A 1,153,433-nucleotide genomic window follows, 5' to 3' on the forward strand; every position below is an offset into this window, starting at 1 on the left:
TTTTAGGAGAAAGACTGTCTTAACTCAAGCACCAAAATTGAGTTAATGAGGCAAAATATTAACTATGTGCCAAAACATTGTTGTTGATCTTCATATGCAGTTGCAGAGTTCACCTATGTTATTAGTATTATGATATTTTCTATCTGCAGGTTTAGACTTGAGCTTTGGAAATTCCCATTTATATAAAAGTTAATGATTAAGATATTTGCATCTGGAAGAGGTGTTGAGGTTGAACATTTGTGACTAGGGAAAATGGGGTGACTTATGTAAAACTCCTGCTGCTCTTGCTTCCTTCACTTTATCTTAACTCATTGCTGAAGCACAGACCAGAATTCTGTCTTTTCAGAAAGCATTAAAATATCAAACCCAGGGCTACTGTATTTAAGTCCCATTAACAGCTCTCATGCACCTTCTGAGCAAGTACCACATAATTATTTGATATGCAAACATTTATATTTAATACAAAGAAAACAAATACTTTGAACAGTGCTTGAAATATTCTTAAAGAACTTATTACCTAGTAGCTTTTGTTTAAAATGTCTACCAATCTGTTCTGCTATACAGACTTTCACAAACCCCGCTGCTTATACAATGAAAGTTAGTGGAACAGAAATACTATTTGTAATATCTGTATAATTAACTTATCGCTAACACTTATTTTTGCTCACACTTGCACACACACATACCCCTACTCATTCTCTCTCTTCCAGCTTTCTTTGGTAGTATTATACATTTGTATTTCATTAGCTAAGAGTTAAGTACCAGGACCTCATTATGCTAAGAATTGTATAGACTCAGAACAAAAAGATGGTCCCTCTCCCAAAAAGTTTGAAATCTAGTTTATCCATCTCTATTGTTGCCTGAAGTTCAATATATGTCACCTCTTTTCTTTAAAGATTGCATAATAGCAGCACTAACTAAATGTGAGTTCCACATGTTCCATAGCCTCTAAGTTTGTAAAAGCTCTCTCCTCATCCTTCCTCTTGGTCCAGAAGACACACAACAGTGGATCATACCTATTATAAATGCTTCACTGCTAGGTAAAGGCTATAACAGACCACACCTTTAGACAAAAAGGTTATATTTTTTGAGACCCAAGACTTGCATCATTGCTATTCAATTAAGTCCACTGAAAACTTCCAGTGCTTATATATAACATTCTTCTACCCCTACCAGAGGGCTGATTGGCTCATGTCTTAGAACAATGCAATGCCTGCCCACAGGGGGGGAAGGCAGCAGCAGCAGCTATCTCTGATAACTTCAAGTAAGCCAATGAAAATGCTCAGTAACTGCCATATCCCTCCTCTGCATTTAGCTGGGCACTTCTAGCTGAATCTCTTTCTCTGTTCCTGGCATGTGTGTAAAAATTGAGATAACAGCAAACCCTATCCTCCACTTTACCATGATTCTCCCTTTCTTTAGACCAGGGGTTCTCAAATTGGGGTTCACGACCCCTGAGGCAATTGTGAGGTTATTACTGAGGTGTTGTGAGCTGTCAGTCAAGTGTGGGGCTGACAGCTTGAGACCTTCAGAGTTGGGCAGTTGGACTGCCGGAGAGCAATGGCCACTGGGTAGGCACCCAGCTCTGAAGGCAGTGCTGCCCCCAGCAGTAGTGCAGAAGTAAGGGTGGCATCATATGGTGGAGGGGAGGTTGTCACCTTTGGGGGGAGGATCATCACAGCCTGAAATATTTTCAAAATGGGTCCCAGCAAAAAAATTTTGATAACCCCTGCTTTAGATTTGAAACTAAAATGTTTTAATGGAAAAAATAGGTGAGTGGAACATTAAAACATACAAACCCCTACAGACACTGATTTTTTTTTTTTAACAATTTGATTTTGCACACAATCTTATTGTAAAAAGCAACAGAGGGTCCTGTGACACCTTTGAGACTAACAGAAGTACTGGGAGCATAAGCTTTCGTGGGTAAGAACCTCACTTCTTCACTTGCATCTGAAGAAGTGAGGTTCTTACCCACGAAAGCTTATGCTCCCAGTACTTCTGTTAGTCTCAAAGGTGCCACAGGACCCTCTGTTGCTTTTTACAGATTCAGACTAACATGGCTACCCCTCTGATACTTGACAATCTTATTGTGTTATCTTTAGTACAGGGGAACCTGCAGCAATGTTAATGGCAGGCAAAACCATTTGAAATACAGTGTGCAGAACTACAATTTTTAAATCATTCTTTTGGGTTGACAACCACATCAAGCACTCTTATTCCTTTAATCAAAAAGAAAATGTAGTTCTATCAAAAAAAAGTCAAGTTTGCTGGGCAGATTTTGTTCTTTTATAGACACATGCTGCTTTTTTTTGTTCATGACTCTGTTTGTGATCTTTTGTGGAAGTGGAAGAGAAGAACATTATATTTTCTTCAAATTAATGATGCATTGGAGTCAGCCACTCAGAATACTTGAAACACCCACAGATCAGTTACTCAGGGAAACATAATACCATCTGATTATATTATATTATGTTATATTATATGTTTAAATGGAGTTCTCCAGTGCAGTCATTTGTCTAGAATCTTTACATAGATAGATAGATAGATGACTGCACTCGAGAACTCCATTTTAACCTCCAACTAAATTAGGGACCTTTTACTAGAAATATTTCAACCTCATTAAAGCAGAATTTTATCCTTAAGTTATTTTTTCAGAGATAAGACAAATGTACACAATTCTTCTACGCAAATATCCTAATATGAAAGTAGAGAAACAGGTAGCAGATTATGTTCTTATCAGGAAGAAGTCATCTTTTAAGAGTTATTTGGTTTCATGACCCACTTATGAGATTAAGATGATGACTAGGTAGTAAAAATAATTTAGAACCGTCAAAGGAGTCACAAATCATTTGACTCAGTGTTGTAGTTCAGTGGCATTAACTCTTGAATAGTCACATAATTACAGCGTTTCATAGATTATAAAGTCAGAAAGGATCATTCTGAACATCTAGTCTGACCTCCTGTCTAACACCAGCCATGCAAATTCCCTAAATTAATTTCTGTTTGAACTAGAGCGTGTATTTGAGAAAAAAAATCCAATCTTGATTTAAAAGTGACTAATAATGGAGAATCCATCAGAACCTGGGTAAATTGTTCTAGTGGTTAATTACCCTTTCTGTTAAATGTGTATGCCTTATTTCTGGACTGAATTTCCATAGCTTTAACTTTCAGCCATTGGATCTTGTTATACCTTTGTATGTTAGACTGAAAAATCCATCTATCATCAAATTTCCGTTATCCCTAGTAGGTACTTATAGAGTATGCTCAAGTCACTCTTTAATCTTCTCTTGATTTAATTGAGCAGATTGAGCTCCGTTAGTCTGTCACTATATGACATGTCTTCCAGTCCTTTATTTGTTCTTGTGGTTATTCTCTGAACCCTCTCTAATTTGTCAACTCTTATAATTTTATCATGAGTCTTGCAATATGACCTGAAAATTGAAAAGGAATCCTACAAAGTGGAAACATGGACCAATTGCTAAGGATGAGTACAAAAGAGAAGGACAAGCATGTAAGTATAAAATCAGAAAGCCTAAGGCACAAAAACAGTTGCAACTAGCAAGGAACCTAAAGTATTTATAGAAACTCTTCTTGACTTTTAAGAGCAAAAGAAATACAAAGGAAAGTATATGTCCACTACTTAGAGCTAATAATGAACATCAAGAAGACTGAAGTGTTTAATACCTATTAAAATGAACGCTGAAACAAAATGGTTAGTTGGGCAAGATAGTTAATTAATATTTACAATAAGAGAGAAGGAATGGAAGTCAAAATAAAGAAAAAAACAGTCTAAATAAAGAATATGTAGATGAATTGAATACATCTAAGTTATCAGGCCAGATGAAATTCACACTAGGATACTGAAAAAGGATGGGGACCTATCGTATAGCTCCTTCCTCCTGACAGACCCAGCTTTGCTTTTGCTGAGTCAGCTTAGTCCATGTGTTAATTCTGACTGAGCTTTCTCAGGGGATCCAGGGAAGTGGTTTACATGAGGTTTAGTTGTTTAATTTAAGCCTTCTTAACAAGCAAAATCAAAACCTTACAAAAACTTCCCTCAAAAATCTGTTCAGGCTAAGTAGTCCATTCTATAAGTTTGTCGCTCATGCCAGTAACTCCAGTAACCAAATTTCCTGGCTCTTACCTCACAGCCTCAGCCATAAAGGACTCTACACAGTCTCACTTGTGTCCATTTGGTTTCTGGAGCAATTCCTCTGTTCAGTAACTCCAGGAGTAGTCCATTTTTCAGAACTGTGTCTAGCCTCTCCACTTTCTAGAAGGTGTTACAGTTCCCTCCTCCATTTCCCAACCTCCTTTATAGTGGTCAGCTAATTAAGTTCCAGCTCTTTCTCAGGTGCAGCAGGTGAAGCTAATCAGCCAGCTAGGGAGCCGCTTCTGACCCCAGAAGAATGGTATCCCTTATACCTTCACAGGTACTAACAGAGATAGATGAAGCATTCTCCAAAACATTAGCGATGAACTTTGATAACACATGGAGGATGGGTGAGGTCCCAGAGGACTGGAGAAGGGAAAACATAGTACCTATATTTAAAAAGGGAAACAAAGAAGACCAGGGAATGATAGACAACTCAGCCTAACTTTGATACCTGGAAAGGTACTAGAACAAATTATTAAACAATCAATTTATAAGGACCCAGGTGAAAATAAGATTATAAGTAAAAGCCAAGATGGATTTGTCAAGAAGAAATCATTCCGAACCATCATGGAGGAAGCTGTAGCCAGGATATCTTGATTTTAGTAAGGCTTTTATCCCACATGAAGTTCTCAGAAGCAAACTAGGGAAACATGGTCTAAATAAAATTACTATAACGTTGGTGGTACAGTTCAGGGAAACTGTACCTATCTTCCCCTTCTATGGTTCAGCAAGGCACCCACCCTTAGTTTACCTGCAATTGCATCTCTTGGTCAGAGACATACATTTCTTTCCCCCGTGAGAAAGGTATTTCCAGGCTACAGAATTCCCTCCCTATTCTGTGAATTCCCCAGCAAAGTCAGGTTGCCTAAGCAGGCCTGTTTTATTTATTTTTTTCCTCAGAGATGGTACAAAGTGCAGTTGTCACATTTAAGTTATCACACAGCTTTTTCTAAGCGAGCACATTTATTTGGAATGGAAAAATATTACAAACAAACATTTAAAATAATAAAATAACCCACACATATGAAAATAAGCTCACCAGAGATCACCCTTGACTCCAACAAAGTCTGTGGCCAGTGAACAGTCCTTCAAATCCCACCAAGAGTTTTTTCTGTGGTCACAAATTTGTAACAGCTGTTAGCTTAGAGACACTTTACCTACAGTTTAAGACAATTATTTATTTTATTTAGTCATATAGAGCACGAGAGTACAGACCATACAAAACAATAACTGCTATACACATTCACTTGCCTTTGTTTCTTCAAAAAGAACAGGAGTACTTGTGGCACCTTAGAGACTAACAAATTTATTAGAGCATAAGTTTCGTGGAGTACAGCCCACTTCTTCTATATGCATCCGAAGAAGTGGGCTGTAGTCCACGAAAGCTTATGCTCTAATAAATTTGTTAGTCTCTAAGGTGCCACAAGTACTCCTGTTCTTTTTGCGGATACAGACTAACACGGCTGCTACTCTGAAACCTTTGTTTCTTCATCACTCCAGGGCATTTTTTGGCCTGGTGTCATAGATCCTGGCATTGTTTAGAGTCCTTCTGGCTGTCCCTGTGAGCTGCAACATGGAGCCTTCTTCCCCCCGGGTCAGCTTGCTTCCTTTGCCCTTCACCAGTCTGACCCCTGGGAGTTCCTGAGGCCATCTAGGTCAGGAAATCAGGGATCACCCCCTACTTGATACAGGCCCCTTTATGCTGGGTTGATTTTTCTCTCTCTTTTTGATTTAGAACCAAAATGGCTAAAAGCTCCAGAAAGATCAGCTCCTCCCTCTTTATAAGTTTCCCCCCCACACACAGCCTTTGGCAGGTGGCATCCTTACCAGCAACCCCCATGTAAGCCCAAACCCCCGCCAGGTGACTTTATTACAAAGGCAACCTCTTTCCCGCTAAACCAGTTTCTCATGGTAGGAACTAGTCTATGGTCGAGAGCAATGACATTGCAATAGAGGACTATCCCAATTAAAGACCATCCACTGTCACCCTTATGTTACCATGCCTTGGAATTTCAGTCCAATATGAAGACAACAGCACAAAAGAGACAACTAGCTTCTGCATCCAAAATGGAATTTGCAGCCACTCTCTCTCTCTCTCTCTCTCTCTCTCTCTCTCTCTCACACACACACACACACACACACACACACACACAGAATTCATAAATTGTACAGATAGTTTTACCAATCATCAGGAAAACAAGGTGGTCTGACATCCGTGCCTTGCTCCCGGAGCTGGTAGTCTCACTTCTAGTTCTTTGAAAAAGATACCAGGTGGTAGCTAAACCCCACATTGGTCCTCCAGAGGGGGACATGGTTAAATCTTGGGTATTGTAGGATGAAAAAAATCTCTAATAATGTGGGGTTGGCAGAAATGACTTATCAGACCAGTTACCTTTTCTCCCCAGTGCAAGACCTATCAAAGAACAGATGGGAAGGTCAGGCAGGCAATATACAATTTACTTAAAATAATGTGTTATTTTAAATTGTTTTCTGAATAATATCTGTGACTAATTCTTGGTCCATCAAATGAGGGTGAGCGGTTCATTGCAAGATTTTATTTTCAAATTTGAGTCACTCAATATACTTCTGTTCCCTGATTGAATATAATATAACTCACAGGATCAGTGCCTATATTCACATATATGAGTTTAAGATTCATTTCCATGAATAGTCTTCAAGTTTTATTTAAAATTAGCTAGTCCCCAAAACTTTCTTGCCAAAGTCATGTGCTGGAACATTTGCAGAAAGAACATACAAGAGGCAAAAACAAAAGGAGAAACAAATTCTATTTTGTTTTTAATTTGAGAAACTAATATGTTTATGCTTCTAGCTACTTAATTAAACAATACGCTGTATAATATGAGGTTTTCTATGCAATGAGAGCTTCAGCTCAATATTTAAATTTATTTAATTTCTTCAGGATCAAAGGATTATGTGTCACCTGAGGGTTGTTTTTTTTTAAAGTGTTCAGCCTCATGGGAAACATCTTCTTTGGTCCGCAGAGTAGAAGGAATTGCTGATGTTTTATTGCATGACTGCATCTTGTAGCTTTATATTGCTTTTGTAATGTGATCTTTAAGAGATTCCCAGAAAGGGAAATCTTTTCAGGTATTCTCCAGGGCTCCTCTACAGTAAGCATGTCAGGAATGCATGCTATTTACTTTGTATTAAGGATTACCAAAGCAGAAAGAACAAAAAGTCAAAATGAAGCTCCTATGAAAGAGATATTGACCTCTATCTTTTTACAAGCAAACATAAAGACACTCAACTAAATGGACTAAGGGTACGTCTACACTACGAAATTAGGTCAAATTTATAGAAGCTGGTTTTATAGAAATCGGTTTTATATTGTCGATTGTGTGTGTCCCCACATAAAATGCTCTAAGTGCATTAAGTCGGCGGACCGCGTCCACAGTACCGAGGCTAGCGTCGACTTCTGGAGCGTTGCACTGTGGGTAGCTATCCCACAGTTCCAGCAGTCTCCGCTGCCCATTGGAATTCTGGGTTGAGATCCCAATGCCTGATGATGCAAAAACAGTGTCGGGGGGGGGGGGGTTGTGGGTACATGTCATCAGGCCCCTCCCCCTCCATCAGAGCAACGGCAGACAATCGACTCGTGCCTTTTTACCTGGGTTACCTGTGCAGACAACATACCATGGCAAGCATGGAGCCCACTCAGCTCAGCTCAGTTCACCATCACCATATGTCATCTGGGTGCCGGCAGACATGGTACTGCATTGCTACACAGCAGCAGCTAATTGCCTTTTGGCAGTAGACGGTGCAGTATGACTGGTAGCCGTCATCGGCTATCTGGGTGCTGGCAGACGTGGGGCTGCATTGCTACACAGCAGCAGCTCCTTGCCTTTTGGCAGTGGATGGTGTATTACGACTGGTATCCATCATCGTCGTATTCCTCAGTGAGTTCAATCAGAGGCACCTGGGCAGACATGTTTTGTCTCCTGGCCTATTGAACCGTCTTGATGATGATGGCTAGCAGTCATAGTACATCATTTTCTGCGAAGCACCCAGAAGATGCTGATGGCTATCAGTCAGGCTGCACCGTCTGCTGCCAGCTTAAGATGTAAAAAATAGATGGACCTGATTTGTTCTGTATTCATTTGCTTCCCCCTCCCTCCGTGAAATCAACGGCCTGCTAAACCCAGGATTTTGAGTTCAATCTTTGGGGGGGCCATTCTGTGTGACAGTTGTTTGTGTTTCTCCCTGATGCACAGCCACCTTTGTTGATTTTAATTCCCTGTACCTGTAAGCCATATCATCACTCGCTCCTCCCTCCCTCCTTCCCTCCCTCCCTTCGTCAGACAATAGTTTCGCACCTTTTTTCAGCCCAAACGCCATAGCACTGGGATCGTGGAGCCCGCTCAGATCACCGCGGCAATTATGAGCACTATGAACACCACGCGCATTGTCCTGGAGTATATGCAGAGCCAGAACATGCCAAAGCAAAACCAGGCGAGGATGCGATTGCAGCGATTGCAGTGTGGCGACGAGAGTGATGAGGAAATTGACATGGACATAGACCTCTCACATAAAGTACAGGCCCCAGCAATGTGCAAATCATGGTGTTACTGGGGGAGGTTCATGGCGTGGAATGCCGATTCTGGGCCCGGGAAACAAGCACAGACTGGTGGGATGGCATCGTGTTGCAGGTGTGGGACGATTCCCAGTGGCTGCGAAACTTTCGCATGCGTAAGGGCACTTTCATGGAACTTTGTGACTTGCCCTGAAGCACCAGAATACCAGGATGAGAGCATCCCTCACAGTTGAGAAGCGAGTGGCCTGTGGAAGCTTGCAACACCAGACAGCTACCAGTCAGTCGGGAATCAATTTGGAGTGGGCAAATCTACTGTGGGGGCTGCTGTGATCCAAGTTGCCAGGGCAATCAAAGACCTGCTGATATCAAGGGTAGTGACTCTGGGAAACGTGCAGGTCATAGTGGATGGCTTTGCTGCAATGGGATTCCAAAACTGTGGTGGGGCGATAGACGGAACCCATATCCCTATTTTGGCACCGGAGCACCAAGCCACCGAGTACATAAACTGCAAGGGGTACTTTTCAATGCTGCTGCAAGCCGTGGTGGATCACAAGGGACGTTTCACTAACATCAACGTGGGATGGCCGGGAAAGGTACATGATGCTCGCGTCTTCAGGAACTCTGGTCTGTTTCAAAAGTTGGAGGAATGGACTTTCTTCCCGGACCAGAAAATAACCGTTGGGGATGTTGAAATGTCTATAGTTATCCATGGGGACCCAGCCTACCCCTTAATGCCATGGCTCATGAAGCTGTACACAGGCAACTTGGACAGGAGTCAGGACCTGTTCAACTATAGGTTGAGCAAGTGCTGAATGGTGGTGGAATGTGCATTTGAACGTTTAAAAGCGCGCTGGCACAGTTTACTGACTCGGATAGACCTCAGCGAAGCCAATATTCCAATTGTTATTGTTGCTTGCTGTGCGCTCTACAATATCTGTGAGAGTTCAACCAGGTGACCGTGAATGATATCACTCTCCTGAGGATAACAAAGAGCAATAAGGAATGGATGTTGTCTGCATGCCAGCAAACACTGGGACCATACGCTGCCATGCTTTGTTATGCAATGATTCCAGACTACGTGCTACTGGCCTGGCGTGGTAAAGTGTCCTACCATGGAGGACGGGATAAGGCAGCCCTCCCCAGAAACCTTTTGCAAAGGCTTTGGGAGTACATGAAGGAGAGCTTTCTGGAGATGTCCCTGGAGGATTTCCGCTCCATCCCCATACACGTTAACAGACTTTTCCAGTAGCTGTACTGGCCGTGATTGCCAGGGCAAATTAATCATTAATCATTAAACATGCTTGCTTTTAAACCATGTGTAATATTTACAAAGATACACTCACCAGAGGTGCCTTGTGTGCCCTCAGGGTCTGGGAGCACGCCTTGGGTGAGTTCGGGGGTTACTGGTTCCAGGTCCAGGGTGATAAACATATCCTGGCTGGTGGGGAAACCGGTTTCTCCGCTTCCTTGCTGTGAGCTATCTTCATTGTCTTCATCATCATCATCTTCCGCGTACCCCAAACTCGCTTCCCTGTTGCGTGATTCTCCATTGATGGAGTCAAAGCACACGGTTGGGGTAGTGGTGGCTGCACCCCCTAGAATGGCATGCTGCTCCGCGTAGAAGCGGCATGTTGGCGGCTCTGCCCCAGACCTTCTGTTTGCCTCTCTGGATTTGTGGTAGGCTTGCCTTAGCTCCTTAATTTTCACACGGCACTGCTGTGCGTCCCTGTTATGGCCTCTGTCCTTCATGGTCTTTGAGACTTTTTCTAATATTTTGCCATTTCGTTTACTGCTACGGAGTTCAGCTAGCACTGATTCGTCTCCCCATATGGTGAGCAGATCCTGTACCTCCTGTTCGGTCCATGCTGGAGCTCTTTTGCGATCCTGGGACTCCATCATGGTTACCTGTGCTGATGAGCTCTGCATGGTCACCTGTGCTCTCCACACTGGGCAAACAGGAAATGAAATTCAAAAGTTCGCGGGGCTTTTCTTGTCTACCTGGTCAGTGCATCTGAGTTGAGAGTGCTGTCCAGAGCGGTCACAATAAAGCACTGTGGGATAGCTCCCGGAGGCCAATAACGTCGAATTCCGTCCACACTACCCCAAATCCGACCCGCAAAGGCTGATTTTAGCACTAATCCCCTCATCGGAGGTGGAGTAAAGAAACCGGTTTAAAGGGCCTTTTAAGTAAAAAAAAAAAAGGGCTTAGTCATGTGGACGTGTCCAGGCTTAATTCGATGTAACGCTGCCAAAGTTGACCTAAACTCGTAGTGTAGACCAGGCCTAAGATGCATCTCCCTATCCATGTACATGATTGATGATATGGATTGGATATGTTACCCTAAATGATCAGTACCGCAAATTTAATCCCTACATATGTTCTATACTCTTAAAGCAAGAGATGCTTCACTTTCCCATTGGTCAACAGATCCTGCTCTATTTGCAATCAATAGTAAATCTCTCATTGAATTCAACAGTGCAGCTCCAATCATTTTACGCCTGTTAAATAGAATACTAATTTAAAAACACTCAAATTGTAATCAAGGGAACAATATTGTTATTTATATTCAAACATGGCATACATGTATTGACTAACACAAATGATTATAATAATTACAGCTGGGCAAAAATATTTGGTAATTCAGTTTGGATCATTCTCCCAGTGTTTGGTTGCTTACTCATACCTTATCTAAACTAGTCAAAACTCTTGAGTCTTCAAAATAAGGCTGGGAATTACATCCAAATGTCATCATATTTTTGGTACTTCCTGCTTCCAGCTGGGCTGGAAAAAAAATAATAGCCTCTGTCCCAGTATTTAAACTTTTTCCATTATACCAATGTAGTTAAACTATAGCTCCCCATGTGAGCACTCTTATTCCAGAACATAAGTGGAGTGTTTTTCAGGTGGGGTCGGGGATGGGGATAAGTGGGAGGTGCTTAACATAAATCCCTTCCAAAGCAATATAAGCTAACCCACAAAAATGCCCTCTTATACTGGAATCAGAGTGTCCATACTAGGAGTTATACTGGCAGAACTATATTGGTTTAAATTTACATCTTAGCTTGCTCCTGTAGAACTTTCCCATGTAGACCAGCCCTAAGTATAAGAGAAGAGGCATTTGCTATAAATGTGTTTGCAAGTGGCTATTCCAGTACAAATTGTCATTTGACATGCAAACATACAGTGTAAGTCACAAAAGTGCAGAGGATTTACTTTCTTGTTACAAGACTGCAGCCATTTTCTCAGCTATTGCCCTTAGTAATTTGCTCTGGCACAGTCCTTTTGCTTCATTTTTGGGATGTGTCTATATCTGCTTTGCAGCCAAATCCTTCATAGTGCACATTACCTAGCTAACTGGCAATTTGTTAAACCATTTCCAAAGCCCCCATCTAAATTCTTATCTGGGTCCTTGGACTGGAGAAACCTAGAGCTTTCCAGCCCCTTCCCTGGTCTCTTTCTTTGCAGAAATACCCACAGTAGGGTTTTGTCCCTCTCAAGTATCCTGCACACTGATGAGAGGGATCTACTGAAATAGAGTCTCCCTTCCCAGCATTCCTTGCTGTGGTACCTACAACTCCCAGAATACCTCTATGCAGGTCAGAGGTCAGGAACCAGGTAGTGCTGGTCTATAAGCTTGCTTTAAAAGCTCAGCACACCTCAGTCAAACCCCATAATTTCATATGCAAATATAAGCAAATATAAGCATTCTATTGCAAACACATATTTGCATGTGCAGTGCCTCTACTTAACAAAATAATCTTGACCATTAGTATAGATTTGGAACAGAATTTGGTATTCAGATTTTTTTTCTTTTAAATATACTATATTTAGAGTGGGCCATGAACATTTTTTGCCATTTTGATAGAACTTTTATTTCATGAAGACAAGCAAAAACGTTTTGACAATTCTATTGATTATCCCACTTATTTTCTATGTCAATGGAGCTTTCATCTCTGCCAGATGTTTTGTCTATCCCCATTCTGGCTAGTGAATGCTTGACATTTTCAATAAAATACTTTAAGATAATTTATTTTCCTTCACTTGTAGTTTCATTAAATGCTTCTAACTTGATTATAATGCCCTTACAAAATTCTACAGTTCCTTCATTTCAACATAATGGAACATCTTGTTACATAGTTCATATGTATTTTATTATAATGTCCATGTGCATTAAAGATAAATATAATTTTCTAAGCTAAGATTTTTTTTATTCTTTTCCGACTTGATTCTCTTGAATCCTCTCTACTTTTTCCTCTTAAGTTTATGCTAAGCTTTTGAATTTCTTCTCTTAGTTTACACTGAATAGTTTTTTGTTGTTACACAAATCCCACTATTAGGAATTCCAGCTCCTTTTTGATTTAATATCACTTTAATTTTCATGCTTCTTTTTATTTTGAGAGAGAGAGAGAGCACTTTCCTAGCTTTTCTAATTCTCATTTTCCTGTGATTATTTTTAAATGATGTTATTAAGAATTTTCAGATACTTTAATGCAATGAAAAAGAAGAACATACTATCAATAAACCTTTGTTCAAGGAATAAGGAAAAGAAACAATAAAAATACTTCAATTAAATTTTATCAGTAACATTTCAGTTTTAACAGCAGTGGGGGAGTCAGATGAGGTAATAAAAGGAAAGGGTGTCTGTCACCCTAAATTAGCCCAGATTACGTATGAAACAGGGAAACAAAGAACTAATCAAACATTGTTCCTAATGTAGCATTAATTTCAATTATTTAAAAAGACAACATGTTATCAAGCCTTACATTATTCTTATCCAGCAAAGTTACAATCAATTTCTCAAACAAAGAAGCCAAGCTACTCAAAAAACCTTTCTAGGCTTATGTATAATTCATTATCAATTATTTATAAATTTGGTAAATAAGAGTCCTTGATAATATTTTCATGAAATGGGGAAATTTTCTCTAGATTATTGAGTTAACTTTTCCCAGATTTAACTCTTGGATTTGTTTTTTGTTGTTGTTGTTTTGTTTTGTTTTTTTCAGAGAAAACCTGGTAGTTTCTTCTTTTGTCTCTCTGATAGCTTAATTCACTGAAACAGTAGTGAATTGCAGTCTTTTTATTTTTTCAGGAACCTGTCTTCTATCTTTGAAATCATGAGAATTTTACTATTGACTTCAACAGGAGCTGGATGAAGATCTCAGTGTTTAAATCCTCTGTTTTTAATTTTCATGCTTAGAACAAATGCATAGAAATAACAGAGCAAAAATAGCTGTGACTGTTGCTTTTACAAAGCAGCTACTCCAAGATTAAGATTAAATGTTTTTATTTATTATTTATAATGTATTAATAAATAATAATAATAATAGCATTAAGGTCATTCTTATACTGTAAAAGGTCTATTTTAAGGTAAAAAGTCAGAAAAAATGAATGTAGAATTTGTGGGCCTGATTCTACTCTGACTTACACTGATTTGACACTAGAGTACCTCTATGACTTCAGTGGTGTTAAGTATGGTTTACATTGGTGAGAGAAAAGAAACCAGATCAATATTGTTTACCTCTTTTTCTAATAATTTCCGGCATCAAATTGCTTTAGGACAAATATATTTTTAATTAACTAGTTTTGAAAACTATTCAGTGACTTTTCTCCCCGAGAACTGCACCTTGTCCTTGACATGGTGCAAAGGCTTATGTGGCCTGAGAGCTCTGCCAAGCTGGAAAGGTCAAATGGTAGGGACTAGAGAAAAGCAGGCCACTGGTTCTTCAGGTTGGGGGCTGAGTGATATGCCAAGAACCTAGACTCATAAAATTTTAAGTTATGGAAACATAACAAGATAGCCATTCTGACAAACAGCATGATATATTCCTTGTAGTTGTAGCCATGCTAGTCCCTGGATATTATGAAAGATATAACCTCACCTACCTAGGCTGGGTCTACACTAACCGCCTGAATTGGCGGGTAGAAATCGACCTCTCGGGGATCGATTTATCGCGTCCCAATGGGACGCGACAATCGATCCCCGAATCGACGCTCTTACTCCACCAGCGGAGGTGGGAGTAAGCGCCGTCGATGGGAAGCCGCAGAGGTCGATTTTGCCGCCGTCCTCACAGCGGGGTAAGTTGGCTGCGATATGTCGAATTCAGCTACGCTATTCACGTGGCTGAATTTGCGTATCTTAAATCGACCCCCCCCCCCGCAGTGTAGATGTAGCCTCAGTCTCTCAAATAGCATGATAGACCAGAATGATGGAGACTTTTTTGTGCCCTAAGCAACATCTGACAACATGGTAAGGATTCAGAGGTGATTGCTTTACTTGCTAGGTATTTGATATTAGCTTATCCATGTCCATTTTGCAGGCTGAAACATTATAATACAGTATGTCTGGGGAGTTTGTTTGCTGCTTGCAAATACCAGTAATCTCCTGCCCCTTTCCTTGCTGCTACTCAACACCAAGTTCTCCTGACATTTCTTCTTCTTCATCAGATATATTAACTGCATTTGAACTGAAGTCTCACAGTCATAACAATGGAGTTAACTCTGGTTTTTGTTCCATTCATGTCAAAAGATTCTAGTTTCTGAACATCTTGAGGTGTGTGATTTCAAGGATAGATCTCTCTTGACTATCTTCATTATTTAGTGGGTTCACATCTTAATCTCAATAAACATCACAAATTAGATTTCAAAAGTGGCCAGCATTGGCCTAAATACTCCCATTTAAAATTGCTCCCATTAAAGTCAATGGCAGACAGAGAGAGGTCCCAAATAGGCTATTGTCAACTCTTAGGACCACATTCCATCCAGGGCCTAATTTAACCCACAATGATTGTCACATGATTGTCCCTGCCCAGTCAAACTAGAGATTGGGGTGATTGTTTTAATAAGCAACATTAATAGGATTTGACCTTGTATTTTACATGATGGCCAAAGGTGAGTTGATTCTCTTCAACCTGTCTTCAATGGCTGAGCATCAGTAAAACTTCTGGAAGAAATGAACACTAAAATAGTATCCCACATTAAGCTGTGTATGCATCTCTATCTCATATCCCTCCCATCAGTTAAATCTACATGGTTTGTTGTACTGATAGACTGCCCAGACTAGCTTTATTCTACTCTTATTGTACAAAATCAGGCTATTAATATTTGTTAGGAACATCAGACATTAGATACTGTTTAAGTAATCTGGTAGTTAAATTAACTGAGGCAGACAAAAGGGTGGTGTGAGTGGTTTGGATGCTTGACTACACTGCTGAAAATGAGAGGTTTGGGTCTTGCTTGAGCTCATTGAGAGGTCACCTCCAGTCCACCCAGTTGCAAAATGGATACCTGATCCATTGAATTAGTTCAGTCAAGGGTAATTGGACATGGTGCTGGCTACAACACTCCTTTGTGTACTGTTGGCTATGAAACTGATGTGCTTTAACCTCAGGCCATTGACTTGGAGGAACTGTTGACTTTGAGACAGAAGTGGTCAAGTTGGGACTTAACTAATTAAAATGATTTCTGAGTCATTAAACACAGTTCCAATTTCAATTGCCTCTCATTTTTTAGAAAAGACTAACATTTTATTTCCAAATATTCCTCTGTTCTACCTAGACCCAGTATTCTGTTTTGTTATCCGTAATGTTATTTCAAGCATGAAATTATGATGCTAAATGTACAGGAAGTCTTCTATATGCTAAATATGTCTATTTCCCCCCTAGCACGAATTGCCCTTTCTGTAGTACTTGTTGATTGGTTACTTAGAATGAAAATCTGACACATTTTCTATAATGTAATGAATGGGTTACTTATGATATATCCTGAAGTCTCAGAAGTATTGTGGCTTCCCTTAAAATAGAATCAATTCATGCTCTGAATGAATTAATCAATCTGATTATTTAAAGAAACATACTTTTTTCAAAGTTGCCTCTTGAGTAAGGCAGTCAGACATCACTATCCAGAGAGCAGTTGACCCAGAAAGCCATTTGAGAGCTCTATGAAATGGGCTTTCTGCCCTCAGGCAATGAAACTATGCTATGTTTTAAAGTGGTGGCTTATTCCAAATAGAATAATTATCAAGGGGCTTTTCAAAGGACGTGGAATCTGTATAATTCATGTTTTCATTAACCCTTCAATTTATTTATTTCAATAAATCTATCCAGGCTGTCAATACCATAGCACCTGAGCATCTCACAATATTTAATGGTTCTTATCCTTACAACAGCCCTTTGGGATTGGGAAAGTTTATCTTATTTTATAGATGAGGAAGTGAGGCACAATTTAGATTAAATGATTTGTCTAAAATTCACACAGGATGTCTATGGCAAGACTTAAACTGCTGTGTTTTGAGGCCTACTCTTGGACCCTACCCATCAGGCCAAACAACCTACTGTAAGAAAGCCTTCCTGTATTGTTTTTTAAACCAATGTGTCTCACATTTCTATTCCTTGACTTATGTATTAGCCTGTGCTACTGTATACCTTCTTGTTTATCAGTAACATAATGGCCGAAGTGACTTTTCCTGGGGTTTGTAAAAAACTCATCCAAGGAGCAAAATAGTTCCCTTCAAATCAATAGACCAGATTAAACCAGAAAGTAGTTGATCTTGAAAGGTTTCTAGATATAGACCCTACTACAAAGTTCTTTATCCCTTTCTCGTCCCCTTCTTCCCCTTCAAATGACACAAACTGAACATTCTACAATATGGCTTGGAATTTCACAGCAGTTATGGGGAAATAGGTGCTCAAATCCCATTTAAATTCATAGTGTGTTCAGCCCTTAACTTTTAGGATCCTTTAAAAATCCCAAACTAGTTAATCAAAATATTGCTGTAGAAGTGCTGTTTCAAATATTGGATGTGCATTGTTTTTGAGCTGAAGCTCTGTTTCTTGATTTATTTATAAATAGAAATACATTTTTTTTTAAAGAGTGGTGGCTTTTAAAACTTCTAATGTTTTAGATAGTGATTTGAATGGTCCCCCTGTAGCACTGAGCATGTCCTAATGAAAGGCACATTACGGGACACATTTCAAAGAATTGTGCCCCAAGATTTTCAAAAGTCCTCAGCATCTGTGGGGCCAGATTTTCAAGAGACCTTAATTCCCACTTTAACATCTAAATGAAGTGGTCACATTTTCAACAGTGTTAGCATCCAGCAACCCATCTTGGGTGGGGGGGGGGGAGGGAGAAAGAAAAAAAACAGGTTACAGGCCAAGTTGTAAACGGTATTTAGGTGCCTAAAGATGCAGATAGGTGCCTAGTGGGATTTTCAGAAGAATTTAAGGGCTAGAGCCAAAAATGGATTTAGATACCTGACTGCCACATTAGACACTTAAATCCAAAATTTAGATCCTCAAAATCCCTGCTTAGTGGTCACCTACCTCTGTAGGTAGAGCCCTGTGTGGATACAAAATGTATATCCGCGGATATAAAGTGGATATCTGTGGAGTGTCAGGGCTCTACCAAGAACGGCAGCAGAGAAAGCAGCAGAATGTCAAGCCGCCACTCTCAGAAGGCAGTGCCCCAAATGGGATGATCCTCCAGTGTGGCTCTACCGCCCCCAGTCCTGCCCACAGGGCCATGCACCAGGCTCACCAGCAGCTGCCCCAAGTTCTGCTAATGTGTGCAAGCAGCTTGCACACTCCCATAGAGGAGATGCAGACCACTGTGTGAAAGGGACTCCAGTCTGGGAGCATGTTGCTGCTTGCACACACTTGCACACACTAGCATGACCAGGGACAGCTGCTGGTGAGCCTGGAGCTTGCTCCATTGGGCAGCGCTGGGGGAGGTACAGCCACAGGGGAAGAGCTGCCCAGGCTGGAAGCTGGCTCATGCAAGTGGTAGCCCGACATGATGCTGCTTTCGTCGCTGAGGTTCCTGGGAGAACCCTGCAGCTCCACAGATATCCGCTTTATATCCTTGGCTATCTGCCACCATGGATATAATTTTGTATCTGCACAAGGCTCTATCTGTAGGCACCTAAATTCCCATGACGTCTAATTTTCTGGTGGTTTCCTTTGTGGATCTAACTCCTAGGAGCTTTTGAAAATCTCATTATGCATCAATCTGCATCTTTATCAACTAAATACCTAAAACGTCATTCCAAGAACCTTTAAATCCAACTACTGCACCATCCAAAAAAGAAAAAAAAAAAGAGTAGAAGTGCAACTGGTACCAATTGCATCTTCTGAGACCATTTCTCATACAAACGTGTTTGATGAGAGGAATGTAAGAGGGATGGGGCCAAGAAAAGAACCTTTACAATAGAATGACCAAATTCCTAGAGTGCATCTAGGAATAATTTATAAGTGGGGTGCAAATATTTTGCACCTCAAGTGGTGACTAGGAAACCAGTGAACACAGCTGCTCTGGATTGTTTCATTAACAAAATCATTTTTCATGGAACACTCAGATGCAAATGAACTGTCACTTCACAGCATTGTGGTTGATTTGCACAAAAAAACAAATGCTTCCTGCTCACATTTTGACCAGCCATAGGCTCAGAGAAGAGGAAGAAGTTGTTCTTAGGCCTTGTGGGAAATGCAGTCTGTGACAATATTCTCAAAACAGGATATACAGACCAGGGTTTATCTTAATTTATTCACAAGAGAAAGAAGTGTTTCAAAAGTATAAGTAAACTCCCCTGAGTCTGTGAGAAAATTTAAATGGGGATCCAGTTTCAAGCACATGAAAACATGCTTTTGCCTGTTGTTAAAAGTCACCACTGGTGTTTGAGTTTCTGGTAACAGGTGTTTTTTTTCAGAGAACCACTAGGGATGACACTGGTTTATACCTGTGGTGGTTTATATCTGCTTCTTCATTTTGAAGATGGCAAAAAAATGTGGGGGGAGGTGCCTTTTACTTTTTTATGGCACATATCTTCAGACTCACATCTGATTAAGCTGAAATTTTACCAAAACAATCTCACCTGCAAGAAGAGCAGTTTTCATAGATTCATAGGTTCATAGATTCTAGGACTGGAAGGGACCTCGAGAGGTCATCGAGTCCAGTCCCCTGCCCACATGGCAGGACCAAATACTGTCTAGACCAACCTTTTATCAAGGTTAGAATTGGTGGTCAAAAATCAGATGTACGCATGATTAATTTCAACCTTAACTATGGAAACAGAATCATATCATCTTCGTATGCACTGTTAACTAATTATCTCAATATTTCAAAATATGGCCTCTCTGTATCTGTCATTTTCTACATGCTGTCACTTGCACATGCATTTTTGCAGTATTGTTTGTACTCACAAATTATAGCCTGCCAAATCATTTGTCTGCATAAATTGTTTGGGGGTTCAGGAAGGGCATATACATTCTACCATTTGTCTGCATGTGATGTTGTACAACTTTTGCATTCACATGGGTTGTGCATGCAAAGTTGTGCATAAATATATGAAGTTTTTGTTGTGGGACCTTTGAAAATATGACCCAATATGTGTACTTTTAATGTAGTAATTATCACTATATACACACACCTTGAATTTGCTTGGAAAATTGAAGTACACAATACATAAATTTGTTAAATCCTCAGGGAAATGCTGGATAATAAGGCAATAATTCACAATGTTACAAAAATAATGTATTTCCCTGAAAAGTTTGAGCTGGCAGGCATCTTAAATGCCAGCTGTGTAATGTAAGAATTTGAAGAAAACTAGATAGTTTTACTTCCTCCCCCCATCCCCCAGAAGAAGATCATACATTGGTCCTTCAAGTCTGTTACTTTTGGCTGCACTCCAGCTGATGAAAAATAATCACCTAATAATTCTTTTGATCTTTCTTCAAATTGTAGACCTCTCACTATATTGTTACCAGCATGGGACAAGCTTTTTTTAATTTAAAAGAAGATATAGCTTTCTTCAGAAGAAAATAATGTAGTCCACTATTAACTTATTAAGAAAGATAACTAGGGCTAGATATCAGCTGATGTAAATCGGTGTAGCTCCTCTATTCTTTGGTCACCAGCAGTGAAATAGTTAAGGACTTGATCCAAAGCCCATTGAAGTTAATAGAAAGATCCTAAAGGGCTTTGGAACAGCTTCTAAATGAATTAAGCTAAATTAATCGAGTTTAGATTAATATGATTTTGTTGTGGGTGATATAGCCTAAGGGAGTTGGAACAACCTTTAGCTCCATTTGTCTTGAGCAGTAAACCTTGATGATTATGGTGAGAAATTAATCGGTTTATGCAGATTGGGTAAAAATTGTCACTGAATGACAGGATGAAATGTGAAAGATCTGTTTCCTGTGTGTTGTCTGTGGGTTGTGTGCATATTTCATGAGCAAGAATTATTTTTACTTTGTATGACCTCAAAGAGCTATCAGACAATCTACCAGTGATCTTTCTTTCCAGATATTTTATCTATCCTGTGATCAGACTCTATATAATTTAACCATCTACATTGCATTCAGTTATCTGTATACCACGGTGTTAATTAATTGAGGAATCTTGGGTGGGAGGGGAGTAGGACACACATAAAAATGTTTTGACAAATATGCAATCAATGTAATCATGCTTTCCTGTATACCCTATATTATAAAATAACATACCTTCAAAACATGTTTATGAAAACCACTGAAGATTTAAAAGCTGTATTAAAATTACTGATATATATTTAAAACATGCCTTTCCTTTCATTTAAACAAATTATAAGTCTCCCGTCCGGAGCTTCTCCCACTCAATCAACCGTGGTTTCCAGGAAAGCCTGGGAAAATAAATGACGCTAAAGGTCAACAAATTCAAGCTAGACCAAGGGAGAGAGCCAGTACCAGAGTTGAAGATTCCTCATTTAAAGTGCCCTACCAGCAGCCTTATATACTATGATTAACAAGCTCACTTCCTGTCATTCACTGTTAAGGAAACCCAGCATGACCAAATAAAGACAATGGCTTCATCTTAAGAAATACTGAGCAGCCACAACTAAAATTTAATTTAATAGTGGTTATGGGTTCTTAGAACCTCTAAACAACAGACCAAATGAGTGACTCACCAAATAAGTGTTAGCACAATTTTTTTCAAAGATTTCAAACAGTTTAAGGCCCAAAGGTACAATTAAATTATGTAGTCTGACCTAAGTCAGAAAACTTGTGTTGAGCCCAATGTCACCAGTTAGACTACAGCATTTCACTTGTCAGGTGACTAAACTGTTATGTCCCACAGGAAGAGAACTGGAGAGAATGAGGTAACACCATTACTTGAAGACCCTGCAATTGCAGGGAACTGATTAATTGGGATCTGCCCAGGTGATCCAAGCAGGTGGTCTACACTCCATGCTGCAAAGAGAAATCATAGAATATCAGGGCTGGAAGGGACCTCAGGAGGTCATCTAGTCCAACCCCCTGCTCAAAGCAGGACCAATCCCCAGATAGATTTTTGCCCCAAATCGCTAAATGGTCCCCTCAAGGACTGAACTCACAACCCTGGATTTAGCAGGCCAATGCTCAAACCACTGAGCTATCCTCCAAAGTTACTGCCAATCCGATCTGGGGGGAAATTCCTCCTCAAATCTCATGATAAGTATGACCTTGAGCATTTTAGCAAGACATATCAGCCAGTCAGGCATATAAGAAAATGGTTTCTCTGTACCAGCTCAACACTGATCCACACTGTCTGGTGTCCCCTCTCCAGCTGTGGCCAATATCTAATGCTACAGAGGAAAGCAAACAAGTGTAACCCCTTTGGGGTTTAGAGAGCATGGCCCCTTTAAATCTTTGTCCTGAGGGGAGAAAGTGCTGATTGTTCCAGGAAGTGAAAGTGCTGTTTGATGGGAGGAGAGCGTAGAGAGAGGAAGAGTGCCACTAATTAAAAAATTCTTAAAATGGAAGTCTAAAATAAATCTTTATAACAACATGCATATTTTGCTCTAAACTGATGGAGAGCGCAAGCTGAGTGAACAGAAAAGTCTCAAATTGTATCCCAAAGCATGTCAAACTCAGGCTCCATTGGATCTCTAGAGGGAACAGGTGCTAGACAGTCTCCATTCAGGCTACTCAGTTGCTTGTCTACAGTGGAAGAGCAGTGAAGTTTTGCAGTTATTAAGTGAAATTATTCAGTTTCTATTATAGGAAAGGAGATTTTACAGGAATGCTCTACCTCTCTGTATATGTACATGTAGTGAGGCTGCGTGGCCCCCCTCTGAGCGGGGGAGGGAGAAACCATTATATGCCCCTTGGAGGGCAGAACCTAGATCGCCCCGCCCCCCTTGCCGGAAGTACCAAGAAGGGCGTGGCCAGAAGTATAAGAGGCCAGCCCTGCAGCACAGTTGGGGGAGAACCTGCGAAGGAGGAGGTAGCTCTCCCTGTTCTCCCATCCCCAAGAGGAACCTACGCATGGCTGTTCCCGATGCCCAGATGCCGATGCCATAGAGACTAAAACCAGCCCATAGAGACTGTTTGCATGCTGGCTGCCTGAGCTCTGCCCAGGCCCAAACCAGCCTTTAGAGACTGTTTGTTTGATGTCTGCCTGAGCCCCGCCCAGGCCAAAGCCAGCCCAGAAAGACTGTGTTTTAGGGCTGACTACTTGAGCTACCCAAGCCCTGGCTAAAGCCGGACAGTGACTCTTAATTGCCCAGCCCTATTGTGGGATCTTGGCGGTCTTGTAGACTCTGGTCCTGGCCAGACAAGGCACACTGGAGTGACCTCCCTCCAAGCAGGGCAAGGAGGAACCATTACAGTACATATTTAATTAGTAAATAAGGTGGCAGTAGATGGCACTCAACAATATTTAGGCTAGCTCATGAATTTTCTGGGACTAATGCAACTTCTTGTTGTGAACTGCAAATGGGTTCCTCTGGCTGTTCTTTACATCAGCTCTTAATACCAGATAACATAAAACAGCAATGAGGACAACCCAGAAGATCCTAACCGTCGCGTCCATACTTATATGCAGTGGTGTTGTAGTCATGTCTGTCCCAGGTTATTAGAGAGACTAGGTGGGTGAGTTAGTATTTTTTATTGGACCAACTTCTCACCAACAGAAGTTAATCCAGTAAAAGATATTACCTCACTCACTTTGCCTCTATCCCTAAATTTGGACAATCTCTTGGAAAATTGGGCCCCAGATCCCAATTTTGCAAGTTACCATGGCCACGTGGAACTTACGCCTGGCTGTTCCCTGAACTTCACTTTGAAGCAGTAAGGAAAACAGTGCAGACCACTACATTCTGTACCAACAGATTTTTTCTCATATAATTGTAGCTACAACTAGCATACATCTTGAATGCACATTAGTCTTGATATTACAAAGGCATGGGTCATGGTAGTGAGGTCTCCAACAGAAAAGAAGGGCTGTAGCCTGTGGTGGCTTCAGCATGCTGATGAGACTGCAAACTGGACTGGAAATGGACAGACATAGACTTCCAACAGAATGACAGTTCACAGCCCAGTCCAATCCTTTAGATGGCTTACTGACCAGCATCAGCTGTTTCTTATCTGGGTTGAGATTAAGCCAATTTACTTTTATACACATCCCTATATCTATCAGACACAGGGCAAGCAAAGACACCACAGTAGCTAGGTTCACTGAAAAGGAGATGTTGATAAAAATGAGAATAGGAGTCTTACATGACCATTGAACAAGAGGGAAGGCACAGGATTGTGAATGTGAAAGTCCTTAGAGGAAGAACAATTGTACTCAACACTACTCTTTGTCATCTCTCAAGAGGAAAGTACAAACTTGGTCAACAAGCATGCTGTCTATTCCTACAGGATCCAATAAATCAAATAGGTGAGCCAACAAAATCTCACACAGTTATATCAGATGCTGTTGATAGATCTAACAGAATGAATATACATAATACTGGTATCCATTGCTGCAAACACAACATTAACTATAGACAATAATACTGTCTCTGTACAAAACCTACATTTAAAACAAGACCGACTAAGACAAGACTGACCCTCCCTCCCCTTTAGGTGGTAAAATACCAGGTTTGGTCAAGATCTGGTGTGGGCATTCCACTAGCAGACCCCTTTTTTATGGGGGATGGGAAGGAATTTTTCCCTTATCACAGTGGGTTCAGGCAGGGCTTTGTTGATGTTTGGTATGAAGGGAGGTAGGTCATATGTCGCAACTCATTATATAAGTGTGGGACGGATGTCCAGTGCAGATACTCAATAGGGAAGGTGTACAATGACCAGGTAAATGGCTCGGTAAAGGACTTAAAAAGGAGGTGTTGGTTAAAGGAACAGAATGTGTGTGGGGGCGGGGGCAGGGAGTTGGGGCTTCTATGAAAGCCACAGCAGGGAGTCAACTCCTGTTTCTTATAGCCCACCTTAGCCATCCTATGAAGGGGATGGATGGCAAGGTCCCAGCAGTGGGTTGGCTGGGGGACCTGGATGGAAAAAGAGAGGGGTATCCCAGAAGCCTCTGGGTAGTTATTGAATGAACGTAGGATAACCAGCACTGTATACTTTTTATCTGCCGGGTAGTCTCAGTCATCTAATAATAAAGTTGTGGCCTAATTAAAACAATGTGAAATGTCTTCTGTCCTGCTTTTGGTATAGCCGGACAATGTTAACACCAAAAAACTGTTTCCTGAGTAATGTGTGCCCACCTACTGCCACGTCATTCCCTGTGTGTTTCTCGCTTTCTTCTGCATCTCAGTTGGCACTATAGAATGAACTGTTCCAAAGATTCCATTGCTGAAAATTGATATGTCTGGGCTTTCTCACCCTTCCGCAAAATAAAATCCACAATGAAGCCAATAATATAATACAATATACATTCCACCTCAAGCTTTCTCTCCAACTTTGGCCCTTCCTAGGGTTCCTCAGCCCAGATCCTCCTTGCCCAGAGAGTTATTCACACTTTCCTTATATCCAGGGTGGAGTTAATATGCCTCACCTTCTGCAGTGAGTCAGTTCCCTGCAGGATTTCAGCACTTGATAATATGCTGGGTCAACGAAGAGTCCTGCCACTCTGTTACAATGAACCACTTTTTTTTTTTTACCCACTAAAGGAAGATTGTGATAGAGAGTTCATAGTTTTATTGTTAGTACTTAAATTCCCCTATGTCAGTACCTCCAACACTGATGATCTGATGATACTTGGTAGTAGAGTGCCATATACAGTAGTCTCTCTCTGACACAGACACACACCTTGGTGCAAACAACAGTACAGAACAAAGAATAATGGCCTCACATTGGAGAAGAAGGAAGTTATCCACCAGATGAGGATTGTATCAGGACAGGTTACACAGTCTGGATGGAAAATCTTGCCAACAAAAAAATCAGCAAGGCCCACCATACACTCAGAGAATAACACATGCCTGGAATAGTTTTACCTTGTCCAGTTCCTGAAGCTAAAACATAGGGGGCACTGGAAAAAAAATTATCTGCATGAGAATAACACAGTAAGAAGAAATCAATCTTGATATGCTAAATGGACTTCATTTGTACTCGGATTTAAGGAAGTGAGGATGCTCACTGAATATAAAAAGCAGATTTAGATATTTCACGGATCAATTGTTTTAGTACTTTCACAGGTATAATTCTATTCACCCAGTTACTGTATGTTAAACAGAATTAACTTTATGGCTGGCACACAAGACAGCAAAGACATTAAGTCAAGGGTGAAATGTACCTCATGTCCTTCAGCACCTAGGCACCTGTATGTTGCATGAAGAATGCAGGTAGGAAGCTACACCTTTGTGCCAGTGGAGGGTATCTGGTACATTTCACTCTTAACTGTAAATCTCCTTCCGTTTATTATTTCATGTCACAACTTTAATGTCTCCTAATGATGCAGAATCACATAAAAGCAGACTATAATTAGCAACTGCAGTTAATGGAGAATCTGAGGCAATGATCATAACCCTTGCCAAGGCTGCTGATAAATAATAGCCTTGAGAATAAGGCATCCAGCCTTCTACTAAAGGGGAAATGAAGGACTGGTTACAGGAAACTCAGAAGTGCAAGAACCAAAAAATGAAAAGTGAAAAATATTGCCTCTGTTGAGTCCCATTATAGTGCATGGTCAGGAGGACCGAAGTGGTATCAGTAACATAGAAGTTTGAGAGTTAAGGTAGGCTAAGGAACATCACATTCAGAAATACTCCTTACCGCTTCGTCAAAGAGGAGTAGACTACAGACTCCTCAAGGCCTACTACTGGACTTCCAACCCTGCTCCCTTGGGGCCAGTTGTGACACTGCATGCTTTGACCAAATCCCAGTTTGGCACTCAGACAGCTACTGGGACTTGTTCCATTTCTGCCTTATTCTTGCACTGTGCCACTTCAAATTCGGTCTTTCCAACTTGAACGCCTTCCTCGTTTCCTTTCCTCCCTAGATTTGTAAATTTGGGAATTGTGAATAGAGCCTATTCAATAGACAATCATCATTTATGGAATTTACTTCCTCCATTGTTTTCTCAGAGACTAGGGACCTGATCCAATGATGAATGAAATCAATGCCCATTGATTTAAGTATGTTTTCGATCTGTACCCAAATGCACTATTTTCAGGGATCAGTTTCAAGTCTATCAGTCTTCTGAATTTTGTATCTGAATAAAGGGGATTTTCTTGATGTGGAGTGTTTTGTTTTGTTTTGTTTTTCCAGTAGTGAGGGGTAAGGTAAGTTTCTATCATTTAATAAAATGAGGTTTTTTTTATTATTTGTGCAGAAACCAGAGACTTTTAAACACACATACACACATTTTGTAAAATTGTTTCTTTCATTACTCATCTCCTTGTCAGACATGCCAAACCCGTGAAAATAATACAGAAATTGGTCTTGTTTTTGGCTTAATTGGCTTGTGGGTTGCTTGTTGGCTAGTTTTTGGCTTGTAGCTTGTTGTAGCTTGTTGCTTCTTTTTTTATCAGCTCCTGGCAAGCAGGGGCAAGGGGGGAGAGAGTTAGGAGTGCACAGAGGGCCCACCACAATCCAAGACTGCACGCCGTGGGGATCTAGTCACATAGAGTGTTGGGGTTCTTAGGGATTGGCTTGTTTTGGCCTTGTTTTGAAATGGGATTAGCTTGATTTTTGTCTTATTGTGAAAGTCGGGGGGCTTATTTACCGTGTGAAAGTTGGCACCAGTGCTCCTTGTCTCTATACATACATTAGTATGATGGAATTCAGGGCAAGTAAATAATAAATTAATCAGTCTGTTTATTTTTCCTTTTCTCATTTAGATTGCCAGGTCTCTGTATTCACCCCCAGGGTAGACCTTTAAAAAGATTAAAGTGATTTATGCAGAGTAAAACAACTAATATGCAGCAACATGAATACTGAAGATTACAGATATATACAAAATCCAGTTGGGACCTCAGATGAACCTTCAAACATGAAATGAAAAATGAGCAACAAAGGAACTGATTTTGGAAGACAAATATGGGTATTTCACATGGAATTACTAGGATTGTGCATAGAAATCAGTTATTATTCCACCTGTACATGGCAGGTGGATGCATAATTGGACATCTGTTTAAATAGTCATTCAAATAATCAATTTACATCCATATTTGTGGGATTTACACACACATAACTGGTGTGCAAAATTGTAGGTGCCTATCTTAAAAATCATGTCTAAAAATGACTTTAGAAAATAATATTGGTCTATGCACCATATATAGTATGACGTATGATTCTAAAAGAGAGATGGATTGAGATCTTCAAAGGGGCCTAAAGGAGTCTGGTGCCTAGCTCCCATTGACAGTTATGGAGGTTACACTCCCCATTCAGGGACAAGTGCAACTGATGGTGGATAGAGGTAAAATGCCTTTATAGGGAAGAAGCATGCACACAACTTACCCGGGAACAAAAAGGAATACACTTAGTTAGCATCACCTGTTGGATCTTTGGACAAGGGTAGTATGCACAGTAGCAGTAGCACTGCCCCCAGTTATTTGTCTGTTTGCAGGGAGACCAGAACCAAGGCTCTGCTATGACCCTGCAATTCTTTTTGTGAAAAGTGTCTGCTTTCCACAGATAATTAAATAGTAATAATATAAATCAAATTAAATTAAAAATTGAAAAGTTTTTGGTTTTCAACTGAAAATGTTCTGTTCTTGGACACTGTTATGGGGTATACAAACCCCACCCCGGGTCTGAAGGATTAAAGGACAATACTGGACCCAGGTAGCTCCACCCTTCTGGGTCTGCAGAGCATGTTCCAGCTGGAGTAGCAGATTAAAAGGAACTCAGGAGCCCAGGGAATGAGGAGAGAATAAAAAGGATGGAAGGAAGACAGACCCTTCTCATGAAAAGCCACACAGAAAGTTGAATCTGGGACTAGACCCAGTGCTGACAAGGCCCACAGGGAGTACCTTCTCCAAACTCACCCTTTTCTCTGAGAACCAGTAGGCCCTGCAGGGCTCTGCACATTTGAACTCTCTTAAACGCCAAATTGTTTGGACTGTAGGGAACCATGCTCTGAGATGAAAGAGAATAAAAGTAGGAAGTGGCCCAGGTGGCAAGCTTAGATCCTCCGTGTGGAGGACTTGGCTGGTGTTATTTTCCACAGGGCCTTGGGCTGGGATCTGGTGGAGATGGACAACCCGGATCTCCTTACCGAGCCCCATTTGAGAGATAGGCCCAAGACAGTGATGCCCCTAGCCTAAGGGCAGGGATAGGCATCTCTACACACATCCCTTTTGGGACAAGACACTGGAAATTATTTATGCTAACCATTAGGCCACCTTGCCCCCCCGAATGAACTATTACACTTGGTAGAGAATGCATGTAGTTTCCCAGGCCTGACAGTAGTTGTCCCCACCTCCATCCTCACCCCCCAGAAAAAGAGAAGAGAGCAGGCACTTATAGAAAATGACAATAGAGTTGGAGTTTGAGAAGTTGTTGAAGTGGGTCCTTGAGAACCAGCAACAGCAGGAAGCTCAGCAGCAACAGCAGCAGAGTAATTACTCCAGCAGTTTGTCACCCAGCAGCAACTGCCAGCAGCACAACAGCAGCAGTAGATGATTAAGAAAATGGTGATGTCACAGTAAGAGCAACAGAAGAGGCTTATCTAACAGAGGCTTGTCCAACGGCTCCTACAATGCCCATGTGGCAACAAGTTTAACCACAGGAGGGGGAGATGCTGCCCCAATGCGATCCATATCAGTAAAGCTAATGAAAATGGGTACCATGGATGACCGGGAGGCGTTTATCAAATTCAAGAGAGTCATAACCATGACCCAATGGACCATGGAAAGCTGGGCCACCCTACTGGCCCCCTTCTTGACAGGCCTGGCCCAGGTGGTCTACTGGGGCCTCAATGTGGCAGCCGCACATTGACTACGCCAACGTCAAGGCAGCCATCCTAGATGTGCTGAACATCTCACCTGAAGCCTACCCGCAGCAGTTCCACCATGAGAAGTTCCTGCTTGGATCCAGGGCCCACATTGTCACCCAGAGTCTGAAAGAGCATTGTTTGCATTGGTTCCAACTAGAGGGATTCATGGGGATTCATGAGGCAGAGAAGATTGCTCCTCTGCTCTTCCTGTGTAGCAGAGTGAGTGAGTGCTGGGACACCAATCAGAGACCTTGACTGAGGCCAATGCCTTGGGAAAGCTACCTGATGTCTATTGGGCCTGTAAAAGAAACACCAAAAGCCAGTCCAGGGTACCCTGAGCCCCCACATACCACTGAGGCTTGAACCCTGCTGAGAGTATCCAGGGGAAGTTGGACACACAACTCCAGTGTAGGTGGGTACAAAGGCCAAGAGGGGACCCTGGAATCCCACCCTCAGCTAGCCAGGAGAGATTTAGAGCCACTCTGCTGGACCCATCTAAAGGAGACAACCTACTCAGGTGAATTAACAGCGGAACATCCCACAGGGAGCTGTCTTGCATGTGGGCAGCCAGGTCATTTCAGATGGGACTGCCCATTCATTGACTGTAATTATGAGCAGGGTTAGATAGTGGATAACTGGATTCAGAAAAGGGGCCCAGGGAAGATGTTAGTCCCAGGGCAGGTGAATGGGATAAAAGTACAAGGACTCTGGCTGCAAAAGATGTCAGGGAGCGGATGGTGGGGTTGAGAGGAGACTCTTAGGTCATGATCTACCTGCAGTGTATCCACAGGGACCTACAATCCTATGTGATGAGAGAGGTGTAATTGACTGCGCAACATGTCAATAGAGAGTGTCCAGGCTGGATTTGCCTATGACGTAGCCTATCTGGTCATATTTGGGTGCAACTGGAGGTTTTTCAGGGAATTTGTCAGGGATGGTGCAGCACATATATAGAGTGAGTACAACTAGGACTGGAAGAGCCAGAAAGACCAGAGATGGCTGTGATGGCTGAAAGGGGGATCTGCAAGGAGAAGGACCTGTTGGTGGCTGAAGATCCAGGAGAAAGACCATCCTCATGAGTTAATGAACTTTCATATGATCTGAATCAAAGCAGTAGAGGTCTGCTATTGCCTCTCAACCTGGACCTGCTGTCTAGCAAAGTAGACTTTTGGAAGAGCAAAGGAATGACCCAACCCTGATTCAGGTTTATGAACAGCTCCCCTGTGCAGACAACAACGTGTTAGAACCTCAGCAGCTGAAACAGTGGCCCCATTTTGAACTACTAGGGGAAAGGGAGTATCAGGCGATGAAGAATACTAAGATTTGGAAGGTAAGAATGAAACAGGGAAGTTCCAAAGGCGGGTGCTCCAATAGGCCATTCAGTATCAGGCAGTGGCCTAAAAGTGAGAAGACACTCAACAGTGTGACCACAAAGTTCTACTGGTCAGGCTTCCACTGAGAGGTGCAGGACTATTGTGCTTCATGCCCCAAGTGTCAATAGACTGGTTAGAAATGGGTCCCAAAGGCCTCCCTTGTACCATTTACCCATTGTAAGGTGCCCTTCAAAAGGATAGGCATAGACCTGCTGGGTCAGCTGGAAAAGTCTACCGTACTTCCTCTATAAGCTTTGCACTGGTGAAGGTTTCTCCTACACAGGGTGAATTCCTAAATACAAATCTATGGATGCTTTTATTTCATTTTGTATTGTGTAAAACTAGTAGACACTAAATTCTGACCTTTGGGAGGAAAAATACCCCTGGGAGCTGCACCTGCATTCATTATCCCTTAATGAATAACTTCACACTAACTATTTAGTGACCCAAGATTCTTTGAATTAGCAAAGAGGGAGAATATTGCAAACATAATGTCAATAATAAGTAGTACATGTGAATTTTCCTATAAGAATGTAAATGAAAACAAAATACTAAATTTACATATTAAGACCTATTACACTCTATTGGTTATAGTATATATGCATGAAATGGCAATAAGGAAACACAACATATTCCTAACCTAGAAATGATTAAGACAGTTGCTGCCCTACTGCTCTTCGATGTGTTTACATAAGGCAACAAATATTCAGTTGCGCGGGCATGAAATACAAACAAACAAAATGCAGCTTAATTGTTTTTATTATTAATTGATAAAGCACAATCCTCTTCCATTGTGACCTGTTACAATAACAGGATCAAATGAACAAATCAATAAATAATATAAGGAGAATGAGATACTTTAAGTACATCAAGTAAGCAAAATATACAATTAGATATGCATTTACATTTTATTACCAAATATATTTCTTGAAAATCATTTTACATGATTTTGAAGAGCAACACCCGTATTTGGAGAGAATAACTTCACAGAGGCTTTACAGTCACCAGTTACAGTCACTTTGTGTCACAACTTATACTACATAGTACAGTATACCCCTTTCATACTATTTCTTCTGCATCATAGTTATAAAATGTGCATATAAGTGCTTGATACTGCTAAGGAATTTAGAAGACCACTATTATTAATAATTATTAGTATGTATGTATGTATGTATTTATTTATACAAATGCATAACTTTGTATAGACAATCATGGTAATATAAAAAGACATGGGATGAGATTCACATTCTCCCTCTGCCTCTTTATTTCATTATAAGGTTTCCAAACTGTCCTATCTTCTTCTAAAGGGATTACACCCATCCATTCATAGCAACTCCTCCTTCTGTCTTTAGTATATCACTTTATACTATTCCCATTCAAGTTAATGAAAAGATTCCTATTAACTTGAATGGGAGTTAAATTGAGTCCATTCTGAGATTGGCTAAAACATTCATTGACTTCTGGAACGTGTTGCTTTTGGAGTATTTGAAACCTTCCATGTCATATCCTTTGACTTTCATCTCTGAATCATGACAGTCTCTGCCCAAAAATATTTTTTTTTTTCATTCCTCCTACTCCTCTATTATTTCTAGAGCCACGCTCAGCTACAGCACTAACTGAAATGTGTCTAACATTTGAAATACATTATTTGAAAACTTTGCAGGAGACTTAACCAAGTGATACCATCTTTCTCAAGAAATATTCCTAAAAGGTGATAGTCAGAAAAGAGGCAATGGGAGGTAACATCATGAAGAAATGATGGAAATCATTAAGTGTATAATACTCACCATCAAAAAATCTGTGAGACCCTAAAGTTCAAGCAGATTTCCGTGGAAAGAGGCGGACTGTCTCCATGAAGTAACACCAACACAAATGTTAAATCATTACATCTACTGTGAGTGCATTGATAAACTGGTAGCATTATAGTGGCACCATAGGTGGCGGGTATAATAGGCAGGGGAAGCTAAGCCTCCCCGGCACAGCTGCCGCTGCCCCTGTCCCCAGACACCTGGGCAGTGGTGGCCCTGCCTGCACTCCGCCTCTTCCCATCCCTACTCCGCTCCTTCCCTGAGGTCTCCACCGCCTGCCACTACCTCCTCTCCTTCACTCCATCCCCTCTTCCCTAAAGGCCCCCAACACTCACTGTGTCCCTCCTCTCCTTCACCCCTCCCCTGCAAGGCCTCCCTGCCCACCTGCGCAGTGGTGGGGTGGAGGAGAGGAGGGATGCAGAGATTGGCAGGCAGCAGGATCCTTGCGGGGGAGAAGGGGTGGAGGAGATGAGGGATGTAGCAAGTGGCTGTGGCCTCGCAGGGGAAGGGGGATAAGAGGAGGGATATGGTGAGCAGTGGGTAGTGGGGTCCTCACAGGGAGAGAAGGAACGCGGTGAGTGGTGGTGGTAGTGAGTGGGGATGGGGCTGAGTGGGGCCTGGGCAGAGCAGGGCCGGGGCCAGGGCTGCGGGTAGGGCAGGGATGGAGTGTGGCCAGGGCTGCTGGTGGAAGAGGTAAGGCCACAGGCAGAAGAGGCAGGACAATGAACTAGCCTCTCCAGGGGAAGCTTCACCTGCTGCTCATCAGTGGAGCCTTTACTTATCCTCCAAAATTGGTATTTTCTCATTTCCACCCGTAGCACCCAACAAATAATCTTTTGTGGGATGCTTGGGCCAGGATTTGATCTGAACTGCCTATGTGATTATTAAGTCTGTTGGGCTGCAGCTACACAGTGTTCAAGTTTCCTCTGTGAATCAGGCATCTGAACAGATCTCATAGTGACCCATTTCTGTGCCTGCTGAACCTTTTTCACCTTATTGTCCACTTATGTTTGTGGGCAATTCCTTTAGGAAGAAATAAAAGCTTATCCGACACTCAGCTTCACCAAGAAGAATTAACTGTCCACAGAGCCATACCATATAGATTCCTTTCATTCAGCTTCACCTTGGCTTGGATTAATTCCAGCCACTTTTGCAGTGGATTATTTTGCTAGATGTGACTCCCATCCAAAAGTTGACTCTCCACTGCAGTAAGAGATTGACCTATATCCCATGTAGCTTAACAATATCATCTATTATGAAGTAACACATTGCCACAGAAAATCAATAGAGCCAAGCTAACTATATATGACATTTATGAATGAATGCAATGTAGTTGTAGACATGTTGGTCTCAGGATAATAGAGAGACAAGGTGGGTAAGGCAATATCTTTTATTGAACCAACTTCTGTTGGTGAGAGAGGTGAGCTTTCGAGCCACACAGAGCTGACCTGAAGAAGAGCTCTGAGTGGCTCGAAATCTTGTCTCTCTCACCAACAGAAGCTGATCTAATAAAAGATAGTACCTCATTCACCTTGTTTCTCTATTTATGAATGAATACATTTCATTACAGAACCTTGTGAATTTTCTGAATTGTTATTTCCTGGGACTCTATTAAAATTCTGAAGAGCCAAGACCTTCAGAACAGGGATCTTAACTGTATGGTGTTAACAGTAGAGCTGGGGCAACATGGTGTAAGTGGGTAGCTTTGGGGGCTGCTGGGAATGAGGGGGAAAGGGTTGAAAAGATACCAATACATGTATATGTCCAGTAAAACTTTGTTTACATGTAATTCCAAATAACGTAGGACCTAATTTAGCAAAAACTAACTCAAGTGTAAAATTTCACTCATGTGTGTAAGTGTTTCCAGGATCAGGCTTAGAGGATTGTGTGGATTGCTTGTTGAGCAAACTTTGGCAAGATTCAGAATTAAATATGCTTCTATTCGGTTTAGATGAGTCAGTGTTTGAATTAAGCAGACACATCATAGATAAACTGAGTCATTGGAAATCATGGTTACTAATTTCCAATTGCTCTCCAAATATTACATTGTTGATAACTAAGTTTATATGCTGTAGGGAATAGACATTGGTGACAAGGTTTTATTTTATTTTATTTTATTTTTTTTAAGAAGGCTACAGGGCAGAGGCAAAAAAGTCAAACATATTTCTTGACATGTGTTATAGTACTATCTAAATATTGTCACCCTCTGGACTCATTCTGAAACTGGCAGCATCAGATCTTCAAATATGCAATCACCTCTCATCACACAGCTTAATGATACAAGGCTGGTAGTAGACCATTAAAACATAATGGATTTATGGAATTTTTTTTTCTGGAGTGAGAGAAAATTCATTTCATTATGTAATGTTTATTTAAATGGAACTCCTTAGTATCTGTGACTGTACTTCTGAATACATGGACCTGGTTAATTGTTGCTGATACATCTAGTGCCACTCAGCTCACATTTGATGCACCTTGCCTCTTCTAAAACAAACTTTCAGGGTGGTTGTGATGGGGCATATAAACCCCACACTGGGATAAAAGGGGTTAAGGAGCAGTTGTGGGCTCCAGGTGGCTGCACCCCACCACACCTGAATTTCAACAAAACTGTAAAACAAGTAGCAGAAAATAAAACATTACATTATTTATTTTAAAGCACTGCTATTATACATATGGTTTTAATATGATATGGATAAATTTAAACTCATTACACTAAAACAATAATAGATATTTTTAAAAATGTTTCAAAAAAATTTAAAGCAGAATTGATCTATGATTAAAAAAAACATTTCTAACTTTGTTAAGTTATGTTAAGATTTCTAGGTAACAATAATTACAAAATTTACATGCCTAGAAAAGTTCAGTTAATAAAACTTATTGTGAATGTTAAAAAATGGGAATATATGGATCATGCCAGTTGAATAAATGTACATGAAGATCAATATCTTTTCACTTTGTAAATATCTGGACAAATATCTGGATTCATGAAAAGTCACAGTAGACATTCTAAAAACAATCCTTATGACACAAGTATGAGCCCTTTCTGAGCTATAAAAAGATAGGAAGACCTGATCCTGCACATGACTAGTCCTGGTAGTCAGATCTTCAGCTGATGTAAAGTCATGTAGCACCACTGACTTCAATGACAGTTGATTTAAGCCGGCTGAGGATCTGGCCTATTGACTTAGACTATCCGCATCAAATTACTGACATAAAATTAGATAAAATTACTCAGATCAGAAACTCAACAAGGCTTAAGGTTTTTTTATACTGCTTCTGACCTTCTTCTACTATGCTCCCTTTCTCCTACTCAGTGTCAATGCACTCCTGCCACTGTCACTGCTGGAGGTGGAATCAGTGTATATGTGTCTCTAGCTTCTTCCATCTCCAACATATTGTGTATTTGAGCATGTATCTGCATGTAGGTGTCACGCAACACATACTCAGACCAGGGGCGTTGACAATTTATTTTATTGGGGGTGGGAGAGGGACTGACTTTTGTTCCAAACTGAGTATCCTTTATTTATTAATGCAACTGGTAATTTTTGGAGGGTGAGGCTAAAGCCTCCCCAAGTCCCTACTTGTCTACACCCATGGAGATGCACATACAGACACAAAAACATCACATTATATGGAGGAGTACAAAAATGCCAGGCATCATGGGATCACAGAAAACCAAACTTATTGTGAGCCTCCTCCCTCAGGTAGAGAGACAAGCTGAGATGGTGGGGAATCAGTGGCTGCAAGTGGTGAAGTAATTGATCTTCCCACTGAGCGGAAGCAAGGGCCACCCAGAGCTGAGTGGTCTCATATTGTTTTTCAGTTGCTTTCATACAACAAGACTAGTCAGTGGAGGACTCTCGGCAAGTGCTGGCAGCTATGATACACAGAGAACTGGCAGCTGTGATATATAGAGAACATAGAAAAAACTGTTTCAGATACATTCCCTCACCTTTCTTCAATTTGATTGGCTAAAAACAGACTGCTCAGTCTGTCATTTTCTCACACACAATCTCCCTACATTCAACCATCCTTTAAAACAAGCTTAAAAATAAAATGTAAATACAAAGCATATGTAAAAGAACAGGTCAGAGATGAGTGAAGAGGTCTAAAATACCTGGTCAGATTAATGATGGATTATGTTAAAGGAAGATGAAGAATACTTGAACTGACCCAATCAACTAAACTGAGCAATTTATTACCCTTTAATCAATATGAAAAGTTTAGTTGAAAGTAGTTTTAATGGACCTTTTTGACAGCAAAAGAGTGTTTCTTACTCAAAGAAGCAAGGGAAACGTCCCTAAAAGAATAAAATAGTCTTCAGCAATTTGTAATTTTTCTCCATTTGTAACTTCTGGTGTATGTAATTAAACCAATGCAAAAGTTGTGACCTCCTGCAAATAACTATAGGGTGTAGCATCAGAGAGGCTTACTGAGTGGCAAGGACTGTGTAGATGTGGCATAAGGAGGCCATAAGGAGATGGGCATATGATAACGCTGAGTACTGGGGGCATGGCACTCTGGTGGGGAATGTGTGCGTGTGTGTGTGCACACGCTCGCATAGGGATGGTTTAATTGCATTTTACTATAGCAATCCTGTTTCTAGGTTATTGTTTCTTGTGGAAATTGATGTCTGTTTATTTATTAGTTTACTTTAAAAAATTGTCAAGAGTGCCTAGCACCCTCGATGAGTGTTCTGTTATTGGAGCGTTGTAAAAAATGAACTAACTAAACATTATTTTGTTAAATGCCAGGTTGAAGAAAAAATTAGGTGTAAGAGCATGCTTTCATCATTCTTCAGCATTCCGTGACCTTTTATATATTTGCTGTAAGGCTGTATTTCAAATCAATCTAGTTAAAGTTATTTATTTTGGCAGAGTTACCCAAATTGACTGTGGTAAGAAAATCTCTACGGTATGTTATCTTGATATCTTCTAGTTTAAGCATTGTATCACCATTGTGTCCATTTGCTGAAAATTGAAAAACATGCATTTGATTGGTCAATGAATGTTTTATCATGTTCTTTTTGGAATTACGAAGACATTATTATTTTGTAAGTAATCTCAAACTATATTTAACAAGGACAAAACAGAACATTTCTTCTTGTCACTTAAAACATCTTCATTTCATCCGTTGTCAGCTACCCTTCAAGCTTGTGTCAAACTCAGCTTGACAGTCTAGAGTAGTCCTGCTAAATGAATATTCTGAAAGATCAAAGATTGTTTTTTTTTTCTGAATGACAATTTTAGTGGGATTTTTTGAGTCCTCCAGGTTTGCTTTTTGAATGATAATCTACTTTTCTTCAAAGATATTTGTTTTCCCTCTAATATCTAATGACAGATATATATTACTTTACATTTTATTGTCATTATTACTAATACAATTGTATAAAATACTGCTTCTTTCCTTTGCATTTATTGATATTGATGAAACCTTTGCCTCCCTGTCAACAGGAATTACCAATTTTAAGAGATATATTTATTTCTTTTCATTTTTCCATAGCCCACTTGTCCTGACACCAGCTATACTCCCAGTTGTCGCTAGAAAGGCAGACATGTTCTTTGACCAAAAAATGTCTGTCTCCACCAATATTCTTTACATTGTCAAACCTTTCAGAGATGACTTTCTAAATATTTTATGGATCTGCAGCTTTCTCTTGCTCCAGCAAAGATCTTGGTTCACATGCTTGTGCTCTCATATCTCAGTTTCTGCTATGCTATTTATGTTGGTCTTCCAGATGATCCAATTCATCCACACCATGCAGCATATTTCATATTTTTGTCTCCCCATTCTCCCTTTTTCTTCCCTTCTCTGGCTTCCAATACACAACTATTACACCTTTACAATCTCTGTCCAGCACCATTAAATGTCTAAGGATTCTACTATCTGCACACACAGGCCACTATTTTATGTTCAGTTCAATGCAGACCATCTTAGAAGAAAGACACATTGTGCTCTCTCTGTCTCTCTCTGTCTCTCAGACTTATTTTCATTCTTGTTTTGTTTTTTTAAAATGGGGCAAATCCTAAATCTAGCACCTCACCCAAGTAGCAGGGAAAATAGCAGGGTGGGGTAACCAGAAGAGGAGATATCCTCCCCTTGCCAGGCCACAGAGTGTCTGTACCATCAATTTCTTTTGTAACCTCCTTCCATATTTTTCCTGTACCTCATCGCCATTTCCCATCTTTCCATAGGCCTGTCCATGTCCTGCTCCACCTTCATCTAATGCACAGGAGAACCCTGTACCTCTGAATTCTAAGCCTCCCTGTGAATATATATCTCCCTGGAATTCTGCACCTACTTTGACAGGGGAACAGAATACATTCCACTCTCTGAAGAATCTCCATATTCAAAGATGAGGGAGCTGGATTTGGGGCCATAATCTAAAATAAAAACCTGAAAGTATTGTTGTGTGGGTTGTTATTACAGGTTGGGTGTAACCACCCCCTTTCACTCAGGATGAATGTAAAGAAGTGACTGAAATAAAAGCAGTGTCCAAACCCAAAACACAGGCACATCTCTCTGCCCAAACCAAAGGCCAATGCAAGGCTGCACAGAAATTTGAATGACCAGGGCACAGGGGTTTGCTAGGTATGGTTTGATCAGTGGAGAGCAGTTTTGTGCTAGGAGGCTTCCAGTGGTAAAGGCAGGAAAAGAAAACAGTGTGTGCTAAATAAGAGGGTGAGACAGAGACCAAGACAGCTGCCTCTTGGTGATTGGGAAGTGGGGCCTGCACTGAGGTTTCTGAAAAAGGGAGTTGCCTGTGTGAAGTTAGCTACTCCATATGTTGCAGGTACAAATGAATTCTTCATACTTTGTAAATAATTTCTTTATTTAATACTTAGCTCTGCAGAAGCAGTTTCTACTGCAATGGGAAAGTGACCTGCATGGCCACTGAAATCTGCTGCTGCTCAGCAAAGAGACAACAAATGTACGTGTTATGCTTTTGACAAGGTGTCTGTAACACACTCTATGTAGGGCTACACATTTTATTCCAGTATCTTTTATTAAGTTCTCACACTTTGGCCATCGCTATGATATCTGAGTGCCTTCGTGACACCACTTTGAATCTCTGCAGTGCATAGCACTACAAACCCCTGATCTCCCCCACAACATTTCCCTCCTGCCCCTGTACTCTATACAAGGGTTTGCTGTGGGGGGGGGGGGGGAGAGGGGTGCACATAGAGCAGTATATGTCACCCTGCACAAAGTACTCCTGGGGGAATTCTGCACCACAGCACATGAGCAGAATGTATGTCCCACCGCATATTTCTTTGCTTCCCCACAGAAAAAATGTCTTTCTGATGGGGAAACAAAAGGAAGCCACAAAAGCAGTCACGCAACCCTCCCCAGCAGTACGTTTCAGGTGCCCAGGGCAGCCAGCAGAGAGGTAAATCACTGTGGGGCAGGGGGCAGGACTGGGGAAGACCCAGTGGGTGGCTCCTACCCTGTGTTGGGCTCGGCTGCTTATCCCGGCTGGGCTGAGGAGGACAGGACTTCCTCTTCCGCTGCACGGCCTCCGGGGCCAGGTCAGACCCCCCCCCCTCCAGATTTCTCCCCCAGCTGTAGAAAGCTCTGCAAACTCCTCCTCTCAGCCCCCATGTTTCCTGCACCCATCGCTTCTCAGCTGCAGGGGGAGGGATCACTTTACAAGGAGCTGCTCCCGCATCCGCCCACTCCCTCTGCACCTGGGCCACCCTGATGAGCTACCCACAGCTGGATCCCCCCGCTATTGAGCCCCAACCAGCTGTACATGGATCCCAACCCTACTGAGCTCCGCTCCCCCCGCATCTGTACCCCCCAACTGAGATCCCCCCACCCATACCCCCATTACCGTTGCACCCAGAACCCTCCAACAAGCCCCTGTGTATCCAGATCCCCCAACACCTAGATCCCCCACTGAGTTGCCCACACCCTGATTGCCCCACACAGAGCCCTCTCAACCCACACCTGGATCCCCCAAACTAAGCCCCTCCACACATGGATCCTGCATTGCTGAGCCTGCCTGCTCACACCTGGTGCACCTGGCACAGAGGGGCAGGGCTCTGGGGTGTTTCTGGGGCAGGAACGGTCCTTGTGCTGTGTCAGGATTGGGTGCAGCCTCACCGCTGAGTCTGTGTTCCAGGGGAGGGGGAGAAGTTGCACAGGGATCTCCCACCTCTGTGCAGCCAGTGGCCTGTGCTCCCCAGTGCCATGCTGGAGCCTCCACATTTCTTTGACAAATAAAATTTGCAGAATTTTAAAATATTGTGGGCAGAATTTTTAATTTTTTTTGCTGAATTTTTATCTTTTTTGGCACAAATGCCCTAAGGAGTAACAAAGCCTTCACAATAGGGAATTCTCCTCTGGCCTGCATTGCTCTCGAATGGCTTTTTTTTACACTGCTGCAGCAGCATACAGGGTCCGCATCTGAACCTTTGTGCCATGCTAGGGCTATCTTCTATGAAAGCTCACAGGGTGATGAAGGAATACACCTCTATTGTTCTTTTTTATAATCTATAATTCATTCCAATGTACTAGATAAGGCCCAATATTGTCACCGTCTAGATCTGCTAAATTAATTTTGGACATCATTAGTACCCTCCCATTAACAGGTTGTTTAATTTCAATTGTACTGTGGTGAATATTATCATTCGTAAATACAGGCCCTTCTGTCTTACACAAATTAAGCAACCATTGATGGAACCAAAGGTGTTTCAGCATTTATAAGGGATAAAGTATAATCCCCCAAATCAAAAGAAACATGAGAATGAAAACTTCAGTTAATGAATCACTGAGAATCTGATATCAAGAGAAAAATACAACTACTCTTAAAACCTCCAGGCAATGCTTCCTCAGTGTTACACAAAGAATCTATTTCCATTTGCTCTGTGACAGGTGACTTCAGAGGAGCAATCAGCCAAACATATCACATATGATATCGAAGGGTAGGCTGTTTAAGAGAGGTGGTACACTTTAATGTTGTCTTCAATTGTGTCACAATTTAAGAAACTCTCCCACAAAAAAAGGACTAGGGGCCTGATTATTAGTTACTGTATTCCTGCACTTGTGATCTGTGACTGCACAACCCCCCACTGTAAGACCCAAGTTGCAGGTTTGCTCAATTTATGTTCTGCTTCTCCTGGCTTCTATTGGCTTTGGGAAGCAGAGAGTAGCTATGGTGCAATGAATCTGACCAGGCTCCTGCCCCACCTCTGATTCACCCCCGCACTGTGGGTTGGGAGTTCTTACATCAATTTTACACTGAATAGGGAGGCCCCTGTGCAGTGGATGTTCTCGGGGGCTGGTTCAACTCACTTTATGGCCCCTTCACTCCAGCTGTCAGAGTGGTAGGGTCCTAAATGTAACTGAGAATCAGGCTCCTTGGGATGTGACTAGAATTCAGAATTACATGTAATATATTTGATTACTAGAACTACTTGATTTAAGAAGGATGTAAAATTGTTTGTCTGCTGTTAAAAGGTATATAAACTATCTCCATTTGTTTATGGGGGAATTGTCCATTTGATGAACTTGGAGGGAAGACAAGAGATGTTAATGCAAGTTATCTGACTGCAGGCATAATCAATATCACTCATGGTTTTGGTTGTAAATTACTCACATGTTGCTCATTTCTCATTTGGTTAAATTAATCAGGAGCACAAAACGTACATGGAAATCTTTTTAATTTTTTTTTGTAGTTTTACTATTAATGAGAGAGGAAAAACAATATGGACAAAGAAAATGACTAAATTAAATATTTATCAGAAGCAATATACTATTTTAATGTTATAATTAGGATTTTACATTGTACCCAAATGAAGGCGCTGGTTTATTGTTCCCTGGGCAAGGGTAACTTTTTTTTTTTTCCATGTTGTAATACTTAACTCTCAAAGATCATAATCCAAACCCCGCTGAAGTCATTGGAAAGACTCCCATTGTCTTCAAAGGGTTGTGGATCAGTCCCACATTGCATTTTCAATCTCCAAAATGCACAATAGACACTTGGTCGATGGCTGCTTGCCTTGCTCACAAAAGTTCAGAGGGACTTTGTATGTGAGGAAGATGAATGGGCTCGGCAGACTCAGTTACTAATAGTCCTTGAGGTAGGTATTATTGTCCACATTTAACCTATCAAGAAAACCAGAAAGGTTAAGGCCTACATTTTTGAAAGCAGATTCTAGTTTTAGGTGCCTTGGTTTAGGTGCCCAATATGAGATTTCTAATGCCTAATTTACAGAGTTACAAAGCACTCCCAATTCCAGTTGGAGTCAATGGGAGGTGCAGATGATCAACATCTGAAAATTAAGGCCCATGTGTCTCAAGCGGGATACCCCAAAAGTGAGACATCTAAAATTATAGGCCATTTAAAAAAATATCCCTAAGTGATGTGCTCAAGGCATGGTGGCAATCATTGCATGAGATGGGATTATAGTTTGTGAATTCTTCGCTCCTAGTCCCATGCTTAGAAATCTGTAGAAATCTTTCTGTCGTATAATCTGTTATTGTATATAACTGAGCAATGTGATTGAATTATGGATGCTGAAGAACCATGAACCAGATTTTCAGCTAGTATAAATTAGCATGGCTCCAAAAATGTGGAATTTCCTGATGTATGTATATGTCACATCTCAGTCACAATGGTGTATTAATGTACTTGTCTTTCAATATCCTTAGATATTTCTAACAACGATTTTTTTAATCGAGAAAAGGTGCATAAAGATAAATATTACAGGGAGTGTGAAAACAACATTTATTTCAAATATATAAAAGAGAAAATTATGACATGTCACATTGAAAAAGACACTACTGCCTTGCTTACACTCAAAAGTTTCTTACTTACCCAAAACAAAGTTTGATGACATGTGCAAGTCTAAACTAGAGCCTACATAGTTGGTGATGCATTGCTGCCAAAAGTGAATAAGAATGATCTTAGTGTAGATGTAGTTTAGAGGCCCAATTCTGTGTTCCTGCCCTGGAACCCTAACTTGCTTCAAGCAGGCCAGGAATTCAGAGTATGGCCCTACAGTGGATGGCCTGAAATTCACATGGAGGTGCCCGAAAACAAATGCATATATTCTCAGATTTGAATAAACATGTCACATGTTCATTTGAATGTAATCAATAAGATGAATGTGAGTGTTTATTTCCATATGTACATATAAAAATATGGGCAGAATAGTCATACATGGCATATTCAACCTTCAAATGTTTTATTAATTCAGCAAAACACCACACTTCACTGGATAATTTGTGCATCAACAAAAAGATCAATTGCCGGAGGGGGAGAGGGGGGACAACAACCAAAAACAACCCTCCCTACCCCACCAAGAAATAGATCTAAATTTTTGTTCATGCTCAGAAAACTCAAAAATGCCCTTTTTGGTTTCTGCCAAGTTTTATCCTGATGATGTTCAAAATGTATTTTATTATTAAAAGCATTAACATGCTGCCCATCACTATATACTCTGGATACACTTAAAATAGTGCAGCTTGGATGCAAAAATATTTCTCACATAGAGAGAAGCTAAAAGCCCACAATCCCTCATAGTATTATAAATAGAATGGCTGGATAAGGAGAAACATCTATAAAATGGCGTTAGAAATCTCTCATGCCCTCAGTCCTTAGTGGCCTTGATCGGCCAGCCCATCTAATGTTTTCTATTATTACGTAGCACCATTTTCCACCTGATTTCTTCCTTTAATGTCAGTTTCCTTATGGGTTTTGATGGACAGGACAAGCGTCATCTGGATCCCACCTGCAGCTCAGCAGGGAGTAATTTCCTTATTTTCTTCCCATATGAAATTACTTGGCAGTGCCTCCACCCCCATCGCTCCTTCCTGGAAGGGCTACCAGGGTATCTTGGAAGGAAAATTCTAACCACAGTGTAACCCCTGTTTGCTTGCTTCATAGTTGAAGGCTCCCAAGAAATATCACAAACACACACAATATATCTAATAGAGTAAATTTATTACAGAGGAAGTAAATATAACAACAGAATAAAACACAGCGTCTCCAATGCCGACACTGATAATACCCATTCATGTCCCTAGTCAAGTGACCTGACATAGTGAGAGGTTGGTAGGCAAACTTAGTAGGTGCCCTTGATGAATCTATCACAGTGATATCTTCTGTAGCAGCAATAAGCAACTCACACAGGGGATAAGATGGTAAGTCCCTCAATAGGTTTAATAGGCAGCAGTTAATAAAATCACCAAGCCCTTACTCTCTTGGCTTGAGGACACAGTTCAGGGAATAGGGGGTCTCACAAACAATTTTCCTGATCATATGCCTTTAAGATGATGTACTCACAACTCCATGAATGAGCCTCAGGTGCAGATATGAATTTCTGCAAATGCAGAGGGGTTGACAATCGCAGTTGGCAGGGGTTCGCTTCATGCAGGAATGAGGCTCCTTCTGTTTTTAAGATTTCCCCAGATCATGAAGGGATGCAGGGATCAGGTGCAGATTGTAATAAGTATCCTAAAAATCCTAACTCTAATCTCCTACCCCAGAACTCAGATACAATCACAGCAAGTGGGCAACCTGAACTAACAGCCAACATAGCACTTGCCATTTGGTAACTGATTTATGTAGGGAGCTGAAGGACTAACTAACACTGGCTGGGTAGGAAGTTTTCCCAACAAAACTTTTTAAACTGGGAGTTACCTTGAACAGGGAAAGGATCAAGCTGAGGGATCTTGCTTCCAGGCACCTAGAGCTAGTTCTCAGGGGGAAACTTTCATGCACCCTACAACTCATGAGCTCACCAAAAAGCAGGTCCTTCCTTTTCAGTGGCTGGCTCCATATACCTCCTAAATGGCTTCTTCCCTCTTCCAGTTCTCCCATGGTCAGGGCATCTCACTGGGGACCTTCCTTATCAGTGAGGCTAGCTCTTCTTCCGGTGCTTTTATTATCAGTCATTTGACTCTAATCCCTCTTTTCTCTCAGACTCTGCTCCTCCTCAGAAAAGGCATATTGATGGCCATTCAGGCACTCCTGCTAGACTCTCCTGACCCACAGGGGCCTCTATCACTTGAAATAGCCTCTCTCCCTCTTGGTTGTCTAGCAGACTCTGAGTCTGCACTTGGCCCCCCTTCTTCCCAGGGACATTGTGCCTCTCCTTAACTTACTAGTATAGAGAAAACAGGAACCAAGGTAAGCTCCTTTGGGATTATAGTTATAAGAAAACATTGAATGGAAAAATGGTTGCTGAGGTTATTAGCAATTCAGATAGATAATTATGGGCTGGGAAAGCGACTTTAGCATGGGAAAAAAGAGTTATTTACCTTGGCCAAGACTTACTCCACCCCACATAAAGGTATTTTGCTGATGTATCATAGCTGAGACTTAGGGTTTATTGAGTGGATAAATCATATATATTTATGATTTACACCATAATTTATCAATGTCTATCTCCACTCAAAAAACAAAACAAAACAAAACCCTATTTTCAGTACGATAACATTTTGAAAAAGTGTCATGGGAAAATTTAAAATATACAGGCTGAAGCCAATTTGAATATTGCTCCAGTTATTAAAAATGAATTGTGCAAAGGTAGAAACCTAAAACAGGCATCGGATCTTACAGAACATTATGTGCTTTGTTAGTATAAAGGGGAAAAAATGTAATTCGCAAATGGAAAGCTTCTTTGTAAAATGTTGTTTATGTTTGTTAGATATATTTGATACAGGAATAATGCTCTTTTTAATTGTATGGAGAGAAGATTTATCACATGAATTGCAATGAATTCATATTTCAGTCTCCAGTTAATAGTTGCATTTTAACCAGCTTCTTTTCCCATATTCAGAAGCTTACATGTAATCCCTGATATCTCAAAATTTTAATATACCTCAATGAAAAGTTTAAAAAAAAACATTGATTACTTCAATATACACATTCTGCTTACAAAATTAGATGTCTGTATTTATTTTTCTTTGATAGTTTGTGGGAAAACATTCTGTCAGAACACACAATAATAGAATTATTTGTACAAAATATATAACTAGTCATTGTAACAATTAATTATTGTAGTACAATAAAGGAACAGAGAAAGGATTAACTATTGGCTAAATAACTTTGAAAAAAATAGCATTTACAAAATTACTTTTGATGATTTTATAGCTCGAATTTTTAAACATAGACTCATAGACTTTAAGGTCAGAAGGGACCATTATGATCATCTGGTCTGACCCCCTGCATGCTGCAGGCCATAAAACCGTCCCTACCCCTTCCCTGGACTCTGCTGTTGAAGTCCCCAATCCTGTGTTTTAGTGACTTCAATCGGCAGAGACCCTCCTGCTAGTGATCCCTGCCCCATGCTGCGGAGGAAGGCGAAAAACCTCCAGAGGCTCAGCCAATCTACCCTGGAGGAAAATTCCTTCCCGACCCCAAATATGGCGATCAGTAAGACCCCGAGCATATAGGCAAGAGTCTCTAGCCTGACCCCTGTTAGCCATTATACTATTTACCTACCATTGCTTGGTTTTCCTTGACTACTATGTTTTACCATTAAACCATTCCCTCCATAAACTTATCTAACTTAATCTTAAAGCCAGACAGGTCCGTCGCCCCCACCGTTTCCCTCGGAAGGCCGTTCCAATATTTCACCCCTCTGACGGTCAGAAACCTTCGTCTAATTTCAAGCCTGAACTTCCCCATGGCCAGTTTATATCCATTCGTTCTCGTGTCCACATTAGTACTAAGCTGGAATAATTCCTCTCCCTCCCTTGTATTGATCCCTCTAATATATTTAAAGATAGCAATCATATCCCCCCTCAGCCTTCGCTTTGTCAGACTAAACAACCCAAGCTCCTCTAGTCTCCTTTCATACGACAGGTTTTCCATTCCTCTGATCATCCTAGTCGCCCTTCTCTGCACCCGTTCCAGTTTGAGTTCATCTTTTTTAAACATGGGAGACCAGAACTGCACACAGTACTCCAAATGGGGTCTCACCAGCGCCTTGTACAATGGAAGCAGGACCTCCTTATCCCTACTAGATATACCTCGCCTAATGCATCCCAAGACAGCATTGGCTTTTTTCACCGCCACGTCACATTGTCGACTCATAGTCATCCTGCGGTCTACAAGGACCCCTAGGTCCTTCTCCTCTTCCGTTACTTCTAACCAATGCGTCCCCATCTTGTAACTAAAATTGTTATTAGTCATCCCCAAATGCATCACCTTACACTTTTCACTATTAAATTTCATCCTATTTCTGATACTCCAATTCACTAGCTCATTCAAGTCTCCCTGCAGAATATCCCTATCCTCCTCCGAATTTACAACGCCTCCCACCTTCGTATCATCTGCAAACTTTATCAGCCCACTCCTGCAATCGGTTCCGAGGTCAGTTATAAATAGATTAAATAAAATGGGTCCCAAAACTGAACCTTGAGGCACTCCACTAGTAACCTCCCTCCAACCTGACAGTTCACCCTTTAATACGACCCGCTGCATTCTCCCCATTAACCAATTCCTTATCCACCTCCGGATTTTCATATCGATCCCCATGTTTTTCAGTTTAACCAATAATTCCTCGTGGGGTACAGTATCAAACGCTTTACTGAAATCCAGGTATATTAGGTCCACCGCATTTCCCTTATCTAATAAGTCCGTTACTTTCTCAAAGGAGATCAGATTCGTTTGGCACGATCTGCCCTTCGTAAAACCATGTTGTAATTTATCGCAATTGCCATTAAGCTCCAGGTCCTCAACTAGTTTCTCTTTCAGAATTTTCTCTAACACCTTGCACACTACAGATGTTAAACTAACAGGCCTGTAGTTACCCGGATCACTTTTTTTCCCTTTCTTGAAAATAGGAACCACATTAGCTATTCTCCAGTCTAACGGGACCACCCCCGAGTTTACAGATTCATTAAATATTATCGCTAATGGGCCTGCTATTTCCCGCGCCAATTCCTTCAATATTCTTGGATGAAGATCGTCCGGTCCTCCCGACTTAGCCCCATTAAGGTGTTCAAGTTTTGTTTCTACCTCGGATATGGTAAACCCCCATCCTGAATGCCCCCCTGTAATGGTGCTAGTATCCCTAATACCTTCATTGGCCTCATTAAACACTGATGCAAAATATTCATTGAGATATTGCGCCATGCCTAGATAGGCATAAAAGAATGTTTTTATAATCTAAACCAAAACATTAACATTCTGGAAGTGTCTACTTAACTTAAATATATTGACTCATTCTGAAAATAAATGGGTATTTTGTGGTACTTCTTTTTTTGTATGGGCTCAGAAACAGCAATGTTAGATATCCAAGTCTAGATTGGCAATCCATTTAATTGCATAGGTGATGCAAAGTGGATGGAATATGATCATTTAGGACATTGATTTATGACATGTTGCATAGTTTGAAGTCCATTTCTTCAGACACACATAGGCTTTGTCTAAAGTTCCCATTTATGGAGAAGGAAGGTAGGTGCATCTGCTATTAGATGTGCAGATTCAATTCAAATAGGACTATATTTTCTGAGGGAGTGAAAAGCCACTGAATTCTTCGGTTGGATCCTCAATGAGGTGTTTGTTTAGGAAAGTGACATTACTAGCCATTGATCTTTGGGGGTGAACCCCAAGCCTTCAAGCTCTTGCACTGCAAGCCAAAAGGGTATTTGAGATTTGAGTTGGAATCTTGGTATGTCATTTAGGTCCTCATGTATTGGAAGATCCTTCATCCCACAAATATGAAAGGAAAGTATTCTCATGTCACAGTGGATTTGGGATGGGAGGACGTGTGGCAATAGGGGAAGCCCCATTTGAGGCATTGTTTTTACTGTGCCTATAAAAATCCACATGACAGTGTTAAAATGAGAGTTGAGAAGTGATGTGAAATGGTTACTTACTGTAACTGTTGTTCTTTGAGATGTGATGCAGCTGTGTATTTCACTTAGGTGTACATGTACCCAGGATGCTAGAGCTGGAAATTTTTGCTTAGCAGTGCCCATAGAGGGCCAGCACTTGCACTTTGTGGCTGTGGCCTCTCCCCCGGTAAATAAGGCAGTATTGCCCAAACCCAAAAGCTCATGAGAGGAAACTCTCTGATGCAGAGGGAATTGAGGATGAGTTGTGGAATACACATCTGCATCACATCTCAAAGAACCACAATTACAGTAAGTAACCATTTCTTCTTCTTCATGTAGATGCAGACATGAATTCTACTTAAGTGATGCACAAACAGTGTCCCAATCCAGAGGCAGGGCTCAGAGTCTACTGAAAGAGAGATTTCAGGACTGCCCTTCTGAGGCCTGCATCTGCTCTGGAGGATGCGGTAATAGCATAATGGTTTGTAAACATATGTATGGATGACTACATGGCAACCCTGCAAATGCCCAGTCACTGAGGAACACTATCAACGTTGCTTGTTCCTTCATGGAGTGAACTGACCGCAAGACCTGATTTCTGAAGATGTAGCAAGGACTCCATGGTGTCCTGGATGGAAGCCCCTGTCAGTTGAGTGTCACAGACCAAGGACCACACCAAAAACTTCTTCCACTCAGCTAAGTAGGCCGTCCTCGTGGAGGACTTCTTACTGTTGAATATGACTTTTTTGACCGCCACTGAGCACTGCTCTTCCACTTCATTCCGCCATGCAGCAGCCACGCTGTAAGATGCAGGGAGCTTAGGATGGAGGGTGTGGCTGTGGTTCTGAGTGAACAGGTCAGGATGGAGAGGAAGTGGTATGGGAGGCTGAACTGACAGAGCAAGGAGGTCTGAGAAACTGAGAATCAGCACTGTCTCAGCAACGCTGGAGCAATGAGGATGAGCTTGGCCTGATTTGCCTTGAGCTGGTCATTACTGCCAATTTCTGGATGAGATTTACAAGCTTCTTTGTTTTCATAGATATTTCTGAGGTGCTGTTGGTAAGACTGTATACTAATGTCATATCAAGATATTTCAGGATGGGATCAAGTCTCATTTGCCTTCTCTTGGAGGCAGCTTTTACTGGAATCCTGCCTGGAGTGTGTGTTGTTGAGGCTAATACATGGGCAGTGGAGCTGCAGCCTGGCCAGAAACCCACTTGTTTACTTGGTACATTGCTTCTACAAGAAGCAGCATCCCTACCAGCAATATTCTCTTCATGAGCTCCTATGATGTGCAGAGGAGTGATATGGGCTGATACAACGAGAGATTATTGGTTGCCTTCCCAGGCTTGGGAGTGGAATAACCATAGCCTTGTACCAGATATTTATCTTGGGATAAACCCTGAGGAATAGATATTAGAGAACAGAGCTGTAAGTCATTTCCATTTGTTGTCTCCAAGGTTTTTAAGAGGTTCTGGAAAAACACTATCAGGTTCTGCACCCTTCCTGGCTTTTGTGAGTAACAGGGCCTTGATTACCTCCTCAACAGTAAAGGGCTATGATGGGGGGGATGGAGGAGGATGAGGCATATAGTGACCTATTTGTCAAAGCTCTTTGCACAATTTGTATTTAATAGACTTGTCTGCTAGTGCTTTTGAAATCATAAGATGTGTTCTTGTGATTGAATCAGCTAAGGGTGCAGTGTTTTGATGTTTCACTGGGTCTGTAGTCACCAGCTGACACAATAATAAACAAGCTTTGCTGCTGGAGTGAGAAAAGTCACGAACTTCAACCATCTCAATCCACCTTTGACAGAACACTAAATTCAGTGACTCTAATAGGAATGTTGCAGTTTTGGGGTAACCTGATGTTTGTTACTCCTTTAACAGCCTCTCTGTTTCTGGATTTCAACATGGGATGTATCTTTTACAATAGACACCAGGAATGTTTTTTTTTTCTTGTGGCTATTTGATATGTTTAGGCACAAGCAATGTCATGAAATTGGCATCCGAACACCACTCAGCCAAGTCCCAGATTGAACAACAATGGAAATAGCTCCCCTACAAAAAGTGGCTCCTTCCACAGTCACTCTAAATCAGGGATCGGCAACCTTTGGCATGCGGCCCATTAGGGAAATCCGCTGGCAGGCCGGGATGATTTGTTTACCTGCAGCGTCTGCAGGTTCGGCCGATCGCAGCTCCCACTGACTGCGGTTCGCCGTACCAGGCCAATGGAGGCTGCGGGAAGCAACGTGGGCTGAGAGATGTTCTGGCAGCCACTTCCCACAGCCACCATTGGACTGGAACAGTGAACCACAGCCAGTGGGAGCTGTGATCAGCCAAACCTGCGGACGCTGCAGGTAAACAAACTGTCCTGGCCCACCAGCGGATTTCCCTGATGGGCCACAAATCAAAGGTTGACGATCCCTGCTCTAAGAGAACCACAGGCTCAACTCTATGAATTTCCCAGTTAAACGTTAAAGGTGTGTCCTGATCTAAAAGTGACCACCTAGCTCTCATTGTGTGGACAATGATCAAAGCCATTGCCCTGCAAGGAACCCATATGAAAAATGGCACTCAACAATAATGTATCTGGATTGCCAGCTACAATCTCATCTCTTCTCTCCATCCTCTGAAACACTAACTTGCCACATGTGTCAAACAGGGCACTGAGAATAATGCATGCTAGATGCCAGGAGCAATTCCGGAACATTTATCATCACAATAAGAATTGGGAACATAACAGCAGTTAATGTGCTTAAGCCACTGAATACAGATAGGCGTTCTCCACCACTACCACAACTTTATCACCTGGCTATGTATGTAGGTAATTTTAATAGCCACCACATGATTTGGAGCTATAAGAGCAATGATACAGAGGGCAAGGTAGATGAAGAATGGTCATTGAATGAAGACACAACTTCCTTTTGATGCAAGAGAGAAAGACATTTTTCATTCTGCTTGCCGGAACTGAGACTTCAACCTAGATTTCTGATTCCTCACTAAAAACCAGTTTGGAACCCTGCAGTAAGGGCCGGACAGTGCAGAATACATGTTTTGGGTAAAAAATAGGACTGGGAGTTTGTGGGGTCACCCTGCAATTAGCAACCAAGGCTGGTGGAAGCCAGAGTGTAACTGAAGTGTTGTAGACAGAATGATGGGATCACAGTTGCTGGACCAGGGCTGCAGCTATACACAGACACTTAGGGTGTGATCTGCATCCTTTTAGGCTGTGTGTGAGAGTACCTGGTTGGGAGATACAAGAGCAAAGCATTGTGAGGCTCACAAGGTCATGGGGTAGATGGTGACACAATCTCGCACTGGTCTGGATTACACCTTGAAATGTGACAATTCAATCACTGTTATACAAGCAGAAATACCAGATAATTACTCAAATGCTCCAGCTTTTAACTCCCTGTGGAGGTGATCAAGTTGCCAATCACATTAAATGATCACTTAGCTGATCTGGTAAAAATACAGTAATTATAAATACAGATCTGATAAGAAGCTGCAATTGCAATATACCAGAGGGATTATTTTATATCTTTTCTTTTTCTAATGGTCCTACCACAGGAGTATTAGAATAAAAGTGGCATGATGGACTACAGTTCTATTAATTCTCATATAACTAATAATCAGTGGCTAAAACAAATCAAATTAGGAGGGGGAATTCACCAAATTAGGTGGCTTTATGTCTTTAAAGGTATTGACAAAATCCAGTGAACTGACTTTCCATTATCATCTGTTATGGGACTTGAAATGAAGGGAAGAGAATGGTAACAAGGACATCAATGTATAAAAAAGGAGGCCCACAGCCTGCTAATCAAAAGTGTGTGTGTGTGTGTACACGTGCACAGCATGGTGTTGTGTAGAGGGACAACGCTTGTCTTTCCACACACCTGTCTCACAGTGGTGTGCTGAGAGTGGAAATGGGACTGTCAGTTTTCCCTGGATCCTGGTTAGAGAAAGAGAAGCCATTGTCCAGAACACATAGGGGAAAAAAAAGATGTAAGGGATGGGGTTTATTAAGCCACAACTTTATTAACTTAACTCATCTGCAAACTAATTGGCAATGATAATACAGTGCAGGTCGTGATTCCTTCCTTAATTGTTTCCACCTGCTGGAGAGTGCCTCACCCTTCCACGGCTGGTCTCAGCACCAATGCTGTAACCACTCCCCACTCCCCATTACTATAAGTTAGGCACCCCAACCCCATTCCCCAACTTTGAGGTTGCACTGTCAGAGTTTCCCTTTTCCCCTGGTACAGGTGGAGAGCTAGATGCAACAGGAACATGTGAAAGGGTAGAAATTTACTACTTTTGAGTTAGAAGGACCAAAAGAAATTTTAGATGCAAATTAAAATAGTTGTTATGACCTAAAACTCAAACTCTTTAAGCCTTTTTCTTTAATTTTCAGGCCAAACCAGTTTTGCGAACCAAAGTCATAGTGGGGCTAGATACAGCATTTATGGAGTACCTGTCTGCAACATTAACTATCATCTCTCTATAATAGGGCAAACTGAAAACTTACCATCTGAGATGTTCTTACAGTTCAATTCATAAAATAATATCTCTAGAGACTTTATTTCAATATACCATAGACAAGTCCCTTCCACTTTAGTCGGTCAATAACTAAGAATCATTCAACTTCAAGCATTAGGCAATAAGGATGCCAGCTTTTGTTGGATGAATTTGAAGAGTGGATTTTTTTCCCCATGAGCTGAGGTACACACCCTTCCAGAAAAAAAAAAAAAGATTTTGACTTTTTTAATTTAAAGTACTTGTACCGTTTGTGGTATATATTAGGTAACTCCAATATATCTTACAGGCATACTGAGAGAACATTACTGGACCTGATTCTCCACTGCCTTGAACCTTCTCATTTACACCTTTCTGATCTGGTAATGTTTTATATCCATTTTGAACAGGTTTAACTTACTCCACAAGACCCGAGGGAATCAGACTCTATATAGTGTACCTAGTCTTTTAGGATATTCAAAAACATGAGGCTGAATTAGTTGTTTAATATATTAGTTTGATATGGTGGGCAGTGGTTGTTTTTCAGACATGAGCCATTTGCAAGCTCCATACCTGGGACAGACTACTTGCGCTGGGAGGCATGTTTGCGGATGGAGCCAAAGCTTTGCCCACTTACCACTCCTGCCTGCCTATCCCTCACCCATGTGGATGAGAAAGGGAATAATGATTCTACAGTAGACACCTTCCCTCCCATAATCCACTCTAGATATGGGTAGTTTTATCCCCTGTTTGGGAGTTTAGCCAGGGTTACGATCTTTAAGTTTCAATGCTAACATAATTGTCAAAGCATATCAATTGAACCTCATTCTTTGCCATAACATGGGTCAGTGTGGTTAATTTGAGTGGTATTGCCTAGAAAATATACAGCAAAAATCTGCACTTAGTTACACCCATGTAGTTCCATTGAAATCAGTTGGGATGCACTAGTAGTGATGGCCAGTTTATTCCTTTCTGTAGTTCAACTGTCTTCAGCAGAGTTACATCAGGGATTAACTTGATTTATAGACTTTGCTAGATTTTTAAAAATGTTGCAGGGTTTTTCAGTTGCTAAGCAACTTGCTGATTTTAGGGGAAATAAATCCTGTTTTCCCCTCTGTATATAAAAAAAAAATCCTTTCAAGAATTGTTTTGTAGTGGAATCTTACATGTTTGAGTTCTAAAGCAATTAGTCCAGCACTGGATTCTTCCTTAATGTACCAGTTCCTTCATGTGATTGAAAGGCACAGCTTGCCTGAAATACAGAACAAAGTCTTTCACTGAGCATCCCTGCTGAAAACAGTCCCATGGCAATATTTTCCTCCAAAGTGCTTGTTTTGTAAGATGTAGTTAGGCTGGAACAATTATACAGAACCATTTCTTCTTATTGCTCAAACACAGGGTTATGTGTTCCGCAACCTTATGTTGTGGTAGTGTGGGACTGGGGCATAATAGCCATACAGAGGTGCATTGAGCTAGGGAAGTGGATTTTAAAGTTAGGCAGGAAACGGTACAGTTTGACAATTTTGACTTTTTTTGTTAAAATAAAATTAGGAGATTTTTCAAAACTGACCCTTTCCCATGAACAGTTCTGGTTTAGACCAATCAGAATTTTCCATTGAAAAACCATTGTTGTAAAATTCCTAACCATCTTTAATGGATTCCACCTTGACTCAAGCAGGGGTGGATGACACTTCTGGGGCAGGCCTGGTGTTCTGTTTACAAGGAGGCACACTGTTCTAATGCAATAGCTTGGTGTAGCAGCCATGGAAGGGCTGGATTTCAAGCTATGTGCCTTAGTTCTAGGTCAATGTCTGAATTTCACCTCCCCAAAGCCGTGTGCTTTCTCAGCAGATAACTTGTTTTATCAGCAGCTATGTGCAAAGTGGTTACCATCTTAGTAAATCACCATAAATGACAAAAAATATAAAGCAAAAGCTTTAATAAAATTACCATAATGGTCTGATAAAGCTTTAGAATGATTCTGTGATGTCCTGTCCCTTTAAATATTTAAACACCACCCCCACCCAATCCAGTGAAAAAAATCTCAGTTTTGTGTTGGTTTCAGTTTTGCAGCCAGAATAATAAAAGTTGCCATGGCAGCTAGCTGTGCTTAAAGGAGCTCCACCTGCCTGTATCACCTGCTGGGTCCAAATATATCTTTTGGTGACTAGGGATTTATACACCCCAATGGTGTCCAGTGCTGCTTCTTCCTGAGAAGAAAGAGTAAGCAAATACTATAAAAAAGGGTGATGTTCACCTAGAAGTACCTAGAGGTACAAGGTGACAGACTACTGCTTTTGCTGCTGGGACAGCATGAATCAACCAGATAAAGAAGAGGCTGATGCTATTACAAACAAAACTGCAATGGGACCTCATCCAAGCAGGCAGACAGAGACACAACTTAGCCTGCACTGTGCGTCTATAGTGAGGAGATGGAGCCCATGTACAGTCAGCCAAAGGAAGAATTCTCCAGTCTACAGTGTTGGCACTCAGCCAGAAGAGGCAGGTCAAGTGCTGTAACAAAAATGATAGTTTCCCTGTGGCAGAGAAGACATCCATTAGTTGGTGAAGTCCAACAGGAAAGCGGAGAAATGGCAATTTGGGGGCAATGTTGGTGAATTCGATGACAACCGTGAACAACGGGTGCTATAGCACAAATGTTTGGAGCAATCTGTGACCTGAAACACCATTCCAAATGAATGAGTTAAACCTTGCTGACAGTGATGGGTCTGAAGGCACATGGACTGCTGAAGGACCTATTGTCTCCAGCTGTGCCTGAAACTATTGTACAACTACTGTAGCAATGCAGGAACATTTTTCTCCTACCTCATGAATGATAGGAGAATAATATAAGTTTCATTAATGACGTAAGAGAAGTGGAGAATCAGTAGCAAAGTTAGTTGTTGCTATACAGAAGTAGCAGGAGCATTGTTAATTTGGACAAACTTTAAATGACGCCCTGCATGACGAGTTTGTCTCTGGATTACTCAGTGACTAGATCTAGAAAAAGTTATTGCTGTAAAGTGGTTATATTAAAAAAGGCTGTTGAAGTAGCAATTGAAATGGAATCCACAGAGAAGGATGCCTAGAATGTAGTATGAACAAAAAGTTCATCTCCTGAATTGGTGAGGCAGAAGACCCGGGGGAAATTTCTGTGTGGCAGTTGTGCACAAACTATGCATTCTGAGAAGGATTGCCGGACACATCAACTTATTTGCAGAAAATGCCAAAAGAAAGGACACATCACCAGTAGCGCAGTTCAACGACCAGCAACACATAGGAACTGTCCATCCAAGAAGATACCCATTAAGACTGAATCTAAGAAAGGCTAGAAGTCAGAATAACGTGGGGTGGGGGGGAAGCTCGAGTGACATTGACCAAGATCTAGCACTACACGTGTCAGCAGAAGCTAGAGTAAGAGATGGCATGAGGTTCCTTGATTGAAGGAGTCTTTGTAAGAATAGAGCTTGATACTGGACTTTCCATTTCACTGATTTCTACATCTATCTATCACCAGACTCTGTCACAATTTCCTCTGGAAGAAACCTTCATAGTTTTGAAGACTTATATCAGAGTAAGTTAGTCCCAAAAGGGATACTCCATATCAGGGATCGGCAACCTTTGGCACGTGGCCCGTCAGGGTAAGCACCCTGGCAGGCTGGGCCAGTTTGTTTACCTGCCGTGTCCGCAGGTTCGGCAGGTAAACACCTCCCTAGCTAACTCATTCCAGTGCTTCACCACCCTCCTAGTGGAATAGTGTTTCCTAATATCCAACCTAGACCTCCCACATTTCAACTTGAGACCATTGCTTCTTGTTCTGTCATCTGCCACACTGAGAACAGCCTAGTTTCATCCTCTTTGGAACCCCCCTTCAGGTAGTTGAAGGCTGCTATCAAATCCCCCCCTCACTCTTCTCTTCTGCAGACTAAATAACCCCAGTTTCCTCAGCCTCTCCTCGTAAGTCATGTGCCCCAACCCCCTAATCATTTTCGTTGCCTTCTGCTGGACCCTCTCCAATTTGTCCACATCCCTTCTGTAGTGGGGGGGACAACCAAAACTGGAGCAATACTCCAGGTGTGGCCTCACCAGTGCCGATAGAGGGGAATAATCACTTCCCTCTATCTGCTGGCAATGCTCCTACTAATGCAGCCCAATATGCCATTGGCCCTCTTGGCAACAAGGGCATGCTGCTCACTCATATCCATCTTCCCTTCCACTGTAATCCCCAGGTCCTTTTCTGCAGAACTGCTTCTTAGCCAGTCGGTCCCCAGCATATAGCAGGGCATGGGATTCTTACTTCCTAAGTGCAGGACTCTGCAGTTGTCATTGTTGAACCTCATCAGATTTCTTTTGGCCCAATCCTCCAATTTAGTCTAGGTCACTCTGGACTCTATCGCTACCCTCCAGTGTATCTACCTCTCCCCCCAGCTTAGTTTCATCTGCGAACTTGCTGAGGGTGCAATTCATCCCATCATCCACATCATTAATAAAGATGTTGAACAAAACCGGCCCCAGGACCGACACCTGGGGAACTCCGCTTGATACTGGCTGCCAACTAAATATTGAGCCATTTTTCTTTGAATAAACTGACTTTCTCATATCAGGGATTTGTGGATATGGACTTCACAGTAACAAATTAGGATAAATTGTGTCTCTAATATACTCAGGAGCTATTAGACTTTCCCCTTTAGTATCCTGAAGGCAAGCCATGCACACACAAATCTGGAGCCACATTGTTGGCTGGTATAAATGTGTGTCGCTCCACTGAATCCAATGAGGCTATGTCAATTTGCATCAACTGAGGATAGGACCCAGGATGAATAGTAACAGGGAAGGGACTGATCCAGTATGATGAAAACATTCGGAGAGACTATTTAGGGATTGTGTTCTGCCCTGGAAAGTGAGGGCAATGCTTCCTCACATTATTTGGTTATTACTTTCTGGCTCATCAGTGCGAGGCTCTCCAATGAACTTCAACCAGCTCCTCCCTGCTACAAGGAAGTTCTTGTGAGGAGAACTGGCTAAAAATTTTCTGACAAAAGTAAGTTTAATTGGAAAATGCTGATTCAGTGGAGGAAAATGTTTCACCAAATCTATTGCAGGTTCGACTAAACCTTTTACCAGAACATAGTCCCTGGTGTTCCAAGGTCAACAGCTCTGCAACAAAGCGCCTGCCAGCCTTTTAGAGTCCCAGCTGAAGCTGGGTCTCTGTGGGCCAATAGCCTCTCCCATTCCATGGCATGGAGCCTGCTAGACCTCTGAGCCCCGGATGGAGTTCTCAGAGTTACCAGACTTCCCACATGGGCAGGGGCTCTCAGAGTTTCCACTGTCCCTGCTGAATCAGAACAAAAGCAAATTCAGAAATACTGAAATGTTTCCTGAACCAACCCCCCTGAGTTTTGGCCAGCTCTACCTGTGAGGATGCTGGTGAAGAAAGAATAAAGAAGGAAATCGTTTTTTTCCCTTTGATTCCTAACACCACAAACCCCAACACCAGCCTCCAGTTTGAAAGTATATTTACTAAAGAGCCCAGACCGGTGTTCATAGGCAACAATTTGACATTCAGAGATCAGTCTTGAGCTTCTGGGACACACAGGTGGGAAGGTCAGCATGACAGAGGGCCTCTGAGGGGTAAAAACTGAGGAATCCTCAGAGCTCTAAAACAGGGCTTGGAAGACTTCTGGGTGGCCGGGGGCGGGGGGGAAAGGAGGGGGAGGAAACAGAAGGTGTGTGAGGGATTTCATACTCTGTATATGCAAAAGTGCTCTACAAAACCACGTGTTAGATAATAGTAGTGCAGGGACCACACAGGGCAATTTGGCAGCTGGTATGTTTTCAGCAGCAGCACTCCAGAAAATATACACATTAGAAACAAACTTTCCAGCAGGCATTGATATAATCAGAGGCTGAAAGCTCAAAGTGCTCTTTCTGTTAAATCTTGAGAGTGAACTCAAGTACAAAAATACTGCTAACCAGTGAAATATCTGGTACATCAGTTGTGCATCACCTTGTGATATCATACCATACAACTCTCAGAAAACACACTGGACTCTACATTCACCAGTTAGTGCTGGATAAAGGGGAAAGATGGCCCAGGGTGATAGCCTAGCACTGGGGAGACCCAGTCCAATTCCTTTTACCACCAGAGTTCTTGTGTGTCTCAGTTCCCTCAGTTCACAGGGGTTCTGTGGAGATAAATACACTAAAACATTGTGAAATGCTCAAATACTATGGTAATGGGGGCTATGTAATGACCCTAAGGTACTGAGTCAGTAGAAACAAAGGTATGTTTCCAAGGGCTGGCAGTAGGCCAAACCTGAAAGATTTCCTTGGATATTGGTGGGGGGGGGGGAAAGACAGCAAGGGGAAGTGATGTGTTCCTCTGATAAATCACATGTATTAGAGATTAATCCCACCTTTTTGTTTACTAGAAGAGCAGTTCATTACAAAGACATATTAAAATGAAAATATAAGAAAATACATGTTGTGTTACCATTGATCTTTATGAAGGCAGCACTAGTTTGGACTTTAAAAATGTAGTTGCATCTGCTTCTAATTATTAACTTTTTAAACAGTATTAACATTAATGAGGAGGCTGTTTTTTTGTTTTGTTTTTTGTGTGTGTGTTGTTGTTTTTTTTTTTAAGATGAGCACTGCATTGTAAAATGTATAGCTGCAGAAGATCTGAGTTCAAAGAACTGAAGTTTACGAGATTGTCTTTAATATCCCCAGGTATTTGTAGTTAGCATATTTATGAGCTTACATCTCATCAGCACTAAGCCATGAAAAGACACAAACAAAGAAAATAAATAGCTAGAAATGATGAGGAAAAGCTATTACATTAGAAAAGAACCCTTTAGAGGAGAGAGAGCACAGAAAGAGGATAAAACACAGTCATAACATGATATTGAAAAGTATCTCTGTGTATAAAATATTGTCAGCAAAAGTAAAAATATCAGCAACAAAATAGTGTAGTTGTAGCTGTGTAGGTCCCAAGATATTAGAGAGACAAGGTGGGTAAGGTAATATCTTTTATTGGACCCACTTCTCTTGGTGAGAGAGACAAGCTTTCTATCCACATAGAGCTCTTCTTCAGGTCTAGAAAGGTACTCTGAGGGCTTGTCTATACTTACGCGCTGGTTCGGTGGCAGGCAATCGAACTTCTGGGTTCGATTTATTGCGTCTAATCTGGACGCGATAAATCGAACTCAGAAGTGCTCCCCGTCGACTCCGGTAATCCTGCTCGCCGCGAGGAGTACGCGGAGTCGACGGGGGAGCCTGCCTGCCGGGTGTGGACCGCGGTAAGTTCGAACTAAGGTACGTCGACTTCAGCTACGTTATTCACGTAGCTGAAGTTGCGTACCTTAGTTCGATTTGGGGGTTTAGTGTAGACCAAGCCTGAGCATCACAGCTAAATACAAGATGGAACACATTGTTTAGCATAAATAGTTAGCTAATATTTATTATTTTAAGGGACCATTGAAGGTAGACTGGCCCATTAACCACTCTTCAGTCATAGGACTGAAAGTGGGGGCTAAACTTGGTTTGCGGTTTGTTCAGGGTAAGCCCCTGGCGGGCTGCGAGGCACTTTGTTTACCTGAGCATCTGCAGATACAGCTGCTCGCAGCTCCCAGTGGCCATGGTTTGCCGTTCCCAGCCAATGGGAGCTGCGGGAAGTGGTGTGAGAATACTCGAATTGCAATTTAGCCAGAATATTGAGGTGAATATCTTTACACTTTAGAAAAGTGACAAAGTTTCTTTAGCTACTATAAGTGGTTGGGTTTACATTTTACCAGATTTCAGTTTATGGGATATTTGTCTATCTCTGAATTTTCAACCTTATCTGTTGTTGGGTTAAGAATTTTCCTGACTGGACAGACACTGGGCTCGATTTTCTTTTTACTTCCACTGACAACCTATGGTGTTACTCATGAGCACGTGACTTATGAGGAGAGGCTGAGGGAACTGGGATTGTTTAGTCTGCAGAAGAGAAGAATGAGGAGGGATTTGATAGCTGCTTTCAACTTCCTGAAAGGGGTTTCCAAAGAGGATGGATCTAGATTGTTCTCAGTGGTACCAGATGACAGAACAAGGAGTAATTGTCTCAAGTTGCAGTGAGGGAGGTTTAGGTTGGATATTAGGAAAAACTTTTTCACTAGGTGAAGCACTGGAATGTGTTACCTAGGGAGGTGGTGGAATCTCCTTCCTTAGAGGTTTTTAAGGTCAGGTTTGACAAAGCCCTGGCTGGGATGATTTAGTTGGGGATTGGTCCTGCTTTGAGCAGGGGGTTGGACTAGATGACCTCCTAAGGTCCCTTCCAACCCTGATATTCTATGATTCTATGAGGTAAAGTAGTGTAAATGAGAACAAAATCAGGCCTACTGAGTTCCCCCCTTTCCCATCTCCAAATAATATATATCTTTTTAAATTACAACTGTTTCCTAACTAACCAAGAATTAGAAAACAGGAATCACATCTTCAAAAGGAAGGGTGTTCACTTCAGTTGACCAAGATACTATCTTGAATTTCAGTGGTCTGTGATCAGCTATTCACTTTGGCCGCTAGATATTTTCTTCTGCTTTTCTTTTTTATTCTCTTGGTAGCTGCAGAACTGTAACTGGCTATTCACAAAGCTAAGCAATTCCTTTCAAAAGTCATTCCAGGTATCATTCCCTTTCATACTAGGTTATGGCAACTGTACTGAATCTGGGGAATGCAAACCCGATATTCTCATCAATTCTGAAGAATGATTACTGCTAATCTGAAGTTGATTTAATTTATAAAATACAGTTATAAAATATACATAGATGTATATTTCAGAAGGGAAATGGGTGTGGAGAGATATGCACATTTTAGAAAGGTTTTCAAAGATGCTATTCAGGATTCATCACTGCAGAGCTGTGACTATCTTACTTGAAAAGATAAAATTAATTTAAGTGGTGTTACAAAGGACCTGAAGTGAGGAGGGTCCCCCCCACCCCCAGTATAATGTCATTACATAGAGGATGAGAAAATTAATTTAGATAAAATAATAGCAATCCAATCATTCAGCCAAATTCCAAAAGTTTTATGAATCAGAACCTTAGAAAAGTAAAACATCTTTTTTTTTTCTTTTTGATTTTTGCAAAAACCAAACTGAGGAAGCACCTGAATATCAGAACAACAATAACTATTCTAAAGATATTCCCCCTGATCTGGTTGAAACCAGCAAGTATTAAAAATCTCCTTAAAATGTCCATACTCATGAGATTTGTAACCTGATTTCAGAACCAAAATGGATCAGGCAGATTTCTTTAAACTTCAGAGGAGCACTGAACCTTATCAGAATGGAACCAATAGTAACATCTATGTAGGTAAGTGGAAGGCAGTAGTCACCATCAGCTTTTAAACAGAAGGGATATACTGTTGGCATTCAACCTATACTATCTAGCAGCTACTTGGGGCCTGGCCTATATATTCAGGAGCCCTTCCTACGTGCATTTGACCCACTACTCAGAGACACAGGCCCAATTATAGATGGGGAGGAAGCTGTTTAGGACCACTTATGCAAAGCTTGCCACTGAGCTCACCTGCTGCATTGTTCTTTTCTACAATGCCGATGCTACTCTTCCTTATCCTATATGCAGCAATGACTGGGAAAGAAGCCAGGGCAGCTGGAAATTTTGAGATAACAGTATGACTGTATGAGCGCATATACTGAGGCAAAATATAGCAGGGTGGTCACCCACTCCTGCCCTGAAGGGCTTGAAATCAGCCTTTAAAGAGGGCTGCAGGGGTAAAAGCAGCCCTGGAGAGAGCTGCAGCTCTGAATGCTGGGCTGATTGGGGAAGCAGCCGTAGCTGGGCCACGCCCCAATCAGGGCCCAGCTGGCCCTATAAAGGTAGGGTTACCATATTTTGTGCCTCCCAAAGGAGGACACTCCACGGGGCCCCGGCCCCGCCCCCAGCCCCGCCCCTGCCCCAAAGTCTCCGCCCCCTCCCCTGCTTCCCGCGAACATTTGAGTCGCGGGAAGCCTGAAGCAGGTAAGGGGGAGCGTGGGGGGAGGAGGCGCGGCCCAGGCTGGCCCCAGCCCTGGGGTGCCGGCCCCGGGCCCGGCCCCCGGCCGACCACCCCCGGCCCGCCCAGCACTGCGGTCCACGGCCCGGCCCCCGGGCCCCCGGCCGAGCACCCCCGGCCCCCGGCCTGGCACCGCCAGTCCCCAGCCCGGCCCCCAGCACCGCCGGCCCGTCCCCCGAGCCCCTGGCCCGGCCTGGCACCGCCGGCCCGGCCCCCGAGCCGCCGGTGCCGGCCTGGCCCTCGAGCCGCCGGCCCGGCCCCGCCGGCGCCCCCGACGGAGCCCCCGAGCCCCCGAGCCCCCGGCCCCGGCGGAGCCCCCGAGTCCCCGGCCCGGCCCCGCCGGCCCGGCCCTGGAGCCCCCGGCCAGGCACCGCTCCGCCGGCCCGGCCCGGCCCCCAAGCCCCCGGCACGTCCCGCCCCCCAAGCCCCCGTCCCGACCCCGAGCCCCCGGCCCGGCCCCCGAGCACCCGCACGGCTGGCCCGGCATGTCCCGATTTTCCCGGACATGTCCGGCTTTTGGGCTTTCCCCCCGGACGGAGATGTCCGGGAAAATCCGGACGTATGGTAACCCTAATAAAGGCTGGGAGCAAGGACTCTGTCTCTCTCTGCATTCAGAGAGAGAAGGGCCTGGCTGCAGGAAGCTAGAGACTGGGTACCTGAGTGGAGCAGGATTGGGGACAGGCTGAAGAGTTCCAGCCTGGAAAGCCCCAGGCTGCGGCCTAGCAGAAGGCCAAGGGGTACTGGGGGTTACAGAGGGCAGCCCAGGGGTAGGCAAAGGCAGCAGGTCCAAACCCAACCTAGCCACTGATGAGTAGGCTGATACTGCAGTCTGCCCCAGGGCATGGGGCTAGACAATGACTGGCAGTAGCTTTATACTGAGGTGAGGTGGGAATAGCGGGTGGGGGTTCCCCAGGGAGGGGAGACCCTAAGACTGAGAGGTTATTGCTAGGGCACTGGGGTCCAGGGAGGGAAATGGGGCCAGAGGACAGGTGGAGGGCAGAGGGCACTCCGGAGCTGGAACGAGCTAATTCCCTGAGGATGACCAGCAGGAGGTGCTGCAGGGGTGAGTCTGCTTGTCTACACAAAAGCTTGAGAGTTAGTAGGCATTATTTTTATTTTTTTTAACAGTGATGCTTAACACTGTGGACATGTAACTCAGCAGTACGCTTTGTTTCTTATATGCACTGGCAAACATCAGCAAGCTAGTGTAGGTGTCTAGATATTTACCTTATAAATGTCACCAGCAAAGCAGTAGACTGGACAATTTTTTTTATCTTTAGTGAGGAAAATTTTTGAAAATAGCCAGCTATTCTTGCCATTTAAATGTCTTCACATAAAATCTTTACTCTCATGCACATCATTTTTGTCATTCAAATACAGATAACAAACTGATTTGTGAGACCATAAACAGGCCTTTCTTTTTGTGTCCTGAATTTTGAGGGTGCCGCATATAAAGGCATGTAGACACCAAAAACTACCTGATTTTCAGATGCAACCAGTTTATTATGGAGGGCAGTTTGTAATAATATCCATATCATCCAGGCTTCGGTTTAACTCTTTCATCGGATGTTATAAAGCAAATGCAACATGTAATTATAATTGCATTACTATAACTTTGTTCCTGATCCTGCACTATGGTGACTTAAGGTGTGCTGATTGGCATCTATAGGGCTCCATGCAGGAATAATGGGCAGTGATCTGGGATGATGACTGAGATCTGATATCCCTATTGAATGTTTTTATCAAAGTAAAATCTTAATAAAATGTACTGTAACCCACCTGCTAGTACTACAGCCAATGTATGGAGAGAAGCAGTGAGGAGAAGATATGGATTTATGCTGAATTCTGTGTCACTGCATATGTGCAGAGAACAGGGCAGGGTACTTAGTTAGAAGGCCCAGAATCATTTAGAGGAGGATATGTGGTAATTTCTGGGCATGCCCGGTAACTGCATAGATGGTTTCCATTAAGGACAAGCATTCTAGCAGGCTTCATGCACCTACTATGTGAGAGCTAAGTCAATTGGAGGTCATTGGAGAAAAGGTCCCAAATAAGGGGAATTGGAGACAGACTTGGGGAGTCAGCAGCTCAACAATACTGTTCTAAGATGTGTCTGCTGCATCCCAGAGCTTGTGCCACTTTGTACATTCACTACAGACTCCCTATTTTGCTGGAAGATGAAGAGAGGGCCAACTACTGATTTCACAACTAGAATTTTTTCTAGCAGTAAGGCTCTATGAACTGCTTTTCTAAGCAAATTCTGAAGGGAATAGATAGGCACTGTAGGGCTGCCATTCTCCTCTGGCACTGAAAAGTTCAGGTGACAAACATGCACTTTTGACGCCTGTAGCGGGCTGGATACCCGCTCCTGCCCTGAGGGGTTGGAAAAGCCCTGCAGAGGGCTGGGGCTGGGCAAGGTAAAACCCTGGCTGATTGGGGGAAGTGGCTGCAGCTGAGCCACACCCTAATCAGAGCCCAGATGGCCTGTATAAAGAGGCTGGGAGCCAGGAGCTCAGTAGTCTTTCTTGGTCTTTAGAGAGAGAAGGGCCTGGCTGCAGGGAGCTAAACATAGAGTACCTGGGTGGAGTGGGGCTGGGGAGCTCCAGCCTGGAAAGCCCCAGGCTGTGGCCTAGGAGAAGGCTAAGAGGTACTGGGGGTTGCAGAGGGCAGTCCAGGACTAGGCCAAGGCAGCAGGTCCAAACCCAACCTTGCTAATGATGAGTGGCCTATACTGCAGTCTGCCCCAGAGAGTGGGGGCTAGTTGGTGACTGGCAGTGGCCTTATCTTTAGGTCAGGTGGGGTTAGTGGGTGAGGGTTCCCCTGGGAGGGGAGACCCAGTGTGTGTGAGTATTGCCAGGCGGCAGCACCTAGGGCAGGGGGCACCAGGGTCCTGGGAGGGACATGAGGGCCAGCGCAGGGGACAAGGCGGCTCACTGGCCTGCAGAGGGTGCTCCAGAGGCTGGTGCGCTAGTTCCCTGGATGACCAGCAGGAGGCACTGCAGGGGTGAGTCTGGACCTTTTACAATGCCACATCACAAACACTGAGAATTCATCTTTGTGGAAAAAAATCAGATTGTCTGTGTTTCTGTATGTAAGTACTAACTAGGGTATACCTTGCAGTAAAATTCATATAACAGCAACAAAGTGGGTAAATACCATTAGTTAGTGCAAAAAAGTGTTCACAAGTATTCAAAATGCTGGTTTCAGATGTTTATGTATATTACACTTTATTCTATAAGAGAACTTACGGCCTGATCTCAGAGTCAAATGGCTGAGTAATTTTTTTTTTTTACACAAAAAATAAGTTCTGACTAGTCTGAGCTCTGGCCTGTGTTTTAGCAGAGAGAGGGGTTGAGGTGTACAAATAAGGAAGTGTCTTAATTATACATAATATTCCCTCAGTACCCCCCAACTCATTATATTGTGCATTATTCCCTCTATCTCCCTTACCTCCAAGCAAAAGTGGCAGACACTGGGTTTGACCCTGGCTTCCTGCTTTTCACCCATCAAGTAAGTACCAGCAGAAAAAAATGAGTGAGTTGAACTGAAGAAGGGAGGGTCAGGTTTCAGGAAGGACATGGTTGGGTATGATACTAGGGTTCTGAAATAGACTTGGGTAAAACTTTTCACGTGGGGGGGGGGGGGAACAGACTTGGGTTGACCAAATCATGTTTCAAATTTGTGTTAATAGTGACTTGTTTCAGTCAAAAGTTGTCAGAAATTTTAAATTTAACCCCATTTAGAGAGCATGGCCCCTTTAAATCTTTTTCCTGAGGGGGGGGGTACTGTTGGGGTGGGGGGAGCAAGGAGAGAGGGGAGAACCACAGTATGTGTATGTCTGAAGCTCCAGACAAAAGGGCTGCAGCAAGCAGCCTCTCACACAGTGAAGGAGCCAAGAACCTGTCTGAAGCCTATGAGGGACCGAGTGGCTGACTGGGGACAGGAGCCAGGAGGAGCACTGTGCCAGGGAGGAATCACCCAAGAAGAAAAAAACAGAGCTGGATCCAGTATCACTGCTGCATGGGGCCGTGAGTACTGGGGCTTGTGACTTTGCATTGTGAATAAGTAGAGAGGCTGTTAGTTAGTTAAGTGGGGAGATGGTCACTCTATGTGGGTTTGTAGAGAGCAGCAGAAAAGGCACCAAGAGGCTTGTTGGGAAAAGTTTACTGGCTCCAAAGATGACCGGAACATCCAGACTCACCACAGGAGTGGAACTATTCCCAGGACTCCTTAACTCTGAGTGCATATGTGCTGTTCGGTGTCTGCCCTTTCAGACTGTGGTACCACAAGTCCTGTGGGCCTTGAGTTGAATGCAACTCTGTTTAATCATTCCCACTATATTTCCCCCTGTTTTTCTCCTTTCATCCCTCTGTAAATAAACATTTCTCTTTCCTATATTCATTGTACTCTTCTGGTATGTGTGTGTTCACTCTGGGAGGTTTAAAATAGATGCCCCTGGGGTGGAAGGACTTTCCAAGCTGCATTCCTGCATGTGCCTTGTGCCTGCACAAGGGCGCTAAAGTTGTCTCTTGGCCATGAGGGCACTAAAGTTACATAACAGATTGTTTATTTTGATGTTTCATTTTGGAAATGTCAAAATAAACAATTTTGATTTTTCACAGGGAGACTTTTAGGCACCATGCACAAAGTAATTATGTGTGGGTGGAGGGGAAGGGTTACTGGTTACCTTATACTGAATAGGACTCTCATTTAGGGCATAGAAGACCTAGGTTTAAATACCTTCTCTAGGACAGGGACTTTCACCCAGTTTTTCTATATCTCGGCTGAGAGTCCCAACCACCAAGTTATTAGTTATTCCAGGGTAGTTCTCTGTCAATTTCTCCTGTTGAACTTTGTATAAATAAATATTAATTGGAGCAGGGATTGAAACTTAGGTTCCCCCTAGCAATGTATGCCTTAACCAGGAGGCTCCAGAATCATTCTCTCTGCTCCAATGAATGATTATGTTGCCAGCACAGAGTGCCCAAGGCAAAGCAACAGCGGGTTCGTTGCCCGGTGTGCTTCGCGTCAATAAACACACCAGGTGGAGAAGCAAACAAAGTTTATTTGGGATCCCAAAGTGGTGCAAGGAGACAGGCACGTCTCAGATCAAGCACATTAACAGGAACAGTTTTTTTTCTTCTTTTATACATTTTGCAGTTAAGCCTCACCCCCCCTTTCCCCTCTAGCCCTCCCTTTCTCCCCCCCATTCCTCCCTCTACCCCTCCCGTCCCTGGTAATAGTTAAGTCATTCTTGGCAGCTATAAGCCTAGCTTGTTAGTAACTTCTTTAAACCGTTATCTTGTCCTTTTTCCCTTCAGCCAGAAACATGCAGGCCTCATTATTACTGCTTGAGCAGGGGGTTGCACACAGATAACTGGTTGCTTACATATTCCAATTGCACCTGGCTTTTGAGGTTGATTAGAGTTTAAACATGGAAGGATAGAGTTTGGTTCACTTAGGCCTACTGCAGGAAGGCTTCATTGACACTTTGTGGCCTTCCACCCTCCCGAGTTACCTAGGGTGATGCCTAGTGACGTCAACAATTAAGTATGTTATGCAAAGTGTAACATCTCCAAAAAGGAGATCTTAAAGGCCATTCTCCCCAGAATAGCCTGGTGGATAGGGCCCTTACCTGGCTTATAGGAGACCTGGTTTTAAGTCCCTACTCTAGAAACAGGATTTGAACTGTGGTCTCCCACATCTTATGTGCATGTCCTCCTAACAAGTAAACCTAGTGGTAGTATCATCAAACCAGTGAAGTGCCTGAAACCACTATTGCTTATTGCTAAAAGCAGCTATGTCAGCAGGCTGTAAATTGGCCATGCAGCAGCCTTAGCTTAACCAAGGCAGGAGGGGAGGGGGTAGTGGGTGCCACAGAAAGGGCAACTTGGCCCCGCGTCTGTCCTGATAAGAATTGTTTTGAAATTGCTGATACATGCATTTTAGGAGCCTCAAGGTGTGCAAACTCTAGGGGAGGGGGGGAACCACACATGGCTAATTGATGACCAGAAGGAAACTTCTTGCTTGACATTTGAAACTGCTTGCTTAACAAGTTGTCTTTAAGTGACATGTCATTGTATTACTAATGTATAAATTAGGAGGAAAAGTTTGAATTAGTTGGACTCTCCCTCTGGACACATCTTGTGGTCCCTACCAGCAGATTGAAGATTTGGCCACTGGAAGGCTGCTGTTGTGCCACTCGAGAGCCAGACTCAGCTTCAGTAATTATCGAGGGCTCGGGGTGTTTTACTAAACTGTTGCGGACATGTGTAAGTGCTTGAGACTAAATAAAGTTTAGCGTTAAGTGAAAGAACTCTTGTGTTGCCCTGTTTGTGCCAGCCATCTATCGGTCAGACAGCCGTGTCTCCCTTGATTTATTTCCTGACACCTTCTCACACAGAGTAAAAGTTACCAAGAGCTTTGGGTTGAAAGAACCTTGGGTAACAACATTACCATTTATCAGGGGGTAGCCGTGTTAGTCTGTATCTACAAAAACAACAAAGAGTCTGGTGGCACCTTAAAGACTAACAGATTTATTTGGGCATAAGCTTTCGTGAGTAAAAACCTCACTTCTTCGGATGCATCCGAAGAAGTGAGGTTTTTACTCACGAAAGCTTATGCCCAAATAAATCTGTTAGTCTTTAAGGTGCCACCAGACTCTTTGTTGTTTTTGTAGATACAGACTAACACGGCTACCCCCTGATACTTGACAACATGCAAGGCACTAAATTTAGCCGTATGGAGTGGAAATCCATCAACCTCAACAAAAAACTTGCACAGATACAGACAGACATCATCTTCCTCTCCAAATGCAAACAGATGGACATCATACCAAAAGGACTGAAGGTAAAAAATCCATTGCAATCAACATACTACACTGAGTATGGTGAGAGACTGTGCCACACACTCTCAAAGAAACTGAGGAACCACCTGATCAGCATCCTGTACAGCAGACAGGAGAAGATCAAGAATGAGCTCTCAGAACTGGAGACTCTCATACAATACCAGCCTTCTACACAAACTTCAACGTGGCTGGACTTTACAAAAATGAGACAAGCCATTTACAATGCACATTTCACTTCTCTACAGAGGAAAAAGGACTGTAAGCTATCTAAACTAATACCTGCCACTGGGGGCTATAACAATGGTACCCTCAACTCATCTAACAACATTGTCAATCTTTCCAACCACACACTTAGACCAGCAGAAGAGTCTGTCCTATCTCGGGGACTCTCTTTCTGTCCCACCATCCCCACGAACATGATACAGTTCTGCGGTGATTTGGAAGCCTACTTTCGTCGTCTCTGACTTTTAAACATTACCATTGTAACTTTTAGAAGTTTTTGGATGAAAATGTATCTTATTGCCTGAATGTAATTTAAACATAAGGATTAAAAAAATGTACGTCAGAGTTTCTCTATGAAAGTCTGACGTGGTGTTTCTTCTTCACATCTGTAGTTTTGTAGGTAGCTGCTTGATAGCACTTTAGTAGCCAGGCTCTTTTTTGTTTTTTGTTTTTTGTTTTTTTTTTTAATCAAGTCTAAGTACACCCACATTGTATATATTTTTTTGCATTTGGCACACGTCTTTAGTCATATGAGCAGTCCAACTGTGAAACTGCTCACACAAGTGATGTTAAGCATGTGGCTGCAGGATCAGGACCATAGCTTATAACATTGATAAAGTACTTTAGGATTCAGAAGAATGACAATATTCATTTATATGAAAGGTCCAGATTGTGTCCAGGCCCTACATAGCTATGCAAGCGCAATCACACAGTCTGAGGGTAAATGTGTAAGTAGTGAGCTCCAATGAAAGCTGAGGGTTACTGTGATTTCCATGGTGAATACAAGCTCCCTGAATGGCACACCTGCATCTCATCAGTGTCAATTGACAGTCTCCCTAATAGCTTCTTTTTGAAAGTGACTTCCCTCTGCTAGTGAGACAATTCTGTTTGCTCCAAGCATCTGACCTAATTGCACAAGTAGTAGTCATGGAAGCATCAATGACACCTGTAACTCTGCCCACTGCCCTTCCTGAGTAGTTAAAGATGCCCAATCATAGTAATTAAACTTTTCACAACACATCCAATTAGGCTCTAGATATATATGCAGTGAACCCTTTCTGAGGTGTGAACTTTCTGGGCATAGAAAAAGAAAAGCAATTGTGTGTGTTCTGTACTGCATAGAATTCTTGGTCAAATCAAAATGAACTTTCTCTCAAAGTCTTCCCAATGAGGGCTACTTCTATGACAAATTCCACCTTCCAAATTCTACCAAATTGTTCTGATTTTTAGTGCTGGTCAAAGAAGTGTTGCAAAAAACAACCTCACAACAATTTACAATGGGAAAGGGATATATTTTAAACTTATTTTACCATCCCCAAGCTCAGAAACGGATGAACTACTTTTCTCCAAGCTATCGAAGAAAATCCATATTGGCCTTGAGACCAAATGCCTGAGACCCAGGTCAGACCAAATAGTCCTCAGCCCAGTTTCCAGAGAAGGTGGGGGGGGGACATCTTCCCACTACCTTGATCCTGGAATCAGGGTGGAAAACAAAAAATCCCTGGAAACTCTGTAGTCTGAAGCATAGTACAGGCTCTTATGAACTGCTCCATCACCACTGCCAGGGATCACTGGTGTGCATCACACTGTGGCTCTGCTCCTTGGGTACACTGACAGATGGTCCCTATAACAAGTGAGGGAGAAAAAGCGGGGACACCAAGGGCAGGTCTAAACTATGGGGCTAACTATGGGACTCCAGCTGGAGTCGTCATACCTTTGGTCAACATATTGTGGTCTCCCGTTGACTTACCTTATGCTTCTCGTTCCAGTGGAGTACCAGAGTCAATGGGAGAGCGATTGATGGTCAATTTAGTGCATCTTCACTAGAACTGATAAACTGACCCCCGGTGGATCAATTGTCGCATATCAATCCCCCCGTAAGTGGAGATAAGCCTCAAGTCACATCACCCCAGGATTCTCCCTACACTGGGGGAATCGCCAGTTGCCCTCTTAGGAAAGCACTATATTCCCTTTGAATTGCTGGAGCAGTACTAAAGGGACATGCCTAGAGATCGGAAGCTGACCCCAAGAATGGAAAATTCCACAATGTAGTTCAAAAGTTGAATGTAATTCAGATAGAAAATTATAATGAAATCTTCATGTACCATTAACTGTGCCTACCACCCTAGGTATAGTGTAATGTTATTTACAAATTGTGTCAAAAGAATTTGGCAGTATAAAGAATTAGGTCATATGAAATCAGAGCAAAGCTGTTCAAAAAGAACTACTTGGGAGCATTACAGTATGTCTGATAATATACAGTAGGATGCTAGACCCTAAAAAGTTCTTTTTAATATGTATACTTGACTTTATTAGTTACAATAGGAGTTATGCACATGTATCAGGGGTATAGTGGGAAACTGACATAGTTCAGTTTGACACTTAAACTGTCCAGATATGGATATTAAATGCATCTTTTTCTCATAGGCTCAAAGACTTTAAAGTCAGAATGGACAATCATGATCATCGAGTCTGACCTCCTGCGCATGGCAGACCACAGAATCTCACTCACTCACTGCTGTAATAGACTCCTAACCTCTGGCTGAGTTACTGAAGTCCTCAGACCATGGTTTAAAGACTTCAAGTACAAGGAATTGACCATTTACACTAGTTTAAACCTGCAAGTGACCTGTTCCCCATGCTGCAGAGGAAAATGAAAACCCCCCAGGTTTTCTGCCAATCTGACCTGGGGAAAAATTCCTTCTTGACCCCAAATATGGCAATCAGATACACCCTGAGGATATGGGCAAGATTCACTAGGCAGATACCTGGGAAAGAATTCTCTGTAGTAACTTGGAGCCCTCCCCAACTAGTGTCCTGTCTCCAGCAGTTGGGGATTTTTGCTACTGGCAGTTGCTGATGGGCCATATGCCATTGTAGGCAGTCCAATCATACCATACCCTCCATAAACCTATTAAGCTCAGTTTTTAAGTCAGATAGGTTTTTAGCCTCCACTCTTCCCCTTGGAAAGCTGTTCCAGAATTTCACTCCTCTGTTGGTTAGAAACCTTTGCCTAATTTTGGGTCTAAACTCATCAGAAAGTTGTTTTAATATGTTTTAACAGCAGAAATAAACTGCACAGTAAAGCTGATTCTCCCTCCTCTCTCCCCAAAAATTAGGTTCCTGGCCTCAATAGGAAGCAAGAAGCATCATCCCACAGTGAAATTTTCTGGTGGATCCACATTGATTGGACATTTTTTCCAAGAGTACACCTCCCATCCATCACCTAATTTATCTTCTTTAAATCACAAATGTGAAAATAGTATGGTGATGGGAATGTACAAAAACAGGAGAAATATTAGAAAGACAGAAAAGTTCATGGTCCCTCAAAGCACATTACTTATATATTTTATTTCTCAGAGTGGGATCTAATTATTCCTTGAATGATCCTGGCATTTCTAACTTGACATGTGCTAAGCACTTCTGCACATTTATTATTCTTCAGGTGAAAAAGTACTTCTTAAAGTCTATTCTGAATTTATTTCTTTCATTCCCACTTAGGCACACCAATCCTGTCATCTGAAATCAGCTAGAAATAGTTACTTGGACTGCTATTATCCACTCCATTTAACACTGTTGGTATTTTAATGTGGTCTCACTCTTTTTTAAACCATATTCACCTTAAGAGTATACAGGGTTCATTCTTTACAATCTTTACCATTTGTAATGAATTAATTAATGTTACTGTAGTATTCCTATTTTACCAATAGAGAATACTGTGATTACTATATACTGTGCAAGAGATAAAAGCTGTAGTGATTTTGTGGCAAACATTGTATATATAGTTAATTGTAGAAATGATTAACAGCTTACCAGGAATTCAAGGCACCCCTAATAAAAGGGGGCAGTGCAAAAGTTTTTGTTAGCGTGTTGGAAGGAAGATTTTTCCCTCCATTATGGCTCATGGTATACTAATCATGAATATCAGACTCCCAATATAAATCACTTTGGAGATAAAAGCTGTACTTCTAAATACTAAAGAAAAGTATTTTAAGCCAAGGCTGCGTCTCTTTTTTTTTTCTTTTTGTGGTTAGCAGGTCTCCAATATTATGTAGCTCTCAAGGACAAAATGATTGAGCAAATGGGCTGCTGCCTGTAAAGATTAAGAGAAAGAAAGTGGAAAGGCAAAGTCACAGAAGATCTGAAGGAGAATTAAAAGGAGTTGAAGCTCAGTTGCTCCCACTGATCTTCCTTTCCCAATGAAAAATAATTAGGTTGTGAAGAGAAGATGAGCTATCCATGGAAGAAGAGTAGGAATAGTTTGGTCAATGCCAGTGGCTTATTAAGACTTGTGAGCAGTTCGTGGAAGATGAAATGTCAGCTGTAGTCATCAAAAAGAAGAATGAATAGAGTATATGATAACTCATTTGGACTGGATCAATCCAGGATTAATTGGAAAGGTTTATAGCTACTGAAAGTCTAGGGGTGAAATCTTGGCCCTACTGAAGTCAATGGGAATTTTATAGTGGACTCTAGCTTTTTGCTGCCTCTATACTAGTGGTTTTTCAACCTTTTTTCATTTGCAGACCCCTACAAAATTTAGAATGGAGGTGAAGACCCCTTTGGAAATCTTAGACATAGTCTGCAGACCTGCAGGGGTGCATGGCCCACAGGTTGAAAACTTCTGCTTTATACCAACATCATGGCTGGTGAATGGATGCAGAGATTGTTACTGCTGCTATAAAGAAAAGTGAAAGACTGCATAGGACAGGGATCGGCAACCTTTGGCATGTGGCCCACCAGAGTAAGCACCCTGGTGGGCCGGGCCAGTTTGTTTACCTGCCACTTCCGCAGTGGGAGCCACAATCGGCCGAACCTGCATACGCGGCAGGTAAACAAACCGGCCCAGCCCGCCAGGCTGCTTACCCTGGCGGTCTGTGTGCCAAAGGTTGCCAATCCCTGGCATTGGACTTGAAATTGTGGATCATCTCCCCCGTCATTAGAGTGCTCTTTGATGATTTTTAGATTAATTCAAGAAGAAATTTTTTGTGATAGCATATGTGGCTGCATTTTAAAGTCACCTTCATGACCCTGCTGATCATCTGAGGCAAGAACTAATAATGGTGAAATCCTGTCTCCATCCAAGTCAATGGCAAAAGTCCCATTAACTTCATTAGGACCACAATTTTACCCTCAGTGTTTAGATTTTATAAGCTCAATATGGACTTTATTTAAGATACAGCACTTAAGCCCACTGTTCACATAGACCACCTAAAAAAGATCTAGTCAGCTCTCTACAAAAGTGATGTTCTTGAAAATTGTTAGTCCTGCATAAAGAGCCAAAGGTGCTTAGTTATGCAGAACATAAGTTTTTAGATTGTAAACACCTTAGGGCAGTTATAAAGAAGACCAAGTCTTCTTTTATGTTTGGAAAGCACCTAGAAAACTTGATTATTTTTTTTTTAAATGTGCTGAGTCAATTTCTCCACTTCTATGAGAGTAGGAAGAGGGGACTTCTCTAGAAATGGGCCAATGCATACCTTGCCTGTTGGACCTTATGACTAACTTGATCACCAAATCACATTATATGCCACAGCACTACCTTTGGGCACAATACTATGTTAGTTCTGCAACTTTTTTCATCCTCTGGTCCAAGCCATAAGAGAAAGATCCTCTACCATAGAATCATCTCCCTTTCTAATCCCATCATTCTCCAAATGTTTCATTCTGTGGACAACCAGGGGTTGGTAGACCACTCTGGCTGCACAGACAACATTTTGAAAATCACTACCAGTTGTATATACCTTTATCAGTTTCTCAGATGCCAGTGAAAGATGCAGCTTAGTTACTTCTACTTCACTTATTCTTTTCATTTTGCATAAGCATAAAGTGGTATGACATCCTCCTAAAATCAAAATCTTCCAAACTACCATAATTCACAGTGATAGAAAACATGGAAAGACAAGGTAAATACAGCTTACTATGAAACTTCTTTAAAAATTTGCTAACAAATGAGGGGAAAAAATTCTTGACCCCACAACTTACATGTTAGAAATTTTTATAGTTTTTTTTTTAATTCTCTTGAAATATATTCAATGACGTAAATAAAAAAGAGGAAACGATTACAAGAAAAGATTAAAATGGAACCTCTACTCTACCACCCTCCCAGTTCTGATTAGAGTAGGACCCATTTAAATGGCAAAACTAATTTTCTACAGAAGGAAGTAAGCAGTGTATGATGGAACCATACTCCATCAGCATTCCCAAGACACAATTTCTGTTCATTTACAAGTGTAGTTTAACTATATTCTGATAGGATAGTGACAAATAGATTCACTAGACGTACATAGATGGAAATACACAAAGACAAGAGTTGATTGTTGCAGATTTTGTATCATGTATTTGAGTGTATTTCAAATGCCCGATTCACCACTATCTTGCAAACTGTGTAGTCATTGACACTGGAACAAAGTATGCTTAACACCTGTCTGAACAGAAAGGTATCATTTCCCCCCATACTTGGCATTGGTGTACATAGTACACAAGGTGCAAGGCAGTAGACAATCTGGCCTAGAGTAGAAATAGCAGTTGCTGTACATTTTGACAGGGTAAGGACACAAACAGTACACACTGTACAACAAAAGCAAATATATAGTCCCTCCCCAAAAAATCAAATGCATACTTGTGTGCTCTTATCATACTGATTTATTATTTGTGTGTGTGTGTGTGTGTGTGGTCGGCTTTTTTGTAGAACTGTCCATTTTAATTTAATTTGATAACTTGCTTTGTGAATGGGAAGTATTGGAGACAATATACAGGTTTGTACTGTAGATCATTTTATTATGCTTATGAAAAATAATTAATCATATACAACACTGTGAAAAACTTCATAAATAATGTCAGGTAATTTAAAGAGTGAGTTATTTTGTGTGGATATGGTGTACTCTGTAATATATGAAGCACTGATGTACTTTGCACATTTTGCAAAATTACCATGCTGAATTTTCAGTCCAAAATAATGTTAAATGCCACTAGGAGTGGGTACACAGGTGCAATTCATGAATTCTGGTTTTAATCATGATAACCATCAAATTAAAATGTAAATTAGAACTAGTTTACAAAAACACTTTAATGGGTTTCAAAATAAAAGGTAAAACACAGAAATGCTGCCAAGCAACATAGATTTCAAGATCTTCAAAGAGAAAATTCAGAAGGGAACAAAGACACTTCTAATGCAATTCTTGTTGTGCATGAAGCTCCATCATTTTATGTAATTCATCTGAAATCTAAGTGGCAAATGGTTGTTGCAAATGTCAGCTAGTATTCACAGTGTTACAGAGAGTCTTCAGAGGGTATCCTGGGGGCAGGAGAGGGATAATTTATTTGTAATGATTCAATCTTTTTTTTCTGTGTGGTGTGCTTTAGGTTCTATATTCTTTTCTTAATGGTTACTGCCTGAATGGTCTCATTTGGCAAGCTGCACTGAGATGATCATTGGGAAACTTTTGCAACTAACTAATTGCTTAACTCATTAGAAAATGTTAGCTATCTCAGCAACAACAAATTGGATGAATAATCCTATTTTACATCATCTAATTTTATTTTGATCCAGGTTACATACACAGAGGGCATAAAGGAAAATGATGTATAATGAATATTCAGTGACAATATAAAAATGGTTCTTCAAAACCAGTAATATTTTTTGGTTTCTCTCTGTCACAGTGCTTCTTCAGCTACCCCATGTGCCTGGCTGCCTAGTCTGTTTCCATGGTCCCTCAGTAACAACATACTAAGGCTGTTTCCCTTTCTTCACATATAACTTTATTCCTCAGGTCTCCACCAAACTGACTATGACACAGGTATAATGCAGGAAAAAAATTCTACATCCTTTGTCTTCTCTGCACAGCTTTCCCTCCTACTGCCTGTTCCTCCCCATTATATCCTCTCAATTACTGCTAATCATATCATTGGTGCTGCAGTTACCACCCAGGTGTTCATAATCCCCCCAACAGAAAGTGTATAATTGCTCACAGTTGAGCCTGCAGCCTTTTCTGGGCTGCAGTAAGGTCAGTGATCAGGGTGCTACAGCTAGCACTCTGTCACAATCTCAGATCAATTCAGTGACTGTTGATTGTTTATTTATGTATTCAATCAATTCCTAGATGGATTTAGAAGCAGAACAATCATTTCAAATACAACACTTAGTAACTCACTGGCTTCTATTTGGCTAAAAATAAATGTTTCTTTTATTAAATTTGTCTTGAACAACTATCTCCCCTTCTTCCCCCCCCCACAAAAAACCCCCCTCAAAATTAAATATGCATTACAAACCTCAAAGGGAAACAAAGTTATTAAACGTTTTAAAAATGTTTACATAGGAATTGCCATGATTACTGATTCATAGGGTGCGTCTATACTTACCTCCAGGTCCGGCGGTAAGCAATCGATCTTCTGGGTTTGATTTATCACGTCTTGTCTAGACACGATAAATCGATCCCAGATCGATCCCGGAAGTGCTCGCCGTCGACGCCGGTACTCCTGCTCTGTGAGAGGAGTACGCGGAGTCGACGGAGGAGCCTGCCTGCCGCGTCTGGACCCGCGGTAAGTTTGAACTAAGGTACTTTGACTTCAGCTACATTATTCACGTAGCTGAAGTTGCGTATCTTAGTTGGAAGTGGGGTGTTAGTGTGGACCATCTCTTGTCTCTGATTGTGGCCAATAATACAGGCTTCAGAGAAAGATGCAAGAAACCTCCTAATAGGTAATTTTCTATAGGAGACCCCATTGGTTTGTCTTATTTTTCAGCATTGACTTTTGTTTGTTAGTATTTATAAAGCTATATAAGTCACTTCTCTCTATTGTAATATGTGTAGTCTATAACTAACTAATCTCACTGGTCTCAGTTCTCCCACCCTTACATACACATATCCTGTTAAAATCCTAACCCTGTTTAACTCGATAAAAGTCTCCTACTGACTTCAGTGTGGCCAGGATTTTACCCATTAAGTACTAATTTAGTACACAAAGAGCCTGATGCTCCATTCCATGATATCTGTAGTAAAGTAGTAGTTGCCAGGAGTATGAGTAACAGAATCAGGGCAACTATTAGTAATTTCTATGGTAAAATTCCTCTATTGTGCTATTTATAACATATTATAAACATGCAAGTTTTACACAGCTATAATAGACTATTAGTACATTCAATGTATTATCCTAAATAAAACTTAATAAACCTGGAAAGGCTTAGAGTAAATAATATTTATTTTAGTGGGCTCTAATGATCTTTCAGTTTTAGTTCCCATGTTTGAGTTTCTGTGCTATGTGTACTTGAAGAACTGCAGTTTTTCTTATACTGTGTCTCAGTCTGCATACACCATACACTGAGTCACTGACTTAAGCATTACAGACAAAATCCATAGTCGTCACCGAAGAGAATAATTCTTAAGCCACCCAGGCATTAAAAAGTCACACTGATCTAACACAAAGTTAATTGAGTGAAAATCCAATACTTACTTTGTTTGGCTGATTAAAAACATGGCAAGTTTTCACTGATCCGCAATCAAGAGAATGTTTTCATGTTAATGCTAATCCAAGACCAACAGTACAAGTAACAGCCTTTATTTATTTGTTTGGTTACCTGATAAATGACAGAATTCTTTAATATTCCTCCTAATTGAAAATTTACAATAGCATTTCTATATTACAGGGGATTATATTGTAGTGTAACGCTCAGGAGGACCCAAAAAATCGGTAAAGGTTAGAAAGGAGTATGTAAATATGTTCAACTGACCCAAATGGTTATATTATATGTAACTGTAGACTAGTAAATACAATTTCTGACATGTGCTCTAACCAAGTATTCTCTTCCAATTTCAAATGGAACTTGGTTAGTAGTTGTCTGTCTGGGGATCTATGACTGATTGCCTGTTTACAGCATAAATTGAACTAATCATCTTCAAACTGTGTCACTGTCATTGGCTGTAATATTTTGTACATGACAGCTTTGCATTGGAGAAAAGAAAAACATTTATAAGGACTTGTCTGAATTACTTGTCGGAGTGGATCAATAAGCTAGCAAATAAATTGCTTCAGACCACAACAGAATCTTGACCTACCTGCAATATATTATGTGGGGGTGTCCAGGTCTGTATAACTTACAATAGGGCATTGGGTACTTGGCTATGTTAAGGACTAAGGTTAGCTGTTATAGTATAACTGAGAAGATTCCAGCACTGCTATAATGGAGTATTTAGGTATCAGGGCCGGCTCCAGGCACCAGCTTCTCAAGCAGGTGCTTCGGGCGGCCGTTCCGGACAGGGGCGGCAGTTCCAGGTATTCGGCGGCAATTCGGCGGATGGTCCCTCACTCCGCCTGGGAGTGAAGGACCTCCCCCCCGAATTGCCACCGCAGATCGCGATCGCGTTTTTTTTTTTTTTTTTTTTTGGGTTTTGGCTGCTTGGGGCGGCCAAAACCCTGGAGCTGGCCCTGTTAGGTATGCATCTGCCATGTCCTTTACCATACCAAAACCATATACTTCTGGAAGCTGCATTTTTAGAAATGATAATGCATGGTTTTTCAGAGAAATGGGACCTGATGTAGTGCCCATTGGAATCCATGGGATCTTTTCCCTTGGCATCTGGAGAGTGGTGAACATTACCCTTCATTTAAACCTGTTTTTGATAGAAAATGGAAGAAATCCAGTATGTTAGGAGGAACTTCAGAGACTAACAGGATGCACATTGTTTTCCACAATATAATATGCTGTTTCTAAGGACAAATTAATGCCACTTCAGAGAACATATAAAACCAGATCCTCAATTTGTGCAAATGGGAATAGTTTCATTTCAGTGGAGCTATGCCAGCTCAGGATCTAACCCGCAGGCTGCATTTTTTTTTAAACATGACCCAGTGGTTAACTTGGGAAGTAAGATTTCTTTCTCTCTCTCTGCTGAACAACTATTTAGAAGGCCAACTTAGAGAAAACCTTCCACACATACTTTCCAAACAAGATCAATCTAAATGAAAATAGAAGTTGTTTTTTCATTCATCTTTCAATATCTTATCTAATCTTTTTTGTATAGGCAAGCATCTCAATATTGAACTAGTGAAGTAACATAGGGCCATTTGATGGTGTGATATGTGTTTCATATCTCACATAAAAATGAAAGTTATGACTTTTATTACCAAACAAAGAGTATTTGTGAGAGATGTCTGTGCTGGCATGATGCAATCAAGAAAAATCATACATCAGGGGCCCATTTCTATCACCTTTACATTACATAATACCTTAGTCCACACTGAAGTTCCACTGAAATCAGTTGTTTTCTATTTAGAATTCCTTGGCCTTCTGATGTGTATAAACCAGAAATTACTCTCTCTAACAAATGCAACATGCACTGTTGATGGGTGCAGCATAAGGACCTAAATAATATAGAATGGAGTTGAAGCTGACTGTTTCCACAAAATATATAAGGCATAGAAATAATAGAAACATATCCCAACATCCTATCAGTGTATATTTCCTCAGTCTCCATGTACTCAAGTAGAAAAGATACAGGGACTGCAAATTCATACATACATACATGATATTGGCTGTAGCTCTATGCATTATTGAGTTTACACTACTGAAAAACTTATTGTGTAGTCCTGTAATTCCATACCCCATCTCTTCTCTTTTTATATTTTATAACCTCACTTGGTGTATCATCTCAAATTTAATTGATAGGCTCTTTAGAATAGAAGCAGGACATTTGTGAGGTGCCTACAATATTTCAGAGAACTTGGCAATAATTAAAAACAAAGGTAATAATAAGGAGTCCGGTGGCACCTTAAAGACTAACAGATTTATTTGGGCATAAGCTTTCATGGGTAAAAAAACTCACTTCTTCAGATGTATCTGTTAGTCTTTAAGGTGCCACCGGACTCCTTGTTGTTTTTGTGGATACAGACTAACACGGCTACCCCCTGATACTTGACAAAGGTAATACTAATTTCAAGTTAATATGTATTATCTCCATTATTTTCCAAATACTGCATCAAAACATAAAGTTTCACAGTTAAAGACACTGAAGTACCTTTCTTTATCTTTAGAAATCTTCCCCGTTGGAAAAAAAAAAGTACATACACAAAAGAGGCAAAGATTGTTTGAAGTCTTAGAGATACATATGCCAAAATCAATAGTTTGTGCTTTGGAAAAAGGAAACCTTTTATACCAATTTTACAAAATGAGTTAGAAGAAGTAGGGGTTCTCTGCCAGTAGCATACTCCCCCTAATAAGTATAACATTTAAACAGGAAAATACATTTTATTGATGGAGCTCTTCCACTTAGAAGAAAAATTCACAGATCTGTTTGCATTCCAAAACAATAACAACACAGCGCATATACAGATTGAACCATTCTTATTTATTGATTGTCATTGTACAGTGCTTGCTCCTAAAAAGTCAGCATCTACCAATGCTCAAAGAAGAGACGTTTTTGAGTAACAGAAATTCTCCTATTCTAAGTATAGGAGATTAATGTATTGTTTTTGATATAGATTCCAGAGTAAATGCTTGTAAATGTTGACTATTTTTCATCTCTATGTATGGTATTTGTAGACCTCCCTCAATGTTCTATGTGACTGTAAACATTAAATTACATTGCTTTACTGTGTAGGTGTGTTTTCATTCAGGACTATGCAGATAAACATACTGCCATTTTAGCAATTCTTCTTCTAATGGTTGGATCACCCATAGCCACAATGATCTGAGCACAAAACCTGTCAGAGATATATGCTTTCACATCATTACTGAGCTAGAGATACTGAGCCAGAGGCCCCACAATTATCTAAGTTTCTGATTGATCACACAACAACCTGTACCTTCATATCACCCTAGCAAGATAGGAGCACTGAGCCGGTAACTTCACTGATGCCCATGCGTTGGCATCAACCCAACAGCTGGGTGTGCCAAGTCAGTGAGATCATTGTAACCTGCATCTTGACATCAGACCAGTAACCTAGATATGATGAGCCTGGGACAGTGGCATATCCCCTGGCATCACCCGCACAAGTCAGAGGTGCTGAAAGTTAAATTCAGTCTTTTTATTTTTCTGCACGTCAGCACAGTAATCAAATGGTATTGAGTCAGACACCTGTACCTAGCAACATGCCACTGGGAAAAGAAGGGAATAAGGGGTAAATGATCTCTGTAAGTATCCCCTTATGGATTTCCCACTCCATCACGGGGGTATGTGCCTTGGTGGAATCAGGAACCTACAAACTTGGCAGATTCCCAGGGATCTGCAGGGAGCCAGAGCCACCCATAGAGAGAAAAAGGCTCCATGCCAGTTCTGTGTCCCTTGCAAGTATCTCTAACTACATGGTGATATAACTCCCATAAAGGGAGGATGATTGCTTCTCCTAGGGGCTCCCTTTCTCCACTGGGTTCTACTGACATTATTCAAGATGAGCCCTTAAAATCCCAGAAGCAGATCTGAAATGTTACATACAGATTATTTTTAGGAGCATTCTTGACAAAATATTTCAATTGATGTATATGCAACTTGTTAAGCATACTCTAATGTCATAATCTTAATTTACATCTGTAACAGATGGTAATTAATGTGCCTAGAGGAAAATAAAAGGAAGAGATGATAATCTGGTGAAGGACATGATTAGTGAAGACTCTGAAAAGGCTGAGACACTAGAGCCAAGAAAAGCAAGTTTTCTGTTTCTTTTTTTATTATTATTCTCCTTGTATTTGAAAAGTGGCTGTCTCGCTCTCTGACTTCATCAGTCATTTTTTTTCTTATATTTCAATTGACAGGAAAATTTAGCATACATTATACAAGATTGTATGCTACCCTCCACTGTAAAGATAAGAACAATAAAATGTCCTAAGTTAGAACCAAACCGTAGAGTGGGAGAGATCTATGCAAGGCATTCTTCTCCTCAGACATCATGCGGGCTTCTCAAAAGGGTAAGAATAATAGAATATCAGGGTTGGAAGGGACTTTAGGAGGTCATCTAGTCCAACCCCCTGCTCAAAGCAGGACCAATCCCCAACTAAATCATCCCAGCCAGGGCTTTTTCAAGCCTGACCTGAAATATGCTGTACATTTTTACCTTTTTTATTAGCCATGGGCCTTCTTGAGAACTAGAATTTTCATAAAAAGCCAGTGTTACAGCTTTAGGCATTTACACTCCCTCACAGAACTTCAAAGACTGTTAACTCCCTCAGGCCTTTTATAAAAGAACAGTTCAAGTGCATATATGTATTTTCAAACTCAACCCCTTGTGTATGCTGAGTTTAATGGAATTTTCCTGAGCTAACATGTATGTTTTTGCTTAATGAGTCTCAGCAAGTGTGTATGTACTGTATCATGACTTCATATAAGTTCTGTTATATAATGCCTTATCCTGCTCCAGTGGAGTCAATGGGAGTTTGTCATTGACTGCAGTGGAAGATAGATCACACCATATGAGTACATTATCTTTTTAACAGGAGTAAAACATATTCAGTCAAATGCTCTTATTTCCATAGTACTACAGAATGGTACTTGTTTCTTTAATACATCTAAAAGTTTGTCTCAGTCTTGCTTAATAGATGATTTTAAGAAATGCAATAGACTTCTAAATAAAAATATCTCCTTATAGTTTCCTATTTTGACTTCTTGCCAGCTCATGTTCATAAAAATATTTTAAAATTTATTTTTGATATTTTACTAATTGTAACTCAGATATCTTTAAAGCAAAAGTCTCTGTGAGCTTTTCATTATGATTAACTGAATGGTCTGATCTACCCAAGTGCCAAGAGCTCTAAAATGCAAGTGACCATGCAATTAAAGTTGTGGAGCATTCCAGTTCCAGTGTGTTCAAATAGAGAATAGGAATTTTTGAACAAGTGTCATGTGTATTGCAGTCCTTTATAGAGGAAAGACAAACAGGAGACCCAGATTCCATTCCTTACCTTGTCATAGACTTCCTGTGTGACACTGTGCAAGTCACAAAGTCTCTTTGTTCCCCATCTGTAAAATGGGGATATAGTACCTACCCTGTACAGGAAGATTTTGGCAAACCAATAAAGTGTCTGAGACCACTATTGCTTATTGCTAAAAGTAATCAAGTCAGCAGGCCGTAAATTGGTCATGCAGCGGTCTTAGCATAACCAAGGCAGGAGGGGAGGGAGTTTTAGGTGCCACAGACAGGGATGCTTGACCCCGCGTCTTTCCTGCTAAGAATATTGAAATTGCTGATATATGTATTTTAGAAAAACAGGAAGCTTGTCTATAATGTACCCTGAGGAATGTTTCTGTCAGGGTCCCAAGGCATGGACGCTCTCTCTCTCTCTCTCTCTCTATATATATATATATATATATATATATGATTAATTGACTATCATAAGGAAACCTCTTGCTTGACCTTTAAAAACTGCTTACTTAGCAAGTTTTCTTTAAGGGCTATGTCATTGTATTACTAATGTATAAATAAGGGGAAAAAGTTTGAGGTAGCTGGACTTCTCAGAAGGGGCTCTTCAGGGACGCTCCCTCTAAACCAGAGATCGGCAACCTTTGGTACGTGATCCATCAGGGAAATCCGCTGGCAGGCTGGGATGGTTTGTTTACCTGCAACGTCTGCAGGTTCAGCCTATCGCAACTCCCACTGGCCGCGGTTTGCTGTTTCAGGCCAATGGGGGCTGCGGGAAGTGGCGGCCAGCACATCAATCTGCCCACGCTGCTTCCCGCAACTTCCATTGGCCTGGAATGGTGAACCACAGCCAGTGGGAGCTGCGATCGGCCAAACCTGCAGATGCTGCAGGTAAACAAACTGTCCTGGCCCACCAGCAGATTTTCCTGACAGGCCACATGCCAAAGGTTGCCAATCGCTGCTCTGGATGCATCTTGGGGTCCCCACCGGCAGAGGACTTTATCTTACATTGATGCTGCTATTAGAGTTTTCTATCTCCAGTCAATGACTTCCTTCACAATAAACTTTCACTTTTTAGCCAGTTTGATACAAATATAACAGCAGAAGCCTGTCACGGTGGCACTCGAGAGCCATACTCAGCTTCAGAAATTATCGAGGTTTGGGGTGATTTACTAAACTGTTGTGGATGTGTGTAAGTGCTTGAGACTAAGTAAAATTTAGCTTTAAGTGAAAGCACTCTTGTGTTGCCCTGTTTGTGGCAGCCATCTATAGATTGGAGGGCCATGTCTCCCTTGATTTATTTTCTGACACCACCTCACACAGAGTAAAAGTTAACAAGAGCTTTGGGTTGAAAGAACCCCGGGTAACAACCCCACTGCGGTGTTATGGGAACAAATGCATTGAATTGTGAGATGTTCAGATACTGTGGTGATTGGAGCCATATTAATGCTTAAGATAGATAGGGGGCTCTGATTCTCTCATACAGGGTCTGATCCAACTCCCATTGAAATCACTGAAGATGTTTTGACTTCAACAGAAGTTATATTGGGTCTTAAATGTCTAATGCCCTGATCCTGCATGGTGTTCTTCATGGGCAGACCCCTGATTTCAATGAGATTCTACATGGGTACAGGGGGTTGCCCATGCAAAGTGGCTTCAATTATAGGATTGGGACCTATGAAGCAAGTAGATTTTTAACTCAAGAATTCAGCAAGTGTGAGGACTGAAAATATGTTTAATTTTAAAACTGTCTGAAAATAATTCTCTCTTGTTTTGTGCCCAAAGATTTCTAAGAATTCTTTATCTTACACTGATGCTGCTATTACAGTTTTCTATCTCTAGTCAATGACTTCCTTCACAGTAAACTTTCACTTTTTAGCCAGTTTGAAACAAATATAACTCGTAAAATGACTCTACTCCTCATAAAAATGCAGAAATAATAAACAAAATTGCTGTGAATGATGTTCTGTCATGTAGATGATAAAAAGTAATTAAAAACAAGGGCTGCAGCAATTGTAAACATGGCTCCAAGATCAACACGCTACACTCTGGAAATGAGTAGAGGCAAGCTTTTGACAGCCTTATTTTGTCAGTGCCAAGTGCCCATCAACATTTTGACATCATTAAATACAATGTGAATTAGTAATCACAACTCCTATTTAAGGAACAAGCAGTAATAGTTAGCAGGGATAGCCAACAACAGTGTGTTTAGTCAGATACAGTGTTCAAGGTACTGTTTGGGGGGGCATGACTGGGAAAATGCTGAGTAGACCTCAAGTAGAGTTACTCTCTTGAGCAACAGCAGCCCTTTCAAACCTGCAGGAGTTTTCCGACATAACATGCTGCTGACCTTGGCCCCTTTCTCCTCCCAACAAGTGCTTGTGGGGATTACAGTGGATGAGAAGCTGGATATGTGTCAGCAGCATGCCCTTGTTGTCAAGAAGGCTAATGACATATTGGGCTGCATTAGTAGGAGCATTGCCAGCAGATCGAGGGAAGTGATTATTCCCCCCTATTCGGCATGTCGGCGACATCTGGAGCATTGCATCCAGTTTGGGGCCCCACACTACAGAAAGGATGTGGACAAATTGGAGAGAGTCCAGCGGAGGGCAACAAAAATTATTAGTGGTCTGGGACACATGACTTACGAGGAGAGGTTGAGGGAACTGGGCTTGTTTACTCTGCAGAAGAGAAGAGTGATGGGCGGACTTGATAGCAGCCTTCAAGTACCTGAAGGGGAGTTCCAAAGAGGATGGAGCTTGGCTGTTCTCAGTGGTGGCAGATGACAGAACAAGGAGCAATGGTCTCAAATTGCAGTGCGGGAGGTCTAGGTTGGATATTAGGAAACACTATTTCACTAGGAGGGTGGTGAAGCACTGGAATGAGTTACCTAGGGAGGTGGTGGAATCTCCATCCTTAGAGGTTTTTAAGGCCCAGCTTGACAAAGCCCTGGCTGGGATGATTTAGTTGGTGTTGGTCCTGCTTTGAGCAAGGGGTTGGACTAGATGAGCTCCTGAGGTCTCTTCCAACCCTAATCTTCTATGATTCTATAATTGTGAATCCTGGTGTAGACCTACCTATTTCCCAGGAACTCTCAGGGTATGTCTGCACTGTAATTAAAAACAGTGGTTGGCCTGTGCTTGCTGACTTGGCCTCGCAGGGCTCGGGGTAAGGGTCTGTTTAATTATGATATAGACATTCAAGCTTGGGCTGGAGCCCATGCTCTAGGACCCTGTGAGGTGGGAGGGTCCCAAAGCTTGGGTTGCAGCCCAAACCTCTACATTGCAATTAAACAACTCTTTAGCCTGATCCCCATGAGCCCAAGTAAGCTGGCACGGGCAAGCCGTAAGTGTCTAATTGCAGTGTAGACATACCCTCTGAGGCTACAACTGATGATTTTCATGGCTCATCAACTTTCTTGCCTCCCTGATCTGTTCCCTCATGGGAACAAGAACGGCTTCACCAAGAAACTATGGAACAGTTTAATTAAGGGAAGTGCTGGAAGACTTTCAATTTGATTTAAAATGTAACATGACAAAATATATAAAAATGTGCTATAGGTAACATTCCTGAAATTGCAGGATGGACTAGATAATGAAATAGAAAAAAATATATAGCATTAGCCTCCCTAGCCTATCAAAATAATTATTTTTGACCATGTACTGTATTACAAATATACTTCAGCTAGAGCTAATAATGTCTTTTAGGGTGCACATTTGAAGTCTCCCTTTATTTTGTCATAAAGAAACACGTGCAATTTTCTGTCCCTAGCAAGATTTGTGCACATGTCCCCTGGTGGAATGTCCACAGTAACATACACAATATTATTAGCAATGACACTTGCTTACAGCCAGAGACACTGCTTTCACATTAAAAGTGTAAACCAATGTAGCAAGATTTGCTTTTTTTATTATCAGTTTCTGTTACAATCACTCACATTCACCGATCAATTTTTAATGACACCTATCATAATTTAGATGAATTACTGTATGGAATGTAGATTCTACTTGACTGGAATGAAACCAAATGCCATTGATTTAACTAAATTATGGACAGACTACAGAAGAATGCAGCTCATTGTTAGTTCACATTGAATCGAACATCTGGTATATCTTTACTTATATGTGTGTAGAAAAGAATGCATTATATATACAAAAGTGAAGTTTTAGCTTACTGTGCATTATTTTACCAAATCCTTTCCCAGTGGTTTTGAGACAAGATTGTTTAGGGAATGTGGCTTGCAAATGAAATAAAAATGCAGGAAGACTTATTTCAAATGAAGCATAATGATCATTATTGATATTCTTGATATTGATAGGATGTAATAAGGTCCTCAGAGGCTGGGAGGCCTAGTGGTTAGCATCTACTCACTCTCCAATTTACCAACACCCTTCTTGAATTGTGGACACCAGAACTCGACACAGTATTCTAGCAGTGGTTGTACCAGTGCCAAACACAGAGGTAAAACACCCTCTCTACTCCTACTTGAGATTCCCCTATTTATGCAACCAGGGATTGCATTAGCTCTTTTGGCCACAGTGTCGCACTGGAAGCTCCTGTTCAGCTGATTTTTCACCACAATCCCAAAAATCTTTTTCAGAGTCCCTACTTCCCAGGATTGAGTCCCCATCCTGCCAGAAGGTAAGAAAAGCCACAGCCATGCCTCCTCCTCTTCCCCCTTCTCACCAGCAGCAGCCCCTAGCAAGTTTTCTTATACTCAACATTGTGCATTTTTGGTAGAACCAAGCACAATGTGGCCCGCGATGAATATAGGAAGAGGTTTACTTCTAGAGAATGAAAGACAATTCTTTTGTTAAGTGGGCTGGATTGTTTAATGAACTGGCAATTGGATGCAGAAATCTTCATCTCTATGTGACACTGGCTCAAATCCTGCCTATGATGGATAGTGACCTAAACGTATTATACTTCCTGACATTTTGGTGTCTCTGTGACAGGAGCTGCTGCTCTCGGTCCATTACTTAATGCCTCTGTGCCCATACAAGAGTTGGTGTTAATTGAACGGCTGCTTGTACACAGAGATCAAATTACATTCCCCAATAACCATGTGATCTCTCCTGGTCAAAGAAAAAGCCCACTAGCAAGGTAAGCTGGCTGGTAAGCTTGCAATGCTGCTACTGTGGTTTGGTTTGGTTTTTAATACAAGACAGACAGCAGTTGAAACTGTAACCAGGCACCTTTCACAAGTCCTAAAATTTATCTTACAAAGACAAGCCCTACAAAGACAAGACCTGCTGCTTGCTCCTGTTCTAGCATGACTGTATTTGCAGGCGGTGGATTTTTGTGTGTGACAACCTACCCAATTACTTTTTGAATCCAGAGACTCTCCTCTTTGCATCAATGAGCAATCCAGCCCCTAAGTAGCGAACAGCAGCTATACACCCTCTCCCAGATTTATCTATGGTGAGTGTCAATCAACTAGCTCTCCACAGTGACCAATCTCTCCAGCATTAGGTAGTTTCACAGCCGTAGTAGACTGGTCAGATAAAATGGAGGTACTGAGTTTGGTATCATCCACATATCAAGAATACTTCAGACCATACCACCTCACTAACCTTCTTAATGGTCCTGTACACTTTTTGAACAGGAGGAGTAACTGAATTAATCTGTGTGGAATACCATGAGGAAACATACTACAGATGGACAATCATTCAATATTGCCCTCTGGAATCTGTTAGAAATAAAGAAAAAAAAGGTGAATAATTCAAGATCTAGCACATCTATCCTGTTTGTGTCTGCAGATAGGTCAACTGTTTATGGTCAACTTTATCAAAATTTATTAGACGACAGTCAGCATGGACAACTGAATTTAATCCATCACTCAAAAAAGAAAATCACTCAAAATAACTAACATAGTGTACATTAAATATCCAGTCCTAAAAGCAAACTATCATGGGTTAAAGAGCTCTGTGGATTCCAGATATTTCTGTAATTGCTTCACCATCAGTTTCTTGATAACACTACCCTGAAAAAGGAAGTTTTGAGGGAAGGTGATAAGAGATTGGAAGTGTAATGAGGAAACCCTTTAGCAAGGGTTTATCAATTGTTTAGAACTGATCAGGAAATTTTGACAAAGCTTCTCCCTCTCCAGTCAGAAGATGCTGAATTGTCAAAACTGAACTTTTTACGGTAAAGGGTTGGTTTTGATTTTTTTACATGAAAAAAATTCAAAATTGCCTAAACAGTTCACTTAGACATTTTCAAAATGAAAAAAAAAAAAAAAGTTCTAGTACAAAATGACTTTTTGGTTTGAATTGTAAACTAACTATAGTTACAAATTTTAAAAAATAAAATATGGTTGAAATCTAAATGAAAAAATTAGAAATTATTGAACCAAAATGTTTTGATTGAATCAACTTTTTTTTTCAGATTTTTGGTTCATGAAAGATTGAGATTGACTTTTTAATCCTAATTTGGGACAGGGTTGGTTTTTTGTTTTTTTTTGGTTTTTTTTGTGTGTGTGTGGAAAAAAATTCACAGGATGGGGAAACCATTTCCCAGGCAGCTGTAAAACTGCATCTTTAAGAGAAACCGGCATCTCTAGCCAAGCTCTTTTTGCTCTCTGTCCCATCCTGTGAAAGAAGGAGTGATCCTATTGCTCTGCCCCTTCATTTTGCTGCAAGTACTTGTTTAGATTGAGAAGGGGTGGGGGGAAGGCAGCACTGGAAGTTCTCTGTATCTTCCCCACAGGGCCTGCGGGAAGTACCAGTCAGCAATCTCTTTAGCCCTCTCACCCCCCAACCGTGGGGGTGGGGGAGTAGGTGGAAGTCTTTATGCCAGGCATGGCATACGGGGTGGGGGAGCTAAAGGTTTCTTCACTACATCCCTATACTAACTGTCCTGTCACAGACAACTGAGAATGAGTGAGTCTTTTCACCTTCACCAAAGCCTGACTGAGAGTGTCGGCTGGGTTTCTCTTCACACACATTTTCTCCCAGGCCTGAGTGGGGGCACAATGCAGTCGCTCTATCCACTACCCCAGTGTTTCCCAAACTTGGGATGCCGCTTGTTTAGGGAAAGCCCCTGGTTGGCCGGGCCGGTTTGTTTACCTGCCACGTCTGCAGGTCCGGCCGCGGTTCACTGCTCCAGGCCAATGGGAGCTGCGGGAAGCGACGGCCAGTATGTCCCTTGGCCCACACCGCTTGGCCTGGAGCAGGGAACCACGGCCACTGGGAGCCGCGATCGTCCGGACCTGCTGACGCGGCAGGTAAACAAACTGGCCCCACCTGCCAGGGGCTCTCTCTACACAAGCAGCATCCCAAGCTTGGGAAACACTGCCCTACCCCAACTAAAGTCAATGGGAGTTTACCACTAACTTCCCTGGAAACAGGATGAGGCCCCAAAAGTGTATGTTTTTCCAATCACTTCCACAAGGAGTTAGCCTTTCCAATTTCTCATAAGCAATCAACAATAAGTCAGTACTTGACATTGAATTATCCTCCAGGTGTCAAAGAGTTAAAAAAAATTATAAATAATGACAAGAAAAAGGTCTTCTAACAAATTGAGACTTTAAAAGCAAAAGAGTAAAGGTCATTAACAAATAATGCGACTCATCCCTATAGAAACCTCCTACAGGGAGAGCAAAAATCAAAATGTTGTACAAGAAAATAACTTTAATTTAAAGAACAAAACAGCTTAAGAGCCTCCAAAGACTAAATAGGACCCTAAAGACACAGGGATTAAGAAAAAAGACTTGCTGCTCATTAGTTCCTGGTCTTCCTCTGAGGCAGTCTTCCTTTGAGATGGTTTTCATTAAAGAAAATGAAAAGAAATGCGGAATGTTATTGTATTGATTTTATAGGGAAGGAAACATGTTCATATTTAATCAAAAAATATAAGCTTGCCAGTTTCTAAGCACAGGGTCTGCCCAATTTCCTGTAGTGGAGTGATATTAATTCTTTTGATGCACTGTTTTCACTACATGATAATCAACTTTTGCAGAATAGTCCTGGAGGAGATGGAGCTACCAGAATATATGGGATTAGATCTCCTCTTTGTGAACCAACAGAGTATAACAGGGGTCGGCAACCTTTGTCATGCGGGTCGCCAGGGTAAGCACCTTGGCAGGCCTGGCCATTTTGTTTACCTCCTGCGTCCGCAGGTTCGGCCGATCTTGGCTCCCACTGGCCTTGGTTTGCCACTCCAGGCCAATGGGGGCGTCGGGAAGCGGCGCCCAGCACATCCCTTGGCCCGCACCACTTCCCGCAGCCCCCATTGGCCTGGAGCGGCGAACCGCAGCCAGTGGGAGCCACAATCGGCCGAACCTGAGGACACGGCAGGTAAACAAAATGACCCGGCCCGCCAGGGTGCTTACCCTGGTGAGCCACATGCCAAAGGTTGCCGATCCCTGGAGTATAATGTAGTAACTGAAGACATCTTCTTTGAGAAGAATAAACAACATTAATTTCCTCATCCTTCCTTGGATCTATTCGCTTTCCAGCATACTGTCATCCAACACAAGGGAAACATTGAAGCCATTCCTCCATAGGGCATTATGCAACAAGGAAAGTGTTCTTCAGTTCCGGAAGCTGAATCCAAGGTCAGTGGCTAATAAAGTTATCATTCATAATTTGATCATAGATAGAAATTCTGGGATTGCAGCTGATACAGCAGGAGCTTCCTTAGCACAGTAATCATGTGTCAGCGCATCTGGACCTACATAGGTCACAGGAGGATCAAAGAGGTGACAAGTTCAATTTGTCTCTTAGTGGATTCCTTTGACTGTGTTCACTTCCTGCATGACTTATGACAGGAGTAACATGAGAACAGTCGTAATTCAAAGCTCACTCTGCTATACCTCAAACTTTCTCAATGAACTGAATATGTGACAGCTTTGTTGTGGGACTCACCCAAGTGTACTGTCTTGGAAGACTTCAGTGACAGTGCAGATTATGATTCCTCATGGTTGGCCCAATGTCTTATGACTGCGATGAGAACAAATCTTTTGCAGATGATTTCTGACTGAAATCATAAAGGTTGATTCCCACTGAAGTCTAAGACTTTGGGATGTATAAAGAATTCTCAGTTGGACCCTTAGCTGAATTTAGCCCTCATGTTAGTTAAGAACTAATAGAACAAGTTAAAAACTGGAATAATGCAAGTAATTTTGAAACTACCTATGACAGGTTAGACCAGACCAGGGATAAGTTACCTGCCTGTCACGTGATTCAGCAAGGGGTTAAAGGAATGAATGTGTCCCTCTTCCAGTGGAGGAGAGAGAGTTACATAAGGAAAGGCCTGTGTAGCGAGTTTGTGTCTGAGTCAATAAACATGCCCTGAGGAAAGAGTCTGAAAGATGTGGGAATAGAACTGAGTTTTCCTGGGCAGGTGAGGGTGCTTACCAAACTACTCTATTTTACAGAGCCCTAGAAATGCTACTCAGCCTTGACCTGCTGCTCAGCACCAAGGGGTTTTGGTCTCCTTTGATTAGTAACTGATTATATGCTGAATTTTGATCTTCAGAAATTGTGCACAACAGGAATAAGAACATGCACTCAAGTTTCCAGAGGTAAATGAATTAACTCACCAGCAACCTACTCCCTCCTGAGCCACCAATTTCTTTTTAACTGTTGTCAAGCGCTATGGAATACCTGGTTTATGAAGTCAAATTTCATTTCATTCTGCAAGAGCATAGCAATTTTAAGGTTTGATCTTGATGTAGCTCAGTGACAGAGTTTTTGAATAATACAGAATTTAATTGTATAACACAAATGTATTTATCAGCTTCCTGGGATTCAAAAGTGATTTTTGTATTTTTTTTTCAGTTCATACATTCAAATAGCAAATGTTTTTAATGCTTTCTTAAATTTCCTGTGTGCTTTTAACTTCAGTTATAAAAGTCAAACATTTCTGAACTCAATAATATTTTATTTATAAAAGCATGAGTGTAATGGGGTCTACAAACCCCATGCTGAGCAGAGACAGAGGTGGGAGCAGAGTCTCTCCTGTTTATGAGCAAGCAGCTTGATCAACCCCCCACTCAGCTGCCAATTATGGAGGCAGGCACCCATAGTTGTAATATAACAATAACAAGGTTTGCTATGAAGGTGAGGTACAGAGATGGAATGGGAGGCAGAAGGGCCTGGGATAGCAAAGGAGTGAGAACCCTGCACCAGATTGCCTACAAGAAAACAGCTGAGGAGGAGATTGCAAGTTTTAAAATTGAAGGGCTGATAGACTTACTTGGTGGGGAGAATCCAGGAACTGACCTGACTGAGAACAAATTTAGAAGGGCCAATCAGGAGAAAACAGAGACGTCTCGGAAGACCACTCCAGAAGATAATGACAATGAAACATTTACTTATTTGAAACCGAGCATTCTTTAGCACAGCACTATGAAACTTTTAATGTATGGTAGCAGCATCCAAACAGACAATGAACAGCATGGTAGTGTGCTGTAGACGTACACTCCACCTTGCCATACACTAACTCTCCAGCTAGACACCTCAACATCTAGGATCTTGGTTATTTTGCCTATTATGTTCTATTGCTTGCAAACCATGTTCTGACTCAAATCAGCGCTAATTAAAACTTTTCACTATCTATCTCTAAGTTTGATTTATCTTTTAACCAAGAAAATCTTCTATACTCATCAAATTTTCTGATGTTCACTATTTTCACAGTTCTATTTAATCTTTTTTATATCGTTATATAGTTATATTTATAACTAAAAGTCCACATGAGATAGTAAGTTATAGTTTTAGGGGAAAAAAATCCACTAGTGCTATAGCTGCACTACTGTTCTGCAAGGTGCTGAGCCCTCAGCTCCTACTGACGTCAATGTGGGCTAAGGACAATAAATGCACTGCAGGATTGGACCTGCAAATACAGCTTTGAAATATTATTTCTGATAATGCAGGGCTTGAATCTTGTTTTTAAATTACTTTTAAAAGGATTGAGATGATCATTTTAGGGATCAAAAATCTTTGGCATCTCCTGAATATTCTAGGGAATCTTGAAAAGACCATTTATGGCTATTATTTATTTGTAAAGTAATTGCTGAGGGTTTTTTTCTTTGGTTAAAATTAGTCTAATTGGATTTACACGTAGTGGAGGTTTCAGCAAGTAATAATACCGCAGTGTATATCTCATTGATCTCTGGTTATAAATATTGAAACAGGAACACATTTTCTAGTTTTGCATTATAAATAATGTAGCTCTTTGAAGGAAGAGATGTAGCATATTATCAGCTCAAAACATTTTAGCTTTTGTAAGATATTTTTGAACTTAAACTTGATGACGCTGTTAAAGCCACAAGTAGTAGTGCAGCAATAGCACTAGTGGATTTTTTCCCCCTAAAACTATAACTTACTATCTCATGTGGACTTTTAGTTATAAATATAACTATATAACTATATAAAAAAGATTAAATAGAACTGTGAAAATAGTAAACATCAGAAAATTTGATGAGTATAGAAGATTTTCTTGGTTAAAAGAGAAATCAAACTTAGAGATAGATAGTGAAAAGTTTTAATTAGTGCTGATTTGAGACAGAACGTGGTCTCATACACAAGGCACAGGAATGGGAATCAGGACTAGTCATAGAACACAATTAGTCTCCTATTTCATATGACATCATCCAAGTCACTAAACATCCATGTGATTTAGTTTCCTGTCTGAAAAGTGGGCTAATAAAATGTTCCTCTTCATAAGGGAGCAGTAGGGATAAGCATACTACCACTTGTGAGTTGACCAGACATCCATTGACTTAAACAGGTTTGGATCAGGCCTGCACTATAGAGTTGAGTGCTTAAGGAAGGACTATAAATAAATAGCCTTTAGCACCTTCATTATAGGGGGAAATTAATTTTATACAACCACCTCTCCAGGGAAATATACACACCTCAATCAAAAACCCATTGTTCAATGTAAATTTCCTTAGACAAAAACACCAGGAAATATTTTCATTTTGTTTCTTCAGTAGATAGACATTTTATTAACAGATTGGAAATGGAATTATAAATTGTCTCTTGATAAAAATAAGATTCCTCCATTAGACAAAAAGACAGATGTTTTAAGATTAATGAAAACAAAATCTTACAAAAATTCTTTAAGAAAAGATTACAGAATTGAAACTTGAGTCGCTCTGGTATTGCAGCTTCTCTTTCAGGCTGAACCAAGCAACAATTATCTTCCCATTGACAATAATGGGATGTTCATTTTCCTGAAAGATTTTGAATAACAGAATGAGCCTTTCAAAGAAGCATAAAGGCTCCTGATGCCTGTCTATATTTTGTGTGTCTTATTATGGTATATTATGTCATCATTTGTTCAGTGCTGAGTAGAGCTGGGTGAAGTGTTTTGCCCAGAACTTTTTTTAACCCACTGAAAAAGTTTGATTTTGGTGAATTGCTTCAATTGAAAACAAACAAACAAGGTCAAAAGGAATCATTGACATTACCAAAACAAAATATTGGTAGATTTTTCAGGCTAGATTTACACAAGATTTAAGTGCCATTCATGAAACTGACGGGGAGAAGGAGCTGCCATCTCATCCTTCTATCCAATAGCTGAGTGGTTAGGACACTCACCTGGTTTGACTCCCCATTCTGGTGCAGGGACTTGAATCTAATTAAATCCCCCTCCCAGATAAGTGCCCTAACAACCAGCCTATTGGGTATGATACTGTGGGTCTCTCAGTCTCTCTTGTTGGAACTATTCCATTTTGTATAACTCAGGGATCGGCAACCTTTGGGACGTGGCTCACCAGGATAAGCACCCTGGCAAGCCGGGCCTTTTTGTTTACCTGCTGCATTCACAGGTTTGGCCGATCTGGCCTTGGTTCACTGCTTCAGGCCAATGAGGGGTGCGGGAAGCAGCAGCCATCACATCCCTCGGCCCGCACTGCTTCCTGCAGCCTCCATTGGCTGCGGGAAGCAGTCAACAGCAAACCGCGGCCAGTGGGAGCTGCGATCGGCCGAACCTGCAGATGCGGCAGGTAAACAAAATGGCCCGGCCCACGAGGGGGCTTACCCTGGTGAGCCGCGTGCCAAAGGTTGCTGATCCCTGGTATAACTTATGAAATGTGTAACCCAGCCCTGAGGTGTGCCTTTAGCCTTCCCTCTTCAGGGTTATGGGTCCTGGGTTCATTTTATAATGGCACCTGACACCTGGTGCCTCCACCCAAGGAAGCCCCTCTTGTCCACCAGTGCAGAGAACACAGAGGGCCTGTCTCTTGGGAAAACATTTCACACACAATCTGTTACAGAGAAGTGCCACTCAGAACACAAATATTAAAATAGCTCTCACAATTTCCAGAGTAATAAAACAGTAACCATGGCCTCGTATAGAGAGCTCTGGGGACAATGGAAAAAGGGATCAGGATAATAAAAGGCAAAAACAACAATTCATAAACTCTACCCCTCCCAAATGTACAGTCCGTACTCCCTTCCAGCACCTGCCTATGCAAATAGTGAGTTTTAGGCTCAATCTTTGATGGGTTGTGCATCATTGATATCAGTGGATGGCTTAAAACAAAATCAATATACCAGGGTGTTCTTATAAAGTATCCACATCAAGGATGTTAAGATTGTCTGTGTGGCTCTTTGGTCTGAATCCCAATGTGGAGTTAGGCTGGCTCTTGGTAGCCTGACTTTGACTCTCCTGAGCTTCTGAGTTTCTGGTCTTTGCTCAGCTGACACTGCTCAATGTCCCAGAAATTCAAAAAGGACTCAGTCTTCCCTTGGGTAGGAATGTGGAGGGTTGAAGGGTCCTGCCTGTCAGCAATGTTTCTCTCCCTGATATACTCCAAAACACAGCCAAAACCAAACTGTTTGACTCTGAGTACTGTTTATGATTGGTTCTGGTAGTATTGCTAGCCAGTCCTACCTATGCCCTGGACCCTAGCCAGCCTGGGAAACTGAGTCTTGAGCCTCTCTAACCCATGTGCCTAACAGGGAGATATCTCTTTAACAGATATATGGGGCAGGAGGGGGGAGAAGGAATGAGTTATGTGTGAGTCATTATTGCTAGGCAGATGCATAATTAGCTCTCTGCACAGAAGTCTAGAAACTTCTGGGTCTCGTAGTTTTGGATATGCTCACCAGGTTTCCTGTAGTTTGATTCATACTCCATGAGGGCAAGAAGTCAGGGCAGCTGCTTTGCAAAAGGCCATGTGACCTGTGTGGGTTGTGAGAAGCTGAACCACAGGAGCAGTCAGCAGGTTGTTTTTTCCTAACTCTGAAGCATTTTGCAGCACATTAGTGATATTGTTAACTCTCGAGTAGGGAAGCCCTGGCAGTGTTAATTACAGAAAGGGGAAATTGGTAGGGAAAACTCATTTATTTTATTTGAATTGTATTCTTTGAATATTTGATTTTAGCAAAAATGTTTAAGTTAAATTGTCTCAACTAGTAACATTAATCAACTTTTCTCTTATTTGTTTGCGGTGATAAGGAAAGAGTCATTTATACTTTGCTATTCTTATTTTTGTATTTTTCTTGTAACAGGTTTTTTTTAAACTGAGTGGTTGGTTAATTAGTTAGCTGACTGGCTAACCCAGTGATTTCAGCAGAGGAGGAGGAGGAGTCTGCATGGATTCCAGTTGGAGGTTTCTACAAGCAAGAGGAAAGAAGATATTGTTGCAGTGCTTTTGACTCAGTAGACTGTATAGCTTTTGGTGATCAAAGACTGTAACTCAGGTGAACTCAACCTATGCTTTTGGGACCTCTGAGTTACATCTCACTGTGTTTCTGTGGGAGTGATCTGTTTAGATTTATATTTTTCTTCATTTATGCTTATGTATAACTGAAAATCATACAAAAGATACAGACTAACACAGCTGCTACTCTGAAAATCATACGTGTGGATTATAAAGTAGCTATGTTATGTTGTAAAAAAGTTGTTCATTATGTTTTATCATAAGATTCTATAAAGTGGGTACTTATTATGTTGGTACATGACTGTGGGAAGGTTGACCCTGTGCATCCTTGCTGAAAATCCTCAGTGATTGAATTCTGGGTGTTTATGTGCTTTTCTATGGGAGTTTGGGATTATAGACGCTGGAGAAGGGCAGTGAAGTAAAGGTTATACCTATGCTACCTTTGCTGCTGTAGTCCAGGGGCGAATCCCCAGGGGCGAATACCATAGTGTGGTATTTCAGAAGTATCATCTCCAAAGGGGTTACAAATGTCATTGGAGCAGGGAGTGAAACCTGGGTGTCCACCACCTTCCACATGAGTGCCCTAACCCCCAGGCTATAGCTTAACTCTCATACTGTCTTTCTGGTCCAGTGACTATCCAAATCTTTTGTACAAAGTGGAACAGCTTCACTAGGTGAGACTGAAAGAGATGTACATCAGAATAGCTAGGAGCCTGGTGATTAGGGCACTCACCTAGGTTCAAGCTCCTACTCTAGAGCAGGCATTCAAACCTGAAACTCAGGTGCCCTAACCATGCGGCCATTGGTTACAGGGGGCGCGGGGCACCATGACTACCTTTTTTCATGAACTTCATTTTCTTGCTTTCATCAAAAAGATTAAACATATGCAAAATGAAATTTTCTGACATTTCTTGACTCACCAAAAATTCAGTTTTGGTTTGATCTGAACCATTATTTTTAATTTTTTCAGAACTGCCAGTAAACTAGAAACATCAGTTATTTGCCCAGCTCCAGTGCTGAGTATGCAACTGGTGTTTAATAAGATCCACAATAAAGCATTGACCCTCTGACAGCCAGCTACTCAGAGAGGGACAACACAAAATGTATAAAGGAGACTTGGAGATCCCATTTTAGAGACTTGCATTATTTGTTAATGGTTGAGTATTTTTAGTGATGTGGGTCAGCTTTTCTGGAAGTATGGTAGCAGTGCATTTAGATGTGGGATTTTAGAGGAAATAGGGAGGAGATTTTGTACACTGGGATAGGGGAATTTGGAGGCATAAAATGTAAACGGAAAGAAAACATGAAGGGAGAAGTGAGTCTGGATTTGTTGTGCAAGAGAGGAGATGCATATTAAGAAATGAGAGAAGAGAGAACGTGGGGGCGGATGTGTGCAGGGACTTTAATTCACAGCGGATTTACCTCACTGACTTGGATAGTATATTCTATACAAAAGAGAGCATTAATACTTCAAAATTAAGCTCTGAAAAATGAAGAAACATCAGTGTTAAAGTTGCATGTTTCACTAATGTGCACATGCGTTAAGATTGCCTTTAACTACATAACCACCGATTATTATTTCTGCAGAACCCCTACCTTTTTAGGGTGAAATTCACTTAATCATTCAGAGAATCCAGCATAAAGGCAGCATAGGGAGAGTGCAGGTGGAATGACAATTTAGGGGGTGCTTGAGGAAAGGGTTATCCACACTGGTCCGTATAAGCCAGCACAGAAAGCTGCATTAGACGTAGGCCATGGGAATCATATTTTTTACATATCTAAAAATAGCAGCAAAAGGCATGGGAAAGGAGTGATACTTAGCAGCCCTATACTTGGGTTCCAGGCTTGGGCTGGATTTTGCATCTACCCATCTAGGGCTTGATACTTTTTTTTTTTTTTTTTTTTTTTGCCATCCCAGATCAGACTAGTCCAGCATCCTGTGTCTGACTCTAGCACTTGCTTCAGTGGAAGGTGCAAGAAATCCCATAAAGGACAATTATAGAAAAAAACTGTCCATAGGGGAATTTTCTTCCTAGACTCAATCCGCATATTTCAGGCTAATGCCTCCGTCTGCAATATGGCTGATACAAACACATCAAAACCAAATGTTTTCAAAAGCCAGCACTTTATCAGTCTCCAGCACTCTCATCAGAATACCTTTACTCAAAGTCTCTGCTTTATTTAGTCTCAAGCACATACAAACACAATAGGTTACAGAGTATCTCGAACAATTAGTTACTCCACAAGTCTGGAGCAGTCTTCAGGTGGATTCAGCTGCAGATTTCCGATGGCCAGCCTTTCATCTTTGGCTGGAGATCTTTCCAATGTGTCCACAAAGTGATCCGCTTGACCCACACCCACAGTTCCCCTCTTATGCCCAAAAAGCTACAAAGACAGGTCAATCAAAACTGTTACATAGCTGACCAAACAAAATCAACCATTAGGCAAAAGCAGGAATTACAAAAACATGTCACTAAAAAAACATGGTTAAGCAAGAGGTTTGAGCCATTAGTCTGGCAGTTATAATTCCCCATAATGACAATCCTAAAATATAGCCAGACTTCCTTTTTCTCCACAGATGTTTACTCCAGCATATCAGAGAGGGTGTAGAGTGAAGTGCACTTCATATGATAACTACCTATCCTTCTCGGCTTGTCTTAGTTATGCTAAGTTCCTGCAAAGGCCTATTAAATGGCTAAATGAAACAAGCAAAATAATTGATAGTCCATCCCAAGAACTGGCAGTGGCTTGGACATCTGGCTGGTTGCTTAAAATGCCCCTCTACGAAGTCAAATGTGAATTCTAGAGCTTAGACTTAATTAACAAAAAACACTCTTATCAAACAAAGTTTAGCTCACCCCCAAAGTCTTTCCAGCATTTTTCAACCAAACTTTTGTCGGAGAAAATCTCGCGTTATTAGGGTTACAGCTAGCCTGACTCTTGCTCACATAAGGGGACTGTTTGAATATGAAATCCCCTTCAAATCCCTGTCAGTTCTTTCTCTACTTCCACACCTTGCTGTGATCCTTTTTTTATGAAGCAAACCCACTGTCAGCTTTCTTCCTAGATGAAGGTTGCTTAGTGTGTCTCTGTCCCTACAGTTATAGTTCAAAACATACATCGTCTTCACTTGAAAATTGGACTCCCTCCTGCTGTTTTATTTCTTCCTGTAAATTTCCTCTCCTGAAGATTTCACAGTCCCTTCATTAGCATTTGGCTCAGACTGTAAATGGACATCCATTGAGAGCCATGCAATACTTACCTTACATGTAGCCAGACAAGGAGATAAACAAGATTTTCAGGCAAGAGATGTTTATCACCTTCTGTTGACCAGTCCCAAGTCACAGACTTTGGGAATAATATATAGAATAATTTATATATAGAATAAATAGAATATATATATATATGCAAATCTGCAGATATCCACTTTATATCTGTGGATATCTACATCTCCAGATGCAGATATCCGTGGACCATTTTTGTGTATCACGAATCAGATGCACATACAAATTTTGTATATATACAGGGCTCTACCTGTAACCTTTATGCAACCCTGGTCCCTCTGACAGTCCATGCCAAGAGGTACCTAAGTTTCAACATCCTTAGGGAAAATAGAATTATCCAGTATAATGTAACTGCAGAGGTTTTCATTATACATTTGTATGGATAGCATTAGTACGTGGGTATTTAGGGATGTCTGAGACAACTGAAGACTGAGAAGTGATTGGTTCCAGGAGAAGGGAGAAAAGGCAATGTCCTGCTGTTTTTTTTATTTATTTTATTCTTTAATGTCAAGGGAATCTAGAGTGTATGATGTAACTGCATGTAAATCCAAAAAATACATAAAAATATGATAATCTAATTCTTTCAGGCTTCATATGTCAGTGAACTCTATATGGTAAATACACATTTCTGTCTGTCTACCAATTTTTCTCTATGCTAATATTAAACACTTATTTTTATTATGGATAAAAATGAATTATTGACAGTACAAGATATTTTTGTTACAAGAGTATTAGAAAGAATGTCAGATGTACAAAATAAGGAATGCAGCAAATTTAGAACAGAATAAACTCAGTAACAACATATATGTATTATAAAAGTTATGAGAGATTATATCTATAAATGAAAATTAGTATAGAAGAGCTAGAAGTTATTTCCTCCTACTTGGGTCATTTTCCCTCAAATAGTTAATGTTAATCTAATATAGCCAGTAAGTCATTCAATTTCTTTTCATTTCTTTTTTCCTTTTCTCAGCCATATTTAGTTGATAATTATTGCAACAATAGGGTAAATTAAATTTACCCTTGGAGAGTGAGCAGAAGGCTTGTAAACATTTAAGTTTTACTTTTGGTCACAAATGGGGTCTAAGTAGACTTTAGAGGGTGCATGTCCCCGGCCGGCTGAATTTCACTCACAGCTGATGTGACTGCAGTCTCTAGGATTCTTGGAAAGCATGAATTTTAGGGGAGGAAAAATACCCAGAAGGGAAACATACTACTGGGCTTAATAAGAATTCTCTCTGAATTATAGAGTTAGGAATTAAAACCTACGTGTGCTGAGTTGGCACAGGAAAGGAAGCTTTATAAGTTATTAATCTATAGTTACTGCTTTATTAATATAACATGTTCAAATAATAAGACTATAGCAATAAGGATATATTACTTACCACCTGACTAGGATGGTGATAATGACTGTGAAATGCTCAGGGATATTAGAGAGGCCATTAAAAAAAAACACCTCAATAATAATGAGGAATTTCAACTATCCCCATATTGACTGGGTACATATCACCTCAGGACAGGATGCAGAGATAAAGTTTCTTGACACCTTAAATGACTTCTTCCTGGAGCAGCTAGTCCTGGAACCCACAAGAGAAGAGGCAATTCTTGATTTAGTCCTAAGTGAAGCACAGGATCGGGTCCAAGATGTGAATATAGCTGAACTGTTTGGTAATGGTGACCATAATATAATTAAATTTAACATCCCTCTGGTGGGGAAAACACCACAGTGGCCCAACACTGTAGCATTTAATTTCAGAAAGGGGAACTATACAAAAATGAGGAGGTGAGTTAAAAAGAAATTAAAAGGTACAGCACCAAAAGTAAAATCCCTGCAAGCTGCATGGAAACTTTTTAAAGATGCCATAATAGAGGCTCAGCTAAATGCATACCCCAAATTAGAAAATATAGAAAGAGAACCAAAAAGAGCCACCATGGCTAAATAACAAAGTAAGAGAAGCAGTGAGAGGTTAAAAAAACATCCTTTAAAAAGTGGAAGTTAAATCCTAATAAAGAAAATAGAAAGGAGCATAAGCTCTGCAAATGAAGTGTAAAAATATATTTAGGAAGGCCAAAAAAGAATTTGAAGAACAGCTAGCCAAATACTCAAAAAGTAATAGCAATTTTTTTTCTAAGTACATCAGAAGCAGGAAGCCTGCTAAACAACCAGTGGGGCCACTGGATGATCGAGATGCTAAAGGAGCACTCAAGAATGAGAAGGCCATTGCAGAGAAACTAAATGAATTCTTCGCATTGGTCTTCATGGCTGAGGATGTGAGGGAGATTCCCAAACCTGAGCCATTCTTTTTAGGTGACAAATCTGAGGAATTGTCCCAGATTGAGGTGTCATTAGAGGAAGTATTGAAACAAATTGATAAACTAAACAGTAATAAGTCACCAGGACCAGATGGTATTCACCCCTGATGGAACTCAAATGTGAAATTGCAGGACTACTTACTGTAGTCTGTAATCTATCATTTAAATCAGGTTCTGTACCAAATGACTGGAGGGCTCCAAGAGGTGACGCCAGCGATTACAGGCCGTTAAGCCTGACTTCAGTACTGGGCAAACTGGTTGAAACTATAATAAAGAACAAAATTGTCAAACACATAGATGAAGAAAATTTGTTGGGGAAGAGTCAACATGGTTTTTGTATGTAGCCCATAGGATTTTTTTTGCTAGCTATTATTGCCTACTAATCCAGCCAGCAGTATTAATTAATATGTTTCTTTGTCTGATATTAATCCATGTTATTCTTATATTTTATCAGTATTAATTCCTTGGAATTTAGGATGTGTAGAGACATGTATTTCCTAATAATAAGTTTTGCTGAAATGCTAAAATGCAAGAAGCCTACTGGCTTGTAAGATCTGGTAAGATCTGCTATTTAGCAAAAAGTATAATCAGTTATAAATATGTTAGCATAAAAGCTGGCAACCTTTGGTACCATTAAGAATGGTCCCTCAACTTTGGGGAACCAAAGGGAGGAACTATCCACATCACATCACAGGTTTATCTGACTTCTAAAACCAGTTGGTAACCACAGGGTACACCACAAATCGAGGTCATCAAGAGAGCCTAGGTGTGCAGTTTTGGAGTGAGATAATTCTTATTAATATATCTAGAAAGTAAGTGTCATAATCCACTAACTTATAGGAGAAAGGTACCATAAATGTTTTAGGGTACGGAAACAAGATTTGGGTATAGGAGTACATAGATCAGGATCCTATAAAATATCCTGTAAGGATTGGTTAGTTAGTTAGTCTTTTAGGAGTTAATTAGTTCTTTTCTTAAACCTTCTTCTTGTAGCTGCTTTGGAGTTAGAAGAAAAGAACTATCTATCTATCTACTCTATCTTCTATCACTCTATCAGCTCAGTCCGTTTATGCAGTATAGTATAACTACTCAACATTCTTAACAAACGGGGAAGCCAGCACCATCGCGTAATCGGGCATGCCAGGAGTGAGGCTGATCCTTCACTTCCTATTACTGGGCTCCCAAGGAAGGGTGTAACTATGTTAGGTTAAGGTACTTATAATAGAAATGTTACCAGCAGGAGTTTTGGAATCCTTTTACTGTTTTGCAGTTATACGTTTCATTGCATTCCTTGTTTTTATGTTAATGGCAATAAAGATTTTATCAATTTGGTATTGTCCTCTGTGTATGTGTTCTTGCCAAGCATCCCGAGAATCCTCTCCCAATATAGAACTCTCTGAGTTCTTAAACTCTGTAGTCTGAATTGGATAAGAACCTATAAATCTTCTGGTCAGATGCGATCAGTGGTGAGCCATAAAAATTCACCCTTCAAATTCAGGTCAACATGTAAAGGGAAATCATGCCTCACCAATATACCAGAATTCTCTGAGGGGGTCAACAAGCATGTGGACAAGCATATATCCAGTGGATATATAATGTATTTAGATTTTCAGAAAGCCTTTGGCAAGGTCCCTCACCAAAGGTTCTTAAGAAAAGTAAGCAGTGATGAGGTAAAAGGAAAGGTCCTATCATGGATTAGTAACTGGATTAGTAAAAGATAGGAAACAAAGGGTAGGAATAAATGGTCAGTTTTCAGAATAGAGAGAGCTAGATAGTGCTGTCCCTCAGGGGTCTGTACTGGGCCCAATCCTATTCAACATATTCATAAGTAATCTGGAAAAAGGGGTAAACAGTAAAGTGGCAAAATTTGAGATGATTCAAACCTACTCAAGATAATTAAGTCCCAGGCAGACTGCAAAGAGCTACAGAAGGATCTCTTAAAACTGGGTGACTGGGCAACAAAATGGCAGATGAAATTCAATGTTAATAAATGCAAAGTAATGCACATTGGAAAACATTATCCCAACTATACATATAAAATGATGGGGTCTAAATTAGCTGCTACCACTCAAGAAAGAGATCTTATAGTCATTGTGGATAGTTCTCTGAAAACACCCACTCAATCTGCAGCGGCAGTCAAAAAAGCGACCAGAATATTGGGAATCAATAAGAAAGGGATAGATAATAAGACTGAAAATATCATAGTGCCTCAATATAAATCCATGGTACGCCCACATCTTGAACACTGCATGCAGATGTGGTCGCCCCATCTAAAAAAAAAGATATATTGGAATTGGAAAATGTTCAGAAAAGGGCAACAAAAATTATTAGGTGTGTGGAATGGATTCCGTATGAAGAGAGATTAATAAAACACACTTTTCATCTTAGAAAAGGGACGACTAAGGGGGGATATGATTGAGGTCTATAAAAATCATGACAGTTTTGGAGAAAGTAAGTAAGGAAGTGGTATTTCCTCCTTCTCATAACACAAGAATGAGGGGTCCTCAAATGAAATTAATAGGCAGCAGGTTTAAAACAAACAAAAGGAATTATTTTTCCACACAACACATAGTCAACCTGTGGAACTCCTTGCCAGAGGATGTTGTGAAGGGCAAGACTATAACAGACCTCAAAAAAGAAGTAGATAAATTCATGGAGGATAGGTCCATCAATGGCTATTAGTCAGGATGGGCAGGTATGATATCCCTAGCCTCTGTTTGCCCAAAGCTGGGAATGGTTGACAAGGAATTGATCACTTGTTCATTCCCTCTAGGACACCTGGCATTGACCACTGTCGAAAGTCAGGATAATGGGCTATATGGACCTTTGGTCGGACCCAGTATGGCCATTCTTATGTTCTTAACAGCAAGTTATTCATTTGTACAATAACAGACATAACAGAGGGAACTTTATTTTCTTCAGCAATAATTCAGTTGCCTTATTGAGATAAACTATTCAGCTTTCAGCATCACAGTTTATCCACCTGGGAACCAATTATTGACTTGTAAAATACAGCGCCTCTCCCAAATATAATTTAAATTATTCATATTCTAAATTTAATGCATATGCATCAAACTGCATCAAGCATATTCATAAATATTAATGAGTTGTACGGGACTTTATCCTTTATAGTTAACCTCAAAAGTTACCAGCCTTTCATTCCCACTTGCATTTGTCAGCTTAAAAAAAAAAAAAAAATCACACACAGTGCTCATCCTAGGTCATTATTTTTAAATCTTTAGTTTTTGCTTACTATTTTTATACAATACAGTAATTGAGAGTTTTTTTTGTATCCTACATAAATCCCCAAACTTCTTTGTTCATAATCAGAATAAAGAGGGACAATTTATGAATACAATATAGTTCATGAAAGGTGGTGAGTCAGAATTCTGATAAGCATTAATAAATCTTCATGAACATTACAAACCTCAGAACTGTTTGATTATTCAGTAGCAGTGTATGAATAGTGATGAAAGACTGTAATTATCAGTAAAGATTTTCTACCCATTCCATCTGTTTCTAGTAAGAATTAAGACTGACACAAATATTCTGTGCATTAAGAATTAACATTTTGTTGAAAAAAACGTTAACTGCCTTTATTAAGAAAAAAATACAATTGTTCCCCGCAAACACAAAACTTCTCTTCACCCCACAGCGTATTTTAAAAATGGCAATGAAAAGCAACTTTGAAATCTTTGATATTTCTTCTATCTATGAGGAATGCTCATGATAACTCCATATCCACTACTAGCTGAAAGGGATTGTCTCTCTGCTAAAACATCATTGACATCTACTCATTTCTAATTCATAAGTGATTGTCCCTATATGGGTTTAAAAAAACACAGAGAATGGGAAACTTTGTGAGTTTCCTTCGCAGACTTCCCTCTACATTACTCCCTTGGAAAGAAGGGTTTCCTGTCCACCCTAAGGAATGGGCCTCAAAATCCAATGGATCTTGCAGGATCTTCCAGAGAGGAAAAGCATTTCCCTTTAAAATAATGGATTTTAAAAATCCTCTTTCTACCTCTAACCAGCTATCCAGTCTGTTTCTCCATCATTCCAATTTTGCCTGTCCTAGCTGCTCAGTTACAATCCCTGTTTACAATCTTCATTTTAAAAAGGAAATGGCCCTAACTTTTCCTCCTCCATTCTGAGTTAATCCATGTCCTTAAATCAGACTCTCCAGATCCAGTGGCACAAAATCAATCACTTCATCAAGCTCTTTAAACAAAACATGGATTTTCTTTTTAATAAAACAATCTTCACACTGCAGTTCCTCTTCCTGTCATGGCCAGTCATTCATTCTGTCAGTTGCTCAACAAAACATCATTTTCACTCCTCATATTGTATATGTTTTTTTTTTTTACAAAACAATGTTCATTTGTTTTGTCAGTTCTAAGCTAAACCATCACCCAGCTTTTGTTGACATGCAGAAGCATAATGGGAAGTGAGACACTGCCCTTACCCCCAACTTTATGAGTTCTCTCTGGACACTGGTCAAAACATATAGGGCTCAGGATTCACTGCATACATACTGCTCCCACTCTGATCAAGTGGAAGAGGAGATGGCAGAAAGCAGAGCCTTGACATTGGCTGAGTCAGCATTTCTGGGGAGTCACCTGCTATTGATAAGGACCAGTAGCAGATTATAACCCCATCCACTGCTACAAGTAAGGGCTAGTAGTAGCAGACGAGTTTACTCTGAGAGCAAGATGAGAGCGAGGAAGGAAACATTATTTCTTTGTGCATTGTTTCTGGGGTGGTGCAGTATAAACACAATCTAGCCCCAAGTATTCTAATAAAACAGCCACCACCACAGTATCTGAATACATTCTTCTGCTCATGTTCCTTGCATCTTGTCTCTGATGTCATACATAAAGAAACAGAAAAATAAACGGAGAGGGGAAAGTATAGAAAAATGCCTGAAAGTTTTAAAATTGGCTTGAAGGAGTGAGAAATGTGAACAGCAGACAGCATGTGGAATGAGGTGGAGATGACTTATATTTAATTGTATTTTAAAATAAGGATTTTGAAGAATAGGTGTGATTCTACAGATTTCTCAAAAGCTCAGTTAGGAAAGGAATTGGACCAGGCCTGCATTTCTTAGACTCCTGATCTCTGTTGAAATCTAAATTTATTCTGAGAAGATAAGGGATTAGATAGAGTTTACTGTAGTAATAAGAGGTGAGGAAAACTGGGATAAACTGTCAACAGGAGTTGAACATTTTCTGTTCTGAACAGTGAGATTAGAACTGGAAGTAAATGTGCATGAAGCTACTTCCTTTGTGGTCACCACAAAACTCATTGCCCAGAGGTTATCAAGGTGTAGTTATGGAAGAATCCATAGTGTCTTTAAGATGAAAATGTTTGCATTGGGAACAGGGGAAGGCAGGGTGCTGTTAATGCTGTCCGCCATACTACAGAATGAATTGATTCAGGGGTGGAGCAGCTGAAGTTTTGTCACAGTGAAAGGAATGAGAAGCTGTGCATAACAGCCACTCAGGGAGGACCTGTGTGATCTCTTGATCAGAATCCATATGAATACTCAGCAGAGATTCTGTCCATCCCACTTAATTTATTTGCTTTTCAATAGCCAGAAGAAAAGACACAATAGCAACAAAATTTGGTAGGGATGTAAGAGAAGATAAATACTAAATAGCACAAAGGGCCTACCTCAATATAACTTACATCACTCAAGGGTGTGAAAAGTGTCCCTCCCCCACACAAAAGCGAAGCAAGTTTTGTGCTGTCCACACCAGCTTCTCGCTGAGGTGGAGTAATTATGCCAATGGGAGATATAGGGCAAGTCTACACTACAGTGCTATGTCTTGGAATTCAAAATTCTGGTCTAGATTCAAATCAGTGTAGTTCTACTGAAGTCAAGGGAGTTACATTGACTTATAAATAAGGCTAAGATTTAGTCAGGGATATTTTTAATAAAAGTCATGGACAGTAAACAAAAATTCACGGCCCATGACCTGTTTATGGCTTTCACTATAAACACCCCTGACTAAATCTTAACTGCCCCGGGGTTCCCCTGCTCTGGGAGACCCCAGGGCCAACCCCACCAGTGCAGTGACTGGCTGGGGGGGTGGCTCCAGCAGCAGCTGGTGTGGCTGGCCCCAGGGCCGCCTGAGGAGCTGGCTCCAGGCCAATTGCTCAAGAATCCCTTGGGTCAGCCACACTGGCTGCTGCAGCTGCGGAATTTCATAGGGGTCACAGAAGGTCATGGAATCCGTGATTTCTGCGACCTCCATGACAAACTCACAGCCTTACTTATAATAGTTGAGGCCTTATCTACTCAGGAAATGCATTTTTCTGTAAAAATTTAGTGGGTTTATTTCAGCATAAATTGCTTTGTATTCCTACAAAGATCTGTTTGTTATTTATATAGCATTTTATACAACTTTGATTAATCAGCTTTGGAAGCAAAATCACTCTATACTGGAAGAAGGTCTGTGTTGACACATCCATCTTCTGGATTAACTATTCTGCTTCTGGGACTCATCCCACTGCTATCCCACACTGTGTTGTTTCACACCAAACCAACCTATCTTTATCTATGTGCCCTCTACTGCTCTGGGGTCATCTTGACTGGATTTCATATATCCATGTTTAAATCTGCTGTGTCCTTTTGCAATTCCAGCTTATGGTGAACTCACACACCCAGAGTCACAGATACTTTACAGCAGCCATGCCTAGTAATTCTATGTGGACCTGTCACAAGGTCCTGGACTTTCTATCCTTTATAGAGAGGTAAAGACCCAGTCCCATATGAATAGCAGTCACCAGATGAAATGCTAATGACAGAGACAAATCATTCCTTTTACTTACAGAGGTGGAAAGGGCAATAAACAAGGACAACCCCTGGACTTCGGAATATTAGATTCCTTAGAGCCCTGCAATCCAAACCTGATCCAAGTGTTGGGTTGGTTTGAGTGGAAAAAAACTGGATCCTCTTGGCCTCAGGTCAGGTTGGCTCTCCTCCTCAGTGCCAGGGTGGCTTCATGTCCAGCTCCTGCCTGCTACCATCACGTTGGTGTGCTGTAGTCAGAAGTGAGTATGCCTGCTGAGGACTGTCAGTGCCACACAATGCATCAGGAAGTGGCGCATGGCAGGAGCAGGGCATACAGCTGCCACCACACAATTCTGCACAGTAGGGGAAGAGTTGATCCCAGGGGCAGTAGGTGGCAGCATCAGCGGTGAAAATTCAGGTTCAGGGGGAAGGGTCATGGTTGGCTTGGAAAATGACTCGACCCTCTGAGGCTCAGGTGTAAGTAAATGTCTACCATGGTAATCCTGTAAGATTTGGGATCAGTATAAGATGGGATGAGAGGAGCAGGCCTTAATTTTAGGTGCTCTCCTTGGATCTCTCATCAACCTTCTGGAGATTCATCACAAAAGTTAAGTATTAACTTTTGCACATGCAAAGTGGTGGCTCTAGGTGCTTCAGAAAGTAGGAAGACCTTTTGCAGTATGGCTTCATTGAAGTAGTGCTCTCATGGTGTCAAGAGGTAGTGTCAGAAGCATTGTGGAGGCACAGAGTTTCTGTGAAGTTTGCCATCCTCTCTGGAAGGATGTGTGTGTGTGTATATATGGAAGATATGAGAAAATGGCAGTGCTAATTTGATAACAGAATTTATGAATAAATAACTGCTTTCAAGTACTGCATAATTAACCCTCAAGTAGTTATGAAATCTGCTGAGACTCAGAACATATTCTTCATCAATTTAATCTGGGAAAACAAGAAGAATTTCACTGATTAAGAGTTGATGCACTCTTCAGGTCCCAGAAGTGATCACATGTCTGTTAGTCTGGAATGCAAGAAATTCAAGGGGTCAGTAAAGGATGAAAGAAGAGTTGAGCAAGACTGCCTCACTGGTGATTAGAATATGTGTCAGGATTTTGTATTTTGATTTGGAGTGCTGATTGTACTGTTCTTTCATCTCAATGAGTTTGCACTCAGTTACAAACATAAGTAATTGAGAAATATTAAAAAGGTAATACTTTCTGGCCTTTACTTGAAAAGTTTGGTGGTTGCAGTTGATATAACTGTCAACTACTTTGTTTCAGGTCAAGTGGTTTCACATCACTCATTTTAAGATGCAGGTTCATTTAAATCTTATATGGTGAGTTTAACTTAAAAATGAAATTGATTAATTTGGTTAAAATCTCTGTGATGTATATGGGTTCATGAAGGCTCTCAAAGGTCTGTTTGAACTGGAAGAACTGCCATGGAACCAGCTGAGGAAGTTTTCATTCTGTCACAAAACAGAGTCTTGAAAATAGCATGGCAATGTATATCCTGAGAGAGGACACCACAATATTTTGAGTTTTCAAAAGGGCTTTATTTACAAATTAGTAAAAAAAAATATTTTTCACTTATAATTAAAAATATCAGCACCTTTATGAACTTTCCCATAAAGGGGAACTTTCATACTAAAACCAATGAATTTGATCAATCATTTTCCACAGTCCTTCTCCTATTATTCCCAATATTTATGTCTAGACCAGGGGTCGGCAACGTTTGGCAGGCGTCTCACCAGGGTAAGCACCCTGTCAGGCTGGGCCAGTTTATTTACCTGCTGACGAGGCAGGTTCGGCTGATCGCGGCCCCCATTTGCCGCAGTTCGACGTCCCGGGCCAATGGGGGCGGCGGGAAGCGGTGTGGGCGAGGGATGTTCTGGCCACAGCTTCCCGCCGCCCCCATTGGCCCGGGACGGTGAAACGTGGCCAGTGGGGGCCGCGATCGGCCGAACCTGCCACGTCAGCGGGTAAATAAATTGGCCCGGCCCGCCAGAGTGCTTACCCTGTCAAGACGCGTGCCAAACGTTGCTGACCCCTGGTCTAGACCTTGCGTGGTGAACAGAAATTCCGTTTCACAAAGGATTTTAAAAATAGTTTTTGCTCTGATTTGTAACAAAACCCATAAATTTTGAAATTCTCTTAAAAAAAATCTTTCGCCCTCAACACCCCCCACCCCATTTCTGATCAAAACATTTCATTTTGACAAAAATCAAAATGTTTTGTTTCAGTTTAGACTTTAAATTTTTGTATGATAATATGCAAATTGTTAATATTTTAGAACAAAGTCTGACCCCCTTCATGAGCACTAATTTCATACACTTTTTTTAAAAAAATGATGATGATTCTGTTATATTCCTCTACCCACCATGGGAAGGAACTGTATGTGGAAAAGAGTCAGATCACACTGGAACGTGTCTATACTGTTTGAGAGAAGAATTTTTAGGAATGTGTAGAAATGTTCTCTTAAAAGAAAAAAGGCCTGAGATGCTTTTAAACTGTTTTAAACACTTTTAAACAGAGACACGTTTCCACTTTGTCAGAAAGTGGAAATGCCAGTATATTCAAAATTGTGGGTGAAATTGTATATGAAAAGTACATTGCATTCAGGAGGCCAGCAAACCTAAAAAAAAAAAAAAAAAAAAAAAAAAAAATTAAAATTCCTCATTTTTCTATCATGTGCTTTAAGACAGACAAGTGTAAAATGTAGGGAAAGAAAACACACATGTTGTCATAGATATAAATGAAAAACAGAAGAATTCATTGTAGAAAGACAAAGAATGACCATCAGCAATGAATGTTTTGTAAAATACAAAGCTAAATGAAGACAGAACAGTTCATTTTCAAAATTGATACAAGAGCACAAGCAATTTATGGTCACAGTGTAGTTTTATGACAAGCTAAGCTCATAAACATTAAATATTACAGCAGTCACTGTAAAGTTTATTTCCAACCTGAGAGAGATGCTGCCCATCAGATGCTCCCACAAAAATGACAAGTAGCATTTGGAATTTTAAATGGTAGAGGTATAGTAGATGAACTGTCAAAAATGCAGTTGCATAACTAGCAATATTTTTTTAAGAGAAAATATTTGGGGAGCTGGTTAGAACAATTTTTACAAAACTTTTTTTTGGGGGGGAGGAATTTGCCAATTTAAAAATGCTCCATGGGACTGTCAATTTTAACCAAACTCTGAACAGAAACCAGGTAGGTTTCTAGTGGAACCATGCCTGCCAGTTGGAAAGATAGTTTTGTCCCAATTTGGGACAGGACATTTTTCAAAAATCTCAATTCTTAGTACCATTACTTAGTACCATTTACACTCCATGTCACATGCTTACAGACATGCATCCACACACACACAGCCCACAGTACAATATAAGATTAATTATGTACAATGCCAGTGTCATAACTATAAAGGGAAGGGTAATAGCTGCCCTGTGTACAGTACTATAAAACCCCTCCTGGCCGGAGACTCCAAAACCCTTTTCCCTGTAAAGGGTTAAGAAGCTCAGGTAACCTGGCTGGCATCTGACCTAAAGGACCAATAAGGGGACAAGATACTTTCAAATCTTGGGGGGGGAAGGCTGTTGTTTGTGTTCTTTGTTTGGGAGTGTGTTCGTTCTCGGGACTGAGAGGGACCAGACATCAATCCAGGTTCTCCACATCTTTCTAAACAAGTCTCTCCTATTTCAAACTTGTAAGTAAACAGCCAGGCAAGGCGTGTTAGTTTTCCTTTGTTTTCTCAACTTGTAAATGTACCTTTTACTAGAGTGTTTATCTTTGTTTGCTGTACTTTGAACCTGAGACTAGAGGGGAGTCCTCTGAGCTCTTTAAGTTTGATTACCCTGTAAGGTTAATTTCCATACTGATTTTACAGAGATGATTTTTACCTTTTTCTTTAATTAAAAACCTTCTTTTTAAGAACCTGATTGATTTTTCCTTGTTCAAGATCCAAGGGGTTTGGATCTTGATTCACCAGGAGTTGGTGGGAGGAAGGAGGGGAATGGTTAATTTCTCCTTGTTTTAGATCCAAGGGGGTTGGAACTGTATTCACCAGGAGTTGGTGGGAGGAAGGAGGGGGAATGGTTAATTTCTCCTTGTTTTAAGATCCAAGGGGTTTGGATTTGTATTCACCAGGGATTTGGTGAAGGTTTTTCAAGGTTTCCCAGGAATGGAATCTATTGAAATGGTGGCAGCCGAACCAGAGCTAAGCTGGTAGTTAAGCTTAGAAGTTTTCATGCAGGCCCCTACATTTGTACCCTAAAGTTCAAAGTGGGGATCCAGCCTTGACAGCCAGTGTCTTGGAATATGAAAGAAACTGAGCTTCCACTCTCTCCTTTCAGAGGTTTGCTCTTATGGATCCTTAAACAAACACAAGGAAGGGGATGGAAAGAAATGGTGTTTGTTTGCCATGCAAGTTCCAAGAGCATGTCTGTTGACTCAGGCCTAAAATAAACAAATGCATAGCACACACTTAGGACTAGGTTGATCTACTAGAATCAGAACAAAGTAAGGGTTGGTGCAGACGCTACATCACCCCCAGAAGTAGTGCAGGGAGGAATTGTGACTCAGACATTCTTCCATCCTTTACTTCACTCCTTGTCAAGATGCACTTTACTCTCTCCTCAATCTACATGGCCTTGAGTAATGGGGATTAGAGCCTCTCACTCGCCACCCAATTTTATAGAAGGAATTATTAGGCAAACACTCCCTACTCTTTGACCTGAAGCTGAAATCCAAGGACAGTACTCAGCCAAATTGGAGAGCAAAGTGTGGGGAGGGTTACTATTCCTTACAGCTGTGTATGGATAAATATGAGCTGTGATAATCTTTGCTGGTATTTACTGGCACAAATGTTCATGGATATTAAGTTTCAAAGTCATACGTCTGAATATTCATACCTAAAATGCTTGCTCAGCTCATCAGGGAGCAGAAAAGATATCTTCTGATGAATTTCAACCAACCAACATAGCTGAAATCAGGTGGCCATCTTTGTCACCCTCAGAAGGCCCGGGATTTTTGCCGGAGTAGGGACTGAGTGAAAACTGAGGCTGGACCTAAAGGTGTCCCATTAATTTTGCGCATCTGAAAGGAGATTATTCAAACTTTAAAATTACTTCAAAGTATGTGTGCGCTTTTCAGGTTTGAAAATAATTCTTTAATGAACTCTTAAAGAATATTTGATGAACCTATTAAAACCAAACTGCATGATTTTCTGCACAAAGACACTCGTCGGCAATCTCTTGAGGTCGAGGATGATCTCTTTCACAGGTTTTATTTTTCATGAGCCAGAGGCTTGTTGGCAGACATTGCAAGTGATATTGGATGACAGGGTTGGCCCGCGATTGCTGAATGACAGTTGTCTTTCCTTTCTTTTCTGGCATTTTCTGCGACCAGGACAAGGCAATTTTCCTCAAATGTGGACATTCCCTCTCTGACAAGTCTTCGCCAGTTATCTCTATCCTTGGCTGTTGTCTCCCAGTGTGTGATGTCGATGCCATGTCTCTTGATATTTATCTTGAGGGTGTCTTTAAAGCATTTATTTTGGTCTCCCCATTTTCTTTCTCCTTTGGTGAGTTGGGCATACAGCAGTTGTATTGGTAAGCATACAACAGGCATGTGCACACAGTGCCCGCTCTACCTCAGCTTGTGCTGGATAATGAGGGCCTCAACACTGAAAATGTTGGTCTCTGTGAGTTCACTGACATTAGTACGATGATCTTCCCACTTTATGTTGAGGATCCTCTGAAGAAAGTGCTGGTGTTGGCATTCCAGGTTTTTCAGGTATTTTCTGTAGGTCACCCAAGTCTCACAGCCATAAAGGAGAGTTGGGATTACCACTGCTTTATAAACTAAAAGTCTAGTATGTGTTCTGATGTTTTGATTGTTGAACACCCGTCAAGATAGTCTGCCAAAGGCAAGGCTGGCACAGTGAATTCTGTGCTGAATCTCGACATCTATGTCTGCCCTCTGTGAGAGATGGCTGCCAAGATAGGCAAAGTATTCTACATTTTTCACTTCTTCTTTGTCGATATAGATCTTCCTTGCTGGGTCTGATGATTGACCGGGGACTGGCTGGTGGAAAACTTTTGTTTTGCCAATGTTCAGAGTTAGCCTTTTGTAAGCTTCAGAGATGCAATTAAAGGCTGTTTGAAGATCCTGCTTTGAGTGTGGAACTACAGCACAATTCTCCGTGTACTGGAATTCAGTTATTGTTGCTGATATTACTTTAGTTCTGGCACGGAGATGAGAAATTTTGAAGAGGTTGCCGACAATCTGATATTGGATGCCAATGCCCTGTGGTATACGGTCTTGGGATAATGTTTTCATAGATGCTAAGAAAATGGAGAAAAGGGTTGGTGCCAGTACACAACCTTGTTTTATGCCAGTTTTGATGACAAAGGGTTCAGAGGTAGAGCCACTGCACAGGATGGAGGCAGTCATCTGGTCATGGAGCAGTCTTACAATGGTGATAAATTACTTGGGCAACCAAACATTGACATGGATTTTCCACAGAGCCTCATAGTTGACAGAGTCAAAGGCTTTGGCCAGATCGATAAAGGCCATATACAGCTCCTGGTGTTGTTCTTGACCTTCTTCCTGGATTTGGCTGGCTGTGAAAATAATGTTGGTTGTGCCTCGTGATGATCTGAAGCCACACTGGGACTCTGGAAGTACGTCCTCTGCAAGAGGGAGCAGGCGATTCAGTAAGTTTCTAGCAAGAATCTTTCCAGCGATGGAGAGGAGGGCAATGCCTCAATAGTTGCCACAGTCAACCCTGTCTCACTTTTTGAAAATGGTGATGCTGTTAGCATTATGTAAGCCAGCAGGGATGTCTTCGGTGTGCCAGATTTTGAGGAGCAGCAAGCGAAGCTTGTTAGTCAGTGTTTCTGCCCCCACTTTCAGTACTTCTGCTGGTATGCCATCTGGACTCGGTGCTTTATTGTTCTTCATTTGTTTAATTGCTTTGAAGACCTCCTCGGGTGTTGGTGGGTTACCAAGAGTTTCCCAGATTGGGTGCTGAGGGATGGAGTCGATGGTGTCGTCAGTCACAGTCGATTCTTGATGTACAAGCTTTTGGTAGTGTTCCTGGTAGAGGATTCACTACACATAGAGTTTCCCCCCATTTCACTATATCTCTCTGCCTCTGTTTCTGGCTGTCTTATGGTATGTCTAAGTGTATGGTGGCATGTAGAGTAGACATTGCACGCCCAGCTAGTGCAGGCATAAATAGTAGTGTAGATGGTGAGGCATTGGTTAAGTGAGTAGAATAGAGCTCCCACATGCCTGAACCCCCAAGGTATATACCCCACTCGGGCTCTCTACATGCCCAAGCAGTGCCTTTCATGTCTACACTGATATTTTAATAGTGTAATGTCCTACTGCCTCCCCACAACTGGAGCCTTTCCCCGTTGTAGTGAAAGACTCCAGCAGTGAAAGGCTCTGGCAGTGGAGAGACAACAGGAAAAGATTCTGGCAGCTCCCTCCAGCTGAAGCCTTTCCCTGCTGCCTTCCCCTGCCAGAGCTTTTCACTGTCATATGTAATCAATTGTACCCTATGCACCATCCCAAGTGTAAACAAGGTCTTAGTCAGTTTGGGTGTCAACCTCAATCTGCTCACAACCCACTCTCCTCTCCCCCTGAACAGCATTTTAAAGGTTTAGGATCCCTTTGATTGTTGGCTATCAGCCATGGAAAAAGTAAACCTACCAGCCCAAATGGACCCAGATAGGATCATTGATAGGTACCTCCATTTTTATCTTAATTACCTTTGCAGCTGTTTACCTCTTAAGTATCTTATTTTTGCCATTGTTTCATTTCCTATTGTTTCATAGGTTTCTTCCTTAACAGATTCCTAATATTTAATTCCTGACAGAGAGGCAGGTTAATATTAAATAAATAACCTTAGGGGGATGTGATATTTATTTTTAAAAACTACACATAACTCATTATCCACATAGGCCCTTTTTTTCTCCTTAGCATTCTTTCTATTGTCAGCTCATCTAGAACAATAATTTTTACAGTGACAATTTAATGGAAGTCTACCCTCACAAAAAGTGCAACTCTTGAGGAAGTGATTAGTCACACTTGCACATAGCCTGGCTTCAGGAAAGATAGATTGTTTTTCCTTTAAGAATATGGTGTAAATACTCTTTGTATAAATTTAGGTCCTAAAGGAGATCGGTAATTTATTCTTCTCCTGTGTGAAAGCTCAGAGTGCAATGGCCAAAACCTAATAAAGAATTAAGGAAAATGGTGAGGAATAATTCCCCAATTAAGGAGTGAGATTTGTTTTATACTAATAATAAGCCCCTGTGAACCCAAAAATTTCATAGAGAACTTTGCTTATTACACCCAGTGGCAATTTGTCAGCTGCAATTAATAATTCAATTAGTTTTACATAAAGATTGAATTTGCCACCAGTCAATGTTGCCCAATAGGACATGCTACCTAGAGCTGGTCTCGTTGAATATTTTCTGACTAAACAGTTTCATTGGAAAATGCAGTTTCATCAAAATCAAAATGATTCATAGGACTGTGATGATTTTGATTATATTTTCAATGGGAGACTGTCATTTAGACTTTCTCTTTTGATAATGTAAAAACATTTCATTAATGTGAAAATGTTTAGTTTTGATAATGATAAAGGGTTTCATTTAAAATCTATTGTTTTAATTCATTTTGTTTTGACATATTTTAAAATATAATACATATGTTACACTAAAATTAAAATTTAATTTATATTAGCTAATAGGTTATACTACAGAGTTTCAACATTATCAAAATGGTATCCTTCAACATTATTGAAATCAAACATTTTGATGTTTCTGATTCAAAATTTCAGAATTTCCATCTCACCGAAAGTTGCCTTTTCATTTGAAATGTTAGAATTTTCCACAAAACAGAAATTCTGTTTTCCAACAAGCTCTAAGCTCCAAGCTCCACCCACCACAGAGAATAGTTTTAGAGCTCATCTCCCAACATTCTCCTCTCTCTGTTACTGCTTTTGCCCAGGGCTGCATCATATGTCTCCACACATTCCTGAGGGAAAAAGAGGTCTAAAATATCTTGGCTCTGATAATGCCAAACAAATCCATATTCTTCACCTACCTAGCTTAGAAAGAAAAAAAATATTATTATGCTATAAGAATTTTCTTCACCACACTATTCCGTTTCAAATTTTACACTTCCAGACTTCTTGTTAAGGAAGCTGAAGAAGTGTTTCTTCTATAAGGATGAGACATCAGTGGGGTTTGAGAATAACCAAATCAAGGAAAATGCAAAAACTGAGACTGTTGAAGAAGAGTTGAATGCTTTGAATGAGGGTGTTATTTTATTTGCTTTTGCCATAATTTGAATGAAATTATTTTTATTTAAAACTCCAGTTATGTAAATACTTAGGCATGTGAGTAACTTTAACTCAGTGAGATGACCAATTTTACCTTTGTATTTGGCACTGCTGGAATATTGTGTCTAGTTCTGATGCTGATAAACTGGTGGGGGTTCAGAGAAGAACCACAAGAATGATTGAACTTTTAGAAAAAATGCCTTTTATTTAGGGTTGACAGAATTAAATTTTTATTTTTAAAATTTAAGTGGATAATATGTTTATTTTTAAGTAGTGGAAAATTATGGGAGGTCAGACATTAATTATTTAATTAAAGTAGACGTAGATATTCAGAAAGTTAAAGCTTTATAATCATTAAAACACAAATTGTTAACATGCTATGTCAAAATATACAAAGCGAATATCCTTAAAATCCAACTCTAATAAGTTCTCAGTCAGCATTTTTCTTACATTGCCTATCTGTACATTTCAATTTATTATTGATGGAAATATTTTTATCAGTTTGTGTGTCTATGGTGACATCAATTTGTATTGACATTTACCGATAAAAATCGAATCCTTCAAAGCCTACTTATAAGTCTCATGGAGCTCAATCTATTTAGGTTCACAAAGTGAAGGCTAAGGGGTGACTAGATCAGAGTCTAAATGCCTACTCAGGGGAAAAAAATATTTGACAGGGAGCTCTTCAATCTCGCAGATATAGGAATAACAATATCCAATGGTTGGAAGTTGAAGCTAGACAAGTTCAGACTGGAAGTAAGGCATGAATTAACAGTGAGGGTAATTAACCATGGAAACAATTTACCAAGGTTTCTGATGCGGCCCGTAGAGCTAGCTTTAGCATTTTATTTTACTCAGCAGTAAGGCAAGGTACCTACAGGCCTCTATCCTGTGAGGCATTAGCATTAGCAGTTGGCATAAGGCTTTGAGGCCTATGAACTTCGGCATAACTAAGAGGCCCTACAGTGACCCTGAGTTTTAGAGAACTGGGTATAGTGTGCTTAAGAGGGGAATTTGTACAAAATGAGGAAGTTAGACATGACCAAGAGAGGCTGGGGATTTGTATGAATATTCATGGCAGACCCCTACAATCCCTCAGCTCTTTAATTAGTAATCAATTGGAAATCAATAATAATCAATAAACACTAAAAAAAAACAGGCAACAGTGGTGGATTCTCCATCACTGATCATTTTAAAATCAAAATGGGATATTTTTAAAAAATATATATATGCTCTAGTTCAAACATGAATTATTTATGTGAAATTCTATGGTCTGAGTTATACAGGAGATCAGATAAGAAGATCACAATGGTCCCTTCTGGCAGTGGACTCTGTGATATATTAACAGAATTGTTTTGCATTTAAGTTCTATAATGTGGACAGTAACATGTTTGTATTTTCTTCCCATTACAACAATAGAGGACTTGATTTTGTAGTCTGTTTATTAACTGGAAGTTGTCTTATATAAAAAAAAACACTTTGGATTTTGTTTTTTATTAATCTTTTTTAATTAAAGCCTTGTAAGCCAAAAAAGTAACATGTTTGTATTGACTTATTACATCAATAAGGACCTTTTCCACTGAATAATAACTAACCATCTGTTCTGATTTTTTTTTTAATTACACCTGGAGAATAATTGCTTGTATGTGCTTGCCATTTTATGAACGAGACTCAATTTTAATCTTATGTTTTTCATATTGTACAATCAGTTTGAATTTAACTGGTATTTGACATGGAGCTCTTTATGTTTTACATCCTTATATGACTGCCACAGGTTGACACTGACTGCTTTTTAGGGTATATCTACACTGCAGGTGGGGGCAAGCCTCCCAGCCCAGCTGAAGAGACTTGTGCTAACAGGGCTTGAGCTAGAGTGATAAAAATAGCAGCTGGTATGTCGCAGTTCTGGCTCTCAAGCTAGGAGGTCATATTAAACTGACCCAGATTTGGCTTTAAAAGAGAGCACCTGGGCATGAGGGGGGAAGACCTGGTAAATCAGAGCTAGGAAGCTACAAGCTGCCAGAATTCTCTAGGAGGAGACTCAGTAAGACCCTAAAGGGATAACTCTAAAAAAGGAATGCTAGAGTCCCCTGGCAATGGTCACCTGAAAGGGAAAATTAGCCAAGAATTGTAGCCCAAGGTGGGTGGAGGTACTGTTTTCTGTTTTTTATGTTATGACAATAAAACTGCTTAAAAGAAAGTGTGTGTAACAGTGGGTAATTTGGGGGCTGGGGAGAAGCTACTATCTTGTTACAATGATAATCTGAAATTCTTTAGAATTACAAGCCTTTGTTTGCAAATAGATGGATATAGCTTGTGCTGAGAGGAGTTAGCTATGGCTTTATATTTATTTTTGTCCATTATAGTCTTGAGAATTCAAAGAATGTGCTTTTCAATAGTTCTAGTTGTTTTGATTTTGAAAACAGGAGAGGAATGGACTTTCTATATTTATTGTGATCACTTGTCCATGGAGGCCAATACAGGATGTTTGCCAGTGGCCAATACCTGATCCTTCAAGGGGAAGGAAGGAGGCCCCATAATATACCATGCAGGAAGGCTGGAACAATTCGTATAGTGGGGATGCTGAGAACAGATACCACCAGCGGAAGGTTGATTTTCTTTTTTGGTGGTTCGGGTTCTGTAGTTTCCATATCAAAATGTTGCTCTTTTAAGGCTTATGAAAGCATACTCCACACCTTGTCCCTCTCAGATTTTGGAAAGCACCACTGCCTTAAAGTCTGTCTCTCACTGCTTGCAGACATCATAACTGTCACTTTGTCCTGTCATCATGGTAGCCTGAAGATTACAAACACTGTATGGTGCAGGGATTGTTCTTTTGGCTTTTCACCAGCCTCCCTGTTTCTTTCCTTGTGTATATACAAGTTACGACTCAGAGCATCAATAACTTGGCTGTGTTGTTTTGCCATATTTTCAGAGCCCTTCTGGGAAGGAAGTTATATACACACATTATTCTAGGTTTGGGGTTTGTTTTCTTCCCCTATTTCAGCTGTGTGCTGATAGCTTGCAAGCAAACAGTGCTGCTTGCTTTCCTTTTGCAGCAAGTATACTGTGGATAGTATGCTGTGAAGACAGTTTTGTCTACATCAGTGTCTTGCTGTCTCTGTTGGTATTAACTTTCTGCCAGTCTTATCCATCTGTGCTATGTAGATAGACTCACTGGTTTTATGTTATTTTTAGGTTTGTGTGTGTAAGATAAACTTTGCATACTTCCCATTGTACTCCAAACGTCATTCATTTTTTTTAATGTGTTCCCAAAGGGTATATCTTACTTGTTTGAGCAAACATTCTTACTCTAGAGAAAAGAAATTTCAGTATTCATTTCGGGAGGTGGTGGAAAGAATAGCCTTCCAAATTTTCCCTCTTTTAATTGCTCCCTCCATGGATCCATAATGCTACATCTCCCTTCTGTTGGAGAGTGACTCAGGGTCTTTCTGGAGCTTTGCAGTACTACACTTTGGCCAAAAGGGTATAGTGACATGATGCAATCCTTGTCCATAAGTGACAATGCATTGTACTGATACTGAATAATTAGATCACTGGTGGGTTAACGCCACTGCCCCATAGCTCCTGCTTAATTTAGAACAGTGAGGCTTGCTGTGTCCCCTAAATATTAATGGATATTAATGAGGTCCCTCTTAAACAGAACATTGAAAGTGTTTACTGCAGATAGTTCTTAAAGGAAAGGAACGTGATAGAAGTGATTAAAAAAAAAATGGTCTCCCTCTGTTCCTTCCACTCCTTATCTTCCCTTCTCACCCATGCTTTCCTTTTAAAGATGCTGCTAGTTGAAACCTCTTAGCATGTGCTTATGAGAGTTAATGACTATCCTCTCTAAAATAAGTGGGTGGAATGGGAAAGACAAACATTGCAAAAGTGATAGAAGAGGGAAATAAAGGATCAGTAAGATTTGAGCACACTGGCCATACACTTTACATCCATCTCTGAACTTCAGTTCTAAAGTAGGAACCCCCTCCACCCCATATTTTAACTGCTTTTTAAGCCTAAAAAAGCTTGCACCTCTAACATTATGAGCACTTTAAATACAGCTTTTCATTTTGGTTTCAAGAGATGCTTTCATTTCCAAGAGGTGATACCAATTTATATTTAGACCACGATATTTTGTCAATGATACATAGAGTATTGTCATAATTTACATTTGATGTATAGTTTTAAGAGTATGTTGATCAATACATAGATTAAAAGGTTGTTTATCTCCTTATGTGATCTGCCCCAAACAAAATCTTAACTTTTTTTCTTTCAAAATATTGTATCAATGCACTGAGCAGTCAGCACACGTGGACCTGAATAACTTCCTTTAGATGAGAGAGGTTCTGGAAGCAAGGTGCAGGATTAATCAATTACTCTAGTCTGTATTTGCAGACAGGTTCAAAAACTAACAGATTTTAACACCCCATTTCAATTGCACACAGAGTGATTTTTACTATGCTGTCTTTGAGAAACCTCAGTCTTTCCCAATACAACGCAGGTTCTTCTCCATAATGCCAGACAATCCACTGGTATAAAATTGCATCATTCTACTTTGATTGCAGTGAAACTATGCCATTTTTTATCTGCTGAGGATCTGAACCGTAACATTTAACCTTCGGCTCCAAAGAGTTGTCTAATCCTTTGTAAAGGGGTTAGGGGAAGGAGTAGGGTAAAATGGGGTCCTACCTCATCCTACATTATTTCAGAAGGACAAGAAGCAACATGACTCTCACCACCCCTGGAGTTACCCAGAGGAACAGGCTTGGAGCGGTTCACTGCCTATGGGCAGGGATAGGACACTAGTAACTTCAGGGGACTTCCTTCACCTCACTCTACCTAAAGAAGTTACACCATCAGGGCCTTGCCTACTAGGTTCCCCAGAACACTGTGGAATTGGATTTAAGGTTGCAACCTACTTACCCTACATCTTGAGGGACATCACAGTTGCTCATAAGACCTGAGAGCGAACACTGGAGACTATGGTGCAGGAGCTTTCAAATTGTCTCACCCTCTCATCACAGTACCTCTTTCCCAGTGCGCCCTCTTATCTGCATCAGAGCCATCTGTGAGGTGGAGTGCTCCCAGCTAGTTACTAGATAGAGTCCCAGTAAGTAACATACCCCAAACAGGGCAATAGTTTTATCTTGAACTAAATTGTTTAAAAGGGAACACAAGAAAAGCCACCAAATCAAATAAAACAGGTTATCTGTGCAGCTCTTCTTGTTCCTCAGATATTTTCCTCTGTAAGTGCAGTGTCATGACTAGTGGAACTGGAATCAGAGGGCATGGAAGAACTGTTATTGGTGGGACACCAGCGGAATAGGGAACACAAAGTTAGATTGGAAGTAATTCAGCCATATAGACAGAACAGTGCACAGGGTTTAATAAAGTTCTACTTCTTCAGTATAACCTACATTCGGCTTCACTCTCTAAATGAAACAACTGCTATCTGAAAATGAGAGGAGTAAAAATATTTATTCAAATCCATATTCTCCAAAGTGGTGTTGGTAAAGATTACACTGTAACATTAAATGCATAGGCTGATGTTTTTAGCTCCTGTAAACCAGCCTAGCTCCTTTGATTTCAATAGTGATACTCCATTTACACTACCTATGGATTGCTCCTTACCTTCACATGAAGAAACACGTATTTAGCATTGAAATTTCTAACCTTTAATTTTAACTGTCTTGAGACTGGTTTTCCAAAAATCTATCCTTATCCTTCCAAAATGGTAAAAATAATACATGCTGCTTCAATTGCTTTACAGTAGGTATAAATGTGTACTGTTTGTTGATTCATATGTTTTTTTAAGGCTAAAAGGGAACATTGAAATTATTGGGTCTGATCTCCCGTGTAACACAGGCCATAGGACAGCACAGAAATAATTCTGGCTCCAAGTACAATAGGTATGGTATAATGAGATGGTATCTTGATTTCAAAAATGTCCAGTGATGGAGAATCCACCAGAACCCTTTGTAAGTTGTTCAAGTAGTTAATAACCCTCACTGTTAAAAAATGTACACCTTATTGTCTTGCTTCAACTTCCAGCCACTGGATCACGTTATATCTTTGTTAGGTTTTCAATCTAGCTATCTATATCTGTTCCCCCATGTAGGTACTTACAGACTGATCAAATCACTACTCAATCTTCTTTGTTAAACTAAATAGATTGAGCTCTGAATCTTTCATTGTAAACCATCTTTTCCAATGCTGTAATCATTCTTGCAACTCTTTTTTCTGAACTCTCTCCAATATATCAACATCCTTCTTGAAGTGTGGGCACTAGAACTGGAGACAGTATTCCTGTAGTGGTCACATCAGTAACAAATACACAGGTAAAATAAGTTCTACTTCTACTCAAGAGTCCCACATTTATATAACTGTATAAGGATATGGTCCATCCCTGTGAACCCACTTTTGGCTCAGTGTGGCAAGCAGATGTGCCCTGCTTTATTTCCTCAACTGTGCATCATAAAGTTCTCTTTATGGAGCTGGGCAAGAAAAAGCCAACACAAACTAGCAAGATATTAAGAGGGCACATCCTAATATTTCAGGACAGGAGCAATTACAATAAACTGTTCATGAGGTCCTTACCTCAGAACCCTGCTGCAGAGCTCCTAACCTTTAAGTGCACAAGTCAAAGTCTTTGAGCCTGGTCTTCTGGAGCCTGTGTTTGACAAAGTCAGATCACCAACCCCTTGCAACTTGGATGGCCTCTAGTCCCCTCTCCTAGGCATCTCTGGTTTTACAAGTACTCTCTGGGAACTACTTCCTTCTATATCTGCTCGCACCCTGAGCTCAACTGGTTCCTGTGTAAATAGCCTAGACCCAGGGTGAGGTAGGTCCTCCTTGATTACATCCAGACTGTCCTGGATGTACTCTGCAACCTGTCCCTTAAAGTGATAGTACACTCCTTCACAACATCCAAGTATTGCATTAGCCCTTTTTGTCACAACGTCATATTGGAGCTTGTGTTCAGCTAATTATCCACCATTACCCCTCTCCCGCCCCAGCCCCCAAGTCATTTTTCCACTGAATATTTTTCAGGATACAGTCCTGTAAAGATGACCTACATTCTTTGTTCCTAGATGTATGACCTTAATATGGTTGTATCGAAATGCATATTATTTCCTTGCACCCAGATCATTCTCTGTTACCTGTTACCTTCTTCATCTCTGGGTCATCTGCATACTTTAACGATTTCACATTTTCTTCCAAGTCATTAATAATAAACATTATATAGTGCAGGGCCTTGAACTGCTGTCTATTGGACCCTACTAGAAGCACACTCGCTTGATTATTCCTCATTTACAATTACATTTAAAGACTTACCAGCTAACCAGTTTTTAATCCATTCAGTGTATGCCATGCTGATTTTGTAATGGTCTTTTTTTAAACCAAATTATTGTATGGAACCAAGAAAAATGCTTAAGAGAAATTTCTTATATCAACACTATTACCTTTATCAACCAAACTTGTAATCTCAAAAAAAACACCCTCATTAATTTGGCAGCCTATATTTTTCATAACCCCATATTGATTATTTATATTACCTTTAATTTTTTAAAAATTAAGTTCTGTATCAGCCATTCCATTATTTTGCTCATGATCGACATAAGACTGACACGTCTATAATTACTTGGGTATTCCCATTTACCTTTTTTAATGATAGTTATATTTTTTACAACAAGTATATCAAAATACCAGGTCCACCATAACACACAAACTAAGTTAATAGGGTTAGGATAAAGAGAGGAGATTGGAAATAACACATCTACCTTCTCAGTCTACGTTAAATCATAAACCTTTAAAAAGTCAGCACAAGTAACTTTGAACTTATTGGACAAAATGCTAGTCATTTGTTAGCTGTGAGATCAGCCTTATCACAGTCAGGCATCCATATTTGGTGGAGATCAATTTTCCATTTTTTGCAGATTTTTTTTTTTCAGCCAAAGTTGCATGTTAGAATCATGCCACCTTGTTACCAGGTAACCTGCAGGTATCAGGGATATACCCAAGAAGAACACTTATGTGGGAAGGCTGCAACTTAGTGTCCTATATCAAACTAGTGTTTTGATGACCTCATACCAGAAATTCTTGATACAGGGGCACTCCTAAACCATATGAGCTAATGTAGCACCAAGGGAGCTACATGTCCAACAGTGTTCAGCATTTGAGGCTTATTATCATTAGCCTGTGTGTGGACCAGCATATTCGAAAAAGTATCTTTTGTCAAATAAGCCATATTCTCAGTTCTATAGTTGCTTTTTTAACATTAGATAGTTGTGTATCCAAATCTCTATTCCAAGAACCTCTCAAATTATTAATCTTTGTTTTTTTGACCCCAAAAAACTCTGCCAAACAAAAACATGAAGTGATACAGCTGGTTGGGTAAATCTAGGAAGATTCATCCAAAATAATAATAATTCTGGAGCTCCCACTGCATCCAGTCCAAATGAACTCACAAGTAAATGCTCTAACTGCAGATATTTCCATGTATAGGAGAAGAACAAGCCAAATTGTTGCTGAAGATCTACAAAGAGTTTACATTTATCATTGTCAATTAGCTGTGACACAATCATAACTCCTCTCTATATCCAGTCCCCCCACATCAAGATTTTGCCACCAATTTTGAGAATATGATTACTCCACAGGACTGTCTCTACATGATAGAATGGATGGAAGCAGAACTTAGAGGCAAGTTTGGTCAAACATGGCTTGGCAGTTATTATTGTGGGAGTTCTAGAGCCATGAAATCTATAACCACTCAATCCTACAATGACTGAATGGGTTATACCAATTTTCATTCAATCTGAATCCAAGGTGGTATGTGCTCATACCTAATAGCCACCAAGCTATCTGGCTTAACAAAAAAGAGAGATGAATGTTTTCCAAGTTGGGAAACTGAAATCCTCCCACAGATAGGGGGAGCTGTAATTTATTCAGACCCAGTCTAGGTTTCTTAACTGTGCATCAAAGGAAGATTCTTAAAATATTATTGAATTGCATAAAATAAGTTTGAAGAACTGAAATAGGGAGATGCCCTCAGCACATACAAAAATCTGGGAAAGATTCATTTTCAGTATATTAATTTAACCTCAGTTCACAAGGTAAAATTAACAAACTCCATCTCTCCAAACTGTTAGCCATTTTGGCAATATTTGGTTCTATATTTATGTTAGGGCGTCCTGAATGTCAGTGGGAATCAGTATGCCAAGATATTTCATGTAAGAGCATTTCCATTGAAAGTCCCAATTTGAGAAAAGGCCTTTGCGGGCATATTTGTTAATGCCTGAGACTTCTGATTTACTCCACTTATATCCTGAGAGGTGTCCAAACTTATTAATAGTGGTTAGAAGGTTAGAAATGGTATTTCGGGCTGAGATACAAAAACAAGAACATCATCAGCATAGAGCACTATTTTATGCTCTGTTTGACCCACCGTGATACTATGAATATGTTGATTTGCTCAGATGTGAATGGCTAAAGGGTCTAGTGCTAAATCAAACAGAAGAGGAGAAAAGGGGAAGCCCTGCCTCAAACTTCTCTGGAATGGAAATAGGGTGGAAAATGGTTTACCCTTTTAAAATATTGGCACTACATTAGCTTTTCTTCCAGTTGTCTATAACTTCCCATTTTTCAAGGCCTATTAGAAAACAACATTAAAAGCTCAGATCCTTCGCCATTTCTTTTAAATTCTTGGATACAAGTTATTTGGACCTGCTTATTAAATGATTTCTAGCCTTAATAGCCTTAAAAAAATATATTGTTTAACATCCTAAGTTACTGCTGGAATATGTTGTACTCATAGGATAAGACAATATCTGGGTATTTCCCAAGTGCAGAAGAGAAATATTTATTGAACATTTTACCTTTTTAGCATTGACAATTCTACCATGTTTTATTTCAAACAGGCTCTGTCTAGTAATGGACATATACCAATTTAAAATAGATTCCTTTGTAAAAATGCACAACTATTGAACTCAATGGGAAGAAGATTCAGACGTGATTGTCAGTTATCTTTATTTCTCAATATTCTGAGAACATAATGATTTGACTTATCCAATGTAGAAAGATAAATGTGCTTCAGAGTATTGATAGCATACAATGCTAATTGGCCAGTGCTGCGTCAATGTTTTTTAATTAAGTGATCCTACTTTTTTCTGTAATTTAACAATTATTCTATTATGCACCCTATCCTATGAAAGCATAAACACTTGCTGTGTTTCATTTTAAAAGGAATATGCTCAGTGAATGTGAAATGATTCATACACTAACAACTTTACCTCCACTCAAAAGCTGCATACTTTACTTTCTACTGTACCCATTTCCTTTTTTAGTACTTTCGGCTGAATAAGTCACCATGTGGTATGATAGGGGTTCCTTTGGCAAATATATAGAGATCAGTTCCAATCTCCAGTGTGTGGCCAGGCACTATAGCACTGATGCTTACATGGACTTAGAACATGTTTTTTTCTAGGTGTGGATGCAGAATGCACACCTCAGCTTAGAATCTGGTGTTTAGAATGTAATGTTTTATTTTTGAAAGCAAAGTCGTGTTTCATATCCGCTTGTTTCCCTAGAGTATTATATTGTACATTGTGATATGATTTGACACACCTACATGATAAAATGCTCCCTGCCAAATTACATGTAATAAAAAGCTGTTTAGCAGCTCAAGAAAGCTATCAGTTCAGACATTCAAACTATGTGTACCATGGGAGCATGACTAGCATACAGATTTCTTGCACCTGTTCTTAGATCAGATACAGATGAGAAAAAGTAGGAGGTTGGTTCTTTAACACTGTACAGAAGGTATTTACCTTATAACTTGCACCATGATAAGGTATTTGCATAAGTGACAGACTACTAGCATATGTGAAGAGTTGATGGAAAAAGTTCAAATACCTACTTTTACCATAATAAGTTTGTTAAACAAGGCATTTGTTTTGAGACAATGTATGCTCCTCTCCTCCTTCCCTCCCGCATTGCATATGCATGATGTGGCTTGTAGTTGTTACTACATATTAAACCAGCTTTAGGAGTGATCCAATGCACACAACTTTGTGCTACACAAGCAACATAGAGCAATACAAATTAATGGAAAAATGGAAACTGTGTGCACATTAAAAAAATATTTAAGCCCAACCTCTGCTTTTAAATTTAGAAAAATTCTATCTGGGGTTACACAGGTATAACTCCCATGGAAGATACTGGGGTTGCATGAAAGCTGCAACCCCAGGTCTCAAAACAGCATTAGATCCATGTTGTTGTAATACTAGAATCAGGTAAATACAGGGACCTCGAACTTCAAAATTGTGTCCAACTCTATGCTTGCATGTCCTATATATTAACACATAAAAGGGCACTTCAGTGCTCAGTTACCCACTTGGCATGTATGCAAGCGTGAAGTTTGTAGGAAAATATAAGGCTGCTAATTTCGATACTTTGACCTATAGTTTCAACATCAGTAATGAATCAAAAAAGGTATAAGGGGGCAGAAGTAGATGACAGCAAGAAGATATAAAGTGAAATTGTATATGTTTAATTTACAGTGGTCATCATTATGTAGTCAATATATTAATAGCCAGTTACCACATAGGAGATCAGCAATATTTCCCTGTATTCTGCGATCTCGGATACTCCTGTGTGGTAACTGTCAGGAAATATTGATTGCATAATGGTGACTACATTAATTCAGAAAGATTTAATGAGCCCTAATATTTTATGGGAAATCTCTTCCTTTTGTCATTAGCCTCTGCTTACTTTAGTATGCCTACTCTAATCTGAATAGAGCTACAGACGCTCCCCAGGTTACGGAAGACCCGACTTATGCAAATTCGCACTTATGGAAAAAGTTCCATAAACCAGAAATAGGATTTTCGAGTTGCAGAAATTTTTTCATAATGTATGGGTATACGTTTCCAACTTACGCAAAATTTGAGTTATGCAAGGCTTTCCAAAACAGAACGATTGCATAAATCGGGGGGCGTCTGTATACTACAGACCTTTGGGAAAATCTGCACATCTCAGGATAAACCAGAGTAATATTCTGAGACTAAGGGTATGTCTACACTACGGGACTAATCCAAATTTACAGAATTCGAATTTTGGAAACAGATTGTATAAAGTCGAATGTATGCAGCCACACTAAGCACATTAATTCGGCGGTATGCGTCCATGTACCGGGGCTAGCGTCGATTTCTGGAGCATTGCACTGTGGGTAGCTATCCCATAGTTCCTGCAGTCTCCTCCGCCCATTGGAATTCTGGGTTGAGATCCCAATGCCTGATGGGGCCAAAAACATTGTCACGGGTGGTTCTGGGTACATCCTCCCCCCCTCTCTCCAGGGAAGCAATGGCAGACAACCGTTTCACGCCTTTTTCTTGGGTGAACAGTGCAGATGCCATACTGCGGCAAGCATGGAGCCCGCTCAGCTCAAGACAGCAGTCATGAACATTGTAAACACCTCGCGTGTTATCGTGCAGTTTATGCTGAACCAGAACCTGCAAAACCAGGTGGCGAGGAATAGGCTACTGCAGTGCGGTGGCGAGAGTGATGAGGACATGGACCTGGAATTCTGTCAAAATGCAGGCCCCAGCGCTTTGGAGATCATGGTGTTAATGGGGCAGGTTATAGCCATGGAAAGCCAATTCTAGGCCTGGGAAACAAGCACAGACTGGTGGGATTGCATAGTGTTGCAGGTGTGGGACAGTTACCAGTGGCTGTGAAACTTTCGCATACATAAGGGCACTTTCATGGAACTTTGTGACTTGCTTTCCCCTGCCCTGAAGCGCCAGAATACCAAGATGAAAGCAGCCCTCACAGTTGAGAAACGAGTGGTGATAGCCCTGTGGAAGCTTGCAACACCAGACAGCTACCGGTCAGTCGGGAACCAATTTGGAGTGGGCAAATCTACTGTGGGGGCTGCTGTGATGCAAGTAGCCAAAGCAAATGCTGAGCTGCTGCTATGAAAGGTAGTGACTCTGGGAAATGTGCAGGTCATAGTGGATGGCTTTGCTGCAATGGGATTCCCTAACTGTGGTGGGGCGATAGATGGAACCCATATCCCTATCTTGGCACCAGGGTACCAAGTACATAAACCGCAAGGGGCACTTTTCAATGGTGCTGCAAGCACTGGTGGATCACAAGGGACGTTTCACCAACATCAACGTGGGCTGGCCGGGAAGGGTTCATGACGCTCGCGTCTTCAGGAACACTACTCTGTTTAAATGGCTGCAGCAAGGGACTTACTTCTCGGACCAGAAAATAACTGTTTGGGATGTTGAAATGCCTATAGTTATCCTTGGGGACCCAGCCTACCCCTTAATGCCATGGCTCATGAAGCCATACCCAGGCAGCCTGGACAGGAGTCAGGAGCTGTTCAACTACAGGCTGAGCAAGTGCAGAATGGTGGTAGAATGTGCATTTGGACGTTTAAAAGGTCGCTGACTCTCATTACTGACTCGGTCAGACCTCAGCCAAACCAATATCCCCATTGTTATTGCTGCTTGCTGTGTGCTTCACAATCTCTGTGAGAGTAAGGGGGAGACCTTTATGGCGGGGTGGGAGGCTGAGGCAAATTGCCTGGCTGCTGATTATGCACAGCCAGACACCAGGGCAATTAGATCACACCAGGAAGCGCTATGCATCAGAGAAGCTTTCAAAACCAGTTTCATGACTGGCCAAGCTACGGTGTGAAAGTTCTGTTTGTTGAAAACCCGCCCCCTTGATGGACTCATTCCCTGTAAGCAAACCACCCTCCCCCCATAAATCACAGTTTGCTTTTAAAGGAAATAAAGTCACTATTGTTTAAAAATCATGTATTCTTTATTAATTGATTATAAACATAGGGAGAGAACCAGCAAGGTAGCCAAGGTGGGGTTTGGGAGGAGGATAGGAGGGAAGTAAAAGGCCACTGAAAAAATTCAATATAATAGCCTTTTGGTTGGGCTGTCCACTAGGGTGGAGTGGGAGGGTGCACGGAGCCTCTTCTCCCCCCCCCCCCCCGCGTTCTTACACGTCTGTGTGAGGAGGTTATGGAACATGGCGAGGGGGGAGGGAGGTTATACAGGGGCTGCAGCGGCACTCTGTGATCCTGCTGCCATTCCTGAAGGTCCACCAGACACCAGAGCATGTCCATTTGATCACACAGCAGCCCCAGTGTTTCAGCCTGCCACCTCTCATCTTGAGCATCCCTCATGACCTCACGTTCACTGGCATCTTTCCTGTACTTAGATACCATGTCCTTCCACTCATTCAAATGAGCTCTTTCATTGCGGGTGCATTCCATTATTTCAGCGAACATCTCATCTCATGTCCTCTTTCTCCGCCGCCTTACCTGAGATAGCCTTCGGGATGGAGGAGGGAGGCTTGAAAAATTTGCAGCTGCTGGAGGGATGGAAAAAAGGAGAGAAGTTTTTAAAAAGATACATTTTACAGAACAATGCTTATATTCTTTCATGGTGAACAACACTATTCACATTACATAGCACATGTGATTTCGGTACAAGGTCACATTTTGCATCTTAATATTGAGTGCCTGTGGCTTTGGTGTTAGAGATCACAGACGCAGGTCCGGGCAACAGAATTCGGCTTGCATGCGGGCCATGGTAAGCCATTGTCTTTCGGCTTCTGCACCCTCCTTTCCCACATACCAATCAAAGCCTGTTCAGTGCTGTGGTTTCCCTGTTAACCTTCAGCAGCAGAAAACAAACTAACTCCCCCCCCCCCCATCCAATTCTCTGGGATGATCGCTTTATCCCTCCCCCCACCACGTGGCTGGTATCAGGGAAGATCCCTGCTAGCCAAACGCGAAAAGCTCAGGGCCAATTCCCCTCTCCCCCCACGCTTGGCTTATTACAGGGAAGGATTTCTTTTCAGCCACAGGCAAACAGCCCAGTAGGAATGGCCACCTCTGTCCCCTTAATTAAATTCCCGTATTTCAACCAGGTTACCATGAGCGATATCACTCTCCTGAGGATTACACAGCGAGATAAAGAACAGATGTTCTTTGCTTGAATGCCAACAAACACCGGGACCATACACTGCCAGGTGTTTTCATGCAATGATTCCAGATTACTTGCTACTAGCATGGTGTGGTCAAGTGTCCTACCATGGAGGACGGAATAAGGCTGCACTGCCCAGAAACCTTCTGCAAAGGCTTTTGGAGTACCTCCAGGAGAGCTTCATGGAGATGTCCCTGGAGGATTTCCGCTCCATTCCCAGACACGTGAACAGACTTTTCCAGTACCTGTACTGGTCGCAAATGCATCCCAAGTTCTCAGGGCAAATTAATCATTAAAAAACGCTTGCTTTTAAACCATGTTTTATATTTTAAAAGGTAAACTCACCTGAGGTCCCTTCCATGGGGTCATGGTCTTGGGTACTGGCTTGGGAGGGTACTTCAGTCAGGCTGAGAAAAAGATCCTGGCTGTTGGGGAGAATGGAGTGCTGTGTGCTCTCCACAAGCTCGTCGTCGTCCTCCTCTTCCCCATCCGCGGAATCCTCAGGTGTGGCTGATGAGTTTACCCCCACCTCAGAATCCACAGTCAAAGGTGGGGTAGTGGTGGCGCCCCCCCCCCTAGAATTGCATGCAGTTCAGCGTAGAAGCGGCATGTCTGCAGCTCTGACCTGGAGAAACCGTTTGCCTCCTTTGTTTTCTGATAGGCTTGTCTGAGCTCCTTGACTTTCACGCGGCACTGCTCTGAGTCCCTATTGTGGCCTCTCTCCATCATGCCCTTGGAGATTTTTTTCAAAAGTTTTGGCATTTCGTCTTTTCAAACGAAGTTCTGCTAGCACTGAATCTTCTCCCCATATAGCGATCAGATCCAGTACCTCCCATACGGTCCATGCTGGTGCTCTTTTTCGATTATCGGCCTGCATGGTTACCTGTGCTGATGAGCTCTCTGTGCTCTCCTGTGCTGGGCAAACAGGAAATAAAATTCAAATGTTCACGGGGCTTTTCCTGTCTACCTGGCCAGTGCATCCGAGTTCAGATTGCTGTCCAGAGCAGTCACAATGGTGCACTGTGGGATAGCTCCCGGAGGTCAATACCATCGAATTGCAGCCACACTAACCCTAATTCGAAATGACAATATCGATTCGGCGCTACTCCGCTCGTCGGGGAGGAGTACAGAAATCTATTTTAAGAGCCCTTTATTTCTAAATAAATGGCTTCATTGTGTGGACGGGTGCAGGGACAATTCGATTTAACGCTACTAAATTTGAATTAAACTCATAGTGTAGACCAGGCCACAGTTTTGCTTACTAGGATTGTACTTACTCAAGGCCTTTGGCTGTTTAATGATGTAAGTCATAAAGACTGAATTCCCAAGTTTCCTTTCACATTCTCTGACTGTCCGTTAGCTTAAAGCAAATTCAGCTTGTAAATGTAGTTGTTTCTTTGGAATCCTATAAATTAATTTGTTCTTGAGATTGCTGTAAGGTTTAAAGAATTTTAACTCTGGCATTAGTAAAGTATGTGTTACTTTCTAAGAGATGTTGCTATTTCATGTAATGTTACAATTGCAGCTCTTCTGTGTGCAAAACGGTACCACTTTTTAGTGTATGAATGGACTCAGAAATATATTAGAATGGGATACATTTAGACAGGAATCAACACAGTGGTTTAAATGGAAGATGGATGTTTTGGAGCAAGTTTAGCCCTCCTGCAATCATTGTCAATAAGTACAGTGCACAGCTGGACAAACAGTTCACAAACAACTTGTTGAATAAATTCTACTTGCATGTTTTCTGTGAACAGAATGCAGTTGAAAAAAAATTGCTATTACTTTTATTTGGCAAGCATTTTTGTGAATTGCTCATTAACTATTACTTTAGATATTCAATATTAATGATTTGGTATTCCAGCTGTGTATCTGTGAGGGGATTCCTGTGTGCCCCAGGCTGGCAGTACCGCCTAGTGACAATACTCTGGATTGTATCACCCAATGGCGAGTATCACAGGCTGTTCTGCAGAGCAGCTATAGTCCCCAGTAGTACCCAGTGGCAAGAGTCATGGGCCACTCAGCAGAGTCAAGGGGGTGGGGTAGGGAAACACTTTTCTCCACAAGGTTCCAACCCAGGGCACTTCAAAACAGTAGTCCATATATAGGTTTTAGGGTCTGGTACCCTTACTTGCATTCCCTGTGTCACTTCCTATCCTTGTGTCTGTACCTCAACTGGTGTCACAGCTCTGTCTTGGGATCCCTCTTGGCTTCCTCCCAGGTTCATCTCCAGAGCCCCTTCCCCTGGTGAGAGCAAGTCTTAACCCTCAGCTCTTGTGGTTGAAGGGTTTCCGGTGACTTGGCTATAAGGTTTGCTCCCAGCAGGTTAGAGTCCCAGTGGCTTCTCGGTAGGAGGCTGCTGTATCCTACAGCTCTCCTCCTCCGTCAGGTGAGGGGGTGGGGCCTCCAGTGTCAAGTGCAGTTCCTTAATCCTCAGCTCACCAGTGCAGGGTTGACACACCCATCATAGTAACTCAGGTCCTTCTTCCCCCTGAACTGAATGTTTTTGATTAAACAAACCTCAGCTACAGGCATCAAGTTTCCTTCCTGTGAACACTCATTTGTGCAAGCAAAGTTTTATTGATATATTGCACATTCATTCAAATGTGAATAATAAGGGTTGCAAATACAGTCAACATGAAAGTCCATTTAGATGACAAAATATTTTCCCAGCTTAGTCTTGAGAATCTAAGAGGCCACATGATGACAGAGGGTATGGCTCCTGCTGGAGGTTTTCCAGGCCAGATTCTAGAGAGATTATTCTAGACGCAGGGTACAGACCATACAGATACTTGCCCAATTCCCTTCTGTGTCTCACTGTAATGAACTTTGTGAACAGTCTTGTCTGCATAGGGCAGGATGGTGAATTTACTGCTTGTCTTCCTTTTTGCAGTGGAGGGTTATAGGTCCCCAGGAGGAGGAAGGTTCTGGTAGGTAGGAAGATGGCTGGTTTGGGATGGGGCAGGGAGGTTGGATGTCTAAGGACCCTGGCAGGTGAATGGTGGTCAGAGGCAGTGAGGGAGAGCTTACTGGGGCCTACCAGGAGCTTGAGTCTATAGGGTACAGTGTAAAACATGCTAACAGACATCTAGAAAGGACTGCCATACCACAGCACTCAAGCAACCCCATGAGGATGCTAAAGTATAATGTTCTCCATCCACAGTCCCCCTCCCCGCAATTCAGGAACACACTGGTCAGGTACGGAAGGCAGTTTATTTCAACTCTCCATGGGCAGTTAAGTACAACAATGACTCTCAGAAAAATGCAGATACCTGAGCAATTGAATCTAGGGTCACAATTTGAAAGAGAAGAGGCCGAAAGAACCAGACAAAAATTTAATTGCACTGGTGAGATCACACTATTGCCACATCCTACATTGAATTTCCCAGTGCTCTAACACATATGAACAATTGGAGAGAATAAAGGAAAAAGTAAAAAAAATAGTTCTAGGAAAATTATATTGTGAGAAACAGACAAGGGCTAAATTAATGTTTCTTGGCAAAAGATTGACTAAATTGTCATTATCACTGTCTATGTGCATTGAAAAGGCTGTTTGGATCTTGGGATTTGGGCAGTTTAGGATTTTATGTTAATTGCTAAAGTTGGGGGGCAGGAAATAAATGTTTTCATATGATATAGTACAATCACAAGACAAGCATGCAGTAAATTAATGACTTGCCTCCAGGGCCGGCTCTGGCTTGCTGGCCCCCCCAAGCAAAAAAAAAAAAAAAAAAAAAAACAACGGCGGCCAGAACAGCAAACCAAAAAAAAATAAAACCTGCGGTGCGGCTGGAGCCAGGGTGCAGATGTGCCACGGCTAGCGGGGGGAGGGAGCAAGGGAAGAGAGAGAAGAGGGGCGGCCAGGGCTTCAGCGGGGCGCTGCCACGCGGCCTCTCCCGCCGTGCCCCCTGCCGGGAGGGCTCCACACCACTCAGGTTGGCTGGGAGGGAAGGATGCAGGCTGTCCTGCCCGGCTTGCTGCAGGGCGCTACTGTCCTCCACGCCGCTGCGCCCTACAGGGCGGCCAGAGCAGAACCAAAAAAAAAGCGGCCGTGCCGCCCTAGAATTGGGCGGAACGCCGCCTCCTGCAAGCTGCCGCCCCAAGCACCAGCTTGCTCGGCTGGTGCCTGGAGCCGGCCCTGCTTGCCTCCTGCTGCAACTGCAGAAGCAACCTACATTAGGAATACTTTGGGGAATGTGTATGTATGTGTGTAGATAGACAGACAGATAAAAAATCAGTTTCCATACTAGAGACTGCTACTTTCAAATACACAAATCATAAAAGCCACACAGAATAATAAAATGCAAATTTGATTCCTACCAATGGAGGAAAAATGTTCTATTTAAGTATCTGACATTATGTGATATGCATACATTAGAGATTTAGTGATTTTTTTTTTTTTTTATTGGCAGAAATGGGTCATGTGAACATCAAATGCAGAAACTGTTCTTTCGATATGTTTGGCTCTAAGTTGTTCTTGAAGCTCGGTATTTAATATTTGCAAGTGTGGGTGATATTATATGAAACAGTAGAATTTTGTTTTGAAGCTCACTAAGCAAACTAATTAGAATCTAATTTGATGCTAAATGATTGTGCATATCGTTCTACATTAAAGATGGAAGCAGCTAAATAACGATTTCTCACTGCAAGCCTGTTACAGAATGAAATGTCAATTCATCATGGTGATAGACAAGGCACACTGAGAGATTGGACAGGTGCCTACTTTGACAGAAGCTTTCTCATCAGGGAAAGATGGGCATACGGGAGGAGGCAAGTCTGTTCCAGCTGGTCCCTTACAACATCTGTGTCATCACAGTAAAGCAAGAATATGCTTTGACTCCAGTTTGGGTACTTACTATCACAGTTCCTTGGTTGTAAGCATGCCTCCATTGTAAATATAGTTAATTAATGGTTGGGCAAATACTTGCTTGATACTATAGTTGAGTCCCTTCTTTGGTGCTTGTTCAAAGAAAGCTGAATTAAATATTTCTACTCTCTCACTCCTTATCTCTGCCTTTCTGATAGTCTCTGGGCAGGAAAGCCATATAATGTAATCTTTTAAATGTATTTCTCTAGGTTAACATTTTGATACTAAAATGTAACAAGACTTTTTCAAGTGATTACCAGACAGCATTCATAGTATATCTGCAGGCTACCGCTGATTTCTGTGCTTGCTGTTTCCCAAATTAGTAACTGGAAGGCCATGCATCTGAGCAATGTCAATGTAGTCAGTGAGATTACTTGCACAAGTAAAGTTACTTCTATGATTAAATGTTTGGAGGGTTGGGATTTATGAGCACACTCGGTGCTCATACACATGAAGTACAATAAAATATCCCTCCCCATTTCAATGGGGATGGCAGAGGGTGGCAAACATTTAGTCACACCAGCAGGGATGGCAAACTCCTGGAAGAGGAAAGGGAGAGCTCCTGTATAGAAGCGCAGGATGAGAGGATTCAGAAGTGAGTTGAGTCCTAGGGAAAGGCTGAAGAGTGTGTACTGTGATGTAGCCCTTTTATTTATTTACATTGAATTTAATAATTAAACTACTGAAGGTCCAGCTCCTGTTGCTACAGTTTCAAGCTCAACAGAGTGAACATTACCGCTGGTGCTTGTCTCAAATGTAGAGACTTTAGGAACACACAAAGTCCAAGGATAGTGACCATAGACATAATCACAAGTACAAAGTCTTATCTGTACTACAAGTTTCTATAAAGAAATAAGTAACGTTACAATTACCCATGCATTTATAAATCCTTTAAAAACACACACAATGACTAAGTACTCTTACTTACATCCTCAAAGATATTCTAGGGTCTGATGGACCTCTCAATAGGTGATCATCAATAGAAGGGTGGTTCCTGCTGGGGTTTCCTAGAGGGAGGGAGTCTTCCCTTGTGGGTCTTCCCACTTTTACCAAGCCAGGGAACCTCTTTTATTTTGTTGTTCTGGCCACACCTAACACTTTATGAATATGCTTGAGGGTTTCAACCCTCTTTTCCTTTTCTGTTCTTCAACAATCCATGAATATTGGGGTGCCCCATTTTTCATAGATTGTTCTTAGTTACTCTTATTCTCATTAGCATCTACATACAACATTTACCCTGCAGTCAGGACAGGACCTTCTATGATGTCCAAGATCATGAGACACCTGATCGTAACAATACCTTACAGTTTATTGCAATCTAGTTTATTTTGTAACAATACTGCAAAAGATATGCCAATAGGTAATCTTGTGACCTTCTTTGGTCACCCACTTATGTCAAGCATTCTTAAGTCTATGGCCTAGTAACTTAAATCTATTTAGTATACATTGATTATGAAATAGCATATGAATTGACCACAACATTACATACTATAATGATGATGGATGATAAAATGAGCTAGTTGGCTACAGTGATTTTGGATATCTGGTGGGAGCCCTGTAACCTCACACTGGACCCAATTAAATACCTGGTATGTGAGAGGGTGTGGGCAGATAACAACGAGAGGGATACTAAATTTAAAAAGTTGCAGCCTGCTGCTGAAATCCATTCCTGTGTTTGTCTTTCATTTAGCAGTGTGTCCTCATCAACATTTCTTTGTAGGCATAGTTTTATGACAAATTATTTTAACAGATACAATTTAAATGTCAATATGGCACATTGCTGTTGTGAATTATGAAAATACATTGTGAAGACCAATGTGTTAATTCTTCTACAGCTTGGGATTTCCTCTGATAGGCTGAGTTTGGAGAGAGTTGGGGTCCTTTTTGATGAATGGTGTATTGCAGTTCAAGTTTAGCACAGAATAAAATGGACAGTTAAAAACTAGGTAAATGGAAATACTTGTTGCACCCATACAATCAAAATACTACTTTTAATGACTTCATATGTCTTACACATCCTCCGCAGAGGAGTACTAAACTTGTTAAAACCTCAAAGTCTGATTTGTGCCTCAACACCTGACTCATGATTTTGTAACACTTGGGGTGAGGACACTGTGTGTTACTATATTTGAAATGAAATAGAACATGGGAGTTTGAAAGTATAAGGTTATTTCCTAATGTCTTCTTTGAAATTCATGGCTGCTTAACAGAGATGGAGTAGCCATTCACAATTTCAGTTGCTTTAGGGAGATGTGTCTTTGTCTCTATCCCCATAACACACTGGACAGCAAAACTGACAGGGTGCCAGTTGGGAGGAGCGAAACATGCTGGGCCTTATAATGGGCAGCATAACACAGAGCTGCTAAAAATGGCAAGTTTTCATTTTCTCAATTCTTTCTTTTTTCCATTTTGTCACTGAATTAATATGGAGGAGGGGTAGGTGTCATGTACTTTTTGTAGGCTGCAAGTCTGCCACTAGCACCTCAGACTGCTGTAGCAGATATGGACAGGTTACAGAGCTTACTTCTCAGAGAGCTACACACCTGCTGTGTTCATTGAGATCCTTTAATGTTCTGCATGGTATGGCTGAGGTTAGCTTAAATAAGATATGTTATACACAGTGCCACCGGTTGGCTGAATTAGTGGCTGTGTAATGCAAATTAGCATTTCGTTACAGTGGGGAAACAGGGAGGGGAAAAACTGAAAAATCAAGTTTTTCACTGAAATAATTCTAGAAGCCAGTGTTTGTTTAAAAAAAAAGCCCCCAGAACAGTTTTATAACAAGATAGTTTGATCAGTTGTAGTGGCAATGCACTTCGCCCCCAGGAGCAAGGGGAAGAATTGTGACAATCACAGTTATGACGTTACTGAGACAATTCTTTATCAGGAGGCATGTAGCTGCACCACCACTTACTTAGTGATACGAACAGACTGCACTCACTCCGGGTGTATTCGGCGGCACTGAAGACCCACCAAAGTCTGCCGCTGAAGACCCACCAAAAACTCTCATGGGGGCCCCTAAAAACTCTCCTGGGGGCCCCTGTGGGGCCCAGGACAAATTGCCCCACTTGCCCCCCCCCCGGGCAGCCCTGTTTATAACAGATTTTATGAAGAGACAGCCTGAAGTAGAAGGGCAGTAGATATGGGAGCAGAAAGCTGAAGAGACATCAACTGCATTTTATTTTTTGGTATAATTTATTTGCATTGCTGTAGCACCTAGGAGCACTAGTCGTGGACCAGTACCCCATTGTGTGAGGCACTGTACAAAGACCATTCAAAAAGATAATCCCTGCTCCAAAAAGTTTCATCATAAAATCAGAATAACTCTTAATTTCCCAGTTCTCCCCTCTGCCCCCTCCGCACCCTAACATTTTTTCCCCTTTAGCCATTATACTTCCAGGGAATTACATACTTCAGCATTTTGTGGATAATTGTATTTGGTATTTCTCACAAGGTCTGTTACCTTTAGCTATTTCTCATTGCCAAGTAATAGTTACCAACAGCCCTTAAAAACACTAAATGCATTTATGCCATAAATAAATATGTACAGGTTTCTTAAGTACAATCTAATTAGACACAAACTTTTTATCAAATTTTGCTTTTACATATTATTCTGGTTTTTATTAGCTTTGATTCTAATCCTAAAAGTAACTTGAAGTGCTGGCAGTACAAAATAACTTAATTAAGAATAAAATCATATTTTAAACTTCAACCTCTCTTCTTCAAAAATTATGAGTCTCTGATTAAAAGTAGCACTGCATAAATGTCAGCTCAATTATTTTTGGCATATTAGCTTCATTATTTAAGAAAAAAATCACAGCGATATAAAGCACAGTTTCCCTGATCAGTGATAGAGAGAAATCAGATCAGGGATCTCTAAACTTATCTCCCTCTTCCTATCAAACTCTTGTTCGGGGTCTATTCCAGGATGCAGAGCATGCGTTTATCTGAATAGAAAGGAAGTGACTACATCACACATTCAATATTACAGGAAAGTTCTAACTTGATTAAAGTTTTCATTTCAAAAGGTCAGAACTTTTTTTGTTGCAAATGACTATATTTGTGAAAGTACAAAGAACAAAGTTCTGTAGAATATTTCAAAAGACAAGGGGGGGAAAAAAAAACCCAACAACCAGACAAAAGATAGCTAGCCAAATCTATCCTCCACTAAATCTGTGTAACCCCAACAGCTCTTCAGATCTAGCAAGGCAATGAAGTTTATAGTTAGGGCCTGTAGATATGCCCCTCATTGCTCACAGCACAAATTCACCGGAGACCACTCTTTCAAACACCAGTGCCCTTTTATTTCCTTGTATTTTCCCCACCACCACTTATATATAGCTTTATACAGTTCGCTATCAGGCAGGTAATCCCTTGGGGAACAGCTTGCTCTTACAGCTAGCTGGGAGCAACGGGCCCTCACTCCTCACTTTCCTGTTCCTCCCCTCCTACTTCCTTCCTCCTAGCTTTATAGGCTTTAATCAGCCACAGCCTGTCAGCTCCAATCTCTTCCCCTTACTGGGAGCTGAGCTAGCAGGCTCTGAGCTAACAGGGGCTGAGTCAGTGCCTTTTGGCCAGCAGCCAGTTACAGGGCCCTACCAAATTCACGGCCATGAAAAATGCATTATGGACTGTGAAATCTGGTGAAATCTGTTCTTTTGTGTGCTTTTACTCTATACTATACAGATTTGGGGGGGAGGCCAGTGTTTCTCAAATAGGGGGTACTGACCCCTAAGGAAATTACTGGGGGGGGGTTACAAGATTATTTTAGGGGGGGGTCACAGTATTGCCACCCTTACTTCTGCGCTGCCTTCAGAGCTCGGTGGCTGGAGAGCAGCAGATGATGCCTGGGTGCTCAGCTCTGCCAGTAGCAGTGCAGAAATAAAGGTGGAAATATTACACCATGCCACCCTTACTCCTGCACTGCTGCCTTCAGAGCTGGGCAGCTGGAGAGTGGCGGTTGCTTTCTGAGGGCCCTGCACTGCTGCCTGCAGAGCTGGGCCCTCAGAAAGCAACTGCCGCTCTCCAGCCACCCAACTCTGAAGGCAGCAGCGCAGAAGTAATGGTGGTAATACCATACCATGCCACCCTTACTTTTGCGCTGCTGCTGGCAGTGGCTGTGCCTTCAGAGCTGGGCTCCCAACAAGCAGCCGCCGCTCTCCAGCTGCCCAGCTCTGAAGGCAGCACTGCCACCAGCAGTAATGTAGAAGTAAGGATAGCAGTAACGCAATCCTCCCTACAATAACCTTGCGCACCTCCCCCCCCCCCCAACTCCTTTTTGGTAAGGACCCCTAGAGTTACAACACCATGAAATTTCAGATTCAAATAGCTGAAATCATGAAATTTGCAATTTTTAAAATCTTATGACTGTGAAATTGACCAAAATGTCCCATGAATTTGGTAGGGCCCCAGTCATAGTGCATTGTAGAAGAAAGAAATCACTGCTAGAGCACACACCTCCTCCTGGCTGAGTGTGGCATAGCAGGCTCTCCCCTGCCAATAGTTGGTCTGGTCCTGATGTGGTCTCAGTTTCCATAATTCAGCTGCCTGCAAAGATAACATTTTCACATTTTAGTTCCACCCATTCCAAAGTCCAACAAATCCTTACAAAAAGGTCTTTGACCCCAACTGTTAGCCCTCTTATCTCAGGGTTTTCCATTTTCCCTGTCCTCTTATGTCAGGGGTTAGGGTGGCTTCATGCCACTTTCTGCAGTGGGTGATCTGGGAACCTAGGCATTTTCACTCCATTGGGTTCCGTGTAGTGAGCAGACAACATCTGTCTCTTCTGAGCCCTCCCCTCACCCCCGCTACATCCCTCAACTTCTTCCTAACAGAGCCTTCTACCAAACCTTCTTCCCACAACCTCTTTAGGTTCGCCCATTTCTCAGGGACATGACTCACAGGGCTCTTCCCTACAATTCCCCTGTCAGGGTTCCCTCCCCACTCTGAACTCTGGAGTACAGATGTGGGGACCCGCATGAAAGACCCCTAAGTTTATTTCTACCAGTTTAGGTTAAAAACTTCCCCAAGGCACAAATTCTTCCTTGTCCTTGGACAGTATTGCTGCCACCCCCAAGTGAGTTAGACAAAGATTCAGGAAAAGGATCACTTGGAGTTCCTATTTCCCCAAAATATCCCCCCAAGCCCCTTCACTCCCTTTCCTGTGGAGGCCTGAGAATAATATACCAACCAAATAGGTAACCAAGGTGAGCACAGACCAGACCCTTGGGTTTTTAGGACACTAAAAACCAATCCGGTTCTTAAAAGCAAAACTTTATTATAAATAAAATAGTAAAAGAAACACCTCTGTTAAATCAGGATGGAAGGTAATTTTATGAGGTAATAGGATTTAAAACACAGAGGATTCCCCTCTAGGCAAAACTTTAAGATTACAAAAAACAGGAATAAACCTCCCTCTTAGCATAGGGAAAATTCACAAGCTAAAACAAAAGATAATCTAATGCATTTCCTTTACTTAAAATTTTTGTAATCTTAAATGCTTATTTCAGGTAGGGTTTTAGGAGATTTTTTTTTTCCTGCCTGGTCCCTCTCTCTGCCCCAAGAGAGCACAACAAAGAGAGCACAAACAAAGCCTTTCTCCCCCGTCCAAGATTTGAAAGTATCTTCTTTCCCCATTGGTCCTTCTGGTCAGGTGCCAACTAGGTTAATTGAATTGATTAACCTCTTACAGGTAAGTGATTTTGTACCTCTGGCCAAGAGGGATTTTATATTACTGCATACATAAAGGTTGTTACCCTTCCCTTTATATTTATGACACCCCCAATAAATCTCAAACCAAAACCACAACTTAACCCAATTATGCCATCTTGGGGCTTGACCTGTCATCCCTCTTAAACTTCTTTTACACAGTTCCTCGGTATAAACATCTCCCAGGACTCTCTCCCTGGAAGTTCAGGGACTGCCCTGTTGTTAGGGCTCCCATTATTCCACTCTGTTAGCTGCTGTGTCTCTATCCTGGTCTCCTACCAGACTTCTCTATATAATGATCCCAGGGCCAACACCTCCTTGGGCTTCTTCTTCTACTAGTATCCCTACTCTCTAGTTCCCAAGAGTGACTGCAGAATTTCTTCCTCTTTTCCTTGTATCGTGCTTCTTTGTCTTTATCTTTGTTTGCTTTCTGGTGCAGCAGCCTCATCATAGAAGTCTGACTGCCACTCTCTTCATTAGTTTGCATCCAAGGTTTTTAATTTATTTTAATATCCTTTCACCGAGACTAGTATTTTTTTTTGCACTATTCCATTTCCCTGACATCCTCACTAGTCCCTCAGAGAAAAAATCTTTGATTCTAAGCTAACTCCATTTTGTCATGAAGAAACTTTCTTTCCAGATAATATTGCCCACGATGCCACAGAACATGATCAAGAGTTACTTTGATTTTGCACACATTACACAGTCCATCTTTACATCTTATTAATAATTTTAAGTTCATCTAAGACACAATGGCCTATTAACATTCTAAAAATGACTATTTCAATGTTTCTATCAGGACTGAGAAGTATTGTATTATCTTTGATTTTTGAGCATACATGATAGAATCTTTGTCTTTTTGTTTCCTTGGTCCATAAGTATTTCCGTTCCTCATTTGTGACCACCACACATTTGAATTCTTGTCCAATTAAGGATATATTAATATCCACATCCTCATGTTTTAGACCATGTTTTGCTGTTTTGTCAACCATCTCATTTCCAGATATAATGATATACACCAGGATCCATGCTATTGTTTACACAGGTAGCTGCTTGCATTATTTCCATAGTTAGGTACATTATTTCACTTATATCATTCTGCTTTCCGAAGTCCCCATTCTCATTGTGATTTTGTCTGACAGGAAATCAGATAAAATTACAGCTACAGCCTTTTGCACATCTCTTATCCAGGTTAGTGCCAACATTATCCCCATTAGTTCCGTAATCAGAATGGTCACATCATTTGATAGTCTTTTAGATTTCTGGATTCCAAGATTAGCAACAAAGAAGGCTGTTCTCATGTTACCCATTGTGTCATCTTTGGATCCATTTGTAGAGACTTGGCAAAGTTGGCCTCATTTTTCATAAATAAATTCAGAAATTTCATTGGTCTTAATCTGTTTTTTTTTTCTTGGTTCCCCCCCCCCCCATACAATTCCAGATCCACAAGTGGGGAAATAACTGACCAACTGTATTTTGATTTCCCATGACTAATTTTTTTTAGTTTTCTTAATTTCTTTTTTACATATCTCTTTAACCCAGAGTTTGAACTTAATAGTATGAGGAAGTCTGTGGCAATCATCATTTTGTTTACAAAGCTCCCAGCATTCCTCATAAATCTGTTGTGTACTTCTATTTTCATGTTTTCTTTTTATCTTTTCCCTAAAGGTTAATCTAATAGTTTCATCCTTACATTTATAAATGCTTTCTCAGTGGCTATTGGCAGTGCACACATTTGTGGTGTTATCATTGTGCCACATGCCAATCACAAAGCGTGGGCCTGGAGCAGTTCCAAGTTTCTAGGAGTTGTTCTTGAGCTTGAACCAAAAGCTTGGCATCCATAGTCTAAAACTGTTCTTATCAATACTCTATACATCATCATCAATACCTTATTTCCATCCTATCTCAGATATACTTTTAGGTAAGTTCATCCTACTTTTACACTTTTGTAAAAGATATTATCCATGTGACCTTTCCAAGTTAATTTATAATCAAACACTCCAAGATACATACACTTTTGAACTACCTGAATTTTTTTCACCATAAAGAAATAAGTCTCATTCTTCCCTAATTTTCTTCCTTGTTAAAAGCATTCCTCTTGTTTCTGCAGGTGAATTTAAATCCCCAACCATTTCCCTACTCAGAAGGTTTCTGGATTTGCTCATTTGTCTTTTTCCACAGCTACTTTAAGTGTTTTATGTTAAGTCCACGTAGCACGGTCATCTGTGAAAATGGAAATATCTGTTCCCATCTGCACACTTTCCAGGAGGTCATTTATCATAATGGAAAACAAAGTAGCAGCCCCCTTCTGCTCTAAACTTCTTCTGTTCATAGTCCTTTCCCATCTGGGCTTTATCATCAGTTAAGCCTTGCCCACCCTCCAGATGTAGCCCCATATGCTTATTAGGCTTTCATGTTCACATTTACCCAGTCCTTGCCTGTGTGGGGTACTCACCCCATCACATGCATCCTTGAGAAAATGTGACAAACCCAGATTTAGCACCTTGAAGCAAGGTATTATTAGAAATTACCAAATGTGGAAAGTATCAGTGTAGGAGTTTGATCCTTTGGATGCAACAAACATTTCTGTTTACCATGAAAACCCACTACTGCTATTAACAAGTTTATCCATGAGAGAATGGATAGTTAATGCTAAGCAAATGGAAATATTTGTTGCATCTAGGGGATCAAACTACATTTAATGACTTTGTATTATCCTAATGTGTCTCATGCACCTGAAGCAGAGGGTTTCTACATTTGTTCAAAACCATGAAGTCTGTTTAACCTGGAAATTATACTCTCCACACATAGCAATTACTAATAATGCATTGTGCCCCTGAGTTATATCTTGGCTGATCACATTTTTCCAAAGGGGTAATATTAATATTGCTACCAGGATAACTCTAGAAAACCAACTCGTGGATATTTTCATTAATCATACAAACTGATGACACAAAGTTATATTGGAAATCTTGTTGCAGGATTAGCGTCACCATTATTAATATTTCTCTCCAAAAAATGAATACTCTAGAGTATCCCACAACATGAGTAAAGGTGCCTTTGCTAGTTCTGAGTTTCCAGTTAGCAAGTTTTCAAGAGTGTTTTAGGCCAAATACATTATAAATATTTGGTATATTTTCACTAACACTTCTGAAGAACAATGGGCCAGATTCTCAGCTGGCATAAACTGAATTATACCAACTAAAGATATGACCCTGATAGTGTCAGGTTCCCATTTTTATTGTGCCTTCTTCCATTAAGAGAGAAACAATTCTGGATACTTGTATACCATACAAAAATATCAGTTAAGGAGAATAAAGTATCTTGACTGGCTATCCTCTTAGTTGTAACAATCAGCGCCATGAGGAATATATTCACAGAAGAGCTAAACTAGGGTGTGAAGATAACAGGGACCCAAAACCTTTCAAAATTCAATGTAAATTGTAGGTACAACTTGTTATGTTTTTCTTTAATTATTAATATATATGCAGTATTAGAACACAGTTGTCTTTTATTTTTATGTAAAATTAATGTTTTTTTGATAAAATGGGAAACTGAATCCAGCTTTTCTATTTTTTCCCCATTTTATTTGTTTTTCCTTCCTACCCCAGTATCAAGATGGAAACAAGTGTTCATGAAAAATTTCAAAACGAACAAATTGTCTTCTGTCCAAAAATGCAGAATGAAAATTACTTCAACATTTTTGTGATCTCTATTTTTTTCCATTTTCAATGAATTCTATAGAGCACATGAGCTTGATCCAAAAAGGTACTGAGTGTCATCACCTCCTAATAATTTCAATGACACATTTCTGTGATATCCTTACTTATAAAATTGTGTGGCTATAGTTTTGTGCTAGAGATATAGATTGAAAAGGCATATTTGTTGTTGCTTGAACCCCTCTTTTGAGGCACTTGTAACATTTTTCTTTTTTTTAACTATACTTGTTAGATTTAGATAATCATTTTTATAGCAGGGGTTCCCAAACTTGGTTCATGACTTGTTCAGGGTAAGCCCCGCCAGGCCACGAGACTCTTTGCTTACCTGAGTGTCCGCAAGTACAGCCGCTAGCAGCTCCCAGTGGCCACGGCTCACCGTTCCCGGCCACTGGGAGCTGCAAGTGGCAATACCTGCGGACGCTCAGGTAAACAAAGCATGTCGCGGCCCACCCGGGGCTTACCCTGAACAAGCCGAGAACCAAGTTTGGGAACCCCTGCCTTATAGTGACTGTAACAGTGCAGGGCAACTGCACATGTATTTCCCCTCAGTGGTTCTGCCAGGGCACCCACTCTTGGCTTTCAGTACCCCAGCTGATGCCTCTCTTGAGTGGAGAACCATGTCTCTGTCCCTTTTGAGTGTGGTTTTCACAGCATGGAAAGTTGCCTTGATATCACCATGTCATTCCCAGCCCAGACAGGTTGCCCTAAGACACTTTCTTACTTTTTCTTCAGAGATGGATACCCATGTAATTACTACAGATACAAGTTACCACACAGGACTTTCTAAGCAAGTCTACTTTAGTCTTAAGGTACAAAGCACTATAAAGAAAACATATTAAAACAAAATAACTTATATGCATGCTAATAAGCTTACCAGTGTTCATCCCACTCACATGGGCTCTGACAAGTGAAATCATTTAATACCCCACCCTAAGGGCATCCTTATGAGTACAAGTTCATCAGACCTTCATCTTAGAACAAGAACACTCATAACTTGTTCAGTTTCCTTTTTTATACAGTTCAGTGATCTTTGAATTGAAGTCTCCAGGAGCAAGCTGTTCGTATACAAAGGTTTGCATTTGCAAGCCCCTTACTCCAGGTATTTCCTAAGGAACTCCCCTTTGCACCTATAGATAGAGTATTTCTCTATATATTTGGTTGCACTTAGCTACGATTTTGATAGGATCCATATAAACAGACATAGACAGTCTTCTCCACAAGCCAGGGTCTAGAAGAGTAGCTAATATATAGCCTATTTTTTTTTTTTTAAGAAATAGAGATTGTTGGAGAGTAGCGGTTCAGTTCTGTATATATTATATACTGTATACATTCTGTAGAGTATATAATGCATTATGTCCAGTACATTATGTATACATAATTGAGTCCCTGCTGTAAAACAAATATAATTTTCAACTATATAGTCTGTGTGTATGTCTGTGTACACACACACACACAGAATGTACATACATACTAGAAATACATAGAATAGTCAGACATATTTTAAATCAATGGAGTTGTTTACATTGAATGTAATCGATGCAGGAATAGATGTTGAAAGAATGTGTTACTGGACAAAAGCAGACCAGAGAAAAGAAGGGGAAAAAAAAAAGACTCCTTGTAGTGAGTCAGAGTGGCCTACCATTGACCCAGAAGGGGAGGGACCACTCACACATCCCTGGTGAGTGGTGGCAGGCCGTGCTCACCCCTCCCACCGGAAGTCAGTAGGTGGGACAGGAAGCACAAAAAGTGGGTCTGTGAGCTCAGTTGGGCTGCAGCCTGCTGCTGCTGAAGGAACCAGATGCCTTCTGCCTGCTCCTGAACTGGGAGACTGCTGCAGAACCCTTCAGTGCTGAGGACTGGCCAACACTGATGGAGCCACACACTGACCAAGCTGAGGAGGAGTCGCTGGGACTGCTGCTGGCCTTCTACCTGGATGACCCATAGGACCCCTTACAGACCCAGGTACACCCTGAGGGGGAGATGGGAAGTAGCCCAGGGGAACTAGAGAACCATCTGGTTGAGAGCTGGCCTGCTACAAGGTCAGTATGTTGTGGATGGATCCCCGCTGACAGTGGGGCACATCTCCGCCACTGTTAAGGCCCTGAGCTGGGATGTGGTGGAGTTGGGTGGGACCATTTCCTCCCTGCCACCCCATCCCTGAGGTGGCAGTACTCCCCCTCCATACGCCAGGAGGCCTGCATCTGCCTACCATCCACTGAGTGAGGACACTAGACTCTACTCCTGCCCAAGCTACCCTAGACTGTGTTTAGGTTGCTCTAACCTGGGCTGAGCCTGGAGGACTTGTTGCCCCGCCCTGACTAAGGGCCAGGGATCTGAAGTATTTGTTTGCCACTCGGCCCTGAATGTAGGCCCGAGAACCCAGACTCTGTACCACACTGCCCCGACTAAGGGCTCGGCTTACTAACAGTTTGTTTGCTGGTCGGCACGGAATACAGGTCCAAGCCATCGACACTTCACTGCTCTGATTGCAGGCTAGAGACACTAACTGCCTATTGCTCTGTCTGGACTGCTGATCAGAGCTACAGGTCAAGAGTGACTCAGTTAATTCCCCAACTGTGAGCAAAGCCCTGCGATGTAGTGAGGTGGAGTGGCCTCCCACTGACCCAGAGGGGGAGGGGCTACCACTAACCTACTACTCTCCTGAATCCATGTATGTCATGTACTAAAAAATTTCATCCTGTGCTTTCTACCTCTAACATTCTGTGTCACATATGGACTAAGCAATCCCACTGAAGTCTAGAATACAGTCAAAGGCATTGAACAGGTTTAACTGAAAGCCTATTTTGGCCCTTTGTAGCAAAGAAGTATATCAGCACCTAAGTATTTCTAGAAGCACCAGAAAAAACAACAAAAACTGAATGCAAAAGTATTAAATTTGTCAGAGCAATTAACAGGTCACTATAAATAGTCTATAAAGCGTTTACTATTAATTGTAAATGTACTTTATCTACAGCTAAATTGCAGCCTTATCTTTTTAAGTGTGTATACATAAATCTTCACTTTCGTCCCCCTTGCTCCTCAAGACCCTTTAAATAGGAAACTATTTGATCCATATAATTTAAATATATTTTGAGAGTTCCATCTTATTTAATGTCAAAACCTATAATTCCATGTACTCAGGTACTTTTGCTGAATAAACTATTATACAGAACAATATACTTCACTACTGATATGAATGCCATTTTTTCCAATGTATTTATACATTTGCATAAATCACGAACTATAGAGTAATAACTCCTAGAAAATAAAGACTAAAATAATAGCTTCAAAGAATACACTGACATGAGAGCACCACATACAGAAACTCCTCAAAATATTGAAAGTCTGTAGATGATGGAACCCACATACCTAATAAGGCGATATCTCTTCAAGAGATCTCTGGTGGGAGGCTGGGTAGAAGTGAGTTGTGTCTGGGTCACTGTGGTGAGGCAGACTTAGCACTCCACATGCAGAAGTTTCTGGAATGGGTGTGGTAATTTTGGGTATGCTCCAATAGGTTCCTTCTTGCTGGGCTCTGACTCCATGAGGGCAAGCAGTAAGGGCAACTGCTTTGCAAAAGGCTATGTGACCTGTTTGAGTGCGAGATGCTGAGCCCAGGAGCAGAAAGCAGGCTGTTTTCCCTAACTCTGAAGCACTTTGCAGCAGGGTAGTGATATTGTTAATCCTCCAACAGGGAAGCATGGGCAGTATTAATTATAGAAAGGAGAAATTGGGAGGAAAAGTTTAATTTATTTTATTTTAATTGTATACTTTGAATGTTGTTTGATTCTTAGCCAAACTGTTTTAAATTGTCTCAACTAGTATGATTCATCAACTTTTCTTTTTAAATGTGATAATAGGGAAAGAGTCATTTATGTTTTGCTATTCTCAGTTTTGTATTTTCTTGTAACAGGTTTTTTTAAAAAAATCAATATATTTAACTGAGTGGTTGGTTAATCAGTTAGCTGACTGGCTAACAGTAATTTCAGTAGAAGAGGAAAATGGCCATGTTATGTTGTAAAAATCAAGTTATTATTTATTATGTTTCTTTATCCTGAGATTGTATGAAGTTAGTACTTAATTAAGTTTGTTCTTTTTGGGACTTGATGGTGGGGAGGCTGATCCTGTGCAATCCTTGCTGAAAATCCTTAGAGACTGAACACTGGGTCTCCAGGTGCTTTTCTATGGGAGTTGGGTTTTTATTACTAGGCATTGGAGAAGGGCAACAAAGTGAACTCTAGCTTACCCAAAGGGCAGTCTCTCTCACACACACATTCACCGTTACTTAAAAAAAAAAAAAAAGTAACTTTTCTTTTCCCCACACTTAAAAAAAAGAGGCTAGAATAACTATTATCCTAACATGAAGGTGTATAAATGTTTACTAGCCAAAAAGTATAATTACATACAAAGATTAAAAGATAAAATGGTGGCTACTCTGATCTTTGGACATTGGTGGCTTTGCTAGGTCCTGCCATGCCTGGAAAGAGTGATTCCCTCACTGGCTGACATTCAGTGCTACTTTGTGGGACATGTAAAGATTCTCATGGATGGCTATCTTCCTTCCTAGGGCCATCCTTCTATTCAGGGGAACCGTAATCCCAGAGATGGCTCTTTCTTTGAACCCAAGTTCATGCCATGGTTCACCATTTTCCATTCACAAGGATGGGGTAGATCTCTTCCCACTGGTAATTCTGGCTGAGGGAATGATCTGGACCAAAATTGGTTTTGATGTTAAGACAGTCTGAAAGACAACAATTGGGAGTTTTTTTGTTGTTGTTAAGATGTGAATTTCAGGCTATAGAATTCCACACATCTGTAATGGAACTCTGACTAGTTAAATAAGCTAAGGGTTTCTCTCTCTTTTTTATCATCCTAGTTGTTTTTGTTTGTTTGGAAATAAATGTAAAGGGAGAGTTTATACGATAGGACTCTCTTGATAATTATGAGCTATGTCAAAATGTTGGAACAATGGTAATTTTCTCTTGTATCTCCCTTTTATTTATAGCTGGAATGATGAAAAGGAACTAATAATTACTACCATTTTTTCTAAGACTTATGAATACCCTCTGTGTGAAATCTTGGTCTCACTGAAGTCAAAGCCAAAAGTCATAATGACTAAAATATGTTCAAGATTTCATCTCCTGTATCTTTGAGACTTTTTCTGCTATGTTTTCATTGATATGGTTTTGATACACATTGTTTGGTTGCATCACCTGCATGCTGAGGGAAGAGCCAACGGGCTGGAGCAGTGAGCCAGAACAGGAGCTGCTTGCTCTCCAACCCTATCCCCAGGGTCTCCCACCCCTCTGGGACAGGATACGAATTGCTCCCTACCCTCAGATCCTCAACCTCCCCGAGGGCAGGAAGGGGGCAGGGAATTAGCTAATCCAGTTTGCCTACAGGTAAATCAGGCTGGCCTTGCAGGTTCTAAGAGTGGGGGATGAGTATTGGAAGGTTTGAAGTCTTGGCACAATTTGGTATTATGGATTTTTACTAATATTTTCTACTTGGGTCTACGGATGGGGATGGATTAATTTTTAAGTAAACATTCTCACCGATCTCTTAGTCTTACAATTAAACATTTCAAAAGCTTCTACCAGATTAGAATTTACATATCTCATTTGTTGTGATTAATACCAGAGGAAAAATATTTATTAAAAGAAAACTATTGCCATATTGATAACTGTTGATTTCTTTTGCAATCCTTATCCCTTCTAGTCATGTTTTTTGGAATATATATATATATATATATAAATAAAAGGCAGCATTCACACACTAGATACACCACCTCACTGAGCTTCTTTCAAACATTCACAGATTTAATTATAATTTGCAAAGGAATGTAGGTTTACTCTGTTTACAGCCTGACTTCCAACAACACTGAGTAATAGTTCAAGAGCTCCCTCTTCTGACCATGTATGCCCTGTAAACTCCACCAGAATGTCAGTGTCTTATAATATTTAACAGGCAATTTATTTGTAGTCAGAAAGATTGGTTTAATTCTGTATTCCTTTTGTGCCTCTAAATATTTATACCCTCTGCTTGCAATTAATCTTTTATGTCCAAACCAAACCAGATATTCAATACAGGTTTGTTATTAAAACCTAGGTAATGTTGTTGTGTAATCAAGTCATACATTTACAAATTAAAAGCAACTTCCCACATTTCACCATTTTTGTGTGTCTATTTAAACCCAAGGATGAAGTGTTAATGTGACAGCTTCCACATAAAACAAATACATACTTTAAAATCAATTCAATAATACCGAAATAAATGTCCAGGGTCAGTGTCTCAACTGATGTAAATGGAACTTTACTATTCAAAATGTGAAGCATATGTATGTAATCATTGAGAGTAGACTACATTTTGGGAGAAGGTGAGGGTGGGAATGGTGCTATCTCAGAGCAAACTATTCTAGCAATTATATCTATATTCAAAACATTTTATGTTGGAGTGCAGTTTAGTCATTCTAAATCCACCATATATTCCATTTCTCTCTTAAATTAATGTAGCTTATTTGAGTTTCTCTCTGTTTTAGGTATTTCTAAGGGGCCCATGACTAGTCTCTGACTGATTTTTTGAGGATGGAAATATGGCAAGATTTTATCATAAATATTCTATTCTAGATATGGGCCAATAGTTTTAAAAAACTGGGGACTAAAATTAGAGTCCTGAATCCTTATTTCAGCACCCAAATAAGTAGGCTGATTTTGAAAAATGCTGAGCACCCATGTGTGCCCATTATTCAGATGGGAAAAAAAAAGTATTCACTAATATTAGTTAAGGACTGAGTATCCACAATTGTTATAGATTGAAAAAAAAATTCCTGAGTTCTATTGGCTTATCTCAAACATGAAAATACTCTCTGTTGTGTTATAGAAGTATGCTATGATAATAAGATATTCTGTCCTTCATCGGGGGAATTTAATTTAATACATCTCTTAAGAAAACATTTCTTATTTGGGAAGAAGTAAAAGTTGCAAAGGGTTTCTTTCAGGAATTAACTTGAATAATTTTGGCTTTTGCAGTATTGCCTTAAATCAGTGGTCCCCAAACTCTTCAGGGCTGCACCCACCCTTACCTCTGTCTGTGACCACCCCCCACCCAGAGCTGGGCTGCAGCTGGGAACAGAGCTGTGGCTAGGGGCTGAGGCTGGAGGCAGGACCCGAGCAGCGGTGGGAGCAGAATGGGACTGGATGACCATTCCTCCTCACGGGGCTGGCCTGGACCCATCCCTCAAAAAACATTCCTCCAAATCCCCGTAGGTGGGAGTGCCCCACAGTTTGGGGACCTCTGGTTTAGATGTTAAGAGACTGAATTCCGACAAGTCCAATTTTAGAATTGACACATCTGATTTATTGTAGACATTATAGTATAGGATCACAAGATTTGTCACATTATTAACTACATAATTGAAATCTCAGAATAGTCTCAGAAAAATTCTGAAAATAAAATACATAAACAGAGAAGGCTGAATAGATGATTTTTTTTTTATTTACTAAAACAGAGAAGGAACAGATGGCAATACCACCAGCCTCCTTTTTTGCCTAGTGATTAAGCACTCCCCTGAACTGTGGGAGACCTAGGTTCAGTTTCCCCCTCTGCTTGATGTGAAGAAGGGATTTGAACTTGAGTCTCCTAGTTGCATGCAAAGAAGTGAGGTTTTTACCCATGAAAGCTTATGTCCAAATAATTCTGTTAGTCTTTAAGGTGCCACCAGACTCCTTGTTGGTTTTGTAGATACAGACTAACATGGCTACCCCCTGATACTTGAGTCTCCTATATTACAGAAAAGTTTCTGAGCCACTGGGCTATGGGATATTCTAAGGTGGGGCTCTCTCAATCTCCCCAGTTGAGCTGTTTTACTTTTTATAAACAGTCATTGGAGCAAGGACTTACATTTGGGTCTCCTATAGCATTGGAGAGTGCCCTAATTCCAGGCTATACAGACATTCTCATTCACTTTCTCTGGAAAAAATGAATATTTGTTATCATTCATGATGGTAATTCATAGTCATTATAGTCTTTTGATAACTTTGGAAAACTAATGTAAAGGGACATTGGGCAGATTCTTAAAAGACATTAAGTCCCTGAAGAGGTAGATGGGCACCTAGTAGGATTTTTAAAGGTGCGTATGTAGTGAACACCCATTGATTTCCATGGGCATTAAGCATTTAGCCCTGAGCGCACAAAAGAAGTCAGCCACCCAGGTCCCAGTTTGGGGACCAATGAGATGCACAAAACTACTGCTGAACCCTGTAAGTACCTAAACTCACTCAGCACCTATATTTTTTTGCTGTAAAAATTCCCCAGGCACCTAATGTTTCTGCCTCTGGGCATGCACACTGCTCCCTCACTCTAGGTGTCCATATATCTATCTCCTGCCTCAGAGTGAGTCACAAAGCAAGGGAAGATAGGTGTTCAGCTGCCTACATTGCATGTGGGGCCTGATCTGGTAGCAAACCTACTACATCAGGTCCCTCAGGTGAGTTCACACACAAAAGCAACAGTAGGACCACCTTCCTCTTAACTTTTAGCCCAGTGGTCAGGGTACTCACCCTGGGATGTGTTCAAGTCCTCCACCTCAGAAGGAGAAAGGATTTGAACAGGCATGCTACTGCTCAGATGAGTATCCTGGGCTCTGGGACATTCTGATGTGGGAAGGGGCTCCCTCAATCTCTCCTGCTGAAGCTGTTGCAATCTGGACAAATAATTAAAGAGTCACTAGGGCCAGAGAGAGCAAGTGAAAGTAGAAGCATGAGAATAACCACCCAGTTACAAAGTCACAGCACTCTCCCAGGCTGTGGGACACCCAGAATCCCATCCCCCTGTTCCAATGACTAAGCAACGGGCTAAAAGTTGAGGGAGGTCCTCCTCATTGTAATCATCCTCACCCCTTCCCTCTGCATTTGTGCTTCTTGCTAGAATGGTGTCAGTGCCTAACTCCAAAGAAGGTTCCTGACTGTAAATCACTAGCAGAGATAGGTGTCTCCCTGTAGCCTGGACTTACATGCCTAACTACAAGAGAGGGGTAGGGTTTAGGATATACAGCTCTCATCAGCATCTCCCATTGACTAGCTGAGGCAGCGCCCAGCCAGCTTTTGCGAATCACAGTGTAAGAGCCTTTTTACCCCCTTCCCTATTCATTTTATAAGGCTTGTCTACACTTACTGGGGGAATAAATGAGCAGTGATCAATGCATCAGCAGTTGACTTTGCAGGTCTAGTGAAGACCCGCTAAATCGACCGCAGGTCGCTCTCCCATTGATCAAGAAGAGTAGGGGGAGTCAACAGGAGAGCATCTCCGTGTTATGCTTCTAAGAAGCACATGGGATCTTTTTCAGGGGAAAAGGCAATACACCGCATTTATTGGAAATACAACAATTAGCATATGCATTCAATCACACTCACACACACACTGTCCCACCAGTCGATGTTATTGTTACCAATCCAGAGTCCGGATCAATCTAGTGGCCAGCTAGGTTGATCACGGGTAGGGAGGAGCCGGGTTCTATTGGTCACAACATGATGCTCTGGGGATGTCTTGGCAAGACAAACCCAAAGTTTCATTGCAAGACACCCTGTTTATATAATGATTTTCCTTCATTGGGACCAATGAGTTTTGCACAGTCATGCTGTAATCAATTGTTGTTTGACGAGTGCTTGTTTTCTAAATTGCCCTTCTCATCCTTTATCTTGTTCTTTTATCAAGTCTCTCAGGGAGTTACCCCATGCTGGTTTTGTTCACAGCTCTCTTGTCCCCATTGATAAGTGCCTGTCTCATCTTTAGAGTCATCAATCTGCCCTCTTCTGACATTTCAATAGGAGCGTGTTGTAATCTTCTGACGCCCTTGTGTCTGTCCTCAGTTCCTCCCTAGAACATCTGGTTCGGTGATGACCTTCACACTTATCTTCTAACACACACATTCCTCATTCACACACAAAACAGAATTGATTTACACAGAACATTTGAACAGGAACATCAAGTTACAATGCAACAGAAAAACAATCATTACATTCTTTTGCTTATTTTAAAATGCTAAACCTACAACAAAGTGGTGACCCTAAAAGTTCTGTTACTGCCTTGAAATCAGCCCAGACACAGATTCTGGTTGATGCATCTCTACCAATGGCCCATTAGACCATTCCTTTCTGCTATTCAAAAAGGGTGGCTGGCAGGATATGGTCAAATCATACATCAATACAGTAACTCCTCACTTAACGTTGTAGTTATGTTACTAAAATGTGATTTTAAGTGAAACAATGTTAAGCGAATCCAATTTCCCCATAAGAATTAATTTAAATGTGGGGGTTAGGTTCCAGGGAATTTTTTTTTTGCCATACAAAAAGCATTATATATATTTTAAACAATTTTAAACACGCAATTTAATACAGGTATTAAACAGACTGGCAGCCCTCCTGTTAGCTCCAATGATGGAGATTCCACAACCTCCCTAGGCAACTTGTTTCAGGGCTTAACCACCCAGACAGCTAGGATTTTTTCCCCCCTAATGCCCAAAGTAAACTGCCCTTGCTGCAATTTAAGCCCATTGCTTCTTGTCCTATCCTCAGAGCTTAAGGAAAACAATTTCTGTCTGTAGCAGAGTTAGGAAGTGAATCTACACCTCCTGAATCCCATTTGTTCCAGAGAATTAATCACAAGTTCATTTTTCTCCCTCAGTAAATGTCCCTAGGTAGTGGCTGGGAGATGAGAAGGTGTTTTAAGAGGAAGGAAGAAAATAATAAAAACAAATGATTTCCCTTATAAGACATTATTAAGATGTGACACTGTTAAATGCATCAGCATGAATGGAAATTCCAGATTGTTTTTTCAAAAAATTCCCTAGAGATGGTGTACTGGGGTGACTCCCATCTGTCAAGAGTGCCGCCTTGGTCAAGTGCATGCCTGCAATCACTCAGTTTGTACAATTGGGTGGCACCCTCCTCTCACAAGCACTTCCCTTGGTCAGTGGTTTCTTTGATGGGTTTCTCCTGGGCTCTCCCTGGGCTCAGGCCTTACTCAGGCCCAACAGCCAGCCAGGAGCACCTTCTTAGCTCCCCCAGTCCCAGCCATCACTGAGCTGTCCATGGTCCTGCTGCTGTTTCAGCCAGCCAGGAACACTGTTCTCTCTCTTCCAACCCCAGGCAACAACTGATTGACTCTGTCTCTGCTCCTCCTGGCCCCTGATTGGTTGATCCTGCAGCTCCTCTGATTGGCTGCTTCCCCTGCAGCCACTCTCAGGTCCTTGGAGGACTTCTCTTCTGCTCATCTCTGGGATGGGGGTGTGGCAGGACCCTGAGGCCTCCAAAAGGGGGCCTATTGGCCTAGTCCACCCCATCACAGGTAGGTAGATCAGCTCAGATAAAAAATGATTCATTACTCCGTTAGAAAGAATGTCATCCACTTACTGATTAGTACCACTTCTTGCAGCACAGAGGATTTGGTGGTCTCCCACCCAGATACTGATTCAATCCTCTCTCCGTGTAGCTTGCAAAAGTCTCAGGTGACATTGCTGCAAAGTAATTATAGGAATGTCACTTTTTATTAACAGCAGCTGGTTACTGACAGCATATACTTGATTAGGAGATATCTGATGATTTGCAAAGGTAAATCTGATGATTTCTTGTATGCTAAAGAAAATGCCCAGATTTACAACATTTTTGGTATTAAGAAACACTTCTATAAATTTATATGATGCCTTGCTGGGGCCTCCTTTTGTAATATAAGATGTCATGTAAATTTGGTGAGAGGGTCTACCTTGTATGAACCGCCAGCAAAATACATGCAGGGCATGGTGTAAATTTATTTTGAAGCACCATAATGACTAATAAAATAAAGTGATTTTATTGAAATTAAAATTATTAAGGAATATTCATCTCCTTCCTCTGTCCAACAGTAACATGGAAGAATCCAGCAAATAACTCACCAACATAAAACTTTGTAGGTGCCAAATTATTGGGGTTAGAATTCATCATTCAAGCAGTTAACTGCTGAATTATCTGATGGCCTAAAACCTTATTATGTGATTTATAATATTATTTTACTTTAAGCACCATATAGGAACATGAGCACTGTACAAGGCTGCTTCTTAAACCTGAGGCTGGGGAATGTCCAGTGTTCCAGGAAAGCATATTACCAAACTGCAACACCAATGGAGTAGATTATGTGTATATCTACATTAGAGCTGGAAGGCGCAATTTTCAGTTTGAAGTGACATACCCAGTGTTGACCAATATACACTGGGCTTTATGTTATTAATGGGGCTGTCAAGCGATTAAAAAACTAATCACAGTTAATTGCGAGATTAAAAAAATTAATCAAGATTAATCATGCTGTTAAACAATAATATTATAGCATTTATTTAAATATTTTTGGATGTTTTCTACATTTTCAAATATATTGATATAATTAAAAAGTATACAGTGCTCACTTTATATTTTTATTACAAATATTTGCATTGTAAAAAACAAAATAAATAGTATTTTTCAGTTCACCTAATACAAATACTGTAGTGCAATCTCTTTATCATGAAAGTTGAACTTCCAAATGTACAATTATGTACAAAAGACACCTGCATTCAAAAATAAAACAACAAAAAACTTTAGAGCCTGCAAGTCCATTCAGTTCTATTTCTTGTCCAGCCAATCACTCATACAAACAAGTTTGTTTACATTTGCAGAAAGATAATACTGCCTGCTTCTTGTTTACAATGTCACCTGAAAGTGAGAACAGGAATTTGTATGGCACTGTTGTAGCCAGAGTCACAAGAAATTTACATGCCAGATGTGCTAAAGATTCATATGTCCCTTCATACTTCATCCACCATTCCAGAGGACATGCATCCAGGCTGATGATGGGTTCTGCTCAATAACGATCCAAAGCAGAGCAGATCGACACATGTTCATTTTCATCATCTGAGTCAGATGCCACCAGGATCTGGTAAGGAACCCACTAAAGTGATTACTACAAGAAGTCATGCTGAAAGGTGAACTGTCAGGTTGAAGGGAAGTTACTAGTGGTGTTCCTCAGGGATCAGTCTTGCACCCAATCTTATTTATCATTTTCATTAATAACCTTGGCACAAAAAGTGGGAATGTACTAATAAAAATTGTGGATAACACAACATTGGGAAGTATTGCCAATGTGGGGGTGGATTGTAATATCATACAAGAAGGTTTGGACAATCTTGACAACTGAAATAATAGAAATTGGATGAAATTTAATAGTGCAAGGTCACACACTAAGGGACTAACAATAAGAAATGTTGGTATATGCTGGGTACACATCAGTTGGGATGGGGTGTGGCAGGACCCTGGAGAAAGACCTGGGTGTATTGGTTGATCGCGGATGGATCATGGTCATTCTATGTGAAGCAGATGTGAAAAACCAAATGCAATCCTAGGATGGAGAACCTACCTTACACATGGAAACATAAGGCGCTTGACTGGTTTAGCATAACAAAATTAAGGCTCAAGGGAAATGTGATTGTTCTTTATAAATACATCAGAGAGATAAACACCAGGGAAGGAGAGGAGTTATTTTAGTAAAAGGGCAATATTAGCACCAGCACAAATGGATATAAACAGGCCATCAACAAGTTTAGGTTTAAAATTAGACAAAGGTTTCTAACCATCAGAAGAATGAAATTCTGGAACAGCCTTCCAAGAGGAGTAGTGATGACAAAAAACCTAATTTGTTTCAAGACTGAGCTTGATATATTTATGGACAGGATGGTATTACCTACATGGTATATGGCACATCCATGACATCTTTTTAGCAAATATCTGCAAAGGCTGGGGACTGGACACTGGATGGAGAGGGCTTTGAGTTATTACAAAGAATTCCTTCCCAGGTATCTGGCTTGTGGGTCTTGCCCACATGCTTAGGGTATAACTGTGGCCACCATATTTTGGGTCACGAAGGAATCTTCCCCTGCTCAGATTAGCAGAGACCCTGTTTGTTTATTTTTTGTCTTCCTCTGCAGTGTGGGGCACAGGTCACTTACTCGTTTTCATTAGAGTAAATGGTGAATTCTCTGTAACTTGAATCTTTAAATCAAGCTTTGAGGACTCCAGAAACTCAGCCAGAGGTTATGGGCCTATTGCAGGAGTGATATGTGAGATTCTGTGGCCTGCAATGTGTAGGAGATCAGACTTCTGGCCTTAAAATCTGAGTCTATGAGATATAGGAGGATTTCAATCTCTGCTTAATAACCTCAAAACAAAACATTTATCCCCCACTATCATTCCTTTGCCTGGGGATAAGGGATCTTCATTAACATAATCTGACCACAAGCGACTCCTGTCAATTTTGATGGGAGTCAATTTAAAAAATGTGAACTTCCTCCATTTCATTTTTTTACATAAATATGACCTAGAAGTTTGATTTCAGTCTACCAACAACCAGTTCTATTAATGAAGGCCAACATCATAAAACTGAAGTGAGAAGATTTCCCCATTTCAAATTAGTGGCTATGGTTCAACACTCCAGGAGTAGGTGACCCAACCTCCTACTCCATCCCTGTCTAAAGTCAATGCCAGTTTGCAATGGACAAAATTCCTTTCTGACCCTAAATATAGCAATCTGTACAGGCCTACTATTTGAACAAAACATCACTTTGAGCTAAACACAAATCTGTCCATTCAATAGTTTTGATAGGACTACTTTATGCACTGAAAAAAAACCCCTTTTAATCATTGTTGCGCTATAAGTATTTCACAAGTACTTTCATTTATAAAGGAGATTAGGGAAGGGAAATTCATCGGCAAGTTTGCAACAAATCAGCCCTCCCAATCATATGTACTGACTACATCCAATCCAACAGTCACACCAAAGCTCAAAATGTGAGCTTTTTCATATAGTGTGAACATAACTACTTGTCAGTCTTTTATGACCACCACTTGCACTGGACAAGTCAAGGCCTAATAATCATATCAAAGGAGTTCCCTTGTTGCTGAAGAAAAAAAAAAGTCAGCTTGTACACAGGGTTTAAGCCACCATGGTTTTATATCTAAAGCCCAGAATCTGGGTTGCATCTGACTTGGGTTGGGGAGACAATGCAATTTGGCATCCTGGCACTGAGGCTGCACCAGGCCAGTCCTAGATATAAAGTAAAGCAGCCAGCATTAAGACTGCTCTTCTTAATGCTGGCTGCAAACAACTCCCAAGGGGGACCTTCTGGAAACCAGAGAGTGTTGGAACACCAAGACACTCTACCCAGGCCTGCTACCTGGTGCTAGGTGGAGGTGGTGTAGGAATCACCAGGGATTCTCTTAGGTGGGGGAAAGCTCAAACTGCGATCTGCTGGGATGTTGACTATTCTGTTGTGCCATAGTGTTATAAAGATTCAGGGCACCCTAGGATCTGTCCTAAAGCATTCTCTGGGACCATTCTGGTCTGGAGATAGACAAGTCATTTTGTATTGTTAATAAAATTATTAAATGGAAAACTTTGACTAAATGTTCATAATTGTACATGCATAACTGCAGCAATTGCACATGAAAATTATGTATTGGATTCTTAGATGCAGGTGCTCAGTACCTTTGAAAATCAGGCCACTTTTATTTAGGTGCCTAAATATGGATTAATATGTCTAAATTTATTATCCAAATTTTGATGGCCTTTAAATTTTCATTGGCTACAGGTAAATATGTGGGGGGAAAGGTAGATCACAGAAATATAGAGTTGAGAAGTAAAACAGGATGTCACAGCAAGTAGTGAAATTGCTCTACATAAAAGCACTGTAAGGAATGTTGATTTAAATATACACCAATGGAAGTCTTTAACAGTCTAACTATTAATTATGCAAAAGTTATGCAAATTGTATCAAATCACACCAGTACAATAATTGTCTAAATTTGAATTCCATGCTTGCCCTTTTCTAATCCCATTCTTTGCCAGTTACTCCATGAAGCAGACAAAAACTGAGACACCACAAAAGTGGAACAGGCAATATATAATCAGATTATCTTTATGCCTCACAACACAGTAACAGCATTTTACTCAGGCTTTTGTCCCTAGTCAACTGAAGAAACCAACTTTTTGTAGTTTTATCACAAAGACAGATTACTATAAAAATGTTAGCAAGAACATTTTGTTCTCTCTCTCTCCTAGCACCTTTGCTGTTGACCTTCTGTACATCTGCTTGGCATTTTCACTCATCTGCCTTTAGCAGTAATACTAACACATTGGTGATTCATAAAGATGTTCTAAAGCAGCCCACCTGCCAATCTTGTATACAAGAACATGAGCGTTTACCCTATTTGCCATTTGTTCCTATCTCACTTTTTTTTTTTTTTTTTTTTGCGCAAAACATATTCCTTTTCTGGGGCTTCACCTTTTTTTTTATGTTTTCATTTAATTATGGTATGTTGTTCAAAAACCTATTTGATGGATCCCAACACAACGTTTACTGTATGTACTGAAGCCTCACAAAATTTCTCTGTCAAGAAATAGATTCATTGTTTCAAAACATCAGCTAAAATAGCTCTTACCAAATGCTATTTTTTACTTTGAGAATGTTTAAAAAAGTTAGTGGATTAAGAACCTGAGTTGTTAATGAACCCTATTGTATATACTCGTCTTTTGTAAAAATTACAAAATAGATATTATTTTGTCCATTAGTTAAAAGAATTAAGTCAGTAGTTAATATAGTATGTTTGTTAGTAGTATTTTTTAAAAAATATATTCAACTAGAATCCATCTGTGTCACATTTTTCTCTCCAAACAATAACTTTAAATAAAATGTATTTTCAAGAAACAGTCTGTTTTCTCTTGTGCATTACAGCTGCTGGAAGTCTTACAGAGCGACTTTGTGTGATATTGCACTGCAGTAACTTGATACAGAAGAATATACATATTTGAAAAAATAAATCTTCTCAGATAAGCACACAAATAACCTGAAATCTACAATAACCCTTGTCTTACCATTTAATTTTGCTGAGAGTTTAGGCACATTATAGTATGTGGCTGTTAGATGTGCTTTACTTTTATAATGTTTCAGTCTTTAAGCAATATCATTGATTCATTAGGTATTATAAGATTTTAAACCTATTGCAGAAATCCAAAACAGAAACCCAAGTTATTACAATATGAAGACCATTAAAGAACACAATAAAATAGTAGCCTTTATTTTTAATGGAAATGTTGCATAGACAATCTTTAGTATTCAAACCATCCTCCAAGCTGTGAAAGCATCATTTATTTCAATATTAAGAAAGACAGTTCAGTGGAAAAAACATAGCTTGACTCTGTCAATAAGAGCAAATCTTTATCATCTGAAATTACTAATTCTGTTACAGATTTTTAAAGTTCCTTTTTAAACCCTGCTATTGATAAAGCAATTATTAAATATTTGCCAATAAAAAGGTACCTTCAGTATCAGTTTCGGGGGGGGGAAGACTTTCAAATTAGCAAATTATTTTCAAATACTTAGCAAATTAGTGTCATCAGTACATAAAATTATGCAGTGATCATTTAAAGAAATTATTTAATTTACTGACAATAATAATATGCCATTTCCCCACATAAGTTCTCCATTTCATGATTAACTTCACTCTTCAAAGCCACCTTAATTTCTTCTTCCTTTCAGAGAGGATAATGGAGTGTGCTTGTGACAAGAAGCAGATTGACAGCTTTTTGAATAGCTGTTCCTTAAGCTTTCAAAAAATTGGCATGTGAAGTTCAGTAGTCCTTATGAACTGTCAGAAACTACCTTACAATATGGACTGTGTGTCAGTTTTATTTTGTTACTGATTTGCCGAATGCAGAGCAAGAGTTTCTCCTGATATTCAAGGAAATGTATTTTAGATTGGACAGTGGCTCCAGCAGATTAGTTTCCCAGATGAGCCATGGCCTAGTCTGGTTTAAGAGTGAAAGCAACTTTTAAAGTGCTGACAGCTGACAGTTTTAGAGTCTCTTTTAATATAGCTATTAGACACTAATGGTTGGTGATTTACTGCTGTTCAAAGTACAAACAACTTTCACTATAACAGAACCGGACTACAACCTGACTTGAACCAAGGCAAGTATGCCTGATAGCATTCTTCCTTTCAACACCAGTGACTTTAATTTAACTTCTTGACACTAAACATGTGGAGGCGTTGGCAAATGGCCCCAGATGAATCTCCCCTCCTTTATTATTTACATATTATGATTAATTGGGATACAGTGTGATCCAGCAGCTTGGGCACTAGCCTGGGAGTTTGGAGATATGGGTTTGATTCCTGGCACTGGCACTGTTGTGTGACCTTAATTCAGTTAAAAAGAAGAACAGGAGGACTTGTGGCACCTTAGAGACTAACAAATTTATTAGAGCATAAGCTTTCGTGGACTATAGCCCACTTCTTCGGATGCATATAGAATGGAACATATATTGAGGAGATATATATACACACATACAGAGAGCATAAACAGGTGGGAGTTGTCTTACCACCTCTGAGAGGCCAATTAATTAAGGGAAAAAAACTTTTGAAGTGATAATCAAGCTAGCCCAGCACAGACAGACAGTTAGATAACAAGTGTGAGAATACTTACAAGGGGAGATAGATTTCAATGTTTGTAATGGCCCAACCATTCCCAGTCCTTATTCAAACCGGAGTTGATTGTGTCTAGTTTGCATATCAATTCTAGCTCAGCAGTTTCTCGTTGGAGTCTGTTTTTGAAGTTTTTCTGTTGTAATATAGCCACCCGCAGGTCTGTCACTGAATGACCAGACAGGTTAAAGTGTTCTCCCACTGGTTTTTGAGTATTTTGATTCCTGATGTCAGATTTGTGTCCATTAATTCTTTTGCGTAGAGACTGTCCGGTTTGGCCAATGTACATGGCAGAGGGGCATTGCTGGCACATGATGGCATATATCACATTGGTAGATGTGCAGGTGAACGAGCCCCTGATGGTATGGCTGATGTGATTAGGTCCTATGATGATGTCACTGGAATAGATATGTGGACAGAGTTGACATCGGGGTTTGTTACAAGGATAGGTTCCTGGGTTAGTGGTTTTGTTCAGTGATGTGTGGTTGCTGGTGAGTATTTGCTTTAGGTTGGGGGGTTGTCTGTAAGCGAGGACAGGTCTGTCTCCCAAGATCTGTGAGAGTAAAGGATCATCTTTCAGGATAGGTTGTAGATCTCTGATGATGCGCTGGAGAGGTTTTAGTTGGGGGCTGAAGGTGACAGCTAGTGGTGTTCTGTTATTTTCTTTGTTGGGCCTGTCTTGTAGGAGGTGACTTCTGGGTACTCGTCTGGCTCTGTCAATCTGTTTTTTCACTTCAGCAGGTGGGTATTGTAGTTTTAAGAATGCTTGATAGAGATCTTGTAGGTGCTTGTCTCTATCCGAGGGATTGGAGCAAATGCGGTTATATCTTAGAGCTTAGCTGTAGACAATGGATCGTGTGGTGTGTCCTGGATGGAAGCTGGAGGCATGTAGGTAAGTGTAGCGGTCAGTAGGTTTCCGGTATAGGGTGGTATTTATGTGACCATCGCTTATTAGCACAGTAGTGTCCAGGAAATGGACCGCTTGTGTGGATTGATCTAGGCTGAGGTTGATGGTGGGATGGAAATTATTGAAATCATGGTGAAATTCCTCAAGGGCTTCTTTTCCATGGGTCCAGATGATGAAGATGTCATCAATGTAGCGCAAGTAGAGTAGGGGGCGTTAGGGGACGAGAGCTAAGGAAGCGTTGTTCTAAGTCAGCCATAAAAATGTTGGCATATTGTGGGGCCATGCGGGTACCCATAGCAGTGCCGCTGACTTGAAGGTATATATTGTCCCCAAATGTGAAATAGTTGTGGGTGAGGACAAAATCACAAAGTTCAGCCACCAGGTTAGCTGTGATATTATCAGGGATACTGTTCCTGATAGCTTGTAGTCCATCTTTGTGTGGAATATTGGTGTAGAGGGCTTCTACGTCCATAGTGGCCAGGATGGTGTTTTCTGGAAGATCACCGATGGATTGTAGTTTCCTCAGGAAGTCAGTGGTGTCTCGAAGATAGCTGGGAGTGCTGGTAGCGTAGGGTCTGAGGAGAGAGTCTACATAACCAGACAAGCCTGATGTTAGGGTGCCAATGCCTGAGATGATGGGGCGTCCAGGATATCCAGGTTTATGGATCTTGGGTAGCAAATAGAATACCCCTGGTCGGGGTTCTAGGCATGTGTCTGTACAGATTTGTTCCTGTGCTTTGTCAGGGAGTTTTTTTAGCAGATGGTGTAGTTTCTTTAGGTAATCCGCAGTGGGATCAGAGGATAATGGCCTGTAGAATGTGGTGTTAGAGAGCTGTCTAGCAGCCTCCTGGTCATATTCCAATTTATTCATGATGACGACAGCACCTCCTTTGTCAGCCTTTTTGATTATGATGTCAGGGTTGTTTCTGAGGCTGTAGATGGCGTTGTGTTCTGCATGGCTGAGGTTATGTGGCAAGTGATGTTGCTTTTCCACAATTTCAGCCTTTGCACGTCGACGGAAGCACTCTATGTAGAAATCCAGTCTGTTGTTTCGACCGTCCGGAGGAGTCCACGCAGAATCCTTGAATCCTTTGAATAAGGACTGGGAATGGTTGGGCCATTACAAACATTGAAATCTATCTCCCCTTGTAAGTATTCTCACACTTGTTATCTAACTGTCTGTCTGTGCTGGGCTAGCTTGATTATCACTTCAAAAGTTTTTTTCCCTTAATTAATTGGCCTCTCAGAGGTGGTAAGACAACTCCCACCTGTTTATGCTCTCTGTATGTGTGTATATATATCTCCTCAATATATGTTCCATTCTATATGCATCCGAAGAAGTGGGCTATAGTCCACGAAAGCTTATGCTCTAATAAATTTGTTAGTCTCTAAGGTGCCACAAGTCCTCCTGTTCTTCTTTTTGCGGATACAGACTAACACGGCTGCTACTCTGAAACCTTAATTCAGTTGCTACACTTCAGCTACCCGCCTCCCCAATAAAATGTAAGATCTCTTTTAGATTTACTATACTGATGATGAGTATTCTATTATTATAAATTTATTCCTCCTCCTCACCTACTCTTTTTGTGCCAAAGGTGGGATGAAGGGTTATTTGTTCTTGCTCTGTGTGAATTCTGCATAGGATTGCCAACTTTCTAATTACACAAAACCTAACATCCTTGCCCCATCTCCTTCCGTGCCCCTTCCCTGAGGCCCCTCCCTGCCCCACCCCTTTTCTGAGGCTCCTCCCCCACTCACTCCTCCCTCCATTGTTTGCTCTCCCCCACCATCACTCAATTTCACTGGGCTGGGGCAGGGGTTTGGGGTGCAGGAAGGAGTTTGGGGTGTGGGCTCTGGAGGGAGTTTGGGTGCAGGAGGGGGCTCAGGGCTGGGGCAGGGGGTTGGTTTGCAGGTGGAGGTGTGGGCTCTGGGAGGGAGTTAGGGTGCAGGAGGGGGTTCCAACCTGGGGCAGGAGGTTTGGGGTGTGGGCTCTGGCCGGGTGGTGCTTACCTCAGGTGGCTCCTGGTTGGTGGTGGAGTGGGGCTAAGGCAGGCCTTAGGCAGAGACACGGCCAGGTGCTTGGGATGGGGTCAGTGCCAGCTAAGTCATAAGGAGGTTCAGGTTTATGTATGACTTGAATTGTTGTGAACCCCTTCACTTCTGTCACCTCCCTTCATTACAAGCCCTTCAGTTCATCTCCAGGAGAGGAAGTATGTTCTTGTATTTAGTCCACTGGACTGGGCTTCAGGAGTCCCAGATTCTATTTCTGAATATGCAACAAGATGTCGTGAACTTATTTTCTCTGAGCTTCAGTTCCCTATCTGAAAAAGAAGGGTAATAAGTACTCCCCACCTCACAGAGATATTACGAGGAGAAATTCAACTTGAACAAGCATAACTGTAAAATTGGCCAAGGGATACACTGAAATAGGACCATGGAAAGTGACTTGTGAAGGTAAGCTGCTGACCAGAGAAAACCAGTCCATATTCAAGGTATGTCCTAAGATGGTTGTACCAAAAGCAATGGCCTAACCTGTCTTAGACAAGCTGCTGTGACAAAGTGTTACACAAAGAGACTGAAAAAATTCCAATCCCAGTCACAAAAACTCAAAGTCAATGTCTCAGTCTCTAAGTGGTTGGTGAGAGAGGGCAGCTAATTTTAGTTAGGTATTTTGAATCTTCATCAGAAATACGGGTCACCAACTGATTGGTCAAAACCAACAGCATAAAAAATGGAAGAAAGGGGAAGTTGGTAGTAATGAATATAAATCAAAGTTAGAAACTGTAGGAAATTGATAATGGAAGCAAGAGGACACAAGGAGAAATTTATGGCCAGCAGAGTTAATGATAATAATGAGTTTTTAAAAAGATATTAGGAACAAAAATAATCCGGACAAAGATATTGCTCCATAGCCAGATGGAAATGGTAGTATTATCAATAATAATGCAGAAAAGACAGAAATGTTTAATCAATATTTCTGTTCTGTACCTGGAAGAAAAAAACATATGATATAGACACACTGATAGCACTCTTTCCATTCCACTAATATCGCTGGAGAATGTTAAACAGCAGCTACTAAAGACAGACATTTTTAAATCAGCAGGTCCAGATAACTTGTAGCCACGAGTTTTAAAAGAGCTGGATGATTTGCTTGCTGGACCATTAATGCCGATATTCAGTGTCTTGGAACCCTGGGGAAGTTCCAGAAGACTGGAAGAAAGCTAATGTTGTGCTAATATATAAAAAGGGTAAACAAAAAGGCCCAGGAAATTATAGGCCTATCAGCCTAATATCGGTCTCAGACAAGATGATAATGGAGTGGCTGATACAGGACTTGATTAATAAATAATTAAATGAGGGTAAAATAATTAATGTAGATCAACATAGGTTTATGGAAAATAGATCCTAACAAATTATGTAGATATGTTTTTTGATGAGGTTACAGTATGATCAACAGTACATCAGTTTATAATTTCATTATTTTCCAAGTAGTAGGCATCCTTCAGTCTCGAGAGACCACAGGTATGAGATTAATCTCTCATTTATCATTCTTTCCATAATTTTGCCCACCCATAATGTGACGGCAATAGGTCTATATGCATCAGGCCTTGTGCATAGTTTGCCAGGTTTTCCTATCAGTATATCCACCACTTGCTTTCATTATGCTGATAGTATTTCCTTTCCCCATATATTATGTAATTTCAATATTACTCTTAAAATCTCTTCTGGTGTATGCTTAACCATTGCATTACATATGCAATCTTTACCTGGGGCTTTTTACTTTTGTTTATAACTTTTTTGAGTTCCTGTATGCTGAAATTTTCATTCACTACATCATGTTTGTATTCTACCCAGCTGTACAAGAGCTCACAATTTTCTTAAGCAAACATTCTTTTTTCTTCACCAAACTCTTTTACTTTGATTGTATCACTTCTTACTTTGGAACTCTTTTGCAAAAATGTTCACTTTTTCCTAAGTTAGAAATTTCAACTTTATCATTTACTATAAGACCAGATATAAACTTGTTTTTACTCTATGTCCCATTCATTTTAACTTGTTTATGTTTCTCTAAAACCTTGGCATCTTTGTTCATTTTTCCACAATATTTTCTCCAAGTGCTTATTTGCCTTTTTAATAATTCTTTGTGCCACTGCTTTACTTCTTTTATAGTTCATTAAGTGCTATTCATTGTACTTTTTGCTTGTTAGTATGCCTTATTTCTTTCTTTAATTGCTGCTTTACAATCTTCATTCCACCAGGGAACTGGATTTCTGAGTTTGTGACAATTCAGTGTCTTACATATAGCTAGGTTGGCTGCTGCTATAAATCCCTTTAGTATATTATCATGAAATTCCTCTAGATTATCTCTTGTACAGATGGTACTTAGATACTCAGCACATTTACTCTTAAAGAGTCCCCAATTTGCTTTTCTAATGCTCTAGGTAAGAATTCCTTCAGTGTTTTCAACATTGCCTTGACATGTAATTAGCATAGAATGGGAAGTGATCACTTCCCATTTTGGCTTCTTCATAGATTTCCCAGATGTATTTGCTTGCTATATTGCTTGTTGCAAATCCCAGATCTAAACATGAAAAGATTCCATCCACTGAATTAAACGTGCTAAGCTCAAGTATTGAGCAATACCAGGTTTTGCATGTCTATGAACTGTTGCAGACATTTGGCATTATAATCAGTGTTCATGCTTCCCCATCATTCATTGTGGCTATTAAAGTCTTCACAAATATATACAGGTCTTTGACAGCCTTAACTAATGCTTCCAATTCTAGATTGTCTACTTTTTCACATGGGTTGTAAATACTATAGATTTGTATAAAGGTGCTATTATTCCACAGAGGAATCTCAACAGAATAATACTCAAAAATTAAGTTCTATACATCTATGCCAATGTAACTAAAACCTTATTTTATAAATAGAGCCCTTCAAATCTGCAGATATCTACGTTACATCCGCGGACCATGCTTGCAGATAGCAGATTGGATGTGGATACAAATGTTGTATCCACGTAGGGCTCTATTTATAAATATACCAGTTCCTTCTCCTCTTGTTATTTCTCTGTCACATCTGATTACATTGTATCCTGAGAGTCTAAATATAAGTTCCCACTAACTTGTACACATAGGTTTGTTTTCCATATCAAAAACAATTTTCTTTAATTCCTGACCATGTGTTGTTAAACTATATGTGTTCCACCAAAAAAAAATTGCTAGAACCATGTTGTTTAAACTGCATTATTATCTTCATTTAAAAATTCATGGATGCGGTCTATAGAAAGATTGCCTGTATGCAAATACTTTTCTGCTGCTTTTTTTATAATTTTTACTCTTTCAATCTTCTTCCCTGTCTGTAAAGTGCAATTACTCACTTCTATCATAAACACTATACATTTCTCTTTGCCTACAACCAGTATATCTTCATCAATTCCCCTTATATCATCTTTTTTGTCCTGAACTGCATGTTGTTGTACCTCTGATACTTGTTGTACCAGTAGCTCTTTTCCCTCAGTGACAGTTTCTTCCTTCTCCATATTCTGCTGTGAATATCTTTTGGTAGCTTCTGCATAGGATATTTTATAGATACAGAAAATTAAAATTATCTATCTAGTTAATTCTGCTGCCACAAGCCCTCTGTATGCTGCACTGCTTATCCCCACAACTGCTGCATTTTAGTTCTGTTCCTTTCATATAGTTTTCATGTTCTCCTCCACATTTACCACACCTCATTTTCCCCTTGCATACAGTCACCACATGTCCAAACATTTGACATTTATAATGTCCCAAAAGGGCTGGGATATATGGTTTAACAGAGAAGAGTTGATATCTGACGTAAATCCTATCAGGTAGCGCTGCACCTTTAAATGTTACTCAAATGGCATTGGATGGTTTGTGTTCTTCCCCTCTCCTGCTGATCAGTCGCTTAACAAACAGGACTTGGTTCTCACCTATACCCCTTTTAATTTCATCCTCAATCATGCCTAGGGGAACTTCATACGTTACCCTTTTTAGCTCTGCCATAAATTTAAGTAGCTGACAAATTACTTGTATTTTCCTTAAAATTGTAGTTCTAAGCAATTTCTCAGCCTTTTCCTTTTGTGTGCTTTCTACTAAATCTAAACCTTGCAATCTTTTAGCTCTTAATATATCTCTGATTTTCACCTAATCCATTCTCCTGTTTTCAAGGGAATAACATCTCCTATCTTTACATCTTCAGTTATTGATTTCATAATTATAAAAGTGTCAGTCTTTTTCCTTACTCCTTTTCTCCATCCCTCTCTACTCCCTATTCCTTAGATATAGCCACATCTATTCTTTTTTTCTTCTTCCTAATCTGAAGCCATTCCTCATCTCTTGTTTTTTCTCCCTCATTTTCCAACATAATTTCCAGCCTTTCCCCCTCAGCCTGTATTTCCAGCTCTGTTCAACAAGCCAATTGCCAGCCCAAGCTGCCCCTGAGTTCCAAGCCCCCACTTCCAGCCTCTCCTAGTCTACACAGCCAGTCTGCAGCCACGCCAATCCTCTGCCCAGCCAGCCAGTCACTAGACTGCTGCTGCTTCTGAGCTCAAGTATCAGCCTGCTGACTGCTGCAGCCAGTCAGGTGGCTCTGGCAATCAGACAGCTTCTATTAGGGCCAGCTATACTTATTAGGTTTCTAGGATGCAGATTGGCCCTGACAGGAATTGCTGAAGCTATCCAATAGGAGATACTGATCAGATGGTTGTGTCCTAAATCCTGCCTTCTTCTGGAGTTAGGTACCTAAGTCTGGGCTACGGGGAGGCACCTATCTTCCCTGCAGTCCATAGTCTGGAACCCTTTTACTTAAGTCAAGTGGCGTAGGCATTAAAGCTGTTCTCACAAGGAATGGTTTAGGTGCCTGCCTAACTCTACACAAAATGGGTAGGAGAATAGGTTTGGGGAGGAGGTGGCCTCCCTTCATAATCTTGTCTTTAACCCAGTGATAAGGTACTGTGTGGTGAGGAGAAGGGATCTGAACAGGGATCTGCCACCTCTCAGGTAAGTACCCTAATGACTGGACTATAGAATGGTTCTCACTATCTCTAGACAAATTAATATTAAATTAAAGTAGAATGGCTTCAACGAGAGAAATTGATGGAGACCTATATCAGAATATCCCATCCCCCCCCCCCCCCCCCCTGCACCTATCTTGTTCTGGTTTGAGAATCATATTGGGGGTTTTAGGCATGATATTGGCATTCAGGCACTGCCTGAGGCAGCAGTGTGCATATCCACAGGCAGAAACTTAGACACTTAGGAAACTTTTACCATGAGAATTGAGTGGCTGAGTGAGTTGAGGTACCTAAATGACCATGGTGGTTTCTTGGCATGCTTCACACGCACATTTTCGCATCATTAGTTATATCCGGTCTAATTTTGAATGAACTATATAAACCAGGAATAGCCCTGTTGAACTCAATAGAGTTATGCAAGTGTAAAAATGGGTTGAGGCACTATATATATTTAGATTACATTTTATACAGAATCATGACAGAGATAGTTTACCTGGGTGTGGAGGAAAGGGGGCAGGAAAAGGGTGAAAGAAAGCAAAGAAGAAAACATAACACTAAATATTTCTAGCTGTTACTAAAAATTAGCTGAAAACCAAATTTTGTATATGTTTTGGTACAATATAGTTTTGGCATATAGAACAGAATTGTCTGTCTTTATTCCCTGACTTTCTTCCCTCTCCCATTTCCCCACCTCTTGTTTCTAACAAGCAAACCAGCAGCATATATTTCCTTTCCACTGAGGGTCCCCATCATCACTTTATTAAACTAAGTCTTTTCTGATATGTGGAATGTAAATAAATCTTTATTAAAAACTATATGCTTAATATACTGCATCAGAGCTTTCACAAATGTCTACAGGTAGCTGATTTCCTTTTTGAATTACAGCTTTCTTAATATGAAAATTAGATTGAATTAGAGTAGTTAGAAAATAAAAAAAAATAAGTGCTTTATGGGCATTTCATTTTCCTTGCTGGGCATGTACATTTATTTTGGCAATTAATTGACTTCACTTTCATAATTCTTTAGCTCTTTTTTTATTTTCTTGTTTTGTATCGTGCCTTGGAGCAGCTAGTCCTGGAACCCACAAGAAGAAAGGCAATTTTTGATTTAGTCCTTAATGGAGCACAGGATCTGGTCCAAGAGGTGAATATAGCTAGACCGCTTGGTAATGGTGACCATAATATAATTAAATTTAACATCGCTGTGGCAGGGAAAACACCACAGCAGCCCAACACTGTAGCATTTAATTTCAGAAAGGGGGACTACACCTAAAATGAAGAAGTTAGTTAAACAGAAATTAAAAGGTACAGTGCCAAAAGTGAAATCTCTGCAGGCTGCATGGAAATTTTTTAAAGACACCGTAACAGAGGCTCAACTTAAATGTATACTCCGAATTAAAAAATATAGTAAGAGAACCAAAAAAGTGCCACCATGGCTAAACAACATAGTAAAAGAAGCAGAGAGGCACAAAGGCAGCCTTTAAAAAGTGGAAGTTAAATCCTAGTGAGCAAGATAGGAGCATAAAGTCTGGCAAGTGAACTGTAAAAATATAATTAGGAAGGCCAAAAATAAGTAGAAGATCAGGTAGCCAAAGACTCAAAAAGTAATAGCAATTTTTTTAAGTACATCAGAAACAGGAAGCCTGTTAAACAACCACTGGGGCCACTGGACGACTGACATGCTAAAGGAGCACTCAAGGATGATAAGGCCATTGAGGAGAAACTAAATCAATTATTTTCATCAGTCTTCATGGCTGAGGGTGTGAGGGAAATTCCCCAATCTGAGCCATTCTTTTTAGGTGACAAATCTGAGGAACTGTCCCAGACTGAGGTATCATTAGAGGAGGTTTTGGATCAAATTGATAAATTAAACAGAATAAGTCACCAGGACCAGATGGTATTTTCCCAAGAGGTCTGAAGGAACTCAAATGTGAAATTGCAAAACTACTAACTGTGGTTTGTAACCTATCATTTAAATCAGCTTCTGTACCAAATGACTGGAGGATAGCTAATGTGATGCCATATTTTAAAAAGGGCTCCAGGCCAGTAAGCCTGATTTCAGTACTGGGCGAACTGATTGAAACTATAGCAAAACACAGAATTGTCAGACTCATAGATGAACATAAAATTTGTTGGGGAAAAGTCAACATGGTTTTTGTAAAGGAAAATCATGCCTCACCAATCTAGTAGAATTCTTTGAGGAGGTCAACAAGCATGTGGACCATAGGGATCCAGTGGATATAGGGTACTTAGATTTTCAGAAAACCTTTGACAAGGTCCTTCACCAAAGTCTCTTAAGCAAAGTAAGTTGTCATGGGATAAGAGGGAAGGTCCTCTCATGGATTGGTAACCTGGAAAACATAGGAAACAAAGGGTAGGAATAAATGACCAGATTTCAGAATGGAGAGAGCTAAATAGTGATGTTCCTCAGGAATGTGTACTGGGACCAGTACTATTCAATATATTCATAAATGATCTGGAAAAAGGGGTAAACAGTGAGGTGGAAACATTTGCAGATGATACAAAACTACTCAAGAGAATTAAGTCCCAAGCAGGCTGCGAAAAGCTACAAAAAGATCACACAAAACTGGGTGCCTGGGGAACAAAACGGCAGATGAAATTCAATTTTGATAAATGCAAAATATTAGACATTGGAAAACATAATCCCAATTATACATATGAAATGATGGGATCTAAATTAGCTGTTACCACTCAGGAGAGAGATCTTGGAGTCATTGTGGATAGTTCGCTGAAAATATCCACTCAATGTGCAGCAACAATCAGAGAAGCGGACAGAATGTTGGGAATCATTAAGAAAAGGATAGATAATAGGACAGAAAATATCATATTGCCTCTATATAAATCCATGGTGCGCCCACATCTTGAATACTGGTCAGATGTGGTCACTCCATCTCAAAAAAGATGTATTGGAATTGGAAAAAGTTCAGAAAAGGGCAACAAAAATGATTAGGGGTGTGGAGCAGCTTCCGTATGAGGAGAGATTAATAAGATTGAGCCTTTTTCAGTTTGGAAAAGAGACAACTATGGGGAAATATGATAGAGGTCTATAAAATCATGATTAGTGTCAGGGCCGGCTCCAGCATTTCTGCCGCCCCAAGCAAATTGGCGGCGGCAATTGGAAAATAAATAAATAAATAAAATAAATAAAGCCGCGATCGGCGGCAGCAGTTCAGCGGCAGGTCCTTCGCTCCTAAAGGGAGTGAGGGACCTGCTGCCCCCGAATTGCCGCAGGTGCCGCCCTTCTCCATTGGCCGCCCCAAGCACCTGCTTGTTAAGCTGGTGCCTGGAGCCTGCCCTGATTGGTGTGGAGAAGGTAAATAAGGAAGCGTTATTTACCCCTTCCCATAACACAAGAACTAGGGATCACCAAATTAAATTAATAGGCAGCAGGTTTAAAACAAACAAAAAAGTATTCAGACAATGCATAGTCACTCTTTGTGGAACTGTGGAACTCTTTGCCAGAGGATGTTGTGAAGACCAAGACTATAAGAGGGTTCAAAAAAGAACTAGATAAATTCATGGAGGATAGATTCGTGAATGGCTATTAGCCAGCATGGGCAGCGATGGTGTCCCTAGCCTCTGTTTGACATAAGTTGAGAATGGACGATCCGGGATGACTTAATGATTACCTGTTCTGTTCATTCCCACTGGGGCACTTGGCATTGGCCGCTGTCGGAAAACAGGATATTGGGCTAGATGGACCTTTTGTCTGACCCAGTATGGCTATTCTTATGTTCTTTCCATTTATTGTTCTTATTTAAAAAAAAATACTGTGGTCTACAGTAATGACCGAGAACAACACAGTATGATTATTCTGAGCTGCAGTCCCTAAGATGCGTTACTATACAATATTGTAGTGTTTCTTAAGAATGACTTGCACCTGGAAATCTTTAAAAATACAACAAACAAACAAACTACAAAAAAATAGTGTTCTGTCCCTTTAGAGTCTCTGTACCTTTCTGCCTCTTGGCCAGCTCAAATAAATTTTCTTTCAGTGTGACTGGAAATGGAGAATTGAGAAGACTGAATCTATAAAGCAGAAAAATTAACTGAACTCTTACGAACTCAAAAGTGCTTCTGGTTTGGTTCAGGCTTAAGGGAAAGGAATTAGAAACTGTTGTCAGAAGAGCACCTTAATTGAGTTATTTCAGTTTGGTTCAGACTCCTTGTGATAAATGAAGTGTGTGTGTGGGTTGCAGCTCCCTTTTATGGACACCCAGCCAGCCAATTAGCTATAAAACCCCTGTTAGGAGCCGTTCTCTACTTGCTTTACTTGTAAAGGGTTAACAAGCCCACAGGTGAAAGGAAAGGAGTGGGCACTTGACCAAAAGAGCCAATGGGAGGGCTCGAACTTTTTAAAATTGGGAAACAACTTTCCTTTGTTTGTGTGTTGTGGTTCTCCAGGAAAGAGCAGGACAGGGCTGGAGCTATGCTGTAAAAAGCTGTAAAACCAGGTATGAAAAAACATCAAATCATACCTCAACCCTTGAGTAATGGGGCGGCTGCCCCACTCCTGAAGAACAAGGGTTAAAAGCAGTCCTGGAGAGGGCTGCAGCTCTGAAAGACTAGGCTGATTGAGGAAGCAGCCACAGCTGGGGCCATGCCCCAATCAGGCCACAGCTGGCCCCATAAAAGGGCTGTAAGGCAGGTACTGAGAGACTCTCTCTCTATAGCTATAGAGAGAGAAGGACCTGGCTGCCTGGGAGCTGAGCAGGACTAGAATAGAGCAGGGCTGGGGAAGGCCAGAGGAGCTGGGGAGCTCCAGCCTGAAAAAAATCCTGGCTGCAGGCCTTGCTAAAGGCCAGGAAAGGCACTAGGGCTACAGAAGTAGCCTGCGAATAGGCAGAGGCAGCTGGTCCATCCCTCCTTGCTGATGATGAGTGGTTTACAGACTGCAGTCTGTCCCAGTGAGCGGGGGCTAGATGGTGACTGGCAGTAGCCACTGAGGCAAGGTGGGAATAGAGGGTTAGGGATTCCCCTGGGTGGGGAGACATAGATTGTGGGTTACTGCTGGGTACAAAACCCTGATGTAGAGGGACACTGGGGTCCGGGAGGGACACGGGAGCCAGCGGCAGGCTAAACACTGGCCTGCAGAGGGTGCTCTGGGCTAGAAGAGACAATTCCCAGCATGACCAGCAGGAGGCGCTGCACCAGTGAGTCTCCGCTACACTACGTATCCGAAACCACAAATATATAAGTAATCAAGGAATGTCTAGGAAGATGCAATTAGGGTGTTTTTTATTATTATTATTATTTCTTATTGGATTGTGGATTCCTGTGCTAACCCCAGATGCTTTTGTTTGCTTGTAACCTTTAAGCTGAACCTTAAGAGAGCTATCTTGATGCTTAATTTTTTGTAATTTGTAAATTGGGTGATCTTGGGAGTTTAATACCAGCCTGGAGTGGCCAATAATAACTTCTAAAATCCTTGCAGGCCCCCACCTTCTGCACTCGAAATGCCAGAGTGGGGAATTAGCCTTGTCACTCCTATTGGTAGTAAATGATAATTTTAGACTCCCATATTGTTCTGGGATCAGTCTACAGTGAAATGATGACTGTTGGAGCTAACATGATGAAAGCTATCCTTGATTCTGTGTAGAATAGCTTAATTTGCAGAGGAAACAAAGTGTGTAGAGAAGTCAGGGCAACAACATTTTCATTTACATCAAACATCTTTTCAAACTGCTTTACTGTTTATAGTGACACAGCATCACTGAAATTCAGGTACCTTAAGCGATTCCAACTAATTGGCATAAAGAACATTGTATAAAATTTCGGTGAAGAAAGTTGGATTTGTGGTTAAGCCACTGAACTTGAACTCAGGAGAGTTGTGTTCAATTCTTATGGTCCTGAATTTATTTCCTATTAAAAATCTGAGTCTTCTTATAAGAAAATAAACTGAAGTTTCAAACTCATGGCTCCTTGATATTTCACACTTAACGTTGACTATTAAACTAGCTCTTATTACTACACTTCCTAATTCTTTTTCCTAATTTCTTTTTTCTCCTTGAGCCTGAACCACATTACAAGCACTTTTAAGTGTGTAAGAGTTCAGTTAACTTTTCTGCTATATAGATTCACTCTTCTGAATTCTCCCTTTCTAGTCACACTGCAAGACAGTTGATCTGGTCAAAAGGCAGAAAGGTATGGGGAATTTCAAGGGACAGAATGTTTTGTTTAAGATTTCCAAATGAAGAGGTTCAGATAAGCTGTGGCTATGCATCCAGATGTTAATATGCTTATCCAAATTTCTGACACATTGATTTGTGTCACAAGCTACCTAGCTTCAGCATAACTCAGGGATAGCACAGTAAACATTCAGGAAATAGTCAGTTAATGTTTACCTCCCCAAGGGAATTGGATGCTGTTTATTTCAAAGTACACCCTACCCTCACCTACTAACGTTGTGTACTCTGAGAAAGGCAGATGGAAGCTCCTCCTTTCTCCTTCCTGGGCGGATGAAATGTATAATCTTGTATTTCTATTTTAAGGAAAGCCATGATACAATGTAAAATATAGGTATTTGTGCTCCACTGAATGTAATGGAAATAAAATATACATAAAAATCCTATTAAAACATTCTTACCAGAACAGTCTCTTTTAATTATTTTTATCAGGACCATCATGGTAATAATAATAAATAAATAAAGACCAACTCATGGGGAAATGCTGACAGCTTATAATAAGATCATGGATAAAATCACCAAACTTTTCAGTAAAGTATGAAACCAGGGAAAACCTCCAGAATAATGGAAAAATGTCATTGTAGTAAAATACCCAAAAAGGTGACCCAACAACTGGCTGTAAGAGGCAAACTCTTCTACAGTATCATCATAAGCAGAATAAAGGAAGTGGCCGAGGCAAAACTAAGGGAAGAGCAGGCTGAATTTTGACTCAGATGATCCTATATCAACCAGATTTTCAGTCAAACAATAATAATCAAACAACAAAAACTATTTATCATAAACTTCATAGATTTTAAGAAAGCATTTGACATCCTTCATCACAATTGACTTTGGAACATCTTGTAATATAACGGTATGCCAACCAGGTGTGGCATACACAGTTAAAATATATGTAGACTTGAATGAATGACTCGTGTCGGACAAAGACGCATTCTCTCACCTCTCCTGTTTGGCACTGCCATTGACCTTGTTAGGAGGAAAAGTGCAGATGGATATAATACAGGCGTTATATGGTTCAACAACAGTAAACTCGCAGGTTTAGATTTTGCTGATTACATAGCTCTTCTGAGGGATAGCTCAACTAGCATGCAAGCAAAGACTGAAAGTCTTCAGCATTATGAAAAAGATGAAATTAATAATCATTTATGTAAAAACAAAACTAACGAGAGAATCCCAGCTCCAAACTAAAGCATTACTTTAGAAGGCAAAAGACCAAACTATGATCTTCAACTCAAATGTTATTTCCACATTAACATATGGATGAAAGAGCTGGAAATCCACCAAAGGTATAGACAGGTGTTTAAATGCCTTCAGAAGCAAATGCCATAGAAAAATACTAGGTATTAAATGAAATGAATTTATAACAAATGCCAAGATTCATCAGAGTTCAACAACCCCTTATCTCTAAAGTTATCCAGAAAAAAAGATGGCAATATCTGAGATACGTGCTAAGTATGAAGCCAGAGCATCTGCCATAGCAAGTGTGCTATTAGGCAGCTGAAAGAACAAGGACAAAGGGCTAATCTAAAGAATCCCTCTTGCAACAGTACTCAGAGTGGGAAAACGTATAGGACTTAATAACAGAGAAGACATGTTAAGAGCAGCCCAAGATAGGCAGGGATGGTGGAGTCTTCTTTTGGACTAAGCAATGTCTAAGGCATGGGAGGATTCCACTGAAGGATACCTGCTGCTGTACAAAAATTAATGAACTAGGTATCACATCACACTGTGAAGCAGGGGATTCCTGACATTTAGCCTTTCTCTCTTCCTTAAACCACGCACCCAGTTAGCCTTCCCATTTTGTTAGTACTGTTGCTTTTTAATAATCGTTCATGCGACACTGAATGAGAATTGCCTTGTTTAAAACAAATTAATCTTAAGAGCTTAAAACCCCCTTAAAAATAGAAAAGTCAAAGGGAGAAAGGGAAGTTTCTAAATTAAGTCCAGCTTCAGTTAAGGAAAGATCTGCCTGATTGTTGTTGTTGTTTTTTTAATGGCCATTTTAGGAAGTGTTGTGCTCTCTTATAGCTGTTGCCTCCATTTAAAAGCTCATAAAGTTAAGCATAAATTAACTGGGGAACAGTTTATATCAAATTTTCAGAGGAAAGACTCAAAGGGTGAATTGAGAAAGAGAAGTGCTCATCATCTTAGCAGAATGACCATCTAAATATCCTTTTGTGAACATGTAGAGTAAAAAACATCATGGATTTGAGGTTTAGAACTGCTGCAGGTAACAGGGACTAAATTGTTCCAGGTCCAGACTGACTAAGAGCTTAAGGAAAATGAGGAGAGTCTTAGGGAGATTAGAAATGGTATGATATGGGCTGTGACTAGTTTGGCTTCAGGAAATTAAGATTTGATCACTTCCTGAGTTCCAAAGGTTGATACCCTCGGTGAGAGGAGTTTATAATATTTGGACCGTATCTGCTACATTCTAAAATAAAATCTCTCTCCCACAGCCCTCTACGCACAAAAAGAACATTTGCATGTTCCTTTCTTTCCTGAATATCAAACCATCATTTCCATATACCTGCTCGATCCCCATAGACCAGTCTTTCTATTCCCGCTCTTCCACCTACTACCTCACAACCACCCATGTTTGTCTCTACCCGGTTAACTGCAGATATTTCCACTTCTATTCTTCATAGCAGCATAGTGGTAGAATGCAGACTCTGCTGACAGCCATGATGGCAGGCAAGTCATCCAGTGATCTCTGGCTGGGGTGTGGTTGATTCCCTTTGGTGATGGGTCACACTGTTAATTGAGGACTGGGTATCCCCAGCTGGTGGGTGGGGGTACAGTGCACCACAAATTGGGAATGCAGGCATCAGTGGGGAGAAGAGTGGCCTTCGGTGGTTACATAGTTCCCACTCAGTGCTGCAGCAGTTTCACTGTCTTCTCCCCTCTCCTCCTTGTGTGTTGCTGGACAGGGTGCATGTGAGTGGACCACATGGCTAACCATCTATACACAACTAAAGGCAGTGGTGTGGCTAATACAATAAGGCATTTCCCCTTACAGAAGCTACCAGGATTGCAGATATAGTGAATGTAAACAAAGAGAGCTGTACATTTTTAAACAAGCAGAGCCAGCCTTATCATTTTGATGGATTTGAAACAATACTTTGCCATCTTCCCCACAACTATAACCAAATTCTCTCCATTGTTATCATATCACGGTACATAGTATTTGCCTAGAGATCTTATTCTTTGGAATAAACTATAAACTTAAAGGAATTATTTTACATTAAAAGTGTGTGTGTCTGTCCCTCTGTCTTTCTTTACATTCTCCCCTTCCTCCCAGCTTCCTGCTAGACATTGCTTTCCATCTTTACAATTGACTAGCTATATTTTATGTTTTCAAGGTTATCATTCTAAGGAAATGGATTAGAGATTTATGTTATTTTACATGAAAACTGAGAATTTTCTTTAGAGGCCCCCAAATTAGCTCTGTTAACAAAAAGATAACAGTCCCCATCCAGCTCATCAATGATTAAAAAAACCCACTAAAGCCATGAACGAATTGAACATGCTGTACAGATTGAGCTTTTCATTTTTAGAGCTGCTCTCCAATGATCATGTATTTCATTCATGATCCTGAACTATATTTCAAGTTCCTACAGTTTTACTAACTACATTCATTTACAATAATTCTCAGGTATGGGAAGCCGCAATTTAGAATTAGGTATTGGTTTAATTTTTTAAAAAATATTGTACGGGTTTCAAAAGGACAAATTGTGACTTCAAAAAGGAACCAAAAGAGGCAGGATTATCAAACTATCTAGATGCAGTATAAAATCTTGAAATGCTACAGGGAAGGACTAGTCTCAGATGGTTAATTTATTTGGTTTTTAGTAAGTTACTCGAAGTCTGACCTAATCTTTGAGTATTGTGTCTAATATTTACTGTTAAGGAGTCAATATTTCTTTGCTCAGCTGCAAACTGGGTTCTGTATTCCCTTGCTGCTTTCTTCAGTGAGTGAATGCTATTATTATTTTTATACTGTAATAGTTGACTGCAGCCCAGTAGCCCCTAACCACCTCAATTCCTTGTGCTTCTCAAGAGATATGATTGGAAACCCACATTGCTACAACTTTCACAAATTCATTGAACCTGAAAGGCTACGAAAACCTTGTTAAATGCCTCAGAAGCACACCAGGAAACATCTAAAGGTTTTTCAGAAATGTAACACTGAATTCATGATCATATAATGTGCTAAGACAGCAATCAAAACCAAACTCTCAAAGGGTAACAAAAATAACACAGGGCAATATGTACCGCATAGCATTTCTGCATGGAAATGTAAGGGTACCACAACTCTGCAAGAGCCACAATGGAGAAAATACTAAATCAGGTTTGCCATCTTAAAGCCATCACATTAGATGTCAGTCTCAGATTGTCTCCTAATTTCTAAATTTGTTCCACCCTCCTTTGGTTTCTCCCCCTGCTCTCACTAATTTATATTCTTGATTCTTGTTAGTCCAACAAAGCAAAATTCATCCCAGCCTGTTGATTAAATGTTTCTTTTTAGAGTTGTAGATGTATTCCCATAATAAAAACCCCTAACTCCTGATATCCATTATTACAATTTACAATCCTTATTTAGTATCAGAGGGGTAGCCGTGTTAGTCTGGATCTGAAAATCCTTATTTAGCAAGTTGTATTTGTACACTCTTTTTTTTTTTTTCCCATACAAAGATTATCAATGAAGCAAACATTGACAATGCAGCATGGAAAGTAAGTTGGATGCTTTACAGACACAAAACAGTTCTCTGTGCCAATTTTATCTATTTTCTTTCTCTTTTTTTGTTTCTTTTTTTTTTTTTTGTAAAAAGGGGGTCACTTAATAACTCTTGTTCTTGGAGTGTGTTGCCTCCACAAGCCACATTGTAGAAGCCACATGCCTAGTTACATAGCCACATAATTGTAGTAGTAATTATCAACTTAGAGGTGCACAGAATTCAATCAAGCTCTATGCTCCATAGGTTTAGTGTAAAAATACCCCATCCCCTGCAAAGATTCCGCACTTCCTCTCTTGCTCCTATAGCCTGGTTTGGATCCAATTTCCCAACAGAGGAAAGTGAGATGGTCAAAATGACTCTGTGGAGGCAACACATTTCAGCATGATTTAGACCAGGGGTTCCCAGACTTGGTTCGCGGCTTGTTCAGAGTAAACCTCTAGCTGGCTGTGAGATGCTTTGTTTACCTAAGCGTCTGCAGGTATGGCCACTCGCAGCTCCCAGTGGCCGCAGTTTGCCGTTCCCAGCCAATGGGAGCTGCGGGAAGCAGTGGCCCGGCCCGCACCACTTCCCACAGCTTCCATTGGCCGGGAACGGCGAACCACAGCCACTAGGAGCTGTGAGTGGCCATACCTGCAGACTCTCAGGTAAACAAAACGTCTCACCCCCCACCAGGGGCTTACCCTGAACAAGCTGTGAACCAAGTTTGGGAATCCCTGGTTTAGACTGATTTAACTAAAAGTGTTATTTTAAACTCATTTAAATTAAACCCATGCAACTTTGTGCTTTGATATTATTTCCATTTAATTCTGGTTTAAACTGGTATAATTTATGCCTACAATTTACAGGTACAAGTTATACTGATATAAGAGTGTCCAAACAAAGTTTAACACAAGTTTAACTAAAATGTTCTTTAAACTGATTTAAGGCAAACTAATAGTACTTCTGAGTTTTAACAAGCCCCCAGAGAACAAGAGTTACTCTCGGTACATGAGAAACAGTTTTTCACTCTTGGAACTGTGGCCTCTCTGAGATGGCACACTGAGGGGCATGGCTATTTGATCAGTGACTGAAACACCCCCTTGCTAAAACCAGCATCTACTCTTGATGAAACATCAAGCACAGCTGGTAGTGAAAAAGTGTTAATAGCATGCCACACAGTGGCCCTACAGATTTCAGGGCACACTGAGGATAGATGCCGGTGATGCTGCAACCCCCTAGCCAAATGAGCTCTAAGGCCAAGGACCCCATCTACTCCAGGGTAAGCTGGACTGAAGAACACTTGCTTTTCATGACACCTCTTGCTCCAGATTACATTACAAGAGCATGATCACACCATCTGTCAGGTTACATGTTCTCTAGTGTTTGTAAACCATTTTAAAGGTTTGGAAATTAAAAAAAATGAAAATAAGAAAAGATTACAAAAATAGAAGGCCAAGACTATAGCAGGGTTCAAAAAAGAAGTAGATAAATTCATGGAGGATAGGTCCATCAATAGCTATTAGCCAGGATGGGCAGGGATGGTGTACCTAGCCTCTGTTTGCCAGAAGCTGGGAATGAGCGACAGGGAATGGATCACTTGATGATTACCTGTTCTGTTCATTCCCTCTGGGGCACCTGGCTCTGGCCACTCTTGGAAGACAGGATACTGGGCTAGATGAACCTTTTGTCTGACCCAGTATGGCCATTCTTATGTTCCCCTAGCACTGTTCATGGGAAATGGGGCTGTGGCTGGGCTATTCACAGTCACTTGTTGCTCCTGCTGAAGGCTGGGAGTCTAGTAGGAAGAACATTGACCCACTTAGTCCACAAAGCCTGAGACTTCTGCTGTATGGAATAAGGGAATAAGTATCCTATATATCTCAAAGCCTCACTGGCACCATTTTCTAATCTCATATGAATACCTCTTTTGCCCCCCTGCCCCCCAATCTGTAATTCATTTTTTTTCTCTCTCAACTTTCATTCTTTTTTTAATGTTATAAAGATTTTAATTGCTTTTGGGCACATTTATGATTCAGAGATTAAAGGCTTGATGAACCACTACATTAGTCTAGTTTTATCCTGTTGGAACTTGATCGATTTCAGCTTTCAGTTGTGTTATGTCAATGTAAGCCTTGAGTAACACAATATTTCTGTTTTGCCACATTATTTGTAAGCACTTTCACATGGGAACAATATGATTTTACTTAGACATGACTAAGAATGTTCCTGAAGCTGCAGAGACAAATACTTGTATTTAAAATCATCACAAGTTCCAGTAAATTGATTTAACAAATTTATAGTACAGTACTCTATATTAATTAATACCTGTATGATTAGGTCACAACATGTGGATATGACTCTTACATTAGAATATGAAATTGCTGTTAATCAATTGTTAATTAATTGTTAATAAATCTTGTTTGTATCAGGTACAGAGGTTCAGTGAGTAACTGGAAATCCATATTTATTTCCACTCTGATCATCCATTAGTATCAAGGTAATATAAAGAACAATGTCATTCTCTTTCATTTAACATCATAATTCATATTTGTCCAATATATTTATGTCCATAGTATTAGTAAAATCATCATTATAAAGACCTGAAGGTTTTAAGAACTATTTCATGAAAGTGATTCTTTCACATCCTTGTCTCCAAGGTGAACTGCCAGATTACTCTCAATATATTAAGTCACAGCTAAGACTAAAATGTAAACCCATTTAAAAATTGTTACAGAGTAATTAAACTGCTTGGACTAAGGAATTTTTCATAGTGGCTGATTAGGACTGTATTTGAGGTAAATTAAGTGTTCTTCTTCATCAACTTTTTGGCATGTTAGAGTTTAATTTTCCTGTAGAATTAAAAAAAAAATCTGCATGTGAATCACATGACTTAATTATAGCACTTAGCCATTCAGGGAAGCTACTTCAGAAATGATAATCACACTCTTTTAGGTACTTTTACTAATACTATATACTTTATCTGAACCATTATGGATTATCTTCAAGAACTCATGGAGAATGAATGAGGTCAAAAGGACTGAGGAAGGGGAAACATAGTACCTATCTTCAAAGAGGAGAAACAAAGAAGACACAGAGAATTATAGAGCAGTCAGCCTAATAGCAATATCCAGAAAAATACTGAAATGAGTTATTAAACGATCAGTTTGTTGAAACCTAGAAGATAATCAAATGAAGTAAATGATGTAGAATCAAATGAAGTAAAAATCTTAAATGAATCCACATGTTCCATAGAATCTCTATGGATAGTAATTCCATGCTCTAATAAGAATATAACAGTAGGGATCTATTATCGCCTACCTGATCAGGACAGTGATAGTGACAATGAAATGCTAAGGGAGATTAGAGAGGCTATCAAAATAAATTAAATAATAGTGGGGAATTTCAATTATCCCCATATTGACTGGGTACATGTTGAAATGCAGAGACAAAATTTCTCGATACTTTAAATGACTGCTTCTTGGAGCAGCTGGTACAGGAAGCTCGATTTAGTCCTGAGTGGAGCACAGGATCTGGTCCAAGAGGTAACTATAACAGGACTGCTTGGAAATAGTGACCATAATATAATAACATTTAACATTCCTGTGGTGGGAAGAACACCTCAACAGCCCAACACTGTGGCATTTAATTTCAGAAAGGGAAACTATGCAAAAATGAGGAGGTTAGTTAAACAGTGATTAGAGTGAAATCCCTGCAAGCTGCATGAATACTTTTAAAAGACACCATAATAGAGGCCTAACATAAATATATACGCCAAATTAAAAAAACACATAAAAGAATGAAAAAAGAGCCACTGTGGCTTAACAACTGGGTAAAAGAAGCAGTGAGAGATAAAAAGGCATTTTTTAAAAAAGTGAAGTCAAATCCTAGTCAGGTAAATAGAAAGGAGCATAAACACTGCCAAATTCAGTGTAAAAATGTAAAAAAAAAAAGAAAAGCCAAAAAGAAATTTGAAGAACAGCTAGCCAAAAACTCAAACGGTAATAACAAAAAAATTTTTAAGTACATCAGAAGCAGGAAGCCTTCTAAACAAACAACCAATGGGGCTCCTGGATGGTCGAGATACAAAAAGAGCACTTAAAGAGGATAAAGTCATTGCGGAGAAACTAAATGAATTCTTTGCTTCAGTCTTCATGGCTGAGGATATTAGGGGGATTCCCAAACCTGAGCCGTCCTTTGTAGGTCACAAATCTGAGGAATTGTCACAGATTGAAGTGTCATTACAGAACATTTTGGAATTAATTGATAAACTTAACAGTAACAAGTCACCGGGACTAGATGGCACTCACCCAAGTGTTCTGAAAGAACTCAAATCATAGAGTATCAGGGTTGGAAGGGACCTCAGCTAGTCTAACCGCCTGCTTAGGGCAGGACCACTCCCCTTTCAGATTTTTGCCCCAGATCCCTAAATGGCCCCCTCAAGGATTGAACTCACAACCCTGGGTTTAAGAGGCCAATACTCAAACCACTGAGCTATCTCTCCCAATTGTGGAACTATCAACTATTGTTTGTAACCTGTCCTTTAAATCAGCTTCTGTACCCAATTACTGGAAGATAGCTAATGTAATGTCAATATTTAAAAAGGGCTCTAGAGGTGATCCTGGCAATTACAGACCAGTACTTTTAACATCAGTACCGGGCAAATTAGTTGAAACAATAGTAAAGAATAAAATTGTCAGACACATAGAAGAACATAAATTGTTGGGCAAAAGTCAACATGTTTTTTTGTAAAGAGAATCATGTCTTACTAATCTATTAGAGTTCTTTGAAAGGGTCAACAAACTGTGGACAAGGGGGATCCAGTGGACGTAGTGTACTTAGATTTCCAGAAAACTTTTGACAAGGTCCCTCACCAAAGGCTCTTAAGCAAAATAAGCAGTTATGGGATAAAAGGGAAGATCTTTTCATGGATTGAGAACTGGTTAAAAGACCGGGAACAAAGGGTAGGAATAAATGGTAAATTTTCAGAATGGAGCGGGGTAACTAGTGCTGTTCCCCAAAGGTCAGTCCTAGGACCAATCCTATTCAACTTATTCATAAATGATCTGGAGAAAGGGGTAAACAGTGAGGTGGCAAAGTTTACAGATGATACTAAACTGCTCAAGACAATTAAGACCAAAGCAGACTGTGAAGAACTTTAAAAAGATCTCACAAAACTAAGTGATTGGGCAACAAAATGGCAAATGAAATTTAATGTGGATAAATGTAAAGTAATGCACATTGGAAAAAATAACCTCAACAATACATACAATATGATGGGGGCTAATTTAGCTACAACTAATCAGGAAAGAGATCTTGGAGTCATCGTGGATAATTCTTTGAAGACATCCATGCAGTGTGCAGCGGCAGTCAAACAGGATGTTAGGAATCATTAAAGGGATAGAGAATAAGACAGATAATATTTTATTGCCCTTATATAAATCCGTGGTATACCCACATCTTGAATGCTGTGTACAGATGTAGTCTCCTCATCTCAAAAAAGATATACTGGCACTAAAAAAGGGCAACTATAATGATTAAAGCCCACGAAAGCTTATGCCCAAATAAATTTGTTAGTCTCTAAGGTGCCACAAGTACTCCTCATTCTTTTTTTTTTAAATGATTAGGGGTTTGGAACGGGTCCCATATGAGGAGAGATTAAAGAGACTTATCAGCTTGGAAAAGAGGATACTAAGGGGGGATATGATAGAGGTATATAAAATCATGAGTGTTGTGGAGAAAGTGAATAAGAAAAAGATATTTTCTTGTTCCCATAATATAAGAACTAGGGGCCACCAAATGAAATTAATGGACAGAAGGTTTAAAACAAATAAAAGGAAGTTCTTCTTCACACAGCGCACAGTCAACCTGTGCAACTTCTTGCCTGAGGAGGTTGTGAAGGCTAGGTCTATAACAGAGTTTAAAAGAGAACTAGATAAATTAATGGAAGTTAAGTCCATGAATGGCTATTAGCCAGGATGGGTAAGGAATGGTGGCCCTAGCCTCTGTTTGTCAGAGGGCGGAGATGGATGGCAGGAGAGAGATCACTTGATCATTAACTGTTAGGTTCACTCCCTCTGGGGCACCTGGCATTGGCCATTGTCGGCAGATGGGATACTGGGCTGGATGGACCTTTGATCTGACCCAGTATGGCCATTCCTATATCTTATATTCTTATAATATGTTGATAAATAATAGCTAACATGTATTTGTTAAGAATAAATAAGGTCAAACCAACCTAGTTTACTTCTTTGATATGGTAACCAGCCTAGTAGATAGGGGGAGGTCATAGCTGGAATTAGTAAGACCTTTGACACAGTAAGACTTATGACATTCTCATAAGCAAACTAGGGAAATATGGTCTAGATGAAATTACTATAAGGTGGGTGCACAACCAGATGGAAAACTGTACTGAAAGACTAACTATCAATGATTCATTATCGAATTGGGAGAATATTTCTATGTAGGTATACTTAATCCTATGTTTTTGGCATTCTAATACTCTGTTGTCTCATTGTTAAATCTCTTGGACACTTACTGAAATGACAACCACTGCTCATAACTTTAATAAGCTACTCCTAATTAATTTGAGAAGTGATGACTGAAGGCCACTCAATGACATACAGCAATGCACACATTAGTTTCAATTAATTTGGTGCCTTTATCTGGATGTCCAATTTAAAGTGATTCTTACTGATTTTCATGTATCTACTCTTGATTTTTTTTTAACACTTGCATGATGAAATATAAAGCCATAACCCCTAGAACTAACAGGTATTGAAATATTTACCCTAACCCAACCTTTGCAGTAGCCATAAATAGTCAAGTTGCATAACTAATAATAAAGATTCAAACATACAACAAAAAGAACAGGAGTACTTGTGGCACCTTAGAGACTAACAAATTTATTTGAGCATAGGCTTTTGTGGGCTACAGCTCACTTCATCGGATGCATAGAATGGAACATACAGTAAGAAGATATTTATACATACAGAGAACATGAAAAGGTGGAAGTACCCATACTTCCAAAAAGTACCCATACAAAAAGAGTTCTCTTTGAAATTAGTGGGGTGTGATAGAGTACATCCCCATCATGGGTGAGAAAGAGTTAAAGGTCAGTTAGGCACATTCACCTCACCTGGGAAGTAATTAGATAGCTACTTATCAGCCAGAGTGGTCAGGACTAAAACAAAGATCATGTGATAACTCAGACACCTGGATTTTATAAATAGGCTGAGAGAGTTCTGTCTGTGGGGACAAGCTACAGGCAGGCTCTCTTGACGAGATGAGGTACAAGAGGCCCCAGGAAAGCTTAGGTTGGGTGGGAGAGTGATTGATACAAAAGCTGGAACCCCAGGAAAAGCATTGGAACCCCATGAAAAGGTTAAGCTCAGGACCCAGAGAATAGCTGACTCTTTGTGACTTTGGACTATAGTTGGACATTTTGTTACATGAGAAGGGGTTTAGAACTAGTTGCTTCTCAGCTGGAGGGCTGACTGGCATGCAAAGAGAGATGGCCTGCAGGGAGTTCTGTCTCAAACACCCCTGCAGCATCATCATCTGGCACAGGGATCAGCAACCTTTGGCATGCGGCTCGCCAGGGTAAGCACCCTGGCAGGCTGGGCCAGTTTGTTTACCTGCCGCATCCGCAGGTTCGGCCGATCGCAGCTCCCACTGGCCGCGATTCGCCGTCCCAGGCCAATGGGGGCTGCGGAGCCGCGATCAGCCGAACCTACACACGTGGCAGGTAAACAAAACGGCCCAGCCCGCCAGGGTGCTTACTCTGGCAAGCTGCATGCCAAAGATTGCCGACCCCTGATCTGGTACATAGGGACACTACTGAGAGGTGAGAACTCACCAGTATACATGGTACCATAAATGAGATTGATTGTGACCCATCTGGGAAGCGCATAGTGAGAGAAACAGATTGAGGGTTTTGTTTTTGTTTTGCTTTGTTTTGTTTTAGCTGGCAAAATGGAGGAAGTGGTTCACATGCAGGTGGCACAACCGGAGTGGACTTATATATTGTTACAACTTTTACAAGGGCAAAAGAAGTAGCAAGAGTCCAACAGTGCTCTGAAAGATGGGACTCCAACAGAAGGGAGGCTCTGGGCAAGGAGAGACCTAGTATGCCATTACTAATACTGTCAACATTTTACACACACACACACACACACACACACACACACACACACACACACACACACACACACCCCTGAGATGTTCCAGAGGCATTTTTACACATGTTTAAATGGGTGGCAACAGCAGGAACAGGTTAGCTGAGGTGGGTCAGTTAGCTCAGGTGGCCCTGTTTTCCTTCGGACAGGCACAAGCAAAATACCATCCTCTTTCAAACAAGCCAGTGAAGTCTTATATTGTAAAAGAAGCTATCTTAGACTAGTTTGGACTAACTCCAGAGGTCTGCAGGCACTGCTTTAGAGTAGAGCCTTTCCTTTCAGGAGAGTATCCCAGGATAGTGGACTGATGCCCATTGGGCCTGGCAACACAGTTTTTTGCATCCTGAAATGAATCAAGTACTGGACTTGATAGTTTTAGAACAGTTGATATGGGTTTTGCGAGCTGGAGACCGAATATAGGCTGAACATTTTGTCCTCACTCTATCAAAGAGTCTGTAGAGAACATAGGGGCCTAGCTGGAAGCTGAGGCACTGAACAACTCAAGCAAGGGCCTAAGTTAAGGTTACTTGTACTTAGGGAGACAGGATGGCGGAGTACCCTAAGCCCCAGAGGTCAAAGGAAATGTATGAATAGATAAATTTCTATACACACTGAAATCTCAGAGACAAGAGGAGCTGTCAATAGCCCAGCAGATAACACAAGCCCATGAAGAATCATCAGGGGTGATCAGGGACCTTATTTGGTCTGTTTTTTCAGCTTGTCCATATAAAAAGGAAGTTCCCCCTTATCAGGTGTGCTATCAGAGGTGCTATGACAGCAGAGTTTGTGGCCTAGGAAGCTCATGTAATCCGGGTCAAACCCTGTAGCACCTGTTAGACTAGAGTACCAGGTAGTAAAGTTCCTGGTCAACTCTGGCTTCAGGAAGATGTTAATCCAAGGGAGCAGTTCCCAATTAGTAAAGATGGACAGATACTTGCAAGTACACATTCCATGTGTGCATGGCGAGACCTGCACATGACCAACAGTGGGGTGAAAATGGAATTATAGGGCCAACAGGGCTGGGCTCATCTAGCATCTCACTGGACTCTGGTTGTAGGCAGAGATTGACAAGGTTTTTCCACCTTACTATAAAACGGGATGTTGTCCAAAATGGCTATAGACATGTCAACCCTAGCCAAGGAATGGGATTTCGGGTATATTAGCCCTACTGAAGGGGCAGGAAATGATCAAAGGGACTTAGCAAAATGTATAGTGCTGGCTGATGAGACCAAACAAGAAGCTTTAAGTCACTTTCAAGTCCTCGAGGTGCAATTGCAATTGCAGGCAAGAAAGGCTCTCTGTGAACAATTTAGATGCTTTAAGGTGACAGAATATACTATGAGGGAAGAGATCTGGGGGTCGTAGTGGACCACAAGCTAAATATGAGTCAACAGTGTAATGCTGTTGCAAAAAAAGCAAACATCATTCTGGGAGGTATTAGCAGGAGCGTTGTAAACAAGACACAAGAAGTAATTCTTCCACTCTACTCCACTCTGATTAGGCCTCAACTGGAGTATTGTGTCCAGTTCTGGGCACCACATTTCAGGAAGGATGTGGACAAACTGGAGAGAGTCCAGAGAAGAGCAACAAAAATGATTAAAGGTCTAGAAAACATGACCTATGAGGGAAGATTGAAAAAAATGGATTTGTTTAGTCTGGAAAAGAGAAGACTGAGAAGGGACATAACTGTTTTCAAGAATGTAAAAGGTTGTTACAAGGAGGAGGAAGAAAAATTGTTTTTCATAATCTCTGAGGATAGGACAAGAAGCAAGGGGCTTAAATTGCAGCAAGAGAGGTTTAGGTTGGACATTAGGATAAACTTCCTAACTATCAGGATGGTTAAGCACTGGAATAAATAGCCTCGGGAGGTAGTGAAATCTTCATCATTGGAGATTTTTAAGAGCAGGTTAGACAAACACCTGTCAGGAATGGTCTAGATAATTAGTCCTGCAGGGAACTGGACTAGATGACCTTTCGAGGTCCCTTCTAGTTCTCTGATTCTATGATAAGGGGTTTGCTTAGTGAGAGTATCGGGAAATGTGCTAACATTAAAAAAAACTGTACTACATTTTTGTAAGGATATTGAGCAGGGTAAGAGTGTAGTGGCATGAATGTATGAAAACTATATAGGGGGCAGTTACAGACTCATCAGGTGAGTCTGATTTGCCATAAAGCATCAGAAGAAAAAGGTTGGGGGAAGAAGCCCCAGGGAGCAATCAGACAGGCTTGCTTCTGTGAAGGGCTGAAATGGCAGTGACTGTCAGAGACTAGAGGCCTTACAATGACTTACATTGGTTGGGACAGTACTTGATACCAGAGCTGGGGGATGGCAGTGGAGCTCTGGGAAAGGGGTGAACACAGGACCCAAGTTAGGCTGACTCTTTGAGACTTACCATTAATGTCAATGGGAAGAGGAACAGGTCTATTCATAGGTTGGTCGGGCTCATTGTTATAATTGTATAGCTAGATTCTCCTCACCTCTTGTTAGAGTTCCATGGGAAAAGGAAACTAACATACCTAGTTTGCAGAGTCTCATCACAGGAATGGCTTTTTAAATCTATAGCACTGCAGCATGGTCTCCTCCAGGGTGCATATTCCTTTCCTGACTGTGGCCTTGAACCTACAAACACTTACACACATGTATAACTTTATGCATGGGAGTAGTACCATTGAATTTTCATGTAAAGCTAAGCATGTTAATATCAAAATCTACTTTGGTTCAATAGCCTAACAGGATTTCCCAACTTTCAGTAGGAAGAGAAGGTTAGAGGACATCTGTACAACAAAGAGGTTTCCCCATGCTGGCATGATGGAATTATTGTGAAGGATCATATTAGATAATGATCTTTGCAGATGTTCAAGACTTACAAAAAAATCGCTCAAGCCCAGTTGGAATTTATTTAAGGTTAGCAACAGAAAAGGATTGTTTTGACTGTCCATTACCATTAATATGTAAACAACTGGGACTAGAAATATCAGAACAAATGCTCATGGAAAAGATCATAACTGGTTTTACTATAAGTTATAAATCCAGGGTACTTGATACATAAAACTTAAAATTCCTGGAGCTATTATTTAAATTGCCTATTCCTTCTTAAAATATTTGATTAAAAGTATTAATGCAAATGCCTGAAATCAAAATGTTTTTCATAGACAAGAAACAATTAATATATTAAGGTAATTTATGGATTATTAATAATTAATGTTATGGTACTGCCAAAAGACCTCAGAGTCAAAATCCCATTATAACAGGCAGTGAATAAGCCTGTAGCTTGAATTTGATGGGTTTGATTATATCTGACAACACAAAGCATTTGGAATTTTGTCCTTTTAGTGGTTTTTGCACAGACCTAATCCCTCTAACTTTACATATTAAAAATAAATAAGTGACCTGTTTTCAGAGATATTTGAGCAAATGTTTTAATAAATATTTGTAGCTGAAACAATCAGTCCACACCACATCATTACTCACTAGGATATGCACATAAAATCTCTCAAACCACTGCAAAATATCTGAACATCTTATAAACGCTATGTCACTCAAAGACTGATAGACATCAAAGTTCAAGTAGAATATCAGAATGCTTTTGCAGGGAGCTTGTTGTCACTATCCTGATTAAAGAAAAACATTTTAAAAGTTGTTATCCTTGTCCAGGGAGCTTTAGAGACTTTCCTGTTACTGAACAGGACTACCAAATGAGGACTATGTAGTTCGAAGGAGGCACTGTACATTGAAATATGGACTATTTACCCAGCACAAATAGAAGAAGCTCTAAAACTCACATTATGTTAGCTTAGCATACATAGCTGCTTGGCATGAAAAGAGTAAATTCAAAGTACAAATGGACAGATAGAGGGCCGGCTCCAGGCACCAGCTTACTAAGCAAGTGCTTGGGGAAGCCACTTCGGAGAGCGGCAGCACGTCCAGCTGTTTGGCGGCAATTCGGCAGACGGTCCCTCACTCCTGCTCGGAGCGAAGGACATCCCGCCGAATTGCCACCGCAGATCGCGATCGCAGCTTTTTGTTTGTTTGTTTGTTTTGTTTGGCTGCTTGGGGCGGCCAAAATCCTGGAGCCAGCCCTGGACAGATATGATATAAATTGACGTAGTTTCTGCATGTATTGCAGTTAGATGTTTTGGGAACATCTTATGTAATTTAATAGAAAACTATTTCCCTGCTATAACCCCCATTTAAACAGCAAGTATCATTGGGTTTAAAAGTCCTGGCAGCTGATGGCCAGAATAACAGCTAGGGCTGCCGGTCCATGCTCTCCACCCCCATCCTTCCCATGCCCACTTGTTGATCTTGTTTTCAAAGTGAAAAACATGAAGACGGTGATTTGGGGAGAAAGAGGGTAGCTCAGGGAAGTGGTTTGGTGGGGAACAAGGGAGATTGTTTTGGAAGGAGGAAGAAAAATAGGCACCCTCCTCTTCTCTACCTGCTACCTTGTTAGAATAAAAAAAGGGTGTTGTAAAGAGCAAAGTGGGATAAAACAGTATGTATCTCTGTTATTGCTTCACTGTTCTCCCTAGTCCCACCCTCTCCCCCTCAAATGTAGCTCTTACCTTACCATTTCCTCATAGTTTCTTCTTTCTATCCACCCCCAGCTCAACCGTTCACTCCATACCCCTCTGCACTCATTCCAGTACAGTCAATTCATTCCTCTTCCAGGTCAGAACTCTCCCCTAGTCCTGGGGGCATTCAGATACAGTGCAGCTCCCAGGACCTGAAACATCTCCAGCCCCATCAGGAGATCCTGGGTGACAGCAGTTGGTATTACACCCTGCAGCTCCCTGGAAGTGATACCAATTAAATAGGTTTTCAGATTAAGGTGTTTGTATCATATTTATGTATTAAGGGTTAAATTCTTCCCTCAGTGACACTTGTGGAAACCAACTGATGTCAATGCAGAGAATTTGAGCCTAAGTAGTTTGTACAGTTGAGAAACACAACCATCCCACCCATTTCATCCTCCTATTACCTTCCTCAAGTTGTGCTAAAACACAGCTAGGACTAATTTTAGCTTCTCCAGCTAAGATTTATAAACCCGCTATATACCACGTATATCAGTTATGATTTGAGACCAATGGGAGTATTCCCAGAACAAGGAGTGCAGGATTACTGCATGATGAGGCTCCAAATTATATTTCATTTAACTGGAACATTTATGACAGTGTTTCCCAAACTTTTGAAAGATGAGCCTCCCCATTCAGAACAATTAAATTAATTGCATACCCTGCAACCAGCCTTGTGCTGTGAAAGGCCTAAACATCTTAATTTGTACATCCTCCACACACACCCTACCAAGTTCGCTCAGCCCTGTCTCCCATTCTACACTTTAGGAAAGGCTGATGTAGAACTTTGTAATAAGATACTTCCAGCCCTTTCTTGAATGTTTAGTGAGCACTGAATAGTTAATGTTAACATTGAAAGGATCAGCCTTGCCTTCTGAGTTAGCAGCTGCTGAAATGAATGGGGTGGGTCACACTGCAGAACTTACTGTTTAAGGCTCTCCACAAACTAAGGCAGCCATCACTGCATTGGTTACCCTCATGTTGACTTACTTTTGTCTTTAAATGAAAGCTGAGTCTCTTAAAAACCATTAAGACATCAGTCCCTATCCCCTGGTTAGCCTTCTGGGCATTCCCCACACTGGTTTAAGGATTTGATTGGACAATGCCATTGACTTCAATGGGAGCAGGTCTAGCTATTAACAGGTGTCCATTTTTTATGGCTGCTTTTATAGATGTCACCTAGACAGCTGTACTGTTACCTTTCTAACTTTTTTTTTTAAAGAGCATGAGTTTTCTTGGATCTGATATAATTTCTAAAATTATGTTGTACTATCATTTCTTCACTCCTCAGGCATTTCACACTATTGGTGTCACTGTTAACTTTTTTTTACATAGATTGAGTTGTTTTGAATATTGGACCATCGGAAATTACAGCAGTGTATCTTTAATTAAATGTCAAGTATCGGGGTCGCTGTGTTAGTCTGTATTCACAAAAACAAGAAGTCCAGTGGCATCTTAAAGACTAACAGATTTATTTGGGCATAAACTTTCGTGGGTAAAAAAACCTCACTTCTTCAGATGCATGGAGTGAAAATTACATATGCAGGCATTATATAATAACACATGAAGAGAAGGTGGGGGGATTGTTTTCCAGGATAGGTTGTAGATCGTTGATGCTGCACTGGAGAGGTTTAGCTGGGGGCTGTACGTGATGGCCAGTGGTGTTCTGTTATTTTCCTTGTTGGTCCTGTCCTGTAGTAGGTGACTTCTGGGTACCCGTCTTGCTCTGTCAATCTGTTTCCTCACTTCCCCAGTGGGTATTGTAGTTTTAAGAACGCTTGGGGTATGTCTACACTACAAGATTACTCCAAATTTACAGAATTTGATTTTTGGCAACCGCTTGTATAAAGTCGAGTACATGAGGCCACACTAAGCACATTAATTTGGCGGTGTGCGTCCATGTACCGAGGCTAGCGTCGACTTCCGGAGCATTGCACTGTGAGTAGCTAGCCCATAGTTCCCGCAGTCTCCCCCACCCATTGGAATTCTGGGTTGAGATCCCAATGCCTGATGGGGCCAAAAATTTGTCACGGGTTCTTATGGGTAAATGTTGTCAGTAAATCCTTCCTCCGTGAAAGCAACAGCAGACAATCATTTTGCGCCCTTTTCCCTGGATTGTCCGGGCAGACGCCATAGCACGGCAACCATGGAGCCCGTTCCACCCCTCCTGGCAGTTATTCCCCCATTTGTGTGATGAAGTAATAAAGAATGCATGAATTTGAAACAACACTGACTTTATTGCCTCTGCAAGCAGAGATCAAAGGGGGGAGGGGAGGGCGATTGGCTTACAGAGAAGTAGAGTGAACCACCATTCTGCACTGGCTCAGCCTATAGCTGAAAATGGGAATCTGTGATAAGCACTAGGATAGAAGCACAGGCAGGACTGAATCTCCATTTGTGTGTGTGCCTTTGGTTGACACTGGTAAAATACAAAATGTCCCAGGATATGTATGTTGGGGGACAGTTCTAAACGGCAGCTTTATTTTTTTATTTGCAGCAAAATGTAGAGGTCTAAGTATCTGATTGTGAGCCCTGGGAGGAAGTAGGCTGGGGTAGGTGCGACCACGCGGTGCTGACGACTGGGAGAGCAACCTGAGGAAGAAGCCTCCAGCTGGCATGATATTCCAGGCAGGACTAAATCTCCATTACACAAAACTTAAAGAAGAGAATGACCTGGAGACATTCCCTTTTTTGTCCAGTCGCCCCCGACCGACCTCACCAATGCCAGCCAGGAGCACCCGTGTCTGCCCAGGCGCCCCCGACCGACCTCACCGAGGCCAGCCAGGAGCACCTACGGGACGACAATGACGGTTACCAGTCATACTGCACCGTCTGCCATCCGCAAGGCAAGGCAAGGGGATGCTGTTGTGTAGCGCTGCAGCACCGCGTCTGCCAGCAGCATCGAGTAGACATATGGTGACAGTGAAAAAAGGCGAGAAATGATTTTTTTCCCTTTGCTTTCACGGGGGGAGGGGAGGGTGTCGATGATATATACCCTGAACCACCTGTGACAATGTTTTTGACCCTTCAGGCATTGGGAGCTCAACCCAGAATTCAAATGGTTTTAGGAGAGTGCGAGAACTGTGGGATAGCTACAGTCATCAGTCGCATCCATTTGATTCTTTGGCTTTCTGGTACTCTTGTCTCAGCTCCTTAAGTTTCACGCAGCACTGTGTTGAGTCCCTGTTGTGGCCTCTGCCCATCATGGCCTTGGAGATTTTTTCAAATGTTTTGGCATTTCATCTTTTGGAACTGAGTTCTGATAGAACAGATTCATCTCCCCATACGGAGATCAGATTCAGTATTTCCTATACGGTCCATGCTGGAGCTCTTTTTTGATTCTGGGACTGCATGGTCACCTGTGCTGATCAGCGCTCCACGCTGGGCAAACAGGAAATGAAATTCAAAAGTTTGCGGGGCTTTTCCTGTCTACCTGGCCAGTGCATTCGAGTTCAGATCGCTGTCCAGAGCGGTCACAATGATGCACTGTGGGATAGCTCCCGGAGGCCAATACCATCGAATTGTGTCCACACTAACCCTAATTCGAACCAGCAATGTCTATTTCAGTGCTACTCCCCTCGTCGGGGAGGAGTACAGAAATCTATTTTAAGAGCCCTTTATGTCGACAAAAATGGCTTCGTTGTGTGAACGGCTGCAGGGTTAATTTGATTTAACGCTGCTAATTTCGACCTAAACTCATAGTGTAGATCAGGCCTTCATAAAGATCTTGTAGAGGTTTGTCTCTGAGGGATTGGAACTTCAGAAACAGACTTCAAAGAGAAACAGCAGAACTAAAATTTATTTGCAAATTTAACATCATGAATTTGGGCTTTAATAGGGACTGGGAGTGGCTGGCTCATTACAGAAGCAGCTTTGCCTCTTCTGGAATTGACACCTCCTCATCTATTACTGGGAGTGGACTACATCCACCCTGATCAAATTGGCCCTGTCAACACAGGTTCTCCACTTGTGAGGTAACTCCCTTCTCTTCATGTGTCATTATATAATGCCTGCATCTGTAACTTTCACTCCATGCATCTGAAGAAGTGAGGTTTTTTACCTACGAAAGTTTATGCCCAAATAAATCTGTTAGTCTTTAAGGTGCCACCGAACTCCTTGTTGTTTTAATTAAATGTGTATCATAATGGGTCTTATCACTGGTTTTGTTATAACAGTACTGTTGCTTCCTGCAAACAGACATATTGAAGAGAATTCTAGTTTTTCTTACAAGTGGGCTACTTTTAGTTAGGAAAAGAGTTGCTAAATTTGGATCATATTGAGAATGGTTATTTTTTCCCCAGTGTGTTCTGCTACTTTTTTAGCATTTGGCTACATAAAAAGCTTTCAGTTTTCACAGCTCGTCAGTTATTTTTGATGTACAGTCAAAAGTGATACAGAGTGAGTTGCAGTCCCATAAAAACATGTTATAATCTAAACCATGGATCTGAATGAATACTTAGAAAAGAATAGTTCATTTTAGAAAAATCATCTTTGGATTCTTGCTAACAAATTGTCTATGAACAAATCACAACCTGCTCACAAGCATTGGCTATTTAGAATTATCCATACTTTTTTTCTAGGGAAAAGTTCTTGATCTCCAAATTGTTCACACTGTGAAAGTTACAATTGATGTTCAGTTCTCTATTTGCACTGTAACTTATGTTACGAATCAAAACAGCACACATGTTGAACTGTGAGATAGATCCTCAGATTATGATGACCTGATCCTATATTGTTTATTTTATTTCACTTTGTGTTAGTTAGTTGCATACAAGTATGTCACCCAATCCAGGAAGAGAAACAAATCTGACATATCTGACTCACCAGTTTTATTTAACCATTGTTAATTTCTCATTTTAATATTCACAATTTGTTTTTGATACATATCTAAGAATTGTAGTTGAAAATTCTCTTGTCAACTGTTCTTGCTGGTAAATTTGCTATTCTGGAACATTCATGGAAAAATAAAAGGGTTATTTACCCAAACTTATTTTCTGATATTATGATATAGACATTTTCAATAATGCTATACTTTTCAAGGCAGGGACCACATATCTCTATGTGTTTGGAAATATAATCTGTTCAGTTGCAAATCTAAATTTATTTACAATTTTAAAAAATTGCCTGTAGTGTGGAAAGCCAGCACAATACTCCATGCTAATAAAACTGAATAGGGTCTTTGTAATTTACTATGAATGGACAGCCCATCCATGTACAAAAGTCAATTAGAGTAAATTGATGGACTTCCGAGCATTCAGAACTGTGAAAGGCTCTGACAGAGAAGACAAAAAATTGAATTTGTTTTGGTGGAAAATGGCAAGCCAGTGGAGAGATTCCAAGATAAGGTGATTTGCTCAGAATGATGAGCAAAGATGATGACTTTACTAACTGCTTTTTGAGTCCTTTTGATTGCTATCATTCTATAGATTAGCAACAAGTAACAATAAAAATAGCTGTCTAAAAAAAGAATAAAGTTTGTAGAATTTTAAGAAATGAAGGTGTAGTGATTTTGGAAAGTGCTATTCTTTTCTATGGGATGTCATGGTTGAGTTGAATGCTGTATTAGTACCTCATATTCTTCATTCACATAATGCATTGTATAATATTCAATACTCTCTTAGTGCTATTGTATTTTTAAAGCCATACTGGAAATTCATGAGGAAAAAAAGAACAAGTTGTTTCCTCCTGAGAAAACAACACATGTGAAGTGGGGGGTGGGGAAAGAAGAGGAAGGAAACGACAACAGAATGCTGATGTTGTTGAACATGGGTTCGCTCTTTGCCACAAAACAGAATCAGCTATGAGTGAAAGTACTTAAAATATATTCATATCCCTGTGGGATTCTAGTAGGGAACTTGGCCTCACCTTATTTCACTGGGCTTGTTAGCAAATTTCCTATGCAAGTCTTGTTGCAGTTCCAGAAGTTAGTATTAAACTCAACTTATTAAATGGTTTTAATTGCTTCTAAAAAGGTATTTTTCAATCAATGAAAAGTCAGGCAGGTATTTTACAGTTATACAAGTAAGAATGTAAGAAGATAAGAATGGCCATCCTGGGTCAGTTCAATGGCTCATCTTGCCCAGTATCCTGTCTTCCCGTGGTGGCCAGTGCCAGATGCTTCAGAGGGAATGAACAGAGTGACCCTCCCCATCATCCAGTCCCAGCTTCTGACAGTCAGAGGTTTATGGACACCCAGAGCTTGGGGTTGCATCCATGACCATCTTGGATAATAGCCATTGATAGACTTGTTCTCCATGAATTTATCTAATTCTTTTTTTAAATCTAGTTCTTCTTTCAGCCTTCACAACATCCCCTGGCAATGAGTTCCACAGGCTGACTGTATGTTAGGAGAAGACCATCCTTTTGTTTGTTTTAAACGTGCTGCCTCTTAATTTTATTGGGGCCCCTAGTTCTTCTGTTATACGAAGAGTTAAATAATACTTCTTTATTCACTTTCTCCATACCATTCCAGATTTTATAGATCTCTATCATATCCCCCCTTAGTCATCTCTTTTGTAAGCTGAACAGTCCCAGGCTTGTTAATCTCTCCTCATATGGAAGCAGTTTCATACCCCTAATAACTTTTGCTGTCCTTCTCTATACCTTTTCCAGTGCTAATATATATATTTTTAAGATGGGCATCCATGGTATGCTGTGTACAAGGTATGGGCATACCATGCATGTATATAGTGGCATTGTGATATTTTCTGTCTTATTATCTATCCCTTTACTAATGGTTCCTAACATTCGGTTAACTTTTTTGACTGCCACAGTGCATTGAGCAGATGTTTTCAGAGAACTATCCATGATAACGCAAAAAAAAAAAAATCTGTTTCTTGAGTGGTAACAGTTAATTTAGACCCAAACAAGGACTTGGTGAACTTGCTTAGGCCATCTATTAGTTATAGATCTATGCTCTTTTGAGTATGGCTACAAAATGTGACATAACTCCTTTCATTTGTACTGAACAGGTGAGTATGTTTGATCTCAAATGAACATGTGTTGGAAATATATTGGTACAAGTACTATAGTTGAGAGGTAGGTTGATTATTATATCTTGTCTACTGCAAAAAAATCCTGTGTTCTTTGTAGAGATTTAAGGATAATAGCAACAACCATCAATTTTTGTGTTTATTTCTCTGTATTCCCTCTTTCTCCTTCATATTCTCTATCCCCACCCCCACACATATTTCTGGACAAAGTTATCTTCTCTTCCGTGGCTTGTTCCACTCAGTAATTTTCTGCATGAGACATTGGAGCAATATCAGGTATTTATATTATGATACCTCCTTGGCATGTTCCCTCTTATCATATATTCTCATATAGCAACAGCAGCCCTGCAGGGTAACTCTAAAAGTGGGGACTGGCTAAGCCAGAATCTCCTACTGGAGTCAAGCAAAAACCACAACTATGCGGCATATAGCATTGGACTGTGACATTACCAGAATCTTGAATGAGGACTAATATATAATTATATTGTCCCAGGAGCAGATCAGAGATAGCATTGTGATTGCGAGTCACAGTTTATTACCTGGTTCTCCTTTGCTCTAGAAAGGAAGAAATCTGTATCCTTATACTTCACACAGTTTACTTCTCCCTCTGCACCAGCTAAGCTGCTCTTGTTGGCACCTTCGAAGGACAAAATCAAGGTTCCACACACTCCCTGATCTTGCCTGCTCACCGTTCACCCACCTGCATTGGAAACAGGGTAGAGGCCCACTGGAGGCTGCCTTCTACCTTAAGCAGTGACTCATGATGCAGGTAGCCCACATAAGGAATCAAGGGGGTACTGTATGCCGCCTTCCTTGTTTCTGTGGGTCTGGCCCATAATAAGTACAAAGACATAAAATGATTTACTATTATTGTTATCTACAATTAAAAAAACAACAACTAAATGTTGTTCTGATACAGAAAACCGGTGTTGAAATAGAGGGCTAAGGCCATGGTTTTCTCATGGCAAGGACATGTTGCAGGGGATCTTGGAAAACACACAGTTTTTAACCTACAACCTCTTGACACATCGTGTATGTTCTTTCTTGTTTCACTGATGGGAGTGTTTTTCTATACAAATGTCAACTTCAGTATCAATTATTTTCAAGAGAAAAACAAATGAGTTTGAGAGTAACGGAAATGTGTTAGCAAAGCAGGCTGGTATGCTTCAACTGATCTGCAGGATAGCAACAATGGTAACAGGGAGACAAAAGAGCATAAATACCCAAATATATTTTTTTCATGTAATGAAGCACTATAGATGCTACATTGTAGGTGTGAGTATAAGATCATTCATGGGATAATCTCTATGTTAAGAAGTTCACCACAGGTAGTAAACTTTGGTCCTCTGCAGATGTCTCCCTCGAAGCCTATGCACCACTTAAGCACTACTTTTAAGGACTAAGTGGGAAATTAAGTGGTTGATATGCAGATGTATGAATTTCAGTGCATTCAGAACTGTGAAAGGCTCTGACAGAGAAGACAAAAAATTGAATTTGTTTTGGTGGAAAATGGCAAGCCAATGGAGAGATTCCAAGATAAGGTGATTTGCTCAGAATGATGATCAAAGATGATAATCTTACTAACTGCTTTTTGATGTTGTGCATGTGAAGGAGCACAGAACAAAGAGGAGAACAATAATCAAGATATGAGAAGAAGGCCTGGACTAGAGTCTTAGCTGTGTAGTCTGAAATAAAGGTTAGACCTTATAAATACTATAAGGAATAAGTAGTAGGATTTAGATACAAACCCGATAGTTTAGGATAGAGTCAAAGATGATCCCTTGGGTAGGAAGTGATAGGGAAGATGGTGGTGTTGTCACCATTGATAAACAATGAAGGAGAGGGAAATTTGGGGGAGAAAAGATATTGAGGTGTTTTGTTTTGTTTTTGTCATGTTCAGTTTGTTACTGTTGAAGCATTTAGATAGAGAAGTCAGAGAAAGAGGCTGAAATATGGAACTGGATAGATTTAGGCAAGTTGGCAATGGAGAGAGAAATATGCAAGTTATCAACATAAAGACAGTAGTTAAAGCTGTGAAAGCAGATGAGATCACCAAATAGTTTATTATTCCCTTCTATATTTGTGCCTTGGAGGGGAACATATGGCTAGGCTTCACAGAATTCTAATTTTTTTCTTCAAAAAATGCTTATCTGTTTAAATTTTCACAGTTGCAGGAAATTATGGTGGGGTGAGAGGGCTCTGAAAATGGAGGGTCAAACAATAATTATTTAGTGACAATAAACTTTGAGATTCAAAAAGTTGAAGCTTTATAACTGGTAAAACACAAATTGTCAATATCATGTCAAAATATACAAAATAAATATCCTTAAATCAAACTCTAATAAGTGCTCAAGCAGCATTTTTCCTACTTTGACTTTGTAAATTTCAATTATTGATGGGAACATTTGTTCATCTGTGTGTAAGTACAGTGAAATTGACATTTACCAACATTTACCAATAAAAATCTAATCCTTCCATGCCTACATATAGGACATAATCTTTAGTATTTGAACTATCACTAAAAGTACATGTCTATTGGAAAATGGGAGATCTCAGAACTTTTTTTCTCCCAATGAAAGAAATATAGGAAACACATGAGACCTTCCTTTTACATCATGTATCTCAATTTGCCTCTCATCCCTTTCTCACACCTTCCATTCATATATGCAATATGTCTCCCTATAGTCTCATCTTCTCATGTAGGCTTAACTTTTTCTCTCTTTCATTTTCTCTAAGTTACATTTTTGGCATGGTGCAGCTACACATGCATTCTACTAGCACGACACAGCAATGCTAGTGGGAAATCCGATAGACCCTTAATTATAGCAGTTTCATCTCTGTCTTATATATTTCGCTTTTGTTCTTCAATCAATTCCCTTTCAAACTCACTTTTCATTCTCGCCTGGCTACTTCCCATTATTGCTACTAATTTTGTTGATTTCAGACACTAATGAGAAATACAGGGTGCATTAAATAAGAAACACCATTTCAGTGATCAAAAAATCTTTGTGTGATATTGAAGGGATAATGATGAAAATGAAAGTTTTTCCTTTGGAAGGTAGTCTGAGTTCAAAAGTATAATATTTTTGCATGCAGGTAGTTCAATATATTGTACCAAGCAGACCTTGGTGAACATAGCTAAAATTGAATTCTGTACCCAATAGAGACAGAACAACTGAATATAACTATTCATAATGAAAGATTGATTTCTTATGTGCTAGACCTGGAAAGAAAAAAAATAGTCCTGGAAATTCTGAAAAATAGCCTTTAAGTTTTGTACAGAGTATTATCCCGTTGTTTTAATTTAAAGCTGTTCAAATATCTTTCTCTGAAATTATGGCATTTAAACTGTATGCCCTATAATCTATAAATATCAAAGTACATCCAGAAGAACCTAGCCTTCTGTAAAAAGATATTGCTTACACTCAAATACCCCTTATCAATAGGATGTCTTCGTTATCGGTAAAAGAAACTTTCAAAACATAAGGCTTACTTTATCAACAATGAAGCTACTTTATGGTTGGCACTAAATACTATTTTAAAGCTTGTTGGCAAATAAAGGAGCACAAAGTAATTTATGAGCACTGTTATTTCTTAGTACTGGTATTTGCCAAGGCTTTATATGTTGCTTAGCTTTAGTGGTAATATAGGGCAAGGTGTGTGTTGAGTCTTTAAAGTTACATTTAAATAACTTATCTAGAGCTTGTAGGTACATATTTTAAAGTTTAGTTAGGTTTCTATTCTGATTTCAGGTAAAAGGATATCAAGTACTGCATGCACCATATTCTTACTTCTCTGTTGATATGTAGTTATCAAGATGGCATATGTATGGCTTTCTGCATGTCGTACATCTCCACACTGTAATATTAATCTAGCACCGTTGACAACATGTAAAAATCTGTGTCTGAGTGTACACTAGGCATAGGCCATAATAGGTTACATTTTATGATAGACATTTGTCTTTTTGGACATATCTCCACTAGTAGGATGACCAATTATCAGAGAGGTAGCTGTGTTAGCCTGTATCCACAAAAACAATGAGGAGTGTGGTGGCCCCTTAAAGTCTAATAGATTTATTTGGGCGTAAGCTATCGTGGGTAAAAAAACAGCTTCTTCAGATGCATGGAGTGAAAATTACAGAAACAGGCATATATATATTGGCACACAAAGAGAAGGGAGTTACCTTACAAATGGAGAACCAATGTTGAAGGCCAATGTGGATGTGGTCCACTTCCAATAATTGATGAGGAGGTGTCAATACCAAGAGAGGGAAAATTGCTTTTGTAGTGAGCCAACCACTCCCACTCCCCATTCAAGCCCAAATTGCTGGTGTTAAATTTGCAAATGAATTGTAGCTCAGCAGTATCTCTTTGAAGTCTGTTTCTGAAGGTTTTTGTTGTTGTTGTTGTTGTTGTTGAAGACTGGCTACTTTTAAATCTGTTATTGAGTGTCCTGGGAGACTGAAGTGTTCTCCTACTGGCTTTTGTATGTTACCATTCCTGATGTCTGATTTGTGTCCATTTATCCTTTTACATAAAGACTGTCAGGTTTGGCCAATGTACATGGCAGAGGGGCACTGCTGGCACATGATGGCATATATCACATTAGTAGATGTGCAATGAGCCTCTGATGGTGTGGCTGGTCTGGTTGGGTCCTATGATGGTGTCACTAGAGTAGATATGGGGACAGAGAAGGCAACAGGGTTTGTTACAGGGATTGGTTCCTGGGTTAGTGTTTCTGTGGTGTGGTGTATAGTGGCTGGTGAATATTTGCTTCAGGTTGGGGGGCTGCCTGTAAGCGTGGATTGGCCTGCCTCCCAACGGCTGTGAGAGTGGGGGATAATCTGAATCCAGACAATCACTAAATTCTCAAATCACTAATACAGAAAAATGTTAAAATACAAAAATAACCCATGGACAAACACTTTTCACAAAGCGATCACTCCATATCTGACCTGTCAGTCCTCATCCTCATAGGAAACTTGCAGAATACCTTCAAAAAAGGAGCCTATGAACTTAAATTCATAACTCTGCTAGACTCTCAAAATCACAGACTCAAAGATATGGATTTGATGACTTATTACAACAATCTGTAACTGACTAACCCTCCTTTGTCCTATTATTTCAGAGGTGTTAACTGTCCACTTCATTTTAAATGATTTCCTGCAGCATGTGTTTACCCTTATGCTAAACAATCTGTTCCACCTTGTATTTAGCTGTGATACTCTGATTACCTTTTTTAGACCTAGAGAAGAGCTCTGTGTAGCTTAAAAGTTTGTCTGTTTCACCAACAGAAGTTGGCCCAATAAAAGAGATTACATCACCCAGCTGGTCTCTCTCATATCTTGGATCCAACATGGCAACAAGAATACTGCAAATGATTTTTTTCTTCTTCTTTGTGTTTCTAGATACCAAGATGTAATTTTGCTATCGGGAACCTCATTAGATTTCATGAATTCCAGGTGTTTGTTGATACATACAATATATACCAAGACTAAGCATAATAAATGTTGCAGATGAGCTGGTGGTTACCAGATTGGAGGTAAATATTCTAAAAATTGCTAATTAATGGGTAATCTAGTACTGAAATTGAATTGCAGCCACAGACTTGCAGGCCCTTGTAAATTCCACTATTGATCAAATTGCTGCTTACGCTAAAAGTCTTGGCCATCAGCTCATTCTAAATTAGCATTTATGTTGTGATCCCAAAGACATACTTCAGTAGATATTTTCCTCAGGTAATGTATAGACTTACTGGAGCAGCCAGGACCCAAAATAAATTTTCCAGATGATAGCAAGTTAATGTTAAAAGAATTCAAAAAGGAAAAAAAAATAGCAGTCATTCTTAAAGTGGCATAAAATCCATTGAACTAGCCATTTGTTATTCACACACACACATAAGAAGTCTATATGGTGTGTAGAGAAGTAATTATTTGTTTCATTCAGTTAATTCATAGACTTAAAACCAATGAAATTGGAAATGTCCACAAATTCAAGTACTCATAAGAATGCTTTAATTTTGTCCAACAGAACAATTGTGAAAAAGTTTGGAAATTCAAATATAAATGTGCTCATTACAAATAAACACACATTATCCATGTGGAAATGTAAAGTCAAAGTTAACTTGTTACCCAATATAATCACTAATCTCTCCTCTTTCACCTACAGTATTTCTCATAATTTTTTTAGCCCCGATCCTGCAAAGGATTATGCATGTGCATGGTTTTACCTGTGTGTAATCTCATTAGCGTCAATGAAACTAACCATATGCATTAGTGTTTGCTGGATCAAGGCCTTGGCTTGCAAGATGGCAAGAAAAACAAATCAAACTGAAGGAGCTAAAGGAAAATCCCCAGTAATAGCAGTAAAAGCACTATCTTCTGTGAGCCAGTGACTTGAGGGCGATAGCATTACATATATAAGTCCCCATCCTACAAGCGCTTATACATATGCAGTCTACTGAAACATACAAGAAATTTCAATTGGATTCAAAATTAAGGCAACTGAGATGTGCCACAGTTGTGCTGTAAACCAAAACGTAGCCAGAAACCTAAGTATGAGACTGCACTGTCTTCTGAATGTCGTACTTTACATGTTCGAAGCACCCCCAGATAATGACTAGTAATCCTAAGGGCAATGCTGTGTGGTAAATAAGCATTGTACATATGGGTCAGACAAGACACAGTTAGGTGTTGTGATTTGCCTGTTATAGTTTTGAATCTTACAGAGAATTACCTGTAGGTAGCAGGTAAGTAGTAATTCAATCAGAGACACAACCAGAAAAATCTTAGACAGGAGAACAGACTTTGTAGATGATATTTTGCATTTAGAAAGAGCTGCTCCTCAGCAGACTAAACATCAGATTGTGATAGACCTTATCTAAGAACACAAGAGGGAGGGAGACTTGCGTGAACAAGGAGCCTTCCCTACTCCATTGTATGGCACATACAAGGCCCAGTCATAATTGCAGTTTCTGCACTCAGTGGAGGGTATTGACTAGTCCTTGGTGTGTACCCTGGGGTGCAGCTTGGCCTAAAGGAGGCACACAAAAGAGGCATGGCTGTGATGCCCTAGCCCTCCTGTACTGGTCAACAGGCCAACCACACTCCCCTCATCTATTGGGCTGAGATACCAACAATAGAGTCAATAAACTTTTTGCAAAACTAAAACATTTCTAAAATATCTGTACAGACACACACAGATTGAGGGGGGCAGGAAATACATGATGGCATTGTGGCTGGTATCAATAAACTCTGCTAGCCAAAGCGCACCGTCACGATTCCTCAATATGCTATGTGCTTTACAAAAACTATTTCCAATATGAGGCTTAATTGACAGTTACATTTATAATGAAACAATTCCATTGTATTGAATGTCTTATTTAAGATATGTGATCCTTTGCTGCAGTATATCACAAGGAAAATATTTATCTGTGCCCCCCCCCTTTTTTTTTTTTGCTACATGAAGCAAGCTTTTTCGCTATTCAGATCATTCATTTCAGTGGATCATATCCAAGATAAAATCCATGAAGCACCAATCTATATTGGAGAAGGTGGAATGGTTTTTTGTTTCTTTGTTTGTTTATTAAAGTAGCCACTAGTCCCGATGGACTGGTATATCAGCAAACTGCACAATTCAATCAAGTTTGAATCAATCAACAGTGTTTCAAAGGTTAGTGTTTTATTTGTGAGCAGATATCTTGATCCAGTGCCAATTTAATACAATGGAAAGACTCCCATTGATTTCAGTGGACATTGGATTAGACCCAGACTGAACACACATATATTTTCAATGAGCTGTGTAGGTTTTAGCCATACAGATTATATTAAGGTTAATTGGGTTCCTCATAGTATTTTAAGAGTGTTTTGTATTGTATGTTCATAAGATTCTATTATCAAAAATACTGAAAAGTAAAGCAGATACATTAAGCACTCATTTGAAAATGTGCTAGTTCTCACAGTTTGGATATTTACTTTTAAATTATATTATAGGCAGAGCTGTTAGCTTTTTTTTTTTTTTTTTTTTTTTACCAGCAGAACAATTCATGATAACAAGGGCAACTTAACAAAGACGAAATCAGAATAATTAAATATATGGAGGCAGTCCTTTAGTGAACTACTGAATGGTAAGCCAGTGGCCAATCCCCTAGATATAGAGGACATAGAAGATCTGGATGTTGAACTAGCCATAGGTGCTGACTTTTCGTTTTGCCGGTGGGTGCCCCATCCCGGCTCCGCCTCCTCCCCCTCAGCCCTGACCCGCACCCCACCCCACCCCACTCCACTTCTTCTTGCCCCCACTCTGCCCCCTTCCCCATGGTCCCCTCCCCTGAGTGCCTCCCGTCCACTGCTCATTCCTTTCTGCCCCCTCCTGCCTTAAGGGAGAGGTGTGTGTATTTGGATGGGCTCAACCTCCCCCCAAAACTGGCAATTTTCAGCATATTTATGCACTCCTTTCATGTTCTAATTATTGAATGTGTGTCTATCATTGGTATCTTAACAATTTAACCATTATTTAAATAGTAATGAACTACATAATTACATTATCATGAATTACGGTATATTAAAATGATTACACTCAGCTATGAGCTGTCTCCACTAACATCCCAGTTTAAAGACATTACATTCGCTCTGTGGTTCACACCTACTTAGGGCCTGTTTGGGAGCTGAGGGCCACTGACTGCAGGAAGGTGAATGGGAGAGACAAGCAGTAGGGAGTGTTTCCCCTCTCCCTTCCTCTTTCTCCTCTCTCTTCCTATAGCTCTCTCTCTGCCCCTTTCACTCTCTCTTGTTTCTTCTCAAAGTCCCTGCTCCCCTTCCTGCTTCCCATCCATGTCCCATTTCCCATCTCTCTCTGCTCTCCACCTCCTGGTGGCTCTGTCTAGTGCCCGCCCCACCCATACACTCAAAGCAGCAGAAGAAACTGCCCCTTCTTGGGGTAGGAAGGGTTGCCTAGTGGCTAAGGCACAGGCCTGGAGCTCAGGTGTTCTGGGTTTGATTCTCTTCTCTGCCATAGATTCCCTGCTTAGCCTTCAGAAAGTCATTTCACCTCTGGGTGCCCTAGCTCCCACCTGCCAAATGGGGCTAATACTGACTCTGCCTCCTAGGATAAATTCATTCATGGCTGTGTGGTGATGGGGGAAATGGGGACATCAAGATGGATAGATTTGGGTTGAATTTCTCCACAGTCTGAGAGTAAGAGCCAGCTCTATGCAGAGGGGATGGGAGAGAGAGGAGCTCAGACCAGCTCTGCACAGAGGAGGGTTGGGGCTTCAGCCCTGCAGCTTCTGCCACTAACCCAGCTGGGGCTCCTGAGCTGGGTGCGCCAGCCCTTCATTTTCTGCCAGGATCTGGGGCTCCTCCCCCTTGGCCAGCGTGGCTGGGGTCGGGGCTTCTCCTCCCCATCCCCCCCTCCAGTGTGGCCCCTGCCGGGGTCCGGGGCTTCTCTTCCCCTACCCCCCACCCAGCACTGCTTCTCTTCACCTCCCCACCTGATCAGCACAGCTTCTGCTGGGGTCTAGGACTGCTCCTCCCCCTAATCCGCCACTGCACCCACCCCCAGCCCTAGCCTAGCTGGCTCCCCTGGGTCACCTGGAGTCGAGCCTGGCTGGCAGGGAGCAACCGTACAGGTGGACGCCATGGCCACCAGCCCAAGAGGGGTGGGGCAGCCCCAGGTGAGCAGGGGCTGGCTGCACTGCTGATGATAGCCCAGCATTCCCGCGCCTCCCCCCAACCCTAAGGCATTATTTATTTTGTGAGACTCACTCAATCCTTGCCGGAGCACGGAGGCACAAGAAACGGCTGATCTGGGCCAGCCCATCAAACAGCTGATTGCAGCTGCATGCAGGGTACCCATACCAAACAGCTCATCTGCGGAAGCACCCGTGCCACAGTTGATCCCTGGCCACCAACATCTGATCAGCCTGGTGGGTGTTTCTTCTTCAATGCTTAGTCAGATGGTTGGCCATAGTAACTGTTCGCCATTTGGTTCATTTCTCCACAACTGCAAAGGCTTGACGGCCTAAGAGTCCAACATGGGAACTGACTTGATGAACCCATGTAATATGGGGTCTGCCTCTAGACTGCCTCCACCCCTTAGTTGATGGAATTTTATCCCAGATTTTACAAGCAACCGGGAGAACGGCATTCACTGGAATGTCTTGTGGCATCCTTGCGACATGTCCAAAAAGCGTAAGGTGCCGCCTGTGGACAATGGCCCCAGTAGTCTGTAGACCCGAGTGACCATAAACATCTGCCTTACGGATGAATTTATTCCACTTTATGCCCAATATATGACATTGACATTTTGTGTGGAAAGCCTCCAGCTTTTCCAGTCTGAGCGGCGTAGTGTCCATGTTTCGCAGCAACAATAGGAAGGATACAGTTCAAATAAATCCTGAACTTGGTTGTCATACTAAGATGATGTTGATTCCATATCCATTGTAAATGACCCATGGCAGATGATGCAATTCCAATCTGATGGAGAACCTCTGTGTGAGAATTGGAGGAGCTGGTAAGTAAAGAACCCAGATAGCAAAAACTGGAAACTGGTTTGATGGTTTCGTTGTTCAAAGAGATGAAGTCGCAGGTGGACCTGGTCCTAGATTTTTGCAGTTTTGTCTTTGACCATGAAACATGAAGACCTATCTTAGCTGACTCCACCTCCATATGCTGTAGTGCCTCACGAAACCTGTCGGGATTCTGTACTAAAGAACAATGTCATCAGTGTAGTTGAGGTCTGTGAGCGAGAGATCACCGATCTCAATGCCTATGGACCTGATGAAATGCTGCTTTATGAAATCCATTGCCCGCCAAAAGAGTGCAAGGGCCAGAATGCAATCCTGACTAACACCAGATAATGATTTAAAAGATGCTGACATCTGGTTCCCCAGACGAACACTGGCAGTGGTTCCATTATGCAGCTCTCTAATCAAGTCCAGCAGAGTGGTAGGAACACCTAGGCCCTTTAAGGCCTTCCATAATGCAACACGGTCTACTGAATCAAATGCAGCCTTAAGATTGACATACGCTATGTGCAGGGGCTTCCTGAACTTGTGATGTATCTCCGACAAAAAGCGAAGGGCCAAAATGGCGTCTAATGTGGACCTGTTCTTTGTAAAGCCTGACGCTTCCGATGTAGCAAAAGTTCCAGGCATGCCAGCAAAACATGTGCAAACACCTTCCCTGGAATGGAGATCAAGGCGATTGGCCTGTAGCTCTTACATTCACTCTGTGGTCCCTTGCATCAGATTAGTGGATAATATTCCAACAGAGGCTCCCAAGGCAGACTTGACAAACACATTAAACATTTTGATAGGCATCTTTCAGAAGATATGGAAAGAAGAAAAAATACCAAACAAGCAGAAAAAATTATCATACAGTGAAGCTGCCAAAGAAAGGAGACCTCAGTCAGTGTAAAAACTGTAGGGGCATTTAACTGCTGCCTATCCCAAGTAAGACATTTATATGTTCTATTCTAGAAAGAATAAAGAAGTGGTAGATTCAGGAGCAGGCGCGCTGCCAGCTTTTCTGCCACCCTAGGCGGTGGAAGGTCCCGTCCCGAAATGCTGCCCCCCAGAGAGGCGGCGGAAGATCCCGCTGCCGAAATACCGCCGCGGTCACTGCCCCCAAAATTGTAGTGCCCTAGGTGATCGCCTAGGTTGCCTAATGGGTTGTGCAGGCCCTGTTCAGGAGCAATCAGGGTCCAGACAGGAGAAATCACATATGGATCAGCTAGTAACACTATTGTAAGACCCTACAGTTCTAGAATCTGGGAGATTCTGTGTCACTGATGCTTCCACATTGCCCCTGGAAGCTTAGGCTAGCTTTCCCCTAGCGGATTTTGTGAAGCTAGGCTCAGCAGGACGTACTGCCCAAAGAGTTTGAATGGTGACCCCTGACAGCCCATTGATTGGCTGAGGCTAGTATTTAAAGCAAGAAACCATCATGGGGAGTTGTCTCAGCTAAAATTCAGACTGTGTGCCTGCTTCTGCTCCAGACCCTAGCTTGGGGTTGGCAACCTCTAGCATGCGGCTTGCCACGGTAAGCACCCTGATGGGCTGGGCCAGTTTGTTTACCTGCCGCATCCACAGGTTCAGCCGATCGCGGCTCCCACTGGCCGCGGTTCGCCGCTCCAGGAAAATGGGGGCGGCGGGAAGCCGCGGCCAGTACATCCGTCTCAGACAGTCCTCTTTGGCTCTCATGTCTATCTTGCCATCCAGGCAAGTTGGACTTAATGATAAATGGTCACTTACACCAAAATCACAAAATATTTAAATTGCTCCTAATCCCAAGAGACTAGTCACTTACCCCACCTCAATTTGTACCTCAGATCTCACAAAGAAAAAGCTGGTAGCTAATCCTATAGTAAACTAATTAAGGATTTATTAACTAGGAAAAATAAATGAGAATTATTTACAGGTTATAGCAAGAAACATATGTGCACAAATGAGTTCAATCTATGGTTCAGTCTGTGGTGGCAGAGATGTAGTAATCTGTCAACACTGAATGTATTTTCAGGGCTAACCCCAGTTGAATGTGGGGATCTCTGCTTTTTGTTTCTTAGCTCTAGCCCTTGTAAGAGTCCAAAGAGCAAAAAGATGAAAAATCTTCATATTAACTCTCTTTATTTCCCTTTTTCAGAATTCCAACCTATGGGACAAGGCCTTCAGCACATACTTCTCCATGGGTGAATGAGGCAATCAACAATGCTTTTGTCCTATAGTAGCCCACTTAATTTTGATACCCCTCCTGGATGTGTGTGGGAGCCACTCTTCCCATCTGAGCTCACAAGTTGAGAACAGGCATTTATACAGTTATAAAACAAACATTTTACCTTGTAACATGGAATACAGACATTACAGGAAGTTTAATGCATGCAACTTACAAGCATTTTATAGAGTCTAAACATTAAACACATCCTTACAAGTCTAATACTTATCTTGAATAATATTAACATGTAGGTGAGATGGTCTGTTTTCCAGCTATGAATTTGTCAGTGCTGAGCTGACCCCTGAAGACTTGGCAAGAGTTGTCACCTGGTTTACTACTGTCAAACATACAAACAACAAACTGAGTGAGCCATTTGAAGTTACATGGGCACCAGACAATGACGTCTTATGTCACCCATGATCTTTTTACTGGTAGTGGTTTGGGCAATGAGAGACCACAGAACAACCAAGGAGCATTGTAATGGGATGTATAAATGCTACACTGACAGGGAAGGAGCCAGGGAAGCGCTCTGTGCTAAAGTAGTCCCACTTCTCCAGCCCCATTAATCATGGATGCTCATTGGTTTGAGCCTGCTAAACCCAGGGTTATGAGTTCAATCCTTGAGGGGACCACTTACGGATCTGGGGCAAAATCAGTACTTGGTCCTGCTAATGAAAGCAGGGGGCTAGACTCAATGACCTTTCAAGGTCCCTTCCAGTCCTAGGAGATAGGATATCTCCATTAATTTATTTTTTATTTTTTATGGAGGAGGGCTTTAAAAGGAGGAAGCTGCATGCAGCAAGGGGAAAGCACTAAGAAGGGAGTGGCTACTGAAGCAGCATGAGGCACCTGCATGGCAGAGATCCCTTCAGCTTTGCAAGGAGTCCAGCAAACCTGAGAGGCAAGCCCAACAGGGAGAGACTGATTCAGCTATCTGTCCGGAAGGACTACATTAAAGCTGCTGCACAGGTACCCCTGAAGTAACATGGTGTCACTATCCTTTTCTCTTTTTGTTGACCCTGGGAGAGGCTTGTTCTCTGAGTTTTAATGTTTGCTTTCCCTACCCGTAATCAAAGTAAGAAGACCCGCAAGGGCAGAGGCTACCACGAAAATGGGGCCTGGACTGGACCAACCCTATGGTGATAAGTGGGCATGCCAATGGGCTCCAACCCAGCTAGAGAGGTAACTGAGAGAGACACTTTTACAGGCATACAGTGGACTTTCACACAGGAATTAGAGGACCCTGGCTTTGCAGATATCAACTTGCTATCCCATACCCACAGATATATGCAAGCAAAAAGAAGTGATCTCCAGACCTATGCAGAGCTAGTAGTGTTAAAAAATCAACTCTGAGAAAACTAAAACTATGAGAATCAACACACAACAAGAAACACTAATAACACTCTCGAGGACTGATGTAGAAAAGATCTGATATTTCACTTAACTTGGCAGCATTGTGAATACAACTGGTTGAACAGACGAAGGCATTAAAGTCGGAATAATAAAAGCCAGATATGCCTTTCCAATGCTAAAGCAAATCTGGAGAAACAGAAATTGCATCCTCCAAACTACACTTAGAATATTTAACACTATTGTAAAAATAGTCTTACAATATGATGCTAAAACTTGTAGACTCAAGGTCTTACTATCTAAACTCCAAGTTTTCATATCCAGCTGCCTCAGACCAATCTTCAATATCTAATGGCCAGAAAAAACATACAAATGAAGAACAATAAAAAGATGTAACAGAAACCAATAGGATAGTAAGTTATGAAACAAAAATGGAGATGACTAGGACACACATAGAGTGAAGGATTTAAATAACATAAGGCAGCCATAAACCTGGAATTCCCAGGGCAAAAGGCAGGGAGGTAGAGCAAGGATAGCATGGAAACACAATAAAAGAAGAACTGAAAGCTATCAAAGTGACATAGGAAGAAGCTAAGACTGCAGCAGGAGATTGGTAAAGATGGAAGGCAATTGTAAAGGCCCAACGTTCTACATGGAGTAAAGTGGCATAAGAGAGAAGAGTTGGACAATCTTAACAATGGCTAACACTTCCCATTGTTATTATAGAATCATAGAAATTTAGGACTGGCAGAGACCTCAAGAGGTCACCAAGTCCAGCCCCTTGTGCTGACTCAGGATCAAATAAACATAGACCATCCCTGACAGGTTTGTCCAACCTGTTCTTAAAAACCTTCAATGATGGGAATTCGACGCTCTCTTGGGAGACTATTCCAGAGCTTAGCTACCTTTATAGTTAGAATGTTTCTCCTAATCACTCATCTAAATCTCCTTTGTGGCTAGTCAATGCCTTCTTGTCCTATTTTGAGTGGACATTGAGAACTATTGATCACTGTCCTCTTTATAAAAGCCCTGAACACACTTGAAGCCTGTTATCAGGCCCCTCCTCAGTCCCTTTTCTCAAGGCTAAACATGCCCAGTTTAACCTTTCCTCATAGGTCAGGTTTTCTAAACCTTTTGTCAGTTTTATTGTTCTCCTCTGAACTCTCTCCAATTTATCTACATTTTTCCTAAAGTGTGGTACCCAGAACTGAACACAGTACTTTAGCTGAAGCCTTACCAGTGCCAAGTAGAGAGGGACAATTACCTCCTGTGTCTTACATATCACACTCCTGTTAATACACCCGATAATGATATTAGACTTTTTCGCAGCTTCAACACATTGTTGACTCATATTCCATTTATGAGCCAATGTAATCCCGAGATACTTTTTAGTACTAATACCTAACCAGTTATTTCCCGTTTTGTAGTTCTGTATCTGATTTTTCCTTCCTAAGTATAGTACTTTGCACTTGTTTTTATTGAAGTTCATCTTGTTGATTCCAGACTAATACTCTAATGTGTCAGGGTAATTTTGAATTCTAATCCTATCTTCAAAATTGCTTGCAACCCCATCTTGGTGTCCTCCACAAATTTTATAAGCATACTCTCCTGTCCATTATCCAAGTCATTAATGAAAATGTTGAAAAGTAGCAGACCCAGGACAGACCCTTGCATGAGCCTTCATGTATGTACTCTCAGTTTGACAGCAAACCATTGATAACTACTCTTTGTGTATGTTCTTTCAAAAAGTTATCCACCCATCATATTCAGCATTGGTGAGGCCTCATCTGGAGTACCGTGTCCAGTTTTGGGCCCCACACTACAAGAAGGATGTGGAAAAATTGGAAAGAGTCCAGCAGAGGGCAACAAAAATGATTAGGGGGCTGAAGCACATGATTTATGAGAAGAGGCTGAGGGAACTGGGATTATTTAGTCTGCAGAAGAGAAGAATGAGGGGGGATTTGATAGCTGCTTTCAACTACCTGAAAAGGGGTTCCAAAGAGGATGGATCTAGACTGTTCTCAGTGGTGGCAGTTGACAGAACAAGGAGTAATGTTCTTAAGTTGCAGTGGGGGAGATGTAGGTTGGATATTAGGAAACACTATTTCACTGGGAAGGTGGTTACCTAGGGAGATGATGGAATCTCCACTTCTTATTCCTTTCATGTCTCTTGCTAGATGTAATTCATTTTGTGCTTTTACGTTTCTGATTTTGTCCCTATGTGCTTGTGCTATTCTTTTGTACTCCTCCTTAGCAATTTATCTATGCTTCCACTTTTTATAGAACTCCTTTTTGATTTTTCAGGTATTTAAAGTGCTCCTGATGAGCCATATTGGTTCTCTTACTATTCTTCCTGTCTTTCATTTGCATTGGAATAGTTGGCAATAGTGTGTTTAATATTGTCTTCTTGAGAAACTGCCAGTTGTCCTGAACTCCTTCATTCCTTAGGTTTTCTTCCCATGGGCTGAATGTTTCTTTAATGGGAATCTACCTCAGGCTAAATAGTTTTGGAAATTTTTAGCCAAAACAGTCAAGCCATTTCCAAGAACAACGCAAGGGAAAGATTTCTTTAAAAAACTTTTAAGGCCTTTTCTTTGGAAAGCTGTAGTGCCCCGTACTTTGGAACAGGGATTTGAAACTTGGTAAGGGGGGCAGCCTTTTTGGCAGGGATGTGCCTTTAGCCATCCTTATAAAAATCCACACAAATTTGGCCAATTTATAAGCCACGGGAAGGGGGGAGCAGGCAAATCATAGTTTGCACATGCCCAGGAAAGACTTCTATATTTATCAGCTAAAATCTCTAAAGATTCCTTCCTCAATGCATGTAGTCAAGCCTTTCACAGCTCCTCATGCTTATGGGACTGTGCACGCACCATCCCCATAGCACAACTGAGTATTTTCAAGCTCAGGGCTATAGGGGCAAACCTAGACACCCTCTATAATTGCAGCTGTGAGTTGCTCTGGGTTGGGCAATGAAAAGGATAGCAGAATGTCGGTCTGTCCTGTGTTCTTAATGACACCCCTGCTTATGCCCAGGCAGCATGGAGGAGGAAGCCACCTGATTCTAATGCAATGGGAACAAAAACTGGATTGGGGGAAGGGAAAGGAGTATATTGAGACAAGGCAGCTAGTGACATGGGTACTGGAGAGGGTTGTGGGAGAGAAACTGACTTGGAGTTTGGGGGACACTGAGAAAGGGCAATGAGACTGGAGAAAGAAACAGGGTTGGAACTGGGAGCCAGTTGTCTGATGTAGGGGACACACTGAGATCATTTTAGGAACTGGGAAAAGACTGTGAGTGGGATTATGAGCCGGTGATGAGTGGAACAGTATGATGAGAAAGAAAGAAACATGTGCCAAGGAGCTGGGGTGCTGAGGGAGAACCAGGACTGGCTAAACAGCCAAGAAGGGGTGGGGAAACAGAATGGATGAGGAGCTCAGGGAAGGTGACTAAGACTGTCAACCAGGGGGTGGCAAGAGGGAAGAGACAGAATGGATGAGGAGTCAGGAGGGGGAAATTGAGGGTGTCTGGATATGAAAACTAGGACTTTCTGGTGGGAGAGGCAGAGACTGGAAGTGTTGGGGAGAGATTGGGATTTGAACAGTATCCTTGCATGGGGAAAATAACTAGCTGGGCAAGAAGAGCAGGACAGGGATAAGAAGTCTGAGGAATGGAAACTGGGATTGTGCACATGAGGAGAATGGGATTGGGACAAGGACCTAGGGTGGGGAAAAGACGTGACTGGGACAAGGACAGGCTTGAAGAGGATGGGGCAGAAGAATCTATGCCCACAGTACAATTCCCTCAAGATCCTGGAACTCACCCCAAGATTCCTGAGTGTCATCATTTCTTTGCTCTAAGGAAATATCTGTAAAACCCACTGGCAAAGTGTTTGTCAACCAGTACTAGAGGGGTTGAGACATAGAGGATGGCAATTACGTTGTTAGGTCAAGTGGAAGAGGTGCTGTGGAAAAACATAGTATGTGATTATGTAGTTAGAGACTATCATAAAGCATACACACAGGAGGTGGGGGACAAATCAAGGCTGCACAGTGCTTGACCTGCCATTCTGTGCCAAGAATAAAAGCTCCCCCTCTTGGGATTACAGTAGAAATAGGATTTTGGGCCTTTCAGGGGGCATCATGCTAGTCACTTGGTGGTGGGGGAGATAGGAAGGAATTTGTTCTTCATTGCCAGATTGTACTGGACAGAGTGTAGCCTTTATACTTCCTCCTAGCAGCTGAGGGACCCAGTGAGTACATGGGGCATTTGTCAGAGTTTGGCCGGTGCTTCTTTAGTGTGTCTTGTTCCCTGATTAGCCAGAATTGAAAGTGGATTAGGAGAAAGCATCTCCTAAAGAAGGTGAGGAATTGGACTGCGGCCCCTACTGTCTAGTACAATGAAAACACAACTCCCTTGTGTAAGGGAAGGACAATGAGGTCCCAGTAATGATGCTGGGATCAGGTTAACATGAGGAAGAGGAGCATCGATGGCAGCCCTTAACTAGCTAGAATAGATTACAATAGGAAGGATGACCTGCACTGCACAAATTATTGCCTAGTAGTTCCCAGATGTGTTACTTAATAAACTTGAAGTCTAGCTAAGCCACAATCCTGGCATCTTGTCTTTCGTACTGTAGCATCCAAGAAAAAACTAGTATTATCCTCATTATATGAATTGGCAACAGAGGTAAAATGACTTGTTTAAGGTCAAAAAGGACATCTCTGAGTTAAACACAGATCTCTTGAGTCCTGGTCTAGTGCCTTCAACATTAGACCATCTCTCCCCACACATTGTCACAGTAAGTCATTGGGAGCAGGCTGACTTATTGCTCAGCCTTCAGGCTATGAGGACTTTAGGCTCGATCCTACACCCTCTGCAAATTCAATGGGAACTTTATCTTGATTTAATGTGAACAGGATTGTAATGTCTACAGAAATATTTGTTTGTTTATAACCTGAGAAAATTGTTTATTGGCTTTGGTTTCAACTGAGACCTTTTCTTTTGTTGAATTAGTATTTTGTCTTGTATCAATTTTTTTTAAGTAGGGCATATCATTTAGGGAGATTAATTAAAATTATGAATATTTAATGTAGCAGACCGACAGTTCAGAATTCTATTAATATTTTCTGGTGATTTATTAAACTCTAACAAAATGTTTCTGCTTCTAATTAAGAGTTATTAAATAAAACGACAGCTATCCAGCACTCAGTTTATATTGATAGGTTAACAAAATTGCGAAAGCAATGGCTCAATATCCATGCAAATCAAATACCATAGTTCATTAATATCAAAGTTATTATATTCTCTGTGCAAAAGGAAAGAAAGAAAGACCCCCCCACACACACACACACTCTTCAGATTACTAAGCCTCTCAGCTTCTTGTTAAAAATTCCTTTTTAAATTGCAATCTACCCTCATGGTAACATTGTTTCCATCAGCCATGTCGTTTGGGCTTTATTAAGAGGTACATCTGTCCCCAAGGTACTTGTTATTTGCCTAATAATCGAACTTGGAGCTATGTGACTTGTGCAGATAAAGTAATTAGCACCATATAAAGACACTTTATAGGAAAGTGGTGAACTGTAGCCTGAGGCCACCAAACTACAAACACTTATGCACATGCTTAAGTTACCTGAGTAGTCACAGGGTAGTCAATGGGAAGACTATCAACGTTTTTGTACTGCCACCCATCATCACAGTATTTGAACATCTTAAATATAACACAGATTGCTATTGCCAAAGTTCTTAGTGGGTTTCTTGGATCCTCTGGCTCTTCTCCCTTTGAGTTATAGAAAGCTCTGCCTGGCATTTTGGTGGTTGGATTTTTTTAATTTTTTTTTTTATGGGGTGGGGTATGAATTTAGACTGAGAGTTACGGTTGCTGTGGTTGAAAAGCTTTGTTATTTAAGTAAGAAGTGAGGTTTTTACTCACGAAAGCTTATGCCCAAATAAATCTGTTAGTCTTTAAGGTGCCACCAGACTCCTTGTTGTTTTTGTTATTTAAGAAGGTTCTGCAACAATTCCCACGAGGAGTCAGACTCTAGTGTCATCTAATCTCAAAAGTTAAAGGTTTATAGCCCTTAAACACACACATTATCAATCTGACCTGTCAAAATACATAATGTTAATATCTTTAGATCTAACTCCTATAAGATCTCAATTAGATCTTAATAAGATTAATAAGATCAGCAATTTTCTTACTTTGCCTATCTGTAAATCAGGAGTCAGCACCTCTAGCATGCAGCTCACCAGGGTAAGCACCCTGGGGGGCCGGGCCAGTTTGTTTACCTGCCGCATCCGCAGGTTTGGCTGATCACGGTTCCCACTGGCCGCGGTTCGCCTCTCTAGGCCAATGGGGGTGTCAGGAAGCGGCGGCCAGCACATCCCTCAGCCCACGCTGCTTCCCACAGCCCCCATTTGCCTGGGACAGCGAACCGCGGCAAGTGGGAGCCACGATCAGCCGAACCTGCGGACGGGGCAGGTAAACAAACTGGCCCAGCCCGCCAGGGTGCTTACCCTAGCAAGCCATGTGCCAGAGGTTGCCGACCCCTGCTGTAAATTGTGATTATTATGAATGAAAATATTTTTGTCACTTGTGTGTATGGTTGTGACATACCAGGGAACAATCCAGACTGAGGCTCACAAACATTTAGGGTGTGTCTTGCATCCTGGAAGGCTATTTGTAACTGCACCCTGGGCCTTACCAGCCTTGATTATACTGCATGGTGACCCCAACAACCCCCAGCCCCAGATCTTCCCTCAGAAATGTATGACCTATACTGCACAACCCACTCCTGGACAGAACAAATATTGTAAGTCCATTATTCCTTTAAGGGAATAATATACCACCTTATTATCTTAAATTGAGTTACCCAGATACTTCACTTTAAACACACTGGATAGATAAAACAAAACAAGTTTATTAACTACAAAGAGATAGATTGTAATTGAGTACACCACCAAGTGAGCTACCACTACCCCCCCAGGTGAGCTGCCAGGAAGCCAGACATTTCTGCTGGAATCCTGCCTGTGATTCAGATAGTTCACTGAACCTGAAACATTTATGCAAAACATGTTGGTTTCAACTAACTGGATTTTTTTTTGTCAAACCATAACTTTGCCAACTAGCTCTAATAATGGCCCATACGTTGAGTTTGCTTAACATTATAAAAGATTTTTAAAGAAAAACCTTTGCCTCAGATGCTCTGACACCTCCATAATTTTCAACAGGCCTTAAAAATATGGCAGGGTGAAAAGCTTGGCCCCAGTATTGTTTGTTGTGGTTTTTTGTTTTGTTTTGTTTTTGTTTTTTTCATGAAGTCATGTTCGGGTTTGGCTGAGCCACAACCTTTGATAATCACCATTTCACTCTTGTTTCAATGTCAGCAGAATTTTGACAGGGTGTTGAAATCATAATTGAAAATGAACATTCTAATCTAAGGCTGTGATTCATGCCATGGAGAAAGCAGCAACAAATACACACTGTACCAGGAACTGCTGGAGTAGACCACTTCCTCAGAAGTTAAGCAGAGAGATCTGTCTGAGCTCCCTCTGACAGCTCCTCTCCCCATCCCAAACCCAGCATATTGCCCCGGTGGCCTAGCCTGACCTCAGGGGGTACCACTTGGCGAAGGAGCTTCTTGAACGTCTCAGGGAAGCTGGCGAAAGAGAAGGAAGCCAGGCTTCACTGTTGCATCCAGGAAAAGTAGTATGCAGTAATATATTAAGGATCATGTTATACTTAAGTTTGTAAAGGTTATGATTTCACCACTGTGATGGAATACATCTCTGTATTCACACCCTGCACACTATTGTAATACTCTTTCTACAAGATATACATTGTAAGGTATAATTTAAAAACTTGTAATTTGCTGGTCAATATTGTTCTGATAAAATGTGTGGCATCACTATGTGAAGTTATAAGATTACCCAGTAAGAAGTTATTAACACATGTTCCAAACCCCACAACACTGCCCCCAGCAGAATTTATCAAATAGATCTGTCCTAAGCAAAGGAATGTGTACTTGCCTTAATTTGCATTTAAGCAGAAAACAGAGTCATCAAGCAGGAAGGGGAAACAAAGAAAGCTCAAACAGGTGAAAAAGCCAGCTTAGAGCATCCTTCCACATAGACTCTTTGTCTCTTACTTCCCAGCTGGAAATGTTTTTTTTTTTTTCCAAGAGGGGAACCGAAACTGTAAAAAGGAGGGGCAAACACTCCAAGACCTCCCCCCACACACCTTTTCTGTCTCTGGCATTGCACCTAAAATGATAAAGGAAAACAGCCATTGGACTCTGGGGGTCCTGACCTGAAGAGTTTGGTCAGTAACTTTGCTGGAAGCATGCGGTGAGAAATTTTGATTGAATCTAATGCGATTTGTTAAGTTAGGCACTAGTAACTGTTTTATCTTTATTTTTCTTGTAACCATTTCTGACTCTTATGCCAGTGGGCCCTGGAAGCTAATGACTGAAATTGACATGGTTCTTGTCAATTTAATCACTGCTTGTTATCATTCAGCAGCTACTGAGGTACCAAGAGCATGCTTTGCTTTAGAAAACACCATTTCTTTTTTTTCTTTTTTTTTTTTTAATGTCCCAGCTCATGGAAAATTTTAAAAAGGACTCAGAAAAAAAAAGGTCGGACTCAAACCAAAGTTTTCAAAGTGTCCAAGTTTCCCATGAACTGGAAGTTCTGAGTTTTGTCCAGCTCTACTCATTACTAGCTCACCCGATAAATTACTCATTTCTATGTATTTGCAATTTAAGAGGATTTTCCGGAGGGATATGCTGCTCCTGTTCAGCAAAGCACTTCATCATGTGATTATGTTTCAGCACAGGCTTAAAGTGAAGTGATGTACATATCTTAAGTACATTCCAGAATAGGGGCTGAACTTCAGCAAACGCTGAAAGTTACATGCATGCATAAATTGTTTTGTTGAGTAGGACTGGACCGCAACACATGCTTAAATGTTTTGCTGAATTGGGGAGTGAATGAGAAATGGGTGGTTGCCTGGCAGATCAGCTCAAGAAGGGCATTTCAAGTGGAAGAATCGGTCAAAAAAGTTATAGTTATTATTTGCTAAGTGCCAACAATGTACTCCCACTGTACACAATAAAAATATAGGCTTTTTCCTGCAAATATTCAGTGTAGTAGGACACCTCACATGAGGAAAGTTACCCACATGCAAAGGAGATGTCAGGACTGAGCCCTAAGGCAGTCATAGGAAGATGAAATGTACTGGAATATTAAAGGAAGAAATACATTTAAATACTTGTTAAATGAATATTTTGGGCCACATTCTGACATCTTTACTCATGTTGACCAGTACCTTACATTGATTTCAATGGATCTAGTCACATAGTAACAGTGGCAGAATCTGGCCCTCATTTATTTTAAACTGTCTATCTTTAATAAACATAACATACATGTATGGACAAAGACATTTAATTATAGCATAGCTGATAGTGTGTAAAGAAACAAAGAATGTATTGATCTTGGAATTAAAGAATACCAGGAGTAAAATACTGCTGCCAATATTAACAAAGACAAAGTATAATGAATTCATCTTTGAAGACTTACACTGATTAGACAAAATGCAAAATAGGATTACGTTTTCCAGAAATCAATGAAACTGATTAATTCAATAAGACATTCTGTTTTCATTGCCCATGGCTGGATTCTGTTGACAATCTAAAAGCTGAATGTTTTGGAAATACAAAGGTTTTTAAAGACATTCATGACTCTGATTAGGAAACATTTGTGTTTTGCCATATATCTTTTGAAGTTTTCAATTTCCTTAAGTAAGATATTATTGCTGGAATCCATGTGAGCAAAATTGCCTTTTAAAATTCTTGGCAATATTTTCTACAACATAAATGTTTGTGGAGGAATGAAACAATTCCCTTGCTGTGGTTTTCACAAGAGATTATAATACTAATTTCAATGTAGAAGAATAAAGCATTTGTTCAAGAAAATGGCAGACAGACATTTGCAGTTAACAGCAAAAAGGGCTCAAATTAAACATATTGGAGGAAATAAACAGATAATGAGGGACAAATGGGATTCAGCCAGGATTTTTAGGAATATAATAAAGAACAAGCAGTTAGCACTTTTAAAATACATATCGTGAATAGTTAGCACTTCTATATATCCATATATAGTTAGTGTGTGCGCACGGACACACATGCACCCATGCAAGAAACACTATTTCAGAGGATTAAAAGAAGGCCAATATATATACATATTAGGGATTACTTCTCTCCACATCAGGGGGCAAGAAAAACCACAAGAGAAGCAACTGTGATTGAGTCACAATTCTTTCCCTGTACTGCTCCCAGGCAGTGTAAATGAAAGCTGCCTCTTAATATGGACTAAAGAACAATGTCTCAATCTAGCCCAAAATAGTTATGGTTATTTTTTCAAATGACCTTAAGGGGGTTATCTGATAAAAAACAGTTTCAATGTCAGACCTGCCAGCATTCTTGAAATGAAAACCAGGAGATTGCTGGCTTGCAAAAAATGGCACACACCCCCCACCCCCACCCCCAAATATTTATTTATTTAAATACATGTGAATAGTTGTGCAGTGAGTTACAGAAAAAGAAAGGAGAACAAGGGGAAAATCAAAGGACCATGTAATTTCATTCTCTTTCCCTTCTTTCTCCCATATGAGGAGAGATTAAAGAGGCTAGGACTCTTCAGCTTGGAAAAGAGGAGACTAAGGGGGGATGTGATAGAGGTATATAAAATCATGAGTGGTGTGAAGAAAGTGGATAAGGAAAAGTTATTTACTTATTCCCAGAATACAAGAACTAGGGATCACCAAATGAAATTAATAGGCAGCAGGTTTAAAACAAATACAAGGAAGTTCTTCTTCACACAGCGCACAGTCAACTTGTGGAACTCCTTGTGGAACTCCTTACCTGAGGAGGTTGTGAAGGCTAGGACTATAACAGCGTTTAAAAGAGAACTGGATAAATTCATGGTGGTTAAGTCCATTAATGGCTATTAGCCAGGATGGATAAGGAATGGTGTCCCTAGCCTCTGTTTGTCACAGGATGGAGATGGATGGCAGGAGAGAGATCACTTGATCATTGCCTGTTAGGTCCCCTCCCTCGGAGGCACCTGGCATTGGCCACTGTCGGTAGACAGGATACCAGGGTAGATGGACCTTTGGTCTGATCCGGTACGGCCATTCTTATGTTCTTATGTTAAAATGTATTCTAACAACTTGATTACTTGAATATCTGTGAATAATAGTAGTTGTTCTAAGTGTCTGGAAAGCTACCTGACATCCGTTTTGACCCAACTCTATTCCTGAATCTGGCTCATGCTACACGGTATGAGAAAGAGAAACGTGAATTATTCAAAAGTTACTTTTCATATATCGGCATGGTAACAACACTGAACTCTACCGATAAATTCTGGGTATTTTGTTTATTATTTATACAACACTGTAAATGTGGATGGTGTCCAGCGGACAAAAGCTTAGGGCTAAATTCTCTGTGGCTACAACTTTACGTAGCACTGCTGAAATCAAGGGAGTTTGCACATGGTCTCTGTTCCTCAAATACAAACTTACAGTCTTAGGCATTTTGCTAAACTGGAACCTAAGCATGTGCTTAAGGCCCTCACCCCCATTCAGCAAAGAAGTTAAGCATGGGCTTAAGGACATGGTGACACATAGTGTGTAGTTATGCAAAGGCAATTTCTTTATATATCTCATGAAGGTGTTTAGAGGACATGTTGATTAGTAACATATCTGGAAAGATATTCTGTTTTCTTAACTTGTCATTACCATCTCAATACTATGCTACATATAGCCTAGGACCTTGAGGATCCCCTCTTTGTAAAATATTTTAAAGGCTAAAAGTATGTTATAAATCACATCTGAATATCCTATTTTAATTGATTTCTTGCATATTGTGTAGTTAGATTCCGTTTTCTGGGCTTGGGTGCAGAATTTTGTCCTTGGGAGCAGATCCTTTTTGTATAGGTAACATAACCAAGTGATGGTAGCCACCTGGATTGGATACAAGACCCACAATTTCTCTTGAAAATGTTAGACCACCACAGCTAACTCTTGCCTTCTTGCTGTTATCCTGGGGAATGTTAGGGCAGAAAAAGATATAGTCATGCTTTTTGGCCATAAAAGAAAATACAGAGTTGTAACTTTGGACTTTTAGTTTCTTCATCTGTAAGAGGAAATCATTTTCTCTGTTGGATGCAGATATGTCCATTGACAAGCCAATGACTCAGGGCTGACTCTCAACTTCAAGACTTTAGGCTGTAGACTCCACTTTCCTGGATTTTTCCTTTGCTTTGTTAACTAGCCACTATAATATTTTATTTCTTCTTTATGCATTGTACTTGAATATACAGGAGAGATTTATCTTTATAAAAAACAAACCTAGAAATCTACAGCTGAGTAGATTAGAAGTTCATAGCCAGGCTAAGGATCTGGTACCTCCTTCCTTTTCGATAAAAGCCATTGCTGATGTGTTGTAAGACATCCCTGGTATATTTTGGCTGATCGGGATTGGAGCTATAGCCTTTAGGGCCTGATTACTTTCTTGATCCAACTCATACCATGTTGGAGATCTGTTCTTCCATTATCCTTGAATGGAATTTTTCCTTCCGTGAGATTCCCTACTCTTGAAAATGGCATATATTTTCCTCATCAATCCTCTCTTATTCCAAATATCTCCTGGCAATGGTAGAAGGGAGGACAGGAATAATGGGTCCTACAAGCTCAATACATTTATGGAGAAAGCCTTATGGAGTCTCACTCATAACAGAATGTTGTTGGTAGAGACCTTCATTTTTATCCAGACATCAGAAACCTGAGAAATGACTGTAGAATGAATAACATTGTGCCTTCTGACCACTGGTTTCTGGATCCTGTCCTCTGATAGAAATGAACTCCTGTACAAGTTGATCATCTGTGATTATACCCAAAAATAATATTGACAGCCTGACATCATTTGGAAGTTGGTTATGCTGACAAAAAAAACATGTTGTTCTAGGGGAAAAAATCTGCACGGTAATATGGTTGTTCTGTGGATTTTTTCCGGGAAAAGTGCACTGATGAGCAGGTTGTTTTGGCACGTGTATACATGTATGCTTTTCTGCTTCACAAAAAAACAATATTACATAGCACAGGGGTCGGCAACCTCTGGCACGCAGCTCACCAGGGTAAGCATCCTGGAGGGCCGTGCCAGTTTGTTTACCTGCCGCGTTGGCAGGTTTGGCCAATCACAGCTCCCATTGGCTGCGGTTCACCACTCCAGGCCAATGGGGGCTGCGGGAAGCAGCGCGGGCTGAGGGATGTGCTGGCCACGGCTTCCCGCAGCCCCCATTGGCCTGGAGTAGCGAACCGTGGCCAGTGGGAGCCACGATCAGCCGAATCTGCAGACGCGGCAGGTAAACAAACTGGCCCGGCCTGCCAGGGTGCTTATCCTGGCGAGCTGCGTGCCAGAGGTTGCTGACCCCTGACCTAGCACTTTGGAAAATACCTTAGAAAGGCAGGTAGGTCCAGGAATAAAGGGATATACTGTTAACACTGTTTGTTGCATGTGATGCTGATATCTCCTCCTGGAGGGTTGCATAATAATCTGTATATAGGTGTTCTTCAAATGAGTCAGTAATGGAAATTGATGCTAGGGTCTCTATCCTGAACTGTGATTTTTTGATAAAATCTGTTCAAGAACTTCCAGTTGAGAGGCCCTCTGTCTTTGGAACTTGGGCACTAGGAAGCAGATGGAGAAGAAATATAAGTTTTCTTATTTTCTGGGATATCAGTTACCCCATTTTGAAGCAGATGATACATCTCAGGCTTCATATTCTGGTGTTTCAATAGGTTGGAAGAAGGGAATGTCAATCTTGGTTCCGAGTTGCTTGCAATTCTAAGCTGTAAACCAGACCGGATCTCTCTGCAGAAGATTCAGTCTTCTGACAGCATCAATCCAGATCTTCAAATCTCCTGCCACTTGTTCTCCAATGGGCAAATCTTGTCATATAGGATGAGCTTGTAATTATGCTTACACTTAAAATGCAGAGAGTTCTCAGCTTGGCTGCAGAGCTTCCCTCCAGGAAAAACTTACAATCTCTCCCTCCCTTCCCACCTCTCTCCCTTCAGTAACAATTAGAATCCTTCTTGGTTCTTTTTGGGGGGGGGGTTGCTCTGAGCAGGAGGCCTGGTCCTGCAGCTCCAGGATGCATTTCAAGCTGTCTAGGTCTTCAGAGATGTGGTCACTCCCAACCTTCCTGATTGGGAAGTCTGGGTACTGGTCCCAAGAAGCTGCAAGCTGGAGTAAGACTATTGTAATGGATCTGCAACCTTGACCTGTGAAGAATTAATATTAAAATCCTTCTGGGGATTTCTGGATTTCATGCCGAGTGGGAATACAAAAATGTATTGCAAATCTTTTGTGAATCAGATCAAGACCAGGGCACTGTAGTTTATCCCTTTCTCCTTTTTAAAGATGTAGTCTAACCATGTTAGTGAGCCATTTATAACTTGATGTGAGCTATTGATGCAGCATTCTGGAACATATTACAGACTCAGATTTGGGGCCAAACTGGGATTCCGGTTGAGATTCAGTTTTGTATTTCTCAGACCTGCAATCCTGAAAGCAGTTTTCATAATTTTCAACAGCAGAAATCTCCTAAAAATCAGGCATCTTGAGAAGATTTTTTCCTAAAGTAAAAGTGGAACTGAAAGTGTCCTTTTATTTGGAATTGGTCAGAATTTTACTTATTATTTTGCATTGCTGTACTGCAAACAGGGATTAGGATCTGCATTATATAATGCCACAAAATAGTCTTTTCCTCAGTACTCACGATCTACGATGAAATCCTGGGCCCAAAGAAGTAAATGGAAAACTCACATTGACATCAAAAGGGAGAGTATTTCATCCCTTAGATTTACACAGTATAGTTGAATAAACAGTCAAATGAGTTGGTAGGAAGGAAGACAAGATAACGAGAGACAAATGTGTTTGTATAAAATGTCCAAATTTGTTGAATACCCTTCAGCAAGTTTTTCAACTGGTTCTATTTACAGGTAAGAAAAAAAAAGTTTCTTCAGCACAGAGTTGCTTGTTCAAAAATCTCTGTTTAGGTTAAAAATAAGTTAAAAGGTTTTATCTTAGACCCTAATTATGTATATTGCAATTCCTTTACACAATTAGCATTCATTAGTCAAATGAGATTTAGGGCTGCAACAGCAGATGTCTTGCATATCAGAAGTGTAGTATCCTAACAGAGCTGTATGGGGAAATGTGTACAGAAACTTCCCATATCATGGTTAACTCAGGCCAATGCTATTAATCTTTTACATTCGGAAGCACTTAAAATCATTCTCAGATTTTTTTATAAGTACCTTCCAGTCAAGTGATCTTTAGAAGGAATCACAGAAGATGTTGCTGTAATTAATCGACTAGATAGTAGACATACTCAAAAGGGCTTCATCAGCTTTACTGAGTGCTAAAAGATTGTACAGGTTAGCTATTTTTGGGAGCAGAATTTTTTTGAGATCATAGAATATTCAAGGTTCTTCTGTAGGCTGTTCATAATTACTGCATTAAAAATGACCTTATTTGAGAGTTAGTGAATATTACATTCAAGTTTAACTTCATTAACTCTTTAGTCCTGCATTATTAAGTGATTGAAAAGGAAGTTTGGAGATCATTTTCTTCTGGTCTTCAGTATGGAAATATTTGGTTCAGTATATCAGTTTAATATAAGAGGGATAGGGGCAAAATGGTAGTATGTTAATTTAGGTAAGACGTGACATGTCCAGTATAGCTAATGGAGCTTATGAACACGTCTCCGCCCCTTTGACTCCTCCACCCATGCACATACACTTCCATGGGCTTGGAAGACCCTAAACCCAGCAGAACTGGTACACTTCAACTACACAAAGGCACAGGGTTTAGACAGCTCATTTTTGGAGTGCAGCTCTGTGTGCCGGGGAACACATCTCAGCAGGTACCTTTCCCTGCTGCTGCAGATGGGAATGGAATAAGGCAGAAGGCTCTGTATCTGAATGGACACTCCGGCCAGCACCCCATCTCTGTAGAATCATAGAATATCAGGGTTGGAAGGGATCTCAGGAGGTCATCTAGTCCAACCCCCTGCTCAAAGCAGGACCAATTCCCAACTAAATCATCCCAGACAGGGCTTTGTCTAGCCGGGCCTTAAAAACCTCCAAGGAAGGAGATTCCACCACCTCCCTAGGTAACGCATTCCAGTGCTTCACCACCCTCCTAGTGAAATAGTGTTTCCTAATATCCAACCTGGACCTCCCCCACTGCAACTTGAGACCATTGCTCCTTGTTCTGTCATCTGCCACCACTGAGAACAGCCGAGCTCCATCCTCTTTGGAACCCCCCTCCCCCTTCAGGTAGTTGAAAGCAGCTATCAAATCCCCCCTCATTCTTCTCTTCTGAAGACTAAACAATCCCAGTTCCCTCAGCCTCTCCTCATAAGTCATGTGCTCCAGACCCCTAATCATTTTTGTTGCCCTCCGTTGGACTCTTTCCAATTTTTCCACATCCTTCTTGTAGTGTGGGGCCCAAAACTGGACACAGTACTCCAGATGAGGCCTCACCAATGTCGAATAAAGGGGAATGATCACGTTCCTCGATCTGCTGGCAATGCCCCTACTTATACAGCCCAAAATGCCATTAGCATTTGGAGAAGGGAGGATACCGTAGACATGGGATCCACTGCAGACATGGTGCTACTATAGCTACATAGTGATTCAATTTCCATTCCAGGGTTTGGGAAAGACAGGTTCTGTTCTGCTGACCTTCATCACAATAGCACCACCCACTTAGTGCACTGGGAAGAGGGGCCTCTGCATAGCAAATGCTTTTTATAAACTTAATCTTAGTCTCTATTTCTCTTCAATGACTTCCAACATGGCACAAATCTGGGAGGGCCTTTTGCTAAGTACTTCTCCTAATGTCATCTCTCGAGAGCATCATTTCAGCAATCATCCAGATTCCAATATTGTCCCCTGGCTGTACTGCAGGAGCAACATTAAACAAAATCTCATTGTGTAATATTTTAGTGTTACTTCTTTGGTTTTAACATTTTAGACTTTCTAATCTGGAACATTTTTACATTTTGAAAGCTTTGCTTAAATCATTTGGAAGATAGATGGTTAAAATATTACATTATCACCCTACATATCTTTTCATTTTATGGCCTTATCATGCTGGGATTAGAGCTGTTCGAGACCAATATTCCTGTGACACACATCATGTAGAGAAGAAAATGGTGGTAAAGTGCAGGTGGAATTCATTACACTAAGCAAATTAACCGAGAGTAAGAGAAAACTACCGTGAGTAATAAGTGCTGCAGGGCAAACCTCTTGCAAGAATCGTGCTGGGAAAAAAGGGTAGAGACAGAGGCCATAGACATGATGTGCATTAATCTAACTACAAAAATAGGAGACAATTTTCCAGAAAAACTTTTTTAGCCACTAAAACCTGGTAGAATTTCTCTCCCTCTAAGTTGAATCCAACAAAATGACTCTCAAAAGCCTGCTCAGAATGCACAGACCTGCGGGTGGCTATATTACAACAGAAAAACTTCAAAAACAGACTCCAACGAGAAACTGCTGAGCTAGAATTGATATGCAAACTAGACACAATCAACTCCGGTTTGAATAAGGACTGGGAATGGCTGAGCCATTACAGACATTGAATCTGTCTCCCCTTGTAAGTATTCTCACACTTGTTATCTAACTGTCTGTCTGTACTAAGCTAGCTTGATTATCACTTCAAAAGTTTTTTTTTTTCTCTTAATTAATTGGCCTCTCAGAGGTGGTAAGACAACTTCCACCTGTTTATGCTCTCTGTATGTGTGTATATATATCTCCTCAATATATGTTCCATTCTATATGCATCCGAAGAAGTGGGCTGTAGTCCACGAAAGCTTATGCTCTAATAAATTTGTTAGTCTCTAAGGTGCCACAAGTCCTCCTGTTCTTCTTTTTTCAGAATACCTAATGTACCAAATTATCAAGTGGAAGACACCTGCTCAATTTCATTGTTTCTCTTCTATTTATTATTCTGCTTTTGCAGAATGCTGAAGTGCTCATGCAGCATGGATGCTCCACAAAGAATGGAGGGTTATTTTAACATATCTTAAAGGTCATATTCTATAGTCATTCCATGCACATAACTTTGGTATGAGTGGGAGTTGAACACAAGGATACCAAGCAGCATATGACTCTTAAAACAGAAAATCAAGTTATCACAGCACTAGCACTTTTGTCAAGAAGCTTTTTTTATATATGTAAGAAAAGATATCTTTTAGGTATAAATTGCTCCTGAACAAAGCTTATTCCTGTAAAATAGTTGCTAACTTCATTTTCTGTATTTGATTTTTTTTTATAATACTTCTCTTTCACCTTTCCTCTTGTACCATATCTATGACTCATTTTAACACATAGTTTTCCCTGGCCAGTAAGAGAGTCAGTAGTATGGAAGGTGTTGGTAGCTATAGTGCAAGTTAGCTACGCTAATAACATTTTCACAGTGCTGCTTTCAGTTGTAAAACAGTTACTGAATTTCAGTTCAGAAGAATGTACAATTTAGTGGTGGGAGAGGTGATGACTTTATATAGTACTTTTTTACAGACCTTGGGGATTCTTCTAGAAGCAGGGAGATATGGAAATGTAAAATTCCGGCTTTTTCCAACAGTCTCCTGAATTGAGGATCTGGCCCTCCTGCCAGATACCTTTAAAGTTCCATCTGTTCCACAGCAATAGGGTCTTTCATGATTGAAATAGTCCCCTCCACTAGCATTGAAGCAAATATGGCAAACCCTAAAATGTCTTTTGCCCCGAGACTGCCCTTACATCTGCCTCTCCAAAAAAACCCACATGCACATATAAAAAAAAAAATAGAGTCCAAACCATAAATACTACTGGACATCTCTTAACCCTCCTGCATTTAAGGTTTCAGTTTCTCCTCCTCCTCTTTACTCTCTCTGGCCTTCCCTCAAGTCATGCCTCTGAGCTGGGCATTGTCAGAGGGCATGCCTGCCCTCTCACACCCCCTGTTGAGTTAGTGTGCTGCATGTATTTCCGGCCTCAGTTTCCCATCTCAGGAGGCCAATATCTCCATTTCAGGCACTTGACTTAATAATATACTCTTTGGTGCTTGCTTATTACAAAACTGCTACAAAAGGATGTATAACAACGGCAAAACAAATAGCATCACACGCTTTCAGGGTTCCTTTGAAATCTGCCCTCCAAATGCTGTTCCCTGTCTCCAAAGAGTTATCTCTAACATTTTCTATCTGTCTTTGCAGCAGGAGTCCCAGCCCTCCTCCTGGAGCTAGAGTAATTCAAGCAATTATTATACGTCTTCTTACCAGGAGTCCCAAGCTTTCCTCCTGGTGTTGGGTTGCAATTTATCTCCCTCAACTGGCCCCACTTAGTCTTCAGAATCAGAGTTTTTGGCAGCCTTCTCCTCCTGGCATCTTCTCCCTGGTAACTCAGGGTCCTGCAGGAGCCTTCTTATTGCCTGCAGTTTGTACAGGCATCTCCCCTGCTGTGAGGGAGAAGGAAGCAGATGTGATGGTCCCCTTCTCATCCTCAGTTGGTTGAGAGAGAGTGAAACCTTGCTTCAAATGCAAGAAGCCTGGGAAACAAGCAGGGAGAACTGGCAGTCCTGGCACAGTGAAGGAATTATGATGTGATTGGAATAACAGAGACTTGGTGGGATAACTTACATGACTGGAGTACTGTCATGGATGGATATAAACTGTTCAGGAAGGACAGGCAGGGCAGAAAAAGGTGGGGGAGTTGCATTGTATGTAAGGAGCAGTATGACTGCTCAGAGCTCCAGTATGAAACTGCAGAAAAACCTGTGAATCTCTGGATTAAGTTTAGAAGTGTGAGCAACAAGGGTGATGTCGTGGTGGGAGTCTGCTATAGACCATCAGACCAGGAGGATGCGGTGGACAAGGATTTCTTCAGGCAACTAACAGAAGTTACTAGATCACAGGCCCTGGTTCTCATGGGAGACTTCAATCACCCCCAATATCTGCTGGAAGAGCAATACAGCAGTGCACAGACAATCCAGGAAGTTTTTGGAAAGTGTAGTGGACAATTTCCTGGTGTAAGTGCTGGAGGAACCAACTAGGGGCAGAGCTCTTCTTGACCTGCTGCTCACAAACAGGGAAGAATTAGTAGGGGAAGCAAAAGTGTTTGGGAACCTGGGAGGCAGTGACCATGAGATGGTCGAGTTCAGAAAATTAGAGGAGTAGTTTGAATTTACAGGGGGGAGGGAGGCTGGAAAATGACTAAACTGGCAACACTACGTAACTAGTTGACCACTAGAGAGAATATGGTGTGTAGGGAGTTCGTGTGTGTGTAGGGAAATCTCTGCTCCCAGGAGAGGTCTTCTGCCCATCCTTTCCCCACTGACTGCCCTGCACTCTCTTTTAAGTTCCTCCCTCAGCCTGACTATGCCCTCACCCAATATATCGGATGAAGTTAAAGAAGTTCTCAGTTTCCCTTAACCCTTTCTGTGTTTGTCTGGGTCTGCATGCCCATCACACATACATAAATAAGAGTGCCCTGATTTTCAGAGGTGTTGAGTGTTATAACTTGACTCTGTCCTCTTTTCTGGATGGACAGCAGTCTGTCAAAAATTGTCCAAAATCCTGGCCTTATGTTCTTCTAAGTTCCCCTGTGTGGTATCTGGTCACTGTCCTTAACTTTGGGTCTCTTGGACACAGACCCAGTGACTGACACCCCCCTTAAGTAGTGTGACCCCACATTCTGGCTTCTTTGGAGTCTGGAGCCAGTACCTCATCTCCTCCCCATCAAACACCCAGTTGCTTAGACTTATTCCCCCAGAGTCTACCTGTCTGTGGCAGTTCTGATTTGTAGTTAAACCATTCAGCTACAACATGGAAGGAAAGCAAGGAACACAGACGTAATGAAGGAATTTCTTATCCACAGACACTTTATTCTTAATAAAGCACAAGATAGTTACAGACCTATGTAGAACAACAAACTGTTCTTGCAGTCACTGCCCCAAAGTCTCACCAAACCCCTCTTATGAAACCTGGGTTTGGTCAGAGTCCTTAGGTTAGACAGCCCTTCCTGCCTTCTCCCTCCTTAGTCTGGTCTTCTTGCAGGTGACTGTGGTCTGACTGCTTGCTTAGAGAAGCACCCACCTTATAAAACTGTCTGTCCCAGTTTTGCCCATGTGCATCAGCTGCAGGAATTCCAGGATCCATCCCTCCCCCTGCTTCAGTCAGGCTTGTAGAGCATCAAAGGCATAGGCCCTATCAGTAGAAAACCCATTGTTTCAGTAGGGGAGAGTCAATCAACGCTAATGGCCCTTGATGGCTTTCTCACTGTTAGCCTCTTCAAGGTGTCCTATAATTTAACATGAGCAGGACCATGTCCAAAATAGGCTGACCTTGTCAAGATTAGGCTGATTTTCAACACAAACTGGCTGTCTTAATCCAACAAGGAGGTTACAGTGCAAAGTAAAAGTCACAATGAAGGTTGTTACCAGTTTGACACAGATGTATCCCCAGTCTGTCACACTGAGCACATGTAATTCCTTTTGTCCTTAATTTTAATTAGTGTTAGAACTGGGAATAAAACTCTGAATAGAAAACAATTGTAATACAAAGCTCTCATATAGCACTTTTCATCAGTAGATCTCAGTGCTTTACAAAGGAAGTCAGTATCATTAGCCCCATTTTATAGATGTGGAAACTGAGGCAGAGACTGGCAAAGTAATTTACCCAATATCATTCAAGAGGCCAGGATTAGGGTTAGCAATAAAGCCCAAGTCTCCTGAATTCTAAATCACTGCCCTGTTCCCTATGCTATCCTGCCTGCATGGCAACACTAGATAGCTCTAGAGCACACTCATTTATTACATCTGGAAGTGCACACTAGAGCTATTGTACACATTTACGATATTTATTTTCTAAAAAAAGTAACCACTTTCCTTTACAAAACATGCTGTCTTCCACCTGTCTGTCTGAGACAGGAATGAATTCTGCAGTGCACATACGATTTTTCATGGTTATGGTATGACAAATTGTACTCCATTAGCTTATTGAAAAGGACAGCAACTGCATTAGTTTTATAATAAATGACAACTATGGAGAGAGTGTCTTTGTTTCCCCATAAAGCATTATTTTTAATGCTGTAAGGTCAACTTGTTAAATTAATAAAGTACTTGGGAAAAGAGGAGGAACTGAGTGCTAGCAAAAGCACCATCATTTTTATTAAAATGTTTAGAATAAATCAGTGTGCTAAAGGGCTTTAGTGTTGAATTTTCTGGTGAGCAGAATGAAATGCACTGCACCAGATGCAAGCAAGTAAATGCAAAAAGAAAAACTGCTTCCCCATCATTTTATTTGCCATAATCTGACAGTTTCCTAAGATTACGCAAAGTATCATATTTGTGTAAGGTCCCCTGAATATTTCCCAGTAATAATGAATTAGTAGATTTGAAAGCTAATGGTCTTTTGCATTTTTGAATAAAAAACATAATGGATTAAATATACCTCATCCATATCGGGTCCAAATTAATTAAGCAGTGAGATCTACCATATAAATGAGTTGGAAATTAGACATTAAAGTAATGCTGGCATTAGATTTTCACTGTATGAATGTCAGCATATATAGTGATATTTACAGTGCAAGTAAATTTGTTTTATTTGCTTCTGCGCTTATTTAAAATAAACCGAGGAATAAGAGGAAATTCAATTTTATCATTAAAAATCTTCCTTATACCATTCAAATGAGAGTATCGCTTTTACAGGAATTCAGAGTAAATGAGAGTATTCCCTATGGAAAGTCCTATGAAATATAATAGAGATGAAACCAGAAGGATTCTGTAGATATTACTCTAAAGTTTGTAGTGTAGACATACCCTAAGTCGACCTATATTAGGTCAATGTACAGCCACTGCAGTAATTACTGTGGTGGTGTACCTCCACACTATCCTCCTTGGGTTGGTGGCGCGCATCCTCACCAGGAGTGCTTCCTCTGACCTCAGAGGGGCAATGTGAGGAGCTGAGAGCCCAGTCTCAGCTCTGCTGACAGCTCCCTGCCAGGATCCTGACTTCCCCACAGGATCCCGGGCAATCAGCGGGCTGCCCCTCCCCTGAGCTCCCCGTTCCCCACCGGGAGAGGGGAGAAGCTGCCCAGGGCTTCTCCACTACCTGTTTCCTGCCTGGAGCGCAGGGAAGCTGTCCGGGGCTTCTTGCCCCTCTTTTCCCTGCTGGGAGCTGACATAAGTAGGTTGACATAAGCTGGCAACAGCATTATCTACTAAACTTCTTCAGGAAGGTTAAAAAAAAATCTCAGGTATTAAGGTACCCCTGACTTTTCCATAAGAGTTAGCAAGTACTGCCCTCTACTTGAGAGACTTGTATTAGTGACTATTTTGTTTGCAGAAAATAATTAGTCATTGGTTATATAGCATTTTATGTCCCTTACCTTTGATCATTTAAATTGTTATTGGATGAAAACAAGGTTTTTAGACATCTGGCTATGCGGTGGTGGGCCAATTTGCAAACTTGCATGCATTTATGTCAACAGGAGACCTATGTGCATACAATTATGCTAAATTTGTTGAATAAATTGTTTACTGCAAGTAAACAGCCCGATAAGTCAGCTACTGACTATAACTAAATATATGTATTTAAATATTCACACCACTTTTCCTGCAATCATTATTGAGAATAACTATTTGCTTACATGAATGTTTGCAGAGAACCAGTAAAAGGAATTCTGAATATGGTCAAAGTGAATTTCAGGCTTTATTTAAGTGCACAATTATTATGTATGTTAATTATGGTAGACCCAAAGAGGCCCCCATCAGGACCAAGGCCCCATCATGGTAGGCAGTGGAAAAAAGTACTCTGTAGAACATGGTTTTACAGAGGACCTTACAGTGCAATCTAGTGTAAAACAAAACACAACAAACGAGTGACAAATAATAGGAGGGGTGTGGGAAGAAGGGCAAACAAAATGGGATACACACAATTACTTAGGCTGGTCTCACATATGCTGGTTTGACATCAGTATACTTTGGTTCAATTCAATGGAATTGGTCCGGATTTACACAAGTGTAATGAAGATCAGCATAGGATGAGGCTTAGTGTGTTTTACTTCCATTATTTTCTTTCCGTGTTTTCTAACATTTGTGAAAATTTTGCTCTTGTATGTGCAAAGATGATTTAAATTGGTTAATGGGAGCCATACACGGACTCCTAAGGACAGAATTTGGCTCTTGAAGATGAATGATGTGACTTAGACTTAATAGCAGGGCTCAATGTGTACATGTTTGGAGACCACTTATAAAAAAGAAGTATTTTCTTTTTCATGGAAGTTTTTGAAGTCTGTTGGTTTAGAGGAATCGGAGGAACAAACTATTGTTCATGTATTAAATGAAACACTGCTACCCATTTTGTGCACAGAGGGTCAAATTATTAAGCCCTGCATCAGTTTTTACTCAGACTTTCGAAGGATTACATTTTCACTGGCTTTAATGACAGTTTTGCTTAAAAAAAAAATATTTCACCATTCTGGTTCTTGTTAGGTGAACAGATGATTTTCCTAAGGACAAAGACAATGCCCTAATGCTTTTATCAGAAAGGTAACCCCTAATTATAGTTAACTCCTCATTTAGCTTTTAAATGTCCTGATAATCCCCCCCCCACACAGCATGAGAAGGCAAAAAGAAACTAACGATTTGTAGAGAGGATTGTTTCTTTTGATGTGGTAGTTGGGGGTGGGGGGAGTCTGCTTTTGTTTTACAATTCATTTGTTCAGTAATCCTTTCCTAGGTAACCAGTCAAATTAGCTCTGGGATAGGGAAATATTTGTATATACTCATAGATTCCAATGTCAGAGGGGACCATTGTGACCACGTAGTCTGACTTCTTGTACTCTTTCCAAAATAATTCCTTTGAGCATTTTTTTTAAATCCAATTGTGATTTAAAAAATGCCAGTGATGGAGTATCCACCACAAACCTTGGTAAATTGTTCCAATGGTTAATTACCCTGATTGTTAAGATAAACCAGTTCAGCCAATAATGTAAGTCAAGGGCCAAATTCTATTCTGATTTATAGCCCATTCAATGTTTGTTGTTAAACAGATCCGCTCCTCCACAGAGAATGGGATTGCTAAGAGCACAGAGACTGTTCAAGCATTAGGCTGCAGCAGCCTTGACGCAGCAGGTCCACTCCTGCTCCACAGCTTTGTGAACTACTTGGGCTGAGATTTGAGATTATTTTCCCCTAAAAGCACATGTTCTAGGACAGGGATCGGCAACCTTTGGCATGCAGCTCGCCAGGGTAAGCCCCCTGGCGGGGCGGGCCGGTTTGTTTACCTGCCTCATCCGCAGGTTCGGCCGATCGTGGCTCCCACTGGCCACGGTTCGCTGTCCCAGGCCAATGGGGCTAACGGGAAGTGGCACGGGCTGAAGGATGTGCTGGCCGCTGCTTCCTGCCACCCCCATTGGCCTGGGACTGCACACCGCAGCCAGTGGGAGCCGCAATCAGCCAAATCTGTGGACGTGGCAGGTAAACAAACCGGCCCGGCCCACCAGGGGGCTTAACCTGGCGAGCTGCGTGCCAAAGGTTGCCGATCCCTGTTCTAGGAAGGTTCTGCAGTCAATAAGGCCAGGGAATTTTCGCTGTGCTGCAGAATTTCTTTCTGGTACACCCACAAATCAGGAACCCTTGTCAGAGAATATTGTTCTACTATGCTACAGAATATACAGAGCTCTGAATATAGGAGTTAGACACTGACATTAGCAAGTAGGCCTAGATACTACTAAAATTAGCCACTTGTCCATTAGATGTATATTTCTCAGAGAAGATGTTTGTGATTTCAATGATTGGCAAACAGTCTAAAAAATATTGTTCTTCTTTCGGCTTGTTTTATTGGTTTGTCACATTGTGCTGCACTCACATCACTCTTGACAGGTTGTGACATGACACTGTGTGACATACTCTGACCAAAAAGCAAAATGACTTCATGTGAAGTGTCAGAAATTTATATTAAACACATGATTTGTTTTGAAATATCAATTTGGATTTTGAATATCTTGTCTGATTCAAGTATGCATTAAAGCTGGAACTCTGACTGTTGTGCTGTTGAACTAAAGATATCATAACATCCTGACTATTCAATTGATTTCTGAGAAGTTTGGCCCGTTAAATGTTATAGAGAAGGCATCAACAAAACAATGATGGGAATATCAGTTGTGGCTTTGCTATAGAAATGATTATGCATTTAAAAAAAAAATACATCTATCACTTCCAAGTTGGTTGAATCAAAGCTCCTCCCGCACCTTCTAATTTCTGGGAAACTGTATGGGTTGCAGTTCCTTTTATTTCTGATCCCAGATTTCAAGCTGCCAGTAGAGTCTGAGGAAAACATCAACATAAATTACTTGCAGTTGTCATTTCAATTAGGTGAAGGATAGTGTGGAGTGGTTTATTAGCCACCAGACAATTTTGCCAACCTTAGTGTTGTAATTTTAAATAATTTAGTAGCATGTACAGACATGGTTTTGCTGACAAAAATTGTCCAAAGTTTCTACTGTTAGAAAGTTTTAGTGTTTTTAGTAGTATTTGCTAAACTACTGTGTTGTTGTTGTTTTTTAATTCTTAAGGGAAAAAAACACTTTTTCACACCGTTCTAGTTAAAGAAACTCAAAAGGTGTCTCAAATGCTACTATTTGTGAAGGGAACTTAGAGTAAATGTCTAGGTGGTTGTATTATGGTGCATGTTCTAGGACCCTGTGTAAGGATGCAGAGGATTTTCCTGCTGAGATCAGGTCTGCACAATTAGCTACAGAATAAGAGAAAATGAGGCTGGAGTATCACTCTGAAGTAGAGGGAACTAGAGGTAGGGTCTGAGGACTAGTAGGGAACAGCTTAGAAACAGCCAAGACTGGGAATAAAACTTAGGCTGATGTATATATTTTGATCACGTTATTTCAGTTAACCTTAAAGCATTCCTAAAGAAGGCAGGTTTGGACTATATCCAGAGTTCATAGTCTATGGCTAGAGCAAGGAAGGGAAATCATTTGATTTCAGTGGCCCAGTGGGCTTAGATATTGAACTTTCATTTCCTATGGTGATGCTACTCTGCCTTAAATTATGAATCAGATACATTTATTGCTGATAAGTTAGAGCTTCATAAATGCATAGAAGGAATATTTGGAAAAAATCCAGTCTTTGTGCAATTGAAGATTCACCACATCATCACTTGCTGAGGCAGATCCAAGAGAAGGATATAAAGGTCAGGGACATTGTTTCCAGAAAGTGGCTAAGCTGAGGACCAACAGGGTAAAGATGACCCAAACCTCTCTGAGGTCACTCCATGAATCCTCCATGACTCCATTTAGCCATTATCCATATATTCAATCTCTTACACAACACACAAGATAGCAGATGAACAGCAATAAGCTTTGAGAGGGTGCATAGCAGAACTGTTTATCTCCACAGTATACAATTAAATAATGGATGCCACTTTGAGAAGGGAAAAAGGCATGTAGTACTTAACAGTAATCAGTAGAGAGCACTTATCAGGGGTTCACAGTCAAGCTGGAAGGGCATATTGAGTGGGGTCCTGCAGGGATCTGTCCTCGATCTGGTTCTGTTCAATATCTTTATCAATTATTTATATAATGGCACAGAGATTACACTTATAAAGCTGCAGATGATACCGAGCTCGGAGGGGTTGCTTTGGAGGATAGGATTAAAATTAAAAATGATCTGGAAAAGGTAGAGAAATAGTCTGAAGTAAATAGGATGAAATTCAATCTGGGAAAATGCAAAATCATCCATTTAGGAAGGAACAATCAATTGCACACATACAAAATGGGAAATGACTTCCTAAGAAGGAGTTCTGTGGAAAGGAATCTGGGGGTTATAGTGCATCAGAAGCTAAATATGAGTCAACAGTGCAACACTATCACACACAAAAAAGCAAACATCATGCTGGGATGTATTAGCAGGTGTGTTGTAAACAAGACATGAGAAGTAATTTTTCCACATTACTCCGTGCTTGTAAGGCTTCCGCTGGAATATTGTGTCCAGTCCTGGGCACCATATTTCAGGAAAGATGTGGACAAATTGCAGAAAATCCAGAGAAGAGCAACAAAAATGATTGAAGACCAGAAAACATGACCTATGAGGGAAGATTGAAAAAAAATGAATTTCTTTAGTGTGGAGAAGAGAAGGCTGAGGGGGGACATTGTCATAGGTTTCACCCCCACTCTGGATTTTAGAGTACAGATATGGGGACCTGCATGTGAATCCGTAAACTGAATTACCGGTTTAGATCTGGTTTCGCTGCCACCATTCCCAAGTTCTAACTCCTTTCCCTGGGTAACCTTGAGAGACTTCTTCACCAATTTCCTGGTGAACACCGATCCAAACCCTTGGATCTTAACACAAGGAGAATTTAACCATCCCCCCATCTTTCCCGCACCAATTCCTGGTGAGTCCAGATCCAATCCCCTTGGATCTTAACACAAGGAAAAATCAATCAGGTTCTTAAAAATAAGACTTTTAATTAAAGAAAAGAAAGGTAAAAGAAAACCCTCTGGGAGATAGCATACCAGCTGATCTCACAGACAACAGATTCAAAACACAGAGGATGTTCCCCTGGTCAAAAACTTAGTTACACAAAAAATACCCAATTTGATTATTCCCTATTGCCCAAGACAAGTTACAAAGAAAATAAACATAAACCTATTTATTCCCTTCACTAATACTTACTACGTGATAAGAGGCTGATTTCTGGAGCTTTCCCACTCCGGTCAAAACTGAAACTAAACTCGAAACAAAGGAAACTTCCCTCCTTCCTTTTGAACCATCGTATTCCCCCCATTGGTTCCTCTGGTCAGGTGTCAGCTAGGCTAGGTGAACTTCTTAACCCTTTACAGGTAAAAGAGGCATTAACCCTTAACTATCTGTTTATGACAGACATGATAACAGTTTTCAAGTACATAAAAGGTTTTTACAAGGAGGAAGATGAAAAATTGCTCTTGTTAACCTCTCAGGAGAGGACAAGAAGCAATGGGCGTGAATTGCAGCAAGGGAGGTTTAGGTTGGACATTAGGAAAACTTCCTGTCATGCTGAACAAATTGCCTAGGGAGGCTGTGGAATCTCCGTCATTGGAGGTTTTTAAGAACAAGTTAGACAAACACCTGTCAGGAATGGTCTAATTATTACTTAATCCTGCCTAGAATATGGGGGGACTGGACTAGATGATCTATTGAGGTCCCTTCCAGTCCTACACTTCTATGGTTCAAAAATGTAATTCAGAACTTTACCAAGTACCCCTATTCACTGCACTCATTCCAGCATCTCTAGTGATATTATACCTAAAAAGAGCATAAAGCCTCTGGCCACTAGTACTTGCGCAGTGAATGTCCTCCTCCTCCTCCCAAGCACTGTTCTGCCTCCTAAGTAATATAGTAGCCTTACATAGCCAAGGTACTATTGTCTAACAGGAGGCGAGGGGAAGTCATTGATATCAGTAACCTTTAGGCCAGATGCTTCTGTGGATTTGTACCATGACAGGTCTGCGGTCATTTTTAAGACCTTTAATGCATTTTGTTGCACTGCTTAAACTTTGTTTTTGAATGTTCTGGAAAAGACAAGTGCATGGTATGCTTTCACTGATATAGAAGCGACTATTTGACCATTCTTTCCCCATTCCCTGTACTAGTTTGATGCCCTTCTGCCCTTTTCAGCATGAGTCTTGCCTATGAGAGTCTCTGTGGAGCTGAACAGAAGAGAAAGTCCTTGAAAGGGTACTGGCAAGTAACTGTGACATAGCTCAGAACTCCAGAAACTTTCATCTTAAATAGAAAATTAATACAGTATTTTTAGATACATGTGTCTTCTAATAGCACAGAGACACCGCAAATGTCCAGAAGGGTTAAAGTAATGCTGCTATGTTAAAGGCATTTCTTCCAAATATTTCATCTTTCCATCACCACCCGCCACTAGATCTTTCTCTCATCTGAGTTTTTCAGTTTCATATGGCTTTGCCCCTTAACACTTTAAAGGTGAATCTAAAAAGACTGTATGCTCACCTACCTCTCTCTAACATTCCCTTTTCAAGAAGTTACACAGGTTAGTGTGCCATCCACTACAATATTTCTCCCATGTTTGATGGCCCCAATAATTACATGAAAATTAAAATCAGATTTGAATCTGTCTTATACTAATTGCTGTACTTTTGATTTCTTTTTCTTTTAAATTATTTAAGTTTTTAATACTGCATCTTATATTTTTCATCTTCTTGGAGAATTTCTATTTATCTTGTCACAACATTGTTTCTGGATACATGGAAAACACTTTTTCTTCCTGGCTTTGAAGATTGCCATTTCTACCGTCTTCTTTATCATTTCAAAACACTTGGCAAATTTCTTCTCCCATATTTTCATTCTGACTTGAAACTGACATAAGAACCCATGCAGTTTAGTCTCTGACTACATGTCACATTTATGATATAGTTTGGGTTGGCTTTGAAATAGCATGCATGTGTATCAAACTGCTTCATCTCTCTCTTAAAAGCAAATTTGTGCCCCCAAAAGTTGTTCTTTTTTAATATAAAAGTTAGTGAAGAGGGCGAGTGCAAATCTGCGTCAGTCTTCTCAAACAAAAACATATTACTGTGGAAAGTTTCAGAGTAGCAGCCGTGTTAGTCTGTATCCGCAAAAAGAAGAGCATAATAAATTTGTTAGTCTCTAAGGTGCCACAAGTCCTCCTGTTCTTCATATTACTGTGGGACACTCTGCCTTTTGCTTTGATGTCACTGTTCCAATCAGGGGCGGCTCTATGTTTTTTGCCACCCCAAGCATGGCAGTCAGGCGGCCTTCGGTGGCATGCCTGCGGGCAGTCTGCTGGTCATGCGGATTCGGCGGCGTGTCTGTGGGTGATCTGCTGGTCCCGCGCCTTCAGCGTGCCCATCGCCGAATTGCCCCTGAAGCTGCGGGACCGGCGAATCACCTGCAGGCAAGTCGCCAAAGGCAGCTTGACTGCTGCCCTCACAGCGACCGGCAGGCTGCCCCCTGTGGCTTGCTGCCCCAGACACGCGCTTGCTGTGCTGGTGCCTGGAGCTGCCCTTAGTTCCAATAAAAGTGGTGTTTCTGGTTTATCTGCACATTAAACTGCTTCTAGTTCAGTTCAGACCCAAATCTCTCAAAAACTAGCAGCCATGTCAGTTCCCCCATTGGCAACTTATGTTACCTGCATTAATCAAGGTCTGTTTTTGTGTAAAACAGACTGAGGAACCTTGCACTAAAAGTCTACGTATTCTATTATCCATATTACTACATATCACTACGGTCACAGACACACTGAGAATGGTATGGTGTGCAAAAGCAGCCTGCTTACTGAAGCCTCTTGTGTTCTGATGATTGGTTCAGTCAGCGTGTCTCCAAATAGTGAGCCATTAGTACCTGACTTCTGCCATAATAAAGTGCTGTCAGACATCTTGGGTGAAATCTTGGCCCCAGTAAAGTGAATGGTAAAACTCCTACTGACTTCAGTAGGGGCAGGATTTTATCCCCTGGGCTTCTCCATCAAGGGGTGGAAGATATGTATCATAAGCAAAGGAAGCAGCAGGAATAGCAGCAGGGGCTCTCAGGCTATAACGCAAACTCTTTTTATTTCTGGCTTGTTTCTCCTTTTATATATATAAAAGAAGAAACAAGCCAGAAATATATATATATATATATTATAGGATCAATTTCTTCTTCATACCTGAGACAGTCTTTCTCTCTTCTCATTTTCCAGCCAGACTAAATCGGAGTCATCAAGGAGAATGCTGGTATGGGACTTGTTAATGAAGTATAGCCAATGACTTGAATACTCCAAAGGTTCAGATTAAAAATATTTGTGAGCCCAACTAGCCATGCTTGGTCACTATACTAGTCAGAGGCAAAGCAGTACAACATGAAAAGGAGGAATCCATACCATCATTTCTCGGAAGTCATCTTTCAGCCTAAACCTCACATAGAAGATCTGCAGCAAAGGTATGCATTGAAGACTACCTGTATTTATCCTAATGCTAAAGCTTGTATTACTTTTGTGTGCCATAGGCAGGGTCGGCTTCAGGCACCAGACTGGCAAGCAGGTGCTTGGGGCGGCCGCTCCGGAGAGGGGCGGCAGGTCCAGCTATTCGGTGGCAATTCGGCAGACGATCCCTCACTCCCGCTCGGAGCAAAGGACCTCCCGCCGAATTGCTGCCGCAGATCGTGACTTTTTTTTTGTTTGTTTTTGGCTGCTTGGGGCGGCCAAAACCCTGGAGCCGGCCCTGGCCATATGCATAACAAATATACATATTGGCTAATAGACATCCAAATTACTGCTTTCTTTTGTGTATATCACTGTCTCTTCTTTATAATAATGGTCCAAACTGCAAATAAACATTTGACAATAATAGTATCACAGTGTTGGCAGCAATTAGTATAAAATACAGTAGTATTTCTAGGAAATCTGGGCACTTTACAATATTCATTATCCTTCGAAAAGCTTACTACAATGTCTTACCTTAATAGAATGAAACAAAGTAAGAACTATACTTCAATGAACAAACAAAGCTCCTTGGTGAAGGGTTCGTGGTAAAGGGGGCTGAAAGGCGAACAAGGAATATATATTTTTACCTGACATGTCACATTACTTCACGCTTTGTTGGTTTTGTTCCTATTAAGGACATGATGTAATGCAGTATGACATTACTGACATAATTCAATATGACTTGACACAGTGCAACATTTTGGAACTCAATTCTTTATAAACTTCCTCAACCCTGCAGTTTAAACTATTTTTAGTACTTTTATAAACACATCATATCAGTGCTTTATGATTGCTTTCCCATTTACATACTTTCTGTTTGAAACAAACTGACTTTTGGGAACAGGTGAGTCAAAATGTTAAACTCCAGCTGATATAGATTTAGAGATTAGTTTTTCTATGCTAGCATTTCATTTAGTTCTGTTAGTTATATGTTTTTATCTTGAAATTATCTCTATTTTAATATGCTTATCACTTTTGTGTGAAAGGAAGAAAGATTCTATGAGTTTATAGACCATTTTATCCACTTGTTTCCTAAGGTAGGCCAGGACTCTAGACATTTTTGGTTGATACAATGGGACTATTCATATATGTAAAGTTAAGCAGCCATATAAGTATTTGCAAGATTGGAACTTGGGTGATAATTTGTAATGCCATTTTATGGAAAGCTATCTAAGGCAGGGGTTGGCAACCTTCAGCACGCGACCCAGCAGGATAATGATTCACTATGATGATTCTGAAAGGACAAATGAATGTCATTGAGCTCATGAGTTTAATAGTCTTGTTCACATTGAGTACTGGCAAATGGGGCTCCCTTCAGCACTATTTTATGTTATGTCATTTTTATACATAATGCATTGTAACATAACTTGATAGGTGGAGTAAAAATTCCTTTAGACTTAGCGGTATAACTAGAGTTGATTTCTGTCAGAAGTATATTTGGTATTCTAGTCTCCAATTATACTAATTGGTATGCTAGAACTTGATTGTTTTCATTTCAATAATAACATACGTTTATGACTATTGCTGGCTGAGTATGAAGGAGTTCATAAGTTGGTCTGCTCAGAAAAGTGATTGTAAAAATGGTAGTTTCTCACTGAATGTTTCTGCTTCCTATGTCTATTCAGAAGTATGTTAGTAACACCACACCTACACACAGCATTTTATACACACACAAACAAATACATACACACACACACACTTCAGTTTGATCATGTTAATCCCTTAGAACCAAGATAATTAAGAATGAGTAAGCCGAGTATTATTCATCAAAAGTTGTTTACTAAGTTCCAATCAGTCCAACCTTCAAATCCCACCGAAGGCAACGTTGCTTCACAAGTGTCACTGAGGATATAATTTGGCCTCCAAGATGTTTCTTAGAAGTGGTGATGCATGAGGAACAACCCAGCTTGACTTTCAGAGCTCATGTTGAATTCTTAGGATTGACAACTGGGAAATAAAATCATTTTACTTTCAAATTCAGGATATGATATGGAAATAACTGAGTGACAAACATGGATCACATGGATTTCCACTATTGCTGAGTGAAAAAATAATAAGTAAATTATCAGAGAAATTGAGCCCCTCCCTTTCTAATTGTAGCAAAGAGACGTGGCCTCCCTTGGAGATTGATGCCCCATGGTGAGCGTAATCAGGAAAACCACGCCAACCATGCCAGAAGCAGAGGGCAGGACAGGAACAGGAAGTAAAAAAGGCAAGCCCTGTAGCTAAAGTTGCTGGGGAAGGTAGATGCTTCCACCCTGCTGCTGGAGCCAGAGCTCACTGAGGACTTCTGCTGTCCTGAGAACTTATCCGAACTGCCCGAGCTAACAGGCAGGCTTGATGCGGAGAAGCAGCTGGGATTACCACTTGCAATATACCCAGGGGAGATGGAGGACAACCCCAAAATCCAGGTACACCTTAAGTGGAGGGTAGGAAGTAGCCCTGGGAGAGCTGACTACAGTCTGGCTGGATTGTTGCCTGAGTCCTGGTCACCATGTTGTGTCTGGATCCCTGCTGACGCAGTGGCAGACCACTCTGCCACTGTCAGGGCCTGGGCTGGGACTCGGTGGAGTCAGGTGGGCTTGTGTCCCCCTACCCTCTGCCACCCCATCCCTGGGATGGCAGCCTCCTTTGGCCAGGAGGCCTGTTGGAGTCTGTCCACAAAACTAGGATGCTAGACTCTGCTGGGTGTTCACCCCTTTCTGAACCCCATAGACTCTGTTGGGTGCTCACTCCTGCCTGAAATCTGGAGTCCTAGACTGCTGGTACCCCACCCTGTCTGAGGGCTGGTGTTCCCAAACTACACCTGGCTCAACTCTGCCTGAGGGTTTGGCTTTAGACTGTTTGGTTCCCTACCCTGCCTGAGGGCTTGGGCCCCTGAATCACTCACTGCTCTACCCCACTGAAGGAATCGAGCCCTGAGACTGCTAACTTCCCCATTGTCTTAGACTGTTATTCCAGGAGTGTCACAGCAAAGGGGCATGGCCTCTCTCAGAGTTTGAGAGTGAGGGGAGGGGGGACAACACATACCTACGTATCTACACGAATCATGCTATTATTAATGACAGGAATAAGGGCAGGGATGAGGTCTCTGGGCAATTAAACAATTGCAGCTGGCCTGTAGTAGGCTGCCTCATGGGCTACAATACCTGATTGATGGGAAGAATCAGCAAATCAGCTCTTAAACCCACCCTCCAGTTCAGCAGCTGCTCAAAGCATTTGACCATGGCTGCAATAGCCCCTGCATTGCCTTACTCCAGGTTACCTGGTTCTACCCCCTTGGCTCTGATTCGTGATCTCTGCCCTCTTGGCTCTAGCATCTGGCTTCTGACTCTGGTTCTGACCCTAGGCTCTGACCATTAGGCCAGATGGCACATGTCCTGGTTATGTGATAATCAGCTCCAGGTTCCCAATACCATCACAGCATCCTCCTTCCACTACTCCCTCCAGGCCCTACCAAAAAAAGGTTAAATTAACCAACTGATGTCTCAAAATAACAAATTATACCACAAAATCTCACGCTATCCAGCTGTTCAGGGCTTGCTGAAGCCCTAAGAATCAGCCTGAGTCTGATGACTTTTAAAATACACTGCAGAATAGGGGAGCAAGTCTGAGATCCAAGAGGTCCTCTTGGAGAATGCCCTGCACCATCTCTATTAGGAGAATATAGCTGAAGCAAATCACAGCTGCAGTAGTCATGAGCAGAGATGAAGTCTGTTAGACAGGCAGTTCCCAAGCCATTTAGTAATTTACAGATCAAAACTAGCAAGTAAAACTCTGCCGGGACACCAGCTGGCAGCCAATACTGATCAGAGCATGGGTGTTGTCATGAATTAGGACATGGGTGGTCACTCCTAGTGTTTCAAGCAGGAGCCAGGCCTAGTGGTCAGATCGGAAGTCCAGAAACAAGTCAAGGGGTCAGATCCAGAGTCAGGGAGCAAGGCTGGCACAGAAGCAGTCACAGGTGTAGGAATAAGAGTTCAACAGCCACAGACCTATTGTTGCTATTGGGTTTAGAGCTGGTTTGCTCACTTCCTCTACCAATCAGGTGGAGTGGTCAATCAGGGGGCCCTGCTGTGGCTCACCTGTGCTCATAGGCTGCCCAGAGACTAAGCAAGCACAGCTGCAAGTCCTCACTCCTGAGAGATGTCATGTGACCATGGATAAATGTACCATGCAATGAATGTGCTGTGAAATTCTGCACCAAGGTCATTTGCCAAATGGTTTCAAGGCCTGGCTAACAGAATCATGGTTCACATCAGAGAGAAACAGAGGGATTCTTCTGGCTAGGTTCAGATAGAAAAGTTCTGTCCTGTTCACTGCTATAAAATGATCATCTAAAATCAGCTGAGAATCTAACAGCTCCTCAAAACTGAAAACATGGGAACTGTACAATAGGGTCCTAGTCCATGGTTGGAGCTCCTAGGCACCACCACAGTACAAATGATAATGGCAAACACTCTTGATCAAATGTGCTATTCTGGGCTTTAACTTATCTCTCTGCTGTAAATTTGCTCATGTATATAACCGCAGCAGAAAATCAGGCAGAGTGGAGCCTTACTCTCCCATATTCCTCCCAAACCCAGACACAATCTTCCTTCCAGCCCCAACATGCCCCTCCTTTTACACCACGTAGGAAATTATTTTGGGGGTAATCTCAAGACACTTTAATGGGGGCAGCACATTAATGGGGGCGTCGGGAAGCCGTGGGCAGCACATCCCTCAGCCCACGCTGCTTCCCACGGCCCCCATTGGCTGGGGCAGTGAACTGTGGCCAGTGGGAGCTGCAATCGGCCAAACCTGCGGATGCGGCAGGTAAACAAACTGGCCCAGCCTGCCAGGGGGATTACCCTGGCAGGCCACGTGCCAAAGGTTGCTGATCCCTGTGTTACTCTTATCAGAATTACTCGTGAATCCCCAGTGAAGCAATAGGAAAATAGGCCCTTAATTTCCATTCTGTACTAAAAATATTTTGTGTTCCAAATGTAGAGCTCACTAAATATAAATAAATGTGTAGGAAAGTTTTGCCAATTAAAATAAAAAAGATTCATCTAGAATCTCAGATTGCTATCATAACTCTGGGGCATCATAAACATTTGGTATGTTGATTTGGTGCTCTTTGGTTAACAACTAGAGATGGAAATTTTTCATTATATAGCCATTATTAAATTCATTTATCTGGGCATTTAAGACAACAGGATTAATGGAAAAAAAGGAGACATCTATAATTGGAAATAAGGCTCATGTAATAAAGATTTCAATTGATTTGTGTCTAAAATTCAGTAATATGTTTACCATTTGTAACAAATGTATAACCACATTGTTAATTGTTAATTCCTTCTGCAATATTAATATAGCAAGTTGTGATTAGCATTCCAGAAAGACAGGTCAAATGGGTACATAAAAATCACACAGATGATATTCTCTCAGAACTGTGTATTAAACTTGTCCTCATTTTATTATTTAAATAAGGCTCCATGTGGTACTAAGTTTTGTTTTGTTTCCCCCCCCTTTCTTCTGACTTATTGTACTATTGTTTTAGATACCCAGCTGTCAACAAATTGCCACTTTACCTTTTATCTCATACTGATTTATTATCCTCTGAAATTAGACATATTTAGCTTTTCTTGTTGGAAAAGGTAGTATGATTGACATTCTGGGGTGCAATCTAGGTCAGTGAGAAGCTGTGTCACCCCTGCCCTGCAAACTTGGGTACCTCAATCTTTTGCTGCTGTAGCTTCCACCGGGGCTGCTCACAAACAGCCATCCAGCATGCAGGTCACACCCTGAGCCTCCGTGTATAGCTGCAGCCTCTCAGCCATACATCAGTCACATTCTGGCTTCTACCAGCCTTGGCTACCACTTGCAGGGGGACCGCAACACACTCCCAGTCCTGGATTTTACCCCCCCAAAATGGGTGTCCTGCACTGTCCAGCCCTTTCCTGGACAGTCCAGATATATTAGCTCTGTTACCTCTCCAAGGGGATCAGTATACAACAGTTTGCTACCCAAATGGAGTTATCCACACAGGTCACAAGACTATTAGTTTTGATTATAGAATTAAACAAGTTTATTTGATTACAAAGATTTTAAGTGAGTACAAGTATAAGGTATTAATGTCAGAAATGGTTACAAGAGAAATAAAGATAAAACACTTTCTAAACTTAAACTAGACTTGGTTCAAGGTGAAATTCTTACTACAAGTATCCAGTAACATGGCTGACCAAATTTCATGTCAGAATCTGCTCCCAAAGTCTATAGGTTGTTACTTTTGTCTTCTTGGTAGAAAAGAGAGAAAGATGGATAGAGAGAGAACTTGGGGTGGTTTTGCCCCTCACTATTATAGTTGTCACCCTTTGAAATGCATTTTCCTGAGGTTTACCCTTAGTTAAATTTCATTCAAACAGTAAAGAAGGTGACATAGTGTCTTGCTTTTAAAGAGGCTGCACGCTGCTTCTTCTCTCCTCTGTTTGCTGAAATGCAGATTGTCCTTATCTAATATCTTCACCCTCTCGCTGTCTGTGGATCCTGTTTAAAACTTATATGTGAGTAAGTAAACACACATTTATTTGTTTAAGACATGCTTGTTCAGTCCTGCCTAATTGGGGCTATTGGGGCATGGTTTTGAACATGTGCTACCAACATTATTCAGAAAGAATTCATAACTTTTCATGTAATGTTGCTACACATTTAATCAGATATTATTGACCAGTGAGTCGTTAGTTTTCAAAAGATACCTCACAAGGCATATTTTGTACAAAGATTATTACAGTAGTGTGTATGGTGTGGATACAGTGGTGGTATAACTTCCAACCTTACTGGCCCATTGGCTTTTTTAATCTTACAAATAATTGCAGAAACAAAGTTTGCAAAGGATGCACACACGCATACATAAAAGTTAACAGTGATACATAATAGCTTGCTATTTCTGATAGATTTAACATCAATGCTAATCAAAGATATCTGGCATCAGACAAGTTGATTCAATGTCTGCTGCAGTAGAATTGATGTACATAAAGAGAAAAAACAAACAGATGAATGCTCTGTGTGTCTGCATGTGGGCAGCAAATGGATCAGAGGGTTATCTTCAATGCAGTCTAAAACGGTTACAGTGAGACTAACATGGAAGATAAAAGTTTGGTTAGAGACATAAAAAAAAACAGGAATCTACATGAGGGCTGATTGAAGTCTGGTCTTAGCAGTGGCTTATTTATTTTTTTGCACCATAAGCTTCTGACCATTCTAATTTGAGGATGCACCATATGGGCCAGAGACTTAGCTAGTGAAAATCAGTTCTAGGTTCTTTATGTTCAGTGGAGCTACGCTGACTTACACCAGCTCAGGATGAGGTCTATTGGTATTTAGACTTTTCAGTACTTGAGTATGCCCTCTAATTGATTACTTGGATGTCTAAATGACACAGATAGTGTTAGAAAATAATTGCACTAAAAAAAAATGGAAGTGCTGTTTCTGGCCCAAACATGAAGGAAAATAGGGCTTAGCTATCAGAAAGTGGTGTTCAAATGTAATTGTTGAATATAGCGAGGGGAGGAGGTATGAAGAGGAAAGAAAAGTGGTCAACAGGAAACAGCTTAGCAGGCTCAAACATGCTGATTTAGTATCAACAAGATATGGAGAAACTATGAGGACATAACTTCATAAGTTTTAAGGAAAATTGCTATATTGTGGGGTATGATGGAAAGGCCTAAAATTAAGCCAGTGAGATATGATGAAGAAATCTGAGTATAATTGTAAGTATCTGGGTCAAAAAATTGGGGAGGTGGGACAGGGAGAGAAAATTAGACATTTTGAAATTTCAAATTTAAAAAAAAATATTCAATGAAAAATTTAAAAAGAGACCTGAAAAAATGTTTCATTTTGAAGCCAATGAAATGACAGTTGACCTAAACTGAACTAAAGAAGTTTCAGTGATTGTAGCCTTCAGGGATCACCCTGTGTCTATGAAGGCTGAGTTTAGTCTAAATTTCAGCACAGAAATATAGCCTTTGTGGGTCTGGTTCCCATTTACACAAAGGCTACTTTGCAATGCTCTTGAAGAGTAAAAGGCTTAATTTATCCCACTTTAATGCCCCTTTCACAATGCCAAAGTGTTGTAAAGGGGCGTTAGCATAAAGGCCATTCAAATTCAGTATCAGACCTCCTAAGAAAAATTCACACCCCTGAGAGACATAGCTAAGCCAACCTTATCCCCAGTATGACAACAAAAGGTGAATGGAAGAATTCTTCCAGCAACCTAGCTACCCCTTCTCGAGGGGGGTGTATTAACTACAGCAGGAATCGGCAACCTGTGGCACATGGCCTGTCAGGGAAGTCCCCTGGCAGGTCGGGACGGTTTGTTTACCTGCAGCATCTGCAGGTTCAGCAGATCGCAGCTCCCGCTGGCCACAGTTCGCCGTTACAGAACAATGGGGGCTGCGAGAAGCGGCGGGACCAAGGGATGTGCTGGCCGCCAATACCGCAGCCCCCATGGCCTGGAACAGCAAACTGCAGCCAGTGGGAGCTGCGATTGGCCAAACCTGTGGACGTTGCAGGTAAACAAAACCATCCCGACCCACCAGCGGATTTCCCTGATGGGTCGAGTGCCAAAGGTTGCCGATTCCTGAACTACAGTAATGAAAAAAAACCCTTGTCACTGTAGCAAGTGTGTATGTTTCAGTGCTACAGTAGTACAACTGCAGTGCTGTAGCGGTGTCACTGTAATATGTCTGTACTGTAGACATATCCTGGGTCTTAAGATGTCAAAGAGCCCTCTGTGGGATCTCAAGAGAGAAGAGTTACAGGCATTTCCCCTTTCGGTGCCAACCCTGGCGGTTTCTGCATGCAGGGTCTCCTTCTACAGGCAGAGCCAAGAAAATGATTCAGCTCTGTGTATTTCATGTATATGCAGGGCTTCTTATTTTAGGTTTTAATTAAGAAACCTAGATAAAACCATTGATACGATTTGTTTTTTAAAGTTGTTTATCCAATACACACTAGAAGAACACTAGAAATGGTTACTTCTCTATAAGGGCTTGTCCACATGCAGCAGTACTGCAACTTACTTGGGTGTGATTTCTAAAGCACACAAACATGTTGTGAATTAATTGGTCTGTGTAGCTCAGGGATCGGCAACCTTTGGCTCGTGGCCCGCCAGGGTAAGCCCCCTGGCGGGCTGGGCCGGTTTGTTTACCTGCTGCGTCTGCAGGTTTGGCCGATCGTGGCTCCCACTGGCTGCGATTTGCTGCTCCAGGCCATTGGGGGCTGTGGGAAATGGTGTAGGCTGAGGGATGTGCAAACAAACCGGCCCGGCCCTCCGGGGGCTTACCCTGGCGGGCCACGGGCCGAAGGTTGCCGATCCCTGGTGTAGATCCTGCTGATGCACACTGAACATTCCCTAATCTTTCTTAATGTAGTGCTGTTTGAAACAGTGCTATGTTAAAGTGCATTAAGAAACATTAAAGAGATCTACCACCACAGTATATAATGCTGAAATGAATAGTGCACGTAACATGCATTACACGTTACAGTATATTCAAAGACTCCCCCAAATCCCCAACTTTTGGACAGATACATGAAACTCAAATTGCCAGAACCAAGCCCTGAAAAAAATAAATTAATAAACCCTGCAAGATAGAATCACTATTTATATGGCCATAAATAGAGCACTATGTATTTGCTCTTCTGCTTCTCAGTACTCATTGTGTAATTAAGCAACCAGCTACTGTTAAATTAATATCAAACATAAGTTTTTTTTAACTCTATGAACTACAAGAATTTTCCTGTTTGAATTATAAAATTATATTAAATTAATCTGTACACTTAATTTAGATTATAAAACATATTTTTATAATCTTCTAGCCTTCTAGGAGTCTGTTAGCAGACAGAGTGAGAAAGAAATCCCAGATGATATATATAACCTAGCCTTAATAAAGAAGATATAAGATGAAACAGGAAATGCATCCAGTTCTTCTATAATATAGTGGTAATTATTTTGCTATAAACACCCGCAGCTGCTATTCTACACAAAACCCTGGATGTAACTCCGACAATGTTACTGGGTTTTTTTGCAGAGGTTGTCCTTACACAGAGAACTGATCAAGGGATCAAATAAATGTCTAGCATTCTGGGTAGAAAGTGACCGATGATATGGTTAACACACAGTAATTATGTATGTTTCTAACCTCAAGCACATCAGTGCAGCCAAATGGCATTAAAATATTTTTTTAAAGTGGTAATTATGTATCCTATTAATTTATTAAAAGGAAACAGGAGATGGATTAATGCCACTAATTCAGTAATCAGTAGCAAAACTAAAACTAAAATAATTTTTATTGGCATTCCAAATAGTGGGGTGCAATTGATCTATAAGAGAGTAGAGGATTAATGGATGCAAAAAGGTGACTGAAAGCTCATATTTACGCTGCCCTGATCCTATGGCAGTCTTCTAAAAGTAGCATATAGACAGCCATGTTACACAAAAATGTCTTAAAATATTTAAAATTTTCAAAAACTGCTGAAATTTGGTAACCAGAGCTGCACATTATATCAATAAACATAATTATTACAATTGTTGAGGCACAGAAGTCCAAATCCTCAGCTAGGACAATCTGATATATCCCCCTCCCCCCCCCCCCTTTGAAGTCTATGGAGCTATGTTCATTTATACCAGTTGAGAAACGGTCCAGAGTATCCGAGTTTTTCATATATAGCATCACATCTTCCATTTTATATATTTTCTCATGAAAAAACAGATTTTGTTCTGCTAAATGTTAGTTTCTTTTCATAAACACAAAAAGTACATGAGTTGAATTCAAATATAGTGAACAGAATTGCTGCTGTTTAAGCCATTGGCAAAAATACCCATTGATTTCAACAGGCAGAAGATTTGGTCCAAGGTCCAGTAACTATTTTGTACAGAATCAGTACTAAGAATGAACTGCCAATGTGAAGAACAAGGGCATTTCTAGAATTACTTTCAATGAATTGAATTTTCAAGATGGAATGAAGCTCCTCCCACGGCACATATTCTGCAGTAAGAAAGATGCATGCAAATCAAAGTATGATTCACTTTGTACACTCATTCCACATTATAGGGTAACAAGTAATTGAAATGAGATTTGATTTTTATTTTTTGTAGCAGCCTCAAGATGATGGCAGCAGAGAATCGATACAGGAGATCCACTCTAATTGTCCTCTCCCCGTGCTCAAACCTAACCATTCCTGTTCCTTTTATTTTAATTTAAAATTTTAGTGTACATTTTTAGATTCATGCTTCTATTAAATAGGGGGCATCCTTCTTGCCTTTTAGCTTCCGACCAGATATAGCCCCACTGAATAATCATAATATGTAATCTCGAAAAGATAAGGTGAGGAGGACCAATTTCAATTCTCCCGTGTTTCAGGGCAGGAGTGGGTACCACAGATTTGGTGATTTCTTTGATTGCTGGCTCCTTAGCTCTTTGTAGACACTAAGCCAAATCCATCAAGCAAAGAGTGTATAGGCATTAACCCCTTACATTAACCAGACAAATAGAATTCTATCCTAGGACTCAAAGTACTTCTAGGGAGAGGGAACAGTTGCTGGATCAGGACACCAGCACCCATAAAACACACTAGCCAATGCACTCAGGATGGCTTATACCTTATATGCCTCAAGCACCATTCTTTTCTCCTTCCTCCTTTTAATACTGTTCTCTCTCTTTGTATACCTTCTTCAGTACTGATTTCCCAATACCCTGTAAAATGCACTGCTTCTTTAAGCAGTTCCAATACTACTACAATATTGCAAGTCTGTGTGTTCTCTCTGTTAAAAAAAATGATTGCATCTCTGTATTTTTCTTTTCACTAATATCTGGGACTGATTAGCTACTTTTTATGCCACTGAGTAGCCTTCCCTTGCTAACTAACTTATGAATTCAGAAATATACCACCCACAGAACATCTTCCCTTTCCCTCCCTTCCTCCCTCCATGAAACTACTTATTAAATGGCTAGTACAAATTATATATGTGGAAATCTCATGAGTAACTATCATGAGATTTTTCTGTTACTTCCTAGTTTTAGTCAAAGAACTTCTAAGGCCTTGGCTACACTTACCGGCAAGTTCGACGGCTGGAAATCGAACTTCTGGGTTCGACTTATCGCGTCTAGTCTGGACGCGATAAGTCGAACCCGGAAGTGCTCGCCGTCGACTGCGGTACTCCAGCTCGCCGAGAGGAGTACCGCGGAGTCGACGGGTGAGCCTGCCTGCCGAGTGTGGACCAAGGTAAGTTTGAACTAATTCGAAATAAGGTACTTCGAACTTCAGCTACGTTATTCACGTAGCTGAAGTTGCGTACCTTAGTTCGAATTAGGGGGGGTAGTGTAGACCAAGCCTCAGAATGTTATTTTCACTTCCTGCTTTTGCTGAAACCAGAGAGAGTAGATTTTTTTTTTTAAGTGGCTTTAACTTGGCCTCCTTTTTTGCAGAGCAAATGAGAACACACAGACATCTAAATGTCTCGTTTACAGGTAGTTAGACCTCCAAATGTTCTCCTTTGCCCATAAAATGTTATCCACAATTCTTTGAGTGAAAATTGTGTATACAGAAAGGCAGGGTAGGGTTTGGTTGTTTTCTTCAAAATAAGGCCACAAGGTTTAAAAATGATTTACTGGTAAATTACCTTTTTCTGAGCTACACAAAATGTTTGCTTGCATCTGAGAGGTGGCCAAAGTTCACTTTTTTTTTTTAATTTGTGTAAATGAGATAACATTTTAAGAATAAATATATTAAGGAAATGCTATCATTGAGTAGTAACCAGGGGTGAAAGTAAAGCAGTATGGACCTTTAAGTCATCGCTGGAGCCCCAGGTGGCGCAGGCCAGGCAGCGCAGATGCACTGGCTGGGGGTGGCTGACCCCAGCCCTGCCCCTTCTGCCCAAGGCCCGGCCCCTTCCAGGGAGGCTATAGCTGGCCTAGTGCCGGTCAGAGCTCCATTTTACTTTCACCCTTGGCAGTAACCCAGTTCTAATGGCAGCAGGATATGTTTCTCCACTTGTGATTCAGGTTTCCTTTCCAAGCTTCCCAGGACAGCCAGGGTCAGGAGCATTTCATGTTTTAGTGTGAATCTTTCCTTCTGGAAAAGGATCACAGCCAACAAGTTTCAAAGGGAGATTCTCTGATTATCAAAGGACCCTGCAGCCCTCTTTGAGCAGAGGGAGAGATGATGGAGGTACTCTCGGTTTTTTGAATACTTGGTGTTAGTGAGAGTGTATCTTAAAAAGAATGGCATTGTTATAATACATTTTGGGTTGGCTTTATTATTTATGTTAGTGTATCACCAAGGAGCACCAATCAGGAACCCATTGTGGCAGGTACTTTATAAACAAGAATTCTTTGAAGGGGTCAACAAACATGTGGACAAAGGGGATCCAGTGGACATAGTGTACTTAGATTTCCAGAAAGCCTTTGACAAGGTCCCTCACCAAAGGCTCTTACGTAAATTAAGCTGCCATGGGATAAAAGGGAAGGTCCTTTCATGGATTGAGAACTGGTTAAAAGAGAGGGAACAAAGGGTAGGAATAAATGGTAAATTCTCAGAATGGAGAGGGGTAACTAGTGGTGTTCCCCAAGGGTCAGTTCTCGGACCGATCCTATTCAACTTATTCATAAATGATCTGGAGAAAGGGGTAAACAGTGAGGTGGCAAAGTTTGCAGATGATACTAAACTGCTAAAGATAGTTAAGTCCAAAGCAGACTGAAGAACTTCAAAAAGATCTCACAAAACTAAGTGATTGGGCAACAAAATGGCAAATGAAATTTAATGTGGATAAATGTAAAGTAATGCACATTGGAAAAAATAACCCCAACTATACATACAATATTTAGCTACAACAAGTCAGGAAAAAGATCTTGGAGTCATTTTGGATAGTTCTCTGAAAATGTCCACGCAGTGTGCAGAGGCGGTCAAAAAAGCAAATAGGATGTTAGGAATCATTAAAAAGGGGATAGAGAATAAAACTGAGAATATATTATTGCCCTTATATAAAATCGATGGTACGCCCTCATCTCGAATACTGCGTACAGATGTGGTCTCATCTCAAAAAAGATACTGGCACTAGAAAAGGTTCAGAAAAGGGCAACTAAAATGATTAGGGGTTTGGAACGGGTCCCATATGAGGAGAGATTAAAGAGGTTAGGACTCTTCAGCTTGGAAAAGAGGAGACTAAGGGGGGATATGAGAGGTATGTGTGATGTGGAGAAAGTGGATAAGGAAAAGTTATTTACTTATTCCCATAATATAAGAACTAGGGGTCATCAAATGAAATTAATAGGCAGCAGATTTAAAACAAATAAAAGGAAGTTCTTCTTCACGCAGCGCACAGTCAACTTGTGGAACTCCTTACCTGAGAAGGTTGTGAAGGCTAGGACTATAACAGAGTTTAAAAGAGAACTGGATAAATTCATGGTGGTTAAGTCCATTAATGGCTATTAGCCAGGACGGGTAAGGAACGGTGTCCCTAGCCTCTGTCTGTCAGAGGATGGAGATGGATGGCAGGAGAGAGATCACTTGATCATTGCCTGTTAGGTTCACTCCCTCTGGGGCACCTGGCATTGGCCACTGTCGGTAGATAGGATACTGGGCTAGATGGACCTTTGGTCTGACCTGGTACGGCCTTTCTTATGTTCTTAAGAACAAAGATTATCACTGCCCCGAAGAGTTTTGCCTTCTGGGGTTTGGGTCTTTAGATTTCATGTTTTCAAGGTTTTGTCCACAACTGAAAATAGAAAATTGTTAAAAGAAAAAAAGGAAAGGCTGAAGTTTTCATATAAACATATGATTGCTGGAGCTGGGGCTTAAAATTGCAAGAGTTGGCTATACTGTGGACACCCCCAAAATGAATCAAATCAATAAAAAGGCCAGTATTGGAAATAAATGTTCATTTTTTAAACTTCAAACATTATTTTAAAATGCTAATCAAGACCTCCACAATTAAGATTTAGAGGAGGACATAAACCCGTGCAAATAGCTTTAGCAATGAGTGGAAGTGAAAGAAAAGATGTACCTTTGAACATAAGAACTGCCATACTGGGTCAGACCAGAGGTCCATCAAGCCAGTACCCGGTCTTCCGATAGTGGCCAATGACAGATGCCCTAGAGGGAATGAACAGAACAGGCAATCATCAAGTGATCCATCCCCTGTGGCTCATTCACAGCTTCTGGCAAACAGAGGCTAGGTACACCATCCCTGCCCATCCTGGCTAATGGCCATTGATGGACCTATCCTCCATGAATTTATCTACTTCTTTAACACTGTTATAGTCTTGGCCTTTACAACATCCTCTGGCAAAGAGTTCCACAGGTTGACTGTGTGTTATGTGAAGTAATACTTCCTTTTGTTTATTTTAAACCTGCTGCCTCTCAATGTCCTTTGACCCCTAGTTTTTGTTTTATGAGAAGGAGTAAACACTTCCTTATTTACTTTCTCCACACAAGTCATGATTTTATAGACCTCTATCATATCCCTGCTCAGTTGTCTCTTTTCCCAGCTGAAAAGTCCCAGTCTTATTAATCTCTGCTCATAATCTCTCATCTGTGCTCCAACCCCTTATTCTTTTTTGTTGTCCTTTTCTGAACCTTTCCAAATTCAAATACATCTTTTCTTTTTTTAGATGGGGCAACCACATCTGCATGCAGTAATCAAGATGTGGGCATACCATGGATTTCTATAGAGGCAATATGATACTTTGTCTTGTTATCTATCCCTTTTTAATGATGCCCAACATTCTGTTAGCTTTTTTTGACTGCCACTGCACATTGAGTGGATGTTTTAAGAGAACTATCCACAATGACTCCAAGATCTCTTTCTTGAGTTGTAACAGCTAATTTAGGCTCCATCATTTTTTATGTATAGTTGGGATTATGTTTTCCAATGTGGATTACTTTGCATTTATCAACACTGAATTTCAGCTGCCATTTTTTACTCAGACACCCAGTTTTATCCTTGTTGTTCTTTATTTGGCAGTTAGTAAATAAGAAAATGTTATCTCTCTCTATATTGGATGAGTCAACTCTATAGAGACAGAGAGAGAAAAAAAATAACTGTCATATGTTTTAACTTCCAAATAAAGAATTATAAGGATATATATATGCGAAAATGCTCCTGAAAAGTCATTTTCCTTTAATTCTCACTTTGCCTCTGTTATGTTAAATGTGTAATAATTAAAGATGAAGTGACAGCACTACAGATACCTGTGATGACACAAGGCAAAGTGTAGCTTTACATTATCTCTCTGTTAAGAAACTAGGAGTACCTGTCTAATACTGATCTAAATGTTTAAGACCAAGCCAGATCTATCATTGGCGTAAAGTGGGTGCAGCCCCAGTGAAATCTGCTAGGCTTCACCCAGTTACAGCAGTGGTGGATTTGGCACAATGTGTGTTTTGCATGCTACCCAAAGCAATTTGAATAAAATGGATGACATACACTCACTTTAAACTTGTCTAACATTGTTCTAATTCCTTATTTCATTCAGACAAACAGATGGACTCCTAAAGCCCATCCATCAATTTATAATCTGCTAGCATTTCTTTTGATAAGTGCTGACATGATAGTCCTACTTCTGCTGATTGCATTACCTTTACCCTTAATACATTTTCTGCCCACTTTATAATTTGCTGATACATTTGACAGTTAATCCACTAACATTAATGTGGCTTACATTACCTTGTAGTAAGTAGAAACTCTTTTCTATCCAAAGTCTTTTTGTACTCCTCATAAATGTTGAGCACATTTGTTTCAAGTGATTTGTGGAAAATTCAAAACTGAGCAGAAAGTCAATAGCCTGTAACAATTTCTGAACAAATGATTCAGGGTTATAGCTTAGTGTTTTTCCTATTGAAAAATGTAGTAAATTTGCTCTTCCTAGCAATAACCATCCTAATTTTAAATCTTTACTTCTGAAAAGGAAAATTGAAGTTGACATTAGTATGCAGTGCCTTATCATAATTGTATTTGTGTCTCCACCTCAATTTTTATCAATATATTCATTGCTTAATAACATTGTTTCATTAGTAGGCTCATTTTAATATAACACAATTACTGCAGGAAAGCTCATATAGGCAGAAGTTTATTTGTATCATTCACAAATGGTGGTGAATTATTCAAGGTTTTGTTTATTATATAGACAAATTTCATCAGCTGTTTATGAGTTTTTAATGTATTTTTAAAAGTACCTTTTACTGCTTGCATACAATGATACACAGACAATAAGGGGAAAGCAATTTGTATCAAGACAGAAGTACTGGAGTGATGGGTATTACCGAAGACCATAAGGTAGACAGAAAAAATAAACTGGGCTAAATTCTGTCATGTCTTATACTTTTAGACAGAGGGATTGCAAAGGGTGTAAATATTGGCCCATTTCTTTTAATTAAAACATTGTAAATTTTTCAAAAGCATCTAGAGTGACTTAAGAGCCTGAGTGTTTTCAAAAGTGATTTAGGAACCTTGGAGCCTAAGTCCTACTGACTATCCATAGCTCATGCAAATCTGCCTCATTCTCCATCCCTGAGCTATGAGAACCATCCATACTGTTTACAGCTTTCTTCTTCTGTCTCAGAGTCCTTCCAAGCTATCAGTGTTTTCACTGACACATCTTTGCCTGCCTCTCTCAGACACAAATAAATCTCCTCCCTTTCTGCCAGGGGCACCTTTTTAACCAGAAAGGGTCTTCTGATCTTCTAGGATTCCAGTCTTGGCAAAATAAAACCTGTTAACTTTGCTGGGGCTTGGAAGTAGCTTCTCCAAGTAAGGGCCACATTGTTCTGCTAGCTGCTTTGAAGGTGCATACCTGGAACTGTTGTATCTGAATGGTTGATGTATCTTTCCTTCCTAGTTCTGTAACAATCTCTTTATAGCTTTCTTTGATTTAGCTCCATGCATTCACAGCAACATACAAGAAAACTGAGTCAAACTTAATATTCATAGCAAATCATGCAGGAATTTTCCCCCTTAATCATACATCTCAAGAGTGTACATCAGGCCACACCTTTGGACATCTTGGTCTCTCTTACCCCTCACTCTGACATTCCTAACTTACATGGTGCCACTCTAAGAGGGAAAATGTAGTTGTCATTGCATGACACTTAATACATAAATATGATAGAACTGCAATGGTTAACCTACTACATAATCATGCACTATATAAATATCAAGTATGTTTTATTTCTGGATCATATGTAACTTAATATATAATAATACACAGTTCACATTTAGCACTTTTCACCAAAGGATTTCAAAGTGCTTAAATATTCAGTAAGAGGTAGAACAGCTCTGGGAAGTAAGGAAGTATTTTACAGATGGGCAAACTGAGGTACAGCACAGCTGGAAATATAGCCCAAGTGTCCTGACTTTCAGCTACTTGCTTTAAGCATCAGAGAACATCCTTCCCCGTATAAATTATTTTATGTTGAAAACACTGAAGTATCTGCTGTATGGTGAAAGTCAGTGAAAACCATGAAAACCTGGGGAGGTACCGGATGACTGGAAAAAGGCTAATGTAGTGCCCATCTTTAAAAAGGGAAGGAGGAGGATCTGGGGAACTACAGCCTCACCTCAGTCCCTGGAAAAATCATGGAGCAGGTCCTCAAGGAATCAATTCTGAAGCACTTAGAGGAGAAGAAAGTGATCAGGAACAGTCAGCATGGATTCACCAAGGACAAGTCATGCCTGACTAACATAATTACCTTCTATGATGAGATAACTGGCTCTGTGGATGAGGGGAAAGCAGTGGACATGCTATTCCATGACTTTAAAGCTTTTGATACGGTCTCCTACAGTATTCTTCGCGGCAAATTAAAGACGTATGGGCTGGATGAATGGACTATAAGGTGGATAGAAAGCTGGCTAGATTGTCGGGCTCAATGGGTAGTGATCAATGGCTCAGTGTCTAGTTGGCAGCCGGTATCAAACAGAGTGCCTCAAGGGTCGGTCCTGCGGCCGGTTTTGTTCAATATCTTCATTAATGATCTGGAGGATGGCGTGGACTGCACCCTCAGCAAGTTTGAAGATGACACTAAACTGGGAGGAGTGGTAGATACTCTGGAGGGTAGGGATAGGATACAGAGGGACCTAGACAAATTAAAGGATCGGGCCAAAAATAGTCTGATGAGGTTCAACAAGGACAAATGCAGAGTCCTGCACTTAGGACGGAAGAATCCCATGCACTGCTACAGACTAGGGACCGAATGGCTAGGCAGCAGTTCTGCAGAAAAGGACCTAGGGGTTACAGTAGACGAGAAACTGGATATGAGTCAACAGTGTACCCTTGTTGCCAAGAAGTCTAATGGCATTTTGGGCTGTATAAGTAGGGGCATTGCCAGCAGATCAAGGGACGTGATCATTCCCCTCTATTTGGCATTGGTGAGGCCTCATCTGGAGTACTGAGTCCAGTTTTGGGCCACACACTACAAAAAGGATGTGGAAAAATTGCAAAAGTCCAGCGGAGGGCAACAAAAATGATTGGGGGTTGGAACACATGACTTATAAGGAGAAGCTGAGGGAACTGGGATTGTTTCGTCTGCAGAAGAGAAGAATGAGGGGGGATTTGATAGTTGCTTTCAACTACCTGAAAGGGGGTTCCAAAGAGGATGGATCTAGACTGTTCTCAGTGGTAACAAATGGCAGAACGAGGAGTAATGGTCTCAATTTGCAGTGGGGGAGGTTTAGGTTGGATATTAGGAAAAATCTTTTTCACTAGGAGGGTGGTGAAGCACTGGAATGGGTTACCTAGGGAGGTGGTGGAATCTCCTTCCTTAGAGATTTTTAAGGTCAGGCTTGACAAAGCCCTAGCTGGGATGATTTAGTTGGTGATTGGTCCTGCTTTGAACAGGGGGTTGGATTAGATTATCTTCTTCCAACCCTTATATTCTATGAATTTCTATGCACACACCTGTGCTCTCGCTGAGTTCTACTCACTTATAGGTAGCCTGAAAATCAAATGTACAGCCAAAATACCTGTATAACACAATGGACCTTGATTCACCACCATCTTTCTCCAGCTTTATGTCAGTGCAGTTTTAATGCTTTACATGTGGTTACAATAGTGAAAAGTCTGAAGTAACACTTCTCATATTTTTTTCTGATTTGCAAACCAGTCCAATAGCCTGGTCTGCAAATTGCAAAAACAGCTGAGAACATCAGGGACAGAATCTAGTCATGCATAGAGATCAGCCAAATGTTTTGATTTAAGCACTTATTTCTGCATCTGGTGCTTAATATTTTTTGTATGAATACAGGTGAAAGAGCAGGAAAATAAACAGACCAGGTCCCTGTAGGTTTGTCTTTCACATTTCATAATCAGAACTTTCTTGTGCAGACTTCGACATGACAGCTTATTAAATTCTCTCTTGTTTTGATTTGTCAAAATTGTTGAAATCCCCAGAGCAAAAAGCTTTTTTTAATAGGAGCTAGAATAAAAGAGCAATAGAAATTGACATAAGAATAAATGAAAATGTATTAAACAGTCATTGCAACCTATGTACAAGACCGTTCTCATTAAGTTTTCTTTTCAATCAGAAAATAAGGTAGAAAATAGTTATGATAAACATTTGGCTGAAATGTTCTCTATATATGGAAATTTATGATTTGACATTTACCTTTGTGAGTGAGAAGACACTTCAGTTCACAAGTGGCAAAGCAATGAAGAAACTGAAGACTCTTCACTAGTGAAGACAAGTGACACAGCAAGCCAGAGGCATCACCATGGGTGAAAATGATCCTTGTACAAGGCGTCTGATTCTTGCACACAGGTCTATGTGATCATTCAAGTGCCTCTTAAACCATATTTTTGAGGGTTTAACTGGAACTTAAGTTGTGCATAGGTCTTGTGCTAACCTTCTGTACAGAGTTGAATTCCATCCCAAAATGCTATAATTCTGTTCTAGTCTAGTCTATATAGGTTATTATACCATGCTTATTACCATAGTATCTGAGCACCTTCCAGTCGTGCATTATCAATGAGTCTAACATCAGTCATTGTTGTTTGCTTTTCTTATCTTCTCCCCAGACTGAACATTTGGTTTTGGGATTTTTTTAAATTAAAAGTGCACTTGGAGTGGAAGGTGGTGAGATTTGTGACAGCCCTAAATTCCTGTCTTGGTCTGACCCCTGGGAAAGCTCTGTCCAGACCAAATTCATCCCTCATATATACAGGTACAAACACTATATATTGAAATCAATGGAGTTGAACCTGTTTAGACCATAACTGAATTTAGCCTTATAGATTTTTACTTCTTCCAAAATTGGGGTCTTGTAGGTCATGACTCCACATGAAATCTGATTGGAATGGAGTGACTCAGCATTTTACTTGCAGTTTACAAACTGTGCTCTGCTGTTGTACTTCTGTGATGTACTAGATACCATTGGCCTAACTTCGATCTCAGGTAAATCAGAAGTAACTATTGAAGTCAGTGGCATTAGATAAATGTAAAGTTGGTAAGATAGAAGAATCAGGTCCTGGATTTTATTTGGTATTTTTACTATCTGATGTTACATGAAAATATTGTAGTGTACCTAAACTAAAGGCAATTGCAAGCTATTCTCTCAGCCTTTCCTTGTCTGCCTCACATTTGCTTTTTCCTTTCTAAAAATCAGTGGAAACCCTGATTACTTTCTGTACATTCAGCATAAGCCAAGTAGAAGCATTGGCCAATTACAATGGATTCGTATTACTGGGTGTAGTGTGTAGGAAATAAATGCAATGTGCCTCTCCCGGCAGTGATCTAATTACCTTATTAAAATATTCCAGGGTACCAAATATTGTCCCCAGAACTTACAGCCATAGTTCTGCTATGCAGTGTTCCAGTGCAGTATCTCAGCATTTTAACAAGATATGCATTATTTGATAATTTGTCAGCCATTAGTTTAGTAGTTAGGTTAATTTCTGTGACTAGATGAGAACTATATTTTTGGAAAATGTAAACTTTGCTACAAATTCTGATGTCTTCAAGATACCAAAATGAAGTCCCTATCTACAATAAATTGCCCAAGTAATACTAGATGTTTTGTGACGCTGTTGGGTATAGTCAGTGTACATATTGTAACTATAATTAAGTATTTAAAGATATGTAGAGAATTATATTAAACTTTGTTAAAAGAAAATTAAGGTGACTGAATCAAGCACTGTGAAGTTAGGAAATGACAGAATTAAGACTGCAATCTTAATTTAGCTCCCTTATATGTATGTAGTATGATAACATTGTCCCCAGCATTACATTGGAATCTGTGGGAGACCCAGGAATAGAATCCAGCTCTTTTTTTGTATCTACATTTCTTAGGTTTTAAAAAAGAAAACTGGGGAAAATAACTCACCAGTTCCATCTTATGAAACCATATTGAGCACCACTGCCACCCCTACCCCAAACCTTGATACATTTGCTGAACCCTGTTCCACAGCTCTTTGTATGCTTTGTCTTAGGCCTTGATGCAGCAAGAAACCACATCCTTTCCACCCGCACAAATCCCAGCTGATATCACTGGGCTCCACCCAGGTATAGAAATCTTTGTGTATGGAGCTCATTGCAGGATCAGGGCCATAGAGTTAATCTTCTTGGGGTATGTCTCCTGGCTATAATCCTGAAAATATTTATGAATGGTGTGACAAAGCTCCAACCTTGTCTCAGTGGGTCCCGTGCTTCCAGGCAGATTACGCTAGCCTCAGAGGCTCACTGTGACCCTCCATGTAGCCCTTCTCTCTCAAGGCAAAAGTCACAGCCTGTTGAGCCATTTTTCATCATAAGCCAGAAAGGGAGGTGGGAAGAAGCAACCCTCCCTTGCACAGTCTCTGTGACAGTCTCATAGTCTCTGTGATTAATCGGGGAGATAGTGCCAGAGGAAGCCCAGGAATGCCCTCTACTCCGGGTTCCAACCCAGGGACCCTAATAGTAGCAGCTATTGGTAGCTGTTTTGAAATAAGATGAGTACAATTCCCTGGGTCACTTCCTCAACATCTACTTCACCCTTACCTCAGGGCCTTCTGCCTTGTGCCTGATAGGGTTTGTCCTGCCCAGTTTCTCCAGCAGCTCCTGACATGCATGCCTAATTTACTAACTGGGAGGCTTTTAACTAGTTCCAGCCAGCTCTTGATTGGCTTCAGATGTCTCAATCAACTTAGCTATCTCCACTGCTTTCTAGAATGATCTTAATTGGCCACAGGTGTCTTGATTAACCTGGAGCAACTGCCATTTGGTTACCTGGTAACAGGAATTTGTTTAGCTTGGGGCTAACATACCTGTTCCTCACTACTTTCCTATAGTCATCTGGCCTTGCCCCATCACAATGGTCTTAATTCTATTACCATAGAATAGCGTAGAATCAAATGAAGTAAAAATCTTACATGAACCAAACTGTACCTTAGAATCTCTATGGGTAGTAATTCCACGCTTGAATAATAAGAATATACCAGTAAGGATATATTACAGACCACCTGACCAGGATGGTGATAGTGACTGTGAGATGCTCAGGGAGATTAGAGAGGCTATTCAAATAAAAAAACTCAACAATAATGGGAGATATCAACTATGAACATATTGATTGGGTATATATCACCTCTGGAAGGGGTGCAGAGATAGTTTCTTGACACCTTAAATGGCTGCTTCTTGGAGCAGCTAGTCCTGGAGCCCACAAGATGAGTGGCAATTCTTGATTTAGTCCTAAGTGGACCACAGGATCAGGTCCAAGAGGTGAATTTAGCTGGACCGCTTGGTAATGGTGACCATAATATAATTAAATTTAACATCCATGTGGCAAGGAAAACACCAGAGCACCCCAAGGCTGTAGCATTTAATTTCAGAAAAGGGAATTACACAAAAATGAGGAGGTTAGTTAAACAGAAATTAAAAGGTACAGCACCAAGAGTAAAATCCCTGCAAGTTGCATGGAAACTTTTTAAAGATGCTATAATAGAGACTCAACTTAAATATATACCCCAAATTAAAAAACATACTAAGAGAACCAAAAAACAACCACCCTGGCTAAACAACAAAGCAGTGAGAGGCAAAAAGACATCCTTTAAAAAGTGGAAGTTAAACCTAATGAGGAAAATAGAAAGGAGAATAAACTCTGGCAAATGAAGTGTTAAAAATATAATTAGGAAAGCCAAAAAGAATTTGAAGAACAACTAGCCAAAGAATCTAAGTAATAGCAAAAAAAAAAAAAAATTAAGATACATCAGAAGCAGGAAGCCTGCTAAACAACCAGTGGGGCCACTGGCAAAGGAGCACTTATGGACAATAATGCCATTGAGGAGAAATTAAATGAATTATTTGCATCGGTCTTCACAGTTGAGGATGTGAGGGAGATTCTCAAACTTGAGCCATTCTTTTAGGTGACAAATCTGAGGAACTGTGCCAGATTGAGATCTCATTAGAGGAGGTTTTGGAACAAATTGATAAACTAAACAGCAATAAGTCACCAGGACCACATGGTATTTACTCAAGAGTTCTGAAGGAACTCAAATGTGAAATTGCAGGACTACTAACTGTCATCTGTAACCTATCGTTTAAATCAGCTTCTGTACCAAATGACTGGAGGAGGGCTAATATGATGCCAATTTTTAAAAAGGGCTCCAGAGGAGACCCCGGCAATTACAGGCTGGTAAGCCTGATTTCAGTACTGGCTGAACTTGTTGAAACTATTGTCAAGAACAAAATGGTCAGACACATAGTTGAACATAATTTGTTGGGGAATAGTCAACACAGTTTTTGTAAAGGGAAATCATGCCTTATGAATCTACTAGAATTATTTGAGGGGGTCAACAAGCATGTGGAGAAAGGGATCTAGTAGATATAGTGTATTTAGATTTTCAGAAAGCCTTTGACAAAGTCCCTCACCAAAAGCTCTTAAGCAAAGAAAGCAGCCATGGGAAAAGAGGGAAGAATAGGAAACAAAGGATAAGAATAAATGGTCAATTTTCAGAATGTGGAAAGGTAAATAGTGGTATCCCCCACGGGTCTGTACAGGGCCCAGTCCTATTTAACATATTCATAAATGATATGGAAAAAGGGGTAAACAGTGAGGTGGTAAAATTTGCAGATGATACAAAACTATTCAAGATATTTAATTCCTAGGCAGACTGCGAAGTCACAAAAGGATCTCTCAAAATAGACTGGGCAACAAAATGGCAGATGAAATTCAATGTTGATAAATGCAAAGTAATGCACATGGGAAAACATAGTCCCAACTGTGTATAGAAAATGATGGGGTCTAAATTAGCTGTTACCACTCAAAGAGATCTTCGAGTCATTGTGGATAGTTCTCTGAAAACATACACTCAATGTGCAGCAGCAGTCAAAAAGTGAAGAGAATGTTGGGAATCATTAAGAAAGGGATAGGTAATAAGACAGAAAATATCATATTGCCTCTATATAAATCCATGGTACACCACATCTTGAATACTACGTGCAGATGTGGTCACCCTATCTCAAAAAATATATATTGGACTTCAAAAGGGTTGAGAAAAGGGCAACAAATGATTAGGGGTGTGGAACATCTGCCATATGAGGAGAGAGTAATAAGACTGGGACTTTTCAGCTTGGAAAAGAGACAACTAATGGGGGATATGATAGAGTCTATAAAATCATGACTGGTTTTGAGAAAATAAATAAGAAGTGTTATTTACTCTTTCTGATAACACAAGAACTAAGGGCCACCAAAAGAAATTAATCAGCAGCAGGTTTAAAACAAACAAAAGGAAGTATTTTTTTTCCACACAATGCACAGTCAACCTGTGGAACTCCTTGCCAGAGGATGTTGTGAAGGGAAGACTATAACAGGGTTAAAAAAAGAACTTCATAGAGGTTAGGTAAATTCATAGAGTTTAGGTCCATCAATGGCTATTAGCCAGGATGGGTAGGGATGGTGTCCCTACTTCTGTTTGCCAGAAGCTGGGAATGGGTGACAGGGGATGGATGACTTGATTACCTGTTCTGTTCATTCCCTCTGGGTCAGCTAGCATTGACCACTGTTGAAAGACAGGATACTTGGCTAGATGGACCTTTGGTCTGACCCAGTATGGCCGTTCTTATGTTATTATGTTCCCTGAGTAATCCCATTGATTTCTATGGAACAAGTCAGAGTGGTAAAGTTAAGTGTATGTAAGTATTTTGAGGATGGGAACCTATGTTTTTATGGCACTTAGTACAATGAAGCCCAGATACTGACAGGGGCCTTTAGCCAATGCTGTACACAAATACAAAAAATACTAAGTAATAACTAGCAGTCACTATAAAGAAGAAATTCAGAGCAACTTAACTGTTAATGAGAAATAAAGAATCTCCTACAATGTTTGGCGAAGTGATACGGATATTTATGAATATCAAAGAAAAGTAAAATCCATCTTTCAGTTGGCAGCTCAACTTGAACTATTACATTTCCAAGTTGTTTGAATTTTAAATGCATTTAATACCCCCTGTGAATGCTTTCCTTTAAGCAGATCCCAAATAGGGATAAATGTTCTTAGGGAAAGCAGGAGAATATTTTCCCTATGTTTGTTATGTGTAAGTACAAAAATGATTCAGAAGATGTGAAAAATAATAACCATTTAATATTCAGCTTGGGTTGAGAAAAATTTAATGTGACATTTATAAGGAATGACATTCTCATTAATGAACTTTGAAATACTCTAATTTTATAATACAACAAAATGGCATGACAGTATTGTTACTTATCCACATACTGTTGCAGTTATTTGGATTAATTAAATTAGGATTTCTTAACACTGACATAATAAGTATTTCTGACCATATATTAGGAATATAGTAGAACCTCAGTTACAAACAACAGAGTTACAGATTGACCAGTCAATCACACATCTCATTTGGAACCAGAAGTACACAATCAGGCAGCAGAGACAAAATAAAAAAAGCAAATACTGTACAGTACAGTACTGTGTTAAACATAAACTACTAAAAATATAAAGAGAAAGTTTAAAAAAAAATTGACAAGGTAAGGAAACTGTTTCTGTGCTTGTTTATTTAAATTAAGATGGTTAAACACAGCATTTTTCTTCCGCATAGTAAAGTTTCAAAGCTGTATTAAATCAATGTTCAGTTGTAAACTTTTGGAAGAACAACCATAATGTTTTTTTCAGATTTACGAACATTTCAGAATTATGAACAACCTCCATTCCCGAGGTATTCGTAACTGAGGTACTACTGTATGACCAGGTTGAAAAATTAAAAATTACTATAGTATCCTGCAATTTAGTTTGTTATACATTATATGATCTGTATTTCACTGAATATCACATATGTCCCCTCTATTCATATTTGAGGTTTTTTAATTTTTCCCTCAATTAACAGGAGCCTAATATTTTTTTAATTGTATAAAGTTTACATTAACTATTTTTGTTTCATTCCTTTTAAACTGTTCTGATGATTTGATAAAAAGGATCACTTCTTATTTTGTCACAGTATATGGCTAAATCAATATCAGTTTTTATGTTACTCAGTTTAGTTCACTTATTCCAAAATGAGTTTATATCTCAGACATCTTTAATCTCTGATGCTTTAATTGTATGGATTTCTTTTTTGTGCTTACTGATTCGATCGGTGTTCTGATAATCATTTCATTCTCTCTTTTATTTCCTGAATCTCTTTTCCCTAATTATAAAACCTTTTATGTGAAGATGTATAGTAACTATCAACCCATAGAGAAGTACTAAAGCGAGTGAGTATATCTATTAGCCTTTGTAGTTACTAATTTATGTTTTGCCTTTTTGGAAATAGCAGTTATGTGCCATTAAAGCCCAGGGACCGAGGCATACTCCAGTGCCCGGGGAACATTGTGTGTGGGGGGGAAGGAACCCCCAAAGGAAACTTATGAAAACTATCTACACGGACTATAAAGAACTACTCTACTACCACATACACTAATTATTTATACAAAAAAGGACACTGCGAAGCATGCACTTGCAAATGCAAGAGCAGTGGGGAGTTCCAGCTAACTGTCACAGGCAATAAGAAGGAACTGAGGGGGTGGTGATCGATGCACTGGGGGTCGATTTAGTAGGTCTAATAAAGACCTGCTAAATCGACCACAGATTGCTCTACCGTCGACTCTGGTACTCCACTGGAACAAGAAGCGTAAGGGAAGTCAATGGGAGAGTTGACTCAGAGTGGTGTAGACACCACAGTAAGTCGACCTAAACTATGTCAACTCCAGCTATTTTATTCACCTAGCTGGAGTTGCATAACATAGGTCATCTCACCTCCGTAGTGTAGACAAGGCCTAATTCACATTCTTTCTCATACTGTATCTATAGGTATTTAGAAGAAATCTGTATAAACAGTGATAATAATAAAGCATATGTGGAATCCATTGTCCTTTTCTTCCCCACTTCTGTCTCCTATGAGCTGCAGTGGACTTTCAGTAGAAGTTGCTCTATGGTTACTTTCAGTTTACTCCATTTCAAAATCTAAACTGGGAGCGTTAACCATCTGACATTTAAGGAAAGCAAGCAGGAAGCTGTGACTTCTCTACTAATCAAAACTTTAGTATGATCTGCCCCCATGCTCTCCTTACATCATGTAAATGACAAACATCTTAATACATAAGAACAGAACAGAGGGAGGAATGGATTGTGAAGTGACAGCACCAGGGCATTCTCCTACCTTCTTTGGGATCTTGGAGAAGCCACTTAACATAAGCACTGCAGAATTCTGGATAGTAATGAGTTAAGGGGTGGAGTTGGGTGCTATTGCTTTTTATAGCTTGTGTAACCTACACCAGGAGAGTGTGCATCTTTGCCTCCTGCTAGTAGTTAATCCACAAAGAGGTTAAGACTGTAGGTACCCAACAACAGAGGTGCTCCTTTAGCTCAATCAATAAGAGCTTATACTTTTAAGACTATAGGCCCCGGGTTCAAATCCTGCTGTATGCCCAATGGGGCTCATTACAAAAGCAGTGCACCAAAGTGAGGCTTGACCTCTATTCGGTCCAAATGCATGAGCTTTCCCAGGCAAAAGATGTAACCCAAACTGTCTACTGGTCTAAGGGTCTATCATCAATTGAACCTAAGCCTCCACACTCCTGTCCATCTAATCCCCTCCCCCTAGGTTATTAGTTCTTGGGCAGAGATAGACATGTAACACTGCTCTACAGCCAAAATGCTTCTGAAATAAATGTAGTCAAACTTTACTAATTCTGGGTCACTGAGAACGAAAATGATGCTTAAAATTGTTGATTGGCTCTAGTTTTCAAGATATGCTATTGGGTCAGTATATACGACCCTTGACTTGGGAATGGCGGAGGATAAGTGAGTTATAAAGGGAAGGGATCTCAATTTAAACCAGAAATAACTAAAATACATCTTTGACTGGATCTATGAATAAATCTATGACTGGTTTTGGACAGTACTTGCTTTTTAGGCAAAACAATGAATGATGTAATCTGAAGCTGGTATTGCGTCATACATTATATGAATTGCATCATGTTATTCCTAGAAGTCATGGATGATGCAATCCTAACGAAGCTTACATCACTCTGCTGAACAAATTGCCCTATATCAGCTCTAGAAATCATACTGTGCCGTGCTCTCTTATTTGTCAGTGTTTGATTTTGCAAAGGGACACATTTCTGTTTAGCCAAAGTGAGCAGAGATGCCTCGTACTTGTGTGAACAGTGCTGATAACTTCTGCTATGTTTGTGGTGAAGTGACTTTTGCATCACAAAAGCGCAGTATAACCACTATGGTTAAGAAAGCCTGTCACCTTTATTTTGGCTGCAAAATTGGAAATCAGGACAAGAGGTGGGCCCCACACATATGCTGCAACACTTGTGCAACAAATCTTCACCAGTGGTTGAACAGGAAAAGGAAATCGATGCCTTTTGCAGTGCCAATGATTTGGAGAGAGCCAACAGATCATACCTGCAATTGTTACTTCTGCATGGGGCCTCCACTTGAGAAAGGTGTGTCAAAGAAGAAAAAGTGGACTGTGCATTATCCAAACATTCCATCAGCTATACACCCAGTACCCCACGGAGAAGGACTGCTGGTTCCTGATGCACTAGAATCATTCTCACTTGAGTCAGACGAGGAAGAGGAAGAGGATGAAACTTCTGGTCCTGAACCATCAATGTCACAGGACCCACATTTTCTCCATCCTCCTCCTCTGAACCACACCTCATAAACACAAGGTGAACTGAATGACCTTGTCAGGGATTTGGAACTACCCAAGAGTAAGGCAGAGCTGTTTGGCTCCAGACTACAGCAATGGAATCTCCTGGCAGGTGATGTTAGTGTTTCCATGTTCCATGACGTCAAAAGGATCTTGTCCCATTCTTCTTCATGGAAGGTGATCTTGTAGCCTGCAACAACATCAATGGTGTGATGGCAGCCCTCAACATCGTTCACGATCCAGATGAGTGGAGACTGTTCATTGATTCATCGAAGACGAGTCTTAAAGCTGTTTTACTGCATAATGGCAATGTTTTGCCATCAATTCCAGTTGGTCATGCAGTCCGTATGAAGGAAACCTATGACAACATGAAACAACTTTTGAGGTGCATAAACTATGACCAACATCAGTGGCAGCTCTGTGGCAATTTGAAGGTTGTTGCTCTCTTGCTTGGTCTTCAGACTGGATACACAAAGTACTGCTGTTTTCTCTGCGAATGGGATAGTCGTGCAAGAGATTCCCACTACATCAAGAAAGATTGGCCACTCCGACAGTCATTGGAGCCTGGGAGGAAAAGTGTTCAGCATCCACCACTTGTTGAATCAAGGAAGATTTTGTTACCACCCTTGCACATCAAGCTGGGTCTGATGAAGAACTTTGTCAAGACCATTGACAAAACACAAGCAGCTTTCAAGTACCTCCGTGGAAAATTTCCAAGGTTAAGTGAAGCTAAGATGAAGGAAGGTGTCTTTGTTGGTCCTCAGATTCGTGAACTTCTTCGAGATGATGCATTTGACCATGCACTGCGTGGCAAGGAAAAGACGGCATGGAAAGCCTTCCAGTTAGTGGCAATACATTTTCTGGGAAACAACAAGGCAGACAACTACAGGTTGTTGGTGGAAAACCTCCTCAAAGCATACAAAAGCTTTGGTTGCAATATGTCACTAAAGATACATTTTTTGCACTCTCATCTAGATTTTTTTCCACCGAACTGTGGACAATGGAGAAACGCTATCAGGGCAAATGGAGCCCATCAATGCTCGCAGACTGTTGCTGGACAGTGACAAGAGATGCTCCATTTAATGAATACAAGAGACAAGCCAAGAAGCGCCAAGTAGACCCTGAATAAGACTAAACTGTGTACATAATAGTTTTTGGCCTTTTGTTTCATTTATATAACCCTTTTGCTGATTTTTAAAGTGTTACATAAACAGGAGAGGTGAAATATTATCATGTAAAGCAACCATAAACACATGAAAAGACCTAGGTTTACAATTTATGATTAAAACTCTACTATCTACACAATATACATAGACATAAAATGTAAAAACTTAAATATCTTAGAAACAGTAGCCAATCAGTTGTTTTAATTGTCATATTTGAATTCAGCACATCAAAATACATAATAAATAGCACATTTTATCTCTGAAGCAGACGACTTCTCAAAAATTGTAGACCAGTGTAATCAGAAGCAAGGGTGGCATGTGACCCCCTCTAAGAATCCCCACCACCACCAATCAAAGGGTTTCAGCTCCATAGGATACCCCCCTAAAAGCAGGGTTGACCAATCAGGTCAAGTTCCAGGGTCAGATGATTTGTCCAGAAAAGGGTTGTGTATTCCCACTACTCTCTACCAGTTGGAGGGGGCTCCCATTGGCCTTCTCAGAAGGGAAATGTGTACCAATCAGAATAGATATAACACAAGGATGTAGGCTGGAACTCCCAATCTCTGGAGCTCAACAGCTGGTCATTTGGCAGCACTACTCCCAGAAGGACCATCATTGTATAGAATATGCCATCCTGTTTCAAGAGTATATTTTTCAGAAATCCTGAGAGGAAACGTGATCTGCTTCATCACCCCCATAAGAACTATGGAATTTGTTTCAGCTTGATTGCCTGTGAAGAAAGTGCTACATCAGCAACAGTTCTGAGGAGGAGGGAGAGGCCAAGGGAAGCCCTTTGGCTCCGTTTTTGACATATGATGAGGTGCAAACACTCATGAAGCAGACTAACAAGCATGATGGCTACCCATTGTCCAGCCCCATGTCAGAAGGCAACCACGGCTCGTTGGAGTTGCCATCATACAAGGTGAATGGAGAAGACATTGCTTAGGTAAATAAACTATAAAAAGTGGCAGTTAAGGATGAGGTGTAATAGGGTAGGAACTGACCTGCACGTGTGTATATTTAAAAATGGGGGACTTATAGGTGTTTCTTTTCTGTAAATCTCCTCAACAGTTATCCTGATGCTTTGTCTTTGTTATTCTGCTGTTTTGTGATGGAATGGTTGTTAAAGATTTCAGAACAGATTCTCAGTTTTTCATTAGTTCTGTAAGCAGTGTCCCTGAAGCTCTGACTAGAGCTGGGATCGGCAACCTTTGGCACGCAGCCCACCAGGGTAAGCACCCTGGCTGACGGGGCCAGTTTGTTTACCTGCTGCATCCACAGGTTCGGCCGATCGTGGCTCCCACTGGCCACGATTCGCCACTCCAGGCCAATGGGGGTGGGCGGAAGCAGCGGCCAGCACATTCCTTGGCCCGTGCTGCTTCCCGCCACCCCCATTGGCCTGGAGCGGTGAACCGCGGCCAGTGGGAGCCGTGATCGGCCGAACCTGCGGACGCGGCAGGAAAACAAACTGGCCCAGCCTGCAGGGTGCTTACCCTGGCAAGCCGCATGCCAAAGTTTGCCAATCCCTGCTGTAGAGTTTTTAAATTCTATTCTCATCAGTCTAGTCATCTATAAAAAGAGGCAGTATTTAGTAGACCTGACTTACACTAGTACTAATCTGTGTTTTATGGTGTACACTTACAGATGCAGAATCATTAGGGCAAGAAAGCTGCATGAGAAACTGGATGGTCATATCAAAACAAAATAGAGATGTGTTTGAACAGCATTTACAAGTCAACATGCAGGTGATACTTTATGGGGAGTAACAAGGTGGGTGTTTGTTTGTTTTTTCCAAACAGGGTACCCAAAGTATCCCACAACATTTCTCAGCCTGATGCACGATGAGCATTACTATGGGGTTGTGGATGTGAAAAAGTTGTTTGGTGTGAGAAATCATTGTGAGTTTTGCCACACCCTGTCCAGTGACAACCATGCTTGCAGATATCAGTGCCACCTCTGCTAGAGCACAATCTCATTGGAGATTTTCAAGAGCAAGTTAGACAAACACCTGTCAGGGATGGTCTAGATAATACTTAGCCCTGCCATGAATTCGGTGGACTGGAGTGGATGACCTCTTGAGGTCCCTTCCAGTCCTATAATTCAATGGTATGGGTGTGCATCTGAGAAGCCTTGACCTTGTATTGCATGTCCAAAGACTGTTTAAACAGTCACATAGACTTGGCATCAAAAGAACAACTTAAATATCGGTCAAGCTTTATGTGAAAAGTGTCAGTCTTATGTGGACAAGGGACACAAATGCAAAAGGAGGCACTATAAGCAGTGAAAGTGTTTGATCTCCGGTGATATAGAGAGTCACCTGTGTTTCATGGACAACATTAGAAAGCTTGAATCATCAGAAAAGTGTATATATAACAATTTGAATGCACTCAGGAGACAGGGCTACATGTGCACAATTATATTTTTGCTATGTCCGTAAAGCCTGAAAAACCCTAGGGTATGAATGTCTTTCTACCTTTAAGATGTTTATTGACAAAAAGTTCCAGGACTACACATTCACAGTGCACAATTCCAAAGGTTTTGATGTGTACTTCATTGTTAGACAGTTACTGAAGGAAAAGATGTGCATAGAAGTGATAACTCAGGGTAGTAAACTAATCAATGTGAAAGTTAAGGCCCTGGGCATTCAATTTTTTTGCTCTAACTTCTTGCCTATGAAGCTTAACAAGTTACAACAGCTGATGGGGTTTGAAGGTTATAAAGGGTATTTCCCACATTTTTTAACACTTAAAAAAGCCAAAATTATGTGGTGCCTATGCCAGGGGTGGAGCATTATCAGCATGATGCCTGAGAAGAAAGCAGAATTTCTAGACTGGTAACCACACAATCAATATAAGACATTTGACTTGTACAAAGAACTCACATATTATTGTCAGCAGGATATCAAAATTTTGAGACAGGCCTGTATATTGTACAGAAAAGAGATTATTCAAATGACAGAGATGGGAGATATTGAAGAGAAATATCCTGATAAATTCAGAGAGAGAAAAATGTCTATAGATCCTTTCCAGTATATAACACTCGGACCTGTCTACATGGATATGTACAGGTTTATATTTTTACAGGTCAGCACTTCTCCCTCCAGACAATTATCACAGACAGAGAGATACTCAACCCCAATTATTGAGTGACTGTTGTATACTGCTCAAAGAAAATATACAGATACAGCATGCAATACATGGGAAATAAAAAAGGTGGGACCTTACTTTCTAGACAGTTGCACTGTCATTGATGGGAAACAGACATACTTTGAATTTAACTGGCATTTTTTCCATGGCTATGTCACCTGTTATTGTGGGGGAAAATGCAGAACTCTATGACAGGGACAACTTTCAGGGGATTTGGGATTACAAGACACAGCTCAAAACTAATTATCTGAAATAACAAGGGTATGTAGTCAGGACCGCATGGGAGCATGAGTGGGAAGTGATGAGTGTGGATCTGATGCCTACGGATGCTCTTTTTTTTTTTGGATGGGGGGGGACTAATGCTATTTGTCTAATAGTTGAAAGCAGCTATCAAATCCCCCCTCATTCTCTTCTGCAGACTAAACAATCCCAGTTCCCTCAGCCGCTCCTCATAAGTCCTGTGCTCCAGCTCCATAATCATTTTTGATGCCCTTCGCTGGACTCTTTCCAATTTTTCCACATCCTTCTTGTAGTGTGGGGCCCAAAACTGGACACAGTACTCCAGATGAGGCCTCACCAATGTCGAATAGAGGGGAATGATCACGTCCCTCGATCTGCTGGCAATGCCCCTACTTATACAGCCCAAAATGCCGTTAGCCTTCTTGGCAACAAGGGCACACCATTGACTCATATCCAGCTTCTCATCCACTGTAATCCCTAGGTCCTTTTCTGCAGAACTGCTTCCTAGCCATTCGGTCCCTAGTCTGTAACAGTGAATGGGATTCTTCCATCTTAAGAGCAGGACTCTGCACTTATCCTTGTTGAACCTCATCAGGTTTCTTTTGGCCCAATCCTCTAATTTGTCTAGGTCCGTCTGTATCCTATCCCTACCCTCCAGTGTATCTACCACTCCTCCCAGTTTAGTGTCATCTCCAAACTAGCTGAGAGTGCAGTCCATGCTATCCTCCAGATCATTAAAGATATTGAACAAAATCAACTCCAGGACCGACCCTGGGGGCACTCTGCTTGAAACCGGCTGCCAACTAGACATGGAGCCGTTGATCACTACCCGCTGAGCCTGATGATCTAGCCAGCTTTCTATCCACCTTATAGTCCATTCATCCAGCCCATACTTCTTTAACTTGCTGGGAAGAATACTGTGGGAGACTGTATCAAAAGCTTTGCTAAAGTCAAGGAATAACACATCCACTGCTTTCCCCTCATTCACAGAGCCAGTTATCTCCTCATAGCAGGCAATTAGGTTAGTCAGGCCTTGGTGAATCCATGCTGACTGTTCCTGATCACTTTCCTCTCCTTTCAGTGCTTCAGAATTGATTCCTTGAGGACCTGCTCCATGATTTTTCCAGGAACTGATGTGAGGCTGACTGGCCTGTAGTTCCCTGGATCCTCCTTCTTCCCTCTTTTAAAGATGGGCACTACATTAGCCTTTTCCAGTTATCCGGGACCTCCCCCGATCGTCATGAGTTTTCAAAGATAATGGCCAATGGCTCTGCAATCACATCCGCCAACTCTTTTAGCACCCTCGGATGTAGCGCATCTGGCCCCATGGACTTGTGCTCATCTAGTTTTTCTAAATAGTCCCGAACCACTTCTTTCTCCATAGAGGGCTGGTCACCTCCCCATACTGTGCTGCCCAGTGCAGAAGTCTGGTAGCAGACCTTGTTCGTGAAGACAGAGGCAAAAAAAATCATTGAGTACATTAGCTTTTTCCACATCCTCTGTCACTAGGTTGCCTTCCTCATTCAGTAAGGGACCCACATTTTCCTTGACTTTCTTCTTGTTGCTAACATACCTGAAGAAACCCTTCTTGTTACTCTTAACATCTCTTGCTAGCTACAACTCCAAGTGTGATTTGGCCTTCCTGATTTCACTCCTGCATGCCTGAGCAATATTTTTATACTTCTCCCTGGTCATTTGTCCAATCTTCCACTTCTTGGAAGTTGCTAGACTGTTTTTAAATTCTCTATAGAGTAAATTCAGCAAAAGAACAAACCTACCCAGAACCAGCATCAAGAAAGACCCTGAAGAACTTGCAGTACCTATTTTCCCTCAATTATGAGGTTTCATCCAGCAAGTTTATCGATGATGAAACAGCTTTCACATGTTGGAAGCATGCAAAAGAGTGCAACATGGTCTCTGGCAATATGAACATCTTCATATCTTGTTTCACCATTGACTACTCCTGCTTAGAACTATACAACTAGTTAGATATGTTGCAAAAGCAATGCCTCCACTATGACACAGACTTGGTGATATTTGTGTAAAGAGAGGGAGACTACAAAGGCTCTGTAAGGGTAACAATGGTTGCTTTGGCTTATGAAGCAGTCTCCCAAAGTAACATCCAACTGACTGAAAGCAGAAGCCAGAGTGTAATTCACCAGGCCCCATTGAGAGTGATCCAATCTTCTTTTACAATCTTCCACAAAGTTACAGTAACTTGTAGTTTAAATTCATACAATCTATGCCATTCCCTGCTATAATGAAGTTGAACAGGGCAGCATCTGTAATGACTGATCGAGGCTGTACTTTGATGTTTTTGTTTTTCCCCCAACGCTGGTCAGCATTGGGGCTACTTTGGATTTGCTACATTCTTCAAAAGCCATGTTGATTAAAAATCTCTTACCAGGTGAGATCATTTCCTTTCTCTCCCAGGCTTCCTTTTGGTCTTTCACCTATGGCTGGTCCTGCATGGCCCTTTCTTTTAAAGTGTTTTGGAGGACTTGTGCATCGCAGGTATGATGCATTTCTCTCTTAAGCTTCCTCCTTTTAAATATACATCAGCCCCCAACTCTACTGTGAAGCCAGATTACCCATCTTTTCCAGACCAACTTGGGAGACATGGTTTACCTCTGGCTATGTTTTGAGTGCTGTTTTTACATTTAAACCTGTAGCTCCTTCCTCAAAAATGGCACTGCTTTTTCAAAAGAGGCTATGGAATATTCCACCCATGCCAGCCGCATACATCACAGAGGCCCCATGATATTCAGGGAGGACATATCCAGTCTGAGTTTTGTCATCGTTTCTGTACAGATTAGGGTCCCCATAATTTTTTAGGGTCACCATAACATTTTGGTTTTTAAAAACCCCAGTCTATCCAAGAGTGCAGGTACAGCTTGATGATGACCTTGCCGAAATAAAATGAGAGGTGTGTTCTGGACTGTTTTTATGTCAATGGTAATGATGTTGATAGTGTTTACTGATAGGGACGTAATGCATTTCATCATAACCGATGGTGAAAAACTGATTCCTCGGATGGGGATTCAGTGTAACAGGGATGCAAGAAGTTGGAACACCCTGTAATGTCTGCTAAGAAGGGGATTTTTGACACTGTGTTTGAGGCCCAAACTCAAAATATTAGGTACCTCCTCACCAGTAGAAAATGCATAAGGAACATCGGAGGATTTAAGTCTTAACTTTTCTACCCACAGACTTGTAGTTCATGATGACCTCAAGCAGTCCCAGATGACTAGCAATGGTATTGTTCATATAATTCAGTAATGTGGGTATGGACAAGTAATAGCCTTGTTGTAGTGTGAAAATCTATTTCTTAACACCAAAGGGTATTTCAAAAGGGGTGTCTTCACTGATACTGTTCCAGCTGTGTGGGTATTGTATTTCCAGGCCTCAGGGTCAAGCACTTAACTAGTTGTATTCTAAAATCCATGCTGCTTTGTGGTTGAAAAACATAGCTGGCATTGCTGGGCAAAATAATATAAATGCCGTTGTTCATCTTTTCTCTCTTTGCAGAGGTCATTGTTTTCTTTCATGGCTAAATATCAAAGTTGAGAAGTTTCCACCCAGCTGTTAAACTTATCAGCTGCCCCAACCATTTTACCAATAGCTGCTTTTTTCTCCTCTTTCCTTTCTCAGATAGAATTTTTTCAATCCTGTGCTGTTTGGGGTTATGTGACATTAAGAACAGTCCAAGGGCAGAGGACAAGTGGTACCCAGATATATGGTAATGAACTGCAGCAAAATTAGCTTGTTCAAGTATACCCAATTCTTTAATGTTATAAAAAGTATTTGGTAAATGTCATGAAAGATGTCAAAGGAAAGCTCATGACTCATAGTTTATTAGTATCATTGCATAATGTAGGTGCAAGCAACTGTGTACCAAGTTATTGGAGTTATTTCCATAGTACTCTAAAAGACAATGATAATGCATTTACATATCACATAAACAGACCCGTCAAGCTAACAAGACAAACCTCACATTATCAGGGCAGGGAAGGAGATTGACATTCACATGTCTAACGTTCATTCAATTGCACTGGAGGGGGCCGGAACTAAAAAAAATTGTATTTTAGCAGACAACTTCAGCAGGAGAAGAAGCAGAAGGAAACTTCCTTCAAGACAGATTCCATGTTGCCTACCTCACACTGAAAATAGACTTTTATCTGGCAGTATCCTTCAGATGAATTCATTTAAGAGTCATTGAATTATAAAAGACAAGGACCAAACCCTCTCCCCAAGTTATCTGTCATTAACCTAAGAAGAAAAAGATACCAGCTCTTTGAATTTGGGGTATAGATCTTGACCTACGAGTTTGGTCAGCCATCTTGATGGAAACATGAGTTGAGGTTTTACCTTGAACCAAGTCTAACTTGTTAAGTTTTAGTAATTAGAAAGGGTTTTATCTTTATTTCTCTTGTAACCATTTGTGACTTTACTCCTATACTTGTACTCACTTAAAACCTATCTCATTGGAATTAAATATACTTGTTTTATTTTTTAATGTAAACCAATTCAGTGCTGTGTTTAAACCAAACTGTTTGGTATGTTGATTCTTTAAAGGAGCAATGGACCTTAACATTCCTCTGATTGTTCCAGAACAGGATTGCACATTTCAGAACACAGATTTTTGGGAAATTCAGGGCTGGGGAGAGTGTGGAGTCACCTTGCCACTTGTTAACCAATGCTGGTGGAAGTCTGTGGTATTGCAGGCAGGCTCCAGATGCATACTTTTAGGACTAAAAGTCTCAGTTCAACCCCTCTATGTAAGCAGGGGACATTATATGTATTTCCTTCAACATGCAACAGATATTCCTATGGGAGTTAGTGCAGCTCAAAACCCTATTAAATTCCCCTCATTTGCTCTGGCTACGGTGCAGCTTCAGGAACAGGCAATATGGCAGCCCAGCTCCTGCAGAAGCAATGTTGATGGAGTGAGGGGACATCAGAATGGTGCAGAGGCTCCAGGATCAGTGAGGCTAAATGTAATATTTCTCAGACCCCCTGAGAAATAGGGGTTGAAGGCCCCCTAAGCAACCCCTTAGGGGTTGAAGGCCCCCTAAGCAACCTCCAAAACTCTTCAGCATCAATGCCATCCAGTCACCCTGAAGAAAGCAAGTGATTTTTAGACCAAACTCTGAGGCGCTGAGTACACTCTACTTGCCAGTGGAAGGAAGAGGAGTGGGGGGCTGCAGGTGTTGAACATCTTTCACAGTTTTGATCTTTCTGAAAGTGAAGCTCAGATATTCTGCTTTTCCTTCCTCCTCTCTGCTATTTTTTTTTGTTTCCCTGTGGAAGAGTATAAGAGAGTATCATTTAGTTATAATTATAAAATATTGTCCACTTAATGGGAACAGTATGTTCTAGGGAAAAACATTTGTAGAAAAAATAAAATGAAGAAATGAAAAATGAGAAACCTATTGTTTCTTCCTCTTCGCATGTAGCAGCAGCAATTTGTACTAGCACAACCTGAGCTAAAAAAATATTTTCAAAAATTCTATGTTCTTGAATACAATATTTTATGTCCAGAAGAGTGTTAGTAGAACACTCTTTGTTAAAAAAAAAAAAAAGCATCTAGTCTCTTGGGTGCACTATGAGGCTTGCAACATTTTTCAAAAAGAATCTACAGTGAAAAGAAATCATTAGAAATATGTAGTTGCAGTCACAGGGGGAACCAGTGACACAGTCAGCAGTTACTGTGCATGTCCCTTGAGAAGATGAAAAAAGTTGACCATCCTGACATGCTGTATGCTGCGCCTTGCCTCTGTGTTACAATTGATTCTAAGAACAGCCTGTGCTATCATAAAAAAGCATATTTCTTATTGTTATCTTTCAATATATTCAATTGCTTTCGGTCAGTGTTATGTATTATAGGATAACAGTTGGAGTATCAGCCAGCATTAAGTGTAATTATATAACACATTACACCTAGAGCTTCAAACGCCTGATACAAAGGCCTCTCATTTCAATAGGAGTCTTTCATAGCCTTCATGGGGTTTTGGCTCAAATGTATATTTTCCATGAGGGACACAAATTATTGATCTTTTCCCTCCAAAAGAAAGATGTAATGATCATTATGTATGTAATATTAAGAATGCAACAATGTATATGAAGTTCTTTGAAACAAAATGTTACACAACCCAATACCTGTAGGTAATAGTACTTCCAAATCTAATTATTTGTTACTAATAGATAGATGAATTAGCTAATGCACTTAAAATTTATATTTTCCATTCTGAGTGAAAACGCATGTAAAATAATTGATTTTACAAGATACATATGGTAGTGATTTGTGCCATGTATTAGAAGCCAAAATGACCTTACAATTTCCTTATTACCATTAACACAAGTTCCTACATAAATGGGCTGCTCCTAAAAATGTCTCAGAGTAATATCTTTTAGCCCTATTGTTCTAGAAAATGTAGCTTTATCTTACTGGAAAGGGTCAATTCTTAGCTTCCCAGTGGAACACACAGCTCTCATTTTAGCATTGGAAAGTACTGAGATAATGGACTTGAAATTTGTGACAGTTTTAGCTATATCGGGTCATTTTTAGAGGTTTTTATGACTCCACTGGAGCCCTATATAGTTGGATTCATGGTAACTAAAGCTCAGACTTTATAGGTAGAGAAAGATGGTGAAATAGTATCTTTCCCCCCCTTGTAACGTGTATATTTGCTACTCATAAGTTATATAGCTATCCCAAACTTATGTCAATAAAACCTGGATACCACATCATCGTCTGTGTGTGTGTGTGTGTGTGTGTGTGTGAGTGAGAGAGAGATCTGTGTAACAGAAGCAGAGAGCCCAAAATGTACCAAAATATTGTGCCCGTCCTATATACACCCATTTTAAACAAAAAATAAATTTCATTAGGATATTGTTGTTTTCAGAAGAGGAAAAAAGGCCTACTTATATTTTGAAGTCAGACAGCAAACTACCTACACTATTTATTTGAATACTATAAATATTAATGTGATATAGGGTAAATATTACAATGTAGAAAATTTTCACAGCATCGATCACCAGCAAATGCTGTACATTTTGCACAGATGTTAGCTCTGATCTCTCAATACCAATCCCTGTGCATGCAACACTGTTAAAAGAGCAACGTCCTTTGCAATTTCAGCTGAATAGCAGATCTCCTGCATTATTATTCCTGGGGGTGAATTGGACTCAAACACCCCCATTACAAACATTAGGCACAATCTAATAATGTAAAATGAGAGAATAATGCAACCTGTAGGAAAATTTGACCTCACAGTAACTAACCCAAAAAACAATGGCTATGAACTGAAGTTTATGATAGTATCTGATAAAATCAAGAGTGGGACGTGGTGCTTATTTGTTTGTTTGTTTTTTACTTTAGAGAACTGCTTGGCCTACCCTGAAGCCCACCAGGTAAATACTGAAAAATAAAACATGAAGAATTAAAACCCACCAGAGTAAAATTGATTTACTCCAGGGACTCACTGCCAGAGGGAGAAATACTGAGACTGACGAGGCAACGGTTACCTTAATGAAATCTATGATTGGAAGTAGATCCCACAATGGAATCTATGTGCTTATCGCAAAGGAAATGTCCAGTGGCATTATGCAATGCAATATGCAAGGAGCTCAAAAGTATGCAGAACAGGGGTATTATAGCAGCTGTAGAGGCTAGCACAGTTTGAGTGAGCATCATAGTGGTGGCGAACAAATCATCCGGAAAATTACCATCTGCATAGACCCAAAACCACTGAACCATATTTTGAAAAGATACCACTTTCCACTGCCCGCAATTGATGACAGCTTGCCAGAACTTTCCAAAGCCAGAATATTTATGGTTTGTTATGTGAAGAATAGGTTTTGGCACATAAGCCTGGATAAAGAGTCCAGCATGCTGACAACCATTGCAATACCATTTGGTCTCTCCATATGGCTGCCCATGGTGATGGACAGAAGCCCAGCCCCAGAGCATGTTCCAGAGAAGAATCACCCAAGCAGTGGAAGGACTGCGTGGGGTGAAAATAATTGCCGATGATATCCTCATTGTCGGTGAAGGGAGCAATGATACAGAGCTGAACGAGACCATGACAGAAAACAACAAGCTTTTCTACAGCAATGGAAGGACATAAAACTGAACTCAGAAAAAAATGTGACTCAAACAGCATGAGGTGACATACATTGAACATCAACTCACAGCAGAGGGACTGAAAGCAGATGCTAACAAGATCTAGGCAGTCAGAGACATGTCAGCCCCAGTGGATGTGAAAGGATTACAATACTTCACAGGAATGATAAGGTTTCTGTCCAGCCTCTGTCCACACCTGGGTGCAGTAGTGGAAACCACAAGTCAGTTCACAAGGCAGAATATTGAGTGGGTCTGGACAGGTCCCCAAAAGCAAGAATTTGATACACTGAAACAAATGGTAATGGATGCCCCAGTCCTGAAGTACTACCAGCCAGCAGAGCCACAGACACTGTGATGCATTGGAGAAAGGACGGGTGAGATCTTTTGCAGGAGCAGCCAATTGCTTATGCCAGCAGAGCCTGTCAGAGACTGAACAGGGATATGGCCTGCTAGAAAAAGAGTTTCTGGCTGAGGAATTTGGAGTGGAATGACTTCATTAGTACCCTATGGCCAGCCAGTAATTGTGCAGTTGGACCACAAATCCCTAAAGACAATCATGGCAGAGCCCCTTAATTCTCCAAATAAATTGCAACATATGTTGATGCACCTCCAGTGCTACCAGTTAGAGTTCAGATATTCTCCAGATGATTCTGATGTTAACTGACACCCTGAGCAGAGCACCCAGCATCAGTGAGTTAGGGGAAGGAGATCAGGCCACTGAATCTATTAATATGCTGCACTTTTTCCCAGTTTCAACAGCGAAGCTGATGGAAATCAAAGAGACTATGGAAAAGGACATCCAACTACAGGTATGCTGAATTCACTTTGAACCAATGGTGCACCAGCGCTGGGACTCCCCTACTACAAGCTGAAATCACGGAGTGCTGTGTTAACTAGTGGGGGAGCCTGAAGATTTATTGCTAAGCGGCTGGCAGAGCGGAACAGTTTGTGGGATGGTTGGAGCGGCTCACAGGAGAGCGAGTGGAGTGAAGTGGGGCAGAGCGGAGCGGAGCTGAGCGGAGCAGTTTGCGGGACGGCTGGAGCAGCTCACGGGACGGCTGGAGGAACAGAGTGGCTGGTGGAGTGGAGCAGCTCGTGGTGAAGGCTACAGCAGAACCCCATGGAGAGGCAGGGCAGTCGCCCGCGGACCACGTAAGGTGCCCCTTAACACCCCGCATGCCCCTTGCCCTCCCCCCCCATTTCCTCCCAGGCTGGGGGGCGGGGGTAAGACTCTGCAGATAAAATTTTGTACTCTGGGGCTGCATTGACCAGGGACAGAGACTTTTGGGTTGTTGGACTTTTGGGACTTTGGGGTGATCTTTTGGGTTGTTGGACTTAAGACCCTGAGGGGAAAAGGATACTGCCAAACTTACTTGGGGGTGGGTCTTTTGCTCATGGTTTGTGTTATGAATCCTGTTTGTGGTGTTTCCCCATCATAATGCCGCATTGTTTCCCTCCTTTATTAAAAGGATTTGCTACACTCAGACTCCGTGCTTGCGAGAAGGGAAGTATTGCTTCTTAGAGGGGTGGTATGTAATTGTCCCAGGTCACTGGGTAGGGGCTCAAGCCGGTTTTGCATTGTGTTATTGAAACAGAACCCCTAGATACTGAACCCGACCCTTGTTGCTGCCAACTCAAATGGGCAGAAGGGTTGCATAAGGATGTCATAGAAAAACACATGCCTCACACCTGGACACCCACAGGCTCAAGAATGTGCTTAGTGGCCAGGAATGAATACACAACTGCGCTCCTTGATAGAAGGGTGGGACACCTGCCTGTTGTGTGATAACTGCCATCAGAAAGAGACTGTTGTGACAAAAGCTGTGCACCTATCATGGGAAAAGATTGGCACGGACCTATTTACCTTCATTGGAAACCCGTGCTTGATTACAGTGCACTACTATTCAAATGTTTGGGAGGTGATGAATACAAGAAGCAAAGAGATAGCTTTGAGAGAGATAGCTTTCCAGATACTGTATTCACTGACAATGGACCTCAATTTGCATCAGGAGAATTAAGGAATTTACACAAAATGGGAGTTTGACCACCACACCTACTCCTCAGCATACCCCTAATAATGGTAAGGTTGAATCAATCTGTGAAACATCTAAGAGACCTACACAAGGCTGTTTCTCTGGTTCAGACACCTTGTTAACATTTTTGGCATCATAAGTGTCCCAAAACAGTCCAGTACAGGCACAGATGGGACAAAGGACCAAAAGCCTGCTACCAGTGAGGGGAGATCTGTTGCAGCCATGATGGAGTTACTGTGGTGAGGAGATGGCCAATAATTAGAGAAAGTATGCACTAGGATATGACAAGGAGCTACTGGTTCTGGAGATAGGCAACCCTTTGAGGACCCATCCATTATAGAGACATCAGAAGGAGTGAATTAAAGGAGTTGTGAGGGTCAACGTGGCATCTAGGTCATAAGAGGTTAATATGCCTGAGAACAAGTGATCTGAAGAAACAGGAGATGGGAGCCAGCCTACGCAACACCCCGGGAGAGCCTGCAGAGATAATCACAGAACACAGAGAGAGAGAGAACCATCCAGAAGCCAACCCAACAGGGAAGGAGGGAGTAGACTCCACAGACAGACTTTTCTAGACTTGGAGACAGATTACAAAGAGACAGAGATAGGTCACCCTCGGTGTGGTTCCCTGTTGAGGAGACCAACTGAGTCCTGGTATAGATGAAACTCCAGCGTGGTAACGTGCTAGCATTTACTTAGCAAAGGACATAGGGTTGGGTTAAAATGTGAATTATTTGGTTTTAATGTTTATATTAAAATCTAAACTTGGGAAGATATATCATGTAAATAAATATCATGGATTAAACTGTACACACACAAATATAAAAAAATTCCATTGATAATTGAAATATAAATATAGGCAAAGTAGGAAACATACTGCTTGAGAACTTATTAGAGTTGGATTCAAGGATATTTACATTGCATATTCTGACATGTGATGTTGAAAATTTGTATTTTAACTGTTATGAATCTTTAACTTTTTGATTCTCAATATCTACTGTCATTATATAACTATTGTATGACACCCCTGTTGTGGGACCCCCCCATCCCACTCCACAACAGTGAAAATTTATATCAATAAAAATAAAAAATGCTTAAAAATAAATATTGATATTATGTCAAATTATTAAAAATATATTTTAAAAAATCTGCCATGCCTAAGCATGATCAGTGGAATTGGAATCAGAGGGCCTCTGTTCTTGGGAGAGACTGTTATAGAAAGGACACCAGTGGAAACAGAGAACACCAGGGAGTTAGGCTGGTAGCAACTCAGCTATATGGACAGAACAGTCCACAGGGTTTAATAAAGTTCCACTTGTTCAACTTAACCTGAATTCAGGTTTGTGAATGAAACACTACTGGAGCAGCATGACTCCTCTCCACTCCCAGTTCAAGGTCCTGTTTCTGAACACAGTAAAGTCTTTAAAAAAAACACACAAAAAAACACTCCTGGGCTTCTCTGAGAAGGCACAATTAAAAGTTATTGGGAGCACAGGAGGAAGAAGTCAAATTCCATCTGATAAGATTCACGTTTTGACCTTTTTGCTTGCATAGAATTAAGATTGATAGATTGCAACTTTTCAGCCAGCATGCCGTATCTCTCTGTATAACACAGCAGCAACTGCAAACAGATTTTTCATTCCATTACTAAATCATCCTCAATTTGCATTACCACTTAGAGTATTTGGAAATTCATTGTTGGATGCATAAAAGTGGGCATTATAACACTGCATTGTTATGAGCTTTATACGGTGACTAAATAAGGGTACCTGCACACCGTGAAGAAATATTTGATTTATCTAGTCACAGCAGGCAATGACTTCATTACATTGCACAGCAACCAACAGAACCTCACCAGATAGCTTCTGACGCTATCTTTATTTGCATTATTTATCTCAAGGAAATTTCACCTTTCAGCTTCCTTGCAATGGGCCTCTAGTTTCAGTTCCAGGACTTCATGCAGCATCATTACTATTTATTAATTACATATGTATTGTGACAGTCACCTCATTAGTATAGTGCTTAGCAAAAATATGCACAGAAATGACACAGCCCCTGTGAAGAGCATAATTAAGACAATTAATATAAAAGAAGTGGAAGAAAGATTTAATTGAAAGGTTATAAAATACCTTGAAGGAGACCCTGGATACATGGGAGTGCAACAAGCAAACTGAATAGGGTAATGGCAGTGTGACAGGGTGCTGGCTAGGAAACCCTGAGCCAGCCCTCTGTCACTCCAGCTCCAATCAGGAAAGGGGAATTGGAGCTGGATGAGTAAGCCCAGGCCTAAGTGGCAAATGGGGAACAGCTGCTGGCCTCATTAGACAAGGGCTACATAAAGGCTGATAGGAAGAAAGCCAGGGAGAGGAAAGAGAGGAGCCAGAGAGTTAGAGGCCATGCTCCCCTGCTGACTGCAGGAGCCAACAGTCCCTGAGGCGATAAATCTGATGCTGTCTGTAGCTACAAGGTGGTGGGAACTTGTACTGTAAATAAAGAGCACTGATGGTTGCACCAAAGGAGAGGTCTAGGCTGGTTTGTGGGTGCAGAAGTGGCAGAAGATAAAGGGGCTCACCTGTGCCCTTTTACAGGCAGGCAAATGTCACATTAGTTCTATATTTTGGAGAGTATTCTTTAATTATTAACTATTAACTATGAACTATTACTAATAATTATTTCTACAGCGCTCAGATGCTGTAACGTTAATCAGACAATTTAGCCTTTAGCTGCCCTGGACATTGGTGGCAAGTACAGATGAACTAAACAGGTATATATTACCTCTTAGCATTACATTCCTGTTCATATTCCTTTTAACCTAAGCTGTGCCTCCACAATGCTGCAAGAAAGGCAAAAAACCCAACCCTTTGGACCCTTAACAATTTGGTCCAATGGGCAAAAATTCCTTTTTGATCCTAGATACAGGTGATCAGTTGGACCCTGGAAACACAGCTCAATGTACCTCAACTACAGAGAGGGAGAAATGGCAGCAATAGCTGCAAGTGGCTCCTGGATATTTGGAGAAGCTTTAAATTAAAGGGGAAGGGGCATGAGAGCCAATTAGCTCCTCTGTACGCCTGAGGCTGGCCAATAGGAGGCTGAGAAGCCCCTTCCCCAGGCACACTTATGCATGCACTTTGAGCACAAGGGTCTAGGTTCCAGCATATCTGGGTATGAGCTCTCACCTCTCCCATCCCCCTGCTGATCTGACCAAATTTCCTACCCTCTGTCCCCATGCTGAAATGGGGAAGACCATTTCCAAACACACACACATAAAGCTGAATTCTACAGCTGTTGAATTATGAAGGACATAGAACCCTGGCCATAATATTCCAGTTTTCAGGATGAAAGGGTTTAATATACCATTATTAAATCACAGAACTCATAGAAACTGGTGTGCATGCTAAAAGGGCTATATACAAAAAGGAACTTAGGTGTGGTGACACTGAGCATTGCTCTGTCTAACTTTGAGGTGCTTAGAAAATCATCGGGATTCACAAAGATTGACTTTGGCGTCTAGGCTCCCGATAGAATGAATGGGGGGGAAAGAGGCACTTCAGAATGGGATTCACCACAGCCAGTGCGTTGGGTGGCTCCTCACCTTAATTAGCCAATGGGAGGTGCCAAACCTGGCCCCTTTTTCAGAGATAGGTGCCTAAATCCAGGCTGCAGGGAAGCACCTCCCTCTGCTTGGGATTCTCAGCTGGAGACCTTTGCTTGGTTTTACGTGCCTACACCATTTTAGCAAGAAGCCTGGGGTGGAGAGGAGGAGGATAACCTTCATAATCATTTTTAGCCCAGTGGTGAAAGTACTCATCTGGAACTGTGGGAGACCCCCGATTTAAGTCACATCTTCACCTGAGGGGAGAAAGATTTAAACGAGGCTCTACCACCACTCTACCAAGTGCACTAACCACTGAGCTTTGGGATAGTCTGATATGGACCCCTTCACTCTCTCCTGTTGAAGCTGTTCCACTTTGGATTAAATAATAATGGAATCATTGGGCCAGAGAGAGCAAGCATGAGAATGATTCTGTAGCCTCATTGTTAGTACCCTCACTGAGGGGGTCCCAGGATCCACTTCCCTATCTCCATTTTTTATTTATTCATTATCCCCAATGCAACAGCTTCAACAAGAGAGACTGAGGGACCCCTTCCGCATCAGAAAATCCCTAAACTCAGTGGTTAGGGCATTTAGTGGAGAGATGGCAGTTCATATCCCCTTTCTCGCACTCTCTCTCAGATGGAGAGGGGACTTGAACTGGGAATCTCCCGCCTCCCAGGCGAGTACCCTAAACACCGGGCTAAAAGTGACAAGAGAGGTCTTCTACCTCTTTGCCCCACACCCATTTTTGTAAGATTATCTAAAGGAGCCCACTCTAGTAAGCAAGCTCTGAGCATGCTTACCAGATTGGGCACTGAAGGCAATTTATGCAGAGGAACACCTATCTTTTCCCAGTTCATGCATCACCCTGGGGCTTGGCATGCAGACCACTGTGTGCATGCTCAGAGGCAGAAACATAGTTCTGAGGGAACTTTCACAGCAAAAATGTAGTCGTGATTTTAGGCACCTAGAGGGTTCAGGCGCAACTGAGCAGATGTTTTGTTAATCCCAGTTGGGCCTGATTATGGGATTTAGGTGTTTAAAGTGGCAATATGAATATAGCCGTAAATCACTATGAAACAACACAGTGAAAAACACAATGAAAAAAGTTTTGAGTCATGGTGCCACATTTGGAAAACAGTTCCCACCTGTATGATAATTCTCAGCGGCACCAGACCTAGGCCTGACAGTTGCTCATTTAGCTCAAGTTAGCACTAGGATTCTCAAGTAGCTCTAAACTGTGTAACCACATGCATGTGCTTGGTTGTCATTCCAGGATGAATCCCTGCCTCCCTCAAGCATAATGAAAGAAAATGAGTCAGTCAAGCAGAAGAAAAGCATGTGCTATATTCTCCACCCCACAACTACCAGTTAGATACTGTTAATGGTACCCCTTCTAAGGGACCCTGTCACAGATTTGTAAAGCAGAAACTGTGTTCTATTTTTCACAGTTTTGTACAGCTTTGGTGTGATCTAAATAATTAAACAATATTGTTCACTTACTGAGATATGAGAGCTATTTTTTAAAGCCCAATATACTGACCAATCCACACTAACATAGTGTCAAAAATTACACTGTCATATGCAACCATATTAGTAGCAGAACTAAAAAGATATTTTTAACGGGAGATGCCCAGTAAGGAAAAATAGGCTTCAAAAATGTAATGGTAAATGGTGGGATGACTCACAGTTTTAAAGTCTTAGCATTATTAACATCAGTCCTGTTCTGCATTTAAGGAGAGCTAAGCCTACTGCAGGGAGTCTGAGCCTGAACTCAATTGAGCAGCTTGAGCCAGATTAGATTAGGGTTTCCCTGCAGACTGGGAAATACTGAAAAGCTAGCCAGCCTCACTATATTTCCAAGTTTGTCTTTGAGTCCCGGTGGGAAATTATGTTTACTCTTTTGAAAACTCAATCTGGTACTGAAGCTTGATTTTCTCAACTGGGCATTCCATCTTTGCTTGCCATATCAGAAAGTAAATCAAGCACAAAAAAATCCCCCCCTATCTCTCCTCTGATATTTGTCAGTTTCCCAGTTGGTCAGGAAATCAAATAAAATATATGCAAAGAAGTTGGATCTGGCTATTCCTTGGGCTAATCAATTCACAGGCTCAACAGGGGGCATGATGAGGTGAGGCTGTTAGGATTATATTGAAGAGAAGATTCACTTGACTAGCTTGATACACACTGATTAAGAGACACTTTCCTATATGTGTTACAGCAGGCAGCAGGTCAAGCAAATATTTACAAAAGACTAAGGGATAATATAGTGCCTAGTTCCTACATAGGGAGAAGATTTCAGATAACAGAGGATTCTTTATCGTATCGGACAAAACAAGTTACGAAGGCTGAAAATTGAAACTAGACAAATTCAGATAATTAAAAAAATTGCACCATATTTCAATGAAGGTAATTAACCATTGGAACAATTTAGGAAGAGATATTATGGAGTCTCCATCATTTGGAGACTTAAAATCAAGATCAGATATCTTTTTCTATAAGGTATGCTCTAACAACAGGAACTAATAAACATGGGGAAGGAATTACTGGCTGGAATTATTTGGCCTGTGTTTGCAGGAGAGCAGACTAGATGATCATTCATCGTCCTGACCTTAAAAGTCTGTGAATACAGACATGTCATTTTTTCTGGAAACATGCTGGAACATGTGGGTGAGAGTTTTGAGAGGGTGTCATTTATGTAATTTGATCCATTTAAGCTACAGTTAGCTATATTGTGGATGTTCATGTTGGAAGAGGCGCTGTGCTCAAGCCAAAACTTTAAAAACAGATGTCTCTGAATATTCAGGCATTGGTTGTTAGATCTGAATCCTGCCTTATGGGAAATCCTTATAGAATTTAATACAAAATGATAGATTCATATATTTTTGAACCATCACATGGAAATTAATAGAAATGTATATGCCTGGTACAGAAGTTGTAAACAAAACTCTATAAAGTGGGTATCCTTCTCTATTATATATATATATATTTTTAATAGTATTTCTATAGAACCCTATTAAAGGCCCAAACATACTCTGTTGAAATCAGTGTTAACATTCTCATTGATCTTCATGGTCCATCATCAGGTCCTCGATTTCTATAGAACCCTATTAGGGTTCCCCTCCGCCCCCAAACCAGCATATTAAAGTGGGTAGAACTTTTCCAGAGGGGCTGATCTAAGCTTCCCAAGTTCATCTCATTTCTTATGACTGAGCTAAACCAGCATATTGGATCTAAACCACTTGAAATTAAGGGATGGCAAGAATTGCATTCAAATTTTTGTTAACTGTCCCATCTTTAGTGGCAAATGTTTTTCAAATCTTTGGATTTCTTTTTGTCAAGTGAAGTGGTATGTTTGTTGAAAACTGTGTTAAGATTATCTGTGGATTGTGTAATGCACATTTTTACTTCTTTTGTTTAAGAAAATGTATGACACACAAAGGCTTTTCTTCAGTGGTACCAGCATTACCAATAATATTCTAGATTTGTAGATTTTGTGACTTTTATGTTACCGATATTAACTAAGTTAAAACTGATTTTTAATCAGGAAACATATGGTGCATAGTTATGGTTGTCAAATGTCACTACTGCTATTTTTTAATGGAATGTAATATTTTTAAAAAGTATTTTTACTACTGCATTTTTTGTAACAAGCTTAAAAGTGTTTATAGTCTTAATTATTAGATGTAGGATTATATGTATTCAAAAGTTTTATCTATTTATAATTTATTAATATGAATAGGTCAGATTTTCAAAAATAGGAGTACAAACCTAGGTTCTTAATTCCATATCAGGCTCCTAGTTGATTTTCAAGTGGTAAGCACCCACAAGTTCTATCCAGACCCACACTCAACCCAATTACATAGATGCCTGACTTTAGGTTTAATATTAGGCTCCTCTTTTTGGAAATCTTGCTCTTTATTTTATTAAAACCCTTTGGGAAGGGAGTCACTTTTATTCATTGTTGTACATTTAATATGCCAAATAATAACCAAACAATAATAACCAAAACAAACATTTTAAAAATACTTGAAGAATGAATTCTTATAAGCTTATCTAAGCAGTCTCACCAAATGGTTATGAAGTATGTGCTATTTCAGGGATCGGCAACCTTTGGCAAGCGGCTCGCCACGGTAAGCCCCCTGGTGGGCCAGGATGGTTTGTTTACCTGCCGCGTCTGCAGGTTTGGCCGATCGTGGCTCCCACTGGCCGCAGTTCGCCATCCCAGGCCAATGGGGGTGGTGGGGGTGATGGTGGTCAGCACATCCCTCGGCCTGCGCCACTTCCCGCAGCCCCCATTGGCCTGCAGTGGCGAACCGTGGCCAGTGGCGAACCGCGATCAGCCAAACCTGTGGATGCTGCAGGTAAACAAACTGGCCCGGCCCACCAAGGGGCTTACTCTGGTGAGCTGCGTGCCAAAGGTTGCCGATCCCTGAGCTATATTATAATAAGGTCATATTTAGTATGTGAAAATGGATTATTTTTGCTATTTGATTCACATTGGACTTAATTTAAAAAAAACGTAAGATGAAACAAATCTTACTTTTACATCATGTTGGGGCTTTGGGTCCAATCTAAACTTACTCTGGTAGTTTTCACATCTTTGTGTCAAGTGTGTGTTGAGTAGTGGAATGAACCACAGTTAGAATGCCACACTCAGGGCAGACTGCAAGAAACAGTCCCCCAAAATTGGTGGTTTATTCTATAATTAGGTTCACCAAACCAGTAACAAAGGAGCGTCTGTATCACAACACTGGTTAACCAAAAGCCAAACACAGTCCCATTTAGGCATTGGAGCCCTTGGCTTCCATCCAGACAAACAGGTGTAATATAGTGAGAGGTTACTGAAAACCCAATTCACCATATACGAGGTTCTACCAATCCCAAGGGATCAGACACTGACCCCCAGGTCAATATATATTTCAAATCTTACCCAAATATCACATTGTCAGCCAATCCTTAATAAACTAGCTAAAGATTTATTAATAAATGAAAAGAAGAGAGTTATAAATGGTTATAAGATCGTATACATACAAATGATTGCAAAGTCCTTAGATAATGTTTGTAGCAGTGATGGAATGGCTTGCAAAAGTCTCTCTGGAAACTTCCAAAGATTGGAAGGTCTTCAGACCATTGTTCAAAATACTCCTTTTAGTTAGAAATCCACATTCCAGAGAACTGCAGTAGAAAAGAAGCAAAATGGAGATGCCACAGGTGTCTTTTTATCCTCTGCCATCTGTGTAGAAATTTACTGTCCCATACAAAGTCCACAGCCCCCGTATATGGAAAGTTACTGACAAAAATGGAGTCCAAGGTCACATATCCATATCCCATGCCCTTACATGTTTTGCTGAATAACAAGGGGGTGGCCATTGGCTATTTGTTATGTGAGGCATCCTCAGGAAGAACTATCTGGAGAACTGATTATTCTTAATGACCCATCAAGCTTGAATAGTCTGGGCTGGCGACACTGGGTGTAAACTATCTTGTGTATGTCAACCCAAGAGCAAACACATTTGAGATACAAATACATAGACAATAGTCATTACTTCATATAGGGTGACCAGATGAGAGGAAGAAAAATATCGAGACACGTGGAGGTGGGGGGGGTCCACCGGCGGGGGGGGGGGGGGGGGAAGCCGAGCGCTGCCGGCGGAGGGGAAAAAAAACAAAAAACAGTGCTGCCGGCGGAGCAAAATATCGGGACAAAGATCGGTTGGGATGCGGGATAAACACCTAAATATTGAGATGGTCCCAATTTTATCGGGACGTCTGGTCACCCTAACTTCATATATAGTGATGATACATGCATTTAACAGGATAATCATACTTGACAGATTTTAACATTTCTACTGACACCTTTCATGATACACTTTGTAGATTTGTTGCAATTGTATAACAGTGGTAGCAACAATGATACCAATGGTCATCGTCAATCATATAGCATCACAAATGGCACTGACTATATCAACAAAAACGACAACGTTGAACTATTCAGAGAATAGTCCACAGATGCTAAATAGTCAGGTTCAAATGAAGAATCATTATACACCGAAATTGTTTTTTTAGATGGAAAATTCATCTCCCAAAAATTCATTATGATTTTATGCTCTATTACTAGTCCTGTATCATTAAGTCTGTATGGTGAGAGGTGATTACATATCTGAAGACCTGATGCTGCCAGAATTTCAGAATGAGTCCAGAGGGTGACAGGTAGGAGGAATATCAGTTACTTCTTGGCTTGAATTATGGTATTTGTATTGAGGTTGTTTTTGCTTCTGCCCTATAGCCTTCTCAAAAATGACTTTTATGCCATCAGTGTTTACTCCCTACAGAGCATGGAAATAGTTACCAATAATATAATATGTGAAGAGTAATTGCAAGTAACTAAATATGATTTATTAGATATTCAATTTATCTCAAATGCTTTTATTTAGTTCTGTTGATGAGATTGAATAAAACAGAATTACATTTTGAACATACCCAAACACTGCTCAAGAAATCTTCCACAACATTCTTAGCTTGAATTAAACTGAATACATTTGTATGTTTTAAATTATGTTATAACACAAACTTTCACCAGTAATTTTCCATTTCTTTTAAAACTATGTTTTAATTGGTTTTAGTCCCTGCCCAACAGCACAAAGCATTAAAGTAGCACCATGTAGCTCAGTGAACTTACAACATGTTTAGGGACAAATTCTGTAATCTTTAACTCCCCTGCAAGTACTGCCATTTCAGTGGAACTGTGTGTGGAGTAAGACACTACCAGTCAAATAACTAAGCATGACCAAATTATGCCTTGAACATTTTCGTTCATTCATAGCAGACCTTTTATGCCTATGGCCCAACTGTCTATCCTCCCTTCCTCTTCTAAAGCCAACTACATTTAATGAGAATTATGCTTGTTCATTGTAGGGCAGAATGTGGTAGTGAAATTCTAAAAATGCTTAGTGGCCCTTGTGTTCAAGTACATTTTCCTTATTTGGATGTTATCTCCCTAATACTTCAACTCTCTGGTCTTCCTTTTCTTGCACTGGTTCTCTGCATCAGAATTAGCAAGTCCCCACTTAGGGCAAAAGAATGAACTAATGCAATAGTTCTCACAATAAAAAAAATGGTGGCCTCAGAGTGCAGCCACCAACTCTTGCTGTTGGCCACACTGACACTTTAAATACTTAATTAACTTTAGGAAAAACAAATAAATATGCACATATAGACATCCAAATAATTGTAATTTGTTTATGTAGGGTGTTTTGTTTGTTTGTTTTGTTTGTGGACTCAATAATAAAAATATTGTGGAAAGTGACATCTGTATGTTTGTTAATATCACTTTCCTCAGCACACTTAGTACTAGTTGGGAGGCTGTGATAAGTGATAACTGTATGTTTGTTAATCACTTATCACAGCCTCCCAATTAGCAACTAAGTGTGCTGTGAAAAGTGATACTTACATATTTTATCAGCAAGCCCCATGACAAATTAAGCCTTGGATGGGGGAGATCCTAGGGGGAGGCAGTGGGGCCCTGGAATGATGGGAGGGGTGGTGAGCCCCGCCGCTGCAGAGCAGGGGGTCAGCGCCTAAAGTCCTGCCACTCTAGCCTGCCACCCAACCACCCCAGGGCTCAAGCCCAAGCCCCACCCCCCAAGTGAATTGAGAATTCACCTTGTGCCCCACCTATCTTTAGAGGTGGGGCAGGATGGCGCATCCAGAAGCAACAGGGAGGGAGGGACCACAGCTTTGCCCCCTCTATCACTGCTGAGGAGGCTGTTGTGGCCCCACAAAAAGCCCCTGGTGACCGCATTTGAGAATCACTTCATTAGAGCAATGTCAGGTTCCCGTAGTGCCTTATTAAAGAAAGAGCCTGCACGCCGAGTCCTCGCTCCTCCCCCCTCCTGCCCGGGCAATAAGCTGGCTTGCCGCGTTCGGGAGGGAGGGGGAGGGAGAGGGAGCCTGTGCCCCGAGTCCTCGCTCCTCCCCGCCTCCCTCCCTCCTGCCTCCAAAACGCCGCAAGCCAGCTGATTGCTGCAGGCAGGAGGAGAGGGAAGGCGCTGATCCGCGGAGTCTGCCAGCGGGCAGGAGGCTCTGGGAGTGAGGGGGGCATAGGGAGGCTGCCAGCTGTGGAGAAAGCAAGCAGCCAAACACCACAAGCGTGGAGCATTGCACAACTTTAAATGAGTATGCTCCCTAATTGATCAGCAACCTAACAACAAAACAACGTTAAGCGGGACTACTTTAAGTGAGGAGTTACTTTACTGCCAATTTATGTTTTGAATAAATAGCACCTTCACTCTTATCAAGTTGCAACATTTTTTTCAAATATCAATGTATTAGTATATAACATTTGTACAAGTACATTATCAGTTGTGACAGACGCAGACCAGTGGGGTAAAGGAGTTGGTAGAGGGCAAATATACTGGTCACTGGATGAGTAGTTTTCTGTTCCCTGAGTGACCAGAGCAGGGGCTGCACTAGAGTAATCAGGAACCTGCTAGAACCAGTTAAGGCAGGCAGGCTAATTAGGACACCTGGAGCCAATTAAGAAGAAGCTGCTAGAATCAATTAAGGCAGGCTAATCAGGGCACCTGGGTTTTAAAAGGAGCTCACTTCAGTTTGTGGTGTGAGTGTGAGGAGCTGGGAGCAAGAGATGCAAGGAGCTGAGAGTGAGAGGGTGTGCTGCTGGAGGACTGAGGAGCACAAGCGTTATCAGACACCAGGAGGAAGGTCCTGTGGTGAGAATAAGGAAGGTGTTTGGAGGAGGCCATGGGGAAGTAGCCCAGGGAGTTGTAGCTGTCATGCATCTGTTACAGGAGGCACTATAGACAGCTGCAGTCTACAGGGCCCTGGGCTGGAACCCGGAGTAGAGGGCGGGCCCGGGTTCCCCCCAAACCTCCCAATTGACCTGGACTGTGGGTTCTTCCAGAGAGGAAGGTCTCTGGGCTGTTCCCCAACCCACATGGTGAATCTCTGAGGCAAGAAAATCCGCCGATAAGTGCAGGACCCACCAAGATAGAGGAGGAACTTTGTCACACTGTATAACAATATTGAAAATATAATATGGCAAAACACAAAATCTTCAACAATTTCTTGGAATGTATTTGGGACATTCTTATTTTAGAAGATGGAGAAAGTAATAAGGGAGGGCAGCCATTTTAAACTTACTTTGACTAAGACGGAGGAATTGGTGGTGAATCTGAAAATGGAAGGCAACTTGGGTGAAACTGATCATGAAATGATAGATTTTATGGGAAAAAAGGAAAGAAGGAAGCTGCAGAATAAGGACATAGATTTTAAAAAAGCAGACTAAAATTCATAAAACTGATAGGTAAGGTTCAATGGGAAGAAAATCTAAGGGGAAAAGTTGTTCAGAATACCTGGCAATTTCTCAGAGGCGGTGTTAAAAACACAACAGCACACTATCCCAATGCAAAGGAAAGACAGGAAGAATAGCTAGAGAATAATATGGCTGTAGGAGGAGCTCTTTAATGATCTGAAAAATCAAAAAAAGGAATCCAACAAAAAAGTGAAAACATGGGGAAATTGATAAAGATTAATACAAAAATATAGTAGAAGCATGTAAGGACAAAAATCAGAGAGACTGAGGCACAAAATGAGTTCCATCTAGCAAGAGATATAAAAGGTAACAAGTGGTTTTATAAATACATTAAAACTGGGAGAATGACCAATGAAAGTATAGGTCCACTACTTAGTGAGGAAGGAGAGCTAATAATGGACAACACCAACAAATCGCGCCAAACCAACCTAATTCCCTTCTTTGACAGGTTTACTGGCCTAATGGATGGGGGGGGGGGGAAGTAATAGATATGACATAGCTTTGTTTTAGTAAGGCTTTTGACATAGTCCCACATGACATTCTCATAAACAAACTAGGGAAATATGTTCTAGAAGAAATTACTATAAGGTGGGTGTACAATCGGTTGAACAAACATATTCAAAGAGGCATTATCAATGGTGTGACATTACACCCCATATTTCTAATAGAAATATGATTCATAGAGATGCTTAGGATATGAATATGACATAACTAAGTAGTATTTTATGCAACTGTAGTGAGTCGGTGTGGCTCCCCTCCTGCCCAGAAGAGGGAGCCCACGTGCAGGCACCAGAGTGGGTGGGACCACCACCACCTGTCCCCGCCCCCCGGAAGTCAAGGGGCGGGACAGGAAGTATAAAGGCCGGCCGCCAGAGCTCAGTCGGCGGCCAGCCACCACAGGGAGCAGACGTGTGGCCGGGAGCTCCCGGCCAGGAGACCGCCGAAGACCGAGGCCTGGACCCTAGCTGGCCCGAGCTACCCCGGGCACGCTACGAGGAGGAGCCACCGGAGCCCGTCCGCTCCCGTCACTGGGAGAATCCCTGGGAACCCCACCCCACCAACCCTGAGGGTGAGACTGTACCCGAACCCCTCCGCCCCTGCTGCTACCCAGAGGAGCCGCCTGAGGACCGTTGGCCTGACTTCCTGGCAGAGCTACTGGACCTGCCACCGAGCCCTGGCAGAGAGGAGCCCATGCAGATGGACTGGCCCGAGCCCGGCGCGACGAACGAGGTAGGCTTTGAGGGGGATCGTGGAAGTAGCCCAGGGGTAGCCGACCCCGGTCCGGCTGCAACCGAGTGTGAGCCTATGTCAGTGTGTTGCGGTCTTGATACCCCACTGACCAGCAGCGGCAGTAACCGCTGCTAGGGCCCCGGGCTGGAACGCAGTGGAGTGGGTAGGCCTGCGTTCCCCCCTGCCACCCCCGCTCACGGGTGGCAGGCTTCCCCCTCACCCAACGCTCGGCTACAGAAAGCCTAGGCATGCCATACCTGAACTGTTTAGTCGCTCAGCCCCTGCCAACAAGGGCCTGAGCTAAACTGTGTTTGCCCCCCCCTGATCCAGGGCCTGGGCTCCTGAACTGCTTGCTCGCTCAGCCCCCTGCAAACAAGGGCCTGAGCTGAACTGTGTTTGCCCCGCCCTGATCCAGGGCCTGGGCTCCTGAACCGCTTGCTCGCTCAGCCCCCTGCAAACAAGGGCCTGAGCTTAACTGTGTTTGCCCCGCCCTGATCCAGGGCCTGGGCTCTGAACTGTTTGCTCGCTCAGCCCCTACAGTCAAGGGCCTGAGCTTTACTGTGTTTGCTCCGCCCCTGTAGTCCAGGGCCTGAGCTTTAACTGTGGTTGCTCCGGCCCTGCATCAAAGAGCCGGAGCTTCGGGACTAACTGACTGCTTGTTCCCACAGTAGTGAGTCGGTGTGGCTCCCCTCCTGCCCGGAAGGGTCAAGCCCCGGCTAGGACCTATTACAGCAACATAGATCATGTGAGATATCATTGGAAAGGTTATGATTTACTGAATGATTATCCAATTTATATGCATGTATCATTTCTGAATCTGAAGTTAGGAATATTGACTATATAATAATTACAACTATGCTTTCACCTACCCTGTTTCCCCGAAAATAAGACATCCTCCGAAAATAAGGCCTACTTACAGTTTTGCCTCTCGTTGTAATATAAGGCATCCCCCCGATAATAAGACCTCCCCGATAATAAGGCATCCACCGATGTGTACCGTATTTTTCTTCATTGAAAAATAAGACATCCCCTGAAAATAAGACCTAGCGCATCTTTGGGAGCAAAAATTAATATAAGACACTGTCTTATTTTCGGGGAAACAGGGTAGGGAACACCCACCAGACAGTATGCAAACAGCCTGGATGGGCCATTAGGGGGAACAATAGGTCTTGAAGATGCTAATCTCCCTCCTTCCTGAGAAGTTTCCTGGGATACTGCTTTGACACTGCAGGGTCAGGTGATCATGTCACCTGATACTGGACCCCATCTTGCACTTCTAGTATTTTTCCATTAAAAGGGGTGGGGGTCAAACTGGGAAACAAAGGATTCCCAACATACGCAAATCCTATTTAAGGCTGGGGAGTGAGTTAATCTTGGTTCGTTCTTCACTGAAGCCCCACCCAAGATGACTGCTTGAGACACTGAAGAAACAAAGACAAAAGGGAAACGGGGATGGGGGGGGTACGGAACACAGACTCGGAATGGTGTCTATCCTGTGAAGGATATACCTGTAGTTTTAAGCTGTTAGCAAGAGCTGTCTGTCCACAAAGAAATTCTGCAATCTGCTTAAAATGACATTTAGGGTGAGAACTTACTTTGTGTGTTTGTTTTATTTGCTCAGTAATCTGTTCTGTTCTGTTTGCTATCCCTTATAATCACTTAAAATCTAGCTTTTGTAGTTAATAAACTTGGTTTTTTGTTTATTCCCAAACCAGTTTGTATAATTCATAACTGGGGGCTGGGGAATGGCAAAAAGCTCTGCATATCTTCACGATTAATTCAAAAAAATAATCACGATTAATTGCAGTATTAAATCGCACTGTTAAACAAGAGAATACCAATTAAAATTTAATAAATATTTTTGGATGTTTTCAAATATATTGATTTCAATTATAACAGAATACAAATTGTACAGTGCTAACTTTCTATTATTTTTATTACAAATATTTGTATTGTAAAATGATAAAATAGTGTTTTTCAATTCACCTCATACAAGTATGGTAAGGTAATGCAATCTCTTTATCTTGAAAGTGCAAATTACTAATGTAGAATTTCTTACATAACTGCACTCAAAAACAAAACAATGTAAAACTTTAGAGAATACAAGTCCACTCAGTCCTACTTCTTGTTCAGCCAATTGGTAAGAGAGACAAGTTTGTTTACATTTGCGGGAGATAATGCTGCCCACTTCTTATTTACAATGTCACCTGAAAGTGAGAACAGGCATTCACATAGCACTGTTGTAGCTGACAATTTGTGTCAGATCTGCTAAACATTTGTATGCCTGTTTGTCCTTTGGCCATCATTCCAGAGGACATGCTTACATGCTGATGACACTCATAAAAAAAACTGGGGAGAATTGTATGTCTCCTGCTTTGTTTTACCTGCATTCTGCCATATATTTCATGTTATAGCAGTCTCAGGGGATGACCCAGCACATATTGTTGGTTTAAAGAACACTTTCACTGCAGATTTGACAAAACACAAGGAAGGTATCAATATGAGGTCTCTAAAGACAGCTACAGCACTCAAACCAAGGTTTAAGAATCTGAAGTGCTTTCCAAAATCTGAGGCATGTGGGGTGTCACATGCTTTCAGATGTCTTAAAAGAGCAACACTTTGATGTGGAAACTACAGAACCCAAACCATCAAAAAAAGAAAATCAACCTTCAACTGGTGGCATCTGACTCAGATGATTAAAATGAACATGCGTTGGTCCATACTGCTTTGAATCTTTATCAAGCAAAACCTGTGATCAGCATGGACATGTATCCTCTAATTTTGGTTGAAGCATGAACGGACATATGAAAGTTCACACAAGGGGAAAAAAATGGAGACTATCCTTCCACGTTGCCTCCTTGGCACTTTGTTCTCAGCTCTAAATGTTTTTGAAGAGGAGGACTGAAACTATAAAAAAGACGAACACACACCTGAAGGCACCCCTTTCTCTCTCCCTGACCATCACATTCACTGCACCTGAAAAGTCGAAGGAAGCATTCACTGAAATCTGGGGGAGGAGTCCTGACCTAAGGAGGACTGCTAAAAGCATATGATGAGAAAAACTTTGCTTTGAACTAGTGCAGCCTTTTAAGTTAGGCATCAGTAAGTATTTTCCTTGTAACCATGTCTGATTTGCATGCCTCTTTACTTGTACTCACTTAAAATCTCTGTCTCTCTCTGTAGTTAATAAACTTGTTTTATCTAATCCAGTGTGTTCAAGTTCAAGTATCTGGGTACTTCCATTTGGGGTAACATGTTGTGTGCATATTATTCCCATAAAGGAATAATGGACTTAATATATTTATACTGTCCATGAATGGGTTGGGCAACACAGGAAATACATTTCTGGGGAAAATCTGTGACTGGGAGTTTGTTGGAGTCACTCAGTGGTAATTTTTAAGGTTGATAAAAACCAAGGTGTGGCTGGCTGGCTGCAGCACAGACATACCTGGGAATGACTTGCTTGCTGGAGTCTGTTTGTGAGCAGCAAGGCCTTGTAAAGGGCACAGCAGGTTACAGGGCAGGGATGACACCGCTATTCATTAGTCTGGATTGTACTCTGATATGTCACAATCTCATCCTAAATTAGATTGTAAATTCTCCCAGGCATAGACTAAGTCTTATTTATATCATGAGACATCTAGTACACTTTGGGCAACTCTTAATGAGACATGGTCTGTGCCCTTAAGAACTTACAAACAGCAGGTTAATAGTTATAAATTAAAAAGAATGCCCGTGGTGTTATCTGAGATTATTGTAACGGCTAACAAATACTGCTAATTTTTTATGACCACAATTTTAGGTGTAGGCAGTGTGTCAAAAATGGGTAGTTTCCCTTTAAATAGTTTAGGATTCCTTGAGTGGATTTCCCTGTCTTCTATTGTAGAAACCACTGGAACAGCAGTGTATATATGTAGCAAAGCCTACCTTGTTTTTACATAGTTAGTAGACATAGTTATTTGGACACTAAATGTTGTGGTGTGGTTTCTTTATATTCTTAATATTGTGTAGATGACGACACAACAATACGTATTTCCCCAAACTTCATGACTGAAAATATTGATGCTTTTATTTTTCAAACAAAAATGTGTACAGTTAATTTAAACAATTTAAAATAAAAAGGGAGAAACACCAAATTTATATGACCACTGTAATTCCAAGTGTCTCTTCTTCAGGGCTTTTTGTAAAGAACTGAATCATAGAAGGAAAATTGGTAAAATGATAAATAGTGCAAGCATAGAAAAAAAAACACAACAAAACACTCCACTGCACACATTTCTCCTGTTGGGATCAGAGAACAAGCGACACGTGACAGATGTGCAGTCATGTTGCTCAGTCCATTACTGAAAGGTGCTCAGATACTATGGTGATAAGTGCAGTGTAAGAACCAATACAGAATAGAATGGAACCATTTAATAGCATGTGTTCAAAGTTTTATACTGTTCTTTTAAAAATTATAAGTGACATATGGTAAGGATTGAGAGACTGATTCATCATCCTTACTTAAGCTTTATGAGGAAGTAGCTCCATTGATTTTAATGGAATGATACCTGTGTATAGCTGGAGTAGCATAGTAGTGAATTGGCCCTCATCTCTTCTGACTAGATTCACAACCCCATGCTCTATTGAGCCTTCAGATTTATTGTTGCAGTGCAGCTGCAATATTCTTAAACAAGCACTCCAATAGTTTTCTCAGGCAGGTAGTTAATTTAATTTGCTTCCTGTTAGGCAGGGATAAAGGTAGAATTTAATTTGGAGACATGGGGTAGGAGAAGAGCTTTTGATTAAAATGCTCTTACACTATGGGATACAGTTTTCTAGAAATACAATGACTCTAACTAGTGGAAGGAGCTTTTCAAATTCTTCTGCAAGGGTTCTTATGTATTTACCTTACAGAATATTCAATGCAGTAACATGATTCAAATTTAAATTTAACGTGGTGTTACAGATGGTCAAAACTTGGTAAAGGTATATACAAAATTATATTATATTATAAAAGATTTCAAGTTTTCAATTCATAACATTTTTGTTTGAAAATTGTCAATCAGGTCTAATCAGTATAAACTCCTCTACAATTGCAACATCTTTCCAGCTAAGCATTAGTTCCTGGAGAACTGCCCCTTAAGTTGTTTCAAATATTGTTAGTGAAACAGCTTGTCTTTCTGTTTGTGGAAGTCATGGCCAAAAGCTCAAACATTCTAGGGATGAATCAAGAATTACTACGTTATTTGTAAAGCTCCTACAAATTTCCTTGCAACCTGGCCTAATGTTTGAGCAGGAAGAACCAGCAAAGCTAACTAGGCAAATAGCTACTGTTACTAGTTACTATTAATAATAGTTACTACACAGAAAATAAAATCTCTCCCCCTCACTTCCATCCTCCAAAAATCTAGCATCTAGTGAGGAAAAGTGAGGTGCATCAACTACACATCACTGCCTCATTAATTACATATTGTCCATTCAGTTTTGTGCACTATTAGACAGAGGTCCTTCAGAGAAAATAGCAAGTGATTATGACTTAATGACTCTGATATTATGTATGTACCAGGGGCTAGATTGCAGCTTGCACAGGCAACCTTACCTTGCGTTTCCTGACTTTTGAAGCTTAACAGTCTTTTCACATACATTTGTGTATGGAATTTTCTCCCTTCTTAAAAGTTACTAAGAAAAGACATTTCATCATATGGAACTATTTGCTAGACAGAACACTTTGTGCTGCACAGGAGTCATACTTAGTGAGGCAAGACCTCAAGGGGAGCTTGAGAAGGGACTGTGCAATCTACTACTTCCACATGGAGATGCAGTCCACTCTTTGAACAAATGCAGAGCATGAACAGAGCTAAAGGGAAAGTACGAAGGCATCAGAGGCTGAAATTGTCCGTGGCCCTTCTATGGATGAAGGGGCCAGACAATCTGGCTCTGACTGAGGCCTTGTTCCATACTGAAATAAAATTATTCTACTTAACTGCCAGGGGGCAAATTTGTCACGTACACATGGGAGAAAGTAAAAGGGAGATATGTAGCATCAGCTATGCATAGTCTTAACTCAGGAAGTTCCTTCGAGAGGAAATATAGCCAAACTCCAAACCTGCAGACAATGGAACTTTCTGTGCGTGTGTCTGTAGATAACTAACTGGTTGGTTTGCAAAATAACACAGGGTGGGGGGGGGCAAGTAGATGAACAATAAGGGGTCACAAGAGGGGCAGATACATGTAGCTTGCTAATTATGTATGGTAATGATAGCAAATTTTGGCCAATCATAGAGCGATAGATTATCATAGTCAACTGCATATAATGGTTTGGTGTAAGTGTTTTCTTTGTTCGTGTTGACTTATGAGCTCGAACCCAATTGCAATTGAAATAAACAGATCGCCCCTCCTGGGGCTCCTTGCTTGACTAGCTGTGTCCGTCTCTCCTTATTCCTCAGCTGGAACAGACAGAAATTTCTACCACAATATGACCTATGTCTCATACAATACACGTCTTATACTTAGGGATTGCCATAAGGGATCTGACCAGGGGTTTATCTAGTCCAGTGGTGGGCAAACTGCGGCCCATGGCCCATCAGGGTAATCTGTTGGCAGGCCACCAGACAGTTTGTTTACATTTGCATGGCTGCCCGCAGTTCCCAGTGGCAGTGATTTGCCGTTCCCAGCCAATAGGAGCTGCGGGAAGCGGTGGCCAGAATGTACCTGATGGGCTGCCTACAGATTACCCTCCCGGGCTGCATGCGGCCTGTAGGTCACAGGTTGCCCACCACTGATCTAGTCCATTCACCTGTCAAACAGCACATGCTTTATGATCCCTGCCTTATTCCACATGCACCATTACAGAACAAATCCCACATACATCTACTCATTAAATGAGAAATTCCTCCCAATTTTCTATTCATAATGCACATGTTTGTGTATGAAAATTGGGAGGACCATTAGATAAAATCCACTGAATTAATCTTTTGTTGTACAAGGAAAAAGAGTGCACACAGAAAATATATTTTTAAACTTTATAACTTAGCCCAAATAAAAAAAGTATATTGCTTTTTAGAATAGCAAAAGTTTATATTTCCCCCATCCTCTTTCTACTCAATGTGAGTGAGATATTAAAAAAAAATTCACCTTCCCACAAACACCAGATAAAATAAATTTCCTTCTGCAATGTAAGACTTTGATAAACTATAACAAGCATCAGATAAAAGCTTATTTAGAATGGAAACAAGTTAGACACCCCCAAGTTAGACCTCAGTACTCTATCTATAATTAAATACTCTTTTAAACAAAATGTCCTGTGCTTTTCTTAATTCACTGAATTCCCATTTATCAGGTAACTAATTAACTATGTTTGAAATCCTGAACTGTGATATCATTTCATTCACATGTTCAGGAAATTTTAAAAACACACAATGCAGCCCAACAGAAGCATATGTGAGGACAGGATGTAAATCAATCAAATGAAAAATTCTGAGGGGTCTTGTTATGCTTCTTGTCTAGTGCTTATGTGAATGGAGCAAATTTAAACACCAGGCATACTACATGGATCTGTAGGCAGAAGACGTGCAGTGGAGCATATTCTTATATATTTTCCCCCCTGCCCAAAGTTAACTTGGACCTTTGGTACTTCAAAAGGAAAACAGATGATCGGACACCTGCTTTCCAGCTGCCAGTTGTTAGGATATGAGCCATGTTGTTCATCTGATGCAGTTCCCAGACTACTCCTTGTCAGGATAATTAGCCAAGAAGACACACACACACAGATTTATCTTCATAAAGATGAGTGAACCATAGCAAAATAAGTCAACTTTGATTTAATTTGAAGTTTAGCTATTTGGAACTGTTTGTCAACTATAAATGTAGATTAAGTCAGTTAATATTTGAAGCTTTGAATTGGGAGTTATTCTGCTCCCCAACTAATAGTAGTGTGTTACTGCTGTTTACTAATCAGACAATTCTAAGCATCCTAAGGACATATTTTCATATTTATTAATAGAACCGAATTTTGCAATTTTTGTCATATCAAAGCACAAATGTATCTGCTATGTTTTTCATTTTGGCACTGTTGGACTGTAGTGTATAGTGTCATCTCAACTAGAATGTCTTGTCCTATTTGCACAAGGGCTAGCAGAGCTTATGCAAAATGTTCTGAGCTCATAAATAGTTATTTCTTACTGTTTGAGGACTAATTTGTGGAGGGTGCAAATCAACTGCGAGCAGGCCAGTGTGCAAAAAGGCTTTCCCACCCACACCCCTTTGATTTCTGCACAGAATCTAACACACACACAGTTCAGACTGCCCTTTCCTGGTGCTCTATAGGTTGGAAGACATACCAAAGGAGGATGGGTGGAGGTGGGCCCATGGTTCCCCACCAAACCTGTCTGGGCACACAAGGGAAATATGTTTCCCCAGATGTAGCAGTGAGCACACTCCCGCTGCTCCTGGAAGTCGGGGAGGTCGTTACATCACTGATGTGCTTAGATATTACAGTGAAAGCAGTCATTTAAGTATCCAGATAACAGATTATTTGGAGAATAAAGATGGGGAAGATTTCCTCCTTGCGCTCCCCTGGGGTGTAGCTCCACATTGCCCCAGAATAGGCCAATGCCTTCAAGGCACAACTGAACCCTGAGGTTGAATTCTGTACCTAAGTTTGAGATCTTGCTCATGAATCAGTGGCTTCTTTAGGGACCCCAAGCCACCTCACCTGATGCAAAATCCTCATGGTCTATTGTGTAACAAATCTCTCTCTTCTCAGACTGGGTAGCTTTAAATATATAGAACGAGAAATTGGAGGTCACAGGTGCTGATCAACTTACTTGGCAACTGTAATGAACTATCACACCCAATTACAAACACAGCTCATAATCAGATTCCTGGCAAGAGGGAAAAAAAACTGCAAACACAAGAGCTGAATGAGGGATACAAAATGATGTGCATAAAACCGTTGAAACCATGCAGAAAACAGCAGGCAAAACATTTGCTAAGAGGATAAGAAAACGCTAATGAAACAAGTAGCTAAACTGATAGGTGAAATTCAATGTGTGGGAGATAAAGGGATGGTAGAATAGACTGAGTTTTGTCAGACCCAGAAGGAACAGATCAGGGAAAGTAGATAGGATAGGACATGCTCTGGGACACTGTCAAAGGAAATAGGACCCACAGTGGAATAGGAGGACAAACAGTAAAAAAGCAGATAGTTTCCCTCAAGGACTATAATAGAAGAGAAATTACAGGCAGAGGCAGCATCTTAATGAAAGCAGAAGATTTTTACTAGCATCTCAAGACAGACAAAGCAAGCACCAGCAACCACTTTATCCAAAAACAAAGCAAAGGAGGAAATCTTCCCCTATCTTTATTCTCCAAATAATCTGTTATATGGAAGCAAAATAAAGATATTGCTCATCTATTAAGAGTTGCAAATAAGTGGTAAAGACACAAGAGAGAAAAGTCCTGGAAAACTTTCTTACTATTCATTAAAAAAATTCAGAAAAAAATTGGTCACAGCATTTATCGATGAGAAAGAGGTTCCTAGAGAACTAAGGGATCCAACATACATATAATGGAGATAAAGAATGGGAGTACTTTGTCACAGCTGCTTCCTGTGAACCTTTAGAGCCCATAACAAGGGGTGTCTTACCTTGCAGGTGGAGCCAGGAGTAGAGTCAGGGTCATGGTCATACAAAGGGTCAAAGCCAGAGTCAGCAACTGGGTTCAGGGCAAGGAAACAGGAACAAGGCATGGTAGCAGGGATTTCATCTCCAGGATCTAAGCAGTAACAGACCTAGTAACTAGGGCAGTGATAGGGACAGGAAGTTTTATACCTGCTGGTCTCCAATCAGCAGTCTGCTGTTAATCATCTGACCATGCTGAGTCAGTGAGTGTAGCTTCTGATGGCAGAGTATTAACAGCAATTCCCTCATTAGCTGTTACAAGTTGGTAGCACAGAGGCTAAGGCTCCCACTCAGTGTGCCTGGGGTTCAGACCTATGGCACCAGACAGCACTTCACTGAAACCAATATCACCAAATCTAATGACCTTTTTTTCTAACAAAAACTCAGAACCAGAACTCTGTTCCTATCGTCCTTGACCTCTCTGCTGCCTTTGAGATGGTTAACCATGTTCTTCAAATCTTGTCCTGCCTTGGCTTCATTGACTATACCTTCCTGGTTCTTCTCCTACCTCTCCTACCACCCCTTCTGCATGTCCTTCACAGGATCCTCCTCATCCCACCTCCAGCACGGAAAGGTCATTATTCTCTATTAAATTCCTTAGATTATCAAAGAATTCGCTATAGAAACCTATTGATTTCATCTCTAGCAAATGAAGTGGTGAGAGTATTGATCATTAGGCTAGAATGGGGGAGGAGAGGCATTTCTCCTATACACCTACTCAGGCATTTGTGGCCACTGGATCTGTGAAACTATTGACCCACTGGCCACACTATGCCTCTACAGCCCTCTTCCATACTAAACCCAGTCCATCTCTGCCACATGAGTGAATGTGTGGCACTCTCCCACGAACCCACTCCACAACTGCCTTTCCCCTGCTCTATGATTCTGCTGCACTGAGGCCCTTCTGAGGCTCTTCTATGAAGGGTTAACATCACCCAATGTGCAGAAATCCGTGGGACAGTCTCGGTTCTGCTGAAGTCAATGGAAGCTTTTTCATTGACCGAAGTGAGAGCTGAATCTGGCCACCTCTGACTAACCTTACTTATTGAGTAGCAGAAAGACAGTAAAGCCAAATTTAAAATAGTTAATTGTTTTCTGTTCAGTAACTACCTAGGGAATGCATTTCCAGGGTTTACCTCAGACAAAGGAGTTCCTGTGAGTGAATATGGATTTATTTTTTAAATAGCTTTGTTGTTTTTAAATAGTACAGGACCTATTTTCCACTTATCCTTCACACAATATATACAGTTCAAACAAAAAATCATATAACTGTAGGTAAGGTGCACTGACCTTCACCAAATAGCAACTGTTCATATGCAAAAACTAATAAACACTTTATCACTTCTACATTAAAAAAGTCTAATAACTATGTGTATAAGCAAGTATGTTTTCTTTCATGTACAAATCACATTCATGTTAGAGCAATGGGGTTCTCTCTGGATTCAGATGGATGGATTATTCATTCTGGGTGATATTCACCCTTTGGAGAGAACCAGCACAAGGACCACACTCTACTTAAGGTCCCAATTCACTGTGGCAGAAGTTCATTCTTAAGTCAAAGGGAGTTTTCTATTTACTTCAGTGGGGAGGAAAAAAATTACATTAAGCCCTTAAAACAAGGATAAAATGGGATTCAGTGTGATGCACAAGACTTCTGCTGTGATGAATTTCACCCATAATATTAAAGTGTGCTAGGTTCCTCACAGACAAGAAAGAGAAATAAAAATTCCCAAGAATCTGGAAACTGGGAATTTTTAAAAGGTTCTTAGCCTCGATTTTCATTAACACTTCCATGTGGGTATGTCTAGGCTTGTTTTAAAGCTCTGTGTAGCTGCTATATCTCCTCCTCACACAGGTGGGCAGAGCCTTAAACTTGTTTCCACAACATGGCCAGCAGTGTTGCTACTGCTCGTGAATTGTCGGGCATACAGCATACTCTCTCCCAGGGGCAGTAGGGAGAGAGACTGTGATCCCACTGTCACAGTCTCCCTTCTGGGCTCCTCCCAGAGCAGTCCAAACAAACAATTTTGACATTCAGTCACACTGTCACAATCTAGCCCTTAGACTGTATCTAGCCCATAAACTTGTTCATGGCAGGGACAATGTTTGCAGAGTGCCAATCTTGGTCCACTCCTTTAGGTGCTTCGGAATACAAATAATAAGCCTATTGATTTAGGGCCAGATTTTGCCACTCTTACTCCTACTGTGTAGTGCCTTACTCTGCCAGCATTCTACTGACTTCAATGTAGCTTTGGGAATGAAGGGGGCGGGGGGAGGGGACGGGGGGAAGATTGTAAAGGAAAGGCCCTGTATCTCTAAAAGGTCATTTGTAAAAGCTTTTTACTCCTGCTCTGTGGGAGAATGTTAGAGTTCATTAGCATGTTTGAATCCATTCTAGCTGCTGAGTGATAAATGCTGGCATCTGAATCTTCCTGATCTCCATCTGCCTTTGGAAACCTGCTTTCTGTATTCAGTATAAACAGAATATGGAATATTGTTCTCAGAAGCATATTTGAAAAATGCTATATGTCAATTAACAAGACCAGCACAATTCCTTCAAGTGTGGATCTTAGCTACAGTTTACACTCAGCATGAACACAAAGCATAAATTACTTTCTCCCCCTCCTCCCTCCCAAACATGAAGAGGCATATTGGCTTCAGGGTCTAATCATTACTAGTTAGCCATCATTACCGACCTTCATCTGAAGCTACAAGATCTTTGCTTATCTTTTCAGTGTAAACCAAAGAGTTTCAGGCTATACTAGAGAAACAAGACTTGACATTAATTTATGTTAAATGGTTGATCATTTGACTTGTGCAGTATGCAGGGATTCAAACGGGGCTCACACGTTGCACTGCATATTTGATGCAAAGCACTGGAACACTTTATCAAGCTCATTGCATGAGAAGGTAATCAGGTAGCCTTTTTCTGAAGTATCTAAATAATTTCCAATACTTTGAGATCTGTAGTTAAAATATACATAAGGTAACTTATGAAGCAAATTAGACTGTTTCATTCCTTAAAGCCCTCAATCAGCTAGACCATACTCAGCTCTTCAAGGGCAAATTTCAATTTATAGTTATGCTAGGAAACATGAAAGCCATTTGACAGTTTTCAAATGTTCCCATCAAGATGTTTGAAAGCCTAAACTGAAAGATAAACTCTGTTTTTGCTATCTCCTTGCAGCTCATTCATGCAGTAGCTCACATCCATCAGTGGCATGTCCATCACGGATATATTTTGTCACACAGCATTATTGTTGCTAGAACAGTACACAGTGTTTAAGGACATAGTGGGACAAATGCTTTTTGTCCATCTCCAATTTTTAGTCTCCTACATTTTACAGCTGATTAGACAGTGGTGATGTACAGCTACTTGTTACTCACAAATTGCAGATTAAGATTTACAGCTCTGATTTGAATGAAGGGAATTTCAGCCTTTCCAGTATGATGTACTAACCAGAAAATCTCTTGATAAGTGTGTGACTAGATAAAATATACATAAGTCCTAATTTTGTAGCCTTTCAGACTTATTGGTGTCAGTGCACCTTTCATCTACATAAGGACTATAAATTGGGAGAACAAACAAAAATGACTCTTAGTTTTAACACAAAGATATAGAATTGTGGACCATGAAAATTTTCAAATTCTCCAAAACGTTCATTAAGATTTTATTAGCTTATCAGAAACTATTTTTTCCATGTGATCCATTTCTACAAACCTACCACATCATTTGAAAACAGCGAACATCCATCTGATTGAGTACTGAATGCATCTTATTGCAGAGGTAAATTATAATCAAAGATAGTCATAATACAGATTGAAGGTGGGGAGGGATAGCTCAGTGATTTGAGCTGCTAAACCCAGGGTTGTGAGTTCAATTCTTAAGGGGACTACTTAACAATCTGGAGCAAAATCAGTACTTGGTCCTCCTAGAGAAGGCAGGGGGCTGGACTCAATGACCTTTCAGGGTCCCTTCCAGTTCTATGAGATAGGTATATGTCCATATATTATTTTTGTTAAAGTACAGTAAATGTGAAGCAGTGGTCATCATAAAAGTTCAGCATTTCTAACACTTAATATATAGTGATTTCACACATGTGGCTGTTGGAATATAACCCAGCTGTGTGATAGTTCTTGGAAAATGCTGTCTTTTAATGATAGTTGCTGTAAACATACACTTAGGTGACTGATGTCACTTTATGGAAAAAAAGATTAAGGGTCTTGAATGAAGGGACACAAAACAGACTCTGGCTTGTTTACTTTGCTGATTATTTTGGTTTTTTAAATTGAGGAGTACAGGAGACTCAGGATTCTACACTATAACTGATATCAACTACTTCTCCATACTAAATAGTTCAAGAGTTGCTAGGGAGTGGTAGTTTAAGGGATAGTAGAAATATAACTATAAAAAAGTGAGGAATCTCCACTGCTTTTAATTTTAATGAGTTTTCTTTCGACCTCAATGAAATCAACTATTTTTCACATAGTTTCTCCATGAAACAGAAACTTACCTGACACAGTGTGATAAAGACCAACTATATCTGTGTGCTACAGGGATTCCATGTATATATGATTTCCTGCAACAACCTTTATGTTTTAACCTTCACACGTTATGCAGCCCACTTTAGTAATATTTTTGTCAGTATCCTAATTTTAACACACATTCTAAGTTCTGGTGTCATTTTGAACATATTTATTTATACATCAGGTTCAACCAGATTAACCACATTTCCTTTTTAGATGTAATAGACTAGATGGCTAAAGATAATGCCTTCCAAACTAGAGATGTTCATATAGTTCTCAAGACCAGATTTCATGCAAATTTGTATTTTGGTTAGCAGCAACATGGAAGATTGGATATTTTTCTAGGTCCTCTCTTGCTGGCTTGTAGTCTCTTGGTTTCTATTCTTTCACTGTGCTCAGGAACAACAAATGGGCATCTTTCCTTTTCATTTCCCCTGAATTTTAGAGTACTGATTCACTCTTTTCTCCCACTCAGTGCACATGTGTGTGTGAGAGAGAGAGTTTGAGAGAGAACACAGCACAATCTTCTGGCCCCTCATTCCATGGAGAGGATCAAGAGTCTGGTAGTATGTTATTCTTACCCTTTTGTCCTTTGGGGTGATGGAGGAATCCAATGGCAGCACACTATGTTCTTCCCCTCTCCACAGGGCAGGAGAAGGATGAGTGAGCTGGAGGGCTCTTCTCACTTCCTCTCAAATGTAGTCAAGAGAAAGCTCAATGGCTCAAACAGGCTGCTTACATAACCTGTAGCTCTGCAGTTCAATGTGATCGACAATTCATTGTTGTGCAACATGCCCTGGGACTTTGTTTCATACTTACAGCTCAAACATGTAAAAATCTTAAGATAACAGAGCTATATTTACCAGAAGTGCATTATGATGCACAGAATTAAGATCATTCTCACCACAGACTAAGAACATGGCTAAAGTGACACAGACTCTGTACATCCATTGCAGCTCTTTACAGTATTGTAAAGACATCAAACTAAAGACTCTAAAGAGATATCCTAAGTTTTGAAGATTTAGACTTGTTCTGGAATGTATAAATAGAGACTAATCTTATCAAACAATAATGGTATACTCTGGGTCGTCGGGTGATCTTGTTAAGCTAGGAGGGTTTGGGACCATGTCAGTGTTTGGATGGGAGACTACCAAGGATAACAAAGAGTGCTGAAGGACATGACATAGGCAATTCAGAATATGGTTGCCTTCTCTGAGTTGTTACTAAATTAACGCCCCAGTACAGCTGTGGGAACTTTCTATTGGATGTACTGGTTTTAGATTAAATGGAAAACTGAAGTTGACCATTTCTGTCTTAAAGATCCCATGGCACATTGACAAGATGTATGTAGGGTAGATAGTTCACTAAATTGCATGTACCTAGGGAGGCATGGAGCTGAAAATCAGATGCATATTATATATACATAATATATTTGTAAAGTCCTTTCAGATTCTTTGAAATGAAGAGATGATGTATAAATATAAGAGATTCTTCTTATACTGCATTAGCAACACTGAGACAGTATAGTAAGTATAATGCTCGTATCTTCACTTTGAAAATAAAAACTGAGGAGATGAAGCTGGAAGAAAGGCAATCAAGTAATCAATGGTGAGTTTGAGAGAATGTGATAAGGATATAAATAGCTATCTTACTAAATGAGGCAGTACATTATTTCTATTGGAACAATGCACATCATAGTCCACATAACTATATATATTTTTTTCTTTTGGTCATTTAGATGCATGTGTATTTATGTATATATATTAAGATAAGGCATCTGTCAAAGAATTCTAGAGATGGTGACTGATACTACATTGAAGTATGACTTTCATTTAAAATAATGTCCATTACAAAAAAGAAAGAAAGATTAGATTGCTTGCTCTCTATTCTAATATAGCACTGACAGGAAGATCAAATTATGCTGCATATTTTGATGCCCAAATTGTCAGCAAAATATCTGTCTATCATTTGAAAATCTCCAAGTTGGCTTCTGTGAATGAACAACACATCTTTTGGACATAACAGCTTTGGAACTAATTATATCTACATTGATGTTATAGTCTAAGATAAATTAATAAGGACATTTTGCATCATCATGAAATATACTTAAATAAGATCAAAGAACATGAAATTGCTAAAGCATCATTTTTAACAATAAAATTACCCAGATTTCTAGCTCTAGCACCACCTAGTGATTAAATGATCAATAAGAGTGTAGCCAATAGGGAATTAAGTGCCACCATTGACTAATATAATAGTGTGCATCAAATATTCCATAATATTGTGTTCATGTTGAATTATAATACAATTAACAGAGGATAAAAAAAATCTTTGCTGCCTTTTTAATGTCAAATACTGATATCCAATTTCAATAGAAGAAGTTCAAATTGGCAAGCTTAGGTACATTTTTTTCCTGTGGTAAAATCTTTACAGTAACAATGCTTGGGAGAAAGTTTTTTTTTTTTTAATGTTCTAAATTATGCTTCTAGTATAGATTTGACTTTTAAACACTATAGATATCTTCTACTACTATATCTATGTACTGTGACTGTTTCTGCTGTATTATTTTACACTAACCCTGCCCCCAGCAACCCCAAATTTTTGCAATTGCCCTGAAGATGATTAAACTAAAACAGAGCAAGGTTTTCATGAAACTTATGGACCATAATACATCAATAAGCCACATCCCCAAAACTGCTCCCCTAATATCATCCAGTGATCACACCCTACCACCTAGCTATGAATGGATTTAAAAGCTGTGGGCCCAATTGTACAACATTTATTCTCACTGGTAATTATTTACATAAATATTCTGAATGTTAGAGTTGGGTGGGAAACCATTTTCCATTCCTATAAAAATTTCTGAGATTAAAAGAAAAAGTCTTATTTTGCTATGGGATGAACTCAAGATGTTAAAAATATCAGGAAAGAACAGAGAGACCACCCCAGATACACTTAGTTCTGTTCCTTTTGCCTCCTCCGTGTTCAATGCCAACCCCCACACTCAAACATATTTTGTGTAAAAGGTAAAAAACAAATGAACAAAGGAAACAAATACTTCCAACTCCACAGCCTCCACTACACAAGCATTGGACATTCTCTTTTTCCACCTGTGAGCTTTCTCAGGCCACACTATCAACAAGTTAAACAAGCTCATTAAGCAAGTTTGCCACTTTTCTGGCCCAGATACTAGAAATACACAGATGGCCGAAATACATAGATACCTCCCCGAGTCAGCGGCTGGCAGGAATAGAATTCAGGTCTAAAACACATTCTCTTTTTTTACCATTATGTATTTATTCATTGCTGATGCATCCATCACAGTAATGTTAAGGGATCTGACTTGCTGACCTCCAGCACAGAGATAAACAGAGACCATGAACCATGGAAACATTTTTTTTTTTGCTCAACCTCACTTTTTTTCTTAACTTCCTTCAAAAATAATAAGGGCAACATTATACTCTATTTGCAGAAATTCATCTGCCTCTCTTCCTCCTCTGACTACGTGGTCCAACTCTAACATCCTGTTCTGCTGTCATTTTGATTTCCCTCTAAGGTCCTGACCCTAGTCCCACTGATATCCATAGGACTTTTGCAGTTGACTTCATTAGCAAAAGGATCTGGCTCTAAGAGATTTAACTCCTTTCTAAAGTCTTATTTTGACTTAGATAAAAATAGATTTCTAAATTAATAGTGTATGAAGTGCTGAGCTACATGGACAAAATCCTATAATTTCATTCTGCAAAGTGTAAAATGGGGGGACTTTCCCATTTCCATTTAATTTTACAAATTCATCGATCACTATTTTCACTTTATTTAAACATAATTTGTTACAATGGAATTCCTCTCCCCCCTCTACATTTTTGTTTGTAGTGAATTAAAAAGATTTGGTGGAATGTCAGGTTTTAGAACATATCCTAGCTCTGCAAGGCAAATCAAAGGAATTTAATCTTGGTCACAATCTGGTATTCACGCCTCGGGAACGAGATACCTGTTATGTACTTTGATGTTACAAACTCCATTTTTACTTTGGAAGAGTCACACTTGATTGTGGTCTTCCAATACAATAACAAACCTTTTACAATAAAGACACAGAAAGGCCTCCAGCTGGTGTGACAGGAAGCGCTTGGTTCCATAGGAACTACCACCCTTCTATTGTAACAATCCCAAAGAGCCACTCTCACCTTTTACATCCAGGTGAGATACTGAGTCACTTGCCTCTGTAGCTCAGCAGAACCCACTTAATGCTTTTCCAGCAGAATTAACATCTGCAAGTTTGGTGGGGTGTTTCAAGTTGGGGGAGGAGGGAGGGAATGCCAGCCTGTTACGGCTATACTGATTACAGCTGGTTGGGTGAGGGGCAAAATAATAGGGAAAGGTTTTTTTCATTGTCCCCCTGTTATTTTATTTATGTTAACGTTTTGAAATCCAAATATTTTACTGAAACGTTAAAGTTATAGAAACTTTCTGGCTGTAGTGCGGAGCCTCATTGTTCGCCAGTTTATGCAAATGAACTGCAAAAGGCAGCAGTCACTCTAAACGCCTGAAAGAACAACATAGTTTTACTAGGGCAGTAATCAGTTATGTAGAGACACCATTTTGAATTGTTAAATCTCAAGAAAAACAGATGCAAGACAATTGAATTCCTAGTGGACCATGCACAAGCGTAACTGAGAAGGGCATCCTTTGCTTTATAGTTAGTATCAGTTAAAGAATGTCACCGGGCACATGCTGTACTGATAACCATAGTGGGCTTTATTTTATCCAGCCAAATGCTTCAGCGTGACTGTAACCAGGATTCCATTCTGAGCTACAAAATTGAATGAGCTTGAAAATTTCACTAAAGCCAATGGTCCTCAGCCACAGAGGGATGCCAGACATAACAGAACCAAAGCAACATTCAGGGAGCTTGAGCAGGGATCAGAGAACTCAATTCTGGCAAAGCTCCCTAAATATTGTCATCCAGCCAGGGATGAAAGAAAGATGTGGGGCAAAAGCCTAGCTTCTCTCAGAATTAGCACCTCTATATTGGTCCACCAGTCATTGCCAATACAGAGCAGGAGTCTGCTGCAGTAGCAACTACTGAACTGTATATTTTCTGGAGGGGTAGGGGAAGTTGGCTTTCCCTTGGTCCTCATTCAGTGCCCCTGCACTAGATCCATGAACTCAAACTTGGCAAGGAGCAAGGGGGCACAGCTTAAAGGACTTTCACACTGGGAAAGAAGTTAACATACCATCTGTGTATCTCTCCTAAAATGTAGACATCCCCACTACACCCATCTTTCCTGTGGTTTGTTAACCTTGTTTTTTAATTGTCATTGAAAGTTAGAATGGTTTCATTAGTACTAATGAAGTCAATTAAAAGAAAAACCCTTGCAGGACAGAGTCTATGAGCAAAGGCAATTGAAATAGCAGCAAAATAGATCCTTACACTTTTCAAACAAACCTTATATAAGAACTGGAAGAACAACTGTCAGCAAGTGATATAGTAAATAAAATTGTAAATCAGATTTATTTTCAGATATTTTTGGTTATTTCCCTTGGCACTATTTTTGTTTGTTCAGAGAGTTGAAGGTTTCCTCTCTTACCTGATTTACCACCCTTCCCTCTGCCTTCAAGGCCATGCATCACAATATGTATTGCTTCTAGATGGTCAAGAGAAGTTGCTGCAGACTCTTCTGTCTCTATGGGTTGAGTGCACTCTAACAAACATTCCCAGTGTCTGCAACCTGTAAGAAATATATGAGACCAGAAAAAAATCTAGTCCAGATCTAATCACATTCATCCTAGGCTGATCTTTCCCTTACCACTTTGGCAATTATTATATAAATGTTTTCTCACTGCCCATAGCTGTTCCTCCCACTTTATGTTGTGACAGTGTCATAATGCTAGGTTGTGACCTTGTTCCTCCAGAGGCAAGAAGCTGTGGTTGTATGGGAGTTGGTAGGTAAGATCCTATGGAAGCAAATCTAAGGGAAAAAACAGTACAAGAGAGTTGGCAGTTTTTCAAAGAGTCATTATTAAGGGCACAAGAGCAAACTATCCCATAGTGTAGGAAAGATTGGAAGTATGGCGAGAAACCACCCTGGCTTAACCAAGAAATTTTCCGTTATCTGAAACTCAAAAAAAGAGTCCTACAAAAAGTGGAAACTATGTCAAATTACAAAGGATGAATATAAACAAATAATACAAGTATGTAGGTAAAAATTAAAAAGGCCAAGGCACAAAATGAGATTAAATTAGCTAGAGACATAAATGGCGTCAAGAAAACATTCTGCAAAAACATTAGAAGCAAGGACAGGGTAGGCCTGTTACTCAACAAGGGGAGAAAAACAGTATCAGAAAATGTGGAAATTACAGAAGTGCTAAATTACCTTTTTGTTTCAGTTTTCACAAAAAGTTTAATAGCAATTGGACATCTACCTTAATGAATGCCAGTGAAAATGAGGTAGGATTGGAGGCTAAAATAGTGAGAGAACAAGTTAAAAATTACTCAGACAAGTTAGCTGTCTTCAAGTCACCAGGCTTGATGAAATACATCCTAGAATACTCATAGAGCTGACTGAGGAGATATTTGAGCCATTAGCAATTATCTTTGAAAAGTCATGGAAGACGGGAGAGATTCCAGAACCACGGCCACTGGGAGCTGCAGGCGGCCGTGCAAATGTAAACAAACTGTCTCGCAGCCCGCCAGCAGATTACCCTGACGGGCCACAGGTTGCCCACCACTGGTCTAGATAATACATAGTCCTGCCATGAGAGCAGGGGACTGGACTAGATAACCTCTCAAGGTCCCTTCTAATCCTACAATTTCTATAATTCTATGATTTATCTTCCCTGAAGGATCAAGAAAGGAGCAAGATTTTCTTCAAACTCTAATCTGTAAATAACTACACGTAAAAATGCAGAAAATTATGAGACATGTGAACTGTTTTATATTTTAATATTCATTTTCTTCACATTTATTCACACGTGTTTCAATGAATCCGTTCACTGCAGCACTCATTCTGTTTTACTAGGGACAAATTTGGGCCTTATAGGACTGAAAAGCCATTTTAAAATAATATATCTATCTCCACTACAAAAAGAAGCTATATTAATTTGCTGCAGAAACTACTGTTTCCCAAATAGGAAAGAAAACTGCCTCTTCTTTCCTCATTTTTGTTTGGAAGAATACCTAAACAAAGCCTTTTGTCTACCAGAGGTTATTCCTATGGGATGGAGGGAACTACAGGCTCTCTAGCAATATTTCCTTCAAAATTGGTTCATTTGTTAATCTCAAACTCTAAAATTTGAAAGCTACAGATTTCTTATGATGAGCTACTGAAAGTTCTTTCTCTTTAGGTATGTCCAGGGCCACCCCTAAGGGGGTGCGGGGCCTGGGATATTAGAAATGCGGCGCCTATCTGCCTGGGGGTTCCCCCCTGGCTCTGCCCAGGCCCAGGCCCCATTCCACCACTTCCCCCAAGGCCCCACCCCCACCATGCTTCTTCCCGCCCCGCCTGTTCCCACCCCCACCCTGCCCCCACCCTGCCTCTTCCTGCCACATCTCTTCCACATGCAGTTACACTCCCTCCCCCAAGCACGCTGCACCCTCACTCCTTCCCCTCTCCCCTCCCCCCCCAGTGCTTCCTGATGCCACGAAACATCTGATCCACGGCAGGCGGGAGGCACTGGGAGGGAGGGGGAGGTACTGATCAGCAGGGCCCGCCGGTGGGCAGGAGGCACTGGGTGGTGGGGGAAATTCTGATAGGGGGTCTCCTCCTTGCCCCACCACCTGCCTGCCCACCTGCAGCTCGCCTCCCCATTTGCCTCCTCACCCCGCTCGCCTGCCTGCTTCTGCCTCACCTCCCTGCCCGCAGGGCCCCCCAAAGCCTGGGGTCTGGGGCTGTCACCCCAATTCGCCATACCCCAGGGATGGCTCTGGGTATGTCCACTCACTTAAGGTTGTATTTATCTCTGGTGGAATTCTAATGAACTTAACACAAGTATCAGAGGGGTAGCCGTGTTAGTCTGAATCTGTAAAAAGCAACAGAGGGTCCTGTGGCACCTTTAAGACTAACAGAAGTATTGGAGCATAAGTTTGCGTGGGTGAATGCACGTCTGATGAAGTGGGCATTCACCCACGCAAGCTTATGCTCCAATACTTCTGTTAGTCTTAAAGGTGCCACTGAACTTAACACAGTTACACCAGGGATAAATTTGTTCTTTGGTGCCTCTGATTTGAGCCTATCACACTCCACTGACACTTTGTCGCTAAATAAAAATGTTCATAGTCTGTCTTTATGAGTCACATATATTCTTGGAACTCAGGGATGTACTTAGTCAGGCTGCATTCTGTGTGTAATCATATTTCTGAAGTACTCTCAGGGGCCCTTATTCTGTGAGGGAGAGAAACAGCTTCTAACTTTAACATAAATCAGTAGGTCTTTGTCAGGGCTGAAATGAAGGGATCTGTACTTAGTGCAGAAGGTCCTGTAGAGTGAAGCTTGTGTATAAACCTTAAGTGGCTATCATGCTGCTTCTGCTGAGAAACAGAGTTTAAGCAGCTTCATTCACATGATGAGAGGGGTGTTGGGATAGTAGAAGTCAGGCAAGGATTGGTGTAAATTGGCCATGGTAGGTACTCTGTGCCTGCAAACATATGCTTCTGTTTTTCTGCCATGATTAACAGCAGGTGAATACTAGTGCAAGTTACTCATCTGTAGAGGGTGCCAAACTCCACAAATGCCTTCCTCACCTAGACCAGAGGAATATCTTTGTCCTTTGTCTCTATGGCAAAATATAATCTAATTCTGAACTGGTTTCTGAGATATCACTTGCTGATAAGTGAAAGAATCTTTCGGTAACCCTTTGATTCTTTTTGCCAAAGTTCTGAGACACAATGAACAAGGCTGAGCCAAGTTTCGTTTTCTGCTTAATACATATTATGAAACCCTAGCACATCCTTATTCACCACTGTCATATAATTAGGATATGTTTTTCACAAAGTATGCCTTGTGAGGTATCATTCTAAAAGTCTTGATCTGCTAGGCATTGATATCTCATTGGATTGTATGTGCTATCATTGTATGTGAAGTTAGAAAGTTTGGCTATGTATGTGTTACTGAAACATGTGCAGATGAAAACACCCACAATCAGCTTTTCAGGTACAACAATAAAAAGACCAAACTATGTTAATGGCTTATTGAGGAAATGCACACCAGCACAAGGATTAGCCCAGGAACTGTGTACAATAGAAACCTCTCAGAGACAGCACTACACAATGGGAACTGTTTGACCCAGGTCATAGCAAAAGAGCTTTCCAGCAAGTAGGAAGAAGATATAAAAGGGGGAAATGACATCATTATGACATCTCACTCTCCCTACAACAACACACCTGGAATCACCTGAGGAACAAAGACTGAACTGGGGGAAGTGATGGTCCCAGGCTAAAGGGATTTCTAGCCTGTGTATGAAAACCTGGGAAACCCATGCTGCAAAGCAAAGCAGCTTGTGCCTTAAAAATCTGCCAGCCTGTTTATCACTCAGGGGGAGAATTTGCTAATTCATCTAGTACATTAAACTCAGTTTGTGTTTTTGTTTATTTACTAGATAATCTGCTTTGATCTGTTTGCTATCACTTATAATCACTTAAAATCTTAATGTTTGTAGTTCATAATCTTATTTTATGTTTTAATCCAAATCAGTCTGCGTTTGATTTAGGCGTCTGGGGAAAATCTCAGCTTGGTTACCACAAGTATGCATGGTCCTCTTCACATTGAGGGAGAGGCGGACCAAGTATTAAACCCATATACTGGCCACATTTGACCAGGGCAGGATGGTACAGCTCTGGCGTTCTAGGCCAGTGGTTAGACAGCCTGCATGTAACTGCAGCTGGATGTGTCCCTACCTGTGTGAAAGTGCAAGCTTGAAGGGCTTTGCAGCTGGTCACAGCAGCACAGTGTGAGAGGGACCCCAGCTTGGGGCAGAGGGGCTCAGTGGTACCCCAGTTCCAGGTGGCACCCAAGGGGAACCCATCACACATAAGATGAAGAAGAAAGAATAAAATCAATCTTCTGTGGTCTATATTATTGTTAATTGAAGCCAGGGATGTTCCTCTTAGTGTACAGAATTAGGTCATTCCAAAACCATCCATGGAACTGTGCACAACTCTGCCACCCAGCATAACAGGTAATATACTAATGTTGTTATGTTTATTTAAATTACTGAGTCAAGGTTGAAAACCAATCTAATGGAAGAAAGAAAATGTTTTACATGTGAACATAAGAATAGAATAATTTATATTTATTGGAGTCTAAGTCCAAGAAAGCATAAACCAAAAAAACAGGTTTTATTTTTTAAGTATCTTAATGTTACAAATATGTGCAAGTTTCACAGAATACTTCAGCCATCTGCCTTGCTAACAATCTTGATCAATATTTAGATTGAATTCTATTAGAAAACCAGATGCAATCCATTTTCATTTGCTAGATGCAACCATTGATTGAAATTAAACAGCACAGGTTATATTACAATTTGGAGAAGCATTGTAGTCTGGGGGATAGGGAGCTGAACTGGGAGTTGGGAAAGCTAGATTCTCCTCCTGGCTCAGACACTGATTGTTGTGCAAGTTACATCACTTCTGAGAACCTGGGATTGTCTACATGGTGTCATAGTTCAGAGCAACTGCACTCATATTCCCCCCTATGATCCAGCACGGGCCCCCACTTTCAGGCTTCCAGTTCCCTGGCATCACCTCTCAGGGTGGAGACAGGCATCTCTCCCTTCTTACCAGGGTGTTTACAGACTGAACAATTCCCTGCTTCACTGTGTTATCTCCATCAAAAACTCTGCCTGAACAGGGCGGCTTGCTTTCTCTTCTGAGACTGTTAATAGTGCAACTACCCATAGTAATGAATTGCCACACAGTTCTTTCTAAGCAAGCCTATTTTACTCTTAAGGTTAAAAGCATTACAGAGAAGAGAAATTAAACATAATGAAAGAACCTACATGTATGCTAATAATCTTACCAGAGATCATTCCAACCCTAATATTGGCTCTGGCAGGAGTAGTCCTTCAATACCCCACTTGTGGTTTCAAGTTCATCACAGCTTCAACTGTGGTGAACAAGCACAGGGTCTTATGGGGTCTAAGTAGACCCAGCCCTTCCAATCCTTCCCTAACGATTAGGGCCCTCTGTGGACCAGGGGTCCTGTCCATTTGCTGGATCAGAAAGAAGATCCTAATTCAGTTTAAAACCAGACAATTTATCCAAAAATCCTTTGTGTGTTGCTTCCCAGAGAATCCAGTTTGAACTTATATAAATGCAAACCTCTCCAGGGGCTTCAAAGGACTGATAACCAGAGGAACTATATTAGCATCCCCCTCCTCCTAAACGAGTTACATATAATTACACAATGACACATACACAATTGCATTCTTAATAAAATGGACCATAAAGGTTTTAAACCTAATTCAGTAAGGTATAACTTAATTCAGTAATGTTTATCCAGGATGTTGCAATATATTGTCAGTCTGTCATAGAGGGCACCAACAAAGCTCTCCAGAGGTATGCCAGGTATCTTTCAAAGAGCACCAACAGTGTCTACATGGGGACAGTTACAGTGCGGCACTGGACAAATCACGTCCTTTTGGTGTGTTTTTCCATGCCATGTAGACAAACCCCTTGTCTCCTTTCCCATCTTATTTTTATTGTACAATTTCTAGGGCAGAGGCTGTCTTACTTTGAGTATGTACAGTGCCTAGCACAACAGGGCCCCAAACTACAAGAATTATAAATTCTTAAAATTATAGCTCTTTTGCTATTGTGAAGACTTCCAGAGAAGCATATAGTATATTTCGCACAGCTAATACTTTTCTTGAGTGGAAATGCATAAACTAGTACTGAACCAACTGTACTGAACCAATTACGGGGCAATGTGACACTGCATTTCAATTTGAAAACCACCTGTAATGATCTGAAATACTGTGCTCCCAATCCAATTGAATTCAGCTCAAGCCATTAATTTTAAAAGCCCAGAAGCAGAGGTGATACATTTATAGACAGGCAATTTCTCTAGTGGAATATGAAGGTTCCTTTCTGCCTCTGTTAGAGAAAGCACAAAGTCTGGGTCAAGATTTTGACACAATAGTGTCAAGAAAATCTATTTCAAACATCCTGACCATATGGAATAGAAACACTGAGGAAGTACAAGACAGAGAGAGAGAGAGAGATTATTGAAGGAAAAGTTACATAAGTGAAAGTGAACCATCCTAGAACTGATTTTGTCCTTTACCAAACTAATATCACTCAAAAACTAAGATGTGTTGAATTTTTTGACACTAAAGGACAAGACTGAAATGGTATTATGCTGGAAAGAATATAAGATTTTATATGATCTTTTTAGTCTCATTTTCATTTTCCCTGTACTTTTCCTGACATTCCTGAACATCAAATGTTAATAGGTTACAGATGTGTCAAATGGCGAGTTTCCCAGTATGATTTAGTTATCCATGTATAGTGCTCAATAAATTTAGTCACCGGCTAATATGATCCTTTTTTTTATTGGACCCAATACCTCAGAACTCAAATAATTTGTATTATAAACAGCATAACTTTCATGCTTTATTTTTATTAGCTTCAGGCAGGTATTTTAGGAAAATTCCATCACAGCCTCAGGAAGGTTGCCATTTAATTAATGTGGAAGGACTAAATAGAGAACTAAGCTGTACAGCTCTTACTCATATGAATAGTTCCATTGACTTCAATAGAGCTGCTCTTCTGATTTAGAGCTGCATAAAAATGAGGTAAAAGAAAAAAAAACATCCCAAGGAAGACCCATATGATAATGAAGGATGAAAAATATGCTTGAGACTGTCACAACAGGGACATGGGCAGCCTGACCAAGTGGTCAAAGCTGGAGTCAGGCCAGATCAGATACCAAGAAGTTGGAGTCTAAGATAGGCCAGAGGGTAAACAGAGTCAAGCATCAGGAGGCAGGCAGGGTCAGGATACCAGGAGATCACAGGCAGGAAACAAACTTGAGAGCAGAACCATGGATCAATAGTCAGGATACCAGAAAGTCAATCCAGGGGAACCGGAAGGCACATGGTCCAAAGCAGGGTGGATCCCAGTGGCATGGACAACTTCCTGTTTCTGTGCCTGTTTTATATAGAAGCTGTGGACAAATCAGGACCCCCAGAATCCTGCCAATCAGTTCCAGGATTGGCATCCTCTATCAGGTTTCAGCAACTGTTAGCAGGATAGCGCCTACTAGCACATAAGAGTCCTGTAGACCCAGATTCAAGACCTGTGGTCTCTGATATCACCCTCCCTGCCCTCTGGGGTGCCCTAAAAATGATGTAGGACCAGGCTTTTTGGGGTGATTCTTATGGAACACCCGCACAAGGAGCATGTACATGTACATTTTCCACTGGCTCCCAGGAGCGTTCCTCAGGGCCATGCCCCTCCCAATCAACAAGATACCAGAGTCTGCCACGTTTATGTTTGGAATTCAGGATCTCATGAACTACCTGTTCCTTGTGGCCTGTACTTGAATCGGTGGAGGAGGTGGCTGGGTCCTATGAGGGAAATGGTATTCTATGTTGGGTTTCAAATTTGACTCACGAAACACTGGCTGAATCTTTAAAGAGTGGGGTAGTTGGAGTTCAAAAGTGACTGGATTAACCTGTTGCAAGATCTTAAAAGGGACAAGGAACCAAAAGTCCAGCTTGAGATCAGGTCTGTCGGTGTAGACATGCTCCATGGAGAGCCATACTTTTTGCCCTACTGTATAGGTGGGTTCTTGCTGTTGATGCTGGTCCACATGCTGCTTATAGTCTGCTTTTGCCTTTTCCAAGTGCTTTTTCACTTCTTCCTGGTACTGATAAAATCTGTTGCACCAGGTCAGAGGCAGCTGGATTGGGAGACGGTGCAGATAATTGTGGGTGGAACGAGGGGTGGAATCCATAACTGGTAGAGAAGGGGCTCTGACTCATGGATGCATGATCTACATTGTTGTAGGTAAACTCTGCATAAGGGAGAAACATCACAGATGCCGTTCAAGAATCTGGTTGGCCCTTTCCATATGGCCATTAGATTGAGGCATAGTGCACAGAAGAAAGATATGTGTGGCCTCCCAGCAGGCGCAGGGCCTCTCATGAGAATAGAGCCGTGAATTGTTACCCTCGATCGGAGGTGTTGCGTTCTGGAAGGCTGTGGAGGTGGACTATATGGCTTATCCAAAGCTAGACTCTCTCTTCAGTGCCTGTGATCAGTAAACACTTAGACTGGATGATGAGCCCCTTCCAGGTAGTGTCACCACGAGTTTCTTGTCTATTTCATGGTTCTGCAGGCATGAGCTTCCTGGAGCAATAAGTGCCTGGGTATATTATTTGTTTGGGATCAAATTGTGGGGAAAGGACGTCCCCAATTTCTGTGTTGGAGGCATCAGCTTCTACAATGAAAGCTCGTGTGATGTCAGGGTGAGCCAATATGGGTGCTATAGTAAAGGCAAGTTTCAGATGATTGAATGCATGCTGGGCCTCAGGAGACCAATAGAATTGGGAGTTTTTCCAGTGGAGTGCAGCGAGGGGCTCTATTTTCTTCCAAAAAAATCAGGTTAAATTGGTGATAGGAGTTGACAAACACCAGGAAGCATTGCAGGTCATGTATCACGTGGGGAGTCGGCCAATATTGGACAGCCTGAATCTTATGTGGGTCCATCTGTATTCTTTCTGGGGATAAGCCAAAGAACTCTATGGAGGTCTGATTGAAGGTGCACTTCTCAAGCTTGGCATAAAGACCATGCTGTTGCACATGTTCCATGATGCCTCGGATGTGAGCGGTATGCCGTTCAGTTTCATTAGAGAAAACCTGTCATCGAGGTAGACTACTACATACTGGTCCAATGTGTCATGGAATGCACCATTTATAAAATGTTGGAAGGTTCCCAGGGCATTGATGAACCCAAAGGGCATTACCAGATAGTCATACGGGATCTGGAAGGTGGTCTTCCACTCAGAGTCGTAGACTGACATGTTTCTTTTTGACAAACAGGACTGGTGCACCAGCCAGTGACATTGATTTGCTGATAAAACCTTGGGCCAGATTGTCCTAGAGGTATTCTTGGAGTGCTGCCAGTTCAGTCTCTGACCTAGCATAAATTCATCCAAATTGTATTTTGGTTTCTGGTTGCAGCTCTATTGGGCAGTTATAGTCCTGGTGCAGAGGTAGGGTTTCCATATGCTTCTTTTCAAAAATATCAGCTTAGTCTTACTTCAAGGGGAGCTCAGAGGTAACTGCAGTGGAAGGTTCTGCCTAGATGGTCACCCCCACCTGAGTCTCTTGACATTTGGATGCTGGGACAGGATCTAATGATCTCCAGCAGTGCTGCAAACAAAACTCTGATGGAATACAGAAGACCAATCAGGGGATACTGAAGACTGGGGAAGAATGGATCACACCAAATCATAACACTACTTAGTGCCTCTGAATCACAGCCTCGAGGGGAGTTGTTTCCACCCTTACTGGGCCAGAAGATAAAGGGGAACCATCAATAGTCTCTACAAAGTAAGGGTGGGCTTAAGTTGGAGGGCTATCTACAGGAGCCAGGCTGTCACTGTGTCTATGAATCAGTCAGCTGCACCTGAGTCAATATGGGATTGTATAATGGAATTTTGAAGGGGTGCCCCAGGTATTTGCAACTGGACTGGCACCTGCAAATGGGGAGTCCTCAGGAGGAGCTCTGAATGTGTTCCATTCAAGACCAGAGTGAGAGGAGCTCTTTTCCCAGTTTTCTTGGTGGTTGAATGGGGCAGGCAGAGATGGAGTGACCTGACTCACTGCAGTAGAAGCAGAGATAGTGCTGGCATCATCATTCTTTTTTGATGTGGGTGAGCCAACAATAGTCCTCATCCACTGCATCGGCTCAGCAGGAGGTAGTGGTGAAAAGGGCACAGTACCTGGATTGAAGAGTTGCCAGAGCCCAGCTTTTTCTTCTCTTTGTTCCTGTAACCAGTTGTCTACATGGATGGTGTAGGCAGGAGAGCATTCTCACTAGCAGGAGTCTCTACCTGGGCTAGTTCATCTTTCTTGTTAGAGGCAACATTGGAGCTAGTACATCTGTGCTGCCTCATTCCAGTCTGTATCCGCCATAATGTGGTGGAACTGTGCAGCATAAGAAGCTATAGTGCCATGGCCAATGACAGAGCTTCCTTAGGGCAGCCTCTGCTATTTGAGTTAGCTGCAGGTCATCAAATACTAATGACATGGCTTGAAGAAAGACCTCCCATTTTGACAGCACAAGGCTTTCCAAGATGGGAGAGGCACAGTCTAATGATTCCTCAACCAGCAGACTGATGGCCAAACTCACCTTTGCACAATCAGTGGGAGATGGCACTGGTTTATGAAACTCCGGAACCACCAGCGATTACCATCAAACTATTCCGGCAGTTGTATCAGGAAGCAGGGCTTTACAAGCTGTGTGTGGAGTGTGGTGTTTTCAACACACAACTGTCTGAATTGCTCCTGCAATAGCTGGATCTCTGAGATCAGCTGGAGGAATCAGGCCTGCAGGGCTTGGCTGTCTGCCTGAAGGTGGATGGCCCACTCAAGTGTGCCAGGTGCTTACGAAGGGTAGCCAGGTCCATTCTGCAGGCATTGGAACCACTCCTGGGCCTAAGTGGATCATGCAAGCTTTCTCAACTAGAATGTGGTCATTCTGACCTAGTGGTCAAAGCAGGAGTCAGGCCGGGTCAGATATTGGGAGGTCATAGTCCAAGACAGATCAGAAAGAAAACCGAGTCAAGTGTCAGGAGGCAGGCAGGGTCAGGTTACCAGGAGATCAGAGGAAGAAAACAAATTTGAGAGAAGAATCATGGATCAATAACCCAGGTCAGGATACCAGGAAGTCAATCCAGGGGAACTGGAACTGGAAAGCACATTGTCCAGAGCAGGGTGGATCCCAGTGTCATGGACAATTTCCTGTTTCTATGCTGGGTTTATATAGAAGCTATGGACCAATCAGGACCCCCAGAATCCTGCCAATCAGGTTACAGGACTGGCATCCTCGATCAGGTTTCAGTTTCTACCCTAGCAACTGTTGGCAGGTTGGATCTCACTAGCTTTTAAGAGTCCGACGATCCAGCTTTGAGATCTGTGGCCCCTGACAGAGAGCGAGACTGTTACTGACATCATAAGTCAGGCTGCACTTTGACAGCTGGTTTGTATATGTCAGCTGAATTGGTATTCAATTCATCTATGTATTTGAATCGAAGTGATATCAATAACAATGCAATCAGGAAGAAGGAATTATTGTAGAAATAGCACATTTTCCCCTCCTGGTAACTAAGCTCCCTAACATACTTTTGGTAGTAATGAATATGCTATAGTTATAATTTATGGGTAGACAACAAACCTCACTCTTGTTAAAACCTAAGTAGCACTGCTTATTTATGTACCTCAGCTCTCATTATCTTCCATTAGCCTCTTTCCCTATACTGTGCTCCCACCACCTTAATGCTTCTTTTGATCAGAGCTACAGCAGGATATTTTGCAATAAGATTTATATTAGTGCTAACACTGGTTCCAATATGCCAGTATTGGTACAGGTGAAAGCTCTGTCCTTGGTTAGCCCTTCTGAAAAGCTGATTTAGTTGCCCTGGTAGTTCAAATGAGTCTCACCACAGGAGTTTGGCCCACACTGGTTCAGCTGAACTTGCAATAGCATAAGTGAGAATTATTTTTTCTTTGTAAGATATCCAAGGTTTTTCCTCTTTCTCTCACTCACAAATTAACACCTTCTTTCCATCATTCCTCCTACTCTTAGGTAGCCTGTTTCCTCCTGAGTACCAAGAGGGTTTCATCTCTTCCCTCTTCCAAATATCTCCCAATGCCTCGTTTCTTACAGCTACATTTGTAAGCTGATTCCAGCTCTAACTCTAGCTTCTTTCACTCCTGCAGCTAAGTATACTTACAAACAAACAAACAAAAATAGAAATTAAAACATGAATAAACCTAACTCTTAACTTTTTTATCTGACTTATTGTAAATAATAAGCCAATTTCCTCTTTCTTTTTCATTCCTTCACTTCTGTTCCTTTTCTTGCTACATAGTTAAAGTGACCATATATCCCATTTTGGCTGGGACAGTCCCTTTTTTAAACCCTGCCCCAGATGTCCTGACTTTTTTCGCAAAACTGGGCATTTGTCCCAGTTGCTCTTGCCAACTGATCATCAATTGGCAAGACCAAATGAGATAAATGCAGGGGTGCTGGAACAATTTTTATAGTAGGTGTGCTGAGAGACATTGAACCAAACTGTAAACCTTGTAAATAATGGAAACCACTTCAAGCCAGGGGTTACGGCAGCACCCCTACACACACACACTCTCTCTCTCTCTCCAAGTTACAGCACCTATGCAATAATGGAGATTCCCCAACCTCCCTAGGCAATTTGTTCCAGTGCTTAACCACCATGACATTTAAGAAGTTTTTCCTAATGTCCAATATAAACCTACCTTGCTGCAATTTAAGCCCATTGCTTCTTGTCCTATCCTCAGAGATTAATGAGAACAATTTTTTACCCTCTTTGTAACAGACTTATATATACTTGAAAATTGTTCACATTTTTCCTGAAATGTGGTACCCAGAACTGGACACAATACTCCAGCTGAGGCCTTATCAGCTCAGAGTAGAATGAAAGAATTACTTCTTGTATCTTGCCTAAAACACTCTTGCTAATACATCCCAGAATGATGGGGGGTTTTTTGCAACAGTGTTACACTGTTCACTCATATTTAGCTTGTGATGCACTATGACCCCAAGATCCCTTTCTGCAGTACTCCTTACTAGGCAGTCATTTTCTATTTTGTATGTGTGTGACTGATTGTTCCTTCCTAAGTGGAGTATTTAGCATTTGTCCTTATTGACACCCTATTTACTTCAGTCAATTTCTCCAGTTTTTCCAGATCCTTTTGAATTTTAATCTTAACCTCCAAAGCACTTGCAACCCCCTCCCAGCTTGGTATCATCCACAAACTTTATAAGTATACTCTCTATGCCATTATCTAAATCATCAATGAAGATATTGAACAGAACTGGACCCAGAACTGATCCCTGTGGGACCCCACTTGATATGCCCTTCCAGCTTGACTGTGAACCACTGACAACTACTTTCTAGGAACTGTTTTCCAACCAGTTATGCACCCACCTTATAGTAGCTCCTTCTAGGCTGTATTTCCCTAGTTTGTCTATGAGAAGGTCATGTGAGACAGTATCAAAAGCCTTACTAAAGTCAAGATATACCACAACTACTGCTTCCCCTCCCCTCCACCCACAAGGCTTGTTACCCTGTCAAAAAAAGCTATTGGTTGGTTTGACATGATTTGTTCTTGACAAATCCATGTTGACTGTTACTTATCACTTATCTTCTAAATATTTGCAAATTGATTGTTTTGTTATTTGCTTCATTATCTTTCTGGGTACTAAAGTTATCAATCTTATTTTGAGCACAGTCATGAACAGGATCTACCACGCTAGTGAAGGTGATTGCTCAGAGCCTCAAACTATTTAGTGACTGTTTATTGTGTGAGTGACAGCAGACTGTTTGAATTATAATGTCCCAGTTCATCTAGTGTAGCCAAATACTTACAAGTGGTGCTGGCCTACTGTCTTTAATTTGGTCTACTTCCTCTTAGGACACCCTACTTTACAGCTGGTCCATGCAATTTCAGGGGTAGTTAGGCCCGCAACTGTCTCCGTCTTGGCAACACTACTTCCTGGGGCATGTTTATCCTTTTTCATCCCCCACCTCCAGGCACAGCACATCTTACAGATGCACATAGTACTGAATGAGCTCAGAAGAGCTCACCAGAGTGAGGGTGTGCCCCTTCACAGTAACTCAAAATTATTTATGTCCATAGCTATAGCTCAAAAGGAAACAGATGCAATTAGACCTCATGAAAGCAAAAACTGACGATATGCCCAAGATTCAGAATGCAGACACTGAAAATCTTGTTTGATTTACCTATTATAGGATCAGTCATTTTCTGTAATAAGTGTAAGACTTCCAGAACACTAAACTAACATTGTATAGTTGATTATATGCCATAAACATTAATTAAGTTAGCTGCAATTGATAAGCTTTCACACAGGACAAATGAGAATCAGCCTGTTTCATACAAACAGAAAGTCGTCTGTATGCCTTTACTTGGAAATATTGTATTAAAAGATATGTGTAAATCCATTAAGAAACTCAAATTCTCTCCCTCCCCAAGTACGTTAACATATACTGGTATCAAGAAAAAAACAAATAGGGAAAGAAGATGAGGCAGGGGGACCAGATTAATTCATTGATTCAAGTATCTGGTTTGAAATATATAAACTTCAAAGAATTATTTCAACTCAGTTATCTGTCTGAGGTGGATTGAGTGATATTATATGTGGTTAATGTGTGCTTAAGTATAAGACCTTCAAGACCTCTGTCACAGATCCAGTGGATCAGTGCTACAGCCCCAGCTTTGGAACAGTGTCTTGGAGAAATTGCTTTGCTGTGCCACCCCTCCCCAAGGGGTCTCATTCTTCTTTCAGGATGGGCCACACAACCTCACTGCCTCCTGAGACTGAACCTCTGGGACTTCAGCACTCCTGCTTCATACCGTGAGCTATGGTTAGTGAGTCCAATTAAGATAGACTCCTGGTAGAGTCTTCACCCTTGTACATTCTTCGGGGATTAATGCATCTCACTAAGTATTTACAATGACACTCAAGCAGAGTATTCCAAACAGAGGGTTTATTAGTCAGCTAGAACTCATCTTAGGAAGTCCTTAAATTACCACACAGAAATGAAGGATAAAGCACAGTCCATTCTGGTCAACCCAGAGCAAATCACCAGCCAAGCTGTAGAGAACTTCATTTTCAGGCTCTCTGTCTGTCTCTTTCTCTCTCTCTGGCTTCCTTCCTTAGTTCCCAGGTGAAGAGCCATCCTAACTTCTTCCAGAAATCAACTCTTATCCCCTCCCCACCTTACACTTCGAAGTCCTTTGTTCTTGGTCTGGTGTCTGTGCTCAGCTTCCCTGCTGAGAGCCGGGGAAATCCTCCTCCCTCTGAGTTATTGGTTGCTCGGTGCCAGTGTCCTGATGAGTGGGCTTTCCATTGTCATCTCAGATTTTTCATTGGTATGAATCAGCCTGAGCCAGATCTTTTTAATGATCCATTAGATCTGCTCAGACAGCTGGTTGAAGCATACACATCCATGTCTCTCAGCCTTCCCTAAGAGTAAATTTAGTCCTTCCCTTCCCACTGGGTAGCCATGCAAAGTGTAGAAGAAACTGAGGCGCATATAGGCTTAATAAAAATATTACAAATAATTCCCACTTTTTCACACACACACAACCCGTGCCCTTTCTGACTGATAAAGGACAGTGAAGAGATATTGGGTCTATTATTAGTGGAAATGGTCATTGCTTCCCTCTTGTTGCCAGAGGTTTTCAAGGATGCCTTTGCTCTAGAAACCATCTCTTGACATGAACAATTTTGCCATCTATCAACAAGTGTTTAATTTCCTCCCATTTCGGGGAAAAGATTATTGAGACAATTGTAGGAAAATAATTCTGGGAATATCTCTAGTCCTCAGACTTGCTGGATCAGAGTCACTCTGGTTTCAGCCCTATATATGTTAATATCACTTGTTGCATTGGTTTATTTCTTCCTGACAATGGGTGAAGAACAAGCATGCATTCTTATTCTTTTAGATCTGTCAGATGCCTTCAATGCTGTTAACATGTCTGTGAGCCCCAGCACAGATAGCTGGGAATCACTTACTTTAGTAGTATTGGGCAACTTCTTTTCTGCTCTAAGGGCTCTCTCCTGAAGAACTGTGCAACAATCTATTCTGTTATTCCTCCTAGTCAATGTTTATATGAGTTTGCAAAGAGAGTTAGTAAGAAGGTATGGGTCACGAAATACACTCAAAGTTATATAAGAGATTTTCAAAGCACTCAGCATTGGCCTAATTCTCCTCCCTTTGAAGTCACTGGAAGTTTCACTAACTATAGGCCCTTTTGAAAATCTCACTGCAGAATTCTATTTTGGCCAACCCCGTTAAGTTTGGACAATTTATGCCGTTTCCGAGTTTGTGGCTTAGTTGAGAACTAGTTGTGTCCATCTCAGTTCATAAAGCTGCATTCAGAAGAATGGGGGAAGGGATAGCTGAGTGGTTTGAGCATTGGCCTGCTGAACCCAGGATTGTGAGTTCAGTCCTTGAGGGGGCCACTTAGGGATCTGGGGCAAAATCAGTACTTGGTCCTGCTAGTGAAGGCACAGGGCTGGACTCAATGACCTTTCAGGGTCCCTTCCAGTTCTGTGAGATAGATATATCTCCATATATTATTATAAGAAGAGATCATATTGTGGCCCAGTGATGGTGAAGTTACAAGAATTATGGCATCCTCAAATTTGTAGAGAGGGAAGACATCAAATGCTCACCCATCACAAAGAATGCATACACATCTTATATATCAGTGGGAATCCAGGTTGATAATTGTATTGGTAATGGATTGTAGCGTGTGACCAACCATCTATTCTGCTCTGGCATGCAATTGTATCATTGACTAAAGGCTGAGAAAATATTAATAATAATCTGAGTTTAACACTCCCTACTTCCTCACCCCTTATGGAGTCTGCTCTAGTCTATCAAAATAAAATGCTAACTATTAAAATCCTGAGCTTGTTTTTCAGCATAGGATCTTTTACCCAGTGTTCACATTAATAGCCTCTCACCTTTACTAAAATCCATGAAATATAAAGGCAGGATTATTCCTAATTCCTCTTCTTTGGAGAAGTAAACATAGTATGTATTTCACAAAATAGTTTAATTAAGATCAGAATTTTGTATTTCCAAGTGCTCTGAATCATCACCATAATGATTAAATGATAATTTAATAGTCTGTTTTGGAGTTAATATAAATGGATTATGACAATTCACAATGTGAATTTGGAATACAGTGTTATTACACATTTTTTAGAATATCACTCCTCCTATCTACGCCTATCTCCAAGTAATAATTGGTTTTCACAGGCTGGTGGGTAGGGACTTACTACTGCAAGAGGGATGCCTAATGTAAATTGCATAAATCACAGTACACATCCCAGAACACTGTGATGTATGGCTGGAGAGAATAGCATTTTTCTGTGTTCTTCAGAATAAAATTAAAATGTGTATTTAATCAAAGGACCCAGACTTGATTCTCCTTTAATTCTTATTGCACTTCTATTTAAGTCGGAATAGACAGTGCTTTTCTGCTTAGTATGAGTTGTTTCAAACTTCCTTTGACCTTGACAAGACTAAGCTTTTCTCATGCAAATTAAAACAGAGTATAAATTTAGCATGCACTGATGAATTGTAAGGTAGATACAATGGGCAATAGAGAGAAACATACTAACAGTTTATACAGTGCCCTTATACTATGCTATTATATTTTGAATTGAAGAGTCATCCATCTGTAGTTCATGCAACATAACACAGTGGTAAAAAATACTACAAAAATTCATTTTAGTCCCAGCTATTCTGCAATTGTGTTACCATGTACCAGGTCAAATTAGCTACTTGTTTATGCGTATGTGTAATGAACCATGGCTACAGTACATACAGACAGTCAAATAACTGAGTATCATCATCACAAAAACAGAAGCCCTACTCCCTTAGCTAAAAGACCAATCATACTAGCTGTCAGCATAAGGTTTTGATAGGTGCTGTGGGCAGCCACTACTGTAGCACACACTTGTAAGAGGACACTATGTATTTATGTGTGGAATCAAGGCTGAAGCTCCTATATGTTAACTATTTACATACAGAGTGCTGGATATGTGAGGGAGGGTGTGTGTGTGTGTGTGTGTGTGTATAAAAGCTGAAAAAACCATGTAATTTCTCATGTGAATTACAAAAAATATCACTATCAAACTGACAAATATCTTGCAAATATGACTGGATTCCAGCTGAACAAAAGAGTAAAGGAAATTAATGAGAAGGCATGTTGTTTTCTGAATTGGTTACAATTCAAATCCTTACCTTTTCCTTTTTGACTAATCCATAATACTGTGATATTTCCTATATATACTATACAGAATATATCAATGTTAAATATAGTGAAAGCCATTTAGGTAGTGGTAACATTAGCTATTCGCAAATGACAGTTATAAAAATTTGAACGATAACTGCTGTAATATGTGGATTGTACCCTCTCCCCCAACCTTCATATATTGTTTATCTTGGAGTAAAACTAATAGAAATGGAACTAATAAGACATGTGCATGTCATCACCTTGATCAATTAACTTATATGGCACATTTCACTCCTCCCTTTGTTTTTTGGTCTTCCTAGATTGTCAACTCTGCAGGACAGGGGTGTCTCTTACTATGTGCTTAAGCAGGTGCTATATAATGGAACTCTACTGATGACTGGGCCCACTTTAAAAAAGTTATTGTTATATCTGCCTTCAATAGCATTGGTCATGAGGTGTTACTGATTCATTTGCAGACCGTACCAGAAGCAGCCTGGGCTGCCCCTTGCTGATAGTCCTTCCTGTTGACCATTCCCAGAAGGTGGCATTGGACATGTTGAGGGAACTGTCAAGATGTGCAAGAAAGAGTCCCCCTACATGCTTCTTCCTCAGTTTCAATATGTATATCAAGTCATTACGAAAGTTACTGAGGCAGCACAAGCTGTAGTGTGGTGATGACACTAAACTGTATCTCTGTCTCATTCATTTCAGCAGTATTCTCAAAAGCCTTACTGAGTGTCTGGTCGAATTTGGGACATGGACAAGAACCAGCAAGCTGAAGCTAAATCTAGATGAGATTCATGTGATGTTGGTAGGTTGTGGAAAACTAAAAGATGTTGAGAAGGAGAAATCTGCCTCTCTTTTTGAAGGATGTGTATCTTCCTTTTGTTCTTAAAGGACACAATTTGGGGTATTGTTGTATCCCAGCTGCCATTACATAGTAAGTACTGGAATGGTGACCAGAATGTTTTTTTTTCCCCATTTCCATTTGGAAAGCAGGTTGTGATGGTTTCTTTTGGATGAGGGTTTTACAATCTTCATTCATGCCTTTGTCATCTCAAAATTTGATTGGTACAAAGTGCTCTACAGCTTAAATAAACATTCAGTCATACAAAAACTGGTATAGAATGGAGTTGGCCTGCTTTCTAAGTAATCAGTCTTCTCAGAGCACATGATACCATTGTTCTCTGATCCCCATTGGTTAGCTATTAGCTTCTGAACTAGAGTCGAAGGGGTTGGATTTGATCTACAAATCCCTAATGCCTTTAGGCCCGCTAATTTAAGACACTGGCTGTCATGCTATGAGATATTTCTGCAGGTTCAGTCTGTTAGGATGCTTGAACTGCTCCTCCCCTCCCCCTAGTATAAAAGAAAGGGAGTTGTGAGCAGGGAGTTCTGCCTGAAATACCCTCAACTTTGGTATCTACTCATCCCCTGGGTTCAGCAAAGACCAAATCTGTTGATCTCGAGGGCATGCTGGGAGGACCACCCATATACCTAGGCTTTGGGGGATTTACAGGGCATGGCAAGGTCTGGTATTTTTGGTAAGGAAGGTATTGGTGGGTTTTGATTTCATCTTTAGTTGTTTATACTCAAGTTTTAGGTGAGGAACAGCTGCTGGCTTATTTTAATGTGGCTGTACTTTTAATTGATGGCAAAGCTGCCTAGGTCAGGGGCCTTTTCTAATGCATATGTGATGAATGCTGAGGTGCTTAGTAATGAATATTGATCTGTACCTCAAAATATGGTTAATATATTGGATTTCTGAGATGATGTGTTGAAATATCGGCGTGGGAGGTAGCTGACAATTTCAGCATACTTCCCAACAGTCATAAGGACAATGACTGGAAACTATGAATACTGAATGGGTGTAACTTCCAAACCAATGGAACAACCATTACACGAGCACACCTATTGATGGCCTGACTGGCCAACTGGGAGAAACCAGACTCTGTCAGAAAAAAAGACTTCACACCTGGGACTTGTAACAAAGATCATTGAGCAATATGATCATCGGGGGCAGACACACAGAAAGGGTAGGTTTTTCAGGAAATGCTGCTTCCCTGAGAAAGGGGGAAACTGAATGGGGGATATTTCCTTGAGTAAAATGGAGCCCTCCTTGAGTAAAATGGAGCCCAGGCTTGGTCCCAAGAGCTCCTTGGCTTCCTAAAAGAATGTAAGTTGGTTCTGTACTTCTTCCTATAACTCCAGAGGGAACCCTATCTAACTTAGTCTGTAATGAAGCATAAAATTAGATGAGACTAAATATATATATATGTAGGCTGTTTCTTGTTTTGAACTCTGTGACCGGTTCAGTCACAGAAACACCCCTCGAGACTGTCACTCAATGAGCTGGGATACCACTGAGAACAACCCTCCTGCCAGAACAGGTGCCCCTCTACTGCTGTCTTGCTGAGTTAGACACTCCAGTCAGCTCCAGCACAGACCCAGAGGTTGGGCCATGCCTCTCTGCAGTTCACTGTAACTGAAATTCACTCAGCCCAGGGGCTTCTCAGTTAATAGGGACTTTCCCAGCAGTGTTCAGCCTTTCTGGGAGCCTGAACCCCAAATAAATCTGTTTTACTCTGTATAAAGCTTACACAGGGTAAAATCATAAATTTTCCGCCCTCTATAACACTGATAGAGAGATGTGCACAGCTGTTTGCTCCCCCAGGTATTAATCACTTACTCTGGGTTTATTAATAAACAAAAGTGATTTTATTAAGTATAAAAAGTTGGATTTAAGTGGTTTCAAGTAATAACAGACAGAACAAGGTAAGTCACAAAGCCAAATAAAGCAAAAACATGCAAATCTAAGCTTAATACATTAAGAAACTGATTACAGGTAATATCTCACCCTCAGAGATGTTCCCATAAGCCTCTTTCACAGACTAGACTCCTTCCTAGTCTGGGCCTAATCCTTTCCCCGGTACAGTCCTTGTTAGTTCCAGCAGACATCTCAGGTGATAAGCAGGGGTTTTCTCATGACTGGCAGCCCCCTTTGTCCTGCTCCACCCCCTTTTATAGTTTTGGCAGAAGGTGGGAATCTTTTGTTTGTGCTTCTCCCCACCCCTGCCTCATCAATGGAAAAGTAGAAGGATTAAGATGCATTCCAGTATCATGTAACATGGTCACATGTCACTGTAAGACCCCTAGTCTCCATTCTTCCTGGATTGGCCCACCCATACACAGGAAGGTTTGCAGGTAAAAAAAAACATCTACAATCAATTGTCCTAGTCAATGGGAGGCATCAAGATTCTAAACCACCATTAATGGCCCATACTTAGCATGATTACAATAGGACCTCAGAATTATACTTCATGTTTCTAGCTTCAGATACAAGAATGACACATGCATACAAATAGGAGGACTATATTCAGTAGGTTATAACCTTTGTTATGATACCTTACAAGAGACCTTTTGCATAAAGCATATTCCAGTTACATCATATTCACACTCATAAGCATATTTCCATAAAATATATTGAGTGCAATGTCACAAACTCATTTTATCAAATGCTGTAGTTCCATAGGCTAATAATTTCAACCGACTCAGAGAAAGAGTAGGCAAGGTCCAATGGAAAGACCAGTTAGGAAGAAAAGGAGTCAAAAGGGGGTGGCAGTTCTTAAAATATGTATTACTAGAGGCTCAACATCAAGCTATTCTGACACAGAGGAAAGAAAAGAAGAGCCACAGTAGTCCGATATGGCTGCACAAGGAGCTTTTTAGCTATCTAAAAAACAAAAGGGATACATACAGGAAATAGAAGGAGACACATGTCACCAAGAAAGTATACATAGGAATACTGTGAGCATGTAGAGACAAAATCAGGAAAGCCAAGGCAAAGAAGGAGGTAAAGCTGGCAAGAAATATTAGAGACAACAAGTATGGAGTTCTTCAAATATGGCAGACAAAAAAAAATCAAGAATGGTGTGGCTTCACTGCTCAGTGGAGAAGGTGAGCTGATAACAGAAGATGATAGGAGGCAGATCTGCTCAATGCCTACTTTTCTTCAGTCCTCTCACAAAAAACAACATGTGACCGGATGACTAGCAAAGTTGCCATAGACATCAAAGGAGAAGGGATGCAGATCAGGATAAGTAAAGAACACATCAGAGATCTTCTGACCAATTTTAATGAATACAAATCAGTGGTGCTGGATGCTATTCACCCAAGGGTACCAAAGGAATTACCTGAAGAAATCTTGGAGCCATTGGCAATAATATTTACAAAATTATGGATGACAGAAGAAGTCCCAAAACCTGGAGAAGGGCTAATGTAGTGCCCATCTTTAAAAATGGGGAAAGGGAGGAGCTGGGGAACTATAGACCAATCAGTCTATCTTTGATACCTGGGAAGCTACAAGAGCAATGTATAAAACATTCAATTTGTGAATACCTGGACAAGGAAGGGATAATCACTAGCAGCTAGCCTGGATTTACTAAGAACAAATCATGCAAAATGAGTTTGACTTCCTTCTTTGACAGGGTAACTGATTTGGTGGATAGAGGGAATGCCATGGACATAATATACCTGACTTCAGCAAGGCTTTTGACACAGTCCCACATGCCATTTGGACAAATAAGCTGGAGAACTGGGAGCTTGCCAGAACTCCCATTAAGTGAATAAAAAATAGGTTAAACAAGTGAAAACAAAGAGTAAATATTAATGGAATGATGTCAGATTGGAGGGAGGACTCAAGTGGTGTTCCACAGGGATCTGTTCTGGGTCCAGTGTTGTTCAACATCTTATTAATGACCTGGATGTAGGTATAGAGAGCATACTGATTAAGTTTGCAAATGACACAAAGCTAGGGGATATTTCCAATACTTTGGAGGATAGGGCTAAAATTCAGAGGGATCTTGATAAATTGGAGAAATGGGCTATAGACAACAAAATAAAATTAAACAAAGACAAATGTAAGGTGCTACACGGGAGGCAGAAAAACCAAGTACATAAATACAGAATAGGGGAAAACAGGCTTGTCAGTAGCACTGCTGAGAAGGATCTGGGAGTTGTGGTATATCACAACCTCAACATGAGTCAACAATGTGATGCTGTGGCAAAAAAAAAAAAAAACCAACCCCCCCAAAAACAAACAAACAAGCAAATGTAATTTTACATTGCATTAACAGAGGTATAACACGCAAATCACAGGAGGTGATAATATTGCTCTACTCAGCACTGGTTAGGCCTAAGCTGGAGTACAGTCTACAGTTTTGGTCAACAATGTATAGAAAGGATGTAGAGAAAACTGGAAAGGATCCAGAGGTGAGTGACAAAGATGATCAAAGGAATGGAATGCAAGCCAATCAAAGGCTGAAGGAACTGGATATGTTTAATTTGGAAAAGAGGAAATTAAGGGAGGATATGATAGCAGTCTTCAAATATTTGAAAGGCTGCCATAAAAAATATGGGAAAAGTTGTTTGTTTTTTGCCACAGAGAGCAATGGGGTCAAATTACAGCAGAGCAGATTTAGATTAAATCTCAGGAAAAACTCCCTAACTGTAAGAACAGTAAGACAATGGAACAGACTGCTTTGGCAGGTTATGGAAGCTCCTTCACTGGAAGTTTTCAAAAGGAGACTGGATAGCCATTTATCTTGGATGGTTTAGACCAGGGATCGGTAACCTTTGGCTTGTGGCCCGCCAGGGTAAGCACCCTGGCGGGCCGGGTTGATTTGTTTACCTGCCGCATCCGCAGATTCAGCTGGTCACGCTCCCACTGGCTGCACAATGGGGGCTGCGGGAAGCAGCGTGGGCTGAGGGATGTGCTGGCCGCTGCTTCCCACCACCTCCATTGGCCTGGAGCGGCGAACCGCGGCCAGTGGGAGCCGCGATCGGCCAAACCTGTGGATGTGGCAGGTAAACAAACCGGCCTGGCCCGCCAGGGTGCTTACCGTGGAGGGCCATGGGCCAAAGGTTGCCGATCCCTGGTTTAGACACAACAAATCCTGAAGCTTGGCACAGGGTGACCCTTGCAGTCCCTTCTAACCCTATGATTCTATATTTCTATAAAGATACTTGTCTTATGCAGGGGATTGGTCACTATAACACTAGTCACTGAAAATAGGATCAAGTATGTGCCTGAACGCAACTAGACCTCCTTGATAAAAAGTGGTTGGCACAGACAGGGTATTGTACCCAGATCCTGATCTAAGAGTGGCAGAACTGTGAAATTTCAACCCCCCAAGTCAGGTCAGAGTAAGATATCTAAGCCTGAAAGGGTACACTCAGAGAGACCAAAAAGGGGACAGTAGGGCAATCAGCCTCATCAGTGTGAAAGCATCATAAATTAAAAACCTAAAAATAGTTGTTAGAAGTTTGAATTTTAATACTAATAAATAATAATAATATGAGTTGTCAAATAACCAGGCTCAATTTGAATTTATTAATAAAAGATTATTAGTCAAAGATCAGTACTTCAAGGAATGATATACATACCAAACTGGTCTAGAGAAGTGACTTTTCAGTTTGATTCACTCCCAACTCATACCCAGAAACTCTTTCCCTTATATACAATGGACATTTACAAAAAAAGAGACAAAGAAAGTGAGTGATGACTTATTGACTCATGGAGCTCTTTTCATGGTATCTGGTTTACCTAACTGATAAGCTAAAGACACCTGTAAACAAGACATTATGACAGAAAACATAGGTAACAAGTAATTCCAGATAAGCTAATAGCATCTACCACTAGAATATTATCAATTTGAAACCATCTGTCCTCTTTAATCACAATAGTATATTTCTGGCCATCTGGACTGTAGTAGTTTTGGGCCGAGGTTCAGCCCTCAGCGGGGCTGTGGGGTATCCCACCGCCTTGCTCTGGTCCTGCGGCAGTCGGGGACCGCAGACCCACAGTTAGGGGCTCAGGCCTGTAAGCAGGGGCTGAGCCAAGAGGTCCGAACACAGGCCCTTAAGCAAGGGCTGAGGCAAAGTCTATAGCAGCCCAGGCCTTAAGTCAGGGCAGGGCAGTAATCAAATAGTCAATCAGAGGCCCAGGTCCCTAAGCAGGGCCTGGGTCAGTAGCAGATAGTCAATCAGAGTCCCAGGCCCTTAGGCAGGGGCTGGGTCAGTTTGTAGCAGCCCAGGCCCTAGGTCAGGGCGGGGCAGCAAGCAAATAGTCAGAAACCCAGCCTCTCTAGGCCAGGGAAAAAGGGGGAGTCTGCCACCCAAGGAGTGGGTGGCAGGGGGGACACAGGCCTTCCCACTCCACTGCGTCCCAACCCGGGGCCCTAGCAGCAGCGGAAACTCGCTGCTGTCAGTGGGGATCCTGGCCGCAACACACTGACATCGGCTCTGGCAGTGCAGCAGCCAGACTGGGGTTGGCTGCCCCTAGGCTACTTCCACACTCCCCCTCGTATGGTACCTGGGCCATCCTACTGTCCTCGGTGCTCTCGACCAGCATCGGCTCCTCAGGGTACCGGGTGAAGGGCAGGCTCGGCTCCTCCTCGGATAGCTGGCATGGGGCAGGTTTGGCTCCTCCTCGGGTTAGCTGGCATGGGGCAGGCTTGGCCCGTCCTCCTCAGGGTAGCGGGCGAGGAGTAGGCTCAGCAGGCCTGGTAAGTCAGCAGGCAGGTCGCGGCCTGCGGCTGTCTCCCAAGCGGGAGCTCGGCCAGAGACGTCTGCTCTCTCTGCCGGCGTGGGCTCCACTGAGCTCTGCAAGCGGGCTTTTATACTTCCAGGTCGGCACCGTGACCTCTGAGGGGCGGGCACCGGACCCGTGGCTCCACCCATGTCAGGATTAGGAGAGGTTCGGCCCTCAGCGGGGCTGTGGGGTATCCCACCGCCTCGCTACATGGACACATTTCCGAAGGGTCAACAGTTCGGAGTGATAGCACACAAATCAGAGAAAGAGACACCCAGTCCATTATTAATAACATATTATGGTTCAGGTAAAGTTCAACTTACTGATAAGCACTGGGTTCAATGCTTAAATATTGTGAGACTTCGTTCACTTACAAAGAATCATAGAAGTCTGGTTCACCTACTAACAATAATCACAAATTTTGTAAAACCATAACAAATTTTAAATGTTCACCTTAGCGTCCCTAGACACAAGAAACATAGACCAATGAAACATATTCTCAAATCTTCCAGGATTAGGGCAATTCTACACTTAAAATGCTGCATCGGCACAGAAGCAATGTTGCTGCTGCATCACTGTAGCGCTTTAATGAAGATGCTCTAATCTGCTAGGAGAGAGCTCTCCTGTCAGCATGGTTAATCCACCTCCCCGAGAGGTGGTAATAATGTCAGTGGGAGAAGCTGCCCTGCCAAGATACCTCTGCTTACACATGGGGGATGGGGCTAGGTCAGTATAACTACGTCACTTTGGGGTGTGGATTTTTCACACCCCTGACCAACATAGTTATACTGATAAGGTCTGTAGTGTAGACCAAACTTTAAAATGAGACTCATAATCCTTGAAAAAATATGATCAATAACACTAGTCTTAATAATTTCATAAATACTTATTTCTGTTAAATTTTATAATAGCTGCAAGGAAGGTACTACAATATTAAAGATGAATAATTATATAAAAAATGTAGCCTAAATGTATTACACATAATACAGTGAAAAAAGGAATAGATTATCAAAGTATCAATCATAGAATCATAGAAGATTAATGTTGGAAGAGACCTCAGGAGATCATGTGGTCCAACCCCATGGTCAGAGCAGGACCAACCCCAACTAAATCATCCCAGCCAGGGCTTTCTCAAGCCGGGCCTTAAAAACCTCCAAGGATGGAGATTCCACCACCTCCCTAGGAAATCACCTTCCCAGTGAAATAGTGTTTCCTAATATCCAGCCTACATCTCCCCCACTGCAACCTGAGAACATTGCTCCTTGTTCTGTCAACTGCCACCACTGAAAACAGCCTAGCTTCATCCTCTTTGGAAGTCCACTTCAGATAGTTGAAAGCTGCTATCAAATCCCCTCTCACTCTTCTCTTCTTCAGACTAAATAAGCCCAGATCCCTCAGCCTCTCCTCATAAGTCATGTGCCCCAGCCCCCTAATCATTTTTGTTGCCATCCGCTGGACTCTCTCCAATTTGTCCACATCATTTCTGTAGTGGGGGGCCCAAAACTGGATGCAATACTACAGATGTGGCCTCACCAGTGCTGAATTGAGAGGAATAATCACTTCCCTCAATCTGCTGCCAATACTTCTACTAATGCAGCCCAATATGCCGCTATCCTTCTTGGCTACAGTGGCACACTGTTGACTCATATTCAGCTTCTCATCCACTGTAATCCCCAGGTCCTTTTCTGCAGAACTGCCACTTAGCCAGTCAGACCCCAGCCTATATAAGTGCATGGGATTCTTCCTTCCTAAGTGGAGGACTCTGCACTTGTCCTTGTTGAACCTCATCACATTTCTTTTGCCCCAATCCTCCAATTTGTCTAGGTCACACTGGACCCTGTCCCTACCCTCCAGCATATCTACCTCTCCCCCCAGCTTAGTATCGTCTGCGAACATGCTGAAGGTTCAATACATCCCATCATGCAGATCATTAATGAAGATGTTGAACAAAACCAGCCCTGGGACCAAACCACTTGATATTGGCTGCCAATAAGCAAGCCATTGATCACTACCTGTTGAGCCCAATGATCTAGCCAGCTTTCTATCCACATTATAGTTTTTTAACTTGCTGGCAAGAATACTGTGGGAGACTGTATCTGAAGTTTTGCTAGAGTCAAGATATATCACATCCACTGCTTTCCCCATATCCACAGAGCCAGTTATCTCATCATAGGAGGCAGTCAGGTTGATCAGGAATGACTTGCCCTTGGTGAATCCATATCGACTGTTCCTGATCACCTTCCTCTCCTCCAAGTGCTTCAAAATAGATTCCTTGGGGATCTGCTCCATGATTTTTCTAGGGACTGAGGTGAGGCTGACCAGTCTGTAGTTCCCCGTATTCTTCTTCCCTTTTTTTAAAGATGGGCAATATATCTGCCTTTTTCCAATCATCCAGGACCTTCCCCGATCACCATGAGTTTTCAAAGATAATGGTCAATGGCTCTGCAATCACATCAGCCAACTCCCTCAGCACCCTTGGATGCATTGCGTCTGGCTCCAAGGATAGTCCTAAATAGTCCTTAAGCTGTTCTTTTACCACTGAGGGCTGCTGTCATAACTATAAAGGGAAGGGTAATAGCTGTCCTGTGTACAGTACTATAAATCCCTCCTGGCCAGAGACTCCAAAATCCTTTTCCCTGTAAAGGGTTAAGAAGCTCAGGTACCTGGCTGGCATCTGACCTAAAGGACCAATAAGGGGACAAGATACTTTCAAATCTTGGGGGGGGAAGGCTTTTGTTTGTGTTCTTTGTTTTGGGATGGTGTTCGTTCTCGGGGACTGAGAGGGACCAGACATCAATCCAGGTTCTCCACATCTTTCTAAGCAAGTCTCTCCTATTTCAAACTTGTAAGTAAATAGCCAGGCAAGGCGTGTTAGTTTTCCTTTGTTTTCTCAACTTGTAAATGTACCTTTTACTAGAGTGTTTCTCTTTGTTTGCTGTACTTTGAACCTGAGACTAGAGGGGAGTCCTCTGAGCTCTTTAAGTTTGATTACCCTGTAAGGTTGATTTCCATACTGATTTTACAGAGATGATTTTTACCTTTTTCTTTAATTAAAAACCTTCTTTTTAAGAACCTGATTGATTTTTTCCTTGTTTTAGATCCAAAGGGGTTTTGGATCTTGATTCACCAGGAGTTGGTGGGAGGAAGGAGGGGAATGGTTAATTTCCCCTTGTTTTAAATCCAAGGGGTTGGATTTGTTTTCACCAGGGATTTGGTGAAGGTTTTTTCAAGGTTTCCCAGGGAGGGAATCCATTGAAAATGGTGGCAGCCGAACCAGAGCTAAGCTGGTAATTAAGCTTAGGAGTTTTTATGCAGGCCCCTACATTTGTACCCTAAAGTTCAAAGTGGGGATCTCAGTCCTGACATGGTGAATAGCGGTGGGATCATTTTAAACCCAAAAGCCAGTGAGATTTTTTTTTCCTTCTAGCTGCTTGGAAAGCCGAGCTGGAAGTAGATAGATGCATATCTTATCTCTCCTTGCCTGAAGGCAGAGGTGTTAAGTTTTTTTTAACAGGTCCTTTGTTAAGAGAAGTGTTCAAATGAGCAAACAAAGCTAAAGGGAATTTACAAGCTGAATTGTTTTTTTTTTTTCTTTTTACATCCTCGGGAGTAGCTAGTTAGAAAGTTTCTGTTAACTCAGCAGCAGCCAGAGCTGAGAGCTTCCCAGTTTCAGTCAACTGCAAAGGGGGTGACCCAGCATAAGAAAACAGGAAAATGACTATCAAAGAAGAAAAAGCCAAAGAGGAGGCCCACAAGAGAGAGATAGAGCTGAGAGACAGAGAGGAGAAAGCCAAAGAGGGGGCCCACAAGAGAGAGATGGAGCTAAAAGAAAGAGAAGAAAAAGCCAAAAAGGAGGCCCATGAAAGAGAGATGGAGCTGAAAAAAGCCAAAGAGAGGGCCCACAAGAGAGAGATGGAGCTGAAAGAAAAAGAGATGGAGGAGAGAGAAAAAGAAAGGAAACATGAACTGGAACTAGCAAAGGCTAAGCAAGCTTTCACCCCCATCCCTGTTCCTGAGCCGTCCACCAGGGCCCCGTCTGTGTTACCGGAGACCCAGACAAAGGTGGTGGAACTGGATCCCCTGCCAACGACTGCAACAGCCGTAGTGGATCCAATCCCAGAGACCCAGCCAAAGCCAGTCCCAGAACCGGAACTGGCAACGCAACCAGCACCAGAACCATTGCCAGCCTTGAGTCCAGCGCTTGCAAACCCGTCTACAACTCCAATGCCAGAGGGCACCAGCGAGCCTGAACTGGCAGAAGCAGCAGATAACCCTACCCAAGAGGCTCAGCCAGAGCCTGAGTTACCACATAGTGCACCAGCGGACAGCGGTTCACAGTCAATGGAAACAGCCCCAGCACCTGCATCACTTCCAGAGGGACTAAGCCCCAGTCCACAGTCCAAGGAGGAACTGATGTCTCCAGCATCAAGGGAACAGTTCCAGGCCGAGCAGGAAGCAGATGACAGCCTTCAAAAAGCTTGGGCGGCGGCGCGGAGCACCCCACCGCCTCTCAGCTCTTCTAACCGATCCCGGTTTGTTGTAGAACAAGGACTTTTATACAAGGAGACTATTTCTGGTGGGCACCAGGAAGACTGGCATCCTCAAAGGCAGTTGGTAGTTCCCACTAAGTATCGGGTAAAGCTCTTGAGCTTAGCCCATGATCATCCCAGTGGCCATTCTGGGGTGAACAGAACCAAAGACCGGTTGGGGAAGTCCTTCCACTGGGAGGGAATGGGCAAGGACGTTGCTAATTATGTCCGGTCTTGTGAGGTGTGCCAACGAGTGGGAAAACCCCAAGACCAGGTTAAAGCCCCTCTCCAGCCACTACCCATAATTGAGGTCCCATTTCAGCGCGTAGCTGTGGATATTCTGGGTCCTTTCCCAAAGAAGACACCCAGAGGAAAGCAGTACGTACTGACTTTCATGGATTTTGCTACCCGATGGCCGGAAGCAGTACCCTTAAGCAACACCAGGGCTAAAAGTGTGTGCCAGGCATTAACAGACATTTTTGCCAGGGTAGGTTGGCCCTCCGACATCCTTACAGATTCGGGAACTAACTTCCTGGCAGGAACCATGGAAAGCCTGTGGGAAGCTCATGGGGTGAATCACTTGGTTGCCACCCCTTACCACCATGAAACCAATGGCCTGGTGGAGAGGTTTAATGGAACTTTGGGGGCCATGATACGTAAATTTGTAAATGAACACTCCAATGATTGGGACCTCGTGTTGCAGCAGTTGCTTTTTGCCTACAGGGCTGTACCACATCCCAGTTTAGGGTTTTCACCATTTGAACTTGTGTATGGCCGTAAGGTTAAGGGGCCATTACAGTTGGTGAAGCAGCAATGGGAGGGGTTTACGCCTTCTCCAGGAACAAACATTCTAGACTTTGTAAGCAACCTACAAAACACCCTCCGACATTCTTTGGCCCTTGCTAAAGAAAACCTAAAGGATGCTCAGGAAGAGCAAAAGGCCTGGTATGATAAATATTCCAGAGAACGGTCCTTCAAGGTAGGAGACCAAGTCATGGTCTTAAAGGCGCTCCAGGCCCATAAAATGGAAGCGTCGTGGGAAGGACCATTCACGGTCCAGGAGCGCCTAGGAGCTGTTAACTATCTCATAGCCTCCCCCACCTCCAACATAAAGCCTAAGGTATACCATGTTAATTCTCTTAAGCCCTTTTATTCCAGAGAATTAAACGTTTGCCAGTTTACAGCCCAGGAAACAGATGATGCGGAGTGGCCTGAAGGTGTCTACTATGAAGGAAAAAAGGATGGTGGCGTGGAAGAGGTGAACCTCTCCACGACCCTTGGACGTCTGCAGCGACAGCAGATCAAGGAGCTGTGCACAAGCTTTGCACCAATTTTCTCAGCCACTCCAGGATGGACCGAACGGGCATACCACTCCATTGACACAGGTAATGCTCACCCTATTAGAACCCCACCCTACCGGGAGTCACCTCATGCCAAAACGGCTATACAAAGGGAGATCCAGGACATGCTACAGATGGGTATAATCCGCCCCTCTAAGAGTGCATGGGCATCTCCAGTGGTTCTAGTTCCCAAACCAGATGGGGAAATACGCTTTTGCGTGGACTACCGTAAGCTAAATGCTGTAACTCGTCCTGACAACTATCCAATGCCACGCACAGATGAGCTATTGGAGAAATTGGGACATGCCCAATTCATCTCTACTTTGGACTTAACCAAGGGGTACTGGCAAGTACCACTAGATGAACCCGCTAAGGAAAGGTCAGCCTTCGTCACCCAGGCAGGGGTGTATGAATTCAATGTACTTCCTTTCGGGTTGCGAAATGCACCCGCCACCTTCCAAAGACTTGTAGATGGTCTCCTAGCGGGATTGGGAGGATCTGCAGTTGCCTACCTCGATGATGTGGCCATTTTTTCTGATTCATGGGCAGAGCACATGGAGCACCTGGAAAAAGTTTTCGAGCGCATCCAGCAGGCAGGACTAACTGTTAAGGCTAAAAAGTGTCAAATAGGCCAAAACAGAGTGACTTACCTGGGGCACCAGGTGGGTCAAGGAACTATAAATCCCCTACAGGCCAAAGTGGATGCTATCCAAAAGTGGCCGGTTCCAAAGTCTAAGAAACAGGTCCAATCCTTCTTAGGGTTGGCTGGATATTATAGGCGATTTGTACCCCACTACAGCCAAATCGCTGCCCCGCTGACAGACCTAACCAGAAAGAAACAGCCAAATGCAGTTCAGTGGACTGATAAGTGTCAAAAGGCCTTTAACCAGCTTAAGGCAACACTCATGTCTGACCCTGTGCTAAGGGCCCCAGACTTTGACAAACCGTTCCTAGTAACCACAGATGCGTCCGAGCGAGGCGTGGGAGCAGTTTTAATGCAGGAAGGACCGGATCAAGAATTCCATCCTGTCGTGTTTCTCAGTAAGAAACTGTCTGAGAGGGAAAGCCATTGGTCAATCAGTGAAAAGGAATGCTACGCCATTGTGTACGCGCTGGAAAAGCTACGCCCATATGTTTGGGGACGGCGTTTCCAACTACAAACAGACCATGCTGCGCTACAGTGGCTTCATACCGCCAAGGGAAATAACAAAAAACTTCTTCGGTGGAGTTTAGCTCTCCAAGATTTTGATTTTGAAATACAACACATTTCGGGAGCTTCTAACAAAGTGGCTGATGCACTTTCCCGGGAAAGTTTCCCAGAGTTAACTGGTTAACAATTGTTCTTGGAATGAAACATATTGTTAGTTTTTATATAATCAGTAGTATGTCTAAAGGTACATGTGTCTTATTAACTCTGTTTTCTCCTAGAACTCCAGGAAGAAATCACAGCCAGTGTGGAACCGAACATCCAACACTATCTGTGATTTGGGGGGCGTGTCATAACTATAAAGGGAAGGGTAATAGCTGTCCTGTGTACAGTACTATAAATCCCTCCTGGCCAGAGACTCCAAAATCCTTTTCCCTGTAAAGGGTTAAGAAGCTCAGGTACCTGGCTGGCATCTGACCTAAAGGACCAATAAGGGGACAAGATACTTTCAAATCTTGGGGGGGGAAGGCTTTTGTTTGTGTTCTTTGTTTTGGGATGGTGTTCGTTCTCGGGGACTGAGAGGGACCAGACATCAATCCAGGTTCTCCACATCTTTCTAAGCAAGTCTCTCCTATTTCAAACTTGTAAGTAAATAGCCAGGCAAGGCGTGTTAGTTTTCCTTTGTTTTCTCAACTTGTAAATGTACCTTTTACTAGAGTGTTTCTCTTTGTTTGCTGTACTTTGAACCTGAGACTAGAGGGGAGTCCTCTGAGCTCTTTAAGTTTGATTACCCTGTAAGGTTGATTTCCATACTGATTTTACAGAGATGATTTTTACCTTTTTCTTTAATTAAAAACCTTCTTTTTAAGAACCTGATTGATTTTTTCCTTGTTTTAGATCCAAAGGGGTTTTGGATCTTGATTCACCAGGAGTTGGTGGGAGGAAGGAGGGGAATGGTTAATTTCCCCTTGTTTTAAATCCAAGGGGTTGGATTTGTTTTCACCAGGGATTTGGTGAAGGTTTTTTCAAGGTTTCCCAGGGAGGGAATCCATTGAAAATGGTGGCAGCCGAACCAGAGCTAAGCTGGTAATTAAGCTTAGGAGTTTTTATGCAGGCCCCTACATTTGTACCCTAAAGTTCAAAGTGGGGATCTCAGTCCTGACAGCTGCTCAATGCAGCAGACTGGAAGCTGACCTTGTCTGTGAAGACCGAGGCAAAAAAACTCCAAAGAGTATTTAAGCTTTTTCCACATCATCTGTTGCTAGGTTGCCTCCCCCATTCAGTTAGGGTCCCACACTTTCCCTGCCATTCTTCTTATTGCTAACATACCTCTAGAAACCCTTCTTGTTACCCTTCACATCCCTTGTAGCTGCAACTCCAACTGTGCTTTGGGCTTCCTGATTACACCCCTGCATGCTCAAGCAATATTTTTATACTCCTCCCTAGTCATCTGTTCAAGTTTCCACTTCTTGTAAGCTTCCTTTTTGTGTTCCAGCTCACCGAAGATTTCACTGTTAAGCCAAGCTGGTCATTTGCCATATTTGCTATTCTTTCTGCACATCGGGATGGTTTGTTCCTGTGCCCTCAATAAGGTTTCTTTGAAATACAGCCAGCTCTCCTGGACTCCTTTCCCCCTCATATTAGCCTCCCAGGGATCCTGCCCATCTGTTCCCTGAAGGAGTCAAAGTCTGCTTTTCTGATGTCCAGTGTCTGTATTCTGCTGCTCTCCTTTCTTCCTTTTGTCAGGATCCTGAACTCAACCATCTCATTGTCACTGCTGCCCAGGTTGCCATCCACTTCCCCTACCAATTCTTCCCTGTTTGTGAGCCACAGGTCAAGAGGAGCATGGCCCTTAGTTGGTTCCTTCAGCACTTGCACCAGGAAGTTGTCCCCCAACACTCACCAAAATCTTCCTGGATTGTTGGTGCACTGCTGTATTGCTCTCCCAGCAGATGTCAGGGTGATTGAAATCTCCCAGGAGAATGAGGGCCTGTGATCTGGAAACTTCTGTTAGTTGTCCGAAGAAAGCTCATCTACCTAATCCTCCTGGTCTGGTGGTCTATAGGAGATGCCCACAACATGACCCTTGTTACTCTCGCCTCTAAACTTAACCCAAAGACTCTCAACAGGCTTTTTTTTTCCACTTTCATACTGCAGTTCTGAGCAATCATACCGCTCTCTTACATACAGTGCAACTCCTGCACCTTTTCTCCCCTGCCTGTCCATCCTGAGTTACCTCATCAAGTCTCTCTTATTCCAATCACATCATAGTTCCTTGACTGTGCCAGGATTTCCAATTCTTCCTGCTTGTTTCCCAGGCTTCTTGTGTTTGTGTACAGGCACCTAAGGTAACTAGCCAATGGCCCTGATTTCTGTTTTAGCAATTTGTCCTGAATTGGCACTCTCAGTTGGGTCCCGCCAGAACCGCATCGTCACAGTAACCATGCATTTCCTTCCACAATTCAAGAAGAGTGATTTTTCTTCTAACATCTCAAGTCCAAGAGATCAGGCCCTGATTGTGATCTCACTTCACACCAAGTTTACACTCATTACAATAGCTTCAGTGAAACTATTTCCAATTTACTGCCAATCATGATAAGCATTACTGGGGTGGAAGTCCCACTTCCTTTTGAATGCCCGTATACATACGTGGAAGAAACAGAGTGAAGGCCATATGTGTACATACTGTGTAGTCAGATATCACACATTCACCCAAGGAGTGAAAGGGCAGAGTTTCTTTAGGCCCCTAAAGCTTAAACAAGCAAAAATGGAAGAAGTGAGGTTCTTACCCACGAAAGCTTATGCTCCCAATACTTCTGTTAGTCTTAAAGGTGACACGGGACCCTCTGTTGCTTTTGAAATACTAGTAAGTTCAAACTGCAAGTGCCCAGAAGCATAGGTGCTGACTTCCCCTCTGCCCCGTCGTTGCTCAACGCCCCCTCCCACGGCCCCACCCCTGCACCACCCTCGCCCCGCCCCACCTTTTCCCACCCCTTCCCTGCCCCCATTCCACCACCTTCCCCCAAGTCCCCGCCCCTACTCCACCTCTTCTCCACCTCATCCCCCGAGCGTGCCGTGTCCCTGTTCCTTCCCCTCCTTCCCGGAATGTCCTATGTGCTACCAAACAACTGTTAGGCTGTGGGCAGGAAGCGCTGGGAGTGAGGGGGAGTAGCGGGGATGCAGCATGCTCAGGAGGGGGAGGAGGCGGGGCGGGTGGAACTTCTCTGCCGGTGGATGCGGAGCACCCGCTAATTTTTCCCCGTGGGTACTCCAGCCCTGCAGCACCCACGGAGTCAGCACCTATGCCCAGAAGCAGTTTCCACATTGCAAAGCCAGTTACAACATTAAAGGAAAAGCTAATTGTTTTGTTCTATTCCATGCCCATGCTACTGTAGAATTGTTCCATACAGTATATTCCTAGTGCATCACACAATGCCACTTTAAATGACTCCAGGGATGGGAGACCATCTTCCTAGAGAAACAAATCCAAAGTTTAATAGATGTCACCGTGAGGATGTTTTTCCCGATATTTAGCCCAAGTTTTAATTCTCTTAATTTCATCCCTATACGCATGGTTATATCCCCATGTATAGTATAGCATGCTGAATTGTTCTTCTCTCTTTCTAGTATTTGGATGCTTTGATCATGACCCCTCAGTCCTCACCTAGCCATTCAATACACATTTAATTATTTTAGTACATATTTAAGGCATAATAATATTCAGACAAGTCATCAACCACAAATGCAAAGTACACCTCCTCCACAGCTTAAAGTGCCCACATTCCTATCCCCTGCTTATTCTGTCATCCATCCAAAAGATTGTTCTGAGTCTGCCACCATTTCCTTACTATCCCTGCTCCTAGTATCTGTTCTTTGATGATAGTGTTGCTATTGAAACCCCGACCCATGACTTTGTTAGATTGTGCTTTTTTCTCCTTCCCTCTGCCCATTTACCCATTGGCTGGCAAAGGAGGACACTGATGCCTGCAACTCCCCTGAATAACCAGGTTGATGTCTTCCCCCTGGCTGATTCAGGGACTACCATGGGAATCTGAGCACTATCAGTTGAGCTGCTGGCTTTTAAAGAGCTGCCAGTGGAAGATTCCTTCTTATGTATTTAGGTTCATATACCAACACCTATCACCATGGTATCTGACTGCCTGTGTGTGTACAAGTTAGGGTTTTACAGTAGGTCTCAGCTAGCTGAAATTTTTTGAAGGCGCTTACTGAATTAGGCATGCCATTTTTGCACCTCTGTATTGGAGTAAGAGATTTGGACAGTTTTCCCCACTTCTACCGCACCTCAGTTCATCACTTTGGTGGCCTTTCCTTTCAAGCTGTTGTCCTTTCCTCACACTCTCCATCAGGAACAACCTAACAAGGTGGATGTACAGCCTGAAGCTGCTGTAGGGCCCCCAGGAGTTAGGAGCTGTTGGGACAGTCGAGGATATGCTTGTTAAGCCACATACAAAAGAAAAAAAATCTATTTGAAAACATCAAATATGCATGCAAAGTGTCTCATCCAATTCATTCAATACCTGCAAGAAAGTTGCAGTCAACTCTAAGATCTAATGTAGATATAAAGCCCTAACTGTGCACAGTTTTGCCCTTATTAAACTTTCATTCCAAGGAATAAAAATATACATAGTACTTCAATTAAGTTCAGAGACATTGAGGATTGAGCAGTCATTGAGTCATTCAGAGGAATTATTGCACCTTATCCAAAAACCTATACTCCGCACCAGGGATCCTAGTTTTCTGTGATAAAAAACAAAATTCACAAATAAAAACCCCTCCCAAAATCCACATTTTTCCATAATTAAAATGAAACGGTAAACTTTAGTTTCCTTAGCCACAATATATGTAGGTATCAGTTTAATACGTTTTATTGATATATTTAAATTTTTAAACAAGTTTGAAGCCTACCCGTGCCATCACTCATTACATAATTGAACCATGTACTTGACCTGATCATAACTGGTTCAGGTAGAAGTGTTGGCAAATCAACATTCTGTTCGTTCAGGTATGTCAAGAACCATTCATGACAAGCTGGAGCTTTCACTAAAAGTGACTTAATCAAAGGGACAAAGCGATCCACTTACTTAAAGGTATCTCACCAAGTATTTCTTGTAAGTGGATCGCTTTGTCCCATAGCAAAGAATATGTACACAGTTTGACCACAGGTTGCAAAGCACATCATTCCAAGCCTTTGGCATGTAGATCGCCATGTCTGTTGCAGATGCTAATATTCAATCAAGTGAGAGGCTGAATTCCACCCTACAAGAAATCAAGCCTTGTGAAACGGTGGCATGATTAACTTTACACTGTCTTTACAAGCTGTGATGTGGTAATGCTTAGGAGGATCTACCTTAAGCACCTGAAATAAAACATTGAAAATGGGTCTGTGCTGGAAGTCAGTTGTTTCATCAGCGATCATGGCAATGCAGTTTCCTTTCAGGTAATTGAGAAGCTGCTGTTTTTCCTTTTCAGAAAGAATTGGTAAGTAATGGAAGTACAATTGATCTGATTTTGGAATGGCACTGCCTCCCTTAACAAGCTTACTCAAAAAATCTCTGACAACAGGTAAATCCATTTTATGCAGAGGAATGTCTGCTTGTACACACATTTGAACGAATCTGAAGTGACAGTTTCACAGTGTCCTTTGGCTGTTGTAAAACACTGGAATGATCCAGTCACAGTGCATTGTTTCTTGACTGTTGTTGATGGCCCTGCTGTTCCAGCCTCTTGTTTTCGTTTCTTTTCATTCAGTCTATGTTTAGCGCTTTCCACGTGTTCTACAATTGTCTGCCTTTGAATGTAATCTATAGCCTTGCTGCATACAATACAGAACAGCACATTACGATCAATGTGAAATTTGCCCTTGCCAGACTCAGCGACATGATCTTTAGAGGTGATTTTAAAAGTTTTTGACATTTTTTCATAACTTTAATTACTCACATCTGGAAGCTGAAGTGAAATTTGAGACGCATTAAAACATGAACCCCTACCCGCTGTTGAGTAACCTCTATGCGCCGGAAGCAGTTTATTGGAGTATGTTTAGCTATGTAAATTTAAAATACATTTAAAAATCAACCACAAGATGGGGAGGTTGCACTCACTGAATAAGTTACACTGGTACTTCCAGTATCATTTAGTTAATAAATGTTTTTATTTTTTCACAAGATGTAATAACTAAAGAGTCTCTGTAAAAAACACAAATTCCACATTTCTCCATGGCAAACAGATTTCTAGATCCCTGCTCCTCATACATCATATCCTAGTGGGCTTCAAGTTTCTTCTGTCTGCCTCTTGAAAATCATAGTAGGTCTTTTCAAGTCAGCAGCCACAAAATAATGTAGATTATGTTCTCAAAGGGTCTTCCCTTACATGAAAGCAATACCCCATGTCACCCATGGCAGTTAGTTTTGAAACTTCACACCTCAAGAACTTTAGTATTAATATTTGTTGGGTTGTTTTAGAGACATTTTTGCATAAAGTAACAACATAGGAACATAGGAAATAGAACTGGAAGGAAACTCCTGCATCATCAAGCCCAGTCCTTTGCTATCACAGGCAGCCCATCATATAACCTTGTTCAGAAACTTATCAAGCTCCATCTTAAAATTAGTTAGTTTGTTTGTCCCCCGCTACTCCTATTAGGAGGTGGTTACAGAACCTCATTCCTCTGATGGTCAGAAACCTTCTAATTTCCAGTCTAAATGTATTGATGGGAAGTTTATATCCATTTGTTCTTGTTATCTTTTAGTTATCAATATTATCCTTTAGTTTAAATAGCTCTTCTCCCTACCTAACATTTGCCTCCTCCATCCCATGTAGCTATAAAAAACAATCATATCCCCTCTCAGTCTTCTTTTTGCTAGACTAAACAAGCAAGTCTCCTCTCAGAAGAGAGTCTCTCCATTCCCCGATCATCCTAGTAGCCTTTCTCTGCATCTCTTCCAGCTTGAATATGGATGACAAGAAGTGTACACAGTAGTCCAAATGAGATCTTGCCAGTGTCTTATACAGTGACATTAATACTTCCCTAGGTACAAAGGAAATACCTTGCCAAATACATCACAGAATTGGTGCTGCTATATTTTTTTAAACACATTACTTTAGAGGCTCATCATCATCCTGTGATTGACTAATAAACCCCGGTCTTTCTCCTCCACTGTCATTTACAAGAGACGGGTCCCTAGCTATAGCAGAAATTCTTCATATTTGTCCCTAAGTGCCTGACCTTTCATCCCATTCCTATTCCTCCAGTCCTCTTATTCACCCCATTCTTCTTGTATAATATTCTGATCCTCCTCTGTGTTGATGATGCCTCCCAACACTGTGTCATCAGCAAACTTCATTAGCACATTTGTAATACCATTAATAAAAAGATTAAATAAGATTGGTCCCAAGACGGATCCTTGAGGAACCCCACTAGTAGCCTCTATTCAGCCCGATAGTTCTCCTTTCAGCACAACCCAATGTCACCTTCCCTTTAGCCAGTACCTTTCACACTTTACAATTCCTGTACTAACTGCCATCGTCTCCAATGTAACTAACAGTTTCTCAGGTGGTACCATGTCAAATGCTTTACTGAAGTCCACCTAGATTAGAATGTAAAAGGAAGAACCTGCTTGTACATTCTCCATCACCACCAATACCAAAGCTGTGTGCTTTGTCCCACTGTCACTTTCTACACCAGCGGGTGTCTTGTCTTCTCTAGTCCCATTTTGCTCAAGAATTTATAAAGGGATAATGCCTATTTATTTATTTATGTATGTATGTATGTATGTATGTTTGTTTGTTTCCTTCCTTAAATATTTCACTGTTTTTGTGTGTGTGTGTGTGTTCTGTCCATCAATTATCATCTGGATGTTAAATAATAATAAATATTTCCAAATAGTTTAAGGCACATACCAAGTAATAAAGAGTTTTTGGAACTCTTTTCTTTTCTTATCTCTTCCAAGTGCTTTGTAAACATTAACTCTGGGAGGCAGGTAATGATTTAGACTCCAATTACAACTAGACTCTGTGTTGTCTTCAAAATTTGCGCTTAATACCTTTCCTTCACTCTTTTTGTTTGTTTTGTTTTTGTTTGTTTGTTAAATTAGTAGGGCTCAGTGGATATTTTCTATGTAATAATGTTATTTAAAAATTAAATTATCTTTATTTTAAAATATGTATGTATGAAGGAGTCAGGATTCTGGCTGTCATGTCGACATAGAAGCGCACCAGAAAACCTGCAAGCAGAAGGGGTGGAAGATTTGCATCCTTGTGCTGGCTGTCCCTAAACCTGGAGAAAGGATTCTTATTTCACAGATCATTCATTCCAAGAGATACAGAGGGACATTCTGGGACAAGACTAAAAACACAGTGGGTGTTTTCCTTATGATTATCCATACACACCCATCTGACCCTTTGCATAGATTACCCATCCTTACAGATCAACTAAATCTGTGTGGGTGTTTGCAGGAGGAGCTGCTGCCAGTAAGAATCTGAGCGCTACTTGCTGCAGTCTACCGCTATGCCCACAGCATATCCCTGACCAGTGCTTACTTTGAGCCAGGGTTTGCCAGGAATGAGTCCCGGCACCTCTAGGCTTGGCATTTCATAGCCCCGGTACCTCTGAGCTTGCTGCATCAGTTATGAATGTAAAAAAAGTGCTTGAGCCCTCGCACCTAATTGCTTGAGCTCTCGCACTTCTTTCATTACAAATTAAGCACTGCCCCGACACAAAATCTGGAGAGAGCCGCCTTTCAGCCACTTGCTAGGACTTCTGTGAGGGGAATCTAAGCCTTTGCTGCTCTGGATTGCCTCATGTTTTAAGCCCCTGTAGCCTGAATGGAGTCCAGACACTGCCCAAAGCCTGGGGTCCCAGGCCTACTCTCAGGGCACAGACTTTTTATCTGGCACCCCATTCTGAGAGCTGGAACCTGCTATCCAGCTGCCAAGCCCCTCTGGGTTCAATGGTGACTCAAATTCCATTTTATTTAAACATGCCCTCTCCCAAAACTCCACCCAAATGTGTGAATTGTCTGGTGTACTGTTTAACTCTCTCAGAGGCCCATAGCAGTTGTGAAGCAGTTAACACCCACTCACAGACTTTGCACAGAGTCTAACACATTTGCTCTTTTATGGGTACTCATTTAAACCACAAGAAAGTGCAGATCAGACAGAACAATCAATCCTAAAAGCATGTCCCTGCCTCCATTTCCTCACCACTTCAGGGCATTCTGTGGATCCGAGTCCATTAAGTTGTCCAGAATCTTGGGGCCATCTGGGCTCAGGAAAGTGGGCAGGGCCCTCCTGCCCCCTGAGGCTGCTATATGCTGGGTGACCTTGCTATCTCCTGCCAAATGCTTACTCTCCCTGTCTGGCTTCTTCGGTTTCTCTGTGACTCTCTATTAACCTCCCCTCACTTTCCTATGTTTTGTCTTTTGGGTAGTTTTTCACTGCTTCTTCCTCTCCGCCCCCTCCCTTCAGTGGGTAGAACTAAAACTGTTGTTCTGAGGATGCAGCTCACCCTTAGTTCCCAGGTGTTTGTACCTGAACAGGGTGATTGAGTCCTAAGTACATGTGCATGAGCCACATACACATAAGCACGCATGGTACTGCAGTTTTTCATAAATCAACTTCATTGTATCAAACACAATTTTTAAGTTGTACAGTCATAGCTTCAATTCATCACAACCCCCAGAGACAGAGCTTGCTAGGGGATTTTTGGAACTCAGCCATACAGCAATGTTCCTCACTTCCTATGACAGAGAACTCCTCCCTGGTTGGAACCAGGGCTTTTAGAAAACCTTTATGTTGGCCCCACCCCTTTACATGGCATTCTGACGTCAGAGCGGGGGGTGGGGGAGGGGGAAATTTCACTCTAATGTTTTGGTTTGTTGGTCTGGTTTCCACACTAGAAACGTTATTGGAAAACTATATTGTATCTGTGTTTTGGAAATATAGGAAAAGAGTTCCAAAAACTCTTGGCACTTTGAAAAATGTTTCCTGTGCTTTTGGAATAGTTTTTGACTAAAGCTAAAGGTGGCTTACACAGTACACTGTCATCCTTTGATTTGCTGACAAAATAAACTTTGTGAAACAATTGTTATAATTATCTGTAAGGCTGTCACCCAATGTAGCATTCCCAACCACATAAGCATGAAGCTTTTGAAATGGGCATAACATTAATTTCTGTGTTCTGAAGGACCTGGAAATCAGTTAATATAGCTAAATATTTGTAAGCATTACTAGAAGCTTGAGAATACATGATGGAAATTAATAGAATAGGATGCATTGCTGAAATTCTAAATAGCACAATGTAAATTGTTTCTCTCACACAATGAATGTTGCACCTTATAAAATGTTCAATTAAGGTACTTTTAAATGTAAACAGTTTGCAGATAATACTTGGTGGAATTGTGTTAATTTGGCAATTATTGAATTGAAAGTATCAAATCTTTATCACATGCCAAACAAAAGTAGTTTTCCTAGTAAGGAGGGCGGGGAACAAATAAAACCTGTATACTTCAGTGCTGCAGTCAGTAATATAGTGTTTCTAGGGTTTCTTCAGACCCAGTGAAGTCGCTTTCAAAATGAAATATTTTGGCTGAAAGTGTGTTAGTGACAATTGTGCTTAAACATGGCTGTAGACAGCAGGATTTTAACCATAGTATGGCTAGGTCTTTGGGACCACTGAATTTTACACAAAAGTTTTAGCATCATTATTTTAAATCTCAGCAGCCATTTGATCTAAGCTTTCATCATATCAACCAGCTCAAACACACAGATTTGCTGATCTCTTATCCCTATATTTCATTTTATTCATAGTCTCAAGGACTGGTTTCAGGCAAAGCTTTATAAGAGTTCTACTAGACAACCACAGAGTGGTTTAGGGAAAACTCCATCCATACATGTTTCTCTGATCAACTGGCGGCGAACAGCAGAGACTAAGGCGGCGAACAGCAGAGGCTAACAGCAGGAGTTTGCCTGGGAGCTGTCCAAGAGGAGGTACGCTAAGTGCTGCATTAGGGGGGCTGTGTTGGTGAGTATCTGAGTGCCTGCTGCTGGGACAGTTGGTCAGTTTGACCGTGTGCTTGATTGCTTGCTTGTTTGTTTGAAAAGTGTGAATTGGGAGTGCTTTTTTCCAGGTGGGCCTTGAGTGGGCCTGACTGGTATATAAGGGCAGTCAGCAGCGAACCAGCTGAGCGGCGAACAGCAGAGGCTAACAGCAGGAGTTTGCCTGGGAGCTGTCCAAGAGGAGGTACGCTAAGTGCTGCATTAGGGGGGCTGTGTTGGTGAGTATCTGAGTGCCTGCTGCTGGGACAGTTGGTCAGTTTGACCGTGTGCTTGATTGCTTGCTTGTTTGTTTGAAAAGTGTGAATTGGGAGTGCTTTGTTCCAGGTGGGCCTTGAGTGGGCCTGACTGGTATATAAGGGCAGTCAGCAGCGAACCAGCTGAGCGGCGAACAGCAGAGGCTAACAGCAGGAGTTTGCCTGGGAGCTGTCCAAGAGGAGGTACGCTAAGTGCTGCATTAGGGGGGCTGTGTTGGTGAGTATCTGAGTGCCTGCTGCTGGGACAGTTGGTCAGTTTGACCGTGTGCTTGATTTCTTGCTTGTTTGTTTGAAAAGTGTGAATTGGGAGTGCTTTGTTCCAGGTGGGCCTTGAGTGGGCCTGACTGGTATATAAGGGCAGTCAGCAGCGAACCAGCTGAGCGGCGAACAGCAGAGGCTAACAGCAGGAGTTTGCCTGGGAGCTGTCCAAGAGGAGGTACGCTAAGTGCTGCATTAGGGGGGCTGTGTTGGTGAGTATCTGAGTGCCTGCTGCTGGGACAGTTGGTCAGTTTGACCGTGTGCTTGATTGCTTGCTTGTTTGTTTGAAAAGTGTGAATTGGGAGTGCTTTGTTCCAGGTGGGCCTTGAGTGGGCCTGACTGGTATATAAGGGCAGTCAGCAGCGAACCAGCTGAGCGGCGAACAGCAGAGGCTAACAGCAGGAGTTTGCCTGGGAGCTCGCGTGGGGAGAGCGCACTGAGGCTTTCATCTGCAGGTTTCTCCGAGTAGTTCCTGCAACAGTTGAGGAAGCTCCTAAGAGGACGGTGATATGGAAGGTGAGCGATCAGCTGTTGTAACCTGCACAGGTTGCGCCATGTTTGTCTTTCTTCCGCAGGACAGAAGTGACTTTGTCTGTACAAAGTGCAAGCTGGTCTCCATATTGGAGGAGAAGGTTCGAGGGCTGGAGAAACAAGTATCGACTCTGCGTTGCATAAGGGAAAATGAAGATTTCCTGGACAGACGTCAGGAGATGCTTCTACGGCCACAATGTTCTGAAGATTCAGAGCAGGCGCAGCAGGGACAGAAGGATTGTGAGGAGGTTTGGCAGCATGTGACCTCCAGAAGAAGAAAGAGGAGCGTCCATGCACCGGCAATGGAGATACAGGTGAGCAATCGTTTCCATGTTCTCTCTACAGGTGCTAATGCGGAGAGTGGACTAGATGGCCCATCTGAGGGAAGGGAGCAGAAGGAGACTCCACCGATTGGAAGGCAAAAGATGCACTGTCCTAGGGATGCGGGTTCCACGACCACCACTCCCAAGAGGAGGAGGAGGGTGGTGGTGGTCGGGGACTCCCTCCTCAGGGGGACTGAGTCATCTATCTGCCGCCCTGACCGGGAAAACCGAGAGGTCTGCTGCTTGCCAGGAGCTAGGATACACGATGTGACGGAGAGACTGCCGAGACTCATCAAGCCCTCGGATCGCTACCCCTTCCTGCTTCTCCACGTGGGCACCAATGATACTGCCAAGAATGACCTTGAGCAGATCACTGCAGACTACGTGGCTCTGGGAAGAAGGATAAAGGAGTTTGAGGCGCAAGTGGTGTTCTCGTCCATCCTCCCTGTGCAAGGAAAAGGCCGGGGTAGAGACCGTCGAATCGTGGAAGTCAACGAATGGCTATGCAGGTGGTGTCGGAGAGAAGGCTTTGGATTCTTCGACCATGGGATGGTGTTCCAAGAAGAAGGAGTGCTAGGCAGAGACGGGCTCCACCTAACGAAGAGAGGGAAGAGCATCTTCGCCAGCAGGCTGGCTAACCTAGTGAGGAGGGCTTTAAACTAGGTTCACCGGGGGAAGGAGACCAAAGCCCTGAGGTAAGTGGGGAAATGGGATCCTGGGAGGAAGCACAAGCAGGAGAGCGCAAGAGGGGAGGACTCCTGTCTCATGCTGAGAAAGAGGGACGATCATTGAGTTATCTTAAGTGCCTATACACAAATGCAAGAAGCCTGGGAAACAAGCAGGGAGAACTGGAAGTCCTGGCACAGTCAGGGAATTATGATGTGATTGGAATAACAGAGACTTGGTGGGATAACTCACATGACTGGAGTACTGTCATGGATGGATATAAACTGTTCAGGAAGGACAGGCAGGGCAGAAAAGGTGGGGGAGTTGCGTTGTATGTAAGAGAGGAGTATGACTGCTCAGAGCTCCGGTATGATACTGCAGAAAAACCTGAGTGTCTCTGGATAAAGTTGAGAAGTGGGAGCAACAAGGGTGATGTCGTGGTTGGAGTCTGCTATAGACCACCAGACCAGGGGGATGAGGTGGACGAGGCTTTCTTCTGGCAACTAGCAGAAGTTGCTAGATCGCAGGCCCTGGTTCTCATGGGAGACTTTAATCACCCTGATATCTGCTGGGAGAGCAATACAGCGGTGCACAGGCAATCCAGGAAATTTTTGGAAAGCGTAGGGGACAATTTCCTGGTGCAAGTGCTGGAGGAACCAACTAGGGGCAAAGCTTTTCTTGACCTGCTGCTCACAAACAGGGAAGAACTAGTAGGGGAAGCAAAAGTGGATGGGAACCTGGGAGGCAGTGACCATGAGATGGTCGAGTTCAGGATCCTGACACAAGGAAGAAAGGAGAGCAGCAGAATATGGACCCTGGACTTCAGAAAAGCAAATTTTGACTCCCTCAGGGAACAGATGGGCAGGATCCCCTGGGAGAATAACATGAAGGGCAAAGGGGTCCAGGAGAGCTGGCTGTATTTTAAAGAATCCTTATTGAGGTTGCAGGAACAAACCATCCCGATGTGTAGAAAGAATAGTAAATATGGCAGGCGACCAGCTTGGCTAAACAGTGAAATCCTTGCTGATCTTAAACGCAAAAAAGAGGCTTATAAGAAGTGGAAGATTGGACAAATGACCAGGGAGGAGTATAAAAATATTGCTCAGGCGTGCAGGAGTGAAATCAGGAAGGCCAAATCACACTTGGAGTTGCAGTTAGCAAGAGATGTTAAGAGTAACAAGAAGGGTTTCTTCAGATATGTTAGCAACAAGAAGAAAATCAAGGAAAGTGTGGGCCCCTTACTGAATGAGGGAGGCAACCTAGTGACCGAGGATGTGGAAAAAGCTAATGTACTCAATGATTTTTTTGCCTCTGTCTTCACGCACAAGGTCAGCTCCCAGATTGCTGCACTGGGCAGTACAGCATGGGGAGAAGGCGACCAGCCCTCTGTGGAGAAAGAAGTGGTTCGGGACTATTTAGAAAAGCTGGACGTGCACAAGTCCATGGGGCCGGATGCGCTGCATCCGAGGGTGCTAAAGGAGTTGGCGGGTGAGATTGCAGAGCCATTAGCCATTATTTTTGAAAACTCATGGCGATCGGGGGAGGTCCCAGATGACTGGAAAAAGGCTAATGTAGTGCCCATCTTTAAAAAAGGGAAGAAGGAGGATCCGGGGAACTACAGGCCAGTCAGCCTCACCTCAGTCCCTGGAAAAATTATGGAGCAGGTCCTCAAGGAATCAATTATGAAACATTTAGAGGAAAGGAAAGTGATCAGGAACAGTCAGCATGGATTCACGAAGGGGAAGTCGTGCCTGACTAACCTAATTGCCTTCTATGATGAGATAACTGGCTCTGTGGATGAGGGGAAAGCAGTGGATGTGTTATTTCTTGACTTTAGCAAAGCTTTTGATACTGTCTCCCACAGTATTCTTGCCACCAAGTTAAAGTAGTATGGGCTGGATGAATGGACTGTAAGGTGGATAGAAAGCTGGCTAGATCGTCGGGCTCAACGGGTAGTGATCAATGGCTCCATGTCTAGTTGGCAGCCGGTTTCAAGCGGAGTGCCCCAAGGGTCGGTCCTGGGGCCGGTTTTGTTTAATATCTTTATTAATGATCTGGAGGATGGTGTGGACTGCACTCTCAGCAAGTTTGCAGATGACACTAAACTAGGAGGCGTGGTAGATACACTAGAGGGTAGGGATCGGATACAGAGGGACCTAGACAAATTAGAGGATTGGGCAGAAAAAAACCTGATGAGGTTCAACAAGGACAAGTGCAGAGTCCTGCACTTAGGACGGAAGAATCCCATGCACTGCTACAGACTAGGGACCGAATGGCTAGGTAGCAGTTCTGCTGAAAAGGACCTAGGGGTCACAGTGGACGAGAAGCTGGATATGAGTCAACAGTGTGCTCTTGTTGCCAAGAAGGCTAACGGCATTTTGGGCTGTATAAGTAGGGGCATTGCCAGCAGATCGAGGAACGTGATCGTTCCCCTTTATTCGACATTGGTGAGGCCTCATCTGGAATACTGTGTCCAGTTTTGGGCCCCACACTACAAGAAGGATGTGGAAAAATTGGAAAGAGTCCAGCGGAGGGCAACAAAAATGATTAGGGGTCTGGAGCATATGACTTATGAGGAGAGGCTGAGAGAACTGGGATTGTTTAGTCTCCAGAAGAGAAGAATGAGGGGGGATTTGATAGCAGCCTTCAACTACCTGAAGGGGGGTTCCAAAGAGGATGGAGCTCGGCTGTTCTCAGTGGTGGCAGATGACAGAACAAGGAGCAATGGTCTCAAGTTGCGGTGGGGGAAGTCCAGGTTGGATATCAGGAAAAACTATTTCACTAGGAGGGTGGTGAAACACTGGAATGCGTTACCTAGGGAGGTGGTGGAGTCTCCTTCCTTGGAGGTTTTTAAGGCCCGGCTTGACAAAGCCCTGGCTGGGATGATTTAGCTGGGAATTGGTCCTGCTTTGAGCAGGGGGTTGGACTAGATGACCTCTTGAGGTCCCTTCCAACTCTGATATTCTATGATTCTATGATTCTATGATTCTATGAACTGAGACAGGAATTTCTCTTCATCTTTGACCATGTTATATCTTTTATAAAACTGTGCTTAAACACAGTGCTTACATAAAGCACCTTAAACATTACTGATGAATTCCCCTGGTAACTGGGATGACAAAGCTGGGCCTTCACCATCCACCTTTCCGTGGGAAAAGGGTCTGATTAGAGACCCATTGCACATGGGCTATCCTCAATGCAGAATGCCCTTTCGAAGGCCATTGAATCTAGGTACAGTTTAGAACAGGCTGCTCTAACCTGTACAAGGGGGCCACGTTAGCACCAGCTGACCCCATGCTTGAGAAAGGATGTCATAAATGTAGTATAAAGCCACTTTTTGCCACCTCCAAACACATCTCTGTCACATTCTGAGATTAAGCTTAGCCAATGACATCTATCTGAACAGAACATAATGATATATCATGAGTTAGTACCTCTAGGGGGCACATGGCAAATAGCATATATAGTTAGGACCAAATCCTGCTTGGCTTATCAGCACAAGTACTACCACTGAAATTAATGGCACTGTTTTTGTTAGTAAGACAAAGAGCACTTGGTCCAACACAGCCCTACTACTGAAAAGCAGTTTGCCCAAACTAAAACACAAAGTGCTTGTAAAGATTAACCCCCTAAATGCAAATTACTCAGTAGTGTGTCAGATTACAGGTGAGTTTAAGCTCTGTATATCAAGGCAAAAACTAGTCTATTAAATTTAATGTGCAATATTCACTGTACAAGCTCCTTGATCATGGAGCTCACTCTAGTTTGCCAGTAATTAGGCAAGTAGTTACAGAAATGCAGATACTTTGTGTATGAATTTTTCTAAGGCTATTCACCAAACATACGTCTTGTACTTGCTGATCTGCCACACAACCATTATGTATATCAACTTCATAAGGGAATAGTTCCACTAATGATGGCAAAATATTATGGCATCATTATCTGAGCTCCAGTAACTACAAACACAAATAGCAAAGTATCCATTTTACCAAAGGTTTAGTTCACCTAAATAATAAACACTGTAGAAGTACTGGAAATCTCATTCCAGTCATGGATTCCACAACTCAAAATTTTTAACATAGAAACAAGCACTAAAGGCAGATTCTTCTTTTGCTTCTAGTTTTGGTATTATTTGTAACAGTTACTAATCCTTTTTAAAAAGGTCATTAAAAGTGTAATGTTGTAGTTGTGCTCCTTTCCAATTTCTATTCACTGAAATCACTCTTTTTTCTACTACAAACTTCTCAGACACTCTCATTCAAGAGCAAATTACTTTAATGCAAGATTTTAAACAGCCTATGTGTCATATTTATGCATTTAGACTTGTGCAGTTATCTGGGAGTAGGAGAAGATTTTTGTGTTTGAAGAACACAGTTTTGTCCCTATTTTAACAGTGAACTGCTAACCTAAAATGAAAACTGAATTACACCCAGATTTTCTGAGTGGAATATCCCACTTATTAACCAGGTTGTAGGAGCATTCAGCAAAGAACTAAGATTTTGCTAGCTTTTAAAATATTTTCATTCCCTTCTGTGAAATCCTTTTGGTACTTTCTGGCTCACTTGAAATATCCAGAATATATCATCTGTTAATGCTGCCAGTGCCCTGGAATGCAGTGAGATTTCTGGCATCTATGATGATGCAATCTAGAATATTTTCAATGAATCAGAAAATACCAAGTATATTTCAAACAGAGAGCTTGAAACCTCCTCCCTTGCAGAAGCTCCCCTACAGCCTGGTTAGTGGGTGCATTTGATCTATACATAAATCTGTGTTTAATTCAATCTACATTTCTGACCCTTCCCCATCTTAAACATTTTAATTTATTCTGTTTTTCTCTCTTTCTTGTGTTTCTTTCGTTACATTTTCAAACATGTCAAATCTTATTTCCGTTTTTTTTAATTTTTTGTTTCTGAATTTAAAATTCCACTTCATTTAATCCTCCACCTTCTCACCCCCCTTCCTTACTAAAATAAGTAGGTATTAACAGCCAATGCTTACCACTGACCAGCAAAATTCCCTAATTAGTTCTGGTTTCCCTCCGTGTGGATAGGAGAGATTCTTTTTGATCTACTTCTGTATTCTTCTTTTGAGTTTCTTGGGTAATGTTGCTATTTTTATCCAGGCACTGTGTCAGTACTTTGAGATGCTGAAAGTCCAGTTGCCAGCACATGCCACAGCACCAGACCTATTCACATGTCTATTAGTATCAATCAAGTGATTGTTAAATGTATAAGAGGGTATTTGGTGTTTTAATCTCATGAAAACCAGTGGGATATTACTTGCATTGTTTTCACTTATCTTTATCCTGTTATAATGCAGTAGCAACTGAATAACCCATCAAATGAGAAAGAAGCCTTATGGAATGCAAAAGAAGAACACTAACAGAAAAAGTGCTAATTTCAAAGCAAGTGGTAATTGTGTGTGATGATCGGAGGTCAATGACTCAAAATGCATTCCTCACTCTGTCATCAAAGAAAAAGCCCATGTAGGTAGTGACATTATCAGCTTGTTTTTTTTGTGAAAAGATGCTATAAGAATGGATTCAAGGAAAGATCCTTCATCTCTGGACTGTTTAGACCTTTACAGGGAAGTAAATGTTGATGAGGGGAACGCAGTGGACGTGTTATTCCTTGGCTTTAGCAAAGCTTTTGATACGGTCTCCCACAGTATTCTTGCTGGCAAGTTAAAGAAGTATGGGCTGGATGAATGGACTATAAGGTGGATAGAAAGCTGGCTAGATCGTTGGGCTACATGTCTAGTAGGCAGCCGGTATCAAGTGGAGTGCCCCAAGGGTCGGTCCTGGGGCCGGTTTAGTTCAATATCTTCATTAATGATCTGGAGGATGGTATGGACTGCACTCTCAGCAAGTTTGAAGATGACACTAAACTGGGAGGAGTGGTAGATATGCTGGAGGGTAGAGATAGGATACAGAGGGACCTAGACAAATTAGAAGATTGGGCCAAAAGAAATCTGATGAGGTTTAACAAGGACAAGTGCAGAGTCCTGCACTTAGGAGAGAAGAATCTCATGCACTGCTACAGACTAGGGACCAAATGGCTAGGCAGTTCTGCAGAAAAGGAACTAGGGGTTACAGTGGACGAGAAGCTGGCTATATGTTGACAGTGTGCCGTTGTTGCCAAGACGGCTAACAACATTTTGGGCTGTATAAGTAGGGGCATTGCCAGCAGATCGAGGAACGTGATCATTCCCCTCTGTTTGACATTGGTGAGGCCTCATCTGGAGTACTGTGTCCAGTTTTGGGCCCCACACTACAAGAAGGATGTGGAAAAATTGGAAAGAGTCCAGCGGAGGGCAACAAAAATGATTAGGGGGCAGGAGCACATGACTTATGACGAAAGGCTGAGGGAAGTGGGAAGTGTTTAGTCTGAAGAAGAGAATAATGAGGGGGGATTTGATAGCTGCTTTCAACTACCTGAAAGGGGGTTCCAAAGAGGATGGATCTAGATTGTTCTCAGTGGTACCAGATGGCAGAATGAGGAGTAATGGTCTCAATTTGCAGTGGGGAAGGTTTAGGTTGGATATTAGGAAAAACTTTTTCACTAGGAAGGTGGTGAAGCACTGGAATGGGTTACCTAGGGAGGTTGTGGGATCTCCTTTCTTAGAGGTTTTTAAGGTCAAGCTTGATGAAGTCCTGGTTGGGATGATTTAGTTGGGGATTGGTCCTGCTTTGAGCAAGGGGTTGGACTAGATGACCTCCTGAGGTCCATTCCAACCCTGATATTCTATGATTTTATGATTCTAGATATTTGGCCCCAGGTATTAAGTATAAAAAGAAATATTGGACGGATGCCTCATTCCCTTACCACTATTCATCCAGTGAACTGAAAGGGACAAGGATCATGTGGAAAAATAGCATGAAATTATGTTGTATGAGATAAACACTGTATCATAATGCATACATACAATAGGGCAGATATAAGATTGCATGAGCAAACTACATTCTTGAATTTCCTATTTTTTGAGTGCTTGTTTTTGCAATCTACATGACATCCCTTTTAACATGGTGGGGAGGGATGTGAATGTAATATACCATTATAATACTGTGTAACTGGGCCTCCTTAAAAGATGAGGCATTAAAATACAGTAGGTTGATTACTCTGAGGTTAAATGTTCCTTTAAATTACAGCTTACATTTATTCTCCTTGGTGATATTAATGGTCACAAGTAGTTGTACTATGAAGCAAGTCCACCTTCCTGACTAATTAATTCTATTTTAAGCATTTAATTTAGCTGAAGTACTAGGCATCTGGCTGATTAGCTCTCTCTGTTTCTCTCAGTGACTAGCAGTAACATACTGTTAATTTCCATGGTACTACTTTGATTGTTCTCTTGCTATTCACTGTTGCTAAAAAAAAATACAATAATAATGTAGAACTAAGACAGTTTGAGGTATTTAATCAAGGAGTGATACTACTTTATAAAAAAAAAATCCTACTCAACCTTACAATAGAAAGAGGTTAAACTCAAGGGAGATATTTTATACCAGGTTCTCCTCTCACATACATCTGTTTTACACCAGTGTGAGTCCAGAAGAGAGGAGAATCAGGCCTGGAAAGTGGAAGAATTGAGATAGAAATTAAAAAATAAAACAGAAAATATCAATAATAAAACTTTACACATATTGTTTTTAAATCCAAAGCATTTTACAAACATAGGGCCAGATTCCGCTCCATTTCCTCACAATTTGCATTTTCCATGAGCACTCTCACTGTAATCAAAAGGTCAGTGCCTCAACTGGTACAGATCCACTTCAACAGAACTATAATAATTTATACCAGTTCTGGATCTGGCCCCTGGGGAATACACTGGAGAAAGGCATTTCACAGCATGAGTTCTGCAACTGAGAGAGAATCAGGGCCTATGTTTCAAACAGGTTGTAATTGACCTGTGAATGCGCGACAGGGGATGGATCACTTGATGATTACCTGTTCTGTTCATTCCATCTGGGGCATCTGGCACTGGCCACTGTCAGAAGACAGGATACTGGGCTAGATGGACCTTTGGTCTGACCAAGTATGGCCATTCTTATGTTCTTATGACACTTACAAAGCTACATGTGTCAGGAAATAGGGATTCCTCCCACTTGACCTGTCTTGTAAGGCGAACTGCAATTAAGGCCTCAGCATAAAGGCTCCTCTATGGAGAAACTATGCAGGGATTATGCAGAGCCTTTTCTCCGCCGGGCAATAAAGCTGACTGAACAAGTAGAGGGTATTATGCAGAATTCCATAATGGTATTACAAATTACTTAACCTCAGCCCAATCAAGGAGAAATGGGAGGCCCAGGACCTAGGCACCCTCTTTACCATATAAATAGTCAGCTGTATAGAGAATGGAAATTCCATTTGGCAGAGGATTATGGAATTTTAAATTTTGTTTTACTCCAATTTGGAACAAAAGTCAATTTTGAAAATTTACCACAAAAGAAGATTCTGAAAAAAATAATTGTTTTTGGGGTCAACCGAAACATTCTAATTTCAACTGTTTATAATGAAAAGTTGTTTTGAAAGGAAAAGTTAAAATGTTTCATTCTGAAAATGCTGAAATGGAATGTTTTGACATTGTTAGATCTCAACATTTTCTCTTAAACAAAATTTTGACAAAATGTCTCAAAGTGTATCAATTTTGATTGAACTGAATTTTAGAACATAAAATTGTTCCTTCGATGTTTTTTTTTTTTCTGACCAGCTCTGTTAAATTACATAATCTAGCTCAATGTCTTGTGAGAAGAGCTGGTTGAATTTTTTTTCCAATGAAAAAGGTTTGTTATTGTTGATGGTAAGAGGAGTCTTACTAAATACAGATTTTTTAATGAAAAATGTACTTTTTGGGGAAATATTTGTTTTTAATAAAAAACTGGAAACATCTCTCATTTTTGTTATTGAAAAAACAGAAATATTCAGTTTAATTTGGTGAAAATTGAAGAAAAAAATAGTTTTCAGGTTTTTGATTAAAATAATTCAATGATAATTTTCTTCAGAAAAAGTCATTTCCTGATCAGCTCCACTTTTGAGAGCTTATCCCCATTTTACAGTTGAGTAAATAGATGGTGGGGTGGGAATGATTAAAATCTATATTTTCATTGACTTCAGTGGCAGTTAAGGGTGCTCAGCAACCAAATATCAAGCAATTTTTAGGTGCCTAAATATGGATTTTGATACTGAACTTTAGACACCTAAGTTTGACAATGTTGGCCTCAGAGACAATGATTCACTAATAATTAAGAATCAGGAATACAACTTTGAATCTTGTCTTACACTCCTATGGGCAGATTCTCAACTAGTGCAAACTGTCATAACTCCTCCATGTTCTAACTACCAAAAGCCACATTTATTAGTCATACTAGCTTGTGATATTTTCTCCTCTGACCAGTCACTGAGATGATTACATATGCAACCACATTGTGCATGCATATAAAATGCTATAAGCAAGAATATAGACGGTCTGATTTTGTATTTGTCATACAGAAGCAGACAGATTTCTATATATTTGTGCTGGTTTGTAGAGGAGGCAATCTTTCATGTTTGTTGCACAGAGAATAAGTAATCCACTGGCACTAGTTGACAACAATCTCAGTGTCTGCTCATTCTAAGAAGAAAGACAAATTCAGTTTGCAAGCAGACTTCAGTTTTAAGCTTCTAAAGTATAAGTAACCAAAGGGGTATAAAGAGGGGGAAAGTGTGACTATGAAATGTTATTTAAATCTCCAAAGTGTCCTTGCTATCTTACATTTCTGTCACAATTTCCATTATAAACACCACCTTTCAATGTTTACTATCTCATTTTTTTTTAAAGTGCAGAAACTTGGCACAAAGATTGTCAGTCCAGATAGAACTAATGGACAACTAATTAAGAGAAAAAACTTGTCTATATACTATGCACATGTATTAGCAGGACAGTAGAAGGTGCTAGCACTTAGGCAACAATAATTATTATTATTATGTCAGGAAAAGTTGTAAAGAAGGGAACTGATGGAGATTTTTTCCTTCTGAACTCAGAACTACCCATAAAACTTTCTTGCTACTAAGGTTTCTAAAATGTTAAGTTAATATGTTCTTTTCTTTCTCCTTTCCCATTATGAGGCCAAATCTTACAGTTTTTCCTCAAGTGAATCTCCCATTGAATTGCCTGATGTACAAACATTCCCAACATCATGCTATCCTTCCAATTCTCACAATGAAATATTTTTCAGGTTGGCCAACAGGGCAGACTACAATGGGTCCACACTGAGCAGCCCACACAAAGAGTCATCTTCTGTCTGCCAAGCATAGTGAGTAAAGAACCTTCCTCTCCTTGTCTGTGTCCTGTACCAGGATGAGATAAAACTGCAGTCCCGGCAATCAAGACAGTGTGGGGGACCACTCCATTCCCACACCTCCAATCCCCAGGAGTGGAGAGGGAACCAGGTAGGAGACATTGACAATAAAGAAACAGACAATAGAGAGGAAGGGATGCAGACTGGGATAAGTAAAGAACATGTGAGAGATCTTCTGACCAATTTGAATGAATTCAAATCAATGGGGACGGAGGCTGTTCACCAGAGAGTACTGAAGTAATTAGCTGAAGAAATCTTGGAGCCATTGGCAATAATATTTGCAAACTCATGGATGAAAGGAGAGGTCCCAGAAGACTGGAGAAGGGAAAACATAGTGCCCATCTTTAAGAGGAGGAAAAAGGAGGAGCTTGGGAACTATAGACAAGTCAGACCGACCTTGGTAGCTGAGAAGCTACAAGAGCAATGTATAAAACATTCAATTTGTGAATACCTGTAGAAGGAAGGGGTAATCACTAGCAGCCAGCCTGGATTTACTAAGAACAAATCATGCCAAACCAGCTTGATTTCCTTCTTCGACAGGGTAGCTGATTTGGTGGATAGGGGGAATGCAGTGGACATTATATACCTTCAGCAAGGCTATTAACACAGTCCCACATGACATTCTGATAAGTAAGCTGGAGAAATATGGGCTTGACAGAACTGCCATTAAGGGAATACATAATTGGTTAAACAACTGCAAACAAAGAGTAACTATTAATGGAATGATATCAGATTGCAAGGAGGTCTCAAGTGGAGTTCCACAGGGATGTGTTCTGGGTCAGGTGTTGTTTAACATCTTAATAAATGACTTGGATATAAGTATAGAGAGCATATTGATCAAGGCTGCAGATTACACAAAGTTGGGAGAGTTGATAAAACTCTGGAGGATAAATCTAAAATTCAGAGGGATTTTGTTAAATTGGAGAACTGGGCTACAGACAACAAAATGAAATTCAACAAAGACAAATGTAAGGTGCTACATTTAGGGAAGAAAAAACAAATGTACAATGGGGGGAAACTGGCTTGGCAGTAGCACTGCTGAGAAGGATCTGGGAGTTGTGGTGGATCACAACCTCAACATGAGTCAGCAATGTGAAGCTGTTGCAGAAAAGCAAATGCTATTTCAGGTTGCATTAACAGAGGCATAGCTTGCAAGTCACGGGAGGTGATGGGACTGCTCTACTTAGCGCTGGTTAGGCCTCAGCTGGAGTATTGTGTCCAATACCAATGTATAAAAAGGATGTGGAGAAATTGGAAAGGATCCAGAGATGAGTGACAAATATGATCAATGAGATAGAACACAAGCCATATGATCAAAGGCTGAAGGAACTGGGTATGTTTAGTTTGGAAAAGAGAAGATTGAGGGGGGACATGATAGCAGTTTTCAGATATTTGAAAAGCTGCCTTAAAAAAATATGGAGAAAACTTATTCTTTTTTGCCACAGAGGGCAGGACTAAAGTCAATGGGTTCAAACTACAGCAGAGCATATTTAGATTAAATCTCAGGGAAAAACTTCCTAACTGTGAGAACAGTAGGAGAATGGAATAGACTGCCTCGGCCCTGAGGTTATGGAAGCTTCTTCACTGGAGATTTTCAAAAGGAGGCTGGATGGCCATCTGTGTAGGATGTTTTAGACACAACAAATCCTGGCAGGGGTTATATTACATGACAATTGCGGTCCCTTCTAACCCTATGATTCTATAATTGCTCTTCTATATTAGCCATTGGACACAAGGAGAAGCAGGCTGCACTCAATATAAGGATGTAGAAACTGGAGTTGTCTGCCTGCTTGCCAAGTTACTCAAGGAGACATCCTTGCTCCCTTAGGTAGGCCACCTCCCACTGTGACTGCTGGGGCTCTGCACCACTTTTTAATCTGGGCTGTGTTTAAGAGACACAATCTAATGCTGTATGGAAAGCAGCAAAGAAATATGGAACAATATTTAAATGAAATATGATATTCACAAATTCAAAAGCCTGGATAACCACATTTGCTGTCTCCCAGACTTGGTTGTACAGATCAGTAATTCAATATGCATTTCATGGTTCATGGCTGCTAAAAACCTGATCTAGAAGGACTCAGTAGTGTCCTTTGTAGACCTACAAGTAGAACATCTTTCAGACAAACATATTGCTTAGTACTGGTATATGCAGGTCCAAGGTTTATTAAAACCCTATTTCATCAAAAGAGATTCATTGCAATGCATCCTTTACAGAAACTTTTGCTATTAGGCTGGCAACTGAAGTATTGTCCTGTTACCAGACTCTTACAGTACAACCAATTTTAATTTTAACCCCAAATCTAATTTCCCCCAATTGACCAACATAAATCCATGTAAATGATCAAGAATGGGCACAGTGGTTAAACATATTTTTGCAGGATGCTGCAAATGCAAGCAGACACAGGCATCCACAATTTGTTTTGCCAGATTTTTACAATATTATGCATTGTAGGTTATTATATAAACAGAAAAGGAAAGTGACTGAGGGGGGCTTAGGCAGAAGTCTTCTCTCTGGCTCTGAATCCTTTGCTCTGCCTAGTATTGGGAGATCATAATGCCAGGAAATTCGCAGACTAAGCCATAACAAGGAGATATAGACACACTTGGGAGGAAAGGTCACTCTAGAGAACAGTGCTTCTAGAACTGATTATTTTCCCTTTATTTTTGTTTCCCTTTGACAGAGAGAAGTCTGCCTGTGTTTATCAACAGAATGTCCCCTTTAGACTTAACTGTGGAGTGTCTTAGGGCTTGTCTAAACTTACCGGAGAATCGATGCTGCGACGATCAATGCATCAGCAGTCAATTTAGCGGGTCTTCTAGACCTGCTAAATCAACTGCCGATTGCTCTCCCATCGACTCCTGTACTCCACCTGATTGAGAAGAGTAAGAGGAGTCAATGGGATAGCGTGGTGTGGACCCCATGGTAAGTAGATCTAAGCTACCTTGATTTGAGTTACGCTATTCACGTATCTCAAATTGCATAGCTTAGATCGACTTTTCCCTTTAGTGTAGACAAGGCATTAGTCTTGACTCTGTGCATGCTGGCCAGGTCAGAGGATACTTGTTACAACAGAGTTGCTGTTCACTGGTTTACATTGTATGTGTTAGCTACTTGTTTTTAAAATAGGCATGACCGCAAAATAGGTAAAAGGGAAATTGTAAAGAAAGGGTTCAATGGACATGAATTTCTTAGGTGCTGTCCTTAGCCCTGTCAGACAAAAGCAACACTAAATATTGTTCTTTTCTATTTATTTCAGTTCATCTTGCAAGCTGTTTGCTCTTTCTTTTCCAGCTGACAGTGTTAATTAGATATGCCACAGCAATGCCAGTGCTACTTAAAATGTTTCACATTAGAGATGATTGAACATAAGAATAACTGTGATCCATACTTGCCAATCAGCACTTCTAAAAAGAAAAAGACAACTTCTTTGGACCACTAGGGGATATCATATTTTGGTTTTATGTCTGCAGTTACTGGGCCTATCATTAAATTCAGTGTGTTCAGACCACTGGAAAGAGAACATGACTTTAACTCCATATTAACACACACTAATGCTGATAAGATGCAGTGCCAACAAAAGTCAGAGGAAATGTTCCAGTTCAGTCAGTGATATTTTGGTATGCTACCAAAAGAGGAACACATTTGGATGGATCAGCTCCCTGTTACATTAGAGATGATGGGTAAAACTTTAGAGGTGAAGTTGAACTCCTATTGAAATCAAGGTGCTTGAAATCTAGGCACTTTTGAAAACCCCACTAGGTGCCTATCTGCAAATTTATCTCTACATATCTTTAAAAATATAGCTCTTGGAAGAGCAAGACACTTTTGAAAAAATGGAACTTAGGAGCCTAAGTCACTTAGATGCTTTTGAACTATGTACTCCAAATCTCCATCTACAAGCTGCAAAGACAGTGCTTTCCTCTGGAATAATGCAGATCACAAAGCCCAGAATGAAGGGCACTAGAGCTGGGGACAAGACACCCTCAATAAAGGGGACCCCCACTGTGAAATGATCTTCCAGATCAGATCATACAAATCCAGCATCAGCTGATTTTTGGGGAACACTGTAAAAGCTTCCTATTTGTCAAAGCTTCACCATCAGAATAACATTCACACCATCAACCATTCCCTCTTCTCACTCTTGCTTACCTAACCCCTCCCCCCACCTCATAAAAAAAAACAATCAGGCAAACAAACCAAATAAAGACTACTTGAAGTAGAGCTTTCTGTAATCTGAAGAGGCCAAAGACAGGGGTGGCTCTATGTTTTTTGCCGCTCCAAGCACAGCAGGCAGGCAGGCGGCTTTCGGTGGCGCACCTGTGAGTGGTCCGCTGGTCACACGGATTCGGCAGCATGCGTGCGGGAGGTCCACCGATGCTGCGCCATCGGCGTCCCCGCCGCCGAATTGCTGCCGAAGCCACGGGACCGGCGGACCTCCCGCAGGCATGCTGCCAAAAGCCGCCTGCCTGCCGCCCTCACAGCGACCGGCAGGCCATCCCCCACATCTTGCCGCCCCAGGCATGCGCTTGCTGCGCTGGTGCCTGAAGCCGCCCCTGGCCAAAGAGATCCGTTCATTAGTTTGTTAATGTCTGTCCAGTTTATATAAAAGGCATCGTGATGGTACAGTGATATGCAGCAGTACAAAGATCTTTACATACAGATACAGTGCAGAGAGAGAATTTTACGGAGCTCATGCTGGCACCATAGTCTCGGAGATCGATATTTGAACACAACAGGGAAGCTACTACTGTGCATCATGTGAAAATGTAATAAAGATTGCAAATATGAGAGAATATAGCTGATATACAGCTTACATTTTGTCCCTGCTGCTTCATACCTATTCTTTAATGGTTCTCTGTGCTGTTTCAGAGACACAGCCCTGGCTATCACATCAAATCTATCCAAAGGCACTTTGTCAGAGGGTAAAAGTTGTTAATGTTGCATAGCTAAAATAAAATGCAGTGAATACACATTTGAGGATAGCTGCCATCCCTCTTGCTGGGTTGTAGCCCTGTCTTGGTAAGAGAAACTGCTAAAAGCCTATCTCCTGTTAATGACACATTGGTACATTCATTTAAAATGCTGAGCAACCTTTAGTTCAATGTGGGAAGATGGGCATCCTGCCTTTAATCACCTAAAGACCCACCAAAATCTCACTGAGCTTCAGTGGTTCTCTGGCAATCTTGCTGAAACCTATGGAGCTTCATTGACTTTTCCAAATGCTGTTCTAGTATAGTCTGGTTCTCTAGAGCTACGCAACTTTGAATGGCAAAACCAGCTTTGCGTGATAAAAACAGTGTCTTGAAGGATTTCATAATAAACTGGGGAGCAGCAAATGTCAACATATTCATTGTCTTGTCACATCAGTTGTCTTGTCTTGCTATATATTTACTTATTGGTATACAATCCTAGGATTTCAGGATCAATTTTACTTAGATGTCAGGATCCCACAGTCCAAACACAGTATAATGGTACTGAAGGACATAAATCCACACCGTGTAGAGGTCAAGCATAGGAGTTTATTGCACACAGCGCTGGCGGAGTGTTACCTTGCTTATTAGGCTCAGAGACACTGTCAATCAATTGATTACAATAGAATATATAGATTTTCCATGGGCAGGGGAAAGTGACGGGGTAGGCAGTTCCACATCCCAGGATAGGTTTTGCAGCAAGACAAGATAGCACGTTACCCAATGGTTAAAAGGTTACAATATGTCTCCACCCATGTTCTCAAGTTAGCAAGTTAGCATTTAATTAATACTTTGATAAAATGTTATTAGTATAAAATACAAATGTTGAATTCTGATTTGGGGTCCATAGGAACGGAGCAACTCCTGTGATTGTCCAACTGGTACATTTCTAGGGGTAAAGCAAAGAAACATTGAAAGTACATGACAACACAGATTGTCTTCTTTATGTCTTAAGGCAGGGCATTGGTCCCTTGGAAGGGAGGTGGAAGGATGCCATATTTTCTACTGATGTGCCAATTTTCATAAACTCAAGGTTGGATCAGTACTTTAACAGCAACCTGGAATCCCTCACTGATCGAGGCAAGAGTGCCTTGTGGCAAAGTGACAGACTCAGACAATACAAAGGGGAAAAGTTTACATAAATGTTTTCTAAACACACAAAAAATCACTTTGAGTTTGAGGTGAAGGTTTGGGTCATAAACTCAGCACTGATAAAGTTCGCAGAAGACACAAAAACTGCAAGAGTGTTAAATAATAAAGAACACAGGTCCCTGACAGAGTGATCTGGACTGCTTGGTAAGCTGGGAGAAAACAATGTGCATTTTAGTATAGCTGAATGTAATGGTGTACATCTAGGAACAAAAACATAGGCCAAACTTACTTGAAGGGAGACTCCCTCTGGGAAGCTGTCACTATGAAACAAGATTTGGGGGTAGGGTGGATAATCAACTGAACATGAGCTTCCAGTGTACTGCTGTGGCCAAAAGGGCTAATGAGATCTTTGGATGCATAAATAGGAGGATCTTAAGCAGGAGTAAAGTGGTTATTTTACCTTGGTATTTGGCACGAGAGTGACCGCTGCTGGAATACTGTGTCCAGTTCTGGTGTCCTCAGTTGAAGAAGGATGATGATGCATTGGAGAGAGTTCAGAGAAGAGCTGCTAGAATGATTAAAGGATTAGGAAACATGCCTTATAGTGAGAGACTCAAGGAATTAAAATTATTTAGCTTACCAAAGAGAAGATTAGGAGATCGCTTGAACACATCTATATGTATCTACATGGAAACATATATTTAATAATGGGCTCTTCAATCTAGCAGAGAAAGGTATAACATTGTCCAATGGTTAGAAGTTGAAGCCTGACAAATTCAGACTGGAAATATAGTGTAATTTTTTAACTGTGAGGGTAATTAACTTTTGGAAGAATTTACCAAAGATCATGGAGGATTCTCCATCATGGACAGTTTTTAAGTCAAGATTGGACATTTTTCTAAAAGCTATGCTCTAGAAATTATTTGGGGCAGTTCTATGGCCTGCATTATACAGGAGATCAAACTAGATGATCACAGATAGATTCTGTCCTTGGAATCTATAATAGTTTCCTGTGTTTTGGGACGGGGCACAAGGCTTTGATTAGTAACAAGCATTATGAACTATATAGAAACACAGGGAGGTAAGATCAGTACCCATGGTCTTCTGCTCCCAGCTCAGTGAACCCTTTCCTTGCCAAAGGATATTTTGTGAGGGAAGTTGCTTTGAGTATGTCCACACTGCAATTAAAAACTTACTGTTGGCCCATGGGGCTCGAGATAAGGGTTTGCTTAATTGTGATGCAGTTGTTTGCACTTGGACTGCAGCACAAGCATTTTGGGCCCTCCAGCCTCTTAAGGTCCTAAAGCCTAGGCTCCAGCCTGAGCTCAAACATTTATACCACAAACAAACAGCCTCTTAGCCCAAACCCCAGGAACCTGAGTCACCTGCATCAAGCCAATCGCAGGTTTTTAACTGCAATGTAGATGTACCCTTTTTCTCATGAGGTGTGACAGGGCTGCCAAATGCATCAGTGTAAAATGAGATACATGACATCCGTCAAGTCTGGTTCCTTTCCCCATAACAGCACTTTTGCTAAGGAAATGTTCTCATTCTTTTAAAACATGAGGTGTTTTAGGAGTTAGAAGCCCCTGGGGAATTAAGGACCGAATCCTACAAACACTTCCACGTGTACTTAACTTTACTCACATAAGTAGTCCCTTTGACTTCATTGGTAATATTCCTGTGAGTATAGTTAAGCATGTGCATAGGTATCTGCAGGATCAGAACCTAACTCTCCCCGTAGAAGGCAGATATAGAATTTCTTTTGCAAAGTATTTCCAATTTGTTTTACTATTAGTAATGATGCCCAATATCTGAAAAATTGTATTTTGCACAGAAGTTAATTCTGAGAGTTTTATATTTAGATAGTACTAATTTATAGAACTATAAAGTGCAAGCTAAGCTTAATATCTTTCTGTTTACACATTCTTACCGAACCACAATTATTATTGTGGACAGACTGAATAGGTTTAAGTGTGTAACCCTATTAAGTATTTCCTGAAAAAAGTAGATACATTTCAAGTATGGCTTCATTATTTAGCTAGTTTTTTGTCAAATTGATTCCCTGGGGCATTTTAATGAGAACAAAATGTGCAGAGAGCCACACACATAAGCTGATGAAAAAGTACTTTAAAATTAGATGCAATTACGCGTAGGTACTTTTACTTGGCTTAGTTTTTCCATTCTCTAAATAAATGAGTCAAGAGGTACTTACAATAGTTTACTTGATAATTTATGCATAGAGGAAGTCTTCATCAGATGACCTTAAAATAACTACTGGAGACTTTTAATTGTTGAAAATATCTCTTTTGCAAAAGGAACAAGAAAAATAGAAATAACTAGTTTCTGATCAGTAAAATGTTTGGGTGCAATATTTTTACTATTTTCTGTTGACAGATTAGGTCATACTAAATTGCTAGAGTGTATATAGGAACATAGAAATTGTTCCAATGGATCCAACCAGTGGTCTATATAGCCCATTATCCTATTTCTGACAGTGGCCAATATTAGCTGCTTTAGAAAAGTATATGAAACCTCATCGTGCACCATTATGGGAACAGCCTTTCTATAGGGGAAGTTTATTCCTAACCCAATATATTAGTGATTTAGCATTTACCCTGCAACTAGAAGGTTTATATATCTAATTTTGTTTAGCCTATCTAAGATAACTATATTCTCATTCACACAAATTGTCTAATTCTCTGTATCCAGCTAAACTCCTGAGCTCAACAATGTTATGACACTTACTTCCACAGATTCATTATGACTTGTTTTAAAAGTATTTGCTTTTATCAGTCTTAAAAGGGTTCCTTTCCAATTTCATTGGATGTTCCCTTGTTATTGCATTATGAAAGAGGGTAAAGGGAAGCATGGCTTACCTTATTGGCCTTTTTTATTTGAATGTATTTATTTTTTCATTTCTTGATCACATACTTACTCAGCTAAGCAGCCCTGATCTCTTCACTCTTTACAAACTTCTTCTCTTTCCCATTAGTCTCTGAACCCACTCATTTCTGCTATTTGAATACAAGAATATTTCACTTCTGATATTTGACTAAGTGAGAAAATCTGAAAATGTACAAACAAACCTCCTGGCTTTCTTATTTAAGCAGAAATTCAAACTCTATAAGTTTATACAAAACAACTGTTCAAGGTATGAGGCCCAATTCTCCTGTCTTAAACCAGTGTAATTCATGGTGTTTGCAAGAATGGCTATCTTATTGTTTCGGTAACTTGACCTTTTTTTCTTTTTAAAACAAGAATAGTCTGTTGGTTCAGTGCAAGTCAAGAGCATTGAAGTCAAACTGATGAAAGTGAAATCATAATCAAGCCCATAGGTCTTATATCACGTTGAGCTACATGCATGGTTACATTATATGTTGTGTCTTTCTTTAACCCATGGTTGAATTTTGCAAGTTTAGGCATCCTGTATGTGGAGCATAACTAATCAAAGTAATTTCTGTAGAAGAAAAGGACATACCAACTTGGATTCAACAAAGATTAATGCTAGTAAAATGTAACTGAAGAAACTTTTATTTCTCTAGAAGCTATTATAGACTTTTCTTAGAAAAAGGTAAAACAAAACCTGAGTTATAATTGGCTTAGATCAAATCTACACTCACCCAGCTACCTTGCTCAGAGGTGTGAAAAATCCAACCCCCTGAGCAACATAGTTAAGCATCCTAACCACACTGTACACAGTGCTAGGTCAACAGTTGAATTCTTCGATCAGCTTAGCTTCCGCATCTTGGGGAGCTGGATTAACTACCGTAGGGTGACCAGATGTCCCGATATTATAGGGACAGTCCCGATATTTGGGGCTTTTTCTCATATAGGTGCCTATTACCCCCCACCCACTGTCCCGATTTTTCACCCTTGCTATCTGGTCACCCTAAACTACCGCCTGTAGTGAGTGTCTATACTAAAGCACTACAACAGCACAGATGCAGGTGTAGCATTTTAAGTGTAGATTGAGCCTTAGTTGAAAATATCTTTGTCTTTAATTCTTTAACATAGAGTAAAAAAAAAAAAAAGTAACAGAAGAGTTAAACAAAGAACCCAGACCTTTCATAGATACACAAAAAACCCATACATTGATTTCAGTGGGAATTTTGTCTGCATTGATACAGCAGGAACAGGATCTGGGTTACACTGCAACATTAATGGTTTAATGGAAGTATATTACTCACTGAACCATCACTACTGCTAATTAATTAATTTTAAGGCCTGAAAAGATCATGATGATCTGATCTCCTATGTAACAAAAGTCACAGAATTTTCCTCAAGAATTCCATCAAGATCATAACTTCTGGTTGAACTTAGAACATATAACTTTCAGAAAGACATACAGGAGCAGATCCTCAGGTGTTTAAATTGCCATAATTCCATTGAAGTAATCACCAGTCGAGGATCTGCTTTGCAATTTCGTTAAAAGGTTCAAGTGAAGGAGACTCAAGCACTTCCTTTGGTAAATTATCCAAACGGTTAGTTATCATCCCTGTTAAAAGTATGCTCCTTATTTTTACTTTCAATTTGTCTAGCTCAGCATCAGGCCATTGGATCTTGGTAAGCCTTTTTCATCTAGGTTAAAAAGCCTTCAAGTATTAGATACCGTCTCAATATGTAGGTAGTTATAAACAATAGTCAAGTTATAATGAAATGTATACTTTTTTCTTTGCTATGTATGCTAGAGAGAGAGATTCCTTCACTTTAAAAAATTTCACACAGTGGCTAGTTTTTCACAGTCTATAGCAAAATTAAAAAAAAAATCTTAGTTGTTTTAGAAACATGGTCGATGTATTTGATTTCTCTGTTGTTGCTAACCTCCTACTACATCTAAGTATAGCTCAGGATACATTTGCGGTCATAATACTTACGAACCTGCAAAGTTTTACTTTCTAAAGTCAGAGCAAATTTCTAAAAGGGGGCAGAGAATAATGAATCATTACTTCCTCATAAACTTGCTAATTATGAAAGCATTGAGATCTATAGCTACTACACAAATGTATGATGTATTGTCAAGAAGATACCTTTGACTTTGATGTCACCTTAAAGAAAGACACTGCATGCCTTTCTTGTGCATATGTTTAACTTGCCACCCAGATGGCATATCCTTTTAAATAGAAACTTAGCAATTTCCAGCTATATAGAAAAGAATTGCACTGCACAGAATTTACTTTTTATATTTTATGTCAGTCATCATAAAAGGAGTAATGTGAACAGACATATTTGAACATAGTGAACTAATTAATTGTCTCTTATTATCCATGTCAGGGATTCTTTTAAAATAGTTTATGTTCCACAGCCTGATATTCAGTTATAATTTGAAATCTATATACACACATAACACGAGGGAAAGTATAAGTAGTTCTGTACACATGAAAACATATTGGGTTTCCCAGAGAAGAGCCCTACGCAGTTTAATATAAAATGACAACTTTCCTATACGTTTTAGACCATCCTATAGAATTCTGAAGGATGATTTAAAATTTATGGAGCAGCAAAGTGCATCACAAGGGTGTGATTTCTAAAGTGCACTAACATGAGACATATTATTGGTGGGTGTAGACCCTGCTGATGAGCACTAATGGTACCTTAGCATGCTTTAACATAGTGCTGTTTGAAATGGCACTATATTAAAGTGCACTAAGGAAACTTTAGAGTGCACCAGCTGGTATACAGAGCAATTAACCTGCAACATGTTAATGTGCTTTAGAAATCATGAAGGCGCTTTACCTCATTGTGTACCTGAGCCCTTTGCAGTTTTATAGAATCCAATTTGTTTAATTCCTATTCAATCTTGTACACATCCAGAATTTTTGCACCAGAAATGTACAGTAAAATGATCAGTTTTGAAAAAAACAAAGTGTAATATATTAATAGGCACCTAAAAAAATGGTTGCCAGAAAGGTTCCAGGGCAGATTATATATTTGATATTATGCATTGGATTATCTTCTCCTGTAGTAGTAAAGGAGGAGGAATATTCATCCCATCGGGCGAGACTATATTTGCTCTCTTCCCATCCCCCAACTATAGAAGAGGCCATGGGGCCTGCTTCCCACATGGCTGATCCTTACTATAGGGAGTCTCTGAGCTCCTGGCTATTACCCACACCTTCCCCAACACCAGCACCACTCAGCTCCCTGTGAATTTGAAGACAAAAACCACAGTGCAATATACACATAAGGGCCAGATTCTAGTCTCATTTACACCTCTGCAACTCCAGATTAAGTTACTCCAGTTTAAACTCAACTTTAATTAAATCAGAATCTGGTCCAATGCATGAATTATGAATAATCAAAGCCTCTGATGTTTAATGTTTGTTTGAATATACATATCTATATTCTGAACAACCGTATTGTAACGTTTGCAAACAGCAATACTTTGTTTAGTTTAATATATCAGTTATGTTATTGATTAGTCATTATTACTATATTTAACAAATGTGTGCTATTACATTAGATCCATGTCATTAGAGTACCAGTGTGAATTTTTTTTTTAAATTGCCTGCTTTCCTTTTTTGAAATGGAATTAATATTATTTGAATAAACCATTGGATTTTTAAAACATTTTTGTCAAAGATAAATTAAACCATATTAGGTTACTGTTACACTGAAACTTTTAAATATATATCCTGTGTGTCAGTTAAGTATGGGATGTGGTCCTGTGTATCTACAGTTAAGTAGAACTTTAAATACTGCAGTTTTAATTATGGATCATTTATCTCATTCATTTGGCCCGTCACCAATTTGATTAAAGTGCATAATTTGGATTTTGATTCAAACACTGCAGAGTCTGAAGGTGTATGATTAAAGGGTTTTGATTTGGGTCAGTCCTTAAATCAGAGATGTTTCTTTTTCACTCTTTCTTCTTCAAGATTATGGGTAACATTAGTGGGAATACAGTGCACTAATTAATGTCAACATTTTCCTTCAAATGTTTGTTTTTTTTACAGCAAATAACGAAGTTTCTGCAACAATCAAAATTTTCCATAATAGAATTTCAATTTTGCCAAACATTTTCACATTTCTGTCATGAAAAGGAAATAAAAAATAAATATTTCATATAGACCTGACCCAAACAAATCAGAATATTTTGGTTTGTTGAACTGACCTGAAATGTTTTGAGACAGCTCAACGTTAAATTGCATTTCCTTATGATGCAGCATTGCCTCACAGGAATTGTAGTTTGGCCCCCTGCTCACTCCTATGGGCTGGGCTCCCTGGCCAGTCTCCCATCTGGCCAACCTGCAGGGTGCACAATAGAAGTTACATGACTGCGAGTGCATCATGAGAGATGTAGTTGGGCTGGAGAGAGTGCTGGCATGTGGCTCCCAATCTACAATTCCTTTGATGCAGCATAGCACCACAACATAGTGCAATTTAATGTTGCAATGCTTCATTTTGGGTCAATTCAAACAAACCAAAACTCTAATCAAGATGTTATGCATTCCAATAATTTTTTTTCACTATTTTCATGTTTTGTTCCAATTTGTACCACAGGACAAAAAATCCTGTTTTCGCTTTGCTCTAGTCAGAATATACTGCATTGTCAGGAATCCCAACTTGTATATTCAAAGCAGAAAGTCTTATGAACTTATGGCTGCCAATAATTTTGATCTTTTTTCCTGTCAAGACATGAAACAAAGCAACATTGCTGGGATATGCTAATATGGTCAACAAAGCTGTCATTCTGCAGCAGGAAATATGGTAACTTTGCTATAATGAAATTTTTGTACCCAATATTGCTGTTATAGGAAAGGAAGTCTGAGTGAACAGGAAAAAAAAACAACATCAATCAGTGGCACTTGGCAATAGCCATCATCTCTTGGAGTTTGGGGACTGTGTAGACCGGAGAGATTTGCATGCCTCAGTTTGTGTGTGTGGTCCTCCCTCCTCACTAATTGGAAGCACAGTTACCAAGATAAATGAGTGATTGTAAGACAAAGAATCAATGGGTACCTAACACAGTTCCAATCACATACACAGTTAGTGGTTGTATATTAGTGTTGACTTGTCAATAAACTATCCAAATAGGTGACAAACTCACTTAAGGCCTGATCCAAAGCCCACTGAAGTTAGTAGAAGTCTTTTGGAAGGTCTAAGATCAGAGGCTTTAATGCTGGCTAGAGCCAGCTACTTCATCAGACTAAATATTCATGCTACATGTGAACCTGTAAAGAGAACTGGATTCAGGTCCAAGTTAAATTGTCACACTAAGGAGTTTAAATTTTTACTACTTTATGGGAAACATTGTAAAAAAAAAGAAATACAGAAACAAATACTTAGTGATAATATTTAATAACTGCTGAATATTCTACAGAACAGTGGAGTTCTTAGACTGAAAATACAGAGCTGTTAGAAAAACATGGATGGATCTACCACTGCCAGCAGCAATACAAATCAGCTTTTATTTGTAATAGCATATGTGAAAGCAAATGAGCCAATCAAAGAACAACTTTTTATCCTGAGAACTAAAATAAATAAATAAATAAATAAAAATGTGTGTGTAGAGTGTGTGTGTGTGTGGGGAGGATTATGTTGGGAATGTTTAGGGATGCACCAGCCATCAGAAATGTGGTGAATAAGAATACTTATGTGCATTTTGGGGTCAAAAACTGAACTTTATTTGGTGAATACTATTCCTCCTCAGAAATATTCCTTCCTGGTAGCAATTTTTTTTCCAATAGTGCAAAAAGCCCCAGAACCCATATTGAGTGATCGTAAGAGACAGGTCCTGATCATTGAATTAACAGACAATGATTAGGTGAATTAAATAACAAGCAAATAAAAATAAATTATGCAGCATAGAATCATAGAATATCAGGGTTGGAAGGGACCTCAAGAGGTCATCTAGTCCAACCCACTGCTCAAAGCAGGACCAACTCCCAACTAAATCATCCCAGCCAGGGCTTTGTCAAGCTGTGCCTTAAAAACCTCCAAGGAAGGACTCCACCACCTCCCTAGGTAACGCATTCCAGTGCTTCACCACCCTCCAAGTGAAATAGTGTTTCCTAATATCCAACCTGGACCGCCCCCACTGCAACTTGAGACCATTGCTCCTTGTTCTGTCATCTGCCACCACTGAGAACAGCCGAGCTCCATCCTCTTTGGAACCCCCCTTCAGGTAGTTGAAGGCTGCTATCAAATCCCCTCTCATTCTTCTCTTCTGGAGACTAAACAATCCCAGTTCCCTCAGCCTCTCCTCATAAGTCATGTGCTCCAGACTCCTAATCATTTTTGTTGCCCTCCGCTGGACTCTTTCCAATTTTTCCACATCCTTCTTGTAGTGTGGGGCCCAAAACTGGACACAGTATTCCAGATGAGGCCTCACCAATGTCGAATAAAGCGGAACTATCACGTTCCTCGATCTGCTGGCAATGCCCCTACTTATACAGCCCAAAATGACGTTAGCCTTCTTGGCAACAAGAGCACACTGTTGACTCATATCCAGCTTCTCGTCCACTGTGACCCCTAAGTCCTTTTCTGCAGAACTGCTACCTAGCCATTCAGTCCCTAGTCTGTAGCAGTGCATGGGATTCTTCCATCCTAAGTGCAGGACTCTGCACTTGTCCTTGTTGAACCTCATCAGGTTTTTTTTTGGCCCAATCCTCTAATTTGTCTAGGTCCCTCTGTATCCGATCCCTACCCTCTAGTGTATCTACCACGCCTCCTAGTTTAGTGTCATCTGCAAACTTGCTGAGAGTGCAGTCCACACCATCCTCCAGATCATTAATAAAGATATTAAACAAAACCGGCCCCAGGACCGACCCTTGGGGCACTCCACTTGAAACCGGCTGCCAACTAGACATGGAGCCATTGATCACTACCCGTTGAGCCCGACGATCTAGCCAGCTTTCTAATCACCTTACAGTCCATTCATCCAGCCCATACTTCCTTAACTTGGCGGCAAGAATACTGTGGGAGACCGTATCAAAAGCTTTTCTAAAGTCAAGGAATAACACATCCACTGCTTTCCCCTCATCCACAGAGCCAGTTATCTCATCATAGAAGGCAATTAGGTTAGTCAGGCACGACTTCCCCTTGGTGAATCCATGCTGACTGTTCCTGATCACTTTCCTCTCCTCTAAGTGCTTCATAATTGATTCCTTGAGGACCTGCTCCATGATTTTTCCAGGGACTGAGGTGAGGCTGACTGGCCTGTAGTTCCCCGGATCCTCCTTCTTCCCTTTTTTAAAGATGGGCACTACATTAGCCTTTTTCCAGTCATCTGGGACCTCCCCCAATCGCCATGAGTTTTCAAAAATAATGGCTAATGGCTCTGCAATCTCATCTGCCAACTCCTTTAGCACCCTCGGATGCAGCGCATCCAGCCCCATGGACTTGTGCACGTCCAGTTTTTCTAAATAGTCCCGAACCACTTCTTTCTCCACAGAGGGCTGGTCACCTTCTCCCCATATTGTGCTGCCCAGTGCAGCAGTCTGGGACCTGACCTTGTTTGCAAAGACAGAGGCAAAAAAAGCACTGAGTACATTAGCTTTTTCCACATCCTCGGTCACTAAGTTGCCTCCCTCATTCAGTAAGGGGCCACACTTTCCTTGACTTTCTTCTTGTTGCGAACATACCTGAAGAAACCCTTCTTGTTACTCTTAACATCTCTTGCTAGCTGCAACTCCAAGTGTGATTTGGCCTTCCTGATTTCACTCCTGCATGCCTGAGCAATATTTTTATACTCCTCCCTGGTCATTTGTCCAATCTTCCACTTCTTGTAAGCTTCTTTTTTGCGTTTAAGATCAGCAAGGATTTCACTGTTTAGCCAAGCTGGTCGCCTGCCATATTTACTATTCTTTCTACACATCGGAATGGTTTGTTCCTGCAACTGCAATAAGGATTCTTTAAAATTCAGCCAGCTCTCCTGGACCCTTTTGCCCTTCATGTTATTCTCCCAGGGGATCCTGCTCATCTGTTCCCTGAGGGAGTCAAAGTCTGATTTTCTGAAGTCCAGGGTCTGTATTCTGCTGCTCTCCTTTCTTCCTTGTGTCAGGATCCTGAACTCGACCATCTCATGGTCACTGCCTCCCAGGTTCCCATCCACTTTTGCTTCCCCTACTAATTCTTCCCTGTTTGTGAGCAGCAGGTCAAGAAAAACTCTGCCCCTAGTTGGTTCCTCCAGCACTTGCACCAGGAAATTGTCCCCTATTGACCCTGACATGGTGATCAGTCAGAGCTGATGACTAGGGACTTGGAGTCTGTACTGTAAGCTGTGAATAAAACCAATGATCACAACAAAAGGAGCAGCTGGATTTGATAGAGCAACAGCTAGAGCTGCTTCATCACTTCTAAAGTCTTTGGTTTTTATTTGTTCCCCCTGCTTGTTGTCACGAGTGATCCTGCCATGTCTGTCACAGATTCTCATGAAGTTTTCTCCAAAAAAAGAAAGGAGAATAGAAAGAATGCAATGTTGGCAATTGAAAAAAGTTCTCTCTACTAGACAACCAATAAAATGGACAGTTCAGACACTCTGAACATATTGAGACATTTAACAAAGAGACAGCTGGAGGGGTGAAAAGTGTCCTTTCAGAGTAAGCTGTTATTTGGATAAAGATTTAATGGTGAAACAAGATGTTGTCATCTGGGAAGAAAAAGCTGTCAGATTTCTTTTATGACATCTGCAAATGAATGAAAATACCACTAACTGGAGACTGAAAAATTTTCAACTTTGTCAGAAATGACAGGCTGCTTAGAAACAAAGACTAATCTAAGTGTATTCTGGAGCCAGACAAATGTTATTCAAAAGACCTCCAAGTTGCCATTTAGGAGAGTTCATTGGGATAATCAGAGTCTACAATGCATTAGCCCAACAGAGAAATTCCAAAATGTCTACAAAACATTTGTCATTATCTACACCAGGGGTTGACAACCTCTGGCATGCAGCTCGCCAAGGTAAGCACCCTGGCGGGCTGGGCCAGTTTGTTTACCTGCTGCATCGGCAGGTTCGGCCAATCGCGGCTCCCACTGGCCGCGGTTCACCATCTCAGGCCAATGGGGGCAGCGGGAAGCTGCGGCTAGCACATCCCTCGGCCTGCGCTGCTTCCCGCAGTTTGATTAGACACAGATTTGCGTGTTTTATTTTATTTTGCTTGGTAAATCACTTTGTTCTGTTACTACTTGGAACCACTTAAATCCTACTTTCTGTATTTAATAAAATCACTTTTTATGTATTAAGTAACTCAGAGTATGTATTAATACCTGGGGGTGGGGCAAACATCTGTACATACCTCTCTATCAGTGTTATAGAGAGCCAACAATTTATGATTTACCCTGTATAAGCTTTAACCGGGGTAAAACAGATTTATTTGGGTTTTAGACCCCATTAGGAGTTGGGCATCTGAGTGTTAAGGACAGGTACACTTCTGTAAGCTGCTTTCAGTTAAGCCTGCAGCTGTTAGGGGACGTGGTTCAGACCTGGATCTGGGTTTGCAGCAGTCTAGCGAGTCTGGCTCAAACCAGGCAGGGCACAGAAGTCCTAAGCTGAGGGGGCAGGAAAGCAGGGGCAGAATTAGTCTTGGCACATCAGTTGGCAGCTCCCAAGGGGAGTTCTGTGATCCAACCCGTCACACAAACCATATAAGAATAAAGAGTAAATCAGACTAAGTAACATTCATAAGGGAAGACAAAATTCCCTAAGGTTTCAATAAAGGAACTCAAGTGTAGCACCTTTCCATAGTTCTACTGAAGAACTGACATATAAATCATTTATATTATAAATATGTCCTGCAGAAAGGCTCTGCTACCTCCACTCCAGAAATCAATGAGGTCAGGTTAGATTTTTACAGTCCCTGCACATGCAGTCAAGAATGAAACACTCAATTTTATGTTAATAAGTTCTGAAGGAACAGTCATCTAGTAATATATTTCTTCCCTTTAGCTCCCACACAAAATTCAGAAAGAATACTCTGCCTATATATATATTTTTTCATTTTGGGTATATTTCTTATGAATCATTGATTAATTTCTACTATTATTGTGCAATTTTTTTCATATTAATTCTCATTATTCAAAATATGCCCTGATGGAATGTTTGTAAATTATGCTAAACAAATTGATAATGTGTGTTATATTTTAATGGTAGATGTGAATTATATTACAGAAACATACACTTTGGTGTTTTATTCTGTTCAGAAGCAACTCACTAACTGGTCTTGGCTGGTTTTGGATAGCTCTAAATAGTCACATTAATGACTTGGGTGTATTTTAAGTGGAAAACCGGGACACTGGCCATTATAAGTGGGCGGCAGGGTGGAAATGGAGAGGAAGTCGGGTATCCTATGTATTCCTTTCCTTTCCAGAGCTAGATATGTTCCCCTCACATGGAATATAAACCACAACATGTTTACAGAGGTTTTTTTCCTGGGATTTTTTTAAAAATTGACCATCTCTAGACTTGTTACAGTAAAAGATGGGTGAGGGACAAAACAAAACAGTATTTTCTGCTCAGTCTTCCTCTTGGTTAGGTTTTCACACCCTTATTCATGTTGACTAGTACTTTACTACAAATTTAAACGGGACTACTTGCGGAGTAAGGTGCATGAGTACGGGCAAGTGCATTTAGCCCTTACTTTCTGCTGTGGATGTTTAAATCCAGTGACTAGAGATCTGTGTGTCCTGGGCACATAAATGCTAACTTCCTAGACCACACATTTGGGGGAGGTTAATTTCAGTTTTTTGTTGCTTTCTGAAATGCAGATTTTATTTTCTCTGCATCCCATCACAAGGTAAAAGTATTGTAGTTAACATAATTTAAATCCCCTTATGTCAGCTCATGGAGCAAATGTTTTGAAAGAAACCAAGAAAAATTAAAAAGCAAACATTTCCCACAAACACTAAGGTAGGAGGAAACCAATTTTGTTCTCAGTGATTAACTCAATAGAACTAGACAGAAATTCCCCTGTGTCCTGCCTCCAAATCTCGTAAGAAGGCTATTAAGTGCTCTACTTGACAGCTGGTAGCACTCCCCACCTGAGCAAGGAGGATTATACTGCTTTCCTCAAATTCTTCACAAAACTTATACCAGGATTGATTATTTCTTCATATAGGGGTCAAGCTTACTAAAGAAGAAAGGAGCCATTGGCCTTATTCACATCACTCACACTGGTTTTATCTCAGTGTAACTCCATTTAATTCAATAGAATTATTTTTGATTTACACCAGTAGGAGAGGAGAATCAGGCCCTTAGTACCCTGGAGATCATTACTCTGTTCATGAGCTAATATCCACAATAGCAACAACAACAACAAAATAACATAAATTGACTCAGACAATGGTTCCAAAGAGATAGTTCCCCTGATAAATCTCTATTTAAAAAATCCAGCATAAACAAATTATTGAAGATCACTATCACAGGATAGCTGGTCCCTGTGACTAGTCTAAACCCAGCTCCCCTGGACCTGAGCAGATCAATCCAATCTAGATCATTAAAGAGGGGTGAGATGCTGGAGGAGTATATGTGTACTGTGAGGGAATATTTGAGGGGATGCGGGTGGGGTGTGTATACTGGGAAGGTGTATTTAGGGGGTGCAGAAGGAGATGTGTGTACTGGGAAGGAGTGTTGGAGGGTGTTGGAGGGGTGTGTGTATTAGGAAGAGGTTTTTGGAGGGTGTGGGAGAGGGTACCTGGGGCCTCACTCTCAAGGTGGGGGGCAGTGTCACTCCCTGTCATGGTGGCAGAACAGCTGGCACAGGCCTGGGACGCAGCACCAGCCTGTCAGTCAGTGCTTCCATGCCTATGCCCCTCCCCAGGGCTGGAAGCTGGGGCCTGGCTGGGTGGGATCTGGCAGCTGCGGCTGCAGTGGAGGGACCAATTGGGGCATGGAGACAGCTCTTTCTGAGCTGCAACTTCTGCTCCTAAAAAATCCTGGACATTTCATATTATTTGAAAAATCTGCCTGGACAGGGAGGAGAATCAAAAAAGAGGAAATGTCTGGGAAAACCTGGTCATACAGTACCCTTAGCTGGGCTACACCTTAGGGCAGTGGTGGGCAACCAGCGGCCAATGGGCCGCATGCACCCCATCAAGGTATTCCATTGGCGGGCTGCGCAACAGTTTCTTTACATTGACCATCAGCAAGCACAGCTGCCCACAGCTCCCAGTGGCCACGGTTATCGTTCCCAGCCAATGGGAGCTGCTGGACGCTGTGGCCAGCCCATGCTGCTTCCCACAGTTCCCATTAGTCGAGAATGGCAAACCGCGGCCACTGGGAGCTGTGAGCAGCCGTACCTGTGGATGGTCAATGTAAACAAAGTGTCTCGCACCCTGTCAGAGGATTACCATGACAGGCCGCAGGTCGCCCACCACTTCCTTAGGGTGACCGGTGTCCAGTTTTTGACCGGAACACCCAGTCAAAAAGGGACCCTGGTGGCTCCAGTCAGCACTGCTGACCAGGCAATTAAAAGTCTGGGGTACGGTTCTACGGAGCTAATGCAGACTAGTCCCTACCTGTCCTGGCTCCATGCTGCACCCTGGAAGTGGCCAGCAGGTCCGTCTCCTAGGTGTGTGTGAGGGGGGCGGCACGGGGCTCCATGTGCTGCCCCTGCCCCGAGCACCAGCTCCGCATTCCCATTGGCTGGGAACTGCAGCCAATGGGAGCTATGGGGGCTGTGCCTGTGGCAAGAGCAATGTGCAGAGCCCCCTGCTGAGCCTCCACATAGGAGCCAGATCTGTTGGCCACTTGCCCACTTCCGGGGCTCAGCATGGTGTCTGGACAGGTAGGGATTAGCCTATCTTAGCCACACACACCCTGTCCCCGCTGTGTCACTGACTGGCTCCAACCCCCTGCCCCAGCCCCAAACTGAGCGGCCCCTCCTGCACCCAAACCCTTCATCCACAAACCCACCTCAGAGCCTGCACTCCCAGACAGAGCCCTCACCCGCCCTGTATCCCAAACTCCTGCCCCAGCCCAGAGCTCCCTCCCACATCCAGAACCCATCTGCCCCAGCCTGGTGCCCCCTCCTGCACTCCAAACCCCTCATCCCTGGCCCCATCCCAGAGCCCGCATCCCCAGACAGAGCCCTCACCCCCCACTGAACCCCAACCCCCTGCCTCAACCTGCAGCTCCCTCCTGCACCTGAGCCCCACATTTCTGGCCCTACCCCGGAGGCCGCACCCCTAGTTAGACCCCTCACCCCCTTCCACACCCTAACCCTCTGCCCCAGCCCAGTGAAAGTGAGTGAGGGTTGGGGAGAGCGAGCCACTGAGGGAGGGGGAATGTAGTGAGCAGGAGGCAGAGCCTTGGGGAAGGGGGTGGGGAAGGGGGTGTGGTCTCAGGGAAGAGGTGGGGTTAGGGTGTTCAGTTTTGTGCAATTATAAAGTTGGCAATGCTACTACACTTGGGCTGCTAGTAGGCAGCTTGGGGGAAGGACTGAGACAGTCTGAGCTCTGGGAACACAAAGCCATACTGGAGTGGAGCTAGCTCCTGTGGTGGTGCCTGGAGCAAGGGGTCATGGGCTCAGAGAAGCAGCCTTGTGGCTGCTGTTCCAGGGGAGGAACAGAGGTGACAGAGGCTGGGAGACTGCCAGGAGTTGGAGTTCCAGAGATTCCTGGGAAGTGTGACCCTGAAGCCTGGGGCCAAGGACTGAGTTAAGACTATTTTCTGTTTGTTTGATAATCTCTGTTTAAAGAATTAAGCCTCCTTGAAAAGACTGGGTATGAACGCCCAGGCTCTGGAGACAGGGAGAAGCGATGGCCCCGGTGACAATCACATTGGTGAATAGTTGATTACCAACTCGCCTAAAATCTCCTCTAGTGTTAAGTGGGGTGTCCTGCCAGTTGAAATAGTTTGATAGGCATCGCCTCATCTTTGGAGAGTCTGCAAATAACTTAAGCAAAAGCAGGCAGTTGGAATAGCACTGTAAAAGCATGTTTTAATCAAACCTTTAAATGGCTCATTACAGCAAAGGGTACAATAGTAATCTGATCATGTTAAATAACTAAATGTAAATTTAGATTAATTAAATAATCACTTTACAATAAAGCTCGGTAAAGTGGATAAACCTGCATACCAATTGAGGTTACCCAGTAAATACCTGTGCTAATAAAATACATTTCCTGGTTATTATTTAACTCCCCCACTAGCCTAGCCTAAGAGCATTCCCCTAATGCAGTTGGAAATATTGTATAGAAAGGGCAATATCCTTAGTGGCTTTTTCCGCCTCTTGCTTCATGTGTTACTAATGCAATACAGTTTTGTTATTTCATAAATAGCACAACACATCAAATCCTGTATTTTTAAAGTGTTGGTTAGATATCGTCCCTTGATGGAGATAAGAAAGTAGAAGTCTTCTTTGTTTCTTTAATTTCCAGAGGCCTGAATATGACCTAACCTCAGTGTAAGCAAGGGATAACTCCAGTGAAATCAAGGGAGTCAAATTGGTGTAAAAACAGTGCATGTAAGATGAAACTCTGGCCCAATGTCTCTATAAAGACATTCACTTTTGTATTCAGACTGCTTTAGGCATATTCCAACCAGCAAAAAGGGACAGATAGCTCCTGAGAAAAACAAAACCTTCCGTAAAAGAGACACCTAACAAATTGTCAATGAATTCAATTATGGTCTTAAAGGTTAATTGTTTTCTCAAAACATTAAGCCCAAAGCAAGAACACAAAAGCAAATCTCTTCCCAAAAGAGGTAGACAGATGTGAATTCTGTCTTCTTATAATTTCCTTGAGGTGGAATTACTGTCTCCTGAGCAAAGGCTCCACATCTCATTCTTTCAAGAAATCCAAGTATTTCTAATCTAATTAGGCCTGATTCTGTCACTGGTATGTAAAACTCACATCAATTCTACACACCAGTGCAATTCACTGGGATCAGTGGAGTTGCTCCTGATTTATACTAGTGTAACTGATTACAGAAGCTGCCCCATCAGCAATATTCCATAGGATGAGATCTGTCCATAAACTTCATGCATGAATAAGAGTTTAGCTGGAAACCAATCTAAAGCATTTACTCTCCATTTGTGAAAGCTCTAAGTCCTCCTCCCTCTAATTTTGGTTTCTTCCATGTTGGCATATCTATCCCTAAATCTGAAAGCCTTCCAAAAAAATCTGTATTTCCACTATGCTGAACCTTAACATTCTTTCTAGAGTCTCACTTGTACCATTTCTTATGCTAAAACCTTGAAAATTCAATTACAGTCACCACAGGGTGTTTACCATCTAGGCCTTGTCTACACTGGCAAGTTTCTGCACAGTAAAGCAGCTTTCTGTGATGTAACTCCCAAGGTGTACACACTGCCAAGCCACTTAGTGCGCAGAAACTGCGCAGTTGCAGCGTTGTAAAAAACCTACCCCTACGAGAGGCGTAGAGCTTTTTGCCCTGGGGCTACAGCGCCGCGGTGCCAATGTAGACACCCTGGTCAATTACTGTGCTGCAATTAGCCTCCGGAAGGTGTCCCACAATGCCTATTCTCGCCTCTCTAGTCATTGGTTTGAACTCTACTGCCCTGACCTCAGGTGACCAACCATGAGCCCCATCCCCTAAATTCCTTCTGAATTTTGAAAGCCCCCTTCCTGTTTTCTCGGTGATGCATACAGTGGTCTCGGCGCACCTTTCCAGGTGACCATATCTGCTCCATCCACCAGGCAATCCCCCACTTGGAGCAATGCTGAGCTGCTGGACCTCATCAGCATTTGGAGAGAGATAGATTTCATTATGTATGACAGAAAGGGGCCATGACTGGGAGACACTGCAATGCAGGGTCAAAGTGAAGGAGCAGTGGAACACTTACCACAAGGTGTGGAAGGCAAACAGCCACTCTAGTGCTGCGCCCACGAGATGCCAATTCTACAAAGAGCTGGATGCAATACTCGGTGGTGACCCCACTTCCACTTGAAAGGCCACTGTGAATACTTCGGTGGCTCGCGTGTCAAACAAGAGTGTACTGAGCCAGGAGGAGGAAATCTTGGATGAGGATATGGAGGGAGGGGGGACCCAGAGGCAGAGGATGACTCAGAGATCAGAGATGCTTGCAGACAGGAACTCTTCTCTACCCTGCAGGAGACTAGCCAGTCACAGCTGTTGGAGCTTGGCAAAGTGCAAACAGGAAAGGAGGCCCCTAGTAAGTGGCTTTGATTTGGGGAATCGCTGAAGCGAGTTGTTGGGGGCAAGAGAGTTGCAGAAAGCAGGCTTGTGTCTGTATGATGTACGTACCACCACATTCCTAGTCTGAGCAGCGGAACAGGATTGACTCCCTCACTTCACGGGAATCTGCCTCAGAGATCTCCACGAATCTCTCATGGAGATACTGGGCAATCCGCTGCTGCAGATTCTTTGGCAGAGCTGCTTTGTTTCTTGCCCCATTAAGGGCAACTTTCCCGTGCCACTGTGTTGTCACGGGGCCCAAGAGCCGTGTGTGCAGTTTACAGTATGGCCCTGGAACACTGATTTTCGTCTGCCACTGTGGTTACTCACCATTTTGGGGGTCTTCTGGCTCATGTGTGCTTGCCTGGGTCAGCCAGCTAGTGACAGGTATGTGAATAGTGGCTTTGTTTTAAATCACCGAATCAGTGGTCTGTGTGTTGCAAACAATACTGCTTCTGTAAAATGTTGCATTTTGGTTTCACAGATATGACCTTGGAAATCCAGCGTCCCTCTTTGTTATCGCCAGCTGAACGGCTGCGCAGAATTAGAAAGTGGCTATGAAGAACTGAAAAGGACTTTCCGTGTGATGTTATGATGCACTCTGCGGCTGAATTGAAGGTGTGGCAGAACAGCTGGAAGAGGGACTGAAAGGAGAATGTGGCATGCCAGAACGAAGCATGGAGAGGCTCTTAAACATTATGGAGCACCAAGCAGACATGCTCCGGGTTCTGCTAGCACTGCAAACAGAGCAGCTCCGCACCTGCCGTCCCCTGCAGTCACTGTCGCAAAACTCTTTCCCATGCTCCACCCCAGACACTGCCAACACACTCTTATCAACCTCCTGGCTCCAGTCTGTACCCGCTGCATTCCACTCCACCCCCTCACAGTTCAGCCCTGCTGACTCCCAGTATCCACTGCACCCAACATCGGTCCCTCTGCAGCCCCGCTGAAGTACAGTGCCCGCTGCACTGTACTCCAAAGGATAAGGTTGCATAGGATACCTGAACATACACAAATCTTTAACTGTTCTGGGACCCCACCTCCTCCTGGGACCCTCCCTTCCCCCATCCCCCACAGTGCTGATGTGGTTTTTTTTTTTTTGTCTCTCTCCTCCAGTTGTTGATTTTTAATAAAATAATTGTTTTGGTTTGAAAGCAATCTTTATTCCATTCACTGAAAGCAAACAGAGCCCTGCAAAGCAACAAGCAATTTTCTTAAACCTTAATAGTGCATCGTCTGCAACAATCACAATCACCTCCTAGCATTACAAGCACTGCACTCCTGAGCATAGCAACAAATATTAGTGGCTTTCAGCTTCAAATTGCTGCCTCAAGGCATTCCTGATCCTTATGGCCCTGCACTGCACCCCTCTAATAGCCCTGGTCTCTGGATGTTCAAATTCAGACTCCAGGCGCTGAGCCTCAGCGGTCCAGCCCTGAATGAAGCTTTCACCCTTCCCTTCGCAAATATTATGGAGTGTACAGCACATGTCTATAAGCATAGACATATTGTCAACTACCAGGTCCAGCCTCCCATATAGGCAGCACAAGCTGGCCTTTAAATGGCCAAAAGCACACTCAACAGTCATTCTGCACTTGCTCAGCCTGTTGTTGAACTGCTCCTTGATTCTGTCAAGGTTCCCCGTGTATGGCTTCATAAGCCACAGCATTAAGGGGTAGGCAGGGTCTCCCAGGATCACAATGTGCATTTCAACTTCCCCTACAGTGATCTTCTGGTCCAGGAAGAAAGTCCCTGCTAGCAGTTTCCTGAACAGGCCGATGTTCCAAAAGATGCATGCGTCATGCACTTTTCCGGACCAGCCTGCGTTAATGTCCGTGAAATGCCCACGGTGATCCACAAGCGCCTGGAGAACCATAGAGAAATACCCCTTCCAATTAATGTATTCAGTGGCTAGGTGGTCTGGTGCTAGAATTGGAATATGCGTGCTATCTATTGCCCCTCCGTGATTAGGGGAGTCCATTTGTGCAAAGCCACCCACAACATCACACACGTTGCCCAGAGTCACAGTCTTTTGGAGCAGGACATGATTAATGGCCCTGCACACTTCCATCAACACAAGTCCAACGGTCGACTTTACCACTCCAAACTGGTTAGCGACTGATCGGTAACAGTCTGGAGTAGCCAGGTTCCACAGTGCAATTGCCACATGCTTCTCCAACGGCAAGGCGGCTCTCATTCTCATCGCCTTGCACTGCACGGCTGGGGTGAGCTCATCACACTGTCCCATGAATGTGGCTTTTCTCATCCAAAAGTTCTGCAGCCACTGCTTGTCATCCCAGACGTGCATGATGATGTGATCCCACCACTCAGTGCTTGTTTCCCGAGCCCAAAAGTGGTGTTCTACTGTGGTCAGCACCTCCGTGAATGCCACAAGCAATATCGTATTGTAGCTACTACACGTGGTGAGATCAATGTTGAACTCCTCTTGCCTTTGTAGTTTAAGGAATAACTCCACTTCCACTCGTGACATGTTAGTAAGAGTGAGCAGTATATTGGTCAACAGTGCATACTGAAGAGGCAGAGTGCGCAGTACACAAACTGCTGAAAGATGGCACCAAAGGTGGACGGAAGCACAGGGATTGCTGGGATGCGAAGCATCACAGGACCCAGGATGTCCCACAACCCCCTCCACCTTCCCACAACTCTTAGTGGCAGAAGAGGAAGAGATGCTCTGTGGGATAGGTTCCCAGAGTGCACTTCTCCAAATACCACTGCAAGTGCCACAAGTGTGAATACACTATTGCGCAGGCAGTTGACAGTGTGAACACACTACAGCAGTTTCCCTGCAGTGCTCTCTGAATGGCAATGTAACTGCCAGTGATGTAACTCTGACAGTGTAGACCAGGGGTCGGCAACCTTTGGCACGCGGCTCACCAGGGTAAGCACCCTGGGGGGCCGGGCCAGTTTGTTTACCTGCCACGTCCGCAGGTTCGGCCGATCACGTCTCCCACTGGACGCGGTTCGCTGTCCCAGGCCAATGGGGGCAGCGGGAAGCAGCAGCCAGCACATCCCTCGTCCCATGCCGCTTCCCGCAGCCCCCATTGGCCTGGAGCAGTGAACCGCAGCCAGTGAGAGCCATGATCGGCCGACCCTGCAGACGCGGAAGGTAAACAAACTGGCCCGGCAGCGTGCTTACCCTGGCGAGCCACGTGCCAAAGTTGCCAACCTCTGGTGTAGACATACCCTTACTCTCAGTTCTAGGAAACCACACAACATCAAAGCCAGTTTTACATTTGTTCACCATTACTTAATTCTTATCCTTTTGGCACTCCAATGATCCTGGAACTATTGGCCACATCCTCAGCTGGTGAAAAAGCAGTCAGTCAATGGAGCTATGCTGATTACACAGGCTGATGATATATTACTATATCCATCTTACACTCAGCGGTGTCTATTGGTTTTCCAGTATTTAACTACCCACTCTAGTATGCATATCTTAGCCCAACTTTTCCTGACCTTAGCCTCTTGCACTTGACCTAATATTTTGAATAAATTATCATTTTTAGATTCTGATCTCTGTCTTAGCTCTTTAAATGGAAAAAAATATCTCTAGTATGCAGGTGTACTGATTCCTTAATTCCACCTAACAGGGCTAGCAGAGTTGACCAGCCTGCCTGCATTTCTTACTGTGACCAGGGTCACAGGGAGCCACACTGAGATTGCTCAATTAGGGCAAATGGCAAAGAATGGGGCAGACAACCCCACAAACTGGTGATTATTCTAATACTTAGATCCACCAGTCCAGCAACAAAACAGCTTGTATAATACCTTACTGTTTGCCCAGAAGCCAAAAACACAGTTCCCTTAAAGCAACCCATCCTTGGGCTTCCTCACAGACAGACAAGTTAAATATGATAGGGATTACTGAAAATCTTGTTCTTCATATAAAAGATACTACCAATCCCAAAGGATTAAGACACACTATCCACCAAGTTAATAAATATTTCAGATCTTACCCAAATACACGCTTACAGACAATTCTTATTAACTAAACTAACATTTATTTTCAACGGAAAGAGAAAGTATTGGTTAAAAGATCATTATACATACAGGTATAAATAGGGTTCATAGGTCAGTTTCATAGTAGAAATGGTGAGCTTTAGCATTGCAAATAGCGCTTTTAAAATTAGTCCATAGGTTCAGTCCAGTGTCCAATTTCAGGGTGATCTAAGTGAAATCGGAGACCTCAATCTTGCGGCTCAGTGCTTCTCCCCATAAAACATAAGCAGATTTGAGATAAAAAGGATCGGGTCTCAAGTGTTTTTTATAGTTTTCTAGCAACCTCTTGACCAGGCAGTCCTGGGTGGATTAACATAAGATAATTATCCATTAAGCAGTTCATAGACAGTTTACCACAAACTTCAAAGTGTCATATACACAATAACATTATCACAATCACACTCATGTTTCATCTAAATGTTAATATTCCCTTTTGATCTCTGAATCAATAGCTACAGTAATAGACAGGAATAGTCTGTTTACATGGATAACAAGATATAAGATATAAGTAAACACATACAATTAGTATTACTTCTAATTCTCTAACAATACAGGTTTGTATTTCAAAGCTTTAGGCCATTCAATATGGCTATGTTAACTATTTCTAAGGAATAGCCCTAATTACCATGTATATACTTCTCTAATATGTCTTTAAAGGTTGAATTTGGGTCACTTACCCTGCAAGTTGCTTAACCCTTTCTGGCCATGTGTCACACTTACCTATGCAGTAAAACCTGATTTTTCTCCCAAGGATGAGTTAAAAAAGTATCAACCTCCTCCACTGATTTCAGGTCTGTGGGGTGTGAAGACCATATAGATTTGCTAACTCTAGCTCTAAATCTTTGTTGTTTCCTCCTGTTATGTTCTGACCTCCTTTTTGGCATTTTACCATAGATCAGGGATCGGCAACCTTTGGCCCTCAGCCAGCTAGGGTAAGCACCCTAGCGGGCTGGGCCCGGTTTGTTTACCTGCCATGTCTACAGGTTCGGCCGATCGCAGCTCCCACTGGCCACGGTTCACCGCTCCAGGCCAAATGGGGGCTGCAGGAAGCAGCGCGGGACGAGGGATGTGCTGGCCGCTGCTTCCTGCCGACCCCATTGGTCTGGAGCGGCGAACCGCATCCAGTGGGAGCCGTGATTGGCCAAACCTGAGGATGCGGCAGGTAAACAAACTGGCCTAGCCCACCAGGGTGCTTACCCTGGCGGGACATGTGCCAAAGGTTGCCGATCCCTGCCATAGGTTAACAACATTCATTTAAAAAGGGGGCACGGGGTTGCAAACCAGAAGTGTCTGGAACCTAGAATTACATGCAACTTTCCATAGTAGCATCCATATGACTCCTACCCTCCAATTTTCTGCTACACACTTTTTATGGTGTAGGGAAAGAGATAAATACATTATACATTATATTCTCACAGCTCAACATTACTACTGAAGGATCAATGAAGCTGGAGGGACTTGCTAATCTCAGTCGTAGACAAGTTATTGAGGTGAAATTCTGCCTGAATCTGTTTAGACAGAACATGACTAAAACTAGCCCACGTAGAAAGATTTTTTCTTCCCTCAATGCACATTAATTCCTTTTATAATTTTAAATTATGAGAAAAGTGGAACCTAGCAGTTTTACATTACATTCTGCCACATACAAATATTTCCCCTGGCCCTCTCTGAGGGCTCCATGAGGATGTTTTATGCTGATTGATTGTGACTCAGAGAAACTCTTAGTCTACAGAGGGAAGGCCAATTATTGCGTAGGATTATTTTGGTCAAAGTAACCAGCACAAAGCACACAGTCTTCAAAGATAAAAGTTGTCTGCTCACTGGTATTCAGATAGCAATACTAAGAGGTTTTCTTTCCTTTCTGAGACAAAAACGCCTTTGGAGGTAAATGTTAGTACTGTTGTTTGAAACTGTTTTCAACTTCACCATTCTCTGGTTTATTTGCATGAGACTCCACTACTGTTTTGTGTTCTGATTTTGCTTCTGAATTTTTTTTATAAATCTGTGTTTTTCTCTATGGAATCTGCATCCTGAAACTAAGTTTTACAATTTCTTTTCTTTCTGTTCTCCCCCTTCCCTCTGCTCCAGTAAAACTCCTGAAAACCACAAAGTTCATGTTAAACGTCAGCCCTGAGTCTCAGAGGTATTCTGACCAAAAGGTAGTTTCTTACAAAAAAGAACACTTGATTTGATTTACATGAGGGGAAAAAAGCTTTACAGAATGTTCCTAGGTTATGCACAAGAATACTGTCTTAAAAGATCAAAAGTAACATGTGCATTACCTCTATATTGCAGTTACATCTCCAGCAAACATCATCTTGAACTTTCAATAGAAATCACTGCAGGAATAATAAGGAAGAAACTGATATCAAATAACAAATCTGAACAATAACCATCAGCCCATCTTGACACTTAAGGACACATTTTCTAGTTCCCAAATACCTAAGATTCTTACCTTGGCAGCTTTAAAGGAATGGAAATTAAGGTTTTTAATAGTATTAATAAATACAGAATTTAACAATAAGAAATTAATTCCTTATCATATTTTTATATCTCCAAGGAGCTTTACAAAAGAAAAAATGTGCCAAACAGAGTCCCTGCTTTGAAGAGTGTTTAATTAAAAAAGCATGAGGAGAGACAACGCAATGCATTGTTGGTTGAGAATGTTAGTACTTCTTCGTGAAGATTCCAGCTGTCCCTCAAGTATGCTGTACTTTCTCAAGAAGTTTGCTCTTGAAACTGATAAGATCACCATTGAGGTACTTATATGGTCCTCATGACCATCATATCAGAGCACTACCAATTATTGCTCTGTCTCAATCTTCCCTTCTGCTAGGAGTTAGGATAGTGTTACCCATCACATTCATCCACTGCATGAACTGAGTGGGAATTAGATTCCTCCTTTTTGAAATGTTCAGATAAAAGAAATGTTTAAATATGATTAAAGTACAAAATGCAAGGGGAACTCCTTCAGTGTTCATCAATTCAGATCTCGCACACCAAGTAGTTTTGTTTACCAGCAGTTCAGTGATACAAAGAGGCAGGCATCTAACCTAATAAATGAAAGGAAGTTAACAAAGGACTATTAGGTAACATCACAAAGATGGTGGATACAATCCCTAGACGTAAGAGAGAAGTACTTCGTAGGCATTACATTAATCTATAAATGGTGAGTCTGAATATAACTGCATATGAAAATGGGGTTTCCCCAAATTTGTAAGAAACCAACATCTGTCCTAATTTTCACCCCAATGCTGAAGATTGTTTTCTTGTATATTTGTGTTTAAGCAAACAGGAGACTGCCATGTACTGGTTCCTGTGTGAACATGATACTGGCAAATACAGAAAAATCCACCTTGTAGTATTTTTTGGAACAGAAAACCCTTTAAACACCACAGTGAAGATTCATGGTATGTTTTGTTAGGCATTAGTGAGAGAAGCTTTTATATCGGTGATAAAAGTTTGAACCTCTCCCAGCACCCCTTGCAGCGAGACCCAACACTGCAGTGCACTGCTACAATTTCCCCACAACAATCTTCAGCCTATTCTGGCATAGAGGTGGATTTGCTGCACTGACTTGGCCTCAAACAATAGTCTGCACCTTCCAGTGTATGCAAGTCCAAACCAAACAAAACACAAACTCTCTGCCCCAGTCCTAAACTGGGCCCAGCCCCTACTTCCCAAGGGTTCTGTCTGCTCTCTTCTAATTCAAGCATTCTTCTTCCCCACCTCTGGGCTGTTTTTGTACTTCCCTTAAGCCCCTCCTGGGCTCCTTTGGGTTAGTTCCTGCTCTTCCGTGAGCAGTCACTTTCAGGCCTTCCTACCTGGAATCTCTGCCTGCCTTATGCTGTCCTCACAGCTCTCTGTTCCGCTGGGCTGCCTTCCTCTTAAGTACAATAGCCCACTGCGTGTGTAACAAGGTGGGGCAAATTGAACAGGACTGACTGGCCCAAGGCTTTCTGGCCCTTAAAGGGGCAGGCTGCCAGGTTGAATAGGTCAAGAAGAAATAGCGTAGACAGGGGCACGGCACGGGCCGGGCCACTGCTTCCCGCAGCTCCCATTGCCCGGGAATGGTGAACTGCGGCCACTGGGAGCTGCGAGCGGCCGTACCTGCGGATGCTCAGGTAAACAAAGCATCTCGCGGCTCACCAGGGGCTTACCCTGAACAAGCCGTGAACCAAGTTTGGGAACCCCTGGCGTAGACAATACAGTGTGATAAGGAGAAATTACATTGGGTCATTTTCTTCCCAGCTTTTATGAGGGAGCCCAATGGGGTAGGTGCAATGATATCAATCTTTGCAACATGATTGTAAGTCTTGAAGAATTTGGGGTTTTAAGAAAAATACCAAGATCTTGAACTCTCTTAATTACATGATAATCACATTTTTTTTAAAGTAGCTTCTAATCCTCATGGTTTCAGATAAAAGTTAGCAAACTTAACCGCTAAAGTCTCAAAAGAAAAAAGGCAAATAAAAATAACTTAAATGTACTATTTTTAAGCCAATCTCATGATTCTGAATACTCTTAGTTTGCAATACTGTGGATGTAAGGAGTCTCCCCTAACTATTGCCTTCTGTGTATATGACACATGTGGAACAATAGTACATATGTATATATATATGCATACACACACACACACACACACTAAAAGAACATTATTAGGATTGAAATGCCAAGCACTTAAAAGTTAGGAAATGCCAGAATTAAAGTTGCTTGTGCAACCTTAATTTAGCTCTCTTATGCGTATGCATTGATACAGTCATCACTTCCGTGATCACATTTCTTCCATGGAGCCCCTGTCCCATTCAGTGCATGGTGCTCAATTTATGAGCTATTAAAATATTTTGTTTCATCAGCCAGTCCCAGCCTCACCAACTAACCAGTCCCAGTCGCACCAAACTTGTTGTCCCAATCTACTCCTTACCCTCCTCTCTATATTTGAATTAGACAGCTTTCTCTTCCACACTGCATGATTGACAGTAGGTGGGTCAGTGAGAGCACAGAAGACTCCCTTGCTCTCAGTGCCAGTCTCTGACCCCCTTGTGGTCCAGGGCAGCTGGGAACAGTAATTACAGGAAAGTCCTTCTCAGCCCCCATAGTCCTGGCCTGGACTGCATACTCAAGCTTTTGGTGGGCACACACATGCAGGAGGTGTGAGAAGATGGAGCCTCTTAGTGATGATGATGTAGTATTCAGGTCTGTATCGTTGCCTGAGATAAAATTGGGGTTTTGTTTGCCCATTTGACTTTTGATACATTATATCCTTACTAATATGTGTGAAGAAAGACACTGGGTTGCTTCTGCCCAACCAGATGGGTTTGTTACTATAATGATAAAAGATAAGGAATAGAGCTAAAGTGCTGCCTGGTATGGTGGGAGTTTAATATACAAGTGTATATTTGAAGGACATCTTCGTGAAAATCTGCCCAAATCTGGCCAAGTTATAAGCCTTTGGAAAACTGCAGTTTGCACATGTCAGTAGAGATGTTTTATTTAAGCAGCTAAAATCTCTGAAGCCAGGTGGAGGGAACAGGGTGAGCGATTAAAAAAAGAAAGGCACCACCCGCCGCGGCGCTTTTACTCACCCGGCAGTGCTCCAGGTCTTCGGCGGCAGGCCCTTCACTCGCTCCGGGTGTCATCGGTGGCACTGGTTACTTTACCTTATCTCAGGAGAGGAGTTGTGGCCGAAGACCTGGAGTGCCGCCGGGTGAGTAAAATAAAAGCGCTGCAGTGGGTGGCGCCTTTTTTTATCGCTCCCGCGGGTGAGTAAAAAGGCGCCAAGAAATTGACAAGAATGTATTTTATCCTCATTCTCAGAAAAAGCTGAACCGTTTTGGATGAATTTTTTTCTACAAAAAAATATTCAATCTGAAGCAGTCAGATGGCATGAAAAATTTCAGCCCATTTTTTTCAAAATCATAAGCACCTGCAAACAGCATCTTATAATGGGAACCATTGGACAATCTTTATAATGGGTGGTGCTGCCAATCTCAATTAGTAACATTCAATTAATGTAAAGGATAAGAGGGAAAGTCAAACACTTTTACTGGATAATGGATGCAACAGTAAAAGGGAAAACATTGCAATTAGTGGCTGCATAGCTGTCATTTTGGCTGCAGTTTTAGGCTAAAAAGGAGTTTAAAAAAATAATATTGAGGCTAGTGGCAGGGAAATTTCAAAAGCCTTGACAGTTCAGTTAGGGTTGACAAAACAGCCCACGGGTTTATTAGAGCTGGTTTCAAAATGCCAATTGTTTTTCAGAGGAATTCTCAAAAACGTTTAGGTTTTTTTTCCCCACAAAATTTCCCACAAAAAGCTTCAATCAAAATAAAATATGTATTTGGTGATGTGGGGGGCAGACCCCACTTCAGGTCCTTATACTGTCTTTCTGTTCCCCACTGTCCCACCAGCAGACACCCCAGGGGGTCTTGGGGCAAACAAACAAAATAAATGTCTTCTCCACTTTTTCTTCCCTTATGGGAGAGGGGAGTCCATGGGAAAATAAAGAGAAGAAAGAAGTGACCTGGAACTCAGGCAATCTTCCTGGGTCAACACTTTTGGTTTAGTCTAAGTGGGGTCTAACTCCAGCCCCTCCTCATGGGACAAGCTGCTCTGAGGCTGGGAGAAGGGAGGCTCTTTGCTATCTCCCTCTTAGCAAGTCTGTCTCAGGTGTCTGAGGTGAGGCAGGGCAGCTCTCTTCCTGTATACCACCACTTCCCTTGCCTTTTAAGCTTCCCCACTCCAGGAAGAACAAGCCTTGCAGATTTGCTTCAGTGGTGTGGAACAGGCCCACTGGAGCTCTTGAGTCTCCACTCTGCCTATCCCTTCATAGATCAGGGGGTTTTGTTTGTTTGTTTTGTTTAAAAACTGGTAAATTTCAATGAAACAATATCTTTCCTCAAAAAAAAAATCTTTATTTTGGAAAAATACACTATTTTCTTCTTCTTCTTCTTTTTCTTCTTCTGTTTTTTAAAAAAAATCATACTCTGCATCCCTTCCTGAGGTGACATGTTCCCAATCCCAAGGATTGTTTAAATCTCCTGTTATTATTGGGTTGTCTGTTTTTGTTGCCTCTCTAACCTCCCTGAGTATTTCACAATCACCATCAACATCCTGGTTAGGAGGCTAGTAGCATATTTGCACTGCTATACTCTAGATTTATTATTCAGTCATGGAATTTCTAGCCATAGAGATTCTATGATACTATTTGATTCATTTATTTCTACCCACAGAGACTCTATGGTACTGTTTGATTCTTTCATCAGCCTGAGACTTGCTTGTTCATTAAATGAAAGAATTACAGGTTCCATGGAGCTGCTACCAAAACAAGATGGTCCCTTTACAAGTTTTTCTGGGCTACTTTTTAGCTAGAATCTAGGCACTATATTAACATAAGGCATGATTCTCCTCATGCTTAAACTGATTTTACATCTGTTTGACTCTGTTGAGTTCATTGCAGCTACTCCTGTTTTGCATCCTTAGTAAGCGAGAGGAGAATCAGACCCTCTGAGTTCAATAACTAGGGGAAATTGTATCGGTTGCATCAGTATTTCTTTTACCCCAAAGAACCATTCATGCAATAACACTACTATTAATTCTAGAGGGAGGTACTTCTTCCTCCATATTCCCCTTCAGCTCAGGTAGATCGTGATAAATTCCCATATAAAAGCTACTAGTGAGTGAGGAAATAAGGCAGAGAAAGAGAAAGAATAGCTCATCTGTGTCCCTGTCAGATTAATCAGATCCTCTAAACAGATCTTAAAAGCCTGTGACATGTTTTTTCGTTCTCATGATAATAAAGATCTATCATGCAACTAGCAGAAAACATTCACATTTCTGAAAAAAAAAAAAAAAGCCAGCATAAAATAAAACAAAGCACTGGATATATGCAGTAATTCACATGCTGTTTATATAATCTAATTCAATGAATAAGCAATATGAACTTTAATAAGAAGAACATAAATTCCCATGAGAAAGTTATGTAGCAAAGACCATGTCTTAGCATATAAACTAGATGCCTATAAATAAAGAATGACTTCTCGTCAAATATAGGGGAAGGGGAAACAAAGCAAACAAGCTGCATTAAAGTCATCTGTCTGACTGCTCCTTTTGTGTCCTTCTTGCGAGTATAGTCAGCTTAATGAACACATTTGTTGTGCACTCATTCTAATTGCAGTGTGCCCAGGAAGCAGGCGTCCCATTATTTAAAATGCTGCTAGATTTGTAATGATGAACTGCCCACATATGGTAACAGTAAAGTTGCTTTGTGCTGTTTTATTGCAGACGCACTTGCTTGTACTTCTATTGTTATGAGGACTTTGCAGGCTTTCCATTAGAAAACCTATTTATAATGGGAATGTTGAAAGGAAAATATACTGGCTGACGCTTTAGCTAAGCTCCTTTGCTTTTAAATGAGACCCTTGAAATTATTTGATAACGTCAGGTTTTTGTTGATAAATCATTTTATAGCAAGAAATGCTGTACATTCACAGATCATTATTTTATAGCTTGGTTGGCTCTTTAATTTTCACCCTTTCTGTGTTTTATGGAGAAGTTGAACTGAGAAATATGGAGCCAGATTCTCAGCTAGTGTAAATCAGCATAACTCTACTCAAGTCAATGGAGCTACATTAATTTACATCTGGCACTGTATTTTATGTGTACTTCCGCACTTGTACTTGTGTGTATAGAAGGGATGTGGACAATATTTTTATTGAAGGAGCTCGTTAGATAATATTCAGATACCTACATTCTACTATTATCAGCCAATCAATTAATTCTCTAATAATTGGGCATAATTTGCTCCGTTGGAGGCACCAGCAGCAATCTTTATTCCCTTCCTTGTATGCCATCTGGGACAGTCCTATGTGTTTTATTGCCCAGTGCAAAAAATGTTTTCAACATCCTCCCCACACCACCACCACCCAAAATGCAAAAACAAACAAACAAACAAATTAAATGGGGAGTTGGCACCCCCAAATGCAATGATTTGGTGTGCCTGAAAGTTGGTGCCCACCCTGATCATCCACCTCCAAGACCAGCCTTGTATTCCATGATGCCCTTGGCCTCCTATGTGTGGCTACACCTGATCTCAGCCCAGGCCCCAGTAATTCTACTTGCCTTTAAACTGTCCCCTACCTAACAGCAACTTCCAGCTCCCCACCCATCCAGAATACCATTACAGACCCTGACTCCCCACTCTATGGGATCCTGGCTTCCAGTCTACCCCCACATACTTTCCAAACGTCATATCACTTGCTGCAACTGTATATTCGACATATCATATCCAGCTAGATTTCCTTGTTGCGCCCATCTGGGTGGTATCTTACATATTTATCAAAGGGAACAGATAAAGTTCTCTGCTTCTCTCTCTTTTCCTTCCCTGGTGTTTTTCTTTTTCTTATGCCTACCACAGCCCTTATTCTAAATGTTCTCAGGTAATATTCCAGCTCCATGTTGGGCAAATAAATGAAGGAATGAGTGAGTTACTAACTGAAAATGCTGCCTAATGCTAGCTAATACGGAGTGTATTATTGATGGATGTTTACTCTGCAAATTTTCCCTAACAAAAGCAACATATCATTCCTTAAAGTGACTAAGAGGAGTTGGAAAGATCAATAGCTGGAAAGTATTAATGGAATCAGGATGACCTTATTGTTTCAATGGAAGGGATATCTTCATCTGCATCTGGGGGTCTAACCTAAAAGGAGTAACCATTTTGTTCCTGTCACTACATAACAGCTTCAGCACCTTATGACAGTACTATCAGACACTTAACGGTAAGTGTTTGGTTATTCTTATAACACTGTAAGTTATTTGCCTTCTTGGAGTCATTTGCTGTATGAGATTAGTGAGCAGTAATTAAGTAAGAATATGTTTATGAAGATCAATGTTATGCTGTATTAAACCTGTAGAATTTATTATATTTACATGATAAATGAAGATTTTATTGGCCTAAAGCCTAGACAAAACCTATAACCATTAGGTACAGTACTTTCAACGTAAAACAAAAATTATAAAATCCTTTTACTTTACATACTGCTGGTGTGCAGTGCTGAATTGCAATTCTCTCTTTTGCATGAAATGAGTATGCCAGAGATTCATGTGCCTGTGTGGAAGATAGATGAGCAAACGAAGAATCAATTAATTGGTTTCTCTATTTAAATGAAAATACCATTTCATCAACAAAGGAGGTACAACAGTTAGCAAACCGATATAGTAAACATCAGATACTGGAAATATGTATACTTCATCCCTGAATATATATACTGATAACATGGGACAGTGTCCAACCTTTAAGGATGATGTGTCGAGTGAAGACCACAAAAGGGAGACTGTGAATATTCTCCCACATGATATTTTTTTTAACCAGTCCTTTGGTGCAACTTAGTCCGTTCCAAGAGCAAAAACATGAGCTCTTTGGGGTACTTTTATTAGCCCTAGGGATAAAATATTATTGCAGAGAGAGTATGAATTCCAGGGGCAGGGAAAATCGCTCTAAACCTCCATTCAATTTGATGATGGATTTTTAACATCATCCCTTGAAACCCATCCAGCACATTCCTGCTGCAATTGGTTACATCAGGAAGGGCACTGGGAAGATCTAAGCTGCTGACATACAGTATACTGCAAGAAGACATTTCATTTCTAACACAGAAAGAGGGTATTTCCCTGAGGACTTCAGGGGATATGTCATATATAAATGTATTGATACATACAAGTGTTGCAACAAACTGTTTGCTCTGCTTTCAGGATCAGGAGAGTAAACCTATCACTACTTTAATGTTAGTTTTCTTCATTGAATTTATTGTGGCTCATCAGTTTGATGAACTTAAAAAATATAAGTGAGCTTTGCTATGCTAAGAGAATGTGAAATATTACAGATACTTGAGTGCTCGAACTGAATTGATTAAAAAAGCATTTCTATAAATATAGGATTGTTACTATTCATTTCAAATTTTACAGTTGACATAAACATTTTCTAAAATATACCTGCTGTGTTTATTCATATAGGCATATGTATATGTGTACTGTAAAGATTGGTTTGAGAACTAGTGAACAGTAAATCCTGTGTAAATAGAAAGACAGCAAATGAGTCTTCTTTCCTCCTCCCTAAGGAAGTTCAACTTCTGCACCAAGTGTTTGGAAAATAACTTTATAAATTATATCCTATGAATAGGCAACATTTGCTTTTATTTGATTCTCTTCCAATCCTGTTGTTTTTGCTCTGCAAAGGCCACATTTTCCTAAGAAATAGGGTAGTTTTAAAATAAAACAGTTTCTGGTGGAGCATTCTTTAAAATGCAGTCCTGATTCCACTTTCTCATACACTGGTGTAAATGAGGAGTAATTCCATTAGCATTACACCGGGGTAAAAGTGAGATCAGAACTGTGCCTGATAGGACCTAACTTTTTTTCTTCAATTCCTATATTAAAAACCCTGTTTCTCTATTGAAGTTTATAAGACGTTTAACAAAGGGGAAACTGACTTATTGATTATACAGGGGAGAGAGCAGCAGGGACTATACACAAAGAGTTGTCAAGTGCACAAAGTAAACACATGGTAAAAGTGAAGATATGTTTCCCCCACTGCCACAACTAATTTCTTACAGTTATAGGATTCTCAGGTGTCACTTGTCATTGTAGAAGGAACAAAGGTTTCAGGCAAAAGTGTTCAGGTTTTCAAACTGACTGTGTAAAAAGCCCTGTGCTGTTTTCAATTTCTTGTGAAAAGAAAAGGGAAGGCCACACATACCCTGAAATATTTATTGGAAGAAACAGAGGAAAGAAAGAATTTGAAATGACCCCAGACCTAATTCAACTGACCCCACAGAGGAAAACTAAAACCTTCCTGCTTTTGTTGTTGCCTACTGCACTTCTTTCAAGGAAATTCTACAATGTAAAGAAGACAGTTCATGTAACCTGTACATAACTCAGTGTGAGGAAGGAGAGCTGTACAAAGCATGTCATTGAAAGACAGAGTTTCTCTCTTTTTCATCACTGAACTTGAATAAAATATAAAATCAGACTCCCAATTTTATTGCTTTACTTTTATGGGCCAGATTCTGCTCCTAATTACACCAGTATTAATCTGGGCTAACTCAACTGATGGCAGTGAAGTTGCTCTGGGATAGTACAGGTCTATCTGGCCCTATGTGATTATGCCACATTTGTATGGTAGTTGAACTGAATAGGCACTGCAGCCCAGAAGCTAATTACCATTATTAGCTCTTTAGTGCCTAAAGACAAATCAGTACTTTCATTCCTTTTACCACTAAGACTATTAACATGATCTGCAGTGCAGGGGGACTAAAAACTTAATTATAATTCATTGGCACTGCATACAGGCACTGCAAAGCAAACAATTTCACGTATGGTGGGTTAGTCCATGTCATTGTGCATTATCTAGAAGCAAAGTCTAAATTCCTAGCATTTTAATGGAAGTGGCAACAATTATCTTATCTCCAACTTTGAAAGACCCAAAGAAAACATAGTAATGTACCAGAAATGGGTGTATTGTTTGGCAAAAGCCGGTTGGGGTAACAAGTTAGCAATTTGCCACTAATACTTTTAACAGGAAAACGATGATATCTCCATTGTTAATGGGGTGTTGTGGCAGCTAAGTGGACAGGAGAGTAAATCATGTTTCTCCTATGTTGGAAATTAGATGTCATTTCAACCTCAGTCATTTACCAACATTCTCATATACAGTTACAGAAGTGGTAGCAAAGAGAGAGATATACAAAGTAGAACAGATTCAATCCCATTGATTCCAGGGCGCTGGCACATCTGTCTTGTATGAAGGGAATGTCTTTCCAAGTTCTCAGTGTTATTTAATATAATTCACTCTACAGGCCAGAAGGCATTTTAAATTGTTAGGGGTGTACTCATTTGGCCTTTTGTATTTAGCTGTTTTGGTTTTTTTTTTATCCCAATTGTGTTGTAAGGGGTAGCAAAAACTGTCTAAAGACTATCTCATACCTGTCAGACCACCCACAATATAAAACAATATCAGGCTGAGGAAGAGGTTTAAACAGTTTATACTACCACCAGAGTTACTGTTAGCACCAACTTTTCACAGCTGTATGTGTTTGGCCCAACATATCACGTGTAAGCTGTGGAAAACATTAACAACAGGTTTAACTAGAATCTAAAACTTGCTCTAGATTCTCCAAAGACGTTGTCTGAAGATGCTGGCCCAGCCTTCAAACACTTTCCCCTCACATTGGTCCCTCACATTAAGTTCTTCTAGGGAGGGTGGCCCAGCAGCCCACAGCCTCGCTACCTCAAGGTGCTGGGTGAACATAATCCACACAATTATGTTTTGAGGGGATGCTAGAGCATTTCAGGTCCCAAATTATTAAATGAAGCAAGAAAGAATTGGTGCGGCGGTTTCTAGACCCAATATTTGCAAAGCACCAACACAAAATTGATAGGACTAGGTTAAAATATTTGTGGCAATTGTGCCTGGTTTTCCCCACTCCACCTTTAAGCCAGGAGCCAACCCTCAGAGGACTTCAAAAGTAAGGTGGGGGACAGAGCTCCACATAACAATCCATAAGCCTCTTTGGAATTTAAAACTGTGCATGCCAAACCAACCTGGAATCATTTTGAGGACTGCAAAGGCTGAATAAAACTCAGATATTTAGATTTGCAAATATAATACATGAAATATAGTGCAATATTTTATATACTGGTAACTGGAAAAAAATACATATTGATGAGTTATCAGTTTGATTCTCTCTCTCTTTTTTTTTTTATAATGGAGATATCCCATCTCCTAGAACTGGAAGGGACCTTGAAAGGTCATGGAGTCCAGCCCCCTGCCTTCACTAGCAGGACCAAGTACTGATTTTGCCCCAGATCCCCAAGTGGCCCCCTCAAGGATTGAACTCACAACCCTGGGTTTAGCAGGCTAATGCTCAAACCACTGAGCTATCCCTCCCCCCCTTGTTTGACCTTTACTTTAGTGATCAAAGTACTAACCCTATGCAGGTTCTGCATATTTTTTTCCACAAAGTTCTTTCAGGTACATCTTTGACATATTTCAAAAAAATAAGTTGAGATGAAAAATGTTAAAATGGGACTGTGTAAATCTGTCTGCAGTAGATCAAATCCAGCCACTTGGGTTCCTATTCTTGTATGCAGGGGAAATTCCAGCTGAATAGTCAATGTCTGAAGTTTCAAAGTGTGCAGTCTACAGAATTCATGAAAGAAATACAATATCTTTAAAGCTGGAAATCTTTCTCACATACTGTATACAAGTGACTTGACTTTATTAATGCATGCAGTGAACAAAACTGCAGAAACATCAGTAGTGATGTGTGAATCTCAAAGGGTTTGGTGGGTCAGTTCCAAGAAGCACCTAAGAGTTCAAAGGCCCCTCCAAACCTTTTATGAATTACACAGATCCTCTTGATTATAATAATTAATGGAGATATCCCATCTCCTAGAACTGGAAGGGACCTTGAAAGGTCATTGAGTCCAGCCCCCTGCCTTCACTAGCAGGACCAAGTACTGATTTTGCCCTAGATGGTCCCCTCAGGAATTGAACTTATAACCCTGGGTTTAGCAACATTATGTAACATTGCACTAGAAATGTAATGAGAACATGGCAGTCAGAAGTCTGATACATGCTGCTTCTAGCCAGGCAGCTAATACTATGAGAACAGTGTTTCTGGCACTTCCATTTCAAGACCTATCTGAGACAAGGAAATGCAGAAGTACTCAAAACTGAAAGCTAAGGAGTTGTGTTTGTTATTTATTGCTGTTCTGTATTATTTCTATTACAGTAGCCCAGGGACTCTAATTAGGATCAGGGCTACCGTGTACCAGGCACTGTACAAACATATAGGGACACAGTCACTGCTTCAAACAGTTAATAATCTATTATATATTACAGGTATAAGCAGGTATTATTAGAGGCCCTAAATGAGACCATAGTCCTTTGTCCTAGGTGCTGTGAGGACAGGCAGCATACAAAGGATGGGAAAGATGGATACAGTCTAACTTTATACTCCTGCAAACACTCTGGGTAACTTTACATACACGAATAGTTACACTGAACCCTATTCTCATAAAAGTAATTCTTACTGACCACTTGTTTAGATATATTTTGTGCTATAATAGTCAACAATAAAGTTTGTTCTTACATTGCTGAGGAGGGAATTTATGCAAGCACATCTGCTGACAGCCAGTGTATTTTAGAGCTTATACTTGGTCAAAGCTGGTACTTGGTCAAAGCTGAATCTGAACTTCCTAAAGATCAGGAGGTGCTTGTTTCCAGGATCTAGATTTGCACTCATCTATAGTTTGTATCAGTATCCCAAGAAGTCTTACAGTAGTTTCTTCACCTAAATGTATTGAAATCAGTGGAAAGTTCAGGGCGCTCAGCACCTTGTAGGGTCAAATCCACGAGTCAGTAGCAAAGTGACTAAGGGAACCAAGCAGTCCTGATTTGCTTGCTCCATATGCCAGAACCCCCTCTGTTCTCATGTTCTCCATGCTTATGAAATGCCCGTGCAGTCGTTATACTGTAGCATAATGGAACAACAGTATTAACATGATTACTTTATGAAAGGTAAACAAGCTTTCCACAAATCATATAACGTTGTACTTCAAAGTCTCAGACTGCAGTGCATTCCTAATTAAATAACTTCACTGTTAGTCATCTTTTTCTAGAAAATATTTTTCATCAATTTTAAAGAGTCTGGGTTTCTTCTGCCTTTGAAGATTGATTTATTTCTTTAAATGCATTTATTTGGAGTCTTGCCTGTTCATATGCCTTTGATAACATTGAAGATGACTAAAATTCAGCATTGATTTAGCAACAATGAACATTTAATTTTTCTATTGTCTCTTCCAATACCTTTCCAAGATGCACCAGATGCATAACAATTTTGAACCTAAAAAAAAGCTACTGTACATAAATTAGCATTTTAAGATAAAGGGGAAACTAGAAAAATGCATGCTGGCATGGAAACTGAAACCATACTGCTCACATCTGTGCTGGTCACCTATGCAGAAGCTAATTTGAAAGTATCAGAGGGGTAGCCGTGTTAGTCTGAATCTGTAAAAAGCAACAGAGGGTCCTGTGGCACCTTTGAGACTAACAGAAGTATTGGGAGCATAAGCTTTCGTGGGTAAGAACCTCACTTTTTGAAAGTAGTTGGCTTCATAAACAAATCCCAGATACAACAATAAATTTTCAGCATAACAGGGTGAAAATGCCAAGATAGGTTTTAAATGTCCTCCCACCCCAGCCTTACAAGTGAAAGGCTTTGTCTGTGCCAGTAGAGGCCCCTTGGCCCCCTTTAAGGATTGCCTCTCCCTCCCCTTTTTATTCTTCTCCTCATGGGTGCACAGCCTCAGCTTGTGGAGGAGAGATGTGGAGAGCTTGCCTGAGTGGCTGGACAGAAGGGTGCTGCAGAAGCACACTAGTTCCTGTGCACCTTAGGGGAGCGATTGTAACTTTAGGTTATGTCATAATGTGTTCATGTGGTTGCAACATGGCAGATGTCCTGTACAGGAACTCATTCAATAGGGGATTGGGTTATGAGATAAATCAGATTTGGAAGCAAGATTAGGGGAGGGAATCCCCTAAAGAAGGTGGAAAATAGGGTTGAGACTATTACTGTCTGGAACAGCAAGGGGCCAAACCCATGTTCCCATACCTTTGTATCCACCTCATCTTTCCTGACCTCTCTGGAATCTCTAGTAGGTCTGTATCCCACTTTTGTTACCAGGTTTAGCTTTAGCTCCCATTTATCCAGGTGCTATATAGAGCTGGTCAAAACATGCAGTTTTGAAATTTTGTGATGGAATAAGTAGAACTAATGTGGCATGTAAATTTTTGTGAAACACTTCCCACCTTTCCACCAACTGTAGGGTTGTTTTCAGTTAGGCTTTGACAGACTTGTGAAATGATGCTGTTTACATTTGATGGAAGGAGATGCATAGTTGGGTCTTGTCTGCATGCTGCTGTGCTATCTAAGCAGTTCTCCAATATCTTCACATAGATATGGAATAATATGGAGAAGAGGATTTAATTTTGTGGAACTTACACAGATAAGGACTTTGGAGGTGAACGAACAGCTTGCCAAAGTGACTCTCCAGTTTCCATCTGAGAAGAATACATGAGACATTTCACAGACTTTTCATTCATCCCTGCAAGTTCCTGGAGGCAAGACAGGACAATTTGGTGATCAAAGCTATCAGGTGCCTAAGGTGTATTGAGGACTGTGCTGGAATGGCAAACACTTACTTTGAGAGCAGGGAGGGCTTCCAAGTCCTGCTTTCAAGCTAGAGGGCTCTGTATAAAGCATGCTGGAGAGAGACAGCATAAAGCAACATGGGACGAGTTGTGTCTCTCTGCATTCGCAAGAGTATTGTTTTTTTATCTATTTCTCTATGTTTGTGCTGTGAAACATAACAGTGCTGCAAAGAGATCCGGCATGTTTCATTTTCAAGGAATCATGCTGAATGTAGTTTAAGTTTAAGTGGATCTTTATTAAGCCCTGTGGACTGCTCTGTCCGTGTGGATAAGTTCCAGCCTAACTCCCTAGGTTCCCTGTTCCACTGGTGTCTTCTCAATAACAGTCTCTTCAGGGAACATGGTCACTCTGACTCCAGTTCTACTGATCACGATACAAGCAGGATGAGTACAGATGTATATGGACTGTAGGTTATAATTGACCAGTATAACAAATGCTAGATCTGTACCATACTTTGGCCGGACACCTAACGGAATGATCTACAATACTTGCAGTAGATGACATTGGAGTCCTTTGGGGGAGAGGGTGCTAGGTCTTCAGCTGTCTTTTTTAAAGAAAGGAGTTTAGACACTGGGTAGTAGTTTGCAACGTCTCCAGCACAGAGGGTTTCTTTATTTACTAATGGTCAGGGTTAGGCTATTGCATGTTTTAGGGATGATGGTAGATTCCCTTCAAAGTATTGTCAGTCTCTGTTAGTAGGGGGATCTAGGTGGTCTCTACTGCAAGAACACCAAGGATCAAAGTCATATATGGTGAAAATTGATTTTGTAGGTAAGATTTCCCACATGAGTCACAACCAAGTTTCTCATCCTGGAAATCAACAAACACTCAAAACTGCTATTAGCTTTGATGGAAGTTTAAACAAGAAATATGGTATGACTTGATTTTGGGTAAAAATGTAAGATTTGGTGTTCTATGTGAGTAACATTTCTGAACATTTCAAGGTTCATAAATTACTCTTCTTAAGGGTGATGTGAGGAAAATAATGCAAGTGTCAAGGAAACATGAATCAGTGTGGTAGAGATGATATCTGCTGGCTACAATCAACCAGAAATAATATTCACCATTCTTGATTTTGATTCACTGATCCTCTTTTTTCCCTCCTTCCAGAGAAAATACTAGAGAGCAACATGTATTTTGTATCTGGGATTACTTTCTTCCCCCATGTTCAATGTAAAATCATGTTTCCTGCAAATATCAAAATTTGGTGATTTATTTTTTATTCTCTTAACAAAACAGTATAATAAAGTTAAGAAATCAAGTCTTCACTACTGAGCATTCCCATAATTTCAAAAGGCATAACGATTAATATATAGTAAACATATAACCCAGAGATAGCCAATAATTTTGCCTTTTGATGGAAAATAAATATCCTATTGCTAAAGAACTGTTTTATGAATCATATTCTTGTTGAACTGAGTGCAGTGAAGCAAGGAAGTTCAATGCTTGTATATCAAAGTAACTGGTTTAGCTATTTATATTATTTATGTTACCCACAAACTGCATTCCTAACAAATAGATGCATGAGTTAAGCTGAATATTGCTTGCAGTAAATTCAAAAAGGCTGTTACAGCTAACATGAAATTCATGGACTACATTTCCAGACCCTCTATCTGTTAACATATTATTCATTTCATTGCACAGGAGATTATATTTTAAAAGGGTTTCAGGTTGATTTTAAGAAACAAGAGGTATTCTGTATTTTTCATGTTTTGGAAATACTCCAGGGATAAATATAGTGCTGCCAGCAGCATTGACAACACTTTTGGAATAAATGTTTGTTGAAGGACAGCTGAGGTCCTCATTACCCATGCAGTTAGATTGTGTAGGTTATGTTTTTTATTGTTCTGGTACTCTGAGGAATGTGTGAAATTCAGTGATAGTACTAAGGCCTTGTCTACACTACACAGTTTTGTTGATGCAAGTTAAGTCGAAAATCAAAACCCGATATAATTACATCACTTGTGAATGTTCAGACAATGCTCCTTCTGCCAGCAGATTGCTTCCACAGTTGGTGCTCTAGCATCAACAGTGAAAGCAGTGCACTGTGGATAGCTATCCCACTGCGTTACTCACCACCTTCTGCAGCTAGGAGATGTGGGAAGGTGGAGTGGATTGCAGTGCATCATGGGTGCGGGTTCAATGTCCATAATGCAGTTATTTCCATCCCAGCATTCCAAGGGCTTCTAACTGTGTTTCATAACAGTTTTCAGCAGCCCCTCTTTATTGTGCGCCCTCCATCTCTGTCTGAAAGGATGGATCCTACATTGCTCTCTACTGTTGTGGTCACTGTTATGAACACATCACGGCTGGTCACGCAGTATATCGTGTGCACCCAGTCTGAACAGGAATCAGAGTTGCCTGACCTGCTGTGTGCCATTGAAAGAAACACCACAACAGATTACTTTTGGCATTCACAGAGCACCTAAACACGGTGGACCGTGACTTTTGGATTTGGGAAACAAGCACTGAGTGGTGGGATTGCATCATTTTGCAGGTCAGGGATGATGAGCAGAATTTTCTGGTGGCTGCAGAATTTTCGGATGAGAAAAGCCACCTTCCTGGAATTGCATGCACTGCATCACAAGGACACCAAAATGAGAGCTGCCTCTCAGTGGAGAAAGTGTGGCAATCGCAGTGTCATACCTGGAGACTGCAGACTACTACCAGTCAGTCGTGAATCAGTTTGGAGTCAGGAAGTCCATCATTGAGGCAGCGTTAATGCAAGTGTGCAAGATCATTAATCGCATTCCAGTTATGTAGGACTGTGACTCTTGGCAATGTGCATGAAATATTGTATGGTTTTGCAGCAATGGGATTCCCTAACTGTGGTGAGGAGATAGATGGCACACATATTCCAATTTTGGCCCCAGACCATTTTGTGATGGAGTACGTCAATAGAAAGGGATACTTCTCTATGGTACTGTAGGAGCTTGTGTATCACCACGGGCATTTCACAGACATCAATGCAGGGTGGTCTGGGAAGGTGTATGATGCATGCATCTTCAGGAACACTGGCCTGTACAGAAAGTTCCAACCAGGTTCTTACTTTCCAAACCAGAAGATTCCAGTGCGGGATGTTGAAATGCCCAGAGTGATCCTGGGAGATCCAGCATACCCCCTACTCTCATGGTTCATGAAGCCTTACATGAGAAACTTGGACAGCAGCAAGGAGAGCTTCAACAATACGTTGAGCAGATGCAGAATGACCGTAGAATGGCACTGATGCATGTCCCATTTGTAGCCCTTATCCAACAAGCCATGAGAAATCTGACCTTCGGTATCAAAGTTCCTGTGGCTGGAGTAGAGCGGGGACTGCACAGCTTCATGTTCCCACAATGCTAGCAGATGCAACAACTCAGGTGCGATCCAAGTGGGAGAGCATTTGCTCTGTGGAGCCGCCATGGTCAGCTGGAAACATGCGATGTGAGCTCTCCATGGCAAGCAAACAGGAAGTGGAATTTCAAAAATGTCTGTACCTTTACAGGGGAGAGGCAGAAGCCTGCATACCTGGGTTCAGAGCAGCAGAGTTCAAACTGCTGACCAGAGTGGTCAGGATGGGCATTGTGGGACACCTCCTGGATGCCATTTACAGTGACATAACCAAGCGCAGGGTCTACACTGACACACTGTTGATCTCACTTTGCTGCAAATAGCTCTATGATTCTTGTATCAGAGGGGTAGCCGTGTTAGTCTGAATCTGTAAAAAGCAACAGAGGGTCCTGTGGCACCTTTGAGACTAACAGAAGTACTGGGAGCATAAGCTTTCGTGGGTAAGAACCTCACTTCTTGCATCTGAAGAAGTGAGGTTCTTACCCACGAAAGCTTATGCTCCCAGTACTTCTGTTAGTCTCAAAGGTGCCACAGGACCCTCTGTTGCTTTCTATGATTCTTGTTAAGGTGGTTTTATTTTGTCAGCAAAGCAGGAGAGCTTTGTCAGCAGAAGGAGCATTACAATATGTACAGAGTAATCAGAGTAATATAGCCAAAATGCACTGGTCTTCTCTTCTCCAATTCAATCACATACATTGGCTGCACAAGTGTGTATGTGTTACATACATCTATACACAGACATGCCATCAGGTACAGTGCTTTGCTTCTTAAATGAAGGATTTAATAAGATAAGCAATTGGGTGAACAAAAAAATGAATTTCTCTGAGTTACAATGGAGTCTACTTTATGTTCTGCAATGACAGGTTAACAGATAAAAAGTAGCTGAAATTTAAATTTACATCATACAGAAAATATTTTCATGCTCCTCTCCTGGATTCCTTCGCAGTGGCTGGAGCAGTAGTAAGCATGTGTTTTCACTGTATTCAGGTACAGTGTATGAGGTAGAATTAAAGTAATTTGTGGGAAAATGGTCCTGATACTTTTTCCTATAAGATTAATTTTAATTTAGGAATACCTGACTTTCAAGACGCTTTCTACATTCTAAGGCCCATATTCTCTTTACATTTATGTCCATGAGCAACTTTATGCATGTATTGCCCAAACTGGGCTTAACATAAAAAAAGTTAAGTTTAAATATGTAGCCCATGCTGGGGTTCTTAAGGCACCAATTTGTGCCAATTGATATTCATTGGGAAGGACTGCTGGCTAACTGAGGTAGTATGGCTGGCTATTTGGAAAGCATGCATGTGTTTGTATATAAATAATGGAGCCACAGTAGAATGCTGCATGGTATATGCTTTATACACTATATGGAGTATGATATAACATAAAAATCACATTTCACAAACTTCTTAATTAATTATAGACATCTCAGGGGAAGGAAGATGGCAGGTGTTAAACATTCAAAGGCTGTAGTGGATTATAGGAAAAGAAGACTGCATCTATTTGAAAATGTAGGGGTCATTTAGTTAGGGGGCATATAACTAGTTCTATTGGAACTTGCTCAGGACACTAGGATTAACACCTCTATTCTTGCCTGCAGAGCTGTATGAACTTAAAGTTGACAGGTATATGTGGGAGGGACAGGAAATAAGATCAGCATTTTGTATTTTGAGCATTTCCCTTTAAGAAGCGAAATTATGGAACCATGAAATTATGCATATGCGTGGCCTCTTTAAGTGTATTCTTATTATCCATGGTCCTAAAAAAAGACTTATGCATATTATCAACTTTATGCACATAGTGCCAATGAAATACGATTTTCTCGACGGGAACTGTGTCATCCCAGATAGAGTGGGGTCTGCCCTTCTGAAGCCTTTCTGCACCATCGTAATAGAAATATTGAAGAATAATAATATTGAAAATAATATAATTTTCTCTGATCTTGACTTAAGAACTCCAACTTAAAAGGAAGAAAGGCTTTTAGCTGTATTCAGTAAGTTTATGGAGCTCTAGTACAGATGTTGTATATGGACTGCTACTTCATTTAATAATATTTTTATTTAAATTTAACAGAATAGCAGTCCACCCACATCTTTTCTCTCATGTCAAGCTCTGTGATAACAAAAACTCTGTTTCTTTACAGAATGTCACTTTATTAAAGGCAATTTTGAATTTTGAAAAATATTTGTGATTTATTTAAAGTTATTTTAGGATTATCTGTTGCTGTGATCATTGGAGCCATGTATTTTACTTGATTTGGGCCTTCTCCATGGATTTCAGTGGGCTTTGGCTCTGGCCTTTTATGATCTCAGCAGGGTTACTTTTACGTGCTTGGGGTTTTTTTTTCTTTTTTTTTCTTTTTTCTTTTTAAATGTCTGGTTATCTAAATGTACACAACAGATTTAGTTTTGTTTGGATATTTTCTCAATTTCATCACAGCTGAAAATAGCTGAATATTTGTGTGAGGTGACTTATATTCATTGCCTAATTATTCTTCCTACAATTCAGGTCTTGGCACTTATATGTAGCTAGTCATGGCCCCAACCCTATAAATGCTTACATATGCGCCTAACATGATTCCCATGAACAGCGCCATTGATGCCATTAAGCAATATGTTTAAGCACTGGCAAGAATGTGGTCCCATAAGGGAAGCCCAGAATATGTGTGCACTCTTGCAAACAGTAGTGCAAGTGTAAATTTACTTACATGAATATTCCCATTCATTGTGGCCACTCACATCAGTGAAGTTATGCACAAGTAGCATTGGGCTCTATGGTGGTATAGGACTTCAGTTTAATTACAAAGAATTGCTGTTGGATTCCTTAAAACTCTTAGATTAAATATAAAGCATTGTCTTTTATACTAGTCTAGCCTTGGATGCATAATCAGGGGAATCTCAAGTAGGAGTATAGAGAGTATATCTATATCCAAGGCATGCATTAGCTCTTGCGTCCACAGCATCACAGCAGCTGAGGCTTTGAGCCGGGGCAACTGCTTCAAGCCAGCAGCCTTATAAAAAGACAGCCAGTTGTGAACCTAGCAAGCAGCGAACAGAGGAGAAGCAAACAGAGGGAGTTTGCCTGGGAGTTTGCCTAGGGGGAGAGCTCACAGAGTTTTTGCCTTTCAGGCTTCTGTAAGCAGTAAATATATCTGAAGAGGCTCCTGGCACATTACAAGGTAGAAAATATAGATAAAGAGGGATCAGTTGTTGTGACCTGCACAGGATGTGCCATGTTTGTCTTTCTCCCGGAGGATAGAAGCAACTTCATCTGTACAAAGTGCAAGCTGGTCTCCATGCTGGAAGAAAAGATTAAAGGACTAGAGACCCAAGTAACGAGCCTGCACTGCATCACAGAAAATGAAGACTTTCTAGAAAGAAGTCAGGATTTGGTACTATGGGCACAGAATGCCAAAGAATTGGAAAGGACAGTGCAGGGGGACTGAAGAACAAGAAAGAAAGTTGGTAGTGTGTGTCCTCCAGAAGAAGAAGGAGGAGAATCAATATACCACCAATACAGATAGAGGTAAGCAACTGCTTTCAGGCTCTCTGCACAGGTACTACTGCTGGGAATGCCTTGGAAGAGTCATCTGAGGGAAAGGATCAGAAGGAGACACTGTTGACCAGAAGGTATGGGATGCATTGTCCTAGGAATGGGAGTTCCAGGACCACCACTCCCAACGTGTTTGGAGACTCCCTCCTAAGGGGGACAGAGTCATCCATCTGCTGTCTGGACTGGGAATCCCAAGAAGTGTGCTGGTTAACCCTTTGTTCCAAGATGTACATATTTACATTTAGCCATATTAAAATGCATATCATTTGCTTGTGCCCAGCCTACCAAGCAATCTAGATGGCTCTGTATCAGTGACCCATCCACTTCCCCAATTTTGGTGTCATTTGCAAACTTTATCAGTGTTGATTTTATGCTTTCTTCCAGATCATTAAGAAAAGTGTTAAATAGCATAGGGCCAAGAACTGATCCCTGTGGGACCCCACTGGAAATTTTATGATGATTCCCTGTTTATAATTACATTTTGAAACAGTTAGCTCGCATTTAATCCATTAATGGGTGCCATCTCAATATTGTATATTTCATCAATGGTATTGCCTTTATCAACCACATTTGTAATCTTATCAACAAAAAAGAAAGATAACTTAGTTTGACATGCTCTATTTTTCAATCCATTTTGATAGACATTAAATACTTTAGTCTCTTTTAATTCCTTATTAATCAAATCCTGCGTCAGATGCTACATTATTGTGGCCAGTATTGATGTCATGTTGATGGGCCTATAATTACCCAGATCATCACATTTATCTTTTTAAAATATTGGCACAGCATTAGCTTTCTTCCAGTTTTCTGGGATATCAACTTTGCCTTTCTGCCATTTGTTATATTAATGATTAATTATTATTATTTAGTTTTAACTGCCTTCACTTCCCCTTTAAATTAATTGGATTTTTTTAACTAATAGTCTTTTTCCTCTATTGTGGGATTGTGGCTTTTTGACCATCTAGTAAAGTGTTCTTCAACAATTCTCAATGATCACTCACATTTTTCTGATTTAAATTCTTCCTCCCAGATGATTTGGCTCATGATTGTTTTCAGCTTTGTGAAATTGGCCTCTTTAAAGTACCAAGTATATATATATTACTGGTCTGTACTTTGTTCTGTTTGCACATTACAAATGTGATAAAGTCATGAGCCCTTGTACCTAAGTTACTATTAATTTTTAGTTCTGTAATCAGTTCAACTTCATCTCTTAAGATAATTAAGAATTCCCCCATGTCACATGAAACACTTTGAGTTAAGAAATTGTTATCTGTAATATGTATAAAATCCAAATGTTTTAGTACTGGCAGCATGAGACCTTCACCATATGTCACTCAGATTGAACTATCCAAGGTTCACACCATTTTTTTCCCTATATGTTATAGATAGGTGGGTAAGAAGCCAGTCATCCTGTTCCCTAGTGTGATTTGGTGGTCTATAGCAGACATCCACTAATGACCTATGTTGTGCTTTAGCTGTTAGGATATTGATCCAAAAAGCATTGAAGATTATTTTCTTCTGAGCTATATCCGTGACTTGGAAACAGGTAATGTCATTTTTGACAGAGTGGCACTCTCCCTCCCTGTTTGCCCACTCAGTCCTTTCTAAATAGGTTACAAGTATTGATTTTAACATTCCAATCATGGGAATCATCCCACCAGGTTTCAGTAATATATATAGAATAAATGTACCAATGATGTTTAATCATTAGAGCACTACATCCCTTTTTGGTTTTAAATTGGTAATACAAAAACATTGCGGAGAAACTGATTCCACTTATTTTCACCCAGAATTCAATGCCTTTTATCAGCACAAATTTTAGGTGTTCTTATCTGGGCTCCTTATTAGGATGAAATTTTGGTTTTACCATCTACATCACATAACCTTAGCAAAATGCATAAAGGAAATGCCAAGCCTGAACTTGAGAAAAACAGGAATCTGTTCCCCACAGTGAGCATAAGAACCCAGAAAGTTATAATGTTGAAAATTCCTCAAAAAAGTCTTCTAGCGAGTGTCTCAGCATACAGTAAACCCGCAAAGTGGCAGTGAGATATTAATTTGCATTTTAGTCTAAAGAAAAATAACTGCAGCATTTATAAAGGACATTGTTTGTGTTCATACTGTAAGTTTATAAAATCGATGCTAAAAGAGAAAAAATATGCCATTGTATTCTTTGTATTACATTAACAGAGAAGAAGATTTTTAGAGACTCATCCTTCTCTGACTTTCACCAGTGAGAATCAATAGTAACTATTGAAGTCACTTAGCTCTATTGGTGTAATTGTAGTGTAAGTGAGAGGAGAATCAGGCCTTTAGTCTAGAAGATACCTCACAGATGCGATTGATTTATATGCTTTTCCAGAAAAATCTGCTGCTTATGCCACACACTTGACTCAGTGCTAACTGAAAATCCTATTTTCCCAGCCACTGCATGTCTGTCAATTGGCATTTCTAAAGTGTCCCTCACCCAAAGATGGAAATTCAAGAGGCGGTCACAATTTAAGATTATGAAACTAGGATTCAGCTGGTTTCTTCAATACACCTACCTTCCCATAACTTTATCTACCACCCCTACTGTGAGTTGAGCTACAGGAATGATTAGAGGACTGGAACACATGCTTTGCAGTGAGAAACTTAAGAAGCTCAATCTATTTATTTCTCTAATGAAGTTTAAGAGGTGACTTCATCATCATCTATACGCACCAACATGGGGAAGGGAAGAGATATGATAGTAGAGGAGTCTTTAATCTAGCTGACAAATCCAATGGCTAGAAGTAGATTACCAAAAGACTAACTAGCCATTAGAACAATTTACAGGGGTTGCAGTGGATTCTCCATCACTTTGCTCTTTGAATCAAAATTACGCGCCCCAATCAGTGCATAGGCTGAATGGTGTTTAGTGAATGAGGTAGTTATGTATTAATTTGTTATAGTCACTCTCCAAAGTGTAGCCCTCTACTTCATTATAGGCACATCATCCATCCTCCACACTGAGGGCCAGATTCTGATAGACAATTATAGAGAGGCATAGTAAAGAGAGTACAAGGTATCTTCCCCACAACCCTGTACATACCATGCAAGGGCCTGTTAAAATTATACTCCCCCACCCCGCCCACAGCTGTAAGGCGTGCAGGGACTATTCCCTTTCTGTCCCCCAAGACATAACGTTGGACCAGGATCCCAGAAAACAGAGGTAGCAGCAAGTATGTGCCTGGGTCAGACACCACCCACAACTTGGACCAACACCTAATAGTTCAAAGCCCATGATGAGGCAAGCAACTTACAGAAAAAAGAAACTTGGTGATAAGATAAGGCAGCATATTTAAGATTGTGCAGAGAATTCCTGATTTAAGTGCTTCATTTTGCAACCCCAGAGTTCTTGTAATTTAGTTTTTGTATAAATTTTAGATAAAATAGCTAAATCATATGAATTTATCTGCTAGATAGTGGCATAACATGCCATTCTTCTCAGTATGACAGCCTTTGTCTCACTTTGTATAAACCACTAGATGATTGAGCTTACATCTCACACACAGCTCAAATTACCTTGATTATTTTCAGTTAGATCACTTCTAAAATCTCACCTGTCACCACCACACTGGAAATGTTAATTATCTATGCAGGGTGCTTTTACAGACATATATAAAGACAAGTCCCCACTCCAAGGAGTTCACTGTCTAATTAGTTACAAAACAAAGGATGGAAAATGGGATGCAGTGAGTGGTAACGGAAACTGGTATGAGTGAAGAGTAAAATGTAGGACACATTTTGTTAGTTCTGCAATTCTGACTAGATATGCATAATTAAGCGTAGTGGTGTCTAATAGGGATGGTAGAAAGTTTTCTGTCAAAACTTTTGACAGAAAATTGGGTTTTCAACTACATGAAAGTTTGCACAGAGCATTTGCTTTTAGAAACCCAAAAAGGTTTTATGTTTTCAATGAAAAGTCAAAATTGTTGATGGAATTAAAAAACATTTTCTGATCAGCTACAGAGTCTAACTTGTTAATGTCTGTTACAGCTGTCCCCCTGCTGCATTCCTTTTCCCCCTCTCTTTTCTGTTTGTCCTGTGTGGCCGCCCCTCCCGGCCATTGTGCTAACTAAAATCACAGCCCTATTCATGGGAATGGCTTGTACAGACTAACTGGAGCCATTGCTCTGCCTAGGGAGGGGGCTTCTTGCTTCTTTGTTTGGTTCCTTTGTTCAGACCCAGACTCGGTGTGGGGGGCGCTGCCCAGAAATGCAAGACCTGAAATGGCCAACTAATTAAGCATATGAGTCATACCTGTGGCTCAGAACATGCCCAGGCATGCCTATGCTTACCTGCAGCCTATCCCTGCCTTCTCTCCTCCCCTGTATCAAGAGAGGCCAACCAAAAGTACTGGTGGGAAACTGCCTGAGTTTGCCTTTAAAGCCGGACATTTTCTGATCAGATCTCGGAGAAGGTCCTTGCTTTGCCACCTGGTCTGATCAGCTAGGGGTCTTTGGGGGGCCCTCTCCCCACTCTCATTTGTTTTTGAGCGTACCCCCGTTTTTAAACTCCCCTCCCACGAACAACGAATTTGTGCCTGGAGATCTCCTGATTATTGTAAGCGAATCGAGTCCTCTCTCCATCCTCTGATGCTACTGCCATTCCTGTCTCTGTGCTTGCTGCTGTCCTGAGGATTGGTAAGAACTCCCTCTTGCAAACTCCGCCTGTCCTAATTGCTGGCCTTGTTTCCCCAGCAGACAGACCCAAGCTAACTCCTTGGTCTGTATCTGTAATCTGTTTCTTGCTCCGCAGCGCATTTGCTGCTAGAAATAAGCCTGTGCCAGTGCTAGGCTGTGCCTTCCTGGACTGTATCGTGGGCTGCCAGCTTGCAGCCACCCCACTGCTGCAGCCACCACTAGTTAACCCACCCCCCCGCCCCGCCCCGCCCCCAGGGCTGTACCCTGGGCACACACCACTCTGCCCTCCGGAACTGCTCCCCCTCCCGATCAAAGAAGCGGCATAGTGTAAGGTGCACCTATTAGAATCAGGTTCTTAGTCTAGATAAGTTGTAATTTCATTTTGCATAGCTGTGGTTAAGTTAGGTTTAAAGAATTGTTTGTATTGTGCTCTGTAAGTTAGGTTTAAAAAATTGTTGCATTGTGTTCTGTTGCTTGCTAATTTGTGTAGTCTTGGTTAAGTTAGATCATAGATAAGATTTTGCTGTGTTCTGTATAATTGTGGTTAAGTCTGTCTTCCCGCTGCCCTAACACCCTCCCCCCCCCGAGCTTGTCCATGTCTCCCCCCGAGCTCACCAGTCACTCGTTGCAGTCTCTCTACTGTTTAAACCTGCAGCCTGTCTGCTCTCTGTGTCTCTCTCTCTCTTAATCCCTTCCCCCACGTGCTCACCCCACTCCTACTACTGCCAAACCTCACTTGTATTACTGAAGTCTAGCATAAAATCCCATTGGTTACCCTTTTTCTCTCTAACACCCCTCACATTTTACATTTACACCACTGTGACACATTTTTACCTAGAGTTGTTGGTTATTTAATACATTTTACCCATAACAGTTAGTTGGTTATATGCTGCTGTGACACACCTTTTACATAGAAATTGTTAGCTACCTGTTACATTTATACTTCAGTGTTAATTGGTTACCAACTGTATTGTACCCCACTATTGAAACCCCCTATCCTATTTACTAAAAGAAACCCCTCCCCAATTGTCTACCTTAACAAACCCCATACTCCTCACTATTGAATTTTCCCTGTTTTTGCATTTTCTTCATAAAGTTTATTTTGCACCCCACCGGGTCAGTTAACACTTCTCTGCAGGGATTATAGTGGTTATAGGCCTTTGGGGAAAAGCATGTTTTAAGTAGGGACTTGAAAAAGGAGAGGGCAAAGGGATGGCAGGCTAGGTCTGAAAGGAGTTTCAGAATATAGTGGACCATATAGAAGAAGGCTAAATGACAAGAGGGAGAAGAAGATGCAATCAAGGTGGTCACTTGTGCAACTTGGGCAAAGGAAGTGGGTTAGCAAGAAACAAGTCAGGACAAGACTAGATGAACAGCTCTAGCAAATGTATGTGTTAATAGGCATTTTAGGATAATCACGCAACTATTTACTCTCCGTAAGAAGAGAGGTAGTAATAAGCTTAACTTGAAGGAATAGAAATGTAGGCTAAATATTTGCCTTGTTAGTCTTGTAGTTTTCTCAATGTAAGAAATGGCTATAGGCAGCTGTGAAATGACCTTCACTAGAGATTTTCAAGGTTAGACTTAAAACCCTCAATGTGAGGTTTATGGATACAAAATCTCATCATGGAGCTAGAGAATGGACTAGAGTTCCCTTTTGACCCCAGTGATTCTATGATAGATTCGATTTATTATTCTAGATGTGTAGGTGGTTTCCAAGTTCAGTCTGTCTTATCTAAACTGTCATTGCTAATTTGAACATTAAAACTGGCTTAAAGTGATCCATTTTGGACATATACACAATCCGAGGCTACGTGCCATAGAAGGGAAGCCTTCGGTGATGGCTTTGCAGTTGCAAAGATAGTTCCAAAGTACTTAGAATACTCCAATTAAAATGTTTAGTACTTCAGATTTGAAAAGTTAGAAGTTTTCTTCTCCCCCTTTAAATCAGCACAAAACCTGCTAAACTGGCACCTATTGGCTGAACTTGAAATGAAAAGTTCTCACACTCAGTTATTGACTGAAAGCTTCCCTTCAAGCACTCATATCCACAGAAGTGGAGATCAGATCAGTGAAAACAAGGTAAAGTGAGTGTTTTCAGGAAGTTAAGTATTTCTGGACTTATTTCACAGATACAATATCCATTTCCATAGAAGCAAGCTTCTGAGTCAATTTAAAAGTGAATATTTTACAATCTAAAATAATCTACTAAATACAAAAATCTAAGGTAATGCTAAGTAAGGATGCAAATGTAATTAAAATTACAATGTGTGATTAATGTGGGTAAGATGTTGTTGCAGTTGGAACTGAATGAGGCCATGGTCACAAAAAAAATTGCCTGTGATCATGCAATTAAAGACTGTATCATAATGCATACACACCAAGAGGCAAAATTAAAGTTGCATATGCATTTGACTTTACAAAATTAAGGTTCTATTTAAATGTATTTTCCTAATTTTGTTTTTAAACAAAACCAAACTGAAAAAGCAATTATATTAGAGCGATATTGATCCACACATGGGTCATTAGCATGGTTAGGGCCTTCAAGGGCTCCTCGTTGTATAAGCTTCTAATGAGCACGTGATTTGTCAGAAGCATATAACTTGGCCAGCTCAGTGCAGATTGTCACGGGAATAAGAAAAGGCACATCCTTGATGGTAAGGTAACCACCTACCAATTTTGAAGTCCCTTCTCAACACATGCAAGCATTAAAGCTTCTCAATGAAACAGATGAAAGAATATTTTAACATGTGGAAGGAAAGCAATGTATTTTTTCCCTAACAAGACTGTTTAGCTGAAATTTTCAACAAAAATTCCCTTATCATACTTCCACCCAACACATGTAGGGGCAGCTCCTACCCTGTCAGAACCAGTTTCTGCTCCCAGTGATAGGTAGCTTCCACTTGTGAGAAGGGGAATGCACACAGACACACCCTTATCCCTTAAACAGCTTTAGCTTCCCCCAAACCCATTTTTCCTACCTAGGTCTCTGCTTAGAGAAGATATCCCTTGCCCTCTCCTGAGTGATCTCTCTAGTGGTAGAACAGAGAAACATTCCTGCTTCCCCACCAACCCCAAACCTTCATGCAACAAAGTAACAACAAATAATAAGTGTCCTTCTGATGCTTCAGGACTGACATTTGGCGCTCTAGCCCACAGTACAACAGTATAAAGGCATTTCACAGAGACTTACTTCACATGTTGGGGCCAGCCTGCCAAGGAGCCTCCACATGACTGCCCCAGGGAGATGTAATAGCCTTAAAAAATAGATCCTTTTATCCCTCTAAGTCTTATATAAAATGCTAACAAGTCACAATTGCTCTGAAGTACTTTGACACTGAATTATGTTGTTGAAAGCTAAGACGGCACATTAAGCAAATGATTGTATTGGGCCAACATAATACCAATATCCTGTATGGATCAATTTAATAAAAAAGGTGTCACTATCTCCTTTGGATTTCTCTTGATTGCAAATATTTTCTGTATAATAAAGCTGAAATTCCATTGTATAATAGTGGTGACTTTGTAAAGCATATGAATGAAGCCTGACTGGCTCAGGTCACCTGAATACTAAAATTGAGTTATTTCTTAAAATATCAATATTTTGGGGATGAGAGAGCAGCCCAGAAGACTATCGTTATTTCGTGTACAGTATTGTGTTGTTTAAAGAAAAACAGCTTGGTCCAGTCACTGCACCTTCTATATCTCCAGTTCCCTTTCCCCTGTTTCTTATTTTTTTTCCTTCTCATCCTCAATGCCCCAGGGTTGCTGATCTATTTCTCAATTCCGCTTCCTTCACTTAAAAAAAAAAAAATACTTATATGCCCCACATTAGACTATGATTAGTACAGTATTGTGTATCTTTAAGACATCATTATCCTATTATAGAATTTTATGAGAGATGACATTTCTTATGCCATTAATGAGCAGTGATATTAATACTATAAACACCTGTTTCTGAAAAATGTGTTCATTCATTATACTATTTTAGTATTCCAACATAAAACTTGTATTATAGAAGCACATAATATTATCTCCATCATCTCCAATATTAACAAAATAAAAACAGAACTCTTGTCAGTCTTCCAAATTCTTGGCTCAAGTTGCCATGTTGTAAAGACTGAATTTATCTGATTATATTTTAAAAGAAGAGGGTGGCATTGATTTTGATCTCAGGGGTTATTTTTTATTAATACAAGACCTTACTAAGATCATCATGATCTGCTGACCTTATTCACAAAGCCAACCAGATTCAAGCTAGGAGCATCAGTTAAGTGTGAGCAGTGGTGAAAATGATGTTTTACGTATTCAGGCTGCCAGCTTTCCTGCTAGTGTAAGACAAATAAAAACTATAAAGATGAGAACTTCTCCTCAATCCCCTAATACCTTAATGGCATTTTGTTTCCCCTTTTTAGATTTGTATCAACTGATTTGGCGCTAAAGTACTATATGTATTTAGCATTCTTGTCTTCTAGGTGAGATATTGTCCATTTCATGAGTACTACTATGTTTTTATAATCTTCACACTGATAGGGAACCGAAGATAATATTGTGGTGCATTAATCAAGCAAATGGATAGAGCTTTCCACAGCCTACCAATCACTTGATAAGGAAAACAAAAAAGGGAGAAGATTAAATTACAGGCTGCTCAAATGTTTTATACTTGCAATGAATAAATGTCAGCTTTTACTAAAGCTTATTGTGCTGTGTTTGGGCTATGATCAGCAGGGGACATTTAGAAAAAAAAAAGAGAAAAACATGTAATGCAGAGACATTAGAATTAAGGAGAAGTATTAATATGAAAAGATCTCCTTTTTAAATAGTTAAACAGCAAATTGCCCTACACCAAAGAAGGAACTTGACTAACATGAATGTCCTTGGTTAAAGGATAAAGTTATCTGCCTGTACTGGTCATGTAGCTTAAGCCGGTAGCTTCTGATGCTAACAGGTAACCAATGGAGCATGACCACAAAGAACAATCCATGCATATTTGTATTTTCTCCAAAGTAAATGGCAATAGCAGTTTGATCAACTGATTGTAGTCCTCATCTGGGAAATCTGAAATCACCACCTGTTGCTTTCTTTGGATGCCAGTATAAAACATTTCAGTTGGTTTCAACACAATTTAGAAGATCAGTTTATTCTAGTGAGTATACTCGGAGCTATGCTAAATTCAATTCACTTCCTTTAAGCAACCAACTCACCAGTTAGCATTATAAGGCTATGCAGATTAATTTAATCTGAAATCTAAATTTGAACTGTGATATCTGTACATCTTAACACAAATAATAAAACCAGACTCTCTGGAGATTCTGTGATGATATTAAATACCTATGAACTTTTAATCCTTTGTTCAATATTCTTGAATAAGATAAGCAACAAAAATTCCTTTCTTTCTTTCTGTCTTTCTTTCTTTCCACTGCACCATACTCAAAAGTTCAGCCTTCTATGATGATGAAGTCTTTGTCAGGTTTACTGTAATAAATCAGAGTCAATGTTCTAGCAAGGGATTGGCAATCTTTGGCCCACGGCCCGCTAGGGGAAGCCCCCCGGCGGGCTGGGCCGGTTTGTTTATCTGCTGCTTCCATAGGTTTGGCTGATCATGGCTCCCACTGGCCGTGGTTTGCCACTCCAGGCCAATGGGGGCTGTGGGAACCGGCGCGGGTCTAGGGCTTACCCTGGCGGGCTGCAGGCCAAAGGTTGCCGATCTCTGTTCTAACACCATTTGTTTTTTAAGCATTCCATCTTTAATGTAGGTTGACAGTAACTTTGCTCTGGAGGGCTCTGATATCTATTTCATCCTCGACCTTTGCATTTTTAAAACAGACATTTAAAAATAATGTCCCCCCTTAGCTGTAACCTTTTCTTAATCCTTTTGTTTCCTCTATAAGATTGCCTGTATTTTGTGTGTGTAGTTTTGAGGGGAGCTCTTTTATCATAATGTCTTAGAATTATTATGAAAATTATTGCATGGTGCCTTGGTGAATGTGAGGTGGGTAAATATAATTTACAAAAGCATTCACTCACAGATAAAATTAGACAGATGAGGTGCTCAAATATCATGGTGATGCTTACTATATAAACACCTAGACTGAATAGACAGAGACAGCAGCCTTCACCAAACAGCCAGAGGTTCTGGAATTCCAGTTGCTGGGAGTGCGGTAGCACCCCCTGGTTTGAAGTGGTTTCCATCATATGCAGGGTTTACAATTTTGTTCAATGGCTTTCAGCAACCCCACTACAAAAATTGTTCCAATCCCACTGCCAGCAGCTGGGATTGGGATCCATGACACTCAACTGGGCACAAGCACCGCCCCTACACTCTGATTGGGAGAGTTACAAGGCTCCTAATTGGGCCACAGCCCCATTTAATCCAAAGGGGGAAACAGGAAGTTTTCCATAAAACTGGGCTTTAGCCTGCCATTAGGGTTGCCAATTTTGGTTGGATGTATTCCTGGAGATTTCATCACATGACATAATTTTTAATTAAAGATTAATCTTTAATTCCTGGAGACTCTAGACCAGTGGTGGGCAACCTGCGGCCCGCAGGCCACACATGGCCAATCAGGGTAATTGGCTGGTGGGCTGCCAGACAGTTTGTTTACATTTGCATGGCCGCCTGCAGCACCCAGTGGTTGCGGTTCACTGCTCCCAGCCAATGGGAGCCATGGGAAGTGGCGCGGGCTGCAGGGACATACTAACCACCGCTACCCATAGCTCCCATTGGCCAGGAACAGCAAACCATGGCCACTGGGAGCTGCAGGCAGCCGCGCAAATGTAAACAAACTGTCTGGAGGCCCACCAGATGATTACCCTGATGGGCCGCAGGTTGCCCACCACTGTTCCAGGCCAATTCTGGAGAGTTGGCAACCCTACCTGCCATCGACTGCTGGTCTAGTGTTTATCTATTTCTGCCTTCTGATCCTAACTCCCAGGTATCCTGACTTGGTCTGACCTTTGGGAACTGCATCCTAGTTTCTGTTCTCTCCTTCTGTTGTCTGATCCTGACCTCCTGGTATCCTGGCTCTCAGTAACTGACTCTTGATCTCTGGTTTGTCTCTTGATTCTGATCTCCTAGTGTTCCAACCTGGCCTGATTCCTGCTAACTGGCTCCTGGACCCTTGGCCTGTCCCTAATGATGGCCCTGAGAGCATATAACACTAAAGAAAATGTAAAGTCATGCAAATCCCTAAATGTAGGCTCCTGCATAAGTGGCTTGACTTTCCAAAGTGCTGAGCAGCAAGCAGTACCCAGGCACCTATTTTTTAAAGAGCTTGTGCTAAATATTTTCATTTTCTGTTTGAAATAAATGTAAACAGTACATGTTATTACTGAATGCATGCTAGGAAAATATTTGCGCCAGTTACACTGAAGTGTGACTAAGATGCACATCCTTGGTAGCTAGTGATGTATTGTTTTAACAGAGTAGACTGGGGAATAGAACTGTATGAGCTGAATTCTCTAATACAATGCAGAATATAGTCCACAATTCTGTTGCCATTTTGGTTCACAGCACAAATATATGCAGCAATGAAACTCTCTGAGTAGAGACAGTACTCATTCAACTGCACTCTATTAGTTGTATCCTTCTTTTTGTAAATAATAAAATGATATTTAAAACATTTACACAGTCAAAGATTAAAATTACAGCTTCACGGGAAAGCTAACAGATGTAGTGGGTGGTCAAACAGTGTAATCAAGAATGAATAGATTACATGCCAACCAAAAAAAAAAAAAAAAGCCTTTAAGCAGATAACATATATGTAGTTATTTATAAGCTTTATCCGGGACCTGAGGCAATCAAGTATATCTAACCACTTTAATCTAGTGGTGAATAAAGATTGATCGTGGCAAAGCAAGGTCTTTGTCAGCTTGTACTTTGTGGAATTTTCTGTATGTGTGATTAATCTGCAAAAGGTCTAGAAGACCAGTTTGTAAGCTTACTGCTAGCTGTTACTGCCATCTAGTGACTAAACCTATTAGATTCTTTGTAAAGTCAGCTTCATTGTGTTGGTTTTACAGCTATAGTCATGCCTCTAGAGGATGGTCTCCTAATCTCTGTCTAGAGATTTAAGACCCAACAGTAATAAGCAAGGTCAGGTTAAAAGCAGAGATCACTGTTACAAATTAATGGCTACCCTCTCAAAGTCAGGCAAAGACTGTGCATCAGGAACATGCGTAGAGTAGCTCAAGTCTTTGATTAACATCACTCTATTTAATCTGGGTGATGTTCAAAGCATCTTTATTATTTGAGCACTCTGTATACTTGGCAAACTAACATTACTGTGCTACTTCTCCTGATATGGAGGAAGGCTAACTTAAATTGCTGCTTGAGACACGATTACAAACTAGGCAATTACTTGATACATTGCAATTAAAGGCCCATTTTCTTAATACATCAGAGCAGAGTGTTGAATTAAAACTTTGACTGATATTACTAGTTCATGTTCAGAAGGTAAGGCTTGAAACTTTTCAAGACACTTGGAGGACACCACTTTCATTATGAATCTAAACTCCATGATGAAAGATAAATAAATGAAGGCACCTCCAATGCCCTATTGCTAACTGTACATTAGCTGTCCCAGGAGGAGGTAGTACATCTGAATACAACTATCAGAAAAGAGATAACATTTATTATACAGATATAATTCAAACTAGTCCCTATAATATCCAGGAGAGATGTTGATATTAAGCAGGATATTTTATCATTCAGTTAAAAAAACCTTATATTGTATGCTATAATAAAAAATTAAATTTGTCAAGATGCTGCTTGTACAAAACTAAGAGCTATCTTAATGTAATTTAGTTTAGCAGTTGGACTGAAGGAGGAGGTGCTAACACTATGTGGGTAGCTCCCTGGAAATGTAACCCACACACCTCCTGGGTGTAGTGTTCTGTCCCATGTAGTGATCTTTTTCAAAGATCCCACTTCCTCAGATAGGGGAAGTATGTAACCACACCTTCCTGGGTGTGGTGTTCTGTCCCATCTAGTGGCACCGAGACCACTTAGAGAGAGAAAGTTAAATGAGTCTGCTCTACAGCCTTAGCTAACAGCCGTATGGCTTTTAGCTCACACAGTAGAAGCTTATGCACTAAGCTCCAGAGATCCCAGGTTCAATCCCACCCGCCGACGACCGGGGTCTGTTGGCGTTACACAAACAAGCAGCAAATGCTCCATGGACCGCAGCTTGAGAACCACTTCCCAATGGCTTGAATAGGTGTTGAAGGAAGCTATTAAAGGACTTTCATAATCTAAAAATTGTCACCTTTTTCAATACCCTAAACACTTTACCCCCTCAATAGACTAATGCTTTTTGAATTTTAGGTCCAAGGAGATCATAATTCAGCCCTTTCTGGGGCACACAGGAGGGGCTTTTGATTATGGCCTGTGCCTTATGGGCATACAGCTGCTCTTGGCTCTTTCCAGAAGTTAACATCAACTAATCTTAAAAGCCAATCTTTGTTCCATTATGTGGATGATATTATAGTGATTGGAAAGATATCAGCACAGCAAGAAGAGTTCTTGATAACTGTGCTTCAGTATGAAAATAAGGCTAGTTTGAAAAATATTTTTTTCTAAGTGTCCTTTTAGGAAGACAAAATTTTCTTCAATCACTTGCCTCCAAAAAGCCTGGAATAGTATAGTAATTGCTCAGGCTTCTTCAAGGAGCAAATATGACCACTGTATGTTCTTTTCTGGGATTTACCTTATGCCATGATTATTGCAAATGTTTTCTACCAATTTAACTCCTGTGCATGAAATTATAGTGTAATTCTTATCCTGGACAGTACAGGAAGGCAGACAAGACCCCGGGAATGTAGTTTATCTAGCTTATAGATTTATTACTGTTTATTCAACAATGACTCATCCAGTGCAGGTCATACTTCCTACTGTAATTTGTTCCACGTGGTGAAGGGCTACCTCTACCCCATTAACCTGGTCACAGAACGGTTGCTGGGACCCCACAGCTCTCCGCTCAGTTGAGGGCTGACTGGCTGGGGAAGATGGGGTTTTCTCCTTACTGTACCAGACATTAAGAGCTGCCACAAGAGATGGTCAAAATTCAATTACATTGGAAATTCTGAAATTTTGAAAAAGGTTTTGTTTCATTTCAGAATTAAAATGGATTAAAAAATTTTTCCAAAAGGAAATTAAAAAAAAAAGTGTGTTTCAGAGGAAAAAAATTAACTGTTTTGGTTTGATTTTCCCTAAATGAAATAGAAAACTAACTGCACTGAGTCCCAGGGACTCCCTGGGCTGCCCCTGCTTGCCATAAGAGTTGTAGGCAGCTTGGGGTGGTCACCTGGAGAGAAGGGAGTCCCTGACAAGGATATGGAAGCCAAGGAGCTTTCAGAGCTTCCCAGGCTCCTAGGACTGCTAGGTTTCCTGCCTGATAACTCCAACTGGGAGCTGGCTACATGGCAGGGAGCCTGAGAGCCTCATGTCAAACTGTGTCTTCCAGGTTGTCTGCCATGGAGCAGGGAGCTAGAAACTCTGAGAATCTCAGCTTGAGACAAGGTTCTCAGGGCTTCCAGGCTCCCTGATGTGGAGCTGGGAGCCATGCCCAAGCTAGAGTTGGGGCTCCCAGGAAGCATTAGAGGTCCAATTGGCATTTTGGTGCTGCCCTGGAGCTATGGACCTAGAAGCCCTGGGATTCCTGGCCCCAAGGCACTCTGCAGGGTGGGACTGGTGGGGACCCTAGAAGCCTGGACTCCCAGCCACCCATCAGGAAACCAGGCAGGATTCCATTGGAACCCTGCCTGTAGTTTGATGAAAGTTCATCAAACCCAAGGCATTTAAGTGAAACATGATGTTTGACAAATCAGCAATTTTCTAACAAAACAGTTTTGTCAGAAAAATTCCTAACCAACTCTAGACCCAACCCTGTTCTCCACCTTCTTTGGGGGCTGCCTTCTCTTATTGCACTTCCAATTCTGATTTACAAGGGAACCGCACCCACTACTGAATAAGTACCTGCACTATGAACCTGCTAAGTTGCGACAAAATGAGTTTTACCACCTAACCTACCCACTGGGTCCCTGGGCTGCTGAGAAGAAGGCATAAACTCTACTCCGCCCAGGCCAATGTGGCAGTGAGGGAGACATACCTTCCTCACCTGAAAATGGTGACTTGCATGATTACCCCAGTAGGAGAGGGGCTTATTAGCCCTCTTTTGGGTGCACAGGCACCAGTAAACTTATGTTGCATTCTTCTGTACAAACAATCAGCCATTGAGGAGCCCCCTCATACCAGAAGGAAAGGAAGCATAGGGGGAGGCAATCTTTTAAGGGCCCCAGTGTTTTCTTTCCCCTGCTGGCGCAGACAAATCCTCCCCACCTCTGAGGCTACAAAAGGGCATTTTCTTCTGGAAAAAATATTGGAAAATGTAGTTTTGATTTGAAGCAGGAAAGAAATTAACTAGTAATACACTTACCTTGCCCACTACTCGTTTTCTGACAACTCTGACTACAAATGCTCTGGACTATGAGCAGGGTGCAGTTCTTACTCAGATTAATGAAGTGGACTCCAAAAGAGCGGCTGACATTTGCATCAATAATACTGAATGAAAATACTTGTTTGATGGGAAAAGAGTAGTTGATTTGGTTTTCACCATCAAAGATTGATCATCTTTCTGCTGTCCCTTCAAACTTGCTGCCCCTGGTATGTGCTTTCAGGCCAGACGTGTCTACGTTTAAGGCTGAAATGCTCTCTGTCCCTCAAGTTCTTGTGCTAGATGTTTAAAGCAATGTGTAATCATGTCTTGTACCATGTGCTTAAATCAGGGGATGAGGTATGGACTTTCCTGCAAATTCCCTTCCTTGTTTAAACTAGTCCCTCTATACAACCTGAATGAGATTTTTGGTGATTGTATTAAGTTTGGCAATAATCAGCACACTATTTGAATAGTAATAACTTTCATTCTTTACAGTTATATAATATTCATACAACTTTTAAAACATTTACACGCAGGCTAAATATGCAATAGTATATTTAGCTTTATAATTTATAGTATTGATTATATTTGTAGTATGATGGGTAGTAAAACAACCAACTTTCCCAATCGCCTATCGGCCAGGAACTCAAAGGTCAAACTCCCACTCTTTCCTTAACACTATATTTTCCACAAAACTGTGTTTTAAGCTTGCAACCAGCCAAAGCATAAACAATTCACAGTTAAGGCTGAAACTACTTCACTAATTCATTATCCATTTATTCTAGCTATAGAGTAATGTGGACTAAGTTCTCCATTGCCCTGCACTTTGTGCAGTCATTTACATCTGTGCAAAGTAAGTGCCAAAAGCTACTCTGTAAAAGGTTACTTGATTGATTCAAGAGACATTGTCAATTACTTTTGTAATATTTTTGCAGTCCTCAGTTGTTTCTATTATTATTCCACTGAAATCTGAGGATTGTTTATTTCCCTGCTGATTTTGATAACTTCTCTTTTTAACAACATTGATTTTTATCCTTGTGTCTTTAATAAGCATTGAAATTAACTTGCATTTCTCTTTACTGTTTGTAAAGCAGTATAAAGTTTGTTACTTAATTTGAGTTTCTGGTGGTTCTAAGCAAAAGACACAGTGGGAAGATGGGGTCAAACATTTCAGTTCTCAGAGCTTTGTTGGTTCCTACTAATCAGCAACATCACTTTTCCCCCCTTCCCCATTGGAGCCAGGTAAACATGTCCAGTCTGGATAAGAGGAACCTACCAGAGCAGGACTGCTTGGTCTGCCTAAGACTCTTGTCATACAAAGCACCCAAGAGTGTCAGGAAAGAGAAGGGGGGGGGGAAGTGTTGGAGGGTGAGGAGGGCTAATAGGTGAGAACAGGGTAAAAGTTAAATTACTTAGCATTGCCCCTATATGTATAAATTCAGGAAAGGAATTTAATTTCAAAAAATATTCATTCAATTGATCCAGTAAAACAAAATGGTAACCGCAGAACTGTGATGAATGGACAATGCACAGATTTTGTCATTTTTCTGACATTATTGTTTTGTCAAATCAAAATTGAAAAACTGATTGGCTACTTTATGGCTCTATTTTACTGGATCAGTAAGGTATGCAATTCCCCTCTTCTGCCTCCTGGATCTGCAGATTACTTTGTTTCAAAGATGCCCTCCTGCTGCTCAGCTTTCTCCATCTGTAGTATCATTAGTCACTATTTAACAAATCCTGGTCGCCACTATGGTATCTGGACTTGGAATGAATCCAACAAAGCATATTCATGCCATCCCTGCTTGCAAGTATGCCACATTTAGATGAACTCTTTGTTCAAAGTAACTTCAAAGAACATTTTTAATTGCCTGACAAAAGCCAAATGTCTAAACTTTTTACTGATGTCCTTAGAATAAAATTAAGTTTTGTCAGATACTTCCTTGAGCCTTGAAAGTAAATTAAATTGAACAAAAAGTTCATTTAATTGTGGCAGGCCTAGCGCTCTCCTCTTACTGAGTTGCAAACCCTTAAATTACATATAATGGAAATGCTGACACCATCTTAAGTACAGTGACATGAAAAATGCTGTTATAACAAGGATGATCCTGCTAACTCCAACTGACTTTATTTTTTACTCCGCAGATGACAATATTTATCAGATATTATTCTTACAGGCTATTGGCATGCTATTTCCATTTTGTTTGCACAGGTATCAAGACAAGACTTTTCAGCTGAAGTCCAGATCTCCATCAGACCAAAACAAAGTATATTTTGTATGCATCACTTCAGCCTTGTCTATGCTAGCGATTCTTAGAAAAATATTCCCTCTGGTGCTATTACCCAGTGTTTTTATCACAGTTAGTTAAACCCAGTAAGAGCCAAAGCTGGCAAGTTTCTCTAAAATTCCCTAGTGTGGACAAAGCCTTATGGGGGGAGATAACTGGATATATGCTGCTTCATGATGTCTTTCTGGGTTGAAGGGTTCCAAAATGGTCCAGCAGTCCAGGCAGCATCCTCCTGGGTTTGGGCTACTGCTCAACCACATGCAGGCCCCAGTATTTACTTTGAACACTACCCAAACTCTCTAGGGTCTTTCAACTACTCAAGGTTACCATTACAGCTCTGCATATGAGTTCACATATGGCCAGAGGTTATCTGTTTATTTATGCAAGAGACATGCAGAAGTTACAATGGTATAGGCAGGAGGCAGGGACAATGAAGTGGCATCCGACAAAATGTAAATAATTGTACAACAGTGATAAAGATCTGATTTATACCATATCTCCCTCCAACCCATAACCTGTTCATCTCAGTTTTTCCTTCCTATACCCTAGAGAGGTTCCTAGTCTCCAACAGGCCTAGAGAACAGAGGAATGAGTAGATTTAAAACTGTGCCCCCTTTCAGCTGCCTGAGGTACAGCTACCTGCTGCTTTGCTAAGATTTGCTTAGGTGATGCAAAATTGTTGCCTGGTGCACAGATATTCCTAACTGCTGCTTTGATAAGTTTTGTCTGAATATACCTGCTTGTGTGATTTTTTTTTTAGAAGACCATAGGACCATAATAATTTGACATAAAGTAAGCAGCTTAGGTAGGGATGTGAAGGGCAACTAATATTTTCATAAGAAAATAATTGTAACAATGACAATGATATATATCAGGACATTTCTACCATTTCCCACACTTATTACTATAAATATCTGCATATATTTTACCTAGTTGTCTTCATAATTAATATCTGCTCAGCACCTAAAAGTTCATAATATTAAAAATAGAATACAAAGTACTTGTACAGTCCTCCACACGTTAGTATCTGAGCGTCACAATCATTTACAGATGTTATCCTCAACATCCGTGGAAGTTAAGAACGTATTATCCCCATTATAGTTGGAGATCTGAGGCACAGGGTATAGTAAGTGACTTTCCCAAGGTCACACAAAGTCTGTGTCTGAGAATTGATGAGGATGAAGGTAGTAGTAGTAAGAATGCACAGTTGGATAGGCTATGAATATGGATGACTTGATGGTTCTGAATCCTTTAAAAGTTTGCCTTTTCTGTGACAGTGGAATGTACATCAGTCCTTTCCACTCCATGTCAGCGGCAAGGGAGGGGGGCAGAATCCAAATACCTAAACATAATGCCCAGCAGGAGACCTATGTATTATTTCTGCTACCTCTGTGTCACAGGTCAGTGCAAAGGGGCAGAAGAGGCTAGAAAAATCTGCCCAAAACTATAGATTGTAGCTCCTTGATCTTGTCTGAAATAATGTTTGGCTATTGGACAAAGGTACAGAAACTATATGACTGAGTGGGTGGGGAGGAGAACTGAAACAGGGAGGCAGAGTAATCTTGACCAATTAAACTTCTGTCTGTCATTAATAAAGGGTGACTAAGCCATAATACATATAAAGATAACTGGTGAGATGGGGTGTAAAAGCCCCTGGCAAGTCACAACCTTCCAATCCACACCCTGTCAATTTCAAAAATTTTCCTTCCTTCCCCAGATCAGTGCCTAGTCTCTCACAGAACTGGAGAACAGAAGAATGAGTAAATTTAAGACTCTCTCCTTTACTGCCGGAGGTGCAGCTAATGCTGCTTTGCTCAGTTTTGTTTAGGTGGTGCAAAAATTTAGTGTTGATAAACTCATTTGTGGACAAATAGAATATTGTCTTAATGCATCTTACAGACATGTGTTAGGTCCTGATAGTGCAGTAGCTATGTAGGCAAATATGGAAACTATGACACCTTCAATAGTTCACACATGGCCTTGAACATCAGAACTAGAGATGCTCGAAAAGTTTCCAGTGGAAAAGTTCTGTCAGAAAATGCCAATTAGGCAAAATCTAAATGTTTCACAGGAATGTATCTATTTTGTCAAAAAAGAGAAATTACTAAAATGTTCCATTTCAATAGCTAACATTTTGTTTACACTATCGTATTACCCTAAATGAAGTATTTCAGAATATTTTGATTTATGAAAAATTCTGAGGCCTTGGCTTTTCATCCTGATTTCAAAGTCTCAGAATTTCTTGCAGGATGGAAATTCTTATTGAAGGTACACTGGCCGCAGCATAATAGGCAATCCATCTCAGTTGTTGTTGTAGCTTGATCAAAGATCAATATTGGAAAAAGATTGAAGTAAAAGAGTTTAGGTGTTCTAGAACCTACCACAATTAAGGTGATATTCACTCTGATGCTGATTTCACACAAAACCACTGAAGCCCATGCACAGGTGAAGCTAGAGTTAGAGAACAAATTCCCATCTGCTCTACAACAGAGTCCTTCATATGGTTCCCTCAGCCAAGTACAGAGTACTCAGTTGGGCAGACCATAGGTGAGGACCTGTGCCCTTCTTCAGTATTGGGGGGTGGATTTTCTGCTCTATATATTGCTTGCTATGCACTTCAGACACAAAGCCCAGTCACTGAGATCTTGTGGATTCGGTGAATGTCACCCTTATGAATAAACAATAATATAGCATTTGGTTTTGCCCGAATCCTAACTATGAGTCAGGAAACATGCTGAAGCACAGAACCAATGTTCACTTGTAAATAATCAGCAGTGACTGCAACAATGAAAGTTAAAAGGGACAATTTGTAACCAATAGGCAGGTAGACCCAAATTGGTCACTACTGCAATTTCAAGGGAGTCATGGGGCTACAGCAGGAATGAATTTGGAACTTAGTGTGTTACTGATCCAATTCCCATAGAATGTGTTGTTTAGGACTCAATATAACACAATAAATATGTAGCCAATCATTGAATAATGTTCATTAGTTACAAACAGACTTGTAAATTGTGAGTCTAACATTGAGTGCAAGTCCTTGTGTATCCCATTGCCTCTGTGTGATAAGTAGATTTTTCTCCATTTAAGAAGTCTCTCAATGAGTAAATAAAATAACCTGACAAGCATAGGATGGAGCAAATGTATCAGCTGCATTTCTCTATAAAGGCAATTAACACAATTGAAAGTGCCCATATTAAAATGGTCTGAAATATGATGTGACATACAGAATGTGTTAGACTCAATAACATGCCATGAGAAAGACATTTTCAGAAGACACTACCCAAGTAAAGTGAAACCAAGGGATAATCCAAGTAAAGCACAATTATAGCTGAAGGAATTAAAGTGCAGCTAGTAAAGATGCCAAATAATAAAACCAAAAAAAAAATGGCAAGTAATTTTTGCAAGTAAAAAGCACTGAGTTTGGTTCATTATGATTTATAATGTATTATTTGTGTGTATATTTGAACAACTGCTGAATATTTGGGGATGCTATTCATCTGAAAGTTTCATGTATTTTAAACACAAGTGAAACTTTGAAACTTGATGCTAGCGGTGAATGGGAAATACATTAAAGTAGTGAAAAGGTTAAATGATATATTCATTCTCTTTTTCTAAGGCATTATTTTGACTACACAGTCCTCAAGCATTTCCATGTTTAACATTGACATCTCTTATGTTAACTACACTTACAGTGGCCAATTTTCTGTTAATTAAATGGGGCTTGCGGGAGGTATGGTGTTGTTTGAACACTGATTTTAAAAAAAATTATTTGTTGTATGCTACTCTGCCATCTAAAAAGTTTCAGTTATTCAGTCAGAGAAGAAACAATCCTATGCGACTTAGATGACCAGCTATATATCACAAAGCAAACAGCTCATAAATAACCCATAGTCTGAAATGTGTCCACACTATTATGAGTAACAAATGCAATAGGAAAAAAAATCAGGCTATGCTTATGAATTATTCTAACCAGGAATGGGTTCAATTCATAAATAAGTGATAATTCCTAACAAATATTTTGATCACATGTAACTGCACAAAATCAGTTGTTAATATACATTTTTTCAGGATGTACAACACAGTACTGCTAAAATCTGGTAGTTTTTAAATCAATTCCGTTTTGCACAGTTTTCCAGTAAGCAAAACGCATAATTTCTCACTGTTAAATTTTTACTCCGTTGTGTGTCCAATAAGTGTGCTATTGACATTTTATTGTAAAAATGGGAACAGAAGGCTGGCATTGAAACAATTTTGTCCCAAGCTTGTGAATTTTTGAAAGGTAAGTTTGGTGTCATAAAACTCTCTTGAAAATAATGTTCTCCCCTCCACACTCACACCTCATTCACTTAGCTACACATTTAACTGGGGAAGAAGTGTTCAACCACCTAGGTCACATAAGGAGCCCCAATCAGTATGTACCCTCTGAGCAAACCTACTGGATCAGTCTCTCAGGTGACATAAGACAGCTGAGCAGGGAGGGGAAGGAAGCACTTCCTCATAACCTTTAGTCCAGTGGTATGGGGATCCACCTGGGATATGGGAGATTTCCAGTTCACATCCCTTTTGAGGAGGGATTTGAACAGGGCTCTGCCACCTCGCATGTGAGTGCTCAAGCCACTGGGCTATGGAATATTCTGGTGCGGGGCTCCCTCAGTCTCTCCTGTTGAACCAGCTGCACTGGATAAATATTTGAATCATTTCAGGGGGAAGAGAAGCATGGGTGTGATTTTATGGCCTCGTGGTTAGAGCACTCCCCCGGAATGTGGGAAATCCAGGGTCCAGTCCCTCGCTGTTTCAATCACTATTTAATTATGTATTTACTTCTCATCCCTCCATTCCCAGTTTCTTGCTAAAAACAGCATAGGTTCCAGTCTCCAGGAGGGGTTCACAGCTAAGAATCATTACCAGAGACAGGTTCCTCTCTGCAGGCTGGACTTAAGCCTCCCTCTGTGTGAGAGGGATGAGTTTTAGCATACATCACTCTCCTTGGCATATCCCAATGACTAGCTTAGGTGCCCCCCCCCCCACTTAGTATATTGGCTTTTGTGAATCACATCTTAAAGCACCTGTCTCTACCCATTCATTGTATAGAATGCCAAGGCACCAAACTCAGTCTCAGTGAATTTTCTAGATACCTAAAAGTTGGGTGCTTTGATGCTCACCATCACATCCAACTTCTTTTATGCATCCAGCCTAAGTGACTTTAGTCTCAAGTCCCATTTTCCAAAAGTGACGTAGGCTCATAAATTCCATTGGCTTTCAATAAGATTACGTGTTTTTGAAATTTTACCCCTGATCTAAACTATAAATGGAACTGTGCTGGAGTAACAACCATGTTGTAACCTGAACATTCAATACATTTTACTATAGAGTGGCTGTTGAGTATCAACAGGCCCCCCAAAAATTCTGTATTTTCCACCAATGAGAGGTGTCAGAAAAAAATAGAAATTATCCATTGTACTTTGACTGAGAACTCTGTATTAAAGCAAACTGAATTTCTTTCCAATTAAAGATGTCTAGAAGAGCCTACATTTACAGAATACATACACCAATTTAACAATGGTAGACACATACATCTGATAAAGTATATGGAAATAAGTTCTCTTTTGCTTACTTGCCAGGGCAACAGTTCAGGTTTCCTTGTGTCTTCTATAAGAGCTGATGACATTACAAACATACAGGACAGGGTGAGAAAGGCATCACCTTGTTGTAGGTGTTTGTCATCTCATTACCTTTTTCTGAGGAAACGTAGAAAACAGAATACTGTATTGGCAAAAAGGAAAAAATCAGTTTACAATTAAAGGGTATCCATTTGTAATGGTAAGGCCACTGTGTATCATGTATTCTTTGTTACACGCAAACCCTTATTTAGGAGGGTTAGCCTCCCCCCCCCCCTTTTTTTAAAGTAAAAATAAAACTCTTCTTTACTATCCTGCCAAAGAGCTCTCCCATTCAAACATTTCACTGGCATTAAAAAGTGTTGCATTTTTTATTTCCCAAATATCCCTATCAATAGTTCTCAAATCTATGTTGTTTAATATTTTTTGAACATTTGTCAGAGACCTGAAGAGCTCTATGGAGTTTGAAAGCTTGTGTCTTTCACCAACAGAAGATGGCCCAATAAAAGCTATTACCGCAATCACATTGTCTTTCTCAGATTCTGGAACCAACACAGCTACACCAACATTGCAAATGACTAAAAAGACACTCACATGCATAAGTCTTCATGGGATCAGGGCCTAAATTAAGACCAGACCTAATACAAACCTAATACAAAGAGAAACTATGTGCAAAGTTCACGGGTTTTGAGTTGTTCATTTAGCCTACAAAAAATGAGATAGTAGTAGCGTTAGAAATTGCTGTTGTCCACCCACCTAGCCAAAGTGACTAGTATTTTTAAATTCTACTATTCATGGGCTGGCTGGCTAGAACTACCTGAAAATAACAGTTCATACTGAAAATACTGACAGACACTTTGTGATAGGAGCACTAGCAGATACCATGGTAATAAATCAAGGGAACAGTTCACTCAACACTTCATTTGTAGAGAAGGGAATCAACCACACACTTTTCCTCTTCCTGTCAGGAAGAATCGATGTTCTATTTATTTCCTGGGCATTTCTGAAGTATCAGACACCTGTACTGTTTAGATCTAGCATTAATCATTTCATCACCTCTGTGTCTACTCATTTACATCATCTTACTCCTTTCTGATCCAATTTTCATCAGTGTTTTATATAATGATGGGGTACAATTAGCCTGACATGAATCTATTTCTCATGTGCTCGGCACAGGATTTGAATGCTATAGTCATTAAATCACTTGAACTTCCGTCTGTTCCTTTCATGTTTCTGATATCCAGATGTTTACCTTGGTGGTTTTGCCTTATGAATTAACAATAAAGGGACCTTTACAAATGTTTCTAAAGGACTCTTCAGTAAGGCCCTACTTGAACTGCAGGATCTTGTCAAATAACTGAGGACAAGACATGGAAAAATCATGGAAAAGTAATAATGGACCTTTATTAATCATGGTAATTTGGAAAAGCCAGAAAAGGCCTATTTGTTTAAGAAAAAATTGCTGGAACAATATAAACACTCAAGTATTATGTTATGCCTGCTAATTTTTTTGATAACCAGACATTTTGCTGCAACTATTTTATAGCATTAATGTGCATGGTTGACAGCCCGATCCCCAGATGCGATCAGCTTGGATAAATGTACTAATTGGAAAAAAATGTGTGTTGCAAACCTCAAAACGTATGCAAAATTGTGGAGTATGCAAAGTAAGCTAATTAAAATCAAAATTGTGGTGGAAGCCTAATAGTGTAGGATCTGCAATATCTACAATATTCAAAATTAAGTAGGGCCATCCTCTTCAGCTACATGATGACCATGGGCCTGCTCCTGCTCCCTTTGCACCAGATTCTTCCTGATCCTTATGTAGGAATCCAGTGGGAGGGGAGAGATAAGGAGCATAAAAAAGGTCTGGAAGAATTCCAGTCCCTGTGCCTAAGGGTGCACTGGGACTGCTCCCTCCCCTCTCTTGTGTACAGCACTCCAATCATGATAGAGGGGTGGCAGAGCTATGGTTTCACCTCTCACTTTCCACCAGCCTGCTGCAATAGGAGTATTCAGCAGTGTACCACATGAAGGAGTGTAGCAGTCTGTACATTTCCCCATGTGCTCTGGAAGGTATTTGTTATATTATATTTGTTATAACTGTAGTCTGTAACCTATCATTTAAATCAGCTTCTGTACCAAATCACTGGAGGATAGCTAATGTGACACCAATTTTTTAAAAAGGCTCCAGAGGCGATCCTGGCAATCACAGGCCAGTAAGCCTGACTTTGGTACTGGACAAACTGCGTGAAACTATAGTTAAGAACAAAATTGTCAGGCACATAGATGAACATAATTTGTTGGGGAAGAGTCAACATGGTTTTTGTAAAGGGAAATCGTGCCTCACCAATCTACTAGAATTCTTTGAGGGGGCCAACAAGCATGTGGACAAGGGGGATCCAGTGAATATAGCATACTTAGATTTTCAGAAAGCCTTTGACAAGGTCCCTCACCAAAGGCCTTTAAGCAAAATAAGCTGTCATGGGATAAGAGGGAAGGTCCTCTCATGGATTGGTAACTGGTTAAAAGATAGGAAACAAAGGGTAGGAATAAATGGTCAGTTTTCAGAATGGAGAGAGGTAAATAGTAGTATCCCTCAGAGGACCTGTCCTATTCAACATATTCATAAATGATCTGGAAAAAGGGCTAAACAGTGAGGTGTCACAATTTGCAGGTGACACAAAACTACTCAAGATAGTTAAGTCCCAGGCAGGCTGTGAAGAACTACAAAAGGATCTCTCATAACGAGGTGACTGGGCAACAAAATGGCAGATGAATTTCAATGTTGATAAATTCAAAGTAATGCACATTGGAAAACATAATCCCAACAATACATATAAAATGATGGGGTCTAAATTAGATGTTACCACTCAAGAAAGATCCTGGAGTCATTGCAGATAGTTCTCTGAAAACATCCACTCAATGTGCAGCAGCAATCAAAAAAGCTAACAGAACGTTGGGCATCATTAACAAAGGGATAGATAATAAGACAGAAAATATCATATTGCCTCTATATAAATCACATCTTGAATACTGTGTGCAAATGTGGTCACCCCATCTCAAAAAAAAAAGGATATTTTGGAATTGGAAAAGGTTCAGAAAAGGGCAACAAAAATGATTAGGTGTACGTTACAGCTTCCGTATGAGGAGAGACTAATAAGCCTGGACTTTTCAGCTTGGAAAAGAGAGGACTAAGGGGGGATATGATTGAGGTCTATAAAATCATGACTGGTATGGAGAAAGTAAATAAGGAAGTGTTATTTACTCCTTCTCATAACACAAGAACTAGGGGTCACCAAATGAAATTAATAGGCAGCAGGTTTAAAACAAACAAAATGAAGCATTTCTGCACAGTCAACCTGTGTAACTCTTTGCCAGAGGATGTTGTGATGGCCAAGACTATAACAGGGTTCAAAAAAGAACTAGATACATTCATGAAGGATAGTTCCATCGATGGCTATTAGCCAGGATGGGCAGGGATGGTGTCCCTAGCCTCTGTTTGCGAGAAGCTGGGAATGGGTGACAGGGAATGGCTCACTTGACAATTACCCATTCTTTTCATTTTCTCTGGGGAATCTGACATAGGCCACTGTCAGAAGACAGGATATTGGGCTAGATGGACTTTTGGTCTGACCCAGTATGGCCATTCTTATGTTCTTATTATATGTAGAATAATGTCAGTTAGAAATTGACATGAAATTAGAAGTCTAGAAAGGTAGGGAGTGGAGGGGAACTCTCTGTTCATCTAGCTAGATGTTTCTAATGTATCCATTGTAGTGTCTAGGCAGATGTGGACTTCACTAAAGTACCTTCCCAAAGAAGATAGCATGACCCAGATACAGTAGTGTGAAGAGAAACTTTATCGTGCTAGCTCCTCCTGCAATCTTATAGGAAAGTTTCATGGTTATCGAGGGAAAGTAATCTGATCATGGATCCAGTCTCTCCATTATTTCAACAACAGCGGTAAATGGCAAGAGATAAATATTAATTAAACAAAGAGCAAGAGATAAATATTAATTTTTAACAAGATAGGTAACACGTTGGTTAAACACCTCATTGAAAATCTTAGGAAAAGGCCTGCAAGTAATAGCTTAAATAGCTTAACATTATTTAAATGATGAGCTGTCTTGTGTAGTAATCAGCAGAACAGACATAACCCATCCAAAGGAAAGAGAGAGGCACAATGCCTCTTTCCATCTTTGGTTTCATTGAGGCAAGGAGAAAGAAATTTACTACACCCCTTTATAAGGCATAGCATATTCTGTTGGCCAGGATACTTGTGTCTAGAGTAAGACTGGAACAGAGTCAAGACTATTTAATTAGCAGATTTTAAGGCTAGAAGGGACCATTGTGATGAGCCTAGTATGACCTCCTGCATAGCACAGGCCATAGAACTTCCCTGAACAGGAGCTTCTGATTTACCAAAACATCCAATCAATTCAAGAGATGGAGAATCTACCATAACCCTTGGTAAGTTGTGCCAGTGGTTAATAACCCTCACTGTTAAAAGTCTACACATCATTCTATTCTGAATTGGTTTCACTTCAACTTCCAGCCATTAAATGTACGTTTGCCTGCTAGGATGAAAAGCATTCTATTAGCACATTTATTGTCCCCATACAGGTAATTAAAAGACTGATCAAATCACCCCTTCACCTTCTCTTTGATGAAATAAATAGATTTCACTCCTTGAATCTATCACTATAAAGCAGATTTTCTAATCCTTTAACCATTCTCATGGCTTTTCTCTGACCCCTCCTCAATCTATCAACATGCTTCTTGAGTTGTAGACACCCAGAACTGGACACAGCATTCCAGCATCGATCACATCCAGTGCTGAATATATAGATTAAAAAACCCTCTCTATTCCTACTCAAAATTCCCCTGTTTATGCATCCAAGGATTTCATTAGCCCTTTTGGCCACAGCAGCACACTGGGAACTCATGTTCAACTGATTATCCACCACGATCCCCAAATCATTTTCAGAGTCACTGCTTCCCAGTATAGAGTCCCCTATCCTTTAAGTGGCCTACATTCTTTTTTCCTAGATGTATATATTTACATTTAACCTTATTAAAATGCAGATTGTTTGATTGCACAATTATGCTTAAGGAGTTCCTTTGGTGCCTAACGAAGGGGCAAGTTCTTCCATGGAAGAATAAACATCAGTCAAACAGGAAGATGTCACAGCAGGACACTTTTCTAACATGGATGTTCATGAAATCAGACCAATCATTTCCCTCTATAGTTGTCAGGGAGGTAAAGGAGTGTTGTTGGATTAAATGACTGAGCTCAGGAACAGACCTGTTACCTTAAAGAAAAATAACAAACAGGTGATGAACAACAGAAAGAAAGAAAGAAAAGAAACAGAGATATCCCCTGCTCCACCCTGTAACATTATAAGATAGATAGATATAAAGCACAATCAGAGTTAAGTCTATCAGTGGATAGGCTACCAAATCCACCCCTGCTCCCTTTGTGATCTCACAGATTAGTTTTTCTAGTTTAAGGAGAGATTGTCTCCCTTTCACCTGCACCCCAGGTGAGGAGAAAATAATGTATAGGGGGGAAGTGACAGGTATATAGGAAATCTAGAAAGCTTAGACCACTGCAGGATGCAAGAGAAGGACCAACCTAATTTATTATATGTGAACTTTCCTTCAGCCTCATGGCTAGCTTTCTAATTTTTGGCCTTAGGGATGTTTGTTTTGTTCTCTAAATTGGCTTCTGCCACAGGACAAATTTTCCTCTGAATTATCCCGTCTCCAACAGAGCCAAGATCTGGAATCCTCCAGGGTTTGTGTCGCCTAGGATATTTTTTTCTGAAGACATCCCAGAGGAAGGCAAGTTTAAAAACTAATACAGATAATATTATTTGTGTTTATCTACGAAACAATCCATTTGATGGTACAAAAAATATTAGACATCTGGTATTATTGTTTGGTTTTAATAAGAGGATATCAAATTTGAATTGCATATTAAAATATCTTGATTTTAAGCTTCATTGTTTCTTCATCAGATTAAAGCAACATGTGCTGCTGATTACAAAGATTTTTATTACAATCAAACTGAGCTTATTTCAGAAACAATTTATTTTAATAGGATATCTTTATTATGTTGCTTGCTTTATACTGACTGCAGTGAAATGAGTTCCCCTTGTAGGAGGGGATTTTAAAGGATTATGCAGTCATGACAACTTTTGAAGAAAAATTTATTTTTATATTGCTTTATTGTCCCTTAAGGTTATCAGCTTTAATTAAAATATAAAGTACAGATGTGTTAATTATTATGTATTGATTATTAAGTACCTACTGCCATTGATTGATCATCAAGAACCTAGTGTTTTCAAAAGTAGTGAGTATTTTTCCAAGAAATGCCATTCATGCAGGATACTATAAGGAGAAGGGTGGTTTTTTTAAGCAAGAATCTTAAGAATGCTGAGAATACATATGCAAGCTTTATATGATAAAATTCACCTGGAAGAAGCATTGTCTCACAAAATAAAAAGGAAAACAATTTATCTGTACCTGAATAGATTTGCAGTCTCAAATATTTAAGGATTTGTGCTAGTCTGATTTCTTGCAGTGCTGTAGTATTAGAAAATTTCATCAGGTTTCTCTTAAACATCCATCATTATTAAATTCCTTGATTTTCAACTGTCACTTGATTGGATCAAACCTAACTGAGTGAAAAAATATTCTATTTCCTTAAGCAAAGAGAAATGGCACACTCACAGGGAAATAGATCACATTAGTCAATGTGAGGTCCAGTGTGGTACCCTGAAAACAGTAGCTCCTCTCCGCCGATTGCCATTAAACTTTAGAGCTAGAGTAGTTTTTCCTGAATAAAACATTGCTGTTCTAACCAGTGACATGGTATTCCCCCATCCCACTCATCTGCCTGTATCCCATTATACTGTGGCACTTGAGGTCCCTAAGCAGCCTTTGGAGCAGCTCTGGTTAGCTAACAACACTGTTCTCGGGACTATGTGTATTTCTACTGACAAAAATCAAGGATGATGTTGAAAACAAAACAAAAAAACAGAGCAAAGCCACAAAACACAGCCAAGCAGATTTCTTCACAATTTAGAAATATAAAGATAATGGCCATCAGGGCAGTGGGCTCCTCAAAGCTTGCTTTCTGGAGAGACCACAATATCCAGACAGATAAAGCCACTGACACAAAGCCCCCAAATCCATGAGGGTCTCATATAGATATCCAGCAGACAAGCATGCATAGCCAGTCACATCTTAGACAGCATCCTTGGCCTACAAGAGGACATAGGACACTAAGAAGCACACATCTAAGGCAAACCTCTATAGTACCTCTTCTAAAAGAAGATCAGAACCTAAATACACAAACAGATATAAGGCACAGTCATAATGTTTTACCATAGAATGCTCTTGGTCCCAGCCAAAATCCAGAATATCCTCAGTGAAAATCTTGTCCTGAGCATGAATTAAGGATTATAAATTTTGGCAAGGCATTTTGACCACATGCTGGCCTCTGTCTTGGCTACCTTACCATTACAATATATTCCCACTAGCCACCATGGCTATCTGATGATTTGTATCATGGGAAGCAGGAAAGTTGGAACCAGAGAGCTGTTGGTGGACAATACAGGTGAGTGCAGATTAAAATCCAGGGAGGAAGCTAGGGCAGAAGCTAAGATATTTTTCTACTTTTCTCTTTGCAACAACTAAATCTTGTCAGTAAGAACCAGACTGGATCATAAGTCACCTTGTCAACCTGCAGCTCACCCTAGAAGCCAGCGCCACATAATGTGGTGAACTGGTCACCTGCTATTTACCAGCAGGAGGACAGCAGCTACCAAACACCCAGCCAATGACAAATTCAAAGCTTCTCACAAAATTTGGTATATTCACAGAGCAAAGCACTCTAAAAATACTGAAAGAAATAAAAGTTGCCAATTTTTATTCAGACCTATGTCCATTGTTACTGATCAAAGATTCCCAGGAACACCTGGGACGCCTGTTGGAGATTATCAAGACCAGTCTTGAGGAAAGAAACTTACCAACCAACTCAAATAATGCCATGGTCTCAAGAAACCATTTCCAGATACAGACATTATAAACACTGTCAAATCTCCCTTTATGGAGAAAAATACATCAAGAAACTAGTGAAGAAGTGCCCTCATGCATATCTATTGCCAATATCCTGGACCCCTCCTAGTCAGGTTGGTCACACAGTAAAGAAAAAACACTACTACATCTCATGGATGACTGCTTCTCATTCATAGGTTTCAGAGTAGCAGCCGTGTTAGTCTGTATCCGCAAAAAGAACAGTACTTGTGGCACCTTAGAGACTAACAAATTTATTAGAGCATAAGCTTTCATGGACTACAGCCCACTTCTTCTCATTCATAGATAGGAGGAGGTCAACCATACTCATCTTGCTGTAGATAGATCCAGGAAGTAATACTGCTGTCTGCCATGACATGCTATTGTCTCACCTCAGAAATATATTTGGGATTGAAGGGAAAGTGACTCTTTTCAGGACCCTTTTACAGTGAGTGGTGATAGGCAATTGCTCATCTCTGCATTCTCTGACTCTCCGGAGAAGCTGAGGCGATGATCAGGTTCATAGTTATGCTTTAGTTAATCTGAACAGTACTTATATGCATTGAAAAGATTTGGGTAGTGACAACAATAAACAAAAGAGTAAAAATAATATGTAATAGCCATTTTATTGCTCTTGTTAAAGACCAAACATTGCAAATGCAAAGTGTGTGTGAAGCTTTTCATTTCAGAACTTTTTTTCATAATTTTCTCACTCACAAGGGAATGATTTTTGGTGGAAAACCTCTTGCCTATTTCTGGCTGAAGCTGATAACTGCATTCTCTGTTCCCATCTCTTTGCTCTTGGCAGTAAGCAATTGCACTTGCACATAATGCAGCATTAATGGCAAAAAGCCAAGCCATTCAATTTTTTATCTTTCTTATATTAATTCCAAGCTCAAATTTATAAACAAAATGAGGGCATGTCCATCACAAGCCATTTATTTCTCATGAAAATAAAGCTTACAAATAGGGAGGCTTATGATAAATCCTAACTGCAAAGGTCCAAATGTACATCCCTTAAGGCTACTAGTAAGAAAAGGATGATTCTAGTTGATTACAATCTAAAACAAACTGCTTATTCAAGTGGAAAATATGCAGAAAAAAAAGTTATCATAGGCATGGTAAAACTTTCTTTTTGATGGCATCAAATATAGGCAGTCTTCTCTAAGCTAACAAAATGCACAGAAGTGAACTCATAATGATACCATCCTTGCTTCCCAGACATATGAAAATGGGACTCTTTTGGAGTACATTTCATTTCCAAACCTGACACAAAAGAAGACAGTTTCCAAAAATGTAGAATAAAATAGAATACACAGAGAGTTTACAAAAAGTACATTGAAGTGAAGATGCTAGCTCAAAATGACTCCAAATGCGGAAACCATTAATATCTAGGAATAAGAGAGCATCGTGGGATAACTAGAGCGCTGTGGATTAACTTCCCAACAAAACCATATCATGCAGATATGCTGGAGCTTTGTTAATGTTTAGCCTGTTTGATAACATTTATTTAATTACACACAGACACATACTCTAAAGCAGTATTATTAAGGTTGCCAAACACTCAAAAGTTAGGAAATGACACAATATGCCAGCAGCCCCACCTATAATAATGTTTATGTGAATGTCTGACCAATAGAGTATTAGGCTTTTGGCTGTTCATGGTACTTCCTTCCTCACTTTCACTTCTATTATCTTGCTGTCTTCCCCCAGTCCATTTTCCCTTATAACCTTGCTTTTTTAAAATCTTCTTTCCCAAACATTCTCATTTCTTCTGACATAAATTTCCCTACCCAGATCCGAAGAAAAATTTTGTGTAGCTTGAAAACTTGTCTCTCTCACCAAGAGAAGTTGGTCTAATAAAAGATATTACTTCACCTACATTATCTATCTATTTCCCTGTAATCCTTCTGGATCCTAGAAAACATGAATGATCCAGGAAAGATGAAACAGGGAAAAGAGATGGAGAAAGAGATGAAGAAGCCCTTCACCCACACAGACACAAATAGACTTGTAATACCCTCCCGGTGGATGAAAAGAAGGGAAAAGGCCCTTCCATCTGTTCCACACTCTCTGAAGTTTCCAGAAAGATAGAGAAGTAGATATGCCTCTTGAAGATTTTAAAAAGGATGTTTGGGGGGGGGAGAGAGGGGAATAAGACTGATGTCTTCCCCTGAAAACACCAGGGGATGGATGCTAGGAAACCACTGGACTTCCCCATTATCCCCACTGAACATAAAGAGGCCAGTTAGGGAAAAAAGGATCATGGGATCTGGGGTGCTCTATGGGTTTGGGTGAGCAACAAAACTGGAAGCTCATTCAAACCCCAAGCATTTAGAAACCTTGCTAATTAAGATAGTCACTTGAAAACAACTTAAAATTCACTAGAACACACACACAACTCTCCTGTAGCTGGAACCCACAAAGTCTTCAGGTACCCAGCTTCTGGAGAGATGTATCTCTGGAAAAAAATTTAAATTGTTGGTAATTATGATCACCAGTGATACTTGTAATAAAAAGGAAGGATATCTAATGGTTAAGGAACTGGACTAGGACTTAGATCTGGGGTCTGTTCCTGGCTCTGTCGCAGATTTACTATATGATTTGGCCAAGTGTTGAGCGGCTCTTTCCTACTACCCAGAACGCACAAGTTCACAGACGGACTCTTAAACTGAAGAGTATTTATTTGCTGCTTCAATGTCAGTTCTCTTTCCTTGCCAGACAAGCAGGCATTTTTTCACATGTCCCAACACCTAAAACATACATCTATACATTACATCCTGCACCAAGATTTTCAACAGTGATTAGTAGAGCTGGTCAGAAATGCAAACTATTTTCTATAAACAACTGTGAACAAAACATTTTTTTCTCTTTTCATTTGAAAATTTTCACTTATTTTCACTGAATAAAAACCATTTTATCCCCTCCCCACCCCCCACTTTTTTTTTTTTTTTTTTTTGGTGCTTTCCTTCTCTACTTTCTTTTCCTTTCCCTTGGTTATCAAGTCTTTCCCCTCCATAGGTCTTCTTTCCTGGTGTGGCGTTGCAGGGATTTTCCCAGTCTAGTGCCCCCTTTTTGTCATTCTGGGGTCTTCGGCAGTCTGTCAAGTGCAGCCTCACCTGGGCAATGTTCAGTTCATTCCCATTCCAGGATTAATAGAAAAGTTGTCAAAATAGGAAACAAAGTCTAATGGCTTCCATGCCCATCTCCTAGCCACTGTCTGGTGTTTGTTTACCTGCTGCGTCTGCAGGTTTGGCTGATCGCGGCTCCCACTGGCTGTGGTTCGCTGTCCCAGGCCAAAGGGGTCTGCAGGAAGTGGCGCGGGCCAAGGGATGTGCTGGCCGCGGCTACCCACCGGCCCCATTGTCCTGGAGTGGTGAACCAAGGCCAGTGGGAGCCACAATCGGCTGAACTTGCGGATGCGGCAGGTAAACAAACCAGCCTGGGCCTGTACAGCAGGGATCAGCAACCTTTGGCACGTGACTTGCCAGGGTAAGCCCCCTGGTGGGTCAGGCTGGTTTGTTTACCTGCCACATCTGCAGGTTCGGCCGATTGTGGCTCCCACTGGCCGTGGTTCACCACTCCAGGACAATGGGGGCGGCGGGGCTTCCTGCAGCCCCCATTGGCCTGGGATGGTGAACCACAGCCAGTGGGAGCCGCAATCAGCCGAACCTGCAGACGCGGCAGGTAAACAAACTGGCCCGGCTCATCAGGGGGCTTACCCTGGCAAGCCGCGTGACAAAGGTTGCCGATCCCTGCTGTACAATATGGATAAATGCATATCGTATTTTATGAGTTATATGTTTAATCTTGATACATTTGGGGAAAAAAACTATCTGAAATCTGACTGATAGACAAACTAAGGCTGTTTGAAAGAGCTGCTTTGTCAAAGAGCTGGGATACAGGAGTCTGAAATCTCAGACTTCAGCTATATGAATTAATGTAATCAATCTTAGTAGTATAATTCTGAAGTTGACTGAAACTAAATGTGAAAAAATTCTCACCTGTTCATTAAACTGAAATTGTATGTGTAGAGACGATGAAAGGTCCATGGTTTAGTCTTAGGTTGTGTCCCACTTGACAGTCCTCTGCTCAAGTGTGGGACTATCCAAAACCCTTGAAAAGGGGCACTAAGTGTCATCTGTTTTGTGTATGCATCTTGTATCACATGCCATACATACTTCTGTTCCCTTAACTTTCATTTGTACTAGGAGTTAACTTGGACTTTTAAAAATGAACCAATGCTTCTGCTAAACAGAGTGCATATATAACTCACATCAACTTAATTTCACTATGCTCAGGCATGGGAAAGTAGGAAATTGCAAGAAAAACCTTCAAGGGTGGGAACTTGGCCAGCTTCCTTTCATGTAGCATACAGGCCACACATTGCATTGAAGCATCAAGTCCCTTTCAAAGGTCATATTCAACCTACTCTGGACATTCTACCAAGGTTCTGTATTTTAGGAATGGGAGGAACCTTCATAATACATTCTTCAGGAAGCTTCACTGTGGCTGCTGAGAGTCCAGAGGCTGCTAATGAGCAAATCTTCCCTGAAGAAGAAAGGGGTAATAAAGAAAGAGGTAAAAAGAGCCCCTATTGAACTCTGATGGCCCCAACATCAATGGGATTGTGACTGAGTAAGGACTAAGTAAAAATGTAGGGGTGAAATCCTTGCTCTATGTATACCAGTGGCAAAACTCCAATTGACTTTAATAGGGACAAAATTTCATTCCTAGCCTTTAGATGAGTCTCTCAGACTGTCTGGTATGACAATGGCTCGGCAGTGAAGGCGCTTACACTAGTGCTTATTAAGCTAGTGAGATTGTTTCATTCTTGTCCTTCCCCTATTTGTTTTATCTACTTGTTGTTGTTGTCCCATCATATGGACAGACTATAAGTTCTTTCGGGCAGGGACTGTCTTTATTGGGCCTAGCACAAATGACCAGGAGACCTAGACTCTATAGTAGAAATAAATAATAATAAGGGTCCCGATTTTTAAAGGTATTTAGGTGCCTATTCCCACTAAAATAAATGGAAAAGGACCAAATGATCTGGTCATGGTGCCTTAATTCCACTAGGTACTATACTAGTATCTTAATTGTACTGTATATGGAATACATCTGTAATTTAGTTTTTTATGTCTCATAATCCTTCTGTGACAAAGATTTTGAAGAGACTTAAGTGAATTTCATTTCATTTATTGTTCCTTTTTCAAGTGTGAAAAACGTAAAATGAAGACATTTTACCAAATCTATTTGGATTTTGTAAGAAATATTATACTATATCACGCTGTACTGAAAGCATGGAGTAAAAAAAATGAAATGCTAATTTTCAATTGGCATTTTAATTCTGTCTCTTGACTGAAAGAAGGATAGAGACAAGGATGAGTAAACAATACTGACACCTCTCTAAACAATCACTTGCATTATCTTGTTTTGTAACAGAAATGGAAATTTATGGAAATTCTAACACAGATAATGAAGCATAGCATTACATCCCATCAAAGAAAACTCTAATCTTGTATGAAAACAGGGAATGTAAGTGCTGTAATTTAATGGACTTTTCTTATTGTTTTTATGTCCAATTGGTTACTTTTTTCCATTTATTACTTAAAAATGTATTCTAAAAATTGTACACATAAGATTAGTAATGTATTCATCGATCTGGATCATTTATTTTTACTACTGTTTAGTTTGAAAGTTGGCTAACTAATTAGCCACTTAATGATTCTTTATTACTCTACTGCAGCTACTTTCAAACAAACAACATCTCTCATTACAAGGTTCAAAAGCAATTTTAAACCTTAATTCTTTCTATCCTGCACACGCGTGGCTGAATGTGAACTCTTTTTGTTTATTCCCATATGTTATTGCCATCAGAAACATGAGCACTTGAAACTGAAAACTTGTAAGTTTTAAAGAAAAGATCTCAATATCAGCTTTCACTTCTTCCACGTTTTGATGCGTATCGTGTTCCAAGTGCATCACTTATTGATACCCTGTTTCCCCGAAAATAAGACATCCTCCGAAAATAAGGCCTACTTACAGTTTTGCCTCTCGTTGTAATATAAGGCATCCCCCCGATAATAAGACCTCCCCGATAATAAGGCATCCACCGATAATAAGGCATTTTTCATTTCTGAAAAATAAGACATCCCCTGAAAATAAGACCTAGCGCATCTTTGGGAGCAAAAATTAATATAAGACACTGTCTTATTTTCGGGGAAACAGGGTAATATCAGAACCATATTTGATTTTTGAAGGTAAAGATGGAATAAGCCAGGATTTACAACCTATAGTGCTATGGAGTGTTTGCACATTCAGGAACAGATCCTCAGCTGGTATAATTTGCCCTTCCCATAATGCAGTAAGTGACATTCATTGGCTTCAGTGGAGATGTGGCAATTTATACCAGCAGAGGATCTGCCTTTGAGTGTTTTTTCTGCTCACTTTTGACGCAAGCTAAAATACTGCTAATGTTTCCCTTTTAAATGATTCTTGCTTTGTTTCTATCATTAACAGTGAAATAAAATTAAAGACCTGGAAAAAGTGTCAACAGAACAACTGAATTAAAAAATAGTGATATGAGACACTCAAAACTATCAGAATTCAGGTTCTATTCATATAGCCACCCCAAACCATAAATACTCACCCTAACTTGGAGAGGTCCTCTTCCCCATTTCCCAAAAATCTTCTTCCCCATTCCCCCCCAATAAAAAAAACTCCATAGCTGAACCTCTTCATTCATCCCTGTCATAAACAGAGAGTTAAGGGTTAATACCTCTTTTACCTGTAAAGGGTTAAGAAGTTCACCTAGCCTAGCTGACACCTGACCAGAGGAACCAATGGGGGGACAAAATGTTTCAAAAGGAAGGAGGGAAGTTCCTTTTGTCTGGGTCAGTTCCACTTTTGACCGGAGTGGGAAAGCTCCAGAATTCAGCCTCTTATCAAGTAGTGAGTATTAGTGAAGGAAATCAATAGGTTTATATTTATGTCTTTGTAACTTGTCTTAGGCATTAGGGAATAATCAAATTGGGTATTTTTTGTGTAACTAAGTTTTTGCCCAGGGGAACATCCTCTGTGTTTGGAATCTGTTGTCTGTGACAGTAGCTGGTATGATAATTTCTCCCAGAGGATTTTCTTTTACCTTTCTTTTCTTTAATTAAAAGCCTTCTTTTTAAGAACCTGATTGATTTTTTCCCTTGTTTTAAGATCCAAGGGGGTTGGATCTGGACTCACCAGGAATTGGTGGGGGGAAAGGAGGGGGAATGGTTAATTTCTCCTTGTTTTAAGATCCAAGGATTGGATTGGTGTTCACCAGGGGATTGGTGGAGTCATCTCTCAAGGCTACCCAGGGAGGGAAATGTTTTTTGGGGGGAAGACAGAGTTTCCCAAATAACTCATAAATCATTTGGGTGGTGGCAGCAAGACCAGATCTAAGCAGGTAATTGAGCTTAGTGGTTCACATGCAGGTCCCCATATCTGTTCTCTAAAGTCCAGAGTGAGGGTGAAACCTATGACAATCCCCAATAGACCTAGACTCCTGCATGCCCACTGATTTCCATGCAGGGAAGGTAGGTGAATGACTAACTCTCTCTAGCATCTCCCTCTTCTCTTTCTCCCACTAGGGTGACCAGATGTTCCAATTTTATAGGGACAGTCCCAATATTTGGGGCTTTTTCTTATATAGGTTCCTACTACCCCCAACGCCCATCTTTCACACTTGTTATCTGGTTAACCTATCTCCCACAGACATGGCCAGCAGTGAGACAAGATCTTTTCCCCCATCCTCCTTTCTTCCTTGTGATGGAGGGAACAATTTTCAGGAACTGGTGAATCGGAAGAAATATGCTACAGTTACCAGTTTCCCTCCTCTTGAAAGCAAGAGATTCCTGAAGGGATGTGTGCCATCAAGCTGTGCCACAGAAAAAGTCTTTGTAGGGAAGCCATTACTCACCTCCAGACCAGAAGCTCATGAAATACAGCCACAACATTGCCTCCATCCCACAACCAACCGCTCCCCAAAATTATCTGCTGAGCAACTGACAGCTTAGCAGCTCCCATTAAATGCTCTACTCCAGATGTGTGTGATGGTGGGGTAGAGGAGGGATTTGTATTGTTCAGTGGGTCACCTAACATGTAGTGGCAGAATGAAACTTTCTTGAATATAAGAACCATTTTTTGTGACCAGTGACTGTTTAAGATAGTTCTTATTTTGCCTGAAATACAGTAGTTTGCCTATCACTAGTAAGAACAATATTTCATTCTGCATCAGTTTTTCCAAGATACATTAAGCTTTAATGTGTGTCATTTGTAAAATTTTACCCGACTGGAAGTGCTTTACATGAAACTCAGCAGCATCATGTTGTTCACTGAGGAATGTGGGTGTGTGATAAGTGTCTAGAAAAAAACCACATCAGTAGAGTTATGCATTGTCCAGTTAATTTTAACATTCTCAGGTACTGGAGAGCTTTAACTACCCTCACCAGCTGCTACCTGCTATGAACTGTACAAGTTTTGGTAGACTAAATGGCATTTGCATGACAAAATTCGCATAGCAGTTAACTTCAGTCATACTACAAAACACAGGTGGCTAAGTGCCATGTGTGTCAGCAGACTTCCAATTTTCAGCTGCTGAGCTGGGTTTATTTTATTGTTTTCATTGTCGTCATCCTGGTGGGGGATGGTTTGGAGTCCGGGTTTTTTTTTCATGCGTGCATTTCAGAAAATGAGGTAGCAAACAATGAAGAATGTGCTTTTCTAATTAAAGACACCCCTCTGAGTTTTGACTTAAGAAATTCTGTCTGAAATTGACAAAGCACTTTAAAAATACAAAATCAGAAAAGAGCCCCATAGCTCAGCTACCTTTATAAACTGAACTATTCTTGTCAATCAGGACAGCACTTAAACTCAACTCCTGCAATTTATATCTAAAATCAAATCTGTCATACATATTGTTTCTCTCTTAGCTGAATTTGAATAGTTCACTCATTTTCTTTTCTAATTACTAATTATTCTGCTGCAGAAGCTGACCAAGAAAATACAAAAAACACATTTTCAAACAACTATCCAAGCTACTTATATGGCCCTCATTATCCTAGAGTAGGAGCACTGCATAATTTTTAATATATTTATCTTCCTAACACCCCCATTGAATCATTATCATCCCCATTGTACAGATAGTGAACTGCAGCAAAAAGAGGCTAGGTGATTTGCTTTAGGTTACACAGAAGTCTATGCAAGTGGAGAGACTCAAACCAGGTGCCCTGAGTACTAGGCTAGCACCCTAACCACCAGACAACCCTTTCTCTGTATGGGGAGTTAGCCACTCTATTTACATTAGAGTCAAGGAATCTCAGCCTCTTTGTTCTTGAAAATACTCATGGACTCAGTCATAAAATTAGATCAATAAAGGCAAGTGCAAAGTACTACAATTAGGAAGGAAAAATCCAATGGACACTATAAAGTGGTGAATAACTGACTCGGTGATAATACTGCTGAAAAAGGTCTAGGGTTATAGTGGTTCACAAACTGATTATGAATCAACAATGTAGTGCAGTTGTCAAAAAGGTTAATATCATTCTGGTGTATATTAAAAGAAGTGTCATATGTAGAGTGAACAAGTAAGCAAATGTGAAAAATCGGGCCAGGAAGTGGGGAGTAATAGAGGCCTATATAAGAAAAAGCCCCCAATATTGTGACTCTCTCTATAAAATCAGGACATCTGGAAATCCTAGTCATATGGAAGACATCGAAAGTAATTGTCCCACCCTACTCAGCACTGGCGAGGCCTCAGCTGCAGTACTGTGCCCAGTTCTGGGTCCAGGCTTTAAGAAAGATGTGGACAAATTGGAAAAAATCCAGAAGAGAGTAACGAAAATGATAAGTGTTTCAAAAACCTGGCCTAAGAAGAAAGATTAAAAAACTGAGCATGTTTAGTCTTCAGAAAAGAAGAGTGAGGAGGGACCGGGTAGTCTTCAACTATGTTAAGGGCTGTTACAAAGAAGATTGTGATCAGTTGTTCTCCACATCCACTGAAGGTAGGACAAGAAGTAATAGCCTAAGTCTGAAGCAAGGGAGATTTTGGTTAGATATGACAAAAAGTTTTCTAACTATAAGAGTAGTTAAGTTTTGGAACAGGCTTCCAAGGGAGGTTGTGGAATCCCCGTCACTGAAGCTAAACTTCACAACACCTTATTTTCAGGCACCTAGAAAACCACTGATTCACAAACACTGAGTTAGGTGCCTAAGCTCCCTGTACAATGAATGGGAAGAGATAGGCACCTCAGACTGTGATTCATAAATGACAGCATGATAGGCAGGGGGCCACCTAAGGTAGCCAATGGGAGTTGCTGATGAGAGGGTTATGTGCTAAGACCCATCCCTATCATAGAAAAGGATGCTAGTAATTCTCAGCCAGGAACCCTGTTTGGAGATAGGAGTCCATGCCATTTTGCATGATGAAAATGGAGGAGAAGGAGGTGCTCTAGCTCCTTCATAACTTTTAGCTTAGTGGTTACTCACTTGGTATGTGGAAGATCTCTGGTTCAAGTCCCCCCTCCATCTGAGGGAGAGAAAGGATTTTATCTGCTACCTAGTGAGTGTAGGCATCTACAGTGTTCAGCAGGAGTTTTGTGAATTGCAGCATTGCCTAAAACTGGAACTTAGGCACCAAAATCCAGACTTAGATGTCTAAATACTTTAGTGAATCTAGGGCAACATGTTTAACGAATTCTCTCAGCTATTTTCCCTTCTTTACCCTTTGATTGTGTGTGTATTTATAACTTAGGCCTTTCTCGGTGTAGTGCACCTTTACATCTCTTAAGGACTCTTATCTCCAGAAACAGGTTGCCATTTTATGTTTAGACATAGTCTGTTACAGAGCAGATACTGGTTTCCTCTGGAGACCTTACTTGCTCTTGTAATGTAATTGTTCTCTTACTCCAAAGTAAAAGTAACTCTTACTAAAAAGTTATAGTTGATTTTGGGTTATGGAATGGTATAAAATATTATAACTGTAAAATTATGGGTGAGGAAGCACTTATGGGATACAACCACTTTACAAAAAACATCCTTCACTGAAGAATCCTCATCACACATAGGCTTGAAGAGAAGGAAAAATAAAATGTAAAATCATTCAACTTTCTTGATCATTTTAGGGTGGCTGAGAAGTTCAATCACCCTGAAGGTTAAATAAATTACCACAGCAGTTTCTTCATTTAAAATCGATCCTTTTGTTTTACACAGCAACTGTACTCAAACCAAAGCCACTTTGCAAATTCACAGAAACACAGACTTGCCTGTTCTTCTGGTTTAATCGGGTAATACAAGTCAATTACATTTCTACAGAACATAAAATTACAGCTGGGATTCTCCTCTGGAAGACTTTCAAATCCCCTTTAGAGATTTAGAATAACTTTTTGTAATGAAAATTCAAGTAGGTAATCCCACAAACATTTTCAAATAGAGAGTTGCCCCTCAACCAGTTATCCACCCCTTAGAACTCCCACTCGGTCTTTCTCCCAATGCTCCAAAGCCAAGAAGCAAAAGCTTTCATTGGCTGATATTTCATCCCACATATTTTATAACTTGTCCTTCCCATAATGCAGGAAGTGATATTCAAAGGCAAAGCTAATGAGTTATCTGCCACAAATTATACATTTGCAAGCCTCATTAGCTTGCCAAGTATAACAGGGTGAGGATTACAATAATCACTCTTTTTAAAATACTACTTCATTAACGTCGGCTTCCTCATCTCAGACAACACTATATTTCAAAATAAGCTGCAGTGCCATACTGTTGTGACATTTTCCAATCTAAACATCTCTTATTTGCACTGAATTGTGCCATGAGGTGCCTCTCTGCTGTGGAAACCATAACCTACACTAACATAGTGCATCACTTTGTCCCCCTCTAGTGACTAGTCTACACAAGATAAAAGTCTACTATTGCCACCAGCTGAATACGCTACTCCTTTAGCTAAATAGCAGTAACTCATGCTTTTAATTCTTGCTGTAAGTGAGGTTTGAATCCAAGGTCCCTGAGCATGATAAGCCTCTACTGCTTGACGTGAAGGAGTAATTCCTTTAGCTGTTAGCAGAAGCACTCTTATCTTCTGATGTTGACCAGCCACTAGAAAGAAGCCTGCATAGGTTATATAATCAAAACTTTACACAACACAATATTGACCTCAGGAACTGCAGTATAGTATGGCATCAGTTTAGAAAGATTCAAAACAGGATTAGCCATTTATCAAGATAGAACCTGCACTTCTGATTGTATTCCTAATCAACATGAGTTATGAACCTCCATCCTTTAAGGTATAATTTTATCAAATTAATTCAGAATGGAAAACCATTGCCTTCTCTCTTTTCCCAATGCAATAGTATCACACCACAATCTTGTTATTTCACTGGAGTGTTCATTTTCTTCTGAAGCATCTTGAATAGGATACTGTTGGAGACCTGAATTAATACAGGACAATATGGTGATTCCTTTGTTCCCAACAGGTGATGAAAATAGTGATATACTTTTACTTTAAACATAGAATAGGATTTCCACTGTAAGATCTATCTCCAGAAGCATATGTTTACACCTTTTAGCAGATCCATTTGGTAAACTTAGCTGTGATTAGCACAATGGAGTGTAACACATAATATTCAAGTTTGTATAGGTAAAACATACAAAATTGTATATATCTGCATTCTGTGATCTGCATGTCAGTATTCATAGTCACTAGGCATATTTGCAAGAGTGTGATCATGATTTATATTTTAATGAAGCTTTGTCCAGGAACTTTATAGTAAGGTGCAACCTACTGTTGACAGGGTGTGAATACAAGGTCATTTAGCTAATCTACACCATCCCAGAAAAGGCTCAAAAACTTGCTACAGAGTTATGACTTTGTTTAATACAGAGTCCCTAGAACTTATATCTTTTTCAGGCACATTTCTCTCAGGAATGACTAAATTAGGATGTAGAGCAACACTGATAGACAAAGAGATACATTTTCCTCCAGAGGGAGTGGAAGACATACTACATTATCTTTACATGATATTTAGAGGGAGGATTGCTCATTTTAGAATTCAGACAAACAACAATTTGAAAAAGTTTGCATGGTCTGGATAGTCATTTTGTCAAATAACTTTAGTTCACTAATTTCTTTAGGGACTACATCAGCTAACATTCCATTCAACACACATCCGGAGGGCAACTTTCTTGACTGCAGTTGTGCAAAACAGATTTGCCTGAGTATCAATTTGCTGTCAATCTGTATGCCATTTCTGTAAACTACCTAAGCAATTGTGTGAGACCAAAAAGACTAATTTTGATTTTCAGGATGCATTCTATTCAGTTGATTTAATTATGATAAAAAAATACTTTGTCATGACTAACAATATGCTCAAAATAACATAGATGGCCATTTTAAAATGTTGAATTTCTTGGCTATGCTTTCTGACATAGTCCTGCCCGGATACATGATTAACAACTGAATGATGGACCACTTCAGCACCTTACTGTTCCATAGTGTTAAAGCATTATCCTACAAATGGTCCTGGAGAGAGAATTATGAAGCAAACCTGAGTGGTTTCACACATAAGACAATGCTTTGATAGCATAAGCGAAGCTTCTGGTGATATGTAATCATTGGATAGACAATTTACACTTTTTTTGAAACATTAGTAAGTTTTTTTTTTTTAAAGGTGTGAATAATCCTGCTATCATGTAATATTCCTCTACCAGAAAAGCTAAACTCATTGCCAATCCTCCAGTCAGGATTCCCAAATATTCTGAGATCTGCACAACATGCCACTATACACAAAATAATGCCCTGGTCTCACAGTAAGCTTGTTTGTATAGAGATCATTGCAGAATAGAGATCCAAGTGCATTCCAAAATTTGGCGAGTCTCGAGATGATAATCCAGATGACGAGAAGAATATGTTGCATAGTATGTAACTACCAGTTGGGGCTGTGCTCTGCATGCTCCCTCTGTTTCCCCCTTCCCTTCAATGTATGTGTGGAGCTGCTACCATTCGGTAGTGCTGCTAGGGCTGGGTGATTGGCTCTTGCCCGGAGAAAAAGGGCTCTTGCTGCTGTTTACTGATTATGCAAAATAGCCATTGTGGACTCCCTGTTTCAGCCCCACCCTTAATCTATGTGCTGGATCTCTGGTGATGGGTGATACCAGAGGCTAGGCTTCTCACCAGTTTGGGAGTCTGGAAGAATTTTTTCCCATATGGCAAAATGCTGTATAGGTTATTTCATCTTCGATCTGGTATACAGGAGATCTCGTTTGGGGGCTTAAGTTACAATTATGTAACTTTGGCAGGTTCCAGAATGGAAAGGGGGCTAGAATGGATATGATCGAGATCCCTGTAACCCACTGGGTGCTTAGGTATTGGTGCTGAGCATGGCATTCCCTGGATAAGGGATGTGCCCCAATGTCTGGTTCAGCTTAACTCTCCTACCTCAAGTATGGAGCGGGGGAGCAGGTCAGGATGACTCCGGCTTCCAGTCAGGGTCCTTGGGCAGGATTGAGAGGGGGCCCTCACCCTCAGGTTTGTAGTACACTAGGGCTACTTTTCCAGGTGAGGTTTGCACTGTATCAGACCAGCCAGGTAGCATGGGGCGATTACCCCAATTAGGTAATAGTTTAAAATAGAAGTTGTGGCTTGCACATGTCACTTTACTGTGCTGTCTGTGTTGCATTGTTTCCACTTCACATCCATACTGTACTCTTTAGGGTAAGCTAAGCAATAAGCCAAAGAAAAAAATAAGTACCTTAGATTTTGATTATCAACATTTTGCTTGTTTTTATCAAGGCCTCAGAGTCCCAAAGGGGGCAAACTATACATCTGGGGCTCTGAGGTCCTTGTATTCCCAGTCAAATGTCTGTAACAGGTCTAGGTTAGAGAAATGGCTGAGATCATAGATACATAAATGATGCTGAATAAATATGCAATCATATTTCCCTTACTGTTAGAATCATGAATTTGGGTGTTCCTAGCACAGGGAACATGACCGTTACGGGGCGCTGGGACCATTTTTATAGTTGGGGTGCTGAGAGCCATTGAACCAAACTGTAAACTCTGCATATAATGGAATCCACTTCAAGACAGGGGGTGTTGCAGTACCCCCAGCACCACTAGTTCCAGCACCTATGGACAGTTAGCTGTTTGTTTCGTTAGGGTTTATTGTAGCTGAGAAATCACTGAGGCCAGATTTCATGTCCAAGAGGGTCCCAGCAGCTGAATCCAGCAGGGATTCAGTCAGGGATTTGGATCCAGCAGTGAGGAGACAAAAAGAGAGTGAAAGCAACCCCTGGTAGGGGGCTATAGGGTGGCATACATTGTGAGATAAAAAGGGAAATGGAATAGCAGGGAATTGTCTCAGACAGCTAAGAGACAAGTTATGGGGCACTTGTCCAAGAGCTAAGGACACATGGGAGTCACATCAGAGGAGATACAATGTGAGGGGTAGTGGAATGGAACTTCTTTGCTAAAGACTGAATGGGAGTACTTTCAGGAAGATTGGTAGAGGGAATAAAGCACCTTAGAGATGCTTCCTTCACTGAAGATGGTCGGTGGAGCAGTTAGCAGTTGTGGAAGATCAGCATCCTCGGCATGAAATTGCCTTCGGAAAGTAAGCACCTTGCACCAAGGTCTGACTTTATTGTTCTGTGTTATATAGTGACAAGCACATTACAATGTTAAACAAATAATTAGTTATTTGGAAGTGAAATACAACATCTGTCATACATCTGTGCAATTTACCATGTTCTTTGGTGTTAACAAAAGAATGCATACTTAAATATATTCCATTGTATATGGATAATTTCAATGTCCCATTGTTCTAGAAGTCTGGTTAACACAATTACAAGACCAACATTATATATTTATTTATTTATTTGGATTTACAGAAAGAGAAAGGCAAGTTATTTGATTATAAGGAACTTTGGCAGAAGTTAGGATGAACTGAGAAACAAGAGATAAAATACATTAGAAAAAAGGGAAAACATAGTGCAGTGACAAAGGGAGGTCATCAAATACAATGATGTGAATAGAAGGTTAAAAACAAAGAAAAAAGACAACACTAAAAAGATGAACAAGGAAGAGATTACTTGTAGTTTCAAATATAAAATCACCATCGGTTAATCTTTTGACAGCTCCACATACCAGGAAGCAAAGGGAAAAGTGCCAAATTCAGAAAATGACTTATCTCTGTATTTCTGGCCTGACTAGAATCATCATAAAAGTCAGCATTTGCCAATATTTAGCACACCATGCTGTCTAACATAATGCAGTAATTTACTATTCAATGTCTAGACACTCAGACTACAGTGATGAGTGCCATCCAAATGCCTATAAATAGAATCAGTCTCTCAGACAGCTAATATAGTAAGTGTCGATAAACAAATTGCCTTTTTTCTGGTAGCCAGTGTAAAACAAAACTCACGAGAAAGCCTGTTCTCATGAGATTTCCAGCACAATTTTGCTAGTCTGGATAAGTCTTATGTTTGCTTATCAGAAGCAAAGCTCCAAAACTTCTTACTATCTTATTTTTTCCAGACCAATTCCATTCCCAGATTAGCCTATTGAAATTTAAATACACCTTTATTCTTGCTGCTCTGTTCATTCTTCATGGATGAGTTGGTATTATCATATACATTTATGGTAATTTTACAGTCTAGCTAGATGTGTGCCAATTGTTTATGTCTATCAATCCATAACTTTGCCAGACACTAAAAATCATTGACTGAATAGAGACACTGGATTTATGGCTTATTACAACCAGGTTGTGAGTTCAATCCTTGAGGGGACCATTTATGGATCTGGGGCAAAAATCTGTCTGAGGATTGGTCCTGCTCTGAGCAGGGGATTGGACTAGATGACCTCCTGAGGTCCCTTCCAACCCTGATAGTCTATGATTCTATAACCCACTAACAACCCCACTCCCCAGCTGCTTCCTCTCCTTCACACCCCACCTTTCCTTCCCATGACTTCAGGGGTATTAATGGGTCACTTCACTTTGAATGTTTTTTTAAATATATATGAAGTACTTATGCTAAACAATCTGTTCCACCTTGTATTTAGCTACGACACTCTGATTAAGTTTCCCAGACCTGAAGAAGAGCTCAGTATAAGCTTGAAAGTTTGTCTCTCTCACTGGAAGAAGTTAGTCCAATAAGAAATATTATCTCACCCTCTTTGTATGTCTACGGACATCCTTTCTATTATTAAACTAGGAAGAGAATATAACCATGATTTAGCTGCAATTAAAAAACAACAATAAGTTGCTAATTCTATGGTGGGGGTATTGGCTGTGGCTCTATGTTGTTCCCTTAGTTATCAAAATACATGATACATTTTCTTTTATTAAAATAATGTACATTGGAGTTGTGCAAAATCTTTAACCCAAGTCTGAAACTCAAGCTAGATGTCCTGAAAATTGTGCAAGCCTTTTGTTGAAGATGGGTTGCTTAATGGTTTGGAAATCATGCTAAGTTTCATTTTGAATTTGTTTAAACTACCCTGGACAACATTAAAATCAAAACTCAAAGTGAAAATCCACACAGGAAAACCCGAAAAAGGGTTCACACCGACATCTCTGTCTCTTGAATCCACCATGTTTCACAATGAACTAAATACTCCCCAAAACAAACAAAAAAACCAGAAAAATTAAACTACAAAAATAATTGATGCTTTTTATTTCCTTAGTCACATTAATGAATGCAATAATGTCATAAATGGTTCTAGGACAAATGACAGCATTAAACAATAACTGAAAAAACTACTTTATGTTCCACGTTGAAATTTCCACATTAGCCAAAGTAAGGGAAAAAACAAAATTTTGAAATGGGCACCATAAACCTGTCTCAATTTAAATAGATAAAATTGCAAAAATATAAGGGTGGGAGATGAGAAAGTTCACTTTGCTATACAACTGTGAAAAAAAAAAAAAGACTACTGAGAACCTGTAGCAAGAATCTTAACTATCACTTGATATTCTGAATAGTAAATATTTGTTTTCCTTTAATTATATTAATATTTGGGGGATTTTTTTGCAAGTGTACTATAGCCTTTTCCTTACAAACAGCCTACACTTAGTGCTAGTCTACACTAGAAGCGCTACAATGCAGCTGTGCCACTGTAACACATCTTTTGAAGTATCAGAGGGGTAGCCATGTTAGTCTGAATCTGTAAAAAGCAACAGATCCTCTGTTACATCTTTTGAAGATGCTCTATGACAATGGGAGAGAGCTCTCCTCTTGGCATAATAAAACCACCGCGGTGAGAGGCAGTAGCTATGTCAGCAGGAGAAGCTCTTCTGACAACATAGCATTGTCCACATCGGCACTTAGGTGAGTGTAACTTATTCACACCCCTGATCTTATTCACACCACTGAGGGACATACGTTATACTGACATAAGTGGAAGTGTCTACAGGCCCTATGTTTCCATGGCTATTCTCTATACATTGTTAATCTGTTTCCCCTCACCCCTCAAAAGCAAAATATGTTCAGGTCTGTGACCGTGGTTGCTGGAGTGGGTACACTGAGAATGCTCAATCAGGGCAAACAGCAAAGAATAGGGCAGACAATCCCCAAAACTGGTGGTTATTCTTAGAATTAGTTTCACAAAGCCAGTAACAAAACAGCTTCTGTAATACCTTACTGGTTAGCAAGGAGCCAAAATACAGTTCCCTTTAACCAGCCTTTGACTCCTACCCAGACAGCCAAGTCAACATAGTGAGGATTATTTAAGTCATTATTCACCATATATAAATTTCCACCAATCCCAAGAGATCGGACACATTATCCACCAGTTCAATGAATATGTGGTGCAATTGATTAGCGCACAGTACTTATAAGGCAGTACTTGACTGAGCAATGCTGAGGTTGTGAGTTCAAGCCTCACCTGGAAGAGGTGTTTTACAGAGAGAGAGATAGCTCAGTGGTTTGAGCATTGGCCTGCTAAACTCAGAGTTATGAGTTCAATCCTTGAGGGAGCAATTTGGGGATTAGTCCTGCTTTAAGCAGGGGGTTGGGCTAGGTCCCTTCCAACCCTGATATTCTATGAATATTTCAGATCTCACCCAAATACATGCTCATAGCCAATTCTTATTAACTAAATCTAAGATTTATTAGAAAAAAGAGAGTTACAGTGGTTGAAAGATTATACATACAGATATGATTAAAGTTCTTAGGTCAGTTTCATTGTAGAGATGGTGAAGCTACTGATTTGTAAAAGTCCTTCCAGAAACAGTTCAATAGGTTATAATATGGAGATATACCTATCTCATAGAACTGGAAGGGACCCTGAAAGGTCATTGAGTCCAGCCCCCTGATTTCACTATCAGGACCAAGTACTGATTTTGCCCCAGATCCCTAAGTGTCCCCCTCAAGGATTGAACTCACAACCCAACAGGCTTTGAAATAAATCTCGATTTTCTAGGCATACACTGATAACTAGTTGCATTCATTAGCATAAGGCAATTAACCGTTCAAACAATTCATAGGTAGTTTACTACAAATGTCAAAGAGAAATAAAGAAAATGATATCATTACACCACAAAAAGAACAGGAATACCTTAGAGACTAACAAATTTATTTGAGCATAAGCTTTCGTGGGCTACAGCCTACTTCATCGGATGCATAGAATGAAGTGGGCTGTTAGTCTCTAAGGTGCCACAAGTACTCCTGTTCTTTTTGCAGATACAGACTAACACGGCTGCGACTCTGAAACTTAACATTACACCACAAGTGTCATCTACATGTTAATATCCCCTTTTGATCTCTGAATTGAAAGAATAAATTAATGAAATATCATAGACATGAACAGAAGTTTAACATCTGCAAGTTAATTAGATTACATTATTAAACTTCTAACAAGAGATAGGTAAATAAAGACAAATACAATTAGGCCTTGTCTACACTACAGAGTTTTTTTTAACAAAAGGCAGCTTTTGGAGACAAAACAGTAGAGGTGTACACACTGCAATGCCACTTTTGGCAACAAAACTCTTCAATTTCGGCGATAAAATAAAACCACCTCGATGAGAAGCATAAAGCTTTCTGTGGCAAACCTAAAGCAGCAAAGCATCAGTATAGATGCTGCCGTTTGTTATATCCAGTATCCCACAATGCCTGCTGTAACTGCTCTGCTCACGTTTTGGAACTCATCTGCCCTGCAGGCATGCGCCCATCCCCTTTCAAAGCTCCAGGAAGTTCTGACAACTGAGTATGCTGCTGAGCTCTGGCAACAAGGAGCAAATCATTAACGTGGAATGCTTCTGCTCCCTCCCGCACAGAGGCAGGGAGGCAGGGGTGAATGTGTGTGTGTGTGTGTGTGTATGTGTGAGAGAGAGATTGCTGTGCAGAGCCAGGGAGAGAGGCGGAGGATGATGTCGGGGGTGTCCTCCTCCCCCTGCCTCAGGGCTGGTTGCTTCCCGCAGCTGTCTGAACTTAGAGCCAACATGCGGATACACTCACTCTCCCCCAACACCAGGGCCGGCTCTAACTTTTTTGTTGCCCCAAGCAGCAAAAAAAAGCGCTGCCCCGCCAAGCCCCCCCACCCCCCCGCCGAGCGCCGCGCCGCCGGAGCCCCCCTCACCCCCCCACGGAATGCCGCGCCATGCTGCGCTGCCCCCCCGCCACTCCAAGATTAGCAGCCCCTTACCAGGTGCCACCCCAAGCATGTGCTTGGTTGCCTGGTGCCTGGAGCCGGCCCTGCCCAACACACACACTGTTTCTCTCGCATACACACTCCCCTCCACACTCTCTCACACACTTCCCCAACACACACACTGTCTGTCTCCCCCGCCCCCATACACACACACACACTTCAGTTGAAAAGTGGCTGACAAGGAACGATGAAACTGAGAAACCTGCATCATATGATGCTGTACCTGCCCCATGAGACATTGTAAATCCTTCCCAACTAGGGTGACCAGACAAAGTGTGAAAAATCGGGACAGGGGGCGGAGGGTAATAGGAGCCTATATAAGAAAAAGACCCAAAAATCAGGACTGTCCCTATAAAATCGAGACATCTGTTCACCCTATTCCCAACATATCCTGCGGCCAGTTGCACTTTGGGATAGCTACCCACAGTGCACTGCTCTCTGTGCTGATGCAAGAACTGCTAGTGTGGATGCACTCTGTCAATACCAGGAGCATTGTGTGGACATGCAACAGTGGTTTGATTAAAGCCCTTTGATTAAAGCAGCATAACTTTTGGTGACAAAACTCTGCAGTGTAGATATAGCCTTAGTATCTACTTCTGATTCTCTAACAATACAAGCCTACCTTTCAAGAACTCTAGTCTATTTAACATGGCTTTGCTAACTATCTACAAGGAATGGCCCTGATCACCATTTCAATACTTTTCTTATACATCCTTAAAGGTTGATTTTGGGTCACTCAGCCTGTTGGTTGCTTAATCCTCGCTGACTCAGCATCACAGGGTCTTTTTCAGACTTCTTTGTATTATGCATTTTTCAGACTCCTAACTCCTTCAGTTCCACAGATAGTTCACATTTAGAACATCTTATAATTCAGGATATATTATATTGAAGAAGTTTCTAAACAATTAGGTATCTGTCCCATCTGTGTCCATTTCCTGCCATGCAGCCCTGCATGCTGTTAACAATGGAGCCTCCGGGCATTTGGATCAACAAAAGCTCCATTGGGCTACAGACAAAGGCAGGCTCCGGAGACTAAGAACAGAAGCTCTTCTGTTAAAATAGAGTGGGGAAGCCTAGATTACCAGTTACAAAAGCTTAAATTATCAGTTCAGGTACCAGGGAAACATTATTGTAGGGCTCTATGCTTTTACAGAGTACGTGTGCCACTTTTATGGATGTGTTCTCGGTGTCCAAGAAAATGAAGTTATTAATAAAGGCAATTTCTTATACTGAGAGTTCTACACAGAAAAATGGCAAATTTCTATTCAGAGTTACAGTTCCCATAGAAACTATAACTGAGCGACACTGCTTATGTCTATTAAGGAATTTGTTTATGTAAGGAGGATGAGATACGGTTTCTGTGGGAACTATAACTTTGACTTTGCTGACTTTTGTGTGTGTCAAATGTCAACCATAACTTTGCATTAGTATATTCTGTATTTCATTTATGTATTGTATTTGCTGGATTGCATCCACCTGCTGTGTGATAAAAGAACCTATTGTAATGCATACACACAAGGGGATAGGACATGAGGTGCTGCAAGAACCTTAAGGCTGGATCTCCTATCTTGTGAATTTATTCTTACAATTAACTCTGTGTTTGTGCAGGTTTCTATATGGAATTAATAAGAAGTTGTGCACTATGTCTGCTCTGCTAGAGTGAATTTCACCAGCATAAGCCTCATGTTGGGAACTCCACCCTACAACCCACATCCCAGTAGTTAGCTTCTGCTTTGTGCTTACAAAAAATTAAATTGGGGGGCAGTTGGGAAGCAGTCCAACATTTATTTAAGTCCTGGGAGTCTCCTCATTGACTTCAAAAGCAATTGAAATATGTCCTCAATGAAGTTACATAAAGTGAATTTTGAATTTAGTGATATCAAACTAAGAATGACAAGGTCTTTATTATAGTAGAAAATAAATTTGGTTTTCAGTAGAAAAACATTCTGATAACACTAAATGAATATACACCGCAGGTTTTGTTGTATTGGAGAGTTAAAAAGTGGGAGAAAAATGCCAAATGAATAAAAAGCTAGCAGACTACAGTGGAAGTGACTTCAGACAACTCATTACAGAATTAGATTCTATGCGACAGATTCCGATATTCTTATACCAAATACTATCACAAGTGGTCCCATTGATGTCAATGAATCAAACTACTCATAGATTAAAGTGCTAATCAAGTCAAACAAGGATACCAGAATCTGGTCCATAATGATTACAGTGCACTGTGAAAATCTTAACATTTATCACACTGTGGGATTTACCATTAGTGAGGCATTTGCAGTTCCCCTATGCTTGGAATGGAGAGTACCGCAAATACCACAGGAAGTTTAACTATCATCAGCAGTAAATATCAAGATTTTAATGGCACCCACTGTACATTTACTATGAATTTAGAACAAAACAAAAAAAGTTTAACGTAAGTCCAAGCTCTGCAAGCTCACTTCTATCTTAATGCATGTGTTATAGCTCAGTTTACATCTTAACAGCTTTAAACATACTTTTTCTTGAGGTTTTATTTGCAATTCATGGAGATTTCGGTCCTTTGCTATCAGTAGTTTAATCAACATGCTTGCATTTGCTTAGCTATTTGTTGGGGAGTTCTGCAATTTATAATGTACCCTGCAGAAGTCTGCTCAGTAATATATGAATATTAATATATATGCTGTTTAATGACTACTGGCTGCTAATAATGCTATGTAAGCAGTTTCATAAATTGCTCTTCATGCACTAGTACATACAGGAACTCCACAAAATTATAAACCATTGATTAATGCTATCATAAAAAAGCTTTAATATTTATAGTACCTGAAGAATATAGGAGATATCTGAATTTTTAAATAAAAATATTGTTTTTAATCTTCATCTCTACAGAATCATAGAATTAAAGGGGACTGCAAGGGTCATCTAGGCTAATCCCCTGCCAAGATGCAGGATTTGTGGCTAAACCATCCAAGACAGAGGGCTATCCAGCTGTGATTATTATCATGCTGTCTACTACATGCGAGCAATGAGTTAACTAAGTCCCAGATGGTTTTACACATTTCCAGGAAGGCAAACAATGATCTAACTCAACTGCGGGTGCATAACAGACAATACAATAAATCCACTGCTGGAAGTCTACTTCCAACCCTCTTGGTGAGATGCATAAAACAGACAGACCAGATTCAGGGGTCCCAGACAGACAAAAGAGCTTGAAATGCATAAAAAGATTTTCAGTTACCTCAGGGGGACAAATACTTACTGATGGTTGGACTGAGACAGAGGAAAGAGATGCAGATTTTCTTTCCTGCCCCACTGCTGGGGAGTGTGGGTGCCTGAGAGAAGTGGGAAATATCTAAGCTGGCAAAGAAAGACTAAGATTTAGGTAAAATAAGCCTTTTCCTGTTTTAATCTTTCCTCTGTTGATTATATTCCTATTGATAAATAAATACAACTTTATTTTGGAGATGTTGTATCATGTCACTACATTTTCAGACTGATCACAGGCTCCTGAAGGGAAGTCTATTGCGGGGAACAAAGCCAGTTGCACTTCGTGATGGGACAGGGCTTATCAGCGGTGCCACCTAATGGTTAGGTGACTGGGTCCCAGCTCTCCTCCATTTCTGGCATCCCATACCAGCTGTAATTTTCATAGACTCATAGACTCATAGACTTTAAGGTCAGAAGGGACCATTATGATCATCTAGTCTGAACTCCTGCACAACGCAGGCCACAGAATCTTACCCACCCACACCTGTAACAAACCCCTAACCTGTGCCTGAGTTATTGAAGTCCTCAAATCATGGTTTAAAGACCTCAAGGTGCAGAGAATCCTCCAGCAAGTGACCCGTGCCCCACGCTGCAGAGGAAGGCGAAAAACCTCCAGGGCCTCTGCCAATCTGCCCTGGAGAAAATTCCTTCTCGACCCCAAATATGGCAATCAGTTAAACCCTGAGCACGTGGGCAAGACTCACCAGCCAGCACCCAGGAAAGAATTCTCTGTAGTAACTCAGATCCCACCCCATCTAATATCCCATCACAGACCATTGGGCATATTTACCTGCTAATAATCAAATTCTGATCCTGCAGCTTTCACTCTTCTGGTAGATAGTGACTCGGCCCTCTGACCAGGTCTCCACTTAAGTCTGCCCCCTTAGGGTAACACAGTCCAACAAAATATATATGTCCAATGTTCCCACAAAAGAAAGAGTTAACCTTGTGAACTGTGCACCTTTGCCTCAGGGCTTACAATGTCTCTATCCCCCCCCTTATCTCTGGGAAAGGGGGAAAGGAGAGAAGAGGTTTGTTCCTGCTTTACAGGAACATGGTTGGTAGGGGAGCCTGGGACCTCCCTCTCCATCAGGCTCCAACCCAGGGACCTACAGAGGCAGCAATATCAAGCATTCGGCAGTGTTCTGAGGCTGACTCCCTGGGCCACTTCCTACCACTTACTTTCCCAGTCCAGGGTGTGATCACAGTCTCACAAACAATCCAAGTTAATCCTTAAAGACAAGGTAGTCTCTCCTCTTGGGGGACTTATGGAGGGGTCCTCCTTACAGACCCCCTTTCCTGAAGCAAGGGCTCACGCTGTACCCTTACTCAGGAGCTCTCTGGATAGATCTGTCCTCCTATCCTATCTGCTATTTTCCCCTCTTATTGAGCTGTCTGGCTCTCTTTTAAACTCCCCCTCCAGCTAAAGCAGGTACAGTGGAGTGGGACCCAGAATTTCTCCTAAGTTCTTCTGTGACAGTTGGGGATTATATAACTCATCACATACCTGCTGAGGACTCATGGTTGGTGAATAAGGGTGTTGTGACCTGGGGACCCATTCTAAAATTAGGGTGAATTGTGGGATTCCACCCTGAAAGAAATACAGGTGCAGGTCTGTCACTTGGAAGGAGTAGCGACAGAAGCTAGGATGCCAAAAGATAAAGCTGATGTTCCATCTGGACTTGCCAATATTATGTCTAATTTTCTACATTAACATGTTGGAACACAAGCCTTCAAATTTTTCTTTAGATAGTCTAAAATATACACCATTTACAGAGCATTACCCCCCCCCTTTTCTTTAAAGAAAAGTTTATATTGCACAAGTTGTTCACCAGCACATAGTGCATGTGACACTCACAGCTGTTACACAGAGCTCAAGTGTCAGTTGCACTGATCATTTTCCCCACATGAAGTTTGTTTACTTAAAGTTTATTTCATATCTTTACATCATTCACAAATATCAAGAGATATCAATTATTTATTTGATGTTGTTCAGATACGCATTTTACTCACTTCCCCTATGTTATGGGACTATGTCATGGTGGCTTGAATGTGTAGAAGCAGTTCACACATTTGAGCAGATGCACCTGGAAACTGCTGAGACACCTGGGGACTGCAAATCCCACACATGCCACTAGGCGCAGGTGAAAGTCAATGCCATCATTGCTAAACTGTTGTGGACATCAAAACAACCAGAGGATAAACAGTATAGCAGACAAGTCCAGCATCAACTCTGGCAGGTGATGTCCACATGTGCTCCATCGTCCCAATGATCTGAACTGTTCACAAGTAAAGAGATCAATGAAGTCACTGCAGCTACAAAACTGGAGAAAAGGGTGGGAAAGGATGGCATCTATCCCAAGTTCCTGTATAGCCTGGAACCACTGACATGGACATAGACAATGCCGCTTTCACCAACATACTGAAAATGGGTGACATCCCCTATGTGCGAAGAGAAGTCAAAGTCATTTCACACCTAAATTCTGGAGAAACCTGAAGTTTCATGTCATGACCTCCTCAGTAAAGTAGCCTCTAAAGAGAAGACCTGCATCAGCATGATCCAAATGTTAATGGGAACAAGCTGAGGTTCGTAGCACAGGGGCTGTTGATCATTACCCTTGGCCTTGTGTACTCAGTTGCAAAGTACTGTGCACTGGTGCGGACAAGAAGCTGTCATACCCAACTTGTAGATAGGCAGCTAAATCAGACCATGCAAATCATCAAGGGAACTTACTGTGGCTTTCTGTATTCACAAACATTGAACCTCCACATATCAGTTGAGATATAGCCACAGCACAAGAACTTAAATGCACCAAAGACTACACAGAACTTTGCATTTGGCAGGTTATGGACAATATACCCCAACAACACCTGAAATCATGAAAACCACCATGGACCACAGGTCTCCACCTCGTGTCTCTGGATCCAACCAATGAATGGCAAAAAGTCTGGACAAGCACATTATCACTGACCCAACAAGCCTCCCTCCTGCTTTCAACCTGCCATAGAACAACAACAAACCATATACAATGTGGCTATTTGATGCACAAGTGGAAAATCAAAGATTCCCCTGCACATGACTGCAGTGAAAACATTCAAACACATCATAATGCTGTGTCCCAAATACTAATTTAAAGGTGAAATGGATGATATCCACAACATCACAGAGGAGGCCTAGAAATGGCTTATGGACCTACAACTGCATCTATAAAAAAAGTTGCTCTGCAGATGCCATATGCACGCGAGAGAGATTGGAGTAGATAGCCATTTCATAGACCAGTTTCAACAGTCATATGGCACTATTATGGGGGTAAAAACTACCTTAAGGAAACAGAATGAAAGCAGAACTAAATCTGCAATGTACAGCGATTTAGTGTGTGCAGAATATTTCTGATGAAATGACAAAAGTAAATTTCTACAGTAATAAAGAGTCCTTAGAGTTCTTTAGATACCACTTGGCTTAAAATTAGATTTAAAAAAAAAATAGGCAACTGTATTATGGTTAAACAGGAGTTGAAGTTTATAGTTGTATGAAATAAATAATGTAAGCAATATTTTGTTTAATCTGGCCAAAGTTATTTTTATGGGATTTTTCCCCAACCAAAGAGATATTTGCTCAGGTGAATACTGTAGAGTAGGATATTTTCTCTGGACATCTGAGCATTTACCTTAACTTAGCAGCTCTTAGAAGATAGTTGATCTTTACAAACATTCTGCTATTTAGACTCCACAGGGGCCACTTGCTATCTCTCTCTGCCATCTTCAAATAACATTAAGCAGTTGCCAGAGATTTAGCATGTGCTATACTTTGAATTTATCTCTAAGAATAATTAGCAATAATAAAAAACCAAAGGAATATTGTTGTTTGGAATGTTGAGCGTTTATGCAGTGTACAATGCATAGAAGACATTTTCTAAATTTTAACAGATTATAGCAGTTTATGACTGTAACAATAAATTCACTCCTCAATCTATTCACACAGTAGGTGGAGTCCAACAGATTATGACCTACTGTCACTAAAGCATTCTCTATTTGAGTGGGGCAATAGAGTTGAATGTAATCCATCTACCATAATGGAAGAAGGGGAGGGGGAGAATTTCATGAAAATACATGGCATTAATGCCGTGCCAGAAAATAAAACATGAATTTAGTAGAGCTTTTCTCTAATAACGAAATCTAAGGGTGTGTCTACCTGCCTGAGTTAGCTATAATCTAACTATTTTAGGCCCTGGAGCCGTGAACCCTCAGCAGTGCATGCTTCAGCAAGGGCTAGCCCCATGAGTAATTACCTAGCAACTCTGGTAGTCTTGTTCAGTCCACAGTGATGCTCATGCTGCTGCCGCTTCACTACTCCAGGACTTGTGCTAGCTAGGTTTAAAGCTAGCTCAGGTATATCTGCTCAAGCTACAATCAAACCCCATGACTGCATACCCTTACATACTTCAGTGCTTCAAAAATTATCCCTATATCCCTGCGAATATTTGAAGGCATAGCTAGTTGCCTTGATATAGAAGAAGCTGTCATGGTTCCCAGAACAGCCATCTTGGATGGGATTCTTTAAAGCCAGATATTGATTCAGGTTCCCAAGATCCCAGATGGACCAGAGCCCTTCAGTGGTTTTGATCATTAGAAAATACTTGCAATAAAACCTTCATTTTTTCTCCTGTTGTCATGGGCTTGATTTTCTATGTGGGTCTGGATTTTTTGCAGCATCTCTTCCCAAGAAGGCTGTGCCAACAGCCTTCTTGGAGTGGGGGGAAATCTGGAGGGATTTTGAAAACCTGTTCTTCTAGCCCTGAACAGTATTCATGATCTATGGGACCAGGGGGCCATGGAGGTTAAAAGGCTGCCATTCTTTGACAAAGAGATCCTGGCTGGCTATCTGCCCAGTAACCCTTCAAAAACAGTTTATGGTGCTCATAAAAAGGAAGCTTTGGACCTTTCTGTTTCTACTGGTGAGCCTGAATAGCCTGTGATGGAGATGACTGTTGACATGAAAGCCAGTCTTTGAAGACCCTTTCCCTTCCCTTGTGAGAGGAGGCTGAAGAACGGAACTCTAGCCCAAAGGAAAACAATGGCACATGTACACTTTTCTTTGCTTTCTTTAGGAAACAGGTAGAGGTCTCCTTAAAATAGATTCACCATATTGTAGGGTAGTTCTTCAAGTTTTTTCCTGAACTTTCTGGTGAAAACTGGAGACTTTCAATCTCAGGTGTATATGTGAGCCTCCATCACTAAGGCTGCAATACTGCATGCAGGAAAAACCAATCTAACGTTTTGTTGAGCTAAGACCATGCCCTCATGAATGATCTTTCAAAACTCATGGCATTTGTCCTGGGGAAGAGATGTGACCAGTTACCATTTCTTCCTCTATAGAAGTCAAGGCTACAGACATTCTAGAAGGAAAAAGAAAAACTTACACTGAAGTATTAAGTGAATAGTGCTTCAGCTTTAAAACAGTGCTGAGTCAATTGCCAAAACGTAGCATTGATGCAATAAAGCTAGGAACTGAAGCATGGAAAAAGTGCGCTATTGCCACAAAACTGAAGGAAGAGTGCTGAGGCAAAAAGGCTAGGCAGTCCAGAGCAAAGTGCTGACAGATACAAATCTTTGGTGCACAAAGGCATTGAGACAGACCAGTGATCAATTACCTCAGGGGTGAGGCAACCCAGAAAGCTGCAGGAAACAAAGTTCAGTTAGAATTTTTTTTATTCACTATTGCAGTATTAACAGAGAACAAAAAGGCCTCTTAATTTTAATGTAAGGTTGTTACCACTTGCATGTAGGTATACTAAGGCTTGGTCTACACTACCCCCCCTAATTCGAACTAAGGTACGCAACTTCAGCTACGTGAATAACGTAGCTGAAGTTCGAAGTACCTTATTTCGAATTAGTTGAAACTTACCTTGGTCCACACTCGGCAGGCAGGCTCCCCCGTCGACTCCGCGGTACTCCTCTCGGCGAGCTGGAGTACCGCAGTCGACGGCGAGCACTTCCGGGTTCGACTTATCGCGTCCAGACTAGACGCGATAAGTCGAACCCAGAAGTTCGATTTCCAGCCGTCGAACTTGCCGGTAAGTGTAGCCAAGGCCTAAGGAAACATGTAAATATTTTAATGCATAGAAATAAACAGGAAAGAGAAGCTAGATAAATATATTCCAATATACTCATGCACAGTTCATACAATGTTCTAAATAAGTATACATATGTAATGTTACTTTACATATTTCAGAAACTGGACTCCATTTCCTAGTGGCAGAGTACTGACTATACCATTGCCTCATCAACCTGTCAGCTGATTATTGTGTCAGACATGTAAATAGTCATACTCACTCATCAGAAAAGTCCTATGGCCTGTGTTATGTAGGACAAGATGATCATAGTGGGCCATTCTGGCCTTAAAATCTATGAATCTGTAATCAGCAGGAGAATTGCCAAAGCTTCTTTAATGAGCAGCTAGTTATGGATGCACTTAAAATAAACTCTCAGGCCAATATTTGATATATTGAAATGTAATCAAGTCCTGTTTTCTAACTCAGTGAGGACTTTACATTAGTTCTTATGTAGGAGTGGTTAACAACCCCATAGTTCAGGTTGTGCTGAGATTTGCACTTAAAGCAGTACCGAAATCCCTCTTTCCCACTTTAATGAAATAGATTAGTCACCAAATTTTGCACAATAACTCTTTACAGGACAACAGAACGTTCTACGCAGTTGCTTTTAGTGAAATATTTACAAACTTTTGCAGAGGAAACATTTGTAAATGCCCGCTTTGGCATTTTGCCCTGTTTTCTTCATAATACTTGGGGTTCTTCTAGTTACTCATCCTCATTCCCCACACACTCCAAATGACACACATGCAGATGAGCTCTCTGACATAGGCCACTTGAAATCGAAAGGTTTAAACAGATCTCCACCCCCTCTTTTTTTCTAAAAGTAACTTTTGAGCTATGCAAATGTAAATGATGGGATAGCATAGATCTATCAGCTACTTCCATTTTCAAATGCTGCTAGCTTGCCTCACAATCACCAAGGAAGTAGACTTGGGAGAAGGCAGTATGGTGTGGCAGGCAGAGGCAGCAGGGCTTTGAGGAGAGAAGTACTTATCTGAGGCTAGGTCTACACTGGGGGGGGGGATCGATTTAAGATACGCAAATTCAGCTACGCAAACAGGGTAGCTGAATTCGACGTATCCGAGCCGACTTACCCCGCTGTGAGGACGGCGGGCAAATCAACCGCTGCGGCTCCCCCGTCGACGGTGCTTACTCCTACCTGGGCTGGTGGAGTACGCACGTCGATTCGGGGATAGATTGTCACGTCCCAACGAGATGTGATAATTCGATCCCTGAGAGATCGATTTCTACCCTCCGATCCAGGCGGGTAGTGAAGACAAGCCCTGAGATGTGGGAGGACCTGGGGAAGAAAGAAGCTTGTATCAGGAAGCCTGTGATACAGTGAACCAGAACTCTGTATGGGACCTGGGAGATACTTGACTCCCTTTGTGCTGCTATCTTTTCCATAGCACCAGTACATCCAAGACACTCCAAGCTATTGAACTACCAATTGACGGTCTTAACGCTGACTATAAATGTAATGCACCAATGCATACACACATATTCAGATTTCATTTCTATAATTACTATGTAACCATTTATATCAATTTTAACCAATCACTAACCTAGATCACCCATACAGGAATTTTTATTTTAGAAAAATTTATTATTTGCAATCCAACACCAGACCTCACTGAGATCCACTCACACTGATGCAAAACCACACACAGAATACACCCATCATAATTTATTAAAGCCACAACAACCTTATATTCATATCACATGCAAAAAATACCTTCAGTGAATGTTAAGGTTACAAAGTCAAGCACTCAAGAGTTAGGAAAATCAAGCATTAAGGTTGCCTCTACTACCTTAATTGGCCTTTCATGTGCATATGCATTATAATACAATCTTTAATGACATGGTCATATAAAAATGTTTCCCTCTGGACTGCTATATCGTTCAGTGCACAGGATGGATGATGTTCACTGAATGGATAGTTATTTAACATTTATTTTTATCCTCATCATTCAATGGGTAGCCACATATCACATGAATACACACCATCGAATTCTCTTTTGAATACAGAATTATTAATTTCCTCTTGGGAGTTATGCTGCTTATTACTGTAGCATCTGAGTGCTTCAGAAACATTATTGTATGTATCTTCACAACAGACTTGTAAGATGAGATGGTATCATCCCCTTTGTATAGGGAACCGAGGCACAGACAGATTAAGAATAATATTGTCAAATTTATCATTAGTTTTGGATGTGCAGTTACAGATGCCAGGGAGTCTGATTTTTGAGTATTAAGCATTTTTATAGTACTTTATATGTTAAATGTGCATCTCCCACTGATTTCAAATGTACTTGTGAGTGCTTAGCATTTCTGCAAACCAGGTCCCAGTTATCTCAAATTAGGTACCCAGAAAATGAAGATCAATGTAAAAACTTTGGTTTACGTGATTTGCCCAGCATCCCATGAGAACTTTCTGGCAGAGGCAGGGAAAAAATCCAGTTCTCCAGAGCAGCATTCAACAGCCTTAACCACGAGACCATCCTTTCTGTTTCTATAGTCCCCTGTCTCATCCACCATACACTTCCCACTTCTGCAATAAATGATGCAGAGAGTCTACAGACAACAGCTTCAGTTCACTATGCAGCACTGATCCAGTCCCTGAGCTCCATGCACCCCATGCAATGAATGGGGAAGGAAAAATAGCATGTGATCATGTAACTAAAAACTGCATCATAATGCAAATGCGCATGGGGACCAAATTAAGGTTGTAGGGCTTCATTAATAATTAGTTGTATTATAAGAGTGCCCAGGAGCCCCAGTCATGGACCAGGGCTCCATTGTGAAGGTTCTATACAAGCACAGAACAAAGACATTTGCTGTCCCCCAAAGAGCTTACAATCTAAGTAAAAGACAAGACACAGCCAATGGACACAGACAGAGCCAAAGGGGAGCCAAAGGGAAACACTGAGACAATACTAGTCTGCATTTTCTAAATTTGGAGTGCTTTACTTTGGAACCTTAATAATATTTGTGACAGGATCTCCGGGGTGCAGCCTGGGACCATGGGAACGCTGTGCCTCTTTAACTCTCCAGCCTGGGCTGTCTCTCAAAATGCTTTGCTAGTGACAAGCAGCAAGACACTCCCCACCCCCGCCCGGCGCTGCTATCACTCAGCACAACCGCTTGTGGAGCCCCACACCCAGCTATATTGCATGAATGCTCCCAGAGCCACTCATGAATTACAGAGTAAGGCACCAGCCAAGTCCCCCCAGCTCCCAGCCTTGTACCTCAGGAATATACTGTCTTGCAGGGCTCCAGACAAGCAGTGCAAATTTATTTATTGGTTCACCACTTCATCAATGAAAAGATACACACCAGCCTTTGCAAAACTGAGCAGATTACTAAACACTTCAGGCAAACTCACTGGTAAAGATAAACAGTAAAACAAGTTTATTGACTATAATAAGTCATTATAAGTGATAGGCAAAAAGTCAGAGTTAGTTACCAAAAGCAAATAAAATATAAGCATGCAGTCTAAACTCTCAACCCTATTAGACTGGGCAACATCTAGATTAAGCAGTTTTTCTCACCCCATTGGATATTGCAGTCCTTAATATACAGGTTTTTCCCTTAAACCTGGGCCAGTCCCCTCTGCTAGAGTCTTCAGAGTGTCCTTGTTTCTTGCAGCGTAGGTGGGAGGAGGGGAAAAGGCCAAGCATGTGCCCACTGTGTTCTGTTTTATACCCTTAGTCCATGTGCTTGGGGAACATAAGTCCAGGCATGTCAGGTGGGCATTGCTGAGTCCCCAGGCAAGGTTGAGCAATCCCCTTGGTGTGGCCTTTTGCAGGTGAGTCATTGAATTGTAGCTCCCTTGCTGGACAATGGCCGTTGATGGTTGTTTGACACTTTGCCTGGGCGTTAGTTACTTTCCTTTCTGTTGCCTCTGGGGAGCTAATATCTGGCTGATTTCCCAATTTACAGCATGTTTTAGTGACAACCATACAACACAATCTCATAAGTTCATATGCACTAAAGATATACATATTTAGATAGAACAGTGGGTTACAGCAGTTCAAAACCTTTCCCCTGATACTTCACATGGCATGCTTTATATGCAAGATCACAATTATATATCAATGAGGAATAAAGGGGTTACAGGGTGCTTCCCCAAGGTATAGAATGTCACAATATTATTTTAATGTAGTTTTTATATATGCAATTTAGATTTTTAAAGTAGAACACTGAAATAATAAACTCCAGCATGTGGAACCACATGACTCATCAGCAGAATTGGAAACTTTACATACTGCACAGACCTCTACCACTTCAGCTAGCAAGTAAGTGGCAGGAGCAAACTGTTAGCCTTTATGTGGGTCATCCCATACACTTTGCCAGTGGGTTGCACAGATATTTCCTGACTGCAGAGGAATGTTGGGACCCAGAAATCCTGAGTCCCATTGAAGTTTCTGGAGGAGAGTGTTCTCCAGTGGTTACAGGCCCATCTGCCACCCCCTTGCTTTTATACCTCTCTTCTCTTATCACTAGCCTGTTTGCTCCCCCTCTGATCTTGTTTTCCCATTTCCTATTCCCCCTCTCCCACACTTCCATCTCCCATCCTGCCCCAGGAGTCCCCACCCCTCTTTCTGCATTTATGGCAGGCTACTTCCTCTTCCATGCTACTTGGACATCAATGGAGGGGGCAACTGAGATCTTGGAGAGACTATCTCTCTAGTCTTTTCAGGTGCTCAGTGCCACAGCAGCCCACATCAGTGAGAAGGTGCAATTTCAGAAAAAGCCCTGCTTAGCCCCAGGCTGGAGCATCCTCAGATATGAGAGTGGAGCATGCTCAGTGTGATGGCAAAAAAACTCTGGAAGGGCATGCTCAGGAGAGGTGAAATGTTTAGGGATTTTTCCTCCCGAATTCTAAGAACCCACTCCTGAGCATGGGAAAAGAGGACTTTGAGTGGTTTATAATTTGTTCAAATGTGGATGACATCTTTCTGACACCAAGGTGAACCTATTACCAAATTTCAAGACCCTGCTCCGAAGCATGGAAGTGCAGAAGTTTCAATGTAAAAAACTTAACATGGGCCCAACCTCATTCTAATAAATGGCTTAACTGCTTTTGTTCGAACTTCCTTCTTTCCTGAGGGAGACATATAGCATGAAAAATTTCAGCCCAAATAGTTCAGTCTGGTAATGGTATAAGCCAGTGGTTCTCAAAGCCAGTCCACTGCTTGTTCAGAGAAAGCCCCTGGTGGGCCAGGCCAGTTCGTTTATCTGCCGCGTCCACAGGTTCAGCCGATCGCAGCTCCCACTGGCCGTGGTTTGCCGCTCCAGGCCAATGGGAGCTGCGGGAAGCGGCGCGGGCCGGGGGATGTGCTGTCCGCCCTTCCCGCAGCCCTCATTGGCCTGGAGTGGTGAACCGCGGCTAGTGGGAGTTGCGATCGGCCGAACCTGTGGACGCGGCAGGTAAACAAACCGGCCCGGCCCGCAAGGGGCTTTCCCTGAACAAGCGGCAGACCAGCTTTGAGAACCACTGGTATAAGCAACTAAAAATAGGGTCTTATAATGGAAAGTATTAAACAAACTTCACTATTGGCATCACTGCCATCTCCACTCTCAGCCATTATATATAGATTTATCCAATTAACATTTCCTGAGTTCAAGGGTGTCCACTGTTTGTCCAGGATGAAGGTGGAGACTTGTGGGTTGTGGGAAGTAGAAGGGGGGCAGTTGGGTTTAAGAAGAGGTATTGATGAGTGGAGTATAGCTGGGATGTTGAGTGAACAAACAATTTCCTTGCTTTCTATGGTTGAAATCCCTAAATTAAAGTAATTTGTTTGGGAATTTTGTACTCTGTATTTTAATCTCTATGAATAAAATAGCTGATTTAAAAAAACTTTAAAAGGTTTATTCCAGATTATCAAGGAATCAGTGTATAAATTATAATCACATTTCATATCAGTGCAATAACTCTATTTAGAATGGGTCCAGAAATCCATAGATATAGAATGGGTCTAGAGCAAATCTATTTAAAATGGGTCCAGAGCAAATCCATACAATCTCTTTTCTAGCTATTTTATGTGTTTATTGCACTATACAATTTGAGTTGTTGTAAAGATTTAGATATAGAACAATAAAAGGTGCAATTATTGTTGACATATTTTATAGGTAATAGTGGGTTAAATGTAAAACAACTGGTAGCCCAAGGGAGACAAAATAAATCATTAAGCATCTGGAATGTGAAAATATTTCTAGAAGATGGCATTGCGCTTTGAGTAGTGGATGCAGGATAGCAAGAATGTTGAAAGCTAACACCATTTTCTATTAATACTCCCATTAAAGGCTACTTTCTCTGTGTACGTGATCTTAAAAGTCCAAATACAAGTAATGAATAGTCTTCGACATGGAAGCCCAAATGGAATTTTTTAGTTGAAAGAAATTGTGCTCTGAAACTCTGTGGGTTGGAAATACACACTATGAACTCTGAACCATCCACCAATTAAACAAGAGGTCATGCATTAGTAGAACACAGTGCCAAGCCCTTTTTCTAGCTCACTAAAATAACTTATAGTACTAAGTAGCTCTGCACCATAAGGCAAATTAAGAATAAAATGAACAGAAGAATTTTCTCTTCATTATCCAGTAAAATTACCGCACAGTAATTTAAAGATTGCACTTTCTGTGTCTATGATAAAAAAAAAAACTAGAGTTTGTTAGATGAATAAAATGAAGTTCCATAAGTTTAACATTCTAGGGTAGATCTACAAATTATCATCTTTTTACAAAACAGTTGTAAACATTCTACGCTATTGCTGTAAAGAACAAAATAAGGCCAAGATTTGCAAGAGTGACTAGTGATTTTTGGGTGCCTGTAGGGAGCCAGGGTGGCTTCCCTCCGAACCTGAGGGTAAAGTGCCTTTCCCTCAGCCTGAGTGGGCGGGGCCAGCCCAAGCTCGCTCCACCTCCCGGAAGGGGAGGGGCGGAACAGGAAGTATAAAGGGCGGGGCCCTTAGCTCAGTTAGGGCAGCATCAGGGAGGGAGGCAGACGCAGACCGCGGGCTGCTCCCTTCAGAGCCTGCTGCCACACCAGGGGAGGCCCTGGACCCGTGGAAACCTCACCTGGAGGACGGACTGGGGCTGCCAGGACTGCCTGCTGCCGAGTACCCAGAGGAACTGGAGGAGCCGGAGGGGGAGCGGGAGCTGCCAGCAGCCGAGTACCCAGAGGAGCTGGAGGAGCCTGAGCCTGAGGGGGAGCCGGAGCTGCCAGCAGCGGACTACCCCGACGCACTCACGGGACCAGAGGGATTCGGGCGAGCAATCGGGTAGGAAGTAGCCCAGGGACAGAGCTGCACAGTGGTGAGTCTATGTAGCGGGACGACCCCGCTGACCCAGTGGTGGGACCCTCGTTCTGCCACTGTCAGGGCCCTGGGCTGGAGCGCAGTGGTGTAGGGTGGGCCTGCGCTCCCCTACCCGGCAGAGCCACGCCGGGACCTTTGCCGGCGCTCCCCTGCCTGAGGGGCGCGCTACTGACCATTGCCGGCGCTCCCCTGCCTGAGGGGCGCGCCACTGACCGTTGCCGGCGCTCCCCTGCCTGAGGGGCGCGCCACTGACCGTTGCTGGCGCTCCCCTGCCTGAGGGGCGCGCCACTGACCGTTGCCGGCGCTCCCCTGCCTGAGGGGCGCGCCACTGACCGTTGCCGGCGCTCCCCTGCCTGAGGGGCGCGCTACAGACCTTAGCCGGCGCTCCCCTGCCTGAGGGGCGCGCCACTGACCGTTGCCGGCGCTCCCCTGCCTGAGGGGCGCGCCACTGACCGTTGCCGGCGCTCCCCTGCCTGAGGGGCGCGCCACTGACCGTTGCCGGCGCTCCCCTGCCTGAGGGGCGCGCTACTGACCGTTGCCGGCGCTCCCCTGCCTGAGGGGCGCGCTACTGACCGTTGCCGGCGCTCCCCTGCCTGAGGGGCGCGCTACTGACCTTTGCCGGCGCTCCCCTGCCGGAGGGGTGCGCTACTGACCTTTGCCGGCGCTCCCCTGCCTGAGGGGCGCGCTACTGACTCTGGCTGGCGGCCGCCCCGCCGCTAATTCCCCGCTGACGGTGGCGTGACCCAGGCCGGCCAGTGACCTCGTAGCTCCCCACCGCCCCCTAGCGGGTAGGTGGGCCGACACCGATCACAAGTGGTGGAGAATGCGGGTAGCGCCCCCTATCCCTGCCGGAAGGGATTAGAGCAAGGAGGCAGCGACAGCCCCTAAACAGAAGATGGAGATGGAAAGGCTTATCAAGGTGCTGGCCGAGACTCAGCAGCAGCAGCAGCAACAACTCATACAGCAGCTGGGTACCCACCAGCAGCAGTTGCTTCAAACCTTGGGGGCCCAGCACCGCGAACAACAGACTCAATGTTTCCAGCAACTTGCCACCCTGTGGCCGAGCCCCGGTGGAGCCCAGCCGGGCGGGGTGACCACCCCCAACCCTCCTGCTCCACCAATCCGTCTGGCCAAGATGGGGCCTGAGGATGACCCAGAGGCTTATCTCGTGACCTTTGAGCGGGTTGCTGCAGTAGCTGGTTGGGCGCCGGACCAATGGGCAACCCTGCTTGCCCCCTATCTAACGGGGCCGGCCCAGAAGGCTTACCGGGGGCTACCAGACGATGAAGCCCGGGTTTACGCCAGAGTAAAAGCGGCTATCCTGGATGCCTTCGACATCACCCCGGAGACTTTTCGGCGACGGTTTCGGGGAAAGCTGTACCCCCCGGGGGCCCGGCCCCGAGCCGTGGCACAGGAATTAAAGGATGCAGCGTGCCGATGGCTACAACCCGAGCATCGAACTGGGGCTGAGGTGACAGAACAGATCATCCTCGAGCAATTCGCGCACATCCTTCCGACTCCTGGGAGGGCGTGGGTGTTGCGGCACCGACCTCAAACTCTAAGTGCAGCGGTCACACTTATGGAGAACTTTCTAGAGGCCGAGGCCCCAATAGGACCGACAGCCCGACCCCCAAGCTCTGGACCCGGCGCTCAGAAGCCGGAAAGGGGGTCCACCCCCAAAGTCAATGTGCCCGCTCGAGCCCGACGACCAAACGGCGGCGGCACTACTTTTCCCCGACGGCCCGAGGCCCCACAACCCGCACCGTCTGGACGTTTGGCCCGTTCATTGGGCCCCGGCCAACCCCGCGGCCACCCGGGTGACCCGGCACGGCCGGGGCGCACAGAGGTAGGACCTTGCTTCCGGTGTGGTGAGTACGGCCACCTGCAACGAGACTGTACGGCGATGGAATGCGATTTTGGCCAGGTGTACACCGGGGAGAGCCGGGCCCGCACACCATCCGCGGCCAAATTGACAGCCCCCATGAGCCTCGCCGGGACACCTGTGGTGGGTCTAATTGATTCAGGCTGTGGGCAGACTCTTGTCCGCCAGTCCCTCCTCCCGGACACCGAGCAGATCATCGGGGAGGTACGGATACAGTGCATACATGGGGACGTGAAACCGTACCCCACCGTGCAGGTCCCTCTCACGGTAGACGGGGCGACTCAGGTAATGAATGTGGCGGTGGCCCCGTCCCTTGCCTACCCAATCATCCTGGGCCGGGACTGGCCAGAATTCGTCGAGCTGCTCCGGTCCCTATCTCCGGAAGAGGCATTCGAGGGAGCCTCCTCTGCGACGGACCCAGGCCCCAGGCGGAGCCCCGACCCCGACGGTGACCCATCCCTTTCACCCAGGCAGGACGGCCAGGAGACAGGGGGCCCCCCGGTGGACATTCGGGACTTTAGCCGAGACCAAAGGGAGGACCCTACGCTCCGGTTTGCCTATGAACAGCTGGCACGGGTAGAGGGGAAGGTCGTGGAGGCCCAGCGGGCTACCCAATGGCCTAGATTTGAGCTTGACCAAGATCGTCTCTACCGTGTGGAGCGGGACCCTCAAACTCAAGAGGTCCGGACCCAACTCGTGGTTCCCCGCATTCATCGACGGGCGGTCCTAAAGCTAGCCCATGACATCCCAGCCGCAGGCCATTTAGGACCAGAGAAAACCGCAGCTAGGGTCCTGGCCAAGTTCTTCTGGCCCGGCATCCACCGCGAAGTGAAGGATTACTGTGGGTCATGCCCGGACTGCCAACGCGCCGCCCCGGCCGGGATCCGGAAGGCCCCCCTAGTTCCATTACCAACCGTGGGCGTTCCATTTGAACGAGTAGCGATGGACCTGGTCGGACCCTTCCCGAAAAGTCAGGCGGGCTACCAATACATCCTTGTCTTGATGGACTACGCCACCCGCTTCCCTGAGGCTGTCCCCTTAAGGAGTATCACTGCCCGCACTATTGCGGCAGAGCTCGTGAAGATCTTCGCCAGGGTAGGCCTCCCTCGGGAGTTACTTACTGACCAAGGGACCAACTTCACATCTAAGTTGTTCCGTCAGGTATGTGCCCTGCTGGGGATTAAGAAGCTGCAGGCCTCAGTTTACCATCCCCAGACGGATGGGTTAGTCGAACGTTTTAATCGAACCCTGAAAGGAATGTTGCGACGCTTCCCCACCCAGGACCTCCGTCAGTGGGATCAACTACTTCCCCCTTTACTACTGGCGATTCGGGAAGTTCCACAGGCCTCCACGAAGTTCTCTCCATTTGAGCTCCTCTATGGGCGACGGCCCCGCGGAGTGATGGATCTCCTGAGAGAAACTTGGGAACATACACCATCCTCAACGCAGGGCCTTTTACAATACGTCTTGCAGCTGCAGGAACGGTTGGCCCGGGCGGGTGAACTCGCGAGGGAAAACTTAAACACGGCCCAAAGGGGCCAGGAGCAGCAATATAATCGGGGCACCCAGGTCCGATTATTTGCCCCCGGGGACCGAGTTCTCCTCCTGCTCCCCTCGGAGGAATCAAAGCTTTTTGCCCGCTGGCAGGGCCCGTATGAAGTCCTTCGCCAAGTGGGGCCTGTCAATTATGAAATCCGGCAGCCTGATCACCGGAAGGGAAAGCAGATCTATCACGTGAATCTTTTAAAACCCTGGCGGGAACGGGAAGGACTACTAATTGCCCCATACCCACCTGAACCAGACCTTGGACCACAACCCCCCGAAGAGTCTGATAATGGGGAACCCCAGCTAGCCGAGACGCTCACGGCTGAGCAGCGGGAACAGGCCCTCTGCCTAGTGAAGGCATTCCCCAGGACCTTCACCACGAAGCCCGGACAGACTACGCTTGCCTACCATGCAATCCAGACCGACCCCGGGGTGGTGGTCCGAGAGACGACCCGGCCATTGCCTAGGCGAATGCGAGAGGCTGTGGAGGAGGAAGTCCAGGCCATGTTGGGATTGGGTGTTATCGAGCGTTCCCAGAGCGAATGGCGGAGCCCTGTCGTCCTGGTTCCGAAGCCAGATGGGAGCCGGCGGTTTTGTATTGACTTTCGAAGAGTCAATGCTATTTCAAAGTTTGATGCGTATCCAATGCCCCGCGTCGATGAGCTCCTTGACCGGCTTGGAGAAGCCTGCTACATCACCACCTTAGATCTCACCAAGGGGTACTGGCAGATCCCCTTGGAACCCCAATCCAAGGAGAAGACTGCGTTCGCCACCCCGTCAGGTTTGTACCAGTTTACTCGGATGCCTTTTGGCCTCCATGGGGCCCCAGCAACCTTCCAGCGCTTGATGGATCGGGTTTTGCAACCTCACACCAAGTACGCCGCCGCCTACCTGGATGATGTGGTCATCTATGGCAGCAACTGGGAGGAACATCTCAACCAAGTGGCGGCTGTCCTCCGGGACCTCCGCGCCGCCGGCCTCACAGCCAATCCTAAGAAATGCCGAATCGGGCGCGAAGAAACCACTTACCTGGGGTACACCCTGGGGCGGGGACAGGTACGCCCCCTCATCGGGAAGGTTCAAGCCCTCCAGGAATGTCAGGCGCCAACCACGAAGAGGCAGGTGCGTCAGTTCTTGGGCCTAGCCGGCTATTACCGGCGGTTCGTACCCCACTTTGCAACCATTACGGCCCCTCTGACAGAACTCCTGACCAAAGATAGCCCCCGTAGAGTGTGCTGGTCTGACGACTGCGAGAGGGCCTTTCAAACTGTCAAAGACCGCCTGTCTAGCGAGCCCGTTCTCTTCAGCCCGGACTTCGATCGGGACTTCATTGTCCAGACCGATGCCTCCGGCGTGGGGCTTGGGGCGGTCCTCTCACAGGAGGTGGACGGGGAGGAGCATCCTATTGTTTACATCAGTCGGAAACTGTTCCCCCGGGAGCGGAACTACTCCGTCCTGGAGAAAGAGGCCCTAGCTGTTAAGTGGGCGGTTGATGCTCTCTGCTACTACCTCCTCGGGGCCCCCTTTATACTGGTTACGGATCATGCACCCCTGAAGTGGCTCAACAAGATGAAGGACGCGAATGCCCGCCTGCAGCGGTGGTATCTTACACTACAAACCTACGCCTTCACGGTCCACCATCGGGCGGGACGGGACAACGCCAACGCGGACTTCTTCTCCCGTCTGGGGGAGGCTGAGGACGCCAGCTCCGAGGTTCGGGAGCTGGATTTGAGGGGTGGGGTATGTAGGGAGCCAGGGTGGCTTCCCTCCGAACCTGAGGGTAAAGTGCCTTTCCCTCAGCCTGAGTGGGCGGGGCCAGCCCAAGCTCGCTCCACCTCCCGGAAGGGGAGGGGCGGAACAGGAAGTATAAAGGGCGGGGCCCTTAGCTCAGTTAGGGCAGCATCAGGGAGGGAGGCAGACGCAGACCGCGGGCTGCTCCCTTCAGAGCCTGCTGCCACACCAGGGGAGGCCCTGGACCCGTGGAAACCTCACCTGGAGGACGGACTGGGGCTGCCAGGACTGCCTGCTGCCGAGTACCCAGAGGAACTGGAGGAGCCGGAGGGGGAGCGGGAGCTGCCAGCAGCCGAGTACCCAGAGGAGCTGGAGGAGCCTGAGCCTGAGGGGGAGCCGGAGCTGCCAGCAGCGGACTACCCCGACGCACTCACGGGACCAGAGGGATTCGGGCGAGCAATCGGGTAGGAAGTAGCCCAGGGACAGAGCTGCACAGTGGTGAGTCTATGTAGCGGGACGACCCCGCTGACCCAGTGGTGGGACCCTCGTTCTGCCACTGTCAGGGCCCTGGGCTGGAGCGCAGTGGTGTAGGGTGGGCCTGCGCTCCCCTACCCGGCAGAGCCACGCCGGGACCTTTGCCGGCGCTCCCCTGCCTGAGGGGCGCGCCACTGACCATTGCCGGCGCTCCCCTGCCTGAGGGGCGCGCCACTGACCGTTGCCGGCGCTCCCCTGCCTGAGGGGCGCGCCACTGACCGTTGCCGGCGCTCCCCTGCCTGAGGGGCGCGCCACTGACCGTTGCCGGCGCTCCCCTGCCTGAGGGGCGCGCCACTGACCGTTGCCGGCGCTCCCCTGCCTGAGGGGCGCGCCACTGACCGTTGCCGGCGCTCCCCTGCCTGAGGGGCGCGCTAGAGACCTTAGCCGGCGCTCCCCTGCCTGAGGGGCGCGCCACTGACCGTTGCCGGCGCTCCCCTGCCTGAGGGGCGCGCCACTGACCGTTGCCGGCGCTCCCCTGCCTGAGGGGCGCGCTACTGACCGTTGCCGGCGCTCCCCTGCCTGAGGGGCGCGCTACTGACCGTTGCCGGCGCTCCCCTGCCTGAGGGGCGCGCTACTGACCTTTGCCGGCGCTCCCCTGCCGGAGGGGTGCGCTACTGACCTTTGCCGGCGCTCCCCTGCCTGAGGGGCGCGCTACTGACTCTGGCTGGCGGCCCCCCGCCGCTAATTCCCCGCTGACAGTGGCGTGACCCAGGCCGGCCAGTGACCTCGTAGCTCCCCACCGCCCCCTAGCGGGTAGGTGGGCCGACACCGATCACAGTGCCCTACCTGAGACACCTTGAACAAAACCTACCTAAAATTGACAGAACAAAATGGATCTAAAATTGGTTTACTTGCAAGGCTGGTTTGTAATTAAGCTATCTTTCACTGTATTATTATGAAATATTGAACATCATTCCTCTCCTCTGTAAAGGCCCTTTTGATTTCTAGAAATATTTCATAAAATCCTACTTAGAAAGTGGAAAGTTAGCATGAGGGAGATGGGGAATGGAAATATTCTAATAGCAGTGAAATATTGCAAAAGTTTATCCTCATCAGTAATTTATTTTAAAGAGCCCCCTTGGCTATCTTGTATGCAGTGAAAATATTTGATATATTTACAGCTGTTGATATGGAAACCTAGTTTCAGGTTGCTGGGGTGACCTTAGAATTTCAGATCCCATATAGAGGCAGACAGGAGAAAAATATAATGATCTCATTATATGGTGTCCCGTGTTCATTTTTTTCTAGCTGTAACTAAAACAACTCGTAACTTTTTTATCTCCTATGACATTTTCCTATACTTGTTTGATGGAGAGATTAAGAGTTTCCTAAAATGCAGTGTTGATGGGGAAATTGTTGTTATACATTTAGATTCAGGGAGCACTTAAATGCTCCACATTAGTCTTCTGCAGAGTGCAATACAAACATAGGAAGGAGACACTTCTTGCCGTGAAGGCTATGCAGTCTAAAAGACAGAAACACACAACGGCTAGGGAATAGGGATACAACATACAACCAAGTCAACCTAGTGAGTTTTCAAGTATCAGAGGGGTAGCCGTGTTAGTCTGAATCTGTAAAAAGCAACAGAGGGTCCTGTGGCACCTTTAAGACTAACAGAAGTATTGAGAGCATAAGCTTTCGTGGGTAAGAACCTCACTTCTTGCATCTGAAGATTACCCACGAAAGCTCATGCTCCCGATACTTCTGTTAGTCTTAAAGGTGCCACAGGACCCTCTGTTGCTAGTGAGTTTTGTCAATTATATGTATTTCACTTTTAATTAGTGGTAAAATTTGTGAGGAAGGGATTAAGAAAGGAAAATAATGGGAAGAGGAATAGTCAAAGCATGTCACCTGCCAAGCCATGATCAGCAGACTGGATTTTGTAGGTATCATGCCAAAGGCAAGTCTTAAGGGAAAATATCATGCAAGTTAAGGTAGAGGCTATTTGCAATTTATCAGAGAGTTTTTTCCTACACAGAAGTGGCAGCACAGGAGAAATCATGGAGGTGTTTATGCACCTAAAGTAACTGTCACTGAATAATTCTTGTAGTTTGCATGCTGATGCTTAACACAAGCTAGTTAAGATGTCTTAACACAACACACCAGTGAATATAAGATTATTACAGTGTACTGCTCTTGCCTTACTTTTTATTTGTATTGCAGTATACCCAATCAGGATCAAGCCAGCATTGTACAAGCACAGAGCAAGAAGCAGGACTTGTTTACAAACTAGAAATGATAAGGAATAAGAGGAATAAGGTGGGTGAGGTAATATCTTTTATTGGACAAACTTCTGTTGGTAAAAGAGAAGCTTTCACAGAGCTCTTCTTCAAGTAACAAGCTCAAAAGCTTGTCTTTTCCACCAACAGAACTTGAGCCAATAAAAGTCATTATCTCACCCACATTGTCTCTAATATCTTGGGACCAACACGGCTACAGCAACACTACATACAAGGATTAAGAGGCACAGTCTTTACCAGTGCTCCCTTTGGGGCTATATGGATCTGCATCACACTCTGCTGAGTTCAGTGAAGCTCAACCAGTGTTTAATGTGGCTTAGCTTCCAAGTATAGAGAAGGACAAACCATTTCAATAGTCTTTTTTTTTTTTTTTTTTTTTTTAAGAAAGCTTGCTGGTTGCTTAATCTGATTTGTTAACTCGGACTCAAGGTTGCAGAAGTGTATTTTCCACCAATGCAATCACTACAAATAAAGGAAGTTAAGAAATGGGTCACCATTTACTTATTCATCCCAGGCCATCCATCAATAAAAAACCTGAACAATATTCACTGTTCAGAATGCACACAACTTTCTCTGACCTTGAAACAAAACACTTTGAACAACTAAAAAAGTGTAAACCAACCTTAACCACTCATTACAAGTTTCTCTCATAACTGTGGAGAAAAATCTTAAATACTTTCCTCATTCATGAAAAGGTTATACCAAGTCCAGGCTTTTACATAACTCCAAACATCAAACAGTACTTTAACAATGCAAGACTAACTGGATATTATACAAAGAGCAATCTTCTCCTATTAAGCAAAATAATTCCATGGACCCATAATTACACAAATATAATTAGAAACAAAACTGATTTACAAATGTATTTTAATAGTTAGAATTAAGATTATAAAACCCTGTCCCTTACATTAAAATTGAACTGTAAAGTCTGGTCTATACTTCAAAAGTTATCCAGAGCAGATATCAATTGTCAGCAGCAGATGCAGTTGATCCAGTGATCAACGCAGTTTAATTACAAATATAGATAAAAACAAATTGTGTTCAGCCTCAGTTCACTATCAGAACTAGTCAATTTGTTTTGCATTGATAAAACATCTTTGTTTTCTTAACCAAGTCTTTATTTGTGAAACTTAAGACATTGAAGAACACAATAGGGAACAAACTTGTTAAGCTATAATAAATATATGGTAAATAAAGAGAGAAAGATGAAAGAAGAATCATAGGTCAGAATACAGATTTGCATAATAGAAGTTACTGAAAATTAACCTGCATATGATGGTGGCTAGAAATACTGCGTGCTGTAGAAGAAAAGTCTGTAGGCTTCCTATTTGTTTACCTAGCTGCAGATTTGTGGTACATACAAGGTGAGACATATGTCTTTCCCACTAAAATTATGTTGAATTTCAAAACGGTGTCTTTGAATTCAGTTAGCTTTGAAGAGTAAATTAAAATAGTACAGACTTCTATTTTGGAGAGGTGAAACTCAAATTGTAAAACTATTAACACTCAATGATGTGAGAGGGCTAGAGCGAAAAGTCTCTGTTTCTATCATGCCTTAAAAAAATATATGGAAATATCTGGGGACAGATAGGTGAGTATAGATATACTCTCTGTTACAGTTTTAGTTCTCTGCACTTTTGTCAGACCCAATATAATAAAGTTTTGGACTAAAACCTCAGATGAAAATGAATATTTGAGGACAATGTAGAGGGACAGCTATATATGAAGTAGTGAGTAGAGGATATTCAGAGTCATATTTCACCATCCAGCAACTCATGTGAAAGTAATGGGAGCTAGACTATTTAAAAAATGCAGGTCATTATCTGCAGCTAGTTGATCTCGGGATAAGATCTTCAGGAATCACTGATGGAGACCTTCAGATACAGACAAGTACAGTTTGGCTTCTGGAAGTTCTCAGGTACTAGAAAGTATTATCTTTTATACTTTTGAACTACAATAATGTTTCCATAGGAAAGGGAAAGAGAGAAGATAAAGAGTGATCAGAATAGTGATGGACAAATCTCAAAAGATTGAGTTTGGATTCTTTTTGGATCCTGATCTGAAATGTATACAAATGAACCTAAATAATCTGTTTTCATGAGACTTCAGTTTTTGGAAACTGAGACACAAATCATGGTCCAATTTTGCAAGCAAAGTGATACAGGAGAGATTAGGACATTGGAGTAGAAAATGTCTTTGTCTCAAATACAAAAAAGTGCAAGAAAGTATTTCTCAGTTTATCAGTAGGCATAAATCACTTATCAAAGCCCTGCATTCTATAATGACCTGTCAATGGATCAGTAATGACACATCTGATAAATGGGCTCAGAGTGAATAAAACAGCAAACACGGGCCCTAGCCCTCTCCTGGATAGTTCTCACGTACCTCTAACAGATCTGAGGGCTATTTGTTTTGGGGTGTGGGAGGGTTGTTTTCTGTTTTCTTGTTTTGTTTTTACAATTTGGCATCACTTGCAGAGCTTGTCATTCCAATAAAGTCTTATTGAACTGGCTATACCACCATTACAGATTAAAAGAGGTCCATATCGTTTCACTATTTGGTCTGTCTTATGAGACTGTTGTTGAATACCAGTTATTTCCAGTTCCACTGCTGTGTTTTGTGATGTGGACATCTAGACACTAGAAAGTGGACTGAGACTATCAAACTCATAATACTGAACATCCCTCGATGTTAATATTCTTTGTTCACAGTTGACTTGAACTGGAGTTCAGACACCAACCAAGAAAAGCTCCGTATTCCAGTGGCAATCCCTTTAATCAGACAGTTCTCATTTTTTTAAAATAATAAATAATTTAAAATGTTAGTTTTGGGTTTGATCTAAGACACTCATCTCTCTTGCTCTCTCTGTGTGACACAATCATCAGTTTAGCCTTAGGCTTTCTTCAAACTCACACATAAAATATTCATCTGAAAGCAAGAATGTTGCCACTCCTGAATGTTACCTTATGTTTTAGCAGCATGGCTGGTTCCTGTAAGTAAAGAGTCTCTGAAATGCTTAACTTTTAAAAATATAATGTGGCAAGTGCAGAAAATACTAGCAACCGCCACTGGTGAAATATATAATATGCAAATGTGACATTCTATTTCCAATCTTTTGATTTCTTTAACAGATATTGGTGGGTGGGGGGAACAGAGAGGTAGATCCTCAGCTGGTGTAAATCAGCAGAATTCTGCTGAAGTGAATGGAGCAACTGTCATAGATCGTAGGGAACACCTCTTTCCAGCCATTCATTAGGACTGCTGTGAGGGGAATCCAAGTCTCTGTGCCCCTGGATCCACAGGTAGTTTAAGTTTACAGAGACTGAATAGAGGCCAGCCACTGCCTTAATCCTGGGGTTCCAAGCACATGCTGGATGCACAGACCTTCTATCTGGCCCTCCTTTCTGAGAGCTGGAACCCATTGTTCAGCTGCCTGACTCCTCTGGGTGCAGCAGTGACACCTCAGACTCCCATGTACTTAAACACATCCTCTTTCAGAACCTCACTCCAAAGGTGTGAATCTTCTAGTTTACAATAAAAAGAAGAACAGGAGGACTTGTGGCACCTTAGAGACTAACAAATTTATTAGAGCATAAGCTTTCGTGGACTACAGCCCACTTCTTCGGATGCATATCTAATAAATTTGTTAGTCTCTAAGGTGCCACAAGTCCTCCTGTTCTTCTTTTTGCGGATACAGACTAACACGGCTGCTACTCTGAAACCTAGTTTACAATTTAACTCTTTCAGTGGCATACAGAAGTGACATAGTTAACACCCCCTCGCATACTTTGCACAGAGTCTAACACATTTATGTTCTTTTACTTAATCATGTAAGGCACGGGTGAGTACAGATCATCTAAAACAATAAACCCTACACACATTTCCTTGCCTCAGTATCCTCACCACTTCGGGGTACTGTTTTGGACTGACGTCAGAGTCCCTTGAGTTGTCCAGAATCTTTCTGCTTCTGCTTTATGGTGGGTTGCTTGTCCCTTATGGACTGGAGGAAAATGGCCCCAGAGCAGAACAGCTTTATCCCCTTTTAAAACCTTCAGCACCATGTGTCAGGTGACACCTTTGCCAGCTTCCTCACATAACCACAAATCCCTGTTAGGTGACTTTGTTGCCAGTGCGACCTCCTGCTGCTAAACCAGTCCTTCTGGGCAGGGACCAGTCTTTTCTCTCGAGTGACTAGATTTCCAACTGGGTACTTAAAGTCAACTATTCTCTATTGTCAGCCTTGTACCCCTATGTGTTGGGACTCCAGCCCAACATGGAAGCAAATCAGCAATAGAGAAGGCAAAAAGTTGCCCATTGAAAATGGAGTTTTCAGTCTGATTCAGGTACACAGAGTTCATAAATTGTACAGACAGATTCCCACATCATCACAGCAACAATGATTTACACTACTTAAGGATCAGGTCTGGGATAGCCTTTCTCCCTTATATTAAGATTTCTATTATACCTATCAGCATGATATCTAAATGTCATAGACAGTTATTATAATATGGTGAATGGAACTTGGGAAAGTAGATCATGTTTCAGGAGTAAGTAAATGTCTCCCGCTCTACATAGATTACATTTGCACATAACACTGGTCCTTGGTCATGTTTAATAATGCTACCGCTTTTGAACTGAGCAGTTAGCCAATATTCAGGACCTTTCTGGGTTGTTTTCATCAGAAGGAAAAATTGATAATAGAGCAGGTATTTCTTGAGTGCAATACTGTTTATTTACAAAGAAGATACAAAGTTTTGTTCCCTTGAACATCATTTTGCCCAAAAGAAGCTTACAAAATCCAGATGCGAATGCGTATTGTCCCACTATTGCAAATGGCTCCCAGACTGCTGCTGATTCTGATGGAAGTGCTGAAGTATCACTTGGATGTGGGTTAAAGGAACAGGCAAACACTAACAGTCACTGACCCACCAGGATGAGAAAAGAATGGAGGATATTCATGTATTATCAGTTTGAGACCCCAAGTTACCAGTACAGAAACCAACAGATTAATTTGGTTAATCCCTCTGAGGTTGTATCTCCAGTGCACCAGTTACTACAATATTTAGTGCCTATGAATTTAGGTCCAACAGTACAGATACCAAGAGATCCTGTCATATTTAGATGGTTAATTTGAAGTATAGGAGTATCTCAGTCATTACACAATAAGTTTGGGATGCAAAATCAAACTGATGACACCAAAAGTCTTGGTCCCTAGGTAGTGACAGATTTGTTTATTTTGGAACCAAATAAAAGCTTTGTAACCAAGCAAGACTTATCTGTAAGACTGGAAGTGTCAGGATAACATTTGTTGTTGCCAGACGGGTATATAAGGCATACACAAAGAAGAGTATGCACAGTCGCACAAGAGGGAGTGCACAGTGGTTGAACTCTTTGGACAACCCCCTATTGTCTTCCCTAGGGCTGATCATTTTTAGATACTCTCTGCCATTTCCAAGTGTGGTATGGGGGTGGACATTTTGTTTGTATCTCTGCTTTCACACAGACACCAGATCTCTGCTGTGTGTTACAGGTGTGTTTGTACTGATGGAGATAATAAAGAACCCTATGTCTTCAAAGGTGAGGATCCACATTTTAAAGCATGTTACACTATCACTAAACAAAAGGGAATTTAATTTTCCCTCACTGAGGCTGAATGAAAGGCAGCTAGCAGCCCCATCAGCTTCAACAAGGTCTGCCATTGCCTATAGTCAAAGGCTATGTCTATACTTAACATACTACAGCAGCACAGCAGCGGTTGCACTGCTGTAGCACTTCAGTGTAGACACTTACTACAGCAACTGGTGGGGCTCTCCCATAGCTGTAGTTAATCCACCTCTCCAAGAGGTTTGACAGAAGAATTCTTCCATTGACCTAGTACTGTATACCCCAGGGGTTAGGTCAGCTTAACTACGTCTCTGATGGGTGTGGATTTTTCACGCCCCTGCACAATGTAGCTTTGCCGTTGTAACTTTTCAGTGTAGACAAATCAAAAGGCACACTTGCTGACAGTTACCAGCACCTTTAAGCAGAGCAAAGATCTTTTCAGCAAGTCTGCCTGCCTGCTGCATCATGTATTACTAAATGAAACATCTCAATTTATTTAGCATTCAGCAAATCCTCATTTGATCTCATCTCTCGCTACATGCCCAGAATTTTTCTCCCTCTCCTCCATCTGTGTATTCTCTCTTTGTCCCCCTTTTTCTTGCTTTCTTGACATTCATAATAGATGTTGGCCATTGAAACATGCTGTCAATGAGAGAATGGTTTAGCAAAGGGGTAGATCAATATAGCCAGAATCCTGCTTTTGAGAACACTATGACTGACACAAGCTACCCAGGATTGTAACAGAACTTGCCCAGTGAAGTCCATCTGTCTTGGAGGGTCATGGTAAAGCAATTTGAGACAGATTTTGGCCTATTTACATGGACTAAACCCCATGGTTCTGAATGCAGTCTAGAAGTGAACAGGGAACCCTATTCAGAGAAGCCAATATGACCTATTTACTAATAATCAAAGCTTCTTTAGAGAAAAGGGAAAAATTTGTGAGGGGAAGAAATGTGTTGGCAATGAGTATTTTAAATACCATCTGTTCTTAGTGATAAATGGGAACTGGGTTTCTGTATTTAGCTTTGTAAACAAAAATGTTTGTAAATAATCAGGAATACATTTTTCTATCTCTGGATGCACCAGGCTAAGCACCAATCCATTAGGTCTTAATCCAAGTCAGAATCTCAGTGTGTTTGTGTTAAATAATAAAGAATAAGGGCACAGGAGAATTAGCACAGAAGCAGTAATGGAATGAAAACAATTCTTTCCAAGTAATAAAAAGAGAAGGGAAAAACAAGAGTACATTTGGAGATTGCAGGATTCTTGGCATTTACAGCTATCAAGGAAATATTATCTACATTAGTATGAAAGTCCCTCTGTTTTTCACTGTGGGAAATAGTTTAAATGAAAACAAAGCTACAGGTGAGTTCTTGAAACAACAGTGTTTGGAAATGGCAATTATGCATAGTGTCTAGAACATGCTACTACCTTTGTCACATTCACCACTAACTGCTAACTTAAACTCTATCCATTACTATAGCTGACATTTTGTTTAAATGGCATAGAACTTGTATGACTAAACACAATGATTACATTGTATGGCACTGAGCACATCATTACTGCTTACATAATAATCGAATATGAATCAAACCCCAAAAGTATCAGCTGTTCACTTTTATCCAGACTGAATAAAAATTCCTCACTGATATCAGCATTTTCATTTTCTTCAGCTGAGATATTAGGAAATAGCTGAGAAGCAGAGGGCCAGATCATGTTCTCCTGTGGTAAATTCACACACACAAATAGACACACAGACACCTGTGTGGATTTCAGGAGGAAGGCCCGAGGTGTAATTCTGGCCCTATTGACGTAAATGGAAAAACTCTCATTGATTTCAATAGGATCAGGATTTTACCTCTCTGCTTGTGCAGTGGCTTTGCTACCCAACAGCCTCTGCTTCTTGACAATTACCTTGACCTGCTTCTACCCACAGAATACCCCACACAAAAAAGGTAATTTCCAGAGATTCTCCATGGGCCAGAGGGGGATAATGTGTTTTTCCTTGCCCCATCATTCAGCCTACTCATACCTCCCCATGGCTAGTCCAGTCTCCATCCCCTCCTCCTGCGTGAGAAGCATAACCTGTGGAGAGGCATGGTGCTGCCCAGTTGGCCAACACCCTGTTTCCACATGATGGGAGAGAAGATCCAAGGACTAAGGATCTCCTCCATATGAAGATCTCGGGGACACAATCTAAACCATGGAAATTTACATACACATATTCTACAAGGGTCTCCTTCCTTCTTATTGCTAGGTAACTGGGTTTTTCTTAAGCTACTACAATTATTAACAGACAAATGGCTTTTTCCTGGGGTGGTCTGTTTAAGTAAAACAAAGTCAGATCTTTTCTGTTTTCTGTCCATTGTTCACTTTTTATCATAACCGTTTCCCATACAGTTGTTAGCCTCTGAAACAGAGTTAGGTACTTTTAGTTACAGTGCTAACATGTAATGGCTGGATGTCATTACACTTGTTTAGGTGGACCGCTCTATCGGTGCAGAATCCCATTTACTTTAGTTATGGTTCCATGGTCACATGGATCTAATTGCATGATCAGAGCATCAGCAGTTCTCAATTCCTGTAACTGAATGACACAAAGGCTGTCCCATCAGTTATTTGACCCAGGCACCAAAACACAATTAGAAAAAGTTAGAGATAATTACTCATTTTTACTAAGAAATTTTAGTTTAACATTAAAAATATCACAAGAACTTCAGTTACTGTTTGTGACTCTATAACACCACAGAAGTAACACAGCATTTACAAGCAAACATGAAGACCAGGTCCCATCTCAGCTCTAAGGGCTTGTCTACACTTAAATGCGACAGTAGCTTCAGTATAGGCACTACCTATGCCGACACGACACTATCCTACTTACGGCACAGATAATCCACCACCTTCCATTGACCTAGCACTGTCTAAATGGGAACTTATGTCAGCTTAACAACACCACTCAAGGATGTGGAGTTTTCATATCTCTGACCGATGTAGTTAAAACAACCTAATTTTCTAGTGTAAACTAAGCCTAAATATCATTTAAGACCAAACGAGCACTTAGTAAAGTTCAAACACATAAAGATACATTTCCCATCACAGAAGAATACTGATAGAGGGGCACATTTACCATAGGATAAAGATGGGGCCAGAATTTGGTCCTGAACATCTTTTCCCATCATTTTAAAAAATGCTAACTACTGTACATGGAAGTCACATTAGTAGTCATGTGCAGGAGATTTTCTGTTCCATTCTATTAAATTTATTACACTATCTTCACTACAATGATTTCTGATAAGTTTGTAAATTCTCATTGCTTTGGAGACCTGAGTATGTGCATGGTTAGTATGAGCCTTCTGTACTTTATAAACAGACTAAACTTTTTGTTTCTGCCTAGATTACATTTACATATCTTTGGGCTTGTCTACATGGTGTGCACACCAGCTAGGGTGTAAATTCTAATGCACACCAGCACATCACACACTATCTGTCCATGTGGATTCTGCAGGTACACATTATGAATTACCTATTATTTATTGATATAGTCCTGTTTCAATCAGTACTATGTCAACACACACCAGGGAACTTTTGGTGTGCACCAGCATGATTGACATAGACAGTTAGAGTGCATGGACTAGTATGCACTAACACACCATATAGGCAAGCCCTTAGGTCCTTATAGTTTTTAATGTATTTGTCCTCACAGGCCGGCTGAGAAGTAAGGCAGTATTATCCTCATTTTATGGTAGAAGAACTGAGGCACAGAGAGTCTAAATAAATTGTCTACAGTAAGATTAAGGCAGAGCAAGGATTAAACCCAGGTCTCCCAAAGCCCAGGCTAGTGCCCTAACAACTGGACCAACCTTTCTCTCTGACTGATTAAACAACGGTATCTATAATATTGACAAGTGGGTAAGGCTAGCTTTCTGGTACATAAATACTCAAGTCCAAGAAGTATCGCTTGCAGATACAAGTTGTTGCTCAAATCCCTCATGCCAGAAGGAATGTAGAACGTGCTGCACATGCTAATTCCTTGTGTGGTAAGAAATCCCAGCTGCTGACTCTAAGGGCTTAGTAAAGATTATATCTGGTACAATACTAAAATAGGTGATGATAAAAGAACAGGAGAGTTATCTTCCGTGAGGTATGATTTGATAATGCAGTTTTCATTTCAGATCCACAGCAGTAATTCCACACCTTCAGGGTCCTAATATAAATACAATCCAATACCACATAATGGACATTTATGACAGTGGATTTCAGCTTTAGGACAGTTTCATTGCTGTGAATTCCCTCTGTTCTTGTACAGCATCTCAGTTCTGTAGTTTTGTGCCAGTGCTACAGTTACTTATTTGTCTTCAGTTCCCTAAGGATGTCACAGTACCAGCAAAACTGTAACTTTACTCACTTTTTAAATAAGAGCAGAAGGAGACAGTATACTTTTATGTGAAGCACAGAAACCAGATAATGTGGTGTGAAAGAATACTATAAAGCTATGCAGGCAATATCAGTGGGAATAACTTAATGTAAAGGGATAGTCAGATGTTTTAAATGTTCTCATTCTGCTTTCCATTGTTTGTAATAACCTCTCAGAAACTCACAGTAAAACTTATTTTCTCTTGCCAATTTAGTTTCTTATGTTTGTAAAGGAATCATTAGCCCAATTGGCTGCCATTTGTTTTTCTGTCTGTGCATCAGTAATCTGCTGGACGCTAGCAAAAACTCAAATGTATCCACGGTAGTGATTGCAGTACCACCCTAGGAAGATACAGCACTTACTACAGGTACCTGAATGAGAATCATATTAGCAAAATGCTCACAGGTCTTCAATTAGTATTTGCTACAATCATTAATTGCTTTCTGAGGATTTTCCCAGAGGGAAGTCACTTTGTTTCAGGTACATAAGAACAAACTGATGGCTACTAGGCTTCTTTCTTAGTAGAAGTCTTTCATGATGATGGAGTCAAGCAAGATCATTTAAGACTAACAATAACTAGGTCAAAATGTAAAATATTCGATACTGTCCTTTGAATGATGATAGGCTATGTGTGTAAGTTGAGAAGAACGGTAAGAGAAACTAAAATGAAATAAGGACAAATTCTATTCTGTAGTATACCACGTGCAGCAATCAGGGGCAAAATTTACCTGATAGGGACAGAAGATCTACCATTTTGGTAGATGGGAAGGGAGCTACATGGAGTACTGGGCATGTCAGAGGGGAGATGTTCATGCCAATTTTCCTTGTCCAATGTGTATAGATATATATACATACATATACACACACAGGGATTCTCAGTAGTTTCAGTTTCCTCTGCGAGCTATTTAGAAGATAATGCAAGAAAGGGGCAGGGTACTGAAAGAAATGGAAATACAAGAAAAGATATCAAAAGTAAAGACTTCAGCAGATAAGACTTATTTCACACAACCATTTACACTAGAAGAACATGAAGGTTACAAACCAAAGCACTCTGAATTTTGGAATTTTAAGTTACAATACAGTCTGCAGTTATATGCTTACATACTGTTTCCCCACAGGACCCCAGCTTCATTCAGCCTTCAGGGGAGGGGGTACCTTGCCTCATTTACTCCTTAATTTTGCTTCATTTATTTCACAGCTTTGAAATTCAACAGTGGATGAGGCAGTACTCTTCCAGACACCAGCCTGATTCACTACCTGATCCTGCTTCAGTAACCATCCCGTCTGCATATTGAATGGGACCTGCAAGAAAACAGTCTATGATCATGTAATTAAATACTATATGCTAATGCTTATAAAGAAGCAAAGGCAATCCTGAGCAAGCTCCTTAACTTTGGCATTTCTAGATTAGTTTAATTTTGTAAGCCTAATATTGTATTGAAGTGTGTGTGTGTGTGTGTGTGTGTGTGTGTGTGTGTGTGTGTGTGTGTGTGTGTGAGAGAGAGAGAGAGAGAGAGAGAGAGAGAGAGAGAGAGAGATGACTGAACCAAGTAATTTCATCATGAAACTATTTGCTAGACAGCAGTAGAATGCTCTCTCCTGTAGAGTGTGAACACAATGAGGCAGAGGCTGTAGTGCAGCCCTGTCTCCTTACTCATGCACCTTTGCATAACTGCACAATTTCCTTTCATAGACGGGCAGTACCTGGCCGAGCATTACTTCACTACATAATAGAAGCCAATACACACCCAAAAAATTCTTAAACTTTACACCTCCAACAAATCATGTCTCATTCATTAGACCACTGAAAACACCACCACCCTAAGAAATATGTGTACAAATTTCAAATATCCATCACCTCTTGCTAAGGTTCAGGCTAGAACTGTTCAAAACAAGAATACAATTTTCTTTGAATAGCAACAAGAGTCCACTCTCTTTGCCTACACACAATTAGTTCTCCATAATGGCTGGCCTACTTTTGCTCAAGTTTTCAAACAAAAAGCAAACACACACACACACACCACTCTTTGGCTGAGAACATCCATACAAAATTTCACACTGAAAGTTTAGTTTGAGAGTTGAAGGTATCTGAATCTGACCCCTTAAAAAGACTGTTGCAATCATAACTAGACATTGCTTTGCCTATAATGAATTGTGTTTGAGAATATAAGTGATCTTAGTCCTGGTCTACACTATCACTTTAATTCACTTTAAAATCTCAAGAATCAAGCTAATAATATCATTTACATGTTATAAAATGGTTTGAGAATGAGCTATCGCCTCAGCAGTTAAAGAGGGGAAAGTGTGTGAAAACATAATGAGCACTTATCAGCTGACAGAGAGCAATATTACCCAATTAGTAAATAGTATCAGAGAGGTAGCCGTGTTAGTCTGGATCTGTAAAAGCAGCAAAGAGTCCTGTGGCACCTTATAGACTAACAGACATATAGGAACATGAGCTTTCGAGGGTGAATACCCACTTCTTCGGAAGAAAGCTCATGCTCCAATACGTCTGTTAGTTTATAAGGTGCCACAGCACTCTTTGCTTCAATTAGTAAATAGTTACTTTTAGGGTTAGAACTGTTGGGTTCTGCCACATTTGAAGAGCCAGCCAAATAAGGGCATGCGAGGAAAGAAGAAGTTCATCTAAGATGGCAACCCAATGGGAAGAGTCAGTAACAGCAAGTTAGTTACCAATGAATTTGCTTGTGTCACTTGTGCTTGTGGCATTTGCTTGTTTTTTTAAAGTATGACACACACAAAAGAACCCTTTGGGAGTTTGTGCTCTGCTATAAGCTATTGAAGACATTTGTTTATTATTCTTTTCCTAGCGATCAAATAGTCAGTATAGAGGCTCTGTGGCCTCATCAGTGGCATAGGAAAAATAAAGGTGACTAAGACTAACTAAAGGTTAATACTTGGAGTCTGAGAGCATAGGCGAAGTTGGGGGGCAAGGGACATGGGAGGGAAACTGCAAGTCTCAGGCGGGCAGCCTGAGTTTGCAATGTAAGGAGTTCTGCAAAGGAGACAGAAGACTGCTCCCAGCTTGCACCACTAAGGGAAGGAGTCAGAATTTTGTTTATTAACAGGTGATTAAGATAGGAAAGGGCAGTTAGGATGTTTCCTAAAATTAAATGATCTGTTCCAAGCTTGGTGAACTGCAAAAAGTAAGTAGCCTAAATGATAGAAAGTAATTGTAGATTTTTCTACAATTGTTTCAATTGTTGTATTCACAGTTACTAATATCTTTCTTTGAGAAGATAACTGATTTTTTTTAGACAAAGGAAATGTAATAGATCTAATCTACCTGGATTTCAGTAAGGTGTTTGATACAGTTCCACATGAGAAATTATTTTTAAATTGAAGAAGATGGGGATTAATATGAGAACTGAAAGGTGGATAAGGAATTGGTTAAAGGGAAGACTACAACAGGTCATAGTGAAAGTGAACTGTCAGGCTAAACTAGAGGGAGGTTACTAGTGGAGTTCCTCAGGGATCAGTCTTGGAACCAAACTTATTTAACATTTTTATTACTGACCTTGGCACAAAACGTGGGAGTGGGTTAATAAAATTTGCAGATGACACTAAGCTGTGAGGTATTGCCAAGGAGGATCGGAATACCATACAAGAAGATCTGGATGACCTTGTAAACTGGAGTAATAGAAATGGGATGGTTTCAAAGTGGTAGCCGTGTTAGTCTGTATCAGCAAAAACAACAAGGAGTCCTTGTGGCATCTTAGAGACTAACAAATGTATTTGGGCATAAGCTTTTGTGGACTAGAACCCACTTCAACAGATGCATGGAGTGGAAAATACAGGAGCAGGTATAAATACATGAAAAGATGTCAGTTGCCTTACCAAGTGTGAGATCAGTCTATTTAATAGTGCAAAGTCATGCAGTTAGGGATTAACAAGGAGAATTTTTCTATAAAATGGGGACTTATCAGTTGGAAGTGGAGGAGAAAGAGCTGGGTGTATTGGTTGATCACAGGATGACTATGAGCCGTCAATGTGATGGGGCTGTCAAAAAGGCAAATGCAGTCCTAGAATGTATCAGGCAAGGTATTTCCAGTAGAGACAGGGAAGTATTAATACCATTATACAAGGCATTGTTGATACCTCATCTGGAGTATTGTGTGCAATTCTTGTCTCCCTTATTTAAGGAAGATTAATTCAGACTGGAACAGGTGCAGAAAAGGGCTACTATGATGATCTGAGGAATGGAAAACCTATCTTCTGAGAAGAGACTCAAGAGGTTGTTTAGTCTAACCGGTAGAAGGCTGAGAGGAGATATAATTACTCTGTATAAATGCATCAGAGGGATAAATACAAGGGAGAGAGAAGAGTTATTTAAGTTAAGCATCAGTGTAGACCCCAGAACAAATTCATGTAAACTGGCCATCAACAAGTTTAGGCTTGAAATTAGGTGAAGGTTTTAACTATCAGAAGAGTGAAGTTCTGGAGCAGCCTCCCAAGGGGACCAGTGGGGGAAAAAACCCCAACTTGCTTCAAGACTGAGCTTGATAAATTTATGGAGGGGATGGTATGACTGGACTGCCTACAATGGCATCTGGCCCATCTGCAACTGCTTGTAGCAAAAATCCCCAATGGCTGGAGACGGGACACTAGATGGGGAGGGCTCTGAGTTACTATAGAGAATTCTTTCCCAGGTATCTTCCTACTGAATCTTACCCACATGCTCAGGGTCTAACTGATCATCGTATTTGGGGTCAGGAAGGAATTTTCCCCTCGATCAGATTGGCAGAGACCCTGGGGGGTTTTCACCTTCTTCTGTAGCATGTTAGTATTAGGGCTGAGTGGGTCTAATATTTATTTAATTTTCTTTCTTGATATATGAATTAGATAGAGTGCTCCTGTCCGATATTTCTAAGTTATTATGTGCAAAAACACTAGAGTTTTCAGATGTCTACGTAGCCACTGGAATCATGGTTAAAATGGTGCCCACTCCCCCAAATCTGAAATGGCATTCCTGTGGGCAGGCATGGAATTTGACTCCCCCCGACACACCCACACACACAAGGCCCCACTGGCCTGACTGGAGCTGCCCCCGCAAATATAGAAGTCAAACTATGCCTATATATGACAGATATATTAAGTTTTATATAGAGTTTAGAATAGAGATAGTAGGAAGTAAGAAAACAGGGTCCCCTCCATAGATTGTCATGGAAAGAGGCACAAGAAGGATGAATTTGCTTCCCTTAACACTATCTCCATGAGCACTCTTTGAGTCTCACCTAACAAACTAAAGACAGTTCAAATATAGACAATAGCTACAAAGTTAAACTGTGATTCAGTGAGCAGAATCAGACTAATATCACTCTTAAGCTGAACTCTTAGCCTACTAAAGATAGTAGAATTAAAAATGACACACATACACACAATAGGTAGGGAATGCTGTTTATTATGAAAATGTTTCAGCTGAGGAAGTGACTAAGTTTAGAGAAGCAGGGCTTAATTCTCTTCTGAACTATGTCACTTTTAAAACAGGTGTAACTCCCTTAGCTTAAGTGGAAGTAGTCCTTATTTACACCAGAGTATGGTGTAATAATTTTCACTGAGATTGATGGGTGATACATTTTGAATATGGGAAAAAGGATCTGAAACTGTAAAATTAATATTGAGCTCTACTGTATTATCCTTTGAATATATGCATGTACCTATTCCACAAATTCATGTACTTCATTACGTATAATGAAAGCATTTCCTTTAGACCATTTATGTTATAATTCATGTCAGCTAGATTCATTAATTTTAATGAGTAATACAGCAAGGCAAGCAAATTTGAGTAATTACAGAAAGATGAGAAAAGATGCAAAAACATTCTGCATGAAAATAATGGTCCCATGCTATGCAGCATGTATCACATTCTATGCTCTATATTCTATGACATGAACTGTGAATTTCTCTCTAATACACAAAAATTCCATCCCACATCCTTACAAATTATATGATGTAATAAAGATATGGGCACTAGAGTTATGTAGGTGACCAGATAGCGAGTGTGAAAAATTGGGACGGCGGTGGGGGGGTAATAGGCGCCTATATAAGAAAAAGCCCTAAATATCAGGACTGAGTAAAACTTATAAAATTGGCTTTTTGTTTGATATTAATAGCTAAAATACCATATACAAACAACAGAGGCTGCTTCTATGGTTCTGGGGCAGGGTTTAAGAAGCTTTAATTAATTTTACTCATTGAGCAAATTATCTTTTTTCTTAAAGCACAGAAACCTTTGAAGACAACTGTGATGCTTTCCCAGGGTTGTGATGCACGTGGTTACCACGTGTCCTTAGCGTTAGGAAGCCTTGTCTGTCTGCCGGGCGTCAGCTTCCCATTTCAATAGCCACAGACAATACAACACTCCCCTGCAGGCCTACACAGGTGCCGTTCTCTCTCTCTCTCTCTCTCTCTCTCTCTCTCTCTCTCTCTCCAGATTAGTGAGGTTAGGCAAACTACAACCCCCAAGCACTCCGAGCATCTTCCTGGAGTGTCCTGCCCCTGTTCCAGTGGATGCTCAAAGTATTCACAGATACACTGCTTCCAAAGAAACAGAACACCTCAGTTTGCTAGTTTTACCTCAGATCACTGTGCCACTTAACACACAACACTTAGATATATTTCTAGTGAAAACAAGAAAAAGAGTTAACTGATAGTAAGTACAAGTATTGAAAACAAATGGTTACATATAAAATAAAATCATAAGACACATTCTAGAACCTAGATTTACTTAACTAGATACTTTCATGTTTTACAGAGCAATGCTCACCCAAAGTCCTACCAGTGATTTACACTCAGGCTTACTGTGATCGTGCATTCATAAGACAAGTCACACTGTCAACTTATTTCCTAGGTGAAAGATCCCAGATGTCTGTTTGCACCCCCAGGCATATCAGAACAATCCATTATTCTTATTCATAAACAGGACTCCTGTTGGTTGGTTGGTTTTTCCCATATACTCTTTGCTTATAGATTTCACACTCTCTTAATTAGCATTTGGCTCAATATGCAAATAGGCCGACATTATGAGGCACACCGTACACAATACCCCCTGCCTGAAAGGAACCAGTCTGAGATGTGTCCATCCTAGTTATCTTCCTTAATAATATAATTTCCAGTATAGACACATAGCTCCTTAAATAGTATCTGTACATACATTTTGCAATGATTATGATGGCCAGTGGGCTATTGGCTCTCAGAAGAGACCTCACATGCAACGCTTCAGTGAATTATTATGCATATATCCAGTTGGCATTAAGAAATCCCTGGTTCCAGTGCTGGACCAATTAGATCAACGTAAATAGGCATATATGCTTGCACTATTCTCAGTAGAGGACATTCGAGTTTATTTTTTAATGAACAAATAGAACTTTTAGTGTTTGTCTATTTTTGTATACAGACGCTCCCCGCCTTACGCAAGCGTTCCGTTCTGGAACGCCTTGCATAACTCGAATTTTGCATAAGTCAGAAACATATACCCGACAACTACACAAAAACAAAAAAACCAAAAAACTCCTATTTCTAGCTTTCGGAACTTTTTCTGTAAGTGCGGATTTGCGTAACCCGGGGGGCATCTGTATTGATAATTTAAAATATATTCTTAAATACAGTTTCTACCCAAGAAACTTGGATATCATATGAGATTTTTCTGATTTCAGTTCCTATACATGAGCTCCCAGCAAAGAAAGATTTCTTATTTGGAAATAGGTGCATGAGTATTGGTATTTGATATAACAAAAGAGGTGTATTTTTAGCTCAGTGCAGAGAGAATGAGCCATGCAATTGTAATATGCACTGTGCTGAATATTTAACCCTAAGAAGTCAGAGTTTGAACTGTGGCTGGAAGATTTCCAGACGCAGGTTATTTTATTTTCTAAAAAATTGTTTAGAGAATTATGTGTTTGTTTGATCCACTCTGTTTCATTAAGTTCAAACTATTTCAATTGCACTTGCCTGTTTTTTACTCCCTGAATGGGTAAATGGAAGCTTTTGGAATTATATTTTCCTTTCTTCTTCGTCCTAAGCTTTAGGATGGGTCCAAAAGATCTGAACTACTCCCAAATTTTTGTAGCTAGGGGATTCCTCATGATGGCTTCACTTTGTTTTGTTGCACCCACTTATATATCTTTTGCATAAGCCAGGAATCCTTTGTCCCTCTGGGTTCCCACCCCTCCTCGCTGGAAAAACACCAGGTTAAAGATGGATTCCAGTTCAGGTGACATGATCACATGTCACTGTAAGACCCCAAGCCTTTATTTCTCCCAGCCTGACTCATAGGAAGGCATGCCTGCAAACAGAGCCATCCACAGTCAATTGTCCTGGTTGATGGGAGCCTTCAAGATTCCAAACCACCATTAATTGCCCACACTTTGCATAATTACAATAGGCCCTCAGAGTTATATTTCATATTTCTAGTTTTAGATACAAGAGTGATACATTTATAGAAATAGGATGAACATACTCGGTAGATTATAAGCTTTGTAATAATACCTTACAAGAGACCTTTTGCATGAAGCATATTCCAGTTACATTATATTTACTCATTAGCATATTTTTATAAAATCATATAGACTGCAACATCACAAGTTTGTTCCAGTATTTTTCCAGGCATCAAAGTTAGGTTGACTGGTCTATAATTCCCCCAGGGCCTCTTTGTCCCCCTTTTTAAAGATAGGTACTAAATATGCCATTGTCTAGTCCTGTGTGACCTCACCTCTCCTCCATCAGCTCTTCAAGATAATTAGTAACAGTTTCAGATTGCTTCAGCTACTTTCTTCAATACCCTAGGATGAATTTCATCAGGCCCTGCTGACTTGAATACATCTAATGTACCTAAACAGTCTTTGATGTGTTCCTTTCTCCTTGTTGATAATATTAATTGTGTTGAGTGTTCACTTTTTTTGTGAAGACTGAAACAAAATAGGCATTAACACCTCAGCCTTCTTGATGTCATCAGTTATTAGCTCTCCTTCCAGGCTAAGCAGAGGACCTACACTTTCCTTGCTCCTAATGGATTTAAAGAACCTCTTATGTCCCTTTATAGTGTAACTCATTTTGTGCCTTAGCTTTCTGATTTTGTTCCTACATACTGTACTTGTGATATTCTTTTTCACTCCTCCTTAGCAATTCATCCATGTTTCCACTTTTTGTAGGATTCCTGTTTGATTTTCAGGTCATTAAGAGCTCCTGATGGAGCCATATTGTCCTCTTACTATTTTTCCTTTGCACTGGGATAGTTTGCATATGTGCCTTAACCTGTGTAAGCACATGAACTTGCTACTGTTACTCTCATCCTCCCCCATAACTGTTCCTTCTCTGGTTTGTTATACTTTTTTTTCCCTTCTAGTCCTAAATGAGATTCTAAGCTCTCTGGTGCAGGGACCACAGGGTCTTCCGAATGTATTTGTATAGTGCCTAGCACAGGGGTCGGCAAACTCTGGCACGCGGCTCACCAGGGTAAGCACCCTGGCGGGCGGGCAAGTTTGTTTACCTGCCGCGTCCGCAGGTTTGGCCAATTGTGGCTCCCACTGACTGCAGTTCGCCACTCCAGGCCAATAGGGATGGCGGGAAGTCACGGCCAGCACATCCCTCGGCCCATGCCGCTTCCCGCAGCTCCCATTGGCTTGGAGCGGCGAACCGCGGCCAGTGGGAGCCATGATAGGCTGAACCTGCAGACATGGCAGGTAAACAAACTGCCCCCTGGCGAGTCGTGTACCAGAGGTTGCCGACCCCTGGCCTAGCACAATGAGGTCTAATCCTGACTGGAACCTTTGGACATTATGACAATACAATACATTGTTTTATTTCCTAATTCTAGTTTAGTCTAAATAAAGGAACACTAAACAAGAAACTTTTTATCCCTACACACAGAAGGGCCAATCAGCTGAAAGATTCTCCCCCTCCCAATCATAGAGTATGTCTTCACTACCAGTCGGATCAGCGGGCAGCAATCGATCCAGCGGGGATCGATTTATCACATCTAGTCTAGACACGATAAATCGGCCCCCAAGCACTCTCCCATCGACTCCTGTACTCCAGCTCGGTGAGAGGCGCAGGCAGAGTCGACGGGGGAGCAGCAGCAGTTGACTCACCGCGGTGAAGACACCACAGTAAGTCAATCTAAGTACATCGACTTCAGCTACGTTATTCACGTAGCTGAAGTTGCGTAACTTAGATCGATCCCCATCCCATCCCCAGTGTAGACCAGGCCATAGTGTATCTACAAATGCAGTTTGATTTCAGTTGATTAGACATGCCTAAGTTTGCTTTAACCTACCTAGCTCGGGTAGCAGAGCAGTGAAGTCACACCAGCATGGTCTAGCTTGCTGAGTAATTGCCCAGAGTTCCAGGAGGGAGGGAGGGGGACTTGTACAGCCCACACTGAAGCCTATTCTGCTGCAGCTTCCCTGCTCTAATAATCAAGCTAACTACATTAAAGCTGGCTTGGATATGTCTCCTCCAGCTGCAATCACACCCAGTGACTACAGTATAGATATACTCACTGAAGCACTATCTATACAAAGCCCAGAGGTAAGTGGGGAACATGGAGACCGGGGAGATGGGTCAGAAACGAGAGGGAGTGTGGGCTATATTGTCAGAGAGAAAGGAGGGTCAGGACAAAACTGGGAGGAAAGATCAAACCAGTATCTTAGATGCCTATATACAAATGCGAGAAGTATGGGGAATAAGCAGGAAGAACTGGAAGTGCTAATAAATAAATACAACTATGACATTGTTGGCATCACTGAAACTTGGTGGGATAATACACATGATTGGAATGTTGGTGTGGATGGGTACAGCTTGCTCAGGAAGGATAGACAGGGGGAAAAGGGAGGAGGTGTTGCCTTATATATTAAAAATGTACACACTTGGACTGAGGTAGAGATGGACATAGGAGACGGAAGTGTTGAGAGTCTCTGGGTTAGGCTAAAAGGGGTAAAAAACAAGGGAGATGTCATGCTAGGAGCCTACGACAGGCCACCTAACCAGTTGGAAGAGGTGGATGAGGCTTTTTTAAAGCAACTAACAAAATCATCCAAAGCCCAAGATTTGGTGGTGATGGGGGACTTCAACTATCCGGATAGATGTTGGGAAAATAACACAGCGGGGCACAGACTATCCAAAAAATTATTGGACTGCATTGCAGACAACTTTTTATTTCAGAAGGTTGAAAAAGCTACTGGGGGGAAGCTGTTCTAGACTTGATTTTAACAAATAGGGAGGAACTCGTTGAGAATTTGAAAGTAGAAGGCAGCCAGGGTGAAAGTGATCAGGAAATCGTAGAGTTTGCAATTCTAAGGAAGGGTAGAAAGGAGAACAGCAAAATAGAGACAATGGATTTCAGGAAGGCAGATTTTGGTAAGCTCAGAGAGCTGATAGGTAAGGTCCCATGGGAATCAAGACTGAGGGGAAAAACAACTGAGGAGAGTTGGCAGTTTTTCAAAGGGACACTATTAAGGGCCCAAAAGCAAGCTATTCCACTGGTTAGGAAAGATAGAAAATGTGGCAAAAGACCACCTTGGCTTAACCACGAGATCTTGCATGATCTAAAAAATATAAAGGAGTCATATAAAAAATGGAAACTAGGACAGATTACAAAGGATGAATATAGGCAAACAACACAGAAATGCAGGGGCAAGATTAGAAAGGCAAAGGCACAAAATGAGCTCAAACTAGCTACGGGAATAAAGGGAAACAAGAAGACTTTTTATCAATACATTAGAAGCAAGAGGAAGACCAAAGACAGGGTAGGCCCACTGCTTAGTGAAGAGGGAGAAACAGTAACAGGAACTTGGAAATGGCAGAGATACTTAATGACTTCTTTGTTTCGGTCTTCACCGAGAAGTCTGAAGGAATGCCTAACATAGTGGGAAGGGGGTAGGTTTAGCAGATAAAATAAAAAAAGAACAAGTTAAAAATCACTTAGAAAAGTTAGATGCCTGCAAGTCACCAGGGCCTGATGAAATGTATCCTAGAATACTCAATAGAGGAGGTATCTGAGCCTCTAGCTATTATCTTTGGAAAATCATGGGAGACGGGAGAGATTCCAGAAGACTGGAAAAGGGCAAATATAGTGCCCATCTATAAAAAGGGAAATAAAAACAACCCAGGAAACTACAGACCAGTTAGTTTAACTTCTGTGCCAGGGAAGATGATAGAGCAAGTAATTAAGGAAATCATCAGCAAACACTTGGAAGGTGGTAAGGTGATAGGGAACAGCCAGCATGGATTTGTGAAGAACAAATCATGTCAAACCAATCTGATAGCTTTCTTTGATAGGATAACGAGCCTTGTGGATAAGGGTGAAGCTGTGGATGTGGTATACCTGGACTTTAGTAAGGCATTTGATACGCTCTCGCATGATATTCTTATCGATAAACTAGGCAAATACAATTTAGATGGGGCTACTATAAGGTGGGTGCATAACTGGCTGGATAACCATACTCAGAGAGTTGTTATTAATGGTTCCCAATCCTGCTGGAAAGGCATAACGAGTGGGGTACCGCAGGGGTCTGTTTTGGGACCGGCGCTGTTCAATATCTTCATCAATGACTTAGATATTGGCATAGAAAGTACGCTTATTAAGTTTGCGGATGATACCAAACTGGGAGGGATTGCAACTGCTTTGGAGGACAAGGTCATAATTCAAAATGATCTGGACAAATTGGAGAAATGGGCTGAGGTAAATAGGATGAAGTTTAACAAAGACAAATGCAAAGTGCTCCACTTAGGAAGGAAAAATCAGTTTCACACATACAGAATGGGAAGAGACTGTTTAGGAAGGAATACGGCAGAAAGGGATCTAGGGGTTATAGTGGACCACAAGCTAAATATGAGTCAACAGTGTGATGCTGTTGCAAAAAAAGCAAACATGATTCTGGGATGTATTAACAGGTGTCTTGTGAGCAAGACATGAGAAGTCATTCTTCCGCTCTACTCTGCTCTGGTTAGGCCTCAGCTGGAGTATTGTGTCCAGTTCTGGGCACCGCATTTTAAAAAAGATGTGGAGAAATTGGAAAGGGTCCAGAGAAGAGCAACAAGAATGATTAAAGGTCTTGAGAAAATGACCTATGAAGGAAGGCTGAAAGAATTGGGTTTGTTTAGTTTGGAAAGACTGAGAGGGGACATGATAGCAGTTTTCAGGTATTTAAAAGGGTATCATAAGGAGGAGGGAGGAAACTTGTTCACCTTAGCCTCTAAGGATAGAACCAGAAGCAATGGGTTTAAACTGCAGCAAGGGAGGTCTAGGTTGGACATTAGGAAAAAGGGTGGTTAAACACTGGAATAAATTGCCTAGGGAGGTTGTGGAATCTCCATCTCTGGAGATATTTAAGAGTAGGTTAGATAAATGTCTATCAGGGATGGTCTAGACAGTATTTGGTCCTGCCATGCGGGCAGGGGACTGGACTCGATGACCTCTCGAGGTCCCTTCCAGTCCTAGAATCTATGAATCTATGTGTTTATATACAACTGCAGTAACTGTTTTTCAGCTGGTACAGACAGCAAGTCCTGATAAGTTTAATAGCATTGACTGTTCTGCCACTGTGTATGAATATGATATAGATACACTGCAGACAAGTAAGAGGAGATAATCCAGGATATTTCATAGGTGGGAAAGCTTCATGCAAAATTTTGCAGTATAGCCTCATTTTTTCACAATGCCCATACTAACTAGCTCTCTTTCCAGAACCATGCATCATCTGTGACACTGATCACTGAGAAGGAAACAAGTATAGCAAGAGCTGTACTGGCTCATGCTTCCTAAAGTGAGAAATCCATCAATGTTTGTCTCAAGGATATGGACAAAATTAAGCCACAGTCCTGCAATGTGATGCACACGGGTAGACATCTCACGTCATCTTTTCCAGATATGGTTGTTAAGTAGAGATTTTAGCCCAGACCCACAAAGGGACTTAGGTATTGCAATGCTCAGTGTCACAACACCTACCTTTTACACACCTAGACAATCACAGGAACAACACTGTTATCCACAAAGCCCGAATTAGGCATGTAGGCTCCCTATATAATCAATGGAGAGAGACAGGAACCTTAGACTGTGATCCACAAACAGCAGCATGGTAGGTGGGGAGCTGTATAAACTAGCTAATGGGAGATGTTGAAGTGAGGCGTGTGACTTAAGCCTCACCCTTCTCACAGAGACAGGCACCGAAGTCCTGGCTGCAGGGAGGTGCCTACCTCTGCTAGCACCCGAAAAATGGGAACCCTCTCTTGAAGTCAGGCAGCTTAGGCACCTAAATCATATTTTGGTACAATGAGTGAGGTGCCTGCCTCACTCCACAAAAAATAACTGGAAAAGAAGGAAGAGGAGGTGGTGGTGCTGATCTTATAAATTTTATCCCAGTGGTTAGCACTCACTTGGGATGTGGGATATTGAGGTTCAATTCCCCCTCTCTGGCAGAGGTGGAGAAAGAATTTAAACAGGGTGCTCACACCTCTCAGGAGAGTGCTCTAACCACTGAGTTATGAGATCTTATGATGTGGGGCCTTCTCAGTCTCTCCAGTCGAAGCTATTCCATGGTGTATAAATAATGATAGAGTCATTGGAGCAGAGGGACTGGACCCTGGGTCTCCAACAATCCCGGAGAGTGCTGAAACCACTGGAATAAAAGTTATAAGGTAGGTGTCGCCGCCACCACCACCTCCTAGATTTTGAATGGGACTTGATCTGACCTGCATGTGGGGCCTGGACAAACAGGTATCTTCCCTTTCTTCCTGGATGGCTCAGGCCTTAGGTGGGAGATAGGCACCCAGACACAAAGTGAGGCAGCAGTGCACATGTCCAGGGGCAAGACCTTAGACACCAAGTGAGTTTAGGAACCTACAGGTTCAGTGGGAATTTTGTGAATCAAATTGGAACCTAAATCCTGGATTTAGGTGCCTAAATGTCATTGTGGGTGAGGGCTTTTGTTTTCATGTTTATTTTAAAAAATTACAAGCCATGGAGTGTTTAAAATACTTAAGAACTTGAAAGTGTTTGACTCTATCTCAATTACTTTAGTAAAACAATTACATTTAACACCTTGTTTATATCTACTACAACATGCAGCCCGCGTGGGCTCACTGTGCGGCCGCAGGGGTTGAGTAGATGGGCTCACTGTGCGGCCCGCGGGGGGGTGAGTAGGCAAGCAGCGGGTGAGGGAGGGGGGCTGAGTAGGCGAGTGGGCGGGCAGTGGCAGGGGGGCAGGTGAGCCAGTGGCGGAGGCAGGGGGACTGAGGAGGCGAGCAAGCAGGCAGTGGCGGGGGGTGAGTAGGCGAGCTGGGGGAGGGGGACTGAGGAGGCGAGTGGTGAGTCGGTGGCTGACCTGTTCTACTGATCTGGTCTGGCTCCCATCCCCTCTCCCAGGGCCGGCTCCAGGCACCAGCAAAACAAGCAGGTGCTTGGGGCGGCACATTTCTAGGGGCGGCATTCTGGTGCCAGACATCATAGGTGCCGACTCCGGGGCATGGGGAAAAAGTGCCCTCGCCGCCCCAGCTCACCTCCGCTCCACCTCCGCCTACTCCCCTGAGCGCGCCGCTGCCGCTCCGCTTCTCCCGACTCCCTCCCAGGCTAGCTGTTTCACGCAGCAAGGCTGGGAGGGAGGAGAAGCCAAGCGGCGGGGCGCTCGGGGGAAGCAGTGCAGGTGAGCTGGACTGGGGAGTGGTTCCTCTACCCCCCCCCCCGTTACTTCCTGCGCCCCCCCACCCTAGCTCACCTCTGCTCCGCCTGCTCCCTTGAATGTGCCGCTGCTCCTCTTCTCCCCCCTCCCTCCCAGGCTTGCCACGTGCGAAACCGCTATTTCGCGCTGCAAGGCTGGGAGGGAGGAGAAGCTAAGCAGCGGGCGTTCGGGGGAGGCGGTGGTGGTGGAGCGGAGGTGAGCTGGAACGGGGAGCAGTTCCTCTACCCCCCCGTTACTTCCTGCGCCCCTCCACCCTAGCTCACCTCCGCTCTGCCTGCTCCTCTGAATGCACCGCTGCTCCGCTTCTCCGCCCTCCCTTGCCTGAGAGGGAGGGGGGAAGAAGCGGAGCAGCAGCATGCCCGGGGGAGCAGGTGGAGCGGAGGTGAGCTAGGACGGGAGGTCGCGGGGGGCCTGAAGGAAGCAATGGGGGGGGAAATGCGGCACGCCGGGGAAGGAGGCGGTGCTGGGGATTTGGGGAAGGGGTTCGGAAGGGATGGAGTTCGGGTGGGGCCGGGGGCAGAGGGGCATGAAAAAGAAAGGGGAGATGGCCAAAAATTCTTTTGCATGGGACAGCAAAAATCCTAGAGCCGGCCCAGCCCTCTCCAAGGGTGCAGCTGTCTGGAGGTGCCTGCCTTCCATGCCTTCCTCATTCACACCTTATTCATTCAATAGGGCAATTGATTACAAAGTGGGGAGAAGATCTTATTCTACTTCTAGCAAAAAGACATTTTTCTTTTACCTTAATTATACTACCTTAGGGGCCCGCTATAACATATTACTGAGGTTCAATACTGATGTTTTGTTGGGGAAGGAGGGTTTTTTTCCGCAGGGCAGGTGGTGCGGGGGGGGGTGTTTTGGCGGCACTGGGGGTGTTGTTTCTGTGGGGTGGGCGGCGCTGGGGGGGGTTGTATTTCGGGGGGGCTGGGTGGCGCTGGGGGGGTTGTCAGCGCTCAGAGAGTTTCGGCCCTCAGCTGTTTTCTTTGGAGTAATATGGCCCTTGCCGCTTTATGAGTTGTGCAGGCCTGTACTACAGTAATGTGGCTAAAGGATTATTCTGGAACTAGAGAGCTCGAGTTTATAAAATACCTAGGCCATTGGAATGTATAGTGCTTGCATAGTACAAGTGAAAAAGTGTTAAAACAAAACAAAGCAAGAAATCCTGGTAATCTCAAGAGGCAAACTGAATGATAATGAAACCTAAAGTGTATAAAGAATGTTCACAGGAAAGTTATATAAATGTCAATATAAATTTGAGTAGGGTGAAAAGCAGATTAAGAAACGTGGGTATGAAGACCTTTATAAAAAGTTGAAGAACTGGCCATGGGGATTTCAATTTCTCTGACAAGTCAGCCAGGAATATCAGTTCTTCAATCACTCACGAAGCATTTAGGCCCTTTAAGACAGAATAAGACTATTTCTTTACCGTTCAATGAACAACTAACAAGATCAGTTGCAACTGAAGACACAATCCTAGGAAATGGACCTGGTGTAATAAAATGATAGAAGATGGTGAACATTAAAGGTTTTCTGAACTTATCAAATCTGAAGCATTCTGGATAGTATAGTACACTTAAAGGGTAGCAGCAAGCCAAATATACTGGACTTTGTAGAGCAGTCTAGTGAAACTGTGTCCTTTTCCTTAAATGGTTAAATTAGAATCTATTACCATCAAAATTGAATTTAGGAAATTGTGATACTTAAGGAGTGGATGAAAGAGCTTGTAATCAGCAGTTGTAATAAAAATCTAACAGTCCTATTCTGGATGGCATTCTGCACAAGTACAATTTGCAGGTCATATGGACAAAAGAGTGGGAGGATGTGTAAGATGCATACATTGATTTTTGCCACACATGTCCAGGGCACATTATAGTTCAAATGGGGTGGATAATAGCAGCATCTTGCCAAATCATGCTGCGTGCCTTAAACAGAGAAATGCTTCCATTTCCAAAAAATTAAGATGCAAAGTAAAACAATGGGAAATGCCTGGTGAGCACCAAGATTTATGCTGATACTTTGCATGTGACCATAATTATAAATGATGCTCAAAATAGATGTCAGGAAATGCAACTACTTTTTTCCTTCCCATTTTGAGATACTTCTGATTCCTGTCTGAAAAGACTAGTTCTGCTCTGGAAAGTGCATATATAAAAAGATTTTGACTCATCATCTGTTCTTTATATATTTAATCATATCTCCTTATTTTAAAAGTATAAATTACAATAACACCTAGAGGCCCCAATCAGAATCTGGGCCAGATTTTGTGAGGCATTGTAAAAACACATACAAAGAAATACTCCCTCCTCTGAAAAGATTACAGTTTGAGATTTTCATTGCTTTTTTACTCAGGTGAGTCTGTGCAGAGCCAACACACATAAGAGAGCGCTAGATTCCATTCCTTCTTGTTAACCTTCAACAGAATTGTTCTAATGGGATATAGCTATGCAAAACTATTGTAGACAATAGGGTTGCACAGGTGTCACTGAGGCTTAATTTAACTTTGGCCACCTTGATATTGGGGGTGGTGATACAGAAGAAGGAAATAACCCACCTGACTCTTGGAGCTTTAATTGAGTTTGCAAGGCTGGCAGTTGGGAGGCAGGGAAATCTCTTTACAGCAGACTGAGAACATTTGATATGGAAATCCATGAAACATAAAAGCTCATACTGTCATTTTTGGAGAGTCACTTTTCAGAGCAGAATCACACTTTAAGAAAACCTGTGTGCTCTGTACAGTAACCTTCCGTGGTCTAGTAGCCTACTGTAATTCATTTGAGCCTAGCCTCCTGGTAAGATTATGGATGGTATCATCTGTGATACCGCACCTTTACAAAAGTCCAGAATAGTAGGCATGTTTAACTGGAACTCCATCCCATGACTAACTCTGGAAGGCAATGGAAGTATTCAGAAAGAACAAGCAGCTTCATTTAATTCTGCAGCCATTCCTTAGTTGCACATTCATTAGCTTCTGGAGTTACGAACTTGTGCTTCTTTGTTCTTAGGTTTCTTTTTTCAGGTTTTTCTGAAACCTCCCTTCCTATCTTCTTCCTCTTCTCCATTCCTCACAGTGTTCTCCTCCCCTCTTCCCTGCATCTCTCCATTCCTTTAATTTCTCTCCATTCTCTTCATCTCTCTCTGCCTGTGGTCTCCCTACCTCCAATCTCTCCTCTAGCTTCCTTCTCCAGTCCCCCTAAAGGTTCCCTACTGGGCAGGGATTTGAAGCTATAAGTCAGGACTCCTTTCTCCAGCTGGGCAGGATGAGGCTTATCACTAGGGGAGATGGCTCAGGTACCACTAAGCATCAGGCATTGAACTCCACTGGTCCTTATTGGACAGTCGAATTACCTTAATTATTACTGTGATAACAGTACTGCAGTAGTTATACTAGTGACAAGCATCGATCCCCTTTAAAAGGAGAAGTGCTGAACAAAAGTAGCTCTGTCTAAGGTTTAAGGGGAGAGAAAAGTACCCACATAGAAAGCTAGATTTATTAGCGAAGCAAAAGATCGCAAAAGAAGCAATCCATAGATGCAAAGTTAAAACAAATTTACTAGCTCTGAACTCTACACACTAAAAAAAATTTACAAAAATAGTTGAACATAATTTAATGAGCGGTTCTCAAACTTCATGGCACTGTGACACCCTTCGGACAACAAAAATTACCAACCAAAAATACCAGGAGCAGGGACAGAAGCCTGAGCCTGCCTGATCCCCGCTGCCTCGGACGAGGGGGCCAAAGCCAAAGCCCAAGGGCATCAGCCCTGGGTGAGGGGGCCTGTAACCAGAGTCCCGCCACCCAGGGATGAAGTCAAAGCCTGAGCCTCACCACCCCAGGCAGAGAGGCTAAGACTTCAGCTTCGACCCCAGATGGTGGGGCTTGTGCTTGGGCCCATGGCAGTTGGGCTCGGGCTTTGGCCCTGACCCCAGCAAATCTAGCGCCAGGCCTGGTGTCCCCATTAAAATGGAGTTGTGACCCATTTTGGTGTCCCAACCCACAATTTGAGAACTCCTGACTGTTAGGAAATATTATAGCAGATCAAGAACAGGAGTACTTGTGGCACCTTAGAGACTAACACATTTATTAGAGCGTTTTGAGGTGGAGAGATTCTTCAGAGGTTCTCCACCTGCCATTTGTATGTAATGGTAAAGTCCTGAAGGCTGCACAGGTCAGTGCTAGATTATTTGACTCAGAAGATGACATTAGGAATTACAGCAGCATCATGGCCAATTCTGATCTTGCTTTCACCAGTATGAATCATGAATAGCTTCAGTGAATTCAGTGGAGCTACACCGGTGTTAAACTAGTGTGGAATCAGACTCAGACCCTGCACCTGCATCTCTCCGTAACTTTAAGCACGATAGTAACGGCTTCATGGCTTATACAGCTGCTTCATTAATAAACACGGTTATAGTGTGTGCTCCTGTCCTGTTTTGCTGTTCCAAGCTCTCAAATGAGGGATTTTTATTGTGGCAAGTCACCACACAGGCATAGCCCAGTGGAAATGATTAAATATATTTTCTATTCTAAAGCATGGGGTGCCATCTAGTGGGAAGCTGAAGAATAGCACCACTACAAGAGAAGTTTTACATTGAGGCCAACACTAAAATGTAGGTGAGAAGGACATACAAGTGTGGTTTTGTGTTTGTTTTTTGGGAAGGGGAGAGGTTTGCATTTTAAGTCCAAGGAAGAGATGCTGTTCAACAACATGCATCCTGATTGTTTAAGAAATAATGATAATGTTCATAATAACAGTGTTCTGATTTTAACAAACATACATTAGTAGAGATAGCTCCAAACAGGTCTTCTTTCCCAGTTAATTCTAACAACATTTTTAAAGTGGTGAACAAGGATTTATTATAGCTACTTGACTCTCATTAATCTTAATCAGAGTTGCATTAATAAGTGTTATGTGAAGATGTAGGGGTTCTATATGCAAAAATAATTCATTAAAGGGCAATTGGAGAGTGTAACTTGCTCACCATGATTATTTCCTGAGCAGCTCAGTTCATTTTTCTTCATCGGGACATGTACACTCACGTAAATAAAACTACTTGGACTACTCTCTGTCCTTGCCTTATCATGTGACAAGGATAGATTAGAATTAACGTATGGACAGTATGTACTTCAGGCTTCCAAATATGCCTCTTTTGTAGATGGAACACAGGCCATAGAACTTCCCCAAAATCATTCCTACAGCAGAGCTTTTAGAACAGGGATCGGCAACCTTTGTTACGCAGCTTGCCAGGGTAAGCACGCGGCTTGCCAGGGTAAGCACCCTGGCGGGCCGGGCCAATTTGTTTACCTGCTGCGTCTGCAGGTTCAGCCAATTGTGGCTCCCACTGGCCGTGGTTCACCGCTCCATGCCAATGGGGGCGGCAGGAAGTGGCACGGGCCGTGGGATGCGTTGGCTGCCACTTCCCGCCGCCCCCATTGGCATGGAGCGGTGAACCACGGCCAGTGGGAGCCATGATCGGCTGAACCTGCGGACGCGGCAGGTAAACAAACTGGCCCGGCCTGCCAGGGTGTTTACCCTGGCGGGCCGCATGCCAAAGGTTGCCAATCCCCGTTTTAAAAGAAACATCCAATCTTGATTTTAAAATTGTTTGTGGTGGAGAATCTACCAAGACCTTTAGTAAGCTCTTCCAGTGGTTCATTACTTTCACTATTAAAAATGTATGCCTTATTTCCAGTCTGAATTTGTCTAGCTTCAACTTCCAGTCATTGGATTGTTATACCTTTCTCTGCTAGATTGAAGACCTCCATTATTAAATATTTGTTTCCAATGTAGACTGTGATTAAGTCACCCCTTAACCTTCTCTTTGTTAAGCTATATAGATCGAGCTCCTTGAGTCTATCGCTATATAGCACGTTTTCTAAGGCTTCAATCATTCGCATGGCTCTTCTCTGAACCCACTCCAATATATCAATATGCTTCTTGAATTTTGGCAACCAAATTGGACACAGGATTCTAGCACCAGCATCAAATGCAGAGGTAAAATAATCTCTGTACTCCTACTCAAGATTTCTGTTTCTGCATACAAGGATTGCATTAGCACTTTTGGCCACGGCATTGCACTGAGAGCTCATGTTCAGCTGATTATGCACCACGACCCCCAAACCTTTTTCAGAGTCACTGCTTCCTACGATAGAGGCCCCCGTTTTGTAAGTATGGCCTCCATTCTTTGTTCCTAGAAGTACACATTTACATTTAGTCATATTAAAATGCTAACTGTCTGCTTGTGCCCAACTTACAAAGCAACCTGTCCTTTTATTTATGACTCCCTATAGCGGGGTGGTTACCCTGCTCCTGCCTGAGGGGTTTAAAAGAGCCCTGGCAGAGGACTGGGGCAAAGGGAAAAGCTGCTGGGCTGATTGGGGAAGTAGCCGCAGCTGGGCCACGCCCCAATCAGGCTTCAGCTGGCCTGTATGAAGAGGCTGGGAGCCAGGAGCTCAGTAGAGTCTCTCTCTGAGTGCAGAGAGAGAAGGGCCTGGCTGCAGCAAGCTAGAGATAGTGTACCTGAGTGAAGCAGGGCTGGGGAAAGGCTGAGGAGCTGGGGAGCTCCAGCCTGGAAAGCCCCAGGCTGCGGCCTAGTATTAGGCCAAGGGGTACTGGGGGTTGCAGAGGGCAGCCCAGGGCTAGGTGAAGGCAGCAGGTCCAAACCCCCCTTGCCAGTGATGAGTGGCCTATACTGCAGTCTGCCCCAGGGGAGCGGGGACTAGTTGCTGACTGGCAGTGGCCTAGTGCTGAGGCAAGGTGGGGATAGTGGGTGGGGGTTCCCCAGGGAGGGGAGACCTAGCGTGTGGGGACTGCCAGGGCACAGCACCCAGAGCAAAGATCACCGGTAGGGTTACCATATTTCAGCAAGCAAAAAAGAGGACGGGAGGAGCCCCGCCCTAGCCCCGCCCCTGCCCCTCCCACTTTCTGCCCCCCCAGAACCCCCAACCCTCCCCCGTTCCTTGTCCCCTGACTGCTCCCTCCTGGGACCCCTGCCCCTAACTGCCCCCCAGGACTCCACCCCCTATCTAAGCCTCCCTGCCTCTTGTCCCCTGACTGCCCCAACCCTTATCCACACCCCCACCCCCAGACAGACCCCTGGGACTCCCACGCCCCATCCAACCACTCCCCACCCCCTGACAGCCCCCCCCCCAGAACTCCCAACCCATCTAAACCCCTCTGCTCCCTGTCCCCTGACTGCTCCGATCCCTCTCCCCACTCCTGCCCCCTGACAGCTCCCCCCCAGAACTCCCAACCCCCCCCCCCCCTTGTCCCCTGACTGCCCCCTCCTGGGACCCCTGCTCCTAACTGCCCTCCAGAACCCCACCCCCTATTTATGTACAGGCGTGACTACCTGCCCTTTCCTGGTTACTATACGCGGCCAGTCCGCATCCACATCCAGTAGTTAAAAAAAAAATAAACTAATAATTTAAATTGGAATTTCATCCATTAATAAGTATTTTCAGTCTGTCTCTGGTCTGATTAGTATTTATTTAAAGTGGAACTATTTAAGTAGGAAGGATTTAGGGAGCCCCACATCAGAATGTCCTAAGTATTAAGACTCCCTGTTCCTTGTCCCCTGACTGCCCCCTCCTGGGACCCCTGCTCCTAACTGCCCTCCAGAACCCCACCCCCTATTTATGTACAGGCGTGACTACCTGCCCTTTCCTGGTTACTATACGCGGCCAGTCCGCATCCACATCCAGTAGTTAAAATAAATAAATAAATAAACTAATAATTTAAATTGGAATTTCATCCATTAATAAGTATTTATTATATAGTTAAAACCATTCTATTGAAGGGCAGATATTAAATAACACTAAATATGTTAATGTTCAAAACAATATTAAAAATTTGAAAATTTAGAGCATGGAAACCAAAATAGCTAAAATTTAGTTTTGGCAAGATACACGGAATGGAAACTCCGGGATCTTTACCTGTCACTGAATATAGCCATCATACCAATAGTGGAATATAAAACAAGTCTACATATACTCTCCTTAAAATGTTTACTTCTGTCCATTCCCAATAATTGTAACAAATCATTATTACCTTCACTCCACTTGCCACGCGCCCCAAGCACAAAACCAAAGAAGTGGATATTTTTACCTCCCGTTAAGTTTTTAATTTCTTCCTCTAACTCAAGATAATAAGCCACCTTCTCACTGTGGGCTTGTTCCAAACTTCCGGCATTATCCTCCCATCGCACTGTAACATCAACCACCACTGCTGTATCTCCTTTTATAAATATAATATCCGGCTTTCTTAACTCACCCTTACTATTTCTCAAATGGGGCTCTATCATTGCCTTCCACCCTAATTTACCAACCTTATCCACAACTGCAGACACTACTCTATTATGCCTTTTTATCCTAGCATTCTTAGTCTTATAACATTGTCCTGAGATATGGGGAACAGTCTCCCGCACTTTACCGCACCATCTACAAAGATCATTCACACCTCCTCTTCCTCTTGCTAATGTCTCCCTAGTAGGATAAATATTTGCCCTAAGCTGCAATGCTGCGATATACGCTGACGATTTAACTTTACTAGAGTTTCTAAAAATCGAATTACTAATTAAATCATTTTTAAAATATTTTATCCCTATTCCCTGACATCTCAGTTCCGACCATCTTAAAAATTCCTCTTCCCTCCATTTCTTGGGATGAGATGTTACTGCACTAAATGACAATATTTTATCCACAAGATTTTCTCCTGCATATAGATAAGATAGGTCCATCCAATCATCTCTCGAGACAATATATCTCCTCCATTTACGAATTAACATATTTGGGATTTGCACACTAAACTTAGTGAGAGCTAAACCACCATCCCTACCTCTAGAATAAAATATCCCATCTGTGGTACACTGAGGTAAATGTAAAATCTCTTTAACTATTTTTCTAACTAACACATCAAGATCGTCTAAAAGATTAAAAGGGGGTTCTATTAAAAGAAGATTATAAAATAGCTTCGGTAAGATGTATGTCTGTAAAATTAATATTTTTGGGGCCGGTTTTAATGGGGCCTTAATTAAATTCTCACTCCAATCTTTCAATTTTTCTTTAAGTACCGGTCCCCCTACACCTATCCAGGGATCTATTCTAGCCCCTAAATATTTTTCAAAATCCCCTGGTTGAACATATTCAATCTTCTCTGACCCTATCTGCCAATTATCCTTAGGATTAACTACATAGGTTTTATGTTTAGTTAAAATATGAAAGCCTTTCGTTTTCTTCACATTAACTGAGAGATTAGTATTTTTACAAAACTCCTCTAAGATACCCAAATTTTTGATCATTCCTTTATATGAGCTACTTAAAATTGCCACATCATCGGCAAAAGCCAATGACGTGACACTATTACCCTTAACATAAAAACCACTTCCTTCTACTTCTAATCTAGTTAAAAGGGGATCCGTAGCAATATTAAACAAAATTGGGGACAACGGGTCACCCTGCTTGACCCCCCTCCTAATTAAAATAGACTCAGTAGCTTCATCACCCACCCATACCCTAGTTGTGCAATTATCATAAAGGTCCCTAATAATATCTATAAAATGTTCATCTATACCAAATCTTCTCAACCCGGCTATTATATGTCCGTGTCCCACAGAATCAAATGCTTTAGCCAGATCTACGAACACTATTGCAATTTCATTCCCATTTCGTTTAGCCCCTTTAATCAAATTATCTAATATAGCAATATTTTCCTCACACCCAGGGGCGGATATAAACCCTTTTTGTCTACTACATATCTTAACTGTTTCCACCAGTCTTTTTGCTAATATTTTGGTATAGATTCTAATCCAAACTGACCCAATTGTCAATGGTCTCCAAGATGTTAACTTCTTCATTTCCTCCTCATCTTGTGTCTTTGGTATTAAAATCGTTCTATTTTTCTTAAATTCATCTGGTACCTGTCTATTTAGAAACCATATATTAAAATTTTTTGTAAGTATTAAGGAGTCTAAATTAAAAATATCCCACAAATTGCTCACTTTTACTTTATCTGGGCCAGGAGCACTATCTTTTCTTATTTCTGTTAAAGCTATTCTAATCTCATCCACAGAGATCGGACTCATTAATATATCATTATCCGCATTCTCTGTGGATGATGGCCACCCTATCATATTACCATGTCCAATTGTTCCCAAAATATTTACATAGTATTCCTCAATTTCTTTCATAGGGATAGCACACTTAGCCTTATCTGGCTCTCCCATTATAATGCGAGTCAATCTTCTTCTATCCTTATCAAATAATTGTTGATAGAATTTATACTTAGCTTTCTTTGTAGCATATCTCCTAATTGCATTAAATTGCTTCCTTCTCCCCTCCTTTCTAATCTTCCCTTTTCCTTTATTCCTCAACTCTATTTGACTTTCATTTCTAGGGTCCTGTCCCTCTACTAATGAATAACATAATTTTTCCAACATTGCCCATCCGAGAGCTTTTGTTAAATCCTCCTTTAATAATCCTTCAATTTCCCCTAAACTATTTATTATTTCTCTTCCCTCCCTACTTTGTTTTCCCCGTTTACATATTTTCTCCACTAAATCCACTTCTGGATGTCCTTTTAGTGGGAAAATCCTCTCTCTTGGGGGCGGAATTTCTAATATATTTACTCTAATGTCCTCTACCTCAGTCACTTCCTCCCTATCTCCTGTTACCACTAACTTCTTCTTTGCTAATTCTCGTCTTTTATCTGATATTTGTTTATTCGTTTTGGTCCTCATCTCGCTCTCAATACATTTATTTATATTCCTTTTCCCAATATATTTCCTTTCCAACTGTATAAGCTGCGCAACCTCATCTTTAGTCCATATACGAGATCTAGTCGATCCCTCTTTGATCTTACTTTTAGCAGCCATATCTTCTTTTCTTTGCTCATTCCTCACAGCAGGGTGTCTATGTCTACAGTGTTGGCTCAATCCAGATCTAGTATGAAAACCAAGCCCACAGACCGAGCACGTATGGCTCTTCATTGGGGTATCCGCCTTCTTGGGTATGCACTTGGGGTAGTGGCAAGCTATATTATGATATTGAGAAGATTTTCCACATTTACTACATACAACTCGTATGGCTTTACTTTTATGAACCACATTAATGTTTTTGGCCCATTTACCAAATGTTGGTAATATCTGGGGACATATTGGACAATTAAAACTATCAACGGGATACTCTAAATAAAAAACCCCATCCTTCCACGAACTACTTTCTAATATATTTATATTACTACCAATACTGTTAAGATCCTTATTACGATCCCTATTAAAATCAGTACTTGATTCCCTAACATATGGATCATCAAATGTACTTAAATACTTAAAATCTGGATTAAAACTGTCCATAGTTAAATCATTAAAAGTGTCCCTTGTAAAAACCATCGGTAAGATAGATAAAATCTCCTCACCATGATCATCACAAACATTCTCCTCTACCTCCTCTCCATGCTCCACTGGGAGGACTTGATTCTCACTCTCATTCTCATGAGACTTCATTATAGTCCACACCATTTTATCCATTGGTCCAGCGACCCTGATCACACCCCTAATATATTTAACACTGTCAGCCGGGGCATCAAAGCCAACAGCAGGGGCGTTATTAACCCGGTCCAGCGCCAATCCGGTATAAAAATATAAATTACTTTTTTCCATAGCTAAAAGATTTACCCTTCTCAGGGGGAAACTAACCCTTTCCAGGGGGAAACTAACCCGTACCTGGGGGAAACTTACCCTTTCCAGGGGGAAACTAACCCGTGCCTGGGGGAGACTACCCTTACCAAGGGGAATCTAACCCTTACCAGGGGGCGTCAACCCGTACCTGGGGGAGGCTACCCTTACCAGGGGGGCATCCATGTGGCACCATATGGGGCTGCCCAACCCCGTCCCACACCCCACTGAATGTGGGATGTGGGTTCGTCCTCCGCAATCCGCCTGGCTATCCAAGCCAGTTACTGACTCTCACCACGAGGAGGTAGCAGTTGGACTTGCAATCCAGAGGCTTTCCTCAAAGAGGGGTCCCAAACAGCATAATGTCGAGCTCTAACGGGCGTGTGAGAAAAGGCTCAGATCTTGGTAGGGGTTGCCCCTATTGACCGGGCTCACGCCCACCCCCACCTCACCGATAACCCATTCTCTCACTACCCTCAGGCAATGTTTCCGTCCAAGCCCGACAGCTGAGAGGGTCCAGAGACGCATGGAGAGCCATTAAGAGAGCCTAAGACTCCCTGTTCCTTGTCCCCTAACTGCCCCCTCCTAAGACCCCCCCCAACTGCCCCCCAGGACCCTACCCCCTACCTGTACCCTGACTGCCCAAAACTTTCTCCACTCCCCCTCAAAAAGCCCCCCCCTGAACTCCCGACCCCCCCCGTTTCTTGACTGCCCCCTCCAGAACCTCCCTGCCCCTTCTCCTGTCCCCTGGCCCCCTTACCCTGCTGCTCAGAACAGGGTGTTGGGCTCTGTGCGAGCCGGACACGTGGCTGCGCTCCCCAGCACAACACACAACCCGGTCCCTGGCCCTGCACAGTGCTGCCGGACCGGGACACTGGGCTGCAAGGGAGGAGGAGCTGCCAGCTCAGAATGCAGGGAGGGAGGAGGAGCTCCTCTACAGCTGCTCCGGAGTCCAGCCCGTGACTTTCCTGCAGCCCTCCCAGCCACTCGCTCTGCTCTGCCGGGGAGGGGGCGGAAATCCCAGACATTTTGAGTGATTTACAAATTCCCCCCGGACGCTATTTTTAGCACAAAAAGGAGGACATGTCCGGGTAAATCCGGACGAATGATAACCCTAGGCACCGGGGTCCTGGGAGGGACACGGGAGCCGAGAAGGAGAGAATGAGTTGGATCACTGGCCTGCAGAGGGCGCTCCAGAGGCTGGTGAGCTAATTCCCTGGACAACCAGCAGGAGGTGCCTCAGGGGTGAGTCCGAACTTCTACACTCCCCCATGTTTTTTTTTTTTTTGGTCATCTGCAATGTTTATCAGTGATGATTTTGTGTTTTCCTTTAGATCCTTAATAAAAAATTTAAATAGCATAAATCCAAGAAACTATCCCTGCCACACCCCTTTAGAAACACACCCATTCAATTATGATTCTCCATTTATAATTTGAGACCTAACAGTTATTAAATGGACTAAAACCTTACTGTGTGCCATGTTAATTGTATATCTTTCTAGCTTTTAATGAAAATGTGATGCAGTATAAAATGCCTTACAGACATATACATATATTAAATCAAGCACTATTACCTACATCAGCCAAACTTGTAACCTGATCAAAAAAAGATATCAAGTTAGTTTGGCAAGATCTATTTTCCATAATCCATTATCAATCTTAACCTTTTAAAGAGAGACATATTCACTCAGAGATGAAAATCCTGTTCAATGGATGGGCTTCCTGATCATCTTGCCACCTCCCAGGGACTCTTGCTCTTAAGAGTGGAATCCTCAGAATTGCACATTAGGAGGGTAGCCACCTAAGCTAGCTAATGGGAGATGCTAATTAGGGAGTTATATCCTAACCCCTGACCCTTTACAGAGTTAGATGCCACACAAAACAGCTGGAGGGGATGGGCAGACCCTCTAGTCCAGTGGTTAAGAGTGCTCAGCTGGGATGGGGGAGATCCCTGGCTCAAGTCCTCTCTCTGCCTGCAGAACAGGGATCTGCTACTTCTCAGGTAAGTGCCCTGCCTATTAGGCTATAGGACATTCTGATGTGGGGCTCCCTAAATCCTTCCTACTTAAATAGTTCCACTTTAAATAAATACTAATCAGACCAGAGACAGACTGAAAATCATTCTATAGATCCTGGCTGTTGTGTGTAGAGTTAGGCAGCCTCAGAGCACACCCACACACATATTAGAAGGATAAATGCCTGTCTTGTCTCAGTTTGTGGATTGCTCTGAGGCTCAGGTCGGAAATAGGCACCAAGGAACCGACAGGGATCCAGAGACAGGGACATAGGTGACTAGAGAACTTGTACTGAAAAAAAAAAAGAGGTGCCAAGTACGTCAGGCATTAGGCAACAGCCATGTCAGGCAGTGGTACCCCCAAAAGGGACTTAGACATCCTAATCCCCAGACTTAGGCCCTTAAGTACCTTTGTGGATCCAGGCCAATGTGACTAACAAGTCAGCACAGCAATTTATTGGCCAAATCCTGAGGTCTGTATTCTGGCTTTACTCAATCTTCTCTCAGGGGAAAACTGCAGCATTACATCCATATAGCTGTTCAGACCTCACAGTGATGGGTGCCGCATGAGAACCTGACTGCAATAAAAATTACTAAGCAAATAATACAGCATTCTGTGAGGATTTTCAAACGTTATGGTTGGGATCATGAGTTAAGATTTTCTATTTCTGTATAGAAGAATGGGATGGATGAAACAGCAGAGACATGTACAGGTGAAAGAAGAGTAAAATTGTCTTATTAGACTCATACAAGAAATAAGACAGTGCCTAATCCAGGCTATAGCACCCCACCATAAATTACAAATCCAAAATTAGATCACCTCGAAACACCCAACTCCCCCACACCTGATTTCTCACCAAGGCCCACCTCAAAAGCAGTCCCCTACAGTAAATAGATGGGTCTTGCAGCATGCTCTGATGGCCAATAGACAGCGCCGGCTTGAGGCACCAGCCGAGCAAGCTGGTGCTTGGGGCGGCAGCTTGTAGGAGGCGGCATTCCACCCAATCCTAGGGCGGCAAGGCCGCTTTTTTGTTGTTGTTGTTCCACTCCGACCGCCCTGTAGGGGGCAGCGGCGTGGAGGACAGGAGCACCCTGCAGGGCAGCCCCCATCCTTCCCTCCCAGCTGACCGGAGTGGTGTGGAGCTCTCCCGGCAGGGGGCACGGTGGGAGGGGCTGCGTGGCAGCGCCCTGCTGAAGCCCTGGCCTTCTCTCTCTCCCTCCCCCACCTCCCGCTAGTCGGGGCACATCTGCATGGCAGGGAGTCCCCCTGCACCCTGGCTCCAGCCGCGCCACAGGATTTTTTTTTTTTTTTTGCTTTGCTGTTCTGGCTGTCACGTTTTTATTTATTTATTTATTTGTTTATTTATTTATTTGTTTGGGGCGGCAAGAAAGCCAGAGCCGGCCCTGCCAATAGATCTGGATTAATCAAACCAATGGGAGGATGCCTATTCCAGAGAAATGCTCACTATAAGTGACAAGATCCAGCAATGTCATTTTTTGTTACCCTCCCTAATATCCTATTGGTTCTCTTATTTCGATATTAGCAGCAGATTTTCTTCTCCTAACTCCCCATTCTCAGAGAACCACACGAATTGACACATCCTTCATTACAGATGGTGTTCTGAGGAGCTGATGGAGATTACAAGAGAATTAAGAGAGACCAACTGCTACAAACCATGAGGAGCATGCAAGTAATTGGCATTTGGTATATGTTAGGTTATCATATTCAAATCTGGTAGCAGCTGTGCGTAGTGGGAGAGGATTAAAAAGGACACTGTTACAGTTAACAGGTCCACAATTGGAACTAAGCAAGCCTTCATTTAAAGGAACAGACAATTTTAGAAATGTCCTATTAATTCTGAAGAGACAGAGAGAAAGGCCTGAGCTCCTGTGAAACACACTACAACAGAGACAGTGCTGTAGTTACCTAGTGCTTTTCATCTTTTGTGTTGTGCTAACTAAATAAGCCTCACAGGGTGAGTGTGAGGATTGTAAGTGTTGTTGCCCCCCACACTGTGAATAAGGATAAGCTTGTGATTCAAGCCATCTGAATTCAGCTCCTAGCTCTGCTGCAGTCTTGCTACTAGGGCTGTCAAGCGATTAAAAAATTAATTGTGATTAATCACATGATTAATCATGCTGTTAAACAATAGAATACTATTTATTTAAATATTTGTAGGTGTTTTGATTTAAATTACAGCATAGAATAAAAAATGTACAATGCTCACTTTATATTTATTTTTATTACAAATATTTGCACTGTAAAAAGAAACAAAATAAATAGTATTTTTCAGTTTACCTAATACAAGTACTGCAGTGCAATCTCTTTATCATGAAAGTTGAACTTACAAATGTAGAATTATGTACAAAAAATAACTACACTCAAAAACAAAACTATGTAAAACTTTAGAGCCTACAAGTCCACTCCATCCTACTCTTTGTTCAACCAATTGCTCAGACAAACAAGTTTGGTTACATTTATGAGAGATACTGTAGTATTTCTTTTATTTATCTTTTTTACAGTGCAAATATTTGTAATAAACCATAGTAACAGAAAGTGAGCACTGTGCACTCTGTATTCTGTGTTGTAATTTAAATAAATATATTTGAAAAGGTAGAAAAACATCCAAAAATATTTAATAAATTTCAATGTTATTGTTTAACAGTGCGATTAAAATTGATTAATCTTGATTAACATTTTTAATTGTGATTAAAATTTTTGATTTAATCGCGTGAGTTAACTGTAATTAATTGACAGCCCTACTTGCTACATGACATTGGACAAGACCCTTACTTTTGTCCTTTGGTTCCCAATTGATAACACAGGTATAGTAAAGCTTCCTTTCTTCTTTCTTTGTTAACTCTTCAGGACAGGGACTGTCGCTTATGATTCTGTACAGTGCTTAACGCAATGGGCCCCCAATTTCTTTAGACGCTGCTTTAATACACAGTACATATGTATTTTTACAGACGGGGACACTGAAGCAGAGTTGTTAAGGCTTACATTTTCAAGAGTGTGCACTAACTGACTTACCCAAGATTGCAGAGGAATGCAGGGTCAGACCTAGATTTAGAACTCAGGGTTTCCAGCTTTCCAGTCCTGTGCTTAGACCACATTTCTTTCTCAGCTTCTTGGCTAAGTGACCTAGCAAAAGCAAATCTATAGCATTCTACTGTTTCCATGGTAATAAAAAAAAATAGGATGTCATCTGGATTATACGATAATGCCATTCAAATCTGTTCAGCAAGTGTTTGCTTTAAATAGGGTTTGGCCTCTGTAGGCTTATCTCACTGGAACCTCAGTAGACAAATCTGGGATATGGTCACACATACTGGACACTGTGGAGCATGAAGACTTTCACTATGTTCAGTTAGAAATGATAGCCTAAAATTCTGAAAGAAATGACTGCACGCAAGAGAATAAGTAAGTCAGCCTGTACAGGAAATGGTTCTTAGAGGCAAACATATAATCCATTCCTGATGAGAATTTTCAGGAAACTTATGTTTTACTGAGCACTTAAAATCTCTTTATCCACTGATGGGCTGAGGTAGGGACTACATCCAAATGCCCCAACACAATAATTTTTAAAAGTGACCCCACAGTTAGGCAAACTCTTTGCCATTTTGCCCCATCTGAACTCCTCCCTACCCCAACCTTTTCATTGTTTAGTCAGGTTTTACCCTTTGTCTAGTTGGCCACTTGTTGAGGCAAGTCAAGAATTTATTGGAGTAACATTTGTTCTCCTCTGTGTCTTTTTCTGCCACAGAATCACACTTGTAATGCATTTATTGTGGAACTTCTGAGGTCATGACAACTTTTCCAGGCTCCAGTTGCAATGCATCTGTTGTTTATGGAAGCCACAAGAGCCAGAAAACTGTGCTCTCTTTTATTCTGCCTGTTTGTGTTTTCTTCAACATGTATGTGTCAGTGTGATCCACTGTAAAAAAAGACAACCAAACACACACACACACAAATAAGGCATGTTGCACCAAGGCATTATTGCAGAAACCACACCTCTAGCTGTCTTACACATATAAATCAGTGTTTGATTGGCATTGGGATACAGGTGCGAGGTCACAGCTAGCTTATAAGGGGACCAACTACATGGCCATATGGTTTCTTAACTTTACATACCTATGCACAACAGTAGCAAATGTATTTTAAGGCTCAGATGAATAAACAAATGTGCACAGCTGTCTGTCCAAATGTTATTCATGTTAAGGGAATATGCCACTGCTAATTCATCTTTGGTTTAGATTAACTTTATGAAGTTAAAGAGAGAGAGAGAGAGAATAGCAGAGGGGTTTTGCTCAACTCAGTCAACCAGAATGTTTTCCAGAGTTGATGAGAGATGCTCTCTAATGCAGTCTCCACTTTTCTTTGTCTCAATATAACCTTGCTATGCCAAGTGTGCCTATAGATTTTGCCTGAATAAATAGAGGAGTAGAACCATGTTCCATTAGCTTAGTGATTGGCAACCTTTGGCACGTGGCCCGCCGGGGTGCCCTGGCGGGGCCTGGAGCAGCGAACAGCGGTCAGTGGGAGCCGTGGCCAGTGCGGACGTGGCAGGTTAATAAACTGGCCCGGCCCACCAGGGTGATTACCCTGGTGGGCTGCGGGCCAAAGATTGCCAATCCCTGCATTAGCTTAATTTTGCTACAGTACTGTACTGTTTTGTCCAAAGAGAATGCTGTGGTTGCATGTTCTTAAACCACTGCAAAAGTGAGTTTTACAAACACTGTGCAAAATGGCAAATTTACAAATTTCTTTATGATTTGGTTGTCAAACAAAGATATGTAGAAAGTGCTGATTCTGAAGAGTCCAGCCATTCCAGAACACTGGTATGCTGAATAAAATATATCGCAAGTGTCTACTGAGAATCAAGCAAGATTAGCTTGTTCTGTTTCTCAATCAACATATTCTGCCTACAGTATCTCCATTTAAGATACTGTATGCAGCACCACTTTGTATATACTTCAGATGTATTAGTTTAAAAATACTCCCTTTATATCACTACAGTGGGCGAGTCTGCAGCTGGAGCCAGAACTTTGCCCTGATCATTATATCAAAACATAGCTATTTTTGCAGGTAATCATTAGGATGCTTAGTATGAAAAGCACTCAAGAGTCAGGTTGGCTAACTGCACAATCACTCAACTCACTCTGACACTGCTCAAGTTTCTGAAAATACCTTGTTCAGACTGGGCATTGCTACAAGAGGTCTCCTCTTTCCCAACTCAAGGAACTTTCCGGAAGACCACAGGAAGACCACAAAACTGGGAGGAAAGACCAAACCAGTATCTTAGATGCCTATATACAAATGCGAGAAGTATGGGGAATAAGCAGGAAGAACTGGAAGTGCTAATAAATAAATACAACTATGACATTGTTGGCATCACTGAAACTTGGTGGGATAATACACATGATTGGAATGTTGGTGTGGATGGGTACAGCTTGCTCAGGAAGGATAGACAGGGGAAAAAGGGAGGAAGTGTTGCCTTATATATTAAAAACTGTACACACTTGGACTGAGGTAGAGATGGACATAGGAGACGGAAGTGTTGAGAGTCTCTGGGTTAGGCTAAAAGGGGTAAAAAACAAGGGAGATGTCATGCTAGGAGTCTACTACAGGCCACCTAACCAGGTGGAAGAGGTGGATGAGGCTTTTTTTAAGCAACTAACAAAATCATCCAAAGCCCAAGATTTGGTGGTGATGGGGGACTTCAACTATCCGGATATATGTTGGGAAAATAACACAGCGGGGCACAAACTATCCAACAAATTCTTGGACTGCATTGCAGACAACTTTTTACTTCAGAAGGTTGAAAAAGCTACTAGGGGGGAAGCTGTTCTAGACTTGATTTTAACAAATAGGGAGGAACTCATTGAGAATTTAAAAGTAGAAGGCAGCTTGGGTGAAAGTGATCATGAAATCATAGAGTTTGCAATTCTAAGGAAGGGTAGAAGGGAGAACAGCAAAATAGAGACAATGGATTTCAGGAAGGCAGATTTTGGTAAGTTCAGAGAGCTGATAGGTAAGGTCCCATGGGAATCACGACTGAGGGGAAAAACAACTGAGGAGAGTTGGCAGTTTTTCAAAGGGACACTATTAAGGGCTCAAAAGCAAGCTATTCCGCTGGTTAGGAAAGATAGAAAATGTGGCAAAAGACCACCTTGGCTTAACCACGAGATCTTGCATGATCTAAAAAATAAAAAGGAGTCATATAAAAAATGGAAACTAGGACAGATTACAAAGGATGAATATAGGCAAACAACACAGGAATGCAGGGGCAAGATTAGAAAGGCAAAGGCACAAAATGAGCTCAAACTAGCTAGGGGAATAAAGGGAAACAAGAAGACTTTTTATCAATACATTAGAAGCAAGAGGACGACCAAAGACAGGGTAGGCCCACTGCTTAGTGAAGAGGGAGAAACAGTAACAGGAAACTTGGAAATGGCAGAGATGCTTAATGACTTCTTTGTTTCGGTCTTCAACGAGAAGTCTGAAGGAATGCCTAACATAGTGAATGCTAATGGGAAGGGGGTAGGTTTAGCAGATAAAATAAAAAAAGAACAAGTTAAAAATCACTTAGAAAAGTTAGATGCCTGCAAGTCACCAGGGCCTGATGAAATGCATCCTAGAATACTCAAGGAGCTAATAGAGGAGGTATCTGAGCCTCTAGCTATTATCTTTGGAAAATCATGGGAGACGGGAGAGATTCCAGAAGACTGGAAAAGGGCAAATATAGTGCCCATCTATAAAAAGGGAAATAAAAACAACCCAGGGAACTACAGACCAGTTAGTTTAACTTCTGTGCCAAGGAAGATAATGGAGCAAGTAATGAAGGAAATCATCTGCAAACACTTGGAAGGTGGTAAGGTGATAGGGAACAGCCAGCATGGATTTGTGAAGAACAAATCATGTCAAACCAATCTGATAGCTTTCTTTGATAGGATAACGAGCCTTGTGGATAAGGGTGAAGCTGTGGATGTGGTATACCTAGACTTTAGTAAGGCATTTGATACAGTCTCGCATGATATTCTTATTGATAAACTAGGCAAATACAATTTAGATGGGGCTACTCTAAGGTGGGTGCATAACTGGCTGGATAACCGTACTCAGAGAGTTGTTATTAATGGTTCCTAATCCTGCTGGAAAGGCATAACGAGTGGGGTGCCGCAGGGGTCTGTTTTGGGACCAGCTCTGTTCAATATCTTCATCAACGACTTAGATATTGGCATAGAAAGTACGCTTATTAAGTTTGTGGATGATACCAAACTGGGAGGGATTGCAACTGCTTTGGAGGACAGGGTCATAATTCAAAATGATCTGGACAAATTGGAGAAATGGTCTGAGTTAAACAGGATGAAGTTTAACAAAGACAAATGCAAAGTGCTCCACTTAGGAAGGAAAAATCAGTTTCACACATACAGAATGGGAAGAGACAGTCTAGGAAGGAGTACGGCAGAAAGGGATCTAGGGGTTATAGTGGACCACAAGCTAAATATGAGTCAACAGTGTGATGCTGTTGCAAAAAAAGCAAACATGATTCTGGGATGTATTAACAGGTGTGTTGTGAACAAGACACGAGAAGTCATTCTTCCGCTCTACTCTGCTCTGGTTAGTCCTCAGCTGGAGTATTGTGTCCAGTTCTGGGCACCGCATTTTAAAAAAGATGTGGAGAAATTGGAAAGGGTCCAGAGAAGAGCAACAAGAATGATTAAAGATCTTGAGAACATGACCTATGAAGGAAGGCTGAAAGAATTGGGTTTGTTTAGTTTGGAAAAGAGAAGACTGAGAGGGGACATGATAGCAGTTTTCAGGTATTTAAAAGGGTGTCATAAGGAGGAGGGAGAAAACCTGTTCATCTTAGCCTCTAAGGATAGAACAAGAAGCAATGGTTTTAAACTGCAGCAAGGGAGGTCTAGGTTGGACATTAGGAAAAAGTTCCTAACTGTCAGGGTGGTTAAACACTGGAATAAATTGCCTAGGGAGGTTGTGGAATCTCCATCTCTGGAGATATTTAAGAGTAGGTTAGATAAATGTCTATCAGGGATGGTCTAGACAGTATTTGGTCCTGCCATGCGGGCAGGGGACTGGACTCGATGACCTCTCAGGGTCCCTTCCAGTCCTAGAATCTATGAATCTATGAATAAGATTTAATCTCTCTTCCCCGAAATGTGTTATGACATTTGCACCATGGCATATTTTTGTTATCACATTTTAATTTGATGGGTTCAGTTTTGCACACATATTTGCCATTATGGCCAAACAGCTATAAAATGCTGAGGAGAGAGTATGGCCAGTGGAAACATGTGAGTACAAGAACCAGGCAGAAGAAACAGAGCTCTGGAATGGGTTTACTGAATTCGAAAATGAAGAGGGGTCACAGCAGGCAGTAACAGAAGGTGGGAAAGCAAGAAAGAAGAGAAGAGCAGCTAGTCCTACAAGAAGAGCGGAAAAGTCAATGGAGATGTGATAAATGAAGGGGGGGGGGAGTAGCTCCCTTTTATGAACACCCAGCCAGTCTGTAAACTGTAAAATCCCTCTTGGTGTCTGCTCTCTGCTTGCTTTACATGTAAGGGGTTAACAAGCCCACAGGTAAAAGAAAGGGAGTGGGCAGCTGATCAAAAGAGCCAATGGGAAGACTAGTGCTTTTAAAAATGGGGGGGGGGAAACTTTCCTTTTGTCTGTTGTAGAAGCAGACATGGAGCAGCAATGCTATAAGCAAGAATGCTGTGTAATGCTTGAACCAGGTATAAAAATTTATCTTCCATACCTAGAAGAAATCATTGGACAGGGCATGTTTAAATAGATGTGATTAGGTTTATTTCTTTATTTTGGCTTGTGGATCTCCTCTGTGCTAACCCCAGATGCTTTTGTTTTGCTTGTAACCTTTAAGCTGAACCTCAAGAGAGCTATTCTTGATGCTTAATTTTTGTAATTGTTTCTTTTAAGATCTAGCAAAAAGCCTAAGTTCCAAATGTATTTCCTTTCTTTTTGTTTTTAATAAATTTCACCATTTTTAAGAACAGGATTGTTTTTTTGGTGTTCTAAGAAGTTTGTGCATGTTGTTTGATTAGCTGGTAGCAACAGCTAATATCCTTTGTTTTATTTCTCAACTCTTCCCTGGGTGGGGGAGAGGGGATGAAAGGGCTTGAGTGTACCCCCCAGGGAGGAATTCCCACGTTATACTTCCTGAGTCCAAGGGTTGATTTTTTTTTTTTGCACTTGTGTCGTAGCAGCATTTACCAAGCCAAAGTCAGAGAAAAGCTGTAACCTGGGAGTTTAGTACAAGCCTGGAGTGGCAAGTATTAATTTTTAAAATCCTTGCAGGCCCCCACCTTCTGTATTCAAAGTGACAGAGTGAGGATTCAGCCTTAACAGGAGATATCCAGAGTTCAGTGTCCCAAGAGGACAGAGGATGACTTGCAGAAGATTGAAAGTGAGAACAAAAGACAAGAGAACTTGCAGTCATATAGAACAGAAGGGACAAGGTTGGAGAATTGCAACAACACCAGGAAGAGACTGGGGATTCCCTACTAAGAGGAATAGACAGATCTGTCACCAGAGCTTATCTGGAGAACAGAAGGGTGTGGTGTCTGCTGGGAGATAAGATGAGGGATACGGACATGAGGCTGAAGACGGTCCTAATGGGAGTGTGAAAGAATCCACTAATTATCCTTCATATAGGAACAAATGACACAACTATATTCTCGCAGGAACACATCACGGGAGACTATGCCAGGCTGGGGAAGATGCGTAAAGAAATGGAGCCTCAAGTGATCTTCAGTGGGATTCTACCTGTCCCTAGAGGAGGAGAGCAAAAGCGAGACAAGATTATGATGATCAACAGATAGCTCAGGCTGTGGTGTTACAAGGAGGGCTTTGGGCTATTCAATCACTGGGAGGCATTCACAGACAGAGAACTGTTCTCATTGGATGGACTCTACCTTAGTAGGAGGGAAATAGTCTTCTGGGGTGGAGGTTGGCAGAACTGATTCAAAGTGCTTTAAACAAGGAATTCAGAGGAGTCTATTGGGAGATGCTCATGTAACCTCCATGCCTGATTCTAACACTGAGTGGGAGGAAAATCAAGTAAGAGAGGATACAGCAATGGAGAGAGGAACAGTGGTTAGTAGAATGGAGATCAAGAGGAAAGATAGTGCCAGTGACACTAACAGTCATGTAAGCAATACTGGCAATGGAATAACTGTACCTAATTGGGCAAGAAATCTAGGTGAAGCCAAGCAGAAACAACTAAGATTACTGTACACCAAAGAAAGGAGCCTAACAAAATGGATGAACTAGAACTACAGGTGCAGGAAGTGAAACCAGCTATGATAGGGATAACAGACACAAGGTGGAATAATAGTCATGACTTGAGTACAGGTATTGAAAATTATATGCTGTTCAGGAAAGACAGAAATAAAAGTAAAGGTGATGGAGAAGCATTGTATATTAATGATGAGGTAGACTGTAAAGAAATTAGAAGTGATGGAATGGATAAAACAGAATCTGTTTGGGTTAAAACCATTTTTGGAAAGAAAGCTACCAGATGCTCCACTGGGATAGTGCTTGGGTTTGTTCCAGACCCCCCAGGATCCAATTGAGTATGGATGGAGACCTCTTTAATATTGTTAATTAAATAAATACCACTTTGGTTTGAGTGACTATGAACTAAATCAGTTTAAAATAAATGGAACAATAAACAAAAATAGGTCTGCAACCAGGGTCCTTGATTTCAAAATGGCAAACTTTAAAAAAATTAATAGAATTAGGTTGGGAAGTGTCCTAGACTGAAGAACTCAAGGATCTGAATCTAGAGGAGGCTTAGAATTACTTTAAGTCAAAGTTGAAGAAGCTATCTGAATCTGGATCCCAAGCAAGGGGGAAAATTCATAAGGAAGGGTTGCAGACCAAATTGGATGAGCAAGCATCTCAAACAGGTTAAGAGAAAACAGAAAGCTTACAAGGAATGGAAGATGGGAAGGATCAGCAAGGAAAGATACTTCTTTGAGGTCAGAAAATGTAAGGGAGAAATGAGAACTGCCAAAAGGCAAGCAGAGTTGGAACTTGCAAAAGAAATTAAAACCAATAATAAAAGATTCTATAGCAATAAAAAAAAGAAAACAAGGAAAGAAGAAGTGGCACTGTTAAACTCTGAGGATGGGGTAGAGATTAAACATAATCTAGGCATAGCCCAACACCTAAACAAATACTTTACCTCAGTTTTTAATAAGGGTAATGAGGAGCTTAGGAGTAGTGACATGGTGGCTAATGGAAGCAAGGATATGGAATGAGAAAGTTACCACATCCAAGATGGAGTCAAACCCTAGTAGTTTAATGGGACCAAATCAGGAGGCCCAGATAATCTCCACCTAAGAATGTTAAAGGAGCTGGCATATAAAATTGAAAGCCCAATAGCAAAGATTTTTAATGAATCTGTAAACTCAAGGTTTGTACCCTATCACTGGAGAATTGCTAATATAGTACCTATTTCAAAGTGATCAAGGAAACTATAAGCCTATTAGTTTGACCTCAATTGTATGCAAGATCTTGGAACAAACTTTAAAAGAGAAAGTAGTTAAGGACATAGAGATGAAAGGTAATTGGGATAAAATACAACATGGTTTTACAAAATATAGATTGTGCCAGACCAACCTGATCTCTTTCTTTGAGAAGATAACTGATTTTTTTAGACAAAGGAAATGCAATAGATCTAATCTACCTGGATTTCAATAAGGCATTTGATACAGTTCCACATTGAAAAATTAGATAAATTGGAGAAGATGGGGATTCATATTAGAATTGAAAGTTGGATAAGGAACTGGTTAAAGGGTAGTCTACAATGGGTCATACTGAAAGGTAAACTGTCAGTCTGGATGGAGGAAGTTTATTAGTGGAGTTCCTCACGGTTCTGTCTTGGGACCAATCTTATTTAATATTGGCACAAAACCTTGGCACAAAAAGTGGGAGTGTGCTAATAGAATTTGTGGATGACACAAAGTTGAAAGTAGTGTCAATATGGAGGGGAGCAGAATATCATGCAAGAAGATCTGGAGGACCTTGAAATCTGGAGTAATAGAAAGAGATTAAATGTAATAGTGGAAAATGCAAGATCGTGCAGTTAATGACTAACAACACGATTTTTTGCAATAAACTGCGGATTTATCAGTTGGAAGTGACAGAATGGGAGAAAGACCTGGGTGTACTTGTCAATTACAGGATGACTGAGTTTCCAATGTGATGTGGCCATCAAAAAGGCTATTGTGATCCTAAGATGCATTGGGTGAGGTATTTCTAATAGAGATAGGGCAGTATTATTGCCATTGTACAAAGCACTGGTGAAGCCTCATCTGGAATAATGTGTGCAATTCTGGTGTCCCATGTTTAACAAAGATGAATTCAAACTGGAACAGGTGCAGAGAATGGCTACTAGGATGACCAGAGGAATGGAAAACTTACCTTACAAGAGGAGACACAAGGAGCTCAGCTTGTCTAGCCTAAGCAAAAGAGGGCTGAGGGAAAATATGATTGCTCTCTATAAATACATCAGCGGGACAAATACCAGGGAGAGAGAAGAGTTATTTAAGTTAAGCACCAATGTTGACACAAGAAAAAATGGATAAAAATTGGCCATCAACAAGTTTAGGCTTTAAATTAGATGAAGGTTTCTTACCATAAGAAGAGTGAAGTTCTGGAACTGCCTTACAGGGGGAGCAGTAGGGGCAAAAAGCCTAACTTGTTTTAGGCCTGAGCTTCATAAGTTTGTGGAGTGGGTGCTATGATGGAGTTGCCTACAATGGCATGTAGCTGATCTGTGACTGCTGATAGCAATTATCCCTGGTGGCTGGACATGGCGTACTAGATGGAGAGGGCTCTGAGTTACTACAAATAATTCTTTCCCACATGTCTGGCTGGTGGGTCTTGCCAACATGCTCTGGGACCAACTGATTGCCATATTTGGGGTTGGGAAGTATTTTTCCCCAGGTCAGATTGGCAGAGATCATGGGGGAGGGAATTCATCTTCCTCTGCAGCATGGGGCGTGGGTTGGTCACTTACTGGTTTAAACTAGAGTAAATGGTGGTTTCTCTGTAAGTTGATGCCTTTAGCTCATGATTTGAGGACCTCAGTAACCACCCAGAGATTATGGGTCTACTACTGGAGATGATGGGTGAGGTTCTGTGGCCTGCGATATGCAGGAAGTCAGACTAGATGATCACAATGGTCCCTTCTGGCATTAAAGTCTATGGCTCTATACTATCAATGTATAACTGATATTCTAGAGCAACACTGCTGCCAAACAATGGTCACAGAGTAGGTTAGATTTCTTGCAAAAGTCATATAAAAAAAAGTGAGACAATCCCCAGAGTTACAAAAACACTTGTTTTCCTATAGCTTATTAAAAACTTTCTAGAAATTAAAAGTGTACAATCAATACACCAAAAAAAATCCATAATTAGCCAAAGATTTACTAAAACTCACTCAGACACCAGATATTCACTCTTTTTTTCTGTGGTCAAACTGAAACTCTCTAATGCAAACTTAGCTACAATTATCTTTAATAATATGAGTTTTTCTTGCATCTTTTTTCCTGTTTTCTCCAATATGCTGTAATTATCCTGGCAGAGTTATTATATAGTTTGTGATAATTTTAGTTACACCAATTCTCTACTATACTGACTGCAGGAGCACTATCATTTGCCCCATGAAGATGTATTTGTCCTGAATATAAGAAAATATCTACCCAAAATTATCATTTGTTATCAACTTAAAATGGGCTGAATCTTACTCTGAGTTATACCCATGCAATCACATATGCTATGTATACACAGCAGTGGGGAGGTGTAATTCCAAGTTTGGGTAGACATACGTGCATTAGATCTGTTAATTTGAAAATTAAACAAGTGCGCAATGGAGTCTTCCATCACTGGCTGATTGGAGGTGAGTGTCTGAAACTGGGTGGCTATTTATAAGTTGATGTGTATGTGTCTGTTAAATATGAATGGCACTTGTAAGGAGGAAACACATACAACACACACTTCAAGAATATGGATCCCTTTACTTGCAGCTTTCATTATCTTCAAGAAGTGTGAAATTTAGAAATAATTTTACATTTTTACTCTTAATTGTGCTTATAAATCCAAAACAAATTAATTTTCAGTCACTACACTGTATTTAAAAAACACAGTATTTTTAAGCACCAGAAAGCCTCGATTGCTTTCAGATGCTACTTCTACAGTTCACCAAAATATTGATTGAAGTGCCAGCAATCTGGAATACAGAACCTGATGAGCTATTAGATCACTTCAGATTTTAATGCATGTCAAATGTTGTGACTCAAAAGTTGCTAATTTAAGTGCTGTAAATTCTGACCAAGTGTTCTGAGATTGAAAATATTTACTCTGATAAAACCGCTAAGCAATTTAAATTAAACCCCAGTAGTAAAAACCATCCACAGGCATTTTCAGGGTGTAAATACCAAGATTGGAGAGAAATTTATGTTACCAGAGTATAACCCTAGAAGATATGGCTTGAAAAAGGAAAAATTTAGGCTAATGATTAGCAAAAACCACTGGCCAAAGAGAACCGAGACACAATGGACTCTCATAAAGGGAAGTAGCAGAAATTTTATTGTGTGCAACAATAAAATGTAGGGTAGGTAAAGGTTTAGAAAATGTTTTGAAAGGTAAAATATTGCACAGCCAAGGGGATGACCAAGAAGGTCTTTTGCATCTCACTGTATTAACTTTCAAAATTTGTTAACCTTATTATTAACCTCAATTGTGAATGCTAGATGAATGAACTATGGAAAAGCATATAACTTAAGCTATTCTTGGTTTAGAAAACCTGCCTTCCAAATACACTATTTCTTGTCTGATCTTGGGAGGAATTCTGCCTAAAACAAGAAAGTTAGCAAGACACCATTCAGTAGTCTCAAGAGCTATCTTCATGGTCAGGGACTTACCTAAGGAAAGTTGGGCCATAATCCTACACCACTGAAGTAGATTAGGAAATACATCTCTACATGCTCTATGTAAATGTGGACTCCACCATTGTGGACAGGACCTACAGCAGGAGCACACCAGATGGAGGATAATGGGGAGTTCTTAACTTTAACAACTGTTCTTTGACCAAACAATAGTTATGCTAAGGAGGGTGCCTGAGTTGGGAAATTAGTTTGACCTAACTGGCCTACAAGGGGACAAGGGTGATGGAATTGTGGAAAATTACCAAAAGAGACAGGTGACTAAGTCGGAGGTTATAAAAAGTATCACTGGGAGAGACAGAGAAAATACACACCGGAAATTTGCTCAAGAGAGGGGAAAGGGTCAGATTGGACAAAGTCAGAGCAGCTGAGCTGGGGCACAAAGTTCCATGTTTCAGAACACAAGCCATATCTAGAGCAGAAGGATTCTCTATGGTAACACATGACTCTGACCCCAGCCCAAAGAATGCTCTGGAGTAGTGAGGTAACTGAGGAGGGAAATGAGTGGCAAGTTCATTCTTTTTGTAATGATCTGTAGGTATCCTATACTACTAAAGACCAATACTATGTCTAAGTCCTGTGCAAAGTCTTGATGTATTTTATGCTATACCTACCACATGGCTCATTAAAGAGATAGATCAGAAGACTTACAGACCTTTGGGTGGAGTTCTGGGATTGGGTTTCAAACTATGGGTGAGCAGGAAAGTCTGAGGAGTCAGTGTTGGTTCTAGGGGGTTGAACACAGGACCATATTTTCTAATCTCTCAGGAGAGGTACAAGACAGAGAACTGCACCCCAAGAATGTGCCTAGGGATCCCAAGACTGGCTCAGTGCCTGGACTCCAATCAGACACAGGCAGCTTAGGACAACCAGGGATCCAGTAACTGGATTCCCACACAGAAGTCTTGTGAGTGGTCAAGAGGGAACACTTGAAAAGATCTATGACACTTTCCTCCCAAATAGATCTTCTAATCATTCCTTGCCTTGATGTGTTAATTGACTCTAATACCTGATATATGCATGAACAGGAAAAAGAGGCATGTTTGGACATCCCAGCTACCCCAAATGATGGAACTTTAAAAAATGGGTCCTGGGGACAGGAGAGGGGGAGCTGATATGTGGACAGTAACGGATGGTGCTAGTATGACCAAAGAGTGGTCACAAAGGAGATGCAAGCTGTTCATTTTCTCTTCTCCCTCTGTAACTAAGATTAAAATGCATTATCTAGTTTATTTTACAAAAAGTGGAAATCTAGAGATTAAGCAGTTTCTCTTCTTTTATATATATATTTCCCCTCTGTTTTAATGTTTTGTTTTTGTTGAGATGACTTGTGTATGACATTTCACACAAACATCCCAAAAGAAAGGAGAACCCCATAACTTCACAGATGAGGTGCTGAAAGGAGGTTTTGGGACCTACTTCCCCCACCTGGCCCCCTTTATCTCAGTCCAGGGTCATGAACAAAGGTGTCCTATCCCTGTGAGTTGTGTCATCATTAGGCTGTGGGGGTGAATACAAAGGGAGAAGCTGAAGAACAAAGGAGGAAATGATAGCTGGCAGAAGTGCTGGTCATAGTCATTGTCATATTATACTATATATACTACTTTTTCATCAGGTTTTCAAGGCTCTGGGTTACAGAGACTCCTGAATCATGACTGAGCCATACAGTGCCAGCAAATATTTATTTTGTTTCTAAAGAAATAGCACTAGATAGCATATGAAACACATATAAATCTTATATTAAAATGCATAAAATATAGGCCTATCCAAATCCTGTAACTGTATTTCCTGTGTTGGATAGCGAAGAATAAAATGTCATAAAACCTAAGAAAACCCTGAGGAGATTATTAACTATCATCACAATGTGTTACAGCAGGAGGACTGTGAAAGAAGAAGAATTTCTTATTGAAAACTTAACTATCTTAACCTCTTTTCTGCTAGTTTTGGCTACAGCCTCTGAGATATAGGACAATGTAATGGAATTCTTTCAGGTGTTACTATTCCAGTGGAATACTTGCATTTCAGTAAAGAGGTACTGATACATGAAGCAACACTTGAAATCCTTTTGACCCATTTAGCATAATCGGAGTATTAACCAGCACTACAATAATTAACTTCCACATTTCTTTTTATAGCCAATGAGATTCCAGAGAATAAGTGTGAAACTTCTGGCCTAAGTTGCTAATTCTACAATAGGTAGAAGTTAGGCAATGGAATCCATATTTAGACACCTTAAATAAGTGACTTGATTTCTATGGTGCAGAACATCTGCAGCTCTGTAAGTCATATCACTTATTAGGTGCTGAAATATGGATTTAGATTGATAACTTTAGGTACCCAACTTTGAGAAGTTTGCCTTTAGTCTTTGCATACATAAATCATCCCCCATGAATGCACAACCAATTATCACTTTTTTTAAAAAAAAAAAAGTGCAGTTTATTATTTCAATTGGACATCGATCATTGTTGCTTTATTCATAACATACTTCCCCAGTAATTGCATTGGCACTAAAAGATATCAAATACTTCTATATTTCACTCCCAATCTTCACCAGGTGGAAAACAGCCTTTGTGATCAAGAAAAAAGTTAGTAGTAGGTGATAGTGCATTTATCGCTGCTGAGACTAAATGGGTAATGAATTTAAAATGTAAGTTTGTTTGAATCTGCTTTAACTGTTTGCAGCTGGTTGATGTAGCGCCTCATGTCTATATCTCTGAAAGTGTTCAAAAAATAACCTCCTGTCCATTTCCTGTTCTGATTAATCTATGCACTTTGTGCTACAGGAGGAAAAAAAACCTCCTATGGTATTTGTTTCAGGATTTGTGAAGAAGAAAAGCAAAGTTCTTGAGGGACTTCAGTTTAAAACCAAGAGTGCAGGCAGCAGTGCTGTAGGACTTTCCATCTCTTTTCAATGGTCCCAGACACCAAAGTTTCTCTGAATGGGTAGAAGCTGCCCCTTTCTCTTCTCAGTTGTATAAGAGGAGATAGGCAGGACCTCCCCTCACCACTGCAAAGTTCATAATTGACCTACTATGGCATTATATGATTAAAATATGACCATGTATATCATTGTTGCTATTACTGTTATACAATTGCAACAAATCTTGTGCAAAGAATGTCATGTAAGGTGTCATTGGAAAATTTATGATTTTCTGACTATGATTATCCTGTTTACATGTGTATATCATTTTTGTATCTGCATTTATGAATATTGACTATGTACCAGTATTTCAAATGTGTTTGCTCCTGTGGTAACACCTACAAGATAGTTTACATCCAGTCTGGCCAGCCCATTGTGAATGGACTATTCAAGTTGATGGCCCATTGAAGGACTCTTAGCTCGCACAATAGGCCATAGAAGAAGCTTATTCCTGCATGATGGGCCTTCCTGAGGATGCTTCAGACAGAATATGGGTAATGAATGCTCCTGAGTCATCAAAGCATGCAAGGACATGTGACTTGATCATGTGACCCTGAACTCTATCTTGTGCCTGTACTTTTCCACAAACTAAGACTGAGACTTGTCCGTCCACAGGGGAGAAAGTATAAAACAGGGGTTCACAACTGGGGGTCGGAACCCTTCAGGGGGTCACCAGGTTATTACACGGGGGGTCATGAGCTGTCAGCCTCCACCTCAAACCCCACTTTGCCTTCTGCATTTATAATGGTGTTAAATATATTTAAAAGTGTTTTTAATTTATAAGGGGGTTTTACTCAGAGGCTTGCTATGTGAAAGGGGTCACCAGTACAAAAGTTTGAGAACCACTGGTATAAAAGACCCTGGAAGCGTCTCCATTTTGCCTTTTTCCTGCTCTGGTCTCTGGACTATGGATTTACACTAAAAGGAGCATTCCAATTGATGGATTGAGGACTTTCCAATCTTTTGGAAGCTACCAGAGACATTACAAGTTAGCAGTTTATTCCATCACTGCTACAAACCTGGTCCAAGAACTTTGCAATGATTGTATGTATTTGATTCCTTTGACTATTTTAACTATCTCCTCTTTCTTTTCTCTTCTAAATAAACCTTTAGATATTAGATACTAAAGGATTGGCAATAGCATGATTATTGGGTAAGATCTGAGTTGTATATTGACCTAGGTATGTGGCTGGTCCTTTAGGATCAGAAGAACCCTTTGGTTGATGGAACTGGTTTCAAATAACCATTCGTCACTACATCTATTGTCTGGGTGGTGAAACAAGGACTGGGATACCTAAGGAGACTGCATTTCTGACTCCTTGTTTGCTAGTGTGGTGAAACAGATATTTACTTTTCTTACTGGGTTGGTATATCTTATGGAAGAATAACCAACAGTTTAGGCGTGAGTCTGCCATATTTCTCAGCAGGTTGTCCTGAATCTGGCATTTTCAGCTGTGACCCACTGAGGCACAGTAACATCTACCTACATATTATGTGTACTTGCAGTCATATACAGCATCAGCTTAAATGCTGCTGCCTCTATCCAGGTGAGTTCTGTGGGGCTCTGCCTGTACACAGAAATCCATCCATGGGGAGGTGCTTACAGGAGAAGGGCCTTAGTCATTATGAGGCAATGGTTTGGAGGATGGGGTGGGGGGTAGAACATCCTTTTTTCTTTGCTTTGTACAGCTGGCCAGACATGAGCTCTCATCTTGGACCAGGAAGAAGATTGTCTGATCACAAGTAAACATTTGTTTATTTTCAGGGTAGTTTCATGTCCTGTTAAGTGGATCAGGGTTAAACAGCATCTCTAGTTACATGACAGTAGGCAGGTGTGTCAGAGTCATGGACTCCATGGTGAAGGCTAAAGTGGCTAATTAAAGGACAAGATTGGTTGTGTCTGGCTGTGTACCCCTTTCAGTAGGGAGAACTCTATAGGTGCCACATCTAATTTGTTAATGAGTTTGTTAATGTTAAATATATTTGATACCATTGGTGTATTGATATAATGCAGCTCATGTAACATTTATTGTATGTTCTATTCATTTGTTTAACTCCCACCCCGCCCCATGTGTCTTTAATATTACAACTAGCGGACTATGCCATGTATCACAATTTCTGTTATTTGTATAAACATGTTATTCAGATGCTTTGCTGAAAATTGAGGTGGGGGGCATCTCTTTGGAAAGGCATTTACAGAGAGTCCTCCAGAATGGCCTTGTACTGAGCACACAGGTAGATTAGTTTATTATTTAAGAATGGTCTAGCAGGTTGAAATCTCATGTTTGTGCAACATTTACAAGAGCAAATCAGCAACAGTACCAAAACATTATACCTATCATTTTTGTATAAGGGTGAATAAAATGTATTAACTTGCTCTTTCATTGCACAAGCATTTCATTGTGTTATTCACTAGAATAGTGACTTAATATTTGCCATCCATTATGCTCCATTGCTGCTGTTTAGAGAATGCTGTTTACCTTTTCCCCATCAGTGATATTTATGTGCCAGTAAGGATTAAGTCAGATTAAGAAAAACATATAAAACATATCCTCCTCATTTGACTTTGACAACTGTGATCTTCTCTCATCTTCCTCTGGATTAAGTGTATGTTTTCCTATGTGTTTTTGGGAAGAAAAAGTGAAGTCAGTTTTAAGCATGCTCAGAATCCATATTTAATTGCAGATACCTTTAAACTTACAATATCATGAATTCAACAGCTGCTATTTCTGTGTTAGTCTGGCCAACTAAAGACCTTTGCTTTTAAAGTCCATAGGTTTTTCCCTGTAGACCTTGCTATAGGTTTGTGAAGAAGCCCTATAGTATGATGAAAAATCCCCAACAGATTGGCTTCTTTCCCCAACCCCACCTCCTTGGAAAGAGCAGCCAATCAGCGCTGTAGGAAGTGCTGAGGGAAAACTTGATCCCCCAACATGTCCTCCCTATCCTTCTGCAAAGGACACAGAGCCCCTTCTAGCTCTGTAGTTCCAGCTCCCCCATTCCCACACTACACCTACGCCTGGAAAGGGAGTGAAGAGCCCATGATTCTATTTACCCTTCAAGGCCTGGTGGGGAAGTGGTAGCAGGCCAATGACAAAAGCTAGGCACTTCACTGTAGATAGGTTGGGGAGAGATTAGAGAGAAATGCTGAGGATTTAGTTGGGGGGGGTAGAGTGAAGTGGTAGAAAGTGAGAAAAAGGATAGGGGAAAGGAGGAGACAGACAGGGAGGTGGCGAGAGGTAGAGAGCCCAACCAGCCACTCCCCTGGACCCCCATACATTACTGTCCACATCCCTCTCTTAGCCACTTCTCCAATTTCACACTATTCCCTCTCATTCAGTTCAGTTTTTGGCCCTCTCTCACCAACACATGTGTTGGCATCTCAGTACACAGGCATGTACATTTATGTAAATTATTAAAATTTACCTATGTCTCATGCAAGTATTACACTACCTTTTTTGTCTGATATCAGCAGCAATAGTGTTGGGCCCTTTGTATTTCATTTAATTCCAATTGGATTAAGTAGGATTTAGAAACTACATTTTGTACAAAACACAGGAGGGCACATGCAAAAAGGTTCAGGGAGGAGAGTGACAGTCATAAGGATCTGTGTGTTTATGTGAGTTTGCTTGAAGTGTCCAGTTTTATCATTGTGACTATTTGCCTACTTCAGTCAACAACCAATAGTATTTCTTGCACTAGATTTTCTGCCTTTTCTTACTCACTCTGCATTTATTTACCAGACCCATGTTTGTTTTCTGTTCTAGGTTCTTATTTCACACCTATCCCAGTGGTATGGAGGACCAGTTCCTTCCTTCACATCACTCCTTCCCATGGAGAGTCAGCTATTCCAGGCTGGCAAATTGCAGCAGAAAGACATTTTATGACAACCTTTTATTACTCCTGCCCCAATAATAAGGAGACTGGAGATCCAACACCAGCCACAAGTGATCATTTGGACAAGCAGTCCCATCATACTGAGCATCTAGAGAGAGTGGGTGTGTCCATGCAAATGAGATCAGCTTCTGAAGTCTTTTTCCACACTAGATGTCAGGGGAGAGCTCATCCAGACTCATCTTACATATTCTATAAAATAACTTAACTCCTACCCCGCACAAATACATATTCTGCTATGTCCAAGAATCCTTATGTATGGAAATGGGACTGAAAAATGTAGCCTGTCCTGTCATCCAAACTGATATATTATAATGAAAATCAAATAGAAATGTAAATAGCCATGACAGACAAACTCAAACATACTAGAAGATTTCTGTCCTTTACAGAGTCAGTGAAATGATGATCAGTCAATTACTCAGAGATGGTGCTAGTTCTGGTGAATTATTGCTCAAAATAGTCTGAAGTTATGACCTATATTTTGTCACCACAGAAAAGGGTCACATTTTCTTTGGATAAGAAAGGTTGCCTTAAAATTGCAGTAGATATGGATATGGAAAAGTGCCTGATAACTCATAAGAGATGCTTTTTGCTGGTAAAAGCAAAATAGACTGATCAATGGGGATTTTACAAGTATCAGACATACAAACCTTATGAAGAGGCCAGGAGGATGAGATTAATTGCTGAAATCACCGCACTCAACTGCTTTTAAACATGAATTTAGAGGCTTATTTTTATAAATTGGGATTAACAATCCCAAAATCCATGAAATCTCCTGAGATTTGTTCTATTTGCATGTTGTGTATTCAGCAATGTGGGTGACAGTTGTCTGTAAGATTCTCATTGACTTCTGTGGCTGTTGGGTCAGGCCCCAAATTGCAACTTGAGTAAATATGTTTTGGAAAACAACATATTTGAAACACATCAGTGATGCTGCTTCTGCCTGAATCAGAAGGCACAATATTCTGTTCTTCTTTGGCTAACTACACACTGAGTGTTGCTATCTTGTGGAGTCATCATGCACACCTGTTTCAGAACTCCAGCAAGGAACACAGTAATGAAACTCTTGGCATTGGGGTTGGTGTGCTACTGGTAATGCTAATATTTTAGTAGTCCTTCTTCCTGGCTGTTCTTGTGATTGGTTAGATAGTTGGAAAAATCCCATAGCATCAATGAAAAAGCCAATGGCATACCACAATTCACTGCGAGTTTGAAATTCAGTGATTTTTGACATGCTATATCACACAGAACAAATGCAGACACTATGTGCTTCAGCTCAGAGTGAGAACCATCAAGTCTCTCATTTATTAAGTCCCCCTTATTTAACAGTGGCTTACCTGGTCTTATATCAGATCACACGTGCATCAATTTCCCCTCTGTGGGTAGTATGGCCTGCCAAGGAAATAAAGCCTCTTCTTCCTGGGCAAAACAACAAAGTACAACTAGAATGGATAGCCATTCCAGCTCTCTCCCAGCTCTGAACAATTGTTTGGCCCTTGCCCACACTCAGTACTCCTTTTCAACTCTTTTCCAGGCTCAGTAATTTTTCTCCCAGGGTCTGCTCTTGGCCCTCCCCCTGCTAACTAGTTCAATATTCTTGTGTCCTTTGGTACAGGATGTAGACTCCTGGGTCACAGGGATTTCCACAATAACTTTTCCCATTCAATACCACCCCCTGGTGACCCTATTGTGGGGACCCAGTGCCCTTTATTACAGGTGCCATGGCCCTGTAGGTTGTAGCATGGGCTGTCTGCTCTCAGGCTCCCAAACAGCTTTTTCTCTGGGCCACTTCTTACTATGCCGGCCTGTCTCTATTTAGGGCCTTCTTTCCAGTATTCCTCCATCAAACCATTCGTGGACAACTTCACAGCTCACTCTTCGGTAGCCTAGCCCAACGTCTGACTCCTAGACAGCCTCGCTAGTTACTGTCTTCCACAGATCCAGTCCTCCCTAGGTCTTGCCTCATCACTGACAGGTTAGTCCCTTTCCCCTCAGAGACAAGGAGACTCTTATACCCTCCTTTCTCTCATGTCATTCATTGCAACCCAGCTTACCCTCAGGTAATTATATCTTCCAGAATCCTTGGCCTTTGTAATGGGGTGCACTCACCTCTCATGAGTGCCTCCTATTAGGTATGGTGATGTAATTTTTTTTCCCTCCTGGCACCCCCTGTAGGTTGTTGGCCTCACTAGGTTAGTCTTCAGGGGCTCAGCCCTCCAACTAAATTAATAGGTGAATGGATGAGCCAACACAGCCTATCGCTGTGCCCTTGTTGGTGTCTTTAGCCCTGTCCTCAGCCCCTTCTGGACTAGCTTTAAGTCTGTCCCTGCCCTGTTATACAGCACTTCCCCTTTGAGACTCTTTGTTCTCAGCAGTTCTCACTGCCCCAGCTCTCCAGCCATGTCACTCTGTAAACTCAATCCCTTCTAGGGGTGGTAACCAAAAAGTCACCAGAGGGACTGTCTGCCCTTACCAGGGTCTTCAGCCCCATCCCTGAGCCCTTTAAGTTCCAGCCCTTTGCTTGGACTTCTAAACAAGCCTTAGCCCCTTCTCAGGATTGAGGCCACTTTCCCACAGGCCATTGGGGAGACCCAAGCCCACCCACTACTCTGGTTCCCAACTCAGGGACCCTATAAACAGCAGCCAAATGCTGCTTCCCTTAATAGTTGGTGCTGCTTCATTCCCTAGGCTGCTTCCCACTCGGCCCCATCACTTTCATCCATTACCTTATGGCAGGGATCGGCAACCTTTGGCACGCGGCTCACCAGGGTAAGCACCTGCCGGGCCGGGCCAGTTTGTTTACCTGCCGCGTCCGCAGGTTCGGCCGATCGCAGCTCGCACTGACCGTGGTTCGCCGCTGCAAGGCAATGGGGGTTGCGGGAAGCGGCTTGGGCCAAGGGATGTGCTGTCTGCCGCTTCCCGCAGCCCCCATTGGCCTGGAGCGGTGAACTGCGGCCAGTGGGAGCTGCAATCGGCCGAACTTGCAGACGCAGCAGGTAAACAAACTGACCCGGCCCGCCAGGATGCTTACCCTGGCGAGCTGCGTGCCAAAGGTTGCCGATCCCTGCCTTAGGGTTACAGTCCTCAGGTTCTCACTGTCTGTTCCATGTTTGAGCAGGTCTCCCAAACCTCCTCACCTGAAGAGGTGTCACATTCTTCCAGACCTTCCTCACCCTTCTGGTCCCAGTAAGGTACTGACCTACTCAGGCTCCTTTTATCTGAGGCTATTGGGCTCTGATTGGCTGCTTCCCTGCAGCCTTTCTAGGCAGGCCCGGAGAACCCACCTTCACTGCTCCTTTGCTGGGGCAAGAGGCAGTAGTACCGTGGGGCCTCCAGTAGGGGGCCTCAAAGGCCCTGGTGCACCCCATCATTGCTTTAAAGGACCCATGCTTTGGAACAGAGCTGGCTGGATTTGAGGCCATATTTAAAAGGACAAACTGCAGTGTTACACTCTGTAACACAACCTGCTCCTCTACGAACTGGAAGCCCAATATCTCTCTTGGTTAGATCCACAAAGGGGGACTTAGACTGAACACTTCACTGCCTAATTATTAGGTACCCTGCCACCTAGTGAAATCCACAGCCCTGAATTAGGCTCCCTATTCGATGCATGAGGAGAGATAGACCCCGTAGAATGGGATCCACAAAAGCCAGCACACTGAGTGGGGAGCTACCTAAATTAGACTGATGGAAATTCTAGAAAGGTGTGGTCTAAGCCCCACTCTTCAAAAGGAGTTAATCACCTAACTCCAGGCTGGAAAAAGGCACTCTACCCTCACAGTCTTCTAGAGCTCAGGCTCCAGCCTGAGCATCTACACAGCAATTTTTCAGCCCCACAGCCTGAGCCCCATGAATCACAGTTAGCTGACCCAAGCTAGCCATTGCTTTTCTATTCCTGTGTAGACATGGCCTTATGCATGTAGGACAGGGATGGGCAACCTTTGGCACGTGGCTTGCCAGGGTAAGAACCCTGGCAGGCCAGGCTGGTTTGTTTACCTGCCGCGTCTGCAGGTTCGGCCCATCATGGCTCCCACTGGCTGAGGTTCGCCGCTCCAGGCCAATGGGGGCTACGGGAAGTGATGGCCAGCATGTCCCTTGGCCTGTACCTCTTCCCGCAGCCCCCATTTGCGTGGAGCGGTGAACTGTGGCCAATGGAAGCTGCAATTGGCCGAACCTGCGCACGTGGCAGGTAAACAAACCGGCCCGGCCCACCAGGGTGCTTACCCTGGCGGGCTGCATGCCAAAGGTTGCTGATCCCTGCATGTAGGAGTTTAAGCACCTACAGGGTTAGGCAGCAGCTGAGTGGGGAATTTTAGGATCTAAATTTTGGACTTAGTCACCTAATCTGGTAGTTAAGTGCCTAAAGCCATTCATAGATCTAGTCCTACACATTTAACTTGACTCTACTGAGTCTGAGGTGCAAACACTTACAACACCAAGCTCCTTGAATACAAAAAAAATTGACATGTAATAAGAGAAGGAGGAAGTGCAAGTAAAAGTACTGTACAATATAAAGCATGAGAGAGAAAATGAATTACAACTTGCTAAAGGTTGCCTAGCAATGCACTATAAGTAGGTAACAGAAACGAGGATATTTTTCATGTAAAGTGGCAATCAATACACCCACAACATGAAAAAGTTTTGCCAAAAGCTGCTGAGCTGCTAATGGAAAAATTAGTAAGAAAACAAAAGTCCCTGAAGAATAAAATAAATCAGGTTTCAGGCTCCAAAGTACTTTTGCATACACAGAAAGTAATGACATTTCATTTCCTCTACTTCAGCCAAGAATGCCAGGCAGGCTGGATCGCATAGGGCTCCTATGACCCTTTCTGTTTCATTTCTAATTAGGATAATTTGGTAATGTGAATTAAAAGAGGCTAGAGAGATATAAGAAAATAATGTGTTCAGATTCAGCTTTTATTCTGTTCATGAATAGCTTACGCCTTCTCTTATTTGTTATTTACAATTATTTGCCAGTTTCTACAAACAATTTGCGAGCTGTAGATTAGCCATGGGCCATTCATTGCTCTTTATTTAAAATTTGAGTTGTTTCATTTAGTTTTGCTTAGACACCTGGGCGCAGATATCTCCCCTAAATCCACAAACTGAGGGAATATCTGTACATGGATCTCCCCCATCTCAGATGCTTCTCTGGGAAGAGATGGGGGATACCAGGTGAAGTTCAGAGACTGTACAGAAGAATAAGTATATCCGTGTATATAGCCCTGGCCTCCCACAGATCTGCCTGGTTTTGCGTGGCTCCTGTGACTTTTTCTACAGATGGAATACCCGGTCTGGTAACAGGTCAATGAATAGATATCTCCACAAGAGATCCTTTCAGAGATTATCTTCTGCAGAGCCCCTTCCCACATGTTTTTCAGTCGGGTGGGGATGATTTGGAATGCAGTCTTGATTATATTCCTTGGCTAAATAAATATGGAAAATAAAATAGTTAAAAAATAACTTTTCCAGAAAATTTCACCCAAAAAAACATTTTGAAAACCAGCAGAATGAAGCTATTTTCAAACTTCTCATAAGCATTTCTATTTCATTCTACTGGGCTGAAAATCCTTACAAATACACATGTATGTGTTTCATGTCAAAAAGCACAGACAATGATTCATGAATGAATATGGTGAATTCACTCCAGTGTTATTGGTAGGGTCATCTCATTTTTTGTTTTAAAGCATCATTCATGGAAGATCTCTTGAACCTCTGAATGTGTCACAAATTCTAGTACAAGTGATGATTTATTTGAAAATATTTATGAAAAGTGTATTGCTAATTGATATTTGTCATTTGCCATTCTTCTCTATGAAAAATTTCAGTCATCTGATCAGTCAGCAGAAACATGTGACCATAAGTAATAAACCATACCACATGAATGATGGACAGCAAATAGCCAAAAATACTTGAAGCAAGAAGTTCACAAACAGCTCATAGACTGGCATTTCTCTGCACAAACTATTCTGCAGATGCTTGAAAACAAAGATGGAAAAACTGGGGCACAAAGATTAAGGACCAAATTTTCAATAATCTCCAGTACTTTGGGTGTCCAACCTGAAACTCCTATGTTCTGATTTTCAGAGGTTCCCCCCCTTAACTCCATCTGAAGTCAACAGGAGTTACAGAAGCTCAGAACCTCTGAAAAATCAGGCTCTAGGTCTCAGAACAGCTAACCAAAACCTGAAGTATCCAAAATTAATGGATATGCTTTTGAAAATGTTGGCCTAAATGTCAAGGTCACATTGCAACCTGGCAGCAGAGCAAAGCACAAACCTATGTATCCTGACTCCCAGTCCCACATTTCATTTCCGGAATCATGATGTCTTATATGTAGACTTGGAAGAATTCAGTTTTTCTCAGTAAATGTTGGTAAATGTCAACTTCACTGTACACATACAAATCAACAAAAATATTTCCATTGATAATCACTGAAATTTACAAATCAGCTAAGTAAGAAAAATGCTTCTTAAGAACTTAGAGTTTGATTTAAGGATATTAACTATGTATATTTTGACATGTGATGTTGACAATTTGGGTTTTAACAGTTATAAAGCTTTAACTTTTTGAATCGACATCCAATGTCATTAAATAATTATTGTCTGTCCCCATCCCCATAACTTACCTCAACTGTGAAAATTTAAAATTGATTAAAATATTTAAAAATGCTTTAAAATAAACATTTATATTATCCATAAAAATGATTTTTCTTATCAGATGCAGAGATTGCCAAGCCAGTTTGCGGCAACCTCATCACCAAACTGCACAGCCCTCAGACCACCATCAAATCTCATTAGAGGGCAGTCATCAGTGATGTGTGACATTGTCTTTGGCCACAACCACACGGGAGAGCCATTCTTTGGCCCCAGGTATGAAGGCTGGCTGCCCATTAGGGTGACCAGATGTCCCGATTTTATAGGGACAGTCCTGATATTTGGGGCTTTGTCTTATATAGGTGCCAATTACCCCCCCATCCCCATCCCGATTTTTCACCTTTGCTATCTGGTCACCCTACTGCCCATTGATCATGACCTGTTCAAAATCGGTTCAGAGGGGCATATGAGCAGCATGGCAACTCAAAGCTGGGTACACACATAGTCAGTTCAGTTATAAGAGACTGGTTTCTGATGTCAGCTGTAGATCATTCTTCATGCCACATCAATATCACAGAGAAATCTGGCCAGGGCAAGTGCTTTGGTGACAAGCACACTCTTGGGTGGTTGGAGAGGTCTGTCTATAGTGGTATGCTCAGATTTGCCCTGATCTTTTCAACCATTCTGGCTGTAGCAGCCTCATGATGCATGTGTAGAGGAACGATGTTGCTTAACATGGGGAGACACACTAGTGGTGTGGATCAAATTGTCCCAGTTATGATGCACCTGGTTGAGTGTAATTGTGTGTCAACCAACATGACATGAGATGAATGGAGCCAGACTGGAGCATAGGATTCTGCTGCAGAGTAATAGATGGCTAAACTAGATGATCAGAGAGTTTGAGCATTTATTCCCCATGATGTTCTGGCTAATTCGCTTGGGAGATTGTTACTCAACCTCATTTTAGTCACAATTTTCCTCAGGTGGTTAAGATATGTGAAAGATCTAAGTAAGATTACTCTGAGGTAGACTGGGTGGAATTCATGTTTCAAGTGATGTCCATTAATAAAGATATTCAGTTCTTGTGCTGCTCTGGCATTATAAAGATAGAACACATTTGAAACTCTCTTGGATACACTTGGTTGTAAAAGCCACTGACTACGATATTCAGCCATCTTAGTCAACTTAGTGTTTAGGGTGTCTTCAAGTTCTGGGAATGACTGTGCTTGGATGCCTAAGCAAATGTCATCTGCGTGTGTGAACTTGTGGGACTAAGTAAGTGGGAGGTTATTTATGTACAGACTGAAAAGCATCAGTGCCAGCACAGAGCCTTGAGGTAGACCGTTGGTTTACCTTTTCCATGTGTTAACTCTGTCTCCCATGTGCACTCAGAAATGTCTGTTGTGGAAGAGGAGGACTATGACGTTGACTACCCATGCTGGAAATGCTCTTGACAATTTGATTATGAGCCCTGTTTGCCTGACTGTGTCACATGTTTCTGTCAGGTCCAGAAATACAGCTCCCATCCTCAGGTTTTTCTGAAAACCATTTTCAACAAATGTTGTCAATGCTAACACTGGATCATAGGTGCTCCAACCTCTCTGAAAGCCTGCTTAGAAAACGCTGAGTATTGACTCCATTTCTGGAGAGATGTGCTGGAGAATGAGATACTCTAGTAACTTGAATAGCACAGACAGCAGGGATATTGGTCATCAAAATTAGAAAAAATAAAAATGGAATTCTGCTCAGCCTTCTTATATGCCATACAATACAAAGTAAAACAAATTTATACTGGCAGTTGCATAGTATTATTTGGCACACAGATATATTCATTTAACTAAAAGTAAAAGTAAAATGACCCAAATCTTTCCTGGAAAAATAACATTTATCTGCCATTTATTTTGTTTTTTAAAAGGACCAGATACTCCATATAAGGACCAATTTAAAGATTTGAGCAGTGGGAAAGTATTCTGCAAAGAGCATTTAAAAAAAAAATCTGAAGCCAAAGCAAACTTATCCCACTGTTCAGCCTGATATAGTTATTTATGGAGATTTCATAATTGGAGCATTTGTCTTGAGCATTAATAATATGATTAGCAATATTATGTTATGCCAGTATATATTAATATTTATGCAAGATGACTACATGCACATAATAAAAATGACCAGCTTAATATTCCATATTAGGCCTGCCTGCCTCTGCCAGTTTTTATCAGCAACACTTGTTTTAAAATGTTGGGCCCCAAGTCTGCACTGAAAAGCATATGGACATATTCCTGTAGCTGAGTGCAGTGCATGATTGGGGCTTTGGTGTGTATGGTACTGAAATTTTTTTTTAGTAACAGGAGATTGCTTTAGTAGGGCTGCTGGGAATTAAAAAAGGCACATACCTGCCCGGCCCCCAAGCTCCTGGCCCAGGAGGCTCGCCCCCGGCCCCTCCCCTGCAGCCTCAGCTCATTCGCTCCGCCACCAGCACAATGCTCTGGGTGGCGGGGCTGTGAGCGCCTGGGGCAGCGAAGCTGCAGAGCCCGGCCTGACCTGGTGCTCTGTGCTGCATGGTGGCAGCGGCAGCAGTGGCAGCGTGGCCCGGCTCCAGCTGGGCGGCACGACTGTAGCGCCGCCAGCCACCGGTGCTCCAGGCAGTGTGGTAAGGGAGCAGGGGGGTTGGATAGAGGGCAGGGGAGTTCGGGGTGGTGGTCAGGGGGCAGGGTGTGGATGGTGGTCGGGGGGCAAACAGGGGGTTGAATGGGGGCAGGGGTTCCGGGGGGCAGTCAGGAAGGAGGAGGGGTTGTATGGGGCGGTGGGAGTCTGGGGGCAGTCAGGGGAAAGGGAGTGAGGGTGTGTGGATGGGGCAGCAGGGGGCAGTCAGGGGACAGGGAGAAGGGGTTGTTGGATGGGGCAGGAGTTCCAGGGGGGCCGTCAGGAATGAGAGGAGGGGTTGGATGGGGCGGTGGGAGTCTGGGGGCAGTCAGGGGAAAGGGAGTGGGGGCGTGTGGATGGGGCAGAGGTCCCAGAGAGGCCATCAGGGAACAGGGGGGGTTGGATGGGGCAGGAGTTGGGGGGGGCAGATCGGAGGTGGGGGCCATGACCCCCACCCCTAACCTGCCCTCCATACAATTTACGAATCCCGATGCGGCCCTCAGGCCAAAAAGTTTGCCCGCCCCTGCTGTAGAAGATCAAACCATCTGTTCCTAACCCAGCCCATAAGTCCCATACAGGGTAACTTGGTAACCTAGGTTCTTTGAGGTTGTTCCTGATGTGCATATAATGTTGCCTCCAAGCCTCCTACTTACAGCCCACCACACTGAATTCTGTTGCTGTGGCTACTGCTGGCCCCCTGCCTGGTTCTGCTATTTCCCTGTCCAGCTCTCAGGCTGTCTGTGCCTTGCCTTCTCTTCACAATCAGCTCCCAGGCTGTTGCTTCCAATCTGCTACTTCTCCTGCAACCTCTCACTCTCTCCTGAGCCCAGTCAACTTTGAGCTCAGCATGATACTCCGTTTCCTGTATTTTAGGAATTATGGAATCCTCTGTCAGCTGGATGTTGAACTGCATAATCCAGTGGCTTCCATGGCTAGATCCGTTCCTTCCAGCACATTCAGGGTGTGGGGAAGGTATCCTGTAATGAATAGGCAGGTATCATGACTTCTGATGTGAAAATAGTAACAGATTTCTCTCTGTGTGTGTCTTTTAAAAAATAGGGTAACTACAGCCTTGTGAGACAAATACTGACAAAGTTATTGAACATCAATATGTCATATGTTTCCTAAACGCATGGATTGAAAGGCCAGAAAGGACCATTTGGCCATTATGATCATATAATCCAACCTCCTCCATAACACATGACATAGACTATGACTCAGTAATTCCTTCATAAACCCCATAAATTCTGGTAGAGAGAGAATATTTCTTTTAGAAAGATATCTGTTATAGTGCTCAGTGAAAGATATGTCTGCATATATTCCCAGTCAAAAAATATATTAAGATGGAAAAAAGTTTAAGGCTATGTATCAATAAATGAAGGGTAAAAACAACATTACACAGATACTGTAATTATTTTTTTTAAAAACAAGCATTGCAAACCCCGAAAATTCAGAGTTAAAGTTACATTTACAAGAAATCCAAATACATTAAGGACTGGCAATGTACAGAGACCCTTAACTTTTGGGATGCCATGAAATAATTATGCAATTATGATTAGGGCATTTTAGGGTTTGTGATCCAAGATTAGATTACATTGATTTTTTTTAAAGACACACTACATTTTTTTTTACATTTTTCTCTTCACAGAGTTACATACAAATGATATTTTTTACACTCCTAAGTAGGAACAAACTGTACCTGACATTGCTAGAAACAAAGGGGGAAGGGAGGATCTAGCTCATCTTTTGTGGTGTTTGTTTGTTGTCACTCTCAGTCTCTGACTTAAACCCAGTTTAGAAAAAATAGATGCAAGTAAACCCTTCAGGCATAAATATTTATTCTAACCAATAAAGACCAGCTTAAGAAACAGAAAGAAAACGTTTACTTACAGCAGTTTAGAGTGGTGTGAGCATTTTGTATGTTTTCCTGCAGCCACACCCTCAACATGTGTGAAGTGTAAGTACTATCTCTTATCATTCTGAGTGGTTCATCTATAATATCAAATATATTGTGTCAGACTTTATCCATAAACTGCTATATGATTTGGTTAAAACAGTATTGGAAATGCCCCTAATAAATGCAAATTACAGAGCTAGTGATTAAAGTCTCAAACGTTAACATTTTCTCCAATAAGCCACTGCTCTAATGCAGTCTTTTCCAGCTGATATCACATCGATAGAGTGTTTTATTACGGCAAGATTTCTTATATTACCTAAGGCTGTGAAAATGTTATTTTAACTTCCCGCAGAATAATGTCACAACCCTTCCATTAAAATTAACCATTAGCATATGAACTGCAAGCTGCTTAATAGCACAATCTCTTAGGCTAATAAAGACCATTCCTTGTTTTTTTCTAAATGGTGAAGTGGGCCATTGTGCAGTGGAGCTCTTTATTAGAGCTGTTTGCCCCATTTACAACTGTCACTGGGGGTCATGTGGAGGGCAACCTGGCTGAACTTTACCTTCACCTAGTAACCCCCAAAACGATCCATTGTTAACACTCATCAACCTGGGATTGAATGAAGCATCAGAGAGAGCTATTAGGCAAAAACAAAAGGTACAATAGAACTGTAAAGTTTGCTATTGCATTCTTGGCAGGATGACATATCTCAGGGCATACACTTCCCTGGAAAAATAAGAAAATTAACCCACTCGAAAGGAGTGATGAGTCTGAGATCCAGCATACTGACTGCACAATCACAGATATTTGATAGTACTAAATACAAGTGGGAAAGTAGCTGTAAAAAGGCCTAGAACACAAACAAAAGGGAGGTAATTATTTTATGACTCCTCTTTTCTCCCTTCAATTGCCATGTTTATAACTATATTTTATTACACACGGTGAGTGGTCACAGAAGTAGAAATGTAGGTATAGCCAGACAGGATTTGTCTTGGCAAATGAGTAATCCACTTTGACTAGTATCATCTAGTTAATCCCTGAGGAAAGGATTAATTTTTAATTAATGATGACTTCAAGTGATATCACAGTTCACTGCCCATGAAAAAGCTGGGTGGAGGACACTGCTGTGCCTCAATGTTAAAAAATAAATTATTGCAACATCCAGAAGTAAAACCCTAAATCCTTGCACCAGGGATGGATAAGAGCAGTTTAGCACAATAAACATGGGTTAGATTCACCTCTATGGGCATGAAGTATGGAAATTACCCTCTCTAGCACTCATGGGCTCTGCAGCATCAAAAGGGATTCAGTACCTCCTTACCTCTCCTGAAGGGAAGCAGCATCAAATTCTAGAAGAACCAACACAGGAGCCAGGTTGATGGAGTCTCTTTAGGAGATTAATTGAATCTGGTACCACATATAGCTGGTCTTCTCTTGCCAGCTCTAGTTACATCCATTGCAGCAGGAGCTCTGGACAGCTTGAGCTAGATTCACAAGGGAGGCTTAGGTGCTGGAATATGCTTAAACACTTAATTAGTCATTGAGCCAGTGAGAAAGAGTGTGAGTGAATAACTTCATACTCCTGTGGCTACAGAACTCACTTAGGAGCCGGGAGACCCAGCTTCCAGTTCCCCTATGCCAATTGATATTCAATTAGTTATACATAGTGGAACAGCTCCAACAGGAGACATTGAGAGAGACCTGCTCAGGAATACTTCATAACTCAGTGAATAGGGCAGAAGCCTAGGTTGAAGTCTCTACTCCATATCAGACAGTAGGAATTTGAACTTGACTCTCCCACATCCTGGGTAAGTGCTCTTCCCAATGGGCTACTGGATGGAAGGGGACTCCGGCATCTTTTGTGCAGATTTAGGCTACTGGAATGAGCTTGGAAGGTAAGATAGGCAGGGGAATTCTGAGGCTTAGGACTGAACTATGTACCGAGCTGCTGTGCAGCGTCAGGACTTAGGCAGCAGTATATATGCCCAGATGTCAAAATTTAAGTGCCTTGCAGATTTTAACAGTGGAAATTTGGGCATCTTTAGGAGCCTATGGGGTTAGGCGGTAGCTGATTGGTGATTTTGTGAATGCCAGTGGCACCTAAATGTTGGACTGAGAGGTGCCTAAAGTGACAGTCAGGTGCCTAAGTTGCTCTTGTGAATCTAGCCCTTTGTAGATTCTCCAGGTAAACTTCTGCCTTGGGGACTCACAGCCCAGTGTGCACTGGTAAAACCAAAGTGATGAATTTGCCCCACTCTTGTACATATTCATACATCAGCTTTCATCACAAAGGATCACTGAGCACTTTTAAAGAGCAGCTGTTTGATGGTGCAAAGCAGTACTACTTGGTAGCTTAGGGCATGAAGTATAGAAGGATACCATATTCAACTTAAAATATAGGGGCAATTTCCAAACCAGAGTTTGACCAGGACACTAGGCATAACAACCCCATTCCCACATGCCATGAGATCTTTAAGACCTTACTCCCCAAAAACAACTTTAGTTATGTGTTAGGAAACACCTATGTTTTTTTAAAAAATAGTGGCAGCTCCCCCTTTGATTACACAAACCCTCTCCTGACTCAAGCTTCTTTTCCTTTGCCACCCTCTCCAACAGCCTCTCTCTTCTACTCTGTTCCTGTTTCCCTTACCCACCCTCAATCCCACTGTTCCTGTTTCCATTGCATATACTTCTCTAATGTCATGCTACTACTCCATCTTCTTCCTACCTCCACCCCTGTCTTTCCCCTTCCATTATTTTAGCCTACCCCCTTGCGTCCTATTGCAGCTTGCTATCTACCTGGCATCTTCTAGGACCTCAGTTCCTGTTCTCCATTAATCCTATTAGTTACTCAGTTCCTACTAACTTTCAGGGTCATGAAGTACCTTGCAAAATCAGGCCCAGTGAAAGGAATAGCCTGTTTTATACCAATTTGTTATAAAAAACATGTTGCTTTTCAGTGTCTAATAAGCCCCTTCTTCACTGGTGGCACACTGTGAACCTCATCAAGTCCCTTAATGTGCCTTTGGGACCTTTTATGATTTCCATTGTCGCTTGACACATAAAACTGTACAAAAAAAGCAGAATATGCAATAATTTCTGTTTGTGAGAAGTAGATTAATCTTCTGGAGGAATACATCAAAGAGAGCCATCACTAGGCCAGTGAAGAGTTTCCATCTTGTTCCAACAATTCATTCATTATTTGCTGTATATTTCCCCAGTCTTTCTGCACTGTTACACTATTCCATAATTTGTGCCTCAAGTCAGTGATTTCTGCATTGTATTTCCATCATTTGTTGATCTCTGACATATGTTTCTGTTTCAGGTATTGGGGTTGTTTGCTTCTTTGTTTCTGGCTCAATAAACATGAACCAAGAAGTAATCTTGTACTTTTTTTTGTTGTTTTTTTTGTCATAGTCAGTGTTACGCACAAGAATTCTTCCATTTTTCAAGTACGATGAGAGTCCCCAGGTATGTTTCCCATACCTTTGATCATGTCTCCTGGGTTTTTATATATGAACTATTAAGTCACTAATTGCATTATAATCATGAGTAAAATCTATAGTTATATCAGGTGCATATTTATTTATTTAGATTTGTACCTCATTAACTAAAGTTGGTGCTTACAGAATCTGGATAAATGGAAATGACTCAATGTCATATTTTTTGGCCATTCTGAAAGGTAGGAAAGCACAGAATAAGTTAATAGGTCTCTGATGGTTCTTTTTTGCCATTCCAAGAACTCAAAGCAATTTGCTCTTTCGAAATTAAATTGTAAAGGTAGACAGGTAACGCTTGCTTTTTCAGAAGAAATAGAAGCAATTATTCTTTATTTAGAAGGGACACTCATTTCCATTCATAAATAACTTGAAAAAATATCAACCAGATTTTAAGCATGTGGCCAAGAAACACATGTTGCAGCCACTGAAGAAATAACCATATATTAAGTCAGCATTTTCAGAAGGCTTACATCTACTATATTCATATAAACCACCCTCCTAGGACACTGAAGTAGACACGGTTGGGTGGAGTCTCTGATTCCACCACTGGGAATGGGGCATGTTTTGGATGGATATGTACCATAATGCCAATTCATCATTGCATGGCTACTTCTGAAGAGGAAGTACCTCCTTAGAATAGGGTTTCGTTTCCACAGATGTTTAGCCCAGAGACTATGAGAGTCTGGCTGGATACAGCATTTGCAGAATTTTGTTTGGAATAAAAAGAAACCTCAACCCAGTTTATAAATTAGTTTTAAAACAAAAATCTTGAATTATAGGATACTCTGGCTCAAATTGCACTACAGGGTAAATAATAGCAGAGCAGATAAAGAGATAGATAATGCATCTTGAAACAGATACAGTATGTGAAAGAAACCCACACACTAGATCCTAGTTTTAATCCAAACCATCACAGTCTATGTTTTGGTAATACAAAGGAGGACTTGTTTCCATTCCAGGAAGATGAACGTTACTTAACTCCTGAATTTTCTAAATGGTAAAACAGTGTTAATCACCACTTATATGCACTGAAATGCCCATCATCGTGTGGTTGAATCTTTTGTTTTAAAAAAAGAGGGAATATGGCTCGATTGGATGAGATTAGGTTTGACTAGAGTCACCTGCACACTGCTTTTCACATAGTCACTTCTGCTGCTGTAAGGAATTAGTAACTTGTCCTATGGCAAGAAAAAGAAAGAGAACAGTTTAACATCTTATTCCATTTTATATAATGGCTTAATTGCTCATTCAGAGTAGTTGGTTACTACAGGACAGGAATGCTGATTCTTTCAGCAAAACTGAACATTTGTATAAAACTTGGATGATTTCACAAAGGCAGGTCATCTACACAATTAACAATTTCCAATGTCCAATCATTCAAACTGCTAATTGTTCCTTGAACAGGCATGGGAGATTAAAGAAATTAATTGAAGGCCCAGAGGGAGCTTTTTAAAGGCCCAAAGAGAAGAGTGGTGCCTACCTGCCTTTTGTGCCTTTGAAAATCTCCCCACTAAATCCATATATAGGCTCCTAACACAATGGCCTGATTTTCAAAAGCGCTGAGCAGCCAGCAGCTCTCCTGGAAATCTTTCATTAACATTATGACCCTATAGAAGTGAGTAAAGGTTTGCAGGATTTGAGTGTAGATTTCAATGGGAGCTGCTGGCTACAGTTTTGAAAATCAGGCCACTTAGGTACCTAACTTTCAGCTCCCATTTTTGAAAACCTTTGCTGAAGTTTATTATTTATTAATGATTAATGATAATAATTAGTATTAGTATAGAAACATGTAGTTGTTCAGAAATAAATTCTAATTTTAAAATAGCATTTTGACCTCAAGACTAGAAGGTAAAGTTATTTTAAATTCTCAGTTTTCCATCACCAGTATAAAAATTAAAATCATGCATAGTTGGAATGACAAAATTCACCATTTCTTTCTGAAACAAATCTAGCAGCTTTCTTATGCACAGTCTCCAAGGCTCAGAACCACAGAGGGATTTAGGGCTAGATTTACAAAGGGACTTAGGCACCTAAGTCCTGACATAAGCACCACTGGCACTCACAAAACTGTCACCCAGCTAGTTGCCTAACCCCGTAGATTCCTAAACGCACTCAGTGCCTACGTTTTTTGCAATAAAAGTTCCCTCAGGCTTAGGTTTTTGCCTTTGGGCATCCATTCTGCTGTCCAACTTTAGGCGTCTGGATGTGTCTCTCCTGATTAAACCTCAGTGTTATCCACATACCCCAGAAAGATGGGTGCTGCTCCATCTAATTTGCCTGCAGGGATTGATCCAATAGGCATGCTTGGAGGCCCCCACAACTTCACCCAAAACACTGGGAAGGAGGCCCTCCCTCACAACTTTTAGCTCCCCTGGAATGTAGGAGATCCTTGGGTCAGGTTCCCCCTCTGCCTGATCAGACAAAGGGATTTGAACAGTGCTCTGCCATCTCTGCCACCTCTTAGGTGTGTGTCCACTTTAGCTAAATCATTGGGCCAGTGTGAAAGGGTAAGAATGACCATATAGCCTGCTGGGCAGCACACTCACAAGAGAGAGCCAGGATCCAGTCTGTCTGCTCCAATAGCTCTCTAGTTATTCATATTCAGTGCAACAGCTTCAACAGGAGAGATGGAAGGGATCCCTCCACATCATATCAAACTGTCTGATAGCTCAGTATCATAGAATAATAGAATCATAGGGTTAGAAGGGACCACAAGGATCTAGTCTAACCCCCTGCCAAGATTCAGGATTTGTTGTGTCTAAACCATCCAAGAGAGATGGCGATCCAGCCTCCTTTTGAAAATCTCCAGCAAAGGAGCTCCTGAGGCAGTCTTTTCCAGTGTCCTACTGTTCTTACAGTTAGGAAGCTTTTCCTGAGATGCAGTCTAAATCTGCTCTGCTGTAGTTTTAATCCATTGCCTCTTGTCCTGCCCTGTGTGACAAAAAAGAACAAGTTTTCTCCATCTTTTATTATGGCAACCTTTCAAGTATCTGAAAACTGCTATCCTGTCCCGCCTCAATCTCCTCTTTTCCAAACTAAACATACCCAGTTCCTTCAGCCTTTGCTCATATGGCTTGTGTTCTAGCTCATTTATCATGTTTGTCGCTCACCTCTGGATCCTTTCCAGTTTCTCCACATCCTTTCTATACATTGGTGACCAAAATTGGGCACAGTACTCCAGCTGAGGCCTAACCAGTGCCGAATAGAGCAGTACTATCATCTTCTGTGACTTGCATGTTACGCCTCTGTTAATGCAACCTAAGATTGCATTTGCTTTTTTTGCAACAGCATTGCATTGCTGATTCATGTTGAGGTTGTGATTCACCACAATTCCCAGATCCTTCTCAGCAACCCAATTATTGCCCATTCTGTATTTGTGCATTTGGTTTTTCTTCCCTCAGTATAGCACCTTACATTTGTTATTGTTGAATTTCATTTTGTTGTCTATAGCCCAGTTTTCCAATTTATCAAGATTCCTCTGAATCTTAGCTGTATCCTCCAAAGTGTTTTGTGTCATCTTCAAATTTGATCAGTATGCGCTACATCCAGGACATGAATAAAGATGTTAAACAACACCAGATCAGCCAGATCAGATCCCTGTGGAACACCACTTGAGACCTCCCTCCAAACTAACATCATTCCATTAGTAGTCACTCTTTCTTGGTGGTTGTTAACCAGTTATGTATCCACCTAATGGTACTTTTATGGTACTTTCACCAATCCTGAATTTCTCCAGCTTACTTATCAGAATGTCACATGGGACTGTCATGTGGGATTTGCTGAAGTCCAGGTATATTATGTCCACTGCATTCCCCTTATCCATGAAATCAGTTATCCTCCTTTCTCCCTCTAAAGCAGAGGTGAGAATTTGACCTGGGTTTTCCATGTGAGTGCTCTGACCACTGGGCTAAAAGTTATAAGGTCAGCCACTTCCTGATTTTCAGATTTTGAATAGGACCTGATCCAGTAGGCAGCCTCTGAGTACCTCATGGGTGAGATAGGCACTCCTCTGCCTAACTTCTCCTTCTTCATGGATCACACTGTGACTTTGGAAGAGACGGGCATCCAGATGCCTCATGTGAGGAAACAGTGCTCATGCCCAGAAACAGAAACCACAGCACGTAGGGAACTTCTACTGCAAAAACTTAGACACCTATAGGGTTAGGGGACAGTTGAGCAGGGTGGTTTGTGGATCACAGTGAGACACAATAAAGAGACTTAGGTGCCTTTGTGGATCTGGGCCCAAGAACAAATCTTCAAAAATAGGAGTTTAAAGTTAAGCTTCTGTATAAAATCACCTAGTTTTCAAAGGTGTAGCGTACCCAGCAGCTCACATTCAAGTCAACTTTGGAAACTCGGGTGACTTGCTTAGGGGCCAAATAAAAGGTTTAAAAGTGTGGGTTTGTGGCAGAGAGAAGGGTAGAATCCAATTCTTCAGGGCATCATGGGAGTCCATTCCAAGCTCTGGAGGGGAGTGTTCTTTAGTGGACTCAGATTCTTCTGCCTGTTTCCCCCAAACCTGATGCTTTCTGCCTCTTCCCATCAAACCTGTCCCGGATCCAGTTCTGTCTGTTCCCCCTTGGGCCCACAATGATTGATCCGCCCCCAATGGCCCAGTGTGGGGTTGGTACACCCCATCACAGGCCTAATTCAGTTTCTAAACTTCATCTGCAAATGACATATTTTTACTTGCAGTATATAATGAGTAGAAAGAGAAATATTTTAATTAATTTTATATCACAATTTCACTAATAATATTTTACATTTATGCTGTGTAGCATATCTCATCTAAGGCTAATTGATGTTTGTTCCTGGAACGTTAGAGAAGATTTATCCACATTTCACAGTTAAAGAAACTGACACAAAGACTTGTTAAGTAATTTGGCCCAATATCACACAAGAAGTCTGTTGCAAAGCTTTTGATAATCTTGATATCTTTTCCTTGTAACATTTCACACACTTTGGGTTTATATGTATTAAAATTAAACTTCCTTTTAAAAAGCCAAAGATGGAACAGACATTTTGCTGGCTTTGTCTTTTATGAGATTTTATATATATATCTATTGGTGTTAAATACCACAATTTTAATTTTCAGACACATGGAAAAAGTTACTGGGCAAAATGATCACTTTTATTAGACTAATAAAACATTTTGGAACCAGATTCATCATTTCCTATATTTAATTCTTGAGGAAATTCAGCTGATGCTTTCAAGGTGAATAATAATGGGGTTTTGTTTTTGTTTGTTTGCTTTATATTGGGAGGATGGAAGATACAATCAGTCAATGGACCCAGAATGTTTGCAGATGTCAAATTAAAGGGGGTTATTAAGAAGGTCAGCAGCTGTGTTCTCTGGCGAACAGCTCATGTTGCTATGACCCTCTGTTTGTCCCTCAGAAAGCTAATTCACCAAATAATGAAGTGTATAAGAGCTGTTATGAAAAATGGTTACATTTTTCCTGTCAAAGGAGGTTACTATGATCAGTAAACTGACCAGCTGCAATATGAAACAAATAAAGCAAAATACTTCTTCCTGTAAGGCTATTCCCTTCAAGGAGCTGAACACACTCCATTTCCATTGACTCGAAATCTCCTAGCACTTTGCAGGAGAACACTCATTAGGTCCTCCCGGGGTTAGGCCCATAACCTGTAATATGCACTTCTGCAGGACAATGAGATGATGTTGTGGTGGATTTAAAATTTTAACATGGGTTTAAATCAATCAGTGTAGCAGCTGCTCCAATCATGGTCAGAAACTCTGTTGCTATGGTATATCCACTATCTGCTTCTTTATCATCTGCAGGTAACAGGGAATGCATATTAACCAAGTGCTTTCTAGATAATTATTATTCTCACAGTTCAGGGCAACTTCACCTGTATTTCCCCTCCATGGCCCATCAAAGGCACCCAATCTTAGGTTTCTGGCTTCCCATCTATCACCTCTCTTGGGCAGTTACACGTGTCTCTCCCCATCCTGACCAGGATATTTCCAGACTGCATAGCTCCCTACCGACACTGTAAATACTCCAGCAAAGTCAGAGTACCTGAGTAGGCCTGCTTTACTTTTCTCCTCAGAGGCTATAAATAGTGTAATTACCCACTGTTAAGTTACACACAGCTCTTTTAAAGCAAGCACTTCATTCTTAAGATGCAAACATTACAGAGAAAACATTAAAAACAATAAAAGAATCTACATGCACAAGGAACTCGTGGCACCTTAGAGACTAACAAATTTATTTGGGCATAAGCTTCTGTGGGCTAAAGACCACTTCATCAGATGCATGCATGAATTAAGGACTGGGAGTGGATGGGTCATTACACAAAGTAAAAACTATTTCTCTGTGCTAATTTTCCCCCTACGGTTACTCACACCTTCTTGTCAACTGTTGGAAATAGGCCACCCTAATTATCACTACAGAAGGTTTTTTTTCTCCTGCTGATAATAGCCCACCTTAATTGATTAGTCTCATTAGAGCTGTTATGGCAACACCCATTTTTTCATGTTCTCTGTAAATATATATATATAAATACAGTGGAAAATACAGCATATATATATATCTTCCTACTGTATTTTCCACTGTATGCATCCGATGAAGTGGGTTTTAGCCCACAAAAGCTTAAGCCCAAATACATTTGTTAGTCTCTAAGGTGCCACAAGTACTCCTTGTTGTTTTTGCTGATACAGACTAACACAGCTACCACTCTGATACATGCATAAGCTTACCAGAGATCACCGCAATTCCAACAAGGACTGAGGCAGATGAACAGTCCTTCAAACCCCACCAAGGGGGTTTTCTGCAATCAACAATTTGTAGCAGCTTTGGCTCAGAACAAGAACCCCATGAATCTGTGAGTCACTCTTTTACCCAGTGTGGACCTCTGGTCATGTCTTCATGTAACCCGTGATCAGCGGATAATGGGTTTCTCTTCAGGGCATAGCTTCAAAAGGTTAGTTCTGGAGGTGAAAAGTTGCATTCCCCTCCTCCCAAGTATTTCCTAGAAATCCCAATTAATTTTGTTTGTTTAGTATGTTGTTTCAAAGAGTCCTTTGAAGCTCATAACACATCCCAGGGTCTATGTTAGCCATAAAGAAGTTAAAAAAGTGTTAAAGAAGTTATATAAAATCCCACAATAATACATTTGCATTTTTAATAGAATGAACTGGTAAAATATTGTACCTGAATGCAATAAGGTTTAACTTAATTCAATAAGGTTTGGCTATGATATTTCATGAAAATGTCATATCTGTCATAACTACCTTTTGCGAAAGGATGTGATGCAATTTTCATATTAGGTTGTTCATAATACATGCTTTTCCATCACCACCATGGAAAAAGGGGTTAACAGTGAGGTGGCAAAATTTGCAGAGAATACAAAATTACTCAAGATGGCTAAGTCCCAGGAATACTGCGAAGAGCTACAAAAGGATCTCTCAAAACTGGGTGAGTGGGCAACAAAATGGCAGATGAAATTCAAAGTTGGTAAATGCAAAGTTATACACATTGGTAAACATAATCCCAACTATACACATAAAATGATGCGGTCTAAATTAGCTGTTACAACTCAAGAAAGAGATCTTGGAGTCGTGGATAATTCTCTGAAAACATCCACTCAATGTGCAGCAGCAGTCAAAAAAACAAACAGAATGTTGGGAATCATTAAGAAAGAGATAGACAATAAGACAGAAAATATCATATTGCCTCTATATACATCCATGGTACGTCTACATCTAGAATACTACATGCAGATGTTATATCTCAAAAAAGATATATTGGAATTGGAAAAGGTTCAGAAAGGGCAACAAAAATGATTAGGGGTATGGAACGGCTTCCATATAAGGAGAAATTAATAAGACTAGGACTTTTCAACTTGGAAAAGAGATGACTAAGGAGGGATATGATAGAGGCCTATAAAATCATGAGTGGTGTGGAAAAAGTAAATAAAGAAGTGTTATTTACTCCTTCTCATAACACAAGAATTAGGGGTCACCCAATGAAATTAATAGGCAGCAAGTTTAAAACAAACAACAGGATGTATTTTTTTACACAATGCACAGTCTGTGGAACTCTTTGCCAGAGGATGTTGTAAAGGCCAAGACTATAACAGGGTTCAAAAAAGATCTAAAGAAGTTCATGGAGGATAGGTCCATCAATAGCTATTAGCCAGGATGGGCAGGGATGGTGTCCCTAGCCTCTGTTTTCCAGAAGCTGGGAATGGGTACAGGGGATGGATCACTTGATGATTACCTGTTCTGTTCATTCCCTTTGGGGCACCTGGCATTGGCCACTGTCAGAAGACAGGATACTGGGCTAGAGGGACCTTTGGTCTGACCCAGTATGGCCACTCTTATGTTCACCCCATGTACCCTCTGTTTCCAGGCAATTAATTTTGCACAATGGGGACCAGATCTTTAGCTGGTGTAAACAGGCATAACTCCATTGAAGTCAATGGAGCTTTAACAATTTACAGTAGTTGAGGATTTTAGCAATGCTGAATGAGCCTACACAGTCCATTGTGCCAGTGCAACTTGTTATTTTAGTATGAGAACTTTATTAGGTCCAGTGTGTGCTACTAATTCCAAATTTTGCAATAATTATGTGTTTTTGATTTCCTTTGGATAATGGTTGTAAAATGACTTATGAGGCTCTGCATTTTACACCTGTCTGTCTTAGTTTTCCTTTGATGGGCTCCTGATGAGTGCTAAGTATCTCACCATCAATTTTTTCCTGCCAGAATTGCCTAAATCATGCTTTTGGCTGTAAGCTCAGGCTTCCCTATAAGTTCTCCAACTCCTTGGCCAATCCCCCTCATGGCTGTGTTTTCTTGGCTGTTTACCATGCATATTTTTCTCAGTGCTTCTCCTCTGCCTGATGATGCTCTCTTCCCCAACTGCTGAACAGACAGAAGGCCAGCAACTAAAACTTCCTCCCTTCTCTTTTTTTGCCCTATTGACTGCTCAGCATTCTTATTTCTCTCAGCTCCTATTCTGCATGTTTGATGATGAGGAGAAGCCAAAGGGTCAAGTGAATGTGCTGAGGAAAGAGGAATCTCTCTCAGGTGGCCCCAAACACTAAATTGTGGCAGCAACAAGATCTGCCCCCTAACTGTCCACTCCTTGTGATGGTAGGCCTTGAGAAGAAGGGAAGAGGTGAAGGGGAAGAAGCCTAAGGGAGTCAAAGGTAGAGAAAAAAAGAAGAGACCTCAGGGAAAGAGAGATAGAGATGGGAAAACAGACACAGTACCTGTCAGCACCTGGATGAAGAGCAGTGTGCTTAAGATGAGATGATATTGGTAGGAAGAGAGAAGGATTTTGAAGAAATGTCTCCTCTATAACGTCTCCTTCTGTCAAGGACATCTGTTAATTTGCTTTACAGCCTCAGGCCCTGACTGAACTCCTCATTATTGTTATTAATGGCCAAAAAACTCTCAAATGTGATCCTGAATTTGGGCTCACTGACATTATGGCAAGTGTGAGTCTATAGATGATTTTTAAAGTCACTATAATGATGTGGTTTATAAAATGGACTAAACCCCTTGAAATGTTCTCCTAGCAGTCTGGAGAAACATTTAGGCTACAGCTGCATGCCTTTAACTATAGACTGGATTGGGCTGGATTTTTCTGCTTTGCAATAGCATATAAAAACAGATAGAAACCAGGGACCTGATTTGCCTCTCACTTACCTTGATGTAATCAGGAGTAACTCCCTTGATGTCACTCAAGTTACATCAGTGTAAAACTGCAGTCAGAAGAGAATCAGGCCCTAGCAGTTAGACTACTAGAGGCTTGAAACGAAAGGCCAGTTTTGTGGCTGCCCACCACCTTGCATTATCATTGAGGCATGAACAGACTAACTGCAATGTGAGTGTAACATGGTATCAAACTGGAATTCTCCACTCACTTATGGATGTGGGGGTGCAGATGGCTGTTTGTGGTACTCTGTGCCAGTAAGTGGATAAGTAAAGTGTTGCTGGGACAGTTCTTCTATATCAGATTGCCTTTCAGAAAGTAGGAAAGGATAAGGCTGGAGAAAAGGAACAGCTGATTGGAGAGAGCAAGAGATAGAATATGGGCGAAGGTAATTGGGAGGAGAACACTCAAGAAGTACAAATATATTAGGGTGACAAACTTGGGGGCTCAGACAAACCAATTGAACCTTCGAATCTTTAGAGGTAAATCAGTGAATATAAGAAATTAATATGAATGGGTATAAAAGGGAGCATCAGCCAATGAATAAAGTTGGGTCTTTGTTTTTAAAATAAATTGCCTTCAAAATGAAACTCATTCAGTATTTTTTTAACTATTTAGAGGAATTACTTTATCTTCTTTTTAAAAGGCAAAGAGAATATCCATACAGGTCAAAATGTCATCACAAGACCTGGATTTAATCAATTTCACTCTAGATATGGTTCAATTTAAATATTTTCATGGCAAACAAAAGATTTCATGGTTTGTATAACTTTCAAGGCATTGCAATTGACACTGGGATTTATAAGTAATGTTTATAAGTTTGATGCAAATCTTTATCAGACAGAATGGTTTACATATGTTAAGTTAGTACGCAAGAGTGTCACGGTTTGGATTAAATTCTATCATCATAACACTTTTTAATCTTGATCCTCTGAGCCTATGACAAAAAAATGTTTTTCAGCCAAAAATATACATAAGAGATTTTCTTTGTTTTAATTATATAATCTGTACAACATAAAATTCTTATGTATGTACCATAAAATGTAGCTTCAGATAGGATTCTGTTTTGAATCTTTAATTCTTAATTTGTGCACTAGAGGGTCCCCTTTCCCTCTTATAACGTAGAAACACCTGAATAGCTCACTGTGTGCATTTAAGTTAGAATGCCAAATTTTCAAGTGTGTTTTTGATTTGCTGCTACTTTCAGTAAAAGGATTTATTTAGCACACTACTAAGCTTTTACTATTTGAATGCTTTCAGTTATAATTCTACCTCTAAAATAAGGATATAAAATATCATCTTCTATTTCAAATCTATTCGTGTACAGATATAAATAGATCTCAAATCTCTTGTGCTTTATATATGAGTTCTTTACTGCTCAACAGAAATCTTATGGAAGGATGCACACTTGTGTTTAAGAGAAAAGCAGTACTGTTCTTGCTTTTAAGTTAAAAAAAATCAGTTTGTGCCATAGGATGGATTTTTCTGCCCTCTGATGATTCTATGGATGAAAATGCTTATAGAAATCAAGTGGCTAAATATATATAGATTAATAGATAGCATATGTTTTGTTTTCTTTTTCAAATGTGAAAAATCTTCAATATATCTGGGCCTTAATTTTATATTTGTATTTATTTATTTAAGGATGATGGTAGGGGTAACTAGGTTATATAGATTGGTGGTAGTATTGGTGACTGAGAGGTAGAGTATATATGAGAGTGTGTTTGTTTGCCTGGTGGGGTGTTATTAGAGTACTGAGAGGTCTGTTATAGAGAAACACTACTGTTTAGTGGGGAAGTCCTTTGACTGGACATCAGGGATCTAGTGAAGTTCAAAATGGATGATTGGCAGATATCCCACCAGCCTCGATTTTCTACTTGGCAATTAGCTGGGAAAAGGGGGATGGGACCAGTTGATTGGCTGCTGTGTGCCCCACTTTGCTTATTTAAGCCAAGACCAGACCTTTTTTAAAACTCAGACTCTCCAGTTACCTATCCTAACCACCTTAGCAGGAGATTAGGATCAGTGCTGCTTATGATGTTGCAGGCCTGCTTTCAGGGGTCAGGAAGAAATTTTTCATATTGGGTCAAATTGTCATGTAGTCTAATTGTGGAAATACAGGCAGTGCATAGCTGGTCTAAGAGCTCATTGACAAGGGGGAGCAGTTTCATATGGTCACCTTGTTCAGGGCCTGATAGTTAATACACCTCCGTAAAGAGACACCTTTCTCCTTGACAAAAAAGATTAGTGTGCCCACCAGGGATGCAGGTACAGACGGAAAGCCCAAAGTATGGGTTCAGAGAGGGCTTACATCCAACCGAATTGTATATCAGCTTCAGGCTGGAGGTAGATTGGGTAATTGTAAGACTGATGCAGGGACAGGATAGCCGCCTTTCCCTGGTTGTCAAAGACACGGTAATTGTAGGGAATCTTGGCCATGGCAGGTGGAACTTCAAGGGGGTTTGAGTATCCTGGTGGTCTTGCTGCCTGAGGATTGGGATCTTCCAGTGGATGACATGAATTACAGAATGTACTGGTCTGTTTCTCAAATCATGGGAGGCAGGGTAGCTGGCAATGCCAGGAGTTAGAGTATAGGGTCCCCTTCTGCCAGTGAATGAGGGCATCCTGGGGTGGAAAGCCAGCACATACCTAGGATGATGGAAGCATGTGGGGGCAGATTAACACAAATTGGGGGGTTTCCTGGTGGCCCAAGAGGATAATAACTGTTACTGCAAGGTCTGTTGGATTACAGGTCCCAAGAAGAGAAGAGACCCATCCATAGTTTCAACCAAATCTGGAGGGTCCTTGCATATGGTTGGGAACTACATAGGTCTTAGCAAAGTTTAAATCCATAAAGTTACCTGAAGTCCCCGAATCAATTAGGGCCTCCAAGATGGCTTCGGATCTTACTGGTAGTTGAATTAATAAAGGTATTTGGAATTGCACTGGAAACTGACTCAGGGGTCCTGCTGTGCAGTCTGTGACCCATGAGGGCTATGAACTACCAAGGGAAGAGACAACCAGCTCAGCCCAGACCCACTCCTCAGGGCTGGGGACCTGTTCCTGGTTCCCTACTCTGGTTCCACCTGAGTCTTTGCTGGACACATCAATGCAAGATTGCCAGGTTCCCCACAATATAAGCACAAGCCAAACACCTGAAGCTGGTGCTTCTCTGTGTCTCAGAGGTACAGGTGAACCTGATTAGCTTGCACAAGCTCTGATGCCAAGGAAGACCTGCGTGTTTGGGGTGTCATGCAGAGTGAATGGTGGCCTCCAGAAAACTGAGGTATGCTCATGATGCTGCTCCATGAGGCAATCACCGAATTTTATGCATAAATCAATCAGATTACCCAAACTGGATGGAGGTTCCACCCATGCAAGCTCATCCATTATATCCTTATTTAACCCCTGGTAGAAATGGTGGTACAGGGCCGCCTCATTCCACCCAGTGTCAGAAGTCAAGGGAAGAAATTCAGCAGCAGACTTGGCAACAGACCTGCCTCCCATCTGTAAGTCCTGTAAGGTTACTACAGAAATCCACACAGAGTTGGGGTCATCAAAGATGATGGACATGGGTTAAATGAATTTCTCTAATCATTGCAACAGGAGGCTGGACTGTTCCAGGAAAGGGAAAGCTCAGGCCAAGGTACTCCCAGTCAAACTTAAGATGAGCCTCACGCAGGCCTGATCTGTAGGGAATGATGAGGGGCATAGTAGAAACAGGAGCCCACATTGACTCAGGAACCCCTGAAATTTGTCCCAATGTCCATACTTGTACCTGCAGGTTCTGGACAGCATCCAACAGTTCCACTGGCACCTTAGTAGGGTCCATGCTAGTGCTAAGGAACCCTGGTCCCAATTTTAGGACTTTTTAATCTGTCAGGTGACCAGGACAAGGGCAGTCTAGCCTAGTGGTTGGAGCAGTCAGGAGCCAAAGTCAAGGATTATACTGGAGGACAGGAATGGGATACCAGAGCCAAGGGACAAGTCAGAGTCTGTAGTCAGATGCCAGAGCCCAGGGTCAAAGCAGAGGGCAAGAACTGGAGGAATCAGGATAGCAGGCAAAGAGGGGTTCAAGGCATGGGCAGGATAGAGGTAAAACAAGAGGAACATGGTAGCAGAGCAGGCACAGTGGTAGGCATGAGCATTCAGATGCCAACAAGCTGGCTTAAGAGCTAGGCTACTGACTTCTGCAGCCAATCAGGTGGCATGGCCAGTCAAGCAGCCTGCTACAAGCCAGCTGTACTGATGAGGCTGCCTGGAGATGAGCTTTGCTACAGGCCCTGATTCATAGTGGGTTATTTCCTTAGTTGGTATAAATCAGCCTAGTCAATGCAGCTATGCCAATTTACCTCAGAGGAGGATCCCCTTAACTCAAATTAGGGAAGGAGAAATTAAATGAAATCTCTAACTCTATTCCACATCCAACTGACACTTTTGGCACCAATTTGAGCACACGCACACACACCCTTCATGCTTTAAGGAAATGTATATAACATGGATTGTTTTCCAAATTGTTTTGTTATATGATCAGCTTTACAAAGTAATGGATGGAAAATATGCAACTTCCCACATGTTGTTGCTAGAACTAACCACGGTGGACAAACAAATCCAGACAACACCCACTTGAGACAGGATTCCATTACTCAGTCCAAATTCATGCTGAGTCCCAACTCTCAACGCCATAGAACCTCAGTAAATAGTTTAGGTTTGGACTCCTTGGTTAGTACAGCAAGTTAAAATAGTGATAGAAGAGTTGTCAGACATGAGGCATTCACATTCCCACCGTGGTTAGCTTGGAAACGGTAAGATGTTAAAATGGAACACACTGTAGAGAAGATTTGAGTTCAATTCTATTTTTGTTTTCTAATGGGGTTGTTAGCGGCTGAAATCAGAAGTCATGTAGAAAATTGTGGTGTTAGTTAGACACCTTCACAATCATTCAGGCTATGTCTACACTACGCAGCTTTTAGCGACACGTCTGTGCCGCTACAGCCATGCCGCTAAAAGGCTCACAGTGTAACCACTGTTTGTCGGCAGGAGAGAGCTCTTCTGCCGACAAAGAGCTGTTCACACTGGCGCTTGTTATCAGCAAAACTTTTGTCTTTTGGGAGTGGGTGTGTTTTTTTAACAGCTCTGCATGACAAAAATTGTGTCTTTCACTTGCCAGTGTAGACAAAGCCTCAGACACTCCAGAAGTTGCTCACACCAACTCTATCCTTATTTAATGGGACCTTAGTAGGCCAAGGAGCTTAGCAAAGGCATAAATGGAAGACACTCTCAATCTATTTTAATTTACACCCTTTTATATCTAATTCCAACTTCTGGATGTTTAAATAATATCCAATTAGGCTCCTTTCTGCATGGGCAGAACAGATCTAAGGGAATTGATGGCCTGGTCTAGACTTAAAATTCAGGTTGGTATAATTATGGTGCTCAGGGGAGTGAAAAATCCACATCCCTGAGCACAATAGCTACACCAGAGATGGGCAAACTACGGCCCGGGGGCCACATCTGGCCTTCCAGACATTTTAATCTGGCCCTTGAGCTCCCACTGGGAAGCAGGGTTTGGGGCTTCCCCCACTCTGATGCTCCAGCTGGGGAGTGGGATCCGGGTCTTGCCCCATTCTGCATGGCTCCCAGAAGCAGTGACACCCCCCCCCCTCCAGCTCCACACGCTGTCCCCACCCCAAGTGCTTGCCCCCACAGCTCCCATTGGCTGGGAACCACAGCCAATGGGAGCTGCAGGGGTGGCGCCTGAGGACAGGGCAGCGCGCAGAGACATCTGACCGTGCCTCTGTGTAGTAGACAGAGAGAGGACATGCCACTGTTTCTGGGAGCTGTTTGAGGTAAAGACCGCCCAGAGCCTGCCCCCTGGCTCCCTCCCATGCCCCAGCCCTGATCCCCCTCCCGCCCTCCAAACCCCTCGGTCTCAGCCCAGAGCACCCTCCTTCATCCCCAGCCCCACACCAGAGCTGGCACCCCCAGCCAGAGCCCTCCCACCCCCCAACCCACAATTTCATGAGCATTCATGGCCCACCATATAATTTCCATACCCAGATGTGGCCCTCGGGCCAAAAAGTTTGTCCATCCCTGAGCTACACTGACCTAATCACCAGTGTAGATGCAGTTACACTGATGGAAGAGGAAGAGAGTTGAGAGTTGCTCGAGGAATTGGAGTTCCTATATTGATGGAAAACCCCCTTCTGTCACTGTAGGAAGTGTCTACACCACGGTGCTACAGCAACATATCTTTAGCACCATAGTTATGCTGCTGTACAGCCCATCGTGTAGACATGACCTATATGAATTTAAGAGAGTAAAAAGGTCTTCATGAGGGTCTGGTATGCTACATATGCTATCTTAGGCTATGTCTACACTACCATGGTAAATCGACCTATGCTACACAACTCCAACTATGTGAAAACGTAGCTCGAGTCGATGTACCTTAGGTCGAGTTACCACGGGATCTACAATAGAAGAAACTCCCGTTGACTTATCTTACTCTTCTCGGCAGGGGGTAGAGTACAGGGGTCGACTGGAGAGCGATATGCTGTCGAGTTGGCGGGTCTTCTTTAGACCTACTAAATCTACCGCCGGTAGATCGATCTCAGAGCATAGATCCTGGCTGTAGTGTAGATGTAGCCTTATTTGTCACTACTGCATTAGGCCTCTGGTGCTGAGTTTTTACTCACCTCTTCATTGTTAGCAGCTATCTCCTTATCTTTCAAACACTGTATCGCTTGCCCTCCTTACCTATGCCATTCACCTACATGCTGCAAGGGATAGGCACTGTGTCTAGCAAGTACTTGAGCTCAGTGATCAGAATGCCCAAAAGGGTGCCAAGCAGGAGTTCTGGTAGGTTTTCTTTGGCAGATGACTGTTCATTAAATGTATACAGAGAACATCAACTTCACATTGCATACTCAGCCTGTGGAATTCACCGCCACAGGTGGTATTTTTAAAAGGCAGGACAGTGTTATGACCACAGCACTTCATACATGTTAAAATAAGGGTAAATCAAATGTTATGTTTCAGGGTGTAAATTGATCATGGTATTTCTCCACATTCACAGTATTGCATAATTCACTGGATGCTTGTGTAGGATATTCACATTTGTCAGAAGTCATGGCCATATTTAGAGGCATGATACCACTCTTGATGCACTAAGGAATGGTCGTCCAGTATGAAAATCTTATTTTCCTAACATATTAACATAAATTAGCATGTTATTCATTGTGGTGAATTCCAATCACTGCTGACCAGGGCAGAATTTGAATCAGTCACTAAGAGCTGAAAGGATGATTCCATATCCTGAACCATTACAAGTCCACTGAACTACCTAATCTTTAATATTAATCATATGTTAATTTTTATCAGCATGAGAGAAAGATCATTTTTATGAAATTAACTGTGGTCTTTGCAGGATCATGCTTTCCCCTTCAACCCTACAAAATATAATTCAAAACAACATTTGAGACAGTGTGGTTACATGAAATTACATAAACACAGAGTAGATCTTATTTCACTTCAGATTTCATTAGGGTTTATTTTATTTTATTTTGGAAGGAAAAGCCATAAAAATAAGCATTTTGTACACTGTTCCCTGATGGTACGCTTGTACAAGGAGAACTAAAAGAAGAATAGAACCATTTAATATCTGAAAAAGAAGGATTAGTTATTTTATTGCATTCCATTACAGATGTATAAATTACAAAAAACATTTTAAAATATTGCAAAAGAGGTTTTTGAGTATCTACAGTGAATGTTTCTGTAGCACTTTACATTTTAGGCCATTGTGAAGGCAGATGAAATTCTGACCATGCTCTGTACAAGGTTTAATTATTCTAAAATTAATAAAGCACTGTTTAAAAACATGTATTGTGCTAAGGGACTGCCTATACCTTCAGTCTGAAGTGACCTTAAGTATTCCATTTGGAAGTGATACAGGTCCTGGGCATAACCAGTATAACAGTAAGAGTGATTGAAAACTATTAGAGTGCTCCACATATTTTAAGAGTGCTTCAGTTTGGAAGAGATCAAGCCATACCTGCGTATTGCAGCAGATGTTTAATATGTCTTTGGAAACTTCAGCATTTAAAAGCAATATAAGGATATTTTATGGCTCCTGCTATTTGATCAGTGTGTATGTGTGTGCTCGAGTGTGCACTTCATTTGATCATCACCCATAACTCTTTTAGCATACATTACAGTCAGCTTCTGTTACAAAGTGGGTTGGATTTGCAGTTGGTGTAAATTGGTGTAGTTCCACTGAAGTCAGTGGACACATATTGACTTCAGTGGAGCTATTCCAATTTACACCAACTAGTGATTTGGCCCACTGTGTAGAAATATATACTGCTGATTGGTGTTGGCATTTCATTTGGACCCAAGAACTCTTCATAGGTCATGATAAATACCTCCCCTTCTTAGGGCCTCCGTTTCAACTTTTAACCAAACTTCATGCACGTCAGGACACGTAACTCTACTGTAATTGGAAGGGATGTATGCAGTTATGTTATTTTTTGCTTTTCTTAATGGTTTTTAGGTTCTTGGCTCTTTACCCATAAGAAGTACTTCATATATAACTAAGATTAATGTACAATTACTACTCTTCTGTCAAAGTCTCTTCTTGACTTACAGGTAAAATGATTCCATCTTACTAACCTACCATGTTAGGTAGATAAATGAATTATAAATTGTGAGAATATTTTACTGAAACTTCAGAAGATACAAGCAAACAGTCAGCCATATATGACAACCACCCCACCAGCCCTATATCAGGGGAGGAGGATGGGTAGACTATAGGTGGGAGGGAGTTTGATGGAACCAAGCTCCATTATGCTTGATCCTCCACTGGTATATGGAGTGTTACGTAAATGGAAGAAGTTAGACTAAGCTCTCTGATGCTCTGACTTCCACATGGATACCTAAGGATCAGGGAACTACAAACAGCTCCCTGTGGCTCCCCATTCCTCTCCATCTGAGCAGAGAACTGAACCCTCTATTTTTAAATACTATCTTCTGGTTCTGCAGCCACCATTAACAAACATACGAGTCAAAGAGCTCTTCTGACATTCATCAATGATGCTAGTTATATATCTCAATCTGAAAGGGCCCAAATGTATGAAGCAATGCAAGACAAAGACAGGAAACTAGAGATGGCATTACACACCAGTAAGCCTTACTACCAGATGGTAAATTGATTGGTGTTATACTTAAACCAAGTATTCCAAAACACCTGGAAGAGTTTGGTATGACAGGGTCTAACCAGCATGGCTTCTGCAAAGGAAAATTCTGCCTCACTAGTCTATTAGAATTTTTAATGAATCAGTATAATAGTGGATGAGGGAGAACTAGCTGACAATTTATTTGGGCTTTGTTAAGATACCTCACAAAAGCTATTAAAGAAACTTAGTCATGGTGGGAGAGGCAGATTACTATCACAGATCAGAAACTGGAAACAAAAGCCAGAGCAATTGTCATAACTATAAAGGGAAGGGTAACAGCTGTCCTGTGTACAGTACTATAAAATCCCTCCTGGCCAGAGACTCCAAAATCCTTTTCCCTGTAAAGGGTTAAGAAGCTCAGGCCATCTGACCCAAAGGACCAATAAGGGGACAAGATACTTTCAAATCTTGGGGGGGGAGGCTTTTGTTTGTGCTCTTTGTTTGGGTTGTTCGTTCGCTCTTGGGACTGAGAGGGACCAGACATCAATCCAGGTTCTCCCCGTCTTTCTAAACAAGTCTCTCATATTTCAAACTTGTAAGTAAAAAGCCAGGCAAGGCGTCTTAGTTTTACTTTGTTTTCTCAACTTGTAAATGTACCTTTTACTAGAGTGTTTATCTTTGTTTGCTGTACTTTGAACTTAAGACTAGAGGGGAGTCCTCTGAGCTCTTTAAGTTTGATTACCCTGTAAAGTTATTTTCCATACTGATTTTACAGAGATGATTTTTACCTTTTTCTTTAATTAAAAACCTTCTTTTTAAGAACCTGATTGATTTTTTCCTTGTTTTAGATCCAAGGGGGTTGGATCTGTATTCACCAGGAGTTGGTGGGAGAAAGAAGGGGGGATGGTTAATTTCTCTTTGTTTTAAGATCCCAGGGGGGTTGGAACTGTATTCACCAGGAGTTGGTGGGAGGAAGGAGGGGAATGGTTAATGTCTCCTTGTTTTAAGATCCAAGGGGTTTGGATCTGTATTCACCAGGGAATTGGTGAAAGGTTTCTCAAAGGCTTCCCAGGGAAGGGAATCCATTGGGATGGTGGCAGCGGACCAGACCTAAGCTGGTAGTTAAGCTTAGAAGTCTTCATGCAGGCCCCCACATTTTGTACCCTAAAGTTCAAAGTGGGGATACAGCCTTGACAGCAATAAATTATCAATTTTAACATTAACAGTGGGGTTCCAGTGTTGTACAATATTTTCATTAATAACCTGGAAAGTGGATAAAAACAATGAGATGCCACAATTAGAAGATGACAAAAAATTATTTAGGTTAGTCACAACTTCGAGGAATTTCAGAGGGACCTAACCAAGGTAGGTTAATGTACAACATGATAACAGATGAAGTTCAATGTTGACAAAGACAAAGTAATGCACACTTGAGTGAATAATTTGAAAACACTCTGTAGAGGAGTGGACTTACTGCTAGAGCATACCTTCATGGCTGGGCATGGCATAGAAGCCTTTTTCCCTTCTGGTGCCTCCTGAAAAGAGCCAGTCTGGCCCTGCAGTGATCTCTCTTCCTGTAACTCAGCCTTCCAAACAGGTCATGGTTCAATCTCTTCTGGGGTCATAAAGTTCAACAGAAATATAAAGACAACTGAATCTTCAGCCCCAATCAGGCTCAGCTGGCCACCCCTCTCCCTCGCAGATGAGCCTCAACTATAATGCAATGTCCCTGAATCTGTTCTCAAGCTTCTGTGCCTCACTTCACCCATACAGTCTAGGACCAACCCAGTTTACCACCTTCCCAGGGCTCCAGGCTAGCTATCATCTCTCTGCAGCTCCTGGTCTTCCCTCAGGCTTCAGGGTCATCTCAGGAGGTGACTGCTTGTTTCTCTCTCCTTCCAGCCTTCAATCAGGTCCTTTCCCAGATAGAGGGAACTCACTACATCCTCTCCGCCTCTCAACTAAGCTTTCCTCTCGAGTCCATCCCCTTTACCCGGCAACACCCTCCCCCAGGTGCCATTAGTGAGGAATCAGGTTCCAAAAGCCCTTTTGGTGCCAAGTGGAGTTTACACCCCATCTCTCTCACATATACCTTTTGGGTTCTAAATTAACTGCATCAACTCAGGAAAAAGACTTGGGAATCATTATGGATAGTTCGATGAAAAACTCTGCTCAAAAGTACAGCCATGGTCAAAAACGCTAACAAAATATTAAGTGGTATAAGGAATGGAATAGAGAATACAGAAAATATTATTGTGCAATATTACAATTCCATTATATAAACCAATGGTATGCTCTCATCTGGAATACTGTGTTCAGTTCTGTTAACAGTATCTTAAAATGGATATGGGAGAAATAGAGGGAGTCCAAAGCTGGGTGATAACAGTGATTATGGGCATGGAAAAACACTCATGAAGAGAGACAGAGACTGTTTACTTTTGAGGGAAACGAGTAAGAGGGGATATGATACCAGTACACAAAATGATGACTAGTAAAGAGAGGGTGGATCAGGAACTGTTCACCCTCTCTCAGAAAATATAAGAAATTGAATGTAAGAACATAGGATTGGGAAGGGACCTCACGAGTCATTGAGTTCAGTCCTCTGCCGTGGCCAGGTAACCACATCAATATAATCCTCTTCAGAAATTTACCAAGCTCCAACTTAAAATGACTTTAAAAACTGAATGGTGTGAAAATTCATAACCAATAATAAGAAATACTTTTACCACACATTGCACAAAAATTTAATTGCCACAAGATCTCACTGAGGCTGAAACCGTGCAACCCTTGTACAAAGAAATGGCAGGGAAATAAACACCTTTAAAAATCTCTTTAAAGGCAACTTTTTTTTTAAGAAAGATCATATATTTTTATGGCTAAGACCACCCAAAATTATAAAATACCCATAGAATATCAGAAGGGATATGAACTGTCATTCTTCAGAGCATGAACTGATCTCTAACAGTTAGCAGACAGGGGAGATTCTTGTGCCTTCCTCTGAAGCAACAGGTATTGGCCACAGTAGCTAACAGGGTACTGGACTAGATGGGGATCACAGGTCTGATCCAGGCTGGCAACTGGTAGAACATAAGAAAAACAAGACAAGTTTTGCACACCACTGGGCTTTACAGTAGGAGATGTGCTTGAGGGAAGGCTGGAGATAGTAGGACTGTGTCTGTAAAATAGCGTGAGACCACAGATCTCTTCAGAACTCTTTTCCTACTGATGTTTGCACTACGAAGCACCGACCCACAAACCCTCTAAGTCACTCTTCTCAGCCTCCAAGTTCACTTTCTTTTCCAGAGTTTTCACTTCAATGAACCATCCTCACATGCTACCAAAGTATCATTGGTCAACAAAGAGTTAAGATATACACAAGATCATCAGATTTCTGCATTTTCAGAGTACATCTATGAAACACTCCTAACCAGTATGCAAGGAGAAATCTGCTATATTTGTGTATAAGAAAAGCTACATTCACAATAAGTGAAATATGAACCCAGGCCTCTTTTGCAATGTACAGTCCTCAGGATCTCCCTAGCCCATTTGAAAAGCATGACTGCTAAAGGGAAATGAAGCCCGGAGTAGTGGGCGTGGGAAATATTGGACTAGCAGCAGCTGCTCTAGAGCTGCTCTGGGAAACTTGCCACACCACCCTGACAATTCTCAGAATCTGTCAGGCTAGTGAGCATGCCCTGCACATATGAGTAAAGAACCAGCAGGCCCTTCAGGATTTGGTTCAATGTATTTATGAAATGGATAGATGGTATTACAGAAAATTACGTCCTTGGTCTGATAGCAGCTGAAGAATGCACAACACAACTCAGAAGGTGGAGGATGGGATACAAAAATGGATTTAAGCAGTTTTTTCATTCATTGCAGCCCAGAACTTCCTCCAGTTCTGGGCTGATCCCAATAATAAACTGGAGCAGCCTGAAGGCTGCTCTGTTTTACACCAGTTGACTCCAATAGACTGATAAGGCCGTTGAAATCTGTGAAGCTTGCTATTTTTGCTAGCAATCAGGAAGGTGGGTGGCATATGAGCCACTATATTAGCTCGCCAACATTCCAGGATCCTCCTGCAACTGGGGCGATCCCCCAAACAGCTCATTAAGACATCAGTAGGGCCATGTTCCCAAGCAAATACAAATTGGCCACAATGCATCTGAGGATTGGGACCTGTTAGTCTCTAAGGTGCCACAAGGATTCCTCTTTGTTTAAATTCTAAATAGTTCAATATGATGCAATGCTTTTCACTGGGGGTACATCTGCAAGTGTATTTTAAATCTAAAATACAGACAAACTGAATTAAAGACATACAGGCTCAGACTTGGATTGAGCCATCGCTGACAGTCAACTGAATCCCAATCTTAAACTGGTTTTGTATCCAATAACGTTATCTGTAGAATTCATTTATTTCTATTGTATTTCTCCACTGAGAATACAACCACTAACAAGTGGTGAGGCAAAATACAGCTTAAGGGGATCCTGCAAATACTTCCATTCTAAATGTGCCTTAAGCAGAAACAACCTAATATCCTGCATTTAAAATGAAAATATATTTCTCCTTTGTGAATAGCTAGTTGGAGCCAAGAACACATCTGTTATGAGGATTCCACCTTATTTCTGGGCTCAACATTCCTGAGGACAAAAGTTTAAATAAGAAAACTTACAATTATTTATAAGCAGATAGACTAAAATAATGCTAATGTTTCTTTTATTAGAACTACGCAGTTTATCCATCTTTTCCCCCTTAAAGTTAAGTGGGACAAAAGCAAATCTGGCCTGATGTGGTGATCTAAAAGATGGTACCTTTGAATCAGAAGTCATAGGAGTCATAGAAGAATGCAGCTATTTATTTTGAGGAACCATGAGTGGTGGGGAGATCCAAGATAGAGGAAGCTATAAATGGTTCACAAGTTTATAAAAAGGCTATAGTTTGGGTTATCTGGGATTTAGATCCCTATACAGTTAGAGGAAAGAACAGGGGATATAGAGGATATAACTGCTTTTATTGGGTACTGGCTTCAATAAAATCATTTTCATGTGATCCACATTGCTATTTGAAGGGCCTTTATATCCAGTGTGGGATGATTTACTGTTATCTGATTTGCACATTGGAAATGATTACCCCCAGGAGAATTACAATAGTATTTGATTCACATGTAGGAGGAACCCTAAGAGAGCTTAGTGCAGTTTGCTTCTTTTTGTGGTGTTTTTCCGATATCCTAACATGCCAAGTATCTGTTTCAAACCCAAAGGCATAACTTTATTATTTTTGTACCACTTCCTTTTATTAAACAGATATATTATTTATATGAGAACCTGATCCAGATTTCAGAGGTATGTATATCCTCATGGTCTCATTAAAAAAAATAAATCAAAACTCTGTGAGCTGATGTATTCACATAATTAGCCCCAAATCCTGAAAATATTTGCATCCATGCATAGCTTTATCTAAGTGTTTGCAGCATGGTAGTCTCAATGTCCAAGATGACCAGTTTCAAACACAGTGGAATATACAGAAGGGATGACTTATTCAGGGAAAATAATGTGACTGGGCCAAAACTCTTATTAGCATAAGAAAAAACCCACATTAATTCTCAACTAGCATGCATCCACTCTGAGACACCTTTAATTATGAGGAGCAGAGAGAGACGGTTATTCCAGTGCTAATTGTCACACTTTTCCATTCTCTTTTAAGTCTTTTCTCAAAACTCACGTTTTCATGGAGGGTTACAAAAATTGAAATGGAAGCATTGTTATTCTACGTCACACTCACTTTGAACAGGTGTAAATAACTACATCAGGGGTAAGGCCACTGAAAAAAATCAGGCCTTTTGTGTCTTATGGTAGACTGTAAACTCTTCAGAGAAGGGTCTGTGATTAAGATTTTTCAAAGCAGTCAAAGATGAATACAGAATGGGTCTAAATCACCAAGACAGCTTTGAGACTCTCAGCCTGTCTTTACTTGTGAAGTGCCTTGCACATCTATAGCACTATATAAGCAATGTTTAAAGTCATCTAAAAAAGCATGTGTGGGGAAGGCCCTTCATCACCCCCACATCTGCCCATCCTTCTTCCCTACAATTAACTCCCAACCCTCAAATCATCTTGCCCCCACCAGCCATGTAACACTTCTTCTCCCTGTCTTCACCTCACATTAGGGTTGCCACTCATCCAGGTTTTAGCTGGACAGTCCGGTTTTTGGTTTCTGTGTCCAGGTGCCTGGTTTTTGGGGACCTAGCAAACCTAAATGGCACCTAAACCAAAAGTCTGATTACCACAGGGCAGCAGAAGGCTCCGGGTCATTAACTTATGCCAGTCCCTGCTAGGTCTGGGCCTCCTCCTATGTGCAGGCAGGTTCCTTGGGATGATCCAGTGATCAATGAGGAGAGTGGGGGAGAGGAGTGAGCAAGAAGGGCATGAACTTGGGGGAAAGAGGCGGAGAATGGGTGAGGCCTTGGCGGAAGAGGCGGGGCAGGGAGCAGGGTCTGGTTACCAGAAATTAGAAAGGTGGCAACCCTACCTCATATCAGCACCTCCTGCAGATCCTGTGGGTTCTTCACTTCCTCTCCCAGGCCTGGTGGGCTGCATCCTGGTCTCCTTCTCCCTTCCAGGTGTTGCAGGGCAGGAGAGGGGAGGAACTAGGAGCCATCCCATTGCTCACTATGGGAGAGGGGAAGAGGAGGGAGCATAGCCAACCTGAGCTGCTGTGCTCTTTCTGTTCCATCCTCCCCCCTTTCCTCCTGTGAAAATTGTGTTGGCTCCTGAGGGGAGGAGGGGGACTTCCTGGAGTAGCTATTTGCTTTTCTGTAGGAGGTAGGTAAGTGGGGGAAACAACCAATCAGAGGGGGTTTTCCCTCAGATGGTACTAAAAAATGTCCACCATCAGCCACCCAACTTGCTTTTTAGACATTTAATTTCCCAGGTCTGTGACCTGGCACACTTTAAGCAGTGTACATAATAATGAATAACCCAAAGAAGACCCTATCTTTCAACCATAACTAGTCTTTAAGGCCTGCTCTCCATGCAGATTTAGTACTAGCATAACTATTTTATTTAGGGATGTGATTGTTTGCTGAAATATTTACATTGGTACAACCCTTAATGTGGATGCAGTTATAAAGGTGCTTTATACAGTGTATCTTATTCCCCTTTCCATACAGGAATAAGTCACAGTACCATAAAGTTGCTTAAACTAGAATAACGACATCCACACTGGAGGTAGCAGTATTGTAACGTTTTAACAATACTTTTATAGTTAAGGAAGTACTACTCTTACATAACGACAATCCCTAAATCCCCAACCAATTATTTTCCCTTCAGCAGCTGTCTTTTCCATGTTATCATTAACCCATACATTGCAGAAGAGCCTATTTAAATTCAGCCTGCTAAATTATCCAAAGGATAGTACACCTTTCTATGACAGTATCTCAGATGACTCTTTTCCCATCTGCAGAGCTTCTCAGCAGTTTGAGTTAAGGTAGCCCAATTAAAGTTAAGTAAGGGTGTAAAGGGCAATTGGGAGGGGAAAGGAAAGGGATTATTGTGAAAAGATATGATTTTTTTTGTAGGAGGGGGTGGTCTTTTTTCTGTAATTAATTCTTTTTATTATGAGACTGGGAACTTCATGTGAAACTGGAAAAAGAGGGTTATGCTTTGTGTTTGTCCATGAGAGGGCTGGATTGAGTAAAGAGTTGGGATGAGCCACTTAAACTCAAGTGGGTTGTGAAAAGGGGTTTTGGTTTTCCCAGGCACAGCTGAATCTATTATATAACAATGTAGTGTGAAATTTCTTAACAAATGAATTCAGGCAGGGAAGTTGGAGGGGACAAAGGTCTGAACAATTGTCATTAGCTTCCCCAGCTCCAAAGGTTTAACTTCTCATGGAAATTCCATCACATGACTAGTCAGTTACTGCCAGTCATTAAACTGAAGAGGTGAGGTAATTTTAAGCCATTTTACTGCGTTAGTAAACAGAGGTATAGCCATCCATTACCTTCGAAATGGGGAGGAGCCCACGAAAAAGTATTTAAAAAGCCAGACCCCATGATGCAACTGAAGTTTTTCTCTCTTTTCCCACCAACTTCCAGATGCCAGGATTTCTGGAGGCAGAGGGTTAGATGGCAACTCAAAGAATGGGATTGCAATATTTATTAAACACTAGGTTGTTGTTTTTTTAAAGTAAGTTTTCTGCTGCATTTTTGTAACCTTCACGCATGATCAGAAGTTTTTGCCCAAAAAACACATTTTTGGTGAAAAATAGCAGTGGAGGAATAAATAGCCAAAAAAATCTCCACTCTTAGAAACTCAAAATCATTTATGAAAAACAAAATCTCTGTGGAAAAAACACTGGAAAAAAACTAATATTTTATCATTTCTTTTGAAAGTTTTCTGTGGAAAATACATACAGTTTTCCAACCAGCTTAATTTTTACCAAGTTTTCAGTTCTGCTTTTGCTGTATAATCTACTTTTATTTTCATGTTTCCTCTAATGCATATATTGGGCCTTGTACAGGGTGCTCCATATGTAATCTGATTGCTATGTATTTTAAGGTAGCTCATTTTTGGCAAATCTCTTGAAGGCACATTATCAAAGCACATCCACGAGGGGAAGAATCACTGATCCACTTTGGACAGAACAAAAAACAGAATGTTTGACTCTTTGGATCTGTGTACACAGTCCTGCTTTGTGGACCACAGTGGTATAAGTTGCAGCATGCAGTCAAGTGTGCTGTAACTACCCCATGTAGATGCTGCTGGCACAAACTAAAAGGTACCTTAGTTGAGGTTAATGTAGCTGTTTCCAATAGCGTTCGTCAGCATGATCACTTTGACCGTAGCTGACCTTTCCTATCCTACCTCATGGTAAAATACCATAGTGCCTTGTTTCCACTGGGATTTTACAGTGGGATAGCTCATGCACATTAGTTATCCTACGATGAAAAACCTCACATTTTTGCAGTGAAGATGTAACCTCAGTCCCAGCACCTCAGGGATCCCTTTGTTATATCTTTTATTATGAGTGTAAGGAGGTCACTCACTCACCACTGTAGTCCTTCTCCTGGTGCCCTGTAAGTGGTTGACCTCACTTGGCAGGTCTTCGGTGACACAGTCCTCATCTGGGCCATACAATCAAAATGAATCCATTCCAGGGTAGCAAAGAGTACAACAAAATAAGCAGTCTATCTGCCCTCACCAAAGTCTTCAGCCCTGGCACTTTAAGTTCAGCCCTTTGCTCAGGCTTTCAAATGAGCCCTGTCCCCTTCTTGGGGCTTAGGTTAAGTTTGTCCCCTGCTCACTGTTTATGCCACTTTGTTGGTGGTCAGCAAGGGAACCTGCACTGGCCCACTACTCTGGGTTTCATCCCAAGAACTAAATACACAGCAGCCATATACTGCTCACTTCAATTAATTGCTGCTTCTTCCCTGAGCCTCATTCCACTCAGCCCCTTTATCTTCACTCTTATCTCATGGCCAGGTTTCTTGGGTGCCTCTCTCCCTGCAAAACCAGCTATGCAAGTGCTACCAGAGATTAACCCTGGCTAGCCCCCAGGCTTTTCTGGCCAGAGGGGAGTATCTTCCCTGCTCCTCTAGTCCCAGCCAGGTATTGCCCAGGTAAAGGCTTCCAGCTCCTTTTATCTGAGCCTGCTGGGCTCTGATTGACTGTAACCCACCCTTCTAGCCCTTGGAAGGCCAGGTCTCTCTAGTTTCAAAGATGGCTGTTCCAGAAAGGCCTGTCTAGGCAGGCCTGGACGATCTACCTTCACTGCTCCTTTCCTCCCACATTATGCTTCCTCGGGTGATGTGATATAGGACTGAGGGGCCTCCTCGAGGGAGCCACAGAGGCCAGGTACACCCCATCACAATGTGAATGTACAGTACTTAACACAATAGGCCGCTATTGAAACCTCTAGGCAATGCTACTTTTACTACTACAGGTTAAGGGTGCAAGTTGCTTTGCCTATAGAATCATAGAATTTCAGGGTTGGAAGGGACCTCAGGAGGTCATCTAGTCCACCCCCCTGCTCAAAGCAGGACCAATCCCCAAACAGATTTTTACCCCAGTTCCCTAAAGGCCCCCTCAAGGATTGAACCCACAACCCTGGGTTCAGCAGGCCAATGCTCAAACCACTGAGCTAATGGGAGAGAAAGAGTTTGGGCTAAGGACTTTGCTTTGGGGGCATGGAAAAGATAGGGCAAAATTTAAAAGATTTCAGATACTTTCTAGTTTCAGGGACTCCAAATTCTTCAAGGTTGGTAATGAGATGAACTTGGTTAATACCATCAGAGCTCTTCCAATTTACATGAGGCAATTGTGAAGAGGTTTCAGCAATGTTCTTCTATATGACAGACAGGAGCAGTGATAAAGGAAGCTTTGGCCCTGCAGGAAGATGCAACTGGATGGTAGCATGATAATAACCACAACAGGGGTAGTATCTGGGGCTGCATGGTGTAATAGACTGGGTGCAGCTTTGTGAGCCTTGAAATGTTGGGTTCTAATCCTAGTGCTATCTCTCACCTAGTGTATTAGTTCTCGTTCATCTTTCTATGCTTGTTTCCCCTTTTGTCTATTTATATGGTAAGCAACTTTTATTTCACTATTTGTATTTCAGCAGGGAGATGTAGGTCCTACTATAGTATTAATAAATAATAATAATGGTAGAATATGGTGAAAAAAATTCCAACCTTTTTGAAATTTTCCTCCAAAAAATTGTTGAAATTTTGAAATTTCTAAACATTTGGACTAGCTCTAGGAGTCAGTAAAAACGACAACAACAAAATCCAAAACAAACCAAAAACTGAAAAACTGAAACCAAAATCTGAAAAATGTATCATCATCAGAAGTTTGAAAACACTGAAAAATTGCAACCAGCCCTAGTAATTTCCCACTAACAATACTCAATGCATACAGGTAATTGCCACTACACGAGGAACCTGTGATTTATGTGACCTAAAGAAGAATCCCTGTTTGTTAGCAGATATGATAGGCATGCTGAAATACATTTGAAATAGCTCTGATAGCACAATATATGACAATTTTTCAGTTTAGTGACTTTGCATGGTGACAGGTTTCAGAGTGGAAGCCCTGTTAGTCTGTATAAGCCAAAAGAATGAGGAGTACTTGTGGCACCTTAGAGACTAACAACTTTATTTGGGCATAAGCTTTTGTGGGCTAAAACCCACTTCATCGGATGCATGCAGTGGAAAATACAGTAGGAAGATATATATACACAGAGAACATGAAAAAAATGGATGTTGCCATACCAACTATAATGAGATTAATCAATTAAAGTGGGCTATTATCAGCAGGAGAAAAAAAAACTTTTGTAGTGATAATCAGGATGGCCCATTTCCAACAGTTGATAAGAAGGTGTGAGTAACAGTAGGGGGGGGGGGGGGGAAATAGCATGGGGAAATAGTTTTACTTTGTGTAATGACCTATCCACTCCCAGTCTTTATTCAAGCCTAATTTAATGGTGTCCAGTTTGCAAATTAATTCCAATTCAGCAGTTTCTCACTGGAGTCTGTTTTTGAAGTTTTTTTGTTGGAGTATTGTGACTTTTAGGTCTGTAATTGAGTGACCAGGGAGGTTGAAGTGTTCTCCAACTGGTTTTTGAATGTGATAATTCTTGACGTCTGATTTGTGTCCATTTATTCTTTTGCGTAGAGACGGTCTGGTTTGGCCAATGTACATGGCAGAGGGGCAGTGCTGGCACATGATGGCATATATCACATTGGTAGATGTGCAGGTGAAAGAGCCTAAAGTTACAGTACTCCAACAAAAAAACATTTCAGAAGCCACTAAGTAAATATAACAGAATAGTTGTTACATTTTCATATTCCGATGATCATGTGCTATCATCTTTTTAACTTTGATTCAGTTGATTACTGAACTTACTAATTTTCTTACAACATTGCTCTCACCAAGCAAAACGACTGCTGCTAAGACTCTTTTACTGGTTGGCTGTTAAATAAAGGAAATACAATTACCCTTTGTTAAAAAAAGGGTACTAGGTTTATCACTAAGGATTCATGACTTGCACTTCATAAAAATTTGAATTTGCTTTGAAGTCTACAAAGCCTTCTACACAGCAATTTGTTTCAAAATGTTGAACACATAATGGCATTTAAATCTGACATTTTTAAACTCCTCTTTATATTACTGAACATTCTGTACTATCAGGTAGGTATTATGAAACATGCTACATCTTTTACTTTGGCTATAACCAAATTAAATAAAAGAACAATATCCTGAATTTTTAGACAGTCAGAATGAAACAGTAACTCTCAGGGCCAAATGCTGACCACCTTTCCATAGAAAAAGAGGTTCTAAATTCAGTGAACCTACTGTAGCAACATTGTATAAAGGGGTAAGCCACAAAGGGGTCTGAAGTAGGAGAAGATTGGTGATAGTACAGTGAAGTGAGAAGTAGATTTCACCCTACATGAGTCCACAAGTCTAGTTCTCACTGAATAAGGGCCCAGAGATATTCTCGCAAAACTCTCCTGTAGTCCATGATCTGTAGTTTTGTAATAGTTGTATTGTAATAGTTGATACAACCTTTCCAAATCAGTGTTGGGAGGATTATTTTTCCCTCAACCTCACTTAAATGCTCTGTGAAAAGCAATGAACATGATCTTCGCTCAGGGGCTTCTGCATTTTTATAGTAAGGGATCTGCAGACTGTCCCCTCATCTCAAGGGAGTGATAAATTTGGAAGCTAGCAAGGTCAAGATGAAGTGAATATTTTTAACTATTTTCTTGCTGAACATTACAGCAGAGACTGCCACCTGCTTCGGGATTGTGCTCACAGCTCACAGCACAGAGTCCAAGCACTCCCCTCACACTCCCCTACAGGACTCTGAGGGTAAGTCTAAACAGCAATAAAATATTCATGGCTGGCCTGTATCAACTGACCCAGGCTCGCGGGGCTCGAGCTGCATGGCTATAAAATTGCAGAGAAAATATCTGGGCTGAGGCTGGAGCCAGGGCTCTGGGAGCCCTCGAATGGGAGGATACTAGAGTCTATATTCCAGCCTGATCCCAGACATCTTCACTGCAATTTTATAGTTGTGCAGCCTGAGCCCCGTGAGCACAAGTCACCTGACAACATGGGCCAACCATGGTGTTTTATTGCAGTGCACACATATCCTGAGTGAGCACCTTTCATCCCAAAGCACTTTATGCATAAAGCACCATAGAACTACATCCACGTCTAGAATTCAGATGGGGAGAAATTTATTACAATACTGGATAAAACCCTTATAAACATCAGTGTCCACACACAGGAAAATTAGCTTCAGTTTTTTAAAAATATGAAAAAATCCACATGATAAACCCCAATGAACTCAGTTTATATGTCAAGAAGATAAATAACAGGGCCAATGTTGCCTAGATGTGATTTGGTAACTCCAGAATGAGTAAACTTTTCAAACATGATATTTAGACCACTAAGCCATATCCTCAAGTGGAAGCTGAAAGCTCCATAAATACTGGCGAGCTTTCCGGTTAATGGCCTTTTTGAATCAATTTGCTTCTCTACAGAAAATATTTTTGTCTAATATTAATTCCCCCCCCCCCCCATACACCCTTTTTAAACAAAAAGGATGGGTCGGAGTGGAGGAGAAATGACCATATTACAGGACCATGTAGAGGAGTCCCCATTTAAGTTAACATTGACTACTCATGGAGTAAGGGATCCGAATCTGGCCCTTGCCCATTGGGCTTGTGAAGCTAAAAATTTCAGCCATTTTGGCCAGTGGGACTTATGCACTGATTGATCTAGCTCAGGGGTAGGCAACCTATGGCACACGTGCCAAAGGCGGTACGCGAGCTGATTTTCAGTGGCACTCACACTGCCCGGGTCCTGGCCACCCATCTGGGGGGCTCTGCATTTTAATTTAATTTTAAATGAAGCTTCTTAAACATTTTAAAAACCATATTTACTTTACATACAACAATAGTTTAGTTATATATTATAGACTTATAGAAAGAGACCTTCTAAAAATGTTAAAATGTATTACTGGCACACGAAACCTTAAATTAGAGAGAATAAATGAAGACTCGGCACACCACTTCTGAAAGGTTGCCGACCCCTGATCTAGCTATTCCTCCTCAAAAATCCAGAATCCTTAACCATGCATCTACAATCTGAGAGAAAAAGATCTACCTTGCCGAGGCTAAGTGAAACTACTGAACCAATTTTCTTCAAACTTGGCTACATTTTTCAGTCTCCATTCAATCTACAAATCAAGCTCATTTGAAATTTCAAACATCAGCCATTTGTGTGCGATCTGAGTACAAACTTTTCCTGATCAAAAGTCTGGAGAAAATATAGATTTATACAGCACAACTCAGAAAAGGTCAAAACAGCTTTGTTTATGCTTCCTAAATAGTTCACAGGGAGAAATAGCACTTAGATGGCTAGTGAGGTTTGAGGCTGTGATGGGAAGAGTGGAGCTCTGCCATAGAACCTAAGCTGAAAGGTTGAGTATTAGTCCTGTGAGGTTGTAAGGCTCTGATCCTCCAGCTGTCCATGTGTGTAACTTGGACTTCAATGAGGCTCAGAGCAAGTGCAAGGATGTGCCTAAATACAGACAACTGCAGAATCAGGGTCTAAGATTTTATTACTTATCATATTACTTTTCACTTATACTAACCTGATAATGTTTTGAGCCTATTTTTGCACTGAAAATATTAAAAATCTCAGGTAAATTAGAAAATGGTGTGTATGACATTCTGCTACCTATGCTTTGTGAATGTCTAAAAACACGCTATAATGTTTTTTGTAATGAAACACTGTAAAGTACATATTCACAAAAGTATTAAACGTTAACTCCCCACACTTGCCAAATATCTTCCCAGTTCCTATTCATTTTAAATGCAGTTTCTCTTTGACCATATATTAAACCATATTAGGATAAGCAGCATTCAAATATACTATATACTGTTTCCTGCTGTAGTAGCCAAGTTCTCTTCAAAGAATGCATACTGTGTATGTCAATTATTCCTATGTTTATTCCTATTTTAATTTTCTAAGGGTTTCTAGTGCTGTAAATAGGGAACTGTAGAACACTATGAATTGGATGTGTTTCAACAGTTTGAAGCATCAAGGTATTTGTACTTGTAAAAACACAGGTGAGTACAATCTGCTTTAAGTTTTTGCATTTTGATGATGTGTAGCAACATGAAGTTAAACATAGTAACTCAATACTGTAGTTGATTTTGAAACAAAGAAGAGAAAAATAATTGAATTCCAAATGTTTAAATCTGAGATATTTGAAACTCAATCTAAATTTTCTTTGAAATCATTCTTTTTGGGCTGATGGGGTAAAAATTATAAACTAAATATAATTTTTGCCCACAAAACTAGTTTTGGGTAAAATCCTGCCCTATTGTATTTTGAATTTCACATTTCATTTTTTTAATTTGCAATTTATACTGTACCTTTTTCTCTCCTTCAAAAGCACATGACTTGTCCACTGTTAAATGTAATGCTTTTTCTATAGCAGTGGATGAAGTCATATTTAACAGATGTGCCAGTGGCCCAGGAATTGTTAGTGGATAATGGTCCCCTGCTGTTACAGTAGTGCTGGTATATGCCTCACTGATTTTTGAAACAAAGATGAGACATTTATTTTCAAAACCGGAGATGTCAATTCTGTGACAATGGCATAGTCTTTTATTAATTCTACCAGTTTATTTACATCCAATCTGTGATCAGCTCCATTTGAGTACTGATGGAGTAAGGTACTACTCATTATGGTATAAGGGCAGAAGAATCTGGCTCTGATCAATTTAGAGAAAAAACTTATTTGGCTTGTTTCCCCTCGCACACCAGTATAGTTATGAATAACTCCATTGAAATCAAGGAATTACATCAGTGTAAAGCCTTGCAAATCTGAGGGAAATCAGGTCCACTCCATTTGTCAGATAGCCAGAAAACACCTCGTTAATAAATGTATTAGTTACATTTAAAAAATAAGGTCCCAATTCAGTAAGGTACTTAAGCACATGCTTCGCTTTAACCCCTTGAATAATCCTACTGACTTCAATGGAACTACTTACATGTTTAAAGTTAGGCATGTGCTTAAGCATATTGCTGAGTCAGGATCTAAAATCTCAGGGCCATGTCCTGCCCTCTTTGTGCTGATCTAGCAATCTTATCCTTGATGTCATATTCAGATCTCAGATAACCCAAACAGCATTTACAATTGTGACAGGACTTTTTTCAGGAATAGGCCAGTGGAGTGGGCATGGAAAAAATGGCTGCATCAATATGAGAAACTGTCAATAAACCTAAGCCCTGTTGGACAGCTCCAAATTAATCATACTGTTCATTACAAAAACAGCATTCCCCTTCTTTTCCAGATGACAGTGATTATAATGCAGCCATGGAAAAGTTTCTCCAGATGAGGTGCCTGAAGGAGCACACTAATCTGACTTTTCTGAAAGAGCAATGCTTTCCTTTCCCAGAGGCTACAAAACACCATAAAGAATGCTCTCCTTGGCCTTCCCCCATTTTTCCCCTCAATCCTCTCCCCAACACACACTTCTCAATTTATTGAACAGCTCAGAGCTACAAGACTTAACTCCTACATTTCTGAACTGAAGGGGATTCAATCTGATTAGCTTGACTTTCCTCCAAATCGTTTTGTTCTTCTCCATCTTTCATTGAAATTGCAAAGAAAGGAACAGAAGGTGGGGGACAGAGGGGCGGGGGACAAGCAGCAGTGAATGGATAATCTACTGCTTCAAAACTGCCTATTTTCTGAGGTACTTAACCCATGAAGTGACACAGAATAAGACAGAGAAGGAAAGACTTTTCAGGAGGGAAAGCTACAATGTGGTTAATGAAGGCCAGAGGTTGCACTAAGCTTGCTGGTGGTCCTTTAGTTATGAATGACAGAAAAATGGGATAAATGCTTAGGTTAAATCTACAACACAGTCATGTGTTTATTTTTCAAAGCAGCATTATGCTCTTTCTTGCTCTAGCATGCCCCTAATAGAGAAAAACCATGGGAGGGACCGGGGACTCTTTACACTCAACTCTTTTATGTGGAAGGGTGGGGAGGGGTCAGCCACCTGTGCAGCATTGTTCCCCACCCCCTGTGGAGGCCAGTCTCTGGGGTTAGGAAATACAAGTAGGTAGTTGGACTGAGCAGACTGTAGGACAGGGAGTTTGCAGCTTCATTCTGGGTGCTGCAAACTCAGTGATGCACTTTTCTCCCACTGGGCCCAGGAAGAGTCCCCAGGAAAAGTTAAGCACCCTGGGGCTGTATGACTTTCACTGAGACCTTTTCACCTCCCTTTTAGGAGCCATATGCTGCTCGTGGGGCAACTAGGGTATTGATCTGTTGCTGAGGCACAGGGCCTTTATGTAGATAGTTCTGGCCTCCTGATGATTCCCTAGGGATTCATGTAGCTCTTGGGGATTCATTGCAGTTCATTCCATGAGGGGGCAAACCCCACATCCTTAGTGAATGGTCAGGAAAGAACTCAGTCAAGGGATCCTTGAAGATTTCCTTCACGTTTCCTAGATATTCACTGTGAGAGAGTATTCATACAATGGGGAAAGAACTCAACCCATATCAGATGAAGTCATAACTTAATAAAACTTTGCTGCACAAAGGCTAAAGTGGCTAAAGGCCATTGATTAATTTCAGGGTCGAAATAGGGATCTTCTTATTTTGTGTTTCTGGTATTTATGATTCTGATTGTTTCCCATCACCAGCGATAGGAACCTATGTCAGTATTTGATAAACAAATCAATGAAACAGACATATGTTATTTCCTCACAGACAGCAAAAAATGTAAACATCTGCTGTAATTCCCCCAGTGAAACATGTTTTCCTTGGGGACATTTAAGTTTTCATTTCCTGAAATATCATCTTTCATGTTGCTGGCTTTTTCTGAGAAATCTTGCATCCATTATTCTGGATTTAAAAAAATCCAAAGCAATTGAAAGATTCTTGTTAAACAGCTTACAAAATACACAAGTGATGTGATCACAGCTAGTGATAAAGCACGGTTAAATAGAATACTTTTCGTTTTTAAGTGAATTTCTTGAGATTTGTGCTAAGTCATCATCATGCTTGCACTTTTATTTTTCATTCTAACCAGGTATGGCTGGGTAAAAAACAGATGATTTTGCTTTTTTATTTTGTTTTTGTAACCAAATGCTTGACTATAAGAACACAAGAACGGCCATACTGGGTCAGACCAAAGGTCCATCTAGCCCAGTATCCTGTCTTCCGACAGAGGCCAATGCCAGGTGTCCCACAGGGAGTGAAACTAACAGGTAATGATCAAGTGATCTCTCTCCTGCCATCCATCTCCATCCTCTGACAAACAGAGGTGATGGACACCATTCCTTACCCATCCTGGCTAATAGCCATTAATGGACTTAATGTCCATGATTTTATCTAGTTCTCTTTTAAACGCTGTTATAGTCCTAGCCTTCTCAACCTTCTCAGGTAAGGAGTTCCACAAGTTGACTGTGCACTGTGTGAAGAAGAACTTCCTTTTATTTGTTTTAAACCTGCTGACCATTAATTTCATTTGGTGGCCCTTAGTTCTTATATTATGGGAACAAGTAAATAACTTTTCCTTATTCACTTTTTCCACACCACTCATGATTTTATATACCTCTGTCATATCCCCCCTTAGTCTCCTCTTTTCCAAGCTGAAAAGTCGTATCCTCTTTAATCTCTCCTCATATGGGACCCGTTCTGAAACCCTCATCATTTTAGTTGCCCTTCTCTGAACTTTTTCTAATACCAGTATATCTTGTTTGAGATGAGGAGACCACATCTGTATGCAGTATTCAAGATTTGGATGTATTTATATAAGGGCAATAAGATATTCTCCGTCTTATTCTCTATTCCTTTTTAAATTATTCCTAACATCCTGTTTGTTTTTTTGACTGCCGCTGCACACTGTGTGGACGTCTTCAGAGAACTATCCATGATGACTCCAAGCTCCCTTTCCTGATCAGTTGTAGCTAAATTAGCCCCCATCACATTATATGTATAGTTAGGCTTCTTTTTTTCCAATGTGCATTACTTTACATTTAGCCACATTAAATTTCATTTGCCATTTTGTTGCCCAATCACTTAGTTTTGTGAGATCTTTTTGAAGTTCTTCACAGTCTGTTTGGTCTTAACTATCTTGAGCAGTTTAGTATCATCTGCAAACTTTGCCACCTCACTGTTTACCCCTTTCTCCAGATCATTTATGAATAAGTTGAATAGGATTCGTCCTAGGACTGACCCTTGGGGAACACCACTAGTTACCCCTCTCCATTCTGAAAATTTACCATTTATTCCTACCCTTTGTTCCCTGTCTTTTAACCAGTTCTCAATCCATGAAAGGATCTTCCCTCTATCCCATGACAACTTAATTTACATTAGAGCCTTTGGTGAGGGACCTTGACAAAGGCTTTCTGGAAATCTAAGTACACTATGTCCACTGGATCCCCCTTGTCCACATGTTTGTTGACCCCTTCAAAGAACTCTAATAGATTAGTAAGACATGATTTCCCTTTACACAAACCATGTTGACTTTTGCCCAACAATTTATGTTCTTCTATGTGTCTGACCATTTTATTCTTTACTATTGTTTCAACTAATTTGCCCGGTAGTGACATTAGATTTACCGGTCTGTAATTGCCAGGATCACCTCTTGAGCCCTTTTTAAATATTGGTGTTACATTAGCTATCTTCCAGTCATTGGGTACAGAAGCTGATTTAAAGGACAGGTTACAAACCCTAGTTAATAGTTCTGCAACTTCACATTTGAGTTCTTTCAGAATTAATCAGTTAATTCCAAATCAAGTATTGCTTCACACATCATCACCAGCATATGCGCAATGTAGCCAACCATTTAATGGCATCATCATCAGCCAGGTGGAAAGCCAGTAGCCTGCCGTCAAAATAAGTCAGTGGGCACTCAATAATGATATGTGACATAGTCTGAAGTTGACTGCAGCTGCATCGTGGGTCATTAGAAAAACCCTATTGAAAAAGATTTGCTGCATAGTTGCCTTGTCCTGTTCAAAACCAGCTCAGAGATGACCACGGGTCCCTTGGCAGATCAAAACTGGTGGACTGATGGTTGGGTCAGTGATGAGAGAGTGATTAACGACTGTCATCAATGACCACTTGCTATGCCACTGTCATGTCCTGTGGTGGCATAAATGACCATAAAGGGCCAGAAGACAGGTGAGCAGGTGGGTGTTCAAAGAGGTCTGAGTATAACGGCAGGTTATTAATCTTAGCCAGCAATGTGACAGAGACCTTTTCACGGTGTATATGGGGCAGTGCTATGTTGCTAAGTATCGGGAGCCATGGCAATGGAGTTGCCCATAAGGTCCCAGTAACAATACGCATAGCTTTGTTCAGCTCTACATCAACCAGCATCATGTGAGTCACTTGCATGGGGGGCAATGGATCAGTATTCATGTCGTGCTCCCCATCAGTACCCGGCCCGGCCAAGTTAATGATCCAACCAGCAGACCAAATTTGGTGGTGAATCTTGGTCATGTGCCATCTGACTGCTTCACACAGAAAACCTGGTATGACAATAGCCTGTAATCTGCACTGACAGATGTTACGTTTACTAGGTGGAGTTCAAGGTGTTGGTCTTAATTTATAAGGACATGATTAACTGAGAAACTACTTATCTCCTTGCGTGATACCACCACAGTTGTGAGCAACAACATTGTTTGAATTAACAACTCCATGGTTTAAGAAAGGGCTCTAGTGGCAGGTCTTTTGTCTGTTTTTTTTAATAAAGGTTCTTGAATTCTCATATTCACTTCCCTCCTTAGTCCAATAGAGCCCAGATTTGTTAACAATCAGAGCACTTTGCCAAGCTCACCTTTTTCCCCTTAGGCTTTTGGAGAGACAGTGAATTGAGGCTCTTCTTAAACATTCTGTGACCTATTATTACTAGGTTGGGTACATAGTATGAGAAGCCCATTGTGTATTTATGTATTTTTTATTTATATTGGTTCATGTTTGCATTGTGTGAAAACACCAGGAGTGATGAACAGGTGCTTTAAAGACAATTAAATACATTTTCAAGAGTTGTGGACGTCTTCATTTGTCCTAATACACAATGAAAACTGAGAAGCCAAATATGCTTAGATTCCATGAACTTTGAAAATTATATGAAATTTTGCAATATATGCCGTATAGTGTGTCAATTGGGCTGATTTTCTTTTAGACCAAATAATATTTCAAAAATTAAACCAAATTTTTGTAAAGAACTAGTATTTATTATAGAATTAATCTGAATAGCCATTGATGTGGTCTATCAGGGACCAGTTTAATTAAAGATGCAGATTTTTTAGACTTGGTATAGAGTAACATATACACATGTTTTAAAGACAAATTCCAAAAGGGCATTTGGTCCATCTGTTCTGACCTAATGAGGTAAAATTCTGCCCTGGGATGCACATTTGGCATCTACAGTGCATATTTTTTGAAACAGTACATACTGTATTTTACAAAGTGCATTGAAGATCAGCCAAGTGATTTTTAATGTATTTTAAATGCTATTTACAGAGTGTGCAGCTGCTATGGTATTCTTCCAAGGTGTTCCCCTTCTTTGTGCCTCTCTGCTTCTCCCTCTGTCACAAGTAGAAATGATTTCAATGCTAATTCCAAATGATATCAGCATTAATTTCCGTTCTCAAAGATGAGACCGGGAAAGCACAGAAACACAGGGACAATATCAACAGTTCAGTGTCTACACAACAGAAGCAACAAGTTAATAGCCTCAGTACTCCACTCCTATGTAACATTTGTAGCACTTTTCCGAATATATTCTATTTTCTTAATTTGAAAAAACTAGAGAGAATTAACTCTGACATATACTGTTTCAAAGCAATTTAACCTTCTTGGAATACTACAAATTTTATAATGTGCTTCAGCTTGTAAATTGATCACAAAAACATTTCAGTAGCTTTAGGCAAGTCTTTTTTATGTTGGGGGGAAAAAAAACACCAGAAAACTTTCCTAACACACACCTGAACTGTTACCCTGTTTTGCTTTATCCATTTATTTCTCTCTCTAGGCTTCTAAGAACCTCGATCTGACAGCAACTATATAATACCTAAGATAGCAAAAGAAATACAAAGTTCAAAGAGATTCTGTCCGTTTCTTATTCTGTTAAAGCACTCTGTGCAAAAATAAATTAAATGTAGTCAGCCTAATGTAATATAACCAACTAAAATATAGCAAAGCTGCAAATACTAAATTAAGCTGGTTTAAAAGTGTTTTTGGTACAATTTGTAAAAATCTCTTTCTCTCTAATATAGTTAACATTAGCATTTAATTTAGGCATTCTGGGCCAGATATCTGTTAGTGTCCATTGGCATAGCTATGCTGACTTAGTGGAAATACATTGATTGACATCAACTCAGTATCTGGTCCTCTGAAATGTGACTTGGTTGGTGTCCAAAAGAGAATCTATTTAACACTATCTTGAATTAGATAGAGTTAGGCAAGTAGGTCACTTTGTAACTGGCCGTTTGCATCCATGCTTTATCTCCCAGAAAGCCACCCATTTCATCACTCTACTAGAAATGAGGCAGGATGAGCAGAGGGGGAAAAAAGCCCACAACAACAACGTTTAGCACGTGATCATAGAATATCAGGGTTGGAAAGGACCTCAGGAGGTCATCTAGTCCAACCCCCTGCTCAAAGCAGGGCCAATCCCCAACTAAATCATCCCAGCCAGGGCTTTGTCAAGCCTAACCTTAAAAACCTCTAAGGAAGGAGATTCCACCACCTCCCTAGGTAACCCATTCCAGTGCTTCACCACCCTCCCTAGTGAAAAAGTTTTTCCTAATATCCAACCTAAACCTCCCCCACTGCATCTTGAGACCTTTACTCCTTGTTCTGACACCTGCTACAGCTGAGAACAGTCTAGATCCATCCTCTTTGGAACCCCCTTTTCAGGTAGTTGAAAGCAGCTATCAAATCCCTCCTCATTCTTCTCTTCTGCAAACTAAACAATCCCAGTTCCCTCAGCCTCTCCTCATAAGTCCTGTGCTCCAGCCCCCTAATCAGTTTTGTTGCCCTCCGCTGGACTCTCCAATTTTTCCACATCCTTCTTGTACTGTGGGGCCCGAAACTGGACACAGTACTCCAGATGAGGCCTCACCAATGTCAAATAGAGGGGAATGATCACGTCCCTCGATCTGCTGGCAATGCCCCTACTTATACAGCCCAAAATGCTATTAGCCTTTTTGTCAACAAGGGCATGCTGTTGACTCATATCCAGCTTCTTGTCCACTGTAACCCTTAGGTCCTTTTCTGCAGAACTGCTGCCTAGCCATTCGGCCTCTAGTCTGTAGCAGTGAATGGGATTCTTCCGTCTTAAGTGCAGGACTCTGCACTTGTCCTTGTTGAACCTCATCAGATTTCTTTTGGCCCAATCCTCTTATTTGTCTAGGTCTCTCTGTCTGGTATCCCTACCCTCCAGCATATCTACCACTCCACCCAGTTTAGTGTTATCTGCAAATTTGCTGAGGATGCAGTCCACACCATCCTCCCGACCATTAATAACATTGGCCAGAAGATTTCAGGCATCCCACAAACTTTGGGAAAAAATATCTCAAGTGGGGATGATGTAGGTACAGATGTACATGCGATTATTGTCTTTCATAGGTTTATAGGACTTGAATCAGGGAAACTACACATGAAGGAAGTGATATGACAGATCTTCCTGAAGAAGAATATAATTCTAATATAATTCTAATGTAAAAATCAGAATCCCAGGTTATTCCTGATTCCCGAAGCTTCTTCCACATATGTAGAAGTAGTCACTACCTACACATTTTGAAGATTAAGATGCTTTAAGTGTCTGTTTCTCTCCTACAGTTCCATCCCACCTGCTACACTGAAGTAACTAATGTGGGCTATTTAGCAAACTGTTAGCATATTTTTCCTGAAGCCCATGAGTGTCTTGATTGTTTTTTTTATTTCATCTCTTCAGGGCAAGAACTGTGTTATACCTTCTTCAGTTCCTAACACAACAAGCTCCTGGCCTCTATCCATGACCATAACACAAATTAACAATATATTATTTATTTGTATTACGATTTATTATTTCACAGATTCCAAGGCCAGAAGGGACCATTGTGATCATCTAAGCTGACCTTCTGTATAACACAGACCATAGAACTTCTGCAAAATAATTCTTGGAACATATCTTTTAGAATAACATCCAATCTTTATTTAAAAATTGTGTGTGATGGAGACTCCAACACCACCTTCCATAAATTGTTCTCAGGAAAAAACCTTTTGATAGCAGCAGATTGGAACCTGTTTTTTTTTTTTTTTTTTTTTTTTTACTTCAGATTTCTGGTAGGGGTTGTATTTGAAATCATAGTGCCTGGGGTGGTGCTGCTTGGTTTTGATAAATTTTACATACCTTTGGAGTTACCCAGGTCCAATATTTGTATTAGCATAGCACCCAGGAACCCTAGTCTTAGACCAAGGCCCCAATGGGATAGGTTTTCTACCAACACCAAACAAAAAGATGCTCCCTGCCCCAAAGAGTTTAGAAGCTTGTCATCCGTTAACTTCAAACGCATTCAGGCCACTGACAAGTATCTTCAGATGTTTTTTCTTCAGGATCTAGGAGTGTATCATTTTTAATTAAAATGTATACTCTTGTCAAGTGTTCATCAGCGAGAGTTTGAGTAGTTGAAAAAATTAATTTTGTTTATTAGAAAAATTAAACCTTACAGTCAGGCCAGATTTCCACTATTTTATCAACAAGCACAAATACATAAGTGCACACTCATTTCAATGCTGGATGTTTAAAAATCAGAATAATTAGAAATCATTCCAATTACACAGAATGGGCCTAGTAACATTGGTTGTACACTGAAAATATCCCCAAGAACAGGAACTCAGATACATCTGCTCTGAGTAAATGGTAACATCTCTTTTTTGGGCACAAGACCTAGAAAGGATAAATTTTCCACTGAAATCTATTATATCTCCTTGTCTATGCAGGAATATTGGGAGTGCATCTCAACAGTTTTTCTCTCACCGCAGCTACAAATGGCTCCTCAGAGCAACTGTATCTTAGCAGTGAGTGGGGCGGGGTTCTGAAATCTAGGTGATGGCTACTATTAAACCAGGGGTTGGCAACCTTTGGCACGTGATCCATCAGGTTAATCTGCTGGTGGGCCACGAGACATTTTGTTTACGTTGACCATCCGCATGCATGGCTCCCCGCAGTTTCCAGTGGCAGTGGTTCACCATTGGAGACAGATCATTTTCAAAATGTGCTGTTATCAGAGCCAATAAATAGCAAATGTATGACTAGAGCTGTCAACCTGACATAAATCAGAATGTTGAATACAAATAAGAGAATATTTTACATTGTCCATGTATACTATGAAATTCAGTAAAAGACACACCAGCCATATTTCCTCCAAGCTACTCCTGACATAAGATTTGGCAACTCCATATTGAATTGTAAAGTGTTATACCCTTAGCATCACTCCTCTCTCCTTTGTCTTCTTTCTTTGTGTCTGTCTCTCTGTTTATGTGATTCATGTCAATTCTATACATGATACCGCAAGGGTTACCTCATCTTTAGTTGTTGTTTTTTTGCATTTGTCAAACTCAAGGCCTGATTCTTAGAGGTCTCAAAATCTCTCAGAGTTGCATTCTTTAGGCTGAAAGTTCCTTGGGGCAGGGATCTGTCTAAACTATGGATAAAATTATGGTCCAACTGAAGTCAATGGCAAAAACTCTTGACTTCAATGGGATTTGATATATTATATATATATTTGATATTATATAAAAAAACATTCACACCTCTGGTACTTCGTACATAACACTGTTTTGTTTTTAGTCTAATGAATTGTAGGTCAGATATAACAAATAGTTCAATATCAGATGATGGAAGCATAGCTAATTTGAAAGAGAACACTGCAGAGGTTAAAGTATGTGGCCAGAAAACACTGCAGAGCAAGAAGGGCACTAATAAAAGATAGTGTGTAGGGTGAAAAGTACATATGGGGAAATCTTGTGAAGTGCAAGGTTGTGAGCCTCACAGATTTATTTTATTTGAGCTAAAGCATAAGTCATTATGTACTTATAGTACCATAGCATATATCTTATTTGAAGTCTAGCCCCTGGAAGGTGACAAATTCAAATATTCTTAAACAAGTGCAGGTTCCACCCACCAGAGGGCAGCAGAGAGTGTATATGTGTTACATACATGCGCCAGATAAGATGCAACATGACTATATCTGCAAACCACACAACACATCACTCTGCACATCATATTTTGTTTTTATGCATGTGACTATTTATTTATAAATCTATCTGATCATCTTGAAGTCAATCGTGCTCTTAATGAAGACAACTGGGCCCTGTACATGAACTGTCTTCCAAAATTATTTTCAAGTAGTGAAATGTGCTTGTGCAAACCTTTGGAGAGTAAGGCCCTGCAGAATTTTTAAATGGGGTAACTTTGTTATTTAATGTGAGAAGTTGAGAGACAGTGTATATTTTCTAGAAATTATGTGTTCAGGATTAAAGCATGTACTTCTCTCCTAAAGGATGCAGTATATTTGCCATATATTGTACATTACATTATCTAAAGAAGTATTTCATCTAATACTCTGTTCAGCCAAATACTAACACAAACCAGCTGTTTGGAGATTATTTTTCAAGTACATGAGTACATAATCATCTGAAAAAATTCTAAATAAATAAAATCCATCCTATTTATTCTAAATTTGGGTATTATGAGAAACTCCATTTTATAGTATAGATTTAAGGTCTAATTTTGTTCCAATGCTTTGCATTGCACAAACTGCAGCAGTTATAGCAAATCTCTAACAGTGACTTTAAGAGTTCCATTGCAATTGAAACTAATTGTCCAAAATCATATTCATATGGAATATTCAGTTTTTTATTAGGGACACCACTGCTAAAGTTTTAGCAAGCAAGTTTTAGCAAGTCTATATTTGTTTTCGTTGCAAGCAAAGAAACAGAGCAAGTGAGCATGCCTTTTTTGAAAGAGTTTCATTAGCTGACGCATTGTAATGTAAAATTCACAGGAAGCATAATCTTGCATTGTTTTAACCATGAATTGTTGAAATGCAGAACCCAAATTAAAAAAAAAAATCAGCAGGACCTAAGGTGCATGGAGAGACAGACAGATCATGTGGTAGAAGACTCTGCAGTAACTCAAAGATTGCTAACTTGACAAATGCCCTTTCAAAAACTGGCAATGATGTGCACTCAACAGTATTGGCCCAATTCATCAAAGCATTTAATGTGTACATATTGAATTCAAAGTGAAATCAGGCAGACAGAGTTGGTTTTTAAAAGGCTGGAAATTCCTGGGTGAATATTCATGCTAAAAAGTTTAACATAACTTTGTTTGCCCGCAGCTTTGTACATTTTTATGCTGCCCAATTGATTGTTTTGAATTTTCATATGTTGTTCGGCAACAGTTTTCACCACTGAAAGTGGTGACAAATATTTGAAAGAAATGGCTTCAAACACGACTGCAACCTGGCTTAGGCACTGCAAATAAAGAACAGCACCTGTGCTACTCCCACTGAAGAGAATAGGACTCATGCATGCATACATGAAAGCAGAATAAAATATTTATATAAGGGCAGAATACAATATATTGTATATATGGCTGGATTTTCTGGTATGGAAGGTCCCTTACATGCAAATGTCCACCCATGTGGAAAGGAAGTAGCTTCCTCTGTGGCTGGACAAGAAAGGGGCTGGAGGTAACTGCAGATGGGCCTGGGCCAAGACCCAGAAGGTATATATCATTTCCTTGTCCCCACTTGCAGAAAACCTAGCAAAGGGTCCTATGTTTCCCCTCGACATTAGAACGAAGTCCCCTATGAGATTGGCAGCACAGTTCGGAATCACACTGTCAGGGAGCTAAAGGGGAGTAGGTTCTGGAGCTATCCCAGAAGCATAAACTCTAGTTTCCTGCAGATAGCCAGGGCAGAACTTCATGGCTGACCCCAAACAGAACAATCTAAGAAAAGGGGAACTCACAAACTTCCCCTTTCCCTGACCCCTCCCCCAGATTCTGCTCCCATGGGTATTTCCTCAGCAAGGGGTGATGAGGGCAAAATACTTGTGTTGTAAATGGAACTAGGGTGACCAGATGTCCCGATTTTATAGGGACAGTCCCGATTTTTGGGTCTTTTTCTTATGTAGGCTCCTATTACCCCCCACCCCAATCCCGATTTTTCACATTTGCTGACTGGTCACCCTAATGGAAACAAACAAACCAGGAAAAATCACTGATTTGCTACATAAGGGATTTTATGAAATTATTACTCAAGTGAATATTGGGAATTTTTATTTGAATGAACTAACCATGCGTAAGGCAAAAAAAAAACCTCTTAGGCCCCAATTTTTCTCACTGCTCTGAACAAGCAGATCCTTCTGCTTGCAAGGAGTCACATTGACTTTAATGAAGATCCATGTATTTGCTTGCAGGGTCAGTGTCTTAATCTACCAGCATCTGTCTTGAATGCTCACGTCCAAAGGATTCAGGGCCAGATCCTCGGCTGGCATTAATTAGCATCGTTTGATTGAATCTAGTGGAACTGCTGCTGATTACTGTTCAGGTCCACAAATTCCAGCTTCAAAGTTGTTGACCAAACCATGACAGAACTGAGGTTTAGCAACAAGTCAATGACCATTGGTTCTAGGACAGAGATTTATAAATAAATAGAAATTAGCACCCGCACACACAAATCATAAAATGCTTGTAGTTTTCAAACAGTGGATACCTCATACTGGACTGTTTATTACCCACTGCATATTAACAGCAAGAGTGTCTGAAGCTGATCAGCTGTGAACTGTACCAACAGATATCAGTGAAGGCACTTGGAATTATTACTGAAATTTTTGACTGTACACAGATAAAGCAGACCTCAAAAACAGGCATAAACACAACAAAAATAGGTAACGTTCACTCTTTTCTTTTTTCTTTCAAACTATTTTGAAAAGACTTAATTTGAGAACAGGAAAGGATTCGCTTTGGACTAAATGAATCTCTTTTGGCATTTGAATTCAGCAGCTCAAGCACTTCCTATAATTAAGTCCAAAGAAATACTTATTTTAGGCTTAAATAAATCCCTTTGGAGTTGTCAATGAATGCTAACTTCTCTGGACTCTAGAGGGGTGGGGTGGGGGTCAGGGAGATCTCTTAAGTACCTCATTACCCATTAGCTTGCACAACACATTTATTTTGAATACCTGTAATGTGATATTGGGTTTTTAGGAGGAAAAATCAGTTGAGAATCCAGCAGGAATGTCCCCTTGTGAAATCCAATATGAAACTAACTTTTGTCCCAATTCTGTCCTTCCAGAGCAACAAGCTAACATGAAACACTGTAATGCTAAGCTCTTTTTAAAATGCTTTTTAGGACCCCCTCCCCCGCTTCTGAAAACAATGCGTGCCCGCGCGCATGCACACACACACACACTCACAGAGGCACTTCTGCTGCGTGCAAGGAGGTGTCTAATTACTAACTGGAAAGTTCATTCATCACCCAGGTGTTAGAAAGCATAGCCCTCTAATAACAGGCCATTGCACTCCAGTGAACTTGCACTGCAGGGGATTGGCCTGTCCAAGGCCAAGCCCAGGGAAATCTGCTCACAGCCATATGGAGGGAGTCTAGGGTTTTGTTTATAACACTCCTCCCCTAATTCCTGTTTTTTCTCTACTAGCCCCACAGAGATTTTTTTTAAATCTTATTTCCAGCAAGAGCAGCAGACACCTTCAGCCACCTGTCCAGCAATTCTTTAGAGTAGAAGGTCATTGCTGGCTCACTTGTTTAAGTTTTAAAAAGAGCTGTGTGTGCATAAACTGCTTTCTAGCATTAATATATATTAAAAACAAAAACAAAAATCCAAACCCACCAAATAATCCCACAATGTGCAGTTAAAAAAGTAACAAATTGACAGGAATAAATGAGGAAACAGTTATCTGCATGGGGCAGTATCCTATAAAACTCACTCACTCTTTATATTCTCAGCTCTAAAGATCACAACAAATGTTGTAAGGCTCCAGAGCCAATTCTGATGGTAGCACAGTTGAAGCATCCATGCATACATGGTAATAGTGAAATAAAGTCCTCACGTATGTCTTTGTTTCATTCACAAAGAGATGCTGAATACAGGTTAAGTGGAACTTGATTAATCCCTGTGCACTGCCCATGTGGCTGAGTTGCTTCCAACCTAACTCCCCATGTCTCCAGGTGTCCCATTACAATAATAGTCCCTCTAGGACCCGGGGGCCCTCACTCCAGTTCCACTGATCATGATACAGTCACACTGATGTTCCAGCTGACACATTTAGCAGTTTCTAAAACACTGACAAATTACAGCTCTCTCACCCAATTGACCGAGCTTCAGTCTTGCCAGGGTTCAATTTTAGCAAGTTCCAAGCCATCCAATCCACCATGCAAATGCCAAGAGGCCTATCCCATTCAGAGTCTGGACTGTAGAAAGCACATAGGTGAGCCTCAGCTGAACAACAGATATACTTTTTTACCTCAACTCTCCCTATACAATTCAAGCGAGACCTAATGAGTTCCTCTCTCAGTACCAGCTGTCTAAGACCATTAAATTTATAAAATCAATGGCCAGTAAATTTAGAACAGAAAAAATGAAATACAAAGTCACAAAGCAATTCCCAGCTGCATAAGGTAATAGAGTTGAACTCTTCTTGCATTTTAAGAGGGTCAGATAATTTTATGACAATTAATAATTAGTGCCATTCTGTACACTAGGACTATTCAAATCTCATGCTTAAAACATAGGCAGCTCACCTTCAAGGTGAGGGAATAACCTCCTATCCACATACATCATGGTGAATTACGGTAGTTCTATTTTCCCACTGCTTTGCACCTTGTATAGTCATAATCCACTAAACTGAAACCCTGACCTGTTCAAGGGAAAGTTGGGGCTTTATTTACTGGCATTCATTTGTTGATTTAGGAAGATGCATGAGATAGATAATTAATCTTGCAACAAACATGCAGTTCACTGACAGAGTGAGTTCTAGCATGCCCGCTAGGCTCTTTCCTATGGTGAGGATAGTACAGAGCCACACTAGTCTCTTGGAGTTCTGGGAGGCATTGCCTCCTGGAACGCCTACATGTGCTGTACCCTTTAGGGGTTGCATCAGACTATATCCATTGCATGGGTCCCTCTGAAGTGTGGAGGGGAGAGAAGGAATTGACCATTTCCCTTACTTACAACTCACCACTATCAATTTTCTTCTCTCATAATAACTACTTGGAACTGGTTTTTAAGTAGTGATGGTCTAATGTATCATTACAAATAGGATTAATTGTGAATGTAATCAGTTTAGGGTCTAGCAAGCAGTTCAAAAACCGATTCTGATTTTCAACAAATATGAGTGTTATGGCAGTGGTTCTCAACAAGGGGTATACATACCCCTGGGGGAACACAGAGGTCTTCCGAGGGTACATCACCTCAGCTAGGTATTTGCCTAGTTTTACAACAGGTTATATAAAAAGCACTAGCAAAGTCAGTGACTTGTTTATACTGCTCCGTATACTATACATTGAAATGTAAGTACAATATGTATATTCCAATCAATTTATTTTAAAATAATAAATAATTATGGTAAAAATGAGGGAGTAAGCAATTTGTCAGCAATAGTGTGCTGTGACACTTTTGTATTTCTATGTCTGATTTTGATAAGCATGTCGTTTTTAAGTGAGGTGAAACTTGGGGTACGCGAGACAAATCCTGAAAGGGAAACAGTACTCTGGAAAGGTTGAGAGCCGCTGTGTTATGGGATGAATGATTTTCACCCTATGGTTTGTCAAACTTTTGGTTCTGACTAATCATTATTGATTATAAGTCACGTGTATTGTGTGGTTGCTCACCTAAGTCATGTTGCACTGTATCTGCTCCCTGCTGGGAAGAATATAATGTTTAATATTGTAGAATACCCATTAAGGCAGTGGTTCTCAAAGCCGGTCCGCCGCTTGTTCAGGGAAAGCCCCTGCCGGGCCAGGCTGGTTTGTTTACCTGCCACGTCCACAGGTTCAGCCGATCATGGCTCCCACTGGCCGCGTTTCGCCGCTCCAGGCCAATGGGGGCTGCAGGTAGCGGCGCGGGCCGAGGGATGTGCTGGCTGCCGCTTCCCGCCGCCCCCATTGGCCTGGGACTGCGAACCGTGGCCAGTGGGAGCCGTGATTAGTTGAACCTGCAGATGCGGCAGGTAAACAAACCAGCCTGGCCCAGCAGGGGCTTTCCCTGAACAAGCGGCGGACCGGCTTTGAGAACCACTGCATTAAGGAATATCACCTTTATGTTATGAAGTTTTAGATGAATATTCAATAAACTTCTGGGATTTATGGATGTCCAGTGGTTGCTTGATTACTTGCAAATAACAGATAAACATAATGAATAGGGTTTGGAGGTTTTATTTATGAAAAGAGCTACACAACACTTTTCTTTAAATTATTCCAGCTCTATACCAAGTAGCTCAATCATTTCATTATCATCTGTTATTTCATGTCTATCTTTATCCAACAGTTGCCCTGCCCTCCCCCTACTTTCTTTTGGTCCATTTAATTTTTTTTTAAATGCTGGTCTCTCTCTTTCTGAGAAAAGGTTCAACATTTACTTCACAGTTTCCAAATATTCTGTCAGATTTTTTTTTGTCCTTTCACCAAAAAAATAAAAAAATAAAAAAATTCTTTATTACTTTTACATACAACAGATTTACAGGAATTAGAGTGTTCTAGTTCCAACAAAGCTTGCATAATAATCCCTAGTTTATTTCCCTATAACTTCACCCTACATGTTATGTTGCTGAGATTATGTTTTCTTTTTGCTTAGACTCCCAGCCCTCCTCTTCCTGTATGAGGAGAGGAATTCTCATGATAATACAGAATCACTGTTGCGGTCCCACTGTAAGGCCGATGTCCCTTCGAATCATCTGCTGACAAGATATAGTATTATCTCTTTTATTCTTTCCTCCTCCTCTTTCCTCCCTAAGGGAGGAAAACATCTGTACCTCCATCAGAAACTAAATGAGTAGCTACATTTATCTGGCCTTTCAGGCGTGCTCCTTTCAGCCTGCCTGTTACAGACAGGGGGCCTGAATTAGAATTCCTAGATCAACTCCCATAATTAATTCATGTCTGAAATACTAACTAGTCTATTGCTTAACATGGACTATGGAGTCTCTCTCTTTCTACATTATAGGAACAGAAAAAGGTCCAATATGCTATTAATATTACTAAAAAAATCTCTGAAATCTGAAAGACATTGATTAGAATACATTAAATCAATGATGGATTACATTTACTTAAAGAATTTGCCATAATACACATTACAATGTCACATGAATATTATGCTCACGTTTTTCGATAGGCAGATTGTGATGGAATATACAAACCCTACACTGGACAACAAGGGGTTAAGGAGCTGTCCTGGGCTTAAGCAGCTCTGATCTGCCACACCTGCAAAGTTGGAGGAGGAGCTTGAAAAGGAAGAGGCAGGTCACTGCAGAGATGGAGCAGCTGCTGGCAAGAGACACCCAGCAGAGAGATAGCTGCTATGCCATGCCCTGCCACAGGAAGGTGCCAGTAGTGAGACAATCCCTTCACACAGATAATTAACATTTTCAATCAGGATAGTAGATAATCTTGTTTTTTTAGGCTGGCAAGTGAAAAAGTCTGATTTAGGATTCTACATACACAATGTCTGTGCATCAATATCAAATTTACAACACGTCTCCACAATGTGGCATTCCTGGATATGCATTACAGTCCAAATGTGGGAAACAATTTCATAAAAATATTTGCGCTATCTGGCAAAATGTAACCACTTCAAAATGTTGAATACATCTTCTCCCCTGCAGCTAAAATTACAGCAGGCTTGGGGATTATTTGTACTTATTTAAACAGAAAACCAAAATCAAATAAACCAAACATTTCAGGGGTTTTATGTTCTCCTAGTCAATCAGAGCCACTTGCTTGTCTTGATAATCTCAGCTAGACTAGGGATGGTTCTTTGTCATAGTTACCTCTCAGCAAGCATTTTTTGTAATCCATTTTCAGAACCTAAGCTCCACAAATCCTAGTGTTGAATAGCCCCACTTTTTTAACAAAAGCCATGGAAATGATCTGGGCAATGCAATTTGCTCCAATGGAAGACAAGTTGAGGGAGGCCAGGCTGCATTGGTACGAGCATACCCAGCAGAGACTGGAGAGCTATATTGGTAGGACAGCTATTGCCATGACTGTGGATGAAAGATGACCAAGGGGGAGACCAAAGACTCAGTACATGGACTGGATATCAGCGGACCTCAGAGAGACCAATCTGCATGACAGTCTGTTGTAAGATCATGAGTTTCAGAAGACAGCTATAAGAGTCACCAATCTCAAGAAAGAAGAGGGTAATGCCACAGCATTTGTGCTGTTTCACAAGTGTGGCCAAAATAAAAGTATTTTTCATATCATTCAGTTGCCAACATTTTTTGGTTCATCTCTTACCATTTGTCAAGCAAATAAAACCCATTTTATGCTTTAATTTCAATTCTCTGAAGTCAATGATGCAAAAATTCTCATATGTATGCCCTGCATTTGCTTGTTGAATTATTGTTTATTGATAAACTTGTGCTTTTCTTATTTCTTTTCTCCCCCACTGAAGTCAATTCAGTTCTGGTGCAGTTCTACTATGAACATAAGAATAGCTGTACTGGGTCAGACCAAAGGTCCATCTGGCCCAGTATCCTGTCTACCGACAGAGGCCAATGCCAGGTGCCCCACAGGGAGTGGACCTAACAGGTAATGATCAAGTGATCTCTCTCCTGCCATCCATCTCCATCCTCTGACAAACAGAGGCGAGGGACAGCATTCCTTACCCATCCTGGCTAATAGCCATTAATGGACTTAACCTCCATGAATTTATCCAGTTCTCTTTTAAACGCTGTTATAGTCCTAGCCTTCACAACCTCCTCAGGTAAGGAGTTCCACAAGTTGACTGTGCGCTGTGTGAAGAACTTCTTTTTATTTGTTTTAAATCTGCTGCCTATTAATTTAATTTGTTGACCCCTAGTTCTTGTATTATGGGAATAAGTAAATAACTTTTCCTTATCTACTTTCTCCACATCACTCATGATTTTATATACCTCTATCATATCCCCCCTTAGTCTTCTCTTTTCCAAGCTGAAAAGTCCTAACCTCTTTACTCTCTCCTCATATGGGACCCATTCCAAACCCCTAATCATTTTAGTTGCCCTTCTCTGAACCTTTTCTAGTGCCGGTATATCTTTTTTGAGAAGAGGAGACCACATCTGTATGCAGTATTCAAAACTGGGGATTGCACTTACTCAGGTCTGTATTTGGCTCTTATTGTTCGGATGAAATGGAGGAGGGAGGTGTTTCATGGACCAAGGAACTAGTAATGGGATACACAGTCCTTTACAACTGGGTCAAGAGTCCTTATCCACCTCAGGTTGGTAGTGATCAAATGTTGCCACTTAATGGGTCTTCAGAGGTTGATGTGAAATAAGTCATCTAGTCCAGTTCCTAGCTTACATATAGGCACAGTAAGAAATACCATAACGAGCACTAACATCCTTGTTTACAAGTGTTGGCAAAGAGTCCAAACACTGAAATGGACAAGATATTTCCAAACCCTTTCTGTGTTTGGACTTTTGCAGAGATCTGTAAATGTCTTGCCCATAGAAGTGGGCATCCCAGATCAAGATGCTGCATCACCATATCACAAAAATCCTTACAACGTCCCTGTCAGGGAGGGAGATACTATTACCCCCATGTTACAGTTGAAGAACTGTGCACAGATATGTTACAGTGACTTGCCCATTCAGAATGTTTGTGGCCCAATCCGGAATCTGAACTCAGATATCGCAACTTGTGGCTTTGTCTGCAAGACCAGGCTGAAGACAGCATAGGGAAAATAGTACAGCCATTTATGCTGTTTTTGTTCTGTGACTAAGATTTTCATTCTCCAAGGAAAAAATCAATTACAGTGTACTCCATGGCACATTTTGGGTCTATGTAATATACTGTGCACATGTTGCATTTGAGTTCCTTGTTTTGTCATTATTCCAATGCCTCCACATCTTGTAATAGTAATAATTTAGACTTTCTGCTAAAGATCTCTAAGTACTTGACTAAGCACCATGAGGTAGAGGAATAGTAATATCCTACAGAACTGGTAATTTTTTTTTTTAACCAAAATTGGAAATCATTTTCATTCCATAGGCTTCAAAAGTGAACTCTCTTGTAGATGCTCCCTACTAGAGAGGCCTCTGAACTTAATTGGAAGTGTTCCAGTCACGAAGATCCTGAGTGCCGCAAATCAGCCTTGGCGATACACCTCTCATGATGCCTTGGGGAAGAGAGATTTCCATAGAATGCAGGGAGAGCATCCATTGGACTCCATCTTGGTGGGTAGCTGAGATCCTGGTCCGGGGAGTGGAAATTGCTTTGTGGTACTCTGTCCAAGCCACGAGCTGCTGCTAAGATGCTGTTAGAAAGCCAGAAGTTGCTGCAGAGAAGCTGTTGGGCTTGGACCAAACAGGGAGTCATGGAGGCTATTGCTGGGCTTCACTGGAGTCTGGGCAGAGACTGTTGCTATGCCCAGAGCTGACTAAGGTTGGCCTGCAGCGAAGACAGTGTGAGTAACCATCACCTTTGTTGTTTGGGAAAGAGCTTGCAGGAAAGGGGGATAGTGAAGAGATTGTAAGGGGTTTCCCCGAGTCTGAGAAGAAATGAAGTGGTCTTATTGTCTAACCAGGATCCAGAGTTACTGACTCTGGTAATAAAACCTCCCAGCTTCAGAGAAGTTGTGCAGCTTGGAATGATCCCAAGTTAGACTTGCTCTGCTCCTTGTTGCCTTGGCTGGACTGCTTTACTGGACCGACTGTCCCCAGCTTCCAGATTTTCTAGCACACCCACACAAGCAAATGTTTAGAACTCTGACCTTCAAAGGAGTGCACACTAGTGATGAGATAAATGGTCCCAGTGTAAATGCAAGTTGGTTACATTTCATTTACTACTGTAAATTGCATTTATTAATTGATTTGTTGAAATGCTCCCTATTGATTTAACATGGTTGTTCCATTTTAATAAACCTCAATCTGTTATATCATGGTTTTCTAAATTGTTAAGTAAAAATGTATTTAATCTAAGAGTATGTTGGTTGTATATTGTTTATAACTGGTACATTTAAGTTAAACCCCTTGCCTAGATTAGCTCAGGTTTATTCCTGGAGGTTCCCAAAGCATACCAGTGAGTGTGTACCAGTCCCAGCCAGGTAGATGGACCACCAATTTTCATTTCCTATACAAGTAAAAGGACTGCAGCACAGGGGAGGATGGAGGATTTCCACCTATCCAATATCACCACTGGGGTACTCAGGATCTCCTTTACTGTGGACAACTTCAGGACCTGTTTCACACAAGTGAGTGTTGCCTGCTTCTAGGTAACCCATGAAGGAAAGGGGGGTTACACTCTTTTTGGAAGGAGGGGGCAAGTATTTGTACAGAAAATGTTTACATTTTTGTGCCCCCCCTTCAGCTTTGTCCTCCATTTTCACCTATTGCAACTGAAGGAGGAGTGAGGTAGAAAGAAAATACAAAAGTATGTTGTTTTTGGGGGGTTGTCCTAAATAAATAAATAACAAGTTAAATTTGAAATGTTTTGACCATTTTTGAACAGAAGGGGGAGCTCTCCTCACATTAACCTGGTGGGAAGGGCAGATGTGTGGGAGTGCTTCTTTCCTAAGCTAATGAGAGAGGTGGGAGCTCTCCCTCTGTTTTTGGCAGAGGAGCAGGAACCATGTATTTCTCCATTTCCCCTTACTTTAACCTCTAATGCTATCATATGAAGATGACAACAAAATTACATTCTGGACGTGAGTGTCCTCCCTTTTGCCTCATCTTTCTAAGAAAATCCTGCTAGTTGGTAGTTTTCTTAATCTAAAGACACCTAAATCAGAACTAATTTAGTACGTTGGTTCATAAGAAATAGTATGTCTGGATGAATCTCAAGTTAATCATGAGTCTTACTATGAACTCTGCAATGCCTTTTGCTTAAGTCCACATTTCAGTCCCTCTTAAAGACCCACTTCTGCTGAGCTGCTTACAGTGAACTGAATTCTACACAATGTATCTGTTGCTTTTCCCCTTTTCTAACCTCCAATTACTTGGCTGGCTGTCCTTATAGAGGGAGCTCTTCAGAGCAGGGACCATCCTTCTTCCATGTTTGGAAAGCATCTAGCACATAGTGAACTCATCAGTAAAGCGCCACTATGACCACCATGCAAATACAAGTCCTTTGAATTACTATAACAGGGTTACTCTGCTTGTTGGGTTTCTGTATGTGGCCCAGCCTATGCCGCTTCCCGCAGCACCCATTGGCCGGGAACGGCGAACCGCGGCCACTGGGAGCTGTGAATGGCCATACCTGTGGATGCTCAGGTAAACAAAGCACCTTGCGGCCCGCCAGGGGCTTACCCTGAACAAGCTGGGAACCATGTTTGGGAACCCCTGCTATAGAATCCCTCTTGGTAGCTGTTCTCTACTTGCTTTACCTGTAAAAAGTTAAAAAGTCTGATTGCATGCAAAGGGAAGTGAGTGAGCACCTGACCAAAAGAGCCAATGGGAGTGCTAGAACTTTTTAAAATTGGGGAAAAAACGTCCCTTTGTCTGTGTGTTGTGGTTCTCCGGGGAACAGAGTAGCAGTTATGCTGTGAGAAGCTGAAGACCAGGTATGAAAATCATCAGAATCATACCTAGAATTGCTTATTTGGAACCCAAATATGTAAGTAGATCAGAAAATGTGTAGGCTGATGTGATTAGGTTTATTTTGTTTATTTCTTCTGGCTTGTGGATTCCTCTGTGCTAACCCCAGATGCTTTACTTGCTTGTAACCTTTAAGCCGAACCTCCAGAAAACTATTTTGGGTGCTTAATTTTTGGAATTGCTTTTTAAAAATCTAGCAATAGTCTGAGTTTTCAGATGTATTTTCTTTCTTTTTGTTTTTAATATAATTTACCTTTTTTTAAGAACAGGATTTGGATTTTTGTGTGTCTTAAGAGGGTTTATGCATATGTTTTTTAATTAGCTGGTGGCAACAGCTGATTTCTTTGTTTTCCTTTCTCAGCTCTTCCCCGGAGTGGGGGGAGTGAAAGGGCTTGAGGGCACTCATCTATCACCTCTACCAGCACATGCACCAAATTACACACAGTATGTACTTTTTGTAAATGGTACTTACACTGTACTGTCTCCTATTGGGCACTGTAGATCTACCCCATGGGCACACTTTCACCCAATTCAAATTCCCTCCCACCCCTCCAAAACTTGTCACTTGTGCTCCTGTAGAAATGACCTACACAGTCTGGTATCTGGCCCATCTGCTGCCTGAGTTTCTATCAGGCTGGTGTCTCAGTTTCCCCACTCAGTCAGTCATCCACAGGCTTGTAGGCTCCTATGGAGCTCTCATGCTGTACTGCATTGTAGCATGAATGCTACAAAGCCTTCTGTCTAAGCCACAAAGTCCTCCTCTCCCCTCCCCCCAAGTTAATCAAAGTCCAAAGGAAAACACAAAACCAATCTTCCATCCCAGACTCTTTACAGGCACAACCCTTCCTCCAAGGGTACATCCTGTTCCATGACCGTCTCTCTCTTGGGCTCAGATTCCACCCCTCCCAGGCTCTTCCACTAATCCCTTCTTTCCCTTGTTAACAGGTGTTTTGGCTTGGGGCAGGGGAGTGGAGAGGGAGGGAGTGGGCATATCCCTCTCTGCTAGGGGCCTCTGGATCTGGGATCCTAAACAACTGAGCTCTCAAATTGTCCTATCTTCCCTTCCCCGTTGTTTTATAACATTAGAGGAGTCCACGTTTTTCTAAAAGTAAAGTGGCTCTTCATTAATAGAACTATTTGCAGAGATGCTGAAATTACAGCTAGCATTCAATCCATGTGCACAGCCTAACTTCCTGGCACCTCCAAATTCTTTCCTCCAGCAACCTGTGCTTCTCCCTCCAAGTTCCACGCAGATTGCTACATCAGTGCCTCCTCACTGGACCTTTCCTGGTTGGTCCCCTGCTCTTTAACAGAGCATCTCATTCCCAGGTCTGCTCTCCCTGAAATCTCTTCTCAGTGTGACCACACGTTGCCCTTATTTCCTAACTGGCCTGGTTCTTAATCACATGGTCCCCTGTCATGCAATTCTTGACCTCGCATTCCCTCCACTGGGGGTGTGACGGGTTGGGTCACAGAAACTCTCTTGGGACTGCCACCTGATGTGCTGAGACTACCCCTGAGCCCATTTTCCCTGCCAGCTTGGGACTTCAGTACCCTGTCTTGTTGAGACAGACATGCTAGCCTGCTGCAAACTCAGACCCAGGTCTGAACCACGTCCCCCAAAAGCTGCAGACTTAACTGAAAACAGCTTAGAAAGTGCTCCTGTCTCTAGCACCCAGATACCCAGTTCCTAATGGGATCCAAACCCCCAAATAAATCCATTTTACTCTGTATAATGCTTATAGAGGATAAACTCATAAACTATCCGCCCTCAATAACACGGATAGAGAGATATGCACAGTTGTTTGCCCCCCCTCCCAGGTATTTATACATACTCTGGGTTAATTAATAAGTAAAAAGTGATTTTATTAAATATAATAGGTAGGATTTAAGTGGTTCCAAGTAATAACAGACAGAACAAAGTAATTTACCAAGCAAAATAAAACAAACACACGCAAGTCTAAGCCTAATACAGTAAGAAACTGATTACAGATAAAACCTCACTCTCAGAGATGTTCCAGTAAGCTTCTTTCATAGACTAGACTCCTTTCTATTCTGGGCCCAATCCTTTCCCCTGGTACAATCCTTGTTCCAGCTCAGATGGAAGCAAGGGGATTTCTCATGACTGCACCCCCCTTTGTTCTGTTCCACCCCCTTTTATAGCTTTGGCACAAAGTGGGAATCTGTTGTCTCTCTGGGTCCCCATCCCTACTTCTAAATGGAAAAACACCAGGTTAAAGATGGATTCCAGTACCAGATGACATGGTTACATGTCCTGTGAGACCCCAAGCCTTCATTCTTCCCAGCCTGACTCACAGGAAGGCTTGCAAGTAAACAGAGCCATCTACAGTCAATTGTCCTAGTTGATGGGAGCCATCAAGTTTCTAAACCACCATTAATGGCCCACACTTTGCATAACAACAATAGGATCTCAGATACAAGAGTGATACATTTATGCAAATAGGATAACCACACTCAATAGACTGTAATGGTAACCTTACAAGAGACCTTTTGCATGAAGCATATTCCAGTTACATTTTATTCACACTCATTAGCATATTTTCATAGAATCATATGGGGTGCAATGTCACAGGGGGAGGCACACCAAACCTGGCACAAGTGAAACTGAGCCCCAATCCCTTTAGAGAGAACCAGTTCTCCTTTGGACCTGTCCTCATTCATAGAGGTCTGAGAAACCCTCCCACAAGTTTGCTGCAAGGTAAGTTGTCATCCATGCATAGCATTTACCTGCTGAGTGTGCAATCTGCCATCTCTAAGGCAGACAGTTCACCGTGAATCTCATTTTATGTGCACAGCAACCTGAAACGTCCTCTCAAATCACCTCGCTAACTGAATGGATAGTTTACAGAGCGAGTGAGAACATCAGAATCTGGCAGCAAATGAATAAACAGTAGTTGTATTCTGCAAAAATATTTCAAAAATAAAATATTACAACACCGAACATAGCTCCACTACTGTATATTATACCTCTGCCTTTAGTTTGGAAAGCAATCAAACAATTAGGCTATATTGTTTGAAGCCATTGTTGCATCAGTGACAATAGCATGCCTGTCCTAATTTGTGTTCCTGGACTATTTCTTAAGACAAAAGTACCTTTTGTTCTGAAGAATGTTTACACAGATTTTACAGATAACAGAGTGAAATGCTACTTAAATTGCTTATGCAATCTACAGTATAGTTAAACTCTGTAGAGAAAAACAGTCTGCCTGCCAATTCATATGTTTCTGTTAGTCTCCAGCTCATTATGGGCCCAATTCAATGTACACTGAAGTTAATGGGAGCTTTTCCAATTACTTCAATGGATGCTTGATCAGGTCCTATCATTGTTCTACACTTAGAACTGCAACTTATTCCATGGGGGCAGACCCTGGAACCCCATGCACCCCACTGACTTCAGTGGCGCTCCAGGGGAGCGCAATGGTTTATCTGCATGGGGTTGTTTTAGTATCGGAGCCTTGGACTATTACATTTGAAAAGTAAACTAACTGTTCTATTGTATTTATACAGTGGTGTATGCATTCTATTGCATAACCTACACTGTTTTAGGTTGGTCTACATGAAAACTTATATTGAGTGGTGATAGTTAGGCTGATGAAAGGGATGATGATTTGAAATAATTTACAGCAGTGTGCAAGACACTAGGTATTTTAATTATAAAGTAACATTGGTAATTAAGCAGCAATCCAACTCAGAGCATAAATTATTGTGCAATTATTTATGTTTAATGTATTATTAGGCATCAGCCTTAAGGTCAAGTATTTATATAGCACTTAAATGTGAATTATTACACACCTAAAAGGCACTGCCATGCCTCATAATTATTTTGCTTATACAAACAAAAAATAACCTAAAATATCATCTTTTCATCGTAAAAACGTATTTTGTGGAAACGAAAGGGCACAAATCAATGGTACTGTTTTTCAAATTAATATGAAACAGTAAAGCTATGAGACCTCACAGCACTCATGTTCCTTTTGCTTTAAGCTAGAGATGGATGAACTGCTTGGCATTCTTTGTTGATATCCCACACCTATCCATGATTGTAGTAAACATTTTTTAAATCTAGCTAAAATTACCCTTTCATGTCCTTTTTACTACTCTCCTCTTTTGTGTCCCCACCCTCTGTGATCTGACGTCATGGTTCAATAACCAAGATAAAGCAATTAATGATTTTTTATGCCTTCCTCTCTGGCTAAGACACCTTTAAAGGGGCATGCATTTCAAAAAGGAATGAATACCTACACTCTGAATAATCAGGCCTCTTCAATAATAACAATGAGCTCTCCTACAGCAATTTACAAGGCATTTTACAAAGATCACTACTTGCTCCCCATGACAGGGGCCCCAGTTTATCAAGGTATTTAAGTGGGTGTCTAATTTTAAGCATGCAAGTAGTCCCATGGAAGTCAGTAGGACTTGTCACAAATTTAAACTTAGACATGCGATTAAGTACCTGTCCTCTTATTTGCCTGTCAAGTACAAATACCTACACCTAGCTTTAGGGGGGGGAAATGAACTATATAAAATAAGAACCAAATTGAATTAAATCTCAAAGCTCAGTTAAATGGAATCCTTTGGGCATTGTGTTTTTGTTTCTTTTTAAAATTAACTTTTCCCTCTCTCCTCATTTTCACAGCACTCTGCAGTTTCCTGGTCCTTGCCAGTACAGGAAATGAAGTACTGAAGTGCCCCTCAAAAGGACTCTTCTCAAGGTATTTATGGCTGAAATGGAAGCAAGAACTATCAGAAGTCTCACAGATTTTTCCAGTCCAGGTTTACAGACCCAAGTGTTTTGAATAGTTGAGAACTTTTGCTAAGCATCAACCTAATCGGAACCAACTCCCTTTAGCTGTTGATATTCATTCATAACTAGTTTAAATCTTAGCTGCATTGACTTCCCTGAAGTTACACAAGGAATTACTTGAGCTAAATGAATTTTATTCTATAATTATGTGCTCCTGAGGGAATTCTGCACCAAAAAATTCTGTGCCAAAAAAATTAAAAAATTTGCAAAAATTCTGCATGTGATATTTTAAAATTCTGAAAATTTTGTTTGTCAATAAATAAATGTGGAGGCTCCAGCATGGCAGTGGGAAGCACAGGCCATTGGCTGCATGGAGGTGGGAAATCACCCTGCAGTCCCCTTTCACCTCCCCCCCAGGACATGGACTCGGCAGTGAGGCTTCACCCAACACAACGCAAGGACCGGGCCTGCCCTTGAAACACCCAGTCCCTCTGTGCCAGGCATACCAGGCTCAGCCTGGCAGGATCCAAGTATGGAGGGGCTTAGTGTGGGGGGATCGAGGTATGGGGTTGAGAGGGTTCTGTATGGGGCAATCTGGGTGTGGGCTCAGTAGGGGGTCTGAGTGCGAGGGGGATCTGGATGCACTGGGACTCATTGGGCGGGTTCAGGTTCAGGGGCAATGAGACTCTGCAGTGTGGTCCAGGTGAAGATGGTTGGGGCTCAGCAGGGATATCTTGATGTGGGGTTCGGTGGGAGGGTGAGTGTGGCGGGCTCAGCAGGGAGATCTGGGTGCTGAGGGAGTTCTTGGTGGGGTGAGGGGGTCCAGATGTTGGGGTGCTCAGCAGGATGGTCCAGGTGCATAGGGGTGGGGCTCTTTGGGGTGGGGATTCAAGTGTGGGGGGCTCAGTCAGGAGTGGTCTGAGTGTACTGAGTCTAATAACAAGAAAAGAAAAAAAAACTTTATTAAGGGGGAAAAGGGAACACAGTATTCATTTGGGAAAACACTGCAATAATGATTTAAAAGTGCACATAGAATAAATGAAACACCTACCCCACAGTGCTTTGGGTGGTAGTCCTTTGCCTCAGTTTCCCATCTGAGGTGTGAAAGTCCAGTGGACAAATATTTCTTTAACACACAACTCCCCAGTTCCCTCTGCTGAACCCACTCACAGTTTGTTGTCTCAGGTTAGCAAAGTCTCAGAGTCCAGGGTGTGCATTCACATGGTTCACCTCCAGCCTCTGGGGGTGAGCAAATGATGCCTCTGCTTCTCGCTGTTGCCATTTCTCACCACTGTTGTCTCTGTTCTGCTGTGTCCTGGGTCTGGTCCAGTTCTACAGCACCACATCCATCTAGCCCCCTTACAAATAATTACAACTTTAGGACTGGCTGAGTAGGGGCCACCTTTGATGTTGATGCTGCATCTCTCACCATGCTGTCTTTAGCTACAATGCCATGTTCTGAGTATCTATCAAGCCCAGTTCATAATGATTTCAGCACTAGTGATGCCACTGGGTAGTAGGGAACCTCACTACTACTTCCTCCTCTCACCACAACACAACCACCTAGGCTCAGCCCCTGAACCACCTTATCAGCAGTTTCAGAACTAGTGATGAGTAAGACAAAACAAGAACTCTTAATTCACTCTATTCAGGCTCTGTCTTTAGACACTACAAGGGGAAGGATCAAGTGGCATACAGGCCCCTTAAGCAGAATTCTTGCTAGTAAGTAAGAACACCAACCCCCTCTAACTTACATTTGGCTGAAGCCCCTTAACCCAGTGGTTCTCAAGGCCGGTCCGCTGCTTGTTCAGGAAAATCCCCGGGCGGGCCAGGCCAGTTTGTTTACCTGCCACGTCTGCAAGTTTGGCCAGTTGCGGCTCCCACTATCTGCGGTCTGCCGCTCCAGGCGAATGGAAACTGCGGGAAGCGGTGCGGGCCAAGGGATGTACTGGCTGCCACTTCCTACAGCCCCCATTGGCCTAGAGTGGCAAACCGCAGCCTGTGGGCACCGTGATTAGCTGAACCTGCGGATGCGGCAGGTAGACAAAGCAGCCTAGCCCAGCCCGCCAGGGGCTTTCCCTGAACAAGCAGTGGACCGGCTCTGAGAACCACTGCCTTACCCATGCTTAGTGAATCAGGATAAAGGTATGGTGATCTCTCAATTAGGGCATGTTAAGTGCAGTTCTGCTGCTCTTTAGTCATGCAATAAGGATAACAACATTTCATTACTCCTATGTCCAAAACTTAAGTGAATTTAACCCAAATCAACCAAAATTGATCACTGTGACAAGGCAGATGTGTATATTGATCATCTTGGCAAAGTAGGAGTGTTTATGCAAATAAGTCCTGCTCATGAGGTCTTTTCCTCCAATTTATCAATAGATGGCAGGGGAGAGCTCATTCAGACCACTGGCTTGCACTTGAATGCTAAGAACTGTAAATTGGGATTTACAACAGGAATCAAATAGCATACAAGATGTGCATGAATATAGATGTTCAGTGCTGTTATTATTTACTAGTATCTACTCCACTACCTTCAACACACTCACAGATCGCAGTCACAGAAAACTAGTGTCAACTTGATCTTCTCTCTACAACTAAGGGCTAGTCTTCACTTACCGGCTGGTCCGGAGGCACGCAATCGATGTTCTGGGATCGGTTTATCGCGTCTGGTTAAGACGCGATAAATCGATCCCGGATCGATCCCGGAAGTTCCCACAATCGGCGCCGGTACTCCAGCTCTCCGAGAGGAGTACACGGCGTCGACGGGGGGAGACTTCCGGCCGCGTCTGGACCCCGGTAAGTCCGGACTAAGGTACTTCGAATTCAGCTACGTTATTAACGTAGCTGAATTTGCGTACCTTAGTCCGAAGTCCGGACTAAGTGGGGACCAGCCCTGAGAACTATAAAGAAATGTCATTATACATATTGCAGTACTATGTGATTTTAGGAAATGCAAAGAGTCTCTTGGTCACAAAAAATAAAAAGATTGAATCTGTGGTGTGATGTGGCTGGAGAGAGAGAATCCATTATTTTTGGTGCTGGTAAATCAGGTAGCATTCCCTAAGGGATTTTACCCTACACCCACAAATGTCCCCCTGAACAAACAAGCTAATTTCCTTTCCACCCCACATGCTGCTCTTGCTGATGTAGAGCAGTGAGGATATTATTGACCAGGAAAAATCCTAAGAGTGAATGCTATTAAGAGCTTCTTTTGTTACAATTAAAATTGATTTTATAGTTAAAATAAACCTGAGCTTCCTTTGGAAACCACATGCACCCACCTAATGAAATAAGTTTGCTTAACAATTCAGCTGTTTAGACTTAGCCACCCTGTTCTCAGTTCACTGTTCCAGCAAGTGAAAGAACTGTCCATTTATAGAACTCTGTGTGCTCCAAAATATACTTCTCCCTCACCCCCCAAGTCTCCTTTTCTAGTCTGAGCAAAGACCTTTTTAAAATTTATTAAGATTCCATTTCACATCTACCATCACAATATGGTCCATCTTACCTTCTTTATTGGATTGCAGTTGTTGTAATGTATTTATGCCAGTTTATGAGGCTGGGATAGAAAAACCAAATGTGTTGTAAACTTCGAGAGAGTTAAAGTTCTTGCTGGCAGCAGCAAAAACTTTAAATCAGGATCTTTATTCCAGCTGCATGATGCTCACATATATTTTTATATAAACTACTGTGAGTAAAATTAAGTTCACATTGTTAGGAAAAAATGTACATTTTCCAATTTTAAACAGACTTTTGATTATTTCTAGTTGACTAAAATGAGACCTATTTTGAACTTTTTCCTCTTTGCACTGTCCATATAATTCTTTATGCCTCATGATGCTTTTATTAATACCTGTGTAAACTAGGAGTAACGCCACTGAAGTCAGTAGAGAGTTACATAGGGCTAGAACTGGAGTGAAAGAAAAATGAGATTCCCCATGTGGGATTGCCCCCGCTGCATCACAAGTGTTTCATTGCTGATTTTTTATTTTAAAAAAATTCAATGTCACACCATCTTAGTGCACCTTGGCCATTTTACAAGAGCAAATCAACATACCTACCCTCAAGACCCACAGCTGGCCCTATATTTAGGGTATAGCCCTATGCTTTTCACTGCAGAACAAAATATACCTTTGTTATGTATGGCACATTAAAGAAATAGACCTATTTTATGCCACATTTTTGGATCAGGGTGCAGTTTTAAACTGGAGCATTTTATTAAAACTTTTGCTGCTGTCCAGCAAAATACACAGATTGCACAAGTCCATTGTTAGAGAATCTTCCAGGTGCACCAAACTCTTCTGGACCACTCTCTGCTGGGGAGAGCTGTGTCCCTTGGACCACCACAGCACAGTTCCAAACCTTAAAAAGACATTTATATTAAAGTATTCTAACATACATTTTCTAACATGAATTCTACACTTACTTCAACTACATTACATTACAGTAAATACCCATATTGAGTTTGATGTAAAGTACTGTACAGGATTAACTACAGGCACTTATCTTGCTCCCTTGGAAGTCAGTAAAAGTTTTGCCTTTAAATATAATGGGAACAGGATAGTGCCCTGTGTATAAAACAAACCAAATAAATAAATATTGGGGCTCATACGGAAAATCCTGGTGCTGCCTTTACTATGATGCCATTATCAGTGCTTCCATGATAAGTAGCTATGTGCATAATGTTCACTAATTTAACCTTTGCACTAAATTGCAGATCGAAGCACATGTGCATGCTGTTTGCTCTTCAGATTCCAGATGATGTGAAAGAAATAATCCTGCTACTCAGAAAGTCTGTTTTAAGGCAGTGAGTACTGCAGCATGCATAGCCCACTGTCCCGTAGTATTAGCCAGTATGATCATGGTTCAAAAGAGTTGGTATGTCAAGCTTTCAACAGCGCAGGGCTTGAAAATGTTCCTGTCCCACATGCAAATGCACGGGAAGGGCAGCAAAAACCTTCCCACTGCCTTACTACCTTTGAGTTTGGCCAAGTCTTGGGTGAGTTAAGGGAACTATCTCAAATGACTGCCAGTAAAAGCTTTGTAACCCATGATCATCTGTTCTTTCTATGCTGTATGTGTTAGAAAGAGAAACAAATTAAGAAATGTTTGGAGTGATTTTAACTTTTTTTTTTAAGTTACTTTTTGTTTCCCTCCACCAGTGACATAGGGCTAAATTCAATAGTGCCAAAGCTCTGCAGAAATGCACCCACCGCACATGCACTCTTTCTCCCACTCCATTCGTTTTGCCTGCTCCTACCAGGCAAGTATCCTTCCCATCCTGTAGAGCACAGCTAAGGCTATTCTTGCTGACGCCACCCATTTAGAGTGTGATGTGTCACATTGCTCTGTTCTTCCAGTCAGAAGGACTGCTGCAGAGCAAGGGGTGGGATGAGACCTGAAGTTTCCTCCTCACATCACATGTGAAAAAGAAAACTAGTCCCCACACAGGGAACACACACTCCTGGCATCCATTTTAAATCCCCCACCTTCCATTCTGTCCCTGGCAATTGGTAGCAGGGGATAATACTACTCAGGCTGGTTACCTCATGGAACAAATCTGCCCCCCTTTCAGCTGCAATCCTTCCTGCATCCCACTAATCACAACTGACAGGAAAAAGCCCCCTGCAGCCAATCCGCAACCTTGCCAGCCAAACTGCTCCCACCAGCCACCTGCGCCCAAGCCCACCTGATCTCCTGGATGTGAGCTGAGGGGCTAGCCCAAGCCACAACCATACCGCAAAGTCCACACCGCTGTTTTTAGTGCACTTGCCTAGGCTGAGCCCATGCGAGTCTATCTACCTGTGATGGGAATCACACCTCAGTGTAGACATCCATGAAGTTCAGAAAATGACAAGGTAGAGCTGCTGGAGTGTAGTTTTATGAAGTGTAGCTCCATCCTGGAGGTGCCAGAGCCATGCTCTCTGCTGCACTGGAAGGACTACATCCCTTCCCACCACCAGTAAAGGCAGGGCCCTTAGTTACCATGAATGCAATGACAAAATTCTCTCATTGACTGCAACATAGCTGGAAGTTCACCCCATCAGTCCAACTGTGCAGGACTCGGAGGGGAACAAAATGTTAAACTAATAAATTTAAAGCAGCTCTAAAACAGCATTTCTATACCTAATAATTTTCGTAGCAGTCTCATGGGGAAAAGATTTGCAGGTAGAGATCAGGTAAGATAGACGAAGGTGCATAAATAAATGAATCTACATCATGTCTGTACCGTTTATGGCTATCTCACATCTGCACATACAAAGTATGTATGTATAGTGCAAACATGTGTGACTGCGCATACACGTGCATATGCACTTAACTGCAGATGCAGTCCAAAGATTTAGAGAGCTTGTATTCAGGTTTTCTGAGATGATTACTAGCTAGGGTATATCCACAAGCTTCAGCCCCAAGAAACACCATTCCTGTGGTACAAAATAATCTGAGAATATCATTACTTTAGGTTATTTTTACATTTTGCTTCTTAGATTGCGGTTGTTTTGCAACAATTTGGATAAAATAAATTAAAACTATTTCAAGCTTGGGGTCATTAAAAATTGACTCAATGCAGAAGGATGCCTGACAGGGCTTCATGAATCTACCTAGTAATATCTGCTGGAACAATTTTCAAGGACTGGCTAAAGTGCATTCCTGTGTATTTCCACTTAAGCCATCTGCCAGTCTTAATACTTATTCCTGAGGGAGGAAATCTTCCAGGACTGTTTTTCATTTAATTTGCAAGGACATCCTGTTTAGGTACTTATCAAAAGAACGGAAGAATTGATGCCAAATACCACAAGCCTCAGTTTAGAAAACTTAATGGGTCAGGCTGAAGTAACAACCTACATTTAAAAAAAGCTGCAGCTTTCTTCCTGTATATTTACAAAATATATGTGGCTCCATTTGGTCCAAATGCATTTCTGCATGTCTTAACAATAACTTTGCACTGCTATCTAAACATTAAGGGATTTCAGTAAAAGTTGTTAATCTCCATCAGCATGGTGACTAAGTGCTTCAATGCAGTGACCCTTCGTGTATCAGGTTCAAAAGCTAACATCCTAGCAATACTGGTCATATTGGGGATAAGCCCTTTAATAATTTGTACCATGCCCTATGTTAGACACAGGACTTTAAAACTCATAGCAAATGACCAAAATGATGAAGTATTCACAAAAGACTGGGATAGAAATGTTAACAGTGCACAGCTATAGTAAATCCATAGAAAAAAAAGTCAGGTTCTCCCAGGTTTGTGAGTTAGCAGAAGGCAGCACAATGTTAGGGGTCATATGGAGAACAGTAGCTTGCATGAGCTCATAGGAGACAGACTGTGGAAATCACCAGATACTTGGAGATCCTTTCCCAGAACAGCCAGTCCCAGTTACAACTGAGGGTGCAGGAAATAAGTCAGAGACTTCCTGCTTACTCATGTCATGTCTAGACAAAGAGGGACTTGCTAGGGTAACCATCTGCTTGGAGAATAGCAGCAACATCTGGGAAGAGCCTTCACACCTCCTGGCATTTTCATTGACTCAGTTCTGAAACTTCTTGTAAGTTTTATTGCCATTGGCTGTTGGTCTCCCTTCATCCAACCCTCTCCTAACACAAAAAAATTCCTCAATCTCATTCTCCTATTTCTCTTCCTTTGCCTTTATCCATTTCCTTTTTTTATTCCAACAATCCCTTCCTCTCCCACATTTCAACTCCAAATTTCCCTTCCACTCCAAAAAGCTCCTAACAATAAGTTTTAATAAATACATACAACAAATATATAAACCAATATTAAAACACTCCCTTCCCCTATGTTTCTATCCCTGACTCTAGGAAGAAAAGGGAGTCTAGAGTGGTTACAGCACCAGGTCTGTGAGTCAGGGCTCCTGGATTCTAATTCTGTAGCCAAACATCAGACTAAATGATTTTGATGGACTCTTCTGACCTCAAAGTCTGTGAATGACCTGCTCCTGCTACCATCACGCTGATTGTTCTGCTGGTCTTCCATTTCCCTATCCTCTATCTGTTTGTCTTTTTCTATTACAAACTCAGATAGCACAGTGATGGGTGCCATTGTAAGAATGTAAACACAGACACTGTTTGGTGCAGAAATCACATCTTCCTATATGTTTGGATAGCCTCCTCACAGTGTTTTTGGTTAAATTTAATTCAGTAATTTCACTATACATTTTGCTCACTCACTCACCTATTCTACAATTTATCCAGACTAGTAAACAATTTCAAATAAATATATAAAATTACATTTGGAGGCAGATTTGAACCCCTTTCTAATAATGGTCAGCAGTTTTAGGAGTTGGCTCACTAAGGCAAATGGGACCATTCATATAACTTACCAGTGTCAGTGAGGAGATCACAATTTAGTCCTAAAGTGGTCTGTTTTTCAAAAAGACTGAGCCTCTAAAGCTCCCATTGACTTCAGAAAATCAAGTCAATTAGACCACAGAAAACCATACTGTACAGAATAAATAACCAGAGTTTCCAGTGGTAACACTGGTCTACAATTTTTGAGAAGTCGTCTGCTTCAGAGATAAAATGTGCTATTTATTATGTATTTTGATGTGCTGAATTCAAATATGACAATTGAAACAACGGATTGGCTACTGTTTCTAAGACATTTAAGTTTTTACATTTTATGTCTATGTATATTGTGTAGATAGTAGAGTTTTAATCATAAATTGTAAACCTAGGTCTTTTCATGTGTTTATGGTTGCTTTACATGATAATATTTCACCTGTCCTGTTTATATAACACTTTCAAAATCAGCAAAAGGGTTATATAAATAAAATTTATTATGAAACAAAAGGCAAAAAACTATTATGTACATAGTTTAGTCCTATTCAGTGTCTACTCAGCACTTCTTGGCTTGTCTCTTGTATTCATTAAATGGAGCATCTCTTGTCACTGTCCAGCAATAGTCTGCAAGCATTGATGGGCTCCATTTGCCCTGATAGCATTTCTCCATTGTTGCAATGTCCTGGTGAAATCGCTCGCCGTGCTCGTCGCTCACTGCTCCGCAGTTCGGTGGGAAAAAATCTAGATGAGAGTGCAAAAAATGTATCTTTAGTGACATGTTGCAACCAAGGCTTTTGTATGCCTTGAGGAGGTTTTCCACCAACAACTTGTAGTTGTCTGCCTTGTTGTTTCCGAGAAAATTTATTGCCACTAACTGGAAGGCTTTCCATGCCATCTTTTCCTTGCCACGCAGTGCATGGTCAAATGCATCATCTTGAAGAAGTTCACGAATCTGAGGACCAACAAAGACAACTTCCTTTATCTTAGCTTCACTGAACCTTGGAAATTTTCCACGGAGGTACTTGAAAGCTGCTTGTGTTTTGTCAATGGTCTTGACAAAGTTCTTCATCGGACCTAGCTTGATGTGTAAGGGTGGTAACAAAATCTTCCTTGATTCAACAAGTGGTGGATGCTGAAGACTTTTCCTCCCAGGCTCCAATGACTGTCAGAGTGGCCAATCTTTCTTGATGTAGTGGGAATCTCTTGCACGACTATCCCATTCGCAGAGAAAACAGCAGTACTTTGTGTATCCAGTCTGAAGACCAAGCAAGAGAGCAACAACCTTCAAATCGCCACAAAGCTGCCACTGATGTTTGTCATAGTTTATGCACCTCAAAAGTTGTTTCATGTTGTCATAGGTTTCCTTCATATGGACTGCATGACCAACTGGAATTGATGGCAAAACATTGCCATTATGCAGTAAAACAGCTTTAAGACTTATCTTCGATGAATCAATGAACAGTCTCCACTCATCTGGATCGTGAACGATGTTGAGGGCTGCCATCACACCATCGATGTTCTTGCAGGCTACAAGATCACCTTCCATGAAGAAGAATGGGACAAGATCCTTTTGACGGTCACGGAACATGGAAACCCTAACATCACCTGCAAGGAGATTCCACTGCTGTAGTCTGGAGCCCAACAGCTCTGCCTTACTCTTGGGTAGTTCCAAATCCCTGACAAGGTCATTCAGTTCACCTTGTGTTATGAGGTGTTGTTCAGAGGAGGAGAATGGGAGAAAATGTGGGTCCTGTGACATTGATGGTTCAGGACCAGAAGTTTCATCCTCTTCCTCGACTAACTCAAGTGAGAATGATTCTGGTGCATCAGGAACTGGCAGTCCTTCTCCGTGGGGTACTGGGCGTATAGCGGATGGAATGTTTGGATACTGCACAGTCCACTTTTTCTTCTTTGACACACCTTTCCCAACTGGAGGCACCATGCAGAAGTAACAATTGCTGGTATGATCTGTTGGCTCTCTCCAAATCATTGGCACTGCAAAAGTCATAGATTTCCTTTTCCTGTTTAACCACTGGCCAAGATTTGTTGCACAAGTGTTGCAGCATATGTGTGGGGCCCACCTCTTGTCCTGATCTCCAATTTTGCAGCCAAAATAAAGGTGATAGGCTTTCTTAACCATAGTAGTTATACTGCGCTTTTGTGATGCAAAAGTCACTTCACCACAAACATAGCAGAAGTTATCTGCACTGTTCACACAAGTACGAGGCATCTCTGCTCACTTTGGCTAAACAGAAATGTGTCCCTTTGCAAAATCAAACACTGACAAATAAGAGAGCACGACACTGTATGATTTCTAGAGCTGATATAGGGCAATTTGTTCAGCAGAGTGATGTAAGCTTCGTTATGATTGCATCATCCATGACTTCTAGGAATAACATGATGCAATTCATATCATGCATGATGCAATACCAGCTTCAGATTTCATCATTCATTGTTTTGCCTAAAAAGCAAGTAATGTCCAAACCCAGTCATAGATTTATTCATAGATCCAGTCAAAGATGTATTTTAGTCATTTCTGGTTTAAATTGAGATCCCTTCCCTTTATAACTCACTTATCCTCCGCCATTCCCAAGTCAAGGGTCATATATACTGACCCAATAGCATATCTTGAAAACTAGAGCCAATCAACAATTTTAAGCATCATTTTCGTTCTCAGTGACCCAGAATTAGTAAAGTTTGACTATATTTATTTCAGAAGCATTTTTGGATCTAGAGCAGTGTAATCATTAGATGATACCATCTGGTTTGGAAATCTAAAATAGAAATTCCAACATAATGAAAAATATCAAGATTCTTGTCTGGGCTTTGTGATCATTACAATAAAGTTACAAAGCATAATAATTATGGTCTGTTCCTGAAGTCCTTGCGTGGGCAAAACTTCCATTGACAATGGCTGTTTCAGTTTTGCCTTAACAAGGACTGCAGGTTCAGGACTCATGTGCTTTTTGATTCCTTGTGGATCATCAGCAAAATGACCAGCTAAACTCTGCTTATAAAATCTTTATTGTTGGTGCTAATGAATAAAGCACAAAAACCACATCTTGAATCTTGGAAGCCAGGTTGAGCTTGCAGCAAATTAAGCATATCTGACTGCGGAGACACATAAGGAGCAGACACAATCCTGGAGGCTTAGCTTTCCAAGTTCTCCTGAAGTACTGGAGGCTAACAGTTAGGCACCTAAATAAAGTGGCTTGATTTTCTTAAGTCAATGAGAGCTCACAGCACTCAGCACCTTTGAAAAAACAGGCCACTTAACACCTGTTAAAGAGCAAATCCAGAGTCCAGCCTAAAAGGCTTGGCAAGATGCTGGGCAAAGCACTTTTTGGGGTAGGGGAGAGAAAGATCCATTTCAAGGAGGCTACTGCAGCCCAAGGGCCCCTACGTGTACAGAGAAAGGGTAGGAGTGTCTGCTCAGCAGATTTCCTGGCCTCACGCTGCTCCTGGCCTACACATGCTCTTCCTTCTTAACCCCCTGTTGCTCCCATGCAGATAGCTTATGCAGAATAGGGTTCTGCATCAGGCAGGGAGTATGAGCTGTGTGCAGCACCCCCTCCTCCCCCCCCAATCCCCCAAACAGTGGAACAGAACTGGGTTGGCTGCCAAGAGTCCCCTTGTCGCTAAGGAATAGGTGGCTGGATTTGTCCCTTAGCGCAAATGAAACTACAGTATATTGCAAATCTGGAAAACTTTCTAAAAATACCCAAACAATATGTATTTACAGGTTTATGTAAGAGATTGAAAGTATTATTTAAAAAAATCCTTTAAGGGGACTCACATAAAAAAAGAGCATCTAAGTAATGTTAAAGTTGTGACTCAGACAATCAACTGCCAGGAAATTCAAAGTTAAGGGCGACATTCCATTATTAGCTCATACTTTGGTGCCTGTCTTCTAGTTCGCACAACCATTAGAGTAAAGGACCCTAAAGTTTTAATTTCCTTGTTTTTTTCAGTTTAAATGATTAATGTAACTTTACCTAAATGTTGATTTCATCTGTTCCTATTCAGTTAGAACATACTTCTTTCAATTCCACATTAGCTCTAGCAGGAGCCAGGTTATCACATTTACTACCAATTAGCTACAAGGCGGTCATTTTGTGATATCTGGGAGCAATACATTAACAGGTTTTCTTTTTTATGAGATTAGCAATAGAAATATTTCACTGAAAAACTCTATTTTCAGTACCGGACCTGGTGCTATTAACCTCTGCTGAGATCTCTCCATAGAAAGCAATGCTATTTACTTAAACTCTTAGGCTGTATCACAAACTTATTTCCTACATTACTAAAAGTCGTACAGGCAATAGGGTCAGTTTGGAAGCAGCATTGGGTCGCAGTAATGAAAGACTAGCATCTATCTACCCTATCACCTGATGGCTTTGAGGCAGAATAACTGGTTTAGCACTCCTGTGACAAGGAAACAAATCAGCTCCCTTTTACAGTCAACTGACATTTTGCTAAGAAGCTTATCAGGGTATTGCAGAAATTTGCTTGCAAGGGCAGACAGTTAGGAAATGAAGGTCAGAAAGGATTAAATACAAGTAAAAATCAATAACATTTAGAAAATCATTGCACTTGTCTTGAGGCAACCAAGAAAGTAATATCAGCACATCACAGCCCTGCTTATCGTAACATCAGCTCCTTTTTTTTCTTTTCATTCTCTCTCTTTCTATTAAGACTATTAAAACTGAAAGAATTAAATTGTAATTGTGCAGGCATCCCTAGGCATCCTGAAGTTTGTTCCTATCAATTGGCTCTTTATGCCTCTCAGTAGAGGCCGGATGTTTGCAGTTGCTGGCAGCTGTTGTTCAAGGCCCAGCTAACAGCTGATAGACTGGCAGTGTACATTGAAAGAGTGCAGCCTAGAGCCTGGGAAAGGTCCTAGTGCTGAATACTCTCGGCTCTGATGGGTAATTAGCTTACTACAGGCAAGATTAGAAAACTAGCACTGAAGATAGTGCATCTGACCTGCTTTTCAAAAGTCATTAGAAATTAGAAACGGTAATTCTTTCACAAGAAATGTAAAGAATTTGTGAATGGGCTGTGTTGGCTTCCTTTACTGAAGGAAACTCTGTTCTAGAGGTAGAGACTGTTGGAACATGAAACAAATGGTACTATTTTATGCCTTCTTTCTGGACTGAAATAGTATATTGAAAATTGATTTTTTTTTAAAGAGTTACCTCTAGCAAATATTCAGTCAGGACTTTGTCTCAGAGTAAGTTCTCCTTCAGAAAGTAATTAACAAAACAAGGCAAAACCCCAGTCAGAATAAAAATTCTTTCAAAACTGGTAACAGGAAAATTCTCATCTCTGATGATTCTAGTCTGAAATAAAGAAATTCATGCTTAGAATTTGGGAGGGAAATACATTCCTTTCTTCCTTAGTTATGTTAAGTGGAAGTCCAATGCTCATTGTACAGTAAAGGCCTCATCCAAAGCCTTCCACTGACTTCAATGGGCTTTCAATCAAGCTGTAAGTGAATTTCCCATAGTATCTCAGAAGTTTCTGCATGCAGGGAAATGTGGCAACTGCACCAACCCTCTGAATCCTGTGTTTAAACTGTACCAAACTCAGAATTATGCAGTTCTCATTAGAAAAGCATGATCTAATCCCAACTCTGACACTGACTCCCTCTGTACACTTTACCTCTATCTTCAAAAATGAAAAAAAATAATGATTAACTAGCTCACAGGAATTCTGGGAGGATTAAATAGTTAATATCCATAAATCACTTTGAGACTAAGTACTACTACTAATAATAATAATTAATAATAATAATAGGCCCAGTCCTATTCCTCTTAGTCAAAACCCAAAGGTTTTAATGGGAGTTTTGATTAAGGACTTTATAGCTGTCTAATAATATTAAAATAAAGGATATATTTAATTCTTAGGGCCCTTGCTCCCCTCTATACCTGTGTCTGGAGAATGGAGACAGGAATAATACCATGGGTGCATCCTACCCCAAACCTGGCCCCATGGAAGCTCCTGCATGCTGTATCCATAAAGCTTGGGCTTTATGGATAAAGAGATACAGACAGGAAGTAGTACAGTGGTGGGAGTAGACAAAGGAGATGGTTGGGTACTTCTGATTTTTCCACTCCCAACCTTGTTAGGGAGACTGGGTCAGGTTTATACAACCTGATGAGGTATTAACTCGTGCTGCATCCCATTCTGTGCTATGGAAACTTCATTGGGGAATCAGAGTGAAGATGCAGTAGTGAAGGCTTGAAGGGACTATGCTTTCCAGGACAGAAGAGAAGACAGTAGGATCAGAGAAGAGCCAAGTGATATATGTGCTAATTGCTCTTCAGTGTGTAGATCCATATGGATCATAGGGAATCTGCACATTAAAGGTCAGCCACTCACCCATGATGGAAGAATGTTAATTTCAAATAGTTGAATTTCTGCTGTTTCTTACAGTTAATTTCCTCCCAAGCAAGAATGGTATCTTGCATTTATGTAGGTTTAATAGTAAACTTCCTTTTCTTTTTCTCGCTAACCCATGGATTTCCAAGAGACACTAACATTGTAATATCCCCTAAGATTTCTATGTGCTTACAAACAAATTCCCCAAACTCATATAAGTTCCATTGCATTGCAGAACTAATATGGTCACTTTGTAGTGACAAAATTGCAGACGTGCTTTGGAGCAGATAAGTAACAAGATATCTGGTGTGTACTATACAAACCTAACAATGTTTTTGGCAAATCAGAACATTATAAATGGATTTTTGAGGCTCATTAGTTGGTTTTGAAATGTCACTGTCATAAACTGGGCTGGCTGAATGACAGCAGTGCATTACGCGGATATCTTGGCGTTCTTACTGACTTGCTTTGTGATGGATGCAAGGGAAGAATTCCAACTGAGTTACTCGTACAAAATTCCATGCCAACCAATAGATCCATTCATTTACTGTATTCTTGGATGGAGCACACTGTAGCACATTCCACTCTTCTGGCTACTGAAGGAAAATCTTTATGAAAACAATTGCTAAGTGTGAGTGTGAAAGGAAAGGGTTAGAATTCAGAAAGACAACCCAATAAATGAAGTTGTATGGTAGGAAATCTCCCAGGACTGGATGCCAAAACTGCAGGGGGTAAAGCTGAGTGAATACTGTAGAATGAAATGTAAATGTTTTATTTGAAGAAGCTCACAAAATTCCCCATATAAATTATTGTATTAATATTATTTGATTATCTCTAGTAAGGGGAATTTGCAGACAAAATCTGTTAAGATACAATTATAAGTAGTTATTTTAAAAGTCAAGAGTTTAAAAAAAGCCAGCAATATTAAAATTAAATAAAATGTTTTTAAATGGAAGAACAAGATATCTTTAAACTATAATTTTCACTAAAGAATTATTTGCAAATTATTTGCCCTTGTTTCAGCACTGTACATTTCTCATCATTCTTCTGTCTTTTATGGGTATTGGTCTCCCACTCATGTTAATAACCTGAATGGAACAACAAAATAACTTCATTGAACAATGCCATGTGCACTATTAGAGGAGAAATTTGCCTTAATGATGCTAGATCATTTAAGAATTTTCTTGAGAGGATGGTCAGACTAATTTTTCCCAAATAAGGAAGCTGAAAACTCTGTGGATTACAATAAGGGATTTTTCAACAGAATACTAATTTATCAGTTCCTATGTGAATGTTAATGATGACATTTAGCTGTTCAGTACTCTCCTTTCTCTTTTGGGTTATTTTTCACTTTGTTTTTCATTTCCAATTGTCATTTATTTGTAATATTATTTTCCTTTTTTTCCATTATGGTTCAATTGGTCACTGATCTTTCCCCCCCGCTTTGTGTATTATATTGTTCTGTGCTTTCCTCATTTCAAATCAATCTCCCCACCCACATTTCTTGTCATCACTGTTCCCTTTCCAACTGAAATCAATTGAGCAACAACATGAAGGTCAACTCAGAGTAAATGAAGGATCCAACCCTATCAATTCCCACCAGAATCAATCCACAGTTCCCTCCTGCTGAGATTATTGTTTCCAGTGGATAAAGTAAGCAGTGAAAAGTAAAGTATGATCCACATTTACTATTGATTGAGCACCATCTGTGTGCTCAACACTGTTTAAAACACTGAAAGCTACAATGCCTTCCCCATGGGGTTTATCATCCTGATTATGTAGGTTGGATGAATTACCAGAAGATAGTCTCAAGGCAGTCTCAAGGTATAGTCTCAAGGCAGTGCTAGTATTTTTAAAATGCATATAATTCTTTTGTGGATTAATACGAATATAATCTGTGGTTAGAAGTATGTTTGGGTGGTGGATATGAATAAAGATCTGATGATTCTATGAGCACAAGAATAAGGAGTTCCAGATATAAAGAGTAACCAGAAAAGAATGTCAGGGTGCACAACAATTCTGTATTAAGTACCAAGGGAAAGTGAGGTGCACAGAGACAGTTGGGGAGGGGGTAATCAGGAAATGCTATTATTAATAACACAGCTCCACAGAATTGTCAATATTATGGATTTTCTAAAAATTTGGCCCACGCCTTTATAGAGGTACCTAATTTAGCCTGAGAGTAAATGGGCACAAATCCACTGAAGTCAGTGGAGTTCCATGGAATTGCATTCGAGATGGGTTCCATTTTTATGCTTACCATGTACAGCATTCATATATATTGTATTTATATAACACAAAGCAAACTGGTTCCTCCACGGTTTTGTCAGTATTTATCCAGTAATGTCCCATTGTGAAAATCATAAATGCTTCAGCATTGACCCATTGTAGTTGACTCTTTTTTTTAAGCATTGTTATCTGTGGACATATCTTCAGAGCACAGCAAGACAGCATCAACATCTATGGCTTTTTTCCATGTATATAGTGTTTAATATTATATATTATGATAGCACCCATTGTGCTATGTATGATACAAATCAGTGAGAACATGTAGTCCTTGATGTGGAAGACTGACAATCTAATTAATGGCAAGATGTGTGATAAATGGCAAGATGTGTGCATAACAACAAAAATAAGATGGGGAGGGAGGATGAGGGTAACAGTAATAGGATTATATATATACACAGGCTAATGCAGGGATCGGCAACCTTTGGCATGGTTTGTTTGGCCAGGCCAGTTTGTTTACCTGCCGCGTCCGCGGGTTTGGCCGATCACGGCTCCCACTGGCCAGCGCCACTTGTGGGAAGCTGCGGCCAGCACATCCCTTGGCCTGCGCCACTTCCCGCAGCCCCCATTGGCCTTGGATGGTGAACCACTGCCAGTGGGAGCCGTGATCGGCCAAACCTGCAGACGCGGCAGGTAAACAAACTGGCCCAGCCCGCCACGATGCTTACCCTGGCGAGCCACGTGCCAAAGGTTGCCAATCCCTGGGCTAATGTGTACAGCTTGATTGCTCTGACACATGTAAAAGTACTGAGGTGCTTTTATTTTATAAACAGATAAAGTTTACACTGATTGCTCTTCAAAATTGTCATCATTAGCTGACTGATGAAAGACATTTCTCAAGATATAGTTTCTTCCTGCACCTGCTGTACATTTAGGGCTAGATTCACAAAGGAACTTAGGTGTGGCAACACTGAGCATCACCATATGTAACTTTTAGGTGCCTAGAAAATCATTGGTTTATACAAAGCCTGAGTTTGGTGCCTAAGCTCCCTATGCATTGAATGGGGAGATATCGGCATCTTGGAATGTGATTCACAAAAGCCAGCATGCTAGTCAATGGGAGATGCCAAGGCCAGGGGTGTGTACTAAACCCCAATCCTCCTCAGGTTCACATTCATCATCATTCCCCCACACACCAAATGCTGTGAGCTAACCTGCTGGGGACAGGAGGGGGCAGGTTTGGTAAGCAGGCTCTGAGGGCGAGCTAAGTGGAGGAATTGCTATTTTTCTCTGGTTTGTACATTGCACTGGAGCTTAGGTATCCAGATACCTAGTGTGGGGCTGCTGTGTGCATGCCCAGAGGCAGAAACATAGGCACCTATAGAACTTTTACTGCAAAATTTAGATGCCATGCAAGTTTATGCACCAACAAGGTTCGGTGGCAGATTTTGTGAATCCCAGTGCAGCCTAATTCTGGGATGGAGTTGCTTAAAGTGGCATTTAGGCACTAAGTCTTTTCTTGAATCTAGTCCTTATCCTCTAGAAATGACATCTGGTTCTAAAATTACTAGCCACAACCCACAAGACTTTCTTTATATGATCCCATTTAAAAATCATGTTTTATGATCTTCAAAAATGTCATATGGATAGAAAAGCTGTTGCTCTTCAAGCACGTGGGACAGTGAATACATTGGCAATATTAGTTTTGTTGTCCCCCAAGAAGATAGTTTACTGAAGACAAAGATAAAAAATATTTAGTAGTATAAATGCATAAGTCTAGCAAAACATGATGCCTGGTGCAACGCCATCAATCATAGGCACTCTGGCTAGTGCAACGGTCCTTAGTAGACTTTGAGTGTTTGAGGAGGATGTTTGCAACACCAGAACGTACCATTGACTTCATTTTAGCTAGAAAGACCCAAAGATCCTGCTTTGAACATGCAGCATCTACAGCAAATCCCTATATCAGACTCTAACCATGGAAACAGCCTTCTTCCTAGATCTGTTCTGCAAAGTTCCTCTTCCAAGGTTTACCTACATTACAGGACTCTACTAAACATGCTGCTAGTCATTCCAGTATTTCCTTTTCTGAGCAGTTACCCTAATCCTTAGCTGTCTCAGGTTCTGACTTCTGTGTGGACTTTCCCATGAAGGCTCACGTAAAAGAGTAAACCAACATTTCACAAAACAAGGATGGGGAAAATTCCTCAGGTTGATCCTGAAGTGACACTGACCACTTGAAACACTGACCCAAAGTTACAGGAATTCAGGGACAAGTGTGTGTGTGTGTGAGAGAGAGAGAGAGAGAGAATAAAAATAAGAAGCATTGTTGGTGCGCTTTGATACATTGAAGGAAGAAGACACTCCTCATGTAAAAGCGTCATCCAAATCCCTAATTTATTTTACTTTGAACTGTGCTGATGGGAGTAAGATCATTCATGTGCCATCAATGTTTTATAAACACTTCCCTAACAAATACTTGTTCTTTTGCTAAAGAACTGAACCAAATAGCAAAAAGGAGAGGAGGAAGGACATGCTGTCACAAAGCAATATTGTTCTTTCAGGGTACTGCATTAAAAGCACACTAGCACTGCTCAAAATTCAGTGACCCTGGCTGAGCTAAAGATTTGCTTTGTATTAATTTACTGAAGGATCTGAGACTGTGTCTAATCTGACCAACTTCAGATACCAGTGCTAAATCCACTATTTTATTAAAGCCAACACACAGCAACAAGAATCATAATGGTGTTTACTTTAAAAAAAAATCAAAATATGTAGAAGGGACCAGTTGCTAGAAAGTAAAAGTTGAACCCATCAATATTTAAGAGTTACTGTGTTCAGCTCCTTAAATATTCTTGTTTAAATTCTGATATCTTTCAGTTGGAAGATAGAAGCTGTAGGCAGTCTAGAAAAGCAATGGTTGTTGACTGGACATAAAGTTTAATGAAACAGGGTACAGTGATCTAATTTTATACCACGGGACATAATACGTATCACACGTTGAGGCTGCATTCTTCTGGCCTGAGATATATCCCCATATGATGTTGGGAAATTTTGTTGTTCTAACCACTTATTAATGCTGAACACAGAAAAAATTCTCAGAACCTTTGGAGTATAATACTAATGGGACATTTACATAATAAGAGCTCTCTGGCCAGGACATTCAAATATTTAGAGTTACCCACCCTTTCCATGTTTATGTTTAGTCATACAGATTATATCAGCTTTTGAAAAAAAATGGTTTTTTTTAATCAAAAAAAGAGAACCTTGACTCTGAATAACTTTGCATTTGATAAGGGAATTCAGATTTAAATTCCCAGATTGAAATCCCTATGGATGTGGTTCCAGATCATAGCTAAATTTGGAAGAGATCTGATTTCTGTTTAGATGTGGCCAAAACCTCATGAGGGTAGCTCACAATGTTTCTGCATGATTGAATCAAATCAAAACTTAGCCTTGATTCAGCTCTGATCCCAAACTTGAGCTCTAGACAAAATCTGTTTCAGATGTAAACAGCCCGTTTCTGCGCTACATTATGCAAGCTAGGCATGGATCTTTGAAGAGAATAATGTGGAGCTTCCCTTCCTTAAGGAGAGCTCAGGAAGGAGTTGTGCCTGAGTCTTTTAGGTAGAGCTGGTAATGCATTTTATAAGTATGATTGCCAACACTTTCCATTATAAGCCCCTCTTTTGAGTTCCTTGTAGTTTTGCCAAACTTTTACCATTTGGGCCAACATTTTCTAAGCTTGCAGTCTGCCTGAGGCTGATTTTTCTAATTCAGTTTGACTTTTGAGCACTTAAATTTGCAAACTTAATGCTCTTTTAACATATTTTAGTATGAAACGTTATATAGTTTATGCCATGTGCTTAAAATATAATGATGTCCAGACACTACCGTGAGGAAATAGGTTTTAACCAATGAGCAGAGCTAAAAAGCGTCTTTCATTATCAGTCCCTAAGACAATGAGTGCCCTTCCTGTTAATACACACAGTTAAACAAGGATATAGCTTTATATCATGTGCCTCATTTTAAAATGTGGTTTGGATTACGCAGTAGTGCTCCTAAGCACTGTAAATATTTTTTCCCTAAAAGCTGCATTTGTAGGATAGGAATTGCTTCAATAATCTCATTTATCCATTTTAAATGTTTGCAGACTTTCTGCCTCCATTAATTCTTCCCAGAAGAAAATATACAGAGTGAATGTGGTATAAGCATTTGAGCAGAGTTCTTTCCATACAGGGTGTGGATACACTGGTTCTCCAGCACCTTAATCAATAGTAACCTACTTGAGTTATAACTACTACTGATGCTGCAAGGTGTCTCTCTGTCTGTAATGAGTCAAACATTAGAACAGGTCAAATTTTCAGCAGAACAAAAAATGTCAGAAAATGCAGCTTCATAGAAGTCCGCTTGTTTTCTGCAAATGTGTTCATTTAAACAATTTTTTTATAGAAAAGTAAATGAGTTTTTAACTTTCTAATTTTGTTTTGACTTTTATATTATATTAATTTTAATATAATAGATGCATGTTATATTTAATAATTTATATTATAATGTTTTGACATTATTGAAATTAAACAATTTGACCATATCAGAAAAAAATTGTTTGAAGTATCTGAATTGAAATTTTCCAGCATTCCCATTCCTCAGAAAATTTTGAAATTTTGACTTTGTGTTCTGATCTGGAACAAAAACAAATGATAGATTGTTGGAATGTGGGCCACCAAGTCCAGGTTCCATTAAACACATAGCCAATGGTACTTGACAGTGCAGTGCAGGGCTGTCTTTAGAATTGTGCTAGCTGTACCTCATCCCCGTTCAGTTCTCATAGCCTCCCCAGCCAGAGTTCCAGTTTACCAAGCATGGGTTTTTCCTCCCTACCTGTAAAAATCCTATATTTTCTGCCTCTGGCGAGAAGGGGTGCTGTGATATTACTTCTTCTTGTCCACTCTTGTGAGTACTAGTCCCCACCCTGCCTTTCTCCAAGTTGGCAACCTTCTCTTCTAGCTGTCAATGTCTCCGGACAAATAGAAGCAGGGAGCAGAGGAGAAGGCAAAGCTGAGGCAGCCACATGGCCAGTATCCTGTGTGCTCAGCAGATCCCGAGGGGGCAAAGGTGATTCTGGGCTTGGTAATTAAAGGGACAAGGTGACAGGGGAGATGCTTAAAGGAGGATTGGGAACTAGAGAGCTAGTGCAGAGGGGCATAATGCTTCAGAGCTCCTGCAGCAAGAAGAGTGTGGGAACTGTGTATGCGTTGTGGTGGGGGGATTGGGTGTTAACATTGCTTGCAGCAGAGGGTGTGCTGGGGCAGAAGGGAAATGTGACAAGATGCTGATTGTAAAGGAGAGAGTATGAGGCAGGGCTATCAGGTGGGAGCCTGTTGTGGCCAAAAGGGAAAGCTGAGATGACAAAATGAAAACAATGAGGAAGCTCTAAATGGAGGAAAGGATACCCTAATGGAAACTCAGGAGTGGGGAGGGACTGTAAAAATGTCAGACCAAGAGCCATGGAGGATAAGTAGTAACTGGGAGGAAAGAGAGAGGCTCCTGGGGGAAATTCTAAGGCGAAGACAGAAACAAGTATGGGGTCCAGGAGATAGGAGGAGAAGTGAATGAGATCCAGTGAGCTCACAGAAAAGAGCCTTGGGAGATGGAGATGATAGGAGACCCATAGGGGAGAGGAAGCAAATGGGGCAATACGAGGTGGATAAAAGCTGTGAGTGGCAGAATAGGAAAGTAGAAGTGGGGTTGATAGGATGTGAGCATGGAGGGATGGAGTGAATGGAGCAGTTCTGATAGATGTTAGAGTTCATTTAATAATGTGGAGGGAGTGCATTTTTGGACTGAGGGTAGCAAAGGTGGTAGGGAAGGACATACAGAATGAGAGTAGTGAGTGGAGAATGAGGGGATGGGTAGAAGCGGGGAAATGATAGCAAAGAGAGAACGGTGAATGAGTAAGCAAGCACAACAGTGCAGAGCGTGACTGATGAGGCGGGATGGAGAAGCAGGGGATGAGGCATGGAGAGTGAATGGGGCAAGAGTAAATGAAACTGAGTGCTGGTAGAGAATGTAAGGAGTGTGGCGGTGTATACACACCCCATCTCCTGTCAGAGTGGATAGTGGGTGTGCTGACACTGCGGTTACTGTCTACCAGACTGTCTTGGGCATCACCATGATGAGGTCCAAGTGTCAGAGTCAAAGCAGTGGCCCTTGGTTTCTGGGCTGCGTGGCCTAATGGACAGAGTCAATACAGGAGCACTTGAGTTCAGGGAAGTGTGACCTAGTGGCCAAAGTCAATACCATGGCCCTTGAGTGCAGGGAAGCCTGGCCTAGCAGCCAGAGTCAATATAGCAACCCCCCTGTACGGGGCAGTGTGGCCTAGAGGCCAGAGTCAATACAACAGCCTTCAAGTGCAGGGCTGTATGGCCTAATGGCTAGATCTGGGGGGCCACCAACAATGGGGGTGATGGCCAGGGTAGGGGGACCCAGGCCCACCCGACTCCACCGGGTCCCAATCCAGGGCCCTAATAGTGGCAGACCACTCTGCCACTGGGTCAGCAGGGAATCCAACTGCAACACACTGACCTTACACAGGTGGGAGATATCACTCACTCACCTTCCCTGGGTCACTTTCTACTGGGCTTCCTGAAGCTGCAGTCAATAAGGCATTGGGGTCTCCGGGTTCCTTGGTGCAGGTAACTCCCTGGGAGTCCGATGGCAACAGGTCCCTGGTCCGGGATCTCTGGATCCCACAGGCAAGGACTGTAATGACTCCTGGGCTGGAGTTTCCACCAAACATCCTTCCTCCTTGGCAGTCAGCCCAGACTAAGCTGGGTTGCTTTCCTTTATACTAGTGCAGCAGTTGGAGCATGCCTAGCATGGTCTGAGGGGTGGGACTTCTTCCGCCCATAATGTGGGATTAACCCTTTCCTACCCAGTGAGAGGTATGCACACCCCGTCACAGAGAGATTGGTTAAAAAAAATAATCAGTATTTGCAAAGCCACAGATATCTCCTATTTTAAGTATAGGTCAAGGCTGTTGTACCTTCAGATATCATTATGTGCTAAATGCTGATTTAATAATTTTGATAATCATATATGAACTTTTGGATGCATATCCAAACCAAACCTTTGAATCTTTTGAGGTTTACTTTTCACTAATTCTAACACAGATAAACTGATATTTTGCTACATTCCCAAATGGTTCGTTCTCTTGGGAATTGTCCTAAACACCTGGAGACTCATCTGCAACCTCCAAAAAAGTCAGACCAAGATCTAAAGAAAATATCCCAGGGTTCATCTCAACACACTTCTTCTCTTTTCCAAGAAAGGACAGTTTTATTACCATCTTTGATACCTCTAAGAGACTGTCTAACACAGGGGTTCTCAAACAGGGGATCAGGACCCCTCAGGGGGCACGATGTTATTACATGGGGGGTTTCCAACTGTCAGCCTTCACCTCAAACCCCGCTTTGCTTCCTGCATTTATAATGGTGTTAAATATATTTAAAAGTGTTTTTAATTTATAACGGGGGGGGGGGGGGGGGAGGGGTTGCACTCAGAGGCTTGCTATGTGAAAGGGGTCACCAGTACAAAAGTTTGCGAACCACTGGTCTAACAAGTGGGCGGGGAGGGGAAGTTCCTTCTAAAAACTCTCTTCAGCTGAAGGGAAAGGGAATGAGGAAAGTTTTTAACATGAAAGCCTTATTTAATATTTTACATTTCAAATGCTTTAACTGTTTGTCCTTCTTTTCTTTTATAAAAGGTTAAAAGGGTTTTTAATGGTGTGTTTGCTATGGTACTAAGCAAGCTGAGGTCTCTGTATACCAAATCCCAGATCTAGTTTAACTTTGTTTAGTGTTGGACAGTGACTGGTTATGTTAACACCTTTGGCCCCTAAATCCATCTAAATTAATACAACAGTACACCAATTTACACAAGTTCGGGATCTGACCCAGAAAGTACTTCTAGGTAAATTATAGTGTCTCAGGATATATTTAGGGACTGGTTGCAGGAATGTGAAATTAAACTTAGTAGTTCTCTCACCACCAGGAAAAAGAACACAACAGCCCATAATTCAATTATAAGTTCTCTCCAGGAACCGTGTAATTACAGTATGTTCTTTAGTAAAAACAACTATATTAACATAACAAAGGTTTTTATTAAACCTACAAAATTGATGCTACAAGACAAAAACAAAATAACTTAACCACTTGAGCAGTTCAATTATTAATCTGATATGTACTGCCTAAAGTGTCTTATTACTATTATTGCAAAGAAATTAATAAATACTAAATAATGAGTTAATACCATGAATATTTATTGTGTGTATTAGAAATTCATATTCCCAAATGGGGTTTGTTTAGTTTGTGTTTTCCTAAAACTATGACCACTGAGGTCAGTAGAAGCTGAGCAACTCTAAAAGCAGACCACTTAGATACCCAAATATGGATTTAGGTGTCCAAATTCGAAAGTGTTGGCTCATAATGTTTAGATTTCGCAGTCCCTGCTTCAAAGAATTGAACTTTTTCCATACTAGGGACAGATTTTGAAAACAGAATTATCATTTCTTTTGGAACAGGATATATTTCTGGCCTCTCCATATTGTCATTTCCCTTTTTATTTAGTTAGTTCAAGAAAAAGGAATGGTTGTACTTAACAGCTTAGAATTAAAAGTTGTCACAAGAGGCCAATGCTGGCATTAAGCGTATTACAGCTCTGTCTGCTGCTGAAAGATCAGCAAACACTAGTGCAGCAATTACAGAACATGGCCAACATAAGCTAGTATTTTGTGTACTTAAGGACGTGCTCATTTCCCAAGGCACAATTTATGAATAATTTTACTCACTCCTTTATCTTTTGTGTTATGCATATTAATTCCTCATAAATAAAGACTTAGCTCATTTACTAACCTATATTTACTCTGTAGATTATTGTTAGTGTCCTAATACCTCTCAGAAATATTTTCAGTCAGAAAGAGGCCATGAGTTTCATCTAACTGCATCCATCTGTTTGAAATGTTTGCCCTGTTCTAAATACTTGCTTAGCCATATTAAAAAAAAATACTAACCCAGGCATCTATTCTTGCCTGTGGTAGTCCAGTACTAGGATTTAGGATTCTGGGCTTCTTTTTCTAGCTTTGCCATTGATTTCCTGTGTGACCTTGGACAAGTCACTAAATTACTCTTCTCTTGTATGTGCTGTATGGTAGTTCAGTGAAAACACATTAAAATTATAATAATATATCAATCCCATAATTTTAAATTAAAATCAGCAAATAGGAAAGTCCACATGGAAAAGAAGAAGAGAAAAGGTTTGAGTAAGCCCAGCAGTGATTACACAAATTAAAAAAACAAACAAATATTTAGGTACCTTTTAAAAATGAGATGAAAGGGGCTGGGATCTATACAAAGTGGGGACATAAGAATGGCTGTACTGGGACAGACCCATAGTCCATCTAGGCCAGTATCCTGTCTCTGACAGTGGCCAGTTCCAGAGCTTCAGAGAGAGTGTACAGAACACAGTGATTTTGGAGTGATCCAGCCCTTTCTTCCTCTCCTGGCTTCTGATACTCAGAGATTTAGAGTCAGCCCAAGCATTGGGTTACATCCTTGACCATCTTAATCAATACCATTAAGTAGAGCTATTCTCCATGAACTAATGACATGTTACACAGGGCCCCTTACAACAAAAGTATGACCACTTACTGACATAAGGTATGATAGTGGTAATCTTACAAGCAGGTACCTTTGCATTGATGTCCATTAGTATGAGACTCAGAAATTTACCTAATATAATCAAGCCCTACATAGTTCAGGTCTTAAGAATCAACAGAGCCAATGCAAAATCAATACAATACTGCAAAACATTAGATGACTGAAGTATGATCACTGGTGATCAGACCATTGAGTAAAGATGTTGCTGTAGTTTGAACACACTACGGGTGATAATCATAGAGAAGCCCTTATGAAGTCCCCCGCTGGAAGTGATTTGCAATACTTGAGCCACATGATCATTAGTCTATATATAAACAAATGATTGAGAGTACTTTGAGATTTTTCAACTTGCTCAAAACTGCTAGTGTTCCCTGGAAAACTTCCAAGGTGTCAAAAAAGATACATTTTGATTTAAAAATATAATTGTATGCATTTGCTTAGGTATTTTCCCACATGCCAAACCCCTTCTTCCCAAGGTTTCTGAGATGTTCTTCTTTTGGGTAGAATCTCAACTATATGATGCTGTCCCTCTAGAATGAGACATTCAGCGTCACCCAGAATGCAATTCTTCTACACGGAAGCTTTGGAATGCCTGGTATTCAGCCTTTATCCTTCAAATACATCACTAACATTCTGATAATTCAAGAGCATGTGTCCTTCAGATATTCCAGGTACAACTATTTAACTAATTGATTCTATTCTGCCAATATTTGTAATGTTATAATGAAGATTAATATTTTAAGGCCTAATACAATAGAAAAGCCATATGGCTCCATGTTGTGGAAGTTTATTCACAGCCATATAACTCCCAAAAAACTGATTTTTCACAGTAATTGAATGGAATTTTATTCTATTGGCTCTTTGATTTATAACACTCTTAATCATTTACACTTTTACATCATTTTTTGGTCATCTGAAACCTCTACAAAGCTACTGTAAAGTAAGTTTTATTTGGAAGATGTTGCATTAACTATTAAAACTCTAGATACATCTTTTACAAAAAACAAATTATGCCAACTATATCTCAGGAGTTATACTATATATCCATAATTAGAACTATTCAGAAAATGGAATTTCCATTCTATGGTATTCAGACATTTTGACATTTGTTTTTGTGCTAAATTGGAACAAAACGTTGACATTTCTTATGGAACAGAATGTCTGAAATGTTTCATTTCAGTAACATTAAAACATTATAATATATCATTAAATAAAAGTCAAAGCAAAATATTTCAACATTATCAAATTTAAAACAAGAAAGTCAAAACAATGCATTTTGACTTTTCCTCCCATTAATTTTTTTTAGAAATCGACACATCCTCATAGAAAGTTCAGATTTTAGCAAACTATACTTTCCAAAAGAAAATTGTTCTGTTGAAATTTTTTCAGCTGGCTCTATCCATAACTATGTTTCAACTCTGTTGTGTTCTCTGACCTTTTGTATTTGTCAACCTCTTTGAATACTTTCCCTAAAAGTAGTTTGTATTGTCAAGTTGTTAAATTTTTTTATCATTAATAAAAAGTCAGTGACTAAAAATTAAGGGCCAGATTCTCAACTGGTATAAATCAAAGTAACCCCATTGACTTCAGGGGAGTTAATTAAGGCTGGATGCCTTTCTGAAAGACGGGCTTTAGTCAATCACAAGTCATTTGGCTCAATACAAGAATAACTGGAAGAAATTCTTTATCTGTGTTATACAGAAGGTCAGTGTATATGATCTAATGACCCTTTATGACCTAAACTCTGTGAATCTATGAGTTATGCTAATTTACACGAGTTGAAGAGCTGGCTTAAGTGTCTGGTTTTACTTCCCATTTTGAATTGCTTTTTTATATTGTTCACTTTATTTATATATTTATTTTTAACAATTCAATATTTCCATCACATTATTTTGATTTCCATTGATGTTTTTGTGCAAGAATGTTCCAAAGCTTTCTCTCAGATAACTCTTACCAGTTTCATTCAAACATAAATTAGGTGAGTTTCAGGTGCTTTCAGGATTCATAAAGTTAGGTTTCACACGACCCTAAAATGAACGCTCATACCCATAGCATAAGGGGCAGGGTGTATTCTCTCCACTTCGTTTCTAGTATGTCAAGTTGCTGAAGAGGGTGTCAGCCTACCAGGATGGAACCTAATATTGGTATTCAAGATGTTTAATTTAAATATATACTTTTGACCAAACATAGATCCATTTTAAGTATGGATTTCAGTGTCCATTTACAGTTTAGTCCTGAAACCAGGTGAAATTTTGTCATTTTAAAAGTTTTTGTTTTTATCCTTGAAACTCAACGCAAACTCCAGTTGCAGCCCACGTTGATCAAATCTTGAACCTGCCAAGTTTTGGACAGCTCCTATATGTGAGTGGATAGGGATGATGTAACTATTGAGGGCTAAGAATATCAACACTTTGCTAGGTTTTCTAACTTGCTGTTCACCAAAATAAAGCTGTTTCTTTTAATATTTCATTTTGCATTATAAGAATTGCTGCAAGTCAAGTCAGCCCAAACCAAGAAGGAGGGCCAGGAATCATTATTTCTAGCTAGCTCATACAGTAGAATGATTTCTAAAGAACTCTGTCAACAGCGGAACATTCCTAGTTACATTCTCTGCAATAAAGGTGGTGGTGGTGGGAGGAATCTTGGTTCATTTCCTGCTGGTTTGAAAACTGTCGACTGGTAGATAGTTAGTCTTGCTCAACAAATAATTGACATGAAACAGCATGATGACTTCTGAAAATGTTTTTACATCGTTCACAACTGTAAGCACAATCTCTTCTCAACATGTAAGCCTTCATGCAGAACAAAGTGGTTGCGGCTGCTACCATTGTACCATTCAACTCTGATGTGCCAGACTTGGCATGAGCCTCTCTCTTATCAACATCAAAGACTTGAGTAAAACAGCATTAGTGTTGTTTGGGATTACCACGAGCATTGCATATAAATACACAGCTCTAATACTGTTGTAGCCTCAGCATTAGTGATGGCTCTGAGCCACAGAACTCTGATCCATATCTGGATTCTGACTTTCCCTCATCCCACCCTGAAGATTTCAGAGAGTGGCTTTGAATCCAATGTTTGGCTTAGAATCTTATACAGCTGGAGACAAACATGAAATTTGGAACTGGATTTCATGTACTATTCTATTCTAGTATCTGTCACAAGTGGTTCATTCTGTCTCTCTCTTGTCTTCTTCCCAGGATCTCTGGATTCTAAAGCACCTTCCCCTCCAAATGTGGAGGTGTTTGGAGCCGGGGGGTTGGTTCAACTCACTACAGAGATGGAAGTAATGTGTGAAATTTAGATCCATATCCTTGTTTGGATTCTGAAACTCTTCTAAAGGTTAGGGAAATGTGGAGTAGATTTTTGCTACAGCCCTTTCTCCGATCAACAGGTCAAAAATTCATCTTCTCTACTTTTAATATATCACACCTTCTTGGTGTGATTTTAAACAAATAAGCTCAGTCTGTATCTTCTTATAAATGCCTGTGTCCTCCTAAAATTTAACAACCCTTTTGAAAGAGTAGTAGTAATATTCCTGAGCAGAAAACATTGTACTGTAGTTAATAAGAAAAAACATGTTAGTGCCTAGATACCAGTGTGCTGTATACCCTAGAAATACCAGAATGGGAAAAAGCAGCCACAGATGCAATTTTTTATGAGACACTTTAGTTTTGAATTTCCCATCTCTTCTGCCCATCTTGTCTGCAAGATAAAGGGGCTGCAAGTGTCATTGATCCAAGGGTTTAATACCAGCTCTCTGTAGTTCCCACGAGTTTCCCCACTCACAATGATTTATGTCAGTTTCTCTCTCCAGGCTTCATCTTTGCTGCAGCTCCCATCCCAACGAGTTAACTCAAGGATGGAGAAGAATTGTTGAGGGTCATCAAAGGGACAATAACTAGTAGAAAGTGGAAATAAATTGAGCAAAAGAAAATCTAGATTGAATATCAGGGGGAAAATTGTAGTTAGGTCTATTAGACTTAGGACTGGTCTCCCACTGATAATAGAAACACAATAAGTAGAGTCATTCAAAAATTAGACTTGACAAAATACTCAAGAATGTGTTGTAGGGAACAAACCACCATTAGCTGAGGATTGCAATGGTGATCTAACAGGTTTTTTTTCCACCTCTAATTGTGTGATTCTGTATTGGCCACCAGCAAAATACCACTGCTGCATGATGAATTGCTTCTGATTTAATGCTGCTGGATAGTGCTGTACTGTATATGTGCCAGCAGGGCTTCCAGGCATATTATGTTATGGCAAATACATCAAACAATCTTGGATCCCTGAGTTTTCGCAACAGTGGGCAGGGCTTTAGCCATTAAACCCCATCAAAAAGTCAATGGGGATCACATGGCTCTAGTGACAGTTCCATAAACTCATCTCAATGAATGATTTATTCAATGAATAAGGTCATTTTTTGTTCTTCTTTGGTTTTTATGATTTTGTTGATGTTATTTCAAATTGTACAAAGAATTTTTTATGCCAACATACTTACGCATATGAATTGCTCACAAACTGTTCATCTTGTGGGAGATCCTGGCCCCACTTAAGTCAATATGAGTTTTGCCCTTGACTTCAATTGAGACAGCATTTCAACCTGCAACTATTGCTTGGAGCATTTGCTATTTATAATCTGCTATTCTTGCTGTGTCACTAGTTAATTAAGTCACATAGTATTGTTTCTGCTCTGTGACTGGATGAGTCCAAAATCCCCATAAATCTTTCAGGTTAGTCAAACAAACAGTTTCAGTGCAAACACTTTTACAAATACATATTTGCAGAAAAACTGAAAACATTTTCTCTTACTGTGAACTAAAGCTCACTCAATGCAAATAAAAGAGGTTGTTGAAGCAAATTCACAAACTATTTAAAGTCTGAACATTTGTCAATACAGTTTGGCAGTACTTACCCAGCTCTAGTTACAAAACCATACTTTGTTTTAGAAACTTTGAGGCTAGTAAGTTGAAATGAGAAAGATTCCTTATACAATAACAACCATTAACATTTATATTGGACCTTACTTCTTCAAAGCATTTAAAAAACATTTATCATAAAACTGAGGTGGTTGATTTTGAGGTAATTTACCAACACCAAGTATATTTTCAAATATACCACACAGTATCCCACTAAGGCCTAATAAAGACTTTTTGAATGCTTGTTTCAGTCACCAAATGACAAACTTTTCTTCCAGAATCTTCTTCTTGAAATTCTATGGATGTGTCATATGCTCACTGCTCCTAGTAATCAAATGTACCATAGGCCTCAAGCTCATCAGCTCTTTGCTACATGAAGAACTATCTTTCTTAGACTTTTAGAAGCTTACTAAGTGGTGAAGGGAAAGACATGTTGCCAAGAGTCCCCCTCACCTGCTCAGATTGACAGCTAGCACTAACATTATGTTGTTCTCTACGAGTTGTTCTTTTGAAACATAGTAATTTGCTTTCTGCTTTTATGGCCCTTATAGCAATAATAATTACAATTTCCCTTTCTCTTTCTTCTCAGTCTGTTGGAAAAATAATTTGTTTTGTTTATAGTTCATTTCTTTTTATGTGTGTGTGTGTGAGTTAGCAACAGGCTGGGGTTATGTGTTGGAGCATAATCTTTCGTGGGTGAATACCCCCATGTGTCTGATGAAGTAGGTATTCACCCACGAAAGCTTATGCTCCAATACATCTGTTAGTCTTAAAGGTGCCACAGGACTCTCTGTTGCTAATTATATTTGTTCACTTTAATGTTGCCCTAATGAGCACTTATTCATTTGCATCCACATTTGATCCAGATCTACCCTGTCTGGAATTTTAGAAATCTCTTGATAGTGTTCCCTTCAAATATATCCAAGGCATAATACTCTTGTGCCACAGATGACATTTCACTCATCTTAAGAGAGGGGTTATACTACAGATAACAATTGGGTTTGAAAAAAGTTAAAATGAGAAAAAAAATAATTGGCATGTTTGGCAGAAGTCCTCACCCCATTCAATTGTTAGTCAAATGTTATCGAAAAGATGCCTTTGGGAAAAATATCAAAGTACCAACCCAATATTTTCCACAAAGTTAGATATTTACTACTTAAAATAAAAGTGGTGTCTTTTGAATATCTTATGCAGATAACTTTAGGTTATGCTGTTTTTTTTTTAATTTGATCTCATGCATAAAGGATAGAAACTCTAAATACCTAGGCACAACCTCACTTTTGCTTGAACACTCCTAGAGAGTGTGAAAATGCTACAAAAGCAATTTGAAAATATGTAAAACCAAAGGACAAACTCTACCTCCAGTAACTCAGTGCAAAAGCATGGCTTGTGTAAAAGACACATTGAAACTTAGATGATGGAATATGGATGCTTTTAAAGGCACAAAGTGCAGTCTTGACTATTGAAATCATGCGGGCCTCATACAAAGAATGACAAAGAAATATTTAGACAGCCTATGCCAGGAGCTGTTCATTTCCTGTTACTGAGGCAGAGGCAGTATCCAAAATTTTCCAGCCTGCTGGCCCTTATTATACATCTGCTGGTGTATGATTGTTTAGCACACTAAGTTCCTATTGACCAGTGGGTGAGTTAACATATTTGTTCCCCCTAAAGACACCAGCAGTAACAGATGTTTTAAAATGCACATTATGTTATTTTGAGATTTTTTTTTCTAATATCTTGGGAGCAATCAAGTGTAGGCTATACATATGTATCCATAAGGTAATGTAAACTTCTTCTGAGAATAGAAAATAGTTGGCTCCAATCAGTAAATTGGTTTGCTTTACCAGTATTTTTATATTATGGCTATATTTCTCTAAATTACAATTAGAGGCAAATAAAAAAAAGTTTATTTAAAAAAATTATGTCTATTCCAGAGCACATCATTAAATTGTTTATATCTACTGTACAGTATAGTCTACTATACTGCACAATTCAGACAGCCCTAAATAGACTTTGCAAACCATGCTATAAAAATATGTATATGAGAGAAGATCTTAAACACTGAACCCAACATAAGATGTGCAGGGAATGTAAGTTTTGGTTCTTGGAGAAATTTGTTTACATTACCTTCTTAGGCTATAAGTGAACTCAAGGAGTGGCAGAAGACATCTGCAGCTTAAGAAATTCAGGAAATATAAATCAAACTATAGCTCATTCTTATCCTACAATCCAGTTAATGTCTGTTCCTTTGTATTATCTGTCTATCTGTTTCATATATTAATGCTGAATACTTATTCTCTTGCTAACTTTAGCAGGTTGTGTTATAACTGTGAAATTCCTTTTTTTTTTTCAACTGGAAAAAATTCACAGATGTTTTATTAAGAATAATAGATTATGTGATTATGTTCTTTTTGGCAAGAAAGGTTGATTCTTGAAGCTGGTAAACAAGCATCTTTTTTTAAAAAGGTTACTTCTTCCCCTTCCCCCCGCCCCCCTCAAAAAAAAAAGGTTCCTAAAAATAAGTGTTTAAAACAATCCCGGGGGTGGTGGGGGGAGTTAATAAGCATTAACAGTTTCAAAGACTAAATGAGAGCTTGCTAGTTTGACTATCTGGTTTACATTTCAGTAATGTCTGATCTTCCTTCCAAAAAAGCTTTGTAGTCTTATAAAGAATAGGAAGCAACCGAGACAAAGGTATGCACCAGAAATATTTTTCTGCAAAGAAAGGAGGAGGATGAAATGGTAAAGCAAACAAAGCATATAAATCAGACCTTTTAAAAAAAAACATGTTGTGGAAGAGCTACTTCCTACTTGGGAAAGAGAAATAACTAAAATAACACACACGCAGCTTTCACTACCTGTAGCAAGAATGACTTCAAAGAAATAGCTCGGAAGCCAAAGGTTAAAAGGAAGCACCCGATCCCATCTGTCAGAATCTGTTTTAACTTTTCAGATGGAGATATGCCACATTTACACATTTACTTTTCAGTGCATCTGGGATTCCAGAAGGAGAGGAAGCAGCTATCAAGCTCTTCATTATCTGTTTGTAGACACTGGGCTAAGTTAATAATCATTCTTTCATCCTCATGATGGATATAGCAAACTCTGGATATGGTAAAAATGGCTGAATATGTTACATGATATATAAATGCTTCTGCTGACATGAACCCTAGGGAAACAAACACATCTTTTCCATTAACATTTTCAGTTCTAAGGCAAATCACACAGAACTATTTAAACTGGATTCAAAAGCCTACACAAGTGTATACAGACTGGCATTCAAACAAAAGTCGCCACTATATAGTATATGAAAGAAAATATTTAGTTTTCTTACCATTACTAAATTCTTCCTGGGCCACCTACAGTAATTAGCCATTTATTCTAGTGCTATTTTCATGCCTTTCAGCATTTCTTACTTCGTTCCTATTGTCACTCCTGTGATCACTTGCTTTACATCCTGCCCAGCTGCATAGCTCTTTCCAGTCCTCAACCTGTTTGGGGGAAATTCGGACATCCTTATTCCTGGAAAAATCAAAGCATCTATTCTTCCTCTAATTTATGTAATAGTCTAGGGGTTACTTCCTTTAAAGGAAGTTTTTTAAACTTCAAAATGTGTGGTTTTTGTTTTGATTCCAAGTGCACAGATTATTTACCATCTTAAAGGGAAATATATTTTATTAGGTACTCGAATAGACTTGCATTAACTGAACAAAACTCTGGCATAGGTCACTAATCACTGTGAAATAATAAAATATGTTAACAGCAATTACCTGCCCTCACAGCTGCAATTTCAGGTAAAGCCAAACTATTTTGACTGAACTTCCGTGTAACTCTGCTCCTCCAGCTTATCAAGGGCCTGATTTCTATAGCTCCTGAGAACCCACAAGCCCCACAGAAATCAATGGTAGGTATTATACTCTTCTACACATCAGGCCCAAGATCTGCTCCTTCCTCCATTAAAGGCAATGACAACATTCAATTATAATTTATTGAAATATCTTGAACCCCTCTGGGGTTCACTGATTGTTTGTGAGCTTTGTCCATCTTTCCTCAATGAGCTAGGACAGACTCCTGGAAATACAATCCAAATTGCAACAGTGACTCTGGGACAAAAAATGCCCCAAAGCCTTCTAATTGGTGCATTGAGTTGTGCTCTGGCTGCCATCATGACAAGATAGATGTCATGATTCTAAGGAAAGGAAGGACTGAAAGCAGCAGAATAAGAACAATGGACTTCAAAAACAGCAGACTTTAACAAACTCAGAGAACTGGTAGGTAATGTTCCATGGGAAGAAAATATAAGGGACACAGGGATTCAGGGGAGACAGCAGTTTCTTAAAGAGACAATATTCAAGGCACAACAGCAAGCTGTCCCAAAGGGAAGGAAACATAAGAAGTATAGTAAGAGGCCAACATGGCTCCAGCAGGAGCTCTTTAATGACCTGAAAATCAAAAATGAATCCCATGAGAAGTGGAAACGTGGACAAATTGTTAATGAAGAGTACAAAAGAGTAGCACAAGCATGTAGGCAAAAAATTAGAAAGGCTATGGCACAAAATGAATTACACCTACCAAGGGATATACAAGGCAATAAGTAGAGGTCCTATTAATACATTAAGAGTAAGAGAAAGATGAAACTGTAAGCCCACTACTTAGCAGGACAGGAGTGCTAATAACAGATGACTTCAAGAAGGCTGAAGTGTTTAACTCAGTGGTGGGCAACCTGCGGCCGGCGGGCCGCATGCAGCCCTTCAGGATAATCCGCTGGCGGGCTACCAGACAATTTGTTTACATTGACCAGCCACAGGTATGGCTGCCTACAGCTCCCAGTGACTGTGGTTCACCGTTCCTGGCCAATGGGAGCTGTGGGAAGTGGCAGCCAGCACATCCCTGAGGCCTACGCCGCTTCCCACAGCTCCCATTGGCCGGGAACGATGAACCATAGCCACTGGGAGCTGCGAGCGGCTGTGCATGCAGATGGTGAATGTAAATAAATCATCACGCGGCCTGCCAGTGGATTACCCTGACGGGCCGCATTGGCCCTCAGGCCCCAGGTTTGCCCATCACTGGTTTAATGCCTATTTTTCTTTAGTCTTCACTAAAAAAGACTAACTGACCAGATAATAAATACAATTCATATTAACATCTAGGGGGAAGGGACACAAGCCAGAAAAGGAAAATAAGAGATTAAAGAATATTTAGATAAGTTAGATGTGTTCAAGTCAGAAAGGCCTGATGAAATTCATCATACGGTACTTAAGTACTAGCTGATGCAATCTCCAAACCATTAGCGATTTTTTTTTTTTGAGAATTTATGGAGGATAAGGGAGGTCCCAGAAGGGAAAATATAGTATTTATCTTTTAAAAACAGGAACAAAGAAGATCCAGAGAATTGTAGACCAGTCTGCCTTGTATGGTACCTGAAAAGATTCACAGTTTCCAAGACCAGAAGGGACGACTATAATCTACTAGTCTGATCTCCTGTATAACACAGGCCATAGAACTTCAGCAAAATAATTCCTAGAACATATCTTTTAGAAAAATAACCAATCTCAATTTAAAAATTGTAAGTGGTTGACAATCAACTACAACCCAGACTAAGTTGTTCCAATGATTAATTACTCTCACAATTAAAAACATACACTTTATTTCCAGTCATATTTTGTCCAGCTTCAACTTCCAGTTTCATGTTATACCTTTCTCTGCTAGGTTTAAGAACCCATTATAAAATATTTGCTTCTCATGGAAGTACTTCATGACTATATTCAAGTCATCACTTAACCTTCTCTTTGCTAAGCTAAATATATTAAACTCTTTGAGTCTATCACTATAAGGCATGTTTTCTAATACTTTAATGATTGCAATGGCTCTTCTCTGAATCCTCTCCAATTTATCTACATCCTTCTTGAATCATGGACACCAAAAATGAACTCAGTATTCCAGCTGTAGTCACGTCAGTGCCAAATACAGAGGTAAAATAACCTCTCTACTTCTAGTCAAGATTCTCCTCCTGTTCATGCATCTAAGGATTGTATTAGCCCTTTCGGCAACAGCTTCACACTGGGAGCTCATGTTAAGTGATTATCTACCACAACCCCCAAATCCTTTCCAGAGTCACTGCTTCCCAGTGTGGAGTTGCCCATGGTGTAAGTTCTTTGTTCCTAGATGTATTCATTTACATTTAGCCATATTAAAATGCATATTGTTTGCTTGTTTACCAAGCAATTCAGATTGCTCTGTACCTGTGATCTGTCCTCTTTATTTTTTTACCACTTCCCCAATTTTGTGTCATTCGTAAACTTTATTAGTGATGATTTAATGTTTTCTTCCAGATCATAAAAATGTTAAATAGCTTAGGGCCAAGAACCAATCCTTCAGCCCCCCCTCCCCCCCCCCCGAAGCATACCCATTCAGTGATGATTCCCTATTTACAATTACATTTTGTGACAGATCAGTTAGCCAGCTTTTAATCCATTTAATGTGTGCCATGTTAATTTTATATCTTCCTAGTTTTTTAATCAAAAATTCTTGTGGTACCTTGTCAAATATAGAAGTCTAAATATATTACATCAACACTATTATCTTTAGCAAAGAAACTTGTAATCTCACCAAAAAGACATAGTTAGTATGACAGGATCTATTTTCCATAAACCCATTTTGATTGGCATTAATTAGATTACCTCCTTTAATTTTTTATTAATTGATTCCCACTCTATTCTTTTGCCCGGGATCTGATATGATAATTTTTAATTACATGATCACATCCTCCATAGTTACTAATAATTTTTGTACTATATTGTAATAGTGACAACTACTGCATATATTCCACAATAATGGAATACAAGAATGAACAAAATGTTTATCAGAAGGATTACATTTCCCTGCCTGGATACCAGAGTGGATGGGGGTCCCAAAGACAGAGATACGGGGCCTTCCCACTGATAGCATTTTCCTTCTGCACATCCTATGGGATCCATTCAGCACTTGGCCAATCCATTGGATTCTCCAGGTAGACCACAACTCATTCCACCGAGTGGCAAATAATACCACTCCCCAGGGAATGATTTGGGGAAATTTCATATAAAGATCCTTGTAGAGTTTTCCTCCCACCATGCCTCCTCATGTAGGTATTTCCACATAGGAGGGGAAACTGGGCCAAGGAATGCCAACCTTCTAAATGAGATGAAGAAAGAGTTCAAGGATAACACATGATTCTTGAAATGACTACCCTAACACATGTGTCATTCAGCCATGGCCATGAACCTTAAAAACAATACCATGTGCTGTGCTGTACTGTGCTGTGTAAGCTGCACATGGCACGCTAGTGTTCATATGGGTAATAAAATCAACCTCATTTAAATTCCTATAACAGCAACAAACATTCAGAATTAAAATAAGTTAAATTCTGAGTCTTCTCAGGATGTAAACTTTCATAGCAGTCTTTGTAAAATGCCCTACTTGAGGGGAAAATGAATAATTAATAATACATTGAAAGTTCTAAGATTCATTCATCACCAATCACTGTGCGTAAACTGTGAAATGGGCTTGAAAATACAATAGCATTCTTGAGCCTAAAATAGGTTTGATAAAAGTTATCTTACTGAAAGGTAATATCAGAGGGAACATCAAAAATATAGATGCTCAATGTGAGGGGCTGAGTTAATTTGCATTCTGATGTACCATAACATTGGTTTAATATTTAAGCAAAATGTTCATGTCCTGATTATTAAAAGCACTAAACAACTTTGAAAATCTGATCTTTAATATTTAAACTGCAATATTATTCTTTTGATGTTGAACCTGGGAAAACACAAGATGGAAAGTGGGTCACATTTTTCTACACAGAGTTGCCTTACTGCTAAAGTCCCAAATGATGTTGCTTTCTTTCAGCAACATGGCACCAGCCAGCAGCGGTTTCAGAAATGCCAGTTTTGGTTTAAAATGTAATGCATTATAACTGTGCCGTAAACCTGCATATTCAATTCCCATTGCTGTCAACTGGAGTTTTGTCACAAACTGCATGAATACAAGTGTAAATATTTTGTAGTATTAAGAGTGGATTTCAGAAAACTTAAAACTGAAGCTAGAAATGATTCTTTATAAGTATTATATTAGACAATCATGCCTTACATACTACAGATTGTTTATGGTTTGTGTGAATGGTTACGAAATCAGCAATACATTGCAAGAAGAGTGTTTAAAGTCACTAAACAACACATCTAGCCACCATGAAAAACTCCTGGGCAAAGGAAGTGGCTTTTTCTCATCTTTGTTTACAACCAGCTCTTGATAGACTAAACTCCAGTAAGTTGTGGAGTTTCTGATGGCCTCTCTCTATATACAAACAGTGCATTCACTGTAAACACAATGAGGGAGGTAGGAAGTAAAAGCCCACAATAGTACCAAGAAAGGCTGATCCCTCCCCCACCCCAATGTCTGATAAAGAAAACTAGTTGGGTTGACAAAAGATAAGGCAAGCCTAAAAGTTTTAATGATATGAGGCAAAGAAATCCCAGCTCTCACTGAGTCTGAATTGTACAGTATTGAAGCGTACAAAGATATAGTTTTCAACCAGAAACAGAAGCTCATTTAGAAGTAAGATCTGTAAAAAACAGTCTGTTTGCATATGTAATTGATAAGTAACCCGACATACTAAGTAGAGTCATTTTGGTTTTAGCTTAGCTTTCAATGTTTACAAAGCTTCCAGACTATTTCCTATGAACTAGAAAAAGCTGTTTTATATTCCATAGCTTTTTATATTATCTTTACATCTTTGCTAGAGTTGAGCATATAGCTTAAAATCTTTTCAAAATATATTAAATAGGCACAGAGACTAGTAGAATGGTTTAAACTTGATTTTTCAGTTAACATGCAAACAGGGCCAGCTCTAGGGTTTTGGCCACCCCAAGCAGCCACAAAAAAAAAAAAAAAAAAAAAGCCGTGATCGCGATCGCGATCTGCGGTGGCAATTCGGCGGAAGGTCCTTTGCTCCTAGCGGGAGTGAGGGACCGTCCGCTAAATTGCCACCGAATAGCTGGACCTGCCGCCCCTGTCCGGAGTGGCCGCCCCAAGCACCAGCTTGCCAAGCTGGTGCCTGGAGCCGGCCCTGCATGCAAAAACAAAATACCCTCCTTCAATACAAAGCTCCATGTATCCATTGTATTTTAGACCTATGTATGAAGATAAATTTGTTGAGCTTTCATGTACTTTAAACATGTCACACTTCATGCAACAAAGTTAGCTATCAAGTCCAGGCCACATTCATTTTTAAATTTAATGATTTATATAGATACAATTTTATTTAGGTGATGGTGAGCAACCAAAATGTAATCTACAATATATTGCTTATAGAAAAGTCAGAGTCACTCTGAAGTCAGGAATCTTAATTCAGTAGGGAGAGTACTACTGTAGTTAAGAACAGAGTTAGAAATGGTAATGCTGTGAAAAATCACAGATTTTGCAAAGGCCAGAGGCTTCTTCACTGTTGAAATCACTAAATCATAGACTCATACACTAAAAGTCCACCTTTACCAGGAAAATTATTGGGGGGAAAAAATACTCCCAGACACACAGACCTAACTAATGCTTTAAAATATTCATTTGTTTTGTGTTGCTACTGAAAGAAGTCCTATTCTAGAGCCTCTTAAAAGCCACTTTTCTCTTCTACCATCTACTTTTAAGAATATTTCTTAGATTATTCAAACTTTTTCCAAGCTTCATCTCTAGCCTATTGCAGTATAGTTGAATATATCAAAGACGAAGATAGACACTTACTGTATATTCATTTCAGTTAGAAACTGGTAAAAATTAAAATGCACTGGGCCTGATTCTCTTCTCACACTGGGGTAAATCGGGAATAATTCAGTGGAACATAAAAACCAGTTACTAGCCTTCCATAACTGTTATTCTTCAAGATGTGTTGCTCTTGTCCATTCAACTGTAGGTGTGTGCTCACAACAAGCACTGCCTCCGGTGATATCCATTGGGTCAGCTTTGGTGCACCCTGTAGTCGTGCTCTCACGGTACAGGTATAAAGGGTCCCGGCGCTCTTGCCCCCATGCTCCATTCCTTCTTGCCAGCTAACTCTGACAGAGGGGTGGAATGGACATGAGCCACATATCTCAAAGAATGACACTTACAAAAGGTTAGTAACCATTTTTTATTCTTCGAGTGCTTGCTTATGTCCATTCCAATGTAGGTGACTCCCAAGCAGTTACAGAGGTGGAGGGTTCAGAGTTTACTGGCATGTTGATTGTAATACTTCTCAGCCAAATCCAACATCATCTCAAGCCTGTTGGGTAATGGCATAATGAGACACGAAAGTGTGAACAGAAGACCACATTGTTGCTCTACAAGTGTCCTGGAAAGGAACTTGTGACACAAATTCTGTCAAAGATGCCTGGTCCCTTGTAGAATGGGCTGTCAGGGCAAGGGGAGCAGGGACCTGTGCTAGGTTGTAGCATGAGCGGATACAGGAGGTGATCCATGATGAAATTCCCTGGGATGAGACTGGAAGACCTTTCATGCGATTGCAATGGCTACGAACAGTTGAGTGGATCTCCAAAAAGATTTAGTCCTTTCTATGTAGATGGTTAATGAGTGTCTAACTTCCAGTGAGTGGAGCCTCTGTTCCTCTCTGTTGGCATGTGGTTTTGGGTAGAAGACCGGAAGGAAGATTGGTTACTGTGGAATTGGGAGACTGCCTTTGCCTGGAAGGCAGGGTGAGGATGCAATTGGACCTTGTCTTTGAAGAATACTGTATCAGGTGGTTACTATATAAGGGCCCGGGTCTCCGAGATCCTTCTGGCAGAAGTAATGGCCACCAGGAAAGCCACCTTACATATTAGTTGGAGAAGCGAGCATGTTGCCAATAGTTCAAATATAGGGCCTGTCAGTCTTTCCAATACCAAATTGTGATACCAGGGAGGAATTGGTTGCTGTAAGTGAGGGTACAGTTTGTCAAGGCCCTTAAGAAACCAACTGCACATACAGTTCGATAAAACAGAATGACCATTCACCCAGGGGTGGAAGGCCAATATTGTGGCCAGATGGATCTTAATAGACAACATAGTTAGCCCTTGCTGTTTCAGAGGAAGTAAGTAGTCTAAAATGAATGGCAGTGTTGACTGCATAAGTGAAATGCCTTTGTGTGTAGACCAGATCAAGAACCTTTTCCATTTTGCCAGGTTGGTGGCTCTGGTGGATGGTTTCCTGCTCCCTAAAAGCACCTCATGAACGGGCCCTGAGCATGCTAGCTTTGAGGGGTTCTGCCATGGAGCTTCCAGGCCATGAGCTAAAGGAACTCAGAGTTAGGATGACAAAGGCGGCTGTGTTCCTGAGAGATCAGATCTGGAAACAGAGGTAGGCAGATTGGCATTTCCACCAAGAGGTTTAGGAGTGTGGTGAACCAGTGCTGATGTGGCCAGGTGGGGGCTATCAGGATGACTTGTGCCTTGTCCTGTCTGACCCTCAGCAAGAACTTGTGTATGAGAGGAATGGGAGGAGACGCATAGAAAAATGACCGATCCAAGGAAGGAGGAAGGTGTCAGCAAGCGAGCTCAGGCTGTGGCCCAGGAAGGAGCAGAATTGGATATACTTCCTGTTGTGTTTTGTTGTGAACAGATCTATCTGGGGATTCCCCCACTTCTGGAAGATGACTTTCACATTGTTGGGATGGATAGACCACTAGTCTAGTGCTAGTTGGAGAAAGATCTGGTGAGGTGATCCGCTAGTTCATTCTGTGACCCCAGCAGATCAGAGGCTTTGAGGTGGATTGAATGGGCTATGCAGAATTCCCACATGCAGAGGGCACTCCACCCTGCCTGTTGATATAAAATATCGCTGTTGTGTTGTCTGTAAGGACTGATACACACTTGCCCGCTATGTGGGGTTGAAATGCCTGGCAAGCCTGGCAAACTGCCCTGAGCTCTCTGATGTTGATATGTAGCAAGAGCTTCCTGATATCAAAGGCCCTGAGTTCAGAGGGACCCAAGTGAGCCCCCGGCCCATTGCTGAAGCGTCTGTGATGAGAGACCCTGAAGGTTGAGGTCTTAAGAATGGGAGCTCTGCAAACACCATCTGTGGGTCTAGGCACCAATTCAGGGAGGGTATCACCGATGGGGGAACTGTGATGACTGTGTCCAGATGGTGCTGGCTTGGTGAGTATACAGATGCCAGCAACACCTGGAGAGGTCTGAGCCAAAGCCTCACATGCTGTCAGCTGAAGGGATGCTGGAGTCTGCCCTAACGCCTTGATGGGGTCCATAATAGCATAATTTAAGGGCGATGCCACTAAAATGTCCTCCAGGGCATGGGAGGACTTCCTTACCTTCTCTACCTGGATCCACAGGTTTTGAGCCACTCTTGAGGAGCTCCTGACGTGCCCTGTAATCATCCTGGAAGGGCACTATATCTGCTTCCATCACCACCTCATCTGGAGAGGAGGAAGAGGAAGCCTGCATAGGCAGGGGGCAATATTCAGCACCCTCGTCACCAAGTGCCAGGTCTCGTGGTGCCAGGTCTTGCTATTCGGTACTGAGCTTGGTACCAGAACCTGGGTCCTGCTCCATGGGGGGGAGAGGGTGTGTGGAGGTGTTCTAGACTCTGATACAATGGACTTCCTGGAATGTGACCCCGGGATTGGAGGAAAAGCCCAGAGGTTCCAGAACAGCCACTGCACTGGCATCTATCATTGTGCAAGTGGCCAAGCCGCAGGTGGGATGCTCTGGCCCGGGTCTGTTATCAGGTGATGTTAGCTGGAGTGTCGGTGCTGGCTCCTGCAGGAGACGTACAAGTCTCTCTCTGAGGATTCCCTTCTAGGTGACCAGGGAGGAGTGGCGCTGACCAGTTCCAGCAAATGGTGCCAGAAGGGAGGGGACCAGGACTGTGCCATCATGGTTTGTTTTCCTTTTGATGGGACCTTAGGCCTCACTGCCATAGGCCACTGGTGCCACCACTAACTTCTCCCATATAGCAGGAAATGGCAGTATCAGGAGAAAGAATAAATCTCATCTGGTCTCAAACACCTCTGATGTAGATGGTATCACCAAGGCAGTGGAGCTTTGATGGCTCTCTTTTCATGAGGAGTCCATCTGTGCTGGACTCAATGGTGCCCATTCCAGGGCCAGAGTCAATGGCACCAGATGAGTTGCAGGAGCCTCAGAGTGGCCCAGTGTGGCCCAGCACTCTGCTAGCATCTCTTTGCCTCACGAACCTCGAAGTTGGAGATCAACCTCTGTCGTTTTCTTCTGCTTCTTTCTCAGCACTGCGATGGAGAACAGTGCCGAGAGTCCCCTGCTGGAGTGATCTACTTTGGCACTGGGGATGACAGACAATGCTGGGAGTCCCGAGAAGTAGAAGGAGCATCCTTTTTAGGCACCAGAGATCCAGATCATTACTGAATCTCCCTAAGAGAAGCTGGGGTGCTTCTTATCAAGGCAGAAGTACTTGGTGCCAAGTCAGTGACTTGGCTCTGAGAGAGGACAAAGTGCTGCCTCCATGAGGAGAAACCTAAGCCTAGTGTCTGTCTTTTTTGGTGTGGATCCTGAAGTCTTTGCAGATCTTGCAGCACTCCTGCACGTGAGCTTCCCCCAGGCACTTAAGGCAACTGGAATAGGAGTTACTGATAGGCATGGGCTTGTGGCATGAAGCACAAGACTTAAACCCCAGAGACCAAGGCATTCCCTGGTGCTAGAAGGGGACTAACCCTGCTGAATGGGGTTCACTATCCCAACTAGCTAACTGTCTTAACAACTGAAACTTAACTACAAATAAAGATAACTATATGTAATAAAAGAATCAAAGGAGTACTTGCGAAATGCTAGGACAAGCTGTAGTTCTAGCAACCATCATGGGCGGTAAGAAGGAACTGAGAGGTTGGCAGGTTGGCAGGACTCTTTATACCAGCGCCATGAGCGTGTGACTCCAGGGGGCACCAGAGCTGACCCGATGGATACCATGGAGGGGAAAACTTTCTGGTGATGATGCTTGGGACGAGCACACACCTACATGGGAATGGACACAATGAAGCACTTGAAGAAGAACAACAAGGTGAAACCCAATCTAAGAGAGAGAGAGAGCAATCAGACCTTTTGCCTGCAGAAACTAACAAAACACTTATGGATAATAGATAACCAAACTCACCTGATTCTGAAAAAAACCTGGAGAGAGGTCCCCAAAGAAGTCAGAAAAAAGACTGCCTGGAGTTCTCATAAATATTATTTTTTCATTACTAAAGCCACAGAGACTGCTCTGCCACCATTGCTTACAATTAGTGCTAATTAGTCCTACTGAAATCAAGGGGACTACTTGCAAAAGAAGGCCTTGTTCCAGCAACACACATAAACACATGCTTAACTTCATAGTTTGTAACAACTTGAAGATGTCCCTCCCCTTGTTTTATGTTTCTTCATTCATTTCTCTCTCTCTCTCTCTCTCTCTCTCTCTCTCAATTTTATTCTGCTTAATTGCTCCGTTTTTAACATTTTATTTTGAGGAACACCCACATTTCTGTATTTCTCTCTCATAAACATACTGTTTAAATGAGAACCGGTGGCAAAGGCTCAGATGAATAGTCCTTCACTAACTTCATACTCTTTCTTCCGTGGATCATATCACCCTTTTCTTTCTCATCCTGCTTTGTATATCTGTCACACTGTTGTATTTCAATAAAAATTAAGTGTGTCTTGTTCTATTAACATAAATCCTTCCTGGCCAATATTTTCTTTATAACTTATCTACATCATGCACTGCACGACGTAGATCCAGAAGAAATTTGGCCTTGACCATCTTTCATATTTGTCTTTTGTCAGCCTTGGAAATAATTTTTATTCAGAAGTCAGCTACAATACCACAGACAAGAGGGGGAAAAATATTGACCCTGTCTATTAAAATGGCACATGGAATAGTTTTAGAAATTACTATGGCTGTTCATCAATCACAGTTAACTCATGTAATTAACTCAAAACAATTAATTGCGATTAATCACACTTTTAGTCACACTATTAAGCAATAGAATACAAATTGAAATATATTAAATCTTTTGGATGTTTTCTACATTTTTAAATATTATGATTCCAATTACAACACAGAATACAAAGTGTACAGTGCTCACTTTATATTGTTATTTTTATTACAAATATTTGCATTGTAAAAATGAAAAACAAAGAAATAGCATTTTTCAATTCACTTCATACAAGTACTGAAGTGCAATCTCTTTATAGTGAAAGTGCAACTTACAAATGTAGATTTTTTTGTTACATAACTGCACTCAAAAAAAACAAAACAATGTAAAACTTTAGAGCCTACAAGTCCACTCAGTCCTACTTCTTGTTCAACCAATCGCTAAGACAAACAAGTTTGTTTATATTTATGGGACATAATGCTGCCCATTTCTTATTTACAATGTCACCTGAAAGTGATAACAGGCATTTGCATGGCACTTTTATAGCTGGCATTGCAAGGTATTTACGTACCAGATATGCTAAATATTCATATACCCCTTCAAGCTTTGGCCACCATTCCAGAGGACATGCTTCCATGCTGATGACACTCGTTAAAAAAGTATATGTTAATTAAATTTGTGACCAAACTTCTTGGGGGAGAATTGTATGTCTCCTGCTGTTTTACCTGCATCCTGCCATATATTTCATGTTATAGCAATCTCAGATGATGACCCTGAACATGTTGTTCATTTTAAGAATACTTTCATTGCAGATTTGACAAAACGCAAAGAAGGTACCAATGTGAGATTTCTAAAGATAGCTACAGCACTCGACCCAAGGTTTAAGCATCTGACGTGCCTTCCAAAATCTGAGAGGGATGAGATGTGGAGCATGCTTTCAGAAATCTTAAAAGAGCAACACTACGATGCGAATACTACAGAACTGAACAACCAAAAAAGAAAATCAACCTTCTGCTGGTGGCATCTGACTCAGATGATGAAAATGAATATGCATTGGTCCTCACTGCTTTGGATCATTATCAAGCAGAACCCATCATCAGCATTGACGCATGTCCTTTGGAAGGGTGGTTGAAGCATGAAGGGACATAGGAATCTTTAGTGCATCTGGCACGTAAATATCTTGTGACGCCGGCTACAACAGTGCCATGCAAACACCTGTTCTCACTTTCAGGTGACATTATAAACAAGAAGCGGGCAACATTATCTCCTGCAAAGATAAACAAACTTGTTTGTTCGAGTGACTGGCTGAACAAGAAGTAGGACTGAGTGGACTTGTAGGCGCTAAAGTTTTACATTGTTTTATTTTTGAGTGCAGTTATTTTTTGTACATAATTCTACATTTGTAACTTCAAATTGCATGATAAAGAGATTGCACTATATTATTTGTATTAGGTGAATTGAAAAATACATTTTTTTTACTGTGCAAATATTTGTAATAAAAATAATACTATAAAGTGAGCACTGTACACTTTGTATTCTGTGTTGTATTTTAAATCAATATATTTGAAAATGTAGAAAGCATCCAAAACTATTTAAATAAATGTATTCTATTATTCTTTAACAGTGCGATTAATCACAATTCATTTTTTTAATCGCTTGACAGCCCTAGAAATTACATAAATTAGAAGAAAATTAGCACCAGGTAAATTGATTGAAATGATACATTTAAAATAGAATTGTTAAATTCCTAAATGAACAATCTATAAGGACAAACCAAAGTAACTTTTGCAAAGGAAAACATAACTCTGATCTATTAAAATTCTTTAAGTCAGCAAAATAGGGACTAAAGGAAAAATGATTGTTAAAAATTATTTGGACTTACAAAAAGACTTTGAAAAAAATCTCTCTGTCACAGTTCCCAAGTTAACTGCTCCTCTGGCCCTCCTCCCCTTTATAGTCTGCTTGAGGGAACCCCACTTTGCTCTCAAGCCTCCAGCTATCACCTTTCTCAGGACAGAATTTTCCCACAGCTCTGTCCCTTCAGACTGGAACCTTAGGCTGCAGACGCCTGTGAGTCACTGTGATTGCCTCAACAATTCTGACTTCAGTTCATCCCTTGCAATCCTGTTCTCTCTGGGCCAATGATAGGGTTATCCAGTGACCAGTCAACTTTCATAAATCAAAGTACCACTTATTCAGAATGAAAGCATTACAAATGTAACCCTTCTGCCCATCTAAGTTGGCAGCAACAAGGGCCGGGTTCTGTATCTAGGGGTTCCGTTTCAATAACGCAATGCAAAACTGCCTCGAGCCCCCACCCAGTGACCTGGGACAATTACATACCACCCCCTGGGTGCCTCTAAGAGGCAATACTTCCCTTCTCGCAAGCACAGAGTCTGAGTGTAGCAGAAAATGTTTAATAACATGAGGTAAACGACATCAGCATTAAATTGGAAAAACACCACAAACAGGATTCATAACACAAACCATGAGCAAAAGAACCACCCCAGCAAATTGGGCCGTGTCCTTTCCCTTTGGTTCTTGAATCCAGCAACCCAAAAATCACCCAGAGTCCCCAAAGTCCAGCACCCCCAAAGTTTCTTGGGTCCAGCAACCACCCAAAGTCCCAAAAGTCCAACAACCCCCAAAGTCTCTGTCCCTGGGCAGTGCAGCCCCAGAGTAAAAGGGGGGCATGCAGGGTGTTAAGGGGCATCTTACGTGATCCGAGGCCGGCTGGCCAGCTCTCCATGGGGTTCCGCCGTAGCCTTCACCACGAGCCAGTCCACTTCCTGCCATCCCACAAACTGCTCTGCTCCACAAGCTGCTCTGCTCCGCTCACCGACCCGTGAGCCGCTCCAGCCGTCCCCGCAAATGGCTCCGTTCACCGACCTGTGAGGTGCTCCAGCCATCCCCGCAAACAGCTCCGCTCGCCATTCCTTGGGCCGCTCCAATCATCCCCGCAAGGCTCTGCACCGCTCGCTGCTCCGCCAGCCGCTTAGCAAGATAGCTTCAGGCTCCCCCACTAGTTAACACAGCACTCAGTGATCACAGTTCTTAGTTACTTTAGCTCTTTTGTGATTTCAGCTCATAATAGGGGAGCCCCCGTACTGGGGCACCATTGGCCCAAGATGAATTCAGCTCAGCAGCCTGTAACTAGATTCCTAATAGAATCAAAGTTAGCGCTGACATTCTACAGTGGAGAGAGGAAATGGTGCAATTGGTGTTTCAAGCCCTCAACAGGTGGGCCTATACCATCAGGTACAAATACCTGTCCCCATCCTCTCTCAATTCACTGTGTTGTGGAACCCATGTCCCTTGTCTAGCGAGTGCTACTTAGGTGATGGTGAGACACTCTGTCACAAAACAGTTTCATTGTCCTTGATTCACATAATCAGGGTAACAACACTTTATTCCTCCTGCCCCAATAACAGAGAAACTGGGGATCCCACCCCATTCAAAGTAACCACTATCAGTTGCTGTTGTCTCATGCCAGGCGGGTGGGTGTGCCTATGCAAACAAGATCAGCCCCTGGAGTTCTTTACCACACTCGCCATAATTCACCACCAGATGTCAGGGTAGAGCTCATCCTGATTCTGCTTACACAAAAAAAACATATCCTAAAACAATGTATTACCAGGTGTCACCTGTCTTCAACATGGAGACCCCGGTAGGTCTAAAATACTTCAGGTTCTCCCACCGTGCGTGTTTCTGCTGGTAACAGTCTCATACCTTTCAGTTCTCAGATGGTGTCTCCCAGGTCAGGGCTGTCATTTTATATAGTTTCAACCACTCTATACTTCTTCCAGAGGTGGGGGAAGGTAGAGGGGGGGAAACTTCAAAAGACTTATTACCTGCATTGTTTCAATAATGGGGATTTGACTTAATGACCCTCATTGTCTTCAGTTCCTACAAGAAGCTTTCCTTACCTTACCCACTTACTGGGGAATGTAATCACTAATAAGCCCTAAAGATACATGTAACATGTAATATAATAGGCTTTGAATATTCCATGATTTTATAGCATAGTCTTTTATCCTCACAAGAGCCTATTAAGAAAATTACATGGTTGGGGTAAACGGTAAGGTTCTGTCATGGATTAGGAACTAGCTCAGAGACAGAAAATAAAGAGTAATAAATGGTCAATTTTCACCAAGGCAAATAGTTAACAGGAGACTGTCCCAAGGTTCTGCTGTCAGACTAGTGGTGTTAATATATTTATTAACTATCTACACAGTGGGCCAAAAGTAAGGTTTCAAAATCTGTAGATAATATGGAGTTATTTAGGTTAGTCAAGACTGGAGGAGACTGAGAGAAACTTCAGTGGGACCTAAGAAAACTAGGCGAATGAGCAACACGATGGCAGATGAAATTTAATGTTGTAAAATATAAAATAATGCACAATGAAGAAAGTACACTTGGAAGGGATATAAACCTGAGTACTGCTAGGCATAAGTCACTCGATGACTGACATAACTTCCTAGGAAACATCCAAATCACATATTTTTGTTTAACTTTATGATTTCTCAAGTTACCCTGGAACTGCCTGGGTTAAAAGAGGGCATAAGTGGACTTAAGTGATACATAGGTCATATACTGCTGTCTGTATAGGGGTGAAATTCATACACTATGATTTTTTTTCCAAAAGGTGTGCAGCTCAATTTTATATAAATGCCAACAGAAAAGTATTTTGGGGTAACTTGATGCAAACGTTAGAATATTCTCTTGAAGGAGGCCCATTGATCGATCTTTGAATGAGTAAAATAACAAAAGTAAAAGTAAAATAACAGCTCCCTTGGATTTTTCTACTGTAGCACAATTTTCCAGGATAACTTTCAAGCACATGTGTGCAATTTTTTGATTGCAACAAGATGTCCACTAGATCTGATGATCACTAGATGAATCTAAATCCCATTTTGTTGCTGCCTTTCAGCTTTGCCTTCAAAAGTCAGTTAAGTTGAACTACAAAACTGTACAAATAAAGATTTAGGTGGCTCCTAATTGAGAAAAATAAATCATTAGCAAATTGGTTACATGTGCAGGTAATTAATAATCATTCTGCTGATTAAGAGGTTTTCAGCAAGTAATCTTGAGATCAGGTGCCTCAAGTATAGAATGCACAGTATTAAATATAGCTATTACAATATATTAATACTAGAGATGGGCAGGAACTGTATTTTCCATTTTGTGGGAAGTTCCAGGATTATGATTTGTTTTTTGTTTCAAAAGAGAACAAAACCACCAAAAAAAAAAGTAATAATAATGAAATTTCCTGCTAAATAAAATTCTGGGGGAAAAAATTGTTTTGGGTCAATTAAAACAGTTCTTTTTGATAAAAGTGAAATGTTCTGTTCCAATTTCAACTTTTTTTAATACATATTATTTTATAATATATATATATATATATATTTTAATTGAAACAATAACTCTTTTTGAAATAGGAAATGTAAATGTTCCATTTTGACCTTATTGGAATCCTCTGTTCCATTTTTTTCTAAATTAAATTCAGCTGAAATCAACACATTTCAAAAAAACTCTTCAAATTGGCTATTTTTGATGAGATAATGTTTTGTTGGAAATTTTCCATTCAGCTCTAGTTAAAACCAACAGTTATTCAACAATTTGTAAATCAAAAACACAATGTTCTTTCTTATATTTCTCCTCTCTCAGCTAAACAATTCACATCTTTATAATTTGTGTTCGTATGGAAATCTTTCTATGCCTCCAAGCACATTTGTTAGCTGTATCTGAACCTCCTCCATTTCAGCGATATCCTTTACAAGATAGGATGATCAGAAATGTACACGGTATTCTAAGTAAAAGGGTACAATTTACTTATATAACAGCATTATAATATTTATATTTTTCTATCCTACTCTTCAACTATCCTAACATTTTGTCTGCAACACACTGAGCACATGTTTTCATTGAAGTGTTTATAATGACTGTGAGGTGTTTTTCCAGAGCAGTTACAGTTAATTTAGAACCAAGACACATAAGCTTCCTCAGGATTGAGCACAGAGGAAGCTTCTCACATGAAAAAATCTTCTCACATGAAAAAATCTTCCTTCAACATGACCTCTGAAGTCTGTAGTCATCTTTGTCTAGCATCCTCTCATCCATGTCTACTCTCAGCCAGGCACTAGCAAAACATAGAACTCATTATTCAAGTCTGATTTAAATTAAACATGGATTAAAACATTAGAAGTAGCACCATTTTCCCTTGTCCATCTCCCAGCTCTCTGCCAATATCAGAGGTGTTGGGTCAGCCCACATATTCAATCAATGCTTATTAAAACCCTGTTAGCTGCATGTGATAACCCTTGGTTTCCCCTACAAACACCCATTCTGGTACCTGATTTCCTCAGTTGCCCCCGGCCCCACTGTTTCCCCTACCACATCCTAGCTCCTCCCCACAATCAATCTGTGACCTATTCTCCATCACCTGGCTGTATTCATAATCCCCAACTGGAAGTTCAACATTTTCCACTACCCTTTCACCCCAACAGATATGTGGTACTTTTCTGGGATTTCAAGCCTCATTCATATGTTCTATCCAAGCTGAAGTTTACTCCTCTGGCCCAGGTGCACATGGTTTTTTGCCAGAAGATCATTTTCCCATACATATGTAATAATATATCAGTAGAACATAGCTATATATACTTAGTATTATTTAAGAGTCTAAACAAACAGCCCTAATATACGCAGCTTTTTCTACTGCAATCAAGTCACTTACTATTAAGTCATCCTCAGCGGGGAATTTAAGAGGCATAGTAGATATCTGGATTTGTTCAACTAGTTAAACTAATCCTGCAAAGACCAGCTATTTTCCTTTAAATTCATCCAGATCATCCTTACTACAAATTTTTTGAAGACAAATCTGGTGTTTACAAAGGAAGTACTTTGGGGCAAGTTCCATGCAGGAATGTCTGTGAAACCTAAAGATAAGAGGTTTGTAAATTCCTCTAACATAGAACAGAGATACTTTAGTTAGGTACATCTCAAGCATTTACCTAGCTCCAAGTCCAGTACATCCTGTCAACGATTTGTGTTGTTATATTGTTATTTTAGCACAAAGGATTGTTTTCTTAAAATAATTAAGTATAAATTATTTCTATATTTGTGATCCAATAGTATCCCCCAAATCCAAACCTATATTTTAAAGGCAATTTAAACTATACACTGTTCAGGATGTGAGAGAGATATAAATCCTGCTACTGTATATTATACACATACCCATACTAACAGTGTCAATGATTGGGTAGAATATACTTTATTAGACACATCTTTATTGTATTTTGGGTATGCACACATTTCCAAGCTGATATTTTTCAATAATAAAAAAATAAAAACTATTTTTATATTTAAGCAGATCAAAATATTATGTATTACTTTTTAATTACTACATCCCCCCCCCCCCCCCCCAATCATTGCTTTTGTGCTTATGAAAGCACTGGGTACATTATTTAATTAACAAAAGTTCATGACAGACAGTGCATACAACTGGGTTGTATTGTTACTGAAGTGAAGTAATGAGACAGCAAAGCAAGGAAAGGGGTCTTGATTGTGCTCAATCAAGTTAAAACTAAAATCTGTATAAAGTTAAATAGGGTTTACCTATGTGCAAAGGCTTTGGAATTAGGAAATGTGAATTGCGGAATCCAATCCCAACTTTTGCCAACACTTCCATTTTTCCAAGTATAACTGTGAAGATGCTGAAACCAAACATATAACTATGTAAGGTCAGATGCACAGCTGGTGTAAATAGGTATTACTCCATCATTGTAGCTCAGGATCTAACTCAGATAGTCCTTTTGTTGTTACTGTAAATTTCAAATAAAATGAATATAATTACATGAGAGAGAAAGCTAGGCCAGCACTATAGACCAAAGAGGAATGTCTTGTTAATGCATCACAACCACCTCTCTGCCTCTCATCAACAGAATAAGGCAGAGTTGAACGACTCTCTGTTCCGTATAAATGTGTAATCTTGGCTCCATTGACATCAGTGGAAAAACTACCATTGCCTTCAGTGGGGCAAGGATTTCACCCATGGTGTTGTATAGATATAACCAATATATTTTATTAATGTAGCACATTCAGCTATTCTTCCTTATGATCTGAAAATATGGCAAATGATGGTTGCTGTATCCATCACACCTGAACTAAACTACTGTGTTGCAAATGGAAAACTTGGTCTTTATTCGGTTATGCAGTGCATGACTAGAACTTCCAGGATTTTAGCTTTTTCGCTATTTTTTTTGATACACCATCTTCCAGTCCCAGTGTTCAGTTACATCAGTTTAGACTCCATTACATTCAGTAGGCCAAATCCTGAAATGGTATGTAAAGTAGTGTAAATTACATATCAGTAGGTGGTGTGAGTTTAAGTAAATCCAAGTTGATTTTACATGCAAGCTGAGGAGGCCAGAAGACGTTATTAGGTTATACCAACTTAAACTCACTTAAACTTTCCACTAAATTCAGCCCAAGATATTTAATTTTCTGACTTCCCTCTTCCATATTTCATTCTGTTTGCACCAGTGCCCCCAAAAAACCAGCCCCTGAAAGCAGAAGAATCACAGCTCAGACAGAAAATACAAAGTAACCTCAGAGGCTGTGTTGTATCCCTTTTCATCTTTTCAATACAGACAGCCTGGAGATGTATTGATTCTTCTTTGTTAAATTAACACAGAATAGCTTCAAGTTGAAGAGACTTTTAACACCAAAAATAGCTGAGAAGCAAACCGTAGTTAAACTAAATGTCCTTTTTGTAACAAATTCATATTATGATACAGTACTGAAGATCTTGTTTCACTAATGACCCAAAATAACTGTCCAACATACATGCTCAAAGGATCAATTGGACTTATTTTTAGGTGTTTCCTAATGTCTTCCTAACTTTTTTTCCACTCAGCTTCTTAGTACTACACTTTTGGGAAAAGCTGGGTGGCACTGGGATTTACCAGAATTACAATCAATGTAATAGCCTCTAATAATAGCTTCCCTTAAACATGGAAGTCACTATTCTCTAAAAGGTTGATGTTTTTAATCAAGTGTAAATCAGATGCTATGGGTCGGCAGGAACTTTATAGTTTGGGAGCTGTTGGAATAACTTCCTGTGTTACAACTTCCTTTCCATTTAGTTTTAGGTGTTGTAGAATATTAATATGTAAGTTTAACTGTATAATTATCTATCTGTTTGAATTTATCTACCTGTTTGAAATCTGTTAGTAGGTTGTCTTTTACATCCTCCCTAGGATGACCAATGAGGTAGCATGACAAAATACATGACAAGTTCGCACATGGTAATACTTTAAACAATTGGGCTAAGATCGAAGGCATTCTCAAAACTTGATTCCTTACTCCCTTCCCACCCCTTTGCAGTCACATAATAATCAAGCACAATCTGATCCTTTATTCCTTTTCTTCTACAGCGTTTAGTGTACATGCTGAGTTACAACAAATAAAAAAATATATACCTCTGATTTCAAGTGCTTACAGTCAAAGGGCCTGATTCTGATCTTCACTTATCAAGTCCCAGCTGAATCAGGCAGAGCAGAAACTTGAACCCGATTTCCTACTTCCAGGTAAGCACCCTAACCACTGGGCTATTGGTTCTTCAGGGGTAGTTAGTCAGTCACACACTCTCTCTCTCTTTCTCATGCTCTCTTCCCCATGCCCTGCCCCTGGAAAAGAAGAATTTTTGAAATCCTTAAAACTTTCATGGGACACAAAAACCATTTCTCACCTAGCTCAGCATTAGGCACCAAATAAGTCCTTTAAAAAATAAGGGATCAACAATCACTCAACCAATGGGGTCTGCAATCCTGGAGGTGATTATGGACCACTGGATACTTTATGTTAGGTGTAACCTGGTTATGTTTCTGTTTGTTACACTGTGAGCACTTCCATTGATCAGTACTTTTATTAATTATAAATAATCCAAACTGGAAAGAGGCACACATTTCTAAGTGTAAAGTAAATTCACACAGTTTCTATCCTCCCACAACAATCATATAGGAAAACAACAGGTGGTAAAATAACACACATCTTACCTACAAATAATGCTGCAAAGAGCCATGCATGTGCTTAACTTTATACACAGTCCCACTGATTTGAAGTCTTTGGAAGATGTACCAAAAGTTCTGAAATGAGATGAGCCATTTTTATGGAGAATAAGATTTCTGTCCCATAAGTAACTTTTACCAATATCTTGATGTTATTGGTTTCCTTCATTTCTATCCACACTCTTAAGTCTTTCAGATTTATCTTACTATTTATTATATAGGTCTCTCCGTCCCCATCCTGCTACATGTTATCACCATAGGAAACTAGCTATTATATAGGTCTCTCCGTCCCCATCCTGCTACATGTTATCACCATAGGAAACTAGCTATCAAGTTTGCGGCCAAATCCAGCACAAAGTATCTGGTCTTTTGGGCCATGAAAGCCCTGAACTGTTACAGATTCTGGCTTTGAGCTATGCTGTCTTGGAAGCCAATCAACCCAACCACAAAATAATCCTCCAAATGCATGGAAGCAAGTTGTAGAGCTGGCTAGGTGTTGGAAACGTTCTACTTATCTCACACATTATACAGGACTTGATTCTCATGACACCATAGCTTTCAGAAATCAATCCAGCTTTATTATGACATTCTGCACAGGTATGGCATAAGGGCTGAGTTTTTTTTTTTTTTTAAATACACCTGAGAAGAGAGGTGACCTCTCAGCCAGGGAAGAAACATTTCAATGTTAGGATGTTAGAAAATTCATTATGCATAGTCAGTGGAATCCTCTGACATCTTTCCCAAGAGCCCAGTCCCATATAGGGGAGATGTCAGAGTTTCTGCCCTAGGGAAAGGAGTAGGGCAGAATACCTGATTTAACATTAAGTAATTACCAGAGGTAAAAGATTTCCTCCTTCAAACAGGAAGCAGCCTTTATTGCTGAATGGACTCTGCTCTAAAAATTGATAAATTGTGGCAGAAATAAAGTCTTTAAAGAAAGCTTGCCAACCAGATAAGATTTTAAACCCTTATAGTTCTAGTTTAAATGATTTATTTCATATTTGTTCCTAGAATTCATTGCTTCATTTATCATATGTATGCCAATGTATACAGTCAGCTGAAAAGGAAATATTATGAGCATTAGGTAGGTCTCCTACTGTAAAACATATTAAACACAATGTGACTGCCTCCTTCTGTCATCTGCTGGAGTTGTAGGCAGAAAAAAATATTGGCAAATCTGAAAAACAGTTTCTTTCTCTGATGGTTATTTTAAAATTATAACCAGAAATTTGGGATTGCCAGTCCCTCCAACCATAGGATATGTCTTTAAATATTTTGCAAGTGTTTATCTAGAACAAAACAAACAAGAACCATCTCTTTTCCAAGGAAAATACCACATACTGTCAAACAATGCACTTCACATACCTGCATTTGTTTAAGTGCACAATGCCTCAGGGCAAGACGGGTGGGATACTTAGAAGAACTCATTTCCTGGGCATCCTCAGTCATCAGGGCTCTGTGGAGACTAACTCGTGATTAAATTGCCCTCTTGCACCAGAGAACTGTAGCTGTAGCATTGACTATTGTCTTCTGAGATGATGCAGTTGATCCTACAAGAGCAGGAAAATGTTTTTTCAATATTCTGGGATAGATTTTTAAAGGTAATTAGGTGCCTAACTCCCTTAGACACATATTATCTTTAAAATGTTGCCCTTTCTGGTATTCGGTAATATCAGGCAACATTTGATTGTCTGGTTCTGCTCCTCCCTCCTCCTCCCCTCCCCCACCCCACCCCACACACACTCCACCACATATGTGCACACACTGACTCTGGACTGTGGAATGGTCAGTGTAGAGGGAGGGCCCTTTATTATTAAACATTTGTATTACAGTAGCATGAAGGGGCTCCAAATGAGATCAGGGCCTCATTATACTAAATAAAGACATTCCCTATCCCCAAAAGCTTACAAGCTAAGTAGACAAGATTGACAGAGCGTGGGAGGGGAAACAGAGAGGTGTCACAGCAGGACATATGGGGAAATAGCACCTGCTCTCCTCCCTAAATCTGGAATAAAAAATCTGAGTAAACCCAAACATGAAAGCAACAGGGTAGAGGTATTACACTCTCTTGTTCTCATTAGCTACCAAGTCAGGGCTGTGTCAATTTACCCCATGGAGAATGAGATTCTAGCGATTCTGAGGAAGTTTCTGCTAAAAAGGAATTAATATTCCAAAGAAATTGCAAGGTTGCAAAGACCACTTTCAGAAAGTGTCATATTGACATTTTATAAGAAAAAAAGATATGTACTGCAAAGGAAAAGTTAATATGTACAATGCCAAATTTGTACTACAGTGGAATACAAATATTTGCCAAAGGTGGTGGGTAAGAAGTAGGCAAGTTACAGTGGAAGCAACTTGTAGGCAGTCTCTGTTATCAAAAAAAAAAAAAAAAAACCAAACCACAAAACAGTTCCTGAATGACAGCATTAACAACATTGGAAGTTCAAATAAGCAGCTTATTTGGAACTAGAGACTATTTAATCTTGGTGCATGTTCTTTAATATTCAACCAAGCTGGTACACTTTTGCAAAGCATTACAGAGTATCTCACAGACAGTATGTGAATACTTAATAAATTCTCTGTATACTGTTTGCTATAGATCATGTGACACTTAGCAAAGCTCTGCCGGTTACTTAAAACCCAGCCAAAAAGAAAAAAAGAGAGAGGGAAAAAACTTTACATAGATTTGAAATTAGAATGACATGTCAATGCCAGTTGAAGACTCTACAAACAGCTGGAGGATATTGACATTGTAAAATCATGTTCATTATAAAAGAACAGTTTGAAAACATCAGCAGAAAGCACTTGCAAAGATTGCCAGTATATTCATATGCCTCCAAAGAATTTCCACACAATTATTGCAGTTGCATTACAAAGACTGTGAAAATCACAAACATTTGTAACCAGTCCACTAGCTAAAGATGTCTTTTTGCAAATGGATTGGAGAGGGTGAGTCATTTCAGGAATTATTTTCAGAGCACTTTCACAAAATCACTGGATATGGTAGACTAAGCAATGGGTTGTTACAGAGATCCCTTACCAACTTTCCAGTCATTAACATTTCAATCATGTTAAAATATCCTACTCTGGCTGCAAATGGAATTATCCAAATATTGGGATTGTATGTCGGGCCACACTTTATAACTTTTAAAAAACTGTGCTACCATTCTGGTCACAGCTTATTTTTGGAGATTATTAAGAGGGTTCAAAATGTACTTGAACCTGAGTTACTAGAACCAGCTCAATCACCACTAGGTTCTAATCCCAACAAGCCTCTCTGTCTTTACAGCCCAATGGAAAGTTACTCCTGGGATGCCTGGTCCCAACAACCTGTCACTGATCTATGTGGGATCTTTTTTCCACCACCTGTGGTGTCCTTTAAAAAGTTCCTGTACTTTAGGGAGAGCCCCTGAACCAGCCAGCTGTAGTTAGAGAGAAGGGATGTAATTTGAGTCCCCTCCGTTTCTTCTCCCAGGCCAGCCAGAAGTTTCTTCAGGCACCTGTAGTCCTGGCAACCTGCCCCCTCCTCCCCTGCCCCAGCATTCTCTTGGAAACCCTTCCATCAATTCTAGTCACTCCAGGACTCATGAACAAACATCCACTGACCCTTTACTGACACATGCTTCACTTCACATTTATATTGCCACCCTTTGCTTTCCCTATCTCACTAGGAGACTTGCTTTTGTCATGTTAATTCTTATTTTTACATACACCCTTTTCTCGTATTCCTCCTATTTGTCTACTTCCCAGCACTCTTAACCAATTCCTTATCCATCCCCACCCCTAAATCATTGCCACTTTCACCACCTCAGTTCAATACATCACCCTCCAGGAAAAAAGTAATAAGTTAATCATTTATAAACATTGACTGAGGGGGTGCTTTTTTATTATGCAAATATATTGAGGGGTACATCTCACTACCGTAATCCTTGTCTTCCCTTCCGCCAGCCTCCCTATAATTGTGTCATGCATAAATTTAGATTGTAAGCTCTGTGGAGCATCACCTCTAAGTTCTGTGAGGCAACTAATTTTGTCAGCTCAAAAAATATTAACAACGATATTAAGAAAAGCAAGATATGTTAAACATATGATTGCACTTAGAACTATACAGTGTTGGATACCGTTGTGGTCAGTTTGGCTCCCCTCCTCCTAGCAGTTAATGAAAAACATGCCCATTAGCCTGATGTGGACCTTTAACTTGATAAAACCTGAATATGTAGATAATTAAACCAAAATTGTTTTGTTGCTTGTTGGATAGCACAGTATCATTAATGTTCCAGATAGATAACAATCAACACTGAGACATCCTTGCAATGACTTGAGTTGTTAAAGACCTTCAGTCTAGCTTTTTCCTATCAGACTCCATAGCAAATGGCAGTCAAGGGACAGCGAAATATTTTGCAGATATCTAAAAACTGACTTGCAACCTCAACTTTGGATATTCATCTCTCTCAGTCTGTCCTGTTGGTTCAGTTCCACTTCATATAAGTAATTCAATATTCTTTGGGAGGGAGAGAGAGACCAACTCTACGGCTGAATGGCACTTACCTAGCATGTGAGAGATTCAGGAAGAACAGTTTTAGCCAAAACATTTATGTTGTGTGTATTGCACACCACATTAATACAGTATGTATTAGACATTATATTATATATAAATGTTAGAATAAAGCTTTATATTTGAATAGTATGATGCTTACTCTTGTTCACTTATGCTTATTATCCCATAACACTTTGCACAGCTGAAGTCAGCTTTGGTACTAGCAAATATAAAATCTGTCAAAATCAAGATGTACTAGTTCTATGTCCTAGTACAGGTACCTTCACAGGCAGCTGGTTTGGAATGTAATACCCAAAACAGAGATAAGAAAAAGTACAGAACAAAATAAGTTAAGGAACTGTAACAAATTGGTGGATTGGATTTTAGTGATGTACAATGAAGTTTGTAACTTGTAAATCCATACTATAATTATAGCTAGTTTAAATGCCTATTTATAAAGCACACCTTCTGTGTAAAGTGAACATGCTACGAGATAAGAATTGCTTCCTAGAAGGAATGTACTAGCTCTCCTTTTCGAATTGTGCTGTTTTGTCTCGAGACAACAAATTTGACTAAGTCTGGTTTATTGGTCTCTTGCACGTATTTCATAACGAACCACAAATGTAGTCAATCAATTGGCTATACTATTTAATCAACAGCAGGACTTGAATCAGATTTTCCCAAATCCCAGGCAAGTGCCCTAATTACTGGGCTACTGGTTATTCAGGAGTAGCCCTCTATCTTGTGAAAAATTTCAAAAGGTTTCTCCCAGTGAAAAAAGAAAAACTTTTTATATCTCTAAAAGTTTCATGGGCCAAGAAATTTGTTTTAATGCCAGGTCTACTACTTACTACATAAATGATTTTTTTTCTATAAGAAATTTCTGAAATTTGTATCTGTTTTGAATTGTATAATTCTGTTTACTGATGCTAATATTTTCAAAGGTAGATGTCTAAAGCAAGGCTTTAATTCCATATTTAGGCACCTAAATAAGTGACCTGATGTTCAAAAGGCTCAGCACATAGAAATTTAGGCAATTATTTTGATGATCTTATCCTTAAAATTCCTGGCCATTTTTTTTAATTGCAGTGAAGATAGAGCATTTAAACAGAAGGGGGGAAATAAGTTCTGCTAGGATTTAGTTCTCATTTTATACTATGGATTAGACATTCCTATAGGGAATGCTACAGTTTATTAATCTTTATGCATACACGTGAGGGCAAGAAATACTGGCAAGATTTTAAAAACATAAGTACATATGAGAGTCAAATGAGATTTGTGGTGTTTATATCATGTTGTATACTGTCTGAAGCAATCTAAGGATATAGACAATTCCTACATCCTTATTTTTCCTTTGGGATTACAGGGCTAAAACACCAAGCTTTCACAAATAAGTTTACTGACTGGAATATATACAGTTCTTATTCGTATGTAAACAAACAGGCTATGACTTGAAGCCATCAATGGCTTTAATTGTACAAACCATGTATTACTAAAATTTGTCCAAGCCATAACTGTGGTAAGCAGCCATCTCAGTCTTGAGCAATCTGTCAGTAAACTAATAAATTACATTATTGTGGAGAGAAGAAGAACTCCTTCTCTAAGGGCATCTGTTCAGCACCAGGGAATAGCTAGTAAGGTTCCAGATCGGCCAACTTTAATCAGATAAGTAAAACGTCTTTACCTAAAAATTCATGTCTAATCCTTTAAGAAAGTGGCTAAAACATACAGATTTTCATTTCACATTCTTTTCATAGCTGTTTTAGAAGCGTGCAAAACACAAGTAACTGGAATGTCCATTTAGCATCCAATTCTGCAACCTCTGCCTATGAAAATAGACATACTGGATGAAATCCTGGCACAACTGAAGTCAACGACAAACTTCAGTAGTGCCAGGATTTCACCCATTGACTCAAGGAAGTCAGGGTTACAGGGTTGGACTTTTAAGCCCTAATTCAGCAAAGAAAGTAAGTATGTGCCTCACTTTAAGCATGTGACCATTGTCCTCAGTGGAACTACACATATGCTTAAGGACATACCTCACATTAAATATCTTGCTGAATTGAGGTCTTGGTGCAGGGCTGGCTCCAGGCACCAGTGCAGCAAACTGGTGCTTGGGGCGGCCCATGGAGTGGGGCGGCACATCCGGGTCTTCAGCGGCTAGTCGGCGGCGGGTCCCTCAGTCCCTCTTAGAGGGAAGGACTGGCCGCCAAATTGCTGCCGAAGAATGAAGTGGCATGGTAGAGCAGCCGCCGAAGTGCCGCCGATTGAGCCTTTTTTTTTTTTCTGTTTGCCGCTTGGGGCGGCAAAAAAGCTGGAGCCAGCCCTGCCTTGGTGGTCTATTTTTACATAGCAAATATTTTATTACTTGCTATGCATAGGACCAGACAGCCCACTACAGAGATGGAGCCTGGAGGCTTCCAGTGTACCAAAATGCTTTTGCTATGCATGCTGAATATTTTGTCTGGATTAAACATTGATGCACATACCAGTTTTGGTCTTGATCTCAATGAACCATTTTAACATTAAAGGGCCCAATCCAACCAAGATTTAAGGATGCAAGTAATTTTACTGATTTGAATGGTCCTATTGAACTCAGTGGGTCATTCCATTTGCTCATACTGAGGTCAGTGAAGTCATATAACAGACATGAGCAGAGGACTAAGACAGAAAACTATACCATATATGTTACCAAAACCACACAGACAGTAAGCCCCATCTGGACAAACTCAAATATGAAAATAAATGGTCACATGTGATTACAAGAGCACCTACAGATTGACCCTATCATTATCATTTTGATACAAGATAGATTTTCTGGAAATAATATCAACAGCAAGACATTAGGAGCCCGACACATCTCCCATTAAATTAAATGGAAGTTTTGCCATTGAAATCGATAACAGCAGGATAGTCCATAGGATTGTCTTTTGGTGTACTAGCTCATGACTTTATTCTGGTTAGATCTATATTTGATTTTCGAAGAATAGTCTGCTCAGCAGATGAAGTGTTTCTTAGAAATTATTGTGGCTTCATCATAAATGCCTTGGGTTTTTTTCTTTTAAGTGGTGAGCAAGGGTTATAGTCTATGAGAGATGTGTGAACTTTGAAAGGCTTGCCTTGCATTGAAGTTTTTCTTTATGCAAAGTAGTCAGATGATGCTGTGATTGGGCCCATATGAACCCACAAAAACATTAAAGCTAAATAAGGATTGAAGCCCTTTGAACTCAGTGTTCAAAAAATAAAGTATGTAATGTAGAATTAAAGGGATAACTACCATATGCTAATTTAAAATCTATTGGTTGTTCAAATAGCATTCAATGAGGTTTAGTATGCATGTAAGATGTACGTCTATTTGGCAAGCACTTAACTGTAAATTATACATGATTCATAGGACTCACATTCCTAAATATTAATCTGCTAAGACATTTACAGAGAAGATAAATTTCATTTGCTGTAGACTATCTTTATATCATACTAAGTCATCTGTACCCTGAGTCCTCAAAAACATGAATGGCTGGGTTTCATATTGAAAGTTAAAAATGAAGCAAACTGCAGAAGCTTGCTATTAGGGAAGGAAAAAAGCATGGGATTTTGTCTCACATATGGATAAGTCTAGTCCACACAGACTAAAAGCAAGCTTCCAGGCTCACAAGCAAATAGTAAGGCAACAGATATTGCCACAGCAACCAACAGAACAACAACAAAATTCTAAATTATTGCCATCTTTTGGAATCCTCAATGCGATCTTGTTGGAATTCTGTCTGGTTTTTCGATCCTGATCTTGCATATACACAAGCTGGTCCAGACCCATATATCCACTTCAGGTTGCAACAAGAGGCTTAGTAAGAGTATGTATGAAGGGACATAAGAATCCATATCAGCATATTATCTGCTTGCAGGATCAGAGATAAGAGTTGTAAACAGTGCTGTTCTTGAACAATCATCATTTGTGCTTTATATAATGCTAAAGATGCTGTTGGCACTTTAATATTATTACTATTATAGTCATAGTTATTTATTAGGCATGGATTGAATTAAAAAACATGATATGACAATTGTGTATTTTCAGGTCAGCAAGCACACTGGATACAAAACCTATTGAAGTCAAGTCTCAACTGACTTAGTGGATTTTGGATCGGGTCTCTAGGCTCTAATTCAGTAAGGGACTATTCACATGTTTAAATTTAGAAACACACTTAAGTGCTTTGCTGAATCAGAGCCTTCAAGAAGAAGGTAGAGGAAAGCGTGGGCCCCTTACTGAATGAGGGAGGAAACCTAGTGACAGAGGATGTGGAAAAAGCTAATGTACTCAATGCTTTTTTTGCCTCAGTCTTCATGAACAAGGTCAGCTCCCAGACTACTGCACTGAGCAGCACGGCATGGGGGGAGGTAACCAGCCCTCTGTGGAGAAAGAAGTGGTTCAGGACTATTTAGAAAAGCTGGACGAGCACAAGTCCTTGGGGCCATATGCGCTGTATCCGAGGGTGCTAAAGGAGTTGGTGGATGTGATTGTAGAGCTATTGGCCATTATCTTTGAAAACTCATGGCGATCGGGAGAGGTCCTGGATGACTGGAAAAAGGCTAATGTAGTGCCCATCTTTAAAAAAGAGAAGAAGGTGGATCCAGAGAACTATAGGCCAGTCAGCCTCACCTCAGTCCCTGGAAAAATCATGGAGCAGGTCCTCCAGGAATCAATTTTGAAGCACTTAGAGGAGAAGAAAGTGATCAGGAAAAGTCAGCATGGATTCACCAAGGTCAAGTCATGCCTGACTAACCTAATTGCCTTCTATGATGAGATAACTGGCTCTGTGGATTAGGGGAAGACAGTTGACATGTTATTCCTTGACTTTAACAAAGCTTTTGATACGGTCTCCCACAGTATTCTTGCCGGCAAGTTAAAGAAGTATGGGCAGGATGAATGGACAATAAGGTGGATAGAAAGCTGGTTAGATTGCTGGGCTCAACGGGTAGTGATCAATGGCTCCATGTCTAGTTGGCAGCCAGTATCAAGCGGAGTGCCTCAAGGGTCGGTCCTGGGCCTGGTTTTGTTCAATCTTCATTAATGATCTGGAGGATGGCATGGACTGCACCCTCAGCAAGTTTGCAGATGACTCTAAACAGGGAGGAGTGGTAGATATGCAGGAGGGTTGGGATAGGATTCAGAGGGACCTAGACAAATTAGAGGATTGGGCCAAAAGAAATCTGATGAGGTTCAACAAGGACAAGTGCAGAGTCCTGCACTTAGGATGGAAGAATCCCATGCACTGCTACAGACTAGAGACTGAATGGCTAGGCAGCAGTTCTGCAGAAAAGGACCTAGGCCTCATCTTGAGTACTGTGTCCAGTTTGGAGCCCCACACTACAAGAAGGATGTGGAAAAATTGGAAAGAGTCCAGCGGAGGGCAACAAAAATGATTAGGGGGCTGGATCACCTGACTTTTGAGGAGAGGCTGAGGGAACTGGGATTGTTTAGTCTGCAGAAGAGAAGAATGAGGAGGGATTTGATAGCTGCTTTCAACTACCTGAAAGGGGGTTCCAAAGAGGATGGATCTAGACTGTTCTCAGTGGTAGCAGGTGACAGAAGAAGGAGTAATGGTCTCAAGTTGCAGTGGGGGAGTTATAGGTTGGATATTAGGAAAAACGTTTTCACTAGGAGAGTGGCGATGCACTAGAATGGGTTACCTAGGGAGGTGGTGGAATCTCCTTCCATAGAGGTTTTTAAGGTCAGTCTTGACAAAGCCCTGGATGGGATGATTTAGTTGGGAATTGGTCCTGCTTTGAATAGGGGGTTGGACTAGATGACCTCCTGAGGTCCCTTCCAACCCTGATATTCTATGATTTTATGATTCTATGTCAGAAACTGTTTAATAGTTATTTTTTCTGTTGCAAACATGTTGCCTTAGTCTTTTAAATAAAGCGTTATATGTTTTGTTTTCAGAGAAAGCATCAATCTCATCATTATTTCTATTACAGAAGTGCTGAGGAACCCCAATCAATATCAGGGCTGCAGGCTAGGTATTGTACAAGAAAGAATAAGGATCAGCCCTTTCCCTGAAGCACTTACAATCTACAAGACAGAGAAAGGGGAAGCAGGAAGGAATATATCACAGACACAGAGTGATCAGCGATGGTTTTCAGATATCACATTACTTCAGTTATTTGTGTATGTTTGTTTCTTCCTCCCTTTGGATGGGGTTGTTGTTGGGCGGGATTAACTGAAAGAGGGAAAAAGGAAGTTTGGGGAGGCATTAAAGATAGGATAAGGTAAAAAGAGGAAGAGCATGAAAGGCAGGGCAAGTGATGAAGTGAAGCTATGTCTACTCTGCAGCTGGGAGGTGTAATTCTCAGCTCTGGTAGATGTACGTGTGCTAGCTCTCCTCAAGTTATTGAACTAAAATAGTGTGGCAACAGCAGCATGGGCAGTGGCTTGGACTACTGCCCAAGTACAACCCCATTTGAGATCCTAGGTACATATTCAGACAGTTAGCTTGATCCACCATTCCGGCTGCCACATGGCTATTTTAGCATGGTAGCTCAAGCAGAGCTAGTCCATGTACATCTACCTGAGCAGGGAAACTCATCTCCCAGCTGCAGTGTAGATGTATCCTGTGAGGGAATGGGTGGGATGGTGTTATAGCTAACAGCTAACACAAACCATAAGGGGCAATGCACACATATGGAGTACTTTATATCTTCAAAGCACTGCAGAAACATGTCTGATGTAAAGTCAAGTTCTCAAGTGCTCACTCATCAGAAAACTGTTTATAAAAGGAAAATGTAAGTAAACCATTTAGGGTGGAGGGAATCAGATGGATCTCACACTGTCAGTCCACTGTACAGGGATTTTAATTATTTTTTTTAACTCTCCACAATATCTGGGAAGAGTGATAAACTGCACAAGTGAAGATTCACTCCACTTGAGTGAGGTCAAGAGTCCAAACACCCATTGTCCAGATATCACTTTTGCAAAACAAAAACAAAACATTTTTTGGAACATCAAAGTATACAGCATATTTTGATTCCATATTAAGGTTAGTGGAATACAGGCTCATAGTAGTCTATAATGCATGGGTGTAGACAACTGGGGACTTGGTGGGGCAGGCTTTTTATTGTAAGGTGTGCTGTGTGAGCCACACCAAAACAGTTCTAAAACAGTGGTGCTGTGTGGAGGTGTATGCGGGAAAAACAACCAATCAATATCCCTGGAAGAGTTTCCTCACCCAGTTGCAAGTTCAGGTTTTAAGGCCAGATTTTCAAAGGTATTTAGGCATCTAAATATATAGATAGGTGCCTAGTGGGATTTTTCAAAAGGTCTGAGGCTTGCTTCTCACACCCTTTTTTTTTTAACTCATATGAGTAAAGTACGGTATATGCATAATTGTTTGCAGGATCAGAGCTTTAATTTGGAATTGAATTGTTCTAATGCAGTGTTTCCCAAATTTGAGATGCCACTTGTTTAGAGAAAGCCCCTGTCGGGCCAGGCCGGTTTGTTTACCTGCCACGTCCGCTGGTCTGGCCGATTGCGGCTCCCACTGGCTGCGGTTCGCTGCTCCAGGCCAATGGGGGCTGCGGGAAGTGGCACAGGCTGAGGGATGTCCTAGCCACCACTTCCAGCAGCTCCCATTGGTCTGGAGCAGCGAACCGCAGCCAGTGGGAGCTGCAATCAGCTGAACCTGTGGATGTGGCAGGGAAACAAACCAGCCCAGCCTGACTAGGGGCTTTCCCTAAACAAGTGGGGTCCCTCGTTTGGGAAACACTTTTCTAATGGATCTCCAAAAATTCCAGATAGTCCCTAACTTAAACGGAGCTTCAACTGATTCACAAAGCACCACAGAACATTGTTGAGAAAAGGCAGGAGTTAGTTTTCTGCTATTTTAGGTGTTGGAAAAATATATCAGAAACAAACTGAATGACTTTGGAAAGTTTCCAGCACCCTGGAACTCAGCCCAAAGTTATTAATGAGGGCTAACATTTGGCTCATCCTTTTTAAAATTGAAAATAAAATAAAAAATAAATAGTAATCCTGCCAAAGGGAACACTGACGGCACAAAATTCTGTTTTCGTAAGACAGTTTTGCTTAAATGATCATTGTGCGAGACATCTGCAACACCAAAGGCAATGAGACTTTTTAATAATAATAAAAAATTGAAATCGATACAATGCAAGCAATAAAAATGAGTTATGAAAAAAGCAGAGCTATAGCAAGGACATTATAATAATGCTTGTTGCTCCTCTGCCTTGAGTGTTTTTGAAACTCTCACTCATAATGCATAATGAGCAAGAGCTCCTGTCCTCATGGTAAAATTTATGGGAGGGGGCTAAAAGGTTGGAGCTTATTATCAGGCTATCCTTTCAGAGTGCCTCTAAAATCATTCCTTTTGGAAAAGAGGCTTATTTTCCCAGCTCCCCACAGAACAGACTGTGCATACTGCCAACAAACCCCAGAAATTCCCACAGATCCAGAAGGATTCACAACAGGTTGGGGTCTCTGTGCTCTACACTGGCTCTGAGGCTCAGGTGTCATCCCACACCAGCTGTCAGGGACTCCCAGCCATGGATACCACCAAAATTCTCCTTAAAGGGGGTCCCCAACAATGGAGGGGGTCCCATGATACAGGTACTACAGCCTCAGGTATCTCTTCAGGATTAGTGGTGGGCGGGGAAGAGGGAGGGAGGGAGGGATGATGGACTGCACCTTAGTTCCATTTCTAAGGCCACTGGGTGAAATCCTGACCCCACTGAAGCCAATGTCAGCTACCTTTCACTTCAATGGAGCCAGGATTTCACATATTGTGTCTACATTTATTATTATTATTAATTATTTGTATTTCCATAGTGCCTAGGAGCCCTAGTCATGGACCAGGATCTCATTGTGCTTGGTGCTTTGGCCCCTACCCCAAAGAGTTTACAATCTGAGTGCAGGTCTATACAAAAGCACTACGTCGGTGCAGACGCACCAATGCAGCTGACCCGCTGTAGCACGTGTGATGAAGATGCAGTTTGCCAATGGGAGAGCGTCTCCCACTGACATAACACGGTGTGGACAGCACAAAACTTGCATCGCTTAGGGTGCAGGGAGTTCACACCCTTGAGCGATGTAAGTTAGACCGACTGATGTGGTAGTGTAGACCTGCCCTAAGTGTAAGATAAAAGACAAGAGATGGATACACATACACGGGGAAGTATAAAGAAACAAGTTATACAGTATTGGTCAGCGTGACAAACAGTCTCAGCACACCAGCGGCCTAACTATTATCAAGTTGGTTGTAGGCCTCATGACAAAATAGACTCTTAAGGATGGATTTGAAGGTGGATAATGAGGAGCCTTTCAATGTTTACAGGGAGCACCTCCAAAGTGAGGGGCAGCATGGGAGAAAGCAAAAAAAGTGTTTGTTTGAAAACTTTAACAAGTGGGTGATGAAGGCTAGAATATGCAGTATCTAAAGGTAATGAGGTGATTCTGGGGTCTTCCAGGGAAAAAGAAATGCTGACCCAAAAGAAACCTAGAACCAAGTTAAAATCAGTAGGTTTTGTTATCAGGCCTAGTGTGAAACTTTGCAAAATTCAACAAAAGGTTTGTTGAACCCTGGAGAATCTTTTGACAAACCTCAAGGATCTTCCTGTTCATAACAAAGCACATAATCCTTTTTCCTGTTTTCAGATTTCATTACAAGAGCTGTGTGCACAACCTGGATTATAACATCTTGGCCAATCCTAAAGTATCCCTAGTGTTTCACCCTTCAAGGACTTGTAACCATTCATATTCAGTGTAGTAATGATTCAGAAAAACATTACATATATATATTCAAGTTTTCCTTGCTCTATCACACTCAATAAGATTTTGGCATTATATTTTTCAGTTCAAGTTGGTTAAGCAAGCCTCATTACTGACACTTCTGGAATTTGACCCTGCCTTGACAAATATTATTCTTTTAAAAATCCATCCTATAATGACACTCTCACTCTAATGAGCAAGACAAGGTAGTTGAGTTAATATTTTTTTTTATTGGACCAACTTCTGTTGGTGAAAGGCAAAAGTTGTCAAGCTTCAGGGACAGATTGTTAAACATAAGGGGTTAACACATGTTATTGGGCACCTCTTAAAATGAAATGAGCAATTGAGGGTTAGACGGGGCATTCTAGTGGGCACTCCAATAATGTGTATTTATTATGGAGAGACGGTAGTCTTTCTGTAATTAAGATCATGTCACTCTTTCCATTAAAGACCTTATTTACATAAACACATTAACTTTTCCAAACTAAATCAATCCGCCTGATATTTCTCATGTGTGATCTCTCTACCACATAACAATTTTTAAAGGAAATGTGTTTTTAGACACTGTTTGTGCAGTATGACAATTTGAAAAATCAAATGTTTCATTTATGTAAGTGGTTCTATTTTGGTTTTAGAACATCAAATTTCAAGAACATGTTGGCCTAGAAATTGGAAGTTTATTTTATTGTCTCATTCATAATGAGGCTTGCTACCTAAGTATTTGGTGGGAAGTCTGAGTGGATAATTTTTAAGTAATTTATTTATTAATTTCACATCCCTGAAAATATTGTGAGCTCACTGTCCTTTACAACATTTGTCAGCTCCCCAGCAGAACGTTATGAATTCCACTAGACAAAGTATTATCTCGATAGTATTTATAGAGTTAAATGTTGCCTCCAAATTTCTTAAAGTGCAAAACAGATCTGCCTATGTTAAGAGACTTTTTTGAAATCATGTAGGGGACAGCCTCTGGCTGACTTAACATCCAGATCCCAGCCATCTGGACTGAAGGATTTTAACAAGTGTGTAGGCGAAGGGTTGACAAAATTATATGCAGTTTTAGCAAGCTGGAGAGGCAAGACACACCAATTAATACTCCTGTAGTCCAACATATCTTATTTGCATACACATAGTATTTCCAATCCCAAGCATTTAAAAGTCACAAATCAGGCCCCCAAAATCATCAGATTAACTTAAAAAAAATATGAGATCAAACAAATGCATTTATTTTCCTTCAGATTTTTGAGCTTTTAGGGCTCCTGTTTTCAAGCTTTAATTCTACAAACACAAGGGCTAGAAAAAAAATTAAAGGAAAACCGAGATTCCCACATAATCTCCTTACCTCAGGGGTTCTACCTGTGCGAAGAACATCAAATATGTCAAGACTTGTAGTAAAAGCAAGAGATTTGGCAATACTATGCTTGAGAGTGGATACTGATTGGCATGAAGTCAGTGACTGGGCTCTTGGTTGATAACAAAAATATCCCTTTCTTTTGGTCAATTTACCACAAAAACTAAAGAAATTTCTGGCAAAAAAAATTAATTAAGAATGGGTTTAAGGCTGTAAATATATATCAGTTACTTAAAAAAGGAACCTTTTAAGAATTTTTAGTTATTTCATAAATCAAGCAGTTGGAAACCTGGAAGTTTAGTTAGAATGTGTGTGTGTGATTCTGTGTGTACAGTAAAACCTCAGAGTTATGAACACCAGAGTTACGAACTGACCAGTCAACCCCACACCTCATTTGGACCTGGGAGTACGCAATCAGGCAGCAGCAATGACAAGGAAAAAAAGCAAATACACTACAGTACTGTGTTAAATGTAAACTACTAAAAATAAAGGGAAAGTTTAATTTTTTTTTGACAAAGTAAGGAAACTGTTTCTGTGCTTATTTAATTTAAATTAAGATGGTAAAAAGCAGCATTTTTCTTCTGCATAGTAAAGTTTCAAAGTTATATTAAGTCAATGTTCAACAGTAAACTTTTGAAAGCACAACCATAATGTTTTGCTCAGAGTTGTGCACATTTCAGAGTTATGAATAACCTCCATTCCCGAGGTGTTCATAACTCTGAGGTTCTACTGGATATCAATTGAATATACTGGAATTTTCAAATACTCATATATTAGTATGTAAAAATTCAAAAGTTGAGATGCTTCAAACTTTAACACATATCAATATCAATGCTCTGCATATTCCCAAGAAGACCCTTTCCACCAAGCTACTGTATTGCTATACTGTGACAATTCATGGGCTTTTCCAACCTGGATCCCAAACTCATACATCACTTGCTGAAATATAGATGGATACACTTCATTTTAACTTTTACATATGGATTACCAACTCAGCACAAGCCCTCCTCCATTGCAAACTTCACTTCACCCCCCAACATAATAATAACAAGGAACACAGATGTCTCATTCTCAAAATGTATTGCAGAAACACTACCTCAAAACCCTCATTTGGCTGCAAACCAGACAGACCAATTCTTCCTCATCTAAAGCATATAGTGGCTCCAACACTTCTTAATAAATTGATAACAATTTGGCTTAGCTGCTGCAGCAGAGGAGAATTGTCATACATCTGCATGTCTTCCTAGAAAAACACTGAAAACATACCACACAATAATTATTCTGATCACATACAGTTTCTCAAACATCCAAAATTTACCTATAGTTTTTACAAGGTGACATCTGAAATATCACTATTATTTTTTTTATTCTAAGTATATAAAAAATCTGTGGTATCTCAAAGAAACCAGAGTATATAACTCTTTGCAAACATTGAGTTTTCCTTTGCAACCACTAGACACTGGGTAAATCAAAGAGATGTATGTGGGTGGGATACTGAGATCAGAGTAATGTTTTGAGGAAATCTAGCTATGCATTTCCAGATTTTCATTTTATTTTTCTTTAACCCTAATGTAAAATTCCCTGGCTTCCATTTTTATTTGTTTATTTATACTCTTTTTTGCCCCCCCCCCCCCTTAGGTAATTGATAGACATTATGGATAGAATTCTCAGAACTCCCATTGATTTCAAAGGGACCAGGCGAATGCCAGGAGGTTTTTTTTTTAAATCCCACTTTTTTGCATAACTTAAACATTACTGCAATGAAGCATTTTACCTGGGAATTTATCTCAAGTTTAGATGAACATCTCTGTTTTAAACCAGATTTATAGGATCATAGAAATATAGGGCTGGAAGGGACCTTAAAAGGTCATCTGCAGGCCCTAATACACCTAGAGCAGGGGTTCCCAAACTTGGTTCGCAGCTTGTTCGGGGTAAGCCCCTGGCGGGCTGCGAGACACTTTTTTTACCTGAGTGTCTGCAGGTACAGCCGCTCGCAGCTCCCAGTGGCTGCGGTTTGCAGTTCCTGGCCACTGGGAGCTGCGGGAAGTGGGTGGGCCGGGCCACCGCTTCTCGCAGCTCCCCTTGGCCAGGAATGGCGAATCGCAGCCACTGGGAGCTGCAAGTGGCCATACCTGCAGCCGCTCAGGTAAAAAAAGTGTCTCGCAGCCCGCCAGGGGCTTACCCCGAACAAGCTGCGAACCAAGTTTGGGAACCCCTGACTAGACCGTCCCTGTTGGTTAACCTGTTCTTAAAACCTCCACTGACGGGGATTCCATAACCTTCCTTGAAAGCTTAACTACCCTTATAGTTAGAAACTTTTTCCTAATATCTAACTTAAATATCCCTTGCTGCAGGTAAAGCTCATTATACCTTGTCCTACCCTTCAGTGGATATAGAGAACAATTTATCACCATCATCTTTATAACAGCCCTTAATATATATGACGACTGCTATCAAGTCCCCTCTCAGAACCGTTAAAATGTCCACTTTTCTAACCTTTGCTCATAGATCAGGTTTTCTAAATCTTTATATCATTTCTGTAGCTCTCCTCTGGACTCTCTCCAATTTATACACATCTTCCTTAAAGTGTGGCAGTGAAAACAGGACACAGTACTCCAGCTGAAGCCTCTGCTGTGCTGAGTAGAGTGGAACAATTATCTCCAATGTCTTAGAGATGACTCGCCTGTTAATACACCAAAATATTAGCCTCTTTTGCAACTGCATTACATTGTTGGCTCATATTCAGTGTATGATCCACTATAACACCCATATATTTTTCTACAATACTACAGCCTAACCAGTTAGTCCCCGTTTTGTAGTTTTGCATTTGATTTTGAATTTCATCTGGTTGATTTCAGACCAATCCTCCAATTTGTCAAGATCATTGTGAATTCTTATCCTGTAATCCAAAAAGTTAGCAACTCCTCCCAGTTTGGTGTCATCCACAAATTTTATAACCAAAATTTCCACCCCTTATCCAAGTCATTAATTAAAATATTGAATAGTACTGCACCCAGAGGAGACCCCTATGAGACCCCACTAGATACGTTCTCCCAGTTTGACAGTGAACCATTGATAACTACTCTTTTAGTATGCTTTTCAACCACCTGCACACCCACCTTATAGTAATTTTATCTAAATCACATTTCCCTTTGCATATGAGACTCTTTGCTTATGATATTGTTATGTAGGACTGTGCCAAAAACCTTACTAAAATCAAGATATATCTATCTACAGCTTACCCTTATCCATTAGGTTAATGCCCCTGTCAAAGAAGGAAATGACGTTGGTTTGTCATGATTTGTTCTTGACAAATCCATGTTGTCTATTACTTATTGTAGTAGGAAGAGAGCCTGAGACATAAGTCCTTGTATCAGAGGCCTGGTAGGAGGCAGGACCTGCTTACAGAATCTGGCAGGAACAGGGCAGATATTGCAGAAATACACATTCCTAAGAAGTGTTAGTCACAGAGTACTCATGCAAACACGTCCCAATATCAAGCAGTACCAGAACATCCCGATATCAAGGATGGTACAAAAACATTCCCCAATGATCACAGGAACACACTGATCCCTCCTAAAAGATAAGGTCAGAATAACAGTATGTAATTAAAATGTTTTGATCAAACCAACATGTACAAGGTGATGGGTAATAACTAGCTACATCAAGGGGCAGTAACTAACTATGTCAGAGGGGTAGTACTAACTTGTTTGTATTGGGGTATAAAGATGTATCTCAGAGGGAGTATCTTTGTCTAGCCTAGGGAGGAATGGAAAGTCCTGTCCATTAGTGGTCCAGTAGAGTCTGCAGGATACTAGTACCATGCTTCATCGACAATAAGGCTGGGTGCCTTCATCTGGTAAGCGAGCTGTCCTCTATTGTCTTCCTGGTGATTACAAATAGATTGTTTAATAATTTGTTCTGGTGTATTTCCAGGTATCTAAATTAAGCTTACTGGTCTATAATTCCCTGGGTCCTCTTTGTTTCCCTTTAAAAAGACAGGTATGTTTGCCCTTATCCAGTCCTCTGGAACCTCACTCATCCTCTGTCCTCGAAAATAATGGTTAATAGTTCCAAGATTGCGTCAGCTAGTTCCTTAAGTACTGCAGGATGAATTTCATCATGCCTTGATGAGCTGAATACATCTAACTTATCTAAATATTCTTTAACCTATTATATCCCTATTCTGTCTTATGTCCCTTCCCCTTTGTTGTTAATATTAATTGTGTTAAATATCTGGTCACAACCTTTTTAGTGAAGACTAAAGCAAAATAGGCAACAAACACCTCAGCCTTCTTGATATCAGCTGTAATTAGCCCTTCTTCCCTGTGAAGTAGTAGACTTACACTTCCCTTAGTCTTTCTCTTGCTTCTAATTAATTTATAGAACCGCTTCTTGTTGCTTTTTACATCCCTTTTAGAAATGACTCATTTTATGCCTTAGCCTTTCTGATTTTGTCCCTACATGCTTGTGTTATTCTTTTGTACTCCTCCTTGGAATTTCTCCATGTTTCCAATTCTTGTAGATTCCTTTCTGATTTTCAGGTCATTAAGAGCTGCTGATGGAGCCATATTGACCTCATATTATTCTTCCTATCTTTCCTTCACTTTGGGATAGTTTGTTGTTGTAATATTATCTCTTTGGAAACTTTCAGCAGTCCTGTCCTCCTGTTTCTCTTAGATTTTCTTCCCATGAGACCTTACCTACCAATTTTCTGAGTCTATTAAAATCTGCTTTTTTGAAATCCATTGTCCTTATTCTGCTGCTGTGACTCCTTCCTTTCCTTAGACTCATGGAATCTATCATTTCATGATCATTTTCACCCAGATTACCTAGATTCATTCAGTGTATCCATTATAACAGTACAGATCAGTGGTGGGCAACCTGCAAATTCAAAACTTTTCTCACCAAGCTGCATTTCTGTTTTTTTTTTTTTTTTTAATGACAGCATCCACTGTCTAAAGAGACTTAGGGAAAACATGCAAGGAAAATCCACACTGAGGAAGAACAAAAATATAAATACATGACAAAAACTGACTTCAAACTCTCACGCTTACCATGCTACAAACTGCCCTGGATTATCTGTACCAGTGCTGGGCAACCTGCGGCCCTTCAAGGTAAGCTGATTGCAGGCCTCAAGACATTTTGCGGACGTTGACCATCTGCAGGCATGGTTCCCCGCAACTCCCAGTGGCCATGGTTTGCTGTTCCCGGCCAATGGCAGCTGCGGGAAGTGGCAGGCTGCAGGGACGTGCTGGCCACCGCTTCCCACAGCTCCCATTGGCCTGGAATGGTGAACCGCAGCCACTGGGAGCTGTGGGGGGCCATGCTGTGGACGGTCAATGTCCGCAAAATGTCTTGCTGTCTGCAATCAGCTTACCTTGATGGGCCACAGGTTGCCCAGCACTGGTACAGATAATCCAGGGCAATTTGCAGTTTGTAGCATGGTAAGGAGGGGGGGAATAGCTGAGTGGTTTGAGCATTAGCCTGCTAAACCTAGGAGTTCAATCCTTGAGAGGAGCCACCTAGAGATCTGGGGTAAAATCAGTATTTGGTCCTGCTAGTGAAGGCAGGGGGCTGGACTCAATCACCTTTCAGTTCTATGAGATAGGTATATCTCCATATTAAAGCATGACAGCTTTTGTCATTTATTTATATTTTTATTCTTCCTCAGTGTGGATTTGCCTTGCATGTTTTCCCTAAGTCTCTTTAGACAGTAGATGCTGTCATTTTTACAAAAAATAAATAAATCCAGAAATGCAGCTTGGTAAGAAAAGTTTTGAATTTGAGAAAGAATAGCTAAAGATGCATTCACTGGATACAGCAGTGTATACTGCACAGTTGAGACAAATATAGTGAAAGTCTCTGTTCTAGAGACCATGGATCAGATCCTCTTTTGCATTGGCTTGGTAACACAATGCCAATGAAAAGTGGTCCTAAAGCCAGATTGATTCTCAAGGATTTCTTGTGCCCAGGTATAGCTTCATAGTGGCTCCTATGTGCCACCTTTTGCATGTATGACTGAGGCATCCTTATATCCTAGCAATCCTGAGGACCAAACATAATAGTACCATTCACCTTGTAAAGCAAGTAACTGGTACAGAGTAAAATGCTTATTTAAATGACTATCTTTATATAGGCCAAAAGAATGAGGGCCTAAATCTGTGATGACTCACATTCTATACAACCCATCAAGTCCATGGAATGTTCTGACATCTTAAGGCCCCAATTAAGGACAGTGTGGCTGCCTAATTTCTGAAATTCATTACTTTTGTCGGTTTGTGCTAGATTAACATTGGTTTAACCTTACATTTTCCATTGGGCACAGTGATATGGAACACGACTTTGAGTTATTTGAGTAATTTTCTCTCCCTCCTCCCCCACATCAATTGCTTCTCCTAATGTAGGAACACTCCCCTCTAGCATACAGATTTAATCATTTTAACTTGCAGCATAAATAAATGCCTAGAACATGTCAACTGAAAATCTCAGTTATTTCCTAAAACTGCAGGTGCTAGAAGTGGTGTAATGAAATAGAGCCAGCTGCAGCCACAGGCTCCAGCCAAATGGAATATGTCTTCAGAATGACACTGAATGTAACAAAACCTTGCTGTGTTTATTTCCAAGAATGTTATCTCTGCAGTTTTAAAAACAGCATAAATCAAGGAATATGTTCACAAAGTATAGCTGAAGTTGAGTTATCTTCATTATGCCCAGCTATATTTTCCCCATTGCAACCTGAAATATGCTGACAGAACCATTCATATTCATCTATAATACGACCAATAATTACACTGCCAGGAAGAAAAATTGAAACAAAAGTTATTGGAAGGCTGGAATTAATCAAGTAACTGACCCATCAAGTTATGAACAGCTAAGGTAGTTAAAAAGACTTAACCTTCAAGCAAAACTAAATTCTAGTTGATCCTTATGTGACTGGTAAAGATCATCAGCTGGGCCATTAGCACTTACAGACCTTTTTAAAATATACACCAAAATATATTTTGTCTTTATTCTAGTGCAGGGATCGGCAACCTGGTGGGCCGGGTCAGTTTGTTTACCTGCCGCATCCGCAGGTTCGGTCAATCGCAGCTCCCACTGGCCGTGGTTCGCAGTCCCAGGCCAATGGGGACTGCGGAAAGCAGCACGGGCCGACGGATGTGCTGGCCGCCGCTTCCCGCAGCCCCCATTGGCCTGGAACGGCGAACCACGGCTAGTGGGAGCCACGATCGGACGAACCTGTAGACGTGGCAGGCAAACAAACATGCTTGGCCCACCAGGGTGCTTACCCTGGCAGGCCACGTGCCAAAGGTTGCCAATCCCTGGTGTAGAGGAAGGTGAAAAAACTCAAGGTCTCTGCCAATCTGACATGGGGAAAAATTCCCACACATCCCGAATATGAAATACTCAAGATTCTATATGCTCCTTAACAATTACTTTGTGGGATTTACTGCTTTATCATTTATTTTTATGATAACAAACATGAATTTATGACCAAAATCTCCCTGCTGAATAATGACAGCTTGTAAAGACTACAGTTATTTGAAAGGATAACAAGGAGACATTACCTTTTATAGCCTTTTCTAATTACTTCCTTATCTGTTGTCAGTCTACAAAATGTTTCTATATTCCCAAGTTTGGAGCTGCCCTGTTATATAACGATAGATATAGAACCTGATCCTGAAAAGTACTGAGCAGCTCCCAGAAGTGCTGAGCGCCCTCACTCAGCTGTGATCAGCGTAGAAGTTTAGAGTCGGATTTTTAAAAGTGTACAGCATTGCCCTAACCCTGTTCCCAACAGAGTCAATGGGAGTTTTACCACTGACTTTTCCCCAAATTAATGAGAGCTCATCCCTTCTATTTTTCCATAAAGAAAGGCATTGAAAACAATGGAAAATCAACTTCAGCAGTCCACAATTTGTCCGTAAGAGAGGCAGGCAGGGTGGCTGAGAAAGGTTGCTTCTACCTCATCACTTTCTGGAAGCCCCTACATTTACTCTGAATATTTCAAACTTATGGTTTGGTGAATGGGGATGGGTGGGGATGGGAGAGCATCGCCATCTCCCTCCAAATTTCCATATATCTTATTGTAGGGTTTGTCCCTATAGAATCTTCCATGAAGACAGGCTTCTGTGAATGCCCCAAGATCCTTGCACTGGTTGTGCATTCAGAACTATCAACCTAACAGGAATCTAGTGTGTGTGCAGAGGACTGTATATGCTGTTCAGAACATAAATAGTAATTACACATTCCCAAATTAAAACTCCTTATATTACAGTTCTAGTTCTGGGGCAGTTTGGGGCTCTACACAGGCTTCCCTAAAGCCAGATTGAAATTTTTGTGACATTGCACCAAAACTGATGCTTTTGAAATACAATTTTTTAAGTAAAGATGTCAGGAAATTCTACACACAAAATCACACTCCATTCATGATCAGCAAGGCGATTGAAAACAATATTTTTGTTCTGAGCTTTATGCAGCTTTTAGTTCCACAGAAACAGACGCTATATAAATTCTATGACAGATAAATGTGTTTTGGCCCAACAAAATGACTAATAATAAGTGATTATGTAAAGAGCTATTCCATCAGTTTGTTTTGGTGGAAATTAGAAAGATAGGTCTGATAGAGAAAGGTTGACATTACTGGTCACATAAAGTTTCACAGATGTCCCTTTTTAGCACCTCCTCACCACTGAGAACCTTACAGCAAAAGCCAGGATAGAACTCTCATTTTCCTTCTTCCAGCATACACTATTTGAGCTAATGTTAATTAACTAGCTACAGAACGTTAATTAGTTGTTTGTAGTATAGGACCTCTGGTACACAGCTAAGCTGTTCTGATTCCATGCAGTAGGCAGCAGTAGTGGAAAGAAACATACTAATCAGATCATTACAATATTTTATAGATTCATAGATGCTTCCAAGAATGGAATGTTTTCATTTTCTGTGAAGCAGTTTCCATGTCACAAGCTTTGAGAGATAGAGTCCAGTCCTATTCCACTGAAAGTCAATGGTAAAAAATCCATTGACTTCAGCGATGCAGCACTTACATATTGTTAGTTTATTATTATTCAGGGTAATTTTGTTCAAGCCTGTGACACAATCACTGTAGTAGCTAGTGCTCTGTGCCTTGGTTTCCCTTTTGGTGAACATGCTGACTTTTTGTGGTGAACTATTAACTCTCGGCTGACGGTGCTCTGCTGAGGCAACTTAGCCCTCCAGCAACAGCACAAAAGTCCACCCATTTCACAGTTAACAAAACAAGTCTGATGGAAATAAAATAATCTTCCAGCCCATAGTTCTTCCACCACTTGCTCAGGGTGCAACTCCACAAAGCATAATATCTTCACCCACCCGGGGCTACGGTTCCTCTTTGAGACCCCCACTCTGCCCTGGACTCAGCAGTCCATCTGCCCTGTTGGTGCAAGGTCAAAGAAGGTGCAGGGAGACATTTTCCTCACTCCCACTAGGAGTCCCAGACTGGAGCCCTAAGTAAGTGAAAGTGTCATCTTCTTTCTGCACTCCTCCACACTATCCTCTTCTCCAGAGTACTTCCACGAAGTCAGTGGAGCCATGACAGCTTACACCAGCCAAAGATCTGACCCCATATATTTGAAACCTTTATGGAAAGAAAAATACTTAATCATAACAAAGCCATAAATGTTGTTGTAATAACAATAAATAATTGAGCAATAATGGTCAAGTCATGGGGCATTTCCTGGAGATTAGTACGTAGCTAGAAGAAGTTGATGGTCTGAAGCTGGTTTAAAATGTATCCTTTGGGGTTGTTTTTCTTTCCCCTTCTCTTTATATAATGTGTCTGACCTATGAATCATGCTGCACATTTGGCTTTTTCAGGCATTTCAAGAGAATGAATTCCCAGTACATTAGCTAAGAAAGACCTAGTCATGCATTTTCTGAAATCTTGAGTCTTAAAGCCATGAGCAGAAAAAATCCTACACATGTTAGTAAGCACTATATATATATATACACTATATACCTCTTGGTGAAAAAACAAGGTATCCTAATGATTATCTGGGTGTCAGAGATCTTACAGGACTCTCAGACGGCTTTCTAGGCAAGGAGAAATGCATACTGCCTTGCACGTAGTGTGTTCTGGGCTAATCAATATCCTCAAATGGAAGCTCTGACATCTGGGTCTCGTAGTAACTGGATGGTACATATGCAGAAGCTAATGTCTAGATATACCTTGCTGAGGTTCTTGTCATTTTAGCTGTTAAATCTGGGATGTTTGTTTGCCGGCCTTTTGTAAAGAATTATTACCAAATACTAGAAAGGAATCTGCCAATTATAACAGCTAAAACCTAAAATCCTCAGAAGTGTAATATTTAGACTTAAACCTGTGCTGCAGAGCCAGCTGTGACAGGCTGCCAAGTCTGCAGCTGTAGGGGTCTGTGGGTCAAAAGAGGGAGGATGACCCACCCAAGCACTATGTCAAATGATTATTAAAGCTACAGGGACCCCTGAATCAAGTACTAGCCATTCCAATGCCCTCTCCCAAGCCTTAGAATCATAGAATATCAGGGTTAGAAGGGACCTCAGGAGGTCATCTAGTCCAACCCCCTGCTCAAAGTAGGACCAATCCCCAGACAGATTTTTACCACAGTTCCCTAAATGGCCCCCTCAAAGATTGAACTCACAACCTGAGATTTAGCAGGCTAATGCTCAAACCACTGAGCTATCCCTCCCTTCAACCTGCAACTTTCATCCTGTAGCCTGAAAAATAACTTGACCCACTGCTTAAAAGGAAATCATTAGAAACATCAAGGATCTCTATGATATGTGCAGTCAGAGATGGTGGCAATGTTATCCAGTAGTTTGCAGTGACAACTCGAATAAGGCAAGGATGTATTATGTCCCCACTATTGTTTGCACTGGTCATTGGTTATGTCATGAGGAAAGTAGTTACAGAAGGCAACTGTGACAGGATGTACCAGGCCCTTCAAGGCCCTACAGTTCTACCACACCCCATTCCAGGAAGGATCAGAAGAGGTGGGTCCTCCAGGCCTGCCTAGAGAGTCTGCATGGAAGCAGCCAATCAGAGAGCCCAACTGGCTCAGATAAAAGGAGCTGTAGGGCCTGAGCAAGTCAGTTCCTGGCTGGGACTAGAAGGGTGAGGAAAAGCTGAAAGACTGTGAAACTCTCTAGGCAAGGAGGCCTGGAAGAGACCTGCTCAAGTAGGGAACAGATAGAGGGACTATAACTCTAAGGTAATGGGTGAAGGTGATGGGAAGCAGCACAGGAAATGCAGCAGCAACTATCAAGGGAAGCAGTGTTTGACTGCTGTTTACAGGTACTTGGGCTGGGATTCAGAGTAGTGGGTGGGCCTGGGTTCCCTCAATGGCCAGTGGGGAAGTGGCCTGAGTCCCGAAAAGAGGACAAAGCTCTTTACTAAAAGCCTGAGAAAGAGCCTAGAATTTAATCAGGCCCAGAGATTGGGTTGAAGGCTCTGGAGAAGGCCAACCATTTGATAACTTTGTTACCCAGAAGGGGTTTGCTTATCCATTTTAGATTGTGTGACTTGGCTGGACGGCTGAGCTATTAATGATCCACCCAGAAAAAGCAACAACCCATAGAGGGCACCAGACCCAAGAAAGGTTTCAGAGTAGCAGCCGTGTTAGTCTGTATCCGCAAAAAGAACAGGAGTACTTGTGGCACCTTAGAGACTAACAAATTTATTAGAGCATAAGCTTTCATGGACTACAGCCCACTTCTTCAAAAGACTGCAGAACTACACCCAACTAACAAGAGGCACTCAAGAGATGAGTGCCCCATCACAGCAACCAAAGAATTTTATGGACAAAAGATGAAGCACAATTGGAAAACTTCCTAGTTCAACATATAATTTATTGGAAGACAAGATCCAGTTTTTGGCAGAAAAACAAACCAACTTGTTTTGCTGCATCAACAATGGGAAGACAAAATATGACTATCAATGTCCCAAAAGTAACCATCAGAGTAGACAGAGAAACGTTACAAGTACTAAGTCATTTTACCTATCTAGTGAGTGAGATTTACGTTGATGGGGACACCATGCCAGATGTCAATCAATGAGTATCAAAAGTAGCAAACAATATTCATAAACTTGAAAAGATTTGGAAAAGTGGCATGGTTGGCACTGAAACAAAAATACAATTTTTAACACTGTCATCATGTTTGATCTCTTTTATTGGGCAGTGTCACAGAAATCTACAACACAAATTGAAGATCAACTAATTCCAAAGTAAATGCCTGCAGAAAATCTTCAGAAGAGCCTTGGAAAGAGTTTCTTGCAACATCAGAAATTCTAAATAGTACAAACCAACGTAAAGCACAAAGCATGGTAAGCAGATAACAATGGACATATTTAGGACATGCTTTAAGGATGCCACCAATATCACTTCCACCTGGAAAGAGAAAAAGAGGGCAACTTACAGAAACACTACACAGAACAATAGAAAGAGAAGCCAAATCCATCAACATGATAAGAAGCCTGATCAGACTAGAACAGGACCAAAATCAATTCCAGAAACTGGTGAATGCCCTCTTCACCTGATGGTGTGGGAGGAGAAAAGAAAAGAAAAGAAAAGAAACTGCATACAGTGGACACAACCCAGCAAGTGAGGGTCCTCTGTGGCTGAACAATTTGCCTGTCTGAGTTGGTCCTGAGACTCCCAATCCAGTTAGCTGTAATTTAGACTGAACTTTTTGGGGTAGAAGTGTCTTGCCCTATTTCTAAAGTTTCATGTACATTTATGGTAATAATCAGATGAGGGTCCCAGATAAGTAGGGCTCTACCAAATTCACAGTCCATTGTGGTCATGGGTTTTTAAAAATAATAAATTTCATGATTTCAGCTATTTGAATCTGAAATGTCACGGTGTTGTAATTGTAGGGGTCCTGACCCAAAAAAGAGTTTGGGGGGAGGGGGCGTTGCAAGGTTATTGTAGGGTGGGTTGCGGTACTGCTACTCTTACTTCTGTGCTGCTGCTGATGGCAGTGCTTCCTTCAGAGCTCGGCAGCTGGAGAGCAGCAACTGCTGGCTGGGAGCCGAGCTCTGAAGGCAGAACCACCGCCAGCAGCAGTGCAGATGTAAGGATGGCATGGTATGGTATTGCCATCCTTACTTCTGCGCTGCTGCCTACAGAGCTGGGCTCTCAGTCAGCAGCCACCACTCTCTGGTTGCCCAGCTCTGAAGGCAGAACAGAAGTAAGGGTGGAACTACCACGATCCCCCTCTAAAATAACCTTGCGACCCTCCCGCCCCGCAACTCTCTTTGGGTCAGGTCCCCCAATTTGAGAAACGCTGGTCTCCCCCCCCCCATGAAATCTGTATAATATAGCATAAAAGCACACAAAAGACCAGATTTCATGGGGGGAGACCAGATTTTATGGTCCATGGCACTTTTTCATAGCTGTGAATTTGGTAGGTCCCTACAGATAAGGATGTGCCATCTTCCTGATATAGCATATATTAGATATACCTATATAAAAACCCACACATGCAAATGTATTATCCCCCAACTTCTGGTCCCCACCAGAAAAGCAATAACTGCAGGTTTGAAGGTGAAGTCACTTCTGGCTAACACATGGCTGTGAACCAGCCCCGCTTATAGTCCATCATGCAGCGTATATTTCTTTGGCCCATGACACACCACTATAGTAGGTTCCCTTTATTGGCTCTCAGACCAGCAGACCCTGCATAGTCCAGTGCAGAACATTGCGTAGTTATTGGTATGCTAAATATCGTCTATTTCTGCACTGGAAGGACTGTACAACTAGGTTGCTAAAGGATATAAAACATAAGTAGCTTTCTATACCCTATACAGAATCAACTCTGGGGGGGTTGTCTAATTTCAATGTGCTTAATTTATATTTTAATGAGATGAACAATATTTTATACAGCTGTCCTCTATTATAAACATTATTTTTGTACTCTGTCCATACCATTTTCTTAGGCTAGGTCTCACAAACTTCTTGCCATGCAGTTTTGTAATTTTGCTTTGCTGTTCATGAAATTTCCATATGGAAACTCCTTATAGGAAACTAAAACTCGAAACAGCCTTGAAGGAAGCAGTGTGGGTGAGCAGCCTGCCCTTGAGCTACAATGGGCTGTAAAACTTCTCCTGCTTGGATAAAACTCATTTCCTGTTCTTATTGCCTCTTTCCCCAACTCTTCTGTCCTGTTCTTAGAATATTGTATAGACTTCTTTTTAGCCAATTATATGGTGGATTCTCTTACATTCTCTTTACATCTATTGTCAACATTAAAAATAAGAGGTTTTTTTAACTGTTACCATGGCCCGTGAAAATGTGAGTATGATTTCTTTCTGGATGTGTATACTCCCTATTTGTATCAGAGGTCTTTCTTTGAAGTACTGGGGTGTGTGTGGGTGTGTGTGTGTGATCACGTACGCACAGCTACTGGAAGGACTTTCCTATTTAATAATTATACCTCTCAACACTTGACAGATGCCCACAGGGTAAACAGGAATTAGATTAAATAAATTAAGGAAGCAAAGAAAAAGGGAGGAGGAGAAAGGGCCTTTTGTTCTTATATTTCAAGACCCCAGTCATTGCTCTGAAGATAGAAAGGGACAAAAGATAGGCACAAAGATTAACAGAAAAGGAGGGTTACAATCTACAGTACACACAGTCGTCCCTGTGACAAAGCATGCTAACTTGTCCAGTGCAACTGGGATGAGGAGGTGGAGTGTGCCTATGTTAGGGAGAGTTGATAAACCAGCCATAAAAGGCACCGCCCATATGGCTTAAGGCAGCAATAAAAGTGTTCCCTTTAGGTGCCCAACTGGGCAGAACAAGAAGAAAAGGAAGAAAAAAAATCAGCATGTCCTACAGATGAATTGCAAATAGACATAGTCCACACAGTGAAATATCCTAAATGTCCACACATATGACCCAGTACAGGCACAAATATGCTGTTCACAGAACAGTATGGATATTGCAAGGCATCCTTACCAACAATCAAAACAAGGTATCAATTCTCAAATTAAAACCCATAGTTAGGGGAGGCATGCAGTGAGCGGCAGGTGTCATGGTTTAGTAAATCACAATAGAAGAAAGTGTTTCTAAACCAGCCCATTCAGCTGGATAGCCATGGGAGTTGTTATAAGACATCCTATTGGTCATTGCTATTAAGATGGTATTGCAACAAAAACATGCCATGATGAAGTCATATTCCTTAGACATCTGCCAATAAAATGACCCCCTCACACACTGGACAAAGCAATACAAAGCAGCCTCAGACTATTTTAACACAGTCTCTTTTAGCAAAATACCTTTCAGTTGGGAACATGCAGTATAGTTCAGTTTTGCTTTAACATCTGCTCCATTTTTGCTCACCATACTCATTCCTTTGTTGCTACCAATATGGGATGCTAGCTAACAGGCACTACTGCCCTCGTGACACTGTCTATATCATCCTCATAACATCTAAGCTCCTTTCACTAAAATTGATAGCAATAGCAAAGACTGGGGTGAATTTCAGAGTCTCTGGCTCTACTCCCATTTTTGAGGTAAAAACTCTATTATTGTTTATTATTTGTATCACCATAGCACCTAGGTCCTCTAATCATGGCCCAGGATCTCATTGGGCTGTACAAACGAACAAAAGACAGTCCTTGCCCCAGTCAGTCCCCTATTTACAGAGCCCGTTAACTTTTTCTTCAGTACGACCATAGATGTTTAGAAAGGCAAAAACTTAAATTTTCCAATCTCCCAGCCTTCGTCAGCCATGTTGAGGTCTTTCTCTTGTCCTCCGTTTCAAAGAGCAGCAAGTCAATGTGTACATCTAATGCACAAGCAGCAGGATCCACACGGATTGTTGGTGCACAGCACGCTGGCGGTCTGTAGATTTGCTCCCCAGCTCACCGCGCATTAACTCATCATTTAGACATGCCCTTAGTCCAGCTTTTCACCCATTTGGACCTCTTAATACTGTATGCCTATATGTTGTCTGTGTTTGATTGTTGTATGGCATTGCATTGCACTGAGTTATTTTTCCTAAGGTTGTGAGAAGTTTCAGAATAAGTGCCAAAAACAAAAATAGTATTAAAAATATTAATATAATTATTAGTACCCTATCACAGTTTGAAGAAAAAGTCCTCTTTGATGTGCACAGTTTTTCTCTTTTCTCATGGAACATGCTAGCACTGGGAAATGATAACAGCATGGGTTTTTCAAAGTATCTTGTCAGCTTTAGAGTTACCCTTTTATATTTGTATCTCAATGTACTTGAAAGAGGCTTTTTTGTTTTAGAGAGAGTTAAACAAAACACTGAATGTAGTTGGGTTGGGTTATATTTCTCCTTACCCTTGGTTCAATACTGGTTTTATGTTGAGCCTTTATTTTGTATTAAGAGTTCTACAGATTTGTTTCCTTTCATGTTTCCACAAACCTTTATTGGAGGAGGAGAAGCGCCTCTTTTTCTTCCTGTAAGTGGTTTTTTCCTGCTGTTTCACATCACAGCTGCTGTTTGCTGGTGGTCTTTGCTGCTGCTTCTCCTTGATCTCTCTCTACTAGTTCCTGAAGCCATACTAGCAAAGTGGGGGGGAAATTAAACATTTTCCTTCTTTGCTTTTTATTTTGTTTTTAAATTTGTGTTTATTCAAATAATCACTGTTCAAGCTGGGTAATTTGCAAAGGGGTGAGAATGTTCATGAGCATGTGTGCATGCAATACCATAGTCCAGTGCAATTTTTGGGGGGGGGGGGGGAAGGGGAGTCCTTGCAATTTGATATAATTTAGCACATTCCAAAAACATTACTATTCAGAAGTACACCTCTACCCCGATATAACGCGACCCAATATAACACAAATTCGGCTATAACGCCGTAAAGCAGCGCTCCGGGGGGGACGGGGCTGCGCGCTCCGGCAGATCAAAGCAAGTTCGATATAACGCGGTTTCACCTATAACGTGGTAAGATTTTTTTGGCTCCCGAGGACAGCCTTATATCGGGGTAGAGGTGTATGTTTTTATGAGCCAGGGATAAATCAAGCATGGTTAATTGGTATCCAGAAATTCAGATGGACCAAGGAAACCAGGTTCAGACCCAGATTTGGATTAGTTTGGGGTTATGGCCTGGGTTCAAATCTGACACTGGCAAAATCTCATGTAATTTCTTCCCTCTTGAAGAAGACTCTCATGAAAACAGAGTTTGGCTGCATCCATATCGGAACTGTAAAATAGGCTTCTTCTAAATTGACCTGTGATCAAAACCATAGTAGTGGATTTAGAGCTAGAGATTCTTGTCTGATTCTTTCTCCTTGACATTTGAAGGCTTTGTATGTGACGGAAAAAAATAGTATGTGATCAGGTAATTAAAGACAATATCATAATGCATATGCAAAAGGGGGCTGAATTATAGTTGTGCGGGCAACCTTGATTCTTATATTTCCTAAGTTTTGAGTGCTTAAATCTGTAATCTTACTAAAGTTTTTAGTGTAATTTTTGTTTGTAATATCTAGGGCTGTCAAGCAATTAAAAAAATTAATTGCAATTGCATGATTAAAAAAATTAATTGTGATTAATTGCACTGTTAAACAATAATAGATACCATTTATTTAAATATTTTGGGTGTTTTCTACATTTCAAATATATTGATTTCAATTTCAACACAGAATACAAAGTGTACAATGCTCACTTTATATTTATTTTTATTACGAATATTTGTGCCGTAAAAAACAAAAGAAATCATATTTTTCAATTCACCTCACACAAGTACTGTAATGCAATCTCTTTATCATGAAATTTGAACCTACAAATGTAGAATTATGTACAAAAAATGGCATTCAAAAACAAAACAATGTACAACTTTAGAGCCTACAAGTCCATTCAGTCCTACCAGCCCTACCTAAAATATAATTGTTTGCTAAAGTTAAAACCTTGTGGAATTTACTTTGGAAAAGTAGAGAAATGAACAAATGTTCTAGACTTTATTTACAAGCAGCACTGGAGATTCCCAACAATAACATTTCAAATATATTGATTTCAATTTCAACACAGAATACAAAGTGTACAATGCTCACTTTATATTTATTTTTATTACGAATATTTGTGCCGTAAAAAACAAAAGAAATCATATTTTTCAATTCACCTCACACAAGTACTGTAATGCAATCTCTTTATCATGAAATTTGAACCTACAAATGTAGAATTATGTACAAAAAATGGCATTCAAAAACAAAACAATGTACAACTTTAGAGCCTACAAGTCCATTCAGTCCTACCAGCCCTACCTAAAATATAATTGTTTGCTGAAGTTAAAACCTTGTGGAATTTACTTTGGAAAAGTAGAGAAATGAACAAATGTTCTAGACTTTATTTACAAGCAGCACTGGAGATTCCCAACATTAACAATCCACAAACTTGCCTCCTTTATGATCTGTCAACAGCAGGTCTGGACAGATACCATTCTAAATTTGTTTGTGTGGCTCTGTCCACAGCCAGGAGATGCCTAACGAGGCACTGGAACAAATCATTAATGCCACCTGGAAAAGAATGGATTGACTGTTTGAATGCATGCACCACGCATGCTTTTGGGGAAAAAATAACTGGCGACACCAAGGACCCCTCAGAGACTTTTAATAAAGTATCTAGACATGGGTTAAATTACAACCTAGCTCACTTCATCTGACATTATTATAACCTTTTAAACTCCCAAACAGACTTGGATTATACTACTGATTTTTTCTGTAACTCTATCTGAAGGTTTATTCCGAACATGGAATGTGCTATGATTTAACTTTAATAATCTGCTTGGGTTGTTTGGAGCATCCTCGCTTGATCTTGCGAATCCTTGCTCACAAAACTAGTCATTACTCCCGCAAGATTTGAATGGGATTATCTATCTGGATAAGGACTACTTCTGTGCACATGGGTTTGAAAGATCAGAGCCTACATTAGAATATGTTTGTTTGTATTAAAATGAATAAAAATAATTTTAAGATAGGAAGACATCTATAAAGAACATCACATTTGGATGGTCACCTAGCACTGCTTGTAAAAAAGGAAACATTTGGGAACTATTCTCTATTTATCTTATTTATAATTCAGAAAATGAAAGCCATTGAGATAATCATCACAGCACATCACAATTAGACATTCACATTAATGCACCTGTGTTGTAAAGACACGCCATGCAGAAAAACTTCTGCCTAATCTTGGGTGGTCTCTTTACCCAGGTTTGATTAAATATGTCTTTTCACAACAGGTGACTTTTTAATTGTTTTCTTATGGCAACTCATTTATTCTAAGGCTTTTGTTTGGCTTGCATTAGTTTTCAAAGTTAATGACTGTGTGGGACACCATGCTGAGTACAGGTGGCGAATGGCAATGTTAAAAATGTGGGTATTATAGCACATGCAGGAGGCAATTGGTTAAACTTTGCCAATTAATACATATGGAGAAAATCCCGTTTGCCTTACTCACATGAATATTCCCATTAAAGCCCATGATTCTGAAATAGTACAACACATGTCGTTTCATAGCCTTTAAGTGCTTTCAAAGAGTAAAACGTGCAAAACTGGCATCCTGGCAATAGTACAACTGTAAAGCTCTTTTTTTCCCCCTTTTTTGGATGCCAGTGGGATTCCTTGAGGAACACCAGAACCAAAGCGATGAACTGAATGGCTACATTTCATTCATAGGGAGTAGTTCCCTTGGTAAATCCTGGAGTTCTTTCCCTGCCTCACAAATCAATACCAGTTGCCCTGATGGACTGCATACACTTTTGTTTGTGGATGTCCATATCCTATAATCTCTCTTGCTTGCCTTCACCCTCCTATTAAATACCAAAAATAAGAAGATAGTCAAAGTGTGCTGTGTAGGCCCCAGTGGAGACTAAAACTATCCTAGCTATCAGACTTCCGGAAGTCTCCCCTGCTCACACAGACACATACAAACCATTGCCAGTGATAAATGAAATGATGGGAACAGTACTAACAGCAAAATAATTAAACCCACGTGGCAATGATGTAGGTGGATAAAGCAAAAAAAAAAAAATACTGGTGGACTAAATAGGATGTCAATAGCTACAGATAGTGTATCAAATAACCTACCCACTGGGTTTCATTTTTACTTCTCTCCCTTTCTATCAGAGAAAACATTTGGTTGTAATTAGCTTGTGTAAAGGAAACGGCATCTGAAGCCCCTACGTTCCAAGTGGGATGACCCCTGACCTGGTATGAAGACACTTGGAAGTATTTGCTAAGTCTTGGTTAACTATGTATGTAGTGGGTGGGGGCAATTCGAACAAATACAAGGGGATTTGCCAAGTATGTTTAAGCTACAAAACTATGTTGTACCACATGACAACAGAGAGCATTAAAAACCATTGGATCTAAAAATAAACTCTACATATCTGCCAGTGCTACAACTAGTATAAAAAAAGATGGTTAGCAGCTTATTTTCAGCTGAAATGTTATTGATACAACAGGTTCCTTTCCCAGTGGTCTCAGTGTGACATAAGGGAGAGGCCCTGAGTTCTGCACAAATTTGATAGTTTTACCTTGATTGCAAAGCAAGAATCAACACACAGGAACATAGGAACTGCCATCCCAATCAGATCAGTGGTCTATCTCCTCCAGTATCCTACCTCTTACACTTATCAGCAAATCAGCAAGAATCATGAGAGTGAACCCATTGTTACAGGCTACACAAAAGATACATTCTATCCAGTTAACCTCCCTTTTATTGGCAGTCTCCTGTATCAGCTTCTCTTCAGAAAATGCAGTTTCCTTATGGAAAAACTCTTATAGGTTATTATTCTTTATAATATTCTTTCTGTAGAATTTTTAAACCAACTTATAACATTCTATAGCAGTGATATATTTCTGTATTAAATTCTATATGGTGGTTTAAAAGTTCTATGGAAAGGATATTATTTGCTATTAAGTTCCATATGCTTTTAAAGTGATTTCGGTAGAATACTATTTCATTTTTTATGAAACCAAATGGGTTTCATCCCTATTAAGTTCCATAGGACTTTTCCATTAGGGTGTTTTGTCATTTACAAATCCTGTACATATGGAACGACTAAGTCCAAAGTAACCCAAAATATATATTTTACAGATTTGAACATTCAGATCCTTGGGCATTTTGCAGTCAGCTCAACAATATGTGCTACTGACTTTTTATATTCTAATACAAAACAGAACATTTGTAATATATATTATTTTATTTTTAAGACACAAGCTGAGAGAATTCGAGGAATCCGCATCATTGTGAGAACAATGATAAGAAGAAGTCCACCATTTAAAAACTTTTATCCCAAATGTTCCCTTCTATATACCATTTTGGATTAGCTGGTGGAAGTTGGTTTACTAGCGATTGCAAGCTGACTCTAAAAGTATTCTTTAATGTTCTGGAGTTGGGAATGAGGAATTCCTACACTGTTCAATCTTCACAAATTAGAACAAATAGTTGTGGGTCCCTACCCACCAACTAGAAGGTTTCACTATTCCCATTCATTCAAATACACTAGAGATGCACAAAAAGAATGACTTGTAGAACACATTTTAGCATTTTTTCCATTAAGGAGGAGGCCATTAAGCCTGGCAGAATGCCAGATTCTGATAGTCATCAGTTCTTCTGGGGCTGTTTTATAACTTTGCAGCTGTGTTGTTGGCTATGACTTGCAGTCCCAAAGAGATTTGTTCTGTCTGTTTTTGTTTTTCTGTTACTTTGGGGTGGGAGAGGTGTAGAAAGGGTGATTTGGGTTTGGTTTTTGTTTGTTTGTTTTGTTGTGTTTTTTGTTATTGTATTGTTTTGTGTCAATTTGTTTCTTTTTGCATCTTTCACAGTCATTATAATGTCACCACCACTTGGGATAAAATGTCAGGCATTCACCATTCTCAGACCCTTCTAGCTGCAAGAACTGTGAGCTGTTAAAGGACCATAGCGTGAGCCATAGCATGTGTCTGTGGGTGTTAGCTAACAATTTGCAGGTGCATATCATCCCAGTAAAGCTTTCAAATTATATGCAATTTATAAGCTATGTTTGAAGCTCACAGTGGTTGCATCTGAGCAAATTAGTATCTTATTGGGCTCAAATTTATGAGTCCCATCAAATGAGTGGAGGGAAGAGTGATGTTTCAAACAAGTCAGACCAAAAGGCTTTTTTCTTCAGCTTTTGCTAAATGAGCTGGACGTGGGAAGGGACATTGCTCCAAGTGTCTTCATTTTGAATGTTGAGTAGTGCATCCAGGAAGAGGGCAGCATGCAGCACTGCCCCAGCTGGAAAACTAAAATTGAGATGAGTGATGGTTTGGACAAAATAGGAAGTAACCCAAAGCTTCACCTTATACATACAATAATGCAAACCAATCCTTAAACAAGATTTGAGAAAGTTTAATTAACAACTTATTCATTATTTTTTCCACTTTCCTCCCCAACATTTTATCAGCAGCCAGGGCTAATGGACTAAGCATGGGAGTGGAAACCAAGAGGTCTGATAATTGACGGTGCCATGGATTCTTGGGTAAGTCATTAAACCACCCTCTCTCTATGCCAGATCTCTGTCATGGAGCTGTTCATGTCCAGCCAGTTGAAAGTTGGTCTACTGATATAGGGCCTTTAATGGACCATACATTAGTGGAGGGTTGCTTTAGTGGAGCTCCATCTATTCCAGGAAGTGATGGGACCATGGGTGCAGTGCCTGAAGCCAGCACACTTGTACTAAAAGGAAGTTCTCCTATACCAGTGAATTCTCTACTGGACATTTGTGACCAGTTTTCAGCCCACTTTGTCCCATCAAAGTGAAGCAAAAGGGTCAGATTTCAAAAGATAATTATGTATTATGCACATCTGATAAGTCACAGAGTGCACAAGATCTGAAAAGGCACTGGTCGAGCTGAGAGGTTATCTACTTGCTGGGCTTTATAATGGTATCAAATCTGTGTATGTGCTGGGGAAGGAAAATTACTCATCCAAGGACAAGAGGAGACTCAGGTGGCTGATGGAGGTCCAGGAGACAGTAGAGGAGAGAGAGAGTGAGCATTGTTGGTTATCTGGTTGGTAAACTTAAGTTTTCTAGACTACCAAACACTTTTTAAAACTTTGATTTTAGTTTTAATTATGGAATGGGCTGAGGTCTTGGGCTAGTTCAGTATTTAAATGAACTAATTTGCCTGTAATTACCTAAACTTAAGATCACATTATCTCATCATGATTAATATTATAACAGTGAATTCTAACTGAATTACTCATGATTGGCTACTTACACTTACTTGGCTAATTATGTTACCTCAGTTATCTTCAATCTGCTATCTTAGAAACATGGACAACAAGAGAATCTTGAATAGTTACACAGTTATACCCACCTGCTGGTATATGCAACAGAACCATGGTGAATGGTCAGATGGTGAAGTGTCAGAGCAGGTGCACAATAGGAAACATATGATGTTTGTGCACATCTCAAATATTTACAAACTCTGACTGGAACTATTCTAATTGCCCGGTAATCTTTCAACAAGATCTATCCTGCATAATTTCAACACAGTGCAATCATCTGTATCTTTAAAAATAATCTATTGGATGCAGGAGAGAGAGAAATAAAGTAAAGTGGAGCTGTTTGAAAAAAAATAAACTTTGATAGTTTTTCATGGGAATGGTGATGGAAAAAATCATGAGAAATTTGCAAATATGTGTACAAAAATGTCCCATTATTTTTCAACCATCTCTAAAATGGAGTAAAGCTGATCATTGCTTATGGCAGACGTGGGCAAACTACAGCCCGTGGGCCACATCCAGCCTGCGGGACCATCCTGCCCGGCCCCAGAGCTCCTGGCCGGGGAGCCTAGGCCCTGGCCCCTCCCCCGCTATCCTCCTCCCTCCCCCACAGCCATGCCGCCATGCGGGCCACACTCTGGCCCGCCTCTTCCACTGGGTAGCATGGGGAGTGCAGCTGGTTCTGGCGGGGTGTCACGGTTGCGAGCTCCTGATGCTGGAAAGGGGGCGGGGAGCGGGAGGGTTGGGTAAGGGAGTGGGGGGGCCTGGGGAGCAGTCAGGGAGGAGGGGGCGGTTGGATGGGGCGGAGGTTTTGGGGGGGGCGGTCAGGGGATGGGGAACAGGGAGGGTTGGGAGTGGGAGTCCTGGGGGGCCTGTCAGGGGGTGGGGATGTGGATAGGAGTAGGGCGGGCAGTCAGGGGACAGGGAGCAGGGAAGGTTGGATAAAGGGGTGGGATCCTGGGGGAGGGTCAGGACCCAAGGAGCAGAGAGTGGTTGGATAGGGGGTGGGAGTCCCGGGGGGGCTGTCAGAGGGCGGGGGTGTGGATAGGGGGCGGGGCAGTCAGGGGACAAGGAGCAGGGGGGGTTGGATGGGTGGGGGTTCTTAGGGGGACAGTCAGGGGGCAGGAAGTGGAAGGGGGCGGATAGGGGGCAGGGGCCAGGCTGTTTGGGGAGGCACAGCCTTCCCTACCTGGCCCTCCATACAGTTGCACAACCCCAATGTGGCCCTCGGGCCAAAAAGTTTGGCCACCCCTGGCTTACGGTCAAATTTTTTTCCAGCAACTGAATAACTAGTCTTATCTGTGAATATGACTCAGTACCTATACAATCCCTTCAGACAGCAGAAATCTCGTTTCCATAATAAGTCATCTTATTAGTAAATAATCACTGAAAGCCATTCAATTTACATTAATTCCCTCTTGACTAAAGAGTACAGTGAGTTAGTCTTCACATGCACACACACAGCGAGGATAAAGGAATTCAGAGCCCAACAACAAGCAGCTCCTTTTGGAGTCCCGTGGATTCTAAAATTGAAAATATAGAACAGGGATAGGCAACTTTTAGCATGTGGCCTGCCAGGGTAAGCCCCCTGGTGGGCTGGGCCGGTTTGTTTACGTGCCACGTCTGCAGGTTCGGCCGATCGCGGTTCCCACTGGCTGCGGTTCGCCATCCCAGGCCAATGGGGGCTGCGGGAAGCGGCGGCCAGCATGTCCCTCAGCCCGCTCTGCTTCCCGCAGCCCCCATTGGCCTGGTGCAGCAAACCGCAGCCAGTGGGAGCCGTGATCGACCAAACCTGCAGACGCGGCAGGTAAACAAACCGGCCTGGCCAGCCAGGGGGTTTACCCTGCCGAGCCGTGTGCCAAGGGTTGCCAATCCCTCATATAGAACCTTTTAGATAATTCTGAGTTTTTATTTTATTAATATTTTTTAACTAGAGTCTGGCTGACAACATGGCTGAATTGCCGCTTTCAAACCTCATCAGGAAAAATTGGCCTTTTTTAGATTTTCAATTCAAGATGTATACTGATCCAACATTGTGGATCTAAACATGTCTGAAGTTCAGTGATGTTCTGTTTTTCAGCCATTTCTGTATTGTATTAAATTAAATTAAATTAAATTAAATTATTCAGGGGAGGGATAGCTCATTGGCTTGCTAAACCCACGGTTATGAGTTCAATCCTTGAGGAGGCTATTTAGGGCAAAATCAGTACTTGATCCTGCTAGTGAAGGTAGCGGATTGGACTCAATGATCTTTCAGGGTCCCTTCCAGTTCTATGAGATAGGTATATCTCCATAACTTATTGTGATATTTTCCTTTTTAAGTATCTCTTTGATTTGTGAATTTTTACCAAAAGGTTTCCAATCTTTCATCCTTTGTAAGTTCTCTGAAATCAGTGTGAACATTCCAGTAGTACTGTAACTTTTTCAGCCATGTTAACTGTGTACTAACTGAAGCTTTTCCTGCATCATGGGCCAAATTCTTTCTTCTGATGCATATGTAAGATTCACTTAAAGCTGTACTCTATATACTCATTTGAGAGCTGATTTTAGCCCTAAAGTGAACAAACAGGTGTCCACTTTAGCAGTACCGGATTTAGCATGGCACCAATGGCGCCATAGCGCCGGACCCAAGCTCAGAAGGGGCCCCATAACACTCACTTCCTCCCCTCTCGCAGCACTGTATAAGTGGAGCCTCTGAGCAGCAGGGATCCAGCATGGGAGCTGAGAACCAACAGGGGGCCCTGGGAGATGTAGTTCCTTGGCCAGCTCCCGGCCTAGAGAGCCAGCCCTGGAGCAGGGAAGGAACTACATTTCCCAGCATTCCCTTGGCAGCTATTAACAGGAAAGGGAGGGGGAAAGAGTGGGGAAGCTGAGACCTCATGCACTGCAGCTTGCTGTGAATGGAGAGCTGGCTGCTAGAAGGGGGTAGCACTGTGAATGGGGAACAAGTATGCCCAAGGAGTAGAAGGCTTTAGCCCAGATATCACCCTCAGAAGACTTCCTCAGACTGGATTAGGGATGGTGGTGTGACCTCTCCTGGCAGCCCCCAAAGAAGAAACTGGGTGGAAAGTAAAGGAGAGGAGGCTCTACTAGAGGACCTGGGCAGCTTTAGGTACAGTACCAGGCACACAGGAGGATTTCCACTTCTGAGCCATGGAAGCAGAAACTGACTTTTCCTTTCCAGATTTATCCAATATTCAGAAAGAAAATCTAGCACCTGCCTTCCAGATTTTAACACCCTCAAAATTCAGAAGTGCTCAAGCTCAATTTGGGCAGCTGTTACTTCATTTCTCCCAAATCAAATATACTGATCCACTGTAATTTGCTGTAGAAAAAGTAGGATAAAATTGAGCAACAAATGCTGGGGGCTTCCCAGTGCTAACTAGGACTGGAATTGCTATTTTCAACAGTCATTGCCTTTTTTTTGTTTTGTTTTGTTTTGTTTTGTTTGTTTAAAAAGAAGACAGTGATATTGCATTGGGAAATTCCCCACAGAAATGAAGAGTGGAAGAAAAGAATAACAAAGGCACCTCAACTTTTCCTCATTTATCTAGGACTGTCTTACAATATGGATCAGATATCCTCCAATCACACAAGCTGAAAATTGTTCCCCCTTGACTGCAGTTCTGTAACCATGCGGGACCCAGTCCTGTCTGTATTCTGTGCACATCCAGAATTCCTACTGATTTCAGAAGTGCCTCGCTTTTGTAACCATACTACCTGATATTTTCAGCCCTTGTAAGCTAAGCAGGTTTACATTTAGTAATTGGACAGGAGGCCTCTCAGAAAAAGTTAGGTGCTGTAGGAGGTGTTGCTTATTCACTAGGTAATGTAAGACCTTCCTGTTACAATAGTAAACCAGTGCAGCATAGAATGCACTTTGCTCCTAGAGTCTAGAAGGGGGTCCTTTGCTTCTATACACAGCCCATTAAAGACAATGAAAAGACTTCCACTTACTTCTACAGACTTTGGATAGAACTGGTTATACACAGGGTAACTCCACTGTCTTCACAGGGTCCTGGTCCCACAGCAGAGGGGGGCCATGTGAGCTTGTTGCAGAGCTGCTGCTCAGGGATGAGAACCTCCTGGCACGCCACCCTCCAAAATCATTCAGGCTGCACTTTCTGCATGACTATGTGCTAGCTGAGGGGTGCATGGGAATTGGTGGCTTCTGCTGCACATGATGGGCATCTCAGGTACTTAAAGTCATGGCCTAGAGGAGGGAAGCGCCTAACTCCAGAGTCTGCAGCTGCCTAGAGCCACGCTGAGGATTTAGAACCCCTAGTACTGCCATTGCAAGGTTCAAGCATGCTCAACTTTGGAATTGCTACCCCTACTTTGCTAGCAGCTGCAGCTATCTAAGGCTGGCCTCTGGCAATTGGCCCCATGGCTGTAGCCAGAGAAGCTGCAGGTGGCTCTTTGACTACTGGGGGCCATTATGCTAGGAGCGGATAAAGAAACTGGAGTTAGCCTCAAGGAACAGAGGTCACCAGTAGGAAAGGAATGTCAAGGGGAGCAGGGAAAGAGGAAGCAGATCAGGCTTGCAGGGGGAGAATAGCCACAGCTGGCTAGGGAGCACGTCCAAGGTAGAAGGGAAACAAGCATGGGGAGAGGTGGTGGTGACCAAATAGTAGACTAGCATGTAGATGGGAGCAGAGGGAGAAAGGCTGGTGACTTCAGGTTTCCAGGGGCTGAGTCCTCACTTTGGGGAAATGGTGTTTGCAAGTGGCTTGCTCAAATGGCAGGATGGGTGCTGAGGGAGGGATTTGTCAGTATTGATCAGGTATCTGCTGGCTGTGAAACTTTATTGAGCTGAGCCAGAACCATATACAGTGACTGATGACACAGGGTGGTATTAGAGACATGGCTATAGAAGGTCTGAATGAGGAAGGAGATAAATCTATGGGGAGTTTCCCTGATCACTGTGAACACTGGTAAACCCACATGGATATACAGTTTAATGAGGAAAACTGGGGCTGAGGGAGCTGTATATGGCAATGCATATAGTCATGTAGAGGTGTGTGATCAAAATGAAAAATGTCTCTGAGATTCAGTACCAGGTATACTATGGCACCAATGGCACTGCCACACCAGGCCCACACTCGGAGCCCACAACAACTACATGGGGGCCAAAAATATGTTTGGCGCCAGGGCCCACAAAAGGTTAATCGGGCCCTGCACTTTAGGCTCAAATACTGTCTTTGCATTGTGCTTACCACTCCTCTGTAACTGATTATTTTACTTGATTTCTATTAAACTATATTACCACCAAAAATTCCATTGAGATTTTTTTTTCCCTAAGGACATCCTGGAACAGAGAATGAAATGGTAATAAGCAGTTGTTCCTTACAAATAAACAAGCAAGCAACAGATTGAAAAAGCACAAACAACATGTGAGAAACAGTTGTATGCAGATTTTCAACTCACGCTACAGGAAGATTGAAATGCAGCATAGTTGACGTGGACGGGCTCCTCGTAAAATGGGGTCACAAAGGATTATCCATCTTTGTGAAGCATCTCTGAGTGAAAAGCACTATGTGAGTGCAAATTATTATAGAAAACCAAAAAAGTGTCAGGGCAATAAGTTTTAATAGACAAAAAACAAATTAACAAATGGAGATCTTGTGTCTGCGGAATAAAAAGCCCCAGGAAATTAGAGGCTATGTTTTTTTTAAAGTGGCTGAGTTCTCTAAGATCTCTAAAATGGCTTTTAGTTTTGTACACCCCTCTTGAGAAAACCACATTTTAAAAGTCTAATGTCTGTTTTTCCTTCTATCTTCACAGGGTTTTTACTACAGTCATATTTTTCTAGCCTCATTCTGTCTTAGGAACTCTATGGCCTAAGTCAGCAAGTTTCTTTCCCCCCACCCACCCTCATAAACAGCCTTTCCTCAGCTGCACTGATTTTATGATCAGCCACATCTTTATAGTTCTGAAAATTCCTAGAAGCCTTTGTGGGTCTCTCTCCAAACACCTCTGAATTTTATTTCAAGCTTCTGTTACAACTAGCTAGGATGCAGCTGCTCTGGTAAAATTTCTCCAGTACCAGCCGCTATTTGACTTTCCTCATGCCTCTCTTGCAGGTGTGTTTTAAACACCTGCTAATTCCTTCTATTCTCTCTATGAAGGAGTCAATGCTCTTCTATGAAAGCCCCACTTCCACTGCAATGCTTCTTTGAGCCCTCAGTGGACTTTAACAGCTCATCAAGCAAACTGTCTCTATTCACACATGCAGAAAGGAGACATTGGCTGGCTTGATAAAAATGTGAAACATTCACACATGCTCACTATATCCACATTTGTATGTCTGGAAATTGATCCCTATAGAATGTGCCTACCCCTGATCATTAAGGATTTATTTTGTAGATTAGGGCTAGTCAAAATTTTTCTGTGAAAACTCTTTTTCAACAGAAAGTTGGGCTTTGAACAAAACAATTTTTCTTTTGCACAGTTCTGTGGAAAATTTCAATACTTCATTAAAAACAAGTGCCTGAAGACCAAAACGCATTTGGACAAAACCAGAAATATTTAGATTCAAAATGGCACCACAATGCCTCATGGAATTTGTAGTTTAGGTGCCTTATGCTTCCATTCTCCTCTATATGCTGGTCTCTCTGGCCAGACTACAACTCACATGGTGCATCAGGGGTAGCGACTGCTATGATGCACCCTTCTCCCCTCACCGAGAGAGAAATTGATATATCATGTGAAGTGTAGTACAGCCAGAGAGGAGATTAGATGCATAAGGCATCCCCAAACATAAATGCCCATGGTGCCATTTTAAATCAAAATATTTTGTCTTCATGCCAAAATACATTGGTTTTTAGCTGAAATATTTCAGTTTTTAATATTTTGCTGAAAAGCCAAATATTTTTTCAGAAAATTTCAATGAAAATAAAATATTTGTCTAAGTTTTGCATTAAAACCCTATTCTCTGACCAGCTATACTGTGAATGTTAAATTCTGTATTTTCATGTTAATTTTATTTCATTTTAGCCAGAGGCTATGCGCCAAGATGCAATACCAATGTTTCCACTTCTCCACTAAGTGACAGGTTAGACACTTTGGCACAGGTCAATTGTCTCTGTGTCTATACCTAAATCTTATCAGTGTTAATAGAAGCTATGAGTTTGCAGAGAAGTAAAGATACACAATATCACTTTCTGAGATCTTAAAAAGACACAATTAATTTAGGCCTAAACAGAGACGGGAATGGTTGGGTCATTACACTAATTGAATTTTTTTTCCCCCATGTCAAGTTCTCCTCACACCTTCTATGGGTCATCTTGATTATCACTTCAAAGTTTTTTTTTCTGCTCCTACTTATAGCTCATCTCAATTGATTGGCCTCTTACAATTGGTATGCGTACTTCCACCTTTTCATGTTCTCTGTATGTATAAGTATCTTCTGTCTGTGTGTTCCACTCTATGCATCTGAAGAAGTGAGCTGTAGCCCACGAAAGCTTATGCTGAAATAAATTTGTTAATCTCTAAGGTGCCACAAGTACTCCTGTTCTTTTTGTGGATACAGACTAACACAGCTGCTACTTTGAAACAGTTAAATGTGGTCCTGATCGCTGAAATATATAGCCCCCACACTCACTTGTAGGAAGGACTGGGCATGATGGAATGTATGTGTGTGTGTTTGTGCTGGCAAATCACAATACAGATGTGGAAAATGGTAGTGTTTTGAGTTTTGTGAAATCTCTAGAACTTATTTTTAAAGTTTCTGATGTCAAGAAACTTGTTCTAATTTTTCATAATATTATTTCCTTAATTTAAATCATTTCTTTTCCAAGGAGATGTAATTAACAAAATATGTTTCCAACTGAATGGAAACTTTGGCCATGCCAGCAACAAAGATTGGCCTCTGAAAATAATTCTTGCCCTACTTCTAAAACTCCAAGAGATGGGTACATTCTAAATTTTATGTAAGGAAATTCAGACACTTTGGAATTTGCCAGAGCCAAATTTAACTCGGAGTTCTAAAGTTTTGAGTTCTAATCTAGAATCCATATTCTTAATTTACTCCCATCCCTCTGCCATATGCACATGAACAGAAGATAGGCAAGTAAATTATGCTGTGCAGAAAAATTGGGCACAGGGAGCACAGGATTCCGATATGCCCAATTCTGTCTTCATCCATTATGGACTTTTAACTAACACCTGATGTGAGGTTACTATATCTGATAAATGACTGGAACTACTGAAGCAAACAAGATGTTTTATAAAGCATACAATCAAATGCAAAGTGCACCCAGTTACTTCTCTTTCAATTTAAGAAAACTCATCTATTGCATCCTGTAAATTATGGTGTATCAAGGATACACTCTAGGTCACAGATCGGCAACCTTTGGCCCGTGGCCCGCCAGGATAAGCACCCTGGTGGGCCGGGCCGGTTTGTTTACCTGCCACATCCGCAGGTTCGGCCGATTGCGGCTCCCACTGTCCCAGGCCAATGGGGGCTGCGGGAAGCGGCAGCCAGCACATCCCTTAGCCCGCGCTGCTTCCCGCAGTGCCCATTGGCCTGGGACAGTGAACTGTGGCCAGTGGGAACCGCGATCGGCCGAACCTGCGGATGCGGCAGATAAACAAACTGGCCCGTCCCGCCATGGTGCTTACGCTAGTGGGCCACGTGCCAAAGGTTGCCGATCCCTGCTTTAGGTAGTATATATTTTTAGTGATCTAATGTAACATACAATATCAGGATAGGACAAAGCTAAAAGCAGATCTTACAAAATCTACCATTTTGTTCGAGACCAAATAAACAGTTCTTATTTCACTGGAGACCAATAAAATAACACTGGTCTACAATTTTTGAGAAGTCGTCTGCTTCAGAGATAAAATGTGCTATTTTTTATGTATTTTGATGTGCTGAATTCAAATATGACAATTAAAACAACCGATTGGCTACTGTTTCTAAGATATTTAAGTTTTTACATTTTATGTCTATGTATATTGTGTAGATAGTAGAGTTTTAATCATAAATTGTAAACCTAGGTCTTTTCATGTGTTTATGGTTGCTTTACATGATAATATTTCACCTCTCCTGTTTATGTAACACTTTAAAAATCAGCAGAAGGGTTATATAAATAAAATTTATTATGAAACAAAAGGCAAAAAACTATTATGTCATAGTTTAGTCCTATTCAGTGTCTACTCGGCACTTCTTGGCTTGTCTCTTGTATTCATTAAATGGAGCATCTCTTGTCACTGTCCAGCAATAGTCTGCAAGCATTGATGGGCTCCATTTGCCCTGATAGCGTTTCTCCATTGTTGCAATGTCCTGGTGAAATCGCTCGCCGTGCTCGTCGCTCACTGCTCCGCAGTTCGGTGGAAAAAAATCTAGATGAGAGTGCAAAAAATGTATCTTTAGTGACATGTTGCAACCAAGGCTTTTGTATGCCTTGAGGAGGTTTTCCACCAACAACCTGTAGTTGTCTGCCTTGTTGTTTCTGAGAAAATGTATTGCCACTAACTGGAAGGCTTTCCATGCCGTCTTTTCCTTGCCACGCAGTGCATGGTCAAATGCATCATCTCGAAGAAGTTCACGAATCTGAGGACCAACAAAGACAACTTCCTTTATCTTAGCTTCACTTGGACATTTTCCACGGAGGTACTTGAAAGCTGCTTGTGTTTTGTCAATGGCCTTGACAAAGTTCTTCATCAGACTCAGCTTGATGTGTAAGGGTGGTAACAAAATCTTCCTTGATTCAACAAGTGGTGGATGCTGAAGACTTTTCCTCCCAGGCTCCAATGACTGTCAGAGTGGCCAGTCTTTCTTGATGTAGTGCGAATCTCTTGCACGACTATCCCATTCGCAGAGAAAACAGCAGTACTTTGTGTATCCAGTCTGCAGACCAAGCAAGAGAGCAACAACCTTCAAACCGCCACAAAGCTGCCACTGCTGTTGGTCATAGTTTATGCACCTCAAAAGTTGTTTCATATTGTCATAGGTTTCCTTCATATGGACTGCATGACTAACTGGAATCGATGGCAAAACATTGTCATTATGCAGTAAAACAGCCTTAAGACTCGTCTTTAATGAATCAATGAACAGTCTCCACTCATCTGGATCGTGAACGATGTTGAGGGCTGCCATCGCACCATCGATGTTGTTGCAAGCTACAAGATCACCTTCCACGAAGAAGAATGGGACAAGATCCTTTTGACGGTCACGGAACATGGAAACCCTAACATCACCTGCCAGGAGATTCCACTGCTGTAGTCTGGAGCCCAACAGCTCTGCCTTACTCTTGGGTAGTTCCAAATCCCTGACAAGGTCATTCAGTTCACCTTGTGTTATGAGGTGTGGTTCAGAGGAGGAGGATGGGAGAAAATGTGGGTCCTGTGACATTGATGGTTCAGGACCAGAAGTTTCATCCTCTTCCTCTTCCTCGTCTGACTCAAGTGAGAATGATTCTGGTGCATCAGGAACCGGCAGTCCTTTTCCGTGGGGTACTGGGCATGTAGCTGATGGAATGTTTGGATAATGCACAGTCCACTTTTTCTTCTTTGACACACCTTTCCCAACTGGAGGCACCATGCAAAAGTAACAAATGCTGGTATGATCTGTTGGCTCTCTCCAAATCATTGGCACTGCAAAAGGCATAATTTCCTTTTCCTGTTCAACCACTGGACAAGATTTGTTGCACAAATGTTGCAGCATATGTGTGGGGCCCACCTCTTGTCCTGATCTCCAATTTTCCAGCCAAAATAAAGGTGATAGGCTTTCTTAACCATAGTGGTTATACTGCGCTTTTGTGATGCAAAAGTCACTTCACCACAAACATAGCAGAAGTTATCTGCACTGTTCACACAAGTACGAGACATCTCTGCTCACTTTGGCCAAACAGAAATGTGTCCCTTTGCAAAATCAAACGCTGACAAATAAGAGAGCACGACACTGTATGATTTCTAGAGCTGATATAGGGCAATTTGTTCAGCAGAGTGATGTAAGCTTCGTTATGATTGCATCATCCATGACTTCTAGAAATAACATGTTGCAATTCATATCATGTATGATGCAATACCAGCTTCAGATTTCATCATTCATTGTTCTGCCTAAAAAGCAAGTACTGTCCAAACAGTCATAAATTTATTCATAGATCCAGTCAAAGATGTATTTTAGTCATTTCTGGTTTAAATTGAGATCCCTTCCCTTTATAACTCACTTATCCTCCGCCATTTCCAAGTCAAGGGTCGTATATACTGACCCAATAGCATATCTTGAAAACTTGAGCCAATCAACAATTTTAAGCATCATTTTTGTTCTCAGTGACCCAGAATTAGTAAAGTTTGACTACATTTATTTCAGAAGCATTTTGGCTGTAGAGCAGTGTAATAAGTGCTTTTCACACGATTTTCCATGGTTATCTTTAAGAGTAAGCAAGGAATCTAGCCAAATGTTGAAGTACTCTCATCCTAGATTTCCTATTCTCTTACCAATAAATGCTATGTAGGTACCATTCTGCCGCTGAGCCACATAGAAAATATTGTACATATAAATAACTCATCTAAGTTAAATATTGATGCATAGGCCCATTAAACTATTTTTTTCCACTATAGCCTAGTCCTCCACTGGCCTGCATCTTATGTAGTTATTTACACCAATGCAACATGACTAGAAAACACTACTAAAGCAAAATGGTAGCATTTTCCACTACTTTTCACAAGTGTAAATTACTACAATAAAATTACAAGACAGCAATGATTCAAACACCTTGGTCCTAATAATTAAGTACCATAATGGCCTAGGGCCTAGCAACCTGAGACTGCATCTAAATCCACAACTCACCAAGACAACTTCACTGGTGGGAGAGGGAAAGGAAAAAACACAACAGGCGACAAAGCCCAGAGTGAAATTCATGGGAGTGGGGTATTCTGAGTTGAGGGACCACTACTGGAAGAAATAATCATATTCACTCAAGCCTTTCCCCAGTTAGTAAGACTGCTTAGGGAGATGAAAGTAGAAGCAGGGGAGAAGGAAACTTATAGTGAAAAATAAACAAACAAGTAACGATTGATGAAGTAGAGTGGAGTTGCTCATACAGCTACCATGCAACTCTGTTATGCATCTGGTACCTAATTACCACAGTGATGGATACACTAGGGATTCCTGGATACAGACTACCTGATCTTGCACCCTGAAGTCAATGGAAGCTCTGCCACAGAGGAAGAGAGATAATGGGACTAATTCTCATTTACACTAAGGTCACTTTACACTGCTAGAACAGCGTGAAGCAGCTTTAGAGTGAGTGTAAGGGTAATTTAGGTCCAATGACACTGTCCAAATGATATTAGTGGCAACTTTGTACATGGAAATCAGGCTTCTTGAAGTCTTCTGTGGTATAATTCCTAGTTAATTAAGGCTGAATTAATAAGTCTATATGAAGTGCATTGGTATTATTTCTAGAAGATGGGGTTTCTGGGATTTTTTTAAACAGTGATGAGCAATCCTCAGCAAGATTTCAGTATGAATTTGGATTATTGTTAAGTATGGATGTTCAATAAACAATCTGACACCTACAGTTCTTGCACGCAAGAATAGGCTTTGCCAGAAGAGTGCTGGCACTTGCACTTCTATTCTGTGGGGGGCATACCAGGAAAGCAACCTTTCATCACTTTCCATTCTCGACTTGGATGGAAAGTAAGCTGGGAACCAAATGTTTTCTCCATTTCTAAGTGCTTCACAAATGTGCATCCACTCATTTTACAGCACAGAGGAGTTCAATGTTTAGTCAAGGTCATACAGTGAATCAATGGCAAAGAAAGGAGTGCGAGCCAGGGTTTTTGATTCCATTCTCAAACCCTAGCCCCTGGACCACAGTGTCTGAAGCTGGCACTCAGGAACTCACAGGAAAGGAGATCTCGCAGTATGTTCAAATATAAGTAGTTGTATCGTATTTTATTACAACGCTCAGGGCAGGGCAAAATCAATGTGAAGTATATAAACTGACAGTCTTCCTCAGTTTCAAATATTTTATATATCATTTTTTAAAATAATTCCATAGCTGTTATTTAGATACTAAACCCACAAATGCTGGTTACCCTGGGCTCGTTCCAGATGTGGTATGGGAATTGTAAACAGTGTTTTACAATTGAAAAACATCCATTTTATCCAGTCGCTTAGTAGATTCTTCACATATAGCATTATAAACATAGAGGCTGAGTCTCAGTTACAGTTCGAGAGTGTGAAGGGGTCATAACGTATATACAAATATGTGCCCTACTGCATTCCTGCTCTGCCACAGACTCTCTGTTTAGCTTAGTTAAGTCATTTGGGGTATGTCTACACTGCAATTCGACACCCAGGGTTGACTCAGTTTCATGGGGCTTGGGCTGCAAGGCTGTTTAACTACAGTGTAGACATCTGGCTCATGCTGGCGCCCGGTCTCTAGGACCCTGAAAGGTGGGACGGTCCCAGAGCTTGGGCTGCAGCCCAAGACAGAACATGCATACCACAATTAAACAGTCCCACAGCCTGAGCCAGCTGGCATGGGCCAACCATGAATGTCTAATTGCAGTGTAGACATACTCTCTGGGACAGATTTTTAAAGGTACCCAAAGATACAGATAGACACCTCAGCTCATTTTCAAAAGCACCTGTCTGCATCTTTAGGTACCTCAATACCTTTAAAAATTTGGCTTAATCTCTGTGCCTCAGGGCCCATATACTAAATGAGACTGTAGTACTTTCCTACTTCGCAGGGGCATTGCAAGGATAAATTCATTAGTAATGGTGAGGCACTCAGATACTGTAGTGCTGTGGGCTATGAGTACCTAGATTACACAGAGATTTTGTATAAATGAGAATCAGGCTTACACTAGTTAAAGTGAGTGGGAACAAATATTTATTTCTGTACTTACAGCCCAGCCAGGTATAACTTCAGTTTTGTTTTAACTCCATATAATTTTCATGGACATTAATGATAGTACTGAATACAGCAAGGCATGGAAGCAGATTGGCCACATTCCTGCTATTTTAGAGCCTGTTCAGAATGCTGACTGCTCTGTGACTTCAATATGAAGTTGAAGACCCTCAGCATCTTGCTAGTTCAGGACCTGAGTCCTGCCTTAGCAGCTTTTTCTCAGCCTCATTAATGAGCCGGCAACATGAGGCCCAATTAGTGGACCTTTTGTGTGTAATGGTACCTAATTAGAAACAGACCCCCCCCAGCTGCTGTCTTGAAGCAGGGAAAGCACTACCTAAATTGAGCTGGGAAGTGAGTAGAAGGGGGAAGGACCTAGAGGAAGATCCAGTAGTTTGGGGCTGGATGGGACAATATCCTGGCAAGAGGGATAAATCAAAAATGCACTCAGGAAGGGTGATGGACCTTTTGTTTAGAGCTGAACACCTGAAGGAGACTTTGGTCATGTCACATGAGACTCAGTAAGGGAGTCCAGGGAAGGGATCTGCTGCAACTGATCATTGTGGCAGAGGAACTGATCATGAAAGGGAGTGCGAGAGACAAAGTCTCCTGCAACTCTGCCTCCAGGCAAAAGGAAGCACCCTGAGGTATGGCCACCCCCCCTTCTAAAATCTTACTTGGCTCCCAACATGGCCACGTTACCACTCACACCAGAGACTGCCTACATTCTTTCTAGCTTCCCCTTCTGGTGGTCTATTTCCACCAGCAACTGCTTCTTTTCCTCCACAGCCTGCTATCTAGCCTTTTTCACAGAATCAAGTTCCCCTTCTCTATCAAGGAGAGGAGGGTTCTCATGTCCTCTCCTTTCCAGGCTGTATCTGTGACCTTCTCACAGGCCTTGTTCTCCTCCTGTGTCTCCATGCCATTCACAACTCCAGCTCCTTTAGGGGTGCTAGTTGAGTCTGCCTCACATTGCCTGGTTCCCCTTGCAGATTCTCTGCTGTCACCTCCTGGCCCCCATGGGGCACCTCTGCATGCACATCCATCTATGGGAGGCTAGTGTTAATGAGCATAGTCCTTTCACTTGACTCCCCTTCACCGGGGGGGGGGGGGGGGGGTCTGTTGAGCAGCTGTATCATTCTTTGTTTCCAGTGCCACATCTGGTGCACCTGCCTCCTGAGCATTTATGCCACCAGATGCCTTCTTCTTCCTTTGCCAATTCTTCAGGCTCCTGCCTTTCTTCCTGCATTGAGCCTGTTTTCTCTGAGGGCAGTGTCTTTTTACATGGCCCACTTCTTTACAAGTGAACCCTGTGCACTTCTTAGCCACTGGCAGAGATTCTGTGACTTTTCCTGCTGTTTGCCCTGGAAAATCAGTCTATTCCCTCCCATCCCCAGCCCAGTTGGCTGAATGGCAAGCCCTTCTTAAATGTCCAATCTGTCCACAATCCTAACATCCCCTTGGCCAGGCCTCAGGCCTTCTGGATCCCTCTTTCTCTACATGGTACCTGTAGCTATTGCTGCTTCTTCGATGAAGGATCCATAATAGGTGCTGCAGCTCCAGCTGCACCCCGTGCCACCAGGGCCGGCTTTAGGACCTGCGGGGCCCGATTCGAATACCCAGCGGCGGTCCGGGTCTTCGGCAGCACTTTGGCGGCGGGGGGTCCTCTCTGCGTCTTCCGCAGCACTGAAGGACCCCCCGCCGCCGAAATGCCGCCGAAGACCTGGAGTGGATCCCCCGCTGCCGAAGTGCCGCCGAAGACCCAGAGCGTACCGCTGCCAAGTGAGTAAAAAAAATTTTTAAAGCGCCTAAGGCGGGGGGCCCTCTTAGGCCCAGGGCCCGATTCCAGGGAATCGGGGGAATCGGCCTAAAGCCGGCCCTGCCTGCCACTCTGAGTGTCAGCTGCTGACGCAATATCTGTCTTAGCTTCACAGAACCAGTCCTCTCCAGAAACAGGTGTATGAAATTTAGGGTCCATGTCATATAGCAAGGAGGGAGGGCAACCTCATCAAAAAGGCCTCCTTGTATCCTGGTTCCATTTTTCTTTCAAGGTCCATCTCCTCTTTCCAGGAGCCATCTGGATCCCACTTCTGGTACCATGTGGGAATATGCATCCTTACCTCTAGGACATCCCCTTGTTCCCAGATGCAGCATTGCAGGGGATTTTGCCTCTTGCACTCCCACTCATGGCCATGTCCCCTGCCACAATGATCAGTCACCACTGATCCCTTGCTTGGACTCCCTCACTGAGTTTTGTGTGACATGGCTATAGGGCTGAGCCATACACCAGTTCAGTCCCCTTCAGGGATTCAGTTGTAAACAAACAGTCCTTTACCCCTCCTAGGCTCAATTTTGATGTATCCCCCTTGTCAGGGTACTGACCTTCTTAGACTCCTTAAACTGCCTTTCTTCCCTCATGGGCTTCTACATCATTCCCTCATCCTCACAGACCCTACCTTGGTGCTCCTCTCTACTCTAGAACCCCACCATCCCCAGGAGCTAACCCCACTGCTGTTGCTCTGCTTCCTGGCCCTAGCCAGTCCCAATTTACCAGACTTTCCTCTAAGCCAGCATGTCTCAAACTGGGAGTCCCGACCCAAAAGGGGGTTGCAAGCATATTATAGGGGGGTCATGGTGTTGCCATCCTTACTTATGCACAGTGCTTCTATATCGTGATGCCAACTTTTCCTAACCTAGCGCTAAATATTTCCCAAATCTGGTGAAAAAATCCCAGATAAAGTTTTTTACAGTGCTTCTATATCCTGGGAAATTTCCCAAAACCTGGGAATTTGTGAGTAAAATGTTTCAACTTGGGAAATTGGGAATTTTCATTCAAACATTTTACTCACAAATTCTCAGATTTTGGGAAATTTCCCAGGATATAGAAGCACTAGATCTTTTATTGCCTTCCCAGCTCAATTTAAAAGTGCTTTCCCTTCTTCACTATCACAGCCTGGGTCCATTTCTAATTAAGCCACATCACACCCAGCTGGTACAATTAATTAGGCCTTATGTTGCCAGTTCATCAGTGAGGCTGAGGGATAGCTGCTAACTGATGGGCAGGGCTGAGCCCATCTTACCTCAAAGGACCTGCTAGCCCATGATATATCCATTCTGATTAGGAAGTTTTTCAACCACAGAGGACAGTGATTTCACAAGGCAACAGGCAGTGGAGAATGAGGCCCTAAGTGTAAAGAAATGAACAGCTAGGACCTGATCCTTCCCTGCCCTGCATCTTCCCCAGGTACAAATGACTGCACGAAGTGAGTGCAAGGTAGGTGTAAAATGAAGAATGGTTTACACCCACTTCAATAACCACACTAGGTGCAAGGCAAAGAGAATTAAGCCATATGCACAAACTTACTATAGCAAGTCCAAGGGACCATTATTAATAAATACCAAATGCCTTAGTGCTGTTTGTGTTAAGAAGAGACAAAAGAGATCCCAATCCATATTTCTGAAGTTATGTATCCACATTAAATTCATGCATCTCGTTTCATTACTTTTCTACTTCAGCATGCAGTTTTGGATTAAAGTTTGAATGGCTTAATGAGAAGTTCATGAAAGAATCAAACACCTAAAGATTGTTTTGAATATTATTTTTAGTGCTTTCCGGCTCATTTCCTATAGTCCTGCTGATATTACTAAAAAGGTTGCCAAAAGCACTCTGGCAAATGGTAAAGATTCAAATAATGAGCATCCCATCCAAACTTTTTTGTGGATAATTAGAGGATTGAATATCGTGAAGAATAGGCCACTTTTTATTACTCATAAATCATTCACTTCTGTTTTATTACCTCATGTCTCTAATTATTATTTTTAAAAGCCTTTAAAAAAACAAATAAATATTTTAAATAATGAACATTTTCAGCCTTGCAGTGCCAAGCTGAGCATAAAAAGAATATTTCCATCAGCTCCCCAAAAAGGTTATTTATTTCTCATTGGCAATAAACAACAGCTAGAGAAGCAGATGTTGAGTCAATACTCATACATCAGGCAGTTGGCTTGCTCCTACTAACTGTTGGTTTACTTCCTATTTCAGCAGAAATGTTATTGAACCTGACAGTGGATACAATAAGTGGTTTACTCATTAGAAGGGATGCACATCTTTTCCGTGACCCATAAACCATGAATGTTTCCATAACTTGGTACATTATTATATCATGTTATTCAACAAAAATTGCCTTGGCTATGGACTAACTTGGTAATTTGGGGATCTTTCTAATAAGCCATCTTTACAGTTTCTGCCTCCGAATTTTTCATCTGATTCACTAGGGTAAAAAATTGACACATTTTATCCAAAGAACTGATTTTTTTTTTGGTGGTTGCTCCAGTCAAAATTTGGATTTCCTCATTTGAATTGGATCTTCTACTTTCTACATGAAAACTACAGAAGTGTCCTGAATTGCTGAAACTTGCACAATACTTTTTTTTAGGTTAATTTTTCATTCAAATAGTCTTTAGGTACAACATTGTAGTCAAGCAAAGACTCTCAGTGGGACAGATCTTCAGCAGGCATCAATGGACATAGCGCCATTGATGTTAATGGAGCTGTACTGACTTATGACAACTGTGGATCTGGTCCACTGTCTTGAGTTTGACAGACTGCAAGTTGTTGACCCTTTGTAGACACATGTAAAGAGATGTCCCTTTAATCTGGGTATCAGATGACTTCATATGTATACCTATTCGAGTTTATCTGACATGTTTAAGATGAGCCACTGAAGTTACTAGCTCTGCATGTTTTATGTGAGTAGAAGAGAGGATACTCTAGTCTTTCCACTAGAAGAACAGAATGATTTTTGTATTATTATTTTCTGAATCAAGAAACAAAGCCATGGGAGTCATAGCTCACATTCACAAGTATGGAATTTGTGTTGAACAGAGACCTAAAAAAACGGAGGCCCAAATTTTGACCCTCTGCATTGTGGTGGGGAAGAAAGAAAAGGAGAACCTGGAAGTAAGGTCTGAAAACAGCAAGAGAGGAGTGCACCCCAGGTGGCATGTTTCCCTTTACCCTCACAAATGCTCTTTGCTGGCCCAGGGTATTGTCTGCTGTCTGCACCATCACAGTAGGAGATAGTATTGAGGAACAGATCAGCCAAATGAACGGGTCCTTGCTACTGGCATCTTCCCCTGGGATCTATAACATTTAGTGCCAAGCTTCAAACTCCATGGGGTGGGGACTAAAGAAGGCTCGACTAAGAAAATACCATAATTAAGAATTTGTAACATTTCTGATAACTGAGGGAGGGGAAGGGATAAAAATTGTGCTTTCCCTCCATGTTTTTAAAGTCATGAGCTTGTCTGATCTCTGTGATTCTACTAGGATGTACCTTATTTCATTTCTTGTAAACCCTTCTGTAGCTTTTTTAAGTGATAGTTTGTAGTTGGGGGAGAAGAAAACAGTGTAAACTTTTAAACTGAGAACAATATAGGACATATTTTAAAGCAGGCAGAATTATCTAACGTGGGCATACCTTGTATAGCTGGCTAGTTTATTTCTAATACTATCTTATCAAATTAAGGCATGAGTACTAAAATAGGCTTGTTTAGATGAAAGAGCACAAATTGGCTTCTTCAGTACCTTGACTACATGCAATGATGTAATGAAAAAAAAAATGGCATCTAATTTGCACAACTAGTCGATTATCTATGCACAAATAGCTCAAAAAATCTGTGGAAAAAAATACAGTAGGTTTTTATGTTCTTTAGACATGGATGTTTGTAGAAATTTAGCATGGTCTTTTCCAGCCTCAAAAGAAATGTTGAGCATATTGTATAAACATCAACTTTTTCATATGAAATTGGATTTAAAAGAAAATGTAATTTATAGGGATAAAACTTCTTTATTAATTATGATAAAGCTCTGTATGAATTAGGGGAATTTAAGTCAGTCTTTTATCTCCTGTTAATGTGACCTTTTAAAGAGTTATGAGAGCTAACTTTTTTTATCCTATTACCTCTAAAAACAATTCATGTATTAGCAAGAGATTGAGAGTGACCAGGTAAAGGGAAAATGTAATTCTTGGTGGGAAATGGCTATATTTAAACAAATCATGTTTTAAGTACTTCCTGTCATCATTGCCAAACCGCTAAAGAATCATACAACAGTTTAAACTGCTATTCCTAATGATAAGTAAGAATAAATAGTTACAACTTACTGATTCCAAAGATACCTCTGCACCTGGAATGTGAACTCTGGGGGTAACTGTGTTCTCAAACTGAAATCTGGGGGGTAGATCTTACAGGCTGGATAAACTGCACTCAATGCGGGAACAAGAAATGGCAAACAGGGGCACAGTTTTAAATCAGGGGTGGGCAAACTATGGCCCACGGGCCGGATCCAGCCCCTCAGAGCTTTGGATCTGGCCCGTGGGATTGCCACTCTCGTGGCACCATGGGTCCCGCGCCGGCACCATGTCCCTGCAGCCCCTGAGTGAGGGGGGACAGAGGGCTGTGCGCGATGCTCTTGCCCGTGGGTACCTTCCCCGAAGCACCCATTGACCGGGAACAGGGAACCATGGCCAATGGGAACTTCGGGGGAGGTACCCACATGCAAGAACAGTGCACAAAGCTCTCTGCCCCCCGCCCTTCCCCCAGGGGCCGCAGTGATGTGATGCCGGCCGCTTCCCAGAGCGGCGCTAGGGAGCCTGCCCTGGCCCTGGTGTGCGCCGTTGCCACCCCGGATCTGCTCCAGGTAAGCGGCGACGGGCCGGATCCTGAACCCCTCCTGCACCCCGCACTCCAACTTCCTGCCCTGAGCCCGCTCCTGCACCCCAACTCTCTGTCCTGAGCTTCCTCGTACACCCCGCATTCCTCCTGCACCCCAACCCCCTGCCCCGAGTCCCCTGCTGCATCCCGCACCTCTCCTGCACCCCAGCCGCCTGCTCTGAGTCCCCTGCTGTACCCCAAACCCTTCCTCTGCCCCACCCCTTGCCCTGAGCCCCTTCCTGCACACCGCACCTCCTCCCACACCCCGCACTCCCTCCCACACCCCAAACCCCTACCCCGGCCCTGCATGCAATTTCCCAACCAGATGTGGCCCTCAGGCCAAAAAGTTTACCCACCGCTGCTTTAAATAATCCTGGGACTAGCAAGACACAAGGGATTTGCCAGTTTAAGTCAGAGGTACCTTAGAGCTTATGTAACTTATAAGTGGCTGCCCAACAAAGTAATAGCATTCCCTTTGGAGTAAATTACTGCACAATGTGAGCATATGTGGCAAAATCTGGCTAATATTTGGGTGTATCTCAAGAATTACTATTTAACATCTTGTACAACTGTATGCAAAATTTCTCTGTAAAAGTTCTTCACACTGCAGTGCCTTTCCTAGATCACAAAATACAAGAGCTAGAGGCCTAGAACCCATGGACCAGGCTCACAGCTCCACCCCAACTGCTTTGCACAACTCCAGCAATATCTATCAGAAACAGGGCTTTGGTGCGGAGCCCGGAGCTGGAGCTGGAGCGCGGAACAGTGGAGCTGCAGGTTTTTGCCTGGAGCTGGAGCGGAGCCGGAGCACAGCTCCAAAGCCCTGAAAATAAACCTCCTTTAACTGGCCAGTCAAGTCAGGTTTGTGGCTGGTTTCTTTTGCTGGAATGGCACAAAATGTCTGAGTACGTTAGTATATCTGGATCTAAAATAGTAGATACATACACTACAATATTGATACTACTACCACCTCTTCACAGTTTGCTCTGCATTTCAGTCTTCAAGGTAAACATACATTAAGGACTTGTCTACATCGGGAACCTATTGTGAAATGAGCTAGCTTGCTGTGTGGATACTTTTCGTAGCTTAATAGCTGTGAACGAATTTCTTCCAAGCAGTGCAATATTCATGCATCTCCTCTATCTTGAGACATCCATACCCCTGCTTTCTCCAATGGTGAGTAAAACTTCTGACCTCTGTTATGAAGCATCCAATGTACTAGGTGATTCTTGTCTATACCCCAGAGGTCACTATAGTTCAGTAATGCTGTATGTATGTAATTTGTAAAGGTTTTTTTTATGAAAGATACTACATACATGTAAAAATATTAGACTATTTTAACTTTATTGAGAAATGGTACAAGGGGATGGCTGCTTTATTACAATTTCTTTAAGGAAACTGATTTAATTTAAGTAATCAATGGTACTACTTGATGCTTACCAAAAGCAGCATTAGAAAACATATTTAGTTCTCGATACTGCAATGAAATCTTAATGTGAACACCCGGGTTATTGAGCCTCATTGCAGGATCAAGTCCCTAGTCTTTATTTGATAAATCAGAACAATTTAATCATTAAGATTGTAATAGATGAGGGCCAACATAGACAAATAAATAAAACAAATTAATTAGAATGTTTTGCACAATAAGTCCATACAATCCTTCTCAACTATGTTATTAGTCAAACTTCAATCATGAATAAACCATACAGTTAAAGACATAGCTATAGATTAAAATTAATTTTGTATGTAGTTTCTACTTTATTTCCATATTAAAGTAATAACTGACATAAATAACTCCCACCCCATGAAAAACAAGCATGCATACGTTAAAAAAAAATGCAGATATACCAATAAGCTTTAGACAAGGAAAGTCTCTGAATTTGGGAACTTTCTGGGAAATGTCATTACAATTTATTCATGTATCTAACTGAACTTGTGTTGAACCATTTCTCCTTTCCTTCCCTTTGAAGGGTTTTGTAGAAGCTCAAGGAATAGTCAAAACTTCCTTGCCACTGAATAATGAATGTAGGCTGTTCCTCACTCCAGTAAACACTGCATTTTTGTAAAGAAAGAAACCAGCTGGTGCATGAAAATCAAGCTTGCTCACACATTTCAAGATAACTTTTCTCAAGATACATCTTTAGATAAACATCAAACCACAATCCTTTTGGCATTGAATATGAAACCTATTAAATAATAAAAGGCAGGAATATTTGTTTTTGTGTATAAGGTGGTGTGTTCGGCCTAGCAGAAAGTCTTCTTATCTCTCTGGGCTCCCACAGTCCTGTGGAATAAAAATGGAGTTGTGCTTCAGTGGTTTTCTGTGGGATCCCAGACCATATCGGCATATGAAATGCTCTTCATTCAACAGATGGGAAATATTGCTTTGCAAGCTGGTGTCAGGAAGGGAGGGTCGATGGGAAAGGAGAATACGGGGGCCTAGAGATACAGACAGTAAATGTACATTCCAGAGAGTGCTTAATGGTCAAGAAAAGCAAGAGTTCACTGAGGCAAGACAGAGAGGAATGTCCAAGTTGTTCTTTGATTGATGGTCAGCAGAATGCCAAGGATCAAGAGAAAATAAGCACAAAAAGACATTTCAGTAGGGAAAACAAGGCATTAATAGTGAATATCATGCCTCACGCTGATGATGATTTATACTTTGGCTTGCAGACAAAACCACTAATCTAGTGCAGCTAATAACTTTCAAGGCATGGAAAACTTGAAGGACTTTTTCAAAAACGATAGAGTACATAACAGCCACAAAGTTTGTCTTGGAGGTTACTTTCCTTTTTCTGAATCTCCTGTAATCATTCAATTTGTATGGTCATCAATATAGAAAGAATTCTAAGTTGCCAGTAAGACTAAAATTGAAAATATTTCTAGTCATACAGTTCCAACTTCTTACTTTAGCCAGAGTAAACCTAACATCATGATGCAGAGTGTTAGAGTGTCAGACACTTATACCCTATAGATATACATATACATGGCATGCTTATGTTCTCATAGTTAATATATGAGGGGAGCTATGTTTTATTAGAGAGTGTATGGATTACAAATGACAATCTTTTTTTAAAGTAGATTTCAATAGGTAATTAAATTATCTGCTCTTTTTCTTTAATATATTCCAAGGCCAGAAGGGATCATTTAATCATCTAGTCTGACCTATATATCACAGACCATAAAACTTCCCTAGACTAATTCCTAGAGCAGTGTTTCCCAAACTTGGGATGCCGCTTGTGCAGCGAAAGCCCCTGGCGGGCTGGGCTGGTTTGTTTACCTGCCGCGTCCGCAGGTCCGGCCAATTGCGGCTCCCACTGGCCGCGGTTCGCTGCTCCAGGCCAATGGGGGCAGCAGGAAGCGGCATGGGCCAAGAGATGTGCTGGCCACGGCTTCCCGCATATCTTTTAGAAAAAACATCCAATCTTGATTTAAAAATTGCCAGGGATGGAGAATCTCCATCAAAAACCCTTGGTAAATTGTTCCAATGGTTAATTACCCTCACTGTTAAAAAGGAAAGCCTTATTTCCAGTCTGAATTTTTCTAGCTTCAACTTCCAGCCATTTGATGATGTTATACCAGGGATCGGCAACCTTTGGCACGCAGCCTGTCAGGGAAATCTGCTGGTGGGCCAGGATGGTTTATTTACCTGCAGTGTCCACAGGTTCGGCCAACCGCAGCTCCCACTGGCTGCGGTTCGTCATCCCAGGCCAATGGGGGTTGCGGGAAGCGGCGGCCAGCACAGCCCTCATCCTGCACTGCTTCCCACAACCTCCATTGGCCTGGAACAGTGAACCGCAGCCAGTGAGAGCCGCGATCTGCCGAACCTGCGGACGCTGCAGGTAAACAAACCGTTCTGGTCCACCAGCAGATTTCCCTGATGGGCAGCGTGCCAGAGGTTGCCGATCCCTGTGTTATACCTTTCTCTGCTCAATTGAACTGGCCATTATAAAATATAAATTTCCCTGTATGTACCTATAGACCAGGGGTCGGCAACCTTCAGCACATAGCCCATCAGGGTAATCCGCTGGTAGGCCGCGAGACATTTTGTTTATGTTGACCGTCTACAGGCATGGCCACCCGCAGCTCCCAGTGGCCGCGGTTCGCCATTCCTGTGGATTACCCTGATGGGCCGTGTGCCAAAGGTTGCCAACCCCTGTTATAGACTGTAATCAAGTCACCCTTTAACCTTCCCTGTGTTAAGCTAAATAGATTGAGCTCTTAGACTCTATCACTATTGGGCATGCTTTCCAAACCTTTAATTATTCCCAGGGTTCTTCTCTGAACCTTCTCCATTTTATCAACATCCTTCTTGAATTGTGGACACCAGAAATGAACACAGTATTCCAGCAGTCATCGTCGCTCTACTCCTACTTGAGAGTCCCCTGTTTATGCATCCAAGAATTGCATTAGCCCTTTTGGCCGCTCATGTTCAGTGTTTATCTCCAATCTCCACCACCAAATCTTTGTCAGAGGCATTGCTTCTCAGTATAGCGTCCCCTGTTGTGTGTGTAAGGCCTACATTCTTTGTTCCTGGGTGTATATATTCATATTTAACTGTATGAAAATGTATATTGTTTGCTTCCACCCAACTCACCAACCAATCCAGAGCGATCTATATTAGTAACCTGTCCACATCATTATTTACCACTTGTATAATTTTTTCTGTTATCTGCAAACTTTGTCAATGATGATTTTATGTTTTCTTCCAGGCTATTGATAAAAATATTAAATAACATAAAGTCAAGAACTGTTCCTTGCAAGGTCCCTCTAGAAACACATCCATTCAATGATAATTCGCTGTTTACAGTTACATTTTGAGCCCCATCAGTTAGCCATTTTTTAATCCATTTAATGTGTGCCATTGTTAATTTTATATCTTTATAGTTTTTTAATCAAAATGTCACACAGTTCCAAGTCAAATGCCTTACAGAAGTCTAAGTACATTACATCAACACTATTAACTTTATCAACCAAATTTGTAATCTCATCCAAAAAAAATTAGTTTTACCAGATCTATTTTCGACAAAACCATGTTGATTTGCATTAATTATATTATTCTCCTTCAATTCTTTACTAGTCAACTATCATATCGCCCAGTCCATGGTCTTGTCTGGGACTGATATCAGACTGCAAAGCTTATAATTACCAGGGTCATATCATTTACCCTTTTTGAATATTAGCACAACATTAGCTTTCTTCCAGTCTTCTGGAATTTCCCCAGTGTTCCAAGACGTATTGAAAATCAACATTAATGGTCCCCAGTGAGCTATTCAGCCAGGTTTTTGAAAACTATGAAATGAGTGTTGTCATAATTATATGATATGACTACATAATCTGTTTGATTTTTCCCCAAATATAGAACAGAAATATTTATTGAACACTTCTGCCTTTTCTGCACTATTATTTATAATTCTGCCATTTCCATCTAGTAATGGAGCAATACCATTGTTCGCATTCTTTTTGTTCCTAATATACTTTAAAATCTTCTAACTGTTCTTAACTGTGCTGGCCATAGAGTTTGCCTTGTGTGCCTTTGCTTCTCTTATCAATTTTCTACAATTCCTAGTTTCTGATTTATATTCATTACTGTCAACTTCCCCCTTTTTCATATTATATATATATATAGATATAGTTTTTAAAGTTTTCTTCACTTTTTCCTCTAAACCAGGTCAGTTTGTTAACCAGTGATGGCCTTCTTCTTTGATTGTGTTTTTTCTTAAACAATTCCCACTTATCATTCACATTTTTCTGATTAATTTTTTTCTCCCAGCTTTATTCTGTTTGTATATTATAAATGTGATCAACTCATTATCACATATACTAAAGTTACCATTAATTTTTAGTTCTGTGTTTAGTCCCTCATTATCCGTCCAGATGAGGTCTAATATAGAATTCCCCCATGTTGGATGCAAACACTTTTTGAGTCAGGAAATTGTTGTCTATAGTATTTACAAATTCCAAGTATATTTCAGTACTGGTGTCATGAGACCTCAAAAATATGTCACTCAAACTGAAGTCCTCCATAATCACACAGTTTTTTCCCCTATACATTATAGATAGATCCATAAGGAGCCATTCAACATAAAGTGATCTGGTGGTCTGTAGCAAACACCACCTGGCACCCATCTTCTGCTTCATCTTTTAAGACAGGGATCGGCAACCTTTGGCATGCGGCCCGCCAGGATAAGCACATTGGCGGGCCAGGCCGGTTTGTTTACTTGCCGCGTCCATAGGTTCAGATGATCGCAGCTCCCACTAGCCGCAGTTCACCGTCCCAGGCCAATGGGGGTTGCGGGAAGCGGCGCGGAGCATGGGATGTGCTGGCCGCCGTTTCCCACAGCCCCCATTGGACTGGGACGGCGAACCACGGCCAGTGGGAGCCATGATTGGCCGAACCTGCGGACACGGCAGGTAAACAAACCGGCCCATCCTGCTAGGGCGCTTACCCTGGCGGGCCACGGGCCAAAGGTTGCCGATCCCTGTGTTAGGACATTGATCCAATAGCATTCATGATAATTTTCTTCTGAGTTATCAGTGCCATAGAGTGCCACTCCCCCTCCTCTTCTGCCCACTTGATCCTTCCTAAATAGTTTATAATTGTTGTTTTTAATATTGCATTACAGAGAAGGATTAGGGTTTTGTGGGGTCCTGGACCAGAGCAAGTGGGGATAGGAAGAGGCAGAAGAGGAGTGGAAAGAGGTGGGGCAGGGCAGAAGTGGGAAGAAGCAGAGCAGGGGTGTGGCTTGGAGGAAGGTGTGAAGTGGGGATAGGGCCCGGGGTGGAGCGGGGTTCGAGCATACCCCAGGATCTGAGTAAATCGGCGCCTACGGATGAGAGTGCTAATTGTTGTAAGATAAAAGCAAAACAGTTTGGGATTTGGGGATTTTTGTTGTTGCTGTTGTTATTTGAAGGGGAAATGCCATCTTACCAAGCAGCCATTTTCTCTGACTCACTTGTGGGGTATATTTTTAACATGATAAAGGCTATTAAGATCCTTGATCTTGCAAGAACTTCACTTCTTCAGGTCTGAGCTATAAAATACCAAGAAATATAAATACATAGGTTTATACATTGTGACTGAATACGTCATTCCTCTCCATACACACCCCAGAACCCTCTGCATTCCCTCAGCCCCCTCCATACACATCTACAATTCCTTCCCCCACCCACTTCCCCGAGAATCCTTCCTCTTCCTTCTCTCAACAATTCCACTATCAGCCCCATCATCTAGGCCAGTGTTTCCCAAACTTGGGACGCCGCTTGTTTAGGGAAAGCCCCTGGCGGGCCAGGCCAGTTTGTTTACCTGCCGCGTTGGCAGGTTCAGCTGATCGCGGCTCCCACTGGCCGCGGTTCACCGCTTCAGGCCAATGGGGGCTGTGGGAAGCAGCGTGGGCTGAGGGATGTGCTGGCCACCGCTTCCCGCTGCCCCCATTGGCCTGGAGCAGCGAACCACGGCCACTGGGAGCCGCGATCAGCCGAACCTGCAGACGTGGCAGGTAAACAAACCGGCCCAGCCCGCCAGGGGCTTTCCCTAAACAAGCGGCGTCCCAAGTTTGGGAAACACTGATCTAGGCCTACAGCCTTGGTGTTATATTCAGCGCCTTTTTTCCTGCTACCTCCATAACCAAGTTATGGCCAAGCCCTTGACAATGCCAAAGTTATACTGGTTACTCCTTCCCAAACACCTTACTTTTGCCAGTAACACTTTGATCTTGCGATATTAGGTCTCATTTCATTTTCAAAGAGTTAATAAAAACCTACATTATTTACAAAGATAACAGGGCAGAAAAAAATTCCACAAAGTGGAAATTCTACAAATTTACAATTCACCATTTCTATTTTCCTTTACATATCATACAGGGATGTGAGATGCTTTGTCATTTATGGCACAAGGTTTTGGATTCCCCTCCCCCTTCCCCACCCAAACACATGCAGTCATATAAAAATACCTCATTTCTGCTTTCAACTGTGTGTCTATGAAAAAAGAGGAGCAGAGAAAAGTGCCTCTGAGGCTCAATAATAAATCTGAATGCTCACAGTTTATGCAGGTTTTATATGGATTTTTTTCTAGCTATTGTATTGAAGAATAAAGCCTGTTTACATTGGCAATGCAGTATTACAATGTATCAAGCTACATATTGCTTCTGGGATTCAGAGACCCTTAAATATACACTCTTGGAAAGTTTTGTGTCCTTTTACATGTGTAAAATTTCAAAGGAGAATAGTATTGTGCTACAATAACCTCTCACGCAGATTTTTCCCCTCCGGTTGAGTTGTTCATTTTATGTGCCATATTTGGAGTGTTTCACATAAATGCTCTTTTCTATTTTCCCTTTTACATCTCCCTTTTACATCTCTATTTTTTTTCCATTTTTAAAAAGAGATTAGTAGATTATATCTAGCATTTTTGTTTCAGCCACCATTTTATTCTTCATCCGGGACTTCAACAACATGGCAACTTTACGAGTTTAATTAAATAATGATGAGCATTAATGCCAGCTGTTGACCACTGATCAGGCCTTTTATGGAGAATGAAAAGGACTTTCCTATGCCTTTATTTGATCTTTTTTTCTGCCTATATATCCTATTCTTTTGTGTAACCTCCATCCATATGCTACAGTTCATCCACCTAAGTCTGATATTTGACTTTTAGAACAGCAAAGAATCATCAGGAAATTAGGGAACAGGACTTGCATTGGGTCAGGACATCCTCGAAATGTAGGTGAAAGGCACTTGTGGAGCCTCAGGAAGTGGAGATGAAATGGGATTTGCAGAGAAGTGCCTGATACCAGTGCAAACATGTGGGGGTAAAAAGTAGAGCAAGTCTAAGTCATGAAGTTCAGATCCGGCTGTAGCTCTGAATTTGACTTCTCTAAATGTCAGGACATTCTGATTTGGTGTTCCCTTTCTCCAGCTAGGAAGGAAGCAACTGCGGGGTAGAGTTCATTTTCTGTTTTTCAACAAGTGTGTGTGTATTTGTGTGTTGTGCTGGTAAAACTTAAAACACAGACACATTGGGCCTAATTCTTCATTGCACCTTTGGGTAGGTCTTTTACAACTGTGCAAAGTGGGTTTAAAACTCTAATGGATCTGAATTTTCTCCTCACTTGTACTAGCATTTTACACCCATGTTTTCCCCAGGTGTAGATGACATGCAGTGGAGAATCAGGCCCAACAAGATTTTCACACACCTAGGGGGCTGTAAAAAGAAGCTAAAAATTGCATAGAAGCATGTATCTGTGTGTACTAGGTGAAATAAGAGACAATTTGTTTGTTAAATCGTGGATTATTCACACTATCATGTTATACAGGAGGCAAAATATTGCATGGAGGGGAGTGAAATATGACAGTCAGATAGTCGTTTCATTTTGCAATTCACATGCCATGATAATGAAAGATAGGCGCAAGCCAAAAAATGTAAATCATCTAATAATCATAAACCCTAGCTGTTGCAGCTTCATCCATAGATCTCAGAGCATTGGTCTACATTTCAAACTCCCCAAAACTAAGTTCTAGGAGTGGGATTCAAGCCCACTGCTGTTGATAACATTTTCATGTGGCAATAAGAAAAGCCCTCTCCATTCTGGAATGAAAAACACACACACACTCTCTTTGAACTGCTTGGGAAGGGAGGTGTTCTAGTGCTCAGACCAAGCTGTGATAAAAGTGACACACATGGAAAATGTAATGGAAGTTCAGTCTCACGGTAATAGAGACTGCCTGCAATACCCAGCCTGTTAACAGGTGTCAATCCTGCTGTGGAATGTGAAGTAGGTTCTCCTGACTGACTGGCACAGGTGGGTCATTAGCCCACCCAGATATAAGGGCTATCTAGACAGTGGACTCTAAAGAGAGGATGTGAATTATGGGATGAGTAGCTTGGAGGGAGGTTTGGGTTGAACTTTAATCTCTTCTTATGGTTAATTTCACTCTTAATAAAACCAGTCTCTAGGAAGGGGCTGAGTCTGAACACTACATAACGGTTGTAGACTGAGTTTGAGAGCAAATTGAGAAAGGCACCTGCTCATACTTACATTAAATCTTTTTCTCCTGAGACCTTGAGTAATGAGGCCCATATCCTCAATGAGGCAATCATCCATTCCTGTGCCATGAAATAAAGCAGCAAATATGTCCAATACCACAAAGAAAATCAGTGCAGCTCTGCAATCTTTTGCCAAATGCCTCAGTGACTTTCATTCAGAACGAATAGAATTCATTAATCTGCCCAGTGAACATGCTGATGGACCTACAAAACAAATCTCATCTAGTCCAGGCACGGACAGCACCAGCTGGATGAACTGAATACATTTCCCGTACAAAAAAACTAGGAAAATTGTGTTTACTAAAGAAGATGCTGCATGCAGCAGTAACACAGAGCAAATCACTTCCGTCTGGATTATGCTATGATTTTATGATGCATTTCTCATTTTATATATATATTATATATATAAAAATATGTATTTCAGTAAGTCGTTGCCTAGCTAATACATTTGTTAAGTGTGAATATTCAGTTGATCCTAATGTAGTAGGGGGCCAGAGCTGTTGTCCATGTAATGAGGAATGTAAGGGACTGTTCTATTTTCAAACTTCTGGCATTGTATACAATTTGTGTTTAAAAATTCTATTCATTTAGTGCAACCAGCAAGCTAGACACACAACAAAAGTACTGGAAATAACAACACAATCCTACTGTTATAACACTTACCCTTTCTTCCCCCATTCACCTCTCTTTGCGGCCCTCAACAGTAGCCTGATTGCTAAGGCTCATCTATTTACTCAGGCTTGGTCTACACCAGGGATTGGCAATCTTTGGCCTGCGGCCCGCCAGGGTAAGCACCCTGGCAGACCAGGCCGGTTTCTTCACCTGCCGCATCCACAGGTTCGGCCGATTGTGGCTCCCATTGGCCGAGGTTCGCTGCTCCAGGCCAATGAGGGCGGCGGAAAGTGGCAGCCAGCACATCCCTCGGCCCGCGCTGCTTCCTGCAGCCCCCATTGGCCTGGGACAGTGAACCGAGCCATGATCGGCCAAACATGCGGACGCAGCAGGTAAACAAACTGGCCTGGCCTGCCAGGGTGCTTACCCTGGCAGGTCGCATGCCAAAGGTTGCCGATCCCTGGTTTACCCTACGGACTTATGCTGGTATAACTATGTCGCTTAGGTGTGGGAAAATCCTGAGCGACATAGTTATACTGACCTAACTCCCTATGTAGACAGTGCTTTATCGATGGGAGGACTTCTCTTGTCAACACAGCTACCTCCTCTCAGGGAGGTGGAGTACCTACATCATCGTGAGAAGCCCTCTCATCAGTTTATGTAGCGTCTTCACTAAGTGCTTCAGTGGGACAGCTGCATCAGTACAGCTATGCCACTGCAGCGCTGTCTGTGTAGACAAGCGGGGCCTAGATAATACTTAGTCCTGCCTTGAGTGCAGGGGACTGGACTAGATGACCTCTCAAGGTCCCTTCCAGTTCTATGATTCTAAGCCCTCAGGCCTCACTTGGGAAAGATGATAGTGAGATATGCAAACAGCAACATCATCCTGGTGAAAACATCTATGTTATTTTTTGTGGATTATGGTTGGGGCGGCTGCCCCACACAGGGAGAAGAAGGGGTTAAAAGTAGCACCAGGGAGGCTGTGCAGAACCCATGAATCAGGAAAGGGCTTATTGAGCCCACCAATAGGGGGAAGGCTTGCTGGAGCAGCCAGTCAGGGCCAGCGAGGGCCATATGTAAAGGGCTGCTTAGCAGAGCAGAGGGAGTCTCTCCCTAGAGTGCAAGGGAGAAGGACTGGCTGCCTTAGAGGAGTACCTTAGATAGAACAGTGCTGGGTCAGGGAAGTAATAGGGAGTTCCAGACTGAGGCCCCTTATACAAAGAGCTGGGAAGGGGCTAGGGCAGGGATCGGCAACCTTTGGCATGAATCCCGCCAGGGTAAGCACCCTGGTAGGCCGGTTTGTTTACCTGCCACGTCTGGAGGTTTGGCTGATTGTGGCTCCCACTGGCCACGGTTCACCGTCCCAGGCCAATGGGGGCTGCGGGAAGTGGCGCGGGTCAAGAAATGTGCTGGCCACCGCTTCCCACCGCCCCCATTGGCCTGGGGAGGTGAACCTCAGCCCAGGGAAATAGGCGGCAGGAGTTGGAGGAGCAGCAGCACAGGGGCGCTGGCTATGGGGTCCCTGGCTCAGGGCCCAGAGTAGCAGGCGGGCCTAAGCTCCCTCCCTTTTTTCCCTCACTTGCCACAGAGGGGGTGGCCAGTATTTGGACTGCAGTTTACCCCTGGAGGGGAGGGGCTGGACCAAAGGCTACAGTGGGCCACTGCAACAAGTGGATGGACTAGACACAGACTGGTCCCCGAAGGGCGGAGATACCAGAGTGGGGGGCACAGCGGGAGGACAGTGCCCAGAAGAGGTCGCTGCAGTCCGGGGAGTGATGCAGGTCCAAAGACTGGAGACAGGCGTGACACCAGTAGCTGAAGGCGGACTGGAAGGGCCGAGAGCTAATTCCCAGGACGGCCAGCAGGAGGTGCCGCAGTGGTGAGTCCCACTTTGTTACATGGATAAACCAGGGGTCGGCAACCTCTGGCACATGGCTCGCCAGGGTAAGCACCCTGGCGAGCCAGACCAGCTTGTTTACCTGCCGCGTCAGCAGGTTTGGCCGATCGCGGCTCCCACTGGCCGTGGTTCGCCGCTCAAGGCCAATGAGGGCTGCAGGAAGCGGCGTGGGCCAAGGGATGTGCTGGCCCCGGCTTCCCGCTGCCCCCATTGACCTGGGACAGTGAACCATGGACAGTGGGAGCTGCTATCGGCCGAACCTGCGTATGCGGCAGGTAAACAAACTAGCCTGGCCCACCAGGGTGCTTACCCTGGAGAGCCACATGCCAGAGGTTGCTGACCCCTGAATAAACTATATATTTTAATAACATCGTTGCACATGCAACCAGACATGGGATATGAAATAGGTCTGACAAATCTAGAAATAAAATAAAATGAAATGAATAAATCAAAAGGTGAGTTTTGTTTAACTCTTCCCACCCCCCTTCCCTTACCTCCTGAAATAAATTAAATTAATGGAGATATCCCATCTCCTAGAACTGGAAGGGAACGGTCATCAAGTCCAGCCCCCTGCCTTCACTAGCAGGACCAAGTACTGTTTTGCCCTAGATCCCTAAGTGGCCCCCTCAAGGATTGAGCTCACAACCCTGGATTTAGCAGGCCAATCCTCAAACCACTGAGCGATCCCTCAGTACATGTAGAAAGTACAGTTTCTACATGCAATCAGCAGCATTCACAATCTGAAAATAGAGAATTTTGAGTGTGAAGAAGGAAACTTGGGCGTTTCTCAAGAGAAAGAGACTGCTGAAATTCTGTAAACATTCATAGGCATGTAGAAAAATAAGTTTAAGTTATCGTTCATTTATTGGGGTCTCTTTAGTTAGATTTATTAAAACTAAATAATAAAAGTTCCATCCCAAACCCTGCATGCCCCTTACAAAAATTTAAAATTCACAATATTTCTAAATAAAAAATATATTAAATATATCACATTAAACTAATCAAATCCACTGCTGGTACTTCCACAGTCATAATCAGACCTGGTCCCAAAACATAATTTTCCCATATCAATAAATAATTCTCTTCAACTCTGATCTTGCCTCCTCCCCAAATGCCCAAGAAAACAGATGAGCTTTGTAATCTGATCAATCCAGGCTCTGATAGACCAAGAGCAGAAGCACACTCCAGACTTGAGAAAACATTTTAAAATCAATGAGCCAGCTCCTCAGCTGGTATAAATCAGCATAGATCCTTGGGATCAATGTTTGTAGGAGCTTTGTCTCTCCTATGCACTGTCAGTTTTACTTTCTCCCTCTAACAAACAGCTGCCAAGAGGCAGACCTAAAGAATAGCGGCAACCAATTCCAAAGCACTAGATCTGTCTGTGGCACGTCTCAACAATATTTGGAGGAGCGGTAAAAGCAGTACAGGAATTCTCCTTCATTAATGCTATTTTAGACTGTAAGCAAGAGCAGCACCCACACAACCACTTGCATGTCCAGGCTTTTAGAATACAAAGTACTGAGTCATCAAATGACTTTCAATCTCCCATACTTTTCTACTAGCCTCCACTGCAACGTAGTGCAGAAAATGCAATAGACAGTTTCTCAGTAGTGATATAAATGAGCCAGGTATACACACCGGAAATTATACATTTACCACCTAAGTTGATAATGGAATCCAAATAGCCTTCCTACTTGTCTCTCTCATTCTTTTCCTTTTGCTATGGTGTGATTTTGCAGTTAGACATATTTTAATGTGTGTTTTCCAGAAGCCAGTGTAATCCAAAAGTGGGTGTGCATAGTGAGTGTGTTACTCATGTTAATTGGCCCAGATTGCCTTACAATAAGAATACTGAATGAATCTATAATGCTTATGAATACTTAACTTGCATGGCTTATTTGTTAACCATGTGAGGTGTGCATTTAATCTGTCAAACATTTGTAAAACACCAAAACCAACGCAACCTTCGACCTGGGTCACTGAAATTGCACCAAGTTCTAGTGATTTTTCTAATCAACCAGCCTGCTTCCTACATTTGTCCCAAGCCTTATGAAGCATGCAGACAGAGTATGATCTTTGACATCTAGCCACCTGTGTCCCATACTTTTTGTGTTAAAGAAATAAATGACAGGTCTGGAGATTAAGACCAACTCTCCTTTTCTTATTCAGGTGCACAGCCAGCTGAGCTGCAAGACCCATGGGTGCCTTAAGTTATATCTAATTTTTCCCTCCTGCTAAACTTGCCGCTAGACATGTGTTATGCAGTTTTAAATGACAAACTATCTTAACTTTTTGTGTAAATGCCTCATTGGCTTCTATGGGAGCACTGTCAGGATCATGGTTTCATTCTTTCATAATCTATGTGAAAAACTAACTTTATCTGAACTCTTTTTTTACATATTCCTCTCTCGAGCCTTAATTACAGCACATTGCATGGCTTCTATATTAATGCAGAAAGCTTTTTCCAACTCAACAGTTGTTTCATCTGGAAGAGATTTCCAAACTTACCAAACACCACAAATGTGCAAGCTATACATTTGTGCATCTTTGCTGTAGTTTCTTGGGGCCTCTGAGGTTTAGTAAAAGGAGCAACCTCTACAATTATCTGACTTTGCTAATACTCCCATTGATTTCAGTGTGACTATTTGCTGAATAATGTCCTACTTAACACGAACATGGGTGGTGGAATCTAGTTCTTAACAAACATAATAGGCTTTTAGGGGCTGATTCTTATCTCAGACCAGTTTTAAAACAGTATAACTTCATCCACCAGAATATTACATCAGTTTAAAAAATAGAGCAGAATCTGAGCATTTTTCCTCCATACCGTGGCACTAATTACCACACTGTTGATCCTGCTTAAAGTATTTACTGGCATCATTTTCCTATTTATTTATCATCAAGTCAAGTTTATTAACCGTGACTTAGGCATAGGCCAATCCTCCAAAAACAAAATAAATTACAATAAAACTTAAAACTAAATCCAGAATTTGATATATGTATCAAAATGCATATAAATACAAATGAAAAAGAACATAAACCAATGTAACCATATATAATCACTGCACCACTTGCCTTTTCCTTAGTTTAGTGGCTGACCATGCATATAGGTCAAATGCTTGGATCATAGATACATTATCAATTCCTAATAAATACTCTATTTTCTGAGAAATTGTAGAAAATAGCGTCTGAGACAAAAACACACAAAGCCATTTTGACCTGAAGTGGCAATGTAAATTACAACATAATTAATAATAGGGTAGGTCTTTCACTGCCTAGAGCCACATGCACAGAGGCAGTTAAATTTCTCAATGCCAGTACAGTGGCCTTCTAAGTAAGCTGTTTGCATTGATTGAAAATGGAGAGCGGTAAAGGCCCTCCTTAATGTGTTATTGGACAAACTGTCTAAATATCATTGAGTCTTTATAACAAGGGGGAACCAAGGTAACCTATTTGTAATGGAAATAACTTCCATGTCTATTTGCTTATTATTATCCTCTAATCTCAACTTGATTAGGGATTTCACATTTTAAAATTAAATTTAATCATTTCCAATTCTGAGAAGCCCAGAGAATGCAAAGAATTTTGAATATACTCTAACCAGGGAAATTGACATGGAAAAAGTCCTAATGAGCTGTTCCTCTAAGCATAGCCTTGGCAAACATTGTGAATGCATACTATGAATGTGAAGCCAAAAATTGCTATTACGGTATTGCACTTTGGACAGAATAGAATTAATGTCTATCTCAGCTTTGAGGAGACCAGCTGGGGTATTGTTTAGGAGACCAAGAATCTTCCTAAGCAATTTGTTTTGAATCACTTCTCATCTGGTGGGATCATTACTGTGACGTTGCTTCCCGTAGCTCCCATTGGCCGGGTATGGTGAACCGCGGCCACTGGTAGCTGTGAGTGGCTGTACCTGCAGACGCTCAGGTAAACAAAGCTTCTCGCTGCCCGCCAGGGGCTTACCCTGAATAAGCCGTGAAGCAAGTTTGGGAACCCCTGCTCTAAGGCCTGATGCAATTAAATTGCCCCCATGAGTCCAGGTGAAATGCAACACAGCTTATTTTAGGCTCTCTTTTTTTTTTTTTTAACATGAATATGTTTATCCCACAAACCATTTTGTGAGAACTAACTTGTTCAGTATATTGTCCATCAATCCTCCATTTATGCAACATCCGTCTTTGACTAAAAACAATTATTTAGTTTTGGAGTAATTTATCAAAAAGCCCTCCTGTTGACAGAATAAACCAAACACATTTCATAAACATTTCAGTCCCACTGATGTTTGTGATAATAGATCCATATCATCTGTACATAATAACAGACCCAAGGTAATCCATTGTTTAGGGGGGAAATACTGATCTCCTTCAATAAATCAATAAACATTAAACAATAAACTAAAACAATATCATTAATATAAGAGTTAAAAAGAAAAAGGGACAATACCCACAGCCCTATTTATTTATCATATAGTAGCACATTGGCCAAACATATATAACCAAATAAATAAATAAAATGTAACAATGAATTTTGCTTACAATACTAATAAGGACAGACTTTCCCTATATACTTTCCAAATTATCACCATAAAGACTCATAAAATAAAATAAGCACTATCATTCTAGAATCACATGGGCCCATATTTCAGATTGAAAACATCAGTTCTCCAGAGAAGATGTAAAAAGTAGGGCTCTTGATTAAATGCAGTTAACTCACCCAATTAACTAAAAAATAGTAATCACTATTAAAAAAAAATAATTGCGATTCATCGCAGTTTTAATCGCACTGTTAACCAATAGAATACCAATTGAAATGTATTAAATATTTTAGGTGTTTTTCTACATTTTCATACACATTTATTTCAACTACAATACAGACTACAAAGTGTATTTTTTGATTACAAATATTTGCACTGTAAAAATGATAAACAAACGAACTAGCATTTTTCAATTCAGCTCATACAAGTACTATGGTGCAATCTTTGTCGTGAAAGTGCAATTTACAAATGTAGATTTTTTTTGTCACATAACTGCAATCTAAAACAAAACAATGTAAATCTTCAGCACCTGCAAGTCCACTCAGTCCTACTTCTTGTTCAGCCAACTGCTAAGACACACAAGTTTGTTTACATTTACAGGAAATAATGCTGCCCTCTTCTTATTTATAATGTCACCAGAAAGTGAGAAAAGGCATTTGCATGGCAATTTTTAGCATTGCATGGTATTTACGTGCTAGATATGCTAAACATTTGTATGGCTCTTCATGCTTCGGCAACCATTCCAGAGGACATGCTGATGACACTCGTTAAAAAAAATATGTTTAATTAAATTTGACTGAATTCCGGGGCGCAGAATTTTATGTCCCCTGCTGTTTTACCTGCCTTCTGCCATATATTTCATGTTATACCAGTCTCAGAAGATGCCCCAGCACATGTTGTTTGTTTAAAGAACACTTTCACTGCAGATTTCACAAAACGCAAAGAAGGTACCAATGTGAAATTTCTAAAGAGTGCTACAGCACTCAACCCAAGATTTAAGAATCTGAAGTGCCTTCCAAAATCTGAGATGGACAAGGTGTGGAGCATGCTTTCAGAAGTCTTAAAAGAGCAACAGTCTGATCCAGAAACTACAGAACCCAAATCACCAAAAAAGAAAATCAACCTTCTGCTGGTGGCATCTGACTCAGTTAATGAGAATGACTGTGTAGATTCGCACTGCTTTGGATTGTTATCGAGCAGAACCCATCATCAGCATGGAAGCATGTCCCCTGGAATGGTGGTTGAAGCATGAAGGGATATATGAATCTTTAGCAGATCTGGCATGTAAATATCTTGCGATGCCGGCTACAACAGTGCCATGCGAACGCCTGTTCTCACTTTCAGGTGACATTGTAAACAAGAAGCAGGCAGCATTATCTCCTGCAAATGTAAAAAAAATTGTTTATCTGAGCGCTTGGCTAAACAAGAAGTAGGACTGAGTGGACTTGCAGGCTCTAAAATTTTACATTGTTTTATTTTTGAATGGCTTAAGTGAAAGGGTAGAAAGCTGCACAGCACCTAAGAGAGCAAGGACCAAGGAGAGTGGCCAGAAAGAGTTGCTGGAAGCATCTTGTAGCAGCCTCTAGTAAAGGAAGGCGGGAAGGAGAATGAGTAGTATACAGGCCTTAGATGGTAGTGAAAGGGGGTTCTGGTGCAGTTTCCATCCAGTTGAAGCAGCAGCACCCAGGCCAAACTAGCTGAGATGCCCTGGAATATGTTTCAATAGTAGAAGCAGAAGATAATGCAAGAGAGGAGATGAATCTGGCCCTTTAAAACATCATGTTTCTCTTTGGAGATCTGAGCATGAGGCACATTTAAATGTGGGCCACTGGGCAGCTCCAAAAATTTCTGACTGGCTGGACTGCTGTAGTCAGAAATCAGGAGACTCCACAAGGCTAGGCTTATCATATTACTGGGTTTTCTGGGATATGACCTCTTTTTTTGGTCCTCTGATCTCCAACTGGGCAGATTTTTGAAATGTAAAGAAATGTCCAGGATTTTTCCTTGCTAGTTGCAGAAAGAGACACAACTAGGCTCTTCAGCACCCAGGGTGAGCAAGCATACTTGTGACCTTTGCCATTGGTACATTGTAATTTCTCCACCCCTGCAGCTTTGTGCCCTGGGCACTTGCCCCGCTCGCCCCACCCTGGTCACATCCCTGCATCTCCGTGCCCTGAGTGTTGCCTCACCTGCATCTGCAGCTACCGGATCCACCTGCCCCGGCCCACCATGCAAGTGGAGCCTTCAAGCACCTCTCAGCTAGGCCTCCTGCCCCACCACAGGGCCTCAGAGCCTGACCATGAGGGGTAACAGGGCCAGTCCCCGGCTCCCTGCCCTGGGGAGGGGGAGAGGCCTGCTGGGAGGTGCTGACTGATGGGCTGGCGCTGTGTCCTGGGCCTGTGCCAGCCACCCTATCATTATGACAGGGAGCATGACACTACCCCGCACCTCGACTGTGAGGCCGCAGGTATCCCCTCCGGCACCCCCCAAATACTTTCTCCCATCCCAGTGTACACACACTCCTCCAGCACCTCACAAATCATAAAATCATAGAATATTAGGGTTGGAAGAGACCTCAGGAGGTCATCTAGTCCAATCCCCTGCTCAAAGCAGGACCAACCCCAACTCAATCATCCCAGCCAGGGCTTTCTCAAGCCGGGCCTCTCTAAGGATGGAGATTCCACCACCTCCCTTGGTAACCCATTCCAGTGCTTCACCACCCTCCTAGTGAAATGTGTTTCCTAATATCCAACCTAGACCTTCCCCACTGCAACTTGAGACCATTGCTTCTTGTTCTGTCATCTGCCAGCACTGAGAACAGCCTAGCTCCATCCTCTTTGGAACCTCCTTCAGGTAGTTGAAGGCTGCTATCAAATCCCCCCCTCACTCTTCTCTTCTGCAGACTAAATAACCCCAGTTCCCTCAGCCTCTCCTCGTAAGTCATGTGCCCCAGGCCCCTAATCATTTCCATTGCCCTCCGCTGGACTCTCTCCAATTTGTCCACATCCCTTCTGTAGTGGGGGGACCAAAACTGGACACAATACTCCAGATGTGGCCTCACCAGTGCTGAATGGAGGGGAATAATCACTTCCCTCAATCTGGTGGCAATACTCCTACTAACGCAGCCCAATATGCCGTTGGCCTTCTTGACAACAAGGGCACACGGTTGACTCATATCCAGCTTCTCGTCCACTGTAATCCCCAGGCCCTTTTCTGCAGAGCTGCCGCTTAGCCAGTCAGTCCTCAGCCTGTAGCAGTGCATGGGATTCTTTGGTCCTCAGTGCAGGACTCTGCTCTTGTCCTTGTTGAACCTCATCAGAATTTTTTTTTTAGCCCCATCCTCCAATTTGTCTAGGTTACTCTGGACCGTATCCCTACCCTCCAGCTTATCTACCTCTCCCCCCAACTTAGTGTCATCCGCAAACTTGTTAGGGTGCAATCCATCCCATCATCCAGATAATTAATGAAGATATTGAACAAATACCACATCCGGCTTTTCCTCCATTCCCCTTGGTAGTGTCCTCTATTTGGAAACTTGAAGTATGGTAATCCTATACAAGGCAGAGTACACCATTAGTGACTTCTTCTAAGGTTTGAAGGAAGATGAGGGAGGGAGGTCCTCCCAACCTGATGCCATGAGTTCACAACTTGTATGAACTGAAACTGCTGGCTTCCTCTCTCATCAAGTGATGACATTGCCTCTTAATCCTTCTCCCTCTTTCCCCTTTCACTCTCTCCCTCCAAGTGTCAGCCTCCCCTTTTCCTCTCTTCTCATCAACTGCTATAGCAAGCCTGCCCCACTCCCTATTATCAAAATCTGGTGACTGAAACCATGTGACTTGTTATATTGCTTTGGTGAACTTTTGGGTTTTTTGTTTTTTTCCCCATCTAGCACCAATTAAGTTTAAAAATTCTGATAATCACTGAATGAAAGAGTGATTCCCAACATCCTGTTCATTCAGATCTTGCTTTCAAGGCTTATAAGGACTTAAAAGAATTCACAAATATTTTTCCCTCTCCTAAACCTGAAAAATGCTAGGCCAAAAATACACTCAGATTTATTGTTCCAGGGCTAGAGCTCATAGATATTTTGTGGAATTTATGGGTTGGTGCCACAATCTGTATGTAAATTATTTCCAAGCTTGAAGGCACTCGGTTATTAAATTATTCAAGTGTAAATCACTAAAGGATGTTAAGCAATTATTAGGTTGTCTCCCTACATCTATTAAAGTATTTGAAGTTTTGGCATGAAATGCTTTTGATGTTAGCAGCCATGATCTCTGCTTACAGTTACATATTCTTCAATTCTTCATGCTGATTAAATATACTCCAAATAAATTCTAACAGATCTTCCTACATAATTTGTCTTTAGTAAAAGTTCTGATGCTTTTTTGGTGCCAATTCCTTGTGTTAAGGAACTTAAGCCTGGAATAGAGAAGACAACATTGGAAAGGTGCAAAAAGTCAATGGCAGGATCTTTGCCCAGGAGACCCATATCCATTGCTGTAGTACTCAACATTCAGTTTCAGGGTTAATAGACTGAGGGATTTAAAGGCTCATATGCAGTTGTTTTTCTTATATATTATATATTTTTCTTATATCTTATATATTTAATACTATGGACAGAATTTTCATGAGACCTCAGCACATTGGGTTTTGAGCTCTTTTGAAAACCAGGTGTCATAGTGGAGGCTACAGGATATTAAGCATTTTTTTTAAAAGTCTTTCCCTTATGCTTGTGTCTAAATGGAAGCTGACACAGAGATTTTCAAATGCAAAGAAGTAACTTAAGATCCCAAGTCCCTTTTATAGCCAATGGGACCTGTGCTCCTACGTTGCTTATGCACTTTTGAAAATCTGTCCACAGCTTCGGCTGCTGAGTACTGAAAATCTGGTCCTGAGCTCTTTGGAAAACTTGGCCCCACCTGTCCCATTAGATTTGTCTGATTCCACCTACTGTCAAGCTTGGAAATGTAGAATCAAAACACCTGAAAAAATGCCTTTCTAAAACTCTTACCTAATCCTTAAGTATTTTGAAATGCTAAGAAAAACATCAAATTTTCTTTAGATATATTTTCACACCTGTGCTAAAAATGTGCAAAATAGAATTTGCCAAACTTCTATACAGTTTGCTTGAATCTGAATCTATTTTAAATCACAGAGCCAACCAACACATAAGTAAAATCATAAACTCATTACATTTCAGAAGTAATCAAGGTTGAGACTTTCAAAAGCACTCAGCATTGGCTTAACTCAGCTTCTATTAAAGTCAATGTCGGCTTGACCACCAAATTCAGTGGAAGCAGAGTTAGGCCAATGCTAAGCGCTTTTGAAAATCTCATCCCAAATCCCTTCCAGATAAGCTTCCTTACTGTATCTTCATCACACTGAGATTCCATGTGGGATCTCAGAGCCAGTCAACACAGCAGAATCTATTCTAGATAGATTTTTACACTGCCCTCATCCCTGTAGTGTCTCGGCACCTTCCAGTAGGGCATTAAGCAATGTGACTAACATCTATCAAATGTGATTCATTCTCTCCCTCATCCTCACCCCAGGAGGAGAACTGTGTGTGCAAAAAAGTGTTTTGTTTCAGTAGTTTTTTTGGGGCGGGAGCAGCATTGCTTTCTTTTTATTTTTTTTTTATTTAATGTTCATGTTATGTGCTTATCTTAGAGAAGGCAGTTCCAAGAAATGCATCTTGCACTTGGAGCAGATGATGAGGTTTCTGATGTTCCTTAAATCCTTTGGCAGTTTGTTCCACAGTCTAGGACCAGCATCTGAGAAATTTCTATCTCCTGCATAATAAGCTTTACCCTATGGTAGAACAGTATGGAGTTGTCAACTGCAGTCTTCATCCCAGTGTATGTTATGTTGGGCCCAGGTGGTGGAACTCATTGACAATAAGGACTGAGACCTTGATATTCTATGGGAAGCCACTGTAGAGAAGGGATCCATATATCTGATATGCTTGCTGTAGCCCATTTTAATTAGGAGATACACTGAAGCAAGCTGTTGGTCTAACTCAGGTGTCGGCAACCTCTGGCCCGCGGCTCGCCAGGGTAAGCACCAACAAACAGGTTTGTTTAACTGCCGCGTCTGCAGGTTCGGCCGATCGTGGCTCCCACTGGCTGCGGTTCGCTGCTCCAGGCCAATAGGGATGGCGGGAAGCCGTGGCCAGCACATCCCTCGGCCCACGCTGCTTCCCGCCGCCCCCATTGGCCTAGAGCGGCGAACCGCAGCCAGTGGGATCCACGATTAGCTGAACCTGCGGATGCAGCAGGTAAACAAACTGGCCCTGCCCACCAGGGTGCTTACCCTGACGAGCCGCATGCCACAGGTTGCCGACCCCTGGTCTAACTAATGTTTACCAGTTTCTACAGGTTTTACAATGAAATCCTTTTCTGTTCTTGTTTCTCTGAATAAAATGGTCATCCACCTTCATCACAAATACTTCACCACTAAGTCACCAGGATTCCCGGCTGTACTAGTGTGGTTGTGAAAGCTGTGATTTGCAACTGGTTGGCAGCAGCTTTTAGTTAGAATGTTTTTAATCTCTGAAACACAGAAATGTGCTTCCCATCGTTAACGGATGTATTATTGGCAAAGGGCAGTGAAATAAACTCCAGATTCAATCTGTCCTCCACAATGATGTTCTTTATCATAAAAACAATTACTTTACTTGTTTCACTGCTGTCTTGATAAAAATCAAGGCCTGGCTTGACCCCCTGCTTTCAGACAAGTACTCTCAACTAATGGAATTGACTTCTTATTTCCTAACTTTGATCCATGTGAGTCACCCAACCATGAGGTCACAAGCTTAGAGGTTACTTTAAATCATGTCCTGTGATTCTGTGAATATTTTCCACAAAACTGCATGCTTTTGTATGTCTACATGCTTTTCTTTATTGCCAATTTTTATTAGTCTGGGTGAAAGTTGTACAACAACTTCTTGCTGCATTCTTTCACTAAAGAATGGGGACCAGTTCCTTATCTGGAGTAAACTGGCATAGCTTCCTGGAAGCTACTAGAGGTATGCTGAGTTACACCAACTGTGAACTGACTTTGGTAATAGATGACTCAGTGCTATCTGTTTGTAACATTAGCACCGTTTATAAGATCTTTTGCATCAGTTGTGCCTTAGTTGGAATAAGTAAAAGACTTAAATATAAAGATTCAGAATCATAGATAAATTACAGCTCTTATACTCTTGGAGTGATGATTTTTTTCTCTTTATCATTTATATATTTATACTCAGCCTATTGCAAAATATTACGCATTAACCATATAAAAACTTTACGGAAGTGTTCTTACTTTAAGAGTGGATAATAGTATCTGAGCTAGGATTGTGAAAAAATAGTCACATGCTACTCTGAAACCTCTCATTAAAAAAACAGACTTTTAAAATTTAGAAATGCACCTGAGCTATAGCTAATTCTTGGATTAGTAGTATAACCTTTCATGGCAGTGAATTAAAAAAAAAATTCTTAACTGCTGAGCTGAGAATAGAAAGCTGTAGAGCAACATATAAGACAATTATATTGACTTTGTTGCTTATGGCCACTGACCCCTTAATGTTTATTATTTTATATTTGTCAGCTTCTTTTATATTTCTCTTCCCACAGCCATTAGACTATTTTTTTTAAATGGACTTTGTTGTATTTGCTTTGTAATTTTGACCTTCCTCCTGGGTCATTACTCTTCCTACTCATGTAGTACAAGACATAGCTAGTCATCTCAGCAACTCTCTTTTGTTTCCTCACTCTAGAATGTTGAGAATAATTGTGAGAAGAGGATTTTAAACTGGAAGATTAAGAGTGGGACAGAAACTAAACTTTCTGGTAGTAATGAGTGAATTACAAATGGTTTGGATAAGCAGATTAAATATGGTTGCCTTGCTGATCAGTGCGTGGACCACAAGAAGTCCACAGAATTGAGCTGGAAATATCTGAAGCATATACCTTCTTGAAAGGTTTATTATTAGTAGATTTAATTTATATTGCATTAGCACCTAATGTCCCCCCAAATATCTAATTCTTATATAGCACTGCTACATTGCACATACATAATGAAAAGACAAGTTGTCCTTGCCCCAAAGAGCTTTGTGTTCAGGCAGCCCAGACGTTTTACTGATGCAGCAAAAACAGGCTTATATTTCTGAATTCCACTTCAATTCCTTGTTGGAACTGGAAGTGCAGAGTGATAGGAAAATAAACAATAACTGGGATTAGAGTAGCTCACTTTAGGGGTTAGGTCAAGTTCTTCTTTTCCCCAAACAGGTTTGTTCATCCTTAATTTCTTGGCTGAGCTGTCTCAATCCAGATGGAAGACGATCCAGTTCTGCACCTGCAGCTGTCTGCTCTGATTTGCTTCATATGAATATGAAGGGTGTGGATCACCAAGGAATGAAGCAACGCTTTGTTCTCTTTTGGGGGTATGCTAACAATATTCAGAATGATTGTTACAGTCAACTTTTTATAATTTACTAAATGTCTGCAAGTAACTAACGTTTTATATTCACAGCTCAAATTCTGCTCCCCCTGAAGTAAACAAACATTTTGCCGTGGACGTCAGCAGAAGCACATTCCTAATAGTTAAAGTTGATTTACTTTGTTCATCCACTACTAAAATAAATAGTGCCTTTTCCCCCCTTCTTGTTAGAGTATACTGGTGTGTTCCCAGTTAATCTTACTTAGTTATTATTTCTCATCTGATGGTGCCCACAAAATGCTAGGTACTCTACAAATACATAGGAAGACACTGTAAGTCCCCACACCAAATAGTTTATAATTTAAATATGTAATGGCTCAAATAAGCACATTACTAGTGCAGTTATCACCAATTCCACACAGACAGTCACAACATGCAGTATTAGAAGACAAAGGTTCTAAGCACAGGATTCTCCCTCTCCCACCCTCTCTGTTGTCCAGTGCATTATATTTACTCATCGGTTCTCAATCTGGGGATCAAAAACAGGTGTTGAGGGTTACAACAACCACCCTATCCTCCCCAATTGCTAAATGGGAGGATGTCCCAGACAGTTGGGAGGAGGCTTGCAGAGGTCCCAGTATGGAAAATGGGTTCCTAGTAATTTTGACAGGTTTCAGAGTGGTAGCCGTGTTAGTCTGTATCAGCAAAAACAACGAGGAGTCCTTGTGGCACCTTAGAGACTAACAAATTTATTTGGGCATAAGCTTTCGTGGGCAAAAACCCACTTCATCAGATGCATAGAGTGGAAAATACAGTAGGAAGATACATATACAGAGTACATGAAAAGATGGGGTTGCCTTACCAATTCTAACGAGACAATTCAATTAAAGTGGGCTATCAGCAGGAGGAAAAATCACTTTTGTAGTGGTAATCAGGGTGGCCTATTTCAAACAGTTGACAAGAAGGTGTAAGTAACAGTAGGGTTAAAAATTAGCATGGGGAAATAGTTTTTAGTTTGTGTAATGACCCATACACTCCCAGTCATCATGAATAGGTTGGAATATGAACGAGAGGCTGCTAGGCAGCTCTCTAACACCACATTCTACAGGCCATTACCCTCTGATCCCACTGAGGGTTACCAAAAGAAACTATACCATCTGCTCAAGAAACTCCCTGAAAAATCACAGGAACAAATCTGCACAGACACACCCCTAGAACACCGACCAGGGGTATTCTATCTGCTACCCAAGATCCATATACCTGGAAATCCTGGATGTCCCATAATCTCAGGCATTAGCACCCTGACAGCAGGACTGTCTGGCTATGTAGACTCTCTCCTCAGGCTCTACGCTACCAGCACTCCCAGCTATCTTTGAGACACTACTAACTTCCTGAGGAAATTACAATCCATTGGTGATCTTCCAGAAATGTAGAAGCCCTCTACACCAACATTCCAGGATGTAGAAGCCCTCTACACCAACATTCTACACAAAGATGGACTACAAGCCATCAGGAACAGTATCTCTGATAATGTCACGGCAAACCTGGTGGCTGAACTTTGTGACTTTGTCCTCACCCACAACTATTTCACATTTGGGGACAATGTATACCTTCAAGTCAGCAGACTACTATGGGTACCCGCATGGCCACACAGTATGCCAACATTTGTATGCAAAAAGAACAGGAGTACTTGTGGCACCTTAGAAACTAACAGATTTATTAGAGCATAAGTTTTCGTGGACTACAGCCCACTTCTTCGGATGCATATAGTCCACGAAAGCTTATGCTCTAATAAATCTGTTAGTCTCTAAGGTGCCACAAGTACTCCTGTTCTTTTTGTGGATACAGACTAACACAGCTGCTACTCTGAAACCTAACATTTTTATGGCTGACTTAGAACAATGCTTTCTCAGCTCTCGTCCCCTAACGCCCCTACTCTACTTGTGCTACATTGATGACATCTTCATCAGCTGGACTCATGGAAAAGAAACCCTTGAGGAATTCCACCAGGATTTCAACAATTTCCATCCCACCACCAACCTCAGCCTGGACCAGTCCACACAACAGATCCACTTCCTGGACACCACAGTGTAAATAAGCGATGGTCACATAAACACCACCCTATACCGGAAACCTACTGACCGCTATACTTACCTACATGCCTCCAGCTTTCATCCAGATCACATCACATGATCCAAGGAATCAATTCTGAAACATTTAGAGGAGAGGAAAGTGATCAGGAACAGTCAGCATGGATTCACTGAGGGCAAGTCATGCCTAACTAACCTAATTGCCTTCTATGACAAGATAACTGGCTCTGTGAATGAGGGGAAAGCAGTGGATGTGTTATTCCTTGAATTTAGCAAAGCTTTTGATGTGGTCTCCCTAGTATTCTTGTTGGCAAGTAAAAGAAGTATGGGCTGGATGAATGGGCTATAAGGTGGATAGAAAGCTGGCTAGATTGTCGAGCTCAACGGGTAGTGATCAATGGCTCCATGTCTAGTTGGCAGCCGGTATCAAGCGGAGTGCCTCAAGGGTCGGTCCTGGGGCCGGTTTTGTTCAATATATTCATTAATGATCTGGAGGATGGCGTGGACTGAACCCTCAGCAAGTTTGCAGATGACACTAAACTGTGGTAGATACGCTGGAGGGTAGGGATAGGATACAGAGGGACCTAGACAAATTAGAGGATTGGGCCAAAAGAAATCTGATGAGGCTCAACAAGGACAAGTGCAGAGTCCTGCACTTAGGATGGAAGAATCCCATGCACTGCTACAGACTAGGGACCGAATGGCTAGGCAGCAGTTCTGCAGAAAAGAACCTAGGCGTTACAGTGGATGAGAAGCTGGATATGAGTCAACAGTGTGCTCTTGTTGCCAAGAAGGCTAATGGCATTTTGGGCTGTATAAGTAGGGGCATTGCCAGCAGATCGAGGGATGTGATCATTCCCCTCTATTCGACATTGGTGAGGCCTCATCTGGAGTACTGTGTCCAGTTTTGGGCCCCACACTACAAGAAGGATGTGGAAAAATTGGAAAGAATTCAGCAAAGGGCAACAAAACTGATTAGGGGGCTGGAGCACAGGACTTATGAGGAGAGGCTGAGGGAACTGGGATTGTTTAGTCTGCAGAAGAGAAGAATGAGGGGGGAATTTGATAGCTGCTTTAAACTACCTGAAAGGGGGTTCCAAAGAGGATGGATCTAGACTGTTCTCAGTGGTAGCCGGTGACAGAACAAGGAGTAATGGTCTCAAGTTGCAGTGGGGGCAGGTTAGGTTGGATATTAGGAAAAACATCTTCACTAGGAGGGTGGTGAAGCACTGGAATGAGTTACCTAGGGAAGTGGTGGAATCTCCTTCCTTAGAGGTTTTTAAGGTCAGGCTTGACAAAGCCTTGGCTGGGATGATTTAGTTGGGGATTGGTCCTGCTTTGAGCAGGGGGTTGGACTAGATGACCTCCTGAGGTCCCTTCCAACCCTGATATTCTATGATTCTATGATTCATTGTCTACAGCCAATCTCGAAGATACAACCACATTTGCTCCAATCCCTCAGACCAGTGATCGGCAACCTTTGGCATGCGGCCCGCCAGGGTAAGCACCCTGGAGGGCCAGGCAGGTTTGTTTACCTGCTGCATCCACAGGTTCGGCTAATCGTGGCTCCCACTGGCCGCAGTTCGCCGTCCCAGGCTAATGGGAGCTACGGGAAGCGGTGCGGGCCGAGGGATGTGCTGGCTGCAGCTTCCCGCAGCCCCCATTGGCCTGGAGCAGTGAACTGCAGCCAGTGGGAGCTGCTATTGGCGGAACTGGCAGACACGGCGGGTAAACAAACCGGCCCAGCCCGCCAGGGTGTTTACCCTAGCGGCCCGCATGCCAAAGGTTGCCGATCCCTGCCTCAGCCAGAGACAAATACCTACAGGATCTCTATCAAGTGTTCTTAAAACTACAATACGCACCTGCTGAAGTGAAGAAACAGATTGACAGAGCCAGAAGAGTACCCAGAAGTCACCTACTACAGGAGAGGCCTAACAAAGAAAGTAACAGAATGCCACTAGCCGTCACCTTTAGCCCCAAACTAAAACCTCACCAGTGCATCATCAAGGATCTACAACCTATCCCGAAGGACGATCCCTCACTCAATTACAGACTTAAAAGTGGCAATTCTTCAACAAAAAAACTTCAAAAACAGATTCCAATAAGAAACTGCAGAACTGGAATTAATTTGCAAACTGGACACCATCAAATTAGACCTGAATAAAGACTGGGAGTGGATGGGTCATTACACAAACTAAAAATTATTTCCCCAGGCTAATTTTCCCCCTACTGTTACTCACACCTTCTTGTCAACTGTTTGAAATGGGCCACCTTGATTACCACTATAAAAGTGATTTTTTCCTCCTGATGATAATAGCCCACTTTAATTGAATTGTCTCATTAGAACTGGTAAGGCAACCCCATCTTTTCATGTACTCTGTATATATATCTTCCTACTGTATTTTCCACTCCATGCATCTGATGAAGTGGAGTTTAGCCCATGAATCTTATGCCCAAATAAATTTGTTAGTCTCTAATGTGCCACAAGGACTCCTCGTTGTTTTTAGTAAGTTTGAGAAACGCTAACTGAATTGCTTTGTAACTATGTGGGGGTTACTTTTTCCTTTTTTATGAAGATATTGAAGAAGAGTAAGCTCCTTCATTATTAGTATATTGTTTGTTTAGATGGAACTTGGCCATTATACTGTCATCAGCATAACCTGACATACCATCTCGGTGATGAATTAGTGTGGGAGAAATGAGAAAACACTTTTAAATGCTTTCAAGCAGCCTATCTTTTACACATGGTTTTACAAAGAGGATTTTTTTTTAATATTACTAAATAAATTCCATTCACCAAAAGATTTTTATCATAATTTTCACTAGCATCTGACAGCCTCGAACATCCACCTACTGCCTAGAAGTACTGCAATTTGGTGGTAGCTGCCAATGTTTCTTTCATAAGGAAAAGAACTTCCAGGAATTACACCACAATGCCAACCAATCTGTTTTGCCTGACATGTGGGCCAACTTCATCACAAGTGTCTCCCCAATAGGATTCCACTAGGAATTAGTTTTGACCTGTGATGTTATTCCTGGAAGCCTGCCCCTCAGAGGTTTTCCCAAGCATGGCAACTAACGTGATTCCACTCACTTATTAAAAGGTGCCACGGGGAAATAAAATATCTAATGTATCCATTGTTCTATATACACCCATTGTATCAGAGGTACTGCTGGTCAAGGTGGTAGATTATTTTCTAAACACTCAGAGAAAGTCATACAGTAGAAGAACCTTATTGTGTTTTTCTTTTCAATTGAGCACAATAGAAAGAAAACAGCAGATCTGAGAGTGATTTTAAATTAATTTTTGGAAGAGCACATTGTCTCATACAAACATGTTGCTTTAATTATATTTTTTTCCCTCCTAAACTAAGGCCTCCCTTAGCTAGGTCTAGCCTTGACATTGGCAACAGTTGTAGAACAAGTCTCTGATCCAACACAATCCCCAAAATACTCGCAATCATTTATTCGTATTTTATAGTTACTTATGTTTTTTTCTTGTTTCCTTTCATTTTGTTTTGTTGGCAGAGCCCTGTTCCCTTAGTCCATGTGCTGCACATCTGTTCTTGGTGTGAGTGTAGATGGTAAGAGAAAGGTCAATTTACCTTCCCAGAACTTCTCCTGCTCTTGCCACCTGTCACCCATTAGAAACATTTGACTTTCATCTTTCATGTACTACTTGAACTTCTGTTTTATATCATGTCAGCAATGCAAAGGACATTGGGAAATGTCCTGCCTCCAAAATCATGCACAGGAACGGATCCATAAATTGCTCTGAATTCCATGGGTGAAATCCTAGTCCTGCTGAAATCACTGGCAAAAATCCCATTGACTTTACTGGCGTAGGATTTCATCACAAGTCAGAGAGATAACGTGGGTGAGGTAACAACTTTTATTGACCAACTTCTGTTAGTGAGAGAGACAAGCTTTTGAACTTACAGACACTTTGAGTACATTTCTCAGACCTGAAAAAGAGCAATGTGTAAGCTCAAAAGCTTGTCTCTCTCTCACCAACAGAAGTTGGACCAATAAAAGATATTATCTCACTCACCTTGTCTCTCTAATATCCTGGGACGAACATGGCCTCAACACCACCACATATCTCAACTCAGAGGCGCTCAGACATACAGTGGTCGTGTTTCAATCCACAGTGCAGAAGCCAATATAGGAACCTAACATATAAGCAGATCTAACTAAATATCTCCAAGACTGAACACTGAATCTGGAAATGTGATCTTCATGAATCTTTTCAACATTTCAGTAAACTTCAGATTTTACCCTAAGTACAGGGTGGTAAGAGCCTAAACCAGCTTCTCATTTTCACTTGGCTGAATGAAACCATTGCTTTATGAATGATTAGGTTTCCCCTGCCCTGAAGAAGAAACTAGGCACGCTGGGTGAAATTATTCAGTCCTGCATGAATCTGAGAAACTATGCATACTACTTGGGCTTATGTAGTTGGCCTATGTAGAGGTTAGGGGTAACAAAATCCAACCTTCTGCAGCTTTCAGGCAGTCTGTGGGGCTGTCCCTTCACAGTCCCTATAAGACTGGGCACTTACAGTGTAGTTCAAATAGTCACTCCCTAGGCCTATCCCCAGTTACTCGCCTCTGTGCCAGGATATTAAAATGCAGATATGGAGGCTGATCCAGTGGTTAGAGCACTACCCATAAACTTTCCTGCTCCACCACAGCCTTCCTGAAAAGTCAGTCTCTATGTGCTTCGGTTCCCCATCTGTAAAAAGAAGCTGATAATACTTTCCTACCTCACAGGGTGTTGTGAAGATAAACACATTAAAGACTGTGAGGGGCTCAGATGTAGGCCATATAAGTAACTAAGATATATAGTTAGCAGGAGCTCATTTCCCCAGCATATAGAGGCCTCCCCTTCAGCAGCTGTTCCACCTGTGTCTCCTACCATGATTCCAGTCAGCGAATGTTACCCATTTTGAATGTGTTTCATTTAATTCTCTGGAAACGTGATGTAATGTGGTCACTGTGGATGATGAAGTGACAGTCACAGAGAGGAATAATACCAATGTTGGTGTAGTATTTCCCAATACATACGTCAGTGATAGTGAACTATATGAATAAATAAAGACTTTTAAGGAACATTATGCCTGGGAAACTTTAGTTGGAGTCAATGTAATAGTGAAGTCTAGCGTGCCTATGAGCCAAATCCACCTGTATGTTATGGTTGTTTTATGCCACAGAGCAGCTATAAACTCATCACAAAGGACCTGGAGCTTACTGGTGAATCTAGGCCTATTACTGTAAATAAGTATCAATGCTTTAATGCCTATTAGTCAGTGACTCAGCTCCATGTCTTTCTTACATAAAAATATGTATTAGTAGAACAGCATAATTCACTTACTCAGGAGACTCATTTAATTAGATACCACAAGCAGTTTACCTCTAAATAGTCAGTGCTCTCTGGTATTTAGGACAAAACCTTGTTATGAAGTTCTAGTCCAGTTCTTTACTGACTAACAACCGTCAGCTTCATTTCACTGGCTATTGTTTCCTAGAGACCTCAAACAGTGGCCCTTACTTTGTCCCTTGACTATTGCTCTCTCTAAATCTCCAGGTAGCCTGTTCTCCAGGTCCTCCAAACTCAACAAGGAGCACTGTCTATAGCAGCTACAGTGCTGCAGTTAGGAGAGGCTCATTCTCTTTTGAGGTTTGTCATGACTGGGTTATTTGTAGATATAAAGGCTATGGATAAGAAGTCTGATTCTCTGGTGCCATGCACACTTCCTGTGGACATCTTCACTCACTTTAACTACACAAGATAATATGCAGGCCCTCATATTTATTATAATGCTAAACTAGAAACAGGGCCAAAGCAAAAGGTGGAGTCTGAACACACCTGAATTTCAGGGGAGCTTTGGTTTGAATGTGAACTTTGCATCCCATCTCTTCTCTCACTAACAAATGACATAATTATTTCCTAGTTCCTTCCTGTTTCCTCATTTTCATTGACCACTTAGCCTAGCATCAACCACAGCAGGGTAAATTCTGCTCACAACTAATACAAAGATCATCAACGCCACTCCGTCCTGCTCAGGGAGCAATGATACAAGGTGCGCTGCTATCTCCATAGCTTTCCAGTCTCCTTTTTTCTTTGCCTTTTAAGATGAACTATCACATTTGTCTGAATGTTGGGGATACACCTTCCACTCATAAAAGTGTTATTGTTTCTAAAATCTTTTCTATTGCTTTATTGTTTTAAAAATATAAGGTTTGATAGGTCCTGGGTTACTAATATACAATAAAACACCAACTCAAGGCTCTGTAAATTTGTCTTTCCTCTCTTATTTTTGACACTCTCCTCTTATTCACAAAATTCCTGACTGTTCTTATAATCATATTCTACATATAAATTGAGCTGTGCTTTGATCAAGTCACAGCTGGAGTTTAGTACACTAGGCTTTCACCTCTGGAGACTTGTGTTCAAATGCTGATTTAGGCTACAAGCAGACATTTTTGGGGTAGTTTCATTCAAGTCTCATTTTGGCACCACTGCAAAGCCAACACATAATTTGGCACAATTCAGCATGATTGTCAGTCTTCGTTCAAGAGGAGCCAAGGACTGGGACAGCATAGCAAAGAGATTTCAAGTCAGAACTGAGTACACCAGAAGAGCTGCACAGGGCCTGTCTGCACTAACTCAAGACACTGCTGTAGTCCTTCATTCTCCTTTAACACTATCAGCACAAGTTCACCCATGAAAACCAACCCTCCTTGGAACCAGTCAATGTAATTAGTGTAACTGAAGGGAAAACCTGCATTTATTCTGTGTTTTTAGTGCTTCTGAAAGATGCCACTGGACAACAAAGCTCTGTATTTAGCCACAGCGAAGGCTGTTGCAAACTTGTTCCACAGCTCTGCCATGGAGAGACCATCTCTAAGGTGGACAGGGGATGTTCACCTTCTATGCTCATTCAGTCTTTGGCCATGTGAAGAGACCCACCATCAAGGGGTGCCAGATAGGGTGGTAAGTCTCGTAAATGTGGGCATCTATCAAGTAGGACCTGGACTGAGGCTAAATTTGTTTCCGACAGGCTCTTGAATAGATGTCAGATGATAATGTCTTTCAATCACTACTAACATGAGCTAAATTCAAAAAAGACCTATAGGTCTATAGAAGATCATATCAATTTGCCAGTCCCCCCTCCTATTAATTTCCCAATTATGATTAAAATCTATTTTAATCTACCCAAATCTAAAAGATTAGCATGACTTAGCATAGACCTTTTTTTTATAGAGAAACAGAGGGCTAGAGATGGGTGATCCAGTTTCCTGATCCATCAAACTCACACTTTATGATGGAGTTAATTTCCCCTGGCTATAGGAAGTTGTGTATATGAAGAAGTGGCAAGTAATACGTCAGCTTTAAAGAGAACAAACTGTTGCAGGAACATAATACACTGTAGGTATACAGCTGGTCTCAAAATGCCTGCTAGCACCTTTCCCTTCCTGTTATAGCATGTAACATCTGTTTCTTAAGTGAAAGAGTGTGAGGAAAATGAGCACGAGTGGTGTACACTGACATATGAGGGCCAAGGAAGTGATTTATTATATTTCAAACAGAATGTTTCTGTTGCAAAAACAAAAGCAAAGTCTGAATGTGTCTTTGTCTAGTGATTTGGGTATGATGCATTTTTTAGTTTGGAAGGGGGTGGGAGGATTGTAATATTTTTATTAAAGCATAGCACAAAACTACAGGGCCAAGAAAAAGTTAACTAGTACAGTGAATGAAAACAGGATCCCATAAAAAATAATTAAGAAAGGAGCTCCTGTTCTTAACACGGGAGCTGCTTGCATTTTATAATTATTTTGGCCAAAATAATTTTTACCTATTCTCAAAGACTCGCTGGTGGATGATATGGGGTGTACAGTCTGAGGGGGGAAATAGAAAAAAAGCAATAGAAACAAACCAGATGCAATGGACTGTTCCAAGTGCCTGTGCTCAACCCATGCACAACCACAGACACCATCTGGAGAGGCCTGCATCATCTCGTCAATGACACATGCAGGTCAAAAAGACCAATTAAAAATGCTAGGAGCCATTACTGCTAACAGTAGTTTAAATCAATAGGACTACTCAAAGAGTAAAGACACTACTCACTATGAGTAAAGATGGCAAAATGAGGCCTTACGTTTGTATAAAAACTAAATAAAAAAATTAACTGCTGAAGAAACAGTCAAAAAACTCATGTATTCCAAACCAAGGAAAGGTTAAAGAAAAGCATTTTATTCACATTAGTAATATACATTAAAAAGTTTTTGTGGAATGATCTGAGAGTCATTACAGTGATTACAGGAGTTAAACAGAATAGCACTTAGATAACTAAAGACTGCAGGTCACACTTAACAAATCTGATTAACTTATTTGAGGAAGTGACAATAAGAACTGCTAAGGATGAAGTAGCAGATATTATCTACAGCATTTGAACCTGACAAAGGCTTTTGATACAGTGCCACCTAAAAGGCTGGTGTAAAATTTTAGTTAATGTGATATTGATGGTGAAATTCTCAACTGGTTAAAAAAAATTGCTTAGTAACTGAGGCCATATGATAAATGGATACATACTGAGTAGGGAGGAGCTGACAAGTGAAGTGTTAAAAGAATCTGTTAGCAGTAGAGCTGCTGTTGTTCATAGGATAAACCAATGACCTAGAGGAGGAGGAATGTTTATCAAGGTGTTCAAATTTGCAAGAGACATGAAACATTTAGAAAATTAGCAGGAAAAGCAACTTGAAAGTGACCAGGCTAGGTTAGGGTTGAAAAAATTGGATTTTTGTGTGGGGAAAAAATTGGGGTAATAAAAACTAGGTTAAAAAAATGCTCAGTCGTTCATGTTCTAGGGCAGGGATCGGCAACCTTTGGCATGTGGCTCACCAGGGTAAGCACCCTGGCGGGCTGGACTGGTTTGTTTACCTGCTGTGTCCACAGGTTCGGCCGATCGCGGCTCCCACTGGCCGCAGTTCACTGTCTCAGGCCAATGGGGGCTGCGGGAAGCGGCACGGGCCAAGGGACGTGCTAGCTGCCGCTTCTCGTTGCCCCCATTGGCCTGGAGCGGCGAATCGCAGCCAGTGGGAGCCGCCATTAGTTGAACTTCCGGACATGGCAGGTAAACAAACTGGCCCAGCCCACCAGTATGCTTACCCTGGTGAGCTGCGTGCCAAAGGTTGCCGATCCCTGTTCTAGGGCCCTGATTCAGCAAGGTATTTGAAAATGTGCATCTCAATTACTGCAATATCCTTTTCTCTGACCTTGATAAATACAGACTTACCCTGCTAATATCCATTGAAGTGAATACAACTAATCAGATGCTTAAAGTTAGGCATGTGTTTAAGAACTTTGCTGAACTGGGAACCAGTTGTTCACATATTGTAAGACACTGATGTGGAAAAGACTTTGAAGTGATAATGGATCCATCAGTTCCAGAACTGGTATCCCATGGGAAAGCCTAACCCAGTTACTTGACCAAAGACTCAGATGATTGTCAGATGCTTCTCCAAACCATTCCTCCCTACTTTGTGAGCTTTTCCCCTTCACTAATAGTCAATCTCAAGGATTGTAGCTATTTAGAGTAAGAAAAAAAAATCTCCATTCTTTATACATGAAGCAATTAGGAGGGGAAGTGAATATGCTATGTAAAACTCTGAGGGGAATAGAAAAGATGGATGCCAAAAAGCTGTTCGAAAGAGTAACAAGCTAAAAATAAAATGATTCAAACTAAGCTAACAAAAGACTGGGTCTTAAAAGAGTGAGAAATTTCTTTATACAAATGCAATTAGTGTAGAAATGGATTAACCCAGGCTTCATTAGAAGCTATTGCAAATATACCCCACTTGTCCCAGTGATGCCGTTGCATCCCCTGATCTCCCTTGCACCTACTCTGATCCCCTCCCTTACTCTTCTCCTTAACCTCTCACTCTCTTCTGACTTTTTCCTCAGATCATAATACAAGCATGCTGTCTCCCATTTTAACCCTTCCCACCCTGGAGCTCACTAGCCTCTACCTTCTCTGCCTCATCTCCCTTCTCTCTTTCATCTCTAAACTCATTGAACAAACTCTCCACAATACCTTTCTGGAGTCCTTCTTTTCATTTCCAGCCTAAATCCTATCAAATCCAGCTTCTGCCCCTTGCAGTACACTCAAATCACTCTCACCAAAGTCTTTAATGACCTTCTCCTAGTCACAGATCAGAACCAGTACTCCATCCTCAACCTCCTTGATCTGTCAGCTACTTTTGACACAGTAGACCATGTTCTTCTTGTCCTCCCTTAGCTGCCATGACCCTGTCCTTTCCTGGTTCTCCTCCTGCCTCTCTAATCATTCCTTCAGCAGATCATCCTCATCCCCCTCCAACTTTCTTGGGGGAAGGTCTACTGGATTCTATCCTTGGTCCCTTTCTCTTACCCCTTTACACCCTCACTCTGGATAATCTCATCCACAAACACAAATTTAACTACCATCTCTATGCTGATGACCTAGAGATATACTTCTCTTCTCCAGAGCTGCCTCCTGTCTAAACTGAAGTCTCAATCTGTCTCTCTAACATCTCTTTATGGATGTCTAGCTGTCAACTCATGGTCAACATATCTAAAATAGAGCTCTCAATCTTCCCCTCAAGCCCTCCCCTCTACTCCCCTCTTTTCTAGATCACTATGGCAATATCACCAACCTGCCTCTCAGGCCCATAACCTGGATGTCATCATTGATTTGGACCTCTCTCTAGGTCTTCACATCCAGACTTATGTCTAAGTCTTGCCAATTCTCACTGCATAATATCCCTAAAATGGATATCCTATCCATCCACACACCTAAAATCCTTGCCCAGGCTCTGATCATCTTGCATCTCCAATACTACAACATCCTTTTCTCTGGCCTTGATAAAAGCAATCTTACCCTGGTCATATCCATTCAGAATGCTTCTGCAATAGTCATTTTACAAGCCTATTGCTTTGACTATGTCCCCCCTGTCTGGGCTTCCCTCTACTGGCTCCCACTTCTCTATCACATCAAACACAAGCTTCTCATCTTCACTTTCAAGGCCCACCCAAAATATCATCTCTCATTCACTTTCAAGATGTCAGCTCTTTCTTCCTTTGTCCACTTGTTAAATTTTCAAAAAAGCATCTTAAACATCTATAAAGCTACCTCATTATCCTCCTTCAAAATCTTCCTTTGCTGTGATGCCTACAAAAAGCTTGGCACTGTATCTAGGCTGTTGTCTATCATCCTGACCAATATTATTTTAATTGTTTCCTTGTAATCCCCTATCTAGCTGTTGTTTCCATCTGTAGTCTCTTGTTTTAATCTTAGATTGTAAACTTTTTGGGGCAGGTACCATCTTTTTGTTCTGTGTTTGTACAGTACCTAGCAGAGTTGGGTGGTAGTCCATGCCAAAGGCTCCTAGGTGCTATGGTAAAACAAACAAACAAACAAACAAATAAATAAATAATATCAAACAGAGATAGATTAGCATGTGGAAGAAAAAACAAACAGGGTCATACACTCATCTTCATGTGAAAATTTATGGAGAATGGGGAACCACCATGTCACCATGTGAAGCTGTTTCTGGGCCACAGCTCTGCATGTTGTCCCATCTAGTATGCAGGCTAGAAGCAGAAAGAATAGTTAGTGAGTGGGATTGCTAGCATTAGCAAAAGACTGAAATACAGAGGAACAATAGGGTCAGATTCCATGGACTTTGTTCTGGCCAAGATTCTCCCTCACTCAACATGAGTAGCACAGCTCTGCCATGACGATACCGGATGGGCCCATAAGTCTTCAGAGAGTGAAAAGCCATGGAAGAGGTACTCATAGGCTCACCTCACTTCTAAAGGAAGATGCTTTCTATACTGTGACTTACTCCACTCTGCAAAGGGAAATGGATGTGGTAATGCTGCTCTTCCATCTACTTCTCTGTCTTTGGCTATGCCCTCCAGTTGTGAAGAGTGCTACACTGCAGCCATGAAGAAGTAGTGCTTGCTATATACTGTGGAGTATGCTACCACATAGCCACCTTTTGCATTTGTACATCCCCCATTGCCGTGGAGGGCAACCTGTGGCCCGTGGGCTGTATGCGGCCCATGAGGGTAATCTGCTGGTGGGCCGCGAGACAGTGTTTACATTGATCGTCCACAGGCATAGCCGCTCGCAGCTCCCAGGGACCACAGTTCGCTGTTCCTGGCCAATGGGAGTTGTGGGAAGCGGCGTGGGCCTCAGGGATGTGCTGCCTGCCGCTTCCCGCAGCTCCTGTTGGCCGGGAATGGCGAACCCCAGCCACTGGGAGCTGCGGGAATGCTTTGCCTGTGGACCGTCAACCCGCGGGCCGGAGGTTGCCACCACTGCCGCCATTGGTTTCCCATAATTTTTCCATACCATACAGTAGATGAAGGACCATGTGGTCTTTCTAAAAATATGACTAGGATATTGTGTCCTGACTTATATTTCCAACATTTAATTTTTCCATAATGTTCACTTCTATTTATTAGCACATTTTAAAATTGTACTCACTGGAATAGCCTTATTGGGGCTGGGAAGACCGAGAGAGAGAGAATTCATGTTTGCAAGGATCCTACGGAGAAAGAAATCATTCAGTCATATTACAGAATGCTCAGTGCAACACATATATGGCTAAAGAATGCATACCATCATGGGAGGCCTTTTGTTTGGCAGTTAGAAGATACTAAAACTTACTGGTTCCTTTTCCCTTTAAGATACTATAATGCCAAACATGGGGTTTTAATTGTTTTTTAATTATGTATTTTCCTAGAGAGAATTAGGAAAGGTTAAAGTGAGTGTCATTTGGGTACTGAACAAAGAAAATGTGTGGCTATTATTCCATTAATGTATTATTCAAGAGGAACAGCAATTAATTCTAATTAAATATATTGTCCTAGCCATATTAAAAATATCAATGTTTCAGGTGGGCAGGGATTATCTCCCTCTGTGGTGCTTATCACTTCACGTAGGCATTATTTTACCTGTAACTCTGAACCACTAACATTACCATTCCAATCATTTGAAATATGCTAAATATGTAATACATGCAGAATGAATCAAGGCAAAAAGATTCACCATTTTGAACCCATCTTTAATGCATTGTCATGAGGTGCATGTTCTCAACTGTTCCTTGAACAGACTGCAAACCTCCATAAAACAGTAATTTATGCCAGCTATTCTGCTTGCTGGAAAACTACACTGTTCTAAAGTATTTTAATCTTATTGGAACTATTTGTTTCATTTAAATTTGAAAACAGCTTTTTGAAAGCCCCTACATGCACAGCATTCCTGGACTCCTTCTAGGTGTTAATGGAAACCTTCAAGTAAGGAGGAAGCAGAGAAGAGACTTACAATGTTGCTCAGGTTTTTCTTGCTATTAAACTAGCCTAAGATACATAGACTGTATGCCCAATAGTTGGAACAGTTAAACAAGAAGGCCATAGGTGCTGGAACTACGGGTGCTGGGGACGTTGCTGCACCCCCTGGCTTGAAGTGGTTTCCATCATATACATGGTTTACAGATTAGTTCAATGGCTCTCAGCCCCCCCCACGATACAAATTGTTCCAGCGCCCATAAAGCAGCCTGGTAACCAAGTCCAAAAATAATCATGTTAAGGAACGACACTAAGTACAGGATACCTAGCCCTTCTGAAAGCCATGTTCTCCTTGTTATTTTGATATACTGTGTGTCCACTTGGGAAGTTTCATAGAGGAGCAATCTTTGCAAAAAGTGTAGTTGGCTAGTTTTCTGCTTGATTGTAGTGTCATATTGCCAAATTCTACCTTTGAAACTGCACAGCTAACTTTCTCTGGGTTAAATATACTATTACCAATGGACTTAGGTTGCCTTGCACCAGTAGTGAACTTGGCACACTGTGTGCCTATCCAAGTGCAGATTTTTGGTCCAGTGTCCTGTGCTTATGATTAAGGCTACGTTTTAGTCAGGTATTTTTAGCAAAAATTCATGGCCCGTGACCTGTCCATAACTTTTACTAAACATACTTGTGACTAAAACTTGGGCAGGGGGCCGCAGGTGCTCTGGGGGGGCGGCGATCGGGGATGCTGCGGATGCTGGGGGCGGGAGCCCAGGACCCTGCTCGTGCTGGGTGTGGGGGGATCCAGGCTGTGGTGCACAGCCCAGGACCCCTGCTGGTGCTGGGGGGGAGAGGGTTGGTGGGGCTGGCAGGGGCTCCCTACCAGCTCCACATCCCTACATGTCCTACGCAACGGAGGGGCACAAGCGTCAGCTGCCACAGCTCCCATTGGCTGGGAACCGCAGCCAATGGGAGCTGCAGGGGCAGACCCTGCTGGCACAGGCAGCACACAGCACGGAGTCCCTCCCTCCTCCCCCGCCCCGACTCCTCTGCCTCCTAGAAGCTGCAGGGCCATGCCAGTGGGAGCCCCCCACCCTGAGGTAAGTGCCCCCCTGCACATCCAAACCCTCTGCCCCTAGCGCTGAGCACCCTCCTACACACCCAAACTGCTGTTGCTGCCCAGCTTGGGCAGCCCCTGAGTCAGCACTGGCCACTGCAGAAGTCACAAGAGGTCACAGAAAGTCACAGAAGCCGTAACTTCCGTGACAGACTTGCAGCATTACTTATGATATTACAGCTTATTGCCATGAAAGGATGGGCTGTCGCTGCAAGGTCAGCTAGAAGATGGGCTATGAGAGCAGAAACATTTTTTAAATACAGCTGGGCCAGACTCTCGGCTGGGCATAGTCAAGAGTGGGAGTCTCAAAGAAGCTGAATGTGGCTTCCTGGTTCTGGAGTTGGTTCTATGCTACTTATTACACAGACTACAACAGTCACAGGGTTTTTTCTCTCATCTGCCCCCGCTGGCAGACAGCCCCTTGGAGTCAGAGCCAGCTAGGGATTGCTAGAGTGCAGTGCACTCCAGTTGTCTACTTTTCTCACCCCTGGCATGCCCCCGTGCAGAGAGCCAATGATTCTGGCTTTACCCTATGGCAGGGATCGGCAACCTTTGGCACGCGGCCCGCCACGGTAAGCACCCTGGCGGGCTGGGCCGGTTTGTTTACCTGCTGCGTCCGCAGGTTAGGTTCGCCGCTCCAGACCAATGCGGGTGGCGGGAAGCGGCGGCCAGCACATCCCTTGGCCTGCACTGCTTCCCGCAGTCCCCATTGGCCTGGAGCGGTGAAACGCGGTCAGTGGGAGCTGCGTTCGGCTGAACCTGCAGACGTGGCAGGTAAACAAACAGTCCTGGCCCGCCAGGGTGCTTACCCTGGTGAGCCGTGTGCCAAAGGTTGCTGATCCCTGCCATAGATGAAGTTCCCTCCCTCCCTCCCCTCCCTGCACCAGAGTCTTAAACTGGGGATATCCAGCAAAGTAATAAAGCATGTGCATAATTTTAAGTACATGAGCAGTCCCATGTGAGACTACTTATGTGTGTAAAGTTATGTTTAAATACTTTCCGAAATCGGGGCCTCTAGCACCAGTAGCAGCATTATCACTCTCTGGTCCTTGTATTCAGGTGAGGCAGGCACAGGGACTGAGCCTCTCCCTGCATGAGTGTGCATAGTGGGGAGGGCTTCTTTGACCTTCTCCCTGCCATTCTAGCATACCAGCACAGGGCCAGCTATGATCTGATGCATTGCTATCCACAGCTTCAGAAAGGATTCCAAATGCTATTGTGTGACTTTGTGCACAACCAGTGCACTCAGAAAACATTTAAATCCTTGATTGTGCTTCACCCCCAAATGCAATGGAAGTTGTTTGCAAAATTGTGTTTCCTTTTGGCTCCTCGTAGATTTAGAATGTTTTCTTCCTTCGGCTATCAGAAATAAGGCTATCGCTATCCTTGGTAACACGCACTCTGGATCTTAATCATCTATTTATACAGACATTTCCTCTTTAAAAATACATTTGGGGCAAAACAGAATAAATATTCATTTAAAAATCAAATGTTTATATTTTGGAAAATGCCTGTTTACTAGGAATTCTCCAGACAGCATGATGTTCTCCAGCTGCAGGGAAGGGTTCCATTAAACTGCCTTTATAGTCATTGCTGTGGCAAATGATCGTCTGTTGGGTAATGAGTAAGTTAGGGTTTCAGGTTACAACAAATCCTTCTTTCTATCTGTAACAGGAAGACTGTGGTGGTGTAAATTAACTGGTTAGCTGATGAAAGGGCATGATAACACCACAAGGAATGCAAAACCTGTTGATCTCCATATACTATGTAAGGATGGATGTTTCCTTTAGTGAGAGAGAGAGTGTGTGTGTGTGTGTGTGTGTGTGTGTGTGTGTGTGTGTAAGAATGTAACAGCCTGCAAAATAAGCCTAACTCTTTTGCACTGATTCCTCTGACAGCAGTCTGAAAAATAACATATCCAGTGCCCTGTCTGGCTGACAATACTTTATGTTGATAACTCACATTCTATGGGTTTTTACATGGCTGCTCCTTTAACAGAAGCGTAGCTGGATTTTTGAAACAAATTTTCTCCATTAGTAATGGGGGAAACTAGCAAGGAAAATGCTGACTATCATCTCGCAAATCTGTGGAGGTGGATGAAGACTAAATGGGGCCCACATTCACTACAGTATTTTTGCCAGCTCCCCTAAACGTATTTACTTCAGTTTACCATCTCTCTCCTCCAGTTCCTTGGTGTTTCTCCCAAGTCCCCCTCAAATAGACTCTTTCTTCCTGGACTCCCCACCATTTCCCCAATGAATTCCTTGATCTTTCTCCTGTAGCATCCCAGATAAGTGCATGGTTTCTCACTGACTCAGTGATCCACGTGGCTCCCACATACAACCAGTCCTGGATGCAAGGATCCTGCCTTAATCTGCTGCTGTGAAATCTCCCAGACCCATAGCAAATAAAAGTCAAAAGATAAAACCCTACTCATGACACCAAGAGCTGGAATGAATTTGGTGATTATTTTTGTTAGTGGCACTTCAGGAGGGAAAATATATATTGGATATATCCAGCATATTTCTCTGAAACATCTGCCCATTTGAAAGCATCCAAATTACTAACATTATTTTGTAATCCACGGATCTGCTGCATCCTTTATTCTGTTCTATTGAGTCTATTCATGAGTACGGTTCTATCTTTTGACATTTATCTAGAAAAAGCCTCTCATTAAGTTCCAATTAAAGCCAAGATGTAGCAACCTACCGGGAAGAACAGTGGCACAGATAATAAAACACAGGTTTTCCTCTCTGGCACAGTAATAGAGATCCTAAGACTAGCCCACCATGCTAGCAACTCCTCTAGAATTAACATACATGGTATTTAGCTGCCCTTCTGTCATACTTGACTCAGATTGAATTACCATTCTGGAGGACTGCTCTCAAAAGTGAAGGTGCTTTGTTCTACTTGAAATGGGGTGGCTTAAATGGTCATGTAACAAACAGAAGTTGATTCAGTAAAAGATATTACCTCACCCATCTTGTCTCTCTCATGTAACAATCAAGGCCACCCAGAATGAAAACATCTTCTGTAGCCTCTGATCAGGGAAGTAAATGGATACCTGCAGATATAAAATACACAAGACAGTATACCATTATTAGGTGTGCTATCACCATAGACCCAGTTCAACTACTCTTACTCAGATAAGAAATATTTTAATCCACAAGTACTCCCATTGATTTCAATAGGAACTATTCTCATAAACAATCCGTAATGATCTCTTTTGGCCTTAAAAATCTATTTAATGTAAGGATTACAGAATAAATACCTCAGTGTATAAATCAGAGCCTGACGTCTTTCTACTTACACTACAGTAGATTTAACTCAGAGTCATTTTTGTTAGTCCATCTCCTACATATTAGAAGTAATTCACTGGCTAACGTCCAACATTCCTCAAATCATCCTTACACTTCTTCTAATCCAAGATGTGAAATGTGCCATCTCTCATCTTCCTTCTAGTTTAGCTATATTGTAATTGTTGAAGTCTCTCTTGTGAGCCATAGAACAATGATGTTTCCTTGATGCTATTGTTAAATTGAATCCTTCTCTCTTGCTATTTGAGAGAGGGAGAGAGAGAGAGAGAGAGATTGTTCCTAGCACATAATTAAATGGGTTTTTATTCAAAGTCTATGTCACAGCTGTAAGCTTTATGCATAACAGCTATGGTCCCCTGGCATAATGGAACTCTCCTCAAGAAGGCTGAAGCTTGTCTGTGTGGGAGAGAGAACTTTCTTGAGGGCCAGTCCGAGTCTGTGGAATGAACTCCCCAGGAATTAAGGACCATCACAAACCTCACCACTTTCTGCTGTAAGTACAAGGCACATTTCTTTGAGCTTGCTTTCTCTAATAAATACATAGAAATATGTATATTTATACAAACAACCCCCTCCCCCCCAAAACCCCAAACCCAACAAAAGAACCCTACCAAAACAGGACACGCCACTCCACATGCTTCTCCCCTTGGAGAGACAATGAATGAAAAAACAGCAAATGACAGATGTTAGTCACGTTGCTTAATTCACTACTGGAAGGTTCTCAGATACTATTGTTGATGTGAGTAGTGTGGGAACCTATATAGAATAGAACATGTGTATTTGGTTTGCTATGCGGGTCAGAATTTGCAAAAGAGCTCAGTGCATGGTTGATGATCTAGCCCTTATATAGGTATCTTAGGTTATGTCTATACCAGGAATTGGCAACCTTTGGCACACGGCTGGCCAGGGTAAGCACCCTGGCAGGCCGGGCCGGTTTGTTTACCTGCTGCGTCCGCAGGTTCGGCCAATTGTGGCTCCCACTGGCCACGGTTTGCCGCTCCAGGCCAATGGGGGCAGCGAGAAGCGGTGGCCCGCACATCCCTCAGCCCACGTCGCTTCCCGCAGCCCCCTTTGGCCTGGGACAGCGAATCGCGACTAGTGGGAGCCGCAATCAGCCGAATCTGCAGACGCGGCAGGTAAACAAACCAGCCCCACCCACCAGAGTGCTTACCCTGGCGAGCCGCGTGCCAAAGGTTGCCGATCCCTGATCTATACTGCAGTTAGAGAAGTGATTTGCTCCTTGTGTAGACAAAGCCATGCAAGCTTTAATCTAGGTAGCTCACTAAAAATAGCAGTGAAGACATGGTGGCATGAGCTAGAAACATGAGTTTGTAACCAGGGTTCCCTCCAGGCTTGTACAGCCCATGTTGAAACCCATGCTGCTGTATCTTTACTGTCATATTTAGCCACACCAGCTACATTACAGCTAGTACTGGTATGCCTACATGAGCTGCAATCACACCTCCTGTCGCAGTGTAGATTTATCCTAAATGGGAGCTGATCTCTTTTGAAAATTTGACCACTAGTGACTAATCCTACTCTCAATGAAATATGTAACAAAGCTCTCATTGAGTTTAATTTGAGCAGGATTGCATTTCTATTGATGGTCTGATCATGTTCATGTTGAAGTCAATAGGATCTTTGCCATTGATTTAATCAAGAGTAGGTCCCTTTACCTTTTCCAGTAGATAAGGAAGCTGTATGAGTCCTTTTACATTGAGAATTGTACAGATGAAGAGCAAGCACCTGATGGTATCTCCCCTTTGGAAGCTTCTCCATGATTCTGAGGAAGTAGTAGTGTGAGCTTCTGGGGAGATTTCTGCCAAGGAGTCATAATCTTTGGCAGCCTGAAAATTGATTTGTTTTAACTGATTGCTTAACTTCTCTTGTTGATATGGATTGCCAAGCCCAGTTCTAGGCATTTTCCTATCCTAGGTTAACTTCTCCAAGAGTTGCACCCTTTTCATTCCTTACCCAATACATCTATCCTCAGACTTCCACTTTTGCCCATCTAGCTATATTAGCCCATCCCAGGTCTTACTTTTAAAATTATGTATTTAACATTTTGCAGTTACGATTTCTCTTAAGTAATAGTTTTTATAAAAAATATCTCCTTTAGAGTTGCTCTTCCTTGTCTTTGTCTTTTCCCTCATTTCCCTATTTTTTTCTCTATATTAACTATACAATTTAATGCATCTGATCATCCCTTACTTTGGTTTGCCCTCAAGTTTCTTCAATAATATATAATTTTCCCAGAATTCCTTCTGTCTCCCTCCTTCCTATTCCTTCCCTTTCCTCCCTTATCTGCTATGTGTTTTTAGTCTCTCTTCACCTCCAACACCTCTTTCATCCTCTGTTGTCTAACTTCCTGGTCAATCCTTCTTTTCTCACTCCCATCCATTACATGTTATTCTCTGTTCCCATACACCCATAACTAAAATGCATTTTTCCCACTACAGCATGCACACACACATACACACCTATAGGCTAGGATTTAAAGGGTGATATTAGTACATTAGCTAATACACGTTACTAACATGTTTTATATATTAGTGTAGACAAGACACACTGCATTTAGTGCATGATAAACTGATCAAACTAGGGCAAATCTATGCTACCACACAAGCAGCTAACATAAAGTAATCATAGAAGATTAGGGTTGGAAGAGACCTCAGGAGATCATCTTGTCCAACCCCCTGCTCAAAGCAGGACCAACACCAAATCATCCCAGTCAGGGCCTTCTCAAGCCAGGCCTTAAAAACCTCTAAGGATGGAGATTCCACCACTTCCCTAGGTAACCCATTCCAGTGCTTCACCATCCTCCTAGTAAAATAGTGTTTCCTAATATCCAACCTAGACCTCCCACACTGCAACTTGAGATCATTGCTCCTTGTTCTGTCATCTGCCACCACTGAGAACAGCTGAGTTCCATCCTCTTTGGAACTCCCCCCCCCCCACCTTTCAGGTAGTTGAAGGCTGCTATCAAATCCCCCCACACACTCTTCTCTTCTGCAGACAGAAGAAGCCCATTTCCCTCAGCCTCTCCTTTAAGTCATGTGCCCCAGCCCCCTGATCATTTCCGTTGCCCTCTGCTGGACTCTCGCCAATTTCTGTAATGGGGGGCCCAAAACTGAATGCAATACTCCAGATGTGGCCTCACCAGTGCCAAATAGAGGGGAATAATCACTTCCCTCGATCTGCTGGCAATGCTCCTACTAATGCAGCCCAATATGCCATTAGCCTTCTTGGCAACAAGGGCACACTACTGACTCATATCTAGCTTCTCATCCACTGTAATCCCCAGGTCCTTTTCTGCAGAACTTCTGCTTAGCCAGCCGGTCCCCAGCCTGTAGCAGTGCATGGGATTCTTCCATCCTAAGTGTAGGACTCTGCACTTGTGCTTGTTGAACCTCATCAGATTTCTTTTGGCCCAATCCTCCAATTTGTCTAGGTCACTCTTGACCGTGTCCCTACCCTCCAGCATATCTACCTCACCTCCCAGTGTCATCTGCGACTTGCTGAGGGTGCAATCCATCCCATCATCCAGATCATTAATAAAGATGTTGAACAAAACCAACCCCTGGGGCACTCCACTTGGTACAGGCTGCCAACTAGACATTGACCCATTGATCACTACCCACTTAGCCCGACAATCTAGCCATCTTTCTATCCACTTTATAGTCCATTTATCCAAGCCATACCTTTTAACTTACTGGAAGAATACTGTGGGAGACTGTATCAAAAGCTTTGCTAAAGTCAAGATATATCACATCTACTGCTTTCTCCATATCCACAGAGCCAGTTATCTCATCATACAAGGCAATCAGGTTGGTCAGTCATTACTTGCCCTTGGTCTGACTGTTCCTGATCACTTTCCTCTCCTCCAAGTGCTTCAAAATGGTTTCCTTGAGGACCTGTTCCATGATTTTTCCAGGGACTGAGGTGAGGCTCACTGGTCTGTAGTTCTCCGGGTTCTCCTTCTTTCCTTTTTTTAAAGATGGGCACTATATTTGCCTTTTTCCAATTGTCTGGATTAAAGTAATGGGTTTAATTTGCTGCAAGGGAGATTTAGGTTAGATATTAGGAAAAACTTTCTAACTATAAAGGCAGTTAAATTCTGGAATAGGCTTCCAAAGGAAGTTGTGGAATCACCATCAATGGAAGTTTTTAAGAACAGGTTGGACAAAGTGGGAGGGTCACAGGGGTCACTCCTGGGACTGGCACTATTCAATATTTTCATTAGTGACTTGGATAATGGAGTGGAGAGTATGCTTATAAAATTTGTGGATGACAAATTGAAGGGTTCCAAGCATTCTGGAGGATAGTATTAGAATTCAAAACAATCTTGACAAATTGGAGAATTAAGCTGAAATCAATAAGATAATATTCAATTGAGAGAAGTGCAAAGGGGCAGCAAAAACCCTGGAGCCGGTCCTGGGTGTCAGCAGGATCTTCGACACAGAGTTCTCTGTGTCATGTGGGCAGAGTCCGTCCTCCTCTAGACAGACCCAAGCCTTCCCAGAAAGGATCAGTCATGACCTCCCCTCCCCGCCTCCAGGCCAACAGATGGCTTTTTGTGGGCCATGGTATAGATGAAGAGCCAGAGCATGGGGGCAAAGTCATAGGGATGTGGTTAGGACCCCAGGTTGCGTTTATGTGACCCTGTTTTGGGATATGTCATGAAGGGAAGGAAGCTGCAAGTGATGTGGGCATGAGCAGTGACTGCTCATGCAGCAGCAGGGTAGTGGGGAAAAGGCTATTGGAGGAGCTAGAACCCAGGAGTAAGCAGCTATAAGCAGGAAATTAGTTTATTTCCTTTGCATTATTTGTTTATTTTCTGCCATCCTCTCAGTCTTAGCCTCCCTACACACCCACAAGGTCTGCCTAAATGATAGGGCTGGCCATATAGTCAAACCTGTCTTAAGTGACCACCTAAGAGACCAGCATATTTACCTATAAGGGGTGGTCTTTAAATTAAGGCCAGTCAAAATTGTACTGGAAACCATATAGGGCCACTTTAAAGTAATTGCTTAAAAAAAAACAAATCCAGGATTTCAATGACAGTTTCATTGGACTATGTGTGACATAAGAGTTACAAAAATTGGCCAAGTTTTTCAAAGTGACTAGTGTTTTTGAGACATCCTAAAGGGACCTAGTCTTCAGAAAGTACTGAGCACCCACTTTTTGAAAAATCAACCCTCCTTAAGATTTCACAAGTTGGGCAGTCACAATCACTAGATATTTTTGAAATCTCAGTCAATATTCCTACTTCATATACCTAAAAGAGACCATACTAATTCCTCATCTAGTAAATGTAAATTTAAAAAATGTAAAAGTTCTTCATTGATTCCCATTCTCTATCCATATGTAAAATGTACTACCTTGGCACCACATTCTCAGCTAATGTAAATTGACATAGCTACAATGAAATCAATAGAGCTCTATCAGTTTACAGCAACTGAGAATCTGGCTTCCCTGCCTTGAATCCTTGGATCTGAAAAGTTAATTATTTAAAAATACAGTACAAAAATAACAGTGATGCAGAGGATTGTATTACTTTAGCAGGTAAAAAAGAGGGCAAAAGAGAGTACATTTAAGGATTTAATATTTAAAGCTTTACTATTTAATGCTTTTTAGGAAACATTCATTTTATTATACTTTTGCTGTTTGCAATGCACAGCAGGAAAAGGATCCCACCTGCCCCACAATGAAAGAACCACACACTTCTTTGAAGAGGTGAAGTCACTGTTAATGATTTGTGCAGATTGAACTATCAGAAGCAGCTCTTGTTACCTCTAATCATGGAGCTACCTGCCAACTGCATATTTCTTTGCTTGTTGTATACCTAACATAAGAACATAAGAATGGCCATACTGGGTCAGACCGAGGGTCTTGTCTGCATCTTGTCTGCCACCAGTGGCCAATGCCAGGTGCCCCAGAGGGAGTGAACCTAACAGGCAATGATCAAGTGATCTCTCTCCTGACACCCATCTCCACCCTCTGACAAACAGAGGCTAGGGACACCATTCCTTACCCATCCTGGCTAATAGCCATTCATGGACTTAACCGCCATGAATTTATCTAGTTCTCTTTTAAACCCTGTTATAGTCCTAGCCTTCACAACCTCCTCAGGCAAGGAGTTCCACAGGTTGACTGTGCACTGTGTGAAAAAGAACTTCCTTTTATTTGTTTTAAACCTGCTGCCCATTAATTTCATTTGGTGGCCCCTAGTTCTTATATTATGAGAACAAGTAAATAACTTTTTCTTATTCACTTTCTCCACGCCACTCATGATTTTATATACCTCTATCATATCCCCCCTTAGTCTCCTCTTTTCCAAGCTGAAAAGTCCTAGCCTCTTTAATATCTCTTCAGGTGGGACCCGTTCCAAATCCCTAATCATTTTAGTTGCCTTCTCTGAACCTTTTCTAATGCCAGGATATCTTTTTTGAGATGAGGAGACCACATCTGTACACAGTATTCAAGATGTGGGCATACCATCGATTTATATAAAGGAAATAAGATATTCTCCATCTTATTCTCTATCCCTTTTTGAATGATTCCTACATCCTGTTTGCTTTTTTGACTGTGCATTAGGGTCTGACTGTGTGTCTTCAGAGAATTATCCATGATGACTCCAAGATCTCTTTCCTGATTAGTTGTAGCTAAATTAGCTCCATCAGATTGTATGTAGAGTTGGGGTTATTTTTTCCAATGTGCATTACTTTACATTTAGCCACATTAAATTTCATTTGACATTTTGTTGCCCAATCACTTAGTTTTGTGAGATCTTATTGAAGTTCTTCACAGTCTGCTTTGGTCTTAACTATCTTGAGCAGTTTAGTATCATCCGCAAACTTTGCCATTTCACTGTTTACCCCTTTCTCCAGATCATTTATGAATAAGTTGAATAGGATTCGTCCTAGGACTGACCCTTGGGGAACACCACTAGTTACCCCTCTCTATTCTGAAAATTTACCATTTATTCCTACCCTTTGTTCCCTGTCTTTTAACCAGTTCTCAATCCATTAAAGGATATTCCCTCTATCCCATGACAACTTAATTTACGTAAGAGCCTTTGGTGAGGGACCTTGTCAAGGCTTTCTGGAAATCTAAGTACACTATGTCCACTGGATCCCCCTTGTCCACATGTTTGTTGACCCCTTCAAAGAACTCTAATAGATTAGTAAGACATGATTTCCTTTTACAGAAACCATGTTGACTTTTGCCCAACAACTTATGTTCTTCTAGGTGTCTGACAATTTTATTCTTTACTATTGTTTCAACTAATTTGCCCAGTACTGACATTAGACTTACCGGTCTGTAATTGCTGGGATCACCTCTTGAGCCCTTTTTAAATATTGGCATTACATTAGCTATCTTCCAGTCATTGGGTACAGAAGCTGATTTAAAGGACAGGTTACGAACCATAGTTAATAGTTCCACAATTTCACATTTGAGTTCTTTCAGAACTCTTGGGTGAATGCCATCTGGTCCCGGTGACTTGTTACTGTTAAGTTTATCAAATTAATTCCAAACCCTCCTCTAATGACACTTCAATCTGTGACAATTCCTCAGATTTGTCACCTACAAAGGATTACTCAGGTTTTGGAATCTCCCTAACATCCTCTGCCATGAAGACCTAAATGCCTATATTGCCTACCATGGGCTGCTACAGGATTTTTCAGCATCATTTGTAGAGTCAGTACTTGTTGAGAGATGTCCTGCTGATCCAAACAGGTTCCCCCTTTCCAAACACAAGAGGCTCTCTGAGTATGCCAAGCAATCTTCCTCATGATCTCTGTTTTGTGGGAGGAGCAGAGACTGGGACCCAATCAAAACAGCTCTCCTTCAGTCCCTGGTTAGCTTCTGATCACTAAAAGATCATTTGTGTTTTGCTTGTGATTCCACTGAATGGTAAAAGCATCCTTAGGATCTTGTACTAACAATTTTTGTAATAGGCAAAGGAGTGATTGGAATTGTACCTGGCACCATCAAGCAGATTCTTTGCTATCCCGTCTGCCACCTTAAATATAAGGAGCCAAAACAAATCACTAAATCCCTAGCGTTGCCTTGCAGAAAAAGGCTATAGGATTTCTATTTTATAATAATTATTATGTGGTCGTTGGCCTAATGTATTCAATGCTAATTGTTCAATTTACTTTTTCCCCCTAAAGCTTCCCCCTCCCCACCATAATGTATCACATTCACTTTTAAACTAAAGCAAGAATTGGGAAGTCTGGTGCTTTTAGCTAGGTTTTCAGATCAATTATGCCTTTTACATTGTGCACATTTAGTTTAAGTGCTTTACAGCATTGGACCAGAGAGAAGGCCAGCTCAGTTACTGTGGAGACCTAAATGCATGCAGGAAAGGGATTAGGCACTGATTGATACAGACAGTCAATTAGTACTTCAAAGGGAAGCTGACTCCTTGTTTTATACACACAGAACATGGGATAAAAGATTGTAGTCTGATGTCTTGTAATCTCTGTTGCTTCAGTGTTGACCAGGACAGCATGATGTTGGAAGGTTTCTCGGAAGTTAAAAGAATCCCGCATTGGTTCCTAATGGAATGGAAGCATTAAGAGAAACAATGACATTGTGTGATCTGTACACACTAGCTTTCCTAAAGTATTTCAGACTGTCCTGAACTGACTCTCTGGGACTCTGTCTGTTCAAGTCAAAAGTGTTCTTAATCTCTGTGATGTGCTGATCAAACCTTGAACTGTCAGGTTACATTAGTTCCACAGGACCAGGTCTATTTATGATTAATTAAAATTTCTTCTTGATTGCATACAGTCCTCTTTAATATATAATCCCTTTATTGTGTAGTGATTGAGAATATGGGCCCAATTCCTAAAATATAAAAAAGTACTTGCGAGGGTGTTACGCCCATGCTGGGATGTATTGTCCATCCATGTGATAAGGGAAACAAAAAGAGGAAATCTAGGCAGATATCAAGCAACTCAATATACTATAAAGAAAGGATTTTAGTTGCTCTGATTTCATGAGAAAACTCTATTGTGAACATTGGGAATGACAGTTTTGCCCATAAAAGGGCTGACTGCATGTCGACAGTGGAATATGTTCATGTCTCTGGCTGTAAAAGAAACCACTTCCCCGATCTCTGCTCTTCATTCTCCTGAGAGCAACAAAACATCAGGTTGGAACAAAATTAAGAACAGTGGCATCAGAACACCATTCCTTTGTATTTAATTTAATGGTTTCTTTATTTGTTTTTACTTATAATGAGGACTATGAATGGGAAATGAGAATATTTAAGGACAAAGTTGTTAAGAAAACTGGGAAAAGAAAATTGGCTCCTAAAGACTGTTTATATGTAGGAGTCTGTTTCTTTCTTCAGTGCTCGGTATCTATGGAGTAACATACATATATTCTTCACTGTAATTATATTAATTATTGATTAAATGCCAACCATGTTTTGGGGTCTTTACATGACTAACATAAGGCAGTCCCTGTCCTATAGAGAACACAATCTAAACAACAGCATTTGGAGAACTAGAGAGAAGACTTTCCTTAAGAGTAATTATCAGTAGAATCCCTCATTTGATTTTGCTGTTCACTCTATTTCATATTAACTACTCATTTGTCTAGAACAAGAGCATTAAACGTTATGCCACGTATTTCTTCTGGAATTTTTAACACACATTTGAGTCCAGTTCCAATAGTAAAAATATATTACTATTTTTCATTTATATTTGTCTCCTATTTTGGGTGCTGAACAAAATTTTTCAGTAGCTACCTTCTACACAAATGATTACAACCACACCACAGATTACAGATAGCCCACAGGAGAAATGGGTAAAAAGCAAACCCCATAATTGTATCGAAATTGAACTCAAAATATACTTTCATGAAAGATATCAGGTACATCTTTCATCAAATGTATGAACTTGACATGAAGATCTGAACAGACTTTTAAACTGTATTCTGCTCTGATCATACCAAGCAGTACTGACACTGATCTGCTGTGAAGTAACGTGTTTCTATCAACTTTTCACCCTCCCACGATACTACATCACATATACTGTATTTCTTCCTGTAATGCTGGATGAAATGTTGCTTTTTTCTTAGTTCACCGTTCACTGATGATTATTTGTAGCCATTTCTGTGCCTCAGAATGCATACTTTCCCACCCATCCCAGAGGAAACAAATATTTAACGTGACAACTAGAGTGATATCACTGTGAAGATAATGTTATAAGGACTGTATCCTAGGACCACAACAAGAGCAAGGTATATTTTTATGCTCTCTGGTTTTGAATTGCAGTATCACATTGCGGGTGCATTATGTTACTGCTTTTTGTTCCTGGTGCTATGTAACAGTATAAATTGGAATTTTAATTGCACCCAAATCCTGCTGCTACATATAACCATTGCCTGTCCTGCGAGAGCACTGTGATAACATCTTCTAAAAGATAGATACAAGTAAGTATATTATCATTGATGGAAAACCAAAATGTACATCAACACTCCCCTTCTGGTGCTGAAACCAAGCAACACAGATTTTTACCTAAGAGATAGCACTCACTATACAGTACAGAATCAATTCTCTAGGTCCAAAGTGCAACTAGGACTTCGTTTTTTCCCCATAGTTTATTCTAATAACCAACATGCTCATCATCACTTGTGATAGAAATGATTTCCCTTCCCTTTCATGTCAGTTGAAAGCATAAGAATGATGGAGTGTACAAAAACTTTTGAATGAGCTGGTTTTGTGAATTGCTTTAAAAGAGAAATGCATCTTGAAGTTAATCAGAAAGTGCTTATTGTGACATTGACCTTCACAGACCCGTTGTAAAAGATGCTAGGATGCAGTACTTTTGGTAATTATTTTAAAATCATGGTTCAAAGGACAATATACACATATGGTGAGGCTATAACATTTTTCAAATCAAAAGCCAAAACTCTTCTGTGGCATCATTACTTAGGATTAGAAAATGGTCAGACAAAAGGCTTCTGTCAGTTTCTGACTCAGCACAGCAACACATGCTCATGTCTCAGCATAGACAAAAAAAAATTTCCATTAAACTTTGTGCTCTGAACTTATCATGTTGTTAATATACATTCTGGGCAAAATACTCACCTTTATAGTGGACAAACTCATTTGACTTTTCTCTTCACTCCAAACACATCATTCCACTGAACTTTTGTTTCTGGATTTGTGGGGCCTGACCCATGATTTATGAAGGTTTGTGTTTGGCACTACCAAGGTTCAGTCCCTTCCTATGCTCTCCACTGTGGGCAAGTCTACACTACAAAATTAAGTCAATCTAAGTTATGTTGACATACAGCCACAGCAGTAATTGAATCAGTTTTACACGTCCACACTACGCTTCCTGTGTTGGCTGTGTGCATCCTCACCAGGAGCACTTGGCAGCTGATTTAACTGCCACTGTGAGGCATTGTTGGACGGTTTCTGAAAGGCAGCAACAGTCGATGCAAGCAATGCATTTTGTACACTGTCATTACATCAACCTAACTATATCGACTTAGTGCTAGTCTAGCAGCAGTTGAGTTATGAATTGAGTGTAGTGGGTGAGCTACACCAGTGGGAGCTACATTTTAGTGTAGACACTTACAGAGTTAGGTCAACATAAGATGCTTTGCTTTGACCTAACTCTGTAGTGTAAACCAGGCCATCTCAGCCTTCCTTGCATCCATTCCTCCAGCTCCCCCATCCCCAAACTCAGTTTCAGCAGTTTATCCAGGTCCTCAGCTCACTCACTGGAAGTGATAGGTGAAATGATAGTATGGGTGAACAGGTCACAGACAGTCAGTCAGGTGGGGCAGGCAAAGCTCCAAGTGCAAGGAATGGTGCAATGGCTCCTGCTCATTACCTTTGAGAGAAGATTCATCCCCAAACTCCTGATGAGCAAGTAATGAAAACTCCTTTAACAAACTGGTCACTACTTGCCATACTGGACCAGGCAAGTGGTTCAACTGTCCACCTGCCTAGCTCCAGTGCAGAAATGTCACAATTTCATATTGCCACTAAAGCAACTCACAGAACACAGGGACAGAAGGGCCACCAACCCACCTGCAACACCAATCATCTAGCAGCATTTGGGAGAATCCAACTGCTTAGTTGGATCTTCTTCGCCTCATCACAGATGAGTGGGAACAGAGGCAGTTACTTCAAGCCTGAGAGTCTCCTTATCCTTCAGGTATTTCCATGAACCATTGCTCTTCTTCTGCAGAGCCCTGTAGGGAGTAACATCAGTCCAGGTCCTGAGGATCCCTCCCTTCCATAGGTTATGCTCCCAGGCAGCTGTTTTCAAAGGCATTCAAAACACCAGCCTGAAATATTTACCTGCAATCCCCCTCCTCAGCCCCCGACACACACACATTATCATTTGTGGGTAAAATAATAAACTAAAAGTAGAGCAGGAAAGAGATTCATGCAATAGGAAATCTAAAAACTAGACCTGGTTGGAAAAAAGTGTAGGTCTGGGCAAAATTTTTCAGATTAATAGTTTATTCACTGAAAAATGCAATTTCAGCTGACCCAAAACTATTTGTAAATTTGACATGGATTTGTCAAGTAATTTCAGGTTTTTCAGGCTAGATTCACAAGGGCCTGCCATTCACAAGACAGCCAGAGGAGGATGTAGTTGTGGTGCACCCCTTATAACCTTCTACCCAATGGTTAGCTCACCTGCTATGTGGGGGAGACCTAGGTTGGAACCCTCACTCAGGAACAGGGATTTGATCCCAGCTCTTGTACTTCCCAGGTAATGTCCCTAACCACCAAACTATAGATTACTCTGAAGTGGGGGTAGGGGCTCTCTCAGTCTCTCCTACTGAAGTTGTTCCACTTTGGCTAAGTAACTAGTCATTGTAGCAGGGACATGAACTTGGCCTTCCTCCTTCCTTCCCAAGTAACCTAACCACAGAGTATTTTGAAGTGGGTGGCTTTTAGTCTTTCCTGTTAAAGTGGTTCCACTTTGTATAAAATACTTAAATACTCACCTCAGAAGCAGTGAGCCACATTCAAGTTCCTGATCCAATGATTACACTGGTCTACAATTTTTGAGAAGTCGTCTGCTTCAGAGATAAAATGTGCTATTTATTATGTATTTTGATGTGCTGAATTCAAATATGACAATTAAAACAACTGATTGGCTACTGTTTCTAAGATATTTAAGTTTTTACATTGTATGTCTATGTATATTGTGTAGATAGTAGAGTTTTAATCATAAATTGTAAACCTAGGTCTTTTCATGTGCTTATGGTTGCTTTACATGATAATATTTCACCTATCCTGTTTATGTAACACTTTAAAAATCAGCAAAAGGGTTATATAAATAAAATGTATTATGAAACAAAAGGCAAAAAACTATTGTGTACACAGTTTAGTCCTATTCAGTGTCTACTCGGCGCTTCTTGGCTTGTCTCTTGTATTCATTAAATGGAGCATCTCTTGTCACTGTCCAGCAATAGTCTGCAAGCATTGATGGGCTCCATTTGCCCTGATAGCGTTTCTCCATTGTTGCAATGTCCTGGTGAAATCGCTCGTCGTGCTCATCGCTCACTGCTCCGCAGTTCGGTGGGAAAAAATCTAGATGACAGTGCAAAAAATGTATCTTTATTGACATGTTGCAACCAAGGCTTTTGTATGCCTTGAGGAGATTTTCCACCAACAACCTGTAGTTGTCTGCCTTGTTGTTTCCGAGAAAATGTATTGCCACTAACTGGAAGGCTTTCCATGCCGTCTTTTCCTTGCCATGCAGCGCATGGTCAAATGCATCATCTCGAAGAAGTTCATGAATCTGAGGACCAACAAAGACACCTTCCTTTATCTTAGCTTCACTTAACCTTGGAAATTTTCCACGGAGGTACTTGAAAGCTGCTTGTGTTTTGTCAATCGTCTTGACAAAGTTCTTCATCAGACCCAGCTTGATGTGTAAGGGTGGTAACAAAATCTTCCTTGATTCAACAAGTGGTGGATGCTGAATACTTTTCCTCCCAGGCTCCAATGACTGTCGGAGTGGCCAATCTTTCTTGACGTAGTGGGAATCTCTTGCACGACTATCGCATTCGCAGAGAAAACAGCAGTATTTTGTGTATCCAGTCTGCAGAACAAGCAAGAGAGCAACAACCTTCAAATCGCCACAAAGCTGCCACTGATGTTGGTCATAGTTTATGCACCTCAAAAGTTGTTTCATGTTGTCATAGGTTTCCTTCATATGGACTGCATGACTAACTGGAATTGATGGCAAAACATTGCCATTATGCAGTAAAACAGCTTTAAGACTCATCTTTGATGAATCAATGAACAGTCTCCACTCATCTGGATCGTGAACGACGTTGAGGGCTGCCATCAAACCATCGACGTTGTTGCAGGCTACAAGATCACCTTCCATGAAGAAGAATGGGACAAGATCCTTTTGATGGTCATGGAACATGGAAACCCTAACATCACCTGCCAGGAGATTCCACTGCTGTAGTCTGGAGCCCAACAGCTCTGCCTTATTCTTGGGTAGTTCCAAATCCCTGACAAGGTCATTCAGTTCACCTTGTGTTATGGGGTGTGGTTCAGAGGAGGAGGATGGGAGAAAATGTGGGTCCTGTGACATTGATGGTTCAGGACCAGAAGTTTCATCCTCTTCCTCGTCTGACTCAAGTGAGAATGATTCTGGTGCATCAGGAACCGGCAGTCCTTCTCCGTGGGGTACTGGGCGTATAGCTGATGGAATGTTTGGATAATGCATGGTCCACTTTTTCTTCTTTGACACATCTTTCCCAACTGGAGGCACCATGCTGAAGTAACAATTGCTGGTATGATCTGTTGGCTGTCTCCAAATCATTGGCACTGCAAAAGGCATAGATTTCCTTTTCCTGTTCAACCACTGGACAAGATTTGTTGCACTAGTGTTGCAGCATATGTGAGGGGCCCACCTCTTGTGCTGATCTCCAATTTTGCAGCCAAAATAAAGGTGATAGGCTTTCTTAACTATAGTGGTTATACTGCGCTTTTGTGATGCAAAAATCACTTCACCACAAACATAGCAGAAGTTATCTGCACTGTTCACACAAGTACGAGGCATCTCTGCTCACTTTGGCTAAACAGAAATGTGTTCCTTTGCAAAATCAAACGCTGACAAATAAGAGAGCACAACACTGTATGATTTCTAGAGCTGATATAGGGCAATTTGTTCAGCAGAGTGATGTAAGCTTCGTTATGATTGCATCATCCATGACTTCTAGGAATAACATGATGCAATTCATATCATGTATGACGCAATACCAGCTTCAGATTGCATCTTTCATTGTTTTGCCTAAAAAGCAAGTACTGTCCAAACCCAGTCATAGATTTATTCATAGATCCAGTCAGAGATGTATTTTAGTCATTTCTGGTTTAAATTGAGACCCTTCCCTTTATAACTCACTTATCCTCTGCCATTCCCAAATCAAGGGTCGTATATACTGACCCAATAGCATATCTTGAAAACTAGAGCCAATCAACAATTTTAAGCATCATTTTTGTTCTCAGTGACCCAGAATTAGTAAAGTTTGACTACATTTATTTCAGAAGCATTTTGGCTGTAGAGCAGTGTTATTTATACAAAGTGGAACAGCATCAACAGGAGAGATTGAGAAAGCCTCACCCCAGCCTATCCTATAACCATGTGGTGAGGGCACTCACCTGAGAGCGGTTTCCAATGCCTGTTCTAGGGCAGTGACTCAAGCCCTGTCACCCCAGGTGAGTGTCCCTCTCACCCCAGATGAGCAAAGGTTATAAGGGGAACACCAGTGACACCACTTCCTCCACCCATTTTGTTTAATCTGAAACTGACTTTTGTTGACTTTTGAATTGCGGAAAATTTGACTTTTGATTTGAGAAAAATTCCCAAAAAAGTTCAGTTTCAGTTTGACCAGAAAACAGGAGGGGGAGGACATTTTTCAGAAGTACCAGGAAGCTGAAAAATCAGTTATTCACCCAGCTCTGTAAAAATGCTCTACATTTTCTGCAAATAAATTCAAACAAAAAAATTAATTTTGTTTAAAATTTCACAGAATCTTTCAGTTTTTGACAGCCAAAAAGTATCCTTATTTCTCTTTAAACCAAAAAATGAAAAAAGTGAAAATGTTATGTTTTCTCATCAAAAAACTGGAAGCTATTGACCAGAAGGAAAGTTTTCTGCAAAATTCTTCATTTTGGATGAAAAAGTATTTTCACAAAGAAATTTTTTTTACTTAGCACTACTAAATGCACATTTTAAAATGGTAAGTTCAGTTGACAGTCTTTCCATTTTAAGCTAGCAAGAGTCTAAGGGTACATCTACATGGGAATAAAAGCCCTGCCGCACAGCCATGGCTGGTCCAGGTCAGCTGACTCAGGCTCACAGGTCTCAGGCTGTGGGGCTAAAAATTGCTATATAGATGTTCAGGCTCAGCCTGAAGTATGAGCTCTGGGCCCCTCTACCCTCATGGGGTCCCAGAACTCAGGCACCAGAACAAGCCCAAACATTTACACAGCAATTGTTCAGCCCCATGTCATGGACCTAGATGGAGGTAGTCTTGCTGAGTTGTTAGAGTAGGAGTCTGGTCTAGTGGGCAGAGCAAGCGTTCATGTTGGGGAATGAAGCTAAGGGTCAGCACCAGAGTCAACTGCCAATTAACAGAGTCAGAGGTCAAGCCAGAGTCAGAGCCAGGAATCAAAGCTGAGGGTGAGAGCCAAGGTAAGCTACTAAATGCCAGAGACAAGGGTCAAGGCAGAGTCAGAAGGCAGAAGCTGGGGTTAGAACCAAGACTGGTAACTGACGGTTGGAGTCAAGGTGTAAGGACAGGAACTGGACGAGAGGCAAGGCTCAAGCATGGTGCTGGAACACAGTGAAAGAGGAGAAAAGCCACGGTGAGGCAGGAGCAGAGCAGGAACAGGGCTGGGCGCAGAGGCAGGCACAAGCAGGAGCCAATGCAGCCACAACAGGAAATCAGCATGTTGCTTAGACAGACTTGCTGTGCATCCTTCTGGCTTAAATAGCATGTTTAGGCCAATTAGTGGAGCTGGGCAATCCTCCAATCAGGGTTCCCATGGGTGATGCCTTTGGTGGAGGCTACAGCTTGCAGCAGATACTGTGTGGAGGCCAGGATGCAGCCCCAGTCTGGGGACTCCCAGCCCTGAGTTCAAAAACTGGGATATAAGAGCTTGGGCCACCTATGGGTTTTTTATCCCCATGTAGACATACCCTTGTGACAGAGATCCCCAGGGTACAACCTGGAACTGTGGGACCACTGTACTTCCTTAATTCTCTAGCCTGGGATTGTCTCTCACAAAGTTAAGCCAGTGACAAGCAGCAAACCACCTCCAGGCACTGTGGTTGGTCAGCCATCAATGAGTGGAACCACACACCCAGCTAAATTGCATGAATGTTCCCTGAGCCAATCACGAATCACCCCACATCCCAGCCTTGCACCCCAGAAATATACTTTCTCACACTGCTCAAGGTTCCCTTGGACAGTGCAAACTCATTAATAAATTCACCACTCCAACAATAGGGTAGTGAAAGTGCACCAGTCTTTGTTAATCTGAGCTGAGATTCTCCAAGCACTTCAACCAAAAACACACTGTTTTGGGTAAAATATAAAACAGATTTATTAACTACCGAAAGATAGATTTTAAATGATTATAAGCAGCAGGCATAGAGATCAAAATTGGTTACCTAAGAAATAAAAACAGAAACACAGTCTAAATTCTAACTTTAATAGACTAAGCAAGATTTGAATCAGTCTCTCACCATAACAGCTTACAGTCCCCCAATACACAAACTGGACTCCCTTCCAGCCTGGAACAAATCTCCCTAGTTCCAAGTCTTTGTCTTCCAGACAATCTTCCAAGTATTGAGATGGAGTGAGAGAGAGGACAAATGATGATGCCACTGTCTCGCTTTTATACTTTCTTCCAGCTGCTAGAAAGAAAGATCCATGCAGACATGGGGTCAGGCAGTCTTCATTGCATACGTGCCCTCTTCAAGGAGCCTCTCGGAGAGTGGATGCTTGTTGATGAGCCATTAATACTTCTCTGGCCAGTGATGCTTGCTCCTTTGTCCCTACTGAAAGGCCAGCTGTGGGCATTTCCCAGCCTCACAATGTATTTCGGTAACACATATAGCAATACTTCATAACTTCACATACAATGATAGTACATATAATCCAATAGGATATTAATGTTCAGTAAATCGAGACTTTTTAACTGATGCCTCACCAGGTATACTTTGTACAAAACATATCATAATCATATGACAGTGGTGAATATGGGGGTTCCTGGCTGCTACTTTGAAGAACAGAGTGTCACAACCTTATGAAGAGATACTGGTATAATAATGCCCATTTGTGTGAAACATATTTAATTGCAACTATATCAGAGGAAGGATGATCATGTGGTTAAAGCTCAAAATTTGAATTGGGAGATCTAGTTTACTTACCAAATCTGCCAGAGTTCCTTTGTATCCTTGGGCAACTCACTTAATCTCTATGTGCCTCAGTTTCCCCATCTAGTGACTTAATTATAGTGACTTAATTCTCTGGAGCAGGAACCATCCTTTTGTCCTGTGTTTGTACAGCACCTAGCACAGTGGGGTTCTAGCTCCTGACTAAGGCTCCTAGGTGCTGCAATAATACAAATAATTATATGTATATGTATATAATGTTATCGTTTATTTGTATTATATATATATATATACACACACACACACATACACACACACATCTACATTTTCACACAAATCTGAACTAAAAGACAAGGGAATTCAAAGCTAATTGAAACTCTATCCTTAGGATTACTTTCTGCCCTGATTTAGCCCCATTAAAACATAGTGGAAGTCAATGGGATTATACTGGGTTGCAATTTTTAAGATGACATTTTGTATTTAATGTTGTAGCCCTGTTGGTCCCAGGATATTAGAGAGACAAGGTAGGTGAGATAATATCTTTAATTGGACCAACTTCTGTTCGTGTAAGACACAAGCTTTCAAGCAATCCTAATCTTGTATCTAGATATTACAGTACATACCATATAATATGCCAAACTGAAAGAGGTTGAATACCTTGGCAAAATGGGCAGAGCCTCAACTAGCATTACTCATCACAGGTCCACATATTTCAATTAATTTATGTGGATTTATATTAGCCCAATGTCTATATGGGAAAAAATTAAAGAAAGTTTCAGCAAACATTTTTAACTGTGCTGGTTTCTTTTGACAAGTTAACTCACAAGGTTTTTTTCCCCCTCGTAACAAAAAAGTTTGGAGTGCAAATTAAATGGTGACACATTTTCAATGGGTTGCACTAGATTTAAATACAGAACTCCCATTCAATTCAGTGGGAGCTGTGTGGCTAAATCTTATGCAACTACTTGAACATTAAAGACATGTTCATTAAGTGAAACAGAGTGCATTTTGGAACAACTCTGTATTAGCTACAAGCAACAAATCCTTTTAAAACCTAGCAACCAGTTCATGGTTAAGCAGATGCTTTCCAACTAGGGCCTTTAAGAACTTTTCCTACTAAGGTTCTAAAACCTCTAAAGATTTTTAATACAGTGTTTCATATTTTTAAAATTTTGAAATACTAGTGTGTATTTCTCACCAGCTGAACATTCAAGTTATGAGTCATAATCCCTCAGCAAATAACAGATTTATTTATTAAAAAGCCACCAGCAGTGCTTTCTTGCCAGTATGTGTCTTTTCTATGAAGATCAAAAAATAAATAGTGAGTTGGAAATGAGCCATCTATACTTAAGATTTTTTGCTTTCGTTTTGGGGTCCCCCCCCCCCAGTCAACATGTTGCCTCAGCAACCAAGGTTTCTGCTTTGAGGCAGAAGACAGATTCCTTTGGTTCAATCACGATGCAAAGCTGAAAGAAGGAAAAGCGAGACAAGCAATGAAAATTCACCATTTCGTTATTTGAATATATGAATTACCCTGAGCTGCAGCCAAGCCATGGGTCTTATCCACAGTGTCCTTCAACACTTATTCAAATCCTCCAGTGCTGCAATACTTCATTTCCATTCATTAAATAATTACACCAAATTCTGTCTGAAGATAACATTCAGCTGAATTCATGTATTCCAAAACAGTTATTCCATTTAGCTAAAGCTCATATTATTACACAACGAATTGACAAAGATTTTATTTCTTTAACCAGAAACTAAAAAAGACCCTCTTTAAAACCACAGTGGAAATAATGGCAACATAGTGAGAAAACTGGAATTTAATGCTCCAAAACCTCAGTGCTTTCTTTAATCCCTTGAACATGACCTTATAAACTCGCACTCAATGCATCTCAAAGATGAAGCTCAGCGAAGTTGATTAAAAAAGGATTGTTCATGCTTACCTAAGATGAAACACACTGTTATTAATGGAAAAAGCGAAATTATAAATATAGCAGTGCCTGAATCTCTCTACATAATGAGATTACATCTTAGCCTCTTTTTAAAAACACAGTACAAATAGTTTCTATGGCTCATCCTTGGTCATGTTATCACGAATGCATTACACAGAGACAGTCGGTCATATGGCTCAGAAGGAGAGAAACAGAGTGACATAGACAGAAAGAGGAGACAGCACAAATGAGTTATGAAGAGTTTATAGAAAGGAAGAGAAATGCCTCTGAAAATACAGAGGAGTGATTGACGAATAGGACTAGGCATTTATGAAGTCGGAGGTCCATTTACTCTGCTTTGCTTATGCACTGCTGAGCAAACCAGGATGATATCAGAGAGCCAAATTTGTATCGTATTGTATTAGAGTATGTTTGAGTAGCCATGGGGCTGCTCTAACTCATGCCAGCTGTCTATGTTACATTTGGCCTTGTCATGGCAGGAAGGTGCCATGCACAATATGCTCACGACAATCGGAGCCAAAATGCCAGAGACAATTTAGCTAAGAAAGATGTTGCATGATATACCGAGTGTACATTCATTATATTGATTACTTAAGAATTCCCAATTAGCACTTTGAAGTTTGGTAGGTTTTTGTCCTAAGATCAGGCCCAGTATTATTAAAATTAAAGTTTAGTTGGGAACCGCCAACATGCATGGTTGCAACTCTCATCCTTAGGAAAAAACTTCTGCATTTGAAATTGTTTTATTAACATAGTTAGGAAAGTTATAAACACTCCAGTGCAGTAGGGTTGTTAGAGATAACACAGAATGTGCATCTGAGCATCCATATTCTCACCCCACCCCTTGCAGAACAACCTGAAGTGTTAGTCATTATCTTCCTCCTCCACCTCCTCTTCCTTGTCACCATCACAATGGTTGTCATCCTGGCGCCTCCCAAGGGTTAGATCTCCCAAGGCACACGGTCCAGGATACAATTTTCATAATGTGTTATGCTGACGGGGGCATTGGATTCTTCCTAAAAGTGGCGTGGGGGCCCTGCCCCTCCTCTTGCCCTGAGGCCCTGCCCACCGGCCACGCTGGAAGCCACGCTGGCCGGACCCCTCCACCTGCCCAGGCCCGAGAGCAGCCCCTGGCCTGTATCCCTGCCCCCCAGAATCCCCTGCCAGGGCAGATAGAGGGTTCATGGCTCCCCACAGCTACCCACATGGCTGTTACCCCGACCCAGCTCTGGCTTCTGGGGCCGAAGAGCTGCAGGCGGGTCATGATAACAGCCGCCCAGATAGCTGTGGGGAGCCGCAGACCCTCCATCCGTCCTGGGTGCCCTTGCCTCCCCCTTCTTCCCCCCCGGGCAGATTGGAGCATGCACAGCTCCCCACAGCTCCCGGGCTCCCCAGGCCAGGCTACAGCTTCTGGCCTCGCCGGCTGGTGAGGCCTCACTTTCAAAAGTGGAAGGGCCATGGTTCCTTGGCCCCTCCTGTTCCAGTGCTCTGCTGATGCCACTATGCCTAATGCATATTCAGGAGGGGTTTCTCCCCTTTTCCTAATATGTATATCTTCACCATACTAATGTTGGGGTGCCATTTTCCCATAGCTTATTAATCTGTTTACCTCAAGCTTTTTAGCATATATGTCAATTAGTTACCATGGAACTCTTATGGTCAGACATCTGCTGATGGTCCTTACTTAAAATATTACAAGCTGGTATAAACTGGCATCTTGTGGTTTTCTGTCAGCAGTTTAGTCATTACAGCATTCTATTTTGTGATGTGATATATGACCTAGGGTTACTCCTGGTTAATTGCTTATGCTAAGGCTTTTGGGGCCTTGTGCCTTGTTTAGCTAACCTATTGTCTTACAGGCCTTGTAGGCTCATTACATTACTGCCTTAATTTATACCTCTGCCTTACCTAGCAAATACCTATAGGCTACAGAAAAGAAGATGGAAGTTGTTGAGAGGCGTGATGGAGGTGGACCCCTGGGCAACTTCACATAAGAGACTTTGGTCAAGGAGGAAAGCTCTGCTTTCTTCATTGGTCATTCTAGATTTACTTGAAATACATGTAAAAATCGCTTAGATACTATGGTGGTGGGAACCATAGAAATGCTTGCAATAATAAAAACGTAGAAAAGCCGGAGAGCAATTTCAGATTAGATTCGCAGCCCAAATACCAGCAGACATGGAGTAATGGAGACAGAGAATGAGTAATGTGTTCCTACTTCCACATCTACATGCATTATTCCCATGAAGTTTAAAGTACATATTTTAGAAGTCCAAAACCAAACTGCTGTGGGGATTAGACCCGGATGAAATTTTTGGCACGATAATTATTTTTTCATTGGCAAATCGTCTTTTTCCAAAATCAAAAATATTTTCACAAAACATTTGTTGACATTACCACCATTTTCCACTTTTTTGTGAAGTTTTCTGATATTTTTAATCATTTTTACTAAAAAATTTCATTTAAAAAAACATTTTCTTACTGTTAAGTAAATGAAATATTTGGAAAACAACTTCAATTTTAAAATGCCAAAAAAATATCATGGCATGGACCAGGGATCGGCAACCTTTAGCACGTGGTTCACCAGGGTAAGCACGCTGGCGGGCCGGGCCAGTTTGTTTACCTGCCGCGTATGCAGGTTCAGCCGATCACAGCTCCCACTGGCCGCGGTTCGCCGCTCCAGGCTAATGGGGGCTGTGGGAAGCAGCACGGGCTGAGGGATGTGCTGGCCGCCGCTTCCCGCAGCCCCCATTGGCCTGGAGTGGCGAACCACGGCCAGTGGGAGCCGCAATCAGCCAAACCTGCGGGCCCGGCGGGTAAACAAACCGGCCTGGCCCGCCACGGTGCTTACCCCTGGCGGGCCGCGGGCCAAAGGTTGCCGATCCCTGGCATGGACACTTAGAAAAAATGGATGAAATCATTCTGCAAAATGAAATCAAATGTCAACATTCTGAAATTTTTCATGAAATTGTTTTCCCACTTTTCAACCATCTCTGGTTGGAATAAATTATGTGCTGTATGACACTCTCCCCAAATACGTACACCTGGAACCATAACCCCCTTAAAAATGTATCCAAGTACCATTCTCACATAAACCAAGCAAACAATAACATTTTCAAGAAGTAAAACCACTTCCTTGTTTTTAAATTTCATTTCTCCCATTATCTTCTCTGATTTGCCTCAAACTTCCCAGAGAAAAATCTTCTCTCTAATAGGATTACCTTTGTGAAATTTCAGGCAGATTGGTTTAATTCTGATGAATTTAGGAGTAGAAGGAGGACTCAGACTTTAACATATCTCAGAAAACTAGTTGATCTTCAGTGTGGGGAGTCTAACAATTATTTCCATAATGTGAGCTGCAACCAACCTGGAGCTGTTTTATTCTCAACATCATGGTTTTTGTTACCATAAACTAAAGATGTTCACAGAGACTTTTCTAACCCCTGGCTTTTAGCCAGGTGATCCAGCTATCAGATTTGCTCTTTGGCCTCCCCTGCTGAGGCTCTGACTTTTCTGTCAGACTGTCAGGGTGGGTGAAGCATGTGGCAGCAGAGACTTCTGCCACTAATATGTGCCCTCTCTGCTTTCAGCTCCTCCACTGTCCTTCTGTGAGACCCCCCACCTCCCTCCAACCACATTTGTTGGAGGAATCCAATGCAAAGAGTGCTAGCAGATGAGAGAGAGGGGAAAGGAATCACAGCATTGGTTTAGCGGGAGCAGCTGAGTCTGCACCCTTTATGGGAAGGTGGGGCTGACTGAGCAGGGGAGTTCCTGCTACTGGGAAAAGGAGCATGGAGCCTGGGAGACATGTAGCATCAAATGCACTGGCCTTCTCTGACTTCAGTCATAATAAATTAATACTCTTTTGCACTTGCATGCCACCTTTCTACCAAGGATCTCAAAGCACTAGAGCCATATTAAATGAGACCCACATCATCATGAGGTACAGTACATAAGAATTAACATTCTCACTTTACATTTTACTACTGCTCTGATCTGGGTTTATAGTTTTTTAAAATGTTTCCACTTTAACACCAAAGCCATTCTGGGTACTCCAAAACTACTCAGGGTATTGGATTATTGTTCCCATATCTTTTTTGTTCCTTGTTTCCAGTATAATTATTATGTGTTTTGCTGAACTGCACTTGAGATCTTTTAGAAAGGCACTTTATAAACTTAATATATTGCTATTTGCCATCTGCTAGCTCAATCACTAAATAATCTAAATCTTTTAGAATAAGAGTTATTCTATTCCTCAGTATTTGGTCTGTCTCCAACATTAATAACATCTGCAAACTTAGAGATATTGTCTTCAATATTCTCATCCAGTTAATTTATGTGTGTTATGAATAACTGAGTCTTAATTCCTGAAGTCCATCACTCATTACACCACCTTTCCATATTAATTGCTCTCTGTTGCCTCACTTTTTAACCAGTTTTCCATCCAGCAGCCTATTTAATATTTATTAATCGTTGGTGTGAAATATAGTCAACTACTTTTTTGAAAATCTAGGTCTCTCTGAAGCATATGGTGCTGGTCTCTGTTGAAGACAGGATAATGCACTACCTGGACCAAGGATCTGATCCAGTCTGGCAATTCCTATGCTCCCAATATGTTCAAAATGTCCTTTAACTTTCATGGCAATAATAAATAGAGGTGGCCAGAAAACAATAATTCTGTTTTGTGAAAAATGTTGAGGTTTCAGCATCTGGTTTTGTTCCACACCAGGTCAAAACCAAGACCTTTAGAAAAAAAATTCCAAAAAATGAGAAACAGCTCTTACCCAAGAAAAGCCAATAGCTCAGTGTTAGGTCATTCACCTAGGATATGGGACACCCACATTCAAGTCTCCATTCTGCCTGATTTGGAAAGGGATTTTAATCTGCATATCCAACATCCCAAGTGAGTGCCCTGACTATTAGACTGTAGACTATCCTGGGGTCTCTCTCCCTCTAAATTCATTCCTGGAGCTGAGGGAAACTCCCCCCAACAAAAGTTTTGTCAAAACCAATACATTTCCATGAAAAGTTTCAGCTGCATTTTCCAACAAAAAACATTAGAAAAATTCCTGTCCAGCTCCAAAAAATAGCTTTCTGTTGTCTTTTTTCTTGTTTATTTTTTTGTTAGTTTTATTAAAACACATTGTGATAGCCATCCCACCTAGATCTTAAATATGTCTTACTGTTCTGGGTAGATTTATCAGTTATTTAATTCTAACAAATTTTCTGTACAACTTTGTATTTCTTCTAAATCGGCTTAGTTGAAGTCCAGCATGTTTATATTGTTCACCGCTTTAGAGATCTTTAACAGCATTTCAAATCTGAACATATGCCCAAAGAATCCTAGGCATTATGCAATTTCTACTTTATTTAATCTAAAATTGAGGCCTAACCAGACTTGATCATTAAAGACTGAATGGCAGTTTTTGTAGGAAACATGATGTTAACCTTACTTTCCTGGCTAAATTCTAACTTGAGTAATTACAAAGTGACTATCAAACCTCCCCATCCGGCCCACACACACAAACTTTACTAACACCCTGCCCTCTCCCTCACACACAGAAAGTTTAAATTGGATTCATATTCTTCTCTATTTTTCAACCAAAGCAATTATGTAGTGTTTTGTCCACTTTTGCACATTGTTCCTCCCCAGAGGCGGATGCATATCAAAGCTGGTGAAGTGATCTCATTCAGGAATAACTACTGAAATCAGTGAAGTTAAATCTGAGGCCCTGGATATATTCACACTGATACTGATGCTGTCCTTTATGATACTGATATAAACTTTCTGTATCAACAGATTTCCTTCATATGATTTCAGTGAAAGTTATAGTGGTATAGCTGTCTCTTCTAGTGATCTTTAGAAGGAAGGCAACCCTAACTTGGAACACCACCACAAAAGAAAGTGACAGTAAAAATCTAACCTCAGAAGGCTGAACATAGGAATAACAGAATTAAGTTTTAAGCTGAAGCATAGATTCCCAGAAAGAACATTGAACAAGACCTGAATGAGAAATACAGGGCAACCATACAAACAAAATTTGGCTAGAGTCAAATGGTTTAGAAAAGGAGTAGTTGAGTGGAATTGGAATAGGAAGAGAAGAAAGATCTGAGTTACTTTAAATTGAGATACGTATGTATCCCTCAATATGAGGGTGTATACTATCTAGTCACTAATATTTAAAGTATATAATACCTTGGGGGGTAAGCTTTACTTCAAGGAGTTTTAAAAGCAAAAGTACAATCTTTTCATTTCAACATAGTATGATTCTGTTACTGCTCAAATTCTGTACTCATTGAAAAGAGTACATGGGGGCAGGGGACAGTCACATCTCTGCACAGTCACACCGGGGAAATTATACCAAAAATTGTTCTCTAAGAAAAATGAATTTTGCTGTGCAGATGTAATTTCAGAAGACTGTAGAAGTAATTTACTGCAGATCTGACACACAGAGTCAGTGATATTTGGTAAACAGTGACTGAACATCCACATCCAAATCCAGATCGAAGTGGGGGTTGGTTGGTTGGTTGGTTTTCTTTTGTTGGGTAGGGTGCTGTGGGATGGGAAGGGAAATGTGCTTCATTCAGACTTTCCAACACAAAACACATTACTTCCTAACTAGGATTGGCCACTTTCATTAAATCAAATTAGATTTTATATGAATCAGCACATAAAAAACTAGATTTTACTTCTGCAGCTTGTCACACAAATGACCTAGAAAAAATCTTGAAACGTCTTCTGCTGATCAGTGCTTCTTCCATTTTCCCTGTCTTCTGTTCCTACTCACCTCTCCTCATGCTCCAAAGACTGTTCTAAGCTACTCCCATCTCCAAACAGATTCTACTGCTTCTTCTCTGGATACTGAACTCACCACACAGGAATAAAAGGAGAAATAAAAAATACATATACTAAAAAAATTAACAGAGGAAAGAATGAAAAAATGCAGCAAAGAATATATGGGGAATGCTCTTCTGCTATTTCAAAAAGTGTCAAACATACACTCTTGTCTGATTCCATTCATAATAAATAATTATTCTTTATTATGCCCTTGTACATGTACAGCACTTTTCATTTAAGTAGCTCAAAGTGCCATACCAATATTTTTAAAGCCCAGCAACATCCTTGAGAGGTATTGGGCGTCAGAATTAATATTCACCGTGTGTATTTTGCTCCTGCTTTATTCTACATTTATAATTTACATAAGTTAACAGTCTAAGGCTCTGTATCACAGGCTTGGGTGCTCCTATGGCTCTTTTCTGCAGCTTAAGTCCTCTCCACAGGTTTGGCTGTTATTAATTTCCTTCCCTCGGGAGCCATCTTTCCCAGACCCTAGATCCGTTTGCCAACATGCTAAGTGACTAGGATGCAGAGTTATGTGGCACTGCCAACCAGACTTCTACCCCACATTGTACCTCCCAGGTCACTGTCCCCATTCCTTTCTGTACTTTAAGCCCATAAAAACCAGGAGCTCATTGGGACACTAGAGAGCTTCAGTCCTTCACACCTTAGATGACAGGAAGTGGGAGGAAGTTAGAGGAAAGGTAGAAGTGTGGCTGGTCAGAAGCCCTGGCTCTGCACCTCTCTTTCACTGCTACTTCAAGTGAATACATTTTCCACAGGAAGCTGCTAATACATGTAGGAATAGGACTTTCTTTAGTGCTTGTTGCCAACCATAGTCTCTCAAGTGGTTCTCCACTACAAAGCATCTTCAAAATAGAGCCCTTAGGCAAAATAGCCTGCATCTCCCATTACTTTCAATAGGACTGAAGGCACAGTCTCACCTCAGTCAAGATAGCTGCCATTTCCCTATATCATTTGCACATGGAAGGGAAGCTACCCTTAGTAAACACAGCCACCATCTGCCATTGTTTCTTTAATTAAGCCTCGCTGCCCTGCGGGAAGCTGTCCATTGACTTGTGCTCTATGATTATGGAACAGGAAACTGAAGATGCAGGGGAATGAAAACCAAAGGCTGACTGATGGTTTACAAATGAAGACTAAGGAGGGTGCCGGGGAATGTTGGGTACAGAAGAAGTATGAGGAGTGCACAGCAGGCAGATTAAGGGGAGACACAGGAGAGAAGCTGAGGAGTGATCAGGGAACGTGGAGGATAGAAGATAACTGAGGAGAGACTTTTGGGGAAAATGGAGGGAGGATGAGTTTAGCAAGAGACCTCCACGACAAAAGTCATATAATTACTTATCATGTAATTTATTACAAATTGATTGTTCATTTGTTCCAGTATCTTTCCAGGTATTGAAGTTAGGATGACTGGTCTGTAATTCCCCAGGTCTTCTTTGTTCCCCTTTGTTCCCCTGTACAAGATAAGTATTATGTTTGCCTTTCTCCAGTCTTCTGTGACCTCACCCATCCTCCATGAATTCTTGAAGATAATCACTAATGGTTCCAAGATAGCTCCAGGCAGCTCCTTAACTACCCTAGAATGAATTTCATCAGGCCCTACCAATTTGAATGCATCTACATTATCTAAATACTTTTCAACCTGTTCTTTCCCTATTCTGGCTTGTATTCCTTCCCCTTTGATATTAATATTAATTGTGGTAAGTATCTGATCACCATTGATCTTTTTATTGAAGACTGAAGCAAAACAGGGCATTAAACACTTTAGCCTCCTTGATGTCATCTGTAATTAGCTGTCTTTCTCCACTAAGAGGAGGACCTAACTCTTTCATTTGTCTTTCTCTTGCTCCTAATGTATTTACAGAACCTCTTCTTATTGCCTTTTACGTCCCTTGCTATGTGCAATTCATTTTGTTCCTTAGCCTTTCTGATTGTCCCAACATGCTTGTTCTAGACTTTGGGACTCATGCTTAGCAATTTGTCCATGTTTCCACTTTTTGTAGGATTCCTTTTTGGTTTTCCTGTCATTAAGAGCTCCTGATGAAGGCACGTTGGCCTCTCACTACTCTTCCCATCCTTCCCTCACATTGGGATAGTTTGCTGTTGTGCCTTTAATATTATCTCTTTGAGAACCTGCCAGCTCTCCTGAACTCCTTATTGCCTGTTTTCCCATGGGACTCTGAGTTTGTTAAAGTCTGCTTTTTTGAAGTCAATTGTCTTTATTCTGTTGCTCTCACTCCTTCCTTTCCTTAAAATAATGAAATCTCTCATTTCATTATTACTTTCACCCAACCTTCAGATCCACAACCAATTCATACCTGTTAGTCAGAATCAAGTCTAACTGCTGTCCTCCTGCGTACTTCCTCCACCTTCTGAAACAAGAATTTGCCCCCAGTATAGTCCAAGAATGTATTGGACATTTTGTGTTTACCATATTACTTTTCCAACAGATGTCTGGGTGGTTAAAGTCTCTCACTTCAACCAGGTCTGGTGTGTTTTGACTATTTCTGTTATTTGTTCTAGAAATGCCTCATCCCCCTCCTTCTCCTTATTTTGTGGTCTACAGTAGACCCCTGCCATGACATCATCCCTCTTTTCTCCCCTTTTATTTTCACTTAAGGCCTTCAACTGGTCTGCCTCTCACTTCCATCTGAACCTCAGAACAAGTGCATATGTTCTTCATGTATAATAGAACACATCCTCTTTTTTTCCCTGCCTGTCCTTCCTGAACAAGTTATAGCGCTCGATACCAATATTCCAGTCATTAGAATTAGGCACCACCGCCACGTGTCAATGTGATGCCAATTATGCCAGGGGATTTAGCTTATGCACATTGTAGTTCTTCTTATTTATTTCCCATACTCTTTGCATTTGTGTATAGTCATCTAAGATGTTGAACAGATTCCCCCACTGTTTTCCCTTTTGTTGCACTTATGACCCTATTGTAGTTTGCCATTTCTCCCCTTGTACCTCTGCTCCCCACACAACCCCTAGCCCTCTGTTAAGGTCATCTATTCTTTCCTTTCCCCTTTTAACCAGGAACAGAGGTAATTGTTTGGCTGCAAGGGCCTGAATTTCTTTTTCCCCACCCAACCAACCCTTAGTCACAACTTACTGCCTCACACTGAACTCAGCCCTATTATTTGCAGGTACACACCAAGATAATAGATAAATATGCTAGCTTGATATTTCTGCAAAATTGATCAGCCCAGAAAAGCTGATTTATAGCTGGTTAATCCTTGAAGGCTATCTCCACATCTCCCTGCTTGTGTGCTTCTGCCTTTTTTGCTAATATATCAAAGACCTCTTCAGAAAGCCAAGGTTTCTCGTGCTACCCCGTTGGAAGCCAATTGTTTCAGAAGGGGCTTGTGATACAGTGTTACGTGTACCACTTCAGGCAATGATTCTCCATGGAGACGTGAAGGGTTGCATGACTTGACCCTACCTGGCATCGCCCACTGGACCATCACAGAGATTCGTGGATTTGCAGGATTGAGCCAGATCTGGGAACTTCACTCTACAATGCTTGATATGATGCTATAAACCTTGGACAGTCTAGCTGGCACAATGGTCCTCAACAGACATGATAATGATGATGATATCTCCACAATAAAAAGGACTAGAGAAACTTAAAAAAAATGGAAATTGGGTACCTACAGTTAGAACTCTACATCTACAATTCACCATTTACATAGAAGTGGCCTGATTCTCAGAGTACTGAGCAACCATAGACTCCATTGGAGGCAGGTTGTGTTTATTTAGTTGATTAAACATCTATTTAGGGGTCCAGTTAAAGGCTCTTATTATTAATATTGACCTTATTTATTTTTCTTATTGGAAAACTTAGATTCAAGGGCACGTTTGTGTAACATCTTTATTTTTAAAAGATCAATTATGCAGCTGTGTATGAGACTGCACACTCACTTTACACAACAGGCCCTGGTTACTGATGCACTGTGCTCTTCTGCTATAAATCTGTAGGCAACAAAAGCTCTGTGGCAGGAAATTGTCTAAAAAAGATTACATAAAAGGTCTTAAAGTCTAACTTTTATGATCTTACAAGTGCTTTTACAATGAATACAATACAATATATAGGGCAAAATCATTTCCACATGGAAAGAACAGAAAAAATAAAATACATTTCTGTCCCTGAAGATAATTTCGTTTTTTTTAAAAATGATGATTTACGTCTTCTGACCTTTGACAAATCAGTATTTTCTAAAGGCTGATGGATTTAATATTTCTCAACACATGACACTTTTGTTTTCATTGAATATTGTGCAATAAATACCTTCTTCTCTATATTATTTATTGATTTAGTTAGACCTACATTTTCCTCCCCTGAATACTTACTAAACAGAGCTGTTGTTTTTTTGAATTGATTTTGCTGTCTCAGCCACATTGAGGCATAGATGCTTTTTTGGCTTCCATCTGAATGAACAATTTCCTAGTTAGACACACTGGATTTGGAGTTGGGTCAATAAAAGCTTTACTGTGTCCTTTCTCTTTCCTCACAGAGCTCACAAAAGAGAACTAAATTCCATTCATCCTTTCATTGGCCACTGTGGAATCTTTACCAATGCAGTACTGGCTTGGATGAGGAAACATGGCAAGAAATTGGAAGAAACACAAATAGGAATTCTCTATTTCCCATGCTCACTACCCTGAAGATCTGTTGCCACTGGGGATGCATATGAATTTCCTGCACTTTAACTATTTGTCTTTGCCACCAAATTGCTTTCGAAGTGTTAGGTATCAAAAGAAGGTTTAGCTTAATCCTGCTGAATCTTATGTGGTTAACTGTAAGTTATTTACAAAGAACCCATTTTGAGTGGTTCTTGGCAATTTAAATGTAAAGGATTGTAGAACAGGTTTCAAGTGTGGAACTCTTTTCCCACTTTTGAAAAACTAAGGCTTAGACATATCAGGCTAATAAAATGTTTTAACTCAGTAGTCTTTGTGGATTGCACACATATTTTCCCCAAAGGTTCAGAAGAATTACATAGCTATTTACATTAATACAGTTAACTATTAATCTTATTTATTAAATGCATAATAAAACAAATAAATTATTCCAGTACAGCCAGAAGATTGATTTGAGAACCTAAGGAGTCAAAGTTGTCTATTAATAAAGTTTTTTTTTTATTATTCTAACATGTACAGCTCTTAAAGACAGCTTTCTATAGGGACCGCCAGAGGATACAACAACACATTGTTATTTCCTATGTGAACCCAGGTGTAACAAAAAAGATGTTGGTCAGAAGGAAGGAGGGGAAGAAATAAGGAGGAAAGGCCTTGGGAAGAAAGAAAGTTGTAAATCTTATCTGGATTAAGACTGGAAATAAGGGTGTATTTACAGTTACTGCTGACTAAAGAACATACTACTTTATTGTTGGAGCTACATACTTAAAATGGTGATACAACACATACCGGCAAATAGGAAGTAAGGGAAAAGGGCAAAGCATGGCTTCAGCCCATAACATTCTGAGTCACTCGGCCAGCACATCCCTTGGCCCGCGTCGCTTCCCACCGCCCCAATTGGCCTGGGACAGCGAACCGCAGCCGCGGCCAGTGGGAGCCGCGATCGGCTGAACCTGCGGACACAGCAGGTAAACAAACCGCCCCAGCCCACCAGGGGGCTTACCCTAGCGAGCCACGTGCCAAAGGTTGCTGATCCCTGAGCTAGACCATTTGAAGCTGGATGGTATGGAGAAGCCTGAATATGTTTAATCCCAGTGAAGGTAGGCAGTGTCATTCTTGCCTTTGCTAGTGGATTCAGTCGTGCTTAGCCCCACTGATAAGTATATTCATTAATCACATAGCTGAAGCCCCTGTTTCTACTTCCAGGTGTACTGACTGATTGTTTAACTCTACTCTTACTTAATAAGGTTCTACTTTCTTCCCTTTTATATAACACACAGTGTGTGGCTCTTCCTCTGTCTCTTCCTTCTCCCTCAGGAAAAAGACCCTGTGCTTCCTTCTTTTTCCTCTGTAATTATGAGGTTTAACTGCTTGGCTTTAATATACTGGTTAATAATTCCCTTTGCATTTCCTTGCTAAGTGTCCAACCTGGAGGCATTTATGACACTGGGCCATTTTATATTTCCAAATGGATGCCCAATGAGCTAATCCATAGCGGAAACTCCCTTCAGGAGCCTGAACACCCTTTTTGTTAGTTTTGCTTTTTGTTTTTAGAATCAGTATTGTGCAAATGCAAATCTTGTAAATTTTTCACTGCTACATCCATTGCTGTTGCCAGTTCTACTGCTTTGAGACAGGTCAAGATCCCTTCTGCCAGCAACTGCCTTTGAGTTTTTTCATCATTAATACCACAAGCTAATCTGTCTCGCAGACAAGACATTTCCAAATGAACAATATATTCAGTTAGCTTTTTAAGCTCAGCCACATACAGTGATTCAGATTCACCTCATCCAGTTATGAAACTTAAAACGTTCCACAATAATGCTGGGCTTTGGAGTACAGTGCTCAGTTAAGATCCTTTGCAGTTCTTCTAGACTTCTCTCTCCTGATTCCTGAGACTGTAACAAACTCCTTAAGAGGGAGTAGGTTTTACTGCCACAGACACAGAGAAATATTAATTTCTCTTTTCCCTCATCTCTAATCTAGTTTGTCAGAAAACAGTGGTCCAATCTTTCAACATATTGCTGCTGATCCTCGCTGCATTAAACTCTTCACTTTCCCATAAGATGCTTGTGATGCTTTGGGGATTCAACTCAGACATGTAAGGGGTTGTGTCACCAAATGCTCTGCCACTCTGAGTGCCTTAAGCACTATGCTGCTGTGGCTAACAACCCTGATACCAACAGCCTGCATACAAGCACACTGTTCACCCTGGTCTCCACCATCCGGTTACTTTTTGCAGTGACCCCAACACCCTCCCAGTCCTGAATTTCCCCAAAGCCATCTGCCCTGTGACGATCTTCTAGGGTTTCCAGAATTGTGAGTTACTGTGTTACCTTTCTCAGCCTCAGCAAGTGAGAGTTTTTCTACAGCTAAGCGGTGTGAAATTAATATTCCATGATGCACCAGCTTGTCTGCCTTGCCAGCAAACTCTTCAGAACTCCGCCAGTCCAATCCTTGACTTGCAGGGAACAACCAATGAACCCCAACTCACAAGTTCTAGAGAGGCATTTTCCTGGAGTGTCCATTCCTCTCCTGGAACACACATGGAAATTATTAAGTTAATTACTCTACTTCAGTTCATTTAATTGAGGTTTGACAAACACTCTAATTTCAACTGCAGAACTGAACTGGTTTAAAGTAAAACAAGTTTATTTAACAAAAAGACAGAAAGTTAAGTGTTATCAAGTATAAAGAATAAAGATAGAAAGGGTTACAAGCAAACAAAAGTAAAAATACATTTTTAAGACTAAAACTTAATTTCAGCAAGTTACAATCTTTGCCTAAGCAAATTTCTTACCTAGACTCAGTTCACAGAAAATTCAATGCCCTGGTCAAAGGACCCACTGTTCTGTGATATCACAAGCTCTGGCCCTTTAGTCCCCCAAGTGCTGGATAACTATGGGGTCTTCTACCATTTCTTTTTATAGTCCAGTAAGCCTTTGAAATGTATTCTTTGAAAAGTAAACTTGTGTCTCCTTCTGGGGTGTAGACACCATGTTGTCTTCCTAAAGTTCATTGACCCTGCTTCAAGAGGCAGAAAGGCTCCTCTTGGTTCAGTCTCCATCGAGATTATTAATCCTTCCCCACTTGCTCTGCTGATGACTTTGTTTACTTTACATGTAAATGTGTTTTTCTTTGTCTTTGGTCACATGTGCCTAATTTACATCGGAGACACATTCAAGCAGGTGGAACCACATTCCTTTGTCTAGGGCAGGGTATTTTATGTCCTACCAGGCACACATGTTAACAATATAATTTCAGCATATGTTTGTAACTTTGCATATGTTACCCATATATAAACCACACAATAATATTAGTGATTAGTGAGTTATACATTTTACAATGATACATAAAATGACATGCCACCTTTTGGGTATATACCATGACAACAGTGTGTTAGGTGTAGTGAGTGTATCAGGCCTAAGAATCATAGAAGATTAGGGTTAGAAGAGACCTCAGGAGGTCATCTAGTCCAACCTCCTGCTCAAAGCAGGACCAACCCCAACTAAATCATCCCAGCCAGGGCTTTGTCAAGCCTGACCTTAAAAACCTCTAAGGATGGAGATTCTACCACATCCATAGGTAACTCATTTCAGTGCTTCAGCACCCTCCTAGTGAAATAGTTTTCCTAATATTCAACCTAGACCTCCCCCACTGCTACATGAGGCCATTGCTCCTTGTTCTGTCATCTGCCACCACTGAGAACAGCCTAGCTCCATCCTCTTTGGAACCCCCCTTCAGGTAGTTGAAGGCTGCTATCAAATCCCCCCTAACTCTTCTCCCTCAGCCTCTCCTCATAAGTCCTGTGCTCCAGCCCCGTAATCATTTTCGTTGTCCTCCACTGGACTCTCTCCAATTTCTCCACATCTTTTCTGTAGGGGGGGGGCCAAAACTAGATGCAATACTCCAGATGTGGCCTCACCAGTGCCGAATAGAGGGGAATAATCACTTCCCTCAATCTGCTGGCAATGCTCCAACTAATGCAGCCCAATATGCCATTAGCCTTCTTGGCAACAAGAGTACTCTGTTGACTCATATCCAGATTCTCATCCACTGTAATCCCCAGGTCCTTTTCTGCAGAACTGCCGCTTATCCAGTTGGTTCCCAGACTGTAGCAGTGCATGGGATTCTTCCATCCTAAATGCAGGACTCTGCACTTGTCCTTGTTGAACTTCATCAGATTTCTTTTGGCCCAATCCTCCAATTTGTCTAGGTCCCTCTGGACCCTATCCCTACCCTCCAGCATATCTACCTCTTCCCCCAGTTAAGTGTCATCCATGAACTTGCTGAGGTGCAATCCATCCTATTGTCCAAACCATTAATGAAGATGTTGAACAAAACCGGCCCCAGGACCAACCCGCTTGATACTGGCTGCCAACTAGACATCAAGCCATTGATCACTACCCATTGAGCCCAATGATATAGCCAGCTTTCTATCCACCTTATAGTCCATTTATCCAATCCATACTTCTTTAACTTGCTGGCAAGAAAACTGTTATTAGACCGTATCAAAAGCTTTGCTAAAGTCAAGGTATAAAGAAAAGTTGATGACACAGAGTAATGAGTTGTGGGCCTCTGTGCCACAGTGTCAGTCTATGTTTTCTCCTCATTGCCAATTTTGTATAGGGACTCCCAAAGCATACAGTAACTCACCATCTACTTACAATTACTGCAGACTAAAGAACATGCTGCTTTATTGTAGGAATTACATACTCAAAATGACAGTATAACCCCCACCAACAAACAGGAAGTAAAGTCTATGGGTGAAGTATGGCTCCAGCCCATAATACTCTGAGTCAATCAGTTAACCCCTTAATATCCACTTTACTTCAGATAGTCCATTTCAAAATAGAATGTTGAAGAACACCATCAATTTGAAATCTAATCAGTTTAATGAAATCAGTGATGCATTAAGTTCCCCCTTTTTATGTTTTTACAATCATGTTTTCCTCTTATTAAAATGTTCTCTCTTCCTTTGTTGCTGCATGGATGACCCAAACCAAACAAACAATGGGATGAGATCCTGGCTCAACTAATGACAATAATAGTATTCCCATCGACTTAATGGGGGCCAGGTTTTCACTCCAAGGCCTCAATCCTGCACAGTGATCCCAGAAGGTGGACTCTTGCACCCACCCAGAGTCCCATTAACTCCAATGGGACTAAACCAGAAACCCGTCCTGCTACTGCATCTGTGTGCACAGACTGGTGTTCGCATGGAGCCCATTTAAGTCAATCTGCCTGCATGGCTTCAGATGCAGGAGTAGGACCTAAATATATAGAGAAATGCAGTGAAACTGACTATGTACTGCCAAAGCCACAAAGAAACCAAGTGAAAAAAGAGGAACCTCTCTCTCTCATCTCTTCCATTGCTTCTACAGCTATCAGGTACAAAAATTTCAGTCAGAAGTTTGATTTATAAATTGACTATATCCCTTTAAGTAAATGCAGCTTGTAGGCCTTATAATTTAGTAAAGGATACAATAAGTGAACATGAAGCCACTTTACCCACAGAAAAAAATTATTCATCTTCAGCATCCTAATCTACATCTCTAATCCCTTGATTAGGAGAGAGAGAGAGAAATAACCAGGGTCATTTTTTTAAGCTGACATTTTAAACATTTTCTTTCAGCACCTGTGATCTGAACTAACTTTTAATAGGATTTTCAGTCCATTAGATAGATCATTAAGTGATGCCTCTGCCTCACAGGAGCTCTGATGTGTTAAGATTTACTCTTTAACTTGTTAAACTTGGCTGTAAAACCTCGAGTTTTCCCCTCTCTTTTTCATGACAAAATACGCATTTCCAATGAGAATGGGATTCAGGGAGGTACGGTAATTTGGATTGTCATTGGAGAGATTGAAAGGATCCTGTGCTATAACACTCCCTAGACTCAGGTCACAGCATAAAAGGATGCTGAGCTCCGTCATTTTTTCCTTGTCAATTATTTTGGAATCAGTCTGAAACATCTGATCACGAGGCTTTGTTGGAATTAAATGTCCATCGCTGTAACTTTATAACTTCAATTTTAAGATGGACCTAAACTGGACACCCAGATCTGAAATACCCTACAATTCAGAACAGTGAAGATTTAGATCTCAGCTTCTCATCTTGGGCTATTTTCTATAGTAGTACCAACAAAACCCAACCCCAATCATTCAAACTTCATGTGTTAGACCACAAAAATCATGAGATTGGCTTAAAAATCATGGGATTAAAAAAAGTGTTAAATTCTATTTTTTCCTGCTTTCCAGTTTCTGAGCCTGTAGGGTTCATTCATTTTTTTAAGCTTTTTTCCACAATCAGAAGGGGTCAAAACTTATTTTCTTTAATAAAAAAAAAAAAAAGCCGAGATCCTCATGTAATCAAATGATTCCACTAGACGGGTTTTATGGAAAACTCCTTATATTGTGAGACCTGACAACCTCATATGAGTCTAAGTGAGAACTCAGGCTTACAACATCCTTTATACAGAAAAAATATATATCTGAATCTGGATTCAAACTTCACAGCTCAAGGCTGTAACTCTATGATGAATCCAAACTGCCACTCTGTTCTGAATTTTGGGAAGGTTTGGCTTCACATCCAGAATCAAGTTTCACAGCTTTGGTCTGTCTATATAATGGATCCAAAACAGAACCTGGCTCTCCAGGTGGCTGCCTCTTAGGGCTGAGTCCACCTCATACCTAACCCAGTGTCCATTCAAACTGAAACCCTTCAAGAAGACTGCACACCCTAGGTCTATGTTACCCAAACTATAGTTTGTGCAATAACTTAGGATCCCTTAAATGGCAGTAGTAAAACACTGGCACAAGCACTGTATAATGATCAGACTATAATAAGTAAAGGGAAATGCTGATCATGACTGCTGCAAGATAGGACTAGAGATTGAGCTACCAAAAGATGCATGCAAGTGACTTGAACCGTGCAGTTCCACCTCGATAGAAAAAAAGGTTTGCAGAGTGATATATCTGATCCCCATATTTATTAATTCCCGGTATCCTTAATTTCTCTGCAAAGCAACAATCTTTTCCCAGAAGAGGACACTCAATTCTGCAAGTTTCAAAAACACTTGGATATGCAAGAAATCAGAGGCAGAAGGAAAAAAATCAGAGACTACCTTTCAAACATAAAGCAAAAAAAAAGCTAAAAGTCAACTTATTATTTAAAAGGTCAGTTTCAAATTCTGACATGCTTTTCTAATTTTAAATCCCTGTCTTTTATATGGTATGCATATGTAGAAGGACAAATAAAATATATATACTTAGGTGGTTCATGCTTAAGGCTGTATAATTAATGTCTTGGCATTATGAAAAACTAGCCAAAGAAAAATTAAAGACTTTGGGTGAAATCTTGACTTCATTGAAGTTGATGGCACAATTTTCATTGACTTCAAATGGAGGCAGAACTCCTCCCTTATCCTCTAGCAGGTAATTTTTAAAGGTAACTTTGGTTGGAGATCTCACAAGTTCAACATTAGGGTCAATTTCTGACTCTGGATGCATGTGCAGCTGCCATGAAGACAACAGTGCCTCTGAACGCAGACTCTTGCCCCTAATGTTTAAGAATATTAACACTGACAGATGGATTATTTAAATATAAAAAAGTCAAACTAAACTCAGATTATGGGAATCTCTCTTTGATGGTAGGCAGATGCCAGGGAGCCTGATAATGCAACGTGGATTTTTTGTTATTTGGTCCCTATTTCAAAGTCTGCCCAAGTTGTTTGAGGCTAAAATTTGTTACCACAGGGGCTGGTCAGTATTCTATATAAAATGAACTGATGGTCTCAGGCTAGTTCTTACAATATAGCTATATGCATGGCACAAACCCCTATCTTTATAGAGGAGATTGTTTTACATTTGTCAGCTCTGAAATTTCTTGCATTTCATCTGAAGCATCTGGTTCTTAGATACAGGATACTAGACTATGTGGACTACATACAGTGGCTCTCAACCTTTCCAGAGTACTGTATCCCTTTCAGGAGTCTGATTTGTCTTATATATCCCAAGTTTCACCTCACTTAAAAACTGCTTGCTTACAAAATCAGACATAAAAATACAAAAGTGTCACAACACACTATTACTGACTTCACTAGTGCTTTTTATGTATCCTGTTGTAAAACTAGGCAATATCTAGATGAGTGGATGTACTCCCTGAAGGACCCTGGCGTATCCCCACTGGTATGCATACTGCTGGTTGAGAACTACTGACCTTGACCACTGGTATGATCCAATATGGCAATTACTATATTACTATAACATGGGCCCAAATCCTTCAAACATAGATGCATGCCACTAAAGTTCTCACATTTGCAAGTGTTGCTGAAACGGGGTCCATTTCTTTTTAGACAAAGGACTGAATGAGAATAAAGACCACTTTCTGTTTACTCCAGGCCCTAACCTTAGTATGGCTGAAAACACACTAGCATAGTTTCACTGAACACTATGGATAGTGTGGAAAACCACATTTTAGTTATCTTATAAAATTACCTAAGGCTATGTGTAGCCAAAAATTTTTCTTAAAATTATCTTCTTTTGTTACCACCAATACTAGCAATGGTGAGGGCACTAGTGTAGAACAGCAGCTGGCATTATTCTAATCACGTCATCCAGTCCCGCTTAGAGTACATGTCTATATTAGAATAATAGAATCATAGAAATGTAGGGCTGGAAAGGACCTTGAGAGATCATCTAGTCTAGAGCCTGAGGCAGGACCAAGGGGCAATTAGAGATGGAGCTGCACTGTTGTGTTGGCAAAAGTAGGGAATTTAAGAAAAAAAGTTTAATGCAGAAAAGACCAGAGTGGGCAGGCTATTACTTGGGTTAGTTAGTACAGTTCTCACAAAAATTCCTGGTCACAATGGTCAAGAAAACCATGTGGGAATCCGGAACAGTTGTGATTAATCAGATGCTCAGTAATGAGTTAGCAAAGATCAGTGTGGTGAATCTCTGTTCATGAAGATTGCCTGGCAGGTCGGTGGACAATTAGGGAAGAGTGTGTTGTAAAGCGCTCCTGGAGCTCTGGAAGGAATAAGACATTAAAGGGTAGTTGGGAGAAAATATTGCAACCCACTACATGCTAGAGCCATAGACCCTTGATAGCTGAGGCAACTACAGTAACTGCCATTATATTCCTGTCACAGTACCAGGGACTGTGTGAGACAAGAGCTGGTAAAACGCCATGCTGGAAACCCCACAAAAGACTGACATTTACACTGATGGTAGGAGTGGGATCCTGTAAACATCCCCAATGGTGTGAGGAAGACCCCAATTGTGGAATTCGGATGGTAGACTTTTGGTGAGCAAGATGACAGAATGCTATCCAATTAACAGAAATGTGTAGCCCTGACAATCCAAGTGCTCTCTTGAGTACTGAGGAGGGGCGTTGACACAGCAGTTCAATGGGGTGATGTTGAAGCCCATTTCCATGTCCAGGAACTATATGGGGGATGGCAGAGGCCTGGACAACTGGATCAGTAATTTGAGCAGGCTACAAGAATAAATGGCTGAGATGGGGTCACAAAACTGTATTTTCTGGGCCTACTATGCTAATGATAATCAATGGAACAAGCATCTATCAAAGATACCCTACTTGACTGAACCACAGAACACAAGGTTGAACAGCCTTAAACAGAGACTAAAGAAAAAACGGGTGGCGGAGCTCTGATAATAATTTTGGCTGTGGCTTCTGGTGTCCTGCCATCAGAGCATTCCTAGGCTGTGTGGACAAAAAGTGAGATTGATTGACCCAGGGCCTGTTTGTGACCCATGTATCTGGAAGGGAGATGTGAATAGTGCTTCAAAAAAAGAAACCTAAAGGACTGGAAAAAGCCATCACAATTGCTGCAAGATGGAGCTAGCCATAGATGATACAGAGGAAGGGGGCTCAGGTGCCTGTACATAGGCTTGTGACATCAACCAGCAAGTTTTTCCTAAAGTAAGGACATGAGATTCAGACACTCAAGAACTGACAGTGATTATGAGGGCACAGCAATGTGACATTAACCAGTTCAAAGCAGAGAAGATCCAAGGTCATGAGCCCCACAACTCAACAAAGATAGGTGGGGAGAAGACAGAGACATTGGAAATAACTTAGAAAACAACCAAGGAATCAAAGAGACTGACAATGTTGGAGCTGTGGCAGTCCAGGCCACTGCATCATGGACATGTTCTCTTAAAGACAAGCCCAAAGAGGGGATCAAGAATAGAGCTGGGAGGGAAACACTTTTCCTGTCCCATGAAACTTTGAGATTTTGAAAATTTCCCCACTCCAAAACATTGTGAAAGAATTGCCAATAGCCTGATAGCTAGGGCACTCCCCTAGGATGTGGAGACCCAGGGTGAACTGCCTCCTATGGAACTGGAACTTGGCCATGGGTCTCCCACATTCCTGGCCAGAGTTCTAACTATCAGGCCACTGGCTAAGCTAGGACAGGGCTCTGTCTCAATCTTCCACTTTGTATACATAATTAAATACCCACGGGGGAAGCAGGGAGACTGATGCTATAGCCGAGTAGTTAGGGCACTCACCTGAGATACAGGAATCTCAGGTTCAATTTCCTAATCCACATTAGGCAGAGCAGAGACTTGAAACCAGGTCTCCCACATCCCAGTGAGCACCCCACCCACCAGACTATTGTCTAGTATTTTCAGTTTCAATGAACTGGCATTTTCCAACAAATGTTTTGTTGAAAAAATTCCCAACCAGCTCTAGTCAAGAATGAAAATCCTGACACTTGAACTAAGAGTGCCGGAGAAAGATAACCAGATTGTTTATGAAAGGAGACCCATTCCTGACCTCTCAGATCAGCAGTCACCATACAGAAGAGGAGAATCATTGCAACAACAGTCTCAGATGAATCACTGCACAACAATCTGAGAAGCGGATATGACTTAATCAAAAGGAATTACACCAGAGAAGATGTGTCTGTGCACTGGAATAAAATAACGCACAGAAATGCTGGTGCCATGTGGAAGATGGACATACTGTGGAGTTTGATGTGCTAGAAGGGTGAAGCAGCTTTGACTATCACAGGACCTGCTAAGTATCAGAGGGGTAGCCGTGTTAGTCTGTATCCACAAAAACAATGAGGAGTCCGGTGGCACCTTAAAGACTAACAGATTTATTTGGGCATTAAGGTGCCCCCGTCTCCTCATTGCTTTTGAGGACCTGCTAAGATATTGGTACATGGCAGTACATATTTGCAGGGCCTAAGCACCATACATACAATCCACATTAGAGAAACCAGCCATTGAATGTTCAACAGAACTACCAGAATGACAAGGAGAAGGACCAAGGAGCTCTTAGAATTCTCAGGAGACAAGCACTTCAGGGACTGGAGCAGGGATGACTCAAGCACAAGGACCTCAGTAATTGGGAATATGTCCAGATAAGGGATTGGAAAGCAGAAGTCCTAAGCTTGCTGAGACATTGGAAAAGGATGGATTTTCTGTGACTTCTTTCGTTTGAGACTATTCTACACCTTGAACAAGGATTTTTGGGTGTGAGATTAGGGATGGATGGGGATGTGGTCGGGTACCACAATTAGAGAATACATAGAAAAAGGTGACCTTACTGAGCCAATACAGAGATGCTACTAATGGCCAAGATGGCACAAGTCTGTAAAGAGCTTGACCAAGTCCTGCTCTGCCAGTGACCCCTGTAAAGCTGTTGGCTCAGTTGGAACAATACCCATTTTACATCCACATTGATATGCAGACCCAGGCTTTGGTCTGAGGGTCAAAAGGAGCCTTTTGGGTCAAGAATCCGTAATAGATTACTTGTGATAAGAGGACATATCATTTTTGGAGGAGGGGGTAATGCAATGAATCAGAAGAGCAGTGATGGCTCAGCTACTGCTGCAGCTCTTTTCCTCCAACTGGGGAGAAGATGGGTCATGATAGCATGGTATTTGGAAAGCCTGGGTCACAAAGGCAGAGTGTCTGGTGCCCTGGGAGGGGTGTGGCATTTGAAGGCAATTGGTGAGTGGGATCTACTAGTTGTTAGAGGAGCTTAGCAGGTGAAGTGTCTAGAGCACTGGCCTCAACCAAGAAGTGGTCAGGGTTGAGGTACATTGTCAGGACAGCATGGGAAACTTGGCAACATGTCATGTCTGTTCCATGCACAGATGACTTCAGAGACCAATCCAGACAATTAAGAACCTTTCACAAGCAACGTATTCACTTTAAAATCTTAAATTAAAAAAGACAATTCATCTAAGAATACTGCAGTGATACTACAATGATGAGGGCCATATAAATAGATAAGTAAAGACTCCACAAAGCATTCACAAACCGACTAGATTCAACGATGCATCACAAGAAAAACACCACTACCATCTCAGAAGCACAAAAGATGGCTGAAGCAACAGAACTGAATCTAACTATAGCAATTCAACTAGTAATTTGTGTTTTATTATTTTGATACGAAGGGGAAGAACACACAGAACTGTACTTTTCCAAAGACAAACTTCACTTTAGTGAAAAAAACAGTAAATAAATAAATAAATAAAAATAAAAAACAGCTGTTTGGCTTAGGGGAAGAAAAAGCTTTCCCCAGTGACAAATTTAAAATCAAGAGGAAATTGCCTCCAAAAAATAAGGTGGAGACAGCCAACTTGATTGTCTCTGAACTTACATAAAATAGCTTGAGCATCAAAGGAGAGGAAAAAGGAATGTCCCTCAGGACCAGGAGGCCATAGAAACCATCCAGAGGGAACAAGAGCAAGAGGGAAACATAATGCAGCCCTTACACAAATAACATTTTTCTAAGTTCCCTGTTAAACTCCTGCATTATTCATATATCTCTTCTGTTGTATAGTTGCAGTTTGTATTTATGGAGGTATCCCAGATCTTCAGGAAAAAAAGGAGTCTTATGTCTTGCAGCTCCCACTGGGCCACTACCAGCATTCCAGAGAGAAAGGAAGGAAAACTAAAGAAGTGAGATGTTACACTACAGAGAATTCTCTAGTGCAAATGAGAATTCAGTATAATCTATTTCCCTATAATAAAGACATGAAGAGAACAAACCACTGGCTCAGAAGAGAATAACATCCCAGCAACATAGACCATTGTCTTGACTATGCTGATGAAACAAACAGAAGATGTGTGAGGTTAAAGATCAATGTGCTAAACCTCCGCACACCCAAACACAATCAAGAACAATACAATAATCAGAACTTATTCAATAAGATTAATTGTAGATATTCAAAATATAAACATTTAGGACAATACTTCGCCCTTAGATATTTGGAAGCTTCAATTTATTCCAACACTCAGCAGACAAAATTTGACCCTGAACACATATTATGTGTATTAAGCAATCTATTTTTCAATTGTACTTTTCCCATTACATTTTGTAAAAAGAGGCAGAGAGACACTTATATTCCTATTATTCAATGGCTTTGGGTGTGTAGCAATACAAACTGAAATGTTAATTGTCTATAATTGTTAACAACAAGGAATCAATGTTGATTTGAAATAATTAGTAGCTGCAAAAATACAGTACTCTATAGTTTGCTATCATTTTTTTGTGTGTCTTCCTTATTCAACTGCATAGAGGCCTCAGAGCAAAAAAATTGAAACAATAAACAAGAATGCTTAAGCAAGATCCATAAAAATGTGGTTTTGAAAAACAGACATGTCCTCGTACAAGAGCTAAGATCTTTTTATAATTCTTGGCTTTGCTGCACATATATTTATTTCACACCTCATTATGGAGCAAACATGCTGGGGCACTTGATCCACATTTCATGTTTTCTATGCTGATCACTTCCTCTTCCTGTTTAAAAGGTTTCCATATTCTCTGTTTCATCTTCCCCCTCTCCTCACCCCCATGATTGACCTGAGTCAGAAAAATAAATAAATACATTTTCCGATAGCTTCCATGCCACCAAAGACAGCACAAGGCTTAGAGAGAGCTGCTGATGCAGAATATCTGTATTTGGTAAGAATACCGGTCAAAACATCTAGGATTTGCAACATTCTGTTTGTGGGAAAGCATAGATGTTTGCAAAGTTCCATGTCTCTCTATGTATAAAAAATAGCATGCAAACTGCTGCTTGGTTTCATTTCCCTTTCTTTACCTCATTGGATGGAGTGTTCATTTTGTGAATTTCAGTAAAATGCCATGAAATAATAAATGTTATGTCAAAAAAATGGAAAGAGGAGGCTTGTTAATATGGGCAATGTAATCAAAGAGCAAACATCTGGGACTAGAAGTATAAGCATTTAAAGTTATGCGTACAGTTTGCCACAAAATACAAAGCCACCTGGTTTGGGTGTTATTTTTTTGGTTTGGTTTGGTTGGTTTGTTTAAACACAAAATTGAAACTCAGACCTGGTTTGTCAAAGTGTTTATGAACCTTTCAAGCAACTCTGACCTAGTTTCATGTGAACTTGTATTGATCTATAGTATTTCACCAAATCTTTCAAAAAGGAGCTATAGGGGAGGATGGAAGGAATATTTACCTCTGTCCTTCAGTCTGTCACACGTGGGAAGTGTCCACGGGGGACCATGCAGGTTCAGCTATTAGGCTGTGATAGTCTGGGTGAAGTGCCTACATGGTTATTCCATTGCTTTCGGAGGGGAGGATTCCCTCCCTTTCTCCACACATGTCCTTAGCACTTGGCCCAGCTGTATAGGCTGGGCATTCTGGGAATTGTTTAGGGCCCTTAGGTTCTGTCTACACTATGGAGACTTAACATAACTTAACTGGCACAGCTCTGCCAGCAGACTCAGCCTACACTGACGGAAGGGGATTTTCTGTTGGTGTAGAAGCACCACCTCTCCAAATGAAGTTAGTTATGTGGATGAAAGCATTTTTCCATTGACGTATCTGCATCTACCCTGGTGGTTATGTCAGCATAGCTTTGCTAGACACTTCCTAGCACCTTTTTCTTTTTCAAACTTTTTGTCGAGATCTTTACTACTACTAAGAATTCCAGTATCTGCTCTCCCTCGTTTGTGCTTCTCCAGGACTGTTTCAACTACTGCACCATGCACGTTGTACAGCTCTTCAAAATATTCTTCCCATTGCTTATTCTTTGCTTGTTCATCCTCAACTATTTTTCAGTGTTTTTCTTTCACTGCTGGCATCTTCAGCTTGTATGTCTCACTCAGTTCTCTTATCTTGTGATACACCCCTGTGTCACATTTCTCTTTAGTTCACTTATCCAGTTGTGTCTGTCTCTCTTCGCTTTCTCTTTTATCTTTCTGATCAGCCTATTGTACTCAGCTCTTAGACTTTTGTCTTTTGTATTCTCCTTCATCTTCCTGTGCTTGTCACTCAACTGAAGCACTTCATCCGTTATTCACTTCAGTTTTTTCATTTTGTCCTTATAGCCCAATACTTGTTCAGCGGCCCATTTTTTACAATGTTCCATGTCTCTTCAGTGTTCATTTCTTCTTTTACATAGACTTGATGTTTCTCTGCACACCTTTTAGTTTTATTTCCTGATATCTGGCACTTTCAATTTATCCTCATCACAGATCTTAATTCTTGGCACTTTTCGACTGCTCTCAGCCTTACCATTGATGGCAGCACTAACTTAGGAGCTGATCTGATATCAGCTGCAAATGATCTGTAAAACAACACTTGATTTCCATCTGCAATACATAAATTCAAAGACTACCATGTCTTTTATTTGCCCATCAGGTGATATCAACCTCCACATCCTCTGTGCTTTTCTTTGTTGAAATAGCTTGTTCATTATCACCAGGTTGTTAGGCAGAAATTTAGAAGCCTTTCTCCTCTCATTTTCTTCACCTACTCCAAAACTGCCTATTGTTTCAGCCCAGGAATTCCAGTCCTATGCTACTTTTGTATTAAAATCTCTCACTACCAATAACACATCTTGTCTTGAAACTTCTCGTATTGTTTTCTATAGATCGCTTTAAAATTCGGCAATTTCTTCCTTGGGCACTGCTGAGTCATTGCATATATTTGTACTATTTTACCGAACTGGATTTGATTCTGAATCTCACCTTCAACATACTAGGAGATATTAGGTTAAATGCACAGAAGCCTGACTTGCCTTCAGCTTTAGCACAATGCAACTCCATCCACTCATATATTTTCAATTTGTGCATCATTACCACAAGTGCTCCAGCCTGGTATAATACTCTTAAGTTCCATGTTCCAATAAACATCTTATCCTTCAAGTTCATCACATAATTCCCTGTTTTGTATGTTGTTTTGATTGTGTTTGTTCCAATCGTATACTTTTCAGGCTCACCTTGGTTTCTGAAGTTTTAAAATTTGAAAAAGAAAAGGAACCAGGAAGTGATGAAATAACTGAAGAGCTGCTAAAAAACAGATGAGGGGACCACACCAAAGGTGATGCACAAGCTATTCAACAAGATTTATAAACTAGATCAAGTGCCGAGTGAATGTGAGAAAGCAATAATATGAAAAAGGGGGATAAGAGTGAGTGCAAAACTACAGAGTTATTAGCTTATTGAGTGTGCTAGGAAAAGCATTCACCAAGATGTTGCTTAGGAAAATGAAGAAGTAAATGAAAGCAGCATTTGCAGAGGAACAGTCCAGTTTTAGACCAGGACAAAGTACAATAGGTCAGTTATTTGAGATAAGAGAGATATCGGTGAGATGCACAGAAGTATATAGAACACAATTCAACCTCAGAGGGGTAGCCGTGTTAGTTTGAATCTGTAAAAAGCAACAGAGGGTCCTGTGGCACCTTGAGACTAACAGAAGTATTGGGAGCATAAGCTTTCGTGGGTAAGAACCTCACTTCTTCAGATGCAAGTCTGAAGAAGTGAGGTTCTTGCATCTGAAGAAGTGAGGTTCTTACCCACGAAAGCTTATGCTCCCAATACTTCTGTTAGTCTTAAAGGTGCCACAGGACCCTCTGTTGCTTTTTACAATTCAACCTGTTATAACAATTTTATGGACTTCAAACCAGCTTTTGATAGCATTTGGTAGGGAAGGATTATGGAAAGTTATGAGACTGTATGACATCCCTAAAAATTGACCAAACTGTTAGAAAACATCTACAGCAAGTTGATGAGTGCAGTGAGAACACACAGGAAGATGAGAGAATGGTTCAGGACAACCCTAGGGAATGACACAAGGATGCACGCTATCACCAGATTTGTTCCTCTTGGTACTGGAAGCAGTAATGGCTATAGCATTGAGGTGAAATGGGAGGAGAAGTTAGGACAGTGCATAACCTTAAATTTGCACGATATTGACCTCATATCATTGATCAAGTAGGGTTTACAGAGAATAATTGACAAGGTAGACCGGGAAAGCAGAAAATTTGAATTGAAGATCATCATAGACAAAAGACAGAAATTATGGCAATCAGAAGACAAGAGAAAGAGGTTAAGATCAAATTCAGGAAAAGAACTCAAACAAGTGGAAAACATCTTGGAGGACTAGTATTGAAGAATGGGAATTGTGAACATGACCTAAAATGAAGACTACTGCATTCAGAAAACCTTGCAAGATCTGGAAGGTTAACGATACTTCAATAAAAACAAAAGATCAGTGTATATGAGACAACTGTCATAGCAATGCTACTGTACAGGTCGGAATGCCGGAGCATGAAGAAAACTGATGAATTAAAGATTTTGATTGCAGAAATGAACTGGGTAGAAGAATAGCGAGAGTTTCAAGACTGCAGAAAATAAAACGATGAAGAGATAAGAAAACAGCGAGGGCAAAAAAATAATGCTGTTAGAGAAGATACAAGAAAGATGCATCCGAAGAAGTGGGCTGTAGTCCATGAAAGCTTATGCTCTAATAAATTTGTTAGTCTCTAAGGTGCCACAAGTACTCCTGTTCTTTTTGCGGATACAGACTAACACGGCTGCTACTCTGAAGAAAGATGACTGTGATGTGTCAAAGAAAGGATCCAGAAATGATACCATACATGGTGATACATACCAGAGTGCAAGGAGCTAGAAATAGAGGACAACCATGTGTTGAATAGATACAAAGAAGAATGACATGGAACAAAAAGGTTTAAAGATGAACAAAGTCATGAAGCTGGTACAAGATAGAAAGTGGGGGAAATATTTCATTCAGCCCTCATCATCACTGTTGAGATGACAGACGGGAATAAAAGACAAAAGAAAGCTAGGTGTGTGTTTTTCACACCACTGAACAGCATAGCTAAATTGGCCCAACTTTTAAGTGTAGACTAAGCCTTAAAGAGCAGGAAGCCAACTTCCACCACTCAGTTTGAGGGAACAGGATGCTGTGGCAAGGCTAGGGAAATAGCAGAGGTCTTATGTTGCTGAAAGACAAAGAAGGGAGTGTAGTAGGACTCAGGCACCTACAGTTGGGGCAGCTGAGTGGAGGACAGGGAGTGGAAACAAGTTTACTCTTCTTCAGTCCTTCAGTAATGCGCACTAGGGTTAAACCAGTCAGAGTACTTCTAGAAAAGAAAATTAATCTCCTTTTATTTGTAGACATTTAATAAATATTTAGATTATAAGAGTTTGGTAAGTAAACATCCTGTATAATCTCAATGCAAATAATGGGCAGATGCCACAGAATTCCTTTGGCCTAATTCAGATCTCATGCCAACTAGGAATAACTCCAGTGAAGCTAGCAGAATTACAGTGGCACAAAACCAGTATGTAAGTGACATTAGATACAGGCTGCTTAAGTTTTAAATAGATTAACTCAATGTAATTTTGAACATGTATGCTGCTATGCAAATACTAAGCATTATTAAGTCTTACTATATTGTACCTGTTACGTATTAGAATAGAGAAACCTGACTAATTTTCAATGTCTGTGTAATATGGCAGAAGCCTCTCCTTTTCAAAGCCATGGGGCCCTGTCAGTAGGATTGCATATTTTATATTTCAGCATGAGCCTTTAATTCCCCCAGAGGTGTAATCTCATATCAATATTGTAATTTTTTTCCAGGCCTTATATTAAAAACCAGATGTTCAGAATGGGTAAGCAGTCAGTCTATAGGGAAAAAAAGCACTGTCTTCATTTTGTAGCATCTTGTTTTTCCTCAGCAGATTTGAAATTAGAATCTAAATGAGAGCTCAACCTTTTTGCAGCAAGCCTTTGTGAGCCAAGTTCTGTGCATCTTGAGAGGAAGACATTTTATTAAAAAAAGCAGGAAGAGCTGGGGGGGAGAAGAGGTTTGGCAGTATTTTGGTTGGCCATTATCCCAAAGGGACATGTTTATTTTGTCAAAATCAATTCATTTCCTAACAAACACATTTTCCCTGAAACACAACAGCTTTGTTACATCTATAATGTATCTTCCTGTGGCCAGGTCTACACTACAAACCTATATTGGTATAACTACATTGCTCGGGGGTGTGAAAAATCCACACCTCGCAGAGACATAGTTATACCAACCTAATCCCCCCGTGCAGACAGCACTATGTGGACAGGAGAGCTTCTCCCACCGACATAGCTACCACCTCTCAAGGAGGTGAATTAACTATGCTGACAGGAGATGCTCTTTCCTGTCACCTTAGGAGCATCTTCACTTAAGCGCTAAGTGTAGCCAATGTAACATTTTAAGTGTAGACCTGCCCTGTAAATTAAAGCTTCACTGACTTACCACAAACACAACATAAGGATAATAGAAAATGCTCAGTTGTTAAAGTGAAGAATGTTATATGAAAAGTGTCTCTCCAAAAACACCAACTACACCCAGTGTGCTCATTGACACCTGCCTCTGCCCCTTTTTTAAGTGAGTCGGTTACTTTGAGTTTGGTGATGTTTCATACCCACTTTGCACTCACTATGCCTGGGTGTAACTGGATATACAAAGTGCAAGGCAGCAGAAATCCAGATCCCTGGCTGCTAAACTCATTCATTCCTTATGAGAATTCTGATTCAAATCTATCTTTGTTGACTGTCTCGGTCGGGGTCTCAAACACGCGGCCCGCGGGCCACATGCAGCCCGCGGGGTTCTTTCCTGCGGTCCACCAAGCTCCCCCCGCCTGTGGACCCCCCAGCCCTCTGCCTACGTTGTGCCACCGCGAGCCCCGCACCAGTCCCTGAAGCAGCTGGAACTACTGTATGTTCCTGCAGCCCTGGGCAGGGGGCGAGTAGAGGGCTCTGTGCTCTCGCAGCTTCCATTGGCCGGGAACGGGGAACCACAGCCAATGGGAGCTTTGGGGGAGATACCTGGAGGAGCAGCAAGAGCAGCACATGGCGCCGTTTCCCCCACACACACACACACCCAGGGACTCCGTCTGCTTCCTGGAGCGGAGCGGAGCCAGAGGTCAGGGGCCATGGGCCAGGGCAGGCAGCGAGCCTGTCCTGGCCACGGTGCGCGGCGCTGCCACCCCAGATTCGCTCTAGGTAAGCGGCGCCGGGCCGGAGCCCACATACCGCACCCCTCCTGCACCCCAAGCCCCTGCCCAAAGCCCCCCGCCACGCCCTGCACCCCAGCCCCCTGCTGCACCCCTCACCCCTCCTGCACCCCAACCCCCTGCCCGGAGCCCCCTCCCACACCCTGCACCCCTCACCCCTGCTGCACCCCTCACCCCTCCTGTACCCCAACCCCTTGCCCGGAGCCCCCTGCCGCATCCCACACCGCTCCTGCACCTCAACCCCCTGCCCGGAGCCCCCTGCTGCATCCCACACCCCTCCCGCACCCCAACCCCCTGCCCTGAGCCCCCTGCCACATCCTGCACCCCAACCCCCTGCTGCACCCCTCACCCTTCCCACACCCCAACTCCCTGTCCTGAGCCCCCTGCCACACCCTGCACCCCAATTCCCTCCTGCACCCCTCACCCCCTCCTGCACCCCAACCTCCTGCCCAGAGCCCCCTGCTGCATCCCACACCCCTCCTGCACCCCAACTCCCTGCCCTGAGCCCCCTGCCACACCCTGCACCCCAACCCCCTGCCACAGCCCACACCCCTCCCGCACCCCAACCCCCTGCCCGGAGCCCCCTGCCACACCCTGCACCCCTCACCCCTGCTGCACCCCTCACCCCTCCTGCACCCCAACCCCCTGCCCAGAGCCCCCTGCCACATCCCACACCCCTCCCGCACCCCAACTCCCTGCCCTGAGCCCCCTGCCATACCCTGCACCCCAACCCCCTGCTGCACCCCTCACCCTTCCCGCACCCCAACTCCCTGCCCTGAGCCCCCTGCCACACCCTGCACCACAATCCCCTGCTGCACCCCCTCACCCCTTCTGCACCCCAACCCCCTGCCCAGAGCCCCCCGCCGCATCCCACACCCCTCCTGCACCCCAACCCCCTGCCCTGAGCCCCCTGCCACACACTGCACCCCAACCCCCTGCTGCACCCCTCACTCCTCCTGCACCCCAACCCCCTGCCTGGAGCCCCCTGCCACACCCTGCACCCCAACCCTCTGCTGCGTCCCTCACCCCTCCTGCACCCCAACCCCCTGCTGCACCTCTCACCCCTCCTGCACCCCAACTCCCTGCCCTGAGCCCCCGCCACACCCCGCACTCCTCCTGCACCCCCTGGGGGCAGGGAGGGGGTACAGTTGGGGTGAGGACTTTGGGGAAGGGGTTGGAATGGGGGCAGGGAAGAGGCGGGGCAAGGGTGGGGCCTCATGGAAGGAGGTGGGGGCAGGGGCAGCAAGTAGGGGGTGTTAGTGATGTGGCCCTCGGGCCAATGCACTAGTCCTCATGCGGCCCTCGTGGTCATTTGAGTTTGAGACCCCTGGTCTAGGTAGTCATGCACTGCGGAATCAGACTCTGAATGGGCATGCTGTACTGCAGGGATTGGCAACCTTTGGCACGTGGGTCACCAGAGTAAGCACTCTGGCAGGCCAGGCCGGTTTGTTTACCTGCCATGTCCGCAGGTTCGGCCGATCGCGGCTCCCACTGGCCGCGGTTCACTGCTCCAGGCCAATGGGGGCTGCGGGAAGCGGCGCGGGCTGAGGGATGTGCTGGCCCTTGCTTCCTGCCACCCCCATTGTCCTGAAGTGGCGAACTGCAGCCAGAGGGCTTACTCTGGAGAGCCACGTGCCAAAGGTTGCCAATCCCTGCTGTATTATATTCTATTTGACCTTAATACATCATCAACAAGACTACCAGCTAGCGTTAGTTCCAGATCCTGATTCTTTTTTGTTGCAATTGATGTTCCTATATAAACGGGTTATGATCTTATCTTCATTTTTAGTACTCAGTCAAAATTCCAGCGATGACAGTAAGTGTTGTTGTTTTTTTTAATAGAGTTGGTATAATTTTTTTTTAATTTCAATAAAAAAAAAAAACAAGAAAAAAATCTTTTTTTTTTTCAAATTTCAGATAGATATAATGCAAAATAATTAGAAAAAGATTCAGGAAAAAATTCCCTCTTTTCAACCAGTGCTATATTTTAGAGCTTATAAATAGAGAAAATGTCTAATGGTTGTCATAAAGTGAATTTGTTGAAGAGAGGCCTTTATATACCATCTGACAAGGAATTCTTAAATAACATCTTGGGCTGGGGGATGAGTGAGAAACTTATATACTGGAAAATAATCCTACATTTGATAAAATATGGAAAACAGACCTTGACCTGCCGCATTGATTTAGTATCTGAAGCTGGACCACAGAAAACAGCTTAGTTATATTACCGTATGCAACCACTGGGCATAAGTTCATACTGGGCCCAATTCTACCATCAGATATGCATGCATATTTCAGGGCCTGAAATTTTAGTGTATGTAATTATTTTTAATGATATCTTTATTAATTTTAAAAGGACACACAATTTTACATGATGATAAAGAAGAGACAAGCAACAACCACTTTGTAAGGATGATAGAATCTATCCCATAGTTTTGATAAAAAAATAAGGATAATATAACGTCAACTAAGCAAGATATTATAAGTGGGATCCACAAATGGATTTAGGGTTTGCCCATACTTGAAACACTACAGTGGCACAGTTGCAGCTGTGCCGCTGCAGCGCTTCAGTGTAGATTGATTGGCGATCCCTCGATTTGAGGATGATCTCTACCATGGATTTATATATGGGTCCTGAAGTGACTCAGGAGTCCGATCCTGGAACTGCAAATCTGCCCGCAGTAGGTACAGATATTTTGTGGTAGGCCAGCAGCCTGCTGGGAGAAAGTTATTTCTTTTTCCTTCCTCCTCTCTCTTTTCAGCTTCGAGGGCAAGGTGCTTCTCCTCGAAGTGGGCCACTGCCTGATGGAATACATGGTGCCATTGGCGTCAGTTGGTGGCTTGCTCTTCCCAGCTTGTGATGTCCACATCAGTTTTCTTAAGATACACTTTCAGTGTCTCTTTGTAGCGTTTCCTCTGACCACCACGGGATCTCTGACCATGGGTGAGCTGAGAGTAGAGGACTTGTTTTGGGAGACGAGAGTCTGGCATCCGCACACAATGTCCAGCCCAGTGATGTTGGTGCATGAGGATCATTGCTTCAATGCTGGTGACATTGGCTTCAGCGAGGATGCTGGCATTAGTGCGGCGATCTTGCCACTTGACGCGAAGGCTCTTCCGGAGACATTGTTGGTGATACCTCTCAAATTCTTGAGGTGCTGTTGATAGGTCACCCAGGTTTCGCATCCATAGAGTAGACACTTAATGTAGACACTCATTACAATGACTGGAGGGGTTCTCCCACTGGCATAGGTAATCCACCTCCCCAAGAGGCAGGTCGAAGAAAGAACTCTTCCGTGGACATGGTGCTGTCTACACTGAGGGTTAGGTTGGTTTAACTGCATTGTTCAGGGGTGTGGATTTTTCACACCCCTGAGTGACGTAGCTGGGTTAATTTAACTGTTGAGTGTAGACCTGGCCTCAGACATTGCAATGCTGAGCGTTATTGCACCTAACTTTTAGGAGCCTAAAAAAATCACAGGGACAACACTGCAATCCATAAAGCTAATTTAGGTGCCTACGCTCCCTTTATAATGAACGGGGAGAGATAGGCACCTTCCAATATGATCCACAAAAGTCAGCATGCTAGTGGGGGAGCTACCTAAAGCCAGCCAATGGGAGATGCTAATGACAGGGGTGTGTGCAATTCCCTACCCCTCTTAGAGATAGGCAGGCACTCTAACCACTAGGCTAAAAGTTATAAAGTGGGCACCCCCAGATTTTGAATGAGACACGATCTGGTAAGTGGCCTTTGAGCATGCCTACTAGACCAGGCCCCGCCCATGATTTAGGCATCGAATGCTTATTTTCCTCAAGTTTGTGAATCACTCTGGGGCCTAAGCTGGAGACAGATGCCTGGGCGCATGCTCAGAGGCAGAAACATACATGTCTAGGGAACATTTACTCTGAAAACTTAAGTGCCAAGTGAGTTTAGGAACCTACAGGGTTCAGCAGGAGTTTTGTGGATTGCAGTGGAGCCAAAACTAAGACTTATGTGCCTAAACCCCAGACTTAGGCACCTATGTACCTTTGTGGATCTGGGCCCATGGCAAAGTTCTTGATGACTTCAATGGCACAGGATCAAGCCCCCTAAGAAGAGAAGTGAGTACAGGACGCATTGGTTAGAAGTAACGGAAGAGGAGAAGGACCTAGGGGTCCTTGTAGACCGCAGGATGACTATGAGTCGACAATGTGACGTGGCGGTGAAAAAAGCCAATGCTGTCTTGGGATGCATTAGGCGAGGTATATCTAGTAGGGATAAGGAGGTCCTGCTTCCGTTGTACAAGGCGCTGGTGAGACCTCATTTGGAGTACTGTGTGCAGTTCTGGTCTCCCATGTTTAAAAAAGATGAACTCAAACTGGAACGGGTGCAGAGAAGGGCCACTAGGATGATCAGAGGAATGGAAAACCTGTCGTATGAAAGGAGACTAGAGGAGCTTGGGTTGTTTAGTCTGACAAAACGAAGGCTGAGAGGGGATATGATTGCTATCTTTAAATATATTAGAGGGATTAATACAAGGGAGGGAGAAGAATTATTCCAGCTTAGTACTAACGTGGATACAAGAACGAATGGATATAAACTGGCCGTGGGGAAGTTCAGGCTTGAAATTAGACGAAGGTTTCTGACTGTCAGAGGGGTGAAATATTGGAACGGCCTTCCGAGGGAAACGGTGGGGGCGAGGGACCTGTCTGGTTTTAAGATTAAGTTAGATAAGTTTATGGAGGGAATGGTTTAATGGTAAAACATAGTAGTCAAGGAAAACCAAGCAATGGTAGGTAAATAGCATAATGGCTAAAAGGGGTCAGGATGGAGACTCTTGCCTATATGCTCGGGGTCTTACTGATCGCTATATTTGGGGTCGGGAAGGAATTTTCCTCCAGGGCAGATTGGCTGAGCCTCTGGAGGTTTTTCGCCTTCCTCCGCAGCATGGGGCAGGGATCTCTAGCAGGAGGGTCTCTGCCGATTGAAGTCACTAATAACAGGATTGGGGACTTCAGCAGCAGAGTCCAGGGAAGGGGTAGGGACGGTTTTATGGCCTGCAGCATGCAGGGGGTCAGACCAGATGATCATAATGGTCCCTTCTGACCTTAAAGTCTATGAGTCTATGAGTCTATGAGGATAGCATTGGCAGTGGCAGAAAGAGGACTGGAAGGAGAAGATTGAGGTTGCTTGGCACAATGAAGGGCAGAATATAAATAAACAAATTGGCTCAACCTTTCCACTGTGGCTCAGGTGATAGGCAATGACACACACACACATACTTCCCTTTCACTTGTAGATAGCTCGTATAAATTGTGTATGCAGGGAAATTAATTTGGATTAAGACAGAGTGTGTATTTAAAGTGGAATGGTTATTCCTGATTAAATTCCTGTGTAGATATTCTTTTTCTGGAATAACAATACCTTATTTCAAATTAGCTTAATCCACTTTGGAATAGCATCCACACATTGAGTTAACCAGGAATAGCTGTTACTTCCCCTTGCAGACAAGCCCTAAACAGTGATGACAAGGTGGTTGTCATCTGTTGCCTCCTCAATAACCTGTGTGAAATAAGACCATCAGAATGACCATACTGGGTCAAACCAATGGCCTGTCTAGCCCAGTATCCAGTCTTCTGACAATGGCCAGTAAACTTTGCAAAGTTGGTCCTTGTACAGCTTTGTCTAAACTGGGAAAATGAGTTAGAAAATGTAACACGTTTTAATTAGCAGATTGTTATAAAACTTTAGTGTTTAAAAATGGTTTGGATGGTCATGGTCAAATGCATTATATAACGTTTTCCAAAACAAGTCTTTTCCAAGAGTAGCAAAAGCCTGGTAAGGACTGAAGCATATTGACAGGCAAGGTTACATAGCTTGCACAGCAACTGCCCAGGATACTGCCATAATGTGAATAAAAATCTTCAGTCCCCAAGGCTGTCAGTTCAGCAACATTCAATAGCACCACACTCACACATAGTAATAATTCAAAAGTTTGTTGGCTATATATAGGTGCCTTTGGCTTATAGTGTCTTCTGATGCTAGACCAGAAGTCATTTAATCATCTGTGCAAAGGATTCCTTTGCTAATTCATCTCTGGGTGTTTTTTTCCTCCAGCGTCTAAATTAATTTCAAGACAATGTCAACATCTCTGATATAATTTAAAACTTTACAGGGAGGAAGCTTTACTGAGAAACTCCATCATGGAACCCATTAGTTCCACTCATTGATCAAACAGTCCCTATCAAATGAGTTATTGTAGCTACATTTCTTATCTTCTAGTGCATGTACACGTGACCCATTACCTGTTACTGTCAAGCTGACAGCTTAGTTTGGTTTTACAGTTCCTAGAAGCAGATATAAGCATCAACTACAAAATTCAGATTTAGATTCCAAATCCTTTAGCTGACAAGTTTCAGGATGTTTACATCTGAAGTTTTGGTTCGTCTCATTATAGAATCGGGTTTAAAATCTCACAATGAAATTAAGGGAAATTCAGATCTCTGGGGCTTAGGTTTGGGTCTATGTTTAATAAAGACATTTGTCTAATGAAAGAAAGTAGGGAAAGGTTTCCAGCGGGGGAAGTTAGTTGGGAAAAGGAGGTGGTTAGAAATAGACCCGAAAAAATGAGCAAAATGAGAATAATAGAGGCTTTAAAATGAACCTTGCTGTTTACAGCAAAGTCCTTTTCACATTTTTTTTCCAGACCTTGATTGGCAGAGTAAATTTCTGCCTGCTGGGGAAACAACTTCATTCATTGCTGATTGCCTCCGGTCTGATTGCAGCAAAAATATCTAGAGTAACATCTGTTACTGTCGGCAGGAAAGCTTTTTCTATTATAATTGTATCAAGGTAGGATGTGAAGTGTGTTAAATCATTATATAAATTACTGCTGTCGTGCTGAATGCATTCAGCGTTCCGGGCTTCACTTAGTGATAATTTGTGTGACAGATGCCCCACTTTAGCTGCAACATTAATTTATCAAGTGCCTGTAAATTTCTTCCTTAAGAGCAAATATTTTTTTGAAAACCTCACAATGGCAGTTTTCAATAAACTAACAAGCATTGTAATAGTCTGGTATATGGTGCTTTATCTAAACAATGAGGAAATTAATTTCATGATATTTTATAGTGTTGTGTTAATCATCGAAGTCACACTGAGTTGTGATGGATTTTGACTCAACCCCAACTAGAAATATTAGAGCTGGACAAATAAATTATTCATTGTTTTTATTTTTTTATTCAATATTTATTCAGGAAATATTACCACTTCTAATGTTCATGAATTATCCATAAGCATAAGAACATAAACATAAGAATGGCCATACTGGGTCAGACCAATAGCCCATCTAGCCCAGTATCCTGCATTCCAACAGTGGCCAATCCCAGATGCTTCCAAGAGAATGAACAGAACAGGGCAATCAAGTGATCCATCCCCTGGCCGTCTCGTCCCAGCACCTAGCAGTCAGAGGCTTAGCCCTGGTCTACACTGAGGGAGGGGGAGTCGACATAAGATATGCAACTTCAACTACGCGAATAGCATAGCTGAAGTCAGTGTATCTTAGGTCGACTTACCTGGCCGTGAGGATGGCGGCAAGTCGACTGCTGCCGCTGCCCCGTCGACTCCGCTTCCGCCTCTCACGAGCTGGAGTTCCGGAGTCGAAAGGGGGCATGTTCAGGGATCGATTTATCCGCGTCTAGATGAGACGTGATAAATTAATCCCCGATAGATCAATCACTACCCACCAATCCAGCGGGTAGTGAAGACCTGCCCTTAGAGCCATCCAGAACATGGGGTTGTATTTGTGGACATCTTGGCTAATAACCATTTATGGACTTATTCTCCATGAACTTATCTAATTCTTTTTTTAACCCAGTTACAATTCTGGCCTTCACAACATTCCCTGGCAATGAGTTCCACAGCTTGACTGTGCTATGTATGAAGAAGTACTTGCTTTTGTTTATTTTAAACCTGCTGCCTATTAATTTCATTGGGTGACCCCTGGTTTTTGTGTTATGTGAAGGGGTAAACAACAATTCCTTATTCACTGTCTCCACACCATTCATGATTTTATATATCTCTATCATATCCTCCCTTAGTCATCTCTTTTCCAAGCTAAAAAGTCCCAATCTTTTAAATCTCTCCTCATATGGAAGCCGTTCCATACCCCTAATAATTTTTGTTACCCTTTTCTGTGCCTTTTCTATTTCTAATATATCTTTTTTGAGAAGGGGTGACCAAAACTGCAGGCAGTATTCAAGGTGTGGGCGTACCATGAATTTATATGGTGGCATTATGATGTTTACTGTCTTATTATCTATCCCTCTTTTAATGATGCCCAACATTCTGTTCACTTTTTTGACTGGTGCTGCACATTGAGTGGATGTTTTCAGAAAACTATCCACAATAAATCCAAGACCTCTTTCTTGAGTGGTAACAGCTAATTTAGATCCCATCATTTTGTATGTATATTTGGGATTATGCTTTCCAGTATTTATTCCATCTGCCATTTTGTTGCCCAATTTTGGGAGATCCCTTTGTAATTCTTCTCAGTCTCTTTTGGACTTAATTATCTTGAGTAATTTTGTGTTGTCTGCAGACTTTCCCACCTTACTATTTACCCTTTTTCAGATCATTTATGAATATGTTGAACAGTACTGTGCCCAATACAGATCCCTGGGGGACACCACTATTTACCTTCTTCCATTTATTCCTATCCTTTGTTTCCTGTCTTTTAACCAGTTACTGTTCCATGTTAGGACCTTCCCTCTAGCCCATGACTGCTTAGTTTGCTTAAGAGCCTTTGGTGAGGGACCTTGTTAAAGGCTTTCTGAAAGCCAAAATACACTATAGCCACTGGATCACACTTGTCCATGTTTGTTGACCCCCCTCAAAGAATTCTAATAGAATGGTGAAGCATGATTTCCCTTTTCAAAAGTCTTGTTGACTCTTCCCTAACAAATCGTATTTATCTATATGTCTGATCATTTCGTTCTTTACTATAGTTTCAACCAATTTCCCTGATACTGAAGTTAGATTTACCAGTCCATAATTGTCTGGATTGACTCTGAAGCCTTTTAAAAAAAATTGGTGTCACATTAGCTGTCCTCTACTCATCTGGTACAGAAGGTGATTTAAGTGACAGGTTACATACTACAAATAGTAGTTCTGCAATTTCATATATGAGCTCCTTCAGAACTCTTGAGTGAATCCCATCTCATCCTGGGGAATTATTGCTTTGAATTTATTAATTTGTTCCCAAACCTCCCCTACTGACACCTCAGTCTGGGACAGTTCCTCTGATTTGTCACCTAAAAAGAATGGCTAAGGTGTGGGAATATCCCTCACATTCTCTGCAGTGAAGATCAATGTAAAGAATGCAGCTTATAATTTTCTTGAGTTCATTTTTTGTTTGAAAATATTTGCCATGTGGTTTCTACAAATAATCTTGGGTGTATAGACTGTGCTGCAAGCATTCAACATTTGAACTGCATTGGCTATTTTTGTTTGGACACGTGCATCATGGAGCTTGTTTCCATTCCATGACTGGATAAGCATATCTCTTAATCAGGTTTCCAATGAGGATCATTTGCCCAGCTCTAAATAAAAAAAAGTCTGCTGTGTTGATAGAGTGCATATTTTTAGCACCTATGGACATACTTTTCCATATGGCAAATTTCACTATTGCTACTTGTTCACTTTTTGATGGCACCCACTATAAAATGAGATGAGGCAACCGTCACACAAGCCAAAAATATAGAAAGGCCCAAATGAAGGCCCCTGATTTGAACACGACTTTGTTGGAGGGAAGTGAGTCACAACTCTGGATCCAGTTTTTATTGCTCGTGTCTGTCTCCATAATGGGCTGGACCTGAACACCTCTGAACTCAGCAGGTTCAAGATCAAGATTCAGATCCAAACTTTGCAGCTCAAACCCATTTCCAGTCAGCATGTGTTAGTCATATGAGACTCTGGGGAGCAATACAGCCACAGATACAAAAGGAAACAGTCATTACGCTTTTTCTTTATAATCTGTATTTATTCTTTTATTAATGTTAGTTAATTTAGAATGAGGCTCTGAGGATCCTAAAACCTCCCTGTGTGAGCCAAAACTGGCAGTTTGGATTGTAGGTTCAGCTCCAGCCACAGATCTTTGCTTTTGAAGTCACCCACAGCTGGGACTAGATGTGCTTTCAGCCAAGGGAAATTGCCTATTTGAAAAATCATAAGCCTTTAAAATATTTCTTGCTTGACTGTAAATATATTAGCATCTATTTTTGTACTGCATCAGTTTCTTTGGCAGAAAATGGCTTTGTGCCCAAATACCAGAACTTCAAAGCCAGAGACCTGTGGACTGGGATTGAATCTAAAATAAAAAATGTGCTTTTTCAGTTGCCACTGGGGATTCTAGGCTCTTAGAGATATTTATTTTTTTTATATTAAAAATCTCCATTTATTTGGCCAAATTCTGGTGAGCAACTGAAATAAGCTATAATTCTCCTTCCCTTTCCTCCCATAAATGGGTACATATACACACTGCAATAGCATGCTAATATGCATCTATATTCTGGCAGTGAACACCTTGAAGAAAGCTCCCCCTGTATAACCCATTCCTTCTCAGAATAGGAATACAGTAAACTGAATGGAGGGTCATGCATAGGAGTTATAACCAAGGACTTGTTCAATGTAGCCAGATACAAGTACATGTATAAACAGGCATACTATGCCCCTTGACTTCTTACCCCATTATGCGTCTTTGTGTCTCCTGTAATGGAAACCCTAAGAGCAGATTTTCTACGTGTCTCCTGCTGTGTACTCTTGCAACACCATGGCTTCATGCACTGTTTTCTGGTATTTGCATATACACTTGATACAGCAGCATTTGGTCTTCGGAAGTGAAATACACTCAGGGTATGGGTATGTTAGGAGATATTGGAACAGTTTGCATGCTGCAGTCTTTCATTAGCTTTATGCTGCATTACACAACATCCCAAAGGTGGGATAAGGGGGGCAGATCTCACCCAGCTAGGGTAAATTAGCACAACTCCATTGAAATCATGATTTCCACTGAAATCCTTGGAAGTATGTTGATTTACACCAGCTGAGGAACTGGTGCAAGATCTCAAAACATAAGCAAACTCATGTCATGTGCTTTTTTTAGTATCCCTTATCAGATGGGACCTCAGGTTGCAAGTACAAATGAAGTCAGTGATATAATTAAATAAGTAGGAGATTTTTAACAGTCATTTTTGTTATTGGTTGGCCTGGCCCATGACCTCATGGAAAAGTCCAACAAAATCAAAGGTACAGGAAAACAAAATTCCAAAAGAGATCATTCTCTTTTAAATTCTACAGGCTGGTTAAGAACATATGATAGAAAGGTTATCACATTCTGTTACAATCTATAGGACTTGTATGTAAAGGTGATCATGATCCAAGACATGGGTGCTAAATGCAAGATGCATGCCTGATCACAAAAAAAGATCAGTAGTAAGAAGACTCCACTCTAATTTAACAAGGCCTCATACAATGTATTTTAATATTTCCTGGCATAAAGAAAATCTAAAAAGATGTTAGTTTTTGAGTCAGAACTACATCTGGTCTAAAGTTCCTGAATTTAAAGTTTTCGTTAAAAGTTTTCATCAAAAGTTTGATTTTCAACCAAAACCCCAGGGGAAAAAATCCACTTCTTTGACCAAATATAAAACAGTTTTTACAGGAGGGAAAGTTTGTTTCCCAGCCAGTAATAGTGGTGATGTACAGCTAGGGATGGTGGAGAATATTGTTACTTGCTATGAGCTTCCTATTTTATTAGCTGCTTCATCTCATTTATTTGCTAATTATCATTCTCTTTCAAATAACTCAATAAGATGAGGTTCTCATTGGTAAAACATGTTCATGTTTCACTGGTTGTTATGCACCTACCTACCTGTAACCCAAATATGTTTTCACTTTATAAAACCAAAGGTCAGTAATTGGGGCTACCTTAGTTCTCTGTTAATTAGGTAGATAGAGGAAAGAAGAAAATTAATTATTATTTTTTCCTATTTCTAGCTTTCTTCTGTTAACAACAAAATGTTCTCCTATTGTTATTCCTGGAGTGGTGGTTTCTCAAAAGAACAGCTACACTGGGTCAGACCAATGGTCCATCTAGCCCAGTATTCTGTCTTCCAACAGTGACCGGTGCCAGATGCTTCAGAGGGAATGAACAGAACAGGCCAATTTATTGAGTGATCCATCCCCTTCTGCCCAGGACGAGCTTCTGGCAATCAGAGGTATGGACACCCAGAGCATGGGGTTATGTCTCTAGCCTCTTGGCTAATAGCCATTGATGGACCTATCCCTCAAGAACTTTTAAATTCTTTTTTGAACCCAGTTGTACTTTTGGCCTTCACAATATGCCCTGGCAATGAGTTCCACAGGTTCATAGTGCATTGTGTGAAAAAGTACTCCCTTATGTTTGTTTTAAACCTGTTGTCTACTCATTTCATTGAGTGACCCCCAGTTCTTGTGTTATGTGAAGGGGCAAATAACACTTCCTTAGTCACTTTCTCCACACCATTCAGGATTTTATAGATGTCTATTATATCCCCCCCCTCAATCAACTCTGCCCTTTTTGATACCCCAACACACCAATAACACACACTATCACTCTATCCTTGAAGATGCTACAGAACTCTCAGGGTACAGAGCACATGAACACTGTAGGACAAAATCTAACACCATCTCTTTACTAAGGCAAAACTGGGATTTATATCAGGCATAGCAAACAGGAGCTACCTATATCTGGCAGGTACTCAAACCTACTCCACACAAACCACCCCAGACTTGCTAGATGCTACCACCCCTTCACCTTTGCCCTGAGGATTCCTTCTGAGACATTGCTTTCACTTACCCTTCACTAATTCCCAGAGACCACTGTCATGTTCAACACCACTGCTGACAATCCCCATGACAAGACCACCCCGTGCACTGCTACTGACGCAACGTTCAGAACTCAGTGCTGAAATGAAGCATCCTTCATCCTTCAAAGTACACATGCCCCTCTCCTCAGACCATGGTGACAATTCTGCCAACCTGTTCCAACTAAACCCCCACCATTCAATAAAACTAAACCTAACACAGTTAACGCAGTGGGACAGCATGCAGTCAATGCTGCAACTCCAATCTGTGGAACTCAGGACAACACACACAATGGCACATTCTCTTAGAACTTCCTCATGTCTACTTACTATAGTACCCCTAGCACCTCCCCGCCCCCATCCCCGAGACCCCCATCACTCAACCATTCACAGTGGCTATTGCCAGCTCTAGAGTTAAGGCTGAGTTGCAAGGGTGGCATGTACTTTTACTGTGCATTTCCTGGGTCTCTCTGAAGTTTATATTTGTGTTACCTTAATTTCCTGGTTTTCAGAGTTTCAGTGTAGCTAAACTTGAAGTTCTAGAAGGGCACAAGACACGACCGCAATCTTAACTCTGCGGTAATGAAGTTTTGGGGCATTGACTAGGTACACTAAGTTAGGCCTACAGAGTACTGAAATAACTGTGTCTTAGGCAGTGCTTTTGCTCTAAATAGCTTTCTTTAGCTTCTCTAATAGTAACGGGAAAGTACAGCTCCTGTTCATAATCCTCACTAAAAGATAAAGAAAAGCAAACTGATATTTTAGTGGTCTATGCTTTTTAGGCCACCTCATTAGCTTCATTTAATATATAATAGATACCTTGGCCAAAAAAATTATGGGTTTTACAAATAGTTTTCTTCCTTCCAAATACAGAATTTAACAGTTTTTTCACTGTTTTACAACTTCCACCTCTGTTTGTACAGCTTCTCTTTAAACTGGGAACAGAAGTTTTAATGATTTTTGATTGCCTCTAGCACCTTATATATATTCAGAAATGATGCTCCAACTGTTATGGACTAAATGTCAACATTTCCTGATGAAAAACAGGTCCACATGGTTGGGAATAATGATCAGTGAAATTTCATGCTTGTTGCTTACAGGCCATCAGAAAACTCATTCATTTATTGTAAAAACAGTCCTGTACCAGACATATCAGGATGGTTAGCAGACTTTGAGCACGAAAATTACCAAGATAATCCTCCCAATTTAGAAAGTTAAAAAAATATTAGCTATTTTGCTTGGCCCATTTATAAAATTCAGAGAATTAGAGGCCGCCTCTATTTGGATAATATTTGAGATTTACAATGAATAGTAACCAGAAGCTGAAATGAAGTTATGCAGTGAACATTGCATAGAACACAGTTCACCTACAACATTTTAATAGATTATAAAAGGAAGCAATTTATATGTGCCGTTGACTAAGAGGTGGGAAGATGCCTTCAAATTCAGAGAACTCTTTGGCACTACAGGCCTCCAACTTTTCATTCCACAGGAGAAGGAAGAGTTGACCTTTTCAGTTATGTACAGCTTCAGCATTTGTAAAGTACAGACTAAGGGTTCCTTTGCACTACTCTGGCAACACAAATGTTCCTCAAAACTGCCCTACGTAGGCAGCTGAGGATTCCCTCAGAAGGGGAAATCTTTGGCCACTATAGAGCCAAAATAGGTGGCTCTATACCATATCCTCTTGCTGCACATATCCCCAGACATACTTAGCGTGTGTACCAAAGGGTGACCAGAGCGTACTGTGCTCTTGCAATCCTCAGCTGGTGTAATGGCCCTTAGAAACAGGTATAATTTATAACAGCCTTGAGGCCACCTTAAAATTATACCAGGGTCATCACAAAGGTGACTTAAAGCTAACTTTGGCATTACTGAGGAAAAGCATGACAAACAGAGCGCTGAGGACTGGGCCTCAGTTTTCTCAAACTTGTCAATGGCTTTAGTTATATATAGTGATTCTCCAACTTGCCCATTATTCAGACCATTTTGAAAGGGAGACTCTCTCATAGGCTTCCCTCCCAGCTTCACAGTCCCTTTTAGATTTGTTTTCATGTTTCCTGGAAAAGCTTCACACAGTATAGTTTGAGAGAACACTGAGTTTAAGGTTATCCACCCTCAGCTGTCCAGTAAATCATGCTTCTTTTTGTATGACTGATGCCCACATGTTAGTCTAAGTTTCCACCCCAGGATTCCAGCTTGCAGGTTAAGTGACTTGACTAAAGTCACACAGCTAGTCTGCAGCAAAAATGGGAATTGACTTCAGATTGCCTGACTCTCTGGTCTGTATTTTTGCCCCAAGACAATCCTATTCTACAACTAAGGTGGAAGCTGATACTGTCTGTATGTATTGTGGGTACTGGGATGGGTTAGCCTAGGCCTGCTTGAAACTAAATGGCCACCTCCTAAACCAGGCAGGGAGGACCACAAAACCCAGTCAGCAACTGATTATGGGGGACAAAAAAAGAGAAAACAGGCAGAAGTGAAAGACATAGGGCCAAAACAAAGAATCCAGAGGGAGACCAAGCAGAGAACCCCAGATAGTGCACACTACTCCTCAAAGGAGTCCTGGGAGCCAGTGGACACCACCCAGAGGAATGTTACCCAGAGCCGTGAGACAATGAGGAAGCAGAAACAGGCCCTACAGTCACAGAGCAGAGAGCTTTGAGGGGGTCAACAAGCATGTGGACAAGGGAGATCCAGTGGATATAGTGTACTTAGACTTTGAGAAAGCCTTTGACAAGGTGCCTCAGCAAGGGCTCCTGAACAAAGTAAACTGTGATGGGATAAGAGGGAAGGTCCTCTGATGGATCAGTAACTAGTTAAAAGATAGGAAACAAAGGGTAGGAATAAATGGTCAGTTTTCAGAATGGAGAGAGGTAAGTAGACCAGTCCTATTTAATATATCCATAAATGATCTGAAAAAAGGGGTAAACAGTGAGGTGGCAAAATTTGCAGATGATACAAAACTACTCAAGATAGTTAAGTCCAAAACAGACTGTGAAGAGTTACAAAGGGACCTCACAAAACTGGGTGACTGGGCAACAAAATGGCAGATGAAATTCAATGTTGATAAAAGCAAAGTAATGAACATTGGAAAACATAATCTCAACCATACATATAAATGATGGGGTATAAATTAGCTATTATCACTCAAGACAGAGATCTTGGAGTCATTGCGGATAGTTCTCTGAAAACATCCACTCAATATGCAGCGGCCATCAAAAAAGTGAATAGAATGTTGGGAATCATTAAGAAAGGGATAGATAATAAGACAGAAAATATCATATTGCCTGCATATAAATCTATGTACGCCCACATATTGAATACTGCGTGCAGATGTGATTGCCCCATCTCAAAAAACATATATATTGGAATTGGAAAAGATACAGAAAAGAGCAATAAAAATGATTGGGGTATGGAACAGCTTCCATATGAGGAGAGATTAATAAAACTGGGACTGGAAAAGAGATGACTAAGGAGGAATATGATAAAGTGTTATAAAATCATGACTGGTGTGGAGAAAGTAAATAAGGAAGTGTTATTTACTCCTTCTCATAACACAAGAACTAGGAGTCACCCAATGAAATTAATAAGCAGCAGGTTTAAATCAAACAAAAGGAAATATTTCTTCACACAACACACCGTCAACGTGTGGAATTCTTTGCCAGAGGATGTTGTGAAGGCCTAAACTATAACAGGGTTCAAAAAAGAACTTGATAAATGCATGGAGGATAGGTCCATCAATGGCAATAGCCAAGATGGACAGAGACAGTGTCCCTAGCCTCTGTTTGCCAGAAGTTGGGAATGGGCGGCAGGGAATGGATCACTTGATGATTCCCTGTTCTGTTCATTCCCCCCAAAGCACCTGGCACTAGCCACTGTCAGGAGACAGGATACTGGGCTAGATGGATCTTTGGTCTGACCCCATATGACCATTCTTATGTTCCTCCTCCTGGTCTGGCGGATGGTCATGGTGGTCAAAGTCAGGAGCAGGCTGACAAGGAGGTCTCACAACTTTGTGGGCCACAGATGGGATGTGCAAATACAAAGAGGTGCGGAGAAAAATGCCACCAGAACCTCAGCCAGAGATTCTGGAGGAGCCAGAAAAGAGGCTGCATCCTGACACACTCTAAGTAGCTCTATGCCAGGGTCTCTCTCATTGCAAAAGGGGCATGTGTCAGGCGACCGGTGATGCACACAAAGCACACTCCAATTGGTGGCTCCTGTGTGGAGCCATAATCATGGATGCTGGGCCATCAGGGCTCCTTGCCATCCACTGGTGACAGCAGGTCCTGCCAGTTGGTGTCAGAGTGGGACATGGAGGCAAGGAAGTGGATCATATGGAGCACAAGCATGTAGAGATATTCCAGATTTACGGCAAAACAGTTTCTCTTGGTAAAACAGCAGGTATCTGTGTGTGTAATTTTTTTTTCTCTTTAGAAAGAGAACAAGCAAATATTTAAGGCAAACCCATAACATTTAACATTTTCTTCAAAAGGAGAAAAATGATTGTTTTTCTCCAACAGTTTTGCTACCGAGAAATTTTTTTCACAGTCCTAGGGCAATATGAAGAATTTTTGTTTAATTAAATTAAAGAGTGACTGAATGTTACCAGTGTGGTGGTGTAATTACATCTGAAGCTGGAAAACTCTACTAATACTAGCCAAAGCCCTCTTTGGAGGAAAGTTGAATAGGTCATTCTTTCTAGGGTTCAGCAGAGATGTATCAAATCTGTGTAACACATCTAAAATTAGTTTTGATCTTGACTACGGATCATTAAATTCAATCAGAAAAGCAGACTTTGACTCCCTCAGGGAACAGATGGGCAGGATCCCCTGGGAGAATAACATGAAGGGCAAAGGGGTCCAGGAGAGCTGGCTGTATTTTAAAGAATCCTTATTGAGGTTGCAGGAACAAACCATCCCGATGTGTAGAAAGAATAGTAAATATGGCAGGCGACCAGCTTGGCTAAACAGTGAAATCCTTGCTGATCTTAAACGCAAAAAAGAAGCTTACAAGAAGTGGAAGATTGGACAAATGACCAGGGAGGAGTATAAAAATATTGCTCAGGCGTGCAGGAATGAAATCAGGAAGGCCAAATCACACTTGGAGTTGCAGTTAGCAAGAGATGTTAGGAGTAACAAGAAGGGTTTCTTCAGGTATGTTAGCAACAAGAAGAAAATCAAGGAAAGTGTGGGCCCCTTACTGAATGAGGGAGGCAACCTAGTGACCGAGGATGTGGAAAAAGCTAATGTACTCAATGATTTTTTTGCCTCTGTCTTCACGCACAAGGTCAGCTCCCAGATTGCTGCACTGGGCAGTACAGCATGGGGAGAAGGTGACCAACCTTCTGTGGAGAAAGAAGTGGTTCGGGACTATTTAGAAAAACTGGACGTGCACAAGTCCATGGGGCCGGATGCGCTGCATCCGAGGGTGCTAAAGGAGTTGGCGGGTGAGATTGCAGAGCCATTAGCCATTATTTTTGAAAACTCATGGCGATCGGGGGAGGTCCCAGATGACTGGAAAAAGGCTAATGTAGTGCCCATCTTTAAAAAAGGGAAGAAGGAGGATCCGGGGAACTACAGGCCAGTCAGCCTCACCTCAGTCCCTGGAAAAATCATGGAGCAGGTCCTCAAGGAATCAATTATGAAACATTTAGAGGAGAGGAAAGTGATCAGGAACAGTCAGCATGGATTCACGAAGGGGAAGTCATGCCTGACTAACCTAATTGCTTTCTATGATGAGATAACTGGCTCTGTGGATGAGGGGAAAGCAGTGGATGTGTTATTCCTTGACTTTAGCAAAGCTTTTGATACGGTCTCCCACAGTATTCTTGCCGCCAAGTTAAAGAAGTATGGGCTGGATGAATGGACTGTAAGGTGGATAGAAAGCTGGCTAGATCGTCGGGCTCAACGGGTAGTGATCAATGGCTCCATGTCTAGTTGGCAGCCGGTTTCAAGCGGAGTGCCCCAAGGGTCGGTCCTGGGGCCGGTTTTGTTTAATATCTTTATTAATGATCTGGAGGATGGTGTGGACTGCACTCTCAGCAAGTTTGCAGATGACACTAAACTAGGAGGCGTGGTAGATACACTAGAGGGTAGGGATCGGATACAGAGGGACCTAGACAAATTAGAGGATTGGGCCAAAAAAAACCTGATGAGGTTCAACAAGGACAAGTGCAGAGTCCTGCACTTAGGACGGAAGAATCCCATGCACTGCTACAGACTAGGGACCGAATGGCTAGGTAGCAGTTCTGCAGAAAAGGACCTAAGGGTCACAGTGGACGAGAAGCTGGATATGAGTCAACAGTGTGCTCTTGTTGCCAAGAAGGCTAACGGCATTTGGGGCTGTATAAGTAGGGGAAATGCCAGCAGATCGAGGAACGTGATCGTTCCCCTTTATTCGACATTGGTGAGGCCTCATCTGGAATACTGTGTCCAGTTTTGGGCCCCACACTACAAGAAGGATGTGGAGAAATTGGAAAGAGTCCAGCGGAGGGCAACAAAAATGATTAGGGGTCTGGAGCACATGACTTATGAGGAGAGGCTGAGGGAACTGGGATTGTTTAGTCTCCAGAAGAGAAGAATGAGGGGGGATTTGATAGCAGCCTTCAACTACCTGAAGGGGGGTTCCAAAGAGGATGGAGCTCGGCTGTTCTCAGTGGTGGCAGATGATAGAACAAGGAGCAATGGTCTCAAGTTGCAGTGGGGGAGGTCCAGGTTGGATATCAGGAAAAACTATTTCACTAGGAGGGTGGTGAAACACTGGAATGCGTTACCTAGGGAGGTGGTGGAATCTCCTTCCTTGGAGGTTTTTAAGGCCCGGCTTGACAAAGCCCTGGCTGGGATGATTTAGCTGGGAATTGGTCCTGCTTTGAGCAGGGGGTTGGACTAGATGACCTCTTGAGGTCCCTTCCAACTCTGATATTCTATGATTCTATTATTCTAATCCTTGAAGCTGCAGGTAAAAGAATTGTAAAGACTGGATTTTCCTTAAATTTCATTTCATGATCTCTAACATTAGATAGTAGCTTTGATTTTCATTTATATCCTTGACACTTTCTGAAAGCCATAATTAGTAATTTTTTGAAGTTAAGAACTGATGGGAAACTGATTATTTTGGCATATGTCATATTATGTTTTCATGGTAGTTTACACAGCAGACCAAATTTAAAAGAGATGAATAAGTTGGTAAAAGTGAAACACTGTTTCATTCACTTTTACGTACTCTAACTTATTTAGACTCACTCTACCAATGTGTAATGGAGTTTAAGTGGCCATAACCCCCACTTTACTTTAGCTTCCAGTTCCTTGGTATGTAAGTTGTACCCTCCTATAACCCTTACACAACGGTAAAGCAGGTCTGAATGTACTAAGGGAATGTAAGAGGGTTTAGTTTATAGTTGGATGTAAGATGTCATTCAACCTTTAAAGTAAACAACTCTTTCTATAATCTCAGTGTCATGGTTCTTTATTTCTGATGTAAAACATTTTCCAAAATAAAACTGAGAATGCAAATTGATGTGGAACGGAGGTAATTTTCAGTGATGTCCTTTGAAACAAGGGATGTTTGAGAGTTGTAATCCTTTATTTTTATTTAAAAAAAAATCATAGAATTTAGAGACCTATGGGTATATGTTATGTATATGCTAACAATAGGAAACAAAAGAGTAGTGAACATTATGCTGGAAAACCCATGCAACAACCCCCACCCCTCTGCAGCAGGGATTCATTTTATAAGGACTTCCTCTCAGCTTCCCCACATCGGTCCTGTGGTGATGCAGGAAGGATAAGAGAAGAGAGTTTGGCTTGCTCCCACTCCACAGAACAGACCATGTGGAACTCTGTGAATCCCCAGAGAAGTCCCTTGTGGCCCCTGTCCCTGAACACAGCTCCATTGGAGCACCAGTACAAGAGAGTCACCGGCAAAGCTCCCTCTGCTGCCCCATGAAGAGGGCCTTGTGACAAAGATAATACACCTCTAAGCTCTGTGCTGTATTATCTTTTCCCTAGAATCTCTGCAGTTCCAAAGAGTCACTTGTACATTTCTCCAGGCAAGTGCCCCACTCCTCTCCTGGCATGTCTAGACTCTGATCTCTCCCTCAGCACAAACTCTGGACCAGTAGAGAAAGTGTCCACAGAAGTCAGAGGAGAGGGATGGGGTAGAAGACAGTACCACTGAGGCAGCTGAGCCTCTCCTCTGTGTAGGAGTGTTGAGCCCCCATGCAAAGGGTCCCATCCACATGCTGGTCTGGCTGGCATGATCTCACTGGATGATCATTTGCAATATTTAGCATATATGATATTGTTTCCACATCTCTAATCTGTTTTTCCCTTATTAGGAAGCAGAATTGATATTTCTTTTTCTGTAAAACTTAGTTTCTATGGTATAAAAATCAACCCGAAGTCAACTCTGCTAAAGCAACGAATATCAAGCTAAGACTATTTAATATCAGGTGGCTCATTATTACCATAGGTAACTGAAAAAACATCTGAAGAAATGAGAAAGTCCATTATAATAAGAACTAAATGTAACAATTTTTAAAAATATAGTATTTGGCTCTTCATAGCTGGGGCTGGAAGAATCATTTTAGCATAAGTTTGTACCCTCCTGAGGCGAGCATATTGATTTATTTTATGACAAATCAAGCCTCGTGCTGGGCTATGAATGAAGGATTTATAAGATTTTGGCCTTTAAAAGTGGCTGTTATCATAAAAGAGAGAGGCTAAAAGGGAGAACATTAAAGTTTGCAGTAAGGGAGGTAGAGAATCATGCTGCCCAGTGAATTCATATAGCCAGATTAACTACTCGCACACATAGGTACAACTCTATTAACTTCAATGGAGTTGCATTCACTTAGGCCAGAAGTTAATCTTACCCTTCAACAAAAGATTGTGCAAAAAGTGCTTACTAGTGTTCACAGTAAGAATCTGAAGTCCTCACTCAGGTAAACTCCTATTAAATTCAATGGGAGTTTGCCCAAGTATGGACCCACTGACACTTACAGTTAAATCTTATCTGAGAGCATTATATTCCAAGTGTGAATACCATGAACTAATGCATTGCAAAGGCATGAAAAGTATCCACTGTAAATGGGTGCTTCTTTTGCTCCTTTTTAAATAGAGGAACATTTTTACTGCACTCAATCTTTTCAGGAAACTATAGGTACAACTTCACTATCCTCTTACCCATTACGCTCCTCCTCTATTGTTATGTGTATTATAGTAATACCTAGAGATCCCACCCATTATATTTGGCACTATACAGTCACATAAGGGACAGTCTGTGAACCCAGAGACTTTACAGTCTAAATAAACAATATCAGGACGACCTGAGATTCATGGCATTCCGTGCAGGTTTGCCATTCAATTGACAGAGGCAGAAGTCTCCTGTCCTCCATTCTCCTTCTGAATTTTGAGATATTTTGGAGAAAACATATCCCAATACATTATAAATTCTCCAAGGACCTTTTCTGAATGCTGATCTCTAAAGTGCTTAAAATGTGGGATTTTACCCCCCATGGTCTTTCTCAAATAATACACCAACATCCAAAGACTTGTGGTACCCTATCTAAACTATCTTTTAACATATTTTGTGCTGTAAGACAAGTGAAGGTAGTTGGATGACTCATTGTGGGAATCCTGTACATCGGACTCTGAAAACTTGTTTGAAAATAATAGGAATGTTTTTGAAGGTGTTTCGCCAAAGGTCCGTATTCTGTGTAGGTGTGATATTGGGAAACATACATTTTTAACATGAAACTCTATTCCAGAAGGTAATTTCACTTCATTATCATACTGCTAGTCCTACACTTTGGCAAATGGCAATTACATTCATTTAAACAATGATAAGGAGATGATTGAATCATCCCTTAGAATACATTCAGTAGGAAAAGTTAATTAAACCACTTTCAGGCTTAATTATACACAATTAAGTATTTCAACCTTTAAAATTTAATATCCACATTTTTTAAAAATACCTTTTAATGGGCTTGTAGACATAGCTCATTTATGATTGTGTCCTTAGCATTAATTGCCTTACTGATGCCAACTCCCCAGATGTTTCGTTGATTAAAAATAATTCTCTCAAGTGGTAGATTTCAGACTTTGCTGCTATCACAGTCTTTCTCCAGTTCTTCTCATCTGAAGTGATTTAGGCTTTGTCTACACTGGAACCTGAACGACAAAACTTTTGGCATTCAGAGGTGTGAAAAAAACAGCCCCCTGAACGACAAAAGTTTTATTGATGAAAAGCGCCAATGTGTACAGCGCTTTGTTGGCAGGAGAGCTCTCCTGCTGACAAAGCTACCACCGCTTGTTGGGGATGGAAGTTTTTTGTAGGTGGGAGCACTCTCTACGACTGACAAACAGCGGCTACACTATGCGCCTTTTAGTGGCACGGTTGTAGTGGCACAGCTGTGTCACTAAAAGGTGCGCAGTGTAGACACATCCTTAGATTCTACTTGTGCATGCATGACCGGGTCTCTATTTTGGTCACTGAACAAAGTTGCTCCTAATGATGGACAAATCAAACAATAACGTTGCCAATGATCATGAATATTGGCTATATTCAACTTAGCAACTATGTCTGATCAACTATTTGAAATATATGGCAATAAAATTAAGGATTAGCATGAGGGGTTGCTTTGAGATTTCCCAGGCTCTGGAGAGCACTCCAGCTAATTAGTGCTCAGTTTAGATTGAGTCATGTGCCTTATATGTAGAGGGACAGTCTTAGCGTTACTGCCACTTTAGTGAAACTTAGATTTTTGTCCAGTTTTACCACAACTCTCAGCCTTCCAGCCATCTGTATACCCTCTGCCCTCTTACTCTATGAAGTTATTGGGCCCATCTCTGTCTGCGGTTGGACTGAATATTCTTTCTCGATGAATTGGGCTGGTTTCTGTGTTATAGGATATAATCTGGGATTCCATTATCCAGTGGCTCTCAACCTTTTCCTTACCAGGACCCCACTCCATAACGAGGATCTATCCAAGACCTCCATCTCATTTAGCAATAATTCCCAAATACAGAACCCATGGCATAATCCATTGTGAAGTAGCATAGCAAAGACAATAAGAAAGCAGTCAACAAAAAGAGGTTCATTAGGGTACAGACACAGCATAAGTGGGCCAGAAAGCAGCAGAGAGCGGCAGGGAGATTACAAAAGCCCTGGAGTCCAACCGTAGTAGCCAGGACCAGGGCCGGCTCTAGGATTTTTGCCGCCCAAAGCAAAAACAATTTTGGCCGCTCCCCCCCCCCCCCGGTTCTTTAATTACCCCACCCCCGGCCCCGCCTCAACTCCACCCCTTCCCCAAATCCCCAGCCCTGCCTCCTCCCCCCCAGGCTCTCAAGCCTAGGAGGGAGGGAGGGAGGGAGAGAAACGGCGCCCGCGTTTGAGGTTTGAGAGCCTGGGAGGGAGGGGGAGACTCCGAGTGGCCGCGGCGCAGGTGCCGCTTCTCCCCCTCCCTCCCTGGCTCCCAAGCCTGGGAGGGAGGGGGAGCAGCAGCGCGCGAAACGGCCGCTCGGGATCTCCCCCTCCCTCCCAGGTTTGAGAGCCTGGGAGGGAGGGGGAGACCCCGAGCCGCCGCGGCGCGCGAAACAGCTGATTCGCGCGCTGCTGCTCCCCCTCCCTCCCAGGCTCTCAAGCCTGGGAGGGAGGGCGAGTAGCGGCACGCGAATCAGCTGTTTCGCGCGCCGTGGCAGCAGCAGCAGAGGTGAGCTAGGGCGGCCGGGGCACATTTTTAGGGGCGGCATTCTGGTGCCAGCCATGCCGCCCCTAAAAATGTGCCACCCCAAGCACCAGCTTGTTTTGTTGGTGCCTAGAGCCGGCCCTGGCCAGGACTCAAAGATAGTGATAGAGAGCACATAGGACACAGGAAGTAAGGGGGGCAGAGAGAGGAAAGGAAAGGAAGGTTGCATGCCCTGTTCAATAGAGAGAAAGAATGATGCATCTATTTGATGGAAAATAAATGCGAGAAACAATGAGCAAGCAGGCACACAGATGTACCTCTGCTGTACATACCAGATAGAAGGCTCTGAGTCTCTGTTCTAACCTCTCCAGGTCCTTATAATCATGTCCAATGCCATGGTCTCTTCATCTGTGCACTCCAGTCACTGCTCACGTGGCTGCTTTTTCCAGAGCCAGCTCATGTTTATCAGCCGAAGTTGTTTACGGCTCATTTACCAGCTGTTTTGAATGTATGTGATTTTAGGCTCGTACTGAGGGATGAAAGACATAAAAGAGGGTGTCTTGAAAGTGTGTTGGCAACTATCAAACTCTGCAACACGTTTCTCCAGGTCCGATTTGCTACTCACTCCATGTGCTGAAAAGAGCCTTTATATAGGGTGGTTTGCTTGTTTTTTAAGTCACCCAACTGACAGATTTGTGGCTGTTCTTTATTTTTTTGCCTAACTCGGTAGTTCTCAGCACCAAATGTAATTCACATATTTAGAATGTAGAAAATAGTTTAAATAGCCAGTCCTTGGTATCCCACCTGACAGACTGCAGTAATGTCTTAGCCAGAAACAGCCCTTCTGGAAAACAGTATTTCAGAGCAAATTGCCTTCTTTTTTAGCAGTGGCATCTCATTTTTTCCATCATTAAAAGTGAAGTATCAAAAATACACCATCTACCAATTAGTTAGCAGGTATAGGGCTGAAAGCACAACTTTCACTGTCCTCCCTCATATTCCACATCATGTTGAATCTCCTTGTTCTCACCTTTAAGGCTCCACCCAACTCAGCTCCTACCTTACCTCTGTTCTCATTTCCTCTTGCCCACCCTTCTGCTCTTCAAACTCAAAATCGTTTGCCTGACTACCCTTTAGTCTTCTCCTCCTCTTATTCTAGATGTTGTACCTTATCTTCACACTGCCCTCTCTGATGGAAGTCTCTTCCAGTATTTTTATTGCCTTCACTTCAAATTCAGATGCCTCTTAACACATTTATATTTGTATTACCATAGTGCCTAGGAACCCCAGTCATGGAACTGGAGCCCACTGTCCTAGGTACTGTACAAACACAGAATAAAATTTCAGTCCCTGCACCAAAGAGCTTACAATCTAAATACAAAACTAGAGTCAACAGATGGCTGCAGAAAGGCCAACAGGGAAGTAAAAGGAAACAATGACACAATATCAGTTGGCATGATAGGCTGTGGTCCTAGCCTTTCATTAAATCTTATAGTGATATCCCACCAAGAACTAATGAATGTGACAGTATGAAGGTTTTACCTTTGACACATATCTCATCTGTAAAACAGAACATATTTACTATATTTGAACTATGTGGGAAAATTCTCTGCACCTTTTCCAACTCTAATGAATCTTTTTTGAGAAGGGGTGACCAGAACTGCATGCAATATTCAAAGTGTGGGTGTGCCATAAATTTATATAGTGGGATTATGATATTTTCTGTTTTCTTATCTATCCCTTTCCTAATAGTTCCTAACATCCTGTTATTTTTGACTGCTGCTGCACACTGAGCATAAGTTTTCAGAGAACTATCCACAATGACTCCAAGATCTCTTTCTTGAGTGGTAACAGCTAATGTAGACCCCATCATTTTGTATGTACAGTTGGGATTATTTATTCTAAAGGGCAATACTTTGCACCTATCAACATTCATCTGCTATTTCGTTGTCCAGTCACCCAGTTTTGGGAGATGCCTTTGTAAGTCTTCCATAGTCAGCTTTGGGCTTAACTATTTTGAGTAGTTTTGTATCACATGCAAACTTTGCCACCTCACTGCTCACCCCCTTCTCCAGATCATTTATGAATATGTTGAATAGGACTGGTCCCAGTACAGATCCTTGAGAGATCCCGCTATTTATGTCTCTCCATTGTGAAAACTGACCATTTAGTCCTACCCATGACTGCTTAGTTTGCTTAAGAGCATTTGGTGAGGGAACTTGTCAAAGGCTTTCTGAAAGTCCAAGTACACTATATCAACAGATCACTCTTGTCCACATGCTTGTTGATACCCTCAAAGAATTCTAATAGATTGGTGAGGCAGGATTTCCCTCTGCAAAAGCCATGTTAACTCTTCTCCAACATTTCATGTTTATCTATATTTCTGATTATTTTATTTTTTACTATAGTTTCAATAAATTTGCCTGGTACTCAAGATAGGTTTATCAGATTGTAACTGCCAGGATCTCGCCTCTGGAACCTTTTTAAAAATCAGCATTACATTAGTAATCCTCCACTCATCTGATACAGAGGCTGATTTCAGTGATCAGTTACATACCACAGTTAGCAGTTCTGCAATTTTTTATCTGAGTTCCTTCAGAACTCTTGGGTTAATACCATCTGGTCCTGGTGACTTATTAGTGTTTAATTTATCATTTGTTACAATAACTCCTCAACTGACACCTCAGTTTGGAACAGTTCTTCAGATTTATCACCTAAATAGAATGGCTCAGGTGTGCGAATCTCACCCATGTCTGCTGCAGTGAAGACTGATGCAAAGAATTAATTTAGTTTCTCAGGAAAGTCTTTGCCTTCCTTGAGTGCTCCTTTAACACTTCAATCATCCAGTGGCCCTACTGACTGTTTGGCTGACTCTGACATACATTTTTTTAAGTATGTTTAGCTAGTTGCTCTTCAAAGTTGCCTCTAACCACCTCTTTTACTCTGCTATTTAATCATGGTGGTATTTTTTGGCTCTCTTACTGTGTTTTTATTTATTTATTTGGGGGTATACATTTAGTTCAAGCCTCTATTATGGTGTTTTTAAATAGTCTCCATGCAGTCTGCATGTATTTCACCCTTGTGACTGTTTCTTTTAATTTCCATTTAATTAGCTTCCTCATTTCCATGTCATTCCCCTTTTTGACGTTAAAGGCTAATGCGATGGGTTTCTTTGGTATTTTTCCCCAGAAGGATGTTAAATTTAATTACATTATGGTCGGTATTACCAAGCTGTTCAGCTATATTCACCTCTTGGACCAGATCCTGTGTGCCACTTAGGACTAAATCAAGAATTGTCCCTTCCCTTGTGGGTTCCAGGACTAGCTGCTCAAGAAGCAGTCATTTATGGAGTCTAGAAGTTTTATCTCTGCATCCTGTCCTGAGATGACCTGTTCCCAGTTAATATGGCGAGAGTTGAAATCCCCCATTATTATTGAGTTTTTTTGTTTTTGTAGCCTCTCTAATCTCCCTGAGCATTTCACAATCACTATCACCATCCTGGTCAGGTAATCGGTAGAATATTCCTACTGCTATTCTCTTATTATTCAAGCATGGAATTTCTATCCATAGAGATTCTAAGGTAGTGCTTGATTTATTTAAGATTTTTACTATATTTGACTCTATTCTTTCTTTCACATATAGTGCCAGTCCCCCACCAGCACGACCTACTCTGTCATTCCTATGTAACCCTCCTGCCAGGTGGAGCCGGCAACAACCAGGACTGGGTTCAATATCTAGGTGTGCCAGTCCAACAATATAACACTGAACCGGCTCGAGCCCCCACCCAGTAACCTGAGAAAATTACACACGATCCTTGGGTGCCTCTGAGAGGCAATACTTCCCCACTCGCAACCACAGAGTCTGTAGAAAATAAACTTTTAAAGAAAGGACGGAAGTCACCGACACTAATTAGGGAAAATGCCACAAGCAGGATTCATAATCATAAAACTGTGAGCAGTATACCCACCCCGGAGTGCCTGGGGCAGTGCCTTCCACCTCATGTTCTTGAGTTCCACAACCAACAGTTCCTTTTCTGTGCCCCTCTCTGCTTCCCCACCATACCCCACTCACAGTGCTTGTCCTTAGTCAGAGAGGACCCAGGGTTCAGGGTGCATCTCTGTGAGTTCACTTCCCACCCAGAGAAGAAGGCACCTTGCTTGCTCTGCCATCTGAGCATTTGCTTTGGCTGTCCACCCTGCTAGTCACTGTTCCTCTCTGCTGGCCGCCCTGCCAGCTGCTGTTCCTCTCCACTGGCTGCCTCATCAGCCACTGATCCTGCTCTGCTCGCCGCCTCGTTAGGCACCATTCTGCTTGCTGGTCACCTTCTGCCACCTGCCTCTCTGCTGTGACCTCTGCTGGTCAGTCTCTTGAGATTCCACCCAACTGTTAGTGATTGTTAGCTCTTAGTGACTTTCAGCTCTTAGTGATGCAGGCTGGGTAGAAATGATGTCCCACCACAAGTGTTTTCAGCTCTAGTAAACACTTAACATAACAAAAGACTCCAAATGGAGAATTTATTCAGATCCTGCTTACACCTATATATTTTGTACCCTGGTATTACCGTTTCCCATTGATTATTCTCATTCCAACAAGTTTCTGCAATGCCTATTATATCAACATCCTTTAATACCAGGCACTTGAGTTCACCCAGCTTAGTACTTAGCCTTCTAGCATTTGTATATAAGCACTTGAACATTTTATCACTATTCAGTTGCTTGCTTTCATAAGTTATATTTAAGAAGGACTCTTTTACGTTTGACTGTTCCTTATTAGCGTTTACCTGTACTTTACCAACTTATTTCCTATCCTCTTTACTAGGATATAGATTCCCCCCTTTAATAAATTCATACCTAAGGGATGTCTCTGCTTGAACTGCGTGCTCCTTCACACCTGTTGGGTTTCCCCCAGACTCTAAAGCCTTTTTAATTTTATGTGCCAGCAGTCCATTTCCATTTTAGTTTAGGTGGAGCCCATCCTTCCTTTATAGGCTCTTCTTTTCCCAATAGTTTCCCCAGTTCCTAATAAACCTAAAACTCTCCTCTCTACACCCATCGTCTCATCCACGCATTAAGACACAGCAGTTCTATCTTCCCTGCCCTACATGTGTAACTGGAAGCATTTCAGAGAATGCTACTGTGGAGATCCTGGACTTCAATCTCTTACCTAGCAGCCTAAATTTGGCCTCCACGACTCTCTCCTGCCTTTCCCTATGTCATTGGTATCTATATGTGCCACGATCACTAGTTCCTCCCCAGTACCACACACAAGTCTGTCCAGAGGTCTGGGAGGTCTGCAACCTTCGCACCCAGCACACAGTTCACCAGGAGGTTCTCCAGGTCATCACCAACCCCACATCTATATTTCTAATATTCAAAACCCCTATTACTATTACCTGGTTCTTCCTAGTAACTGAGGTTCCCTCCCCGGAGGGGTATCCTCAGTGCAAGAGGATGCCATGACATCATCTGGAAGGAGGGTCCCAAATATAGAATAGGTTTCAGAGTGGTAGCCATGTTAGTCTGTATCAGCAAAAACTATGAGGCTTCCTTGTGGCACCTTAGAGACTAACAAATTTATTTGGGCATAAGTTTTCGTGGGCTAAAACCCACTTCATCAGATGCATGGAGTGGCATGAAGTTGATGGATTTCCACTTCATATGGCTAATTTCAGTGCCTTGCATGGTGACATGTTTCAGAGTGGTAGTCATGTTAGTCTGTATCAGCAAAAACAACAAGGAGTCCTTGTGGCACCTTAGAGACTAACCAAAAGAAACTACACCATCTGCTCAAGAAACTCCCTGAAGAAGCACAAGGAACAAATCTACACAGATACACCCCTAAAGCCCCGACCAGGGGTATTCTATCTGCTACCTAAGATCCATAAACCTGGGAATACTGGATGGCCCATCATCTCAGGCATTGGCACTCTGACAGCAGGATTGTCTGGCTATGTAGACTCTCCTCAGGCCCTACGCTACCAGCACTCCCAGCTATCTTCAAGACACCACTGACTTCCTGAGGAAACTACAATCCTTTGGTGATCTTCCAGAAAACACCATCCTAGCCACTATGGATATAGAAGCTCTCTACACCAACATTCCACACAAAGATGGACTACAAGCTGTCAGGAACAGTATCCCCGATAATGTCACGGCAAACATGGTGGCTGAACTTTATGACTTTGTCCTCACCCACAACTATTTCAGATTTGGGGACAATTTATACCTTCAAGTCAGTGGCACTGCAATGGGTACCCACATGGCCCCACAGTATGACAACATTTTTATGGCTGACTTAGAATAACGCTTCCTCAGCTCTCGTCCCCTAATGCCCCTCCTCTACTTGTGCTACATTGATGACATCTTCATCATCTGGACCCATGGGAAGGAGCCCTTGAGGAATTCCACCAGGATTTCAACAATTTCCTCCCCACCATCAACCTCAGCCTGGACCAGGCCACACAAGAGATCCACTTCCTAGACACTACAGTGCTAATAAGCAATGGTCACATAAACACCACCCTATACCAGAAACTACTGACCACTATACTTACCTATATGCCTCCAACTTTCATCCAGACCACATCACACAATCCATTGTCTACAGCCAAGCTCTAAGATACAACCGCATTTGCTCCAATCCCTCAGACAGAGACAAACACCTACAGGATCTCTATCAAGCGTTCTTAAAACTACAATACCCACCTGGTGAAGTGAAGAAACAGATTGACAGAGCCAGAAGGGTACCCAGAAGTCACCTACTACAGGACAGGCCCAACAAAGAAAGTTACAGAATGTCACTAGCCATCACCACCATCACAGCCCCCAACTAAAACCTCTCCAGCGCATCATCAAAGATCTACAACCTATCCTGAAGGATGATCCCTCACTCTCATAGACCTTGGGAGATAGGCCAGTCCTTGCCTACAGACAGCCCCCCCAGCCTGAAGCAAATACTCACCAGCAGCTACACACCACACAACACAAAAACACTAACCCATGAACCAAACCCTGCAACAAACCCCGACGCTAACTCTGTCTGCATATCTATTCAAGGGATACCAGCATAGGACCTAACCACATCAGCCACACCATCAGGGGCTTGTTCACCTGCACATCTACCAATGTGATATATGTCATCATGTGCCATCAGTGCCCCTCTGCCATGTACATTGGCCAAACCAGACAGTCTCTACGCAAAAGAATAAATGGACACAAATCTGACATCAGGAACTATAACATTCAGAAACCAGTAGGAGAACACTATAATCTCCATGGACACTCAATAACAGACTTAAAAGTGGCAATTCTTCAACAAAAACCTTCAAAACCAGACTCCAACGAGAAACTTCAGAACTGGAATTAATTTGCAAACTGGACACCATCAAATTCAGCCTGAATAAAGACTAGGATTGAATGGATCACTACAAAAACTAATTTCCCCCTGCTGATATTCACACCTTCTTGTCAACTGTTTGAAATGGGCCACCTTGTTTACATTGGCCTCATTAGCACTACAAAAGCTATTCCATCCCTTCTTGTCAACTGTTGAGAATAAACCACTTCCACCTTAATTGAATTGGCTCGTTAGCACTGACTCCCCCCCCCAACTTGGTAAGGCAACTCTCATCTTTTCATATTCTGTGTATTTATACCTCCCTACTGTATGTTCCACTCCATGCATCTGATGAAGTGGGTTCTAGCCCACAAAAGCTTATGGGCAAATAGATTTGTTAGTCTCTAAGGTGCCACAAGGAATCCTCGTTGTTTTTGCAAATATAGGATAGTGTCTCTCCACTCCAGCCTGATGTTCTCCTTTCCTGAGACTTTCATCCTCCTTAACAGCACAAAGAGACTGTCAGGCTAGGGGCGGGACCACTCTGCTGCTGGACTATTACCTGCATTATTTTCACTCTTGCAGGGGTTTTTGTGGGGGAGAAGGGGGCTATTGGCCTAAGTTTAGCGTGTGTTTGTTAGGTATATCTGCCTGTCTAAACTCCCTTGCAAAACTCCCCCTGTACATTAGTTCCTCTGGTCGCTTAAGAGCTGGCTTTTTAAATCTCTGATCTCCCTGAATTAGGCCTGCACTCTTGTCAATGGATCCTAAGGGGGTTAGGGATCAAAGGAGGGCAGGTAAGGCCTCGTTAATAAGCTCTCAGCCTAGCCTAGCAGGTTGTTTGGCTCAGCACACAGCTCCCAGAACAGATCACACCATGGGCAGCGGGTATCGAAGGCAGGGGGAGGCTGTGTCTCCCCAAACAGCCTTGTGTGGCCCCACCCACACTCTGCCCCCAGACTCCTTCCTGCTTCCCAAGCTATGCTGTGGGGGGCTCTTCACACCCCCCCCCCCATGGCCATGGCCTTAGGCTGGGGATGGGGGGCTAATGGGGGCTGGCCTGTGCTCTGGGGCAGGGGGTGGGAGGCCATGCCACCTGCCTGGCATGCTGGGAGGGCCTGTGCTGCCCGCCCCCTAGAACTCTGGGGCTGGGGGCGGGGGAACGCCGTGCCACCCACCCAGAGCTCGGGGGGAGGCCACACCGCCCGCTCTGGGGCTGGGGGGGGAAGGAGCACTCCACCTGCTCACCCACCAGGCACTCTGGGTATGGTGGGGGGCACGCCGCCTGCTCTCCCATCCGGTGCTCCGGGGTTGGGGGCACTCGGGTGACTTAAGGGTGTGTGGGTGGGTGGGCTGGCTGCCCCACTGAGGGGGTATCTGAGCTCCGGTGGGAGGGGCAGGGGCAGGGCCTCGGGCAGAAGGTGTGGTCCAGGCCAGGGGCTAGCCTCCCCAAGACTGGAGTTCACCTGCCGCCCATGGAACACACTGTAATCTTTAATCAAGCAAGAACATAAACAGACAACACACTCACCTTGAGGGTCATGTAGTCACTCCTCCTTTGCCTGGAGAACTCCCTCGCAGAACTCCCCTCTTTACTGATCCTGTTTGTTAGCTTGACCAGACTACAGTTCTATAACTGCACTGAAAAAGAGGAAAGTGATAGGTAAATTGAAAGGATTTTTCTCATGCACAATATAAAAATACAATTGAAATCAGTGTTTTCAGTCCATTTATATTTTTCTTTACCTAAGCACAATATACATAAAAATGTACAATGATTAAATACCTCCAAAAATATGAAATCTTGTGGCATATATTTCAGATATTGTTTAACTATGGAATATTCTTGTTTAAATACATCCCCAAAACTTGCTGGTATCAACTGAAAATGAATCAGGTGCTGAGATTACACCTTTGTTAATCCTGATGATCCACAAATGCCACAATGAGGTGTTTAAAATAGGAAATTCATTGAACCTAGTTGGGCATACTTCAAATTACTGTTTAGTTGATTAGCAATGGCTCCAAAGCCAGCCACCATAAAAAGTTTCTCAGTATATTGTTTTTATACCCTAGAGCAGTTTGCAGGTATTATGATTCCTTTAAGCTCTACACAAGATTTTCTTTGTTTAGTAGCCTGCATGTTACGTGTATCCTTTCACATTTCAGGCACATTTTGTGTGCATTACTATTCTATTATCAGGTCATGCTGACACTTTAAAAGTCTACTGGCCCCCCTTTGAAACAGTTGCCAAATCAACAACTATGAACAAAATCACATCCTAGTAGAACACTGTATCACAAATTTCAGAGTAGCAGCCGTGTTAGTCTGTATCCGCAAAAAGAACAGGAGTACTTGTGGCACCTTAGAGACTAACAAATTTATTAGAGCATAAGCTTTCGTGGACTACAGCCCACAATGAAATCGACGTACAGTAGAAGCAATTTAAAGTGTATTAACTGAGACAGTTCTGATGTTTGCACCGTCTGATATCTCTTAAGAAGATAGCTCTGTCTGTGACTCCCCTGAAGCATACACTACCCATTTTCTCCTTGCAATCACATCTAATAGTTCAATGGGATTACTCCTCTTTAGAGTTAAGCACATGCATACATATTTGCAGGATCACTGCCTTAATCCTGGAACTCTTTCTCCCGTTACTTCTCCCACTCCATCCTATATTGTTTTAGTAAGGGAAAGATCTTCTTCTGCACTAATTAGAGATGGGCCTACCTCACAAAGGGCATGACCAGGTCCAAACCCTGTTTAATTCAGGAGTGTTCAGATCTGCCAGGAATCACTCATAAAGGTAGGATACGCATCATGATCAAAGCTTCAGGGATTTTCAGACGTGGGATTTGGATTTGAGCCTCCCTCTAGTATTAGTCCCTGTATTTTTATACCTACCCAATAAACAGTGAGAGGGCACATTTGTGTGAACAGATGTGTTTTAACCTGTTCCAGTTGCATTGTAAGCTCTTTGGGGCAGGGAGCATCTTTTTAATATGTCTGTTTGTAGTGCCTATCATAATGAGGCCCTGATCCATGAGTGGAGCTTCTAAATGCTACCTTAATACAAAACAATGACTCTTTCACTTAAAGTATGAAAGCCTTTGGCTACCATAATACCTAAAAATGCAATATAATGACACCTAAAAAATCAATGTGTGCCTGTCTCTATTATTCTTAAGAATATTTGAAAGAGATATGATGCTTAACTGATGCACAGTGTCTAGGTAATTAAAAGAATATTTGAGAGAAAGGAAAATTCTCTTTTAAAAACAACACACACCAAATTCCAATTCTCACTTAAATAAATGTAGACTGGACTATGCATCTGGGAACAGACAGGAAATGCATGTTTCTAGCAGTCACAACTATGAAAATAACTTGCAAATTTGTGACATCATGATTACTACTCCTACTAATTATTTCCACACTTAGGAAAATATCAGAATTTATAGGAGCCTTTCAAGATATGGAAAATATCCCACAAGTGAGCCAACTATAATTCATGAGAGGTAGAACCCAGAATGAATTATTAAGATCATTTCTTCAAGGATGAATGTAAACATTTTCCACATCTCAGTGTACTATGTTTGCTGTGTATATATTAAATGCCTGTATTCATGGGGTCTGTGCATACGTAATAGTTATCCCATCTATTTTAGGAATTTCTATGGCACCCGTCACTATGGTATCTAAGCACCAATACTGTTTATATAATTTTAAATAAATAAAAGGAATCCAGTTACTACTCATTCTCTTTATTTGTAAGTGCAATATAAAGGTGTTTGATTCCAGTAGAAAACATAAAATGAATATCAGGAATTGATACAAAAGTTAGATGATGGCTAATTCTCAATGTTTAGATGATTAAAAGGGAATCACAGAATGCATGACATCAAGAGCACACATCAACCTTACTTTTGTCTGAAGACCCAGTGTAATGAGGAGGTATGATCACTGCTCCAAGGATTGTACCAAATGGGACAATAAATGCACTGTGCCATATTATTACTGTCCGTGCTGGCATAAGCCCCAATCCTACTAATAAAAGCACAGTTGAAAACTCTTATGACTGCACACAGTTCCATTGTCTTCACTGGGACTCCATGCCAGAGCAAGGGTCTGCATTGGCTTATCTGTTTGCAACATAGGGAAGTTAGAGCTTTCTAGGGCCAGGAATGACTCTTTCTTTGATCGGTACCGTGCTGAACACATTGTTGGTGCTTAGCAAAAACTAAAATTATATTTTATTCAATACAAACAAAGACCAAGCGGTCCAATCTCAAAATAGTGTAGATTTTAAAAAAAATTATATTGCTTTGATGTATTCTCACTGAAAGGCTTAAAAATGTGTATCTTAGGAACGTTGGTCAGTTGGCACAAAGGAAGCGGGAGTCTATTCCAATCTGAGGGGCAGTGCTTATTCATCTCGGCAATACCCAGATAGTAGGGAAATGCCTAGATAGAAGGCACAAACATAGGCGCCAATTCCGTGGGTGCTCTGGAACTCAAGCACCCACAGAAAAAAAATAGGGGGTGCTCAGCACTCCTCAGCCACAGCTGTTGGGCAGGCTGGGACTGGCCACCGATTAGCTGTTCGGCGGCTGGTGGTAAGAACTGCAGCGAGGAGAGGAGCCAGCAATGGAATGGAGGGGGAGGTCTTGGGGAAGAGGGCAGAGAGAAGTGAGCGAAGGGCAGGCAGAGGGATGGGGAGGGTGTGAGGTGGGGGCTGGAAGAGGCGGAGCGAGGTCAGAGCCTTGCAGGAAGGGGTGGGGTGGGGGCAGGGCCTTGGGTGGAGGTGGGATGGAGCACCTACTGGGAAAAAGAAAAGTCAGCACCTATGGGCACAAGGACAAGAGATAGAATGATCCGAAAGGAATAGTTAGGCAGGAAGCTTGAGAAAGGCCAAAGGAGTGAGGAAGAAATGAAATGAAAATTCACAGTATTTGACAACTAACTCCAGCGGTGCAGCGGGGCTAAGGCAGGCTGCCTACCTGCCCTGGCTCCCAAAAGCGGCCAGCATGTCCAGCTCCTAGGCTCAGGGGCAGCCAGGCAGCTGTGCATGCTGCCCCGGCCTGCAGGCACCCCCCCCCCCCACAGCTCCCATTGGCTGCAGTTCCCGACCAATGGGAGCTGCAGAGCCGGCGCTCGTGGCAGGGGCAGTGTGCAGAGACCCCCTGGCTGCCCCTGCACCTATGAGCCAAACATGACGGCCACTTCTGGGAGCCGCCCGAGGGAAACGTCACCCAGCCAAAGCCCACACCCCCTCCCGCACCCCAGACCCTGCCCCGAGTCCCCCCCACACACCCAAACACCCTCCCAGAGATTGTACCCCAAACCCTCTCCTGAACCCCAATCCCCTGCCCCAGGCTCAGCCCAGAGCCCCCTCCCACACTCTGATCTCCTCACCCCACCCTCCAGCCCAGAGCCCGCACACTCTCCCACACCCCAACCCCTGCCCCAGCCCGGTGTAAGTGAATGAGGGTGGGGAGAGCGAGCGACGGAGGGAGGGGGATGGAGTGACTGGGGGCCAGGGCCTTGGAGAAGGGATTGGGCAGTTAGTTGTCAAATACTGTGAATTTTCATTTCTTCCTCACTCCTATGGCCTTTCTCAAGCGTCCTGCCTAACTATTCCTTTTGGATCGTTCTATCTCTTGCCCTTGTGCCCATAGGCGCTGACTTTTCTTTTTCCCGGTAGGTGCTCCATCCCACCTCCACCCAAGGCCCTGCCCCCACCCCACCTCTTCCTGCAAGGGTCTGACCTCGCTCTGCCTCTTCCAGCCCCCACCTCACACCCTCCCCCATCCCTCTGCCTGCCCTTAGCTCACTCAGGGAATGGGCGGGGCAAGGGAAGGGTGTTTGGGTTTGTGCAGTTAGACAGTTAGCAACCCTATCCTGTATACTGGACTGTGTACACATGAGGGGAAAAGTTCCTTCTGGCCTTTCCATTCATGTTCACTATGGTGCAGTGTGTCTTCTTTGTCACATTACCCTGTGCCAGCCCAGTGCTGTCTTGCTCCCTGAAAATCATTCTACATAGATCCTAAGTCAGTCAAATTATTTCGCCATATTACTGGTGCCTTATGAGGGGATATGGGGAGTTGGTAATGTTTTATATGGAAAAAAACCTGAAAATTATCTTCAAACAGTTCTCTGTCAATACACAACATGATCTACCTTGTACGGCCCATTAACTCTTGGACTAGTGTAATATGCCAATGTATTAGTCAAATGAATGTGGTACACATACACAGAGGCATCCAGAGCAAACACAGGGTTAAAATTAAGAAAACCTAGGAGCAAAGCTGAAAGAAAGGTCTATTTGAAGGGGGTAGAGGTGGTGAGGAGAGGAAACCCAGAGTGGATTTTAGTTCACATTTTTTTCTATAAAATCGAAAACCTCCAGCCTTGTAAAAATCATGTCCCTATGGTAATAGCAGCTTTGTGTATTTTCCAGACAATAGGGCATCAGAACGAGTCACCTGATCCACCTTTAAGACCCGGTGAGAACTGTGGAATATAATGGGCTGCAAAACACCTGAAACTGCTGGCATCAGGAACACTTCCTGTCTAATGCTGTTGGACAACAGACACAAAGCCTGCCCTGTAATTACATCCTACCCTGATCTACATTTGCAGTCATGTAATTAATACTTCCTCTGTAAAGCAATGGAATAATATAGAGAGCAGATATTTCAATCTTAGTCTGGGAAAAGTCAGAGAGAGCCCTGCATGTGCATTTTAGCTACAGGGAAGTGCTTTTCTGGTTCCATTTGTTCACAGTAACTGTAATTAGATGCTTAGAGCTCTCTTTGTGCTAGGAGAAGAAAATGATACTTCCTTCCTGTTTAAAAGCCACGAGTAGCGGGGGGGAGGAGAGAGGGGGTAGCGGTGAGGGGAGCCTATACTTATTCAGTAAGGTTTGTGAAAGTGATAAATCTAGATGGCTAGGCAGGCTGAGACAGCACAGTAAGTGTTGTGAGGTGCCATGCACAGGGGAACATTTCGCTTACTGTTGTGGAGGTATCTAGTAAATCTATACTGGCTTGTCTGCTCATATAATGAGCCCCAACCTGCATGGCATTAGTCTGCTAAAGTCAATGGGAGTTGTACATGTGAAGGACTTTTAGTATCAAAGTCGGCATCAGCTCCCTGCTCATCCATGGATTGGCATTAATGCTTCTCTAAACCTTTGCCCGCTGGATTGGTCATAAGGAAACTTCTGTAACAGCAATCAGAAGTAAAATCGAGTCATGAATAATGGGGGAGTAATGTGGAACTGCTCCATGACAGTCACATGCTCAACTTTCTCACATACCTTCATTCATTTAGGCTACATCTACACTACAGGGGGGAGTCGATTTAAGATACGCAAATTCAGCTACGTGAATAGCGTAGCTGAATTCGACGTATCGCAGCCGACTTACCCCGCTGTGAGGACGGCGGCAAAATCGACCTCTGCGGCCTCCCGTCGACGGAGCTTACTCCCACCTCCGCTGGTGGAGTAAGAGCGTCGATCCCCGGGAGGTCGATTTCTACCCGCCGATTCAGGCGGGTAGTGTAGACCCAGCCTAAGTCTTCTTGATCTGTCCTAATTTTTTTAAACCCCCCACCACACACACACACACACACACACACACGCACACACGCACACACACACTACATCCTCATGTCTTCCCATTTTTAGCCCTCCATGTTGCAGGTGCAAGGTACCCACATGTGCACAGATATACAGTATGAAATATGTAAGCACAATAAGCACAAATAAACCAAATGAAAGGCTATAGTGGTTTGAGCCATTACTGCACTATTTTTATGAGTCCTTCCAGTTCTTACCTGCCTCTCACTAGTTCTTTTCCCCTATCCTCAAGCACCCAATGTTCCTACCTCTTCATGGCTTTCTCCTATTGGTACTTCATCACTGTAGTGGCCTTCCTTTTCTACTCTGGTGGCTCCACTTGATTCATTGTTCTCATTTATAGGTCCTACTCAAATTATGGGATCATTTTCCTCATTGAGTACCCTACAGTCCCTGTATCATGGTATAATATTTTAACGCAGCAGATCGATAAATGTTAAATCACAAAACCTGCCAACAATTTAATACTGTCCTTAGTCAGTGAAAATGGTCTCATCCCCTAGAAATGTAAGAGATTTGACACACAATCAAAATGGGTTTGCTTTCCACCTCTTTATTCAGTAGTTTAGGCCAATATTTTTAATGACCCCAGAGAAAGTGAGAGAGGAAATCATACTAACTACTTCTTCAGCTGCACATTGCTAAACTTCTAGCACATTTTTGGGCTACATTTAATCATATCATTGATTCAGTGAGAAGTATGCCTGCATCTGTAACCTCTACACTGTTACCTAAACTTTATAGGAGAATATTGTTGAGATTAAGGTATCAGCAAACCTGATCTCTACCAGAAATTGATAGCACAGGAGTTACAAAATACAAAACTAATAAATCTGAAGGCCTTTTTTCAAAAGGCAGATACAAAAACTGCATGTTGTGTACATATCTCCTGCTTGCTACAAACAAATACATAAAGGGAGGGGGATTTGTTTAATGTGTCTGAATGTCAATTTTTAATATCCAGTTTAGCAGACTGAAATCTGATCACAGATTAAAAAGTAATACACATAGAAGATATTCAGAAATGACAGTGCCTACTCAACATTTTAGCATCTGATGTCAATGCCGTAGTAGAGATAGTAGGACTGGAGTATCCCTTCACAGAGGACACTCCTATTGCCTTATTGAAGATAATCTGCTGTACCACTGTGCTATTGCTTTTATCATGATAGAATAAAATATAAACAGCCTCAGGCATGAATGGGAAATAGGAAAGATGAGTTAATTCAGTTGCTGTAGCTGTACTGCTCACACTGTCATAGTGCAGATAGGCCATTTGCTCCAGGAAAAGTGAATCCAGCATTCAAGGGAGAGAAGACATAAGCCATGTATTAATATGTTAGCATATGTTACTAGTGCTGTTTGTTACCACGCAAGGAAAAACTCTGCCAAAAACAAGAACATTTTAAGCACATGTGAATGGAGTTATAGAAGGCTTAGGAGTACAGTACAATAACTTTCACTATAACATCTGCTTCCATGAGCACAGAATCATAGAGATGTAGGGCTGGAAGGGACCTTAAGAGGTCACCCCTGTACTGAGACAGGACCCAGTAAACCTAGACCATCCCTGACAGGTGTTAGTCCAACCTGTTCTTAAAAATCTCCAAGATGGGGATTCAGCAAACTACTTCAGAAGCCTATTCCACAGTTTAACTACTCTTAGAGTTAGAAAGTTTTTCCTAATATCTAACCTAAATTTCCCTTGTGGCAGAGTAAGTCCATTACTTCTTGTCCTACCTGCAGTGGTCATGGAAAACAGTTGATCACAGTCCTCTTTATGACATCCTTTAATACATTTAAAGACTTATCAGGTCCCCACTCAATTTTCTTTTCTCAAGACTAAACATGCTGAGTTTTTTTAACCTTTCCGCACAGGTCAGGTTTTCTAAACCTTTTGTCATTTGTATTGCTCTCCCCTGCACTCTCTCCTATTTACTCATATCTTTCTTAAAGTGGACACAGTACATGATCTGAGATCTCATCAGTGCCAGGCAAGGCGGGACAATTACTTCTTGTGTCTTACATATGATATTCCTTTAATGAAGTCATTCCTGAGTGTAACTGCAACTGCATCCTATTGCTGACTCATACTCAATTTGTGACCCACTATAACTCCCAGATCCTTTTCAGCCGTCCTATCATCTAGCCTAGGGGTGGGCAAACTTTTGGCCTGAAGACCGCATCGGGTTTCGTAAATTGTATGGAGGGCTGGTTAAGGGAAGGGAGCCCGGCCTCCACCTCCTATCTGCCCCCCGCCCCCCCGGGACTCCTGCCCCATCCAACCGCCCCTGTTCCCTGACAGCCCCTCTGGGACTCCTGCCCCATCTACACACTCACCCGCTCCCTGTCCCCTGACTGCCCCTGGAACTCCTGTCCCTGACTGCCCCCTGCCGCCCCATCCAAGCCCCCATCCTTTCTGACTGCCCCCCAGGACTCCTGCCCCATTCAACCCCCTGTTTCCCCCCGACCACCATCCACACCTCCGCCTCCTGACCACCACCCCAAACTCCCCTGCCCTCTATCCAACCCCCCCTGCTCCCAGTCCCCTTACCATGATGCCTGGAGCACCGGTGGTTGGCAGCGCTACAGCCGTGCTGCCCGGCTGGAGCCGTGCCACGCTGCCGCCGCCACCACAACACAGCACATAGCACCGGGTCAGGCCAGGCTCTGCAGCTGCGCTGCCCCAGCAGCTCACAGCCCCGCCACCCAGAGCATTGCGCCTGCGGTGGAGCGAGCGAGCTGAGGCTGCAGGCGAGGGGGAACAGCGGGAGAGGGGCCTGGGGCGAGCCTCCCGGACCAGGAGCTCAGGGGCCAAGCAGGACGGTCCCACAGGCCGGATGTGGCCCACGGGCTGTAGTATGCCCACCCCTGATCTAGCCAATCATTTCCCATTTTGTAGCTGTGTCTTTGATTTTTCCTTCCTAAGTGCAATACTTTGCACTTGTCTTATTTGAATTTCATCTTGTTTATTTTAGAACAATTCTCCAACTTCTCAAAGTTGTTTTGAATTCTAATCCTGTCCTCCAGAGAGCTTGCTACCCCACCTCTGCTTGGTGTCATCTGCAAATTTTATAAGCATACTCTCCACTCCATTATCCAAGTCATTCATGAAAGTACTGAGTAATACCAAACCCAAGACTGATGCCTGTGTGACCCCAATAAATACATTCTCCCAGTTTTACAGTGAACCATAACTACTCTTTGAGCAGTCTTTCAAGCAGTTGCGTGCCTACATTATAATACTTTCATCTATATCAAATTTCCTTAGTTTGCTTTAGAGAATGTCATGTGGAACTGTGTCATAAGTGTCACTAAACTCAAAGTATATCACATCTACTGCTTCTCCCCATTCGCTAGGCCAGTAACCCTGCCAAGGAAGAAAATTAGGTTGGTTTGGCATGATTTGTTCTTGACTAATCCTTGCTGGCTATTTCTTATAACCCTATTATCCTATATGTGCTTACAAACTGATTATTTAATAATTTGTTCCAGTATCTTTGCAGGTATCAAAGTTAGGCAGAGTGGTCTATAATTCACCATGTCCTCTTTGTTCCCCTTTTTAAAGATAGGTACTATCTTTGCTCTTCTACAGTCCTCTGGGATCTCACCCAGCCTCTATGAGCTCTTGAAGGTAATTGCTAACAGTTCTGAGAATGCTAGATCCCTAAGTACCCTAGGATGAATTTCATCAGACCTTGCTGACTTGAATACATCAAATTTATCTAAATATTCTTTAACCTGTTTTGTCCCTATTTTGGCAATTGTTTGTATAAATATTTTATACAGTTCTTTGTATAAAAATAATCTGTTAATCCAGATAGACACACCTGTTCATAGCTTTCACCCAGTGTACTTTCACACAAGTGATAACTACAAAACTTCAGAAAAATCTGACTAGTTTTGTGTTTCAAAGCTAGCAAGAAACTCATTGAGATCACCAATCTCAGCAAGTTAGGCCAAGGGACCAGACTTACCCACTACATTTTCTTATGGAAAGAGAGATGCTTTTATATCCACCGTCACACCACTTGTCCGTAGGAGATACTGGTCAACCTTACCCCTCATTCTTTCATGGGTGAATAGCGCCAACCTCCCATTCTACTATATATTGGTAGGATGTTTGTAAAACGAATAGAATATTATAAAGGGTAGAGAATGGCATGGAATATTATTCATAATCAATTTTCAAGCACTCAGAAATGCAGCAGGTACTTCACAAAAACAAGGAAAGAGCATCTTTGCCCCAAAGAGATACAACATGGCAATACTTGAGCGTTACAATTAGATATTTAAAAAAAGAGAGAGAGAGCAAGAGAACAATGAGAAAGGACAGAGTAACAATAACAGGATTGCATTTTTACTCCATAAGGTATGTACACCTTCTGCTAATGACATTAATTTGGGTTGTTTGGTTTAACCTTTCCTGTCCAGTCACTTCTCAATGGTCAGTGTTAAGAGGAATTTACATAAGAACATAAGAGCTGCCATACTGGGTCAGACCATAGTCCATCTTGCCACGTATCCTGTCTCTGACAGTGGCCCATACCAGAGCTGGGAATGTACAGGGCAAGGAAATTATAGGATGATCCACCACTGTCTCCCACTCCCAGCTTCTGCTAATTTGAATGAAATAAAGAAGATGGAATACACATGACACAAACTGAAGTACACTTCTAATTCTCAGTTGGGGAGCTAAAGTTATCTATATCTCTGAGCTGGTGGGCTATGCATTAACAATAAGGCTATGATTTTGTCACTGGTATTTTTAGTAAAAGTTATGGACAAGTCACGGGCAATAAATAAAAAGTCACTGCCAGTGACTTGTCCATGATTTTTACTAAAATTACCCCTAACTAAATCTTAGGTGCTGGGAGGGAGGCACTCCAGTGGATGCTGCTGCTCTGGCGGTGGTGGGGGGTGCTCCGGCGATCACTGCTGCTCCTGGGAGGGTGGCCTGGGGCCTGTTGCTGCTCCTCAGGGGGAAGGGGGGAGGGGAGGCAACCCCTGGCTCCGCCACTGCTGCTGAGGTGGGGACAGCCTGGGGCGCCACTGCTGCTCCCGGACCGCTGCTCCAGGGTCCCAAAGGCCGCCCCAGCTGCTCGGGTGGCCCTGGCATCAGCCACACTAGCTGCTGCAGTTGCGGAAGTCATGGAGGTACCGGAAAGTCACAGAATCCGTGACTTCCGTGACCTCCATGAAAGACTCACAGCCTTAAATAACAGCAATTAGTTCCATCTCAGTGTATGCAGCATGGGAATTAATAAGGCCATTTGAGTCTTCTTGGGATGTGACTATCTAGCAGTGTCCTCTCTGACATAGCCTCAAGTGCTGCTGAATAGATTCTCTCAGTTTTCTCTTTCGCTTAATATGGTGATGTGCAATTAGGATAAAATAAAATCTGTGATCCTTGAAAAGAAGAGTTGGTCATTTCCCTGGATAGAAGCAGGCTCTAGTGCTGAAAATTGCTACAAACAAGTGACCTGAATGGTCTATATTTCAGATTCAATACTCTTTATTCAGCGGCAACATCCCGACAGAATCAGTTTTCCCATATCTGAAAAAGTAGCCTGGCCCTAGGGAGTCCCCAAAGCCAAGCAGTGATACATTTCTAAAGATAATCTACTTGTAAAGGAGGAGAGCTCCATCCTGCTTAACTTGTGCACCCCAAACTCTTTTGTCAGACTGTTTCCATTGCTCTTACACTTAGCTCTATTCCAGAAAACCTTAGGCCAGATAGATAGCTAGACAGCAAAGTCTCGTTAAAATGAATGGGTTATTAATATTATTGAAGAGGGAGTGCTCAGAATTTGATTGCATTTTGTAATTCGAACAATGTATTGCACCGGTTCTGAAAAGTGTTCTTTAGAATCCTTAACGGTTCTGAAACTTTTTTGCAGTGCAGACTACAGCTCATGGACACCTGTCGTCCAATTTGCAATCACATAAAATCCATGTGGCATCTACAGCAATCACTTACATGGAAAATTAATATTAGGAAAGTATTTAATATCCCTTAATGCGATTTAGCAGCTGAAAGCAAGAAGGAGAGTTAGCACAGTGTAACAAGCCAACTCTCCATGGACTGTAGTTTGAAAAACAGTAGCTTAGAATAATATTTCATAGTCTGAATAAGGTGTTTGCACTGGTGCTCTGTGTGGTATGGATGGAGCATTGTCTTGCATGAATGGTTTGATTAGCTCCTTCACAGTACTCCTTCATTACTAAACATCTCATTGAAATGACTGGAACTGCTGCACCATTGAATTCAATTGGCATATTTAAAGTAGTAGCAATGCATAGTAATATTGTTCAAAAACCCATTTGCTACCTGTTTATCCTATAGAATAGCAGCAGGGACTGTAGAAGCAAGGGGGACTGTAGGACTTGGGGAAGGAAATCTTTCTGGAGTCCCCCTCCAGGGGAACAAATGTTAAATCCCCAAATTTCCTGGTTACCCTTAGCTCCACACAGACACATATTAATCTGCTAGAAAACATAGGACATCTCTGCAGATGGCTCTCTCATCATCCCCAGAGCCCAGTGCCCCACTGATCCATGGCCAGCATGGCTCAAAAAGACCTGTGCTGCCAGGGCGTCCACAAACCATTGCTACTCTAGGGATCCACCAAAACATGCATTCAGTCTCAAACTGCATAAACTTGGTAGTAGATTTGCTGATTCTCACCAAGGATAAATGATACATCTTGCCCAGGTTCTAGACTTTCCATTCCCCCACCCACTCATGCCAAGTCCTAGACCTGTGGAGGGTCTTCCAGGGGCATAAGCACAAGGGGGATGGATTCCTCAGAGGCAGCTGGCCTCAATCCCACATAGGAAAAGGGAGATCAGCATAAAATAGAATGCAATTCCACTACCCCAGTATCATTCTGTGAGAGAAAGAGTACACCCTCCTTCAAGGAAACAAAGGGTTTATCTGTTAAACAGAACCTTTGTTAAAGGATCTAATTTAAATCCACAAAAAACAATTTCTGGGTTAAATAGATACCGTTAATTTTTTTTTTGCAGGTTTCTTTTTTAACCTATACTGTACATATGATCTTCTCAGAAGCTTAAAGTAAACATTCCTCTCCTTAGTTATTCTCATCCTCCTCCGTCTGGCAATTATTTTGTCTATTGTGTTATCAATGGTGCTGAAATGAACATGACTTCCTATTTCTGTTTCAGTCACTGCTTTGACTAGGCACCAGGCACACTAGGAGGAGAGATTGTTAACTTGTGCTCCCTCTGCTGGCTGCAGATTGCAAAACAGCAGGGCCAAATTTTAGCTAGGTAGAAGTACACTTGCATGTGTAAAAAACAGACACTTGCTAGCACACTGAAATTTGCATGCATCATTACAATGACTGAGTGCATAATTGTCACAACTGGATACAAGGGCCTAGTCCTGGGAGGTACTGGATCAGAACTTTAGACCTCTACAGTAAACACTTGTATGCACATGTTAAATATTGTATTCATGAAAGTGTAGGCATGTACAGCAAGTGAATGGTATGTGCGCCTCAGTCATCCCCCTCTAAAAATTTGGCCCTGTACTACATGTCCTATATTAACAGAGGGTATTGAGGGGAGGGGTTGTGTTGTTTTTATTAGATCTAAATAACAGGGTTGAATTTAAAACAAAATATTTGAAATCTGTCTGCTCCCCTTGAGGTAGGGAGGGATAGCTCAGTAGTTTGAGCATTGGCCTACTAAACCCAGAGTTGTGAGTTCAATCCTTGAGGGGGCCACATAGGGATCTGGGGCAAAATATCAGTACTTGGTCCTGCTAGTAAAGGCAATGACCATTCAGGGTCCCTTCCAGTTCTATGAGATAGGTATATCTCCATATATGAAAGTTACTATGATAATTTTAACTCTGTGCTTGCAAGTGGCAGGCATTGATGAATTCACAGCTTTATTTCTCTCTTTCTAAGGTATACTAAACTGGGAGTCTGTATAACTTGACAGAATCAATCCCTTTAGGGCTGCCATTCCATCTGTAACGGAATCTATTGTGCATTCTAACTACTATGGTATGTGAAATTACCCACATTTATGACACTCATAATAACTGCTGTACCAAAAGGTATGGAATAGTCGGGATGGAATGTGCCAGATGTCCTAATTTTCATGGGACATTCCCACATTTAAATATAAATTCCCATATCCTGTTGTCAAGAACCATTGTCCCCAGGCCTGCACCTGCAACACCCTCCTGCACTTGCGGTGGGCAGTTTCCACCCAGGCTGAGAGTGTCTCAGATTCCTGCAGCTGCAGAAACTGTGATGTGGGAGAGAGGTCCAGAGAGCAAGGGGGAGAAATGGAACAGGTCAGGAAGGGGGAAATCAGATTGGGAGTGAGGCCAACTGATCTAGAGAGGAAATTGGGACAAAAAGTAAGGGAATGGAATAGGATGGGGAAGAGGAAGAAAGAGAGTAAAGGGAGAAGAAGTTTGTAAAGTAGGAATGTAAATGATTTATTTTAGGAGATAGGATGAGGAGAGAAAGGAATGGGTGGGAGTGATGGAGTGAGAAAGAAGGGAAGTAAGGGGGATGGGAAGAGGCATAGGGTAGGACATAGAGGAAAGAGAAAGGAGAGGGAAAGAAAGAACAAGAGAAGGAAAAGTGAGGAAGAAGGAGACATGAAACAGGAAGCAAAGGAGAAAATCCATCATGTGCAGAACAGCAGCTGTCCAGAGTTGTAGACTGCAAATAATTAATGAAAAGAGCCACTTTCCCTTTCTCTCCTCTCTCATTCTGTTCGCAGAGTTTTGCACACAACATTATGTGGGAGTAGTCCGAGTGGGAAGAAGCCAGGGGATCAGATTAAAACTTGAGTATTAAACAGCCTTTCACATGTCAGGAATTGCCATGAACTCCCAGAGTTCTCTCTACAGCCAGTGCATGCAGCTGTTATTGGAACAGCTACACAATTTCATATTTTCTTTCCAGGCTCTGCTATATAGGAAAAAAAATTGAAGGGGCAAAGAAAGGCCAGCCAAACTATGGGGTAGGTGTGTGCGGCCCTCAGCCCCTTGTGTTGACGTTGCTAAGTACCGCTCTTCCCTCAGGTTTCCAGTGGATTCTCTATTATGTAATCACCCACATTTCAGATTTATAAAATGCATTTTTGCTTTTTTATTGTTAGATTTATTGTCTCCCTCCTATGAAAAAACAACAAACAAACAAAAACAGGCAGAAGAGACAGTCCAGTGGAACCTCCACATGCTTTTTTTCCATGAAGTTTCCTGTGCCTCCCCACTTCCTGAGGGAGAGGTTCCTTACGTCACATCAGTGAAAGAAAGATGTGGACTAGAAACCCAGCAAAGCTTTAGTGGCTACAGGGAAACTAGACTCCATCCTTGTGGATCTGGGCACATCAATACAAGGAGCCAGCCACTCCCTCTGGAGCAACATGCTGCCACTGGCCATCTCCTCCTCAGTTTCCAAGCCTACTCCTCAACGAGGAGCTAGCAGGTACGGGTGGACTCTTATTTCTCAGGAATTCAGAGCACCATGGGACCATGCTTCAGGGAGCTCAGCCTGCCCTCCTGACCTATGAGCTGCAACTCTAGGGTGTGCCTGCCAGGAAGTGGGGAGTATGAACCTTAGCTACTGCTCCTCCTTTTGTGCACCTCCAACAGGGCTTTCCCAGTTACTTTTGTCCAACTCTGCCTTTAGTGAAGTGGTGGGAGCACAATGCTCTGTTAGGTTACAGATATAAATCTTGCATATAACGTCAAATGAACCAGAGCACCAGGAAAAGCCTCCTAACACTGAAAAAGCCATCAGGAGGGCTGTATGAAAATAGCAAATAGTTTTCCACAGTATTTTGTGGGAAAGTTTTTCCTGGGTCATTCTGCCACCTGCAAGTGTCATTTTCCCCAAAAGGGACATTACGATCATCTGGTCTAATCTTCTGCATAACACAGGCCAAAAATCCTCACAGTAATCTCTGTAGCAAGTCCTTTACTACTGTTTGAGCTATAGAATGTCTTTTAGAAAGATACTCCAGACTTGATTTTAAGACAACAAGAAAATCTACCACATCCATTAGCAATTTTTCCCAATGGTTAAATTACCATTACTTTTAAAAATGTACACGTAAAACATTCTTAAACAATTTCCAATTGTCACTCACATTTTTATGTTCACATTTTTCACAATTTTGTTGATTGCTTTCAGCTTCAAGAAACAGGCCTTTTTAAAGCACCATGTATATACATTACTGGTCAGGAGGACTGTATTTTCTTTGTACATAACAAATGAAATCAGATCATGATTATTTGCACCTAGGTAACCAATTTTTAATTCAGTGATCAATTCATATTTATCCATCAGAATGGTGTCTAATACAAAGTTACCCTTAGCTGGTTGCAACACTTTTTGTGTAAGAATGTTATCATCAATATTTTTTAGGAACTCCAGTAATGTTTTACTAGTGGCAGCAGGACATTTCCAGTATATGTTGCCCAGACTGAAATCCCTCATGATTATGCAATTATTCTTTCTACACATTATAGACAGATGTTTAAGGAACAATTCATTTTGTTCCCTCAACTGATTTGGTAGTCTACGTAACACACCTCCTCAACCAGTACACCCACCATCTTGTGAGCTATCAGTTACTATTTTGATCTGTAAGTGCTGCTGGATTTCAAAGTTTGTATGTTTCAGTTTGAAAACTGATCTTAGTCAAAATGAAATTTTATATTTCTAATTTTGAAAATGAGGTTTTTGCTTGAAAATGGGATCATTTTTGAGTTGGAAACTGAAATTTCATGTTTATATGTGTAAGTAAAACCAGCTTTGCAAACTTGGAGATCTTCAAATTTCATTTCAAATTTTCCACATACACCCTGCTCAGAAAGGGACGTCCAACAGAAAAGCAAAGTATAAATGTGACCAACAAAAGCAAACAAAGGAATAGATGCAGACTAGTTACTAGTGCTGGTCAAATTATTTGCTATGAATAAGTTTTCCAACAAATTCTTTTTTTTTTCTTTTCTCAAACTGTTTTTGTAAGAGTTTTCCACTATTCAGAATTATTTTGGGTCAAGTTTAGCAGCCCTTGCTCATGTTGACAAGCACTTACTCATGTGAGAAGTCCCATTCAGTACTCACCAACATGTCAGGGTTACACAGTCAGACATTATGTACAATTTGTTGATAAATTTCACTCTAGGTGTTGTTTGCCAATTATTCACTTTGCTTCTCCATGCTATGGACTGGGTGCCCAAGTAACATGATATTGCATTTGCTTCCTGATTAGATAAAAACTTTTAAAATGGAAGAATAGCAAATGAAGGATTATCCTGTTTCAATCAGTTTGCCTCTGAATATACATATTCATATAAAGAACGTTCTCCAAATATCCCTGTGTACAAAACCTCATTAACAGAAATATTCATAAATCGCAAGTCAAAGGTCACATACATGGCCATCTGTAAATTTATTAAAATGTATAAAATTCATATGAGGCACACAAAACCATTTATGACTAAACTAATAAATGGAGTGAGAGTTAAAATGAGCATGTGGACTGTCATATTTTGCAAGCAAAGACTTGCAGAGTCATTCAGTGTCAAAACAAATCCTGCCAAACATGATAACTTCTGTCAGACTGCAGCCAAATTAGCAAAATAAATGTAGAAAACTGGAATGTAATTTGATGTGACTATTGCTGAGATACGATACAGCAGTCAGGATGGGTCTCAATATGGTATTCACTGCTCAGGCTGCAAAGTAGAAAATAATTGCATACAAACATACAGAATGCCGAAGCCAGACCTAAAAGTCCCTTTTCCCCCTCCCCGCCACACACCTTACCTAGAGCTTTGAAAACATTCCCTCCAGAAAAATTCTGCTCCCATCCCTTATTATCTGGGGGATATTGCCTTCACTTTAATATCATTTTAGTTTATTTATATATACACACACAGTTTAAACCTGAAATTTAAAAAAGGGTCCTATTTCTCCAGTTCACACTAATTAGTGTTATTTTTATTACAGTAGTGCCTAGAAACCACAATCATGATTGAAGCCCATTTTGTTACGTGCTGTACAAACATACACAGTCACAGTATACTAGAAATGTAGGGCTAGAAGACTCCTTGAGAGATCATAATGTCCAGCCCCCGGAACTGAGGCAGGACCAAATAAACCTAGATCATCCCTCACCTTCTAACCTGTTCTTAAAAACCTGCAGTGACTTGACTTCCACAACCTTCCTTGGAAGCCTATTCCAGAGCTTCACTACTCTTATATTTAGAAAGTTTTTCCTAATATCTAACATAAATCTCCCTTGATGCAGATTAAGCCAATTACTTCTTGTCCTACCTTCAGCGGACGTGAAGAACAATTGATCACCATCTCGATTATAACAGCCTTTAACATATTTGAAGCCTGTTATCAGCTCCCCATCAGTCCCCTGCCACAATGAACTTACACAGTAATTAATGAACCTTATTCATTCAAGACTCCTATTGAAGTTGCAGGCCCCAGTTCAGTATGAAAAGCCAGGGCTTGGTTGTGTCTTGCATGCACAGCCCAGAGTAAAAAGCAGTGCATAGCAGCACAGCTCTGAAGGCACTGGGAGACATTCTATCCTCATAGAGTGCAGTTCTTCACCAGCTACTAGTAAACTACTTCCGTTTAGCAACATATATTCAGAGGGTGCTTACTACAGATTTCACTGTATCTTAAAAATATGCAATGACTTAAAAAAATCAATTTTTTTTCTTTCATTGTGTGTAGTAAAAATTGTGTAGCAAAAATACACAGTGCATTTCATGATATGCTACCTTTGTATAGTAATCCAACAGAAGTTTTTTCTTTAACTAGATCCAAATTTTATTAATTCCTATCTCTTATTACAGTCATATTTGTATAGCATGCTCAATATCTGATTGAAAAGATCTAAACTAAGTTAATAGTACAGCTTTAAGCCCTGGCACATCTGAAGAGTTTGCAATTACAAAATAAGAAAACCCCAGATCCAAGTGAACTACTAATTTATGAAGAACACTGAAGAAAATACAAGAATAAATCTATCTGGAGACCAACGTTTTTTATTTCAGCCTTAGTAGGATTTTTTTTTAAAGTACTGTTTTTAGGACCACTTTAGAAATTCCATTTGAAGCAGAAGAAACAAATGCATTTTGTTTATGCAGTTCTTGAGTTTCGCATCAGGGCCTAGGGAACAGTGAGCAGGAACTGACAGATTCAATTACTCAAAGTGGCCACTCTCATTCTTTATTTTAGTTTGACATCAAACTTGGCACAAGCCTATTACTAGCAATATTCATTTATCGCTGTAGTTACTTTTAAGCTGCAAATCTGGTTTGCATCTATGGAAAAAATACAGCCAGCATGTACATGGACTGAAGACACATCCAATTATCTGGGCAATTTATTTTATGAACTTACACGGAATTAAAAAGGGAGCATTACCAGCATCCAGTAAGTGTTCTTCCTCCACAGGCTGCAAATCAGCAGAAAAAGGCTTCTTGAACTTGCACATTGAAAGATCTGGCTTTACAATATGTTGCCTGAACGTGTTCTAGTTAAAACAGGAACTGACAGTCTGATTGATAGCCCCTATTTCTTGCCTTATTGTCACAAATTACTTTCAGGATGCTAGTAATAACACAGAGTTCAACTCCTATAAAAGGCATAGCTCCCCAGCTGGGCTTTCACCATACTAAGTGTTTCTTCATATTAGTTAGTGGAAATCATTTGTATGGTTAGACCCCTGGCTTTCCCTTCTGAGTGCTACATGAACATTTAAATCAAGCATACCAGAGGACTACATGGCTCCAGGGATCGGTTTTGAGAATGGGATAAAGAGCCTTTTGCCACACAGTTGCTAGATAAAAGTTCAGCCACAACTGGGTAACAACTATCGTGACAATAGGTGACTATTTGGTGGCCTATGTGAAATGAATTGGTGGTTTCAGTCCACCTCTTAGTGGGCTGGTGTCCCTATCATAAAGATACAGACATAAATAGCACTAAGTAGTGCCCTGATTGGCACTCCATGTAGACAGGAGGATTGAAAGAAGTTGGCAGCAACTATCTTCTCATCACTAGACACCCTCCTGCTGAACCAGCCTTTGGGGCTTGCAAGGCCCAGCTCCCACTTTGGGTTACGTAGACATTTCAGAGCTAATTTCATCTTTATTTTTCTCTATTTTTAAAGTAACGTTCTAGCTCTTTTCCATATGAAGATATCCTTAATATTCAAATACAATGTTAACTGATTGCAAGTTTGGTTGACAGTCTGTCATAGGCTATCCAAAGCTGGATTTGGGGGAAATCTCTGAAGCTCATCACTACAGGTCCTTTTGTTTTTTTCTCCATAGGAACCAAGATCAATTCACAGCTAGGGGGATAATGTTCCCCAAACTGTTATTGGCACAAGGACTGCAACAAGCTCTCTTACAGCCTTCTGATCAGCTGGGCTATCGGCTGAGCTGCTAGTGATCTAACTACAGGACCGAGAGCAAAGTACAGTAACTCCTCACTTGAAGTCGTCCCGGTTAACGTTATTTTGTTGTTACATTGCTGATCAATTAGGGAGCATACTCATTTAAAGTTGTGCAATGCTCCCTTCTAACATTGTTTGGCAGCTGCCTGCTTTGTCCACTGCTTGCAGAAAGAGCAGCCCGTTGGAGCTAGTTGGTGGGGGCTTGTAACCAGGGTGGACCGGCAGCCCCCCTATCGGCTCCCCGCTCCTGTTTCCTGTGCTGCAGCTGCCCAGCAGGCTATCAATTGCCTCCCTTCCCCCACTGCCATGTGCTACTCCTGCCCTCTGCCTTGGAGCTGCTCCCAGAGACTCCTGCTTGCTGTGCAGAGGGGGGAAAGAGGAGGGGGAGGCTAATGGCCCGGTGTCCCCCTCCTCCCTGCTCCTGCACCCCGCTTACCCCTTCTCCATATAGAGCAGATGGACGGAGAGAGACAGAGAGAGCTTGGGGCAGCAGCTGCTGTCTCAACTTCCTGATCCACTTAAAAAAACAATGCATTTAAGAGTGGGTCAGCTTACTTAAAGGGGCAGTGTGCATCTCTCTCTCTCTCCCCCACACACAAAGTGTGTGTCTGTCTCTGTCTGCTATACTGTCTCCCCTCCCTCATGTTTGTGCTGCCTTGTGTGAGAGGCTACATTAACAACATGTTAACCCTTGAGGGCTCAGCCGAGTGCTAGTTCATCATTCAGCAGCAAGGCATTCCCTGGGAAATATCCCTCCCTCTTCCACCCTCTAACTTCACCACCTCAACCAAGCTTCACAATCATCATAGCTGTGAACAGTATTAAATTATTTGTTTAAAATGTATACTGTGTATATAATATATATCTATATAATATATAGTTTTTTGTCTGGTGAAAAAAATTTCCCTGCAACCTAACCACCCCTATTTACATTAATTCTTATGGGGAAATTGGATTCGCTTAACATCGTTTTGCTTAAAGTCACATTTTTCAGTAACATAACTACAACATTAAGCGAGGAGTTACTGTACTCCCAGCTTTTAAATCTTGGGTCTGAGATTGATTCCCCCTGTGATCTTGGGAACCTTCCTGCTTTAGTGTCCACGTCTGTGAAACAGAGTTAATAATTCTGCCCTGTCATTTGTAGGTGTGTGCATTGGAGTGGGGGGAAGGTTGACAATAAATTAGTTATAAAGTGCTCTACTAATTGGTTAAAATGTTTGTGAAGTTATAACATGCACACAAAACTGTCCAATGGCTGGGGATCTAATAGTCTACAGAGCCCCACCTTAATTTAACAATCGTCCCTTGCAAAACATACTAAATTTTGGCAACTATACATGGATCCCAGCAGAAGATGGGCTTCATTTCTCCATGCAACAGGAGAATGTGGGGCCTTGAAGACCTAAGTGACATGCCCAAGGTCACAGAGGAAGTCTGTGGTAGAGCTGAGAATGAACTCTAATCTCCTTAATCCCTGTTCTGTATTTTACATGCAAGGTTATTGCTCATTCCTGAGATTTTCTAGGAATACATAAAAACATATAACATCTGCAAAATACAGTATACGGCAAAAAATGTAAATGGTCAGGGTAATTAACTTTCTGGTTGTTTGATGAAAACCCAGAAACAGTTATAACATTTTCAGGTTTTCACTGAAAAATGTAAAAATGATGCAAATTTTTTTTAAATCCTAATATTTTTCATTTTGGTTCAAAAATTTTCAAGGAAAATATTTATTAATTCTGACCAGCTCTATGAACAGTCTTTCAAGAAACATCATTGTTGTGAAGAACAAATAAGGCATGAGTATTGTGGTAAACAAGTATTAAGGATTTTTTTTAAAAGAGTGTTCAAAACCCCATAATAACTGAATTTTGTGATGTAGTATTATTGTTTGCCTGGTGTCAAGGAACTGTCTGTCCACCCACATTTTGTACCAAATCTTTAAAGCAACTTCTTTGTCAAAAATATTTACATCCTTCCCTTGATTCACATTTGCAAACATCCAAAACCTCCCACCCCCTCATACCTGAGGTCAATTTTACCTGACTATTGGAGGACTCCTCACATAGCCATGCATTCTTCTGGATTAACTGTTTGGATGTTCTCATCTAATAAAAATACTTTACCATAATTTTTGGGATAAAGCTTCTCAGTGACCAGGATGCATTCTTTTTGTGTTCCTTTGAATAGATTTTGCTAGAAACTAATTTGAATTCTTATGCTATGCCAGAGAGGGTGGGTTAGTGATAAAAATGTATGGGGTGGAATCCTCTAGATTCTTGGAACATAAATTAGAATGCTGACAGGATTGGCTGTGTTCTTTTGGGGAACACAACCAAGAGTGCCATGAAATGTCTTTCAGTTGATGTCTGCATCTGCTTTCATGAACAATTTTTATTAGCAAATGTACAAATGGCACAATAAAGATGGAAAAGAGTTGAAAATACAAAATATAAATTAGGGAAATAAACCATAGGCGTATAAGTAAAAAGAAAAAGATAATAAAAGAAAAACATCAAAGGGGCATTGCAGGTTTTAGCCATTCACTAGCTTCAGGGTCAGCAGAGTGGAGTCTGGACAGTTTTCCTGATAGACTAGCATGAGAGGAGCAGCCATTCAATAGGTGTGTGATGTCCTCAACTGCACCACAATTAGACTGATCCTGAATCCCTAATATGTGGCCCTTTGCCACATACCATACCTGAAATGTTTGAGCTTGCACCAGAGATAGCATGGCAGCTCGAAGCCAGGCTGTCTCTCATCAGACTACATGATGAGGAAGAAGTTTCCTCATTCCCATTCTGCTTGCCACAAAGTGGCAGCGTCCACCATAGAGATCATTGTTCCATAGTCCAGATTGGTCTTCTGCTGATGAGTCAGTAGTGAGGCACTTCCCAAATATCTTTGAAAAGTGGCCATTCTGGTATCTCCTGGATTTCGTCCAGGAGGTTCTTTGCTGCAATATAATGCCTGATGTTAGGAGGTGGGATATTAGAGTGAAGTAGCCACTTGAGTTATTATTGTCATCATTTGAGTCAGTTATACATCAGCTAACTTTGTGTGAGAAGGGTCTAACCACACAGTTGTACAGTATTCTTCAACTGAATAGCAGAGAGCTAACACCGAGCTGTGCAGTGTTTGCCCAAGTTGAGCCTGCAGGTTTATTTAATCTTCCGAGCTACCTTGGTGAAGTGGTCTATGTAGGTAAATATGCGAGCTAGAGTTCTCTGACATATTGGTTTTGGGTCATGTGGCAGTCTTTCAAGAATATGTTGAGCACTCACGAAGCATTTTATATGATTGAGATGGAAGCAAGACGACACACTGTCTTTGACACACTAGGCATATAGGTCTCCACTTTTTGAAATAGTCTCGGATGACTGCCACGTCTTGGTTCAGGTTATCCTCAACCTTTTTGAAGTCTGTCTCTTGAAGCTAGGCAGATGCCATCTACATACTTGAATGGTCTTGAAATTGTTGGAGGCAAGTCATTTGTAAATATGGTGAAAAACGTTGGAGCAAGAACAGATACATCTGCATGGACAAGGAAGATCCTATGAAACTTTTAGTAAGGGGAGAGATTTGCTCCGTTAGCTGTGACCAAAATTCTTCCTTCACATATTAGTATGCACAATCCTGAGCTGTATTCTGGCTCTTGACCTGGCTGCACTTTCCTCCTGGCAGATTTGCATTTCAGTCATGACATAATTCATTGTTGGATATAGCTTGTGAAGTAGTTTGGGATCCTTAAAAGTAACTAGTATATAAATGTACTAAATTTTCTGAGGGCCTGTTATATGCATAATCAGTAAATCACATACAGTGGCAAGATTTTCAAACATATTCAAACAAAAACAAAGTCCCATCATAAAGGATTAATAATCGAAAGGCCTGAACCAATTTGCAATTATCCTATTTCCAAAGACTTCAAAATGTCCTTTGACCTCAACCAGAACCTCCATGCAAATCAAGTTCAGTAATAGAAGGTAGTAGTTTAGGGACAATGTCGAAAGCTGATGTCTCCTTGGCTTTATGTAGGAAGCAAAAGCTTTATTTTCTCATTCATTAAAATTCCAGAAGTCAATTTATAATGGCAGTTAAGACAGTTAAGTAGCTATTATGCCTATATCTGCTAGTTCTAGGGAACCTCAGCCTTATCTCTTACTTCCTTTAAGATAGGATAAATACAGAGCTGGGTGTTATAAGTTGAATCTATAGATTTTTTTCAACCTTTTACTGCTACACTTAGCATTGAAACAAGTTACAGGGAACCACAGCAAGAGAATTTATGGCCTTACAAATCAAGGCAGCATGTGATAAATAGTGCACTATCAGTTGTTCAGGTAAGTAATATATTCTCTTGTAAAACCAGTACTGAAAGCTGAGTTATTTATGAAGTAAAAGAAGTCTGGCTTTTTTAACCTCCCATGCTAATTTACTTTAAGATAACATAAGGATAGACTTCTGTGCCACCCTTTTTTTTTTTTTTGGTATTTTTAATTGCTCTACCCTCTCTCATTAATGTATCCTATTTCTTCCATTTATCATGTAAAAGGAGTGAATGTTATTTCACCTTTAAAACTGAAATACCTCTTCTTGATAGAAGCTGATGATTTCCAACCCCCCTTTTTAAAAAAAAGAGGGGAAATTGCTTTTCTGGCTGCTAGCCATGCTGAAGCTGAGAACATGTCTTTTAGTAAAGGTAAAGCATCCTAATGAATGACTTCCTTTTGAAAGAACAAGAGACAATCCTTGCAGTCATTCAGAACAAGCTGCTACTTAGACACTAATGGAAGAAATAGAAGAAATAAAGACAACTTCCCATGTGTGGTGCGGCATGCATCCCACTAAGCAGAAAACTTTGGTTTCAGCCAATCAACAGTCTGAATCTTATTCACTAAAAGGAGAAAAGGCTCAGGTCCAACTTCTACATTCACCTCCACCTGTGAATTAAGTGGGGTTGCCCAGGATTTAACCAAGGATAGAGGCTCCACATGTATAGTGGTCATCTTTGAGCCTTTGTTCTTCTTTTGATCATGGAAGTTTAAGGCTTTATAGTTGAAAACCCTTTTATGTTTTGCTAGCATCCCCAACCCTCAAAGTGAACACTAAAACCTTGGAAAATGTATTTGTCTATTTCCAAACAGAGAATGTTCCTTTAGGATCATTAGATTTTATTACTATTATTAAATAACAACAAATATGATTACGCATATGCATAGTGCATAATATCCTGGTATTTGGGTGCAATTTACATGGTTTAGACAGGAAGCAATTAACGCTACCTAGATACAGGGAACAAGTGCACTTCAGTGCCCAGCAGCACACCAACTTTAGGGAAAACCAAGGCTTCAATCCTCCAGTAGTTCTACACAGGTAGACTCCTGTGTCCACACAGAGCCCCATGTAATATTTGATACCTACCCTACTAATTAGGGTCCCAATGGTTCTGTGCAGGTGGATCCCAGATGGCTTCTGTATGCTTACCCTTTATACTCTAAATCAATATTTTCCAATCAGATCTATCCTGAACAGTCCAAAAGAGATTTTAATTAATGGAAGTATCAGTATGGAAAGCCAGCTGTCACAGAGGTTTAACACTCTAGCCATTCACTTCCCAGGTCAAATTTCACATGTGTCTGAGGTCACAAATGTCATGTATCAGATATGCTTATTTCATATGCACCTATAAGATTTTTCTGCTGCCTCCAGCATCAGCTGGGAAAACTAGTTAGTTGCAGCAGAAAGGAAAAGCCAATGGAGTGCTGACAGTGTGTCTCTCCCAGCTGTAGGTTTATATCCTATTGCCCATGCAAAAAAACAAGTATATGGCTTCATTTAGGGGAAGGAATTCTTACTCTGAGTTGTGGAGATGCTCTGCAGCCACTGATACAGCATCAGCATGGCAGTAGCTCCCGAAGGAAGAGATCTATGGTATCCATTGGGTGTCCTGGGGAAAGGGGCAGAATGTTCCCTTGCAGAGTACAACTGCACCTGGGGGGTACGCATGCTCTGCACAGACTCCTGGCATCCTGTCCCTCCTCTTCCTGCCCCATCACAATGGAAAGAGACTAGTTTTGCTTCGTTCAGGGCTCTCCATACTTACCGAAAGGGAGGTTAATATTTGCTCAATACCTAGCAAACTTATTCAATATACTAAACTTCACCGTCTAATAAAATATGCTGGCAGCAAACAACACTCCTGAAAAGGCTGATATTTCTTTATGAAGGGCAGAAAATAAGCATCCTTGTTTCCCTATACATCCACACTCTTATGCTGACAGTTGATGTGAAAACTGACATGCCTATTCTAGGCTTTTGGAGAAAACAGTAGAATTAAAACTATTCTCCATCCAGAAAACCATAGCAAAGATAAGGAGAGGGCTTTAAAAATATCAGGGTAACAAACTCTACCATTATATTATTTTAAAATCTTCAGACATGGTCAGGAAGGAATCCAGCCATCTGCTGGATGAGCAGATCTAGAAGGCTTTGAAGAGAATGCACTTAGGTATGTGTAAACACAAGAGTCTAAACTCACAAAGATGATAACAACAGTGAAAGTACCTGAGAAGGTGCCATTCAATTTCTCTGTCACCTAGTAAACAAGGGACACAATCAGACAGAGACTGAACCAAAGGGAAGTAAGAATAGTGGCTCTGACTCAAACGCTAGCTTGTCCTTGGAGGAGGAGAATTATTTTCATTAGAGCCACTTAACTACATGGAATAATATTTCCAGGAAAAAGGGGGGTGGGGGAGAGAAAATTTAAGTGTGTAAAATCAGAAGTGCTCAAACCAATGTCAGGCTAAGTGCTCTCTTTCCAGCTGTCTGTAAACCCTGGCACACAGAGCAGACATAGGCCTGGTCTACACTATGACTTTAATTCAGATTTAGCAGCGTTAAATCGAATTAACCCTGCACCCGTCCACACAACGAAGCCATTTATTTCGAAATAAAGGGCTCTTAAAATCAATTTCTGTACTCCTCCCCGACGAGCGGAGTAGCGCCAACATCGATATTGTCATTTCGAATTAGGGTTAGTGTGGCCGCAATTCGATGGTATTGGCCTCCGGGAGCTATCCCACAGTGCACCATTGTGACCACTCTGGACAGCAATCTGAACTCAGATGCACTGGCCAGGTAGACAGGAAAAGCCCCGTGAACATTTGAATTTCGTTTCCTGTTTGCCCAGCACAGGAGAGCATAGGTGACCACAGAGAGCTCATCAGCACAGATAACCATGCAGGCCGATAATCGAAAAAGAGCACCAGCATGGACCGTACAGGAGGTACTGGATCTGATTACTACATGGGGAGAGGATTCAGTGCTAGCAGAACTTCGTTCGAAAAGACGAAATGCCAAAACTTTTGAAAAAAATCTCCAAGGGCATGATGGAGAGAGGCCACAATAGGGACTCAGAGCAGTGCCGCGTGAAAGTCAAGGAGCTCAGACAAGCCTATCAGAAAGCAAAGGAGGCAAATGGTCGCTCCGGGTCAGAGCCGCAGACATGCTGCTTCTACGCTGAGCTGCAAGCAATTCTAGGGAGGGCCGCCACCACTACCCAACCTCTGACCGTGGATTCCAAGGCAGGGGTAATCTCATCAGCCACACCTAAGGATTCTGCGGACGGGGAAGAGGAGGAGGAGGAGGAAGACAACGAGCTTGCGGAGAGCACACAGCACTCCATTCTCCCCAACAGCCAGGATCTTTTTCTCAGCCTAACTGAAGTACCCTCCCAAGCCAGTACCCAAGACCATGACCCCATGGAAGGGACCTCAGGTGAGTTTACCTTTTAAAATATAAAACATGGTTTAAAAGCAAGTGTTTTTTAATGATTAATTTGCCCTGAGGACTTGGGATGCATTTGTGGCCAGTACAGCTACTGGAAAAGTCTGTTAACATGTCTGGGGATGGAGCGGAAATCCTCCAGGGACATCTCCATGAAGCTCTCCTGGAGGTACTCCAAAAGCCTTTGCAGAAGATTTCTGGGCAGTGCAGCCTTATTCCATCCTCCATGGTAGGACACTTGACCACGCCATGCTAGTAGCAAGTAACCTGGTATCATTGCATGACAAAGCCTGGCAGCGTATGGTCCCGGTGTTTGCTGGCATTCAAGCAACATCCGTTCTTTATCTCGCTGTGTAATCCTCAGGAGAGTGATATCGCTCATGGTAATCTGGTTGAAATACGGGAATTTAATTAAAGGGACAGAGGTGGCCGTTCCTACTGGGCTGTTTACCTGTGGATGAAAAGAAATCCTTTCTTGCAGTTAGCCAAGCGTGGGGGGGGGGGAATTGGCACTGAGCTTTTCGCCTTTGGCTAGCAGGGATCTGCGGTGGAGGGAGGGGTACAGCGATCATCCCAGATAATTCATGGTGGGAGGGGGTGCGGGGGGTTAGTTTGGTTTCTGCAGGGATCTTCCCTGATACCAGCCACGTGGTGGGGGGAGGGATAAAGCGATCATCTCAGAGAATTGGATGGGGGGGTTAGTTTGTTTTCTGCTGCTGAAGGTTAACAGGAAAACCGCAGCACTCAACGGGCTTTGCTTGGTATGTGGGAAAGGAGGGCGCAGAAGCCGAAAGACAATGCCTTACCATGGCCACATGCAAGCTGAATTCTGTTGCCCGGATCTGCGTCTGTGATCTCTAACACCAAAGCCACAGGCACTCAATATTAAGATGCAAAATGTGACCTTGTACTGAAATCACATATGCTATGTAATGTGAATAGTGTTGTTCACCATGAAAGAGTATAAGCATTGTTCTGTATCATTTTAAAAACTTCTCTCCTTTTTTTCCATCCCTACAGCAGCTGCAAATTTTTCAAGCCTCCTTCCTCCGTCCCAAAGGCTATCTCAGATAAGGTGGCGGAGAAAGAGGACGCGAGACGAGATGTTCTCGGAAATAATGGAATGCACCCGCAATGAAAAAGCTCATTTGAATGAGTGGAAGGACACGGTATCTAAGTACAGGAAAGATGCCAGTGAACGTGAGGTCATGAGGGACACTCGAGATGAGAGGTGGCAGGCTGCAACGCTGGGGCTGCTGCGTGATCAAACGGACATGCTCCGGCGTCTGGTGGAGCTTCAGGAACGGCAGCAGGATAACAGACTGCCGCTGCAGCTGCTGTATAACCTCCCTCCCCCCCTCACCATGTTCCATATCCTCCTCACCCAGACATGTAAGAACGCGGGGGCGGGAGGCTCCGTGCACCCTCCCACTCCACCCCAGTGGACAGCCCAACCAAAAGGCTGTCATTATATTGAATTTTTTCAGGGGCCTTTTACTTCCCTCCTATCCTCCTCCCAAACCTCACCCAGGTTACCTTGTCTGTTCTCTCCCTATGTTTATAATCTATTAATAAAGAATACATGATTTTTAAACGATAGTGACTTTATATCCTTTAAAAGCAAGCTGTGATTTAAGGGGGGAGGGTGGTTTGCTTACAGGGAATGAGTCAATCAAGGGGGCGGGTTTTCAACAAAGAGAACTTTCACACCATAGCCTGGCCACTCATGAAACTGGTTTTCAAAGCTTCTCTGATGCGCAGCGCTTCCTGGTGTGATCTTCTAATCGCCCTGGTGTCTGGCTGCGCATAATCAGCAGCCAGGCAATTTGCCTCAGGCTCCCACCCCGCCATAAAGTTCTCCCCCTTACTTTCACAGAGATTGTGGAGCACACAGCAAGCAGCAATAACAATGGGGATATTGGTTTGGCTGAGGTCTGACCGAGTCAGTAATGAGTGCCAGCGACCTTCTAAACGGCCAAATGCACATTCTACCACCATTCTGCACTTGCTCAGCCTGTAGCTGAACAGCTCCTGACTACTGTCCAGGCTGCCTGGGTATGGCTTCATAAGCCATGGCATTAAGGGGTAGGCTGGGTCCCCAAGGATAACTATAGGCATGTCAACATCCCCAACGGTTATTTTCTGGTCCGGGAAGTAAGTCCCTTGCTGCAGCCGTTTAAACAGATTAGTGTTCCTGAAGACGCGAGCGTCATGAACCCTTCCTGGCCAGCCCACGTTGATGTTGGTGAAACGTCCCTTGTGATCCACAAGTGCTTCCAGCACCACTGAAAAGTACCCCTTGAGGTTTATGTACTGGGTATCCTAGTGCTCCGGTGCCAAGATAGGGATATGGGTTCCATCTATTGCCTCACCACAGTTAGGGAATCCCATTGCAGCAAAGCCATCCACTATGACCTGCACATTTCCCAGAGTCACTACCTTTCGTAGCAGCAGCTCAGTGATTGCTTTGGCTACTTGCATCACAGCAGCCCCCACAGTAGATTTGCCCACTCCAAATTTATCCCCGACTGACCAGTAGCTGTCTGGCGTTGCAAGCTTCCACAGAGCTATCGCCACTCGCTTCTCAACTGTGAGGGCTGCTCTCATCTTGGTATTCTGGCGCTTCAGGGCAGGGGAAAGCAAATCACAAAGTTCCATGAAAGTGCCCTTTTGCATGCGAAAGTTTCGCAGCCACTGGTAACTGTCCCACACCTGCAACACTATGCGGTCCCACCAGTCTGTGCTTGTTTCCCGGGCCCAGAATCGGCGTTCCACGGCTATAACCTGCCCCATTAACAGCATGATCTCCAAAGCACCAGGGCCCGCGGTTTGATAGAATTCCATGTCCATGTCCTCATCACTCTCGCCGCCGCACTGCCGTAGCCTACTCCTCGCCGCCTGGTTTTGCAGGTTCTGGTTCAGCATAAACTGCATGAGAACGCGCGAGGTGTTTACAGTGTTCATGATTGCTGTCCTGAGCTGAGCGGGCTCCATGCTTGCCGTGGTATGGTGTCTGCACTGTGCACCCAGGAAAAAGGCGTGAAACGGTTATCTGCCATTGCTTCCCTGGAGAGGGGGGAGGATGTACCCAGAACCACCCGCGACAATGTTTTTGGCCCCATCAGGCATTGGGATCTCAACCCAGAATTCCAATGGGCGGAGGAGACTGCGGGAACTATGGGAAGCTATGGGATAGCTACCCACAGTGCAACGCTCCGGAAATCGACGCTAGCCCCGGTACATGGACGCACACCGCTGAATTAATGTGCTTAGTGTGGCTGCATACATTCGACTTTATACAATCTGTTTCCAAAATTCAAATTATATAAATTCGGATTAATCCCGTAGACATACCCATAGATAGAAAGGAAAAGGAATTTGGGAAGAATGCCAGAAAGCACCCTGTCATGTATCTAATGAAGTAATAGTAGAGAACATGGCAGGAACTACAGATTGATAGGGATGTAGGAAATTTGAATAGTGAGCGAACTTTCTGACTCAGAACCACTCCCTCATCTCATAGACTTTAAGGCCAGAAGCGACCATCATGATCATCTAGTCTGGCCACCTACACATTGCAGGCCACAGAACTTCACCCCCCATTCCCACTCCTGAAATAGGGCCATAACCTCTGGCTGAGTTATTGAAGTCCTCAAATCTTGACCTCCTCTATTCCATCTCAGCCCCAGATACACAGACCCAATAATACTAAGATTTGCATATTATTACTTGTCTGCATAAACTAGAGAAATGTTATGTTCTTCATGGATTTAGTAGATTAAAACTACCATTATGATCATCTAGTCTGACCTCCAACATAACTCAACCCATAAAAATTTCATACAGTGATTTCTATATTTTGTATTTATGGTCCACAAGTCCATAGCAATATGGCCTGTTCTGTTTAGTATCTCACCAAGCAGTTAAATTCATGGACAGCCAGAACTGTTATTTTAGTAATCTGCATTTCAGGTTTGGCACATCTACACTCCTTGGCACCACAGGTTAAAATCCTGGCAAGGTTAAACTGGTCCATTACTCTTCTGAAGTAGATTAAACATCACACAGTTTACTGTGCAAGACTTCAGATGAGGCCTTTGCCTGAGGAGGTCCTGCCACTCCTTCCTGCACATTAAGGTGGGATTCTCCCCAGTAGCCCCCTTCAAATTCCTGGCAGTGGAGTAATAATTGTGGGAGTATTACTGTCATTTTACTTTGAACAAACAACACAAAAAAAAGAAGTATTTTAGTCTGACCTCTTTTCTCCCCATTTCCAGGCTGCAGACCCATAACATTGGTGCTAGATCCTCTTTGCCAAGGTGTACAGACCGGGAGTTCTGAAGGTGATAGCCGTAGCTGGAGGGAATCTGCCCCCAGTGTAGCCTCCTGCAAGAAGTGGATCTAGACCCTGGGGAGAAGGGCTGCTGCTACACTCGAAGAGGGAGAGGAGAAAGACTGGAGAGGGAGCTCCTAAAGAGGTATGGGGCCAGGAGGAGAATTGGCTGACAGGAAGCACAGCATGAGTTTGAGATGGTCACATTACTCATGAGTGAGTTAGGCACAACATCCTCCACAAGTGACAATAAAACCAATCAAAGGTATTATTTCACCCCATCTTGTTGCATTTGTATCTCCACACACCACCATATGTTTGTTTATGTCATAAATTTTACAACAAGGTATGTTAGGACTTCAAGATATGTTCAAAAATATTATTGATACTGTGTTCATTCGCCCTGTAAAGCCAGGTTGCCTTAGTACCAAGAATACAGCTTTACAGAGTGCCAAAGTTTAATACTAATATATTTTTAACAAGCTGTAAAGAATCTCTGAAATAACTTTTCTTTTAATCTAGACACTATAACTTTAAAGTCATGTGATCACCTAAGCATAGTAATGACCTCTATACCATTGGAAAAGGATTCTTCTTCCACTATAAGTTTCTAGCCCTGGTAGCTCACAGTACATCGAACCTTAACAGCACAATGTTACTGTAGGCCCCAATTCAGCACACCATTCCTCTTCAGCAAACCACTCAAATGAGTGCTTAAAGTTAAGCATGTGCTTAAGTCCTATTTACTTTAATGGGTCTAAATTTCTGCATAAGTGCTTTGCTGAGTCAGGGCCTTATGCGTTTGGGGAATTTTAAAATGTATCAGTTATAATTTCTCTCTCCCTCTTAGCCCTGCACAGTTATACTCCTGGTCCTATGGGAATATAGCTTTACAATTGGGGGGAGGGAGGCGGGAGGATTGATAGCACCCATCAGGTTTTTACATTTCTTACACATTTCTAAAATCATTTTTCTGTCATATATGTGGCAAATACAGTCATGGTGTGACAAAGACTGTATTGGGACTCGTTTGGAATTACAAGTGTAATTCATGCCTGGATTCAGAGCAAATGTATTTATTCAAAACTCATGACAATAAAGCCTCTATATCATTAAACAGATGGAAAGACAAAGTTGTGAAACTTTGGGATTGACAGCTGTATGCAGCTATACAATATTAATTTTAAAACGTGCAACTAAATTATCTTATTTTTCCTCTTATTTGCATTCTTAGACTTCTAAGTTTGGATGCATCCCAAGCTATATTTTGTGCAAGAGTTATGCATCATTTTGGCAGACACTTAGTGAAAAAAGTGTACATATCATTTATACAATCAACCATAAAAGACAAATCTGTAAGAGCTACAGGTTCATAAGTTCATGACAAATGTTTTATTACACTAACACATTTGCTTTAAGTTTGCCTAAAACTACAGACAAGCCAGGCTTCTGCCCTAACTTAAAGTTCCTCTGTGATTTACAAATAATAGAATTCCATGTCTCATTTGATTGCTGTGGTGGAGACAAACAGGAAGGAGAACTAATCAGAAACTTGAAGGATTGGAATATAAATGTACTTGTCAAACAGAAACTAAAACCTCAACAGGCTGGACTATTTTGTCTAAACTTGAACCAAAGTGAGATTAATCAATTTAGTGGGATTTGTGTTGTTTAAAATTCACTTTAAACTGAGCTAGTTAATTAGCTGGCCCATCCCCTTCCAAACCATTTCCGTATAGCAGCATAAACTGGTAATGGATGCTGTAAAACTCAATTATCCATTAAGACAACAATAAAAGACCACAGCAATTTGTGACAGTGATTAGCATCCATAGCCACAGAGAGGATACATCAGAATTCTTCCAGTCAGTAAATCAAAATACACATTTTCCAAACACCCAAACTTGTTTACACACTCAAGCCCCACACTGTGTTTTCCCATGCCCTCTCTGGGTTTCAAGAGCTCCCTTGACCCAGGCACACATGGACATATTTTATGTTATCCGTCTCAAAATGTCTATAGCCTCATTTGTAAGACCCCCCCTCATCGTTTCTCTTTTTGTACACCCACAATGCTTCTCCTGGAATGGTCAGAATGTTCACTTCTGAACGCCATCGGGTTGTCCATCCCAAGACAACTGGAGTGGGCCATCTTGACCATCCCTGGGTGAGGAACAAACTCCTAAACAAATTGAAGGCTATATAGAGGCTCATAAAACACAGTGTACAATAAGAGTTAGGGGGTAGAGGATGCAGAGAGGCCATGCAACAATGTCCAAGAGACATTTTGGCTCAATTATCCAAAGGTCATCTGAGGAATTCCACTCCTTTCACAGCATTGGTACTTCCCACTGGAACCCATGCAGAGGAGCACAAGTGGGATGAAGGGTTTCTGCCTATGCCAGGCATGTAACAATCTGCCCATGAGTTTGGGAGGCTGGCAGAGGAAAAAAAAACATATTTTCACTTTAAAACTAAGTAAGCTGACTGGAGGGAAGGGGGATGCTCTGTGAAACACAAACATGGGCAACCATGATACCAGATTGTTTGTGGGTCATTTTTGAGATTAAAACTCCCAAACCAAGTGCATTTCTAATTATTAACAAGGGAGAAAATATTTTTTAAATGAAGGATTTAGTCTGACAGTATCCCTTTAAAAAATCTCAACCCCTCTATGTTTTTAAGGAATGAAAGCTCTTTTGTTTGCCATAGCAAATATGTGAAATCAAAGAAAGTAAAGTGAAGTAAGCAAACTATAATTATTTAGGAGACTAACAATGCACTAGCTGTCACTGTCTCCCAAATGTCAATGTAAGTTCTGTCTACACATCCTCAGGACTGAGAAAGAGACAGGAGAAAACAACATAAAGGGAGGTAAATATTTACACTTACTAAAAGGTAGGGAGCTACAGCCTGCTGCAACCAGAGACAAAAATGACCATTATAGGACTGCAGCTAGTTGTCTCATCCAGAGTTAAAGAGCAGCTACTAGGAAAGCATGCTGGTAAAGTCTCCTATAACCTCATAAATCCATATGAAACAGCTGTGTAATGACCAAGTAATCAAAAAGTGAAGGAGCTCTTGAGGAAAGTGGACTAAATTCTAAGAGTTGGGGATTTGGGTAAAAAACAGCCAAAAATGTCTAGTATTGAAACCTTCTATTTTTCTAAGTTAGTTATGCCATTCTTTCTTATGCTATGTTGATTGAATAAGTAGTGAGATTCCTTTTGGGCATTGGTGACTCTCACGCTATTCAATAAGGGATCTGTTCTGCATCATACACTGATTTGTAGATTGAGAAAATTCAATTTAAGTCAAGAGTGTGGAGTAGGGCCTGAACTACTTATCAATATCCGCAGGAGCAGCTGCACCGAATACAGCACAAGGGGTGATTTATAGATGGAGACTGATAATAGGGGAAATCTTCCTCAATCTAACATCTGCTTTAGATACAAGATGGGATGACAGAGATGCTACAGCTGTTGCCGTTGCTATAATTGCCTCTGCCCCATTTTGCCATTCTTTATCATAACTGCCCCCAGGCTATTTCAATCTCCATTTCGGAGCTGGTTTGGGGGGGCGGGGGGACGACTAGTTCTTGTCCTCTTGTATTTTTCTCAAAAAGAAACTAATGAAAACACATTTTGCCACATTTTCTTCATATGCAACGTTTTACACAATTTTAGCTTAGTGTATATCCTCCTCCAGCACGTGCCTGGGACCGCTGTTGTTTATTTGAAATCTACAGAGGCAGAAGAGGCCCTAGGAAGGGACACACCACAGAAACATCATTGTCACTGCACCTATCCTCCTCTTCAGTGGCCACAAGAAGACAGAGGCCAACAAAATGCAAAAAGTAATCTAAATGCAGGGACAGGAGAAAGGTAAAATGCATCAGAAGAGTGCCAGTTGGGGACAACTGGCAGAGAACCTTAGGCAAGGGACTGCAGGTGGGTTGGTGAGAACCAGTTCTCCACAAAGACCTACTGAAATCACATGAAACACACATTCTCATCCAATGCTACCAAAATAGATATCACAACTTTGTTTGAAAATGTTTGAAGGAAATATGTGCAAAGGAAATTAAACACATGAGATGATTAATAGGGGACAGGATTGCTTTCTCAGTCACTCCCCTAAAGCTGCAGAAAAGGAAGCATTTCAGAATACAATCACAATCTGCTCTCCTCACTGATGTATCCCTATCTCCTATACATCACAATCTAGAGTACCCTGACTTCTTTTAACTCCATGCCCACGTGACAGATTCCTAAATAACAAGATACCTCCATGACTTGATCTTTCTTTTCAGTATGTGGGAAAAAATAAAACAGTGTCCTCTTGTGATTGGAAGTCTCTAATAACGTGCTTTCAAATATGGCGAGCAAAATATTTTTTCTATAAAAGTGCTCCACCCATCACTGCTGTCCTTATTTAACATACAAGTCTGTACTGATGTGGGTGGTTTTAAGTATAAAGGGTTCCTCCTTCATCTTATTCACCATGTGAATACTATGTTGCTGTCTTAATGATATCAGAAATAACATAGATCAAATGGTATTTTATAAATACTGGATTAAATGGACTTGGGAAGATGTAGGAAAGCTTGTGGAACAGGTGCCTCTTGACAATATGGAAGGAGTTTTGCCACTTCTCCTGAGTCCACTGTGTTATTACCTGAGGTACTCCACCTTTTGGATACCTCTTAAGCAAAACATTTTTTTAATCAAGTGTGTGTTGCCTCTACTTGTCCTTTCCCTCCAGCTTACAAAATGAAATTCTAGTATGGATGTAAATGCCATACCTCTTCAGTGTATGATGTCAATATGCCAGACTCCTATACACATGATCTATTACTAGGAGACACTCAGCAATGTGCTGTGTTTCATTTTTATTTAAGCTGCGTGTGTTTACTTTCCCTTTAGTCTCTGGAGAATAGTGACATTGTGTATTCTGTTGCAGAAACTAACATGGATGGCTGCCATCTTTGGAATGAGGTCCATTTCATCTACTGTAAATGAAGGATTGACATGTGGCATCAATCCATATTTAGTTAAGGATTTGGGATGTTACTGGCTTTCAGACTTGCTCTACCACAAATTCCCTGCCAAAATCCTACTTAATGCCCAGTATCAAATTGGTCTCTTTGGAGCTTCCTGAATACACAGTGAATAAATTCTGCTGGAAATAGCATATGCACCTACGAAGAGGATATTCTGCTTTTCTGTAACAATAGTCAAATACCTTACATAAATATGCCCACACCTAAATCTGTCTCATCTTGTTGATCTGCATGTAAAATTCACACCCTGACTTGTGTAAATGCAACCCAGCCGTGAAAATAGTTTGTTCATGAGTCATAGCCTTACAAACACTGAGGTAATTGTGAAAGCATCTCTTGTTAGTTTGCAATTAGGGTATTAAGTCTTGATATCCTGAATTAAGCTTGGGAACAAAATTCTAAAGTATTTTTTTTAAAACAAACAAACAAACAAACATTCAATAGGGTTTAATCTTGTAGGTAGGAAAAGACAAAGCAAATGCATTTATTTCAATAGCAATTATATATAATTAGCTCACCTTTGGGGGGCAAGGCAGGTGCTGCTGTTGAGATTAGCAGTACAGAACATCTGAGAAGGGTTGATATATCACCTGCACAGATGCCTACAGGTCCACAAATATAATCGCAAGTACAGTTACTGGGGCAACAGGCTGTCTGAACACGTACATTTTAGAATCTTAACTTGTTAGAAATACGACTGCCAGGGATTGTGCCCAGTATTCAGCAGTACTATCATAGTATAATTTAGAAAACCATAACAGAGACTCGAGGGGAAAAGCAGATATAGGAAGAGCATCAAGAAGAAAAAAATGTGGTGTTTTTTAATGGACCTGAGTAGAAGCAAAACAATATTATACTCTGCAGCATCTCCGTTTCTGAGGATCTGTGGGGTAGGGGGCAGTATGCTGCTACTCATAACACATCTTTAGATATTCTGGTTTTGGAAGGAGTTAGAAGGTTACACTTGTGTAAGTGTAACCCTTCTGCTAGGTGGAGTCAGCGGCAACAAGGTCCAGGTTGAATATCCAGCAGTTCCTCTTAACAATACAAAACAGAAGCAGCTCAAACCCCCACCCAGCAATCTGGGACAACTAGACACCACTTCTATGAAGTAATACTTCCCCACTCATAAGCACTGAGTCCGTCGGTGTATAACAAAACAAAACTTTTATTAAAAGGAAAAGGGAATGTACCATTTATTTGGGAAAATACCACAACTACGATTCAAAAGCATGTAACCATAAGCAAACACCTGCCCCACAGTACGTTGGGCAGTGTCCTTTGACTCAGTTTCCCACCTTATGGTGTGAAAATCAGACGAATGAATGTCCCTTTAACACACCACTCCCCCTTCCTTCTGCTGCACCCCATTCACAGTTGCTTGGCCTTGGTCATCGAGGACTCAGAGTTCATGAAGGTAGTGGGGCATCAAGCAATGTTTCTGCTGCCTCTGTCACCTCTGCAACTGGCTCATTCCTGCTGCTGTCTCTGCTGCCATACCCTGCCACTTAGCTCAATTCTTAGGGCTTGTCTACACTACTGGCCGGATCAACTGGCAGCAATTGATCCAGCGAGAGTTGATTTATCGTGTCTAGTATAGACGTGATAAATGGACCACTGATCGCTCTAACGTCGGCTCCAGTACTCCAATTCAACGAGAAGCACAAGAGAAATCGACAGGAAAGCGTCTCCTCTGTTGACACACTGCAGTGCAGACACCGCGATAAGTAGATCTAAGTACATCAACTTCAGCTACGTTATTCACGTAGTGTAGAACAGCCCTTAGTGATTTCAGTAGGTAGTGGGGAACGTCTCAGCTGCTGCCTCTTCTTCGTGTTTCACTGCAACACTGTTCCCACACCAGGTGTAAGGCTTAGCCCCTAGACCTCCTCCTATGTAATTTGAGCTCTAGTAACCCCTGAACAGAAACAAGGACTCAATTGAATCTGATCAGCTCTGTTTTTAAACACTGGAGAAATGTAGCCCACAGGGCTTATATATCTTTTTTATGGATTTGATTGTCTGTTTTATTATAATAGATCTGTAGATTTGTATTTGAGTATTTTTGGCCATTACACAAGGAAACTACAGGCCACATCCTTTATGCTGAGCTAAAGCAAGTTAGCATACCTGTGTTCTGGCCCTTTACCCTACATAAGTGATGATGAGTTTAAGCAAGTTAGGCCTTTGGCGTAGATAGATGGCTACCTAAGTTCATGCCCTCTTTAAACTTAACAGGTACACCACAAAGAACATGGAAGTAACCAGTTAGGCCATAAATAGTTACATTCACGGCCATGAAAAACACATCATGGACCGTGAAATCTGGTCTCCCCCTGTGAAATCTGGTCTTGAGTGCTTTTACCCTATATTGTACAGATTTCAGGGGGGAGACTAGAGTTTCTCAAACTGGGGGTCCTGACCCAAAAGGTAGTTGCACGGGGTCACAAGGTTATTGTAGGGGGGTCACACTATTGCAACCCATACTTCTGCGCTGCCTTCAGAGCTGGGTGGCCGGAGAGCGGTGGCTGTGGCCAGGCACCCAGGTCTGAAGGCAGCACCCCACCAGCAGAAGCGCAGAAGTAAGGGTGGCAATACCATACTATCCACCCTTACTTCTGCATTGCTGCCTTCAGAGCTGGGTGGCCGGAGAGCGGTGGCTGTGGCCAGGCACCCAGGTCTGAAGGCAGCACCCCACCAGCAGCAGCGCAGAAGTAAGGGTGGCAATACCATACCATCCACCCTTACTTCTGCATTGCTGCCTTCAGAGCTGGGTGACTGGAGAGTTGCGGCTGCTGACTGATGGTCCAGCTCTGCAGGCAGCAGCGCTTAAGTAAGGGTGGCAATACCAAACCATGCCATCCTTACATCTGTGCTGCTGCTGGCGGCAGCTCTGCCTTCAGAGCTGGGTTCCCATCTGCTCTCCAGCTGCCTACCTCTGAAGGCAGCGCCTCTGCCTGCAGCAGCACAGAAGTAAGGTAGCACCTTCCCTATAATAACCCTGCGACCCTCCTCCCCCACTTCTTTTTGGGTCAAGACCCCTACCATTACAACACCATGAAATTTAAATAGCTGAAATCATGAAATTTACAATTTTTAAAATCTTATGACCATGAAATTGACCAAAATGGACCGTGAATTTGGTAGGGCCCTCTAAATGACAGATGTGAGAATGAGCTAATGGTTATTAATACATGTGAACATGCCAGCCTATAGAGTAGGCATACTCTGATATTTTGTGGGTGAGGAAATTAAATTGGATACGGAAGGTGGGCACATAGTGCTCAGGCTTGGTAAGAGGGACAACCCACCATGTTAGTTAGTTGCTTAGTTTTAGTCAGGCTTTAAGTTAGCTTCTATAATCTTTCTATAGCTTTTTAGCTCTCTAGCTTCTCCTAAATTCTGAACCTCCCACTCGAAAATTGAGGACTATCGGAATCTTTTGACATACCAGACAAGAGGCTGGTCCTTTGTCTCTTACCACCCGGTTATCAAGGAAGGGTGTCTGTGTGTTAATCTTGAAAGTTTTATAGTATATAATACCATACGTACCACACGTACTGTGACAAAGTTCCTCCTCTACCTTGGTGGGTCCTGCGCTTGTTGGCGGTTTTGCTCGCTTCTCAGATTCACCCTGTGGGTCAGGAAACAGTCCAGAGACCTTCCCCTCTGGTAGAAGCTATAGTCTAGGTTAATTCCTCCTGTGTTTGATCAGGTGTTAGGAAGTACGGGGGGGACTCGGGCCTGCCCTCTACTTCAGGTTCCGTCCAGGGCCCTGTGGACTGCAGCTGTCTAGAGTGCCTCCTGGTACAGTTGCACAACACCTACAACTCCCTGGGCTACTTCTCCATGATCTCCTCCCAACACCTTCTTTGTCCTCACCACCAGACCTTCCTCCTGATGTCTGATAACGCTTGTACTTCTCAGTCCTCCAGCAGTACGCCTACTCGCTCTCAGCTTCTTGCACACCTCTTGCTCCCTGTCCCTCACACACACACTTCCTCTCCTCTGACTCCCCCTGGCTTGACTGGAGTGAACCCTATTATAGCATCAGAGGGGCCTTAATTAGAGTCAGGTGCTTAATTGCCTCACTTGATTCTTAGCAGGTTAATTGGAGTCAGGTGGTCTATTAGCCTGGAGCAGCCCCTGCTCTGGTCTCTCAGGGAACAGAAAACTACTTATCCAGTGGCCAGTATATCTCCCTTCTGCTACTCTGCTGTTCCCGACTGATCTGGGTCTATCACAGTACATATTATTTCCTTTGCAATTCTGATTACTTTTCCATTTGATTATTATTCCATTTATCTCAACAAAAGTTCTTACGGCTTTATTTTGTCCTCTGTGTGAATGGCCTTGTCATACATCCCAAAGGTCCTTGAAAAACTCTGTATAGTCTGATTCTGGAACAAGAACCTTATCTTCTGATCAGATTATTGGCAAGCCTATAGCCTGTATTATATAAACAACAGTATTAATCCCCTAAAACCAGGCAACAGATTGTCAAGGGTCAAATGATGTCTAGGACTCACTGGGCATAGGCAAGGGCAAACCCAAACCCCACACTACTCCACTCTCACTTTCACTAGGATTTGGCATCCCTACCCCCTGCTTAGCAAGTGAGGTTTAGGTTAGGACAACCTCCTCAATCAAGGCATGCTAAGAACAGTTCTGCTGTCCTTTACTCGTACAATAAGGATAACAACATTTAATTATCCCTGCATTCAAAACTCAAGTGACTTGTAACCCACAACCAGCCAGAACTGATCACTTTGGTAAGGCAGCACCATCTGCTGAATACCTAGGCAGAGAAGGTGTGGCTATGCAAATACTGACGTCTTTTCCCCTAGTTTGTCACTGAATGTCAGGGGAAAGCTCATTCAGACCATGGCTTACTCAAGTTTAGGCAGTATGCAAAGTAGTGTACATATGTCCTTATAGTTAGTGTCAGTTTATTTTATTGCAAATACAACAAAGAAAAAAATGATCAGTAAGTGGTGCCAAATAGCAGTGGGGACTTTCTCTAATGGATCCCTTCCCTTCCCAACTCAAACCATATAAAAGAACTGCATGTGATACGCTGTGTAGAAAGATCAGCCTTGGCATACACAATTGGTATTGCAGGGGTCTGGTACATAATGTTTCATTGGGCACATGCCAGCTAGCCAGATGTAGCCAGATTTTTAATCTGGATGCTATCTAAACATTGTTAATCATGGAAGCCTTCCCAATACAGTATATCAGCATGTCATGCATGTGAATAATGAAATATCTCTTTAATTATATTCAGAAATCCTAAATGACAGAGTTCTTAAGCTGCCTCTTGTGTAATTGATCCAATTGTTATTGTAGACAAAGGAAAAATTCCCATTGGTTTCAGGAGTTTGATTGGGTCCCATACAACACTACTGCATGATGACTTCCACCTTCATTGAAATCTGCTATAAATTTCCTCCTTACATGCAAAATGTTTGGCTCATAGTTCGTATTTTCAGGAAGTTGTTCTAAGGAAAAGTACATTCCCAACACCAAGAAAACAGAAGAAATTACGGATTGATGTCAGTAGATACTATATATGGGGCCCTACCAAATTCACGGCCCAAAAATCATGTCACAGACTGTGAAATCTGGTCTTTTGTGTGCTTTTATCCTATATTATACAGATTTCACAGGGCAGCGTTTCTCAGATTGGGAGTCCTGCCCAAAAGGGAGTTGCAGGGGGGGTCACAAGGTCCTGGTATTGCCACCCTTACTTCTATGCTGCCTTCAGAGCTCAGCGGCTGAAGAGCAGTGACTGTTGGCCAGGCGCCTAGCTCTAAAGGGAGCGCCGCTGCCAGCAGCAGCAAGAAGTAAGGGTGGCAGCACCCCAATCCTCCCTACAATAACCTTGTGATTCCCCCACCTACAACTTCTTTTTGTGTCAGCACCATGAAATTTCAGATTTAAATAGCTGAAATCATTAAATTTACTATTTTTAAAATCCGCTGGCCATGAAATTGACCAAAATGGACTGTGAATTTGGTAGGGCCATAACTATATAGCTTTAGAAATAGGGACCCAGATAGACACATATGAATTATATTGAGTTCAGTGAGAGTTGAGAAGAGCCAGCCTTAGCACTTTTGCATGGGCCTGCAAAGAAAGCTTTATCACCCCTCCTATATACCATGTGCCACTATTCACATGGCTGACCAAAGGGTTTTGGGAAAGATCAGTGAGATTAGATGTGTGTGAGGGGGCAAATTCCACCTCTGCCACCATCATCAGCCTCCTGCTGCAGACAATTATTCTAACTTATTCGTTCCTGTCAACTCTGAAAATTGGTTAGTAATGGTTTATGCTTTCTAGGCTATCTTCATAGGTATAAGGACGTGAAACTAACTTTTCACTTTTCAAATTAAAACTAGTGTTCTCCTAGGCCCCCATCCTGCAACTGGCTCTGTCCCACAGAACACTGCACTCTCTGGGTCTCTTGTTTCTCCAAATTAAGGAAGTTTTTTGCTGGGGAATAGGGGGCCAAAAGCTGGATGTACATATCTGAGAACAAAATCAGCCCTCAAGTATAAACTTCCAACGTAGGAGCTCTTTATTTAATTGATTGATGCAGGGACATCAAGCCCCATGTGGTTTCATCCATCCCCACACATTTGAGCTGAGATTAGAAGAGAAGCCAAAATTGAATTTATTTACATTTTTGGTGGCTGGTATTTATCATAGAATCATAGAATATCAGAGTTGGAAGGAACCTCAGGAGGTCATCTAGTCCAACCCCCTGCTCAAAGCAGGACCAATCCCCAACTAAATCATCCCAGCCAGGGCTTTGTCAAGCCTGACCTTAAAAACCTCTAAAGAAGGAGATTCCACGACCTCCCTAGGTAACCCATTCCAGTGCTTCACCACCCTCCTAGTGAAAAAGTTTTTCCTAATATCCAACCTAAATCTCCCCCACTGCAACTTGAGACCAAAAATATACCTGTCTACGGCTTTGTTCTGGACTTGAAATGTATTTTTGCAGGACTTAAAATCATGCTTTTGCCATTCCATTAGAATTCCTTTGTGAGTTCACTGTAGTACAAAACAAACACATTCAAACATTCAGAACATAAGATGTCAGCACATACAGCAGCTAGTTTGAAGGGTATCAAAAGCCCAGCCATGCTACAGACTATATTAATTTTAAAAAGCAGGTATGTTAATGATATATATTACTTAGAAATATGGTAGAGAATGTAATAAGAAGCTCTATCTGGGATTTACTATTTATCATGAAGTGGGGAATATGAGAAATATGGCTACAAGCTGTTTCTTTAAAGAAATGGAGGTTACTCACCTGTGGCAGAAGGTTCTTTGAGATGTGTGGTCCCTATCTGTATTCCACAGATGGGTTACGCATGCTGTGGAATTTTTTTTGCAAGCAGTATCCGTTGGTCTGAACAAGCTCTCCTCATACACTGAATTGAGGGTGTATGGGCTGACACCTCTCCAATTCCTACTCTTACCACAAATCCAGATAATCAGCAGCAGAGAGGACGGAGGGTGGGTAATGGAATACAGATAGGGATCGCACATCTCAAAGAACCTCCAGTTACAGGTAAATAACCTCCATTTCTTCTTAGAGTGATGGTGCCTGTGTGTATTCCACATGTAAGAAATTAACAAGCAGTGGTCAAACAGGAGGGGGTGTGAGGGTGCAGAAGTAAGAGCTGACTGTAATACTGCTGTCCCTACAACCGTTTCTGCAGTAGAAGATCGGACCAAAGTGTAATGGGTTGTGAAGGTGTGCAAGGAGCTCCAGGTAGCTGCCCTACATATCTCTAGTAGAGGTACATCTCTTAGAGATGCAGCAGAGGCTGCCTGCTTTCTCGTGGAGTAAGCCCTCACCTCTCTGGGTGGGTGGGTGTGGGGGGGAATGTGAGCTAGTTGGTACCAAAAGATAATACAACTAGAGATTCATTTAGAAAGTCTGCATAGAGACAGCTTGACCCCTTAATCTTGCTGCTATGGAAACAAATAGTTCAGGTGTCTTTATAATGTCTTTTGCTCTTTGTAGATAAAAGACCAGTGCCTTTTGGACATCCAGAGAATGCAATCTCCTCTCTTCATTCAAGCCATGCAGTTGAGGAAATATACTGGTAAGTGGATGGTCTGACTTATGTGAAACTTGGAAATATTCATACAGATGCATTTTGGGTGGGGGCATAATGAGACCTTTTCTTTATAGAAGTCAGCACATGGCGGGTCTGCCATGAGTGTCTGCTGCTCGCTGCCTCTTCTCCCTGATGTTATGGCAATTAGAAAGACCACTTCCATAAACCAATGGGCCATAGCGGATGTGGCTAGAGGTTTTAAGGGAGGTCTGGTGAGAGACAAAAGAATGAAACTGAGGTCCCACTGGGGCACAAACTTCATTAATGGTGTAAAGGATCTAAGAATCTAGTTATGACAAGATGAGTGAAGACTGTGTGGTTATCCACTGGAGGATGAATAGTGCTGATTGCTGCTAAATGCCTCTGAAGAGAAATGAAAGAAACCCAAAGACTTAAGAGTAAGTAGATATTCCAGGATAGAAGGAATCCCAGAAGATTCTGTAGATAACTGGCACTGCTGAGCCTAAGAGGAGAAACAACTCGATTTAGCTGAAAAGCATCTCCAAAAAGACTGTTTTATGCTTTGGTTGAGAATGAATTCTGGAATATGAGCACTCCCATATACCAATGCCCATCTAAATACCAGGATCTGAGCTGCTGTGGTTCCAGATTGGGATGCCTGAAAGTGCCTTTGTTTTGTGTTAGAAGGTCTGGAAATGGGCAGATGTTTATAGGTGATTGAGCTGAGAGGCTCAGTAAATCTGTAAACCAGAACTGTTTCAGCCAGTTAGATGCAATAAGAATGACTCAGTTTCTGTCTTGATCGCTTTTCTGTAGAACCTGCAGTATTAATGGAATGGGAAGGAAGGCATACCTCAAGTGATCCTTCTATGGTAGCAAGAGGGTATCTTCCATTGAGCCCTTGCATATGGCTGTTCTGGAGCAGTACAGGGGAAGTTTCCTGTTCACCTGTAAGGCAAAAAGATCCCACAACAGTGTTCCCTATTGAGCGGAGACCTTCTGGAGACCTGAATCATGAATCTCCAATTCGTAGTTTGCAGAAAAACATCTGCTGAGACTGTCTGCTAGGGAACTCTGCAATCCTGGTAAGTATACCGCTAAAATGGTTATGTGATGGCTGATGCATCAATTCCAGAGGCTGACTGCTTCTAATACAAAGAGGGAGAGATCTTGTCCCCCCTGATTGTTTATATAGAAGAGAGTTATACTGTCCAACGTTATGGACATGTTGGGATTGGATGGGTGGGAGGAAGGTGTTGCAGGTTCAATGGACTGCCCTGAGTTCTAGTAAACTGATTTGAATTCTGGACTCCTGAGGGATCCATATGCCTTGTGTCGTATGATCACCCATATGAACTCCCCAACCTAAGAGGGAGGCATTGGTAATCACTGTTGCTTCAGGAGTTGGTGTGAGGAAAGGGATCCCCACCTGAACTTTCTCCAGCTTTATCCACTAGATAAGATAGACCAAAACCTTGGATGGAATTGTCACTTTGTCACTGACATTGCCCATCTCTGGTGAGTACACAGAAGCCAGGCTTGCAGAGAATGAAGATGGAGCCTGGCAAATGGCGTCACATGTGTGCATGAGGCCATGTTTCTGCAGAGGAAATTCTGATTGAAGTCAGGGATCTGATAGTGACCTGGTGAATGAATGTGCCCATCGCCTGGAACCTCTCAAGAGGCAGGTAAGCTCTTGCTGTAGAAGAGTCCAATGTCACTCCTATGAAGTTTATGGACCTCACAAGGGTCAATGTGGATTTCTCATGGTTGATGCAAACACTTAGAGAAGACAGTAGACTGAGCAGGAATCAGGTTGCCTGCTGGTTTTCTTCATAGGAACTGCCCGTAGGAAACCAATCATTGAGGTATGGGAAGATGGTAAAGCCCTTTCTTCTCAACCAAACTGCCACCACTGAAAAATTGTTTGTAAAGACTCTGGATGCTTTGGCTAGCTCAAAGGGGTGGACTCTGAATTAGTAATGGTCTGACCAAAGAGGAACCTGAGGAACCTTCCTGTGGGGGGATGAATGTCTATGTGAAAGTATGCATCTTTCATGTTGAGAGCTGTGCATCATGTGACCTCCAATAGGGAGAGAATTATTGATGCCAAAGAGATCGTGCAGAATTTTTGATTTCAGGTTAACATGTTCAGTCAACGTAGGATGAGAATCAGCTTTCATCCCCCATTCTTTTGGGGGATCAAGTATTAAGGGGAGTAGAACCCTTCCCTTGAGGTTGAGGTGGAACCCTTTCTATAGCTCCCCAGAGGAGAAGAGAGTCAACTTCCTGGTGTACAATCCCCTCATAAGACTGGTCCCTGTACCAATCCCAGGTGTCTAACACAAGGTTCCCACAGCCCCCAATAGTGCCAGGTGGAGGGATCAACTGGTGGGGTAGGGCCAAGATCCAATCACAGAAAAGGAGCTAGGACAGGAAACGATTTCTGAACCCCAGAATCCTCGTCATACAATCCCAGCCTTCTTGGGGAGGAAAAATTACCCAGCCTGGAGAGAAAAAAAAGGGGGGGGGGGAGGTGGGAACTAAGTACACTGTCCTAGGAAAATACTAAAACAAACTATTTACAATATATTTTCAGAAATTATGCAGTATAAAGAAGCTAAGGACACTGCAGATTCCAACTCAGACCATGCAGTGGTAAGAAGGAACTGGAGAGGAATCAGCCCTCACCACCCTTTACAATCTTGGTTCAAAGCATAAGGAGAGCTACAGCGTGTGTGCAGATCAAAAGACAATACAAAAAAATTCCAGACTCAGGTGCATGGTGCACATGCATACTCCACGTGAGAAATACACAGAAGGACTTCTCAAAGAAGAACTGGCTTATTCTAGGGTTTAGTAGTGAAATGATTGTGTTTTATGGGCTGAAATCTGAAGTCCTTACTCCCTCTGCATCTACATGGAAAGTATCCAGCGTCTGTAGAAGAGGATAGTCCCACCTCTCATTCCTTGGCCTTATGGAAGCCCCTCTGCAATGGCTCCAAGGGGTTCAAGCTCCTGGAGTTGAAGAGACACGATGGGCAGAACAGCAGAAAGATGAGCCTGATACTGTTAAGAGCTCTCTTATGGAAAAAATGGCTGGGCTCCATAAGGTGCTAGGGAGCACGAAGCATGATGGTACTGGACCGGGGTGGGAATGAAATGACTGATGGATTTTGGTGGAGAGTATGTAATTTTTGGTGGGGGGGGGGCGGTTGAGGAAGGAGGGAATGTCACACACATTGCCAGCTGAGGGAGAACAGTTCTAGTTGCAATGCTGGCAGGACATCTCTGGGTAATTCCTAGCCTGCGCAATTTTGGTAAAAGCCACAAAAAGAGATTGGCCCAGGATGAAGTAACCGTTACCCACAGCGGACTGTCTGTTCTCCTACTCTCCCCAGAAATAAGCATGGACATTAAGCTGCTAGTGGCATACTCCTTCCCCACACATTTGGGTTGGGAGTAGAAGAGAAACCCCACGCTGTCCAAAATAGAGGCGGTATCCAGGCATCCTATGGAGGAGCTAGGGATGCAGAGCAGGGGTGGGAGAGGTTCAGCTAGGGTCCCCCAGACAGCTCCTCACAACCCATCCTGAATGGCACAAGGAAAGTCAACAGACTATTCTTTTCAGCCCTGGATATTCTTCACGCCGCTGTTTGCCCCCTCCTCCTCCAGACCCTCTCCCTCCCAGTCCCCTCCTCCACTAGCTTCCCTCTACCTTCTGGACCTGATCCAAAGCCCACTGAAGTCAATGGAAAGACTACCCTGACTTTGCTTTTCTTTCTTTTGTTACTCCCTTGCTTCTATTAACTTATTCCTAGGTTTTTTAGAGCACTTATTACAATGTGGCCCCCTATCTTGTTTGGGGCCTTCAGGTATATTACAATATAAATAATCATAGAATCATAGAATATCAGGGTTGGAAGGGACCTCAGGAGGTCATCTAGTCCAACCCCCTACTCAAAGCAGGGCCAATCCCCAACTAAATCATCCCAGCCAGGGTTTTGTCAAGCCTGACCTTAAAAACCTCTAAGGAAGGAGATTCCACCATCTCCCTATGTAACCCATTCCAGTGTTTCACCACCCTCTTAGTGAAAAAGTTTTTCCTAATAACCAACCTAAACCTCCCCCACTGCAACTGAGACCATTACTCCTTGTTCCGTCATCTGCCACCACTGAGAACAGTCTAGTTCCATCCTCTTTGTAACCCCCTTTCAGGTAGTTGAAAGCAGCTATCAAATCCCCCCTCACTCTTTTATAATAAAATAATAATAATAATCAGTAATTATCTCCAGTGTACCTGACGTATCTCATGGGCACTCTAGGCTGGTGAGACCCAGATTTGTGGCTGTTATTCTCAGAGGAACCACATTTTAAAAAGCTGGGAGGAGGATATCATCTCAGCTTCTAATAGTGATAACCTCCTGAAACCCCATCATTCCCAACATTTCTTCTTTCAAGGCTGCCACTCCTAGAAATTATGAAAGACAGCTTGATAGTACTCAGTGACTACAAAGATAGAGGTAGGCCACAAAGTTCTCAGCTATGGACTTTCATATTGTTATTTTTGAAGACTCCCTCACTTGGTCACCTAGATCTAATTATAGAGTTCTCTGTTTATAGAAATTTGTTCTGCGGTCCTGGTTTTCAAGATGATTTTTCATTTTAATTCCCAAGACTTTTTGCTTTCACACGCCATTTCCACTCCCTGAGAGAGAGAAAAATTAAAAAAAAACCTGCCGCATATCTACTAATGTAGTTGTCTTTGTGTTTCTTCTGAGAAACTCATGCTAAATACTGAGACAAATTCTTTGCCATGAGTGGCCTTGTGTATTCAACAACTTGGCACTCTGCTGTAAAGCAATAACTCTAGAATGTCGAGGAATTCTTAGAAACTTGCCTCTTTGACCAAACATGGGCAAAGGAGAACTTGTATCAGAATGTAATAACAATATAAAACATTCTGTAAGTAGCTCTTTTACTGTGTCATGAATCAATCAAGAGCTTTACTACAGGACTATATTTTGGCAAGAACGCTACCATATTCTTTTTTCCTGTTCTCTTCATTTTCTTTCAGGGCAGATATTTGCTGTCCCTTCTAGATAAGTCACTGATCCTAAACAGAAATAAATGTGATTTTCCAAATTAAGATGTCTACCAAGAAGCCTGTTAGAATTTATTTTCAATATATGTCTACTGGATTGTATAAAGGACTAAGAAGGTAGAATTTATACTTATGTTGCCTTCCTTTTTTTAAAAAGGAAAGATAACTAGTTTTGTCAATGAAATGCAGTGCAAATCTGTAAACAATATGAATGGAATGTTTGTGAATGTATCTTTCTCAAGTTGCGTAAGGGAAGTTAAATTACTTATTTTAACTTATCTTTGGAATAAGTAAGGGGAATGGAATAATATATCATTATGATCTAAAACTTATTGTCTACCATCCTGTTTTCATATCAGTACTTAAAAGTCTATGTTTCTAAAGTGTTTTTTGGTTGTTGGATTGGGTTTTTGTTTGTTTGTTTGTGTTTTTGCATAATGGCCCAATGCTATCATAGTACAGGATGATACATCATGTGGCACAGGAAATTCAAAATGACAAAACTGCGGATGAAAACCACAACAATTGTACTTATCTCAATAAAACACCCAACCTGGCTCTACGATACTTCTAGCATGAAATTAATTTATTTTGGAAAGCACTGTCATCTAGGAGAATAAGCACAAACTTCGGAGTCTGACGTTCCTGAGTTCTAATCCTTGTTCTCCCACTTATTTGCGATGTAGCCTTAGGCAAGTGACTTCACTTTTCTGCTCAGTTTTTTCCCAATTTGTAATATAAATTTAATAATAAATGGTTAGGTAGTAGGGCTAGTTGAAATTGTTTCAATTTCAAAAACAACAGCAACCAGCATAATGTTTTGAGCTTTGGCCAGTTCTGTTAGAGAGGCAGAATGTTCTTATGGTTAAGGCACTAGACTGGTACCCAGGAGAGTAGTAAGGAGACTTACCTTGTATAAAACATTTCACCTCATTATGCCTCAGGTTCACATCTGTAAAATGAGGATAATAGTATCTCCTTCCTCCCACCCTTTGTCTTGTCTATTTAGACTGTAAAATTTCAGAGAAAGAAATGTCTCTTACTAAGTGTTTGTGATTCTCCTAGTGCAATGATGTCAGTTGCGTCGCTACATGCTACAATAACACTGCTCTACAGCCAAAATGCTTCTGAAATAAATGTAGTCAAACTTAACTAATTCTGGGTCATTGAGAACAAAAATGATGCTTAAAATTGTTGATTGCCTCTAGTTTTCAAGATATGCTATTGGGTCAGTATATACGACCCTTGACTTGGGAATGGCAGAGGATAAGTGAGTTATAAAGGGAAGGGATCTCAATTTAAACCAGAAATGACTAAAATACATCTTTGACTGGATCTATGAATAAATCTATGACTGGGTTTGGACAGTACTTGCTTTTTAGGCAAAACAATGAATGATGCAATCTGAAGCTGGTATTGCGTCATGTTATTCCTAGAAGTCATGGATGATGCAATCATAACGAAGCTTACATCACTGCTGAACAAATTGCCCTATATCAGCTCTAGAAATCATACAGTGTCGTGCTCTCTTATTTGTCAGTGTTTGATTTTGCAAAGGGACACATTTCTGTTTAGCCAAAGTGAGCAGAGATGCCTCGTACTTGTGTGAACAGTGCAGATAACTTCTGCTATGTTTGTGATGAAGTGACTTTTGCATCACAAAAGCGCAGTATAACCACTATGGTTAAGAAAGCCTATCACCTTTATTTTGGCTGCAAAATTGGAGATGAGGACAAGAGGTAGGCCCCACACATATGCTGCAACACTTGTGCAACAAATCTTCGCCAGTGGTTGAACAGGAAAAGGAAATCTATGCCTTTTGCAGTGCCAATGATTTGGAGAGAGCCAACAGATCATACCAGCAATTGTTACTTCTGCATGGTGCCTCCAGGGAAAAGTGTGTCAAAGAAGAAAAAGTGGACTGTGCATTATCCAAACATTCCAGCAGCTATACGCCCAGTACCCCACGGAGAAGGACTGCCGGTTCCTGATGCACCAGAATCATTCTCACTTGAGTCAGTTGAGGAAGAGGATGAAACTTCTGGTCCTGAACCATCAATGTCACAGGACCCACATTTTCTCCCATCCTCCTCCTCTGAACCATACCTCATAACACAAGGTGAACTGAATGACCTTGTCAAGGATTTGGAACTACCCAAGAGTAAGGCAGAGCTGTTGGGCTCCAGACTACAGCAGTGGAATCTCCTGGTAGGTGATGTTAGGGTTTCCATGTTCCGTGACTGTCAAAAGGATCTTGTCCCATTCTTCGTCATGGAAGGTGATCTTGTAGCCTGCAACAACATCGATGGTGTGATGGCAGCCCTCAACATCGTTCACGATCCAGATGAGTGGAGACTGTTCATTGATTCATCAAAGATGAGTCTTAAAGCTGTTTTACTGCATAATGGCAATGTTTTGCCATCAATTCCAGTTGGTCATGCAGTCCATATGAAGGAAACCTATGACAACATGAAACAACTTTTGAGGTGCATAAACTATGACCAACATCAGTGGCAGCTTTGTGGCGATTTGAAGGTTGTTGCTCTCTTGCTTGGTCTGCAGACTGGATACACAAAGTACTGCCGTTTTCTCTGCAAATGGGATAGTCGTGCAAGAGATTCCCACTACATCAAGAAAGATTGGGCACTCCGACAGTCATTGGAGCCTGGGAGGAAAAGTGTTCAACATCCACCACTTGTTGAATCAAGGAAGATTTTGTTACCACTCTTACCTATCAAGCTGGGTCTGATGAAGAACTTTGTCAAGGCCATTGCACACAAGCAGCTTTCAAGTACCTCCGTGGAAAATTTCCAAGGTTAAGTGAAGCTAAGATAAAGGAAGGTGTCTTTGTTGGTCCTCAGATTCGTGAACTTCTTCAAGATGATGCATTTGACCATGCACTGCGTGGCAAGGAAAAGACGGCATGGAAAGCCTTCCAGTTAGTGGCAATACATTTTCTCAGAAACAACAAGGCAGACAACTACAGGTTGTTGGTGAAAAACCTCCTCAAGGCATACAAAAGCCTTGGTTGCAACATGTCACTAAAAATACATTTTAATCCACCGAACTGCGGAGCAGTGAGCGACGAGCACGGCGAGCGATTTCACCAGGACATTGCAACAATGGAGAAACGCTATCAGGGCAAATGGAGCCCATCAATGCTTGCAGACTATTGCTGGACAGTGACAAGAGATGCTCCATTTAATGAATACAAGAGACAAGCCAAGAAGCGCCGAGTAGACATTGAATAGGACTAAACTATGTACAAAATAGTTTTTTGCCTTTTGTTTCATAATAAATTTTATTTATATAACCCTTTTGCTGATTTTTAAAGTGTTACATAAACAGGACGGTGAAATATTATCATGTAAAGCAACCATAAGCACATGAAAAGACCTAGGTTTACAATTTATGATTAAAACTCTACTATCTACACAATATACATAGACATAAAATGTAAAAACTTAAATGTCTTAGAAACAGTAGCCAATCAGTTGTTTTAATTGTCATATTTGAATTCAGCACATCAAAATACATAATAAATAGCACATTTTATCTCTGAAGCAGACGACTTCTCAAAAATTGTAGACCAGTGTAATCATAAATGTTTGGACAATGGATGTAAATTATTATGATTAAGAAGCCCCTGCATCCTCTCCTTCACCAGTCTACCTTCTTCATCTCAGCATCATCACACTTTAGTTTGTGTTTAGCAGGTGCCAGATCTAGTTCCGCCTTCACTTTCAACTTAGAATCCATAGAGTTTTGTGTTGAAGTTGCACATGTAAGTCCTTGTACAACAAGACATAAACCAATCCAGTACAGCAGAGCAAAATAGGAAGAGGAACCCAGCAGTTTTAGCTGTTGTTTATCATCATGTGAGTCAATGTTATACAGAAAAGTGACATTGTGTGTGTGTCACAGGGGAACAGGAATGATGGGGACAAAGGAACTGATGTATCAAAGTTCATGTTCTCACACAGCCCCAATCCACACAAAACACCTCAAACAAGCCTGTGTATACTTGCACAGAATCTAAAGCCACATATGGGGAACATCCTTATATTCCTAGCCATCCTTCCCATAATGGAGGGAACTGACAGGGCCTTTCTGTTTCTCCTGGATTCTGGCTAAGGGAAGAGGCAGCTGGTGATGGAGTCTCTCCTTGTCCTGGAGGTGAGGGAGATCTGGAGTGCCAGATTCTGCCTCTTTCTCTCACAATCTCTTCTGGAGAGGCAGGGGAACCAACAAGAAGACAGTAGAAAAAACGTGGAGGGAGATATGGGACTTCCAGCTTGTACAATTCTTCTCCTTCAACTGCTGGTACTGCTGGAAGGAAGCCTGGAACCACATAAAGCTCTCACATTTTCCCACCTAATGAGTCCTTATTTCATGTGCCAGTGAAGAGGAAGGATGAGGGGGAGCTCTGGGAGAACTGAGCTCTCCCAAATCCAGGTGAAGGAGAGGAGGGTGAGCACTTCCCCTGATGTTAGAGTTTACTTTAGACCTTGCTCAGCAACTGTAGCATGCTGTGCTGGTGATAAGTCACAGGCCTCTGGGTGCTCCCTGGCTCAATGGTTAATTTATTGAACCGACATCAAAAACACTTTAAAGTTCCCAGATCAGCATCTCTGACTTGGTTGTCTGAGGTGAAAGCATAATGTTTTCTGGGGTTAGGACTCAACAGCTATACCTTGTTTGGTTGATACCAAAACACAGGCCTTTGTGAGGTGATTAGATCAGCACTTCCAGCCTGCTTGGCTGGCTTGAAGATTCAGGTTTCTGTGAGGTGTTACAAAGTCAGGCTGGACAGCTGTAAGAGAGTGGTGGGAGGCAGGTATATTAGTCCTAGAATGATAAAGGCCCTTTTCCCTATAAACTGAAAAGCGATTACCTCAGGTCAACTAGGGACACCTGAATCCAATTAAGGGCTGCCTGAGACCTTTAAAAATCCACCTCCCGTGAGTGAGAAGGGAGGAGAGATAAGCAGGGTTAATAGCAGCAGGAAGAAAGGCTGCTGCAGGGTGGATGGCTACTCTCCTCCCTACAGGGGAAGTTACATAATTCACTGCCTGTTTAGGGAAGGACTGGCACCCCAGTGCCAATAACAACGCACCTGTGGAGAGAGGAGAGTAGGAAAACCTATTCCTTCTCATTTTGTGTTAGAACTGGTTTCTCTTTTTGTTTGGAGATGGGGCACTCCTTGGGCTGGTCCTGAGGCCTGCCAGAAAAGTATTGGGAAATAAACCCCCAAGTGGAAGAATAAACACCATCTGGAGTGGGACTGACTTACTCCAGGTGCTCACTGTCAGAGAGGGAAGCGCTGAGCCCCCTGATATGGAGAGGTGTTCTGTCACAGAGGTCAGTAACTCAGCCATTTTAGCACACTTGGCAGAAGCCAAGGCAAACACAACCCTTTCTAAAGTTGCTGGCTTGGTATCTCTGTCTTGCTAGTTTGTTACAAAGGGCTTGTACAGATTGTTATAGGGTACAGAGGATTTTGAATATAGAACAATGGGGAGGATTTAGAGAGAAGGGAATCCTGGTGGGTTCATTTCACCGTTTCAGTACAACCACTTGTTTGGTGGTTCTAGCAGAATGAAGCCATTTGTTAATGTGGTGTATGTGGCTATGATACACTAATGTCTTTGTCTTCTGGGTGCTGCCTTTCATATTACTGAGGACTCTCCCTGAGATTGAGAATTAACTGGCTGCTTTCTCTGAGTATTTGCATCCTGTTACAGAGGCAGGGATCCATCATGTACATGTGGTCCAAACAGACTTGTTATAGAAGAGGCACATACCATGATCTCTCTTGGAGACCTTACTTTTGTTCTTTCCATTTTAAATATACTGTATATGGTTGCTTTTTTGTTTGGAAACATGTAACTTTTCTGACTTGGACACATTTTCTTAAGTCTCTTGATACTGTTGCTTCAATGACAATAGCAAGATCACCTTCTACTCTGAAAAGGGTGTAGTAACCAAGAGAAACAGTGGAATAGTTTGCTTAATAAGATGAACAGATGATGCAAGTGGTGTGGAATCATCTGGAGTTATTTTCCAGCTGCTGATATATACAAGTATTTCACAACCTCGACAGACAGTCCTGTAATCTAAACAGCAATTTTATACTGCTGATGCATCATGTTCTTGATATTCAACCAAAGTTGAAAGTGTCTGTTTTTTCTTACTATTTCTATTCAGCATTATTTTGTAATGTAGGATGCACATTAGCATAAACAGAATAATCTAGAAATGATGTCTTGCTGTTTAGGTAATTATTACAATGAGCCAAGTTCAGAAGTGACATAAATGTTGGTGTAAGTTACACATTGGTATGTCCCCACTGAAATATCTTTTTCCGGAACCCCTACTGCGAGTTTGTTTCTGTATTAGTGGAATGCAGAACCAGTGATATGGAGTCAGAGTTATAAGCAACAGTCAGCATGAGTCAACTCTCAATAGCTTATTTGTTGTTTACGCAGTCCTTACTCATGCAAAACTCCCATTTAACTCAACGGGCCATCTACTATCCCTGGTGATCAACAGGCCTGGAGCCTAGCTAAAGTTCAGTAGCCCAGCCAAGCTCTTCACTCATAGAATGTTACTCCATTTCTGATTGTAGAGGCCTTCTCAGAAGGTACCATAGAGCTTTTCTATGGCAATCCTGTTCCGTTCAAAAATTCAGCTATCAGTGAAGGGGTAGGAATAACCCCTCAAGACCCACTTGAAATGCAACCCCCAAAAGGCACTAGTTTAGCTGGGGACTTAGAATGAGCCTTCACATCCCGAGACCCCTATATCCCACTACCCTGATTGCTCTATGCAGATTACTGTAGCTCCAGAGCTGCAGTAATCTCAGCAATCCCTCTTCATGTAAAACAGAACCCACCCGGAGTCAGTAGGGAGGATTCATTAGTGTGAGCTCTCTGCTATTTTCTGGGGCACTGCAAGTCCACAATATGGAGCATATGAGGCACAGAAAATCCTATAACATCTTGTGAGGCAATTGCAGTACATATTAGGCTCACTTTATCAATGGGCAAACTAAAATACATGCCCCCAAAAAAACATGAGCCCAGAAATAGAATTCAAGCGCCCTGACTCCCAGTCTCCTCCTTTGACCTTAATATTACCTACACTCCCTCATCTACTTCAGTGTCCTCTTTCTAATTTTAATATGAGCTATAATATTTGAAATCCCTCTCTAATGGAGCCGTTCATAATTTCATTTGTTTGTACAAGGCCTCATCCTACTCTCATTCAAATCTACGAATGACTACAATGGAAGCAGGCTTGGTCCCATCCTGATGTATTCTAGAAAAGAAGGCCCATAGTCTGTTAAATTATAATTGCTGCAAGGGTATTTGCAAGTATTTCAGCATTAGCTTTCCGGTTGCTGGAAATAGTTTGTTCCTGTTTGAAATAAAATATTTTTTCTTGGCAGTGTAAATAAAGATTTGGGGGGGGGGGGGGGGGTTTCAAACAATGTTATTGACTTTTCCACAAGCAAAACAATACAGGACTTGCTCCCACTCACTGAAATCAGTGATAATGTTCTTGTAACAGGGTAGAGAAATGCTAACATTATATAGAACTACTATACTTCCCTTTTTCCTGCACCTCAACTTAACTTTTTGCTGAAATCCAGGCCAGAATTCTCTTTTCAAGACTTTTCAGAAAGTGTTACACAGAGTTAAACCTCAGGGTTATTTTCTGTAAAACCCTGAAAAATAGATATTAAATAGTTCTCAGTCTACTTCAAAGAGCAAGAGTACCATATACTTCCTTAGTAAAACAAACATTTAATGCACACAGAAAACATTGCAAATAGCATTTGGAATCCTATGAGAAACTTTTAAACAAAAACTATTAGTAAATACGCTGGTGTTTCATTTCTGTTACACATAGTCAAGTATAAAGTTTTGACATAACATTCTAGACCAGGGATCAGCAACCTTTGGCCGGTTTGTTTACCTGCCGTGTCCTCAGGTTCAGCCGATTCCGGCTCCCACTGGCTGTCGGGAAGCGGTGTGGGCCGAGGGATATGCTGTCCGCCACCCCCATTGGCCTGGGACGGCGAACCATGGCCAGTAGAAGTTGCAATCGGCCAAACCTGTGGGTGCGGCAGGTAAACAAACCGGCCCGGCCCACCAGGGGGCTTACTCTGGTGAGCTGCGTGCCAAAAGTTGCCGATCCCAGTTCTAGACTTTAGCGTACACACATCAAAACACATTCCCCTCTGATCTTCTCTCAGAGATGATTCTTCAGTCTTTATAGTATGTTTGTAATCTACAGTATCTATCACCTGGACTCGTTAATGCTTGAGGAGAATGGCAGCACCTCAGTCCTTTCAAACACTTCAGAATCCTATCAGCAAAAAAAAGAAAGAAAGAAAGAAAGAAAAACAGTCTGGGAATCTCCACTGCCAGCAACATTCTAGCCCGTGGGTTAATAACTGACGAGACCTGAGTTGGTGATGACATTTAAATCTGTAGCCAGTATCCAAAGGGGTACACAGAGTGCAATCAGTATACAAAATATCCATTCTCTGAATCTCCCTAAGGCTTTTTACTCTATGGGGCAGTCTCCTTCCCTCATATGCCCAGCTAAATCAGGCAAGAATTTCCAACCCTTCCCCTCTCTGAGCTCTGCTACATTCACTTTAACAGAGACAGAATCCCAGTTTAGAGCAGTCAGCTGATAGTTAAATGTAAGTTCCATAAGCTCTATTGTGTGTATGGGTAACAAATGCCCTCCTCCCAGTTCTCCCTCTAGGTCCACTGAACACACCATGGTGGACCAAACATTCACCTAATGGAGGGCTTCCCTGTAAGTAAAGCTGGAATAGCATTCACCTGTATCCAAAGTGATAGAGGGATTGGGAATTGGTCCTCACAGCAGACATATCTCTTGGTCCTAAATCAATGAGCTGTAGAGTCCACAGAACTGGCTAACTCCTATATTTATAACTTTTTCTCTCTTTTGCTCTGATTGACTCAGTCCAAAGGGTGACTAGGATGTGATCTGCCAGGCAGATTGTCCCAAAGAAAACTTCCTGTAGAGGTTCAGAAACCACTGTTGAGCATGGCTAGTAACTGCCACATTCTAGATCTGGATGTTTCTGGGCTCTTCTAGCTGAGTTCCCTGCCCTGTCCTTTGCAGCACATGTGCAGAGTATTCCAACTAAAATTCATGTGTCCTCCCCACTGATTCTCTCCCTTTTTGGGGGGCCAAACAAAGTCAAATGTTGCAGTATAAAACCTGTGGGTTATACTCCCATTGACTCTTCAGTGGAACCATGCTGCAGCTCCTAATGACCATCAAGAAGAACAAAGAATTTCAGTTGTTGGTTACGGATATGTGATGTCACATCAACAGAAGACTAGATACATACAGCGATATGGCATTGCACAAGTACTGGTTATTTATAATAAAATAGCAATTATTCAGGTTTTACTTTTTTTATACAGGATTCCTTTAATTCTGGCCTGGAATCTAAGGATGGCTAGATGGAAGTTTATCTTTGTAGCGGTGCAACAGTAAAGACAGAGAGAAAAGAGGTGAGGTGAGGTTAGGGAGAAGAAGAAAGGATGGGACAGGTTAGGATTGAGGTGCCTGAGCATAAGACATCACATATGGACTATGTTTTGAAGAAGATGCATTGCTTGCAGAATTCTCCTTAGGGCTCTTAGGATTTGGGGCATAATCCTATATCAGTTCAAGTCAATGGAGTCTTTTCAGTGATTTGACTGTTGCATGCAGTTAGTATGCACCAATTTCTTGAAATGTCCTCAACACAATGAAACAGAAATCCAACTTTAATTATCCCAGTCCCTAATGAAACAAACACAGACCGGATTAGTTTAGTCGCTCATAAATGTACACTTTTGTCTTTGGGTAATAAAAGTTTTAGAGAGCTAGAATCCTCCCAGGTTTTTGCAACATGCATTGACACAATCTTTTTTTTTTCTCTCCCCGTGTAGTTTAGCAACTGCTGATTGTCCAACAAATTGAGATGTATTTTCAGTGAATTACGGAAGGCTTTCAAATAACTGAAAAAACAAAAACGTATAGGGCTGAAATAAATTCAATAAATAAATACGTTTTTATTTGAAATAATTACTATAATCTTTTTTGACTTGAGACATCCTCCTCAAAAATCCAGTTTTCATACAACTTAGATGGAAAGGCAGTATACGATTCTCTTATGTAATCTTCTTAGAATTAACATCTAGAATTAGCATACAGACATGACATTTTTATTATAGGATTAAAGCTGTACAGATCCAATAACAGAACACAGAATAAGATGCCTTGGGCCAGATTGTCTGCACCACTCAGAAAGCAGCCAGATCACCCCTCAGGGGGTTACACTGGAGTGGGAGAATCCCCAGTGGGTGCAAAGTGAAGGGTTCTTATACCAGAACCCTATAGTTTGCAGTGTAAGGGGTGTGAAGGGGCACATAGGAGGCATAGCCAGAACACGCTGCACTCTAGCTATCCATGATGGGCAGATTTGGGGGAGGGAGGGAGGGAGGGAGGCAGGCAGCCAGTCAGCATGGGCTGAAGCAACTTAATTTATATCAGGACTAGGACCATCTGAGAGCCTACACCAGGACTGGGGGTCAGCCAGGGTCTGCCTGGGGGAGACTCCCTAGCAATCCCAGGCCCCCCCAAAAACCCGTTCCATACTTCTCCCACCCACACCCTACAACCCTCCAGGTTCACACCCAGAAATTACTTCCCTCTCCCTCAGCTCCTCTGTTACCCCTGACTCCCCCAGGCCTGTGCACTGCTTCTGAGGGGTGTGGGAAATATGTTTCTATCTTGTAGTTTCAATGAATTATTACTCAGAGTTCTGTATTGATAGGCCTATTAAGGAATCAAAAATATATTCTAATCTTTTTTGTCATCTGTATTGTTACAGACATATTTGCTGACAGGTATTTTGAAATAAATTACCAATATAATTGAAACAGCCATGATTATATTGTGTTATTTTCACAAACAAAATATGCAGAATTTAAAAATATTGTGCGCACAGTTTTTGGTGCAGAATTCCCCCAGAAGTATTTTCTTGCTCTTTGAAGTCTTTTGTTATGGCTGAACACATTGGGCAACCCTATTGACTCTGGCTACTAGGCCACACCACCCTGCATATAAGGGCAAACCTACTGACTCTGGTCACTAAATCATACTGCCCTGAAGCCAAGGACAGTCCTACTGATTCTGGCCACTGGGCCATCCCACCCTGCATTGAAGGATAGTCCTGTTAATTCTGGCTGTTAGGTCATACTGCCCTGAATCTAGGGGCAGGCCCATGAACGTTGGCCACTGGGCCCTTCTGTCCTGTACTGAAGGGCAGGCCTATAGACTCTGACCATTAGGTCATACTGCCCTGAGGAAAAGGGTGATTATTTGCACTCAGCCACAGAGCTATAATGCCCGCCCCCCACACAAGGGGTGACAGGATATACCTGCCCCACGACATGATCCTTCATATATAAATTGAGTAAATCCAGCGAGTGCCATAAAGTACAATGGTTGCTGAGATATATACCATGGTGAGGAGAAAAAGTCTAGGTTAGGGAGGTACCACCAATCAAGGCCGAGAATTTTATGTGGCCATACTATAGTGACTGATGAGCATTCCAGAAAGGCTTACCAATAGGTAAAGAGAAGGCAAGGTTTGGGTTTACAGATAGATAGATAAATGGAAGGCAGCAGCTTTAAGGCACCGAGAAATGTTATTTGGAGCACCAAAAGGTATAGACAGTTTCAAGGTAGTTAGCTCAATATGTTTTATGAATCCAGCCAATTCATGTTAACTGAGTCTGATTCAGTGACTAAAAGTAGTTTTAAAAATGCACACAGACAATATTATAAGCATGCACTGTTCTCTGTGCAATACAAAAAAAAAAACCAAAGGAAATCATATTTAAAATCTGTAATTACAAATCAGGTACTGGAATGGAATTGAGAGTTTTGCCACTGACGTGTATAGGAGAAGGATCAGACCCCCAAAGTTCATGTTCAGTTAAACCCTTTCCAAATGTATTTTGGGGATGCACTTCTGGCAAGAGAATATACAGCAAAGCACCTGTTCTCCTACAATAAAAAAAATATCCAAGAGATTACAAAAGACAAAAAAAGAAGACTAGACTGTATTGTAAATTTGAGCAATTAAAAACCATTTGCAACCAATGGTACGAACAGAGCTTTATATAACGTGACATATTTCTGACTAAAGCTTTTAATCCTTGACCCTAAAACATTTATTACACAAGTGACATGTAGGGTCAATATTAAATTGCACCTTATAAAAACCAAGTTGGATATGTAAAATAAGGATCTATAAACTCTCACAAGTGAAATCATTTACTGAAATTCACTGCATCTCTGCTGTACTTTATGGAGATAAGGGAGGACTGTAATTTTAATTGGTTCAATAAAGCCAACTCTTATTATGGTAAATGAATGTAAAAGCTAGATCAAAGCCAGCCTTCACAACTGGCCTGTCGGCAGCATCATGGAAACAGAATTAGCAGCCCTTCCAGCACAGCAGTGAGCAGCGAGGAAGCACACTGCCATGTACAAGGTGATCCTCAAAGCTTTTTAATTTTATTTTTTTAAAGAGCTTCATCAAGTGAAGGGTTATTGATTTTTAATGTTGTCTAGTGAAGAGAAGAGGCAAAGAGCATAATGGATGGGGAGAGGGAGACAGAAAGAAAAGGAAAAGGATATATGTAGACGAGGAAAGGATGCCTAGTGCATTCTAATGTCCCAGGGTCCTCCCCTTGGCCCTGCACATGATCCTGAACTAAAGAGACAGAAAGAGGACATTAATTAGTAGCTTCCTCTTATATCGGGGTCGGCAACGTTTGGCACGCGGCTCGCCAGGGTAAGCACCCTGGCGGGCCAGTTTATTTACCTGCTGATGTGGCAGGTTCAGCCGATCGCGGCCCCCACTGGCTGCGGTTCGCCGTCCCGGGCCAATGGGGGCAGTGGGAAGCCGCGGCCAGCACATCACTCGCCCGCGCCGCTTCTCGCCGCCCCCATTGGCCCGGGACGGCGAACCGCGGCCAGTGGGGGCTGCGATCGGCCGAACCTGCCGCGTCAGCATGTAAATAAACTGGCCCGGCCTGCCAGCATGCTTACCCTGGTGAGCCGCGTGCCAAACATTGCCGACCCCTGTCTTATATGTTTCCCAGTGATATCATCTCCTTACAATGGTCCCAATCCTCATCCCAGTGACTAGGCTGTGCACTAGGAAGTAATCTTCCCCCTCCCTGCTGCAATAGCCTCTGATCTTGACATGCTACTCTATCTAGGGAACTTATATTGCCCCACTACTTCATAATTGTTAATGTATTTATCCTCCCCCTGAGAGGAAAGGAAGAGCTATTACGACTATTTTACACAAGTGGAAATAATTAACAGAAAATGACTTACCCAAGGTCACACAGGAAATTGAACTCAGGTCTCTTAAGTATCAGGTTACCACCCTAACCACTACACTATTCTTTATCTCTGTTAGGAGCAAGGGGTGAGACTGCAAGTGGATCTCCATAGTCTCAGCTCCTCTGCCTTCCACATACTCCCAACAGGTGAGCTTCCCAAAACCTGCCTTCCAAACTGGGAGAACAGTGATGAGAGCCCAGTATTTGGAATTCACAAATGATAGAAAAGGAGACACTAAATGTGAACCAGAAACTGCAAGTGGATGCGTATGTAAGGGGACTGTTGCCCTCTTACTAACATTCAGTGGGGGTGTTTTGGTTGGCTAGCTCCCAGTACTAAAAGGGGAGAGGCCAATGCTCCAGATCAGCCTAATTGACAGGGCGAGCAGGCTAATCAGGGAGTCAGGAGGCCAGGGGGGGTCCCGTCCTCTTCCGTGTATAAGCTGGAATTGCCTGGGTCAGACAGATTGGGGCCGAGCTAAGGAGAGAGCAGGGGCCCGAGCTAAGTTGCTGGAAGCAGAGCCGCAGCCACAGAGCCAGAGGGGCCAGACAAGCAGTCCAGGAAGCAGGTCAGAGCTGGGAGCAGAGTCACAGAAGCAGCCTGCAGAGCAGACCTGTCCTGGGGGCATAGCTGCAGCAACCAGAGCCAGAGAAGCAGCCCAGGGAGCTGAAGGCAGAGCAGCAGCAGCAGCTGTGCTGAGGCCGAGTGGAGCTGGAGCTGGGGCTGGAGCGGTCTGGAGCTGGGGAGAGCAGGGGGACCCTGGGCAGTGGGCCCAGCGCAGGGAGACGCCTCAGCCAAGAGGCTCTGCAGGCCAGACTTGGAGGGGGATTGTAACCCTGACAGGGTGGGGGCAACGCTGGGAAGAAGGGTCCTGCCACCTAGCGCCTGAGAGCGTGTGGCCACCGCCAGAGCAAGTGTCCGACCCACAGCGTCTCTGCAGCACAGCCAGGGCCTGAGAAGGAGCCTGGGACCTACAAGGAACAGACTGTGACCTGCCCTGACGTTCCAGAGACACTGTTTGTGATGTTCCCTGCAACAGAGCAGGGTGATGTGTTTTCCTTTAACCTTCCCCATTTTTCCTTATTCTTTTTTAAATTAATTGTTAAACAACTTGTATTTGCTTTAAATTGTATGAAATGATCAGTGGGTCAGGGAGGTGCCCAGTGCAAAGAGAGTACCCCGGAGTGGGGACACCCTAGCTCCTGTCCTGGGTGACCACAGCAGGGTTGGGGGTCGAGCCCCTCAGGAATCCTGGGCCCAGCCTTGTCGGGGTTACGAGGACTCTGCCAGACAGGAGAGTGGAAGGGGAGTCCTCAAGGGCAGGGAGGCCTCTGGGTAAAGGGAGTGGGAGCGAGAACTCAGATCCTTTCGTTAGCCCCCTTCACCGGGGTAGTGCAGAAGCCAGGAAAGGTCCCCACAATAGTGGGACCATTCCCCTGCTTACACGTATATAGAATTAAATCTCACAAATAGGAAGGCGTTCCAGGATTCAGAGCCCTGAATACTTGGGTAAACCTTAACTAGAAGATATAAACACAGCAGCTAATGAAATACTTAAATAGTAGAGTCAATTGGAAAAACACAAGCAGCACTAAATAAACAGGCCACATGTTTGTGGACAGATTGCAAATAAAGGATAAAGACTGAGCTAAACCTTCAAGGATAGTGTTAAAATAGCCAAGGAACTGTGCATTTTTTAATGTTTGGAAAGCACTTAGCCCCTTGTGTTTGCTGCCCAAAAAACAACAACAACAACAACAACAGTAGTAGTATTAGGTTTAAACTGGATGTTAGAGGCAAAGGGGATGTAAAAAGAAAGAAAACTTTCTGACACACCATCAAGGCACATGAGTATGTAATTCAAAGCAGTTTGACAAAAATTAACTTCATTCAAGAAAAGTCAAATGACATTAGAACACACCCAAAACAAAATCAAATCTGGATTTCGACCAAGTTGTTAACATTGGTACATAAATATGGAATGGATAGTGACAAACTAATTTCCAGTCCTAGATTTTCTGTGTTGATAGCACCATAGCTCTAATGCACAGCTACAGGCACAGGATAAGAAAGAAAGAAAAGCAAAGTATTAAAAGAAATCAAATGGTGGCCCCATAATAGAAGACTAACTTGGAAAAAGATTCAACAGGGCACCATTGTTTGAGCATGAGAGCAACCCAAATCTCAGCAGAATAAGCAGCTGTAGAAACCCATTGGATCATATCAAAGGAATTAAGTAAAGTAATAAAATTAAAAACACAGGCAAAAAGCCCCCTGTCTCCCCCCCCCCCAAAAAAATCGATGACGAACAAGCAGCCATTGCAAAATCAACCCGCGACATGTAACATTCTCAAATAAGTACAGAGAATGGTAAATGATGGCCAGGTGCTGACCTCAGGCAGTATGGGGGAAAGTGATTGAACCACTGATATTAAAAATTCCACCATGATTGAACAGCAGAGTAAAAGAGGTGATTAGAAGCAAAAAGGCATCCTTTAAAAGGTGGAAAAAAATAGAAAGGAGCATAGACTCTGGCAAGTCACGTGTAAAAGTATAATAAGGCAGGCCAAGAAAGAATTTGAAGAACAAATAGCTAAGGACACTAACACTAAGAGAATTTTTTTTTTAAGTACACCAGAAGTAAGAAGCCTGCCAAACAGCCAGTGGGGCTCCTGGACCACTCAAGGAAGATAAGGTGCTAAAGGACCACATAAGGAAGATAAGGCTGTTGCGAAGAAGCTAAATTAATTCTTTGTATTGGTCTTCATTGAAGACAATGGAAGGGAGATTCCCATACCCAAGCCATTCTGTTTAGGTGGTAAATCTTATGAACTGTCCCAGATTGAGGTGTTAGTAGAGGAGGCTTTGGAACAAATTCATAAATTAAAAGTAATAAATCACTAGGACCAGAAGGTATTCACCAAAAAGTTCTGCCAGAGCTCAAATGTGAAATTACAGAACTACTGACCATGGTATGTGACCTATCACTTAAATCAGCCTCTGCACTAGATGACTGGAGGGTAGAGTATTTTAAAAATGGCTCCAGATGCACTTCTGTGAATTACAGGATAGTAAGCCTAACTTCAGTACGAGGTGAATTGATTGAAATTATAATAAAGAACAAAATCATCAGACATATAGAGGAACTCAGTATGTTGGGGGAGAGTCAATATGGCTTTTGTAAATGGAAATCATGCCTCATCAATCTATTAGAACTCTTTGAATGTGTCAACAAGCATGTAGACATGGGTGATGCAGCAGATATAGTGTACTTGGACTTTCAAAAAGCCTTTGACAAGGTCCCACACCAAAGGCTCTTAGGCAAACTAGCAGGCGTGGGATAAGAGAGAAAGTCCTCTCCTGGATAATTACTGGTTAAAGGATAGGAAACAAAGGGTAGGAATCAATGGCCAGTTTACACAATGGAGAGAGGTAAATAGCAGGGTCCCACAAGGTTCTGTACTGGGACCTGTGCTGATCAACATATTCATTAATGATCTGGAAGTGGGAATGAACAATGAAGTGGCAAAATTTACAGTTGATACAAATGTACTCAAGCTAGTAAGTTGAAAGTGGACTGCTAAGAGTTACGTAGGGATCTCTCAAAACTCAGTGACTGGGCAACAAAATGACAAATAAAATTCAATACTGATAAATGCAAAACAATGCATATTGGAAAACATAATCCCAAATATACATACAAAATGATGGGGTCTAACTTAGCTGATACCATTCAAGAAATAGATCTTGGAGTCACTGTTGATAGTTCTCTAAAGACATCTGTTCAACATGCAGCGGTAGTTAAAAGAAGCTAACAATGTTAGGAACCATTAGGAAAGTGATAGATAAGACAGAAAATATCAGAATGCTACTATATAAATCCATGGTATGCCTACACCTTGAATACTGTGTGTAGATCTGGTCACCTCATCTCAAAAAAGATACATTAGAGTTGGAAAAGGTGCAGAGAAGGGCAACAAAAATGATTAGGGGTATGGAACAGATTCCATATGAGGAGAGATTAAAAAGACTGGGACTGTTCATCTTAGATAGGGGACAACAAAGGCGGAATATTATAGAGGTCAAATAAAATCATGAGTGGTATGGAGAAAGTGAATAGGGAAGCTGTTTATTTACCCCTTCACAGAACACAAGAAGTAGGGGTCACTCAATGAAATTAATAGGCAGCAAATTTAAAACAAACAGAAGGAAATACTTATTCATAGAACAAACAGTTGAGCTGTGGAACTTATTGCGAGGTGATGGTGTAAAGGCCCACAGTAAAACTGTGTTAAAAAAGAATTAGATAAGTTCATGGAGGACAGTTCCATCAATGGCTATTTGCCAAAATGGCCAGGGATTCAACCCCATGCTCCAGGGGTCCCTGAAACTCCAATTGTCAGAAGCTGGGACTGGGCAACAGGTGACAGATCACTCAAAATTGCCCTGTTCTCTTCATTCCCTCAGAAGCATCTGGCACTGGGCACTGTCAGACAGCATACTGGGCTAGATGGACTATTGGTCTAACCCAGTAAAGCTTTTCTGATGTTCTCAGACTGAATTCAGTTTCAGACAGAGGCAAGGACCCATGCCAACCGTACAACTTCTGTGTAGGTGAAAGAAAGAAGGAATAGCCCTTTGGGTCCAAATCTGCCACTCTTAGTGCCTCTGAGTAGTAACTTATTCCTCCACTGAAATCAATGGCTGTATTGAATTCAATGGGACTTTTGCAATTGACTTCAATGGGGCCAGGATTTCACCCAGTGGATCCAACACAAAAAGGATGGAAGAATTGCATCCTTTCAGTCAAGGCAATGGAAGATATCCAGAGCCCTCAGTTAAAGCCAGAGGGCCCAATTCTCCATTATTCTGCACAAATAAAATGTCTTCGAGTTGAGTGTAAGGTTTTGCTTCATTCAACCAGTTATCCTCATTTTACAGATGGGGCTAAAAGATAAGGGGATTTGGCCAAGGATAGACAGGAAGTTAGTGGCAAAGCCATTACTAAAATTTAGGCCTTCCTGACTCACAGCTCTGTGCTAATTCTGCCACACCACACTGCCTTTCAGGGGTAATGGTTTAATAACTAAACATTAATTTAAATGTTTAATTATATTAAGGAACCTCTAATACACCTCTACCCTGATATAACGCTGTCCTCGGGAGCCAAAAAATCATACTGCGTTATAGATGAAACTGTGTTATATCGAACTTGCTTTGATCCGTCGGAGCGCACAGCCCCGCCCCCCCGGAGCGCTGCTTTATTGTGTTATATCTGAATTCGTGTTATATCGGGTCGCGTTATATCGGGGTAGAGGTGTATATAATGACTGATGAGAAATCCCTGTTTTTCCTTTATTTCCATAATTTTCATTCAGATATACAAAAAATAATTGCAGTCACTATAGTAATATAATAGAGGCAAATCTTATGCCTTGATATCTGCAACTGTATGATTTCAGGTTTTGCATCTGGTAGTTTCTACAAGCTAAACAAATTAAGTTCTAGTCAATATTTGGATGGGAGACCTTCATGGTAAACCTAGGTGCTTTTTGATTAAAAAGGTGAAGCTTAGATACCTACATTTAAGAATCAAGTCCACCGCATTTACTGTGGTGTGGTGGTTTCCAAAATAGTGGGTGCAATATTTATGATGGGGCAAGGCCCCGTTTTCTCCCTTATTCTGAGAGGTCCTAGATACACAGACTTGTTATTCCAACACAATAAAAATATATTTTTCAATATAACTCCAAATAGAGAATATTTATTTACCTGAATTATAGCCAGAAGTCCATACTACTTTGCCCAAAAATGGAAGATTCTCTTTACAGTCCACATTTAACAGAAACCATTTAATGCATTTCTAATAAATCTTATCACATGATCTCAAATCATCTCTACTTAACACATGGAGGTTGAGTTCCTATTTGTTAAACTAGTTTATCAAAATGAATTCTCGTTAAATGTTTTTCTACTCACTAAAAAGTTTCTTTGCTATGTCTAAAGCAAACAGTAATATGTTACATTATCACAGTGTTCCTGTTACATTTGTACTTCTATATCTTTCACTTATTCTCTGAAAACAACACACTGTACATTTCTGTTTTCCTTTAACAAAACCCAGGCTTAATGCTGATTTTGTCATGTGCCTTCATTTCAACTGGTACTGGTTTTGTTTTTCTTGGACCCAGCTAAAGCTAAGTATACTGCAACATAGCTTATTTCATGTCTAGATATATTGTGCTACACATACTGACTGATCAGGAGTTGTTTTCTCTAAACACAGCAAAGATTTCCTCTTGTTGTTTCAGGATATTTCTAAAACGTGCCTCTGAGCTTAGGGCTAGGGTTTGATTAATGCATGATTTCCTCTTTAAAATTAGAAACAGGAATCATGAGTGATGGTTAATAATTTTCATTTGCTCTTCTGCACTGTTTTCCAAGCAGACTAATTAAGGCCTGCTTCCCAGGCCTGATTAGGCTTCTTTTACATCTGACTGCAGTTTGCAGATAGTGCTTCAAGGCAGGAACTCATGCTTATTTTCAGTAAATGGGAACAATCTGGAAAGGAACAAGAAGGTTTTTTTTTTCTCTCTCTCCTTTAATGAGAGAAATCGTAATGTCTCTTGCAGGAATCAACAACATAATTTAACAATAAATGTCAGAATTGGAGGCAAAGTAACAAGGCACCGATTTATGTTTTCAGAACTGCATGGTGTAGGCATGTTATTAGTAACAGCTCTTTTACACTTTTACTGGATGTGTTGGATTGATGATTGGCATTGGGTCAATCTATATTGGTTTGAATTTAACACTAATCCAGAAAACTGTAATGCTTCCTTGCCTACTCCACCTGTTTAGTCTCCGGGACTCCTATACTGATGTATTCATGATCTTGTGCAGTACCTACTGGACATCTCAGCCACAGGGCATATTCCACCTTTGCTGACTAATAGCTGGAAAGACACTAACTGGTGCAAACAACCCAGTCACAGACCTGAAACAGGAAGCTGAGGGAGAATCCATTAGACAAAGATCCCACATCTACCAATTAAAGGAAATAATGTGTATCCCCTCCCACACACACCCCATTCCCCTTTTAAGCTTGGCTTTAGCAAAGAAAAAAAAAGAAAAAAGAACACCCAGGTTTTTACCCATTAGCAGATTTCTTAAGAGAAATGTCCTTTAATGACTGATTGATGATTGGTGATCCCTCAATTAGAGGATGATCTCTACCACGGATTTACATATGGGTCCTGAGATGACTCAGGAGTCCGATCCTGGAACCGCAAATCTGCCCGCAGTAGGTACAGACATTTTGTGGTAGGCCAGCGGCCTGCTGGGAGAAAGTTATTTCTTTTTCCTTCCTCCTCTCTCTTTTCAGCTTCGAGGGCAAGGCACTTCTCCTCGAAGTGGGCCACTGCCTGATGGAGGACATGGCACCATTGGCATCGGTTGGTGTCTTGCTCTTCCGAGCTTGTGATGGCCACTCAGTTTTCTTAAGATACGCTTTCAGTGTCTTTGTAGTGTTTCCTCTGACCATCGTGGGATCTCTGACCAAGAGTGAGCTGAAAGCAGAGTATTTGTTTTGGGAGGCGAGAGTCTGGCATCTGCACACAATGTCCAGCCCAGCGAAGTTGGTGCATGAGGATCATTGTTTCAATACTGGTGACATTGGCTTAAGCAAGGATGCTGGCGTTAATGCAGCGATCTTGCCACTTGATGTGAAGGATCTTCCTGAGGCATCGTTGGTGATACCTCTCCAAACTCTTGAGGTGCTGTTGATAGGTCATCCAGGTTTCGCATCCACAGAGGAGTGTAGGAACAACAATAGTCTTATAGACCTGTATCTTGGTGTCCTGCCATAGGTCATGGTCTGTGAAAACACATCGGAGCAATTTTCCAAAGGAAGCACTTGTGCTGGATCCTGTGCTGGATCTCACTGTCGATTTTTGCATTTTGAGAAAGTTGGCTACCAAGGTAGCAAAAATGCTCAATTGTCTCCAAAGTTTGACCTTTGATGGGGATTTGTGAAGAAAGTCATAAAAGCAACTCAAAGCTGAAGCCCAAAGGAAAACCCGTGACTTAAAAAATAAGTGGTGGAGAGAAAAGGCCAAGGGGATTGAGCTTTATGCTAATAAAAATGACATGAGGAGTTTCTTTCAGGCAATAAGAGCCATTTACAGCCCATGCTCCCATGGATCCACACCACTCCAAGCCCAAAACGGGTCAACATATTTTAAGGACAGCGAAGCCATCAAAGCCAGATGGAAGGAGCATTTTGAGTTACTCCTGAACTGTGAGTAAACTGTCTCTGATGCCACTATCGAATCTATATTTCAATGACATGAAACAGAATCTGACCCTCTCACCCTCGAAGAAGTAACACGAGCCATTATGCAGACTAAGAACAACAAGGCTGCAGGGCCAGATGGCATACCAGCTGAAGTCCACAAGTTTGGAGGTGAAGAACTGGTAGGGAAACTTCACACACTTGTTCTTCATATCTGGAACAATGAGAAGAGTCCAAAAGACTTGAGAAACACTAACATTGTTACAATCTTTAAGAAAGGAGATAAGTCGGAGTGTGGAAACTATTGAGGTATTGCCTTGCTATCTACAGCAGGGAAAATTCTTGACCGTATCCTCTCAAACCGATTATTTCCCCTTGCTGAGGAAATATTGCTGAAATCTCAATGTGGTTTTAGACCATCCTGCAGGACAACCAACATGATCTTCTCTACATGTCAAATCCAGGAAAAATCTCGGGAGCAAAATCGGGACCTTTAATGACTACTTCCCCTCCCAATCCCCCAATTCTTGGTTCTCAAAACATTTGAACACCCTGTGGGCCACTGGAGATCTAGTGATTTGAGAAAAACTGGGCCAAGCTTATTATATGGTTTCAGCACAAATCTTTTTTACTATGTTTTGTCGGAGCACTTTGGTCTTTCCACTCATATGTATGTTTGTTCTCCTTCCCATAGAATCATAGAAATGTAGGACTGGAAGGGACCTTAAGAGGTCACCTAGTCTAGCCCCCTGTGCTGAGGCAGGACCCAGTAAACTTAAACCATCCATGACTGGTGTTAGTCCAACCTGTTCTTAAAAATCTCGAAGATGGGGATTCCGCAAACTCCTTCAGAAGCCTATTCCAGAGCTTTACTACCCTTATAGTTAGAAAGTTATTCTTAATATCTAACCTAAATCTCCCTTGCTGCAGAGTAAGTCCATTACTTCTTGTCCTACCTCCAGTGGGCATGGAGAACAACTGATCACATTTCTCTTTATAACAGCCCTTAACATACTTGAAGACTTATCAGATCCCCTCTCAAGACTAAACCTCAAGCCCAGTTTTTTTAACCTCTCCTCATAAATTAGATTTTGTAAACCTTTTGTCATTTTTATTGTTCTCTTCTGCACTCTCTCCAAACTATCCACAGCTGAAAATGTGGCACCCAGAACTAAACACAGCACTCCATCTGAGACCTCACCAGTGCCAAGTAGAGCAGAACAATTCTCTCCCAGGTCTTACATATGACACCCATTAATACATCCCAGAATGATACTGCACCTGCATCATAGTTTGCAACTGCATCATAGTTTGACTCAGATTCAATTTCTGATCCACTGTAACCCCCAGATCCTTTTCAGAAGTTCTACCACTTAGTCTTTTATTTCCCATTTAATAGCTGTGCATTTAATTTTTCCTTCTTAAGTGCAGTACTTTGCATTTGTCTTAATTGAATTTCACCTTGTTGATTTCAGAACAATTCTCCAATTTGTCAAGGTCATTTTGAATTCTAATCCTCTTGTCCAAAGTGCTTGCAACCCTGCCTAGCTTGCTGTCATCCACAAATGGCATAAGCATATTCTCCACTCTATTATCCAAGTCATTAATGAAAATATTGACTAGTACCAGACCCAGAACTGACCCCTGCAGGACCCCACTAGAAACATGATCCCAGTTTGACAGTGAATCATTGTACTCAAAAAGTAGTTACCAATTTTTCAACCAGTTGTGCACATTACACTAATTTCATCTAGACCACATTTCCCTAGTTTGCCTATGAGAGTGGTACATGGGACTGGGAAAAAAGCCTTACTAAAATCAAAGAGACAAGTTGTGTTAGTGAGAGAGACAAGCTTTTGAGCGTACACAGAGCTCTTCTTCGGGTCTAGGAAATATACTCAGAGTGTCACAGCTAAATACAAGATGGGACAGATTGGTTAGCATAAGTAGTTATATATTTTAAGGAACCGTTCAAGATTAATGGGCCACATCACCTTGAATGGCCCCTTGAAATGTGTGTTAACTACTTATGCTAAACAATCTGTTCCACTGTGTATGTAGCTGTGACGCATGGAGAACATTTCCCAGGCCTGAAGAAGAGCTCTGTGTACGCTTGAAAGCTTGTCTCTCTCACTCTCGCAAAAAGTCATACACTGTCTCTTTATACTTTAGCAGTAAAGGCTGTTAACATAGCAAGGGCTAGATCAGTGGTTCTCAAACTGTGGGTTAGGACCCCAAAGTGGGTCGCGACCCTGTTTTAATGGGGTCGCCAGGGCTGGCTTAGACTTGCTGGGGCCTGGAGCCAAAGCTAAAGCCCAAGCCTGAGGGCTTCAGCCCTGGGAGGCAGGGCTAAGGTTACAGGCCACTTGGCCTGGGAAGGTGGGGCTTTGGCTTTGCCCCTCTGCCCGTGGGGTGGCAGGGCTTGGGCGGGCTCAGGCTTCGGTCCCCCTCCTAGGGTCCTATAGTAATTTTTGTTGTCAGAAGGGGGTCGCGGTGCAATGAAGTTTGAGAACCCCCGGGCTAGATTGTTGCTTTAAACCTCATGATAGGAGAAATGCAGAAGTATGCTACTCCAACAGCAGATTTGGATGCATCTCCTGTAGGTAGGTACAATACCTCCAGGAACACTGAAGATGTGCACACAGCAGTGGCATCTACTATAACTTTCTATGAGGTGGTGTATGCACTTCCACTGGGCTAAATAAGGATTCAGGAGTCTAATTTTAGGAACCCAGCTTTGAAAATCCAAGAGCTCTATTGTGTCATCACTTTTAAGCTCCCATTGATTTCAAGCATTATCTGACATTACTATATCCCACAGTTTCTGTGGAGAGTTGCATATGTCTTATAGATTTTATCTGGAAGTCTCCTATTTAAGTACTGACCAGGTCCAATATCATTTAACTTATGTATAATACTGGGTAAATTACAACCAAACGCCATATTATGCAAGTCTACTGTACATTGTTGTTCTCTCTCCAGTGTCACCTCCCTTTTTTTGCCTGGTGTCTTTACCTCTTTATTTCTCTCTCCCTGGGTAAATATGTATTATTTAACTTTGTAAAGCATTTTAGGCTACACAGTAGTTTGTGTGAAAGACACTATTCAAAGCATTATTTTAAACACACACTGTAAGGGAAACTATGAAACTACTCAATTATGCTTGTGAAGAGGGGAAAACGACTTTGTTTTAAACAAGATTTTCACATTAACTAATTTTATTTGATTAGATATTAAAAGACCACAATGACTATCATGACAGGAAGGTGTATTTTGAAGAGAAGGAAAATCAAACAGGAGAAAGGATGGGAAATGGAGCCTTCCCTGTCTTGGAAATAAGAGTTGCATGAAAAAGCTGTTATCAGTTTCGGTGACTGACAGATTCATGAATTATGTTAAAAAAACAACAAGGAGTCCGGTGGCACCTTAAAGACTAACCGATTTTTTGGGGCATAAGCTTTCGTTACAAAATTATATTTTCAGTTGCTTATAATTTTGCCAAACGTAACTTGTTTGGGCTAAAATTTTTCATTCCAGGTATCTACCTTTTTAGAATGTTTCAGCCAATAGGTTTAGCTATTTCTGAGAAAGAGGATAGAAAAAATATGTTCTTCTGCAATATTAAAAAATTCTGCTGACCTTTTACTTGAGAATCTCAACACCCTCATTCCTTGGGGCAGGAACTTGAAATGTGGGGACAGGAATGACCTTTGTGTCAGGTATGTGACTTTTGCTGTCCTGTGAAAATTCACCCAAATTTGGCCCAAGTTTTCAAGCCTTTCAAAAATGGCAGTTGCACATGCTCAGTAGAGACTTTAGAGCTTAATAGCTAAAATCTCCAAAGATTCAATCCTCATTGCAAATGCTTCATCATCCTAGAACTCACTAGACAGTGCATTTACCCTCCCCACAAAGTGACTGAGCATGCTCCAGCGTAGGGCTTCGCGGCAGAGCTAGATTTCATCCACACTGACATTTGAAATGCTGTGGTTGTTACCTTCCTAGTTGTTTTAAATTTTCAAATTTAAATAGAAAATCATTAAGCCTACTTTAAACATTAAACACATAGGGCCTTATTCTCATTTATAATAAAGCCCTTTTCTGCCACTCTGACAGTATAAAAGGACTTAAAATGAGTATAAATGTAACTGCCAACAGAGATTGCCAGTCACCAGTAGATGGAAGAAGTCATTTTAAGTTGTTACCTTCATCCTTTTCCAATGAATGTTCTTTCACTCGATGTACAACACATTTCATCTGCAGCATCCTTCCATGCACCTATAGAAAATTATTTTATTTATTTTGTACTTTGCTTGTGTGCAAGGTTATTTATGAGTGCTTGTTTCCATTTTGTTTTGGAACGTAAATATGTAATCAGTTAATTTTTCTTTTATTATCTACTTTACAAAATGTTTTGTGGGCAGGCTACCTTTTGATAATTATCTTTTGCATTTAATTTTGTTAAGACATTCGGAATTCCTCAGGCATCGATACCCACATATATTTTTATTTTGTGTTATATTGTTTTAACTTAACCCCAAGTTGGTAATATTAATAAATCAAACCAGTGTCTTAGAAAGGGAAGGCTCTATATATCTTATCAACAACAATTGCCTTCAGACATCCAGTCCCACTTTTATTAACATACTTTCCTATTTATAGTTCTTTTAATAGGGCAAGAAATTTGGAGTTTTCTTAACCAAGAAATGATATTTAGAGAAAAGTTGAATATGCTGTAGCCATTGTTTAAAATTCAACTGTGCTCACTAAAGTTAAATATTCCATGGATTCATATATAATTATTCCCAATTACATGAAACGCTTATGGGAATCAGAAAATGACAGCTGATTATATGCTTTTAAAGGAATACTTTGTACCTGGGCTAATCAATTTTATACTATGAAATGTCATCAAAATCCTTCACAAAAGAAAGACAGGGTAACACTGAAATCAGTGAAATTAATATAAAGTTAAAAAAAAGATTGTTAAGTGTATATTAACATTGTTTCATGTTTCTAATTTAACCAGTAAGTTGAGCTAACCAATGAAGGCTTATGAGTAACAAGAAAAGAGGGCGATCCTGATCAAGACAAGATCTCATTTAGGCTGAATAGTTTTAACAACATTGTACCAATGGCTTAAAACTAAGCAGTGAATCCTCCCATTCTATGTAAAACATCTGCATTATTTGAAACCTTGAATACCTGGGATCGCATTGTGCCCTACTGTGGAACAGTCCCATGGATGCTCATTCATGATGACATTTTCCCAGTGTAGACAGGCCTACGGAGGTGCCCGAGGAGTGGCCTATGCACTGTGTACTGAATCACAGTGGAACACTTCCCTCCCACATGTTCCTTCTGTCCACAGGTTTGTGTGTCCTATATACAACTGAAAAGTGCTTGGTAGATCAATGCTAATAATAAAACTTGGATCCTGACATTTAAGATTTGTCCCTACGCAAGCCATTACTGAAGTCAATGGCTGTTCTACCAGACTAAAAACAAAATAATTTGTTCTTCAAAGCACATATTCAGAGAAAACAGGCAAGGTGGCACAGAGGAATACAATGTTTTTACAACTTTAAAAACCTGTGAAAATCCCACACATAAACTTCATTAATTTAATATTGAAGTAGCTTGACTGTTGCTTGTACACTTAAAAGTTACGTTAACATAGCTACAACTGTCAAGGGTGTGAAAAACCACATCTGTGGCTGACATAATCCCCATTGTAGATGCAACTAGGTAGAAAGAAGAATGCTTCCATCAACGTAGCTACCATCATTCGAGGAGCTGGTGTTTCTACACTGATGAAATAATCCTGTCCATTGATGTGGGATGCGTCTACACTACAGGGATATGCCAGCATAACTAGATCTAAATAGCTATGTCAGTAGAGTATAGTGTAGACATACACATGTACAAACCTTAAAAAGAAAGGAAGCAAGCATTTAAGTAATTTAACATCCCAGTCACCCCTTCCCCTTCTCAATATCCGCTACCTCCCTTCTACCACACACAGCCTGCATATCTACACTCTCATCCTGAACAACCAACATGTAATCTTAATTCCAACCATAAATATAATATGCCAATGCACACATGCAGTTTTCAGTTAACTGATGTCTACATAAAAACTATTGCTAAATTTAGAACAATCGCTAACATAGATCACTCACTCTCATAACTTTTCCCAAGCATTACAGAAAGCCATATACTGTAGACACCATTTACAATCTGACACCAGACCTCACTTCCTTGCACACATCAGTACAAAACCACATTCAGAACTACATACAATCTGATTTATGAAAGCCACACTAATCCAAAAATAACCATCACAACTCAACATCATATATCCAATAAACATGTTTGGAATTAAGGCTGCCCACTGGTTGTTCAGGATGAGGGAAGAGATATCTGAGCTGTAGGAGGTGGAAGGGAGGTAGCTGAGGCTGAAGAGAGGAACGTAGGAGTGGAGTGGAGATTGGGTGCTGAATGACAACTGCTTATTTTCTTGCTTTTCATAGTTTGTGTTGGTGGAATATGCAATCTAGCATTTTTAACTCTCAGCTAACCAAGTGTTCTGTGGTAATAATATAAAGACCTGCCCACCTCCCATTATGACATATATAAAAATCTAACCCAGAAACAAATATAATCACAAAGTAAACCCATCATTTGTATGAGAAACCCTGCCAACCATCCGGCCTTCCCCTCCCTAAGAGCCTGGGGAAGTGATGGGTTTTCCACTATGTCTGAAAGGTTAGCAATGGCAACTGTGAGTGCTTTGAAAAATCAGGCCACGTACTTACATATGTACTTCCTGAATTTAGGTGCTTAACTGCAGGCAGCCACGTCTGAAAATTTTGATCGGTATATTTAATATATTCAGCAAAGAAAGCAAGGCATTGGGGCTCTGGTCCAAAAACCACTGTTAACTGAAAGACACTCATTAACGTCCAAGGGCTTTGGATCAGGCCTTAAAGCGATACAAAGCTAAAAACAAAATGTTTTGAAAACCACATGTGGTAGTCTCTGTTGGCTCAGCCGAAATAAAATAATCTACAATTGTCTACCATTTAAGATGGGGAGGGGATATATTCTTCCTGCCTATCTCAACATATGCAACTGAACAAAAACATGGACAACATTCCATTATATCCAATGTGTAACCATTACATCCAGTCAGTAAATGAATCTAAAGGAGAGCATGAAGCAGAGTTCTATGAACCACTGAGTCCCGTAACAACTCCAGAGTCACAGTATGTTATCAGTGGCACCATTTCAAGTATCACCTTCTTTATTTCTGGAAGGCTCTTCTCATCTATTCTGTATTTACCCAGAAGTGGCCTACCAATTCACAATCCCAAAAAAGGTAATTATCTCTATCCATATAAATTCTTAAATTTTGATGGAAAAACAAAAGAGCCCTTCATCCCTAAGCTGTAATATTCTATTCCTCTTTTGTATATTCATATATACAGCAAATCTAGAAAAAAGCAGTAAATTGCATCCATCATAATATTACATGAAAAATTTGTATAATAGAGGCTGCCTACCCCAGACTTGCTATCCTATCCTACTCCAAGCTTTCTTTCTTTTGGTCAGATTCTAAGCAATCCTGAGCAACTGCTGTTTCTGCTGACTTCAACAGGCGTCATGGATGCTTTTCCACTCAGGATCACATCTTTTATTATGTCAATGGGATCATATGAGCCCTCTCAACATAAATGGGAAACACATAGCGCCTACTGACTCCAATGAGACCTACACATATGCCTCTAAGGGTATGTCTACACTGCAATGTAAGCCCAAAGTTAGTGGAACTAGAGTTAGCTGCCCCGTTTTAGAGAACCCTGGGCTTGAGCATCTACATTGTATTTTAATCCTAGGTTAAGAATTCTCTGACCCATGCTTGAACCTAGGGCTCTGGCATTCACACTGCAGTGTGCAGACCCGAGTCAAAGTAACTATATCCCAGAGTCCCTAGTGCCCGCCCCCGAAATGTGGCTGCTCTAGCCCTATGAACCTGGTGCACTGTGGAAACATTTTACTGCCCGCCCTGCAGGTTACCAGGAAGCAGCTCATTTTGCAAAAGGCTTGATCAGTTCACTCTCCATTGCAAACCAAGGAGGTTCTCTGACGGTGGGCTTGCAGATCGGTGATCAGAAGAGAATAGGTTAACTATGACCTGAGCTGCCGCTCTTAGCAAAGGTGGGAGTATGGTTTCCGTTTTCAATCTAGTGAATTGGAGATTGTTGGGATAGAGAGGACTAAGGAAGTTGTCCCATGGAATCGTGGGATACTTCCGGATGACTCCTGGGACTTGAATCAAACAGGGTTGCGGCTACACTTCAAATCAATAGGGCTTGGACCCAGGGTCTCAGATTGACTCAAGCGCGGACCCTCCAGCCCTGCAGAATCCTGGGTCCAAGCCTTGGGTTAGCGCAGGGATTGGCAACCTTTGGCACGCGGCCCATCAGGGAAATCTGCTGGTGAGCCAGGATGGTTTGTTTACCTGCAGCGTCCGCAGGACGGTTTGCCATTCCAGGCTAATGGGGGCTGCGGGAAGCGGCAGCCAGCACATCCCTTGGCCCATGCAGCTTCCCGCAGCTCCCATCGGCCTGGAACAGCAAACCGCGGCAGTGGGAGCTGCGATCGGCCAAACCTGCGAACACTACAGGTAAACAAACCGTTCCAGCCCGCCAGCAGATTTCCCTGACGGACCGCGTCAAAGGTTGCCAATCCCTCAGTTAGCGCAATTACAGACACAAGAGAGGTTAGCCTTGAGCCCGGGTTCAAGCACGGGCTTACACTGCAGTGTAGATATACCCAAGGGGCAGAATTTGGACCCAAATCTTCATATAACCTGGAGAAATCTCTGTGAACAAGTTCGCATTTACAATTAGCTACCTCATGAAATTACTCTCAGACTACTATATATATATAAAATCATTATGCACCCATACCACTTCAGAGCAGACAAGCCATGTGATTATGGCCTCCAAAGATAAACTAAGATCTAAAAAAGTGGTGAGTCTAGCAATACTTATCTGTATCAGTCATTACTATAGCAATATCCCACTGTGTTGATCGTGGATGCAGTGGTGCTATAGGTGCCATCTTTAGAGTGAGATGTAAAACTGAGGTTGAAAATGTGAGACCACCAAAGATCTCATGACACTTTTTGCAAGATCCTGAGTATTAGTCATAGAATCATAAAAATGTAGGACTGGAAGGGATCTTCAGAGGTCATCTAATCCAGTCCCTTGCACTCATGGCAGGACTAAGTATTATATAGACCATCCCTGACAGGTGTTTGTCTAGCCTAGTCTTAAAAATCGCCAATGATGCAGATTCTGCAATATCCCTAAGCAATTTATTCTAGTGCTTAACCACACTGACAGGAAAAAATTCCTAATGTCCAATGTAAACCATCCTTGCTGCAATTTAAGCCCCTTGCTTCTTGTCCTATCCGCAAAGGTTAAGGGGAACAATTTTTTCCCTCCTCCTTGTAACAACCTTTTAGGTACTTGAAAACGGTTATGTCCCTCCTCAGTCTTCTCTTCTCCAGACTAAACAAACCCAATTTTTTCAATCTTCCCTCACAGGTCATGTTTTCTAGACTTTAATAATGTTTGTTGCTCTTCTCCAGAGTTTCTCCAGTTTGTCTACATCTTTCCTGAAATGTGGCACCCAGAACTGGACATAATACTCCAGCTGAAGCCTAAACAACGCGGAGTAGAGCAGAAGACTTACTTCTAGTGTCTTGCTTCCAACACTCCTGCTAATAATAATCCTGGTGCCTGGTCCAAAATGCAGTTTGCGTAGTTGCAGTCTATCTAAAATCCTCATTCAGTTTCTATTGAACACTGTATTCTTCTTCACAGAATGTTCTAAACTGTTGTGTAGTGTCACTGTGGATTGTTAAATGGCTCCCATGTTTCAACCCAAGGGAACATCTACCAGACTTGCATTTCAATTGCAGGTGTGGAGATTAAAGATTTCATAGAAATAGAATTTATTACTATGGAATCAATTGTAGAAGGTGGCACAGACATCAGTTTAAATAATAAACCAGACACACTCCTCCCCCCCAAAAAGAGCATCTATCATTATTTTTATTTTTCTGCTCTGCATCTTAGAAATTACCAGGTTTGTTTTCAAACTGAGTACAAACATCACACTGCAGATTCAACCTCATATGCCAAGTTTCAGTCCAGAATGAATTTTTACAGCTAAATTATAAATCCCTGAAAACAGGGGGCTATAATGGAAATGCTGACTACACTATCATAAATAAAAGCCTGCCTCTGAAGGATTTCCAAGATTTCCAGTTCATAAAAAGTTTAATGTTTCAATTGAGACTTACACTACAAATGACAGCAAGCATTAAAATAAAAGAAATTTGCTCACGACATATTGCTGGTAACTGTTCAATGTCCCAGAAGTTGAAAACATCAAGTTAAAAAATAGCATGATAGACCATATGCTTTAAAACTATACATTTGCTTCCAAATAGGTTTTACTATGCCATACTGTTTCCTGCAAACATTTTTCTGTGGTAAAATAATATAATTGCAAGTCACAATTCTACTACGTATACAGATCATTTTACAATAATTGATTTTTCACAGGATAATGTCTTAAACTTTTATACTCAAACTGTGGCCATTTTCCCCCCTAGACAATTTCTTGGTCCTATTGACATTTAGAAATGGCTGTTCCCATCATATTCAGAAGTATTTAAAATAGCTTTACTGACAAAAACTCCACAGTTGCATTGAATAATTTATACATTTGCTATAATCTCAAACAACAGACTTTTGGAGGTGAAGTGGCTTGTGCTTGTTGGGTGAGTGGTACTAGTTTCCAGAGTCTTTCACTTCTATATGACCAGTTCAAATTTAGGCCCAGGTCATCAGCAGACAAAAAAAGTCACTAATATCTGATGATTGTTCAGTGCTGTTTGTGAAATAAATTAGTCATCTTCCTCCAGTTCCAACTGGATAAGCCTCCATGTGAACAAACCAGCAACACAGCTGGCATACATGGTGGCAGTCTCAGCAAAGATTTAAAGGATCTGATGGGCATGGAGACTAAATTACACTCTCACTGCTCCATCAGCCTTGGGGCGGCTCTAATTTAAGCCATTTGAGATCCCTAACAGTAGGCCTCCCAGCAGGGCTGCCCAGAGGGGGGGCAAGTAGGGTAATTTGCCCCAGGCCCCGCAGGGGCCCTGCGAGCCCTGGCCGAGAATCCCTTCCCTGGCTACTCACCTGGCGGTGGTCCGGGTCCGGGTCTTCGGCGGCAGGCCCTTCAGTAGCTCCGGGTCTTCGGAGCGAGTGAAGGACCCGTCGCCGCAGCCTTGGAGCGCCGCCCGGTGAGTACAAGCGCTGCAGTGAGTGGCGCCTTTTTTTATGTCCGCTCCCCCACTTTGCCCCAGGCCCCCTGAATCCTCTGGGCGGCCCTGCCTCCCAGCCCAGTTATACAGACACACACTGGTTCTGCTCAAGCTAGCATGCTAAAAACAGCAGTGTAGATGTAGCAGCATGGGAATTGATTAATCCTCACAGCATCCTTTGGAGATACCTGGATAACATACTTATTGAAAAAGGGCCTGACCCAAAGCCCATTGTAGTCAGTAGAAAGAGTTTCATTCATTTTAATGGGCTCTGGATCAGCACCCTGATGAAGCAATTAAAAGCCTTGGCGCTTCAATCACTTGCCCAAGGTCACACAGTGATTGAATCGCAGCGCTACAGTGAAAGGAGGGACGGAAACCTGCCAATATAATAGAATATAAGTTGCCAATTTAAGCTAAATCTATATACACATTGGTCAAAGTAGCTCATATGCGGCTATATTAGCCGTTTGCATTGGTTAAAATAAGTCACATTTAATTGGTTTAGTTACATCAGTCTGTTTTTATAGTATAGACAAAGCCAAAGGTAGCACCTGAGGTTAATAGCTGTAGTAACAGAGTCATCAAAGCACAGTGGCTCAAGGAAGCTTTTTATCCTCTCTCTTTTTGTCTTTAATGGACAAGAAGAAAGTGGGTGAGGTGGTAGGGGGAGGATAAAAACAGCAGCAGCTTCTGGCTGACACTGCAACTCCAGTCATTTAAGCCATCCCCTGCCCTCCTATGCAGATTTATCTCCTGCAACCAAGGCTAATCTCTTACTTTTAGCACTATTCCTTCCTCTCTTGAGCCACAAAGTTTACTTCTGCTAAAATTATTTATATTATGGATATTCTTAGTTTTATTCTAAATTAAGCCATGTCTTCCCAATGATAAAAAGAGAGAGAGATCCTTCCTCCATCATTTAAATAGATCAAAGCAAAAGTACATATACATAATGACTAGGGTTTGGGTTTTTTCCTTCTCCTTCTCCTCCTCCCCTGGCTGCTTCTTTCTTGCTGCCTTGATCTAATGTTTTGCTTCTGAGAATAGAACTTATTAGCAACCCTAAAGTAAAAAAAAAACAAAAAACGACAGGATATTTTTCAACAAGAGCCTCCCCTTTGCCAAACATCCCAGAGTTTGTCTCCAAGGACTTTAAAAGAAAGGAAAGAATGAAGAACGGAAACCATAAAGCATGCATTACTGCTATCATCTAATTACTGAATGAATAGCACAGTTGTTTTGTCTGATTGCACTAAGCTAGTTATCCACTGCTAGCTTCATTGACAAGAAGGGAATCTACACAAATTATAGGGAAATTCAAGCACCAACGGAATGTTTTGGTTCAGAGGTTTGCAATGACTATTGGCTTTGGTTTCTGGCACAGTTTGCCTTTGCCATATGAACTCTACTGGGCTGGGTCAGCCCAAAGCGTTCCAAAAAGCCTGAGAAGAGGACAGACTTCCTTGTCATCTGTATCCCATAAATAAATTAAAGTGATGTTCTCCAGTTAGATTTTGTTTCTTGGCAGCCTAATCTGCAATCAAAGAAAGAAAAGCCTTTCATTTGTGGACTTCAGCTAAAGGAAGGAAGCTTTTGTATGCTGATTCACCAGAGACCAAAATATTAAAAAGTGGAAGAGGAAAAACATATGTTGCAGTCCCCTTAAATAAGTGGATCAAAAAAAGAGTTGTTTAGAGAAATGGCCTCATTTTAAGATACTGAAAAACAAAAGTGTTTCTTTACAAGCAGCAGGTATTATAATTGCACCCTCACTACCTTATTTCAACATTTTGACAGGTTTTTCCATACATTTTCTTCCAAATATATTTATACTTTCTGTTGGGCTGTATGGGGCTGTCAGGGAGGGGTAGTACCTCTGATGGGGGAGCAGTCGTATTCTTTGGAGTAGCTCATCCACTTTGGTCCCCACTTGACACCCAGCTCTCACCTGTGGCTCCAAGTAGCTGTCAGCATGCGACAGCGGCCACACCCCGGAGACCGTCTCGACTGGCAGGCTAAACCAGATGCGGGTAGCCGATGAGTATGAGACTCTCGGTGAGTTAGGCCCTGTCTACCCATTGCATGCGAAGGCTGGATCTGGCTGACTGAGGCAACCTGGTTCAACCTGGTTCAATGGTCAGGAAGGCGGTGACAGCAAGCGTTGTGGAATGCTTAAGAGCACGACAAGACACGTAGGCATCCTGGTCATCCACTGCGCCCTGCCCTATCTCCAGCCATCTCGACTTCTGTCCTGCCCCTGGATACAGATAGGAACTAGGAAGAGAGAGTGAGGCTGACGTTGCGCAGCTCTCCCTCACTTTAATCCAATTCTCGACATCATATCATATCATATTACATCATATCAAGTCCTGTGGCGATGGGCGAGCAACAAAGCAGCAGGTTTGGATACACTGGGAGCTGTAGCCGCGGACCTGCACATAGGCGGCTCAGGCATAATGGTCGCTCCTCACTGACCGAAGCAGCAGTGGAGCTCGGCATCTTCTTGAGCGACTGAGCAGCCCTATTCAGGATTGCACTGCTCAGCTCCATAGAACGAGGAGGGGGCTAGAAAAGGTGCCCTAAACATTGCCTGCTTCACCTTACCCTGGCCAGCATACCGCGGCTGGCGGGGATCCCACAAAAGCGGTCGAACAAAAACAAAAACAAAATTTAGAGTGACACCGATCACTATTGGCACATGGAATGTGCGCACGTTACTGGACAACATCACGGCAGACAGACCGGAGAGAAGAACAGCACTTGTCGCTAGAGAGCTCGCACGCTACAACATTGACATTGCAGCCCTTAGCGAAACTCTCCTTGCTAATGAAGGACAGCTGTCCGAGTCAGGCGGTGGCTATACATTCTTCTGGAGTGGCCGCAGCAGTGATGAGCGTCGCAAATCTTCGCCATCAAGATTCATCTTGTTCAGAAACTTGCCAGTTCCCCCAAGGGTATGAATGACCGGCTCATGACAATGCAGCTTCCGCTTCAAAAAGGAAAACAAGCTACTTTGATCAGTGCATATGCTCCCACAATGACCAACCCAGAGGATGTGAAGGATAAATTCTATGAAGAACTAGATACTCTGCTATCATCAGTACACTGCACAGACAAGCTGATTCTGCTTGGCGATTTTAACGCAAGAGTCGGATGCGATGCCACAGCCTGGGAAGGAGTCATCGGGAAAAATGGAGTGGGAAAGTGTAACAGCAATGGCCTGTTACTGCTGAAAACCTGTGCAGCACATGACCTTCTGATTAGCAATACGGTCTTCCGCCTTCCTATCCGTAACAGGACTTCATGGATGCATCCCCATTCCAAGCACTGGCATTTGATCGATTATGCCATCATCAGGAGAAGGGACAGACAAGATGTCAGGGTTACAAAAGCTATGTGTGGCACTGACTGTTGGACGGATCATAGGCTCATAGTATCCAAAATGAGGCTCCGTATCATGCCGAAGAGACGACCACAAGGCTGTAAGGCTTTCAAAAGGATCAACGTGCCGAAGCTGAAGAACAGCCGCATCACTGAAAATCTAGCGGAAGACCTAGAGAATGAGCTTGCTGATCTTCATATTGAGGATGACGCTCAGAAAGACTGGGAGCGATTCCGCAACACTGTCCATACAGTTGCATTGAAGGTATTGGGGACCTCCATATGCAGGCGGCAAGACTGGTTTGACGAAAATGATGCAGAAATCCAGGCCTTACTTGCTGAGAAGCACTGCCTGCATCATGCATATCAAAACGATCCATCCTCAGCAGCAAAGAAGACCGCCTTTATCAACGCTCGCAGAACAATACAGAACCGACTGCACAAAATGCGGGGCTTGTGGCTGAGCACCAAAGCAGATGAAATACAGGCATATGCGGACAGGAACGACTATAAGCGGTTTTATTAAGCCCTCAACACACTCTATGGTCCACAGTCTTCTGGGAGCTTTCCCCTCCTGAACTCTGATGGTACTCTGCTCCTTACAGAAAAGATGCAGATTCTCCAGAGATGGGCTGAACACTTTGAAGCAATTCTCAATCGCCCCTCAGTCATCAATAATGAGGCCATTGACAAGATGCCCCAGGTTGCAGTCAATGACTCCATGGATGCTTCACCAGAAGAGGACGAAGTGAAGAAAGCTATCAATCAGCTGTCAAGTGGCAAAGCCCCAGAGTCAGATGCCATACCAGCAGAGGTGTACAAAGTCGGTGGACCCGTGCTGCTACGGAAACTCACTGAGCTGTTTCAGTCCTTTTGGAAGCAGGGAACCATTCCTCAAGAATATAGAGACGCGTCCATCTTGCACCTCTATAAGAGGAAGGGCAATCGCCAGGTATGCGACGATCACCATGGAATCTCACTGCTTTCTACAGCGGGGAAAGTTCTTGCACGGGTTCTGTTGAACCGATTGATCACTCACCTGGAGAAGGGCTTACTGCCAGAATCACAGTGTGGCTTCTGCAAGGGACGTGGGACTATTGACATGATCTTCGCTGTGCGTCAGCTACAGGAGAAATGTCAAGAGCAGAATCATGAACTCTACACAACTTTTGTGGACCTCACGAAAGCATTTGACTCTGTCAGTTGTCAGGGCCTGTGGAGGATCATGTCGAAATTTGGCTGTCCAGACAGATTTATATGAATGGTACGTCAATTTCATTACGGTATGATGGCTCATGTCCTGGATGACAGTGAAACATCTGAGGCCTTCCCAGTCACCAACGGCGTCGAGCAAGGGTGTGTTTTAGCACCCACTTTGTTCAGCATGATATTCTCTGCCACTTTGACTGATGCCTTTCAACACTGCACTGAAGGAGTAGGCCTGAAGTATAGAACTGACGGGAAACTATTCAATCTGAGGCGACTGCGTGCCATCACCAAGGTGAAGGAAACTGTACTTTGAGACTTTCTCTTTGCCGATGATTGTGCTCTGAATGCTAGTACAGAGCCAGAAATGCAAGCCAGTATGGACAAGTTTTCAACTGCATGCAATAACTTCAGTCTCACCATTAACATCAAGAAGACTGAGGTCATACACAAGCCAGCTCCCCATGCTTCGTACTCAGAACCATCCATCACTGTAAATGGACAGAGACTTCAGACGGTGGACCACTTCACATACCTGGGCAGTACCCTTTCCCGAGCAGTGTCAATCGATGATGAAGTAAACTGCAGAATTGCTAAAGCCAGCTCTGCATTTGGCTGATTGTGCTCCAACGTTTGGGAACGTCGAGGGATCAGCCTACCAACGAAGCTGAAGGTCTACCGAGCAGTGGTGCTTCCAACTCTGCTGTACGCCTGCAAGACGTGGACTGTCTATCGGAGTCATGCACGAAGGCTCAATCACTTCCACATTTCCTGTCTGCGAAAGCTTCTAAAAATCAAATGGCAGGACAAAGTGCCCAATACTGATGTCCTTACTAGAGCCAGTCTGCCATCAGTTCACACATTGCTGATGAGAGCCCAGACCAGGTGGGCCGGACATGTCATGAGAATGTCAGACGAACGCATTCCTAAACAGCTCTTCTACAGAGAACTCACTCAGGGATAGCGCTCCCATGGAGGACAAAAGAAGTGGTTCAAGGACATGCTGAAGACCTCTTTGAAGTCCTTCGAGATCAACACCGCCACATGGGAAACCTTCGCACTGAACCGTCCAGCATGGCACAGCCTCATTCACACAGGCAGTAATACCTCTGAGGCGAGGCGTATTGCTGAGGCTGAAAAAAAGCGTGAGCTGCGCAAGTCCAGAGCTGCTTGTACATCATCGACAGTGCCATTACATGTCTGCCCGACGTGTGATAGGACGTTCCACGCCCAAATTGGACTGATCAGTCATCTTCGGACGCACAGAGCCCGGTCATCGAAAGAATGAGTTGTTGAGGTCTTCATCGATAATGATGGACGAACATCATCATACTTTCTGTACACTAGATCAGAAGAAATTGAAAATGGGTGTGTCTAACATAACTCCTATTCATGCTTTTTCCATCAAGAAACAAATCTAATATAACAAGCACTGGTAGCTATATATTTCTCCCTCTTTTTCCATCTTGTAGAAAGAAGTGATATGAAATTTACTTCCATGCATTTTGGATGACATCATAACTCCCAAGGAGCTACAGCCAGAACGAATGGCGACATGGGCATCCCCAATGCAGTCCACTGTATGTTGATTTTTAAGAAAGCAAAAACCTGCAGTAAAGCAGTTGCATTTCTTATCTTGTTGCAACATCTCAAAACGCCCCCGAAGTCTCTCTGAACTTTGTTACGTGCGTTTAAGCTCACATCTCTCCAGTTCTCAAATGGTTTCTTTTTGTTTGTCTTGTGCTCTCCGTTCCTCTGGAGTAAATCTTATTTCTCAGAACCCTTACTTTATTGTAATGTATTTCAACTTCAAAATAATCCATTGGCTGGATCCAGTATTATTACATTTTAATTTTAGGTGCACATTATTTGAAAATAATTTAGCACCTCAAAGCTTGAGCCATTTAAAACTACACTAGATAAAGCACCAGACACTATACTGTAGAGCACAGGCGCTGATTTTTATTTTTCCTGGTGGATACTCCACCCCGTCTCTGCCCAAGGCCCCACCCCCACTCCGCCCCTTCCTCCAAAGCTCCATCCTCACTCTGCCTCTTCCTGTTCTGCCCCCTCCCGAGGCCCCGCCCTCCCTCAAGAGCCTCTAGCCAGCTGCCACACAGCTGATCATCAGCCCTGCCGAACAGCTGTGGCTGGTGGGCGCTGAACACCCCATATTTTTTTACATGGGTGCTTGAGCCCCAGAGCTGTAGGGCTGTAAGGCCTAGGGGCCAGAGTCAAGAGGGTTGCCCTGGCTCTCAGGGCTGAGCAGCCCAGCGTCCAGTCAGGGAAGTAGGCCGCCACCTAGGGGTGGGTGACAGCTGGGGTAGGGGGACCCAGGCCCTCCTGCTCCACCAGGTCCCGACCCAGGGTCCTAGCAGTGGCAGAGTGTGCTGCCACTGAGCCAGCGGGGCTCCAACCGAAACAAGCTGGCTTCCCGCAGGACTATCCCCACCTGGACCACTTCCTACCATGCCTCTTGGGGCTGCCATTGAGGCCTCATCAGGGTCTCCGGGCTTCTCAGCACGTGTGGTTCCTGGTGACTCAGATTCCTCTTGGGTGCCTGTCTGGGTCTTGGCGTCTCCCACTTCTGTGATCAGGGGTTCCAGCTTTTCCTGGGCTGGAGCCAACAAGGAGCATCCTTCCTCCTTGGCAGTCAGCCCAGACTGAGCTGGGCTGCTCCTTCTTATACTAGTGCTGCACCTGGAGAATGCCCAGTAGGGATGTGGGAGTGTGACTTGCTCAGCCCATAGCAAGGAATTAATCCTTCCCTGTCCAGTGCAGGCTGCATGCACCCCATCAGAGTCCCATTCAAAACTAGGAACTGCGAGAGCACAAAATTAAAATCAGTGAAGTTAATGGATCTTTTTCAAACCTGCAGAAAGCTTTGCTTCCAATATAATTTGCAAAATGGAATCTTGGTAAGGTAGAGTACTACATTTACCAAAAAAATGTGTTTGTTCACCTTTTATTAACTCCTCAGTCATTTCTGTTTAGGGCCAATACTCAAAGAGAAATTAATATAATCTAGAGACGTCTGAGAAACTGAAAATTTGTCTATCTGGAAGTCAGGAGACCTGTTGTTTTTTTTTCCTACCTCTACCAGCGACTGATAATGTAACCTTGGGCAGGTCACTTAACCTCTCTGTGTCTCAATTTTCACCTTTCTAACTATATGCTTACTGATATCCACCTTTGTAAATTTCTTTGAGATCTACAGAGAAAAAGTGCTATATAGGCGATAAATATTATAACTATCATTTAAATAACATTACCAAATGAAACAAATTCAGCTTTGCTATTTTGTTTGCTAATACTTGAAATCCTACCAAAGGATATTTTATCCAGGGAAAGAGTTATCAAAGCCACTACTGCATCTTTTGCAAAAGCAACTCAGTCCTGAATTGATTTAAAAAAGAGAGAAAGAAAGAGATTATGTGATGTTTCTCATGCCCCAAATGTAGAGAACTCCATGTATCTAATTGGTTCTGCCTTGCACTGGGTGTAACAGCAGCAATATCAACTTAGCACATAGTTTAGTAATTAATTGTTTGGAAACAATTCCTTGTAAATACTTTCATATTTATAGCCTCTGTGAAACAAAGATAACATCTGAGAAGGCTCCCTGTGAAATATTGCAGGAAGAAGCTGCAGAGGATGTGCCATTGTCACTATTAATAAGATTCTGTCTGACTGCAGAGCAAGGTATAGAGATAAATATCAGCTTTGTCCCTTGAGTGAAGAGACAATGCAAGGCTATGGCAAAAAGAAAACGAACACACCCTCTTGAGACAATGCACGTGAATGATGAAGAGTCATTAATGGTCTTTTCAAGTCCATTCTCACAAATTTCATGGAAAGAACTATCTTTGCTGTTCGTTTACAAAGAACACACACAGTTCGTCTGTGACTCTGCGTGTATTTTTGGCCCAGACTTACTCATTCTGCATTAGTATACACTGAGAAGAAATGCCTTTGTTCACGGTGCACTAATAGCATGGGCTTGCACCAAGACACTGCCAATCCCTTTGTATTCACTACTCCCAGGTATAAATGACTACATAAGTTGCAAGGCAGTGGATAATCAGGCTCACGAAACATAGGTAATTATATCATGTAACAGTGTTTTAAATTGTTAACTTTATTATTTAAAGTTTTCATTTATTTGTTGGCAAGAACAGTGCTAAGTCATTCTCTGTAGTTCAAAATGTGAAGGATTTAAGGGTATGTAGAGGTTTTTTGTTGTTGTTGGTGGTGGTGGTGGTTTTTGAGGGGAGATTACATATGAAGCAGCTTCCTGGAATTATCCTTATATTTTGTTTACTGGCTCAATGCATTGTATTTGTATAGTGAAAATTCTTTCCAAACATGAGAAAGAATAATGCTAAGAATGAATATTAGTCCAGCATGTATGGACAGGCCATATAGACATCCAGGAGTTATAACACACACCAAAGTAAATATTACTGACCTAATTTGTTAACTGGCACCAGTTCAAACCTCAGCCACCACAGGTAGAAAAAAATGTAACCAAATTGCAGGTATTTAGCTGATCTCACTTAGTTCCTCTTTCATTAATACAAGGGGCCTTTCAAAAACACTTCATTTCTCTTCTACATGTATTCATATTCCCTTTTTATATTCATTTGGTAGGATAACAAGGAACACTACTGCTCAGCCATAGCAAAGTATTTGTGAAGACAAGCTCAGCAGGAGATTTCACATTGTGCTGTCAACACCACACAATGGTAGCCCTTTAAAAAGGATACCAAGCTTACCATGTTATGCAGCAAAAATGGCCAGACTTTCAGGGCAATAACCAAAAGATTTGCAGAACATTGCACTCTAAGTTCTTACACTAATATTAATATCAAGGATAAAGGCGCCTCCTTCTTTAAAATGAAAATAAAAATTTCCAGCATGATTAGTCCCAGTGGTATTTGTAGGAGATCTTGTTAAGTCCCACTTTGAAGTGATCTATGGAATCAATACTTTAAAATGCCAGGAGTACTATGGTGTTTTCTGCCTACTTGCTGGTTGGCACACAGGACAGATTCAGTAAAGTAAGAACATATCCAAAGTGGGAAGTCCTCAGTTGGAAACTGAAGGGGTAACTCTGAACTCCAGGTGCTGTGGTAAATATTTTTCATACAAAGGTACTGTTTCCTCATAATTGTATTTTTGTATTTGAAGGACATAAATCCACACCGTGTAGAGTTCAAAGCATAGGGTTTATTACACACAGCGCTGGCGGAGTGTCACCTGGCTTATTAGGCTCAGAGACACTGTCAATCAATTGATTACAATGAAATATATAGATTTTCCATGGGCGGGGGAAGGTGACGGGGTAGGCAGTTCCACACCCCGGGATAGGTTTTGCAGCAAGACAAGATAGCACAATAGCCAATGGTTAAAAGGTTACACAATGTCTCCGCCCATGGTCTCAAGTTAGCAAATTAACGTTTGATTAATACTTTGATAAAATGTTATTAGTATAAAATATATATGTTGAATTCTGATTTGGGGTCCATAGGAATGGAGTAACTCCTTTGATTGTCCGACAGGTACATATCTAGGGGATAAAGCAAAGAAACAGTGAAAGCATATGAAAATAGAGATTGTCTCCTTTATGTCTTAAGGCAGGGCATTGGTCCCTTGGAAGGGAGATGGAAGGATGCCATATCATTATAGTGACATGTGCCAATATTTCATAAACTCAAGGTTGGATCTGTGGGAAGACTGTTTTCCCTTCAGGAGAAACACAATAGGAACAGGGATCCTTTGTTCAATTTGAAACATTGGATGAAACATAATTATTCAGTTATTGCTTCAACAGCTGGCATTTCTACTGACCAATCAGATCTTAGCAAAGGCAATGTTATTTTGTTTACCCCAGCTTTCTCTTAGCTGATCACTATTAGCTAGGCCTCTGGTCTCCAGACCAAACTCTAGACTTTGGGTCTGGAAAAGAGCTGGCACAATCCATACATCAGGTTGTTATATAACATGCGCATGGATTTTAACCCTTCAGTATTCCTGATACTAGGAAATTTAGTAACAAAAATGTGGATAACACCCACAAAAAGGAAGTTGGAATCCAACAGCTGATTCTGTCCCACAAAGAAGGCACCAAAATGGTGCTCTGAACGGGACTGATCCTACTTTTATTATCGTAGATGAGAGATTTGCTACTGAATTCAATGGAGCAGGATTGGACCCCCTGTTATGGTGGATACACACCACTGGAACACCCCTGCCTCATTTTCTCCTAATGGACTTTCAGTGATTTCAATGAGGCTTTTATGTAGTAGATAGTGCCCCTTCAGAGATCTAATTTATTGAATCAAAGACCAAAACATTGCCATCACCTGGGAAGTGCTCCGTCTCTGGGCTCCAGGCCCCTATAAAGACCAAACCACTACAGCTCTTCCACAGAGCAGCATGCATTCCAGAGGCTCTCTCTCTTCAGGCCTTTCCTTGTCAGTTATTCACCCTCCATTCCCAGTGGCAATTCCTTCTTCTGCTTTGGAGGAACACACCCCTCAAGACCCGGACCATGCAGAGGAGCTTTGAAGGGAGTGAAGGAGGGAGCATGGGAGGGGGGAGGGAGGGTTCCAGCTTGGGTGAAAGGGATACTCTGGGGTTGGGGGTCCTGGATTGTTTCTACTCTCCTCTTCTTCCAGGACCTGCTCCCTTACCTATGAGGGCTGTCCATAAATTACGCAACACATAGGGGGTGAGTGGGTCCTTAATTTTCCATGACAGCGTGTTTTAGTGTTACAAGGGGGTTAGTGGGTCCTGAAAGATCACCAAAAATGTGTTATGTAATTCATGGCCAGCCCCAGTAGAGCTGGTCCATACATTTCCTCCTCTGGCCAACTGGAAGACCCCTGCCTCAGTTTCTCCTAATGGATTTTCAGTGAAAGAGACTGTGAAAAGGCTAAAGTTAGTTAAAGGAGCTGAAGATGGTCTGTGTGGTCAGTAGGTGAAGATGTAACTGATGGCATGAGTGTATTATTCTACACTTTCAAGATTCCTCAACCACAGCTTTGGGAGATAGTTCCCAGGTGAGCAATAGTGGTGGATTTTGAGTATATATGTGGCACAAAGTACAGTCTTATTAACATTTATGGACATCATAGCTGGGGAAGGGAGAGAGCACTATGGTTGGAGATGTTACTCCTTTTCTTTTTACCTCTTGGACTGTTATTTTTGGAGGTGACTTGAACTCTCATGTTCAGGTACAGGATAGTGGAAGCAGTGAGGTGGATGGGAAGGGACCAGGGGAACAGATTCATAGATTCATAGATTCTAGGATTGGAAGGGACCTCGAGAGGTCATCAAGTCCAGTCCCCTTCCCACATGGCAGGACCAAATACTGTCTAGATGTTCAACTGTTATATACATTAGGGCAAAAAGCTGAACTGAAAGATGTCTTTTTGGAAGAGGATTTGGAGGGCAAATCTCAGAAGCAGAAGGCTGGGAAGGGTGTGTGTGTGTAATTTTAGAGAAGCAAAGAAGACTAGAATTGACTGGTGGTACATACAAAAGGGAGTAAAGTGTGTACAGTCCCAGGCCATCACATTGGAGGTACTGGATCATTTATATCCAAGGCACCACAGCCATCGTACACCAGGATAAATGTATTTTTAACATATCTTAGCTAACACTGTAGTTAGTCTGTGTTAATATACTACAGTAGACAAGACAGTTGTAGGTTTAACATGTGTTAGCTGGTTGAGGTAAACCTTAGACTAGTCAGGGACAGAGTTATACTGGACCTTGGAAGCAAAGACAAAAATTTTAAATATAAACTGATGCATTTTTCAAAGAAAATAATTACAACATAATGAACATATCTTGCAGATTTTGCTAGAACTCTTCATAAGGTGGTAATTTGATATGGACAAATTGTATTCTGTGCCTGCACACCCAGAACTGCTGTGTCACACTGAGGCATAGGCAACCTAGGCATGTACTTAGGACCCAATTTGGGTGGGGAGGGGGGAGACTGAAGACGGGACAACTGGCATGGTGGTGTGACCACATGAACCAGGTCACGATGCCACTCACTCAAATTTGTCCCCCCCACGCCCCAACCTCATGAAGAAAATAGAGGGGAGAGACAATAAGATGGAAAATATATTTTTGCCCTTATATAAATCGATGGTACACCCACATCTTGAATATTGTGTACAGATGTGGTCTCCTCATCTCAAAAAAGATATACTGGCACTAGAAAAGGTTCAGAGAAGGGCAACTAAAATGATTAGGGGTTTGGAGAGGGTCCCATATGAGGAGAGATTAAAGAGGCTAGGACTTTTCAGCTTGGAAAAGAGGAGACTAAGGGGGGATATGACAGAGGTACATAAAATTATGAGTTATGTAGAGAAAGTAGATAAGGAAAAGTTATTTACTTATTCCCATAATACAAGAACTAGGGGTCACCAAATGAAATTAATAGGCAGCAGGTTTAAAATAAATAAAAGGAAGTTCTTCTTCATGCAGCCCACAGTCAACTTGTGGAACTCCTTACCTGAGGAGGTTGTGAAGGCTAGGACTATAACAGCATTTAAAAGAGAACTGGGTAAATTCATGGAGGTTAAGTCCATTAATGGCTAGTAGCCACGATGGGTAAGGAATGGTGTCCCTAGACTCTGTTTGTTAGAGGGTGGAGATGGATGGCAGGAGAGAGATCACTTGATCGTTCCCTGTTAGGTTCACTCCCTCTGGGGCACCTGGCATTGGCCAGTGTCGGTAGACAGGATACTGGGCTAGATGGACCTTTGGTCTGACCCAGTACGGCCGTTCTTATGTTCTTATGAAATGCAGCAAGACCATATCTAAGCGGGCAGTGCGTCAGCCAGTACTGTTGCTCCTTGCTGCTGCCATGGGGCTGGCTTCTGCACCAGGCCCACTGCCTTGGGGGCATAGGCACTGACTCTGTGGGTGCTCCAGGGCTGGAGCACTCACGGAAAAAAAAACAGTGTGTGCTCAGCACCCCCCGGCCAGCCCGTGGATCAACTCCTCCCTCCCAGCCCTCCCACCTGCTGGCAGGCCCCACAGATCAGCTCCTCTCCCACCCTCCCAACACCTCCCACCTCCCACAATCAGCTGTTCAGCAGTGTGCAGGGCGCACTGTGGAGGAGGGGGAGGAGAGGGGCAGGAAGATGTGGGCGAGGGGCGGAAAAGGGCAGCACAGGGATGTGCGTGGGAAGAGGTGGTGCGGAGCAGGGGCAGGAAGAGACAGAATGTGGGTGGGGCTGGGGGGAAAGGGTGGAGTTGGGGCAGGGCCTGGGGCGGAGCGGGGGTCAAGCACACCCCAGGAACTTGGTAAGTCGGCACCTCTGCTCGCGGGGCCTGCTTCCAGCAGCCGCGTCCTTTCTGCTCTGCCCACAGGACTTGCTCAGAGACAGCTGCAGGGGAGAGTTGGCTGGGAGAGGGGTGGCAGGGAGCGCTGGGGGGTGGACAATGGGGTTTTGCCTGGGGCCCAGTGATGGGTTAATCCGGCGCTACTCAGCAGGTGCGAAGAGTTTGTAATATAATGGTGTTTACTAGACATAGTGCAGTCAAATTAAGGGTTACTTAGTGGTTTCAGTACCTAGAAGTCAAGACAGCTTTAGTTATTTGCTTAGCCACCGCAACAAAACAAATGGTGTGCTTTGGCCCCATATGGGAATACACACAAAGCTAACCTTTCTTGAAAATCTGCCCAGCCCAGCATGGTGAATGTAAATAGCCTGCTTTAACTGGAAGAGCAGGCTCCACATTTGACTATTCTGGTTTTGAAAGAAATTCCGCAGACCACATTATCAAAGAATTCAAGGACATTTATAGAAGCATAATTAGAGAGGGACTCTTATTTCCTTCCTCTTTTCCTGCTTCTCCCCTGGCCAATCCCTACAATCAAACAATTTTTTTTTTTAAGTTTGTCATGTTATTGGTACTTTCAGAGGATGGAACTTAAAACACTTCCCTGCAGCTTTCTGCTTGTAGGGGGTAACCCTAAAACCACTGACGTTAATGGAAAGATTCCCATTGCCTTCAATGGGCTTTGGAACGGACCCTCTTAGGGTAAGGTCCTGATTCTGCATCAGAAACCACTGGCACAGTCTCCTGAACCTGTGCAACCTCCACTGATGTTAATGGGACCCTGCATGGGTCCAGGTTAGCGGATCTTAATGCAGGATAAGAGCTATGAAGATTTACAGATCATTGAGGTAATTTTTTTCTAAAGAAAATTTTTAAAACTGAGTCTTTGCTATGACTTTGAGAGCTCCATCTTGTGCAACACAAAGCCACTAGCTTTGAAACAATGCCATAGCAATAGCATCCTGTGCCAGATACTACAGTTATTCAGGGTTACTTGAGCAAAAGTAATGAGAAGTATTAAAGTAATGTTTACATAATGAAATGTAATATCAATCATGCTATGTACATTAGCGATAAGAGGAAAGATTGAGTTGTTTTGGATAAAACTGAGCTCTCCTCTTGAGAATGGAAAATTACTAGTAGGCTGTAAATTTTGACTCTTAATTTTTAATGTTATTTTTCATTTGGTATTAACAAATTCTATTGTAATTCATTTTGACAGGATGACAAAATTCTCTTCTAAAATGTCGGCACTGAGTGATTTTACAACATGTGAAACATGAAGATGGTAATAACCTACCAAAATGTGTAGGTTTCATGATGTGTAGACTGTTGTCTCCTGTGAATGGAAGTAAATCCACAAAGCTTATATAGGAGTGAGCAAATACTAGAGCTAAAATTCCAGCAATGAATCAAAACTGTTATTCAGATCCCTCATCTTAGTGGCCCATGATATTTACATGTACTTTTTTAATAAGATGAAGAAAAAATATGGTTAAGAAATTTGAGAGTTGTGTGTACAGTAAAGTATCAACAGAACTCAATTATCCAAGGATAACAAAATTAAATAACTTCTTAAGAATATTAAGTTCCAGGGGACTAGTTGGATGAGGAATTGGTAATGTGATAGTCTTTCACCTCTAGGTTACCAGTTGAAATTCAGATCAGTTGTGATCAAAAGTGGTAATTCATAGATTCCAAGGCCAGAGGGGACCACTGTGATCTTTTAGTCTGATCACCTGTATAACACAGGCCACAGAAATTCCCCCAAAATAATTCCTAGAGCATAACTTTTAGAAAAACATTCAATCTTATTTTAAAAATGGTCAGTGATGGAGAATCCACTATATCCCCTGGTAAATTATTCCAATAGTTAATTTCTCTTACTGTTAAAAATTGACACCTTATTTCCAGTCTGAATTTGTCCAGCTTCAACTTCCAGCCATTGGATGGTGTTATATCTTTCCTTGCTCGACTGACAAGCCCATTATCAAATATTTGTTCCCTGTGTAGCTACTTACAGATTGTGATCAAGTCACCCCTTAACCTTCTCTTTGTTGCTAAGTAGATCAATCTCCTTAAGTCTATCCCTATAAGGCACATTTTCTAATCCTTTAATCATTCTCCGAACCACCTCCAATTGATCAAGGTTTTGTCAATATTTATCAAGCATTTAACCATATTTTGGATGCCTGAAGTCCTATGTTTAATGAGTTTGTAGTTTCAAGCCAATGCCTAAGTGTCAAGTACTCATATCACAAAACCAGTAACACTGTCACTAACTGATTCTCTTCCCTAACGGTGATTTCTCCAAGGTGGGACTGACGTTCATTAGCATGGAGAAGTTTGTGTAGCTAATGCATGTGGTACACCTATCCTCTATACTTCATTCTCCTGTGCTCCTAATCCAGGTCTTTTCAATTAATTCACTTAAAACAGAGAGAAATAAAAAATAGTTCACTGGAGAAAGGGATGCTTTTCTGCTCTTGATACAAAAGCATAGCTCACATTAGCTCTGAGAGGTTAGTCAGCAATGAAACGAGACACCAACCAGGTGAATCCAAACTATAAGTGAGTTTGACTTGAGAGGACGTGTGAGGGGATGCACATACTCCACACTAGACTAGGCAGGGAAGGTACTAAGTTCTTGCAAAGGGAACCAGGCAGAAGGCTCATCCTGCCTTGGAGAACCTGCTGTGCCTCCCAGTTAAAGAGACAATGCAGGATTCTCCACAGAACAAAGTGGCCTTCATCTGCACCAAAATCCACAGTGCATCCCTGCTGGCATACTGTCTTCTCCATCAGCTATTCCCAATGCCTCCTACATAACAGGGAGGAGGGAAAGTTGCGAGGATGGGAGGCAGCGTGGCAGAGCTGAGCTTTGCTAAGCCCTTTCTTCCACTGGCATATTGCACCCATGCTCACAGCATAAGTTAAAGCTGAATCTTCCTGCTATAATTTACATCGGATGCAGGCAGCCTAGAGAGTTGCAACTGGCTCCCTGCTACCACCTCTCTCCAATACATCTGAGCATCGCGTGGACATGCTGAAGAATCAGGGCCATAGAATTTATACCTGGGCTCATCAAGGCACGTACTTCATCCAGAAGAGGACAAAGACTGAGGTACTTTCAGAGGGAGGCAGGCAGTGTCTTGTCCTATCCATCTGCCCCACACTTGAGGAGACAACCAAGCCAGGCAGCTACCAGAACTGATTAACAATGGGCAACTTGCTTGTCCTGAAATAAGGACTCCTTTACTCCTACCAGAGGAGCTGTATTTACTCCTCACCCACCCAGGGAGATCAACGCTGCTTCCCTGCTAATGAGTGGAACACTGCATCGGAGGTTCTGGAACAAGACTCCTTTAACCTTGCCAGAGGACTACATTTACCTCCTTTGTAAATGCTTTGAGATCTATGGATGAAAGGCGCAATAAAAGAACTATTACACTGATTATGTACTAAAAACACTTACCTAAGTCTTTATTTACTTTATTTTGATTACCCATGGCTGTAGCGAACCTGCCAAGGGTTGGCAGCAGAATCTACCCAGGAAACAAGGTGGCGGGAAAACTGTGACTTAACCTTCTACAAACTGACTGAATAGGGTGACCAGATGTCCCATTTTTATAGGGACAGTCCCGTTTTTGGGGACTTTTTCTTATGTAGGCGCCTATTACCCCCCACTCCCTGTCCCGTTTTTTCACAGTTACTATCTGGTCATACCTATGACTGAAGCAGGAAGAATGAGCTGGGAGGCCAGTAGTACCTTAAAGAGCCAATATTCTGGCTTCGTTTGTGTTTCTCACTCTTATTTTCAGTTGTCTGATGCGCTAACCTGGGTAATCCACGCACACTGAGCTAGGTGATGAGTGGTAAAATGAAGTGGCAACCAGCAGTGATGACAGTCAAATACAGAATTCTCATAAAAGGTGCAGCAGGGAATGAGAGACAGCAGGGGGGGAGTTCTTGTACGGAAGGCTTTGATGCTAAAACATTCCTGCAAGTGAGATGATTGTCTGAAGAATGGTAGGAAACAACTGCTATAAACAATGGGTATGGAAGGATCCAGGGCACTCTGAGGTGGAAAAGAATCCTTGGTGAATGATGAAAGACCATATTAAGTGCAAACTGGTTTCTGTACTGAGAAAAAAGGAGTATGGTCATGAACTGAAATTTAGATCACCAAGGGAAACAAAGTATCAGGGGGTAGCCGTGTTAGTCTGTATCTACAAAAACAACAAGGAGTCTGGTGGCACCTTAAAGACTAAGATTTATTTGGGCATAAGCTTTCGTGGGTAAAAACCTCACTTCTTCGGATGCATAGAGTGAAAGTTACAGATGCAGGCATTATATACTGACACATGGAGAACACTGTCAACACTGGTTCTCCACTTGCGAAGTAACTCCCTGCTCTCCATGTGTCAGTATATAATGCCTGCATCTGTAACTTTCACTCTATGCATCCAAAGAAGTGAGGTTTTTACCCACGAAAGCTTATGCCCAAATAAATCTGTTAGTCTTTAAGGTGCCACCAGACTCCTTGTTGTTTTTTTAAGGGAAACAAAGATGCCCAAGATGGACAAAGACCAAAGGGAAAAATCATCAAGAAAGAAGAAATGGATCGAGACCCTAGATACAAGAAAGATAGAAGATAGAGCTATGTGGCATCAAAGAATCCTAGAAGCTATAGGAAAAGCAGATGTGAAGCCATGGCTGGAGACATTTAATATTGACCCCTGCAATGTTGATCACTACCACAACCTGGCATCAAGAGGTAAGCAGTGAGAGGGAGCTATCAAAAAGAAAGAAGCAAACAATCCTGAGTGGTTACTCCAGGGGTAGGCAACCTGTGGCACGCGAGCTGATTTTCAGTGGCACTTGCATTGCCCAGGTCCTGGCCACCGGTCTGGGGGGCTCTGCATTTTAATTTCATTTTAAATTAAACTTCTTAAATATTTTAAAAACCTTATTTACTTTACATACAACAATAGTTTAGTTATATAGTATAGACTTATAGAAAGAGACGTTCTAAAAACGTTAAAATGTATTACTGGCATGTGAAACCTTAAATTAGAGTGAATAAATGAAGACTCGGCACACCACTTCTCAAAGGTTGTCGACCCCTGGGTTACTCCATAGAAGGAAAGGATCTTGATATATTAGTGGCCCACACAAAGAAAACAAGATACACTACTATCTTTTCAAGACCAGGATAAAAGGATGTCATAATAAGGGTGGTGCAAGATATCTTGAACAATGTTGGGGGAATTCTTAATGATCAATCTCCCATGGGAACAAATGACAGCAGCAAAGGAAGCTTATATATTATATTTCCCATGGGAACAAATGACAGCAGCAAAGGAAGCTTATATATTATTTAATCAAGAATTATTTCAGTGAGTTGGAAAGAGTACAGAATTTGAAATTATACCTGTGATCTCCTTAGAGAGCTTCCCTGTGCCAAACTAGGGTGAAAAAAAGGAGAACACCGATACTGGAAACCAACCAATAGATGATCTGATAGTGTAGAGAGGAGGGTTTTGAATTCACAGATCATTGGAATGCCTTCTGCAATGAGAGCCAACTGTTTGGATTAGACTGTCTCCACTTAAGCAGGCAGGTTGCCAATCTTTTAGGTTCAGAACTGGTGGGGCCAGTTAGGCAGGTTCTAAACCTTAATAAACAGGAGGCGGGAAAGGGAAACCTTTCACTTAACTTGATTAATCCATCATGTACTTCCAATACACAAATTAAGACAGAAAATAGAGAGTTGTTCTGAAGCAGAAGATGAAGGATAAAAACAATATAATGCTAGATGCAAATGTTCGGGGAAACAGGAAGAAGCAGTACTAAGTAATGGAAATCATGATCTAGAGAATATAACTGAAATTTGGTGGGGTGATTCTTATAAGTGGAATTTTGTCTATCTATATCTATCTAGATGGGAAAGAGAACTGAGAGAAGAAGTGGAAAGAAGAACTGTATAACAAAAATATTTACAATACCCATGTTAATACAATTAACAATGTGGTGGAAGAATACAGGAAATGAAGAAGGAAAAAAAATAGAAGCAATAATGTGTATCTGCTAAGGCCACCATTCTGGAAAAGTTAGGGAAATCACAAGATCCTCTACTCACAGAGGATTTTAACTAGACAGACTTCAGGTAACAAATACAGCCAAACATCCACATAGAAGTCAGCTTTTATAAGCAGGAAGTAAAGAGGCCCTCTTGGCTCTAAGTCTCACTCACCGGAAGAAAGAATAATGCTGGCACATATAATAGTATGGTAGCCATGATCAGTAGCTATCTGAATTCACTATAGTAAGAAAATGGTTCACAGAATGCAGTAAAGGGATTAGATTTCAGAAAGGTAATTGTAGAAAATTAAAACAAAACAGTAGAGTCTGATAGGAGGAAACATTAAAATCCTCGTGTATGGAAGACAGCTGAAGAACTCTAAAAGGAACCATGACTAAGACTTATTCCTCTGGGGAGAAAAAAGAATACTGAAAAGCATAAGAAATGGTGACTGTACCTTCTAAAGGGGCTGTTTAAAGTTCAGAGGTTTAGGAAAATAGCTTTAGAAGTAAAGGTGGCAGGAGAAGGCAATTAGACAAATATTCAAGAGTCAGTTAAGGCTTCTAGGAAAAAAAAAATAAGGGCAGCAAAAAACAGAATAAAGACGTGGGCTAAAGTGAATAAAAAGAGCTTATACAAATATTTAAAGGGGAAAAGTAGTAACAGAGAGAAATCAGAGTAGATCAAGACTGAGTACTGGGTACAAGATCAGTACTGGGTACTGAACTGCTTGTGAATCAGTGTTTAACAAGAAAAATAAAGACCACGTGTGGGCATTTTGGGCAAGGCCTATCTGGTCTGATCATCTCCTGTGAGATGATGAGTGCCCTCCACTCTTACTCATATCAGCAACTGTTGAAGCTCAGAATTCTTCAGAATGAGACTCTGAGGGCTTGTTTATACTTAAAATGTCTCAGTGGCACCACTGTAGTACCTCAGTGACGATGCTATGCTTCTCCCTTCAGCATAGTTAATCCACCTCCCCAAGAGGCAGTACCTAGGTCAATGGGAGAATTGTCCCATCGACCATGGACCTAGCACTGTCAAACTGACCTAACCCCTGAAGTAAATGGTGTCGCCCAGGGGTGTGTATTTTTCACACCTCTGAGTGATGCAGTTATATCAACCTAATTTCCTAGTGTAGACCAGGCTTTAAAGAATGCACGAAAAACTTAAAACCAAATACTGATAAAGAGCAGGGAGTGGAATACTGGGAACATCTGAACCTACACAAATCAGCTGGTCTAAAAGAAACAGGGAATTAAGGGACTCTACTAGCAGCTTACCAAGCTGTTGACAGTTGTTTTTGAGAAGTCATGGCCAAGGATACGTTTTAGTCACGGGTATTTTTAGTAAGAGTCATGGACAGGTCACGGGCAGTAAACAAAAATTCATGGCCCATGATCTGTCCATGACTTTTACTATATACCCCTGACTAAAACTTGGGGGGAGGGTTCGGGGGTGGCCCTGGGGGCGCCGTGGGTGCTGCATCGGGGGGGCATTGGGGGTACTAGGTGGGAGCGCAGCCGGGGAGGGGTACTTGGAGCGGCGTGGCCCAGGGTGCTGGCGGTGGAGGGTGGTGGGGCTGGGGCAGGTTCGCTACCCAGATCCTGGGAAGTGGCGACCTCCATCTCCTAGCTCCACGTACTGCCTCCACTCCACTCTGCCCCAAACCCCAGTTCCTCATCTCCCATTGGCTGGGAACCGCAGCCAATAGGAGCTGCAGGGGCAGTGTCTGCAGGTGGAGGCAGCACGTGGAGCTGGGACCTGAGGGAGAGGAGTTTCAGTCACCCTTCCAGGGAGCGCCCTCCCCCCCCCCCCCCCGCAAGGTAAGCACAACCCACACTCCAATCCCAGCCCTGAGCTCCCACACACCCAAACTCCTGCTGCTTGGGGGCAGGGGAGCCCAAGACTGCCCCAGGAGCAGCCAGTGCGACTGGCCCAGGGGCTGCCTGAGCTGCTCAGGCGGCTCCTAGGCCAGCTTCATGGGCTTCTGCAGAAGTCACGGAGGTCATGGAAAGTCATGGAATCCATGACTTCCATGACCTCTGTGACAAATACGGAGCCTTAGTCATGGCAAACTGAGGGAGCTCCTGAAGATTAGCACAAAGCTAATATGCAAAGGAAAGAGCGGTCATGTCAATTATACTCTAGTAAAGCCAACTTCAGTCACTAGTAAGGTAGATGGGGCATGCATTAGGAGACAATATTTGAGTCAGAGGCTCAGCTTGTGTAAATTGGAGTAGCTCCAGTGACTTCAGTAGAGCAGCATAGATTTTCACCAGCAGAGGATCTCGTCTGCTATCTCTCCGTCATGAGGATAACAGGACCATTAATGCCATGCAACATAGTTTTATAAAGGACATATCTTAGCCAACAAACTTGGGGCCTGATTTTATTCCATCGGCTTTAATGGAACATGACTGGTTGATTCCTTTTCTGTGACTGGAATTACAAAACTAGTGGATGAAGGAAAAGTGATAGATGCAATGAGTCTGAGCCCAACTGTGTCTGACCCTTCACAGGTGCACAGGAGGGAGAGAGGAAGCAAGCATCCTTCCCTACACCTTCTGGACTCAGGCTGCACACTATGGCAGTTCTTATACTCCTCTGGCCTCTGGGACTTTCCAGAGGGGCTGTCCCTGCATCCTCACTCGGCACACCAGCTAGTGGAACCGGACCCTTAGCCATGCAGCAGCGTGTGTTTTGCTCTCTCTGAGGATGGCAGAGTGGACAGGCACCACCTGAGCTCTGAGAAGCAATGTGCTACAGGTAAATATTAGTATGCTGAGGACTGCGTGAAGACCTGTTGAAGTTGGTGGTCATAACAGCCGTCCTTCATTCAGGATAAATATAAAAAGCAATTAAGCTCCTTTATGGAATAGAAAGCTGCTAGATCGAAGACACCACCCAAAACACAGGCCACATGCAAGCATAGGCGCTGACTCCATGGGTGCTGCAGCCCTGCAGCCCTGCAGCACCCACGGGGAAAAATTAGCGAGTGCTCCGCACCCACCGGCAGCCAAGCTCCCCTAGCCCCCACTCCCTCTTCACCTCCTCCTCCCCCGAGCATGCCGTGTCCCCACTTCTCCCCTTCCCAGTGCTACCCGCCTGCCGCCTAACAGCTGTTTGGCGGCACTGAGGACTTTCCGGGAGGGAGGGGGAGGAGTGGGGACATGGCGCACTCAGGGGAGAAGGCTGTAAAGAGGCAGGGCAGGGGCGGGGACTTGGGAGAAGGGCGTGGAATTGGGGCGGGGCGAGGATGGTGCAGGGGCGGGAAGGGCAGGAGGGGATCGAGCACCCATGGGGCAGAGGGAAAGCTGGCACCTATGCATGCAAGGCTGCAGCAAGAGTTGTAAGCAGGGTCTGAATGAGCTCTCCCCGACACATAATGATGAGCTGGGGGAAAAGACTTCTGCAGACCATGTTTGCATAGAAAAGCTGACTCTGCTAGGTGCACAGCAGAGAAAACTGCTTTGCCAAAATGATCAGTTTTGGCTGGGGGTGGATTACAAATCACTCTAGTATTTGAATGCAGGGGTAATGAAATGTTATCATCCTGACCACACGAGTAAAGGGCAGCAGAGAGGGGATCACCCTCAACTGAACCTCACTCGCTAAGCACGGGGTAGGGATGCCAAAATCCCAGTGAAAGAGGATTTGCCTAAAGAGCCCAAGGCACCATTTGAACCTCCTCCTCTCCACTGTTTAAAGACAGACTCAATTGAGAGTCCTTGCTTTGTTCAGTAATCACTAGAGCTGAAATCAACGATAACCAGGTCTCGGTGCTGAGCCTAAGAGCTGGTGTGGGACAACGCTGCAGTGTAACAGACTTCCCAGGCTGCAGTGAGGGTCCCCACTACCCGCTGAAATCACTGAGAGCTGTGTTAAGTGTTGGAACCTCAGAATGTGCGATCAGAGTGTACAACAGTGGCCAGCAGCGTCAGAGTGAACGGTGGCAACTGTGAGTCAGTTGCGAGGCTGCAGCAGCAGCTGAGGCATTGCTTGATGCCTCCCCCCCAACTCTGGTATGGGAGGTGAACTCATGTGAATGCACCTCTGAACTCTGGGCCTTCGCTGATCAGGGACAGCAACTGTACGTGGGGTGCAGTGGAGGGAGAAGCAATGGCAGGTTAAAGGAACATTTGTTGGACTTCCATTTCACTCCGCCAGGTGAGAAATTGAGGCAAAGAACACTGCCCAACATACTATGGGGTGCAGGTATGCTCATAGTCACATGCTTTCAAATCATGTTTGTGGTATTTTTCCAAATTCACGTCAAGTTCCTTTCCCCTTTTTATTACAAGTTTTCTTTTGTTATACACAGACTCAGCACTTGAGAAAGGGGAAGTATTGCTTCTTAGAGGTGTCCAGAGATGGTGTTAAGTCTTCCCAGATTAGTGGGTGGGGGCTTGAGCCAGTTCTGTTTTGTATCATTAGGAGGAACCGGTAGATATTGAACCCAGCCCTCATAGCTGCTGTTTCCACCTGGCAGAAGGGTTACAGAGTTGAGCCATGCAGCTCAAGGGGTTTCACTGGGGACTCAACACGAATGCAAGAGTTTTGTGTATTATCTGATTCTAAATATACATATATATATATATATATATATATATATAGAGAGAGAGAGAGAGAGAGAGAGAGAGAGAGAGAGAGAGAGAGAGAGAGAGAGAGAGAGAGAGAGAGAAAAAACAGATACAGACAGAAAAGGCAGCAGGCGAGGTCCAGAGAAGCACCAGTAACATGACCCTAATAAAAACCTAAGAGAAAGTGCTTTTGAGCAGAGTCCTGGCTAACAAGAGGCTTGAAACTGTGAGAAAAAAACTGCCTCCTGTTGTTTGATTTCTACTATGTTCAGGGAAACAAGACTTTATACGTTATTGGTAAATAAACAGGACTGCATCGAAGAAATATATGACTCCATCATCAATTTTTCCTCCTAACAGAAACAACCTGCAAAACCCTGAATATTGGCTAACTGCTTGGATCAAAAGCGGTAAATTTATATATATATTATATATATATATATATATATATATATATATATAGAGAGAGAGAGAGAGAGAGAGAGAGAGAGAGAGAGAGAGAGAGAGAGAGAGAGGATTAAGGGGAGACATGAGATCCATCTTTAAATTAGAAGTGTGCTGAGGAGGCAATATTTTAATTCTGATCAGAATCTCGATTAATTTTCGGCTACTTTAGATTTCAGGTTTCAGACTGAACAAGGACTGGGGCTTAGGTTTGATGGTGCTGAAATCTGGCAGGTAGAAGTCTCAACCTTCAGCCCAAAATGGAAGAAACTTCATGACATCACCTGACTTGATTTTTATTTCCAGTATCTTGAATGGTGGCAATATGACAAGATGAACCAGAGTCATGCTATTTCTTCCCCCATATGCTGCATTTAAACAAGATTTGGACAATATACTCCCCCTCTGGTTCGGGATCTGGTTTTGTGGTGTATTCAAATCTAATCGCATGCCCACAAAATATGGTGTAGAGGGTTCAGGTTTTTTATTCAGGCCCATCTATGGTATAGATATAAGAAAGAAGGATGTAAACTCCAAGGATGAAATCCTCGCCCCACTGAAGTAAATGGCAAAACTCCCATTGACTTCAAGGGGGCCAGGATTTCCCCACAAGAAGGGCGAGGAATTATTTAGGACAATTAACGATAGTATAACTAAAAGAAATGGGATGAAATTAACAGAGGTGAAATTGAGGCTCAATATCAGGAAAAACTTCCTAATAGTGAGATCGACCAGTGTCTTAAGGGAGATGACTAATATTGATCGGAAAGGCACTAGAAGAGATACTGTGTAGAAAAATTCTATGCTGGCAGGGAGATGGACTAAAGAACCTAAGAGGCACTTCTGATGTCTAATCTCTGTGATGAAAGAGAGTGTAATGGGAGAATGTAGCCCTTCTTTCTTTCACAAGTTGCAGATTGTATATGTTATGTAGATTTTTAGCTGTCCATTAAAAGAGTGCATTTTAAGAGTATTTTATAGTAGAAAGAAAGGAAATTATTTGCAGAGCCTTAACACCTTTAATGGCACCATGCTGGGAACACAGGGAGCCATCAGCATGAATGTAAACGTAGTGCATATTCATTAAAGAGGTAACCGCTGCCAGCATGCTTTCACCATAGTGGGTCTGTGGTCTCTAAAATGGTGCAGAAGTAATTCCTGAAGGACAGCATCCTCATGGGGGAGCGGTGCTCTTTCGCAGGTCTGCTGAGATCCTATTGTATGCATCCCCTGAAAAAAATCCTGATTCTGGGTGGCAGGTAGAACTGTTGTATCTCCTCTGTGGCCTTTCCTTCCTGATGAAAAGCATGGCATAATCCATCAGCTAATGGACTAGAAATGGAAGGCTTGTGAGATTAAACAGTTTTGTAACCCAGCCTTTTCTTTCAAATTCTACTTTCAGGTATTACTCAGTTCAAAGTGAAAATTGTCTTACAAAGCTATCTGCATAACTCAGGACAATAAATGCTTTTATTAAAAGGAAAAGTTTCAGGTTTTTTAATTGACTTATTACATAAACTATAGAACAACTCATTTAGCATCCAGAGGTAACACAGGAACTTAAACTTTGGCACTTTCTAACTGAGGAGTGCCTGACTTTGCCACCTTAATGTTCTTTTAACATAGGTTTTTAAGATGTAATTATTGCAGAAATTCAAATACATAAAATACTTGGAGTTTGTACTATATATATACTAACGGGTCAGTGAATCCTTGGAGCACTGTGTAATCAGTATTGAAATTGTTCTTTGAGGCAAAGTGACCATGGGTGTAGTCCTAAATGGGCCATGTCAAGGCTGCTTCCACACTCTGAACTTTAGGGTACAAATGTGGGGGCCTGCATGAAACTTCTAAGCTTAACTACCAACTTAGATCTGGTCCGCTGCCACCACTCCCAAATGTGCTAATTCCCTTCCCTGGGTAGCCTTGAGAGACTCTTCGCCAATTCCCTGGTGAATACAGATCCAAAACCCTTGGATCTTAAAACAAGGAGAAATTAACCATCCCCCCTCCTACCTCCCACCAACTCCTGGTGGATCAAGATCCAACCCCCTTGGATCTAAAAACAAGGAAAAATCAATCAGGTTCTTAAAAAGAAGGCTTTTAATTAAAGAAAAAGGTAAAAATCATCTCTGTAAAATCAGGATGGAAAATAACTTTACAGGGTAATCAAACTTAAAGAGTCCAGAGGAATCCCCTCTAGCCTTAGGTTCAAAGTTACAGCAAACAGAGGTAAACACCCTAGTAAAAGGTACATTTACAAGTTGAGAAAACAAAGATAAACTAACACGCCTTGCCTGGCTGTTTACTTACAAGTTTGAAATATGAGAGACTTGTTGAGAAAGATTTGGAGAACCTGGACTGATGTCTGGTCCCTCTCAGTCCCAAGAGCGAACAACCCCCAAAACAAAGAGCACAAACAAAAGCCTTTCTCTCCCCCCAAGATTTGAAAGTATCTTGTCCCCTTATTGGTCCTTTGGGTCAGGTGTCAGCCAGGTTACCTGAGCTTCTTAACCCTTTACAGGTAAAAAGATTTTGGAGTCTCTGGCCAGGAGGGATTTTATAGTACTGTACACAGGAGAGCTGTTACCCTTCCCTTTATAGTTATGACAGGCCACTACTGGAATGCCCCCGCTAGCGTGACCTCACGTGCACACTGTGTGTGGAGGACTCCATTTTGCTGTACAAAACGTCATCTTCCATGCAGTGTGACCTTGCATGTACGGTGCGTGTGTGGTCATGCTGTGCAGAGTGGCAAAAATGCCAGTATGCCATTCCAATATGAACCGGTCCCACTACAGCACAGGGGACGACACCTCTGTATACATAACCACATAAGCTGGAGGTACTGTGCAATTACACCACTAACCGATGGCATCAGATCCAGTTGCCAGCGAACATACTATGCCACAAATTATATCATTATTGCCTCTTATACACAGTGGCTAATGTGATCTTGTGGAACAGGCTTTAAATCAGTGGTGGGCAACCTGCGGCCACTGGGAGCTGCAGGTGGCCGAGCCAGTGGACAGTCAATGTAAACAAACTGTTTCACGGCCCACCAGTGGATTACTCCGACGGGTCGCAGGTTGCCCACCACTGCTTTAAATCTAACAAAAGTACAAAAGGGAACAATATGTTCCCCCACTTCAGCCTTGCAGATGCAGGCCAGTGGAGTCATGCCTGCACCCCTATTGTTTCCCTTAAGTGGCCATGTTCACCGCTGCTAGCACACCACTCCTGGGCTTGGAGTCTCCCACCTCCCAGGCAGGTGTCTTAACCACTGGACTACTGAGTCATTCTCACTCTCTCTCTCTCTCTCCCTGGCCCAAAGACTGTTCTGCTGTGAATAAATACTTAATACTCATTAGGCCAGAGAGGTAATGACAATGACTCTATAGTCAGGTGGTTAGGACACCCACCTGGGAAGTGAGAGACCGAGGAGCCAGTCCCTCTGCTCCAATGATTCTTTCATTATATATCCACAATGGAATAGCTTCAATAGGAGAGACTGAGGCAGCCCCACGTTAGAATATCCTATAGCTCAGTGATTAGAGCACTTTGCTGAGAGAAATGGGAGACCCCTGTTTAAATCCTTTCTGACCATCAGGCAGAGAGGGGGATTGAATCTGAGTCTCCCAGATCCCAGGTTAGTGCTCTAACCACCAAACTAAATGTTGTAAGGTAAGTGGTAGCACCACTGCCAGTTGTTTTATGTGGATCCAGGCAGCTGCCTAACTCATTTTCACAAGAAATGCATTAGGCTCCTAAACTGCCTAACTCCAGGGGATTTGAAAGAGGACATAACAATGTTGAGATTCATGGAGCTCAGAGGACGGTGCAACGGTGTTCAAGAACTGTCCAAAAAGTCTAACAGAAACAGAAAGTAACCAATGAGTATATTTATCATACAGCTAATTTTTACTAGAACAAAAAGAAGCACTTAACTTACTTGATTGAGACTGTGAACTCTCACCATAGTTTCTAATGGTGCTACCTAGAATACAAAAGAATGAAAAGTGGTGAATGGTAATACCATAAAGTGAAAGTATTAAAAACTATCAAACATCCAGTACCAACTGGGGACAGGTAGATGTGCCAGGGTGGGGAATCATGGGGGGCAATCTTCCCCTGAGACCATGGACGGCGGATAGCATAGGCAGGGGAAGGCTGTGCCTCCTCAAACAGCCTGGCATAGCCCCACCCACGCTCCGCCTCCAGTCCCTCTTCTGCCTGCTTCCAGTTCCCTTCCCGCTCTTCTGTGGCTGAGAGGCTGGGGCAGGCAGGCTGGGGCCGGTGCGCACAAGGCCCAGGGCTGGGGGCGCTGGAGCTAGGAACATGCCGTGCTGCCTGTCCGTCTGCCAGGCACTGGGACCGCGTCGCCCGCCCAGAGCTCCAGGGCTGGGGACCCTCTGGGCTGGGAATGGGGGCACTTCGGCCATACCACTCACCTGGCACACTAGGGTTGGGGGCACTCCGGCCATGTTGCTTGTCTGGCACTCCGGGGCTGGGGGAGGTCTGGGTTGGGGGCGCTCCAGCCATGCACATTCCCACCCAGTGCTGGAGCTGGGGGCACTCCGGACACGCCACCCATCCAGTGAGGGGGCTGGCGGCCACAGGGGGTGATATGCTCCAGGCTCCAGTAGAGGAGGAGGGGCCGGAGGGAAGGGTGGGGCCTCAGGCAGAAGGGGAGGGACCAGAGGCTAGCCTCCCCCAACAGCGCGTTCACCTGCTGCCCATGCCTGAGACCCTGGAGGAGCCAGAAATCTGCCACAAGGTAACTGTGGTCATTTGTCCTAGAGTATCCTCAATGGCCCCTAGCACACATCTCTACAGAGGGGAAAGACAGGAGGATCCATGTAGCAATGGATATTCTGTGTAGAGGGCATATGAACCCCTTCCATGACCATCTTTCCAGAACCACACCAGTTCCTCTCCCCAGGGGCATGATTTTCTCCTGCATCTGAAGTGAAAATCTAATCAGTGAAGGTTCACTTATCTAACCAAAATAGTTGCATTGTGCTTCTAAGCTTGAGGTTTGCCTGGGAAAACTAAGAAATCCAAAGTCAAAGGAAAAGCTTGCAGCTCTTTTTAAAAGCTTTGCTGTGCTCATTTCCACCAACTCTTCCACTGTAAACTGAAGGATACACAAATATCGGAAGTGCTGAGTGAAGAAGCATAATCTAGAACAGGGGTGGGCAAACTTTTTGGGCCGAGGGCCATATCTGGATGGAGAAATTGTACGCAGGGCCATGAATGTAGGGCTGGGGCAGGGAGTTGGGATGTGGGAGGGAGTGTGGGGTGCGGCGGGGGCTCAGGGCAGGAACTTGGGGTGCAGGAAGGGTGCAGGGTGCAGCGGGGGCTCAGGATGGGGGTTGGGGTTCAGGAGAGGATGTGGAGTGCCGGAGGGGGCTCATAGAATCATAGAATATCAGGGTTGGAAGGGACCTCAGGAGGTCATCTAGTCCAACCCTCTGCTCAAAGCAGGACCAATCCCCAACTAAATCATCCCAGCCAGGGCTTTGTCAAGCCGGGCCTTAAAAACCTCCAAGGAAGGAGATTCCACCACCTTCCTAGGTAACACATTCTAGTGCTTCACCACCCTCCTAGTGAAATACTGTTTCTTAATATCCAACCTAGACCTCCCCCACTGCAACTTGAGACCATTGCTCCTTGTTCTGTCATCTGCCACCACTGAGAACAGCCGAGCTCCATCCTCTTTGGAACCCCCCTTCAGGTAGCTGAAAGCAGCTATCAAATCCCCCCTCATTCTTTTCTTCTGGAGACTAAACAATTCCGGTTCCCTCAGCCTCTCCTCATAAGTCCTGTGCTCCAGCTCCCTAATCAGTTTTGTTGCCCTCCGCTGGACTCTTTCCAATTTTTCCACATCCTTCTTGTAGTGTGGGGCCCAAAACTGGACACAGTACTCCAGATGAGGCCTCACCAATGTCAAATAAAGGGAAATGATCACGTTCCTCGATCTGCTGGCAATGCCCCTACTTATACAGCCCAAAATGCCGTTAGCCTTCTTGGCAACAAGAGCACACTGTTGACTCATATCCAGCTTCTCGTCCACTCTGACCCCTCGGTCCTTTTCTGCAGAACTGCTACCTAGCCACTCGGTCCCTAGTCTGTAGCAGTGCATAGGATTCTTCCGTCTTAAGTGCAGGACTCTGCACTTGTCCTTGTTGAACCTCATCAGGTTTTTTTTTGGCCCAATCCTCTAATTTGTCTAGGTCCCTCTGTATCCGATCCCTACCCTCCAGTGTATCTACCACGCCTCCCAGTTTAGTGTCATCTGCAAACTTGCTGAGAGTGCAGTCCACACCATCCTCCAGATCATTAATAAAGATATTAAACAAAACCGGCCCCAGGACCAACCCTTAGGCCACTCCGCTTAAAACCAGCTGCCAACTAGACATGGAGCCATTGATCACTACCTGTTGAGCCTGACGATCTAGCCAGCTTTCTATCCACCTTACAGTCCATTCATCCAGCCCATACTTCTTTAACTTGGTGGCAAGAATACTGTGGGAGACCATATCAAAAGCTTTGCTAAAGTCAAGGAATAACACATCCACTGCTTTCCCCTCATCCACAGAGCCAATTATCTCATCATAGAAGGCAATTAGGTTAGTCAGGCACGACTTCCCCTTGGTGAATCCATGCTGACTGTTCCTGATCGCTTTCCTCTCCTCTAAGTGTTTCATAATTGATTCCTTGAGGACCTGCTCCATGATTTTTCCAGGGACTGAGGTGAGGCTGACTGGCCTGTAGTTCCCCGAATCCTCCTCCTTCCCTTTTTTAAAGATGGGCACTACATTAGCCTTTTTCCAGTCATCCGGGACCTCTCCCGATCGCCATGAGTTTTCAAAAATAATGGCCAATGGCTCTGCAATCACATCCGCCAACTCCTTTAGCACCCTCGGATGCAGCGCATCCAGCCCCATGGACTTGTGCACATCCAGTTTTTCTAAATAGTCACGAACCACTTCTTTCAAGGCAGGGGGCTCAAGGCAGCGGGCTAGGGGGCTCAGGGCAGGGGGTTGGGGTGTGGGCTCTGGCCCAGCGCCACTTATCTTGAGCAACTCCAAGGTGGCAGCAGCACTAAGGCAGGCTCCCTGCCTCCCCTGGCCCCATGCCACTCCCAGAAGTGGCCAGCATGTCCAGCAGTGGCTCCTGGGGGTGGAGCAAGTGGCTCCACGGTGTGCTGCCCTCGCCTGTGGGTACCACGCCCGAAGCTCCCATTGGCTGCGTTCCCCGTTCCCGGACAATGGGAGCTGCAGGGGGCAGTGCCTGCAGGCGAGGGCAGCACACGGAGCCCTCTGCCCCCCTCACTCTCCCAGGGGCCGCAGGCCGTAGTTCGCCCTCCCTTGATCTAGAACATAAAAATGGCCATATTGGGTCAGACCAAAGGTCCATCTAGCCCAGTATCCTGTCTTCCGACAGTGGTCAATGTCAGTTGCCCCAGAGGGGCTGTTGCTGCCTGTTCTCCTTCAGTGTCACCATAAGAAGTTTAACAAAAAATGGAGATACTGTGGCCGAGTAAAATTTTTCTTACATTTAGAAATTATAGTTTATAAAGAAATTTCCATACCTAAATAAACAACATACAAAGTCAGATGATTTAGTTAAAAATAAAAAAGTTTATTAATAATGTAAGTGACCTCCAAGAACCATACTATAAGGAACAAAAAGTCAGAGGACAGCAGCAATCAATCTAAGAATCACTTTGTCATGGAGTGTGGGGGAGTCAGGGCCTTGCACCCCGCACTTCCTGCGATTCACCGTGACTCTTAGCCAGCCACTGAAACAGAAGGTTTATTAGATGACAGGAACACCACAGAGCTTGTAGGAACAGACAACAGGACCCCCTCAGTCAGGTCCATCTTGGGGGGCAGGGAACTTAGACCCCAGCCCTGGGACTCCCTCTGTTTCCCCAGCCAGCTTCAAACTGAAACTCTCCAGCCCCTCCTCTGGCCTTTATCTCTTTCCCGGGCCAGGAGCCCACCTGACCTCTTTGTTCTCCAACACCTTCAGTTGGCACCTTTGCAGGGGAGGGGCCCAGGCCATCAGTTGCCAGAAGACAGGGTGTCGGCCATTCTCTGTGGAGACACCATCACACTGGTCCTCTAGGTCCTCTAGGTCTTTGCAACAATCACACACCCTTATCCCACCACCTAGATACTTGAGAAATGCATAGGGGAAACTGAGGCACTCACACAGTATTCAGAGAAAACATTAAGAACATTCCCCCTTCGTTAACACTTCTAAACCATGAGCAGAAAAAAATTCCATAGTATTCTTGGTTCTGCAGATTATAACACACTAGAGAGGTTCACTCTTTGTTGCGTTAGAGTATGTTAAACAATTCAACCCAGCTGTTCACAGAAATTCAGGATCAGTAAGATTAGTCATGTTTTTCCTTTAAAATCCTTATTTTTGTAAAGAAGAATTAGGTGATACATTTTCTTAAGGGGTCTGGTTTATTATTTAACTTGCAAACCTCCTAACTAAACGATTCTCATTTAACACTAAAATTACATAAGCCTCGTTATGTACAGTATCAATACATCTCTGGGAACAAGGTTTGTTGGTTACCTGCTGCTTTAGAGCCAGCAGAGGGAGCACAAGCCATTGGTTTTTGTGGGCTCCAAAACCAAAGTAGCTGTTTTTCTTTTCTGTATTAGGTTTTCAACACCAGCCTGGCAAATTTTCAAAACCTTAAAATGTATACCTTATGTGTGACAAATGCCTTTCTATCATTCAGGAGTAAAACAGCTATTTGCAAAATTCCTCTTTTTAAAAATTACTTTTACTACATGGAGCAGTAAGGAAAAGTCAAGTAGACAGTACCCCTACGGATCCCAATCTTCACAGAAGCAAGAAATAATATATCCAGTACAATAGTGGCTAGATTCTAGCCCAGGGGTCGGCAACCTTTCAGAAGTGGTGTGCCGAGTCTTTATTTATTCACTCTAATTTAAGGTTTTGCGTGCCAGTAATACATTTTAATGTTTTTAGAAGGTCTCTTTCTATAAGTCTAAAATATATAACTAAACTATTGCTGTATGTAAAGTAAATAAGGTTTTTAAAATGTTTAAGAAGCTTCATTTAAAATTAAATTAAAATGCAGAGCCCCCGGACCAATGGCCAGGACCCGGGCAGTGTGAGTGCCACTGAAAATCAGTTCGCGTGCCGCCTTCGGCACACGTGCCATAGGTTGCCTACCCCTGTTCTAGCCCCTAGACACACATTAATATCACCCCCACTAGTGGAACAACACATCCTCAGTGACAGCAGCCACTGTGCCAAAAAGGCACTGAATTCCAAAGGACATATTTATACTCATATGCCCATCCAACACACCTGTACTCAATAACTAAAAAGGGGGGTTATCTGTGAAGAAGGGTGTTGTGAGGATTAACTAGCTAATGAGTCAAATCCTCCTATCATTACTCAGGCAAAACATCTATCAATTTTGATCCTGTTTGTGAAGCTTTTGCAGATGAAAAAGTCTAAGTAAAATTATTTGTCTGACAACACAAGAAGGAGGGTTTGGCCCCAAACCCCAGTTATTCACTTACGCCAAAGAGGGGGGAAAATATGTTACGCAGAACTCTCCTAAACACAGTCTGACAAAGCCTGATCTCACATGACTCTCACCGATGCACCTCACAGAATTGGACACAACTAATTCAACATGCCTTTAAGGAGAACCCACCTATAGAAGGCAACAGCAGCACGCAACACCTGATGGAATCAGACCCTAAATAAAGATCCAAAAGGAAAATCCAGCAGTCAGAGCCATCATGTGGATCTGTGACTCCCACTCCCCCTGCCTTTCACGGGAGTCTGTACCCATAAAATGTACAGGATCAGCTTTTCATAAGGTCAGGCCTGAGATCTACTTGCATTGTTGAACCTTCTTTTCATGCTCAGTTCCTGCAATTGCATATGTACAGGTAGCATTTGTGCATGTGAACAGAGCTTGTAAAAGCACATGGGCCAAAGCAGGAGTGAAGACAGATATTCAAATGTACACACACCTCAGGCCTCACTTTATATAAAAATCTGCCACAGCATATATAGCGAGGCTTTTTAAACCTTTTTTAACACATGGGGTGAAATCTTGGCCCCAATTAAGTCAGTGGGAGTTTTGTCATTGACTTTAAGAGAGCCAGGATTTCAACTGTTCCAGCCATATGCTCTTGAACCTGAAGATATATCTGTGATAATGCTAGGGTGCAAGTTTCACTCATAATTTAATTGAGAGCCTAACTGCGCCCAGGTTTATGTCCCAATCCTGCAAACATGCACAAACGTAACTTTACGCATCTAAGTCATTCCAAGGCATTACTTGTGTGTATTCATTTTTGCAGGGCTCTGGCTTCAGTTTGGAGCTGGGAGACACCTTCATTGAGTGCCTTGTATGTTGACTTGTTGAATAGTGAGAGTGAAGAGAGAAAATCTGGAAACTCCTGAGTAAGAGAAGTTGAAATCTTTTACTTTTCTTCTTCCTGAAATTAGCAGAAAGACTGAAGGGGTTGTGGGAGGGACCTGTGGGGAGGCTGAAAAAATACTCCAAGGCCATCTCCACTGGGAGGTAGGTCATTTTGAGAGCCTGCAGGTTAGATATATGTAGCTATAAACTAATTGTTGTCTTTTGTCAGAAGTTATTTTTGAAGTATATTTTCTCTTATAACATGTATATAGTTCAAATGCTTGGAAGAGAGTTTATACCAACTTAGCTCACAGTGTTTTATGCTAGACTTTTCTTTTTTTTTGTTGTAATTTTTCCTCCCCTTGGGCCACATTCAGCCCTGTGACATCACTGGAGTTATGCATAAGGGCAAAACTCACATTGACTTCAATAGGGCCAGGATTTCATCCCAGGTGTTGGAAGAGAAGAGTTAAGAGTAGCAGCAAGGCTGAGGCAAAGGTGAGAAGTTGGGTGGGAACTCCTTATCTCTCGTGCCTCAGCCTCACTGTCCCTCTTCCTTCTCCTCCAGCATCTGATGTTACTCATCCTCCCCTTGCTTTCACTGTCTTCAGACAGCAAGGATCACACCGTTAGCCTACAACCCCTGCTCATACAGTCAGCCCCCGCATAACGCACATCTGCAGTACATCACGTAGGTGCTTCCTGACCCCTATGAAAGATGCTCCAGGAATGTGCTCAGAACAGGAATCTGCAAGGAAAGGAACAGTATGGGCAGGGCTTGCCGGGACAGTGTCTCCTCCAAGCTTTGAGAGATGCTAGGGGTGCTTTCTATTCTGCCCCAACAATGCTCCCAGATGGTGGCTTTTCTTTTGCCCCCCTCTCCTCTCTCCTCTCCAAGGGCTGAGAAGGGATTTGTTATGGTGGCACATTTTAAGTGTCCCCTACCTCTCTTGTAACAGGCTTTTCAAGCACACTGCTGGGGGGAGATCTTTGATGAATGAGATTTTTCACCAATCGAGTGGTGTTCAGTGCTGTTGTAACGCCAAAAGACCCCAGTTGTTGGCGGGTGGGATTGAACTGGGGACCTCTGGAGCTTAGTGCATGAGCCTCTATTGCATGAGCTAAAAGCCATATGCCTGTTAGCTAAGGCTGTAGAGCAGACTCATTTTATCTCTCTCTCTAAGTGTTCTCGGTGCCACTAGATGGGACAGAACACCCAGGGTCGTCCTTACCCATACGCAAAGTACGCAGCTGCGTAGGGCACCAGGAAATTTGGGGCACCAAATTTCCTGGTGCCCTGCGCAGCTGCGTGCTGCTCCAGCCCCTGCTCCCCCTTCCCCATGACCCCCGCTCCGCCCCAGCCCCCCCTCTTCCTGCCCCTGCTCCACCCCACCCCTTCCTCACCCCGCCTCTTTCCACCCCAGCCCCACCCCCACTTCCCTGAGGACAGAAGCAGGGCCGGGCGGGAAGTGCAGCAACCCGGCCCCAGCTGCACCACCAGTGAGTGCTGCGGGGTGGTTCCCCCCTATTCCCCAAGCCAGCCCCGGCCCCCCTCCTCCCGCAGAGGCCTGGGGCCCCACACACACAGCCCACAGGGGGGCTGCGTAGGGCCCCAGAATTGCTAGGGATGGCCCAGAGAACACCACACCAAGGAGGTGTGTGGGTTACACTGTCAAACTGCTAGGCAAAGGCAGCAGCAGCAGCCTTGCCAATACTGATGCATTTTCAAAACTATTCCCCAGTCACATGAGCTGAGTGAAAGAGACACCCAAAAGCATGTGACTAATTAGCATGGGCAGGGTTCTAAAGTATTATCACTTTGACAGTAAACTGTTGCCATACATATAGGTCACGTACATTCTCAACCATTGTTGGATGGTATAACATTACATTGCTATAGATAATTTGTGACTATAACAAGCAGAAATAGGATATGGGAAATGTGGCCATAATATATTACATTTCCAGATAATACGTGGGCATTATTTGGACTCTTCATTGGCAGATCCAAATTATGTATTGCATAATGCTGTTTTATTTGAATATGTATCATTTCTCATATAGATTTTGGGCCAAATTCTGTCAGTATAGCACCTGTGAATTCAGAATAAATCAGTATAGCTCCTGTGAATTCCACAGCAATTTATATCAACTGGGAACCTGCACCTTTACATAACAGTTCCAATAACAACAACATCTAAAGGGGAAGAATGGGTTAGTGGTGTTACTTGGCAGCAGTGAAAAAAAGAAGATGTGTAAAGCAAAAACTCATGAATGCTAAAGTGGCAAAAAGAATACAGAACTCTAGATAGAGGGGTAAAAAAGGAGTACCTGAAAAGGTAAAAAGGCATTTATTGACAGAAAATGTCAAGAGGTGGAAGATGTTAGCCAAAGAGATAACCTTATGATCTTGTATAAGACAATCAAACAGCTAGCAAGAAACTTTAGCAATACTGGAGGTCCTATTAAAGATGCAAATGGAAACAAAGAAAAAGATGAGCAGAACATTTTCATGATATTTTAAATAAAACAAGACCAACCGAATAACTAAATATGTGATGCAGACCTATCACTAGAGCTTGATATTGATTTAGGGTTTATTGCAATGGAAGAAGTTAGACAAGTCACCAGTAAACTCAAAAATGGGAAAGTAGCTGGAAAGGACAACATTACTGGAGTGATGCTTAAAGCAAGTGACAAAACACCTCTCCAGATTTTCCTTGTCTTTTTGGGTAGAATATGGAATGAAGAAAAGAATTCAATCCAGTGGAAGAGAGGCCTTATAGTAATATTGCCAAAGTTGCCTTATCAACTCCAATAACTGGAGAGGAATCACATTATTGTCAGTGCCCGGGAAAATCATGTAAATCATCATCCTAGTGCCTGGGAAAATCATGTGCATCGTCATCCTGGAACATATCAAGAAACAAATAGACCTTCAACTTAGAGAGAAACAAGCAGGTTTGCAATGAGATTGTGTGCAGACCATGTCATGGTTCTCAGACATATCACAGAACAAAGTGTGAAGTGGCAAGCACTTCTTGTGATAAATTTTATAGAGTTCCAGAAAGCTTTTGACAGCATACACAGAGACAATTTTTGGAAAATTATGGCACACTACGGAATACCAGCAAAAATAATTAGAATAATCAAGGATCTATATGGTAATTCTGAATGTGCACTCAGAGATGGTGATGTCATTGCAAACCATTGGCTGATGTTAACTGGAATAAGGCAACAGTGTATTATATCCCCTCTGTTATTTGCACTGGCCATTGACTACATCATGAGGAAAGTAACCACAGAAGGCAAAAAACGGATTTCATGGAGAAAAGCACAACTGGGTGACTCTGTTTTTGCTGATATTTTCTTGCTTAGTTCAACATATTGCTTAATGAAAGAAAAGACCCAGCTTTTGGTAGATACAGCAAAACAAGTTGGTTTGTTCACCCACAAGGGTAAAGCAAAATATATGGCTACCAACATCCCCAAAGTACCTATTAGAGTGGATGAAGGAAGAAATTAGTCATTTTACCTATCTATGGAATGAGATGTGCAATGATGGTGACACCATGCTAGATGTCAAGCAATGACGATTAAAAGCAGCAAACAACTCTCATAAACTTGAAAAGATTTGGAAAAATAGCATGGGGGGCACCTAAGTTCCCTCTAAGCTGCACGGCCATGCGGCTGCACAGCAGCCTAATAAGCAGCGTGCAGGCACTCAGGGCTGCGGCGAGGAAAGATGCCTCTCCCGCAACCCTGGAGCTGCCACGGTGGGGAGTGGCACCTCTCCCAGCCAGCCCCAGCCCAGCCCTAGACCTGCCACAGCCGAGGGAGACACGCCGTACCCTGGCCCCAACCCAGCCCCGGCCCAAACCTGCCGCGGCCAGGGAAGAGGCATCTCTCCCCCGGCCCCAACCCAGCCCAGCCCTGCCATGGCTGGGGGGGGGGGGGGGAAGACCCACCCCTCCCCCAGCCCCAACCCAGCCCTGGAGCTGCCGCAGCGGGGAGAGGCGCCTGTCCCGTGTCCCCAGCCCCAGAGCTGTTACAGTGGGGAGAGGCGCCTCTCCCCCCGCAGCCCAGGTGCTGCTGCCAGGAGAGAGAGCTGGGGGGAGTCCTCTCTCCCTGCTGTAGCTCCGGGGCAGCCCGCACCTCAAATCCCACATCCCCGGCCCCACCCCAGAGTCCGCACCCCCAGCCGGAGCCCTCAACCCCCACCCCACCCGCCCGCACCACAACCCTCTGTCCCAGTCCTGAGTCTCCTCCCACACTCCAAACCCCTCAGCCCCCACCCCGCCACATGAATTTTGTGATGTGCACCAGTAGGGAGGTGATGTGCACCAATAGGGACACATCGCATCACAAAATTCATTCTACACATGCGTGGGAAAAAATAGAGGAAACAATGGTGGCACTGACACAAAAATACTAATTTTTAACACCGACAACATGTCTGTCATCCTTTATGAAGCAGAGACTAGGAAATCTACAACAGAAATTGTTAAGAGCAGCTCATTCCAAAGTAAATGTCTGTGGAAGATGGTCAGAGTCCACTGAAAAAAGTTTCTTGCAACATCAGAAATTCTAAGTAGAGCATACCAATCTAAAGCATCATATATGGTCAGAAGACAATTATGGACATATCAGACACACTTTAAGGATGCCATATACATGATTTCCAAAGCAAATGATAATATGGACATCACCTGGAAAGAGAAAAAAAGAGTAACCTAGAGAAACAATCCACAGAACAGAGAAAGAAGGCAAATCCATCAGCTTGACACTCAAGCTTGAACAGACCAGCACAAGACCAAAATAATGGCAAAAACTGGTGGGCACCCAATGCACCTCTAGGTGTGGGAGGAAAAAGAAAGAATAAAGAATAATTACACCACTGAAGATGTGCTAGGAGCTTTACAGACTGTAAGAAGACAAGGTCCCCATCTCAAAGATCTTATAACATAAATACCTCAAGTATCTGATACCTAAGAGCATCTCCTACAAGCACCCTTAGTTCCTCTTAGATTCAAAGAGTTACTTTCAGGGGGATCACAGGAATACATTGCAAGTTCCGGCTTTCAAGCCTACAAACTATTCTCAGTTAAACAAATCCCTTATGCTTTTTAAATAAATTATTACAAATCCATTGTGTAACAGCCATCCAGAACGAGACACATGGTAGACAAAATCTCATTAACAGAGATATATAGGCACCAATGCCATAGGTATAGGGTGAACAATGACCATGTTTCAAAGATGGCACTGATACAGAAATCACATGCTGAGCCTGATACACCCACGCAGAGCTGCAGAAACAAACACAGCACTGTCGTGATGTAAACTGTGCTGCTTATATAGCACACAGAGATAAATCTGCTTTCCCCAGCTCTCTTTCCAGGGCAACAGTCTCTTTTTGTACCTAACCAAATTGTATTGTTCTTTATATTTTGTAAACAGATGACTAATGTGAAAAAATAGGAACAAAAATCCAGTGCTATGTGAATGGGGAGGTATTCAAAATCTGGGATTTTAATTAGCAATTTAATGCTAACCTGAGATCAACAAACTATTTTCTCCTCTTCTTCATTCTGCTTTTACTGAGCCCAGACCGCCAGAGAAGTTTGTTGTTCTGCACAACCTAATCTCTGCTTTTACCATCAACTTCCTTTTTTTTTTAATGGTTACATTTCCATCTTTGCTGAAATGCTTTAACCATAGCACATAGACATTGCAGAGGGTTTCAAAAGCACATTTGAACTCAGCCTTTTGTTTCCTGAGTATATCACCAATTCTGAAGAGCTAAATGTATTAGCAGACCTGAGTTGGGCACTACTCTGTGGTAACATTAAGAACTCTCAAATTGTAATAGATTTAGATTTTAGCAAATTAGTATATAGTAAATGTCTCGTGCTGTGGCGGGGAATTAAAGCTCTGAGACTGAAATCAACCTGGGTGGGCCCCTAATGGGGCTCTGTGCAGACGTAAATGTTTGCCCTTGTGGATCCAGTTGCAGGATCAGGGCCTAAGACTGTAAGGTCCTCTCAATGGGGAACTGTAATTTTTTAACTGTCTGAATAGCCCCCTACACGTCAGTGGCACTATACATATATTAAAATATTAAATAGAGTGTGCATATATAAAATATTAAGTACACTGTAGGCCTGTACACCTTCAGACATGCCTATGCCACATACATGATTTGAGTTCCTAAAAGAACAGTCCAGCCAAGCTCAATTAATCTGTGGGGACTCCAACATATGAAGACTTTTCCATAGTTCCCCCTGCAAACTACTCAGATCGCTTCCCTCGCTGTGTGGAAGACAGGAGGCAAGTTGTGGTAGACATTGTGGCAAAGGCACAAGCTATTGAAGTGAGAAGATAAAAAGTCAAAGCCTAAAGTTGGCTAGGGTATAACATTGAAAAGAGGAGAAGTGTTTAACTGCTAAATCACCTAAACTGCTTTGCCAAACTTTGACATGCTTGATTTCCTGTGCTTAAATAATTTTTTGACTTAAAAAAAAAAGTGAAGAAAAATAACCAGCTGTTCCTTGTATAGTCCAGGAAACAAGTTTGATTTATTGCTTTAAGGTTATTTTTGAAGGGGCTGCTTGTGGCAGCCAGAGTGCCGGAGAAGTCACTGAGGCCTGTCCACTTGAAGGGCTCAAACTGTTTCCTGAACAGCCCTTTTTCACTCGTCACCTCCGACAGCTATTATTGACAACGTGTGACTGGGGCCTTGGAGTATTTTAAAACAGCAGGGGTTCTGGCCAAACAATCAGCCTGTCAATTACCTTTTCCCCTGTTGTGAAAAGGGGGCCCAGGACAATGCAACTTCTCAGCAGGGGGTTGTGCTGCTCCAAGTATGTGACCCACTCTGCACAGTGCAGCATTCAAAACCAAATAAATGCTGGTGCCTGCCCTTTTCTCTGCTTGGATGAGAATTACTGGAAGGTGTAGGTGTCTGCATGGAAAGGTTTGTAAGTTCTGCTGAGGCAGAACTGACTGCAAATTATCATCTCTCTGTGTTCCCCTTTCTTATGTTAGGTGGAAAAAAACATCCTTCCTCCCACTGCCCAAGTAGCCCTGACCACAGGGGAACGCCCAAGCTGCTCTACCTATATTGTGGCTTTAAAAACTTCCTGTGTGCCTTGATCACTTGCTGAGAGGACTGTCCATCATACAGCCGCTTTGTCTGGCAGTCACTTCCATTTGAATTTGACTGACTGAGGAAGCCTGCATTATTTGTAATGAACAACAAGGCTTTTCATTCATAATTTCAGTAGGGGGACAGGGTGCTAATGACTGAGCTTGAATAACTAGGGAATGTGGTATTCAAGGCAGGAAGAAGCCCAACTGGCTGCCAAGTGAGAGGAAGGGGGAGATGTAGGTGAAAGTGCTGGTTTGAGAAGGCAAACAATAAAATTAGGATCACATATGTATACAAATCAGGTTCTTAAAAGGTAAGACAAGCAAAAAGATAGAAGCAGGAAAGACAGTTGGGGAAGGTCAAACTTTTTGTATTCTATCTAGTGTCAAATGACAAGCCAGATTAAGAACATAAGAACGACCATCCTGTGTCAGACAAAAGGTCCATCTAGCCCAGTATCTTGTCTTCCGAAAGTGGCCAATGCCAGGTAACCCAAAGGGAATGAATGGAGCAGATAATCATCAAGTGATCCGTTCCCTGTCACCCATTCCCAGCTTCTGGTAAACAGAGGCTAGGGACACCATCCCCGCCCATCCTGGCTAATAGCCATTGATGGACCTATCCTCCATGAATTCATCTAGTTCTTTTTTGAACCCTGTTATAGTCTTGACCTTCACAACATCCTCTAGCAAGGAGTTCCACAGGTTGACTGTGCGTTGTGTGAACAAAAAATCTTCCTTTTGTTTGTTTTCTATTAATTGTTCCTGCTGTCTATTAATTTCATTTGGTCACCTCTAGTTTGTGTATTATGAGAAGGAATAAATAACATTTCCTTATTTACTTTCTCCACACCAGTCACGATTTTATAGACCTCACTCATAGCGCCCCTTACTCATCTCTTTTCCAAACTGAAAAATCCCAGTCTTATTACTCACCCCTCATAAGGCAGCCCTTCTATACCCCTAATCATTTTTGTTGCCCTTTTCTGAACCTCTTCCAATTCCAATATATCTTTTTGAGATAGAGCGACCACATTTGCACACAGTATTCAATGGACTTATATAGAGGCAATATGATATTTTCTGTTTTATAATCTCTCTCTTTCTTATTGATTCCCAACATTCTGTTTGCTTTTTTGACTGCCACTACACATTGAGTGGATGTTTTCAGAGAGCTATCCACAATGACTCCAAGATCTCTTTCTTGAGTGGTAACAGCTAATTTAGACCCCATCAGTTTATATGTATAGTTGGGATTATGTTTTCCAATGTGCATTACTTTGCATTTATCAACATTGAATTTCATCTGCCATTTTGTTGCCCAGTCACCCAGTTTTGTGAGATCCTTTTGTAGCTCTTCGCAGTCTGCCTGATTCATAAAGTGTCTGCAAAGGAAGTGATCTTTTCTTTTATTCTTTTTATTTTATTATTTTAGTGAACTAGCAATGGAATAAAAGACTTTCACTTTCATGTTACATTTTACTGTTTTATACAATCTGTTTTTGAAGTTAATCTGTTGATTAGTCTGATGAATGATGATTCAGTCTTTTCTGCTTAAGATTCAGCCTTTACAAAAGATCAGAACATAGAGGAACTAAAATCAGTGCTCTCTATTCTTTGCAGTCTATGGCCCACAACATATAATTGTTACACAGTTTTACACATTGGTTTTTCAGATACATATACGTTCTCTAACTAGATAAAGCAGGGATCGGCAACCTTTGGCATGTGGCTCACCAGGGTAAGCACCCTTGAGGGCTGGGCCAGTTTGTTTACCTGCCACGTCTGCAGGTTCGGCCAATCGCGGCTCCCACTGGCCAGGGTTCGCCGTTCCACGCCAATGGCGGCTGCGGGAAGCGGCGCAGGCTGAGGGATGTGCTGGCCGCCACTTCCCGCTTTGGCCTGCGAACTGCGGCCAGTGGCAGCAGTGATCAGCTGAACCTGCGGACGCGGCAGGTAAACAAACCGGCCCGGCCCGCCAGGGTGCTTACCCTGGCGAGCCGCGTGCCAAATGTTGTCGATCCCTGAGATAAAGAGTTTGATCTCAAGTCCATTGATGTTAACAACACCCTTTCTGTTGACTTCACTGGGCTATGGATCAGGCCCTAACTGAAATTGAGTTAGGTGCTCAAAAACCTATTATAGAACCATACTTTTATTTCTCAATGAAAAATAATTTTCTTTCTGAAAATATAACAGCTTATATCTTTGCCATATTCTAACTGCCACACGTAATTCAAATAAGAATACATTAAAAGCACTTGCATTAGTTTTACTTATATTATCTGAAAATGATGGGACATTACAAACTTAACAATAAAATCACACTCCTATCTGAAAACATTTACCTCTATTCCCAAGAAACAGGATAAGAGTATTTTCTTCCTGTTTTAGAGTTTACTTCATGAACTTTACAGCATTTTGTTTACTATCAGATTCATTGTTCCCCTTGTATTTATTTAGTTAGGCCACAATCCTGTAAGCTGATCTGTACAGTTGGACTCCTGCACCTCCATAGAGCCCCATTTACTTCACTGGGGCTAGACAAGGCTTTAGAGAGGGGTCCACTTACCCAGAACAGGTTCTGGAATCAGAATCTCAGTCAATTTCCACCATCTGTCTCTATGAGACTTTCAAAAGCAACAAAGCTGATTAAAAAATGGGAAAATGTGATTCTTAAACTGCAAATAACGGCAGAAAGAACCAAAGCTAGATGAAATACCTGAAACAGCTTTTAAACATTTCAAGTTTACAGTGGTCCTTTAAACCGGTGGTAGGAGTGGATCTTTCTACACAGATAACCTTGTTTAGATAATCAAGTGTCTTGCCTGCTTCTCTCTTTAAGGTAAGTATAATTAGTTGGCTGTTCCTATCTCTTTTAAAGTGGTTTTTAGTCTATTAGGCCCTGATCTTGCAATCACATCTGTGCAGCCAGACCATTCAGCCCACATGGAGTCCCACTGATTTCAGTGGGGCTACCTATATGAGCACAAAAGTCAATCTGTGTGGATCTGGCTGTAGGATAAGGGTCTTTGTCAATTATTATTAGTATTATTACAATTACTTTAATAGAAGCAACACATTTATGACCAAAATTAAAGACAGTGTTGGGAGAGGAAGCATTCTTGATGTTTCTTATGACTTAGAATTCATTCCTCATTAACAAGGGTCCCCATCTGCATGCTGTCTATGCCAACTCTACTTCTAGGATTTTTTACAGCCACTTAGACAAAGGGTAAAAAGATTTCACGTATGAAAACATAGCTTCCAGGCCCTGATAGAAAGATGAGAATATTTAACAATTGCTTAATATGCTTCTCTTGGTTTGCAGGAAAACTACAAGTGGAACCATGTTTTAAACTAGCCCAGACAGCACCTTACTAATTTGCATGCCACATGTCTCAAACTGCCAAAATTCCAATGACCTTCCTTCACAGTCCAGCCTCTTGGGCCGTCTCTTTTTCCCTAAGATAGCCCATAATTTCTATCACCTTTCTCCACTGTCTCCCACTAGTGACCTCAGTAGGCTCAGCCTAAGAGTAAACCAGAAGTATTTGCACGCGGAAAAAAAATGTTTGGGGAAACATTTGTCAAAACTAGTCTTTACTCACGAATATGTTAACTAATTCAAAGTCACTCGCAATCAACTGATTCAAGGTAAAACTCTAGTGTAGCTGAGCCTCGTCAGGTCATCTAACCCTAGGGTGACCAGACAGCAAATCTGAAAAATCGGGACGGGGGTGGCAGGTAATAGGAGTCTATATAAGAAAAAGACCCCAAAATTGGGACTGTCCCTATAAAATCGGGACATCTGGTCACCCTATCTAACCCTGCTCAAAGCAGATCAGGACAACACAGCAGTTAAAATGCTTGTCTACACCCTCACTCACACTCCAACTACCAGCAGCAGCATTTGAAAATTTAAGGGAAAAAAGGCTAAGGCAGAAATTCATAAGTTGTGGGTACGAAAGCTTGATGTTCCATCCATTCACTTCACAGCCATTTCCCACTTTTGAGGAATATGCTATTAGACCTCTATAAGAAAAGAAAACTGAGTCATGAAATTTATTATTTAAGAGAAAGAAGGAAACAATTCTAGTAACTCTAATGAACTTATTAATATAAATATAATCAAATAATTCTAGTGCTCCTGTTTTATTAGAACAGTTCCTATGCACATAATTGTGGTGAATCCACCCACCCACCCACACACACACACACCCTTTTCTTTAGGACAATTTTAGGATCTGGAGAAAAAAATGTTGTATAGATATACATTTGATATTCAACTAGAAAATGTTCTTTTTGGTACATGTTCCTAACTCTATTGGGCCAGATCCTCAAGTGGTGTAAAGTGGTTTAGGATCACACCAGTTATCTCATCAAAGAAGACAGACACTGTTGGACAGCTCTGAGTGACAATGACCTGATCCGGAAGGATACTGAGCACCACTAAAACAATTAGGTCAAGTTGCAGGTAGCCACTCTGTTTCAGGACTTTACTCACTGATTTCAGTGGGAGTCACAGGTCCTCCATGCCCCTTGGGACTAGGTACAAAGTCAAAATATTACCTTTTGACTCCCCCACCCCGTTGGACTCCCAAAATTTCTTCCTCCCAACCTGTAATGAAAATCATACAACTGAGATGAAAGGTATTTGAACCAGGGACACAAACATCCCACGTGAAATCTAATAAGCTATTAGGCTGAGATTTTCAAAGCTGTCTAATAGATGTAGGCAGATACCACCCACTCATTTCAATGAAAAATGTGGGTATAAATACCCTAGACTGCTCTGAAAATCTCAACTTAATATTTTATCAATGGGCAGAGGACTTCAGACTAGCCACTCATATAAGCCAATTTTACTATAAATAGCTCCCTAATGTACATTAACTTTTTTCAAAGGCTCAAACATGAAAGACAAAATCAATTAAAGGTTTAGGATTCTATGGAATTACTAGGCAGTAATAGCTATGTGTAGAGAGTACATGATGTCCATAATCCATACCTTCACATTGCCACGTTAACTCAAGATATAAATGTAGAAAATGCTCTGAGGAGGCACCAAACAACCTGAACTGCCATTCCCTTGTGATGAACAATCACCTATATAGTTTTGAAAAAGGGAAGTACATTGCATTTTTCTTCTCTGCAGCCTGAACAATGGAAATTAAATAAAAGCATGTAAGGTACATTTTCAATATTTAGATGCAGCAGAAATCCTACCAGGACCTGATTTTGCAGTCCTTACATGGGCAAATCTCTAACTGAGGTGATTGGAATTGCTAGTGTAACTAAACCCTGGTCACATATATACATTTACTGCAGTCCTCAGCTGGGAATGAACCCAAGACCAAGAGCACTGAAAACACAGGCTTCTGCTTGAGTTGAAGTCAAACTCTTGTTGAAAGTAGCAGACTGTGCAGTCATCAGTGCAAGCCACTAGGGGAGACATAATTGCATATACTAATATTAGGCCACTTCATTTCACAAAGGCTGCAGGATTATTTCTTTTGCTGACTATCTGGAAAGTGCCAGCATGCCAGTGGTTAAAATTTACCAGTAAACTTTTATTGCCCTAATAGCCCTAGCAGTTTTGGAGCATTTGCATATTTTTTTCTTAATGGGACACCTTCCACTTTAAAATAGTTTGAACTCATTTCATAAAATTAATTCAAACATAGTTTCGGTACTACATCTGCCTGGGTCACACTGACAAATGTTGGAATTTTACAGTCACATTTTCCTCTTTGTCAATTGTTTTTCTCACCCCAGTCGCTCTGTGAAAGTCACGACAGGGGAAACTCAGCATGGCTTTGATCCTCCAAGGCACACTGTGCAGATGAACATACGCCTGTATAGTGCACCACCCAGGACATGCAGGATTGGGGCCTCACTAGCTAACACCTCCTGAACTAACTTACTTGCACTAAGTAGTATCTTTGGCCTCAATTTTTAAAGATATTTAGTGATTTTCAAAAGCACCTAGGCATCTACCTCCCATTGAGTTCAATAGAATTACTCACGTGGGTAAGTGCTCATCAACATAAAGGTTGGATAATCTAGCTTGCAGTTCCTGAGCCTGTAAAGATTTACACATAAGCCCATTCACATGAATACAGCTAATGAACATGTACATAAATATTTGTAGGACTGATTCCTTAGGGCTTGTCTACACTGGTAATTTACATTGCTGCAATTTTCTTGCTCAGGAGGTGTGAAAAAAAACACTCCCCTGAGTGCAGCAAGTTTTAGCGCTGTAAAGCGCCAGTGTAGACAGTGCACCAGCGCTGGGAGCTACGGCCCTCATGGAGATGGGTTTTTTAGAGCGCTCTGCCGCAACCACACAAGCCACATTAAAGCGCTGCTGTGGCAGCAGCGCTTTAGCATTGCCAGTGTAGACTAGCCCTAAATTTGTAAATTCATAAGGATTAAGGCCATGTCTACATTAGAAAATTAGGTCAGCATAACTACATCACTCAGGGGTGTGAAAAATCCACATCCTTAAGCAGCAAAGTTCTATCAATATAAGTCGCTGTTGAGACAGCACTAGGTCGAGGGAAGAATTTTCCAGTCAACTCCGCTACTGCCTCTCGGGGAGGAGTATTACCTATGCTGATAGGAGAAACCCTCCTTGTAGGTGCACGGTAGTGTCTACAGTGAAGCACTACAGCTGCACAGCTGTAGCATTTTAAGTGTAAACAAACTCTAACATGCGGTCTTTTTAGCTTTTCGGTAAGGCCTTGATCCTGAAAACACACATATGCTTAGCTTTGGGAATATGAATAACCCGACTGATTTCCTATATTTCATTGGGACTATTCACATGTTAAATACATGTACATTTGAAGGAGTGGAGTCTAACATGTCTACCATACTGCTGGCTGCTATAAAAATAATAATATTGTGAACACTATTACACTACACAGCTTGTCGATTTTAAAAAATGACCTAAAAAAACCTTCTCCATCTCTAATATCTATGTTTTTAAACTGCTCTAATTTGGGGAGAGGGGCATTGTTTTTGGCAAGAACTGATTTTTTGTACCTTGCCAAAAGAACTACAATTCATACAATATCAGGGTTGAAAGAGACCTCAGGAAGTCATCTAATCCAGTGGTCTCCAAACTTTTTTGATCGCGCACCCTCTGCTGCGCCGGCTCTACCATTTTTGCCAAAGCAAAAAAAAAATAAAAGACGCTCGGACTCCCGCCTGAACTGCCGAAGCACAAAAAAAAAAAAAAGCTCTCCTCCTGCTATGTACCCCCAGAGATCCTCTTGTGCACACCCCACTTTGGAGACCACTGCTCAAAGCAGGACTAATCACCAAATTTTTGCCCCATCCCTAAATGGCTCCCTCAAGGATTGAACTCAAAACCCTCCGTTTATCAGGCTATTACTCTAACCACTGAGTTATCCCTGCCCCAACCCACATAGTCTTTTCTGTTTGCCTCCTAATGGTTGATCTGAAGTAGATGTGGCCCTGAATTAAACAGCCAAATCTGAATTCCTTAACCTTCACAGCCAAAGCAGACTCCTTAAGCTCAATTATACCCGTTCCCAAGTGGGGAAATGCAGCACCAACACTAAACTGATCCAAGTGTACATTCAGCGGGTCAGACCCAGCTATAACTTGTAGGCAATTCCGGCAGGAGAACTGTCCAGCCTCACTGTAAAACACGGAAATACTGACTTTTCCAGGCCAGACGTTCTTCAAGCATATGATCTGAAACGCCTACGGTAAAGCCCCTTGCTGAAAAGCCCCGGGGAGCGTCGGGCAGGTGAGCTAGGTCCCGGGGACTCTCCTGTGGGCAGCCCCCGAACAATTTAGCCACTGTAGAGCACAAAGGCAGCAAAGAAGAAAAGGTGAGAGAGAAAACTTGTTGCAGCAGAGGCAGGGCGGGCTAGGTGGGGCTTCGCGGGCAGCCACTGAGCGCCGCCGTGTGCGTGGAAAGGCGGGGCTCTTACCTGCGCAGCCTGGGATTGACTGGCAAGGTGCCTGCAGTGCAGCTTGTTCACTAGCGGCGGCTCCCGGTTAGCGTTACACAACGACGGGCAAGCGCACGCGTTCCTCTGCCCCCCTCCCTGCGCTTCCCCGGACCGCCTCTCGCAACAGCTGCGCGCCGTGCCCGGCAAGACTGGGCAAGCGGGCAGCCCTCCCGGCTGGTTCGAACACCGCCGAGCGCTTCTTGTTGTGGGGAAAGTCCTGGCTGTTCCTACCCAGACAGCTCCCAGCGTCTCTCCCACGGCACACGGCAGCTCCTCTGGCCGACCAACTCTGTGCTCCCTCTAGTGGGGATCCGGCATGCAGCCGCCTCTCATTCATCAGGAGGGCTCAATGGAGCCCAGCTTTGCAAAGCTGCACCTCCCTAGCTTTTTGTTCTCGGGCAGGACGGTAATTCACCGATCCGTCCGCTTTACTTGCGTCACTGAAATTACACGAAAGTGGAGAAAATGTTGAATGCAACTAATTCCCTCTAGCCCGCGATCTCAACACCACCACCCTGCGCAGATATCTCGGAAACAACAGCAGTCTAATTAAACAGGCAGTGCAATGGTTCTAGATAGTCTAGTGGGCTTTCAAAGGAAGATGTTAGATTAACTATAGACTTGCCTTACTAATAAATTAGCTGTGGTTAATTTTCTTGTGTGTGTATATATATTATAGATAGATAGATCTCTACATATAAAGAGAATAGGTGAAGGTGTAATACACCATCCACTTTATTTTCATGAGATAGATGCTCATCTAATTCACAAAGCTGGTATATGTAAAAGAGGATGTGCAGACAGACCAGATAGAGGTCGTACAAGACTTTTTGCTATGTGAATGCTCATGCAAATAATACAATTTACCACGGCTGCCCAAAGCAATTTCAGGGGCCCCTTCCATAAAAAAAAGTTACAATACTATAGAATACTATATTCTCGTGGGGGCCCTGCAGAGCCCAGGGCCTGGGGCAAATTGCCCCACTTGCCCCCCGTCTGGGCGGCCCTGCAATTTACTGCGGAGATTTATTTCTCATAGATAAAACCATGCAAAATAGGTTCTGCATACACGTGTGAATATAGGGTTTTGTGTGTGTGCGCGCGCGCCTATATATGTTTTGGCATAAAATACACAGTAAGGAATGTGGCAGTTTTTGAAACCAATTATTTCACCCAGTGCCTGCCAATACAGAGAAGAGGGGATTGTGTCATTACTATAACAGACAATGCCCATAAACCAAACGTTGGGTTGTTTTCAAACACCGTCCCATATGTTAATTGAACTTAAATAAAAACACTATCCGTATCCAGTGCTAAGTACTGATGCTCTCGAAGTTGTACAGCGCTATAGCGCCTCCGACTCATAGTATACCCTCTACCTTAAACAAATGAAGTTCTGACTGTCACATGAATGACAGTGTAACCACAGTCCTAGCAACGAGGCCGGAGCTTTCCTTCCCCCTTTCTTTTTGTTGTTGGTTTTTAGTACATTACACCTCACTGCATCATGCTGATCCCCTGGACACACACGCACACACAAAATCAGAGTGCTACTCATTCCATTGTGTAGAGGACAAGTATGTCCCGAGCAGATAGCTGGTGTCTGAGGTACACCGCGTTCCACTTATTATCGCAGCCACTAATTTGGGGGAGGAGGTGGTGTGGCTAGTACTAGAACATGGTGTATGATCGTGTTTACGCAGCAGCCCGTACCCAAAATAATACCCCCTCCTTCGGCCGACAAGTGGTAAGCGATTGGATTAACTACAATGGAAAGGGAGGGGGCGTTTTTAACTTCTATTTAGTTCTACTGCAAAAAAAAATACCACCTGAAAGTTTTTATTTTCTTCTAAAACTCAACCTCAGGGGGCTTCAGTTCAATCCAGCGTAACCAGTGAGCTCGCCTGAGGGTCCCACGTAGCTTTTTGTTTTGTCTGCCCGAGTGTCTCGCACGTACTAAGTGTGGTTACTTTGTACGAAGGAGCCTCTTACAAAAATCAGTGGCCCAGCGGCCCTAGGAGGGAGTGCGCTAGGCAGCACTGGGGTGGCGAGGCCGGGCCGAAGCAGCAGCGGGAATAGCAGTTGTAACAGTAATAGAGCGGCGGCGGCTTTGCTTGCAGTTGCAGTGCAAGTCGTCCACCTCCCCCTCTGGCTTGCTCGGTGCCGTTGCCCTTTTGAATGCCTCCTGCGGCTCAGAGTGCTGGCAGGGCGCTGGGAGTGTGAGTGAATGTAGCCCCGCAGAGCCAATGAGCTGGGACCGGATGCGATATATCCTCTGGGACAACAACTGCTCTGTTCCTCCTCAGATCCACATGACGCCATTTACTGCTGCTTTTGCAGAGAGATCACCCTACCTCCTCCGGAAAGGAAAAGAGAGAGAGGGAGCGCGAGCAGAAAAACGCCAAGCCCCTGCAGCTCAGATCTCAAATCTTCCTCCTCCTCCAAACACACAACAACAGGCACCACCACAAATCCGCTGCGCTTCCAAAACACCCCCTGATTGCAAACCACAGCGCTGCCTGCAACACTCACACGCTCACAGAGGGAGCGAGAAAGCTAGAGAGAGAGAGAGGGGAGCTTGCAGCTTCTCAGCAGAACGGCTACATTGCATAGGCTGCTTTTTTGGAGGAGCTCAGTGGAAGAAAAGCTTTGGGATTGTATTTTAGATCCACTTTATTGTGTTTACTTTGGCTTCTCCCTCCCCTCCCGCCCCTTGATCATTTGCAACAACAAAAAAAAGTGACTTGTATTGGCGATTGAGAAGGGGGGGAAGAGGAAACAGTGTATGAGTGATTTCTTTTTAGGAGCAAAGAAATACCCACCCGACCTGGAGACCTTTCATATAGGTTTATATTTATAATCGATCTGGGGGACAGTGAGGTCACTTTGCTCTGGATTTTTTGAGATGATGGTGATGATGATTTGCAAGTTGGACTAAAGCTGAGTTTGGAAAAGATTTTTTTTATTTTTATTTTTTTACCTTTTTTTTGCTGCTGCTTTAGGCTGGATTTACTTGCAAACCGCAGGAAGAAGAAAACACGAGAGAGAGGGGGGGGTTGGTGCAGTGCCGCGATCACGGTGAGAGCATTTTCCTTCTTTGCAAAACAAGCTTTTTTTAATAACCCAGATTGTTCCGAGGAGCTCGTGGAAATGTAGGTGTAAGGTCGATCCCTTTTCAATCCGTGAACCTATTCTCCCACCCCCACCCCCACCCCACCCCAGGAGTTGGAAGTGGAATTTCAGCGAGATTTTTTTCTTTCTTGGGGAAGTTCGGCGGGGAGAGAGGGGAGCATCGGATGGTTTCTGAGGGCTGTTTCGTGTTTGTTTCCCCTCAGAAATGACTTTGCGGGGAGGGAGCCCCCGCCCCCCCCCCTCAGCTCCGCGCCATTGGGCGGCGGGGGTGAGTTTAGAGGGCGGAAATCTGTACTCAGGTTTGAGCATTTGCAGGGAGCAATGTCTACGAAATATTACAAGGACTCGAAGCAACTCAGTGACTTCTTTGCAAACTGTATTCTTCTACGGTCGCGGGAATATGCCCCTGAAAGGTAGAGACGAGGAAGCCCTGGGTGTATCGTGTCTCAAAGCATTACATGGGTTTGGGGTAGGATTTGGGGGGGTTGTTTATTTGTATCGTCTTTGGGTTGCTTGGTCCCTGTACTTGGTGCGTTTAGCCATCTCTGTTTAAATGGAAGACTGACACTATTATTTAAGTGCATTGAGAGACTTGTGCAATTCGGAAGTGAGCTCACGCCTGCTATAAATATATTTTCCATGCGATAAAGTTAAATAGATCGTCGATATGATAGGGAGTAAATTCTTCCCCGGGTTTCGTTATATGGTGTGTAGGACTGAAGCAGTTTGGGGGGAGGAGGGCACGGAAAGGCTTAATATGTGTGGTGGTGGTTTACTTTGCAACAGCCTCTGAAAGTTGCTGGTGTTTGCAGCAAGCTATTTGTGTGTCAGTTTGCCCCACCCCGATGGTGAAGTCCCTTTTGCCCTAATCCATAGTCTGATCACACACTCAGCCCTTAATGGGGGTTTCAAAGCACTTTCAAAGAAGAAGAGGTGGTTGGTGTGTGCGCGATGGAGATGGGGTGGGGGAGTGCTGCAAAGACTCCTGAGACAAAACAGAAATTCATGGGCAGAGAACTTTTTCCCCCTTAGGCTTCCCTTCTCCCAGCCAACACGACATGGGTTTTTCCACAGCATACAAGGAGCACTTTGCGTTTTAAACTTCCCCATGCGTGCACAGGATAAAACCCAGCCCCTTTCTCCCCTTTCCCCAATCCCAGTTAGCAAGACTTAGCAAATCATGGCATTTCTGCTCAGCAAGTGAGTGGACTTCGGTTTTTGGAAGCGGTGAATCGCGTTATCTCTCTCTCTCTCAAAAAAAGGAGCAAATGTTTCTCTTGCTATGCTCTTATTCGGTAGGTGGAAAAAAGGGGGTGGGTGGGAAGGAGGGAAGCATTGAGATCAACCGAGATTAGAGAGAGGGAGAGGGGAGAGTCCTGTTTCCCTGAAAGAACTACACGAAAACATACATGCAAAAATAAGAGTGCTGTAGGTCTGCATCTTGCTGTTAGCGGATCTTTCCAGAGCTCTCGGTGTAATAAAATGCAAGGGCTGTTTGTTATTCTACAATTTCTGTGGGTTCCACTTTGTAATTCCTAATCTGGGAATGTGGCTGAAATTTACACAAAACAGGTAAAATAGTAGTAGCACTGGCGAGGTTTCCCACAGCTGACTTCCTGGAATTGGAACTGGTGCTTAATGGTAGCCCTTGAAGGGGAAACCTGCACTTTACTACACTATCTTGGAGGTGTTCTCTCAAATGAGAAGTAATGCGGGAAGCTTTATATAACTCTGACTCCTCCAGCATCTCCTGGGGGTAGGGGGTGGATACACAATAGTTAAAAGGAAGCATGGGCTTGACTTTCCTGATAAGGCAACTTTAGAAGTCGCCTCCCTCCTCCACCCTAGAGGATGTCGCCTGTTTATCTCCAGGTTGTCTGCATTTGTGAGGCTGCTTGTTTCATTTGCAATATCAGTCAGTCCTGAGAGAATGAAGGGATTGCTGCGCCCCACCTGCTGAGCACGTTGTTCTGGGCAAAGATGAAGCCTATAAAAGGAAAGGAAGAAAAGAGCAGTGTTTTCTTCTGCAGCTTTTACCTTGTTGTTTGAAGGGGTTCAGTTTCGAAGACCCTTATCTTTCGAAGAACCTGCCCGTCAGGGTCAGTCGAACTTTTTAGACAGAGGCAAAAACATCTCTCCTTTGCTCTTTGAATTTAGTTTACATCTAGAATTGGAAGAAGAGGGGTATGTGATGTTGCAAATTCCTTTCAAGGTAGGAAGCACCTTGATTTAACCTTGTTATCTTTAAATAGCTTCCAATAAGGGCATGTCTGTTCTGGGCATTGGATTTAAACCTTTCTCTTGGCAAGGGTTTTAATTTGAAGTAAATACAAACAAGAGTTTAAGATGTGTTTGCAAGATAGCTTTCACGTGCTGTGAATCATGATTTCTAACATGCATGGTGGGTGAAAGCCAAGATTTAACAATAATGAACACACCTAATATTTTTATTAAATTTCATCTTTTTAGAAAAGGGCCAGTTTATAAAATAAAATAAGAGAGAACTTATTTTGACTTGAAAAGTAACCAGCGGGTAAAAGGTTAAATGTTTTCCTTTGGTTTTAGAATAAAGACGCATATGGAGATGTTCACTCTTGAAGTGTCTGTTTGGATATATTTTACAATACTGTGGTGTAGTATTATTTATTGTTGGTAAGTGATGTGTACAGAGTAACACTATGGTGCCCTTTCTAGGTATAATTGAAGACATTGTGTGGTCCTTGCAAGAAGCAAGGGTTCCGATTTGTTTTTAAGTCAAAACAAATTGCTTTGGACTTTTATGTAGCTAATTTAATTTTGTGTCTACTTTAGAATCCATTAAAGAATGACAGATCGGTAAATTCTGATCTGCAGATTTGTTAACCATTGTACTAAGGATCAGAATATTATAAGCTTATGATGCTAGTCATACACTGATTTTTCTTAACTTTATGCATGTTTTATTGGGTTTCCACTGAATTTCTTAAGCCCACTTCCATTCTTAATTACTTAGAGATGTATCCTCAATCAAATAGTCGTCTTGGATTGTAGTGTTTAGATTGTATTCTGCATATTTCTGTTCCACATATTGTTGTGTATTTTCTAGTCATGCCCAATATTTGAATTATAATCTATAGATAGTTTGAAATGTAAAAACAATTTTGCAGTGGTATTTAATAGGAAATAGATTAAATAAAATAACAGCTGTCATGAAGTATACAAGTATGACACACTTGACAATCTTGGAAAGAGACCTTTTTTACTTCTGCAGTTGACGTTTTTGGTAGCACTAACTCATTGGCGTCTAACCTCAAACATTTTATTGCTGTTTGGTGTTTTTCTTGGGACCATTGGTATTAAACTACAATTTCCTATTTACATCATGTTAAGTTTAATGTGTAAAGAGACTAGCCTACCAAAATATTACCCAGTTTTAAATAAAGTTGAAGAATTAAATGTCTGTTGTCAGCAGGTCACATTACACTTGCTAAAATATTTGTAGCTGTTCTTTGTGTAACATGTATTTTTAATAGTGTTATGTGAAAGGAAGAGTCGCTTTAAGTGGCTATGTTAAAATCCATGGTCTAGCCAGAGGATAACTGGGAGGTCTCAGTGTCAGGTTTTAAATACCTAGATTTCCTGGAATCACAAGTTAAAGTCTTGCCAGGGTCAGCAAAAACCTCTCTCCTTGTATTATAGATTAAACTGAGTTCAGTGCCGTTTACTGGATGTGGATCTTTATGATGAGTTCTTAAAAACCTAAAACTTCTGTGTTCTGCATGGATGGAGAAAAATATCCTGTCGCGCGTTTAGTAAAAATAAGGGTCTCTTTAACAAAATCAGACAGGTACAGAGTACTTACCAAGTCTGGCTCCTGCCCTCCACCTTTAATGTAGCTCCATTTTAAGGGTGGTGTACTTATTTAATTAGTAAAATGCCCCGGGATCATTCAGGAGGAAAGACAATTTGCAAATGTACAATATGATACAATAGTGAATCTTCTCTTTGTTGCTACAGGAGTTCAGATGTGTTCTAAGCCTGTTGGAGTGACCACTCTTCAGGATACTGATGGAGACAAGAGCTCAGAATGGCAGTGGGTCCCAGTCTTTGCTACAGGTTCGGCATGACGGTGGGAGGCAGCAGGGAGACTCTGACCTGAGGGATGTTCTGACACAGCAGGTTCATGTGTTGTCACTGGACCAGATCAGGGCCATCCGAAATACAAATGAGTACACAGAGGGACCTACAGTGGCTCCGCGACCAGGGGTTAAACCTGCCCCTCGTCCAGCTAGCCAGCACAAAAACGAAAGACCACATGGCTTGCCTGAACATCGTCATCTTACCAGGGTCCAACATGCACAGGTACATACTTCCTCCCGGGCACCCCTGTCCCGTTCCATCAGTACGGTCAGCACAGGTTCACGGAGCAGTACAAGGACAAGTACAAGCAGTAATTCATCTGAACACAGACTTTTAGGATCATCTTCAGGGCCAATGGCTGATGGGATAATCAGGGTGCAGCCCAAGTCTGAGTTCAAGACAAGCAATCTGAAGCCCCTGAGCAAAGACGACTTGGGCATGCATGCCTATAGGTGTGAGGACTGTGGAAAATGTAAGTGTAAGGAGTGCACTTCTCCAAGGACCCTGCCATCCTGTTGGATCTGTGACAAGCAGTGTCTTTGCTCAGCCCAGAATGTGGTTGATTATGGGACTTGTGTTTGCTGTGTGAAATGCCTCTTCTATCACTGCTCTAATGATGATGAGGACAACTGTGCTGACAACCCATGCTCTTGCAGTCAGTCACATTGCTGCACTAGATGGTCTGCCATGGGTGTTGTATCCCTCTTTTTGCCTTGCTTGTGGTGTTACTTACCAGCCAAGGGTTGCCTTAAATTGTGCCAGGGGTGTTATGACCGGGTAAACAGACCCGGATGCCGCTGTAAACACTCAAACACAGTTTGTTGCAAAGTTCCCAGTATTCCGCCCAGGAACTTTGAAAAGCCAACATAGCATCACTAATCGGGAATACTAAAGTTATAAGGATTCTTCTAACACACATATGCAACCAAGTAAACAGCTATAACCTTGGCACTGTTAGTAGAAGGGTTGGGGGTATACTTTGCTGTTTGCAGTGAACTGCTTTTCTGCATGTGTGCCATCTTAACTGATCTGCTTGTTAGAACCCAGCTAATGGAGCTCAAATATGGGATGCAGTACTTTGTGACCCATATATTGCATAAGCTAAAGCAACACAGACACTCCTAGGTGACTCTATTGTTTGTGAATAGTACTTGCAAAATTTGTAAATTAGCAAATGAATCCTTTTTTATTGTTTTCTGCCAGAGATAATGTGCTATATTTTTGTATATACGATAATATTTTCAACTGTGAAAAACAAGTCGTGTCATAGAACATGGCACAGTCACAAAATATTATACTAATATGTTGTACATTCGGAAGAATGTGAATCAATCAGTATGTTTTTAGATTGTATTTTTTGCCTGATGGAAACCCTCTATTACAAGACTCTGATTTCCCTTTGGACTTCATGTATATTGTACAGTTTCAGTAAAATTCAGCCTTTATTTTCTAATTTTTTTCAACATATTGTTTAGTGTAAAGAATATTTATTTGAAGTTTTATTATTTTATAAAAAAGAAATATTTATTTTAAGAGGCATCTTACAAATGTCCCCCCTTCTTATGAGGACGTCATAGTTGCTGCAGATAAGGGGTGACAGATGCATATGTTCACTATAAAATAGAAAATATATTAACGTTTGAAATTAAACTGGGCTGCTTGTCATTTTTTCCCCCCCCTTATCTTTATTGCTCTGAATTGGAAAATCTGATTTGTGGGGTTTGTTGGTTTGTTTTAAAGGGGAAAGTTCAAAGAAACGTGTGGCTAAAATAATTAATTGATTCAAGAACTTTAGGTTAATGAAAATTTAAATGTTCTTTCTATAGCTGAAAATGATGCATTTTTCTTACCCTTACAGAAATGGTATGAATGCTATTTGCATAACATAAGACGAAAATGAACATAGGAAAATACACGAACTCATTCCAGACTAGGAATAATCAACACTGAAAACTGGCCTATCCTGTTAAGTGATGAGCTTTTTGTGCTTTAAATAGGAAATAAGTAATACTAGTTCACAAAAAGGTTTGGCTTCCACAGGCTCAATACTCAGGGGAATAATGGACAGTTCATATGGTTAGTTCAAGGAGTTTGTATGATTATTTGTTAAAAGGAGAAGAATATGCTACAGGGAGTGACAGATCTGAAAGCATTCCAGCCTTATGTAAAACATTTGCCTCACTTTTAAGAAGAAAGTTGCTTAGTTGATATGTCACTTGTGGCAGTTACCTTCCACTGAGGTCAAAATTCTTTCACTGCTAGGTTTGCCGCCGGAAGTTTAGAAAATGATTTACCTTTCTTTATTAACAAACTACCATTTCCTGTTCTGAGCATGTCTCTCCAAATCTAGGGTCTTAGTGCAGATGTTATACATCTAATTTTTAGGTTGGCATTTAAGAAATATCACAGCCTCCTCTGAATCCTCTCCAACAAAAACAAGGTTAAAATTAATAAATTAAGAACTTATTTACTACAAGTTTAAACTTGGGGCTACAGGAAATTGCAAATTTTTACCCATTACTTTTAACTCTGGTATTCTGACACTTGGGATGTTTTACATGGGTTTGCTGTGCTGAAAAATCCTTCTCTGCGAAGTGTGTGCACACTAGTTATCAATTGTCGAGTAAAATTAGAAGGTGCAAGCCCTAACTAGTTTGCTAATCAGAAATAGTTGATGCACAAGCCCTTTTCTTTTTTTTTTCCAATGGGGGAAAAAGCAAGTTAGATTTCTTTTTCTCCGCACCAAACGACTGCTTGATGGGTGTAAAAGACAAGCTATTTAGTCAGGTAAAGGCTTGCATAGCATAAGAAATCTTTCAAGAGTGCACAAATATTGTTGTCTAGGCTTTTGAGTATGACTCACAGTATTTGTCAACTGGCTGATCAAATCAATTTATTTAGAAACAGTGCATTCATATATCAAAGGAGTGACTGAGCCTTATGTGTTTCTATTTACTTCCTCTAGTTCTTGAAATGGATCAAGCCTATATCAAAGGTGGCATGTGCAGGTCTTGCATCTGTACTGACTGAACGTAACCATATAAATATTTAAATAGCATAATTACCTGAAGTCTTTGCCTCTGAGATTAAACGTTTGGAAATAAAAATACAATTCATAACACAAAATAACTCAAATTTGTTATCTTGTGTTAATGAACTTGGTAATGTGGATATTGAATTCTTTGTCCTTATTGACTTAGATACATATTTTTAAAAATATACTTGAATGCATGGTACTAAAGTTGAAATTGGCAAATTGGAATGTGTCCTAATTGTTTGACAGATTAAAGGTGTACATTACTTCTGATGCATAGGTACTGAAAAGCAAATACTAAAGCTTTTTATTTATTTTATATTTGCTGGCTTACTCACTATTTATCTGCATTGATAGACGTTTTCCCCTCCCCCCAGAATCTTACTATAGGAAAATATGAATCTGGACTTCATTTAAGAATGATTGTCAACATCAACTCAGTTCTTAATTAAAGATAATTGGCCAAATTTTGCTGTCCAGTTACATTCATTACTAATCATTGAGAGTTATATGACACTTAAGTCTTGTGTGGACTAGGAATTAAGGTGTAATGCTAGTAAGTTTTTAGCTAACATGCTAACTGTGTTTGAAAAGTCTAGGCTATAACTTGAATAGTTTAGCACATGCTAAACCCAGTGCCTTATCCACACTAGACTTCTCCGATATATTAGCTAGCATGTTGGTTAACGTGCTAACATCACACCTTTAAATCCTAGTTTAGACAAAATTTACTAGTCTAGGCTAGGCTAAAACCTGCCCTCAAAACTGTTAACCTGTGCCTTAATGAACGTTAAAAGGACTTTTCAGTTGTATTGAGCTAACGTGATTGAAAATTGCACCCTTTTTTGCCCATCAGGACGGACGCATTGAGAGCAAAATTTGACCCAATACTTACATTTGGAGGGTTACTGCGGTGCCCTGCCAAATGTATGCTATGTAGAAGCATCCCCTGGTGATTTTAGATGTTCGCTGTGAAAGTGTCTGCCTGTGGGTGTGAGAGAAAGAGAGAGAGCGAGTGAGAAAGAAACAAACCCCACCTGATTAGTTCAGTTTGTTATATTGCTGTTTCAGTGTTTTGATCCTCAGGTAAACTCTGACTTGCATGCAAATTGGGTCTGAGGTGGGGGACTCAGAATTGGATATTGGCAGATAATATAGTATGATGAGTTATAATTTTAAACAAATCACAGCTTACAATTTCCTTTCCTCTATGGTGTGCAAATTACAGGTACTGTACAAGAACACCTCCACATAACTAACTGGATGTCCAAATTATTATCCTCAAACATATTGTCTATTTTGTGTACTGTAACAGCTTGGGTGTGATTTTTTTTTCTGAAGGTAACAATCAAAGCAGTAAAAGTAAAGGAACTCAATTTTACCAGGACAATAATTAGGTATAATATTTTAAATGGAAATAAAACGTGATTGATCATGTGGAAAGTATGTCCTGTTCAAATGAACTATCAAAGCATTCATTTGAACACTACAATTTTAAAGTCAGATTTATTTTCCAGCTGGAGAGGAGTAATAGTTGGGCATTCATATACATTCGTTTGATATTTTTACAGTTTTCTATAAAAATGCCTATCTATCTATGCCATGCCTGTCTATGCCTATGTAAGTCACTTGATACTTGACCGTAACAAAAACATTGGTTACTTACTGCTGTGTCCAGAATGTGCTTACAACTTTTGTGCATTGCATTACCTGATGGGTTTTTTTCTCATTCTGGGAATATTTAAATAAGCTTGGTCAAATATAAATATGACCCCACCTTACCGAGACTTATTTCTGTCAATCACCAATGCGCAGAGATCTGCAAATACATTTGGCTTAGCATGAGAGGGCCTCACTTGATTTGAGTGGCATTGGTTTTGAATAGCATTTTGGGTAGCATTGCTTGTTGACATTTTATGTAACCCTAAACAAACAGCAGGTTGAAGTGATAGGAGCTGAAAACATAACTAGTGGTGCCAAAACCATAACACATTAGGCTGTCTGTTCTCTCCTAATGGATAAAGCACCGAGTTCTTCTCTGTTTACTTTGCATTACAAAAAAAGTTGTTGTTTTTCATGGAAGTTGTCAAAAGTTTATTGGAAACAGGAAAATCAGAAATCCAAATAAAGCTGCTCTTATTGGAAGCAAAAGAGTGCTGAACTGAATTTAAATATGCTGCATGCATATGTAGCTTTTCTTCTGCCTCAATATTGTCTAGTGTCAAGTTTCTTTACTTCTCTGTAAGGATTTTACTAACTGAGGAGATCCTGATGCTTTTGTCTCTACATATTTGTTCCATGTTGTACCAGGTTCTTCTTTCGATACTTAAAGGTTTTATTGCTACTTCTAGTTCAGGGGATGAAAGAAGAGCATGAAACATGCTTTTCTCATGAGCACGATCTGTCTTTGAAGGTTTTATGATGGGGGGCGGGAGAGGGAAATGATTACCTTGACATACTTGTGCCACATTTTAAAGAGATTTCAAATGCTTTCCATCTGTCTGACACTGGTCCCCAAGGTTCCAGGACATATATTATTTTCATTTGTTTAGTGTGCTTTTTGATTATGGCAAAATGAGATTAGACCTTAACATGTTTCGTTCATGATGAAATACTTCCCCCTAGTTAAATAAAACATTTCAGTTTACTGGTGCTGTAGTTCAGTGGGCTGGAATCTAGATCACACTAGATTCCACTACTAATACTCCAGTATTTAATTGCCCCTCCTCTCAATAATAAAGGTTTTGTTTGAAATAGGGTTTTTGTTTTTCTATGATGGGAGAAAGGCAACATATCTTGTACTGCTCAGCCAACAGATTCTTTTGGCCAAGACTGGCCATGTCGGTACTGTTAAAAACCCTTCTGCAGTGACTTAACCCTAAGCTAGAAAAGCTCTGCCCAAAATATTCAGACTTTTGGGAAGCCTAACGTTGATTGCAGTGGGTGTTGTGGATACTCAGAAGCCTTTAAAAATCAGGCTACTTTGAGTTAGGTGCTGAAATATAAACTTAGGAGCTTAACTTTAAATAACCATTTTTTAAAGTTTTGCCCAGTGCTATAAACTGGTTTTAAAAAATTACGCTATCGGACTAGCTCCTGCTTCCCAGGGAATCTACTATGTGATTGTAGAGCTGCTCTCTGTATTTGAGCTACGTCAGGAGAGAGAACGTTGAATGAAGATCGGATATCTATATGCAGGGCAAAAGTCTAACTTGGAGTGACAATCTGAGTCTACATAAAAAGGTAGGTCAGATGAGTCACTTACATCAGATATATGAACATAATGTTTTGTGCATGTGGACTTTTTTACTTTGTGGCCAAAACTGATGTTGGATAATGCATGTGGCTTTGACTATAAATTGTGCATACGTGTGATAGTTGTGGAAAAAGTAGAATAGTCATACGTGATTTTACAGCATCACTTTCTCAAAAGAATATCTGACTTGCAAAGTTCTCAGTTGCTGAGAAGTGAAATATTTATAAATATTTATAGTTTCAGGTACAACAGTCTGCCTACTAATTTGTGCGGTTTTGTAATCACTGATATTTTTTTCTAAGTTTTGTTTTTTTTCTCTCCATTGTTGCTATGTTAGATACCCAGACAAGTAAGGGAAGCTGACAGATCACAATGTGCTGTCAAATGCACAAAGCAAACAAACTGAAATAATAAACTTTTCATCCAATCTTTATTATTTGTAACAGTAGTAGAGAAAAACATTTCAGACTTTTTATTATTATTTTTTTTTTGGTTGCTGTACCTTTAATTATTCTAGACATGTGATATTTCATTAAGGGCATGTCAGATTCCTTCTCCCCCCCCCCCCCCCCCATTGGCTTTAACAAAACAATAAGGTATGCAAGTAATCCAGACAGATTACCAATAGTGAATCTTGTGTATGCACTTGATTTCAGTTGCACTTAATGGGGGGGGGGGAGGTGCATTTTCCTTCTAATATGTCTGAGACCAAATTTGTGTGCAATATTAATTGTCAGCAGGTTTAATGTCTACTACTTCTACACGGGAGACAGGCAATATTGTAAGTTTGCTATGAATTCATAGCAACCCCATCTCCCTGGGGTTCATGCTTCTAAACCGGTCAATTCCCTGATATCTCAGTTGGTTCCCAGGGTTTTTTAATTGGCCAGGTTCTCCACACGAGCTTCCAGCCTCAAATCTGGCTTGTACTTGACTACACCATTGTTCTGTCTCCCTGGACCCTTCTGACAGAAGACAGACTCTATCAGTATTAATTTACCCAGAAAAATCACCTTCAAGATGAACACAATTCCACGGGGAGCAACCATAATCCCAAATCCACTCCCAGTCCAACCCCAGCCCAGAGACTGAAACTGTGGAAGAGTGTCCATGAGGGAAAGGGTCCTTTCCACACACCCCCAAGAAGCTTAAGTCTGTTGTGTCTGTCTCCTTTGCTCCTGGAAGTGGGAGATATGATCACACTCCTATTAATGATCTCAGAACTTCACCCACTGGTACATATTTCAGCTTTTGCTAAACAACAAATATGACTGACAATGTAATTTGTTACTAATTACAAAAAAAAAAACAAAAAAACCCTGAGCTGAAGGGGAACTTGTGCCCCAAGTACAGAATAACTATCTAAAATCATACAGGTAAACCCCAGTTATGAAGATCTGTTATCCCAAATTTCATATCAGTGCTGAAATTAGTGTCTTTATGCAACTCCTATTCCCTCTGACACTGCCATAAAATCTGAATTAACTTGTATTTCTGTATTTCTCTTGCTGTATATTTGCATGCTTCACAAGTGACTTCCTTTTCTTTGTTTTTTGATGAAGCCGTACACTAGGGTTGAAAGTGACATGCTTCTTGAAAGCACAATCGCAAAATCGTTTCCTTAGATGATGACTAATAAAACTTCTCTCATACTTTATTTTTCTGTCAAATGGGATGTTTGGAAAGCACCATCTCTTCTTCCTTTCATCCCCATGCTCTAACCCCAGTTGTAGGTTGCTTCTGGAACCTTTACAGTGAAGAATGATTTTGTAGGTTTCCATTAAGCAGGGCTGAACATAGGGCAATGTATGCTACACTTGAGCTTTGTACCCAAGTGAACAACTAGCCCTTGGTACCAGATGTTCAGAGTACACAAAGAAAACGAGATATAATATGAGGAGGTGTAACTGGAGGGGAACGGACTGTCACAATCCACCCATTAAAGTTACTGTTCCAGAACAATAGGAAAATTTGCCCATTTGATTAAAATTAACTAGGCAAAATAGCTGATGTGCAGATAGAGATATCCCACTCAGTGTACTAAACTTAGCCAGTGTTTATGCTATTTGCATTATATATTTATCAAGGTCACGTTATTCTAGTCAGTAGGCTAACTTCAGCTTTTTATTATAAGATAAATAAAGGCCTTATGAAATCCTGGCCCCATTGAAGTTTGGTGGCAATTTCTTCCCTCAGTGTGGGTCTTACTACCAGTTGGGACGAGCTGGCCCCTAGTTTGAAGGCTACCTACCAAGTATAGCAGTTAAAACACTAGGAATAAGTCCTCATGTTGTCTGGAACTTGTCATGTCTAAATGTACCCTTGTAAGGTAATGCATTAAATTGCACTGCTGGAGATTTTGTTATCAAACTGTGGCCCAGATATTCAGTTTGGGTAGATTGATGTAGCTCTGTTAACTTCAGTGAGGCTATGCTGGTTTACACCAACTGAGGATCTGACCCATAAATTATCACAAACAAATAGTTGCACAGTAGAATAAGAATGAGCTTTTTTTTATCAGTGTTTGTTTCTTACTGTGTCTGTTGAACAATAGCCATTGTCATGCTTCTAGACCAGAATCCTTATTTATAATACTTTAAGAGCTATTATTTATTGCTTTTCAAATGTTTGTGCAGGAGGAATGCCTCTAACTAAATCACTTTATTTTAGGGTTCTGGGATCATTTGAGACTTCCCAGAGTTATGAAAAACACCCAGGCCATTGTAATTCACCAAGATAAATGCAAACCATTTTACTTTTTTTTAAAAAATGTTGAAAGTATGCGTGGTGTGGCAGAAGTTTATGCAGAACATTTTTATTGTAGAGTGAATTTTTTTTCCAAGAATGATTCATAGAGCTTATTTTTGAGGCTGTTTTGAGTTCTGGTCATTTCTACAGATGCAGCAGCACATAGCTCATTAGTTTACTGGTGGTTTGAACTAACCTCAGCTACCTGTTGTTGGCTGTGAATGGAATAATTTATTTTTAGTGCAAAACCACAATATGAATATTTTCCACTGTGAAAGTATATTTAAAAAAAAAAAACCTTGAAGAAAAAGGGTTTGCTCTTTCTATCTGATGTCAGATGTAACTGGATTTGTCTTACAGACAATGCTTTTAAATGCCTAACTCTCTATTGAAGTTGACAAGAATTTCCTCCACTTAACCCCTTCAGTGCCCTAGGGCGTTCTGCATACATCAAACAAAAGGGGGCTCCTATGCCTTGTAGACAGACATGGTGATATGCTGACAAACCCAAAATGAAAAGAGAGACTTAAAACCTGGGCCCTTGGGCAGTCAGGAAGGGGTTCTGTGGGACCGTCCGTTTCATGGTATGTGAGAGACACAGTACTTCTCCCTTCCCCTCCCCTCCAATTGTAGCTTTCTGAACTGTGTAACTGTTTCAGCTGCACTGCTCTATGTAAGAGCCCCAGCCCAGTGCTAAATGTTATGTTTGTTTGGCTACAGTGTTTGAGGGAGAGAAGCCCTTTGGTGAAGATTCAGTGCAGTGCTGGAAGAATAGGGAAGCACATTTTGGGAAGCATTAATTGTGCTTTACATGAATGGATGGATGAAGGAATCAATGTAGTAACCGGACAGATGCTATCAGCCCTACAACATGAGAGAGGATTCCCGAGTTAATAATTAAGGGCCAGATTGTCAACTTCTTACACTGGGGAACACATTGGGTTAAATGGGCCTACTTGTACGAGTAACTGCACACTGATGTGACAAAGTGGGGTCATGATCTAGCCCTAAAAAGTAATTAATTGCTGTAGAGTACGAATTTATATGTTGCATATATAAACTAAGAGCCATATCCCACCATTGAGTGGTATACAAACTCTCATTCGATTCAATCAGAGTACTGTGGGTGGAACAACAGCTGTATATGTATCAGCAAGGTCACTCTTTATACATGTAAAATTTTAGAGATGAGCCTGAACTGCAAAAGTCAAATTGAGTTTGACCCCTCCAAAGTCAGTGCACTGTGTTTTAATTTTATATTTTCTCAGTTGACCCTTCATAATAACACTGGTAAAACTGATAAGATAATGTAGAGAACAGGAACAAAGTACTGTTTACAAACTGGACAAAGTTCTTTATACAGGATCTAAGGTTGGTCTGGCCCATTTTGAGAACAAGCACTGGCCATTAAATTCTGATTATCAGGGACTTTATTGGCTTTAGTTGAGTTCCATAACTGTTTTATTTCAATTCCAGACAGGAAAGGCTAGTGACCCTCCAGCCTGAGCTTGTTGCTATTCCTCACATTGCCAGAGCTTAATGAAGATTTATAGAGTACTTTGTGACTATTCTTGGTAGAGGGTGAATTTGTTCCTCCCTCTTTTATGACCCCCACCTCGTCCCCGAAAAGTTCACATTTTGTCTCTGTCTTGGAAGACAAAAAAGGTGTGTCCAATCTTGTTAGCTCAATCAACTTTGTCTAACACAAAAGCTCTCTTAAGGCTGATTGTGGGTGTTTCTACACTAGCAAAAATGGTGTTTTTTTACCACATGATAGCTAATGTGATAACAGATGGTAAAAATCCTAATGTGAACAAGGCAGTTGTAATTGTAACACATGTTAGCAAGCTGAGGTAAACACCTATTTCTCCTAGGCTATGTCTTCACTAGAAACACTGCTGTAACACTTCAGTGTAGACACTCACTACAGTGATGGGAGGGGTTCTCCTGTCATTGTAGGTAACCACCTGCTTGAGAGGTGGCAACTAGGTCAACAGTTGCCCTAGTACTGTCAACACTGGGGTTAGGTCAGCTTAATGCTTCTCAGCAAAGTAGTTGGGTCAACCTAACTCTTTAGTGTAGACCTGGCCCTAGTGCATACATACTACTGTTTACCATGACCTGCTAAAACTACAACTGTCTTGTCCACACCAGGATTTTAACACTGGTTAGTTTCCATGTGTTTGCTAACATCTGGAGGCATAGGTGCCGACTCCGTGGGTGCTCTGGGGCTGGAGCATCCACAGGGAAAAATTGGTGGGTGCTTAGCACCCACCAGCAGCTCCCCACCCCGCCCCCCAGCTCACCCCTGCCTCCTCCCCTGAGCACACTGCATGCCCGCTTTTTCTCCCAGCGCTTGCGCCATGAAATAGCTGTTTTGCGCAGCTGGGAGGGAGGGGAGAGGAGGGTGAACACAGCAGGCTCGGGGAAGAGGCAGGGCCAGGGTGGGGATTTGGGGAAGGAGTCCAATAGGGGCATGGAGGGATGGAGTTGGGGCGGGGACTTTGGGGAAGGGGTTGGAATGGAGGCAGGGCAGGGGCAGGGAAAGGTTGGGGTTGGGGCAGGGCTAGGGGCGTGGGGGGCGTGAACACCCACCGCTGCCAGGGAAAGTTGGCGCCTATGTCTGGAGATGTGTTATCTAGCCATGTTGTAGCTTAGGCTTGTGTCTTAACAAGCATTGAGGGCTTTTCAATCATGTTAAGCTAGTTTGATTGAGCTAATACAATAGAAAAACACACCTTTCTGCCTATCAAGACTGACCCTTTGTTCTATTCCTGGAAGTGGTAATGCTGCACTAAAGATCCAATATTGGCTCTATAGGATCCTGAGCTATTGGGCCTTAAACCTTTCAACTGAACCTTAAACTTTGCAATGCCATTGTATGTGGCAGGGAGAGGATATGTACCTCACAGAGGATATGTAGTGGTGCTGTCTAGGAGACAAACTGTATTTAACATGTACCTTTGACTGCATCACTAGCTTTCTACCGAAACAAACTGCAAAACTGCCATTGACTTCAATGGGAGCAAGATCAAGCCCGTATTCCTCTCCCACGATTTTCTTCCCTTTCCGCTGCTATAGAATTTTTCCACAAAAATGATAAAGGTATGAGGCCCAACGTGCACAATGGTCAACCCTATCCACTAGCTGCCAAATCCTTCACAATTCCTGGAACAATTTTAAGTGTGAAAAATACAGTGAAAAGTTAAAATTCCAAAGGTCAGAAGTTCATTGACTAGGTTCTAAGTGAACATTTTAATATCATCCGCTCCCATTCCCTTTAAGAAACCCCATAGTTTGGGATTACTATAGTAGCCCATTTATATTATCTGAACTGCTCCAATGCTTGGTGAACAGAACTCTGTTGTGTTGTTAAGGAGTTAGCAATGTAGCTCTGAGATTCTTCATCAAGGAGAAAAACATAACACCCTGTCAACAATTCTAATACAAGGGCTTGTCTACATAGGGAAATTGTCTGCATTAGAAACTGACATGAGCTACTTCCCCCCCCCCCCCCAAAAAGTCATTTTTATTCTAGAATAGTACGTCCACACAGAGAGTTATACTGGCATAGTTACACTGGTATAATTATACTGTTCTACAGATCTGCCAGTCAATTTCCCCATCCAAGCTCAAATATGCTATGGCCAAGGTTATTGTGCAAACATACAAAAATGATTCATTACTTTCTAAGGCCTTATTTTGTTCTAAATGAGATGTTCTTGTGTGATTTGAATGGAAAGGTGAGATCCAGGTTGGATTTTAATTTGATTATGAGGCCAAATCTTCTACTGGCTACCTGTGTGTAAGCTTGGCACCAAGCCTATGCCACTATTTCAGCAGTGGTTTAAACAGTAAATACATTCAGCTAATAGCTATTCGATTGCTGGCTAGGGAGATTAGTGCAGGAATAATTCTAATTAAGTAAGCCAACACTGAAGAGAGCTGAAATGTTTTTAGACAAGATTTTTGTCTCCCAAGGCTCATTAGGAATATAAAATTAGGTTCAATTGTAGACAGGATAACCAGTCAAAAGTCTGATTTCTAAATATGTAGCAGCTCCATCATTTACATTTTCTAATATTTCTTTGAATTTTCTATAATCAAATTATTTTGAAAGATGCCACGTCACTGCATTTCTTTTGACATTGGTAATAACTTCTCCCTGCATTTAGATGTATGAAGAGACTGCATCCAATCTATTCTACACATTTTTAGGCCTCTATAGACTTTGGGTGAGTGAGCTCTCTAACAATCCCCTTTGATCTTTCTGCTATTTGTTATTGTGTGCCCCCATCCTTTTAGGTATGAAGCGAACAAAACGTTAAACAGGATTTATGAAAAGAGGTAAGAACAAGAAGATGAAATTAATCTTTTTTCAAGTTAAAACATTTCAAAATGGCACATTGTTACATGCTGCATAATTATTTAATGATCTTCTAATAATTAGCGTGTAACAAGTGTAAGCATTGTGTAGTTCTAATGGTTGGGAATTTTGTTTCTTGATCTTGTACATAGTAAAATTATTATAGTCCATGTGGCTTGCTTGCCTTCAAATCTGGGTCTCTGAAATGGAGTAGTCCTGCCACTGTAGCTTTGCCAATAGGCTGGTTCTCAGTTATCGGCTTGAAAAATCCACTAAGGAGGGGTGAGTATGAGTTTTTCCCTGTGATGTGTGAGAGCCTAAGCCAACAATTTCTGAAGAATTGACTTCACTTTAAATTAAATAATAAAGTCTGTAGCCCTTATGTTTTTAAGGGCTTATCTAGATGTACAGCTAGTGCACTGCAAGCTGGGGTGTAAATCTACCTCGCATGCTGCACACTCACTGTCTGTGTGGACCCTGTGGCCGTGCACTAAAAGTTCCCTTCGTGCACTTTGATCTATCCTGCTTTGAAAGGGGGATAAATCAAAGTGTGCTAGGGAAATTTTAGTGTGCAGCAGCAGGGGCCACAGAGAGTAGGTGTGCAGTATGTGAGGTAGATTTAATCCCAGATTGCTGAGCACTAACAGAGCCCTAAGATAACTTTCCAAAGGTAAACTGAGCATGAGGTGATGCAATGCTATCTTCCTGAGTCTGCATGCAGACTCCTACTCTGCGGCTGCCACCCATAGGTTTGCCACGTGGCAGAGGAGGGGAATTAACAAGACTGGTCACCTTCACCAGTGGCATAGCCAGGTTCTAAGAGCAGGGGGAGCAAACATAAAAAAGGCTCCCCCCCGGCTCCTCCTCTGGCCATGCCCCCTGGCTCCTCCTCCGGCTACGCCGCCCCCCCCCCCCCCCGCTTGGCTGGCTCCTCCAGCCACACTGCGCCCCTCCTCGCTCCTCCGGCCGCGCTGCCCCCCCATGGCTGTAGAGGAAGGCAGGCAGAGGACAGGGGGGTTGAGGGGAGATGGAGGGGAGGGATGTAGAGGGAGGGTGGCAGGGGACGGGGTTTGAGGGGAGGATGTGGAGGGAGGGGGACAGGGGGTTTGACTTGAAGGGAGGTGGAGGGGAGGATGTAGGGAGGGTGGCAGAGGACGGGGGTACAAGGGGAGGTGAAGGGGAGGGAAAGGCAGGGGCATGGGGTATGGAGCTTGGGGAGGGGTTACTAGGGATGGGAGTGCCATGGGCTGGGGTCCTCGGGGCTCTCTGTGCAGAGGGGGCTGGAGCTGCCTCTGGGACCGGGAGAGCCTGGGAGTCCGTTGCCTGCCCTTCCGCTGCTTCTTTCCGGGGCCCAGCCGCTAGGCCCGGCCAAGCCAGCAGCAGAGAGCAGCAAACCCCGCTGTCACTGCCTCGGAGGGGCTTGCCGCGAGCAGCGCCAGCCCAAGCTCAGCGCTGGCGCTACCCATTGGGGGGGTGAGGCAGAAGGCAGCAAGCCCCCCCAGGTGCGGTCCGAGTGAGCTGCAGCCCGGGGGCGCTGCCCTGCTTGGGGCTGCTGGCGGAGCCTGGCTGTGGGCGGGTTGCGCTGACAGGCCGCGGTGGGAGGGGAGAAGCAATCTCCCCTCCTCGGGGGAGTTTTATTCTGGTGAGCTGAGGGCGCCGCCGAGGCTCCTGCTGGGAGTGACCGGCCGCGGGTCTGCCCGGTGTGGCTGCTGCGAGGAGGCAGGGGAGACCCTCCCTGCTCTGGGGGCGCCCCGGGACCCGGTCAGTGCATCAAAGTTGTCTGGCAGGGAGGGCGGGAGTTGCGGGCCGCCATGCTGCGCCCCCATCGCTCCTCTGGCCATGCTGCCCCCTCCCCATGGCTCCTCCAGGCGTGCTGCCCTCCTTTGCTTGCAGGAGCCCAGCGCCGCCGGGCAGACCAAGCTTCAGAGCGGAGCATGGGCTCCGCTTTTGGAAAATGTGCTAAGGGGAAGCGGCTGCTTCCCCTGCACCCCACTAGCTACGCTACTGACCTTCACCCCTGCAGTTTAGAATGGGGTAGGAAGTAATGGCATACAAGAGTCATAGAAATTTCACCAGCTTCTGCCTGGCAAATATCTGAGCAGTGGCAGATAATGGAATTATTCACAGGGGAGGGAGACTTGAAAACAGAGGTTGGCAAAAACAGTTGAGTAACACAGATCATCCCCCTTCACAGTAGGGAGGGGGTGCAGGGTGGGGCAAAGACCCAGAAAGCTCCTTCTCTCTTCCAGTAATTAGAGGGTTTTGCAGAGGGTGAATCTTCAAATTCACCAGAGAGCTATTAGCCAGAGGCTGACATGAAAGATGTAGTCCCAGTCATAGTCTAGAGCAGCGGTTCTCAAACTGTGGGTTGGGACCCCAAAGTGGGTTGCAACCGCATTTTAGTGGGGTCGCCATGGCCAGCATTAGACTTGCTGGGACCCAGGGCTGAAGCTGAAGCCCAAGCTCCACCCCCACCCAAGGTGGCAGGGCTCGGGCTGCAGCTCCCTCTCCCCCACCCAAGGCAGCAGGGCTCAGGCTCCGCCCTGCTCCTGGGGTCATGTAGTAACTTTGTTGTCAGAAGGGGGTTGCCGTGCAATGAAGTTTGAGAACCCCTCGTCTAGGGGACTGCACCCTCCCATTCCCAGCAATTAGGGTGGCAGACAATTGAGCTTTTCCAAGGGTATTGCTCGTGGACACTCTGTCCCTCCATCCCACCTTTATCTTTCCATACTATCACTGGATAGTAAACTGAGTCATAACTAATAAGTGTTGGACAATTTTTTGCCTATCACTATCTATATCTGTTATGATTTTTAAAGCAAACTTTGTCCATTTCTCTTCAAAACTTCCTGCATCTCCTTGCATAGTATAAGTGCACTCTCTTTTCTTAGTGAATTACATTATTTGTATCACAGCAGAGCCCAAAAGCCTCAGTCAGGATCATGGTCTCATTCTGCTCATGGCTGAAAAACACAGTGAGAGAGAGTCTCTGCTCCAAAGTGTCATGAACAAACCAAATATTTCCCTGTTCCACAAAATATATAGGGCTACGTTCACTGGCTGAGTCTGCATTAGTCAGGTTTACAGCTGCTTCGCATTGCCAGAACAGAACAAAGCAGCAAGGCACACCAGTTTGTTTGGTTTATTATATTGATTTCTTGCTGTTCTGAATCCTGATACTTTGATCCTTTTGGCTCGTGTCTTTGTGCTGTAAATAGAGCAAAACCAATGCTTAGGGCCTGCTCCCTTGAGTAGTACCTGGATCAGGTATGCAGGCTGCTGGCTGAGGATTTTCTAAGGTAAATTTGCAAAACATGTAGCTACAGGTTTCCCTTTAGGAAAAGCTTAGATCCCACCTCTCTCATTTTACAAGTTAAATCTGGCCTGGGGGAACATCCACCCACACCAAATGGAAAAGCCAAATTTCCTTCCAGTTCCAAAAACATTATAGACATCTGCCAAATGACATTTCTAATTCTTCCCGTAAAAATGGAAAGCTAAATGGAGGCAGCGCTCTTCCAATAAATCCATTCCAAACTCTTCCTGATTCATTCCAGATCCTTCCCATTTATTTAAGTCTGTTAAATACCCACTTTTGTTTTCCCTATGGGGTTTACATTTTAGATGGGTGTTCCTTCAGAATCTTAGTTTAAAAAATACTGTAGAAATCATAAAGGGGTGCAACTTGACTTCTGATACATATGTCCAGTTCCCATTGACTTCACTGGGGTGGGGTTTAAACCAGTATATGGAGCAAAGTGTTAGAAATATTTATGGAGGCATCCTAAGGCAAACGAAGAGCCCTGAATAAATGTTAACATTTCCAACAACTACAGCAAAATCCAAGAGCCTTAAATATATATATTTTTTTAAAGCAAGAGAGAAATCATTAAAATATGTTTAACAAATCATGGAAATGTTTAAATAAAGAAAGCCACAAAACCGTCTTGTCAAAAGGTCTTTTGAGGACTAGCTAGTCGCACCAACAGCTCACAACAGATGTATCATCTCTGAAATGTAAACAAAGTTTTAACTCATTTTTATAGCAGTGAGACTGTTGGAAAGGATCCAAATTTGTATTACCATAAAGAAAATATGTTTTAAGATTTTTACCCTTTACATTTTAAGGATGACGATGAGAGAGGTTTTGAGCTGTCGTCGTGTCTTTGTTTTGGAAGATTTTGTAAATCTGTTTCTGCTAACTATAAGGGTTGTTTTTTTTCCGTGTCACAGTTAATGGTGAATATCTGCTGTCAAATAGTCATAATGGAATTGAAAGGTCCTTAATACTGAGCGTGGGCACAGATAAAAGAGGAGTTCTCCCATCTCCACCCATAAACTTTTACTCAGTACCTGAGCTGAATTTGATGTGACCATTTTGAGGTTGACAACATTCATTTACCTTTTATGTTTTCTTATTTTTCCATGTTCCTGCTCTTCTAAGTTCTTGCAAGAACTGGAGTTGATGTAATAAATGGCCTGACCAAACCCAGGAAATAATGGATATCTCACTGGGAAGCTAATGGGATTTCCAGCCCAATTTTGTAAACATAAGGGTTCAGGTAAACTTTGACTAACCCTCCAGATTTTGCAGTCAAAAGGTTGAATTAATTCAACTGAGTGCAGAGTTGGCCATTAGCATGTTATTAGTAAAAGCACTAATATAACAGGCTAATTGCCATTAAAATTTTTCCTCACTTCCCTGAGTACTGTGCCTATGCTAGTACACAAGAGCACCATGCATGTGGATAGAACAGGAGGACATACAACATATATTTGCCCACTTTGTTAGACATATACCATTCATGCAAAGGTAGTGATGGAGCTTGTCTGACAAGTATCTATTGCCATTCATCTATTGTTTGAACACTCATATTGTTCATGATTTATTCTTTTAATTTTGCTTTTATTTTGGAATCTACTTCTCTTTCAGTTCTTTAAAAGCGGTATGTTTCTGGTGCTACTGGTAGGACTGCAGTTCTATTTACTGATACTATTATTGTTCAAAATAATGTTAGAGGTGAACTACAAATCCAGGCCATACAGCTGCTTTAGGTTTTCATGGCTCTGGTCTAAGCAGGCTACAGTCCATTTTGTGGGCTAAATGTGGTGAGCCGGTCAGAAAATCTGTCAAAACATTTAAGTGAGAAATGGAAAGAAACAATTGTGGAAATCTTCACAAAATTGTTTTCTAACCAAGTCTAGTAATGTGTGAGGTAAGATGGACCATAGCTCTCTTGCTTAATTTGGATCCTGTCTAAACTGTGCATTCAAATATGCCAGGGGATATGGTAACAAAATAATTGTCCCTGGATGTGGTTACAGACCTATTCCATTTTTGCAGTGTAGATGGGATCTATCTCCTTGAATCATAGCAAAGTCTTAATATTTTAAAAGACTTCTACAAGCATCAAGTCTTATCATGACTTCGGCATATGATTAGGTCCTATCTACACTACAAAATGGAAACGTGCTTTAACTGGGTCAGGGGACAGGCATGTTGTAACCCGGTCCAGTAGCATGGCTGAATTTGTAACATAGATGAAACCTAATTTCCCGTGAGTTCTGCCCAAATAAGGGCCAAGGTATATTCAGCTGACTGTTTCAAACCTGAAACATCACTTAGTCAGTAAAGATCAGTGGCCAATGACCCATGCTAATAAACGTGACAAACCATGGAATGGTAGATAGTTGCACGAATGGGCGTAATTTCAGGAGATTTGATGATCCATCTACAAACTTTTCTCCAGCTGCTTTTGATTACATCATTTGTTTCACTATCTAGAGTAGCATTGTCACATTAAACAATGATAGTTTTAAAATGATCCTCTCTGCTTCCTAGAATGATAGTCGTATACCAAGGAAGGAACTAAATCTTCTTCTTCTTGTCATTTTCTTTATATAATTTCTTTTTTCCTTCAGTTTTTAATTGCAATTCACTATTATTTTGTGAAGAGCAGCCTCCCGAAGACAAAGAGTTAAAGACGTCACTTTAAATGACAAAAGCTGAACACTTTACCCCACTTTCAGTCTCTCATCTATTCATTCTTTTCATTGTGAATTTAGCTATTTCAGCTTTCTAAGCTCTTCAACTACCTGCCCCTAATTTGTATTCCCGGGAAGAGGCCTCGGCTGGTTATTTTGCATTTGTGTGCTAATGGTGATGAGCTTGCTTCTAAGGGTAGACTGGGGAGGGGTGGACAGGAGCCTCCAAAAGGGGTGAAGTGGGGGTGGGGGTGAAGGTGCAGGAGAGGTTGTTTGGGGGAGAGTCATGCTGAATTTTAACCTTGAATGCTTTCTTATACAATTTAGCACAAAGCCCTCCTGATTATATGGAAAATGACACCCTGTGAAAGCTTGCCTGCTTATATACACCTTTTACGCAAATAAGTTAGTCAAGTGCCTGAAAAGCTGGGCTTGGAAGAGAGTTTGGGATGAGCATTATATTAATTTTTTTTTTTAAATAGGCCAGAGACGTTGCAAAGCATTTTCTCACATTGTCCTGAACATTATTTAGCACTTGCAAGGTATCTACAGCATTCTGGGAAAAGTTTACTGAGAGAAACAGTCAAGACATCTAAACGATTGCAGGGAAAGAAAGATCTGGTTTGTTTGGTAAACCCATTTACTTGTACAGGGTTATTCTTGTCTCTGTGCATTTAGAGGCAGTACCAGATAAAATGTCTTTCATTAGGCTAAATAGGCAAATGTTCAGATGCTTTTTGACTTATTGACTAGTATTTCAAAGCTAAATGTTTCTTATGCTAATCATTTTAAAACTAATTTAACAGGGTAAAAGAATGCCATTATGAATAATTGGTGATTGTTAGTAATTTAGTTTCTAATTAACTAGAGATGTGACAGACCATTACAGATGAGAGTACTCATTAGCTATTGGAGGGATGAGTGTTTTACTGCTTGCCTGGCTTTTACCTATGTTTAAAATGGCTGAGGTTTGGGCTTTTTAATATAATATTTTCATTTCATGCTGATGGGTATGCCAGATTGTGGTATCTTATCACAGGATGACCCAGAAAAAGAAACAGAGCACCCGATGCAAAAAAGCACCTAGATAAGCTATTTAAATTTTCAGTTTCAATAGCTTTATTGGTATGAGAAAGTCATGCGATTATTGAACAAAAAAAATAAATACATCAAAAGGTAAATTTTGAAGAGGGCTGCCACCTTCCTTTTGCAGGTGTAATTTGCTCTCTCGACTGGAATTTTGCACCTGCAATTACACATCATATCATGTAGAAAGAGAGAGATACAAGTACTCAATTTGTGCTTGTAAGTAACTTTGCAGGCATAAACGTTGTGAGTATAAATGATATCCTTAAACAGGGAGACTTGGCTCAAGCCTAGTTGAAAATTTACCCTCGGTACCTATGTTTGTGACAAGTTTCATAGAATTGTAATGTGATTTTCTAGATCCATCCATAAATCCATCTTGTATCACACATCAATTTTGATTTAGTGTCACCCTGCTGAATACGAGGAGGCTATTTCATCAGACTCTCCCATTTCTTTTGTTCAGTTCAACGTGCCAGATTACCGGTGCCATTTCTTCTTTTACCAACTTTCCCTGCTTCTTGGTCACAGTTTTGGAACTTTTTGTTTAATTTAAATCTCCTACTTCAGTTTCCCAAGACAAACCAAAATGCATTCATCTACAGAAAAAACCTTTTCCCCAATAAGAATGTTATAGGACTTCTCTGAAGTGTGGATGACAGGAGTACTGTAGACTTAGTACATCTAGTCTTTCTGGGGGATGGGAGTGATGAGTGACTCAAGAGCAGTCAGGTAAGTAGCAGCACTGACAGACTTTTATGGGAGTCATTGGGCTAGAGAGAGAGAGAATAATTCTATACCTTGGTGGTTAGGGGGCACACATCTGGGAGGTGGGAGACCCAGAATCTGATAGATTGATAGATCAATGACTATTAGCCGGGATGGTGTCCCTAGTCTCTGTTTACCAGAAGCTGGGAATGAGTGACAGGGAATGGATCACTTGATCATTACCTGTTCTGTTCGTTCCTTTTGGGGCACCAGGCATTGGCCACTTTTGGAAGACAGGATACTGGGCTAGATGGACCTTTGGTCCGACCCAGTATGGCCATTCTTATGCTCTCCCTGCTCCAATGACTCTAATTATTTATGCAAAGTGGAACAGCTTCAACAGGACAGACAGAGGGAGCCCTATAGCTTAGTTCTGATTGGTGGGAGACATGGGCAGCATGTGAGCCCCCTGCTTTGGAGAGGTTAGCCATGTGGCCCTGCCCCTTCCACCTGAATCCTATCCCACCTGCTGGAACACCGAACCCTGCCCCCCAAAACTCCCCCAGCTCCAAACCCCCACCTGTCGGAGCCCTGAGCCGCCTCCTCCTCTCCCCCAGCAGGTGGAGAAACCCCAGCGGAACAGCCCCAGGCTGCGGGCCGGTCCCAGAGATGGCCCCCACGCCCACCAGCTAGCCCCAGAGATGGCCGGGTCGCCAGCCAGCCCCAGCACTAGGTCGCCGGCCGGCCTCAGTGTTGGCCCCAGCACCGGGCTGTTTGCCAGCCCCAGCCACCTACTGGCCTCTGGCCAGAGCTGAGCTGCCGCCAGCTTCGAGGAGAGGGTGCAGCATGGGCAGAGCCCAGGCTGGGCTTAAGCCTCCTTCCCCTGGCCTACTGTACCCGCCACCCATGGAGCACCTTTTCATATTCTTTCTCTCCCTCAGGCAGAAGGGGGAATTGTTCCCAAGTCTCTCAGACCCAGGCTGAGTGCCTTAACCATGGAACATATTGAATAGCTAACATCCTACCTTTCCCTAAAATCATGTGGGAAGTCTTGGTGGGAACAAGACTTCCCACGTGATGAGCAAACCACAGAGAGGTTAGGGGGTTAAATAAGCACCCAGATGTTTGGAAAGTCACTCCTAGCTTATGTAAAAGAAGTAGGCTCTCCAAAATTTGGGCTATAAATCTCATGGGAAGAAGTTTCACTGCAAGATTTCTGGTGACTCCTGCTTCTGATTAGGCTGGAAGAAGTTGGAAAATAACTTTTCTCCTTGCACTTGCATGTCACTTTCAGTGTGAAAATGAAAAACAATAGTGGGGAGTAAAGTGAATTTTTTCAAATATCAAGTTTTGGGTGATCAGTTTGGGGTAAAGGTTTTTGGTTTTGTGTAGGACATAGCACTGGAAGGGCCTTCCTGGGTCATCTTGTCCAGTCCCCCGCTATCCTAGGCAACCCTGTTGTAAAATCAGGGTGGGTGATGTGGGCAACCACCCAGGGCGCTGTGGTCAGGGGGGTAAAGTGACTAACACCAGAGCCCTGCCACCTGGGGCTGAACTCAAAGTAAGGGAGCCAAAATACAAGTTCTCCCAGGGCATCATTCTCGTGAAGGCTGGCCCTGTGTATAATCCCATATATACACTTATAAAACTCCATCTTAAAACCAGTTAGGTTGTTTGCCCTCACTACTTCTGTTGGAAGGCTGTTCCAGAACCTCACTTTCTACCTGAACTAGTTTGCCCACAGAAAAATACAAGTAACAATGAGAAACTTCCTAAAAATACACTTATACCTTAACCGTGCCCTTAAATCTGGGGAAATTTTAGTGGGGCAAGAAAAGGAGATATGCATCAGTCAGAGGTGCTGACTGCATGGGTGCTCTGGGGCTGGAGCACCCATAGGAAAAAATGGTGGGTGCTCAGCACCCACCGACAGCCCCACCGATCAGTGCCTCCCCCCACCCCAGCACCATCCGCCTGCCGCAGAACAGCTGTTCTGCAGCATGCAGGAGGTGCTGGGGGGGGAAGAGGGAGAAGCAAGGGTGCACTTGGGGGAGGGGGGCAGAACGGGGTGGGAAGAGATGGGGTCAAGCACCCCCGGCACAGTAGAAAGTTGGTGCCTCTGGCCTCAATCTTTATGCATTTCTAGGTTCATACTTCTACTAGGAGTGTGCCAACTGAGTCACATCATGGGATCCTCTCACTGACTTCAGTAGGAACAGGATTGGGCCCCATATTAAGTGAGCTGCAATTGTTCTGTAGTAATAGTCAACTTTAAGCATTAGTAGATACCTGTAGGTCAATTGTATTTAGGACTGTATGCCTATACATTGATGTCTCATATATAGAAAGAGATGAAAATTTGTACTTAGATACCCTGCTTTGTAATGTTAAATGATCTCCATTTAAGTTGATTTTAAACAAGAAACAACATCAAACATATTAACTACCATAATCTAGCTTTCATTAATCCATAACTGAAATGGATTTTGCATGCGCATTTCAGGTTATTGCTAAATAGAATGTTGTCTGAGCTAGTTTCCAAATACTAGATGATAGAGTATGTTAATATCAATTATTTTAATTTATAAGTAGTATATTTTCTCAGGATTCTAAGCTATGTTCTGATTCAGATGTATAAAAATGAATAATTTAGCTATAACTGTAGCACCACAAGATTAGTGTAAACTCAAGCCACAACTGCAATATCAGATGCCACAAAAAAACTTGCTATAAAAATATCTAAATGGTTCTTTCTTCAGCTGCAATAACATCAGTTTACATTACCAGATGTTCAAACATTATAGACTATCTGACAGCAAATACTATATCAAAGGCAGTTCAAAAGAGAAGCAAAGATGATTTTCATATATTTAATCATGGTTGCAGATGGGTTTAGGATAATCTGTCAGAGTTCAGAAGCAGAAAAGAAAAGAAACAGGCTTGATGTAACTTGGCTAAGTGGTCTGATTCAAGTATGGTTCAGATACAATGGGAAAAACAACTTAAACAGGTCTTTGCTTAAGAAAACAGATGCAGCATAGAAGTGTAACATCTTACCATGTTCATTTGAAAGCCACAAAAGAAAAAGTTTGGAATTTTAAAAATATATTGATAGATAATGAATCAAAAAATTCCGGCAGAGCTCTTTAATATATTTGCCTATGATAATCTGCTTTATATTTGCTGTACTTTCCCCTAACCACACCGAATCAACAAACTTGGGCACCCTAAGTAAATATGCCCCCTTTGTATAGTTATATAACATGCCATACCAGGTTTCTACAAGAAGGGTAGAAACCTAACTACAGATGTACTGGACTCCCACAGTATCAGCAGTTCTACAATGTGATTCACTAGTTCAACTGTAAGAGACAGCAAGAGTATTTAGCATGCTGATTTTGTATTCTTTGGCAGGGAGCACTACACAGACTAAATCCTTTTCAAGGATCTTTGAGATCTAGAAACCCAGTGCTTGCAAATATGTGACTTCTGCCTGGCAGTTCTGGGCGTATGTGTCCAATGTCCTTGCATTTTTAACTACATAATATTCCTTCTCAGTCTGGCACAGAACTGAAGTAAGGAGTGAGATTTAAAAGACAGAAAAAAAAGTCAGATATTAAAAATAATAATCCATAATTATCCTGAGACATTTCTATAGCACTTCTATATAAGTGTTTTTAAATGTATATCCATTCAAATGTAATCTGTGATTGTTTACCAGTCTGTTTTAGACACTGCCCTTGTTTGACATCATATTTTATTTCCATTGTTGTCTGTGATATCAAATGTGTGAAAGCTGAGGACTCCAGTACTTAGAACGGAAGAAAATACCCTCTTTGGATTTCATACAAGGTATTCTTGTATAACCTTCTTCATAGTTTAGTCATTGCTTTTAAATGCTTTACAGCGAACTTGCTGACAGATGCAGAGGGATTTAAAATGACTAATTCAGCAGTGTTGTTGTAACCGTATTGGTCCCAGGATATTAGAAAGACAAGGTAGGTGAGGTAATATCTTTTATTGGCCCAACTTCTGTTGGTGAGAGAGACGGGCTTTCGAGCCACACAGAGCTCTTCTTCAGGTCACTGCGAAAGCCTGTCTCTCTCACCAACAGAAATTGGACAAATAAAAGATATTACCTCACCCACCTTGTCTCTCTAAATCAGCAGAAGCATTTTAAAAATCAAAAATGGCAGGGGAGACGAACAAAAATCTCAGCACATGCCCAACATCAAAAATCTAGTCCTTCAATATAAACAATAACCTGAATGTTGACTGTGCCTTTATGCATACCCTCCAGCAATGTCTGGGTTTAGATGCCCCCTCCCCCTCCCCGGATGGTTCCACAGCTCAGTGGCTTGGCTTAGGTGCAGTTGGAAATGCCCTAGAATGGCTCTTTGTTGATTTTCGCCTGTGCTAGAGCCTAGTGTTGCTGTGAAGCGAAGTGCTATTGAATTTGTTCACTCAGGCAGAACACTCAACAGGAAGGAAGGAAGCAGCCATTCTTTCTGGTCCTATTGTCTGACCACCAGGCTTAAGCAATCAAACAGCTCTGTGGCCTGAGCTGCGGTGCTTGCAGGCCTGGCTGTTCTGGTGGGCGGGGGGGGGGGGGGGGGGGTTGCGGGGGGGATGGAAACTGGCTTCTCATGGCTTTTACTTTGTTTTTGATACACTCCAACTGCATCTTTTCATGGCTCGTAGGCTGCCTCAGGTAGCCGTTTGCCAGCACTCTGCATTTCTGAAGTGAAAAGAGCTGGGGAGTGGAGGGGATTGAAAACAGCCCAGGATTGCACTGATTCACAGCTGCTTCTAGGTGTTCATTAAAAGTCCCACATGAGCAAACTGTGCCTAAAGCCCCTGAAGGAAATTTCAATGTTAGCAAATATTTCTGCTGTGTTCAGAGGGACCTTGTCACTGCTTAAAGGCTCTGTCTAGCTATGGAGCTATAAATCAAGGATGGGCATGGTGGAGTGGTTGCTTGCAAGACCTAAACAGAAGAAATGTGTTTTCTGACACAAGTCTAGGGTCCTGATTCTGCAGTCCTCACTCAGTCTAAACGCCCCTTGAAATCAAACCTTTAATCAGCAAGAGAAAAGGCGAAAGGCAAAAACAGCACAAATGGCCTGTATTGAAAAATGAAATTATAAGATGCTCCTCCTATTTGTCCGTATTTATAAAGCAATAGGATGCATCACACATTAGAGAAGAGTTTGCCTTTCAAAAGCTTGGGGGGGAAGTGCAAAAGAGACCTCTCCTGTAATAATGTAAAGAGCGGCAATCTGTCCACCTTAGAGTTTTATATTGCCACCCATCTCTGTAATATCAGAACACTTTCAATGTAAAATCAATATAAAAATTCCCGTGGGGACTTTTCAGGGTAAAATCTCTGCATAACTCTGGACTTGTTTAATTGTTTGTTTGATTTGTTAGTTTGATTGTTAAAGGTCATTTGGTTTGGTTTTGATGGGTTTTTGGGGGGGAGGGGGGAGGAGATATTTTTTGGGGGAGGTACAACCTGTAGCAGTGATGTGCCATTCTTGTTATCGTGGAGAAAAGTGATCAGTTATGCGTTACTGAATCTGAAATCCATGATTATAGAACATACAGTGCTTACAGTAAATACAGAGATTCTCCTATACATGTGATCTTCCACTCCTGTTAAAGAAACTGAGAACTCTTCAGACTTGAGCCCCAATCCTGTAAAGGCTTACACGTATGCTTAAATTCACACACTGAGAGTAGTTAGTTCCATTTGCTTCAATTGGGCTACTCAGAGTGAATAAAGCAAAACATGCACATATATCTTTGCAGGATTGGGACCTCAGAGCATCCCATACTTGTTAAAGATGGACCAGATTCTGCTCACAGTTACATCAGCGTAATTGCAGAGTAACTTCACTGAGTCAATGGAGTTACTCTGGATTTACACAAATGTAACTGAGCAGATTTTAGCACTTTAATTTTTAAAGGAAACAAGTGGAAATTACTAGAACAGATTGAAATTCAAAGCCAGGCAGAACTCTTGTCTTTGGATTTTGTTACAAACTTGAAATGCAGGCCAGGTTCAATGCAATTTGTGAACTCTAATCCAAAGCTACACAACGCTAGATGTTCCTCATGAGCTGCTACCCAGAAATATTGCTACTGATGCATGTACATTTCACCTTGAATGTTTGAAGTGATTTGACATCTTCGGTCATTTACCAGTTCTTATAATACTGTATTAATTCACAGGTGAAGTATGCTCCTCAGAGTTCCATTGTGGGGAAAAGAATTCAGAAATACATTTTTACTAATAACTTGTATATTTATAGTCAAACAGCTATTTTCATTTACATTACCGATGCATGGTCAGCAAACCTTATACATTGTACTGAATTGCACTGATGAAGAAACCATTTTAATACAAATGTCTAATAGGATATCTTCAACTGCAGCAAAGGAGGTCTAGGTTGGACATTAGGAAAAAGTTCCTACCTGTCAGGGTGGTTAAACACTGGAATAAATTGCCTAGGGAGGTTGTGGAATATCCATCTCTGGAGATATTTAAGAGTAGGTTAGATAAATGTCTATCAGGGATGGTCTAGACCGTATTTGGTCCTGCCATGCGGGCAGGGGACTGGACTCGATGACCTCTCGAGGTCCCTTCCAGTCCTAGAATCTATGAATCTAAACCAGCTCTAATTGACACACAATGCAGACTCTATACACACCCTGACATATCAAGATGCAACCACCTTCAGTCTTTCTGTTTCAGCACAGGGTAACAGAAATATTTTTTTGCTTACCATAGACCTTGAAGCTAGATATGTCTCTTTCCCTCCCCTCCCCACCTTTATCCTAACCTCCTTTATTTACTTCGTATATTATGATGAGTCTGGTATTTTGATATATTTGTTGTATTCGGAAAAAATAATACAAAATTATAAACAAAATTGTTGTTGTTGTTGTTGCATTTTAGGCTAGACAGAATACTTAGATGTCAGAAAAAGTCCTACAAGTGATCGCATTTCTCCTTTATAGTTGCATCAAAACACCATATGGACAGCAACATAGGGAGTTTATAGAATTTTGCATTTCCAATTAATGTTAATAATTAACATTGTTGTTAATTTTACTAAGCCATAAGAAATTCTGGTAGATGTGTGTCTACTTGAGGTAGTGCGGTATCCAAGCTACTGCAAAACATCTCCTGTATTAAGATTGAGTTTTCATCACACATGGAGAATCACGTTGGGCCATGAAGATCAAGTTGTATCGTGTGCTGCATCATTCATAACTCTACATAGATGTTCTGTTATACAGTTTTGACAGGATTTTTAAATCAAACTAATCTTTCTGCCTTTAGAACCCCCATTGAGTCAATGGGAGATCTGAGTGTGGATCGATGGCAGGATCAGGCCCTGTCGCTAGAAGAAGACAAAATATTAAGATATCAGCAATAGTTATAGTACCAACAGTCTCCTCTCTTGCATGGCTTTAACTGATCCTCAGTTGTCTGGGCTATAATTTCAAGTAGCCAGGGACACTGAGCAGCCAGGCCAGGGGAATAATTATTGCAGTTATGATGCAGCCAGGCCAGGGGAATAATTATTGCAGTTATGATTCAGCCACTTTCATGGCTTGTCAGCATTGAGGTGCCGATTTCAAACACTGTCAGGAAACTGGGATTGGATCATTTTTCCAAAGTGCAGGAGAGAAGAAAAAGGCTTCTGTATGTAATCCTTCTGCTTCTGCACCACTGGCTTACATGTAGGAATGCAGTGGTTAAAGGGGCAGTGGGGAAAAGAGAGATACGGAAAAGTGGGGAGGAAGAGAAGAAGAGACAGTTGCCTATCTATAATGTATTTGCTGCCACTTTCCCAAATCCATTCTCATCACTGGTTGGCCCATCACAAGATTATCTGTGATCAGATAACTTCTCTGTTTTTCTAGTTCCAAGAAGAGCTCAGAGCTGATCAACAATACACAATGAAGTATTTTAATCACTTTGCAGACCTACACTTGTTTTGTTCTCATTAATTCTTCCTCTTTTCTAACTTGCCCATCTTCCCTGCATCTGACAGCAGCAAAAGAGAGACAAGGTGGTGACTTAATTAATCTTTGATGGGACCAACTTCTGTTGGTGAGAGAGACAAGCTTTCAGCTTACACAGAGCTCTAAAGCTGGTGTCTCTGACCAATGGAAGTTGGTCCAATAAAATATATGACTTCACTCTCCTTGTCTCTCTAATATCCCAGGACCGACATGGCTCCAACAATAGTGAAAGCCGCAAAAGAGGCCAAGCAACACTGGAAATGGCCGCATTTGAAAGCTATCTCAACCAAAATATCCTTAACAGAAAAAAGCACTTTCCACCCCTCCATACAGCCTAACACAATTACATTTATTTTAAAATTTGCAATGCTGAACTAGATGGGCAAAGCTATATTCTTTCCTGCACCAGCACTCTGCCTGGCACAGGAGGAGTGAGGGGAGAATCCAGGAGACCGTTGCTGCTTTTTGATTTATCAGGATTAGCCCTAGCCCAATTTAGAGAGGCTTCTGGGCTGCTCTAACTGGTATAGACCATACTCCACTGGAGGATTGCTGTCATAGAGCACACACTATCATGCTGATTTCCCATCTCAGAGACATTCCCCCATGCCAGTGCTTTTCTAACATGGGAATTCTCTGCTGGGCATTTGCGGCCAGCTTTCTGCCCCTTTGCCCCACCTGAGCAATGCAAAGGAACCATAACACAGTAGATGATCTGGCCTCTTAAATTCTCTTTAGACAAAGGACTTGGTGCTCATTCCAGGATACGTCAGTTTGTTGAATTTGTCATGGCTACACCTAAAATTTAATAGAAAATTAAATAGAAAGTCTCATGTCTGTAACATATATTTCCCCAGCAATAACATGTTACATGTCTGTAACATATTTCCCCAGCAATAACTTTGTGAGTGGCTGGTTGGTTTACTGTGTAACTGACTTTGATGCCAGCTCCAAAGCCATTTCTGGGTGCTGCCTGGCAGTCAGGATGCAGTGGATATATGGGCTGCTTGATCTGCCTGCAAATATTCTCCTCCCCTGCCTCCCCCCGACTTTAGTTCACAATGGATTGTAATGAGTTTGTTAAGTGTCATGTTTTGGAGATAAACTTGCACACAAGCTTATTCAGGATAGACATGTGTAAAGGGGCCCTTTCAACTGGAGGACAAGTGTTTCCTAATGGCCATACAATTTTTTTGGCACACATCCATCCATTACCAGTATGATCACACATATTCTAGCAGATGGCACATCCATGATTTTCGTAGGTATAGAAACCCCTGGGGGCCAGTGAAAGAATACATGCTATCCTTGTTGGACTCTGGGACCTCTGTCAAGACTAAGGATCCACAATAAATGTTAATCCTGATTTTTGTGGCAGCTTCTAAGAAGCCAAGAAGACTATCTGGAAAATTCCATACAAAACAAAAAGGACTGCCAAAGCCTTCTCACTGACAAATTAACTTATCACCCAGTGAAGTTTTGATTTATGATAGTCTCTGTTGGTTACTGAAAGTCTCCCATTTAAAATTAATTACCTCATAGTTGATGAATGATGAAGCAGAAAAGGAAGTATGCTGAAGAGTGAATAAAAATCATCAGGTGAAAGGGGCACTGTGTGATTATGGAATAAAAACTAGTCATTAGGGCTTTACAAATAAAATCCAGAGCTCTACATCACACTGATAGGGGTGGCTGTTTTCTTGGAATAGAAAATGACTCCCTGCCACTGCCCTCCACTAGGATATGTGGTGCTATAAAAACAATCCCCTTCAGAACTAACTTCAAAATCTGCTAACATAATACTTCTCTGAAGAAGAATGAGAATGGTGATTTTACAGCAAATTAAGGGGTTGGGATCAGGAACTTGAAATATACCCATTAGGGTATGGTTTTCTGGTTAAAGAGTCATAAATATACAGTACACGTTATTAAATAGCTAGAAGAAGACTGTTTTAAAAAAAAATTATAGTTGCCTTGGCGTTGTTTAACAGCAGATAAATATATGTTGAAAGAAAGGAGGCAGTGCACCTTGGCAGTAATTGGTTATGCCAGGTCAGCAGAAAAGCTTCATTCGTTGTTACCTGTGCATTCCGCTCCCTTCTCTGTAAAAACTTTGACCTAATTCTTTAAAAAAATATATTTTTACCTTTTCAGAACTTTCCCCCAGCCTTTCAGAGGATAAAGAAGAGAGGCAAGTAGCGCTGGCTCTTTAGTCTGTAAGAAAGATGCTGCTTTACACAGTCCATCACTTCCAGAATCACTGTTATGATAATTCTGTCAGATTTGGGGAACTCTTCAAGCGTTCTCCCTTACTGGATCGCACCGTTTCTCCATCAAGCCATGGTAGAGTTAATTTCGAAAAGAAAGCAAACAGAAAGACTTGATCTTTGGCAAACTTGGGGCTAAAATGTTCTCACATATCCGTGCACATTGAGAGGAGAAGCTGTTTTTCTTAAAAGCGATGATCTTAGTATTCATGATACTTAGTGGTAAACTAGCAAAGCTTTCAAGTAGGCATGAAAACAAATATCACAATTTATCTCAGTTCTTCTGTGTTTCTTGTTATAAAGGGTGTGCGCTTTTGTTTTCAATGTTTTCCACATTTTTTTGTCTTATTTCCAGTTAACCTCATTTTAGATCTTTTTTTCTTTCCCTTTGGTCAAAGCATTTCTGAATTTCTGCCAGAAAGTTACTATGTAAGCCTGTTGTACTCAAGAGTTGGATTCCTCATGACTAGCAACCCCAAAATAGTGTCTATTCTTGTTTTAGAGGGAAAACGAGAGAGGAAAGAAACCTTAAGAACAACCACAGAAGGATGAAGCCAAACAACCGTTACAGAGCATTCTGGAACCAATCTTCTATTAGATGTTAGATTGGCCACTGATGGATCTAATCCACAATATAGAAAAACCTGCAGATGAAATACAGTCCAGTCCAGTTTTACTAATTAGTGCTATGGAAAGCTACCTGTTTTTGCTTCCTGGCTATTTATGTTTGGAAACTGACATTTTTGTTTCTCTTTTTGCCAATGAACAAAACAAGAAATTTCACCAGAGTTAAATTACAAGTTCAACCAATGGGACAAATTTCACAATTTGTGCAGAGAAAATCGACATTTTACAGTGAAACAGCTTTTCAGTATGACAGTGTAGACAGAAGAGAGAGACATCTTAGTTAAGTTTCAGGTTTGAAACACTTAGAATCCCTGGAATTACAGATTCGGTCTCATCTTAGCCCTCGTTCTTTTCAGAAAAGATTGAAGTTGGTTGTGTAGCTGTCTGTCAGATGAGACTTTAAAAACCAAGGTTGGCATGAACTTAAAGACTTCATGGCACTTTTGGGGTAAAATGGTGATTTAACCTACCCAGAGTCCTCAGTCAAACTTTCACACTCACCCTCCCCATTGGGTAATGTACCATGCACTGATTGGTTTTTGTTCTCTAACCCAGAGAAGGTTGCATTTCAGTGGTATAGCAGTTTATGTACCTTTCAGATGAAAGGCACTATATGCATACAAAGTATCTACTATTAATTAGTAAAAATGGAATGTTTTAGAAGCATGTGGAAATTTATTACTTATTTTATTAAAAACAGTCAAAATTTTTAGATGAAAACAAGATGTTTTTCTTACAGATCATTTCTTTGAACAGTTATGGATGATATTAACAAGAAGCCAAATGTTCAGATCAGTTACAGGTATACGAGAAAGGAACAGACCTGGGGATAGAATGAGGTGTATATAGAAGGGAATATAAAGATATTGTAGCTCTAGGATACCTAGAACTTTATGATTTTCACTGTGCTGTACTTCATGGCCACTTAGACATTCACAGCGATAACAAGGAGAGAACACAGTTCTTCCTGCTCCAATTATGAGGACAGGATTAAGAAAAAGAAAAAGTGTAGAAGAGTAGACACTAAAATACAAATCCAATTTATTTATAATCCCACAAAATTGGAGCCATAAATAGTTCTGAAACTTTTACAAATGAAAAAACCCACAAAGATTCTCAAGTAGTGTCTTACAAAAAGTTTCCTTAATAACTTTATGGGGCAAAACACAATATACAGGCCTGTCTACACTTAAAACTCTACAGTGGCACAGCTGCACCACTGTCACTCCCATCAGTAATCCACCTCCGTGAGAGGCGATAGCTAGGTCAGCAGAAGAATTCTTCTGTCGACCCCGTGCTGTCTACATGGGGACTTAGGTTGGTTGAACTACTTCACTCGGGGTGTGGATTTTTCAACTGATCAATGAAATCAGATCACAAGGGCACACTATTTTATTTTTCTAATCCATGTTGGTGCATATTTAAGGCTGATGAATATAAAATACATGTGTCTCTCTAAATAAACTAGTGTGTTTGCATTTAAAAATGTGACTATGTCAAGTTTCTGTAATTAGATCTCTTAGCATCTGTTATTGATCATTCCTGCACTTCTTTAGCCTACTCCTGTGAATCTAGTAAAATAGAGAATACTGCCATAGATGATAGCAATGGCAGGTTAAAGAAAACATCTTCCCTCTCCAGAGCCACGTGACCAGGCAGTTGTGCATGTTTATCAACTTAATTTACTTTTGCCCTACAGCATGAAGAGCTCTATTTAACATCTGTAGAAAAACTGTGTTTGAGCGGTTGTTGCCTGAAGATCACATGATGAGAGGATAGTCAGGTAATTAGGACAGTTAGTGAAAAACAAAGTGCTGTCAGTCAGGTATTCCTTGTTTTAGTGTAAAATAGGCCTTCCATGTATTTCTTAGGGATGACCGTATTTGATGAGAATGTGGCAATGAACATGACCTGATTCAGACCACATGGCGTTGCTCCTCCAAAACAGCTCATTTGATTTAATTTATAATAGGACCCCATTCTGCTAATTTGTGTTGAGCAGTACCATACTCTGAGTAACCCAATTGGTTTATAGGGGACTACTTGTGGAGTAAGGTAATACTCAGCATGAGTAAGGGTGGCAGAATCAAGTTAATAATTTTCTGATAGAATATCATAAAAGGTAATTGAAGTGTATGCACATCACATAAGACCGAGACAAGGAGAGGGAGGGCGGGATTCATGATCGGATTAGTAATGGACTAATCAATAGTTTCTCATTGGCGTTGAAGTGTGACTTATGGCGGTTGAAAGGAAAAATAAGTATCAGCTGATGGCTGTCGGGTGGCCTATGTGTGAAATGAATGGTGATCTCATTCCATATCTTACTAGATGTCCACAACAAAAAAACTACTGTGGGCACTGAATGGCAATCATGCTGGGAGTCTCAGAAGAGAAGCCTTTGATTTGGAAGGCAAAAAAGCCACAAATGGGCTTAAAGAAGAACAGGAGTACTTGTGGCACCTTAGAGACTAACAAATTTATTAGAGCATAAGCTTTCGTGGACTACAGCCCACTTCTTCGGATGCATAGTGGGCTGTAGTCCATGAAAGCTTATGCTCTAATAAATTTGTTAGTTTATTATACTATATTTGTTATACTTATTTTGTTAGTCTCTAAGGTGCCACAAGTACTCCTGTATCAGAGGGGTAGCCGTGTTAGTCTGAATCTGTAAAAAGCAACAGAGGGTCCTGTGGCACCTTTGAGACTAACAGAAGTACTGGGAGCATAAGCTTTCGTGGGTCAGAACCTCACTTCTTGCATCTGACTTGCATCTGAAGAAGTGAGGTTCTGACCCACGAAAGCTTATGCTCCCAGTACTTCTGTTAGTCTCAAAGGTGCCACAGGACCCTCTGTTGCTTTTTACAAGTACTCCTGTTCTTCTTTTTACGGATACAGACTAACACGGCTGCTACTCTGAAACCTGTCATTATAAATGGTCTTAAGATTAAAATAAAACTAAATGGCAGCATATATATCATCCTTGATGATTTATAGCCTTGGTCCAGCACACAATCCCAGGACAGAAAAGAAAACCCTCTTAGCAAGTGGAATCTTTAAAAAAGTCTCCAAGTTTGTGAGAGTAGGTCAGAGAAAGGAGACGGGATCTTTAACATATAAAGAAAAGGGGAAGCTCTGTGATTCGAACCTACTAAGTCACCTCTGCCACGGAAACTAATGCCTGGAACCTTAATATATTTTCATATAAATGTTCAGGATCCATTCAGTCAACATTCAAATCTCTGGTAAATAGTTCACCATAGCTAAAAGTGACTTTAATTCAAATGATGGTGAAGAAGTCACTGTCGGTTCATATTAATGACACAGGTTTGTTCTCTGTTCAGTCATTAGACTAACATACAGCTCATAAACACATCAAAATCTGTTCTTTTTACACTGCAGTTATTAAAAGAACAATTGTCCTTTGATTCTGTCTCTCCAAACCTGCAAAACTAGAGTTGATCCCTGAAGTATCTTCGATCTGTCACATCTCTGTCTTCTCTTCTTTTAGCTCAGTATCCTGAACTCATGATGCTACCCACAAAAACTTTCTCATTTTAATTCTACTATGGTGACATGCCTATAGCAAACTGAGCAGCACTCAAGGTCTCCTTCAAAATCTTGTTCCGCTCTCATCACAGAATCACACGCATACTCTCCTGTAGTCTCTACTCTGACATGTTTGCCAAATGGGATTTTCCAATTAAGCTATTTCCACCCCCACTCCACCCACCCCCACTCCACCCCATTTAAAAACTTCCTAAATTCATATTTCTATTTCCCAACCTTCACAATTCATCTGTGAAACATACCATAACAATAAGTGGAATAGGCACCCTCAAGAGGTGCTGTATGCTCTGCTAAACATTGGGCTCATTTACAAAAAGTCAAAAAAGCTTTGGAAAAATCTTTGTAAATACAACATACAAAGCCGACTGGGGCAGCAGCTGTTGCAGATCTCCATTTTAGCATGTTGTCCTCATCTTGAGAAGTTCTTTTATGAGAAGCAAGAGAATTTCTCAAGTTTCACACCCCGGCATGTTTTAGGTTGAACTAAGTGATTTTATAAAACAAATCAGATTTAATAAGCAATTTAGAGGAAAAATTAGCCACCTGTTATCTTATGTATGACAAATTTTTGTTCTTTAAATAAACAAATAAACTTGTTTAGTAGTGGAAATTTAACAAAACTGTTCATGCAAATACAAGTCGTTATAAAGCTTTCTGTAGTGATTATCACTCTAATTTAGCTCTCAATCTGAAATGTCTGTGATCCTCCTTTTTAATCTCAGTATCACTAAAGCAGGGATCGGCAACCTTTGGCATGCAGCCCACCAGGGTAAGCACCGTGGCGGGCCCAGCCAGTTTGTTTACCTGCCGTGTCTGCAGGTTCGGCCGATCATGGCTCCCACTGGCTGCGGTTCACCGCTCCAGGCCAATGGGGGCTGCAGGAAGTGGCGGCCAGCACATCACTCAGCATGCTCCGCTTCCTGCAGCCAGGGCCGGCTTTAAGTCGATTCGGCCAATTCCCAGGAATGGAGCCCCGCGCCTAAGAGGGCCCCGCAATGTCCGGGGCTGCCGGCGGAGCGGGGAAAAAAAAAATAGCCGCGTCCTGCTTCTCCCCCCTCCCTCCAGCACTTGCGCCGCCATACAGCTGATCAGCGCAAGCCTGGAAGGGAGGGGTGAGGAGGAGGAATGCGGCATGCTTGGGGAAGACGCGGGGTCAGGGAGGGGATTTGGGGAGGGATCCAATGGGGCAGTGAGGGGGCAGGGCTGAGGGGGCGGGGATTTGGGGAGGGATCCAATGGGGCAGAGAGGGGATGGAGTCGAGGCGGGGCTGGGGCGGAGTTGGGGCAGGGGGGGCACGAGACAATTAGTGTTCCGGCGTGGGGCCCCGCACCTGCTAAAGCCGGCCCTGCCCGCAGCCCCCATTGGCCTGGAGCGGCGAACCGCGGCCAGTGGGAGCCATGATCGGCCGAACCTGTGGACACAGCAGGTAAACAAACCGGCCTGGCCCGGCCCGCCAGGGTACTTACCCTGGCGAGCTGCGTGCCAAAGGTTGCCGATCCCTGCTCTAAAGTATACAATATCTATTTTTGATATTCAGAATGCTGGTATCTATGCTGTAGTTTTATAACTGTTGGTGGATTATTAACAATTATTCAAGCATCCCAACAAATGAGTTTAGAGGGTCTCAAATTGAAAATCCTGTACAAGTTTCAGAATATTTTTGGATTTGATGGTTAAGAACAAAATTCAGCAAAATCCAATCATAGGACAAAAGCCCCAAACAACCAAAAGAAGGCAACTTGTCATAACATGGAATGGATTTGTTTAGCATAACTAGAATTTTGTATAACATCAGTTTCTCATATGTCTAATATTTTAAAAAAGGTAGATAATGTATAGTAATAGACAGAGGAGTAGAAAGGGTCTGTATAGAAGGTGGGACTTGGAATGATGCACATCCTTCATAGTGGGGAGCAACAAAAAAATATGATTGAAAATGAAAAGAAGAAATTCCAAGATCTTTCATGTGGTTACTGTTGCTAATGATAATAGATATCTGGTATTCACATATGTCTGAGTTAATATCCGCCACACAGAAGGCAACATTATATTAAGATCTACAACAGCCTAAAAAAAGGAGGAAACAGACTTATCTCTGCTGTGGATTAATGGTCAAACTATTTAAGTTCCTCACTGATCAGTCAGATAATTACACTGTGCATTATACATTCAAATACGTTATTTTTTCAGTTTGTGTTCACGGTCGTACAGTAATGGAAAACGCTTCCAAAGTGAACTGAATATAAACCTGAGTCTAAAACCTGCAAACAGCTAGGCAGAAACAGCCATCCATGGTAGGGACCCATTCCCATGGCTACCCTCTCTGCTCTGGACTGGATAAGAGATCTTTTAAGATCCAACTGTAGTCACACCGTTGCTTTCACTGGTCTACTACTGCCATACCAAAGTATATTCACCTCAATGGGTTGTTGACTCTGAAGACCAACACCAACAAATGTTATCATTGCTAACTATTTCACTACTGATCATTTTGGCAACTACTGTGCTCATCAATTATTGTTGCATGCAGTAGTAGATATTGAGACAAAGAGGTTAGGAAGTTGTTGTCAAGAATGTTGGTGTAAGGAATAAGAAATCAAATCCCTTCACAAGATGTCAAGTAATCTCAGGCCCTTCCTACATGGTAAAGAGGAAAAAAGGAAGTATATTCTCCCTCACCAGTGACAATAGCCCCAACAGCCACTGCCCCAGCTCTCAAAACCTTCAGATCCCCCTGACAACCTCCACAATGCAGTTATATATCATCACTGCAAAAACCTGAAGCAAGTTGAAAAATCTAGATAGGCACAGTAAATTGAATTTAATATTGAACGGGTAAACACAAAAATATTTCACTGATTTGATTATTCATCTTCATACTTCATTCAACAAAATCCTCCATTCCTGAATTTACTTGAAGCTTCAGAGAATTTCCAGGTTGCCACATAATTAAGCACCGAAGTGTGCAGAAACCCAGAGCCTTGCAACAGAATTTACATTCAGCTTGCTGCAAAATGCATTGGGGCCTTGCCCATACCTGTGCAACGGGCTGGGACAAACAGATATAGCATATAGTATACATATCAGCCACTTGCTGGACTAGGGTCCGAACATTTCAAACAGTGCTCAAATAATGAAAATGATGTTTGCTTTTGAGGTGACTCAACAGTGCAGAGGTGCCCAGGCATTTCATACAAATAGCACAGCTAATCCTGCACTAACACATGATGCAAACTGCATGCGACATCACGTGCATTATATTTTTTTTAGAAAGTCGAACTGTTGTTAATGACTTTTATTTTCTTTTAAGTAAAACAGTCCCAAGACATTAAGGAATTTCAGACAGCCATCATGAAAAAAGGGGGGATTTCTATCCTGGCTTAACCTTAGTTAAGTCACTGTTCTGAAAAACTCAACCTGAGATATAATAAATTACTTACTTTGACACTTCTTTTCTTACTATCTGGAGAACCATTTGCACTGATGATCTGTAATCACAAAGAACTCAAAAGAATTCACATAATCCAATATACACAGAAGCTATTAATGCATGCAGATGATAAAACACTTATTTTAAGAGACCTAGACATATCAGTGCCTAGCCTTCTCTAAGACATAGTAATCTTTTCACAACTCTCAGGATTTAATAAAATAAACTGAGATAAGTCTGGAGTCTTGCTTTTATCAGGAACGTACACTGGATCTCTTCGATCAGAACGAGATACTACAATGTGTGTAGAATGGGCCTTATTCAAAGCCATTGGATTCAGTGGAAAGATTCATGTTGACTTCAATAAGTTTTGGATTGGCCCAGCATAAATTATCTTGAGAGATAATTCACATGCTCATGGAAAGCTACAATGAAAAATAGTTTTACAGAAAAGTGAAACCAAGGGGTGTCCACATACACCCACCGTAGGTATTTTAATGCACAGACGGATTTAATGGTTAGTTTGTTGACGTACTTGATATATTAGCTCCAAATTTGATAGCATGTTCTTCCATCAATGAACACTACATTTCCCTGCTGAACCACAATATATAGACATTGCTGTTGACCACAGGGCAGGTGAATGTGTGTTGTAATTGTTCACAGGATATGGCCAAAAGAATGCAGTTTTTAAGGGAAAAAAGCTTACCTGAAAAAACGAATCCTCTTTGCAAGAAGGGTTTTTATCTTCTGTGCTGATATACAGCCTTGTTTTTCTAGAGTTAAAACTGTCATAAGGATGCAGAGGAAACTCTTCTAGCTCAACTGACACTGCCTGATTTCAAAATGGAAGTGATTTGGTGACTGAAGGGAGCCTGTATCTTACACTTGTCCCACAGTAATTTCCCAGGAAGGAGTCCTAGACTTATGGGGTGTGAGATGAATGTGGAGCTAGACCTCAATATATAAACAAAACTTTCCTGTCTCCAAAACTGTCTAATCAAAGGGCCTGGCCCTGGTCTACACTACAAACTTAGGTCGGTATAATTACATTGCGATGTAGTTATACCGACCTAACCCGTGGTGCAGACAGCGCTCTGTCTACAGAAAGGCTTCTCCTGTCAACATAGCTACTGCCTCTTGGGGAGGTGGAGTACCTATGCCGATGGGAGAAGCTCTTCTCTCAGCAGAAATAGCATCTTCCCTAAGTACTACAGTGGCACAGCTGCACCAATGCATTTGCGTCCCTGCAGAGCTGTATGCGTAGACAAGCCTGTATTCTCAGACCAAGTTTCAGTTGCTACCTTGAGAACCATTGCCTAAAGTATAGCAAGAAAATACCATTAACCATTGCTATTATTATGTAATGGGTGTGTGTGAATGAGAGACAGAATAAAGTATATTCAACGGTATGAAACAAGGCAATCTTTTTTCTTGTGTTTCTGATGAAAAATGTGAATTAGAAGGTAGGGGGAACCCCACCTTGCAATCTCATGCGTAATGAATTCTGGAGACATCTTATTTTTTATAATGCTTTTGGGGGGAGGTTTACAAAAGGCCCAAAGGACAGTTAGGCACCCAGTTCCCATTGACTTCATTTTCAAATCAGCTGACTACTGTCCTTTGTGCTTTGGAAAATCCATATATGAGGATCTAGTCTTCCAGATATTTTTGGCCCTTGCACTTACAGCTCTCATATCATTAATGGACCATCAAAGATAGAACAAACCCTCCAAGAGTCCCCTTTTTTTAACCATATATTGTATCATTGTCTTTGGCAGCATCACACCCTAAAATGCAAGACTGAAATTTCTTCAGCATTCATAGATACCCAAGTGTTATAGAGGTGATGAGCCACATTCACCAGGCTGGAACAAGGTGGGGTAGCATAAATCCTTTGGCACCAGCAACACCCACTGCTGCAGGGGGAAGTTCGAACCACAGTTTGTCCATCACTGCTCTCCCCTGGAGGTTACACCAGAGGAGGGCAACTTAAGCTTCTGCTGAGGACTCCATCAGAGCTTGCTGGTAGAGTCTGCCATACACGTACACTGATTCTGCACATTCCCCTGCCCACCTTAGGTTGACCTCTTTTCCTAACACTGACACCCCTTTTTTGGACTGTGTTTGTCCCAGCAGAGTAGACGTGTGACTTCCGTGCACCTCTGCAATCTTCTCTCCATCAGAGTTACTGGTGTCAGAGGGCATGAACTCTGGTTTATGCCACTAGAAGCCCATCTAAATGATGAGTATATAATCAGGGGCTGACACATGGAGGGATGCTGGCAAGAAATTGAGACTTTACTTCCTGACTCCAGCCATACAATTTCAGTAATGGTGACAATGGACATTACCCTGACTCCCGTGACTACTGTTACCGAATGAATCTGACAAATAATAGATAGCTACTTTGGATTACTTGTTGTTCTCCCTCCTCCTTAAAACACATCTTTCAGCTGCTAGCTGTGGTCTCAATAATAACCACTCTGGCACAAGCCACTGCCTCTCACACCTAAGATTATATCACAGGTAAAAAAAAAACAAAGCAAACATTTACAATGTACATGTAGGAAGAAAACTATTGTTTTCCCTTTCCCCTTCTGTTGTTTTTCTCTGTTCTTTATTCACTGCTATGAAACTATTTATTTAGGATTGATTATCTGTCTAATTTAGACAATTTATTAGGAGAGAGACCTTGCTTTCTAATATGCCTGTAAAGCTCCATGCACAGGTTTAATTGAGAGATTACATTTTTACTTATTTTCCCCTGTTGTTTGTATGAGCTTTGCAGACAGAGACAGGGAAGAAAAAACCCATTGAAACATTTAGATAAATGTGGTAGTAAAACCATCAAAATTGGCAGAGGGACTCAATGGCAGGTGTAGCCACTGAAACTACTTTTAAAGTTCCTTTTTGAAATCTACTAGGTTTTAATTTGACTGTGTCCTTTTAAAAAGTCATGTGTTAGCATTTAACCCATTTGACCATTCAGCCAGAACTAAACCACAGGAGAGTCTAGAGATGATCTGATTAAAGTTAGGTATGTTTTCCTTTGTATATTTTAAAATTGATAACATTTCCTTTTCTGGTTGTTCTGAGGGTTTTGTATTTTTCTCCCCAGTCACTGCAGAATTCTGTTTTCAAGAGTATTACTTTTAGAAATCATGTGAAAAATAGTGTCAGCTAACAATAGAATGTAGTATTTCAAGCAATGGATCCTCTCTCTTTTACATTTGCAGGTGCATGGGTTTTTACAGACCTGTTTGGCTCACCCCTGCTGACTTGCGCACACTATATGAAAATGAATTTAATAAACCATACAGATCTGGTGCCCAGATCTGCAATGCCTATTCAAATTAGCGAGACTTCCGTTTCAGGATAAAGTTGTTTATCTGCCCCCAAAATAGCATGAATTTGTTATTGACAAGCATAGTTTTTGCAAAGGACTGATTTTAATATGATTGGAGTTACATTGTCAGGCAACAATGTGCTGTTATAAACTAAATCATTCATGTACTCAAAGAAGAACTAGAGATTCTAAACTGTCACCGTGCCAGAGTGTTTTCTCTTTCCACATTAATTTCAGTATGTTTGTATTTCAAGTAATGCTGAGACACATTCAAAATTCATTTGTTTACAAAAACAGACACACTGTAAAGTCACACACCATCAAATCCTACACCTTGTTGTCAGTTTCATCAGAAAGGACAAGGACCGAATGGTCCCAGAAGCTGAATGGCTCCATCACTTTAAGAGGTGACCATTCCTGAACAGGATTAAGGCACACAGGCAGGGCTGCTTGCCCTGCAGCTTCCTTGCTGTGCAGTATCTGCTCTGTGGCTAATAGAAGACATCAGTTTCGTGAATACTACACTCACTTTAACCAAAGCCAAGAATTTCAAAACACAAATCATGGCTTCAGTGTTGCCTTCTTGCATGCAGGTACTTATCACTGTACCTTTTGAAAGATCAGCTGTTGGTGGAGTTTGAAGACCAGATCCTCAGCTGGTGTACGTTGGCCTAGCCCAACTGATTTCCATCGACCTATGTTGATTTACACCAGCTGAGGATTTGGCTCAGAGTTTGAATTTTCACATCTCACAGCAATACTTTCCTGTAGCTTTTGAGGGGACAACTGAACCCCAAAGATTTCTTTCATTCAAACAGTAATCACATTTTCAAGGTATTCTTTTGAAATATTTTACTTATCGCTTTTTAAAAAGTATCCCTCAGAAATTTGTCACAAACATTTGTGACTTTACCAGTTTATTTTCTTTCAGGACACATGCACACCAGTTTGTTATTGCAGAGTTGTTCATGACTATTGTTACTGACGGTGTTTTTAATCTGTTAAAAAGAAGCATTTATTTGGACAAAATTCTATCATGTATTGAATTACATGAAGTGTGGTCTTTCTCTGGCATTTCAACGTGCCCATCACCAGTGTATAAATGGAGTGAGGGGAGCTGAAAGGGATTACAGACCCATCAAAAAAAAATGATTTTTTTTTTTGGTAAGTCGAGCCAGGTTGATAAGAAACACATTTTAAACAGTGCTTTACCAAAACTGCTGCTCCCAGATTATGATAGCCCTCCACACTTTTTTCAGACCACCTTAAGCACTGCTATCACCATAGGCTTTAGGTGCCAATGGCTAATAAATATAATTACAAAAAGACACCTGAAATGTTGGGCCTGCCCATCATGACAGTGACCCTTTTAAATAATGTCAGGATTTTAGTTTTCAAGCCATTAAGCTTCACTAGGTCTCTGTTTTAGGGAAGTAATTGCCTTAAAGTGCAACACAGACAAGATCTTTCAAGACCTTGGGGCACTTGTAACATGAGTATCTTGCATATCCTATGGTTTAAGTCTGTATGGATTACTCACTAGGCTCAAACACACTCTGAGGAAACAGAGAACAAACCATGTATAGTTTGATAGAGATTTTATACCAACTGAGAAAACTAAGGTTTCCTCTTTGAAAACCACATGTGCAGTATCCTGGTTGCCCACCCCTATAAAAGCAGCAGGAAAGTTGGATTGCATCTGAATATTTTAATCAGAAACTAACAGTTTATACTTTTTTGATTTCTTGGGTTGAAGTTTCTTCCTCCTGTTTAAAAAAAAAAAGGCAAGAAAATAACCTTCATAAATATCACATGCAACTAGTTTATTCAGCAAAACAATTAAAATACAAACCAATCCACCTATAAAAAGAGGTCCTTTCAGAATCATTTGAAATCCTATGGTATCTAATCTTCTCTCATCCAAGCTCCAATATCTCATGTTTAAAGGGTAAATATATTTTAAAGCCATGGAGTACTAAAGATGCCTTAACCTGGCCAAAAAGTAAGTATGAAAGTGCTTTCCTCTTCCACTTTTCAATGGCACAGGCATAATAATCATAGCTGTAACATAGCTGTAACCTCAGGTGTAGCTGTTACTGAATCAGCAAAAGCAAATACACCCTCCTCCCCCAATTCATCATGAGTAAATACTGCATATCAAGCACACACATAAAGCAAATATCCGGTCAAATGGAGGGAGAAGACAGGAATTGTTCTCTCAATTAGTAAATTATTCAAATGCTGGTAATGACCCCACCCAGCTATATCTACTGGATGGCTAACAGAAGCAAACAAATAAATAAGAGGCTTTGTGAATCAGTGATCTGTTTGAACCAAACCATCAGAGCATGCAGTTTTGCTTGACTTGCTTTCTCTAGTAACATAAAAATCATCTTAGTGGAAACCTTGATGATACAAGGAAATGGCTTCAATCCTGCAAACACTTATGCATGTGTGTACCTTTACGCATGTGAATCGTTGATGAGGCTGTTCCTATAACATGATGTACCTGGGCAAGTGTGTGCAGGGTTGGAGCCTCAAAATGTTGACAAAATCCTTACATTCCTGTAGTCTGTTGGTTGAAAAGAAGATACATTCAGATACACTAAATCAAATGTTAAATGTTCCATTCTATAGTTCATTAATGGTCTGGCAAAGCTAATATTTTGACACAGCTCATTTAACACATAGTGGAACAACACAGTCTCTGTCATGGTTTCATTTGTTCCTTTACATATTTGATGCATGTTCAAACTTTAAAATGAAAACATGAGAGACTCAAATGGATTTTGTTTCCCAAGTAGGGTACTTAACTACTTTTAAACAAGACCCTCAGCTTGTGTAAATCAGCAAATTTCTATTAACTCCAATATATTTATGCCAGTTGATAACCTAGCCCAACATTCTAAATAAATAGTTTTACTCTGCCTTATTTGTAATCTCTCTTTGGAAGTTTGAAAATAAACAGTTCTTTCTTCCCTTATTTTGTGCTTTTCCAACTGGCAAACACTACCTGTCTCCCACTTAGCCTGTACTTCCCTATCCATGGCATCCACACCTATATCCTAACTCTTGTCTTCATTGCTAAAAAAGCTGTTAGTTACCTTGGGGGGTAACTAACACGCATGAGTTATCCGGAGGTTAAAAACACAGTGAAAACTAGGCACTTTAGTTTTACCATGAGGTAAACAGCCCTCCAGCCCCTCCACCAGTTAACCTTGCAAGCTGACCTTCAGGTAAAACTCAAGTGCCTGAACTTTACTGTGGGCTTGTCTACACTTACAGCAGCACTTAGTGAAGATGCTACTTATAGGGTGACCAGACAGCAAGTGTGAAAAATCGGGACAAGGGGTGGGAGGTAATAGGAGCCTATATAAGAAAAAGACACAAAAATCGGGACTGTCCCTATAAAATTGGGACATCTGGTCACCCTAGCTACTTACGCTGACAGGAGAGCTTTTCCCGTTGGCGTAGGTACTCCCCCTCCCCTAGAGGCAGTAGCTATGTTGATGGGAGAAGCTCTTCCATTGACATAGCATTGTCTACACCAGGGGTTAGATCAGTGTAACTACATTGCTCAAGGGTGTGGATTTCCCTCACCCCTGAGAGAGACAGTTATACCGACATAAGTTTGTAGTGTAGACCAGGGCTCAGCTTTTACCTCAGGATAGCTCATACACATTAGTTACCCCAACGTAATAAATACACCCCAAGGTAATAAATAGCAGTGAGAACAAGTCCTTTAATAAGTCTTCAATTAACATGGATCTTATGGTTTATTTCCTTGTCTGTGCAATATCTCTGTGCACGTCTCACTCTGTCCACAAATGCCTATCCTTCCTTATATGAACACTGGGCCTGATTCTTCTCTCTCTCTCTCTCTCTCTGTGTCACTGGTGTAAAATCAGAGTAACTACTTTCAAGAGTTTTGCCAGTGTGAAATTGGTGTGACATCACAGACCCCCAAACCAATACTTTTTCTCTTTCTCTCTCATTACTCACAAATAATTAATACCAGAGGGACTGGTCACCACATCAGTTGCATGCATGTATCTCCTCGAATAATCGGGCTGCAGTAATTCAAATAACTCTTCATATTTTAGTCCAGTAAGGATTTTATTATTATTATTTTTATTGTGAGACTGAATGAGCTCAAGGTTTTTGTACTGGTGTATGAAAGCCTTTTTACCACTAGGTCTCCAGTTCAAATCCAGCCCAGGTTGAAAGTGTGGGGCAGCTGGTTGGTGGCCTATAGGAAGCAATATAAAGAGGCAGTGTCACTCAGATTTCTAGTGAACAGGTGTCACAAGACAACTGATACTATTTGGCACACTTGTATGTAGTCTCAGCAGACATGCCAAAGAATAAAACAGTGTCCTCCCCAAAATTAGAAGTGGCCCACTGGGGTTGAGACAAACTAGTAGCGTGATCTGAGGAAACTTGTATTGTTTCTGTCTGTGTTGTATCTCAGCAGAGGGCTTTAGTTGTAATCAAGCACCTTTTAGGAACACTAAATTTCCTAAAAGGAAAATCAGCTTGTTCAATTAAAGACAAGATTCCCACCAGTCCATTCAATTAAGCAAATTAAATTTGTTTCAACTGCATTGTCTTACATGCAAATTAGCAACACACAATGTGATAACACATCACATGAAATGGAAAAAGAAAGTATTTTTGGGTCCAATACTTCTTTTATTTTAAAATAATCTTAGTAATCTTTTAGTATATAAAATACACAGCAGAGAAAATTAAATATTAAATTATCCACAGGCAATCCAAGTGATTAAAACTTTCCAAAGAAAGTACACTTCCAGGATGGGAGTTCCTCCTTTCTGCCTTTTTCTTTTCTTTTCTTTTTTTCTTCCTTATTTCTTCATTGGCTTCTAGACAGGGGAAAATAATAATACAAAGATTTTAGTTCGACAGTAAATAATATACTGTGGTCATGAAATTAAATAACAGAGACACGTATATGGGAAAATATTACTGGCCTACCTCACAAGAAAGTAGCCTCTTATTCAACATTTCCTCAGGACAAGGGCCCAGTCCTGTAAATCATCTTTACTCATGTGTGTATTTTCACTGATTGAGGCCCAGATCCTCAGAGGAATTTAGGCACCTAAATCCCATTGATTTCAGCCTCCAATCCTAAAAACACTCACCCATGGGACTACTCATGTACTTTAAGTTAAGCACATGTATGTGTCTGTGGAATCAAGGCTTTAAATGGTAATTCATATATGTAAAGGTTTGCAGGATTGGACATTTAGGCCTGGATCCATAAAGGGGCTAGGCATTGTGATGGTGACTGAGCATTGCAATGCTGACTTTTAGGTGTCTGGAAAAAACACAGTAACAATACAGTGAACCACAAAGCCTGAATTAGGCACTAAGCCACCCACAGAATGCCTGGGATGAGACAGGCACCTTAAAATATGATCCACAAAAGCCAGCATGCGAGGCGAGGAGCTGCCTCAGCTAGCCAATGGGAGATGCTGACGAGAAGGGTGTGTCCTAGGCCCCACCCCTCTCACAGATTCAGGCATCTAAGTCTGGCTTCAGGGAGGCATCTATCTCTGCTAGCCATCCACAGCCAGGAACCCTGCTCCTGCAGTAGGCCGCTTAGGCACCTAAGTCATTTCTTGTGAGAATGAGTGAGGTGCCTGCCCCACTCCACACAAATCAACAGGAGGAGGAGGAGGAGGTGACATCACTACCACCATGTAACTTTTTAGCCCAGTGGTTTGAGCAGCCAGCTGAATATGGGAGAACCAGGTTTAATACCCCTCTTCTGCCTGAGGAGAAGAAAGGATTTGAACAGGTGTTTCCCACATACCTCTCAGCATAGTGTTCTAACTTCTGGGTTATGGGATATTCTGATGCAAGGCTCCCTCACTCTCCCAGTTGAAGCCCTTTCCACTGTGTATAAGTAATGTAAGAGTCATTGGAGCAGAGAGACTGGAGACTGTCTCCCAACTCCCCTGTGGGTGTCTTAAGCCCCAGGCTATAGAGTCATTCACTCTCCTGTTCTCTGGCCAAGCAGAAGTTGTTGCATATAAATCTAGGATTGTGTATGGTCCCATATTTGCAATTTATGCCAATTCTATAACCATGCTTTGTTAGCTATACAAAAAGCATTTCATGTTTTCATTTGAATTATCTGTTCCCCTTGTCTATTTGTTCCTGTGCTGATTCATAAAATTTTCTAACAGGAACAAACATGATAACAGTAATAGGCATAAATATAGAATACATAGATTCAGTGAGACTTTTTGGCTGCTAGACAATTCCTTTTTGTACTGTTAAGCATGAATTATATTGAGTTTGATTACATTGTTATTCTGGAAGAATAATCTACTGTTATAGATCAAACTTTCTTAAGCAGCAAACCTTATATCCACAAACAGGCATAATGGCCTTATTGACTGTAGTACGCTGTGAAAGTACTACCAAGAAGATACATTATGTTCGTGAATTGTGATTATGTAAAACAGATCTAAATTACAGAAGCAGATATTTGTATTTTAAGGAGTACTTGTTTTGTAACATGTGGCCCTTTTGAGAGGGAATGATTTCCAGTGATAAGTAGGTGCCTGATCTAAAACCCTCTGAAGTCAACGGAAAGACTGCCATTGACTTTTTGGCTTTGGATCTGACCCTAATTATACAGTTAGACACCTAAATGAGCCCCTCGGCTACTCATGGTAATAAAGATAAACACATGATTATGTATTTTCAGAATTGGGGTCTAAAACGGCTGTTTTTTCCCAGAGGTTAATTAAGTTAGGTTTTGAAGTCAAGGGGAGCTCAGCCTCTTTGAAATATCAAGCTACATGGGATTTGACCCTGTGTCTATTGAAGTCAATAGCAAAATTCCCTTTGAATTCCCTTTCAACTCAGTGGTGCCGGATGAGACCATTATTGGCTGCTTAAACATGAGTTTAGGTTCCTAACGTTAAGAAAAGAACCCTGTGTTCCAGAAATAGAACATGAATGTGTGTTTGATAGTCTAAACTATGTTTTCATCACAAATGTTTTCAGAATATGCATTAATTTAATATCTCTTAATGTTTGTATTTATTTATTTGGTCTCTCTTCATGCGCTCAATGCTGTCCAAACGTGAGTAAACGTTTCCTGCCCCAAGGAGTTTGCAATTTAGTAAAGACAGACAAGAAAGCTCAAATATACATAGTACATTACGCTGGCATGAGCTGGAGGTGGTGAAGTACTGGAGAGAGCAAAACAGCATAAAAATGATTCATTACACATTAGTATTGTATAAAACCCATTGATTTATCATCCAAGTGCTTCATTTAAACTACAAATAACTTATTGCACAACCACTGGCACTAAGTCCTAGGAATGTGTATATACACGATGAGATAAAAAGAATGATTATGGCATTAACTGCGGGAAATAAAGATCAAAGGTCACTTTCATGAGTCTTCCTGAACTAGATTATGCTTTGCTTCAAAATGTGGTGGATGTCTGCCTCAGTTATCTTGGAAATGTAATGAACAATAATTAAAGCAGTATTTTTGTTGGCACTGATTTCACTCTTAATATTTCTGCATAAATGTAAATAGGAAGTTGAGGTTAAGATTCACCTCCAATAACTGTTAACAGTGCAGTGATAGTTCTATATGAAATATTAAAAAAAATCTTACTTCCATTCTGCAGTTTGTAGATGATTATTTTATGAACCAATCAGACTGAAAATTCTGCATTCCGTTTTCCCAAAAGCAGTGCATTTCACCCTTTTTAGTAACATCCAGGGCCGGCGCAACCCATTAGGTGACCTAGGCGGTCGCCTAGGGCGCTACAATTTGGGGGGTGGCAACTGCGGCGGTATTTCGGCGGCGGGACCTTCCGCCGCCTCTGTGGGGAGTGGCATTTTGGGGTGGGACCTTCCACTGCCTAGGGTGGCAGAAAAGCTGGCGGCGCTCCTGGTAACATCTATGCTGCATCTATCACTCTTCCACTTCCTTAACTTTCCTCCTGCCATGGCCAGACAAATATCTTTGTGGAGGATGCAGTGCTGCATCCTGCACTAGTACCATCAACCTTGTTGACTACCTCTGCAACTTGGAAAAAGTAAATGCTGCCTGTGTAGAGGTCTCTCTAAGCAGAGTGATTTGCCAGATTAGGGCCATCAATTGTTTCAGTTTTGATCTGGACCTGAGTCTGACTATTTCTCAGATAATAGCTCTGCTGCACCTGACATCTGCTCACCAATTTTCCATTGTAATTTTCACATATGAGAGGTAACACTTTCTGGTACCTACTTGCAGTTGCTGGGATGTACTTATTTGATTCTTTCTTTCTTTCTTTCTCTTTCTTTCAATTTATATTTCAATAAAATGGTGCCTATCCTAGGCTCTAGATCAGGGGTTCCCAAACTTGTTCAGGGTAAGCCCCTGGGAGGCCACAAGAGGCTTTGTTTACCTGTTTGTCCGCAAGTACGGCCGCTCGCAGCTCCCAGTGGCTGCGGTTCACCGATCCCGGCCAATGGGAGCTGCAGGAAGTGGTGGCCCACCACTTCCTGCAGCTCCCATTGGCCGGGAACTGCTGCGAGCGGCCGTACCTGTGGACGCCCAGGTAAACAAAGCGTCTCACAGCCTGCCAGGGGCTTACCCTGAACAAGCCGCAAACCAAGTTTGGGAACCCCTGCTCTAGATAAAATCTTTTTTGTATACATGTATATACATATTTTTAAGCTATAGGAGCCTCCAGTCAGGTTTGATAAAGGATCCTGGCACAGGCTCTAACTGCTTGGCACAGTCCTGGGGTTGAAAGTCAGCTGAAAAAGCTAATGGATCCATCACACTACGATTCCCCTTTAATTTATGCTAGCATCTAGTCTACTCCACAGCTGGCCCAAGATTCAGGGGGTATAAATAGATTAGAGGCCTGGTCTACACCTAAAATTTAGCTCAACATAGTTAAGTCACACAGGACAGTGAAAAATGTCATGCCTCGAGCACCATAGTGAGGTTGATTTATCTCCTAAAGTAAACAAAATTAGGTTGACAGAAGGATTCTTCCATCGACTTAGCTATCATCTCTCATAGAGGTGGATTACCTACATCAACACAAACCCCCCTGCCATTGATGTAAGAAATGTACACACTACGGCAGTGGTTTTCAAACTGCTGGTTGTGAACCAGTACTGGTTCGTGGAATGGAAGGCACTGGGTCACGGCGGCTCTGGTAAGCACCACCGACTGGGCCATTAAAAGTCCCGTTGGTGATGCTACCTGGCTAAGGCAGGCTAGTCCCTACCTGTTCTGACACCGCACTGCGCCCCAGAAGTGGCCAGCAGCAGGTCCGGCTCCTAGGCAGGGGGGCCACGGGGCTCTGCGTGCTGCCCCCACCCCGAGCACTGGCTCAGCACTCCCATTGGCTTGTTCCCGGCCAATGGGAGCTGGAGGGGGAAGTGCCTGCGGGGAGAGCCGCTTGCATGCCTCCACCTAGGAGCTGGACCTGCTTCTGGGCGCAGCATGGTCCACAGTGCCAGAACAGGCAGGAAGCCTGCTTTAGCACCCCCTCTGCGCCACTACCTCGGGCAGCTCCCGGTCAAGCCTGTGCCCCAACCCCGTGCCCCAATCTCCTGCTCGAGCCCTGAGCCCCCCCCAAACCCAGAGCCCCCTCCTTCATCCTGAACCTCTCATCTCCAGCCCTACCCCAGAGCCTGCACCTGCAGCCCAGAGCCCTGACCCCCCATCATGCCCCAACCCCCTGCCCCAGCCCAGAGCCCCCTCCCACACCCTGAACCCTTCATTCCTGGCTCTTCCCCACAGCCCTCACCTCCTCACCCCAACATTCTGCCCCAGTCCTGAGTCCCTCCCGCACCCCAAACCCCTCATCCCCAGCTCCTTTGGGTCACAGGCATCAACAATTTTCTTCAACTGGGTCGCCAGAAAAAAAGTTTGAAAACCACTGCACTACGGTGCTTCAGCAGCGTAGCTGCAGCACTGCAGCTGTGCGCTTGTAGCATAGACATAGCCTGAATCTTCTTCACACTCCTTTGTTCTGAGCTGTACTGGACGCAGCTCAAGATTTGGCCTCTGTCTCCTGTTCAGTGGACTGCAGGTGTATCATAAACAAATTGTCTTGGTGTCTGGGAGAAATAAGCACCTGGATGCAGAACAGATGGCTGAAACTAAATCCAGACAAGACAAATTTGATGGTAGTGGGAAGAGGCAAATATTTTCAGACATATGCTAAAACCATTACCTCTCTCTCCAACTTCAAAGTGGTTCACAGTCTTGATCTCCTTTTTGTTCCCGGATATCCAGTTGGTATTAGAAAAGGTGTCTGTGCCTTTTAGTCAGATGCAGTCGGTCTTGATCATGGTGATCCATACATTCAATCACTTACAGGTACAATTACTGCAATACACTGTACCTTGGAGAGGATGGAGAATGCCATCCAGATTTTTCAATATGTGACGCATGTGCTAAGCAATACAGATTGACAAGAGCACATTACCTCATTGCTCTGATCACTGCAATAGGTCTCTGCTCACAACTGGATCCGATTTAAGAACCTGATCCTGATCATCAATGCTCTCAGTGGAGTGGGTCTGAGCTCTGACAGGGGCCACCTCTATCTCTGGAATGATGTCCCGCCACAACTGCGGCCACCAGCGACAATGGTGTTAAAAGCAACAAGTACTCACAGGAGAGGAAGAATGTGCTTTCTCAGTGACTGGCCCACAGCTGTGGAACTCTCGCCCACAAGGCATCAGACTGACCATGAATTTCGCCAGCCACATTTAGAGCACGATGCAATGGATTTTCCTAAAATAACAGTTGTCAAAATACCTCAGTGTGGCTAGAGAGATAGAAGATGAAAAAACAGAAAACTTCAAGGCCACACCTGTCAGGATCCACTTTGCAAAGCCTCATAATTGGCTTGCACCCAGATCCTGGCCTGCTGCAGAAAGGCAAAACTTCCTAGAATTGATTTCTTCTCTCTTTTCCACCAAGCTTTCTAATGTGGGTTCACCCTCCTACATGAACCTTTATCAGCATTCCTTTTTGACAGCTGGCTGTTTTAAGTTTGGGACAGAGAGCCAGCTCAAAGTGACCATTTTGCATCTGCCTGCTGCAGGCTATAGTCCAGGGGTCTCAAACATGCGGCCCAGGGGCCGCATGTGGCCGGGGGGTTATTTTCTGTGGCCCACGAGCTGCTCGCGCCCCCCCCCCCCCGCCTTCCCCCAGCGTTTACCTAGAGCGGCTCCGGCCCGACGCGCACTGGGGGCAGGGCAGGGCAGGTTCCCTGCCTGCCTGCCCTGCCCCGCACTGCTCCGGGAAGCCGACGGAACCTGGGGAAGGAGAGGTGAGGGGGGGGTGGGTGGCTGTTGCGGTTCGCGGCCAATGGGAGCTGCTGGGGGCGGTGCCTGAAGCAACAGCCACACACACCCCTGCACCCCTTCTTCCCCAGGTCCCGTCGGCTTCCCGGAGCGGTGCGGGGGCAGGGCAGGCAAGCAGGGAGCCTGCCCTGCCCCTAGTGCGCATCAGGCCGGAGCCGACCCCCCCTCTCCTGCAACTGAACCCCCTGCTGCACCCGGCACCCCTCCTGCACCCCAACCCACTGCCCTGAGCCCCCTGCTGCACGCGTCCTGCACCCTGACCCCCTGCCCTGAGCCCTCTGCTGCATCCTGAGCCTCCTGCTGCACCCCACACCCCTCCTGCACCCCACAGCCCAACTCCCTGCCCTGAGCCCCAGCCACACCCCACACCCCTCCTGCACCCCCTGGGGGCAGGAAGGGGGCAGAGTTGGGGTGGGGATTTCAGGGAAGGGGTTGGAATGGGGGCAGGGAAGAGGCGGGGCGGGGCCTCATGGAAGGGGTGGAGTGGGGGCGGGGCCGAGGGCGGTGGGGGGGAGGTGTCAGTAAATACGGCGCTCGGGCCAATGTACTAGTCTTCATGTGGCCCTCATGATCATTTGAGTTTGAGACCCCTGCTATAGTCTATCCCTCCGTGTCAGTAAGCAGTCTTACTTCTTGTGTTTCCCACTGGGATTCCCTTTCTCTTATTCCTGAAGCACTGACAGTCCCACCGATACTTCCTGCTATTTTGAAAGCAGAAGGCATATTTCTGACTTTTCCCTCGCTTATTTTTACCAGCACCATGAAAGGAGAACAGGTCAGGCACTGTGGGTTTGGCCAGGTAATAGAGTAAGCATCTTGTTCCAGTGCTCTCTTACATAGGAAGATGGGGGGGGGGGGGGATGGAGAGAATTTTGTGTTTTTGAGAGCTGGAAAACAGGCCCAGATGTGGAGAACCCCACTCACTACACAAATGGAGAAATAGAATAGTTTACAAGCAGAGAAGCTTTTTCCACCCACAGTACTCCATCCTAGCACAAAACATGACATCAGCTATCACACTCTTCCTCCCTGGAATGTGCTGGACTGGCGGGGAGAATTTCTTCCATGGACAAAAATTCCAAATTCTGATTGATAAAAACAGATTGCCTTTCATTATAAAAATAGGCCATTTGGTTTATTTGAGAGAATAAAGGCACATTATTCCCCACTCCTGCTTATGCAAACTATTATGCAGGAGTGTACACCTGTTAGTGGACTCACCCACTCTTAATTCTCTTTCTTATCTATGCAAAGATAACTTCCACCTTTCTTCTCTCTCTTTCCTTTCAGGAAGAGGAAGGAATTAAAAGACCCAGATCCTGAGTAATCAGATGAAATAAAGATAAAGGTTTTATGTATTTATTTATTTATTTTACTTCAACACACTCTTAAGAGGTCTCCTCATCCAATTAAAATGGTCTTTTAAATCCAAGGTTTTAGCTGTCATTTTACATGAGATAGATGCAATGCAGCCAGATATTTGGGATTTCCTGGTTTAAGGTAAAACTGTCAAAAATTCACTGAGCCAAAAATTTGCCAAGAATGGGAGGGTGGGGGTGGGAATGCCCTCCTTTAAAAACATATTATCAACATCAGAAATGTCTTCAGAGCACTGAATAAAATCCATTTGGATATAAAACAAATTTGACTGTAATCTGAACAACAGGACTGCCCATGGTACTAGTAAATATTTGCAGCATTTGGCCCATAATGACTGATAAAAAAAAAAGTATGCATATTGATCTTTTCCATAGTGTTTCAGAGTAGCAGCCGTGTTAGTCTGTATCCGCAAAAAGAACAGGAGTACTTGTGGCACCTTAGAGACTAACACATTTATTAGAGCATAAGCTTTCGTGGACTACAGCCCACTTCTTCGGATGCATATAGAGTGGAATAAATATTGAGGATATATATATACACACACATACAGAGAGCATAAACAGGTGGGAGTTGTCTTACCAACTCTGAGAGAGTACAGACTGGGCTATCTTGATTATCACTTCAAAAGTTTTTTGAACAACTCCCACCTGTTTATGCTCTCTGTATGTGTGTATATATATCTCCTCAATATTTATTCCACTCTATATGCATCCGAAGAAGTGGGCTGTAGTCCACGAAAGCTTATGCTCTAATAAATATGTTAGTCTCTAAGGTGCCACAAGTACTCCTGTTCTTTTTTCCATAGTGTGTACACTACTCGAGCTGGTGCACTAAAAATAGCAGTGACACCCTGGGTACATACTCAGGCAGCCAGCCACCAGACTCCTTGTTGTTTTTACATAAAACTAGTGAGCTCTTTCTTTTTCATCTGGAAAAAACCTTTGGTTTCTGTCTATTCAAAATGTGGGTACAGCATTTTCCCTGTACTTGCTCATTGGTTTGAATCTCATTTGATTATCATGTAGAATGATAACACTGTACCTACTGGAAAAATAAGGTATTATAATATAACACAGGGATTGGCAACCTTTGGCACGTGGCTCGCCAGGGTAAGCCCTCTGGCGGGCCGGGCTGGTTTGTTTACCTGCCGCATCCCCAGGTTTGGCCGATCATGGCTCCCACTGGCTGCAGTTTGCCGCTCCAGGCCAATGGGGGTGGCAGAAAGTGGTAGCCAGCACATCCCTCGGCCCACGCCGCTTCCCGCAGCCCCCACTGGCCTGGAGTGGCAAACTGTGGTCAGTGGGAGCAGCGATCGGCCGAACCTGCGGACGCAGCAGGTAAACAAACTGGCCTGGCCCGCCAGGGTGCTTACCCTGGCGAGCCGCGTGCCAAAGGTTACCGATCCCTGATATAACAAATAGTTACTGAATTATATTACCATTGAACCTTGGCCATATGATATATTCTTGGTGGTATAAAAAAATGCTTACTGCAAAAAGTGACAAGGTTAGTGGGTTCATAGAAAACAGCATTTGTGACACTTCACAATAGGGCACATTCACCCTTCAGACAGGCTTCAAATTTACTATAAAGCAAAACAAAGCTGTAAGAGGGTGGTTTGCCCCTAAGGGCTGGAAGGCCTGGGGCCAACCAACTCTGATTACTAAGGAGCCACACCTCAGAGAGATCAGGTGATTTCTCTGTAGAGATCAGCAGAAAGCTGCAGTGATTTTTTTTATTTTAAACAGCTAATCTAACTTATGTACAGAGTAAACCGCAAATGGACATTCCTTCTATCTCCAGACACCATCCCTCTCTCTGGAAGCCAGGACTGTGCAAAAGGGAGGGGTCCTGGACGTGGGATTCATGGTGTCCCCCGCCTCACAAGGGGACACACCCACTGAATCATTATTGCTATAAAAAGTGGTGGCTCTTGATTGATCAATGGATTTGTTTGTTTAAAAACAGAGAAAGAAATTTAAGTGGAATGAAAAACATTCAAATTTTGGGTGATAGTATCCTTTTGCCATCAGGAACCGGAAAAAATAGTCCCCAAAGGGAATTCCCCAAGTAGCCCGCAGGAGGTGCCAACCAGCTGGGTACAAAGGGCTTGTTACTGCTGCCTAAGGGGGCTCAGTGCCACACATGACCAGAAGGGGGGAATGCTCAGCGATCAGAGACTACTAGTAGTGAGAGTCCTGGGAGTTAGGTCTGAGAATCCAGCTGGGTAGGCTCTAGGAGTGGCTTGCCAAAGCAGGACAAGCCTCAGGCAAGAAGGTCTGGGAGGAGGAAAAGAAACTTTTGTTTTGTGTGGACTTTTGGACAGGCTTTGTTCTGGGATTTTGAGTTTTGTTTGGAGTTTATTTTATATTAATACACCTGGTCCCCAAGGAGAGATACTTTTTGACCACAAAAAGCCTGGGTTAAGTTTTATTTGAACAGTCCAAGAGGGGAAACCGAGGCACACTGCCTCCCATGTATCCCCTGGGGTCAAACTGTAGGTAGCCTGCCTCAGTTTCCCCTTTTGAACTCCTCAAATAATAATTCACCCAGGCTGTTTCCATGGAGGACAGTCTGGTCCCTTTGATTAAGTATGGGTAATGGAATCAGGAGACCAGGGTTCTAATCTTTGTTCTGGCATTGACTTATTCTGTGACCTTGAGAAAGTTGCTTACCTTTTCTCCCCCACCAGCAAAATGGGAGTATAGACACTGTATTTACTTTCTTGCAAAGCAACGCTGTGAGGCAGAATGTGAAACTCACCCCTGAACCCAAGCAATTTCTCTTCTCCAGTACACAAAGCTAAGCAAGCCACTATGGCCTTGTCTAGACTAGTGGGGGGGGGGGGGGAAAGCCCTTTCTTCAATCAAATTAGCTCAACTGAGCTAGTTAATCTGAATTGAAAAACCCATTTAACACCTTTACCTCAATTTTAGCAGGTTGCTTATAGTCTTGGGTCTTTTTTTCTAACCCAGACAAGTTCTTACACTGAACTCCTATTCCCTAACCAATCAGAGGATCGAACCAATCAAGAATTAAATGAGTCTTCGATATGGCAATACACAGTGGTTCTGCCCATAGTTCTACTTCATTACAGCATTTTTAGGCCTGATCTGTTCTAGAAAATTAGGTCGGTTCAATTATGTTGGTCAAGGAAGTGAAAAATTGCCCTCCCCCCACTCTCCAGTGGAGTTGTTAAACCAATCTAAGTCCCCATGTGGACAGTGCTAGGTTGATGGAAGAATTCCACTCAACGTGCAGCAACAGTCAAAAAAGCGAACAGAATGTTAGGAACCATTAGGAAAGGGATAGATAATAAAACAGTAAATACCATAATGCCTCTATATAAATCCATGGTAGACCCACACCTTGAATACTGCGTGCAGTTCTGGTCGCCCCATCTCAAAAAAGATATATTAGAAATGGAAAAGGTACAGAAAAGGGCAACAAAAATGATTAAGGGTATGGAACAGCTTCCATACGAGGAGAGATTAAAAACACTGGGACTGTTAAACAGCTTTGAAAAGAGATGACTAAGGGAGGGATATGATAGAGGTCTATAAACTCATGACTGGTATGGAGAAAGTGAATAAGGAATTGTTAAGTATCAGAGGGCTAGACGTGTTAGTCTGGATCTGTAAAAAGCAACAGAGAGTCCTGTGGCACCTTTAAGACTAACAGATGTATTGGAGCATAAGCTTTCACGAAAGCTTATGCTCCAATACATCTGTTAGTTTTAAAGGCATCACAGGACTCTCTGTTGCTTTTTAAGGAATTGTTGTTTACCCCTTCACATAACACAAAAACCAGGGGTCACTCAATGAAATTAATAGGCAGCAGGTTTAAAACAAACAAAAGGAAGTACTTCTTCACACAATGCATAGTCAACCTGTGGAACTCATTCCCAGGGGATGTTGTGAAGGCCAAAACTCTAACTGGGTTCAAAAAAAGACTAGATAAGTTCATGTAGCTCTGCCTCTCTCCCGTCGATTTAAAGCGGCTACATTAGAGAGCTCACACAGTGCAGCCAGGGCCATCCTTAGACATATGCAGCATACGCAGATGTGTAGGGCACCTGGAAATTGTCCACCCTCCCGTCTTTTCCTATCCCTGTTCTGACCCTTCCTGCAGTCTCCCACCACAACTGGTTGCTGCAGCCCAGTGAGTCTTCCTCTGGAAAAAGAACAGGAGTACTTGTGGCACCTTAGAGACTAACAAATTTATTAGAGCATAAGCTTTCGTGGACTACAGTCCACTTCTTCTTCCTCTGGAGGGGCTCTAGTACTTAAAAGTGAAAAAGCCTTCCAGCCTGCCAGACCTATTAGCACAACCTTGAAACTGTTAAAGAGCCATTCAAGTGGTAATGAAGCCATTTAACAGGCATTTGCCAACCCCCAGGTATATACTGTCAGTTTCTGAATTTACTGACAAAAACAGTTGTGCATTACTGTGATATTTACTCAGAACATGTTAGTCTACAGGACCTTAGTTTAAAAATTGCTTTAAAGATATTTCATTAGTGTGTTGCTGAAGATTATAAAATCACATCTCTAAAAAATCATTGCATACATTTTTAGATGCACAATCTGAGCATTCATCTTTAGTCTTAAATGCTTGGATCTTCAGACATATAGTTTTTTAAAATAAATCCTTCAAAAGACCACCCTTATCTAAAATACACATATGAGCCCGGGCTGCCGTCGGGCATAGGGGCACCAATTTAATAATACTGCATAGGGCTCCATAAATCCTAAGGACGGCCCTGAGTGCAGCTGCATCGGTGCAGTTGTGCTGCTGTAAACTCTCTAATGTAGCCATGCTGGAGAGAGTAATGGTGATAAGAAGATACCAAGGTTACTGGAAGGTATGAATTTTAAAGAGGGATTCAAAAAAAGAGAGCTATAGAGGACTCTTGATGGGAAAACAATGGAACTGTTACATGCAACATGAGAGGAAGCACCAACCCGAGAATGGGTAAAAGAGAATAAGGGAGAAGTAAAGCAAGAGGTCTGAGGCCTTGGCTACACTTGCAGATGTACAGCGCTGTGAGTTAAACCTGACTTCGTACAGCTGAGTAGGGAGAGCGCTGCAGTCTGTCCACACTGACAGCTACCCAGCGCACTATCGTGACCACATTTGCGGCAATTGCAGCGCTATTGGGAAGCTGTGCTATCCCACAGAGCACCTTTTCCCATTCTGGCGCCGTGGGTTGTGGGAAGGGGGCGTGGGTGCGGGGGATTCTGGGTCCTGTCCCAATGCCCCGTGATGCATCGCTTTGCATCCCAGAAATCCCTTTGTTTCCGTCCACCTTTGGCGCCATCTTTCAACGGTTTCTGTGCAGCGCGATCTGTCTGTGGGAAATGGAGTCCAAACTGCTGAGGCGTATGCTGACGAGTCTCGCCAGCACATCACGTTTGGCTATCGAACTATTCCTTAAGATCCAAAGTGACAGTGAGAGTGAGGGTGAGGAGTCCGACGATGCTATCGAGACGCGTAACGCGTACGACACGAAATTGCTTGTGGCATTCACGGACATGCTTAGCACCGTGGAACGCCGCTTTTGGGTTCGGGAAACAAGCATCGAGTGGTGGGATCACATCGTCATGGAAGTCTGGGATGATGAGCAGTGGCTGCAGAACTTTCGGATGAGAAAAGCCACTTTCATGGGACTGTGTGAGGAGCTTGCCCCCACCCTGCAGCGCAAGGACACAAGATTGAGAGCTGCCCTGCCAATGGGGAAGCGGGTGGCTATTGCAGTCTGGAAGCTGGCAACTCCAGACAGCTACCGGTCAGTCGCAAACCAGTTTGGAGTGGGAAAGTCGACTGTTGGAATCGTGTTGATGCAAGTTTGCAAGGCCATTAATCGCATCCTACTCAGAAGAACCGTGACTCTGGGTAACGTGCAGGAAATAGTGGATGGCTTTGCACAAATGGGGTTCCCTAACTGTGGAGGGGCGATAGATGGGATGCACATTCCTATTTAATAATAATAATTAATGGAGATATCCCATCTCCTAGAACTGGAAGGGACCTTGAAAGGTCATCGAGTCCAGCCCCCTGCCTTCACTAGTAGGACCAAGTACTGATTTTGCCCCAGATCCCCAAGTGGCCCCCTCAAGGATTGAACTCACAACCCTGGGTTTAGCAGGCCAATGCTCAAACCACTGAGCTATCCCTCCCCCCACCTAGGATCCGGAAGGGGTATTTCTCTATGGTTCTCCAGGCGCTTGTGGATCACCATGGGCGTTTCATTGACATTAACACAGGCTGGCCCGGAAAGGTGCATGACACACGCATCTTTCGGAACACTTGGCTTTTCAGGAAGGTGCAGGCCGAGACTTTTTTCCCAGAGCAGAAGATCACAGTAGGGGAAGTTGAAATGCCCATTGTGATCCTTGGAGATCCCGCTTACCTGTTAATGCCATGGCTCATGAAACCCTACACAGCAGCAAGGAATGGTTCAACTACAGGCTGAGCCGGTGCCGAATGACTGTGGAGTGTGCCTTTGGCCGTTTAAAGGCCCGCTGGCGATCTCTGTATGGGAAGCTGGACTTGGCCGAATGCAGCATCCCCGCGGTTATATCCGCGTGCTGTGCCCTCCATAATATTTGTGAAGGGAGGGGTGAAAGCTTCACTCAGGCATGGACCTCCGAGGTTCAACACCTGGAGGCTGAATTTGTACAGCCAGAGAGCAGGGCTATTACAGGGGCCCAGCGCAGGGCTGCAAGGATTAGGTATGCCTTGAGGGAGCAATTTGAGGCTGAAAACCAGCAGTGATATCTGGTGCCCTGCACAGGAGTGAAGTGCAGTAGTTCCAATCTTTAGGAATCAGTGTCTGCTTAGCAGACAAGCAGACTTGCAGTGCCTGTTTATTTCCTGGGCTAAGGAGTCTTTTACTTTATGCAATAATAAAGAATGTTTTCAAAGCCAAAGAATCCATTTATTGAAAAGAAAAAAAATATTTATTGAAAAGAAAAAAGGGGGTGGAGTGGGGAACAGTGCAATCACAGATTCGTGTATGTCCTGTCTGGTGTGCTGTGCAGTGAGTGCTGCACTTCAGGGCAGCTATACTGCATGGTGATGGGGGTTGAGTGTAGAGGGTAAGGGTCGTGGTCTTCAGGGTTGGGTGGTGAAGATACTGGTGTTGGAGGCAGCGGGTGGCGTGAAGAACACGGAAGTTGGGGAAAGTGGGTTGGAGGTGAAAGTGGGGCACAACGGAAAGAGTTTTGGGACAAGGGCTGTGGGGGGGGGGTGGCGTTTGCGTTTTCGGTACTGCTCCTCTTTCTGCATGGCTGCCAGCTCCTGGATAGCATCTGCTTGGTGCTCCAGGATGCTGATGAGCCTATCAGTGCTTTGCTGCCGGTGCGCGGTGCTTTGCCGTCGGTGCGCTGCGTTTTCCTGGCGGATCCTGCTTTCTCTCTCCCTCCAGTCCTGTGCCTTCTCGTTCTCTTTAATAGATTGCCGCAGCATGTCTTCTTTGTTTTTTCGCAGTCTCTTCCTGAGTCTTTGCAGTCTCTGAGCAGGCGATAAGAGGGACGGCTGAGGTCTCAAGGTTGATGCAGCTGTATAGGCAAAACGTAACATTTAACAGAGGCAGCATTGTTTATACCAGACAGAGTAATGATTCCCCCCGCACTTAAGGAGTAGAAAACACACAGGGTCTACACAATAGCATAATTTTCCCGTCCGAAACAGAGCACACATATCCCACAGGAGCCTCAAAATGGTGAGTAATGGGGACTGATTGTTTCAGGGCTGCACTGTCCTCTGCGTTTCTGTGCCTTGGGGAGAGCCAACAGCTTCAGGGGGTACCTACACTGAACACTGACCCAACATTTTCCACAGGAGTTCGTCCTGGATGATATCTCGCTGCTGAGGATGACATGGGAAGCAAGGGAGGGTCTTCTACTGCAATGCGGCTTCCGCCCTGGCCCATATGCAGCTTGCCTGTGTGCAGCAATGGTCCCCCCGCCCCTCACGGCACAGTGGCGTGGACATGTTAGCCTGACTGGAACAAGGATCACGGTGGCTCTCCCTATAAACCTGCGCAAGCGCATTGCACACGTTCTGGATGAGACATTCGAAGAGATTACCAAGGCCGATTACCACGATGTGATAAACCACATCAATGCACTATTCCACATCTAGGCATGCATGCTTAACCCTCCTCTCCCAAAGATCCCGCACCAAAAAAATTCCTTCCCGAAAAAAAAAAAAAACGCTTACCGGGAACCTGCTCTTCTGTTTGTCCTCCACCAAGTACCGGCCGCTGCGACTGGTTACCATCCTCCTGGCTCGAGAAGAACTCCTGGCTGCATGGCTCCAGGGATTCCGGGGTGTCTCCATCTGGCCCACCACCATCACTCCCGTTTTCCTCCTCCTCCTCCTCCTCCCCCCCCCCACACCGGCTCTGAAGTGTCCATGGTGGTGCTCGGAGTGGAGGTGGGGTTAACCCCAAGTATCGCATCTAGCTCCTTGTAGAATCTGCAGGCCAATGCTGTCTTGGGATGCATTAGGCGAGGTATATCTAGTAGGGATAAGGAGGTCCTGCTTCCGTTGTACAAGGCGCTGGTGAGACCTCATTTGGAGTACTGTGTGCAGTTCTGGTCTCCCATGTTTAAAAAAGATGAACTCAAACTGGAACGGGTGCAGAGAAGGGCCACTAGGATGATCAGAGGAATGGAAAACCTGTCGTATGAAAGGAGACTAGAGGAGCTTGGGTTGTTTAGTCTGACCAAGCGAAGGCTGAGGGGTGATATGATTGCTATCTTTAAATATATTAGAGGGATTAATACAAGGGAGGGAGATGAATTATTCCAGCTTAGTACTAACGTGGATACGAGAACGAATGGATATAAACTGGCCGTGGGGAAGTTCAGGCTTGAAATTAGACGAAGGTTTCTGACCGTTAGAGGGGTGAAATATTGGAACGGCCTTCCGAGGGAAACGGTGGGGGCGAGGGACTTGTCTGGCTTTAAGATTAAGTTAGATAAGTTTATGGAGGGAATGGTTTAATGGTAAAACATAGTTGTCAAGGAAAACCAAGCAATGGTAGGTAAATAGCATAATGGCTAAAAGGGGTCAGGATGGAGACTCTTGCCTATATGCTCGGGGTCTTACTGATCGCCATATTTGGGGTCGGGAAGGAATTTTCCTCCAGGGCAGATTGGCTGAGCCTCTGGAGGTTTTTCGCCTTCCTCCGCAGCATGGGGCAGGGATCTCTAGCAGGAGGGTCTCTGCCGATTGAAGTCACTAATAACAGGATTGGGGACTTCAGCAGCAGAGTCCAGGGAAGGGGCGGGGATGGTTTTATGGCCTGCAGCGTGCAGGGGGTCAGACCAGATGATCATAATGGTCCCTTCTGACCTTAAAGTCTATGAGTCTATGAGGTCGCGGGGGGAGCACCCGAGCGGCCGTTTGCGTCGCGGGCTTTGCGGTAGGCACTCCGCAGCTCCTTGACTTTAATCCTGCACTGCAGGGCGTCCCGGTCATGGCCCCTTTCCATCATGTCCTTTGATACCTTCCCGAAGGTATTGTAATTCCTACGGCTGGAGCGCAGCTGGGACTGGACAGCTTCCTCCCCCCAAACACTGATGAGGTCCAGCAACTCGCCATTGCTCCATGCTCGGGATCGCTTGGCGCGTGGAGGCATGGTCACCTGGAAAGATTTGCTGATAGCACTCCACGCCACGCCGGGCTGAGCAAACAGGAAGGAGATTTTTAAAATTCCCGGGGAATGTAAAGGGTCGGTCACGTGGTTGGTTACCTGAGGCCAGGGCAGTAGAGTTTGAACTGATGACCAGAGTGGCTAGAACAGGCATTGTGGGATACTGCCGAATAATTCTGGAGGCCATTCACCGCGCATTGGGTGGCCACACTGGCGCCGCAGCGCTGCAGCGACAGCGCTGCACTCGCTATTCCTCTCAGAGAGGTGGAGTACATGCAGCGCTGCAACCAAGGAGATACAGCGCTGCAAATGCCTTGCCAGTGTGGACGGGGAGTGAGTTACAGCGCTGGGGGCGGCTTTACAGCGCTGCAACTTGCAAGTGTAGACAAGGCCTGAGAGTAAGGAGAATAAGCAGAGATGTCAGTGGCTTGAAGAGGAGGCTATGGAGTTTGAATCTGATCTTTTAAGAGGAACACAGGAAGCCAGATTCAAGTGGGAGGATGAGATGGTCAGAACAGCAGGGGAGTATAGTGTTTTGGATAAACTGAGGGGAAGGGAGAAAGCGACAAATGAGAGGTGGGTAGGCAAGAGAGGAGAGGTTAAATATTTAAGGTGAGATAACCAAGGCATAGACATGCATTTTAGCACTGGGAATTAAAGAAATGGGGATTTAGGAGCCAAAGTGTAATGTAACTGCATTTAGAAAGAGACAAGGTATTGGAGCAGAAGAAGAAGAGGGCAGATTCAACAAGGAAACCACAGTTGTAATCTTGTCTTTTTATTGTAGCACACCATGTCATGGATGGAGTGAGAAAGAATTCCAGGGCTCGGAGGATATCTGTATATTACAATGAATCAGCGGCAGCACAGCAGGTGGTAGGCAGTACACAGCTGATTGCTGAGGTGATCTTGGGCTGGCTGGATTATTTCACTTGAGAAAGAGGTCAAGGAGGACTCAAGAGAGGGACAATAACAAGAGTCCATCTGAGGTAGTGGGGTGGATCTGGGAGCGAGAACATCTGAGGAGCCCTCATTTAGCCTTGCTCTGCCCTTGGCCATGATTCAATGTACTCAGCACAATGATTGTCATTTAATACCTTTTGGACTTGTGTAATTTCTCTGGTATTTCAGATTACTGCAGCTGCTGCTGCTACACTCTCATACAAGTAATTAGCAAATTACGTTTTTATCAAGATCAGACTATCATGGACCCTAATTTATTTGAGTTTATATATTTCAGAGAAAACAGCTTGTTTTGCCTAAGTGATTCTATGAACTGAACAGTCTGCCCTGAGGCAAGCAAATCTAAAGCCAAAGAGGGATGCACCCTTCATATTCTGCTAATTGATTGAAGGGGCAAATGATCTATAGGAAAAGTTGCATCATTAACGTAATTGAGGGCAAAGCCTAATTAGAGGGGAAATGAAGTAGACAGAGCCAGAGACACAGCAGGCCTTCATCCGAGATGTCAACAAACAGACATTGTAACTAAAACCAGACAGAAACTGCAGTGCTTCATTTACATCTTTAATTTCAATGTGAAAACATTTATTGTGATTGTGTTGTGTGAAAGAAATTTGGGTTTTTTGGGGAGTGGGGGGAGAAATTGCAAACAGTTAATTTACTTTAAAGTGAAATCACTTCATCCAGAGTTATATCAAATCAATCAATCAACTGTCTCATGTTAATTAAAGAAAATCTGTAACAAACCAAATAGAATTCTCTCTTGTGGTTATTTTTCTGTAACTCAAATTTATTTGAACTCTAACTTCCTGAAGAAATCCAACAAGGGCTGTACAATGCATTTTACAGTAAAGAAATAAACAAACGCCAAAGGACATTATTTCTGCAGCTGCACTATAGAGAGGTCATGAATGAAGATATGAAACTTTCCTTCCACTCTTTGTCCTTTAAACATTCCACTACATGTGAACTTTTTCTGTAACTCTTAACTCCCCAGCACAAGGATTCCCTCTCGCAATCTCAGGCTCTTTGAGTTGTGAATTAGTGATGTTTAAATTCTAGAGACTTGTTAAGTATGCTAAATTATAGCTTAAATATCTGTACTAAAATGGGGGGAGGGGTAGTGGTCTTTTAAAGAAGAGTTTCCATGGCATCTTAGGGTAGGGGCTTTTTTAGTGTGTAGTTCCTCTCCCCCCCTCTCCTTTAAATCAACTGCAAGAATACAAACAAAACCTTTCCATAAGAAAAGCCACTTAAATGAAATGAGGAATGCAAGCAGATATGTTTTGGCTACAGTGCTAGTCTTTACAGTACATAGGTATTATTACACAATTCACATTGGCGTTATGCTTTTCTTGTGAAAACTGGGCTCTGTGCCCACATCCTAAAATATATACAGAATTTCTATAAATATATATTGTGAACTAAAGAGTATGTGGAAGTGTTAATCAATAGAAAGAATGAGGGAACTTTGCAACAAAATGCAATCTTCACAGAGCAAACTGGGGGGAAAAGTTGTTACACATTAATCACCTAAAACTTTGTTGAGCTGATTATAATTAGTTTCAGAGTAGCAGCCGTGTTAGTCTGTATCCGCAAAAAGAAGAACAGGAGTACTTGTGGCACCTTAGAGACTAACAAATTTATTAGAGCATAAGCTTTCGTGAACTACAGCCCACTCCTGTTCTTCTTTTTATAATTAGTTTGAGCTGTACTCAAGTCCAAAAGGAAAAAAAAAACTGTTCTTTTGTATGCTAGGGAAAATTATGGTGACATCAGGCATGGAATTTTTAACAGTTTGAATCTGCAGAAACCTGAAACTTTATTACATCTAAACAACTGCTCACCAGAAAACATAGTTAGAAATTTTGATTTCAGCAACCAAGGTTGAAATGGATACTTCTATTTTTATATAGATATATAAAATAGGAATATCCGTTTTAGACATACACACACATTTATTTTTTCCGTCTTTTTCCTCTTCCCTGAACCTCTTACCCAACTTTTTTGTAATTTAATTTATTTGTATATTTGTTTGTTTTCTGATACAATTCTGGTGCCCAACATCAAGAACTTAGATCTGCTGCTGAATTCCTGACACACACAAACTCCCAATGATGTCAATGGGTGTTTTCACTTGTGCTGGAACCACAATATTCGCGCCCCCCCCCCCCCAAGTCAATTTAAGGGTCTCTGAGAGAGACATCGCTCCTTAGGAAAAGCCTAGTGGGAGCCATTGATCCAACAAAGATAACATTCAGGCTCCATTGTAATTCAAAGTGTTGCATGTAAACCTTAAAAATACAGACTTTAGGCAGAAGACAAGAAAAGAGTCTGCAAAGTACAGTATTAGTAATTTGAACATGTGGCAGGGAGCGCTAATACACCTAACGCCAGCCTAACAAATGCATATTGAACCATTCTTAAAGCTACAAACCTGCGGGGCAGATTTCTTTCTTTCTTAATGCATTAGCTGAGAGCTCATTATGAGAGAAAAACTGAATTTATAAAATTATGGGTTTCAAGATAGCAAAAATCACCCCACACTACAAATCACAGCTTTGTAGTCAAGTCAGTTGTAAACTAGGTAATAAGAGGAAATCCTAGTTGGATTGTATTATAGTTCAATACCTGAATGTTAGCACATTTATTATCACCTGTCACATCCCCATGAATGCATCATTGTGAGCACATATTTGGATCTAGGACAGCATCATTAATCATGGTCTCAAAAACTGAGGGGTTAATTATTTGTTTCAACATATTGGATTTAAAACATCCTCCTCATTAAATCAATTATGAAACAATGTAAGTATTTAAATTAAGCTGCTGAAGAACAGAATATTGTTGCAACATAGAAGCAGAGATAAACTAACAAATCCTTATGTTAACAGTAAGTATATAAAAGCTTTTTCTGTAGCGATAATTGTATATTTTGAAAATGTTAGATGGCTTGCTAAAAACTGCAGTTTGTCAACTCAAGCACATAATCATATAAGGTCAAATCATTCTCAGTAGGGTGACCACCTTTTCAAAAGACAAAAGCAGGGCACATGCAGGAGCCCTTCCCCCTCCATGGGCCCACCCAAGCCCCTCTTCTTCCTCCGAGACTCTGCCTCCCCTTCCCCCAAGGTCTTGCTCCCAGACCAGGCCAGAAGCCAGAGCTGGACAGTGGCAAGAGACACCCAGGGAACCCCGGACCCTCCACCTGCCCTGGGTGCGGGGGCCAAGAGCAGTCCCTGACACGTGTCCCCACCTCCTGGGGTGCACCGCCCAGGGCAGGTAGAAGGTTCAAGGTTCCACACCGTGGCCCAGACTCTCTGGGCAGCTCTGGCTTCTGGCTTGGCCAGGGATGGGGCCTTAGGGGAAGAGGAGGAGCAGGGGCTGGGGCCTTGTGGCAAAGGGGGGTAAAGCCCACCTCAGATCCTTCTCACTAGGAAGAGGCTGGTGCCATCCCTGAGCCTCAGGCAGGTGCAGAGAGGTGCCATAGGGAATCCGGAACAAATGCTGTCCCAGAGTCATACAGCCCAGGGCCAGGACTTGAACTCTACATTTCAGGACTGTCCCATCCAATTTGGGATGGGTGGTTACCCTAATTCTCAGACATATGAGGAGTCCCATTTACTTGAATAGGTTAACTACTATTTGAATGATGGAGCAAGCAGCATTTGACCCATAAGAGTATATGTATTAATACATGCATATATTATTGCTATTATTAACTATTATTATTATTTATATTATGGTACCACATAGAGGTCTTAATTTTACATTGTTTTAGGTTCTGCACATACAGACAGTAACTGATAGTCACTGCTCTGAAGAACTTACAATCTAAATAGCACCAACATAAAAGGTTAGGACAGGGATCGGCAAACTTTGGCACGCGGCACGCCAGGATAAGCACCCTGGCGGGCCGGGCTGGGCCAGTTTGTTTACCTGCAACGTCCGCAGGTTCGGCCGATCGCAGCTCCCACTGGCCGCGGTTTGCCACTCCAGGCCAATGGGGGCAGCGGGAAGCGGCGACCAGCACATCTCTCGGCCCGCACCGCTTCCTGCAGCCCCCATTGGCCTGGGATGGCGAACCACGGCCAGTGTGAGCCGCGATTGGCCAAACTTGCGGACGCGGCAGGTAAACAAACCAGCCCGGCTCGGTGGCTGCTTACCCTGGCGGGCCGCGGGCCAAAGGTTGCTGATCCCTGGGCTAGGGGAAAGGAAGTTTTGTTATCCCTCTTTTTCCAGAATGAGAACTGAGGCACAGAGATGAGTGATTGAATGACTTGTCTAAGATCATACAGGGAATCTGTGACAGAGTCAGGAACAGATGCTAAATTGCCTGCATCCTAGTCTGGTGCTTTATCAACAAGACCAACTTTCTTCTACAAATATTCTATTTAAAGAATCTGCATTTAATCTTAGATTTAACTCTTCCTTAGTCCTAAAGTGTCTTTCATGTTCATTTTCCTATACACCTACTCATTATTATTTATATACCACTCAGTTCTTCCATCCTGACTTTTACTGAGAAGCGTTTTATTTCTGAGTAGTGATGACTGGGATTATTTACAGAGTAAGGCCCCAATCCTGAACCGACTTCAGTACATGCATAGAGTTATGCACGTGAATACTCCCATTGAAGTCAGTAGGACAGTGGTTCTCAAACTTTTTTTTTTGCGGATCACTTGAAAATTGCTGAGGGTCTTGGCGGACCACTTAATGATCTTTCCAAATGTTGTTTGTACCATTAGCTAACTATTGTAAAAAGCTTTGGCTAAAAGCGCTATATAAAAACCAACTTAATAATAATAAGCTTTTTTTGTTCTACAAATAAAAGCACACAACTCATATTTTAATATCAGTAGTCTTTCCTTTCTTTAGCAATGGATGTGCCTTCTCTCCCCCGCCGTGGCAGCCCCCAAGCTGGGGTTGGGAAGGAAGGGGGTCTCTCCCCTGCCACAGCAGCCACTGAGCTGAGGCTGGGAAGGAGGGCCGTCTCTCCCTGGCAGGTGCAGCCCTGGAGCTGGAAAAAGTTGCCTCTTTCTCTGGCTGCCGCAGCCCTGCACATCCAAATTCCCCCCACTCCCTCTTCTCACCCCACTTCCCCCTCCCACCTACCCCCTATTCTCCCCAAGACCACCACCTCACATTACATGTGCATCTTCTCCAGGGTCCAGGCACCTAATTAGTGGAGCCTGCGTGGCTCCACTAATTAGGTGGGTGGCCCTTCATTCTTTCATGTGTGGCCACACAGGCATGCACCTTGGAGGGAACTATCCACGGACCACCTCAACGGAGCTTGTGGACCACTGGTGGTCCACGGAAAACAGTTTGAGAACCTCTGCAGTAGGACATCTTTTGTATATAAAGATAGAAATGCTTCGATCTATTTAGAATCAGGTCCTAGGGTACTATTCAAAATACAAGGGTGGGCTGTTTTGGCCCTTGTTTTTTATTTGAGGACAGATCATATGCACAGCACTGTTCAAGACACAAAGGGCCAAATTTTTAAAAGTTCTCAGTTTCCAACACTTCCCATTGTTCTCCATGGGAGCCAGTAAACAACCGGATCTGGTAAGCACTGAGCATTTTTGAAAATTTGGCCACTTAATTTAAGTGCTGGAATGAGAGCTAAACTCTTTTGAAAATCTTGCCCCAGTAGTGGTTGCTGAGCACTTCTGAAACTATCATCCAAAATGGTATCAGTCCCAGCCCCAAAGACCTTTCAGTCTGAAGGACAGAAACGGAGTAGATGTCACACACTTGGACACTCAAAAAGAAAGAATACATTTTTATATTGTTTGTAGGTCTTTTGTCAGTTTACCTTTTGTGGCATCACGAAGAACTGATCCTTTATAAAGGACTTGAATGGCGGGAGATGGCTTGGAAAACCAGAATAGGGTGAGCATTGCAGGCATAAGAGGGTAGACCGGAAAAATCCAACAGAACACGTTTTATTATAGGATAGCATTTTTATGGGTAATATCATGTAACTTAATGGAAAATGTATTTTGCCTAACATTGTTGTGGGATGGCTACTTAGAAGGTTAGCCAGTCTCTGTTCCTATTCAGTCATTGACCTTTCTATTGAAACTATCAATAACAATACCATTCCCTTCTAACTGTGGCACCAGTAGTATTAAGTCCACCAAATCATTCCAGTTATACTTTTCAAAAGCCATTGGATAGCATCAAATTTAAATTGCTATCAGCTTGGGGTTGATCTGAATCTGCAATCTAGACATGAAAGGCCCCATGCCCCCTCACCAAAAACATGAGCTAGCCAGTGAATTCTTGGTGAGAATGCCACTCATCTATTCTCTGTCTGAAAAGATAGATTTTTATTTAGGGTTTTTTGTTATATTTGTTTGTAGACCCATGCACAGGGCCTGATTCCTCTGGAAGTGGAAACAATTTACTGTTGGTTCATTCCAGCAGCAGATTACTTCCCCCTCTACACTAGCTCAGGCAAATCCCAGAAACTCTGGCTAACGCCATTATGGCAACCCACTACTTTCATGAAAAGTGCCATGTGTCCTGTCCCACAGAGCTTTCCCTCTAACAGTCCTGTCTGAAGGGTGCCCATATAAGCATGAAGTTGACGCTTCTTGAGTTTCAACTCACAGAGTCAAAGAATAAAGGTATTTCAAACTTTTGACTTAGACCTCTCGGTTATCTCCTTTGTGGGAAAACAGGCAGGTCACTGAGGGTGATGAAGAACACTTTCCTTCAGTGTGGGACTGGCTCTCAAGTTTTCATGTTTCTGTTTCACACCTACCTGCGTCAATAGTGTACTGTGTAACTTTCCTTTCTGTAAGAGCAGTTAATTCTGAGCATCATTCTTCAGTGATAAAGTGAAAAGCTGCCCTAGTACTGTTTTTCTTTTCTACAGTACTGTGCCAGTCCATCCTACTGTGTTTGCTAAACATTTGACAACAGTTCCCACACAGTGGTATACAAGATGGAATATTTGGAGACACCTATGGTGTGGCAACCGTGGGCAAATACTGATGTAATTGCTTCTACAACATGGTGATGTTACTACCGAATACAGATGCACATTATGAATAACTTTATGGTAAATAAAGTACTCATTTCATTTTTAATAGCATTGTCAAAGGTCACATTAAGCTAACGCAACAAAGTTAAAGAAAATCCCAGGCAAAAATAAATTGTATAAAGAGATAATTGACATTTTAGAGGTTACTTTCCTCCCACCCTCCACCCCCCTTCTGATAACACTAAAATTCAACACACAGTGCATTTATTAGGTCATTTATTAGTGATTATGTGGAACTAAATGATTAATTAGGAACGAAACTTCACTTTGCATAATGGCCAGGGCATGTCAGCATCATCTAAAAATACACAAATTGAGCTCAGTGCAAATAATGTTTCATTTTCTTGATAACAGTAGCAATGCAACTTTGTGTGTTACCAAATTGTCAGATTAATTTTTCATGAAGCCTACTTGCTTATAGAATTAAATCTTAATAGCTGCAGACTGTTTCAGAAGTCCGCACAGACAAAGAAGGACAGATCCTCATCCCACTGATGTCAGTGGGGAATTATGCCATTGACTTCAATGTGAGGAGGACTAAGCCCAGGAAGTGGAAACATTTGTTAACGTGGAGTAAGAGTGACTTTGTTAGTGGAGATCTTTCCCAGGAAGTCAGAAATTGATCAGCTCTATGCTCAGCAGGAGATGTCAACAGAGTCTGTAGAAATTATTATGGGGGCTTCAGATTACATTAAGATATTGTGACTTTCCCCAAAAGGTCATATCTAATACATTACTGGCAAACTAAATCAGTAATTTATCCAATGCAATTCCTGAATCTATGAAAGGTTTCTCTCAACTTCTCAGTTATCTGCAAAGGATATTTTTAAAAACAAAACTAAAAAGAAATAAGCAAAAGACTAATATGAAATGAAAAGTTTTAAGAATTAAATACACTAACAGTTTACGACCTTCAGTCATTAAGGAAAAATCTTGCTCCTTCCTCTGCAGCAGTAGAGGGCTCTGCTCACAGCATAACCTGTGGGAATATTATTAAGATGGCAATTGCCACAGAGAGTCTTTGCTACCACTTTGTGGTCTAGGGAAAGAAAATTCTGGCTCCCTCGGCCTGCGCTGCTTCCAGCAGCTCCCATTGGCCTGGAGCGGCGAACCGTGGCCAGTGGGAGCTGCAATCAGCCAGACCTGCAGATGCGGCAAGTAAACAAACTGGCCTGGCCCGCCAGGCGCTTTCCCTAAACAAGCGGCATCCCAAGTTTGGGAAACATTGTCCTAGATACATTAGACCAGTCCTTTTTTCTTCACCTGTAAACAGAGTCCCCCCATCCTGTTCACCTCTTCCTGTTAATTTTTTCTCCTGAAATTCCTCCAATCTCTTCATTAGGATTTAACTCAATATGCAAATAGACTTCCATTGAAAGCCGCACAACACACATTGGTCAGCCAGAGGGATAAGTGCCTCCCACCTCCTGTCTGGTGGAACCTGTCCTAAGGGTGACGTGCCTTCAACTTCAAGGGCTTAAATACATAGTTTCCAATATACATACACACATCTCCTTACATATTATCTGCACGGACATTTGGCAAAGATTATGATGACAAGTGTGTGTTGTGCATCTTTCAATGGAAGTCTATTCTCATATTGAGCAAAGACCTCATGTGACATTCGTTGGTGAGCTAATATGTAAATACCAGACCCAGGGGATCCCTATAAGCCTTATGCACCCCTGGGCCCTCTGCCAGTTGGCATCAAGAAGTCATTGAGAAACTCCTAGCTGGCAAGGGAAATAGGCATATGGGATGAGTAACTAGCAGGGAGGAGTACCCACAGCCAATAGGGGAAGAGAGAGTATGGAATCTCTCCAGCACCTTAGGAAAGACACAGCAGAATGATGAATTGGAAATGCTTTACAAGGCGGACAAAGTATGTACGCACTCCTCCCAGCCCCCAAACGGGGCCCTTGTTCTTTCCTCATCCTTATCTACAGGTTCTCTGTTCTTAAATCCACAGGCGCCAACTCAGCTTTGCCCGGGGTGTTCCACCCCTGCTCAGCCCCACCCCCACTCCATCTCTTCCCCCAAGCCGCCAAACTCACTCTGCCTCTTCCCATCCCCCTTTGTCCCCCGAGGCTCCACCCCACCTTGTTTCTTCCTGCCGCTGCTCTGCCCCCTCCCTTGAGCACACACTGCCCTCACTCTTCCTCTTCCTGCTCCTGGTCCTCCTCCACCCCCCCAGCACCTCCCACCCACTGCTGAACAGCTGATCAGCAGCAGGCAGGAGGTGCTGGGGGGGGGGGGGGAGAGGGAGGAGCTAATCAGAGAGTGGCTGCTGGTGGGTGCTGAGTAGGGTGACTAGACAGCAAGTGTGAAAAATTGGGACGGGGGTGGGGGGTAATAGGAGCCTATATAAGAAAAAGACCCCAAAATCAGGACTGTCCCTATAACATCGGGACATCTGGTCACCCTAGTGCTGAGCACCCACTATTTTTTTCCCTGTGGATGCTCCAGCCCTGGAGCACCCATGGAGTCGGCACCTATGTTTAAATCTGTTTGTCTCCTCTGTGAAGTGTCTTCATTGGGTCTGATTGTTTGTACTGTTGTGTTTTTGCTCTGGAGGGCAAATATATAGTTGCCAACCCTGTGGGTGCTCCAGCCCTGGAGCACCCATTGACAGCCAGCTCTCCCCTCCCCCCAGCGCCTCCCGTCCACTGCAATCAGCAATTCTGCGGCATGCATGAAGTACTGGGGGAGAGGAGGAGGAGCAGGGATGGGGTGCCTCAGGGGAGGGGGCAGAACTGGGCAGGAAGAGGTGGGGTAAGGACTTGGGAGAAGGGGTTGGGTGGAGGTGGGGCCTGGGGCAGAGCAGGGGGCTGAGCAGCCCCGGGGCCCAGAGAAAGCTGGCACCTGTGGGCAAATAGCATGAAAAAGAGACAGCAGAGGGCAAAGCAAAAGGTTAGTCTACTGGAGTGGTTCCCAGGCCTGCCTACAGTAGGCAGCTGTAAAGCAGCAATATTCTTTTTGGCTGCTCTCAGCACACCTTCCCCCACTGTTTCCCTTTTATATGAGCAAAAACATGTTGGCATAAAGAAATGTATTTTTCTTAAATCAGGAAAATATATTTCTTGATTTTGAGTGACTTCGGGTTATAGCAGCATTTAAGAGCTCAAGAACTGTCTTCTGTGCAGCCTGCCTTACACGGGTGCCTGCCTTACACAGAGGTCCCTTTTCTATTCTATTTGAATTCACTTTAACAGCCACAGTACCAAAAATCCTGGGATTTTGGAGGGAGGCCTGATAAATCCCACAAAAACCTAAGCCTCAGACCAAAAGGCTGAAGTTAGGCAGATATTGTGGCTTTTCACTCCTCATCCTGGTGCAGTTCCAAAGAGGGTTGGGCAGAAGACGTCTCAGGGAGGAGACTGTTTCCCTGGCTCCCCCAGTGAAGAAGAGCCAAATTCTCTTGCCTCTCTGTGACAGTGGAAAAAGCGGTGATTGAAAAAGGATGTACATTTTTTGAAAAAAGAAAAAAAATGAAATCTTCATCTAAGATTTTTGTTGAAATTTCAAAAATTCAACCATTTCCCAGCTGCTCCAGCACAGAATGCTCTAAATTCAGTGGAACTGGTGCCGTTCCACAGATGAAGGGTGGCAAGCAGCAGAGCAGGGCACATCCTACATAACAGAAGACAAATTTGGCTCCAAATCAGAAGAGCATCACAATTAAGCCAGAGTGTATTTTGGATTTTTTTTTGTATATCATATAATCCATAAATGAAAGGATGTTCCTAAAAACATTAGAGGCTAAATTCTATCTCAGTTACATGGGGGTAAATCTGTGTAACTCCACTAAATTGGTAAAATAAATACCGATTTGTCCCACTGTAAATGACAGCAGACTTTGAATCCAGGTGTTGTAGTTTGTCTTTCTTTTTACTATATAGATCTACTGATATACTTATATAGGCCTTAATTCTGCACAGATTCACACTTGTGAATAATTCTGCATACTGTGAGTGGTTCCACTGAAGCCAAATTCCCACAGGGCCTTACTGTGCTAGGGGCTGTACTAGCACCAATTAAGACACAATCCCAATTTAAGACATGATATAACAAATGAGGATAATAAACAGTAGGGGGGAGTGTCTGAAGGGAGTACAGAGGTAACCCTAATGAGATCACATCTGTGCATTGGCTAGCTGGGTGCACAACTTCCAAACAATTCAAACAGCGTCTTTAAGAATAATTAAATATCAGCTATCCTGGCAGCCACCCACCTTAGACATTGGTATTTGTCCGGTTTCTTGTAAATGTCATAGCAGAGGTGGCTTTTGAAAAGGGATTTGAAGGGAGAGGGTAGTGGCCTAACAGATTGAGGGATCATATTCCATGTAAATGGTATTAATCATTCACTCGTGTATATGAGAGCAGAATCAGGCCCAGAATTCTTTGCTTCCCGAGATATTTCACTAATTTGTACACTCGGTCCTATTCCCATTACAGTCCCTGGCAAATCTCAATGACTTGAAGTTGAAGCAAAGTATAAATCTGAATTAACTCAATGTATATTGGTGTGACTAAGCACAGAATTTAGATGAATATGTTAAGAACCAATTTTGGTTCAGGCATTCCAGAAGTCTGGATTCAACATATTGAACAAGAATGTAAAATAAAAATAATAACAATAGTGTCACACAAGTGCTCAGCAAAGCCTGATCCTGCCATCCTTACTACAGCAATACTTTCATTAACCTCAGTGACAGTTTAGCCTAAGAAACGACTTCAAGATTTGGCCCATTTACTTTAATGCGATTTTTTTCTTTGTATAACTACTACAGGATCAAAACCTCTACTTGCAGTGACAGAACATTACAGCTGTTTCAACATTACAAATGGCTTTAGAGATTGTTTCTCTCATTTGTTTTACATTAGTAAACTTTTATTGCCCAATTTTAAAAAAAAATTCGATTAGAAACCAAATTAGGTTAAATGCAGAAAATGTAAAATGCTCCAAAAAATGTGTGGTCAGATTGGGTATTATAGGAAGTTTTTAGTTTGTACAATAGCTAGTTTTCAATTTTGCATGTCAGTAAACTGCATTTATTTTTAATTATACTTCAGACAAAGTATAATTAGATTTAGGGATTATTTTTTTAAAAAACACAAAAATTCAGCCACTGGATTATACTCAAGACTTTGAGCATGTCTTTTGTTTCCCTCACGTAGGAGTCTTTAGAGGTACTGTGTAATTAAAGAGTCCCAAATACTTTTTCAAAAAAAGAACAAGAAACTAGATGCCTTATTTAAAAACAACCTATAGGGTTGTAAGAAAAATAAAAGAGTAAAAGTTCATTTCAACACAGATATTTATAGGGAAAGGCTCAGCAGCTTACATAAAACCAAAGGGGGAAGTGGTCGAACATTGGGTCAAATCTCTATTCACATGTTTTGTAATAAAAGGCTGACTGTAGCCGTTGAGCCTTGCTTCCAGTCACAGACAATGGCAATTGCAGAGCAAGACTAATAACAGGATTTAGCATAAATCCGCCACAGGAAGTGAACAGTTATACTGGCAAATAATTAGCCAGGGAGCATTTTATGGCAACATCAGGATGCTCTCAGTGCTTTAACGTGATCATGAAAACAAAATTAGTTCTCTGAGAGTCTAGAAATTTTTCACTTGCAGAGTTCCCTTCCCCCTTTTAATTCTTTTCCCCCCTTTTTCTAATTTAACAGCAATAGTAAGGGTATTGAAGTCTCATTCGAAGGGTTTTTTAGAATGTTCTTTTTTTTCCCCTGCTGATGCTTTTTTATTGCAAGGTGGATTGTGTTTATTTTGCACAGCTAACAAGTGGGTTCAAAGCAACACTTTGATCTTGAACCCCTGCCAGATTCCTAAAGCTGAAAGCCCCCCTGTGCAGTAAAACAGACCTGTACTCACAAAGGCTGGCTAATTTGCAAAGGAATGTCAAAATTACTGCCACAGCTCAGTAGTGTGCTGCAGTGCAGACGGCAGAGTTTTTCTAATGAACAGAGATCTATTTTTTTCCCATCAGCTTCATTTGTCATTTCTTAAAGGCAAATTAAATTGAATATTTAAAATGTCCACTATTCCTTTCTTACATGGAGGATTTAAGATGAAAGGACGTTTTGTAAATGTACAGTGGTACACGACAAATACTTAAGGGATGTTTTGGCACCCCACTTCTAGGTAGAGTATCTATGGTTACTATTTATTAATTTGAACTTCCTTCACTCGGACAGTCAACCATTCCAATGGCCATACTAAACTACAGTTACACGGTAACATTATATATCAGTTCCCATCAGTGGTGTAGCCAGCATGGGATATTTGAGTGGGTCCCAATTTTGGGTGGGTGAGCAATTATGGGGGGGGGGGGGGTAAATAGGCTGTTGGCCTACTCCTGCAAATTTACATCAGTAATCCTTACATTTGTAATCCCATTGAAGTCAGTGGGATTACTTGGATCAGTAAAGATAGACTGCATGAGTATGGGGGAAGGGATAGCTCAGTGGTTTGAGCATTAGCCTCTAAACCCAGCGTTATGAGCTCAGTCCTTGAGGGGGCCATTTAGGGATCTGGGGATTGGTCCTGCTTTGAGCAGTGGGTTAGACTAGATGACTTTCTGAGGTCCCTTCCAACCCTAATATTCTATGAGTAGCAGGATTGGACCTCAAATTTTCTGATTCATGAGGTTAAGCTAACCTGTGAGTTATACTTATCTAAACTGAAGCCAAAGTGAATCTTTGGGGGTTTGCTTAGTATCACCAGTACATTCACACCTTTGATTTGTATATCCTTTGATTTGTATATCAACCCCCTGGGCATCAGACAAGCATTCAGATAATGACTAGTTCAGCAGCAGAGTGTGGTTGGGGACACTTACTATCCAAAGCCACATCTTAATTGACTGGGCCATTTTGCTGTGGCACACCTGTGCACCAAAGTCTTGTAGTGCAGGGTGAGGACCTCATCACTGAAAAAAATTATTGTGCCTATCATGTTAATTATTACTAGTAATATTTACAGTAGTGCTAAGTGGCCCCCCCAAGATCAGAGACCAATGGTGCTAGACACTGTTTGAATACATAAGAGACAGTCATTGCCTTGAAACACTTATAATATATGGGAACAAGACAGAAAATAGAAATATTATTATCCCCATCACACAGATAGGGAACGGAGCCACAGAGAAATTACCCGATGTGTCTAGAGTTACACAGGAAATCTGGAGCAGACCTGAGTGTTGAACCTAGGTCTCCAGAATCCCAGTCTCTTGTGTGAACCACGAGACAATGCTTCCTCTCTGTGTTATTTCATCTATTTCACACCCTACATGCATTCCAAATTTTAAAAACACAAATTGTATAACCCTCTACCCTCATATTAATCTATAAACGGCCTTCCCAAAGGGCATTAATCCCCAGCACACTGGCTCCCTGTGTAGTGTAACTTCCATTACATAGCACTGTTTCACACACCGGACTCTGTTATGTCCTCTGAGCCAGTCCCACAATAACCAGGAGGAAAGTTAATGCAAGCAAGAGGTGCTTAGAGGCAGTCAGTGGGAGGCGAGGGGTAAGTGCATGGATGTGGAAAAGAGACCGTTTTATATTGCCCCCTTCTGCAAAGTGCCAAGCTGCTCGTTTAATAGCACTTTAGGGTCCACTAATCACTTGTAACTTGCTTTCGGTTGTCAGGCTAACTTTAACTGTTCAATATTACAAATGTAGTGTTACAATAGAAAGTGGGTCAAATTTTGGGGGTGCAAACAGCTGTAAGTGTAGCTAGGCTCTGGGGGGATAGGAAAAGAGAGGAAAATAAGTAAAAAAAATTAGGAACGAATAAAAATGTTCAAAATGACAGAGAACCCTTTTCCCTATACATTTCTTTTATTCTACTAGGAACTTTTTTTTTCCCCCAATAGGCTTCCAGCTCACTCTTACCATGTGTGTAAAAATGTTTTGTTCTTCAATGAAATAAAAGGTCAAGAAATCATACTCTAAACACTAATGAACTTCACCAGCAAGGACATTAGCAGCCTAATGGTGAACTTCTTGAGTGGCTAACAAGTGCATCTGAGTTGTGTGTCAATAACCTAATACACATGCTAAAGTAGCATGTTGCTGCATTATTTCCCTTACTTCCTGCTATTAGCTGCATTGCTGTTGTTTGGGTCAGTACTCCCCAAATGCCAGCACCTATAGTATTCATCCATTATAAATCATGCCAAATGCAAATCCATCTGTGAACGGTGCATACTTGGCACACCACAGTTTTGAGCAGGTTTTTGGGGGGCGGGGGAGGGTGTTCAAATGTCATCATTCTTAGGTATCTTAAAACCAGTAATACCAAAGAAAGGTCTTGTACCTTAGCAAGAAATGCAGTCTTTGCAAACTAAGGACTAGAAACTAGATTGTTCCTGTTCATCACAGCTTAGAAATGGGACCAATGCAGAGTCATCAGTGTGGCAGCCCTACTGCGGCCAACCAGACTTTTAGAGCTGACCGGATGCTGCTGGGTTCCCTTTTCGACCGGACGTTCCGGTCAAAAACCAGACACTTGGCAACCCTAGTTAAGGAGAAAACTTGTAAAACAAGCAGGACAAAAAGATGCCTATGTTGAATACATACAATGTTACCTATCTTTCTCTTAGACTTACAGTAGTTTTCTAATGGGGAAAAAAAAGTGATTTCCATTCATAAGCAGAATGTATTTGGAAGATCACTGAGAATGGATATTTTTCTCACAATTTCTTTAATCTTAAAATGTAACTGTAATGGGAAATCATCACTGAGCAGCTTCATTTCTTGTGGGGCCTCTTGGCCCCATGCTACTTAATTTTTAATCAGTAACTTGAAAAAAAAATCATTACTGGTAAAATTTGCAGGTGACAAAGATTGGGAGAGTGGTAAATAATGCGGAGGACACGTCACTGATACAGTGGACTGGACTACATAGTAAGCAGGGCCCAAGAAAACAATATGCATTTCTACACAGCCAAATGCAAAGACATACATCTAGAGACAAAGAATGGAGGCCATTCTTACTGGATGGGGGACTCCATTTTGAGAAGTAGTGACTCTGAAAAAGACTTGGGATGCATAGTGGATAATCAGCCCTGAATCACCCAAGGAAGGAAAACTGGCCGAAAAACTATAACTAATAACAACTTTGAAAAAACAAGCAGAAGACGGGACAGCAAAGAGGAAAAAAAAAATGGACAGATGTGTTTCTCTTGATATTAAAATATTTTCAGATTAATCTCAAAGTATCTGCTTTGCCATATGTATTTTATTTAAGGTGTATTAATCTAGGAACACAGGATCTTATGGTTTGGCTCTTTTTGATGCTGTAGGAGATGACTCAAAATTATATGAAAGTCCCCTCTCTGCAAGAACATTTTACTGTGGACTAAACTTTCTTCCAACTAGTAGATTTATGAACATTTTACTGTGGACTAAACTTTCTTCCAACTAGTAGATTTATTATTAGGGCCCTACCAAATTCATGGCCATGAAAAACGCATCATAGACCATGAAATTTGGTCTCCCCCCATGAAATCTGGTCTTTTGTTTGCTTTTACCCTATACTGTACAGATTTCACGGTGGAGACCAGCGTTTCTCAAAGTGGGGGTCCTGACCCAAAAAGGAGTTGCAGAGGGGTCACAAGGTTATTTTAGGGGGGTTGTGATATTGCCATCTTTACTTCTGCGCTGTTTTCACAGTTGGGTGGCTGGAGAGCAGAGGCTGCTGGCCAGGTGCTCAGTTCTGAAGGCAGCCCTACACAGCAGCAGAGCGGAAGTAAGGGTGGCAATACCATCCTATACCACTCTTACTTTTGCGCTGCTGCCTTCAGAGTTTGGTGGCAGGAGAGTGGTGGCTGCTGACTGAGGGCCCAGCTCTGCAGGCAGCAGCACAGAAGTAAGGGTAGCAGTACCACAACCCCCCCTACCATAACCTTGCAAACCCATAAATCCTTTTTGGGTCAGGACCCCTACAATTACAACACCTTGAAATTTCATATTTAAATAGCTGAAATCATGAAATTTATGATTTTTCAAATCCTATGACTGTGAAACTGACCAAAATGAACTGTGAATTTGGTAGGGCCCTATTTAGGATTATCTAGAGCAGGGGTTCTCAACTTTTTTCTTTCTGAGCCCCCGCCCCCAACATGCTATAAAAATTCCAGGGCCCAGCAGCAGGGGGAGGCAGGGCTCCAGGGGGGCACCTGGGGGCTCTGAGCTTCAGCTGGGAGTGGGGAGGCTCAGGTCGTAAGCCTTGCGGGGCTGGAGGGCTTGGAGCTGCGGGTCTTGGAGCTTCTGCCCGGTGGGGCTGTGGGGCTCCTCACCCTTAGAAAATGTTTTTCTGATATTCAAGCTTAATTGCACCAGTTCTTAATCTTGTCCCAATACTCATCACTTTACCTCCTTGGCATATCCTAAAGAATTCTTTTCTCCCTTGAGGTTTACACTCTAGAGACACATGTAGATAGTTATGTTCTGCTTTTTAGTTAAGTGGCTGGACATATGTAATACCCTACACAATTGGAGCTCAAACTTGGAAGGTGCTGAGTTCCCCCAGCTTTTGTTAATTATCACAGAAAGTGAAGGTGCACGGATAAGGCTCAGGATTGCTAAAAGCACATTTTAACAAAACAAATATTTTAAAATATCCAAATATATAAGCCTGGTCTCCTTCCAGCAGTCCCCTGTTCCAAGAAGGCACAGAATTGCTCTTTTGGTAAATATTACTGTAGAATATTTCCTTTCAGGAAGGGCTGTATCTAAACTGTGTATATTCTGGGAAGAATACAGTTTGTTCTGGGAAGACAGTGCTTTTTAATGTTCTGAAAATAATTCTCTCTCTAATGCTTATGGGCTCAATCTTCCAAGGGGGTGAATGCACTCAGCTTTCTCAAGTCATTGGGGCAGATTCTCTCCTGTGCTGGCTTCCACTGGGAAGAGCTTTCACACAAATGAGAGAGCCTGACTTTACTCTGAAGTAAGAGCTGCTCTATCTTGCACAAGTCGATTATGCTTTGCTTAGGCTTGGCCTAGTGATGCTCCCAATACACCCCTTCCTGCATCCAAGATGTCCTTCCCATTTCTGACACATCTCCAGCACGGGCAGACATGCTGGAACTAGGGGTGCTGCCACACCCCCTGGCTTGAAGTGGTTTCCATTATATACAGGGTTTACAGTTTGGTTCAATGGCTTCCAGCACCCCCACTATAAAAACTGTTCTAGCATCCCTGAGCACAGGGGGCCACAGGGGAGTGGGTTATCACCAAAAAGGGATAAGTTGCTGATCTCTTTGTGCTGCCTGAGAGGTCCAAAGGGAGAAAATAGGGTCAACGACTGCCCCATTGGCAGTTGAGGGTGTGTAACACCTCAGTCGAAGCACTTAGCACATTACAGATTGAGCCATATGTTTTGAGAAAAAACTTTCATTAGAATGGTTAAAATTCTAAGACCCCAAATTTATCCTTAGTTTCTATGCCTGGTTACATTTTATGAAACTTTGATCAAATTAAGCAGAAAAAAGAAAACCAAACATTGTTTATTATAGCAGTAATTACCGAATAGCTAATTGCCAATATTCCCAGCTAGAGCCATGTGAATCTACCAGTGTCTACCTCTTCAATGCAGACATTCTTTCCACCTGCATTTTGTGACAATCTGCAAGTCTGATCAAGTGGAGAGCTTTGCCATTTCTCTCAGAAAACACAGCATTGCACCGAAAACATGGCACCATTTTGCCTTGGGAAAATTGAGAACTCTCCCAAACTTTCTTGAGAGAAAGAATGTATAGGTATTACAGAAAATACGGGGTGAGAGAGGGAATGTAGAACTCTTCCCATGAAAAAGGCTGGAGGAGTCAGAAGAGCTTTGCCCCCAGAGAGCGTTGTGTGGTCTTGGAGCCTGCCCTATGAAGTACACTGCAGGTGCAGGTTTTTGATGGTGATAGGGTTGACAGTTTTTATCATAAAGAGGGCATGAGTGTGAATGATGGCATGGAGATCTTCCCTAAGGGTACAGCTAAACAGGAGCTGGAAGGTGTAATTTCCAGTACAAGCAGACATACCCACTCTCACTCTGATCGGGCTAATGTGCTCGATCAGAGTACAGCAGGAGCAGCTAACTGCTCCGAGTCTGTGCCCATCTGAGACCACAGGTATGTATGTGAGTATATCTACTTGAGCTGGAAATTTTATCTTCAAGCACCAGTGCAGACCATTTGGGAGGGAAAACCCTCTTTACAAGTTTTGAAAAGATAGGGGTTGGAGTGCTAAAACCTCAAAAATGTTCAGATAACTCAGACTTTCAGAAGCTTATCTGAAATCCCAAACATTTTGAGATATACATGTCTGGCTGGTTTGGGCATAGGACTTTCATTATCTGCACCTATATGTTTTCTAGTAACAAAAATACAAACAGATCACATCCATCTAAAAAAGAAGACCAGCAGTCACCTATGACCCTCTGACCAGTAATGAAATGTATATGAAAAAAGCAAATACTGTATCAGCACATTATATTTAGGCTATTTTCTCAAGTACAGCAATTGTTTCTCAAGCTGATTAACTAGCCACTTTGAATCTCTCTTTGTGAAAGGATAGGAAGCCGTTTGTAAGAGTTGAAGAAAGGAGGACCAAGAATAAGGCTAACAGGTCCGTTTGAGGCAGGCCTCCCTCCTCTTATTCAATCTATCTTCTGGATCATTTAAGCAGCCTGTTACTTGATCCCTGACCTTGCAATGAGAAATTGCTTAGTAGCAGGTTGCAGACCTCCATTGGCAAACATGCTGAAAAAGTACTCAGAAAAGCAATTGTTGATTAATTATGTATATTGCATGCCACAGAGATCTCTGAGCACGTCAGTGGGTTCAAGAGAGTGGGTGGTGTATTGTTTCTGATTTTTACTACTACAGAAAACATTTTAAATCTGCACAGAGAAGGGACACATGATTCTCACTACTTTCAGCAAAGTCTACACACAGCATCTTTCCATGGCAAAAAAATCTTGCGCATGTATTGTATTGTATTTTACTGATTAAGGGTATGGCTGTACCTAGTTGTGCATTATTTGTGTGAGGTCTACTAACTTTTACCAATGAAAACTAAAGCTGAATTCTACAGGGAAATGTTGTGATATTCAATCAATTTTAATATTTAGTGTGAATTTAGTGCTCCTGGAGGGTGCTGGCCTGACAGTTCTAGAGAATGACATCTTCTGTTTATCCACAAAATAAGCATACCCTGGACAGCAGCAGTAAAAGCTTTTCCAGGGAGCCTGCTGAGGCACCTAAATCCTGAATGGAGGGTGTGATGGGATCTCCGGGGTGCAGCCTGGGACTGTGGGATCACTGTGCCCCCTTAAATCTCTCCAGCCTGGGTTATCTCTCACAATGCCTTGCTAGTGAACAGCAAAAAACCCCTCCAGGAGCTGTTCTCACTCAGCACAACAGCATGTGGAGCCCCCACACCCAGCTAGATTGCATGAATGATCCCAGAGCCACTCATGAATCACATAGAGACAGGCACCAGCCGAATGCCCCCGCAGCACTGTACCTCAGGAATATACCATCTTGCACTGCTCAAGAAGGTCGGTGCAAATGTATTAATTGGTTCACCACTTCATCGGTGGAAAGTGGATGTACACCAGCCTTTGCAAATCTGAGCAGTTTTGCCTCACACTTCATACAAACTCACTGGTAAAGATAAACAGTAAAACAAATTTATTGACTACAAATGATCGAGTTTAAGTGATATTAAGTGATAGGCAAGAAGTCAGAATTAGTTACCAAAATAAAATAAAATACAAGCATGCAGTCTAAACTCTCAACCCTATTAGACTGGGCAACATCTAGATTAAGCAGTTTTTCCTCACCCCACTGGATATTGCAGTTCTGAATACACAGGTTTGCTCCTTAAACCTGGGCCAGTCCCCTCTGCTGTAGTCTTCAGAGTGTCCTTGTTGCTTGCAGCGTAGGTGGGTGAAGGAGAAAGGCCCAGCATGTGACCACTGTGTTCTGTTTTATACTCTCAGTCCCATGTTCTTGGGGAGCACAAGTCCAGGCATGTCTGGGGGGCATTGCTGAGTCTCTCCAAGCAAGGTTGAGCAATTTTCCTGGGCCTTGGCTACACTGGCAATTCACAGTGCTGCACTTGCTGCGCTCAGGGGTGTGAAAAAACACCCCCCCCGAACGTAGCGAGTGCAGCGCTGTAAAGCGCCAGTGTAATCAGCGCCTGCAGCGCTGCACTCTCTCGCAGCGCTGCAAGCTATACCCCTCGGAGAGCGGCAGCGCTGTGAAGCGCGAGTGTAGCCAAGGCCCTGGTGTGGCCTCATGCAGCTGAGTCATTGAATTGTAACTCCCTTGCTGGACAATGGTTGTTGATGGGTTGTTTGACACCCCACCCAGGTGTTGGTTACTTTCCTTGCTGTTGCCTCTGGGGAGCTAACATCTGGCTGATTCCCCAATTTACAGCATGCTTTAGTGACAACCATACACCACAATTCTCATAACTTAACTTCATATGCATTAATGATATACATATATGGATAGAAAAATGACTTTCAACAGATCATAACCTTTCCCCTGATACCTTACAAGGCAAGCTTTATATGTAAAATCACAATTATATAAAAGTGAGGAATATGGGGGTTGCAGGATGCTCCCCCAAGGTACAGAATGTCACAGAGGGACCACCTCTATGTAATTAAAGGTAGCTCAGTTTCCTACAGGAATACAGAACCCTGCAGTAGGAAGCCATCGGATAATCTGTCCCCACATTAGGTTTCATCCTAATCTCTAATATTTAGAGATTGTTTTAAACCCTTAAGCATGAGGTTTAATATCCCTTCCTAAATTTGTGAGAATTAACTATTATAACTATATCGATAACAGGGCCATTCAGAAAGTGTCTAACTTGTTTTTGAATCGTGCTAAATTCTTGGCCTCAATGGCTTTCTGTTGCTGTGAAGTTCTACAGTGTAACTGTGCATTGTGTGAAAAAGTATTTCCTTTTATTAGGTTGGAATTTGCCACCTTTTTGTTTAAATGAATGTGCCCTTGTTCTTGTTCTTGTGTAGATTGGGAGCCCCCAATCTACCTTCTCTATTCCTTTTATTATTTTACGAACAGTCCCCTTTCTTACTCATCAGCTATCTGAGATAAATAATTCAATTTTGTTCAATCTCTCTTCATGAGATGGTTTCTCATTGCCCTTCTCTGAACCCCCTCTAGTTTTTCAATATACTTTTTTAGTTAGGTTGACCAGTACTTTAAACAATACTTCAGATGAGGACTCACCATTGATTTAGGTAACGGCAGTATGATATTTTCTGTATTCTCCATCTTATTCTTTCCACCTCCTACCATCTTATTTACTTCCTTGCAGTGGCACACTGAGCAAAGGTTTTCATTGAGTTGTCTACATGTATGCCATGTCCTTTCCTGAGTTGATACAGTTAATTTAGAACTTTGTAGGGTGTTTACATTTTTCCCTTCAGGGTGCATTATTTTATATTTTTCAACATTGAATTTAATTTGCCATTGTGTTGCCCATTTGCCTAGATTTATTAGCTCTCTCAAATTCCTCACAGTCTTTTCTGGGCTTGACTAACCTAAATACGTGAGAGTCATCTGCAGATTTTGCTACCTCATAGATGATAAAAATATTCATTTAATTCTATTCTCTGTTTTCTGTCTCTTAGACAAGGTAGTGTCACAGATCAAAAACTGGCTCTCTCCCCATGACTACGTAATATCCTTTGTATCCTCTTTTGAGGGCCCCTGTCAAAGGCGTTTTGAAAGTATACATAAGTTATGTCAATAAATTCTTCTTTACCCTTACTTTACTGCCTCAAAGAATTTGAATAGATTAGCAAGAGCTTGTCTAAACAGCAAGTTAGTGCGCAGCAAGCCAAGTGAATCTATGGCATACCAACTTGCCAGGCATGAATGTCCCACATGGACACTACTACAGCAGTGAAAGCCCCAGGGTGAAGCTTAGCGTACTGCTCTGGAACTTTCACTACACTGAAGCAGTGTCTGCACAGGATATTAGCACACGGCACGCTGGTGTACTATAGATTCACCTCCTGGCTTGCCAAGCACTAACTTGCCATGTAGACTATTCCTGAGACACAAAATTCTTCTGCAGACACTATACTGGTTGGACCCTCTCATACAATGATATTCCAGGTGTTTTATTATTTGATTGAATTCTTATTGTTTCAACCAATTTACCAAGTAACAATGTAAGGCTTACTAGTCTAAGTTCCTGGATCATACCTAGAGCCTTTTTAAATTCAGGTACGGCATTGGCTATCCTTTGATCTTCCGGAACAGTAGCAGTTTTAATGAGAGATTGCATATTTTTGTTGGCAACTCAGCCACTTCATATTTAAGGTCTCTTGGAACATCTTGGTCTAGAGATTTATTGCTTTTTAAATTATCAATTTGTTCCATCACTTCTTCTCATGACACCTCAACCTCTGATAGTACCTCTTTCTATAAGAGTGTCTTTTCATCAGGCATGAAAAATATTCAGCCTGAAAGACAAATTTCAGAAAGGCGTATATGCAAAATGCATTAAAAATGTGCACCTCTAATTAATTGTAGTTTGCTATCATATCATAATCCATTCTTAGAACTTAATGTTATTTTGCCCTCAAATGACACAGCTTTAAAAGCAGCTAGAAAGAAAGAAAATAAATAGGGAAATATTGTTATCCATGTGCAAAAAACCCCTGCCAAACAAAGTTCTAAGCCTTTCATGGCTAAAATTAGTTCATTAAGCTAATGGGGTGGCAATAATGAGAAATCTTCACGCTCAGAATCCATCTCTTGCCCTTGGAGATATTACAATCAAGTGAAAGCATTCAGGGTACACCCCTCCAGTAGTTTTTGAATAGCATGGCTAAAACAAGAGCAGCAGCACTACATAAGCAAACCTTTTGTTGAAATAATCCAATCGGAATCTGATAAAATACATAAAATATAACAGCAACAGCCATTCCACACCCAAGCCGAGGAGCTGGAAGTTGTGAACTAAAGTACGGTAACTTCCACTCTCCTTTAATATACACATTTTCATTCACGTCATCCTTTCACTAAGTCCGAATCAGTGCTTCCAGTTCTTACAGGGTCAAGTTCAACCGTTGTGTGAGCGAGCATAATTCCAATTAAGTCAGTGATGTTACATCCATTTGCATGCTTATTATGTAAACCAGAGCTGAATTTGGCTCAAGGAACAGAGTCCAATCAAAGTCTTGTACATCACTATGTGAAACAAAACAAAAAGGTACCCAGCAGTCAGTCAAATCTCATCTTTTCCCTACTCCCTTTCCTTACATTGCTTATCTTAATATAGGCCCAGATTATTCCCCTACCCCTGAGATTCATGCACAGTGTGGACCCTCCGAGTGTGCATTTTCCTGCTACCACGCGGAAGGGAGAATCTGCTACCTCCCTGGCATCAGCTACCCTCTCTTCTCCGCTGCACTGGATCCTCTGGAGACCTCCTCATGAGTCCAAAGAAGGGAGTCAAGACTTGGTGCGTAAAAAAGGAAGTGGGTACATTAAGCGTGGGCTTCAGAGCGGGGATCTTGAAAGGGAAAAACAAAACAAAACATTTTTTCCCTTTAACCTCAAAGAAAATCCTTTGAAGGAACAATAAGACGTGAGGGCTACGTTATCTTTTCCACTGAACTTTCCCACTCCAGGTGTTCCACAGCAGTCATGGCCAAGGGCCAGGGAGGAGAAAGAGGCCAAAGCTGATTTGGATGCACAGGGCTGCTATGTGGCTGGCTCTGGACGTCAACAGGTCCCTGAGATGTGCCAGGTTTGGGGTGGCCTGCCCCTTGCAGCCTTTTGTGTGGAGGTGAAGAGTAACAATGCTAAGGCATTTGTTAAGCCTCTAAGTATGGCCAGTATGAATGAGATGCTTCAGGCAGCCTGAGCAGACTCAGATTTAGGTTGAATGCTCATGTAGTTCAAAGTACAGTTTCTTCTTTCAGCCATCCTGAGTTATGAGTAGAGCTGATCAGAGAAATTTACCAAAAAGTGAGATTTTTTTGATGCAAAAAAGGAAATGGTATTTTACATTTGCCACAAATTTTGTTTTTCCCCCCCTCTATTTTTTGATGAGGTCTATTAATTAATGCTTCCTAAATATGACAATGAATATATGAAAAGTCATATTTAAATAATTTATTTAACCAGAATATGTATTTTACAATATTTATAACAAAGAAGAACCTGTCTTATTTTCACCAGTGAATTAGTAGGTATGTTTAGTAACATTTAAAAGAAACTCTACTCATAAACCCAATGCAGACAGAACTCTTTCACCTTCTGACAGTGTTCCTTCAGCTCGTTAAATCGCAATTGCTGCTGTTTCTTTAAAATAACCCTCCCCAAAATGACTGCAGTATTATTGATTCAGGTTCTGATTTTCTGATCTCACCAAGTATCACATTTTGCTTTCATGCAACCACAGTGCTGCAGAATGGAAAAAATACCCTGTTAAGTGCTACCCTTCATGCTTACAGTTAAGGTCTGCCTGCTTCTTCTTGACTAATATCTCTATAGATATCAAAACAGCAAATCCAGTACACTTGCCTTTTTTATCACTCATATAAACTATGCGGAGCCACCTTCCAATGAGATGAGTCCTACGATAAATGCTAACACACTGCATGAAAAAAAAAAAGCCATAATAGAAATATTTTTAAAAGGGTGAGGAAATAGTGAAACAACAGAAATGACCAAAATATGGACAGTGAATACTATAGAACCCAATGGGTAAAATTCGGTGCCTGACAGTTTCTCCCTAACTTTTACAATTCAAATCCATAATGTGTTATCAGTTCCTGTACAAACCTCACCCTATATTCACAGACCAAGGGCAGAATAAATTTCTTAGTTATTAAAAGCTCTATTCTTCAGAGTCTCTAATAGCATCAATGGGAGTGAAATGTTGCATCTATCCTAAATTTAAATTAAACTGCACAACATATGTATTGTTAAAATAGTTCGTTATTGTATTTGTTGATTTTATTAGAGTCCCCACATTTCACTATGAAACTGGACAAACAGGATTACTACAGAGTTGTATGAACTGGTCGCAATGAAATCCAAAACCATTCAAAACTATCCTGAACTTGTTGTGAACTTGAAGCTTGGCCTACACAGGGGGCTATTAAAAACATTTCTCTCTCTTTTTTTTTTTTTTTTTTGCAGCAGTGCAAACAGAATGAGTAAATGGACCAGTCTGCTGTTTGGGGGTGAGGGGGGAAGAGGAGCTGGAGGGATGGAAGAGGAAAGCTTTTATCTGTCTGGGTTTTCATACTGCACCCACCACCATGAACCATCTGAGGATCTAGCTCATATTAACTGTGGGAATATACAGGTCTTCCTGGCTACAAGCCAATCAGAAGTTTCAGAACATAGAAACAGTTAGAAGTTAGTTGGAACAGGTGCATGTAATAAAGAAGCCTAAAATAAATAAATATAACAACTGGACTGTGTCAAATAAGAGTTACTATTACACAGGGCCATGCAACGTTTTCATAACCAAACCTCAGATTTTGACATTTTTTTTGAATTTTCACATTTCCTTTTCATTCAACAAACCTGGTTCATTAAAAGTTTATGGGCTGGCTCATTTTCTACTCAGAAATGGTTCCTAACATAAAGCAAAACCCTTAAAATTTCCAAACCCGTTGTATTTTGAAATGTTGTTGACCAAAGTCAAAATTTGCTCCCCCAACAGACACTTCATCATGTCAGTTTGCTCCCCCATTAGCCTCAGCATCGCGTCCTGCCTCCACTCTTTGTGCTCACTTAATTCTTTCCTGGCCTCTGCCACTGAATGCCTCCATGCATTAAGCTGTGCCCTATCAGTGCGGGAGGACTGCATGAGTTCAGAAAACATGTCATCACGAGTGCGTTTTTTTCGCCTTCTAATCAGCGATAACCTCAGGGATGGAGATGATAGGGGGAGCGTAGAAATATTCTACGCTCTACGATTCTGGGGGGACTGCATGGTCACCTGTGTTGCTGAGTTTGCCACGCTGACCCAATAAGAAATGAAATTCAAAAGTTCCAGGGGATTTTCCTGTGTGCCTGGCTAGTGCATTGGAGTTCAAAGTGCTGTCCAGAATGGTCACAATGGAGCAATCTGGGATAGCTCCCGGAGGCCAATACCGTCGATTTGTGTCCGCACTACCCCGAGTTATACCTAGCAAAGTCGATTTTAGCGCTACTCCCCTTGCCGGGGAGGAGTACAGAAGTCGATTTTAAGAGCCCTTTAAGTTGACGGAACGGGGTTGGTTGTGTGGACGCATTCATTTTTAAATCGACCTAACGTGGCTAAAATTCGACCTAACCCCGTAGTGTAGACCAGGTCTAAGCTTGGGGCCCGTGAAACAGCCCAGAACAAAAGCAGAAATTCTTTGTAGTGTTCACACATTTCTATTTAAACCCAAACTCATATTTTGTTGTGTTTTACCTAGAAACTGTGACATGGGGGGGAGCGGAGGAGGAGATGACCAATGCCAGCAACATAGAAGCATAGAATCTCAGGGTTGGCAGGGACCTCAGGAAGTCATCTAGTCCAACCCCCTGCTCAAAGCAGGACCAATTCACAACTAAATCATCTCAACCAGGGCTTTGTCAAGCCTGACCTTAAAAACCTCTAAGGAAGGAGATTCCACCACCTCCCTAGGTAACCCATTGCAGTGCTTCACCACCCTCCTAGTGAAAAAGTTTTTCCTAGTATCCAACCTAAACCTCCCCCACTGCAACTTGAGACCATTACTCCTTGTTCTGTCATCTGGTACCACTGAGAACAGTCTAGATCCATGCTCTTTGGAACCCCCTTGAAAGCAAATTGAAAGCAGCTATCAAATCCCCCCTCATTCTCCTCTTCTGCAGACTAAACAATCCCAGTTCCCTCAGCCTCTCCTCATAAGTTATGTGCTCCAGCCTTCTAATCATTTTTGTTGCCCTCCGCTGGACTCTTTCCAACTTTTCCACATCCTTTTTGTAGTGTGGGGCCAAAACCGGACACAGTACTCCAGATGAGGCCTCACCAATGTCGAATAGAGGGGAATGATCACGTCCCTTGATCTGCTGGCAATGCCCCTACTTATACAGCCCAAAATGCCGTTAGCCTTCTTGGCAACAAGGGCACACTGTTGACTCATATCCAGCTTCTCGTCCACTGTAACCCCTAGGTCCTTTTCTGCAGAACTGCTTCCTAGCCATTTGGTCCCTAGTCTGTAACAGTGAATGGGATTCTTCTGTCCTAAGTGCAGGACGCTGCACTTGTCCTTGTTGAACCTCATCAGGTTCCTTTTGGCCCAATCCTCTAATTTGTCTAGTGAAAGGAGGCTTTGGCCCTGACCCTCACAGGGTATTTTGGCACCTACCTCCTATTGATTTCAATGAAAATTAGATGCCTACCTACCTTTGAGGACTATGACTATTGTGCCTGCAGCAGCAAGGATGTGTCACTAGGACAACATCCTTTGACTTGAATAGAACTATGTTGATTTACAACAGCTGAGGATCTGGCCAACAATATGTATTTGGGGACAAGTTCACCTCCGGTTCATACTACATTGGTTGTGTGATGCATAGGAGTGGAGGGGCCCCTGGCATCACCTTCCTCCTGCCTAGATAACCCCCATCTGAGCCAGTCAGAAGTTCCCACAGTACTAGAAGCAGTGCACACACATATACACACACTGCACGCAAAGAACAAAGACAGCTGTGTTTTTATCGATTCCTCCACATAAGCATCAGAGGGAAAAGGTTCTCTGTGTCAACAATTTGATACCTAAACCCTAGAAAACAGTCCAGTCTACCCACTTTAATGGAAGACACACCACTATTTAGGGGCATACAGCCATTTGTGTAATGAAAAGGTGGTGGTGTGGGTGTGGGGGGACGACACTAACTTCAGATATACAAGGTCACTGTTTCTGTTGGCAGTTAGATAATTGCATCAGAATTTCTGTCTTTTTCTATAGATTTGGCAGCCAAATCCTTACAGGTTTTCTTTAAAAAAAAAAAAAGTTTCTTTGAATCTGGTAATGAGTATTTCCTAGAAATATGTACTAGTTCCCTGGAACAGTGGTATGAATAGCAGTAAAAACAGGGTCTGGCAGTCTCTTTTGAGAGCTCTCAGATTTTCCCCCCAGTATTTAAGAATGGAAGTAAAAGAAGCTTATGGATTAACTATATCAATTTTTTTTGCTATTAGATTTAGTGTAGTATATTTTCTGCCAAGCTTTTCAACATATGGAATTCATGTTATAAAGTTAATGATCTTAGTTACATAAAACTATGGATTATGGAAACAAAAGTATAATTCTCAGAGAGACTGTTAGTTACAAACGTGCATTAAACTGTATAACTATAACTTGCAACCATTATAATTTATTTCTCCTCATTTAAAAAGAAAAAAATCACAGGGAATATTCTCTAACCTAATCTTTTATATGGACATACAAAATCCTGAGTACATTCATGAATGAAAAAAAAAAAATCAAATGGGTAAGTGAAAAAAGTTTATATTGTTTTCATGCAGTTATCTTTGGTAAAGGAAAACACACTTCCACAACATTCACCTGTTCAGGAGATGGGTTTCATTTTGTTGTTTTCACATAGGCCACTTTTCAGTTCAGCACAGAAAAAACTGCATCAAAAATATCTGTAAACAGCAACAAAAATTTATAAAATATTTTTTCTATATTTAAAAAGGCCATTTTAATTTTTCATGTGTTTTTGAAATGCTGGAGAAGTGGATAACTCTTAATAGTAGAGGAGAATTGGTCCAAAAGGATATTGTTGTTATTTATATTCCTATATAAAGGGCAAAATACTGATCTCCTTGCTCCCATGAACTAGTCCACTGAAGTCAATGGGACAATTCATGGGAGTAAACTGAATAGAATCAGGGCCCAAATGCCAACACCTACAAACGATATTTAACCATATTTTCAGCTGCTATAAATCAACAGTTCCACAGACTGCTGTGTGTCATCCCTCTGCTGAGCAATACCAGATGTCAAGGCATTGGCAGGTCAGTTTTCCTTGGAGTTGAAATCAATGCAAATGGTGTGGGCCTTTTCTGCACCCCCTTCTGATCAGATGTGGCATTGCAGGTGAACCCCACTTTATTTTCCCAGCTGGGGCATTGATGTGTACCCCTGTGCCAGCGGAGCCAAAAACTTAAAAAGTCTCATGGAAGGAGCATTTGTAATCACAGTTCAGAGGCCCTTACTTCACAATGCTGGCTGAGAGCACTTCAACTCCAAGTCCTTAGAGTCTCTGCCTGGTCAAGCTAGTCTTCTGGAGCCTATGGGTATGTCTACACTGCAATTAAAAACCCGCAGATGGCCCATGCCAGCTTACTCATGCTTGTGGGGCTCTTTCAATGCAGACTTCCGTGCTTGAATTGGAGCCCGGGCTCTCTAGGATTCTGTGAGATGGGAGGGTCCCAGCACTGGGCTTGGGCTACAGCCAAGAAGTCTACTCTGCAATGAAACAGCCTCGCAGCCTGAACCTTTGAGCCCAAGTCAGCTGGCATGGGCCAGCCGTGGGTGCCAACTGCAGTGTAGACAAACCCTATCAGAGAGCGATCACTGACTGCCACTTGCAACTGTAATGGCTTCTAATTCCCATTTCTAGATCTAGCCATTTTCAACCCCTTTTTTGCTTTTGTCTCAACCCTTTTTGCCTGCTCAGCTTCCTGTTTAAGTAGACCAGCCCTATGTTATCCTTGATTACCTCCAGACTGCTTTGCTTGTGAGTACCTGGCTGTTCCTTAAAGGGATAGTATATTCTTAATGTAACTTGTTTTATTTACACATATCAGTCCTGGAACAGAGATGGTCACAAACTGCATGCAAGTAATCTCTTCTTTCAGGGATCTCAAGATTTAACACCAATGCCCAATTCCCAAGGAATAATCCTGCCTCAAATTAGAGAGATTAAGGTAGAGAGCAAATTCCCTTGCCACCTGCCACTGCTCCTCCCAAAGAAACTGAATCAGAAAGATCACCACCACAGTATTTACTTCCAAGACTCAAAAATCTTGCTTCTATGCTAAGAAAAAAAACTTTTAAGATTATGTGTAACAGTGCCATCTGGTGACCTATTCCACAGTAAGTGAAACACTATGCGGTTGGCCTAGACATGCAGTGAATTAAACACCAAAACCAGAGATTCACCTTTAATGGAAAGAGCAACTTTTATTAGCTATGTCATAACAAAACTCAGGGAGAAAGAGCTGCTTGGGCAGCTCTTCTGCACACAAACTACCCAGCAGGCTAAATGCAGTGCATTTTGTAAACAAATGCCTGAAAAGGCAAAACAATTAAGAGGAGGCTACCTCTTAATTGATCATGTACAAGAGATCCCAAGATTCTCTCTTACCATTTTTTTCCTGCTAGGATCAGGGTTTGAATAAACGGTGCTTTTTACTATACCAGATATTGAAACCCTCCCCTCACCATGCAATACACAGAAAGGGCCCGGCCAGATCCCACGTGACCAGTGCCCATTATTATAGCAGTAAGTCTGGCTCCCCTGCTACCTCAGTTAGTCTGCGCTGCACACCTGCTGTACAGCTGCAACAAATACCTATCAACAGTGCAATACCCTCTTCTCTAGCCATACAACCCACAGATTGGCAACTAGTGGTGTGATGTGGGAAAAGTCCTTCCTACCCTGTTAAAAGGCCATTGGCTGAAACCCAGACAAAGTGGGAAATTTAGCAGTTAGAAACGGGAAAAACAAACCCAAGGTAAAGGTGGGTGGAGGCAAAGAAAACAGGCATATGTTAGCCTGTGCCCAGAAGGAGTAATATAAACTCACACCATCCCTGCAAGCCATGGGGGTGGAAACTAACGATCCCTAAGCTCAAATTCCACTCATACATGAGACTAACAAGGAGGAAGGGGGTGCTGCTCCTCTTCCCCACATTGGGCAAGACCTCAGGGGTCTCTCTTTCCTGCCTCTGGCCAAATCCCCTGATGAGCGAGGAGGTCAGAAGATGGGATGCATTTACACCAGCCCATAGCTGATATTTTCATCTATTGAATAGAAAAGGCTATGTTAATGCACAAGCTATGTTAATGAATCACTGTGCCTGAGAAGTCCTGGAGATTATTATTTGCATTGTGGGACCAGGACCCCATTGTGCTAGGGGCTGTACAAATACAGAACAAAAAGTTCTAATTCATCTCAGCAAAGCCAAGTGCCACTGGACGTGCAGGCTTTCCTACATGACACTGCCCAGATGCCTCAATCATGAGCTTGAAGGAATACCTCCAAAGTGAGAGGTCAGTCGAGTTCTATGCCTTCTTGTCCTTGTCCTCTGCTGAAATTGCCCACAGAAGTGCCAATGACAGCTGCTTTCTGATGGGTTATCACACAGTTCATTTGTTAGCGGGAACTTTGGGGCTCCAATCCTGCAATTTAATCTATGCTGTTGGAGTCATGGATCTATGTGGAGCTCCACTGAGTGCAGGAGCCCATCCACATGGATCTGTTTTGTCTGACTGCAGGATCAAGGACTTGGTCACTTACGCTCATAAGGTGAGTGGTGTGGCTTGAAATGAACACACACATTCAGAATGAGCAAAATGACATACCTGCTTTAAACAAAAATAGCACTAAATATCAGGAATGGCTGTGATGGGGGAAGGGCAAACACCATACTGCACAAAGGCAAAAAGGGGTGAAAATGGCTCCAACCCATAACACCTGCCAGCAGGCCTGGAGGGAATAAAAATATTTAAGGGATTTGGGGGGGGGGCGGGAAACAAATGTAGAAAGCACAATACAGAAATCATAGACCCAGGCTGCTGCAGTTTAACCCTATCTTTCCACAGCTCTGACCCTCTCATGTCAGACAATAGGGCCATTCTAGTACAGCATATACATATACCACAAGCACCCTCTCTCTCACACTGACAATACCTGGAATTCCTTATTGACAACTTGGATTACATGGTTCAGTAATTAAGTGAAACTATCAAAATGAGAGGCTTATCACAAATTTAATTTAAACATCTTTAGCCACACTAATCTGGAAGATAAAGATAAAGCATTTTTCTGATCAGTGTGCTTTAGCCTCTTATATTATTGTGACATTACACCCCATATTCCTTATAGTATATTATTATGATATGAGTATGGCATAATTATGATGTATTTTATGCAAGGTAGGTCATGTAAGATATCATTTAAAAGGTTATGATTTACTGAATATGATTATCCTATTTGTATACATGTATCATTTTGGTATCTGAAGTTAGATACATAGACAATATTCCTATTACAAATGTGTTTACACCTGAAAAACGCCCACTAGGCAAAAGACTGTCAGTCTAGATGGCTGGCTGGGAAGGGCCCATTCAAGCCAATGTACCATTAGGGATAACAATAGGTCTTAGAAGAATCTAATCTCCTACTGGGGAGCCTTCCTGAGGACACTACAAACAGCCTGAGTCATGGCTGCTATGACACTACAGAGGCATGTGACCAGATCACCTGGTACTGGACTCCATCTTGGAATACCAGTGTTTTTTCACTGAAAGGCATGGGAACCGAGCTTGGAGACAAAGGGGTTCCGCCCTATGCAAAAGCTATTTAAGGCAGGAGAGTGACATCATCTTGGTTCTTCACTGACTCCCTGTCCCAAAGAGACTCTTGGAAACACTTGAGGAACAGGGACTCTTGAGGAACAAGGACTGAACTGGGGGAAAGGGCTGGACACAGGCTGAAGGAATTTTTAGTCCATGAAAGGAATACCTGAGGTTTTTAAGCTGCAAGCTAGAGCAGCTGGCCCCCTAAGAATCTCTGCAGCTAGCTTAAATCATCATTTAGGGTAGGGGTCGGCAAGCTCTGGCACACGGCTTGCCAGGGTAAGCACCCTGGCGGGCCGGGCCAGTTTGTTTACCTGCTGCGTTGGCAGGTTCGGCCAATCGTGGCTCCCACTGGCCGCAGTTCGCCATCCCAGGCCAATGGGGGCAGCGGGAAGCGGCGCGGGCCGAGGGATGTGCTGGCCGCGGCTTCCCGCCGCCCCCATTGGCCCGGGACGGCGAACCGCGGCCAGTGGGGGCCGCGATCGGCCGAACCTGCCGCGTCAGCAGGTAAATAAACTGCCCCAGCCCGTCAGGGTGCTTACCCTGGAGTGCCGAACGTTGCTGACTCCTGGCATAAGCCAACCTGCAACTAATAGGAATTAAGAAGAATTTTTTTCTGTGGGCAGGTTATTCCATGATTGTCCTCTGCAAGATTTATTGCACATTCTTTTGAAGTGAATACTGGCTACCGTCTGAGATCGGATACTAGACTTGATAGTCTACTGGTCTGATTAAGTATGGCAATTCAAATGGGGCCAAATGGTGCACTGATTTACAGCATGTGCAATCTCACTTAAGGCGATGGGATTACAGAAGGTGTCATTTGGTTTAGCATGTTTGGGGGGTTGATGTGGGGGGTTGTTGAGAGTAAATGTTGTATGCTCTTGAAAGAGTATTTTAGCCTATACTGAAATAATTACATTTGCAGCTTTTCCTTTTGCTTCTGAAATTATGATCTGCGGGTTTCTCTTTTAACTAAAGCCTTTTGTCTTTCCGAACACATAGCTAGTAGGTTTAACTTTCCTCTATATCTTTGAGGAAGTTGTGATGATTCCCTTTTGAGACATTTGGCAGTTCAGCATATGGACTGCTGAGAGACACCTAGCATAATGTATGTACCATCTGAGGTGTGGCTGAGATGAGTCACATTTGAGAGTTTTTCCTTTCTTATAGCAAGAAATAGAGGGATCATCGTGGTCAGAGAAGGTTAATTGATACAAGTACTAGTCTTTACTTAAAAGAAGAAAAATATCGTGATTCACAAAGTGAGAGTAATCACGATTTCTATGAAACACAAGGTAACTTTAAAAAGCCAATAAGCAAGAACAGTGTTGTACTTTGGGTATTTTAGGTAATTTGAAGGCAAAATCAAATTACAGCATAGGCAACTTGTTTTCCATTGTGTTTTGTTTTCTCCTTTCAAACAAAATGCTAATCTTCTTACATTTATATGTATAGCACATTTTACCCTAGACATTTCAGTTACTGATTGCATATATACTCTGCCCCTTATGTTTTCTGCTTTCCTCCTCCACAGTCTATCCCTGTTCAGCATAGCACTTAAGCGTGAACTTAACTTTAAGCATGTGCTTAAGTCACTTTGCTATAAATGCTTTACTGAATAAGGATGGACTTCAACGTGTGCTTAACTGCTTTGCTGAATGCAGGGCTGGTAGATGCCGAGTGGAACAAAGCTGTGGACAACCCATTGTGGGGGCAGGTAGAATGGAGATATGGTTGTGCCTGGTGTTTCCACTTCCATGTGCAAACACAGATACACTCCTTAGCTACCTACATCCCCTCTGCAGAACTCTGCACATGTCAGAGACTCTCCAAGCACAGACACTGGCTGGAAGTCAGTGAAGCATGACTGTGAGCCTTCCTTGGTTGTCCATACTTAGGAAAGAACTGGACAGGATAATAAAAAGAGAGCCTCTGTTTGTGTCTGGCTGGTGATCTATACAGCTGGAAGAGGGATTCCTGATTTAAATTATTGGGCAATGTAAAAATAATAATAATACCCATCTAAACAATGCTCTCAACTCTGGCATATATACAAAACAGGAAGAGATATGGCAGGCATCAGACTAGCACCTGTCCTAATCCCACAGATCTTTTCAGGTAATGTTCAGTGTTTCCCTCTTCACCCAGAAGGGGAACATGCACTCACCCAAGAAGTCTATGGAATTTAATAGGGACAAAACCAATAGAGGTTTATAGCAACTACTCTAAAACCCTTTATACAAGTCCAGAGATTGGTCTAAAAAACCTTTATCAATCTTTATTCAATTCTACAGAACTATTCCCTATGTGTATGGGCCTAGATATGTCTGAATCACTCTACCATCGATAATGTATTTACATCTTTGGGTAAAGCATGTATAGTAATGCTCCACAGTACTAATGCTGCATATTTAGGGTCTTCTGTTGTAGTCCAAAACTGATATTAGTCAGATGAAACCCCACCAAATAAAAATCTGAGATCAGGGTTGTATAAAATATAAATCCCAAACACCGTAATGTGAGTGGGCCCGTGGGCTCTAAAGCTCTCCACACTCAGTGGGAGTGCAGCCTCAGGCGTTTGGGGCTTTTGAGGGGCACCATTTTAAATATATAATTGGGTGAAAATTAAAAACAACACCTGTTAAAAATAGACTCTCACCCCCTCATGCACACACCCAATAAGCCTTTTTGTATAAAAATAGTGAAAAATCAGAAAAAAATAAAACACCAGAAACTGCTAATTTATAGCTATGATTTTGCAAGTAACTAAATTTTCTAAAGCATCCAAGTAAATTTGCAGCATTGATAACAAGCAACATAGTTGTTTGTTAGAGTTTTACTAGGTAGGTTAGATAAACAGTATGTAAGGAATAGTGGATATGTATGTGCCAAAAGCAATGAACATGCTGTGCAAATTATGATTGTACTAGGCATAACCTGCAGATACACCACAGAACGTCTACAGTACTGTACATGTACAGATCTGTGCAAAGCTGCTAGTTTTTGCCTTACTGAATTTCTGCAGCAAAACCAGAAAATCTTGCCTCCAGGGCCAGGACTATTAAATATGGACACATAAGTGTACAAATATTTGAAGGGTGGAAACACTGAGGGGTGAAATGAATTATTTAAGAAAGGGGTTATAACTAGGGGTACTATGATAAAAGAAAAAAAGGGAAAGTTTAGGTTGAATATCAGGGAAGTATCTTGAGAGAGAGATATTTTCTGCTCTGCATTAGTCATCAAAGGAAGTGATGGCATCAACATTGCCTGGGAAAATTAAAATGAGACAAAACACTGGCAAATATACAATAGGGAAGAATGCTGTATAGTCAGTGAGATAGACTAGATGGGTCAAATTTGCCTACATTTTTCCAGATGAAATTTTGGACCAGCAAAAAAAAAAAAAAAAAAAATAAAATCTGTGCTTTCCTGAAAATTTCCTTTCTTTGAGTAATAAGGTCCATAGGTCCACTAAATATATACTTCAGCCTACTTGCAATTTCGGTGCAGAATCAGTCCTGTCAGTCACTGGCAGCAGGGGAATACCCTGTTTCCTGAAATTCCCTTCAATTGAGACAACTTTCCATAATTCAATTCTACTTCTTTAAATTACACATCACGTTAAATATACTTTGAGGAAAAAGCACAACTGCTGCAACTGCAAAGCATGAGAAATTCCCCCTAATAAACCAAACCCAATTTTGGATGTCAATTTTCTTCTCTATTCTGGATGATTCAACTATCTCTGAGCTGAGAAGCAAAATCATCCTTTAAATATGGACATCCATCCTCCATCTTCCTGTGGCACCATGGCACGGAGAAGACTTTTGCCAAAAATGGCACTGGCCAAAGACTGGATGACCAATAATATAGAATATGGTGAATTTATGTATAGAGGGCCATCTAGCAGGTATCAATACAGGACATATTATTTCTCTACCTTGAGATTGTTAGTGCTCCTAAGGACTGACCTTCTGTGAAGTATCAAAGT

At 41.7% G+C, this 1,153,433-nt stretch overlaps 1 protein-coding gene, 2 long non-coding RNA genes and 1 pseudogene across 3 annotated transcripts; 2 read left to right on the forward strand and 2 right to left on the reverse strand.

Moving 5' to 3' along the window:
* Nucleotides 1–262,480: 262,480 nt before the first annotated feature.
* Nucleotides 262,481–279,426, reverse strand: LOC135983987 (uncharacterized). Its single transcript, XR_010601884.1, has 3 exons — nucleotides 279,366–279,426; nucleotides 271,405–271,493; nucleotides 262,481–262,889 (listed from the first exon to the last, which is right to left on the reverse strand). It is a non-coding gene; the product is annotated as an uncharacterized LOC135983987 (long non-coding RNA).
* A 534,125-nt stretch (nucleotides 279,427–813,551) lies between these two features.
* LOC101952535 (uncharacterized) lies at nucleotides 813,552–822,414 on the reverse strand. Its single transcript, XR_006177142.2, has 3 exons — nucleotides 821,804–822,414; nucleotides 816,911–816,971; nucleotides 813,552–816,009 (listed from the first exon to the last, which is right to left on the reverse strand). It is a non-coding gene; the product is annotated as an uncharacterized LOC101952535 (long non-coding RNA).
* A 171,592-nt stretch (nucleotides 822,415–994,006) lies between these two features.
* On the forward strand, nucleotides 994,007–997,520 carry LOC122174810 (uncharacterized; annotated as a pseudogene).
* A 48,042-nt stretch (nucleotides 997,521–1,045,562) lies between these two features.
* SPRY2 (sprouty RTK signaling antagonist 2) lies at nucleotides 1,045,563–1,051,525 on the forward strand. Its single transcript, XM_005307664.4, has 2 exons — nucleotides 1,045,563–1,045,702; nucleotides 1,049,753–1,051,525. Exon 2 carries the CDS (start codon nucleotides 1,049,804–1,049,806, stop codon nucleotides 1,050,743–1,050,745), a length of 942 nt encoding a protein of 313 aa, XP_005307721.1. The 5' UTR covers nucleotides 1,045,563–1,045,702; nucleotides 1,049,753–1,049,803; the 3' UTR covers nucleotides 1,050,746–1,051,525.
* The last annotated feature ends 101,908 nt before the right edge of the window (nucleotides 1,051,526–1,153,433 follow it).

Source organism: Chrysemys picta, chromosome 1 (genome assembly GCF_011386835.1).
Source record: "Chrysemys picta bellii isolate R12L10 chromosome 1, ASM1138683v2, whole genome shotgun sequence".
Classification (NCBI taxonomy): domain Eukaryota; kingdom Metazoa; phylum Chordata; order Testudines; family Emydidae; genus Chrysemys; species Chrysemys picta.

Excerpts from the sequence above, each read along its gene's own strand:
- SPRY2 (XM_005307664.4), top strand. The coding sequence starts at position 1,049,804 with ATGGAGACAAGAGCTCAGAATGGCAGTGGGTCCCAGTCTTTGCTACAG.